Raw genomic sequence first — 1,037,117 nt, forward strand, 5'->3', positions numbered from 1 at the left:
ATTCTCTATCATAATAATGGATACATAATATTACGCACTTAGGAAAACCCACAGAATGGTACAACACAAGGAGCCAACCCCATGTAAATTATGAATTCGTTAATAATAATTAATTACTATTGGTTCACCAATTATCACAAATATACTACAAGTAATGCAAGATGTTAATAATACGGGACACTCTGGGGCGGGGGTGGGAGTATATGAGAACTTTGCACTTTCTTTTCAATTTTTCTGTAAACCTAAATTGCTCCAAGGAGTAAAATCTAATCAAAAAAATTAACACCAGTAAAAACTAGCCCTGCTGGTATGTGGCAGAGTCAGTAGGTAATCTCAGAAATGTTTGGCTCTAAGAATGCACAAGATTGAAGTTATACTGTGAGTTCTGGAGGATCTGGTGCCCTCAGATTTTCATAAACCAGCCTAAAGGCTGACAGTGATGATCTCATACTAGGAGTCACAGGTCTGCTTCATTCTTCATCATTAGGGGTTCTCCTTAAGTGCTCCCGGTTGATAATGTTGAATTGGGTTTAACGGGTTTACTGATAGAGAACTGTTAATTCCATCATCTTTAAGCAATTAGTTCCAAGTTTTTCATGGCTGTGTATTCCACCTACATGTGAAATATGCTTTTTCCAAAATTAAATAAAATGCTTTTCATATGGACTGATCTTACTTGCCTGGTGATCTCTTAACAATAACAATAAAAAAGGCATTGATTTAACTTTAGTCTGATACTGAGGAAAAACATACATTGATAAAAAATAATTTTGCCAACTGTTTATACTGAGAAATACCCTTTTACTATTTAATACTCATGTCCTTTGAGAGGTGAGAATGGTATTATACACTAAAGCACTTGGATCTCTAATTTTTCTGCCCTTTGTATGTAATGTCTTATTATGTCTTCAGTGAGATTCTATCATCAAAATTTGTAACTATGGGTATCCCTGGGTGGCTCAGTGGTTTAGCACCTGCCTTTGGCCCAGGGTGCGATCCTGGAGTCCTGGGATCGAGTCCCAAGTCGGGCTCCCGGCATGGAGCCTGCTTCTTCCTCTACCTGTGTTTCTGCCTCTCTCTCTTCCTGTCTCTCATGAATAAATAAATAAAATCTTAAAACAAAATTTGTAACTACTGAGGCTCTTCCCTCCCTACCTTATAACTCCTATGCAAGTGATATTTACATATTTTTGGTAGAATGATATAAATTAGAAAATATAGATAAAAAAGACAATAAATAAAATCACAGAACTTTTATCACTTAGTAATAATACTGTTGACATATATGTATATCCTTCTAAATGTTTCTGATGCAAAAATATGCATAGGTATCACATACTACTGGGTTTGTCACATAAACGAACTCTGAAGAGAGTTAACTATGTTGTCCGGGGACTGAGGATTCCCCTGATTTTGCTGTTTCCTTCTTTTGTATGCACATTTCTTGCTTCAAGTCCAATATGCCTATCCTAGCTCCAGCCATCATATCTATTTCATCCTGCAGAAATGAGGAAGGGATGAAGAAGTGCACACCCACTCCCTTTATTTTTTTATTTTTAAAAAAAATGTTTGGAGTACAATTTGCCAACATATAGCATAACACCCAGTGCTCATCCCATCAAGTGCCCCCGTCAGTGCCCGTCACCCAGTCACCCCCACCCCCCGCCCACCTCCCTTTCCACCACCCCTTGTTCGTTTTCCAGAGTTAGGAGTCTCTCATGTTCTGTCTCCCTTTCTGATATTTCCCACTCATTTTTTCTCCTTTCCCCTTTATTCCCTCTCACTATTTTTTATATTCCCCAAATGAATGAGACCATATAATGTTTGTCCTTCTCCGCTTGACTTATTTCACTCAGCATAATGCACCTACTCCCTTTAACAGCACTTCTTTATACCCCATTGGCCAGAACTTAGTTGGGAAACTATTTTCTTTATTCTAAGTGGCCCTTTGCCCAACTAACCATCAGACATTGTACTAAGAAGAAAAGGGAAAATGGACAATGGACAATTGTCCAAGATGTCCAAGATGTCCAATTGTCAAAGATGACAATTTTGCCAAACATATATGAGAAAAAATTCATACTAATTTTACTATTTTCTTAACATGATTTTTTTTCTTGTAAGGATATAACATTGATATCATCCTAAATTGTGTGGGTGTATATATATGATCACTGTTTTGATGACATTATATTACTTTATAGGTACAAGTAATTATATCTCTATGAGTAATGAGTTTTTTCAAATTTTTGTGAGAAATATTCCTGAATATAAATCTTTTCACACTTCTTTGTCTATTTTTGAGAATACATTCCTAAAGTTGACTTACTCTAGTAGAGTAGATTTTCTTGAGTCGGATGGGTAGGCACATGGTAAACACTTTATTTTTTTTTAAGATTTTATTTATTTATTCATGAGAATATATTCACTTTAAATATATATTTTTAGAAAACGTCAGTGGCTAGAATCAGTTGGTAGCAGCTTATGAGAGACAAGTTTGTGCATTTCTTCCCGACTTTGTTGTCATTGATACCATATCAGTATCTTTAAATCAGTCATGTGGGAGTATTTACACCATGGAAATCAACAAATGCTACAAATAAGAACCTCTTTTCCATCTCCTAGAGAGCTGATTGTGAAACATTTGCTAGCACACTGCTGCAAAATACTTATAAATCTTCAATCCTAACAGTTTATGAGAACTCATTATTTTCACCTCAAAATCCATGTCAGTGTTTAAAATAACAATAATTCCGATTGTAACTTGTGTATTCTAATACTGATAACTAATAATACCTGTTGTTATCTCTGGATTTTAAGCTTGTTTAGAGATGGAAAACAATTTTTTGTGTATATTTGGATATATTTTGTACCCCACCAGATCAGTATGGTCCATTAAAGACAACCAAATTTTGCAGAGATTTGGCATGATTGTGTGATAATTCTGAAGAGTTCTATACTTTGGAAAATTGTTATTTATAAAAACATTTTAAATAATTGCTTTGGCACACATTGTTGATTTGTAAGGAACATCAAACTTGGTGACTCATAGAGAGGAAAGAGGAATGAATGATCGGAATCTCCAGGTCTTTATCTAACTTTCCATGATCATCTCATATATTCCATTTAAGCTCACAGGTGGGGTTTGTCCAGACCTCGATCCCTGCACCCTGTCCCAGTAGCTAGTAAATCATTCCATTTATCAGATGCATCATTTCTGTTGTAGTGGAATAAAAGTTTGGGTCACTGGGTAAATCTAGTTCTAGGAAGCTATAATTCTATGAGAAATTATAAATGAAAGAGAGGCAGCCTGGAAAAATGAAAATAGTACTAACTTGGGAGTCAAGATCTCCAAAATTCTAGGTCTAATTTTGTCACTGGGCTATGTAGGGAATCTGATGGCTTCCTGTATCAGATTTCTACTCCAGAGGTTTTATTTGCTGATCTGGCCAACTAGATTGCTGCTCTGCATCCTTTCACTACTCTTCCTAGGTCTTTCCTACAAGGACCTACACGGAGCTATTCAAGAAATGCACATGTAGAAGAGTAATAGTTTTCTATTTGATAAGAGCACAGGAGTAACCACTTTACCTCTAGCTCTGAGACAAGCCTCATTTCTCATCAGTAGAATGGGGTGTGTGAGGGTAAGATTCAACTTGTTAATCCTAAAATTCAAAGCTTCTGTGGAACCAATTCACATGCCTAGCAAGTGTCCTGGAATCAAATTAGACTGAGCAGTAGAAACTAAACTCCTTTATTAGAAGCATTTGATCTAGCTTGAACAGAGTGCTGTATGAGAACACGATGCTAAGATGTCATATTTTCTGTATGCTGTAATTCGGTTCTCACTGGAAGAGAGCAGTGGTGATGTAAGAGGCTGTTTATGAGATTATGCCAAGGGTGAATGCTTGTGCCCCGTGACGGTAAAGGTTATAATTCATTTACATGCAGACATCAAATGTTATTGCAAAGTCATCGGGAAAATTCTAATTATTTTAAAGTCATCTATAAAATACATATCTTTTATTAAGTAATAGGAATATGAAGTAAGATCAAATTCTGGATCGGTGCTGCCCTTCATGCTGATCACCTAAGGAGCATTTCAAATTGTATAGTCTCCACACTGCTCTCTTTTCTCCTAAGTATCAATGACAACTGCCCACCCAATGTAAGTTGGAGGGTACAAGTGAAATCACCACCATACCCCCAAAATAGCTTTTCCATCCATGCTTTTAAAATGTTTGCTACTTGAGATGGAGAAGTCCTTTTTCTAGGTTTTTATCTAGAGCATTCCCTTGTGAAGAATATTGCAATGTAAATTGGTCACAAACACTGGCTAGAAATGGACAATGCAATGGCCAAGTGTACCAGTTTTCTAGGGCTGGGATAAAAATTTACCACAAACTTGATGGCTTAAAATAACAGAATTTATTTGGTCATACTTCTGAAAGCCAGAAGTCCAAAACCATGGTGTTAGCAGTGTTGATTCCTTCTGGAGTCACTAAGGGTTAATTCTTGGCATGCTTATTTATTTTTTATTTATTTATTTATTTATTTATTTATTTATTTATTTATTTATTTATTTATATATTTTGGCATGCTTCTTTTAGCTTCACTGTAGTGGCTGCCAGAAATCCTTGGTAGTCTTTGACTTGCAGACACATCACTCCAACCTTTGCCTCCAACTTCACATTACCTTTTCTGCTTTGTCTTTGAATCTCAAATATTCCTCTGCCATTCTCTTACAAGGCCACCTGGCATTAGATTTAGGGTCCAGGATGACCTCATCTTGAGAACCCTGACTTAATTATATCTGCAAAGACCCTTTTCCCAAATAAGGTCATGTGCATAGGTCCTACAGGTTAGGACATATATTTATAGAGAAGGAGGCACTATACTAAGAGAAATCCTCGTGAAAACCTTATACCTAGGATAATACATTTTGACTGGAAGGGATGGTAAAAAGAAATATTTAAAAAGATAGATATTGGGTTGGAATTAGGGGAAAGGCTGGGGTGGAAAAGATGTAATTTCCATTTCACTGGATGAGGATTCTGAAAGGGGCATTGATAACACACAAAGAAAATCTTCCCTTTTGAGCTCTCCTTGCCAACCAAATTCCCTGGTCTGACAAATCACTGGCTATCTGCTGGTATCAACAGAGAACCTAGGAATGTTACTAGAACTGAACCACCATGTGGGTGTTGGTTTTTCTGGCTTCCCACTTGTCTATTTATTTGTTCATCATCCATTTAGCAAACATTTATTGAGCACTTACTGTGTTCCTGGAACATGGTGCGCTACCTCCTCAAGTACATGGTTGGCATTTTCTGTCTCTGTTTGCACCTAGCATTGGATGGGATGTTCAGTGGAGCTGCATGCTATCAAGTCAGTCACTAAGATTATAGTCAAATAGAGTAAAAATTGCCATAGAAAACTCCTTAAAACATTTATAAGGACACTCATATGGTTTTCTCTATATCTGAATAAATGATTCAGACATCACAAGCAATCACAGGATGAAGATGAATGGAGCACATCCTAGGTGATTAGCTTTCTTCTAACATTATTTCAGTTGTTTTATTGTTCCCTTTGCCACATTTACGAAATTAAATTTGTGAAAATTATAAATGTATTTCATGTGACTCTGGCCAAAACCACATGAGCAGCAGGTAGAGATGTAGCAGTTGGAAACTTCTAAAACTGTGTGAGCCAGAGGAAGCTGTAGGGATATTTTGTTTGCTTGTTTATTTAGAAGTCACTGTCATGTGGTTGGAGACACTGGGGTCAGACAGATCTGAGTTTGAGTCCAGATTCATCCACCCCTTTCTGTGAGATACAGAAAATTCCAGAAGAGACTCGTGCAACCTACAAAAGGCTGGGTTGCCTCATGGTTCTTTTGAATGGTGCCCTCATAAGGGGAATAGTCAGGTATCCCCTGACACATTAAAAACAGTTTGAATCTTTACTTAAGTCTCATGAAGATGCACCAAAGAGGAAGTTTGTACGTGGTACACAGTATACTTTCTTAAAATTCCCTCTCTCGCATCCCTTTTCCCATATTTCGCACATCACAGATGGCAGTTGACTAAAATTCCCACTTCTTATCTTTTAAAATTCTGTTAATTCTCCCAAAATTATCTGCACTCTGGCTCTTCTGTCTTTACCTCTAGCTTTTCTGATCTTAATTTCCTGCCCTTTTAAATGTAAATTACTGAGAAGGTTTTAGCTATTTTTTCAGTTCTTGTGACTACTCCCCCCCTCCCCAAATCTGATCCACAAAGCATGAAGCAAACCTACAGAGAAAAATTGGGGATTAACTGATATTCAAACCGAGCAGTCCAATTTTGCTACTTACTAGCTAAGTGATCTTGGGCAAGTCACCCTTAAGTCTCTGTTTCGTTTCTCTTCCCTTCCCTTTTCCTTCCTTCCTTCCTTCCTTCCTTCCTTCCTTCCTTCCTTCCTTCCTTCCTTCCTTCCTTCCTTCCCCCCCTTCCTCCCTTATTTTGTAAAGCCAATAACACCAACTTGGTGAAAATGGTGTGAAGATTAAGTGGAACAAAATAATGTATTTTCAGATTCCTATCACAGTGCTGGCCCATTTTAGGCAACCCAGAATATGCTAGCCCTCTTCTTACTCTTTTCTCTGTAGACAGACCTCTGTGTAGAGACAAATCATAACCAAAGGCTGCTTGGCCAGTGTAGAATTAAAAACTACATGAATGAAAACTGTAAAGGTGCCATGCTAAGAATAACTGATGAGTTCATGCCACCATGAGAATGTTTTGCAATGGCTACTGGATTATACCTTCCACCAAGAATTGGTTTTTTTCTAAGAATCCCCAAAATAAGAAAGAATGTTCAAATAGTGAACGCTTGAGAAATTTCCAATGTCTGCTACATTGGATCATTTTGATTGTGTCTTTGGACCTCTTTCTGTAGTTTCTGTTTTGTGAAATTAGTGGTCAATTTCCACAAGGCTAGAATACGCCCATTAGTACAATGTTTCTTAGCATCACTAATGTCATTGTGTGAGTATAGATAGTGTTAGAAGTATTTAGTCAATTAATGGATTTTTGTATTTATTTTACTTCTAAATTGGCTTTACCTTCAAAATTTATTTTTACTATTGTTGTTGCTATTATTATTATTGTCTTCTTTTTCTCCATCTCTCTTTTGCTCCCTCTCTTGGTCCTAGCCATCCCCATCTGTTGTGTAGAGGACAAGATGGACCACTAAAAGGTCTGTGACTCTTCCTTCCCTGCAGAGAAGGGTTGCCTTTCATGTAGCAGTAAGAGTGGTCTTTATTTTTTTTTAAAGATTTTATTTATTCATGAGAAACACACACACACAGAGGCAGAGACATAGGCAGAGGGAGAAGCAGGCTCAATGCAGGGAGCCTGACGTGGGACTCGATCCCAGGTCTTCAGGATCACACCCTGGGCTGAAGGCAGCGCTAAACCGCTAAGCCACCCGGGCTGCCCAAGAGTGGTCTTTATAAAAACAAACATGAGGCCATGTGCTCCTCTGGTGGTTTCCCACTATTATTCTATCTGAAATAAAATTCTAACATCCTCCTTTGACCTTGAGGGGCCTAACAAGCTGGCCCTGTCTCTCTGAGTACATCTGCTTCTCTCCTTGTGCTGGCTATTGCAACCACACTGGCCTGCCTTCTCTTAGTGCATTTGCACTCATGTTCCATCTGCCTAGAGTGCCTTCCCTCCAACTTTACATGTCTGGCTGCTTCTTGTTATTTGAGTCTTGGTAGAGACTCTCTGGGCACTTAATCTTAAGTAGACCTGATCTTCCACCAATTGTTATTATGTGTCATTCTGCTATTTCTTCATACCATCCACTACCCTCTGACATTTTGAACTGATTGTTAATTGATTTAGTTGCTTATTGTTTGTCTCCTTCTGAGTCTACATGCCTGAATGTATCTCTAGTGCCCAGAACGTAATAGGAGCATAATAAACATTATCCCTAGGTACAGGAGTTTGCCACAGCCATGTCTGTGAAGACCAAACAAAGACTTGATTCCTTCCCCTTCCTTCTAGGTATCTTTCCCCCATTTAGATTGTCCCTCTCATGAGCTCCCAGCCTCTCTGGGTCCTTTCTGGTAAGGACCTTTATCACAACCAGATTTCCTGCATCCTTCTCCCCTAGTGAGATTTCTTTATTCCAGACTGCCTCTGCTGTTTGCAGAGTTACTTTCTGCCTCAGTTTTAAATTTTCAATGTTGAATGGGTATATGTGCGTGCACACATATTTGAGGAATTGAAATGGCAATTAACAGGTGTATATTTGAGGTTATTTTAAAATATCTTTATGGCTTCCTTTTACTTCTGTGGCTCACTATTTTAAAAAATATTTACTTTAGAGAAAGAGAGAGAGAGAGCACGCATGATGAGGAGGGACAGAGGAAGAGAGAGACAGAGTCTTAAGCAGACTCTGCTGCTGAGCACAGAGCCAGATGCAGGGCTTGATCTCAAGAACCTGAGATCATGACCTGAGGTGAAACTACTAGTGGGATGCTCAACTGACTGTGCCACCCAGGTGCCCCAATGGCTCACTATTTATTCTGAGTTTAGTCATTCTGTGTCTCTCCATCAGTGTTTTTTCAGGTCTCTGCTAACCTGAGTCAGGGTTATGGAAAACACTTTCTTTGAATACAGTTGAAAACCACCATTTTGATCCCTTTATAGAATCTAAACTTTAATAATCTAATAAAAGATTTCAAAACTTACTGCATTTCTTCCTATTTCTACCTGGCTAATTAGCCTTTCTTCTTTAAGGCTTCAGCTAGAAAGGAATTGGTTGACAATTATTATTATAATTATTTCCTATTATGGAAAGGGAACTGTGCTAGATACAGTTGGGGGTATCCAGAGATGAGCAGACCAAAGCCCTGCCCTTTGGAGTCCCACAGTTCCACAGGAGGCAGATGTCAGGACTAATAACCTTAAGATGGCAAAAAACATTGGCCATCCCCCAAAGCTGTCAATTGTTACTGTATGGTTTTGGTGCTTTCCATGACAATTTTCCAAAAAAAACAATGACTTTTCTCTTGTAGTTTGTACATAAATAAAGTTTTCCAACCAAGTACAGTGTGAGAGAAAATGGATCCATATTAATTTCTTTTTAAATGAGCAAATGACCAACTTAGGGTTTTTTTTTAAAAGATGATAGATAGATAGATAGATAGATAGATAGATAGATAGATAGATATAGATAGATGATAGATTTATGTAGTATCTGTTCCTAACTTAAGGTTTTCAGCTAAGTCTAGTGGGAGCGTAACATGACTCCTTGGGAGGACACAGTAGTACTTAGATGGCAGCATTCCCCAGCTGTGCTTAATTCCAAGTGGCCTAACCTAATGACAGGATCAAGGAGAACCTGATAGAGATGTTGGTTGGGAAGCAAGTGATGCTGAGATTAAAGAAAATAGAAGCAAGAAGACAGATGCTGGGTAATATGGCTCTGTGTCAATGTAATTGGATTTTCTTCCTTTCCTTCTGAAATTCCAGTGGTCTTATGATGCAAAGACTTAGAGTAGGAAATGCAAATAGTTTTTGCTCTCATCTAAATCAGTAGTTTGCTAGATTTGTAAAAAAATATCCTTTTCTATTTTACTACTTTCTATACAATATTTCTGGGAACACATTGAATAGTGAATTCCTTTTTTTAAAAGTAAAATGTCACCACTGTATAAGAAGAGAGACCAAGAGTTTTTGTTAGACAACTCAGCAGCATCTTTTAACCTGAAATTTGAGTCATTTTTAAAGGCCTTCTCTCCTGACTAGATAATTCCTCTGAGGACATCAGGCTTTGAAACATAAGAAACCATATACCTTTAACAAATCCTGCTAGTTAAGTTTTCTCTTTCTAAGCTTATTGCTTTACATCTCTTACTTACTGAGCTGTAATTTGATGTTCCTTAAAACACTTTATTCTTTTTTTGTAGGTAAGCATTTTTATGCCACCTTGATATAATCTGTCTGAATTCTATACAAACATGTAAAGCTACAAAAATTTTCAAAGAGTTTTTATTGACAGTAAAACTTAACTTTTCCTCAAATTTTTTTCTTGTTCTTAATGGATATGTAATGATTGCATGATTTAGTTTTGTAACTTGAATTTTAAGACTGGAAACATTCACACAACTCTCTAATCTTTCCAAGGAAGCAAAGACCTGGAGATGTTAAAATCACTATCTAAAGGACTAAAACTCAAGTCTTTGACCATTATTCTGTAGTGTTATCCACTTAATCAGGGTGGCGATGGTGAGAATGGGGGCTGGGGAAAGGAGTACATGGTGGAAAGAAGCAGCTGTTCAGCTGAGCTCTAATCTATGGCAGGAATTATTAATGACTTATGACCTCCAAGTTTTGGAGACATTTGCCTTTCTGTTTGGTGAATTTCTGGGGTCTCTACAAACTATAAGTGTGATAGCTGGTCAGGTAGTATTGGGTAGGTGAACTCATTCCTTTTTTTTTTTTTAAAGATTTTATTTATTTTTTCATAAGAGACACAGAGAGAGAGGCAGAGACACAGGCAGAGGGAGAAGCAGGCTCCCCATGGGGAGCCTGATGTGGGACTCAGTCCCAGGACCCCAGGATCATGCCCTGAGCCAAAGGCAAACACTCAACCACTGAACCACCCAGGTGCCCCAGGTGAGTTCATTCTTGAGGTGGTGGAAGAGCAACTGAAAGAGTAGTACAGCGAGTACTGATTTCTTCTCAAGGCTCCATCTTCATCTTTTCAGATGAGCAGCAGTGAACAGGCAGTGGTGTGCAATAGTTCAACCCCTTGGTTCTGGACGCCATTACTGAGTTAGAATCCTGGATAATTTAAGGCACATTGCATCTTTGTACCTCAGTTTGCAAATTATAAAATGAGAATAATAGTAGAGCCTACTTTATATATTTTCTATGAGGATTAAATGCTATAAGATTAAATTGATGTTTCTTGCTCAAAAAAAAAAATTGGCCTTTTTAAACAAAACGGTTTGGAATTCTTAATCTAGTATGTGGATTTCTGTCTTTGGGCCTGTCAACGGACCCTGAAATAGAGTCTGTTGTATAGTCTCTGTGTTCCCAAACTTGAATTGTTGCAAGGATAAGATATCACATAGGTAGACTCTGAAGACTTGAAAATTATTAATGGTCCACTCTCCCTGCCAAACACTTTCCCAGTGGAAATGAATGATGGGACCATAAGTTAAAATTTATACTCTAACTCTGAAATATGCAGTATTGTCTTGAAGGGAGTTGAGATACCTTTCTGTAGGAGGACAGTGTGTAAAACTTGAACCACCTGACCTGAATAATGAAGTGAAGCAGAGACATTAAGACCATCACTCCTCATCTTTCAGCAGGCCACAGATCTGAAAGCACGGCCACTGCCTCATTATCCTGATGACTCACAGAGCCAGAGTACTTCCGCTCTCCTCTGTTGTCCTTTCAAATTAAATTCATTGTTCCACAAGATGTCTGTGGTTCCCAGAAATGACGCAAGTGGTATGTGCCCTATTCAGAGCCCAACATTTGACTCTCAGGGCAGTCTCCCAAGTGATCTGTACCCTGCCACTCACTACAACAGCCACTGACAATTCCAGTAATCTCCCCTGCCCCTTTTTTCTTAACAGTAGCTCAGAGAGGATTATGGCTATATGGACTCCTTTAACAAAAAGTCTTACAAAGCTTACTTTTAAAAATGTGGATATTCTTGCCAAAACACATAAGAGGAAAATGAATTTCTTTTGATACTGTGGGCTAAAATGGGAGCATTTGACCATCCGCAGGGCAAAAAGCAAGCATTTAATAGTTGCTTAAAAGATAAATGAACAGCACTTGTTGACACATGTTAGTTACGTAGTTAATGCACATTAGTCCTTCAGTCTCTTGCTCTTGATACAAACTTGAGATACTTCTTAAATCTAGTTTGAGAGGCACAGTTTCTTGAACATCTTTTGTCAAATAATTCACAAGCAGCAAATATAACACATCCTTACCAAGGAAAGCACACCTGTCAGAAGTGTGGTTGGTCAGTAAGGAAGCTCACACAGGAATATGTCCAAATGGTGAGTCAGCAGCTGACATTCCAACCAAACTCCAATTTTTTTTAAAAAAGGATGGTGTTTATCAAGTATTTTTGTAAGCCAGACAAAAACATCTCCTTATTCTCCCTTCCCTTGTTAACATTTTCCAATATGTGCAGGGATGTTAGCATTCAAAGTTTTATTTTTATTTAGTTTTTGAAGATTTTATTTATTTATTTAGAGAGAGCCTAGGAGTGGCGGGTGGGGGCAGAGGGAGAGGGAGAGAGAGAATCTTAAGCAGACTCCCTACTGAGCCCAGAGCCCTACTCAGGGCTCCATCACAGGACCCTGAGATCATGACCTGAGCCCAAATCAAAAACTAGACACTCAACTGCCACCCAGATGCACCTAAGTTTTTATAATCCCATAAAGTAACTGGGGCAAGTATTATTTTCTTCATTTCGCAGATGAGGAGATTGATGATTAGAGAGGTCAATGTACTTACCCAAAAGCACACAGTCAGGTCTCACATCCCCATTCTGATATCATGCTGATGTGAGCTCCTGGGGAGCTAGCTCTGATAAGGAAGACTTCAGATACCCCCCCTCATGGCACTGACTGCAACAAGAATCTCTTGGGGTGGATGCAGAGCTACAGTGTTTTTATGAGAGCCACTTGGGGATGGGGACTGGTAGTTTGGGAATATAAAATACACAAACCTTGTCATAAGAAGCTTACATTTCAGAAGTAGTGAATAGTACACTGCCTAAATAGTTATTGCATAGTACATATCTTCCTAGGTATGTTATTGCAGAGAAATATCACTAGCTGGAGTATCACAGTGATTTTCTCTTAAATAGGGGTGATTTTGTGTGAAGCCCAGATTGCCAAAGGAGCATAACTTTTAGGAGGCGTTGCTGCTGTAGGATAGACACAAATTATCATATAATCTACTGTATTATATATATTATATATAATATATATTATGTATCTATAATACAATAAAACTAGTTTTACATTTTTAGTGACTGCTGAGCCATCTGCAATTCACCCAGAGATTTCCCTCTTGTTGGATTCTCTTCATGGACACCCTTGTCTTTACTTCTAGCTACTTCATTAAGTTTCTCCTCCCTTGACAGACCTATGTGATGACTGTAATGGCATCTATGGACCAGCAATGGGGCCCTTTGCATGTAATATTACATTTAACTTTCACAGCAATCCTAAGAGGAGGATTATTCCTATTTTATAGAGGAAGACACTGAACTCTAGAGAGGATACCTTACCTAAAGTTGCTAAGCCTGAAATTACTCAGAAATTTAAAGGCTTATAATAATAGTTGTTTTATTATATTCCACAGTTTATGGGTCAGGAATTAGGCAGGGCTCAGCAGAGAGGGCTGAACTCCATTCCACATGACATCAGCAAGCATGGCTTGTCTGGGGCTAGATAATCTATTTCAAGATGGCTCACCCACATGGCAGGCAACTGGGCTGTTAGCCAGTGCACTTAGTTCTTCTCCATGTGGGCCTCTCCATGTAGCACTTGAACTTCCTCACAGAGTGTTGGTTAGGTTCCAAGAGTGTGTATTCCAGGAGACAAGAAGTGGAAGCTGCCAGTCTCTTTTAAGGCTTGGTCCCAGAAACTGTCATGGTGTCATTTCTGCTATATGTCATTGCTCAGGAAGTTGTAGAGTTCTCCTAGATTAAAAGACAGGAACATAAACCTGACCTGTCATTGGGAGGAGTGTTGAAGAATTTCTACCATAGCAAGGATGAGAATCCAGATTATAGTTGCGATACCATACTGCATCTCCATTAGTACAATGCCAGGTGCATTTCTTGATTACTGAGTTTATCTTTGTATGGGAGTGACTAGACCATAAGTGCCTTGGAGCAAGGATCTTGCCTTTTACATCACTGGTGAGGCATAGTACCCATCTAAAGTGTAGTTGATGATCTATAAATGCTGAAGGAATGAATGATAAAGAGATGAGTTCTAGTCTTGGCTCTGCTTCAAAGGAGCTCTGTCAACCCAAGCAGGATATGGATACTGAACTACTAAGGCCTACCGTACAGGCCTTGTTACCTGTACAGTAAAATAAGAGTATGGGATTAGAGATCCCTATAGTCTTCCTTTTCCCAGCACTACCATTTATTAATGTGCTCGGGCTGCTATGACATAAATCAACAGGTGAGACAACAGATAGTTATTTTTTTCCCAGTTATAGATGCCAGGAAGTCCAGGACCAAGGTATTGTCTGATTTGGTTCCTGGTGAGAACACTTCTCCTGGTTTGCAGACGGTCACTTCTTGCTATATCCTCAAATGGTGGAGGGAGGAAACATGAGAGCTCTGGTTCTTCCTCTTCTTATAAGAACACCAATCCCATCTTGGGGGCTCTACCCTTATGACCTCATCTAAACCTAATTGCCTCCCAAAGGCCTCACATCCTAATTCCATGACATTGGGAGTTAGAGCTTTGACATATGAATCTTGGGAGACACAATTTAGTCCATAACAACCACTTTACAAATCTACTCAAGAGAATTAATTACAAAATAAAGAGATCTCAGATAGGGGTCTCAGTGAGAGGAGTCCAGGAGTCAAGAAACCTGAGAATGAAAAGATGAGTAGAGGAAAGGATTGTTTTATTGACAAGAGCAAAAGATGTGATTGAGAAGAGGGGTAGACTTTAGGTTCAGATGCAAATACTTGAATTATGCTGACAGCACTTGGATCAGAGGGAAGGAATTTTATGGAGGCCTTTTCATAGGTGGAGGACATTGGATGTGGGAACTATTTGGCCACAAAGGGGTAGGAGAAAGTTACAAATCAAAGTGGACTCCATATTTTGTACCTGGATGATGAGGGAAGGTGAATTTACCTAGCATCAGCAGTGGTTCTCAACTGTGACTATACAGAGAATTATCTTTTTTTTCCATTTGTTTTTATTGAAGCTCAATTTGCCAACGTATAGTATAACACCCAGTGTATACAGAGAATTATCTGATGAGATTTTAAAAAATATTAATGCTTGGACTTCTCCCAAGACCACTCAATTTAGGTTTTCTGGAGATGAGGCTGGAGCATCAGTATTTTTCAAAGACCCCAGGCAATTGCACTGTGCAGCCAGGGTTGACAATTTATAATTAGAGGTAGTTAAAGGCATAGATTTCTGGCTTCTGTGAAATGATAAGAGACTGAGGATTGAAAGTTGATAGCCACGAAATAACTTGGGATGTGGGTTACATGGTATATAGATTATGACTTCCCAAAGATGCCTTCACCTTAATCCTTAAAACTTGTGAATATGTTAGGTTACATGGCAAAGGAGAAATAAAGTTGCTAATCCATTGACCTTAAAACAGGGAGATTACCCTTGTTCATCCAAATAGTTCCAATGTAATAACAAGGGTCCCTAAAAAGAGGATCAGGGAGGTAGAGGAAGAGAGTCAGAGGGAAAGGTGGCTATGGAAGAAAAATAGAAAGATGCAGCGTTGTTTGCTTTGAAGATAGAGGAAAGTATCTCTAATTAAAGAATGGGGGCAGTTTCTAGAAACTGGGGAAGGCAAAAAAGAAAAAAAAAGATTCTGTCCTAGAGCCTCTAGAATGAACTGCAGCAGAATGGAGCTTGGTTGACCTAAAACTTTTGTTTTAGCCTGGGGAGATCTGTGTCAGGCTTTTGACCTGTACAACTGTAAGAAAAAAATTGAAATTACTTTAAGGCATTGAGTTCGTGGTCTCTAATTCAGGAAGTCCTCCTGGAAGAGAGAAATTTTGGTGAACTGTTGTGGGACCTCATTGGTGGAGGAAAAACTCTTTGATGTTATAATTTAAACCCACCAAGATTTTTTTTTTAATCTCAAGGCTATATAATACTTACTCAGAATGTTTAAAATCAAAAGTCAAAGGAATAAAACTGTCCTGTGATTGCCACTAAATTCCTCGACAGAGTCAGAGGCAATAAATCCTGGGGAATTTTTCTCAGCAATGTTACCTGAATTGTGATCAACTTCACTGATTTAAAGGCTGACAAAACACTTGTTTTACCTGGATGGTTTTAAATTACTTAAGTCAGCAAAGAAACAGATAGAATCTGCAGCTTCCACACATCTCATCACCTGAATGTAAACCAGAACTTAATATTCCTATCACTCTCCTTTAATCAGATCTGTAGACTCTGCTGACGTTTTTTCATCAGATCCTCCTGAATAAAAAATAATTGGATAATCATACACACACACACACACACACACAGAACCAAAAACCTTCCATATGTACATTTCTTCATTAAAGTACATTTATTGAGGATTTATATATGACACGACTTGTGTTAGGGATTCATCAATGAATGACAGGCAAAGTCCTTGTTTTAATGGAGCTGACAGCCTGGTGAACATAGACAAGTAATTGAGTAAGTTACAGTAGAGTAAAAAATATAGGTTGCCAGAGGGGAATAGGGATGGGGCACTGACTCAGTGTAGGGATGGCAAAGGAGGAGTAAATCTGGGGGGATTCCTGCAGAAGATAATTTCTAAGCTGCATCAGTAAACCCTGGGAGACTTTTAAAAATGGAAATTCTCAGGCTTGTTAAGTCAGACCTATTTTTTTTTTTAAGTCAGACCTATTAAGCCTGAAATCCCGGGGATGAGACACCAAAATCTGTGTTTTAATAGATCTCTGAGTGGTTCAGATATAAAGCTAAAGTTTACAAACCAGAGGATCATACCCGAGCTGCCCAGTAGAATCACTTGGAGGCCTCTCACACTGTGGCTGTTGCTGTGGCCTCTCTGATTCAAATGGTCTGGGATAGAGCCTGGGAATCAGTATTTTCAAACCCCTGGGTATTAGAGTGTGATTTTAATATGCATTCAAGGTTTGAGACCACTTCTCTAAGCTGCCAGAGGAAGCATGAGTTAGCCAGACGGTGAGGGCTGGTGAGGCTGGTGAGAGGGCAGGAAGGGTATTATAGCCCAGATGTAAGAGAAAGCCCAAGGTTCCTGGGATTTGATAACTAGAGAATACACACAACAAAACTCCGTGGCTTAAATTTAGGCCCATAGTTATAAATTTAAGTGTTTGTTACAGTACCTCTTAACTTTGATGTGCATAGAAGTTATCTGAGGGTCTTGTAGAAACAGACCCTTATGCAGTAGGAAAGTTCTATTGCCCCATCTCCCCCAGAGCACGCACGTCAGAGAGTGGATGGGGACTGCAGAACGCGATGTAGCTACTGCTTCAGCCCAGGGCCAACAGAAGGGCACTTAGCCGGGGTGAATTGCAGATGCCCGTTGCTGGGTGGATATGTTTCGAGGGTAAGGAGGAGAGATGCATCCTAGCAAAATCTCCCAGCCTGCTCTTCTGATTATTTTCCATCAAGGTCGTACTGCTTTTAGCTCAGCAATAACCCCCCGCCCCCCAACCCCAATCTAGCTGAGTGCATCCCCGGGCCAGGCCCGCAGAGCCAGCTCTTTAAGTGGCCGCTGGAGCTCTCTGTAACGTGCCAGCCAGCCAGCCAGGGAGGCGCTGGCCGAGGAGGGGGCCTCTCTGGGGACCCCCCCCGCTCCCCCTTCCCACCTCCCCTGGCTGACGGCGGTGCCTGCGGCAGAGCCTCCCTATGCAGCAGCCCCTCGCACTTGGCTCGCACTTCTGGGCGCTGTCCATGGTTGCAGCATCTTTCGGCGCGCCACGTCAGGAGGCCGCAGCGGGGCCCAGCGATTGGCGGAGGAGCCCCTCGCCATCCCCCAACGCCCCCGCCCTCGCGCCCGGCCCCGAGCCCCGGCTCCGAGCCCCGGCCCCGCAGGCGCGTGCCAGTGCGCGCGCGGGGCGCGCCCTGGGGCTCCCGGGAGTCACACCCACTTTCCTTATTAGGGCAGTCAGACGCCCGGAGCCGGCGGCGGGGGCGCGGGGGTGGGGCGGGGAGCCCTGGGAGGCGACAGCCGAGGGCGCAGCCACAGCCTCAGCCGCCTCTGAGCGGCAGGAGGGAGCTGCGGTCGCTGCGCACCCGCCGGCCAGTTTCCCGAGACCCGGCTTCTCTCCGCGGGGCGGAGATCTTCCTCTGCACCCCGCTGGGTACCCCTCGCCCAAACCTCTCGGGAAGACATGGAAGAATTTTTGCAACGCGCCAAATCTAAACTGGTAAGTTGGCGGAACAAGGCTGTGTGCGTGCGTGTGTGCCTGGGTGTGTGTGTGTGTGTGTGTGCGCGCGCGCTCGCTGATAAGAGGAAAGGGCATTGCAGCAGAGAAGGAAGAAACAACTTTGCCACTTAGTTGTCAGTGTGTGCGGGCTATCCGCTGGAAAGAATCTCTGGAACTCTGGTCCATACAGCTGGCAGCCTGTCTCCCGAATCCTTCCCCAAAGGCAGGTGAAGTGCTGAGCGGGGGAGGGGGGGGGGTGCTCAGCCAGGCAGAAGTTGGGTTCTGTGTGTCCAGCTTCGGTTCTTTGGCCTGAGGTCGGAGGGGATCTAGCCAACCTGCAATTTTCTTCTGAAGCCTGGAGGGTTAATGGGTGTGGTGCTCCTTTCCAAAACGAGCCCAGCCCTCTGCAGATGCAGTAGGTGTAAGTGTGAAGGGGTGGGGGGTGGGGGGTGGGGGGGTGGGGGAGGAAGGATCCCTTAGAACTATATACTTCAGCAGAAGGCGGTGGCAAAGCTAAGGCAGAAGTTAGAGTGCTGGCTAGGAAAGGTATGTGGGGCAAATGCGCAGTTCACCCGGGCGGCCCTCACAATGAGCTTGCTCCAGTGCAGGAGTGAGGGATGCTCCAGTGTGAATCCTGTCTCTCGGTCCCCTGTTCAGATCTGTCATTTGGGCAGAGGCAGAAGGGAGAAGACCCAACTGTTGCTGATGATATGCGGTTTGCCAGACTATTGTTCTCCAGTGAGGAGATCAGCATGTTGGCCCATGTGCTGCCCAAAGAGTGAACTGTAATTTTATTGTGTGTGTTGACAGTTGCTACACATTCTGGAACAACAGATTCTAGCAGCTTCCTAATTCCAAACTGTTTTGGCTTTCCAGCAGAGCAGTAATAAACATAATGGAAGTGTTTCTGTTTCCATACTTAGGAAAAAGCCTCTGCTCATTTAGAAGCAATGTCTTTAATGAACAGTGAAAGTACCTTTCATGGGCCTGGCATAGGAGGAAATGCATAATTTATTATGCCTTTAACCTTTAAACCTTCATAGAAGACAAAATACAAAGTCTGCATTAAGGTGACATCTTGATCACAAGGCAGGCTATTTGCAGGGTTATCACAGTAACTTATTTATGCTTGCGCAACAAAGTGTAGACTCAGGTGTGAATCTTACAATGATTTAACTCTGTCTTTCGAAAGACCATTAGAGTTGATTAATGCTAAGGTAAGTGTTTTGTTTTCTACCTTAAGTCTCCCAGAGAGTCAAATGTTTGTGGTGATTTCAGAATTGAGAAAGTTGGTGGTCATGTGGTCATTTCTGTGTTTATGGCTGACCTCCTTATAGTTTTACTTGAGTATATGAAGGAAAATTGTGATTTCAGAAATTGGATACATTTCTGATAGTGTAGGTAAGCTCTCTGTTTTTTTTTTTTTTTTTTTTTTTACCTAACATTGAGTGAGAAATGGTCAAAAAGGAAAGTCCATCGTACCAACTTATTTACTTATTTTGTTGGTGGGTAAAAATGAATGACCAGTGATACATCCAGATTTAGATCATGCCTGTGTTCCTGTGTTCCACTCCTGAAACATGTATTTTAGCAATAAACCTTTAGATTGTGTTATCTGATGTGAGCAAGAGATTTGCCTCCTTTCAGAAGAACAATTGCTGGAATGGAAAAATCTCCTATTTCAGAGCAATCAGTTGAAAGTAATGGGTAAGTTTATTTACCGAGTCCCTTCATTAGACGAGCAATTTGCTCTACATCATTAAAAAAAAAAAGACAGGAAAAAGAAGTGGTTGCTTGAAATACTGCTCCTAGTTTCCTGTGTTAGCCAGAAGAACAATTACTGCTAATTTTGCTTTTTCTTTGAATAGGTTTCTTGCTAGAGATTACAGTTAGTCTTTCATATTCAACCACAGAAAAGATGTTTTGTTCACTTTTGGTGTCACATTTCCCCTGACAAATGATATTTTCTAAGTAAATAAAATTTTTACTTAATTTACTACATTAACTCTAGTAGTAGATAACCTTTTGCTTTAGAGGATAGATAATCTTTGTTTTGGAGGAAAAAATTAAGTCAATTATTATGACATTCATTTGTGAGAAGTATATTCATAGTAAATGAGTACTATTAAAAATATCAGGCTAATACTTTGGGAAACATTTTAAGGAGAAGAAAATTATGCTGGCTTTTATTTAAGCCTGATTAGACCAGAATTAGTTAGAATTTAGGTGTTATGGTTAAGCTGTTTTCCATCAGAAGTTAATATAGACTTATCCGCATGATACCTTTGAAAAGTCTAGCTGGCAGGTTTCTTTCCTACCTACTTGACTTCTCGCTTTGATATTTTGTAGTCACGATGTGTATCTTTTAATAGTTTGAAATAGTCCATGTCCTCTCCAAAGTCCTAACATAATCTCACCATCTTTGGAACTAGCTAATTCCAATAGACTATAGAAATTTTAAGCTGCAAAATGGAGTAACTACTAGTCATGGATAAAATTTCCAGTGATCAAAACTTTGAAGAAAGAGTGCTTCTTTTTTTCCTTTTGACTAGGAGCATTTATTATTCATCTGTCATTGTGAGGCGAGAAGAAGCTCTCCCATTCTAGGCCAGGCCTCTTTTTTTTTTTTAAAGATTTTATTTATTCATGAGACACATACACACACACACACAGAGAGAGAGAGAGAGAGAGAGAGGCAGAGATATAGGCAGAGGGAGAAGCAGGCTCCCTGCGGAGAGCCTGATGCAGGACTCGATCCCAGGACCCCGAATCCAAGGACCCTTGGGATCACGGCCTGAGCCAAAGTTAGATGCTCAACCATTGAGCCATGCAGGTACCCCCAGGCCCTGGTGTTGATCAGAAATCTTTGAGGCGGAAGGGACATTTTTTAGTTTTATCAGGTAGTTTGGAGCTTATGTCTGTTGTCTGTTGAAATTGGGGGAGCATGCTGTCAATTCTCTTTCATCCCTGTCTGCTCCTGCTGATCCTTAAACTAAGGCAGATTCACTGCCATAATTCCATCCCTCTTTCCCTAAATCTCTCCTTCCAATACACACCCTTCCTTCCTGAGAATATGCTATATTCATCAGAAATGGCAAAAGCAGACCCCCAAGTGTGGCCTCAGTAGGATTGCCTCCTGGCACTCAAATGCTTCTCTAGAGGGCCTGCCTTTTGCCTGCTTAGGACATGCTTGGGTGCTTAGATCTTCTTGGTAAAAAACCTTAGCTGACGGTGGAGGGCAGCAAGAGAAGTGGTCACTTACTGTGAGCGTGGTCTCCTGAAATGGCACCTCTTGACAAATACAGAATGACAGATAGGAAATTAACCCAGTGAGGTTAATTGTCAGGACAGTCGAGTAAGCAGTAGGAGAGCAAGACCCCCGAGACAGTAGAGAGCTGATCAAAGAGTGATGCTTTTTACCTGGGTGCATTCCCCTGATGTGAGCACTCAGCTATGTTTCTGATCTGTACACTCACTGCTAGAACTCGAAATGAGGATAAAAACCCGTTTTCTTTTTCTTCTGCTAGTGCCCACCTGGCTTTGCTTCCACCTGCCCGTTCAGAGCTGGAATAGGGGCAGAGATCAAATGCTATAGTTCTAGGCTCATCCTGAAGTTTTAGCTATGCTTTCCATTTTTAGTTATGCCATTTCTTTGGTGGTGTCTTAGTTATTCTTAGTTGTAGCATTTCTATGATAAGAAAAATTGAGGGAGGGAGAGAATGAGGGCTCCCTGCCTTAGGCTGCAATTTGGGAAATGTCCTACCATGTCATAGTGGTCAGCTCAGAAAAGCATTCAGGCCAAGATGACCTCATGGTGGCAGTAAATGGTCCAAATTCCAATGAACTTTGTTGGGGGTGGCAGTGGGTGGGGGAAGAAACAAATTAAAAGAAGAATCAGAGTCCTGGGGCTCTGGCTGGTGGGAAACCAAGGTCCCCACACTCGGTAGCCTGGCTACTGAGCCCCTCCCACTGCCTGGACCCCAGCAGCTGATGAAATGCAAGCAGCTGCTAATGGGTGGGTGGGTGGGGGTCACTACCATCCACATGCCCTCAGATATAGATCACTAGCCAGCCTTGGGGGATGGAGGAGTGTCAGCTGCCACTGGAAGGATCCAGGGCACATCTCTGTCTCAGGAATGCGTTTTTCAAAGACAGGGTGGAGATAGGATCACCACTACAGTGTGAGGAACGCATCTGTCCCTCCCGCAGAGACAGCTGCAGGTGAAGGGCTTTGTTCTGCAGTGGGTATTAGTCAGCACATGGCGTTGTAGAGCAGAAAAATTCTGGGTGACCTAAATGTCAACTTAGATTCCGTGGTACGTGGTATAAAGACCAAGAAAGCACATTCAGAACCATAAAAGAACAACCACATTTAAGTTGTAGAGGAGATGAGGCTTTTAAAAAGAAAGAGAAACACGGCAGTGTTTGCAGAGTCATCATCTGGATTGGAAGTTGGAGGAACATACTCTTGATTCCTTTACAAGAAGAGAAGTTAGACATGTCAACAAAAAGCGTCTTTAAAGTGGCCGTTGCAGATATTTTGAAGGGCCCACTGTGGTGAGGAGTAGCGATGGAGATGGAGCTGCTGTCAGAGCAGTTTCCTCTGGGGTGCTGAGCTCATTCTGATCACAGCCCACGGGATCAGCTCCCTCCCCATCATAAGCCAGGGTTGGTGCACTTGAGACTTTGCCAGAGCACTGGTGAGCAGGAAGGAGACTCAGGAATCCAAGGAGAAAAGAGCCCTTGCTTGCTTTAGCCCTGGAGTCAGCTCCATTTCTCACATCTAGAGCTCTCAGACCCGGACCTGTGGATTATTAGCCCCAGGGTCCATGGAGAAGAGTCAGACTTTTTTCGGTGTAAAATCTCACAGTGGATTGGTCTGCTTCAAAGGTAAAGAATTGGTGGTCACTGTCATTCAGATCGCACCTTGGGTCTTAGAGGACGTGATTAGGTGAGCAAGGGCACCGTTGAATGAATGACTTGGGAATATTTTATGTTAACTGGGTAAAAAGATGACAGCTATGGTATAACCTGCTTATTTCTTTTGTCGCACTTACTTAGGCAGATATTAACCTTGTCTGGGGTTTGGTGTGCTGGTCTACAGAGCTCCTATAAGCAATGGTGGCTTGGTGATGGAGGTGTCACTCTTTGTACATTGACTCCTCCCTGGAGTGCTAGCTGAGCAGACAAAAGGGTGAGGGAGAACTACCTGGGTCTGGATGAATGCTGTGAAAAGGGAAAGAACATCTGGGGACCAGAGAAGTGAAGTGCATATTGCCTTAGTCACTGATTCTGTTTGGACCCTGGGGATTATGGTAGAGTCATAGAGTTTGGAGTCATCTTTGAAAAGAAATGAGGGAAGGGCAGGACTGACATACTCAGGAGGCAGCATTCACATTGAGTTTGATATGACTGGCACCCTCTGGGTTTGTGCAGTACACAACCTGCGCAATCATACATGGCTTCCCTGCCCCAAGTCTAAAGTAGCCTACTCAGAATCTCTGGCAATGTGCCAAATCCATTTCTGGCTGACCCCTGTGTCTTTGAGCTTTGGTTTCCAGGAGAAGGTAGCATTTCTCCAGAAAAGATCCTGGGAGGCAAACTGGGTACTAGATTGCTCTGAAAAATCAGACCCACAAAATCTGGGTTGGAAAAACTAACCTGATAACACGGTCTTTGGGTTTTTAATCTGAAAAATGGGATATTGATACCACTTTGCAGGTTTGTTGTAAAGCTGAAATACTATATCTACAGCCCTCAGCACAGAGCCTGGAACAGTGGCTGCTTCCCTCCATTTGTCCCAAGCTGGTCATTTTCTGCAGTTCCTTACCTCAGCGAATGGCATTACTATCCATCTGGTTCCTCCAGCTGGAAACTTCCTTCTCCTCCACCTCATCCCCACCCACCTTATCCCAGGCATCACTAAGTCATCTGGATGACTGTAATGGTGGGCTCACCAGTCTCCTGTAAACCACTCTCCCACTGCTGCCAGAGAGATAATCATGAAAGCACCTTTTGCACCTCTGTAAACCTCATGACGCTTCTATTGCTCTTAGGAAAGGAGCATTTAGTATCCTGGGATCTGACCCAGTGTGCTCCCCAGCTTCTTTGGGCTTCTCCTCCTACCTGATATAAATAACTCCTACCTTTCCTTCAGGTTAGGTAAAGAAGGGAAGTCTTGCTGAAAGAACTCTTCCCACTCCATCTCTTTCACTTCATGGGTATAAGTTGGGTTTTGAGTAATGACTTTAGATCATTTATCTCAGCTTGTCATTATATCTCTATTGGGCATGTTTGTTTGATGAATCAGAGTAAAAAACAGGTCTCTGTGTGGTTTTGTTCACCACCTATATCAGGGCCTAGTGTAATGCCTGATGGTTAGTAAGTTGTTTGTTTTGGCAGTTAATCATGCTGTATTATCGTTAATGAAGTACAAAGAGCCTTCCAATTATGTCACCTAGAGATCCTTTCACCCGTTGCTCTGTTTGATTGTTCTGTTTGGTTTGCCAGTGTCCAAATAAATCTGAATGGCATCATTCACTTTGGCGAGGGGATCAGGGCAGCAGATGGTATAAGCATCATGGGGTCACCAGATGAGGGATTCCTTTCATGCTCACAAAGATCTTTCTCACTTTGCACAACTTGTACTTGCAAAATGAAGACTAGCAAAGCAACACTTAGTGTCGCAGAATAGACAGAAATTCTCTTTGGTTTTGTCAATGCTGTGATGACCTCCATTAAGATACAGAGTAGGCTATCAGTTTGGAGCTTGCAATTAATGAATTGCTGCATGCAGATCTTCTTTCCTTCATTTCCTGTCAGGGAGTAATTAAGCCTGTTCCTTAGAGAGAGATGAGGGAGGACATTCTCTCAGCTTATGGGGACCAGGAGGTAGACAAGGAGCAAACACATTGGCCTGTTATTCTAGCATCTAAAGCTTTGGAGCTGCAACAGGCTTCAGATGCTTCCTGGGATTGTGAGCCATGCCTGTGCTAGACACAAAAAGAGCAAAGTGTTTTTAGAATGCATGAAAACGTAGGGCAAGAGCCTTGCACAAATCATAACCCGTTATAGTGACTCAATAAAAATTAAGAAGTGATATACACAACTGAAGAATTATTGAATTCTGCATCTGAAACTAATGATGTACTATATGTTGGCTAAATTTGAATTTTAAAAAGAACAAATTAATAAATGGATGGGCAGGTGCAAACTCCTCATGATTTGAATCTGACGAAGGGCTGGTGACAGTATGTGCAAACCCAGGTTCTTTTATTAGAAGGAGGGGAGAAACATTAAGGTCGAGTGCCATCCAGCACTTTGCACAAAGTGTGTACCTCATACAAAATGTTACTACAAACTAATGAGGCTAGTTTTTATGCATGATGGTTTGGAATCTGCAAATACTGGTTGAATCAAAGCATGAATGGATTGTAAAGAGGCAAGGAAAGGAATGGGCCACTAAAAGCCTCTACAAAATCACATTGGGTAGATCAGCAAACAGAGTTTATTAGTGCCTTAAATCCTCCTCTGTGTACTTCAAAGACTATAAATTATACTTCCCCAATCCCAACTACCTCACCAAGTCTGCCCAGCCCATTCTGCTTCCTCTGGACCAGTACTAATTTCATGAGAGAGGTTGGCTTTTCAGAGTCCTTGGGAGGAAAAGTGCAAGGCATTCCAGACTAGTCTCATTAGTATTTCTGCCCAACCCTGACACTGCAGACCTCATGCATGGGATAAACCCATGCATTGTCCAGAAGCAGACTCCTTGTCTGACCAGCATGATCATGGTCCTCCACTTCATCTAACTCTCAGGGATGTGACCAGACTTACCCAGGTGCTCTTATTAGCCTAAGATGCAAGAGTCTTTTGGAAATGATGGTGTCCAGAAAAATTGCATATTTTTGGCTCCATGCATTTTTATTTTTCACTTCTTGCTTTGGCTGTCAGGAAGCTCAAAGCTATATTGATGCTTACCCCCTTAGCCTAGTGTTTTTGTAGTAAGTTTTTCCTATTTTTATTGCTTAGTTTCTACATTGTTATAACTTGTTTTAATGTGATTTTTTGCTTAATTTTATTTTTTTAAATTACAAGTACCTTATTCTTTTGGACCCTGGCAAGAATAAATAAATACATTTTACAATAATGTTTATTACCATGAACATGTTTTGGCAACAGGTCTAGTGTAATTCAGGGTTTATGTACTCACTTTTAGGAATTAGCTTTTTTTGTGATTGCAAATATTGTGTGAGAGCTTCAAAACAAGTAGTTGAAATCAGGCATCAGTCAACACAATCAAAACTGTGTATTTGTTCTCATCCTTAAGGACTGATGCCTTCCCGGGAAGCAGCAGTAATCACACATTGCTGTAACCTGAGCCTGGAGCCCAGGATGTAGCCCATGGTAGAAGCTGCCAAGCCTAAGTAGGAAGATTTGGGAAGAGTTTCACAGAGTATTTTTGGATTTGGAGGAAGCTTGGAGATCCTCTTGTCTTCCCCATCCCTTCTTTCCCCTAAATGCAGTATGGCATGGTGGCTAATGGTGTGGACCCTGGAGCCAGATGCCTGATTTCAAAGCCTCACTTTGCCAGTTTTATTTACTGGTCAGGCAGTCTTAGTTACTTAGCCTTGATGAGTCTCGATTTCTCATCTATAAAATGAGAACAAAATTAGCACTCCTCTCCATAGGGCTGTTGCAGGTGTTCATGTCCTAGGATGAGAACGTGATCTGTATCCATAGTACGAAAAACATGAAAGGGATCACTGGTGGACAAGAGAGCAAGGAAGCCCTACTGACATTGCACAGATACAGGGATAATTCTTAATTCTTTTTTTTAAAGATTTTTTAAAAATTTATTCATGAGAGACACAGAGAGGCAGAGAAATAGGCAGAGGGAGAAGCAGGCTCCCTTTGGTGAGCCTGATGTGGGACTTGATCTCAGGACCCTGGGATCATGACCTGAGCTGAAGGTGGACGCTCAATCACTGAGCCAACCAAGTGCCCTGGGACAATTCTTACTTGTTAGATTTTTTTTTTTTTTTTTTAGCTTGCCTAAAATTTGGTGAATATCTGTCTTCCCCCTAAGAGATCTGTTTTTTTGGCTTATTTTTTTTTTTTTCACTGAATGTCAACAATGGTCTTGGGAGGTAGATATTATTCTCCTTTTGCAGTTGAGGAAATAGCCTTAGCAAGTCAGGAAGTTTGCCCACTTCCCACTGCCAATGAAGAGCAGAGATAGTGGGGTGCCTGGTGGCTCAGTCAGTTAAGTGTCTGCCTTTGGCTCAGGTCATGATCTCAGGGTCCTGGGATCAAGCCCCGCATTACCTGCTTCTCCCTCTTCTACCTGTTTGTGTTCTCTCTTGCTATCTCTGTTACTATTTTTCTCTCTGTCTCAAATAAATAAATAAAATCTTTAAAAAAAAAAAGGAAGAAAAGCAGAGCTAGAGTTTGCTCCCAGATCAGCTGACTCCAATTCCAGGACTCTCTTCTAATAGCCTAAGTGCCTCTCCCCACCTGATCTCCTGGAACACTTCATTCCCTTTAAATTAAAAGTGAACAACTTGACAGGTTTATAGGAGGAGTGGATGGTAAGTCCACTTTGACCTGAGAGAGGTTTATTTCTTTGTGTTGACCACTTTATATTAAAAACCCTCTGGACAACTGAGTAATCAACTAATATTATTGAGAACCCGCTATGAGAAAAGTATGTCGCTCAGCCGTCTCTGATTTGGTTGAACAATTTGGGAGACATTTCTCACTGTATACCCATACAAAAGGAATATAAAAGATAGATAAACTATTTGGAAAATTGGCATGTGATTGGCTTTTACAATGGTCAGAAATATAGTGGGAATTTAGTGAATTTTTAAAGAAGAGAATACATTTCAAAAGAAAGTTTGAAATTGTCCCTTACTGTCAAGGTTGTTGGCACAACTTTTGGTTTTGCAGATTTCTTCATAGGCCTCTTGCCGGAGGCCTTAAGGATTAGTTTGACAGATTGACTGATTGATCGATTGATCATACTCAGTGGGGTGACTCACCCCAATGACATAGCTAAAGAGGAAAAGAGCTGGAGTCCAGACACAGTTCTCAGTAGTACCAAGTCTGCTTTTTGTTCTTGAGTCTTCAGGCTTAGCAGCACCCCTGAAACTGCTGGCTATATTTAAGACATATATAGGAGTGAAGGAAAGGAAAAGAAGGAAAAGAGGGGAGGTAGAAGTGGAATTGGAAGGAAGCTAGGAGAAAAAAGAAGGAGAAAAGGATTTTAGGGGGGGGAACACAGAGAGAAGTGGTGAGGCATAGAAGAACATCCTTCCCAAACCCAGGTTGCAATGAGTGGTAGACCCAGCACTTCCTGTTTCTGGAGTTCACTCATCTGGCGACTTCAGCCAACCTTAAGTCCCTTGAAAGGTAGAATTATGCAAGATCAGCTTTCCCTTAGGCAGCCAAAACTGACTATTGAAAACATATCTTTATGAATACATAAAGATGTGTGTGTAGAGGAATATGATGCAGCCATAAAAAAGATGAGATTGTGTGATTTGCAACAACATGGATGGACCTAAAGGGTGTTATGCTAAGTGAAACAGGTCAGTCTGAGAAAGACAAATATTATATGATTTCCCTCATGTGTGGGAACCAAAAAACAAAACAAGTGAATAAACAAACCAAAGGCAGAGTCAGACCTATAAATACAGACAATAAGTTGATGGTTGCCAGATGTTAAGGGCATTGGAGGGATGGACAAAGTGGGTGAAGGGGAGTGGGAGGTACAGGTTTCCAGTGCAGGTATGAATAAGTCATGAGAATAAAAGGTGCAGCAGAGTATACGGTCAGTGGTATTGTAATAGTGGTGTGTGGTGACATATGCATAACTATGTCACAAGCGTAGCTAGTGGTGGGCACAGCATAATGTACAGAGCTGTTGAATCACTATGTTGTATACCTGAAATTAATGTAACATTATGCATCAACTATACTCAAATAGATAAATTTTAAAAAAGAAAGCATATCTTTAAAGTTAGTTCTTTCCTCATAGGAAAATCCCCCAAACTCTATCCCTGAGCCTATTTGTGAGCCTATTTGTGTAAAACACTCAAGAGCAATGCTGGAAACATAGCAAAGATTCACAAATGTTAGCTTTCTCTCTCTCTCTCTCTTTCTCTCTCTCTCTATCATCATCATCACTTAGTTTGTACTTTGACAAAATATTCACAAGCTTGATTTTCTCAAAGCACGGTGATGGAAGAAGAGGTTGCCAAAGACTGTAATTTCTGGTAACTTACAATGGAGGAATTGCACAAATAAAACCAAAATCAAACAGAACTTATCAGAAGCAGACCCAGGCCCTCGCTAAGTGCCATTTCATCTGGGATAGGGTTAATAGTACTAAGCATCTGCACGGTGTCTGGGGCTGTAACATCAGTGACGTAAAGTACATCATTGATGGCCACAGTAATAACCATGAATAATCAAAGAAGAAAGACCATTAAGCACAGTGTCCTGTTTAAGGACAAAGGTGGGGGTGTGCAAGCAGTTTCAGAAAAATTTCTAATTCAGGGGATCCCTGGGTGGCTCAGCAGTTTAGCACCTGCCTTTGGCCTGGGGCGCGATCCTGGAGTCCCGGGATCGAGTCCTGCGTTGGGCTCCCGGCATGGAGCCTGCTTCTCCCTCTGCCTGTGTCTCTGCCTCTCTCTCTCTCTCTCTCTCTGTGTCTATCATGAATAAATAAATAAATCTTAAAAAAAGAAAAGAAAAATTTCTCATTCAGATTAATTAAAACAGAAAAAAATAGAAAGGAATTGTCACATGGAGGGTAAGCTTTGGTTGTCCAGAAAAGTGCTTGCACAGGAGACCTCGTTCTTAAGGGAAGCCAGATATGTGAAATGTCATGGTTTTTATAACAAGCGATCATGAGTCAGGAGGGAGGGCGATGGTGCTAAAAATGTGAGCCTGATGTGAGGAGGCAGAAATAGGCTTGTGGCATGTAGAATGTACGAGAAATCCCGCTCCCTGCTCCCATCCTGAGTTGAGAATTAATTCTGGTTCTGGACTCCACAAAAAAGTTGCAGCAGTGACCATGAGCCTGTAAAATAATTCCCTAAGAACAGTCCAAAAGGGAAGGGTGGCTGATAGACTTTCAATTATTTGAAAGGTTTTTGTGGGAGAGTTCCCATTCCCAGAGAGCATTTCTTTCTCTCATAATAAAAAGAATAAAACAAAAAATAAAACAGGACTTTTAGAATAAGTGGCTTTTGTCAAAAAAAAAAAAAAAAGAAGAAGAAGAAGAAGAAGATGCCCATCAATTCAGTAAGGTCCAGTTGTTTTGTTGTGAACATTATCAATCAATTAATTGAAGGTGCAAAAGAGAAATGTGCATGCTTGTGTCTTGCTCCCCAAAATGTAAAAAAAGAGAAAAAGCAGAAGTTCATCCTGAATGTAAAAGTGTTTTGTTCACCTTTGCACTCGTCATAGACATTTTCCCCAACAAGTGGCCGGTGGTGCTGGCCAGATCAGCACCTGGCTCCGGAAAGACAGAAGTGTCACAGCAGGTGCACAGATCATCCGCTCCCTTGCCGTGGGTATGTCTGAAAGGACACATGCTGTCTGCTCCAAGGGAAGGCAGTGTCCCTGGACCCTTCTCTAGGGAGGCAAGGGGACAAGTTGCTCTTTGGCCAACCAAACTCTCTGCTTCTTTTTCCCCCATTTTCCCATTTTTACTGAGAAATAATTGACATACATCACTGTATACATTTAAGTCATACAGCATGAGCTTTGATTTACTATATTGTAAGAGGATTACCACAATAGGTTCGACTGATACCATTTTCTTTTATAGATACAATAAAAAGAAAAAAGAATAAAGGGAGAAGATTTATTCTTATGATGAGACCTCTTAGGATTTACTCTCTTAACAACTTTTCTATATATGGCATGGCAGTGTTAGCTGTAGTCATCATGTTGTACGTTATTACATCTCTGCTGCTTTAACACTTCCATCTGCCCCCTGGCCCTTAGCAGCCTTGCTTGGTTTGCGTGGGGCATCTCCCGACCCAAATACCAGGTAGGATTCTCTCACCCTTTGGCAGCTATTGTGAAAATGGACTTTCAGAGCTATTGCCTTTTGGAGGGGATTCTTTCAGGGAAAAGTGAACAGTACTTCAGTTTTTTTATGGATTAACACAAGCTTAAAATTTGATTCAGATTTTATCTTTTGAGTATTTACCAAGTATTGGGAGAACTCTGGTTTTCTTTCTTTCTAGATCGTAGGCAACTGAAAGCATGGTCTTAGGAAATGCATATAGTTATAGGAAAAGATAAACGGGAAGGAACATTTTATTCTCTAGCTGAATATTTCTTCTGTTATTTAATTGTGAGTTTGCTTTGTAAGATTCTAACATAATAAAGCCATGTACGGAACAAAGCAACTTCATTGGTCTGTAACTGATCGTGTACTTGCTTCCTGGCGGATATCCCTGGACTCTGGCCTGAAGCTCCAGCTCTCTTGGCTCCACTCTAAGAAAAATCCAGACATAAACTCACTGTGGTGGATGCAGATCAAAATGCCATCCCAGAACTGGCTTTTAAAACACTTTGAAAAATTCATTAGCCTTCCAATGTATTAGGTCACTGTGAGCCTGATGGGAGGACAAATGTATTTCTCACTTCTGTGGAATTATTTCATGCCAAGATAGCCTTCTGACCAAGCATAACATCACTGTAAAAGCCAGTTCACACTCGTAGGATTTCAGATGCCTGTATTTACATAGCTTTGATGAATCTCATAAACACTGAGCCATGCTTATTACTACTGGCCCCTTCGTTGGAGCTTTGCTTTCAGCACAGTTTATAATCAGCTACTCTGATCTCTATGTCACACTGGACATACCCTGCCCCGTCACTTCAGGGCGTGGTGTGTGGAAACAGGAATCAGGATTCCATGTGTTTAGCCATAGTCTTTTGTTAGTGATTTCTTGTTTGAAACTTCAGTTATTTCATTTATTTATTTTTTATATTAATTTTTATTTACTTATGATACACACACAGTGAGAGAGAGAGGCAGAGACACAGGCAGAGGGAGAAGCAGGCTCCATGCACCGGGAGCCCGACGTGGGATTCGATCCCAGATCTCCAGGATCGCGCCCTGGGCCAAAGGCAGGCACTAAACCCCTGCCCCAGGGATCCCAAAACTGTCAGTTATTTTAATGCAGATCTTTACTTTGAAACTACTGTGAGAGCACAGATCTTGTAACATTGAAACAGATGACTTTAGATTTTTATCAATTTCAGCCTCATGGTCTTATGTGTCAGGTTTCATTTATTTACAAAATAATAAGTTAAATGTTAAAGCAAATTTGAGAAATAGAGGAAAGCTGGAAAATGAACCATAAACATTAAAGGAAATAAAAGCTAAAAATGAAAATTACCTACTTTTTTTTGGAGGTGGAACAAAGAAGTAGAGGGAGAATCTCATGCAGGCTCCACGCCCAGCATGGAGCCTGCCTTGGGCCTCCATCTCACTACCCTGAGATCATGACCTGAGCCAGAATCAAGAGTCAGACTCTCAAGAGTGAAGCACCTGGTACCCTGAAATTTACCCACTTTCATTCCAGCGTGACTGTTGGCAATAGTTTGGCAAGTAGTCTTTCTTTCCTGTGCATAGAATCAAGATAGAATATTCATACACTTCAGTATCCTAATTTTTATTTTACTTAATATTTTGATCAACTATTTCCCTATGTTATTGAATTATAATCCAAATCAGCATCTTAAATCATAGCATACAGTGAATAAAGAAGATTTATGATGGTTAAACATTTTGATCATCCCTCCTATTTTTTGCTCTTGTTAATTACACTGGCACAAACATCTCTGTAGCTAAAATCTTTTTATCTTATGTAGAATAGTGTCCTTAAAATAGTAATTATTGGAACAAAAATATATTCTTTTTTAAAAAGATAAATAGTCTTAAGTTTCTTGATAAATCATTCCAAATTGATTTCTGGATGAAATCCACCAAGTTTCAAGACCCAGGTGGTTCAGAAAGGTGTACTTGTTCCATAGAACATGGTTAACAGTCAAGTATGGATCTGAGGAAATAATCTGAAGCTGCCTTGCTGCTAGATTAAGATCATCATAACCCAAATTATACTACAATAATTATGGCTCTTATTTGAAACAATGAAGTAGAATCTGACCAGAGAGTCCACTTCCTCTTTTTTCCCTACTTCCTCTATTTCAAAAGGATTGAGCCTCAAGAAGCAGTCAGCAATAGTGTTTACTAGTTGCCTGGCGTGGTACTTCAAGACATGATATTGCATTTCATAGCTTCTTTTACCTGTGTGGTTTCACTCGGTCAACCTTGTATAGGGCATATGTTATTATATCTACATCACAGATGAGAAGAACAAGGCCAGAGAGGTGAAATGTAGCCTTGCCCAAGCACACGCAGCCAGCAAATGGCAATGCTGGGTGTGTAGGATCTGTCTTCTGATTCCTTAGCTCTTGCTTCCAGCGGTATCTGTATGAACTAAAAATTGGTTTGCACTTTCAAAAGATAGTTTGAAGTATTCATTGAGAGTTTGATGGTTTGGATTCATCTCCATACAAGAAAATGGCCCAGTAAAAATACAGACACTTTTTCAAGTGGAAAATATCCAGAGATGAAACACATTTGTGCTGAAGCTGTTCCAGGAAACACACAGGAGAGCAAATCTATTAAGCTTTGGAGTTTTCGTGTGATGGGTTTTGACAAACAGTTTGCAAGTGTCAGGTTAATGGATATGTCATTGGTGGAAACATGCTGAACTCCACAGGTGCTGGACACCCAAGTATCACTTATGATGGCAAGGAGGCACCTGAGATGTAAGGATTGTTGGAGGGCCTGTGGGCATCATCTCATGTGCTGTAATGGGGCAACAGGTGACTGGAAGCTGCTTATGTTGATTCAAGCTGCAAGTTCTAGGTAATGAAGGGAAGAAAGTTTAATTGCCTATAGCATGAGATCTTGCCCTGCTACGGAGGAGGTATAATTCTGTCAAATTCTCTCTTTCATTCTTCATCCCCCAACGGTACCCCCATTATTTCCCTATTTGGATCATATTTATTAACTGTCCAGAGACCTAAATGCATCCCACGTTGATGCGATAAGGAGTCATTTTAGCTTAGTGTAGTTTAATGTTGTATAAGCAGAATTCTTCTTCAAAAAGACTCTCACAAAGAAACACGTGTATTTCTGGACCAACATGTCGTATACCCATGGCGTGAGGAGGCCCTGTGGTTGCTAAGGTCAGTGTGCACAGAGGTGAAGATGCATCAGACACATCGGTCTGTGGATAGAGGTCCTGGGTTGCCTGTGTTTTCCGATCTTTCCAGAAGAAGAAGAATTTAATTAATTCACACTGGGGAAAAAGTGAAACAGCTAAACATTACTGGAGGAAAATTTAGAGAAATGGAGCTCAACGTTAGTCTAGGCTTGAAATTCTGTATCAATAAAAATTTCAGGTTTATAGAACACCAGCTGTCCTGAAACCTAACATGATTTTTTTTTAGTGAAAAATCTATTGTCTACAGATGATTTGTATACAGTACAGTAATTCCTTTATAGATGTCGTGTTGGGAAGCTTTAATATATGCAGAAGGAAATATACTTGGGATTATATTTTCTTGTGAGTGCTGGGATGGGAATGAAAATCAGTGACTCTGAGAGACTTAGCTGTGTAGTTGTTAAATTATTCACATTTGCTAAATAATTAGCATGCTGTGGGGCAGGAAGTTCTGGAAGTAAGTCCTTGTGTGCCACAACTCCTACCTATCCAACTCCTTTCTGAGTACATGTCTGCTTTTTTAAAATACAAGGAGTAGAGAGCACAGAGGGCCAAATAAGAACATTCAGGTAAACCAATGTCTCCCCATGACCAATATCCTGACTGGGTCTTCTCTCTGCTTCAGTTTTCTCAAAACATCTGTATCCTGCTTCTCACACCTGGGCACGTAACTGTCAGCAAAACCTGCCCTTGGCCAGCAAGCAAGGGAGTAAACACCTATCAATATTTACTCTATAGTTTACATATTTTACTTCATTTGACCTTTGTAGTAATTCTCTGAGACAGGCATTATTACACCCAATGTATAGAGGCAGAGACTGAGGCTCAAGAAATCAAGTGACTTGCTCTAGGTCACGTAACTAATAAATGTTAGAGCTAAATTTCTGGCATTCTCTACCTGAGAGCCTCAGCTTGTATTTTCATTGCAACATACCTCAACGGCACAATACACCGACTTTGGGGGGAAGAGTGGGAATTATAGCAGCAATTCTTAAACTTTCATGTGCACATGATCTGGGGTTCCTGTAAAGATGCAGACTCTGATTCAATGGCCTAGGGGGTGGGAGGACCTGGGAGCCTGCCCTTCTAACATGTTCTCAGGTGATGCTAATGCTGCTGGCCCCCAGAGCACAGTTTGAGTAGTGAGGGTCCAGAGTGCAAGGCTGGTGGGCAGAGGGCCCTGCTTGTGGCCCCTCTCAGGGGGCAAAGGAATCTGGAGAGGGCTGCCCCCAACTGTAATGGGGTGCTTCCCACAGAAAAAGTGCTGCCTCCCTGCACTTACCTTCCGGCAGCAGTGCAACCCAATCACAATGTGGTAGGGATGCGCCATGAACCAGTGTGCTGACTCCTAAAATGTTAAAATCTAAGGTGAAGAAAGCAGTCTTTAGTGCTCTTATTTCAGACGGCTAAAGAATTGGTATGGGAGGAAAAAGAATCCCTCTGCAATCACACCACAAAGATAGCCATCGGTTCTAATCTCTCGTAAGACAGGCCACGTACATAATGCCTGTTTCTAATACATGTTGGTCTTAAAATTATCTAATATTCCTTATGCTTTGCCAATGTGAAACACTGGAGCCTCATGGCGTGGCTTCACAATGCCCAGCAGAGAAAGAAGGGACCAGAATAAATATGTTACTGGGCTTGAGGGAGGGAGAAGGAAGAGAGAGATCTGAAAGAAGTAGCAGTGTCCCAGGAAGTGCAGGGATCTTAACTAGGTCCTTTAAATTATATCAAGAAGAAAGCATGTTGTTGGCTCTTTCCCCCAAGGAGTTGCTGCAGGAAACAATGTTTGAATCAAACTTTTTCTTTTTTTCTCTTAGGACAAAACCATTCACAGTTCCCCTCACCACTGTCTGGTCTCTGTCTCTTTGTCTAAATTATTTTTAATGTGTCTTGTCTTTATTTGATATCTTTCAGGCAGCCCTTTGGCATCTGGATGCTGATTTGCTTTCTCCTCATTGCCCTTCCCCTCCCCATTGCTGCTGGTACAGTTTGTATGTGATGCTTTGTTACTGACTGATAGTGTTCCTTTATTATTTATGCCCTTCCTTCTTTGTTGATGGCTTTTGCTTAGTCACTCTGCTTCTCTGATGTGTTCTTTGTTCTAATTCTATTTCCTACAGCCCCTTTACCCTTGTCCAGTTGCTTTATCCTTAATACAGAATTATGTTTTTCTCAATACAGTGGGGAGCCCAGGGTGGCTTGCAGAACCTCACGTAGTTTGGGGATGCTCGGCGGCATCTTCGAGCATTTAAAATGTCATTTTTAGGTCCTGTTCTCTATCAATCACCTTTCACTACGGTATGCTCCTGTAAGCAAAAATCCCTAGTGTCCGTGGCTTTCAATGACAAAGGTGTAGTTCTCACTCGTGTTATGAGTTGATGAGGGTCAGCTTTGGCTCCAAGAGCCTTCCTCGTTCTTGGATGCAGGCTAAAGGAGCAACAACTGGCTGGGATAGGCTACACTTGGGGCAGAAGAAAGGAGTAAAAAAGCCGGTAAGATCCAATAATGGTTCTTAGAGCTTCGGCCTTGAGCTGGAATAAGCCACTTACTTACTTTGCATTTCATCAGCCAAAGTAAGTTGCATGGCCAAGCCCACTGATCTTGGAGAGGAAGTATACTCCACCCATGGCAGGTACTGCAAGTTCCATGGCCTTACGCTGGAGAGACATCCTTATGCTTCTGTAGGAAGGAAAGTTAATGATTAGGAATAACATTATAGTCTACTACCTGCTCTAAAGTTAAAATTCATCTTGCCAGGTGAACATGTGACAGAACCGCACTTATATTCTATTAATGGTCATATCAAAGGGTAGACATTCACCTAACAAAAACTTTAGGAATCCTGAGATTCTTTGGCAGTTTTTAATATTATTAACCAATGAAAATTTCAGCTAGCTATTTCATCATCTCTTATGACTTAAGAAGAGGCTTGGGCAGGAGTCACCTCTATGGCCATGTTTGGGAAGACTATGGTGGATCTGTGTCCCAAGTTTAGGATTTGGGGAAACTGGCTTAACTCCTTTACATCACCAGGGAAGCATTTTTGGAACAAGACTGCTTTGCAAAATCCTTTAAATTTTCTGTGCCTCAGTTTCTTTCACATATAAATGAAGAATAACAATAGATACCCCCTGTTATCATAAAAGGGGTCTTGAAAATTACATTAAGTAATAGATGTAAAACTCTTAGAATTTTTTGATACATGTAAATATTTGAGTGTTTGCTTTGATAGTGATGATGACAATGATGACTTCTACCTCTTTGGTATCTGAACCCCTGTAAAACATATGGGGGATTCTAAAATTACCAATTTTAAAGCTGGCAGACCATCAGACTTATGTTTCTGAGCCTAAGATTTACTTATAAATAAATGAAATAAAAATCAACACAGAGAGTAGGGCCTTAAATTCCTGGTCACCTGTTAAGACTAACAGAAATTTCTCTTGGAGAAATTAATCTCTGGATCGAGTGTTCTCACCTTGTGGTTTATGAGGAGTGAAAGTCCTTTAATTGCATGAAGTCCTCAGTTTATTTGGTGACCGCAGTGCACCTGGAGCTTGTGTGAGAAGGACAGGCTTCTGGGAAATTCCAGCGGAGGGCAGAGAGGAGAGCCACAGAACTTGTGTCTGGAGGTTGATGGTTTGGGCCTCCAGCACTGATCTTGGGGGAAATGGGTAGACATACGCAGGTTGATGTTCATGGGGTGTTTGATAGGGAAGATAATGAGGCTTGTGGCCTGGATGGCTGCTTTTGTCTCATGTCCCATCAGCTCAGCCTGAGCATCCTCAACAGGAAAGGAACAAGGGTCATGGAGTCAGAATGCCAAGTTCAGTGACTTCTCAGCTGTGTGTACTTGGGTACGTTTCTTAGTCTCTTTGAGCCTTGGTTTACTCTTAAGTGTAATATGATTTAGTATTTATCCAGCCATGACCATGGGCAAGAGCATTACATATATTCTTTTTTTTTTTTTAAGATTTTATTTATTTCAAGGAGAGAGAGTGAGAAAGAAAGATAGGAAGAGAAAGCATGAGAGGGAAGGAGAAGGAGAAGAAGGCTCTCCATGAGCAGGGAGCCCAACATGGGGCTTGATCCCAGGTCTCAGGGATGGTGACCTGAGCCAAAGACAGACACTTAACTGACTGAGCTACTCAGGCTCCCCCATATTTTCTCTAAGTATTCACAAAATAGTTTTATGTTCACAATACCCTGTTTGATAGGTATAGTTATACCCATTTTGCACATGGGGAAACTGAGGTAGAGAGTCAAGTAGTTTGCCTGCACTCCCATAAGTAGGAATGGGAGGAGCCAGGTTTCAAGCCCAAGCAGTCTAACTCCCAAGGCAGCATTCATATCCACCAATGTTTTTTTTTTTTTTTTAAGGATTTTATTTATTTATTCATGAGAGACACAGAGAGAGAGAGAGGCAGAGACAGAGGCAGAGGGAGAAGCAGGAGCCACGCAGGGAGTCTGACGTGGGACTCCATCTTGGGTCTCCAGGATCACGCCCTAGGCTGAAGGTGGTGCTAAACCACTGAGCCACCGGGGCTGCCCTCCACCATGCTTTTGTGGCCTCTTGGTACAGTCAGAACTTTGCCTGAGGTGGTTGCTGGAACATAAATCTGTTCACCTCTCCCAAATCCTACTCCACTGCCTGAAGCCATAAGTAGATGGTCAATAAACATGTATGGCTATCTCCCATCTCCTCTCCTCTTCCCTTCAGCTGTCCTGGTAGGCCCCAGGAAGTAGGATTAGTGGATGCCCGGGAATGGGATGGGAGATCATCGGCCTGAATTTTCCCTGGGAAGAGTTTCTCCTACTTCTCAAATGTACCTTGTATTTGAAAGTCCTGCTTCTATTCTATTTACTATGTGAAGCTTTTATCTACTGCTCTGGCCCTTACCACAACAGGCTGGAGGATATGGCGTCATCTGGTAAAGCAAGCTCCAGCAAAAGAGAAAGATGGCACAATTCAGTGTGCTTCCCAGCCCACCTCATAGCCCCATATGGGAACCTTTTACTCCATAAACACATGAATGATCTTTATATGTATTTTTAATCTGCTTTGGGTTTCATCTACCTTTAAAAAGTCATTTATTTGTTTTGCCCTTTACTTAGCATCAAAATGGGGATCTCCCCTCTCCTTCCCTTGGGGTAAATAAGCAGCTGCCATGAAACCACTTCAATGATTATTTCCTTAATTTTGTCTCCTCCTACTGGTGATTTGGTTCCAAATCGTCGCTGTGACTAGGGCATGTACCAGAGGCAGAATTTTGTAGTGGAAAAAGGACTGGTCACAGGGACTATTAAAGCCTTGATCATAGTACTTTCCCTTCCATATGGGAGCAGGGTGACCTCAGCACATCACTGACCCTTTCTGAGCTTCTGTTTCTTTAATTGCAAGATGAGGTGTTCAACTGTTCAAATCAGGGACTCTAGCACTTCAAGATCTCCCAAGGAAGGGATTAATTTTAGTATTTCAAAATTTATTATGTTATTAAATGGCAAATAAAAACTTTTCAAAACCTGGAGTCCATAGAGGAAAGAGAAAATTAAAGAGATCTTTGGTGATGGGAGGTGGGGGACTAAGAATCGATTCTTATTTAGTTTTCTTACAGCACCTTCCACATAGTTGGGCAAATCATTCACATCTCCAAGCCTTGGATTTTTCATCTGTGAAGTGAGGACAATTTAGAGTTGATCTCAGGGAATTCAGAAAGTTGCTGTGAAGCTTCAGTGAGGTAGTATATCTCAAACACTTAGCCAATGTGCTAAGCTTCTGTTTGTGTGTGTCATTTCTATCAATCTTCACTGCATTAGAAATTAAAATGGAAACATTTAAAAATATTCATTAGCTCATTAAAAATAACAAGCTCATTACATGTTAACAAAATAATATTTAATGAAAATTAGCTGTATTTTCCAAAATAAAAATATTTTGTAAGAGGCAGCCAACCAGCTCACCACTCAAACAACCACACAGTTCCTTCTTCTTCTAGACAACCATCGGCCTCAGAATGCAACAGAGGTGCTTTATGTATGCTTCCATTTTATCAGAGTATTAAAGTGTGTGTGTGCTCGATGCTTGAGATTTAATTAACTGAATTTCTTTACTCTTCCATAAAGGGCATTCTTTTTTAAAAGATTTTATTTTTTTTTGAGAGACAGAGAGAGAGAGTATGGGAGAGAGGGGCAGAGGGAGAGGGAGAAGCTGACTCCTGGCTGAGCAGGGAGCCCAACTTGGCTCTAAATATTGCCTAACACACAGGCCTATCACACACACACACACACACACACACACACAAAATGCACACATACACACATTTGCAATGAACTAGCACGAAGTGTCGAGATGACTTGTGATATGAACATGTGTTTAAACATTGCTAAACTCAGTGTTTTCCAGACTTTTTATTAGAGTTCCCTGGAACACGCTTTGGGTAATGATTTCCTATACACAGCCTTGCTGGCTTACCTTTCAGCATGAATGTGAAGGTCATTTTGGATAAAAGCAATGGATTTTCTCACTATACTCTGGGGCACAAGTCCAACATAAGATTTTATCATTAGTTCATCCAATAGAAAATCAAAAAGGGACACCTGGGTGGCTCAGTGGTTGAGCACCTGCCTTTGGTTCAGGTTGTGATCTTGGGGTCCTGGGACTGAGTTCCACATTGGGCTCCCTACAGGGAGCTTGCTTCTCCCTCTGCCTGTGTCTCTGCCTTTCATGAATAAGTAAATAAATACAATCTTTAAAAAAAAGAAAAGAAAAATATTTCATTTCATAATTCTTAATTTTGTGTGCTGGTAAGACATTTTGGTGATGCAAACTGTGTGGATCACTTTAGGGTGGGCGAGTGGGGATTAGTCAGGACAAATAGTTGGACTTTTTATGATTTTAGAAGAGTGTTTGAGAAATACTCTAAGCCCAACAGCACCTGTCATGAAATCAAACCCAGAGGAATTAATATTTCATCTCCTTCAGCTTTTACAGACCATAAAAGGAGAAAATCCCTACAGATGACTTAATAAGCTTATTCCTCATAAGAAATCCTTCAAAGTGGGTGGTCTACCCTACATCTCTTAGAAAATTGCCAACAGAGCATTGCTTTAGGGATGCAGGAACTCACTGGATACTGGGTCATTAAGTAACTTTTCATTGTGTGGCTAGACGCTCAGCTCCACTGTGGATGTGAAAATCCAAGCCAAAGGGGGTAGTTGCTTCTTCATAAGAACATATGGTTCACCTTCTTGCCCAGAACACTCTCCCCGCTTCTAGAGAATTCCCATCTTCAAGGCTTATACATCTCCATGTACTTTAAGAGTAGAGACTGCTCCACTGTCCTTCCCTTTTCTTTCTCCTTCTCTTGGGCAGAATTTAAAGGGAAAGTTTGGTTCTCTAACTGGCTACCCTGTCCTTGGTGAGTCTGCATTCTCGTGCTCAGAGTCTTCACTGCCTTGCACATCCAGTGGGCTCAAGGACCATCTGATTGATCACAGTGCTGACTTTTCTTTTGCAGAGTACAATTTCTGAGAAATCAGCAGACCTGCAGCATCTTGCTTACATGGCTATTGATCCCTAACTCTGTCTGACTAAAGAGCTTGATCAGCCCCAGAATCTGTCAATACTAACACCACTGCTAAACACCCACTTCCTACTGGGTCTAGAGCCCACTAAGGGTCAGAGTATATCTTTACCCTTTACCTAAGTAGATTTTATTTTCTGTCTTGAGCCAAGTGTACCCACTAGACAGAGATTCTTTCCAAGTCTCAGTGGTTGGAAGTGATTTTACAAAAGATGGCAGTTACTTGTCCCCATAAAAAGCCTTTAATTGCACATTATTTATAACCCAGAGAAAAACTTCCTTTTTCAAATAGCTGTTTATTCATTTGACCATACTTGGTTACTGTATGCTAATATCTTGATATTTTCAAAGCATTAATCAAATAAATGTGGGAGAAGGTTAACAGCCAAGAGAGATCTTTTTGGGGGCAATATAATTGGAGGGATTCACGAAAGGTCACCTCAAAGTCTTTAGTGCAGCAATGCCTCTTTCTCTCTCTCTACACACACACACATATACATATACATATATATATGTATATGTATATATACATATATTTTAAAATGTAAATTTCTCTGGGATCCCCGTCCCACGCCCATCTTCTTTTGTAGACTCATTCTAGAGCATTAAAGCTGAACAGAATCTTAGTGATCCTTTGCTCCTGCCTTCTTATTTTAGAGATGAAGAATCTTGGGCTGAGAAAACAGGAGTGTCTGCAGTAAGGTCTCACAGCTAGTTAGTAGTAGAGTTAGGATTAGTATTCTGTGTCTCCTGCCTTTTTCCCTGAAAGCTTTATGTATCCTATGGCATCCTGAGGAGACAACTTTCTTTAAAATATGTCAACCTGTATTAAATTCTGTGCCTAAAAATATTTCATGTAATGCAGTTTGATTAGTGTTTCTCTAGAGTCGCTGCAATTCTAGAGATGGCAGGCATTGGGGTAATTTTATATAAAACCTCCCCTTGGGTTTAAGTCACTTCCAAGATCCAATGGTTATTTTAAGACTAGTGTGTAGTAAAGTGGCATGTTTGGGTAGCAGCGATATTAGAAACAGAAGAATTAGAATGACTGGCAGGCACTGAAGATCTGTTTGTCTACTTCACTAAAAATGGTGACAGGGCGCCAGGCTTCACTCACACCCACCACCACCAAGTGTAGTCTGTGTGTCTGTGTGCGCGAGGGGAGGAGCCCTGGGGAGCATTGAGGAGCAAGGAAACTTAAAAAGGCGACTTGTTTATGTAGGTTTGTCTATGGAATCAGCATTATCCATTGCCTGCTGTGGGGAAGCCCTAAAAAGTTCAAGGGAGATTGGCCCCAGAGAGCAGCAGCAATGTATTCAGGAGGAACCCTCTCCCCAATGTCTCTGGTAATGTGGATAATGGGCATGGAGTGCTCCCGTATTGCTAAGCAGAACAAGCTACTCCTTGCACGTATGGAAATATCTATCGCAATCCTCTGTGATTCACTTCAATCAAATCCAAAGGGATTTTGAATTCTAAGTATTAATTGTATATTTTTATTTCCATTTAACCATTAAAATAGTCTTCTTCTAAAACCCAAGATTGCCCCTCTGTGTCTAGGTGAATCGTTTCCCCTTAAATAGGTTTCACGAGCAGACTTGGGGAAGTGATTTTCTCTTCCTCAGGGAAATAGAAATTTTTATTATTAATATGTCAGAGAGCTCTGATTCTTAAATTTTGATGTGCATCTCATTCACCTGGGGAGCTTGCTAAAAACACAGGCACCTGGGCCCCACTTCAGATCTACCTGATTGGAATATAGAGTGGGATCAGGGCTGTGTATTTTAAAAGTTCTTCACGCTTTTTGTGCTCACCCTGTGATTTTGATGTTTTTCTGTGTGAGGTACATGCCAGAGAGATGGAGATAGAAAAGAAGGATGGTGAGTGGTGACATGGCTTAAGCATTGGGATAGTCCTTGGGTCCAAGTTTCTCATTCACTTATTTATAAACATTTATTGAGCAACTATTTACTGGTGCCAGGTTTGGGGCTTACTCAGATAGACTCAAACACCGCCCTGCCCTCAAACGTGGGTGCCTCAAAAGTGGCTCACAAATGGCTTTGTTGATGTTGATTTAGAATTCAGAAATCTCCAGAACTGCAGGCAGTGTGGGTGGGGTGGTGAGAGGCTTCACAGAAAAAGGAATGTTTGAGCAGAGTCTTGTAGGAAGAATCATAGTTCTCGGAGACAGACAAGAGGAAAGGGGATTCTAGGTAGAGGGACCGGCCAGGGCTGAGGCTTGGGGATCGAACAGTGTGTGAGCTTACAGCTCTTCGGGTACCTCTCTACCACTGAAACACCCTGAGGGGTGTATAGGAGAAAAGCCTGGAAAAAAATGGGTACACTGGCCTAAGAAGTATAGGTTTTTTAAAAAGAAAAAAAATACTGCAGGGTTATTGATAAGAAAGTACGTCATGCACATGTGGAATTCGTGTTTTGAAATTGGTGACCGACATTTTGGTGGTCATTTATTATTAATTAATGCAGTCCCCGGGCACTGTGGTACTCTCCTCCTGCGACCCTCTTTCTGATCTCATCTTGGGATAATTAATACACTCTTTTAGGTACAAGCCCTTTCTCCTCTTTTCCTTAATCTCTTTTATACGTCTTAGGTGCTCTGTGTATCTCAGGGGTTGCCCGATCCTGCAGTTCTAGCATTATTCCTGTGTTTGAACCATCCTATTAGAATGTGTATGTCCAAGGGGCACCTGGGTGGCTCAACAGTTGAGCATCTATCTGCCTTTAGTTCAGAGCGTGATCCTGGAATCCCAGGATTGAGTCCCACATTGGACTCCCTACAGGGAGCCTGCTTCTCCCTCTGCCTATGTCTCTGCCTCTCTCTCTGTGTCTCTCATGGATAAAGAAGTAAAATCTTAAGAAAAAAAAAAAAGGAATGTATATGTCTGACTTACTTAACTGTTAGTTCTAAATTAAGCAATAATGCCAAATGAAGCTCCAGGGATGAGATGGGAAATGCCAACTGTCTTTTACAGATGAGATGGACCTATCAATGTCACTTATATTTTAAAAATAGTTTTCATTCATTTTTAATGTCAGGAAAACTTAATAAAGCTCTGTCTAAATTTTTAACTTAATGGCCATCAGAGCCAGTCTTGATAATTGCTGATTTCGTATTATCTGCCTGTCTTCCCTCCATCATCATCAGCAGCAGCAACAACAAAAATATTCAGCACCGGTTCAAAGCATTATACTTCGCAGAGGGCTTTTGTGTGCACTTTTAAATAGTTTTACTAGGAATCCTATGAATTTCGGGGAATGTTATTATTGTTATTTACCCAGTGTAACAGGTGAGACAATTGAGACCTAGCCTGATTAACGATTTGCTGAGGTGATAATAATTTCAATGTTTTTTTTAAAGATTTTATTTATTTGGGAGAGATGGGGTGATTATATTTTTGACGATTTTTTAAAAAGATTATTTATTCATGAGATAGAATGAGAGAGAGAGAGAGAGAGAGAGAGGCAGAGACACAGGCAGAGGAAGAAGCAGACACCCTACTAAGCAGGGATCCCACTGCAGGGCTGGATTCCGGGACCCTGGGATCATGTCCTGAGCCAAAGGCAGAGCCTTTACCGACTGAGCCACCCAGGTGCCCTTGTATTTTTGATAGTTACTGCGAGTGGTACAGCAAGGTGTCTCTGGAGGTGGACACTCCTTCCATTTAAACCTGTAAGAAATGCCAATGACCTAGGCAGAGGCTTGAAGCCATGGTGTTGCCTCCGGTACTCATAATTAAGATAGCACTTATGTGTACTAATACTTCAGTATCACATCTCCCTAATAGATGTACTGAGCAAGCATCACAGTGACAAGATAAGTTGCCTTGTTTTGTTCCATATGTCTGTGTTCTAAGTATTTCATAGTTTTAATTGGTTCCCTGCAGAATAACATTTACAAGCATATGGTACGGAAAATGCTGACTGCTTTTGTTATCATGTGTTTTCGTGCTTTTGGTGGCCCGGGGTTCACGTAGCCTGTAAGTGTGATTATGAGCTTCTTTAATGCACTTTATGGTGTGCTTTTCCTTAACCTGCCTACCGAGTGTTAAATGCCATCACTACAGGGTGTCTGGTAGCCTGCTCACACTCGGGTGGAAAGCGAATTCACAAAAGCTTTCATCGCCCGTTTATGCTGTTTGTGCCGCAAGGTGCTTTGTCCCCACGCGCCTCGCGTGCGGGTTTCAAAGGCGCTGCGAGGCTGCCTGCGATTATGCTTCAGAGGAGGACGCGGTGTCTGGAGCCCCAACGAGCTGAGGGGCACACTAGAGCTCTCCGGCGCCTTATTTGGGAGATTTACCAGCGATTCCTCGAAAAGGGATTACTGATGTGAAATTAGACTCCCAGACTGAAGAGGGGACCAGCTGTATTTTGGATACCAGAGCCACTCTGGTGCTTGGGTGGTTTCCTCGGGGAGCGCTATAGCAGAGTGCAGCTGAATTATTAATATTTCTGAGACTACGTACAAGGCTGCTGACTTTTTTTTTTTTTTACCATTTTATTACGGAAAATTTCAAACATATACGCGAAGGGAAAGAATTGCATCACGAGCCCTCGGAGGAGGTCTGACTTTGGGTAGTAGTTCCTGGGCAGCCCCAGTGGTAGCAACTGTGGCGTAAGCGGCCGGATCGCCCGCGGTGCTGGAGCCTGCGGGCCGTGCTCGCTCTGAAGGCGCTAGCCTCGGTTCTGCTCCAAGCCTCTCTCCTAACTGCTGGCCCTCTCAGATGCTCTTTGGTTTGGAGATGTTCTCCGTGTGTCTGCACGTCATTTTCTCTCTCTACCTGGTGCTGTGTCCAAATTTCCCCTTTTCATAAGCATACAGTCATGTTGGATTAGTGCCCACCCAGTGACCTTATCCCAGCTTAACTAATAACATCTCCAACCATCCCATTTCCAAAGATCACATTCTGAGAGACTAAGGGTTAGAACCCCAACATGTTAATTTTGACGGGGCACAGCTCAATGCATAACACTTACCTTCAATAATCATCCGTTTCTTCTGTTTCTACACCATTCACGAATGCTTTTATTTCCTGGGGTGTTTAAAGCAGATCACAGACATCATGCCATTTACCTATGAATTCTTCAAGATGCATCTCTGACCCGTTAGGAGTGTGGAGGTGAATGTGTGTACATCTGTGTGGGTGTGTTTCATAAATACTGCATTCAGTGTTTTTTAACTTAATGAGAAGCATGAAGAGAGCTTGCTACTTTTCACCTCCCTTGCCTGGAAAGAAGACAAAAGTCACCTACTCTGAAATACTTCCTGACCCATTAGGGCAGTTAATGGCTCCTGTCCCTGTGATGGCACACTGTTTTCCAATGACCTGTAACATACAAGTTTCACACTGTTTTTTATATCAGGGTGAAGTAGAAATGAAAACAGACTGGGTTTTGTACCTCATTGTCCTGTCTCCTTCTCCCATTGCCTGCAAGGATACTTTTTGAGAAGCCCACAGAAGGACAAGGAACTGAGGAGCTCAGGGAGGGTGGACTGCAGGAAAGTTTGGTGTATACAACTGAGGAGGCCCTGGTGCTGAGCTGGTTGATGCTTGATTCTCAGTGGGGTGCTGGAAATGAGGAGACAGTCCTCCACAGGATGACCTTCCAACTGGCAAGGCCTCTGGTAGATATGACCTGGTGTCCATTGTTGCTAGGTAGGGCCAAACAACGGCCACCTTCTAAACAATGCAGTTGTCCATGCTTATCTCTATAAATGCTTATTATTTTCATTTTTACAATGGCATTACCTATAGCAGTTTTTTTTTTTTCCAAATTACTATAGTGATCCATCTTTGCCCTATTTCCCCCAAGATAATTGAGTTGACCATGGTAATTTTTAAAACCATGTATGAAATGGCCTAAGAGGTAGAGTAAGGCCGGACTGAACATGGCTGTGAAGATACAGGATTACCGGAGGCACACCACACTGCTGTCAATCCCCAGGGCAGGGATGTGGTCAAGGGTTCCAGGGTCCCAGTCCTGGAACAGGTACCTCAGGCAGGCTCTGGAGACCAGTCTTCGTATCTGTCATATGGGGATGACAAGAGATCTCCTCTCTGGGACTCTGATGAGAGTTTAGTGAAGTGATGCCAGGATCAGAGGAACTGCGTAATCTGTGGTAGGAGCTCTATGGTTGTTCACTTTATATGCATGTGAATGACTCTCCCTGGAGCACGACCCATGGAGTTTGAATGATGCCCCTGGAGTTGTGAGACAGTGAGGCATTATTCTCTGCTGTCACTGTTATTAACTGGCTGTTGCCACTTGGGTTTCTCTCTCCAGTTGGCTGGAATTTGACAACGAAGCAAGTGGGAAGAGAGGATGACCTCCCTTTTCCGATGCTTCCACAATCTGTCTTTGTCTTTCTCCCAACCACATTTTATTTACTACCAGCACCCTCCCACTACCACATCCAGAAGCATAACCCTCAAGGTTTTTTTTTTTTTTTCTAAAGCATCTTGTCTCTCTTTTCTACTCTGAGACTCTGAAAATCTCAAGATATGAGTGAATTAAAAAGTCACTTTTCATCATACACACGCATAGAATGTTAGTGTCTTGCTCTTTCTTGTGGTGAAAATTACTATTTAATATAACCTAAGGACTGTTCATTGCTACAGGCCTCTCAAACAGAGGCAGACAAACCAAGAACAACTGGGACGCCTGGCTCAGTGGTTGAGCATCTGCCTTCAGCTCAGGGTGTGATCGCAGGGTCCTGGGATCAAGTCCTGCATCAGGCTCCCTGCAGGGAGCCTGCTTCTCTCTCTGCCTGTGTCTGTGCCTCTCTCTTTGTGTCTCTCAAGAATATAAAATCTTAAAAAAAAAAACAAAAAACAAGAACAACAAAAAAACTTGGTAGGAGAGCACAGGACCAGATTTTGATGTATTTGCAAAGACAAACAATACTTTCTTAATCAATTCAAGATCACTGCACAGGTGCTATATTACTCCTTTGGGTCTCCAAACAGTAGATTCACTTATCCAATTGTTGTTTGGTGGGTAATAGAGAAGTATTTCTTTTTTTTAAATTTTTTATTTTATTTATTTATGATAGGCACACAGTGAGAGAGAGAGAGAGGCAGAGACACAGGCAGAGGGAGAAGCAGGCTCCATGCACCGGGAGCCCGACGTGGGATTCGATCCCGGGTCTCCAGGATCGTGCCCTGGGCCAAAGGCCGGTGCCAAACCGCTGCGCCGCCCAGGGATCCCCTAGAGAAGTATTTCTAATAAGACTATTTGTCCTTATAGTGATACCTCCAAAGGCTTCATATTCTATACTTTCAGCAGTGGGTTTGCACTAGTCACAAGGGTAGAAGTGTTAGGTTCCTAAGTAGTTTCAAATATTTTAGATTTTCAGAGCAGACACCTCAGTATTAAGAAATTAAGGTCCAATATTCTGGTTGTTGTTGAAATTTTAGACTTTTGCTAAATTACGCAGAAAATAAAATGTTAACAAAATTTGAGTCTTTAAGATTTCTAGATAATTCATCATTGAACATAGCCATGAGCCCTAATGAACAAAGATTTATTTTATAAGATGAGTAAAAAAATTTAAAAGCTGATGTCAGCCATTTTATAGCTCTTTATTATGGTGAAAGATTTTGGTAGTTGGATGGATTTTTATTATGTATTGTTAAGGTTTCAGTAATATTTTTAAAACTTTCTCACTTGCCAATCTTTAAATGTGTATTTTTAAATTGAAAGTCCAATATGACACATACTTAAAAATTAAAATAACAAAACTTTCTCTAATATGACAGCTTTCTTTTTTAGTGTGACTGATTTATTTCAAACACCAAGGCAGAAAGATTTGTTCAGATACTTCATATTAAAGATCTTTTCCATAATCTGTTGGGTTGATGATAACCCATAAAATGACAAAAAATAAAATTCAAATAGATATATTGAAAAATTTCCATATTGAGGGGCTATGTGTGGAGACTTCGGGCAATTCTCTTAATAGAAGAGAGCAGACAAAGAGATAGTGTCTGGGCAATGTAAAAACAAATTATTTACCACTTAAAGCCATAAAATCATATTATCCCAAGGTTGGGAGGGTCTAATGCTTAGAGACTTGAAACTTTTCATTGGGAAAATTTGTTCTTATCAGTGTGGTACCCAGCTAATGTTAACATATTTATGCTTTTAAAATATCAGTACGATAATATAGAATTTATATATACATGTATTTCTTTCCCTTTTTTAAAAAGATTTTATTTATTTATTCATGAGAGACAGAGAGGCAGAGAGACAGGCAGAAGGATGAGGCAGACTCCCCACTGAGCAGGGAGCACAATGTGGGACTCAATCCCAGGACCCCAGGATCATGCCCTGAGCTGAAGGCAGACGCTCAACCACTGAGCCACCCAGGCGTCCTTATACATATACTTCTTTATCTGTCTTCATCTATAGCCTATGGCCTATAGTGTCTACAGCCTATTGTACTATTCTGTGCTACAAGACATGTATTTCAATAAACCTTATTGAATATCTAACTACGAATGTCAGATACTGTTCAGTTTGAAAGGAGTTTTCTATCTTGCAAAATGTTTTGAGAGAGTAAGAGAGAGAGAATAAGAGGTCACCTGGAAGGTGAGGGTTCTTCTGTCACTGAAAAACACACAGTGTAATAAATAATGGCATCATTAAAAACTGTCATCTTTGCAAAGTACAGTAATTGCTCTGCATATCCCTTGTACATTCCCTGTGAACCTGCATAACTGCATCTTGCTGGAAACGCATCTTCTTCTCCTGCCTGCTTCCAGCCGCTTATCTGTTCATTACTGTCATGTCTGAACGGGTTTCAGACATGCCAGGTGTGTGGTGTCACCTGCCTGACATCCGTTCCAAATAGAGACATTCACACGCGTGAGTATTAAAGCAATAGATCTTTCTTATGACAACAAAAAGCTGACTGCAGAAAAGCAAAGCTTCTGGGAAAAGTCTTCTGAGCACATCTTGGCTTGTTCATGGGGGTAGAAAACCTGACTAATTAGTTCCAGCCCTTCCAGTCTGAAAAGGGAAGAAATAATTAAAGTATCCAGAGCAAACTGTGCTGCACAGCGGTTGGCTTCAGAGGGGGCAACGTGTTAAGAGAATCTGTTCTGAGCGAGGGCTCACACACACACAGAAAGTTCTGGGAACTTGTGGAGCAGCAGAAGACTTGTTTCCCTTTTCCAGAAGGACTGGTTAAAGAACATTTAAAATATTTATGAATCCAAAATATTCCAATAAAAATGAAAATATTTTAAGTAAGAAAAAAAGGTAAATTCCTACAACTTAGAACAACCCTAAAGGGATGCCTGGGGGTCTCAGTAGTCGAATGTCTGCCTTTAGCTCAGGTTGTGATCCTGCGTCCCGGGATCGAGTCCTACATGGGGCAGGGACTCCCTGCAGGGAGCCTCCTCTTCCGTCTGCCTGTGTCTCTGCCTCTTTCTCTGTGTCTCTTATGAATAAGTAAATAAAATCTAAAAAAAAAAAAAACCCACAAAGGACATCAGACCTTTGCCATTTTGGATCTTCTTCCTCTGTTTTTGGTATTAGTTACTATAAAAGTTTTACAGAAACATTTAGTGCATGTCGTATGTGTACTAAGAGTCCTCAGTTTTCCCATGATATTTTGATAAGAAACACCTTGTGAAGAACACCTCCCCCTCTGTCTCCACCTTTGTGTTCAGAGTACATTTCTTCTTTCCATGGGTGGGGTGGAAAACAGGGAAGCAGGTCTGAGTGATCTAGTGGATCATGATTGAAACCACAATTTGGGGCTATTTCTCTGCCTTTCATAAATAACATCTGGCAGCTAATTACAATTCTGCCCTTCAATGGTACTTTATGGAGCTATTTCAGGGCCCAGGATTGGGGTGCTGGATACACATGTACTAATAGCAAGTCATGTTTTGATCTAGAGTTCTATGATATACTTGTTCACACTGCTTGAGACATTTGAAAACAAAATTATTACAACAGTTATGTCTACACAATATGAATATATTAGAATGTGGAATGGATTCACAAGTCAAGTTTTTAAGTCTTGGGAGGAAAGGAGAAAATCTATGACATAATACTCATAAAATCCTTCACTTTATAAAATCATTTTAAAGCATTGTTTAGAAATGTATGCCATGAAGTAGGTATAATGCTCTGGTGTGTGTGTGTGTATGTGTATGTGTGTGTGTGTGTGTAGACAGAGTAAGAGAGAGAGAGAGAGAGAGAGAGATAGGAAGATTGATCCCACCACAAGTGAGAGTATGTTAAGATTTAGGGGGAGAGAGAGAATTATCTGCAGCCTGTAATATAAATTTTAACTTTTGGGCTATTAACAAATTGTTAACTTCTAGTTCCGTTATTTCATAGGAACATAACAAACAGATGATGTAAAAATTGAAAACTCTCTTCTGCTCAACTGTTAGATCCAATGTGGTCATTTTCACTAACAAATGTTGGTTTGAGCGTCTGGTGGGGACAGAGAATTGCCTCAGGAACTCTGGAGGATCTGAAGTTCAATATGTTTCCAGGGCTCTCCAGGAACCATCATGAATCTGGTGGAGCTGGATCTCTGATATTGAATAGCTGACCCCCAAATGCATGAATGACTAGAAACTGAAGATTCACACACTGACAAATGAATTGAGTTGCCATTTAGCTCCATTTGTGTGATTGATTTTTGTTCTTCTATGGGACAATAAAAGCAGAGCATTGGGCCACAGAGGTGGCATAGTGGACTTCGGCTGGGACTTCTAGTTTTTCCTTGCTTCTGCTGTTTATCTTTCAGTTCCTACTTATCCCATCCATGAAAAATGGTCCCTTACATTTTATTGTCATTGTGTGATAACATCAGTAAGTCTTTTGAGTACATTCTCTCAAAACATGTGTTATTTTCTGAATTCTACTCATGTATTACTATACTAACATATAAGGCACATTGAGAAATGTATTTTTTTTAAAAATCAAAATTTAAAAGGATGAGATAAATTGATATGTGTGTGGTTTCTTCCCTTGCTCAATCTACTGCCTCACGTTGGAAACCACTGATGGGTTTCAACTGGATGAATCCTAAGGTCTCTTCTAACTTGAAATTTAAGTAAATCTAAATAATTTAACACCAGTAGTTCTCTCTGAAATTTTACTTCATCTGGGGGATCAGCTCAAGCAATCCCTTTCAAAAACCAAATGCACGTGCATTCTGCAGTTAACAGAAACCACATGGTCCATGGGATATAATCATGGGTCTTCTTTATTTTTTTTAAGATTTTTATTTATTTATTCATGAGAGACACACGGAGAGAGAGAGAGAGGCAGAGACACAGGCAGAGGGAGAAACAGGCTCCACGCAGGAAGCCTGACATGGGACTCGATCCCCAGTCTCCAGGATCACACCCCGGGCTGCAGGCGATGCTAAACCGCTGCACCACCACGGCTGCCCAATGGGTCTTCTTTAAAGCCCAAACCAGGCATAATATTCTTAGGCTCTACTGCCAACCTATGAATCTAAATATCAGGGATGGGGTTCAGAAATTTACATTATGGTAATTTTTTTTTTTTTTGGTAATGTTTTTATAAGTGATCCTAGTGCAGATCCTAGTAGCTGCACCCAAGTGGAAACCACAGCCTGCTTTTCTTTGAGAGGCAGGAACCAGGTAGGAAGAAGCAGCCATGTGATGAAATGGGAAGAATGTGGGAATATATCATTCCAGGTTATTAGATATTGATCTGACTCATTTGTTTGGTAGTAGCTGTTTAGCTTCTACTTTATGAATATTCTATAATTTATCTGATGATTCCTTGATTGTCATGCATGGAGGTTATTTCTTATTTTGTTTTCTTTTTTTCTCCATTGCAAATACTGCTTCAGGAAACATTCTTTGGGATTGTAGTAAATATCTGTATTTAACAATGGATTTTAAATAATCATAAGGAATTAAAAAATATCCATATCTATTGGTGATTTTGTTTCTATAGAATAGATCCCTAGAAAAGGAATAAAAAGTTGGATAAAAAAATTTGAACATTTTGCATTTTAATGAATACTGTCAGATTATTCTCACTTTGTAGTATTCCTTATTGCCACCTACAATCTAACCCGCAGTATGTTAACACTTAATTTTTGGCCAACCTGATTTTGGCCAGTCAAAAAATGACATTTTCTTGTTGGTCTGAATTCCATTTTCATGACTACCAATGATATTGACTTTTTTTTTAATTTATTCATTTCTTCTGTTAGTTGTCCATTTACATCTTTTACTGATTATTCCATTGGTTTGTCTTTTTCTAAATCAATGTGTGGGAACTCTTTGTATGTTAGGAATACTGCCCTGTTAATGACAAGAATTTACAGATATTATGCAAATATCTCCTGCTCTGTTGTTTATCTTTTATTATTCTTTTTCATTTATTTTTATTTTTTGAAGATTTTATTTGAGAGAGAGAGAGGCAGAGAGCATGAGTGAGGAGAAGAGGGAGAAGCAGGCTCCCTGCAGAGTAGGGAGCCCAATGAGGGGCTTGATCCCACCCTAGATCATGAACTGAGCTGAAGGGAGACACCCAACACACTGAGCCACCCAGGCGCCCCTTATTCTTTTTTTTAAATTCAAAACTGAACTAGCAGAATTATATGTTGTATATATATTATTAAGATATAATTGACATAAATATTGAGTTAAAATGTGCCACCTAATGCTTCAATATTTGTATATGTTGTGAAATGATCACCACAATAAGTCTAGTTAACCTCCATCATCATCCAGTTACAATATTTTTTTCTTGTGATGAGAATTTCAGGATCTACTTTTTAGTCTTATTTTTTTGGTACTGTTTTACTAACAAAATTTCACCTCATTTAAAGACACCAACTAATGATACATTTAACACTTTAGATTTAAATTTAAGTTGCATTAGCATTTTTACCTGAGGCTGATGACAAAAGAGAAGAGTAAATGCACTCCAGTCAAGAGCTAAGAGACCAAGATGGAGTCTGACATGTATTATTGCAACATTTTCAGAAAGCACATTTTCCTTTTTTGAGGAAAAGATGGCACAGAGTATATCATTGTTCCTTAGTGCTCGAAATGATGATGGCATATTAAATAATGCATTCTTACTGCATCCTTAATACAATTTACTGCTGCATAGATGTCCCAAACCAAAGGACAAGGTAATACCTTATTGATGTTGCCAGAGTTGAATATGTTAATAATATTTTAATAGGTTATTTGTCAATGAGAATAGGATAAACATCCTCAAAGATATGCAGAGAAAAATTTCATGTGAAGACAGTAATGTTTAGTGTCCATATGAAAAAAAATGATGTAAAAACATTCATAATCATAATAAATGCAAATTCACTTTAAGATGCTTTTTTACTTGTGAACATGATAATGCTTAAACACAGAGTCAAAGTTTTAAAAATCAGGTATCTCTGTAGGTGAAAATGTAAATTTCTGCATCCTTTTTGTTAAGTGTTAAAACACTTACATTCTTCGACCCAGAAATGTAAAATTTAGGGGTTTATCCTGGAGAAATAACTAGGGATGAACACAAAGATATTATATTCCAAATATTTCCTGCATTCTTATTTATATTATAAAAAATAAAATAACTTAAATCTGCAACAGTAGAGGATTGACTAATATATTGTATCGACCCTTATGAAAGAATCTTGTAGCCACTAAATGCCAGAATTCATTCATCATTCAGGTTTTCAATAGTTGTTGAACACCTACTGTGTGCAGAGCAATAGGCTGAAACCTGGGATTACAAAAGAAGACACGTTACCCCTGACAATCAAAACATTTATATTTTAGAATTTTAGAAGAATGCTCAAATGTTGTTAAAAAAGAGAGGTTATAAAATATTATGTGTAATATTATCACAGCATTATGAAAGAGAACACTTGTAAAAGTATAGAAAAGGGTTGGAAGGAGTATACACTAAGTGTTCATAGTGGTTCCTTTGGGTCTTGCAGATTTATTTCTTTGTGTTTCTATATTTTCCAGATGTTTTATAATAACTATATTTTAAACAGTAATTAACATTACTCAGATGGTATGAATTAACTTTCAATTTGACAGCGCAAATTAACTCTCAGTGACATTGGGGGGGTAGGTTTCTATACATGTATGTAGCAGGGCTGTTCTTTCTCATTTGGTCTTTAAAACTATAATATTGCTTTGACAACAATCATTTTATTTTTTATTTATTTTTTTTTGACAACAATCATTTTAAAAAGAAACTCTTGAAAGCTTTCCCTAAAGTTTAGTTATCTGCTAGATGGTTTTAGATTTTGGAATGACTCCAACCTAGAAGTCTGTCTTAGTCTGCTTTGGGCTGCCATAACAAAATAACACAGACTGGATGGCTTAAACAATAGAAATTCTTTTCCCAAGGTTCTGGAGGCTGGAAGTCCAAGTTCAGGGTGCCAGCATAGTTGAATTCTGGTGAGGAGGCTACAGGCCTCCTTCTCTCTGTGATCTCAGGAATGGGGATGGGGGAACCAAGAGCTTTCATCTTGAAGGCCCCACTCTCATGACTTCATCTAAACTGAATTATTTCCCAAAAGCCCATCTCCAAATACTATCACATTGAGGGTTAAAGCTTTGAAGTGTGAATTTTGGGGGCACACAATTCAACCCATAGCAATTTTAAGCCCAGTAATGGGGCACAGACAGCAGGAGATTAGAGGAGGTAAAGGAAAGACTTATGGACCTGGTTGCATGCTCATATGGATAGATGAAAAAAGATTACAGTTCTTGAGTCTGAAAAGGAGAAAGTTGAGAGATTTGGAGACCTGTAAAACCATGGAAGACAAACTGGAACAATACATCTATTTAAGCTAGAAGGAGGCAGCACCTAAATGAGAAATTGAAGAGCTGTCCCATCCAGTTGGTAATAAATGTATGGACACATTTCCCCCAAAAAGTGGAATGTCTGGAATATAATAATATGCAGATAAGCTGGGTAGGGCAGTTTCTATAGGAGCTCTTTGGGAAAGGTAAGGACTTGGGATCATCCTTGACCTTTTATGTTTGAAGCTGTGGAGGAAAAATAATGATGTTGCCCCCAAAACTGTTCTTTGAGGACATTGCCAGATAGAGAATCTTGAATGAGAATATACAAAATGAAATGCTGTAAGTAAATAGCAAATCCAGCCCCCATCATTTTTATGACCTAGAAGTATATAAATCATATATGAAGTCACTCCTTTTGAGAACACTCTGTTTTCAAGATGGGCAACAAACAGGTTGAGGAAGAATTAATTCAGCTGAGGTGTCCAAAGCCCCAGCTAAAAGGAGCCTGACCCCAAAGGAACTGAGAACTATAAGACCCATCCAAGAAAGTAGGGTCTTAGGCAATGCTTGGGTTTAACTTTTGGGTCCCCTACTGCCTAGCCAGAGTGGCCTCCGATTTGACAATACAGATGGAGGTGTAGGTGTGTGGGATCTGAGCTATTTATAGCTGAGTTTGCTCAGACTGACTCCCAGGCCCTATTTGTCCCCAAATGCGAGACAGTAAGAGAGAACATTCTTCACCTTATTAAAGAGAATCTGGAGGGGAAAAATGATTGGGGTTAGTGGGAGGGCAGTTAGGCACGAGGTTATAGGCAATATATATTTATCTGAATTGATTAGGTTTCAGTTTTATCAGTAAGTGAGACAAATGACCTCAAAATCATTTGAGTCTTATCATTGAAAGACTGATTCCTTGGTTCATATTCATCTAGTACATCACCAAGTAAATTAGGACATTTATGAGAAAATTTAATATAAAATGTCTGTGTCCTGAATTTGCAGATTCTGGTAAATGTTTTTGCTTTTAAACATGATCTGAGTTACAGCTCTCTGGAGAAATTAATTATGACCATTAGGATAAAACTGGACTGTGTGGCTGGTGGGATAGAGTTTCCTATTTGGTGATATCATGGAGATTTTTTTAATAAAAGGCTCTTATGCTGATTCGAGAAATTTTACACACACATATGTGTTCATACCATTGCCACCCTTGAGCTAAAAAGAATAAAGAATATCTACAGTTTTGATAATGGAGCATGGTCCATAGCATACTATTAAGTGAAAAAAAAGCAATTATCTAAAGAATGGGAATAGAAACACCCCATTTTTGTAAAGTACATTATTAATATATATGCATAAATTAAAATGTGGAATAATCAATAATCAATTATTGAACTGTTAACAGCAGTTATCTTTGTTTTATTAATTTTTGTTATATCTGACTTTTTATAATTTCATGTATTTTTTTCTTACCAGAAAATAAGTAAAAATAAAGAATAAAATATAAGGGTTTCAATTAGCAGGAAAAATCCTTGTGTTCTGGGGACCTGCACAGTGATAAGCATTTCCTTCTTTGTTTTTGTTTTTTTAAGAGTTTTTATTTATTTGAGAGAGAAAGAAAGAGAGCATGAGCAGAGAGAAGGAGCAGAGGGAGAGGGAAAAGTAGACTCCCCGCTGAGCAGGGAGCCCATTGAGGCACTCGATCTCAGGACCCAGAGATCATGACCTGAGTTGAAGGTTGATGCTTAAATGGCTGAGACAGCCAGGCGCCCTACTTTTTTTTTTTTTTTTAACTTCCTGTTGATGCCGTGTCCTTTATTTTCTCCAGCATTCTCTCCCCCTGGGCCCCAAACTTTCTCCAGGTAATGATAAGATCATGAGACTTTCAGGAGGTGAGGAATTATAGATATTATCTTAAACCCAGGGTCAGGATCAAAAACAACTCGTTTGTTTACCAAATGAATAAGGGTTGTGACTTATCTATTTCTGGCAGAGCTGATCTGGCACCTTTGAAGGACCAGGTTGCTCTGGGCCCTCCCTTTGTCCTTGTTGCTCCCTTGGCTGTGGTCTCTCTTGTATCCCCTTCTATGTGGCTTTCCTGGTGACGGTGACTTGGGTGGAGCTGAGGACCTTTGGAGGTCATGAGCAGCATGTTAGGTTTCCTCCCACCCACCCTCTGAGTCTTCTCACTTAGGATCATGGTAACCACAGGAGCCTGGGGTCTCCTGAGGGGGAACTAGGGCCCTTTTCTGGACCATCCACAGCCAGCTTCCAGGAAGGAAAACCCCTTATTGACTTGGAGTTAGAAGTAGTCAAAGAAGCACTAGCTCAACTTCCTTCTCTTTTCTTTGCCTGACTTTCCTTGGTGATATTACCTGATAAATCAAGAAACTTCTTTTTCTCTTGCTATTTCATTTGTTGGTTAAGGATGAGGGCCTAAGAAATGTGCCCTGCTATAGGGTGTGAGGAAAAGACACTCTCCCAATGTCTGCAGGTTTTGTTTATAATGTTTTCAAAACCAAAATTCATTTCAATTAATTATTTTTGAAAATATTTCACAGGATTTATAAGATAGGTGGGTTGGGGAGTATGGGTATGAGAAATCATAACTGTATCACAAGGCCTGTTAATGAAATGCTAATTATGGGACTTTCAATGTGTCAAGTTATAGGTTGGAGTAACTTTGTTTCTCAGAGGCTACGCCCATGAGAAAACTGATGAAGGGGCCTAGACTTCTAGCAGGACCCTGGAAGCCCTCTTTCCTATCGATTCTGTTTTCTGTGAGTGTGTTTGAATGTGCTTTTGCCTGACAAGTGCAATTTCTTTTAATGGGCAGTTGCATCTGAATGTGTAGGCATTTTGCTGGCTTTTTAAAAGAGCTAAGTAAACTTCCTCAAGAAGTCTCATTTTAGTGTTGTATAGGATTACACTTTGAAAGCATATCAAAATTAGATCTGCAGTACTGACATGTCCGATATATTTTCTTTTATACATTGATTAAGGAAAGATTCTATTTGGAAGTGTAGATGACAAAGCAGGATAGTATCTATTTCTACCCATTACCAAAATTCCATTCTGTGTTGGGCTTGTGCAGCTTTGGGTTTAGGCATTAGTGATGAATCTTCTGTCTCCTAAGATTCCTTAATGCTGGATGTGCTTGTGACAATAATAGGGAATGGACACCTACCTGCCGGATCCATTCACTCCTGACTGGGAATTTACAAAGTCACATTTAGAAAATGTATATACTAGGCAGTCAGTATTTGTTGAACATGCTGGACATACCCTCATCTCAGGACCTTTGCTCTTGTTCCCCTGGCCTGAGATATATCCTTCACTTTAGATCTTTCTCAAATGTCACCTTCTCAAATGATCCTCATCCCAGTGAACCTTACCTCTCAACTTATTATCTAATTATTTGGTTCATCATATCTCCTTGCACTCAAATGCAAGTGCCAGGAGGGCTGGGATTTTTGTCTGTTTGGTTTACTGCTGTATAGCACAAATAGATTTTTATTAGTTGGATGACAATAATTAATTGAATTGATAAAATTGTCACTTTTGTTTGGGCATAATTGTCTGCTTGTGAATAAGTCAGACCCTAAGTTGAACTGTATCAAGGGACATAGATATTAAGATGAGACATCTTCAAGTCTATAAATATGTGAGGATGTGAAATAGGAAAGGGTCCACGCACCTGCTATGAGAGGCCAGGAACAGAGAGTATCACTGTGGTCAAGAGTCCCTTCTCAGTTCCATGGTTCACTACTGCCCCTGTAGATGGGACCACTATCACAGAATAGACCAGACATCAGAAGGACCCCCCCGTTACCATCCTTGGACAACTGAAATCAGTTCCCAGACTTTATTGCCAGAACTTGACCTCTGTGCTTGTTCTGTTCCCACTTCCAAGGTCATTTGTGGTGGGAAACTTGAAAGTGGAGCCAGTGTTCTCTGGTTATTGACCCCTCGATGTGAAAAGCCAAACCCTACACATTCCTTGGGCTCACCTACTGATTGAGTTTACATAACTAATCTCATGTTTTATTCCTCTAAGCAGGCAGAAGTCTTTCTGAACATGGTTGTGATAAAATCTAACTTTTGCTACACTAATTATATCTTAGTGTTTTTTTGTAGGATTTAGGCACTTAGGAAGATCTGAGATTTTTTGAGGCTGGACCTATCACTCTTTATTTGGTAAAGATTTTATTTATTTATTTTAGAAGAGATAGGATGAGCAAGGAGAGGGGAAGTGGGAAGAGGGAGAAGCCCAAGCAGACTGCATGCTGAGTGCAGAGCCCAACATGGGGCTTGACCTCAGGACCCTGAGATCATGACCTGAGCCAAAATCAAGAATGAGGTACCCCAGGTGCCCCTAAGCCTATCACTTTTAAGGCTTATTGGCAGGCATCAAAATTACCTCTTGTGATGTCTCTTTTATCTGGTGCATTTTCAGCCAACTTGAAATTTCTGATCATCTTTTTGGACTGTGGCATAATCTCTGGAAGGTCTGTTTAAAATGAAAGTATAGAATTGCTTGTAGAGAAGCAGATTGGCCCCTGATAGCATGGACATCAGGATGACACATTTTTAAAAGAGATTTTATTTATTTATTCATGAGAGACAGAGAGATAGGCAGAGACAGAGGCAGAAGGAAAAGCAGGCTCCCTGCAAGGAGTCCAATGTGGGACCCAATCCTAGGACCCTGGGATCACACCCTGAGCCAAAGGCAGACACTTAACCACTGAGCCACCCAGGCATCCCCAGGATGACACATTTTGATGGAGGTGGGTGGTGGGGGAAAGATAGTTGGAGCCTGGATCTTGGGGCATTGAGTGCAGGTAGCAGATAGGAGCAAATGGCACTTAAAGAGGGCACGAGTATGAGGGAGGTTGACATGTGGGAAGAAGGGAAGGTCAGAGGAGAAACAAGAGAACATGAAAAGAGAGGCAACCCTCAAGATTTTGTACCAGGATCTCCTATAGCCTGACCTGTAAGATGACCTTTAAATGGACGAGAATGAATAAATCACAAAGTTGAAAGATTCTTGAGTTGTGAGAATTGGTCTACCATGCTCTGGGTTCACAATCTTATTTAGCTTCTTTCTTTCTTTTTTTTAAGTAATAACTGGCTTGGACTTGAAAATGAATTGACACATAAGCCTTATTTCCCACACGTCTTGCATGCAAGTTGAGTGTTGGACAAAATGCTGTGCCTAGGAATTGTCCAACTTAGACAAGACAGCAGAAGGGTCAGCTTTGGGGTAATTTTGATGCTATAAATGTTTTAAGTCTTGCTATATTTAGGATGCATGTTTAACATTCTCTTTTCTCCCTCAATCCCCGTGCTCACTCATTTTATAGATGCTGAAGTTATTATGACATTGTGGAGTAGTTGGTGCAGGGCCAGGGGAGAGGGCTCCCTGGACTGGGTCATGGGGTCTGGTAATGGTCCTGGCCTCATCATGGAATCCACTGACCTGCAAAAAAGTATTGTTAATCTTCTTACTGTCTGCCTTACAAGATCTGAGAGGAGAAATGAGGTAATGTCTACTTAGACCTTCAAGCTTCTCGGAAGAACAGCTTTCTACAGTAATATGATTTCCTAATGCATTTGTTTGTGTTGTGATGGAGTTTAATTCCATTTACGTAAATTTCTTTAGGTACCTCTAGAATATCTGACAGTCTTGCATAGGGGAAGCCTCCCAGCTTTCAGATGAGAACTGGGCCTAGGCTAGAATCCCCAGGGGTACAAATTAGCCAGCTATAAATTTATGAAGTTAAGTGAAGGAGGCTGGGAGAAGAAGGAAGGCGAAGGGGGGTGGTTAAAGTTGTTTGGTGATGAGGGGCAGGGAGTTGTAATTACATTCAGAGAGTTTATATCATACTTTCAAGTCATGTTGTTTGGCTGAAGATCATTATCTCAATATATATTTGAAAAAATACATGTGTTTTTTTTTTAATTTGGCAATATCACAGATGACTCATCTGCAGTATTGATCCTGTTATCAGTCCTTTTATTGATAGACTCTTAACCTCCTTCAAGATTTACTTTTTTCTGTTTCTCAGGCCACAACCTGATTGTTTAAAACTTGTTTCTGACTCTGACATCAGTAGTTCCATGCCAACAACAACTTCATAGATTCATTTGTAAAATACCTAGTAGGTCACTAAGTAATATTTCCCTTTGTTCTGTAGAAAAAATAGTAAGCTGCTTTTTGGGAATCGTCATGAAAAGTGTAATTTTTTTATAGAGCCTCTGAGCAATATTGTAGTTGAGTAGGCTTTCTAGTCAGGCCTAAATAGAGAAGTTAAAACAAAGGGTAAAAAGTGGGGGAAGTACACATATGTGCCATCTCTGACATACTATAAAGAAGTTAATTTAGATTACTTAGTTATCATTATTGGACAGCTTTGCTGTGGAACTTTCTAGAAGCGATTGCTTCTTTGGCATTTCCAAAGTATTTTACAAGGAATTCAGCCTTCTATAAAGGAATTTTAAGTAACTATTGAGTTACACCAGGAAAGAAAACAATATGTCTTCTAGAGAGGTGACCATGTACACTTTTTAATAGCAATGATTTATAATTTTAGAGCAATAACATAATCACATCCCTTTCCATGGGGGGAGGAAAAATGTTACCACTTTCATTTGCTAAACTATAGAATATAATGCAGAGAGAACATATCTTGTCACCCAAAATATGGCAGGAAAAAATAAATCATTACCAAATTGTGTGTTGTACATCAAGGACATATGAAAAAGTCACTATGCCTCTCAAATTAAGAACATCTTAGGATGCGCCTGGGTGGCTCGGTTGGTCTAACTCTTGATTTTTGCTCAGGTCACGGATCTCAGGGTCATGGAATTGAGCCCCGTGTTCAGCTCCGTGCTCAGTGTGGAATCTGCTTGAGATTCTCTCTTTCCCTCCCCTCTGCTCATCCCCCAACTGGTGCATTCTCTCCACCCCTCCCTCAAAATAGATAAATAAAATCTTAAAAAAAAAAAAGAGAACACCTTATTTAAGGAAATGACATAGACTACAGTAGTTCTCCTTTATCATGGTTTTATTTTCCATGGTTTCTATTACCCACAGTCAACTGTGGTCTGGAAGCAGATGATCCTCCTCTCACAATTGTCAGAAGGTCAATAGTAGCCTAATGCTATGTCACAGTGCCTGTGTCATTCACCTCACTTCATTTCATCACCTAGGCATTTCATCATCTCACATCATCACAAGAAGGATGAGCACGGTATAATAAGATATTTTGAGAGAGAAAGAAAGACTACATTTATATATATTTTATTACAGTATGTTGCTATAATTGTTCTATTTTATTATTAGTTATTATTGTTAACTTCTTACTATGCCTAGCTTATAAATTTTATATAGGTATGTATGTATAGGGAAAAACAGAGTATATCTGGGGTTCAATATTATCAGCAGTTTTGCCATCCGCTTGGGGTTTTGGAACGTATCTCCTGCAGATAAAGGTGGACTACTATACTACGGATTTTCCCTTTGGACCAAAATAATCTTTTACTAAAAAACTATGACCCAAGGTCACCTGAATGACTCAGTCAGTTAAACATCTGCCTTTAGCTCAGGTCATGATCTCGAGGTCCAGGTATAGAGTTCCATGTCTGGCTCTCTAGTCAGTGGAGAATCTGCTTCTCCCTCTCCCTCTGTGCTCTCCCTCTCTCTTCTCCCTCTCAAATAAATAAGTAAAATCTTAAAAAATTATGATTCAGAGACACAATTCATATCAAGTTAGGCTGTAATAATCTTAATAAGACCACATTTTTGTTGGAAGAGGTCATGTAGAGGACATGACTATTGGCTGACTCATGAGTTAGACCCAGGTGATTGGAAGCTCCTTGCCCTCTACCCTGTCCTTGGAATGCACACTCTGTCCACCATTCCCACAGTGGGAGTTGTTCCAAGGACACAGCCTTGAGAGAGTAATGTGATATTGAGACCACATGTGACTATCTAAATTTTAAAGATTCTGGCAGTTGGGTGTGAAGATCCATCCATCTTTCACATGCCCAAGACAAGCCTTGCAAGTTTCCTTGTTTATTAAACTACCACCTACCCATATGGAGAGTTCTCCCTCTTTTGTCTCTTCCCATCCTCTGCATGTGGAAGCCACTTGCACATGTCACCTTGGGAAGCTCCTAAGGTTATGAATTCACAACCCACAATTTTCTGTGCCTGATGATGCACTAGAATTTGAGCATTTCTGGATATTAAACATGTTCTGCAATTTTGTGTCCCCATGTAAAACTTCATGATAAATTTATGAATTTCTGCAATTGTGTATGCATATAGCTAAGGCATTCTTTTGAAAGAAGATTGGAAGATGTCCTTTTTATATTGATCTGTTGCACGTTAAATGGTGATGTTTTGTTTGAATTTGTTTCAGAATCGAAGCAAACGCCTGGAGAAGGTCCATGTGGTTATTGGACATAAATCGTGTGACTTGGATTCTCTCATTTCTGCCTTCACATACGCTTACTTTCTAGACAAGGTGAGGGGAAAGAAGGTGATGCTTTTTCTATTTGAATTATGATGTAACTCACAAGAACAAATATTTTCTGTAAAAACGAGGAACCTATTCACTTAAAACCTATTCACTTTTCATGTTCTTGATTTATTGTTGCAGATAATAATGTATTATAATCCATTAAACAACAAATATTTATTGGTCACCTACTGTACGCTAGACATTTTCTAGTTATTTCTTATCTATTTTCTTTGTGAAACATTATTTCAGTAAGATCAATGCTTTCAAATAAAAAAAATTAAGAATATATGATAGATAGTTGTTTACTTCTATGGGAATTCAGAGAACTAACAAAAATAAGGATCAGAATTTCTTATTTTCCTTTATCATCCTTGTTGGTTAGTCTTGCCGTTGGGAGTAGAAAAATATGTGTGTGAGCATTGCATGAAATACAGAGCATATTGGCTAGAATTCTCAGCAATAGAGGTATTACATGTCACATCTCTATTCTGTTCTTGCCTTTTAGCCCTGACTTTGTACAGCAAGGTCATTCTCAGTTAGTGATAATCTCCCTTGAATGAGAATCTTTGTACTCTATGAAGCCTATAACATCCCTACAGGGGTGGAAAGACCTTTTAATAAATTGTTTTAAAATCTCCATTTCATAAAATTCACCAGCCCATGATAATGCGTCACCTCAAAATCTAAAAAAGCACAATATGAGTGTCTTGGTGCTATTCCCAATTTCACAGAATTTTTAATTTTCCGGAGTCTGATTTATTTTATTCCAATTTTATTTGGATCCTTGGCTCTGAGAGTATGCATAGCTGATCTAGAGTGATTTATATTCACATGAAACCCAATCTTCCAGAATGAGTTGTGGGTGGCAAGGATGGCTTAGGGCAGTAGCTGACAAAAATGCCAGGTAAAATATTCTGATATCCACATATGGGCTGTATATCAAATTTATCTTAAAATTTGTTGAACTTTGCAAGGGAGATTAATTGGTATAAGGAGACAAATGTGCCTGTGTCGACATGCATATTTTAAATGCTTAATCCAATTAGCTTGACTTCTTGACTCCTAGGAAAAAAAAAAACAAAAAAAAAACTGTTGCATCTCAAGAACATAGAATTAAGGGAACCAGACTTGTTTTTAGACCTATAGTGGCATGGACTCTTAAGAAAATTATATAATAACACCATCCACAACCAACTTCAGTGTCTTCAATAAATATAACATGTGACCAAAGGAGTGGGAAAGTAGTTGTGATAGATAAAATGGATAAAGAGATGTGTGATCTCTTCTCTCCTTCCAAGGCTCTCCATTCAGCATAGGGACAAACATGGAATTACCGAAGGGAAGGGTCACTTACTGGAATTTGTTATATTTCTGGGCCTCCCTCTTAGTTTACCAGGTGCTGCCCTCTACCAGAGGTCTGCATTCCATTTTAATTTTTTTTCTGAGAATGGGGCGACTGTCTCTGAGAAAATTAACACATATAATAAAGGCAGAGCTTTGCAACTTCACATGTATGACTCCATTTAAATACTTTTCACTCTGGTAGGTAAGCCCCATTCTACAGACGGGTTAAACTGAGTTTCCAAAAGGAAAATGCTTTCTCCAAGTCACACAGCAGAGGCTGTGGCTAGAACCTAGTTCCAATCCTAACCTCAGAACAGGTCCTACCCCAGGAGAGCTTCAGGTCACATGCACTTGACTCAAGTTTCACTATCGGGAGTTAGATGTAACTTAGTCAATGAATTAGGAAAAATAATTGCCATACATAAATTTCTAATTGTTATTGCACAATTGTGATGCAGGATTAGCCTGATAGGTAAGAGAAAAGACACTTTGTTGGAATGGCTTTGCCTTTTGTATACTAGAGCAGAGGGTGATTTGTTTACTTTACTTGACAAATAAGTATTAAAAGCCTACTATGCACCAGACAGTTCTATGCACTAAGAATCCTACCTGAATCAAAAAGACAAAAATCCTTTCCTTCTTTTTTTTTTTCACAAAAATATTTTATTTACTTATTTGGGAGAGAGAGAGAGAAAGAGAGAAAGCATGAGCAGGGAGCGGGGGGGAAGAGGCAGAGGGAGAAGCAGACTCCCCTCTGAGCAGGGAGCCTGACTCGGCTTGATCCCAGGACTCTGGGATCATGACCTGAGCTGAAGGAAGATGCTTAACATAGAACCACTCAGGTGCCCCAAATCCCTGGCTTCTTAAGGCAAGGAAGTGAGATAGATGACCAAGATATTAAAATTGTGGAATAAGCACTATGCTTTGACAGAGCTAGTGATGATGTAAGGACAGTGTCTGTTCACTTTATGCAAAAATTTGCTGTTACCAAACCCTACCTTCTCTCAGTGATATTTGGGGCTTATTACGTTTCACTCAGTGATTTTTAAAAGCACCTTTTAAAAAAAATTCTTATAGACGAATAAGTATATTCTTGTGAATCTGAAATTCTTCAACTCCTACCTCTTTCCGGTTTATCCTCCTTACCACAATTTTTTAATAACAGGTTTGTTAATAATAATGATTTTTTAAAAATAAGAAATTAATAGAGATCACAATCTGGTAGTTTATGGGCCAAATCTGGCTCATAAATGAGTTTTTGTTAACATGCATAGTATGTTCAACTTAAAAAAATAAATGGTAATAAACATCAGGGGTAACAGCCTCAAATCTAGATTTCCAGCTTTCCTTGAGTAATTGAAAGATTCACCTATTCTGGAACTGAAATTTTCATGTCTAAACCATCGGCTGGAGCTGAATGGCAGACATCCCATGTAGATGGGAAAAATAGGCCCTTCTGTGTCACTGCAGTCCTCACCTGCTGCAATCATTCTAATTTTCTGCCAATTCTATAAAGACATGAATGTGTATCCCCTGAAGAGGAGAATGTGTGTGTATTTTTTTTTTTTTTATTGTGGAAGCATCGAAATGAGACGAAATATATTTCAAATAAGGCATGGGAAGTTTCATGTAGAGTAGTAACCAGAGGTTAAAAAAATATTAGGGGTCATTTACCTGTAGCTCTGCTAATTAGGTTCAGGACAAGCTGATTCTGCATGTCATATGGGTTAGTGAGGCCAAAAGACTTTTGTTCCTTTTACATTGCCCTTGGGCTTGAAACAAATGGAATTGTGCTCCTTCTGCTGTCAGTAATTTCAGTCCACTTTTTTCTTGATAGGTCAGCCCACCCGGAGTTCTCTGTTTGCCAGTACTGAACATACCAAGAACTGAATTCAATTACTTCGCCGAGACACGGTTTATTTTAGAAGAGCTAAATATCTCTGAATCATTCCACATATTCCGAGATGAAATTAATCTGCATCAGCTAAATGATGAAGGGAAGTTATCTATAACACTTGTTGGCAGCAATGTGCTGGCAAGGTAAGGCTCTGAAGGGAGCTTTGATCCTTTAACCAAAGGCTCTTCAGGGAAAAGTATCACCTTGTTCAGGATTTTTGTGGTTTAGGGAGATGCATTAAAGGCAGAGGACACCTGAGGAAAAATAATATTTCTTTTTCTTCTCTTACTGCGAAATTTGGGCTTTGCCAGTCCTCTATTTTGACTTTTATATTTCAAATATGACATTTTGAGTGGAAAGATTTTGTAGACAGTGACCAAAATTATAATTTTGAACCATTTCAAACAGCTTATTATAGCAACACAACAGTCCTATGTATTGATGCTGTAAATATGTAATGAAAACTGAAATTAAAAACCAAATAAAACTAAAAGGTTCTGAAGAAAGAAGTCTCAGTGTTAAAATGAAAAATCATAGAGATCAGTTGTGAAAGTCACCTGTATCATTGGCTCATTCATTCATAGCAATTTATACCATAAGAGCAGGATGGATTTTTAAAGTTCAGGTAGCTCAGATTCGTTATTTTATGGACAAGAAGTCTGTTGCAAATAACTTGTCCAAGGTACCACATGCAGTTTGGATTAAACTTGAATCTTCTGCCTCCTTCAGTAAGTATGTAGGAGTTGCTAACTGGTGCAAGAATCTAGGTTTACATAAAGAGGAATGAGACAAAATATCTGCCTTCAAGGACTTTCTAGCCCCTCACAAACTGCTCTTTTGATAAACTCTGTGGTGCTAAAGAATGAAGAATCACCAGTTAAACGCCTCTAGTTTGAGACAATAATTTTTTTTGCACACTTTGCCAATTTGTTAATGGTTTAGGTCATTAACCAATGGATACTGATGTTACTACACATGAAAGAAAAACTTGTACAGTTATCTAATCGTTTTATTTAACCCTTTTTAGAAAGCATATTCAGGTATGAATACATGATAATGCCAATCATGCAGTTCATTTGTCATAAAGAGCTTTGAAAATAGTCTGCTTGTGTGGGGCTGTTTTCATCCCCATGCTGTTTGATAAATAAATTCTTTTGAATATGTTTTAATCAATTGTTGACAACTGGCTGAGAGTTACTGGGAGTTAATTTGACCGACTTCAATTATCAGTGCTCAGGATGATTACCTGCTTGACTAAATTTATGTGTTAACTCTTTCAAACCAACCAATGCAAGTAGTGCAGGAAGTCAAAGGCATGAACTATGAAATGTGTGTATTGGTCAGAATCTTTGGAAGAGTTTTGTTCCCAGTTAAATTGGAAAACCTTAGCTGGTTTTTGGACTGACTCTATGAACTCTAGCTTTAGGACTGTTTATGAAACAGAATGCTTTCCAAAAATAAATTGAGATCTTTATTTCCTTCATTGCCATGATTTGTTTCTGTCAGTTGGAAAGACCAACGTCAGTCTTTTTTTTTTTCCAACATCAGTCTTATTCACATCTTTCTGCCTCTCATAAAACCAACTTATCTGAAGTATGAAGGGTGATCGTGAAAGGAAATGAGCCCGTAGTAGTTTTTCTCCAGTGGTGGGACTGAGTGCACACTCTGGAACTGGATGATCAGAGTTTAGACACAGGCTGGTCTGCTTACAAGCTTTGTGACCTTAGACAAATTTCTTAGCCTCTTTGTGCCTCTGTTTCCCCATTTTTAAGATGGAAGTTTTACTAGAACCCATTTTGTAGGGTCATTTTATAGTATAAGATGTGGTGATATTCCATCTGGCCTGAAAATAGTGTCTGGCCTGTAGTGGAAGCTCAACAAATGTTAGCTATTATTATTGTTATTATTATTATTGTCCAATGGCAAAACAAGAGATAGAAGTGCTGAGGTGTGAGGGGCTACCTACTAAGATTTTTGGGGAGTAAATTTGCTGAAATGGGATGTGAAGATGCATAGAATAAGGGTCTTCTCTTCTGAGTCATGTGAGCTTACTCAGATTTTTGGCTGTTGAGAGGAAGTCATTTGTGCGGGGGTAGAGATTAGACACTTCTAGAAAGTAAGAAAATGTGCCATATCTCTTTGTCTTCCTCTCTTCCATTTGCTTTACAGTGAGGACAACAGTTTAGAATCAGCGGTTGTCAAAGTCATTAATCCAGTGGAGCAAAGCGATGGTGGGCTTGAGTTCGGAGAGTCTTCCTCTTCCCTTGTGGTGAAAGAGATTCTCCAGGAGGCTCCTGAGCTCATCACTGAGCAGCTGGCTCATCTCCTCAGAGGTGAGAGATGGCTCTTTCTATTAAATACTGGAAGGCTTAATGGAGTGTTTCTCGACTTGCTCATGCAGAATGAGTGTGATCCATTCTTGGGTTAACAACCCCTTTAAAGACCACGGGAAGCTTCATCAGAGAAGCAGGGAGTAAAGAGTTTGTTAAAGAGTAGCATTATACTGAATATTAAAAATGTGCATTTAAAAATAGGCATGAAGGATCTTTGCTGTTTCACTAGACAGGAGTTTTAAATGGAATTGCTGTACCTCTGTTGGGGAGCGAGGATAGCTCCTCTGGCCTTCCAGCAGCTTCCAGAGGTGATTCTTGTCCCCCAGCAGTGTGACTCAGGGCCAGAATCCATGTTCTCATATTGAAATATCTCCTGCTACTTGTAAATGTTTGGCTTGTGGAACACTGCTTGGATGGCAAAATAAACACTTGTCATGTTGATGATTTTGTGTCTGGGCTTTTATAGTCACCTATCACCTCGTTGGCCCCACTCTAGTAACAATCTCCCATCCTGACTCAGCCCTGGGTTCCCAGCACATTGCTATCAATTACCCTTTGAATATTTTTCATTTCCATCCATGGAACCTACCACTTCCAAAAGGGGTTTCTAACCTGGAAATTGTTAGTTGACTTTGGTGGCACAAAATTATCACAAAAATTCAGTATCGTCTCACGTAGGATGGCTCTGGGTGTTGTATAAAGCTTTTCTTTCTTTCTTTCTTTCTTTCTTTCTTTCTTTCTTTCTTTCTTTCTTTCTCTTTCTTCTTTCTTCCATCTTGAACATGGTATATGTGAGTTTTTCTCAGAAGTATTTAACACAAGAAAGTAAAAACAAAAAGCAGTGATTAACAGACTGAAAGAATTTTTTTTTAAAAGAAGACCAGGGATCCCTGGGTGGCGCAGCGGTTTAGCACCTGCCTTTAGCCCAGGGCTCGATCCTGGAGACCCGGGATTGAATCCCACGTCAGGCTCCCGGTGCATGGGGCCTGCTTCTCCCTCTGCCTATGTCTCTGCCTCTCTCTCTCTCTCTCTCTGTGTGACTATCATAAAAATTAAAAAAAAAAAAAAAAAGAAGACCAAGAGTATGTTGACACCACTCGTCTGAGGACACTTTCCTTTGCTCCCTCTGTCTCTTACACAATGCAGAGAGGAAAATATCCAAAAGTTATGTAGTTCTTGTGACTATTTCAGAACCAGTGACCCCAGTAAACCTGTTTTAAGTATTTTTCTGGCAATGGACATCTGTAAAAATGCTCTGTGGGAAACTATGCCCTTGACTAAACTAAGTAAATATGATCATTTATCTCTATGACAGAGCAGAAGGAAAATAAAGGTAATTGGGGATCTCAGCCAAGAGGGAAACTGTTGGGCACTGCAAATGTGCAGTGCAGGCAAACACTAGAGAGCATTTTGTTTAAATTTCTCACAAACTAAGAAGCTTGGTTTATTGTTAAAAAAAGACACGTATTATTTAGTAGGAAAGAAAGGTAGTCCATAAATTGCTCATCATCCTGCTTTTCCATGAATAGTAAAATCAGATCAAACCGTGATACATTGGTACAAAGGTATGATTTTGTTGTTGATGATTATGATGATAATGGTGATATTCAGGTTTAGGGAATTAGAAAGGATGCAGACCCTTTTATGAGTTATGTTGGCTTTGGTTAGCAGAGATACCAAGAACCTTGTTTTTTCTTATCATTGGAGTTTTTCATAAGGTTGGGCTTGAAGTGGCATCCTATAGGAAGTTGGCAGAATCAGGACAACACTTCTTTGCTGCTCGCACATTGGGATGTAAGAGGATGAAGTGCTTCTGCATGCAAAGACTGCAGATACAGAAACTGTCATGAGAGAGAGTCCAGAGTCACTAAGCCTGGAAGGTGGCTTAGTAGAGTAGAAAGAAGTCTCTGGGGACCCTTGGCCAAAGTATGCATGTGTGCATGCGTATGTGTGTATACATACGTGGAGGGGTGGTGCACATCACTGAACAGTTTTGCCAAGAAGAAATTAAAGGATGGGGATCCAGGAAATTTGCCTTTAAAGAAGAAACTCAGGGCACCTGGGTGGGTCAGTGGTTTAGCATCTGCCTTTTGGCTCAGGTCGTGATCCTGGGGTCCTGGGGTCCTGGGGTCCTGGGATTGAATCCCATATCCCGCTCCTATGGGGAGTCTGCTTCTCTCTCTGCCTATGTCTCTGCCTCTCTCTGTGTCTCTCATGAATGAATAAATAAAATCTTAAAAGAGAGAGAGAGAGAAGACCCAGAAGTTCAGAATAAGAAGGACAACAGGTCAGTTTTTTAAATCTTTAGTAGGTATCAGAAAGGAATCAAGTTGAATTTTGCAATATTCACTAAACTCAAAGTCCGATTTCCGTTTTCTGATCATGTACTAACACAAAACCTATGGGGGAAGGCTTTTGATGCACCTATAAATAATTTTAACCTTCTTTGTTTTCATAACATATATAGTTACCTGTCCAAAGAGTTTTCTGTATAAACAGCTATGATGTTATTTCATATTTTGGGGTGCTCAAAATAATCATTGATATGACACGCATTTCTAGAATGTGTTTATGCATTTTTCTAGATCTTGAAGGAATGTAAAATTTCTATGCACACCTTTGCCACAAAGAGTTTTGAGAAATGTCTGTTTCCTGATGTCGTGAGACTGAATATTTATGGCTGAGACAGAAGAATCTTTAAAAGTATCCTAATTAGCTTCTTTGGAGGATATATTATTATAAATTTTGTACCAAAATCCCCTCCCCCCCAAATTTACTATGAACAAAGTACTTAATCAATTTGATTGTTCTTTGCCTTTCATTCCCATGGGCAAATCCTAGAACACATCATGCTGGGGCACACTAGTGTGCTGTAAATGGATTTCAAGTGGGCCATTGATCCCCTCAGTCCCTGGAGAGGACCTGCAGTATGCTCCTTAGCCTGCTATGCTGGAGGGGAAATGGTAATTTTCGTTGTGTTTCTTAATGTGCAAGAGTTTGGGGCTACTCTTCCTTAGTCTTGCTTGGTCAGCTCCTTCTTCTCTACTCAACTTCTAAGCACTCTAGTGCAGTCGAACTTCATCCTGGGACAATTTTTTTTTTCCTTATACGATTCTTTTTTTAAAAGTTTTTATTTAAATTCCAATTAGTTACCATATAGCGTAATATTAGTTTCAGGTGTACCATATCGTGATTCACCCCTTCCATACAACCCGGTGCTCATCACGACAGATGCACTGCCGAATCCCCATTGCCTACTTCCCCCATTGCTCATTCCCCTACCCCCGGTAACCATCAGTTTTTTCTCTGTAGTTAGGAGTCTGTTTCTTGTCTACACACTATCCTTAAGTGACTTCATTTCGTTCTGAGATTTTAGACCTCTCTTTATCATCCCTGGTTTGTCTGCAGTGCCCATGTGACATCTTCACATGCATGGCTCGCCTTAGCCTGGCTGGAATGGACCCCCTTTAGTACCCTGTACCTCCAAAGCTGCTTTTGTCTCAGCTTTCCCCTGTCAGTAGAAGGCACTGCCAGCCACCACCCTTTACCCCAGCCACAGTCTAAGATAGTTGATCCTTTCTATTTCATTTCCTCCCATATTGATCTGTCATCCAGTCCTGCTGACTCTCCATCTACAACTTAACCAGAATCTGTCCATTCTCCCTTGATCACTGCAGGTGATGCAGTTGGAGCTGCCATTCTCCCTCTCTTCCACTAATGCAGTGGTTGTCTGAGTGTTGCCCTCTCTCCTTCATAAAATCTATTGTTTATGAAGTAGTCAGAATGGCTATTTAAAAGTACAAACCAGTTGTGTCAATCTCCTGCTTAAAACCCATCACACTCAAAATCCAAGCATCATCCCTGAGCCCCCAGTCTACGATATGACCCCTCCCCTGCCTGCCCTGACATCACGTATTCCCTCCTATCTTTTCCCTTTGAGTGTTCCAGGGAAAGGGGCCCTTTGGTCTTTCAAACATGCCAGACTCCACTCTTGAGGAGCTATGTAAGTTGTCCCTTCCTTCTGGAATGCTTATTCCTCTCTATCTACTCATCTTTCAGTCTATCACAACTTTTTTCCTCCCTTTTGCTCCTTCACTCCAGAATACAAGCTTCATGAGGAAGCTTTGTTTTGTTCACTGCTCCACCGATGTGTCTCTGATGCCTGGATCAGAGCCTGCCACATAGTAGACTCTCAATAAATACACCCATAAAATGGATTATGCACGATAATGCAAATACTTTCTACTCTTATGATTGTATTGATTTAGTTCTGTGAAATGATAATATCCATTTCATTCTTGCCCATCTCTCCAGTGTTTTTTTTTTTTAAAGAATTTATTCACTTATTTATGAGAGACACAGAGAGGCAGAGACATAGGCAGAGGGAGAAGCAGGCTGTCTGTGGGGAGTCTGATGCAGGAAGCCCAACATGGGACTTGATCCCAGGACCCCGGGATCAGGACCTGAGCCAAAGGCAGATGCCCAACCACTGAGCCATCCAGGTGCCCCCACCCCTAGTTCTTAATGTCCAGAATTTGGATTTTGTCCTTTCCAATAATAAACCCTCTTCTTATTTTTTCTCTTTTAGCTTTAAAGAAATCCTATTAGAATTTGTTCTGTTATTTTAAAAGCCTTTGTATTTTCATCTTTTGGTTATTTATGTGTATTTATGTGTATATTATTTATATATATACTTTTTAAAAAGGTTTTATTTATTTATTTGAGAGAGAAAGAGAAAGAACTCAAGCAAGAGCGGGAGAGGGGGAGAGGGTGAAGCAGACTCCCCACTTAATAGAAAGATGGAGGTGGGACTCTATCCCAGGACCCTGAGATCCTGACCTGAGCTGAAGGCAGATGCTTAACTGACTGAGCTACCCAGGCATCCCTGTATATATAATTTTAACCCTTTAATGGAGTATAATACACAGAAAAGAAAAGAAAACATAAATATAAAGCTCAGTGAATTATCACAAAAGGGACATCCTTTTAACAATTACTGAGGTAAAGAAATAGAACAAGAAGACCTCATTGTGCCCCTTCTCATCACTACTCAGTTTCTCCTTAATGAAAGATAACCAGTCTGATTTTTATGGCACATTTCCTTGCTTTCCTTTATAGTTTCACTACCCATGCCACGAATTGGTTTTGCCTGTTTTGCATATTATCATATAGTTATACTCTTGTTGTTATTAGAAGTCTATATTTATATTAAATACAGTATTGGGGCACCTGGGTACCTCAGTTGGTTGAGCATCTGACTCTTTATTTTGGCTCAGATCAGGCTCTCAGGATTTTGACATCGAACCCTGCGATGTGCTCTGTGCTCAGTGTGAAGTCTGCTTGAGATGCTCTCTTTCTCTCTCCTCCTCTGCCCCTCTCCTCCAGACATGTGTGTGCTCTCTCTAAATAAATGAAATCAATCAATCAATAAATGTAGTATCTATTTGCATAAGTCAGTCATCAATTATATATCTAGTATTCATGTCCTTTCTTCTTGCATAGAGTATTTGAAATGGCTTACAAAAATGCATGCAAATATAATAAAACAGGGAAAAAAAGTCGGCATCAGGAAAAACAAAAATGTGCCAAGGAAGGGATAAGATCAAGATAGAGTAAGTATTACCTGAAGTAATAGTATTCAATCTAAAACTTGGCATGTGAGCCTCCTGGAGCCACTGAAAAAATAGAAACCAAACTAACTGTAATATTTATATCATTTCTAAAACAAATACACATATCAGTTCCTCATTTTCAAAAGAAATCTAAGTCTAATGTCGTTTTCCCTTGTATCAATCTTCTGGAAAATTCCCATAATAATGTCATAGACACCCTCCCACATATGTAGTAGCAGTTGATGTGGGAACTGAGCGCAGAGTGTCAGATACTTCCCACTCCCCAATTAGTGGGATGTCGTTTTAATCAACTTCACTCTTAGTCTAGAAACCTGATTTTCTGTTCTAAATTTCTTTTCTCTACATGTTGCTGTTTTTCTCTCAATACAGGAAACAAATATTTAAATTCAATTATGTTGGAATCTTTTGTAGTCTTATATTTAAAGCTGTAGGTGTATATGTTAGTGTTTGCCGTGTGGGGGAATATCATATTCAAATACTGAGGTAGACCTGGTTATTACAGATATCGTCAAAAGATCATTTATATACCAATTAGAAGTAGGCATCGTGTTGCCAGGGTAGAAATAACCTGCTGTGTTTCTCTAATGATCTCCCTTGTCACTGTACCCTCTGGGCCCTGGCAGGACAGTTACGGGTAAATGTCAACAGGTGACTCACTCATGGCCGATGTGTGTTCAGACTTTGCAGAGGATTTAATGAAGTCCACATAATTTGCGTTTCCTTAAATTAATATGTCTTACAAAAGCTAGGTCTTGCTGTGGTCTTTTAATAAGATGTACCTCAAACTTAGAAATTTCAAGATACAGATCATTAGCATCACTTTCAACTGGAAGACGCAGATTGACTTCCATAGATTACTTTCTAATTATTTGTGAGAAGTTGTTTGTCTAAGGAGAGAATGTGTTCGTTCCGATGGGATGGAAAATGACCCTGAGTTTTGGAAATGCCATTTTATTTCTCTCCCCTTCCCCATGTCTGTTTTCCCTGTTGTGGCTCGTTCTTTGGGACTCGATCCCGGGACTTCAGGACCACGCCCCGGGCCGAAGGCAGGCGCTAAACCACTGAGCCACCCAGGGATCCCCCTTTTTTTTCTTTCTCCTCTTCCACCTTTCCTTTTTCATCTCTTCCTGCTCTTCCTTTTTCCCCCAGCTTCCTACTCTCCGCTTCTATGATCTTTTTGTTATCATTTTCAGACAAGCTGCAACCTGCACCTATTTAAAAGTCACTGGATACACTCAGAGTGGCCTGAAGTTGGTGTTTGGTTTTGCCTTGAGTTTTTGCCAAAAGCAAACGATTATGAACCCACTAGAATCCTCAACCTGTGTTCTTTAATTTCCCCAGAGGTGTGCACGAGAAGACTATTGCCAAATTTAAGGTCCATTAAATCGCTGAATCATCGCATTGGGGATTTACGCGCAGGCGTGTGCCTGTGTGTGTGTGTGTGTGTGTGTGTGTGTGTGTGTGTGTGTTTGTGCGTGCGTGTTTCTGGGAACCAGCTGGCCATGATGAGATTGCAGCCACTGATTACCAGTCGGGTTTCCATTAAGACTACACTCCCCTGAAAGGCCTGTCACGTTTATTTGTATAAGGCCTTGACAGAGCCACAATATGAATAGTGAAACAAATGAGGGCGATTGTTCATCGCTCAGGACACAGAAAACCCATGCCCGAGGTTTTTAAGAAACACACTCCCTCCTTCCTATTGGCAGTTCCATCTGAACTTCAATAAAGAATAGTTGCTTGCTATTTTAGTAGCCTGGATTAACAGCTTCAAAAAAGATCCTTTTAAGGAGGTCAAATGAGAGAGGAACTGGTGCCAGATTTTTTTTTCTTCCTTCCTTTCTTTTTTTTTTCCCCTCTCCTGCCCAAAGAGGGAATCATCCTCTTCCAGTGAATCATCTGTCTCCCGAAATGGTTACAAAGTCCAAAGGGAATTTCTTCTGTCCTGTTTTACTGAGGAAGAGGGAAGATCTGCGTTGTGGGTAGAGGAAAGAGATTACTTACTATTTATTTATTTATTTATTTTGCTAGTTATAAAACCAGAACAATTCCTCAACCTCAGAGTTCTTATGCCGTGCCAAGATGAGCCTTATTCTTAAATTCAGACATTTTAAATATAGAAGATTATTAAGCACTTGAATAATACGCTTCTTTTTTGTCCCTTTTCAGGCAAAAATGTGAGCTGTTGTATTTTCTATCTTTTTTTCCCTCCTTCCTTCTCCTGCCCCCTCCATGATTCATGCTTTTATTTATGTATTTTTTGTTCCAGTATGAAAAAAAATCGATCCCAAGTGAAACAAGGAAAGAGGTTTAAATTCCTTCTTTTCTGCTAAGAATTTATCATGCAGAATATGCCTTTACTGTGGTGAATGTTTTCCCCAAACAACTTCTGACTTCATTAGATCATGTTTAATATTAATGTACTGCAATTGCTTTTGGCAAGAGGTCCTTCACTTTGCCATTCTTTTGAACAAAGAACATTGTGGTTGATTTTTTTTCTAATGGAATGAAATGTTTGTTACAATTTTATTATAATTGCTTTCTTTGTTGCTTCTTGTCAATCCCTCCTGGCCCGTGAATAACAGGGACACTGCTGGGTACATGTGTATAGATTTAAATATTTTTTTAGTTCTGCAGAATTTGCTGGAAGTCAAATCCACAAATCCTCAGATCCAAATCAACTCTTGCTCCAAAAACAAGTTTGATTTTGCTAAGAGTGCCTTTGGCTGCTATATATCCTGATACTGATATTTAACTAAGTATATAGATAAACGGGTCTTTAATGTGAAGTAGAAAAATAAACGGGTCTTTAATGTGAAGTAGAAAAATTTGCTTTAGATGAATCCATGAATAGGGTTGGGCCATAGCCATTCTTTTGCAGTAAAAACAACTCGGAGTATGGTGAGCATCTTTTGGAGTTATTTTTCCCCCACTTATATCAGTGTACCATCTTCTTTCTGTCAAGTCACAATCATAAATCAATGTCAGAAGTGTCTTTCATTGAATTATTCTGCAAGACTCTGGTTAGTGCAGTGTCTGTTAGATTAATTTCTGAATACTGCACTTCTATTTTATGTTTTTTAAAATTAAGATCCTCAAATCAAAGAAAATGGATTCTTGGTTTGACTATAAGCCAGGCACATTTTTTGTGAATTTTTTCCTAAAGATCTTACATTTTGATGCTATTACAGTTTTTTTATTTTAAAATTCAATTTTTAATTATGATTGCTTATAGAAATACAGGTTTTGTATTATTAAGCTTATATCAAGCACCCTTGCTAAATTTACCTACTATGTTGAGCTCATTTATAGGTTCTTTTGAGTTTTTTATATACACAAATCTATAGTCTATGAAAAATTACAATTTTTATATCTTCTTTTCCTTTCCTTTTCCTTTCCTTATACATTTTACTTCTTTTGCTTGCTTCATTGCTCTGGCTGGGGTTCACAGTACAGTGTTGAATAGAAATAGTAATAGCAGGCATGTCATCTCTGCCTCATTCCTGATTTGAGGTGGAAGTCTTTCAATACCTCACAGTTAAATACAAGGTTTGCTTTCTTTGTTTGGTTTTCATAAATGCCTTTCATCAAATTAAGGAAGTTGTGTTCTATTTCTACTTGGCTGAGATTTTATGTAATGATTCAATCTTGAATTTTATGAAGTAGTTTTATTACTTGACATCACCTGAGATTATCATAATGATTTTTTCTTCTATTAATGTGGTGAATGATATTGATTGATTTTTGATTGTTAATTTGTCTTTTAATTCCTAGGATATCCCTACTTGGTGACTATATAATAACCTATAATATATTGCTAATTTTATTTGGAATTAGTTTTAAGGGTTTTGTTTTTGTTTTTGTTTTTTGCTATGTTTATAAAAGAGACTTGCCTTTACTTCTTTTTTCTTGCAATGTCCCTGTTGGATATTGGTATTGAGATTAGGCTAGGTTCAGAAAATAAGTTGGAAAGTGTTCTCTCTATTCTTTGGAAGAATTTGTGTTAAAAATTGATATATATCTTTAAAGTTTGAAACTATGGATATTAAATTTAATGGAATCATTTTTAATTAAGTAAATTCAGCTCCCAATGTAGGCCTCAAACTCATGACCCTAAGATCAAAAGTCACACACTCTCCTCTTTTAGCCAGCCAGGTGCCCCTAATGGATTCATTTTTAAGTAGCTACAAAACCATCCAGATTTTAAATTTCTGGCTTGCCAGTTTTGAGAAGTTGAGTTTTTTTCAGAAGTATTTTCAGCAGAATTTTATAATCTCTTACAGTTTGTTCTTAGTGTCATTAGAATCTGTAGTATGTCACCATTTCATTCCTCATTTTGATAAATTTTGCTTTGTTTCATTCTTTTTTTCTTTTTTAATAAAGATTTTATTTATTTATTCATGAGACACAGAGAGAGAGAGAGGCAGAGTCACAGGCAGAGGGAGAAGCAGGCTCCATGTAGGGAGACTGATGTGGGACTCGATCCCAGGTCTCCAGGATCACGCCCTGGGCCGAAGGCAAGCACTAAACCGCTGAGTCACCCAGGGATCCCCCTCATTCTTTTTTCTTAAGTGGTTTTCAAAATATTTATATTTTTATAGAAATTATAAAATTTATTATATAATTGTCATATTATGTATTATATAAATATGTAAGTTATATATTTATATATATATTTTTAAAATTTATATTTATTTATGATAGTCACACAGAGAGAGAGGGAGAGGCAGAGACACAGGCAGAGGGAGAAGCAGGCTCCATGCACCAGAAGCCCGGCGTGGGATTCGATCCCAGGTCTCCAGGATCGCGCCCTGGACCAAAGGCAGGCGCCAAACCGCTGTGCCACCCAGGGATCCCGATATATTTATATATTTAATTATATCTTTTCTTCTACATTTTTTAGTTGAATATTTGCTGTTTTTTTTTAATATCTGATGCTTTTAAAGATATCTTTCCCCATAGCATAGCTCCAGTTGTGTTCCACAAGTTTAAATGTCATATTTTCATTATTATTCAATTAAAATACATTCTAATTATGTTGTGATTTCTTTTACCATGAGTTAGAAGTGCATTGTTTAATTTGCAAATTTTGAGAATTTTCTAGTTTTGTTCTATTACTATTTTCCAGATTATCATCCTGGTGGCTATAGAATATAATTCTGTGATTGCAGTCTTTTGAAATTTGTTAAGACTTGATTCTCCCCAAACGCTGCCACATCTAACACCCCCTCCTGCCTCTGTGGGTGAACAGAAGTGGAGCTGGGGAGACAAGGAGAGCCTGGTGCCCTATCCACCCCATGCCTGTATCTAATATATAAATACAGAGATGTGTTAAAAAAAAAAAAAGACTTGATTTATGCCTCAACAAATGGTTAGTTGAATTAATGTCTTATCTGTGCTAGACAAGAAAGTATAGTCCACCATTGTTGATGACAATGTTCAATATATGCCGGTTAGGTCAAGTTTGTTACTCATGTTGCTCAAATATTCTGTATCTTTTTTTTTTTTTAAGATATATTTATTTATTTTAGAGATGGAGCAGGGCAGAGGGAGAGAGAAAATCAAGCAGACTCAGCATTGAGCATGGAGCCATAGGGAGATCAATCTGACTTGAACTGAAACCTAGTTGGATGCTTGACTGACTGTGTCACGAAGGTGGCTCTCAAATAATCTACATCTTTACAGATTTTTCTCCTACTGGTTCTTAGAGTTGCTGAGAAAGGACATCTTAAAATTTCCCACTGTGACTATGCATTTACCTTTCTTTATCCAGTTTTGTCACTTTTTGCTTTGCATATGAAGCTGTGTTATTTAGCACATATAAATTTGGGATTTACATTTAATAGTATTAAATACAATACTATATTATTCTGAGGATTGACTATTTAATAGTAAAAAAATCATCTTAATGTCAAGAAATTCTTTTTGCCTTATAGTCTACTTCATCTGATATTAGTATATTATACCAATGTTACAGTTTTTTCTACCTTTTACTTTCAACCTTTCAACATCCTTATGTGTAAGGTATGCTTTACAAACAGTATCTTGCTCTTACAACTTTTAAAATTCAGCTTGATAATTTTTCTTTTAATATAAGTATTTTGTCTTTTTTATATTGGCAAAAACATGTAACTTTAAATTTATCATGTTAACCATTTTTAATTGTACATTTTGTAATGTTAAGTATTTTCATACTGTTGTGCATTCAATCTCTAGAAGTTTTTCATCATGCAACACTGAAACTACACCCAAGCAACACTGATTATCTCCACACCTGATATAATTACACTTACATTTGGGTTTCAATTTGTTATTTTCCTGTTTGTTTTCAACTTGTCTCACATTCTCCCCGTTTCCTCATTTCTTTACTACTGTTATACCTTTTTTGCTACTACATTTCCCCACATAAGCTTGTGATATATGAATCATTTTAAAGACTTATTTTAGTAGTTACAGATTATAACATATAATCAAAATCTCATATAAATTGGTATTTTCACCATTTCCCTGCAATCCAAGAACTTTAGAACAATTTGCCTTGATGTGGTCCCTTCTGAAATTTGTTACTATTGGAATGTATTTTAATCACACATATATTTAAAACTCTGTAAGATTTTGCCATAGTTTGGGGGCTCCTGGGTGGCTCAGTTGGTTAAGCCTCTGACTCTTGGTTTCAGCTCAGGTCATGATCTCAGGGTTGTGAGATAGAGCTCCATGCTCAGTATAGAGTCTGCTTGAGATTCTCTCTCTCTCCCTCTGCCCCTCCCTTTCTAAAATAAATAGATAAATCCTTTAAAAAAGATATTGAAATTGTTTTATACAGTGAATGTTGATTTATTCATATCCACATATTCACATTCTCCAGTGTTTTTCTTTCCTTCCTGCATTTCTTTACTTCCACCTATCATAGTTTTATTCTGCTTTTACTATTGCTTTTAGTGTGGGTTTCCTCTTGACAAACAGTTTCAGTTTATTTCTCTGGAAATGTCTTCTTTTTTTGCCTTCATTTTTTATGTTCACCCAGGATAGAATTTTAGAACAGCACTTATTTTATATCCACACTTTGAAGATAATTCCATTCCTTGACTTTCATTATTTCTGATAAGGTCAGTTTTATTTTTGTTCCTTTGACAGTCAAACTCCTTTTTCTCTGATTGATTGAAGATTTTTATTCTCTACAGTTTTTAGCAGTTTTAGGGTCATGTGCCTAGAGGGCCTTTTCTTTGCATTTATCCTGATTTGGGTTCATAGTTTAACATGAATGGTAGAGTGATAGCTTTCATTAATTTTGAAAGGTGATTGGCCATTGCCTTTTCAAATATAATTTCAGTCCCATTTTCTTTCTTCCCCAAGGGAAACTCCTATTGCACGCATGTTAGACCTTTTTGCCATGCTCCTTGGATTTCTTATGCTTATCTCTATATTTTTCCTGTCTTTTTCTCTCCATACATCAGGATGGATATTTTCTTCTGACATATTTTGCAATTTACTAATCTTCTCCTCAGTATATTTAATCCATTATGAAACACATTTTTGGAGTCTTAAATTCAATTATTAAATTTACAGTTTAAAATTTTCTTTTGGGGATCCTTGAGTGGCTCAGCGGTTTAGCACCTGCCTTCAGCCCAGAACATGATCCTGGAGTCCCAGAATCGAGTCCCACATTGGGGTCCTGCATGGAGCCTGCTTCTCCCTCTGCCTGTGTCTCTGCCTCTCTCTCTCTCTCTCTCTGTCTCTCATAAATAAATAAATAAAATTTTTTAAAAATTAAAAAATAAAAATTTCTTTTGAATATTTTATTTATAGATTCTCTCTACTGCAATTTTCCATCTACTTTCTTTTTAATCTCCTCTGGTTCTGTTTCCATTCTTTTTCTCATGAGTTTTTTCCCCCCCTCTAGAGTTTTCAGTCATTTGGTCGTATGTTTTTATTTATTTTTTTTAAGATTTTGTTTATTTATTCATGAGAGAGACACACACACATCAGAAAGAGAGAGAGAGAGAGAGAGAGAGGTAGAGACACAGGCAGAGGTTAGAAGCAGGCTCCATGCAGGGATCCTGATGTGGAACTCGATCCCGGGACTCCAGGATCATGCCTGGGCTGCAGGTGGCACTAAACCGCTGAGCCACCCAGGGATCCCAAGGTCATATGTTTTTAATGTTTGGTAATTTTTTATTGATTGTTGAATAACATACATGAAAAATGTAGAGACAATGAGTGTGGTTGATGAGATCTAGAGAGGGTTTACTTTTGCATCTCAGAGGCAATTAAGAGTATCAGATAAACGTAATCTATTTTGTGTTTGAGTTGATTTGAATCAGGATTTCAGTCATCATGAAGATTAATCTATCTTTGCTTCATCCTTCTGCTATGGTGGAGGTCAACACACTTTATCTGTATATGGTCAGATAGTAAATAGTTTAGGCTTTGCAGGCCTACAGTCTCTGTTGCAACTACTCACTCTATCATTGTAGCACACAAGAAATCCGTAAATAATATAAGTGTGGTTTTATTCCAATAAAACTTTTATTTATAATATTTGGCATTGGGCCAGATTTACCCTGCAGACCATCGTTCTCCAACCTCTCTCTATCCTAGGGTATAACTCTCTGGGGCCTCCTCTTAAAACCTGGGTTATTTAACCAAGACCCTTTTTCTGTAGAGATCCCTACACTTCAATTTTTGTCTCACTATTTCTGTGAAACAGTTGTTAGATCTATGAACCTTCTTATCTCGTTGGCTACAAATTATGAATTACCAATTAGAGAGGAACAACCACACTAGATGTGGGCTTCACCTTTTTGCACTTACCTTCTCTCCAGGATCTTAACTTTTAAGATAGTCACCTGGGTAGCAGTCTGACACCATCAAAGATTTTTTGTTGTTATTATTATTTATCTAGCTTTTCTCCTTGTTCTTGGTACAGATAGTTTATCAGAGCCAGAAGCATATGAGGGTCTTTATTTGAAATTCAGATTCACCATTGCCTTAACAAAGATTGGAAAAACCATCTTTATGTTTTGAATTTTGCATCAGTGATTGTCAGACTGAAGGGTATGCTCAGAGTCCAGTTGGCTACTCTCTGCCTTTAAATGATAATTTGTCTCGAATCTGCTCACTTCTCCACATGCTGATTGCTCCTTCCTTAATTCTCATTTAAAATGGCTTTCTAGGGTACCTGGGTGGCTCAGCTGGTTAAATATCTGCCTTCAGCTCAGGTTATGACCTTGGGGTCATGGGATGGAGTCCCACATTGGGCTCCCAGTTCAGCAGGAGTCTGCTTCTCCCTCTCCCCTGCTAGTGCTCTCTGTCTCTTTCTCTCTCTTAAATAAATAAATAAATAAATAAATAAATAAATAAATAAATAAAATCTTTTAAAAAATGGCTTTCTAATTCTCCCGATATGTCCTAATTCATTCTCTGCATGGTAGCTGGAGGGATCCTTATAAAACATAAATGTGAGCATGTTATCCCTTGCAACTTAAACTCTTTTATAAAAGTAAACTCTAGGACTAACATGGGGCTCAAACTCACAACTCTGAGATCAAGAGTTGCGTGCTCCACTGACTGAGCCAGCCAGGTGCCTCTCACTGCTTCAAACTCTTTAATGTCTCTCTATTTCCTTTAGAATATAAAAGACAAACTTTAAAATGGCTTGTAAGGCCCTTCATGACCTTACCACTATCCACTTCTCCAACCAAATTTTCCAATTTTTTTTTCTAAAGTGATTCTATCTGGTTTGCATTAATTGCTTGCTGTTCATTGACGAGACCAGAGACTCTCCCACCTCAGTGCCTTCACACATGGTCTACCTGACTTGAGATCTTCATACTTTTCTTTCACCTTAAGATATCTTTCAAGTCTCAGCTAAAGTTAACTCTCTCTACAAAACTTTTTTTTGACTCCTAAATTCTGGCCTAGTTCTGGAGTGCTCTATATTCCCCCAATGATATTTCTTATCCCCTGAATAATGAAATTGAATGTGTTGACTTGTTTGTAGCCCCTAAATACTCTGAGCTTCACAGGGCAAAACTGTTTCTATTTCAGTCTTGAATCATTAGCATCTAGCACAGCACCTGGCCCATGGGAGGTGCTTCCTAGTGCTTCGTTGAATGAATGAATGAATGAATGAATGAATGTTTTAAATATATGAGGGATTATTTACTTTTTATTCTGATGTTTACATTCATTGCTGCCCAGTATAGCTTTACAAGCTGGCAAAGCAGTATTATTTCTGTTTTAAAATGGACAAGTGGTAACAGGCCAGATGACTTGCATGGGGGTTTTCAAGATGTTTAATAGAGAGTGTAGAGCTCATCTCTAGGTTATGTAGGTTTCAGGATAGATGTTGAGATCATGTACCATGGTTTTGCCTTACTCACTACATCACTTCTCCTTTTCCATTCCCATCTCTTTCTTTTCCTTCCCCCTATGATTATCAGTAAGGCCACACTGAAAGCCAGAGAGATGGTGACACCTTGATTAATCAGTAGGTGTGGGGATTTTTAGAGAGTTTAATCATCCATCATTAAACAAAACTTTTCTTCCCCCCACCATGGCTCCATGTTAGCCTGGGATCGGAATGCAGAGGAAGGGGATGTGACAGGTGGTAACTCCTCCTTTTCAAGGTGAGATTGTGCATAGAAATGCCAGGACTCTGTGGTGACTTCAAAGCGGTGTGTGGTGCCTGGAAGATGGAGAAGGGGCTCCGGGTGGTGACCTTGTCAGATTGCTTTGCTGATGATAGTGGGACTCTGCAATCATCTGCTTGTTAAAAGGAAGAAGTTCATATATGAAATCAATAATGTGATGAGTGGGCACAGTCTCCTCCATGATCTCTTTCAGGTAATATTAAAGGGAAATGTTAAATAATATTAATATTTGAAAAGTTAGCCATTAAATTCCATTCTAAAATAAAAAAACAACACCTATCATTTTTGTATGTTTGTGTGGGAAAAGCTATGCATTTTGTTTCTTTACTCATAAATTCTGTACCACAGAGTGTGCTATAGTCAGGTTGTAGAGATGAACATCTGGTGAACAAAGAGGCAGGGCAGATAGTATTGGAAGGGTTTTCTAAAAACTGCCTCTTGAATGTTACTCTTTGGAGACCTCTGGTCCAGGCAGCAAACCGAAAGTGGAAGTATCTTTCGAGAGGCCAGAAAACATTGATTTTACTGGCTTGGCTAGAAAGTTTAAGGCCATTTTCATTCATGTCTTCTAGGTAGTATCCTTTTCAAGTGGATGACCATGGAATCCGAGAATATCTCAGAGAAGCAAGAAGAAATTCTCTCTATCTTGGAAGAGAAATTTCCTAGCTTGCCTCCAAGAGAAGACATTATCAACGTCCTACAAGAGACCCAATTCAGTGCTCAGGGTGAGTGACTCTGTTCTTTAGCTCTGTTGCAACTCCTGAGGAGGGATGGTTTATGGGATGGCATGTTGCCAGGGCCCAGAAAGTGAATTTGAGGGTGCCTTCATTTTCTTCCCTATGATTGTGCTTGTGGAAGGTTTCCAGGCACTTAATGTTGGCTTACCTGGAAGCAGGCAGCCTGTACTGCAGTCTCTCCTCTGAGGCCTCTGTGTCTGGATGTATGGTTAATACATGTGTCTAATGTGCACCCCAGATGCCTCATTACATGAAATCCCTGTGCTGAGCTGGTTCTATTCTGAGAATGTGGCAGGAGCAATGTCAAGCACAATGGGATTTCATAAATCAATTAATTTTAGGAAAAAAGAAGACAGCTAAGCAGATAAAATTGTTCTCTCAATCTCAGCTTTACTAAGACAGTGGATTTCCTGGCTCACTCATTTTATAATAATAATAAGTAGATATAATTCCAGGAGTACCTGATACACACACAGTTTTGCTGCTATAACTTTGCATGGATTATCTTACTGAGCTTTCATGACAACCCTGAGAGTCCGGTGCTATGATTATCCCCAGTTTCCAGATGTGAACACTGAGGCACAGAAAGGCAGCTTTTCTTTCTTGCAATCACATACACAGCTGGCAAGTGACCAGGCCAGGATTTGAACCCATACATTGACATAACTTTTTCCCTTAGTTTGGAATTCCCCGGGGGCAGGGGCAGGCCCGAGGCAAAGTAGTTTATCTGGCAGGTGCTCCCCAGAAACACTGGAGTGATTTATCAAGCAGCTTAGCATTGTGGGAGGTCATCCTTCATCCCGCTAGGGAACCCAAGAAAAGAATGTAAATTGCACCTCACTGTTATCCCACCTGAAGGTTGCAGTGCTGTGCTAAAACTTGTCCATTCAAGCTCTGGGGACTGGTTGGTAATTTGTCAGGAGTTTTGTGAGTTAGGTTATGTTGGGTCAGCAGCTTGGAAGCCATGGTGGAAGTGTTCACATCACAGAAACGAACAAATACTACAAATCAGGTTTTATTGCTGAATATTCAACATTTACTAACATACCACTGGTCTATTGAGAGATACTTAGTTCCAAGAGTTGTTAATTTCCAGAGTAAGCTCTGGTGGCTAGAGAAAATCCTTAGGAAGAGACTCAGGTGCTGGTGTTTGGGCATCATGCTTCCCACACTGCGATGGGAAGACCTAAGGAAGAATGAGTGGGGCCATTGATGCATCTGCTACAAATGTATGTGTGTGGATGGATACATGTATGTATAGCTGCACGACGGTATGCATTTTGTTGTTCACTTTCAAAACTAGACCAAGCTTTTTTTTTTAAGATTTATTTGAGAGAAAGAGATAGTGCGTGTACACGCATGAATGTGTGCACAGAGGGGAGGGGCAAAGAGTCTTAAGCAGACTCTTCATTGAGCATGCAGCACTATTTGGAGCTCTATCTCATGATCATGACCTGAGCTGAAACCACGAGTTGGGCACTTAACCGGATGTAACACCGTGCCCCACAACTAGATCAAGCTTTTAATGTCACAGTATATTCTATAAATCATTTTATGCTGCAGTATGATACATTGTGGCCTTTCAGTCTTTAAGCCAAAGAAAAATATTTAGTACTCGTCTGGTTCCTTACACTGCTGTGCTTGACAGAGTGTTCTAAGTTAGGAGGGCAAGCAGTCAACTTTAGTATCTAAACATGCATCTGGGAAGGATATATATTCTCTACTGGGCTTTACTATGGGTCTTCTCCCCAAGAGGTTAGGCCTAACCAGATATAATAACCTAGAGTGAGAGTTAAATGTCAAGCCAGACCTTTTCCTATCTTTTGCAGATAAATTCTACTGAAGCGCATTGTCAGCTGACTCAAACTATGCAGTTTTGGATAATTCAGCCATTTCAGATTATTCTTCTCATCATTTAAGGAATCCAGTGGCTCCAATTGCCAAAGAAATTGGTCACAAGGGTGACCAATTTAATTATGGTAGTTTTATGGGTTACATATATAAAGTGTATTTTGAATAAGATTACACTAGAAAATATAGGAGCTCAACTAAATCCATCCTGAAAACGAATTTTGGCCTTGTGAGGTGTGACCTAGCAAGTTTGCGTGATTACACTAGGTCTTCCTCATTTGTGCACCTCTTCCCATTCCATTCTCTGCTTCTGTCTGCTATGGGCCTCTAGAGTCTTTTACTTCTGAGCATTTAGTCCTGTGGCTTCTGGTTGGGGTTGGTGGGTGAGGAGAGTTAGCAACACATGGGGTGTGTGTTTCAAGGGAAGAGAGAGGCTGTAGTATTTCTTCCTTGCTTCCTTACTGATTTGATGCTAAGTTTCTGGCAGCTACTCCTCTGTACTTTCAGGTCTCTGTTTCTTGCCTGTGTCCTTTTTGCTAGTGTCTGAATGCTTCACCATCTTTTATTCATTTTCTCAGCCCCACCCACGTATCTGTGAGTATCCTGTTATTAAAAATCTTTTTTTTTTAAATCATGAGGGTGAATTCTGTTTCCTCCTAGGATCCTAACTGGTGCAAATATTGTCACTCATGTGATTTTTTTCTTAATATGTATTTATTATGAGTAAGAGATCTTGGGGGGTGGGGTGGGTATTGAGACTAACAGGCTGAATTCTTTATATAATCCCTTGATGTTACCAAGAAAAGTTCCCCAAGTGTAACATAATGTTTTCCCCTCTCATCTACAGGTTTAAGTATTGAACAGATGATGCTGAAAGATCTAAAGGAACTGTCAGATGGAGAAATAAAAGTGGCCATTAGTACTGTGAGCATGACCCTCGAGGTAAGGGTAGGAATGGGTTTTAGTTTGTTTAGTTGGTGGTTGATTTTTTGGGCAATGACAGATTTTACAGAATTGCAGTCTGAGCAACTGGTGTACAACTCTCTACAGCATAAGTCAGTGTTACTCTTTTGCTATGAATGCTTCTTTATCATATATTTGACTAGGAATGCGGGTTATTATTTTGGATGAAACCACTGTGCTATGTCAGTGAAAAATGGCAAACATGGATTCCCAAGGCAAGTGGTATTTCATTCATTTCAGTAGAAAAAAACCTAAAACACAAGCATTCACATTTGTATGTGTGCATATGTATAGTCTGCTTAATAGCAAGGATTATATACGTGACTGGATTCACTTCCAGTTTTTCGGTGAACCACCCCACATTGTCCATAGAACTATTCTAAGAAAACAAGTTGTCCTTTGGCCCTTGTAGGCTGTTTGGATGCATGTCATTTTTAGTAATCAATGGTGGCAGTTCAAGTATTCATAAAACTCTCTTTCCAATCTGTTAAATGAATGACTCAGAGTGAATATTACTCTTGTCATTGTGTGTTTCCTTGGTAAATTATCCTTTTTCTACTTTGGGGGTTTTCAATGACTTGTATGTTAATCTTAATTAACCTAACTAATGGGGATGATATTTTACAGAAACACATTTGTGCCATGCCGAAGTCTACATATTTCTATACTATTATATTGTCTTGGTTGAGGCACTGAGCTCTCAAGTTTATGGAGATAAAAATTGCTGTATAGCAATTCATATTTTGGCTTTTAGAATTGTGTATCAGCATTTTTTTTCACTTACCTTATGATGTTGATGATGATATCAATGTATATACTTCTAGGGAATAGCAGGCATGTATGGGGTGTCCATGACTCAGAAAACCCATGAGTAAAGCAGGTGATTTTCCCTGTAATTTCTTTGAAAAATTTAATTCCAGTTGCTTGAAATAGTAATTCAGGTCATAGATCCATATGAGTACCCAGAAGCAGATTGTTGTTACTAGAGGGAATCACATTTGGTGGTTACATCATACCTTGTAGTTTATTGAGCACATTCTCATTGTAGGTAGTTGGTAAACTGACACAGTTGTTTCTATGGACTTTCAAATTGCTAGATGCTCCCTATAATTAGATGTTGATGTGACTCAACACAAGAAATACATGTAATTTGGGATGTAGTAACTAGATAATCAGCTTCAATTAGAAATCTGCTTTGTGTATAGAAATCCAAGGAAAACATGGATCTTGCAAGGGTCAGTAGCTCAGAGAATCATTTCTCCTAGTTCAAGCCTTAGGGTTTTCTGTCTCCTCTCCCCCTCCCCTGTCTCCCTTCACTTAATGGCATCTTATTAGGTTTTAAATGCCTTGTTTGGAATTCCTTTCTAAATTAACATAGAGCATCTTGTAATTGCTTAGGGAACTGTCTGCAGTTAGCAAATTATTTTAAGGCTATTATTATTACAGACTTACCATAGCTTTAATGTACCTTTATTTATATTGTAGGGGTATATGAATGGCTTTTCAGAATTGTTAAACTCTGATGTTTGCCAAGCTGAATAAGTGATAAAATGATCATCTACATCTTTATAGTAATTTACATAGAGGTCCAGTAATTAATCAGGCTATTAAGTACATCTCTGGAAACACTATGTGATCTTCTGGGAGGATGGAGAAGGACATTCGTACATGTACAAGAAGGGTACACAGATTAAATGCTAATCAGCTGAATAAGGGCTTTTCACATGGGCATAATGGGGATAGTAAAGATGATTGAGAAATGGGGAAGCAGCTCCTTAGTAACATCCTATGATTTCTTTGAAAGAGCAAATGCACGTTACTTATTCAGTCTGTCAGTTTTGAAACAGCTATCTAGACACCCTTTAAATCTAGATAGACTCTCAGGCAGCCCTGGTGGTACAGTGGTTTAGCACTGCCTGCAGCCTAGGGCGTGATCCTGGAGACCCAGGATCGAGTCCCACGTCGGGCTCTCTGCATGGAGCTTGCTTCTCCCTCTGCCTGTGTCTCTGCCTCTCTCTCTCTCTGTGTCTCTATGAATAGGTAAATAAATAAAAATCTTTAAAAAAAAACAACAAATAAATCTAGATAGACTCTCAAAGTTCCTATGAGTGTCTCAGTCTCATATGTTCTCCAAAGCATGTTGAGACCTAGCTACTTCGTGATGACTTTTGTAAATTCTCCAGTTTATAACCATCCTCTGAACCATCCTTTAGTCTAAAGGACCAACTTAGGACTGAAATAGTTATTGTATCTTCCATTAATTTTGAGCTTGTTTTATGTATTTATTTAATCATAGTTAGACAATATTTTAGGTTAATTGAGCATAATGATGACATCTTTGACTTTTTTTTAAGAAGGAGAGAGAGCATGGTGATGGGTGGAGGAGGGGATGCAGAAGGAGAGGGAAAGGGAAACTCTTTGCAGAGCTTGACATGAGGCTCAATCTCGTGACCCTGGGATGATGATCTGAGCCAAAATCAAGTATTGGACACTTAACCAACTGATCCATCCAGGGGCCCTGGCATCTTTGACTTGTATCCCCCTTTAATTTCTTGGCACAGTGCTGAGCATATAGTAGGTGCTCTACAAATAGAAATACTTAGTACATATTGGTGTTTGCAGTTTGTCCATGAGATATCTGATTTTTACTTCCTTTTCAACTTAAATAAACAGCTAGGAGAGTGAAGCTACTTAGTTGTGCATCCAAGACAATATGCTTTGTTCCCTTCTAATCAGTTTTTTTCCAGATAACTATGTCTGAAGGCTGAGATCATATAGATCACATATGGTCCACATATTTGTAGATAGTACTGCTTACCCAGCTGTTGTCCAAAAGTCGATCGGGCAGCTTTGCAAAGTAGTTGTTACTGGAAGGAATGCACTGGAAGTTCTGTGGCACGTCAGGGAAATAGACAAAAGGCTTCTTTCTTTCTTTTTTTTTTTTTTTTTTTTTTTTTGACAAAAGGTTTCTTTACATTTTTGGTGGTCTTTTACAATGCTCTGATTCCACAGTTGTATGTGTCATGACCTTTATCGACTGATGACCCGATTAATTTTGGGAGGCAAAAATATTGAGAAAATCAGAGGAATCTGTGTCTTTGCAATATAAGAGAAGGAACCCCTGGTTTAGGAGATAGAGACCACTGGTTTGACAGATGGGTTACCTCGGGCCTTCTATGTTGAAAGCTACTAAGCCCTTTCTCATTTTCCTGGTAGTTTGTATCATAAAGAAGAATTGTAATCTAATCAAGGGCATAGGTGTTCTTGAAAGACCTACCGTAGAAAGTAAATAATTACAGTCATGCAGAGTTTGCTGCATTTGCTCCCTATGAGGTCAGATGAATGTGACTTGGGGGAGCAATGGATAAAAACTGGCCTTCTCAGAAGCATGGCCAGAGGGGTAGCCCTCCTTACAGAGAGGACTTGGAAGCTAGGACCATGGAGAAGGCACTGCTGTCTCGTTTTGCATGGCCTCCAGGTCATTCTGAGCCAAATTCACACACATCTTGTGAGGCATCCACGCCACATACTGGAATTCACTTCACTGACTGTTGTTGTACCTCATCTTTTGTGCCCATTTCATTGCCTGCCAATCTGATTATCAGAAGAGAAACGCAGGTGGCTTTCTGTTCCAGTCCTTTTTTTTTTCTATTGAAGCGTTGTTGACACACAAGGTTACATTTGTTTCAGGCAACATAGTGATCCGACAAATCTGTATGATGTGTTATGCTCAGCACAAGTGCAGCTCACAATCCTGCATTTTAGTGGTGCAACCAGTGGAGAGAAGTAAAATTTGCCCAAAACTAAATCCATATTAAAAACTAGAAAGTATACAAATTAAAAATAATAAAACCTTAATCAGAAAAAAAAAAGAAAAGAAAAAAAAAGTATTTCAAAGCACATGCTAATTGGAACAAACTCTGCCTGTGTTCTTTTTTTTTTTTTTTTAAGATTTTGTGTATTTATTCATGAGAGACACAGAGAGAGAGAGAGAGGCAGAGACATAGGCAAAGGGAGAAGCAGGCTCCATGCAGGGAGCCCGATGCGGGACTCGATCCAGGGACTCCAGGATCACACCCTGAGCAAAGGCAGATGCTCAACCGCTGAGCCACCCCCAGGTATCCCTGTATGTGTTCTTTTACCAGAAATTAAGTGGTTATTATACCTCCTAGACCTGGTATACCATTAAGGGGAAGGGACAGATCTTTCCATTCCAGTGAGGTACCACCAAAGCAACTGAGGTTCCCTTGCTAACACCAAACAGGATTACAACCTCCTTTAAGCATGTCCAAAAGGCTGTGAGCCATTAGCAGCTTTCCACAGGAAGGACAATAAGCAGGCACTGACCTGCTTACTAATTATTATGATCAATGACATTATGATTCATTCGGGCATGTGTACTATGTCAGTTTGCTCAGGCTGTCATAACAAAACAGCACCGAGTGGTGTTAACGACAGAAATGTAGTGCCTCACAATTCTGTTGGCTAGAAGTTCAAGCGTTGGCAGGATGGGCTCCTTCTGAGGGCTGAGAGTCTGTCCCATGCCTCTTACCCAACTACTGGTGGTTTGCTGGCATCTTTGGCCTTGCCTGGCTTGTAGAATTGTCACCTCAATCTCTGCTTTCACATTCACATCATCTTTCCTCTCTCCTTGTCTCAGTGTTCAAATTTGTGTGGATACTAGTCATCCTCTCCAATGACCTCATCTTTATGTCTGCAGTGACCCTGTGTCCAAATAAGGTCATATTCTGGGGTACTGGAAGTTAGGACTTCAGTATATAAATTTGGGGGGTGGCGGAGGGACACAATTCAACCCATAGCATATACTACTTGTAAAAGTAGTAATTTTCCAGAAAACTTAAAAGAATAAAACATACAGGACTGTCTGAATGAACCTGTTGCCTGCTAACCACATGTTTTTCTTTCAAATCCGTTGCCTTTAAGTGAGGAACAGTGGGGATTTTCTGCTCTTGAAATTTGGTCTTCTTTATTTGGAGCTGGAGTCTGAGGGAAGTGTTCAGGCTTGTTTTCTCTCTGGGACTGTCAGCCGGGGGCCTTCTCATGACCAGACACTCTGCTATTTGAAACCTGGAATAGAACACATGGGATGCATTCTGGTAAAGTGACTCAGACCGCTGACTCATTCTGCCCTGTAGAGATTACCAGCCAAGCTGCACCTTGGAACACTGCAGAAGGAAAAATACAACATTTTCCCTCAGCTTTTGGAACCCAGAGCAGAATGAATTTCAAGATCACTGTTAACAGTTCCCTAACAAAAGGAAACATTTATTCAGGGTGTAGTGAGCATTATTGAACCACTGTAACCTGTGCTTTCAGACTGAGCAAAGCAGTCTGAAATCTGGTTTACCAATTTTAAGCTCCAAATATGATTTCTCATGGTTTGAGCTTAGAGTTTTTGGAGATCAAGATGGAAGTATGTCTAGAGTATTTGCCTACCTTGATGTGTCCTAGAATGTGTAGTTAGGAATATTTACCGGGGGTGGGGGGCATATAGATGATTCTTAATTAGTGCATTCTTCAAAATACCAAACCCTTACATGGTAGGTTATTTTTCAAAGCCAACTGGCCAGCCAGTGGAAATATGTGCAAAAACTCCCCTGGATTTTTAGAACATAAGTGCGTCCATTTCCTCTTGGGTTGAGGCTGGCCACCTCCTCCTTGCTAAAGAGGTAACATTTGATGTTGAGTGCTCACTGTATACCAGATGGTAGAGTGAAGACTTGTAAGCATCATCTCATTTAATCCCCCAGAAAGCCCATGAGGTAAGGGTGCTGTGGTTACCCCTGTGCTGGTTAAGGTAGCTGCAGCAGCTGTAACAGATAAACCCACATCTCTCAGAGACTCAACACAGAAGTTGTTCCATTTTTGCTCATGTAGTGATCCACTTTGGTGTTCCTGGTCTGGTAGCCTTGGGCGATTGAGAGACCATGTTCTACATGCAGCTCCCAAGATGCCTGTGAACATCTCCAAACAATTACTAGGAGGGAGAAGAGCTTCCAGGGCCACAGATGGAAGGCTTTATGGATCTTATTCCAAATGTAGCATCCATCACTTTCACTTACCTTTCATTGGCTCAGTCACCTGGTCCCATCTAGCTACAGGGAAGCAGAGAAATGTGGTCTAGCTGTGTGCCTAAGAAGAAAAACACTTTGAAGAATACTTAGCCAGTCTCTGGCACAATCTCCATCTTGGAAGCAAGGAAATTGGAATCTAGAGAGATGAAAACATTTGTCCAATGTAGAGCGGAACTAAAATCCAGGTTTGTCCTGCTCCAGTACTGTTTTCACTGCTTGAGATATGGTACCCATGGGCAAGACTAGTTGTAATCTTTGAGCCCACCCAGGGCTTGACTCATGAGTCATCCAGACATAGCAAGTGCCCCAAATTTGAGGTGTCAGACAGCCTGCGCCTCACTCCTCATACCAAGACTTCTTCCTCTTTACGTTCACATCTTTACTTCTTTTAAAAATCATTTCAATTTTGATCTGTAAACATCATCCAACTTCTAAGTATTCATAATGAAAGTAATTATTGGCCCCTGACCTAGAGGAGATTTGATAAATAAATCCAGTACATAAAAGTAATTGGAACAAAAATTACAGGACAAGGAACTGAGTAGGACATACCATGTAAGAAGGAAGGGAGTGTGATGCTTCTTTTCAGCCTGACTCTAGAATTCAAGGATATGAGTATTCTGGTTTGCCTTGCTGTGATATTTAACTTTTTAAAAATTGGTATTCCAAATGGAGAGAAGCCTAATCAGTTAGTGAAAAAAAAATTTAATTGTAGAGATCTTTTATTAAAATGGAACAGTATTACTTTTGAGTGCTATACTAACTTCAAATAACAAAAACTTTGAGTAGTTGAGGTGTTAGGAGTTCTCAATTCATACCTGGCCTAAGGGTCCAAAGGGAATTAAAGCCAATGCCAAAAACAGGTAACTTTCATGGTATGAATTTAATGATCAGTGTGTGTGTGAGACATCTGGAGTATGAATTTAGAGGTAATAATTCATGGCTTCTTACAAGTAATTTAGAGCTAATAACTCATAGCTTCTTGAGGACAGTGGTAGGATAAAAAGAATGAAAGATAGACCCACAGGGATGCCTGGGTGGCTCAGCAGTTTAGTGCCTGCCTTTGGCCCAGGGCATGATACTGGAGTCCTGGGATCGAGTTCCTCATCGGGCTCCCTGCATGGAACCTGCTTCTCCCTCTGCTAGGTCTCTGCCTCTCTCTCTTTGTCTCTCATGAATAAATACAATAAAATCTTAAAAAAAAAAAAGACCCACAAAAGTAGACTTGCATGCCTTTTAAGCTATCATGAATGGTTCTTGATAAGATATAGCTGAGATGAGAGAATCAGAAATCATTACGTAGGGACACCCAGGTGGCTCAGTCCGTTGAATGTCTCTGCCTTCAGCCCAGGTTGTCATTCCAGGGTTCTGGGATCGAGCTCTCTGTTGGGCTCCCTGTTCAACAGAGAGTCTGCTTCTCCCTCTCCCTCTGCCCCTCCCCTGCTTATGCTCACTCTCTCTCTCTCAAATAAAGAAATAAAAATCTTTTTTTAAAAGATATTCTTATTTAAAGAATGGCTTATCATATCAGTGGCAACAGCACTTTGTCTTTGAAACAAAATGTACTAAGCAGCTAAATCTTATATTTAGAAGCCTTATAATTTGTATGTAGGTAGCACCTTCTGCAGATGGCAAAAAAATATTTCAAAGACACCAAATAAAGCCTGCAAAGCCAGCCCATCTAGAAGTGCCTTATAATGGAATTCCTGTTTTATATCTAAGCTTGAGTTAAGTTGGGGCCAAGTTGATGTTTTGTTGACAACTTTTCTGTTTTACCTACTGGCCAATTTCAAGTGGACTTAAATGATTCATGAAACTTGGCCCATCTAACCTTCCTTCTCTGTATTTATTTCCCTAAATGGTACAAAATACCTCAGCACAGCCTTTCTAGCAGTCATTTTGCAGCAGGAATGAAATAAACAGTGATCCAAAGTTTAAAGATCATGAAGTTACTCATATGCACTGTGCTTTTTTGGACATAGGGTAGTGCCCTGGACTTCTATCCTTCTCTCCTGTGACACTTATAAAAAAAAAAAATGCGTTTATAGAGAAGGGATGGCAAGGGGGTTGTAGAGAAAACACAGAGTCTGCCCTCCAGGCATAAACTTCTCCTTGGGGCCCAGAAATCCCCACTGACTTCCCTGGAAAACTGCAGTGGGAAGGAGATAATGAGATAAGATGCAACAAGGCTTTGGGGAATGTAAGTGATGCTAGCCTCAAAAGTGATTATTTGGCTTGGTGCAGAAAGTGAGCAAGCTGTGGAAGGACCTGCGTGCTGTTCCAGGAAGACCAAATGTGGTTGATTTGTAGTGAACAAACCAGGGAGCGTCATAAATTCCCCGATGGCATCTTACTTGCTGCATCTCTAGCGGAGAGTGGCTTTGTGGGATTCAGATTTATAGGCAAATGTGTATGTGTATCATTCATTGCCATTTCCCCGTTTTTATTACATTTTGTTCTTACCCCCCCACACACATGTCCTTTTTTTAAAAAAATTTTTATTTATTTATTCATGATAGAGACAGAGAGAGGCAGAGACACAGGCAGAGGGAGAAGCAGGCTCCATGCCCGGAGCCCGATGCAGGACTCGATCCCAGGACTCCAGGGTCACGCCCTGGGCCAAAGGCAGGTGCTGAACCGCTGAGCCACCCAGGGATCCCCCCAACATGTCCTTGTACCTGCTTTTGTACCAAGAGCATGGAACAAAATAGGGCTGCCATACCCCACGCCAGGATCCTGACATCATGGTGAGTTGGGTCCAATTGGCTCCCCTCTCCCTGTCACCTCCTCAGAGTGAAACCGTATTCCAGTTATGTGCTGTTGTGTAGCAAGCCATTCCCAGGACCCGGAGGCTTAAAATGAGATATTAGTATTTCTCATAGTCTGTGGGTTTATTGGGTTCAGCTGGGTAGTGCTTGCTGGAGTTTCTCATGGTTAACAGTCAGATGGCGGCTGTGAGCTCAGTTGTGACCGTGGTTTCTCCTGGCATGACACTTAGGTTCCAAGAGAGACAGCCGCAGGAGCGAGCTTTGTGAGACACTCGGGGGGCAGCTGCAGTTCTTGTGACCTAACTTAAAATGTCTCAGAGTATGACTTCCATCATTTTCTATTCAAGTCTCCGAGATCAGCCTAGGTTGATGACAAGAGAAATTAGCAGTGGTTTGATGGTAGATGCCTGGAAAAAACAAAAAACCTCTTATTTAATAACCATATAATCAAATGAATCTCACGAATGAATTAGCTAATTTTTGTGCAGTTCTTGCATTACAGTTGATGACTGGGTATAGTTTCAACAAGAATGGAGTTGATATTTCTGCTTTCCTTAATAAGAAAGTGAAACAACAGGCTTTTGTCTGAATTTCCCCTGCTGGTCTACAACAATAATGACTTCTTTGCTGAATTAGTAGTTTACAAATACTAGAAGATTATGTCCTCAGGGTTTTGGGGTTTTGTGCATGTGCTATTCACAATGTGATGGCCACAGACACAACACACTTTGAAGTTTAACTTGAGTTTTAACATTTTCTTAATTACTTTCTTAAGTCCAGACCTGGTAAATTGTTTGTGTAGAGAGACAGATTATAGATATTTTAGACTTTGTGGTCCAAGATGCAAGACTGAGGATATTATATAGGGATTTAAATAGCTATTTGAAAACTTCTAGCTCGTGGGCCATATAAAACCAGTCAATGGGCTGCATGGGGTCTATGGACTTGACTTTGCCAACCTGCTCTAGGGGAGCAATGCAACAATAAAACAAGTTTTGATGTATAGTGTTTGCCAATTTCTGTAGTGTATATACTCTTAGTGTGGCTTGTTTGAACGCACCAATATGACATCATCGAAACAGAGATGGGAATAGTTGATAATCCTTTACTGTAAAACTGGAATTTGGTCAAAAGTATTCTCACCAAGGGGGAATAAAAAAAGGAAAATGAGAAAAATCTATGTGAGGTGATGGATGTATGAATTAACTTGATTGTGGGCATCCTTTCTCAATGTATACCTATATCAAATCATCAAATTGTAGGTTTTAAATACATTATAATTTTATTTGTCAAACAAAGCAAATGGAGAAGAGATGAGCAGAAGCCTGCCATTTTTGTAGCATTTCTGCCATGCAGATACTATAGATGTAAATAACATAAAGAGCATAGATAATAGTAACAGATAATAAAATAATTATGAAGGAATGTGTTTCAGAATTTGACTTTTGTTTTTGATACAACTTATGTAATATAAAATATGTACATTTAATTTTTGCCATGGCTACGTTTGCTTTGCAAATGGTGGGTTTGCAGGTTTCACCCCAATTTTATAATTGTCTCTCATTGACCTGTACGTGTCAGTTCCAGCACACCAGTAGGAATGAGACCCCAATTCTCAATGTGAGGAGGAGCATGTGCATATGCAGAGGGAAGAGATTGGAGACGGCTTACCCAGGAGGGAGTTGCTCCTGGTACCCAAGGCTGTGTCATTCAGTCCCAGACTTTTTTCTATCAATCAAGGAAAAGTAGCCACTTCTACCTGAGTATTACCACACTTTCTTCCAGTACCTTTCTAATGCATATTTATCATTAAAAAGCCTATAAGAAAAGTCTTTTAGATGTCATCAAAATGCCTATGACTTTCCATTTTCATGCAGTATTTTTGGTACCTCTGTCACTTTATTTGGGGATCTCTCATTTAAACTCACATTCATGGGGTGCATGGGTGGCCCAGTTCGGATAAGCGTCTGACTTCAGCTCAGGTCATGATCCCAGGGTCCTGGGATCGAGCCACACATCAGGCTCCATGCTTCTCCCTCTCTTCCCTGCTTATCCTTTCTCTCTCACTAACTCTCTCTCTCTCTCTAAAATAAATAAATAAATAAATAAATAAATAAATAAATAAATAAATAAATAAAGTCTGTTAAAAAAATAAATTCACATTTACCTTTGGGGAAATGGGCATATTATCAGAAGGCATTCTGAATAAATTCAGAATGTCACTGCATCTTATGCAAATACCAATTGTACATTTCTAGACCTTTCTAGACCTTTCTAGACCTTCAGAAGTCATAAGTAATTCTGTTTTATTGAAATCCTTTTGCAGGGGGAGGACAGTTGACCTTTACCTTGTGAAGGAGCCCAAGTATCAGTGTCTATCTTTCTGAGAAGTAAGCTCCGGGAAATTGGTAGAATTAGGCACCTCTCTTGTTATTGCCCTTCAGGAAATGTTGGTATTTTGGAACACCTGGGTGGCTCAGTGGTTAAGCATCTGCCTTTGGCTCAGGGCGTGATCCCAGGGTCCTGGGATTGAGTCCCACACCGGGCTCCCTTTAGGGAACTTGCTTCTCCCTCTGCCTGCCTCTCTCTCTCTGTGTGTGTGTGTCTCTCATGAATAAATAAATAAATAATCGTAAAAAAAAATGTTGGTATTTGGAAAGCTAATGGGTAGACTTTGGTTCCAGTCACTTTAATCTCATAAAATGGCAAAGAAACCACAAAAAACCGCCCTATTATGTTCATTCTCTCTCTACTTCAGCCTGGCCGAGGGAATTAAGAACCAGCATTTTAACAAAATATATCTGTGACAATTTGAACTTTCTTTATGGCATAATATCAAATTCTCTTCTGCAGCTCTCTTCACGAGGAGGGAAACCCTCAGGACATTGTGATATGCTAGGATGACTGCTCTTTCGCTCTGTAAATACATTTTTAAAGTGTACTATAATGTCATTTTGATGGCTTAATTTCTGGAAGGATTTGGCTAATTACATTTTTAGGAATGTCTTCAGACCAGTTTTAGCTGCCTGGTGTTAGCAGCTGTTGCTTACCTTTTCTCTGGTTTATTTTCTCTCTCTCTCCTGCTTTCAGAGTTATTTTGCTGATTTGGAGACCTGACCTTGGTTTAAATTAGTTTGTCTGTAACACTTCTGTGAATCACACTGCAATATTTTAATGGTTAATTACTGCATTGCATCAACTTGTCACAGAAAAGCAGGCTGTGAAGCTAAAGGAGAATTTCTCCCTTTTCTTGTGACAGAAGAAACCTCTGCAAAAAGGAGACAGTTGGAGCTTGGTTGTCTGAATGCCCCTTCCCTCTCCATGTAGGTAAATGCTGAATCGGTTCCCTGAGTAACAAGGACTCCTTTTGAGTGCACATTGAAATGAAATAATAAATTTATACCGGGATCCCTGGGTGGCGCAGCGGTTTGGCGCCTGCCTTTGGCCCAGGGCGCGATCCTGGAGACCCGGGATCGAATCCCACGTCGGGCTCCCGGTGCATGGAGCCTGCTTCTCCCTCTGCCTGTGTCTCTGCCTCTCTCTCTCTCTGTGACTATCATAAATAAAAAAAAAAAAAAAAAAAAAATTAAATAAATTTATACCAAATAGCCAGTGGCGATTCAGAGAAATAAGGAGACTCAAACAAAGGAATAATTTAGGATAGTTACTTTCTAGAATAGACATCTTTTTTGTTGTTCCTTAATCAATAGTGGTTGCTAAGGTTGGCTGTGTGGAAGTCTAGTGAAGAGTGGGTTATGATAGGTCGGTGGTGTCGCCTAGTGGTGGAAAAAGGAAAACTTTATCTAGCAGATAAGGTGCTAGAACTAAAATTTGGTAATTTATTCTTGTCTTCTTTTATTCCTTCAGAAGAATAATCTAATGTGCATTGTATCCCTAGCATGGGGCTAGTCCGAACTTTGAGTAATTCAAGTTACAAAAACAAATATAATAGTAGCCAGAATTTGCTGAGTGTTTACTATGTACCATACATTTCATTTTTATTGAACCTCAATGACTAGTCCCTGAGATAGGTCTATTCTTATTTCCATTTTATAAATGGATTGTAATAGACTCTTCTAGAAAAAGTATCTCATGACGTGAAGTATTTGTGGCGATGATTTGCCTTCCAACATGTTAGAGTAGCAACCTTTTCATGATACCTCTATGAAATCTAATTGTCAGTTTCTTCTCAAATACCCATGCCAAGTACATTTGTTCTGGCTTTTAAAAGTGCTGTCTTTTTATCTCAAACCAAAAATGAAACAGTCATTTTCTACCTACGTGCTCATGTCATTACTTACCTACCCATGGAGCCCAAACAATGAGGCTTCCAGCTTATACTATAGCCATTAACATCACTAACTCATCCTGTTGCACATCAGATTGGATAATGTGTCCCTGGTACAGCAAGATTGAAAAAGGAGGGCTTGAATGTTTGCACTCATTTCATTATCCACTTAAGCACTCATTAACGTAGTCATTTGTTATCAAACATTTATTGAGCGTCTACTATGTAGCTGAAATATGGACTTGATACTGCAATATAGTAGTTTCTGTCTTCCCTAAGCTTATGAATGATTGGTAATTTTAATTCATTCTAATGGGGCCAATGCAGGATACCAGAGTTTCTGACTCAGTAGTTCTGGGGTAGAACTCAAAAAATTTTATTTCTAGTTAAGTTCCCTGGGATTCTGATGCTGCTGGCTCAGAGAACACACTTTTGAGTTTGGTTGGTTTATTTTTTTTTTAAGATTTTATTTATTTATTCATGAGAGACGCAGAGAGAGAGAGAGAGAGGCAGAGACACAGGCAGAGGGAGAAGCAGGCTCTCTGCAGGGAGCCTGACGCGGGACTTGATCCCAGGTCACCAGGATCACACCCTGGACCGAAGGCAGGAGCTAAACCGCTGAGCCACCCAGGGATTCCCCTGTTGGTTTAGAGCCATTTGATTCAGGTCCCAGCTTTTGGATGTGCATACACAGATCCTGAGGAAGGGAACTGGTGTTCATTGAGTATCTACTATGTTCCCAGCATTATGATAGGTGCTTTATAGTAATTTATCTTTCAAAATTCTGAAACCTTCCTTATGACATGGGCAATTATTAAATTTATTTGACATGTGGATAAACTGAGACTCACAGAAGGAAAATGAACTACCTCAAGCCACATAGTAGGCATTCCAACCCAGAGACCTCTGATTGCAAAGTCCTTGTTCTTTCCTGATTGTTCTATGTTGGGTCATAGAAGAATAAGCTTATTGTTATCATCATCATTATTATCTCTCATCAAGTATGAGAGAGAAGTTCCGATATGAAAGATAAGAAAGGATGTGTTTCCCCAAAACTTAGTGGCTTCAAAGACAACAATTTAGTATTGCTCATGATTCTACAGGTCTTGCCTGAGCTCACTCATGCAGCTGTAGTCAGCTAATGGCTCTGCCAGGGCTGGGTCATCTAGAGTGGCCTCACTCACATGGATGGGAACCTCAACCAGGAAGGTTGGAAGGGATGGCTGGTGGCTGAGCCTCTCTTTAGATGTAGTCTTTCATCCCAGGCTTCTTCACCTGAAAAACAGAAGCTTTCAAAATGGAGGAAGCATGAACTTTGGGGGATTCATTCAGGGGCACCTGGGTGGTACAGTTGCTTGAGAGTCCAATACTTAGCTTTGGCTTGGGTCATGACCTCTTGGTCGTGGGATCAAGCCTCACATTGAGCTCTGCCCTCAGCATGGAGCCTGCTTGGGATTCTCTCTCTCTCTCTCTCTCTGCTCCTCCTGCTCATGTTCTCTCTCTCTCTCTCTCTGAAATAATGAAATCTTTAAAAAAAGGAAAATATTCATTCAAAACATGTATGGAAGAGGAAACCAGACAAGTTCACATTTGTGTGTGGATGGTATAGTTTCAAAAATATTATAATGGTTGCACATCTCAAGGTAATATATTTGTAATGAGTATCAGTCTCAGCAGAATAGGTAGCCTGTTCAGTGAAGATAATTTGAGGAAAGTCTTTTAAGGTAGGCTATTTGATTAGTTTGAAGGCAGAGTGAGGGATGCTACAAAGAAGAGAGTAATAATATCCTATGGATTGCCACCCTCACCTTGACAGGGAAGAGAAGAGAAGGGAGAAATTTTCCAGAACTGGGAAGAAGAAGACTGAAAAGAGAAGGCCACTTCAAGAGGAGCCTTTGGCCAAGGAGTGGCCAAGTTCAAGGTGGTCCCAGCACCTGTTGGTTGGGAAACCAACAGGAAACTAGAAGCTTGGAAGAGACTCTTGCTATTGTCTGTAATGTCACTGCTGTGGCAGAGAGTGGGGTGGAGGAGTATGGCAGGGACACGGGAAGACAGCTTGCAGACAGACGTTCAGCTAGAAGATTTAGCTGACGCACCAAAGCAGTACAGAATGTTTCCCAAGGTGACAAGTGAGGCCGTGCTACACAATTTTCAAAAGAAGTGGATGAAACTTAATGACATTGGTTTTAGGCTTCTCACTATCTTAGATGAAGTAAAAGGATGGAAATTTGGAAATAGAAAAGAAGCCACTTTTCAAGATGTGTTTGTCACATATGACTGAGGCTGAGGGGCATTGATCCCTCACCTCAAGCTTGGGGCAATGAGTTCTGGAAAGCCTCCTCAGAGAGACTCAAATGTGCCCTTTGCAGCCTGGGGAACACTGTGTTTGGGCATGTCTCACTGCTCTCTACAAAACCTGAAGGACAAGAAATATGCAGACTGGCTATGCTGATGGAGTACCTAGAACAAGTAGTTGCATGGAGTAGCCCTCACCCCAAGAAAACTGTTGGAGTAAAGTGCATGCAGGAATATTTATGTGGGCTGGATCTGAGCCACATGCAAGAGACAACCAGGGTGCATTCCGTAATAGATCCTGCCCAAGAGGGCTGACTTGAAGTGAAAACAGCAGATCCCAGCTGGGAGAAGCTAGAAGCAGAGCCAGCTTCCTCAGGGCTGGGGAGGTGAGGAATAGGTATGGCTTCCAACTGTAAGGGTGTAGGGGAGAAGGGATACAAGAGCTCTGATGGGCTACAGGGAGCCCGTGAAAGTGACCCACCTGCGAAGAGCAGGAAGCTCTAGTATGTAGGTACACCAGAAAGTGACAATGAAGGGACAGCTTTTCTACTCCTACCTCATCTTACTTCCTTGTCCCCAACCCAGAAAGGGTCTAACTGACAATTAGCAAAATGAATGAGGGAATAGAGGAGGTGAGTGTGGGAACAGGGAAGAGAGAGGAACAACATACTGCCTCCCACCAGCAATGGGCCTCCCTGGGGGAGGGTAGAAGCTTAACTCCATAAAAGACCTGCAAGTTTGTCTACTAAATTGAGACTGCAGGAGCGACTGGGTGGCTCAGTCTGTTGAGTGGCTGGCTTCGGCTCAGGTCATGATCTCTGGGTCCTGGGATCAATCCCTACGTCCGGCTCCCTGCTCAGTTGGGAGTCTGCTTCTCCCTCTGCCACCAGTGCTCCCCCACCCCCACTCTGTGTCTCCTTCTAAGTGAAAAAAAAATCTTTTAGAAAAAGTAAATTAAGACTGCATCTTACAAGTTGAAATGCCCGAGAAGCTTTGCTACCTGAGAGTAATAAAAACAGATCCAGAAAAATCATAGGGTTTGCCCAATGTTTTACATAGGATTGGGGCAAGAATTCGCCCCACTGAGAATCCTACACGTGTACCTTGTGAGTCCTGCCTGTTGTATGTCTCTGTACATCTCTGTAGAGAAACATGAGTTACTGTAGTCTCTGAGTTAAGGAAAGTGGTGGTGTTTCCCCAATTCCTTATATTCCTCCTGCCAGGTACTTCTTCCTTTGTGAATGCTCTCTTCTTAAAACCATCTCGATTTTTTTCTGTATAAGAATCTGTTGGAAGCCAAATGGAGGAAGCAGTGAGAGAGGGAGCAAACAATGTGTTTTTGCTTAAAGGCCTGTCTCCTAGGGATATCCCTGGGGTCACAATGTTTTGGCTGTATGAACCTGAAGTGAAGTGATTTAAAACAACCATATCTGCCAGGAAAGTGTGTTGGTATCAGCATGAATATTAAGAGCTGAGGTGTCCAAGACCAAGATTTGTGGCATATTTTAAGCATATTATATATATAAAGGGGGAGAAAGGCTTTCTTCTTTGAACTTCCTAAGAGAACTTTCCAATTATTAGTACTTTATTTTCTTTTTTTGGCAGACAAATGTAAAGTACAGGAAGCTTTCTTTTTGTGTGTGTTTGATGAAGATTTATTTACATGTTTCAACCGGGGATATTCCTCCATTGTTTGATTTTAGTTTTGGATATTTGAAAACTTTCTTCCATTTTGTATTCATGTACCGTGCTGGGCACGGTACACGAATTCATTGTTGTTGCTAAAAAAGCAAGTAAACATGTTAACATTTAATCTTCCAGTAATGGAATCGGAAGCAAGAATCTCAGCAACTTACAATGCTGTTCAGAGATATTTTTCCACTGCCTGTTGTGAGAAGTTAGGGTATGAAAATAAATGATGTATGGAGCCGTAGGAATGCGACTTTTCCAGACTACCTTATGTCTAAGGAACATTAAACATAGGGTTCTCGTTTAGCAAATAAATAACCATTCATTTCAATGGCTGTGTAGTCTGGACTTTCGTGCATATTTTTGCAAAGATAAGGAGAGGCCATTAGGGATTTAATATAAAATAAATCGCCAAGGGGTCTTCTTGTAGTCCTAGTCTTTCTGCCACATGGTGTGTTACTAATGTGCATAAATGGGCTTAAATGAATTTGTTATCTGTATTACATTTGGAGTATGTATATATTTATATATTATTTTTTAATTGTGTTTAAAAATAAAACATTAAATACATCATTTTGGAGAGTTGGAAACGTAGAATACGTAAATCAATCAGCTTCAATTAGTATTAAAAAATGTCAGTATATTAGAATTGCCTGTGGGTATATTTACCCCACAGAGTTTAATATATTTTAGTTCTGTCATCTATGAGGTAGCCATATGGTTAATTTGTCACCTTATAAGAATAGACTGTTACAATCCAAGCTCGATTAATGACATAACGCTTCTGCACCGTTGAAAGAGTCCATGTCTTGGTTGTTTTATTGATGCCCTAGGTCAGATTCTGATCATCATCTTCATGCAGTATGATGGCTTTAGCTAAGCAAGGGGCTTTGCCGCTTTGCTCTCTTCTTGAGTTACTTTCACCATGTTTACAGTTACAGGCAGAAAGTGGCAGGAAATGTTCTGTATCATATCAAATTATTTGATTGTATATATTACAGCATCCATAAGGTCAGTGCCATAAGAATTTATCTTTGGATTTTCTCTCTTTTTTACAATAAGAGGAAATTATCCTTTTTACAATGACAAATGGAAGTTAATAAATTCTAATCTGGTAAGATTTTAAAGATAGATACAGTCTTCTTTAGATTAGATTCTGGAATGATTCCAAATGGTCTTGATACCATTTTCAAATAGAGTTGCTCATAAGAATAGCTTTGATGTTTGTCCCTTAGAAATAGCTCTTAGTAAACAAATGATCATTTTAAGAAATTACATAGTGATGACAGTTAATTTTTACTACTTTTTATTAATGACCCAACATGTGATGTTGAATTGTTATATCCATACTAAATTTTCTCTGTTTCATATTTCACATATAGACTGTGGCATAAATATATTCTAATATTTTTTTCTGCTAATCAATTTTATTTGAGGCTACCATTCTCAAAAAGAGCAAAAACTTTCTCAATTACATGCACCAATGTTTCCCCTTCAGGTAGTCTTAATGTAATACTATCATATCATATCGGAAATATCATTCAATTAAAATATTTACTAGATAACTGTTAGACCTTGGTGATAGCTTTCACTCGTATTTGTATCTGAACACAAATGAAATCACTGTTGTATATAATCTAATGCAAGGAGTTGGTGAGCATGTGTGTGTAACCTTTGCATTTGACTGGCGAGGAAAATACTACTTATTTTGACTTCTCTAAATTTAACCAATTTATCATTGGAGGGTTGTTTTTCTTGCCTTTATCACTGCTTTACTGAACATGTTTATGGGGCATAGGCTTCAACAGCAGGAGGTGTTTTTTGAAAAACGTTAAGCATAAACTATACTTTATAATGTATTCGTATGTGATTCAGTGTTTGTTTCCACTCATTGACAATGTAGGCACACAGTCCAACGTTTATCAGTGATCTTAAGTAGATGAAAATCGCCTTTGATCCTTTATCAATCTGGGTGGATGAATAGAGGATCCAAGGCTCACTGTGGAGGTGGATTCTATGTCCAGAAGATTCAGGTACAGTGTCCTCCTTTTCCAAATGCTAACTGACACAGAAGTTATTTAACCTCATGGAGATTAGCAATCCATTGCCAAAACAGACACCAGCACTTTGGAGTGATGAAAGATTTTTAAAAATCCAAGAATTGGAAAATTAATCCAGATATTTTTAATATAAAATAATAACCCCCTAAATGGTAGTAAAAAAATAACTTTATTTGCATACTGCTTTGCTATTTTCCAATAAATTATCAATCATGTCTCTGATAGAGAGAGGTTAGGATTCTAATCTCTGTATCTTTAGTCTCTCAGCCAATGCTGCTACACATTCCAGGTTATTTGCAATGTAGGGGATATTTCAAAAAAATAGGCCTTTTGGCAGGAATTTGTTTTGTGCATGTCACATTTGAGTATAAATATATTACAAACTATGCTAAGCAAGTCATTATTGACTTTAACACAATTGCTACTAAACAAAACAGAGTTTATGTTATTTATAAAGATATCCACAATGATTACACAATTCTTTTGTTTGCCGTCTAGTTGGAAGAAACCTTTTACTGCCCTGACCACCCTGGTTTACTGTGCTCATCGGTCAAAATTCTTTAATATTCTGATACACAAACATTCTTCCTCCATGTCCAGCATGTATAACATGGCCCCTCCTATGTTTAACTTAGAACAAATTATTAGCCCTCTCCCTGCCCAACTCTGAATCTCACATCTATCTTCCTTTCCTTCTTTCTCTTTCTTTCTTTCTTTCTTTCTTTCTTTCTTTCTTTCTTTCTTTCTTTCTTTCTTTCTTTCATCTCACATCTTTCTTTGTTCAATGATCCATTAAGGCTCTATAGTAACAATGTGTATGTTCAACTGTGGCAAAAACACATTTTACTGATCAAAATTGTGCAGCACACTTATGGTTTGCTCTTTGCCCATTCGTTGAAAATCACCGATCTTAAATTTTAATATCACTGTCCTACACAGCAAGTCTTCCACCCTAGTGACCTAGACTGGATCTCATGTGACTCTTTAGTTCTTTTGCCAAAGTTAGCAGCAAGCAGGACAATGGATTATATCCCCTTTTCTTGGAGCCTCTCCTGATATTGGCCTTGGGGTGGGGAGATGTCTTACTATTTCTGGTGTGAATAAGAATCAGGGGAAGTTGAACCCAAGTAAGAGAGATTTTGTAGCTACCCAGATTATTTACTACAGAAACTTCCTCCCCCTGGATAAATGGTCTCGTTGTGTGTTTAAGGACTCTCTCATGATAGTAGAGAGAACCAGGGAGCCTGGAGCTTTCTATGGCTGTTTAAGGTGCTCTGGTGAAGGTCCCTGAGAATATTCTGATGCTTAATCTTAGAAAACCCTGTTTTCTTCCTGGTAAGCACTTCCTATTTTAGACTATGCAATTATCATCCCATGTTCATAGCATCGCTATTCACAATAGCCAAGAGGTGGAAGCAACCTGTGTCCCTTGATGGACGAATAGATAAGCAAATTTGACATACACATACAATGGAATATTTTTTCAGCTTTAAAAAGACAGGAAATTCTTACATACTGCAACATGGATGAACCTGGAGGACATTATGCTAAGTGAAATAAATCAGGCACAAAAAGACTAACACTATACGATTTCACTTACATGAGGTACCTAGAGTGGTCCGATTCATAGAAACAGAAAGTGGAATGGTGGTTGTCGGGCTAGGAGGAGGAAGAAAAGAAGAGTCATTGCTTAATGAGAATACGGCTTCATTTTGCAAGATGAGAAAGCTCTAGAAACTTTTGTTTTTGCACAACAATGTGAATATACCTAACACTACTGAATTATACACATAAAAATGGTTGAGATGATCATTTTACATGATTTTTTTACTACAATTTAAAAAACCTTAATTATTCTTTTTTTTTTTTTTTTTTTTTTTTTATGATAGTCACACAGAGAGAGAGAGAAAGAGAGGTAGAGACATAGGCAGAGGGAGAAGCAGGCTCCATGCACCGGGAGCCCGATGTGGGATTCGATCCCAGGTCTCCAGGATCGCGCTCTGGGCCAAAGGCAGGCACTAAACCGCTGCGCCACCCAGGGATCCCTAAAAAGCCTTAATTATTCTATTGTTAAATTGCTGCTCAAGAGATTCAGCTCCATTGGCTCTGTATTGGAGGAGAGAAATATTGTGAGGGTGTCTGTCAGCCTACATGTTTATCATTTGGGTGAAATCTGTAAAAATAAACAAGGAAGCAAGTCTCAAAGCAACAACAACAACAAAAGTTGAGATGTAACCCAAAAGGTAGCTAAGGGTATCTATGGTTAGAAAGAGAAAAGCAAAAATAAATAAATAAATAAATAAAAATTAAAAAGAGAAAAGCATTTGCCAGGCAACCCCCATCCCTACTCTTCTTCATTTCCTGCTTGCATATGTGTGAATATCTTAGGATTTCTATTTAAAACACCAAAAAAAAAAAAAAAAAAAAAAACCACCAGATGATATAGCACCTCCTTTCATCTTCTGTTCCAGATATGGCACCAGAACTCTTGCAGGATCTGGGAAATCATCTCTCCCCCAGGCAAAGTTGAGGGACTGCTATGGACTCAGGAATCACTGCTGCTTTTTTAGCTAGTAGTGGCCATGCCCCTTATGACCCTATATACCCAGGCAGGCTTCAGGTCTTCTAGGAAAGAGACATATGTAAATAACACCTTGACATTGGAGTTCAGAACCCCATTTCACCTCTATAAATGATAAAGCAGTGTTATTACATAGAAGAGGAGGCAGATTGATGCATAGAAAAATAATGGAAAAATAATTTAAAGAAATACTAATTGTCTAGCTGTATTTCTCTTGAATTGCAATAAATAAGCACATAACTGTATTTTTGTTGTAAAACATTCAGACATTACATAATAATAATAATAATAATAATAATAATATTGCTGAAATCCCACCTATCACCTCAGTCTCAAGCCAGAAGTAATTGCCAGTTTGGTGAGTGGTTTCTTTTCAGTTCTTTTTCTGTGGATTTTCATGGAAGTATACTTCTACAGATACATTATATGTAATATATATATTTATCTATATAGAATGATGGAAAAAGAAAGAAATACATTCTTTCAAGATCTTTGAGTCTTGCTTCCTTATTTGTTTTTTATGGATTTCACCCATATGATAAATATGTAGGCTCACAGTCCCCCTCACAATGATATTCCTCTCCTCATCTCTCCCAGAGCAACATGAAGCTGAATATATTCTTTCTAGCCAGGTAACTCCTATTGCTATTGTGGGTTTTGGGTTTTTTTTTTCCTTTTTGTTTTTTTTTAAGTAAAAATAAGACACATAAAAGGTAATTTTAAGAGTACCCAAGTGTCAAAGTGAAAAGTAAACCTTTCTCTCTGCCCGATCTCTGTCTCTCGAGAGTAATACTGTGAAATGCTTGTGTGTGTGGTTTCATTTTGGAAGCAAGCTTAATAACTGGAGAAAGACATAAATGTTAACTTTAAGCAGGCACGGTTCTACTCAACCATTCACAATGAAACAGATTGCATGGGGAGGCACCTGGTTGGCTCAGTGGTTTAGCATCTGCCTTTGGCTTAGGGCATGATTCCGGGGTTCTGGGATCAGGTCCCACATCAGCCTCCCTGCAGGGAGCCTGCTTCTCCCTCTGTCTGTGTCTCTGCCTCTCTCTGTGTGTGTCTCTCATGAATAAATAAATAAATAAAATCTTAAAAAAAAAAAAAACAGATTGCACAGGTAGCATCGAGTGTACACCAGACCTGAGTCTGGGGAAGGGAGGTAGTGAATCAGGTTCTCTCTTGGAGTCTGCACAGATTGCTGCCTTCTTACTATGCTGTTTCCTTGCATGTCCTTCATGAGGGTCCCTGTTCTTGGAGGCCACCTCTCACTACTGGAGTCTCTGACACTTGTGTTTTGAACTGTGCCCATCACTGCCCCTTATCTCGAACCTCTCCTCACCTTCTACCAAGCATCAAGTCCTGTCAGCCCCTCTGCCTAACGACTCACCAGCTCATCTTATCCCATCCACAAGGCTTCTACCTTAGTTCAGATTCTTCCGCATGCTTTGGATGGTATTGCAAAGCTTCCTTTCTGGCCTCCTCTTTAGATGAGCCCCTGCCCAATCTGTCGGATTCACTTATGAAATTACAAGCTGGGCATATTGCTGCTCTGCTTAAAACCCTTCTGTGTCCCTCTGTCACCTATGGAATAAAGCCCTGCTTCTAGATTACTCCCGCTGCACTTCTGCCCTCTTAGGTAGGAGCCATGTCCATGTCTCTTCTGTGCCACGAGACCTGCAGGCAAGGCTGGAGGTGCTGTGTTCTTGCCTCACCTCGCCTGTGCTTTCATGGAGAGCACATCCCTCACCTCCATTGCTTTTCCTCCTCCTGCCCAGCTGTTAACTCTGGAAGCCCCTGAGGCTCAGTGGTGCACTTCTTCCTTAGTCCTCCTCTGCTTGGAGAAGAATCAGGAGCTCTGCCTCTTTGTGCTCCTAGTTCCATTTGTATTATTCTATAAGCGTGTTTATTGCTTTGTAATGAAGCTTCTGGTTTGCTAACCTGCCTCCCTCCTCCATACTGTGACATCTTTGAGAGTGGAAATGTTGTCTTCCTGTTCTTACCATGAATTCCCAGCATTTAGCATTGTGTCTGCACCTAGTAGGCTCCCTCGGAAGGCAGGCTGCAAGAATACATCAGCCTGACTCCTATGCTAGCTCCAAATCGATGTCTTCTAATTTTCATTCTTTTCCTCATTCAGATCCTTTTTTATCCTGTTTCTTCCCTATCACCTTCACCATCCTTTTCCTGCTTCTCCTAGGTATTATTCCCAGGCATGTAGCATAGCAATATATAGGGAATTATCATAGTGAGGTCTTGTTTTGACCGCCTTGCCTTGTTTCTTATTTTGGGTCATTGAGCCAGTCAGTTCCGTGACACCCTCTATAGTCCCGTTTCTTGGCTACTTAAAAAATTCTTTTGGAGTTGGCAGGATTGGTAGCTTGGGTGGCTGTTAGAAGAGCATTATGCTTTCTTCATTAATTTACATGACATTTTCTTAATGACCATGTATCTTTTGTAAAGAAAAGGGGTTTGTTTACCCAAATTATAAGCAAACGTAATTTAAGTACTAGAGTCTTGATTAAGCAAAGTGAAGCATCTGTGAAGTCAGGGGTTTCAGCAACCCATAAATTCCCTTTGATTTATAAGATCCTACACTCATTTGACAGTAATCTCTTGGCCTTGACATTTATCTGAGGCATATTCTCTTGATATGAAAAGTCAGAGTCCAGGCAGAAGTGAGTAAGTCAATGCTGAGTTATTTCTGATTACCATTTGATTATAAATTCATATGCGATCCTTGGGTTTACTTGAGATTTTGAATTAACGGAATATATCACCATCAGTTATAGAACATGGACTACATGGTTCATTAAAAGAACCATATTTGGAGGCTGTTAATGAAAGTCAGTATTTTTTAAGTTTATTTTTTGGTAATCTCTACACCCAAAGTGCGGCTCCAACTCATGACCCCAAGATCAAGAATCACAGTTGTCCTTCTAACTGTGCCAGCCAGCACCCCAAAGGTCTATATTGGTTAAATAAACAAAATATATACATTTCTCTCTCTTGCCTTCATCTGTCCTTTCCTGTTTTTCACTCTGTCTCTTGCTCAGACTTGTTTCCAAGAAACCATAAGGTAGAGATAATATGGCCGCATCACTTCCAGAGAACTTACACTGATCTCACGGGGGCTATTGGCAACTCAAAATTAGATTGGATCACAAGTAAGACAAGTTGAGTCACAAGCTCTCTGTAGGAAGAGGCATATCGTCAGCTGTTTCAAGACCCAGTGGTGTCTGTTAGGATGCAATTTACAGAATCACATTGGAAGAAGCAGAAATGAGGCAGAGTCTTTTTCAAAGGCAGGGGGTTAGTGCATTATTCTTTTCATTATTGGTCTAGGTCTTGCCAGTTTGGCAACCATAAACTTACAGTGCTTTGACAGCATGCAGGTGTCTCTGGAGCCCAATGCCATAGATGGGGGCATTATCCAGAAGAAGGTAGACTTGGTTTTCACATGCTTGTTTGCCCAAGATATCCATAGTCAGAATAATAGTTTATGTTAATTCATTCTGGAAGTTGGCCAAAGCTGCTTCTCAGCCTCTGACAGCTGAAGCCCAGCTACCTGGGCCAGTTTGTTCAGTTAAGCTTCCATTCCCAGGTAAGGCCTGTCTCTTCTCTCAGTCCTGGGTATATATTAGAGACTATCTTCAGGTACACAGAAGAACATTGGAGGATCTTTACCCCTCTAGTAAATCTAGATTAAGAGACTGACAATTTTGGTGAATAATAATGATTGGTGATATGTTTCAAATGCTGAGTATGTTCTGGACACTCTTTAAAACTTCATGTGAATTGTCCCATTTAATTCTTCTGGCCACTTTATGAGATACTTCATTTTAGTAATCCCATTTTATAGAGCAGGTGCTTCAGGGTGTATAACTTACGTAAGGTCACTCAGCTAGGAATTGGTAGGGGAACTGAGATTTATGTCCAGACATTCCATGTCCAGAGGCTGAGTGTTTCACTACCATGTGGCCTCTGGGTACCTCCCGATAATAAGACATGTAGCCGAGTCTGAATTTCTGCCTCCACCTTTTACTTTATAAGCATATTTATTTATTTTCTTGGAACTGCAGTAGCTCATCTGTGGAAAAGAGACTTAAAAACCTACTTCATAGAATTGCTTTGAGGATTTATACGTAGAATGCTTAGTAGTTCCCAATACCTTTTAAGTACTCAGTAAATAGTAGCTAGTCTTATTAAATAATTTAAGAAACCCAACTTGGTTGGATCTAGATAAAGCAAAGCATTGTCAAGGAGCCAAAGGCTATCTGTGATTGTCTAAACCCCTCACCAGGTAGATTTATAATATCTTTACAGGTCTATGCCTTTTGGAAAATCAAACTGGAAGGAATATCACATTTGCTGAGATTCTATAAATGTTGTATGGAACAAAGAACCATGATGTAGGAATTAAAAGTCTGGAATTCTAGAGCTAGATTTGTGATGAACTAGCTAGCTGAATTTAAACTAATTCTTTAAACCCTTCCATGCCTTGTTTTTCTTTGTTCGTGAAGATACAGAGAAAGGGGAGCCCTTTTGCACTGTTGGTGGGAATGCAAACTGGTATAGCCAGTTTTGGGAGAAAACAGTATGGAGTTTCCTCAGAATGTCAAAAATGGAACAGCCCTATGTTCTAGTGATCACACTACTAGATATTTACCCAAAGAATACAGAAATACTAATTCGAAGGGATACATGCACCCCGATGGTTATAGTAGCATTATCTACAATAGCGGAATTATGTAAACAGCCCAAATGTCCATCGACTGATAAATGGGTAAAAAAGTGTGATATATATATATGCAATGGAATATTAGTCATAAAAAGAATGAAATCTTGCCATTTGTAATAACATGGGTGGAGCTAGAGAATACTATGCTAAACAAAATAAGTCAGAGAAAGGAATACTGTATCATTTCACTTATATGTGGATTTTATGAAACAAACGAACATAGGGGAGAGAAAAGGAAAGACAAACCATAAAACAGACTCTTAACTCTAGAAAACAAACTGATGGTTACCAGAGGGGAGGTGATGGGAATTAAGGGTTGCACTTGTGATGAGCACCAGATGTCATATGTAAGTGATGAATCACTAAATCCTACACCTGACACTAATATTGCACTACTGTTAACTAGCTGGAATTTAAATAAAAACTTGGGAAAAATAAAAGAACAATAAGGGGCTGGGTTTGGAAATGGGGGCTAGCAAATTGGATGTGCTCTGTAGAACTTTTGAGTAAGAAATTCTGTGATTCCAAATCTAAGCCAATTCAGGTTGGTATAGTAATTGAGTAAATGATGCCCGGAGTTCCTGGTCCCCTTTATTCTGTTGTCTGCATGGAACTTGGTCAGAAGTCAGGGGGTCATCATTCTGAGCCACTTCCAGGAAGCTCCAGGATGATGTGCTTTGCCATCATCAGTCTAATGTGATGACCCCTAGGTCAGTGCAATGGACCTCACATTAGCTTGAGCAATTTCATTCTTCCTTTCACTTATTGATGATCGTGTTAGGAAAACATCCAACAGTCCTTCGCCCCCTGACTATAATTTTAGCTTGTTTTCTTTTTGGGGGGTTGGGGAGAGGCAGGTGGAGAGGGAGAGGGAGAGAGAGAATCTCAATGATACTCCCTGCTGAGCACAGAGCCCAGTGCAAGGCTCAATCTCATGACCTCAAGATCATGACCTGAGCTGAAATCAAGAGTCCGATGACTCTCAGTCAGTGACTGAGTCACTCAGGTGCCCCTAGCTTGCCTTCTTCCTCTTGATTAATATCCATCATGCTTATTGCTTGCTATCTGCCATATTAGTTACATTATTTTCTTTATTCTTTGTGTATTTATTGCCTTGTGTTTCAAAGTGTCCTTTTTAAAAATATTATTAATTAATTAATTAATTAATTAATTAATTTGAGAGAGAGAGACAGAAATAATGACAGAAAGCACAAGCGGGGAGGAGAGGGCGCAGCAAGCCTGATGCGGGGCTCGATCCCAAGACCCTGGGATCATGCCCTGAGCTGGAGGTAGATACTTAACCAACTGAGCGACCCAGGTGCCCCAAAGAGTGCCTTTTTATCCTACTAATTTGCAACCCTTTCCAGCCATGGAAAGAAGCAATGATCTGAAAGCTCCTTCTGCATTCTCCCTTATTAGATGTTATAAATGCAGATGTACCAAACTCTGCATGGTGTAATAGACTTGGATTCGAACAATTCCTTATTTTTTATCTTTAACTTTGGATAAATTACTTAACTGGAGCATCAGTGTTGTTGTATATAAAATGGAAAAGACCTACCCTTCAGAGACATCATGGAGACTAGAGAAAATGTCATTAAAATGAAGTACTGAGCCAGCGCATAATGAGTGCTATTGTTTGCAAAGTAGCTAACACAATAATGCCCAAACATAGAACAGAGAAAAGAAAGCCTTTTATTAAAAGATCAAAGTGAAAACAAAGTTGAGAAATATGGGATGCCTGGATGGCTCAGGGGTTGAGCATCCGCCTTCAGCTCAGGGCGTGATACTGGGGTCCTGGGATCGAGCCCCTCCTCAGGCTCCCTGTGGAGCCTTTTTTGTTGTTGTTGTTCTAGTAAAACTTTATTCACAAAAAAAAAAAAAAACAGGAGTGAAAAGACTCCCGCCCACAAGTCATTTTTTGCTGATCTAAAAGGATGAAAATATATTTGGCTAAAGTTCTCGAAAATTGGTCTATCTCCAAGAAGACAAAGAAACTGTATAAAATTTAGGTCATTTTTGGTAGACTGATTTAAACAATGTATCCTAAACCCCCAGGTTCTCATTTAATCCTCCATAAAGATTGAGAAGATAAAAAACTATATTCCCATTTTACAGATGAAGATACCGCAGCTCACTGAACTTAGCGAGTCATTCGAGATCACACAACTAGTATGGGGTAAAGCCAGGACTCCAACCAAGGTCTGTGTTAATTCTAGGTCCGTGATTTCCCAGCATCATAAGTGTTGCCTGTAAGCACCCTGAGCCTGAAAGGATTATAAAGAAGGATCAGAAAATGCCAGTTTTATCCTAAGAAAGTCATCAGTGATGAACTCAAATTTATGAGTAAGATGTTCATTAAAGCCCTTTTTCCAACATTACAAAATTGGAAACAATCTAAATGTCCAATATTCAAGGGAAGGTTGAACAAATTACGATGTAGCTATTGAAAATAGCTACATCCCTCTGCCTCTGCCTCTGTCTCTGTGTCTCTCATGAATAAATAAATAGAATCTTTAAAAAAAAGTTGAGAAACTATTTGCCATTCATTGGCAAAGTAATATCATTACTGTATGAAAAATCTTTACAAAATAATAAGAAAATATCTGTCCCTAATTTTTAAAAATGGACAAAGGTCCTAAACAAATAGCCAGTACATCTATGAAAAAAATATTTAGCCTTACAAGTAAATAATGGATAAAATGTGCATTTAAACCCCAGCATATACTTTTTCTGAAGGCTTTATTTTTTTATTTATTTTGAATAATGATGAAGAGGATGTTAGATTCCCAAGCATCAGTCCTCTTTCTCTCTGCCCAGACTATGGAATACATGGAGAATTATGCAGCCCTTCACTCCTCTCATCCTCTTGTGACACTAGTCCTGATCTGCTTCAGCCTTCCACAAATCTACTGCTTCTGCCCTTGCTTCATGCAGAGAATGGAAATGCTGATTTGGCTACTTTGTCAGACCCTCTTTGGGAAAGTGAGCACAGGCCAGTGTGGTTCCTGGGTGTTTGGACCTCTCTGAGGTGTTCCATCATGCTCCCTCAGGGAAGGGAGCCTTCATTCTCCCCAGAGCTTTCTTGGGGGCCTGGCCACATCTAGTGGAGTCCCAACATTGAAGCTTTATTCCTTCCCTTTCTTATTCTTTACCCCTCTCTCAGTTATAGCTTCTGAGTGTAGTCTGGAGACAGGTGATCTGGTTCATTGTCTTGTCCTCCAAACATGTCACTTACTCCTTGTGTCCTTTTCCTGTCATTCAGTTGCATCATGTTGGCCATGACAGGTGGGTGTTCCATGATCTACTTCTGTGAGACCAAAACCAAAAGGTTAAGTGAAATACTAGGAATGAAAAACATGTGGAAGGAGAGGAGGGTCAGGGTGGATGGGGTAAATGGGTGATGGGCACTAAGGAGGGCACTTGATGGAATGAGCAGTGGGTATTATACTATATGTTGGCAAATCAAATTTAAATAAAATATATTTTTAAAAACCCACATACTGTTTCCTGTATTAAAATTCTATTATGGGGGCGCTTGGGTGGTTTAGTTGGTTAAGCCACCAGTTTTTGATTTTGGCTTAGGTCATGATCTCAGGGTCATGAGATCAAGCCCCGAATCAGGCTCTATGCTCTGTGGGAAGTCAGCCTGAGATTCTCTCTCTCCCTCTCCCCCTGCTTCCTCCTCCCTTTCCCTAAATAAATAAAATATTTTAAAAAAATTAAAAAATAAATTCTATTATATACTCTTTCTCCTACTTCTTGTGTATGTACTAGAGGATAAAGATCATCTGGGGCAGACCTTGCCTTCATTTGGCTCAAGCTATAATGGCGTAGATGAAAATGTATTTGGAGACCAGCAAGGAGAGATGGGTTTCCTTCTCTATCAGGTCAGGCAAACTGGCCAACTTGGGCTAATACATTTTAGAATCCACAAAATGAAGGGATGACACAATGACTGTCGAGGACAATCTGACTCCAAAGATCCATTATAAATATCTATTAATTGAAGGAGAGAATGAGGAAAGGGGTAGATGTAAAGAGAGAAAAAATTTCAACCCAGCACTTGCTTCTGGCCAGCACCATGACGGAGCTTGCACATGTGACCCTGTTGAATCCTCACAAGGACGTTGGGCTGTAGATCGGTTTTTCTCATTCCCATTTTGCAGCTAAAGATACAGAAGCTTGTGAAGGTTGGCTGACTTCTTATGCTGAGGTTAACATCCAAGCCACGATCTAAACAAAGCTTGTGGAAAGCAGAAAACTGAAAGAGAGAGGAGACATATGTCCAGCATTGTAATTCTGTGGTTTTGCTCTCCAGACTTTCTGGACACAACCTGTCCACAGAAGCAGGGAACAGTCTCCTTGTGGATGTGAAACGGCCACAGCACTTTTGTCGTCTCTACTGAGTTGTTCATTTAGAAAGACAACTAAAGCAAAAATAAAAATTAAAAAGTAAATGAACAAATAATGGGTATTTTGCATCAGAAACAAGAATATCTTGATCTAAGATAAATTTGTGGTTCTCTAAATATTTTTACCAATGCATTTTGACAATCTCCTTCACACCTCTGCCCTATATTATACTTTGCAATAATAATACTAATAATAGAAAAGTGAAAAAATCATTTTTTAAACTTGAGCTCCAAATGACAATGAAATGTGCTGTTCTTGACTTCAAAAAGTTTGGTCATTAACCGTCTTTCATTGTACTTGGAAGCCTCATTGGATTTCTAACTGTGTTGTTTCCTGAAAGCTTGCTGGATATGATGACACTCCAAATACACTGAACAGAATTAATTCAAGAATAAAAAAAATCATTTCTCCTCGTGTGTCTCAATCTGATATTTGCCATATGGGAAGCTCAGCATTATTCGCGCAGCGGGCTAATTTATGGCAAACACACATCCACATTCAGTGAAGATGGGAAAACACAGCCTCTCTCTCCTTTATTTTTATAAGATCGACTGTGGACTTTTTTCTTTGCTTTGCCTGCACTGATTCAAATTTAACTAAATGCAGACTCTCTGGCAATAGGGGTGGGAAGTGGGCTGCTGCTGATGGGTACAAAAAGAATATCAACAACATTCAAATCGCATCTAAAGAGATGGAGAGAATCCCGGAGTTTTATCATGGCCTGCTTTTTAGATGTGAGAATCCAGACATCAGAGTTGACTAATGAGATGTTCTGATGTTTTACTGTGTTGGAAGATTCCCCATTGCCAACTAGGGGTCATTACAGCTAGAAACTCTGTAGTGTTTTAGAGTTGAATAATCACTAATTAATCTTTCAATTAATCCATTTTCTCTTAACTAAGAAATAATCCCATGTATGTTGGCTTTGCTTTTTGACCATCGTTCATGGTTGCCACATAAATAATAACCCTTGTAAACGTGGGGTTGCACATATATCTGTGGGCTTCATTACCTCATCCTTAGAACTACAAAGTTGAGTTCCTCCCAGCGAGGCCTTTGCCCAGCTTCTCCATACCTGGTGTGGCAGTAGACACCACAGAGATGTGAGTGGACAGGGAAGAGCAGAGGCCCAGACAACAGAATGTTATTCAATGGTAAAGCAGGAAAGCCTCCTCACTGGCCAGGACTAAGGTCTCACAGCCATGAGCATGTGAGAAAACCTTGTGGAGATGCTTGGTGGTGTCCAACCAAAGAGCTTTCTATTTTACTCTCAGGTAGACTCCAAGTGGAGGGCCTTCTGAGGGAAGCTGCATATTCTATTACTCTTTTTTTGTTGTGAATGTTGCCGCTGATTCACTAAGGCCCATTTGGAAAGGGATACCTCCGCATGGGAGCCTGCTAGAATAAAAACTTCAATTTGGAGAGAGTGTGATTCCCTGATACTGTGGGAAGCCCACTGGATGAGAAGCCTGATGTCTCAGAGTTGAGTCTTGGCTTCACTACTCACTAGTACTGTGAACTTCAGCAAGTCCAAACTTCTTTGAGTCACATTTGTTCTTCTATAACATGGGAATTATAGTGATTGCTATGGCTACGTCAAAGAGTTGTGAGGTCTGATGGGACGATGGTTGTGAAGGCTTTTGTAAAAGGCAAAACACCACCATCTTTAGTTAGTTAATTCAGTCTCCTATAACAGAATACCATAGACTGGCTGGCTTAGCAACAACAGAAATTTATTTCTCATAGTTTTAATGGGTAGGAAGTCCAAGTTCAAAGTGCTGGCAGATTTGGTGTCTGGTGGAGGCCTGCTTTTATTTTTTCCTTTTTTTTTTTTTTTAATTTAAAGTAATCTCTACTCCCAATGTGGGGCTCAAACTCATCACCCCAAGATCAAGAATTACATGCTATACTGACTGAGCCAGCCAGTCACCCCAAGGGTCTGCTTTTTAGTTCTTGTTATGTCTCCACATGGCAGAAGTAGCAAGGGAGAGGAGCTCCCAGGGCACAGGGCCATTCATGGGGCTCCACCCTCATGACCTAATCACTTCCCAAAGGCCCCAGCTCCTCACACCATCACGGTGGGGATTAGGTTTCAGCACATAAGCTGGGATGGGATGGAGGTGGACACACAGACATTCAGTCTATAGCAACCACCAAAGTGAAAGGGATGATTTGTTTTTTTTGTTTTTTGTTTTTTTTGAAAGGGATGATTTGAAGGTAAAGTTTCCTGATGCTTATATTACCATAAGGTGGAAATGTACTTGGAAGGGGATTCTCTTAAAGCTGTGCATTCAAAATATTTTCACAGAAGTATAAAAATATCAGTTGTCCATCTGAAAATATGGGGATGTAGCCTAAAGACAATTATGAAAAAGCCTCAGGCTTCCAGTAGACGCCTTCCTTAGGGATAGATTGACTCTTGGGATTTCATACTTGCTCTTCCCAGTGAGGCACAGTCAGGACACCTGTCATATCTCCAACATGAAGCTTATATACACATATTTTTTTTTCCTTTTTGGAGAGTTAAAATGGCAAAACAGAGCCTTTGATTTGGGTCTTGGTTCACTAAGATGAATGAAACCTGTTTGAGCGACAGCTGTGTGCCAGGAATTTACTAGTTCCTGTGCATCTGCAAATCTGATCTTTGCTCTCTTCTTCCTATCAGGTTTGTGATCCCTGTAATCTCCCATTGCCCCACTCAGGTCGTTATCATCATCAAATTGGAATAGTCATAATGACTAAGATGTCATGAGTGCTTAAATTGTGTCTAGCATTGCTCTAAGTACTTGCTGTGCATTGGTTGAAGGCACTACACTGTCATCAACATCCCCATGTTACATACTCATGTCAAAGACTGAGTTTTACCCAAAGGCTGTAACTAGTAAGAAGAGGAGCTTTGCCACCGAGGAAGTGAAGCCCTATAATCAAGTATGTGAGCACTTTGCCTCAGGAAGCTTTACAAAAGGGAAATGAGTGGTTTGTGAGTTCAGGTCCAACATAATAATTTTTAACCAGGTTTACAAGATATTATTAATATTTTAAAAAGAATGTCTTTGCCTATGCTAACTCTACCCCTGGTTAGAGATACGTCTCTTTACTGGAGTGGATCTGGTTAGTGAGTTAACATCAGTTACTTCATGCCATTTTGACTCTTGTGTCTTCAGTGGAACTTAGGAAATGCATGCCTTTAGGAGATAAAAATCTTTCAGAGAAAGGGGTGCTGTAGTTTGGAGGATATCCCAATCTATCACACAAATATTATCAAATCGGGTAAGGGCACAAAGAACTTCAGCTGCTGGTGATGGCTTCAGAAGCCAGTGACTCTGGAGAAGAGTATTGAAAGATGAAGAAGAAGAAGAGCCAAGTGGAAAAAGGGGCAGCAGACATCCTAGATGGAAAATGTTGTGAGGCCATGTGTGAAAGAGAAAGCATGGTGACTACAGATGACAAGAAGCCAGTGTTGCTGAGGACAGGAAGAGTAGAAGGTTGTAGTCCGAGGTGAGTAGATCAGGAGAATGGGCTGTGAAGGGTCTTGGGCACCACATGACTAGACCTGGCTTTCTCCTGAGCTGGGGAAGCCTGGAGTGCTGAGGGGGAGTCTGTGGGGACGGTGTGCTAGATGGTGCCATCAGGGGGCCACTCTGCAGCTGCAGAAGCTCTGGACCAAAGCAAAGCCTGTGGTTAAAGAGAAAAAGGGATGAGAGTGTGAGCTGTGTGGAATTTTCTGCCTCAAAAAAGAAATGAACAGGGACGTCTGGGTGGTACAATTGGTTAAGCTTCTGACTCTTGGTTTTGGCTCTGGTAGTGATCCCAGGGTAGTTGGATCAAGCCCTGCCTCCGGCTCTGTGCTTAGTCTGATTGAGATTCTCTCTCCCTCTCCATTTGCCCCTCTCATTCATGCTGTGTCTCTCTCTGTAAAATAAGTTATTAAATCTTTAAGAACAGAAATTAGCAAGAAGAAAAAGTGAAATATATACTGAAAAGATAGTAAACATGGCAAGTGACCAAATTTTTTAAAGTCATCAATAAGATTAATTGTATACCACATTGAATAAATTGGTACTAAAGACAATAAGATAATAGTAGATAAGTAATAAAACAACACAATCTAATAATAACAAGAATAAAAAAACACTTTGGTGACGTGACATTAAGAGTAGGTGGAACAAAGAAAGTGATATAGTATGTCAAAACAATGTAACAATGAGTAATTTGGAAGTAGAATTTTGGAGAAAGAAGTTTTCATTGAGTTTAAAAAATTGATAGGACAAATAAAAAGTGTGAATTCCTAACTGGAATTCTCAGATGTAGCACATTCAGTGACTCCTTGGTAGAGAAAGGAGATACAGAGTATCCCGGAGGACAGGGAGCATCTATGGTCTTGCCCAGAGGACTCTGAAGGCTCAGGAGCAAAACCTCCATCCAGGGGAGTAATCAGTCATCCTTCCGTGGCTTTGGTGACTGTCTCCCCTCAGGCCTTGCACCCATGTACCGCAAGGAGCCCCTGCGTTTCTAATTTGCATGACTCCATTGAGGATCATGCTGTAAAGTGCAGTCAGTAATAAAGGCAGAGGAGCAAGTCTAGGAGGAAAAAGAAAGAGAAGATAATGACTTTGATTTGGAATGTTTTGAATTTTAAATACCTAAGATTAATCGAAGGTGATAGAGCCACAATAGGCAGTGTCCATTGAAGATAGTAAATACAAGTGTGGGCACACACGTTAATAGTGGGGATGGAAACAGACTTGAAGGTCAGTGTTGTTCTTGTGGAGAAGGTCAAAGCAACAGAGAGAAGAGAGGATTGAAAGTCCTGTATTGGGCATAAACATAAAGACAGGGAAGCAAAGGCTAGAAGCTAATGTGTGTCAAGAAAGAAGTCTAAGATGGCCAGAAGCTAGTGCCAGGATTAGGAAAATTAATCTCATGACTCTGGGCTCATCAGTGTAATTCTGATGGATGGAGATTCCTGAAATGAGCCCTGCTGTTGACTGTGCCTCATGGAGACAGAGACAGTGATTTCTCAAAGTTCTTTGTATCCTTATTTCTTTTGACCAAGCTGAACTTAAATCTAATATTTCTTTGAATTTCTGCTGTTGGCATCAGTTCAGGTTCTTTTTTTCCTTCCCTATAAACATCAGTTTAAAGATAACCTCATTCATCAGACCATCAATGAACAAAGAGGGATGGAACTTGAGAGAAATCGGTCGGAGCACCTGAGCAGCCTGGATACTCTCCAAACCTGGTAAATGATTCCTAAAAGATGAGAGAATTCAAATTCTGGCTTCCACTGAGAATTGAATATTTCCCCAACTGCCTGGTGCACAACCCCAGCTGAGACCTAATGCAAGTATTTTGCTTAAGAGAGAACTCGCAAATGCGAGGTGCTTCTAACAATATGTGTCAAGCAGTGTGTAGCCGATGGTAGGAGTTAGATTTATGCATATTGTGGTTGTCCATTTCCAGCTGCTTTTGTGAAGTCAAACTTTTTTTATGTTAACAGATCACATTATTATCACATTTAGTGGAGAATAATGAGATATGATGGTGATACATCATTGGCAGCTCGTAGTGCCATTTGAAAACATGCTTGTTTTTAAATCTGCAATAATAGGTCAAAGAGAGAGAGAGGCACACTCTGGCATGCACACAGCCACAAGCACAGCTCTTAGCGGCGAGTCCTGAGTAGCTCTTTGTAAATGCTTTATTGCCAGAGTGTACCTCAAAAGTGGCTCACAAGAGTGCCCTGTTTCTCCCAATTAATGAAGGGGATAAAGACATCTCAGAGTTGAGATAAGTGACCAGTGGGATTTGCTCAAATTCTGAGGAACACTGTTAGAATGGAATGGATGGAGGTTACCTTAAGGGATTGGTGCTGCATTGATTCTGTAAAAAGTGTGTTTGATGTTGTGAAAACAAGTGTTCAAGTCACTCAGTGGCTATGGGAATCACAGCAGAATGCTGTAGTTGCCATGCTGAATTGTCAAAGTATTTTCTACAACCAGCCGTCTATTCTGTTTCTCTCTGTTTTTCCTTTATCTTTCTTTCCCCTTCTCTGGCTTACCCTTGGAGAAGTATGGATGGAAAGAGAAATGAAGTGCATTATATAGGATAATAGAAGGTGTGTTTTCTGTCTTTACCCCACACCCCAAGCCTTGAAAGCATTTCTCCTGTGGCTCTTGCAGCCCATAAATTTATCTAAACCTTTGGTAATCAAGTTGTATTTCAGTGTGTGCTATTTTGTGTCATAGAGAATCCCATAGTGTCCCTATTTGGCATGAGGTAAGATATTCTATTTATTAAAAACTTTATACCATTCAAGATTTAGGAGATGAAGAAGAGCCTCTTGGGCAGAGGGTATAATGTATGATTGACATGTCTGGGGAATTAGGAATTAGAGAGATTCTGCGTTAGCTCGTTGAGAGGGTGCTGATGGTGATGACAAATAAGACAAAAGGCTGCAGAGAGGTGAGGTCCTAGAGAGCCTTAGTGCAAGGCTAAGCATTTCAACTTTACACTGGAAGGAAACAGAGGAGAGGGATAAAGGACTCAGTCATCTTCAGACTGTAAAATGTCAATGGTGTCCCTCAGGAGTTTTCTGGTTCCAACAGTGATTATTTAAAACTAAAACCATTTGCATATGGATGTGGAAGAGAGAATACGTAATTAAATTCCCATAACTGCATGTAACATTGAGTTTTTCCAGGTTAAAAAAAATCGATTGGGTGGATATTAAGTGGAATGACATTTTCAAGTATTGAAAATGGGCATAAAAGTAAAAAATGAATTTCAGTGTGTATGAAGACACTTAGGATGATAGCGATTAGATCATTTTCTCCTTAAACATCATGCCATGTGCTATCAAATATAGCCCTGGGAAGGTCCTGAGACTCGTTTTAGAGGTTTATTGATGCCTTGGGCCAGTACTTCAGGAAAAAGTAAGTCAAGCATTGGGCAATAGGATGAATATATTTGGACTTTTTTCTAAGATTCCATTTATTTATTAGAGAGAGAGCATGCACATGAGCAGGGTAGAGGAGCATGGGGAGAGGGAGAAGCAGACTCCCCCACTGAGCAGAGAGACCTGGATGTGGGACTGAATCCCAGGACCCTGAGATAATGACCTGAGCCCAAGGCTTAACCCATTGGAGCACCCAGGTGCCCCCATATTCAGTTCTTGAATCAAATGGAAAATGTTATTCTATCAATGTAGAAAGGCCACAGTGGGGAGGTAGGAGCTAAATATTCAAAATGAATATGGCTACATACAGGGAGAATGCTGGCCTCAGAGCAGCGTGAGAGACCAAATGTTACGATGTCTTTGTTTCACAGGTTAGAAAGTGGAGGCTAGAGCAAATGAAAGGCTTGGTCACAGATACAGAGTTCAGGTGGCAGGGCCAGGATCCTGACCTTGTAACCATGGTTCTCATACCTCCCCTGCTTGCCCACCTCATGGTCAACACAGGGTTCAATTTGATTTGTTATATATGTCCTGTGAAACCATCAAGATTTTCTTGCCTATTTCTCTTTCTCCTTGGTAATGCTGGCTTAGTGACTACATTTCAAACCCTGAATCATTGTCAAATAAACACCCACCACAGGATCAATTTTCCTGCTTACCTTATACGGAATACATCAATTTATGTTCTAATGTCCTTCCCCATGAGCAGACGGTAGGCATCGGACACAGCTTGTTGATGACCCAAGATGGCAGTAGCGTACCTCTCCTTGAGATGGGAAAGTAAAAGACAAATACAGGCCAGGATAAGGAATCCAGACTCCATGAGGATAAATCCAAGGGGGCCAGACAGATCATGGGATCCCAGAGAATGGGCAGTGAATTCTGGGAGGTTAGGAGGCATAGAAATGAGCAAAGGAAGTCAAGGCCATTAAGAATTTCTGAGGAGAGGGACCCCTGGGTGGCACAGCGGTTTAGCGTCTGCCTTTGGCCCAGGGCGCGATCCTGGAGACCGGGGATCGAATCCCATGTTGGACTCCCTGTGCATGGAGCCTGCTTCTCTCTATGCCTGTGTCTCTGCCTCTCTCTCTCTATGTGACTATCATAAATAAAAAATTAAAAAAAAAATTCTATAAGAATTTCTGAGGAGGAAGCAGGGACTCAGTGTCACTTTATAAAGTAGTTATCTTTTGTGTTTGCATATGGGGTACTTAAAGGGGCTAAAAAGTGTGCAAAAACACATCATTCAGATGTTATATTTTCATCTTGCTGTTTCCAGTGACACCAGTCATCTCAGATACACCAGACGTGTGGCCTCAGTTGATAGTCACTGGCCCTTCTTATTTCACTCCTGGAAACATGTGCCAGCATTTGAGGTGACAAATGACAGATGTCAGCATACCCTGAACTTAAGTCAGGAACTTCCCGTGATGTTGCAGGCTTCTGGGTCTCACAAATCGTTGCTCTATTTCTTCTCTGAGTGCATAGAATGATAGTACTTATGTCACTGGACTGCAGGCAGCAACAAATGAGGTAAGCTTTGTAAAGCTATTCCTGAAGTGCCTGCCACATACCAGGCCCTCAACACATCATTTTGTTGACCTCCCTGAACAGACCTCACAGGTCACAGGACTGCTGGTTAAGGAATGCGTAACCAGGTATAGCTGATGTTCAGTAAGTGCCTACTTTGTTTCTGGCTCTGTGCCTTTCTGTTGAATCAGTAAAATACCTACGTGCACTGCTTTCGGCATTTTAAAATATACCAATGAAATATAAGATAGGTAATTTGTGGGACCAAGAGGGGTCTTAGCTGAGGTCACACAGCTGTGTAATAGCAGGGTTACAGTTAAAAGCCAAGACTTCTAGTTTCGGATCTGGTCCTCATTCTACCATGTAACTCCTCTCAGCCATCAAGATGTCCAGTAGGCTTTGGTGCATTGACTACTCAGAAAAATAGTGGATGCAATGTGTAGCTGATGGTAGGAGTTTATAGGAATGGATATTTAATCTAGAGACACATTGCAATTGCTGGGTCGTAGGGCAGGTATATTTTTAACTGTTTGAGGAACCTCCACACAGTTTTCCAGAGTGGCTGCACCAGTTCACATTCCCACCAACAGTGTAAGAGGGTTCCCTTTTCTGTTGGGGATTTACCCCAAAGATACAAATGCAATGAAACGCCGGGACACCTGCACCCCGATGTTTCTAGCAGCAATGGCCACTATAGCCAAACTGTGGAAGGAGCCTCGGTGTCCAACGAAAGATGAATGGATAAAGAAGATGTGGTTTATGTATACAATGGAATATTACTCAGCTATTAGAAATGACAAATACCCACCATTTGCTTCAACGTGGATGGAACTGGAGGGTATTATGCTGAGTGAAGTAAGTCAGTCGGAGAAGGACAAACATTATATGTTCTCATTCATTTGGGGAATATAAATAATAGTGAAAGGGAAAATAAGGGAAGGGAGAAGAAATGTGTGGGAAATATCAGAAAGGGAGACAGAACGTAAAGACTGCTAACTCTGGGAAACGAACTAGGGGTGGTAGAAGGGGAGGAGGGCGGGGGGTGGGAGTGAATGGGTGACGGGCACTGGGTGTTATTCTGTATGTTAGTAAATTGAACACCAATAAAAAAAAAAATAAAAAAAAAAAAGAGACACATTGCTGCTAGGACTCAGAGTAGATTAGCTCTTTGCATATTGGTCTCAGTGCTTATTGATACACTAAATATGTGTTATAATTAATTAGGATGAAAATCAGAAGAACCCAAGAAAATATCTCCAAACCAAGTTATACTGCTTGTAACACCAATGTTTTATTTTTACATAACATACGTCTAGAGAACTTAGCACATGAACAGGTACTTTTAGATGCGTCTTAGAACAATTAACTCATTTAATCCTGGTAACAACTCTGGGAAGAAGTACTATTGCTATTTCCATTTTTCAAATAAAGAAGATGAAGAACAGAGAGAATAAGAACTTTCCTCAAACCATATAAATATGAAGAAGCAGAATCTGGCCCCAGAATTCATACTTTTTTTTTTTAAGATTTCATTTATTTGTTTGACAGAGAGAGAGAAACACACAAGCAGGCAGAGTGGCAGGCAGAGGGAGAGGGAGAAGTAGGCTCCCTGCCTAGCAGGCTTCAATCCCAGAACCCCAGGATCATGACCTGAGCTGAAGGCAGATGTTTAACTAACTGAGCCCCCAGGTACCCAAGAATTCATGCTCTTAAGTACTTTACTGCTTCTCTAAAATGATAAAAAACACCAAATGTTTCCCCCAATAAAGGACATAGTTTCACTCATTCTATCCCTTTCTAGAAGTTCTTCTCCTCTGAGGAACTGGAAATCTTTTCTGATTATCTTGCCTACCTATACCCTGACCCCAGAATCTCCATTTTCTTTGCTGTTTACCTCAGTTACAGGGAATTATAGAGTCCAGCAAGGTAAAAGATGGAACATTGAGATATTTTAACTGGCACCTTCATCTGTACTGTATGCTAAGTAGTAGGGATAGAGGGAAAGCAAATACACACAGTTCTTATCCTGTGGAGCATTCAGTCTAGTGGGCGAGCTAGACATTAAGGAATCACACAAATAAATGTGTATTGCAAACTAATGTAAATGCTATGGAGAAAAATATAAGGTGCTGCTCTCAGAAAATGCAATAATAACATAACCTAAATAACATAACCTAATTTACATTAGATGGGGAGGTTGTGCAAAGCTTCCTTGGAAATGTAATTTTTAAGCTTATAAATCAAGAGTACACTATAGTAGAAGACTAGGGTTAGGTGTGTAAGCAAAAGGAATAGCAGTAGAAGGCTCTGGAGTAGGAAATAGATTGACACCTTCAGGAAAGTAGCAGAACACCCATTAGGATCGAATGGATCACAGTGAGTGTGGGGAGGAGAGTGACGTGGGATGGCTGGAGAGGTGGCCAGGGTCAGATCACACAGCACCTCTCAGGCTAGAGAAAACAGTTTGGATTTTATTCGAATTACAGTACAAGCCATTGGACGACTATAAAGGAGGGGACATTGCAAAGAATCAATGGGAAGAAAGTAAGAGCTCCTAGGCCAGGGGAGAAGTGACAGGGGGCAGCGGAGCAGTAGGAAACAAATTGAAGACATACTTCTGAGTTATGATGAATAGGGTTTGTTGATGGACTGGCCATGGTGACGAGTGAGAAAAGATATGTCGTGGGTGAGTCTCAGGTATGCAGTATAAAGATTTGGTGGAGGTAAAGACCATTTACTGAGATACAAACATGGAGGTCAGGGTGGCAAGCACACCCCAGCTTTGCAGTGTAGTCTGAGTGGCTGACAGATCCCTTCATAGATGACTCCTGATGCCCCTGTAAGCTGACTCCACTGTAGCTCTCTCTGTGCTAACTCTGTGCCAACAACTGCTCAGGCCTAAAAAAGAAAAAAAACCCAGCTTTTTTTTTAGCTTCACCTCATGCCTTGGTTTTAAATAAATCTTAGACACAGATGGCCCCAAGAAATGGTCTGGCAACTTTTCTTCCAGTTTAGGAGTTTTGTTTTTTGATAGACTTCACTCCTTTCTACAAATTTGTATGATTCCAAATTCATGGTGGTGGGGCCTATTTTATGATTTATTTACTGGCTAATAATCAGGAAAAGATAGAAAATATAATTGGATCATGTAGTTATCACTAACTAGGTTTTTAAAGCTTTCTATTTTTTTCTTTTCTTTCTTTCTTTCTTTCTTTCTTTCTTTCTTTCTTTCTTTCTTTCTTTCTTTCTTTCTTTCCTTCTTTCTTCTTTCTTCCTTTCTTTTCTTGGATACTACATAGGCCTGAAAGTTTAATTGTGCCACTTTTGGCATGTCTTTTTATGCATTTATTGAATTAGAGGCTAACAAAGATAATTCGTTGAGAAAATACCATTACTTTTCCTAACAATGAAATCAAGGCTCCTTGTCCAAAAATGAAGTTGAGTAGTTACCAGAATCTACCTATTCTTATGGATTAGTTTTTGTCATTTCCTGTAATAGACCTGCGTTTTATCAGTGGCCCTCATATGATTTCTTTGTGAAAAATATTTCTCTGTAGAGAAGAAAGTTTATCATTTGGAATGTTAAATGCAATTATATTGACATATGGTGATAATGGGATAAAGCATACGGGTTAAAGGTTGCGGGAACCATGGCTTGGCAATTAGCGATGTAAATGAAACATTCATTATCCATCATGCTGAGAAGTTGATGAACTGTACAGTAAATCTGAGCCCACAGTCAGGACTGAGATAAGTCATTTCAGACAATACAGTGGAGTATTTATGAGCACTAGGGACAATGTTGCAGATTCCTGTCATGGAGATTTCTTTACCTTATAGTTTATCATGAATAAAGACCTTACAGAGTCCAGACCACAACTCTTTCCTTCCATAAGAATATACATGAGATCCTAAAACTTCCCGTTAAAGTGAAGCATTTTTGAGAGCTGTGATAACTAAAGATGAACAACTGGAAATTTCCCCAAAAGTCCATTCCATACAAAGATGTTTGATAGACGATTTGTCTTGAAGAAAGGCTTTGCTATCTTGCAAAATAGAACCTGGATTTTGGAAGAAAACTATACATTTAAAGATCTCCGTCTTTCCCCCAAAGAATCTTAATCCTGCAGGTTGGATTATGCAGAAGTAACTGCTGTTTTTCAGTCCTTTACCAAGCGACAAAAATAACATTATGATGATATCTGAAAAATATTTTTCTAGGCTTTTCACTCTGCCATTTATTCTCTTGTGCATATTCTAAAGTGTTTCCTGTGAACATGAGAATTGTCCCTCCAGAAAATGTGAGTCTACATTGATTTTATATTTTATTGACATCTGTTCTTCTCAGGTTTTTAAAAAGTGTAATCATATAAAATAGTGTCTTCAAAAGTGAGAATGAACCACTGAAGAAATATTAAAACTTTATTTATGGTAACTGGTGACACAGCTGGAAAGCTCAAGAAGTCAACAGGAAAGGAACTTTAGAGCCGTGATACTCAGCCTTAGCCCAGAACCAGAAATTCCTTTGTTAACAGCTCAATTTGTTGAGGCTCCAGTAAGGACAAATCAGGTCATGTCCAAGCAGTGAAACCTAATAATCAAAATAACATCTGATGTTCCTTAAATTTGACTTCATGCCATCTCTCAATTCTCCGCCACATATGTTAAGCCAGACATTGTTCTAAGCACATAGAATAAATAATTTATTCTTTTAATAACCCAGAAAAGTAGGTCTATTTTTTTTTTTTAATTTTTGGAGGGGGAGAATGGGCAGAAACAGAGGGAGAGGGGGAGAGAGAATCTTAAGCCTGTTCCATGCCCAACTTGGAGCCTGACATAAGACTCAATCTCATGACCCTGAGATCATGACCTAAACCAAAATCAAGAGTCAGACGCTTAGCTGACTGGGCCACCCAGGCTCTGCAAAGTAGTTCATACTATTACTCCACTTTATGGATGAGGAACCTGAGGCTCAGAGGTGAAAACCATCATCTAATCATCCAGGTTCACCCAGGTGGTAGACATTTGGGTTAAGCCTCAGAACCCAGCCCTGTGCAATCCAGAAGTCCTCATCAAACCACTTTGCTATATTGAGCTTGCTCCAAGTTGATCTCCCCCACCTCTCACCGTCTCATTGTTCCAGTTGTGCTCCAATTTGGAGACTTCTTTTTCTACATCAGTAGACATTCAATGCCTTCCAGACTGTCTCCTATCAAACCAGAGACAATTGGTCTTTTTAGACTTTAAGAGACAATGATCCTTAACAAGAGTTAATTTGTTGAATTTGTTTTCCTGTGTCTTTCTGTGGGGTAAAAGGCTGCGTTTCTGCCCTAAGGGAATGCTAACTATCTCTAAAAGAGGTTGGATCAGCTCGGTCCTCTGTTTAAAAGCACTGTAGACCAATGGCCTACAGCACTGGTCCTCAGCCTTGACTCACCTAAGAAACTTGAACATTTTTTATTCCCACGCCTATCTCCAGAGAGACCCTTTGCCACTTGCCTAAAGGTCCCTGAAATCTTTCCCTGATCCTTTGTCCCTGGCAGTCCCAGATGTCTGGGGTCATTGCATTTCCTTGTTTGTCCTCTGCCTGCTTCCTGCTTCTCTTCTCCTCACACTCTCATGGCTCAGCAGTTTGCAATCCCAGGGGCCATGGGGCAGAGAAGAAAGAGAAGAGCCCTGCAGAAAGCTGGCTGGATGGCAGTGCAGCCCCAGATGGGGAACCCAGGCCTAAGAGGAATAGTCTACAAGTGCCGAGAATCTCAGCTGAGTGGAAGAAAGATCCAGGCTCCTTTTCGGTGAATGCTGACAATAAGAAAGGGAATTCAAGGGAAAGTTTGATGATTCTTAATCATACAAAAAACTTTATAGAGACAGGAAGTTACTCCAGGAAACAGAACTGAAGCCAACAGTGTAGAAAGTCCCAGAATCACTCCATTTTTGGAAGTCCTTTTATACTACTAGAACTATCTAACAATTACAATGAATTAATTATTCTGGTTCCCTTATAAGAAAGTGAGGTGTCTAATTATTGGGGACATTCAAAGAAAGGATAGATTACTATCACAGATATGATGTGTGATATATTCCAGTGTTAGCTTGAGAGATAATCCAGGTGCCATTAAAGTCTTTCCATCTTTAGAATGCTGTTAATCATTGATTAACAAGAGTAAGAAAAAAAAAAGAGTGAACCATATGGAAATTATAGATATTTGTAAGCAGTAGCAGAAAAATAAAAATTTGATTCTCTTGTTAAAATCAGTATCACTTTCTGGAACTCCTTAACATTTCTTTTAAACTCCTATATGCTAATGTTATAATTTTATATGCCAATAACTATAAGTTGTATTTGATTACAAAAGGGAATTGTATTCAGTCATAATCATTTGTTGATTACTGGGGGAGTCTTCAGTCCATCACTTTGAAGAAGTCAGAGAAAACAATGACTTGAATAACAGAGATCCTAGTAGTTTTGGCCATTAATCAGGACTAAGCTTCTGAAAGTCACGAAAGGAGTTGTTTATGAATCCATTCTGGTTATTTACGTCATTGTACTCCTCATAAAACAGCCCTATATATTCTACCGAATCAATGTTTCATTTCTGTTTACTGTGTTATTAATTTTTTTCTCATGAGTTGATTGCCCTGGGACACTGGAGGCTGTTTTTCATAGTTGTGAAGAAACAGTGTTTAAAAGTGAAGTTCTTGTCTCTTTGAAAACCTGGTACCCGGAAAGCTGATTTGAATTTTTCAAGAGGAAGTAAGAGCAGGTAGGGCTAGGAATGCGCCTTAGGAAGGGAGGTAATCGGATTGGTAGAAAGATGACAGTCACAGCAGATGTGGTAGGACCTGGTGCTGGGCGGAGCCAGGAGTGAGAGCTTATTTCAGAAATGGACTTGTGTCACTGACCTGAAGACCAGGCGAGCAGTCCCTCTGCATTTTCCAGAAGATAAAAGAATCCTAGGAGGATTCGCCTGCAATGGGATGATACAAAACCAGGTTTACACCTAAGGAAGCTTCAGGAGTTCAAGGAAGAATGTAGAGATAATGTCATCCTTGCAAACCCGAAATATGGGGAGAGGAAGAAAATGCTTTTTAAAATGGCAAAGTAGAAGATGGCCTGGGGATAATGATGCTCCTCTTTGTCACTGCGAAGAGGTGCATTCTAGCTGCATGCTTTCATCTATAGCTCGCATGTCCTGAGACCTCTCTTCTTAGTCCTCTGGTCTTTCACATGGTGCTTAGTGAACAAGGCCATCTTTCCCCCATGTAAACATGATTTTCTGTCTGATCCTACTCATCTTTATTTGGCAAGTGACAGAAAGAGTATTTCTTCCTCTTTGGACTGAAGTATTGTTTTATAATTCACTGAGTGATCACAGAGTACCAAAAACTTGACATAAATTCTTTCTGTTTCTTATAACCTCTCTGTAGAGGAGAAATTAACATGCTCATTTTACAGATGAAGACATTGAGGCTCAAGGACAAAAAATGTCACTCACAGCTGATGACAAACTTGAACTGGTGTTCTGTCTCTAAAATCTGCAATCTCTTCATTCCCCACAAGCACTAGATCCCATCTGGCCCCTCCATTTTGATTAATTAATTTATTTTTAATTTTTAGTTTTAAAAATATTGTATTAATTTGAGAGAGAGAGAGAGCATGGGGGAGGAGAGGGTCAGATGGAGAGCAAGAAGCAGACTCCCAGCTGAGCAGGGAGCCTAATGAGGGGCTTGATCCCAGGACCCTGGGATCATGACCTGAGCCAAAGGCAGACATTTAAATGACTGAGCCACCCAGGTGCCCTTGGTACCTCCATTTTTTTTTTTTTTTAATAAATCAGGAGAACCTAGTTCTCCCCATTTCTTTTTTTTTTTTTTTAAGATTTTATTTATTTATTCATGACAGACACAGAGAGGCAGAGACATAGGCAGAGGGAGAAGCAGGCTCCCTGTAGGGAGCCTGATGTGGGACTTGATCCAGGACCCTGGGATCACGACCTGAGCCGAAGGCAGATGCTCAACCACTGAGCCACCCAGGCAACTTCCTGGGCCCTCCATTTTTAACCTAAAATTTTTTTTCTTAATTTCTCTCTGATTTAGAGAAGTAAGCCTATTCCTTTCTCTCTTTTCTGCCCGAGTTTTTTTTCAAGTAGATAACCTAGTTATTATTTGAGACAATCTAATTAAGTTTAGAATATTTGTCCCTTCCTAGCCCTGCAGACTTAAAATAGATCTGCTGTCTTCTAACCAGTCATTTTGTCTGGTTTACATTCACCCCTTCTCTTCATAATTCCCGTTTCTGTACTTGCTTTCTCCCATCAGTTGCTTCCCACTTTCTTTCCCTAGGGTTATTTTTTAACAAAATTAATTAACACACAGGGTCTCCTAAGTAAGTTTCCCTGTTAAATTCCCTTTACCCACCAGTTGTAACATGATAGCAGGGAACAAGAGGTTCTGAGTTATTATTGCACATGTTTATATAAGGTATATTCGTTTGTGTGTGGTGTGACCCACTGGGTGAATGTGGGACAATTAGGAAGCCAGACGACATGGATAAAGAATAGATTGTTCAACATAGATCAGTTTTGCTTCCAGTTTTTCATTCTGGTAACCTCCCAGGGTTCAGAAAGATTTCTCTTTCTTCAGTGGGTACAGTTTGTGGGTACGGTGAGCTGTCTATTTCATTCTTTCTCAATTGGTACCTATATTAATTCAGAATTTTTTGAGCTGGGTGAATTTTTACAGTGACAACAGAAGACCACTGTGTGAAAGTCAAATTAGCCTGGGGGCACCTGGCTGGCTCAGTCCGTAGAGCACATGACTCTCGATCTCAGGGTTGTGAGTTTGAGCCCTACATGGGCTCAAAGTACAGAATACAGAGATTACTTAAAATACATTAATTAATTAAAATAAAATAAAACACACCTTTAAAAAGAAAGGAAAATTGATGAGAAATAAGTATGTGCTTAAAATAATAGAAAGTAGGTGAAGGTGATAGGATATCAGGTAATACATTCTGATTTAAGAAATTGTATTGCTGACTTGATTTGATTTTTGTTTCTTAACATAAATTGTTCCTTTTCCCAGAAGGGAAAGTTTTGGAGCAAAGATGAACTTTTCCAGTTAGTGGAAAAGAGCAAAATGTGACTTGCCCCCACTTCCCACCTTTGGTGAGAGCCACCTAGATTTTGGAATCCTTGCGTGGCTACCTGTCAATAACTTACATCATCAAAAGTGGCATTTAGCCTTCCCCAGGGGAGAAGACGTTTGCACAGTCGCAGGGGCTGTCTTTGGTTTGCCTTTAAGAATTTGCTAGAACTTGGAAACAGTTAGTTCCCAGGGTCTCAAGGCTACATCTGAACTAACTAGAGGTTGAGTAAGCTCTACCCCTATCTCGCTATGCTTTCAGATTTGTTCAGATTGTTTAATTTTTTTAAAGCAAAATCAGTATTTTTGACAAGATGATCGTGAGCATTGAACTGAAGAATCTATTCCTCAGAGGGTACCTTCATACCAGGAGCTAAGCAGCCATGGCAACTCTAACTTCTGTCTGTAATGAGCACCGATGTCCACACAGGAAAGAGCATTCACTTTTGGCACCAGAATCGAGTGAAAACAACAAATGACAGACAAGAATGTCTTGTTCTTCAGCAGCGGGGGAGCAGGGGGAAGGCCTTTCCCAGTGGACCGCCTGGTCTAAAGCCAGGAGTGAGGATCATGGATTCACGGGTTAAAAGGCAATGCATGTTGCACCAAGTGCTCTGTTCTCTGACTCCTTGTGTGGCTGATTTGCTGCAATGTTGCTTTGTTTTTGGAGTCAGGATACTGGAAGCATCTTAATGAGCCCACTGAGTTGCATGCTGTTTGTATTGTCCTTATCACAAAGTGAGTGTTTGCACTGCTGTTTAATCAAGTAAGCTGGAGCGGCTTTTCCTTCCTCGCTCAGCATAGTCTGCAAAGCACACCTGAGTGGTCTGTGGCCTTTGCGGGCAGTGCAAGGAGTCTGGTGGCTTCTCCCCTCCGGAAATGATTGGAAATAAAAACAGAATGTATTAGCAGATTCTTGGGTCTCTTCCAGCCAGGATGACATTTAGGTTTGGTTTTCCTGTTTTCTGGCTCTCACTGAATTTTCTGAAAGTCAATTTGCTGAATGGACATTTAACAGGCTTTAAAAATAATGCGATTTGCCACAAACTGTTTTGATGTATATATTTTACAGCCATTCAGGACTCTGCTTAGTATTGCCTAACCCAGGCAGCCCAGGCAGCCCGGGTGGCTCAGTGGTTTAGCGCCACCTTTGGCCCAAGTTATGAGATCTGGGATCAGGTCCCGCGTCGGGCGCCCTGCGTGGAGCCTGCTTTCCCTCTGCCTGTGTCTCTGCCTCTCTCTCTCTCATTCTCACTGTGTCTCTCATGAATAAATAAAATCTTAAAAAAAAAAAAGTATTACCTAACCCCATCCTTGACCGCTCTGTTTAAAATAACCACTCCCATGCTGCCACCCTGCTAATAACCCCTCACCCCGATCCCACCTTCATTTTCTTCATCACACTTGCCCCCGTGTGACCTTACTATGGTCTGTGTCTGTCTTCTGGCCAGCATGAGCTTTACCTTGAGTAGGGGCTTTGTCCACTTCTGTAGCTCTCACTCCTAGAAGAGTGCTCAAATATAGTAGGACTTCAAACCGTCTTTACTGAATGCTGAGATAAATAATTCATATTAAACAGCTTTGGAAGATTTGACTTGTGAAAGCAAGCATGTATTATTTTTGTATTTAAAATGGTTGCCAAAGTGAAATGTTTTTGGTAGTAGGAATTATGCAAAATAAAGATTTACAAGTTCTTTTTTTAAAGCATAAAATCCATGCAGAGTGTTACACCACACAAATGTCCAGTGGTCTATGATTAAATCGTAGGGAGATCCAAACATAGATGATAAGATTTAGAGGAAGTGGTCAGAGTAGGGCAAGTTGAGTTACACATTTTATTTTTCTGAAGTGAGTCTTTTCTTTTTTTTTTTTTAAGATTTCATTTATTTATTCATGAGAGATACACACACACATACACACAGAGAAAGAGAGAGAGAAAGAGAGAGAGAGAGAGAGGCAGAGACACAGGCAGAGGGAGAAGCAGGCTCCCTGTAGGGAGCCCGATGTGGGATTCAGTCCCGGGACCCCAGGATCACGCCCCAGGCCAAAGGCAGGCACTAAACCACAGAGCCACTCAGGTGTCCCTGAAGTGAGTGTTTTCTAAGATGACTTTAACTTCAATTTCCTTTGCAAGCCCAAGGAAGGTAGAAGGCCTGAGAAGAAATGAGAAGTGTGGGCTGGAGGTAGAGATTTAGGAGTCATTCACACCAAGATGCTAGTTCAACTCTAGAGTATGAACACCAATCCCAGGAAGAGAACCATGCCTGTGTGATCCTGCTCTGCAGGCAGCAATGTTGGGTTGACCGGCATGGCATGGCTGGTAGAGCTGGATGGGGGCAAGACCTCCTCTGACCTGTACTGTGATGCGTGTAGCTGGACAGTAGTCCTTAAATCACACAAGAACTAATGCAAGGTCCAATTTATCATTACCTCCAGCTGTTTTTGCTCTTTCAGGAGCCTAAGTGAGGAACCGAGAGCTCTGGGAAGTCAGGGAAGAAGGGAGTAGTGAAGGCCCTGACAAGGAGTGGAACAGTGGTCTGAGTGAATACAGGAGCCCAAATTCACTTCCCTTGGCTGGGTTTTTGTATCACTGCTAGAGTTGTGCTGGGTAGGCTGTATTCACTTGAAGACTCATGAAGGACTGTGTAAGTCACACAGAGAAAGCTGATGAATCTTTAAAGTTCTGCATAATAGGAGAAGAGAAGGAAGAGAGGTCCGTAGAAGCAGCAGGGAGTAGGAGACAAAATCAGTCTCCACTCTAGGCAATCATATGTCAAGGATACCCAAATGTTCATCTGCCCCTGAGCTCAAAACCTGTATCTCTACTTTGCCTACTTGACATCTCCATTGAAATGTCCAGTAGGCATCTCATATTTAACAATCCTAAACAGAACTTTTGACTTTTTCCCTAGCTCTGTGCTGCACCATTCTTTTTGCCGTAGATAAATTCCTTCAATGGCATTTAGTAAGTGTCTTCTATATGCAGGTTCTATTCTAGATACTGGCAGCAGAATGGTGAATGAAACAAAAATCTCTGTTATCAACTTATATTTCACTTAAGAATAGAATATCTCATGGAAGCCAAGCCATGGCTTGTCCAACACCAAAAGGCCTGGGCCCAGCCACCACCTCTCACCCTGGCCAATGCAGTAACCTGACTGGTGTCCCTGCTCCTACCAGTCTGCCGCCCCATCTCTACATAATGACTGGAGTCATTTGTATAAAACTCAAATATAAGCATAGATTTTAAATTGACCTGCAACTTTAAATCTATAGTAGCTTCCAGTCGCTCTCTGAATAAAATCCAAGCTCATATCTGTGACCCACAAAGCTCTGCATCCTGTAGACCTTCCTGCCGCTGACATCTGCCATTTGCTGTCTTGGCTGCCACCACTCCAGCCATTCCTCTGTTTCTATAATCCGCAGGGTTAATTGGTTCTTTTGCACTTCCTGGTTCTTTTTTCTGGAATAATCTGACCTCACAATTTGAAGGACCTAGCCATTTCTCATCATTCAAGAATGGCACTCATATGTCATCTTATCACCTGCCAGACTTCCCCATTTAAACCTCCCTTTTGCCTCATCCTGATATTTCCCATCACACTATGCTACATATTACTGGGTGTTTTGCCATTATTAGAAATTATCTTTTTGATTGATTTACTTGCTCTCTGTCTCTGTGCACTAAAATGTAACTCCATGAAAGCAGTGGCATAATCTTTCTTGTTGGTTATCATATGATCAGTGCCTGACACAGAGAAATTGTTCATAAATATTTGCCCAGTCGACCAGTGAATAAATGATATTAATGAGTGAGGAACTGACCCTACACTTGCCTAACATGTAATCTTATAAACTTTATGAAATTGATATCCACAGGTCCTTCTGGTGAAGCCTAGTCCAAACAAGAACTCCCTTCCTTGGTATATCTCTCGAACTATGTAACGTACTCCAAGTACACAGCCTGTTGCAACTCACTGATGTGTCCTTTCTTCTCCTGTTCCTTGACTCATGGACACCACTCACTATGTAACCACAGAAGAAATCTTCCTCTTTCCCATGCTATCTGCTTCCCTGGCCCTGTCCTATCTTCCCATTCAGTGCTCTCTTCATCCATTCTAGGACCCCCAGCATATCCCATGCAACACACACTTCACCCCAACTGCTCTTCTCCAGTAGCTACCAATGAGGTTTTCAATCATTCACTCCTTAGAGAAAGTAAAGGAGGTGGAGAAGCTGAAGAGATCACACTTCAATATTGGGGATGGGAAATATGAAACTTCACCTGTTTATCGTTTTTGCCCCATGACAGTCCATTGGAGGAACTGGGCAAATCAACTGTGGATTTCTGGTTCCTGTGCTAAGTGTTATGATTGGGTTTTCTCTGGGAGAGAGTAGAGAGGAGCCACGTTTAATTTGGAATTTGGGTGAGCACTTCCAGAAGAATGGCTAACATTTATGTCATAGCTCACTTAGCTTCCTGAGCTTCCTACATAATTTACCAACACCTACATGGCTTACAGTACAACAGGCACTGTACTAAGTCCTCCTCAGGTAACTTGTTTAAACCTCACTCAGCTTGCACACCTGGGTGGCTCAGTGGTTAAGAATCTGCCTTTGGCTCAGATCTGATCCTGGAGTCCCAGGACGGAGCCCCACATGGGGCTTCCTGCTCAGTGGAGAGGGGGAGTCTGTTTCTCCCTCTCCCTCTGCACCTCTCCCTGTTTGTGCTCTCTCTCTCTCTCTCTCTCTCTCAAATAAATAAATAAATAAAATACATTTTTTTAAAAACTTCGCATAGCTCTATGAGGCCTGTATTCATATTATTATCCTGTTTGATAAAGAAACTGAAATTAAGTAACTTGCTCAAGAACTCATAACCAATGAGTGACTTAACTGGGCTTCAAACCCAGGTGGCCTGGGTGCTTATCCTTATACCATAATAGTACCCTGGCAGAAGAAGAATTCAATCTTCAAATCCCTTGAGATAAGCAAGCCCTCAAGTAGGCTTGAGTAGTAGTTATTCAGGTGGAGAAGGAAGAGGCTCGTGGTGGACCAGATAGAGGTGACTAGGTATGTCACATAGGCTATTTTATCAATTAAAAAAAAATTGCAAATCAGAAAGTGAATGCCCAGTGTTTGCTGCTCTGTTAATATTGTAACAGAAAGTGCTTTATGTGGTTTGCCTGGAACAAGATTGCCAAACTGCTGGGAGGCCAGTGTATCCATGTGGGCTTCCCACATGTCAGCAGTGGAGCTCATGGTGCTCAATCTGATACTGTATTGTCTTTAAGCTGCTGTATACCTACACCTACACCTACATACAAGAGTCAGGGTTAAAGGAGGCAAAGTCACTCCATATAGCCTGTATTTTGAACACATAAAAAAAAAAATGAGGAAACTTGGAGTTTTGGCATGGGCGGGCCAGGGGATGGGAGTAAAATGACCACAAGCATCACACAAACTCTTTCTAAATTTGTTAAGAGATGGAACTAACATTCGTGGAATCTGCAGATTGATGTAGAACACCTAGGTACTAAACATGGATTTTAAAGATGGGCCTCCTCCAGAAAGCTCAAGCCAAGCAGACATCTAGATTATTTCCAGTTATAGGCACTCTCTCCTCACATTTCTCCACCTGCCACTCCCAGTTTTGTTATTAATAGGTTATCTGGCGATGACTTTGGATGACTTCTTTCTGTATTAACACACATTTAAAAAAATTATTTGAGAGAGAAAGGACAGAAGCATGAGCAGAGAAAGCAGAGGGGGAGGGAGGGCAGAAAAGAGTCTTTTGCAGACTCCATGTTGAGGGCAAGCCCAATGCATACTGAGGCTCAATCTCAGGACCCTGAGGTCATGACCCTGAGATCATGACCTGAGCTGAAACCAGGAGTTAGATGCTCAACCGACTGAGCCACCCAGGTGCCCCTTAGTACACATTATGATGAGATAATGAGAGTATTGCCATTAAAGATGTGGAAACACATTAAATCCTTATAGAACTCAAATGCAGCATTTTTCAATGGATGAAGAGAATTTAGGGCAATAAATCACTTTTCCCAACAACACTAATATGGTGATTTCCAGAGTGCCTTAAAGATCTTTGTTCTAATAGTTTCTTTTTGTTTAAAGTTAACAACCTTAAAAATGATTTTGGAATTTGTTCCAGATCTTTCAGGGGTTGTTAATGTATGATTAGGAAAGATTTTAAAGCAATTAAAATTATATGACAATAATTTGAAGTCTCCTTGTAAATATGATAGGGCTCAATTGTTTGACCACAGGGGATACATAATATAATACAGCTTCAAAGTAACATTATTTAAATAATAGTTTATGAATCATTTTTAAATTGCCCCTATAACTGATATAATAGCTTTTCATATAAAGTTATAAATGATGTATTTCAAAAGCTAGATAAGGTAGATGGACAAATATATTGCTGTGTTTGGAGCTTATGTTTGTTTTTTTTAACCTTTATTCTCAAGTCAAAATTGTTGGAAGAAATATTTTTAAAGTGTTTGGTGAGAAGGGCATATTTTTGTCAATGTTTTCTAGATTTTTATCTTCCAATGGAAATTCAGAGCCACCTAGTGACCAAAACCAAAATGTCTAAGATAAAAAACGACAGCAACAACAACAAAAAACTCTTCCAGCAAAAGAGAAAAATCAATCATTTGACTCTGTTCTTCAATGCCTGAGGATAAAATTACACCCAGCTCAGGTCTACAAAATGAGAGTTCCCACAAATTTGATAGGATGAGTCTTTAGTTCATTTGGGGGTTAAAGACTCCAAACGTAGATTTGAGATGGTATGGATGGTGAATTTTTGCAGTTTTAATAAAAATACCACTTTAATATATGAGATTTGTGTGACCTGTACAACTATAAGCTACTGCTCCCTGCAGACTCATATCTTCTTCCCTGATAATACCTTCTACTCTCGTGCTCCCTTCAGCAGCACATATACTAAAATTGGAACGATACAGAGATTAGCATGGCCTCTGCACAAAGATGACATGCAAATTCATGAAGCGTTCCATATTTTTGAAAAAAAAAAAGAAAATACTTTCTACTCTGAAGCAGTCTATGTATTTTATCTCCTGAGCAAAGGGGCGGGGGGTGGGGGGGGGTCCTATAGAAGATAGGGCTGATGGCAGAAGGAATGAGTAAGGAGTAAGGTCTGAGCAAGTCAACACTGCCCCACTGAGGCTTCTGATTCATATTCAATTTTGAGCATAAGGATTCAGGCAATTCAATTTGGTTTGATTAAATTCAACAAACCTCTACTGAGTCTTAACATGTAAAAGTTTCTTGCTAGGCAAGGATGTGGTTAACCCACACTGTGTTTGGGAAGCCAGAATGTTCAGTTTGGTTGAAGCAGAGTAAGTCTGGAAGAACATAATGGGAGTTGAGGGTGGGGGAGGTGGGGCACCATCATGATGTGGAATAAAGTCAAGGTAAGATTTATGAAGATTAAGCTGGATGCAGCTTGCCCAGTATAGAGATGGCAGGAAGAGCAGTTAGGTTATTTTGATAGTTTTGGGCAGAATGCATAAGCATACAAACTAGAATTTTTAGTCAAAAGGACACCAATGGTCACACAAAAGAAGAATGATCTTGGTACTGATATGGTAGAAGATATTATAGAGGTTAACTCTGAAATCTCTGCCCTGGATGATGAGGAAAGAAAAATTATACCATTAATAGAAATAAGGACCCCAGGGAAGTAGCTGGCGTGCCATGGGGAGAGTATGAGTTGGTCCTGGACATCCATTCATTAATTCATCCATTCAGAAAAATGTATGGAGGGCCTACTATGCACAGCTGCTAAGGCTGCAGTGATGTCAGCAGGCTCCCACCAGGGGGGAGAAAGCTAGCTCCACTTCTACACAAGGGACCTGATTAGATCCAAGGGGCCAGCTCTTAGCCAAGTACGTCATTTTAATTAATTTATTTAAAAGCCATAACAACTCTGAAAGGTAATTATTATTATGTTAGTTGTATCAAGGAGGTACCTCAAAGTCAAAGAGATGCAGTGATGACTTCACAGTCACACAAGAACTCTGTGACAGAGGCAGGCTTCCAAAGCACTGTTTCCATGATGTCTCCAGGGAGGGAGACCCAGACAAAGAGGTAAGGATCAGGGCCTCTGCAGCCAAGAGCTCTCCAGTTAGTTCAGCCGCTTCTAGCTAAAAGGAGCTTGTTCTTCCCATCTGGTCTGCTTCCCCAGCTCTGGGCCTTGCTCTGGAGCATGGCAGGCCTTACAGTTCTTGTCCCTGTTTGTTTGCCACCTTCGGATCTGCTCCTTCCTGAACTTTCTGAGGCCTTCCTGGCTTCACTGCTGGGACTGGACCCCTGGTCAAGGGTGAGTGTGGCATAGAGAAGGGTCAGAGCTTTGGCTTTGAGATCTCAGCCATTTGTTACCTGTGATTTTTTTTTTTTCTTTCTGGACAGATCCAGAAAAACCCTCAGGGATCAGCCTTCTCATCTGTAAAATGGGACAAATATAATGTGGGTGAAAGTGCTATTGGGAGGTTGTAAAGTTCTATGGAGCGTCAGGTGCCTGCATCCTTTCCAAATACCTGGACTCAGAAGAGCCATCATTTCTTCTCCTAGTGATTCCCACTCCATTCTTCTACAACTCTCTGTAGTACTGATCCAGGATCACCCCCAGCACCTGCCAGGCTGTAAACGCATGTAATTCCTCTGAAACCAAACCAGTACTGGCTGGACAGGACAGAGAGTTCAGTTCCGCTTCTTAGTTTCATCAAACCAGCATGTAGAGAAGTTCCATACAGTTTGCCCCCAAAGCTTTGGTACAGTTATACATATTAATGGTGTGAGAAGCATAAATTCTATCAACTTAAAGAGCTACATTTGGAAGTACAATTATTTTCCTTTCTTTTACACCTATGTAGTTTTGTAAACATTGAGTAATCTTGAAGCTTTATATTTTCATTTAATCTCCTGATTGGGGAGATTCAATTCAATTTTGAGCATAAGGATGGCATTTAATCTCCTGATTGGGGAACCCGGATGGCTCAGCAGTTTAGCGCCACCTTCGGCCCGGGGTGTGATCCTGGGGTTCCAGGATGGAGTCCCACATCGGGCTCCCTGCATGGAGCCTGTTTTCTCTTCCTCTCTCTGCCTGTGTCTCTCCTCTCTCTGTGTCTCTCGTGAATAAATAAATAAAATCTTTTAAAAAATAATCTCCTGATTGAAATTTGTACATACTACCTTGAAGGAAAAAGATCTATAATTAAAAACTATTTTTTTTCAAAACTGCAGAACTAAGTAAGCATAAAAGTAATAAAATAAACTTTCACACGATGTTTTATGTGCTTTTTAAAACATTTACTTCTGAAATCATTAAAGCCCAAAGCTGCATTAAGACTCTGGAGATAAATTAGTCTTATAACCTGGTGCTTTTTTTCCCCCAGCTTTTCTCAAACTGTGGTCCGAGGATAACTGGCACCAGAATCCCCTGGAGTTCTTGTTAAAATGTGAATTCTTGGGCCCAGCCTCAAACCTCTGGGGCAGGAGCCAGGGATTCACATTTTAAACGCATTCCTTAGGTGATTCTTTGTGAACTCGTGAACTAATATTTATTTTCAATGCCATAATCTCTCGATCATTCCACAAGAAACAAAGCTTTAAGTTTCCCAGATACATTCTCCCTCACCTCGATTCTTATCACAATTATTGCTGCCGAACAAGGGCTTCCCTCTGGCTGCGATTTAGTGGCATTCTTGAATATAAGTCATCTCCAGCAGAAAAACTCAGGATGGTTTATGTGTCCTTTAGTTTCAAAAATTTCAGTCTTAATTCTGATTGAGGCCATTACTCATTGACATAAGAATAAAAGGCAGTTTTTGACAATTAGCATCATTAGAATTGTAGCCAAGCAATCAATAAAAAAACCTCTTTGAGTTCACCAGTTGACAGTATTTATTCTGGCAGTAGTTAGTACATCTAAATATTAATTACTCTGTAATATTCGCTGCTGGTTTCGTTGAATGAGGTGGGAGTGGGTCAAATCTACAGACCATTCACAGCCTCCAAATGCAAATAAAGTAGCATTTGTTTGTAGGTGGAATCAAATGATTATAAATGAATGGTGGGCCATCTCCTGGGATTGGACATAAAGGTCCTGTAAACTGAGAATTGTATCAACAAACAGCTGTTGGGAAAATACTATTATGCTGTAATAGCTGCTATTAAAATCCATTAGCAATCTTGATGGCCTGTTTGAATTTGATGCATCATTTGCTCTGAATAGCATTTCTTCCTAAAGTTTTGTGGTAGCATTTATGCAGATTGATAGGCGGTAGCAGGGACATTCTGGGAGATTAATACCGATTACACACTTTGCCTGCGCGGGCTAATCCAGCCCTGAGAAACACTGCAGATACCACAGATTAAGTATCACTGGGGGGAAATAGCGCCGGACGCCCCCAGGGCCTTCTCGCATCCCTTTTGTTTCCATGGCAATCCTTCCTCCGCTAGAAGCGGGTACCGCGTTTCCCACGTTTTAGCGATCTGGGTTTCCCTCCTCCTAGTACCTTTGCCAGATTCTGAGGAGTCCTCCCTCGGGACGTAAACTCGGCCGAAAATATTGGATATCTAAGGAGATTTTTAAAACAAAACAAAACAAAAAAAAAAACACCAAAAACCCCGCCTGTGTCGGCAAAGAGAATGCAGCTGTCTCGAGGGTGGAGGGAGCCTGCAAAGGCCTGGGGAGACTGGAGGAGCCCCAGCGGCGGGGAAGGATGGGGCAGTGGCGCCCTCTGGCGGGCGAGCGAAGCGGGAAGCCTCCAGGGGCTGGGTTTGTTTTGTTTTTTTGTTTTTTTCTTAAGATTTGGTTGATTTATTCATGAGAGACAGAGAAAGAGGCAGAGACACAAGCAGAGGGAGAAGCAGGCTTCATGCAGGGAACCTGATGTGGGACTCAATCCCAGGACCCCGGGATCATGCCCTGAGCCAAAAGCAGATGCTCAACCACTGAGCCACCCAGGCACCTACAACGTGATCAATTTTTTGAAGTACTTTTTAGCCAGATCTCATCCGCACACCTTAAGCCAGTTCCCTCTCAAATTTTGGAGTATGGGACTTCAGGTCTTATAAAGAAGATTTTTATTAGTTGAGAACTTTAGTTTTTCAATGTATGTACTAAAAAAAAAAAGTTAATTCTAGAAGTCTTTCCTTTTTTTTTCTTGAAAATTGAGTTCTCTTCTTTAAAACCCCTTTTACCCTACAGCTCAATAGTATCTGCTCAAGTTATAAGTGAAATAGCAAGCCAGCAGTTGTTGGGGTATTTCATTATTTTTAAATGAAATTACATTTTGTATTTAGCATATTATTCTAAAGTGGTTTCTCAGTTGTTTTGGGTTGAGGGACACTGAGTGATAAGAAATGGACACAAATTCAAAACCGCAACTTGTTCCGCAGCTACTTTCACTGGGTTCAGAGGCTGGGGGTGGGGGTGTGTACAGGCAAGGGAGTCTTCCCAAGTTGTTAAAGAGATTTATGTTGTCAGCTGGTTGATGCCTAAAATAATATTGTGGAGTTCTAAAATTTTCTGTCACAGCTATTCCTCATTGAACACTTTTGGTCAGTTCCATAAGGCCAGTTTGGAAAATGTGAAGAATATATTAGGAACCAGTTTTGAGCACAATGCAAACTTCAGATGTGATTGTGCACAATTTTGTCCTTGAGAAACACTGAGTGGACAGAGAAAATGGCACTTATCAGAGCTTTGTTGGAATTATACAAAATGCACAAGTGTACACGAATGTACACCCAGACACTCACACCAAACACCTGCCTGCTACCTGTGTTCACAGCCATGATGAACCACACCTATCCATGTCTGATTTTAGGGCTTTTGGTCCAATTTCAAATATAGGAACTCAAGCTGCAACAATGCCCATTTCTAGAAGCAAGACTTCAGATGTTTTTCAAGGTAAGTGCCCTATTTATTATAGTATTTATTGACCACTTCATATGTGCACAACCATGCTGCCATTTTTATTGGGTTCCTCTCTTTATAAGTGTGTCTGATGAAGTTGAGAGTGGTGCCCCATCCCTGCTCTTCCAATGAACTCTGGTTTTCACTGTGCAATTTTGCGTTGGGATTTCTTAGGAATGCACGTGGCACCTTCTAGCAGAACTGACCAATGGCTTGGCTAGTGCCTCAGATAGGGTAATTCACTTATTCCTTACAGTGACTCAATGAAGTCGTTACTATTTCCTTATCCTCCTTTTACAGCTGAGGGAACTGCAAACAGAGAAGTGAAGTAAACTATCCCAGGTCATTAAAATACAAATGAACCAAAGATGACCTCTGTATGTTAGCCAGCCCTGTCTCATGAGGTCTGTTCTTGACAACAGATAATCTGGTTTCAGCCAAAGTGGATGTTTTATCATCACAGAACAGTGAAGTCACTGTTGGGCCTCAGTCTGTCGATGAACTCTGTTTGGAATATTCTGAAATCTCCATTTCTGTCTACTCACTGCTCAGAGTCCTGTCCTGTGCTCTCTGTTCTTCCCATCATAAATGTCGGGCCCGGCTTGGCCACTGCGCAGAGTCCTGCCCTCCTTTGCATCGCATCACAAGTATTAGCTTTGTGAGGGGGTTTTCTCTGACTTCTCCAGAGAGGTTTCCAGATTCTGTCCCTGCTGTTCCCAGTGCTCTTTGTTCATACCTCTACAAGATGGTTCCGCATTGTGTATGCTTAGCTGCAGTAAGGCTGCAGACTCCCGTGGGCAGGAAACTCGACACATTTTTTATATCGCCATAGTCTGGCACATGGTATTCACTCACCCATCTGTCCATCCATCCATCCATCCATCCATCCATCCATCCATCCTCTCATTTGTCACATCCATTCATTTTCTCATCCATCCATCCATCCATCCATTCAGTCAGTCAGTCAGTCAGTCACTCACTCATTTGTTAATTCCTTTAATATCCATTGGGCATCTACCATGGGCCCCCAGTATTTCAGGTATCAGGGATAGAGTATGAATGCGACAAAGTTCCCTAATCATCTTGGAGCTGACATTCTGTTGGGGGCAGGGGAGATGGACAACAAAGGAAACAGTTAGACATACAATATGAATTCAGGTTTTCAAAAGTGCATTGAAGAAAAATAAATCAGGGCCAGGGAATACAGAGGGCCTTCAATAAATATCTAATAAATACTTAAATGAATAAAGCAAGATACATACCGAGGTAAAAAAGGAATGAGAAGGAATGACATAAATCTTTAACAGGATTTTAAGAACCAAAGTAATCGATTTTTGAAATGTCCTACAGAATTGGTCAAATTGAAGGCAAGTATATGACCTGCTGGGATAGTGCTTCAAGCATTCAATGGAAGGAAATAACAAGAGGGGTTTGGTTTCTAAAATCTAGCAAGAAGCTGAGTTACTGTTAGAACTACTTAAAAGTACTTAAAAAGAAATATGGTCATGTTTGCCTGCATGAAGAGAAAAGTCCACGATTCATTAGGATATGCTAGAGTGTTTCTCTGTAAACAGTAAGGCTGGAATGTCTTGGGACATTTTAATTCATGAGTAAAAGAGTGAAAGTTGACAGGGGTCATGGTAATGTGTCTGGGACTGGCCTGTTAGGCTGCTTTCTCTTTGCCAGATCAGCAGGTCCTCTGTAGTCCCAACTTGGGTCAATCGGGAAGCTAGCTTCCCTGCATATTCATTCACATGTGCATCCTTCCCACTGCAAAAGGCTGGCTTTTTTTTTTTTTTTCTTAAGGAATTTGGTATTAGGAAGAGTGGCTGGCAATAGCGCATGTTGGGAACAATTCCAGATTCTTGAGTCATGACACTCGAGTTCCAATTCTATCTTTTGCCTGTTAATGGCCATGTGACCTTTTATAGGTTTGGAATCTGAAACATGACTAGTCACTGATCCATGATTCTCAACCCTGATGTCACATTGGAATCACTGAGGCAGCTCTAAAACACTACTGGTGCTTGGGTCTACCCCTTGCCATTTGGATCAAAATCTCAGGGGAGAGGTGAGCAGAAAGAGGCACGGTGGTCATTATTCAGAAAGAACTCTCAGGACTTCTAACCATCCAGAATGGAGAACTCTTGAATCATCTATTTTGTAAAGTTCCTTATTAACTCATGAGAGAGAAAAAGAGTGCTTTTATTTCGTTGCTGCCCAAACATAGGTTTATTTATATAAACAGATTGCTCTCAGTTCTAATGTAATTTTGTAGGTTCGGTTTAATTGCATCCTTTAGTAAGAAATATATGTAAAAACGTATCTTTTAAAAAGTAACACTTTCAGGGGTGCCTGGATAGCTCAGTCGCTTAAGCGTCTCCCTTTGGCTCAGGTCATGATCCCAGGGTCCTGGAATTGAGCCCCGCATCAGGCTCCCTCTCATAGGGAGTCTGCTTCTCCCTCTCCTCCCCATTCTTGCTGTCTCTCTCTCTTTCAAGTAAATGAATAAAATCTTTTTTTTTTAAAGTAACACTTTCTTTAGCATTAATGGATCTAAATGTTTCGTTAGATGATGTCAAAAGCTACAGTTGTCTTTTTTCACTAGAACTTTCTGAGGAGGCCCAATGACTCTCTTCAAGCACTCTCAAAGATTCAGCAGCCCAATCTTTTGGTTATTGGACTCTGGAGTCAGTATGCCTGACTCCAAATCCTCAATTATCACTTTTAAAGCATGTGATCTTGGGAAAGTTATTTAACTTTTCTGTGCCTCAGTCTTCTCCCTCTTGTAGATTGGGGAAGATATTAATATCGATATTAACCTGTCCAAAGGATTATTCTGAGTAATAAATTAACCCATGCTATATGTTCAAAGCAATGACTGCCTGTTGTAAGCACTCAGATCTTCCTTGTTGTTGTCAACATTCTATTTGGAGATCCAAAGCAAATAAGAAAAGGTTTAAAAAGAAAATTTACCTCTGTATAAGGGGAAAACTGTCCAGTAGACCTATCCAAAGGTAGACTGAGCCAGCTGCATTGGTGACAACTTTCCCATCTGCACAAGCGTTCATAACCACTTGGCAGAATGAGGTAGAACAAATTTAATAATTGTGTGGGTGATTGATCTAAGTGGCCTTTAGGACGTATCTCAAACTCACCATTTAACTTTGCTCTCAGTTGAATTCTAAATTTACATGATTCTAGGAAGAATCCAACCAATCCACCTCTCTTGAGAGAGAAATTTTCAGAGAAAAATTTTTTTCCCTTAAGGTCTTGATTTGATAGCTCTCTACATTTCACTTGAGTAGGAGAAAAGTCCACTGTATCAAAAACCACCACTATTTTTTTGATTAATTGAGTTTTGTAAAGAATATGATCTGGATATTCGTATTTTCTTGACTATCTAGCCAAATCTATTTAGTTATTCATTTGGGCTGGAGTCTGGAGGGATCGGTAAGAATTTCTAGTAATAATATTTTTTACAAGAGACTTTTTCAAAGATGGTGATTTAAACAACCAATGTTTTGCCACATTCCACCAGAGATTTCTCAGGTGTGCTTCCCAAGGAGACACAGATCTAAAGTTCTTCTGCTTTCTGTGACAAGGGCAGAGGAGAATCTAAAGTACAAGGAACAATCACTGAGTTGACTGTGACAAATGATGGCTTACTCTTTAAAAGCAAAATATAAAATGGAAAGCATTTTTATTCACAGCAACTTTCCAAAATAAAATCCATTGGCATTGAGCCCAGAAGAAACACAAACTTAGGTTTTTAATCCCAGGCCTTTCTCCTGACTCTAAATTTTAGTAACTCCATTGATGAATATCAGTGTTATTGACCTTACTAAGGTTTCTGTGTGTGTGTGTATGTGTGTGCGTGTGTGTGTGTGTGTATATACACCCTAGGGAGTTGCTGCCATCTGTCAGTGAAGAATATCTAGCATTCTTGCAAAGAACAGCTGTTTGTATCCATCCAGACTGTTTAGCAGAGTGCATGAGAAGAGGCTATTTGGGAGGCAGGAGGAAAGTTCAACTTTTGCATTATGTGTATGTTATGGGTTTACATTTAGGTGGGCTAATGTGTGGAGCCAATAAGCTTGGCAAATTGATCCAGCAGGGACCTTCTGTTGAACATTAATCATTTCTTCCTTGAACTTTCTACTTGCTTCCTAGTACAGCTCAGTAAATAACAATGCACGTCTGTGTCTTTCCCGTTTTGCAGCAGAGACTATCCTTTGGGTAAGCATTAGCAATGTCTAAATTGTATTTTTAGATCCAGCCTTTAATTAATATCTAGTCACATAAAGATATCTTGTGAAGGGTATCATACAGCTCTCTTGGTTTTCACATCAGGACCTCAAACTCAATGAGGCAAATGTGAACTTGTCCCCTTCTCCCTAATCCTATTGCCACTGGCTTAGTTCGGTGCCTTGTCTTGTCTTTTCTAGAATATAGCAATTAGGACTGAAACTAGCCCATGGGTGGCTTTGTGCAAATTAGGGTAAGGCTCCTTCCTTTGGCTGAGAGCCCCATCCTGCAAAATGACTTTGTGAGTTGGTCACTTTGTGAGTGACTAGATTTCAAAGCCCATCTCCCCTGGTGTTGGATACTCTGGCTCAGAGCACAACCTGCAAGCTGTGGCCCTGGTAGGGAGCTTTTGTGGGGCCATCCACATGTAACTGGCTTTCGACCTTGAATACAAATCATCTGAGTGCCCTTCACATTCAAAAGTGTGGAGGTTCCTCAAGAAGTTAAAAATAGAGCTACCCTATGACCCAGCAATTGCACTACTAGGTATTTCCCAAAGATACAGATGTAGTGAAACGCCGGGACACCTGCACCCCAGTGTTCATAGCAGCAATGTCCACAATAGCCAAACTGTGGAAGGAGCCATCATGCCCTTTGACAGATGAATGGATAAAAAAGATGTGGTCTATATACACAATGGAATATTACTCAGCCATCAGAAAGGAGGAGTACCCATCATTTGCTTTGATGTGGATGGAACTGGAGGGTATTGTGCTGAGTGTAATAAGTCAGTCGGAGAAGGACAATCATCACGTAGTTTCACTCGTACGGGGAATATAAGAAACAGTGAAAGGGACTATAAGGGAAAGGAGGGGAACTGAGTGAGAAAAATTAGAGAGGGAGACAAATCATGAGACTGTTAACTCTGGGAAACAAAGGGTTGCAGAAGGGGAGGTGGTCAGGGGGTTGGGGTGCCTGAGTGATGGGCACTGAGGAGGGTACTTGATGGCATGAGCAATGGGTGTTATACTATATGTTGGCAAATCAAACTTAAATAAAAACAAATGAAGAAAAAAATAAAACAAAAAACAACTGCAAATCCGACCATACCCTGCTCCCTTCTTAAAATCCTTAAGTGGCTTTCCATATTTTTCCAGTGAAAGTAAACCTGCCCTGCATGGCGCACAAGGTCACTTAACTTATGATCCTGGTGCCAACTTGTACTTCCTCAAATATCAGGATTCCTTCTCATTATCCTAGGGGAAGAAGGCCTTCCTGGTGATATGAAAAATCAGGCCATTGACCAGCATTCCTAGCACCAGACAGGTGAAGAGTATGGAGAGAGAAGGGTGGGAATTAAGGAAGACCAAAGAGTCTTCAAACAATCCCACTACCCTTCCACCACCCAGGGGTTTATTGTCATTGTTAAGAACAGCTGTTTTAGGAATTCCCTCAAGGGATCCCTGGGTGGCGCAGCGGTTTAGCGCCTGTCTTTGGCCCAGGGCGTGATCCTGGAGACCTAGGATTGAATCCCACATCGGGCTCCTGGTGCATGGAGCCTGCTTCTCCCTCTGCCTGTGTCTTTGCCTCTCTCTCTCTCTGTGACTATCATAAATAAATAAAAATTAAAAAAAAAAAAAGGAATTCTCTCAAGAATCCATTTCTTAAGGGGACTGGTTGATTTTCTTCCCTTAAAGAATCTTCTTCCCACATCTAAGAACTGACCTTTTTATGGAAACCTGTGTAGTAAAGCAGAGGGCAGAGCTTTGTAGTTGATAGAACTGAGTTTGAAGGGAAGTTCTTCTGACTACCTGTATGACATTAGGCAAGTTGCTAGTCTCTGCTGAGCCTCAGTCTCCTCACCTTATAAAATGGGAAAGATAATAGAATTATTGTGGAAGATAAATTGAGATAATGTGTGTTTAAAAGTCTAGTATGATTCCTGGCACATTGAAGATTCCATAGACCCTAACTTTTGCATTCATTAGGATTCTGGTTTTAAAGACAGAATACCAATATGACTCTAGTAAAGAAAAATAAATTTTAAAATAATAAATAAAATTTTTGAATGGGAAAGGTTTCATTGGCTCATATTATGAAGTTGTGGACTGTCTTCCACCTCTTAGTTTTGTTTCCCTCTGAGTGTTTCTTATTCTCCCCTTCTGGGCATAGGGGCTCTCAACTGTTCTGGACACTATCAGAGCAAAGAGCTTCTCTCCCTAAGCTCAGAAGGACATTAGTTGTTACTTGTAGGGACACATGCCTCTTCCCTTACCTGCCACCTGGGGTAGTGAGAGTAAGCTATTATCATTAGTTCAGCTTGGATCACCTGCCCATTCCTGTGGCCAGAGAGAGGGATCTGCTTACAAAAAGAGAGAAAAGATGCTGAGAAGACAAAAAAGCAACAGGTGCCTACTACTGTTTTCCTCTTTGCTAGAAGGTAGAACTATAAGCCAAAATCAGGACTCACCAAAGCAATGGCTACAGGTTCTTAGGAAGGTAACCTGGTGGAAGAGTCTGGAGCTTGACCTGTGAACCTCCCCAGAAGAACAGCGTCCTCTATGTGAAACTGACCCACCTGTAAGGGACCAACTAAAGAGATTCATCCAGGCATATTATAGGCAGCATCCTTTGATCTGCTCTCTGCAAACAAGATCCAAGACAGAGTGGTTTGGAGCCCTTGCACATGGATGAGGCCTAGTGGTGGTAAATGTGTGGTGAGAGCTCTCAAGTCAGAATGTCTTTCCCAAGCAGGATGAAGCAAACAGGGGCTCATGCTGGGTGTAGGAGTAGCATATAGGGAAAGAAAGAAAGATACTATCCACCAAGCAGGGAACATTGTGGGAACTTGGATGACAATGCTAGGATATGTCTTTGTAAACTACGCTAACAGTTTAAGCGAATTCAAATTTAATTCCATACAAGATTTACAGCAGGATGAGTAGGGGGGCTGCTTTGTTTTAAAGCTGAGCGGGCAAGAGGAGTGATTAGGAACATCTGTGGATAGGCATAGCAATGTCACACACAAAATCCCCATCTGTATAATCCTCCAAGTCCTGAGACCTTTGCTCTCAAGCCTACTGCCAGTGAGGTATCTCTCCACTAATGGAAGTCTTCTGTGTTCCATCTTTTATTCCAGAAGGAATTTCTCCTAATCACTCGTTTAGCACTTTTAACTTCAACTTCTTTTATTGCTTTGACCTTGGAACGTTTGGTTTGCCTAGTTTAAGTCTTACAAGATGTTTACCAACTGAATAAATGGCTGTAATAACACAGGCTCTGAACTTGGCATAGGAGACACAGCTGCAGAGTTTTTTTTCTTGTTTGGGTAGATAATGACTTGCATTTCATTCAGAAGGAACTGACTGTTTAACAAATGAGTTGCTAAAGGCAGCTCAGTTAACTCTCCTAACCACAAGTGCTTATTGGTTGCACTTAGACAAACTTGGGCATGTTATCCAGACTCCACCGTATAGAGCAAAGACAATCTCATAGTTCTTTCTATTATTCTCTCATTGTCCCTTTATCTAGTTTTTAAATTACAAAATATACATGCTTGTTTTTATTAAGAGCAATGGCATGAAATATATAAAGAAACATGCACTCCCACACCCTCAATTACCTTGCCCAGTGAAATTAAAATGAACAAATTCTATGTTACACAATCACATAAAGACATATATATGGAAATATGTATATATGGAATATATGCTTTTCTCAGTGTTAACAGTAGGATCATACCATATACATTATTCCATAATTTTCTCTTTTTTTGGTCTCTAACCAGTATGTCAAGGAAAGATCTATATCTAACTCAGTCTTTTAAATCAAATCATATTCCTTTCCATGGTTGGATGGGGCATGACTGTCCTATTACAGGGAGAGATTGTCCCCACAGAGGGACAGTCAGACTATTTCTAAATTTTTGTGTCTATAAAAAAAGGCTGTGTTAACTATATATGTAGTTATAGGATAGTTTCTCAAACTACTATTGACTCATAGCTATGTCTATTTTTAATAATAATGTCAGATTATTTTCCAAAATTGTTGTAATCTATACTTTTACCAGCTTTATTTGAAAAAACAGTTTTCCTGTATCTTTAGCAGCCCTAAATTTTCTTTCTCTTTAAAATTTTGACATCCAATAGTAAAACTGGTATCTCATTTTTGCTTAATTTGATTTTTCCTTGATTTCTTGTGAGATTGAACTGCCTTTTATATATTCATTAACTATTTACTTTTTTAAAATTTATTTATTCATGATAGACATAGAGAGAGAGAGAGAGGCAGAGACACAGGCAGAGGGATAAGCAGGCTCCATGCCGGGAGCCCGACACGGGACTCGATCCCGGGACTCCAGGATCGCACCCTGGGCCAAAGGCAGGCGCTAAACCGCTGAGCCAACCAGGGATCCCCCATTTACTTTTTTTTCTCTTCTCAATTGCAAGTTTATTTCTTTTGGACATTTTTCAATGGAGTTATTTACCTTTTTTCTTAATGATTTTTTGGAAGGTTATGTATGTTAGAGATTAATATTTCCTTGTCACAGTACTACAGATAATTTTCCCAGTCCATTATTTATCTTTTGACTTTGTTTATGACATGTTAACACATAGTTCTTGGGCAGCCCTGGTGGCTTAGCGGTTTAGCGCCACCTTCAGCCCAGGGTCCCACTCAGGCTCCCTGCATGGAGCCTGCTTCTCCCTCTGCCTGTGTCTCTGCCTCTCTGTGTCTTTCAGGAATAAATAAAATCTTTAAAACACACACACACACACACACACACACACACACACACAGTTCTTAAATACTTAAATTTTATGTAGTCAAATATGTCTCTTTTGCCTCATGGTCTTGGAATATTTTAGTATTTTAAGCTCTATTGAATACAGTATTATAAGATAGTCTCTTTGATTTTCAAGTAGTTTTTTTAATCCAGTGTTTTTATATTTCTATCTTTAATCCATCTGGAATTGAATTTTAGCATTCATTCTTCCAAAGGGTATCAATTATGTTTACACAATTTATTAGTCAAAACGTTCATTTTCCACTGAGTTTGAAATACCACACTTGTTGCATATTAAGTTCATATATATGCTTTCTGGATTCTGGATTCTGGATTCTGGTTTGTGACTAGCTGGTGCTGTTAGCTGGCATCTATTCCAGGACACTATTTTTGTGATGGTACCAAGCATATCTCAGCAACATCAGGAGAGAGCCCTACTATAATACTGTAGTTTAGCAAAGAATCACATAAAGGAAAACATAGCCTTGTGATAGTTGAGAACTAATACTTTTTTAAAAATTCCATATTTATCTTCGCTTTTGCAAGACGATGAAATGGTAAAACAAAGCTCATTTAACTCAAAACCCACTTCACAAAATTAAAGACTTCAGTTGGCTTGTATTTATATAGAGCAGGAACCATTAAATACAACATATGATATGACTTTAACCTCTTTATGTTTATAATAACAATCTACCCGAATCATGGCAGATCAGCTTATGTTCTCCAATTTATCTCATCTATCTCTAGCATATATCAAATATCTAGTTTAGCTTACAGAATTACCATGAACATCTCTGTGCATTACATGCATTAGACATATAAGAGAAAAATCTTGTCATGTCTTTCAAATATAAAAATAATCCCACTAGAAATCATTTGAGTTTGTTTTAGAACAGGCTGAGGGTCTCAACAGGTGTGGAAGAGGAGGAAGAAAATTACAAGTAGAAGAACAACTAAACCAAAATTGCAATAGCAGAGATTTATAATGCATCACATTTTAATTGATCTCTGGGGTTTTTTGTTTTGTTTTGTTTTGTTTGATCTCTGGGTTTTTTATTGGAACACTTTCCCTACCTCATTCACATTATCTGACAAACTTTTGGTCATCCTCAGGACCTGAGAACTAATACTGTTAACATATTTCATCTAAAAACTCAACTAATGGAAAACCGATTACCTATAGCTACAATTCATCTATAGGCCATATTTGTATGTGAGCAGCAAATGTATCATACTGAATGGAATATCCTGGATCATGCACATAGATTACTTCAAAAATTTTTATGCGTATAACCTGAATCATCAAGGCTTGACTAGAAATCCACAGCTCCAGCTCCAGAAAAAGAATTCATTTGGTATAAAGTTCAAACCTCACTAATTTTGATAAATGCAGAAAAAGCCAACATGAGTAACTAAAATGTGAATTAGAGATTATTTTTTAAATTAAAATAAGCTTTCTAACTTCCAGAAACATAGAAAGCTTGAATCAGCCAACAGATAACCTGATAATGAGAGGAAATTTGGGCATCTACCTTGGTCACTAGCTAAGAGAGATGCCTAGTTAAATGCAAAAATTTTAATTAATTGCAAAAATGTTTAATTACATATAAAGGTTTTTATAAAAAACTGTTTTTACATAAAACATTTTTCTTGCCATTTGGGAACCACTAAATGTTTTCACTGAGAAAGCAAATGTAAATTTTGAGCAGCCCACCATTTGAATTAATTAGTAGAGTTTATATTAATGAGCTTTTATATTAATGCCTTTGGGTCTCTCCTTTGAATCGACTCATGTTGGTGGTCAACTAGATGACCTTTTAATGCTTAATTCTATATTTATCTCAGCATGTAATTGGAAATGATCTCTGCTCTTTTCATTGAACAATGGATATTCAGTATTTAACATTTTATTGAGAAATAGTCCAGGTCTGTGATCCCTCATCTGCAATTCTGAAATCCAGAAAGCTCTAAAAACCCTAGGGTTTTTGAAAATCTTTGATAGCAAACTCTGACCTGGTACTTATAGTCTTTATCCTACTATATACAGTTTGTTGCATAAATATTTGTGTGTCTGGGGGGGCAGCCCTTATATATTATACATTGCATGCATCATATATCATATTACCTTTCCCAAATAAAAAAATCTGAATTATAAATTAAATAAATTATATTTTTAGGGATTTCTGATAAGAAATTATAGGCTTATATTTGGGAAAGACTTCATGGAATTTTTTGTTGCCATTATTAATGATGGCATTAAAGAATATTAGTAGTATCACTTATTACTTAGTGAGTAGACACCTCTTTAAACTGAGAGCTTGAGGCTAGAATTCTTCACTTTGAGACACTGAAAGACTGAGCTGTATTCAATACAGCTAGTATCCCAACCAGGAAATTTCAGCATTTACTTTACTATCTTCTGTAAATTTGCCCATGAGATTTTTCTCTTCAGCTGTGGGTCCCCATTTCATTCCTGCAAGTTCGTATTCTTTGCAGAAAATAGGATTATATACAAAGTCACATCTTAGCTCTGTACCCACAAGTATCTTCTTAAAGACAGAGAGGTAGATAATTTTGCTCTTGGTTTCTTTGAGGCACTTTGAAGCACTTGTCTTTCCTGAGGATAAGAATAATGGAGGGATCCCTGAGTGGCGCAGCGGTTTAGCGCCTGCCTTTGGCCCAGGGCGAGATCCTGGAGACCCGGGATTGAATCCCACGTCGGGCTCCCGGTGCATGGAGCCTGCTTCTCCCTCTGCCTGTATCTCTGCCTTTCTCTCTCTCTCTGTGTGACTGTGATAAATAAATTTAAAAATCTTAAAAAAAAAGTGAAGAATAATGGAATTTCCTAAGGAGTCCATTCATGTCATTTGGTCAAGGTCTTTAAACACTTTGCTGCTTCATATCTCAGTTGCCTCCTTATAAAATGGGCTCAGATGCCAGCTCTCCCCATTTCAAAGGGTGACTATAAGGCTCTGATGAAATCATATACAAAGGGCTGTGAAAGGTAAAATGTGACCTGTGACCTATGATGACTTCAACTTCCCCCTACAAATACCTTCCCAAAGCAAAGTACCTTGCCTTCTGAAATGTGATGGTCTACAATGCTTAACGTTCAGAGTTCTAAACAGAGGTTACCTAGAGTTGGGCCCACAGAGGAAGAAGGAGAAGGACAAAAGCCAGGATGACTCTGAATTGGCCCTGAAATACAGCTCTCAAGTCCCAGGAAGGTTTAGAACAAAGTTGTCACTTAGGAACCTGCCATATTCAGAGAGTGTCACTGAGCTTGCAGACTCGCAGTGGTTAAATCAATAGTTAATGATGTTCGTCATGTAATTTGAGCCTCTAGTTTGTTTATGCTAGACCAACTTTATCCATACTCCAAACAAATTATCTCTTATAATTACCAGCCCGAAGATAAATCTCTAAATGTTTTTCTGATGATAGTGCTGTGGTTGGCAGGTGTTAAAAGTGCCTCCCAGGGACAAAGATTGAAGATGAGCTTGCTCCCGAAAATCCTTCAGGCGAGGATGTTGAGCTTTCTATCCTGCCATGTGCAAAGGAGCCTTGTATGGTGCCCCGTTAATGAAATCTAATAGGCAAAGGTCATATATCTTTACAAAGAAAAATGCAAAGCTTGTATGTGATAAATGGGCTCCATGGGGCTGAGTGGACGAGGTTTGGTGAGAAAATCTGTGTTTAAACATCGGTTCGGTTTCTCGCCGATATTTATGCCTTAAATATCTCCTTGTAGTGATTCTCCTCACCTGGTAGAATGGTTAAAATAAATACAAAACCAAGAAATTTATGTGTCTTTAGTGCTTTGAACCAAAGTGACTGGTCATCAATGTTAACATTAAACATTAACCACCAGAACCAACAGTGTGCATTAGAGAAAAGCTATGGATCCTTAAAGAAATCTTTTTTGTTTTTTAACTACCTAATAACAATGTGCTTTTAAAGTCCTTTAAAGGAAGAGGTCTTAAAATCTGTATGCTTTGATTACTGCCATCAGAACACTAAACAGTGCATGTAAATGTGCAAGATTTTATCTAAAGTTTGTACTGTTTAGAGATACACTGAAAACCAAGGTGCATAGGCTAAAAATGCAAGAATAAGTTAAATCTGGAATTACAAAGAGTTAAAGAAATCAGATATTGTTGAATTGAATCGCTGCTGGTTTTAGGAGAAGTTACCAGTTCATTTGCTGTAGTTGTACTGCTGAGCTAAGAGACAGTTCAATAAATCAACTCAAGCTTGATGGATTCTTCAATTCATTGAAATGAGTGCGTGGAAGAGAAAAGAAATCTCTTAGTATTCCCTCTTTGACAAAAGGGTATGCAAAGAGCCTGAATGGATGAATGGTTGATTAATTTTGCCAGAAATTTTCTTGACAGCAGGAAATGTGTTTTTGCATTACTCTGTTTGCCTGGGATTTATTTGGTAGAATATGAATTATTGCATGTAAATTTGTACCTGAGGCTATGTTGCTAAAGTAGATAGCTCCTGGTGAGGTTTCTGACTATGGGACCTGTAATATTTTTGTATGGTCTTGTACTCTACACCCTTACGGGTTGCCCTATAGCAGTTATATAAATGTCTACTCTCACTGATATTAGTAGTAAAGTCAAGCACTGCCAGTGATTCAATATTGAGCTTGGTTTGAGTGATCATCTGTGCCCCTCTCAAGAAAGGATGGTGCTAGAGGCAACCAACTGCCAAAGCTTGATAATTCCTAGACTCATCAACCTGGCAGTTTACTTATAGACTCTTACCTTTAAATAAGGAAGAGAAGGCACAAGGTATCCCCTCCCCTTGTGCTTCTATTTATAATAAGCCTACAAATAAGCATGTTTCTTAGTTTTATCTCATCAAGAAGGGATACAGCTACACAGGAAAAGACCTAGGCCTCTCTTGATGACAGCTGAACGTCATGAGAATAGAAATAGGGATAGACTCTCTACCTTCCACTTCATACTCTTCCCATAAATTATGATGCTCTGCCACACATGTGACTTTTTCTGGGTCATTGTGGAGGGTAGGATGGCTTATGGTTCTGGGAAGTTGGTGATGCTATAAATGCTTCCATTTAGACCTCCTCTGCTGCCATGTTCAGATCCAAACACCGGAAAGCTTAAGGCTCAAGCCAGTCATAAATTACATAGCAACTTCCTATTCATTTTGTTCTTCTAGGAGTTAGCATGACGACTTCCTCTTTCTTTTAGATACCAGACCAGAGATTATCTATGGCATAAGGTGCATCATACAATATTTTTCCTAACTTTGCAGTATGTGTATTTTTTTCACACACCAAGTCTCTTGAGACCACCACAGTGCTTATAAGAGACCACCACAGTGCTTATATTATTTCTGAAAGTAATTGTACAGAGAAATTCTCTTAAAATTTTTCAAGTGCTGGGACCCCTCGGTGGCTCAGTTGGTTGGGCATCTGAGTCTTGATGTTGGCTCAGGTTGTGATCTCAGGGTCCTGAGATCAAACCCTATGTTGGGCTCCATACTCAGTGGGGAGTCTGCTTCTCTCTCCCTCTCCCTTTGCTCCTCCCTGCCCCCCCCACCACCATGCACACTCTTTCTCTAAAATAAATGAATAAATAAATCTTATAAAGTTTTCAAATGTGCATGTACACACACACATTACTAATCCTTGAGGCTACAAAATAATTTCATGAACTATCTAAATCTGGCTTCTGATATTTCCTCCTTAGATTACAATAGGAGAGGACACCTGAGTGGCTCAGTGGTTAAGCATCTGCCTTCAGCTCAGGTCGTGATCCCGGGGTCCTGGGATCGAGTCCCACATCGGGCTCCCCACAGGGAGCCTGCTTCTCCCTCTGCCTGTATATCTGCCTCTCTCTGTGTCTCTTATGAATAAGTAAATAAAATTAAAAAAAAAAAAAGATTAGGAGAATGAAAAGTGATTAAAAGAAGGACGATATTAAATTTTAAAAAAGGGGGATCCCTGGGTGGCTCAGTGGTTTAGCGCCTGCCTTTTACCCAGGGCACGATCCTGGAGTTCTGGGATCAGGTCCTGCGTTGGGCTTCCAGCATGGAGCCTGCTTCTCCCTCCTCCTGTGTCTCTGCCTCTCTCTCTCTATCATAAATAAATAAATAAATAAATAAATAAATAAATCTTTTTTAAAAAATTAATTAGGGATCCCTGGGTGGCGCAGCGGTTTGGCGCCTGCCTTTGGCCCAGGGCGTGATCCTGGAGACCCGGGATCAAATCCCACGTCGGGCTCCTGGTGCATGGAGCCTGCTTCTCCCTCTGCCTGCGTCTCTGCCTCTCTCTCTCTCTCCTCTCTGTGCATTCTCATAAATAAATAAATAAAATCTTTAAAAAAAAATTAATTAATTAATTTAAAAAAGATTAGGAGAATGAGAAGTGATTAAAAGAAAGACGATATTAGTTTCCTTTTCTGTTCTTATCAGACACAGCATTCAACCTTAAATGAGGACAAATTGCATATACAAATGTACTAGAACAAAGCTCAGAAAATCTTGGTTCCAGTTCCTACTCTACCATCAAATAACTATGTGTGCAATTGGGAGTATTCCTGAAGCTTCTTGAGTCTCAACTTGCACACCCATGACATGTAAATCACTAATTTTTATCTTACTACCAGCTAGAAAGTTGGTAAACATTGATTAAGATTACATTGAGCATGTATAGAAAACCCAACTTTGCTCTATCGACATAAAATTTGCTCTCCCCTTGTGTCATAACACTTAAAGTTTGGGTTCTTTGCATGTTAACCTTTGTTCAAAGATTGCTTTCTAGGATGGTGCAGCCTAATAGGCGATCCTAAAGCCACCCATGGTCAGTCTTCTAGTTACTTCTGCTATTTCCCAGGCCTTTGCTTCCAGGAGTCCAGTTTGTTGGCCTCCCTCAGCTCTTTTGGTGTCTCAGTGACTTAATTTTCAGCCACCATGAAAAAAACCCTAATTTCAATAAAAAGAGAAGCCCTATTTCTAAAATGTAAAAGTAATGATTTGGAAAAAGAAAAAAAGACTTTATCTTGAAGCAGCCTCTGCTCCTGCAAATATCCAGTTCTATTATTATAATTACTTTGTAGGTTCTCATAAACTATAGGTTTGTTAGATTCTCTGATTGTAACAGAAACCCAACTTGAATTCGCTTAAGGTAAACAAGACATTAATGGCTCTGCCTTTGTAAGTGATAATTTTGGGTAAACCTAGCTTCTTATACTCTTGGACTCAAAGTCAAACTATATCACCAGAGCTTATCTCTTTTTCTCTACCTCTTGCCACTGTGTTTCTCAGTGTTGCCCTCATTCTCAGGTAGCTCTCTCCATGATTCCTCAAGATGGCCATGGGCAGCTCCAAACTTACAGTAAGCCTTAGATCTCAATATCTCAGAGGAAGAGAGAGCTTCACAAAACTCCTATGAAGGAGTTGACCTAGGTCACATCTCATTCCTGAAATCATTATGTGGCCAAGTAGGTGTAGTGCAACTTGGCCAGGTCTGAGTCACCTGCCACACCTAGAGCTCAGCTTGACATCAGCCACAAGAAGTGAGGAGGGTTCTTCCACAAAGGAAGATATGATGATCAGACAAAATTGCTTATATTTATGACAAACTAAACTCAACATTTTATTTGAAATTAAATGTTTCTTATTTACAATAGTCCATGTGCTGTGCTAGTAATTTATATAAACTATCTCATTTAATCCACTCAATAAACTATGAAGTAGGTATTGTTAGTATTATATTTTTTCTGATGCAGAAATTAAGGCTTAGAAGATAAATAACTTACCCAAAGCTGTGTAACTATAAATGAAATAGCTGAGAATCAGATCAGAGTCTGCCTTGTTTCAGACCAGGGGTCTTCATTGCTTTACTATGTTACCATCTTTTCTCATGTAAGTTCAGTCATTTTAAAATTTAAATATTTATTTGTGCCTTTACTACCTTCTCTTCTTCTTCTTCTTCTTCTTCTTCGAGACAAAGACAGAAAGAGAAGGGGGGAAATATGAGTGGGGAGGGGCAGAGAGAATCCTAAGCAGGCTCCATGCTCAGCATAGAGTCCAACTCAGGGCTTGATCTCATGACCCTGAGATCATGACCTTAGCTGAAATCAAAAGTGGAACGCTTACCTTCTCTTCTGTCCCTGATAGGAGACCCTAGCTTCTGAACATATTTTTCATGTTAGAATTATTATATCATTGAATATCACAACTTAATGGAACCTATACAAATACCTACCCTACTCCCTCATTTTGATGGAGGAAAGAAGGGAGAGCATCTGGAAACAGAGAAAAAACAACTCATTTTCCTCATGCCGGGACTTCATTTGCCATTCTACTCAATAGTACTTAACCTAAAGCCCCTACATAAGAGACATCAATAACCACTTTTCTTTGATAATCAAACTAGCTTTTAGCAACTGGATTATTTAAATCATTAATGCTTCCTGTGCTTCAGAAAGAGAAAACCTAAAGCCTTTTAGAAACAGACTGCTTTAAGAAAAAATGATTTTATGCATCACAAAATTAATAATAACAAAAACCCTAAAAGAATAAAACAACACTCATTATATCTTATAGTGCTGGGGAGGAAATTATGTAAAGATAAGGACAAATCGATCATCTGACCTCTGACATTATTAAGAATTAATAAGATTGTCCTAAAGCATAGTAGATGAGGATTTAATTACCTTAAACATCTCTTTACCCACTTAGGTTCTTAAAAATTTAAAGAAAATGGGCACCTAAGTGATGCAGTCAGTTAAGCATTCAACTCTTGGTTTTGGCTCAGGTTGTGATCTCAGGGTTGTGAGCTTGAACCCCATTGGGTTCAGCACAGAGTCTGCTTGGGATTCTCTCTCTGCTTTTCCCTCTACCTCCCCCCACCATGCATGCACATGCTCTCTCACTCTCTCTCAAAAAAAATAAATCTTTTTTAAAAATTTAAAGAAAAATCTGTGGTTTTATTAGGATTCCAGAGAAACTGTATAATGAAGTAAAAAGTCAGAGGTTTCTAGTTTGGAACATGCTCTGTTGGTCAGCAATATCATTTTGGTTCTTAAAGACATTTACTGTCTGTTGTTCAAATGTTGGAGCAGTGCTATTGTGTGTGTGTTGGGATGGTACTGGAGGAGATTGAACCCAGCTACACAGAAGGTAAAAAGCTTGCTTCTTGTCCCCTCCCAAGGACCCATCCATACTTGTTTTTCTCTTATGATCAGTGATCTTGAGCATCTTTTTGTCTGTCTGTTGGCCATCTGTATATCCTCTTTGCAAAAATGTCTATACATGTCTTCTGCCCATTTTCAATTGGATTATTCATTTTGGGGGTTTTGAGTTTTATAAGTTCTTTATATATTTTGGATACTAACCCTTTTCCAGATATGTCATTTGCAAATATCTTCTCCCATTCTGTAGGTTTCCTTTCAATTTTGTTGATTGTGTCCTTGAATTTAAGAAACAAATGAGTAAAGGAGGAAAAGAGAAAGAGAGATGCAAACAAAGAAGCAGATTCTTAACTATAGAGAACAAACTGGTGATTACCAGAGGGGAGAGGATGGGGGGATGGGTAAACAGGTGATGAGGATTAAGGTGGGTACTTGTGATGAGCACTGGGTGTTGTATGGAAGTGTTGAATCACTATACTGTACACCTGTAGCTAATATTACACTGCATGTTAACTAACTGGAATTTAAAATAAAACTTAAAAAAAATCAATATAAGTGACAGAGATGGGGAAGAGAAAAAGAACTCCCAATCAATCTTGAGAGGTATTTTTATAGATCTCCACTTAGCCCCTTAGCAGGTGGAGAGCTAGGCTTGTTGCAGAAAGCTGCCCAGAAGCCTTATCTCTGTTCTTAATTGGGAGGGTCAGTGTTAAAGTACCATGGTCACTACTTTATACACTGTGTCAAAAATATGCCTTGAATTTTTAAGGTGTTTTATCCAGACTGTAAGAAATGCTGGTAATTTTAATTTGTTTTCATTGGACAATATATTCATTTAAATACACTTAGCACCATGATAAGCAGACACTTCAGAGGGCATAGAAGCCACCCCAGCTATGGTCCCGTTTCACCAACTAATTTGACACACAGGTATCAGTGGTTGCTGGAAATCTATTTCTCCCTAATTTGGTTCACCTTAGGAGGAACTGTGCTCCAGAGACATGCCAGAAGCCAGAAGTAGGAAAGATGGGTGCTCTCCAAGCCTCACTCGTAGACATCTCAAGCCCTAAGAAAAACTAGACACCCGCAAACTACACAGCCTTGCCACTGCACATTCTTAAGTGAGCCTGGGCCTGCTAGCCAGAGACTATGGAGAACTGGGTCACTTGTCTTTACAGTTGTATCAGAAATAAGGAAGCTTTAGCAGTGGCCTGATTTTAAAGTTAGGGCAAATGAAAGGCATCAAAATAGGAAAATTCAAAAATTGTTTCAAAAAGCAAGCCAAAGTGTGTGTGTGTGTGTGTGTGCGCTGAGGTAGGGTGGGAGGATTCTTAGTGATTCAAGACCAGAATAGAAAAAGAGAAGCTTGCAGCTTCAGGCCACCCCTTTTCCCAGAGAATGTGTCTGAGTCCTTAGAGGACTGGAAATTTGCTGGTGCTGGCAGTGGTGAAAGTGTCTGAGTATAAAGGTTCAACTTGTTTCCTGTAAGCAAAGGACGTTTGCTTTGATGCCTAATAAAATGTATTTACAAACTACTTTCCTCTTGCTGTATTCTCAGTTTGAAATCATTTCCTCTCTCACATTAGGATCCTGCTCTGTACTTAGATAAATCCTATATTCTCTGGACTTCTAATTTTTCAAAAGAGAGAAAAACATTAAGAAAGTCAATATTTCCTTCGAGATTCACTGTTAGCATCATCCTTTTTGCTTTTCGTTTCAGGATGAACCCCCTCCTCTTTTATAGGTCCTAACAGCAGTGGTTAATATCTTGCTATTTGAAGTGTGGTCCACAGACAAGCAGCACAGACATCACCTGGGATCTTGTAGAAATGCAGAATGTCAGTCCCTGTTCCGGACCTACTAATTGAGAATCTGCATTTTAACAAGATTCCCAGGTGATTTGTATGAAAGTGTGAGAGGCTCTGGGTTAATATGTCTTAGGACTCAAAATCCTTATTTTTGAGGGGTGAGGAGGTAGAGCTGTACATCTTGCCTCTGATAGAAGCTCTCTTGATCTTCCCTTAACTAATGTGCTATACTAAATGCATTCTCCATCATGCTCTGTGATACATACTGACTAATAACCTCAGTTGAATGCTTCAAGCTCACTGAGAACTCTCTAGAATGCACAGGGGCATGCATCCCCTTTAACTGAATTCAGTGTTTACCAGGAATCAGCTGTGTTTCTTTCCAAACCTGTTTATATCAGTTGCATTAGTTAATATATAATCACACACTTTAAATAAACTGAAATAGGAGTAGGAAAGACCATTTTTTCCTAAGATCGATGCTTTAGAAAGGCTCAGTGAAATGAGACATACTCTCAATGGAGATGTGCTTTCAAATTAGGGCAGTATAGCTGTAAAACTGGGAGGAGACTGTAACAATGAAGAAGGAGTCTGCATTTAAATAGGTTTGGGTGGTTCAGTGGTTGAGCTTCTGCCTTTGGCTCTGGGCATGATCCCAAAATCCCGGGATCCAGTTCCACCTCGGGCTCCCAGCAAGGAGCCTGCCTCTCCCTCCGTGTCTCTCATGAATAACTAAATAAAATCTTTAAATAAAATAAATCATTTCACATGTCTAAGTTTTCGTTCCACATTAATGAAACTGAAATTAGAAATTGAACATTTTACTTTATATAATGCAACCAAGAGGATGGGAAGCTCCTACAGACTCAGGCTCAAGAAATATTTTAAAAGATCTTTACCTTAGTTGAAGAGATTAAAAATGAATACGTAATCTTACATTCAAAATCAAATGAAATTGATCTTATTTCATTATAAAACATTTATTTTTAAAATTTCCCTCTTTAAAACTGGATAGCAATGTGCAAAAGAAAAAAAAACTAAACCACTTTATTACACTATACACAAAAATAAATTCAAAATTAATTAAAGACATAAATATACGATCTGAAACTATAAAAATCCTGAAACAGAACACAGGCAGTAACCCTTTTGACATCAGCCTTAGTAACTTTTTTCTAGATGTCTCCTAAGGCAAGGGATACAAAAGCAAATAAAAACTAATGGAATTATATCAAAATAAAAAGCTTTGCACAACAAAGGAAATAATCAACATAACTAAAGGCAGACTATGAAATGGGAGAATATGTCTGCCAATGACATATCCAATAAAGATTTCATATCCAAAATATATAAAGACCTTATTAAAACTCAACAACCAAAGAATGAACCAATTTAAAAATGGGCAGAAGACATGAACAAATATTTCTCCAAAGAAGACATACAGATGGCCCCCAGACACATGAAAAGATGTTCATCATCACTCATCCTCAGGGAATGCAAATCAAAACTACAAGGAGATACCACCTCACACCTGTCAGTATGGCTAAAATCAACAACACAAGAAACAACAGGTGTTGGTGAGGATGTAGAGAAAGGGGAACCCTCTTGCACTGTTGGTGGGAATGCAAACTGGGTACAGCCACTCTGGAAAACAGTATAGAGTTTCTTTAAAAAGTTAAAAAAGGAAATACCCTAGAATCCAGGAATCACACTACTGAGTATTTACCCAAAAATACCAAAACACTAAAGGGATACATGCACCCCTATGTCTATAGTGGCATTATTTACAATAGCCAGAATATGGAAGCAGTCCAGTGTCCACTGATTGATGAATGGATAAAGAAGATATGGTATAGATATAGATATATAGATATATAAACATACAATGGCATATTTTTCAGACATTAAAAAAAGAATGAAATCTTGCCGTTTGTAACGACATGGTTTAAACTAGAGAGTATAATGCTAAGTGAAATAAGTCAGACAAAGACAAATACCATAGGATTTCATTCATGGAATTTAAGAAACAAAATAAATGAGGTGCCCCTGGGTGGCTCAGTTGGTTAGGCATCCCACTCTTGATTTCGGTTCAGGTCATGATCTCAGGGGCATGAAATCAAGCCCCACATTGGGTTACATGCTCAGTGTGGAGTAGGATTGAGATCTCTCCCTCTGCCCCTCCTCCTCTTCATGTGCACACACACATTCTCTAAATAAATACAACCTACAATTAAAAAAAAAGAAACAAAACAAATGAACAAAGGGAAAATAAAGCAGACAAATCAAGAAGTTGACTTTTAATTTTAGAGAACAAACTGATGGTTACCATAGGGGAGGTGGGTGGAGGGGATGGGGAAAATAGGTGATGAGGATTAAGGAGTACACTTGTGATGAGCACCTGGTGATGTGTGGAATTGTTGAATCACTATATTGTGTACCTGCAAGTAATATAACACTGTAACTAAAAATAAAAATGTAAAAAAATTTTAAAAAAAGATTTCCCTCTGGGATCCCTGGGTGGCGCAGCGGTTTGGCGCCTGCCTTTGGCCCAGGGCGCGATCCTGGAGACCCGGGATCGAATCCCACGTCGGGCTCCCGGTGCGTGAAGCCTGCTTCTCCCTCTGCCTGTGTCTCTGCCTCTCTCTCTCTCTCTCTCTCTCTCTCTGTGACTATCATAAATAAATAAAAATTAAAAAAAAAAAAAGATTTCCCTCTTCAACCAAATTTTTAATTACTCAATTATTTGTCCTAATCTTAATCAGCTTTTATACATAAAAAGGTAAGTAGAGAGGTGCCTGAGTGGCTCAGTCAATTAAGCATCTGCCTTCAGCTCAGGTCATGATCCCCAGGGTCCTAGGATCAAGCCCCCTCACCTTTCCCTCCCCCCACTTGTGCTCTCTCTTGTTTTCTCTCTCTCAAATAAATAAATAAATAAAATATTAAAAACAAACAAAACATCAGTAGAAGTCTGCTTCTTTAGCAGAAGACCTGCTAAAAATAGGTCTTTATTTTTAAAGAGTCAAGGAGAAGCACCTGGGTGGCTCAGTGGTTGAACGTCTGTCTGCCTTTGGCACAAGTCATGATCCCAGGGTCTTGGGATGGAATCTCTCATCAGGCTCCCCACAGGGAGTCTCTTCTCTCTCTGCCTATATCTCTGTCTCTCTCTGTGTCTTTCATGAATAAATAAATAAAATCTTTAAAAAGAGAGAGAATCAAGGAAAGTAGAAGCAATGAGTTTTATTACCTTAATAGACTCTTCCTTTTTCAGGTTAGGAATTTGAGGTCTAGAAAGGGGCAGTGTTTTGCTTTGGATCAAGGTGGGTTCTCCAAGTGTGGTCCCTATGCCAGCCATACATATTGACATCACCCAGGACCCAGGAGCTTGCTGGAAACAATGATTCTTGACTGGCCCCAAATCCATGGTATCAGAAACTCTGGAAGTGGAATCCAGGTGTATCAGAAGCCCTCCAGGTGAATGTGATGCACCTAAAGTTTAAGACCCATTAATTTACTGTGACCACACAGGAAAATCAAAACCTGGAGAAGAACCCATTCCTCCATCAAGCTGGACCGTTGTGCTATCTGGAGAATTGGTCATGCACTTTCTCTAACCCGACAGTTTCTTGAATCAGAAATTTCAGAGCTTACATAATGCAAACAGTGGGTTACAACAAAAGAATCTTAGAACAGGACTCTTTCTAACTTATATAAGGTAAAGAGATAATTTTTAAACTCTACCTAAGAATGGATAATTTTTATGGCCTAATTGACAGATAAATTCACCATTAAAAAAAAGTTGTAGCTGTTGGTCCTGCCACTGTTACACTACCATGTATTGTCGGTTGACTCTCAGAGATTCCCCACTAAGCATTGTATAGATTAGCTCGTTTTGTAAAGCAGGTTTTATCCTTACTTTCCAGATGAAAGAACTGAAGCTAAGCATGATCCAGTAACTTGCCCAAAGGTGCAGAGATAACAGGGTGTGGAGCTAGGATTTGAATTCTGGGCTGTCAGATTTCAAAATCCATGCTTTAAGCACATTTTAATATCTGCTCATTGGAGAGAATTAGAACGACTTATTTTACAAATAAGATGTGAACTCATATTTTTGGAATTTGGGTTTTCCCACTGACTCTGCAAGTTCACTCAACTGGCTAGAGAATGGAAACAAGGACCAATGATATAGAAACTATTTCTACATGGCATGAGTTGAAAGTTGTTTCTTTATATCAATATAGACCACTATTGTGCATCTTGCTTGCACATTAGAATAATGGCTGGAAAATATATGGGGTCCCAGCCCCCTTACCTTAAGCCAATTAAATTTAAATTTCACAAGGTGGGGTCTGAGAGTTTTTTGCTTTGTTTTGTTTTGTTTTGTTTTTGGTTTTGTTTTTGTTTTTGCAGCTCCTTGGATTATTCTAAGGTACAACCAACCTTAAGAACCAGTGATATAAACCTATGGGTTCAGATAATTCAGGCTCAGAAATGGATTTTGATTAATTTTTCCCACGTAGCCTGTTATCAGACACCAATGCTAGCCATTCATTGAATACTCACAATGCCTCAGACATGTTTCATCATATTTGGGACTTACCATAACAGAGTTAAAAGATAAGTATGTATGTCATTTTCAGGAATCCCAAATATCAAGCTTCATGTTAAAAAATGCCTTATTTACCTGTAACTGACCTGGCTAATAGAATTTTCCTAGACTAAAAAATCTCTGGAAAATACCAAGAGAAAAACTTTCTTTTCTTGCCTCAGGAAGTAGATGTTTTAGTAAAATCCTGGCTTTTTTTTTTTTTTTTTAAGAAAATCATCCTGCTTTTTCTTTGAAAGAATCAAAATGCTGATTACTTTATAAGCATACTAATATGCTTAAACTAAAAGACAATTGAGGGAATTTTTAAATTTTTGCCCAATTAGAAAAAGGAAATATTTGTCTAATGAGTGCAATGTATCCCGGTAGGTGACTTCACCCCATTTTTTTCTCCTTCCTCTTAAACTAGATGGAATTAATGATATGTCTTGCTTTATGCAGTAGATGTTTTGAAAAAGTTGGATGTGACTTGAGTTATTAAGTTTGGGAGACTCTCCTACTCTTATTCTCTAAAGTTGTTCTTAATTAGGGACATTCCCTTAGGGACATTTGGCAATGTCTGGAGACATACCTGTCACAACTGGGGTGAGTTTGCTACTGGTATCTAGTGGGTAGAGCCCAGGGATGTTGCCAAACACCCTGAAAGACACAGAGCAACTCCCACAACAAAGACTTTTCCAGCCACAATGTCCATAATGCCAAATTTTAGAAACCCTGGTCTAAAGGTACTACTTTTGTACCTGTTATGAATTCAGATACCCCTCCTGCCCCATCCCCAGCATTTGGCTTGCTTAAACCCCTTCTATACCTCTTGTATAAAACGATAACCTATAAATACAATTCCTGTCCCAAATATGCTTTGCCTTTTAGGCAGGGGTTGTATAGATCATTTCTCACTTGTATTTAAAGCGTATCTCATACGTATGGTGCAAATAGCAGTGGAAGTTTGACAGGTACAATGAAGATCAGAGCATCTTAAGACTTTCGAGTTCAGAAAGGGGATCCCTCATATACTGAAAGGATAAAGGTGAAAGAAGCTTGGCCTCTTTTTTCCTGTGTTCAATAGATGGTACTATGCATGTTTGACTGTTGAAGCATAACTTTCATTTTATAAGCTTTACACTTCTGTAGATCTGTTTTGTCACTCCTCTTTATAATACCTCTCTTTAAAAAAAAGATTTTATTTATTAATGCATGAGAGACATAGAGAGGCAGACATAGGCAGAGGGAGAGGCAGGTTCCCTGTGGGGAGCCCAACACAGGACTCGATCACAGTACCCTGAGATCACGATCTGAGCTAAAGGCAGACTCCACCACTGAGCCACCCAGGTGCCCCTATAATACCTCTCTTAATTAGAGTCCAAACCACCATGAAAATAATGAAAGTTAACTAAATTGCTTCACTCAAGTTAACTTTCCAAGCATTGTATCTCTCTCTCTCTCCCTCTCTCTCTCTCCCTCTCTCTCTCTCTCTCTCTCTTAATGGGGCTTGGTTGGAAAGAAAATGGGGGTTTGGGAAATTATCTGGGGTGTGTGTGTGTGTGTGTGTGTGTGTGTGGATGTGTGTGTGAAAGAAAGAGTCCTTTCTGCTTGATAACCAGGGTGCCCACCTGTGTTTTGATCTGCTTAGCTTCCTCTTCTAGGAAATGACTCTTTACCCATCCCTCTTGTCATGACGAGTACCATATGTGTATTTTGTGGTCTTTCCAATCTACCTCTGTTTCTTAGCACAGGGCTAGGCATCCAACCCAAGTGGGAACAACCAGAATTCGTTCTCCAGGGTTTTCAAACTCGAAACCAAGAGGGAATGAGTCTTGACTAAAACCAAAAGGTCTACACTGGAGCTGCAGGGGCTCATGTTTCTTAGCACATAGAGTACACTAGCTGGTCACAGGAGAGGAGAAAAAGCCAGAAGAGAGTGGAGAAGCACATCCCTGGCAAGCCCTGCTCTCCTCCCAACTTGTCCCCTTGTTCTGTCTTTGTTTTTTTGAGAACATTCCCCAGATCCTTCAGACTTTCTTTCTCTTGACTTCAGTCAGTTTGAATTAAGTTTCTGTGACTTGGGACCAACTTTCATGACAATACAGTGTCCCTCCCAGAAAATGAATTCCTTGAGATCCCCGCCCGCCCCCGCCCCCCCCCCCCACACAGACATCTCCAAATGAAAACAAAACCACAAACCCCAGAGTGTATCTGTTTGCAGGAGGGGGTTTCTGGTAATTAGCTTAGATTGCAACAAATGGCACACACAGACTGTTGGCTCTGCATGTGTGCTCTAAGATTGGTGTTTACCCTATTATATTCCAATTTAGGAATGTCATAAAGTTTATCAGTGAGCAAATGGAAACTAGCAAGAACACATACATAAGTGGTTAGAGGCATGTGCCTTGATATACAGATTTTTTTTTTTTAGACTTCAAAAAAACTACTTTCATTGGGTGGATAGCAAAGGGGACACAACCATATTCCACTACTTAAACTTGGTGATGCTTGGGTATTTTTAGCAAATGAGTTGTCAGCAGAAAGGCTTCATTAGACCCATCAGGATATCTAACCATGAAGAACGAATCCCAAACTGTACTGACAGTTTCCTTGAGCCAAAATGATGAAGCACCTCTGACAAGAGCCATATTGTGCTCCCCATGTGAGGAGCGGGAGGAACAAAAGAGACAGTTTGATCTTCATTTGGTCAGGTTAATATTGACACAGCTTAGAAAAATCAGAAGTGTGTGTAATGTACACGTACAGCTAGTGCTCTGGAGACTTGACTGGTGGTTTCCATAAATCAGAAAAGGGTACCCAGAGAGGAAGGAAGGTTTCCTGCTTTCTCGAAATATTGTTCAAACTAGATGATTTATTTTTACAAAGAAAAATAAATAAAGCTGTAAGTTTTCAAGCTCATGGCTCAACACAAGCCAATGGGGATTTTTTTTAACATTTTTTAACATACACAATTATGGAAATAATTCAGTATTATTATCTGGTAGCTGGAATGTTTCCCAGGTTCCACCATCTCAAAAATAAAGCATAACTAATGAGTGGATTTTCCATTACACATGGGTCCTGAGTTATTCATTCCCATCTAGAAATCCTTATAAACACACATAAATTCAAAGGGACCCTTAATGGGGAACAACAGTGTAGTCCTTTTCCTGCCCAGTCCTTGAAACCATACTGTATCAAAAAGTTTTGGTGATTATGGGTCTGTCCTTAAAGAAAATGTAAATTAGGCTGAGCTAGTTAATGAGATCGTGACTTATTGTTGTGAACCTCCCCACATGCAAGTATTCAATCTACTATTAACGGGTTATGAGAGGCTGCCTAGGACTTCTCCTCTAGGAAGTATAGTATACAAGCATCTTTCTCCAGGGCAAGTTTCTGTTGTTGTAACAATAGTTCTCTTTATGATGGAGACAGTGAGGATGGGGTAGGATTTTTAACTTGCTTAATTTTTAACTTGCTTAATTTTTAACTTTGTTTTAAAAAAGTTCTTTTTTTTTTTTAAAGATTTTATTTATTTATTCATGATAGACATAGAGAGAGAGAGAGAGAGGCAAAGACACAGGCAGAGGGAGAAGCAGGCTCCATGCAGGGAGCCTGATGTGGGACTCGATCCTTGGTCTCTAGGATCAGGCCCTGGGCTGAAGGTGGTGCTAAACCACTAAGCCACCAGGGCTGCCCAAAAAAAAAAAAAAAAAAGTTCTTAATTTAAACCTCTGCTTCCTGATGAACTGTATCCCCCTTCTCCTTCCCCCACCTTCTCACTCGCTCTGTCACTCACTTTCTCTCTCTTGATTACTGATATGGTTATTGGAGGTAATAACTATTTGTCCTGGACATGAAAACAGTAATTTTTAATTTTCAGCAAACATGTGCTCTCTCCTTCTATTCTTGAACTCTTTGACTCAAATGATGACCTTACTAGGATGATTGTTTAAAAGACTCTTGGTTTCTCCTCTAATGCTTATTATGATGTGCTTGACCTACACAGAAGCATCTGCAGATTGATGCATTATTTTGTCTTTGATGGTTATGCCTTTATAGGAGGACGTTGCTTGAAATGGTGATATTGTAAGTTCTCTTGTTAACCTTAAAAAATAGAACAGCCCATTATTTTGCCAGAAAAAATCAGATTATTCAGGAATAGCAGAGAATTGCAATCTGGGTCAAGCAAGTTACGGCAAACCATAGGCAGGTCAACAGAACACTAGAGAGGAAGGCTCCTTCATAGAGAAAGTGAGGGAGTCTGGAAGGTTGTCATAAACAAAAAGTTCATTGGAGTAAATGGCTTCTCATTGGCTGAATTGCAAGAGTCTCTCATTGGCTGGGCTGTTGCCAGGGGAAAAGGAAACCTTTCTTCCTCCTGCTGGGGTAGTAAAGCAGTGTTTATGTGCAAGATCTGTCCCTTACTGTTTGATCTGCAATTGACAATAAATGGTAAAGTTTAAGAGCTTCCCCTGCTGCCCTCCTGACATCATTCTAAATAAGATTTCCTTTATTTTTATTTTTTTTAACTTTCCCCCCCTTTCAATTAATTTTCACACTTCCTATTAAGATACCCCTTCCCTTCTGGTAAGAAATTACCTCTTTTGTTTCCCCATCCATCTTTGCAATACTAATTCCTGGTTTCTCTGGGCTTTTGAGCAGAAGAAAAGTAATGTTGGGAGCATCCTTAAATAAAGTTTTTATATCCTGTATGAAAAGTGAGATTCTTCCATTGTGTGTCCAAGCTACTAAAGGAAGAAAACTGCATGGAAGTAACTCTGGGTGACCCAGGACCATGCCAGTTCTCCTGCTTTTTATGTTTTCTGTGTACACACTCATGCTCAACTTTTTAAAAATATATATTGCTGCAAGAGTGTCACAATATTCTTCTTCATAGCAGTTTCTTTGGGTGAATTTTCAATTTTAGGTTTACACATACAATTAATGGTCAGACTACACTTATATTTTGCAGAGTAGATGAAAAGCTGGAAATTGGTCAAAAAATATGATAATATTGAATCATCAAAAAATGTAGGCAGCTCATTATTATTAGCAATGTTAAAATCAAGGATGTGGCATGCTTGTGTATAGTAACAAGGGTGAATTGATACTAAATCATAAATGGGGTAGCAAAAAAAAGTTTTTTATTAAATTAAAAAACAATTCATCAGTATTATCTTTGATGATAAAGAATTTTCTTGTTTAAGAATGATGTAGAGCTTAGAACATGGGTTTGAGTCCCATTTTAACCCGGATGAGCCATGTGATGTCAGTTTCTTTACCTCTGAGAGCCTCCTTTTTCTCAATGTGATGCAGAGATGATGTTAGCCACCTCATTAGGGCATCTTAAAGTTTAAATGAGATGATGCAAAGCATGTAACAGAGTGCTTAATGCAGACACAGCACTTGATTACATTATGGTAATCAATAGTCAATAAACTATTGACTATGGTAGTCAATAGTAAACTATTGGTTTAAATGAATGTCATATTGATCTACATATGTTACATACTCATTTATATACTATAGACTTTTTAGTTTTCACAAAATCTTTTCACAATTGAGCTCTCTCTTCAGCTATGAAGAACAGTATGTATGTCTGATTCTATTTTCAAAATATGATGCATAATATAGTTTTAATAGACCCAGTGAAGTTTTTACTACCAAAATGCCTTGGCGAGCTTATAAAAATAAGAACAATAGAGCTTTTTTTTTTTTTAATGACATCTGGTAAAAACATGGGAAATATCTTTGCTTACCAATTAAAGAGTGTATGAAAAACAGAATAAATGAAATCTCTTAATTTATGCATTTTGTGTTCCCATAAATCATTTTCCTGTCAAAATTATCAGACTTTATTATTGCTGAATATTTTAAACATCATAATGGAATTTTGGTAGCATAAATCATAAAGCTTTCAGTTAGAACATTTGTGTACACACCTCAGCATTTTTCTTATATCTTGATGAAAAAAAAATAGTCCTCAGTCTAGAAATAAATCCACGCAGAGTATAAATGTCAAACTATACTCTTAAATTTCAGTAACTCAGCAATCCATGCTGGTCACTCTGCTTGCAAGGTAGTTATGGATTGTCAAACTATGTTTCTAAGACTTACTGTCCCCCAGAAATGAAGCTATACAAGCTTGTGTTGTAATCTGGGAAATGATTTTTTTATCCTACCTACAAAAAAATACCTGCTTACTTGATTTTTCTACTTCCTATAATAAGAAAAGAATCTCAAAAGTAATAAATCCTGGAATAGCTTATTGATGGCATTAGATAATAATTTATTTCATTTAAAGAAAGCCTTATTCAATATGTTTCATTTATCATTTATAAGAGAGAAAACTGTTTGGGGATTATGTGTGTTATCCAGAATGCTGGACCTAAATAGAAAAAAAGAGCATGAGGGGTAAGATCTACTGAAGGGCATGTGGCCCTTGGAGGTGAAACAGTGGGAATGAGGGGGCAGGCTCTACCCATGGTGACTTAGCAAAAGGAGAAATCACTACAAAATTTTGTGATGCTTTATAAGCTGGTATTTGTGTATCAGCAAACAGAAAGTGTAACTTGGAATTAAAGATAAATATCTCATTCATGAGATAAATCCTGTTTACTTTTTTTTTTATCTTAGATTATCTTTAAATGACTTTACTTCACATTTAACTTTGTGTAACTTTCTCTAACCGCTCACCTTTAAAAATTTTACATGCAAGTCACTTACGCGACTTAAAAACGTGTGTGACTATCACTTGGAAGTTTATATATATTATAAAGGATATAAGGAAAGAAATTTAATAGGAATAACCAGTTCTTATACCAGTATTTGTAAAATACTTCCTCTGAATCAGCTAAATCTCATGAATCCCCAGAATGACCTTTTGATGGCTAAAGAACCAGGAAAGGAAAGAGACCTAATGTTCATTGTCTACTCTGTGCAAGCCACTGGGCCAGCTCTTTGATTCATGTTCTCAATTCTTTTTTTTTTTTAAAGATTTCATTCATTCATTCATTCATTCATTCATTCATGAGAGGCACAGAAAAAGAGAGAATGAGAGGCAGAGACCCAGGCAGGTAGAGGGAGAAGCAGGCTCCATACAAGGAGCCCGATGTGGGACTCGATCCTGGATCCCAGGATCATGACCTGAGCCAAAGGCAGACTGACACTCAACTGCTGAGCCACCCAGGCGTCCTCATGTTCTCAATTCTTATCAACAGTTCTCCGAAGCAAGGGTTTACAAGTGAGTAAGCTGGGGCTTGAAGAAGTGAGTGAAATAACTCACTCAAGTCACCCTGCCAACAAAGAACAGAGACAGGATCAGTTCATGCTCAGCTGATTCCAAAGCCTTTACTGGAAAACCTAGAAGGAGCTCTTGAAAATAACAGAGACACAGTCAGATTTTAGATGAGCAACTTGCTAAATTATGACAACTTTCATATCAGGGTGCCTTAATACCCATTGCATGTTAGATTTCAATATATATGATTTGGATACGTTGAGAAATGATATTCTATTTTTATATGTCATAGAAATTATTTTTTGCTTCTATACACTGAGTGCTTTCCTGTGGCATTAAGTATTTTTTATTAGCATGATTTTTACTAGCAGCATACTATTCTTTTGTGCAATTCCTTCACAAGTTGTGCAACCATTTCTCTATTGTTGGACATTTAGATTGTTTCTAAGTTTTAGTTATTAAAGTAATAATCCAGTGAATAGCTTTGTCCACAAACCCTTTGTGTCCATATCTGATTATGTCATTAGAATATATTTCTAACAGTGTATGAGAATGCCCCTTAGGAAATATTTATCAATAATAGGAAAAGAGAAGATATTTTACTATTGAAGGATTTCTTTGATTATCAATGAATTCAGATATTTATTGGCATTTTTGTTTTGACTGTAAATGTCTTATGTTCAACTGTTTTTCTATTGCTCTGTTTACTTTTTCCCCACTGATTTATAAGAACTCGACATTAAAACTTCCTCCTCCAATTAAGAGAATAAAATGGTAGTAAATAATAACAATTGCATTGAAAACATTGAGTGGCTGTAAGCAGAGAAGTGTCATGATTTTGCTTACATTTTTAAAAGCTCTCTCTTAATGCTGTGAGAAGAGCTGATTATAAGACACAAAAGTAGATGCAGAGAGACCCGTCAGAAGGCTGTTGCTGCAATTCAAGCAAGAGATGATGGTGACCATGGAAAGGACAGTAATAGAGATGGAGAGAAGTGTTTGGACTTGCACTACGTTTTATTTTTTTTTAAGATTTATTTATTTATTTATGATAGACACAGAGAGAAGGAGAGAGAGAGAGAGGCAGAGACACAGGAGGAGGGAGAAGCAAGCTCCATGCTGGGAGCCCGACGTGGGACTCGATACCGGGACTCCAGGATCACGCCCTGGGCCAAAGGCAGGCGCCAAACCACTGAACCACCCAGGGATCCCCCTTGCACTGTTTTAGAAATAAAGTTAGCAGGATTTGCTGATGGATAAGAAATGAGAAAAGAAAAGAATCAATGATTTCTAGATGTTTGGCTTGGGTAACAGGGTGCATGACAGTGCCACTAAATGATATGGAGGAAATTGGGGTGGAGGTGGGCTTTATTTTATTTGAGATGCTTATTAGACATTCAGGTGGAAATACCATGAGGATAGACAAGGGTAGAGTTCAGGTGGATATAGCTTGGTTGTCACTGGCAGACAGATGCTTTGAAAGCCTTGATGAAACTGGATGAAATCCCCGAAGAGAATGTGCAGATAAAGAAGAGAAAGAGGTTTGAAAACACAGTCTGAGTCATGAACATTTAGAGGTTGAAAAGGAAGAGGAACCAGCAGAGGTGACTGAGTAGTAGCCTGGGAGCTAGGAGAGAAATGAGGAGAGTGTGATGTTAGCAAAATGAAGTAACGAAGTGTTTCAGGAAAAGGAGGGAGGGTCAACCTCGTGGAATTCTTTGGAGAAGTCAAAGAAAGTAAGAACAGGAGAGTGACTTTTGGATATTGCCATCTGGAAGTGATTGGTACTTTTGAGAAGAGTGGCTTCAATGGAAGGATGGAGGCAGAAACCTGACAGAGGGATTCAGGAGACAATAGAGGATAGGAATGAATATATGAGCAATGTCAGAAAGACAATTATCATATGATTACACTCATATGTAGGATTTAAAAAACAAAACAGAAGATCATGAGGGAAGAGAGGAAAAAATAAAACAAGATGAAATCAAAGAGGGAGACAAAGACTATAAGAGACTTAATTATAGGAAAGAAACAGGGTTGCTGGAGGGGAGTGGGACGGGGGGACGGGGTAACTGGGTGATGGGCATCAAGGAGAGCACAGGATATCATGAGCACTGGATGTTATATGCAACTGATGAATCACTGACCTCTACTTCTGAAACCAATAATACATTATCTGTTAATTAATTGAATTTGAATTTAGGAAAAATCATAATTTGAATAAAAGAGTGGGTTTTTCTCTCTCAGGGAATAGCCACATTTCAGTACTCAAATGTTTACACATTATTTAGATCATCTTTATTTCATGTGATGCACTACAGCTATCAGCACGTAGCCTAAAGACTCAATTTTTCAGAGTGATGAAATAAGAACTAAAACAGGATTTTGTGAGAGACTAAAATTTACCGCTGCATTTGTCTGCAAACTTTCAACCACAAATGTAGTAAATCTACTGGACACTATCACTGTCACTGTCTCGGTTGTTATATTCATTAGAGGATTAAAGCTATGTTAGTAGTAGGATCATTTCTGTTGCCCTGCACTTTGTCATGATGATCATCACCCTCACATTAGCTTTTGGCTGGGAAATAATAAAGCCTTTTTCTCCCCATACTTCCAGGGTCTTCCTACTGTTTCCAAAATTAGAAATGACTGGGGCAAGAGGACTCTTGTCCTCTAAAAATGTTTGATGATGGAATCTTTGAACCTATGGGTGTGACAAAGGACAATGACAGGGGGCACTTCCCATTCTTCCTAATGAAGGATGTGGAGATGGGCTTGGTTTTATGCCAGTCAGTTACCAGCTATAATGATTAGTAAAGTAACTTTATAAATTCCCTGCAGCAAAAAAAATTAAATAAATAAATAAGTAAGTAAGTAAATAAATAAATAAATAAAAATAATTTTTTTTTATAAAAATATAAAAAAAATATAAAATAAATCTGAGGCTGCAGTTGTACTGCTAAGGCTATACAGTGGGGGCAGGGGTGGTAAGTTAAGGTAGGAGCTCTTTCTTTTCTGAACCTTTGGCAAATTGAGTGAGATATACATATGTGTGTATGTATATAATTTAACTTAAGGTGGAGGAGACATTTGAGCAGATTAACAAATAGTATTTGTATACATGTAACTAAAACAGTAATTTATCAGGTAGAAGGCAGATGGGAGAAATAAAATGCCAACCTGTATCTACAGTTGGGTTGTGTTGATGATGAAGTGCTGTTTATTTAGGGCCAGCCTAGCTTGTCAGCAACATAAGAGCCTTTGTAGCACATGACTCCCTGCGTAGCTAGAAGACAATAATAAATTATTTCCTATGCAAACAGCACCGGCACAAAAGCAGAACAAACAGACTCTGCCTCCCAGATTCCTGAAGATTCTCACTCATTCCCTTGTTTGATTCTCTTTTAAAGATGATCCTCCTGACATTATCCTAAAGCCAGTAAGATCAACTCTGGTTTGGACAATTATATGAGGGTAGATGGGACATAGTTGTTGACGTTTGCCGTTTTGGAGATAGCAATGCCTAAGTGATTCACTTAAATCTTTGTTTTTTTCAATACTTCATATGTTCACATGGGTTTGGGGGCCACCCAGAGGAGAACTGGCCTGAGACTCTGCATTCCTAACAAGATGATTGGTGTTGTCACTGCCTCTGGACTTGAGTCCAACAAGATCGTGGAGCTGTCATTTTCACACCAAAGAATCTGAATAGATTGGAGCTCAGCCAACAGTTTTGAATAGCAAATGTTCCACAAGTATGGCTTTGAATAATGCTGAATCTACTGACTCCCAATCCTGTGCTCAGCTACCAGTAAAACCTGCCTTCCTGTGTTCAAGTGACCTTGCTGGGAGTCTCATGATAATTGTTATTATGCGTGAAAAATTTCCTAGGAGTGTTGTATCTGCCTTCCAGGATTTATAACTATGTCAGGGACTTTATGTACATATGGAAAAAAATATTTGGAAAGGAAAATTGCTGATCCTCTTGGCCAATGCCTTTAGTCTGGAGGATGTGGGAGATAAGATGTAGGTAGTTGATGTTCATTCTCGTTTTCCTTTGGGACTATAGCTTCTTTTATAAAGCATGATGGCAAAAAGCTCAGCACTAAAGTTCTCTTAAGGGTTAACACCAGTAATGATTTGAAATAATTCCATCTATTGAATGCCCGTTGTGTATAATAATATGAGGTCCAATTTATAAAATATATCATTTTAAATATATACTTCTATCATGGGTGAGTTAATTTTTTAAACTATCTATTTAAAGATTGTTACTATGACATTTGGACCATAAATAAAAAGCATGAAAACTGACAGTATGCTTTCTGGAACGCATGTTGCCAAAAGCTATTGTATTTGAACACCTTAAATTTCATGACCAAGTAAGTACAATAGATCCTTGGTATTCAGCGACAATGTATCCTTGAGAGCTTTGTGAATTCTCCTGTGCAATTCCCTCTACCCCAAAAGTGCAATGGTCTTGGGAGATGCCTACTGAGGGCGACTGCCCCAGAAGAAGATAACAACCACTCCTTGAGGTGTGGAAGCTGGTGATGGGCCAGGCCCACTCATCTCTCACGTGTCTTGTGTGACCCCTCAGGAGCCTCAGAGACCTAACATTCAACTCAGCAGAATTACAGAGCACATGTATTATGGATATTTAAAGTGGCCAGTAAAGGGACGCCTGGGCGGTTCAGTGGTTGAATGTCTGCCTTTGGCTCACGTCGTGATCCTGGGGTCCTAGGATCAAGCCCCATATTGGGCTCCCTGCTCATTGGGGAGTCTGCTTTTCCTTATGCCCCCCCCCATTCTTTCTCTCTCTTTCTCTCTCTCTTGCTTACTCTCCATCTCTCAAGTAAATAAATAAAATCTTCAAAAACAAAAACAAAAACATTTTTTTGAGCAACTAGTATACGCTAGGAATCATGCTAAGGTCTAACATATGGTCTTTAGTTCATTTCTTTAAGAAAGAGAGAAAACTATGCCAACCAAGAGGTTCTCACTGCAGGTAATAAAACTCAAAAAGGCCAGCACATAGTCAAGAACAATGTGAGCCACGAGTTTGGGTGCTCTGTGGTAATGGCCTCCTTTCCACAATGATTCATTCCTTCTTAGCTACCACTTAGAGCAAGAAGATTTGATATCCTTGCCCTTCCATAAATCTCCAGGACTCCTACAGTGGAATAAAAAGCATATAGTTAGCTCAACTAGATTCATCCTTAGGGATTCTTCTTGGCATTATAATAATCATTGGGAAAGCAATTATTTAAAAAAAGAACATGGACTTCCACCTATTTTTCTAGTGATAGTTATAATAGCAGCTATTCCTGCATCCTAGGAACAATAAAAGGAAAAGTATTTTTTTTATAAAGTCAGTGTTTTAATAAACATTTTAGGGAAAAACTATTAAGACCTTTCTTACTTATCTAAACTATCTTAATAATGGCCAAGACTCCTGGGAACCTGGGTGGCTCAGTCACTTCAGCCTCCAACTCTTCAGGTTGTGATCTCAGGGTGAGATGAAGCCCCACGGGAGACCAGGAGGCTCTGCATTCAGTGAGGAGTCTGCCTGGGATTCTCTCTCCCTCTCCCTCTGCCCCTCTCTTGCTCTCCTCTCCACCCAGACCGGCTCACACACACTCTGTCTCTCTCTTAAAAAAAAAAATGGCCAGGATTCTTTCCTTTCTTGAATAAGGAAAATAGGCAATCAAAGGACATTTTAAGCCATAGCATGAAAGTTTGCAAACTTGTGTGTCTATCTCATTTGCGTCACGACACACCATAATGTGGGACAAATTTGTGGCACAAGTCCCTGAATGAGGCAGTCTGGCATTAATATCAAATTGCCTGTTGTTGTTTCAGAACTGTATGTTTCACAGCAATATCAGCAGTGGCTTGAAAGCATTTGCAGACAAATTCGGTTTTGATGTTCTCATCCTCCTGGCCAGCTACCTGTCGGAGGAAGAGCAGCCCCGACGGCAGATCGCTGTGTACTCTCAGAACCTCGAGTTGTGCAGTCAGGTAAGGATCCTTCACCCTGGCCCATGTTACAGCTTCCTCACCTGCTGGCTGTCACAACACGTGGCGGGACATGAGAATAGACCCAAGAGATAAGGTCCTCGAGTATGAGTTTTAAGAAATGATGGGGGTATTTTGCACACTGGGCCATTCATTTATTCAAAACTTTCAGTGCTTTACTTCAGTGTCTTAGTGTTTAGTTTTGAGGCTCTATCACCAAGAAATCAACTAATTAGAATTGGCAGTGAGATAAATATTGGCCCTTTAAAAAAAATTGAGGTGTAATTGACACATAACATGATATTAGTTTCTGGGGTATAACATACTGATTTGATGTTTGTGCATATTGTGAAGTGATCACCACAACAAGTCTAGTTAACATCCGTCACATGCATAGTTACCAAAAAGGTTTTATGTGATGAGGACTTTTAAGATCTACTCTCTTAGTTACTTTTAAATATGTAATACAGTGTTATTAACTATAGTCGCCATGCTGTACATTACATCCCCAGGACTTATCTATTTTGTAACTGGAAGCTTATACCTTCCAAGCCTCTTCACCCCCACACAATGTCTATTTTATTTTATTTTATTTTATTTTATTTTATTTTATTTATTTATTTTTATTTATTTTATTATTTTTTACTTTATAGTAATTAGAAGCCCTGGAGCTGGCTCTGCCCTGCCTCTCCTCTTCCCCATTGCTCTCCCCACCTGTCACCTAAGAGACAGTTCCTCCAACAAATCTTAAGCAGCCCAAGGCTGAGACTACCCTAGATGGAGGATCTCTTTGTATCCCTATGAGCACAGGTGACCAAGGGTCAGCCTCTCCAGAGTTCACAACATGGCTCCATCATATGTTACCTGCGTGTCATTGATTAAGTTATCTAACCTTGTTATGTCTCTGTGTCATCATCGGCCAAATGGAGATAAAGAATCCCTACTTTGTAACACAATAATTGTGTGGAATAAAGAGATACCACATATAAAATCCATAGAACTGTGCCTGGCATATGGAAAACTCAATAAATGTTAATTATTATTATTACTATCTGTGTGAACTCTGTAGTTATTTCCAGTGGGGTTACTATCACCTCCACTAATCCTGTGGGGCCATTTCAAAAGCCCAGTGTGCAAAAATATTCCTGACATTTCCTAAAAATCACAGAGCTGCAACCAAGTTCTGGCCTCACACAAGTTCTCTTGGCCTCCAAAGGCTGCTTTGTCTGTTCTGGCCTCCATGTCGATGCTTCCAGGGGTCCTGAAGAGACAGTTGGGGCCTGAGCACTGTTGCAAAGCTCCACCACTGTGGCTTTCTCTTTACCGCTTTCTCCTTTACCTTATGAGGCTTTTGGATGTCAAAGCAGGTTCTGGGTACCTCCTCCTACACAGAAGCCTTTCTACCACCATGTTTCTCCACCATGTTTTCCCTCATTCCCACTTGACCCCCTAGTTCTCAACAACCAGCCTTATCTCTGCTTTTTGCAAACTTTAATTTTACTCCTGCTAGAAAATGGTATTATAGTACAAGGAAAGGGTGTAAATGGTTTACGTCTCTTAACCTGTAACTTTTAGGAGCAAGCCACATTGAGCAGCTGGATTTTGAGTTAAAAGAGAAGCCAATTTGATGGGATTGTAGAAAGAGTTGGTGGTATAGGAAGTGGGACTTGCCATGTCTTACATTATGTGGTCTTCAGTTGTTTGAGGTCTTCTTTGTAGGTGGATAAACACAGATTAATTTTATATTAAGAAAAATTAGGGGGTACCTGGTTGGCTAAGTGATTGAGCATCTGCCTTTGGCTCAGGGCATGATCCTGGGGTCCTGGGTTTGAGTCCCACATTAGGCTCCTCGCAGTGAGCCTGCTTCTCCCTCTACCTATGTCTCTGCCACTCTCTCTGTGTCTCTCATGAATAAATTAATTTAATTTAATTTAATTTAATTTAACTTAATTTAAAAAGAAACATCACAAAGAGCAAAGTGCCTGAGTGCTCACACAAACACCTGTACCTCCCTGACAGATTTGCTGTGAATTGGAAGAATGCCAGCACCCTTGCCTAGAGCTGGAGCCCTTTGAATGTGGCTGTGATGAGATCCTGGTGTACCAGCAGGAGAACCCTCTGGTGACCTGTGATCAAGTGGTTCTTCTTGTCAAGGAAGTCATCAATAGGAGGTGTCCAGAGATGGTCTCCAACAGCCGGACGTCCTCAACAGAAGCCGTGGCAGGCAGTGCCCCGCTGTCTCAGGGATCTTCTGGGATTATGGAGTTGTATGGTTCTGACGTAGAGCCACAGCCCAGCTCTGTGAATTTCATAGAAAACCCTCCAGATCTGAGCGATTCTAACCAGGCTCAGGTGGATATGAACGTAGACCTTGTCAGCCCAGATAGCGGGTTGGCCACTATTAGGAGCAGCCGTTCATCCAAGGAGAGTTCAGTTTTCCTCAGTGATGACAGTCCAGTAGGAGAAGGTGCAGGGCCTCACCACAGCCTCCTCCCAGGGTTTGACTCCTATAGTCCCATCCCTGAAGGAGCAGTAGCAGAAGAACATGCCCGGTCAGGAGAACACAGTGAATCCTTTGACCTCTTCAACTTTGATCAAGCCCCCATGGTTTCTGGGCAATCTCAACCATCTTCCCATTCTGCAGACTACTCACCTGCAGATGACTTCTTCCCCAATAGTGATTCATCAGAAGGACAACCCCCTACGAGGCCTAAAGAAATCAATGGGATAGGGATGGACTTGTCTAATTACTCACCCAGTTCGCTTTTGTCAGGAGCTGGCAAAGATAACCTTGTGGAATTTGATGAAGAGTTTGGTCAGAGACAAGAAAGTCCCCAGAATCACTCTGAAAGAAATTTGAGCCTGACAGGTTTTGTGGGAGAGAAATCTCCTTCACCAGAGAGGCTAAAAAATATTGGAAAGAGGGTCCCACCAACACCTATGAATAGCTTTGTAGAAAGCTCACCATCTACCGAAGAACCAGCTCTACTCTATCCAGAAAATGTGACCCCAAAAGCAGTAGATGCAGGTCACATAGGGCCACCTCAGACCCGTGCAAGGTGCAGCAGCTGGTGGGGTGGTTTGGAAATTGACTCTAAAAATATTGTAGATGCATGGAGTTCCAGCGAACAGGAGTCTGTCTTCCAGAGCCCCGAGTCATGGAAAGATCATAAGCCAAGCCCAGTTGATCGGAGAGCCTCCGATTCTATATTTCAACCAAAGAGTCTTGAATTCCCAAAGTCAAGTCCTTGGGAGTCTGAATTTGGTCAGCCAGGGCTTGACAGCAATAATATTCAAGACCAAAATGAGGACAATTTGCAGTTTCAGAATGTGCCCACAGAGAAATCAAATTTGCCAAATTCTCCTCAGGGAACGAATCACCTGATAGAAGACTTTGCTGCCTTGTGGCATTCTGATCGTTCTCCCACAGCGATGCCAGAACCATGGGGAAACCCCACAGAAGACGGTACTCCAGCTTCTACGGTGTCATTCCCAGCCTGGAGTGCATTTGGTAAAGAAGATAGCACCAAAGCTTTGACAAATACCTGGAATCTGCACCCAACGAGTGGTGAGACACCTTCTGTGAGGGACCCAAGTGAGTGGGCCATGGCAAAAAGTGGGTTTTCTTTTCCTTCAGAAGACAATTCACCCAGTGAGGGAAATAATGAAGTAGCTCCAGAAATCTGGGGCAGGAAGAACCACGACCCCAGGGATAGCATCCTTATATCTGGCAACCCCACCTCTGATCTGGATCATGCGTGGAATAGTTCTAAGCCATCACAGGAAGATCAGAATGGTTTAGTGGATCCAAACATTAGGGGCAAGGTGTATGAAAAGGTCGATTCCTGGAACCTTTTTGAGGAGGGTATCAAGAAAGGAGGGTCAGACGTCCTGGCACCTTGGGAAGATTCCTTCTTATATAAATGTTCCGATTACAGTGCATCCAACATGGGGGAAGATTCGGTGCCTTCCCCCTTAGATACCAACTACTCCACGTCTGACTCTTACACTTCGCCAACATTTGCTGGAGACGAAAAAGAAACAGAAAACAAGCCATTTGCTGAAGAGGGAGGCTTGGAGTCAAAAGATGCTAACTCTGCCACAGGGGAGACTGAGATGCCTCCTCAGTCACCGCAGCAGCCAGCTAGAAATCGAATTGGCTCAGATCCTGGGAACCTAGAAATGTGGGGTTCCCCTGATACAGAAAATAATCCTCAAATAAATGTCACTCATAACTTGGATAAAGATTTACTCGAGACAGAGCCCACAGATGATAAGAATATCTCCCTGGAGGATGACATCGGGGAAAGCAGCCTGTCCAGTTACGACGACCCCAGCATGATGCAGCTGTACAACGAAACCAACCGGCAGCTCACGCTTCTGCACAGCAGCACCAACTCTCGCCAGGCGGTCCCTGACAGTCTCGACCTGTGGAACAGGGTGATTCTGGAGGACACGCAGTCCACTGCGACCATCTCCGATGTGGACAATGATTTGGACTGGGATGACTGCAGTGCAGGTGTGGCGATCTCCAGCGAAGGTCAAGCACAAGGATACATGGCTCAAGGTACCGAACCCGAAACCCGATTTTCAGTGAGACAGCTGGAACCATGGGGTGTGGAGTATCAGGAAGCAAGTCAGGCAGATTGGGAACTCCCTGCCTCTTCTGAGCATATCAAGGACCCTCCTGCCAACGAGTATCACACCCTGAATGAAAAAAGTGGGCAGCTAATTGCGAATAATATTTGGGATTCCGTCATGAGGGATAATGACATGTCTTCGTTAATGTTATCAGGCCAATCATATGTTACAGATTCTGAACAACACACGTCACTTCCTGAAACTCCCAGCTCATCGGAAAAAATTAAGGACAGTTATATCCCAGAGGTGCTAGAAGCCTCTGAAGCCAATGAGTCAGGAGCACTTGATCCTGATAAGCAGGAGATGGGCAGAGGAACCCCACCAAATGATGCAGTGTCCTTGGCAACCAACCTCGAGAATCCAGGGCATTTTGCACCCTCAGATCCATGGAAAGGTCCTAGCTATGGACAGAGTGAAAGTGAGGGAAAAGCTCATGGAGCTGCTGCTAGGGAGTGTCTCAGTGAGGAGATGCTAGATAGAGCCTCGGGGATTCCTGAAAAAGGGCAAAGTGACCAGGAATGCTCTTCCCCAATTTCATCTCAACATCAAGACATCTGCGATGAATCAGGCAAAATCATCTCTCTTTCAGACACTTCCAGTCCTCAGACTGAGAAACCGCAGGAGGTTTCAGAGCATAAGAAAGGGTCTTACAATCCAGATCCCTGTGATGTGCACACAGAGGTGTCCACAAACAACCCACAGGCCAAAGAGATCTGCGAAAAGCACCTCATGTATCACGGCAATTCAGGTGAAACCACTGAAATTTCAGATAGCTTCAATTTAACCAGAAATTTATCTTTACCTGAAATGGATCTTGAGAAAACTGAAGAATGTAATATTCTGGAGCCAGGGAGCTTGAACCAAGAGCCACCCCATGAGTGTCCCCAAAGCCTTGACATTTGGGATGGCTCTATAGACAGTGACTTGCAGGTCAATTTGCCAAGTTCTGAGATACCTAAGAATCTTGAAGTTAAGAGTACTGAAAACAGCGCTCCAGGAGCTAATCTATCAGGAAATTATCACAGAGATAGTATTTCCAGTGAGTATTCACATTCGAGTGCATCGAGTCCTGGCCTAAATGATTCTTCATCTGCATTGCCTTCCTGGGACCAGGGACCCAATGTGGGGCACCAGAAACAGAATCAGGATGATTGGAGCAAACAGAATCACCAAGAATCTGCACTAATTACTACTGACAGCCAAGTGGGAGTAATGACTGAAATGAAGGATGTGGAGAAAAACAGAATAGACAGGTTGGAAAAGAATTTAGATCACAAGCTTCCTAAATTTTTAGAGATTTGGAATGACTCAGTAGATGGTGATTCCTTTTCCTCGTTATCCAGCCCTGAAACAGGCAAATGTTCTGAATATTCAGATGCATATCAAGAAAGAAATCTAGTGGTTAGTCAGCAGGAGAAAAACGAGCAAGACATTTCTAAAACTCTGCAGCCAGAGGATGCCAGGTTCATGTCAACAAGCTCAGGTTCTGATGATGAGAGCATAGACGATGAAGAGTCAGTGGACAAGGAGATCCATTTGGGCACATGCCAAGCTGTTCAGAGTGAAACCAGGGCTTGGGATTCACTGAATGAACCTAGTAAGTTCCTGGCCACAGCTGATCCCAACTCTGATGAATTTTCTACCTATGGAGGTGGTTCAGAACCAACAGAGAATAAATCCACCCCGCTCTGTGAGAATCAACAAAGCAGCCCTGATCACTGGAATTTCTCACCACTAAAGGAGACTGAACTCCAGATTACAGAAGTGGATAAGGAGACGAGATCTCCAGAAACAGGGAAGACAGGAGATATCCTGTGGCAGATCTCTCCCCTAAGTGAATCAAAGAATGAGAATCCTTCTAAATTGGAAATGCTTGGCTTCTCAGCCGAGAGCACTGAGTGGTGGAATGCCTCTCTACAAGGAGGGCGACCTATTGAGAGTGCATTTGAGAGGGAATTACCTAGCTCAGGTAGTGTGTTAGAGATGAGTTCTTCAGTATACCAAACCATGAGTCCCTGGGGAGTACCCATTCAGGGTGATAGTGAACCCGTGGAATCACAAGGTACCAGTCCTTTCACTGAGGAACATCAATCACCCTTTCTGGATGGCAATGACAAGAACTCCCATGAGCAACTTTGGAACATTCAACCAAGGCAGCCAGACCCAGAAGCTGATCAGCTTAGCCAGCTTGTAATATTGGACCACGTTAAAGAAAAGGATTCTGGAGAGGAAACCTTCGTGTCCTCTGCTGGTCAAGAACTGACTTCTGAAACACCAACCCAGGAGCAGCAGTGTCAGAACACTGTGATGTCTATCTGGGATCAGTCAGGCCCAACATTTACTCACACAGATGAAAATGGTTGTGTTATAGCTAATGTTTCGACTGTTGAGTGTCAAGAAACAAAGTGGTGGAAAGAAGGAAAATCATATCCCGGTGAAATAATGAATTCAAGCGTTGCCTCAGAAGATTTCCCCACTGTCAATTCTCCGACTCAGTTGATAAAGAAGTCAGACTCCGAATGGGATGTCTCTACCCCTAGTGAGGGCCCCCAAGGCACATTTGTTCCAGATATTTTACATGGCAACTTCCAAGAGGGTGGGCAACTGGCCTCAGCTTCGCCTGATTTGTGGATGGATGCTAAGCAGCCCTTCAGTGTGAAAGCAGATGGTGAGAATCCAGATATACTGACTCACTGTGACCATGACAGCTATTCTCAGGCTTCCAACAGCCCTGATATATGTCACGATTATGAAGCCAAGCAAGAGACTGAGCAGCACATCAGGGCTCGAGTAGGACCTAAAGGGGAAGCCAGTGAGTTATATGTCACTGAGCCAGAGATGGATGAAGAACCCAATCAGGAGCCTGGGCAGGAATTTGTCCCATGTAATTCAGAACTATCTTCTGAAGATGTGGTTCCACTGCCTCCAATCAGGGATCAAGCGAACACAAGTGACTCATCTCAGTTGGCCTCTCACAAATCTTCCTCTGAACCTTCTGAAATAAATGGTGGGAATGATACAGGTTTCAAAGCATCAGAGAAAGGAGCTGCCCCAGATGCAGCACCAACTCTGCAACTTGTGGACAGAACAATCCCAACAGTTGAAAACGTGGGAACCAGCATTTTTGTAACTCCTCAAGAGCCAACTACGGACAGCAACAGCTCTCTGATGTCGGAGGACTTTTCTCCTAAAAGCCAGACAGATGCAGGAGCCTTGTTGGACCATGTTACTACTGAGAATCCTGCCACTGGCCCTGATGCCTTGCTAGCCTCAGATACTTGTCTGGATGTAAGCGAAGCTGCCTTTGACCACAGTCTCAGCGATGCCTCAGGTCTTAACACATCCACAGGAACAATAGATGACATGAGTAAATTGACATTATCAGAGGGCAACCCTGAAACACCAGTTGATGGGGATGCAGGGAAGCAAGATATCTGTTCATCTGAAGCCTCGTGGGGTGATTTTGAATATGATGTCATGGGACAAAATATCGATGAAGAATTAATGAAAGAGCCTGAACATTTTCTCTACGGGGGTGAGCCTCCCCTGGAAGAAGATGCTCTGAAGCAATCGCTGGCACCTTACACTCCTCCCTTTGATTTGTCCTATCTCACAGAACCTACTCTTGAGGTCAAAACAACAGAGGGAGCTGGGTCTCCAGAGGATGAGTCTTTGGGGAGTGATGCAGCCGAGATACTGCTTTCTGCCCTTCCTGATCAGAGAAGCAAGGAAAATCATGCAGAGATCCAAAACAGCCAGCCTGGGCAGCTGGTTGTGCTGCATATCCATGAAGACTCTGAGCCCGTGTCTTTGCCTGCTGGAGTTGAGGCCAACCTTGAGTTGTCTCCATCAAACATTGACTGGGAAGTAGAAACAGACAACTCAGATTCACCAGCAGGTGGAGACGTAGGACCACCAAATGGTAAGAAACACCCTCTTCCTCCACTCCCCCACCCCCCCTCCCTGAAACTGCTGCTTTCATGCAATTAACATATTTGTAAACCAAGCTCTTCCTACCTAGGTGGGAAGAAAAAAAGAGGAACTAACTGCATTTGTAATGCATACTTAACCAAGTTCTGCATTGCAGCAGTAATGTCTGCTACTTGTATAATACCTATCTTTGAGAGTGCCTGAGAAAATAAAACAGCTCGACCAAAAAAAAAAAAAAATCTTAAATTATCTCTCCTCAGATGGATCATTTGCAAAGATCACAAATCACATAATGTGTTAATTCAGCCTTGTTCGCCCCTTCTCGCCTTCATCTTCCACTTCTAGGTGTGAGCAAGGGACTGTCAGAGTTGGAAGAAGAAAATGTAATTCCTATCAAAGCGCCTGAGCAGAGAACAGCAGAATGCAGGGAAGAAAGGTACAAAGAGAAGAATGAACATCATATGGATTACATACTTGTAAGCCATGGAGAAGATTCAACCCCAATGCCAGAGGCCAGTGAAGCCAGACAAAACACACCTGAATTAGAAGAGTTTCACACAGGTTCTGAAGACACAGGGCTGCGAGGAACTCAGCTAGCAGGCTTCCCAGGTTCCTGTCAGCCTGCTTCCATAAATGAAAGAGAAGATCATTCTGTAGAGAAAATGTCTCCCAAAGGGGATAAGAGATCATCTCTCGGGAGCCCTGGGCAAGACCCGAGCTGGATGGTCTTAGACCATATTGAGGTTGGTGATCAGCCATTGGAAGCTAGGAACTCGAGGCTTGGATGCTCTGGCAAGGTCATAGAACTGATCTCTGATTGTGGCTTGGGCAAGGGTCCCCAAATGCAGGTTCTAGGAGGAGAGAAGCCTCTCGAATCTTTAGCACTAGAAGAGGCCCCTGGTCTGGGCAGCCAGTCACAGAAGAGCAAGAGCCGAGGCAGAGCCACCCCAGACGCAGTTATGTATCAGGCTGTCACCCATGACAATGAATGGGAAATGCTTCCACCACACCCTTCTCAGAAAAACAAGATCCATGAAACGGAAATGGAGGAGGAGACAGAGTTTCTTGAGCCCAAAACAAGGAAACTGAGACCGGACGGGTAAGCCAAAAGCCAGGTTTATTTTATTTTATTTTTTTTCCTAAAAATACTGTATTAGAATCTGGGGAAATGATGAGTGATTGTGAAATATGAGGAATAACTAGACAATAGGAGCTTTGCTTCTATATATGGCAAAGCGTACCATCAGTAAAAGCAGCTGCTAAATAACCATAAAGATCTCGATGCTTTGTGTGTATTTTCAGCCAAAAAAAACCCCTTCAGTTTCCATTCAGAGTCTATACTTATCCTTCCTACTTACACTTACTCCACCTACTCAATACCTATTTTACTCTTAAACAGGCAGTTGAAACCAGAGAAGGGAGGTCACTGACATTTACTCATATAGTGTCAAGCAGTTTGCTCACATTATCTCATTTAATATTTACAACAACCCTGAGGTGGTAGGTATTATTACCTTTATTTTCCACATACTGGTGGTGGTGCCTGGAATTAGGTAACCAGAGTGAACACTCTGGGATTTGAAGATTTTTACCTCCAAAGCTAATACTTTTCCAGCAGACACGCTGCCTATCTCACACAAAGGGCAAATCTGGTTTTATGTGGTAGTAGGTAACTTACTAGGAGGTTATGTGATACCTGACTTAGCCTAGGTGATAGCCTAGGAAGGCTAACTAAGGAGACTCCACAGCAGGCTCAAAATCTTAGTGTGAAACATTCACTCTCTGACTGGCTGAAAAATTGGCAAACAACCATCAAACTAGTGATTCATTCATTCATTCACCATCTGGTGTCTGAGAATCTGCTCTGTATGGAGTTTCTGGGTAGCCAGTGGATATATGGCAAGATGTCATGGAACAGGAGGTCATCTCTGCCCTCAAGCTTTCTAGGCCCTGTTAACACCATGAAGGGTTGTTTGTTCCTCTTCATTTGTCCTGATAAAGCCCTCTTGCTCCCAAGGACAAAAGGGCAAATTGTGACAAGTGAAGGGGAAGATTATGTTTCCTCTTTAAAATGTAGTGGGAAAGAGATGTCTTTTTCCTACTCATTTTGGGAGTATAAAGGACGACGCATACCACATACTCACTGTGAGTCAAAGAATCTGGATTCCAGCCTGGCTCTACCATTACTGGTTATGTATTTTGGGATTAACCCGAGACTTAAATTTCTCCATCCATAAAATTGGTGGCTTGGGCTGGAGGATCTCCGGCCTTCCTCACGTTCACATTTGTGCAAGCTTGATCATGTGTGAACAGAGTGTGTCTGGGAGAGCTTTGGTATTCATAAATTACATCTCTCCAGGAAAGGAGTAAGCAAACAAGAAAGAGCAACGAGTATATGAAGGGTTAGTAAAGTGCCATAAAGAGTTAAAAGCTCAAATTCAAGTGCAGCTTCATAAATCCAGACCTTTTCAGTTGGCCTAATCTTTCTTTCTTCCTGTCAAGCTATTTCCTTCCAGAGAGACCCCAGATCCGTTATCAGAAAGAGAGTAGCAGATGGATCCCAGCAGCCCTGCTGGCATTGTTATAGATTGAGCTAAGAACTCAGGCATCCTCGAGTTGGCTGAGCTATTGTTTGGCTTCTTGTCTGAATTTTGCACATGCCCCTGCGATCCAACAGATGATACTGTTCAGTTGTGCCACTAGCCCTCTTTCTTCCAATAAGATTTCTTTGCTCACATTTTTCTGCTCAACCCCTGCAGTAATGACAATTTTCTCACAATTAGCGGAGGGCGCTGATTTTCCCACTGGCATTTGTATTACCTTTTGCATGAATAATTTACTCTGAATGTATTCAAAAGGTTCCCTCTGTGCTGGATTTTGAGAGGGGTACGGAGTTGTTGAAAACAGTGATTCTCTAAGTGGGGTCTTAAAACCAGAAGCCCAGGGCGCCCGGCTGACTCAGTTGGTAGGACACTGGACTCTTGATCTTGGGGTTGTGACTTGAAGCCCCACGCTGGCCATAGAGGTTACTATTAAAAAAAAAAAGCTAAAAAAACCAGCAGCCCCATTATGACTTGGGTGTTTGCTAGAAATGCAAATTGCTAATCCTACTCCATACTCTTCTTTTTTTTTTTTTTAACTTTTTATTTATTTATGATAGTCACAGAGAGAGAGAGAGAGAGAGAGAGGCAGAGACACAGGCAGAGGGAGAAGTAGGCTCCATGCAGGGAGCCCAATGCGGGACTCGATCCCAGGTCCCCAGGATCGCGCCCTGGGCCAAAGGCAGGCGCTAAACCGCTGCGCCACCCAGGGATCCCTCCATACTCTTCTTGAATCAAGACCTCCAGTGGGGTCTAGCCATCTGTGCTTTAACACGAGTAATTCTGATGCATGCTTAAGTTTGAGAACCTCTGGTCTAAAACGTTCTCCCAACTCTCTGGGAGTTTTCAGATTTAGAAGGGAGTTAAACACAGGTTAAAGAGGTAGCTAACAGTGTAACATGTAAATCACGGTAGCTAAAGACCAACGTGTATATAAATATAAATAGCTACCTGTCACGAGTATTTGCCATGAATGGGGTACTAAGCCCTGTGTGTGTACTACGTCACATTACCGTGGCAGGAATTCCACAAGGCAGGACACAGATGTTCAGAAAGTTGAATCACTTGGTCTGGTTTTTAGTTAGAAGGTGAAGAAGCTGGGACTTGAATTTACATCTATGTTCACAGTGTGTGTTCATGCTAGTAAACCAAGAGAGGAGGCATCTGCCTAGGGCACCTTTATGGAGGAGGAACCAGAGGTGGCTTATTATCCACCTGCGATTAGGAGGCAGAGTGCCTAGGGCCCCCAATATTGTAAAGGGCCCATGTGACACTATGAAATTTCTTTTAACATTTAAAGAACAAAAATGATTATACTCCTGTGTGGATTATATTTTCTTCTACCAATGAAGGTGTAAAATGAAATTTTGGATTTTTTTTTTTTTTAATGAAGGAAAGAGCCTGTGAAAGTACCAGTGCCTAAGGCCCACTAAAGTCAGAATGTGGCCCTGAGAGGTGTCATTCTAGATGAGCATTAAAGGAAGGTCATAATCTGGAAAGGCAAAGAAGAGGGTAAGAGGTTGGCCAGGCTGTCTAGGGAGAGGGAGATGAAGCAAACCATGGACACAGGAAGATGATCACAGAAGCAATATTAGATAGTCCTATTTTTCTGACTAAAAACTGGAAACATCTTCTGACACAGAATTTGGTCATAAGGCAGAAAAAATAAAATGAAATTTGGGCTTCAAAAACAGGAGTAGGCTGATGGTATATGCAATATGACATGCCAGCTACGAATTGGCTTCTTGCCCTCCCCTCCCCCAGCTGCACCCCCTCATTCAAGTTCTCACGCTGTTTTGAGAACAGCAAACCATATTTTCAAAATATCGAGGAAGCCTCCGAAGGTGGCTTTTCTCTTTGTACTTCACCGACTGTCTCTTGTTCACAAAACTTGTCATGGCGTGGGGAGAGAAACTCTCTTTGTTGAGATTTGCAGCACTGTGTTCTGGTTCCTGGGATCAATCTTCCGTCTTCCCAGAGGCTTTGCCAACACCTTGGTCATCCTCCAGCTGTCAACCCACCAGCCCAGGATCACATACCAACTCTTGAGACAGTGGTGGCTACGCCTGATCGTCTCATTGTGGTCACAGAGAACACCATCTGCACAGTAATCTGCACCACACATAATTGCCTTAAAATCAAGAACCATTTGTAGGCTTATTTTAAAGAAGGCGTGGTTGCAAGAATGTCATGTGAAAAAAAGGGTCATTTGTTTCCGTACTAGTCAGGGTTCTCCAGAGAAACAGAGCCAATAAAAGCAATAGATCTCCATCTATCTACTGATCCAGAGGAAGAGAGAAAGAGAGAGAGAGAGAGAGAAGTGATTTTAAGGAATTGGAATTGGCTCACCCAGGTATAAGGGCTGGCAAGTCTGAAATCTAGGATAGGCCAGTGGGCTAGAAACTCAAGCAAGAGTTGTTGCAGTCTTGAGTCTGAATTCTGCAGGACAGCGGGCTGGAAACTGAGGCAGAGTCTCTGTGTTGCAGACTTGAGGAGAGTTCTTTCTTTTTCAGGCAGCTCCAGACCTTGATCCTAAGGCCTTTAACTGATTAGTCCAGCTCCTCCATTCTCACCTCCCACATTCTGGAGGATAATCTGTCTTACTCCAAGACTGCCGATCTCAGTGCTAATCACGTGTAAATAACACCATCACAGCAACATCTAGACTGGTGTTGGACCAAATAACTGGGCACCACAGCCTAGCCAAGTTACAAATAATATTAATAATCATAGGTTATATTCAAAAAGCTTGAACTAGCTACATGCTAGGTGAATGTGAAACCATTAACATTTGTAAACTCACCACCATCTAAATGATATAAAAAGTAGGTTGATTCATATGGGGTAAGGAAAAGCTGTATGGGGTGATAAATGGAAATAATTTCCAAGAGGAGGAGGTAAACTGACTCTACATGTCTGATTTCTTGTAGATAAACGCAAGGGTGGGCGGCAGGGCAGTGACGGGGGTGGGGGGTGCAGGGGAGCTCTGGCACATGTGCTTTTGAAATATTTAGAAATAACCTGATCCTTTTATTTGTGGAGCTATAGCTTGTCTTCTGGCTCTGTGAGATGAGTTATTTGGAACTCCCTAAAATAAAAAATAATCTTCAAGCACAATATATGTCATATTCCACACAACCTGCTTCTTATGATCATCTCTGTGCATTCTTTCTTTTTAAATTAGTAACGTTGGCCCTTTTTCTCTGACAAGACTGTGGGAAGTAACTCCCTTTTCTCTCTGAGTGACACCATTAAATCTTTGTACAGTTTTCACGAGACCCTCTAAAACCAGACTTTTTCTGTCAGTGACTTATGGTTGAGGAATTAGTACATTGGGTTGTAAGCCCATGTGAATGCTGAAAATGGAAAACAGGTAAAGAAATAATCTGTTGACTCTTTCTTTCAGTGTTGGGTAACTGTATGTTTGGTCACTCTGAAGAATCAGGTTCTTTGAGTGCATACTACCCCCTCTGGGTCTTGCTATTTGGATGGGCCGTATCCCAGTTCCAAACATTCACCCTTTCTCTGAGGCAAGTTGATACTTCATCAACTTCAGCGTTCCTGTGTTTATTCACGGTTATTTGGCTTTGCCCTGAACCAAATCTGGAAGACCAAACTTGGCACTGACTCTGTGTTCATTTATTTTTGTAATTATATTTGATCACTTGGTGTGTTATGTTTGGTGGCGTGGTGATGATAATTAGATAGCATTCAAACGTTCTTTAAATTCGCTCTTTAAAAAAAAAAGAAAAGAAAAGAAAAAAAATTCGCTCTTTAACTCAGGCCCAAAGTCTCCTTTTTTTTTTTTTTTTTTAAAGTCTCCTTTTTTGGGGAAAAAACAAAACACAACTCTAAAAAATTATTTATTTACTTATTTATTTATTTACTTATTTACTTTAAGTGTCTCCCCACCAGCCCCTGCTACCTCTCCACTTCTGGCCAGCCCTACCCAGAAGAGACTTCAAATAAGTCTGGTCCACCCAATCACCATTTGAGATCGACAGGGCAAGTTTTATTATCCCTACTCATAGATAAACAAACCATCTGTCCAGAAATGAGAAAATAGTAACATAAGGACTTGAACTCCTGTCTTCTCCCTTCCAGCCCAGGGCTTGTCAATAAGACAAGACAGAGGGAATGCCTGGGTGGCTCAGTGGTTGAGCGTCTGCCTTTGGCTCAGGGCATGATCCTGGGCTCCTGGGATCGAGTCCCACATCAGACTGCTTGCAGGGAGCCTGCTTCTCCCTCTGCCTGTGTCTCTGCCTCTCTCTCTCTGTGTCTCTCATGAGTAAATAAATAAAATCAATGTATTACAATGTATTCTATAGGTTGATGTATTTCTTCCTCTTCTCTCATTGCCGCATTGAGAGGCACATCAAGTTTAATAGCCAAAATTCTCAGTGTTACTTGGAGAAAAACTGAATCAGAACTCGCCTCTGATGCATCACACTGTCATGTGAGCCCTCCCTATGCCTGAATATATTTTACACTACAGCTAATTTATGACACTTTTACTGCCGTGTCAGTGGGCTCCTCCCTATCTGTGGTTTGTGGGGCCACCTCGAGTGGCCAGAGGCCAGAGGGAGGTGAGGGAATCAAAGCCCCTCCATGTACATCTAAGTTTTCCAAATATTTTTAGATATGGTATTTTGTGGTAAAGGATTTTATAGCAAGAGAAGGCCATGAACACCATGACGAGGTGGTACAAGTCAGCTGTGCTGTGGGAGGAACACCCACAGAGTAGCCCTTTTGTGTTGTGTTGGCTTCTGGTTTGAGGAAGAATTCAAGGTATCTCTCCAGCTGGAATGGTGAAATGTCAAAAATAATGTCAGGAAGAAAAAAAAAAAAAACTTCCATGAAAATTGATGGCATTTGAGGAAGACCAGAAGTCACGGCTTATAAAAACAGGGTAATGTCAGTCTATCAGGGACCCAGCAGGAAGGAGAGGACATTCAAATGAGGGTAATTCGAGAAATATTTAATAAAGGAAGTATTTACAAAGATGGAAGCAAAGTGTGAGGAACTCACAAGGAATGGTGTAGTGGCTCAGGAATAAAAACAGTAGATCTGTTAGCATTTCTAGGCCTCAGGGGCAAGGAGAGGGTGATTTCCAGAAACCAGTACAAGAATTTCAGTTTTCCTGAGAACAGCAGTGGCCTAGTATTGAGGGGCACAGCCAGCCAGAGGCATTCCCACAGGGAGGAAGCCAGGGGCATGCAAATCCTTGCCTCCCCACTTCTTCCCTCTGGTCTCCCAGCAGGACCCCCAAAACAAAGTGGAATTCAGAGTGGGAGGGAGCTTCCTGGGGCAGAGAGCAAGGTGGAGAAAGTAAAAGTGTGAAGCTGAAAGCACACAGATGTTATTCAGCCCAGCTGGCTCCATTAGAAAGGAGTGACACCTCAGCTTCTGAAAAGTGTACTGAACTATGTTAACATGCAGGATCATTAACTATTCCTCCCGTGTGTTGGAGGATCTATTTCTACGATCCACAGGAGAGTTCCTTTAGAACAAAGGCTGTCATAAAGTCACCCCAGGATTGGGTCACGCTTTGTACAAACCCAGGCTGCACTAATGGAAGAAATTAGAAGGCTACCTTCCCTCTATTTTATCTGTTGGTTAAGGGATGCGGCTTCTTTTCATTGTCAACATAAGAGAGTTTTGTTCTAGGTAATGGCTTGACAGTAAAATTTTTAATCCATCCCCATAAACTATCTCAAAATGTTGATCAACTCCAAATCAAAAGTTATGAAGATCAAATGAGAAATATATAGTGCATATGCTTCTTTACATGTCCCATAATCTGCCCAGGGTTAAGCCCAAACCAGCAGAGAACTATGAACTTGTCCCATGTTGCAGAGGATACCATAAAGTTTTCTTTATCCTAATTATTTTTGTTGTCTGCCATTGGCTCACTTAGGTCACTGCAGCGAAACTCATCTCTGTGCCAAGGATACTGTTGAGAGCATGATTCCCTTCCTTTCCCTCCCCTCCTCCCCTTTCTTCACTTCCCTTCCCTTCTTTTTTTGAGAGAATGATTTTCTAATCAGAGTACTTGTGCCCTCATGAGCAAATTCAATCTAGTCTCCATCTTGACTATTAAGGAATGTGACTTCCTTTAATTAATAACATTTATATAATTGCTTATGTTTATCCTTTTGACTTGGCTCCTTGAAAGCTTACATTTCACAAATTTATCACTCACCTGAATCAAATGTATAAAATTCTGGAATATGTAATGTATTATATTTGCCCAAGTTGTAACTCCGTAATGTGATCCTATCACTATTTTTCTTTTCAAGTTATTTTCAAGTCATGTGATGGTGGTAGGTTTTTACATTTCTACCAACATTGCCTTAAAGTAGAATTATAAATAAGTGCATATATCTTCTTCATAGAACCATTCATGGTTCCCCTGAAGAAGCTTTTTTCCCTTGTTTTTTGCTCTTATATTAGCACCTCTTTTAATTATTTGCTCTCCCTCCCTTCTATTTTCTGCACATTAAAATTCTACTTTTCATTCCAGACCGACACCAAATGCCTCTTCCTTCCTAAAACATTCTTTGGTCTTTTTGAGCAGAAGGAAGCCCTCTCTCTCTCCTGATCTTCCTATGCTTTGCACCTGTTTTGTGGCCTTCCTCACATTCTGCCTCTTGTTGTATTTATTAGACTCTCTCTTATTAATGTACCTGGATGGAAGCCACTTGAAGCTGTGGTTAGGACATATGCATCTTTATTTCCTGTACTGCTGCAAACAGCATTTATATTCATGAAGTTATGGCTTAAAGTCAAATATTAACTGAAGGGAGATAGTAAAGTCATTTAAATGAGTGAATCTTAGAAACTTTAGTGGAGAGTCTAATTTCCTTCCGCCATTCAGAATCATTTAGATTTTCATAAATGAGCCTGGCCTGTGGTTTTCCTTCCTCATCTGGCTCTTGTCTAGCTGGGAATCAGAGTTATAGTAGCACCATAAAACAAACTAGGTAAACTTCTCTCTTTTTTCTCTTCTTTGGGATAACTTGTATAATCCAGGGGATCATCTAATACAAGAGGATTAGGTAATATTTCTTGAACTTGTCTGTGCCTGTTACTTATTTGGAAGGAAAGATTTTCTTTACTACTCATGTGATTTCTTAATGATTACTATTTAGGGTTTCTAATTCCTCCTGTGTCAACTCTGCTATTCAGTATTTTTTCTAGAAAACTGTTCATCAGTTTTCAAAATTTTCATAATAAGTTCATAATGGAACTATGAGTTCATACAGTGCCATGATGCTCACATCTCCCTACTGCTAACTTAATAGTTCCAGTCTAAGAGGGAAATTGGAGACTGGAATTACTTGTCAGACCTGGATCTTTCATCTAACATTATTGGATGTGGCCTCCTCAACTTCTTATAATAACCTAGCTGAGTATAATGACCTCTCCAAGCCCTAGTATCCTATTAGTCCAGCACACACACACACACACACACACACACACACACCACTCCACTCAACCTTACATGGCAACCTTGCTCTGGTCGCTCACAAGGATCCTTCAAGTACACTCCAGTCTCCTCCTGTCAATCTGGTTCTACAACCCCATATTCCGCTCACTGGCTTGAGTGAGGCCTTTCAAATGTAAATATCTTCCTTTCACTACTCACTTTCTTAAAATTCTCCTATGTCATCTCATTGATTTTAGAACACAATTCTGATTCTATTTTTTTTTAAGATTTTTTTAAAAAGATTTTATTTATTTACTCATGAGAGACACAGAGAGAGAGGGAGGCAGAGACACAGGCAGAGGGAGAAGCAGGCTCTATGCAGGGGGCCTGATGCGGAACTCGATCCTGAGACTCCAGGATCATGCCCTGGGCCAAAGGCAGGCGCTAAAACTGCTGAGCCACCCATGCATCCCCAGTTCTGATTCTTTACTACAGCCTGTGAGGCCCTATGTGTCCTAGTCCCTGCTTACATTTCTGGTTGCTAAGAGTGCTGTCTCCATCAGCCCTCAGGCTTGCACATCAGACCATTTCCAATTCAGTGATTTGGCACCAGCTGTACTCTCCATCTAGAATTCTCTCGACATGGCTGCCTTGTTCTTATAATTCATGCCTTCCCACAGAGCTCTTTCTTCTATTCACAAAATGTCACTCTGGGGCAGATGATCCTGGCATCTAATGGGTGAAGGCCTTGGAGGCTGCTACATATCCTACAACACATAAGAGAGCCCCTCACAGCAAAGGATTACCCAGCCCTAAGTGTCAGTATTGCTAAGGCTGAGAACCCTGTTCTTCCCACTGCCCTGTTTTATTTTCTTCTGTTTGTTTAGTGAATCTTGTTCCATCTCCACATGTGAGAATGTACTCTCCAGGAAAGTAGTTGCCACATATTAGGTGCCCCATAAATAGCCTGGTTGAACAAGTGGCAAAGAAAGCCAAGTTGTTCCAACATAATTTGCTTTTAATGAAACGGATAATTTCTGGTGTTCACTGCTTCCTTTTCCAAGGGACACGTGGCAAATTTAGTTTGGGAGTGACTTGTTTCCGGCTATAACAAATTGCCATAGATTAGGTGGCTTATAAGCTAGAGAAATTTATTTCCCACAGCTCTGGAGGCTAGAAATCTGAAATCACGGTGGCAGGAAGGTAAAGTACTGATGAGAGTCCTCTCCTTGGTTGCAGACTGTCAGCTTCTCATTGTATTCTCACATAGCAATGGAAAGTGCAAGAAAGCTCTCCAGGGTCCTTTGAGAAGGCCACTAATTCTGCTCATGAGGACTCCACTCTCAAAACCTCATTTAATCCTAATTATTTCCTCAAAGCTTCACCTCCTAATAACATCACATGAGGGCAGGGATGAATTTGGTGGGGGATAGGAGCATTCAATTTGTAACAGGGAGATCTTTTCACGTGTTGCAAGTTCCGTCTTTCCCCTTCTTTTGAAATTTGAGACCATAATTACCTATTTTTAGTGTCCTTGTACTTCCACTAGAATACAGTTCCTTCAAGATTCTTATAGCCTTTCAGTTTTCTTAAAGGGTTATTATCCACTTCCCTCAGCCTCATGCAGACAAGCAGGTGCACCTGTCTACTTTGCCTATACCAGTTTGTCCAGAGAAGAATACTTCTGCTTCCTTAGTCGCCTGTCATACCATCAATTCATGTAACAGTTGACAGTACATATCTTCAAAGACCTTTTCTATTCTTATTTTTTAACCTTAATTTATTAAATAATGAGTTGGATGTATTGGGCTCTCAAAGCATAACTCTCCTGGAGAATTTGACATCTACCACACTGTCTTCATTTATCTAATGAGCGCAATGAATACAACAATACACTTACCCAAGTGCCCAACTGACTCTGAGTTAGTTTTTGCCCTGGCACAGTCTGAGACAACATCCTCCAAGACAAAAGGAAACATTATTTCTGAAAACAGATGTCCCACATTTCCCCATTTAATAAAGCGCCCCTTAAATTTGTAAAGGTATCTCTGATTGACCTGATGATTTAATCAATCTCCATATCAGCTGCTGACTTCTAAAACAGATTATTAAATAGATTTAGTTACGGTGGTGTCTGTTCTACAACACTCAACTCCTCTTTCTGTGCCCTCCAGCATCTACTTTCTTTTCACCTGATAAGGGGAACTCCTTCTAATGAGCCAGCACTTCACAAAGATAAGATCCCCATTTTTAGCCTTCAGCCTGATACCCAGGGTACAACCAGATCTAAAGCCATCTATTCTTCCCTGCTGGTTTTGGCTTATCTTGGCTTTGGGAAATGCACTGACACTTTTACTGAACCTCTGCCAGTCGGTAACCCTGCTAGTCACATCTTCCTGATGCCTGCCCCGCTTTGGTCTCCTCTATGGCCGAAAGGTAAATGGCACGTGAGAAATTATTTCTGAAGAATTCTGCAGGTTTTAGTTTATTTTTTAAAATGTTTTTTAAATTCATTCATGAGAGACAGAGAAAAAGAGAGAGAGAGGCAGAGACACAGGCAGACGGAGAAGCAGGCTCCATGCAGGAAGCCCGATGTGGTACTCCATCCCAGGACCCCAGGATCACACCCCAGGCCGAAGGCAGGCGCCAAAACGCTGAGCCATCCAGGGATCCCCTAGTTTATTTTTTAATAAGATTTTATTTCTTTATTTTAAAGAAGGGGAGCACACAAGCAGGGGGCAGGGGGGAGAACAGAGGAAGAGGGACAAGCAGACTGCACTGAGCACAGAGCCCCAAGCAGATCTTGATCTCATGACCCTGAGATCATGACCTGAGCCAAAATTAGGAGTCGGATGTTTAACCAACTGAACCACCAAGGCACCCCTGTGGGCTTTAAGTTTAATAAAGATAATAAAAAATTTGCTTCTTCCTCTTCTTTCCCGACTGCCCTCCTACCACCCCCAACAGCCATGGTGAGGAAAGAAATGCCCTTCATTTTAAAAATAGTAGATAACATTTCTGAAGTACTTACCATGGCCAGGTCCTCTGCTGAGTAATTCAGTTTCCTGTTTTATTAGTGGTAGGTCAATTGGGATAGACCTAAAACCACCCTATCCCCCTATTAGGCCCCTCCCCACCAGCCCCACTCCCACTAAAAAACCTAAAAGGTTATGTAACATGGAACTCTGATCAATCCAGTTCTGAGGGTGGTACCCATAGCTACTTTTTGCATTGAAATTTTGCCTGATGGCGATCAGAAGTCTTTGGTTTCTCTGACAATATTTTTTTTCTTTGAAGAGCAAACAAATGAATGCACGCCTAGCATGTACACTTTTCATTCCTATTTCATTCACCTTAACTATGTCAAATATTTCTGTCAGCATTTTTAGAATTAAGAATTGTATTAGTAGCTAACACTTACTGTGAGTTGATTTTAACCTAAACTCTTGAAGATTTCTACCTAGATGATCTTTCTTTAAAGTGCCATTATTATTATTATCCACCTGTGAATCGGTGATCTGAGGCACCAGGCACTTTAGTAGGTGGTGCGAACTTGCTAATAAATAGAAGTTAAATTCAAACTCTGGGACCTCTGACTGCAGAGTCCACATGCTTTATGGCCCCACGCCTCTGTCTTCCAATAGCCAGAGCTGTGTGGATTTTGCACAAACATCATAACCGTCTCTGGAACCTCCAATTGGATTTGTTTATACATCTCACCATGCTTCCAAAGTCCATTTTATTACGGTCGTAACCATTATCCATGAAAAGAAAATAATCACGTTGCCATCTCACTGGGTGTGCTGTGAAGTTACAGGATTTTTTTTTTTTTTTTTTAAGATGTTTCAGGGGAACTAGATTCCTTCCAACCTGTGCTCTGAGCCCATTCACATCCAATCTCTCTCAGGCACAGGGGTGGCAGCAGTTTTTCCCAGCAGACACGAAAATCAGGGTGGATTTTCTGATTCCACAACCTGGATGAAAGAGTAGTTTATGCTCCCCGACGAAACTCTGCACAGCCGGGGCTCCATCCCCCAGCCCGGGAGCACCAGTGGTGCTGGCTCACTGGGTGATCTGGGAGGCAGGTGATCATCCTTATTTAGATGTGCCAGTGGTCACGTGAGCAGAAAATGGAGGCGAATGTGTATTCCCAGTTAACTGCTCCAGAAGGGAGATGCTGAGGAGCTGGAGCCGAGCATCCTCGCCCTCCGGGTAGCCGGCCTCCTCGCATCCTCAGGAGGTAGGTGGGTCTGGTGCGGCTCTGGGAGGATCGGGTGTCTGCAGGACAGATCGCAGGGGGGAGTGTGGTTCTGGAGGACCGGTCTATTGCTGCTGGGAACTTGGAGGGGGGGAGAGGAGGAGGGGGGGGAGGAGGGGAGGAGGGGAGGAGGGGTGCGGGGCTCTGCCCAGCCCCTCGCCCGGGACTGCTGGCAGCTGCCTCTCACTGTGCACTCACTCCGACTGAAAGCCTTGTGGTCTTTGACGCTGTCCCTGCCCCTCCCTTGGCGGTCAGGTAATTAGGCAACACAGACTCTGCACAACTCGAAACAATTTGTGTTCCTCTATGTCGCTGCTGAAAATGGAGTTAGAGAATCAAAAGAAGTGACAGGTTTTTGTTTTTGTTTTGGTTTTGGTTTTTTGCAAACTGTTTAGGACTCTCTCCTAGTGGGTATTACCGTGTCTGTTTGCCGAGCCGAGTGGCCCTGGTACGGTGGCATTTTTAGTTCTTATATTATTGCTGATTGTTGCCGAAGCTAGTAACATGCACTTCTCTCTTTTTATTTTTTTTTCCCTCTCTCTCTAGTGAATCTTGTAATCTTTAAGTCTTACCTGAGTTGTAAGCCGCAGAAATAGGTCATCCTCAAAAATGGGCTTGTGTTGTGCTCTACCACCTCCTCAAAATCCGGAGACAAAATATTCTATGTACAGAATCTCACTATGTCACTGAGAAACTAAGTTAAATGAGAAACTAGAACAGAACGACCACCTGGTCAATTCCAAACAAGAAATACATCGATTATTGAATTCCTCCGTGGATCCCTCTGTGGAGACCGAAAAACAAAACTATGGACTCCCACCGGCGAGGGATTTAAAGTCTGATTCTTCCTGGGATCGGGGGATTCTTGATTCCTGAGATCACTATGATTCTTACTGGTGTTGGTGATTCAAGGGTGAGGGGACATCATCTGTGTAAACTGGCCCCTTCTTTCCTAAGAACCCTTGACATGGTGTCAGTCTTGGGCGAGCTTCTGTGAGCGAGCACAGCTTCCAGGCTCACCTCCTACCGGGGGCTGCCCCAGGCCACTCCCATAAAGGGAAACGGGAGCTGCCGCTGAATCAGGCCACTTCGAAATGTTCAATTTGATGAAAGTTTTCTTGACATCTTAATCGATGATATTTGCAGATTGTAGTGTATGATCGGGAATCATTAGATTAAAATTCCTGGTGCTAAAAAAAAAAATGACCCTTGAAATTTCTCTTAAGTGATAAGAGAGACTTCCTATCTGGGAGGAAGACACTGTAATTTATTAGGAAATTACACATATTCAGGCCAGTGAAAGCTTTCTACTTTAAAATGCTTGAACCTTGCTTTGCAACTCAAAGATAAATCAAGTAAGATGAGGCTGATGTCCTTCGAAATTAACTGAACCTAAGCATCCCCAAGAGATTTTGCTTTGTGATGCAGAGTAACCTTTAGGTCCTAAATAAGATGTAAAGCTTCAAAGGTACTTAAGGATAATAAGCTAGAGTCTCTTTTGTATTAAAGAGAAGCCAAACTGACTTTTTTCATGGTGAGGGCTGTCTTTGGTATATCCTGGTGAATTTCCTTTTACATTCTATTTGGTCTTTCATTAAGGAAAGATTTATCTCTTATTAAAGGATCATAATACTTCCTTGACCTTTAGACTTCATACTTTCCAGTTAGCGAGAAGACAAGGTGTGGGATTTTCCTATAGGTTCGGGTACTAATATAATTTATGATGGGAGCTTGAGTTCACGTATAGCAAATACAAGCTTTTTTTTTTTCTTTTTACCCTGTCTAGAATTGCTTGCCCTGTGTTTGACTTGTCAAGATCTTGTAGATAGAGGCTTTACAAGAATCAACTTCCTGCTAGAGAAATAGTTGAATTTGTGATGGGTTCTCCATTTTTTAAATCAATTCCAGTTAATAGTATAGCTGGGGGAAAGAGACAAAGGGAAGAAGGGGCAGAGAGAAAAGCAATGAAAGACAGATTCTGTCCCTGGTACCCTGTTGACAAAGAGTTGACAAAGAACATTTGAATGCAGGTCCTTCTGCTTTGATAATGGCAGGAATCGTGGGAGTCTTAGGGGGATAGGTGTGCAAGAGGGGTGTAGGAGAGCAGGAGGGCAGGAGTGGGTGCCCCCTGTCTGAGCACCATTATCATTTGAGGGCTCTGGTAAGCCATTTGCCTATTATTTTGATAGTTTCCTGATTCTCTCTATTGTTCTTATATCCTCAGTTTCAACTGTCAGGATAATAGAAGCTGAAAAAAAATCTTAGAATTCATTTTCACTCACTTCTTCAGTTTACAGGCAAAAAAAAGAAAGAAAAAGAACCCTGGTTACAGTGAGGGGATTGGCTCAAGGTCACAGTCAGTGACTAGCTGAGATCAGGACCAAGAGGCCTAGCTCTTGATCTTGTGCTATTTCCTTGCATCCTTATCAGAAGCCTCTAGCAAAATCTAGTCCATACATTTGAAGTTCCCAGAGCTAAAAAATAAAAAAACGAAAAACCACAAACACACACAAAAAAACCTACCAGTCTTCTATTTTAAGGATAAGGTGGTATTTCCTAATTCCTTTACAACCTTAAAAATTGGGGGGAAATGTGAAAAAAGTTGGGGAGAAATATAACTGAATGCCACTCTCAGGGCTTGTGCAAGTATGATGAGCAAGATGCTATCCCTCAGGACTGCATGCAAAGCAAAAGTAATCAAGATGCAGTCTCTCCCCTCACCCTAAGGGGAAGAAGAAGGTAAAACAAATGGCTTGCAAAAGGGAATGAAGTCAGTTCATAAGATGTGTAACAGTGGAACTCTGGGCCCTTAAATGTGGGAAGGCCTTGCTCTTTGTCCTTGGTTGTGAAGGAACATGTAGAGAATTCATGGATAAAGTAGATTCCATGGGGGAAAGAACACTTCAGCAGGAGAGAAATAAACCAAGCTATTAGAGACAGGAGATCTGTCAGTCAGACTTGGGAAACTAGTAGCTCATCTTATCTGCAAAGTAGGGCATTTGGGGTCCCTAAGGGAGAATTGATCCAAATGCTGAGAGCCCTGAGGGTGAACCATAGGAGTTCGTGTCCTATGTATTGGCAGTGGGAAGCCAAGGTTTTCTGAGCTGGGTGTTGTGATTGGCAATGGACTAGCACTGGTGTGGGAGAGATGGGAAGCGAGGTGGGAGGTGCTTGTCCACTTGAGACATTATAGAGGCTGGAACTGTGTGTAGGGTAGAAAGAAGGGAGGTGATCCCAGAAGGCAGACATAGAAGAGAGGTAGAGTGCTTGAAAACTGAGGGAGACGTGTCTGGAGAAGAGTTGGCACATACCGTAATAGGTTATAGTTTCACTTCCCAGGACTGAGAGTCTGTAGCCTTGCTGCACTTGATGCAAGTTAACATGAGCAAGGTGAAGAAAGCATGAAGGCCTCCCATCCGAAGAAGATAGAGCCAGCTGTGGTGAAAGCACTTGCAGAAAGCTAAATCCACATCTGATTAGTCAGCATGAGGTCATGGTCCCATGCTGGTCCATGGTTTCTATTACTACATTTAACCACTGTTGCCAAGAATAGACCTGTGAGCCTTGTAGCTACTGAGGTGTACCTACTGGGGTGAGACCTGAAGGGGATGGGGACATTCTCCTCTCCATGTCCTCTTCCCTGCAGGGTAGTGGCCGATTCTAATTATACAAGGAGAGAAAGGAGAAATCCCAGTTTAAAGATAGGAATCAGGCCAAATGGTGCCCCGGAAAAGCTCCAAGAAGACCCTGACTCATAGAGAGGAAGAAAGAATAAATCCTGATTGTGGGTTTGAGGGCTGAGGGCAAAGGGGTTAGAAAGGGAATAGGAATGCTCAGATGTCATCTATCCCAGCCAGCCCACCCACCAGGTCCAGCTCAAATGCAACCTCTTGTCTGGAGTTTCTAGGTTCATGGACTCTATGCCCTCAGTTGGAGGAATTACTCCTTCCTCTGGAATTCCTGGTTACCTCTCATGGCATTTTACTCCACTTGTGCTGTTTTGTGGGAACTTGTATGTGTCTTTTTCTTCTTTATCCTCTTTGGTTTTAAATTTTTTAAGGGCAAAATGTGTGTGTGTGTGTGTGTGTGTGTGTGTGAACCATTCTCTTTGTAATGTACCCTCCCCTGGACTAGTTTAAAGCTTTCCATATGGTTCCAGGACTGAAATGTTTGTTGAACTCCTACCCAAAAGAGTAGTCTCGTAAACAAACCTAGTACAGTGGAAGTTATATCCATCAAAGCTTGTGGGAAACTAGTTTGGAAACCTCAAGCAGATAATCAGAATGTAGAGAAGATAGTTTTGCCTGTAAACAGAAATTTTTCAAAGTCCCCTCCTGTCCAAAAATTGGGAAAGGAGCACAGGCTTTCTGCAGCAGGATATAGTGTTGTTCATACCCAACATGGAAGCCCCTTTTAAAGCCACCACTGCCCATGAAGCAAGAGAACCTTTTATTCAAAGAGGAATAAAACCGTTACTTAGCAGATACATTTTTCTATATCCAACTCCCAGAAATACGCAGGAAAGGTTGATGAAATTGGGAGTTCTGGAAATAGCTCTTCCTAAAATAAAACAGGAGTGAGCCCAACCTAGTGTGATCTCAAGAGAGCAGCTGTGTAAGAGGTAGGTTAGGAGGACAGGTGAAATAGAATGAGGGGAGAGCTGGATCCCTGGGAAGGCTCATATTGATAACTGAGAAACAGAAAGCTTGGGATGGAGCAAAACCCCCATCCCTGGACTGACTGTAGGGAAGTTTTCTTTGTGTTGTAGACTAAGTTCAGGGACGATCAAAGATCACATCCTTGAGACTAGATTTGACATAAAAAGACTGTCACCAAATTTTTCATGTACTTACCAGTTTATAAGCTCAAGGCTTGTTTCTAACTAGCTTGATGGGTAGGTGACTGGTCTTAGGCTGTTAATTGTATTTCCCAGTACTAACTGGCATTCACTAGCATGGTAAGTAGGAAATGGGAGTGATATACCAGACAGAGTTTTGGAATTGCATGTAATGCTGTAAGTCTGTGAACAATTACTCAAAAGCATAAGCACATTTTCTCCCTAAATAGCTGTCTACATTTCTCAATAAAGACATACCAAGGTAAAAGAAATAGCTAACTGAATCAGGCCTCCCTGTGAAGTTGGCATAGCCTTACGATACCTGAATACATCCCTCAGGAGAGTATGAAATTAATCAAGTCCTGTAAATTAGCTTCATAGAATGTAATTATATTATGCAGTGGGACATGTGTAAGTAAAGGTGATGGATTCTTTGTCTCAATCTCAAGGGGCCTGACTTGGGCTTCTCTCTTTCCCTCTAAATCTGTTAGGCAGCAGTAGAAGGGCTTTCTAGGAGAAGGGATGAATAGAAGAACTGATATGCCCTCCTAGAGAGGAGATTCTCCTCCTTGAAACTAGGTGTGGTGGTGGAGGAGATTGGCCACTTTATTTGTTTGCTCGAGCTGCCATAACAAAGCGTCATAAACTGGATGGCTTAAACAAGAAAACTTTATTTTTTTTTTTGCAATTCTGGAGGCTTAAAGTCCAGGATCAAGGTATCAGTGGGGTTGGTTTTTTCTGAGGTCTCTCTCCTTGGTTTGGAGGTGGCTGCTTTTTCCCTGTGTCTTCACCTGGTCTTCCCTCTGTATGCATCTGTGTCCTAATCTCCTCTTTTTAAAAGCACACCAGTCATATTGGATCTGGACCACCACCACCCCCCCCAATGACCTCATTTTAACTTCATTGCCTCTGTAAAGAACTTACTTCCAAATATATTCTATTCTGAGGCACTGGCGGTTGGAATTTCATAATACAAATTTTGGAGGACAAAAATCTAGCCCATACTAGTTACCTTGGGAATGTGATAGTGGATATGCTGAGAATTCCTGCTGATTCCATGATTATTGACTGGCCCCCATACTTTATTTGTCATGCTTCTATGTTGAGTCTCAGGGTCACTTCAGGGGTTTCATGACCATCTTGGAAACTCACAGTGAAGACGGGAGGCCAAGTTTAGCCCCAGATCTAATAATAGTAAGAGTAATATTAAATAAAATAATGTGATATGAGTAATACTAAATAATTATTATGGAATTTTTGCCAAACACTTTACTTATTATCTATATGACATCTCACATTATCTCCCCTATCAAACTTAATTTGTGGTTGAAGAAATGGGGTTGATACCTTTGACCCACCATCATAAGTTGCCTCCCTATTTATTAAACTGGTCTGAAAATCTATGGATAAATTCCTTGCAGGAGAATGAGATTGAGGATGCGATTCTGAAGGAAGTTCTTTTCAGCTTTGAATTGGGGATATAAGGGAGTTCAGAATCTTAAAAGACATTGAAACCTTAGATGTGATCTGGAATTTCCCCACTGCCAAGAGGTCAGCTAACTTGGATCTGTTACACCCTAACCATTGGCAAGGTGGAGGAAAAGAGAACAAAAGGCCAGGATGGGGATTCGGGGTTCTACAACTGCCCTGGAATTGAGTACGTGGTCAACTTGTTCACCAGTTTAATATAGTGCCATTTATCTAGTTTTGCTTTTGTTGCCTGTGCTTTTGGTGTCATATCCAAGAACTTATTACCAAATCCAAAGTCATGAAGCTTTTCCCTCTATGCTTTCTTCTAGGAGCTTTATAGGCTTAGGTCTTTACATTTAGGTCCATAATCCCTTTTGAGTTAATTTTTGTACATGGTACACAGTAGGGGTCCATCTTCATTCTTTTGCTTGTGGATGTCCAGTTTTCCTAGCAACAAAACTGTCCTTTTCCCATAGTATGGTCTTGTTATTACTATCAAAAATTATTTGACCTGGGTCAATCAGTAGGATATGAGACTCTTGATCTTGGGGTTGTGAATTTGAGCCCCACATTGGGTGTGTAGAGATTACTTAAAAGTAAAAAAATTTTAAGAAGTCATTTGACCATAGATGCATGGGCTTATTTCTGTGGTCTCTGATCTGTTCCATTGCTTTGTATTTCTTTCTTTGTGTTGGCACCATACTATTCTGATACAATAGCTTTGTAATAAGTTTTAAAGTCAGAGAATGTGAGACCTCCAACTTTATTCTTCTTTTTCAAGATTTTTTTGACTATTTGATGTCTCTTGAAATTCCATATGAATTTTAGAACAAATTTTTCTATTTCTGAAAAAAATGCTCTTGGGCTCCAAGGCACCTGCTTTTGAAAACCACTTTTCTATTATAATTTTAGCAAACTTACCAAAATAATAACAACAGCAATCTCTAACCCTTCTGTAGCATCCACCGTGATGTCCTAAGCAGTGTTTTCTATCTTTATCTGAATCAACTCATTTAATCCTGACAACCCCTATGTAAGTAGTGTTACCTTCTCCATTTATAGATAAAGAAACTGGGGCACACAGGAATTCTCTAATTTACCTAAGATCACACATTTTTAAAAATTAGAGTATAATTAACATCCACTGTTATTAGTTTCAGGTGTACAATATAATGATTTAACATTTCCCTGCATTAACCAACACTCATCAGAGTAAGTGTGCTCTTCATCCCCTTTACGTATTTCACCCACCCCCTTACCCCCTCCCCTCAGGCAACTACACCCCTTTGTTCTGTGTATTTAAGAGTCTGTTTTTTTGTTGGTCTCTTTTTTTCTTTGTTCGTTTGTTTTGTTTCTTAAATTCCACATATGAGTGGAATCATAAATATTTGTCTTTGACCAACTTATTTTGCTTAGCATCATACCCTCCAGGCTCATCCATGTTGTTGCAAATGGCAAGATGTCATTCTTTTTATTTTTAATTTAAATTCTATTAATTAACATATAATATTCTATTAACTTCAGAGGTAGAGTTCAGTGATGTCATCAGTCTTATATAATACCCAGAAAATGTCATTCTTTTTTTGTGGCTGAGTAATACTTCATTTATACATAGTAAGGCCCCACTTTTCAAAAAGTCAGAGTCTGATTCAAACGCAGACTGCCTCAGTTGCTAGTGTGGAAGAACAATGACATAGCCGTTCAGGCTGTGTTTGCTGGGCTCTTGGTAGATGCAGTCCAAGGTATGTGGAGAGGCCCAGATATCATGCTGGGTTTTGTCTCAGAGCTGTGCTAATGAAATTTTGTTCTGCATTAACATATTGAGAGAGAGAAAAAAAATTAAAAATAGAAAAATAAAAAGAGGAAGGTCCCTTGGTTTACCTTTGTGAAGTAAACAAAATTAAACAGATTTATTGTCTGGAGGACATCTCAGAGTCTATGACAGGTTCACATGCATTATAAAGTCTCAAAAGGAGGATATAATATATGGTGTTTCTCAAACTTACCTGGCACAAAGCCCTTTTGCATAGATGTGTGGAATCTCTCCTTGGGTACAGGCTTTGGGAAGCAGTGACTTTAAAAAATGACAGAAAGCGTCCCTTCTGTGTTTCTTTTGCCACTGGGACCGTTTGAAAGGCTCAAGTACGGTGCCTTCCTATGTGTCCATTTCCTTGTGTGTCCTATCGCCTAAAGGCCTGAGCTCGTGAGAAGCTGACTGCAGGAGTGGATTCCAGAGATCTACCTGTATCTTGCCACAGCCTGCTTCCTGGGGTCACTGGGGTCTGAGAGGTGACTCTGTTGTAATTCATAGCCAGTGACTGGTGGGAATGAAAAGATGAACTCTGTGCTAGAGGAAAGTAAGGAAACACTGAACCATTGGGAAGAAAATCCAGAAAATAAAAATAGGTTGGTGTTACAAAAGGTACAGAACACTGGAGCATCCATCAGGTATTTATTCATCAAATGCTCCTTGGGTGCAGGCTGCCTGGCAGTGCTCTCAGCTCCCTGGGATGTTATGGGGAGCAAAGCACCAGCTGGTGCTTTTGGAGCTGATAGCCCATCCAGAAGGAAGTGTCTCTGTTCTCTGCCTCAGTTTCTTCATTTGAGAACCAGAAACAACTTAGAGGGTTGCTACCCAGAACCAGTGTTAACGTCAAAAGTATAAAGACTTGTGGAGGCAGAAATATGCAACGTGGAACCAAGTTTTTTCTTTTTTCTTAAGAAAAAGAACATAAATGAAATAGTGAAATTTTCAGAACCAAAAATTAAAAAAAAAAATTTAGGGTAACAATACACAAGACAAAAAGCAACAAAGCTAGGGAAATAAACAAAGCAACAGTCAAAGGAGCCAAAGTGAAAAGACTAGGGTAGAGGTCAGATACAGACTATAAAACAAGGGTAGAATTCAATAAATGCAAAATGACCTACTGCAAAAGATGAATCAGCAATTGCCATGAGAAGCAGGCAGTGTGTCTGTGCCTTATTTATTTTTAAAGCCCCACTGCTAGCACAGATCAAACCTTCGGAAGTACTTGTGAAGATGAACAAATATGACACATGTGGCCAGAGGGGGCGGCGGTGGCCCTGCCACAGTGGGCTGATCGGAGGCTGGCCTTCTCCGCCTTTCTTCGGTGATGGTGATCTTTCATGTTTTTATTTATGCCTGCTACTTCCTACACTTTATTTTGGAAAACATTAAGATCCCTGGTAATGTGGCAGTTGGATGTGACAGTGTAATAGTGCTACTGATAAACAGCTGACTGACTTCTCACTGAGCACTTGATTTTTCTAATGTTAACTTGACTTTGCCCAAGAGAAGATTTCTGGAAACTCTTATAGCATCTAATTATATTTAAATTACCTCTTTATTTTAAAAATGTGGCACGTGCTTGTGTTTTAAAAATTGTAATAACACAGAAACATAAATGAATAAAAAGTAAAAGCCCCTCTCTCCCTGGACCTACTCCATATGGGTAGCTGCTATTAATAGTCCATTTCTTTTCCTTCTAGATATTATCTATGCCTAAAAATATGTATAAATGTGCATAACCTTATACAAATGCTATCATTCTAAACATACCACAACATACCATCTTGTGATTTGATTTATTAAATGTATCTGAGGTGCCATTCCATGTCAATATGTTTAGAGGGTTTTTTTTTTTGCATTGATATACCATAATGAATTCCATTTTATAATAAATTTCATCATATTTCTATTAATGGGCATTTAGATTATCCCTTGTAGTTTTATAAAAAGACAAATTACTTAAGTAGAAATTTCCTTTCACCAGCAAATGGACGACTTGGATCCAACGCTAAGGGCATAATGTGCAAAGTACTCCAGATCTCAAAGAAAGAGATAGCAAGATGCTCTCAACAGTGGGGTTGGATGCTTCCCTCAGGGCCTCTTTACAAAGTGACCCACTTTTGCCAAGTTCATCCATCACCCTGGCCTATATGAGCAGAAGATTGGAGAGTCATTGTTGGTTAGGAATAGTGAAGTGAGTCCTTTTCTGCCCCTCCAAAGCCAGGTGACGATTGTTCCAAGAGAATCATGGATAAAGATTCAGAATGCCTTTCCCAAGGAAGACTGTCTTCTGACTCCCAGTTGGAGGTTCGACATAGACAGTGGACTTGTGTGTGTGCCTTGGGGAAGGTGACCTGCATTGTCACAGCATGGTGGGGTGGAGAGATACAGGTATCCTGTGTGTGGACAGACAGTAGTGGACTTGTGTCATTTTGTAGCACCCCACCTGTTATGAGCTTAATTGTGCCCTCCTCTAAAATTCATATGTTGAAGTCCTAATCCCTGGTATTTGGAGATGGGGGTCTTGAAAGAGGTAATTAAGTTGAAATGAGATCATTAAGGATGGGACCCTAATCTGGTATAATCAATGCCCTTATAAGAAGAGGAGATTAGGGGCACCTTGATGGCTCAGTTGTTGAAATGACCGATTTCAGCTCAGGTCATGATCTCAGGGTTATTGGATTGAGTCCTGTGTTGGGCTTCATGCTCTGCACAGAGTCTGCTTCTCCCTCTTCCTCTGCTCTGTTCTCTATATTCTTATCATTGGAATAGCTGGTCAAAAGTTGTCTGCATTTAACATTTTGATAAATAACGCCCCAAACTCTACCTCAACTTAAATGCTTTATAGTCACACAATCATATTTGGGGGTGCCACTTGCACAAAACATTAAAACTTCACATTTTTAATTTTTAAAAGATTTTATTTATTTATTCACGAGAGACACAGAGAGAGGCAGAAACACAGGCAGAGGGAGAAGCAGGCTCCCTTTGGGGAGCCCCATGTGGGACTCGATCCCAGGACCCCGGGATCACACCCTGAGCCAAAGGCAGACGCTCAACTGCTGAGCCACCCAGGCATCCCAAGCTTCACATTTTTAAAAATGTATACATATATCCAACTTTGAGAAATGAAATTTCATTCAAGTTGTTTTCACACAAGGGTCAGGAAGCTGTCGCCTCTGGGTCAAGTCCACGGTCTGCCACCTATTTTTGTACCTAAAGTTTTATGGGGACATAGCCACACTCCTTCACTTACATATCCATTAGGGCTGCTTTTGCGCTACAGCAGAGTTGAGTAGTTGCCACAGGGACTGTAAGACCTGCAAAGCCTAACATATTTAGTATCTGGCCCTTTACAGAAAAACTTTGCTGAGCTCAGCTCTAGAGAAGTCAGGCTTAAATTTTCTACCACACCCTGTGGATCAGCAAATATAATCGCTTGAGCAGCAGTTAGAGGAGTATCTATGTAGGCTCCTATTCATATTTCTGGTGCCAGAGTCTGCACGCTCTTGAACATCTGAGAGGAAGGAAATAAAACCAAGTCAGTGCACCCATTACATTGCACTTTGGGGGAGAGAAAATCTTGTGGGGGGGGGGGCAGGGAGGTGCCCTCAGCCTCATCTCCACAAAGGATAAATTCCAGGTGATGCTGAGGTGGGGGGTGGGCAAGTTGTAAGGAGCCTGTACCCAGAATACCATCACTTGGCCATCTGTAGAAGCTGTTGCCCACCCTGCACTCAGGACTGGCTTCAATTCTGAAGACCAACAGTGGTCCACTTCTCCTCACTCTTTGGAAGAACTTCGAACTTGCTTAGCTACCCCCACCCTCAGTTGCTCCTAAAATCCAAGGGGAGTTTTATTTTATTTTATCTTATTTTATTTTATTTTATTTATTTTATTTTATTTTAGTTAGTGGCCACCTTTAATATGCTTTTTTGTTTTTTTTGGAGTTCAATTTGCCAACATATAGCATAACACCCAGTGCTCATCCCATCAAATGCCCCCCTCAGTGCCCGTCACCCAGTCACCCCACCCCCGACCCACCTCCCTTTCTACCCCCTTGTTTGTTTCCCAGAGTTGAGTCTCTCATGTTCTGTCTCCCTCTCTGATATTTCCCACTCATTTTCTCTCCTTTTCCCTTTATTCCCTTTCACTATTTTTTATATTCCCCAAATGAATGAAACCATATAATGTTTGTCCTTCTCCGATTGACTTATTTCAGTCAGCATAATACCCTCCAGTTCCATCCACGTCTAAGCAAATGGTGGGTATTTGTTGTTTCTAATGGCTGAGTAATTTCCATTGTATACATAGACCACATCTTCTTTATCCACTCATCTTTCGATGGACACCGAGGCTCCTTCCACAGTTTGGCTATTGTGGACATTGCTGCTATAAACATCGGGGTGCAGGTGTCCCGGCATTTCATTGCATCTGTGTCTTTGGGGTAAATCCCCAGGAATGCAATTGCTGGGTCATAGGGCAGGTCTATTTTTAACTCTTTGAGGAAACTCCACACAGTTTTCCAGAGTGGCTGCACCAGTTCACATTCCCACCAACAGTGCGAGAGGGTTCCCCTTTCTCCACATTCTCTCCAACATTTGTTGTTTCCTGCCTTGTTAATTTTCCCCATTCTCACTGGTGTGAGGTGGTATCTCATTGTGGTTTTGATTTGTATTTCCCTGATGGCAAGTGATGCAGAGCATTTTCTCATGTGCATGTTGGCCATGTCTATGTCTTCCTCTGTGAGATTTTTGTTCATGTCTTTTGCCCATTTCATGATTGGATTGTTTGTTTCTTTGCTGTTGAGTTTAATAAGTTCTTTATAGATCTTGGATACTAGTCCTTTATCTGATACGTCATTTGCAAATATCTTCTCCCATTCTGTAGGTTGTCTTTTAGTTTTGTTGACTGTTTCTTTTGCTGTGCAGAAGCTTCTAATCTTGATGAAGTCCCAATAGTTCATTTTTGCTTTTGTTTCTCTTGCCTTCATAGATGTGTCTTGCAAGAAGTTACTGTGGCCAAGTTCAAAAAGGGTGTTGCCTGTGTTCTCCTCTAGGATTTTGATGGACTCTTGTCTCACATTTAGATCTTTCATCCATTTTGAGTTTATCTTTGTGTATGGTGCAAGAGAGTGGTCTAGTTTCATTCTTCTGCATGTGGATGTCCAATTTTCCCAGCACCATTTATTGAAGAGACTGTCTTTCTTCCAATGGATAGTCTTTCCTCCTTTATCGAATATTAGTTGACCATAAAGTTCAGGGTCCACTTCTGGATTCTCTATTCTGTTCCACTGATCTATGTGTCTGTTTTTGTGCCAGTACCACACTGTCTTGACATCACAGTTTTGTAGTACAACCTGAAATCTGGCATTGTGATGCCCCCAGCTATGGTTTTCTTTTTTAAAATTCCCCTGGCTATTCGGGGTCTATTGTGTGGGTCTGATTCCACACAAATCTTAAGATAATTTGTTCCAACTCTCTGAAGAAAGTCCATGGTATTTTGATAGGGATTGCATTGAATGTGTAAATTGCCCTAGGTAGCATTGACATTTTCACAATATTAATTCTTCCAATCCTTGAGCATGGAATATTTTTCCATCTCTTTGTGTCTTCCTCAATTTCTTTCAGAAGTGTTCTGTAGTTTTTAGGGTATAGATCCTTTACCTCTTTGGTTAGGTTTATTCCTAGGTATCTTATGCTTTCGGGTGCAATCGAAAATGAGATTGACTCCTTAATTTCTCTTTCTTTAGTCTCATTGTTAGTGTATATCGCTGAGGTAGAGGGCACAGTAAACTCTAAACCAGGTGAACTTTACTTCCTGGTGTTAGAGCCATTGCTTCTCTGGTATATCATTTCTGTAAGAGTCAGCTAACATCTCTAAATTCTGTTTTGAAGAAAGTTTAACTTGTTGACAAAAAGGATTTGTCAGTAGAGCCTTTTGATGATCAAGTTCCAATATGGAGTGAGATGTTGTGAGGAGCATTTTACCAGAAGAGGGGAGCATCTGCATATCTAAATAAGGCATTTATTCAATAGGTATTTCTTCACCCCACTCTGCTAAGCACTACATGGAGCTTTGTGTGCCACATAATGTAATCTTTCCAACAACACACAAGTGACTGATATGTATGAAGGTCTTAGAAAACACAAGAAGAGAGTATGGCATCTACCCCACAAACCAGAGGTAGAATTCTTCATGCATCTCTCTTCCCAGCCAGTGATTGAATTATTATCTGAAAGGCAAATGGTTGAAATGATACTATGGCCTCCTTCTATTTCTGCTCAGTGTTCCTCAAACTTTTAGTGCCCGTAAGATTTGTTGTAAAAGATTTTATACACAAAGGATTTTAAGCACCTATGTTATAATTTAGGGAACAATTCAAGAACTTACCTAAAGGTCATTTGGACTACACGTAATCCTTGCTACCTGCAGAGTTTTAGAATCTGACCCTGAGTAAGGATACTGCATTGTCTCCTGCTCCTCTTAGAACCTGAGAACAGATGGCATGGTTTATGGGTTTTTGCAAAATCCCCAGAGAGGTTGGTATCTGGGCAAATGCCCAGTGCTTGTCTCCTTTACTTTGTCATCTACTTTCCCTGTCATCACCCCTTATCTGCCCCAGCTGGCTGGCTTCTAGGGGTCACAGCACTTATCTGCTTTAGGGCAAGGAAGCCCAGCCGACCAGCTTGTTTTTGCCAAGAGCTTCATTTTATGGGCTCAACCTTAGTTTCCTATTGGGGAACCTAAGCTCCCACCCTTTCCTTGGGATCGGCTTGATTCAGCGGAGTGTGAAACCCAGTGCAGCCCCTGGCTTGCCTCCCACGTGAGTGATTTTGTAAGTTGCCCGAGGGTTCACAGAGTGGCATGGAACTCTTACCTTAAACTGTGCAGCCTGTTTATCAGACAAGAATCCCAAAAGGCAGTCCTCCAACTGTGGGTCTTTCAAAGGCTAATTTATGTACTTCACAAAGGAAGGCAGGCACCTCCTAAAAAGTTTTGTTTGGTTTTCTTTTTATTGCCATTTCTAGAGAAAGCAACTTTACCAGTCCAGTAGATCTTATTAGACTAGGAGGAAGCCAGGAGAATTTTAAGAACTCTGGCATCAAGGAACTTTCTCTTTATGTAATCATTTTTCCAAAATATATCAGCATAACCATCTGATATTTTCCTAAAGAACAATTAAGACTTTAACCTGCTACTCTACCTCCACAGAGCCATATCTTTTAAGTGGCAAATCTTGTAAGAATGATTATTTTCAAAAGGATTGCTGCTTACTTCTAGGAATACATGCCTGTCGGGAAGCATTACTATCTAGAAATCCTGGATGTGTGTGTGTGTGTGTGTGTGTGTGTGTGTGTGTGTGTGCCAAGTCTTGGTTCACTGCTCTTTTCCTTTAAAAAGAACCTGATTTCAGGCAAGGCTAATCCTATAACAATTAAATCCTTCTAGATTCATAAATACTGGAAGGATAAAAAATGTAGAATGGGCTTACTTTTGTACGTGGTCTAAAAGGTGCATTTAATTATGTCCAAAAGTTTTGTGTTTGTGGTCCTTCACTAGATGGTGTCTTGACTGCCATGGTGCTGCTTGCTGGCTGTGTTTTGAAGAAGCACAGAGCACCAAAAACTCAAAATCAATACATGCACATGGAATCCATTTTCAAATTGGAGAATCCATTTATGACACTGTTCCTCCACTTAATGATGTTCATGTCATGAGAGGTGGTACCCAGATTTAATACAAATAGCGTTGAATCACATAAAAGCATGGTTCTTTTTCTGACTTCCTTGGGTTGAGTTGAGCTCAGCTAATTCAGTACATTTTCTTTCCTTTTTTAAGATTTTATTTATTTATTTGAGAGAGAGATAGCAACAGAGATAATGAGAGAGAGTATGAGCAGAGATGGGGGTTAGGGAGAGTACCATTGGGGAGAGAGGGGGAGGGAGAAGCAGACTCCCCATTAAGCGGGGAGCCCAACATGGGGCTTGATCCCAGGACCCTGGGATCTTGACCTGAGCAGAAGGCAGATGCTTAACCCACTTAACCACCTAGACGCCCCCATTTTATTTTCTAATATCTGAATTCAAAACTGTTTATTTTTCTCTAGGAATTTCTTTAACTGCCTTCACAAATTTTGATTCATAGAGCTTTATTGTCAATTGCTTACAAATATCCTCCTCAATTTCCAAATTGTCTTTTCATAATTGATTTTAAACATATGTCCCTGAAGTCAGAGATTATGGTACATGTGATATAGACTTCCATTATTTTATGAGACATTCTATATAATCCATTTTCATAAGTTTGAAAAATATGGTGTATTTTTTTATTGAGGGCAGATCCACCCATTAGCTCAAGCTATATTATTACATTCTTCAGATGTATCTTTATGCATTTTTTCAGATTGATTTATAAATTCTTGAGAAGTATATTTAAATTTTCCCTCATAAAATTAATTTTTCCTTATAATTTATATGAAATTTTTATTTCATTTTTGGGCTATGTTCTTGAGAGCATGTAGGATCTGGATTATCATTACATATTCTGAAAAGTTATTTCTTTTATCATGGAATAATAACTTTTTTAAGGCTTAAGAATGCTTTCTGCCCAAAATCTATCTTGTTTGATATTAATATTGTGATGCTTGCCTTCCTGTGGTTAATATTTTTTTTTATTTTTTTACTGTTACTTTATTGTCAACACTACTGCATTATTATTTTTAGATGTTCCTTTTAAAAGCAGCACAGCCACTCAGGGTAAGAGACACTACAAGGTATGATGAACAACCCCAAATCTCAGTGTTTTCAAACAACAAAGGTTTAAAAATTATTTATTCTTTAACCATTACAATTTCTTTCATACTGTTCCTTTTTTGGATGCCGGGGGCACTTTTATTGCTAATTCTTCTCTCTGCTGCATCTGATGGCAATCCCTCATAATGTTTTTTCCCTAGTGTAGTTTAGAGTTTGAGTTTTTTGGCTTTTTGGTGTGAGGTCATCTTTCAGTGGGTTTTTTCCTTCTCCTAAGTGAATTTCCAGTGAATCCTAGATTGTAAAAGTAATACTACCAAATGGTTTCACACTTGATTCTTCTGGAAGCCTAGGGCTCTAGGCCTTCAATGATCCTAGATGAATTTTAATTTGAATCTGTTGACTTGGGTTCCCTACATCATTCAGGTAATATAAATGGAAACAGGCTTGACATACAAAGAGTGTCTCTAATTCTCATAGGTTACTCTTCATATTCCACCCAAGATCCCAGGCAGACTTGCTTCTCAAAGCTAGAGACTAGAGATCCTTCTCATCCTCTTTTCATTAAGGGAGTACTTCCTTAAGATCCACTGCCTTCTTCAGAAGTTCTGGTCTAGGCCTTTCTTCCAACACAGGAGTCAGTCACTTCTGTGGAGTCCTAATGCCTGTGTCTAATCCAAACTCCTGTGGGCTACTTTTGCATCAGCTTCCTGGAGTCACACTGTTTCTGGCACCTGGAGATTTCCTTTGGTTTCTTTCAAGTTTGGAAATATATTAATTACTTTTTGGGTGCTTTATTTTATATAGCATTTCTTTGTATTTATAATGATACATTACATTATACATTATTAATATAATATATATAATATATATTATATATATTATATATATAATAATATATAGATAATAATGTATACATTATTACATTACACTTTGCCAGACATTTTCAAATTTTTTTTTAGCAAAGAGAGACAGTCTCAGAGTCAGAGCCCAAGTGTTTCTTCCTTGAATTTAATAGCATTGTTTTATTTCATTATATTTAATTTATGTGACTTTTTTAGGCGAGTGCTTTTACATTACCATCCATATAGGTGATGCACATCTTCTTTTCAAAATAAGTCTAATTAACTAAAATAAGTCAATTTATTTTTTTTTAATTTTTACTTATTTATGATAGTCACACAGAGAGAGAGAGAGAGAGAGGCAGAGACATAGGCAGAGGGAGAAGCAGGCTCCATGCACCGGGAGCCCGACGTGGGATTCGATCCCGGGTCTCCAGGATTGTGCCCTGGGCCAAAGGCAGGCGCTAAACCGCTGTGCTACCCAGGGATCCCAAATAAGTCAAGTTAAAGAAAAACATTAAGTAAATTAACAGGTGCTAGATGGAAAAAACATAAAGATGGTATATAAATACACAAGTTTATAAAAATACTTGAAAGCATTTGATGCCCTTCTGAGCTTTTTGTTCTCATTTTTTTTAAATGCTCTTCCTGCCTTAGTAACCCAGACAAGATGTGTACCATTAACATTAACCTAGGTTGAGAATGTGGGAAATGGGTTTCCTAAGTTAGAGCAGAATATGAGTCAGATATTCCCTTCAAAACAAATAGTAAAGGCCGGCTGTACTCATCAGAATAGGTTGGATTAGGATGTGCTAACAGAGAAACTCAACATTTTAGGGGCAAAACACAACAAAAGTTCCTCTCTTCTTACATATTCAATGAGCTTTAGCATGGGCCTCCACTTGGCCACAGCTTGATTGAGCCTACAACTCAACCACCAAGGCAGGGAGCAGCCCCTGGCACCCACACACTTGCTCTTACCTAATTCTTCTGCCCAAATGTGACACTACACCCGCCACTTCCACTCTCATTTCATCTGTCCAAGTAAATCACCTGACTACCGATATTTTAAAGGAAAGCAGGAAAGTACAATTTTACCATGTGACTAGAAGGCCAAGAGCCAAAAACAGTTGGTGAAGATCAAGAATGGTGATGAAACCATTCAGCAAACAACCAGTTCTGGATCTGTCCTTTAGATGGAGACATGGAGCTAAGCAAATGCTTGGAAGGTCAGCCATGGAAGAGTCTGATTTGTATTTCACAATTCCCTCAGCCTCTTTGGTAGCTCCATCCTGTATACAGAAAACCCCCAGATTAAATAGTGGCTTTGGATGGATAAGGTAAAATATTTGTCTTCACACTGGACTGATTTATTACCGAATAGATCCCGAGAGGTTTACATTATTGATCATAAAACTTCATCTTGTTCAATTGCCAACAACCCCGGTTGGCCATGTCATTTCTATAAATATTTACAGACCCACAGCATGAATGTGGCTGAAGTATTTACAGTGAACACAACAACTTGTGTTTCTTTCAGGTTTGCCTCTTAGCTATTTTGGTTCAGCTTTCCCTCTCTGTCCCTGTGGGTTTCCTAAAATGTCCCTAAGGCCTTCTGTAATGTCCATAGTTTGTGAGCGTCCCTCTTCTCTGGTCACCCCTGACCACAACCTTCAGCTTTCCTTCCCCCTTGCATGCCACCACTGACTTTCCAGCACCTTCTTAGCAGGATCTCTGCTCTCTGTTGGAGAAAAGGATTGGGAGAAAAAGGCTGTATTCACCTAATGTCAGTGAGTTCAGGAGCACTTATAGGCTCTATGGAGATTCATGCCATCCTGAAATTTTCTCTTACCTGGCCTAATACCCAAAGTGTAGTAACCCTCATTATATTTTGTCCAATCACGACACATACTTCAATTAAGTCCCTAATCCTGGTACTATGTCTAAGATGAGGGAATGTAATACTTTAAGCTTAGCCAATGCTTTATAATTTATGGAGTGCTCGCAGCTCACATGTGTATTATATTAATCCTCCACAGTCACTGTGATATTAGGTATTTATTATCTCTGTTTAAAATCACCAATGTGGTTGGATAATTTTCTTGGGGTTAATCAGTTTGTCAGTATAACATAGAATTATAACCCAGAACTATAACCTCATATCTAGGACTCATTCAATTATTTCATGATGTTACCCATAATTTACAAACAGTAACAAAAACTATGAATCTTTTTTTCTTTAATTGAGGTATAATTGACACACAATGTTATATTAGTTTCAGGTATGCAGCATAGTGTTTCAACACTTCTATAAGTTTAGCTGCCATCTCTCACCATACAATGCTATTACAATACCACTACATTCCCTGTGCTGTACCTTTCATCCCCGTGACTTACTCTTTCCATAGCTGGAAACCCTGTCTCCTACTCCCCTTCACCCATTTTGCCCATCCCCCACTGCCTCCCCTCTAGCAACCTCCACTTTGTTCACTGTATTTGTGGATCTGTTTCTGCTTTTTGTTTGTTTGTTTTGTTTTTAAGATTCCACATGCAAGTGAAATCATATGGTATTTATTTTTCGCTGGCTGATTTCACTTCGCATCATCCATCCATCCATGTTGTCTCTCATAAAATGTACAAAAATTTGAGATTGTTCCTATCTACTTTAAAGCTCTCATATTTATTTTTGAGCTAAGGCTAGCACCCTTATGTGCTCTGTGAAGTAGGTATAGCTATGATGTCTTTTTTTTTTTAAGGTTGATTCATAAAGGACTGGAGTAATGTCAAGCTCGGTAATTCAACTCAACACATATTTATTGGGTATTGACCTCTACCAGGTGCTGGAGACATAATAGTAGAAACAGAGATGGTTCCTGTCCTCATGAAACTTCAAGGCTAGTACAGCAGGCAGTTAGAATATGACAAAAAGAACTGAGATAATAATGGTTAACTTCCTTTTCCTTTGTTATTTTTAGGCATCACACATTCTCCCTTTTATTGGTGTGGAAACTGAGGCACAGAAAGATTAGGTAACTTGCCATATGACACACAGTGAGTGATAGAACTAAGATTGGAATCCAGCCACTCTTAAATAGCAATTTGCTACTTTGTAGGTACTGTAGGGTGTATGTCAAGGAGAATACATACAGATCACTTCACATGACAAGGAATCATTATAAGAAAATCTGAAAAGCTGCAGCATCATGGAAAACCTTCCCTCTGGATCCTAGGACTTTCAAACCTGGGGCCTAGCACAGGTTTTCTCTTTGTTCACCACCCCTCCTCTATTGCTGGATAATTTGATTTGCTGCCCCCCCCCCCCCCCCAGTATGCTGTCTCTGACATCACTTCTGTTGTTCCTACCAGTACCTTATTGTCTTTGAAACACACCAACCTCTCACTCACTGTCTTTCTGCCAGGGTGTAGGATTCATTTTAGAGAACACTAAATAAATGAGGATCGATGCCTCAGCAAGTGTATGGGGAATGAAACTCCCTGAGGTTATGTTTTTGAAGGGCTGTTTGGGGTTGGTTGTAACAACGCAGTCATTCACTTCTTTTAGGGAACAGCACCAAGTTATCAGTGGATGGTCACTATTTTAACAGCATCATCCCATCTCCACAAGAATGGGGCTCCTCTGTTCTTTTCCTCTATATCCTCAGCACAGAGTAGGTATTCACTACCTACTTGTCAAATAAATGAAACACTACTTCTCACTAGGGACAAAGAATTTTGTTTTAATCCTAATGCTTTGCTGACAATTAGGGCTTTGACTTGGATCCCGGAGATCGATCATCCAGGTAAACAAATTCCAAATTTGGTAGACTTAGATTCAAGTGAAGAAAAATGGCAATAACAGGGAGGGAAAGATTAAATTTAGAACACTAACACAAAGGTTTATCATGCTTAAATTTAGATCAGTGCCTACATCACAAGGACTCACCCTAGATGAATGAAATTACATGGAAGGCATGTTTTTCTGTTAAGAAGAAAAATATGTTCTCATGATAATTGAGGATGTCTGAACAAGGGACAGGAGGTAAAAATAGGTCAAGGGGAATTTACCGAGATCAGTGGTCAGCTTCCTATGAGAGCATATACATTTGTCACAGTTTTCTCCAGTATTTTCTATTCCCCTACACTTGACTTACTAGTACTGGACTCAGTACTGTTTAGAGAGAAGAGATGGTAGCTCATGACCCAAAACTGTCTTCACCAACATATATTCATAATGAATCTTTAAATATTCAGAGAAAGGGCAGCCTGAGTGGGTCAGCAGTTTAGCACCGCCCTCGGCCCAGGGCATGATCCTGAAGACCTGGGATCGGGTCCCATATCGGGCTCCCTGCATGGAGCCTGCTTCTCCCTCTGCCTGTGTCTCTACCTCTCTGTCTCCCTGTGTCTCATGAATAAATAAATAAAATCTTTTTAAAAAATCAGAGAAGGATAGGAAATAACATCAGTTGGTACCTTCTCAGGAATGTTAGGCATTTTACATTTATTGCTTAATTTTTCAGCAACTCAATGAGGTAGATGGTGTATCTCTGTTTCACTGATAGAGACCAACAAAGTATATACTTTCCTCTGCTGACAGCAATTTAATATGCTCAAATTTACACAGAGGAAGAATTATATACGAAGTCAGGTCTGTCTTTACTCCAAAGCACGTATGTTGCCTCTCATTTTGAAAAATTATTATTAAATACCCAACATAAGTATATTTTATTAGTTATTTGCTTTTCCCCTTGGTGTGTGGTTTCTTATGTGAGCTAGTAGGAGAAATGGCTTTCTGTGTACACAGAGCAAGACTGGTACCCATGGTTCTTATTCCCAGGAACTGCAGAAAGTCTTTATTCTAAGTGGGGCCACTTCGGATAGATTTAGTATACATACTTGGTCTATTCCAAGCAAGTTGAAAATGTGATCCTGGAATCTCTGGGTTGCCTTTTAAGAGAAAATTAAAAGAGAAAGTGAAAATTAAATCCCACACAATTTTTTACACTCTCTGCTTCGCTTTTTTTTCAGACTGCCATCAGAGGATGTAGGCATGGACATCTCCTTTGAGGAGGGAATGCCAAGCCCCAGTGCTGCAGACATGAGGCCCGGTGAGAGGAGCGTGTGTTCATTTCCTTCAGTGCTAGTCTGTATCCAGACCTTGTCATTATTCAGTGAGAGAACCATTTCCTATGCATCCAACTCGTGATTTCAGTGATAAAAATGAAGAGGAAAAACAAAATATGTGTGAGGAGGGTGTTAGGCTACATTTGGTAGCCTACAATTTCAGAGTTGACATGAACACTGATGCTCACTTGTGTGGGCCACCTTTGACCTCCTGGACCACTGCTGTAATTGCCAGTGTGTTTAGTTCCCGTGATAAGTGGCTACCATATGTCAGAATACCCAATTCTAACTAACATCTAAGTTCCCCAGATTTGTACGTCAGTGTGAGAATATTTAAAATTAAAAAGGCTCAGTATCCTGGTTATTCAAACGAACAAACAAAAACTCTACATGCCACAGATCTCCAGCTCAAGGCACACACAAAAAGAATTTTAAATTTCCAGGTGCATCATACTCTCACTTTGTGCTAATATCACTCCTGTGCACTGTACAGCTTTAGGATCATGACACAATCCTGAACCCTAATGTTATCAGCCAAACTCAGAATGGAGCAGAAGAGAGTGGGTTATTTATCTATCTACCTATCTATCTATTATCTATCTATCTATCTATCTATCTATCTATTTTTCTGTAAAGTACATTTTTCAAGCTACTAGTCATGTGACATAATTATTCATAATCATTCTTACCACTGTATGCCTACATTACTCTTAAAGTTTCACAATGCACAAGTTGTGAATGTACAGGTATTAAGGCTATGGTTATCCTATATGGTACTAGTCTGCTACATGTGGCTATTTAAATTGATTAAAATTTAAAACAAACTTGAAAAGCTCAGTTCTTCATTTGTACTAGCTTCATTTCAAGTGCTCAACAACTACACAGAAGGTTTCTATCATCTCGAAAATCTCTTTTGAACAGCACTGCTCTGAGAATTCATGTAACATAGAAATCCAATGTTTTTCAAACTTATTGGTCAATGGAAAGTTTTTCAGGTATAATACATAAAAATATTACATGGAACACAGTTTTGGTGATGTTCTATATGGAGAAAAAAATTTAGTGACAAAGAAACAGAGTCACTTTCCTTAGAACAAGACCAGAGTTAGAATTCTAGAATTGAGGAATATACCAGACGGCCTTTCAAAAATTTTGTGATAGGAATCCTGAAAATTTCTATTTTTAGGTTAACTCTCTACCATTGTTGAGGTGGGACTGACTTGGTTAAAAATGACTTCTGCAGCTGTGGTTCTGTTAAGTGAAAATCACAGGAGAAGCAAGATGCATATTGTATTGAGAGGGTGGCAGCTAATTCCATGAACCTTAACATGTGAAGACTATCACTTATGGTACAGGAACTAATGTTAAGAAATATTGCCATAAAAGGTAGTGACCACTTGAGCAAATATCTCAGTTTTATTTTTAAAAAAGAAATAGAATGCCAAAGAAAGGTCACTACAGATCATTCATAGAGTTGGCAGGACCTGGCAAAGAGGTATTTTGGGAGTGCCCATGAACATAATAGAAAAAGTTCTTACCCTTCATTCCATAGAAATGATGTCTGCAAGAACCATTATGAGATCTATGTATGCTTAGCTGTTTTTCTTATGCATCATAGAGATTCAGTTCATTGTTAAATCAGTGTCACGTTCTCAAACCTGAACAGGGCAGGTCTGGAAACTGGTTAGGAAGAGCTCCCATTTTTTTTTTTCTACGTGGTCAGGGCTCATGTGTCTGGGATGAGCCAGTACTGAGGCCTGCTGGTCAAGAAGGGGACCCAAATTCTATGTGTGGTTGTTTAGCAGGCATGCCTTTGCTTAAGGGTCTTAAAAATGTTTTTCACTGGGGCCCACACCCACTGTTTGTAGCCATGTGTATGGTCTAGTACTTGATATTCCCATTTTTTTCTTCTTTAGAACCTCCTAATTCTCTAGATCTTAGTGATGCTCATCCTCGGAGAATCAAACTCACAGCCCCAAATATCAATCTTTCTCTGGACCAAAGTGAAGGATCTGTTCTCTCTGATGATAACCTGGACAGTCCAGATGAAATTGATATCAATGTGGATGAACTCGATACCCCTGATGAAGCAGATTCTTTTGAGTACACTGGGCATGGTAAGTCACCAAATTGTCAAGGCCATAGTTTGGTGAAAAGTGAAAGATTATCTAAATGGCCTCGGAACAAACCTCCCATTTTGTTGCTGGTGGCTCCTTTCTGTGATTTCTAGAAGCTTTTGTTTGTATCTCAGGTCATAGGTGGCTGTGATTGACAGTTTAGAGTGTAATAGAACAGGTATGGTTCACAGAGGTTCTCCATAGCCACCGTTCCTTTGTTAAATGATCTTGGCACGCCTTGTACTAGGCACTGGTTGTGGGAAAATTTTTACATGCTGTGTTGTAAGAAAATTTGGGCTGGGTTTGCAGGCAAAGAGAATTGAATCTGGAAGATAAAATTTGAAGCAGAGAAATGAGAGCTTACTAATTTCTTTGTATAAGCTCCCTCTATCTAAAATGTTTTTCCTTAAAGATCCTTCCATGGTGCCTCCTCTTTATTCAGATCTTAATCAGATGTCACCTTCTCAGAGAGGCCTTCCTTGACCTCTGTCATCAAAGGCACTCCCCACACCCCTACCTAGTCACTTTTTATCCCTCTACTTATTTTATTTTCCATGCGTCAGTAATTGAAATCCTATTATTTAGCTATTTGCTTTATGTTTATTGTCTTTTTCTTCCCACCAGTATGTCTGCTCTGAGGGCAGGGACATTATTATGTTTATTGCTATGTATCTCCAGTAAAATAGGAAGGAAGGAGAGATGGCCTGGGTGGCATGGGTGGAGAGAAAAGTAAGAGTCGCTAGATCAAACACTCGCATTCCTGATATGAATATCAGTCTCACTTTAGTTCTTCCTCTTGCTCAGTAAAATTGGATTTGTTAAGAACTTATATCCAAATACAAAGCATTTGCTTTATAAAATGGCATTACATACATGGTTTCTATTTTATAGGGTGGTATTCTCTGACTTTCTAATATTTGAAATTCAAAGCAGGAGTATCCTGGCCACAGCTATTCCTTTTATACATTATGAAAATTATTATGGTCAAAAAACAAATACCACAGTGAAAGATGCCCTGATACTTACACAGCATCATTCCTAGGAGAACACAATTAGGAAATTAGGAAATTCATCAAATTTGCTAATTAATTCAACCATTGATCCCTGAGCCTCCAGGACACCTACCATGACCAGCACAGATCCAGACCCTACTTTCGATAAGTCTTTATTTCCTCAGGTTAAAAGAACTGGAAATGGCTAAGCTAATTGCGCCACAGTTTCTTATGCTTAAGTAGAGATTTTATATTGCATTGTTGCTGTGTTCTCAAATTTCCGCAGTTATCTGAGTATATGACCCTGTAAGTTGAAATACACAAGTAGAAGGTGAAAGGTCTTGAGTTCACATTCTTTCCTACCATCCCAGAGACACTTCCCCAGCTATTCCATCCATCCCAGTTGCCCCCAGCTGCTCCCAACCCTTTAACTGCTAATATATAAGAATCATGCCTTGACTCCAATCCCACAAGAAGACAGCCGTGGCATGAGCTGGTCCCTCCCTCTCTCCCCCTGTACTTCCCTGTTGCCCTAGAGAGCCATGTCACACCACATCTAAACCTTCTCTGTTTATAAATAGCAAAACTGCCGAGCGAAGTACTGGTGGCTGTACAAACTGGTAATTAAAGCTGCCACTTGCTGACATAGTTTCTTTTATTTAGTCGACACAGTTTTGTTGAAAGAACCAGTTTCACAGCCACAACCCTACATTTAGGTCTTAAATACAAAGGACAGAATTTTAATGTAAGTTGAACTGTAAAGCCCACCTTGAGTTTCAAACGAAGATGGATAGTCAGATGCTGTTTTGAACAAATGTAAACGTTAAGCATTGAAAAACACAAAGGGCATCTTTATTTCATAAACATGCAGATACAGAAAGCAGACTGTATAAGAGAAATGAGTACATTTTAGTGTACTAAATGCTTGAGTGTGGCATGTTTGTGGGTTTCTTGCGTGAGCATTTGGAACCAAGTGTATACATTCTAAATGAAATTGGAGTTTTGAAGGCACGGTGTTTCAAAATGTTTGGTCAGTGATTTCTCTATGAACCCCACCAGGATTTGTGCTGGGTCCTTCAGAAATATTAAGTATTTTAATCCTCAGCTCTGTCGATGTCTGTTCTAGGGATGGGTATCATGTGTACCCCATTTTAAGATGAAAACACTGAGGCACAGGTTAAATAATTTACGTAATGTCACATAGCTAGTCAATGTCAGAGCCAGCTCAAACCCTGAGCTGTAGTCCTTGACTTCTGGACCATGTTTCTTCCCCAAAATACACTGACAATGAACGGAGAGGGCCTCTTACTAGGTCAGGTTAACACGCCTGAAGCCCAGCCAGATGGCCCTACCTGTACATTTATTTACACGCCCTTTTATCCAGGCATTTTCATCACTTCAAGGCTCTTTACCAAGTACTTGAAGAAATTTCATGCCATTTGCCTGTTTTATTCTGTAGCTGATGACCGAGCATTCCTGGCAGATTATTTGCCCACAATGTGGTTTTGCTTATGAAACATTTTTGAATCTCACTTTCAAAAGACATTAAATCGGTCTCTACTTCCAAACAATTTTCTTTAATAACTGTGTCCAAATTGCTGGAAGATATCGTTCAGTATATTTTTATATTGATATAATTAAAGCTTGACTTCCTTTGGTACTTACAAGTGACAAAGATATCAAAAGCACATAGATACGGAAGGATTTAGGTCAATCTTTCAGATTGAGGGAGATCTGAACCTTTTTATTTTTAAAAAAATGCTTTATTTAATACTAATCCTAGAAACTTAAAAATATCCAAAGGTGAGAAAAATGATGACCTATTTCTGTTTTCCAAACCCACCTCAGTTATTTTCACCATAACTCAGATCCCAGCAAAAGCATGTCATGAGGGAAATGGAAAAATGATAAAGAATTCTAGCCTGAATATTACTGATAAGAGTGTTGTAAGAAACATTCATGTGCTTTTATATTTTTTCCTCCTAGGATCCTAAATGATGGTTAGTGACCTCGTTTAAGCTACCATTTTCTGTTTAAAATTTATTTATTTGAGAGAGAGAGCCTGAGAGCATGCCAGGGCAGGGAGGGGGTGACAGAGGGAAGGAGTAAAGAGAAGAATCTTAGACAGGTTCCACTCCCAGAGCCCTACTCTGGGCTTGATCTCTGACCCTGAGATCATGACCTGAGCTGAAGTCAAGAGTCGGACGCTTAACTGACTGAGCCACCCAGGTGCCCCTAAGCTACCTTTTCCAAAACTAACCCCTAATAACAGACAGTTTGCAGCGTGAATAAGGTGCTCCATTATTTTTTCCAGACAACCAGGCCATCACGTCATTTAGCTTCCCCACCTACCATGTTCCACTATTCTCACAGCTGGCAGGTAACCGCCTCATAAAATCAATTCTGTGTTTTAACTGTACATATAAGCTATACCTAACTAAAATAAAAGTTAATCTTATTTTGTTTTAACCCCAAACAACCTGCCATAGGGCATGGTCTGCAAGGAGGACACCTCTTTGTACTTGTGAATTGCTGAGTTTTACAGTCCAATTAACTGCCTCCCTGCACTTTGTCACCAAAAGCACTTTTAAAACTTCTTAACTGCACACAGGATGCCTTACCTCTAACAAGAGAAAGTTCAAACAACGTCTGCTAAGATTATTCACATTATCGGTGTCTGATCATGATGTAGAAAGCTGGTCCCCTTGGCCAGACACATGTCCCTGACACCACCTCTAGGGAGTTCACATTGTCCACCAACGCTGGGTTTCCCACCGTGGTCTGCACAGCACAGGATGTTCAGGAGCTTGTGTACTAAATCATCCCATGAAAGACAAAGGAAAATGTTCAAGTCGGCTCCTCCCCAGGGCTTTACTGACTTCCACAGTCACCAGGGAGAAAAGCTTGTTATTAAGGAAAGAAGACAAAGAAAATCAAGCGTTTCTTAGTGGAGAGGGCATCAGACCAAAAGTTAAATTCGGAGGCCCTGAGGATAGAGAGTTAAATGAGTCCTGAAATTTTTGAAAATAGAAAATGATGGCCATGGGGGCATGGGGGATGGGAATTTTGAGTGAAGCAGAAGAATCACGAAGATGGAGAGGATATTGCTAATTCAAGGGAGTAAATAAAGCCATCTTTATTTCTTGCTAGCTTACACTGTTGACATTTAGAAATGAACACTTTGAGAATTTACTGTATCCCTAGTTCTTAAATAATTTCTTTTGCCCATTTACATCAATCAGAAGTGGGAAAGGAGAAGGAACGCCAGCAACTTGCCAGCTCTCGCTCTCTGAAGCAATATGGATAACATCTCATAAAAAGGTCCACGCTTTTATACCAAAATGAGTGATAATGCTTTAAAGAAAATAATAAACTGTAGGAAAATGCTAGTATACATAGATATTTTTAGGTAGAAGTGCCCTTTCTTACTATAATACAGTGATCAAAAAACAAAGACAGAGGCACCTGGGTGGCTTAGTCGGTTGGGCATCTGACTCTTGGTTTTTGGCTTGGGTCATAATCTTGGGGTTGTAGATTGAGTCCCCATCCAGCTCTGCCCTCAGCATGGAGTCGGCTTGGGGTTCTCTTTCTCTCTCTCTGCCCCACCCACTTGTGCGTTTTTGCTCTCTCTCTCTCTCTAAAATGAATAAATAGGGACACCTGGGTGGCTTAGCAGTTGAGCATCTACCTTTGGCTCAGGGCATGATTCTGGAGTCCTGGGATCAAGTCCCACATCCGGCTCCCTGCATGGAACCTGCTTCTCCCTCTACCTGTATCTCTGCCTCTCTCTGTGTCTCTCATGAATAAATAAATAAAATCTTAAAAAAAAATAAATATTTAAAAAAATAAACCCATAAAGACAAAAATTAACAGATTCAGCTATATAAAAATATTAAATTTCTCTTTGAAGAAAATATCAGTTTAGAAGCCAAGCACAGGGGTCCTGGTTGGCTCAGTCAGTGGAGCATGAAATTCTGGAACTGAGTTGTGTGTGCGAGCCCTATGTTGGGTATAGAGATTACTTTAAAAAAATCTTTAAAAAGAAAGGAAGAAATAATAAAAGCTAAGCACAAAGCAGGAAAATGGCTACAATGCATGACAAAGTTCTGTATAAAGAACCCAACAAATCAATAAGGACCACAATAGGCAAAGGACTTTATAGGTGCCTCCTTGTCAGTAGGAAAAATATAAATAGCCAATAAACACTTAACATTTTTCACCATCTTTAATAATTAAAGGAATATAAATTAAAAGAGCAAAGAGACAAGTTTCACCCTAAATTGTCCAGGGTTAAAAACTAATATCTTCCAGAGTTTTTGATAGTGTGAAGAAACAACTACTCATATATTTTGGTGTGACATATTCAAGGGCAAAAATACTCATGAAAACTTTACATCCTTATAGTCTCTGAACCAGCATCCCACGGCTATAAAGTTGACCTATAACAAGATGCATACAAAGGATACCTGAACAAAGATGCTTAATGAAGCAAATTCTTTATAAGAACAACAGAATAAGATAAAACTAAATTTCCATCACTATGAAATGATAAACTAAAAAATCAGTAAAATGGAATACTCTTTTTAAAATAAGCAAATAAACAGAGTTGGGGTTCCTGGGTGACTCAGTCAGATGAGCCTGTGACTCTTGATCTTGGGTTGGGAATTTGAGCTTCATGTTGGGTGTAGAGATTACCAAAATAAATAAATAAATAAACAAATAAACAAACTTAAAAAAAATAAGCAGAGGGTTTAGAGGGTTTATATTCACTGAAATGAAAAGAAGCCTATGCTATATTTTTAGGTAGAATCGTATTACAGAAGAGTAAGTATAAAACATGCAGAATGGGGGGCACGTGGGTGGCTCATTCAGTTAAGTGTCTACCTTTGGCTCAGGTTATGTTTTCAAGGTTCAGGGATCAAGCCCCAAGTTGCACTCCCTGCTCAGTGAAGACTCTGCTTCTTCCTCCACCCCTCCTTCCCCGCTGCTCGTGCTTTCTCTCTCTCATGCTCACTCTCTCTTTCTCTCAAATAAATAAATAAATAAATAAATAAATAAATAAATTCTTTAAAAAAAAAAAATAACATGCAGAATAAGGAGCCCCTGACTCAGTTGCTTAAGCATCCAACTCTTTTTTTTTTTTTTTAATTTTATTTATTCATGAGAGACACACAGAGAGAGAGAGAGAGAGGCACAGACACGGGCAGAGGGAGAAGCAGGCTCCATGCAGGTAGCCCAATGCGGGACTCAATCCTGGGTCTCCAGGATCACACCCCGGGCCAAAGGCGGCACTAAACCACTGGACCAATGGGGCTGCCCTTAAGCATCCAACTCTTGATCTCTGTTCAGATCTTGATCTCAGGTCCTTAGTTTGAGACCCACATTGGACTCCACGCTGGGTGTGGAGCCTACTTAAAAAAAAGAGAGAGAGAGAGAGAGAAGGGCACCTGGGTGGCTCAGTGGTTGAGCATTTGCCTTTGGCTCAGGTCATAATCTCGGAGCCCTGGGATCGAGTCCCGCATTGGGCTCCCTGCATGGAGCCTGCTTCCCTCTGCCTATGTTTCTGCCTCTCCCTCTGTGTCTCTCATGAATAAATAATAATAAATAAATAAATAAAATAAATAAATAAATAAATAAATCTTTAAAAAATTATTTATTTCTTTTAAAGATTTATTTATTTATTCATGAGAGATACAGAGAGAGAGAATGGCAGAGAGGCAGAGACAAGCAGAGGGAAAAGCAGGCTCTTCACAGGAGCCCCATGTGGGACTCAATCCCGAATCCCGGGATCACGCCCTGAGCCAAAGGCAGACGCTCAACCGCTGAGCCACCCAGGTGTCCCAAATCTTAAAAAATTTAAAAAGAACATGCAGAATATATAGAATGATCATACTGTGGGAGGGAAGTATGCTTGTATACTTCCCTACGTAATAAAAAGAATACACAGCAAACAATGAGTGAGAATGGCACCAGTGATTTTTGCAGTTTTTCTGGACAATGTCAGCATTGTTTCAACCTTTATTTGCATTTTATTTTAGAAGCAGGAAAAATAATATGGTATACACATTTTTAAAAATGTGGTAGCCTCAGTAAAAGCATGCAGAAAACAAAACAGTCACCCCTCCACCCCACACAGATCACACGGGTCAAGGAAGAGCAAGCCAGAAAGTCCCAAAACAAGGATAGAGGGGCTGGTGGATGGTGAGTTTGTTGCAAGGTAGAGTGTGCACGTATAGGAACATTGAAGACAAGCCCACATCGGGGCCCAGAGACCAGATGGAAAACAGGGTCCCAGAAAGGGAGTAAAGAGAAGCATCCAGGGGTCCTCAGCCAAGAGGAAAGGAGAAGCAGGAAGGGATTCCAGACTGAGAGTCCAATGCCATTGGATGGATTTGTGCCAGTGATGCAGAGCTTGGTCTGAAGCCAAAGGTTGTTGTTTTCTGTCCTTAGTAAGATGAGGCACACTCATCTGGGAATGGAGAGGAAGCCAGAGTGAGGCAAGGCTCTGTAGGTGATGGTAGCTGTTGGTGTTGGCAAAAAGGCTAGGATGGCTTCCCAGCTCAATTTCAGTGTGCTGTTCTAAGTCACGGATAATCAGACACATTTGATGTGTCTTGAGGAATCTTCCAGAACATCATGGCTTTGTTGTGGTCTCCTTACCGAGTACCCATACTTTCAGGAAACTGTCCAAGCTTTCCTTTATTTACTCGTTCACCTCAGTTTTCACTGAGAACTCTGTGCAGGTTTCCAAGTTAAATGTGGAGTTAGTTGATGGAGGTGAAAAATAGAAGTCGTTGGGACGCCTGGATGGCTCAGCGGTTTGAGCATCTGCCTTTGGCTCAGGGTGTGATCCCAGTTCCAGGGATCGAGTCCCACATCGGGCTCCCAGCAGGGAGCCTGCTTCTCCCTCTGCCTATGTCTCTGCCTCTCTCTCTGTCTGTCATGAATAAATAAATAAAATCTTAAAAAATGTAAAAAATAACAGAGGTGTTCAGGTACAATTTCTCGGCCCAAGGAATTCCCAGCCTCACGGTAAAATAAAGAGAATGAGAATCACACACTCAGGGTATAGTGTGATTGCAAACTACTTAAAGTCAGTGTTTGCATGGGCAGGTTTACTACTATAATACCTACTACTGTGCCTGACACATTGTGGCTATCTAGTTAAGTATTGTTCTTAATTATCAAAGTGGCATAAAATGAAAGAAGTACAATGTAAATCAAAAGTCCTTTCCCATGAATGGAAAAATAAGAATGATAATATGCCACAGAATTATTGTGAAGGCTGTAAATAATCTTTTCCTTCAAATTATTTAAACATACAAAGAATAACCATTGTTAAACTCATAGATGAAGTAAAAATGAAAACAATTGCTGCTTATTCTTTTCAGAAAACTTAGCACGGTTGCTGTCTTTTTTTTTCTGGATGTGCAAGAGTGGGTAGTAAATGTTTCCCCAAAGAGTGTTCAGTGGGCTTTTTTATTGCCACATGCACCCACAAATAGGAATGTTATGAATTTTTGGCCTTGGAGCATTTCTGGTCTATACAGTTGTTTGTTTCTTACTTAATGTAAAATCTTTCTGTGGGGAATTTTGAAAAATCCATTGAAGGTAATATCATACTTATGCCCAAATTTACTTCTAATAGGGAAGGGGGCCCAAGTCCTTTGTAAGTCTTAGAGTCAGGGTCTAGGCTGGTGGTGTCATCAAGATACTAACCACTTAGGATGTGTGACCCAAGGAAACAAAATTGCCTGGGCTTGATAAATAGCCCTTCACCCCATGAGAAAAGTCCAGTCTTTAACCTGTGATCAAGGATGAATTGGTACCAGCCTGTCCTCCCTTGGCCCACTGAGGCAAGGCAGCTCTAGCCCTGCATCTATCCCCACCCTCAGCTTGGCCTTGGAATGGATTTGGCTGTTCAGTCCATCAATAAATAAACGTCCTTTATGTGGTCAGGGTGGTTGTGCAACATGGGGAGTGCCATCAGGTTGACTCTGTCTGGAGATGGGTTGTGGTTAAACTGCCTCAACTGTGGAGTCTTGCTCCCTCAGTCCTCCTGTATGCTTCACTTCCAGAAGTCTCCACATCTAACAAAGATTCTGGCCAAGAGTCAGAGTCTATTCCGGAGTATACAGCAGAAGAGGAGCGAGAGGACAACCGGTTGTGGAGAACTGTGGTGATTGGAGAACAGGAACAGCGTATTGACATGAAGGTCATCGAGCCCTACAGGAGAGTCATTTCGCATGGAGGTAGTCAAGCTCTTTGTGAATCAGGGAGGTGGGGAACAGGGCAGCCATATTTTTTTCTTAGATAATGAAAGAGGGTTTTTGCAGCATGACGTCCTCAAAACCCTATTCTGTAATCAATACTCAGGGGGCCATAGAGCTAAGTACATTATCTCAGACTCAAACTCTATAGACATTGGAAATCCTATGTAAAAAATAGCTTTCCAAAGTGAAAACTGCTTTTCACATCAAGTATCTGACGGCTTTAATCTTCTGGGCAAATTTCTTGAAAACTGTAGTCGTCCAATTTAATAATGTCTGTTTGGAACTCATATGGATCAGTTGGATGGTCTTTTTATTGAAATATAGTTGACATACACTATTCTGTTAGTTTCAAATGTACAACAGAGTGATTCAACACTTAAATACATTATGAAATATTCAACAAACTTCCAGCTCTGAAATAAATAAGTCACAGGAATGATAAAGTATGGCACAGGGAATACAGTAAAAAATATTGTAATAATTTTGTATGGTGACGGATGGTGACTACCCTTACCATGGTTTGTAGGATTTAACTAAGTCTCTTCTGAGTCTCTACTACCATGGCCTGTAGTAAGATCAGTACTCCAGAGATGCTTCTCATAACGAAAAGGTCTTTTGATTATTCTTAGAAACTTTGGGAAGTCTCTTTAGGCTCAGCCTGGTCATCTTTTTTCCCCTCCCAGAAGTTTGCTTTTCTATACGCCTGGGCCTGACAACAGGCATTTCCAGTGAAAGCCTCCATCTGCTTAGGGAGGGACAAGCAAGAGAGAAACACTGTGTTCTGTGTCTCCAGTGCTTTGTAGGAGCTCCAGGAGCCTTGATTGATTTTGGAGCTGCAAAAATCAGATGAGCACAAGCAACACATTTAATGTTGTCAACTTTGGAAAACATAAATGGCTTTTTTATTTTTCTGCTGCATGCGCCCGTTTCCTGCAGTCCTGAAGCACCACCCCAAACACTCTGCTGCTCTAGAAAAAAAGTGTAAGCTGACAAGGCAATTGTTGTTCTCTCTTCCTTAGCAAGGACAGGGAAATAAGCATCTTGGCACCGCATTAAGCCCATAGCTTTCGTTTTCTAACGAGCAGAAGGACATTTTGTTTTTTCGATCAGACTTCCCTCCACCAGCTGATTGCCCATCTTCCATCCATGCATTGTTCCCACCATGTAAGTGTTGAGGCCGGCCAGCGATCCTGACCTCAAGAGTGAAAGAAAATGCCCCTAGGTGCCCCTGGCCATGGCTTGCCTTTGCCCTGCCTCACTCTTTGACCTGAAACGATAATATGGCCCAGGGATGGCTGCCATGGGACTGGAGGCAGTTGCCTCCAAGGGAAGCCTTTCCATAGCCTCGCAGAATGGGAGCTGTCCTGATGTTGCTGCAAAGAGCAGACAACACACCACAGAGTCAACCCTTTCGTTTTTAGGACAAAAACCACAACCTAAACATCATCCCAGATCTTCCCAGAAGCGCATGTCTCTCTTGAGCCATGCTTCAGATATTTTTGGTTTGTTGGCTTTTTTGGAAATAAAAAGAAAACAAAACAGAGGCCGACTGTAAAAGTAGCCCGTGCCCATTCAAAAAAGGTCAACACTGGTAGAAAAGTCTGTCAAAGTAAATCAGGTCACCCAGTAATAATCCATAAGAATGTTTACCACTCAGGTCTTAAATCAAGAGCCCCTTTGTTATGAGGAAGCGGCCTCACTGCTTCCCTGCCTTCCCGAGGCCAGGTTATTTCTCATTCTCCCAACAGACTCACCTGCTTGTTCTTTCAACCACAGTGAAAGTAGCTGGGTTGGGTGGGAGGGTTGAGCCCATGGATCTGCTGCCTGGCTCAGGAAAGAGTGATTATCATCAACCCACCAGAGGCTAAACAAAGCCACTGCTTCTGCTTCTCTTTGTGAAAGTTCAGCTTACACCTCAAGTCTAACCTGGTTTGCTGTGCCCTGCATCCCTGCCACCTCCTCCCCTGGCATTCGCTCCCCTCTGTTCTGTGTCGTGAGCTTGGTTTTGTCCGTGTGACTGCTGGTTGGTGTGGAAGAAAAGGCCACCTTTCTTCCCCCCCCTCCCCCCCTACCAGCCCTGCCTCAGCCTCTTCCAGGAGCTGACCTGCATGAGTGTGCCTCTGGCTGCAGCCACCCACCTGGAACGTTAGCCAGATGCCGCCTCTTCTCACCCCCTGAGCAGCTTCTGTACTCTGTAGGTAAAGACAGTTCAGATTTTACTTCTGAATTTGCCAAGGCTCAGGCCACTGTGTTGGAAGCTGACACCGCTTTCTTAGACTTCAGTGATGATAAAGCAGGACTCCCTAGAGACCAATCTACTGCATTTGTTATCCTGGCTTCTGATGAGCATTTAAAATGGAGCATTCCACAGTGAGCAGAGGTCTTGTCTGGGGGTCTGGTGTTTTGCTCTGAGGAGGTTTTCCCATTCAGACCAACAGGAAAATGACAGCCGTACAGTGCAGATTAACCGCAAGATGGTGGTGATTAAAATTGCTGCCTCACTTGGCTGCAAAGCCAGGCTCTGCCAAGTGTCCATGCCAGTTGGGCACAAGGTGTGAGAGCAATATTGCAACAAATAATTCAGCCATCAGCTTTGGTGAGTTCTATGTGAGCTATTGTAAGAGGCCTTGTACACAATATAGAACAGAGTTCAACACCTGTCTTTGCCACTTATCACTCTGTGACCTTGGTACATGACCTCACTTCTCAGGCCTCATCTATTTCATCAGTCCAAAGAGGGTGATAAAGCCAGTGTCACCTCCCATGAGTCCATGAGCAACATTCCTGTTACCTACTTCAATAGAAGAACAAAAAGAGGCTGGGTGGGGTCACTTTCAGGCCAGAAACTGGCTTTTTTGACCTTGGAACAGAGGATGCATTTAAATAACCAAGGACCGTCATACCAAACATTATACTGAGAAGTTTCCTTTCTTGTTTTTTTGTTTTGTTTTGTTTTGTTTTGTTTTTATTTCTCTTATTTCATTATAGGAGATTCAGGTAACTTCTCTACAGTGTTGCTGGACAAATAGCCCTGGAAAGAATGAGGAGAAGAGTTGCGGGCTGGTGTGTGTGTGTGTATGTTTTGTTGCGACTGTGACATCTTCCCTTCTCTCTCCATTCCATTTGCTGGCCAGCAAACTTGTGTTACGTCCCTTTCCTCTCTGTTCTGCCTCAGGTAAGGTTTGCACAATTGCCTCAGAGGGTCTCAGGAGGCCCTGCGGTGGGATTGCGAAGGCACCTCAGCACACACACCCCGAACTCAACTCCTGGGGATTAAGAAGAGAGTCAGATAAAATCACATGTTTCAAACAACCACACTTCAAATGAATTACTCGGCTGCTGACAGCCAACTTGAGCAAGCTGCATATTTAGCAGAGAGAAATTCGGTTAGCGGACAAAAAGCAGATAGGACTACTCATTCCCGTCATTGCTCTTTGCCAGCCATGATGATCTGAAGTATCCTTAGAGTCTAACAAAAATGGCTCCTCTGGGTCTTGGTTTGGAAAGAAAACTTCCATGAAGAAATCGTTTTCTTCCTGTTCCTTTTTGATAGCTTACATTTTATCTCCTCCTGTTCTCTCCCCCCTCTATCTTTTGCCTCTTCTTTCCTTCCTACAGCTACTCTGCCCAAAGGTACAAAAAAAACCACAAAAAGGCAAAAAAAAAAAAAAAAAAAATCCCCACACGCACAAAAAACCACATCTCCATTTGTAAATTTCAGGAAATTTTTCTGTAAAGAGATATTTCTGGGTTAGACAATGAGCAGGAAGTGATGAGTCGATTCTTCACTAGTCCTTCAATGACATGAACCTGAGCAAACGTGACACCACAGCACTCTGAGGACAGACACATTGACACAAAGAGCTGAAATGCCATTTAAGATGACTTCTGTAATACTGTTTATAAACCTCATACTGTCCTTTAAAAAAAAAATTCTTAGAAATTCTCCAGAAACAGAAAAAGAAACCAGAGTACCTGAGAGGTCATGATCTTGACACCCTGAGGCCAGGCAGCAACATCTAGAAAAGATGTTTCTGAAAGGATGCTTTTGTACTTGTTTGTAAGTTGGATTCATTATGTCTGTTATCTCTTTTAATGGACCTGGTCCTTGTCATTGTGCTGAGTCTAAATTACATACCGTTGTGGTGGTTAGCAGTAGCGTAGGGAAGACACCTTATCCTTTTCATTAGGTTATGAGTCTTAAATGCAGTTGTTCGGTGAAGCAAACTCTTCTTGTATTAAAAAACTCCTTCCCATCTTGTTCTAAAAAGAAATTGGTAAACACTGGCATGTTGGAAAAGACAGAACAAAGCAAATAATCCATAGGGAAGCTATCCCAATCCGGTTTTGCAAACATATATTACACCAGGTGTATACTTACATAGGTAGCATCTTCTAAGACATGCAGAGTAAACACTGTATACAACAACCTCAGATTAGTCATACACACAAACCCATAATTTGATATATTTTTAGTTGGTATCACTCTCTTCCCTCACCTCTTTTGTGATAGTGTCATGCTCTCTATCTTGGTCGAGAACATCTTATTAAACTGCTTTTCAAGAGTTAAGCCCATCCGAGTCTATATCCAGCTGGTATTTTACTGCCATGTAATCAGCAGGGGGGTATTTAGAGTCCTGAAAAAATGAAACACCCTGAGTTCTGATCAGGCTGGAGGGCATGTCCCGTCCGCCTACTCAGAGCTCTGAGGCAATCTCTGTTTAATGATTCTGAAATCCAGATCTATGTTATATGGCAAAAATTCCAAGTGCTTAAAAAAGGATATAAAAAAAGGTGGGGGTGGGGGGAGCACCTGGATGGCTCAGTTGGTCAAGTGGCTGACTCTTGACTTTGCCTTGGGTGGTGATCTCAGCGTGGTGAGATCAAGCCCCATGTCGGGCTCCATGCTAAGCATGGAGCCTGCTCGGGATTCTCTCTCTCCCTTTCTCTGTGCTCCTCCCCCTGCTCATGTGCTCTCTCTCTAAAACAAATAAATAAATCTTAAAAAAAAAAAAAAAAGACAATGCATTGCATCCATTTTTAAGCCTGAAAGATGTGTGAGATTTTACATATAAACCTGTGGGACTTTGACCAGTAGCTGTCATGAGTTTTAGAAATGAGCTCTGAGGGAACACAGAGCTTAAAGAATGAGACAGAGCTTTCAGATGTGGGAAAAATGTCCTGAGATGTCCCTATATTTTCCTTGACTCTTTGGAGTTCCACACTTGCCTTTTATCTCCTTACCACCACATGCAAACAGACCTCCACTCCCTGTCCAGGTTACTAGGAAGTAATTCTCAAGTTTTCCCAAAGTATATATTTTCATAAAATTCAAAGAGAGGTCAGCATTAACCAGGCCCTTCTTGGGTTTGCTCCATTTTAAAAAGATGAGGCTGTAAATTCTGTGCACAGGTATTCTAGGCCTGGCCAGAACTTTCTGTGTGTCCCTGCACTATCTATTGAATTTGGAGACCCCGGGGATGCAAATGAACCAGTCCTCAAAATAAAAATAAAAATAAAGGTGCTTTATTTGTGAAACTACTAGTATCTTCTGGTCACTGGAGTACATGCATCTGATTATATTGCAGTTTAGTAAATAGATTTCCCCTTTACATTAACCAGAGTCTAAAATGAATAAAAACTAAAGAGGATCAAACAGATCTTCTCAGCCATTGAAGGACAGAAGCATTATATAAATTAGAAACCTGTAAGTCAAAACCTCCATTCTTTGACAAATTGAATACATACCCCATTCATGACGATGTACAACACATATAATCGTCCATAATAAATGGATATGCTGTATATGCAAATATATTCACACTGTGTGTTTAAGACTCTATATAACATACACTTTAACTACTGACAAGTAAATTTATGTTTGTACTTCTAGAACTATAGTCTATATCATACTCACTTAAAGATTTATCTATTACATCCATATACACACACTTGCAAGGCTTCCAGATTTGTCCTTTAGGTTAAATATTTTCTTATTAAGAGCTTTCAGTTGGTTACAAATGTCTTTTTGTCTGTCCCCCAGGCTACTATGGGGACGGCCTAAATGCCATCATTGTGTTTGCTGCCTGTTTTCTGCCAGACAGCAGTCGGGCGGATTACCACTATGTCATGGAAAATCTTTTCCTGTGAGTGATACTTTTGACAAAGCGCTTTGAGTGAATGTCTGTGGCATGTCATGGCAGATAGAGCATATTTAAGAAGAGGAAATAGATGATGGAGAATATTTGTAGCCTTTGTTGAAAATCAATGAAATCTCTGTCAAGGAATATTGCTCAAGATTTTGTCAGCAGAATGAATTGAAAACAAAAAGAACACAGTTTTTCCTGCCCTCTAAAATTCTGTAACATTTCCTTTGGCTAACGTGTTATTTCCATTCCCCAATAACATATTTTTAGTCATGATAACCCAGCTTTATTTGTGTCATTCACTTGTGCCCTTGGTATATAACAACATTGTTGACATTTTTAAAATTCAGGTTCTAACTTACACATTTTTTTAGTGTACCTGCATTAAAAAAAAAAAAAAAAAGATAACCATACAAATAAATGAGCAATACTCACTCTCAGAGAAATACTTAGGGAACTGCATTCTTTTCAAGGTAAAGAGGTAATATACACAACCATTCTTAAATGTCATACACCCTATAATTTAAATGTTATATAATTAGAGTGTAAATACAATGAACTGTTTCATGTGGGAAATGAAAACACTCCTCTTCCTTCCTGTGATCAGATATGTAATAAGTACTTTAGAGCTGATGGTAGCTGAGGACTATATGATTGTGTACTTGAACGGAGCAACCCCGAGACGGAAGATGCCAGGGCTGGGCTGGATGAAGAAATGCTATCAGATGATTGACAGACGGTATGTAGGCTCCATTATTTAATCCCTGTCTTGACTTCCTCAATAACTCCCACTTCTAATTCCCTGTAATCTACCAAAACTGTGATCACCTTCTAGGAACACTGAATTATGTGGAGTTGAAATAATAAATTATACAAATATTAATAGAAGTGTCACTTGATGCCCCAAATCTGAAATAAAGCTAGATTTTGTTAGATATTGTCATCTCAAACCTGGTGACCAACTCTGTTCTAAACTATGCATACGTCTTTGCCACGTGGAGGTGCAATTGATGCTGATAAACCAGAATAGCCATGATTCTTTATTGGTTTCACGTGATCTTAATGATGTTTATGTGCACTGGAACTGTTGATTTCAGCAACTATTGTGCTCTTATCTCATTATTCAGTGATAATTCTACTTAACTGCTAGCCCATTAGGTGCCTTGGTGCACCTTTTCCTCGAGATACTTTACTTCCATCCATACTGGCTTGACTAGAACAAAACATGTTATATTGCTAACCACAGGAAAATTATCATAACCATACAAATTTATGGTGTCTGCAGTTAAGTGTGGCATCCCCTTAGATGTGGCTCCTTGCATGATCTTATATTAACTAAGATCCATTTATTGACCCAAACACTTATAAAGTAGCATTGCTAATGCTGGAAAACATGCCCAAATGTCAAGAACATTAAAATGGTAATCTGAAGGCCAAACAACCACATGTTATACTGTTAGTTGTTTCAGAAGAAGAAACCAAGGCTCAATCGGCTAAATTGCTAGTAAGAATGTGTTCTTTTCAAAATAGTAAATATAATGCTGGCAAAAATGAAAAGCATTGTTAAGCAAATTCTAGATTTATGCGCTCCAGATATACAAACATTCTATTTTACATTGATTCCTATGGGAAGTTGAGGTTGGCATCATCCAAATTATAAATCATTTCTCAAAAAGTATTTTTTTATTAATTATGGTCATTCTATACCTTCCCATCAGGTATTAGCAACTTACTAGAACTCTAATATTATAATATTCTTATTTGGGGATACACTTTCTGTTTTACCTCCTACCAGAAAGAGGTTGTGAGTTACTCTTTTTCTTTTTTTAAAACAGGTTGCGAAAGAATTTGAAATCATTCATCATTGTTCATCCATCTTGGTTCATCAGGACAATCCTTGCAGTGACACGACCTTTTATAAGGTACATTGTTATTATAGAAAAACTAAAAGCACTATTAGTAGTTTTCCAAAATATGTCCTATAAACAAGAATTCATAAACTGAAGGAGTATTTAGGAAGACATATTTTGCCTCTGGCTTTCCTGGAAAGATATTTTGAACTATCTAGCAAGAGCCCTAAGTAAGAGTGAGCATTATTTTATAATGACTCTTTTCCCCCATTATTACAAAATGTGACCTCACTATGAAGTAGTGGGGTCTCCATGCCACATTACAGAAGGGTAGATAATACTTTTAAAGTGATATGGTATTTTGTAGAGAATAGAAAAGGAAGCATAACATGGCAATAGAGGGGCACCTGGCTCAGCAGTTGAGCATCTGCCTTTGGCTCAGGTTGTGGTCCCAGGATCCTGGGGTCGAGTCCCACATCAGGCTCTCTGCAGGGAGCCTGCTTCTCCCTCTGCCTATGTTTCTACTTCTCTCTCTCTCTCTGTCTCTCATGAATAAATAAATAAAATCTTAAAAAAAATAGAAAATAGAAAATAAGGAAAAACCAAGGACAGAATCAGGAGCAATGACTTATCCTAATTCTTTTTCTGAACACAGATCATATAGGCCACCAAACTTGGGGAAAGAGTCTGTACAGCCATTCTGAGAACTTTTTTGATTGCTCATGAGGATTCCTGGTCTCAATTCAGCTCAATTCAGTGAATATTTATTCACCATCTATATTGTGTTAGATAGCATATAACCTTACATTTTGGGGATGCAAAGAAAAATAAAACATGCCTCATAATGTAGTAGGATTTGGAACAGTTAAATGCAAGGGACAGTAAGTATTTCCTAGAGCTTTAAAATGAAATACAGTCTTATACAACATCAGGATGCAGATTAGATAAATGGGAAGTTTTCTGTTTCAAAGTTACTAATGAATTTCTAAGAAACATTCTGGTCATTTCTGGAGAAAAAAACAAAAACAAAACCTAAAAGTTAAAAACCTTTATTTACTTTTTACATATAGTTTACTGTGCCTTCCAGATTCATCCTTTTTTGTTCAGCGTACACTTATATATATGTAGCATTTCCATCTTCTACTTCCAACAATTGAATAGCATCGTTCAAAGCAGTTTTCCTCTGGCGAAGTTTAGTTCTTTACCATATTGTATTCAATTGCTTCAGAAAATCCTATGAGGGCAGCCTGGGTGGCTCAGAGTGTTAGCGCCGCCTTCAGTCCAGGGCGTGATCCCAGGGGACTGAGTCCCACGTCAGGCTCCCTGCATGGAGCCTGCTTCTCCCTCTGCCTGTGTCTCTGCCTCTCTCTCTCTCTCTCTGTCTCTATGAATAAATAAATAAATTTTTTATTTTTTGCATTAGAAGACTGGAAAATTTATTTTTTTATAATAAATTTATTTTTTATTGGTGTTCAATTTGCCAACATACAGAATAACACCCAGTGCTCATCCCGTCAAGTGTCCCCCCAGTGCCCTTCACCCATTCACCCCCACCCCCGCCCTCCTCCCCTTCCACCACCCCTAGTTCGTTTCCCAGAGTTAGGAGTCTTTATGTTCTGTCTCCCTTTCTGATATTTCCCACACATTTCTTCTCCCTTCCCTTTATATTCCCTTTCACTAATAAATAAAATCTTTTAAAAAAAATCATATGAGGGGCACCTGGGTGGCTCAGTCAGTTAAGCTGCTGCCTTTGGCTCAGTCCATAATCATGGGGTCCTGAGATTGAGCCCCAGATTGGGCTTCCTGCTCAGTGGGGAGTCTGCTTCTCCCTCTGTCCCCCCCTGCTCATGCTTGCTTGCTCTTTCTCTCTCTCTCTGAATAAATTAAATTTTTAAAAAATCATATGAAATATTTAAGATATACAAAAAGCCACTTATTTTAATAATAGAAAATGTTTTTGACAGTGGATTAGGAATCCGTGTACCCTGAAGAGCTTATAAAAAGTTTCATGGTGGATGCCTGGGAGGTTCAGTTGGTAGAGCATGCAACTCTTGATCTCAGAATTGTAAATTCAAGCCTCCTGTTGGATGCAAAGATTACTTAAAAATAACATTTTTTTTAATTTAATGAGAAAAAAATAAACAGCATTCATATTCATTCACTAATGTCTACTTAATAGTTTGAGTGTTACAATTATAAAACAAATAAATTTCTTGATAAATAACAAAATATTTGTTACTGTAAGGATACTGAAAAATAACTATAATTCAACATTATTTATTGAAGGGGCTTCAAGATAATAAATATAGCAAAAATAATAAAATTAGGGCAAATAGTATTGTGGTAAATTACAGAAAACAATGGTTTACATTTATTGAGTACTTACAGGTATTGTTTCATTTACTTATAGTGACAGTCCTCTGAAGGAGGACCTGTCTACTATTTCCCTTATATAGGAAAAGTCCCTGGGGTTCAGTGAGGTCAAATAAATTGTCTACAGCAAGAGCCAGCACACCCATTCTGTAAAGGATCAAATGGTAAATATTTTAAGATGTGTGGGCCATCTGGTCTCAGTCACCGCTGTTTGACTCTATCATGATAGGTCAAAAGCAGTCATAGACAACATGTAGATAAGTAAGTATGGCTGCCTTCCAAACTTGATATAGGAACACTGAAATTGAATGTCTTAAAAAGTTTTACATGTCACAAAATATTCTTATTTTGATATCTTTTGAAATGTTTTCTTTATTTTTTAAGATCATATTTATTTGAGGGAGAGAGTGAGCAAGAGAGAGAACAGGAGCAGGGGCAGAGAGAGAGAGACAGAGAGAGAGAGAGAAGCAGACTCCTCGCTGAGCAGGGAGCCCAACATGGGGCTTGATCCCAGAACCCTGAGATCATGACCTGAGCTGAAAGCTGATGATTAACCTACTGAGCCACCCAGGTGCCCCTTAAATATTTTTTAAAAATGTAAAAACCATTCTTAGCCATACGACTGTGAAAACAGTCAACAAGCTGGCTTTGGCTCGTGGGCTATATAGTTTGCCAACCCCGGTCGAATGTAATACAGCCAATAAATGATAGACTCAGGCTTTGAACCCAATTGTCTGCCTCATTATAAAGAAAAGACGTTACAAAAATAAATAAATAAATAAATAAATAAATAAATAAATAAATAAATAACACATTACAAGTACTTAAACATTGTATCCTACTGTCTCATCCTGTGAGACCCTCTTTAAAGATCCCCCTGCAAAATCAGTCTGTATAACTAATTTTTAGACCTGAAAAAAGAGGTCATTCAAATGTATTATAGGTCTTCTCGCTGCTGAAGGTAACACCTAGGATAAAGGTAGATGAGAAATTCGTTTTTTTTAAATGTGAGGTGGAGATTGAGAGGTTAATGAGCTCAGTTATTGTTCTCAGAAAGCTCAGGGCCTCGAAGCTGACTGAAGCAGATAAGTAAGCAATTACAACGCAGAGTACCTTGAGGATGATAACTCAGGGTGAGGGTGAGTTGGGGGGTGACGGGGGAGAGTAAAGGTGGAAAGTCAGTGTCAAGAGAGGCATTCCAGAAGAATGAGCCATCAAAGTGAGTTCTGAAGTACCGATAGGACTGGCTAGCTAAACCAAGGTAGAAACAGCAAGAAGGAGACAATATGGCGTGTCAGAACTGTACGTTCTAGTGAACATAACCCTGAAGCTGGAGGCTTTGCCCTACGCCCACTCCATCTTTTATCACAACCTGAATTTAGCTCAGAAAGTCCAGGGGAAAAGGCCTCACATAGCCTATCATTGGTAGTGTGTGTTCGCCCAAGACTTATCAGGACTACAAGTGACTATATGGAAATAAAAGATATTCACAAGTCACAGCCAGTGGCCCAGGGTCAAACTGCAAGTAAAATGTGAAAGATAACTATACAGAGAAATGACCTTGCAAACACTTCCTTCTAGAATGAACAGTAGTTAAAAAGGAGGCAGTACAGTTGGCAGACAGCTCAGCATGATCAGCAGACTGGGGGAGGTCTCTTCATGGGAAAGTGTTCAAGAAAGTGCAGTCTTGATCAAGTTCCCTTTCAGGTGGAATTGAACTACATGCAATTGCAAGTAGTTCAATTCATTAAAGAATTAGTTTGCAATCATACACAAATGCCTTCTTGTAAAACATCCAATCATTAAGAATAAGACCAAGTGTTTCCTTCAACAACTACCAATTCCTCTTCCGTACTCCCTTCCCAGTGGCAAATTCCTTCCTTGGTGAGTCTCGGTGGTATTTCACATTGTTTTCCATATGTTTACACAAATCTAACATGCTAATGTTTAAATGAAAGCTGCTCGTCATTCCGATCCAGTTACTGGATCATGTTTTTGAACTTTGGTCCATCTGAAATGAACTCTCCAATTAGAACTTAAAAGAAGAAAAAAACTTAAAAAAATAGTTAAGCTAAAATCTTAAGAAGAAAATGAGTTTACATAGACTTTAAAAAATAGATTAACCTTGGTAGATTCTGAAAGAACTAATGACAAGATTTTTGTTTGTTAAAAACAAATAAACAAGCAAACACAGCCAAACAAACCAGAAACCAAGGACTATGGAGAGTTACCAGAACCACTGAGGGGCCATGCAATCAATGTGTGATGGAGAGTGTAGACTCTGGGCAGTGGGACAGATGAAACCAGTGATGGGGATTAAGGAGCACACATGTAATACTGGGTGATGTGTGGAAGTGCTGAATCACTATATTGTATGCCTACAACTAATATAACACTGTAGGTTAACTAACTAGAATTAAAAGAAAAAGTTAAAAAAAAAAAATGAGTGTAGATTCTGTAGTCATACTGCCTAAGTTTGAATCCAGGTTCTACCACTTAACTGAAGGTGTGACCTTGGGCTAACACTTAACACTCTGTATCTTGAGTTTCCTTATCTTTAAAAGGAAAATAATGGAGCACCTGGCTGGCTCAGTCAGTAGAGCCTGCAACTCTTGATCTCAAGGTTATGCGTTCAAACCCCACGTGTGGCATACAGCTTCCTTAAAATAAATTTTTTAAAAAGAGCAATAGGGGCATCCTTTTAAAAAAGAGAGAGAAAGAGATCGGGTGCCTTGATGGCTCCGTGCATTAAGCATCTGCCTTCAGGTCATAATCTCAGGTCCTGGGATCGAGCCCCTTGACAGGCTCTCTGCTCAACAGGGAGCCTGCTTCTGACTCTCCCTCTGTGCTCTCCCCTCGCTCATTCTGTCTCTCTCAAATACATAAAATCTTTTTAAAAAAATAAGACAGAATAATAGCACTTACTTCATTAGGCTGTAAGTAGAAATAAGTGAGCTAATAAATATAAACCACTTAAAACAGTATCTGGCATGTTGTAACTACTCAGATACGCAGCCTTTCTTTTCAGTGTTACATTTTTCAGGATTTTCAAGAGGCAACAGCCTTAGGAGGGATGAAGTAGCCACTAATGATATCTTTTTTTCTTTTCTTTTTTTTTTTTTAGTTCAAAATTCAGCAGTAAAATTAAATATGTCAATAGCTTATCAGAACTCAGTGGGCTGATCCCAATGGATTGTATCCATATTCCAGAGAGCATCATCAAGTAAGTCTGGATGGTTTCCAAGGTTTGGTAAGAAATACTGCATGTTTGGAGTAGGAGGTTGGAAAAGAACTCATTTCTGGAATACTGGGGAAATGACATTATCTTCTATTTAAAATGAATATTAAACATTTTTCAATAAATGGATAATTTTTCTCATAACCTATAGAGAACCATTCTGTTCTTCACGTAATCTTCTCTTGGGGTTCTTGATTATTGCTCATTCTACTTTGAATGAGCTACTATTAGCTCATTCAAAGACATCATGAAGTTAATCAGTGCACCTGTCACCTGTGTCTCCCACTCTCACAGACACGGGAGGGTCTGAGGCTACCTTTGCTTTCTTTGTTGTCTTATAGAAAAGAATTTACCCACATGACCCTAGGAAAAGAGGGAGGGGGGCTACTTTTCTCTGTTCTCTTCTAAATCCTTTTTCTTCACGGTTCCCTTCAGGTGAAAGGTAAGGCAGAGTGGTAGGTGATGTGGTTAGGGATGGCCCTCTCATCAGGACCAGGTAATGTAGCAGCAGCCCATGAGGAGCAAGCATGGAGAGGAAAGGTGTCTGGATCATGCTGCAAAAATAATGAGTAGCAGTTAGCACCCACCACTTGGAGCTGAGACGTAAAAACATGGATACCAACAAATGAATCCTCCTGTTTGGTTCACTGTTGTAGAGAACCATTGTTGTCTGTGGATCGTGCTTTTCTTCCACTGTGTCTAATTCACTTGTCTTTTTTTTTTTTTTCACTTGATTAGAAATGGGAGGAATTTAACCATTTATCTCAAAGAGAACAGACAAGGATACCTCATCTTCTTCCATAAGATGGATATCAAAATGGACCTTTCAATTTGGACTTCCAAAAAGAGAGTCCCTTTACCAAAGGAAAAAAATAAAGGCAAAGAAACTTGAAGGATAGGACTCATGTTTGGCGACAATGCTGTGTCAGGCCTAAAAGTGCTCTATTTATATCATGTGTTTAATCTCCCCAGTAAACTCTCATCTACAGATCAGGGAGGCTAACAATAAAGAAAAGTTACTTATGCAAAGTGTAAGTAAGAGCAAGGAGGAGATGGAACTAGATTTTGGACCCAGGTCAGCCTGGCATCAGAATTCCCATGCCCTTTTCTAGTGGTTTCCTTGACCTCCCTTAAAGTATCTATCTGAAGTCAAAGCTCAGGAACAGAGGCATTTGGTTTTCCTTGTGCTGATACAAGATGAACACAGGACCGTGATTTGGCTTAGAACGTCCAGTGGGTTCAGCTGAATCAAGCAGTGTTCACATAATCCTAATGATAGCTTTGATCCTCATGAGTTTATGGCATTCCCACACCCAGCAAACCTCACAGCTTTGTCCTGTTGACACGAAAAGGTACATCCCCATCTCCAAAGCCACTCTTATTCTTTAAATAAAAAAAGTAACTGGAGGGGCACCTGGGTGGCTCAGTCGGTTAAGCATCTGACTCTTGATCTCAGCTCAGGTCTTCATCTCAGGGTCATGAGGAGGAAAAAAAAGTAACTAGAGTATGCACCCCCGTTAATGTTGTCTCCATTTGCAAACCATGACCAGCACATTCTCTGTTCAAGTGGAAAGGGCAATTGCTAGGTAAATTTAGTAATGCTTCCGTGGTGTGGCAGTTGGAAAGACAGAAGAGAATGGGTTTTGGAGACTTAGTATTAGACTTGAACCTTCCTACCAGCCCCCAGTGTCTCTAAAACTTCAGGCAACCTATTAAAACCCCCCACGTCTCTCAGCTACAGCACCCAGAAAGTGGAGAAGTAGGGGAAAATTCATAGAAAGATTCAGAGGATTGAATGAAAATGTGCATAATGCCTTCAGGAAGCCTCCCAGCCTGGGCTGGCAATCCAGAATGTTATTTATTATACTCATGTTAATAGTATAACATGAGTCTCTCATGTTATGTTAGAGACTTATTATCATATGGGACATTTAAATGAGAAGTTAAATACCTCCAAGGCACTTTTCATTCATTGACACCCATCATTTTTCAAAGGCTCCCATTCAGGAGAAGTTTCATCAGGGAGAAATGTTCCATTTGGAAAAAATTGACAATAATCCATGTCCTCACCGTGTGTCCATGTTTTCTCCTGTCTTGCACAATCCATCTCCTCTGGATGTCCTTTCTACCACTTCTATTCTTTCTATTCATTTTCAGGTTATGCCATTTTCAAATTGATATAAGCCATAGCTCCCTCCTGTTACTGAATAACATTTAGAGAGTCTGGTCTCAGCCAATCCCAAGACCAGTATTCAGCTGGGATGGAACCTGTCATCAAAGGGCTTAAATTAAAAAAAAAAAAAAAAAAAAAAGATGCCCAATCTGGAATCAGATTTATCATTACTGATTACAGTCAATTCTTGTTATTTGTAGCAGTGATGTTCTAGAACCCTGAGTGGCGAATACCAAGCCGTTGTTCCTAGGGGAAATATGGAGCTAATTAAGTTCCTGCAAGTGTCTGGTTAATTTTCATTAGCCAATTAATACATAACTTTGTTCTATGTGTGTTTCTGTTTAAAGACACTTTATTTGATGTATATTGTTGATTCGCTAACATTGAATTCACGGCCAGTGGCATCATAACTCCTGCCTAAACAAAGCTTCTGTAACACATGCACATTCGCACATTTTCCCATAAGGCACCTCACAGCCTGCCTGTGCTTAGGAGCACCAGCCAGAACATAAGAACTATGCCAAGAGGTCATTTCAAATGGTGAAATCACCGAACAAAAAACACAAAAACAAGGAAAACATGGAGCTAAATAGACTGCAAATGGGACGCCTGCTGACAGCAGGAGAGACTTGTCTTGTTCAACCTTAACTGGGAACATGCCCATCGGGTGACTCAAATTTCTTGCCACTCAGTGAAAGTCAGCAAGTGACCATGAAAAGTGCCATGGGTATTGATTCTGGGGTTAGAAATAAACGTTTAATAAGTAGGCAAATTGGCAAACACAGATTCTGCAAATAATGAGGATTGGCTGTATATACTTGATTATATCAAAGGAAAGTTTAAGTTTTCTCCCAAAAGAGAATTTTATTATTCTGGGGGTGGGGGTGGGGGGTGGGGGATAAGCTTTTTCTCTCAAGTCTTGACTGTTCTTTAAACCATATACCTGTCATTTTCTCCATCTGTTTGCTCATTTTCCTCATGGCATTCGCTTTTTGTCTCGTAAGGTACGATGAAGAGAGATCTTATAAGAGAAGTGTGAGGTAAAATCTCCTGAGCTACAATTCATGCTGGATCCTCTGTGTGTGTGCTCCAGTGTCTTACTCGTGGGTGACCTCAACATGCTACCTGAGTGAGAGGTCGTTCTATCAGTCCCTTGTCGTATACCATTCTGGGTCTTTGTCTTGTGTGTAAAGCTGTTGAGGTCAGCCTGTTCGGCAACCGAAACCCACTAAACCAGATACACCCTTGACTTGGCCCAGGCTGCAAGCTAGCTCTCACTGTACCCAACAGACTGATGTGGATGTTTTCAGCTTTATTCAGCCAGCATGTTTCTGATCTTCTTGCAACTTGTATATCTTACCTTCGTGAAAGAATTTGCAAAGTAAACGTACAGAAACACCAAATGGGAGGAAATGGCACCATGTCTATAATTGAAGGAGCGTGTCTCAGTGCTCCCAAGGATGGTTTTTAAACGCACATATGCTCCACTTATGTTTGGCTCCGCTTTGCTGGGTGACTGTCTCACGCTGTGCTTGCTTCTTTTTTGTTTCTTTTCTACACCGATAATTTTTGCTCATGCAGACTGGATGAAGAACTGAGGGAAGCATCAGAAGCAGCTAAGTAAGACTTGGTTTTCATTCAGCAGCTGGCGTGATGTTGGCTTGCATTTCAGGAATGAATTGGGAGAACCTGCATGCCTGGTGTTTTATTCTTGCATCCTGATAATAACACTGCAACTTAGATATTCCCTTTGTCCCATGATAGATTTCTGGTATTCATTCTACAGTCCATTTTACCCTGTGATCTTGGTTATCTTAAGGAATGCATTTGTTACTATTGTTTAATTTTTTTTTTTTAATGCATACTGTTTTAGCCACCACAGCCCAGGAACACATCACAGGCATTGCCACATAGCATAACATCCAGATGATTGTTAGATATTTTGATGCAACAAAAGCTTACTAATTCATACTAATGGAGAGAAGTGATGACAAGTTGAAACTTGGAATATTTTTGTAGAATCAATTTCATGACTTTCCGAGGTTTTTTTAAACACATTATTTAGTGACTTAGAAATATTGCTTAATGAAATAATGCTTCTGAGCTTTTTGGATGAATAGAAAAAGAATCATTAGTCACTATTATTAAAGGATAATTTTCAAAAAAGCAAAATCTTAACTTTAATACAAATATAAAATGAATACATGCCAGTAATTTTATTCAATTAATTACTTAATGAAGGAACCAGTAAAGTGTTAAAACCAGTTCAAAGAACATTTGCGAAGCTAGATTTCATTTGGTAATTTATCAAGGAATGTTAGGATAAATGGATCAATGCCCGACAGGGCAATAAACTGTAACCTAGGATAAACTTCTCCATTGGGCAGAAACTATTTGCATCTCTGTTCAACAAAAATGTACAAGTTAACCTCTTTCCCCAAAGAGTTGTAAAATAGCCTATCAATAGAAAGTCAACTCAGCATTGCTTTGAAAGAACATTCAGTAATTGCCTTTTCTTATTTCCAAGTTCAAAAACTGATTTTCCTGACACTATATGTCAAATATAGACAAGTACTATTTGGAATGTGTATTATATTAAAGCTTCTCCATTTCAAATGTTGCTTACACTGTTAATTTCTATGACTAGTTCCCATTTTAATAGATAACTGCAAAAGCAGAAACCCGGGCAATGTCCAAACAGCTATAAATTCTGAATAAATAAGTTATTTTTTTCTGTATAGGTGTAAATGCCAATTCCTCCTGAGAATAATCTATTGAGATTTTTTTTTCTACAGCACATTTTTATTGTAGGTAATCTGTAGAATTATTTGCCCATAGGGTGGATGTTTTGGATTAAAATTCAAGGAAGAAGACCATCTGGCTATCTCAGTTGGAAGAGAATGTGACTCTTCATCTCAGGGTCATGAGTTCAAGCCCCACATTGGGCATAGAGCTCACTTAAAAAAAAAAAAGACATTAATTAATTAATTTGAGAAAAGATTTTTGCCTTAGAAATATTAGCATTAGTATAGTTTGGTGTTGCAATATTCCTGTCTTTTTTTCAGTTTTCTTTCAAGATAACTGTCACCCCTTTACACTAACAATACTCAAAAAAGTATTTACATTTCTACTCTAACAGAATCCTCTTAGTCTCAAACTCAACTGAGACAAACCAGAATTTGGAAAAGAAAGGAAGATCTTAGGAACCAAGAAACCAGATGTTTGCGTAATGTGCCCCATTGGCATTTATCTGTACTCAATTTGCATCATGTCATGAGATTCCCCAGAGACAGAAAGAGCAATGATTTTCTCTTTCAGATAATTCCCCCCCCCCCAGAATAGCATATTTATAAAATTAAGGAGGTGTTTTCCAGACAAAAGGTTGAGGGGAAGGAAATCAATAATTTTTACCCATTGTAAAGCCATATTGCCATGTACTTTCATTAGTACCATAAAATCTTGCCTCCTGCAGTAAAATTTCCCTCCCTCCATATTTCTGCCCTTCCTGCTTAGCTATCCAGTAAAACAGTTATCATTTTGGGTTTATTGTGTAGCTCTTTTTCCCTCTCCAATTTTTCCGTCCCTTCAGACTCCCTCCCCAGCTATCTACATGGTCTCAGATGGTCCTGAGATGACTTGATCTTCTTCCTGAAGGAAGCACCAAGCATGCCCCGCACACAGTAGATGCTCAGTAAATTTCTGCTGCATAAATTGACAAATGTGCATAAAATTAAGTTCATCACTGTGGAGCAGTGAGTCTCAGACTTCACTGTACATCAGAATCACCTGGAGCCCTTTGAAACACAGCAACCTGGGCCTCACCCCAGAGCCTCTGATTCAGCGGGCCCAAGAATCTGTAACTCTAACCCACTCCAGTGATGCCAATGCTGCCCATCTTAGGGTCACACTCTGAGAATCACCACCTTAAAGGAAATGCCTGAATAAAATTAACCAGATTTGTCTTAGGAGTCTGTGCTCTTCCTTTGGATTCAGGGGATAAGCTACTCGTCTGAATTCACCTCCAACTGATTCTACTTCTTTTGAAGGTGACATGACATGTGTGAGAAGTGGAAATATATTTGCACAAGTGAAAATGTAAGGGAAAAGAATTTTACTCTGTTGGCCCCACAGATGATTGAAATAACTCTAAGTCTTACCATTTCAGAATACTAACTACATCTCCTTAACTACCTTTTGGCCTCTGAAGTGGCTCCCAAATCCTTGGACAGACTATATATGATGATTTGGGGTTCAGAAAGCATGGCATGGCTAGGTTCTAGAAGCCAGGTAACCCAGACCCACCCTATGCTTCCACATGAACTTTATTAGAAAGCTTCAGGCTGGTTCTAACTTAAGGCAAACATATACCTTGTGAGGGAACAAAACCTTTCTGTTGTTTTGCTTTATTTTCAAACATTCTCCTACTCACACACCTCTTCTTAATTGACTTTCACAAAGTGATTTCTTCAGCCTGTGTTTATGTTTTCCTTAAAACTTGACATCCGTTCAGGAAGGAAAATATTAGCAAAGGACTAGTTGTATGTAGAAAGCCATTCTCATTTTGAAAATGGTAAAGAATCCACCAGTTGTCTTCAGGGTGACAGGATTAAATGGATTGCAAATTGCTGTTTCCATTGGAAGGATTATGCAAAGTTAAAAAAACAGAAAAGCTAGATTCGGAAAAATGCCCTTTCTTGATGCCATTCCGGCTTTGCTAGGTTTTTCTAGCATACTGTCAACACTTGCTTGACTGTCCTTGTTCACTCAAGTTGCCAAATATCCTCCATAAAAACCACCAGTGAGAAGGGTGGATGGGGAGGAGGGAAGCCCTCTGTCCTTCCCAGTGAGATAGCCTTCCGCCATCTCAACAAAATGCCTAATGTTAATAACTGAACCTGTTATGTTCAAACAGATATATTAGCTTATGAAACAAATCATATTATGAAAAGAACTCTTTCATTTAAATAGATCCATAGAGGAGCTCCTGGGTGGCTCAATCAGTTGAGCATCTAACTCTTGGTTTTGGCTCAGGTCATAATCTTAGCATCCTGAGGCTCCATGCTGAGCTTGGACTCTTCTTGAGATTCTTTCCCCACCATTCCCTCCTTCCTCCCTCCCTCCTCTGCTCTTTTCCCCTGCTCCCATGCTCTCTCAAATAAATAAATAAATAAATAAATAAATAAATAAATAAATAAATAAAATCTTTTAAAATAAAAAGGATCATAAAAATTTCTTTAAATAGTTTGTCAATAATAAAATATGACCAGAGGGGAGAAAGTAAAAGTTGAAATGTACTATTTATCAGAAAATATAAAGCACATGCAAAATTTGCTTACAGAGGAATCCCACCAATAAGGAATATCATAATCAGCTAATATTACAGCAAAAGCATAAACGTGTGCATACATCATGACAAAACTTTTATTTCTTTATTTCATATGGTTACATTTTTCTTTCTGGACACAGTTTAGGTTAATCTTAGAAATCACTCCTATTACCTGAACACAGCTCAGCCTTAAGTATCCTGTAATAAGGAAAGCTGACACTGGCATTTTTTTCTTTTAGTCTCTAGGACAATCCTCATTCTTGTGCAAGCTGAAAGTTAACTGTGTTCATGTACATATAAAATTAGGCTGCTTGAGAGGAATTGTCCTTGGTGTATAACGTATGTTATTTGGGTTACAAATAAAAATTTGTAGTATCATGATCTCTAAATATGATAGATTGAAAAGCCAGGAAACAGTAACAAGACCAGAAGAGACTACTGGAGCTGTTTGGAATTTCAATCTTCCTTTTTAAACTTTTAAATCATGAGCAGTGACTATGTTTCAAAACTGATGGTAAAAGAATCAGGCATAGATGTGTTCCATATTAGCAATGAGACATCAAACGGTTTTAAATGCAGGTGTCTGTTGTCCTTACAAAGTGGTAACAGTGGAGAAAATGTTTACTTGCTTCCTTTTTTTTTCCCCTTGCACTCAGAACTAGCTGCCTTTACAATGATCCAGAAATGTCTTCCATGGAGAAGGAGTAAGAATTCACCATCATAACATCTATGTGGTTACCTATAGCATTGTAATGGATGGGCTCTAAAAGAAAACAAAAATACATCAAGGATTGGGTAAACTCTGTTCAGATGTTCAGCTTTCAGGTTTTCTATTTCTCAAATCAGAACCTTAAAAGACAAATGTGCCAACTTAACACCCACCATCTCTTTCATGATCACTATTACATTCCCTGAGGAAACTTTAAGTCTACTTGGCATTTCATTTTCCAATAAAAAAATGAACAGAAAATGAATATTAGAGCCAGATGTAGGAGCATTTGGGCAGGAGGAATGCAACTCTGCTTTCTGAATTACATCATCTATTTTAATTAGTGAAGTTGGCAGTTACATTTGAACTTAATATTTCGGTGGATGGGGGAGAAGATGTCCTTGTTTTAAAAATCCCAAGAGGCAAGAGTCTGGATGGAACTTTAGGAATGAGCTAGTCTATCTGGCCTCATCCTCTGTGAGTAACAGAAGTCAAACACGTAGTGAGTGCTCAGCATGTACCAATTCCATGTGAAAAGCCTCATGCACATTATCTGATTTTTATCCTCAGAATCAGCCTATGAGGTACGGAAAGAGTGGCATAGACAGAAAGAGTGTCTGACCAGTCCAGAGTTTTACAGTTGTAAAAATGTCCCAGAGCTGGGATTTGAATCTGCAGTTCCTGGCCAGTGGTTTTGAAATCAGAGAGGTGGTCATAATTCTGGAATGGGTGTACAGCCTCTGATTTAACTTTGGTTAGACTAGGAGAGAACAAAATTAGTTCCCTAAGAGAACAGAGTTGATTGTCAGCCAAGTCAGTTTCAGGGAATAAAGTGTGGTCACCCACATGCTCTCAGAGGGAACCTGGCCACCCAGCTGAGAGCTCCTAATCTGATTTGAGTTGTGGAGAATTTAACCCTGTCCCTTCAGGGAATCCAAGAGGGGCCAAGATGGGATGTAAATGTGTCGGCTATTGTCACGTTTTGCTCTCTTTGGACCTCCTTGCCCTCAAAGTCCGAAGCAAGGGTGGAAAATCATGGTCCAGCAGTTCTGTGGGTGCCATGATGAACTTACAGTTTAAGGAAATTTATGGACAACCCCAGAGAGAAAGCCCTCACGAAAAGAGTAAAGAACAAGGGCTGTAAGGGGACCTCTGGAAATCACAGAGCCCTTTCTCTGAAGGTTTCACTTGCCCCACCTCTTTGAGATGAAGGCAACAATTGCTTCAAGCAAATAGCCACATGGATATTCTGCAAGGCAAAAACTGAGAGCCTCAGGCCACCTGCATTCCTTCTGCACATCTCGCCTCCCTCAGCAAAACAGCGCTGGCTAGAGCAGAGTCGCAGGCCCGCAGCTCACGAGTGCGTGGCGGGGTTGCCAGTGCCCACGGCTGCAACATCTGCGGGCTTACCCACTCCTCGGCGTGTCTTGTCTGTTTGGCTCCTTGTGTGTATGTAGGGCTCATTGGGTTGGGGGGAAAGGGCCAAGCACTGCTTTACGTTTGGATTCATTGCAGGGCTGAGCACGGGGGAGGGAGGGATGCCGCAAAGGATAATGCTACTTCCCACTTCTAGAACATTCTTCACCATGCCTTGTCTTTCCCAAGCCCTTACCGCGCACCTGATCCCAGCGCAAAGGACGCGATCCAGGCTGAGGGGCCAGAGTGGCCAAGAAGTTCTTACGCTGACTTCTAGTCCTGGATTCCTGGCTTTCATTAGTATAAGATTAAGGGGCTTCGTTTACCTTTGGCTCCAGTGCGGAAGCATTTTACACCTTCTGTAGCTAGTTTAGAATGGATCACCTGCAACGGCTGTTTCAAGGAGCTCATTCAAGCCAAGAATAAAATGCAATGTGCGCCTCTCCTTTTCCTTAGAGAAAGAAGGGGAAGTTGTGCCTATCCCTGCCTTCTTCCTACATAAAACACAAGAGCGTATATCCATCATTAAACAGTTATCGTCAGATATGTTTAAGGAACCTCGTTTAACACGTGAGAAGCCAAAATGGCCCGTAGTTTCTATGTCTCACTGGAAAGTTGCATATAGAAATTTCAGCCCATGTGCCCAAAGGTGAGGGATATTCCTTTTGTATTGTAATTCTGATTCAAAGTAAATTTTCCCCCAAAACTGTACTATTTTAAAAAGTATCTCCAGGTGCTTGTCTCCTTCACTTTCAAGTTTGGATTTTGTTTGTTCATGTCCTAAGGCTTGCATATGCTTTTAAAATATTTTTACATAAATAAAAAGTATATCCAATCTAGGGCATGTGGTACTATGTGGGGAGATTTAAATTAGCATTGCTGGTACTTCATTGGCCCCGCAGGACAACTGTCAGTTTTTACTCTTCAGTGTGGCTTTCTGTATTTACTTAAAAATCATCCACTTCTGACTATCCCTGGCTTCTTCCATAAACTGCATAGTTTCAGTGTTTCAGCTTTTTGTTTACCAAGAATTGAAGGGATACATTTCTAAAACCCTAGAAAGTTTACCAAAAAGTCATTATGGGGGTGCTCGGCTGGCTCAGTTAATGAAGCATGTGACCCTTGATCTTGGGGTTGTGAGTTTGAGCCCTACATTAGACATAGAAATTACTTAAAAATAAAATCTTTTAAAAAAAAAAGTCAGTATGAAAAATGAGGTGTTTCAGAATAGGCATCCTGGTGTGTTTTGTCTGTTTTCAGATTTTTATCAGGGCCCATTTCAAAAAGATCCTGAGCTACTACTAGTATTCTACTACTACTAATGCTACCACTACTACTTACAATTGAAAACACTTGAGACTGAATCCTTAGCAAGCCTTGAGAGAGGTAGATTCTATTTTACTGATACAGATATAGAAATTTAGGCAAGGTAGGTAGCTCGGCCAATGCCCTGAGCTAATAGGTGGTAGACTTGAGGGCACTTCAAAAGAAAGATATTTCACTCCTGTAAACTAGATGGGCAAGCAGCAGTGTGGGTTACCAATGGCTTTATTTACAAAGTTGCCCCAAGGAGCCCCACCTCCAATCCCCCACCCCAGCTGCTATAGATCCGACAAGCAAAGCACAATGACCTGTGCACACGGAAGGGCCAGGAGGGCAGATCTAAGTGACATCCACAGATACTTCCTAAATTGCCTTTTTCAAATGGTGTTTTTCTTTGTTCGTGGCTGAAATTCTTTTGGGTTCTCTTCTCTGGCAGGTGCCAGGAATTTGTGGTAAGTTCACTAAAAGCCAGTAGAGAGAAAAAAGTTGCCCAAGGTCTTTGATTATTTTCTAGATGATTGGAAACCCACTAGACTTTCCTAAAAACAACCTTTTCTTAGGTTATAAGAATCCATCTCAATCAAATAGGCTAACTCATGTCAAGCAAATTCTTTGGCTCTAGTAATGTTGGGGTTTGTTTTTGTTTTGCCATCATTTCATTGTTGACCACATTCTTGCTATGTAGCACTTACCAGATGTTACTTATTTCAGGCAGATCGTGTATTTGCCCCACTGGGAAAGGTCATTTATTGGAAATAGGTAGAGCCCTTATTCCCAAAATGCAATAATGTTCCTTAATCCACTTCTGAAACAAGCCCTCATACATGTCTTTTGCCTCCCTAGATCATTTCAAGAGGCGTAAAATGCTTCCAGAAATAGTTTTGTAGGAAATAAACAGATTCCACATTTTAGAGAAAGCCCTGACAATGAGGGGGAAGGTTGTGACTTACCAGGTGTTTCTAGCAGAAGAAACTTGCATGATTGATTTTCAGTAAGTCCTTTGAGGAAAAAAAAAAAAGCGAACACCTGCCACTCCAAATCATCACTAAATATTTTGTATTCAGTTGTTCATATTTCTCATTGTTTTCTTCCTTTTTTTTTTTTTCCCTAAGCATTGACCTGAAGCTAAAAGGAAAGCCCTAGTTGGCCAAGTCGGAAGAAGAGGATATTTTTCTGCTTCGTGTTTCTGCTGAAGCGTATCTACCTGGAAGAAACAGGGCTGATAATACTTTGTTTCCATTTTGCACTACCTGGTGCCATTCTAAATTTCTAAGGGGAAAAACAGTAAGGGAATTTGTTTACTCTTCACATATTTTATGAAATCGTGTGTATTTTCCTATTTTGCCAATTACGTGCCTCAAAGATTTTAGTTGAACCTTAGCAAGAAAAGAGGACCTTCCATTTCAACGTTTTGTTAACCCTTGGTGCAGTGGTATCTCATCTCTTAGACTGGTGTTGACCAATCAGATACCTTCCATCAACTATTAATCATGAGTGGGTTCATTTCCAAAGATTAGCTGGATTTCTCCTGGGTGATTGCTTTAGATTTAAAACACCCAGGGCTCAACACTCCCTAGGCAAGCTGTCCCCTGTGTAACTCTGCCTTTAAAACCCTAGGCTTTGCTTAGCACAGATGTAAGCCAGACACAGGTGGGAATCCACCATCAGCTGAGCATGCCCACTTCGCTCTTGTCCACGTGAATTGTCTCTAACATCTCAAAGAGAAGCCAGGTTTTCTAAATCACATCGGTTTTATTTGTCACATTAGGTGTCACGTTTTCTGGGAATTGGTCTTTCTAAAAATCATTATTTCTCCAGTGATTGTTGAAGACTTCCACGCTGATAAAGTTAAGGATCCATGTTGGCATTTTTTGGTAACTGTCTGCACTTTGCACTGTCAACTTAGTTCAAAATGTTAAATTTTAGGGGCCAAGGATTCAAGTGTAAGGTGGTCCACTCAGAAATTCATTATTTGGTAACCTTCATTTTTCTAAAGCTCTCCCTCACATGTGTTGTAAAAAGTAATCTGCCTTCAATCACTTTAACTTGATCAGAGGTTTAAAATTACATATGAGTGTGTACTATCATTTGCAAAAATCTGTGTAGTCTTCATATGCCCTTTAAAATTCCAACATGATTTCAAATCTGTGGGCCTCTAGCAGAGTGGTTGGCAAAGCAATGGCCAAATTTAGCACACCACCTGTTTTCACATGGCCTTCTCCTTAAGAATGGCTTTCACATTTGGTTCGAAAAAGATTTTTTTAATGTTTCACGACACACGGAAATTATTCAAATCTCAGTATCGGTAAATAAAGTTTTGTTGAAACATGGCCATACACGTTGGTTTACAAACTCTCCGTGGCCACTTGTGCACAGCAACAGCAGAGGTGAACAATTGCCAACAGACCACGTGGCCTACAAAGCCTAAAATGTTTACTCTCTTTATAGAGAAAGTTTGCTGGGCCCTGCCTCCTCCAGCGCACTCACTTTCCTCCCCTTTCCCATTTGGATTTGCATGTTAGTTTCTGTAACAGAATATATAAGTAAGCCTGCAAACCAATCTATTCTTTTAAAAGAAAATTTTGACATCCACAGTCAGTAAAGTAAATAGCCTGCTAAAAAGACATGTAGTCCTGGCCACAAAAGCGTGGCTCAGGGTTTGTTTACATGACCTCAACTGAAGCTTGCTTAGGAGGCTTTTGGGCTGTTTACAGGTGTTGTCGAGGTCCTGAACTTACTTTGGGGACAATTCTTATTTCCTGGTATCACCTGTTTCTAATAAGCTAGCAACAGTAAAAATGTAGTGGACACCAGGATTTCACCATAGGCGTAGGGTGGTAACCACATCTTGGAGAGCTGCCTGGGGAACTTGGGTCCTGGGTGTTCTGAGCTTGAAACACCTTAAGGTAGACCTCTTTGTACAGGTGACTGAATTTTGCTGACCTCATTCACTTCCTGTCTCCCACTCACCTTCCAGATATGCTCTCAGACACCCAGGTCAGCGCCCTTTCCTCCATCAGCCATAGTTAACCAAGATCCTCCTCTGTCCCTTTCAACCGAGCATCTTGATGAACTGTGTTCTTTTGGGTCCCCTCCCTCTTAATATCTGTTTTGTCCAACAGATAAACCCTAGATCATACCCTCTCTCTCAGCCCAGCTCCACCTTTGGAAGCCCGAATTATGCCTCTCCCAGAGCTTAGTGTTGACATAAGACCAGTGACCTAATATTCCGTTGGTTCACCCATTGACCACTGTTGCTGTGGCACAGTTATTAACAATGCTCCCTTTTTGCTCAGCCGTGTCCCATCTTGGAAAATGAATTAAATGGTTCCCCCCAAGCCACAGGAAGGAATGAAGAAATCAGTGTTGTGTTTAGTTGGTGCAAGCCAGAGGACATAGAGCTACTGATAGAGAAGTCCTATTAGATTCAGCCGGATACGGCAACAATCTTGCCTTTCACATTTCCCTTGAGCTTGTCTAGCCTGTTCACAGAAAACAACTCAGGTGGTGTCCGTTTGAAGCTTCATCTTCAATTTCAATGGAAATTATGAGCCTTTCTCCCAGTCATTGATTTTGTTTGGGCTGTTCTGTGGGCTGCACAACCATTCTGATAGGCATCTGCTATTTTATTATCTTAAAAAGATAAATTAATGTAACTGCACGTACTAGAGAAAAGCCACTATGTAAATTCAGTCCACGTAAATAGAATTCTAGAAGAATCCTGAAAAAATAATCCCTCAGCAGATAGGTAGACAGATGTAAACATTCACATCAATAGCTATCTAGCTCTTGCATTGTGAACATTCTTGCTTTGGTTCTGACTTCTGGGGACGCTTTTACACTTTTCCTGTAGGTTTGTAGTTAAGGGCACCAGGGGGTCCCGGGGTAAAGTCTTGTTTTGCCAAAGTGGCAGCCGCTCTTTGCTTAGCTCCATTAAGAAAGACCACAAATCTACATAGAAGATACCATCAAGGAGTGAAAAGGTTTTTTTGAGGACAATAGCGAGGTATCGAAGAAAACCTGAAGTTCCTTATTGAAGCCATGCAATGTTTTGTGGGGTTACCTTCTAAGATACACATGTGTGAAGAAGTCACTACTCTAAGCTTTTGTGTTATTAAGATGTCATTTTAAGTATTTGGTTATGGCACTGCGTTCGCAACTCATCTAGTCATAATGCCTCAGCAGTAGTTTGCTCCCTTAGAAACATTTAGATGTGCACAAACTAATCTTTTATATATTTAAAAGTTTTTCTACCATGTATTAGATTGCTCAGAATAAAGTATCTATTAGACTGTTTTGGTAAATAATTTCTCTCTAAATAGCGTGGATTAATAATATAAAGATATGTAACAACACCATATAAAAAATATATATATAGCCTCTCTGTTATAATTCAGAAATAAAAATTGATTCCACAAGTCATGGGCTTTCTTTTCTCCGTGTCACTGAGAATCTTTCTGTAGCTTCACTTCTGCAGAAGACTTATGTGGATGTCAGTGTAGCTTGGCACTTGGTACTTGAGGACAATACTACTTTTGGCTTTTGTGGTTACTTGATTTTTATCCACTTCTCCTTTCTCTGTCCTTTGCCTTTTGGGGGCATGTGTTTACTTTAAAATCAAAATACATTAGATGGCATTTTATTTTTAATTTTGGGTTCCCCCCAACCACCACCACTTGTACAGCCTTCAGGCAAAATCAGACTTGGGAATTAACCCCTGTGCTGAAAAGAAAAGAAAAGAAAAGAAAAGAAAAGAAAGAAAAGAAAAAAGAAAAGAAAAGAAAAGAAAAAGGAAAAAATCTAATAAATCTGTATCTCTGCCTCTCCAAAAGTAGTTTGAGTAATCAAATGGGCAGCTGCTCTACAGAAAGCAAGGCATTGCATGTTCTCACGATCTAGGTATGAGTCCTGGTACCCAATGAAGGTAAGAAGGACAAGAGAAGACGGAGAAGTGATTATGGTCAAATGAAGGGCATGACACTGCAAGGTAAACTGTTGTACTCATCCTCCCCCTTTCCCTAACAATATTAATGGGAACTGGAAGAAGGCTAGGAGTCCAGCACTGGGGGAGACGATTAGTAGAGAGTGATGAATACACCCTGTGGCATACTCTACAGCTGTTAGAAAGCAACAAACTACGCATTCATAGAGCCACACTTAGAGGTAGAGTGGAACAAGAAAGAAAAACTCAATACAACTCAAAAACCTCAATAGTGTCATGTATGTAACTTCTAAACCTACACATGGGGATACCAATGCTACATATTATATAAGATGCATGCATATGCAGGGATTTGGCACACTCATTAGTTAGGGTATGGGGTGGCTCTAGGAGTAGGGATCCAGGATGAAGTGGGGAGTCTCATTAGAAGCCAAAATTGAAAAGAATATGTTATGTTCTGACGAGATCGGGCACGTTCAGTGTGGTATGGCTGTAGACTGAATATGTTATGTTCTGAAGTTAAAAGTAAGGAAAATAAAACGTTAAGTTTTCAGCCATAGATCATAGAAAAGCTGTGTCAAGGCACAGCCAAGGGGCTGTTTCTTCCACAGCTTCTCTTGCAGTTGTACCGTCTCCCTGAGTTGGCAGCATCAGTGTGCTTGCCAGAGCCACCCCGGGTTCCATCACCCTGTACGGTCGCGGAGAGTTTAATTAAGCTGGGACCTTTTGGTTGTACAGACCAATCCCCACACTGCTGTGGGTTTTGCAGAGCAAAGAGATTGCTTTGTGAGGCTAATTTTCCTCTAGAATTTCACTCACATTCATCCAAAATAAGTCCCTTAGGTCAGGAAAAAATTATTTCTTTTTGCTATATGATCTTTTTAATGATAACTTAGATGGCAGGCACCAGTCACTGCCAACTACTATCTTCTCTAGCCTTACCCCTTGAAAGGGGCCTGCACCCTGCTGCTAGTTCATACCCTCCTTGTGAAAGTCTTCCTCCTTAGATTGGTGAACTCAATTCCCATTGTTGCCTGTATTCATTATCTATTACTACAAAACAAATTATAGTCAATTCTCCTTATTTGAGGTAGTTATGTCCTATAAAGTCACTGAGAAGGCTGAATTAGCAAATGCTGACCTACTGCTCCTCAGTTACAGGGTCAGGCTCCTTTGGGCCGCTGATCATATTGTTCCCATGAAATGATCAATACATAACGTTGTTTAATGTGTGTTTCTGTTTAAATACGCTTTAATATATTTTCACTGCTTCATTAACAATGAATTCGCAGTCAACAGCCTGAATATAACTCATGCCTGATTGAAGTTTATCTGGTACATGAATTTTTGCCCTAAGGAGAAATTCCTGTGCTTAGGAACACTAGCATTTCTGCTCTGTGCTTGGAGACCATTTAAAACAGAGAAATCAACAACAAAAATCACAAAAATGCACAGAACATGGCACTAAATTGAGCCTGAAAAGAACACGTGTTTACTGTATGAAACCAAAACAAGAAGCAGAACCTTGCCTTGTTTGACCTCAGCTAGGAACATGCACAGCAGGCAATTCAAAGCTTTCAGTATTCTACACATGTCCACAAATGACCCTGAAAGCGCCATGAGTATTGATTTAGAAGTCACTCATAAGTCTGAGTGAGTAGGTGAATTTGCAGTGTGGAATCCTTAAATAATGAGTATCAACAATCTGCCAAAATTTAGCCACCTAAAACAAGCATTATTATTTCAGTTTCTGTGGCTTAGAAATCCAGATACATCTTAGCAGGTCCTCCACACCAAAGTCCCACAGGCTGCAATCATAGGGTGGGCCTGAGACTCAGGCAAAGTTCCACTGGCACAGAATCTGCTTCACGTGGTTGTAGGCAGGGTTCAGTTTCTCCAAGGTTGTTGAACTAAGGCCTTCATCCTTTGCTGGTTAACTAGAAGCTGCCCTTAGTTCTTTGACTCTTGGGCCTCCCCAATATGGCAGCTTATTTCACTGAAACCAAGAAGAAAGGGTCTGCCAGCAAGGTGGCAGTTACCACTGTTTGCAACCTAATCACCAAAGTGATGTCATGTCATTTTTGCTGTATTCTATTGATTAGAAGCAAGTTACTAGATCCAGCCCTTGTGTAATAGTCTCATTTCTCAATGTTTCTCTTTTCTTCCTTTTTTCTGTCATTGTCTCATGACTTCAAGTAACACATCTCTTCAGGTTATTCAAATCTTGGTTTCAGTCTCAACCTCCAAACTCTCATGATCATTTGCTCAGCTGGTCTCTGTGTCCACTATAATCCCTGAGGGGGAAAAAGTTTCTCTCCCTTATCTGACCCAATGAGACCATTTCTCTACTATCCCAGGGCCATTGAAATCACATATACTGCTATTTATATGCTGGTTCTGCTTATCAGCTGTATTACTTTGGGCTAGTTACTTAACTTCTTCAGCTCTAGTTTACTCATTTTTTAAAACTGTGTATAAAACTCTCATCTTAGCTATGTAAGAGTTAAATGGGATTTAAGTGCCCAGAGAAGCCATGCAATATATATTCATTTTCTTCCCCACCCTCTTTTTTTTTCTTCATCTTTCCACATACCCAGCCTTTCCTCTGTTAACATGCCAACTTCTCCCAATCCTTGCCAACCCCACCTTTAGTTTCTGTCAACTCTGTCAGCTTCTTGTTTCCTACCCTACCCAGTCTTCTAAATAGACTAATTCTCCTTAATCCTTCCTCCTCTTCTCCCAGAGCTATTTTAGTCCATCTCTCTTACTCCTCCCCTACTTTGTTCCCAGCTTTCACTTCCTATTTTTGCTTGGTTTACCTCTGTTTTCACTGTTTGGAAACAACCTCAAACTTGCAAGAACAGTAGAAGAAATTACTTTTCCTCAAACCCTTGAGAGTAAGTTGTTTACATAACACCTCATCACCCCCAAATGTTTGATGTGTTTCCTACAAACTAAGGACATTTTCATAACCCAACATAGCTATTCAATCAGGAAGTTAACACTGAAACATGACTACCACCTAATTCACACATACCATTCAAGTTTTACCTGTTGTCTTGATAAATGTCCTTTGCAGCAAAAGGGTCCAGTTCAGAATCACACATGGTGTTTTTTCATTTCTCTTTAGTCTCCTTCAATCTGAAACTGTTTTTCAGCTTCTCTTCAACTTTCCCTGTCCTACAATCATGTGAAAGGTAGGAGATAGAGACACACAAATAAATGGAACTCATGGCAAAGTAAACATCAAAGAGAAGACCAGGTACAGCACTAGCGATGTATATATAGGACACCAGGAGATATCAGATTCAGATGTGCAAGGACAATTGGTTCTGTGTTGAGATCCCAGTGCTATTACTCACCAACCATGTCATCGTATGTCACATTAAGGATCAAGTTTCTAAAAAAAAAAAAAAAAAAGGATCAAGTTTCTGCCAAAATGTTATTTGTGCTTATGTGTTCAGGTGATGATACCGGGAGACACTGTTTTCCTTCTTCTTTCCTTGTATTCCTCCGTATCTTTCAATTAAAAAAGATGGTCATGAATTACTTATAATGATGGCAAAGAACCAATATGAAACTATACAAAGTTTGTTCATTCTGTTGATAAGAAAATTTTTCTGAATACATTTGGTATTTAACAACGTATCTGAGGACACATTTCTCTATAGGCTCAAATACTACTCCCATGCCTGTAAGTATCAAATCAAGAATAATTTCAGCAATAAACTCTGTCAGTTGCTGTACTCTCTGCCCCAATATTTTGTCCCTAATACTCCCTGAGAGGCTTCTAAAGGCATGTACGTAGCTCTGGACAGCAGACCAGACTCATAAGCTCAACTAGCTATATTTCTTTGACCTCTGACCAAGCCTAAAGTTTCTGCCCACAAGCCTCTCCTTTTTCTCTCTGTTCCACTCTTTTTATCCCCAGGCTAGAGACAGCAAGAATAATTGATTATGCTGCAATAGAAGGCAAGTCCATCTCAGAAAGCTATCTGCTTCTCATTTTTCTTGTAGTTGATGCAGCGTTGGACAGAAAGACCTAGAGTCCGACTTACAGACATATGAGCTTAATGGACTCACATGTAGAAGAATAAAGAAAGGGTAGAGATGAGGACTGATGTGGTCCACCTATCTCATGTCAAAGTGAGTCAGAGGTGTCTTCAAGTTCAAACTTAGAGGAGGGGGGATCCCTGGGTGGCTCAGCGGTTTAGCGCCTGCCTTTGGCCCAGGGCGCGATCCTGGAGTCCCGGGATCGAGTCCGCGTCGGGCTCCCGGCATGGAGCCTGCGTCTCCCTCCTCCTGTAACTCTGTCTCTCTCTCTCTCCCTATGTCTATCATAAATAAATAAATAAATCTTAAAAACAAACAAACAAACTTAGAGGAGGCAGGAGACACCAAGGACCAGCCTTCCAAAACTGTGGCTTTTTGTGGTCATGAGGAACGTCAATCTTCCCAAGCCACTCCTGAGGAACACAGGAAGAAAAAATAGCTTCCCCCCACAAGTCCTTACTTGTGTTAGTATGCCTTTTGATGATAAGATGACTTGGAAATTGAAGCTCGCTTAAGATATCAGTAAGGGAAATACAAATAGAAACTTTTGCTATGTTTCTAATTTTAATTTTCCCCCAGATACATATTTTAAAAGAATTTTAATATAACATGTGTTTGCTGTCAAATTTTCAGACAAAGACATATTTAAAGGAAAGCCCTTTTGTATCCATCATTTATCACTGTGACAAATGAAGCCCAAATTGGGTGGCTTAGAATAACAATCATTCATTTTGCCCACTCACCTACAATTTGCTCAGGACTTTGTAGGAATGGCTCATCTCTGTTCTGCACAGCATCTGCCTGAGCAGCTTGGCTGGGGGCTGAAGGGTCCAAGGTCAAGTCTGACTAACCTGGATGGCTAGTTGTTTGAAATGTTCAGCAAATTTAAAGCTACAATTTTTCTGAGGATACATATTATCCGTGTAGTTTTATTTATTTATTTAAGATTTTATTTATTTATTTGACAGAGGAGAAAGAGAGCACAAGCAGGAGGAGCAGAAGGCAGAGGGAGAGGGAAAAGCAGACTTCCTGCTGAGCAGGGAACCTTATTTGGGGCTTGATCCCAGGGCCCTGAGATCAGGACCTGAGCTGAAGGCAGATGCTTAACTGACTGAGCCACCCAGGTGCCCCATAACCAGGTGGTTTTAAAGGAAAATGAGAATTGTAGTTAAAAGGAACAAAGTGACCACCTCTCACTTCCTAAAATACAATTCTTGAAAAACTGCAAACATGACTTACACACAAATACAAAATGAATGTGTCAAAGACATACTTCAAGCATTAATTAATTATGTCAAGTGAGATGTTAAGACTGAATAAGTGGATGAGAACCGGGGTTATACAGAGTATATCACGAATGATCAGAGGAATTTGCCAATAGATGTATACAATCAGTATACTATCCAATAAGGCAATAAAATGTTATGTTTGGAGTTACCATTTCTACTGGTGGAATTCAATTATGTCTTGATTGAACAATACACATTTCTGGGGAATTTATCTCTGTTCTGCAGTCTTAGCCCGTGTACAGAAAGAACTGTCCCTCCACGACCCTCCTTAGCCAAGATGGGTATGTGGCCTGGCCTCGCCCACTGGAGCATTCTGCGTCCCGGGCGAGAGATTAGGACATGACTGTGTGGCCCCGCTGGAGTCCAAATGACAATGAGATTTCGTAGAGACTTTTGTGAGAGCCGCCACATTCTCCGGGGCACTTGAATCTGGAAGGCTTTGGTCGGAACTTGCTGGTGGACATCCTGGTACCACACAAAGCCTGAAAATGAAGAACAAAATGAAGAACATTTGGAATAATGCAGACAAACAATAGAGGGGGAACAGCACGCTGATGCCTGATTGCCACCCTAATCCCGGACTTCTCAGTTGTAGGCAATAGGATTTCCTTTTTTTTTTTTTTTTTTGTTTGTTTGCTTAAGGCAAATAAATAGAAAAGGACTCCTGGGGCACTAAGAGGCTCTATAGCTTCTTTGCTATCTGAGGGGCCTTGGGGCTTGTACCCAGCTCCTGAGACTATGCTGTTGATATTCGGTGCCCCAACAAATGCATCACTTCACCCCATCAGAAGTCCCGGTTCTACTGGGGCCCTCACACACAAGACATTGATGCATGTGGATTCTTCTGCCCATTTGTCCTCAAGTCCCTGGAGCCTCTGCAATCTCAGGCCACTCCTCTTTCAACCCAGTGACTCCATCTGCACACTCTCTGCTCTTTCTAAGGAACACACAGCTAATTTCACCTCCCACATAAGAGCCTAAATACAGTCGTGCTACCAATGCCATGTAACTTCTGACTTGGGCTGGGAAACACACACACATGCACATACATACACACACACACACACACACACAAATCAACAACTGGTGGTCAGCAGCCTCCAAGAGGACTCCCCGCCATCCCCGCTTCCTGTTATTCACACTTTGTGTAATCCTCTCCCCTGGATTGGGGGCCGGACCTAGTGACTCACCCCTAAGAAGCAGAAAACAGCAGAAGGGGTAAAATGACACCTCCAAAATTAGCTTACCCAACAACAGTGACATCTATCCTGTTTGCTTTCCCTCCCTTTTCTCTCTCACTGCTCTGAGGGAAGCCGAATGCCATTCTGTAAGCTACCCAACAGAGAATCCCATGTGGCAAGGAGGTGACAGCTAGGACAACAGCCAAAAAGAGCTCGAGGCTTGCCAAACGCCATGTGAACGAGTTTAGAAGCAGAGCGATCCTCCCCAAGATATGCCTTGAGATAACACTGCAACCCGGGCCCAAACCTTGGGTTCAGCCTTGTGAGGGACTGTGAGCCAGCGAGGCAGCTGATCCCTGACTTACTAAAACTGTGAGAAAATAAATGTTCCTTGTTTTAAGATACTAAGATCTGGGAGCACCTGCATGGCTCAGGTGGTTAAGTGTCTGCCTTTGGCTCAGGTCATGATCCCACCTGGGATGGAGCCCCGAGTCGGGTTCCCTGCTCTGTGGGAGATGCTTCTCTCTCTCCCTCTGCTGCTCCCCCTGCTTGTGCTCTCTTTCCCTCTCTGTCAAATGAATAAATAAAATCTTAAAAAAAGAAGATATTAATATTTGGAATAATTCATTATATAGCAACAAATAACTAATAAACCACCCTTAAGATCAGTAGCCCCGAAATTCTCTGGAAAAGAGGACAAAATTACCTTTTCTTCCCTTTGACAGTCTCTTCTGGCAGAAAGTAGGAAGCAGCAATAAATTGCTTAGTAAATTACCCTGTGACAAGCACGAGCAAATGACCTGCAGGAACGTAAGTAGGTATAAAAGATCTCTACGGAGGGGAATCACCACCATCTGTCACTGACAGTCCAAACTCCGTTTCATAGTCAAGAACAGCCACACTCCCTAAACTGCATGATAACCAGCACCCTCCTTCCTGTGGAAGGAACAGAGTCTGAAGCTCACAGGAGCCATGGAGAAGCAGCTGCCCCAAGACCCTAAAATGCCCCTTGGCATTCCTAAAGAACCCCAAACCCGTTCCTTTGGTCACAAGGGAAAAAGTTGGTTTCAGTTGGGGTTTCCAGGGATAATGGAAAGTCCTCAAAGGCTTGAACTCACTCTTCCTCCCCTACCAAGGGGCCTTGCCCCAAACCTGGAGATTCTGGGGTGATTTGGAGAATTAAAGCTTCCCGTGAAGGGCTGCCTCCAGGAATAGGAGGCCCATACACAGTCCCTGACACCAGAGAGTAATCTGTGATCTAAGAAGCTGGGCTCTGGGGACTCTGTGATGGTCTCCACCACTAAGGTCTCAGTACATTCATGCATAGTGTGCCCCCAAAATCAGGTGTGTGTGGGGCAACACTTGGTGTGTGTAACCCTGGGGAGCCCCACTGCCTTTGTGTCTCGTGTCAGCACCACCTGCAGTCTGTATAAGACAAATTAGAGTCTGGATTAGTACCAGGCTATGGGCCCTGGGTGTGGACAGAACACATGTGAAAACATTTTCTGGTCAAATATGCCCTGATCACTCTATCTTTATTCAGCAATGAGCTGAAATGAGTTTTCCTGCTTTTGTGGACTCTTGTATTTTCCCATATGGGCGAAAGTTGGAAAAGCGGAGGAAAAGCCAGTGCTGGAAACAGAGTAAGACTAGAGTGTTTCTCCTGGTTGCTGCCCTCTCGTCACTTGAGACAGGTCTTGTACTAACCCCTGGGTATGGAAATCCGAACTGGTTATGACTATGGAAAGAAGCAAAATCTAGGATCTAATAATGACTTCCTAGGGGACCCATGGCCTGTCTCTGAGGTGTTTTAATGCACCACATCACCTTTGATGAGCCTCAGGAATATGAAAAAGATCACCAGCAGGGAAACGCATACCTAATAGAGGGTCACTGAGTATCTTCTAACTTCAGTTTGGAAAAATCTAATTAAATGATGGCAAGAGACTTCTAATTTCCAGTCTAGCATGTAGGGAGATGGAAGTTATCTTTCCTGTCCATGCAAGAACACAAACAAAAAAACAAAACAGAAACTCATATGCCATCGAACTGAAATCATAGGACCAACAGCCACCCTTAAAACTGAGGTGACAGAAAGGCAGATACAGAGAATCACACTTCACTGGAGCAGAAATCTGGGAGCAGAGATCTCCAAGGGACAGAGCACTAGGGCAGGAAAACCTAAACTGTGGCTGGCAAATTGCTGGAGGCTCAGTGTGGATGAGCCTGAGAATTGGAAATTCTAAGGGGTGGGCGGTCAGAGGGGGAACCCCACACCATCATGAGTTTTATCGCCAGGAGCCCTACCAGATTCGCAATGAAGAGCAGACAAAAATGCCCTAGTGTTTCCAGCCAGAGGAGGGGAGAGTAGCCATTTTTATATACACCCAGCATCATCTGTTCTTCACAAGACCTGCCCTCAAGAGGGCCCAACTTCCTCAGGTTTTTACCAGAGCCCAAAGGACCTGAGAGAAAATAGGCCCCTCCCTCACCAGGCTTCCTGTCTCACCTAAGAGGGAAGAAGCAATGCAATTGAGAAGCACTGGGGAGGGCCACCACCCCAGGACACAGGCTCACTAGAGACTGGGACCTCATCATGGGAACGTAGAGCACTTCCTCCCTCCCCACACTTCACCGCCCTATCAGCAGGGCTCCTATACAGCAGGGGAATACAACCGAAAGAACTCTGTGTTTCAGACAATATTTAACAAGTCTCTAGGGAGACCCCGAAACAACAGGGGTGACACAAACAAAGACACCTGAGAAGGTTAGCCTCTGACGTGTATGTACGGTTACAGCAAACAGCAAACACAGCCCGACGCTTAGCCAGACACACAACACCTCCCACCCATTTTCCTCAATTTCTTTTATCCACTATATTATCCCTAGTTTTCAAGAAAAAAATTACAAGTCATCCTGAAAGACGAATGAAATGATGGATTACAATGTTATTGACTAGATTATTAAAAGCAGAAATGAGTCTTCCCAGACCCTAGGCTATCAGCCTGCCCTACTTGACAGGAGCTAAGGGTTTTTTTTCTAGGACCACAATCTCAGAGTTCGGGTGGGCCAACAGCCTGGGGGGAGCCAGGAGAGCCACACTGTGGGATCTCCTCCACTCCTCTAAGTAGAAAGGACGATGTTGCTAGGTCAGAAGGCTCCAGTGGCTTTTTCATTACACGTACATGCTATAGCCCTAAAGACGGGCCCCTGACCTCGGGCTTAGGACCTAAGTCCACCTGCTTAGAGCTTGGAGTCTGTCAGACTGAAGCTGGACTTGGCAGCCCGGAGTCTAGCCAGCCTGGCTCCAAGGGAGACTTGAGTGGCTCTAGCACGATGGGCCCAGAGTGGAGATTTGTGAGTTGGTCCTACAGCCAGGGCCATCCACTCAATCCCAGGGCCAGAGACTGGGTCTACTCTCTTCCCTGGCCAAGAGCCTCTAGACTTTCTAGATTGGGGAAGCAAACTGGGATCCATCACAAAAATGGGAGCTTATCAAGGCTGGGCCCTTCCCCTCACCTCTCCAACTGTCAGCTAACAAATGCAACTATGGCTTTTTCACTAGGTGAGAGATTAAGAACCTGAAGAGGTGAGGTGAAATGAGGAGATTGGGTCAGGGACCCAGTTTGGTTGGATAATAGGTTTTAGCATCTGGGCAAGCTTTGTGGCTAGGAAGAAATGTCACATCATGGAGTGAGAAGCAAGCGGTTAAGAAATCAAGATCCAGTGGCAGAGACACTCTATGGAGAGGGAGAAGAAAAGGACAGTGATGGGCCAGATGCACAGTAGAGGCCAGAGTTGAGGAGGCCCAGGTTAGAGGAGGCCGCAGCAGGGGAGCTGGGTGTCCCAGGGGGACACAGCAGGAACAGTATCATCCCACGACACAGGAAGTCCAGCTTGCCTGGTCATTCTGCGGCAATCTTCGTGGAAAGTTTGCGGAGAAAGACCTTTAGCAGGGGGCTTCTCCAGGTGGCTGCAGAAGACTAGGGACACCAGCTACAGCCAGGAGCCCTGCAGGACACAGGATGGCCAGCCAAGTACACAGTCACCATGTCCCCAGTGTCACCAGATTCCTTCACTCACCCCAAGGCCTTCTCCCACAGTCTCCTCCCTAGGTGTCTCCCTGCTGTCACTGCAGGTTGTACCTGACACTGCAGGGACCCTGGCCGACACACGCCAGGCTGGGAAAAAGGATATAGGAAGGAAGGGAAGAAGTCAATCACCCTTTCCTCAGAGATACTGGGTGCTAGCTCAGGTCAGCCCCTTCTGGGCAAGTGATCCAAACTGGGAAAACAGGAGCCCAGGGGACATGTGATGAAGATCAGAGCCAAGAGATCTTGCAGAGGCTAACTAGAACAGCTCTTTAGGGAAAGATCCTCCAACCCATGAATCACCGACTCACCTGACTGTCTTCTGCTCCCTCACCTCCCGGCTCCACCTTGGCCTCCACTTAACTTGGACTCACAGGACGAGATTCCAGTCCTACTGAGCCCTGGACTGGGCACTCCTGTGCAGAGAGCCCGGGCGGCTGGCTTCTTCTGTGTCCACAGTCTCAGGCCCAGACTGCTCAGCCTTCCCTGGAGCCTGCGGCTCCTGCAGTCCCGTCCACCCCTCTCCCACTGGTTCTCCCACAGGTGTTCCTTTCTACCGACTCACCAGAGGCCTTTCTTGGGGGATGCCCTGCAAGAAGCAGGTGAAGACTGCTACACTCCTCCTCCTCCATGTCCATGAGTGTCTGGAGACACCAGTCATCAAGGAAGAGAATTTCCAAATTTGAGAGAAAGAGAAGGAGGGGATCATTTCTCAACTTCCTGAGCTGAAATCTGGCAACACCTTAGAGTCACTTATTGACAAGCAGGACATCCAACTCTCTGAGAACAAAAAGGAGAATAAGAGCAGGTGCACAGGCCATGGCAACCCCATATCCGATGCCTATAAAGCACCTGGTGGAGCAGATGTGGAGCGAGCTCTTCTGGGATGTTCTCATCTGCATGGGGAGTCTGGGTCACAACAGTTCTCATCACTGGTGGATCTTCCACACAGAGACCCCTCTGTCTTACTCAAGGGGACATCTCATGACCTCTCAGACCTAATGCAGGCTAAGGGATCCCCACTCCTTCTCCTGCCCGGAGCCCGCCCTACCCCAAGATTCCAACAGGGAGCCGCTGAATGCGGCTTTGGGAAGAGATAGAGAGGGATATGCATGAGCAGTTCTCCTGAGCCCGCACAGATGCATCACAGTGCTGTTATATATGCCGCTAACATAGAGGGAGAAAGCTAGCTGGCTGGCTAGCTAGATGCCGTCAAATAAATTATCTCATTAATTATATCTTAAAAGTATCAAGAGGTCAAAAGGGATTTTGTTGAAATGTTGGAAATTCAGAGGGAAAATTCAGGAAACCCTTCATAGAGAAAGTAACTCCAGTTTGATTGAAAACAAACAACGGCTGTTACCCTCTCGAGAGATGATTATGAGAGAGGAAGGTATCACCCATGTGTCGTGTCAGGAAAGTGTGAGGTGTGCAGGCTGACAGGGATTTGGGAGAACTGAATTGTTCTGTATAAAAAGAAGAGAATTTAAATGATGAGGAGAGGGCCAGAGGGCTGCCAGCAGAGAGACAAGAAGGAAGGGGAGGAATGGGGGCTTGAGGGAAAGACTTGAGAACACCTGGCCCAGGAGAGAATTTGTAATACAATCACGGAAGGGGGTGCTTACATTTTGGCCATGGGGAAGGCTGGCACCTCGCTTGCCCTTTGTCACCCCACCAGTGTCTTTAATAAAGTCCACTTTGCTCACTGATGCTTCTTTGTGAAAGTGGATCCTTCTGGGAAAACTTGAGAGCTTTCTTATCGCTGGCTGGATGTTAAGGCCAGAATGGATGATAGGAGGAAGTCACCCTTGTGGACAGAGGTGGGTTGGGTTTTTTTTTTCTTTTCTTTTTTTTTTTCTTTCTTTTTTTTTTTTTTTTAAGATTTTATTTATTTATTCATGAGACACACACAGAGAGAGGCAGAGATATAGGTAGAAGGAGAAGCAGGCTTCTTGTGGGGAGCCCAATGAGGGACTTGATCCCAGGATCCCAGGATCACGACCTGAACCAAAGGCAGACCCTCAACCACTGAGCCCCCCAGGCATCCCAATAGAGGAGGTTCTGAATGCAGTTCCCTGGGAATTAGCAAAAATTCCTGAGCAAACTTCAGCCTTGAAGGCTGTGGGGTGGTAGGAATGACCAAGGGGGGCAGGCTACACCTTGACATCATCCGGGTTATACTTGGAAGAAACTAGAAATTTTCCTAACGTAAAAACAGGTATGATGAAAAGGTAGAGTTGGAAAATAGGAAGACAAAGGGAAGTGTGGAGGGATATCTTAGGCCCAAATTAGGTACAGACATCTCCTAGGGAGTGAGGCCCTGGAGAGGTGTCAGAGATCCCTGTGCCTTCTCCCACCCGCAGGAATTGCCCGGTTGCCTGAGGCAGCAGGTGCTTCAGATGATAGCCAATGATCTTTAGGATTTTTTTTTTTTCAAATGTCATTTGTGATGTGGCACTCCTTCTGTTTTTCCATTTGCTAAAAAGGAATCTCACTTCACCAGTACCTTGGAAAAAATGGAGACAAGAATTTGGAGCAGGTTCCACCAAATTTCTCAGTTCACAGATAAAACTAGACAATAGTTCAAAGTTTTAGACATTTTCAAGATTACAACTTCATTTCTCTGAGCACAGATAATTTCTTAAAGAAGAAATAAAGGTGGATAGATAATTAGATATGGACATATAAGTATACATACATATAATAAAGGTGATATAGTTGGTATGAAAAACTTCTGATATACAGAAACTATTCACAAGTCTGGGACGTTAAGGTTAAATTCTTGTATCATTCTTACTTAAAGAAAAGGCAAAACATTCTCCCTCTGGTCACAACACAATGTAATAACTTATCAATAATAATCATTTAACTTAATGTTTGATTTCTGCTTGGCACTTTGGTGCTTAACAATTTTTTGCTCATCCTACTCACATTATTAAGGCTGCTTAATACATTTATAATCCTTCGCTAAATTTTCACTATAATCCTGAACTAAAAGTTGCAGTGCAGATGAATACTGTCTTTGGCCCCCTGAAAAGTCAGTGTCTGCAAGGAGAGAAAATATATAAATACAACGTCCTTAAATGGCACCACAAGGCAGTAGAGTGTGTATGATTAAGAGCTAACTATGTTGGAAGCAGTGTGTTCCAGTGCCAGCTTTGCCACTAACTAGATATGTGATCTTGTGCAGGGCCCTCCCTTTTCCCCACAGGGCTCCATTTCCTTATATTTAAAATAAGAGAGCTGAGCTATTATTTCAAAGGGCCTAGTTAGCTATGGAGCCATAAAAGAGAAAATATTTACTAACAGAGCCATGATAGGGAGGATGGAGAACCCTCAGGTTGTCTACCAATGGCTATTTTATTACCACCTGTCCCTGGTGTTTTATTTGTCTGGGATTAGCTGCATGTCCTAAATGGATCAATAGAATGGCTTTCATCTTGTCAACGTGAATAGTTTCTAGGTAATCTCATGTTTAAGATCCCCAACCTCTAGTATGACCTTCACCATTAGAATTGGTTCAGGAGGCAGCCAGTCAGAACAAAGTGCAGGATTTCTGCTGGGAGTTCTTGGATGCAGATGTATTTCTTTGATTGGGTAGTGGGAAAGCCTGGAAAGGCCGTATTCATTCACAAGAGTTGAGTTGATACCAATGGAGAGTGTAACCAAGATGCTGATAGGAAAACAGAGCCAGAGATAGGATCAGTTCCTCTAGAGTCTCAAAGCAAAAATTCACATAGCTGCCCCTGGAAGGATAAGTATGATCTGAATAGGAAAACAAGAAGGAAATCTCTTTTTTTTTTTTTTAAATTTTTATTTATTTATGATAGTCACAGAGAGAGAGAGAGAGGCGCAGAGACACAGGCAGAGGGAGAAGCAGGCTCCATGCACCGGGAGCCCGATGTGGGATTCGATCCCAGGTCTCCAGGATCGCGCCCTGGGCCAAAGGCAGGCGCCAAACCGCTGCGCCACCCAGGGATCCCGGAAATCTCTTAATATTGGGACAGATGGTAGGAATCTGGAGGGAATGTGTTGTATTTCAATGGTGGCACATTTCTTGGTTGAAGCAGAGTATATGTATTTATCCAATAGTAAACATCTACCTTATAATACTATTGATACTGTCCATGGTAGAGGTTGGCTGTGCAGGCAGGGGTTCAGGACAGAGGCATGGCATGACTCAGTTCTCAAAGAGCTTATAAGCAAGCAGAAGGACTAAAAGGTCAATAGAGGAGGGATGGACCCCTCACTCAGCTCCAGGCTCTGCCAAGGGCAAGAAGAGTTTAGAGAAGGGGATTGTCTTTTGAATTCTTGCCTGGGAGGAATTATGATCCACTTTGCATAGATGAGAAAACTCTAGTATGTAAGCAAAAGTATCACATACCAAGTTAGACGATCATTACTGATAAGTCATAAAAATATGTTTTGCCTTTCTTTTACACATTTCTTAAAGGATTGCCTAAGATCACAAAAGCAGCTAGCAGGTGATAGAGTTGACAATTGATCCCAGGTCTTTTGGGCTTCAACACCTTGGTCTAGGCTCTCACTTCTCAAAACGTGATCTGTGGACCAAGAACGCCAGCATCATGTATGAGCCAGGCTGGCTCTATGATTTATATGGCCCAACACAAAATAAAACTCTAGGTGCCTTGTTCAAAAGGAGGAAAAAAGGACCACTGAAGGTACCAAAAGAGGAAGCCTTTCCTTGTCTTCCACAGCCTCTCAACTAGCAATGTTTATATTTGCCATTTAATTTCATTCTAAGAAAAGAAATATTCAGACTTTAAAATACACAGATTTACCATTTATCTTTTTTTAAGGTTTTTATTTGTTTATTTGAGAGAGGAAACGCTGAACAAAGCAACTCAATTATTCTTATTATTTTACTTCTTAATAAGTACACATTCTATCAACAATCTCTGCCTTCTGCCCCCCTGATAAGGACAAACTGAAAGGAAATGGAACTTCCCTTCTGTGGCATCACTTTGGGCATAAATGATTGGCTAAGATAAAGAAGTAACAGAAAGGATATGCTAGAGTTTCTTAGTCCTTCATGATTCTTAGAACTACATTTCTTTCTGTATTCACAGCAAATTCTGGTTCTAAGGCTGCCGGCATCCTTAACGTTCTTAAGCCACAGACATAACATTACTCTTTCTTTGAGATTTGCAAAATTCCCACTAGAATTCTGTACTAGTGAGCATCTCCATTATTCTACATATGCAAATAAGGCAGCAAGAGACAGGGATCATGCATATTCATATGCATATTCATCATGTACTGCAGTATCTCCTCCTTGCTCTTGCGGGCTATCTGCACCACCTGACCTGGCTTACAAAACACAAGTTCAAGTTTAAATTATTAAGAATTGGGCAGCCCGGGTGGCTCAGCGGTTTGGCGCCTGCCTTCGGCCCAGGGTGTGATCCTGGAAACCCAGGATCGAGTCCCACATTGGGCTCCCTGTGTGGAGCCTGCTTCTCCCTCTGCCTGTGTCTGCGTGTGTCTCCCTCTCTCTCTCTCTCTGTGTCTCTCTCATGAATAAATAAAGAAAATCCTTAAAAAAATTATTAAGAATTTCAAGGGGGGCAGTTGGGTGGCTCAGTCTGTTAAGCATCCAACTCTTGGCTTCAGCTCAAGTCATGATCTCAGGGTCATGGGATCGAGCCCTGAGTTGGACTCTCAGCTCAGCACAGAGTCTGCTTGTGATTCTCTCTCCCTCCCTCTCTGCTTCTCCCCTCACTCACTCTCTCTTTCTCTCAAATAAATAAATTTGTAAAAAAAAAAAAAAGAAAAAAAGAATTTCAAGGTCACAGTAGAGCATCCAATGTAGCTCAGAAGCTCTGCTACACTCTAGTTTACTCAAAATCTCCATCTACATAAGATCCCCAGGTGGTTTGCGGGCATATCAAAGTCTGAGAAGCTCTGGTATAGTCCAGACCACTAAAGGTTTGGTCTTCCTAGCTTGAGGCTGACTTTCCTCCCTGGCTGGCTTAAGTGAAAGTGTTTTCCGTGGTCTGGGTGGTCCTCACTCATCCCTTCTTCCCATCTATGTGCAGCTCCACCAGGATGTCAGCAACCCATGGCCTGCTGGCTTTTCTGAAAACCTATTTATGAGGTTTGCTGAAATTTCAAGTCTCATCTGCCTTCCATCCAAGGCTTTTGTATATGCTCTAATCCCAAGGAAGAAACCACAAAAGCAGATGGTGGGGGCTGGGCCAGAGGCAAAGGCCCCCAAAAGATGAAAGTCTTGTTAATTTACACATCAACATATAAAGGAGATGGCCTTATTATTACGAATTCAAAGGTGAGAGTCTTGTTTTCCTCCACCTTTGCTATTTAATTCCATTATTTCCTTGCTTTTGCTAGTTTTGAATTTGCCCAGAGTACAAATTCTCTACTTTGGTCTGAGAGTTTTCATGATCAAAAAATAGAGGGTTTTGATTTGTATTTCCCTGATGCCAAGTGATGTTGAACATTTTTTCATGTATCTGTTGGCCATGTGTAGGTCTTCTTTGAAGAAATGTCTGTTCATGTCTTCTGCCCATTTCTTCACCAGGTTATTTGTTTTTTGGGTGTTGAGTTTGATAAGTTCTTAATAGATTTTGGATACTAGCCCTTTATCTGACAAGACATTTGTCAATATCTTCTCCCATTCTGTAGATTGTCTTTTAGTTTTGTCAACTGTTTCCTTCCACAATGCGGTACCACCTCACACTGATCAGAATGGCTAAAATTAATAACTCGGGAAACAACAGATGTTGATGACAATGTGGAGAAAGGGGACCCCCTTACACTCTTGGTGGGAATGCCAACGGGTACAGACACTCTGGAAAACAGTATGAAGGTCCCTCAAAAAGTTAAAAATAGAGCTACCCTATGACCCAGTGATTGCGCTACTAGGTATTTACCCAAAGGATACACACAGCAACTCAAAGGGGCACATGCACCCCAATATTTATAGCACAATTATATAATAGCCAAACTATGGAAAGAGCCCAGATGTCCATTGACAGATAAATGGGTAAAGAAGATGTGGTATATAGTATATATATATATATATATATATATATAGTTTCAGAGGTAGAAAAAAAACAGATGAACATGGGGAAGAGAAGGAAAAATAAAATGAAATCAGAGAGGGAAACAAACTATAAGACTTAATCACAGGAAACCAACTGAGTGTCGCTAGAGGAGAATAGATGGTGGCATGGATGATAGGCATTAAGGAGGGCACTTGATGTAACAGCACTCGGGGTTATATGCAACTAATGAATCACTGAACTCTACCTCTGAAACTAATAATACACTATATGTTAATTAATTGATTTTAAATTAAAAGCAAAAACAAAAAGTTAGAGGGGTACCTGGCTGGCTCAGCTGATAGAGCATGTGCCTCAATCTCAGGTGTGTGAGCTCAAGTCCCATGCTGGGCATGGATCCTACTTAAAAAAAAAAAAAAAGTTAGAAAAATAATTATAACCTCCCCTTACCCCAGAAAATATTTAAGAGGAGGAGAGAAAGCAGTGGAAAGTATAATTCTGACATTCTCTTTTACAGTTCCTAAGAATAATAATTTGAGAAAAAGAAATCAAGTCAGAATTAGGAAACTTCTTCTTTCACTTTCAACCTCAGAATAAAACAGAATTACTCCAGAGCTAACAGAATTGCCTGTCAGTTTGGGAGCAAAGCTTCAATGCACTGGTAGTTTGCAAGCCGATACAATATTTTTTTATACGACAGCAGCTCCCCTCCTCCTGTGTGGAGGAGCATTAAAAAAATGATAATAAATAAAAACAAGAAAATTAGAGAAGGGAAAAAGACAAAGAAGAGAGAGGGAAAAAAAAAAAAAAAAAAGAAAAATTTTGAAAAGACACCTATTATTCCCTGGACTGGAATGGCTTCCTTCTTCTCCAAAGCTTCATGATTAAGCCCAATGGCCAAGTGTGTCAAGGCCAACTTGCTGCTTCTAATTTATCAGTACTGTTCTAACATTCAGACATCTCAAGTTTAAAGCCAAGCTTAGGGATGCCTGGGTGGCTCAGTGGTTGAGTGTCTGCCTTTGGCTCAGGGCGTGATCCCAGGTCCTGAGATTGAGTCCCACATCGGGCTCCACGTGGAGAGCCTGTTTCTCCCTCTGCCTGTCTCTGTAGCTCTCATGAATAAGTAAAATCTTTAAAAAATAAAAATAAAAATAAAACCAAGCTTATATGCTCCCTGACCAGAACTGGAAATGGCATGCAGAAAGGCCTAGGTGGAGTAGGGAGTGAGGGAGCAGCACCGAGAGAGTAGGGGTGTGACTGGGACCCACAGAGAAAAGAAGGCAGGACTGGGACCCCCAGAGAGGGGTGACTGGGGCCTCCTAAAGGTCCCAGGCTTCTCAGCAGCTCCATTCCACAACAAAGAGACAGCTGAGTAGTTAGCTCTTTGCAGTTGAGTTTTTACCGCATAACTGGATGCTGTGAAGTATTTCCTTATAAACTGTTCTGCTAACACAATGACTGCATTCTCTTTGGATCACCGACTCAGGACATTCGGTAGCATGAGTGACAGGGACATTTTAAATTCATGGGAAATACAAAACCTCCTTTGTGGGCCTTGGTTTCAGCCGCTGCCTCAGGTAACAAGGGTTGAGCTAAGTCTCCCTCCTTTTCCCTTCCTTACCCATTGATTCCCTGGCCAAGGCGCTATCAAGTAGCCCGCTGACCCGTGGGCCAGGGGAGGGAGGAGGAGGTGAAAAGCAAGTTAATCTGCCAGATGGAGGGGAGGGGGGTTCATCAGGAGACAGCTGCGTTTCCAAAGTTGGATCAAAATCAGGTTCGAGAAGTTAGGTCCTGCTTAAAAAGCTGCAGGCAGAGAGAGCTGAGCGGGCTGGGCCAGACTGGGATGTGGGGACCTCGCCCTCTCTCCTCCGTTTCTGCTTCTCTGGGGCCTGGAGCTGGAGGGCTCAGGCTGGAAAGTCCCCACCGCCTGCAATCAGAGGCTTCGCCATTGGTCAGATCTTGGTTCAAATCCTGTTTCTACCTTTCTCTGAAGCTCAGTAGCTTCATCTACAAAAAGCACTAGCCCCTCACTCGTGGGCTCTGGGGGAGGAATCAGTGGGAAAATACAGGCAAAGAGCTCACGCCCAGGGCACGCAGAGCTTAGTAACCAGTAACAGTAATGGTAGTGGTAACTGTTGTTTTAAAGGGGAAGCCATTGGGGTGCCTGGGTGGCTCAATGGGTTAGGTGGCCGACTCCTGATTCTGGCTAAGTCCATGATCTCGGTGGTGGGATGGAGCCCCGTATTGGGTTCTGCACTCAGTGGGGAACCTGCATGGATTCTCTCTCTCTCCCTCTCCCTTCATTCTCCCCGCCCCCACTCCTGCTCTCTCTCTCTCTCTCTCTAAAATAAGTCTTTAAAAAAATACAAATAAGGGGCACCTGAGTGGTTCAGGGGTTGGGTGTCTGACTTCAGCTCAGGGCGTGATTCCAGGGTCCTGGGGTCAAGTCCCACAGGAGTCTGCTTCTCCCTCTGACTGTGTCTCTGCCTCTCTCTCTCCCTCACTTTCTCTCTCTCTCTCTCTCATGAATAAATAAATAAAATCTTTTTAAAAATTACAAATTTTAAAATAAAGGGTAAGCTGTCGCCCAGAAGCCCAGCCTCACACATTTCCAAAGGACATAATGAAAGGGTCACGAGTGAGGCCCTGAGTAACTTTCTCCAAACCCCCGAGGTCTAGGGGGTAAGCCACAGCCCCAGGGTCACAAATGGGCAGACCCACACCACTATCCTTCAGGAGGAACACCTTCTGTTCCTTCTTGCCTGGATTTCCCATCTCTCTCTTTTTTCCCATCTTCCCCAAAGACCCCATCAGCCCTATTCTTTCCTGACAGTAACTTGAGGAAAAGTCACCTCATGATGCTGAGCCCCATCTGCCTCTTCAAGGCAGGAAGACGATGAAGCAGCTACCCTCCAAATCCCTTTGGAAGCCAACATATCAGAATGATCCATTCCTCTTCTTTCCCCCTGCTCCTTCATTTGCCCTTCAGGACTCAAACTCCTGTAACAAAGACGTATCTGGTCGAGCTTGAGTCACCTGGCACCAGGAGGCAGAGCAATGTGAAGGAAAGAATCCCCCAGGGATTTTGGTCTTTCCTAGGAGGAGAGCAGGACCTGGATTTTGACAGTCCCACCATGAGTGCCTAGTCTGTGGAAGAGGTTCCTTAAGAGAAATCAGAAGGGAAGAAGACACATTGGGATTTGGGTGGAAAAAAACAAAGGAACCACTACAGCCAATGTACAGACAAAATAAAATTGCTCATGTCTTCCCTCTTCATTCATACATTCCTTCATTATTCACATATTCACTCTTGACTGTCCAGGCTACTGGAGAGACAAGAGTTACCTGCACCTGAGGATTTTTAGAAATCGTCATATTAAGTGTTTGACAAAATATTCTGTGGTAAGTTCAATAATGTTGGCTCCACTTAGGAAGCAGAGTGGATCTCAAGCACTAAATTGCATCTCTCCTCAAGGCCAACCAAGTCCTTGAGGGAATGGTCATCCAGGACCAAACCAGGCACACTGGTTCAGAGGACCGCTGGGGTATGAGCCAGCCCTACAGATCTCAATCTGGGTAATTTTACCCCCCATCCCAGGGGTTTGCAAGGGGAAGGAGCACTGCTATTGGCATCCACTTGGTAGAGACCAGGATGCTGCCAAACATCTTACAATGCACAGCACAGCTCCCCACAACAAAGAGTTCTCCTGCCCAAAATGTCAAGTAGCGCAAGGATGAGAAACCATCAGTAGATAGCCAAGGAGTCTTTCAGCCCAATAATTCTGATGCCTTTTGCTGACTCAGAACTTTCTCTTCATAAGTGTTCACTATGGCCATCATACTCAACAAGTCTTTATGGACCCACATGTGTTAAACAACGCTGGCCCAAGAAAAAGTCAAAGTGGAGAAGAGGATCTAACATCTGTTGGGTCCTCCACGTGCTGGGAATAGTGTTAAGGATCTCCTCTGTGCCTTATCACTAGATCTCCTCAGGATCTCCTCTGTGCCTTATCACTAGACTAGAGGTGGGAATTACTAATTCCATTTACATTCAAGGATAAATGAGGATTGACAAGGTTAACTAACCCTCACAGGAAGGTTACTAGAGCTAGGATTTGAGTTTAAGTCTGGGTGTCTCCCAAGACTGTGTTCCTTCCACCTCTATTCTGGAGTTGGTCCACTGCGGGCTATGGCCCTATTTTGCCCACCACCTATTTTTGTAAGTTCAGCTTTATCCTAACAGCTGCCCCCATGTTTTGCTCTTTAATGGGAGAGAGGCCAACTGTGTTGTCCAGAAGTGGTTTTAAGGGTCACCTTGAAGACCTCTCTCAGCCACCTAAAATAGCTTGCTGCTTTGGCTTTGACATGGTTTTCTGGACCCTCCGTGTCTGTGTGATGATTTAGGGGTGCTATGAAGAGAGTTGCCAGCAGATCTTGTCCCTGTCACTCTGTGAGGTGCCTGATGTTCCCCTTAGATCCCTTCTTAGTGCTTTTTAGAAACTTTTCTTCTGTAACTAGTGTAAGATGTTATAAAACTTGGGAAGAATTCCACATCCGCCAGGATTAGAGCATCTGATCCACTGCCCCTCAGTGGAGGTTGGACCCAGACAGACCAAGTCTCAGGAGGAGGAAGGCCTGAAGCTCAGCTCCTTGGTGAGAGGCCCCGGGCTATTCTGGAGCTGCTGAGTGATAGGTGCAAAGAGTGGATATCAGTCTTCGTGGGCGGTTGGGGTGGAAAGGACACTTAAAGCACAAAAGGCACACTCTACCCTGTTACCAGGTAGCTGCCCTCTCTCCCCACTGTACCCAGTCCCACAGGCCCAGGTATTTTCCCTTTCAAAACAAACTGAGGCAGTGGTTGTTTTCATTCCCTCCACAGACCACTAGACGAGCAAGGGGAGGCCTCCAGCCTCCAAGGAAAAGCATGGTGGCCATCAGGGGTGTTCTCTCTTTAGGTGAAATCACCAGGGCATTTCAATGATCTCCTGGCTCCTGTAGATCCTTCTGTTACCTTTTGCACGATAAGCCAGACCCAGGCCCCCTCTAACCCCTTCCTGGACACGTTCCCCTTCCCTTCCACCGCAGCTGGCTCAAGGTGGCTCCAGTCTCCTGCATGCAGCCCCTCTCCGTGCTCTCTGCTGGGAAGGCCCTTCCTTCTGCTGCAGCCAGCCACCTCCCCCTCTGCACACACATTTCCTCTCGCTCCTCCCCCAGCCTGTTTGGTTTAGGGTCTTCCTGCTGTGCAGACTCTACCCCACTCGCTCCCTTGTACAACAGAGCATTTCCCCTCATATCTGACTTCTGCCTTAGACTGTGCCTCTGCGGACAGCAGAGACTGGATCTCCTCTCTGTATTTGGGCACCTGACTCTGTGAGCAGCACCTCCTGGGTGCTCAGAGAGCTCCAGGTGGGAACTCTGAGGCACACAGCCCGGTGTTTTAGCTTTCTGTTGAGACTAGCACAGACGTGCACACATCTTTTTGTGCAGTTAGTATGATTCTTATGGCACAGTAATGTTTCTATGAATGAGCAGGGTATTAACAATGAGCCACAATATAGATTGCCATTGAAAAAAAACAACACATTTGTCTTGCTTTCTGAATTATTAGAGGATTCCCTCGGATGTCTGTTTGGTGCTTTGGGCTCCCTGCTCGTATTCATAGGTAGGCTCCAGAAAGTGCCGAGAACAAGGCTTCCCTGCAGAGAGAGACACTGGGCTGTTTTCCTGAAGCACCCCTACTATCAAAATATGTCTTCTTTAGGTCCCCCTCCCAAAGCAGACCCAAATACGAGGAGCCTAGTTCAGGGTATTGATCCCACAGATGATCTCAAGAAAACCCAGAATGGAGGTAGAGAAGTGAGGCAGGAAGGAAGGAGGCCAGTTTGGGGCAGGGCTGGGGGGCGGCAGGAAGCAGCCAAAGTTCAGTGTCGCAGGGAGCCTGAGTCTGCTGCGTAGGTCATGCAGTCAGCGATGTCTCCCCAGTGGAAGAGCAAGAGCAAGGGGTTGGCCAACTGAGAGGCACATCCTACCCCAAGAAAGTTGCAGGAGTTTTCAGGAACCTGTTGGCAGGTGTAGAAGTGCAATATTGTGGGGTTAGGGGCAGGGGTGCAGGGTCTGCTTTAGGATCTTAGGTCTTCCATGCTGATCAGCTTCTCCTGAGGGGCATGTGTGTCCCCCCCCCCCACCACCTGCTGGTTGGGAGACCAGCTGTCAGCATTCTAGGATCTGAGTGGGAGAAGCTGGTTTCCCACTACAATGCACTCGCTTATGCTCCTCAGCAGCCCCTTTTTCAGTACGGAAGAAGCTCCTCAGCTGTGCCTTGCCCCAGGTCACCCTCTCTAGAGCATCACTAACAGAAATAGCATGAGAGTCCTGGCAGTAATTTTAAATGTTCTTTCTGTCTTATTAAAAAAAAAAAAGAGAAATGAATTTTAATCATATGTTTTATTTAACCCAATAGATCAAAAGCATTATTGTTTTAACGTATCATTAATATTAAGAAAATATACCGAGAGGCATCTTATGTTGTTTTGTACTGTGCTCTGTCATCAAATCTACTGTGTTTCACATTCACAGCACATCTCAATTTATAAGAACCACATTTTGAGTGCTCAGAAACCTCACCTGCTCAGTGGCTACCCTGCTGGGCAGTGCTGCTTGGAACTAACCTCCCAGTCATGTGCAAAGGTGGGGGAAGGACAGGACAGGTCTGCTAACAGGCTTTGAGAAGAAAGATGGGCCTAACTGCTTCATAAAAGACTTCCGACCTATGTTTCCAATCACTCCCATTTTGGGGATATCTGGTGTCACTCATTGCTGAGCATTTCTGGGAGCACGTGGCACAAACCAAATGGCTGACTCTCTTCCTAACCACTACCAGCTTAGGGTTGAGCTTCTTTGAGCTGGTTAGTTCATTCTGACTCATCCACTGGCTTTCCACCTTCCCTTTTATGGTTCTTTCCTCTGCTCTCTTAGTCTTTGTGGGTTTGTGCTTTAAAATAATTCATTCATGGCCATTTTTGTGGGGGTCTTTAGAGAGAATCAAGATATCAAGACATAGATGTGGGAACCACCATCTCTAATAATCAGTAAGTTTTCTATATCACTGAAATATGAGATTATTTTTTTATTTGGCCTACAATTTTTATTAGGTGTGTCTGGTACTTTGGTTTCAAACATCTGCAACCCTATATGTGCAATAATTGTTTCCTGAAGGAATGAATGGGTGAATGAAGAGATACATGAGGGTAAATTCATCTTCAAAAGTGCCCAATCTGGCTGAAATCAATGCCCTCCCCACCGCCCCCACACAGCTCTGGTTCACCCTGTGGGGAGCCTGTTCTTTGTCCCATTCATTGGCCCAGCTCCATTACCTGCATAACATCTCCCAGGTACCACCCGCTAAGAAACCCCTTGCAGTGATGATGGGCAGGTGGAAGTGACTAGAACTTTTCAACAGCGCTCAGCAGAGAGCCGAATGGAAGAGGGGCCTTGAGCCAGTTTCCACCTCTTCTCAACCTCATTGCCCCACTGTTTGCTAGCACTGACCACTTCCTTGCAATATTCGTGCTGCTTTTTGCTTTTTCTAGTGTGGGTATTTCTTAATTCTGCCTTCCTCAGCCTTTGACCTCATTTCTTCTTTTGAAAGGTATTGAATTTCTTTCTGTGGTTTTTCTGGAATCCTTTAAAAATGAATCTAAGTCCCTCTATCATAGAGCAACATTAGAATCTCGTCTTTATATGTAATCCATATAGGGCTGGTGGCCTCAGGGTCCTTCTTTATTTGGTGGTACTTTTTATTTCATTACTGTGGCATCCAAGAATAAGTGAAAGGCAATTTCAATATGCATTAGACTCTATCAAAAATGCCAAAAAGGGATTTCATTCATAAGATACGAGAAAACTTAAATTCATTGCTTTCACATAAGCAGAAGCCTGGAGAATCAAGGAATTTTCAAATTCTAAGGTCTCATTAGTTGGCTTCTTTTGTTGAAATAGGAGATAGTTTGGGCAGCCCAGGTGGCTCAGAGGTTTAGCATCGCCTTCAGCCCAGGGCCTGATCCTGGAGACCTGGGATCGAGTCCTGCATTGGGCTCCCCACATGGAACCTGCTTCTCCCTCTGCCTGTGTCTCTGCCTCTCTCTCTCTGCATCTCTCATGAATAAATAAATAAAAATCTTTAAAAAAGAAATAGTTTAATTAGTTACTACATATATCTAGACAGTAAACAGTTATGAAAAAGGAAGTTCTAGAAGCAGCTACAATGGTGTAAATACACAAAGGAAATTTCCACAGAGGAGGTAAATAAAGAGAAGTAAATTTGGGGATGGGGTATCACAGGAGGAAGAATCCTGCTCTTAAAATTTATAATAAAACTGGAGTGCCCGCCTGGCTCAGTCAGAACACTCTTGATCTCAGGGTCATGAGCTCGAGCCCCACATTTGATGTAGAGATTACTTAGACAAAAGAATAGTTGTATTTTTAAATTTATAGTTACCTGGTCAATAAAGATGCAAATGAATTAAGTTGGAAATTCCTCAAAGCTCATCCCATAAGCTGACAGAGTTCTGGTTGCAGCAAGGTCCAATGTGTGCTGCCCCCACTCCCACAGGGACACCCCACCTTTTATCTCCTCAGCACCCATTTCCAACTCTGTGCACTGCGACATATTTTAGTCAATCAATTTTGTGAGCCATTAAGAAAATAGAATTGCCCTACCAAAAATATGCATTCCATTAATATTTCTTGACAAATATTTTTCTTAAAAAATATCATAGTTGCCTAGATTTTTATAGTTTTCAAAAACATTTCAGAATGCCTTATTTCACTTTATCTTCACAACAACTATTACTATGTTTGCGGGGGAAGGGATTCTTATCAGACATTTTATTTATTGACCATTCTATTTATTTATCACTCCTTTTCCTTCTCTCTCTTTTTTTTTTAAGATTTTATTATTCATGAGAGACACACAGAGAGAGGAAGAGACCTAGGCAGAGGGAGAAGCAGGCAGGGAACCCAATGTGAGACTTGATCCTGGGATCCTGGGATCATGACTTGAGCCAAAGGCAGATGCTCAACTACTGAGCCACCCAGGTGTCCCTATCACCCCCTTTCTATGAAAGACTATGGGTGGTACAGGCTTCCCACCACTGGCAAAGTGCAGGACCAGAACTAGATGCCAGTCTCCTCAACTTCTAGTCTAGCATCCTATCCACTGAAGCATTTAGTCACTCCGACCTCAACTCCATGCCTACTGATGGTGTTCAAAATAAACTTCATCAGGGGATCCTTGTGTGGCTCAGCAGTTTAGTGCCTGCCTTTGGCCCGGGGCCTGATTCTGGAGCCCCAGAATCGAGTCCCACGTCGGGCTCCCTGCATGGGGCCTGCTTCTCCTTCCGCCTGTGTCTCTGCCTCTCTCTATGTCTATCATGAATAAATAAATAAATAAAATCTTTAAAAAAAAAACAAAAACAAAATAAACTTCATCAGAAGCAGAGAACCTTCAGAGAGGACTCAGGGTCTGTCATGGTGATGATTTAGGGCTGTCAGGGTCCTGCACTCAATTCTAATGTGTGGAGAGGCAGCAAACAAAGGTAAGGTCATTGTGTGGACTTAAGTACTTTCTCCACTGATGAGTTTCCAGAGATTTAGTTACTCTCCTCTTCCTGGTACAGGAAGAAATGGAGATTTCCCTTATAAACATAAATGTCTCTTACAAGAGGTCGGTCACTTCTACTGGGTTTCCAGAGTTTCTCCTGTGCTTTTTCTTAACAATAACCAGCCTAAAATAATCCGAATGCCAAAAAGGCATATTTTAGGGTGGCAAATGCTGTTCCCCTCTGGGGAGTCAGGCTGAGTAGGCTTAGGGGGGTACCTTGCAGCTGCCATGGGGATTCAGGGACCCAGCTGGGTGAGGAAGGCATTGCCACAGCAGGGGGTCTTGTGTGAGGAGTCACAACCTAGGGGGCATAGACGTGGGTCAATCCATACTCCAGTGGGATACATATGGGTCCAATCCATATTCCAATGGATCCGATCCATGGGTCTGATCCATAGTCCCGTGGGATGAGGAAGGTGCCCATGCAGGAACTGGAAGCAGAGTCTAAGAGGGGGTGAGAATGGCTTCCACAGGGTGGTGTTGACAAGTCAGGGCAATGGCAGAGTGAGTAGGGCATACTCAGAGGTATAGGGCAGTGGCTATGACCAGATACTGAGGGGCAGAGCAAATGAGATTTAAGGATATTGGGAGCCAAATTTCTTACTGTTGAAGTCAGGAGTTAGAAATGTGGAAAAAGAAGAAACTAGAACACTGTCGTGTTGGGTGGGAACTGGATTTAGTGGGGTAGGCTTAGGGTTTTCAACATATATAGATAGACATAAAACTAAGTATAGATGAAAATATGTATGTGTGTACATATATGTATATATATGCATATACCTATATAATTTTGTCTGTAGCTGTATAACATACAAATGTATATTTACATATATCCCACAATTTTGCCTGCTAAGATAAGAGGACTTCTAATAGCAATCAACGCAGCCTATATTTCATATACTCGATACTATTCTCCACTTTGGGGGAAATGGCCGATTGTAGGGCTAAGGCAGGAAACTTACAGGATGGACTCTGTGCCAGTAGGCAAGGAAATGACAGGGACACATCTAAAGGACACGGAAGCCAGCTTGATTATCAGAATAAATGGTCATTATGATGGATTATAACTTCTTGAATAAAATAGAAAATCATGAGCCCTTAGCAATGTCAATATATGGATAAATTGCAAGTGTAAGGAGAAGGGGATATTTACAGAGACCCCTGCCCCACAAAATATGCATTAATTGGAGTAGGGACAAGAGTAAGTTCTTATTGGAAAAGGTGACAGATATCACCATCAAGTGATCAAAGTGAATGTTGTCAATAACTAGGAAAACTGAAGTCGTGTGCTCCTGATAGGATGCCTGCAAATAAAGTGTCACTTGAGAAATTCCTGCTAAAGATGTGTAAGCTCAATCTTGTATCAGATAAGACCCAAGTTGGGTAATGCCTGTAAAGTAAGAGGCCTATATTTTCAAAGGCATCAAAATCAGAAAAGTTAGAGAAAGACTGGGGGGCTAATTGTTGCTGGTTGGGGGGACATAAGTGGTTGACAACGAAGTACAACCAGGGATTCTGGTGGACCCTTTACTGTAATGGACTCACCGGACAATTGGTAAAACCCGAATGGGGTTCGGGGAGTAGATGGTTGTAACGTAAAAAATGCTAACCTGAAGATCTCAGTGAGTGCATTGTGCTTTTGTAAAAGGATGTCCTTGTTTTGAAAATATTCTTGGTCATAGGTAGGGCGGGGATAGTGTACCATGCAGTCAACTTACTATCAAATGGTTCAAGGGGAAAATAATTCTTTGTACCTGGACACCTGGGTCGCTCAGTGGTTGAGCATCTGCCTTCAGCTCAGGGTGTGATCCCGGAGTCTTAGGAATCCAGTCCTGCATTGGGCTCCCCTAGGGGGCCTGCTTCTCCCTCTGCCTGTGTCTCTGCCTCCCTCTCTGTGTGTCTCATGAATAAATAAATAAAATATTTTTAAAAATTCCTTGTACCATTCTTGCAGTTTCTGTAACTTTGAGAAGGTTCAAGAGAAAATTTGATTTAGACAATAATAGTTGTCTAAGAAGAACAACAGCCACAGAAAAGAAAGGAAAAAATATTCCATCACATTAAGAGATGCAGTGTGGTGGTTGTGGGAAAACATTAAGTGGTAGGATTCCCACGTGGATCCCTTTCTGAGCAAATAAAATGCTCTTTGCAATAAGTTACTCAGGTGGAGAACAAAGTAAAGCCACACCCGTTTCAAAGAAGACGACTAAAGGTTTTCTTATTCCATAACCACAGACAAGTCCCAGAGAGGTTATCCAAAAGCAAATTCCAGGAAAAGGAAAGGGTGTTGTTCTCATTATTATTGAGAGTGGTTTTTTTTCTTATTTGTTGTTATACTTACTACTTTGTAATTGGTAAGAATTAGTCTCCTTTCATCTAAAGAAAAATGTCATCTTGGTCAAAGGGTTTGAACTAGGATAAAGCTTCTTTAAGCACAGTTTTGGAAAATAAAAATTGCAGCACCCAAACACAATGTCCATTATGCACTTTGTGTGCTCCTTTGAGTCTTTTTATGTTCCTTCTTTTTAAGTGGCTGTGATCTAGCGTGCGAGGTTTTTTGAGCATAGCAAAGAGGTCTGGCACAGGCTTTTGAAGTTGACTGACCAAGTTCTACATCCGGCTTCTGACGCTCTGTAACTTTGAGTTTCCTCATGTACCAAAGAGAATCAATATACTCCCCTGTCTTGGGGTTTAGGAGAGCATTAAACGAGATCCTGGGTATAAAGCACTTAGCAGGGTACATTGAACATTTTATGTATTCAGTAAATATCTGCTATTGATTGAAAGCACATCCCCATGGTTTTTTTTGGGGGGGTTGGGTTTTTTTTTGTTTTTTTTTTTTTAGAGTTTAGTTGTTTGTTTATTTGAGGGGGGCAGAGAGAGCAAGCAGAAAAAGAAGCAGAGGGAGGGGGGCAAGCAGACTCCCTGCTAAGCGTGGAACCCGACCTGAGCTGATCTCACCAACCTGAGATCATGACCTGAGCCAAAATCAAGAGTCTACAGCTTAACCAACAGAACCACCCAGGCACTCCAGCCCTTTCCCATGTTTTTAAATCATCGTCATAATCACAATTATTATAAGTAGCTCCTAAAAAGATGCTCAAGGAAAGCTTTGGTGTGTGTCTCTTTCAGTGGTTGCTGTGACAGTCTGCTAGCTGTTCAACAAAATTCATTTCCTTTTCTCCTGAGCACACAGCTGGAGGACATTTCCCAAACACCTTTGCAGTGAGATGTGCCGTATATAGCTGAGTTCTATACGGCACAGGAGAGAAGGAGAAGGAATGTGGGCCACTTCCCACACACAGTCCTCCATGTTCTTTCCCTTTCAGGCTCTCTGAAGTGACAGTGCCCCATGTCACCAGTGTGGCTGTGGAAGTAATATTTTGAAAATATTATTTTGAAATTTTGAAAATGAAATTGAAATTTTGAAAAATTTTCTGCCATTTTGAAAATGGCAGAGGGGATCCCTGGGTGGCTCAGTGGTTTGGCGCCTGCCTTCGGCCCAGGGTGTGATCCTGGAGACCGAGGATCGAGTCCCATGTCAGGCTCCCTGCATGGAGCCTGCTTCTCCCTCTGCCTGTGTCTCTGCCTCTCTCTCTGTCTCTTGTGAATAAATAAATAAAATCTTAAAAAAAAAAAAAAAAGAAAGGAAAATGGCAGAGCTAGCATGTGTTAGGTCCTACAAGTCTGTATAGAGCAAAAACTTGCCCTGACACCCAGAAACTGCATTGTAGACTGTTGATGAAGGAGAAATGAACTTTTATTGCATTTGAATTTGTATTTATCCAGTTTTGTTTATCTTTGTTAAAGCAGCTAGCATTACTTGGATGCATTTTATTTAGGCTTGGTTCTAAAAGAAGACAATAACTCCAACGCTTTGGGGTTTGTTGTTATTGTTGTTGCTTAATTTTTTAAAGATCGTATTTATTAGAGAAAGAGAGCATGAGTTGGGGGGAGAGGCAGAAAATACTGAGACCACTCCGAAAAGTGGCATCCTGGGGCAGTGTTCCCATGAGCATCGCAAACTGTATGAGAAGTCCCACACTTTGTTTTTTTTCTTTTTTGAACCAACAAAGGCAGCTTTTCCAGTACATACCCGTTAATATACTGCACAGCTCATGTTCTGCAGGACATACTTTGAGAAACTAGCACAGTGTTTGGTACAAGGTAAATAATCAACAAATGTCTACCAGATGTATAAAGTAAGGAGACCACCAAAGCACCTCTCAAAAGGAATAAAGGAGCTCCTGTTTGCATTCCTGAGTAAAATGGCTGCTGGAGGCTATAGGATATTGGGTGCAAGCAAGGCCCTGGCAACATATAGGAGTTGGTTGGGAGAAGGAATATACAGACATGCATGTTCTTTACCCCCATCGGTTGGAGAACTTCTAGGCCACAGTGCCCGAACACCATGTAAGGATCAGAGAAGAGACGACCCTGACAAGAGCCTGCCCAGGTGTTTAAACTTGACCACATGATTGTGCCAGTTATTCCTGAGACAGAAGATGTAAAGTCATGCAGTGGGTGGGCTGGGTGATCTCTGTTGTCAAGTCTGAGCAAATTTAAGAAGATGAAAGAGAGAGAAAAGGTCTGGCACCTGCCTGCCTTTATACAACAATAGAGGTAAGCTTTCTGCATGTGCTGCCAGGTCGAGTACCAAATCTGCTAGGTCTCATCCCCACGAGCCAATAAAGAAAAATACAAGTCATCCAAAGGGGACGAAGACTCCGAGAAAGGAACATGAACATGAACAAACAGAACATCTATCAGAGAGACAGCACTGCTGTAGGGAAAGACAGTATCTTGGATATGGAAACAGTAAGAGCACTTATATTCAAGTCTAGGTAAGATACAGAGCACTCTCTAGGGTGAAATAATGTGATTTTTGAACAAAAAAAAAAATTCAGTAAATGAACTAAGTAAATGAACTTAATTCAGTAAAATTAAGTAAATGAAAAATTCAGTAAATGAAAAAATTCAGTAAATGAATTCACTGTTGAGCCCAAAGACTCCAACCCTGACATGCACAATCTACTTCTCTCTCCCCACACACATATTTTCTTTCTTCTGTTGACTCTGAAACATCAATTCCTATCTGAGGTCAATGCTGCCATTTGTGATTAGATACTTTTTAATCTACACAAAGGCATTGCTCCAGCCACTGTCCCCATCTTGCTACTGTAGCATCAGTTTTTGTCTGTCTACTGCATGGGTTTTAAAATTCTCCATCTGTAAAAGAAAGATTCTTCACTCACTTCCTCCTATCCCAGCCTCATTTCTCAGCTGTCCTTTATAGAACTGCTCATTTTTCCATACAAATATTCAGAAAGAAATTCTAGGGAACCATAGGATGTCTTGTGCTTAGTTCTGTACAGTGTATTTGTGGTGTCCTCAAATAGCCGATTTATGTAAGTATTTTTTAATAATCTGTGTTAATTTAAATTAGCCGAGGTTGCCTACCAGAGTATAACTAGATTTTGATACTAAGAAACATACCTCAACATTTTTGTTTGAAGCGCAAATAATAATAGAAATTTTTAAATATCCTTATTCACTCATCCCTTTTTTTATTTTAAAGATTTTATTTATGTATTCACGAGAGACACACAGAGAGAGGCAGAGACACAGGCAGAGAGAGAAGCAGGCTCCATGCAGGGAGCCCGATGTGGGACTCACCCATGGTCTCCAGGATCACACCCTGGGCTAAAAGCGGCGCTAAACTGCTGAGCCACCTGGGCTGTCCTATTTACTCATCTCTTGAACCTACCTCAATCAGGCTTCCATTGCCATCAAGGCAGCCAAACAGTTATGGTCAGCTCCACCAGTGACTTCCCCATCGTCAAAACCAAAGGTCCATTCTCCAATTCAACTTACTCCATCTCTGGTGGCCTTTGACCCAACTGATCATCCCCTCCTTCCTGAGGCATCATTTTCTCTGACATTAGGTCACTCACTTTCAGCTCCCTCCCTGTCTCATGGGTGTCCTCTCAGCCTCCTTTGTTTTTTGACTCTCATTCTCTAATCTCAGAGCTCTTTCTTTCTGTACAACACTAATTCCTTAGATGTTCTCATACAAGATCAAGACCTTCCCCCCCACCAGTTTTATTGAGGTATAATTGACAAAAAGAATTGTAAAATGTAAGATTTTTAAAAAAGATTTTATTTACTCATTCATGAGAGAGGCAGAGACATAGGCAAAGGGAGAGGGATGGAGGGAGCCTGATGCAGGCTCGATCCCAGGACCCCAGGATTGCATTGCGACTTGAGCCAAAGGCAGATGCTCAACCACTGAGCCCATAAAATGTAAGATATTTAAGGTGTACATCACGGTGATTTGATTGCTATAAGTATACATCATGAAAGGGTTTCTCCCCATAGAGTTTACTAACATATCTGTCATCCATGTTTCCTTTTTTTTTAATGAGAATTTTTTTAAACTTACTCTCTTAGCAAATTTCAGATTTCAAGGATATAAGACAGTGTTATCAACTATAGTCACCAATGTCTACACATTAGATTCTTAGACTGCATTCATTTTATCACTGGAAATTTCTATCCTTTTACCAACCTCTTCCTATTTCCCCCTAATGCCTGGCAACTACTTTTCTACTTTTTATGGGTTTGATTTTTTTTCTTTTCTTTCTTCCTTGCCTCCTTCCTCCTTGCTTTCTTCCACATCTAAGTAATACCTTGTCTTTCTATTGGTCTTTCTCTGTCTGCCTTATTTCACTTAGCATAATGCCCTCTAGATTCATCTATCTTGTCTCAAATGACAGGATATCCTTTTTAAGGCTTGATAATATTCCATTGTATGTATATATGACATTTTTTTGGAGGATCATGATTTTAAATGCCATCTATCTGATGATGAGTCCCTTATTTTTCTCTCCAGGCAATATTTTCCCTCTGAATTCCAGCAAGGAGATCCAACTTCTTACTTAGATATCCCCATTGGTATATCTAATAGAAATTTCATATATGACATGTAAACAAAAGAACTCTTTTTTTTTTTTTTAAAGATTTTATTTATTTATTCATGATAGTCACAGAGAGAGAGAGAGGCAGAGACATAGGCAGAGGGAGAAGCAGGCTCCATGCAGGGAGCCCGATGTGGGATTCGATCCAGGGTCTCCAGGATCATGCCCTGGGCCAAAGGCAGGCACCAAACCGCTGCGCCACCCAGGAATCCCAACAAAAGAACTCTTAATATTCATCCTCAAACTACTTCTCCTGCAGTCATCTTAAACTCAGTAACTCCATTCTTCTAGTTTCTAAGGACAAAAACTGTAAAGTTTTCCCTGACTCCTCTTTTTCTCTCCTTACTGCTTTCAATCAAGTGGCAAATTCTTTTCATTTTACTTAATCACTTACAATCCTATTCTCCATTATACCATCGTCCCAATACCTTTACTTACTACCTCCATTATTTTTTTAAAGATTTTTTATTTATTTATTTTTTTTTTAAGATTTTGTTTATTTACTCATAGAGACGCAGGCAGAGACACAGGCAGAGGGAGAAGCAGGCAGAGGGAGAAGCAGGCTCCATGCAGGGAGCCCGACGTGGGACTAGATCCCTGGTCTCCAGGATCACACCCCGGGCTGCAGGCGGCGCTAAACCGCTGCGCCACCGGGGCTGCCCTACTGCCTCCATTATTATAACAGATCCTAAACTAGACTACTCACTTCTACACTGACTTCCTTACAGTAAATACTATAAACACCTTCTAGAGTGAACCCTTTAAAGTGTAATTTAAACCTCTGAGGATTAATTTCTTACTCTCATTCAGCCCTCAATATCTGATTGTCATTCTACATTAATGTCACAAAGTACTTTTTCCAACTCCTGATGAAACATAAAGAATATATTCCTTTGATAATCATCATTACCCAGAAAATGTTGGGAAGCCATAGATTCAATCAAGCAACAAAAAACACAACTAACAATCAATAGCTACAATAAAAAGGCAAATAGCCCAGCTAGAAAGTGAACATATCAGTCGAATAAACTCCAAAGAGAGATAAGTGACCAATGCACACATGGAGAGATGGTCAACATCATGTGTCATTAGGGAAACGTGGTCCTGTGAGAAAAGACACACATTTAACCTTTCCCAATGAAAAGTCTTGAATTCTGAAGATACGGAGAAGATCTTATAAGCTTCCAGAAAGAATGAACAAGTTACCTACAATAGGGAAAAAAATCTAACAGGCATCATATCAGACCACAACCCTGGAAGCCAGAAAACAGTGAAATATCATTACCTAGCACTGAGAGGAATTCCATGCCCAGACATTATTTCATTAATCAGTGAGAGAAAAAGAAAAATATGAGGGAGGAGTTGCAAGATTTCAGAGAGTATATCAGTACATTTGCAATGTACTCCATTTGAGGAAACTGTCCCAGGGAAAGACTAATCGAACATCAAATAAAATCAGAATGTAAATGTCAGTCTGGGGAAAAATGAAAAAGAAGACTGGTAAGCAGTGAATCTTTATACATGTCTATATATTGCATAGATAGGAAGATTCTGACTAGAGATAGGTAAGCTAAGTCTAACTGCAGGCTCTTGAAAATGGAAGATTTACATTATAAGAATAACAAAAATCCCAATCTAGAATTAAGATGCCAAATGATAAAATTGAGGCATTGAGGGTGCCTGGATGGTTCAGTCAATTAAGCATCTGCCTTAGGCTCAGGTCATGATCTCCGGGTCCTGAGATTGAGCCCTTTGTCAGTTCCCTACTTAGTGGGGAGTCTGCTTCTCCCTCTCTCTGCCCTTCCACCCCCCACTCATGCGCGCGTGCGCTCTTCTCTCTCTCTCTCTCTCTGAAATAAATAAATAAAACCTTAAAAAAAAAAAAAAAGAAAGAAAGAAAAATGGAGGCATTGAAAGTTCAGTGGGAAAGAGGAGAAAAATACAAATGTCTGAAAACTCACCAGGCATAAATTTCTAGCTGAATTTCATCTAACCTTTAAAGGATTGACAATACTTTTATTTAAATTGCTCTAAGCCACAGAAAAGGATGAAAAGCCCCCAATTCATTTTATAAGATCAAAATAAACTGAATCAAAGCCAATAAAAGGTAAGCCAAAATTGAAAATTACAGGCTAGTTCATGAATATAGATTCAAGAAACCTAAATAAAATATTAACAAATAGAACAGTCATGTATTAAAAAGAAAAAGAAAAAAAAAAAAGCAGACCATGACTCTTTCCTGGTGTTCCCATACCAGGAAGTCTAGCAACATAATCTATTACAGCAGTCCTTTGAGGAAGGAAACCAGATGATCATATCTTTAGGTGCTTAAAATATATTTAGTAAAGTGGCAGCCATTCCTACTGAATAAAATAAGATTTATAGAAATTATTTAATAATAAGGCTATTTACCAGACTGATGGCAGATAGGATCCTAAAGTGCAAAATTAAGCAAACTACACACCAGAATGTTCACCATCATCATTATGACTAAACACTGACTTGGAAGAAATCCAAAACTCATTAACACAACATAATTAAATAACTACCCTAACATTTGAGAATAAGAATAAAATTCTTTGGTTTTGCTAATGATATGATTATATGCCTAAAAAATAAATAAATAAATACATAAAGTAAAAATGTGAATAAGAAAAGACACAGAACAATAAGAACAACAAAACCCATACCACAAGTATGGGTAATTAGAGAATTTGGTAATTAGTTAGACAATCCCTATTTTACAAAATGAATGGACTTTTCCATGTCCTACTGTTAATTACAAAGAAATAGAAACAGAGGGGTACCTGGGACACTCAGTTGGTTAAGTGTCTGCCTTTGGCTCAGGACATAATCCTGGGGTCCTGGGTTCAAGCCCCACATCGGGCTCTCTGCTCAACAGGGAGCCTGCTTTTTGCTTTCCCTCTACCTCTCCCCCTGCTCCTTCTGTCTCTCACTCTCTCTCTCTTTCAAATAAATAATTAAAATCTTAAAAAATAAATAGAAACAGAAAACTGTTTTGTTGTGCCCAAGATTAGGTATCCGAGAAACCACCAAGGAGCTGACATCGATGCAAACACACGAAGGTTTATTTGCAAGCTCGAGCTTGGGTCCAAGTGTACCCGACACAGCGGCGCGGGGACTTGGACCCTGACCTGGGTTTCAGCTTAGTTTTAAGGGCTGGTCTAGGAGACCTCCAGAAGGGGGGGAGCAATTCCTCAAGTTCTGTTTACATTCTGATATGGGGCTTTCAAGGGCATTGAGCTCGGTTCTTATTCTAATAGGAGCTTCCTGCCACTGGCTTGGGCTCTGTTTTTATTCTAATATGGGGCTTTCTAGGACGTTAAGCTGTAAACTGTTTTCTTCCTGTAACTGAAGTAAGGTAAAATTCAGTTCTTATTCACAGGGGCCTGGGATGGCTGTACTTGTGCTAACTCTGAACTGAAAGTGGAATGGCCTTAATTTTCTCGGCCTCCACAGTTTCACTAACAACAGTGGCAAAATATGAAATATTTCAGAATAGATTTAGTAAGAAACAAATCCCGTATGGGAATATCCTTTTTATTTTTAATATTTTAAATTTTTATATGACATATACTTTTTAAAAAAAAGATTTTATTTATTCATGACAGACACAGAGAGAGAGAGAAAGAGAGAGAGGCAGAGACACAGGCAGGGAGAGAAGCAGGCTCCATGCAGGGAGCCTGCCGTGGGACTCGATTCCAGGTCCCCAGGATCACACCCTGGGCTAGAAGGTGGCGCTAAACCACTGGGCCACCGGGGCTGCCCGACATATAATTTTATTGAAGAAAATAAAACAGTTCTGAACAAATGAAAAGACAAACTATGTTCTTCAGTAAAGAAATTAATATTATAGAAATATAGTATTAAGGGATCCCTGGGTGGCTCAGCGGTTTAGGGCCTGCCTTTGGCCCAGGGCATGATCCTTGTCGCCTCTCCTCCAGCTGCAGAGCAGTCCACTCCAATCTCTGTCAACTCCTTGCCTTCTCTTCCAACTCTGACTGCTCCCATATCTCTCTTACAAGGATTGTTGTGATGACATTAGACCCACGGGATAATTCAGGATCATCTTCTAAACTCAAAATCATTAACCTAACCACATCTGCAGAATCCCTTTTGTAAAATAAAGTAACATTTTCTGGTTTCAGGGATTAGGTAGTGGACCTCTTGGGTGCAGGGAGGGTACACACTATTTGGTCTACCACAAACACTAATATGATTCTTTTGTTTTAAATATCTTATTCATTCATGAGAGACAGAGACATAGGCAGGAGAAGCAGGTTCCATGCAGGGAGCCTGATGTGGGACTTAATCCCTAGACACTAGAATCATGACATTAGCTAAAGGCAGACACTCAACTACTGAGCCACCCAGGCATCCCACAATAGTATGACTCTTAAAATTGTTATGGAAGAATAAATGCCCAAGAAGAGCCAAGAATGTATGAAAAAAAAAAAAAAAGTGGGGAGGGGACACACTAAGGACATTACAATAAAATCAGTATAATATGGCAGAGAAATAAATAGATTGGTGAAACAGAATAGAGAATTCAGAACGATATCAGTATATATTCCATACATGTGTGTATAAATGTGTGTATAACACAAAAGTGCTCTTTCGACTCAAGGAGATAAGAATGGGTTATTTAATAAACAATATTAGCACAACTATCAAGTCATAAAAAGGAAAATAAAAGTAGACTTGCATCTCACAAAATACAAAATGGTATAAATTATCTAAAGAATAAAGTTTCAGGGGCAGCCCGGGTGGCTCAGCGGTTTAGCGCCGCCTTCAGCCTGGGGTGTGATCCTGGAGACCTGGGATCGAGTTCCGTGTTGGGCTCCCTGCGTGGAGCCTGCTTCTCTGCCTGTGTCTGTGCCTTTCTCTCTCTCTCTCTCTCTCTCTCTGTTTCTCATGAATAAACAAATAAAATCTTAAAAAAAAAAAAAAGTTTCAAATGCAAACCAAAACAACATCCAAGGCATGCGCAGTGTAAAGATAAGGACTTCCTTCTTAACCCAGACTGGAGTCCCAAAAGCTATGCTTAAAAAGATAGCAAATTTGAACATAAATAGGTGAAAAACCATATTTGAAAAATGTGCCAGGTAAAAATCAACTGACAAAAAAATAAACAGAATTCAAAAAAATGTGTAATGCCAGAGCCAAATGTCCATGCTTCCACCATACAAAGAGCTCTCACAAATGGACGGGAATGAAACCAACAACCCATTAAAACCAGCAAGCTCACCTGGCCATTGGATGCTCCCTTTCCCCACTTTCTATCTCTAAGGGAGGCTGGCTCATCTTGAGACCATTTTCTGAGCTCTAAAATGCTATTATCTTTATAATCCTGTAGCTGTCTCAACCAAATGGATGATGCCTTTGCCGGTGACTAATAGAATTATGGTTACCTATTCCTGCCCGTAAGGGAATCCGATGTTTTCCACTTCTCTCTCCTGCAATTTAAACTCAAAGAAGAATATCCTTATTTATTTGGTGTCTTCCCTTCTCTTTCTCTTCTAGAGATCCTTAAAAGTTTTCACAGTGAGCTAAGTTTGGATTTGTGTGTGTGTGTGCATGTATGTGTTTAATGGACCCAATGTTATTTTGCTTTCAGAGTCACTCTCGCGTCTGGATTTCAGATTTTAAGGTGGAGTATTTTGTTTGTTGTGGTCTGTCAACTTTCCCTCGTCTTTTATTCAGCAAGCTTATGCTACATTTGAAAAGAAAAAAAAGAACGACCCAGAGTTGGCAACACAGGAGGAAAATCCAACCTCATCTTGTGCCTAAGACTGTACGCTCACTTGTTACACCCATAAAATAGGACTTTCTATTTTAATTCAAATTCTTTCTCTCTCTTCTAAAACATAAGTCCAGACTGAAGATAATGTGTGGGTGTTACAGACACATCTTCATTGAAATCCAAATCTAGAATCTACAGAAATTCTAGCTGACATTACAATGATAAGCATCAAAGACAGAAGTTCTCTTCAGGGACACGGTAGGGTGCGGGTGAGGATACCAGCCCTAAAACTATACAGGCCTCAGTTTGACTTTCTTACGAGATTTTTTTTAATTCCCCCTAAGCCTCCATTGCCCCAACTTTAAAAAGAGAAGGAAAATAGTATCTGCTTCACAAGCTTCTTTTGGAGATTAAATCAGATGGTGCACATAATTTAGCCCAGAGCTTGGCATATAGTAAGATCTCCAATGTTCATTGTTATTATTTTGCTCCTATGTGGAGCCAGGAGCACTAAAGTAGGGGGTGGCGATACTTCTACCTCTCTTCTGGGACCTCCTGTAAATGAGGGGGAGGCTAAGTAGAGAGATTTCCAAACTCAGAGTCCTCAGAGCCCTGGGATCCCACAGAGGGGCATCAGCGTGAGGCAGTGGGGTGAGAAGCTTTGTGACTTTCTGTTTTACATAAAAGGAACCTGCCTAAGATTTCACTTCAAAAATCACTGATCCTTATAATCTGCAAGGCTATTACAATTCTATTATTCAGTAGGCATTCCTCCTTTTTAAAATGACTTTCCCCAACTTTTTAGTAATCTCCTGTCATTATCCATCCTTAGCCACCTGATCCCTCTTGAGAGAAGGAAAGCATTTGAGAAGCCCCCGTGTGTTTTAGTGTGGATTACTTTGATGTATTATGCCTTCTAGGAGGTGCTTGCATTTTTAAAAGAGTCCAAACAAGAATAGAACAAATAAAGATTGCTTTTCTGTTAACAGAAACCCAGGCACTACTGATCTGGGGAGCCCAGGGTTGGGAGTGGGGGTGGTTGGCAGTATCTTTTGTAGAACTGCTAAAATGGCAACCCCAAACCACTGCTTTCAGGAAAGAATGACTGGCATTTGTGAAGAGATTCTGAGCCTATACGACAATTTCATCTCCATTTTCTAAGCTGATTAACACAAACTGCCTGGAGGTGGGATCCTACTTTTTTTCCCATTTGCATTTCCAAAATGAGGACAGGGAGGCCCTGGGTGGCTCAGTGGCTTGCTTCAGTTGGCAGAGTTAGGCCCTGACTGGAGTGTTGGGCTCTCTCCCCAGGCCTGCAGGGTCGCCTCCACCCATTCGGGAAGCCAGGCCTGCCGTTTCCCTACAAGGCACAGACTTTTGAGCATTGCATCTGCAGAAATGGCACAAGCAGGGTGGCTGGTTTTTCTGACGCGTCCTCTCTGAGAATAAAGGAATGGCTGTAGCAGAACTGTGGGCTCTCAATGAGTTCTTTGTGCGAATAAATTCCAGAGTTTTTATGGACGATGATGGCATTAAGGGCTGCTTTTCCCCCCAGTAGTCAGAAAGTTGATGTTTCAGCCGTGCCTGGCTTTCCTCCAGAAAACTCTTGGCCATATGCACTGCTAGTTGCAGACTCCTGGATCAGCAAACTTTAGAGACTGGAGGAGAGATACCTAAAGCTTAGGGCAATCCAAGAAGTCCTCATTTTTAACGAGTATATTTTTCTTTCCCTGTTAAAATCCCTGGTGACATAATTTTTTAAGGTGCAAAAAGGCAAACGTGAAAGTCATTAATCACTTGGGGAAAGATTGCCTTTTCCTATTGTATTCACACAGAACAAAGCTACCTGATTTGTACTTGCACACTCCTATTAAGACTGGCTAGTATAAGGGCAGATGTGTAATAAGATCCCAATACATATTTGTTGAATGAGTGAATGGATGAATATTTCCTTTAATTTTTAGGACCCAGAAATCATGATAGCACAACTAACAGAAACAACATAGTAACCTCGTCTGGGATTGTCCTTCATTACATGGGACTCCTTGGAAACACCAGCAAATAGCTCTGAGGTTATGGCTCAGCATTCTCACAGAGACCATCACCTTGATAGTCTTAGCAGCATCTCTGACAGGGAAGAGAGCCACGCTGAGGTATCCATGAGGCTTTTGAAGTCTGGTGGGAGGCAGGTCTTCCAATGCAGGATTGTGATATAACAGTTTAGGATAGGTAGACATAGCCAGGTGAGGGTTTTACAGTAAGTTTTCAGGAATATCGCAGAGAAAATTGTCATATGATGCTATTCAATGAAAGATTGGTCAGCCTGATGTTTGCTCAATTGGGTTTTTCCAAAGTTATTTGCAACTTTTATTATCTTGAGCAAGAATTTCCTGGATTAGGAAGGCCTGATGATGAAGACAGTGGAATAGCTAGGTCATGTAAATGAAGATAGCAGAATAGTACAGTCATATTCATCTAGACCAAAGTCTGTAGGCTGCAGCCCAAAGAGCAAAGCTGGCCTGTGGCCTGTTTTCATGAGTAAAGCTTTACTGGAACACGGCCATGTTCATTTCTTAAAGTATTGTCTGTGACTGCTTGCGTATTACAAATGCGGAGTTAAGTAATTGTGATATAGATTCTATGGCCACCAAGTCTAAAATAGTTATTATTGGGCTTTTTACAGAAGTTTGCAACCCCTGATATATAGACAGTACGCTGTGTGAGAGCACATGGTTCCATTTCTTATAATATTTATTCATTAAGTACTTATTAAGTGTCTCCAATGTGCAAGGTACCTTTATAGGTTCTGGGAACAGAGCGCTTAACAAAAACAAAATATGTGCCTTCATGGAAACAAATCAATAAATAATGTAAATTAGATAGAGATAAGCACTCTTAAGAAAAATTAAGCATGGTGGGGCACCTGGTTGGCTCAGTTGGTAAAGCATGCAACTCTTGATCTCAGGGTCATGAGTTTGAGCCCCAGGTTAGGAATAGAGATTTAAGAAAAAAAAAATTAACCATTAAGCATGGGAAGAAGATAGATGTGTAGGTTAGTGAGAGGGGTGGAGGGGTCTCTTTGGGATATGATAATCAAGGAATACTTCCCTTAAGAGGTAGCCTTTGAGTAGAAACCTGGATGAAGTGAATGAATTGTGTGAAGATATGGATAGGGCTCTCAGGAGAGATATCTATGCAGAGGGAACAGAAATGTGAATATCCAGGGCTGGAAAAAGCTGGTGTGTTGATAATAGCAAGCAGGCCAGTGCATCTGGAGCAGGTTAAGCAGATGGTAGAGTGGAGAGAGTTGTAAGTGGAGAGGTAGCAAGGGCCAGGTGAAGTAGGAGAGCCTCACCAGAGGTGGCAAGGTTTGAATTTTATTCTGAATATGATGGAAAGTTCAGGGGGGTGGAGGGAGTTGTAAGCAAGGGAGTGATGGGATCTGACTTCTGTTTTAAAGACTCAGCCTGGGGCTCGGGGTGGCTCAGTGGGTTAAGTGTCTGACTCTTTTTTTTTTTTAGATTTTATTTATTGATTCATGAATCACACAAAGCGAGAGGCAGAGACACAGGCAGAGGGAGAAGCAGGTTCCATGCAGGGAGCCCGATGTGGGACTCAATCCTACGACCCCAGGATCACACCCTGGGCTAAAGGCACTACTAAACCACTGAGCCACCCGGGCTGCCCAGTGTCTGACTCTTGATGTTGGCTCAGATCATGATCTCAGGGTCATGAGACTGAGCCCCGTGACAAGTTCCCTGCTGGGCATGGGCTTGCTTAAGATTCTCTCTCCTTCTGCCCTTCCCCTAACTCCCACTTGCACTCTCTCGCTCTCTCTCTCTCTCTCAAAACAATTTTTTAAATTAAAAATAAAATAAATAGATACTCAGTCTGGTTGCCAGGTAGACTATTGCCTGTCAAGGGACAGGGTTGCTACCACAGGAGAGAAATGAGGCCTAGATTACTCAACAGGGACCAGAGGTGATGTATACACATCAGTGTAATTTGGGACAATTTCTTTCTTTTTTCTTCTTCCTTCCTTCCTTCCTTCCTTCCTTCCTTCCTTCCTTCCTTCCTTCATTTCTTCTTTCTTTCTTTCTTTCTTTCTTTATTTCTTTCTTTCTTTCTTTCTTTCTTTTTCTTTCTTTCCTTTTTTTTTAAGATTTTATTTATTTATTTGAGAGAGAGAGAGAGAGAGAGAGCATGGGCACAAGCAAGGGGCAGGGCAGAGGGAGAAGCAGACTTCCCACTAAGCAGGGAGCCCTAAGGTGGGACTCAATCCCAGCACCCTGGAATCATGACCTGAGCTAAAGGCAGATGCTTAACAGCTTGAACCACCCAGGCACCCCGATTTGGGACAAAACTTAAAGACATAGTTAATAAGATCTAAGAAAGAGTTGAGTGTGTGGTATGACAGAGAGAGTCAAGGACTATTCTAAGGATTTAGAATTGAGTGACAAGGTGGATGATGATGCTGTCTGCTGATGCAGTGGAAGACTTGGAAGCAAGTTCTGGTGAAATCAGGAGTTCTGTTTTGTTCTTGTTAAATTTCACATGCGTTAGATATCCAAATGTGGCTGTCATGTTGACAGTTGGGTAGGAATATGTGCAATTTGGAGAGATTGGGCATCATATCTAATTTGGGACCCATCAGCATATGGAAGGTATTTAAAGGCATGGAATTTGGTGAGATCACGTAGGAAATAACTACAAATAAAGAAAAGGGCCTGATTACTAGCCATAGGGCCAGTGAGCTGGAAATACCCCTAGGTTTCTAGTGAGAATTGGTGGGGCACATCTCTTCCCACCCCCCACCCCCAATCAGTAATAGTATGCTAAGAGCTAGAAATCAGCCATAGTGGAAATATTTGCATCTTGAAGATTGGTGAATGCCACACTCCAGGGTTTTTTTTTTGTTCCCCATGGAGCCAATGCTAAACATTAGGCAGCACACTACTGCCTGGGACCCTCACATGTCGAGGTCATGAAAAGCAGGAAGAAACTATAAGAGATTGAGAAAGACTAGAATGTGAATGAGATAGGAGGAATAGCAAAGCACTGTGGCATTCTTGTTCAAGGTTATTATGGTTTTTCATGTCAAGAGACTTCTCTATGATCTTTCTCTGCTCTCCTTGCCCAAAGGCTTCAGCCCTTGGATAGAACATAACAGACACACAACATAAATATATTTGTTTACCTCTCCAATCTATCCTTCACGCCTAAAGACTTCAACTCATCCTATGAACCCTCACACTCTGAGAAGTCATTAGGTGAAAAAAGATTTCCATGAATTTTAATAGAAAAAATTACGATATGGTCTATCTCAATCCAAGCAAGATATCCAAGTGATTTCTGCAAATAGAAAAATATAACCTTGATAGCAAGTCTAAAGAACTAATAGAGGATAAATTGAAAGTAAATAAGTAGATACTATAAATGTAATTTAAATTAGTAAAAATTTATTTTAGTCACTGAGTGAGGAAGAAAAGCCTTCAGAGTAGGTGGTAGAAGAGGTAAGTGGGGGTGGGGGTCATAGTCTGGGATGTGTACACTTTTTAAAAAAATACTTTCACATTTTTTCAACCTTTGTGTTTTGTGGTTATCTTACACTCAACATGCACTTAAAAATAAAATCATAGCACTGAAAAACACAGGTAGAACTAAAGAAAGACTAAACTCAAGATTGCCTTGAAACATTTGGCAATACTCTACATGAGCAAGGGGACTAGAGGATGCTGTCCCCTCACCCTTCCTGCCTGGCTCACTCACAGGAAGCAAAATGTCAGGGTTCCATGTGAATAAGGTAGACAAAGATGTTAACTGACCAGAAACCGTTGTGTCAAGTGAATTGGTGAGTGTGTCCTTGCCTGAAACCATAATGTCAAAAGAGCAGTTCTTAGAGAGTGTATAGTTATTGTGTTGTTTTAGGTGCAAACTTGTGACACACACAAAAAAAGAGTGGGGGGAGATGTGCAAAAGGTGCTGAAACTTTTCAGCTCCATGTGCTAAAAAGTTATTCACAGGACAGTGGTTACAGAAGGCAAGTCTGTTTTTGATTCTGCTGTCTAAGAAGAAAGCTCTCTGGGAGCACCCTGAGTGGCTCAGTCAGTTAAGCACCTGAATCTTGGTTTCAGCTCAGGTCATGATCACAGGGTCCTGGGATTGAGCCCCAGCATGGGCTCCTTGCTTAGCGGGGAGTCTGCTGGGGATTCTCCACTCTCCCTTTGCCCAATTACCCGCTCACATTCTCTCTTTCTCTAAATAAAATCTTAAAAAGAAGGAGAAGGAGAAGAAGAGAAAGGAGGAGAAGGAGAAGAAGAAAGCTCTCTCTGCTGTATGGCCAGCAGCAGCACCTGAACATTCCAGAAGAACGCTAGTATGTTCTGCTTTTGAAAGACTTCAGCCTCACAGAACCCCTGTGATCCTCACCAGTATTATTACAGCTACTGTTTATTTAGAATCTAATACTTATGAAGCGAAGTAAAGAGTGTTTATCCTCCAGTATGCAGAGCAAGAAACTGAGTATCAGGAAAGGAAGTCATACAAGAAGAGTGGCTATAAGGCATCATCGTCTGAGCAACCAGAATTAGAAGATGAAATCTTTAAATAATGGTCTCTTCAATTGTGTGACTAAAATACTTGTCCTTATGCTTCTTGACATTACACACACTGCTTCAGCAGCAGGGAAACAACAGAACAGAACATATATTTAGTAAGAATAACTGAAATAGAAAGCTACCATGAAGGTGCATTGTTAGTAAAATCCACCTGTCAGCCAGATGTGAATGACAATGGCAGTTAGCACATTTTATACTGTTTTTTCTGGACCAAATTGGCAGTTAGGGATTTTGCTCACGGATTCTGGGAGATTCACTCTAAAACACAAAACCAGAGGCACCTGGCTGGCTCAGTCAGAAGACCATGTGACTCTTGATCTCAGGGTGGTGAGTTCAAGCCCCAAGCTGGGTGTAGAGATTACTAAAAAAAAAAAAAAAAAAAAAAAAAAAAGAATTTCAAATAACAACAACTAGAAGAATACAAAACCAGTATTTGATAGGATAGAAATTCAAACACAGCTCTCTTCCGCACTAAATGGCATTCCATTGCAATAGGCAGCCTCTTGCCTCCTCCACACAACCCCCACCCAGAGCCCCATTTCTCCCTTTGTAGTGGTGCTGGGGCTCTAGCACCTTTTCCTTCTCTGCCACATTTTTTCTTCCACTTCATCTTCATGTTTTGCTCCAGAGAGAAAGCTCAGCCACTTCCCAGATCGCTCCACACTCTGCTCCATGGAATTCTAAAGAGAAGATTGTAAAATTACCTCTTTGAGTACCAAAGTCTTGGACGGGAACTAGACATCATGATCCTTTCCCTTCCCCCAGGCCTATCATCGACAACACAAATTGTACTGTCTCTTTCAATCACAAAGATTACTGATATTAGTTATTACTGATATTACCTCCGACTACCTCATCTGGATGTGAATTTGCACTGTGTGATTTCCCTTCTCCTCCCACCCTCTAATTCTCAGCAGGTTGAAAGGCTTGCTGACCACCTGCATGTGTACCACCAGAAAGAGGAAATCCCCACGTTCACTCTATTCAAAAGTTTGTGACATCTCCTGGAGGAAACTCTAGGCTTGAGCCTGGGTTTCTCTATCCTTCTATTGACTCCCACCAACTTGTCTCCCTGGGATGCCACATTTATCATTTCCCTGGAAAAGAAGACTCAGTTTGCAAAATATAAGACTTTCTAGGAGGAAATACCTGGAAGTAGCCCCAGACAAAAGTCAAAAGCCAGAGTCGACAGATGTCGGTCGGCTGCTGTGCATGGGCCTCTGCAGCCTCACCTACAGCAAGAAGAGCCAACACAAGCCTCGAGAAGCTAACATGCTAGAAAGACAGCCATTCCTCCCCTGTGAGGATGCTATGGGACATGGTGGGAAGAGAGTAAGAGAATAGACTCACATTTTAATCCTGGCTCTTTTACTTTGACTAATATATTTTTTCATCTATTCATTCATTCAGTAAACGTTTATCGAGGACTTACTACATCTCAAGCCTGGTTCTGAATTCTGAAGATATAATGAGGAACAACAAAACATCTTCATCCTCAAGAAGGCTAACATGAAGAGTATATTAGATGTGTATTGTCGGTCAATTTATTTAAGCTCTAATATATTCTTTTTTTTTTTTTTTTTTTTTTTTTATGATAGTCACAGAGAGAGAGAGAGAGAGGCAGAGACACAGGCAGAAGGAGAAGCAGGCTCCATGCACCGGGAACCCGATGTGGGATTCGATCCCGGGTCTCCAGGATCGCGCCCTGGGCCAAAGGCAGGCGCTAAACCGCTGCGCCACCCAGGGATCCCTAAGCTCTAATATATTTAAAGGAAAAATAGTACCAGACTGACACGGAAAGTTTAAATTAAATAACGTAAAATGCTTTTTGGCGGGGGTGCCTGGGTGGTGCAGTCAGTTGAATAACTGACTCTTGGTTTCAGCTCAGGTTGTGATCTCAGGGCCATGGGATTGAGCCCTGTGTCTGGCCCTGTGCTCAATGCACAGTCTGCTTGAGATTTTTTCTCCCTCTCCCTCTGCCCCTCCCCCAATGCTCATTCTTTCACTTTCTCTCTCTCTCTCTCTTAAAATAAATACATCAATCTTTAATAAATAAATAAAATGTTGTTTGGTGCCTAGGACATGGTAAGCAGGGAATAAATTGTAGCCATTATTACTATGTATCATCCCTCCCCCATCTCCCTAGTTCCCTAATTCTCCTTCAGTAAAGCCAAAAACCCCTAAAAATGTCATTAGCTATGACAAGCAGTGGTATTCCAGACTTGGTGTTTGTGATCCTGTGATTTTAAAGGCATGGATGGGCACTTACTGGACCTCGGGTGGAAGAAGTCTCTAATGCCAGAGCTCAAGGTACACCAAGGCCATACTTGACACCTCCAACCAGTGTAGAAAAGCAACATTGAAGAGGAGGAGGTTTTTTAAATTGGACAGAAAACACTGCAAAATCTAACCAGGAAAATGCAGAGTTGTTTGGAAGTCACAAGCATGTGGGATGAATCTAGAAGAGAGACATTATACACTTCTGTCGTATTCTCATGCTGCATTTTATGACATTTGTCTTTTCAAGGCAAATTTTTTAGATTTATCATAAAATCCAGCAAATGCTTGGCTAACAGCTGTGTCCATCAAAGATGGAATTTCCCAGTTTCTACTAAGTTGCGGCATGACCTTAAGTTTAAGTAAATGTTTATGTGTAAGTTTCCAAGAGTTTGCTGGCATAGAGATTAATCTGGAAGGAGAAAAAGGGGATTTTTATTCTAGGCTATAAAATGGATCCTGGAGTGGGTTGTTTTGTTTTGGGTTTCCATACCTGCCCCCTCTCTACTTTAAACATTCTTTGGTACAGATGTGAAACAAACATGTCTTTATATCTGCCAATTGAGTAATCTGATCTTCAGCCAAAAATATAACTGGCTCCTAATAACCAGGTATGATGCAAAGAATGTACCTCAAAGGTTATTCTACATGTATTCAAGTAAATGGGGTAGTTGTGCGAGTCCCACGAATTTTCCAGTAAAGAAAACAACCAAAGCAAAAAAAGAAGCTTTTGTTGTTGAAACCTCTGACCAAACTAGAAACAGACCAATTTGATATTGTGTTTATCTGGGGAACTGCTAGTCTAATTCAGTCTCTTCCTGTCCTGTGAGGAGCTGTGAACACTCAGGACATCCTTGTACTAAAAGGAACATGGGGCAGATATGTATGACTCTCTCCATGTGTCAGAGGATCACACAACCTCACAGGTTTTGATTTAAGAAATCTGACTCTTTGATTTAAGAAATTTGACCTCCAAGTTTAGTTGTAAACTTGCTTAAATGCAAATTCTAAGGCTTGTGAAACGTCTTCATTTCCTGACATTTAGAAATGATCCCCATACCAAAATTAGGAATTGTAAGTTGACTGAAATTAAGTCTGTTCATTGCTATGGAGGCTTAAGATATTGATTTAACAAGGCAAGTACCCAGAAACAGTATTTAGCAACAAAATTCCTTCCTTATCTTGAAAGGTTTTGATTCTGAGAATCTACATAACTACTTTCATAGACCTTTGGCTGACAGCTCACACAACCATTAGCTGGGACCTCATAGAATACGTTTACAGTTTGAAGTAACGTCACTGTGGTGATATTGCATGGATGGGTACAAACATTCTATTTTGTCAGGTTACTTACCTGTTGATGTCTATCCGAAATATAAAAGTAATTTCTTTTTTTTCTAAGTCTGGCAGTTATTTTCAGGGATTACTGTTGCTGTTCTTGCTGCCTATCTCCAAAAGAGAGCCAATAATTTTTCTCTTGTATTTTAGTTCTGCTAATTGACAGATTAGAACATAAATAGAAGATTTATGTTTGTATGAATATTTGTGATCCTTTGACTTGGGCAAAATGGCATGTTTTCATCAACTGGAGTCTGAAAATAGGGAAATACAGAGAATTCACCATGAAAGAAAAAGTATATATCAAGAGATGTAACAATTTTTTCTGCGTAGGTATTCAATATCTACTCATCTCTTCTTCCTAACAGACCTATACTCTGCTCTGGCCCCTAGCCATCAGAGGGTAGCTCTATCCCCAGCTCAGAATGAAAGCTGAGACTACAAACTTTCTCTCCTGTAACTCAGAGAAAGGAATGGATTCCACATGGCAACTTAGTACACACACGTGCATACTATATACTTTTTATAGAAAACTGAAAAGATGCTTTAAAAAACAATATCCACCTTTATGATCTGCATTATACTTTGATATGTTTCTTCTATTCTATTTCTTTTTTTTAATGATGATCCTGACCACCAAATTTGATTTCCCAACCCACTAGTAGGTCATGAGGCAAGTTTTAAAAACTATGTCCACCCTACTCCTCTTGGCAATGGCCTGCTTCCAGTTTAGTGACTCATTCAAGTTCAGGAGACATGAGAGAAGTCTGCCAGATATTTTTCTTGAAAAATTTCTTCGCTTTTAGATTTAAAAAGGTGCATTATACTGAGTTTATGGATTGGAAGAAATTTTGGAACCAAAGAGAAAATTTATTTCAAAATATTTCTCTGACATATACTTAATGTCAGACTCTATGAGATATAGTAACAAATCAGGACTGTCCTTGTTGAGCTCACAGCCAGTTAAGCTGGATAAACATTGAACAGGTGTTTCCAAATGTGACTGTGTTAGAAACAAGAGGAAAGACATATCATAACAGAGCTTCTTTACTGTAACCCTGTTGTTCTCATTTGGGGGGGGGGGGGCAGTTTTGCTCCTCAGGGGACAGTTAGTAAAGTCTGGAAACATTTTTTGTTGTCACAACTGGAGGGGGTTCCTACTGGCATCTAGAGTATGGAAGCCAGGGAAGCTGCTAAAGCATCCTACAATGCTCCTCATGGAGTCCCCCACAGGGCCTTTCACAACAAAGGATTGTCCAACACCAAATGCCCTCAATGTGAAGACTGAGAAATGTGCCTGGTTTGTGTAATTTTCTACCTAGAAATTCAAATTATTGAAGATTTTCATTTTCAATTGTTTATATTCCGTGTTGTTCAAATTATTTATGAATGAATATAGAGTACTTAGAACAGTTAGACAGTTTTTTTAACATTAGAACTAATTTAGCTTCTTAAAAGTATGTTACTTGTCCCTCAGAAAAATCTATTATGAAAGTTTATAAACAATCTTAGTGTAATCACTACTCAGTTAAAAGAAAATCACTAGAAATATAACTGGTAATTCTTAGCTGAATAAGGAATTCTTTTTAGCCAAAATTTCTTTCTCTTCTTTTTACCCCTGTAATGTTCCCCTGCAGTACTGAGTGTATATCTATTACACATCAAAATAAGGATGGCTGCAATAAGAAGTATATATTTTTAAGATTTACTGATGGAAAATGAATTGCCATTATCAAGAACAGAAATATAGTTGTTTGATTCATATGCAGTCCATGAACCTGAAGGGCTGGGTGTGGCAGGTGTTGCAGGGCAAGTATGGTGGTCTTACTCTCGTCTCTTTGTGATCTCTTTGTTAGTGTCTGATACCTACTCATCCTTCACCCCAGTCCAGATGGCCACCTCATGTGAGACCTACAGAATGAGGTCAGTGATGGAGAAAGTCTCAGTGAGAAAGACCATCTGTCTCACCTACTATATGACTATTGATAGTTGTTTTAGTTATTTATTAGGCTGCATATAGTGACCCCAAATCACTGCAGCCACATCAATATCATGTTGGACCACAGAGAGTAAGTAAGTGGTTAAAATGAGACAATAGAAGGGGTGCCTAGGTGGCTCATCAGTTAAGAATCTGACTTGATTTCAGCTCAGGTCATGATCTCAGATTTGGGCTCCAGACTGAGCGTGGAGCCTGCTTAATATTCTTTCTCTCACCCTCTGCCCCCCACCTCCCATGCACGTGCACTATACCTCTCTTAAAAAAAATGAGACAACAGGAGCCAGCTCAAAGGGGTTATCACTGGCCAAATGTGGGATGACTTGAGCATAAAAATCCCATGAGTTCATAATGATATATTATTTTAAAACATGAGTGGTAGAGGGCAAGGAGAAAGCTCTTCTGTGCAGAAAAATGTAAATGAATAGATACAAATGATACTACTGAATTAGAAAATAACCATTTTGGTGGCACATATGTGGCTCAGTCAGTTAAGCATCTGCCTTTGGCTTAGGTCATGATCTCAGGGTCCTGGGATTGAGCCCTGCATCAGGATCCCCACTCAGCAAGGAGTCTGCTTCTCCCTCTCCCTCTGCCCCTCTCCCCCAACCCCTAGCCAACTCCCTGCTTGTACTTTCTGCTCTGTCTCGTGAATAAATAAGTAAAGTCTTTTTAAAAATCCATTTTGCAATATCTGATTCAGGCAATAATTATCAATAAATATTAAAACTTTTGAGTTTCTTCTTTGGAGAAATTGGATATTTAGAATATCACACATAAAATTACTTGTTAATTACAAAGGCTAAAATATCTTTACAAAGAGGAAATATGGCAAGCATTACCAAATTGGATATTAGAAATCTGACAGTTCAAATTGACACTATGGGCTTCATGACATAAGAAACTGAGATGGACACAAAATAACCTAGGTGGATGTTGCAGAATAAAGGATTTGTCTGGTCTTTGTCCCTGGTTGCTGGCATAGAGCTCCTGAAACCTTTGACCTTTCCTGAGTGATAGAAGTGTCTTTGATCTTCAAGAACCCCTTGGGTAGTACCTGAGTTTACCCTAACAACGTGACTCATGATGGGCTCCTGTATAGCTTCAGGATGGGAGGCTGATTACCAGAATGACCAACCACATGATGTAGAGGGTCAAGACCTTGAGCCAGCCCATTTTCTGGGGCAGGCAAGAGGGCTGGAGACTGAGTTCAATTATGTGACCAACAACTCAACCAGGCATGTCTACGTAATGAAACTCCAATCAAAAATCTTGACACTGAAACTCAGTGACTTTTCCTGGTTACTGGAAATCACTGTTGAATATCAACACATTGATATTCTAGGGCAGGGCACGGAAGCCCTGCATTCAAGATCAGAACCTCACCCTATATGTTTCCTCATTTACCTGTTTCCACGTTGTATCCTCTATAATAACAAGTATAGTGAAGGGGAGCAGAATTTGCCATCCCAAACTATGCCCCTTTGGCATAAGGATTACATTGAGCTGGTTACTTTCTTAAAAACACAGACTTAGGAGAATCTCTGAAAACAAGTAGCAGTTACCATTTTGTAAGAGACACTTACATGTATAAGTGAAATCTCTGTTTGTAAGGGCAGCTCTCTCTTTCTGTACCAGAAGGGAAGGATGACTAAATCTCTAGAAACTCTTATCAATGGAGAAAGCAAACACTTAGCTTTTCATAACAACCTTACCCTTGTTTACTGTGCTTTGCTTATCAAAGGTTATTACCTTTGATAACTGGTCCCCCCACCTCCTACAGTTTCTTTTGTTCTTAACTGGAGATAATATTTAAGATGTGGCTTGGGTCATTTGGGGGAATCACTTAGTTCTGGGTCTCTCTTATGTATACAGGAGGTACACATGTGTTATTAAACTTCTGTAATTTTTCTTCCTGTTAACCTTTTATTATGTGTGTGTGGGAGGAGGGGAGGGTCTTGGCCAAGAATCTAGAAAGGTAGAAGGAAAATTATTTTTTCCTCCCTACAATAGCACTTTTTCTGAGTTCTGTGATTCATTCCAGTGAATTATTGAACTTAAGGGGGTCTTACGAATCCTTGAATTTGCAGCTAATTGGGCAAAGTGTGGGTGGCCTGAGGACCCCCTGAATTTACAGCTGACATTTGAAGTGAAGGCAGTTTTGTTGGGGAGCATACCCTCTACTTGTGGGGTCTGCACTAACTCCTGGTGGTTAGTATCTGCAACTTAAGCTCAAATGCTTCAGCAAAACCAGAGTGGTCTATAGAGTGGGAGAGAGTGAGAAATGGAAGGAAATGTGAACAAGCAGAGAAACTAGGTGAATGGCTGTTCAGTGCCCTGTTCTTTTGGAATTTTTTTTTTTTAGATTTTATTTATTTACTCAGAGAGAGAGAGAGAGAGAGGCAGAAACACAGGCAGAGGGAGAAGCAGGCTCCATACAGGGAACCTGACGTGGGACTTGATTCCAGGACTCCAGGATCATGCCCTGGGCTGAAGGCAGGCACTAAACCGCTGAGCCACCCAGGGATCCCATGGAATTTTTTTTTTTTAAGATTTTATTTATTCATGAGACACAGGCAGAGGGAGAAGCAGGCTCCCTGCAGGGAGCCCAATGTGGGACTCCATCCCAGGACCATCCTCAGCTGAAGGTAGATGCTCAACCACTGAGCCACTCAGGTGTCCCTCTTTTGGAATTTCTAAAAAAAGAAAAAAAAAGTTGGGGGAAAATGAGGGCATCAAGTAGAATACCTCAAAATGTCTCCTGTGCCAAAAGGTTATGTCAAGCATTATACTGTGGATGTACTTCATGCCGCTGAAGCATACACTTAAAATTGGTTAAAACGGTCAATTCTATGCCTGGTGTATTTGACCATGATGAAAAAAAAAACACTTTGTCACGATATCTGCATCAGATTTTGTCCCTTCCATGCAGCAGGGCCAGCGAGGGTGCAGGCCATCCGGTGCAAAAGTCCTGTCTGACTGACACAGCAGGACCAGGAAATGCAGCAGCAGGCGGGGCAGGCAGGGCCTCCTCAACATCATGCCATTGGAAGAATAAGGCAGCTGACCAGTGGGGTGGGAGCTCTGCTTGGTAGATGATTCCAGCGGCGCAGGCCGCGTCAGGCCCAGCGTCTGTCTCCTCAATGGCCTAGTGTGCGGACACCCACCCCTTCTTCCTTCTTCGGCCCCTACTCCGCAGGCACCTGGCGGGGGGGGGGTGGGTAGTTTGCTGGTGAGGCTTCTAACGCCTCAGGGAGCCCAGGTCTGGGATGTTTTCATTTTGTCCTAATGGGAAATAAACATATAACATATGTGGGACATAAAAATGTGGGCACAGCTCCAGATGTAGCCCGCTGCTGGCTGGGCAGCCCCTGGGGCAGCCTGCCAGGTTCAAATGCAGAGATGCTTTTTTTGCAAAGGTTAGGCTCAGCAGGCTGGGTCGGGGCTTCTGTTCGCCAACCTGCAGAACCAACGAGGAAGTAGGAATGGGGCAAAAAAAAAAAAAAAAAAAAAAAAGATTGTCACCAAAGATTGCTCTGTCTTTCCTTCCTTGCTTAGAGCTCTTTAGTTGTCCAGGTGGCATGTTTTTTTCTTTCTAGCACATGTCACATCGACAATTGGACAATTTCAGGAAAAGTAGCACAGTTTTTACACATTTATTTTTACTCCTACATTTATCAATCTAAGATATCCTTCCTCCCCTTTCTTTCTCTTCCTCTCTCTCTTTCTTTCTTGTTAAAATGTGTATAACATGTTTTAAAGTGTTTTTAAACCACTTCTAAGCATATGATTCAGTGACATTGAGTATCCTTTCCCTTTTAATTTAAACTACATTTTAGAATTATCATTACAAAAAGTAATTCACGCAATTGATAAAGAAATAAGGCAAACACTATGGAAGGGCAGGAAATAAAAAAAAGAAAGCTTCTTACCTTACCCTCCCACAAAATGCTATTAACATTTTTTTGGTGAACCTGCCCAAAACATGTTAATGGACCATCAGTTTTTAGTTTTAAAGATTTTATTTATTTATTCATTAGACACACAGAGAGAAAGGCAGAGACACAGGCAGAGCGAGAGGCAGGCTCCCTGCAGGAAGCCCCATGTGGGACTCGATCCCAGGACTGGGTCACGATCTGAGCCAAAGGCAGATGCTCAAACACTGAGCCATCCAGGTGCCCCTGGACCATCAGCTTTTAGCAATATAAACATATTCTCTTGTTCCTCATGGGTAAGAAGGCTCAGGCCTTGGAAGCATAATGGTTGCTTTTCCTTCCTGGAGACACGGGTGAATTTTCCTTACTTACCTGCAAACAGGTATGCCCACAGCAGACACACACACACACACACACACACACACACACACACAAACACGTACGTGCATTCATTTTCATAACTGACCATGTATATACATTTTATATTTAAAAAATAAAAGAATAATATTCATATTGCTCCATACCTTGATTTTTTTTTCACTTAATAATGTCTGCCTCACAATCACCCAAACTCACAGATACATTTTGCTTATTCTCTCCTTTACACTTTGGTTAAATACTCTTCCTTTTTTTTTTTTTTTAAGATTTTATTTATTTATTTATTAGAGAGAGATTGAGAGAGAGAGAGAGAGAGAGAATGACTAGGGAGCAGGGTAGAGGGATGAGAATCTGAAGCAGGCTCCAGACCAAGCCCAATGTAGGGCTTGATCTCATAATCCTGAGATCATGACCTGAGCTGAAACCAAGAGTCAGATGCTTAACTAAATAAGTCACCCAGGCGCCTTGGTGAAATACTTTTCACTGTCTACAAATGTCTCACCATTTCTTTCCTCTTATGTTCTGTATTCACCAAACATTTACCATTTCTGCCTCAGAATTTAGTACCTAATTATAGAGGAACAATGAGAGCTCAGGGGAAGAGAGGGCAAGCTCCTTAGTCAGCCATTCATAGGTTTTGGTCTCAGCTCCACCACTAACTAGCTGTATGCAGGTTCCAGGGAAGTCCCATTGGACATTTTCCTCAATTTTTCTGGACCTCTTCTCTCATATGAAAGTTTGAATTTTTTAGTAAAAAGAATAATGATATTACTTTATTGAAATTATGCATGTGTGTGAGATGCTTGTATTGGTCAAGATTCTCCAGAGAACAGATTAATAGGATATATACATGGGAAAGAGACAGAGAGAGAGAGAGAGATTTTAAGGAATTGGCTCGGACACCTGAGGAGTCTGGGAAGTCTAAACTTTACAGGGTAGGCCAGCAGGCTGGAGATCCCGGAAAGAGTTGTAATTTAAACCCAAAGACAGTCTGCTGACAGAATTCTCTCTTTTTCTGGAGAGATCAGCCTTTTTATTGTAAGGCCTTCAACTGATTGGATAAGGCCCACCCACATTGCGGAAGGTAATATGCTTCACTCGAAGTCTATTGATTTAAATTTAATCTCATTAAAAAATACTTTCACAGAAACATCTAGAATAATGTTTGACCAAGTATCTGGGTACCGTGGCCTCATCAAGTTGACCTATAAAATTAAGCATCATGGGAGTTTTTTAATTTAAATATTCTGAAAAGCCACAAGGAAGAATTTTTATCCTCTTCCATCCCAAATCTGAACAGCTAAGGACAAGAAATCTCAATATTTAGTAACCACTATCCTCAAAACTTCTATAGGCTAGCTCAGTGAATATAGAGAGAGAAACATAGCTAGAATATGAAAAGCAAATACTACAAATGTTATTTTTCAGAGGAAGTTTATAATTTAATATTTCTTTAAAAGGGAAAAAAAGGAACCAAAGTGCAACTTCAAATAAACATATCTTGGGTGTCTGCCTTCGGCTCAAGGCGTGATTCCGGGATGCCTGGATCAAGTCCCACATCGGGCTCCTGCATGGAGCTTGCTTCTCCCTCTGCCTGTGTCTCTGCCTCTTCACTGTGTCTGTCATGAGTAAATGAATAAAATATTTAAAAAAAAAAAAAAACTACTTTAAAAGAAAAAACAAAAAAACGTATCTTTACAGTAAAGTGTGCTTGTTTCCAGAAGATCCTTCCGAGGATCAGTAAAAATATGATGTAGAGCCATTAAGAAGTGGGAGTCAGCATGGTTTTTTTTTTTCTTTTCTTGTTTCAATTTTATTTATTTATGTTAAAGATTTTAGTTTTAAGTAATCTCTACACCCAACATGGGGCTCAAGCCCACAACCCTCAGATCAAGAGTCTTGTGCTTCACTGATGGAGCTAGTCAGGTGCCCCCTTGTTTCAATTTTAGACAGAACCAACTTCCTAGTATAAAAGATAAATCAGCACAGTACGTGACCTCCTTTCTCCCTCCTCCCCTCTTCACTGTCCTCTATTTGTTATTTGCATTATTATGAGTTTTACATCATTAAGGCTTATAAAACTTACAGGTGCTGGGCAACCCTGGTGGCTCAGGGGTTTAGTGCCGCCTTCAGCAGAGGGCATGATTCTGGAGACCCAGCATCGAGTCACATCGGGCTCCCTGCATGGAGCCTGCTTCCCCCTCTGCCTGTGTCTTTGACTCTCTCTCTCTCTGTCTCTCATGAATAAATAAATAAAATCTTAAAAAAAAAACTTACAGGTTCTGAATTATAACTTCAATAAATGTTTCATTTTAATTTTATGCATAAATCTATCCGATGCCTCTTTCCATTTCTTGTACGAAGTCTTCTATATTCCTGACCTCTTAATTTTGATTCTTTTCTTGGTTGGCTAGATGTCATCAACAAGCCTTTTTTCCTCCCCAAATCATTTTGGTTTCCTTTTTATGAAAGGTTCATGAGTGTTGAATACACAGTGACTGGCTACCTTCGTTTATGTGTTGGACTTTAGCCCTGAAAGTCCTGTGTCCCAGGTAACCCCTCAGTCCCAGGTAAACAGAGACAGTAGGTCACTGTAGACTAGCCCTTAAGTTCTTGTTGGACACATAGAGCAGCTTGACTTCATAGTTCCCTGACAACACTGTAAAATGCTGTGATGCTGATTTTTGGTGCTGAGTGGTGCTGGGCAGAAGTATGTGGCAGGTGTTGTATCCTCTGTAGACTTGCTTTTGCTGCTTTGAAGCATATCAGATTCTTTCTTTAGTCTTGACATTCGGTAACTTTTCTTCTCTCTGTTTTTTTTTTTTTTTTTTTCCTCTGTTTTTTTCCTGAAGACAGGACATGCTTTCTCATTATGGAGGCCAACCCCTTCATTATTCTGAGCAAGCATTCATTCTTATTCTACATCAAATATTTTTTTCTGTTCTGCTTCATTCTCTTCTCATCTCCAGGAACTCCAGCTATGTGTGTGTGTTCTCTCTTTATCTCTTTATGCTTCGTTCTGAATGAATTCCTGAGTGCTGCTGTGCTTTCTCAGTTCTGTCCCGTGCAGAATTGAGCATCATGATCACGAGCCTCAGGAGAGCCACGATGTTGGGAACCAAGGCCCCCTTCTTCTCCATCATCCCCACTGTGAACACCTGCTGAGCACACTGCTCTTCTGGGTGCTATGCCATCACAATTGCTTTGTGCTTCTTGAAGGGGTACAACATATAAAATAGGCAATTCTAGTCTGGTTGGGTGGGAAGAAAAGACAGACTTATAAACAGATAAATGGCAATCTTTCTTGGTAAGTGCCGTAATAGAAGAATGAACCCATTCCCATGGGAGCGTAGCAGCTGTGTCTGGAAGGATAAGGAGGGGGTGCTCAGAAGAAGGAATAGGTATCAGGGGGAGGGCACATCCCAGGCAGAGGTAGTGATGTATATACTGCTGTGTTGGAAAAATATATTCTTATGCTTAAGGAATAATGAAAAATTCGAGGTGGTTGGAGCAAAAGTATAGGAAACAACAGATAAGGTGTGCAACTGAACAGGCAAGTATGAGCCAAAGGATTGTCACTCTATCCTTCATTAACTCTTTCACCCTCGGAAAAAGGGCATTGATGAGTGCAAATGTTCTTGGGAGGCTCCTATTCACTTAGATCCACTTTCTACATAGCACCCTGTGTCTTAGGTCAGTGGTTGGTTTCCTTCTGACTCCTATTTGATATTTCTAGGTGATCATAAGAATGTTCCTTTATGTTGTTTTCTTCATTCAGCCGGGAGCGGATTGATGTTCCCCTCTCCTAAGGAAGTCAGCCCTATCCACTAACCTTTTCCTGGTATAATGTGAGTAACATGAAGTGAGCAGAGGACAAATACAGAAATCTAAGGGATACTTTCTTTCCTGAAAACATAGCGGGTTTTTATTTTGCTTTGTTTTTTAACCTGAAAGCCAACATTCCAGCAGCACCTCCCCATCAAGAAAGGACTAGTCACTCCAGGGTGAGCTGGCAGGAAGTTGGGTTGACTTGATTGATTGCAGTGTTTTCTGAATATTACAGCCCACAGAAATGATCTCCCTGGTGCTGGAACCCACACAAACAACCTGGGTTTGGGATTTAGGAAACGAAATTAGAAGTTCTTGGGGTTGGGGCACAGGTACTTATAGAAAACCATCACTTCCTGCTTTTAAGAAAACTTGTTTTGAGTGTATAATTGGTATATTCATTTCAAAGTAGCAAATCCATTTTAGAAAACAACAATTTGATAATTTAATGACTGAGTTTTTTTAATTGAAATACCTGGCAAATGATTAAACACAGTCAACTTATAGGCAATGTTCCAGTCTTAGTGAAAAGGCTGATTTGGATAGAAACCAATGTAGTCAGGAGGGGCTGTAAGTGAGGGAAAAAGAGAAAAGCTGCTGGAAAAAACCAGAGGACAACGCGTCCATTAGTCACGGTAGGCAAAGTGCCTAGGACCCACAATGCTTTTAGAAACCCACAAAAATTATTTAATTTTTATTTATTTCAAAATCAGAAGAAAAAATGAATATACTATAATGACTGCAGCCTAGGTTATATTCACCTTTTTACTAATAGAGTTGTAAAATGTAATTTTTAATTTTTTTTTTTTTTTTTTATGGAGGAAGGAGCCCATGGAAACAAAAGTTCTAAGGGCCGGTGAAAGTCCTAAAGGAGCCCTGGCAGTTAACTAAATATGTTGGCTCAAAAGCTTAAGAAAACATAACACTAATGTCCTCAGTTACATTAATATCGATAATATTCACTGACTCAGTTGTTGGGTGGGCCCCATCCACAGGGCTGTGGTTATCTCAGCACACATCTCGAAGTTTCCCTAGCTATTTCTGGAGCCCCTTTCCACTTGCCAGGTAACCAGGCTGGATTTGTTTGTGTCACCCCTTTATTAATAACTTCCAGTGCCAAGAAGCCATGTCAGGAGATGCCACACCAGTGTTACAGCGCTGAGCTGGCACCTACCTCAGCTTTTCTGTCCAGGTCTGTTCCCTAAATCTTCACCCCTTGAGGCCCCCAAACAGAATAGCACTGAAGTGCCTTCCATCCCAATCTAGGGTGAAAGCTGTGCTTTGGACACCCCAGAATGGGGAGATGCCTCAGCCCTCGAATCTGGAGGACAGGAACTCATTGAAGTCCTGAGACAGTGCTGCTCAAATCTGGAGCCACCCCCAGACCCTCCTGTAAACTAGCAACTCCAGTTAGTTACTGGTCTCCGTGCCTATGCTAGGAAATAGCTGCAGCTGTTAGTCCCTTCTCCCTTTGTTCGTGTCTCTTGTCACAGGCATCTAGAGACATTTTCCCCAAAGGTTTCATCCTTTGACAAAAATATACATATAACCAGATGTTAACCATATGGGAATTAAAAATAATTTAAAAATTTTAATTAAAAAAAAGAATCTACACATACCACTTTAGTGCTAACCCTACAACACTGATATTTGGTTTTTAATTTTATATGTCTGTGTATAAATATATGTATATTATGTATATAAAATTATATATATTGTATACATTGTATAATACAATTATATATGTATGTAATTATATATTATATATGCATATGACATGTATATATATAATTAAAGCCAAATATTTCAAAAATAAATATCAACTTTCAAGTATCTCAAAAACAAACATACACACACATAGGAAACAAACCTTTATCAACATTATTAATACAGTATATGATTTTTCTAACATGTCCTCTTTTAGCCACTTATTCTAAGTTCTGGCAAACAATTTTGACCCATGATCTCTAATGAAAGATGTACAATTGATGGTTCTAGGCCCATGGCAAAGAAATAGAGGGAGAATATCATGCTGGATTGTTGAAGCTCAAGTGATAGACAGCTTCAGACATCTTCAAAGAAATGGCCCAAGAAATCAGGGCAAAGATGAACCAATAGTCCAAGATTGCTGGAAATGCTTTTACTTATCACACATACTCTAGATGTCACTGTCCTGTACCCTGGGAAAACTGGCTATGCTGGGGGCACCTTCTTTTTTTTTTTTTTTTTTTTAAGATTTTATTTATTTATTCATGAGAGACACAGAGAGAGACAGAGAGAGAAACAAAGACACAGGCAGAGGGAGAAGCGGGCTCCATGCAGGGAGCCCGATATGGGACTCAATCCTGGGTCTCCAGGATCATGCCCTGGGCCAAGGGCAGCGCTAAACTACAGAGCCACCTGGGCTGCCTTGGGGGTACCGTCTTAAGCAACTGATGGGACTCTGTCCCCTTGACCACTTGCCTCCTTCCCCAGCCATCAAAACATTGTGCATTCTTCCGGGAGGCATTTAAACAGCTTGAAGACATGAATGCAGCTCTTCTCAACCAGGCCAGTACTTTCCCTTTAGAGGCACTTAGAAAGGCTGGATATTTGCTTGTTTGTTTGTTTGTTTGTTTGTTTGTTTCAACCATTGGCTTTTAGTGCACAGGGCAAGGAATGCTAAATGTCTTGCAAAACAGAGAGTTGAGCAAAAGAAAGATTTTTTGTAACCCCAAAATATCCATAACACCACAGAAATAGATTTACTTTAACTACTGGGGAATTTATTGAGGGAACTTCTTGCCTTGCTATTGTAAGTGTTCAAGGTACCAGGGATGAGGGGTGCCTGGGTGGCTCAGTGGACTGAGCTTCAGACTCTTGATTTCAGCTCAGGTCATGATCTCAGGGTTGTAAGATGGAGTCCCGCATCAGGCTCTGGGCTCAGATGGAACCCCCTGTTTACCTGCGCATGCTCTCTAAATAAACAAACAAACAAAATCTTAAAAAAAAAAAAAAAAAGGTATCAGGGATGACATGTGATATTAGGTGATACGGTTTCCCACATTCACTTTTTGTCCCACAGAAGGTTCAGGAAGCTCCCTTCCTGGCAGGTTCCAAGGTTCAGGCGTGGCATGGGGGAGGTTATAGTGGTGTTTGAGTTATGCATGAAAGAGTCAGGAGACCTCACCAGAGATCCTAGACCAAGATGAAAAATCCATTGGAAGAGTGAAGAGTGCCCTGTCCTTATTGGGAATCGGGGAAGGACAGTCTCGTTGTGAACCCACTTATACCAATTTGGTCATATCCAACTTTTGGGCTGTTTTAGCTGAAAAATATTAGCCACAAAAGAAGTTTGAGAAAATGAGATTTAACTACACCCTTATCATCTGTCAGGTTACAAAAGCAATCACAGGCCAACTGCCACCCAGAAAGAGGTTTATTAGACACATGTTTGTTGGTGGTCATGAAAGAGTTGACATTATCCTGTGAGCCCGATGAGATTCTAGCTCTGTACCCTTTAGGGGATTCAATTACACACTGCAGGAAATGTTCACAAGCAGCAGACTCTTCAGAGTCTATGGCTTCTAGTTACTATCCCTCAGAAATCCTGCTATGCCCATAGCTAAGCAGGCATTGAGGGATCAAGAGAAATTTTAGGTTTTCTCAAATTCTTAACCCTTGTACGGATAAGAAGGGTCTCTTGAAGGTATTTTGAGTCAGTCCGCATACTTCCAATCCTTTTAATATCCCCAATGAGACCTCATTTCTAAGAATGGTTATGCTGAATTACTATTTTCTCCAATAAAGTCCCTTCTGACACCCCCTATGCTAATTAGCAAAATGCTGTTTTGATGAAGTCACCTCTGGACTGTAATTGTTCTGATTTAATCCTAGCTGATCACACCTTGAGTATGCCTTCTGGATTACCTCCTAGGTTTTGTTTTTTGTATTTTTTGTATTTTTTAAAAGATTATATTTATTTATTCATGAGAGACACAGAAAGAGAGGGAGAGGCAGACATAGGCAGAGGGAGGAGCAGGCTCCAGGCAGGCAGCCTGATGTGAGACTCGATCCTGGGACTCCAAGACCATGTCCTGGGCTGAAGGTAGGCGCTAAACCACTGAGACACCCAGGGACCCCCAACCTCCTAGGTTTTGGCTTAATCTGAGAAATGGATACAAAATATCACAATGCATATCTTAAAACAAATTATAGCCACTGTAAGGTGGTGCTACCTCCGTGAGTCCCAATACCATGATCTGCACCTACATATCTGTCACCCCTTGGAACATCTTGAGGATCACAGGCAAAATGCCAAGGAAACTTCTGGAGCTGAAGGCTAGCAGAGGACTCAGAGAGAAAAACCCAGAACAAGGTGATTTCTTCCTCATTCCCAATTATTGGAAGTGGAATAAGAATCCAGGAATTTAGAACCAGTTGAGAGGGAGGAGATTAGGAAGAAAAACTCTAGAAAAAGGCATATCCTTAATGAGATAGCTGTTTAATTCTGAGGAATCCAAAAAAAAACAAAAAACAACAACAACAAAAAAACAATAGGTTGGGCTATTCATGGAATTCAAACATTTATTAACAAAATTAAATGTTTCTTTCAAATGGAAATGGGAGCCATGATCTTCTGCATAAAGCTGATTTATTTCAAATTAAAGCTTTATTTTTGCACCCCTGAATTTTGTGGACTCGTGGCTGTGAAGTTATACCTGTTACAGAGTAATCACATGTTTTGGCATAGAGTCTACAGTCTCAACTCCGTAAAAGTCAGAGTCATGCATGAGAAGTCATGCATCTATTTTGTTTGGGACAACTCCCAAGTTTGGGAACATCTATTTTGTTTGGGAACCTCCTCCCAAGGGATGTGAGGCTAGCACTGTAGCCTCAGAAGAAATCTGGAGGAGAAGGTGTTTATGGAATGATCCAGTCCCAATAGCCATGATATAGAGATATCTCATGCCAAACATGAAATGGGAAAAGGAGTGAATAGCTGTGCTAGGCTCTGAAACCATCTTCTGAAATTTTAATTTCTATTTTCTGGCCAATTAATCTTCAGTTATCTCTTAGTAACTGTCTCTTGGCAAGGTGTTTTTCAAAATTCCAGCTGTACTAAGGGAGATCAGGAAAGGCAATTTTGTTTCTGTCTGCTTGAGAGATTTAGAAGGGAACTGGTGCTCTTGGGGTACCTGCTTGTTGGTGGCAACGGTAATAAATAAATAAAATCTTTAAAATATATATATATATGATATATATTTTAAATCTTTATAAATATGTATATATTTTTAAAGATTTTATTTATTTATTCATGGGAGGCACAAAGAGAGAGAGAGAAGCAGGCTCCATGCAAGGAGCCCGATGTGGGATTCGATTTCCGGGACACAAGGATCACACCCTGGGCCAAAGGCAGGCGCTAAACCGCTGAGCCACCCAGGGACCTAAAATATATATTTAAGTGAAATCCTTCAGAATGTCCCCACCCAGTGATAACCACTGTCAACATTTTAATGTACATCTTTACAGATCTGTTTTCACATATTTGTATATATGTGTGAATATTTCAAAACTGAAATTATACTGTTCTTTTGTAATCTGCTTTTATTTGACATATTGTGGACCTCTTTTCACATTAATAAATGTTTGTCTACTCCAGTGGTTCTCAAATGTAAGCATGATCAGAATCACTAGAAGAGCTGGATATACACAGGCTGTTGGTCTCCGCCAACCCGCCCACTCTCAACTTCAGCAGGGGTGGGAATCTGGAGGCTGAGGGGCTAGGGGTGCAGGAACTTGTATTTCCAATGAGCTGATGCTGATGCTATTGGTCTGGGCAGCACTGAAAGCTGTGGCCTACAGCATCACATTAGTGATTGTTGAATATTTAATTGTGTGGATGGATCAATATGTTTAGCTGTGGATACTGAGATTACTTCAAACACCAACAATGCTGGGATAAGCATCCTTAGAGCTAAACCTGTACTTTGTTTTTATGAATGTTCTGCTTCCGTATATCGAGATCCAAGTAGTTAAAACACTGGAATGAATTCTCCCTACCAGAAAGTGACAGAGGAATAAGTGATTAAAAGCATCCTGGTGTAGGATAAAATAGAGCCCACTGTGAAAAGCCAGATTGACTAGGTTGCAAGGTTAATAGAATTGCAAATGGACAGAGAAATTTGTCCAAAGAACTCTTCAGCTAATTTAATTTCATTTCTGACAGCCCTGCCACAAGGTAAATATCTCTCCATGAGAGGAAATTCTTTATTTCCTACTTAATGTTAGATGTCACCTCAATGAGTTGATGAATAAAACTTTTAAACGCTAAAAAAGAAAAAGATGAAAAGTGGTTTTGTCAGTGATTACAGAGGAATGAGTGTACATCTAAACAAGTGTAGGTAACCTTCATGTGACCAATATTTATATTACATACAATTAAAAACAAGAAAATAAGGAAAAGTAACCCAAAGGGTGGGATATTAAGACTTTTCAAATTTTGGGGGTGCCTGCATAGCTTAGTCGGTTAAGTGCCTTCAGCTCAGATCATGATCCCGGGGTCCTGGTATCGGCCCTGCATTGGGCTCCCTGCTCAGCGGGGAGTCTGCTTCTCCTTCTCCTGGAGCTCCTCTCCCCTCCACTCCTGCTCTCTCGCTCTCCCTCTCTCTGAAACAAATAAATAAAATCTTAAAAAAAAAAAAAAAAAAAAGAAACCTTTGGATTTTGGACAACTTTCAAGCTCTATAATGAACTTAATGAATAGGAATTTAAGGATGTCTCAAAGCTAGATTTCATAAATTGAAAACTAGGTATAGAGCAAATCAAATTAAAAAAGTTAAAAGTTCTAACAGGAAAGTTTACAGAAGTAATATAAAGGAAACCTAAGTCTCACTCATAATGAAATGCAAATCAAGTCATCATTGTTTTTCCACCTAGCAGATTAGCACATATTTATTTTTTAGTTTCTTTTTAAAAATTGTGTTTATTTATTTGATAGAGCACAAGCAAAGGGAACAGCAGGCAGAGGAGGAGGAAGAAGCAGGCTCCCTGCTGAGTGGGGAGCCTGATGTGGGGCTCCATACGAGGACCATGGGACCACGACTTCAGCTGAAGGCAGACAACTAACTGAGCCACCTAGGTGCCTCTGTTTTTTGGTTTATTTATTTATTTTTAGTAATCTCTGTGGCCCAATGTCGAGCTCGATTTCATGATACTGAGATCAAGAGTCACATGCTCTTCCAACTGAGCCAGCCAGGCACCCCAGATTAACATGTATTCTAAAGCTTGATACTCAGGGTATAGAAGAAATAGAAGCTCTCATATACCTTTGTTAAGAGGTTGAAATACTACAACTTTTTGGAGGATGATTTGGCAATATCTAACAACATACAAAAAAGTACATATTATTGGGTCACCTGGGTGGCTCAGTCAGTTAAGTGGTTAAGCTTCCAACTCTTGGTTTCAGCTCAGGTCGTGATCTCAGGGTCATGAGATCAAGCCCTGAACTCAACTGGGAGTCTGCTTGAGATTCTCTCCCTCCTCCTCTGCCCCTCCCCCTACTATGCATTCTCTCTGCTTCTCTCTCATGCTCTCCCCCTCATAAATTAATTAACTAATTAAATAAAATCTTTTATCAAAACATATACAAGTTTATCAATAAGTAAAAAGAACAAGGTGCAGGGTACTTTGTAGAGAATTCTTTTTATATAAACAAATATGAGCATATAAGTGTGTACACAGAAGTATATACAATAAAATTTTCTTGAAATTGTCCATCGTCATTATCTTTTTCAGGTGACGAGGTAGAAGAATAACAAATATGGATGTGGGAGTGCAGAGGTCAAAATAATTGACACTCACTGGGATGGGGATGACTTCTGGTTCAGGGGGGCATATTTGATCCACATCTTAATGGATGAGCCAAATTTCGAAGTCTGTGAGATTTCAAATGTTGAAGTGCCTGAGAATTTGGTTTCTTTTTTTCACTATCTATTAAAATCTTTTTCTGATGTTCAGAAATACAGTCGTAGCAGATTTATTCCTAATAGTTCCAATTTAGAAACAAACCCAATATCCATCAACAATAGATTGGAAAAATGGTTAAGGTATTCATACAGTGGAATTTTACACAGTAATTAAAAAAAGAAGAAGAAGCTACAAGCTACTGTTACCTGCAACAATATGGATAGATCTCACAGACCTGATATTGAGCAAAAGAAGCTAAAGGTAAAAGAGCTCAGGGCACCTGGGTAGCTCAGTGGTTGAGAGTCTGCCTTTGGCTCAGGTCATAATCCCAGGGTCCTGGGATTAAGCCCTACATTGGGGTCGCTGCTCATTGGGAAGCTTGCTTCTCCCTTTCCCTTGTGTGTTCTCTCTCTCTCAAATAAGTAAATAAAAATCTTTTTTTTTTTTTTTTCCTCTGTCTTGTTCTGGGTATGGTTTCTGGGTATAGGAATATATATACAAAAACAAAATCCAGCTGTTTTAAGAGTATACATACTTTATTACATGTACATCATACCTCAAAAAAACTTTTAAGACTTTCTAGTGTATTTTTCAGGCAACAAAATTTTAGGGGAAAAATTTTAGAGCTAAACAAGGACTGCTTGATGAGTGATAGGTTTTCAGTCATTTTTTTTACTAATCTAAAGCAAACATCTTGATTTATAATTTCTCTCTTGATTTATATTGTTAATTTAGTAAAAGGGAGTGGTAGCATGGATTATGAACAATGACCCCCAGAGATGCCTGCATCTAAACCCCAGAACCTATAGCTATGTAAAAGAGACTTTGCAGGTATGATTAAATTAAGGGCCTTGAGGTAAGGAGATTATCTCAGGTTATCCCGAGTAGGCTCAATGTACTCACAGGGTCCTAGTAGAAGGGACACAGAAGTCAGTCAGAGAGACGGTCATGTGATGACAGAAGAAAAGATTTGAAGAAGCTCCTCCCTGGCTTCAGGGAAGGGGAGGAGGGAAGCCCTGAGCCCAGGAATGCAAGGAATCCAGCCAAGGCAGAAAAGGAAGAGATTTTGCCCTAGAGAGGGAGAAGAAACAGTCCTGCAGGCACCTTGACTTCAGTTCAGTGAACCTGTTTGCAGACTACCAGCTTCCAGAACCATAAAGGAATATGTTTGTGTTGGCATTGAATTTGTGATGATTTGTTATGATACCGAAGCCTGGGCTGCTCGGTATTGATAATATTAACATGTGCAAGCTGGTATGTGGAATTATTTGTGAGGGGGTGGGGGAAAGGTCCATGTTATCTGGCAATCACCAAGACTGGGCATGTGAGCAGAAGGGTTGAGAAGTAAAGGTTCCCAGCTCTAAAATATTGGTGCTGGGGGTGCCTGGGTGGTTTAGTCAGTTAAGCCTCTGACTCTTGGGTTTTGGTTCAGGTCATGATCTCAGGGTGGTGGGATTGAGCCCCGAATGAAGCTCCATGCTCAACGAGGAGTCTACTTAAGATTCTCTCTCCCTCTGCCCCTCCCCCTGCTTGCCCTCTCTCTCTCTTTCTCTCTCAAAATAAATAAAATTGATAAAAGTAAAATAAAATATTGGTGCAGGAGCACTTCTCATGGTGTCTGCATGGAGTTCTAAAATTGGGAAAGAGCATGGTGTGTGCATACCACACCATGTGTGCTCATTTGCGACCAGTGACAGATGAATTTATAGCTATTTGTAGGATCACTGTTTGCCCGCAACTCAGCTCACAGCCGGAGAAGACATCCTCAAGAGGATAGTATGGCCCTTCTCCTTTATGAGTTCTCTCCTGTAACATATCCATCCCTCTAAACACAGAAGCGGACATACAGCCCTGGGTGTACCAGTCATGGTGGCCTGGCCATGGTGATTGGCTCAGGGATGGGCATAGGACCCAAGCCCAACCAATCAGGAACATTCTCCAAGATGTTTCTGTAAAAGCTAAAGAAGAGCCTGTTTTCTCACTTGTCAGGAACCATGTAACTGTCAACTTGGAAGTGGCCAACAGTCATAGTCTCAGCCAAGTAGGGAAACCTGAAGGTATAACATTCCAGAGAAAGCCTTGCTAAGGGCAGCCTGGGTGGCTCAGCAGTTTAGCGCTGCCTTCAGCCCAGGGCATGATCCTGAAGACTCAGGATCGAGTCCCACGTCGGGCTCCCTGCATGGAGCCTGCTTCTCCCTCTGCCTGTGTCTCTGCCTCTCTCCCTCTGTTCTGTGTCTGTCATGAATAAATAAAATCTTAAAAAAAAAAAAAAAAAAAGCCTTGTGAAGTGCAGAGGCCTAAGTATGTATGTATGTATGAGTCACTGGTCTATTCATGCGTGAGGCCCATTCCACTCCACTCTTGTGGTTTGGTTCCAGGAGCCAGAACATCACTTCTCACTGTTCAAGTTCATTTACTTGTGATTCTATCACTTGGAACTTACAGGAAACTAACAAGTATGGATTTATGGAAAAACAAGACGAGTACTGCCCTCAGAGAACTTATGATTCATAAGGGAAGATAGAGACAATCATAGAAGAAAATACAAATTTAAATATATTTAAGCATTATGTTGTACTTCTGTGTATATACCTGTGCAGTGGATTGAATCTGTTGTCAAATCTACGAGGAATGTGCTACAGTGGACAGTTGAATGGTTTATAATAATCACCATTGTTTAGTTCCCCACAGGACTCAGAAATTTCCAGGCCTTTTTTTTTTTTTTTTTTTTTTTTTTTTTTTGAAGAATTTCACCTTCCAAAAGATGGTGCAGTAGAGTGGAAAGGACACATACTTCAGAGCCAGATGTGGGATGAAATCTGGGTTTGCCATTTTTTAGCTACCTGGTGATGTCAGTTTGCAGGGCCTCATCTGGACATACCACCCTCATTCAGAATGCCTAAAGCAATAAAGAAGCTCATTTTCCAACCTAAGTTCAGAGGTCACATAACTAGTTAATTCAGTGTCTCAGTAATGTCATTAGGGACCCTCTGGCTTTTTGATTTCTCCATGTTGACCTTTCAGGTCACAAAATGATGGCATCACATTCGGGAAATATCAAGTCTAGAGAATCTTTCTTTTCCAATATCCCCTTAGGAGTTTCAAACCTTTTTCAGAACATCCAATCCTCAGCAGACCAGTCCCCACATCTCGTTAGCCAGACTGAGTCATATGTCAACCCCTAGACTAGTCACTGACAAAGGAAACAACTCTACCCTGATGTTGAAAATTAATTAGGACTTAAACTTGGAATGTGGGGCAGGCATGGCCTTTCTCTGAAGTGTGTGAGAGGGGGGTAGGGAGTGTGTTCGATACTTAACACAACTGAGGCGCTACCAGCAAGAAAAAAGGAGAGAGGAAAGGTAGGTAGACTAATAACGTCTAATGAGGTGTATGGATTAGTTATAAAGCCTCTCCAAGTCTCAGTTTTCTGATCTGTAAAGTGGAGTCAAAAACATCTACCATATAGGCTTGTGAGAAGGAAATGGTATATCAACTTGCTCAGCATATAGTAAGTGCTCGACAAATGTTTGTTCATTTTCCTCTTTTCTTTCTTATTTAAAAACATTTTTGGAACACCTGGTATTCCCCAGTCCCTGCATCAAGTGTTAGGGATACAGTGGTGAATAGGACAAACACAATCCCTGATGCTGCCATTTTCAGGATAGACAAATTATGCACAAAAAGACACCAAGAGTAATTGCAATTACAGAAATCCTGAAAATAAGTAGAGGAAGATGTCCTATTCAAGGAATCTTTTGATTATTTCTTTTCAATTTAAAGAGAAACAAAAACCCCACCATAGTATTTCAGTTCTATTCAGTATCAAATATAGACAGAAATATTCATTATACAGTGGTCTCTGTCCCGTTAGATTTAGTTGCCTTTTTCCAAGAGAGAAAGACTTATCCGAACTATCTTTCCTATCTCAATCCTGCAGCAGTAACCTAATTTTTGTGGACTCCCATCACATAGAATATTTTTTATTCTTTTTTTTTTTTTCCTTTTTAAGTAGGCTCCAGGCCCAGTGTGGAACCCAATGTGGGGCTTAATCTCAGAACCCTGAGATCAAGACCTGAGCTGAGATCAAGAATCAGACTTTTGACTGACTAAGCCACCCAGGCTCCCCTAGAAGAATATTTTTTAAAATCCCTCCACTTATCTGTGGTTGAAAGAATAAAAATGATTTCTCCAATAAAATGTCAACAGCCACAGGTGCAGCATAAAGCACTGGCATAGATTAAAAAAAAAACATTTTTAGTTTGAGTAGAACAATAAACCTGAATGTCACAGGGTGGGGTCACTTCAGAAAATTTTATCATATCAAATACCAAATAGAAGCAATACTTCACATACAGCAGGTAAGAAATTCTGAGTTTCCTCAACTAGGCCGTATACCACAGTACCTTAGGGAGCTTGATAAAAATACAGATATCATTGATCCTCCTTATTCATGAATTCTATATCTGCAAATCTGCATACTCGCTAAATTTATTTGTAATTCCAAAATGATTCCTTGTGGCACTTTTGTGATCACTCACCTTCATGGACAGAGAGGCAAAAAATGTGAATTACTCAATGCACACATTCCCAGCTGAGGTGGAGCGAGGTGATGCTCTGTCTTCCATTTCAGCTCTCATACTGTAAACAAGCGTCCTTTACACAGCCTATTTAGTGCTCCCATTTCCCCCTGCATTTTTGCACTTTGGGGGGTATTTTTGTGCTTTTTCTTGGTGATTTCATCATTTAAAGTTGCCCCCAGCACAGTGAGGAAGTACTGTCTACTGCTTCTAAGATAAGAAAGTGAGATGAACCTTACGGAGAAAATATATGTATTAGAGAAGCTTCCATTGGGCATGAATTTCAGTGCTGTTGGCTGTGAGCTCAGTGTTAATGAATCAACATCATACATCCAGGAAAGAGAGCGAATTGGCCAGTCTGTGTGAGGCTGCTCCAGAAAGTGCTGAAGGACCACCTGCTATGCATGACGAAGCTATGGAAAAGAGGGAAAGGCGGCTAACAAATTAAGAAAAGAAAAAAAAAAGCACATAGTGGGTAGCATTATTGTGAGGCTGAAAGCCAAAGAGACTTGTAGGCTTGCGTGTTATCTGGAGTCAAGAAATGCCAAGCCTTTCTGGGAGAGCACTGCCTGCCTCACACGTTTCATAAGACCACAAGGCCCAAACATGTCCAGCTTGCAGGGAGGCTGGTTCTGCAGATGAGGAGGCTTCGAAAGAATTTATAAATATCTGCTCAGTATTTTACAGGAAAAGGGGTGTGTGGGGGAGCAGGGTTTTTTTTTTTTTTTTTAAGATTTTATTTATTCATGAGAAACACACAGAAAGAAGCAGAGACACAGGCAGAGGGAGAAGCAGGTTCCTTGTGGGGAACCCGATGCGGGACTTGATCCCAGGATCCCAGGGTCACACCCTGAGCCAAAGGCAGATGCTCAACCACTGAACCACCCAAGTGTCCCTGGGGGAGCAGATTTCAATGCCGATGAGATTGGCTTGTTTTACAAGAAGTTGGCAGACAAAAACCTGTGAGATACAAATGGCCAGTTGAGAAAAATGTTGTGACCAGAGGTTCTCAAGAACCTAAGCCTGTATTTCTCATTGCAGCAGTATTTGCTAATTCAGTGTTTGCAGTGACTTAAGCACTAAGAAAAACAAGAATCCACTGTACCTGGTTTACCTTCATGGATTTTGAAACATAAGGTGTGGCCTAGACACCTGTTTTTTTTTTTTTTAAGATTTTATTTATTTATTCATGAGAGACACAGAGAGAGAGGCAGAGACATAAACAGAAGGATAAACAGGCTCCTCTCTGGGAGTCCAATGCAGGACTCAATCCCAGGATCCTGAGCCAAAGGCAGACCACTGAGCCACAGAGGCAACCCCCCCCCCGCCCTTTTTTAAGGAACTTCATTTGCTTCTGAAGCAGTTCTAGTATTTAAGGGTCATTGATATAACTAGTTTCTATATACTTCCAGGACCCCATCATACTTTTGATAGGTATCATTTTGTTTTTTCTTGGTTATTAGGATCTAATGTGGACTACTTGGTCTGCCCTCACACAAGGATTCTTTTACTTTCTATGATTGCCTAGAAAGGAAGTAGTTTTGGATGACATACACTTCTAAATACTGGCAGATTCCTAAGAGAAGTAACATCTACCTACTGAGACATCCAACATCCATCCATTTATTTTCGAACCCATCAGATTTAAGTTGCATACTGGCAGCAACCATGAGTTTTTGGTTCACCAGGGTAAATCTAATACCTACTCAGTGAATTTTCATATAGTAGACACTCTGCCCAGGCACTGTGATGGAAATTGAATTCTTCCTATAAATCGGTGCCTCTCAAGCAGAGATGATTTTGTTCCCCAGAGGACATTGGCAATATCTAGAAGTATCCTTGTTTGTCACAACTGGAGAGGAAGGGGGGTGCTATTGGCATGTAGTACTTAGAGACCAGTGATACTGCTAAAATCTTAAAATACACAGGACAGTCTCCACCCCTGAAACAAAGAATCATCTGGTGCAAAATGTTAATAGTGCCCAGGTTGGGGAAAGCCCATTTGAACGAAAGTCACACTCTTGCCAGAGTCTGCTATTAAAACGATGTAGCAGTAGGGGTGCCTGGTGGGTCAATTGGTTAAGCATCTGCCTTCAGCTCAGGTCATTATCTCTGGGTCCTGGGATGGAGCCCTGAGGTGGTGGGCTCCCCGTTCAGCGGGGCGTCTGCTTGTCCTGCTCCCTCTGCTCCTCCCCTTGCTCATGTTCTTTCTCTTAAACAAATAAATAAAATCTTCAAAAATTAATTAATTAATTTAAAAAATGACACAGCACTGCTGAATCAAGTCATTCCCCACAACCCCCTATCATGCGATAGTAATGTGGAAAGATTCTAGGGAAAGCTTTCCTCTCTCCTATCCCACTGGTTTGTTGTTACTAGTCCTAAGCCAAGAATGAGTGTATTTTTTTCCCCTGAGTTTTTTTTTTTTAAGTAATCTCTACACCCAATGGGGGGCTCAAACTCACAACCCTAAGGTCAAGAGTTCAAGAGTTCATGGTTTATCAACTGAGCCAGCCAAGTTCCCCTTTCCCCTGAGTTTTTGCACACCTACATCTTCCCTATTTTTATTCCCCATCCCTGCTTCCTTGCTTGCACCTCATACAAAATGCAGTCAAGCTTCATAGGAAACAGGTGTACCCTGACCTCCTTTGTGGAGTTTCTATAAATGGCTTGGGAAAAAATGCACCCAGGGACCCAGGAGCATACACTGCCTACTCTTCCTCCTCCCACAAGCCCTCTCCTAGTGAACAAAAGGAACATCCTCCCTCCACCTGCCAGAGACTCAAACTTTTTGACCACACAAGCTGGATTGGTTTTACTCTCCAGTTACCTCAGTCACATGCTTAGGCAGTGAGGAAAGAACATCAGATTCCAAAAGATCAAATTTCCTGAAGAGACATATTGGGGGGGGGGGGGGAGGACAGAATGCTTTAATTCAGGTACAGCATTTCCTTTTCAGCAAAGGTTTTTGTTTTGTTTTGTTTTTCTACAGTGAGAAAGAAAACAAGCCGAATTTAACCAAATGTTAGATGTTTGTGAGTAAATTTATATTTTTTCCCTTCTGTTGTTACAATTTCTGTCAATTTGAGAGGAAAAAATATATCTAAGAGGAGGGTTTTTTTCCTTAAGGAGGTTAATCAGGATTAAGCAAATTAACTGCTTTTATTCATGTACCACGTATTTAACAAGCATTTATTGTACATCATGCTCTGTGCCAGCCCTACAAATACAAAAATGAAGTACAGTCCCTCTTCCCAAGGAGCAATATCAGCTACTAATTTAACATTTTAATATGTATTTTTTTGTTAAAAAGTTTAGAGTTATAGAGAGAAGATATTTGCCTAAGATGTATCTGATAAAGAATTGTTACCCAAAATAAACAAATAACTCTTTTTTTAAAGATTTATTTATTTATTTATGAGAGAGAGAGAGAGAGAGAGGCAGAGACACAGGCAGAGGGAGAAGCAGGATCCATGCCGGGAGCCCTAAGTGGGACTCGATCCCGGGACTCCAGGATCGCGCCCTGGGCCAAAGGCAGGTGCTAAACGGCTGAGCCACCCAGGGATCCCACAAAGAACTCTTAAAAGCCAATTACAAACACTATATACAACCTAATTCTAAAAATGGGCAAGAGACTTGAACTGATAAAGGAAGAGAGACAGATGTCAAATCAGCGTATGAAAAGATGCTCCATGGAAAAAAGAAAAAAAAAATGGAATAAAGGAGAATGGAAAAAAGAAAAAAAAATGGAATAAAGAAAAGATGCTCCACCTCACTGTAATTAGGGAATTACAAATTAAAACAACGATATGCCACTACAGACTTACAAGAATGGCCAAAATCTGGAACACTGACAACACCCAATGCTGGTTGAAGATTGGAGCAACAGGAACTCTCGTTCGTTGCTGGTGGGAATGTGAAATGGTATAGCCACTGCTGACCACAATTTGGGGGCTTCGTACATAACTAGACACAAGTCTTACCAACACAACCCAGCAATTGTGTTCTTTGGTATTTACAAAAAAAGAGTCGAAAACTTATGCCCACGTGAATACCTGAACACAGATGTTTATAGCTGCTTTCTTCAGCATCTCCAAAACTTAGAAGCACCCAAGATGTCTTTCAGTGGGCAAATGAATAAATAACACCCATGGTATACTCAGAAAATGGAATATTATTCAACACTAAAAAGGTTGAGTTGCTTCATTCCTGCATTTGTACAATATGGATGGCTGTGCTTGTGCCCATCAGACTGTGGGTGAAGGATTGAATGGGCAAATATCTCTAAAATGTTGGCACAGGATGACAGTTAAGTAAGTAAGTATTTACTGCTACTATTATTGTTACTGTTATTTTTGTTGTTCTTGCTGTTATTGGTTTGGAAGAGTGAAAGATAAGGTAAGGAGGAGAGAGGCAAAACCATCTACACCCACACAGATTACTATGTCTTCTGATCCTAGACTATTTTGTTACTATCATTAGCCAAGATCTCACATTGTCAGACCCAACTTAACCAGATTAAAAACTCCTAAAGAAAAAAGAAAAAAAAAAAAAAACTCCTAAAGAGCCCCCACTTAGTTCTCTTCCCTCTGAGATGCTACCAGTAACCTGGAGATGGAAGCTCTCCATTACTGTAGGGAGCAATCAACTCTGTTCTGTCTTGCAACCAGATTGTGTTGGTGACATTTTCTGGAAGCCAACATTTAAGAACAGGCAGCGTGGAAAGGGACAATGCTCCAGGTGAGAGATGGAAAGGAACTGAGCTGGGCTTGAGGACAAGAGGAGAGAACTTGAAAAGGCACTGTTGGAAGAGAGATCTTAGTGTCTGGCTGGAGGAAAGTTGGAAACTCAGGGATGCCTCTTGGGTTGGTAACCTCAGTAACTGGATATATCATAGAAGGGTTTTCCAAAGTAGAACCTGCAGTGTAATTCACTGCCTGCACTGATATGCATGCCATCATTGGAGCCAGCTGGGTTGTCCTGATTTCTCCCCATCCACCAACTCTGCCCACAAAGACCCCCTCAGAGGTGGGAGTTTGAGTTGGGCTTCTCAGTTTGCATGAGAAGATGTCATCCCCCTGCCATGCTCCTGCTCCCTTATCATTCTCTCTTACTCGAGCCACCCCTCACTGCTCTTCTTTCTCTGTGCCTACTCCAGGCCAATTTCTAGTGCCAATACCCAGAAAATATAAATTCCACTCTCAAAGCACTGATGTAGATTTTCCTGAAGATTTGGAGGGTAAGACAAAGGTTCCATGACCAGCTCATCCTGGTTTTAGCATTTGAGGTCCTGGCTCTGGGCGCCTCCTCAGTCCTAGGCAAAAACCCAGATGGCTGGTCACCTGAGATCAAGAGGGGTAAGACTCCCTTTATAGCCTCCCCTTGCTTTCTCCACAGACTGTCGGCCTACCCACCACCCTGCCCCCAACAATGCTCTGTGGTCTTTGAAGCTTGTACCTCCTCCTCTCAGATTCTTCAGCAAAACCCAGCTGTGTACAGAATTCCCTCAGCAACACCAAAGCCAGCCCTATAGGCCTACCAGGCTCACCAAACAAGCTTCTGGTTCCTCACAGTCCTGAGACTACCCTTTCTGGTGTGTTTGGGTGGGTGTATTAGCTACATCAGCTAGAGAAGCAACACTTGCCTACTTAGATGGACTCCATCTCTGGAAATTAGAGTTTGATGCCTACCATATATTTTATACCCAAACCTTTCCCTCTCAAACTTCCTAAGCTTTAGAGTATTAAGACTGACCACACCTATTGAAGCTATTCCCTTTTGTGGCTTCCAGATTCTTTTCTCTGGTTTTTACCTTTAGGACTATTGTGACTCAGGGTTTCTCACCTGCCTCTCCTCCTTGGCGTGGCTCTCACTGGAGTGATGTTCACCACACTGTCCACTTCTGCTCTTTCTCTTCCTCACTCCACGTGCTCGTGGGGGTGATTCAGCCAAGGCTCAAGAATTAATTCTTCTTGCTTCCACCTTTTATTCCTCAATGTGTTCGTGTGTTTAAAGACCAAAGAAGCACTACACTCAAAGTAGGGCAAGGTCTGGGGAAGGAGATAGAATGAATCTTCAGATGGAAAAACAGATCAGATAAAAACTTTTTGCTTTAAAAAAAAAAAAAAACTTTTTGCTTTATCAGATGCCATTTACTACAGGTTCATATACTTCTTTGGCTCCTTTGAAAACAGGTCAAGACTAGCATGTGCTCTCAAAGTGGCTGTGAAGTGAAAGATGGTGCTAGGTGCCTGGAATGTGTAGTAAGGAAATGCTGGATGAAGGTTAGCTGTTATCATTAGCTAAGGGACATATTTGAAGGAGCATGTTTCTTTGGGTGGGGAAGTACAGAAAGCTTCCCCAAAAGAAAATATTTCTCCTTTTAAGAAAGTTAAATGAGGGATCCCTGGGTGGCGCAGCGGTTTGGCGCCTGTCTTTGGCCCTGGGCGCGATCCTGGAGACCTGGGATCGAATCCCACATCAGGCTCCCGGTGCATGGAGCCTGCTTCTCCCTCTGCCTGTGTCTCTGCCTCTCTCTCTCTCTCTCTCTCTCTCTGTGACTATCATAAATAAATAAATAAAATTAAAAAAAATTAGATTCATGTTTAAAAAAAAAAAGAAAGTTAAATGAAAAAATTCTGACTGGGCCAAAAAAGTCTACTAATAAGTCTGAGGACAAAGAGAGTAAGTTCTATATACCCAATATACCCAGTTAGTGTTTAGGCTAGTGATTAGTTTTGCAGAAATAAATCTTTAAAAATATCCCAAAACACAGAACACATTTTTTTTTTAAGAAAAAAATTGGTTTCTGTGTCTTAGCTGATCTTGAAGGTAATTGAGCCTTTCCATGAAATGTACCAAATTCTTGGGTTAAATAGGCTCCTCCTTCTGCACTGGTACTCTGCATCCAAGTTCCTCCCACGATTGATCAGATGTGCAGCTGGATGACACAGAGTCTATTTTCAAGTTGCATTGGTATGCAGCTAAAGAATTAGACCAATTAAATGATCATTTATCTGGCATCAGATAACGAAATTCCGTACATACCTTCAAAGGCATTGTAGGCAAAACTGGTGCCAATCTAGATGTCCTGGGATCTTGAAGCCAGGCTGACAGTGCCCTTATAGGATCAGTTAAGTTAATCTTCTGGTTAGTGCTGCGTAAGGGTTTTCTCCAATCAGGATATACAGGTAAAGTGTCTTACAGGGCTTCCCGGAGGACAGGGCTTTGGGACACATTGTTGAGCACCGAAGCTTAAAGCCAAAAACATTTCTGGGTTAAAGAGAAATGGGGAGAAAAGAGGGCTCCTCCCTCCCTCCAATAAATGCTGGGGGTGAGGATCCTTAATAAGATTCCGTGAGGCAAACTGTACATGGAAAATGCTCCAAATAACTTTTTGGCAGGCAACAATTTTATACACCTGGAAGGAATTGCTCTCAAAATATAAAGATGTGATATTTCAGGGAAATTCTGAATGCTCCTTTGTGTTCAATATCATTTTTTTTTCATAATTGAGATCATATATATAGCCTCCAGTTTACTTCCCTTAACCTATAGTAATTTGCCATGGCACTAGGTATACTATAATTACATTCCACAATACCCCATCATATGAATATAAAAAAAATGCACATTTATTTCTCTATCATTGGAGATTTGTGTAATTTTACATTTCATCATAAATAAGGATATGGACTAACACTGCATTTAAATGTAGATCCTGATCACTAATAATTATGAAGGTGAATATTAAAACCCCCTTAAAAAAAACCCTGCTAATTTGGTATGTATAAAAGTTAAATTGTTTTAATTTGGATTATTTGTATTGAATATATATATATATATTTTTTTTAAGATCTTATTTATTTATTCACGAGAGACACAGAGAGAGAGGCAGAGAGAGAAGCAGGCTCCACGCAGGAAGCCCAATGCGGGACTCCATCCCAGAATTCCAGGATCACGCCCTGAGCCAAAGGCTCAACCACTGAGCCACCCAGGTGTCCGGAATATCAGTATTTCATAATCACCATTTATACTTCATCTTCTATGGGTTATAACACCCTTTGTTAATTTTACTCTTGGCATTTTAGTGCTTCTAAAAGATTTATTAATTTATTAGGGGTAATGAGGAGAGACCACCCTGCTCAGAGGAGCCTGATGTGGGACTTGATTCCAGGACCCCAGGATCACCTAAGCCAAAGGCAGATGCTCAACCACTGAGGATGTCCCTCTGGCTATTCTTTTTTTTTTTTCTTGGTGATAAAAATATTCTAAAGCTAATTTCTATTAAAAACCATTAAACTGTACATTTTAAATAGGTGAATCGCATAATATATGATTTCTATCTTAATAAGGCTTTTTAAAAAATATTAGAATAAAATATTTCCATATTAAAGTATTCAGCCTCCCTCTTTCTAGCAAGTTTTCCAATTTTGATTGCCTTTTGCTTTCTCATATTCAGAAGATACATACTTTTAGTTAAATCTATAATCTGTTTTTTAAAGAATCTGGAAAATTCCATCACATGCAGATCATCACTGGTATGTTCATCTAGTTTATTTCATTTTTAATCAATCTGGATTTTGGTGGTTATGAGGCTTTAATCAGTGTTCTCCAATATGGGCTTGTTGAATAAAATAAATGTGCCTTTCCCTTCCTGTATTCTGAAGGTTCTGTTGTCGAAAACCTACCCCCATGCTTCAGAACCCAAATTTAACCTACAGACAGAATTTGGGATTAAGAGGAAGATAGTTTTATTGCTTTGCCAGGCAAAGAAGACTGCAGCGGCCTATGGCCTTCAAAAATTGCAAGCCTACCCAGAGGAAAGAGCTGAAATCAAGAGTTGGACACTTAACTGACTATGCCACCCAGGCACCCCTCCTAGCTATCCTTGCACATTTTTTCTCTCAGATGAAATTTAGAACAATTTTACTAACCTTTGAGAATATGTTTAGACTTCCATTTAGCAGATGGACTGCTTTGGGAAAGGTCATGTTTGAAATATTTGTCTTTGAGTGCAATGTAGTTTTCCACTATACAAGTCTATTTGTCTTACACACATCTTATGTTCAAACATTTTACTGAGCTTGTTGCCATGATGAATAGTAACATAATCCATTTATATTTTAAAACCATTATTTTTAAAATTTTTTTAAATTTTTTATTTATTTATGATAGTCACACACAGAGAGAGAGAGAGAGAGAGAGAGAGAGGCAGAGACACAGGCAGAGGGAGAAGCAGGCTCCATGCACCAGGAGCCCGACGTGGGATTTGATCCCGGGTCTCCAGGATTGCGCCCTGGGCCAAAGGCAGGCGCTAAACCGCTGCGCCACCCAGGGATCCCTAAAACCATTATTTTTTGCTTGAATATGGGAAACCTATTAATCTTTGAATATCTGGTTATATTGGTTAATTTTATAAAAATCCTAATATATTTTGGGCTTTCTATTTGGACAAAAATATAATCTGCAGTAATGAAGTTTTTTCTTCCCCAATAGCTCTAAGTCATTTCTAGTTTCAATCTTATTGCATCAAAAATATTAAATCAATATTCTGATGATAAGCCCTGAAAACTTTAAGAAAGCACATATTAAAAATTAAATCTGCTGAGTGAAGTAAGTCAATCGGAGAAGGACAAACATTGTATGTTCTCATTCATTTGGGGAATATAAATAATAGTGAAAGGGAATATAAGGGAAGGGAGAAGAAATGTGTGGGAAATATCAGAAAGGGAGACAGAACGTAAAGACTGCTAACTCTGGGAAACGAACTAGGGGTGGTAGAAGGGGAGGAGGGCGGGGGGTGGGAGTGAATGGGTGACGGGCACTGGGGGTTATTCTGTATGTTAGTAAATTGAACACCAATAAAAAATAAATTAAAAAAAAATTAAATCTTTGGCAAGCAAGCTTATAAAGGATATATATTAAAATTTTCAAGTTATTAGAGCAAGATCTAAGGTTAATCAATATTGTCACTCTCTAGAGTGTGTTTCATCTAAATTGAGGCCAAAGAGCACCAGAAGGCTTTAACAGATCAATTGGGAGGACATTTGAGTGGGCACTTGATATTTTTTTTTTGAGGGGGCTCCTTTCCCTCAGTTGCATCCCCCCACACACAAACCACAGCAAATAGCAGATCTTTAGTATTTGTGGTCATTGATATGGAACTGACTGGAAAACTGCCCTCCCTCACCCCTCCCATCAACAGACACTGCATTCTTCTAAAGGCCCCCGTCTGAATATTTTGCATCATCTGTGTTAAATTTTTTACCACTGTCACACCCTCTTCCTCTCAGACATTTCTGCCTGGAGAATTGATGTTTTTAATCAATACTCATATACAACACTGCTTGATTACAAAATATCACATCAACTACTAAATCTGAGTGCTGGTAGCTAAGGAAAAAGAGTAATTTGTGAGACAAGGCATTGATTTCTAAATGGTTGATTTTAATAGTGATATGACTAGTTACAAATGCATTCAGTCATGCCCACAATCAAAAGAGTAAAACCTATGGTAGCCCCACTTGCCATGAAACAGTGTTTCATTTGTTTTGTATTTAACGTAATGAGAATTAACTTATTTTCTAAGCAAACTACAACAATCCAGTTTAATGGACCCTACAGTTTTAATAAATTAAAACATGGTTTCCTCTTCCCCTAAATAACTACAAAAGAACATCTACTTACATTAGAGTGAACTGTATTTGACGAATGATACAAATCCAAGTTTGGAGACAATAATGCTTCTGTAGGGGAAGCAGATTTTGCTGCCCCAAAGTTTGCCTCTTTGGCATATTCGATTTTTAAGTTGGTTATTTTTTTTCATAAATATTTATTTACTTGAGAGAGAGAGAGAGGGATGGAGCTCACATGAACAGTGGGGAGAGGGAGAAAATCTCAAGGAGAGTACAGAGCCTGATGTGGGGCTTGATCTCACAACTCTGAGACCATGTGACCTGAGCTGAAATCAAGAGTCAAAGTTTACCTTACTGAGCCACCCAAGTACCCCTATGCTGATGTTTTTTTTTTAAAGAAACTACAGACACAGAAAACTCTGAAAACTGAGAAGTTACCCTTTTAGGAGACATTTATATATACAAGAGAAATCTCCCTTTAAAGGTGTCTCCTTCGATACCAAGAAGAGGAGGACTCTAAATCTCTAGAAATCGAAAAGGCATGGATTTAAATCTGCATAATAACCTTACCTTGGTTTATTGTGTTTTGGTAACCTCCCATAATGCCCTCTCTACCCCAAAACCTTTTGTCTTTAACTAGAGCTGATGTTTAAGGCAATGGCATCAGTCAGGAACTTACTGTTTACTTGGGTCTCTGCCATGTACACAGAAGGTACACGTTATTTATTAAACTTAGTTTGATTTTTTTCTTTTTTTTTTTTAAGTAGGCTCCATGCCCAATGTGGGACTCAAACTCATGACCCCAAGATCAAGAGTTACAGGCTCTACTGAGCCAGCCAGGCACCCCTCTTTGACTTTCTCTTGTTAATTTCTCCTTACTTGGTCTCATGTCAGTTTGATTCTCAGGCCAGCTAGGACCTTACTGGGTAGACTAAAATTTTTCCCTCCCCAACAATTCACATTTGCAAAGCTTAACAGTCTTTTTTACTATGGTGTGGAAGAGCCTAGGTTAATTGCCTATAGAACTGTTTTTGTTAACTCTTGCTCTTTGTAAGTAATATGTTAATCTGATGCAGTATGTCATTAACTAGAATAAAACTTCCATCTCAAAATTGCAGTTTGTTTTGTGAATGAATCCTAATAATTTCCTACATAAGACCCTAAGTGACAGTAAAAGCAGTGTTTAATAACTGACATATAGGAAACAATTTAAATAATTTCTATATCTTTCTCAAAGAACTTGCATTTTTGCTTCCTTTTGAAACCATCTTTTTGGTTCTTCAAATTGCTTGTCCCAATAGTATGAATTTTATTTTATTTTTAAAGATTTTATTATTAAGTAATCTCTATACCCTGAGATCAAGATTCGCATGCGCTACTGACTGAGGCAGCCCATCACCCCACGTCCCGGCAGTATGAATTTTATTTGCTTTAAGTTATGCTAAAATGTACAAAAGGAAGTCACAATAAACAAATTCTATATAATCCCTGTAATAGACATTAGCAATAGAGTAATGTTCAGACATGTCCCACCAAGTGCCATTTAGAATACTGAAGTACCGCTGCTATATAGAAGACAGTAGGTCCAGAGTTTTAGTGGGGTACTTCGGAAGTGAGACTCTAAAGTCTTATTTTTATATCTTTGGTGGAGAAAAATCTCTCAAAACCGCTCAATTTTAAATGCAAGTCAGATGCAGTCACACTATAATAAGAGTGTTGAAATAAATAACCTTGGATATTAATAAATCAAAGATAGACTTAATCTTCAATTTTGTTAAATTCCAAAATCCATATAATTTAAAGTAAATAGGGCACAATGTTAACAACCAGAGATTCCAGGTGAGGGTTATATGGTGTTCACTGTACTATTATTTTTAACTTTTTTGTAAATTTGCAAATTTTCAAAATAAATGAAAAATGTGCATAAAACCAGACACCATGAATTAAGTAAAAATATAAGACATAGACACAAAGTATTTGTCAACGAATACCACTAATTTCAGAGAAAAAAAGGACTCATCTATAGATAAAATCTCCTGCTAAGAGAGCATGGGAGAAACATTTGACATGCATTAAAAGAGCAAACCGATTTAGAAGGCAAAAGAGAAGGCATTATCATCTTATGCCCTCATGGACATTATCTTTGAGTTTTCAGAGTATGTTTTTCTTGGCCCAACAATGTCTGTCCTAATCATGCAAAGCACAGCAATCTACTGACTTGCATGTTTACACACGATGATAAAGATTTTAAAAATGTGAAAATTTCATTCAGGAGGGTCAGCACAACAAAGCTCTCTCCGTAAAATGAAAATGCTCTCTAACTTTAAGGAATAAAATCATTTTCTCAGTTGAGTGTCTGAAAACTGATAAAGCATCACATTTCCTGTTAGATCTCTGGCTGAATAGTATCAGCTTAGCAAAAGAGCACGTTTTCTTTTTTTTCTTTCTAATCTTCATTTACTTTGAGATAGGAGACAGCACAATGGCAACTTCAAATCATTTGTCTTTTGGTGGAAAAGTAGAGCAGAAGCCATAGGCTGTGAATATCAACACTGAAACAATCTGCCCCAAACCTGATGTTCCTCACGATTATCAGGCCTTCAAGTATGTATGTGGCACAGGGTTTGGGTCCCTCCTCATGGGTTCTGAGGAAGAAGGAAACTTACAATCCAAGGGCTAAACAACAACCAAGGGGCAGGTACCACGAAGAAGCAAGGATAACAGAAGCCAGCCAGTCCTTTGAAATAGAGGCACAGGTGACATTAAGTTGTCCCTGGGAAGCTGGGCATAAGTGGATCCAAAGAGCAATAGCCTTACTATCTGGAAATAGTACTGACTGCTAGAACATTCATCTAAGATCTCAGAAATTGCCCAAATAGGCTGCCTCTCCTCCAACTCCTCATGCCTACCTCCTCCTTTCTGTCTTAGATCTCCACTGCCCATACATACAACACTCTTTCTGTCTTGGGTCACATAAGAGAACTGAGGCAGTATTCTGGGGAATTATGGAAACAAGTTTTTATACATCTTGATAGCAGGGTCTGAGGAGATGAGGGTGGGGGTGAGTAGAGACAAATACTTGGAAAAATGGAATTTCTCTGAGTTTCTCTGTAATTTATAATAATAAAGATATCTCAACTTTTTAAATAACTTAAGATATCTTTTCTAATAAGATGATTCATAGAATCAACTAAGCTAGACAGTGCTACTTTTTTGTTTTTGAAAACATATATACATTGTTAGAAGCGAAAATCAGAAATATTCACATTCAATCAAGCTCATTTTTTCAAGTTCCCTGAGACAATGCATACTGATATGCTACACAGCACAATGTTACAGCAGAAAGTAAATTATTTACAAGGACCATTTAAAGTCAAATTTCTATTTCACCAAATAAAACCTGCAAGATAAATTACACCCTTACAATTGGTTGTTGCTGCAAATTTATTCAAACTAAGAAAATTGTCATCATTAAAGCTCTCAAAGTAATTTTGGCACAGATGAAATCTTAGTCATTTTGTTAAGTCCCTGAGTTCTTTGAACAGGCTGGTTTTTGCATTCAGCCTCTTCCCCAGCCACCTGAGCCAGCGCCCCCTCCCCGCCCCCCAGCCCAGTGCCTCCCAACCTGTCACGGCCCCTGCTAACTCTAGGTCAACATTTGATGCTATAACCTTTCTAACCCACTGTGCTCCGCAGAAACCACAGTTTCGAGGACATTTCTAATTGGAGTCCCCAACCCAAAGAGCGCCCCTTATAGTTTCTCTGATGTTTGTTTATTACTGGGCAGAAGAATCAGGTGGGGTGTATCCCATGCACGTGTCTTCTTATTTCTAACGTTGCCCAAAATGAACAGTCAGTGTTTTAATGTCTCCAGGGCTTTATGCCTCAGATGCTCATCTAAACACTGGATGGCAAAGAGGTCAATGTCTGTGTCAAACTTGTTGGCAAACAAGTGGTGCTTGCGTAGCATCCAGTTCAAGTCACCTGCTCCGAAAACACACACAGAACGCACATGGACCCCACTGCACGGTGGGTAGGGGGCACCCTTAGAGACATCACCTTCAAAGTACTGCCATTTGACAAACCTTGCGATTGCATGCATGTCAGACATGTCATACTTCTGGCTTAAGGACAGCGAGCCTGGGACTTCAGGGATCCTCTGAATAGTGGCCCAGAGGTACTCATCAGGGCTGTATGTGTCTTTTGCCCACTCCATAAACTTTTGGATTTTTTCATTCTTTAGCACATATTCTACATACTTCCTACTGACCACAAAATAAGCACTGCCTGAAAATAGAGGTGTTTCAAGAGGTGGATGCATTTTGTCAGTCCCTGTGTTGGTCAGCTTTCCATTAACAACTGTAAAATGCTTTTTCCACCTTTCTTTTTTGTTGGATGGCATTCTCTCAGTTTCTAGGTTGTTTTCACCCATTAGCGATTTGAGCTTCCGGACAATTTCCAAGTTAGTTTTGATAGGAAAATCCATGCCACAAAGATTTATCAAGTACTTCCAGTCTGCACTCATCCTATGGAGGTCCTGCATGCAGTTGAGGTCAGCCTGAACTCGACTCCATGAGGCATATACCACACTCTCTAGCTGACTGGCCACGAAGATGTTACTGAAGCAGGACGCAATGCCAAGCACGGCAGCCAAGAAGGAATCCTCGGATTTTTTGTCCACGTGAATGCAGTAGAAATTCTGAGGCATGTAGATGGCCCTCAGGAGCCTGTCAAGCATCTCAATTTTGTGATGAACTACTATAGAATATGCTATGGGAAATTCTGCTTCTTCTTTACTAAGGGGTTCCATGATGTATTTGCGCCTCTTGATGAACGAATTACAATCTCTGGTCATGTTTATATAGTCACTGGTTGTCCACCGAGGGCGCTGCCTAAACTTCACTGTTAGAATTTCAAGCTGTACCTTTTGGATTTCATCTACATCACCCTGTAAAACTTTGGTACAATTAATATTACTGCTAGGATTCTCTCCAACCAGCTCCAAATGTCCAACACTTACAAATTCGGGCTTCTGATGAATTCGCAAAACAGAGAAGGTGACTACGGAAAAAACAAGAAGCAGGCAGTAGTATTTCGTGGGATAAGAGAAAAGTCTCCTCCGCAGCAATGTTCTCAGCATTTCAAACAATTGGGGATTACTCTATTAAGGGCAGTCTTCTAGGCTTTAAGCAGTCATGATTTCTCTTCTGTCGTGGCCTTGAGAGTTGTTAGTTTGCATTTAGCAAAACTGCAAAGGCATCTTGAAACAGAGAACAGAAATAAAACAAAACAAAACAAAAAACAGAAAGAATGTATATAAATACAATTTTTTACAACTTCTTCTCAGGTTTAAAAACTATTCTCTTTGCTATGAGGTCAGATGTTCAAAACAGAACCAAATTGGTCAACAAGAGAGTAGTGTTCTAGGAAACCCACAGTCTGTAATATTAATACCATATTATTAAGAAAGAATACAAGGGGGGCAGACTGGCCTTGCTCAGTCAATGAAGCATGCAATTCTTGATCTTAGGGTTATGAGTTCGAATCCTATATTGAGTATGGAAGTTGCTTAAAAATAAGTTCTAAAAAAAAATAAAAAAACAAAAAACAAAAAAGGATGTGCTGAAATATCCTACATCTTATCTCTCAGGAATATTAAGGTACAAAATCACAGTTGAAGACCTAGGCTACAATTATTTAACTCTCCACAGTTGCTGAGGTGAGTTTTTGCTCCTGTGCTGGTTCTAATTAGCAGCCTTTGCCTTGAAATCTTTACCAATCTGGATTCATCTGGACACATCCATTATTATCCATAAGTTGGCATCAGCAGCCCTACATATTGGAAGAGATCAGCTCCATTCTGCTCTTCACCAATTTGGGACTGGAGGTGCTCTAAAGGAGAAGTTCAAAAATAGCTGTGACTTCTAAGAATCTCAGAAGGAAAAGCAAGTAAAATGATTTTTCAAATTAAACTACGAAGGACTGGCTGAAACCAAGCTGGATTTGAGTCTGTTTTGTATCTTAGTTTAATTCCATACCAGGCACCGCAGGAAGAGAAGACATACACAATCAAAAATAGAGACATAGCCTTGTATTTCCTGAATTGTTTTTAACAGGTTATGATAATTAATGCTTGTGAGAAATAACAGTTGTATACAAATTATAAGGTATGACAGACCAGTTGTCTATATTCAAATGAGGAACCCAACTCATTTTTACTATGTTTATAAATATTACAAAATAGATTATTTTCAAAAATCAATTTTATAACTTGGAAATTGGTACTATAACTAATAAATGCTACTTTTCTCTTTTAAGATTTTATTTTTAAGTAATCTCTACACCCAATTGAGGCTCAAACTTACAACCCCAAGATCAAGAGTCCTATGCTCCACCGACTGATTCAGCCAGGCACTCCCAAGTGTTACTGTTCTAACAAGAAAGTCAAATACCATTGATTATCTCCATACCAGATATACAGGGATTTGAAAATAATTTTTTATTTTTTTATTTTTTTAATTTTTTTAAGGATTTATTGATTTATTTATGATAGACATAGAGAGAGAGAGAGAGAGAAGCAGAGACACAGGAGGAGGGAGAAGCAGGCTCCATGCTGGGAGCCCGACGTGGGACCTGATCCCGGGACTCTAGGATCGCACCCTGGGCTAAAGGCAGGCACTAAACCGCAGAGCCACCTAGGGATCCCCCTGAAAATAATTTTTTAATACGAGGATTAACACTAGAACTTTTAAATATTTAGTTAGGAAATAAATTGTGAATATTAATAATACAAATAAAATAATTGGCCATTATTGGTATAGAATAATGTCATGAAAAGTGCTTATTTTTTTTTTTTTTTTACCATTTAGAATTAAAGTCTGGCTCATTTAGTTCTCAGATTTCAGGTAACATACTGTGTTTGTAGAGTGCCTCCCATGCAGGCAGGTTTCTTATATGTACCAGGCATTCAGCAATGGTGCTATGTCCCATGAGGCTTTTTAAAAAATCTGTGAAATGAAAAGGGAAATGTGTGAAGGGATGTAATGCTCATTAAGTATACACACACTCAGAAAGCATGCTGGTGAGCTAATCCTATGTATTTACTTTTTTTTTTTCTCAAAATTATGGCTGGTTCATTTCTCACTTTCAAAATTTCCTTCTCTCCAGTCTTACTTGTTTTTCTAATACTGGTTGTGTATTGCTAAATGTTTGAAAATATTTGCAATTTGGGTCAAACTTTTCCAAAGAAAACTCTAGCAGCATGTCCCAAAGTGGGTGCCAAGGAACAGTTTAATGGTTCAATACTATTGGAAAATCCAATATATTCTATCCCCACTGTGAAGATTCCCAGTGTTTATTGGCCCATGAAAGCCAATCTTGCAATTGAGTTAGCTGCTTATCTTGTCTTCTTCCAACTATCTTTTCCACCACCCAACTCCAAACCTGTATTAGCAAGAAACATGGGGAGATTCTGAAAAAATACTTAAGCATAACAGCCATTAAAACATCAGATCATAAAATGATGCCACTAAGTAGTACCCACTCCTTATTGGTTCAGATATTCAAAGAAATCTCTATCCAATCATTAGGTGATCCAGTATCCAAGCTAACTGAACAGAGACTTAAGTAGCCTCACACTACAAAGGAAATAAACTTTTGAAAACTAACCTAGCAAAGTCACGAAGCAAACACAGCATCAACAACAAACCACTATAGGATTTGCCTTTTTGGACAGGGCCGGGGCAGAAGTCCGACTTCCAGAGTTGACACATTAGAAAATGTCCTTTTTCTTTCTTTCTTTTTTTTAGAGAGTACATGGTGGTGGTGGTGGGGGGGGGGGGGTTGCAGTGGGAGGGGCAAGGAGAGAGAGAATCTCAAGCAGGTTCCAAACTGGGCACAGAGTCTAATGCAGGGCTGGATCTCATGGCCTTGAGTTGAAATCAAGAGCTGAACGCCTAACTGACTAAGCCACCCAGGCATCTCTAAAATGTCCCTCCATAGGGGGACACTCAGGGGTTGAGCGTCTGCCTTCAGCTCAGATTTATTAATACCAGGATTAACACTAGAAATATTTAGTGTTAAGACTTTTAAATATTTAGTTAGGAAATAAATTGTGAATATTAATAATACAAATAAAATAATTGGCCATTATTGGTATCCTGGGGTCCTGGGATCAAGATCTGCATCAGGCTCCATGCCAGGAGCCTGCTTCTCCCTCTGCCTGTGTCTCTGCCTCTCCCTCTATGCCTCTCATGAAAAAATAAATAAAATCTTTAAAAAATAAATAAATAATAAAATGTCCCTTTAACAATAAAAAAATACAGGGCATGTCAAGAAACATGAAAGTCTGGCCCATATACAGGAAAAAAAGCACAGTAAATAAAAACTGTCCCTAAGGAAGCCCAGGCATTGGACTTAACAAAGACTTTCAGCTATTATAAATATTTTCAAGGAACTAAAGAACTGAAAGTAATGAGAATGATATTTAACCAAATTGAGAATCTCAATAAAGAGATAGAAAATTATAAAGAAAAAAACCCCAACAGAAATCTGGAACCAAAAGTGCAATAAACTGAACTGAAAGTTGTCTAGAGGGGTTCAACAGAAGATTTAAACTGACAGAAGAATCAGTGGAATTGAGGACAGGTCAAGTGAGAATATCTAGTTGTGGGACAAAAAGTAAAGAACATTAAGAAAAATGAACAGAGCCTCGGAGAGGTATGAGATATTAAGCATTATCAACAGATGCATCATATAAGATTTGCTGAAGGAAAGCTGAGGGGGACAGGAAAGGGGGGGAGAGAGGGCTGGATACGTACCATGAGAGGTAGAAAAAAAAAATCTGAATAATGCTGAAAACTTCCCCAAATTTGATTTAAAAAAATTAACCTGCACACCCAGAAGGCACAATGAACACCAACTATGCAAAATGGTACAATCACTTTGGCAGTTTCTAAACAGAGGCTAATCTCTCAACATGGTGATCACATTCCTAGGTTTGTTTGATGGTCTAAGATACGGCTTATCCTGGAGAAAGTTCTATGTGTTCTTGAGAAGAATGTGTATTTGATGTGGGTGGAGTGTTCTACAAATGTCCACACTAGTTGTTGGTTTATCGTGGAGTTCAAGTCTTCCGATTCCTTGTTGCCCTTCTTGATTACAAAATGTCTTTGTCTCTAATAGTTTTTACCCTAAAGTCTATTTTGTCAGCTCTTAGTATAGTTACTCTAGCTCACCTCGGGTATTTGTTTACATGGCACATCTATTTGCATTATTTTACTGCAACCTAATTGTGTCTCTAAATCTGAACCATATCTCTTGTAGATATCCTATCACTGGGTCACTTTTTAAAAATCGATTTTGCCAATCTCTGCCTTGTGATTGGAGGTCTTAGTCCATTTACATGTAATCTGCTATTCTGCTATGTGACCCAAACACACTGCCAAGCCTTCCTCGCCCAAAATCTACCGGACTTGGCAACTGTCTTAGCAATTATCTAGAGAAAGTCCCTCTCTTGAACACTGATGCCTTTCTTGAAAGAACAGACTTCCTTGTGGATCCCACAATGAATATTTTTAAGTAGGAAAACACAACTTGAGACGAAATGGGAGAAAATAATTCTACCATGTGAAGAAAGGAAAGTTAGTACTTAAGGCAATAGTTCTTCATAGGTGTTTTTTTTAAATCAAAACCAAGAACCACAAGAATACTAAATTCTATCAATACTGAAAGTCAACTCTGATCTGTTCTGATGCTGGTACTAAGGAGAGCTGGTCAATGAAGAGAATCGAAAAAAAAAGCATCAAACACACCCGAGGTAACAGGAACAGTCTCTAGAAGCGTTCCAACATAAAATGAGCAGTTCTATCTGGTCAGGACTAGGGTGCAGCTCACTGGAGTGGGAGGACAGACAAAATGTTCTCAGGCACAGTGAGAGAGGAGACAGCAAGTAAAATCCGAAAAGCAGAGAGATGAAAGGTAACTGATTAAGCAGACCCAACAATCCCAGACTGCCAGCAGGGAAAGAAAGAACTGGCTCTATTTACGCTATAAGATCTTCAGAAGAGTCAAGGAAATGGTGGCACAGATTTCGGAGGGTGAGGGGTGAGAGTGGCTGAAAACAAAATAAAACAAAACAAAACAGTAGTGGAGGGCAGTTATTTGTAAGCAGTTGTATCTCTACCCTGAAACCTGGCCAAGACCCAAGATTTAGTCTCTGTATGTTGGGGCACACCAGGCACAATTGAAAACAAGGTTTCCAACCAAGAAACAGCAGAACTGAGTGAACCCAAGGACAATAGGTATTGAGATCTCCTTCCCTATTTCCAGCTATCAGCTCCCAGAATTTCGCCAGCCAATGCAGGAGTTCATTCATTGGGGAATCCAACCAAGCCAAGACCTAAATATATTGCTTAAACTGGAAATTTCCCTAAACGTTCAAAGAAACACATTGTGTACGGGGAGAAGAAAATTAATAAGAAAAACATTGCATTCAATCAATAAGATTATATGGCCTGAAAATGGGCAAAACAACACTCCTGTCCCATATGCTCTTTTGCAATGTGACCTTAACATTCTCCAATCAAGAGAGTCAAAATTTCTTTCCCCTTAGATTTGGACAACCTTGTGGCTACAATGACCAGGAGAGTTTGGCAGAAGTGACACTATTTGAGTGCCAAGTCTGGGTCATGTAAAACTATGTATGCAGCTTCCAACTGGTTGTTTTAGAAAATTTGCTCTCCAGGCGTTTCCTTTTGGAACCAGCTTCCATGTTGTAACAAGCCAGAGAGTCCAAGGTACCCAAGTCAACAGTCCCAGGTGAACCCAGCCTTCATTCATCCTAGTCCAGCTGCCAGACATATAAGTGAGGAAGCTACCAGATGACTCCAGCCCATGGTCACTCAGGTCTTCTCTGAATTCCTGACCCAAAAATGTGTGAGCAAAAAATAAAATGGAAATGTTCATGTTACTACATTTGGGGAGGTCTGCCTCATAGCAGTGACTCCAACAAATCAGAAACCACAAAAACAGAACACTTAGCAAATAAAAAAAGGGTCTTAAAACGTAACGACATGATAGGAAAAACTGTAAAGCTCAATGGCAGTGTTGGAAAAGAAAGCTGAGGAAAACTCTTAAGGAGTTAAGCAAATAGGCAAACCAACTGATGAGGAAATTAGAGAAAAAAAAAAAAAAAGTGATTTCGAGAAGCAGACCAGGAGATCCACTATCTGGAAGAATAACAAGACCTCCAGAAAGAGAAAACAAAAAAAGACGGAAGGAAGAAATCAATTAAACGGCTAAAGATTCTTTCTCACAAAGAAGGAATGGTTTCCAGATTGAAACTCCTTGGAAAACCGATACAATGGGTTGAAAAAAAAAAACAGATCCACACCAAGATACACTCATGAATCATGAAATACTGAAAAAAAAAAAAAAAAAAAAGAATATGACATGGGTCTCCAGAGGGGGAAAAATAAGCCCCATAGACAGGATTCAACAGCACAGTGTTTTCACATTTCATAGAAACCATCCACAAAAGACAGATAGGATAATGAGAACAGCATCAACATGCTGAAGGAAACTGAATGGGAGATGAGAATTCTTTGAACCTGATGAATTACTAAGTCAAGTAAGGGTCAAATAAAAAACATTTTACATCTTAAGACAGGTAAGGTCTCAAAATATCTACCTTTATGCACTTTATCTCAGGAAGCTACTAGAGGATCAACTCCATTAAAACTAAAGTATGGGGGTGCCTGGCTGGTTCAGTCGGTAGAGCATGTGGCTCTGAATCTGGGGGTTGTGAGTTTGAGCACACTCTGGGGGTAGAATTCACTTAAAAAAAAACTAACCTTAAGTATAAACTAAGAAAAGGGAAAACATAAGAATCAGAAAAGGTATATCCCAGGATGAGAGTAAAGGACTAGACTACAGCACAGGCTAACAGACAGGGGTAGCAGGCTGGGGCAGATGAGAAGGCTTCAGGGTGCCTGGGTGGCTATGTCAGGTCAGTTGGTTTAGCGACCGACTCTTGATTTCAGTTCAGGTCATGATTTCAGGGTCACGAGATCAAGCCCCGAGTCAGGTCGCGTGCTCAGTAAGGAGTCTGCAGGAGATTCTGGCCCTCCCCCATCTTGCACACACACTCTCCCTCTCTCTAAAATAAAATAGAAAATAGAAAAAAATAAAAATAAAAAGACCCCAGGAGAGATGTCTTCAAGATGAAACTGATAGAATAAATGATGAGAATAAGCATATTGAAAACTAACTTAAACAACTGGCAGAGTTTGGGTGGTGAATTCATAACTACACTGAAAACAAAGCACGTGAGAGAGGGTTCGGGTGATAATTATTGCCTCCAAAGCAATCAGACATGCAATGATGAAAAAAGCCATCTGGGTGCTCTGTGGCTTAGCTCTGAGGAGCAGCAGTCTTCATAATGTAAACATGATTTTCCCAATCGAGATTCACTGAAACCTTATTAGGAGGACAGAGCAATGGGAAAGATGGTTGTTGAAAGAAATGGGTTGTGTGCTTCGCCCAGCGTCACATAACTGCCCATGGGAGAGGCTGTAAATTCCGTGGCTGTTCCAAGCAAGAGGCCTCTGCCTAAGTGAACCCACCGCTTCAACAGCTCACAATGGTAAGGAGGGGACTTGCTACCATTACTACCAGAAGAATTAAGGTAGGGGACTGTTTCACCACGATAAGTACATGAGGAGATACATGTAAGGCAAGCCTAAAACCCAGTGATTATCAAATCTAGATTTCGGTTTGGAACATGTTAGGAAACTTAAGAAAATCTTATAATGGGGAGCCAGGGTGGCTCAGTGGTTGAGCCTCTGCCCTAGGCTCAGAGCGTGATCCCCGGGTCCTGGGATTGAGTCCTGCATTGGGCTCCTTGCAGGGAGTTCTTCCTCTGCCTGTGTCTCTGCCTCTCTGTGTGTCTCTCATGAATAAATAAATAAAATCTTAAAAAAAAAAAATCTTACAATGTAAAAACTAAGCACATGTCTCAGTTTTTTAAATAAACCGAATCCAAAAGGTGACATTCATCCCACATACTTGTTAGTTTCAGTGACTTTAGAGAAGTCTCACTACATACAGAAGAAAATTTAAAAAAATAAAATAAAATAAAGAAACGCGCTGCCTATGGCTCAGGCTATATTTTCCTAAATTCCTTTTTTAATAATAATAATAATAATTTTTTCAAAAGGCAAAGCAAGAAGAGGGAGGGAGAGAAAAATACATGTTTTATTAAAAACTAATAGGGCATAACATATTTAGACCTCAAAGTAGGATTTAACACATTCAGTCAATATGCATATCCATAGGCACACACCCCTAAGAACAATCAGGATTTTCCTGCTCAGCCTCTAATTATTCTCAAGCCTCTCGGATAAGGGGTAAGATAAAAAGGGCCCTGCACTGCTTAGCTTTGTTAGCCTTGGTGAAGGTTACAGCGGACAGGTGAGTCAACTGTAAAAAAAAAGAAAAGAAAGGGTGGATTTCAAAAAGGTAAACTCTTTTCTTCTCAACAATTCCCACCACAGTCATTCTGGTTTAAGTCCAAACAAAACTATTATACATAAGAATAATTCTCTCTGCCTATTGCCTATTGTTTCAGTTTTTTAATAGTGGAAATACCTTTTTCCTTAAAAAAAAAATGTGTGTGCACAGGTGCCCACACACCTAGGCAAGTATGTGCACATGCGTGTGTGCTCGCACAGGTGCGCATGAACACACAGCCAAGTGGGTCTGGGACCCCTTGTCCTTCTGCAGCAGGAAGCGCTAGCCTCTGGTCCCATGGATGCTCCTCCGGGACTCAATTTCACAGACTCCCAAGGACTATTATTCTGCACCCCAGAGACTGCTGTGACAGGAGCAAAATAGCCACTACTGTGATGGATGCTAAAGCTGTCCAAGATCTCAGAGGACCGTGACTCAAACCCCACCCTGAAGCAGCCTGGAGAAGCAAGAGGATGTGGATGAGATCTCAAGGCTACTTCCTGCCATTCGGGGTAGAGTCCTTTCTGTCACCTGGAGCTCCACGGCCTCACCTCACCTGGGGGAGTCTGGTCGCTCTGTCGCCTGGCTGCTGTCCATGACTCACGGCAGCACAGTACCCAGATTTTCTGAGGCGTCACATTAACGGCAGCTCCTGGACCCCCAGAGGTATCTGCTCCTGCAGACTGGCCAGGGAAAGCTCCTGGGATCTTGATTAAGAACATCGAGCTTGGGGCACCTGGGTGGCTCAGCGGGTTTAGCGCCTGCCTTGCCTTCAGCCCAGGGCGTGATCCTGGAGTCCCAGGATCGGGTCCCACATCGGGCTCCCTGCATGGAGCCTGCTTCTGCCTCTGCCTGTGTCTCTGCCTCTCACTCCGTGTCTCTCATGAATAAATAAATAAAATCTTTTAAAAACAAAACAAAACGAAAAACACCGGGCTCCACAGTTTAGGTCACTGTCTCCCAGAGCTCATTCCAGTTTTCTTGAGCTTCAACCACAGAAACATAGTCAACAGGGAAAACCTTCTCGGACAGACACTGGACCCTCTTTTTTTTTTTTTTTAATTTTTATTTATTTATGATAGTCACAGAGAGAGAGAGAGAGAGGCAGAGACATAGGCAGAGGGAGAAGCAGGCTCCATGCACCGGGAGCCCGACGTGGGATTCGATCCCGGGTCTCCAGGATCGTGCCCTGGGCCAAAGGCAGGAGCTCAACCGCTGCGCCACCCAGGGTTCCCGACACTGGACCCTCTTTGGAAAGGGGGCTTCCATATGAAATAAGATATTACAACTAAAGTCAGACGGTGTGACTGAAGGAGGTGAGGGCTGAAAGCACGGCTCTCTTCTCCAGAACCTGTATCTTCCAGGGCCAGGCACAGAATGTGCCACAGAGAATCACTCAGTTATGTTTGTTGAATGAAAATACAAGTTTCTTTCAAGGGGACCCCATGTTCCTCTGCTAAAAAACGTAATTAGCATCTCTCCTCTCTCCCTTCCAAAGCGTTGTTCCAAGTTCTCTGGACACGGGCTCAGGGAACCTGCATGAAAAATGCCAAACTTGCTAGCTCTCACGTAGGGGCAGATCTTAGACACTTCCTACATCTTGGCACTCTTGGGGAAATACGTGCTTTTCAAAACAATGTGCACTTATAACTCTGACTAAAACCAAGGCTACCATTTTTCTAGAATCTTTAAGGTAGTGATAAAATTAAGAGCTATAAAGGCAGCTGATCGGTTCTTAAACACAATGAATAAAAATCAGCATTTTAAAGCTCAGTAAGCGGAATGGTTATTGGAATTTCTTTTCTTCTGCTTCTACTTCTTTTTACAATCCCATGAGCTGTTTAATCCCGTACTTAAGCATATTCATGTATAAATTCAAAATATGTGGTATATAATTCATGAAAGTTTCTCAATGACCTGCTCCTAATTTTAAATTAGATGTAATTAACTAAAACCAGGTTTCATCTATGTGGTCACCTATAAAAGAGAAAAAAGGAAGGAAGAAAAGGAGGTAGGGAAAAAGGGACAGAGGGAAGAAGGAAGGAAGGGAAAGAAAAAAGGAAGATAAGAAAGAAGAAAGAAGGAAAAGAAGAGTGTTCTCTATGCCTGAATTAATGGCATGAAAAATTCTATAGACTTTTTTTTTTTTTTTTTCATTTATTCACTATATGACCCTGGGACAAAACTAACTCAGGCATTTCATTCACTATTGGAAATAGCACTATTGTCTATCTCCTTTGCTTCCTCCCCTGGAACTACCACCAGGGACCTAAGTAGCTGAGGCCATTCCTGCCTCCAGGCTTGGCAGGCAAGATGCATTACACACCAGTTTCTCTGCCGCAGAACTGAAAGCTCGAAGTCCACCAAGAGGAAAAGAAAGGATCCAAAGCTTCCTCGATTACAGCTAACCTGAATCTTAAAAGATGAGTAGGATTTAGATAGTAGGTAATAGGAGAGAAAGGAGGCTGTAGAAAAGCTCTGTCCAGGGTGGCTCAGTCGGTTAAGTGTCTGCCTCCGGCTCAGGTCATGATCTTGGGGTTCTGGGATCCAGCCTCAGGTGAGGCTTCCCGCTGAGCCAGGAGTTGGTTTCTCCCTCTCCCTTTGCCCCTCCCTCCAGCTCATGTTCTCTCTCTCGGTCTCAAATAAATAACATCTTTAAAAAAAACAAAACAAAAGCTTTGTCCAGAAGCAGCAGCAGTGGGCCAGCTCTGTCCTGCCCACGACGGCCCCCTCATCCATCAAGTGATCTTTGCTCAGTAATAATGAAAGTATGTGCATACGTGTGTGTGCTCACACAGGTGCACAGAAAGGCAGTAAATCTGGAAGAGTCAAATAGAGAAAAGTGCTCTGGAAATTTCCTTTGTAAATCTAAGGTAAACAGTAAGACCACAGAGACTAGACTTGATCTGTGGTTTGTTCTCTGAATGCTTGTCTTTTCCTTGTCCTCCACCTACACACACATGCACACATTCTGAATGTCTGAGACTAAAGACCAGTGCCCTTCATCTGGTTCTCTCTAGAATACCTAATGATAGCTCATAAGGGTGAAAGACCCAATAACTGGCTGGGCTTAGTCCTTTTCTCAAGAAGCTACATACATTTGTTAATGCAGTCAAAAAAGAGGTGCAGTGAGACACCTAGGTGGCTCACCGGGTCCTGGGATCAAGTCCTGCATTGGGCTCCCAGAGGGCAGCCTGCTTCTCCCTCTCCCTCTGCCTATGTCTCTGCCTCTCTTTCCATGTCTCTCATGAATAAATAAATAAATAAAATCTTTGAAAAAAGAAAGGAAAGGAAAGGAAAGGAAAGGAAAGGAAAGGAAAGGAAAGGAAAGGAAAGGAAAGGAAAGGAAAGGAAAGGAAAGGAAAGGATGAGCGGGATGCAATGAGGGCACCAGCTGGGCCAGACACAATGCCATAAAGCATTCCAATGGACTTGCTCAGGGTCACTTCTCTTCCTCGTCAAGATATCTGGGTCCTTTAGCCATTGGAGTGGGTCCTGTGACTGAAGAAGCAGAGCTTGAAGACTCTGCCTTCAGCTCAGTATTAAAGCAAACATGGAAATGAGGAAATGTGGGAATATAGCTGGTGAATTCAAACAGGATCCTAGAATTATGTGCCCTTCAGACTTACAGTTGGGTTTTCCACAGCAGAAAAAATGTCCCACTAATCTCACCACTGTTAGTAGCCATGCTTTCTTGATATCCTGAAATCTCTTCAAATTTATAATTCAGGGGATCCCTGGGTGGCTCAGTGGTTTAGCGCCTGCCTTTGGCCCAGGGTGTGATCCTGGAGTCCTGGGATCATGTCCCACGTCAGGTCCCTGCATGGAGCCTGCTTCTCCTCTGCGTGTGTCTCTGCCTCTCTCTTTCTCTGTGTCTCTCATGAATGAATAAATAAAATCTTTTTTAAAAATTTATAATTTGGTGCCAGAAATATATATATGGGGGTGCCTGGGTGGCTCAGTTGGTTGAGCGGCTGACTCTTGGTTTCAGCTCAGGTCATGATCTCAGGGTCCTGAGATCAAGCCCCAAGTTGGGCTCTATGCTCAGTGAGGAGACTGCCGGATATTATCTCCTTCTTGCTCTCCCTCCTTCTGCTTGTGCTCTCTCTCTATATATAATAATAAAATCTTTAAAAAAATGCATATGAATTTAAAAGTTTCATACACTCCCTTGAAAGCCAAAAGAATGCCCATAATTGCACAAAAGTATCAGAAATAAGGCATTATACTAGTAATCAGGAAAAGCAAATGATAAACTGACCATGGGGTATACATACAGAGGACTACTACTCAGCCTTGAGAAGGAATGCCATTCTACCACATGTGACAACACAGAGGAACCTTAAAGATGTGCGAAGTGAAATAGGCCAGTCACAAAAACACAAATACTGCATGATTCCACTGATATGTGGTACATAGTCATCAAATTCATAAGAAATGGGAAGTGTACCAGAGGTTATTAGGGGCTGGGAGCAGTATGTGTGCAGAGGGAGAAGTTACAGTTTGTTGGCACAGAGTTAGTTTGAAATGATGATGAAAAGTTCTGGAAATGGACAGCAGAGGTGGATGTACATAATGTTACTGAATTTTCCCTGACATAGTTGTAACCTCCAGGGTTTTTTTTTTAAAACCTCTTTATTATGATTTTTAAAAAGATGCAGCTGGCTTATAACTAGACTAGACCTTTGGAGTAGGTGAGTACCAGTAGAAAATGTCACTTACAAAAGGCTTTATAAATTAAGAAAAGATAGATGTTAAAGGACATAGGTTACAAGAGCATTCGGAAGAGTGAACCAGGTTGTCTGAACACACAAAAAGGGGTCTTTTTGAGTTTAGTGTCATGAAAATGTGGGCATAAAGGACAAAGACCATCTGTCTGTCTCCATCTCAAAGACAGACTAGTGTGTCTTACTGCCTATGCGGCTTTAGTGTTATCCCAGTTTTCTTAATGCACCAGCAATGGCTAAACTAACTTTGAAATAGGAAAAGCTTGTCCTCTGAGGCAACAGAGTTCATGAGTAGAAGCGGGCCTTGATAGACTTAATGAAATATATCTACTTCTGCACGCATATGCGTGTACACACAGTTGTTTGGTGTTTTTTTGTTGTTGTTGTTGTTTTTAAAGAAATTTCAACCTCATTACCACTGCAGGACAAAATTGAGTACAAAAGATCTTATTGTTCACTTCAAAATTCCAGACTGAAGAGTAATAAACTTTTTCCTTTCATTTTTTAAAAAATCTAATACTAAGTAGTTTAGAATACTAAATAAAGCACCACAGTTTTATGGAAACAAACTTTTAGATTTGAACAGTATTTTCAAGTTTCTTTGGTCTATTAATTTTTAAGATGAGAATACTGGGGCACAGAGCTCACACGGTTAGTTAACCCACATGTCCAGAACAAATTATTTTTTTTAAGGTTTTATTTATTTATTCATGAGAGACACAGAGACAGAAGCAGACTCCTGCAGGGAGCCCCAGGCAGAACTCAATCCCAAGACCCCAGGATCATGACCTGAGCCAAAGGCAGATGCTCAACTACTGAGCTATCCAGGTGCCCCAGAACAATTCTTCAGTAGAAATAGCTTAACAATGGCCCTGGTTTCCACCACACCTGCTTGCTATGTAGCCCATAGGTCCTCCATTTTCTGAACAATCTCAATTTTAAATATTCTAGGTTTTGCTTCCTATGGGGACAGCTGGGTGGCTCAGTTGGTTAAACATCTGCCTTCAACTTGGGTGGTGATCCCAGGATCCTGCTCAGCAGGAAACTGCTTCTTCTCCCTCTGCCATTCCCCCTGCTTGCTGTCTGTCTGTCTGTCTCTCTCTGTCAAAATAAATAAATACAAATCTTAAAAAAAGATAGAATAAAATAAAAAAATAAATGCTTCCTATGTCCCAGAAACCCTAATCCAAAAAACTAGATTCCTTTTTGTTTTTAAAGGAAATCCTAAAATTCCAGGTCATACCATGTTTCTGGATTTTTGGCTGGCTAATCATAATTGTCAGAGTGGATATTCCCTTTTATTTTACAAAAAATTATAAAGCTAAGCATTACCAAGAATGAGAAGTGCTCTATCATATTAAAATCCAGCACAACCTCTTGCATATAGTCCCTTTCCTGAACCATCCTCCATGAAATCAAACCTCACTGGCTAGTGGAAGCCTCAGAGCAAAACAGCAGTGTGAAGTCAAACAGATGAGGCTATAAATCCTAACTATGTCATGTTCTAACGTATGATTTCAGCAAGTTACCTCATCTCTCCGAGGTTTGATTTCCTTGTCTGAAAAGTGGAGCTCATTGGGTTGGTGGTGATTCAAAAACCTATAAAAACCTATAAAGCAGAGACTATGGTATGCAGCTGCTGCTAGATCAACAGAACAGGTGTCATCACCATAACCTCCCATTTCAGCACTGAATTCCACATAACGCTGTCTCTGAACTGTTCCATGCATGTCCTCAGTGAGCTCCTGGTAATCTGACCTGGTTTCAGGCTCTTTGCCCACCCCTTCTACTCACACTGCTTCCTGGGCCTAGCATGGCTTATCAATTCGAAAAATGAAAGAAAGAAATGAAGAGTCGATGAGTCGTTCAAAATCCCTTCCTTCCCTCAAAGAAAGGCACAGCAGTAACTTGGATGTGCCTTCAAGCTCCAAGGGAACTGGAGTACAGTATTTAAATACTCTCAATTATAGTGTGTTGGCAAGCATATCATGAATTCAAAGCCCCCTGTGTCAGGTGGGACAGAATGAGTGTCTGTCAAGAAACCCCAAACAACTGGCCTTGTACTGGGAGGTGCTCATCCTGTGTGCTGGACTGACCTTACCTTTCTGCACTTGGGGCTGTTCATCTGTGTACAAGGGCAGTTGGGTTCGGTCGGGGGTCCCCAACTCCTGAGTGATGCAGCACTCTGCTGCTCCTCAGCAGGTGGACTATGGACAGGGACAAGGGAAGCTGAACCCCGGCCAGGTTGAGTGTCAGGTGTGGAGATAACAGGGTTGACCCTGACAAGACAGGTGCAGTACTAATAGGCTGCACTTGCTCAAGTGCGAGGACTTTCTTCCTTACGTTAACAGCTTTTGAAATTGAGAGGCACTTAATGCGGTATATGTTCACTACTATGGTGATCTTTTTTTTTTTTTAATTTCCCTAAAAGCCGATATTAAAATTGATGGCGCTTTCACAATGGAAGTTATTGTGGGATTAAGGAGATTGCTTACATGAACACCTAGCAAGAACTTCAAGCCAAGCATTTAAATACATTGTCCCAATTCCCGCAACCCTGTAAGTAGCTACTTTTTCCCTCTCACTTCACAGTCAAGGAAACTGAGGCTTTAGTTTGCTTTGAATACAACCATTTGCTCCAGTATACTAGCAGGGAAGAGGTGAGATGGAGTTCAGCCCAGGGCTGACTCCCCAGAGGGGAGAGAGAACAGAGAAGTCTCACTTTCTGGCCAAAAACAACACTGGATCCAGTTATTAAGAGCTTCGGATCATACCTTGCCCTACCTCCTAACCTTCCAAATGTTCCTGCAGGTGTCAATATGACAAACTCTCCTCCTGAAGGCTTTAGCCCTAAGATATAGGGACCCATGTGTGATCTGAGACCTAACCACTCCCTTGAAGCAGATGCATAAACTTGAGTGACAAACTTGATCTAATGTTTTCATTGTACCTAGATTACACTTAGATATATTTGTTGAATTTGAAAATATTACCAAAGCTGGGACACCTGGGTGGCTCAGCGGTTTAGCGCCTACCTTTGGCCCAGGGCATGATCCTGGAGTCCTGGGTTCAAGTCCCACATCGGGCTCCCTTCATGGAGCCTGCTTCTCCCTCTGCCTGTGTCTCTGCCTCTCTCTCTCTCTCATGAATAAATAAATAAAATCTTAAAAAAAAAGAAAAGAAAATATTGCCAAAGCCAAGAATGAATTCTCTATGTAATGACACAACAAAAAGTTTTGTTTTTTGTTTTTTTAAAGATTCCATTTATTCATTCACAATAGACATACAGAGAGAGAGGCAGAGACACAGGCAGAGGGAGAAGCAGGCTCCATGCCAGGAGCCCGACATGGGACTCGATCCCGGGACTCCAGGATCGCACCCTGGGCCAAAGGCAGGCACCAAACCGCTGAGCCACCCAGGGATCCCAACAAAAAGATTTTTGAGATGAGACAGTATCCAGAGAGGAGCTGCACTCCAGTATGTATAGAATAAACCCATTAAAAACAAACAAACAAGCAAGGTTCCAAATATACTATCTGTATGCACTGGAAAAATCTGAGAAGCATACAAAACCAAAACTATTCAGTGATCATCTTTTTGTTTGAGGGCAGGGTATTTACTCTAGCAATTTTGAAATGTTTAAGTTTTTAATTTCACTTCAGGAAATTCTTTTAAAATTGCCAGGTGAGATAAAACGGCCTCAATCTTCCAACATTAGCTCCAGGGAAGTATGCTTACAAAATATTATAGTGAAGATATTTTCGAAACAAAAAGCCACTCAGAGTTCCAATTTAGTTACACTTCATTTTCAAGTTCCCTTCTGATGCCTGTCCAGGAACACTACTGACTTACATGTGTAGATGTAATAGCAGCTAGGATTCAATTTTCTCTTAATGGACATCCAAGAGTCTTTATTGTTTTTGCCACAGTTAGTATGTGTCTCATGGTTGGATATTAAGGGCCTTTCCAAATTATATTGTTATAAACATGAACTATGAACTCTTTTGAAATACACACAATTTGTTTTCTCTTGGTTTTATAAAAGATTTCCAGGAGTAGGATTCTTGGACCAAAACTTACACATTTCTATGACTCCTGATTGCCTTCCAAATGGACTACACTCACATTGCCACTAGTAGTATCTGAGCACCATTTTCTCTACACTTACTGTATAATTATCTTAATTATGTGCCACATATTCATCCACTATATAATTATTTTTGTAATTATCGCATCTGGATGATGGTACATCACTGAGGTTTCATTTTGTATTTCTTTGATTACCACTGGCTCATTATTTTCTCTTGAGTATATTTATATGCTAGAAGGAGAGTTTGGTAGCAATGATTTCAGCTTTGGAACCAGACTGCTCAGCTCAAAAACTGGGTATCATCACCCACCAACTCAGACTTCCATAAGCACTTCAAGCTTTGGCTGCTTTGGGGGGTAAAAATAATAATAAATAACAACAACAATAATACTAAGTAATTTGATTGGCTTAGGGTCACGTGCACTTTAGAGTTTTTATAAAGAATAAGTGAGCCAATCTGTCATGCACTTACACTGCATTTAACACATGCGCCCTTCATAAATGTTAGCAATTTGTTCATTATTATTATTTATATTTTCTCTTGTCTGGACATTGTTCAGATATTTAGTTCATGCCGAGAGGTTAACTTTTTTCAGACCTCCACAATCAGAAACTCTATTTCAAGTTTACTAACAAATACTCGAATGCACTCAATTTAATTCCACACCTAGCAGCTATTATACAAAACAGAACGGTATTATACTTTGGGGTGGGGGGGGCAGGGGGGAGTACAATTATAAATAATGTATCTTCCTGATTTCAAGGAATCCACACAATGCTTATTTGCTGAGCCTTTCCTGAGAAATTATAGGTGTGGTCAATATAGATAAAAACTCTTTTCTGAACAATGCAACCATTGTAGTGCTGCAAGGAACAGGAGAGAGCGTCTAGCCTGACTGTCCAGAAACAACAGCTCTGATGGCCCCCTGGGAGTGGGGATGGTTAACGGGGACTCATTCCTGGGATGGCCATGCTCCATTTGCAGCTACTACATCTGCTTCAGGAATTCTCCTGGTGAGCCAGGTGTTCTATTAATTAGCAGCAGTGTTAGAAATGAATCTTCCTGAGTGAATCGAATGACTTCGATTAACATAACATGGGGAAACAGTAAACAAAGATTAGATCTGAGTATTCCACCTAAGTGGATGGAATAGGGGCATCTCTCTAAAGGACAAACAGGCCTAGCAAGTCAAACAGCCTAGGATGGTGCCTTAGGCATTCCTGGGTCCAGCCTCTGATCCCAGAAAATTTGTGATTCCTTGATTCCAACCCATGATGGGCTGAATCATGCTGCTACCCCCAAGTGAACCTTCTGTGGGAGATGGAGCCAGAGCCCCTCGACAGGGCAGAGGTGACTCAAGACTTGCTTTTTAACCCTCACCATCCCCTGCAAAGGGGAATGTAGCCCTCACCAATCTGCTTCCCCAAAAGACCCAACATGGCATAGAGGTAGATCTCTATCAACAGCATGGAGGTGTCTAGGGAACAAAAGAATGAAAACAAGGCCTATGTTGAAATGACTTAAAGCATGTACCTGTCCTGGAGCAGAGCACTAGCCACAACCCCTGGAAGTTTCTTTTTTCTTTCTTTTTTTTTTAAGCATTTGAAGTGGATTATATAAAGGAAGTATAACGCACACATCTCAAGAGAAATATGACCCGCATACATTCTGTATTCATTACTTTCTAGAATATAAGCTCTAGTAACAATTTTATTTTCCATGAATGAATTATAGGATCACATCATGGGGATGAGGTAGTTTTAAAGTTTACAAGGAAATCTAGTTCTCAAATTGCCATAGGGGGAGGGCAACAATTTGACTCCGTTTTTAGCAATAGGCTTTTCAATTTTTTAGTACAAACGCCAAGAGTAAAAGCTTTGGGTAAGTCCTATTAGTATATGTATATTTCTTTAAAAATTGTATGTTCTTGGGGAGATGGTTAGGGGACCGGGTAACTGGGTGATGGACGTTCAGGAGGGCACGTGATATAATGAGCACTAGGTGTTACATAAGACTGATGAGGGACACGTGGGTGGCACAGTGGTTGAGCATTTGCCTTTGGCTCTGGTCGTGATCCTGGGATCAAGTCCCACATCAGGCTCCCCGCAGGAAGTCTATTTCTCCCTCTGCCTCTCTCTGTGTGTCTCTCATGAATAAATAAATAAAATCTTAAAAAAAAATAAGACTGATGAATCACTGAACTCTACCTCTGAAACTAATAATACATTATACGTTAATTAATTAATTGAATTTAAATAAATTTAAAAATTAATACTAATTTTTTTACTAATAAATTATGTACATTATAAAACAAAAAGATGGGGAAAAAAGGAAATAAAGCCTATTAGTTTAATTACTTATGGTGCAAATACAAAAGTTATTAATATTTGTAATGAAAGCACTAGATTAAATATGCTTTATTATTTTTTTTGAAGATTTTACTTATTTGAGAGAGAGCCCAAGCAGGGGGGAAGGGCAGAGGGAGAGGGAGAAGCAAACTCAATACCAGGACCCTGAGATCATGACCTGAGCCAAAGGCAGACCTTAACCCATTGAGCCACGCAGGCACCTTTTATTTTTTGAAAACTCCTGGTTAGGGACAGCTGGGTGGCTCAGTGGTTGAGCACCTGCCTTCGGCCCAGGGCATGATCCAGGGCATGATCCTGGGGTCCCCGGGATCCAGTCCCACATCGGGCTCCCTGCAGGGAGCCTGCTTTTCCCTCTGCCTGTGTCTCTGCCTCTCTGTGACTCTCATGAATAAATAAATAAAATCTTAAAAAAAAAGAAAAAAGAAAAAAGAAAAAAACCTAGTTAATTATCCTGTTCTAGAGCACTGTGAAGGGCAGCTTCCAAGTTTCCTGTATCCTAACATCTTGTTTTAATGGCTGTCTGGGGTGACAAGGATACACTGAGAAAACAGTACAACACTGGGCTCTGCTATCTAAATTGATACTTAGTTTTCGATCTGTCCACCACTTACACAAAGGTTTTTTGGGTGAAATTCAGCTGGTAGTTCTCAATTTTCCATGCACACTAGGCAGTAAGGTGCCACATTTTCATAAATCCAACAAATGGATTCAAAACCCATTGATACTCTTCACTTAAAAGATTTTGTCCGACAATCTTGTTCTAAGTTCTTAAAGGTTTCCGGTTTTTTAAGAGTTTTGATCAGTCACAGATCTATCATATTTCTTGGCAACATGATTACAGCGAAAACATTTCCAAACAGCTGTTTTCAAAATGCGTCTCTGTAGCATAAATTCTTCTGAAAAGCAGTCACATCCCCCCCAACCACCACCACCATGAAAATGTCACAGTTACCTTGGATTGTCCCTTGGTGTACTCCTTTACTCCAGCATCTTGCTGGGATCATCAACCTGGAAGCTTTCCAAATAGTGTTGATCAAGAGTTTCTATAACCCAATCTCTAGGCATGCCCCTCCCAGCTTCCCAGAGGATAGCAGATGGGGCTGAAAGCTCCAGCCTTCTAATTACTGGTTCTTTCCGGTGACTACCCCATCCTGAGGCTACCTAGGGCCCCCCTACACACACAAACCTCAGCCACCTCATTAGCATAAAAAGGTGGGGAAAAGAGCTCCTTACAGGAATAACAGAAGACATTCCTATCATCCCAATCCCTCAGGAAATTCCCAGGGCTTCAGAACTCTGGGTCAGGAACCAGGGACACAGACCAAACACATTTCTTACTCTACCAGGCCTGAGCATAATGGTAACCGACAGCAATCATAATCCTTTCCAAGGAACCTACCAGTGTTTGGCACTAGAAAATGCTTCATAAGTATTGGTGGATGGAAGTAGCTAACTTCACTTACCCACCAAACTCAGCAGATGGTTCTGCCAACTTTGAGGCACCTCACCCATCCTCTCCCCCCACCCTTTCCATCCAAGCCCAATCTCCCCACCTGTGTAACGGAATCCAGCCTCTTTTGCCTCCTCTGAAACCAGGCTCAGTCACGTATTTCTCACTTCCCCCTGTTTTCGCTTCTCCTTCTTTACCAGAAACTCGCCAGCACCATCAGACTTTGCTCAAGGTTCTCCAATCTCAAATGGAAAAGGAAAGAAGGAGAAAAAGACAGAAAGGAAGAAAAGGAAACCAGAGATCCCACATTTCCTTCCTGTCTTGCATGTCTATTTGGTCTCTCGGTAGCCGTTACCAGCTGCTTCTCCTCTTCCACACACAGTGGTCTCTGGGCCAACCTCCTTCTCTTCTCACCCACCCCCACTCCTCCTCAGATGATCTTTTGTGTAGGCCTTGATTATTTACATGTGACCGCTCCCAACATGTACTTCTTCCACCCAATTTCTTTCAAGAGTTCCAGATGCCATTCCTTGTCTCTACTTGGACGTCTCACCAGCAAAACCTATCCAAGTGGCTCACCTTCCCTCCTCCATCTCAAGCCTACCCCCTGCTCCTCCAGGGTTCTCTAACACCATAAATGGTTTCACCACTCCACCCACTCAGTTATTTATGCCAGAAACTTTCAAAACATCCTTGATATCTCCCTGTCCATCAACCACATCCCAATAATCACCATTTTCAGACTGACTTCAGCTGCAAATTCAATCTTCCTCTCTCTCTCTCTCTCTCTCCCTCCTCCACTCAACCCCTCTGTCTTTGGCTTCTATTCAGCATCACTGCACCATCCGTAGGTGATAGCAAATACCTTTGTACTCTGCCCCCATACCCCATCTTGCCCCTGTCCAGGGTATGTGTGCAAAGCAACAGGCTTCAGGGCCTGAGCCCTTTGGCATGGCCTAGCTAGGACAAAGTAGTGCATCTTTTCTAACTGGTGCACCCAGAAGGGGAGTCCTTTTCCAGTCTGCATGAAGGTATTCTTAGATACCAGCATGGCCTAACCCTGCAAACCAGTCTCCACACAACAGTAATGATGACCTTTTCAAAAACCCAAACTTAGTCAATCATCTCATCTCCCATTTAACATCCTTCAAAAGGTTCCCATTACCTTTCCATTAAAGCCCAAAGTCCTGAAAATGACCTGAGAGGCCTCCCCCTAAAACTATATTCCTACCTTTGTCTCAACCCTTTCAACATAGAACTCATGTTGGAATTCACCTGATTATTTCCTATTCATTTTTCAGGCCTTATTTTAAATATCACTTCCTGGGGACACCTACCCTGAGTAATCCCCTCCCCTAGTCGAGGTCCTCAGGTTAAATGCTCTCTGGACATCTTGTACTCTTCTTCTTTTTTTTTTTTTTTTCATCTTGTACTCTTCTGGAGTACCACTTATGACTGGGACAGCCTTTGGGACTATGTGCTTGTCCATCTCCACCCCCTCCTCTAGCCACTAGGCTGAAGGCTCAAAAAGGCAGGGACTCTCCATCCTTCATAGCTGTAGCGCCAGGGCTGACAATGACTGTCATCCATCTACAGATGCTCAGTAAGTAGTCGTTCAATGAATGCCTGAAAACAGGTTGCTCAGGTACCCAGGCCCCTCATACACAATCTGGCTAACTCTTTAGCATAAGAAAAATTATTTATGGGAGAATTTCTTTTTTATTCATGGGAATAAATTTATTTTTATTTTTATTATATTTTAAAGTTTCTTTAAATTTTTTTTTTTTTTTTTTTTAGTTTTCTCCTGATGTGGGACTCAATCCCAGAACCCTGGAATCACGACGTGAGCCAAAGGCAGGTGCTCAACTGCTGAGCCACCCAGGCATCCCTATTTTCTTCTTCTGCTATGAATTATATTGTGTATTACATAGAGCTCTCTTACATAAAATTAGAATTTCTCATACAACGGAAAGATAAGGTTGTCTTAGTCACTGCTGTTAGCTAAAAGCTTTTTATGTTTCTTAAAACTAAATTCTCCTCTGAACATGATCTACAATGAGTCTCATTGTTAAAATTTTTGCTTAGAATTTTTGCTTGGAGTTCTAGTAGAGATTTCTGTGCCAATTTCTCCAAATCAGTAAGCATGGTTCATTGATATTTCATCACCTTAAAAAAATTAAAGACATCAAGTAAATTAAAAGGTAAAAAATGGGGGTGCCTGGGTGGCACAGTCGGTTAAGCATCTGACTCTTGATTTCAGCTCAGGTCATGATCTCAGGGTCTGGGAATCAGCCCTGCATTGGGCTCGCTGCTCAGTGGGATTTCTTTGGAGATTCCCTTTTCCTCTACCCCTCTCCCAGTGTGTACTCTCTCTCTTAAATAAAAATAAATCAATCTTTTTAAAAAATGAAATAAAAGGAGGAGAAATAAAAACCACCATGGAATTCCTTTTTAGCTTACGCTAGTTTAAACTTCAGAAATTTAACAATCACGTCAAATGCTTGAAATTTCCTTGGAGATAAATCCTGGCAAGACACATGTGGCTGTTCATGACGAACACTGGTTTAGTCACCTTTATTATAAAAATATTTTAAAATGTAGATGTTTCTGTAAACATTACAAATGACTTCTAGACATTAAAAGTTTAAAAGCTAATTGTATATACAGTTTTAGTTCATAAACTTCCAGAGCATTTTCTTTTCTTTTTTTTTTTTTTTTCCAGAGCATTTTCAATGTTGGCTCATTCTCCTCAACCAGGTGACTTTATCCTCCAGAGAACATGTGGCAACATCTGGAGACCTCTGGGTTGTTGTAACTGTAGGGAGTACACTACTGGCATCCACCACACTGCTACACAACCCACAACACACAGGACAATTTTCACAATAAAAGCTTAACTGGTCAAAAATGTCAAATTTGAGAAATGCTGGCTTAAACATACATAGCATTTTGCCACAGATGGGCGACAAAGAAACAGGACAACCCTCTCCCATGCACTGGCGTGAAAGTCAATGTGGTTAAGAACACAGGCCCCATGAGAAACACATGTGATTTATATGAACAGTCATTTGGGAACTCCTCTTTTAAGTTAGGAAGTTGGGCTTTTGACATCCTGAACCAGAACCATGAATAAATTTTCACTTGAAGGATCACTAGCAACAGTGACACAATTCCTCCGTTGGCCCATAAGACACGGCTTTGCTTTGCTCTGTGCAGTCGAAGTACTCCGTATGTGACAGAGAACAGGAATTGAGAATCAGAAGAAATACCTTCAAACAGCCTTAATCTCGGTTTCCCACCACCACATTTCATGACAAATGCACAATATCTACATCTTGGTCAGAATTTTTCATTCCCCCCGGAGAATGCAATCACCAGGTATAGCAGATCTGAAAATGAATGATGCATGAACCAAATTGGACAGACTCTTGTGTTTTAAAAAAGAAAAAAAGAAAGAGTCAATATTTAAATCAGATTTTACTTTAAAAAAAAAAGAAGAAGATTTTTTTCAGCTATTTAAGGGAGGGGAGAAGGATCTAGCCACACTGAGCCAGAATCCCTGCATGGGTGTGATCTAGCCACACTGTGCCAGAATCCCTGCATGGGTGTGAGGAGGGGATGGCCGATACCCACACAGATTGTTTCAGCAGGTCTTCTGTAGGTAACCTGTGCCAGACCAAGACCCCGTTAGGTCCCCCATCCATTACCTATTCAGTCCCTGTAACAGCTGATTTTATAATTCTCAGGGGCAACATTTTTCTCAGTGTTAAGCAACTAAGTTACAAATGGAAAGAAACAACCCGTGCCTGGAAGTTGTCTTATAATCAGTCAGGGACAAATTATAATGAATGAAGGATGAAATCCATTAGAGATTTGAGGCCTAGGCTAAGGAGGTCCTTCCCAGAGCCAGTGAAGGAGAGACAGAGGAGCTAGCAGCAACCGCCAAATCCTTACCACGAAATAGAAAAGATACCAACTTCTTCCATCTACCAATAAAACTTTGTAAATTTACAGTATGTTACGTTGTTTTTAAAAATTGAGGAGTTAGCCATTTCTAAGAACTCAAATTTCCCAAAACTACCATCTTGAAGGGCTGCAAAGAAATCCATGAAGCACTAGCAGATAGCCACAGAGCTCAGTGTTTTTCTTTCTTGCCAGAAGTGAAATCTGTTACCATATCCTCTGGCAGGGGAGCCTGTCTGGAACTGCCTGGGCTCCTAGCAGGTAATTTACACTGATCTTTAAAAACCATTCACCCCTCCTCCTCTCCTCTATAAAACAAATCTGCCTTTCAGAACAGCTCTGAAAGGGGGACCGAATGCCCAGAGCAGGGGACAAATCCCTGACCGGGTGCCTTCACCTACCACTCACCAAATTCAGGCCACAGAAACCTGTAGCCTGTTCTCAACTCAAGGAACCGATGCTTTCCGAGAACCTCGTGTATCCCTCCCGCTTGGCCTCTCTCTTCCTTCTGGAAAGAAATCAAGCAAAGGATGCAACAGTCGCCAGGTCGCTACAAAACTTACCTACACCTGGGCAGCCCATAAGGCCCAGCCCGGGTCTGCAGGCGACCTCATCCACCGTGAGAAAGCAGTGCGTGGCCCGCGAGGGTGCCTGGCAACTCGCTCTGCATCGGCAGAAAGCGCTGCAAGAAAAAGAGCTGTGAGCCAGGGCTGCTTCCACTTCAAAACGCTAATAAGCAAAAATTGTTCGAATTTGAGGCAGAAGGTCGGTGCTGACAAAAAACAAAACAAGGAACCTAGAAAGGGGGCAGAGTGTGTTTCAGAATCACCTGTTTCCTAACAGACCCAGCCGCGCGAGCTTCCTACCCCGCGGGGAAAGGACAGAGAGGGCGCGGGAGAGGGGCAAGCGGGGGCTTCCGTGTCCCTTTCCAGTGGCCTGCCCCAGGGCGAGTCCGTTCTCATCCCGGCGTGTCCGCTTCTTCATCAGTACAGTGGGGTTCATCATGCCCCTGCGCAGGCTACGGGCAGGATTAAATGAAGTTCCAGGGGCTGGCGCCCCAGGGACGGCGGCGAGTGACTAAGTGCCCGCTCTTCAGCCGATCCACGCCCGCAGCCAGCTCCTCCGGGGTCTCCGCTCCGACTCGCCCCCCGGCCCCGGCGGAAAGAAGCCAGAAAAAAGTGGCTTCCAGGTGACACAGGGCACCGGAGTCCTGGCTTCGGGCTCCACGGGTCGCACGAGTCGCAAGGCCCAGGGAAGGGTCCGAGAGCGCACACGCGCGCCGCGCTCCCTCCGGCCCCGGCTCCGCTTCCTCGGCTCCCGCGGAGCCCAGTCCGCGCGGGGCAGCGGGACCTTGGCTGAGATCCGGCCCCCTCCCTCGCATCCTTCCCACCCCTCCGGCCGCCACCGGGCGCCCTAGCCGGCGGTCCTGGCTGCCGGGACCGGGAGGGCTGGACGCGTCGGTTACCTGCAGCAAGCCTCCGGCCGCCCGGGGCGCAGGAAAGTGCGCGAGCGCGCCGCCCCGCAAAGCACAGCGCACTCGCCCGGCGCCGCGCTCCCTGCGCTGGCGGACCGCGCCTCGGGGCTCCCGGCCGCCCGCCCGGCCTGGCCCCGCCCCCGGCCCCGCCCCCAGCATCCCGCCCGGCCCCGCCCCGCCCCCAGCATCCCGCCCGGCCTGGCCCCGCCCCCAGCACCCCGCCCCGCCCCCAGCATCCCGCCCGGCCTGGCCCCGCCCCCAGCATCCCACCCGGCCTGGCCCCGCCCCCAGGATCCCGCCCGGCCTGGCCCCGCCCCCAGCATCCCGCCCGGCCCGGCCCCGCCCCCAGCATCCCGCCCCCCCCGGCCCCGCCCCCAGCATCCCGCCCCCGGCCCCGCCCCGCCTGGCCCCGCCCCCAGCATCCCGCCCGGCCCCGCCCCCAGCATCCCCGCTCGCCCCCCTCCGCGGGAGGCGAGCCCTGGGGTGGGCGGGGAGCGGGCGTCCCCGCGCTTCCTCTGTGCGCTTCCTCAGGTTCGCCCTGGGCTTTAGTTCCCCAAATTGCACAAGGGCTGGGGGAGGGAGTAGGGTCTTCTTCATGATTCTTTGCCCTTTGCTGCGGAGGCGGGAAACGCGACAAGCGCAGCCTTTTTCTGATTTTAAAAATGTTTAGTAAGAAAAGAAAAATGCAAATGCCGAGGTTCTTTATATGATGACAAGTGTAGAGATGACCATGCAGTTTTATGTCCTCCTGATGAGGCTTTTTGTTAAATGTAGTATTTAAAAACTCACTGCATTCGTGTGGGTTTTCACATAAAAACTAAGGCCAGCGATTGTGAAACAATCCGCAGTGCCCCGCAAAGTCGAAAACACCTCTTTCCCTACCTTGTAGCGCGTCGTGCGGTGTCACTTATAAAAGCTGACATGGTGTCCTTGGTAGCGAGAGGAATCGCGGGTGTTCTTCCCTCGGACTTCTACCTCCTGGAGAGAAGAACAGGTTCTTACTCGTCTTCACAGCATGTACCCATTGAAGTCAACGAAGGATGGAAGTGCATACACACTTCCCCACCCACAGGTCTTGCTGAAGCCGTAGGGCCAATCTAAGACCCTCTGAGTAGGTAGGTTTCCCTGCATCCCGAGGCTTGCCTGGTGACCTTCATCCTTAGGAAAGGTCACTGCTCAGGGGAGAAGCTTCCACGCGGCGAGCAGGGTCAGGTTGGCCTAGAGTCAACCAGTCTCCAAGGTTCATCCTCTAGGGCTTTGGACCTGATCAGGTTAGATACTCCTGGGGGCCCGGCGGGGCTGGAGGGGAGAGGGGGAGCGGGATGGGAGGGTGCACGCACAGCAGTACCTTATAAGTGGAACATAAATTACCGTATTGGTTTCATGTCAACCCACCTCTTTTGTGAAGACCCCAGCTTTCTCTTCAAGGCTTTGAAATATTTTGGGAGGATTGCTCTGGACTCTTCAGTCTCCTCCCACCCCACCTTGGGCCAGAGTGTTACTAGGTGAAGCAGTCCCATGTAGGCCAGCTGTAGTGATGGTGGCAGAGGAGCTAATGAAACATTCCCCTGTGGAAGGTAAATCTTGTCTCTTCTCCCAAGGAGATCCCTCCTCCATGGAGTGACAATCTTGAAAAATATTGCTTTAATTTTATTTTAAAAAGTAATTTTCTGGGGCACCTGGCTGGCTCAGTCAGTAGCACATGTAACTTAACTCTTGATCTCTGATCATGAGTCTGAGCCCCAGGTTGAGGGTTGAGTTTAAATAATAATAATGATGATGATGATGAAGATGATAATTTTTTGAAAGTAATTTTTTTATAATACATTCTATGCAAGACTGAGGACAACAGAACCACATGAGTTCCTTTTAAACTGTGGTTTATATTTTTATCGTGGAAACAAACGTAAGAACCCAAAATATCTTGTACAAAATTTGCATTTTTGCCAGAATTAGAAAAAAAAGTGATTGCCATTTGTTTTCTCCATCTATTGCTAACCCACATGACCTTCTTAAATAAAGGACATACGTAAAAGCACTGAAAAGGCAAATATGCTCTGAAAACCCTCATAATGAATTATGAAATTCATACATTTTATTAATTCAATGTTTGAAGCTAAACCTATGACTTCCTTCCACTGGACTAACCATGTTTCCTTCATCCCTACTCGATTGGTTTTATTTTTTGGGGGGGGGGCTTGCATCAAGGATATTTTAAGGTTTTTGTTTGTTTGTTTGTTTTTAAGATTTTATTGTTAAGTAATCTCTACACCCAATGTGGAGCTCAAACTCACAGCCCAGGGATCAAGAACCTCCTGCTCTACCAACTGAGCCAGCCAGGCACCCCTGAAGTTGGTCAAATGGGTCAGCTAATCATTTATGAGACACAAAGGGAATGTGGGTGGTCTGTGTCTGACCTTGATAGGTAAACAAGGGAGTTCTCTGTGAGTCTCACCTAAGTCATTTGAGGAAGAGTGGTGGTTCTTTGCAGAAAGCTGTTTCCCAGAACATAAACTGGGCGTGGGTGTGGGAGTTTCTTTAACCATCAGTCTGTCTTCTATATATATATATATATATCATAATAAAACTGTGGTTAAAAGTACAACTTAAATAAAGATCAACATTGAACTTGACCCAAATCCTGTGTCCCTAGAAGACCCATTTGTCCCCACTGACCAATCAGCACAAAGTGCCTGCTCCCTTTACTTGATGAAATTTTATTCAAGCTTCTCTCCTTCCCCACACCTTCCAGCTTTCATCCACCCTCAGCCTAAGCCGGCACTGGGATGCAGAAGAAACCCCTAATGGCACCTGCCAAGAAGCCCCTTCCTAACTGATTTCAAAAATACCTTTTTTGACCAATTGCCTGATGCTGCCACCTGCTCATCCCTCTCCTGGAGACCTGTTTTTTTCTAGCCTTGTTGGCTCCTCCTTATAAAAGAAAAACCTTTTACTACCTGACCTTTCAGAAGCTTGCAGATCTTACAATCAAAGCAGTCTCCCTATTACAACTCCTCTTCCGCTAGTGCAATAAGCTCTTTCCGCTAATTGCAGTAATTGTTTGAAGTCTCTGCCTTCCTTCAGTTCAGGTTTATTTTTTATTTAATAGTTTTCTGGTGCTACGCCTTGGCTCAAGAGCCAAACTCACCTAGGGATCTCCACCATCTCCACATAGGTAATGATATACCCTGTTCTGCAATTTGAGGATCCTTGAGTTCACATCTCAAGTTAATGCTCTGGATGTCCTGTCTATTGAAGCACAGTAGAGTTACTCTCATGCTTCATAACAAAAAGAGAATCTTTTCCAGGACAGCTATTTTCTTTGGCCTTCTCACGAAGCCTCTTTTGTTCCTTAAGCTAGGAACTTGGGAGAGCATGAATCAAGTGAGACTCTCACCTTTTTTACAGTTTCTTTCTCTGGGTTAACTGTTACTCCTCCCACAGATAACTCTTATTCTCTCAGGCATCTTCTCTATCTTTCTCCCATTGACTACATGTCATCATGGCACTAATTCAGTTTAATATCTTCAAGAATTGGCAAAATTTTCTAAAGGCAATTCAGAATTTCAAAGACTTCTTTGGGAAACTTGAAATCTCCCCAAACTGCATCATCTGAGACTTCTCTCTTCCCAGCATCTCCTCTTCTTCCTTTTTATCACCTTAACCTTCTCTTCAGCTGCCTTAAATCCTTTGATCTGTCCACCTTCAACACATCTGGTTCCTCCACCCCCTATCCACCATTGTCAGACCCTTCCGTACCCACTCCAGCCCTTCCAGGCTTTGGCTGGAACCCAGGCTTTGGCTAGAAGTATTGGCAAATACTTCGCAATTTACCAGACACTTAATAGGAAGCTAAAGTTGGCTTTATTATGGAGCCGATGCTTAAACTCTCTTGAGGAAACTGGCCTGGTACTTGGCTTACAGGTTTCTAGCCTTACAGATGAGTAAGGAAGGTCACTTACTAGCAGACCTAGGAATCTTAGAATGATTTGGGAATATTGAGAAAGAGAAGGATTTGCCCAAATCTATAGATACTGCAGGTGATATATGTTGGCAAGCTCATGGTTTGGCTTCCTAGCCTTAACAAGTTTGTACAAGTGTTGCCAACCCATGATTCCATGATTCCTTATGAAAAATTCCAGAGAAGACTTTCAAAGGTCTATATGCTAAATTAGCATTCTTGCTGTACCTGTGTAAATAATCAGGTCAATCCTAAAGAGTCCAGCCTTGTTTTATGATCAAGAATAATTTTTTAAGGTTACCTTTGATAAAAAAGGATATGATTATAGAGAGAAAATTTGTGTTTCAGTAGAAAACTATAGCACATCGTTTTGGGTGATCAGATTCCAGTTCTATTCATTAAGCCATTTTGCACATCTCATAAATTGCAAGTTCATTGATGGTTTACAAACTCTCTCGTCAGGTAGAGATTTAATTGGCTTCTTCATCACTATGGAAAAACCAGTTCCCTTGCCTATATATTAATTGGACTAGATCCTGTCACCTTGCACAAATCAGCAACACTTACAGATTTTCATCTCCCTCTGTCTTGACCATGAACTAAAACCTGACTGCCCAGGTGTTTATCAGGACTCTAGGTTACCTTGTAGTTGGCTTTTTCCTCTAGGATCTGAAGAAGCACTAGGAATGGAAGTCCAACAACAACTTGACTGCATGCATGTGTTGGATTCTTCCTCATACAAGCCACTGCCTGGGTCATGAGGAAGTCTGGTAGAATGTTCAGGTCATACCTACCCTTATATGAGGGAGAACCAAGCTTGTAGATAACACCACAAAGCCCACCGTCGTCTCAGCTTTCAGACACTCAACAAGCCGTGCTTGTCTAGTAAGGTTTTCCCCTAAGAGATTAGTAGGGGAAACATTAACATTAATACTTCTTTTCTTCCCCCATTGTAAGCATCCCTCTTTTAGAAGCCTTATCTTTGTAACTACCTCTCAACAGATGGTTCAACTGATTTTGCAGGAATAATACCAACAAGAGTCCTCGAGAAATTATTTCTTAGTCCTTGCCTTGCTCTGCTCGGAAGCTTATGATTGCCTGTGAATTGTTCAGTGATGAATAATATTCATTCATCTTGAACCAAAGGGGAGAATAACAATGCTAAACTTTATCAAAGCTCGTGCTCTAGAGAAGCAGCAATGATTAAAGAAAGCTCCCCACATTTTCAAAACAGTCCCCCTCTCCTTGCAATAATCCTTTTGAATAAAGTCTCTCCTTACCAAAATCTGGATTGTTTATTTCTACAAAAGCTGCAAAAATAGTTTTGAATTATTAAAAAAAAGTCAACAGAATTACCTTGACTGGAACAGGAAAAAGATGTAAAAGAGTACAGTGCCACACTCAAAACGTGAAGATGGAGAAAGCAAATTCAATAATAAATGTACTGTTTAGGAAAAAAAGGTTGAGCCTCATGCATACAAATTCCACATTGAATTAAAATTGAAATTTGTTTTTAAAGCCCATGAAATCTATCTTACAACTTAAAGGAAGAAGAAGAAGAGGGAGAGGAAGAAGGAGAGGAAGAAAGAAAAGAAATGGTTGAGGAACAGGCAATCTTTCTCAAAATGGTGACAAAACTAAAAATGACAGAAAAAGCTTGATGGACTTCATATATTAAAAATGTTAAATGTCTAAAAAAATAAAAAATAAAAAAATAAAAATGTTAAATGTGTGCCTAACAAAGGATATAAAAAGCCAAAAACAAACAAGAAAATATATGCAATGGTACACAACAAAAGTCGATTTTCTTAATGAAGACTTTTTTTTTTTTTTAAGATTTTATTTATTCATGAGAGACACAAAGAGAAAGGCAGAGACACAGGCAGAGGGAGAAGCAGGCTCCCTGTGGGGAGTCCAATGTGGGACTTGATCCCAGGACCCCGCGACCACGGCCTGAGCCAAAGGCAGAAGCTGAACCACTGAGCTACCCAGGTGCTCCTTAATGAAGACTTCCTCACAAATAAATTATTAACATAAATATCAACATGCCCCAGGGGAAAGATGGGCAAAGGACATGATTGGAGAATTCACAGAAGAGGAAACCCATATGAAAACAGATGCTCAACTTCAATGAAAGTCTAAACAATGCAAATTAAAACAATAAATCATTTTTCACCTATCAGGTCGACAAAGTTGAAAAAAGACTAATAAGCCTAATATTGATGAGGGCATAGGGATACAGGCTTCTATAACTGCCATTGGAAGGAAGACTTGTCCTCCACTATCCAAGTTTCCTTCGAATGATTGAGGGGCCCTCAAATTAAGTCACAATAACTAGATTAATGGGAGACCGGACAAGGTTCATTCCTAAGAGCCTATGAGTGTAATGAGTAACTGTGAGAGAGACAGGTTTATATGTGACCTATAGAAGGGGCCACATAGGGCTTCAGTGGGAAGGTGTGGAAAGTTCAGTTGAGCTTCTGGATGCTAATGGCAGCTGAATTTCCACTTCCACATGCTAAGGGTCATTCTTTCCTAATCAGGAAACTCTGAGGGTACCCTATGGCAGATTGTTTTCCAGAGGCTCTGTTTAAGTTTAGTTAATATTTTCTTCTGCAGTTAATGGTTGTTCAGAGAAGTTCAGTGTAAGGTAATTTTCATACCATTTTAAAGGCTGTTACCAATCACTGCTCTCAGTGGTACAAATTCCTTCACGTTGTCTGGAAGGGCTATTGGACAGTGTGACATATATAACAATCACTGGTCTAGGAATTTACTCTCTATAAGGAATTTCACAAGTGCACAAAGATTTTTTTAATAAGGATGTTCACTGATTATATTATAAACATTGGAAAAATTAAGGTTAAAAGATAATTTTCAGGGGCACCTGGATGGCTCAGTGGTTGAGTGTCTGCCTTTGGCTCAGGTCATGGTCCTGGGATCCTGGGATCAAGTCCCACATCATGCTCCCCGTGCAGAGCCTGTATCTCTCTTTGCCTATGTCTCTGCCTCTCTCTGTGTGTTTTTCATGAATAAATAAATATCTTTTTAAAAAAGATAATTTTCAGAAAAATTTACCTCAGAAAAACGGTAAAATCATGACTCATACAGATATAAAAATGAGGATACAGATATAAAAACGAGGAGGTGTTGAAGAATTCATTTTATATATATGATGTGAGGGTATCAGGCAAATGTTATAACCAAGTTCAAAGGAAGAGTCAAAACATGTAAATTAATTTAGAGTAAAGGAATTCTGAGATGAATTACAAATGGAGACAAAAGTGGTTTTTCCACAGGAGTGGGGGTAGGGAAGTCAATTAAGTCACTACCATACAGGACAGAATTTATATATCCATCAATCAGTTACCTATAACTTACAAAGAGCAGCAAGCAGCTCAAAAATTATAAATAAATAGGGCTAGAATTTATAACCCCAAATGATACGCTATAGACAATGCATAGTGCTTCATAGAAACATTATTTTTAAGTAGGCACCATGCCCAGCATGGAGCCCAATGAGGGTTTTGAACTCATGACTCTGAGATCAAGACCTGAGCCGAAATCAAGAGTCCGCTGCCTAACTGAGCCACCCAGGTTCCCCGAAGCACTATTTCATTGTAAAACAAGTTTTATTATAGAAAATGTTTGTTGGGTAGCATTGATATCGTGCGGCTATTAAAAAAATGGTAGGGATATCATGCTGTATATGTTGTCATAGAAAGTAAAGTTACTACACCATTAGATTGAAAAAAGTTAGAACAATCACTTTGTGTATAATTATTTCTCATGATCAAAGACACGGATAAATAATACATAAGCAGTCATTTCCAGGAATTTTTACTGTCTACTTCTTAATGTTTGGGTAAAAGAATAAAAATAAAAAAATATATATATATACTCTTCTTACAACTATCACAGTTTAAAAAAAACTATCATAGCTTTAAAAAGATATTTGCATTTTGAAAAATAATATAAACACATGATTAAACAAACTAGTCAGCAGTACATTTAACATTTACATAAAAAAAGAAAAAAGATTACGGTGAGCAGATGCCTATGAGGATGTTTATCAGAAGAAAACAGCTTGAAAGAAGTACTTATCTAAATGGATAAACAAAGTGTGGCACATCCATGCAATGGAACACTGCTCTGAAAATTAATGAAAGGAATCCTCATTTCAAATGAAGCTTGGGGGGCCAGTAGGGGACACTCTCACAGTCTACCACTGGTGGTCAGTTGGAAACCCAAATCCAGGCCTTGCACTGGTGTATCTTTTACTATCCAGATAGGAGGAAAAAAGGCTTTCCTCCTCCCTTAGTTGATGAGAGATTCAACTAATGAAAAGCCTCTATACTTCCAGCCCCCCTTTACTCCAATGGTCATTTTGTTTATAACAGACTCCTCAGCTTCCCCGCCTCCATAAAAGACCAGTCCTCTCCTTTGTTCTGTGCATCTGTCTGTTGTTTTGCTGTAGTTGGCTTGTTCCAGATTGCAATTCTTGCCAAATTCTGAATAAAGCCATTTTTTGCTGGTAAAAAAAAAAAAAATTTAATGGTTTAACACTGCTTAGTTTGGAGGGTGGAATGGATTCACACAACAATATAGGTGAATCTCACCGACCTTATATTGTGATGAAGACACCAAACACAAAAGAGTACATACTGTTTGATTCCTATTTATATATTTGAAATTCTGAACAGGGAAATCTATAGTGACAGAAAAAGAAGTAGTCGTTGCCTGGGGCTGAGGGAGGTGGAATTACTTTTAGAGATAATTGAAATGTTCTTTATTTTGATCATCATGATTACATGAGTAGACACATTTCTCAAAACCCTGACCTAACAGTGGTTGAACGTCTACCCTTGGCTCAGGTCAGGATTCCAGGGTTCTGGAAATGTGTTTCACATCAGGCTCTCTGCAGGGAGCCTGCTTCTCCCTCTGCCTATGTCTCTGCCTCTCTCTGTATGTGTCTAATGAAAAAATTAATAAAATCTTTTTAAAAAGTACACTTAAAATGGATATATTTTATTGGATACGTAGGGGAGGACTCTACCCTTCTAGATTCTTGGCTGAGACACCACTGTACTAAAATATAGATTAATAGGGGAAAAATAAACACATTTAATAACATATAAACCTCCTACAAATATGAGAGTGTAGGAGCCACATAGCAGGTTACCCCAAGACAGACCATTTTGGCATGCAGATCATGCTGAGCTGAAAACAAAGCACAAGAGACTCAGAAAGAAACTTTGACCTCCCTCCACACTGCCTAAAAGGATTTAGAGGACCTGTTTCAGGAAGAGAACTATCATCACAAGTAACTATATGAAATATGAACCAGATATGGTAGACAGGGAGGAACCTAGTAGGACTTGTTTGGTCAAATTTCTCTCTAAGTCCCATGGTTTCTGAGAGACCCAGCAAGCATTTGTTTACCAAACATTTACTCATTTTCATTTTCCTGTGAATTCCATTCCCTCCTTGAAACCCCAGATTCCTTTCCCTCTTCTCCTCTGTTCAGGGTGACATATATACCTCATTTTGCCTGTGTGTCTATGTAGATTCCTCATACATACAAAATTAAGTTTGATTTTCTCTGATCTGTCACGTGTCAGTTTAATCTTTGTCCAGTTAGAGGAGCCTTGAAGGGCAGAGAGAATTTTTTTCCTCCCTGACAGGAGGTACCCAGGAGAATAAGGTAACTCTCTGAAATGTCCCAAGCCACCACCTTAAATGCCATCACTAGCAAAAGATAAAAGATGCTGCAGGGCAGGGTGGTGGTGGTGGTGGTAGGGGAATGGAGGGGGGGATGCAGTTATGGGAGGTTTCAGATAAAGCCCAGTAAATGAGGTAAGGTTGTTAAGCACATTTAAGTTGCTATCATCTCTATCAGTAAGTTTCTAGAGTTTTAGTCATTTTTTTCTCTTCCTGGTACAGAGAAGGAGAGACCCATACAGATGGAGATTTCTCTTATAAATGTAAATATTCTTCTACAAAAGATAGTTTTTTCAGGGTTTTTAGCTTTTTAGAGCTTCTCCTATATCTGCTGTTTCTCAAAAATGACCAGATCAAGATCATCTTTATGCCCAAGAGGCATATGCTGGGGTGACAAATTCTGCTCTCCTGCATATATAAACTATACCTCAGTAAAATTGATATTTTAAAAAATACCTGCTTAAGAAAACTAGAAGGGGTGGGGTATCTGGATGGCTCAGTCAGTTAAGTGTCTGCCTTTGGCTCAGGTCATGATCTTGGGATCCTGGGATTGGCCCATGTTGGGCTCCCTGCTCAGCAGAGAGCCTGCTTCTCCCTCTCTCTCTCTGCAGCTCCCCCTGCTTGTGTTCTTTTGTATCCTTTCTCTGTCTCTCAAATAAATAAATAAAATTTCAAAAAAAGATAAAGAAAAGAAAACTAGAAGGGAAAGCAAAGGGGAGAGCATATGTTGGGGAGAATCTGAACACACTGAATTTGCAATGATGATCAATTCCCCAGGAGCAGAGTGGTTCTAGGCTTCTGGAAATATGCCTGGACTCCAGCGTTTCCTACCCAGAAGCCACCTGCAAAAGGGTGGCTGACACTAAATGTACTTTTTGGGGGGTGAGAGGGCTTAGGAGAAGTTATGGGGAATTTTTACAATTATGAAGGCCTGGCACAGCACAGGAAGGGGAAAGGTTTGGAGACGGTGGAGGAGAAACAAATGATACAGCAATCATATCAGGGATATCAGGGAATGGGCTGCTACATTAAAGGACACGAAAGACTCAGGAAGACTCATAGCATGTCTCAAGCCGAGCACTATAATTCTCAGGCTAAATGAACAAAAATGTCCCAGATGAAAAATTGTTTAAATACTGACTTGCGAGTAGATGTTGAAATGTGACAGAAGTGCCCTCTGGTGGTAGAATCCAAAACCAAATGCATAAACACCAGAGTAGTTGAGAAATCAGATGAAAATCACTTCTAGTTTTTATGTATATTCGATGTGCGAAGCAAATATAGTCGTTTTTACCACAAGAAAAATCTACTACTTAGCTAGTATTGGCTATAAGGACCTTGGGAGAATTCCATTTCCAGTCGGGGGGAAGTAACAGGGATCAGATTTACCTTCTGTTAAAAACAACAGGGCCTGAATAGTCACTTATGCTAAGCTCCATGTCACCAAACTAGGATTTAATTACAGTTTTGGCTCTTTCAGAAATGAAATCTTAAACCAGTCAATCAGGAATCGCCTGATCAGCCCAGGTAGGTAAGGTGCCTGACGGGCCCTTGGCTTCCCTTAAAGGAAAATAGTCTTGCAATAACCAATCTGCTTTTTAATTTTTTTTCTTTTTTGCCTAGTATAACTTCCTTTTCCTGCTCCTTTTGGCCTCTAAAAGGTTTTCATTTTGTACAGGTCCTCAGAGATCCTATCTACTAGACTGGATGCTGTCCCTTTTATAAGCCATTGAATGAAAACAGTATAAGATCTTTATGGTTTCCTCTGTTGAATTTTGTTTTAACACTTTCCCACTTGAAAAAAGAAATCATGCAAAGTATATTAAAGTTATTTCTGAGATAATTATTTCAGGCACTGGACATCAAGCAGCATAGGATAGTGATCCTGGAAAATGGGAAACAAAGGTGAGGTGAGCCCTATGACTGCCCTGAAAATGTTTCCAGGCCACCACTCAAGGAAGGGTAACTCAGACAGAGCTCAGCAGGTCTCCTGAAATATAGAAATGGAGCAAGGAGGCCAGAGAGGCCAGGGTAGCTAGACTCCACAGGGCAGATTACTAGGAAAGGGATAACAACGTAGGGAGAGAACGCCAAAGATCTGTAGAGGGTCTTCTTCAAGTCTTCAGCTGAGAATGCATGTTTATAGGAAACTATCTGAGGCCAGGAAAGAACCATCTGGGGCAGCAGAAGGAGCAATCTCTAGAGCTCACAAAGAGCTGAGAATAGTGTCTGCTTCCACCACCAGAGTGGAAATTTTTATAATTCAAGGGACATTAGATAAAGCACATGGTAATGGGGTAAAACTATCCTTAGAATAACAGTCGTTCTGGTCCTGAATAGCAACACTTAAAAGCAAACTTCAAAAGGATCAAACTATTTCCAAGTAACTGACCTGTCTCCCAGAAAAAGGCCAAGAAAAAAAGAAATATATATGTATATATATATATATATATATATATATATATATATATACTCTGCATTCAATGTGGGGCTTGAACTGAAACCCCAATATCAAGAGTCATATGCTCGATGGACTGAGCCAGCTAGACCAAGAACATTTGTAGGACTCAAAATATAACTAGCACCCAACAAAGCAAAATTTACAATGTTTGGCATTCAATCAAAATTTATTAGGCATGCAGAGGCCAGAAAATATGACCCATAATAAGAAGGGGAAAAATCAATTTATAGAAAGAGATCAACCTATATCACTATAGGAGGATATTAAAACAGTTATTATAACTATATCCCATCAGTTTAAGAAGGTAGAAGAAAGATTGAGCATGTTAAGCAGCAATATGGGTCATCTGAAATTGGACTTCTAGAGATCAAAAATATATCTGAGATGAAAAAATACACTAGCTGTAATTTACAGAAGATTAGAGAGGAAAGAAGAAAAGATTAGTGTACTTGAAGAAAAGAAACGAAATTTTAATAAGAATAGAAAATTAAGCACAGAGAGAAAAAAGACTGAAAAAATGAACAAAGTATCTGTTGGCTGTGGGACCACTTAGTGGCATAGGGTATGTGTAATTGGAGCCTTTGCTATCCTTTCTATTAACCACTGTTTCCAAACTCTTTTTTTCTACTGTGTTGATTTTAACCATTAAAACAACAAAAAAATCTCATTCCTCAAACTTCCACCTACAAAACCACTACCAAAACCACTCTTAAATAGCTCTGCAATAACTGAACACAGTGGAGTCTTCATACAACTCCATCATTCTGTGAAATCCAATGGCTCTCCAACCTCTAGGCAACAAATGACACTGTTTGCTAACTAATGCCTGAACCCTGATCCTTGTTTACCACCCTCATTCTTTGAAGTTGATAGTTTCTTGCCTTCCCCAAAACTTTGTTGTCACTCATCTGATTCCTTCTCTCCTCTACCCCTGAATTTTGGGTATCCCTACACCTTTGTCATAAAGTCACGAAATTTCAGGGTGGGGCAGAGATCTTAGGCACTATCTAGTCTGGCCCATTCATTGTTGAACACTTGATTTATTCTTACAATATTTTTATCATATAGTTGTCTATCTTTTGTGTAAACACCATGTGATGGGTACTCTATTCCACCATTAGTAGCTCTAATCTTTAGAACCTTCTTTCTCATATTAAGCTGAAACAGGTCTCTTTATAACCTCCGCCAAAGGATCTGGTCCCAGGCTCTTATCTTCTCTTCATTTCTGCTCTAGTCTAGACCCATTAACACCTCAGCCATGGAATACTTCAATAACTTGACGGTCTCCATTGTAATTCTTTCAGTTCACTCAGTGCATAACAATTCCTACCTGACTAATCTCTGAAACAGTTTTGATCCTGTTATGTCTCTCTCCTAGTTAAGAACTTATAAGGACTCCCTTCATTTGTTTTCCTATCAAAACATGTATTTTTTCAACATGCTCTGTTTTGAATGCCGTTCATGCACAGATACAGAATCCAAAAATATACCAACAGGTATAGCCTCTACCCTTCCACTTTCCCTACAGAGGCAATCACTGTTGAATGTTTGGGGGAGTCGGGTGTTTTTTTTTCCTCTGATATCTTTCCAGAGATGTTCCAGACATTTTGTCAAATGTGTATCTTTTTGCCTTACTCTGATGATACCTTTTACCAATTACCTTCACCCTTGAACCACGCAAGAGTGCAATTTAGCAATACCTGTCTAACATATCTGTTCTTTACCTATCTTTTTTCACTTAACATTTTGGAAATCATTCTACCTCAGTTTACGTAAAGCCTCTCTGTTTTTTTCAATGTTTGCACAGTGGAGGGGATGTTATCATGATTTTTAAATAAATCTCCAGTGGGTATTTAGGTTGTTTCTAGTTTCCTGCTATTACAAACAATGCTGCTATGAAGAACTTCATACATGTGTGAAATACATGTGTAGAATAAATTGCCAGAAGTGGTACTGCTTGCTCAAAATGTAGGTACAGGGGCTCCTGGGTGGTTCAGTCAGTTAGGCATCTACCTTCGGTTAAGGTCATGATCCTGGGGTCCTGGGATTGAGCCTCATGTCAGGTTCCCTGCTCAATAGGGAGCCTACTTCTCCCTTTCCCTCTGGTCTCCCCTGCATGTGCTTGCATGCTCTCTCTCTCTCTCTGTCAAATAAATAAAGTCTTTTAGAAAATGTATGTGCATTTAAAAAGTTGATAGATATTACCCTCTGAGTGGTTACCTTCAAGGGTGAAGGTGATTAGCAAAAGATACCATCAGACACAGCAGAGGAAACAAGTTCCTTATGCCTAGGCAAAAGATATAAGAGATTCCCACCTTTCTATCATACTTGAGAACACCCCCCAGCAATTCTCTCTGCTGCAACATCAATTTTTATTCTTTCCATTGAATCCTTGTTATTTCTATCTTCTTTAAAACCTTCTTTAAGCTTTAAGAAGACCACAGGGAGCTGGAGATTCAGCAGCCATCTCTACCAGAAGGATAAATTGCCCTGGACACTGTTGCTGGGGTGAGGATCCTATTGGGTCTTTGAAAATTTTCCTTTGCTGAACTCACAGGGGGGTTCATGCCTCCCAGTTGCATGCCCAGCCAGTGAAGAGAACGGTTCATAATCCCAGCTCATTCCTGAACAATCACTGCAAAGCTGAGTGCAAGGTCAGTTTCACATGGAGATTTCCCAGATGGAACAATCCCGTTAGGAGGCCCCCGCCTTAGGCTTCGTGATGATACACCTCCCATACAGAACTCCCATATTTACACTCTCATCAACAACACACAATTGCCTATTCCCTCCCCCCGCCCCCCACATTTTCCAACACAGCCAAGTGTCACAGTTTTTTGCCTTGGTCCATAGTGATAGGTAAAAACTGAAGTATGTGGTTTCAATTTTACATTTCTCTCATGTGTGTGGTTGCACATCTTTTCATAGAATAATAAGAAAAAACATATGTCTCTATGCCTAGCCAGGCAACTCTACTGGGGTGCTTGATCCCCCACCCTTCTTCATACCTGAAAAAAATCCCCGAAGGATCTCTCTACTGCAACTCCTGTCTTTTTTTTTTTTTAAGATTTTAAAAATTTATTTGACAGAGAGAGAGAGTGAGCATAAGCAGGGGAAGTAGGCAGAGGATAAGGGAGAAGCAGGCTCTCTCCACTGAGTGGGGAGCCCAACTCGGGGCTTGATCCCAGCACCCTAAGATCATGACCTGAGCTGAAGGCAGATGCCTAACTGCCTGAGCCGCCCAGGCACCCCTGCAACTCCCTCCTTTACCACCTTTTCAAGAGCTCCTTCTTTCTTTAGCCTTCCCTCATTTCTTCACTCTCTCTCTCTTTCTCTTTTAGAGAAAAACTGGGCAAGCTTGTCCTGGAAAGGCCAGGTAGTAAACATCTTCAGCACCATGGGCTAGATGGTCTCTGTCGCGACTCCTTGGCTGCACCTGGAGCTGAGTGCAGTCACAGACCACACAGAAGCAAATGGGCCGGGCTGCCCTTCATCCGAGTTCACTGACCTCGCTTTACAGAACACTGCCTTCAGTCCCCCTCGCTCGCTCGCAGCCATCAGCAGGAAGCAGCCACAGCTGTTCCTGTTCCTCGCATTCTGCAGGCTTCGGGCTGGGATCTCCAGAACCCGAGCAGAGGGCCCCAGGGGACACAAACCACCCTGGGAGTATGGCAAAGGGAGTTTCTGGAGGAACCAGGCTGTGTCTGCTGCCTCAGAACTCTGCGAACCCCTCCCTGACCCAGTGATTCCTCCGATGCCCCTAGGGAGCACCATCCTTGCCCAAGGCAGGTCCACGTCATTCCTAAATCGTGTAGGCATTTATCCAGCTCATCCGACGAGTCATCTCAGCAGCATTTCAGACAAACAATCACTTTGTTCTTGAAACCCCTCCTTGGACCAGGCACTGAGTCCTCCCAGTTTCTCACCTGTCACTCCTCCCACGTCTGCTGGTTCCTCCCTGTGTCCCAGGGAGGAGACACTGCCACTCCTCCAGACTCAGGCCTCTGGTCTCTTCCTTCCTCTCCGAGGCCCTTCCCTGTGAGCTCACCCAGCCTCAGGCCGGTCCATATTCCTGTATTTAACGTGACCATGTTGCAAATTTTCATCTCCAGTCTGGATCTCGCCTCTGAACTCCAGATGTGTATTTCCAGCTACTTAGTTGACACCTGCACTTGGACGTGAGATCAGCATCTCAAATATGCCCAACGCGCAGCCCCAGCCCGCTTCTCTGCTGGGCGCTGCCTCTGTGGCCCACGGCCCTGCCCGTGCAGGTGCTCAGGCCACATGCTCGGCCCTCGGCCTCGCACAGCGCACACCCCCTTCATCGCCAAGTGCTCTAGGCTCTGTCCTCAAACTATGTCCTGGTTAGGATCCCTCTGCCCAGCTCCGCTGTCCCTCCCTCCCCCCTTCCTCACTACATGTGCCCCAGCTTCCCCTCATGGCCCTAGCAGCCTGCTAGGTACCAGCCACAAGAGCCATCCTTCTCAGGTGAAGATGAGGGCTCCCAGACTCAGGGTAAATGCCAGAGGTTTCCGGTGGCCTCTCTAAAGCCAGCTCCACAGACTCTCTGATTTTATCGTCCTTGTCCTCACGCCCTCAGCTCCAGGCACACGGGCTTCCTTGCTCCTGCTGGACCACCCTGGCACACCCTCATCTCTGGGCTTTGTACCTGCTGCCACTCCGCCTGGAAGGTTCCTCCCCCACGTAGCCAACTGGGCTCAAACATAACTTGGCGGTGTTACCTTCATGGCAACCCCCTCCCCACTTCTCCCTGCTCTCCTTCACTTTTTTATTCTTCCACAATAGCACTTCTGGCCTCTAAACTACATAATACCAGTAGGTTTCACTTAATTAAAACAAACACACAAACAGACCGCTTCTCCTCTAATAAATAGAAAGCTTTTGTGAGAGTAGAGGTGATGTTTGTTTTGTTTTGCTTTGTTCTTAAGATTTTAGGGGTGCCTGGGTGGCTCAGTCGGGTAAGCGTCTGCCTTTGGCTCAGATCATGATCCTGGGGTCCTGGGATGGAGCCCCACATTGGAGGCTCCCTGCTCTGTGGGGAGTCTGCTTCTCCCTCTCTCTCTCCTTCTGCCTGCCATTCCCCCTGCTTGCACTCTCTATTAGTCAAATAAATAAATAAAATCTTTTTTTAAAAAGTTATTTATTTATTTGAAATAGAGCAAAAGAGAGCAAGCACAAGCTGGGGGAGTGGGCAGAGGGGGAGGGAGAAGCAGACTCCCTGCTGAGCGGAGAGCCTGATGCCAGGCTTGGGCTTGATCCCAGGACCCAGGGATCATGACTTGAGCCAAAGGCAGACGCTTAACCAACCGAGCCATCCAGGCACTCCATAGAGGTTACTTTAAATCTGTTTTATTCTTACTATATCCCCAACATCTATAAAAGTGCTCAACTCAAAGTAGAAGCTCAGTAATATTTGCTGAATGAATAAGGGAATCAATTAATGAATAAATATTTTTACCACAAACAAAATGACTTAAAACAACACAAATTTATTAGCCTCCAGTTCTCCAGGACAGAAGTCTGACATGGGTCTCACTGGCCTGAAAACAAGCTGTGGGTCAGGCTGCATTCCCGTCTGGAGGGGAGAATCCATTTCCTTGCCTTTTCCAGCTTTGGAGGTCATGCACATTCCTTAACTGTGAGCCGTTCTTCCACCTTCAAACTAGCAATGGTCTTGAGCCTTAGATCATTTCTACCTGGTACTGTCTTCCCATCTCCTTCCAATTCTCTATCTCCTTCTTTTGCCTTCATTTTTTTCTTTGAAGGATCCTGTGATGTCATTGGGGTCATCCAGATAATTCAGGATAATCTCCCTATCATCAAGCTAGCTAATTAGCTACCTTAATTCCTCTGCTACCTTAATTCCCCTTGGCCATGTAATGTGATATATTAACAGGTCCAGGGATTAGAACATGGGTATGGACATCATCCTGCCTCCCACTCCCGCCCAGGCAGGAATCTATGAGAATTCTTCAGGAGTCACAGCTCATTCCAAATCAACCCAGAGCCCTGTGGATCAGTGCCACTAAGAGGTAGTAGCTCTGGATCTCTTCTACTGCTTTCTCTGGGCAGACGATGGTTCCTCTCAGTGATTGCTCAATGAAAACTGCCTCTCAGCAAGCCAGTCATCAATGCCGATAAATGACAAGGTATGCATAAAAGGTTTCCTCTCCTGGGGCATCTGCATTCTTTAAGAGGGTTTTTCCACCTGTAAGTTATAGGAAACACATGTGATTTATAGAATTAAGTGCTTGTCTTTCTTACAAGCAAGGCCTCTGGAAGTAGCAGTCACTGACCGGACACGGAGGACTTAATGTCACCGGCACCAGTGTCTCTACAGTTGTCTTTGCTTGCCCTTATCATCAGGACGGTGCTGCTGCTGCTGCCAAGCATCAGATCCATGTTCTGAGCAGAAGGGAAGGACAGAACAAAGATGGCACCACTAGTCATGTCTCCTGCCAGAAAAAAAAAATTTCTTTAAATTGCACCCCACACCTACTCAGACTTTCCTTAATGTCTTGGAGGCCAGAACTGATCACATAGACACTCCCAGCTGCAAGAGGCCTGGGAAAGTGAGGGACTGTATAATCACGATTGATTTAGACCAATCATGATCTAATGTCTGCAGATGTTCATATTGCTGCCGCAGACAGAATTTCCATTTGGTCAGCATGGGGCTGCCAGGCTTAGTAAATAAATACCGAAGATGCCTAATTAAATTTGATTTTCTCACAATGAACACTTTGTTTTTTAGTAGAGTATGTAATATGTGGGACATAGTTATAATAAAAATTATTTGCTATTTATTTGAAATTCAAATTTAACTGGGCCTTCTGTGCTTTATCTGACAACCTAAGGCTAGCAAGAAGGAAGAGTGGATGGTGAGTGGGGAACTCACAAGATCTGCCACGAGGGAGATGGCATTTTATCCTAAAAGTTGAATTGCTGGTGGAAGAATTTCAGAACTCGGGCATCCCTGGGTAGCTCAACAGTTCAGCACCTGCCTTTGGCCCAGGGCATGATCCTGAAGTCCCCGGATCGAGTCCCACATCGGGCTCCCTGCAGAGAGCCTGCTTCTCACTCTGCCTATGTCTTTGCCTCTCTCTCTCTCTCTGTGTCTCTCATGAATAAATAAATAAAATCTTTAAAAAAAAAAAAAGAATTTCAGGATTCAATTGCAAGCTGGTGGGGGAACTCTTCTGTAACAAAGTCCAGGGGCTTCCATTTTGACCTTCCATTCATATAGGATATCCTCTGCAATGTCCAGATAAAACTGTTCTTCAGTGGGGTTGACAGGTTTCACTCTAATAATCCCAAATCGAATGGCTTTCTCCTCTCCAGCAAGTGTCTTCCATCCTGTCTATACCAGTGCAGAAATGGTTTGACTATGGAAAGCAAAAGAGGAAAGTAACAGAAACAACCAAAATATAGGTCTGCTCAAATTAATCTATGGTCCTGTTTTCACTGGTCCAACTATGGTAATGATGAAGCTAGTAATTTACAAATTTAGTACCTGATCAGAAAAAAAGGTTAACTAAATATGAAATTGGGATGCCTGGGTGGCTCCATAATGGGAGCATGTGATTCTTGATCTCAGGGTTGTGAGTTTGAGCCCGAGGTTGAATGCAGAGATTACTTAAAAATAAAACCTTTAGGGCAGCCCCGGTGGCTCAGTGGTTTAGTGCCTGCCTTCAGCCCAGGGCGTGATCCTGGAGACCCAGGATCGAGTCCCACATCGGGCTCCCTGCATAGAGCCTGCTTCTCCCTCTGCCTGTGTCTCTGCTTCTCTCTCTCTGTGTCTCTTATGAATAAATAAAATTAAAAAAATAAAAATAAAACCTTAAAGAAATGTATGAAATTAGATATGAAACATTAATTTTTAGAATAAAAACTCTGTCCCTATCAACTCATTTCCTCTCACATCATCCCCACCAGAATTTAAATATTCTATAACCACCAAGAAATAGGTTCTGTGGCTCAACAGTGACTTTGGTCTGAATTTTATGACATTTATTTGAAGCCAGAGCTGGTAAACAGAAGTCTCTCTGGAATCACATTGCTATAGAATAAGGTTAAACTATTTTGACATCGATTCTGACCATATGTAAACATTTTGCCTAGCTCTTTGTCAGATTTTACTAATGAAACCAAAACCATATCATCAATTAAAAAAAAAACATACGATTACTTTATCTCCCCATGCTTTACATTTCTCGGGTATAAGACCTTAATTCAGAAATTAACACATGATGATTCCATTCAAATTGCCTGCATTGCCATTAAAATTCTACAAAATCTTTTGGTCCCAGGAAATGTCAAAGAATAATAACAGGATTTACCACATCTTATGCCTTACTGGGAACAGTGACTGGTAGAAGGCCACACCTTCTATACCCCTTTCAACGGTTAACCTGCAGCCTTCCTTATATGAGTCATATGTTTTGCATGTGTCTCAAATTTCCCATCTGTGAAACAGAGCGTGAGGCAGATAGAACTCTCAGTTATTTGAAGTACTCTGAACAAAATAGTTATAATGTTTTAGGGTAGGGTGTGATTTTGTTAGTGTTTGTCCAGGGATTCCCAAACTTGCTGTACAATGCAATTCCTTCGAGAGGTAAAAAAAATTCAGGGGCCCGGAGTCTGTACCAAGGATTCTGATTTAAGTGTGGCCTGAGTATCACCATTTTTATTTTTATTTTTATTTTTATTTTTATTTTTTTTTATCACCATTTTTAAAAGCATCCCAGATGGTTCTAGTGTGCAACCAAGTCTGCCCATACAGGTAGGCCACACCTCTGGCCTTTATTCACCCTGCATCCAATAACCAGCACGAGGGCAGCTGAACAGCAAAGCCTAGGACCCGAACTACACTAAGAGGGGGCACAGTCAAGGGCGATAACAAAGGGACCCTGGTGGGATGCCTGGGTGGCTCAGTGCTTGAGCATCTGCTTTTGGTTCAGGGTGGGATCCCAGGGTCCTGGGATGGAGTCCCATATCCGGCTCCCCACAGGGAGCCTGCTTCTCCCTCTCCCTATGTCTTTGTCTCTCTCTGTGTCTCCCATGAATAAATAAATTTAAAAAATTTAAAAAATAAAAAATAAAAGGGACCCTGGAATCTGACTCACATTGGAAACACTATACCATTGTAACTCAGATTTCCTCCTCACCAAGGCGGGGGAAATGTAAAAATTGATATTACCCTCATGCAGCACAGCTTTGGTAAAGCCCAGAAACTGGAGAAGCTGTTGTTCACAAAGCAAACAATGTCTCCAGCTTCAATACAATTCTTTCAATTTCCTTCAAGTAGGTATTAACTTGTAGGTGCCATAAATACTTAAAAAACTTTTGTGGGGATTTACCAAACTACTCTTGGAAGCCAAGGTCAGAGAGAAGATGTGGAATCAGGAGCAGGAAGAGAAAGGCCATTAAAGAGTTGCACACCCATAAGAGAAATTTGGGAGAAGAGACACTTTGGGGTGAGGGTGGGAGGATTTACTACACTAAAAACAAACTCTGGGGGCATCTGGGTGGCTGTTGGTTAAGCGTCTGACTCTTGATTTCAGCTCAGGCCATGATCTCAGGGTCATGGGATCAAGCCCGGTTGGGTGTGGAGATTACTTAAAAATAAAATCTTAAAAAAAATTACACACAAAGAAAGTAAAAATAATCCATAATTCCACTCCCCAAATTGAGCTATTCCAATATATATTCCTCCAGTCTTTTTTCTGTGTGTATGTATGTTATTTTAAAACATGAGTGCTATCAGCAGTGGAGACCTCTTTAAGGCAAGATGGAGCCAAAAGGGACACTCGGGTATATTCCACCTGCAGAAAGGGATGGCTTCTCCTGTCCTCAGTCCCTTGACAGATGCCATGCTGCACCCCTCCCCCAGATCCTTGGTTATCTGAGAAGCCTTTTGGAATTAGCTGAGTTTACAGCAATGGCAGTTGGAAGACTACACAGATGGCACGAACCATCATATGTAACAGAGCTTAGTGGAATAACCACTTAAAACTAAGACATTCCTAATAAAAGATGGGATCTAAGAAACGAGACACTTGGCCGAACTTCAGGTAATCATCTTGGCACTGGATGCCATGGCAAACGAATGATCCCATCTTCACATTTATTATAAACTATTGAACTATTTCCTAAAAATATTCCCCTTCAAGGTAAAAAAAAAGGAAAAAGAAAGAAAGAAAGAAAGAAAGAAAGAAAGAAAGAAAGAAAGAAAGAAAGAAAGAAAGAAAGAAAGAAAGAAAGAAAAGAAAAGAAAAGAAAAAAAACCTCTGGAAATCTCTTGCCTCAGAAATATCCATGATATAAATCAGAAGTACATATCTCTACATATCCTGAGGCTGTAATATAAGGTTTTGCCAGAATACTCCTTACTTCCTTCAGAGTTAAGATATTTCTAATTGTTTTTTTATTTTATTTTTTTATTTTTTATTTTTTTTATTTATGTAAGTCAGAGAGAGAGAGAGAGAGAGAGAGGCAGAGAGAGAGAGGCAGAGAGAGAAGCAGGCTCCATGCACCGGGAGCCCGACGTGGGATTCGATCCCGGGTCTCCAGGATCGCGCCCTGGGCCAAAGGCAGGCGCTAAACCGCTGCGCCACCCAGGGATCCCCAGATATTTCTAATTGTAACCAAGAAATGCGCTTCACTACTTGGCATATACAATGTGGAGTTCATGGAAAAGGAATGTAATAAAACTAATATTTTTAATGTCTTTTATAGGTCCCAAGTAGCTGGTTTAACTGAGAGACATAACGGTGTCCTCAAACAACTCCTTTTCAAATTCCAGTGTAGCAAATAAGCCTCCCCAGGTCTCTATTTGGCACCAAGCCTTAGCCTACCTTGATAGATTTTTTTATCTTGCTCCCATCCCACAAAGGCTGGGGGCTGGATCAAGGTTCAGACTCTCCTGGGACCCCTTAACCATAGACTATCCTACAGGCGAGGAAACTGCTCCCCCTGCTATGGGACCTACTTGAGTCAAGACTTCCACAAATGCAAAGACCTGTCAAGTGCAGCTGCACACCATTCTGGTGACTGTTGCTAATATTACTATAGATTGTCCCCAACTTACAATGCTTGACGTGATTTTTCAACTTTACAGTGGTGCATTCAGTAGAAACTGTACTTTGAATTTTGAATCTTTTTTAGGTTTTATTTATTCATTTGAGAGAGAGAGAGAGAGCACTAGTGGGGGGGGGGGTAGGCAGAGGGAGAAGTAAACTCTTGGCTGAGCAGGGAGGGACTCGGGGTTCAATCCCAGGACCCTGGGATCATGACCTGAGCTGAAGGCAGATGCTTAACCAACTGAGTTACCCAGATGAGCCTTGAATTTCAAATTTGGTCTTTTCCCAGGCTAGTGATATGTGGTACAATGCTCTCCCATGATGCTGGGCAGTGGCAGTGAGCCACAGCTTGCAATCAGCCACACAATCATGAGGGCAAACCACTAATACACTTACCACCATTCTGTTTTTCACATTTAGTACAGTATTCAATAAATTACACAACATATCCCCAATTTTTTTTTTTTGTGAAACAAACTTTGTGTTAAGTGATTTTACCCAACTATAGGCTAATGTAAGTGCTTGAAGCATATTAAAGTTAGGCCAGGCTAGGCTATGGTAGGTGTATTAAATGCATTTTTAACCTACAGTATTTTCAATTTACAATGGGTTTATCAGGTTATAACTCCATCACAAATTGAGGAAGATCTATATTGCTCTGGTTGCTTTCATTGGTTTATAATCCAGAGGCCCAAACCCTGCAAGGAAGTCATTGTTTCAATCAAGCATGGCAAATGGTGAGGCTTGCATCAACTCAAGTGGGTTTTCAAAAGGAAAGGACACCTGAGTCCCATGTCACAGAGGACATCACCCTAGCCCAGAAGCTCACTAGAGATGATATCACCCTAGCCTAAGACATCATCATTGAAGATGACTTTGCTCCCTATTCCAAAGACAATTTCACCCTGGACACCAAGATGTTCACCCAAACAATGCCTCCTGTAAGGCACAATTGAATACAGGACATTTTTTACTTTTCTTCTTTTGATATTAAGGATTCTATTACATTTCTGAGCTCACTGTCTACTTAGCCCATGACTCTGATACATTCCTTGCTCCCTGCTAAAATGTATAGTCCTACACGGGTGCCTGGGTGGCTCAGTCGGTTAAGGGACCAACTCTTGATTCCAGCTCAGGTCATGATCTCAGAGGCATGAAATCGAGCCCCACATTGGGTTACATGCTCAGTGTGGAGCTGGCTTGAGATTCTCTCCCTCTGTCCCTCATTCTGCTCATGTGTGCGTGCACAGACACACACACACTCTAAATAAATAAATAAATAAATAAATAAAATCTTTTAAAAATAAATAAATAAAATGTATACCCCTATACTCCTATGCCTAAAGGGAAATCTGGTAAAGGTTACTACTATGTGTGCCATTCTAAAAATTAATGGAGATTATTACTTTACTTGGAGTCTGCCTCATAACAACCCTTTCACTCTTGGCAAGAGGATCACTCACTCCCCAGGGCCTTCTTCTACTACTCTCCTCCAGCTTTTCACCACAACTTCTTGCCCTATGTCTCTGACCATAACCATCAAAACCACTCCTTCCCTTTAGTTACAAACAATAGTACCCGTCTTTATAGGTATTTGACTAACATCATTTCACACCCTCCCAAAACATACCTGCTGGGCCTGCCACCATGACCTGAGCATATTTCTAACATACTTTACAGCTCCACCAAGATATTTTTTTGGCTGTTATATACATGGGAAACTTAATCATAGGCCAGCCTGCAGACTCCTTATATCTCTACTTGTATTCCTCTGTTCTACTCCCATAATAAAATGTTTTCTATGCTTGGGGCCAAAAAATAAACAAATAAAACATGAATGGTATGCCAATAATTATATGAAGAGATGTATAACTCTACTAATAATCAAATAAATGCAAATTAAAATGGAAATAATAATGAGGTGCTGCTTTCTCTTTCTCAGACTGGCAAAAATTTAAAAAGTCATGTCACACCAAGTGCTGCCAAGAATGTAGGGAATAGGACCTTTCATCCACCACTAGTGTATAATACATTAAAAAAAATAAAAAACTACCATATAGTTCTTCCATTGCTATGTGCATGACATTTTGTAATATAAGTTTTCCACTCCTTCCATAAAATGGTGGGGCATGTTTCTCCACTCCTTGAAGCTCACCTGGCCACGTGACTTGCTTTGGCCAGTGGCACATTCACAAACATGATAAAAGTAGAGGACTGAAAAGTTTCTGTTCGTTAGGACTTGATCTTTCTTATTCCCAGAAGTCTATCTGCCTTCATGTGAACAAGCTAGAGCTAGCCTTCTGAATGATGGGACTCCATATGGAGAGTGGCTTAAGCTTTTCTAGCTGCTCAGCCATCACAGATGAGAACCTGGATGTACAAGTAAGGCCATCCTACAAAATCCAGCCCCAGCCAGACTTACCGGACCAGAAGACCTGGATGCCCAAAGAATTGTGAGAAATAACAAATATTCATTTTTTAAGCCACTCAGTTAAAGAATGGTTTATTATACAGCAAAAACTAACTGATACACAATGGGAGTGTGACTTTAGTACCACCACCACTTTGGAAAGCATTGAGGCAATATATAGTAAAGTTAAGGGGGCATCTATTTAGGGTCCCATAATTCAGATCTTAAATATGTATTTTGGAGAAAATGTCACAAATGTGCCCATAGAGATATGTACAAGAATGTTCACTGCAGCCTGGCACATGTCATAGGGAAAAAATTGGAAAAACCCAAGAGATTCATCAAAAGAAGACAAATTTGTATTTGCCATTATAGCGTATTCATATAATGGCACACTATGTCACAATTGGAAGAAATAAGCTAGAGCTCTAGGAGACAAAATGAATAGATCTTGAAAATAAAATGTTGAGTGAAATTAATTTTTAAGAAAAGTTACCTTTTAGGATATGAGAATGGTAGTAGAAGAAAAATACTATTGAAGCAAGGAGCACAAAGATCATTCTGTTGGATCTGTAATGTGTTATTTCTTTATAATAATCAAAGCAAGTATGTCAAAATATTACATTTTCAGAATATTATTCTGTTTATTTGTTATATATTTGAAATAGCTCTCAAAACAAACTAATAACTTTTTAGGTTTTTTTTGTTTTATTTATTTATTTATTTATTTATTTATTTATTTATTTATTTATTTATTTATTTTACTTTTTATGTTTCTAATTCATCCACAAAAATAACATTTTAATGACTGCTTAGTATTCTAGCTTCAGGAGCTAACATTTCTTAAGCTAATCCTTTAGTTTTTGTTATCTAGGAGATTTATAATTTTTCACATGCTTAAAGTAGGCTGTAATGAACATCTCTGTGTAACACTGATTATTTCCATGACTTATTCTCAGAATAAGTGGGTGGATCAAAATGTTTTCGATTTTTAAAATCTCTAGGACTTGTTTTTAAATTGTCCTTCAGAAAGGAATACCAATTTATACTACTGCTAGCAGTGTATGACTATTTTATCAACACTAATATAGTTGTTTAATTTCTCTTTGCTAGTCTGATAGTTATAACTGCTGTTTAAATTTGTGTTCTTTTGATTATGGTGGTGGTGTATCAGTTTGCTAGGACAACCACAACAAAGAACCACAAACTAGGTGGCTGAAACAACAAAAGTTTATTTTCTCATAATTATGAAGGCCGAAATTCTGACACCAAGGTGTCAGCAGAGCTGGTTTCTTCAAAGGCTTCTCTCCTTGTCTTGTGGATGGCTGTATTCTGCCTCTCTTCGTATAGTTTTTCCCTCTGTGTGTGTCTTTTCATGTTTTGTCATAATAACAGCAGTCTTCATTGGATTAGGGCTTACTTTAATGACCTCATTTTAACTTAATTACCTCTTTTTTTTTTTTTTTTTTTTTTTTTTATTGGTGTTCAATTTACTAACATACAGAATAACACCCAGTGCCCGTCACCCATTCACTCCCACCCCCCGCCCTCCTCCCCTTCTACCACCCCTAGTTCGTTTCCCAGAGTTAGCAGTCTTTATGTTCTGTCTCCCTTTCTGATATTTCCCACACATTTCTTCTCCCTTCCCTTATTTTCCCTTTCACTATTATTTATATTCCCCAAATGAATGAGAACATATAATGTTTGTCCTTCTCCGACTGACTTACTTCACTCAGCATAATACCCTCCAGTTCCATCCACATTGAAGCAAATGGTGGGTATTTGTCATTTCTAATAGCTGAGTAATATTCCATTGTATACATAAACCACATCTTCTTTATCCATTCATCTTTCGTTGGACACCGAGGCTCCTTCCACAGTTTGGCTATCGTGGCCATTGCTGCTAGAAACATCGGGGTGCAGGTGTCCCAGCGTTTCATTGCATTTGTATCTTTGGGGTAAATCCCCAACAGTGCAATTGCTGGGTCGTAGGGCAGGTATATTTTTAACTGTTTGAGGAACCTCCACACAGTTTTCCACAGTGGCTGCACCAGTTCACATTCCCACCAACAGTGTAAGAGGGTTCCCTTTTCTCCACATCCCCTCCAACATTTGTTGTTTCCTGCCTTGTTAATTTTTCCCATTCTCACTGGTGTGAGGTGGTATCTCATTGTGGTTTTGATTTGTATTTCCCTGATGGCAAGTGATGCAGAGCATTTTCTCATGTGTATGTTGGCCATGTCTATGTCTTCTTCTGTGAGATTTCTGTTCATGTCTTTTGCCCATTTCATGATTGGATTGTTTGTTTCTTTGGTGTTGAGTTTAATAAGTTCTTTATAGATCTTGGAAACTAGCCCTTTATCTGATATGTCATTTGCAAATATCTTCTCCCATTCTGTAGGTTGTCTTTGAGTTTTGTTGACTGTATCCTTTGCTGTGCAAAAGCTTCTTATCTTGATGAGGTCCCAATAGTTCATTTTTGCTTTTGTTTCTTTTGCCTTCGTGGATGTGTCTTGCAAGAAGTTACTATGGCCGAGTTCAAAAAGGGTGTTGCCTGTGTTCTTCTCTAGGATTTTGATGGAATCTTGTCTCACATTTAGATCTTTCATCCATTTTGAGTTTATCTTTGTGTATGGTGAAAGAGAGTGGTCTAGTTTCATTCTTCTGCATGTGGATGTCCAATTTTCCCAGCACCATTTATTGAAGAGACTGTCTTTCTTCCAATGGGTAGTCTTTCCTCCTTTATCGAATATTAGTTGCCCATAAAGTTCAGGGTCCACTTCTGGATTCTCTACTCTGTTCCACTGATCTATGTGTCTGTTTTTGTGCCAGTACCACACTGTCTTGATGACCACAGCTTTGTAGTACAACCTGAAATCTGGCATTGTGATGCCCCCAGATATGGTTTTCTTTTTTAAAATTCCCCTGGCTATTCGGGGTCTTTTCTGATTCCACACAAATCTTAAAATAATTTGTTCTAACTCTCTGAAGAAAGTCCATGGTATTTTGATAGGGATTGCATTAAACGTGTATATTGCCCTGGGTAACATTGACATTTTCACAATATTAATTCTGCCAATCCATGAGCATGGAATATTTTTCCATCTCTTTGTGTCTTCCTCAATTTCTTTCAGAAGTGTTCTATAGTTTTGAGGGTATAGATCCTTTACATCTTTGGTGAGGTTTATTCCTAGGTATCTTATGCTTTTGGGTGCAATTGTAAATGGGATTGACTCCTTAATTTCTCTTTCTTCAGTCTCATTGTTAGTGTATAGAAATGCCACTGACTTCTGGGCATTGATTTTGTATCCTGCCACGCTACCGAATTGCTGTATGAGTTCTAGCAATCTTGGGGTGGAGACTTTTGGGTTTTCTATGTAGAGTATCATGTCATCGGCGAAGAGGGAGAGTTTGACTTCTTCTTTGCCAATTTGAATGCCTTTAATGTCTTTTTGTTGTCTGATTGCTGAGGCTAGGACTTCCAGTACTATGTTGAATAGCAGTGGTGAGAGTGGACATCCCTGTCTTGTTCCTGATCTTAGGGGAAAGGCTCCCAGTGCTTCCCCATTGAGAATGATATTTGCTGTGGGCTTTTCATAGATGGCTTTTAAGATGTCGAGGAATGTTCCCTCTATCCCTACACTCTGAAGAGTTTTGATCAGGAATGGATGCTGTATTTTGTCAAATGCTTTCTCTGCATCCAATGAGAGGATCATATGGTTCTTGGTTTTTCTCTTGCTGATATGATGAATCACATTGATTGTTTTACGGGTGTTGAACCAGCCTTGTGTCCCAGGGATAAATCCTACTTGGTCATGGTGAATAATTTTCTTAATGTACTGTTGGATCCTATTGGCCAGTATCTTGTTGAGAATTTTTGCATCCATGTTCATCAGGGATATTGGTCTGTAATTCTCCTTTTTGGTGGGGTCTTTGTCTGGTTTTGGAATTAAGGTGATGCTGGCCTCATAGAACGAATTTGGAAGTACTCCATCTCTTTCTATCTTTCCAAACAGCTTTAGGAGAATAGGTATGATTTCTTCTTTAAACGTTTGATAAAATTCTCCTGGGAAGCCATCTGGCCCTGGACTCTTGTGTCTTGGGAGGTTTTTGATGACTGCTTCAATTTCCTCCCTGGTTATTGGCCTGTTCAGGTTTTCTATTTCTTCCTGTTCCAGTTTTGGTAGTTTGTGGCTTTCCAGGAATGCGTCCATTTCTTCTAGATTGCCTAATTTATTGGCGTATAGCTGTTCATAATATGTTTTTAAAATCGTTTGTATTTCCTTGGTGTTGGTAGTGATCTCTCCTTTCTCATTCATGATTTTATTAATTTGAGTCTTCTCTCTCTTCTTTTTAATAAGGCTGGCTAATGGTTTATCTATCTTATTAATTCTTTCAAAGAACCAACTCCTGGTTCTGTTGATCTGTTCCACAGTTCTTCTGGTCTCGATTTCGTTGAGTTCTGCTCGAATCTTTAGTAGCTCCCTTCTTCTCTTGGGTGTAGGATCTATTTGCTGTTTTTTCTCTAGCTCCTTTATGTGTAAGGTCAGCTTTTGTATTTGAGTTCTTTCCAGTTTTTGAATGGATGCTTGTATTGCGATGTATTTCCCCCTTAGGACTGCTTTTGCTGCATCCCAAAGATTTTGAACGGTTGTATCTTCATTCTCATTAGTTTCCATGAATCTTTTTAATTCTTCCTTAATTTCCTGGTTGACCCTTTTATCTTTTAGCAGGATGGTCCTTAACCTCCATGTGTTTGAGGTCCTTCCAAACTTCTTGTTGTGATTTAGTTCTAATTTCAAGGCATTATGGTCCGAGAATATGCAGGGGACAATCCCAATCTTTTGGTATCGGTTCAGACCCGATTTGTGACCCAATATGTGGTCTATTCTGGAGAAAGTTCCATGTGCGCTTGAGAAGAATGTGTATTCAGTTGAGTTTGGATGTAAAGTTCTGTAGATATCTGTGAAATCCATCTGGTCCAGTGTATCATTTAAAGCTCTCGTTTCTTTGGAGATGTTTTGCTTAGAAGACCTATCGAGTATAGAAAGAGCTAGATTGAAGTCACCAAGTATAAGTGTATTATTATCTAAGTATTTCTTCACTTTGGTTAATAATTGATTTATATATTTGGCAGCTCCCACATTTGGAGCATATATATTGAGGATTGTTAAGTCCTCTTGTTGAATAGATCCTTTAAGTATGATATAGTGTCCCTCTTCATCTCTCACTACAGTCTTTGGGGTAAATTTTAGTTTATCTGATATAAGGATGGCTACCCCTGCTTTCTTTTGAGGACCATTCGAATGGTAAATGGTTCTCCAACCTTTTATTTTCAGGCTGTAGGTGTCCTTCTGTCTAAAATGAGTCTCTTGTAGACAGCAAATAGATGGGTCCTGCTTTTTTATCCAGTCTGAAACCCTGCGCCTTTTGATGGGGTCATTAAGCCCGTTCACGTTCAGAGTTACTATTGAGAGATATGAGTTTAGTGTCATCATGATATCTATTCAGTCTTTGTTTTTGTGGACTGTTCCACTGAACTTCTTCTTAAAGGGGAATTTTAAGAGGCCCCCTTAAAATTTCTTGCAGAGCTGGTTTGGAGGTCACATATTCTTTTAGTTGCTGCCTGTCTTGGAAGCTCTTTATCTCTCCTTCCATTTTGAATGAGAGCCTTGCTGGATAAAGTATTCTTGGTTGCATGTTCTTTTCATTTAGGACCCTGAATATATCCTGCCAGCCCTTTCTGGCCTGCCAGGTCTCTGTGGAGAGGTCTGCTGTTACCCTAATACTCCTCCCCATAAAAGTCAGGGATTTCTGGTCTCTTGCTGCTTTAAGGATCTTCTCCTTATCTTTGGAATTTGCAAGCTTCACAATTAAATGTCGAGGTGTTGAACGGTTTTTATTGATTTTAGGGGGGGATCTCTCTATTTCCTGGATCTGAATGCCTGTTTCCCTTCCCAGATTAGGAAAGTTTTCAGCTAGAATTTGTTCAAATACATATTCTGGCCCTCTGTCCCTTTCGGCGCCCTCGGGAACCCCAATTAAACGTAGGTTTTTCTTCCTCAGGCTGTCGTTTATTTCCCTTAATCTATCTTCATGGTCTTTTAATTGTTTGTCTCTTTTTTCCTCAGTTTCCCTCTTTGCTGTCAACTTGTCTTCTAGGTCACTCACTCGTTCTTCCACCTCGTTAACCCTCGTCGTTAGGACTTCTAGTTTGGATTGCATCTCATTCAATTGGTTTTTAATTTCTGCCTGATTAGCTCTAAATTCTGCAGTCATGAAGTCTCTTGAGTCCTTTATACTTTTTTCTAGAGCCACCAGTAGCTGTATAATAGTGCTTCTGAATTGGCTTTCTGACATTGAATTGTAATCCAGATTTTGTAACTCTGTGGGAGAGAGGACTGTTTCTGATTCTTTCTTTTGAGGTGAGGTTTTCCTTCTAGTCATTTTGCTCAGTGCAGAGTGGCCAAAAGCAAGTTGTATTGGGAAAAAGAGAAAAAGAGAGGAGAGAAAGAAGGAAAGAAAAGAGAAAGAGAAAAAAAAAGGGAAGAAAAAGAAAAAAAAACGAAAGAGAAAAAAAAAAAAAAGAAGAAGAAAAAGGGAAAGAAAAAGAAAGGAGAAAAAAAGGGGGTGGGGGAAGGAAACAAATCAAAAAGCAAAACAAAACAAAAACAAAAACAAAAACAAAAAGAAACAAACAAAAAAAGAACCACCGGGGAGTATCTTCTGATTCTGTGTACTTTAAGTCCCTTGGCTTCTCCTGGAAGTTGTCAGTCAGTCTAGCTGGTGTTCTGGGGGAGGGGCCTGCTGTGCTGATTCTCAGGTGTTAGCAGTTGGGGGAGCTGCTGTGCCCCTGCCTGGTGCAGGGCTCAGTGGGGGTTGTTTACCCCGTGAGGCCGCAGGAGGAACAGCCCCAGTGGCGGGGCAGCTCTGGAAACCTGGATTCAGCTCCGGCAGGAACTCCGTCTGCAGGGCCTGGAGGCTCCCGGGCGGGGCCGCTGCTCTGCTCAGCTGGGGCAGGAGCGTCCTCGCTGTCCTGGGCCCTCCCGGCCTCTGCCTGTCCCGGGGGAGGCGGGATCCTGGGCTGTGTCCCGGCGCCCTGTGCTCCGGGGCCTGCGCTGGTGGATTCGCGCTCCCGGGCCGCGCAGCCCCCTCCGCGGAGCCGCCGCCCGAGCCCCTCCGAGCTGCTCCTGGAACCGCGCAGCCCCCTCCGCGGAGCCTCTTCCTCTGCCCGAGCCCCTCCGAGCTGCTCCCAGGGCCGCGCAGCCCCCTCCGCGGAGCCGCCGCCCGAGCCCCTTCAGCTGCTCCGGGTCCCGCCGGGTCCCGCCGTGCGCGCTGCAGCCCTTAGGGAGCTCGGCGCACTCTCCCGGCGCGCAGTTGCTCTGTTACTGTCCCGGGGAACCCGAGGGCATCCCCGCCCTCCTGGTCCTGCTCCAACTCCCCACGAGCCCCTTTCCGCCCGGGAAGGTCGGTGCAGCTCCTGCGTCTCCGGGACGGGGCTCTCCTGTCCTGGGGACACTCGCCCCGGCCTCAGCCCGGCTCCTCGCGGGCCCCTCCCCCTTGGAGGCCTTTGTTCCTTTACTTCTTTTTCCCCGTCTTCCTACCTTGATAGAAGCGCGAACTCTTCACACTGTAGCGTTCCAGGTGTTCTCTCTTTAATTCTCAGGCCGAATTCATAGATTTTCAGGATAATTTGAAGGTTTTCTAGGTAGTTTGGTGGAGACAGGTGATTTGGAGACCCTGCTCCTCCGCCATCTTGCTCCTCCCCCCCCAACTTAATTACCTCTTAAAGACCAAATCTCCAAATAGTCGTATTTGGAGATATTGAGGATTAGGAGTTCAACATATGAATTTGGAGATGACTCAATTCAGCCCATAACAGTGAATATTTTTTCATAAATTTAGTATCCAATTGAATTTTTCTCTTGGAAAATTTCATCTTTATGTCCTCCTTTCCTTTCCTTTCTCTTTCCTTTCTCTCTCCTTTTTCCTTTCTCTCTTCTTTCTTTCTTTCTTTCTTTCTTTCTTTCTTTCTTTCTTTCTTTCTTTCTTTCTTCCTTTTTGTTTTTGCTATTTTGTTTTATTTTATTTTATTTTTTTAATTTTTATTTATTTATGATAGTCACAGAGAGAGAGAGAGAGGCAGAGACATAGGCAGAGGGAGAAGCAGGCTCCATGCATCGGGAGCCTGATGTGGGATTCCATCCCCGGTCTCCAGGATCGCGCCCTGGGCCAAAGGCAGGCGCCAAACCGCTGCGCCACCAGGGATCCCTATTTTGTTTTAAAGTAAGCTCTACCCCCAAATGTGGGGCTTGAATCATGACCCTGAGATCAAGAGTCACATACTCTACTGACTGAGCCAGCCAGGCACTCCCTTTGCCTTTTTAATTGTATCATCTCATTGAGACTTTTGCTTATTGCTTTACAAGAATTTATTATATGTTAGACTACTTGTCATAAACTTTGCATATTATTAAAGAGGACCATTTAGGTGACACAAACAAACTTTATTTAGCACTTCATAAACTAGAGCCTTCTTTTAGAGAACTGCAGAATGAAGCAGAAGGCAGGAAGTGTTTATGGGATAAAGAATAAAGAGCAAGGAGAGAGAAAAAAAATCTAATTGGCTAGGGCCATATAGTCAACCTTGTTTAGAGTGAGAAGGAACAAAATGTAAATAAAGAGGACAAAGTTGGCTTGGCATTCGGGAATTGGCTGCCTGGATGTACTGTTTCTGGTTCACCCAAGCATTTATAGGCAACTGAAAGGTTTTTACTTTTCGTTTGCTGACAAGGTATTCTTGGCAGGGGCCACTTCCTCTGTCTTGGGCCAAGAAAGTTACTTCCATAATGTATTTTTCCCAGTTTATCAGTGGTTATTTAATTTAGAGGTGATAAGGGATTTTGTTCCATTCAGAAGTTTTATGTAGTCAAATGAAATAATGTTTTCCTTTATAGTTTTCTACATGAGGGTCTCAAAAAGTTTTATGAATATCTAAATAACTAATATACACTAAGAAATTTTGCTTATAATTTATAGATAAATTTTACCTATAATTTACATTACTTTTGTCGTATGTTTTTTACATGTAAACACTTACCTTTTTTTTTTACATTTAAATATTTAATCCATATAGAATTCATTTAGGGTATGTTATGAAGTATGGAGCTAACATTATTTTTCCTAAATATTTAACCAGTTACCTAAATTCTGGTTGCCCATATTTTGGGTAAATATTAAGTATTTTAAAAATAAAATAGAAGTAAAATTACTGTCCCTTATGAGCCTTTGGTAATGTTTTTCGTGTGAACTTCTGTGGTGGTTCAATGAACATTTTTTACTGAAAATTCTTGAAAAGTACATTTGATTATTGATTTGTCAAAATTTGTCAACTTGTAGGTTGATTTCACCCTTAGGGTAAATGAATCATGTTTGCCTTAACACCCATATGTAATTTTTGGGCTTTGCTCTTCGAATAGGGAAAAGAAAAAGATTTAGCTACCTATCACCAAGTTCTATATTACTCAGAGCACTCTGTAGCCTACAAATATTTTATTTTACAGATTCTCTTTAGCTTTTTAGAAAAGAAAGGACATTTTAAGTATTAAAGTACTGGATACGTTTTGTAACATTCAACAAGATAGTAAAAGCTGACTTTTGTCTGTCAGTGAGGATGTATATACATTTCACAAGATGGGAAAGCAGCTTATTCTGTTCCTTCCCTCACCCCTGGTGACTCCTTAGAAACCATCACAATCCAGAAAACGTTTCCGTAGTCAACTGCTATTACCTTTGATTCAAAGGTAAATCATGCTTTGGAATCTGTACCACCTTGTGCCCAGTGCAAGGTAGGAAGGAAAATGTGAAAATATAGTTCTAATCAGGTAAATGTCGCTGTACACTGACTTGGCCAGGTTTGAGCAAAAACAAGCCTTTGATCAATTGTTTCAGAAACAAAAATATCCTATCTCAATAAACTCCTTGCCATTCCACATGGGAGAGTTTAGCCATAGTATCTCACTGACTCATTTCTATGGATTTCGTGCAACTGTGTTAGAGCTAATGCTATTCTTTTTTTTTTTTTTTTTGAGAGAGAGAGCGTGTGTGCATGAGCATGAGCAGGGGAGGGGCAGAGAGAGAAGCAGGGAGTCAGGTGTGGGACTCCAGGATGATGGCCTGAGCCAAAGGCAAATGCTTAACTGACTAAGCCACCCAGCTGCCCTGAGTTTTACGATTCTTTTTTTTTTTTTTAATTCATGAGAGACACAGAGAGAGAGAGAGAGAGAGGCAGAGAAAGAAGCAGGCTCCAAGTAGAGACCCCAACGTGGGACTCGATCCAGGGCCTCCAGGATCGTGCCCTGGGCCAAAGGCAGGCGCTAAACTGCTGCGCCACCCAGGGATCCCAAGTTTTACGATTCTTGGAAGAGTTGTGAATACCCATCTCATGGAGACATGAAAAAAAATCAGTAGCATTATTCGTTCCTTTCTTGTTGCAAATGTGCAAGGAATACCCTATTTTGCAGAGACAAATCTAATGATTCTTTTATTCATTAAGTTCTTTTGGGGGGCACCTAGCTGGCTGAGTCGATAGAGCATGTGATTATTGATCTCAGGGTTGTGAGTTCAAGCCCCATGTTTGGTATGGAGCCTACTTGAGAGAGAGAGAGAGAGACAGAAACAGAAACAGAGACAGAGAGATGTTCTTGAAACTGGTAATTGTGACTTGGAAAGAGGAAAATTTGGTAGCTAGAGGCCAGAGGGCGGTGGTGATGGTGGAAACTTATTTTTCACTTTATATAATTTGTACACTTCCAATTTTTAACCATATGTATGTATCACATATTCAAGGGAATTTGTTCTTTTTTTTAAGATTTTATTTATTTATCCATGAGAGACACAGAGACAGAGGCAGAGACACAGGCAGAGGGAGAAGCAGGATCCCTACAGGGAGCTTGATGTGGGACTCGATCCCAGGACCCTGGGATCACGACCTGAGCCAAAGGCAGACACTCAACCACTGAGCCACTCAGGTGCTCCTTGAGTTTGTTCTTTTAAGCATTATTTCTAAACAGTAATTTTTGTCTTAGGACTCAATTACATTTGGAATAAATGCAGGTGAGAACATCTGGACCACTGCTCCAGAGAAAAACAAATGATTTACATTTTAAACAATTTATTTTTTGTTTCATTCATTCATTCATTCATTCATTCATTCATTCATTCAAATATTTAAGTAACAACTCTATGCCAGGCATCAGCCAATAATTCTGGTAAGTAAGATGGTGGAGATCATGACAGACTAGAAGGGATTATGCACAAAGAATGTAAAGAGATTGCTGGAGTTAGGCAGATTCAGAAGGAATCCACAAAACAGTCACACATGTTTGAGTAACGTGAGATTTCTCATAATCTTGCTGGGTTGCAATAAGTTGCTGGGAAAATACACTGCGAAGAAAGCTAAGGTGCATGAAAAAGGGTGAGGATGCATTTTGTTGAACATCTATACCACTTTGACTTTGACCACTGCAGATACAGCCTTGTCCATCCACATGCTACTTTTGCTGTCTCTATAAATGATAACCTCTGCCTTAGAGTTTGAGGAGGGAGCCGAGGGAGGGTTCCTTTTATTTTACTTATAGTTCCTAAGGCAAAGAATTTTATAAACATCATAGTGGTAGAAGATAAACAGAGGCATAATAAACATTTTCAGGATTTACTTGAGCAAAAATCAATTCGAATCAGGCAGCAGCCAATCTTGCAGATGGAGAGCTCTGAGGAGCAGTATGAAATGGGAGACTTTTATAGGCAGAAGGGAGAAGGAACAAGAAGTTACACTGGACGAAAAAGCAGGTTGGTTATAGAAAGGGCACTTTCCTTTGGGGGATGGCAGGGGTCTATCAGGCAGATGACCTGACCAGTGCTGATCAGGTGCTTCCTAATTGACTGGTTTAAGATCCCAGTTCTTCGAGAGCCAGAATTATAATTAAATGAAGTCTTGGGGGCAGCCCGGGTGGTTCAGCGGTTTAGTGCTGCTTTCAGCCCAGGGCCTAATATCCTGGAGACCTGGGATCGAGTCCCACGTTGGGCTCCCTGCATGGAGCCTGCTTCTCCCTCAGCCTATGTCTTTCTCTGTGTGTGTGTGTGTGTGTGCCTCATGAATAAATAAATCTTTAATAATATATATATATTAAAAAAATGAAGTTTTTTTTGTTTTGTGACTTGGGTTTAGCGTAATGACTTCATTTGGGGCCAGTTGGCTTGCTGTTTAACAACAGATAACTGAAAATGATTCCAAAATAATTTCTTACTCCATTGTTTAGATTTAAGGCATGTTAAAGGACAAATTCATGACCACATGTGGTTCCTACCTTCTTGATTGCTAAGTATCACAAAAGGGGCGTTCTCATTCTCCTCAAAACTAAAAAGTCTTAATAATGTCTACATTACAATGTAAACAAACAGAAAGGAAGCCGTGCAAGGACTCTTTCAGTTAAATATGAGGTTGGCTGAGATGGCTCTAATCCCCTTATTGCCAGGATGCAGGAGAGCAAATTTGGGAATGGAACTCAAAACATTGAATAACAATAATTTGAGGGCAGAGACTAGGAAATCATAATGAAAAGACAGGAAATCCAAAGGGTTTCTGTTTTGTTTTGCTTATTTTGAGGAAGGTGGAGAGAAATATTTTAACACAATATTAAATTACTCTTGGTATCTATTCACTTTACTCATTAACTATTGAGTTTATCTTCTACTATGTGTTTTCAAAACCAAGACACATTTCCATTTCATTAAAAAATGCTCAATCTGTGGGTGCCTGGACAGCTCAGTCGGTTGAGCGTCTGCCTTCAGCTCAGGTCATGATCCCAGGGTCCTAGGATGGAGTTCCACATTGGGCTCCCTGCTCAGCGGGGAGCCTACTTCTCCCTCTGTCTCTCCCCTCTGCTTGTGCTCTCTCTCTTAAATAAATTAAAAAAAAATCTTTGGGAAAAAGAATGCTCAATCTTCTAAGCAAAGCCCAAAGGTTATGAATGAAATTTGACCACTTCTTTTTCACATTTTTAATAAAACTTCTTGAGAAATTTAGAGTGATTAAGTAAACTTTTTAGAATACAAATTTTACTTCAAGAGTTTTTGATATTACGATACAGCTTATTTTTAAGATAACAGAATTAATATAAATTTCTTATTTATCCCACTTATGAAAGGAAGCAAATTTAATTTCCCTATATAAGTTTACATTTTGGTACTGATGAATTATATTATGTATATTGCTAGAGGAATCAGAACAGTCTGGTGTATATGGAAACCAAATGAGATTTAAAAAAAGACCAAGTTCTTAACTAAGCAATTAATATTAATGTTGTATTAGTTGTATATTTCAAGTCAGAGCTTTCCTAACTATAAAGGAAAGCATTAAAATTGGCATACTGATTTATAAGACAGATTTGTTACAATAGTTAGTATCCAATTTCCTTCAGAAAGAAATCTAACTTTCTTCACTGTTTCGTCATGTTAAAGGCAAGATAATAGGCTCAAAATGGAGTCACTTCACCATGTCACCGAACCAAGACTTAATTTATTTATGGTTTTGGTTCTCCCAGAAATGGTACCTTAAACCAGCTAATCAGGAATTGCCTTAGTCAGCACTAATTAGATCATCTGTGTAATAGATACCAGCCATCCCTGAAAGGAAAATAACCTTGTAGTAACCAACTTGCTTTTTTTGCCCAGTGTAACTTCTTTGTTCTTGCTCTATTGTGCCTATAAAATTCTTGTGTTTTGTACAGCTCCTCAGAGCTCTTTTCTGTCTACTAGATTGGATGCTGCCTGATTCATGAATTATTGAATAAAGCCAATAAGACCTCTAAAAGTTACTGTGTTGAATTTTTTTTTAAATGCCTGATGACAACTTACCTTGTGACATTATCTGGCAACATACAGAGCAAATAATTTTGAGGACTCACACAGAACTCCACAGCAATGCAAAAAAATCTCATAGAATGTTTACTTTCATTTAGTACATGTTTAAATATATTCTTCATTCAGCATATTTTTAGGACTATAGTTTGAAAAACATCAAAGTTTTAAGAATTGACTTTGATAGGAAACACATGCAGAGTGAAACATTTATTTGTAACCTCATTTTACTCCCTCTTCCCCCCACCTCCAACCATCAACACAACCTGTTTCTTGTGTACAAAGTTGTGCAGCACATATATAAGCATTGTGTATATATCAGAAACCTTGGGTACACAGGATTCTGGGGGTGTGCTTAAACTTTATATTTGCCTCTTCTTGCCCATTTAAAATTTACTGGACAGAGTTCACTTTCCCGTTCTAGGATGAACACTCAGCAGGTGCATGAGGCTCAGCCACATGCCTCTAACTGGGGCATGTTCTCAATTCAGTGATTTGGTTGTTCAGCCACATGCATGACCCAAACTACAAAATTAGTTTAAGGCTTCTTACTGCCATACCTCTTCCCTTTGGAAGCAGTGGTTTCTGAGAGCCAGAATAGCCCTCTTCATAAATAAAAAATAAACCTCTTCATAAATCCTCACTCTTCTCCATATCCTACTATTAAACATGATTTGGATAAGGGATCCAAGTTTTGCATAATTATTTGTTAGCAATTTCAGAATACACTACCCCAGGGGCCTGGGTAAGTACGGTTGATTGGGCAGCTGACTCTTGGTTTCTGCTTGGGTCATGATCTCGGGGTTTTGGGAATGGAGCCCCACATCTGACTCCACACTTAGTGTGGAGTCTGCTTCAGGATTCTCTCTCTCCCTCTGCCCCTCCCCCAGCTTGCACTCTCTCTCTGTCTCTGTCTCTGTCTCTCTCTCTCTCTCTCATAAATGGAGAGATCTGAAAAAAAGAATATGCCACCCCAAAAGTATGCGTCTTTGGCACATACATTATTTTGAACTAAAGGTCATTGAAAGCCAGCAGATACAGGAAAAGCTTAAAAACAGGACACAGGTTTCCTTTTGTAAAGGAAATTTATATTTATAAAAAAATTTCCATTTGTAAAAATGTGTCTCTCTTCTCTGTTAGGAAGAGGAGGAATCTTAACAACTCTTATTAATAGGAAATCATCTATATAAAAAACCTTACTAAACAACATTAGTTTAGGCTCACTAAAAAAACCAGAGACCTAATCATAGGACCATAGAATGCTTCCCCTCTCTCCACACCTTACCACCACATTACTAAAGGTCCATTTACAGCAGTTTCTTTTAGTCTTCTTTTAGCGTATCATGTCTGACTTTCAACAAAAAATTACAAGGTATACCAAAGGGCAAAAAACACAGTTTGAAGAGACAGAGCAGGTATTAAAAACAGACCCAGATATGGCAGGGATGTTGGAACTATCAGAAAGTGAATTTCAAACAACTAAGATCAATCTATAAGGACTCTAATGGAAAAAGAGACAGCATGCAAGAAAAGGTGTGCAATATAATTAGAGAGATGAGACTTCTAAGAAAGAATTAAGCAGAAATGCTGGCGCTAAAAAAATACATATTTAAAATAAAAAATATATAAATATATGTATTTATACTTATATAGTTTATATATAAATATATGTATTTATATGTGGCAGAAATGAATGTCTTTCATGGGCTGAGGAAAAATTCTCTGAGCTTGAGAATATGTCTATACAAATCACCAGGGCTAAAAAGCAAAAAGAAAAGAGGATGGAAAAAATGAGAACATAATATCCAGTAATAACGGGGCAACCACAAAAGATGTAACATATGCATCATGGGATTACCAGAGGAGAAGAAAGAGAGGAATAGAAGAAATATTTGAAGCAGTAATGATTGGGAAGTTCCCCAAATTAATGTCAGACACCAAACCACAGGAAGCTCAGAGAACACTAGGCAAGATATATGTCAAGAGAACTATGCCTAAGCATATCATATTCAAACTGGAAAAAATCAAAGACGAAAAAAAAATTAAAAGAAGCCAGAGATAAAAACATCTTGCCTCTAGAGAAGCAAAGGTAAGACCTACATCCAACTTCTCTTCAGAAACCACACAAGCTAGAAGAGAGTAGAGTGAAGTATTTAAAGTGTCAAAAGGAAAAAAAAACCACCAACCAGAATTCTGTATCCTGTGAATTATCCTTCAAAGGTGTAGGAGAAAAAAAAAAGATTCTCAGACAAATAAATATTGAAGAGATTTGTTGTCACTAGCTAGATCTGTCTTGAAAGAAATATTACAAGAAGTTCTTTAAAAAGAAGGGAAATAATAAGGCCAGAAACTTGGATATACATTAAAAAAGAAAAAGCATTAGAAGAAAAATAAATAAAGGTAAGTAAAGACTTTAATTTTTCTTATTCTTTTTAGTTTTTTAAGATTTTATTTTTAAGTAATCTCTACACCCAATGTGGGGCTCTAATTCATGACCCTGAGATCAAGAGATGCATGCTGAGCCAGCCAGGTGCCCCTTATTTTTCTTATTCTTAATTGATCAAATGAATAATTGTTTAAAATATAATAGCAACAATGTATTTGATTATACATATATACATATATGTGAAATTATTGTCAAAAACCAACCTCCTATATTTTGTCTAGAAGAACCCTACTTTATTTTTTTATTTTTAATTAAAAAAAATTTTTTTAATCAGAGTTCAGTTTGCCAACATATAGCATAACACCCAGTGCTCATCTCACCAAGTGCCCCCTCAGTGCCCATCACCCAGTCACCCCAATCCCCCACCCACCTCCCTTTCCACTACCCCTTGTTCGTTTCCCAGAGTTAGGTGTCTCTCATAAGAACCCCACTTTAAATATAAAGACACATATCAGGGGGCACCTGGGTGGCTCAGCAGGTTAAGCATCTGCCTTTGGCTTGGGTCACAATCCTGGAGTCCCATGTCAGGCCCCCTGTTTGGTGAGGAGTCTTCTCCTTCTGCCTCTCCTTCACTCATGCTCTCTCTCTCTCTCTCTCTTTCTCTCTCTCAAATGAATAAATAGATAAAATCTTATTAAAAATAAATATAAAGAAGCATATCAATTAATAGTAAAAGAATATAGAAAAAATACCATGCTAATACTAAGCAAATGAGAGCGAATAGCTATATTAATTTCAGACAAAGCAGACTCTAGAGCAAGGAAAATTATCAGGAGGAAAGACAAGTATTACATAATGATAAAGGGGTCATTTATCCAAGAGGATATAACAATCCTTAATGCATAGTACCTCACAAAAAAGCATCAAAATACGCAAGGCAAAAACTGATAAAACTTTAAGGAGATATGAATGGATCTACTATGCTTGGAGACTTCAACAATCATCTATCAGAGATGGCTCCAGCAGGCAGAAAATCAGTAAGGACATCATAGCTGGACTCAACAGCACCATCAATCAACTGGATTTAACTGGCATCTACTCCAGCCAACAAAAACAGAATGCAGATTCCTCTCAAACTCACATGGAGTGGTATTCTGGTCAAAAAACACACCTTCGCAAATTTAGAAGAAAAGGCTCCTTGCTGTATGATTCCAACTACACGACATCTGGAAATGGCAACACCATGGAAATAGTAAGATGATCAGAGGTCACTGGGGGTCAGAGGAAGGGAGGGATGAATAGCAGAGCAGAGGGGACTTTTGGGTCAGTGAAAGTATCCTGTATGATACTACAGTGATGCAAATATATCATTTTACACTTGTCAAACATGCACAGAATGTACAACATCCAGAATGAACCCTCATGTAAACTATGAACTTTGTGCAAAAATGACGTTGATGTAGGTTCGTCGATTGTAACAGATGTGCCATTCCGGTGAGGGATGTTGATAGCGGAGGAAGCTGTGTGTGGGTACTCTCTGTACTTTCTGCTTATTTTTGCTGTGAACCTAATACTGCTCTAAAAAGAAAGTCTATTGAAAAGCAAAAACAATATTGGCAAGACAGAGCTCACTGGCTTAACTCCTAGGCCGTATTCCAGGAGAACAAAACACCCCAATTTAAGAACTTAAAACAAATTCATTATTGCTCATGATTCTGTGGGTCGGCTGGGGCTCAGTGTGGCATTTCTTCTTCCGGGAGCTCATTTTGGGGGGATTGTCCAAGACACTTCAGGCCTCTCTCCATCTGGCTCTGTGTCCGGCAGGGTAGCTGGACTCCTTGCTCAATGCCAGGCTTCCAGGAGAGTACTGACAGCAGATGAAGTTCTCTGAGGTTCCACAGTGTCGCTTTTGCCTGATTCTATTAGGCAAAATCATAGGTCCAGGTCTCCAGGAGGAGAAATGAGTTCCATCTTTCAAGAGAAGGCGTGGCAATGGATTTGTGGGCATTTTAAACCTGCCACACTAAATTGTATTCAACTGGTGACAACTTGTCAATCTAAACCATTCTCCGTTTACTTCCCCCCCTTCAAAACATAGCTATAGTCCATACCGAAAACAACTCAGCAGATTAGAAAACTTTTTTGTACAGCTGTGTTATTTTGTATATTGGGCAGAATAAAATGGAAGAGCCTGAAAATGTATGTCTCAATTGTGAAAAAGGAAAAAGGAAACATCAGTAATTGCAGAGATAAACCGAAACGATTAAGTATGTAATTCCTTTCGGTCATACCAGGACTTTTGCCATGGTTGTCATGTGGCAGGGGTCTCATAAGGATGAGAAAACACAGGATAGGAGGTCTCGTGGCAGCTGAAGAATGGCTAATTTTATGGACAAGAACATCCTGCCTTACAAGGAAAAGTTTTCAGAGAAGAAGTGGAAATTGATCTCCAGAATCTGAAACATACTTACTAATTATTGGCAAAATATTCCAGGGCCCTAGGAAGTGTTTCTTATCCTCTTCTCAGAAATTTTTGACATATTTGTTCTATACCATCATTGTACCAAATATGTAATCTTAAATATTTTGTCGATGGGAAAGAAGTCTGAATTCTTTCACTGTATAATCCTGGCTTCTCTTCTCCACCTTATACTTCTTAATGAAACATATATTTAGAGGAAGCTTCAAAAATTAGAGCTTCTCAAATTAAAATGATGTTATCCAATACTTCTATGACTGAGGAGCCATTGCAATGGTCTTGCAGGAAGACCTCAAGGAACCAAGACTAAGTGCATGAAGCAGTGTGTAAGCCAAACTCTTCTACTGAGTATAGAATTTTCCAGTGCATAGTGCAGTTCTTTAATTTTTTTTGTTTGCATTTTTAAAAAAAGATTTATCTATTTGTGAGGAACATAGAGAGAGAGGTAGAGACATCAGCAGAAGGAGAAACAGGCTCCCTTCGAGAAGCCAGATGCAGGACTTGCCAGGATCATGACCTGAGACAAAGGCAGGCACTTAACCCTTGAGTCCCCAGGTGCCCCTTTTGTTTGCATTTCTAATGGCAAACATTAGCAGTGTAGAAAACCACAGTGGTAACATGCCACCTTGCGGAAGCATGAGGAATGGAACTATTGCCGTGGCCTTAATTCAAGCCTGTTTTCACTCTAATTTTTGGTTTTTTATTTTTTTTCCTCACAGGAAGGATTTAATGCCATATTTTTGTTTTTCCCAATTGCAGAAGGAATACTTACTCACTGAGAAAAATACAGGAAAAGTATAAAGAATAGTGGATACTCAGATGATAGCGGATTGTATGAAAAGCATCAGTAAGCATCCCAATCTTGATTTGGAGTATACCCTCTTGAAGCAGCATAGTTGAGTGAAGGAGTATATTTTTTTAAATCTTATATTTCAGGTCAGCTGTTCACTTCTAGGCCTGGCCTGCCATTAGGGTCTAACTTTTAGAAATATTATTCATGTCCCATTTGGCTAGATGATAAAATTATGTTTATGTTCCAAAGAGGTATAAAAATTATTTGTTAGTACTATTGATAACTGTCCATTTCCACCTGAGGGGTATATTTTATTTTATTATATTATTTTATTTTGGAGAGAGAAGGGCAGAGGGAGAGGGAGAGAAAGAGTCTTGAGCAGACTCCCTGATGAGCATGGAGCCTGTAAAAAGCGGGGTTGGGGGGTGGGGAGGGTGGGCTTAAGTTCATGGCCCTGAGATCATGACCTGAGCCAAAACCAAGAGTCTGATGCTCAGCCGACTGCGCCACCCAGGCACCTGGACAGGTGTATTTATTAATCAAGTAAATAAACATTTCATTATGGATTATTTATGGAATAGATGGGCCTAGAAGACCAGGAGATGAGTTAACTCTCCCAGAAAGGGTGAGCTTAGATCCACCATTGAAGACTGAATTCTGGACTGGCTGGCTCTCTGGTATTTCATAGATTTTTCACATTTTTTCTTAGTTTACCAAGTCCCAGCTCAGGTCTCAGTTTCCCTTTTTGCAAGATGATAGACCAGATTGGTAATTTGCAAACAGTGCGCTTCAAGAGGTTTCAAAGTGTTTGATCCAAATTTCATTATAAGTATATATTTTATCAATTTCATTTCCACAATATTATTGTAAAAAAATTCTGAATTGATTATGTTACAAAAGCATATACAGGGATATGACCCAAAGTTGAACGTGTTTGAAGCTGTCAGCATGTTAATGTGCCCTCATTGAGAGACCATACAAAGGACGAATTTTTCCAAATTCGAACTACACAATACATTGGAGGCAATCACTTTTGTTTCTTTTTCATATAGGGATTCCGTGTAAGATTTTATATGTGTATTTTCAAAGGTGGATTCTGAAGGGTGGAAGTCTCTCATATTCATGAGAGACACGGAGAGAGAGGCAGAGGGAGAAGCAGGCTCCCTGCGGGGAGCCCGATGCAGGACTCGATCCCGGGACCCGGGATCATGCCCTGAGCCAAAGGCAGATGCTCAACCACTGAGCCACCCCAGTGCCCCTGGGGTTCCCCTTTTACCTATAACTGAGCTGTGCCACCTCACATAGAATCTTCCTGCTCTGGTGTGCACACTGCAGATTCCTGCCTCAGGAATGAGACTAATGGAGCCTGCCCCAGCTCGACACCGTTCCTCCCTCTGCCCTGTTTAGCCAATTCACACCCAGACAGAGGGTCCAGCTCAAGCCTTACCTCTGGAAAGTACCACCCAGTTTGCCTGATTCGTGGGGCTCCCCCACCTCGCCAGTCCACTGTAGCACTGGTCATACTAGGAAGCCTGTTGGTGCAAAGACCCAGAAGTGTGCTAGAGGAAATGCAAACGTTCAGGAGAGCTCCTGGATAGGGTAGGGAGGCAGAAGCAGGGGAGCGGTGTAGGGCGGAATAATGGTTTTGTTTAGACTTACCCTAGGGTACTAAGAAGCATGGAAGGGCCCCGGGTATGGCTTGATCAGATTGGCATTGGAGAAAGGTCACTGCGCTTCAAATAGCTGACTGGGGCCGACTGGGTCAAATCTAAGGCTTGGGAGAGCAGAAAAGAGGCTGCTTCTAGAGGGCAGGTGAGAGGTGGTGACCTGGGGTCACCTGGTGCAAGGGAGAAATATGAGTCGGGAGACACTCGGCGACCGCTTAGATATTGTGGCTGTGAACTTGGATGTCAGACTTAAAAGTCAGCAATTTTTAGATGCATTTTGAAAAAAGAGACTTTATTTTTAGAGCAGCTTGAGGTTTACAAAAAATTGAATGGAAAGTACAGAGTTCCCATATATGGCCCTCTCTCCACCCTCTCCCCGTCCCCCAGTTTCTCCTATTATTAATGTCTTGCATTAGCGTGGGGTCTTTTTTTTTTATTATGGATAAGCCAATATCAAGAAGTCATTATTAACAAAAGTTCATAATTTACCTTAGGGCTCACTCTTTGTGCTGCACTGTCTTCTGCATTCTGACACATACGTCATGTCACGTATCCATCATTACAGAATTAGAAGAGTTTCCCTGCCCTAAAAATCCTCTGGGCTCCACTTATTCTTCACTCCCTTCCTCCTAACCCTTGGCAACCACTGGTCTTTTTACTGTCTCTAGAGTTTAGCCCCCACCAAAATGACATATAATTGGAATCAGGTCATATGTAGCCTTTTCACGTTGGCTTCTTTCACTTAGTATATAATCATTTAAAGGTCCTCCACGTCTTTTCATGGCTTGATCCTTTCTTTTTATTGCTGAATAACATCACCTTACAAGGATGGATCACAAGTTATTTATGTACTTACCTACTGAAGGACATCTTAGTTGCTTCCAAGTTTTGGCAAGCCGGGTGCAGGTTTTTGTGTGAACATAAGTTTCTAATTCCTTAGGGTAAGTACCAAGGAGTGTGACTCTGGATCATATGGTAGTTTTGTAAGAAACTGCCATGCTGTCTTCCAAAATGACTGTATCATCTAATATCCCCCCGTGCATGCGTGAGAGCTCCTGTTGCTCTCCGTCCTCCCCAGCATTTGGCATTGTCAGTGTTCTGGATTGGTGCCATTATTACAACTATGTAGTGGTATCTTATTGTTTTTGTTTTTTAAGTGTTATTCATTTAAGTAATCTCTACACCCAACATGGGGCTCAAACTCACAACCCTGAGATCAAAAGTCACATGCTCCATGGCCTGAGCTAGCCAGGCACCCTAGTATCTTGTTGTTTTAATTTGTAATTTGCTGATGACACATGATGTGGAACATCTTTCCTACCCTTATTAGTCATCTTGATATCTTCTTTGGTGGGGTGTCTGTTCATATCTTTTGGCCACATTTTAACTGGGTTGTTTTCTTATTGTCAAATTTTAAGAGTTCTTTAGATTCTTTTTTATTGTTTACTTAGGGTGGGCCTGCTCTCTCCCCATGATATCTCCTTAATTCTAAATCTCACTTGTGATCTTTCTTCCTGCAGAGAAACAACTCAACATCAGAGAAGCAGGCTCTTTGCCCGGCAGTGAAGAAAGGATGTTGTTGGAGCAGACAGGGAAATACAAAACATATTCTGAATACTTGAATACTTGGTTAAAGGCACCAAGTTTGATAAAGACACACACACATGCACACCACACTCTTTCAACTGTAGATTTACACAGACAGTGGGAAATGTGAATGCTGGGTAGTGTATTTTTGTAGTCAAATGGGAAAAGTAATGTATTCTTCAGGCTATAGAAGAATCACCTGAGTTGTTGCAAGCATATTCTTCTGCCATTGAAGTGGAGTGTAGGTGTGGTGTCTAAAGATGATGTTTCTCCTGATTGGATGGGGGCCCTAAATGTGGCCATGATCCACCGGGTGGAAGCCAGTGGTACAGGAAGTGAAAAGATTCACCTGAGGCAGAATAAAGGAAATAGAAGTTTACTGAATATGCTACAAGGGAGCAATGAGCAGGACAGTACAGGAGAGGCTGTTTGCAAGGAGGTGGTAAGTGGGGGCTGACTTAAAGGGTGAAGGTGAGGGGGTATGGTGACATATGGAATATTCCCTTTTTTTGATAACTGTGCCTGGCTGTAAGAAAGTAGTCCACTGGACAGTGAGGGCTTATGGATATTTTGAGGTGGTCAACCTGAGGGGCCAGTCTGTATTCCGTCAGGTGGTCCCTGCGGGTCCTTTCTGCGTTCCATTGCTCAAGCCTGTTAGTCTGAAAGCAGCCTTTACACAGAGATCTGATTGAACTAGTACAGTACTTGAGGGATAAAACCCAGAATGGTAGATTGAATGGAACCCTTTAAAGGCTATTTTATTTTAACGGGATGTAGGAGCCATTGAGGGTTATTGAGCAGGAGTGGAAAAGGATCAGGCTTCTGGCTTCCATAGCCTAAGCTGATGACACAGTAATTATGCAGTTCCTGAAACGTCAACAGGGTTAAAGAACAAATTGGAGCCTAAATGCTCCATCTTAGGAATTCTTCAAATTGCTCCCCTTACTCTCTTTATAAATTGGGGTTCTTTCCCCCAAAAGTTGATGTGAGGATGATATGAGATAGTATGTAAAGTACCTAGCATTATTTCATTTAATTTTTAAAACCACCCTTCCTCATTTATGACTCCTTTGATTACTTTGTTTCATTTAATTCCCATACCTCCTTGGAACTCTGGGGTGTGAAGGACTAGCACCCCAGGGCTGCTTTATCAGGCTCTCACCTCCAGGCTTTTCTGATTTGGTGTATCACTGATGACAATCATGATGGTAAAAACTTCTGTGACAGGACAGGCAACTCGTTAAGTGTTGCACATGCATCATCTCACTTGAATCCCATGAAATTATTAATATTCCCATTTAGTTGATACGAACATTGAGATTCAGTGTACTTTACCCAAGGTCACGCAGCAATTAAAAGAGGCAAGGCCTGCATTCAAACCCTGACTTATCTAGTGCTAGCGCCTGTTCTTAACCATTAACTATACATGGGCCTTTTATGTGAGATCTGCTCCCTGGGCAGCTTTCCGAGCGCTTTGTCAGGACTTGTATTGGAGTACTGACAGCATAGCACTGGAATCAGGCTTACCAGTCTGTCTCTCCCACTAGACTGAGTCTCTGAGGGCCAAGAAATTGTGTGTCACCTTTGTTGCCCCAGCTCCTTGCACTGTGCTTGGCACACACTGGGCTCTTCATTCGTTCTTTCCACAAACACTTATGGAGTGTTTGCTATGAACCATGTGCCACACTATCGTTAGGGAAATGTGACTGTCTTGCCAACGAAGACCCCTTTGGTACCAATACAGAGAGAATATAATTTTTTAAAAGATTTTATTTCTGTACTTAAGAGACGCACATGAGAGAGAGGCAGAGACATAGGCAGAGGGAGAAGCAGGCTCCCTGTGGGAAGCTGGATGCGGGACTCCATCCCAGGACCCCGGGATCACCCCCTGGGCCCAAGGCAGGTGCTCAACCCCTGAGCCACCCAGGCTACCCGAGAGAATATAATTTTAACATTGGGTAACCATTATCATAGTTACGAACAACTGCCAAACACGGACAGGGTTTCACACAGATTCACAGAGAGAAGAAAACAACAATTAAAACTTCTTTCTCAAGAGTAAGACTAGAGGGGGAGGCCCGGGTGGCTCAGCGGTTGGGCTTGGGATCCAGGATCGAGTCCCACGTCGGGCTCCCTGCGTGGAGCCTGCTTCTCCCTCTGCCCGTGTCTCTGCCTCTGGCTCTCAGTCTGTGTCTCTCATGAATAACTATTCTTAAAAAAAAACAAGACCAGAGGATGCACCTGTGACCTACCCGTATATTTCTGGTGAGCAACAAATTTCCCCTGAGCTACTTCCCGAGGTCATGTTTACAGCTCCACGGGTCAGCAGACCCACCAATGGGCAGCGCAGTAGAGAGCCCTTCTGTCGGGCTCATTGCACTGTCCAGGTGACCCCTGTCCAGGTGACGGGCTAGGCAGGCAGCCGCATCCCTCCGTACCCTCCGTACCCTCCGTAGGGAGGACTGCGTTGCTGCCAACTGGCGCCGGTGACCGGGGCTGCGGCTCCCTCGGCGCTTACACGGATTCAACTTCAGGCCACGGGCAGTTGGTTACACCCTCCACGGAGCGGCGATCTCGAGCTGGAATTTTGCGACTTAAAGGGATGTTTAAAGAACGAATGGATGACGGATGACCAGCGAGCTGGCGGTTACCAAGAAGCTAAAGAACGTCGCTGGCGTCAGGATCGCAATGAACAGGAGGAAGGGGAAAGCGGCGCTGAGGGCGGCCCGGGACGGTGCTTTCGCAGCCCCGAGGACGAGAGCGGAGCACCCCGACCCGCTTCCGCCGCTCGCCGCAGCCGAAGTGCAGGCAGGGCGGGCCGGCGGCTCCGGGGCCGGGGGCGGGGCCTCGCGGGGCGGGGGCGGGGCCTCGCGGGGCGGGGGCGGGGCCTCGCGGGGCGGGGCTACGGAGGCCGAGCCGGCTCCGAGGCGCGGCGTCCGGCCGAGGAAGTGTGCGCAGGCCTGCGGCGCTGGGCGGGCCCGGGCCCTCCCACGCTGACCCCGCGGTGCTCCCCACCCGCGCCCGCCCTCACAGCCGCCCCTCGCCGCCCTTCCCGCCGCGGAGACGCGGGCTGCTGGTCGCTGGCGGCTTCTGCGGGTCGGCGGCGTGAGGGACTCCCTGCGGCGTGTCGTCCGCGCCGCCGGCCCCTTGCGCGCCCGCGCTCCCTGCCGGCTGTCGTGGGGGGTCCGCGCCCCGGCCGAGCTCCCGCTCGCGTTGCCCCGCCGGCCGGGGAGCCCGGCACCGCTTCGACGGCGGCTTCGCCGGACCCGCGGACCGGGTCGCAGCCCGCGCCGCAAGCGCACGGCGTCATGAGGCACCTGCCGTACTTCTGCCGCGGCCAGGTGGTGCGGGGCTTCGGCCGCGGCTCCAAGCAGCTGGGCATCCCCACAGGTGAGCGCGGGAGGTCGCGGGGCCCCCCTCCCCGCCCCGGGAACCCCCTCCGCCCCGGGCACCCCCCCCACTTCCCGGGCACCCCTCGCCCCCGGGCACCCCTCTCCCCGGGCACCCCCCCTCCCCCGGCACCCCCCCTCGCCGGGCACCCCTCCCCTCGCCGGGCACCCCCCTCGCCGGGCACCCCTCCCCTCGCCGGGCACCCCTCCCCTCCCTGGGCACCCCTCCCCTCGCCGGGCACCCCTCCCCTCGCCGGGCACCCCTCCCCTCCCTGGGCACCCCCCCTCGCCGGGCACCCCTCCCCTCCCTGGGCACCCCCCCTCGCCGGGCACCCCTCCCCTCCCTGGGCACCCCCCCTCGCCGGGCACCCCTCCCCTCCCTGGGCACCCCCCTCGCCGGGCACCCCTCCCCTCCCTGGGCACCCCCCCTCCTCGAGCACCCCCCCCCTTGCCGGGCACCCCCCCACTCCCCGGGCACGCCCCGGCTTCCGGGGTTGGGTCAGGTGAGAGCGGGGACGTCAGCCCGGGGACCTGGGGCCGCGGGCAGAGGTGACCCCTCCCCTCCGCTGGCTTCCTGCTCGGACGAGGCGGAGGACCTTTGGTCGGATGGAGGAAGCTCGTCCTTAGCCGCGGCTCGGTGCTCGGCGGGGACCGGGCTTGAGGGGTGGTGAGGACGGAAAGCCGAGCCGAGTTTGGGGGTCCCCCTCTCCCGCCTCCCTCTGCAGCGCAGCTAGAGCTGCCAGGCGTGGCACGGGTCATCCCCATCAGAAAACGTAATGTGAACCAGATTGGTTAAAATTTCCAAGCCAACTGTAAGGGTTTTTTGTTCTCTTTAAATGTCTTGTTAGCAATTGGCTGAGAATCGGGTATCCTTTTTGTTCCATCTACTTTAGTTTCGGTGGTCAGGACCTGACTGTATAATTCATCCTTAAAAGTACACACCAGGGTTGCCCCTGGTCTTTGAGCCACATCTACTTTGAAAATAAGAATCAAGAGATTCTGAATCTCCTTAAGAAAGACCAGGTCTAAAACATCCTCAGCTGTTCACGCACCTGTTTTCATCTACCTCAAGAGTGTGTTTACGTGTTTTTTTTTTTTTTTTTTTTGGAGGGCTTTGTAAACTTAATTGTTCTTAAGCTATCTGCATGAAGAGGGGGGAAAATATCCAAGCCAGACTATATAGAGTGGTGGGATTGATAGGCAGGCAGGGTTCCAGGAAACTTGTGTATATAATGATTTACACTGGCCTTGCATGCGATTTTTATAAATATTTGCTATGAAACTGTTAACACTCAGAATATTTATTTCTGTTGTTTAGCTAATTTTCCAGAACAAGTAGTTGATAATCTTCCAGCTGATGTATCCACTGGCATTTATTATGGTTGGGCCAGTGTTGGAAGTGGAGATGTTCATAAGATGGTGGTGAGCATAGGATGGAACCCATACTACAAGAATACAAAAAAGTCTATGGTAAGAATTCTGTTAAGCTCAGTCACTGCAAATGGGTTAATAACTTAAGGTAATATTCAGTATTAGATGCATGTAGAATTCATCAGTGGTGGCTCAAAACATAGTCCAGATCACTAGAATTTTTGGCGGTTTTCTTGAAGGCTTTTTCAAGTGAAGTGTTGAGTTAACTGTTTGGCTGGATTAACTTTTCATCCTTTCACTTTCATTCTATTTGTGTCTTTGGATCTAAAGTGAATTTTACAAAGTAAGGTGAGTCTCTTGTAAAAGAGGTAGTATAATGGGATTGTGTTTGTTGATCATTCTGTTAATCTCTGCCTTTTCATTGGAGAATTCAGTCTATTTACATTTAAGCTAATGACTGACGAGGGACTTCTGCCATTTTGCTGTTTTCTATGTGCCTCACAGCTTTTTTTGTCTGTTATTTCTTCCATCATTGCCTTTTTAATTTTTTAAAAAGATTTTATTTATTTATTCATGAGAGACAGAGAGAGAGAGAGAGAGGCAGAGACACAGGCAGAGAGAGAAGCAGGCTCCATGCAGGGAGCCTGACATGGGACTCGATCCTGGGACTCCAGGATCACGCCCTGGGCCAAAGGCAGTGCTAAACCCCTGAGCCATCCGGGCTGCCCGCCTTTTTAATTTTTTTTTTTTTTTGTAGTGACCTATTTTGATTCTCTTATTTCCTTTTGTGTACTTTCTATAGATTTGTGTGTGTGTGTGGTTACTGTGAGGAGTGTGTTTAACATCCTACAGTTATAAAATCAAATATGATTTTTGACAATTTTAATAGTACATAAAAACTCACAAACTACATCTTTATACATTGTGTGCCCAATAACATAACAGTAATGATTTTTATGTTTTGCTTTTAAATCATGTAGAAAATAAATAAAAAGTGGAGTTTTAAGCCAAAATTGGAATATTTTTATAGCTGTCCATGTGTTATATCTCTACTGGGAGATAAAAGTGAATTACTTGGGGTGCCTGAGTGGCTTAGTCAGTTAACCATCCCGACTTAATTTTGGCTCAGGGTGTGATCGAGCCCCTTAGTCAGCTCTGCTGGACACGGAGCCTACTTGATTCTCTCCCTCTCACTCTGTGCCTCCCTTAAAGTGAGTTACTTAACAGCATGTTTGATAAAATTGAGCTTGCTCCAGTTAATATAAAACATTCACCCTTTAATTACTTGTGTACCCTGCTAAGATAGAACTCCTTACTACACAGATGGTGCTTTCTGATAAAATTGTGAAGTGTGAAGTGCTGTTTTTTTTTTTTTTTAACCCCCAAACTACTTTGAGGGTGTACCCTTCTGCTTGTTTCACAGTACCACTTTAGAGCCTAATCTGCTAGATGGAGCTGGATCTTGGTCAGGCCAAGTGTGACAAAAACAGAGTCGATCTAAATTTTGTCGTCTTTGAGGAATTATAGAAGTGTGTCACAGTTGGAAGACCATAGAGCTGAGTGCTGGTACAACACTAGAAATGGCCAAGAATTGCTTAACACTGCTCAGTATTTCTTATGTTTGAGTATTAAGGATGTACGATTATTTGGAGTAGACAAGGAAAAGAACTAATGAAAGAACACAAAATAGTTTTCTGTAGATGGGGAGGAAGGAATTGAAGAGGAGGGAAGGCCATTCCATGACAAATTTCAGATAACAGGACTGTTACTGTTGTAAACCAGTGAAGGAATGCCTTGGAAGTCCTTCCAGAGCTAGAGGAATCTCAATTTTTCATTGGTAGGAGGTTCATACTTTTCAGGTTTTCTTTCTCCTTTTCTTGCCAATACCATTCATCTATGATGTGCCTGGTTGCCTGGTTAGGTGTTTTCCCCCCTTTAAAAAAACATTGGATTGGGTGTCTTAATTAACTTAAAAGAAGTTCTTAATATGTTCTAGATCCCATTCTTCTGTTGGAATATGTATTGCACAAGTATCGTCACCTGCTGTGTTGCCTTTTTTTTTTTCTTTTGTAAGATTTTATTTATTTATTCATGAGAGACACAGAGAGAGAGGGGCAGAGGGAGAAGCAGGTTCCCTGTGGGGAGCCTGATGTGGGTGGGACTCGATCCCAGGACCCTGGGATCACGACTTGAGCCAAAGGCAGACGTCCAATCACTGAGCCACCCAGGTGCCCCCGTTTTGTTTTGTTTTTTTATTTTATTTTATTTTTTCTTTTTTCTTTTTTTTCTTTTTGTTTTTTATTTTAAATGGAAATTTTATTTGTGTCTTTCGAAGAACAGAAGTTCGTAATGCCAATATATCCAATCCATCATTTCTCTTTTATGGTTAGTGCCTTTTATAACCTATTTAAGAAATCTTTGTCTACTCATAAAGATACTCATCTTTGTTTTCTCCTAAAAACTTAACTGTCAATAAACTTTCCTCATCAAATTGATTTTTGAGTATGGTGCAAGGTGTAAAGGTCAAAATTAATTTTTTCCCACATGGTTATGGGCTTAGCCCATTTATTGAAATATTATTCTTTCATGACAGCACTGTATTGTCATCTTGGTCATAAATCCTGTGACTTTCTATGTGTGAGAGTCCAAAATGTGCTCATACAGATTTGGTCTCCTAGTCTGTCTTTGGGCCATTGTCTTTATTTTCATAGCTTTTATAGTAGATCTTGGTATCTGTGTAAGTGCTCTACTTTTATTTTCAAGATTTTGAGGGGATAATTTCAACCTTCCACATTATGAATTTTAGAATCACTTGACAGTTCCATTGTTTAAAAAAAAAGGTAGGATTTTGACAAGGGTGGCTTGGAATATATAGATCAATTTAGGGAGAGTAGACCTCTTTACCATTTTTCTCGGTAATGTTTTATAATGATCAGTTTTAAATATCACTTCATCTTAGATTTTCTTAAATCATCCACAAAATATGCCTCTCTAAGTTTCATGTTTCTGGATTGTTCAAACTTGTTAATCTCCAGTGCCACCATCCTGGTCCAGTCTCAACCATCTTCCGTCTTTGTTCTCTTAATTGGCTTTCCTGTTTGTGGACTTAGGTTTCTGTATGAGAATCTACTAATATTCTGATTGCAGAACATCTTCTACCTCCTCCACCAATTTGCTTCAACATGTCCTGTACTCATTTGTCAGCCTTGTTCCTTGGTCAGGATCCTACGTTGGCTCTTCTGCCCCCATTCAGTCTTCAGCTCTGCCTGACTCTCAGAGGTTTCTATAATGTGGTGTGTGTCAGAGACATATGGATCCTGGTTAACCTTAGAAATGGTTCTTTCAGGGATCCCTGGGTGGCCCAGCGGTTTAGCGCCTGCCTTTGGTCCAGGGCGTGATCCTGGAGTCCCGGGATCGAGTCCCACGTCGGGCTCCCTGCATGGAGCCTGCTTCTCCCTCTGCCTGTGTCTCTGCCTCTCTCTCTCTCTCTCTCTCTCTCTGTGTGTCTCTCATGAATAAATAAATAAAATCTTTAAAAAAAAATAAAGAAAAAGAAATGGCTCTTTCAATAAGAACGTCTCTTAATGTTTTATTCCTTACTTGGTGGTGTCTTGACTCAGGTGTTTTTTGGTTTGTTTTTGTTTTGTTTTGTTTTGTTTTTTTGCCTTGATGAGACTTATTCTGCATGTTCGTTTAAGTATTTTATCTTTAAGTAATCTCTGCACCCAGTTGAAAGAACACAAAATAGTTTCTGTAGATGGGGAGGAACTCACACTGTGAGTTCAGTGTGGTCCTTGAACTCACAACCCTGAGATTAAGATTCATGCTCCACTGACTGAGCCAGCTAGGTGCCCCTGCATGCTAGTTTTTTTGTTTTTGCTTTTAATAAATGGCAAATCATACCAGATTTGTGGCGTAACATCTGCTTTACTCAGTTAAATGTTTACATGTAAGATCGGGCAGGAGCAGGACTGATGAAAGAATTAAGGAAAAACGGTACTTAGATTTTCACCGGTCTTTTAAATTTAGTAAGGGTTGATTGTTTTATTTAAATTAGCCCTGCCATAAATATGGAGATATATTTCAAATTTCAGGTATTTTGTAATCTGATGGAAATCTTTTTTTAACATTTCTTAATTCTAGGAAACCCATATCATACATACGTTCAAAGAAGACTTTTATGGGGAAATCCTCAATGTAGCCATTGTTGGCTACCTCAGACCAGAAAAGAACTTTGATTCTTTAGGTAAGTTCTGTTTAGGTCTTCCTTGAGTATTACTTCAGCTACTTCTGCTGCTTCTCCTAGTAACAACATGGCAGGAGAGAGAATAGTTGAGCATTTACTATGTGCCAGGCACTGTTTTAGGTGCCTTACGTGCATGAAGTCCTTTCACCCCCACCGAAACGTATGAGGAATTATTCTATATCACAGATGAGGAAATTGGCAGAGAGGGGTTAAGTAATTTGCCCAGCATCATATCAGTTTGTGATGGAGCCTAGGTTCAAACCCAGCAGATTGGCTGCTTCTCTCCCTCCCAACAGTGTGAAGTTAGTGAAATCTCTATTTCCTTTTTATATGTTAAGGAATAAGCGAGAATGAATGCCCAGATGAATAATGGATGCTTTGCAATGCTTGAAGTGTAAGAAACTAAATCAATACTTGAAACTAATGGTATCAAGTATGTTAGTATAGTGTGGTGGTTTTAATTCTACTGTAGGGTTTACTTGATAAATGTGAGTACCAAAGAGGCTTGATCGTGAGTATTTCTTCATTTGTTGTTTGTGATGTACCTTTGTGCTAATGTCTTTCTCTAAGAAATTGCGAGATTTCTTAGGGACATCTTAAGTGTACCATTGACTTTTACTACAGTCTGGAAGAAGAGATGGAACAGATTTTATTGGGGATCTGCCCTGTGCTAGAGATGTTGCCAGCCATTGGGTTTTTAGGAGAGTCCGAACAAAGGAATAGTAAGTGTATATAGCAGTGGCTTTTCATCATGTACCTGCTCTGTTCTCTCTGCAGAGTCCCTTATTTCAGCAATTCAAGGTGATATTGAGGAAGCTAAGAAACGACTAGATTTGCCAGAACATTTGAAATTCAAAGAAGACAATTTCTTCCAGGTTCCCAAAAACAAAATATTGAACGGCCACTGATAAAGACAGATCATTCTTATTTATTCATTCACTGTTTTCTAGTATTCTACTGCTCATAACTCCTCAGTTGTTAAATTTTGAAAATCAAACATTTTCCTACAGCTGCGAATTAGTTTAAACAGTATAATGTCTATCACATTATGTTTCAACCATTCAAATTAAACTCATCATGCTATATAGTACTAAGTGATTCATTTTAAAAATCAAGATTCTTTTTTATGTAATATGTTGATTAGGATGTACCATTAGAAAGGTCTTAAGTGTCTTATAATGGAAATGAAATGTATATAAGTATGGGTAAAAAGGTAGTTCACTAGATTTGAGATGAGAACTAATAATTCTCATGGTACATCGTAGCATGTATGTACTTGTATAGTGTGTCATGCTGAATGGAGGAGGCATATAAAAGTAAATATATTCAACGAAGGTTTGAGAGTTGATTATAAACCTAAGGGGAAAAAATCTAGACTTTATATTTTTGATATTTTGTGCATTAATATATTATCACAAAAGTAGATGTGTGAAGTTTTTCGTATGAAATTTCATAGTAGTTTGTCGTTTTCTTTGAAGTCAAATCATTGCACTGTGTTTTTTCTTTTCTTTCTTTTTTTACAGGTGTCTCAGTTCTAATTGGTCTAGATTCCTTCTCTTTGTCATTTTTTTGTTTACCTCCTGAAGTAGTGAAATGAGTGTTTTTCTAATTTCTAGGTCTCATTTTTGTGTTGGATAACACTTCTCCTTTTTAAGAGTAGATGTTCAACATTACTCTTGACTTTGGTTCTTTTTTCCTTGAAACCATTGTCCATGTCAGCTTTTTTTCTTTCTCATTTACAATTGTTCACTTAGACAAAAGATTGCATCTATATCTATCATTCCATCCCTTCACTGTATAAAGTGATTAAGTGCATATCCATATTGCATTTTAGGAAAAATATCACCAAAACTTCATCTTTAGGTTTCCTCAAGTTGAACACACAGCAGTTCATTTGTATATACCAGCTTCTTAACATGAAACATTTGTTTTCCCCCTAAGGAACCCATTTAAGAGCCAATTAAATTATGAAAGTTATTTATTTTTAATGTAATTGTATATTCCTGAGCAAGTGTAAACTGTTGTAGCTGTGTACGCACAATGTAATTTAATGCTAAACAGTGCTTATAGCTTGGGGGAAAGGCATAAGTAATAAAGTTTTAGTTAAATAATCCTCATACTATGCATTTTTTTTTTTCTCCTAAGAAGTAATTCTTGGCTACTTGAGACTCTTATTTATATTGGTGGAAAGTTGAAATCTTTAGATATTTAAGAAATTAAGATTACAGATTGTTTGGGCCCCCTGAAAGAATATATTGCATTATTGTTCACTTAAGCACCAGATTTGGTGTGGGGGAAAAGGAGCAGAAGTATAGAGAAGGTAATTTTAAAGGTAACTTATTATAAATCATTTTCCCAAATCTGCATATATAAAGGATTTTAACAAAAATACAAAGTATTTAGAAAAACACCTAAAACATCTGGAGAAAGGGGAAGCATGGATAAATTTAGTTGGATTGTGTTTTATTTTTTGGTATATGAATTTATGGCAAACAATGTATGTGTCTTTCTTTTATAAAAATACTTAGAAATGTAATTTAATGTTAGAGATCCTATACTTGAAAGAAGCCTCAATTATTAGTGGCTTTATAAAGCAAAGATAAAAACAGTCAAGGAAAGTGTAAAAACAGATTTGTATTTGTTTGCATAGCCTGCTGCTAATTATGTCCTCATTAAGTGTGTGAAGTCTTTGATATTGTCACCTTACAATTTGAAAATTGTATATTGTGAGGTTTAAGAGTTGGTTAATAGTGTCTACACTTCCCAAAGTTTTATATTAAGTATGTAATATAAGAAATTATAGTAGTACAATTTTTGATTAACCTGATTTCAGGCCTTGAAATAAATCTTATGTAAGTGATGTTTCTTTCCCTGTGTCAGTTTGAATCTTTTGCCTTGTCTGTATATAGGTTCCTCATTTGTTGGCTGTCACTTGACGATGACAAGTGGCTTGAATGGCGAGTTGCAGGTGGCAGCTGGAGGGAGAACCTGACATGCAGTGGTAGTTCTACAGCCAAGGGCCTTGCTTTGACAAGTCCCTGTTTATGCCTGCAGCACAAGTTTATTTGGAGAGCATTGTTTTTGTTTTTTTAATATTTTATTTATTTATTTACTTATTTAGAGAGCACAGGCTGGGGGAGGGGCAAAAAGAGAAAATCTCAGGCCGACTCCCACACTGATCCTGGACTTGATCCAGGGCTTGATCCCACGACCTTGATCATGACCTGAGCTGAAATCAAGAGTCAGATGCTTAACCAGCTGAGCCACCCAGGGCTCCTAGAAAGCATTCTTTTCATGGAGTGTCAATTCTCAAAAGCCTACTTTCTGGAGGTGAGGGTCCCCATTATATTTTAGTCGTAAGAGCCAGAGCAGTATGAGTAGTCTGAGTTCTCTTCCCTAACTCCTTTTTCAAAACAGGGTTCTTCAGTCTTCATGACTAGCAGTCACTTGGAACTCCTGCTTGTGTCTCATGTTTGCAGGGACATACGGGTGTGCTTTCAACACTCCAGCACTCTCAACAAGGGGGGTTTACACGTTTGCAGCTGAGGCTGCTCTTCTAACAGTTGTGATGCAATCAGGGAGACATAAGCCGGGAGCTTCCTTGGAATTTACCAGCACAGTTTTGCCTTCCTGGTAAAAGTGCCAGCCTTTTCTGCCCACACCCCCCACCCTGACTTGGGAAGTGGATATGAGGCTGACCAAGGAGATCCAACCGGACCTTCAGAGACTGAGCTGGGAAGTAAATGTGCCCTGTAGAGAGATGCCATCAGAAGTGAGAGGAGAAACAAATTCTAGAACAAACTGCAAAGATGACACACCGGGATTATCAGAATTTGAAATGACTTTAATATGTGTAAAGAAGTGAGTGTTAAAAACAGTAAAAGAAGAGTCTATAAAAATTGGGCAGAGGTGTGGTAGGTGGGGGATGGGAGAAACATAAAGAGGACTAAAGTACAAACTTTTAAGTTGTAAAATAAATCATAGATGAAAAGTAGAGCACAAGGAGTGTAAATGTATGCTGACAGATGGTGACTACATTTGTTGTGAGCACTAGTAACTTGCAAAATTGTTGAATCGATATGTTGCACACCTGAAATGAATATAATCCTGTATATTAATTATATTTAAATTTAAAAAATATTATAGCTTTATTAGGGTATAATTGATATAATAAACTGCACTTATTTAAATTGTGCAACTTGACAAGTTGATACATGGATACATGCCTATAAAATCAAGGTCGGGATAATATCACACACACACACACACACACCCCAACTGGGGAGGGTAAGCATGAATTTAAAGTGGTACTGATATCTTCAAATCTGGAATGTCCGGTGAATTTAAATGTTTACTGTTTTAGTTGGAGGTGTAGATAATGACACGATGGCCGACACTGGATGGGATGTTAATTTTTTTCTGCGCCCCCCCCCCCCCCAACTCCTTGATTTCATATGTTGGAAGTCTTAACACCCAAGTATTAGCAGATGGGACCTCCGGTGGGGGGTGGAGCTGTCATGATTCAGGTTGCCCTTATAAAAGGTGACCCCAGAGAACTTGGGTTCTTCTACCCCGTGAGGATACAAGAAGTCAGCAGTCTGCAACCCAGGAAGCATCTCACCAGAACTTGATGTGCTGGCTTGGCCTTTCAGCTTCCAGAACTGTGAGGAGTAAGCTGCTGTCCTCTATACGTCACCCATTAGGTAGTTTTTTGTTATAACAGCCTGAACAGAGGAACCTTGATGGAAGCTTAACATCGATGGCCTTCTCTTTCTCTGCTCTCCTCTGCTTTCTTCCCTGTCTCCTCCCCTCCCCTCCTTTATCTCCCCCTCCATTTTCTCTAATGGAAACAGGTGTGAGCCACTAGGTTGAGAGTGAAGAAGGTACGAAGGCATCATCTATAAAATATTTGTATTTTTTTGCTTTGGAACTAGATTTGAGATGGCAAATTGCCTTCCTCCAGGAGGCAAGTCTTAATCGAGTGTGTTACAATCAATGCTCTAAACCAGTACTAGCTAGTTGCCTGGGTTACCCAGGACAGGGGGGAGCAGAGCTGCTGAAGGGTGTGGGAAAGAGGTGGGTGCCAGTTCTTGCGCAGGGTCTCCAGTGCTCACTCCTACTGTCTGTAGTAGAGCCTCCTCTTTGGAAGCACTTAGGTGGTGGGCAAGCGTGGCCAAAAGGCAGATAGAAAAGGCAAAAGTACCCATAAATTGCCCAAGTCTGGATTTTTTGAAACTCAAACCTGAAAGTTTAATTTTTTTATGTTTCTTTGCATTTCGGCCAGGGCCTCCTGGGACAGTAGAAGCCTGGGTTGCATTTGAACAGGCAAGGATAATGAAATGAATAAAAGAATCTTCCTATTCTTTCTCATGCTCTTGTCCAGTGAGTCTGTCATAGAGTTGAATTCTCCTAAGTGAAATCCAAATGTAACTGCATTGTATGATCCTCCGTATTTCCCACAGCAGACCTAAGCCTCCTATGTTACCGCTTAGGGATCTAACTCCGAACCAGGGCCAAAACACACAGGTGGTTCATGGAGGACAGTGCCACTGCTGCTGAGCAAGTATGCCCCAACTTCTCACCAAGCCCCCGCAGAGACACATTTTCAGCATAGCTGGCCCTGTTGTCCCAAAACTAATCTTTGGATGATTTTTTTTTTTGACAAAATTTTTTAAAGTTTAATCTCTATACATGGGGTGCCTGGGTGGCTCAGCCAAGTAAACTCTACACCCAGTAAAGTGGTCCCAACACCCTGAGATGGAGTTGCGCGCTCTTCCTACAGCCAGCCCGGCCCCCAGGTTTTCTATGATTAACATCTGATTGGCCGAGCTTCGGTCATGTGCCTATGTGTTAGCAGCAAGGGGTGGGCTGGGAAACCGAGTACCCATTTCAGCTTCTGTAGAGAGAGAGAGAGACTCTCATCCACCAAGACTTATGCAGTAGGAAATAAACTTAACAAGGTGATCTAATACTGGACTCTAAGAAAAAAAAAGTCTTCACTTGAATTATGTAACTCTGAAGGAGATGATTTGAGTACCTGCTGTCCATCTGCTCTTGCATCCATTCCCAAAGCATTCCTTACATTAAGTTGGCATGTTCCAGAGAGACTCATAAGATCTTTTCCTTTTTTTTTTTTTAAAGATTTTATTTATATAGAAAGAGACCAGGGGGAGGGGCAGAGGGAGAGAGAGAGACTGAGCACGAGGCCCAATGGGGGGTGCGGGGGGGGCTTGATTCCATGACCCTGAGATCATGATTTGAGCTGAAATCAGAGTTGGATACCTAACTGCGCCACCCAGGTGCCACTAGAACCTTTTGTTTTATCTAAAGAAAAAATATATATATACTCCATAGTGTTTCCCTTTTTATTTTGATTTGCAGGGAGCACAGGGCCACTGTTCAATCTCAGTAGCAATAATCATACAGAGCTCTGATTTTCAAAGTATGGGTGGAAGAGCCCTAGAGCTTCCTGGAGGGCACCACAGGCTGGGCAAACCAGAGGGTCTCCGCCCTGCGCCAAGCTGCTTTAGGGTAGTACTCTAACCTTTACATCTGTGGTTTCTACTGAAGACTACATTTGATTAAAGGCTTCCGTTGCTAAGAGATACTTAAACTTCTACTCGGATGGATCCACCCACATCCCTCCTCCTCCCTCAAGGCTCATTCCATGTCAACAATTTCATTTTGTACACATACTAGATGACACTGGTAAGCACTCCTCTGGAAGCAGGTGGATATAAGTCCCTGGTGTGGCTGCTGCTTGGGTTTCTGTAAACAAATACCTGCTGCTAACTGAATCACTCCTGGGACGTCCAAGTTCATCTCAGGGTCCCTTCAGGCTTCTGAGAATTCAAAACATTTTCTCCGGCTGCCCAGAGCCTTGTTTTGCTTGCAGATTTGCTGGAATTTCAAGCTTATTAAAGGCCCCCTAACCAGTAGGAAATTTCTGTCAAATGGAGTTTTTTGTTTTGTTTTCAAATCTCCCTCAAACCCGACAAAACCTAATACTAATCATCTGAGATTTCCACCATATTTCAAAACGAGAACTTTCCCCGGCCCGTAGCCTGACAAATTGGACCCATTCTCTACTGTTTCTCATTGAATTCGTTTGAGTACTTCTTTCGATGTTTTAGAAGATGGAAGCAAGTGTTATCTTGGATTCCCTGCTCTTTATGAAAGTTTCTTCATTCCTTCTTATAGTCTTGCAAAAGAATGGATAATATGAAATATCTGTTACTGCCATGTTCACTACACTATGGATATCATGGTTTTTGTAAGAGTTTCAAATGTGAAACATAAGTAGGTGCACAGTGAACATTTAAAAGAACAGGTCCCCATGTTTCACCATAGAGTCAAGATGTGAGTGGCTCAGTTCCATCTACTGACCAGAAGTAAACTTTAGCTGTTGTAGCAACAGGAGCTCCAAAGTGCTTTTCCTTATATGACTCCATGGCTCTTCATGATACATCTGGGCTGTCTGGCTAGAGATTATTGTCACCCCACTTCAGATGAAGAAATGGAAAGATAAACTCAGTCCAAATCAAACTGTAGGAAGAAAGTTTCAGACACGTGAATGTTGAAGCCCAACCTATTTCAAGAGGGAAACAGTTTTCGCCGACTGAGTCTTAGTTGCCTGGCCCTACAGGAGTTGTGTACAGGGGACCCTGGGAGCTGGGAATGATCTCCGGGTCCACTGGCTCAATGGTGTTGGCACAAAATGGCAGCCTACTCTTTGCTTAGCCCTTGATTCTGCAGGTGAAATTGCTTCAGGCACAGGATAGAGTTAGCAAAGCTGAGATCAGACTTTTAGTTGAGACAGCAAAAAGGCAGAAAATTCATAAACACTTAAGCATTAGTCAAATTGATGCATTGTGGACAGGAGCACGGTCTCAGTCTGGAAGAATAGGGATGTGCCAAGGATCCAGGTCATAGACCACACTGGGAGAGTCCGCTAATGTCAGGGGAGAGTACCCAGACTTCGGCCCTCAGTCCCTCTGGCAAATTCCTTGGGCTTCCTGTTGCTATTTCATTGACATCCATCTTTCGTTCCCCATAGAATTCCATCGTACATAGACACCCCAGCCAGCTCATGTTCCCTCATAAACCCCAACTCTGATTCTTCCAGATTCTAAGCCTTGGCTCAATCTCTTTCCATTTTCTCCACTTACCTGTAGCCCACCCATCTGTGAGAGCATGTGACTATGGAACTTTTCTTTATACTTTTGGCCATCAAGAGTAAAATCTTTAATAGGTGATGCTAACTCTATTTTTCAATTCTAGGTCCTAGAAAATCCAGGTCATGCTGAGAGAATGCAAGAAACCCGTTCTGTCCATCACCGTCTTGCCTTTAGAAGAGTGGAGTTAGGAAGGGAAAGAAAGCTCTTTTGGAAATGATATCAGTAGCTCTGTTTGTACCCCTTTCAGTTAGCAGAGAACTTGTGTTTCCTAGGTTGGGAGGTAGGATACAAAGATGGTATGAGGATCTGTGGCTAGATTGGCTGTTGACAACAGAGCAGAGAGAGGACATGGTGCTTGTACTCTCAAAAAAAGGGGTGAGGAAAGAAAGCAAAGGTGCTTGCTTCTCAGGGACCAGATGTACGGATATGGCTGGAGCCAAATCTGCGAGGAACTTCACCTAAGATGGCAATCTGGAGCAGTGCAGTGATCCAGAAGATGGGCAGAGGAGGATTTCCAGAAGCCCAGCGTCTGAGGGACCTCAAGAGAGCTTTGGGTACACACAGACATTGCAATTAGATTGCTCCTAAGGGAATCCTCCAAACACATGGGCTTAACACCAACCAGGGCTTAGAGCTGGGCTCTTACATGATACTGGTTTGTTTTGTTTTTAATCTATCATATATCTATCCCAGGTGTTTGTTTGTTTGTTTGTTTGTTTATTTTAAAGCATGCATTGTTAGGGGCACCTGTGTGGCTCAGTGGTTGAGCGTCTGCCTTTGGCTCAGGTCATGATCCTGGGATCCTGGGATCGAGTCCCTCACTGGGCTCCCCACAGGGAGCCTGTTTCTCCCTCTGCCTATGTGTTTCTGCCCCTCTCTCCGTGTCTCTCGTGAATAAATAAAATCTTTAAAAAAAATAAAAGTATGCATTGTGAAATCAAATGTGGATTTTGGTCAGCTTAAAAAATTAGAATGTGATGAAAAAACATAATTTGGATAAGTATTCTTTCCCCAAACTTTTGCTTTAGTTTTATAAAGAGGCGTTGGTCTAAATTTTATATTGTGGGTTGCAGTCAAAAGAAAAGAAATTGGCATTCCCTATTTTAATTTGCCCTCCTTGTGTTTGGTTCTGGAGGAATCAGGTAGCTACCATCTGGGAAATGAAAAAGAAGCTGTCTCAGTTTCTATGCAAGGAGGCATGTTATTTGTATTTATTTTTCTTTTTTTTTTTTTTTAGGTTTTATTTATTATCCGAGAGAGAGAGAGAGAGAGAGAGAAGGGGGGAGGGAGAGAATCCCAAGCCAACTCCAAGCCTGACATGGGGCTCGGATCTCACGACCCTGAGATCATGACCTGAGTCATGACCTGAGTTGGACACTTAACCGACTGAGCCACCCTGGAGCCCTCAGGTGAGTTATTTTACCTCCCTTAGTGTCTTATCTGTGAAACAAGGGAAACAACAAGGCCTCCCCCCTAGGGTTGTTATGATGATTACAAGGATCAAAGGAGCTGAACGATGCAAAGCGCTTCTGATAGTACCTGAGACGGTGCTGGTTACCGGTGTAAGGTGGTCCTTCTCCCCCTCCCCCGCCCCCCAAAGATAACACTGCAGGACACAGCAAACTCCTCCCTAGATTCCATGCAGAGAGTCTAGTTTGGGTCAGTGGTGGATAATGATTTCTGCGAGCAGACAGGCATTCCACAAATATTTACAGAGCCACTACTGTGTGCTAGCACTCTGCTTGGTGCTAGCGTTGACGGCTGTGACTCCGAGGAACACACAGGCAGGCTCCCAGGAGAGGTTCAGCTTATTCAGCTTTACCATCATCACCTCCATGTGGTTGCAGGTATATTTTAGGACTCTGGGTGATTTGAGTGCGTTTCTGGGGAAGGAATCACAGAATCTCCTTGCTTCACCCAGATGCAGTAAATAAAGGAGCATCGTGTCCCTTCAGTTTTTCCAGTACCTTCCAGCTGTGGAAGAAAAAAGGACCACAGGAAGCTTTTCAGCAGATGCCAAAGGTCTCCAAAAGCCAGCATTTCAGGAAAGATGAATTTGCTCTTGTATACATCCTCTAGTGTTTATTTCACAGTGTTTACTGAAAAAAGTTTTTGGGAAAGGAGTGAGAGAGGAAACAGATGGTGCCAAACGTCAGAGGAGAATCACGGATTTCTCTACTCTTTGCTGGCTCAGAGCAGCTGAGAAGCCAGCAGGAAAGCACGAGTGGGGGATGTGGTGTGGTCCTCGCCCTCCCTCCTGGCATTGTGATCCTCAGCTATGTAAACAGGGCTATGATGTCACAACCCAACCCGAGGGAGGTCAGGGAGGTCAGGGCGCGGTGAGTGTGGCCAGCCCTTCCTCCCACACCCTCCTGTCCTTTAGAAGGTGACAGAGACTTCTTAGCAGCTTGCGTAGGGAATTAACAAATTGACGGGGTGGGGGCTCTTTTCTGGTTTAGCTTTTAGCCCAGAGTGAGTGGGAACCAGGAGGGGGTCGGGGAAGCTGAGTTGGGACCAGGTGGGACCAGCTAAAGCCCTCCCTGCCCATTGCCGCGCCTAGGGGAAGCCCCATGTCATCATGTGTCCCGTGTACCTTTTCCAAAAGGGCCAAGAGCCACCTCTAGAAACAGCCACAGGAGAAGTTTGCACCTCAGTTGTGCAGTTTGCAAGTTACAGTACAGGAGGCCACATGCATTACCCCAGATGACATGGCCAGTGTCACACGGGCCAAGATGGGAATGCAGATACCCAGAGTGACGGGCAGCTCTCTTTCATGAAGCTTTTCTTGGCTCTCTTCAGTGGGTTTGCCTTGAAGCTCCACGGTTTGTGGATCTTAAAGAGCTCTTCTTCCCTTTCTTTCAACCCTACCACCCTTGTATCTGAATTCTTTGACCTACTAGGAGTGGAGGTAGATGCAGTAACATGCATTTTTGCAAGCCTTGCATCAACCTCAATATATTGAAATTCTCCTCGGCTTCAAAGGTGAGTCACCTGGGCGATTGCCCAGGGCTGGCGGCTTAGAAGGACAAGGGCCCCAGGCTTAGATTTGGTGCTCTGCTGCTCACTATTTTGAAATCCTTAATTTGTACATTTACAGATTATGTAGCTGCCCAGTTTTCTGAGAAACCACCTCCAGATGGTTGGCCTGACTGTATAGTTTGATAATGTCCCAGTTTCCACAGGATAAGTGACAACACAGGTGAACAGAGAAATGATCACCTTGGTGTAGCACCTTACAGCTTAGAACAGACTTTCACACACATTAGCTCCATTTGTGCTCACGAGAAAATGTAAGGTGACAAGCCTACTTAAGGCCACCAGAGATCCACCTACAGGGGATGGAGCTGATCCAACAGGCAAAGAGCAAACAGCTCTTGAAAAGCGAAAATCAACAAACAGGAAGGAGAAATTATCCAGATGTTATACAGCTGTGCTGCAAAGGGAAGTCACAGAGGCAGTGAAGGACTCAGCACAGAGTTGGGCCAAAGGGATCACAGGGAATAAAAATTCCAATCCCAGGCTGAGAGAGGGAAAGTCAGTGTACTTGGAGCATCCGAGGAGTAGCAGCCACAAAGACCCCTCATAGGATGTGCATCACAGAGTCCAGCTGAACACTCCTTTGTCCAGGATTCTTTGCCCGGCCACTTGTTGATTAGCAATTTGGTTTGCTTTCTGTGTTCCTTTGCTGGAGGAACACATCAATACTGAAAACAGTCCTCAAGCCCCTTACCCCCCCTTAGAAGCTTGCCACCCCAAGACCTGCAGTCTGGAACCCAAACTAAATACAATTGACCTTGGGCAGCCTGGGAGTTGGGCGCCCATTTCCCACACCATCAAAAATCCACCCATGTCTTTTGACTCCCCCAAAACTTGACTGCTAATGGCCTATTGTGGACTGGAAGCCTTGCTGATGACATCGACAGTCGATCAACACCTGGTTTGTATGTTATGTGTGATATACTTGTAATACTGCTGTATTAAAGTGAGCTGTGGAAAGGAAGATGTCATTAAGAAGATCATGAGGAAGGGACGCCTGGGTGGCTCAGCGGGTGAGCATCTGCCTTCAGCTCAGGTCATGATCCCAAGGTCCTGGGATTGAGTCCCACATCAGGCTCCAGGCTCAGGGGAAGTCTGCTTCTCCCTCTGCCTATGTCTCTGTCTTTCTGTCTCTGTGTCTCTCATGAATAAATAAATAAAATATTAAAAAAAAGATCACGAGGAAGAGGAAACAGATTCGCAGTACTGTTGTGTACTTAGTGAAAACATCCACAGGCAGGTGGACCCACGCCTTTGGAACCCGTGTTGTTCAGGGGTCAGCTGCGCCACCTGTGGACCGTCTTAGGGCACCCAAACTGTGGGGTTTTGCTGCAACCGGTCCACCTGGTTGTCTGACTTGATGATCTGCCGCTGTTGCCTGTCCTGTTGGTAGAGCTCCAGTTGCAGCCTGACGTCTGAGGTCCATGGCTCCTCGCTGCCAGGCATCAGCTGGCTGTGTTCAGTGGGGACCGAGATGTCCTCAAGGCTGTCCTCCACTCACAGCCATTTGGGGGCCAAAGAGACAAAGGAGAGGATGCTTTCATGGGTTCTCAGCTCCACTGTCCAGACAGGCCTACTTTCCTGACTCTTCTCAGACGGCTTTCGAATCCTATAGCCTAAAGGTTTTTCTACATGGATTCATAGTCAAGGTGACCTAGAAATAGCTTGACTGCTGTTCTTCCTGGTCCATGTTCTCAGCACACTCGGAAGATTCCCTGTGGCTTCGTAGGCAAACTCTAATGTGAGTTTTTCATGACTTGGGGAGGAAAGAGGGGTGTGTACTGTAGAAGCGTGGATTCTCTTGGATGGTCGAGGTATACATAGGATTTGTATGAGGAAGCTATTCTGGGGCACCTGGCTGGCTCGGTTGGGAGAGCACTCGACTCTTGATCTCGGGGTCATGAGTTCGAGCCCCATGTTGGGTGTGAAGATTACCCAAAACAATGAGAACAAAACACTGTTCTGCTGGGAGCAGAGCCGAGGTTGCTTTTTAGAATGAGAAGGTGTGGAGAGATGGACACATTTTATTAGAGGTCAAACATTTGGCCAACATGTTTATTGACTGTGTGGCCCTTTAGCCAAAACTTTTATCACTTCAGTGAGGAATGGGTTGATTTCCTCCTGGCTTTGAAACAAAGCACTGATTTCTGAAAGAATAAGTCTCCTGTTTCCCTATCTGCTGAGAAATCAAGTAAGAAAATCCGGTTAATGACATGCTTATATAAAGCCACTCACCCAACGTATCTGCTTTGCAGGAGAAGGCAAAAGGGGCTCAGGGGGTGTGTATTTGCTTCCAGATTAAGTGTGTAGGGAAGATTAAGTCTACTTTTCTCTCCCTCATGTGATCTTGCCTCACAAATCCTTTCAAGATACAGGCTCATGGGAGGGAGACTATTAAAGAAGCTTTCACTGCTACTAAAATGAGATGAGAGGGAGCGGCGGGACGTTAGCAGTTATAGGACCCCTTCTGTATACCAGGCGCATTGCATACGTTAATGTCATTCATTCCTCCTGGCAACCTTGCAGGGTCTGGAGTTCAAGTTTTCCACACAAAGTGAGGAATCAGAGAACTTCAGTAACTTGCTCAAGATTCCACATGAGAAAGGGTCAGAGCTGGAATTCTATTCCAGGAATCTTTAATTCTCAAACTCATGGTATTTCTGTGATGCCAAATCATCTTTATAAAACTGAATACAGAAGTGGTGAGTCTAGTTGGGGCATCACCCACCAAGATTTTTTAAAAAGGGGGTCTTCATTCTTAGGAATAGTTTCTGAATGGATAGCATGAGATTATTATTATTATTAAGAGAAACTGCAGTGAGGGCACATCATGGAGCTGCCCCTGAGCCAAAGTCTTTGGAAAATTGTGCAACTTTCCCACTTAGGCTCGCTGGTTCCCTGAGAAACAAGAACACGAGGGGAAATGATGCAAAGAGAAAGTGGAGTCCACCACATACAGTGTCTGCTTGCCAGGTCTGCCTCTGCAATAACCTCCCCAGGTTTGCAGAGGATGCAGGATGACCGATAGTCTTTATCACATGTAGCTGAAATAGATCTGTGGGTTCAAGTTCATGTGAGAAGTGTTTATGGTTTTATTTTTTATTACGTAATCTTGACACCCAACATGGGGTTCAAACTCACCACCCAGAGATCAAGAGTCGAATGCTCTGTCGACTGGGCCAGCTAGGTGCCCAAGGTGTGCTTGTCCGTTTACAGAGGCCAGGAAAGTTGAGATAGAGGCTTAGTGCTCACTCTTACTGAGGTTGGCAGACACTTTTATTCTCCCACTTGTATTATTGGGAGAATAAATGTCTTTTCCCTCTACAAAAGCATGTAGAGGTATCAATTTGCTTTTTCTCACAGCCTCTATGTTCTAATGGTTTTATTGTCCCTGCCCCCCGAATTATTGCATTGCTTGCATTGCCCCTCATCTTGGGTTATTTGTATACACATTTGTTTTTTTCACTTTAATATTAAACTATTTGGGGGGGGGCAGATAATGTTGTTTATTTGTTTTCTACAGTTCAGCCTACATAATCCACATAAGGTTTTTAATTTTAGAAATACACTTGAAATGGTAGTCTATTTAAACTTTTATATCTTGCTTATTATTACCTGTAACTATTGTAGCATATTTTGTATAGTCTTTATAAACTTACTTTTAGAGTGTAAATTACTTCAAAGTTGCTTTAAATTATAAGAAAAGTGAAACTTTTTTTTTGTAAATGGAGTTGGTACTCCAGAGAGGCTTCTAGGAACTAAAAGTGATCCCTGGTCAACAGCCAGAAAAGTAGTGCGGCCCTCCATCCTAGAGCTCCCAGAAACTGAATTCTGCTGGCCACCTGAATACCTTGCAAAATGGTTTTTCTCCAAAGCCTCCAGGTAAGAGGCTTGCATCTTGATTTTGCCCTTGTGAGACTCTAAGCTGAGAACTCAGTCAAGCCTACCTGCATTTCTGGGTTATAAAACTGTGAAATAATAAATGCATATTACTTGAAGTTGCTATATATGTAGTAGTTTCTTATACAGTAATACAAATGAATACATTGGCTTACTCTCTGCCAAGTAATACACAAGACAGTCCACGTCACTACAGGTAGCATTGGAACAGAACTCCAGAATCGTGTGCTGTAATTAAAAGTCCTTGCTAGGGATGTCCGAGTGGCTCATCTCTGAGTGTCCGCCTTTGGCTCAGGGCGTGATCCTGGGCTTCTTGCAGGTAGCCTGCTTCTCCCTCGACTTGTGTCTCTGCCTCTCTCTCTGTGTCTCTCATGAATAAAAAAATCTTTAAAAGAAAAAAAAAGTCTTTGCTAAAACATTATTATTCGTTAAATTTGTTTTACTTTGATTGCTGGTGGAAACGAGCAAACAAGTAATTATTTTGTAAAAAAGACAGGAATTTCTGGATAAGAGATTTGATAAGACAGAACTCACAGACGGAAAGATTCTATCTAAAAAACATGGTGTGTTGAAGCTGGCTCGTCCTGGCCGCTGAAAGCTAGTTGTTAATTGTTCAGGAATCTTCTGAGTCAGTTGTCAGACATGGCAATTATTAAAAATTCAGTTATAAAACTTTCAACTGAAGAGGTTATATTAGAAACATAGGTAACAAATACCCCAAACTCATCACTTTCTAATCATTTTACATTTTACTATTAGTTATGCTCCTGAGGCTATTTTTGTTTCTAAGGCGTCTGTATGGCAGAAATACTGTAAGGGTTTGCTGCTTCACATTTCTTCCAGGCTCTACATCAAGTGACATCATGTTCGAACCTTGAAATTGGCCACAATGGGTGTATTTACACCATGGAAACTGGCAAATGCCTTTTCTGAACCAATGAGATACCATGAAAGTTGTTCTTGAGACTTGCATCGGGGTAAGGTGGGGACTTTTTCCTATGGTAGGTGGACCCAAGAGAATGCAAAGTTTGTCACATTGAGCAGAGGCCCCCTTTCTCACTGGAAAGGGGGCCTCCACAGCAAGAGACAGGGAGGAGCAATGGAGGTCGACCAGAACCCGAGGATGGTTTGAGCTCCATTCCAGCAGTACTCGATCCCACCCTAGGCTTCTTGATTAAATGAGCCAACAAATTCCTTTTGTATTGAAACCTGTTTGGGCTGACCTTTCTGTAATTTTTAACTAAAAGCAGCCTCAAGGATACAGCAGAATTTATGTCTGGTGCAGAATCCCACTCCTGGCCAGGGAAGAGGCTTCCCTGATAACGGTGTCATAGAGGGCTGGTAATTCTCCTGGCTTCCATCTTGTTCTGCTCTTGCATTATCATTCTCTTCTTTACAGACACACATTTGCTCCATGGAATGGTTTAATTAGCCTTCTATCAGTTCCCTTTGGCAGCTGGGGTCAGCTCTTATCAATGAACACTTTTGTTAGAGTGAGGGACATTCTTATCAGGTTTATCTAACAGCTCCACTGCTCTACTTTCCTCTTCCTTGATAATGGAAAACTTTATTTATTTTTATTTATTTTATTTTTCGACAATGGAAAACTTTAATTATGGATGGCAAAGTCCCAGAAGATGAGTCATGATTTTTCTAAACACAGCAGGGTAATCAATCTCATTACTCTTTATCAGATATTTGCTTTCAAGCCTTCTTTACAGCTAAGGTTGGCCACAGGACCTAGTTTTGGTGTATACTCTGAGCTCACGAGGCACCTATATGCAATTGTTTTTATACCTATAATCACTCAACAGATATTTGCCTTTATATCAATAGATATTTGCTTTTGTACCATTAGATCTGTAAGTCACTAAGGAAATAGAAGTAAACAAAACAGACGTCATCCCTCTTATCTTTCTTCTTCATCTGTATAACTTTTTGTTGGTGTGTTTTTTTTTTTTTTTTCCTATGTTGAGAACAATGCAAGGTAGACATAGGTAGCTTTATTTATTTATTTATTTATTTATTTATTTATTTATTTATTTATTTTTATGATAGTCACAGAGAGAGAGAGAGAGAGAGAGAGAGAGGCAGAGACATAGGCAGAGGGAGAAGCAGGCTCCATGCACCGGGAGCCCGATGTGGGATTCAATCCTGGGTCTCCAGGATCGCGCCCTGGGCCAAAGGCAGGCGCTAAACCGCTGTGCCACCCAAGGATCCCCATACGTAGCTTTAAATGTGAAACCCCAAATACATCCTTAAATTTTGGCCTCATTTATTCCTTATCAGATGTTGTTGATATGTGGTGATCAGTTAGATTCAAAGTCTGTGCCAGGCAGGCATTAACAGAATTCTTGTTTCTCTTTGAAACACAATCTATTTATTTCATTTTAGTGAAAATGCAGAATACTGTTTATTTTAATTGATGGCATCTAAGCTTGGGTAGGACACTGCAGTTTCTTTTTTCATGAACTCTGGAGCAGACCTCCTTAACTCAGAACAGATCTTGAAATGTCTATTTCAGTGTCAAATTTATGCAATAAGGACTTAAGTCTTTATCTTGAGTTTTAATGTGTTAACTTATATATAGTTAATGTCTACAATTACCTAAAAGAATTTGTTTCGTCCTTGACCCTCAGGCAAGATGATGCCCTTGAACTGCAGGATCTCATTCATGCTTCACTGGCATCACTCTTGGTGATTCATTGTTCCTATAAATTCTATTCATTTGGAGTTAAAACTAACCTCCAAATGGAAGAGATACAAGGATTACTGACAGAGGCTAGGTTCATTCTTCAGTTAGAAGAAAAAACAGGGACTTGAAAGTCCTAGATTCAAATCCCAGTTGGACCACTTGCAAACATTCTGACACCACCTTGGTTATCCATTTGTAAGAGAATCATATTACTGCTCCATAGCACGTGTGTTGTAAAGATTAAATAAGATCATATGAAAAAAGTGCCTATGACTATGTCTGACACATAGAAGGCATCAAAAATGGTATTGTTATGATTTATTTTTTTCTCCCAAACTAGATCAGAAGCTCCTTAGGACCCAAGATCTGGTTGGTTCCACTTGCTGGTGTTTCCTAGGATCTAGAACGATGTCTGGCACATAGTCAATTCTTAATACATACTTGGTAAACTAATATTATCACTACTCCCATCATGAAATTCAGATCAACTACTTATTAACTTCAGTGAGTGTTTTGAGGACTATCTTCCACATCCTCTTTTTCAAATTAAGCCAAAGAACGAATCTCCCCCATGAAAGCACCCACCCCCTAAGGCTTGAATTTGCAGTTGTCTTGTACTTCTCCTGCTTAACTGACACCACCTCTCCTCCTCCTTCCCACTTAACTCTGCACTCAGGACCATTATCATTGTCTAGTTGTTTCATATATGTGAACCCTGGCTTCTTATAATTCAATTCCCCCAAGAATTCTTGATTTCTCACCAAATTCTGGGCATTGTGCCAGGTTCTGGAAAGAGAATAGTTGGCACCCTAGGGAATCAAGTAGCTACCCCTCTTTTAGTAGATACAGATATATAATTAAATAGTTACATCACAATGTGATGTGAGAAACTGTATGCACAGAGCATATAGATAGCAGAGAGGTGAGAAAGTGATTGATCTTCAAGGTGGTCAAAGGAGACCTCCCAGGAGAAGTTAGAGGAAGGAAAAATGATTTTAAAGGATGGTCGGGAAGTTTCCAACTGGTCAATGTGAGGGAAGAATATTCCAAGGAGAATGAACAATGTGTGCCCAAGGATGGGAAATAACAAGATGTTGTCTTGGATAGCTTAGAAGCAATTCAGGACACATGGGGAATCTGGAAAATAAGGAGAGGTGGGAACTGGTGGGTAATAGAAGCAGTGGCTCTGTCTTGCAATATTTGAATGTCAAAGTCAGCATGGATGGTGGGGAGCCCTGAATGCAATGGGCTGGTGGACCAAAGATCTGGTGGATCTTTGATAGAGGGATAGAGGGTAAATTGGAAGAAATAAAAAGACTGAAGTTCAGCAAAATTCAGGAGGAAGCAGGAAAGGTCCAGATGAGAGAGACTATGGACCTAACTGAGTCAGTGATGGTGGGGTTGACAGATTGGACCGATTTTTAGGAAGAAGCTTCATAACTGCTATAACTAGCTTTAGTCATTGAAAATAGAAAGACAAAAAGAAGAAAAACAGTGCTCTTAACAAACAGCATTGTAGTGTGTACCTTAGTTGGTAAAGGATACTACCAAGCACACAATGTGCTCTGAAATAAGCTGTTAATAAGCCAGTCCCCATTCCATTATCTGGTCTTGATTTAATTTTGTTTCCAATTTTAAAATTGCTTTATATGAACTGGAACCTTCCAAGCCCTTGCTCAGCCTCTTGGTGCATTTCCAGTCTATAAGATCCTCTTAATATTTCCAAATTATTTGCAAACAGAAAACCAAAAAGTGACTTTGTTTTCCAACCGCGTATTTATCTCTTTAGACAGTTGTTCACATAGTATCCAAAAGAAGTCTGAAGATAACGTGGCATGATCAAGAACAAAGAAGGAAAGATGTCAGACAGTACCAACACACAATACTAGCCTTTTTACCAGGCTCACATAAGGTAACAACACAATTTTTCTTTGTATTCATGGTTATCTCAACCTCATTTAATCTTTACCTGAGTTTCATAAACACAGATTTTTTTTTTCCCTTGGGAAACAGTTTCCAGGCTGCACAAAGAAATGGTCCAACTCAGTCTATCAGGGATTTAGAATTAATCAGGGAAGAAGAACAACACAGAACAAAATTGAACAAAATTACTCTTTTGCATAGACTATAAATCTGTAATTTTACAGCAAAGGATAAGAAAGGCTTCCATTGATACGATGGCTATCTTACACCTATTTTTAACTTCTAAGGATTGAAAAGAGAACTATTAGAACTTCAGATAGATTTTGAAGAGATGATTTTAAATGATCAAAAATGCTGGAAGTATATCATATGTGTATAAAAACACATGGACTCTTGAGAATGTATATATATATATTTTAAGATGAGGTCGGCAGGCTACGTCTGTTAGCCAGTCTGGCCCATTACCTGTTTTTGGACTCCCCTAAGCTAAGAATGGTTTTACATTTTTAAGTGCTGGAAGACAAAAAAATATCAAAAGAACAACAATATTTCATGATATGTGAAAATTACCTTAAATCCAAATTTCAGTGCCCCTAAATAAGTTTAATTGGAACACAGCCCATTATTTGTTCTGGATTGGCTGCCTTTGTGCCACATGGCGGAGTTGATGGTTGTGCAAAGCCTAAAGTATTTACTATCTGGCCCTTTCGAGAGAAAAGTTTGCCAACCTTTGTTTTAAGAGAATTCCCCTAAAGAAACACTGAGGCCTCCATACATGGAAGGCTTCTTCACAGAGATTTTCTGCATCAGTGATACGTTATATTAAAAGAAAAGGAGAATGCATGAATTTAGTAAGGGTAAAATTGTTGCTATATCATGAAATAAGATAATATACACTCTTTTACTACATTTAGGTTGCTTCTTATTTTATGCCAGTATAGTATAGCTACTAAGACTATGCACTTCAGGGTCATTCTTTTTCCTTGAATCTTGATTAGCTTTCTGTGACCTCGGGCTATTTACTTACTCTCTCAAAAGTCTTAGGTTTCCTATAAAAACAGGATAATAATGGTGCTAAACTCATGCAGTCATGGTATTAAGTGGGGTGATTTTCATCTTAAAGGAATTATGTAGCTCGATATCTATTACATAGGAGGTGTGTGACAAATTTTTTAATGAGCAGCATTGTCATCTGAAAATGTCATTTTTCGTGATCCCTTCACAGGACTGCCTGTAACTTCTGCTTGGATAAGAAAATCTGCAAAATCCTGAGTATATAATTTCACACAATGGCCCAGTGCACAAATCCAAGCATGTACTTGACAGGAGAGTGGACCAAGGAGAGCCTAGAATGTCTAGAAATGGATCAGAGTGGTAGAGAGTGCTGGAAGGCCAGTGGGCGGCTGGATTAGGCTCATAAGCAGGACGTTGGGATTTCCCACGTTAGAGAATCCGTTCCAACTTTTTCTATAAGGATCCTCTTAATATTAACAAGTTGTTTGCACGTCTCTCAGGGAGCTCTCAGTCTGTGACAGGCTGTCGAAAGCTTTTTGATTTGGTAGCTAAAAACTTTTTTTTTCAGAGTGGATGTAGTTCTCGTCATTTTATCCCATTTTATGTTGGGTTAACACTACCATTTTTCTTTTATTACTTAATGTCTTAGCTGGTGTTTCCGACCACAAAAATCATGAGAGTGTAATGCTGCAATTCTTGGGAATGTAATGATTCCTGTCCTACTGGCTTGCTGCTCCCTTGTCCTGCCTGAGCTTGCTCTGCCCTAGGACAGTGACTGTGGATTCCTACAGAGGAGCCAGAGCCCAGGGAGCACATAGTTCCTTGGCTCTGATGCTGGCTCCCTTTTCGTGCCTCATCTCCAAGTAGGTTGTGAACACCCTTAGCGCAGGTAGTGTCTTCTGCTCCCCAGGGACAGTCTGGAGGCCAGTGATAAAGGGCATGAGGAGGAAAACCTTTAGCTGGTCCTAACAGAACTGACCTTTGCCTAAAGATAGCTAATGGGGGAGAAAAATCTCCTGAGACAAACAACTCTTTTGTCTCCCCATCCCCCCAGAAAATCATTTATAGAAATATCAGAATCCCAGAAAGCAGAAAATATCTCTGCAACATAGCTGAGAAACAGAATCCCTAATAGGTCCACTTTTTTTTTTTTAATCTCATGAAATGTACAAATCTCACTTTTTTTTACTTTCTGTAATTTTGATTTATTATTCTGAGAAAAATCCCTCTGAATTTTATCCTTGTTTCTCAGTTATGGTTGGTTGAGTTTAGCCACTCCAAAGAAGAACTAATTATTTCAGCTTTCTTCCATACTCTAGCTGGACTTGTGGTTAAGGGGACCAATACAAACACCCACACGTCAGCCTGTTGTGTGGTGATAAAACCCCCAAACTGTAACACCCGCATACATGCCTGTGAGTGGAACGGGGCAGAGTTGGGGGGGGGTGGCCTCTTGCCTACTGGTAGGAGTAACTCTCATCATCGTATTCCAGCTCATCCTCCTCATCATCATCCAGCAGCCCATACTTAAATTTCCGGTAAACAGTGCCATCTTGGCCCATGTAGACGATGTCATCATCATCATCTTCATCATAGTCCCTGTCCCTGTACTCAATCACCTGATCCTCTTCAAAGCTGGTGCTTTGATGATGACTGCTCTTATAGGACACATATGACTTATTAGGGTCAGCCAGCTTCTCATAGCCGGGCTTTGCCACGGGCTCACCTCGGCCCCGGGATTTCTTCCAGACAATCACAGCTGCCCCGAGCAGAAGCACCAGCATAACGGAGGATGTGATCAACAGGGCAGTCTTGGTATGCTCACCGGCAGGCCCTATTTCACTTGACTGAAGGATACACTCCTCTGTTGGAAGAAGGGCAGAGAGGGGAAGGGTGGAGGAGAAGAAATGGAATGAGGAAAATTAATTTCTGAGGTAAAAAGCTTTGCTTTCTCTTTGAAAACCAAAATGGTAGAATCACTGTCTCTGATTTTCCTAGAGTGCACACCATGCTACAGAATTGCATTGTGTACCCCCCTGAGAGTCCCAGTTGGCATCTGGTGATACCAACAAACCCTTCTAGGATGAAGGTCAGTTTGAGAAATAGAGTCCCCTCATCCTCATACCTTGTGAGTCAGTCACCAAGTCTCCAATCTGACCAATCGATTTTTCTATTTCCCTCTTAAGAAAAATATTCCATCTGGGCTCGTGCTTCAGTTACTGCTAAATGCTGTTTTTTGTTTCAACTCCTACTTTCTCTAAGACTGATCCCTCTCCCCAGGTATCTTCAACCTGGTCCGATATTTAAGGGCAGAGAAGATTATTTATAAAACCATTGACTTTTTTTTTTTTTTTAAGTAGCCTCTATGCCTAATGTAGAGCCCAAAATCATGATCCCAAGATCACGAGTCACTTGCTCTGCTGACTGAGCCAGCCAGGTGTCCCCAAACCATTGACTCTTGAAGCTGTGTGGGGCCTTAGAAATTACTTAGGTCAGAATTCCAGAGAAGATGGTGGTGTAGGGGGATCCTAGGGTCACCTCAACACATCTAGATAATACCCACATCAATGTAAATAACCCAGGAAATGACCCAAAGACTAGCAGAACAGACTTCACAGCTGAATGTAGAGAAAAGGCAAATCAACTGGAGAATAAGGTTGATTGATTGATTTTTAATTAGGCTCCACACACCCAGTGTGGAGGGCTCAACACAGAGCCTTGAACTCATGACCCTAAGATTAAGACTTGAGCTGAGATCAAGAGTCTGATGCCCAGCCAACTGAGCCACCCTGGAACCCCCAAAGATTTGTTTTAAATATCAAGTTGTGTTACTCGGGCAAATTGGTAGCACTCAATGAAACAATTAAAAAAAAAGAAATTAATTACGTCAATCTGTTTCTTGACAGTTGAGGAAACTGAGGCCCACAGAGAGGAAGTGACTTGTCACTTGGTAGAGGCAAAAACTTGTTTGTGAAGCAATCAGAATTTGAACCCAGGAATCCAAATTGCATGCTATAGACTGGAAACATTTGGGCAAACATTCTGACAACTGTGTTTTTGGTGTCATGGCATTCTGTAGCTCTAATCTGACAGGAAGAGAGTCAGTTTCTTTAAATTCTAACTACCAAGTTTAATAATAGGGGACTCTTCTATCATAATTCAGATTTCTGAAGTTGAGAGCTCTGCCCCTTGTTGTTCATTCACTGGTCTCTGTTTCAATGCCTTGATCAAGAACATGGAGTAACCAAAACTCACAGAATGAAGGACCAAACAACAAGTTCAGTGATGAGCTCATTTTTCTTACTTTTCACTCATTTATTCAGGTGGTATGATTTGGGTAAGTTACCCACTTCTTTTCCCCTCTTCTTTAACTCACCAGAGGCGAGAATAAAAGAGTATGAGAGCACCAGGGAAAAAACTAGCAGGCTCTGTTGGATGTACAAGTTAAAATACAGGGTAAGTTTTCCGTAAGTGGTTTCTAAACGACCTGGGTCTGCCCCCAGGATTCTTTTATGAAAATCTAGGTATGTTATATATACTAGCTTAATGGATGTAATTCTGCTGCCAATTATTTTAGGGGCAATTATTTTTGCTAATTACATACTGGCCAATTGGATCTGATTCATCACCACTGTGTATTTCCCACTCTTTTTGCTGGTGATAAAAAAGTTGCCTATTTTATCCCAACTTTCATTCTCATGGGATTTTTGCCCATCAAGCAGAATTTCCTCTTCTAAAATAATAGCACTATCATAATTGTTTTTGTCATTAGCAATACCAGCACAGAGTTTTTCTCTGGAGGAAATACTAAAGCGCCCGAGGGATGGATAAGCAATCTGTGTGCAGTACTTGGAGATAAATACTGCCTAGGGCAGGAGAATCAATAAAATATGTTTCAAGATTGTTTCAATTACTAAGGCACCATATGCAATCATGTCCTACTCTTCTCCAGGCTTAGGTCTGCAGAGTTAGGGTCAGACTCTGTGATCTGGTTTCTTTGAAGGAGCAGAGTGTGTCTCAGTAAAAAAAATGGGCAGGTAATCAAGAGTATTTAGACTTGTGCAGAGTTGCCCCAGGTGGATCTCCAAGTGTTGCAGAAGGCCCAGGAAAGCTGAGTAAATAGTTCTTAGTTGGAACGTTTCTGAAGAAACTCTGCACCCAATGTGCACACACTTCTGGTTTCATTTAAAGCCATTGATGTAATGAGGGTTATTATTCTTAGCTGACATAGTGTGGATATCAGGCAATCATACCCTGAAGGTGGATATGTATGAGGGGCTGGGGAAACCAGCTGTTTGTAGGGGTAGAAAAGCTAAAAGAAGGAAATAATCAGTTTTTGGAAATATAATCTTTAGAATTTAATATAAAAGGCCACTAAAAATTAAAAATGACTAGTACCAGCTATGGGTCTGAGATTTACTTCACTTATGGACAGGCTCACATTAATATGATGTCTCTTTGTCAGGCCATGATACATCTGAACCCCAGAGAAATGATCTGCTTTTGGACTGGAGAATATATTTTAAGAAAAAATATATATATAAATAAAAAATATATTAATCATATATATCTCTTAAAATATATAATATATATGTATAATCTATCTATAAGTATAGATAATATATATCTATAAACATATATATATATATATATATATATATATATATATATATATCTTAAAAATATACATATATACTTTTAAGAGGGAATCACCCCATTTGGGATCTTTCTGAGTTTGTGGCCTATGAAGACCAAGTACCCATATGCATATGGATGGAGTTGGAGGTAGGAGACAGCTGGGGGCCTGGGAATTGGTAAAAGGGGTTTTGTTTCTTTCTAGCTTTGACGAAAGTTCATTTTAAAAATACCTTAAGTCTCTAAGAGGAGCCTTAGATTTTGGCTAACTTCCATAGAATGAGTCTACAGAAGAATCAAGGTAATATTGGTATCAGCTTTTTTGATAATTCTTTTCCTTTATTTCCCCAGGAGGGAAGGATAAAAAGAAGAAAGTGAATTTATAAAGATGAGATTCTGGGGGCACTTGGGTGGCTCAGTTGGTTAAGTGTCCAACTCTTGGTTTCAGCTGAGGTCATGATCTCAGGGTTGTGAGATGGAGCCCTGAGTCCAGCTCCACGCTCAGTGGGGAATCTGCTTGAGATTCTCCTTCTCCCTCTGCCCCTCCCCCTGCTTGCTCACTTGCCCTCTCTCTCTCTCTCTCTCTCTCTCTAAAATAAATAAATAAAATCTTTAATTAAAAAAATGAGATTCTAGATGAACTTGAGTTCTTATTTTAGAGGTAGCACAGCAGTGGAAAGAATGCAGGCTTTGTAGTCCAAAGGGCCTATATTCTAATTCCAGATGAGCCCTTAACATTGCAATGGACTGGAGTATGTTAATCAAACCCTTAGAGCCTTGGTCTCCTCATCTGAAAAACGGTATTAATAATATCTACTTACAGGGGCACCTGGCTGGCTCAGCAGGTAGAGCATGTGATTAGAGACCATTTTAAAAAAATCTACTTGGGACACCTGTGTTGCTTAGTTGGTTAAGCTGTTGACTCTTGATTTCAGTTCGGGTCGTGATCTCTGGGTCCTGGGATCAAGCCTTGAGTTGGGTTCCAGGCTCAGTGGGGAGTCTGCTTGAAGATTCTCTCCCTCTCTCTCTGGCCTTCCTCCCTGCTTGTGCTCCCACACACTCTTTCTCAAATAAATACATTTAAAAAAATTAAAAATAAAAAAAAATTGCTTAGATGAATTGATGGACAGAAAACTCTAGGTACAGTAAACACATTGCAGGCACTCCATAAAAAGGTAGCTCTATTTATTCTCCAGAGCTTTCCATCCTCCTCTCCCCTCTGCTCTCATCCCCTTACAGAAGAGAGGCCCTTCCTCTGCAGCCTGCTCTTCAACTCCCCTCACCTGTGGTGTCCCGGCAGTCACAGCACTCCTGGGTGTGGGAGGGATCAGAGACATTACAGCATTGTAGGCAACGGCCATCATCCATTAGCAGCAGCAGGCTGGCGGGGCACACGGTGCAGTTTTTGGTTCCAGGTCCCTTGCATTCCACGCAGCTTTCGTGGCATTTTTCACAGGTAAAATTGTCCCCCTGTTAAGAACAATCAGGAGATTCTTTTTGAGTGTGGATCAATTAACAAGGCACTGGAGTTCCCTGGTGCGAGTTCCATCTTGGCCCCATGAGGGAGGGAGAGAGGCATGTGGGGGATAGTAGAAAGAGAGCTTGTTCTGGGTCCATTTTAACTGTTGAGAATGAAACACAGACCCAACTGTTCTCACTTGAAGGAAACCGTTGATGGCTCTTTCCATCTGAGATCCACTGGTAACAAGAGTGGGAGAACAGGCTTCTAGAATAGCTTAAGTTACAAACTGACAGCTCATGTGCTGTATCTGGTCAAGAACAAGTTTTGTCTGGCTCATACTAAATTGACCTTCACAGTTTAAAAAACTTTTGATTCACTGCCCACATTTCAAAATTAGAGTATTTCACTTGTAAATCAGTTCCTAGTTTCTCTTTAAAAATTACACTGTCAACACTGTCATCACTCCCACATGGCAGCATCACAGACAGCTGAACCGCAGTGGCCCTCTTTTTGTGCTCTCCTGGTTGATTGAGTCCTCAGCACTAGCTCTGATGTCACCAACATAGATGACACTCAAATTCGACTTTTTTTTTTTTTTTTCAAATTCGACTTTTTATCAAGCCTGTGCTGGGATTTTTCTTTGACCCGACACCCTTCACTCATGTACGTTAAGCTGATTTGCCTCTGTGGTTATTAGATTCTTATGGCCCTGCCTCATTATAATATTTGTGACTGTTCATCTGAAACAGTGAATTCTCAGTGACAATAGTTGAGAGAGAAGGAGAAAGTGGCTTCCTATCTGACAAATTGCTCCTTCGGTGGTGCTAAAAATGTAGATAAGGGAAGATATCTTCCTATTTTACTTCTGTGCTTTGGAAGGATGGTATGGTAGAAAAGGAAGGAATGGAAATTGCCTTTGTTGAGCACTTTGGCATATTTCGGGTGCTGATAAAGTGCTTTCTCAGCTGTAATTATTTTACCAAATCCTGGATTAGCCACCAGGCCCCCTGGTTTCAATCCCAGCTTTGTTACTTACTACTCATGTGATCTTTAGCAATTATTTAATCTTTCTGATCCTCAGTTTCTCCAAAGTGTAAGGATTTAATGAGAGCTCCTAATGTGAATATGTTGGATCATGTTAATTTCACCATGGCGAGATTTACTTAATTTCTAAAGTTTGGAAACACAAGAAGTTAGTGAACTCAGAATATCCATGGTTTCTAGGCAAGGAAATGAAACAATATCTCTCTTAGTACACCATGCAGGGGGGCAGGAAATGAAAGACCAACAGCAGTTGTGTAGTTCTGACATTATTCAGGCATTTCAGGTCAGACAGCAGAGGGGTAGGAGAGAAGATATTTCTTCTTTCTTCTTCTTCTTCTTCTTCTTCTTCTTCTTCTTCTTCTTCTTCTTCTTCTTCTTCAATTTATTTATTTGAAAGAGAGAGAAAGCAAGAGAGAGAGAGAGAGAGAGAGCAAGCTTGAGTGGGGGGAGGGCAAAGGAAGAGAGAGAGAGAATCTCAAGCAAACTCCATGCTGAGCACAGAGCCTGACATGGGCTCAATCCCAAGACCCTGAGATCATAATCTGAGCAGAAATGAAGAGTTGGATGCTTAACCCACTGAGCCCCCAGGCACTCCAAAACTTCTTAATTCTGATGTGGTGTTCCTAACAGGACTTCTAAGGTCATGAGCAATGAATGTAAAGGTAAATCTGAGGTCCTTTTTATCTAATTTCTCCATTATTTATCTCAGGTCATCTCACTTCCTTTGACTGAAATTGAGGCCACTGGTGGGTAGCACAATTATTCCATGATGCAGAGGTAGAAGATTATAAAACTAGAGCAAGTGTAGGAATTTTAGGACTTTTTGACTTTGCCCAGAATGACAGGCCAAAACTAGCTCCCATGCCTCTGCAGAAGTAGAGGAAGGCACACCATGTCCAGCTTTCTGTACCTTTCCCACTCTGTATTCCCCCACCAGACAGTCTGAGGCACAGATTCCTCCCATTAGGTGGTAACTCCACACGCAGGATAAGCAATTCCATGCTCCTTTTCCTGAAAGAAAGAAAGAAAGAAAAAGATTCTAAATTATGAGGGCTGACCTTAGATTTCAACCTCTGTCTTGGGTTCAAAACTCTTAGGAGCAAGGACTATGTCAAGAAAATTGAAGTAGAAGGATGAATTGATTGAGGAGATGGGGGCGGGGGAAGTCTCCAGGACACCGAGTGAAGACCTAGAAATTATCCAATTAGTCAATCAATGTAAACTCCCATTTGGAAATTGAGTGTTTGGAAGGAATAGATCTTTTATGACAGCAAAAAGAAAGATTTTCAGAAAATGAGAAATCATGTGGAAAGCTTATAAAACTTTTGTCATTCTGCTTATTGTTTTACTAATATAGAGGAAGAGAATGATACCAGATGATTTGGAGGGTCCCAATACTCATTCGGTGAGAAAATCATGGTTAGGCAGTCTCTAACTAAGACATACCAGACTTAAAAAAAAAAAAAAAAAAAAAAAGGAAATACCAGACTTAGAATTTAAAATGCCAGGGCTAAGAATATTTAGCAGATCAGTTTGTCCAGTTGTTCTTAATTTGGGGAGGGTGGTGGTTGTGGTGACAGATTCCTTTGAAATTCTCTTGAAAGCTAGAAACTTTCTTTTCAAAAATTGGAATGCTATTATTTATTTATTTATTTATTTATTTATTTATTTATTTATTTATTTAGAGGTAGAGAGGTGGGGAGGGGCAAAGGGAGAGGGAGAGAAAGAACCTCAAGCAGGATCCACGCCCAGTGTGGAGCCCCACACAGTGCTCGAACTCACAACCCTAAGACCACCTGAGCTGAAATCAAGAATCAGATGCTTACCTGACTGAGCCACTCAGGTTCCCCTATTATTTTTTTTAAATAAATGAAAAATAAGGCCCAGATATGTCAAGTTATCCATTTAAGGTTACATAGGTAATGGTCAAGAATCAAATTCAGATTTGTTGACCCACAGTCCAATGCTCTTTCAATCATACTATCTGCCTTAACATCTTATGACCCATTATATAGAGGAGGTCTGAATCTACAGGCTCTGTGTTTGTGGTGCTAATATCCTACTCCTAATTGAGAGACCACAAGAATGATTGACCCAAGCATTACCTTTTGCCCAGATATTAAGGGATAACTTCTAGAAAGGGTTTTGAGACAGGAGACCTGAATTCTCAACCATTCCATTAGGAAGGTCCTGGTGTTTTTGCTGAGAATTTCAAAATGAGCAGGGAGATAGACGGGGGGCATGGAGTGTGTCTGGTATTGTGAGTTGGAACTTGATATAGGTTTTCCCATCAGAAGAATATCGCACAGAGTTGTTAGTTGCATTTGAAGTAGATCCAGGAATCTTGACCTTCACAATCACTATGGAGTTAAATCAACTTTTCATGTCTAATCTCTGAGCTCAATCATTTATGATGTTTCTATGGAAGAAAAATTCTGAGCTCTGAACAACAGTTTAGAGAATAAACCTTTATTATCCAATTGCTTTTTAGATTGGGAGCTGCTTGTAGTGATACAAGTTTTCTAATAAAGCCATTTTATTATTTTTAAGTTTTAAATCAAAGTGTAGTTGACATACAATATTATATTAGTCTCAGCTATACAACAGTGATTCAACAATTATGTACATTACGAAGTGCCCACCATGCTAAGTATTGTTACCATCTGTCACCACACAAATAATATACAATAATATTACAATATTATTGACTATATTCCCCATGTTGTACTTTCCATCTCTGTGACCTACTTATTTTATAACTGGAAGTTTATACCTCCTAATGCACTTCACTATTGTACTCCTCCTCCCACCCCGCTGCCCTCTGGCAACCACCTGTTTGTTCTCTGTAATTATGTATACTTATTTGTTCATTTATCTTTTTTTTTTTTTTTTAGATTCCACATAAAGTGAAATCATGGGATATTGGTCTTTCCCTGTCTGACTTATTTCACTTAACATAGTACCCTCTAGGTCCATCCATGTTGTTGTGAATGACAAGATTTCATTCCTTTTTATGGTTAAGTAACATTCCATTGTATAAATATACCACATCTTCTTTAGCCATTCATCTATTGATGGACACTTGGGTTGCTTCCATAATTTGGCTATTGTAGAATGCTGCTGTAAACTTAAAATGCATATATCTTTTTACCTTAGTGTGTGCATTTTCTTCAGATAAATACCCAGAAGTGAAAATAATGCATCCTTTGGTATTTCAATTTTTTATTTTTTGGCAAATCTCCATACTGTTTTCCATAGTAGAACATGAAACATTCCTACTAATCGTGCACAAGGGCTCCCCTTTCTCTACATCCTCACCAATACCTGACATTACTTAGCCTCTTTGGTACTAGTCATTCTGACCAGTCTAAGGTAGATTTCTCATTGTGGCTTTGATTTGCATTTTCTTGATGAGTAATAACGTTGAATATCTTTTCACGTGACTACAGGCCATCTGTATGTCTTCTTCAGAAAAATATGTATTCCAGATCTCTGACCATTTTGCTATCAGATTATCTTTTTGTTAAGTTGTATGAGTTCTTTATATATTTTGGATGTTAACCCCTTATCAGATATATCATTTGCAAGTATCTTCTTCCATTCAGTAGGTTGTCCTTTTGTTTTGTTGATCGTTTCCTTTGCTGTGCAAAAGCTTTTTAGTTTGATGTAGTTCCAATTATTTATTTTTTTGCTTTTGTTCCCCTTCCCTGAGAAGACAGATCCAGAAAAATACTGCTAATAAATGTTGCTGATAAATATTGTGATGTTCAAGAGTTTCCTCTGTGTTTTCTTTTAGGAGTTTTAGGGTTTCAGATCTTACCTTTAAGCCTGTAAGCCATTTCGAGTTATTTTTGTGTAGAGTGTAAGAAAGTAGTCCAGTTTCACTCTTTGGCACGTGTCTGTCCAGTTTTTCCCAACCCATTTGTCGAAGACACTCTCTCTTCCCCACTGAATATTCTTGCCTCCTTTGTTACAGATTAACTATGTAAGCATCAGTTTATTTCGAGGTTCCATTAATCTATGTGTCTATTATTGTGCCAGTACCATACCATTTTGATTATTATAGATGTATAGTATAGTTTGAAATCCGAGAAAATCATTCTATTTTTATCTTACCTCTAGCTTCATAGAGAAATTCTTACATGTTCTAGAACATATTGTGGTTTTTGATAAAAGAATCAATCTTCCCCTCCTTCTTTCTTCCTTCTTTCCTTTTCCTAACCTACATTCTTCTGAAATATAGCTTAGGTGTCTTATTTCAATTTTTTTAAATACAAAAGATTTTTTTTTTTTAATGAAGAAAAATACAGAGTAGAAAAAAATCAGAAAAAAGTAGTAAAAAGATTAGGTCACAGTATTTGTGTCTTAAGATTGCTTCTATTTTACAGAAGACCAGCAGCAATTCATAGAAGCTTATATCCTGAGTGATCCCCAAAGGCCCTACATGTCACCAGTTACATGTCCTATATTGACTTATTGCAAAATCTGTAGAGGGTACAGATCCTTTTGCTAAAGGCAGTTTGTTAATTTTCAGAATGTTTTCTATTCCAAGTTTAACAACCTATGTTTATCATTGCTTCTAAGGATCTGCAAGAACTGTGCGACCTAAAAAGATTGTTTTGAAATTTCCTCAGAATTGAGAATTCAACTATTAGTTTTTCCTGGAACTAACCCCTGCGGGATGAGTTCAGCGCTGCAGAACAACCCCTGGGGACATCCATGGTGTCATCCACACAGGAAGAGGAAGCTGGAAAGACATAGGAGGTTTTGGCTACCAGCTTTGATTTTTATTTCAAACAGTTTTGTGAGGAGGATAAATAAAAAGTTAAATGTGTAAAGGTAAGGAATGAGCTAATTATGGAGGAACCAACTGCATACAAAGGTAATATTTGGCTTTATCCCCACCCTGACCTGTTCAGTGCTTTGACATATTTATTATTTTTTTTTTCTTAAAAGATTTTATTTATTTATTCATGAGAGACAGAGAAAGAGAGAGGAGGCAGAGACACAGGCAGAGAGAGAAGCAGGCTCCATGCAGGGAGCCCGACGTGGGACTTGATCCTGGGTCTCCAGGATCACACCCTGGGCTGCAGGCAGCACTAAACCACTGAGCCACCAGGGCTGCCCTATTATTATTATTATTATTATTATTATTATTATTATTATTACCATTGGACAGTCAAATGTGAATGAAATAAATCTAGTTGGTAAATTGCTTATTTAGCTTGCTAAATTTTCTCCTGGAAATTTTGTGCATCCTCATTTCTTAATATGACAGCTAATGTTTTAGCTTTCTTTTTCTCTTTTTAGCACTGAATAGTATTTCATTGTCTGCATTTGTTGATGAGCTTCTGGGACTGAGAATCCTCAGAATTCCCTTAATCCACCAAGGAAATCTCAAACCTACTTAAAGAAATTTATAGTTTTTCAAACTGTGCTGACAAGATCACTAATAATTTCTATAATCCCTGCAAAAAAAAAAAATCTTATAAAGCTAGTGTTCTGTTTTGACCGGCTGAGGTTGAGACACTAATTTACCTAATGATGGTTGCCTGGTCTTAATTAAAAACTCAAGGGCTCCAGCCCACTGCACTGCCCTAGGGCATTGGGATTAGGGTTGTCAGATTTAGCACATCAAAGCAGAGTGTTTTATCTGGCAATCCTAGTTAGAATAAAGGCCCCACACGTCTAGTAATGATGATATAAAAAAAAAAATCTAATGGAAAGCCAATACCGTATTTACTATGATATGGCCAGTGATAATGCCAACTTTCCACCACCCTCTTACCCCACGCCCACTCCAACCCCCCATTCAATGTATTCTCTCATTTATCTTATTCTGGTTAGAAATTTTGAGCAGCAACAATAGGTGCCCCTGGAATAAAAAGAAGACAACACAAATGAATGGTTACTTAATGCAAGATTTTTCAGAAGGCCCTTTTTCAAAGATTGGAGTCAACTGCAGATAGGGGAGGGTGGGAGCCACTGTATGGCAGAGTTTTTGTGGACTTGTCTCAAGGACTGCCTGTAAGTGGTATGGGGGGGGGCGCCCATGAGCAGATTTGAAGTGGGGCTCTTGAGATTCCAACTGTGCTCCACGCTCCAATCTGGGCTGCCCTGCTCTGGTCAGTTTACACAATAGCATTCAGCTTAAGGTTTCACCTGAAGAAGAAGGACCACTGCTAAAATGCCATCTGAAACCATTACTCTAAATTACACATGTGCTGTCCAGTGCAGGAGCCACCAGCCACGTGTGGCTACTGAGCCTTGGAAATGTGGCTAGTACAGCTTGAGTTGTGCTGTACATGTAAAATAAACATCGGATTTCAAAGATTTTGTATAAAAAAAACTCTCAGCTTTGGGACGCCCGGTGGCTCAGTGGTTGAGTGTCTGCCTTTGGCTCAGGGTGTGATCCCGGCTCCTCGGTCCAGGGATTGAGTCCCACATCGGGCTCCCCTTGAAGCGCCTGCTTCTCCCTCTGCCTATGTCTCTGCCTCTCTCTGCATCTCTCATGAATAAATAAATAAAATCTTTAAAAAAATTCTTAGTTTTTAGGTTGATTACAGGTTCAAATGATTATTTTGTGGATATATTGCCTAAATACATATATTATAAAATTTATTTTACTTATTTTTGTTCTTTAAAATGTGACCACTGGAAAAGATTTAAATGTGTGTATGGTTTGTATTATGTTTTAGTTGGATGGTGCTGGTACACCATGTTGGGAGTTACTCAGAAGAAATTCTAGGGCTGGTATGAATAGCGTGTGACCACTCCCAGGCTAGGTTACATTGTCCACTAATCTGAGCATTTTGCAGCTAAGAATAATATAATGTTTATGTCACTGATAGTCTTCTAAAATAATAAAAAAATATTGAGGACTCTCTCCAGCTTTTTTTTCCTTCTTGGTATTTAGACTTATTTTTTTTTGTTATGGTTATAACCAGCCGAGGAAAGTGGGGAGGTGGGTCGTGACACTGACTCCATGGTTCAGAGAAACGCACAGGTGGCAGCCCCAAGCAGGAACAGGTGGTTTTGGAGCTAAATATCAAGACCAAGACCAACCACGCCTTGCGGGCAGGTGTCCTGGCTCAGCCCAGCAGCCCTGCAAGGAACCCCATGGACTCAGGTTCCTCTGAGCAGCAGCTCCTACTCTTCCAGCATCACTTCCTCTTGTAGCTTTTTCTGCTCTTCTGCTTGTAACTTCTTGGGCTTTTTCTGATTCGGAAAGAATTCACGGCCCCTCTGCTTCTGTTCCTTCTTGGGAAGCTCCTCCTCTCTTTTTCTTTCTCTCTCCAATTCTTCCTGTTTTTTTCTTTTCCTTGGCTCTGTTCTCTGCTCCTCCTCTTGGTGCTTTTATCTTCTTGGCTGTTCCAGCTCCTGAAGCCTCTCAAGCTGTTATTTCCTCAGTGAGGCATCACTCAGGTGTCTGGAGTCAGAGAAACTTTTTTTTTTTTTTTTTAAGATTTTATGTATTTATTTGAGATAGAGAACATGAGCGGGAGGGGAGGAAGGCAGAAGGAGAGGGAGAAACAGACTCTCCACGGAGCAGGGAGCCCAAAGGGGCTCAATCCCAGCACCCTACCTGAGCTGAAGGCAGACACTTAACTGGCTGAGCCACCCAGGTGCCCAGAATCAAGAGAAACCTTATGTAGTGGCAGTGGCCTGGCACTCCTTGCCTTTCTACACGACCTTCGGTGGCACAGGGCACTCAGGGCTTGGATGAAGCCCATGTATGTACTTGCAGTATGCAACCTTGGCTTGGAAGTTCAAGTGTTCCCGAAATTGGAGGTGTGGAAGTTCTGGCCTGTCGTCTCCTCCCATTGGGGATCCAGCATGGGGATGTCCATGTTCCATATTTCCCCTGACTTATCAAGCACTTTGACCATGACCAACTTGCTGAGCTGACTCCTCAGGGCAAATAATTTGCAGGGCAGCCCCCTCCAAGTGACAGATGCCTGGCCTCTCTCTGGGTAGCATTTCATCCTCATCCTTTGTGTCATGGAAGAAAGAGTTCTCTGGCATGTGAGGAAATTGATTTTGAACTTGGCGGCATGCACCTTGACTTGGAGGAAGTCACTAAGCTTAATGACCTTGCCATGGAGGCAGGCCAGGAAAGAGGTGACCAGATTCTTGTCTACCTTGCCTTCCAAGTGGATGAAGTCCATGGTGCTCATAGAAATCTGCAGGGTGGAGACCTAGTGATCGTGCACCATGGTCGTAAGTCTTTTCAGCACTTCCTTGGCTGCTTCAGCTGTGGAGGGCCATGTTGATGGTCACCTTCATGATGGGCCTGAGACAGAGGCTGACAGAAGACAGAACGCCAACATCCTAGATGTGTCTTGGACTGTGGTAGCTGCTGTCTTAGCCCAGCCGGAGCTCCCCACTCGGCACCACCACTGTTTCCTGAAGGTGTCCTTGGCACCACTGGCTGCCACCACTGCCTACCCCTATGTCTGTGCTAAGTGCTAGAGACACAAAGGTAAGTGAGACATATTAATTTGTGCCTTTGAGGACCTCAGTTTAGACACACAGAGAGAGATAAAGAATAAATAACATAAAATATGCCCTCTGGACTCCAGAGACCTGACTGCCTTGTTCACAGCTGAATCATTGTCTGGGCCATACTGTAAAGTAAAGATTTGTTGAATACATAAGTAGATTAATGAATGCAGAGTACTAAAGGAACACAGAACAGAGGGATTAAGGAAGGTTTTGTAGAGGAAATGCTGACTAATGGATTAGAAAGAGGTAGCCAGGCAAATCAGGCTGGAGAAAGTATTCAGGAAGGAGAAAGGGCAAGGTTTGCTCAAATTTGCAGTAACTGATTATACCTGGTTATAGAAGGTGGTGGAGGAAGTGGTGAGGGGTGAGGTGAGTCCTAGATGAAGAACCTCATATGCAGAGTTACTAAGATTCTATCCAAAAATCAATGGAGAGTCACTTTTTTTTTTTTAAGTTTTATCATTTATTTGAGAAAGAGAATTTAAACAAGCATGGGGGAGGAGCAGAGGGAGAGATAAGCAGACTCTGTACTGAGTGTGGAGCTTGATGTTGGGCTTAATCTTGGGACCCTGAGATCAGATCCTGAGCCAAAACCAAGAGTTGGATGCTTAACCAACTGAGCCACTTAGGGCCCATTGGAAAGTCATTTTTAAGCAGAGAAATATTATTATGTTTTTTTGTCACATAGAAGGATCAATCTGAGAACATAATGGAGGACTAGTTGGTTATAGAATGGCTAATACTGGAAGCAAGAAGACCAACTAGAGATTGGTGAATAACTCAAGTAAGGGGAGATATGAGTTTGAAATAAGGCAGTGATACTACAAAGTAAAGAGAGGGACTGCCAGTTGCATTGCTGATGGCATCTGCACTGTTGTCAGTATCCCCTTCAGGAATGCTGAGATGTCCTGTTTCTGGACTGCGTTCCAGGGAGGGAGGCAGGGGTAGTGTTAACCAAAAAACTGCTAGACTGACAGGAGTAAGGGTAAAGGGGGAGAGAGAGAGAGAGAGAGAGATGAAATTTCTCATTCAAAAGGAACGTAAGGCCAAAAATCCAAAGTATATGGAAAAAATGAACATTAAGATGACAAACACAATCAACAATTAGAACATGAATTTACTTTAAAAAATACCAATTTTATAGAGAATTAAAAAAATATTTCTATTTATTTAAGAGAGAGCAGAATGCACGCAAGAGAGAGCAGAATGCACGCAAGAGAGAGCACAAGCAGGGGTGAGGGGCAGAGGGAGAAGGACAAGCAGACTCCCCACTGAGCAGTCTCAACCCCAGGGCCCTGGGATCATGCCCTGAGCAGAAGGCAGATGCTTAACTGACTGAGCCACCAGGTATCCCTCAATTTTATAGAGAAATTTGACAAAGTTTTAAAAATCAGTATGTTGAAGGTATTCAAAGAATAAATGAAGTCATGATATCTATAAAGAAATGATAAATAAGGAAACACAAATGGGAAGATGTGAAACAAAAAGATATGGATATAAAAAGAAATAATTTAAAAGTAAATCATTTAAATAAAACTAAAATGATAGATGGGCTGAACTTTAAACACAGAGAACAAACTGGAGAAATGGAATAAAGCACTGAAGAATTAACCTAGTATAAACTATAGAGAGTGAAAGAAATAAAAACAAAACAGCATGTAGGAGACCTAGAGATCAGGAAAGTCTGAGTAATGTTAAATAAGGAATTCCCTGGGTGGCGCAGCGGTTTGGCGCCTGCCTTTGGCCCAGGGCGCGATCCTGGAGACCCGGGATCAAATCCCACGTCGGGCTCCTGGTGCATGGAGCCTGCTTCTCCCTCTGCCTGTGTCTCTGCCTCTCTCTCTCTCTGTGACTATCATAAATAATAAATAAAAATTAAAAAAAAAGACTTTATTAATAAGGAATTCCAGCAAAGGAGAATAGAGGAAAGTGTGGAAAAGCAACATTTGGAGATCTAATAACTGAAAAATTTCCAATCTGAAAAAAAGACTTTGGGATTTGTTTATCTCGGGTTCATTCATTCATTCATTCATTCAGCAAACACTTAATGAGCACTTACTATGTAAGTGTTGGAGAGCAGGTCCATTGACAGAAAGAGTGACTATCAGAGGAAGCCCAGATTGTGTTTACTCTGGGACATGTTGATTGAAGAGTTCTCTGGGACAGAAAAGTAGGTATCAGGAAAGTAAGAATGGAGCTCAGGAGAGCTGGAGACAGACATCTCAAGCAGTTGTTGAAATGAGAAAAATAAAACTCCCTAGACAGATTCCAAGTTCAACAAGTAGAGGAGGGCAGAGCAGGTGGGAAACACGTCTTGGGGGGAGATGAAGCCTGCGGATGGGAGGGTCTGAAGAGAGTAGTATAGCGCAGGGCAGCCCAGGGTGGGGGGCAGATGCAGAAGATGAGCCCGACAGAGGATGCTGCTGATGCTGGGGGCGACTGGCTGGATTGGCAAGCCAGAGGAAGCTCTACAGGTGATGAAAAAAGACGGACCAAGCGCGAAGGAATCCTATTTTTCCATTCATATATGTAAAATGACAGATACGCCCTCACCTTCGCATTTGTTGCAGGTTGGGTGGCATCTCTCACACGTCTTGGTTTTTTGCTCCGCGTAGTAATGCTCTGGGCAGGTGGGGTGACACTCTCCCTCGGAGCGGAGCAGAAAGAAAAATGTATCGCAGGACAGGCAGTCGGCGGGCCCCGGGCCCTGGCATGCCTTGCAGCTCTTGCTGCACCTCTCGCACCGTCCAGTGGAGATTTCTGCGTAGTACCTGAAACCAAGGGGGGAAGCAAAGAATGAATCCGGGGCTTTGCTCTTAAGTTGGGTGTGGTGGGAGAAGGCAAGATAGCGGAGGAGTAGGGTCCCCGGGTCACCCGGCCCCACCAACTTCCCTAGATAACTTTCAAGTCATCCTGAAAACCTACGACTTCGGCCTGAGATTTAAAGAGAGAACAGCTGGAACGCTACAGAGAGAAGAGTTCGCGCTTCTATCAAGGTAGGAAGGTGGAAAAAATAAAAGAAATTAAAAAGACTCCAGTGGGGGAGGGGCGGGCTAAGGGGGGCGGCGAGAGCCCCCAGGACAGGAAAGTCCAGGCCAGGAGAAGCAGGAACTTTAACAATCTTCCCGGATGGAAAGGCGCTGCAGGGAACTTGGGCAGGATCCCAGGAGGGGCAGTGGAGCCCCCAGGTTCCCGGGGTCACTAACAGAGGAGGGGCGCCCTGGGGACAGCGCACCGCACTGCGCAGACCGAGCTCCCTAAAGGGCTGCAGCGCCCGGCGGGGCCCCGGGAGTAGCACAGGCGGCGGCTCCACAGAGTGGGCTGCACGGCCCCGGGAGCGCGATTCCAGCGGCGCAGGCCGGGGAGCCCAGGGCACCGGGGACACAGCCCAGGATCTGGCGCTCCCCCCGGGACAGGCGGAGGCGGGGAGGGCACAGGACAGCGAGGACCTCCTGCCACCTCCAGGCGGCCCCGAGCTGTGCAGGTCAGTCCCCCGCCCCGGAGCGTCCGGGCCCCTGCGGACTGGGGGCTGCGGGAGTTCCTGCGGGAGCTGACTCCAGGGCTGGGGAGCTGCCGCTGCCACTGTGCTTGTTCCTCCTGGTGTCACCCTGTGCCTGGGAGGGGCGGGGCCGCCAGGGAGCAGGGGCCTCACAGGATAAACAGCTCCCACTGAGCCCTGCACCTGGCAGGGGGTGGGGCAGCTCCCCCAGGTGCACACACCTGAGAATCAGCACAGCCGGCCCCTCCCCCGAAGACCAGCTGGAAGGACAGGGGAAGAGCAAGTTCTTGGCTGAGCAGCGCTAGAAAGCTCCAGGGAAAGTCGAGGGATTTACAGTATATAGAACCAGAGGATACCCCTCCTTATTTTTTGTTTTTATTTGTTTTTTATTTTTCTTTTTTCTCTTTTTTTTCCTTCCTTTTTCCAGTACAACTTGTTTTTAGCCACTCTGCACTGAGCAAAATGACTAGAAAGAGAACTCACCACTCAAGAAAGAATCAGAAACCGTACTGTCTCCCACAGAGTTACAGAATTTGAATTAAAGTTCGATGTCAGAAAGCCAATTCAGAAGCACAGTTATAAAGCTACTGGTGGCTCTGGTAAAAAGCATAAAGGATTCAAGAGACTTCATGACTGGAGAATTTAGATCTAATCAGGCCAAAATTAAAAATCAATTAAATGGGGGATCCCTGGGTGGCTCAGCAGTTTAGCACCTGCCTTTGGCCCAGGGTGTGATCCTGGAGTCCCGGGATCAAGTCCCATGTCGGGCTTCCGGCATGGAGCCTGCTTCTCCCTCCTCCTGTGTCTCTGCCTCTCTCTCTCTCTATGTCTATCATAAATAAATAAATCTTAAAAAAAAAATCAATTAAATGAGATGCAATCCAAACTGGAGGTCCTAACGATAAGGGTTAATGAGGTGGAAGAGTGAGTGACATAGAAGACAAGTTGATGGCAAGGAAGGAAGCTGAGGAAAAAAGAGAAAAATAATTAAAAGATTATGAGGAAAGGTTAAGGGAAATAAATGACAGCCTCAGAAGGAAAAATCTACATTTAATTGGGGTTTCAGAGGGCGCCAAAGGGGACAGAGGACCAGAAAGTGTATTTGAACAAATCATAGCTGAGAACTTCCCTAACTTGGGGAGGGAAACAGATTCAGATCCAGAAGATAGAGAGGTTTCCCCCCCTAAAATCAAGAAAAACCATTCAACACCTTGACATCTAATAGTGAAATTTGCAAATTCCAAAGATAAAGAGAAAATCCTTCAAGCATCAAGAGACAAGAGATCCCTAATTTATATGGGGAGAAATATTAGATTAACAGCAGACCTCTCTACAGAGACCTGGCAGGCCAGAAAGGGCTGGCAGGATATATTCAAGGTCCTAAATGAGAAGAACATGCAGCCAAGAATACTTCATCCAGCAAGGCTCTCATTCAGAATAGAAGGAGAGATAAAGAGCCTCCAAGATAAGCAGAAACTGAAAGAATATGTGACCATCAAACCAGCTCTGCAAGAAATATTAAGGGGAACTCTGTAAAAGAAAGAGGACGCCCAAAGAAATAACCCACAAAAACAGGGACTGAATAGGTATTATGATGACACTAAATTCATATCTTTCAATAGTAACTCTGAACATGAATGGGCTTAATGATCCCATCAAAAGGCGCAGAGTTTCAGACGGGATAAAAAAGCAAGACCCGTCTATTTGCTGTCTATAAGAGACTCATTTTAGACCTAAGGACAACTACAGCCCGAAAATAAAAGGTTGGAGAACCATTTACCATTCAAATGGTCCTCAAAAGAAAGCAGGGGTAGCAATCCTCATATCAGATAAATTGAAGTTTACCCAAAAGACTGTAGTAAGAGATGAAGAGGGACACTATATCATACTTAAAGGATCTATCCAACAAGAGGACCTAACAATCAAGAATATTTATGCCCCCAATGTGGGAGCTGCCAAGTATATCAATCAATTAATAACCAAAGTTAAGACATATTTCAATAATAATACACTTATACTGGTAGACTTTAACACGACACTTTCTACAAATGACAGATATCCTAAGCACAACATCTCCAAAGAAACAAGAGCTTTAAACCAGATGGATTTCACAGATATTTACAGAACTTTACATCCAAACACAACTGAATACACATTCTCCTCAAGTGCACATTGAACTTTCTCCAGAATAGACCACATACTGGGTCACAAATCAGGTCTTAACCCATACCAAAAGATTGGGATTGTCCCCTGCATATTTTCAGATCATAATGCTTTGAAACTAGAACTCAATCACAAGAAGAAATTTGGAAGAAATTCAAACACGTGGACAGCCCCGATGGCCCAGTGGTTTGGTGCCACCTTTGGCCCGGGATATGATCTTGGAGACCCGGGATCGGGTCCCACATCAGGCTCACTGCACGGAGCCTGCTTCTCCCTTTGCCTGTGTCTCTGCCTCTCTCTCTCTCTCTCTCTCTCTTTCTCTCTCTCTCATGAATAAAATAATAATAAAAAAAACACGTGGAGGTTAAAGACCATCCTGCTAAAAGATGAAAGGGTCAACCAGGAAATTAGAGAAGAATTAAAAAGATTCATGGAAACTAATGAGAATGAAGATACAACTGTTCAAAATCTTGGGGATACAGCAAAAGCAGTCCTGAGAAGGAAATACATCACAATACAAGCATCCCTCAAAAAACTGGAAAAACCTCAAATACACAAGTTAACCTTGCACCTAAAGGAACTGGAGAAAGAACAGCAAATAAAACCTACACCCAACAGAAGAAGAGAGTTAATAAAGATTTGAGCAGAACTCAATGAAATAGAGAACAGAAGAACTGTAGAACAGATCAACAAAACCAGGAGTTGGTTCTTTGAAAGAATAATAAGATAGATAAACCATTAGCCAGCCTCATTAAAAACAAAAGAGAAAAGATCTAATTATTAAAATCACGAATGAAAGAGGAGAGATCACAACCAATACCAAGGAAATACAAACGATTTTAAAAACATATTATGAGCCGTTTATTATACGCCAATAAATTAGGCAATCTAGAAGAAATGGACGCATTTCTGGAAAACTACAAATTACCAAAACTGGAACAGGAAGAAATAGAAAACCTGAAAAGGCCAATAGCCAGGGATGAAATTGAAGCAGTCATCAAAAACCTCCAAAGACACAAAAGTCCAGGGCCAGATGGCTTCCCAGGGGAATTCTATCAAACGTTTAAAGAAGAAACAATACCTATTCTACTAAAGCTGTTCCAAAAGATAGAAAGAGACAGAACACTTCCAAACTCGTTTTATGAGGCCAGCATCACCTTGATTCCAAAACCAAAGACCCTACCAAAAAGGAGAATTATAGACCAATATCCCTGATGAACACAGATGCAAAAATTCTCAACAAGGATCCAACAGTACATTAAGAGGATTATTCACCATGACCAAGTGGGATTTATCCCTGCGATGCAAGGCTGGTTCAACATGTGTAAAGCAATCAGTGTGATAGAGCATATCAACAAGAGAAAACACAAGAACCATATGATCCTCTCAGTAGATACAGAGAAAACATTTGACAAAATACAGCATCCATTCCTGATCAAAACTCTTCAGAGAGTTTTATAGAGAAACTCTATAGAGAGAACATTCCTCAGCATCTTAAAAGCCATCTACAAAAAGCCCATGGCAAATATCATTCTCAATGGGGAAACACTGGGAGCCTTTCCCCTAAGATCAGGAACATGACAGGGATGTCCACTCTCACCATTGCTATTCAACATAGTACTAGAAGTCCTGGCCTCAGCAATCAGGCAACAAAAAGAAATAAAAGGCATTCAAATTGGCAAAGAAGAAGTCAAACTCTCCCTCTTTGTAGATGACATGATACTGTACATAGAAAACCCAAAGACTCCACCCCAAGATTGCTAGAACTCATACAGCAATTCGGCAGTGTGGCAGGATACAAAATCAATGCCCAGAAGTCAGTGGCATTTCTATACACTCACAATGAGACTGAAGAAAGAGAAATTAAGGAGTCCATCCCATTTACAATTGCACCCAAAAGCAGAAGATACCTAGGAATAAACCTAACCAAAGAGGTAAAGGATCTATACTCTAAAAACTACAGAACACTTCTGAAAGAAATTGAGGAAGACACAAAGAGATGGAAAAATATTCCATGCTCATGGATTGGAAGAATTAATATTGTGAAAATGTCAATGCTACCCAGGGCAATTTACACTTTTAATGCAATCCCTATCAAAATACCATGGACTTTCTTCAGAGAGTTGGAACAAATAATCTTAAGATTTGTGTGGAATCAGAAAAGACCCCGAATAGCCAGGGGAATTTTAAAAAAGAAAACCATAGCTGGGGGCATCACAATGCCAGATTTCAGGTTGTTTTACAAAGCTGTGGTCATCAAGACAGTGTGGTACTGGCACAAAAACAGACACATAGATCAATGGAACAGAATAGAGAACCCAGAAGTGGACCCTCAACTTTATGGTCAACTAATATTCGATAAAGGAGGAAAGACTATCCATTGGAAGAAAGACAGTCTCTTCAATAAATGGTGCTGGGAAAATTGGACATCCACATGCAGAAGAATGAAACTAGACCACTCTCTTGCACCATACACAAAGATAAACTCAAAATGGATGAAAGATCTAAATGTGAGACAAGATTCCATCAAAATCCTAGAGGAGAACACAGGCAACACCCTTTTTGAACTCGGCCACAGTAACTTCTTGCAAGATACATCCACGAAGGCAAAAGAAACAAAAGCAAAAATGAACTATTGGGACTTCATCAAGATAAGAAGCTTTTGCACAGCAAAGGATACAGTCAACAAAACTCAAAGACAACCTACAGAATGGGAGAAGATATTTGCAAATGACATATCAGATAAAGGGCTAGTATCCAAGATCTAGAAATAACTTATTAAACTCAACAGCAAAGAAACAAACAATCCAATCATGAAATGGGCAAAAGACATGAACAGAAATTTCACCAAAGAAGACCTAGACATGGCCAACAAGCACATGAGAAAATGCTCCGCATCACTTGCCATCAGGGAAATACAAATCAAAACCACAATGAGATACCACCTCACCCCAGTGAGAATGGGGAAAATTAACAAGACAGAAAACAACAAATGTTGGAGAGGATGTGGAGAAAGGGGAACCCTCTTGCACTTTTGGTGGGAATGTGAACTGGTGCAGCCACTCTGGAAAACTGTGTGGAGGTTCCTCAAAGAGTTAAATATAGATCTGCCCTAGGACCCAGCAATTGCACTGCTGGGGATTTACCCCAAAGATACAGATTCAGTGAAATGGCAGGACACCTGCACCCCGATGTTTCTAGCAGCAATATCCACAATAGCCAAACTGTGGAAGGAGCCTCGGTGTCCATCGAAAGATGAATGGATAAGGAAGCTGTGGTCTATGTATACAATGGAATATTACTCAGCCATTAGAAATGACAAATACCCACCATTTGCCTCAACGTGGATGGAACTGGAGGGTATTATGCTGAGTGAAGTAAGTCAATTGGACAAACATTATATGGTCTCATTCATTTGGGGAATATAAAAAATAGTGAAAGGTATTAAAGGGGAAGGGAGAGAAAATGAGTGGGAAATATCAGTGAGGGTGATGGAACATGAGAGACTCCTATCTCTGGGAAATGAACAAGAGGTAGTGGAAGGGGAGGTGGGCGGGGGGTGGGGGTGACTGGGTGACAGGCACTGAGGGGGGCACTTGACGGGATGAGCACTGGGTGTTATGCTATATATTGGCAAGTAGAACTCCAATAAAAGAATAAAAAAAAAGTTGGGTGTGGTGGAAAAATCATGGTTAGTGGGACAGTGTTTGTTCCCAAGTGGGGTGACTTAAGACTCTCCTCATAAACTTGACTCAGTAGATCCATTCCCATAGGCACACCTCATTTTATTACGCTGTGCTTCATTGCGCTTCTCAAATATCATGCTTTTTACAAACCAAAGGTATGTGGTAACCCTGCACAGAGCAAGTCTATCGGTGCTGTTTTTCCGATAGCATCTGCTCACTTCACGTCCTTTTTCACATTTTGGTAATTCTCAATAGTTCAAATTTTTCATTATTGTTACACTTTTTATGGGGATCTGTGATCAGGGATTACTGAAAGCTCTGATGACGCTTAGCATTTTTTAGCAATCAAGTATTTTTAAAGTCAGGTATGGATCTCACTCTTCTAGGCTTAATGCTACTGCATACTTAATGGACTACAGTGTGGTGTAAGCCTAACTTTTATATATATACACTAGGAAACCCGAAACTTCCCTTGACTTGCTCTGTTGCGGTATTTGCTTTATTGCAGTGGTCTGGAAGTGAACCACAGTATCTCCAAGGTTTGCCTGTAATGATACTAATAAATATAATGACTCTCAATTTTCTTATCTTTTTTCTTTTTTAAAAAATTATTTATTTATTTATTCATGAGAGACAGAGAGAGGGAGAGAGAGGCAGAGACACAGGCAGAGGGAGAAGCAGGCTCCATGCAGGGAGCCCGATGTGGGACTCGATCCCGGGGCCCCAGGATCACACCCCGGGCGAAAGACGGCGCTAAACCTCTGAGCCACCCAGGCTGCCCTCAGTTTTCTTATCTTTAAATTGGGCACTACAATCCCACCCCTTCTATTTGTATTAAATTACGTAAGGACACAAAAGGACTTATCATATGTAGCGGAGCCACAATAATTATTCCCTACTTTTGCCTTCTCTATACCCATATGCTTCTCCACTGGAAAATTCAAGCTTCAAGTGTTATTGAATGGGATCAGGGTATGGGAGCTGTTTCTAGTGCCTCTGAGTGATTCTTCTAGTTTCTCAGTTTTAAAAAACCTCTATTGTGAAATAAGAGGTGACATGAGTGATGCTAGTGTTTACGTAATAATAGATGTAACCTCTGAAAAAAATTTTGGAGGCTAGAGAGAACCATAATCACTGTTCATCAACTTTTTACTACATAACTGACCATGCACTGGGGAATTCATAAACATCAATTCACCTTAATGAACCTAAATTGAGACACTAGAGCATGGAAGTCGGGAGCTTGCCTTTTGGAACAAACTGCATGGAGTCAAAGCCAAGCAATTCCACTTATGAGCTGTGCGACCCCGAGCAAGTCACACAACGTCCCTGTGCCTCAAGTCTGTAATATGAGGCTAATGTTAGTAGGTAAAATTAAGTAAGTTATTATTGAGAAAATTGTTAGAACAGTGCCGGGTTCATTATAAGTAGCACATATTAGTGATAATTATGAATCATATGATTAAATCTAAAAGCAAACCCAATCCCTATTTTACAAAGGAGGCTCAGAGAATTTAGACGGTTGGCTTAATGTCAAGCTTGTGAAGCAGGCTACTGTGATTTGAGCATATCTGTTACATACCTGCTATAACAAAGCAGGGCAAAGTAAGTAAAAAAAAATTTCCAGTAAGATAGAAGAGAGAAAAGAAATCATTGGCAAAGATGAGCTTCTATGGGTCATCTGATCCTTCTTGGCATCTCTGGACACTGGCACACTTAAACTATCCTAGAAACTGGAAGGTTTGCCCTTGGCTTCTCTGATGTGAAACTATTTGCTACATTAGTTTCCTTAGAATTTATTTCATTTCTTCTAATTCGTTGGAAACTAAAACCCTGGCTAGGTAGTGCTGAGCCTGCCTCTACCTAGCCACCTGTCACTGACCTGAGCGAGGCTCTTGTACCTCAGTGGCCTGGCTTGTGGCAAATCAGGCCTTGCTTTACCTTCTGCAGTGAGGTGAGAAGCAATTATTGCCCAATCAGTAAAAGACAGGGTGATGAAGGGAGGACAAAGAAAACATCAATCACGAACTGAAGAGCTGATAAAGACCACAGAACAGAAGGTCCGAAAGAGAGCCACCGGAAAAGGTAGAAACCCACATTTTCCCACACAGAGAATACATGGGCTTGAAGTCAGAAGATCTGATTTCCCATCGTGGCCCTACTATGTATTAGTGGCCTTGTGACTTTGGGCAAGTCACTTAAGTTCCTTGAGCCTCAAGTTTCTCATCTGTAAAATGGGGAGAATAAATCAATCTCTGAGGATTGTTGGAGAACCAAATCATAGTTTAAAAATATATTCTGAAAAAAATATATATTCTGAGTAGAAATTCTTTGTAAACTCCAAAGCAGCGTACATGTTCTTTACTAAAGTTACTAATGTGATGAGTTGTTTTTAAGATGAAAAGCATTAGTAGGGACTGTGAGGAAGAGAGCTTATTAATACACCATTTTACTTTTTTAATACACCATAGGTCTTAAAAATTATCAGAGGACAAGACAGTGGAGGGTGGACTAGACATGATTAAAAGAGTACAACACCGGTTCTTCCTTCGATGACTTGTGTGATGTGGCAATGCAATCTCCAGAACCTCAATACCTTGAATCAGATTTTGCGCACAAGCACAAACATTAATTGGAGGCTTCCAAAACTTGCTCTGAGGTAAAAGATAATTATGTGTGTGAGTAAAGGTTCAGAGGATCATATACCTGCCTTTTCAAGGCAAAGAGATTTACCATACGAAGTTGATGCGGTGCAAGAGGAACATTGATTTTATAAGAGGAACCATTTCTATTAAATATTTCCACTAATACCTCATTAATATCCCATTTGTTCCCCATTAAAGAGATTTATGGCAACCTGTACCTCTCTTCTCAGTGGGTAATTTCACACACTTCACAACGGAACAATTGTCTTCTTAATTCCGTGGTCCACAGTCTATTTAGATCACAGGATTACACCCTTTTGTGTAAAGAGTATTTAATGACTTGATTTGAGGGAGATGGAGATTACTTTTATTGGATCCAGATCTTTTCAGGCATTTTCTGGAATGAAGATAAAAGCTAAGCCAGGTGGCCCCATCTCCCTCCCTTGTTGGGTAGGGCCCTTTCTTCATGGATCAATTTGGCTGCTGTTTTTGAGGGGTGAGGTGTGTGACTTTGTGCTGTGTGTTGCAGTAATATGTATGAAAAATAAGAGGTTTTTTTTTCAGGTGCTTTTAACTTTCTTGGTAAGAAATCTATGGGAAGAATCCATTCCTTTTTGTATTTTAAGATTTGTTTTGTTTTTAAGATCTGTTATTTATTTGAGAGAGAGTGAGAGAGAACATGAATGGGGGTGGCCAGAGGGAGAGGGAAAAGTAGACTGTTGAGCAGAGAGCTGGATCCCAGGGGTATAAGTGGGAATATTTAACTGAAATTTTTCCCTTTGTAAAATCAGTGCCCACATACATTACTTAGACTTCACCTATTAAATCTGATCGGAACAAATCCTAATGCAGAAGAGAAAGAAACTACATGTATAGTCTTAGACTTCTCTAAGGGAAGAGTGCTTTGCCTCTGTCTTGTGATCTCCTGTACCTTCAAATTAGTAGTGAAGTTTGACACGTGATTCTGACTTGATAATTGACCCTTAATGTTATCTCACTGGGTCACTCTGCCTCTCTTCTGTCCTCATCCATTATATGAACTAGCTGAAATCCTTTTTTTTTTTTTTTTTTAAAAGATATTTATTTAAGAATCTCTACATCCAACGTGAGGCTCAAACTCATGACCCCAAAATCAAGGGTTGCGTGCTCTACCGACTGAGCCAGCCGGTCAGTAGAGCTGATATCCTTTAGGGACCATTAGACCTCAGTTGGACTCTCCTCTTCATTTCTTAGTAGCACCGAGACTTCAGTCTGGTGTTGTAGAATTTAGCTTCCTCGTCTGCCAAATGAGTTTGCCAAGAGTGCTGTCTAGAGTGGTTTTGGGAAACGAGTGTGGAGCACCTTACCCTTCCCTGCAGTAGAGGAGGCACTCCTTTTCCAGTTGGAATAAACCTGGTTGGCAGGAGAGGCACTGTGTGCTGCGTCTCCCTTCACATGTCCTACAGGAGTTGTGGCAGGGGACACACTGGTGGCTGTCCTCATCAGCGTAGTAGCCCTCGGGGCAGTCCTGCACGCAGATCGTGTCTGCCAAGGAAGGAAAAGAGTCTGCCTTGATATCAGGTATGACATGTGTCTCCCAAACCTCCTCTCTGTGCTCCCCTCTGTGAACCATGGTGGGAGTGGTGGATGCAGGAGGAAGGAGACGATGTCCCTCTGAGTATCTTGCTTCTCAGGTCTCCTGGGTTGGGGAGATAGATGCTAACACTTTCCAGATCTTGGGCATATTTCTCTCCCCGCTCCCCGCTCCTCATGCTCCTCCACTGCTCCTTCTTCTGGCTGAGTGAATTTTGCTTCATTTTCTTTCTCACATGCCTGTGTGAAGCCTAATCATGCTATCCCTGGAAACCTGAGGGCATTGCTTCACATCAGAGATAACCTGCAAATATGATCTGCTGGAGGTGGCCAGCCTCAGACCATGCCAGACTTCAGAAGATTTATTAATCACTGGTTGCAAAAGCCGGGGGAAATTCTGATGAGGGGCTGAGTACCCGCATGTTTGTAAAGTGTCTCTCCACCAACTGCTTATTAATCCAAGGGAACATAGTAACTAAGCAATGGAGACATTGGACAGCACTCTGAACAGATGACCACAGCTAGCATCCCTGTTGAAGTATTCTGGCTGAGAATGCATCATCTCCATGCAGCCGTGGGCAGCCTCACACAGGCTCCAATGGACGGACAGGGACCATATTCTTCTAAAATGTTGATACGATGTAGAAAAACTGTCTGTGGAAATGTTTCAGATTAAGGGGGGCTTCAGAGAGCAATACCTGGTTGGAAACTGGCTCCTGTTCCAAGGGGGAATTGCCACACTTATAAAACAGATGATATAGTAAAGTAGTGATGTTAAATTCACTTGCATCGACAACTGTACCATGGCTATGTAAAAAAGCATCCCTATTTTTAGGAAATACAGACCAAAGTATTAAAGCTAAAGGAGCCACAATGTGTAGGTCACATCCTCAGATGATCCGGAAAATATTTATTGGAGATTGAGAGAGAGCAAGAGTAAGCTAGTGATTGAGTAAATGGGGTACAAGATTAGGGGTGGGCAGAGTGGGTGAAGGGTACATGTGTGATGTTCTTTGTACTTTTGTTTTTTCTGTAGGTTTGAAAATTTTCCAAATATAAAGTGAAAAATTAGAAAGATACCAAATACCTCCTGGGCACCAGTTTTGCAGCTGGAGGGAAAGAAAGAGCCAGCCCTCAGCCGAGGAAAGGTAACTCACTGAGAAGAAGTCTGTCCCTTGGGCAGGAGTGACACTGTTCCTCTGTGGGCCCAGTGCAGCGGAAGCACTTAGCATGGCAGGGCTTGCATTTCAGAGCCTGCACATCCCAGTACTCAGAGTGGGTGCATTCCTCGTGAGGCATGCAGGTTCCGTGGCTGTTGACCTGCAGGCCTTCCTTACAGGTGGTGCACCTCCCAGATGACAAGCAGGTCTGGCAGGACTTGTGGCAATCTGTTGACACAGTGAGAGCAGAAGAGCTAGTGAGAGAGGGCTGGGGTCCCCGCTGGAAGGTGTGTTTCCATTCCTTCCTCCTCTGTTTCAGAGATTTCTAGGGTTCCAGGTCAAGGACATGGGGCCACCAGTTGGGTAGAGCTCTGGGGCTCTGGGTAGAGCATTCTAGTCAAATGAGAAGGAAGATGGCCATTGCACATTCTCTATACTATCTAGGGAGCCTCTTCTTGCACCATCCAGAAATACTGGACTCAGTGTAGTTACCCAAACTGCAACAAAATAATAAGCAATTCTGTAGAGTACAGAATTGTCATACGCTGGTTTGTGGCCTGCTCACCCCGTAACTCTTATGCTATGGTCTTCCGCTGACCTCTCAGAACCCCTGGAGCTTAATACTAACATAACAATTGTTGGGGTGTATTATAATTATCTGTTGATCAAAAAAAAAAAAAAAGCCTCTTTTGTATTCATTGATGAGCGCACAGTCCCCTGTGAGGGGGCCTGGCATGTAGCAGGTGCTCAGTAAATTTTTGTTAGGCAAATAAAAACAAAACCATTCATTTATCCCTGGAATTTTAGCAATTGCTGTTCCCTCTGCCTAGAATAAAGGTGCAGTTTGTTTCCTTCTGTTTTTCTTTTTTATCCTTTTCTTTTAAAAGGATTTTATTTATTCATTCATGACAGACACACACAGAGAGAGGCAGAGACATAGGCAGAGGGAGGAGCAGGCTTCCCAAGAGGAACCTAATGCAGGACTCAATCCCAGGACCCCAGGATCACACCCTGAGCCAAAGGCCATCGCTCAACCGCTGAGCCACCCAGGTGCCCTTCCTTCTCTTTTTCAATGACGTCTTCAGGCTGCCTTCTCTCTGATTTCAACTCCATGTTGGCCAACTTCCTGTTCTCCTGCCCTGCCTTTCTTTTACTTTTGACTTGCCTTCTTTGGGGTCTGTCTTCCCTGCCGTGTTCTGTCTGTATTGCCTCCTGCTTTTCCCCAGGCCCGGAGGAGCACACAGCACATAGTAGGCCCCCAGTAAGTGCTCACTGAATGAGCAGACACATGGCATTATTGTCATCTCATTTTATCTAGATCAGCAAATTGAGGCTGAAGGTGTTAAGTCTCTTGGCTGTGGAAGGCCCAGCATTAGAGGTTGAACCCAGGAGCTTAATCAGAGCTCTTGCTGTTTCTGCCCCAGTGCCTTGGGACAGTGCCTTGAGAACCCCCAGTGGGATTCTCAGAGGTGCCTATGCTCTCTCATAGAAGATAATCTGGATGATCTAAATGGATCCCAAGCCCTTGTGTTTCTTAGAGGAGATTCTGCTTGGTTCCAGATGCTTCTCTACACCTATCCAAATCTTAATTTTTCAGGTCAGACCTTTGTTTCTTCTCTCTGGAAAGTCCAATAGTCACCCTGTTTCTTCCAGTACCAGCTTCCCTCAGCCTGCCTTCGGACTGGTGAAGGAGTCATACATAGCCTTGCTGGGAGAGCTCTCGAGTTAGTTCCCAACAGCTGAGCTGGCCTGAGTGGAGCCCAGGCATCTGTACAGTGTTTTTTCCTGTTTTTTGAAGCTTCCCAGGTGATTCTAATGGATAACCAGGGATGGAGATCAGGGGCCTTTCTTAGTGAGAAAATTAGGTCAGGTAAGTCAAGTACATGTACAAGTACTGTAAGGCCTGCAAAGTTCTGGGTAGGGCCAGTTCCCTTTGTTGCTGAACACCAGAGAAAGACCAGAAATCGACCCTTTGTTCCTGCTCGAGCATAGGCACGATGGCTTCGCAGGTCTTTGACTGAGCCACTAAACTTCTCTGGCCCCAAGCCCTCTCCCACCCCATCTTCTGCCCAGGTTCTAGTCCATGCTCTTTCAGCTGGAACATGGACACTAGAGTGCCATACGTAAAACACGCCAGATCATCAGGCTAGAGCAGAAAGCTGTCAGGAGTCGGCTACATCTTCATGTCCCGTGATATGAAAAACATTTTCCTGGGACACCTAGGTGGCTCAGTGGTTGAGTGTCTGCCTTCGGCTCAGGTCATGATCCCGGGGTCCTGGAATTGAGTCCTGCATCAGGCTCCCTGCAGGGATCCTGCTTCTCCCTCTGCCTGTGTCTCTGCCTCTCTCTCTGTGTCTCTCATGAATACATAAACAAAAAGTCTTAAAAAAAGAAAGAAAAGAAAAAATAATTTCTCTGAGTTTGTCCTGGGACATGGGGGGCCTGGGGTCTCTCTTGCCACATGGGTGCACCCTCAAGCTCCTGCTGCTGTTGGGACCACCTGTGCACATCTAAGCAGTGCTTGCTGGATGGCAACATGGGGCCAGGTTACTACTGGCTGCCTAGCTGGAGTGAAACTCCAGGAAACGCCAGTTTTCAGGAAACTCTGGAGAAGTTCACCCAGGATGATTCATTTGTTTTGCGAATTCTGACAATAGACCACTTATTGTATTTTTCCTGTTCTGAGGCAAACAGTTGATACCTAGGCAAAACATCAGGAGGCATAAACAAGAGCAGATCCCTGCTTGAGCAGGGAGGGGTTGACCTGCTGGGGGGTAGGGGGGCGTACGGGTCCCCAGGGTCCTCAGGGCAGGAGCTGCCGAAGCACATAAGGAGCCACGGAGTGGGAGCAGATCCATGAGTGACTCAAGACACACCAAGAAAATCCTCTGTGGCACAGCTCGCCTCATACTGCTGTAAAGTGGCTTCAAGTTTTAAGAAAAAAAAAATCTTCCATTTTGGGTGACTTGTGAAGGCTCATCTCTGCTGTGAAACTTCACATGAGAATTCTTTTTGATCAGTAGTTCAGAGCTGAACTTTTATTTTTTTATTTTTTTTTTATTTTTGTTTTTGTTTTTCAGAGCCCCTTTTGTGAGGAGGGTCAGTCTGATGTGTTATTAAGAAAAGTTATGTGGTCAAAGCTTATGAATGATTCATGTTAAAAGTAAATAATAAATTAGGGCAGATTCAAAGTCTGCTTTCTTGAGCAGGAGGGAAATGGATGGGATGACAGCTTTGGGGCTGGAACCCTGCAAACCCCAGCACCTGCTTCATCTCAGCAGAAACCCACAGTTGTGTCAGGCTCCCTGGGATGCTTGGCCATGCCCCCGCGAGTCTTTACCTCTGCAATCCTTAGTCTCTTTTTCATAGTAAGTTCCCACTGGGCACTCGTCCAAACACTGTCCATCATAGAAAACCAAGGAGGGCTCGGCACAGAGGTCACAGTCATCGGCTGAGGGGCCACTACACTCCAGACAGTCTTCGTGGCAGGGGATACACTGGCCTAAGTCTGCATAGAAGCTTTGGGGACAGGATTGATGACACATATCCTTGTACAGGAACGACTGAGGCATACATTCTAGGGGAAAGAGGATGCAGCAAGTTACCCCCAGGACACAGGAGAAAGGAATTCATTCCTTTTGTAGTGGGCTGGCCTGTCCGGACCACACCGGCTCCTTTGTTCTGAGTGTTTCATGTACGTGCCCCATGACATCTCTAAGCTTTGGGAGAGAAGACCACATAGGGTGGCCTGATGATGTGGCGCTGGGTTTACAGCCTGAAATGATCTGCCCTTTGGAGGTGTAAAAAAAAAAAAAAAAATGCAGTGCTGTGGCAGACCAGCTATGGCTGAGGTGCTGGAGGTATTGTTGACGACCCAGAAAACTTGCTCTATTCAATCCAAAAGTGGTTTAAAAATCCTTGTATTAGTTAAATTTTCATTCAATGATAGGGTAGGTCAGTGACATAGACATGGTTGCTCAGTGTGAGGAATGCATTGTGGGTTTCTTTCATTTGTATTCATTGGGAGGGAAACCAAGAAAACATAGTCACACCAAGAGAATCTTTTCGATAGAACAGCACCAGTTAAATGAATCTTGCTCTGGAAAGGAAATTAGCCCTTCTTGGAGATAATAGCAGAAAAAAAATTCCTAGCCAGAGTGCTATTCTGTCACCTGAACTTTTCTTTCGTATCTTTTGTGACAGTGGCAATTCTCTAGCTACCTCTGTGTTCCATTAATATCAGCCTCTTCTATAAGATTTTGGGCTCAAAGAGGCAGGAACTTTGGGTTCTTATTTTTATCTCTAGCAGCTGGGATGGTGAGTGGCACACTCCTAAGTGCTCAGTACACCTGTGCGGAAGAAATCATGCAGCAAAGGGGTTTGCATTTGTCTTGGCTTGAAGAATCTATCATGGGAAGGCATTAAACTCATCTTTGATTTCCTCAGTGATGTGCACAGAGGTGGTTATATTTCAGTAAAGGTAGGGAGACTGGTTCTCTCCATTCTGCATGGGCACCCTCCCCACCCAGCTCAGATCATCGGTCCCCAGGGAGGGTGGTTTGTGAGAGCCACACTCTCCCCTGGGATGCTCCCAGGTACCTTTGCATGTTTTCTCATGGATGCAGTCCTGACACATCTCAGGGCAATGCTTGCACACCCCCTCCATGGCCACGTGCCTCTCAGGGCAGGCTTCCCAGCATGCTCCCTGGTGCAGGATGAGGCTTCCTTGGCAAGAGTGGCAGTTGGTGGCATTTCCTTCACATGTTCTGCAAGGAGAGCTACAGGGCATACACGTACTGTCTTCTGCGTAGAAGCCCCTGTGTGGAGGACAGAGCACACCTGGAGAAGCTTTCCAACTAGGGAAATGAGTCACACTTGGTGGCACAGGATTTGGGACTTGAAGAAAAAACTAGAGGGACTATTGCTATTGTGGGACCGAATGAGGCCATCAGACTTCCCAAGAAAGAGCAGTTAGAAATCAAATCTGGGAGGAGAAAAAGGAAAGGTACAGGCATTAATTATCCTTGTGAATTTGGTTTGTTTAAAGACAATTTGTGTTAATTTGTGTAGAGTTTGGCTATCTTCCGGGTCCCCATTTTATCTCCTAATTTCTTTTCTTTTTTAATTAGAGCCTTATGTTAGAGTAGAAGATGCTTTTAATGCATTTTTAATGAGAAATTTTAATTTAATAAATTACTGAATTTAGTACTTAATATAAAATGATCATTCATAATTAGGTTAAGAAGTTGTTTTTAAAAAGCTCCAAAGGTTTAATGCCCTATAAAATTAGAACTGCTTTTGCTTTCCGATGCTCTCAGCCAACCTCTGGTGGCTTCTTTTAAACACACACACACAACATTAGCACAAAACATCAAATTTATTTACAGTAGCTGTCAGTGGAGTATATATTTATGTGACTGACTTTCTTCAAGGTGGATTCTGATGTCTATATGTATATTATACCTCTGAATGATTACATTATCATGCCATAGACATCTCTCACTGATTGGTGAACACAGTACATATGAAAGCCTCAACCTTTTCAAATATATCTGGAAGACGAAGGAAATATAAACAATTTCTTTGAAGAAGAAAGCTGAAGGAAAAGCTAGAGCTTGCAAAACAGGAAAATCATAAACCAGTATGGACTTCTGATGTTCTAGGTATCTGTTCCAATTGTTTCCTATAATTTTCAACCTGTTTGTCAGCTATTGCTATAATAGTGCTGTGTGACAAAACACCCCAAAACTCATCACCCGTGCATCTGTGGGAAGGCAGATCTAGGCTGAGCTTGTGCTCAACGAGGCATATGTCATTGTACAGGGAGAGCTCAGGCATGTACTCCAGGGGACGGAGGCTTCGCCCCAAGATACACAATGGACCCAGGTCTTCTTCATGTCCCTTTATCTTCGCTAGCATAGGGACCTACTGGAGCACATTCTTCTCTTAGCCAGGACAGAGCACAAGAAGGCAAGTTCATCCAGGCAAACAGGTTTTAAGCCTCTGCTTCCCTTCTGCTAACATCCTGTTGGCTAGAGCAAATCAACCCGGCCCAAAGTCAAGTGTCAGAGAAATCCATTCTGTGTCTTGCTGCAAAGTGACAAGCAGAGGGCACGGGGACGTGGAGGGGTGAAGAATTGTAGCCAATAACTCAGCCTACTAGAGTCCTTTTTGAATCCATGCCAATAAAGAATCCTATATGACGTCTTGATGTTTTAATGAACTCATTCACATCTGTTCAATCATTCTTTTAGCCATTCTTCTATTTATTCAGTAAACAAAAATAAACTGAATGTATCAGGAAGATATAGGACAGGGGTGAATAAGTGTTACATACCTAATGTAGTTTTAAGAAAGAAAAATTGGAGATGAAGCAGTTTAGGAGAAGAGGGGGAACCAAATAGTATCCAGATGAAGCTACGAGCAGGCTCCCCTATCCAGTAGTATCTTAGCTTTTTTTGAACCATGATGGAGAACAAAGACACCACTGCTGTGTCCAATCAAGTGAATCTGTTAAAAATGAATTTGGCGAGACAGTGGATAGAAATACTTTACACACCCAATAAAAGTTTGATTAAATTTGAGAAATTTGAAGGTAAGTAGATTTAGTGCATTCTCAAAGCTATCATGTCTTCTACCTGAATGAGAATTTGGAGGATTCATTGTTTCTGTGTGTGTGGAGGGATTTGACTCCACCCAAAGAAAGGTCTGGCTTTCCTCCCTAGCGAACCTCTGAATTTGTAGAATTTCCCAAGTGGTAGGAATGTCCTTGTTATTCATCATTGGCCCCTCTGACCACACCTGATACTTTCTGGAAAGGAAGGGCTCAGGGTGGGACTGGCCACCCCCTGTCGTTTTAGAAGGGGGCACTGACCCCCCTGAAGGCCGAGAGATTGGAGGCTTTGGGCCACGTGATGTTACTTGACCTCTGGGGAATTTTCAGCACTACGCCTAGTCAAGGTCTCTGCAGATTTGTTTCTGGATACCAAACACGAACAGTTTGAGTAAGAATTTGTAAAGATGTAGCGCTAAGAAACCTTTTCCAGATTCTTCTCCTAGGAGAGTCTGTGCATGTCCTATAGTATGCTCAAATAAAAGGAATAGATTCAGGCAAAAAAGAGAAAAAAAATATGAAGTGCATGAGATCAAGTTTGCTAATCTGTTGATTTAAATAGAAAATTTATCCTGGCTAATCAGGGTGAGTCAGGATATTCACAAGGGTCTAAAACATGGAAGAATGACGAGAAATAGAAAAATGTCCACGTGATTTGATATGAAAAAGACTCAAATGGATATTATTTTTTTCAATGGTTTGTTTGGTGATTCTTTCCCTACTAGCGTAACATTTTATCCACCTCTTTTTTTTTTATCCACTTCTAATGTTAAAGCACAATAAAACAATATTGAAGACTATTGCTAACTAAAAAATATGTCAATCCCAGAAACGTGTCAGGAGGCAGCCATAAGGTTCTTCACTTTCTGAAAGCAGCCTTCTCTACACATGATATGGAGAACAAAGGTAAAAGAAATATAGGGGAAATAATTAAATTTCCTGATAACTTACAGCCCATTGACAAGTACTTGGACAGGCAGAATGAATTTTCTCCAGGACCTCAGCTGCCTCAATGTCAATACTTTGCTGGAGGTCCAAGGCAACCTTAGCTAGACATTAGCTCTTCTGTAGGCTGCAGGCTTCTGTAAAATTCCTTTGGAAATTTCCTTTCTCCCCACACTCCACCCTCCTCTTCAAGATACACTTTAGCAATCATCCCCCAAACATATGGCCCACTGATCTACATCTGAAGGGCTTCCAGGACTAAGGTTTTACTAGACAGGAGTAAGTGAGTTTTCCCCAACAACAGCTAGCCCCTCAAGGTCCTTGAAACCTTGCTTCTGAATCCTTAGAGACTTATACTGTCCCTAACCCCCTTCCAACTTGAAAATATATGAGTATCCATTCCTTACGACTCCAGTATGGCTCTTTCTGCCCACAGGTCTTGTCCCTGTGCTTTAATCAAACCACCCTTTTTTTGCACCGAAGATGTCTCAAGAATTCTTTCTTGACCATTTGCTCCGGTACCCCAACATCTCACATCACACAGATCTTCCCAGTGATCTGCTCTCCTGTCTTCTCCCTGCATTTACAAAACTTTTTTTGTTAATATTTTATTTCATTGTTTAGTTAAGAAGAAAAATAATATTTCTTTTGAGAAGAAATGGCCACTTGCCTTAAATTGTTAATTTCAAAGTACTCTAGATTGAAGTTTTTCAGCCCAGACAAATATATATAACAAAAGCTGAATAGTTCTGGAGCTTCACCTCCAGACACTTTTATAGACACCTAAGACAGTGACTGCCAGCACTTAAAGTAAGACTGTATTTTTCTTCTATCAGAGCTTCATATCTTTCACATTTGGTGAATTTGAGCACACTTTTTTGTTACCTTTTAAACAATCACTATAATGATGTATGTTACTACTTAAACTTTTCTTTTTTATGAACATATACCATATTTGAAAAAGTGGTGGTCACTAATGCTGACATGGTAAATTTTTTTTTATTTTATTTACTCAAGTAATCTCTACATCCCACATGGGGCTCTAACTCATGACCTGGGGATCAAGAGTCACATACTCTTCTGACTGAGCCCACCAGGCACCCTGACTTAGAAGTAATTCTGAACATTTGGGTACCATTTCATTGCAGGTTATGTTCCTGTTATAAATCTTACTGCTGGTTTACGGGGGATCACACCCAAAAGGATGATTTTTCAGAAATAGCAATGAAGCTATGAAGCCAAACTGGATATTATATGTTTCTCAGACTTTGTCTTCCCTGTTTTTTCTGTAAACACAAATGTAGGGGACCTACAGTGACAAAGCTACCCAAAGCAGGGGAACACTTGCTCATGACTCTGTAGTCTGCAGGATTTTCAGACCTGTTAGTAGCTTCCCTACTGCTCAGAAAATACAACAATTTTTGGTTACTGTGTATCTGCGTACTCTCCTATAGCTTCAGAAGAGTGGCTTGATCCAGATTTGGAGAAGTGTTGAGTAATCAACTCATTGGAGGAAGGCAAAATGTTGCTCTTCCTTCTTCACTTTACTGCATTGTCAATTCCTATAACATTCAAAGAATCCAAGATAGAGTTGGTGAAGGGTGGTTATGATTAAATTGTCACCATGGCAAAGGTAAACGAAGAGGCAGTGATTGACTTTGGGACATAGATTTTTGACCTTCACCTTTGTTTTACTATCATGTCTTGGCTAACTTTGCTGCAGCTAGAATGTGGTTGCTGGAGCAGCCGGGCTGGGAGTTCCCTGACTCTGTCTTACAGCATCCTTCCTCATCTCCCTGGGTTCTCTTACTCTAAACTTTTCCTTCCATTGCCCTACACTCTGCCTGAGAAAATCCTTCAAGAGCTATTCACCAGGGGTGCCTGGGTGGCTCAGGTGGTTAAACATCTAACTCTTGGTTTCAGATCAGATCATGATCATAGGGTCATGGGGTTGACCCCTCTGCTCAGCTTGGAGTGTATTTGAGATTCTTCCTTTCTGTCTACCTCTCCCTATCCCCCCTTGCATGCACATGCATGCTCTCTCTCACTCTCTCTCTCTCTCAAATGCATAAATAAAAATCTTAAAAAGAAAAGAGCTATTCACCAGTATTGGTATCTGAAAAGCCAGATACCCAGGTAGGGAGGTACCGAGGAAATATGCTATGTAAAAGAAAGCAGCCTCAAAGATCCCCTTTTGTAGGATTCTATTTGTATGAAATGTCAAGGAATAAGCAAATCTATATAGAGAAAGTAAATTAGTGGTTGCTTAGGGATGGGGGAAATTGGGAGTTTCTTTTTGGGGTGATGAAAATATTTTAAAATTAATTATGTTGATGCTGCACAATTCTGTGAATATACCAAAAACCATTGAATTATACACTTTGTATGAGTGAATTCCATGGTATGTAAATTGTATTTCAAAAAAGCTATTCTTAAGAAAAAGAAACCCCAGTTAGATGAGAAGTTGGCATTGTATAATGACTAAGCACATGGGCTTGAGTGCTAGGGAGATTTGGGTTAAAATCCTAACCAAACCACATATTCGTTGTGTGATGCTGGCATGCTACCTCTTCCCTCAAACGGCAGAAAACAGTAGTATCTGGATAAGAGGATTCTTGTGAGATTAATGGTCTCGTACATTTGGAGCCCTTAGCACTGTGCCTGGACAGCACAAGCACTCAGTAAGTACCTGGTTTTAAGTGGCTTCCTTTCTCTTGGAAGTTCTTAGCCCTTTGTGTAATCTAGGCCCTAAGAAGTATGACATTGATTGATGTAAGTCTCCCCTACTGGACTCTAAGCCTTTTGCAGGCTCTGACTTCTTTCAGTTAACTTAACTTAGCTTCTAGTATCTATTCTTGTACTTAGTAGGTGCTAAATATTTATCTGCAGAATTGAACTGAATATGCTTGGCTTCTACACTAGATTGGAAGCTTCTTGAGTACCCTGACTTATGTTTGTACCCTACAGGATCTATATAAGCAGAAGCAGATACAGATACTGCTGATCTATCTCTAGCCACTACTGAGATAGATCTTGTAGATTGATCTAACATCAAACTCTTTTCATTGGTGAGCAAATGAAATTTTGAATTCCTTAAGACAGATTCTGTTGATCACCGCCCCGCCCCCCCAAACTCCTTTCTTGCCTCCCTCTTTCCAGTCTTCCTGGCTGTCAGTGTTCTGATATTATTTGAGTGTTTAAGAGTGAATCTTGTGTAGCCTAAACTGATCCTTCTATTTCCATCCTTCTTGCCAGATGTAAGTGATGCATTCTGGCTAATGAGATGTGAAGGGAAGTCAGAGGAAGCTTTCCTTCCTTTTAAAAAGAGATAGAGGAGGAGTCTCTGGTTGTTGCAGAGTAGGGCGGTGAGGTTTGGAGACGGGGCAGACAGGGTGGCTCAGGGGAGGACAAGCTAAGAAAGATACAAGAGCAAAATGGAAAGACTGTGGGTGTTTAATGAAGTGTCGGCCACTGATGTAACCAATGCTGGATTTTAAACTTTTGTAATATGGGATAATAAACCCCACATTGTCTCAGTCTTCCTACTTAGAATTTCTGCTGCTTGTCACTGAAAAGTTTCGTGACACACTTTTCCATTTGCTGTTCCCACTTCCTTTTTTTTTAAACCCTGGAGGTGGAACCATTCAGGGGAAGAGAAAAGGCATTACAAACCAGAGGACTGAGGAAACCACGAGGAATCAATAAATAATTAACCAGGTATTATTCTATATTTATTATTCATACCTCACACCTCACCTACTGTAACCATTTAAAGAGAGATTCATGTGTTCACAGCCTCAAAGACAACTCTTTGATCATAAACACCAGGTGGAAAAAGAGCATATTTTCACAAAAGTAAAAAACACGTACATATAAGAGCCACCAGGGAGAAGCGTGCATCTGGCCTTATGTACGTTTTGGCTGCTGTGGCGCATGGTGATGTCAGAGGCACGAGGGGACACTTCCAGAGGCTCTGTAACCAGGGAGGGGAGGAGGTCTTTGGTGCCAGAAGGAATCGCTGTAAAAAGTACCGTAGGAGGAGGACCCCGAGTGGGACGTGGAAGGAAGAGGGAAACTTACTCAGGGCACGTGGTGTAGCACCTGCCTTCGTGGAGGAAGACGGGGAAGTCTGGCCGAGTCTGGCACTTGCTGCAAAGATTGGCTCCGGAGCAGGATGCGCAGTCCTCGGTACAGTTCTCACAGCTGCCGTTCCTCGCCGAGGGCCAGGTGCCTTCGGGACAGGAGGAGACACAGGCCTGGGCCAGCAGATAGGTGCCTAGAAACCCAGGGAAGGAGGCAGAGCAGACGGTCATCGTGTGCCTGGTCCAACGGCGCACACGACCATGCAGGGAACGGATGCTCACAACTGCTGTTTTATTTTTTTTATTTTTATTTTTATTTTTATTTTTATTTTTTATTTTTTTTACAACTGCTGTTTTAAACCTCTCCAAAGGCCTACATATGTGGAACACTTAATTCCAGCAAACCAAAGTATTTATTAGTGATGCTCAGTCTTCCACATTGAGTTAAATCTCCAGAAAAGAAATAGACAGTGGGAGGCTTTTGCCTTGTTTCTTTTACTTTCCTACTGGTATTGGTGTAGGTCCCTCTGGGGCCTCCCTTTGCCCCTTTGGGTTATTCACACCATCGCCCGTCTTCCTGTAAGGCAGTTACCCCTGTGCGGCTCGAGGGTGTCTATTCTGCTTCCCCAAAGCCTCTCCCGCTCGACACTAACATAGAAGCAACTCTTCCATCCAACGCCACCTGGAGTGGGCAGTCCATCTTTTTATCTTTTTATTTTTATTACTTATTTATTTAAATTCAATTAGCCAACATATAGCATATCATTAGTTTCAGATGCTGTGTTCAGTAATTCATCAATTGCCCATCACACCCAGTGCTCATCACATCATGCGCCCCTGCTTATGCCCATCTGGCTCTTCATTTTTAATTGGAAAAAAAATGGGGTAACATCATTATTGAGGAAAATGATTTTAAAATCACCCTCGACTCCAAAATCCCAAGAAGATTCCTTCAATTTCTGTTTGTAAACTTTCATATTTCATACTTTTAAACGGTTTTGCCTCCCATCCCACTATGAACATTGCACATTCCCACACAATGAGCATTTTAATGGTCACTTTTAATTCTTAAATTCTCAATAGTGACGTTAATAAAATACCTCCTGAATTCAGGGAAGTTGTTTCTGATGTTTTGTTATTATAGAGGATGAAGCAGTTCATCTGTCGAGCTGTTAGGTTGTACTTGAGATTTTTTTTTCCTCCTCTAAATTCAGAAATGAAGAAGGGAAGTACCCTCCCCTGGAGTCTCTACCCTAAGTTCTCTTGTTTTGGCTAATGTGCTTTAAAGAGTAGTGGAACCCCTAGAAATGTCAGGTACCCAGAGACCCTAACAAAATCTGTGGCCAAATCAACAGATAAGTTCATCACACCTTTGGATAAGAACATTTTTCTTTTCTTTTCTTCTTTTTTTTCGTTTTCTTTTGAAAGCCAGTTGCTTTTAGTTTTTTTTTTTTTAATATTTTATTTTTAAGTAATCTCTACACCCAACATGGGGCTTGAACTTACAAGCCCAAGATCAAGAGTTGCATGCTCCACCAACTGAAAGGTGCCCCTGAAAATCAGTTTTTATTAGAGGTCACTCTTTGGGTCCCTGCATTTTTCCAGGGTATCTAGTGTGACAGGAACAGTGAGGAGACTCGATCAAATCCTGCAAACCTTTTACATAATGATGCTGATGTACATGAGAGACAGTGAATTGGCTTGGCCACTGCCACCTCTTGGCATATTCCACACTGACCTTTTGGACATGAAGTGCACTGGGTTGCAGATTCACCACAGGTTTTACAAGAAGGATGACATGGCTGGTGTCCTCTCAAAATGTCTGTGTAGGGACAGAAACCAGAAGTCAGTGTCCTTTGAACAGGTTCATACATTGTATTAACATGTTGGAAAGGATCTCATGTGTAATCTTCCTTCCTGCCCTGAATAGAACCTCTTCAATTTTGCATTGGTTAAACACTGGTACCCGCTCATTACCTGCACGGTAGACTTTATTCATTTATTTTTTCTCTTTCTTCCAATGGATTATCAAGACATTGTTTGCAAACGTCCAGTGACAGGATAGCCTTAAATACAAGGAGGCTGTTTGAACTAACCGGTGTTCCTTCTTTCATATATTAGAAATCTGTAGGAGTGTGTGCTGTGTGTATGCATGCATGAAAGAATTTTCTAGTTAAAGGTCATCACTTCTCTCCTCAAGATTCTTAGGTGACCATTTCTCTTCACTCCAAGATGATAACAGAATTCATTGTGTCTTTTGTAGAGTAACTTTTTCTTTCCTTCCTCTCTGCACTCCCCCCCCCCCACCCCTTTTTTCTTGTTCTTTGGAACCAGGTTTCATAATCGGTCGATGTTTGGGTTTCTGTGTTCTTCAGAGTAGCCACTGTGGAATGCAAACTTAAATTTATCTCCTCCTAAATCTTCATTAAACATTCACATAATGGAGCCACCTGTGAGCTTTCTGGTCGATCAGGTGATCTGTAGGCCATCCCAGGTCAAGGCACCATTAACCTGGGAAACACTAGAGGTGTTCTTTTCTGCCTTTCCCCCCCAACTTGAGAGCATTAGGTGGCCAGGCTTTTCCAGAGAATCAGCAAGTCCACAGGACAATGTCAAAGAGCTACAGACTAGCCTTAGTGGCATCACTCAGTGAGTACATGAGATCTTGACTGAATCTCTGGAGCTGCTTGGGAATCAGCATGAGTCTCACAGGAGAAAATTTGAAAAAGAAGTTCTAGCTCAGGATGTGTGATATGAATGACCCTGACCCTCAGTCAATTGTTCTTGTTGGCATCTCCCCATCCCTCTCCCTTCCTTCCCTCCCTCTCTCGCTTCCCACTCCTTCCTGCTTCTCCTGAGAGTCAGTCTGACACAGTTGGTTCTGTAGTCACACCTGCCTTCAGAGCCCAGCTGTGCCACTTACAGGAGGGTAACCATGGATACGGTAATTAAACTCAGAGAGTCCTATTTTCCATGCCTCTAGAATGAGAGCAAATGGTGGTTCCCTTACAGAACTGTCGTGGGAACTGAATGAAACAGTGTGTGTAACACGCACACATAGCGGCACAGTGAATGCTAGACCTTCTGCTTCCTTCCTGCCAGTTTCCTCTGAGGTTACCCTACCTCCCCATTTCCCAGCCTTGGACCTGAGTTCTCTTTTCCCTCCATTCAATATGGAGTGACACCAGGGGGCATTGCTTGGTTTCTCTGAAGGCTTGGTTAATTAGCTGCAGAGATTTTCCACAGAGAAAACTAGATCCAGGGGTAGGTAGGTAGACAGACAGATTGGTGTGGGTGTAGATACAGACAGATAAACATCAATGACCATCCTGCCGTGCTAAGTGTCCGTTCTCTTCCTAGTCTGGAGAAAGAAATATACCCTGGTTTTCCAGAAGACTGACTCACTGGTGAACGGTCCCTTGTGGGAGCTGGGAAGAGTTCAATTAGCCTTGTGCACAGCAGTACCAGGCATAGGAACCTCACAAGAGACAGCGGGAATCTCCACAGGACCTAGTGTCTCCCCGAAGGCCTTTTAAACCAGCAATTCCACTTTTGTGTAAATAATTGAAGGAAATGAAATCACAGTCCTCAAGAGGTACCTGTACTCCCATGTTCACTGCAATAGTCAAGACATGGAAACCACCTAAGTGTCCATCGGTGGATGAATGCATAAGGAAGATGCGGTATATGTATACAAAGAAACACTATTTAGCCATAAAAAAGGAGATTTTGCCATTTGCAACAAATGGATAAATCTTGAGCATTAAGCTAAATGAAACACGTCAGAGCAAGAAAGACAAATACTCTATGATTTCGCTTCTGTGTGGAACCTAAAAAGAACCCAAACTCCTAGAGTAGATTGGTGGTGGCCCCGGGTAGGGTAGGGGTAGGGGTAGGGGTCAGAGGAATGGATGAAAGGACACCAAAAGGTACAGACTTCCAGTTATAAGATGAAAAAGAGCTGGGGCTGTAACGTCCAGCATGATGTCTATAGCTAATACTCTTGTATATGTGAAAGTTGCTGAGAGAGTAGCTCTTAAAAGTTCTCACCACGCACACACAAACACACACACAAGCACACGCACACACACAAGGTAATGTTAACACTACGGTGGTAATCATTTTACCGTATATACATACATCAAATCATCATATCATACATGTTAAGCCCGCCCAATGTTACATGTCAATTATATTTCAATGGAATGAAAAGCAAGATACTTCATGTCTGAGAGGAGTTCTTAAAAAAATAATAGCAAAATAATACTTATCAGACACCTTGAAAATCTTTAGTATTGTATATTGAGGCCAATGGCCAAATTTTTCCCCCTCCAGGTATTGAATTTATCACTTTTATACTAAACTTTTTTATTTACAAAGATATGAGATTTTAATGAACTCTCTCAGTTTTTATTAAATATAATGTATATATCTACATATATGCATGTGTTTATAATTACATACGTCTCACATTCTGGCAATTTGGTATTTTACTGTGAAACGCTGGCTATAGGGATCCCTGGGTGGTGCAGTGGTTTGGTGCCTGCCTTTGGCCCAGGGCGCGATCCTGGAGACCGGGGATCGAATCCCACGTCGGGCTCCCGGTGCATGGAGCCTGCTTCTCCCTCTGCCTATGTCTCTGCCTCTCTCTCTCTCTCTCTCTGTGACTATCATAAATAAATAAAAATTTAAAAAAAAATTAAAAAAAAAAAAAAAAGAAACGCTGGTTATAAAATTCTGTAATGCCAGCATGCTACCACTAGAGGGAGATCTGTACACACAGTTAACAGCAATTACGTGCGGCAATGGATTGTCCCTGCCAGACAGGGACTTTTTTCATAAAAGATTAGTGATTTAATCACAACAAGTAAAATTTGACCTTGAGCATAGTTTTTCTTTTCTTTTCATTTTTTTTTCTTTTTCCACTCCAGAAATTCTGCACTGGACAAGACCTCAAAGAAAAAAAAATTACCCTGACCAGGAAAATGTAGTGTCTCTTCTTCAGAAACGACTATAGCTAAACCATATAAAACAGAAGTTTTATTTTTAAAAACTTTGTTTTAAATAAGCAATACTAACACAGTTTTAAAAAAAAACAACAAAACCGAATAAAGGGAATATATCGTGAAGTATCTCTCCGTCTTTTTCATATAAACTATATCTATTCACACTGTTTATCACATTGCTTTTTTTTTTTTTTTTTTGTATTTTTGGGCCCATTCTCTATGGCTATATAAAGAACCCCCTCATTCTTCTTTATGACTCCATATTGTTCCATTGCATGGATGTATCATAGTTCATTTTTCTAACTGAGAACTCTTGGTGACCACTTAGTGTTTATTTATTTTTTCCAATCTCAGCTCTTCCAAATAACACTACAGTGACAGGGAAGGCAAAAAGCGCTCTTCCAGCCTATTCTTATAGATCTGCAGGACCAGAGCCTTCTCTTTCTCTTGATAGCCTCTCCCAGAGATAACCACTCAGCACATCAGGAATGCTCTTAAATGCTCCAGAAAGCTCCATTGCTGTATTTCCTCCCAGTCTTTGGCCTTTGAGTGCCTACGTTGTGGTCACCACCTCTTTCTGTTTTCCTTTTAGGAATTCTGAACCCCATTTCCTCCTGGTAGCCCAGCTTCTTGGGTTAGTTTCTATATCACAAAGGTTTTTGATTCAGTGCGATTGTCTTCTCCCTACTTCCCTGTTACCTCTTTTGATTTGAAACTTCCGCCGTGGCTTCTGTGGCAGGCTCTTCACCAAAGATGGACTTGCAGTGGGCACAGGCTCTTTTTTTATTAAAAAAAAAAAACAAAAAAAACAAAATAAAGTGTTTTATTTTTTTAATGCAAGAAAGATAAAGGTCAGTTTCGCCTCTCACCTTACCACTCAGAAATGCCAGAGATGTGTTCTTCAGCCCGTAGGTTTCCCATCTTCATATTGAATGTGAGTGTATAATTACACACGCATGTGTGCATGTAATCATCTACGTCTTCTGCATATACCATATTGACCATTTTGCATTTGATATTATTTTATAGGCATTTTTGCTATTAAAATTCTTCATACACTGTATTTTTAATTGTTTATGTATTTGCATGAACCGTAATTCACTTAATTTTTTTCTTTTGTTACATTTTTAGATTGCTCCATCCCCCTCTTTGTTTTGGTTATTATAAATAACTCTGTTATTGACATCTTTATACACATTATTAAGTCAGGACTCTGCTTGGCTCTTAGGCATCCCAGCTGACCATTATTTGCTGACTTCTTTCTGGAACTATTTTTTCCCTGACCCAGGCTCCCCAAATTACTTGCTTTCTCATGACAGGGAAGATTGTTTTAAAAGGGAACTTGTGTTTCCTGTGTGAAGACAGGGTCAGGTTAAAGGGTTGGGGAGTAGTATAACTTTTATTGTGTCTTATTCTGTCCTGGGAGCTTTCTGTGTGTTCTCTCATTTAATTCTCAGATGACCTTGGCTGAAATAGTTCCATGTTCCTATTTTATGGGTGAGGGATTCGGACAAGATGAGTAACTTGTTCAAAGTCACACAGTTAGTAAAGAAGAGAGCCAGGATTTGAATTCTGGTACGCTGAACTCTAAAGCCTACATGCACTAGAGAGACTTTTTAGTGATTTAACTGGGATTTTAAAATAGTTGGGAAAGAGGTCAAAGCAGTGGTGTAATATGACTTTTTGGAAAATAAAACAAAAAACTTGATTTGTAGTGTTTGCCAATTTCTGTGGTGTAAATACTCTCACCATAATGGATGTCAACCTGCCAGTGGTTTAGTGATCCCCCAGTGAAATTCCTGGATATTTAACAATCAGTGCAAGTGGAGACAGGTGGTTCCTTCCTGGATCCAGTGGGCCACAGGTAATTATTTACTCATCCAGGGTCATGGGTTTTCTTCACTGAGTTCTGGTTTGTTAATTAAGTAAAAATAATGTTCTTATTTCTAAGTGAGGCAACCAGACAGATAGATAGATATAGATATAGATATAGATATAGATATAGATATAGATATAGATATAGATATAGAGAGATATACAAAGTCCTTCTAAAAATCAGATTTTTGTGGCATTCTTAAAGTTCTCTAAGATTCAGTTGCTCACAGGCAACATATCTCCCACCATTGAGATTTATTTTTTACATATGGCTCTCAGTGTTGTGACTGATTCTGGAATTCTAGGCTTCCTCCGGGCATAGGAATTAAGATCAAAAGACAGTCTAGTGAGAAATTGTTAGGATGTGGTCAAAGATAAAAAGTTAATTCCCTATGTCTGTACTTTGTAGATTAAACTATCATCATAATATGTAATTGGAGCCTGTGACAAACAAGGTTTTAATCGATGATGGAAATAGGTGGGTAGAGGAAATGTGCAGGAATTATTCCTGGGACTTCCCGGCACTACCAGGGGGAAACCACTTAAGAAAATCCACATGATTTAACAGTAATAGGGTAAACTGTTTCCATTCCCAACAATGGTTTCAGGAAAGCAGCCGAATCTGGGGCGTGCCACACCCGAACGTTTTCACCAATGGTTGCTCTGTGATGCCTGAGTCACTGCTAAAGCCTTTAGCAGCCTATTTAATGTTGGTTCTGCTGTCCTGCAGGGACAGTGGGCTGAGTAATCTTCACAGTAGATTGTGACTAAGACAGGGGATCCAGTAGGCATCTATGCTTTCATGCAAGGGATTCTTTGCTGGCAGGAAGAACAGAGTTGGGCGGCCATCTTTGGAGATTCCTTTGTCTTGGCTGGAGGATTTACCAGGCATGGCCAACATGTGGGGAAAGCTCCATCCTTGGGCTGGGATGGGAGGTATTCCCACAGCGTGTGTAATTACAAAGAATGATGGTCCTCTCATTGTAAGTAGCCACCTCACTGAGAGAGGGGTTCAGTGAAATCTAGTTGGATTTTTATTTCAAGGCTATTTCCCCAACACATGCTGGCACAGATGATGGGGGCGGTTGCAGTCTCTGGATGCAAACAAGATCTTATTGTTTCCACTGGGAAGCCATGTGGGTGGAGGAATGGACTGAAGTTTGTCCCATTTCACCTTTTCTACATGGATCTGCAACTGTGTTGAAAACCACAATACCTTGCTGAGAGCACATTGTTGGAGCTCCCTCTGAGTTGACCCATGATGACTGCAACCTGTTTAGTATCATTTTAAAGGTGTGGCTAATTAGTGCCTGTTTTCTGGAACCTTCTGCCCTCCTATTACACCCTCAACTTTGTTTTGTTTTGTTTTAAGGAGAAGTCAGGAGTAAGATGTAGGCATTGGCTCAAATACACCCAGGGCTTGAAGTAGTGCATTTCCACTTACTATCTACCTCAGTGGTGTCTAAATTCTGCTGGGGTATCTGAGCTACCTCCTTACCTTGCTCAGTGAGGAAACAGTTTTTCCTCACTGTTAATAGTCTGCATGTCTGATTTCCTAGATCATAGAAAAGTACAGCCATGTCATTGACTTTATTGCTTTTGTCCAGCCATGAGAAACATTCTCATCTGCTTCCCAAATCCCTTATTAGTGCTGGATCCCCAAATGGACTAACTCCTTCCTTTCTTCAAAAACACTATATTTTGACAGTAGAAAATGCAGAGGGGTGGGTGTGGTGCTCTGACAAAGGGGAACAATCAAGGCTTGATTTCTGCTTGCAAAGTGCGTAGTCCAGTTGAAAGGGACGTGTAATCATTTGGGGAATCAAATCTGCTCTGACTCTTGGCTCCCTGGACCTTTTCATCATCTGGATGCCAGATAAAATACAGATGTTCTGAGCTAGAAACACAGCACCAGACTATTTTCCTCTTGGCTTGCACTGCCTCTTAAATGCCTGAATGCCAGACAAACTCGTTTTCAGCATTTGGGTCCAGCTATAATTCACAGAAGATATCCCAATCTGGATTGAATGATTGTCTTCCCAGCTATGTCTCTGAAACTGGCCCATGTTCTCCGTGGCCCTTGGCTGCTGGGTTTGTGATGGTCTCTGAGCTGCTTTTCCTTTAAGTCACACATGGTGACACTGTCGTGGTGGATAGTCGCCATGGATGTCCCTCCTCTGAAATCCAGCAAGAGCCTTTCTCCTGCCTGGGATCTATCTGTCTCCCCAGCCCATTGAAGACTCATCCTGGGCAGACCTCCTCTGCTGCTGCACTGAAATGACCTTTTTTTAAAAAAAAACAAATCTTTGCCTTGAAATCAAACGGGAGAGCATCCCTTGTTTTCATGAGCATCTCTGCATAGAATGTGAGTCAGATTTTTCCAGCAGGAAGAGGGTTTTGTTTTTTAACCACCAGAGACACAGAGAGGTAATTGGAATTTGTAACTACCTTGCAGAGAGGTCATTGGAGTTTGTAGCTTCTTTGCAAGGAAGCCTGTGACTGAGGCTCCTGTGTGAGGAGGTCAGTATTGAAGATGCAGGTAGGAATGAACATGCACAAGCCTTTACTATTATATTGCAAGCTTCCACACCCTTCCTCCTGCCCCCATCAAAAATCCCCACTTTCTTTATCTGCAACTGGAGGAAGACTTTTATTTTATTTGAAAGACAGGGGAGGGGCAGAGGGAAGAGGAAGGGAGAGAGAGACACTCAAGCAGACTCCCCACTGAACGTAGAGCCGGACTCGAGGATCAATTTCATGACCTGGAGATCATGACCTGAGCCAAAATCAAGAATTACATGCTTAATCAACTGAGCCACCCAGGCACGCTTGGAGGGGAGCTTTTAAAAGGCAACCTTGAATGATGCTAAGTTCTAATCAGCCAGCCAGATTAGCTGCCTCAGCTTAAGATCTAGTACTTTAGAGTGATTCTTCCTTGCCCAGCTGAAAAAGCCCACCCTTGCCAGTCGTTTTCCTTTCCCTTGGATCAAAGCTACTCTGAAATCTTTGAGACAATGGTCATAGGGCCATTCCCCTACAGTTCTCTCCTTACCTGCTCCGAGGTCTCCTCCACCGGATAGGCACTCCCTGGCCATACCAACCGAAAGGTGTGCTTGGGTTTCCCACCAGGTCAGGCCAACCAACCACAGCCTCCTACCCAATCCTGCCCAAACTGGATTCCCACTCTGAGCTTTGGTTCACTGCCCTGCCTTTGTCTCTGGGATATCCCAAAAGCAAGTGTTAAGGTTGGGGGAGGCAGGCAGAGAAGGTAGCCAGACACCTGCTCACACTCTACCTCTCTCTTTCTTGGGAGGCACATACCATTCCAGAATTTGCCTTCCACGTGGGGCTGGGCAGGACCCACACACGTCCCATGCTGCAGCTGCAGTCCTTCCTGACAGCTGCTGCACTGGTCGGGGCCAAGGCCAACGCAGCTCTTGCAGGCCGGGTGGCAGGGCTCACATTCTCCCACTTCTGGGTTGCCGTAGAAGCCAGGGCCACATCTCCTCACACAAGTGCCACCTGCATGAGAACAGAGAGGGGGCATGAGGGTGAGTCCCTGCCGGCTTGGCTTGGTGCTCCATGCAAGGCTGAGGGGAATCTCAGGACCAATTTTTTGTTTGAGTTTGTTTTTATAGAAACCAAAATGACATAAGCCTATTTCAACCAAGAAACGTGTCCTAAATCCAATATTTCAGTCCTCTTTCAACCAAACATTTAACTTTGCTCAAGGGGCTAAGGGGTTAAGAGCATGGAGTAAAGAGCTTTAAATTCTTAGGGCCTTGGAAGAGAACAAATAAAATGAATCTCTGTGCAGAACTGCTGGGGATCAATGTGGGCTGTCCGCCGCACCATCTCTCCTGCAAACATTCGAGAGCACTGGACTGTTAGTCCCTTGACTGGAAGACTCATAGTGTGTTTCTTTCCTAACCATCTGGGATTGCCCAAAACCGAAGACAAAGGATCCTGTTTAACTTTTACAGTGCTTAGGAATGTATAGCGTGGATTGAGTCTCAAGGCAAGAGTCATGGTTCTGAATATTCCAGGTGATTCGTTCCAAGGCATTTATCTTCAATGTTCCCACCACCCACCCCCTTCACTCTTGTTTCCATCAGCTTGGAGATGTTTGAAATTAATTAGTGAACTAGGAACTCTGCTTCAGTAATAAAAGCAGAAGGAAGTAGTCCTGGCTAATGTTTATTTTCAAACCAAATTAAAATCCATCCTTGGACAAGAGGCATAGGAAAAGTCTGAAACCAATCAAGCAAGTGCTCTTATTTCTGGATGGGACTTGGGAACCTTGTTCTTCCTTTGTGCTATGCCATTCTCGGGCTTACCCAGGAGAAAGAAGCCCTCTTCACACCAGTAGCACTCATGCTGGTCACAGTTGCTACAGTTGGTATCACACGCTTTACATTCAAATTCTTCACTGTAGGTCTTCTCAGGACAGGTTTTATAACAGTGGTGGTCAAACCTAGGGAAGAAGAGATGGAGTTTCTTCCATGAGCTATGTTGATATATTTCTCTCAACCACCCCAATTTAATTTAATTTAATCCTTAACATTTGTCTACACATCATTTTTAACAGGTATAGATATTTGGGTTTCAAAGGCAAAAACTTTGTCTTGGTCTATGTATGGTCACTAAGCAAGTCATGAACCACCTTCTTCTGGACCCTGAGGACCCTTCACCCATCAGCTGTGAAGAGGCTGGGGAGAAGGAAAGGGTACTAATATTCATTTATGGAGCGTGGATTTTGCATTAAGGCCTCATTTCAACTTCCATGCAATTCCCATATGGTGGCTATTACTCGTCTTGAATTTCTGGTTAAGGGAACTGAGTCTCAAGGTTAAGTACTCAAAGACCCATAGGGAGTTAAAGCCTTACCTGGGATTTGAATAGCTTGTGTGCTTTTGTCACATGGCAATAGGAAGGGGAGGTGATATTGAGACCTACCATCTTTGACTTGTAGAATTGAATTCAGGGGATGATTCAGAGCTCATAAAGTACCTGCCTTCATCCTGGATTTTCTGACTCCTGATAGGGACAAGGTCTCCATGCAAACACTAGGAAACGGCTCAGTGTTGAGTTCAAGTAACTTACCAAAATGTCTACAACTAGATTATTTATTATTATGATTTTTTACAGCTAGATTATTAATATTAAGAAGGAAGTGTCTTAGCTTGTACATATTTATATTTATATTAATATATGCATATTATCCCTTCTTATTCTACATTCTAAGTGTTGTATTTCAGACTCGGTTGAATTACTGGCTCATGTGAAGGGGGAGTGGAATCAAGCTGACCTTTGCCCTTTGATGAATTTCAGAGCAACGACAAGGTATCTGAGGAAAGTTTTTATTTCTTCACTAACAACTTCTATTATATAGTGTTTTATTCGCTATCTTCAGAGTTACTAAACCTTCTAAAGGGTTGTTATAAATGCATGTTTCTTGAAACAAGTATCTCATGTTTTACTCTCAGTGATACTGGGCACGTTCTTTCAGTGTGTTCGTCTCTCAAGGGGTTTTCTGGAACCTGCTCATTAGTAGCCAGCAGCACGTAGGAGCAGGGCTGGCTCCAAGGTTGAAGGGGATGCTCCCAGGTGACAGGGGAAGTGGATGCATGTTCGAGGGGTGTGCCCTCATGTCAACATGAGGAAGTGTGCAGTTAGGCTGGAGGGATGCAGTGAAGAGGAACCAGGATGGAGGAACTCCTCACCCACTTTTTTCTTTCTGTCATCCACTTCTGTGTGGTCACTATTTGAGTCTAAATTCTCCTTTCTTCATTCTTCGAGGAATATTCTGTGCCCCCAACTGTGTGACCTCACCAAAGAATGTTTGCATTTCTGCTGTTGGTCTCTGCCCCAGGTGGTCTGTGGCGGGCTGTGTGCTGGGTAAAGGCCAACTATGAACATGCTGACAGATTGCTTTCTGCTCATTTACTTTCATCTGTACTACCTTATAATAATTAAGTTTGGGGGCCTCTTCTCCATTCTTCCTCCCCTGTTTAAATGGAGCAGTAAATTAAATCAGTAGGTCAAGAATGTGGAGATGTAGACCTAGTTAATGTAGAAGGGAACAGGCTACTCTACAAGAGTTGAATGACAACTATACGCTTAGGTAATGATAAGGCTAACTGATTCTTTTTGAATCTTGAGCCCCTCGAATGTGATAGAGGTGAAAGGCAGTGTGGTGACAGGAGGACCCAGCCCACTAAAGTTGAGGCGACCTAAACCTGGACCCCCCCACTGGCTTGTGGTACAACATGAGGAAACCCACAGGCTCTCTGACCTTCAGTTTCTTCCTCTGGAAAGTAACATCAATCCCGTGTCCCTAGCAACATTTGTGGAAAGGTGAAGAGAATAACTGGTGGATGAGTTTACCATAAAACTCCCCCGTTCTTAGCATGACAGGGAGGAATTGTGCAGCTTATGCATTATTTAGGCCTTCCTTTTCTTCTCCTCTGCCTTCTTATCTTTTCTCCCAAGATAGGCACCAGTGTGCCCTAGGAGGTAGACTAAGATAGGAAGGGGAGGTGATGTTGAGACCTACCATCTTTTACTTGTAGTGTTGAATTGGAGAACTCTGGGAATGATTATTATCTGTGTTTCCTTTAACCTAGTGGTCCATGTCTCTCATTACCCAGAAGATGATTCAGAGCTCATAAAGTACCTGCTTTCATCCTGGACTTTCTGACTCCTGTTAAGGACAAGATCTCCATGCAAACATTTGGAAATAGCTTGCGTGGGGTTGGGTATATTGTTAAAGTTTGTTCATGAATAGCAAGGTCTGAATCCTGGTAACCCATGGCAGGATTCCTAGACACCAGTGTCAGGTTGGGTGACTTCCAGGACCAAGAAAAAGAGGGCCTCCTTTTGAGGCAAGAAAACAGCTGGGCTCTTATTGCTAAATCCAAGAATTGTTCATTAATAGCCTGACAGGGCAGAGTCGCTTCAGGCTGCACGGCCTCTTTGCTTTAATCACTGGATTTAGGATTAAGTCAGTAATGCTTAAACTGCAGAAAAGTTAGTGCCATGAAAAAAAATGCCAGACTTACATGTAATACCCCGTAGTGCATGATGTACACGTTCCTGGATCATCTAGAAGAAAATTATAATAATGAAACATAATAATTACCGAGTCCATCATTTGGAAAAATGGGCTTTGGAGAAGTCGTGGCTTGAGACAAACAATCTTATGGGATGTTTCATAAAAGGCACTGTCCAGAAATGATATTTGCACAGATTATACCATTTTTAATTAGTAACAAGATGTATGCTATGACTTAGCTTTATCAAAGCTAGTCAAATAAGAGTTCTCGTGAAGAGTTGGCCCTGATTTTCAAGAAGTATAGTCTTAAGCTCCTAGGTCTTCAAATTGCAGAGTAGGAACCATCCTCATGAAGCATCTCCTGGCTTCTACTGAGGGAAAGGCATCAAACATCCACACATGTGTATTTGGAAGGGGCTATGGGCTCCCTACTCTGAATGGTAGGTTTTCCATGAGCTACCCCAAATGCCTGGCAATGTGAGGGATTGTGATCTGGGAGGCTCCTTTGAAACCTGGACAATTATTTTTTTCCAATACAGTATCTACTTTGTGTTGGGTACTTCACAAACCTCTTGAAGAGGTTTACATTACTGTCCTGTTCTCATTAAGTACAATGATTCAATGTGTCCCTTTTGGGTCAGAGAAGGGACTCTTTCCTACAGCTTTCAGGGACTTAATGAGAGAGAAAGGGCTTTGAGAATCACTAATTCAGTCTATTTCCCTTCGTTGTAACCCTCCCTGAAAGATGCCAATTCCCAGATCCAATTATTAAGGGAATTCTATAATTTCCGTTGGCTGGCCCTGCAAATCCTGTGACTCACAGAGCTACCTCCAGTTAAGTTTCTGTGATATTCCAGTTCTGCGCTTTTCATTCCAATAGGAGATGGAAAAAATAATTACTCCTCTTTAGAATGTGAAGATTGTATGCGACCTTTAACTTTACTTAAACCAAACAAAATTATGTCCTGTGAACTTTGTGCACTGCTTTCCTTTCTAATCTACTGTAGACTCTATTTTGGTTTTCACAAAGTCTGTCCCTCACTCGAATCTTTAGCCAAATGTCCATCTCGGGTTCTCCTAGGGATGTTGCAAGGCAATACTATTGCATATGACACATCATATGGCTAATGTATTACACCAAAAGTTGTTGTGAAAAAATTTCTATGAGAGGCTCTGCCACTTATCCAGGGATTGATAGTACATTCTAGAAATAGCCTTGTGATGATGCAGTGGAGAGGGTACTGGCCTGGGAACTGGGTTATCTGTTTCTAGTTTGAAGTTTTACCCCTGGCTTAACTGCCTTGTGAACTTGCATAAATGCTGCTCTGCTTTGTGGGCTCTGATTTCTGCAGGTACAAAATGATCTGGTTGGAGAAGATGGTTGCTAAGACTCTTCTAAAATTAAAAATTCTGAAATTGAGTCTAGCAGGGTTTGGCAATGTATGATCCACACTGGGGCCAGATCCAGCCATGCCCCTTATATAGGAAGGATTGAACAAGAGTCAAGACAGCCAAGGACATAGCCAGACCATGTTATGCAGGAGGCCATGATATGCTTGCTGTAGGGAAATGGTTTTTGTGTCTGTTAGATGGTGACATGGTTTGTTATAGGGCGACCAGAGCTGGACAGAGAAATGAACCATAAAGCAGGCTAATTAAGTGATATAAGGAATCTCACGCTAGAGGTACCATGAAAAAGAAAAGCACACCGAAATTCTTAGAATTCCTGAGACTGTGTAGAGGGGGCTTTATGCATCTATAATCCATTGTTTGGGGATCTGAATCCATTTTAAGGTGGGGCACAAATGCCCCAGAGAACACAGGTGGTTCCACTGGGTAAGTTTATTTCCTGCTACAAGTCTATGCTTGCATCTGTATTCTTTTCAGTTCTATTCCTAAATAAGCTGCTACTACTCAGCTCACAGTTGGGCAGCTTACTTTTCCCTGCCTGTCCCCGATGAACATATTTGACTCTGACAGTTTTGCTAATTTGGCAAGGGCTGGGGAAATTCTAATCCTGTTCTCTAATGTTCTGGCCATCCCTCCCATCTAGGAATTTAATGAGTTTGCTCTCTGCTCCTTTAAGCAGGTCACTGATGAAAATGTTAAACAGAACCAAGCCTCAGAAATGTGCATACCAATGTAATCTTGAGTCCAGGGACCTTTCCAGCCCAGATGCACAGTGAATTTGGTACCTTCACAATAGTTTGCATAAATGAATAATGCATAGTACAGGAAGTATGTCTTATAACAGCTTATGAATGCCCATTAGTCTTTCTCATTATTACTGACTATTCTGAAGAATAAGAATTATTTAAAAAAATTTTCCACCCCAGAAGATCCACAAGTCAGACATAAGCTAAATGGATTTAGCTTGACCACTGAGAAGCAGCTGTTATGGGATTAAGGAAAGGTAACAGTCCCAAACCTAGAAGTTGACTCTAAGTCAAATTGGCATTTGGATGGTAAGGAGGGTTGGCTTAAGGAGAAAGATGAATTTTCCTGGCTTGTAGTGGTGTGCGTGTGTGTGTGTGTGTGTGTGTGTGTGTGTGTGTGTTTGGGAGCTGGGGGTGGAAGAGTCTAAACAAGCTAGAATCGTGGACTGTCTTGGTGGTGGTATCCAAAGTTTAAATGTTTAAATAGCTCTGGTTACTTGGTGCTGTCAAACTTTTGAGCTGAGAGAACACAGTTTGAAGGGACATGGGGCAAGTTCAGTCAGAATTCGGAGAGAACCTCACACATTTGGGGAAAAAAAGCCTTCAGAAACAGTTACTGGCTTCCAGCTGCTCACATCCCCACTAAGGAGAATGTATGAGCAGATGCCTTGTCATGATGGAGATACAGCCTACTTTATTGAGAGAACTCTTTCTATTGTAGAAAGAGTTTCTATGGGGTGGGGTGAGCAGGACTACAATGTCCCCTCTCTTTGGAGAGGTCTTTGTGATCCTTTGTGTCACTTTTCCATAGTTTCTTTAGCTTTGTCAGTGCTGGGGCTCATGGAAAAGTCATCCTTCTCATGGAGATGTTGACTGCTGCTGTCACCTTCACCCTGTGGTCAACTTACACCCTCTGCCATTTTGTTCTCAGTAATACCTATAGACTTCATCATTGCATACGGATGGATCAGGGCTACATTAGGAGTTATATACATCAGGGACGCCTGGGCAGCTCAGCGGTTTAGCACCTGCCTTTTGGCCCAGGGTGTGATCCGGGAGTCCTAGGATCGAGTCCCACTTCGGGCTCCCTGCATGGACCCTGCTTCTCCCTTTGCCTCTCTCTCTCTCTCTCTCTCTCTCTCTCTGTGTGTGTGTCTCATGAATAAATAAATAAAATCTTTTTAAAAAAAGGAATTACGTACATCTAACTCACAAAATGCATTGGAAAAGTGGTATTTTAAACTTGAAATGGAGCCAAATTGTCAAAATGTCCAGAGAAGAAGAATGTGTTGCTTATGGTTTACATAAACTTGGAGTCACATAATTAAAGATACACAGAAGCTAAAATTATTCTAATTTGGTTTTCTAAATTATTGTATATTCATTTTTCACTTGAAGGAGACATTCTTTTTTTCTAATTTAAAGAATAGCCCCTTATCATTATAATATCTAGATATGCCAGAATTAGCCATGGATCAGGTATATTGGCTGAGTGGAATTGCCTCTGCAAAACTGTGGGGAAAAGTTAAGGTCAGCATAGTTTGTCTTTCAAGATTTATTTTCAGGCTTCTGAATTTCCATCCAGACCCCATGGTAGCCAGGCCTCCTTACCACTGCCCGTTGAAACCGGTCAGTTCTGTAGTCCTTTACTGCACAGACCGACTATTACTGCCCAGGATGATAGACTATGGACACGTTAAATTTATGCTCTTGAGAGGCTTCCAGGTTCTTCCCTACTTCAGTCCTTCCTCAGGTGTCCTAGACTCATTAGGCTCCTTTGGCTTTGACCTCTTAGGCCACATCTGTAAGCGTTCCATAAAGCAGCACCTGCTTTATTGTAATTCATCATCCCTAGATGCTTGCTTTTCCCACATGACTTCAACCTTTTGGCTTAGTTACCTTCCCAGTTCCAACTGCCTGTATTCCAGACTCGACCATACTTGGGCCTATGTTTGCCTTCCGAGTGTTTCTCACACTAAAGCAAAGTAGTGGGCCAAAACTGATGCTTCGCCCATTCTTCATAGGTTTCTAGCCCCACAATACTCTATAAGTTCCCTAATTACAGAATCTAAAGTAATAATGTCCATACTGTTTTGACTGATCACCTCATTAGTTTAAAAATTTAGCATATGCCTGCAATGTACATATGTGTGTGTATGAATTATTTATGTGTGCTAGTACATGAATGTTTTACATTTTAAAAAATATATAGTAGAAGAATAAAATAGAAAATGTAATAACAAAATGATTGTAAATACAAGTCCTGTCTTTTTCTGCAGGTCAGTGGGCTGTCTTGCATATTTCTATTCAGAGACGAGTGACTTAGGCCATACCTAACAGAATGCCACACCTAAGGTCATAAATTCATATACTAATTTTCCAAAAATATGTTTTACACTTGATTCTTTAAAGTAGCAACCAGAAGGAATGGTTCTCTGATGGGTTACACATCTCATGTGTATAAGGACTTCCTCCACTTGACTTTCAGCCCTTCCATATTTATAGACAGACTCTATGATTCTAATTAACTTGTTCACCTAGCATTTTGGGGTTGGGAAATAAGTTGAAAAGATAGATGTAAATGAGCATATTTGAATGATCTGACTAGATTCCACTTTTCTCACCCTCCCATTGCCCTCCACAGCTTTTGTACGTAAATGTGTTCTCCAGAGAAAACCTTCTAGATTTAAATAACCAGTGATTATGTCCTATGAAAGACAACATGAAAATTCATCTGATGAGAATACAATAGAAAAGTATGATACACTTATACATTAAAATTTTGTTTCTCGAGGATATTTAATGACATGGCAACATTTTCATGGTAGGCTATGTGAATAGGGATGATAATCCACATCTAGATATGTATATAATATGTATGCATATCTATCTGCATGTACAGATATGACTATCAAAAATCATAAGAAAAAGCTAGTGTTAATAGTAATTATTTCTGATTTTATGTGTGTGTGTGTGTATATATCTACATACATGTTTCTATATTTTCCTCATAAATGTGTGCTATGGAATTAGTTAGAAAAAGAAATATATTAAGGAAAGAAAGTACATGCTCAGGTTATGAGTTCCAAGAATCATTTATGCCACATGTTTGGAAACAGTCTTCTCCAAAGACCTCTCTCCCCAGAGAACTGGTCTTTTGGTCACAGTCTTCATTTTCTGTCCCTTTTTGGCACACTTCTACTTTTTCATATTTCCATTTTGTTTCTCAGCAATTCCTAAGTCTGTTTCGCCAGGACAAGACAGACCTTCCATGGGGTTTGGTTAAAACCATGGCAGATGTTTATATAGACTTCTTTTTAAAAATTCACTTTTAATTTGAAATGTGTTTCTGATAGGATTCTGTAAAGGAGACAGAGCACCAGGAAGTGGGGTTATTCTTGGCTCTGCCTCAAGACTGGATAAGACACTGTTACTTGGGCCAAGCATTCTTAAACAGTTCTCTTTATGAGCACCTGCGGCCTTGTTGGCGCATCAGCAGAGTGTCCATCCCCTACTGAGATGTACTACTGTTCCCTTTGAGGGAAGAGATGGTATTACAAGCAGCCAATACTTAAATTGTTTTGGAAGTTAATTAAGCATGTTGTCAATAACGCATATTCTCCCCGAGTAAATGTGTACTTAGTTATTGGATGGTGCTATACAAATCTGTAGGAGAGGCACTGGCGTTCTTCATTCCACTCAAAAATAATGACTGGGTAAGAGATTTATATGCCCATAGAGTGCAACTAATTATAAGCCCCAAATAGCTCTAAAAAGTATGTAATTTGGATAGGCCTTGTACTCAGAATTGCTTCAGATTGCTTCAAAAACACTCACGTACAAAATGGACCCTTGACCAGCTTTGCCAAAACAAGATTTTTCTGGAAGGTTCAGTGGTGCTGGGATACAAAGTACTTAGTTAGGGGGACTGTTGATGATTTTCAATCATTTTGTCCTCACCGGTGTCCAAAGACAATGAGTAAATATTTGAATTGGCAATAATGTAAATAGTACAGCTGACAATGGGGTACAACCCCCTGGAGGGACACAGTAGTAGAGAGACCAGAATAAATAATCTAAATCATTGTCTACAAATGTTTGCTAAAAGAGGGCTCAGTTCTCTATCGGACTCTAGTCTTTACCATGTCCTCTGGTTCCAACAGTGGACTATCATAATAGGCAAACTGTTTCTAGATTTCCAATCCTCTCTCAACCAACTAACCAACAGGTGGAAGTGATGGATTAATAATATACACAGCTGAGTGCCTATGAGGATCGTTCACTACAGCTGTTTGTTCATTCACTTATTCCATCATTCTGAAGCTTACATTTTAGAGGGAAAACAGACAATAAAAGGAAAATTAGATAATTATTATAATGTAAACTAAATGTAAGTCTTCAATAAATGCACAAAACAGCCAATAAAATGCAGGCTTCATGAGGACAGGTGGTTTTGCTTTGTTTTCTTGTACCTCGGTGCCATGAGTGTTGCCTGGCACGTAGCAGAAGCTCCAAAAATATGCATTGAATGAAGAAGAAAAACAAGTAAATAAGTACATAAATTTGGATAAAAGGTTAGAGAGTGATGAGATTAGAATGGAGATAAGAGGTCTTAATTTGGATAGGCTTGCTGGGAGAGAGCCTTTCAGGAATTGCATTTGAGTGGAGATCAGAATGGGAACAAGGAGATAGCCATGTGGGTTCTAAGGGTAGTGTTTCAAATAGAGGCTAAGAAAGCTTCATCTGTTCAAGGGACATTGAGAAGGCCATTGGGGCTACAGTGGATAAAGAGAAAGAGAGAGAGTCAGGAGATGAGGCCAAGGTCATAGGCAGGATCAGATCAAATATCATCTTCTAGGCCAGGCTTAAGAGGTTTGCATTCAATCTAAAAGTAAAGAGGAACCATGAGAAAATTTATAAAAAATATCTGATGTGATCTGATTTTCTTAAAATGATCATTGTGCATGCTGCATGGAAAATGACTTCTTTAACTGTGCAAATGGTTATATCCATTAAATCTCATAAAACTAGGATTCTATGTAACACATTTGAGAAACACTCTTAAGGAAAATACTGTAGGAGAAATGGTTAGGCATAAACTCAGACTACAGCTGCAGTAATTAAAATAAAGCAGATTTGAGAGAAACTAAAAAGATACAAATTGAGGAGATCAGGTCATATGATGTGGGAGGTGAGGAAGTAGGATGGCCCCTTGGCTCTGGCTTGAGTGGAAAGGAGGAACGTTCAACAAGGGATGGATGTAGGAGCAATAAACAAATACTTAACAGATCCTGTATGAAAGTTCATACACTGCTTTGGTGATTATAAGGAGTATATACTGACAAGAAATGCAATCCCTATCCTTAAGGAGTTTGATGAGGAGATGGTAATTAGTAAAGCTAATTAGAGAAGAAACCACAATGTGGCAAAATATAGAATAGATAAATCTCTAATCTAGTATACCACAGAAATATTTGCTTAGGGCCTGAAAGAAACCACATCATGATTCTCTTTCTCTCTTACCACTTAATTAAGCTTTATCTCTCTTTTTTTAATAGAAAAATTTAGAGCATTTTTGTGATAGTTATTCTTGCCAGGTAAAATACAAGACTGAAATGGGAACCAAAGGATTACAGTTTCAGTGTAAGGATGAATGAAAAATAAAATTGTCAGAAGAAGGGGACAGCAAAAAACATCATCCCAGTCTTAGCACTGGCATTGGATAGATGAAAAAGCAACAACAAAACCTCCTCTGAGAATGTCTAACTATAAGCTGGATCTCACATATCTGAATTCGTGTTATCTATGTGTTCAGGAACATCTCAAAACTAAAATTCAATTTAAAGTAGTCCTAAGTAGATAGTATCCTAAGGCAATTAGTAGAAGCAAATGCAAATCCTCTCTAGAGAAATATAATCTTAACTCAGATCGCAAAGTATTCTTGCAGGTAAATTTTCAAGGAAATTGGTCACATTTTAAAAACAAGGAAATCAGCCACTCTGAGAGACATGTGTCAGAAATAACAGACATCACAATCAGACCCACAGAGACCACTAATCTTGAAATGATATGACACAGAATATAAAAATAGCAATTGTTTAATTTTTTAAAAAAGATTTTTTAAAATTTGTTTGAGATAGTGAAAGAGAGAGCACGAGCCATGGGAAGGGGCAGTGGAAGAGGGAGAAGCAGGCTCCCCATTAACAGGGAACCCAACATGGGGCTCAATCCCAGGACCCTGGGATCATGACCTGAGCTGAAGGCAGACACTTAACAGACTGAGCCACCCAGGTGTCACCAAATGTTTAATATTTTTATTTATTTTTAAAAAAGATTTTATTTATTTATTCATGAGAGAGAGAGGCAGAGACACAGGCAGAGGAAGAAGCAGGCTCCATGCAGGGTGCCTGATGTGGGACTCGATCCCAGGTCTCCAGGATCAAGCCCTAGGCTGAAGGTGGCACTAAACCGCTGAGCCACCCGGGCTGCCCTGTTTAATATTTTTAAAGAAAAAAATAACATCTTGAAAATAGAAAAGTAATCAGTTTGGAAAAGAAGCAAATATAATCTTTATAAGTGGAAGACATAAAAATTCAAAATTAAAACTCGGTGGACATATCAAACTATAGATTAGGCATAGCAGAAGGAGAATGAATGATCTCAAAGATAGATAGAAAAGAGAAAATTCAGAAGGACAAAAAGGTAGAAAACAGGAAAGAGCAGTAAGATACAAGGAGGTTAGGATGAGAAGCTTTAATATATGTCGAAGTTTCAAAAAGAAAGAGTGGTGAAGAGGCAGTATTCAAACAAAAGGAAAAATAAGAATGCCTGAGAGTTTTCCAGAATTGTTAAAAGATACCAACCATTAGTCCCCAAAACTATCCATATGTATATATTAAACACGTATTAATAAGGCAGGTGCTTAACCAACTGAGTTAAGTTGCCCCTATTTGTTTCTTTTGAGTTCTGTAGTTCTTCTGAGAGAATGAGTGTTTTGTTTTGTTTGAACTTCCAATAAACTTAGTACTGCTGCTATAGCTATGATCAAGTTGGGGTGTGGTGAATGGTGAATGGTCTGCATTGTCAGTAAATATATCTTACTCATCTCAGCAGCCCTAGTGCTGTGTGTTATGTCCTCATGTTATGGTTTCTTTCTCAAGTATATTTTCAGTCCTACTATTCACTAGGGCTGAGATAATGACTAACTAATTCCTAGTATATAGGGAGCTCAGGGTGTAGGGGGAATGCAGCAAGGAGAAAGATATTGCCATGAATGCTTTGTAGTGTTACTAATGGGATTGTGAACAATTGACTAAGAAGAAAATAGGGTGATAGGGTGATACCTAAAGCAGGGTGTGTGTTTTGGGGGAGGGGAGTACGGTTATGAAATGGTTCCTGAAGGAAGTGAAGGCTTCGTGAGTTTGAAAAATGAATTTGAAGGACAGAGGGAAAAATTCTTGCCATGTAGAAATACCTGAAGGCAGAGAGCGCTAAATGTATGGAGATGATTCCTCTAGTAAAATGGCTCATGAGACTCCCATTGAAGAAACTACAGAGGGAGGGGCAAGATATTACCAGAATACAGCCTGGTTGCCCTCTCCTTAAAAACACACAGGATTTTAAATAAAAGAATAGAAGAAGTACAAAATAAATTGCCAAGAGTTTAGGGTAGCTAGAGTAATGAGAAAGCAAGAAGAAACAGGGAAAAGAAGACAGAAGAGATAGGAAGCTGGGTCATGAAGAAGCTCCTATGTCATGCTTGGGAGAACAGACTTTGTTCAAAGCCATGGGAAATCATTTTAGATTTGTAGGTCATTGTAACGATCAGGTTTCAATTTTAGAAAGAACATGGTTATTGTGGCATAGAGAATGGATTTCAAGAGTGAAAGAAAAGAAGAACAGAGATCAGTGAGAAGATGATGATTGCATTATCCAGGTAGGATATGTGGGTAGCCTAAAATGAAGTAGTGGAGACGGATCAAAGTGGAGAAAATGAAATATACATGGGAAGTGGAAATGACTTGGTGACTGCTGTGGATTGAGTTACGTCCTCCAAAACAGTAGGTTCAAGTCCCAAACTCTGGTAGCCATGAATATGACCTTATTTGGAAATAGGGTCTTTGTAGGTACAAAGACATTAAGATCAAGTCACACTGGATTGGGGTGAGGGGGTGCTAATTCCAATGATTGCTGTCCATAGAGGAAGGTCAGGTGAAGACAGACAGATAGACACAGAAGGAAGACAGTAATGAGACCGTCAAGGCAGAGATTGGAGTGTTGCAGCTGTAAGCCAAGGAATGCCAGGGATTGTTGGCAACCACCAGAAGCTAGAGAGAGGTGAGGAAGGATCCTCCCTTAGATCCTCCAGAAGCACTCAATCCTTCTGACTCCTTGATTTTGGACTTCTGACCTCTAGAATACTGAGAATGAGGTATCTGTTTATTGTTTTAAGCCACTTTGTTTGAGGTACTTTGTTACAGCACCTTGGGAAATTAATACGGCGATACAATGAGAATTTACAAACAGCATCTTCCCCCATGTTTCTGCTTTGATCCTTGCATATTGGGAAGATAGCTTCTAGTCCTTTCTAATTCACCTACTTCTTTTTAATGGAAAGAGGAATGCTTTATTCTCTATGCTTAGTAAATTTGAAAGAATTTTGTGTGTCTGGCAAGTTTGATGCAGGGCAGGGAGGGTTAGGAAGCTTACTGTTCACAGATCTAATTCACCATGTTAGCTTCAGAAGTACTCAAATTGATACTTTGGTCTTTTTCTATATATGCCACCTCAGCCCCTTCTTCCCCAGTCTTTGCGTTCTCTTGGGTCTCAATCTTGGAAAGAGTTCCTTTTAACAAAGCTCAGAGAATGAGAGAGAGAGAGAGAGAGAGGGAGAAATGGAGTATCCTACAATTTTGGCTCAAGCAGCTGAGTGGTTCTGTATTCTGAGCCATATCACTCAGGAGTAGGGGCTTTTGGGGACACAGGTGGGAGATGATGACATGTAGCATATGCTCGCTGAATTGATGGTGGTCCAACTTCCTCATTTTAAGGATGAGTAAGCTGAGCCCCAAGGGACCTCAGTCCCTTGTCCACTATCCTACAGAACAAACACAGATTTGGAAACTTCCATTCCTATGAACTCCAAATGATTTCCCTAACTCCTCCACACTGATTACATATCCTTGCTCAAAAATATTTAATCACCCACTCTAAAAGACCATATTATGCAGCCTTACCATCCTACTCAAGATCATTGACCCCTCCTCTGATTAGCAAAAGCCCACATCGCAACATTGGCTAAAGACTGGCCAGACCATGGGCCTTGGGACACTTAGCTGGGCTTCGTACCAACCATTTACCCAAATCATTCAATTAAGAGCCTTCCACCACCTACAGAAGGGGTCCCCAGGATATTTTATCATTACAGTTTTCATTTCGAGACCTTGCTTGGAATCTCCAATCTATTTAGGATATTCTGCCAAAGTTGAACAGCCTGGAGCAAAACAGAACAATCCTTTTGGATACTGAAATAAGCGTCCGGGGCAGCAGGAGCCAAGCTGGAGAAGGCTAAGGGACTGGGTGTGCAGTCCCACCGAGGTCATATTTTTTATTACTTGTCCATTTAGACAACAAGAGAAGGCTACAGAAAGCCTAACCTTTCATTTCCTGACTCTGCTTAGGTGCATTTCACATTCTCAGCATCCAAGGAAACTCCAACAAAATATATTGTTAGGAAAAAGAAAACCAAGACAACATACATTTGTCTCCCTTGCTGCCTAAACAGAAACAAAACTGCTGAAAAACAATTTATTCTCCAACAGACATATTTTCTGGTCATTACTTTTTGCCCAAATTGCTGGTTTGTGTAAGCAAACTAAGGCTTGTGTAAACAAGTCCGGTTATCTGGGGAAGCAAACAAACAGCCATCTTCTGTGATGTGCTCTTACGAGGGGAGGGGGGGAGAAGGAGCCTCTTACATTTTAAAAAAGATATTTTTAAAGACTCTACCTATTCATCATCAGGAATATTTTAAAGAAGTGATATTTTTTGTGTATCTTCAAGTTGCTATAGCAACTGGATCACTTTTTACTCATTAATCAGGAGGCACCAACCAGAGAATCTATCCTTCCCCCTAGATTTGGAGCCTTTGCCTATTATCCTACCTCTTTAAAACTTCACAGATTTTGAAAATGGTTGTCTTCAAAAATGTTTCCCTTGATCTGAGAGTTTTGCTGTGTTTGGTGCTTTCTTCACTGCTACACGCTTTCTCTTCTGGGTTATTTGATGGCTTCTCTGGATTCCTAGGTGTGTTTCAATTGTTCCTTTCTCTGTACTTCTGTGCTTTTATTTCTAACAGCTGTGGGAGCTTTTGCTGAGTCTCCGGAGTCAGGTTGGTAGATTGTACAGAACCCTTCTGCTTCCTCTTTCTTACACAGGCCATTGGCCAGAAGAGCTCTTTACAGCTAAAAATTGAGTTTTGTGTCCTTTAATTGTTCTTTCTAAACAACTTCTCCTTCTCAAAAGTCAGTAGTCCCATCTGGATTTTCATTAGTAACTCTTGGACCTGCTGAAACAGTGATGAGTGATGAGCAAAATTTGTAATCATTTTGATGGCCTGAGGGACTCAGTGACCCCCTTTCCCAGGTCCATACGCTCTTCTGAATACTTGGTTTGCATGCCAATTGTTGGGTGACTCCAGACAGCATATAAAATAAGAAAGAAGGACCTGAGCGTGTCTGTAGGCCAGAAGCTGCTAACTAATATGTTTTGTTGGCGAGCACAATGTTGACCCGTACTCTGTTCAAAGAAGTCAAAAGATTTCTCAAGAAAGTTTGGATACTTGAAGTTCTGCCTGTAGCACTTGACTGGCTGAGCTGCAGACAGCTCCTAGGTGGGTATTCCCCAGTGGGTCTGAGTCCCCAGCTGGCCACCTGATCCTGCTACCTGCTTAGTACCACTAGGTATTTGAATTTCAGACCCTTGATTTTGTTCAATTTCTACCTCCTTACCTCCCCTCTTTTTAAAATAGATTTTGAGATCTAGAGTTTTCAGGACTTGACCAAAACCAAAGGAACATTGGTGGTAACTTGAATACTAAATCTAAGTCACTGACCACTAGCCTGGTGTGTTAAGTTCGTGGAAGCTCAAAACCCTGTGTTATAGTTTCTTTTTCTCCTACAGAGTGGAGTACACACTAAGTACTCAGGAAATACGTTTTCAGCTATGACCAAGAGCTGTATAGATCTCCGCAGGTAAATGTCACACCAACTCTTGTCACTCTGAGCATTTTGAAAGATGCTCAGTGTGTTATTTGCAGTAAGAAGGGCACTATTTTTCAGGTACAGAGAAACACATCGCCAGGTGCAGAGTGTGCATACGTGCATATGCATGAGATAGGATGGGCAAGAAGAAAGGAGAGAAACCCTCCGAGCACATTCTCCAAAAAGTGGCAGCTTTTCAAATGCTTTGAATGCAGCAGATTGATCTGAGGGCTAAAAATTAAGAAAAGGATAAAATAATGTTGGAAGCAGTACTATAAGCACAACACTGATCTATCTAGAAGGTAGTGAGACATTAGAAACATTTTTATGTTCTTTGCTCACCAATTAATAAATGGCACATGTCCTGGTCTCCAGCACAAAGGGAGTCTATACACCTACCAACCCTGTGTTAGCACAATGCTATGCCTATGGTGTAAGTGTGTGTGTGTGTGTGTGTGTGTGTCTGTGTGTCTGTGTCTGTGTGTGTGTATATACCTACAAGCATGTATGTAGGTTTTGTGAGGGTGGGCAATAAATTACTGAACAAAAAGGTAATACTCTTCAAATTTTGGAGAGCCCCTTCTCCTGGTAGCCATTTGTGAAGAGAACAAAAGTTAATAAACAAATCCTGGTTGTTTGGATGCTGCAGGAACTAAAATGAAAAGTTGGCCATAAAAGAACTCAGGCTGTGGTAATACTTAATCTAAACGATTCATGGGGAAATGAAGCCATTATCATAATAAAAATAAAAGCTTAGCACCTGCCAATGAGACAGGCGACCACTGAGACATTATATCTTGGGGGTGGGGGGTGGGATTGCAGGGCTGGAAACACTGCTCTACGGTAGCGCCTACAATGGCCTTCACACAGGAGCTTTGTGATGACAAAGAAAAGATTCCATGGAAGAGCCGAACACCCAATCCCTGCAAAGCCAAGCTCCTCTTTCTAATGAACCTCATGTGACCACTCGAACAGCATTCCAGGGGCACTTAGGTCTGAAAACAAGGGAGATTTCACAGTATGATTAAGTCTACACAATAACACAAAGTAAAAAGCAAGTTGATGATTATCTGCCAAATTTGGGGAGTGCTCTGTCCCACCATGATATAACTGAGATCGTCTGGGTATCTAGTCTGGTTCTTTGGATAATTGCTGGCTACGTCTTCCCTTCATTTCACATTTTATGGGCCTGATTGTTCCGCGAAACTCTTCTATTTTTCTTCTCCATGGCATAGGAACACCCGAGGACTGCTTTGCAGGGTCCACTTAGAATAAGAGCTCCACTTCGTTCGGCTGACCATTCTGCAGTCAGCTGAGATTCCTCTCTCTGACACTCCAGAGATTCTGTCTCTAGGGCCATTGTTCTTCCTGTCATTTCGCAGCCCTGCGGGGGCCTCCATTCATATTGGCAGGTGATAAGCTATTTTCAAGGCATGGGTAATCATCGTAATTCAGCGTTTTTCCTTATTAGCTCCACTGAATGCAGAAAGTGCACGGAAGCTGCTCATCTGTGCTATTTCTTTTCTCTAGGTTTAGAGCTTTTATGCTCCAGATGGGCTATGTTGTTAGTCCAAAGGGATTCAATGAAAGAGAGTCTCCCAATTTTTCTAATGGTCACAAATTACATGGATGAGAATGCTGTGTTTCTTCACTGTGAGTGAAGCCACCAGCCTTGCAGGAGAGCCACTGTCATTTTCATTCCTGGCTCTTGAGACACTATTGAATGAGACATTATCAAATGCTAGATGCACACATGGGTGCCTAAGTGTGGGAGTGTTCGTTGTTGGCGATGAGGCAATTTTCCCAAGCACCGATACATTTTGGGAATCTCTAGCATTTTCTAAAAATTTTGGCCCTGATGGTAGGGGGACCAGCCTGACCACAGAAAGCTCAAATGCTCGCATACTTCAGTTACATGAACAGAAGGGAACAGGATTCGGTTTCTACAAAAATGTTGCCACAGACATCAGTGTGCTTTACCAACACTATAAAAGGTGGAAGGACTTATTTGTAATAAGAATTAAATAGGCACACATTTAGGAACATTCTGACATACCTGTGATTTACGTAAGCCACCACGATCCCTTCCCTGGGCCCCTTGTTGTCAATTATGTCTACGTGTGAGTACGTGCAATTACTTTTTACAATGAACCATTTACTTCATTCATCTAACACTTCTGCTGACAGCCTTGCCACCTATTCGGGGAAATATGCTTATTTTGCCTATGACATGAATATTTCTCTGCACTATGCTAGCGGCCCAGTGTCTTGGAACTATCACATCTAAAAGTAGTGGATTATTTGAAAATTGTACTTTCGTTGACCAGGACTTACATTTAATATGCCTACAGGGAACCTTGAGAACATTTTCTGTCTTAGGCTAATTTTGGAAGCTATGCATTTGAAAACACAGGTGGTCATAATAAGATAGGTTCAGATGGAATGACAAATTAGAAGAAAACATGTAGCTTGAATGGGCATTATGTGTTGACGGTTCCTTCTCTTTACTGGACAGCAAACTCGACTGGTTTCTCTTTTATCACTTTATTTGATGATAACTTCAAACTTACAGAAAAGCTGGAAGAATGAAACAATTTACCCTTTACTCGCATTCACCAATTAACTTTTCATCCCATTTGCTGTATCATTTGCACACTTGCTCTCACTCTGCATTTGTTTTTATTTTTTTATTTTTATTTTTATGAGTCATTCAAAGTCAGATGCATCCATTGTAGCTCTTTACCCCTAAATATTTTAGTGCCTATTTCCTAAGAATAAGAACTTTCTCTTGTGTAATCACAGTGCAGCCATCAACTTCCAGAAATTTAATGTTAATATATACATTTATATAATCTGATGTCTATATTCCATATTTTTTTCAATTGGCCCAATTCTAGGATCACATATTGCATTTAGTCCCCTGGTCTGTTTGATCTTCTCTAATCTGGAACAACTCCTTGGCTCGTCTTTGTCTTTTGCAACACTGACATTTTAAAAAGGCAACATGTCCTTTTTTATAGTATGTTTCTCCTTTGGCATTTGCTTGGTATTTCCCCTTGTTTACATTCAGGTTAAGTGTTCCCAGCCAAACTGCTCATAGGTCACGTGGTGTCCTTTTCAGGTGTCCTATCCCGAAGTATTCCCTAGCTAGCTATTGCTCACTAGTGAGTCTCATTGGCACCATTGGTTTTATCTTTCAGGAAATTTCCTCTCATTTCATTACAGCATAACACTCAGTCCATGAAGCTGGTGACAGATTCCCCAAGACAGTTAAAAGGGAGCTATTCCAGGAGAGACAGGACAAAGAGTTTCAGAATTCAGAGCTCAACGTCAAGGCAGAAAGAGATTTTTTGAGATTGTAAACAATATTAATAATTATGCCATTAATAATGTTTATAAAAGGGGAACCTGGGTGGCTCAATGGTTGAGCATCTGCCTTTGGCTCAGGTCGTGGTCCCAGGGTCTTGGGACTGAGTCTTTCATCAGGATCCCCGTAGGGAGCCTGCTTCTCTCTCTTCTGTGTCTCTGCCTCTCTCTGTGTCTCTCATGAATAAATAAATAAGATCTTAAAAAAATAATAATGTTCCTAAGAAATATTGGTGTTTGTTGAATCCTTACCATGTGCTATTCACTTTGTTATGTATTTTAAATAGTGTAACAGTTTTCTATTGCTGTTATAACAAATTACCACACCATGAACAGCTTAAAACATTACAGATGTCCTGTGCTACAGTTCTGTGGGTCAGAAGTCCACTGCAGGACTCAGTGGGCTAAAATCAGAGCTGTCACAGGCTGGGTTCCTTTCTGGGGGCTCTAGCAAAAGGATGGTTTCTTCAGTCATTCGAGTTGTTGGCAGAATTCATTTCCTTGTGGTTGTAGGACTGAGAACCATGTCGTGGTTGGCTGTCCACAGAGGGTCATATCTGGCTTTTTGATGCCCCTGCATTCAGCTTAGGGGAGGGAGCCTAAAACTAGAAGTGATGGATTTCTGCTCTCTCATCTCTCTCTCTCTGACTGCCACTGGAAAGCTTCTCTATTTTCAAGGACTCATATGCTTAGCTCTGGCCCATCTCAATAACCCAGGATAATATAGCCCTCTTAAGATATTTAGCCTTAATCACATCTTTGAATTTCTTTTGCTGTTAAGGGAACATATTCATAGGTTCTGGGGTTTATTTAACTTGAGCATTTAAAATGTTATTTAAGATGACAGCCAAGCCTCTTTGGCTAAATTCAGATATAGTAGATGATAGGGGAGAGAGGGATTCAGAGAATGGAGGCGCCAGACCACCAATCCCATCCCATCTCTCTGCTTCCAGACTAGTATGTGAGGTCCAGAGACAAGTTGGAATGATTTGCCTGAAGTGAGTCTGAGACTGGAGACTGGCTCTTCCACCCTCTCCAAGGGCTCTTTCAAACTGTGCACCACAGTGGACCTGGTAGGAGTCTGTTTCTTTATTCATTCAAAAATCATGTATTGAGCATCAAATTTGGGGTAGACAGGATTATAGGTACTGTTATACAAATGAAACAAAGTTTCTGCCTGCCCAGGAGTTATATTTTAGTGAAGGAAGAATTATAGTAAGTTTTAAAAGTAAATAAAACAATTAAAATATCAGATCATTAAAAATAATAATAATAAAATAAAAAAAAAAGTCAGATCATTGTATATGATCTGCCTGAATTAAAATAAGGTGAATGATGTGTATATGTGTATGTGGGGGCTGGGAGGTCAGGGGAGGAGGAGAGAAGGAGGGAGAGAGAATGAGATGCTGCTTCCTTTGGATTGGGTGCTGAGGGGATGGAAGCCTCTTACAGCTGATATTTGAACTGAGATGTGACTGAGATGGGAAAGGACCAGCCCCATTAATTTAATGTCTCGAGAAGAGATTTTAGGTCAAGGAGCAACAACAACTAGTGCAGGGTCTGGGAGCAAGAATAGGCTAGAAGCAATCCAGATCAGGGCCCTCCTGTGTGTCTGGAGAGTGAGGGGGAGAGGTCAGTGATGAGGTCAGGGATGTGGAAGAGATTACATTTGTAAGGCTCTTTTGATTAAAGCACACATCTGTCGGTTGTCAAGCAATATGTACCAGTTCTAGCTTGAGCCATGGAATTCCCAAGTAAAGGATCACTGGCTCCTTGGTAATGCAAAAGCATAATGCCCCATCAGATTTTGTATTTGTTCATTGGACAGGGTTCTGAAGCTTTTTCCCAGTGAGTTGCTAGATTCCCAAGTGACCCATCCCATTGATCCAGATTTGGGCACATAAGAGGACAGTTGGACAATGGCTTTGGGCAACTGTCATTAGCCACACATACCATGGTAAAGTTATGCTGTCACTGACTTCATGGTTCTGATTTGCATTTTAACATTCAAGGGGGGTAAATACCATCCTTAGTCCCAAGGAATAATTGACAGATTTTATGTTTGAAATCTCAGTAGGTCAAACTTCCCATTTGTAAAACTTCTCAGTTGCTCCTTTGCTGAGCACATAAAATGAATTTACTTCTGAACCGAGACCTTGTATGCCAAAATTTTACAGCCTTAAATATAGTATTTTATCACTACTATAAATGGTTCTTGATTCACCTCCCACAGACCCATCAGTGTTAAAGGCAAGAGGCCTTCCTAATTCACTTGTTTCAATTCATGGAAGATTTCTAAGTAGAAGCCAGGTCATGTGGATAATATTTCAAATGTACAGGCTGCATTCTGCTAAACATAATAAATCTGCAATTTTACAATTGGCTTGGACAGCTAGCACGATTGTACTGGGCTTTCCAATAAGCATCTCTTCGAAACAACCTCCTTTTTCTTGTAGGTCTCACCTTCAGACCTCACCCAAAGGCTCAATGTCATCACTGAAATGTTGGGGACATGGTAATAAGGCGACCACAATTTAGGTTGATTTATTTTTCTAGTGGAACATCCGGGTTTCTAGCAATTATTTTAGGGCATAAAGTTCTATCATGATGATAAATCAAGCTGTCAGCTCGTTCTGGTCCAAATTAGAAGTTGGAGAGACTGAGAAACTTTTCTACTCTAATATTCCACCCTTTGCATCCCCAAATTATACATGTTACCCCTCTGGAGGCAATGCTATTCTTGGATTTGCTTGTGCTGGTGATCCGTTTGAATGCAGGGTGGGGTGGGGTGGGGTGGGGTGGGGGTGCTTCTCAGTCAGAAATTCTGCTCTCCAAGTACCCTAATGGGCATCCCAATCCCTGATGGCCCTGGTGAGATATCTCTGCATTGCCTGCCTGGTTCACACAAAACATTACTCACATGTCTCACCTAGTGGTGGATAGTTTATGGATAGTTGGAGCATAGTTTTTATGGAAAAGATTTAGAAAAAAAAAGTTGGCTGCTAGAGATGGCCATGGGCACAGCTGGGAGGATAAAAAGCTTGATTGACCCAGTAACATCACCAGTGGGAACATGACTAGTATTTGGAGATGTCAGCCTGGATACCCCCTGCCTTCCAATACTTTGACTCTGGATACTTAGCCAAGGGCTGGTAAATGAGACATTGCCCTGCCCAGACCCTTTCCCTGATCCCTCTGCCTCCTCCAGCATGCTGTGCTGTTTGGTCCCCATTCTGCTGCTCACACCCTGGATTGGCCCATGGTGCTGGAAGCCGTGCTGAAGGCTGTCGGTAGGGCTGCAGCCAAGGTTTGTCTGGTGGGAGTTGCAGGGAGACTTCATGGAAAGGATGAGTCTGGACTCATACCAAATTACACTCCCGTTGACTTTTGGAAGGCTGGAATTTCAGACTCTAGAGGTGCAGAGGCAATTTACTGACATTCACTGTTGGCCTAACTCTTAGTTGGAGACTTGCCTTTTGAGCAGCTGGGTATCAATATGCAGATGCTCCTCACCCACACTCAGCTTCTCTCTATTCTGGTGTCTGCTCTGTGGCTTACATCAATTTTTTTTTTTTTTTCTCTTCAACCAGTGGAGCTTGAAGCTCTTCCTACCATCTGGTAAAGGATTTGAAGTGGCTATGTGGCAGTGGCATAGGGGGATGGGACATTGGGTGAAATGAAGCCTCCTAACAACAGGCTCAGACGCTACATGTTTGCTGGATGCCTACCCAGCGTTAAGCGCTATACTAAGTGCTTATGATACAGTGGCACACAAGTTAGATGAGTGGCCTCAGATATACCAACAGGTCTCTTGATAATGGCAGATATGATAGGAAAGAAAATGGGTGGAAATGGAGAAAGAGAGCAAATAAAATTTTATTTTGGTAATAACAGAGCCTCTTGGTTTCTGTCTTTTAAAGAACTTGAATTATGAGTCTCTTTTAGTTTTCATTATAATCTCTAGAGCCATATTAGAAGGTAGAAGGAAAGCAACTTACAGATGGTTTCTTTCATAAAACAGAATGGAATTAAGAAACCAAAGAGTATACGACTTGCCCAAAGATTTTCACTGTGGTAGGGGAAGGATGGAGGTAAATAGATACTAAGATTTCAGACTCCATTTTTTACAATTCCACAAAATCAAGTTGGACCCAATCTTCCAAAGTTCTAGTCATTATTGTTGGTCTCACTTTTACTTTTGTTTTGAACTTGATAGACACAGGCTGAGATCTTGGTTGCTGAGGGATTTTAGAAAAATAAAAAAATATTTCACCAAAAGAAAGTAATTTGACAACGTTTTTCCAACTTTTTGCTCTTAAGCATGTGAAAGAGATGCTCTCATTGGTTTCTAGATACTTCTGTAAAGGTGAAGTCCATTCCATCAGCCCAACTGCCCCTGCCCCCAGTCACTGGAAGTTTAATGTGCACAAACCCCACATTGCTCTCAGGAATGGCAGACGGTCTTCTGAACCCCTCTGCCCTATATATTGTGCTCGGCCACACTCTGTGCTTTTGTTTCACTAGGTTTGTTTTGGAAGTACTTGGCTCAGTTCTCTTTGTACAAGCATACGTGATCCAGACAGCCTTGGCTTGCAGCTCAACTTTGCAGGTCAGTTACACAACAAGTAGGAGGAATTTTGATTATACCCGGCTCTGGGGGAAAACAATGTAATAACACCAGGAGCCAAGATGGTGAGCTCATTGCTCTAGAATTGAACTCAGAATACCTCGCCACTATTTTCTTCTCCCCCGTAGCCATAAGAATGTGAACTTGAACATAGGACAGGGAGCAAAGGGAAACTTCACAGGGCGCAGCTATAGAGCATAGGAGAGTAACAAAGAATGAAACAAATATGGCAGGTTGACCTTTCCATGACTGTCGTTTATATTCTTTAGAAAAATGGTGTATAAGTACAGTCTACTCTGGAAAAAAAGAGCAAATATTTGGATGTTCTGTGGATTTCGAGCCATACAGTCCTAGGTTTGAATTTGGCTCTAAACCTGGCTAGCTCTGTGACCTTGGGCAAATTACAAAAACTCCCTGGGTCTTGGTGCTCTCATCTATAAAATGGAGGTAAGGATTTCGAACAGAGAGGATCATATGGAGGATTAAATAAATATCATGCTTGCAAAGTGCCTACGTAGCTGAGCACCTAACATGAAGTTGACAATAAGTTATAATTATTATAATAAATCTACCTCTGCTTCAGCTTCCATTCTCAACAAAGCATTCTAAACATGTTGAAATTATGTGTTTCTATGCCCATCTTAATCAGCGGTTTGTGTATACCCATCTTAATCAACTCTGATTGCATATTAGAATCACTTGGGGAGTTTTCAAAAAACACTGATGCCTGAGACTTACTCCAGACTGATGAAATCAGAAACATTGGGAGTGGGTTCCAGCATTGCATTTTACCTCTCCCTCAGGGAATTTGAATGTGCATCTAGGGCTGAGAACCACTGGCCTTCTCCATTTACATGTGAGCCCTTTGAGAGTAGAGAACATGCTTTACTCTCTTTCATATCCCCATCTTAGCCTGATGTAGATGCTTAGCAAATATTTCTTGAACCAAAATTTTAAAAATGAAAGAAAGTTGTCCAAATTCCCAAGACTGGGCTCATATGGACACATTCCTTGGGCAGGAGATAAAGGCAAGGGTACTAGCATATTGTTATTCTCACAACAGGGATTTGAAAGAGTGGGGTAAAGAAAGGTCAAGGTTCTTTCAGCTGACAGTTCACCACCCACTGACCACATGTCATTTATCACTGGTCCTTTTTTTTTGATTCTTCAGTCGCCAAGGGATCAGAGAAGTGAGAGCAGAATACTTTGGGAGACTCCATCAGTTAAAAAAGAAATAGCAACTTCTTCAGAAGAATTCCTCTGATAGAAGGAAAAAGTGAGACACTGACAAGGGAGGATAATAGGCAAGGTCAGAGGGGCATAAGACAGCAATCAGTAAAACACAGCGGGCACATGTTTGAGACAATTTCACGCACAAACATATGACGTGAGACCTCGGCATACACCAGTAACAGTCCCAGTCATCACCATGGTGAGAATGACATAAGACATTCGTGGTATTAGTTCCTCTCTTTTACAGGCATGTAGGAAGATTGCATTTCCCCATCCTGTGAGCTCAGTCATGGCCACATGACTCACTTTGGCCAAAATAAATGTGAGCAGTTGTTACAAGTGTCACATCTTGGGGAAAGCTTTAAGAGCCAATGTACTTTCCTTTGCCATGACAAGGTAATAAGTACTCCATCAACTTGAGCACTGGGTCGAGGACCATGAAGAGCAGAGCTCCTAACTGACCCACAATGGGGACATAGCACAAGTGAACAAACACCTCTGTTGTTTTCAGGATCCTGAGATTTGAGGGTCATCTGGTATCAGGGCACAACCCTGCCGATCCTAGTGTGTACATGTGACAAAGAGCTTCTAAGTCAACACAGTAAACAAAGTTATGCACAAGTTGCTTAGGGCTGACCATCTAATCATTCTGTTACTACCTACACTCATAAAATGGATCGAGTTTCAACACTTCCCTAATCCTCAGTTTCTCCATCTGAAAACATCATTAGATTGCAGATGTGAAGACATATCATCTAACATTAAGTGTTTAGCAGTGTGCTGGTGAATGATGATGCTTGATAAATACTAGGTTATTCGGTCCTATTATTTGTGGAATAAACTGAACAAATGATGGGATGGCAGAAAGCACAAAAGCATGTAATAAATATTTGCTAAGTCAATTTATGAAGAAAGCCAGGATGAGTAAGTGACCATGACACTGCAGGATTTCTGCAAATTCTTCCAACTTTTGGTCCCCCCTTTTTAAGTTTTTCTTTTTCTTTTTTAATATTTTATTTATTCATTTGAGAGAGAGTGGGGTAGAGCAGAGGGGATGCTGGTGAGGCATGCAGATTCCCTCTGAGCTAGGAGACTGATAGGGGGCTCAATCTCATGATCCTTAGATCATGACCTGGCTCAAAACCAAGAGTTGAGCGCTCAACTGAGTGAGCCACACAGGTGCCCCTAAGGTTTTCTTTTTTCAAAACCCTCATCTTTGAAATGAGTTTTCATTTAGAAAATGAAGGGGGAGGGAGGCTCTAATGAAAAAGACAAGCAGTTTATGTTGTTTTAAGAAATCACTCTCTGGGATCCCTGGGTGGCGCAGCGGTTTAGTGCCTGCCTTTGGCCTGGGGCGCGATCCTGGAGACTCAGGATCGAATCCCACATCGGGCTCCTGGTGCGTGGAACCTGCTTCTTCCTGTGCCTGTGTCTCTGCCTCTCTCTCTCTCTCTATTTATTTATTTATTTTATTTAAAATTTATTTATTTATTTATTTAAAATTTATTTATTTATTTATTTTAAAGATTTTATTTATTTATTCATGAGAGACAGACAGAGAGAGAGAGAGAGAGAGAGGCAGAGACACAGGCAGAGGGAGAAGCAGGCTCCATGCAGGGATCCTGATGTGGGACTTGATCCTGGGACTCCAGGATCATGCCCTGGGCTGAAGGCAGGCACTAAACTGCTGAGCCACCCAGGGATCCCCACATTTGGCCATTTGAAGAAGAGAGATCCTGAACTGTCCATGTAGTTCATGTATAACCACCCAGGTCACACACTAAGGTTGCCTGGCTAGAGAGTGATGCCTTTGGTTTGGAAGGTACCCAAACTGTTTGATACTGGTTCCCCCTCCCCAAAAGTTTTTGGAAAAGTTCCAGTGGAAGATCTGCGTAGTGAAATAAATAGAGATCTGTGATCACGATATCTGATTGGAAAAACTCTGTATGTTTGCCCCACTGGACAACTAAAATGTGAACTTGTCTCAGATGTTCATTTCTTCTATGAACGAGGTCTCACTCCTTCATACAACGATAGAGTAGCAAGCATCAATGAGATTGGTTCTCTAATTCCTGGACCTGAAACTTGAATTTAATATGATACAGAGTGGGGAGAGTTCACCTCATATTCATGTGGAGGAGAGAGGGTTATTTCCTGCCAATCATACCCCTATAAGGGCAGTGGGGGAATCCAGAGCTAATTGAGAGCATGTCTGCCTACTTTCTGTTATGGATTCCCCTGTCTGCTCTGCCTAGTGTCAGAACATTCCAGATGTATGTCCTTAAGGCTGACAGCTTCAGGTGAACCATGACCCCAAATCAATTTGCATGGCTATTATCAACAGTTTCACTGTTTGCCTGGTAAATTCAGTCATGTCATTGGATATAAAGCTGTAGCCCAATGAAGTACAATGGTTATTGTGTGTAGACCTGAGGAAGGGGGCAGGAAGTAAAATTTTCTTTTATCTTTTTATGATTCTATAAAGCATAATGCTCTTTTCTCTAGAATTAGAAGGGAAGAACATTCAGTGGTATAATAGAGTAGTTGTCAAACACATAGGTTTTGGTCTTGGGCTTTGCAGAATCAATTCCTGCTTTTAGTAGTTAGCAGCCCCGTGACTTTATGCAAGTTGCTTGACTGTTCTAAGCTTAATTTCTTCATCTGCAAGATGTGAACAACGACATATACTCCTTAGAGTTAAATGAGGTAATATACTTAAGGAACTCAGTATAGCACCTGGAACATTAGTAGAGTGTGCAGTAAGTGCTAAAACAATTAGGTTATTATTACGTTAAGCCATGTAGGGACAAGAAAGAGGAGGATTAATAGTTTACTGTAACATTATACTTTTTAAGTCAGATTTCTTGAAATATTTTCGCAGTGTAATATTTGTCCTTTTTAGGTGTATAGCTCTATGAATTTTGACAAATGTATAGCCATATAATCACTCCTAGCAGTCAAGATAGAGGACACTTCCAAAACCCCAAATAATTCTCATGCCCTTTATTATGATGACATAATTATTATTAACTGAAGTCCATAATGTACTCAGATTTCCTTAGCTTTTAGCTCGTGTCTTTTTCTATCCCAGGATCCTCTCCAGGATACCACATTGCATTTAATTGTCATATCTCTGTAGGCTTTGCTTGTCTGTGACAGTTTCTCAGACCTGATCTGTTTGATGATCTTGACAGATTTGAGGAGTGCTAATCAGGTATTTGACAAAGTATTCTCTGTTGTGATTTGTCATGTTTTTCTCCTGATCAGACTGGGGTTATGGGTTTTGGGGTAGAAGACCACAGGAGTGAAGTGCCATTCTCATGACATCATATCATCATATCAAGGGTATGTGTTATTTTTTTAAAAAAGATTTTATCTATCTATTTGAGAAAGAAAGAGAGATATTGAGAGAGAGAAAAAGAGAGAGCACATGAGCAGGGGGAAGAGCAAAGGGAGAGGGACAAGCAGACTCCATACTGAGCATGGAGCCTGATGCAGGTCTTGAGTCCATAACCCTGAGATCATGACCTGAGCCGAAATCAAGAGTCAGATGCTCAACTGACTGAACCACCCAGATACCCTGGGTATGTGCTATTAGAATAACACTCTTGGTGTTGACCTGATCACCTGGTTGAGGTAGTGCTTGTCAGATATTTCCTATAAAGTTCTTTCCTCCCTCCCTTTCAAAGTGTGCTCTTGGAGGTCACTACGTGAAATCTACACTTAAGGTGAGGGTTATGCCCCACTTCCTGGAGGGAGGAGTGCTAAATAAGTTACTTGGAATTCTTCTGCACTGAAGATTTGTCTCTCTTCTCCATTTACTTATTTATTCAACCATTGACTTATTTATACAAATATAAACTTAAGAAATTTTATTTTATTGTTGGGTTATAAGCTAATACTATTTTATTTATATTATTGCTCAAATTGTTCCTGCCTTGGCTATTGGGAATACTTCTAGTTCTTTTCCATGTCTCTTTGATATACCCTCTGCACCGTGGTGTTTTTCTTTCTTGGAGCATTTCCTTACTTTCTGTCACTCCAAGATGCTGTAGGCTCATCTGTATTTCCTGCCCAGTCCCAGAATCATCAGTTCTCCATGAGCCTTGGTGTCTTTTTTGGAGAATGGGGTTAGGAAATCAAGATCTGGACCCGTGGTATACTTATTGCTATTTGGATGTCTTTGCCTCTGTATCCTCTCAGCTGAGAGCATGAAGTACTTTTATTCCTCCAGCTTAAAACAATGTTTAAGCTACAGAATGGCTGAAATAGAGCAATGAACAACTTTGTATGCTTCAGCTAGATCTTTTTTCCCCCGAACCCTATTTGAAAATAAGTTGTAGGCATCATGACATTTCATCCCTAAATACCTTTCCATCCATCTCCTAAACAAAGGAACAGCTGCTATTTAATACAACACAATTGCCACAGCTGCAGAAATATTAATTCAATATTATTCATTTATATTCAAATATTCTTAATTGTCCCCCAAATATTTTTTAAAACTTTAAAAATCTCCAACAAATATTTACACTTGTTTTTAGTTGTTTTAGCTCTTTATTCTCTTGATTGACTCCCTTTTTTGTTTTTGTTTTGTTTTGTTTTAGGAGTGTGGGTCAGTTGTCTTATAGATATCTCACATTCTGGATTTATCTTGTAGTGCTCCTCAGGCTAAATACAAGTTTCTCAACCTCAGCATTGACATTTTAGACCAGCTGATTTTTTGTTGTTGAGGCCATTCTGTGTATTATAGAATGTTTAGAAGCATCCTTGACCTTTGTGCACTAGATGCAAGTAACAACGCCCTAGGCATGACAACCAAAAATGTCTCAAAACACTGACAAATGTCCCTGGGGTCATAGTCATCTCTAGTTGGGAATCCTTGGTTTAGACAAGGATAATAGGATACTAGATAATGTTGTGTAATGTTGTCAAGAATACTAGGTAATGTTGTGTACTTGTTAATGTATCACATCAGGAAACACATGGTATCAAGTTGGATGGAATTTATGATATGAAGTGTAATAAGTTAGTAACCAGCAAATCCCCCCCCATTGTCATTAACTGAAGTACTCTGAGGCTCCACGATTATTCTGTTCCCAGTTTTTCACCCACTGATGACTTTCTTTTGAGTCAATACACTAGGGGATATAAAATGATAATCTACTTCTTTCCTTGCATACATGCCAGCTAACACTGTTGTAAAAAGCCGTCCCCTTTATTTTCCCTCCTTTTTCCTTTCTCTCGTCTTTAAACATCATTATTGATGCATGGATTATTGTTATTAATTGAATTGTGATTCTTTATCATCCATATGTTTTGACAATCAAATTATCCCAAAGTGGCCAGTGGGAACCATTCACACTAATTAGTATGTCATTTCCTATGAATATAGAAACCCTTACAATGATTCCAATGAAAACTCTGTACAAAGATATATCTAGAGTAGCTTTCTTCCCGTCTCCTTCACCTCTTTGTGTACAGGTAACCATTTTCATTAGTTTTCTGGTTTATTCAAAAATAAACAAAAAATGTATATAAGCTCACAAGTATATCCAAAAGGTAGTATACTGTGTATGGTGTTTTTTTTTTTTCCTCCTTGCCTTCTACATAGCAGTACTTTGTGAAATCACTAACAATTCGTATAGATCTTTTTTCTTTTCATGGCCACACAGCACTCCCCAGTGTATGTGTACCTTATTTTATTCAACCAGTCTTCCATGAGTGAGCACTTAGCATGTTTCCAGTGATTAACTACCACAGATAATGCTACAAAGAGTAATACTGTGAATGTGCGGATGTGTATCTTCAGGGTAAATTCCTAGAAGAGATGCCATAGGGTAAGGATAAATGCATATGTAATTGTGTTATATACTGCCAAAATCTCCTTCAACAGTAGTTGTAAGATTCTATCTTTCTACCAGTAATAAATAAGAGTGTTTGTTTCCCTACAGCATTGCCTATGCCGTGCATTGTAAGCTTATAAATTTTTGCCAACCTGACAGGTGAGAAATGGTATGTCATGGTGGTTTTAATTTGCATTACCCACAAAATGAACAAGGTTAAGCATTTTTTCTTATGCTCAAGAGCCATTTGTTGCATCTAGCTCTTAAAACCTAGCTCTTCCTTCATAATTTCCTGGCTGTTACCTTAGATCAGGCTCCTGTTACTTCATACCCAGATTTCTGATAATTGGCTGATTTCTCTGCCTACTGCCATTCTTCCTTTCAATTATCCTGGCTGTAGTTAACACAGTTGCTAAGTTAATCTTCTTAAAACACATCTTCAAAACATTCTCTCTCTTTTAAAAGAACTTTTAATTATTCCCTTTTAGCCACAGTATACTTTAAAACTTACTCAACCAGAATTCAAGATACGGTTTTCCACCTGTTCTCTAAACTTCTTTGTTTTTTCTCTTATATTTACTTCATAGTACTTCCCTCTTATCTGTAGGGTATATGTTCCAAGACTCCTATGGCTGCCTGAAACCATGGATAAAACCAAGCACTATATATATATACTAAGTTCTTTCCTATATGTACATAACTGTGATAAAGTTTAATTTATAAATTAGGCACAGGAAGAGATTAACAACACTAATAATAAAATAGAATAACTATAATAACATATACATATAACATATAATAAGTTATGTGAGTGTGGTTTTCCTCTCTCAAAAATGTTTATTGTACTGTACTCACCCTTCTTGTGATGATAAAATACCACGTGATGAGATGAAGTGAGGTAAATGACAAAGGCATTGTGACATGGTCTTAGACTACTACTGACCTCTGACAATACATCAAAAGGTGGATCCCCTGCTATTGGACCTCAGTTGACTGTGAAAAACTGAAACCACAGAAAGTGAATCTGTGGATAGGGCGGTGGTGGGAGGAGGGATATACTGTATTTCTTCTGCAAAACAGGTACACTGAGTGTCCTACAATCCATGGGAAAAATTCTTCCCTCTGGACCTTTTTTCCCTCTGTTTTCTGATTTGAAAGCCACTCCGTAATGTAACTCTGCCTTCTTATCTGTTTAAAGTCCATGCAAATTCCAACTCCCATCCTCTTGGAAACTTTCATTGACCATTTCAGTGCCCAGAGGTTCCCTCCTTTTCTAAATTCTATTGTTACAGATGTTGGTCTCCTTATTTAGCACTTAATTTATTTGAGCTTTATCTTGTAAAAAATGTTTATTATTAAGTACAGTTGATATACAATATTCAGGAGCACGACACAGTGATTTTAAAATCTATACATTACATGATGCTCACAATGACATAAGGGTAGTCACCATCTGTCACTATACAATGTTATTACAATATTATTAGCTGTATTCCCTAGCTGTACTTTCTATCTCTGTGATTATTTATTGTATAACTGGAAGTTTATACCTCTTAATCCCCTTTACCTCTTTTGCTCACTCCCTACCCTCCTTCTCTCTTCCAACCACTGATCTGTTCCCTGTATTTATGAATCTGTTTTTATTTGTTTGTTTTGTTTTTTAGATTCCACATGTAAGTAAAATCATTATGATATTTGTCTGTCTCAGACTTTTTTCACTTAGCATGATATCCTGTAGGTCCATGTATAGGTCCTATAGGTCCATGATGACAAATGGCAAGAGCTCATGTTTTTTTATGGCTGAATAATATCCCATCATGCATGTGAGCACGTGAGCATGTTTGTATACACCACACCTTCTTTATCTATTTATCTACTGATGGACATGGGTTGCTTCCATATTTTGGCTATAGCAAGTAATGCTGCAATAAACATATGGGTGCATATGTCTTTATAAATCAGTGTTCTCATCTTCTTTGCATAAATAATAATGAAATTACTGGATCATATGGTAGTTCTATTTTTAATTTTTTGAGGAAATTCCATACTGTTTTCTACCATGGCCATAATAATTTACACTCTTACAAAAGTGCCCAAGGGTTCCTTTTTCTCCACATCCTCACCAACATTTGTTAATTCTTGTCTTTTTGATTATAGCCATTCTGACAGGCATAGGTAATATCTCATTAATTTTAATTTGCTTATCTTTAGTAATTAGTCATGTTGAGCTTATTTTCATGTGTCTGTTTGTCATCTATATGTCTTCTTTAGAAAAATATCTATTCATGTGCACTGCTCATTTTCTAACCAGATTGTTTTGGGATTTTTTTGGTGTTGAGTTGTATAAGTCCTTTATATATTTTGGATTTTAACACTTTATTGGATGTGTGTGATTTGCAAATATCTTCTCCCATTCAGCAGGTTGCCTTTTCATTTTATTGATGGTTTCCTTTGCTGTGCAAAATCTTTTCATTTTGGTGTACTGCCAATAATTTATTTTTGCTTCTGTTCCCCTTGTCTCAGGAGGTATATCCATAAATATTTTGCTAAGGCTAGTGTCAAAGAGACTACTGCCTATACTTTCTTTTAGGAGTTTTGTGGATTCGGGTCTTTAACCGATTTTGAGGGTTTTTTTTTAAGATTTTATTTATTTATTCATGAGAGACACAGAGAGAGGTAGAGACACAGGCAGAGAGACACAGAAAGAGGCAGAGACACAGGCAGAGGGAGAAGCAGGCTCCCTCCCTCCCTGATGTGGGACTGGATCCTGGGACTCTGGGATCAGATTTTGAGCTGAAGGTAGATGCTCCACTACTGGTGTCCTGAGTTTACTTTTATGTATGGTGTTAAGAAAGTGGTCTACTTTCATTCTGTTGCATGTAGATGTCCAGTTTTTCCTACCACCATTTGTTGAAGAGACCTCCCCATTGTGTATTTTTGCCTCCTTGTTATAGATTAATTGTCCATATAGGTGTCAATTTATTTCTGGGCTCTCTATTCTGTTCTGTTAATCTCTGTGTCTGTTTTTATGCCAGTACCATACTGTTTTGATTATCATAGCTTTGTGGCATATCTTGAAATCAGGGAGCATAATACCTCTAGCTTTCTTTTTTTTTTTTTTCATGATTACTTTGGCTATTTGTGTTCTTTGTGGTTCCATACAAACTTTAAGATTACTTGTTTTAGTTTTGTTAAAAATACTATTTGGTATTTTGATAGGGATTGCACTGAATCTATAGATTATTTTACATAGTATGGATATTTTAACAGTGTTAACTTTTCCAGTTCATGAGCATGGAATATCTTCCATTTACTTATGTCCTCTTCACTTTCTTTCATCACTGTCTTATAGTTTTCAGAGTATAGGTCTTTCACCTATTTGGTTAAATTTATTCCTAGGTATTTTATCTTTTGATGCAGTTATAAATTGGATTGTTTTCTTAATTTATCTATCTGCTACTTTGTTATTAGTGTATAAAAATACAACAGATTTCTGTATATTGATTTTATATATCCTGCAACTTCACTGCATTCATTTATTCTCTCAGGTTTTATTTGGTGGAGTCTTTAGAGTTTTGTATATATAGTGTTATGTTATCTGCAAAAAGTGACAGTTCTACTTCTTCATGATTTGGATACGTTCTATTTCTTTTTCTTGTCTTATCATTGAGGCTAGGATTTCTAGTACTAGAGATGGTTTCCAATGTGTTGATGCTCACTGTTTCATTCCCAGTGCCCTGAATCTATAGATTAGGAATGGACATTCTTGTCTTGTTCCTTATCTTAGAGGAAAAGTTTTCAGTTTTCACCATTGAGTATGATATTAACTGCAGGTTTTTCATATATAACCTTTATTATGTTGGGATATGTTCCCTCTTAACCTATCCTGTTGAGAGTTTTTATCACGAATGGATATTGAATTTTGTCTCATGATTTTTCTGCATCTATTGAGATGATCATGTTTTTCAATCTTTCACTTTGTTAATGTTACTATCACGTTCATTGATTTATGAATATTGAGCTATTCTTGCAACCTCAGAATAAATCCTACTTGATCCTTTGAAAATATTATTGAGTTCAGTTTGCTACAACTTTGTTGAGGATTTTTGTAGCTATACTCATCAAGGAGAATGGGCTTTAGTTTTCTTTTTTTGTTTTTCTGTAGTATCTTGTCTGATTTGGGTATCAGGGTAATACTTATCTCATAGAGTGAATTTGGGAGATTTCCTTCCTCTTCTATTTTTGGTCCAGTTTGATCCTTATGGCCTTTTTTCTTTTATTGTAAGTACTTAAAGTTTTTCAATTTGTGTATATTTTCTCCCAAGAGTAGGGACTTAAGCCATTTAAATGAGCAAAAATTAATGGAATTTTATCACCTACTTTTAAGCAAGATAAAGGCACATTGACATTTATTTTATTGACAAGGTAAGGAAGTAAGCACATCTTAGTAATTTGATTAAAATCAATTATTAAGTCAGTGGAGTTGTAAGTATAGGCCCTAAGTCTTTGGCTATAATCAGGTGTCATACCTATTATTACACTCCCTAAATTAAAACCAAAAAGACACCTCAACACATTAAGTAAAAGTGAGTCCATTTACTTATTCTCTCAATTAATGAAGAGAGATAATTTCAAAAACTTTGATTTATCTTAGTTAAAAGTTCCATTCAAGATACTAGCTAGAATGAAAAAGAATGTTGCATCCAATCATCTTGGAACAAGATGGCAATATATAAAATGCTATCTGTTTGTTTTCAGCCTAATAAAGAAAAGAAATCCAAGGGAGAACAAATTGGTGGTTGCCAGAGGCAGAGGGTGAAGGATGTCAAAAGATACAAACTTCTACTTATAAAAGAAATAAATCCTGAGGATATAATGTGCAGCGTGATGACTATAGTTAATAATACTGCACTGTATATTTGAAGTTGCTAAGACAGTTGATTGTAAAAGTTCTCATCACAAGAAAAAAATCTGTAACTCTAAGGTGACAGCTATTAACTAGACTTCTTGTGGTGATCACTCTACAATGTATATAAACTTTGAATCATTATTTGTACACCTGAAACTAATTTTCTATGTCAATTATCTCTCAATAAAAAAGAGAAATATAACCCGATAATAATAAAAACATCTTTATTTTATCCTAGAATAGCAAATTCAATATTTTCCTCAAAATACAACAGCCACTTTTTAATTTTGTTTCCTTTTATCTCCTCTTTCTGGTAAAGTTTTCCTTGGAATAATAAATAACCCCACCGAGGACCTAGACAAGATCAATCTGGAATTTGAGTTCTTTTTTATTGGGTGTAAAAAATCTTAATCTATAGTTGCACTAAATATCTAGAAAGCAATAAAAAACCTCAGAAAAAATATCACTATTTCCAACAACTAATCATTACATGGTGTAGAAAAAAATGTGTCAAAGCAACTGATTTCACTTTTCTGTAACTCTTCTAGAGGTTATCTAGCTCAGGTTTAAAGATGAATCTACATTATTAAAATGGAAGAAAATGGATCTCTTTCTTTCTAAAGGATGATGTCCCTTCTCATAAGAAGAACCTTAGGAAAATCTATGGTAAATTATTTATATCTTTTAACATCTATGTTTGTATCTTATTAAAAATATGAAATCCAATAAACCGTGTCCCTTTCAAATCTCCCTTCTAGTTCTAATATTTTATGAATAATTATTTATTTCTGCATCACATGATTTATTTACTCTTCTTGACCCATAAAAGTTTGAATAGAGAAAACATCATATCTAGATCCCTGGGTATCTTGAGCCGTGCATCTCCATTTTAAGTTTCAGCAACTCTCAAATTCAATTCAATGAACATTATACATCATACATCTATTGTACATTTATTATATCTTAGGCCTGCTGCTAGTTCTTTTGACAGCACAGTGCATAAGTCATAGAGTTTATTCTAAGTAGTTTAGTGTCCAGGCAGAACGATAGGTATGCACCAAATATTACACAGATCAGCTGTAAAAAGTTTTATCATTGGCCTACAAACAAGGGGAAGCAAGAAAAGAGATTTAACTCAATTGCAAATATCAACAAAGACTCCAAAGATAAGGTGATAATTGAATTCAGCCACGGCAATATAAAAATACACAAGGTCCAACATATAGAGACTTTATAAATTAAAATAAAATTTCTAATTTAAAAGGAGAAACTGGCAACATTTAGAATATTCCAGTCCTTTTCCTGTGATCTCACTGAACATTGTACCTCTCTCCATTCTGGCAAGTTGCCTTGTAAAAGATTTAGTTCCAGATGTGTCACTTGTTAACAGCCAGAGAGGCGCTGATAGTAGGATCACAACCACATCAACTTTATATTCCCAGTGTCCCAGTGAGCATCAACACACTGTAAACCATTTAAATTTCTTCAAAGAGTGAGTGAACTAAATATTTCAATAGCTCTTTGCAGAGTGAATCAAACTTTCTAGTTTACCTCTTTTTATAGGTTGATTCTTTGGGATTTTGAGTCCCCAGATGGCCTATATCTGATATGGATTTTATTTTCCAGTGGCTACACTTGGTCTCATCTGTAGCCAGATCAGCTAAGGGAAGGGTGGGCACAATGTAGATCCCTAGTGATCATGCTTGTCACTGTTTGCAAGTTTTATGATTTTACAGACAGGCAGGTGTACACACACACATACACAGACATAATCACACCCTTCTCTGTGATACACAAAGGTGCTAGCATGGTCACATAACATATAATAAGAGCCAAGGTGCAAAAGGAGACCACAAAAACAGCTGGAATATGAAATCTGATGGGCAAATATAGTTTGAAATAGGCAAAATGTGAAATCAAGATAGTCAAGACATTTATCCTTGCTCCATGAAAGAAATACCACCTCCTATAACTTTACAAAATACATTAGAATTTGCTTATCTTTCTAATTTTAGTACTTTTATTGCTTATGTTTTGGTCTATTTTTGCTTCCCAGAAAATTCACATTTTACCCTTAAATCACTTACTCTAAATGTTAACACTTAACTCTAAATGTCACACTTCTTGAGTGTGATTTCTTTATTATATTTTATTTTCCAGTAACATATGCCCCATTTCATAGTGGAAGATAATGGGAGAATGCTATTCAAGTTCCTAAAACCTCTGTTTTGTAGTTACAGATACTATAGAAAATATATTATTTCCAGGTAGGGCAGAGAGAACCCATTACAGCCATCAGATAAATTATAATTCATGTATAACATTTAAGAATTCAAGGAAATTCATTAGGTAAAGCCAATAAAAAGTCTACTTAATCCTGGCATAGCCTGACCTCTTGCAACCTCATGAGTGTTTGATGAAGCCTTGGCTTCACCAGGCTGCTTATTAGAAATGTAATTCTCAGGCCCTACCTAGATCTGTGAATTTGCATTTTGCAAATCTCCCATGGGATTTGTGTGCACATTAAAGTTTTAGAAGGAGGAGTTGACCAATAATAGAGAAACTCCATAAATAGAAATAACTCCATCAATCTTTAATTTACATTGGGTTTCCTTTCAAAGATCTACAGATCCAAATGCTAATTATTTTAAATATCTTGACTAAATTTGCATTAAGATACATTCTTGGAATCTGGTGGCCTCTCTATATTTCATTTTACATCCAATCCAGTGGTTCTGTATGATACAGACTGTCCCTTTCCTCCTATCCACAGAAAAGCAGGTATACATGGGGAGAAAGAGATCAGTGATTTGAATTAGAGAATTATGTGGAAGACTGACAAAGACAGTTTTTTTGTTTTTGTTTTTTTTTATGGTGGGGATCTCAACTCACTGTCAGCACATTGCTTTCTTCTCAAGGGTTGTCTTAGGCTTCAACCAGTGGAGCCATTTCTGCAAAGGAAAACTCCCAAAGTTGGGGGTTTCTGAATCTCATGCCAAATGAGTTAGATTAACTAGGAATTTCTTTGCCTTTGAGCTTCTTTCTTCTACCACTGTCTCCTACCATCATCTCCATATTTGTAATATTGAGAAGCCAAGGAGAGGCCACATCCTATGCAACTGGAAAGATGGTTGCTGAGGGTATCCCCTGCCAGATTGCCAACAACTGGAGGAAAAGATGCCTGTACTTTCCTAAACTTGGGTTTCATGAAGATAAGTGACCTCTCCTTTGTCTCAAGGGAGCATTTCTTTGTCTCAAAAGGGAGCATCTCTCACCACGACCCTGTTTGCATGGGAGTGAGCCTACTTAATGGGTATCAGTGGTGACAACAGTGATGACAAATTCCTGTTGAAAAAATTAAGTTGTGTGGGAGAAAAGAAAAAAAAAAGGCTATTTAAATTCTTTAGGCAACAAAGAAAGGTGGCATACCCAAACTGCATCCCAGACATCCTTCTTCACAAGGCACGCACTCTTCATAGTCTGGGTCTTGGATTTGACCTATACAAGAGGAATGAGAAACAATTCATTTTTGCTAAGTGGAGACACATTCATTGCTATGAAACTATATTGGTATGCAGCTTATTTTCTTCCCTTTCCCTTTTCTCAGAGACAACAAATTTTAATTATTTTAGCTGTTTCTTGTAGTTTTTACCCCTGAATCTCTAAATAACATGTTTATGATGCTACCTCTTGATTTTATTCTTATGCATTATCTGTAGTGGTCAAGATTAGCTTTGTTTCACCATAATCCCAACAAACACAGACATACTTTTCATCCTCCCAAATTATAAATTTTGCTAGATTAATATTCAGTATTTATGTTGTAATGATTATACTATTATTATTCATATTCTGATGACATTGGGGCTTTTATAGACTTTATTGTTTTCTCTTGCGCTACTATTTTCTGGCATCTTTGTTTTCTCAATATCTGTTCTTAATTCATCCTCAACTATATCACAAGTAGAAATCTTGCAGCTATTGCATTAGTATCTTATTTACTGTCATCCTGAGGATTCCTTTCATCCCTCTCCTCCTTTGGATGTCTCATTTTCGGGACTTTATGTTTGCTAATTTCTTGTTCTGATTTTTGGTGGAACATATCCTCTACAAGTAATTTTCCCAAGAAAGGATACATGGGAGTTAAAGTTTTGGAAAGCTTACATGATTGAAAATATTTCTACCCTCACACATGACTCATGGCTTGACTGAATTTAGGATTAAAAAGAAAAATAATTTCTTTTCTCAAAAGTTTGAAGTTTTTGTTCCATTTTTATATTTTAGTTTCCAGTATTGTTGAGAAGTTCAATGTCACTCTGATAGCCAATCCCTCTGGTATAACCTGCTATTTCCTGCTACAGGAAGTAGGAGTTTCTAAGATTTTCCTTTTGCAGAAAAAAAATCTATTTTCCAAATTCTTACAGTGATATGTCTTGATGTGTGTCTTTTAAAAATCCATTATGCTGGCATGCAGAAGGCTTGTTCAATGTGGAAATTCATGCCTTTCAGTTCTGGGGAAATTTTCTGGATTATTTCTTTGTTAATGTTCTCTATTCTGCTTTTGCTGTTCACTCTTTGAAAAACCTACATCATTTGAATTCCTGGGCTGACTCTTAATTTTTTTCCCTCTTCTTCATTTTCTACTTTTTCTTTTGGTTCTACTATCTCAGTCATTTTTAAGTTTTTATCTTTCTACCCCTTCTTCATTTCCATTCTTCTGTAATTGTTTTTTTAATTTTTGAAAAATTTTTTAAAAAATTTTATGTATTTGGGAGAGAGAGAGAACAAGTAGGGGCTGAGGGGCAGGGGAGAGGGAAAGAGAAAGAGAGAGAGAGAGAGAGAGAGAGAGAAGCACACTCCCTGCTGAGCAGAAAGCCCAATATGAGGCTTAATCCCTGGACCCAGGAATCATGACCTGAGCTGAAGGCAGATGCTTAACTAACTAAGCCACTCAGGTGGCCTCTATAATAGTTTTTACATATTTATTTATTTATTTATTTATTTATTTATTTATTTGAGACAGCAAGAGAAAGAGAGAGAAAGAGAGAGAGAGAGAGAAGGAGAGAGACCCAGAACGTGCACATGAGTTGGGGGAGGGCAGAAAGAGAGAATCCAGACTCCTAGCTGAGCACGGAACCTAACATGGGTTCAGTCTCATACCCATAAGATCTTGACCTGAGCCAAAACCAAGAGTCTGATGCTTAATTGACTGAGCCACCCAGGCGCCCCTGCTTTTCTTCTATATATATTTTTTAATGTTTTCAAGATCACATTTTTGTTTTCTAAATATTCTTTTTTAATGTATTTTTAAATTATGTGTTTCAGGTATACATCATAATTTGATATCTGTATATGCTGCAAAGTAATCATTCTGAAAAATCCAGTTACCATCCATCACCCTATAATTGGCCCTCTTCAGCCCTTTCTCCCATCACCATGCCTCCTTCTCTCAACCACCAGTCTGTTCTCTGTACTATGAGTTTGTTTTGTTTCTTAGATTCTATGTGTGAGTGAAATCATAATGGTATTTGTCTTTCTCCTGACTTATTCCCCTAGCATAATGCTCTCCTAGTCCATTCATATTGTGAATGGCAACATTTTATTCTTTTTTTTTTTAAGATTTTATTTATTTATTCATGAGAGACACACAGAGAGAAAGAGAGAGGCAGAGACACAGGCTGAGGGAGAACAGGCTCCATGAAGGGAGCCCGACATGGGGCTCCATCCCGGGTCTCCAGGATCACACCCTGGGCTGAAGGCGGTGCTAAAACACTGAGCCACGTGGGCTGCCCTTATTCTTTTTTTTCTTAAGGATCAACTTTATTCATTCACCTGTTGGTGAACATTTAGATTGTTTCAGTTTTTTGGCTTTTGTAAAAACTGGAGCGATGAACACAGGGATGCATATATGTTTTCAAATTAGTGTTCTCCTATTTTTCAGATAAAAACCCTGTAGTGGAGTAACTGGATCATATGATAGTTTTATTCTTAATTTTTTGAGGAATATCCCTATGTTTTCCATAGTGACTACATCAACTTACACTTCCACTAACAGTGTACGAGGTTTTCTTTTTTTCTGCATTCTCTCCAACACTTGTTATTTCTTGTCTTTTTGATAATAGCCATTCTAACAGTTATGAGGCGATATCTCATTGTGGTTTTGATTTATGTTTCTCTGAAAATTTAGTGACGCTGAACATCTTTTCATGTCCTCATTGGCCATCTGTCTGTTGTCTTTGGACAAGTATCTCCTCAGACTCTGCCCATTTTTAAATTGGTTTATTTGTTCTTTGTCTTGAGTTGTATTAGTTCCTTATATATTTTGAATATTAACCCTCTATTGGATGCATATGACTTGCAAATATCTTCTCCCATTCAGTAGATGGGCTTTTTGTTTTGATAATCATTTTCCTTTGCTGTGCAAAACCTTTTTAATTTGATGTAGTCCCATTTGCTTATTTTTGTTTCTTTTTCTCTTGCCTTTGGGGTGTGATTCGTAAAACCATTGTTAAGACTGATGTCAAAGAGCTTACTATTTACATCTTCCTCTAGGAATGCTATGGTTTCACGTCTTAAATTCAAGTCTTTAATCCATTTTGAGTTAAATTTTGTGTATAGTGTAATAAAGTGGTCCACATTCATTCTTTTGTTTGTAGCTCACAAGTTCTCTCAGCATCATCTATTAAAGCCTATCCTTTCTCCACTATGTTCTTGGCTCTTTTGTCATAAGTTAATTGTCCATATATGTGTGGGTTTATTTTGGGGCTCTCAATTCTGTTCTATAGATCTATATGTCGGTTTTTTGTGTGTGTCAGTACCATCTATTTTGATTACTATAGCTTTGTAATATAGTTCAAAAAAAAGGGTTATGATACTTCCAGTTTTTTTGTTCTTTCTTAAGATCACTCTGGCTATTCAGTATCTTTTGTGGTTCCATATAAGTTTTAAAATTATTTATTTAAGTTCTATGAAATCTGCCATTGAAATTTTGATAGGAATTATATTCAATCTATAGATTGCTTTGGGTAGTATGGACATTTTAATAGTATTAATTCTTCCAATTCATGAACACAGAATTTATGTCTTCGATTTATTTCATCACAGTCTTATAGTTTTCAGTGTACAGGTCTTTTCTCTTCTTGGTTGGATTTTTTTCCCTAGATATTTGATTCTGATTGATATAATTGTAACTGCACTTAAGTTTTCTTAATTTCTTTTTCTGATAGTTTGTTATTAATGTATAGAATGCCACAGATTTCTATGTATTGATTTTTTATCCTACAACTTGACTGAATTCATTTATTCTATCAGTTTCTTTTTATTGAATTTTTAGGGTTTTCTATATATAGTATCATGTAGTCTGCAAATAGTGACAGTTTTAGTTATTCATTTTTAATTTGAATGCCTTTTTTTTTTTTTCCTTGCATAACTGGTTGGAAATTTTTTGCTTTTAGCAGTTGGAATATGTCACACCACTCCTTTCTAGCCTGCCTATAAAGTTTCTGCTGAAAAATTTGCTAATAGGCTTATGAGTTTTCCCTTGTATATTAAATAGTTTTTCTGTACCTGCATTTGAGATTCTCTTTTTAATTTTTACCATTTTAATTGTATATCTTGGTGTGGTTTTCTTTGGCTTCATCGTATTTGGAACTCTCTGGGATTCTGGGGCCTAAATGTCTGTTTCCTCCCCCAGATTAAAGACATTTTTAGCCACAATTTCTTTGTATATTTTTTCTGTGTCTTGATGTGTCTCTCTCTTTTAAAAAAAATATTTTACTTATTTTAGAGAGAAAGAGAGTGCATGTGAGTAGGTGGAGGAGCAGAGGGGGAGGGAGAGGGAATCTGAAGCAGAGTCCACACTTAGCATGGAGCCTGATGTAGGGCTTGATCTCATGACCATGAGACCATGACCTGAGCCAAAACCAAGTGTTGAGTGCTTAACCAATTGAGTCACCCAGGTGCCCCTTGATGTGTCTCTTTTATCTTTTGTTGTAGAGGTGTTGTTTATCTATTTTTCATGTCCTTTTTTGGGGAAAATTATTCTTCATGTAGCTATAAAATTGTTGTATCTGTAGGAGGAGATGAGGTCAAAGTCTTTTTACACCACCACCTTGAATTCTTCTTATATCTTTCCATTAATTTAATAGATTGGATCAGCTTGATTGGTACAAATAAAACAAGTTGGACTATATGCCATGCAACTAGTTTTGACATCAAACTGGTAGATTTTATTTATTAAGAAAATAAGTTCTAAAAAAAATAAATAAGTTCTGCTTCTGGGAATGTGGAATTGGGTATATAAATGAACAGATTCTGTCTTTAAATCTGCCTTCTGAAATTATTGTTTTAAATTTTAAATCCTATGCAACATTAGTAAACATAAAGTAGAAAAAGGAATGAGTCTCTTAATTATTCTAGAAACATCTTGTAACTCTTTTTAGCACCAGACCAGGCATAATTCTTATACAGATCAGAGAAAGTCTTACATGGAAAAGAACAAAAACTATAAGCTTTGTTTTTTTAATCTCCCTTTTTCCATGTAAGATAAGGAATTGGGCAATAGCAATAACACATATGATTTGCAACATTTAATATTTTCCAGTAGCTTTAGGTAGGCTTATTTCATTGACTTTTCACAGCAACCATCTTGGTGCAATGCTCACCCTTTCACACACGAAGAAAAAAGGCATAGAGAAATTAGATTGATTTTGCATGGGTCTCATAACTAGTAACTGGAAAGGAGAAAATTGTTGGTCAGGACCTTCAGATTTTAATTTTATTTTCTCTCCACTATACCCTGCCCACAAACCCTTCATTCAATATTAATTCCTCTGTGATTAGCTGCATTCCTATGTCTCTTGAATGTGAAGAGACCCAGAGGATGATATGTGGAGGAAGAGAGAAGAAAAGCCATCACTGTCCCCACTGGACATACGGTCACATGAAGTCATCCCAGGTGCCAAAGTTAAAGCCAAGAGGTCAATTCAAATCTCCATCCAGGGGGCTAGCTCCTCATACTACCTCCTGGTATAAGACAATGGACCATAGCAGCCTTACCTTGTCCACACTGCAGCTTCTGGCAGGTATGGTTGGTGGGCACTACGAAGTAGCCACTCATGCATCGTATACAGATGTGTGCACTGTGGCAAAGCTCACAGTTGTCTGAGCAGGGTAGGCAGGTGTGCCCCTCGGCAGGGTAGTGGCCTGCTGGGCAGCTCTCCCAACATTCCCCCTGATATAAGAAGCGCTCCTGGCCCTGGTTGTCTGAACAGATAGAGAGGCAACAAAAACAAGTAAAATGTACAAAGTTAACTGTGAAGCTAATACAACCTAAGATATTTTATTAAAAAAAAAAAGATGTAACAAAGTGTTTTGGCTGCTAGGGGATCAGGAATATAAGAATGCATTTAACAAAAAGTAGAATATATATATATATATATATATATATATATATATATATATATGTAATATATATATATTATATATGTATATACGTACACACTTATGGTTGAAAAGTTTTCCTTGCAGGGAATAATTTTTGAATATTTTGTATCTGAGTGAGTAGAGACTACCATCTGGGATGTCACTGCAAAAGCAAAAACCACGCTCTGTGGATAAATATGAGTCAAAAAGTGTTTAGCTTTCCCAAGGGCTCCTTTAGGTATCTGTGGAAGCTCTCAGACTTGGGAGCTATAGAGACCCTATGAGAATAAACAAATGCTTACTAATAGAACCACTTTTGTAAGAGTGCAGTCTTTTAGATGATTTTGAATTCTGTTATCAAAATCACACGCTTGTATTAACTGTCCAAAAGTCTAAATTTTTGCATTGTTGCCAACTCCTACCATGACAGCATATCGAAGTGCTAGACCAAGCACACCTTTCTGACTCCTTAAATGGTTTTTTGAAGGTCCTGAGCTTCTGTCAGCATTGGAGACTACATGGAAATAATTAGCAATATGTTGAATATGAGACTATGGGAATTTGCTTTTGGAGGGAATAGAAAATTCTAACCAATTATAAACTCACAATTAATGAAAAAGGATTATAATCAGTTTATATGTACATAAAACAAGATTAACCAGATGTGTAACCCTCATCCTACTGCAGTTTTTGTTTGTGTTGAGTGTGTATCCATCTTCTCTGTATCAAGCCTCCCATACGCTCCTGCCTCTGCAGAATAGCTGACCTATGTTACCCAAAATAACTGGCACTAGTGTTCACTCGTGATATACCACATGAAGATTCAGAACCATTGACCTTCAAGGTGCAAGGCAGCTGCATCTGTGGATGAAGATATCACTAACCCCATGTTGCAAGTGTAGAATCTTAACATCAGTACAATAGATCGAACGACACAAAATCGCTGACAGTCAAGTATTTTTGTGTCCATAAACTTGGCACTCTCAAATTATCTAACTTGATATATGTCTGTAATTAAGCCCCTAGTTCAAATCCAATTTAAAATTTACACCCTTGGATTATGGGCTCTGAAGCTATCTCTTTCCTTTTTGTGATTTCAAACCAGAAAGTCTGCTGGTTTGTTCCCATGGGACAATGCAAGTAAAGAGGACTTCCAGAGGGTCATGCAAAAGAGTGTCTGCCCTCTCCAAGTCTGAGCTGGAAGAACATTAACCTTTAAGGGAAAGAGAGGGTATGGGAGGATGTAATGCACATTTGGAGATTCTACAGCCACAGGTTGATATGCAGCACAAACCCCTGCTCTGGTGGAACATGGAATCTTGGCACCACACAAGGGTCAACCTTCCAAGCCGTGTTCTTCTCAGATGCTTTATGAAACCCTAGCAAACCCCATTTCCACCAAGACCCATTCAGAAAAGATCCTATTTATCAGGGGACCAAACTTCTCAGATATAGGCAGGAAGATTTGAGGAGAACAGTGAGAAGCTACTCCCTTTTCCATTCAGCAGCTGCTGTCCATTCTCTATACCCCCATATATCACCTCAGGATCCAGAGGCTTAGAACAGCCCAGCATATACTGAGTATATACTGAGTTTTAAATGCAGATTTGTTGCATGAATGCATGAGTGGCTAAGGGCATTAATACTTAGCAATATTCCTTTTTTTCTAACATATCCAACTGGATCACCAATATAAAAATTAACAGTGATAGGTTCAGATATCAGAGGAAGTATTCTCAAATCCCACTTGTATTGTTCAGACATGGCTTTATTATTTGAACCACTTTGGGTATTACAATTTGGGTTTAAAAAACAGTTATGGATGGTCTTGGTATTTAAGATACATGACCGTTTAAAGGAGTTAACTTAGATACCTTGATCATGAGCGGCTTTGAGCTAGAGAGATTCACATGCCCACAGGAGCAAGTAGATACAAACAATAACAGTGATAGTAGTAGCAGTAGTAAGGGTAGTAGTGAATATTTATTGATTACTTCTTATGTCCCCAGCCCTGTTTAAATGCTTTATTATTTTATCTCATTTACCCTCATTTCATTTTCATAATCTTAAAAGCAGAGAAAACAAAACAGGATAAAACAAAAACAAACAAACAAAAAAACAAACCACCAAGGTTTTTCTTTGTAGTTCTCCAATTTTTAAATTTGGCTCAAGCGGTAAAAACGTCAAATAAAATATGAATCTGACCCACATGAGCTCAAAGTGGGGGACATACATATGAGGGGAGGTTGGAAAGGGATTCAAGGGTCAAACTGCAGAGGACATTTGAGATCATGGAATATAATCCAATGACAGCAGAACCTTGAATTGTTAAAGCTGAGACAAAAAAGTAATATTTTTGTATTGAAACAATTCCTTTGTTCCTACAGGAGGGCTCTGACAACTTCTAAAAGGCATAGCTCAGGGCTGAGGAGACCTTGACACAGCTTCTATTTTGATATTTCTCTTAAAGACTGAATGTGTCTCCCTTAACATCCTCGCTTTTCACTTTCGCCTCAACAAATCTTAGCTTTACTGACAGTCACATGTCTGACATCATGTCTGAATGACCTTTCTTTCTCCTTCTCCATAAAGACATCTCTTAGCTTCTCTCTCAACTCCTTAGGGGCAGTGAGTCTGTGCCTGCAATAATGTGAATTCGTTTCCTGACAAGAAGCAGAAATTTCAAGGTTATACACACTCTCCAGTGAACAGCTGTCTGATATCAACTCCTTGTCCCCAGAGTTGAAGCTTCTGAGTCAAACCAGTGGGGGAACAGGTTTGAAGAAAGGAAGAAGAGAACAGCCAGACTTCCTCACCTACTCCACAGGAAGTGCAGTTGGAAGGCTCATTTCCTTGGCATTCTTGGCAGGTATAATGGCATAGATGGCATTGGTTCTGAAATTCAAATTTCCCGGAGGGACATTTGAAAACACAGCGGCCTTTGTCAAGAATCCTAGAGGAAGAGCAGATTTCAGAGTTTGTAAGGGTGACTTTCTGGAATGGCTGTAAGTATTAGAACATGTGGTGTTCATGTTTCACTGCACAGACTTGATTTCGTTGTTCCAGAAACCAGGAGGATGTCTGGGACTGATCATCTTAGAACATGTGGACTATTAGTCACGTACCCATCCTTGGCCCAAGGTTTGGACCCAACAGCAGGCGTGCCAGAAACTGGCTCAAGATGCAGTCTTGATTCTGATTCCAAATAAACTAACCAGTGCCTGCAGGGATTAAACCCATATTGTGGGCCCTAGCCAAACATAGTTCACAGTCAGATGGAGGTCTTTAAGCTTTCAAGACACTAAATAGGACTCTGAATCCAGAGGCCTTGGAGAAAATATTCTTCCTTTGGTTATCAGCAGGTGCACACTTTACAAGGGAAATGTCAACATCAAGGGCTCTCAAAAGGATAGAATGAAGCACTGTCCTGTAGCTCGCAGCCCTACTTATAAACTTGCCCTGTGCATATGGCGAGTAACCTGTATACTCTGATTTTGAGCATCATTTTTGCAAGTGCTTCCTGATGTATAAAGTACCAACTTATTTAATCTCTCTTGCAAACACCCACAAGGACACCCCAGATGAGTTAGTGTGTGGGCTTCTAAAACCTTTGATTTTATACACATAAAATACGTATCATAATGTTACTGTTAACATGTTCATAGTTTTGCTTCTTTTCATCCTTGCAAAGTAGTCCCAAGAACAAATGTGAGTAAGTAAATCATACCCAAGAACTTTGCTCAGAAAAATACAAAATGTTTACCAAGTCTAAAAGTCCGATAGGTAATGCAGATAGATGAAGTGAGCTGTGGATCTCCACCTCCAGAGTTTCTAATTCAGCAAGTCTTTGGGGGAGAGAGCTGAGAATTTGTATTTTTTAAGTTCCTGGGTGATGCTCATGCTGCTGGTCGAGGGAACACATTTTGAGAACTGCTGTTCTGCCTTCTGCTCACTGATTGTATGGATTACTGTGGAATTTGCTAAATGAATTCCAAGTTAACACAGGTGGTGCCAAATTGGGTCTGTTCGAGTTTCCCTACAGTAGTAGTGATCATATCAGTTGTGAGGCTAACTGACCATGTAGCATACATATGTCCCCAAGGATGTCTCTTAGTGTCCAGGCCTGAGAGAGCAGAGGGCCTGTCAGCAAAGGTAGGGCTCCTTTCTCTCTCTACCACTTCTCTCCACCCAACCTGGATATCCCATGGAAAGTCAGATGTAGGCCTGAGGTGCACTGGCATGTCTGAATCCCATTGTTCAGAGCCAGCCCTGAACTGGGGATGGGCCATTTCAGTCACAGGGTTGGAGGAAGTTGGAACGGGAGCAAGGCATCCTGAAGAGTATGCTGCTTGCTATCTTCCATCTTGTCTCCACACCCTGAAAGTCTGTGTCATTTGCATCTGTTGGAAACAACGGGATTAAAGCCAACAACATAAGACAGACAGCCACCTCATTCTTGCATTCTCTGCCCTTCAGGTTCTGGTCACCACATCAAGCACCACTGGAGTGAACAATCCTTTTGGCCCACTGCAGAGCGTGGAGTCCCAGCCCTAAGGAGACACGTATGCACATCTGGTTGTCCATGTCAAAACAGATCCCCTGTGCCATGGTGCATAATGAGAAGGCTGTGCTCCCAGCCCAGACTTTTAGTTGATGGCACTAATGCCTACTGGGAATATCCCAGCCCCACCCTGGCTCCGGTTTCTGAGCTAGGAGATTTTTCAAGGAATCATTTGGATGTGACTAGTTAAAAAAACAAAAATCGCCCTTTAAAAAAAAACTGCGTAAAAGCTTTCTGAAGTCTCTAAACAAGGAAGCTACTAGATGCTCTGCTGGAAGGAAGAATGGGAATGTTTATTGGTGAGGGCTCCTTTTTTTCCCTCTAAATTCAGTTGAAAAGGGAATGAAAAGTAAATCATCACTTTTGCCTTTTATAGGAAGAGATGAATTTGTTTAGGGGGGATATCATTTCTCTTGGGAGAGGTGATCTAATACTCTCACTGATGGGAACCATTTAGAAGCATCCACAAAGTGGGGGTGGCAGACTGGGGGGTGAAGCCGATGGTGTAATACTTTTGTGTTTATATATGGATGGGGCTGCCTTTCTTACTTGAGTGCTTGATTTTAAGAAAATATCAAGCACATAATTGTGCTTTAAACCACCTCCCTTCATATCTACCCTAAGGAAAGCATAGGTGAAGTACATTGTTTTTTGTAAGAATGTGATTCTTTCTAGAGCTCAAGAAAGAGAAGGAACACAGTCATGCTTTGGTAAAGGCACTGAATTACATCATCCCCTGCATGCTTATCCCCCTCTAGGAAAATTGCTAAGGAATTTGAGAAATTTCAAGTGACTTGATTTCCACTGACACTAACATATCTTCTCTAGTGGAAGAGGATAGATGCTTTGCTCTGGGCTCCATGGGGTTGAGGACAATTTCCTATAAAGCCAACTCCAGCCATCTCTAGGATTGCTAGTCATCCAGTTGGGACTTCTGAGAAATTGGAAAAGCTAATCTCTGCAGGGGAGGCATGTCTTCCCCCAAGTTATGCATGCTCTTTGCCTTTTCATAAGCAATGAACCATTCCAGTTCCAACAGGGCTTATGGAAAGGAAGAAGTCAGCAATATCAAGTGCTAAAGAGCTGGACAGAGGTAATGTTCTCAACACTGGCACTAAATTTTCTAGACATCCCAGTGTGTGTGTGTGTGTGTGTGTGTGTGTGTGTGTGTGATACAAACTGGAACAGAAGAGATGGCAAGTCAGGATTATTGGATCCTCTGCTGATTGTTGGTTTGGCCTAAATAAGCCATCACAAGGCACAAAATTTAATGGCTTAGTACTTTAATATTAAAACAGAATGAAATCTGGCAAAAAGTCTTTTTCTCTCCTGACTTCATTGAAATAGATCAAATAAAACATTTGAGGGTGGGTCAGAACAGAGGTAGCTTCTAATGCTTTTAATCTAATGCTTTTAGTCATAGAGTTCACTGACTCTATGACTCCTTCAGGACTGGGTTGGGAAACCAGCTTGGGCCAGGAAGACCATGAGGACCACGAGGACCATGAGGATCATGGCATTGCAGGGCTATGCATGTTAGATAGAAGTGCCAAAGGAACCTCTTGCTTCCTCCAAGTTTTTAATTGTCTCTAAGGAGCTAAACCCAAGGATTTATGGAAATGTAAAGAGAGAACTAGAATACAAAGAGAAAGCTTCCTAAAGTTTGATTTTCTGTAAAACAAGTTCAGGGTTACATTATTTTTTAAAAATCTTATTAAGGAAAAAATTAAATATACACAAAATAAACACATATACAAGATACAACAGTACCCTGTTCCCTGTACTCATCTTTCAGCTGCAACAATTTCAGTATGTGGCCAATCTTATTTATATCCCCACCAATTTACTTCCCTCCCATATTATTTTGAAGTAAACCTATAAGTTAAATATGAACACTCTTTTCCTAGATAAAAACTCTTTTAGAGATGATTTTTTTTCTTATAGGACTAGAGATATTCAGAAGCTTAAGACTCAGAAGAAACTCGGACAAACCAACTGACCCGGTTATTCTGTCTCCTTATCCTTGCTTCAGATCCATTTATTGTCACTCTCTGTCCTGCTGTGTCCTTGAAATGTGCCCACTAGAAAATGCCTCCCCATGCTTACTTCCCTCACTTGTAAGTGGTGTTTCCCATTGGCCTCGTTAGTTTGAGACAGGGAAAATGCCAGCAGATCTGAAGGAGAGACAGATTGGGGGTATTTATTCCTCCTGGAGCTGCAACTCTGCTTTCTTCTTCAATGGTTCTGGAGTGGATGTGTCCCCTACAACTCCAGTTTCTATCAGGCATCCCCTCTTCTGGGTTGCAGTTTTTGCTTCAGGCCTAGGGTATTAAAGCTGTCCCACCTTTGCTTGTCCCTTAGTGCTTCGCCATATCTTGACCTTGACTTCCTAAGCTACCTATAAAAATTCATGGACCTTGCACCTAACTCAGAGCCAGACCTAAAGCAGGTGCAAGACCATCTGATTCCACTCAAGGAAAAGGATCTGATTCCACTCAAGAAAATGCTTTGGAAAATACTTAAGAAAAATACGTTGCTGCCCTTTTAATAGGTCAACACCAGCATCTTTCAAAATAGTTTTAATTCCTCATCTTCTCAACCCTGTTTTAGGGGTTGAGGGGAAGATGCAGATTAAAAAGTCAGAGGGCACTGAGGGAGGCACTTGATGGGATGAGCACTGGGTGTTATGCTATATGTTGGCAAATTGAACTCCAATAAAATAAATAAATAAATAGAAATGTAAAAGTCAGGTAGTTGCCATGATATGATGCCCTTTCTTGGACATATTTGCAAGTAATTTTCATCAAGGAAGAGAGATTAGTGAAACAGAGCACTCAGAGAAATGAGAAGAAAATTCTTCTTAGGAAATAAGATTTCCTTAGGAGGACACATGAGTTCAAGATCCATGAACATGCTTTTCTTTCTTTAAAAGGTAAATCATTAAATAAAAAAATAAAAAAATAAATAAATAAATAAATAAAAAATAAAAGGTAAATCATGAGCTGCTTAAGCCAGTTATACTTCTCCAATGGCCCAGGAACTATATCTCTGGTCTTTGTGTACCAATGGGCTTCAATTTTGTTAATGGCTGCTTATAGTAATAGAGGGTTTTTTTTCTCATTTTTGATGAGGCTGGGACAATCATGACTTCTGCAATATACACTGGATGATGGTAGCTGCCTTAGTAAACAAATGCTAATAAGTTCCCTTAGTTCAAAGATGTCCAAACATGCAGTAGAACTTTATTGTTGATATGGTGAGGAGTTAGGAGAAACAGGACTCATATTCAGAATGATGTTTGTAACTAAGAGTATGTTCTGAAGCTGCTTTGCAAATCCAATATTTAGAGGCATAGATATCTAAAAGAGACACTGGGAAAATGTTACCACAGCTGGCATGGCCAATTCTTAAGACTGTTCTTTGGTGTCCATCTCCCTTCCTCCCTCCATCTCTTCCTTTCTTCTTTCTCTTCCTGAGGGAGCTATTTGGAGAGCCAAGCCCATGATTTCAATTACACACTTTATCATTTCTTTTTTTTATTATTTTTATTTATTTATGATAGGCACACAGTGAGAGAGAGAGAGAGGCAGAGACACAGGCAGAGGGAGAAGCAGGCTCCATGCACTGGGAGCCCGACGTGGGATTCGATCCCGGATCTCCAGGATCGCACCCTGGGCCAAAGGCAGGTGCTAAACCACTGCACCACCCAGGGATCCCTCATTTCTTGAATTATTACTATGCATTGATCACTGTGGGGTAATGGGAACAGGGAGACAAATACAACCACAGTTCCTGCTCAGGATATTAGAGTCCTGAGGAAGAATTAGATGAAAAGAATGTTGTACAAAGCAGAGGCAGTGTCCATCCTAGAGATTCACCTGCCACTGAAGCAGCCTCATCATACTGGTCTTGAGAGAGACTGCTTCCTGTGTATGTAGCAGAGCAGTGATGGGGCTATTCATTCAAATATTCAGTCAGCCAGCAAATATTAAGTGCTCCAATCAGAGGAGTGTTGACTAAAAATGCAACAGGCCTCCAACTCTCTATGTTGATGAAATTCCCAGTGTAAAAAAAAAAATAGAAATTCCCAGTGTATTAGCAAATTCTCATTACTTTCAGATACTTGTTATTTCCCCATTCGTTCGGCTACCATTTATTGGATACCTACTATTTTCCTTGTGCTGTGATAGGCAATGGAAATAAAAAGATGAGTATTTCAAGGGGCTTATAGTAATATAGCCCCTTTATAGCCATATAGAGATTTGTAAATTGATGTTTTAAAATGTCACAGGTGCTCTTATGGAAATTTATACAGAGCACAGAGGAACAAAGAGAAGGTTAATCCTGGGAAGAGGCCAAAATGTCCTCTTAGAACAGTTCACCCTTGAACTGACTCTAGAAATATGAGTAGATATTTGATAAGCAGATGGAGATAATGGGTGTGTGAGAGGGGATACAATTGCAGGCATCAAAGGTACCATTATTTTCATTGATGAGAAAGTCCCTCTTGTGTCCAGGAAACTGATTCTTGCAGAGGGTATAGGGCATCACGGGGAGAAGATGCTATAGAGGTGAGTGGTGGCTAGACCATGGTACGTTTTGGAGTTTGGTTCTTTTTCTCTGCAGGACCAAGGGGATGTCTTTAAGGTGGTGAACACCTCTGCTCTCCATACTGCCACCCATGAGCTCCCAACCACAGGAGATACTGAGAGGCCACTCACCTTGTGATGGGGCAGCTAGTGCAGTCTTCCTGAGTTGGCCCCCAGCACGTGGCACACGAGGCTTCACAGATCTGGCAGTGGCCATGCTCATCATTGTATTCTCCTAGGGAACAAAATCCAGTTGTTTACTTCATTTCTACATGGCAGTGCTGCTTGGGCTGTCAGTCTGAGAGCAGCCAGATCTCTCTGTGGCTGCCTGAAAGCAATGGAAATAACACAGCGAGGAGACCTTGAATGGCTTCAGTTGTTGGTCCTAAATCCTGACCTTCCAATAACAACTGCTCTTCTCCCAAGGGCCTTGGAAGTTGGATCCTCAAAAAGTTATGAGGCAATGACATAATTTTGGATCTAGTCAACATGTGTTACAGATTTTATAAGTAGAGAGAGGCCAAGGGGGGCTTTTTACGGGACCCCTTTACTGATCTCTTTCTGATTTTCCTGCTAAAGGTTGAGGGTTCTTGGACCTCAGAGACCCCAGTTATAGCCTTGGTTCAAGTCAAGCAACAAGCAGGACCCACCCACAATTCTGAGGGTATTGTTACTAGTTCAGAGGGGGTGTCTAAGCTTGACTAACATTTGACAGATGTGAGCTGCCTCTTGTCCTGAAAGAATAACTAAACTAACAGTGAAGAGATAGCCAGAGAATTCTTCATTTAATTGGAAGGTTTATCTTTCACAAGGAAAAACACATAGGAAGCCTTTCTACAGAAGCAAGTCCAGCCTCATGAGCTCCTTATGAACATTTAAGAAATTACTTTCATAGTAAAGATGGTAGAGACAGGCCAACCTTTTTGAAGGTGATAATCCAGTGATAAAAACCAATGATGGGTCTCTACTCATTGAATTCAATCCTCTACTCATACTACACATGTCCTCTCCTCCCATTGTCCTAAAGAAATCAACAAGTTTCAGCAGTATGATCCAAAGGGCCACTCTGTATGGTTTGGAAACAGATCATGCTCAGAAAATATAGTTTCAGATTTCAGCAGAATCACCCCACCCCATGTAAGTATGCCTGAACATTACCAATCTGAGATCCAGCTAGAATATTGAGATAGTAGTTACTTACCCATGGTTTAACCAAGTCATCTTACTGAAACTCTAAGATTTGCTGCCTGATTTATTGCAGTTGCTTTGAAGCATGGAAACATAGACTTGATTGGTGAGAAATGGAGGGAAATCCACCCCTCTGCATTGTCCCATTGCTTTACTGAACTAGTGCAGTTGGGTGAGGTAAACCTTATATACATAAATCTTCCCCTTGCGCTAAACCACAAAAATGAAAATGAAGAGGTAGGAGTTTATCCCTACATACAGAAAAAGCCTTTGATGTAGCGTTATTCTATTAGTTTTGTTAACTAAAGGGGAAAGTACATATTCAGAGCAATGCAATTACCTAAGGGTGGCACACCCTGTGTATTCTAGACTCTGCTTTTCTTTGTCTTCCAAGTTGTTGCCAGGGAGTCTAATATATAACTTTTAGAATGGAACCATGGTTTTTAGCTTGGGAGCGACTCCCAGGAGCCTGAGGCCCAAAATTGTACCCAATGGAGGCAAAGAATGTAGATGAGTAAATTGCTCACTGCACAAGGTGACTGGCCCAGTGATCAAGTAGAGGCAGAAATCCAGCCCAGGGTCACCTCACCAAGCCATGCACTCTGGTGTTGGCTGCCTCTGTTTCTGTAGGGGATGCCTTTTATTAATTCACATAAAGGAATTAGAATGGACTGGATGCATTCATGGTAATCAGAAAAAAAGCTTGGTTTCCAAGGCAGAAAAAGGCTAGAACTTCTCTCTAGTAGGAGTGGGAGATTTCAAGTTAACCCTGCCACTCAATATAGGCATCATATTTATGCGGTCTTTTATTTATTCAGGTTCCCCATTCTACTTCTTAATTATTGCCTTTGTTGTAATCTCTTCCATTTTTGTCACAGTGTGACCTTTGCCACAACCAGCTGAGCAGTAATTTTCAGTCCGGACATTAACAAGATAAAGAGCAGAGGACCTCGAAAGACCTGGTAGGAAGAAGTAGATCTTGCCTACATTGCCAATGCTGATAATTTGTGTTTATGGAGTTGGATGATAGCTATATATCTTTCAAAAGGTGTGTGCTGAGCGGGACAGGACTGAAAGATGGTTACGCAGAAGCTTTGAACCCCAAAGAAAGTGTACTCTAGAGAAATGTAGGATCATAGATTCTTCATTCATTCATTCCATGGATATTTTTTGAACAGCAGTACACTAGGTACCAGGTGAAATTTAGAGATATACAAACTGAAAAGATCCTGCTCTTGAGTTCTCAAAGATTTTGGAGAATGATTTGTAAAGAAGGAATTCAAATACTAACCAGGAGACTCTGACTTCCTTGAAGAGTCTAGATTAGAACAGAAAAGCAAGGGCATACACCCGACTCTCTGCTAGACCTAGAAGTAATGACTGTTACTTTGCCTTGGTGTGCATGCCAATAGGAACTGACACAGTGGTTTGGTTTTCCTAACTCCTGATATCCATCTACCTTAATCTCCATGGTGTCTTAGATCCCCTGTTAGGGTAGGATTTAAGCTAAATGCACCTTGCTCTGCTAAATCGAATGCTATTTAGATGGTCCTGAGAGTGATTCCATATCTATACCTGAATTGTCCTTTGTAATCACAGAGGATACATGGCTAGGTCAAGCAAGTGTTACTCAGATAGTACTGGGAACATTTTAGATTCTCTGTATCTTCTTTGCCTCCTCATTGGCTTCCATAAGCCAGTAGGTGGCACTGATACCTTGGCTTTGTACTTGATCTGTACTGGCCTCTAGGGGCACTCAGAAAGTACCACCTTAGATATAATCATCACCTGAAATAGCCCCATTTTTGAGATTTCAAATAACACCTCCAAAATACCCACTCTGACTTTAGCCCACCCTGTTGGATCACCCTTTCACTCATCAGTCCAGTTGCCTCTTGCATTTCTTACCGGGGCTAGGCCTAAACTTCCCAAAACTCAAGTTCTACTTATTCTTTTTCAGAAGGTGACTTCACTACCTAATTTGCTGATAAGGTACTGAGTTTCTCCAGCATTCTTTTTCTCAACGCCAAAATTTGTCTCTTTTCTGAGATTGTTCATTTGTCTCCTCTCTATGGAAGGTACATTGCTCCTGGTCATTGTTGGCTGTCCATTTAATGCTCTGGATATTTTTTCAGGACGGTTCTCTACCAGTCTCTTTGTCTTCAATCATTTCTTTACATCTCCCGTCATCCTCTGATCTACAAAAGTTCTCCCTAACCCAAGACCTTCCCAAGCACTTTTCTTCCCTGATAACCGACTCTGAAAACATGTTTTTCCCTCCTACCATTTGGACACAAAATGAAGAAAACCCTCATAACCTTGAGGCTGATATAAGTGAGTCAGTGTAGGACAGCTAAGCTGTACACCTCTCTCAAGCCTGCATGCCTCTTAACTCTAGAGCAAGTCCTAGCTTTGGAACGGATGAGAATAGAGGGACCTGCCCCGATTTCCATAATTATGTAGATGTCCAATTAGTTACATAAACAAATGTCCCCAACCCCAGCCCATGCAGGCACAAGTTTTCCACTGCACATTTGAAACCAAAAAAAGGCAGATTCCAAGGATATAGTGAAGTTTTGTTTTTTTTTTTTTCCTGGTTCCTGGAGCAGCAAATTCTTGTCATCTGTCTTCATTGCACAATGAAACTAAATGTTTATGACAGGCGTGATATACAAAATTCTTGGAAAAAATCACTTTTAGCACAGACTTCAGGGGCCAATATTTTGTTCTCCACTTCATCCTACAAGCTCTTCCTTCTGGTGTCTTCATCTATTATTCAGCCCAAATTATCTTTCTACTGTGATCAAAAAAAATTCATTCCCCTTTTAGTTCCTTTCTCATCTCATCCTATAATAGTTCAAAGGACATGAAGGAAGTGGTGTCTCACGGAGAGAGGTGATGTCTCAAAAGCTGATGACATAGCTTAAAATTAGTACTTGTCAATTGAAAAATTTACCAGTAAGTGGCTTGCTGTGCTTGGTCTACCTCTTGTTAACATTACACAATGTGTTCATGTTTACAGATCTAAGTTATAAGTAAAGTCTATGAAATCACCCAGAATATGTAAACATTTATTATATCATCCACAGCTACCAAGTTTGATTGAGACTCACATAATAATTTTTTAAAATTTATTTATGATAGTCACACAGAGAGAGAGAGAGAGAGAGGCAGAGACATAGGCAGAGGGAGAAGCAGGCTCCATGTACCGGGAGCCTGACGTGGGATTCGATCCCGGGTCTCCAGGATCGCGCACTGGGCCAAAGGCAGGCGCTAAACCGCTGCGCCACCCATTTTTCCTGCAGAAATGCTATGCTTTCTTTTACACTTTGTAATATCCTTTATTGATTTGGGTAAATTTGTAGTAGCATTTAAGCAGATATGTATATTATACACACATATAGAGTCTAAATAAATTAATAAACAAATAAGCAGATAATGATGTGAGTGTGAAACAACTTTTTACCAAGGGCGATTAGTAAGAGGAGACGGAAAGAACATTTGATGGGAAATCAGTCATTTGTTTTAGACTGGTTATTTCAGTGAGCAACCTTGGGATACTGAATTATAAGTAGTCTTCTATATATGTGCTTTATCACTCAGATGCCAGGAGTCATAGAGTGTAACTTTCCTGAATGACTCTACAACCACAAGGGCTAATCAAGGAACACTGTTTCTTTGCGAGGATGCCAATACCTAGTTTCCAACTTAAGATACTGTTGCGTGAAAACAGTTGTCATGAAAAGAAATCCATACATTTATCACTTTTCACCAGCTATAATAAATACTCAGTAGCTTTCAAGTTATATACTAATGAAATAATTCAGTTTTTAAAGCCTTGTTGAGTGTGACATTTTATAGCAAGGCTCAAAATATGAGGCCATAGAGTGAGACCACAGCAGCTTTTACTTATAAGTCTACACAATTATTCTGCCTTCAAAAGGAAGGACATTCTGACACATGCTACAACCTGGATGAACCTTAAAAATGTTCTGCTAAGTGAAATAAACCAGTCACAAAAGAGCAAATGTTGTATGATTCCATTTATATAAAGTGCCTGGAGTAGTCAGATTCAGAGGGAAAGAAGGTAGAATGGAGGTTGTCAGGGACTAAGGGGAGGGGGGAAAATGGAATTGTTGTTAATGGGTATGTGGTTTCAGTTGGGGAAGATGGAAAAGTTCTGGAGACAGATGAATAATGGTGTTGGTTGTGTTACAAGATGAATGTAATTAATGTCACAGAATTATACACTAATAATGGTTAAAATAATACATTTTATCTCATATACATCCTCCCCCCTCCCAATAAATGTAAACACTGAGTTTGTTCTGTACCAGGTCAATACCTAATCTTAACAAAAAAACTCAGGCTTGTCTGCCCTTTGGGGATGAGTCCAAAGAGCACCAACCATCTTGGGGAGCCAGTTTGTTGAGCTGAATCTTGGGAGACATCCTGTGATAATGGAGATCAATAGATAAATGGATAAAGCTCATGAAAATGGAGACATCTGGCTGACGGGACACTGCTATTTCTTTAATTTGTTACTGTTGTTTGTTTTCCATTGAGGACTACAAATGCAGAATAAATATCAAGCAGCTAGAAGGAGAGATCTGGTGGTGTCTGGGGGTCACTGCTTTTCTATTTTGTCCTCTTAACAGGATTTTCCATCCCCTCCAAGCTTTTCTGATTGACAGGAGGTATACTTCCTTATCCCATTGCTTTTTTTATTCTCAGGTGTTGGCATTCATCCGGGTGGTTTTGCAGATGCTCTGAAATGCTACTCTGGCACCGCCCATGGGTTGGCACCTCTGCAAAAAGGGTGGATTATAATTTGTGGCTCTAACACACTTGCAAATGTTTGGTTTCCTCCTGCCTGCATATTGTCCAAAGAGCAAGGAATTAAGAGTTGATCCTTTTTGTTTCCACCACTCTTTGGTCCCTGACCACAGTCAGGCTGCTTAAAAAAAAAATGTATCCAAAGTGAAGTCTTGGCCAACACACCTGAACATAGTGGTGATGTAGCAATCACACAAGTTCTTATTCATTGACACCTAGTATATTACAAACTGCTGTTCTATGTACTGTTTAATTCAGACAACAGCCCTTTTATAAATGAGAAACAGATGAAAATCAGAGACATGAAAAATCTTGCATAAATTAATGCAACTAGGTAAGTGCAGAGTTGGGCCAGGTATGTCTGAACCTGAGCCCATGCTCTTTCTGCAGTATTTCCTTGGTGTGGATTCATTTCCCTTTTGGGTGTTCCAAGTCGCTTTGCTATTTATAAAAAGAAAGAACTTGAGCACAAGCCCCATCTAAACCATTTGGTGAGGTAAGGGAATCAAAAAGGAATTCACTGTGAAAAAAAAAAAAGGAATTCACTGTGAAAACAAATGAACTTAGAGCACGCATATTGCGCAAAGCAGATTTACTCAATGATTGAATATACCCTCCAAATTTATTTTCTCTGATAAAATGTCCACTATTTATTAAAAGGCAATTCCGTTTATCAGATTGAGATTTTACAAGCAGTTTGTTCTGTCCACTAGGTTAGAAGCTCCTAAGAGGAAACCCAAAATGGTTTTTTTGAGTGAATAAAATAATGAGCTGGGGCTCTGCACGGGGATTTTCTATACTACTTAACTGCTGTCCAAACACAAAATAAACTGACTCCTCAGAAATAGTTTATAACCAGACTTGTAGCAACTTCTCTCTGGTATTCCAATGTATATGAAAATCTAGTATGAATGGATTGGTTCCTATATATCTTTTCCTCAATTAAGAGAATTTTGCATTACCTCTATTTTTGTGAAAAGTCCTTCTAAGTCCTAGCTTAAGGTTGCCAAAATTAAAAAGACACTGAACTGTTGGTTGCAAAACCAGACACAATAGGGGACAAAAGACATGGGTGTGGTTATTAACGGCAATTAAACAAAGCTTATCATCCAATCTGTGGAGTCATGAATACTTTCCTATAAAAACAGTATGGTAGATGGAAATCCATTTGTTGCCCATCAGAGGTGTGTAAAATTGTCTTGCCATTATCTTTATTTAGTGTGCTGTCTTTGTTATTCCTGCAAGTGAACTTAGAATTTCTGTAGGTTCTCTAGTGCTCTCAATCCCCCTACTGCTCAGGTTTGATGCTATTCCCCCCAAAACTCCCACCATTTGTGGCTGAAGTGGGACCACTTTCATGGGGGAAACTGTACAGCATCTGATTTATTCACAGTGAGGGGATTTGGGGGTTCAATACACAGGGACAGAAGTAGGTGACCATCTTTTGGAAAACGTCACTGATTACCTGAGGCAGGTCCCAATTGGGTGAGATGTGAAACCCACTAACTGAGAATGTGAATGACTTGGAAGGACAGGCTGTGTGCAGAGCTCCTGTGCGCAGCCCAGTGAGCACCGTGCTATGGAGCCCGAAGGGCTGTCTCACATCCCTCTGGAAGCAATGAAGGATGGCAGTTGAAATTCTCAGAACCATTGAGCATTCCTGACACTCTTAAACTCAACAAGGGTCCTAGCATGCAGATCAGATCAGATAAAGCCCAAAGGCTTTCCTGAGGAGCTGAAACCATCAAAATGCTCCCTGGTGGTAGGAGTCCTGCAACACAGGCATAAGGATGAGACTTGTTATCATCCACTTTCATTTCTATGGTGAACCAAAAGAGCTTCCCTAACCTCTCCTTTATTACTTGCTCTTAAACCCTTCAAAGCGCGGCTGCTGTTCCCCCCTCCCATCCCAGAGGAAGGAACATCCTCAAATTACCCTCCTTCTCTACTAGTTTAGCCACAGGCCTCTGGAAGTGCTGGCTTCATCTTTCTTCTCCCACACTCCCTTAGTCTTTCCTCAAGCCCAGCCTGCTGGTCTAAAACATTGCAGCCTAATCATTAATTAAGAGAAAAAAGAAGCTCCTGGAAAGAGAAGGAATTTGCATTCCAAGACTTAGGGCTTCGTGTACGCTGTAGCTGGTAATTGACATTCAGTGTTTTATTGGGTCATCATTACTGCTGCCCGCTCACAGGCAGTGAATGGTGCCTTCTAAGGGATCCATTGGTTGGCCTAGTAACAGGTCTGAGTGGAGCACAGCCCCCAGGACACCTCAGCCCATTAGTGACTGGGTAAGCATTTGATTATTTAAGATGCTGTATGTTTTACTGGGAGTATCCAAATTGTGCTCTTTAAAAAGCCCAAGTGTGGACATAAAAAGAGGGAACCAAAGTTTTTGCTCCATTGGGTACCAGCATTGTAGGAAGCACTGGGTTGGAGAAATACATTTTTTGAGTCATCCCCACATTTTGGACTCATCCCCACCTGGGTTTGATTTGGGCTTCCTCTTCCAGCTGTCTGACATTAATCAAGTCACAGTTTTCCCTGACATTCTTCTTCTATTGTGGATTGTCTCTTATAGAATTTGGTAAGGATCAAATGAGAAAGTGGACCTAAGCACCTAGCACGGTGTATTTCAGAATATTAGTGATGATTATCAATACTTTAGTGTGTTATCGCATTCCACCTCCAATAATAACATGCAGTAGGGTTGTCAGCCTCATTTGACCAAATAAGGAATTGAAATGTCAAAATGTTATCTCTTTGAAAGATGGTTCAAACCCTTGTCTGACTGGATCCCAAATTGTGCCTTACCTACCCACCTCCCCCCTCAAAAGAACTTGAAAACTGTATTGGGGCAGCCCTGGTGGCGCAGCGGTTTAGTGCTGCCTACAGTCCAGGGCGTGATCCTGGAGACCCTGGATCAAGTCCCACGTCAGGCTCTCTGCATGGAGCCTGCTTCTCCCTCTGCCTGTGTCTCTGCCTCTCTCTCTCTCTCTGCATCTCTATGAATAAATAAATAAAATCTTAAAAAAAAACTGTATTGGTTGCACATTGTGGAGCAATGGGGCAACCACAATTACTGACCCTGTGTATGGAGAACCACAACCTCTTAAAGCAACTCAGCTACAAGTTGCCACCCATGCAAGTTAATCTTGATAAGCAGCCCTTTGGAGACAGCCTGCCTGCGTCAGAGCAGAGTGTCAGCATTTCCAGTGCCCTGGAGCCACAACTGTGCTCTTTCCAGGCTGTTGAGGTACAACTTTGTCAGAAGTAGGTGGACTTCTGTGAGCCGGGCACAGAAGATGACTACTTCCAGGCGGAATTTCAGAGTCAGGTGCACAACGTGAGGTTCCTGGTCCTGTTGTGGAGCTGGTACCATGCTAGGACTGACTTCCTGCTTCTCCTTTAGGTGAAGTGCTCTGGATGGACTATGCTTCCTTACTTGCAGGGCTTTGGGACAAATCGCAATTTCCTTTCTGTCTCAGGGAGGGTGGAGCTCATAAACAGATGAAAATGAAAACGGGCAGCGTTGTTTGGTTGTGAGTGTGTGTGTTCTGTGTGTGGGGAGGAGGTGGGTGGAGGAACCGTGAGGAAAGGATGTCCCTAATCCCTAGTTGTCAGAGACAAAGAGTCTCAGGTGCTTCCTGCCTACCAACCTTCTTCTACCCAGTTTGCATTTTATTACAGCTTTAGATTCTGTGTCCAGCACATGGAATCCAGGACTGAAATCTCACTGGGCCCTGCCATAGACAGAATGCTCCCCTCCATGCCTAAAAGATTCCTCTCATTCCTCCTGTATGCTTAGATGACTATGAGTCATCCCTCTCTCCACCTGAGGGAGAAACGTGATACAGGTGAAGTGCATGTACCTGGCACCAGATGTCCTTGAGTTGAATCTTTAGGGCTGCCTTGTGCAAGTTGTAAAAAAGTTACAACTTTTTAAAAGTTGTAAAAGTTTACACCTTGCACAAGTAATATAACCTCAGTCAACTCATCTCTAAAATGGAAATAATCACAGTTGTGTCATAAAATTGTCAGAAGGGCTAAATACATTGACATGTGAAATGTACTTTGACAGACACCAGCACACAGTAAGTGCTCAGTAATAGTTAGCTGTTACTACTGTTACTATAGCTGTGGGCACAACCAGGTCCCTTAGACAAGCAGCACAAGAAAATGAAAAAACCTTTAGAGCCAACCAGCCTCAACTCACTTCTTACTGTATAGGTGGCTTTGAAAAATTTATTTAGCCTTTCTTCATCTGTATAAAGTTCAGTTGCCCCAAACTTTGTAGCTCCCTGTTTTTTACTTGCCTTAAGAGCAGGCAGTAGTGTCCTTTCTTCTACTGTGATTAGCTTAGAATTTACATGGTAGATACAAAAGTATCTAGAAAAGATTTCCTTCCTCTACCACTGTTCAGGGACCACTTAGAAGAATAGACCCCAATTTTATTAACCAATTTATTAACTTTTAACAACTCAACAGGTGTGGTCCTGTATGATCAGCATCAAAGTGCAGTCTGTTCTGTTCAGGGAAATGGCAACCCTCTGCCCTTTCACTTATCCACCGTAAATCCACAACTCTAGAACTATTAACTTGCTAAAAAACTGTAGGCACCCCAAACCAATATTTGACTGCAAAGGCAGGTCAGCTGTTCTTCTGTTGCCCAATATTATCCCTCTTGTTGCCTTTTGGGGACATTGCTTAGGAATAATTTAAAATTTCCTGTGACTTTAACTGGTCTTTAATCGGCTCTTAACACAGTGGTCAGGGATTGATTGTGAATTTTCTTTTTTTTTTTTTTTTTTGATTGTGAATTAATTTGCATAACCTCAACATGAATCTAAGAGATATCCCTTAGGCATTATTAATATCACAAGAGGGTTTTGGCCCTGTCAGAACATTCCAGAATGATATGACTCAACGTGCCCTTGTCTTACCTTGTACCTTAATGCCTTGCTATCTCCTTTAGAAGTCCAACATGCATCCCTGTGCCCCAAATACATCTCAGAGAGCCAGGGTCTGCAGTGAAATTACAGCCTGTGCATCCCTCTCTCGTATAGACCTGAGAACTTGCCCTCTCAACCTACTCAGAGAAGTCCTGCAGAGAATGGAGGAGGACATTGCAAAAACCCTTTGCATTCCGCCAGAAACCAACAGCTCTAGGAAGTCTACAGGAGCCTCGAGAATAATTCAGCTCCTCTGAGAGAAATGGCTGGAAGGCAGAGATCTAAGTACTTGAGGAGGTCAGTTTGAAGTCTTGCCCCTTTGGCCTAACCTCTACTCTCCTGCCAGGCCCACCGTGAGCAGATCCTTGGCATTTCCCCCAGGGACCGTAGCACCTTCCTGCGCTGGTTACCTTGCTGTCTAGGGGATGGGGACTCTTCAACATTTCTAGGGAACATGCAGTCAAGGCAAAAGTCTGGGCCCCATTTTAGTGTGTCCTAGGCCTTTAGAGCCCAGCCCTTGGCTCAGGTTCACAGCCGCCAGGCAACAAGGCGGGGTTCAATGTCCAGAGCTCAAAAAGCCTGAAACTCCCTGGCAACTGGGCTCCCAGATCCCTGCAGGCAGAACTGGTGAGTCAGGCTCTCCTCCTCTTCTCAAACTCCCTGCAGGGGCTGCCTGACCTGCTTTGACTCCTTTTTGCTTTCAAGGTTGCTCTTGATACTCATCTTAACCTGATTTTACTCAGTGTGATGTGCCTGGGGCCCCAAACCTTTCCCGGAGAGGGCTGATTCTTCTCTCCTGCTGTTCAGTTTGCCAGAATGGGCAGGGACTGGCTGCGGAAGAGCTGCCTGTGTGCTCTGGGAACTTGAATGGTCTTTTGCTTATGCAATCATTCAGTGTAATTAGATTGTAATTTTCTAAAGATGAATTTGTAAGGGGCCCATTTTCTATGGGATGAAAACAAAACAAGCACTACAGTAGCACAGATGATGGGCAGGTGCAGCTGCTAAAAGAAGAAGAGGCAGGAGGAAGAGCTCCTTGCAGTGTAGTGGGGGCATTAGAAGCCCAGGCCTTGAGTTAAAGATAGGGGAACCTTTTCAGGCAAAGCTAGGTGCTTTCTCAGTGCTTCCACATTTAATTCTCTAGCAGTTTATGGTGAGGAGGACTGTTGTCATTTTAAGGATGAGAAAAGGGAGGCCCAGAAAATTTGTCATTTGCTCAAGGTCATTGAATTAGTACTAATCAGAATAGCTAGTACTAGTGACACTCCTATGCTACAAATTGTCCTGAATGCTTTACACAGACGTACTCACTCCTTAAAATAATAATCCTATGGGGAGGAAGGGGGCATTGTGGACCACTGTGTGCCTCATTTTTCTATGAAAAAAAGTTGAGGCAATAAATTACTAAATGAAAAATTATGAGGGAGGGGCAAGATGGCGGAAGAGCAGGGTCCCCAAATCACCTGTCCCCACCAAATTACCTAGAAAACCTTCAAATTATCCTGAAAATCTACGAATTCGGCCTGAGAATTAAAGAGAGAACAGCTGGAAAGCTACAGTGAGAAGAGTTCATGCTTCTATCAAGGTAGGAAGACGGGGAAAAAGAAAGAAAGAAACAAAAGGCCTCCAAGGGGGAGGGGCCCCGCGAGGAGCCGGGCTGAGGCCGGGGCGAGTGTCCCCAGGACAGGAGAGCCCCGGCCCGGAGGAGCAGGAGCTGCACCAACCTTCCCGGGGGAAAGGGGCTCGCGGGGAGGTGGAGCAGGACCCAGGAGGGAGGGGATGCCCTCGGGCTCCCGGGGACAGTAACAGACACCTGCGCCCCGGGAGAGTCCCCCGCACGGCGGGCCCGGAGCAGCTCGGAGGGGCTCGGGCGGCGGCTCCGCGGAGGGGGCTGCGGGGCGGGAGCGTGAATCCACCAGCGCAGGCTTCGGAGCACAGGGCGCCGGGACACAGCCCAGGATCCGGCCTCCCCCGGGACAGGCAGAGGCCGGGAGGGCCCAGGACAGCGAGGACGCTCCTGCCCCGAGCTGAGCAGATCAGCGGCCCGTCCCGGAGCCTCCAGGCCCTGCAGACGGAGAGCTCCGGAGTTCCTGCGGGGGCTGAATCCAGGTTTCCAGAGCTGCCCCGCCACTGGGGCTGTTCCTCCTGCGGCCTCACCGGGTAAACAACCCCCACTGAGCCCTGCACCAGGTGGGGGAAGAGCAGCTCCCCCAGGTGCTAACACCTGAAAATCAGCACAACAGGCCCCTCCCCCAGAACACCAGCTAGACGGACTGACAACTTCCAGGGGAAGCCAAGGGACTTAAAGTACACAGAATCAGAAGATACTCCCCCGTGGTTCTTTTTTTTGTTTTTTGTTGTTGTTTTGTTTTGCTTTTTGATTTGTTTCCTTCCCCCACCCCTTTTTTTCCTTTCTTTCTTTTTACTTCTCTTTTTCTTCTTTTTTTTCTTTTCTTCTTCCTTTTTTTTTTCTCTTTCTCTTTTCTTTCCTTCTTTCTCTCCTCTCTTTTTCTCCTTTTCCCAATACAACTTGCTGTTGGCCACTCTGCACTGAGCAAAATGACTAGAAGGAAAACCTCACCTCAAAAGAAAGAATCAGAAACAGTCGTCTCTCCCACAGAGTTACAAAATCTGGATTACAATTCAATGTCAGAAAGCCAATTCAGAAGCACTATTATACAGCTACTGGTGGCTCTAGAAAAAAGCATAAAGGACTCAAGAGACTTCATGACTGCAGAATTTAGAGCTAATCAGGCAGAAATTAAAAATCAGTTGAATGAGATGCAATCCAAACTAGAAGTCCTAACGACGAGGGTTAACGAGGTGGAAGAATGAGTGAGTGACATAGAAGACAAGTTGATGGCAAAGAGGGAAACTGAGGAAAAAAGAAACAAACAATGAAAAGACCATGAAGATAGATTAAGGGAAATAAACGACAGCCTGAGGAAGAAAAACCTACGTTTAATTGGTGTTCCCGAGGGCGCCGAAAGGGACAGAGGGCCAGAATACGTATTTGAACAAATTCTAGCTGAAAACTTTCCTAATCTGGGAAGGGAAACAGGCATTCAGATCCAGGAAATAGAGAGATCCCCCCCTAAAATCAATAAAAAACCGTTCAACACCTCGACATTTAATAGTGAAGCTTGCAAATTCCAAAGATAAAGAGAAGATCCTTAAAGCAGCAAGAGACAAGAAATCCCTGACTTTTATGGGGAGGCGTATTAGGGTAACAGCAGACCTCTCCACAGAGACCTGGCAGGCCAGAAAGGGCTGGCAGGATATATTCAGGGTCCTAAATGAGAAGAACATGCAACCAAGAATACTTTATCCAGCAAGGCTCTCATTCAAAATGGAAGGTGAGATAAAGAGCTTCCAAGACCAGCAGGAACTGAAAGAATATGTGACCACCAAACCAGCTCTGCAAGAAATTTTAAGGGGGACTCTTCAAATTCCCCTTTAAGAAGAAGTTCAGTGGAACAATCCACAAAAACAAGGACTGAATAGATATCATGATGACACTAAACTCATATCTTTCAATAGTAACTCTGAACGTGAACGGGCTTAATGACCCCATCAAAAGGCGCAGGGTTTCAGACTGGATAAAAAAGCAGGACCCATCTATTTGCTGTCTACAAGAGACTCATTTTAGACAGAAGGACACCTACAGCCTGAAAATAAGAGGTTGGAGAACCATTTACCATTCGAATGGCCCTCAAAAGAAAGCAGGGGTAGCCATCCTTATATCAGATAAACTAAAATTTACCCCGAAGACTGTAGTGAGAGATGAAGAGGGACACTATCTCATACTTAAAGGATCTATCCAACAAGAGGACTTAACAATCCTCAATATATATGCCCCGAATGTGGGAGCTGCCAAATATATAAATCAATTATTAAGCAAAGTGAAGAAATACTTAGATAATAATACACTTGGTGACTTCAATCTAGCTCTTTTTATACTTGATAGGTCTTCTAAGCACAACATCTCCAAAGAAACGAGAGCTTTAAATGATACACTGGACCAGATGGATTTCACAGATATCTACAGAACTTTACATCCAAACTCCACTGAATACACATTCTTCTCAAGTGCACATGGAACTTTCTCCAGAATAGACCACATACTGGGTCACAAATCGGGTCTGAACTGATACCAAAAGATTGGGATCATTCCCTGCATATTCTCAGACCATAATGCCTTGAAATTAGAACTAAATCACAACAAGAAGTTTGGAAGGACCTCAAACACGTGGAGGTTAAGGACCATCCTGCTAAAAGATGAAAGGGTCAACCAGGAAATTAAGGAAGAATTAAAAAGATTCATGGAAACTAATGAGAATGAAGATACAACCGTTCAAAATCTTTGGGATGCAGCAAAAGCAGTCCTAAGGGGGAGATACATCGCAATACAAGCATCCATTCAAAAACTGGAAATAACTCAAATACAAAAGCTAACCTTACACATAAAGGAGCTAGAGAAAAAACAGCAAATAGATCCTACACCCAGGAGAAGAAGAGAGTTAATAAAGATTCAAGCAGAACTCAACAAAATCGAGACCAGAAGAACTGTGGAACAGATCAACAGAACCAGGAGTTGGTTCTTTGAAAGAATTAATAAGATAGATAAACCATTAGCCAGCCTTATTAAAAAGAAGGGAGAGAAGACTCAAATTAATAAAATCATGAATGAGAAAGGAGAGATCACTACCAACACCAAGGAAATACAAACGATTTTAAAAACATATTATGAACAGCTATACGCCGATAAATTAGGCAATCTAGAAGAAATGGACGCATTCCTGGAAAGCCACAAACTACCAAAACTGGAACAGGAAGAAATAGAAAACCTGAACAGGCCAATAACCAGGGAGGAAATTGAAGCAGTCATCAAAAACCTCCCAAGACACAAGAGTCCAGGGCCAGATGGATTCCCAGGGGAATTCTATCAAACGTTTAAAGAAGAAACCATACCTATTCTCCTAAAGCTGTTTGGAAAGATAGAAAGAGATGGAATACTTCCAAATTCGTTCTATGAGGCCAGCATCACCTTAATTCCAAAACCAGACAAAGACCCCACCAGAAAGGAGAATTACAAACCAATATCCTTGATGAACATGGATACAAAAATTCTCAACAAGATACTGGCCAAGAGGATCCAACAGTACATTAAGAAAATTATTCACCATGACCAAGTAGGATTTATCCTTGGGACACAAGGCTGGTTCAACACCCGTAAAACAATCAATGTGATTCATCATATCAGCAAGAGAAAAACCAAGAACCATATGATCCTCTCATTAGATGCAGAGAAAGCATTTGACAAAATACAGCATCCATTTCTGATCAAAACTCTTCAGAGTGTAGGGATAGAGGGAACATTCCTCAACATCTTAAAAGCCATCTATGAAAAGCCCACAGCAAATATCATTCTCAATGGGGAAGCACTGGGAGCCTTTCCCCTAAGATCAGGAACAAGACAGGGATGTCCACTCTCACCACTGCTATTCAACTCAACATAGCATTGGAAGTCCTACCCTCAGCAATCAGACAACAAAAAGACATTAAAGGCATTCAGATTGGCAAAGAAGAAGTCAAACTCTCCCTCTTCGCCGATGACATGATACTCTACATAGAAAACCCAAAAGTCTCCACCCCAAGATTGCTAGAACTCATACAGCAATTCGGCAGTGTGGCAGGATACAAAATCAATGCCCAGAAATCAGTGGCATTTCTATACACTAACAATGAGACTGAAGAAAGAGAAATTAAGGAGTCAATCCCATTTACAATTGCACCCAAAAGCATAAGATACCTAGGAATAAACCTCACCAAAGAGGTAAAGGATCTATACCCTAAAAACTACACAACACTTCTGAAAGAAATTGAGGAAGACACAAAGAGATGGAAAAATATTCCATGCTCATGGATTGGCAGAATTAATATTGTGAAAATGTCAATGTTACCCAGGGCAATTTACACGTTTAATGCAATCCCTATCAAAATACCATGGACTTTCTTCAGAGAGTTAGAACAAATTATTTTAAGATTTGTGTGGAATCAGAAAAGACCCCGAATAGCCAGGGGAATTTTAAAAAAGAAAACCAGAGCTGGGGGCCTCACAATGCCAGATTTCAGGTTGTTTTACAAAGCTGTGGTCATCAAGACAGTGTGGTACTGACACAAAAACAGACACATAGATCAATGGAACAGAATAGAGAACCCAGAAGTGGACCCTCAACTTTATGGTCAACTAATATTCGATAAAGGAGGAAAGACTATCCATTGGAAGAAAGACAGTCTCTTCAATAAATGGTGCTGGGAAAATTGGACATCCACATGCAGAAGAATGAAACTAGACCACTCTCTTGCACCATACACAAAGATAAACTCAAAATGGATGAAAGATCTAAATGTGAGACAAGATTCCATCAAAATCCTAGAGAAGAACACAGGCAACACCCTTTTTGAACTCGGCCACAGTGACTTCTTGCAAGATACATCCACGAAGGCAAAAGAAACAAAAGCAAAAATGAACTATTGGGACTTCATCAAGATAAGAAGCTTTTGCACAGCAAAGGATACAGTCAACAAAACTCAAAGACAACCTACAGAATGGGAGAAGATATTTGCAAATGACATATCAGATAAAGGGCTAGTTTCCAAGATCTATAAAGAACTTCTTAAACTCAACACCAAAGAAACAAACAATCCAATCATGAAATGGGCAAAAGACATGAAGAGAAATCTCACAGAGGAAGACATAGACATGGCCAACATGCACATGAGAAAATGCTCCGCATCACTTGCCATCAGGGAAATACAAATCAAAACCATAATGAGATACCACCTCACACCAGTGAGAATGGGGAAAATTAACAAGGCAGGAAACCACAAATGTTGGAGAGGATGCGGAGAAAAGGGAACCCTCTTACACTGTTGGTGGGAATGTGAACTGGTGCAGCCACTCTCGAAAACTGTGTGGAGGTTCCTCAAAGAGTTAAAAATAGACCTGCCCTACGACCCAGCAATTGCACTGTTGGGGATTTACCCCAAAGATACAGATGCAATGAAACGCAGGGACACCTGCATCCCGATGTTTATAGCAGCAATGGCCACAATAGCCAAACTGTGGAAGGAGCCTCGGTGTCCATCGAAAGATGAGTGGATAAAGAAGCTGTGGTTTATGTATACAATGGAATATCACTCAGCCATTAGAAACAACAAATACCCACCATTTGCTTCGATGTAGATGGAACTGGAGGGTATTATGCTGAGTGAAGTAAGTCAGTTGGAGAAGGACAAACATTATATGTTCTCATTCATGTGGGGAATATAAATAATAGTGAAAGGGAATATAAGGGAAGGGAGAAGAAATGTGTGGGAAATATCAGAAAGGGAGACAGAACGTAAAGACTGCTAACTCTGGGAGACGAACTAGGGGTGGTAGAAGGGGAGGAGGGCGGGGGGTGGGAGTGAATGGGTGACGGGTACTGGGGGTTATTCTGTATGTTGGTAAATTGAACACCAATTAAAAAATAAATAAATGAAAGTTTATTCTGATGGCCGAGCTGGGACCTAAACTCATGAGGTAAGACTCTATTCCTCTAACCAGGAATTGCTGCAATCCTTTTCCCCAGAAAGTGGTGGTGATGGGGTTTGATTCCAAGTCTTTCTGATTTCAGGTGTTGTGTGCACCTTCAGCATTGCTGGAAATCCAAATAATTGGTGGTATGTGTGTGTGTCTGAGTGAATATGAGGATAAGTTCAAAACATGCAGTCCTAGACCCCTCAATCATGCAATCCATAACTATTGCTTGCCTTCCACTTTTTGGAAGCTGTGTTAAAAGAGCTCAGCATGAGCCCTTCATGAGACAGAATCAGCTCACATAACCAGGAACATAAACTGATATAGAATCAAGTGCTTAAAATCTAATGGTTGCATGGAACAGCTGGTTCTGATTGCAGTCTTCCCAGAGGACAGGGCCATTTCTTGTTCATTTCGGGGTCCCCATGGCTTTGCTGCATGAGTAGAAAATTGTTCTTAGACTTGATTTGTGTTTTGAGGGGAGAAATTCATTAAAGTTTTTTGTACTGAAATGAAACTGACTTGGGTCTGAAGAAAATGGATGTGGTTAGGTGGTCAAGGGGAAAGTAGAAAATGTTTTAGGAGAGTAGAACAAAGGATTCGAGGCTGAAATAAGCATGATGTCTTGACCTAGGCAAATGATTGGATTGACAAGCAGAAACAGAGTTTGAGCAAATGAAAAATGAGTTTGGATAGAGGCTGTAGATAGATCATGGAACATCAGACAAGGATGTATCAAGTGGGTGTGGATGGCCAAAGGGAGCCATTGAAGGTTTTAGAAGAAAGTCAGTGATGGGAACGAATTTGGCAGATCACCCTGGTCAAGTCAAGCTGGATGAATTGGAAGGGACAGCTGGGAAGTCAGCTAGGAGATGGCCTCAGTAGGCCAAAGTGAGGGGATGGAGCTCCAGCGACCAACATTGTCAGGACAGGGTGGTTCCCACAAAACAGCCCCAGGATCTTGGGGGAGGGACAGGTTTTAGAGCTTGTCTGCTCTAGCTGCCTCCTTTTCTCCTCTCCCAGGGATCAGGCTTAATTGTCTCAATGACACTCTAGTCTAGTGACTGCTCAGTGTTTGTATAAAAATGGAGAGTCATGGAGAACTCACTATCCCTCCTTTCTGCTTTTGGAGAACTGTCTCAGAAAGGTCTTGGTATAAGGCCAAAATTGGCCTCCTAGGGAATTTTGTACAATGGTCATTTCAAAAGGAAGAAACAGCTGCTCTGAGTGAAAAGCATGATATGTATGGGAATAGTAAAACAAGTCAGAAACTGAGTCCAAGGCTCAGCTGGGCTGGCCTTGAGCAAGTCAGGTGAACTCTACGCGAGTTGTAACTTCTGTGACAATGAGGACGATACATGTCCTGCCTTATACTCTGGTCTATTTGGATGATCAGACAATATGCTTTGTGACGATGTTTTAGAAACTTCAAATGCCTCCTAAAGGAAAAGAACACATGACTTTTATGGGAACCGAGTACAGTTGAGTGCCAGAGAAAGCTGGATCCCAATTCCAGCTCTACTACTTCCCAGCACTGTGATTTGGGGCTCCTTCTCCAACCCTCACTTCCATAACCGCAAAATGGCATAAATATCATAAATACAGTCCTGCCTCAGGAAGTTGTGGCAACCAAAGGCGTCTGTAAGCACTCAGCACAGGCTGCGCCTGACCTATGATGATGACCTGTAACCTGATGGCTGTGTAGAGGAGATGAGTAGAAAAGGAGTCCGATCCATGGCTTGAGCTTGAGTGAGGAAAAAGATGATGGTGATATTGGTGGTCTGAAAAGGGGAGGGAAGCTGACTGATGATCTGGCAGATGTTTTGAATCTGCGGCTCCTGGCATAGCTCTTAGGTTTACACCCATGACACAGGCACTGTTTTGACAGTGGCCGTTCTTCAGGCCCGCTCTGTATTGGGCGGTCGTGCTCCCTTTCTGATGCCCAGTCGGTTAGGCTGCAACATAGCACAGGCGCTCACAGCCCATCCTGCCCAGAGCAGTGCCGTAAACAACAGGGTGCTCGCTGCACTGTCACTGGTTAGAGTGTCCTGTTGAGATGCCAAGATGGTGAAAGAAATGTCATCACCTATGTGTTCCTAACGAGGGACTGTCCTGTTCTTGGCCAGGATGCCTGTTTGGCAGAAAAGCCAAGCATTCGTAGACCCTTGGATGTAAAACCTATGCCGAAGGAAGGCACATTGTCACAAAGGGCTCTTATCACAGTGGTTTCAGCTGCCTGCTTTGCATTTTCATCACATTCTGAAAGCTGTTTCTTCACTAAGGAACCAAGTCTTAGGTAAAGGATGAACTGGTATCAGGGTTAAAGGTGCGTGCTGGTGCTTCCAGTTTCAGTGAGGAGTGACCTTTTACCAACCAGGCTAAGTGCCTAGTGAGGTAAGGGCTTGAGTTTGATAACTTTTTGTGTTCAGGAGAGCAAGCAAGCTTTGGAAAGTCCATCTTTCTAGAAAGTTTCTTCAATTGACCATCACACAAGCTGGTCTCCACCTAGGAGGCCCCCCTTCCCCAGATGAAGAAGCCAATCATAGCATTTAAACAACTTGCCCCAAATTGTACAACTTGTCTTACTCCTCCTTTCTATCCAACTATGCTGAGGGTGGGGGGAAAGCATCATTGTGGGGATATGTAAAGAGAAATAAAGGCAAAGCAATACTCAGAGACCATCGATAATGATGCTATCTCTAGGTTGGCAAAGGAACTTGTACTAGAAGGGTGGTGAAGTACCATTTAATGGACTCCTATGGTAAATGTCTAGTTCTTTATTCTGAAATTTCTTCTGCTTCCCTGTCTTCAAATATCTTCCATAAAGTGGATATTTGAAAATAGCTTTTCACAGTCCAGATCAGTCTCCTGAATTCAATAAGCCTGCATTCATGGCCCACCAGCCTCTATGCGTGAATACTTTGCAGGTACCTCCAACACCACATGCTCCACAAGCCGAAGCACCTTCCTTCAGTAATTGTACTCCTTCTGTACTCCCCATCTCAGGGAGTGCTTCCAACCGTCTACTCAGGAGAGCCAGTGTAGAGAACTGATCCTCAGCTCCATTCTTCCCTGCATCTAATCTCACGATTTCTGTCAACTCTATCATCTGAACGTCTGAGTTCTGTTGTCTCTTCCCTGTCTCCAGCACCACCCCTGAATTCTAGCAGTCTCTCCTATTTCTTTTTTTTTTTTTAAGATTTTTATTTATTCATGAGCGACAGAGAGAGAGAGAGACAGAGAGAGAGAAAGGCAGAGACACAGGCAGAGGGAGAAGCAGGCTCCATACAGGGAACCCGATGTGGGATTCGATCCTGGGACTCCAGGATCACGCTCTGGGCCAAACAAAGGCAGGCGCTCATCCACTGAGCCACCCAGGGATCCCAAGTCTCTCCTATTTCAAGTGGAGATTTATTTTCCATGTTGGTCTCCTGGACTCATTATCTGCTCTACCCATCCCATTCCCATTCTGTCCTCTCTATAACCAGGATGATTTTTCTCCAAGTCAAACTTTGTACTACACTTTGACCTAAGATCTTCCAGTCCTGCTCCCTCAGTACAAAATGAAGCTCCAAAGAATGACTAACAAGTGTCTTCAAATTTGGTGCATTGCTTCCATTTCTAGCCTATTCCCTGCTGTTCTGCTTGGTCTCACCAAAGCAGACCCTTTGGTGCCTGGCACACATCCTTTGGCTCTCCCATGTCGGTGTGCAGAAACCAGTTTCCAGGGGAGAGCATCTGCTTCTAAGAGAGTGAGACCTTCTTCAGTCCCTCAGAAGCCTGATGGATACACATGGAAGGCCAGAAGAAGTAGATTTCTGACTCCTAGAAGTTTTCTTCAGCCAGTGATGGGGATTTGGTGATTGAAGACCACAGCTCCCTTGCCCCTTCAGTGAGATAATGGAGGACTGTGTTCTTTTTTTTTAATAAAGATTTATTAGAACAAGAGCAGGAGGAGCAGAGGCAGAGGGAGAGGGAAAGAGGATCTCAAGCAGATTCCGAGCTAAACATGGAGCCCGAACTGGGGCTTGATCCCACAACACTGAGTTCATGACTGAGCCAAAACCAAAAGTCAGGCACTTAACTGTGCCACTCAGGCGCCCTGAGACCTGTGTTTTATAACCTTTTCCTGAGATTCCTCTCAGAACTGGTTCTTGTCACCTCCATGGTAGCTGGCTTGACAGTATAACTTTTACTGGCTGCCTTTTCTTTCTGATCTCACCTTCTCACTCTATGCCTGGCATCTTCTTTCATCTCCCAAATAAACCTTTGTACTTGCATCTTTGTCTGAAGTCTGGTTGGGGAGTGAGAGACAACTGAGATACCTGGCCAGGCTCTGGCATTCCCAAGGGATTTCCAGTTCTCCATGTGCATCCTGTACTTTCTCACTTAGAATATCCATTTGGTTTGTATCTACTCCCTTCTCTGTTCTCTCAGGAAACTACTTATCCTTTATAACTCAAAGCTGCCTCTGATATGAGCTTTCTCTGAATCTTTCATATCACACTATTATGCAGGAAAATTGATTTTTTTTCTGTGCTTTGTACATATTTTTAATTCTACACATCAACTGGTATTTCTGCCCACATGTATCTCCTCCATGGACCTAGGTGTTCTTTGAGATCAGGAATAATTTCCCATGATCTGGACTCCTAGTTGCCATGTGAAGAAGTGATCAAAACATTTTGGTGAATTAATAGATGGACATGTTTGGAGTTAGGGATGCAAAAGAGTCACCAGGTAGCTGATATCTCCATGGAAATGTATTCATTAATGTTCAGTGTAATTATTTTTGGACGATTTATTTTAGCAAGAGTATGTGAGCAGGAGGAGGGGTGGAAGGAGAGGGAATCCCCAAGGAGACTCCCTGCTGAGTCCTGAGTCCAGTGTAGGGCTGAATTCCAGGACCCTGAGACCTGAGCCAAAATCAAGAGTCAGTCACCCAACCCACTGAGCCACCCATTCAGCATGATGGTTGAACACCTACTACATACCAGGCACTATTCCAGCTATTTGAGATACAGTAGTGGGCAAAACACAGATCTCCTCTCTGGTGGAGCTTATATTATAGCACAGGAGAGAGTAAATGATAAATAAATGAGTACATGAGTTATATAGTTTGGGTAAAAGTTAATATGAACCGTGGGGGGTTGGGGCAGGAAAGAACAAGGAAATCAAAGTGCTGGCAAGGAGTGGCAATGGGAATGCAGGTTGTAAGTAGTAGAGTATAATAGAATCCAGAAACTATAACAGTAGAACCCCAGAAGAGAGTGTGTGATTAGGCTGGAGTCATTCTGAAAGTTAGTTGACAAGGTTAATTACCAACATGCAGTACAGTAATTTTGCTTCCAGTAGGATAGACGTTTGTGCTTCGGAGTACACAAGCCCTATTCTATCTAGGCTTGTAATATCCTTAGTTAAAAATGACTGCTTTCCTAGACATGTGCTCCCCAGGCAGGTTGCCTGCTGTGAATCCAATTTTTAATGCAAAATGTCTTTCCAGCACAGAAGTACACTGCCAATTTATTAAAGTTTGTGGAGAGAATGATACCAATAGACAAAAGCATATTAGAGAAGGGTGCTGTGTTTTGGGAGATAAAGTGAAGGGGTGAAGCAGACCGGGGATTCTGCGTGTAGGAAAGCAGGCATTCTCCACTAAATTCACATCTCCCTTACCACCAGTCAGCAAAACCATTCAGGTTGAAAAAATATAGTACATGGGCAATCACAATGATTGTGCTGTACCTAATGTACTAATAACAGTGAATTTATCTTTTGAACTTTCTCAAAAAGAACCACAGAGTAGGGCGTTAAATGGGATCCAAGGGTATAAAAATAATTTTAGGAATTAATGGTTTAACTATGAGACTAACAGAGATTCTAGGGGAGATAATGGCTCACCATAATGAGAGACTCTAAAAATAAAATTCCAAAAATATAATCCACAACAGGTCTCAGTAAGGAAGAAAAGGCAAGAGGTACTTCAACCTGTACCATGTCACAGAGAACTCTGCCAAGTTTGGTATCTGTCAGGAGGCTGGAGCTTTCAGGCTTTCCTGCTAGGAGCCCCCATATCCACAGGAGATGGAATATCAAGGGGGCTGCCTAAAATTTTTAGGGGCTCCCTGAGCACAAAACAACATCCACATCCTTTACATGGTACAGTGGGCAATTCACAGTCAACCCTGGGCTCCATTGTTAGCTTATCTCTCTCACCCTCTGCTGCAGCTCCTTGCACCCAGGGCTCCAACAGGGAGAAACTCCTGGCACTTTCCAGATGTTCTAGGCTATTTTGCACCTTCCTGTCCCTTTCCAGTCTCTTCCCCTAGCTCTATCCTTTCACTCCTGCCTCCTATCCCAAGGACAGACTACCTACTCTGTGACATGCCTATAAGAACATTTCCTGGCCCTTCTTTTCAAAGAACATCAGGGCATTTTCTCTTTAGAATGTATGTCTTGATCACAGTATAAATCCCATACAGGTAGAGTTCCTCATTACATTATATTCCATGTGACTAACACAGTACCTGGCACATGGTAAGTGTTCTATAAAAGCTGAGTAGATGAATAGACTTAATGAATTAGTGTAACAAAAGAATAGCAGGAAGCATTTAACAATCCAATGTACATTTCTTTAGTAATTTAAAGTGTACCATATGGCAACTTCTCATGAAGGTATATTATTATTTCTATTTTTCTAATGAAAACTGGTGGCTCAGAGGATTACACAGTCTCTTAAGTGTGGTATGCTAAATAAGGGTTCCCAAAGATAGCCAATTCCTCATCTCTGGGACCTGTGAATGTTATATTATGTATAGTAGAAGGGAGTTTTTGCAGATGTGATTAAACTAAAGATTTTGAGGGGGGAGGTTACATTGGATTATCAAGGCAGACCCAAGTATCCTTGAAAGAGGTAGAGGGAGAATTTGCTACAGAAGAAAGCAATGTAGTGACCTCAGTAGAGAGTGCTCTATAGATGCTAATGTTGACTTTGAAGGTGAAGGGGTCACAAGCCAAGGAATGGAAGGCAAACAGCGCTAGACATTGAGAGCGAAGGAAATGTTCTCTCTTTTACTCTCTGGAGGGTGGTTCTACTGACACTCTGATTTCTATCCAGTGAGACCTGTTGCCTGCTTCTGACCTCCAGAACTGTAGGAGAATACATATGTGTTGTTTTTAAGTGTCCACGTTGTGGTCCTCTGTTACAGCAGCTATAGAGACTAATATATACCAAGATTCAAAATGTCAGGAATAGAAGATGTATCATCCTGACTTGGGAGCTCTGCTTTTACTAATTGTGTGGTTTTGGATGTGTCATTTAACTTCTCAGTCTCAGGGCAGAAAACCACATGGGATACTTCTTGCAGGAAAAGTATTGAACAATAGCTTTGTTACCTGTTTGTGACAGGGCCTGAGGAGCACCTGACGCTTACCTTAGTATGGCCCATGTAGGTAAGACACTCCTGGACATAGGTAGCTGGAAGCCGAATTCACTGTGCCCTGCCTACCACCCAAATGTTTCACAGCAGCCCTGCCAGGGAGAGCCACATGGAGCATCTGGAAGCCCTGGGAGAGTGGGGGCTGTGAATGGGACAGGGAAAGGGATTCTCTCTGTCTGTACTCACGTGTAGCACCTTGCATCCTCTTTTTGAATGCTTAGCAATGGTGTCATTATTACTTTCAGAGGAGGAAAATGAGGATTAGAGAAACTAAGGAATTTATCCAAGGTTATAAGGTAAGTGGCTGAGCTGGGATGAGAATCCACATTCCTCTAGTTTAATTGCTAAGTTTGCGCCTAACATCAGTGCTGTGGTTCTCTGAGTGGGACCAGCAGCATTAGCAAGACCTGAGAATTTATTAGAAAGGTAAATTCTCTGCTTTCATCTTGAACTTACTGAATAAGACATTCTGGGGTGGGGTCAGGGAGCAGGAATCTGCATTTGAACAACCTTTTTAGGTGATTGTGAGGCTTCTCAAGTTGGAAAAGCACTGTTCTATGCTGTTCTTCTTGGAGTCCTTTGGAAGGATGATGGCCATGTTGGCCCAGGCTCAGGCTGCTTGGTTTTCTGAGTTACTGCTTAGCATGAGCAGTAGCAAATGGCCAATGTACATGGTGCAAGGACATACCAGATCTGCCATCCTGAACAGTGGCTGTGACATAAGGCCTTTTGATGGAGGGCATCAGAGGGAGGAAGAGGAATCCAGCACAGAGTCAGAAATTCTGACTGTGTGGTTTATGAGTTTGGCCTGAAACACTTAGAAAGAGTCAAATAAACATCATCTCTCATCTACTTTAGAGTTGTCTGTTAGTTAGCCTGAGACAACAAAAGGGGACTGATATTGTTTCTGTTAACATCATAGCTACATTTTTAAAGCACCTGCCTGTAACTGGAATTGTTGGGGCTAGACAAGGTTCCTGTGTTCCTGGAGCTTATACACCAGAGAATGAACTTCAGTGATGAGGCCTAGAGAATACTGATCACAGAATGGGGCAGGGCCTGAGTTAGATTCTGGGTGAGGGTTTTAGGCCTCTGTGTTCTCCCAGACTCATGAAGGACTTAGTGACCTTGGGCATTCCTGGATGGTGTATTTATGAGGGTCTTTTCTGGCACAGATATCAGAGGTCACATCGCCCCAATCCATTCCTGGAAGGTCCTTCTGGTCTGTGAATGTTTGGCTACCTCCTCACACGGTCTAAGTGGGTCTCCATTCTCAATCATAGTGTTTTACTCCCACAGAGCTAGAGGGTAGAGGTGGCTGGCTGATTAAAAGCAAAGGGCAGCAAGGTCTAACCTAGTAGTGGGATAGTAGTAAACTGAGGTGTATATATTTTGTTGGGGGATAAAGAATCTCAAGATAAAATCTTTCTAGGAAGTAGCCCTAAAAAAATAGAAAGGAGAATGAAGAAAGACTGTGTTTTGCTTCAAGTTGTTCCTCTGTGCTCACTCAGCTGCTTCCAACATCATTCACAACGTCCAGGTAAAGGTTACATCTGCTCCACAGTTATCCAGCCAGCCACTGAGTTTTTGATCTTACATAATTTAGTCTTGTCTTCTGTATCCCCAAACCAGAGTCAAACCCCACAGAAGCTCCATGGGCTTACTTACCCTGCCTTTACGTTGTGCCATAGTATTTTCATTCATTTAATTCATTTTTTCATTCATTCATAAACTAACAAAGGAGCAAATATTATGTGCCAGTAAGTACCAAGTATGAGGGTTACAGTGGGTGTGAAAAAGCAAATGTAGCTCCTGCCCTCATGGAGTTTACAGTTTGGGATAGGAGATAGACATTTTTTTTTTTTTTTTTTTGAGAGAGAGTTTGTATGCAGGCACATGAGTTAGGGAGGGGCAGAGGAAGAGGGACAGGGAGAGAGAATCTCAAGCTGACTCCCTGCTGAGTGCAGATCCCAATGTGGGCCTAAGATCATGACCTGAGCTGAAATCAAGAGTTGGAGGCTTAACTCACTGAGCCGCCCAGATGCCCCAGGAGACAGACATTAATAATCACAGAATCAAATGCAAAACTGTGACTCTAGCAGTTTGATGGAGGAGCTAACTGGGCATGGAGGGTGGGAGTAGGGACAGAACCCCTGCAGAGATTGCACGTGAGAAGACGGTTGGCAATGTGAAGGACAGAAAGGCCAGAGTGAACAGAGGGGAGACAGGGAAATAGGGAGAGGGAGTTGAGGAAGGGAATAGGAGGGAGAGGGGGAAGGAGGAGCAGGAGAAGGAGATGGGGAGAAGAGAAGAAATTGAGAATGGGGCTGTGCATGGGAGAACTTTCAGGATCTTACAGACCTTAAATGGTCCTGTATTTACCCAAAAAGAAACAGAGTTCAGCAGAAGAGTATTGTGATCCTATTTGCATTTTGAAAATACCACTTTGGCTGCTTTGGAAAGCCAGGGGCTAAAGAGAGTGCAGGAGAATTGTTTGCAGATTGCTTTAGGCAAGTTATGATAGCAGCTAACCTTGCGTGCTAATGGAGGGGTTGGAGGGAAAATCTATTCAAGAGTTAAATTTAACAGGATTTGGTGTTGGATGAGTTGCAGGACAAGAAGAAAGGATCAGGGATGAGTCCAGCTTGGGGCTTAGGCAATAATAATAACAGATATTGTGTCTAAAACACACAGGTACTCTTCTAAGTGCTTTAGTAATTTTAAGTCCATCCTCACAACATCCCTAGATGAGAGAGATTATTATTATCCCCATTCACAAATGAGGAATCAGAAGCACAGAGACATTAAGTGTATTTCCTAAGATCACACAGCTAGTACCTGACAGAATTATGATTTGAATCCAGGGAGCCTCCCACCGGGGTCTGTGATTATAACTATCTTTTATGTTGTAAATATCTCTGGTATTGTACTATCTCTTGGGAAAAAAATGGATAGAGACTCCTTTAGATAGACATGGATGGAAACATACAGTAAATTACCTAGGTTCAAGCTGGTCTCCACTCTTAACTGCCTTAAAGAACAGGGACAACAGTGGGAGATCTACTGGCCAGGAGGACTTGGAAGGCTGGGATGCAGAAAGAACAGGAACAGGGGCAGCTGCGCTGTTAGAGGAAGAAGGCTGGAATCAGAGCCAAAAGATGTGACCAATCATATGGCAGGAAGAGAGCAATTGACCACCCTAGTCCTCTGATTGCTGACCTTGAAGAGGGGGACAACCACACCGAATTTGCTAAGTAATGAACACAGAAGGTATAGTGCAATGCCTGACTGAAAGTAGGTGATCAGAAAATGGTAAATACTTTTTTTTTTTTAATTGAAGCATAGTTGACACACTACGTTGCATTAGTTGCAGGTGTACAGCATAGTGATTCCACAAATCTATAGGTTATGCTGTGCTCACCACAAGTGTAGCTCCCATCTGTCACCCTACAACACTATCACAGTATCATGACTCCCATTGATAAATCTGAGTATGCAATAGGGAAGCAGAGAAGGATAAGGCTCATAGTTGTCCATCTTTCAAAACTGTGGCTAATTACAGCTCTTATTTAAGAGAACAGGTATGGAAAATGGTCATAAGGACAGAGTGAATCCATCACAGTGAGTACAAATGGCACTAAGGCAGAGCTTACTGGTGAGCTGGCTATTTGTTTTTAGATTGAAGTGTAGTTGACATACAATATCATCTTAGTTTCAGGTGTAAAACATAGTGATTCAACATTTATATACATTACCAAGGGATCCCTACCATAAATCTAGTTACCATCTGTCACTGGGCAAAATTGTTACAATATTCTTGCTATATTCCCTATCCTGTGTACCTACATCCCTGTGACTATAACTATTTTATAACTATTTTGCACCTTTTAATCCCCTTCCCCTATTTTACCCATTCTCACCCCCCCTTTCCCTCTGGCAACCACCAGATTGTTTTCTATATTTGAGTCTGTTTGTTTTGTTTTGTTTTTTAATTTCATAAATAAGTGAAATCATACAGTATTTATTTTTCTCTTTTTTCACTTAGCATGATTTCCTCTATGTCCATCCCTGTTGTCTGAAATGGCAAGATTTCATTCTTTTTATGGCTGAGTAATATTCCCTTGTGTATTTATATTACATTTTCTTTATCCATTGATCCATCAATGGAAACTTACATTGGTTTCATATCTTGGCAATTTTAAATAATGCTGCAATAAACACAGAAATGCATACATCTTTGCAAGTTAGTGTTTTCCTCTTCTTCTTCAGGTAAAGACCCAGAAGTGAAATTGCTGGATCATCTGGTAGTTGTATTTTTAATTTTTTGAGGAACCTCCATACCATTTTCCACAATGACTGAACCATTTTGCACTCCCATCAGTGCTGCATGAGGCTTCTCTTTTATCCACATCTCACTAATACTTGTTATTGTCTTTTTGATAATAGCCATTCTGGCAGGTGTGAGGTTTATCTCATTATAGTTTTGATTTGCATATCCCTGATGATTAGTGGTGTTGAGCATGTTTTCATCTTGGCCATCTGTGAGTTCTTTTTTGGAGAAATGTTTATTCAGGTCCTCTGCCCGTTTTTAAATTGGATTTTTTGGGGGTGGACTATTGATTTGTATGGATTCTTAATATAGTTTTGATATTAATCCCTTATTGGTTAGATCATTTGCAAATATCTTCTCCCATTAAGCAAGTTGGGCTTTTGCTTTGTTTTGTTTTCTTGATGGTTTCCTTCACTGTGTAAAGGCTTTTTAGTTTGATGTACTTCCGTTTATTTATTTTTGCTTTTGTTGCTCTTGCGTGAGGAGACAGACACACAAAAAATATTGCTAAAACTGATGTTGAATTTACTGCCTATGTTTTCTTCCAGGGTTTTTATGGTTTCTGGTCTTATATTTAAGTGTTTAATCCATTTTTAATTTTTTTTGTATATAATATAAGAAAGTGTCCAGTTTTATTCTTTTTCATGTAGCTGTCCTGTTTTCCCAATACCATTTATTAAAGAGACTGTCTTTTCCTCATTGTATATTCTTGCCTCCTTTGTCATAGGTTAATTGACCGTATGAGGTGTGGATTTATTTCTGGACTTTCAATTCTATTCCATTGATTTGTGTGTCAGTTTGTGTGCCAATACTGGATCATTTTGAGTACTATGACTGTACAGTATAGTTTGAAATCAGGAAGTGTGATGCCTCCAACATTATTGTTCTTTCTCAAGATTGCGTTGCTCTCTTAAAGAGAGCATGGTCTTTCATGGTTCCATACAAATTTTAGGATTATTTGTTCTAGTTCTGTAAAAAATGCTATGAGTATTTTGTTAGGGATTGCTTTTAAGCCATAGATTGCTTTGTATAGTATGGTCATTTTAGCAGTATTCTTTCAATCCATGCACATGGTATATTTTTCCATTTATTTGTATCTTTCACTTTTTTAAACCAGTATTTCATAGTCTTCAGAGTGCAGGTCTTTTACCTCCATAGTTAAACTTATTTTCACGTATTTTATTCTGTTTGATATGGGATTTTTAAATTTATTTTCATTCCAATTGGTCAACATATGCTGTAATATTAGATTCTGGTGTTCAGTACTTCCATACAACACTTGGTGCTCATCACAAGTGTACTCCTTAATACTGGGATTGTTTTCTTCATTTCTCCTGCTACTTTATTATTATTGTATAGAAATGTAACAAGCTTCTGAATATTAATTTCATATCCTGTAGCTTTAGTGGATTCATTAGTTCTAACAGTTTTTTGTTGGTGGAGTCTTTAGGGTCTCCTGTATATGGTATTATGTCATCTGCAAATAGTGACAGTTTTGCTACTTCTTTTCCAATTTAGATGCCTTTCATTTCTTGGCTGATTGCTGTGTCAAGGACTTCTAATACTATGTTGATTATAAGTGGTAAGAGTAAGCATTCTTGTCTTGTTTCTGATCTTAGAGGAAAAGCTTTTAGCTTCTCATTGTTGAGTATAATGTTAGCTGTGGGTTTATTAGATATTGCCTTTATTTTGTTGAGAAATTGTCCCTCTATATCCACATTATTTTTATTATGAACAGATGTTGAATTTTATCAATTGATTTTTCTGCATCTATTGAAATGATCACATGATTTTTATTATGTGATTTTTTTTATTAATGTGGTGTGTCATATTGATTTTGTGGATATTGAGCCATCCTTGTATCCCTGGAACAAATCCTACTTGATCATGGCATATGATCCTTTTAATGTATTGTCGAATTCAGTTGTTAATATTTTGTTGAGAGATAGCTGGGTTATTTAAGCATCTATGGACAGGCTTTGTTATCTGATCAACTGCTGAAAGCCAGTGTTGGGAGCCTACAAACAAATTGCCAATTTATATCTTCAGCGTAATAGCTCTGGTTATCAGGCTTACAGTCTGGGGATCAGAACACTCTAGCTGCTCATTAGTTACTTTTTTAAACTTAAAGTGCTACTAACTTGCCTCAGCTCTCCTAGTTAATGGCCAGCCAAAGACTGGTACTCAGCTGCTTAATTCTTGGATGTCCACTATTTAAGAATATGAAGTTTGCAGTAATGGCTTTGAGTAAATCAAGAGAAGGCTTCTCAAATTCAGGAAAGAAGTATCCATCTGTGACAGGGCTTCTTAAACTTTGATGTGCTCACAGATCAAAGTCTGTGGCATCTTGGTCTGGCATCTTGCAAAAGTGCATATTCTGACTGAGTAGATCTGGTGTAATTGTACTAGTTTTTTATAATAAAAATTTTTTTGAATGTTTTGAGATTTAATTGACATATTAGTTTCAGGTATACAGCATAATGATTTAATATTTGTATATAGGGGATCTCTGGGTGGCCCAGCGATTTAGCACCTGCCTTCAGCCCAGGGCATTATCCTGGAGTCCTGGGATCGAATCCCACATCGGCCTCCCTGCACGGAGCTTGCTTCTCCCTCTGCCTGTGTCTCTGCTTCTCTTTCTCTCTTTCTCTCTCTCTGTGTCTCTCATGACTAAATAAATCTTTAAAAAATAATAATATTTGTATATATTAACTCCTTATCACATATACAATTTGCAAATATTTTCTCTCATTAGTAGGTTGTTTTTCATTTTGTTGATGGTTTTCTTTGCTATGCAGAAGATTTTTAGTTTGATGTAGTTCCACTTATCTATTGTTTCTGTTACCTTTACTTTTGGTGTTAGATTAAAAAAATCATTGCTCAGACCATTGACAAAGAGCTTACCAATTTTTCTTCTTGGAGTTTTATTGTTTCAGGTCTTACATTCATTAAAATCTTTAATCCATTTTGAGTTTTTTTTTATGGTGTGAGATGTGGTCCATTTTATTATTTTGTAGTGACTATCTAGTTTTCCTAATATCGTTTATTGAGGAGACTGTCCTTTCTCCATGGCATATTCTTTGGCCTCTTGTCAGCATATAATTGACCTTATAGGTGTGGGTTTATTTCTGGGTTCTTTCTTCTGTTCCATTGATCTATGTCTGCTTCTTATGGAAATGCAATACTGTTTTATTTACTATAGTTTTGTAATGTAGTTTGAAGTCTGGGAGCACGATGCCTCCAGCTGTGTTCTTTCTCAAGATTTCTTGGTCTATTTGGAGTCTTTTGTGTTTTCATATCAATTTTAGGATTGCTTGTTCTAGTTCTGTGAAAAGTGCCATTGGAATTTGATAGGGATTGCATTGAATCTTTACATTGCTTTGGGTAGTATGGTCATTTTAACAATATTCTTCCTATCTATGAGCACAGAATAGCTTTCCATATATTGGTGCCATCTTTAATTTCTTTCATCAATGTTTTATAGTTTTCAGTGTATAATTCTTGGTTGAATTCATTCCTACAGGTTTTATTCTTTTTGAGGCAGTTGTAAATGAGATTCATACCAGTAATAAACTGCCTTCATTACTGGTATAATAATGCAGCATATTTTTGTGTATTGATTTTGTATATTGCAACTTTGCTGAATTTGGCTCTTAGTTCCAAAAGTTTTCGGAGCGGAGTCTTTAGGGTTTTCAATCCACGTTATTTGAAAATAGTGGCAGTTTTACTTATTCCTTTCCAATTGAATGCCTTTTATTTATTTTTCTTGCCTAATTGCTTTGGCTAGAATTTCTAATACCATGTTGGAAAAAGTGATGAGAGTGAGTATCCTGTCTTATTCTTGATTTTAGAGGAAAAAGTTTTCAGCTTTGTGACGCTGCATATGATGTTAGCTGAGGGCTTGTTATATACGAACTTTATTATGTTGAGGTGCTCACAGATCATCTTGGAATCTTGCAAAAGTGCATATTCTGACTGAGTAGATCTGGTGTAATTGTACTAGTTTGTACTTCTACACTCACTTTGTAGAAAGTTTTTTTTAAGAATGCATGTTGAATTTTGTTGAATGCTTTTTATGCATACATTGAAGTGATATGGTTTTTTAATTCTTTGTTAATGTGGTGAATCACATGAATTGATTTGTAGATGTTAAGTCCTACTTGCATCCCTAAAATAAATCCCGCTTGATCATGGTGTATGATCTTTTTAATGTTTTGTTGAATCAAGTTTGCTAATATTTTGTTGAGGATTCTTGCATCTGTGTCATCAGGGATATTATCCTGAAGTTTCTTTTCTGTGGATTTCTTATCTGATTTGTTATCAGGGTAATTCTGGTTTCATAAAATGAGTTTGCAAATATTCCCTCCTCTTCTACTTTTAGGAAGAGTTAGAGAAGAATTATTATTAAATCTTTAAACATTTGGTAGAATTAATCCTTGAAGCAGTCCTGGACATGTAGTTTTCTTTGTAGGGAGGCTTTTGATTACTGATTCAATCTCTTGCTAATAATTGGTCTGTTCAGATCTTCTGTTTCTTCATGATTCTTGGTAGGTTGTATGTTTCCAAGAATTTTTCCACAAATTGTAGTTTGTCCAATTTGGTGTATAATTGTTATAGTAATCTCTTATGAATTTATAAATGTTATATCCTCTTGTTGGATTGACTCTTTTATCATTATGTAATGGCCTTCATTGTCTCTTCTTACAATTTTTAAAAAATCTATTTTCTCTGATATAAACATAGCTATACCAGCTTTTTTATGGTTTTTGTTTGCATGAAATATCTTTTTTTTCAAGGTTTTATTTATTTGAGAGACAGCATGAGCAGGGGGAGGGGTAGAGGAATACAGAAGCAGGGAGAAGCTCACTGAGAAGGAAGCCTGAAGTGGGGCTCGATCCCAGGACTCTGGGATCATGACTTGAACCAAAGGCAGACACTTAACCAACTGAGGTACCCAGGTGCCCCTGGAATATCTTTCTTCTATCACTTCACTTTCTGTATGTGTCCTTATATCTGAAGTGAATTTCTTGTAGGCAGCATATAGTTTGTCTTGTTTTCTTCTCCATTCAGTCATTCTCTGACTTTTGATTGGAGAAATTGGCCCATATATATTTGAAGTAATGGTTGATAGATGTATACATATTGCCATTTTGTTGTTATTTTCTGGCATTTCTGTAGTTCCGTTCCTTTCTTCCCTTGCTCTTTTCTTATATGATTTGATAATACTTTGTAGTAATATGCTTAGATTCCTTTCTATTTTTTGTGTATATATTATAGATTTTTGATTTGTGGTTTTCATGAAGTTTACCTATAACAGCTTATATTTATAACAATCTATTTAAAATTAATTGCAACTTAAGTTTAAACAAATCCTAAACTCTATGTTCTATCTCCCTCCTGCCCCCCATAGTTTGTTTTTGATGTCACAATTTATATCTTTTTATCTTGTAAAGATATCTTGTGTATCCCTTAATTATTTTTGTTATTTTTAGTCCTTTTGTCTTTTAACCTTCATCCTAGCTTTATAAGTGATCAATCCACCATCTTTATCTTGTCCTTTAATTGGGAACATATTTCTCTGTTTCTTCATTTCCTTGACTTTCTGCATTAGTTTCTCTGCACAAGATAAAAGAGTCACCTCTCCTCATCTTGAAGAAGTGGTCTTGTGTAGAAGATGAACCTTATCATTCAAGCCTGCCCTAGATCTTTATTTTTTCTCAAACCTTTGTTATTGTCCAAACAGCCTATTTTACTTTTAGTAAGTCTCAATAGTTGAAGGTGTGCCAAGAGCCATCAGTATCCCAAAGGGGAGAATCTCAGTCAGCACATATTGATTGAAGTCCAGGCCCTCAGGCAGCAGCTTTTAAATTATGCAAATATATACAGTCCTTTGAGAATGCAAGCATAAGTTGCCACTGGCTATCAGAGCCACATGACCTAGCATGTCCCCTGGGCAGCAGTTGCAAAACTCAGGGCACCAGACAAGTATACAAGTTCTCTTCCAGAAGATAACAGCTACCTGGAGCAAGGTAGAGGGGGAGTACAAAAATGACATCGCTAGCCTCTGTCCCAGGAGTGCATCTAAGTAGGTCCCTAAATGTATGACAAATCAGAAGCCTGCCCCTCAGATTTCAGCTATGTAGATATACAAATATGTACTAGTTTTTAATTGCTGCTATGACAAGTTATGGTTTTGTTATGGCTTAACAAAGCACCCTTTTATGATCTCACAGTTCTGTAGGTCAGAAGTCTGGGCACAATTGCTCAGCTGGTTCTCTGCTCTGGTTTTACAAGATTGGAAACAAAGTGTCACAGGTTGCATTCTTTCTAGAGGCTCTGGGAATGTATCTGCTCCAAGTTCATTCATGGCAATGGCAGACTTCAGGTTTGAGGTCTCTGTTTCCTTGCCACTCATTGGATGGGAATTATTCTCAGTTTCTAGAGGTTGCATGTATTGTCTCATGACTCCCTTCTGGCATCTTCAAAGCCAGTGACTGTAGGTCACTGCCTTCTCACATCTTGAATCTAATTCTCTACTCTGCCTTCTTGGCTTCCTTTCACTCTGTCCCTCTGACTGACTTTACCTTGGGCCCACGTGGATAATTCAGGATAATGTGACTTTCTAGTAACCTTTAATTCCGTTTAAAATTTTTTTTTTTTAAATTGGAGTTCAATTTTCCAACACATAGCATAACACCCAGTGCTCATCCCATCAAGTGCCCCCCTCAGTGCCTGTCACCCAGTCACCCCCACCCCCCGCCCACCTCCCTTTCCACCACCCCCTGTTCGTTTCCCAGAGTTAGGAGTCTCTCATGTTCTGTCTCCCTCTCTGATATTTTCCACTCATTTTCTCTCCTTTCTCCTTTATTCCCTTTCACTATTTTTTATATTCCCCAAATGAATGAGACCATATAATGTTTGTCCTTCTCCAATTGACTTATTTCACTCAGCATAATACCCTCCAGTTCCATCCACGTCAAAGCAAATGGTGGGTATTAATTTCATTTGCAATGTATGTTCACAGCAGTGAATAGCACACAGATAGGAATCTTAGGGAGACACTTCAGAACTCTGCCACCGAACTAACCAACAACTCACAGCTGCTGTGGCTGCTACACACTTTCAGTGGCAAGGTCCTAAAGCATTAGCTTTACTGAGTGTGTGCCTAAGGTATTGCATGTGTTTTAGGGACAGCAACAGAATCTCCATCATATCTCCTGGGATTTCCCTTTTACATTGAATTAGAAGGGCTGGAATGGTTCACAGGGATGATGTTGAAGATGGGGAAACTGAAGTATAGACACAGAGTTACACTGAAGTTATTCAGAATCAATACTAGAACTTAGTTGTCTCAGTGTCTGAGCCAAAGCTATTTCTTCCCTGTCATTTTCTCCATTATTCTCCTATTTATTCACCCATTGGCTTATTCATCTATTGATCAAAGAGTTTTATTTTTTCTATCTATTTGTTTATTCATGAGAGACACAAAGAGAGACATAGGTAGAGGGAGAAGCAGGCTCCCTGCAGGGACCCTGATGCAGGACTCGATCCCAGGACCCCGGGATCCATGACCTGAGCCAAAGGCAGATGCTCAACCACTGACCCTCTCAGGTACCCCTGATCAAAGAGTTTTCAAACACTATGTGATAGACATTTTGCTGGCTTTATGAGCTATAAGACATTTACGGACTTTGCCCCCATGGAACAAAATTTGGTGAGAATTATATACATCCAACAAATATTCCTACAATTAAGTAGATATTCATAATTGATATGAAAGTAAAGTAGAGGCTTCTAAGAGAGCTTATAATAAGGAGATCTTCAGAAGGTGAAGAAGTGACATTTTAAATTGAGGCCCAGATAGTAAATGTTAGCCAAGGATAGATGATTAGAAATGGGTTAGCATTAAAGTAGGGGAATGGCCTGTGGGAAAGTTATTTTTTTATTTTTTAGATTTTATTTATTTATTAATGAGAGACACACAGAGTGAGAGGTGGAGACACAGACAGAGGGAGAAGCAGGCTTCCTGCAAGAAGCCTGACGCAGGACTCAATCCCCAGGATCATAGCCTGAGCCAAAGGCAGATGCTCAATCACTGAGCCACCCAGATGCCTCTGTGGGAAAGTTTTAAGGCACAAAGCAGAATAAAAAAAAAAACAAAAAAAACAGGGAAAGTCAGCATGGCAGGAAAATATGATGGGTTGGAGAGAATGGCATGAGATTATTTTAAAGAAGTGGGGCAGGTTTAGGTTGACTATAGCTATAGGAAGGTATTTCACCTTTATCCAATGTGGCATCAGAAGCCATGGGAGGGTTTTAAACAGTAGAGCCTAGTGTGAGCTTTGAAGTTTTAAAAAGAGTGCTCTGGCTGCTGTGTGGAATAGATTAGAAGAAGTGGAGTGTGAACACAAGGAGTGCATTAGATGAAGCTAGAGAAGAAGTTTTGCAGTTGTCCAGAGGAGAGGTAGCTTCACCCAGAAGTACCTTGATTAGGTTGGGGGCAGTAAAAGTGAAGGGCAGAAAATGAATCCAAAATGTATTTTTGGAAGTAGAGTTGTCTTGACTTGCTGATGGGACAGATGTGGGAGTTGGGAGGGATGGTCAAGATAACTCCTGGCCTCTGCCATGTTTGTGGCTCTTCTCATGACACAAGTCAGTTACAGATCATATTCTTATACACAACAAATGTTTACATTTTCTGAATCATTTAGACTTTATTATAGTTATGATTCAGGTGTCACGAAAATCTTGTATAATACCACCTGGAAGGAATATGTTTTACCAGATTTGTCAAAGGAATCTGTATTATGTGATGACTTCATCATTGTAATGTTTCACTGTCTTCCCCATATCTCCATTCTATTTCTTTCTCATTTTTTCATTTAGGTCTAGAAAATGCAGATTATGGCTTTCCAGACAGAGAAAAATTAGCATGAAAGGAGGCATCACATCTTCATTTCTTAACAGCCACTGTCTCATATCCTTTAAGTCCATTCCAATTTCTTTTGCCCACATGGTCCATTGACTGAAATTAATTCTTGTGATAATATTGATATCTACCCCTAGCTTGGTCACACAATGTGTATGTGGCCATGTGTGTAGTCTTGGGTAGAATGATGCTCTATTCACAAGAGACGGCAGGGGCTCTGAACCAGACATCACCAATGGAAATATATAATCCTCATGAAAGCTCCATGGTCATAACCTGTAGGTAGTTTTGACAGATGTCTTCCTTGGCTCTTGTATTTTTCCTAGAGACTCTGATATTGGATTGTCCAGGTTTAAATTAATCTTGCATCTTCCATTTATCAATGAGGTGCCTTAGGCATTTACCTCATCTGCTTTCCCACTTGTAAAAAGAGGATAAAATCAGGCTATTGGTAGTAATTAGTGGGATAATGCATACCAGGCATTCAGCACAGAACATAGCACGTAGGAAGTACTCCATATGTAGGAGTTACTGTTGTTATTTTCATTATTAGGGAAGAAAGGTGGTAGCACATCACTTTCTTTTCTTTTGCTCTCCTCTAGTAATGATAATTTAGAGGGCAACGTTTTTTTTTTTTTTTTATTTTTCCTTAGAAGGAAAAGAGGATTCTGAGAAGGCCCCTATCCCCAAGTATAGTCTTACAGACTATGCCAAATTTGTTGCTCTGGCCATGGACATCACAGTGAAAAGAAGCTACAGGCTGCCTCATGTGAGCTATTTTGACAGCTGAGCTCTGCTTAGTACCCTGTCCTTCTATTTAGCTGGCTCAATGTAGTCAGTCCCTGGGAACTGAAGCAAACATGGTCTCCTTAGTATTTTGTCTAAATGAATGCTTTCCATATATGTTGGCAGGAGGCCATGGGTTGACTTGATGGGGTCCCTGAGTAAGTCATTTAGTCTCTCTGGAAAGAGGGTTGATGACTCTATCAAGGAGCTAGAAGGAGGGCAACAGCCCACCCACGGCTTTTGTAAGTTGACCTGTGATCTTTCTATCCCCTCCCTCCAGCTGCCTACCCTGCCCACTCATTGCCATCTCTGTCCACAGGCCCTATAATGGTTTTATGTCCTTGAATCAGTTCTCTTTCTCAAGAATCCTTCAACATCCCCCCTTCATTGACTTACAAATTCCTGCTTATCTTTCAAGACTCAGGTCAAATGTCATTTCTCACTTAAGCCTTTTTATTCATTCATTCTGCAAACCTTTATCAAGCAAGTCCTGTGCTACACATACAAGCTACAGCTGTGAATAAAACAGACCAGGCCCCAGCTTTCACGGTGCTGGCGTTCTAGTGGAAGAGACTGACAGTAAACAAGTAAATGAACCATAGAATGTCATGTTGTGATAAGTGCTAGGAAAAGACTAGAAAAGGTGGGCAGGTGTGGGATGAGTGGTGGAGGGAGCTGCTTTCCAAGGGAGCTATTTTTGAACTAATAAGACCTTCAGAATGAGGAGAAACCAGCCATGTGAAGAGCAGGGGTCTTGATGCACAAACACGTTAGTTTTGTTTGAAGAACAAAAAGAAAGTTGTTATGACTGGAACATGATTAGCAAGGGGGAAGGGACACAAGAAGTGATGAGAAAGATCTTAGGTACAGAGTTCAGATTTGACCCTGAGTGAATAAGAAGAAAGGGGAGAGGTCCGATTTTTGTGTTGGTAATAGCGCTCTGCTATCCCTGTGACAGTGGGGCAGGACAGAAGAGGAGGCCTAGTTGGAGGCTCCTGCAGTAGTCCTAGATGGAGATGATGGTAGCTTAACCCAGAATTACAACTGTTGGGCCATTTAGAAATTTATTGTGGAGATTTGGTTAATGGGACTCTGCTAATGGATTGGATTTGGGGCAAAAAAAGAAGAGTTACTAGGATTTGGATTTAAGCAACTGGGTGGCTGGGGTGTAATGCCATTCATGGGGTAGGAGATACTTGGAGATAATATTTATTATTATCAGAGGAGTCTGGAGTCTGTTTTGGACAGGTTAATTTTGAAATGCCTGTTAGCTATCTGAAGGGAAATGTCACGTAGCTATTTGGAACTACAGGTAGAAATCTTGAGGGAAGAGTTCAGGAATATATTCCCCACTCCCAGTGTGAATAGTGAATTTCTGCCTCCTCTGCAGAGTTATATTAAGATCCCAACAGATCCTAGGTTCTCCTGTCTCTGTAGGTCCCACATCATGTCAAACATATTAAAATTAACCTTTATCCTACATTAAATTTAATTATAGGTGGTTCCTTAAGAGCTGAGTTGCAATCGACTAGTTTGACATGTTGCATTCTGTAGATATTAAAATATCATCTGATTTTGCACATTTCAGAGGTAACGATTTTTAATGAAGCACAGTATTTTTGGAAGCCTTTAGGAAGCTCCTAGTAAGGATATGGAAACTTTAGCACTTAATTGGTAAAGTGAGCTTGCTCCTTCAGACTGCCCCACAATATTTTTATGCCCTTTGAAAGGCACTTAAATAGATTCATTTTACAATCCTGTGTTTTTGTGTCTGTGCCATCCCCCCATTAGACTATCAGCTTGTAGAGGACAAGAACCACCTCAGAGCTTCTAATATGATAGGGACTTACTATTTATGGAAGCAATTAAGTTGAGCTTAAAGAGAAAAAGCCAAGTCTAGGAGGGATCCAGTGTGTCTTCTACCTGCAATTGAGAAAGGGCTCTTAACCTTGCCTTGCGGCATGTGTCATATGGACTTGTTTTTTTCTCTGGCATTCTTCAGAAGGAGGCAGTGTTGTGCAGAAGATTGATGTTGAGGGCTCCAGTCCCAACCACACCCTTTACTAGCTGTAAATCTTGCAACAAGACGTTAATCTCTACAGGCCTTTGAGTTTCTGTGGGCCAAATTAAAGCCATTTTAGTAAAACTCTGTCAGTCTTAAAATATCATATTCTTAAAAAATGTATTCTTTCCTAAAATTAAAAAAAATCATACATTTTAGGCCTGAGGAAATGTTTCTGGCAATTTCTCAAAGTAGGGATGCAAAAAATCCCTACTTTTGTTGCCTGATACCAGGCTTGGGAAAAGCAATTGCCCTTCCAAATTGCCTCCTGTCGAGAGGAGACCTTGCAAGAAGAGGCTTCAGTAATATGAAAAACCTCCTTCTAAGTCCTTTGAAGTTAGAGTGGAAAGGAACTGCTGGCATTCCCAGGTCCCAGGTCCCAGGCTGGCCCTCTGAGACTTTGTGATGCTGCATACCTGCATCCTTTTTGTCCAAGAATTGACTCTGGGCCAGATCTTCACCTCTCATGATGAAGAGGAGACATGATTATGTGCATTACAGCCCCACCTCTGGTGCCAAGTAGCTCCAATGAGCCACAGTGAAATTCAGTCCATCTTGGCTATGCCCCGATCCATTTGTCAATGGCTCCAAAGGATACTGCCGAGAACTTCAGATTTTATGGGTTTGCAACAAAAATAACATTTGGACAGGGCTGTCAACTAGAAGCAGGTTTACACTTTCTGCCATTGATACATACTGATTTGGAGTCCAGGGGCCAGCTTGGGCCAGGTGAGGTCAAGCTGTGGATGACCTTTGAGTTTCCTCTACCATTTTGTGTTAGAGGGTGGAAGGAGGGACCGTTGAGCTGGCTAGGCCATAGTTTAAAGTTGCCTCCAATTTTCTTCATATTTATCAAGCTGCTATCTGTTATTGCTCTTTGCATGAAGCTGAATGAGGATATGAAAGCAGTTAAGAATACCTGCCTACTTATATGTTAGCTGCCTGATATTTCCTTGCACTCAGTTGGCAGGTTCCTCAAAATGAAGAGTAGAGTGCTGAGTGGAAAACAGTGAGTCTGATAGAAGAGGTCAGCAGCAGGCAATAAGCCCCTTAACACTGGGGTGAAAAGTGAGGCAAGTCTGATCCATCCACAGATGGATGCTGGTGATTAGCAAGGTCTGCCACAGATGTGGGCACTGAGGTTGGGACTATTCATCTTTTGGAAAGCACAGAAATGTAGATCCTTCCTGACTAATCCATTCAACGTTGAATACTGTTCTTTGTAGCAGTTTGACAAAACCATTCAAACAATTGACTTGCTTCCCCGAACTCTCTTCTATAGCAAGTTTGCTGGTATAGTCTTCCTTCTCTTGTCCCACCTACTTAGTTAAGCCTCAGCCATAGCTCCAGGACCAATCCTAGTTCCTGAAATTTGCTAATGTTAATTGTCTTAGCGTTAAATTTTATTTCTATTGTTCTGTCTGGTTACTTAATCCCAATTTATTCCAAGCCCATCTGCCTCAGTTCTCTTGCTTATAAACAGAAGGTAATGTTAATTTGTAAACAGAGCATACCTCTACTTTAGAGTTTTTGTGAGAATTAAGAGAATTTTCATTAGTGTGCATATACTCTGTATTCCCACATTGTGCACGATGTACTAAGTGTTCAATAAAATCCGTTCCCCGCCCTGTCCCCCCATCCTCATAATGAGATTTCATGGCAGCAGAGGTTCTCTCTTGCATCATTTTGTATCCCTAGATCTTTAATCCTAGTTGAAGTTCAATTTGCTTTCACTGATTCTCATTTCTCTTCCTAAAAGGTAGGGCATTAGACCTTCAAAGCCAGTGCCTGCATCTCATTCAGGGTTCATGAGGATCTATAATCCATGGTGGTTCTTTGCTAACCTTACAGTCCCAACCTGTGGCATGTACTGGAGATTTAATTTAGACCAAGTTACCTTCTAGATATTCAGGGCTTCAGCCACTGTCAATTGTACACAAGATGTCAGCAAATTGAACAAAGTCTTTTCCCCTTTCAACGCTCCAATGCTCCCGACCTGCTCATGCACTGTCCTTTGGCCTCCACTCCTTCATACACCCTATTGAGTGTGCAGTAGTCCATATCCCAGGGGATGTGTGTTGGGGGAAGCCCAGGGAAAAAAGCCCTGATGGCCCAGTCTCTGGGCCTGGCATCTGCATGATCTGCTAAACAGTGTGCCGAGCTTTTATAGATTTTTAAAATTCACTTGCTTTCTTAAATGGGATATAACATCCATTCAGGACCAAGTCTAACTTCTTCCTTTCTCATACTGATGTTACTTTGTCTCTCCTTTTCAACTTCTTCCTCTGCTCATCCTTTCCTTTCCAACTTTATTTAGATGCTCTGTCCATTTCCATCCTTTTCTTCATATCCAGCCTCTATGTGGAAACAGAAGTTTCTCCTTATCTTACCCTTTCAGAGATATTTACACATGGGTATGAACAGATCAGATAAACAGGAACTTAGGTTAATTTAATAGAAAAAATAAAATATGGAATAACATTGATTTTGGCCAGTATCAATTACAACCATTCTACTATATTTTACAAAAAAACAACTGAACATTTTACACATGTACAGTATTTTTCAGTAAAAGTGGATTTGGATTTAACAGTGGATCACTAATTAAAAATAAAAGGATAAAAGGAAACAGAAGATAGGACTTTTGTCTCTAGAAGGTTAGAGCATTTGTTAAGTCTCCAAACTTTGTACTATCCATTACATATATCTCATTATGAATATATATATTTATACATAATATATAACATTAACTTAAACTTTGAAAGCATTATGTTCTAGTTAATAATATTCTGTAGATAAACGAGGCAGTAACACACTAGTAGTTAAACCAGTATTTCCATGATGTGCGCCTGCATGGTTGGTGGGAAATGGAACACATATTGGTAGATCCCAATGAATTTGGCTGTCATATTAATGGTTATTTGTCTAAAAATACAGACATCATTTTAATATTTCCTATCACAGTAACTTCGTGCCTCAAATAGTATGGGCAGGTTTAGTAAAATGGATTCCTTTGCAGGCAAATCTGGTTTTGCCATCTGCTTGACCTTGCTTTAGACTTGCACTTACATTTGTCCGTTTAGAGATTGTGCCTTTACATGTGAGACACTATCTGTCATAATCTGGATTAATTTACTTTCTTCAGGTAAGAAGGGCATGCAGTGTTAGGAAAACAAGTTGCTCAGTAAAATCAACTGATTTCCTAGTCACTTATAAATCATTATGTGACTCAGTGTCACTATAATGCCATTAAGAAGATCATTAGACTATAATTATTCACCTTAGGTCAGACATTAACTTTGATGTCTAGGAATGAATATTTTCAAGGTAGGACTTTCACTAGCTTGTTGTTTGGATGGGGACCTTAGCATCCCTTCCCAGTTCCTTCCTCAAATAATCTATGTTGATATCATCCTTGTTCTTGGCTGTGAGGCTAGTGACATCTTGAAAGTGAGGCTCTCAAATCATAAAGCCTGCAAGATGGCTGACCACTCCAAAGCAAATGAGGTCACCAATGGGGCTCTGATATGAAAACTGAAGAAACTTTATATGAATCTATCCTCCCCTAAATAGAGAAACTCAGAATTGGTAAAAAGATCTATCAGGCATCATTTCTAACCACTGATCCAAAATAGTTTTTACATAATTCAGTCTGCTAGATTCCAGGATGTTTTTAAGAGCTGTAGAAAACCGGTGAGGATATTTCCAAGAAAACAGACGATCTCATTGACATCCAGTGGACAGATGTATCATAGCACGGTTATAGAGGGACAGAAGAATGGGAAATAACAAAACCAGGAGGGTACAATCATGCCACCCATGTTCAATTTCCAGTTTTATTTTCTTAAAATGACAAAATAAAACTTCTAATAAGCACCATTGAAAAACGTTGCTTGGCCAACTTGGGCACAAGCTTAAATATTAAATAATTCCATTTCTTAAAAAATACAGGACCTTTTAGAAGCTATTGACTCCAAGAAGAAATTTCCCGCATCATATCCAAAATGCTTCCCATCACAACAAATGGAATTTTTGATGGCCTTAAAAAAAAGTGCTATGGGGATAATGGCCATATAGCACCAGGAGATCGTGCAGGATCTACAAAGTGAACACTCTGGATTTCAGGGGAGCTGGATCAGTCCCAGTTATTTTGTGTAACTTTGTATTCTGTCCATCACCAATTTGACTATGCAGAGTGATCCCATTTGACCAGCTGTGTGTAAAATAACCCAATCTGCAAAGCCAAAGCCAGTAGCAGCAAGTCTATCTGATGAAACCAGTGGAGCAGACTTATCAAGTGAGTATAATGCCAAAACCAGCACATAATGCATGAAGTAAATTATGTGTGGAAAGGATCAATGTTCAACTGTGAAAAACTAAGACAAACAACCCTGAATACAACTCTGCGGGATGTTCTTAATGCCCTTAGGTCCACTTTTCTGCCATTTCCCCAACAGTGGACTCAAGCATGAAAAATGACAGATGCAAGAGCTTTCTCTTTGATTTTGATCTATGTCTGCTCTTGTGATGTTTTTGAAAGATATTTTTAGGCGTCTCAAAGGGGAAACAAGCAAGTAAATGCAAAGGGGAAAAAAATGGACCTTCAAAACCAGGGCAGGAAATCAAATCATTACTTTAACGTCAAATTTTGGCATCAAATGCTTTGGTCATACAATACTGTCTCTGTGGTTCTGGCTGTTTAGCACTAAACACCCAGTTATAAAAGGTAGGCTTGTTGTAGGTTTATTTTTTTTTCCATTTAAGTTCTGACAAAACAGTTCACCATCTCCCTGTACAAATTTGAGAGAGAGAGAAAAAGAGAGCAAAAAAGAGAGAGGTGGCTTGCTTTTTTTTTTTTTTTGCTTGTTTTTTTTCTTTTTAATAATAATATGGAGTAATCTATAAGTCTACAGGAACAAAGAAATCTAGGATGGCCGCTCAGCCTTGGAATGTACATGTTTTGCAGCAAAGTTGTTGAAGAACCTTCCGCTGGCACAGATTGTTCTTTTTCACTAGCATACAGAAGCCTCCTTCGGCCCAGGACTCTTCCGTTGCTTTTCCAGGAAGTCAGCAAGACAGAGGGGGAGTTGAGGACGAGAGCAGCATGATGTACACACGGAAGAAGGTTTTGATTGGCCAGAGAGGCAGATTGGGGGATTGGAAGAGATCATTGAGGAGCAGTCAACAAGGAGGAAATTTGGTCCACCCAAAGTGATTTCAGTCAACAGCATTGTTTTTCAAGGAGAGAGATTGCGGTCCAGTGGTAAATGTGATTGGTGTCCATTTATGAAAGGAAAAAAAGATTTGAAAAAAGAATAAATTAGAAATCAATAATAATATAAGCAAGGAACTTGTCTTCTCAGGATTACCTAGAGCAGAGAGTATACAGTCATTTATACTATATTTCATTGAGTCCAAGACACTGGATTTACGATGCATCACTATTTTAAGTGGCATCAAGAAAAAACATGTTTCATGCTTCTTACTACATGGTGACACAATAGTCTCCTCAATTAGAATATTAACTTTGTGCTTATGGAAATATTAGTTAAGCATTAGTTATATAACAGGCTGTTTTGTTTCGGTAATTATACAGAAACTCTTCCTTTGAAGATTAAACAATTTTTTGAAGCTATTTTGAACTATAATTAAATTCAACACAAGAAGTAGTAACCATGTGGTTACTCAGTGGACTAGACAGCTCTGTGACTAAGTCACAGGCAATGACAGTATGTCATATCAAGCTCCTGGACAAGTGATTGTAAGCTGCCATAAATTATAAGATGCATCTGATTTCAGAGATGTTAAAATGTTAAAAAAAAGGTATGTCTTAGAATCATTGAAATATGACTCGTTGAAAGAGAATAAATTACAAACCCATAAATGTAATTGCTATGTGATCTGAAAAGCCTGGTGAGCCATAAGTGATCTCATTATTTAGCTGACCTAAAATGGACGCATTACAAATTATGGTTCTTCATTTTCTACTCTTGCCCACATTCCTGGACATTCCACTTCTACCAAAGTGCCATCTGGCATAACTCATCCCACATTTACCGTGGTTTAGAGAAATATCACAGTTAAAATATCACCAATGTGGCCATGCCTGGCATCAAGTGCTATGGGTGAAAATTTCAAGTGATTGTGGATCTTCTGAGTTTAGAAAAATACTCCTCTGTTTTGTTATTAATTTAAAAAGTCTGGTCAAATCCAGCTATTGGGGAACATATTTTTAAGTAAAAAGTGGTATTTCCATGGTCCCTGGAGGGCCATCACCCCAACCCTCTATGCCTATGTTATACAGTGAGAACAGAGCCTGAGTGGGCCTGTGCCATCCCTGCTAGATCAACCCTACAGCCAAGAAACCATGAAAATGCAAAGTCAGCTATGATACTCTGTAGAAATGAGACCATAAATGATCTACATGAGCCATCGTGTGCCCAGTTCTTTCAGACATCTTTTTGAAATTTTGCATAGGAAGTTTTAGAATAACCATACAAGGTCAATAGGATTAGCCTACTCATTTTTACAGATGAAGGAAGTGAGGCCCAGAAAAGTTTATCACCTGCCTGAGACCTGGAGCCTAGGAATGAATGACCATATTCTGACTCCTGAATCCATATTCTCCCAGAGCACTGTTCTACCTCTTGTGAAATTTCCTCTTCTTCCCATTCAGAGGAAGACAAAGAATAAAACAAGGGAAGTGCCCTTGCCCAGGAAGACTGTTCCAAATGCAGACTTTATTATTCTCCTTTCATAACAATCCAAGGATATTTAAAAACAACAATGGTTTGAAATGATTTCTTTTTATGTTACTAAGGTACATGTCTGCATAACGTTCAGGCTCACATTTCAGGGACCCTTCTGTGTGAATTATACCAAGGGTCAAAGTTCATAAAATGTTAAAGTTGGAATAACTTAAATTCATTTATTTATAAATGGGGAAGCTGAGGGTAGAAAATTGAGAGAACTTGGATTTGCCAAGTTGTCAGGGGGAACGGAGTAAGCCAGAGATTCCCAAATCTGGATGCACATTAGAAACACTTCAGAAGCTTCTAAAAATATCCACACTTAGATAGCACCCCAAGACCAATTTACTATGAATCTTCAGGGAAGGTGTATGGTCCTGGCATTTTGGTTGAGAGCCACATGTGCAAAGAAAAGGTAAATGGATTAATGTTTAGAATTAAAATCTTCAGTTCTACACTTAGGTCTATCATTAATTCCTTGCCTTTCAGGTTTAATGAAAGATTCAGGTACCATCTGAGTATAATTTACATATCAAAATTTTGAGTAATCCCAATAAAAGGAGTGGCAATAAACTGGCATCTTCACATGATAGAATATTATGCTGCAATTAAAAATGAAGGTTTTGGGGACTTTGTAGACAAGGATGCTTATGTCTAATGATGAGTACAAATAGCAGGATAGAAACCTCCATGTGCATGATGTCTAAAAAGCCTGGTCAATAGTACATATGGCAAAGGATGGGAAAGAAATACATGAAAAAACTAATTGGAAAAGATTGCATATTACATTCCAACTACATAGCGTTCTGGAAAAGGCAAATCTATGGAGACAGTAAAAAAAAAAATTAGGGGGCAGGGAGGGAGGAAAAGGTAGAGAGGATTTTTAGGGACATGAAAGTGTTCTGTATGGAACTACAATTAGGGATTCATACCCTTATACATTTGTCCAAATCCATAGAGTGTTCAACACCAAGAGTGAACGTTAATGTAAACCATGGACTTTGGGAGATAATGATGAGTCAGTGAAGGTTTACTGATTATAACAAATGTAACCACTTTGGTGTAGGAGGCTGAAAGTGGGAGAGGGTGAGGGTGTGTGTGTGTGTGTGTGTGTGTGTGTGTGTGTGTGTGTGTGTGTTTGTGCGTGCGCGCATGTGCTGCGGTGGTGGTGGGGCAGTCAGGGCATATATGGCATCTCTGTACTTTCTGCTTAATTTTGCTGTGAGCCTAAAGCTCTAAATCAAAAAAAAAAACCCACATAACTACATAACTAGTGCCATCTTTGCCGGTGGAATGGTAGGTAATTTATTTCTCCTTTTAATTAAAAGAAATAAACCAAAACCCAAACCCACTGAGGATGTGAATTCAAGATGAATGAGCTCTAACAAGATACTGGGCATGTTCTATCTGACTCATGCTTGATAGTTTCTTTCAGTGGAAATATATTTGATCTTAACGTAAAAAGAGGACCCTTTGCTCAGAGGATCGAAATGAACAGTTTGTACTCACCGTCCTTGCAGATGGCTCCCATCTGACATGTCCCTAAGTCTAGGAGATACCCACTGAGGCAGCTCGTACAGTTCTTGAAGCCTGGACCATTGCATGTCAAACAGCTAGCATCACATCTACGGGAAAAGGTATAATTCATGCTTTCACACATTGTGTGCAAGAAAAGATGTTTGCTATCAACCTCTTAATAATGCTTTAAACTTAATTTTCCCTTTGAAGATGACACAGAAACCTCTTCTTACCAAACTTGCTATGTTTGGCAACATTAAAGAAAATCCAGCAGGTAGACTGATTTTAAATGGGGGAACACAGTCCTTGAAACAGAAATATTACTTTCAAGGTTTTAAAGTGCTCCTGAGACAAAACCCCAAAAATATTCAAGGTAGGTTGGGTTAAAGCTGCAGGGCAGTATCCACAGGTAAAATGTGGAAACTTGCTTCCTCAGTAATAATTGTTTTGTATTATTTACGGAGGCGGTCAAATAAGGAACTTGGTGATCAAGTGCTAGGGCTGAGGGGGCTGATCCACTTACTTTTTGCAGGATTTGTATCCGTTCTCTGAAGAGTGGTCAAAGTAGTAGCTGAGACTACAGCTCTGCACGCATCTCCCATCCTCCATGAAGTAGCCTTCCGTGCAGTTAATACACCCATCAGCGCCTGGCCCTTAAATGCAAGACGAACGCCAAGAAACAGAAACAAAATCTCAGAAGAGCTTGCAAAAGGTGCTGCTCCTTGTGTGGCTGGTGAAAATGTCATGTTAAGAGTCCCCATTTCCTATTAGTGCTTTTTTCTTACATTCTGGGGGAGGGGGCTGCTCCCATTTTAAACTGGACCCATTTTCCAAAAACACTGTATCTCTTTGGCAAGTGGAGGAGACCTCACTGGGATGTTTAAGTGTCTCAACAAGGACCCAGTGCACATGACTGACTCTACGAGAATACGTGCATGGGTACTGGGGGAGAAAAGGATTTCTCCAGCATTTACTTTACAAGTATCTGGTGGGTTTGTATGAGCGATGGCTAAAAACAAAGCCACACAAGCCAAACCAGAGCCAAGGGAATGAACAACAGGGCTGGGGGACTAGGTACCAGCACAGGTGGCGCAGAAGCGGTGGCAGGGCTGACAGTCCTGGCCATTGAAGTACTGCCCATCCTCACAGGTGATGGAACACCAGGATCCCTGCAGGCTGAAGACACAGACACAGACACTGTGATCAAGGTGAAGAGGTAATGACTCCCCAGCTCCATATGCAACAAATACAGCTCCTCCCCGAGACCAGGGGCTTGGCAAAGCTTCAAAGCTGGGGAAATGGTCCCCTTCCCTTCTTTTTATCCTTCCTGATGCCTATAATGATGGCTGTGGTTTGTAGCATGTGCTGCAAGCCTTGTGGATGTTCTTCTTCATTGTCCGGCTGGCTGGCACATCCCTTCTTTGTTCCCCAACTTAACTACCTGGATGTTCTTAACAGTAATTTATTGACAAAACTCAGTACCTAACATATACATCTGACAATGGTGAAATCCAGACCTACTATATAATAAATCTCAAAGTTGTTTTCTAATTATAGGAATACATGGTAAAAATGAATTACAACTGAATGAAGGGCACAGTGATCTCTGGCTAGCTTACACTCCCAGGAGTAGCTATTTTTGTTTTTATTTCTGGTCTTTGTTGTCCTACTGGCTGCCATCAAAACAGCACAGTTGTAATACATGTTGCCTCTATTTCCTGATTTCCTTTGAATTCCAGTGAATAATTTAGTAAAATGACCCTATCTATACAGCTGAATCCCCAAACACTCCAACTCTTCTTAATTGTATTATTGTTCCCAGGTGTTCTCTATACCATATTTTCTCCATTTAGCACTCTTGGTATCTATTGTAGTTGCCAGGATGTTGAATGAGGAATGCGTATTTTTTCTCTCTTCTAATTTCTATCAATTGTGATAGCTTTCATAGTGTACAGATTGATTCTTAAAATTAAAAAAAAAACAGAAATTATGACCTTTAATATACAAATATTGGTCACTGAATCAGTAGTGTGATTGGAACTATAGGTTAGCACTTGTAATTCTGTATCACCAGATAGAGGATTCTACAAGATGGGTATCTAAGCAACAGGGTCAAATGGTTTTTATTCTCTTAGACTCTTGGTATTGCTCCAATTCACATCTTATTTGAGTGTGCTTTGTATTTGGATCACACTAACTTGGAGAAGGAAAATTTATTTTTCCCTATTGGAAAGAAAATAAACAGGTAAATAAGGATCCCAAACAGGTTTGTTAACATTTTAACCTACTTCCATCCAATTTGATGTGTATGTATCTTTTCTTTGTTCTTAGCCACTACTAAAAAACTTTCAGGTCTCTTGAGGCCAAAATGATCGACCCTCAAAGCCTGCAAGGAAAAGACAGGCAATCTCAAAGAGATGGAGGGCAGCATAACTCAAAGTGTACTCCATTCACAGATCTTACTGGCCAGGGACAGATAGATGTCACTTAAAAAGCCAATAAAAGAAAATCCCTTTCTGTAGAATTGGAAAAAAGGACATTGCATTAAATGGATCCTTTCGTGGGAGGAAATTGGACCACCTAAAAAACTTCTCAAAGTTTTTTTTTTTTTTTTTTTTTTTAAAGCTTCCCAGTTTTCCTAATAAAGGACATTCCTTCTGAGGTTGGAATGTATTCAGCATGAGACAGGCTGTGCTGTGCGAGGAAGGAATGGACGTAAGTGGGTCGTGCAACAGAGCAGGCACCGTGTACACTCTGAATCCTGCCTCTGCTTCCAAAACACAATGGTGGAGTGGCTAACCGGCCTGGTAGGGTGGACACCTGGGTTCTTTCTGTGATAAATTGGCTAGGTCAGAACTGTGCTGTCCCACATACTTGAGCCCCAATGACCCCCGAGCACTTCAAATGTGGTTAGTGTGGTGCAAGAATGGAATTTTAAACTTTATTTAGTTTTAATTAATTTCAGTCTAAATCTTACAAATTGGCCCTTGGCTCAATGACTGGCCAAATTCTGAGTAAGTCTGGAACATCCTGGCTACGTAAAATCTACTTTGACTAAACTTTGTAAAGATCTAAATAGAAATCAAGTATTTCTTATCAAATACTACTGTTCCAAGTTGAGATGTGCCATGCACTTTAGAGGTAAAATGCATACCAGATTTCGAAGACTTGGTATGACAACAAAAAAGAATGTAAAATATCTTGCTAGGTCTTTTATATTGATTACATGTTGAAATGATAATATTTTGAATATATTTGGTTAATATTTTAAAAAATTTCACCCTTATCTTTTTACTTCTTTTAATGTGGCTACTGCCATATTTAAAATGAACATATTCTCGTATTTCTATTGGGAGTGCTGGTTAACTTACTCAGTAAAATGTTCCCTAAGAAATACAGTTGAATTGGCTCTTGAACAACATGTGTTTGAACTGCACGAGCCCATTTATAAGTGGATTATTTTCGATAAAGTACGGTGCTCTAAATATATTTTCCTTATAATTTTCCCAATATTTTCTCTTCTCTAGGCTTACTTTATTGTAAGAATATAGTATATAATATACTAACACAAAATATGTGTTAGTTGACTGTTATTTGTAAGACTTTTGGTCAAAAGTAGTAATTGGTAGTTATATAGTTAAGAGTAACTTAAGGAATTAAAAGTAATCCGTGATTTTCAACTGTAGGAGGATGGGGTCTCTAACCCCTGAGTTGTGCAAGGGTATAACCATATAGAAAATAATCATAAATCATCTTTTATTTCTCATGGGCCAGTTATGTGTCTGATCCCATAGCTGATTAGTAGAAAACAGTTTGAGCCCCTATCTTGTCTCCCTTCTTTTTATTAAAAAAACCAATCTGCTCCTCCAAAAAGAAGACTGATATTAAGATTGAAAATCTTAAGATGAAAGGTGCTAAGCAAATTAATACTGAATGCACTTATGAAAAAACCCACAAGACAATCTAAATGAAAATGATATCCTGAGATATATATTTTTAAGATTTTACTTATTTGAAAGAGAGAGAGAAGAGTATGCACAAGTGGAGGGAGGGGCAGAGAGAGAAGTAGAAGCAGACTCCCCACTAAGCAAGGAGCCTGAACCAGGGCTTGATTCCAGGACCCTGAGATCTTGACCTGAGCTGAAGGCAGAAGCTCAACCAACGGAGCCAACCAGCGGCCCTGATGTTCTGATTTTTTTTTTTTAAGATTTTATTTATTCATTCATGAGAGATAGAGAGAGGCAGAGACATAGGCAGAGGGAGAAGCAGACTCCCTGCTGGGAGCCCAATGGGAGACTCACCTAGGACCCCAAGATCAAGACTCGGCCACAGGCAGTCAACCATTGAGCCACCCAGGTGCCCTCCGATGTTCTGGTATTAATTAATATGAAGAATCACCTGCCTGGAGCCTGCCCAGTTCACCTCTCCAATCAAAGGTGGAAACAGAGACATTCTCAAGACTTAAAAAGATTGAGTGCAGCAGATTTCCGGCTCTCTGTAAATTCAGAGCCCAACTCCTTGCCCAACAGAGGATGGTCTGACTTTCTCTGTGGATATCAAGAGGCTACCTAGTTCATTTGAGCCGTGTTGTTCTCCTGCAGAATCTGTCAGCTATCTGGCTTCAGTAATGAGCAAGTCATCCAGTCAAGAAAAACATCTCCAGGTGTTAAATCTATGTGCATACCACAGCATAATGGAACCAAGCCTGAGGTACTTAAGATAAGAGAATGATTGGCTATATGGAGAGAAATAATAAAGATAAGGGAAGAGTTTCCGACCATCAAAGGAATGAATCAGGAGGATTAAATATAATTCATTGGTATTACCCAAACAGTAATCCTTGACAGGGGCACTGCCGGTCATAAAGCACTAAGAAAGCCTCTCAAATAGCCATTTTTATTTTCTTGTATCTGATCCATCTTTTCTGAAGGAAATTTTATTTGGTTTATAAACCTCTCTTAGCCAAGATGGCATCCAATTTCTCACATATAATGGTAAAGATAATGCAAATAGCAATCAAATGTTGGAATGGGAGTCAAACCAAGGTGATGGTAAGAGGATAATTCATTTACATATTTTATTTACATTGAGAAGCTCCCTGGGCTGTAGGACTTGACAAGATCCTTCACTCTCTTACCTTAACCCATCCCTACATTCTGTACAGTTGTGGAATTCAGTACACGTCTTGCAGTTTTCACTGCATTTCCGGCAAAGATTTTTCTCTGTTAAAAACAAAAAACAAAATGCATACACAAAAAAGTAACAAGGTTATAAATCAGTTGGTCAGTTGAATTCCATAAAAGGAGGCGGAGACATTCTAATGTTTGCTAACATACACGATGGTATACATACCTGGCCTTGAGCAGAATGTTTTGGGAACAGCTCCCACATTGAACATTGGCTATCACTTCTCAGCAAAGCAAACAGAGTTAGGAACTGCAGCACTGGGAAATGTGGGAAATGCCTGACATCTCTACCATTTTGCAGATGAGGGAACTCGTCTTTAATTCTTTGTTGAATGGTTGATTGACCTTTCTCCCCCTTCTTCTTTTGCTTTGTCCCAAGCAGAATTTCCTAACTCCCAACACTGAGAATCACACTAACAAATAAGCTGGGGCAAGACTACTATGTGAGGGTTGAGAAGCAGTGTGGAGGCTGTGGAATGGAAAGGAAGGCTTTCCCCGGGGCTCCCATACTCACAGCTTGTAGGACCACTCTGACGAACTAGACCAGAAAAGGGAATCTACATTTAAGACTGCAGGTTAAGGGCTGACCATTTATTTCTTGCATTGTCAAGAATAGTGTCATGTACTTTATAGTGGCTGTGCCATTGATATGTTATTAATTATAGTTCAGATATATCTGTATTCTGGAGAATAGAAATATACTGGATTAAAACAAATACCTCTGAATATGGCTCTCTCATTTAATACCAAAGACTGATCCCCATTGGGGAAAACAGGGCAAATGCATACCTATTCTATAATGAAAAATATTGACTTGTTACATCACTGAGACCAAATTCTTCTGGATACTCGATACCTTCTCTGAGATGCAAATGGATTATAACCACATATGTGTTAGGTTTGAATGAAGCTTTGTTCATAAGTTTCTTTCTCTCCATCTACTCTTTAAATGTTGGTGTTCTTCAACATTCCACAGAGAAACACTGCTATAATGGATTCCTGCAAGGAATCCTAAAGGATTCCTGTAAGGACCTCCTGGGGGTGCACCTCCTTTCTAGATTCTGAGCACCCCCACCAAGAAATATGAAGTTCTTTATAATCTTATGATAGCCTTCACATGGTCTTCCCTTCACTATGCCATTGAGACTTCTGGACATGGCTTAGGATCTGAGGTCAGAGGACCTAGTTTTGAATTCTGCTTTTAGCATCTCTAGGGGGCAAGTTCAGAGTCTGTTCTCCCACTTATTGAATAAATATTACAATGATGCCAAGTTCTCTCAGCTTGTCTTCAGGGGTTAATGAAATTACTCAAGGGAACTATATGAACTTGAAAGCACTGTAAATGTGTTGGCAGTAATTATTACTAGTCACTACGTTTTATGTCAACAGACTCATTTTAGGAGGAAAATATAACAAAAGTCAGTCACACACAAGGAGAGAGAGAGGCAGAGACTACTATCAGCAAAGCCATTGGTTGAACACCCTTCCTTCACTACCTACCTCCCAGGCTCTGGGGTAACAAATAATTCTATTATCTTGACCCTTTTATACACCATCTCGAAACAAATTCCTTTTCTAAGATTCAGCCTTCTTGATAGAATTTTGAATTTTTTTTCAAGAAATACTGCTTATTTCTGGGGATCCCTCAGGCTCCCCTCCCCACTCTTATCTTTCCTTTCTCTATCAGGTTGTAGTTTAGTGTTCCAAATCTGGGGGAAAAAGAAACTACAAGAAAATCCTACCCGTGGTTCTACAGGGTAAGCTGAGAGACTTCGACTGCCTTGGGAAGAAATGCCTGCCTTTGGGTCAAGGGACTTTGATTTCTTAAGAAGCAACAGTATACACTTCAAAATTCTTGCCTGATTTCTTAAAAACAACTCTTGTTCATTGGAGCTTGGGTTTCTTCTTTCTTAGGTTGTGCCGAAACAGGAAGCATCAGTGTCCTCACTATGACGGTGTGATATTTACTAAGACAAATTATGAGAATTCAGAAATAAAATGGCCCTACCAGAGCTCTTACAGGAATGAGTACCCAAGGATTACATAATTCTCCAAGGAATGTACCTTTGTCTGTTTCCTAATGATGACTGATTAGGACCCAACTCCCTGAAGTGACATGTTAATTTATAGATTTTTGTTTGGTAACATTGCAAATGATGTCTGCATGGATACTGCCCCCCTCCCCAAGCTCTATTTGTATTGCCAGGTAGGAAATTATTCATTTTTTAAATTATTTTAAGATTTGATTTGTGTGGAATCAGAAAAGACCCCGAATAGCCAGGGGAATATTAAAAAAGAAAACCAGAGCTGGGGGCATCACAATGCTAGATTTCAGGTTGTACTACAAAGCTGTGGTCATCAAGACAGTGTGGTACTGGCACAAAAACAGACACATAGATCAATGGAACAGAATAGAGAATCCAGAAGTGGACCCTCAACTTTATGGTCAACTAATATTCGAAAAAGGAGGAAAGACTATCCACTGGAAAAAAGTCTCTTCATTTTTTAATTGAAGTACAATTAACCTACAATGTTGTATTAGTTGCCAATATAGAATATATAGATTTGATGATTCTATATATTACTCAGTGTTCACCACGGTAAGTGTAAGCCACATCTGTTACCACACAATGCTATTACAATATTATTGACCATTTTCCCGAGCTGTGCTTTTCATTTCCACCATTTACTTATTTTATAACTGGAAATTTGTACCTCCATCTTTTTTTGCCAATCCCCCCAGCCACCTCTGCTCTGGCAACCACTAGTTATTCCCTGTATTTAAGGGTCTGTTTTTTTTTTTTTTTTTGTTAGCTTCCACGTACAAGTTAAATCATATGAAATTTGTCTTTCTCAGTCTGATTTATTTCACTTAGCATAACACTCTCTAGGTCATCCATGTTGTCACAAATGGCAAGATCTCACTTTCTTGTATGGCTGAGTGTGTGTGCATGTGTGCTCATACACACATGTACATACAGACACATGTTTTTCCTTCAGATAGCAAATTTATTATTTTTTAACAAGTTTTTAATTCCAGTGTAGTTAATACACAGTGTTAGAGTAGTTTCAGGTATATAATATAGTGATTCAACACTTCCATATAACACCTAGTGCTCATCGCAAGTGTATTCCTTAATCTCCATCACCTAACTCACCCATCCTCCACCCACTTTTCCGCTGGTGTTGCCATCAGTTTGTTCTCTATATTTAAGAGTCTATTTCTTAGTTTGTCTCTTTTTCCCTTGATCATTTGTTTTTTAAATTCCACAAGTGAGTGAAATCCTATGGCATTTGTCTTTCTCTGAGTGACTTATTTTACTTAGCATTATAATCTCTAGCTCCATTTATGTTGCTGCAGATAGCAAGATTTTATTCTTTTTAATGGCTGAATAATACTCCATTGTGTGTGTGTGTGTATCCATCTAAAAATTATCACTTTGGTTTCTTGAATACCTTGGCTATTGTAAATAATGTTGCAATAAACATACGGGTACATAAATCTTTTTTAATTAGCATTTTTGTATTCTTTGGGCAAATACTCAGTAGTGGGATTACTAGATTATGTGGTATTTCTAAAATTTTGAGGAAACTCCCTACTGTTGTCCACAGTGGTTGCACAAATTTACATTCCCACTGCAGTGTGTGAGGGTTCTCTTTTCTTTACATCCTCACCAACACTTGTTACAATTTCTTGTTTCTTGACTGGTGTCAAGTTCTTGAGAGCCATTCTCAAGTGTAGGGGAATATCTCATTGTGGTTTTGGTTTGCATTTCCCTGATGATTAGTGATGCTGAACACCTTTTCACACATCTGTTGGCCATCTGTCTGTCTTCTTTGGAAAAATGTCTATTCAGATCCTCTGCTCATTTTTTAAAAATTGTACTGTATTTTTGGTGTTGAGTTGTATAAGTTATTTATATATTTTAGATATTAAGCCCTTATCAATACATTTGCAAATATCTTTTCCTATTCATTAGGTTGCTTTTTTATTTTGTTGGTTTCTTTTACTGTGAAAAAGTTTTTCATTTTGGTGAAGTCCCAATACAGTGTATTTTTGCTGTTGTTTCTTGTGCCTGAAGGACATATCCATAAATATGTTGCTGAGAGTACCTTTCAAGAGATCAATGATTATGTTTTCATAAAAGGTCTCACATTTAGGTCTTTAATCCCTGTTGAGTTTCTGTGTGGTGTAAGAAAGTGGTCCTGTTTCATTCTTTGGCAGGCAGCTGTCCAATTTTCCCAGCACCGTTTGTTGAAGAGATGGTCTTTTCTTCATTTTATATTCTTGCTTCCTTTGTCATAGATTAACTGACCAAATAGATGTTGGTTTATTTCTGGGGTTTCTATCTTGTTCCATTGATCTATGTGTCTATTTTTATGCCAGCACTATGCCGTTTTGATTACCTCTGTAGTAAATCTTGAAATCTGGGATTGTAATACCTTCAGCTTTTGTTCTTCTTTCTCAAGATTGCTTTGGCTATTCAGGGTCTTTTGTGGTTCCATACAAGTTTTAGGATTAGGATTATTTTTTGTAGTTCTGTGAAAAATGCTCTTGGTATTTTGACAGGGATTGCAATGAATCTGTAAATTACTTTGGGTAGTATGAAGACCTTAGCCATATTCTTCCAATCCATGAACATGGTGTATCTTTCTACTTGTTCATATCATCTTCAATTTCTTTCATCAGTGTCTTATAGTTTTCAAAATACAGGTCTTTCACTTCCTTGATTAAATTTATTTATAGGTATTTTATTCTTTTTGGTGCAATTACAAATGGGATTGTCTTCTTAATTTCTCTTTCTGATACTTCATTATTAGTATATAGAAATGCAACAGATTTCTGTATATTAATTTTGTATCCTGAAACTTCACTGAATTCATTTATCAATTTCACTAGGTTTTGGGTGAAGTCTTTAGCATTTTCTACGTATAGTATCATGTCATCTGCAAATAGTCCTTTTTTTTACTTCTTCCTTACCAATTTGGATGTCTTTTCTTTTTCTTATGCGATTGCTACAGCTAGGATCTAATATTATGTTGAATAAAAGTGGTGAGAGGGGATCCCTGGGTGGCGCAGCGGTTTAGCGCCTGCCTTTGGCCCAGGGCGCGATCCTGGAGACCCGGGATCGAATCCCACGTCAGGCTCCCGGTGCATGGAGCCTGCTTCTCCTTCTGCCTGTGTCTCTGCCTCTCTCTCTCTCTCTGTGACTATCATAAAAAAAAAAAAAAAAGTGGTGAGAGTGGACATTTTTGTCTTGTTTTTGATCTTAGAGGAAGAGTTCTCAGTTTTCATTATTGTGTATGATGTCCATTGTGGATTCATCATAGATGGCTTTAGTAATGTTGAAGTATGTTCCCTCTAACCCTACATTGTGGAGAAGTTTTAACATGAATGGGTGTTGTAGTTTGTCAAATGCTTTTTCTGCATCTGTTGAGATGATCATGTTTTTTTTTTTTTTATCCTTCCTCTTGTTTATGTGATATATTGATTTGTGAATATTGAACCACACTTGCATCTCTGGAATAAATTCCACTTGATCATGCTAAATGATTTTTTAAAATTGTTGAGGATTTTTGCATCTGTGTTCATCAGCGATACTGGCTTGTAGTTTTCTTCTTATATAATATCTTTGTCTGACTCTAGGATCAAAGTAATGCTGGCCTCATAGATGAATTTACAAGTTTTCTGGGGTTTTTTGGGGAATAATTTGAGAAGGATAGGTATTAGCTTTTATTTAAGTGTTTTGTAGAATTTAATTGTGAATACATCTGGTCCTTGATTTTGGTTTGCTGGGAGTTTTTGACTGCTGATTTAATTTCATTACTAGTAATTTGTTCAGATTTTCTGTGTCTTCTTGATTTAGTTTTGGAAAATTGTATGTTTCTTGGAATTAATCCATTTCTTCCAGATTGTCCAATAGGTTGGCAGATATTTTTCAACATTTTCTTATAATTCTTTGTATTTCTGACTTTAGCCAGACTTATCAAGAAAAGAAAGACTCAAAGATTTATCAGTTTATCTTTTCAAAGAACCAGGTCTTGGTTTCACTGATCTCTACTTTTTAATTTCTTTCTACCAGCTTTGGACTCTGTTCTTTTTTTAGTTCCTTTAAGTGTAAGGCTAGGTTCATTACACAATATTTTCCTTGTTTCTTGAGGTAGGCCTATAGCACTATCAATTTCCCTCTTAGAACTGCTTTTGCTGATTCCCAAAGATTTTGGATTGTTGTCTTCATTTGTCTCCATACATTCTTTATTTCATCTTTTGTTTTCACTGATCCATTGGTTAATTAGTAGCTTGTTGTTTAACCTCTGTGTATTTTTTTTCCATTTTTCTCTTGATTTCTACTTTCATATCATTTAAGAAAACATACTTGATATGACTTCAATCTTCAAAAATAAGTGAGACTTATTTTATGGCCTAAAATGTTATGTATCCCAGAGAATATTTCATGTGCACTTGAAAAGAAAGTGTATTGCTACCCGAGCTACTGTTTTTTGTTTTTTGTGTGTTTTTTTCTTTTTTTTTTTTGCATTCCATATGCATGTTTTTTCATCCCTTCACTTTCAGTCTGTATGTGTTGTTAAGTCTGAAGTGGATTTCTTGTAGGCAGCATATAGATCAATATTATTTTCTGACTCATTCACTGTATATCTTTTGATTGGAGCATTTAGTTTGTTTACATTTAAAGTAATTATCATAGATAGGTACTTATTGCCATTTTGTTAATTGTATTCTGGTGGTTTTTATAGTTCTTCTTGATTCCTTCATTTTTCTCTGGCTATCTTTCCTTGTGGGTTTATGATCTGCCTTAGTGATATTGTTGGATTCCTTTATTTTTTGTGTATATTACAGGCTTCTAATTTGTGGTTATCATTGGCTTATATACTGAGTTGATGGTTGCTTATGTTCAAACACATTGTAAAACTCCATGTTTTATGTATATGATGTTTTATTTTACATTTTGTTATTTTGTGTCTCCCTTGGCTAATTTTTCTAGATATTGATTGCACTACTTTGTGTTTTAAACTCTACACTGGCTTTATAAGGGATTAATCTATATTTACTCTGTTTGCATCTACCTGTAAAATTTTTTCCTTTTATTTTTTTTTTCTAGTGATGGCCTATTCTTTTCACTTAAATAATTTCCTTTAACATTTAAGGCTGAGTTGGTGGGATGAAATCTTTTAACTTCTCTTTGTCAAGAAAACACTTTTCCTCTGTTTTGAATGATACCCTTTCTGGGTAGAGTATTCTTGGTTGTAGGTTTTTTTGTTTGAATATAGCATGCTACTCTCCTCTGGCCTGCAAAGTTTCTGCTGAAAAATCAACTGATAGCCTTCTTGGGTTTCCCTTGTATATACCTTTTTGCTTCTCTCTTGCTGCTTTTAAAATTCTCTCTTTATCACTACCTTTGCCATTTTAATTATTGTGTGTCTTGGTTTGGATCTCTTTGGGTTCATCTTGTTAGGGGTTCGTTGTTCTTCCTGGACCTGAATGTTTGCTTCTTTCCCCAAGTTAAGGAAGCTTTTAGCTATTATTTCTTCAAATAAGTTTTTTGCCCCTTTTCTCTCTCTCTTCTCCTTCTGGGACCCCTATAATGTGCACATTACTATGCTTGATGGTGTTCCAGAGTTCACTTAATCTATTCTCAGTTTTTACTCTTTTTTTCTTGTTGTTCAGCTGGATTGGGTTGTTTTCTATTACCTTGTCTTCTACATTACTGATCTGTCCTGCATCTTCTGATCTACTTTGATTCCATTTATTTCTATTTCAATTCTGAAATTCATCAGGTTTGTTTTGTTTTGTTTACATTTTCTTTCTCTTTGTTGAAGGTCTCACTGAGATCCACTGCTCTTTTCTCAAATCTAGTATCTCAGTGAACATTATTTTGAGTTCTTTATCAGGCATATTTTTTATTTCCATTTCATTTGCCATATATTCCTGTCTCCTCATTTTGTCCATATATATATGGACAAATATATATATATATATATATATATATATTTTATATGTATTTTTTTTTTTTAATGTAGTAGGACAGTCAGCTATGTCTCCTGGTCTTGAAAGTAGTGGCCTTGTGAAAGAGGTCCTGAGGTGTTCTACAGTGCAACCCCCCCACTGGTTACCAGAACCAGACATTCCTGGGTGTGTCCCCTGTGTGGGCTCTCTGTGCTCCCATATTGTGACTAAGTTGCAACTACCTTCAGCCCAGCCAGCCACAATGATCCACTTTGTGGATGGTGTCTTGGGTAGGTTGAAGCCTGTCTGAAGCAATGATAGGCTTAGTGAGTTGGGCCAGCAGTAAGCTTAGCTGTCTGCAATTGTCCTTCTAACAGAACCGCAGGTACCCTGAAGGGCAGGCCTTACTTCTTGCATATCCAACTATGAGGTTCCACTGCAGGGACTGCAAGTATGCTATTATGTGAGCTTGTCTCCTCCCTCCCTATGGCATGAGTTACTCTGAAGAGACACCTTCAAAGCAGATATGTTGGGGCACGAGCCAGTTTGAAGGGAGGATTGCTGAGTTGAGTTGGACAGGGAAGGGCACACAGCTACAGCAAAGCAGATGATGAGTGTTAACTACCTCTCACAAACATCCAGCTATATAGGGCTTGGAGAGGGGGAGAGGAATAGCATGCACCTGCACTTCTGTTTCTAGTGAAATATTCTGTACATCTCTGTCAGATATATTGGCAGATTAGTCAATATATCTCCTTCATATCAAACTGCTGCCTCTGCGTTATTTAGTATGCTGGATCTTTAAGGGTGATGGGGACTCAGTTTCTTATTGCCTCAGGCTCTCCTAGAACTAAGTCCCATTGGAATTAATATCTCCTGTTTTCTAAAGCCAGACATTGTGGGGATTCAACTTCCTTCTCCATGTTTGTGATTTCCCTGCTGGTAGTAGTTAGTGGACCAGGGGTTTGGTTTCCAACTATGTCTCCCTCCTTCCTGCCCTTTTCAAAGTGGCCTTCTCCGTACAGTTAACTGTGGCAGGTCTGTTCTTCTAGTCTACAGGTGGCTTTCAGAGTTTTACAAATGTAGCTGTTATCTCCATGTGTCTGAGGGACAAGGTGAGTTCAGGATCCTCCTATTCTATCTTCTCAGATCTCTCTGGAAGTTACTCAGTTTTGTCTCTAATTCAGGAAACGGGCTTCATTTTGCCTTTCCTAGTGGACAGTAACACTTGGTAGTCTTTGAATCCATTGATCACTTTGTAGATTTCCCCATTAATGGCCCGGCATTAGTAGTCTTTGACACATGTCTACATGAAAGTCATGTTTTATAAACTTCTTGAGAAGTACACACTGATATGATCCAGGCCTGGCTCCTTTGGTTAGTATGTAGAAAAGAACAGGCTTGGCTGCTATCTTTTGAAAGCGTGCTTATGGAGTTGGCCCAGGGCTAGTATTTGGGAACTTGGATTTCAGGATGGTTTAGGGTTTCCATCACCCTGACCAGAGAGGATCATGGTGCCTAAACTGTACAAACAATATGCTTTATGCTGAACATCTGCTTTCCTTCTAGGAGCCTGGAATTTTGGTATGTTCCAGGCAGAGGGTGTCTTCATGACAACCCCAGCCACTGAGACTCTAAGGAAGTTTCCTGGTAGACCACATTTCACACGTGTTGTGACCAACTGTTGCTGGAGGATTTCTGGGAGAGAACTCTTAGAAGCTAGTGTTGGTTTTCTGTTGACTTTGTCCTATGCACCTTTTCCTGACTTTACTTAGTAGCTAAGAGCTTATGAGTGCAACTATATAATAAGTCTTGTGGGTCCTCCTAGCAAATCACTGAATCTAGGGATGGACTTGAGAACTTCCTGACAGTTACAAGCATTTTTACATAAATTATTTTTTATAAAAATTGTTATAAATTCATTTTTATAATTCTAACATGTTCTCGTAAAAACTGGTCAGATTCTGTTTGATATAACCAAGGCCACACTTTCTCTCCTTATGTCATTTAAATGAAAACCTTACATTTCCTCTCTAAAACCCAAATATTTGAAATCAACTCACTGGTGTCTGGGTATGATCCATCAGGGCAGTGGATAACACAACTGTTGATTTCTTCATTTAGGAAGTATCCATATTTACAGGACAGGCATTGGTCAGCATGGCTCCCAAAGCAGGACTCACAGTTGAGGGCACACTTTCTGCATCGCTTCTTGTCAGCATGGTAGTGGCCAGAGGGGCAGCTGGAGACACAGATCCTGCATTGTGGAATGATAAGAAAGAAGGGAAGCATCACCAGAGATGGAGTCTTCAGCACTATTGGAGGCACTCAACCAACAACAGTCTAACATCTCAAAATCCTTTATAAACCATGAAAGTAACACCATATCTGAAGAGCCAAATTCTGTTGGTTGAAGCCTTTTCCTGTGTAGGGCACTGAAGTAGCAAGGCAGCCACACCAACCAAGTCCACTAAGTAAGGCATGTCTTAGTTTGAACCAATTCCGGTTTGGGTCCAGCTCTTCATTAAAGGGGATGATGTTTAGAAACTGAGTCTCAAGAGGAAGGTTGTGGTCTGGGATTGAAGGGAAACTATGTGGGAACTCTGATTTTATACAAAAAGGTTGCTAATGAGGGTTCACTTCTGTTTTTGTGTGTTGTCATATGGATCCCGTGTGCTATTGTCTAACTTGATGTAAATAAACTTGGTTGGTTATGATAAACTTAAATAAATTGTTTGTCCATAACTGAAGAACAGCACTTTGTTTATTCATTCAACAAATATTTACTGAGTACCAAGGAAAATGTCAGGCATTTTGCGGGTCTAGGCGATGAGAGATCCTGCAGGAGCCAAGGGCCCTTCCTTTAAGGCACTGAAATTCCAGCATGGATGTAAACAGGAACTAGAATAGAACATGTCTGGGTCTGTCTGGATGACTGAAGTGTGGACTCTCTGCAGGTCAGCTACTATAGTAAGTTTTTCCTGAAGGGGGACAAAGAGGGGGGTAGGGCTGTGAGAGAGGCCTGGGGCAGATAGTCTCTGACTTGCCATCACTCTCCCAGGGTCCTCCCTGTGGACAGATTTGCACAACTTGGGGCACAAGCCAGGGGCTTAGAGATAACGGTGTCCCAGCAGGTCCACCTCACTGCCCAGCATGGAAGAGTGAGGATAAGTAAGGCCCAGCACCTCTGAAACATGGGAATGTGGGAAAGCAGTCACTGGGCTGTATGCTGACAGTTTCATGAAAAGCAAACCTAGCTCTAGCATCCGACGTCCATGGAATGGAAAAGTCTAGAGGGGGAAGACCTGTCCTATGTGGAGCTGGTTCCTCCCCACCGCCCTTCCAAATGTGAGATAAGACAGCTGCAGCTTGATAGCCTATAGGTACATTTTCTGTTCTATGACTCAGTATCGGTTTCAGCATTTGGAATGACACCAGGAGGTGGTGGGCTAGTGCGGCATCATCTTTTCTGTGCTTTGGTCCTGGTGGGAGAACATTAGCAGATACGGCTCCAGCACACCCGTGGGAACACCCAGGGCATGCTACAGGGATCGGATCAGGCTCCTCTTTACCTGGTATTGTTTTTCAGCTTGTAGTAGTAGTTCAAACAGTCATTGCAGTGGTCTGGTCCTGGCCCGTCACAGCCAACCTCACTACACTCAGGGTCACAGGGACCTTTTCAAAAAAATAAAAAATTTAAAACAACACTTAGAAAAAACGATTTTAAAGCAGGTCAGTTTTACTTTGAATTTGGTATAAAATAAGACTTTTTTTCTTCCTTAGGCAGTAAAAGTTTCTTTAACATGGCTGTAAGCATGGAGACGCACTCTTGACTTCTGGGGGAAAACCTCAATTACTAAGTATCAAGAATGTAAATCCAGTCATGGCCCGGTTTTCAAAAAAAAGCACATATGGCTGCCTTGTGGGAGATAACAAATATCTCAGAATTCAAATGAACAATGCCATTGTAGCAAAAAGCAACTGACTGCAATTAAATATGCATAATGATAAAAATGTTGGATTTATAAAAAATGAGAAGTTAAGCTGTTGACAGAAAAGAGAAAAAGTTTATTATTCAAAGCCTGGACCAGATTGTCTGGCTTGCCCAAGGTCATTAAAACCACTGAATACCTCTGAGATACTATAGCCAGCAAGAAACATCATTATGGCATCTGGTGCAAGCTTATCAGTATCTGGTCTTGGATTACAAAGCAGGTACTTAAGGCACAGATAATAGATTTAAAATTGTGTCCTGCCCACAGACCAGTGGGCAACTCCACAAAAGACAACTAGACATAAATTTTTAAAAATGCAAGCAAGCTTAAGGAATTCCAGACCTATAGGATGATGGTTGCTAATCTCTCATGACATATTCTTTGGTATGGAGTTAGGGAGAATGCACAGGCAGGAAGAAAAAATGCCAGAAAGATGGAGATTTTTATAATTGATGAAAAGCCTTCTAATTACAAGGGCTAGAGCTTTTGCTTGCTTGAACTCTCTTTTCCCTCGTTCTCCATATCTTAGGACATTGGGTCTTATAATCTTGGAGCTCTTTGCTGTGGAAAACTCACATGATTTTAACTAGCAATAAACATACTGCACAGAATGTACAAACAGTAAGTTGACAGGTCAGAAATGTCTGATCCATAATTATTTGAATCAAAAGGATTTACTGTTAAACCTCGACCTCCTTTAGTCATTACAAGACTCTGTTCTACAGTTACTAAGCCAGAACATAAAATGGTAGAACCTGGGAGGAATGACTTAGACAAAAATATTGTATTCAAACACCCTCATTTATGCAGTGTGAAAACACACTTTCCAAGAGTTAGAGTGGCTTGTCCAGAATCATACAGATAGGAGCATGAGGATTAACATGGGTCCCTCTTCTTAGTCCACATCCCCTACACACAGGGGAAGTAAATGAGGTACTAGTGATGAGCTTTCAAAATGAATGCAGACTGGAGATAGACATACTTCCAATGAATCACAAGTCATGTGACAGCACTGTTTCTCTTTGTTCTCTAAGCCTTAAAGCGGACCTCTAAATTAAATTCCACAGTGACTGTAACTTGGGACCTTTTAGCTCTCTGCTGTGATACAGCAGGAGAGGGTGTATGTAAGGGTTGATGCCCAGCCAGCCGTGGGTCCTATGGCCCCCGGAATTTGATGAAACAGTAGAGGTATCTGGTTATGCTGATACCATCAGTGCCTCTAGCCAAGCTGACTTCTTCATGAAGGTGAAAATCACAGCTCTGAAGAAAAGGAATCATGGGTGGCCCTAAATTTTCACCAGATGATTTCTGCAATTAACCCCCACAACTTATTCTTTATACGTGCCAAAGGGCTCCGTATGGCAAGTTCACATGCTGTGCTATTTCTTTTGTAATCTTAAACTGTCCCAGATGCAGTTGAGCATTTTAGGTTGCAGGGTAATAATGGAATAATTGTCTTTGTTCTCACACAAGTGTCCGTGTGGACATTTCGGAGATGTAATGAGAAAAACCACAGGGATATGTAACCATTTGTTCAGAATTTTAACATTATCAAAATGTGGATTGGAAACATAGCATAAGGCATACAGCAACAGGTTATTATTATGCTCAGTTTATGTTTGTGGATACCCTTTCTCCTATCAGAGAAGATGAAATGGTTTGCTAGTTATAAGGTGAATAGTAATATTATAAGCTCAAAACCAAGTAAGACAAAATCTAACACAGTCAAGCTCTGGTTGGCTCAACTGGTTTAAATTATTCAAGCTTACGATGGCCTCTAGGATACTACCTGTTTAGAATAAAAGCAACCATGTGCATGTTTAAGATATTCTGTTAGGGTGATTAATGAAGTACTTTAGTATCTAGAAAAAGAATACAATTCTCATCTAAAGGCACATTAAATTGCTATTTACAAATAGTTTTCTCTTGGGAGCAGCTTTGTTCATTAAGTATTATATTGTATCCCAGGAGAACTGAATGTTCCTTTGAGTGAGTCAATGCAATGAGACAGAAATCCAGAGCTATACTTTGAAGTAGGGAAAAAAAATTGCAGATGATATGGGTATAATACCTAAACTGCTCCAGAAAATCAACTCTTAAACATAATAATTAGAAGGTTGAGCAGAATGGCCAGTTAGAAGATAAAGATGCAACCACCAATAGATTTCCTGGATACCAGCATATACTAGTTGGAAAATATGGCATCTTTACCATTATAATAGCAACAAGACCCCAAAATAAATAGGAATAACACTGAGAAGAATACAACAAAAAAATTAAAAGATTTCAATAAAATTTTAGGGGACATGATCTGTGTTTTGGATGGAAAGAGTATATATTGTAAAAACAATTCTCACCTAAATAATTCTTCCTATGAGGTTGCGTGTAAATTCATGTTAAATGCCAATGTGATCTTTATAAGCGGAGTTAAGAATTGTTATGAAAACAAGAAGATGTTCAACAGAATTTATTCTATTGTTATAAAGGAAAGCTCCTGGGGTATCTGGGTGGCTCAGTCAGTTAAGCCTCTGCCTTTGGCTCAGGTCATGATCCTGGGTCCTGGGACTGAACCCTGTGTCAGGCTTTCTGCTGAGTGGGGAGTCTGCTTCTCCCTCTCAAATAAAATATTAAAAAAAAAAAGGGAAGATCCTAAGCTAGTAAAAGAAGGGATGATAATTCAGTCAATAATGTTAGTCTCTTTCAAAAATAAAGACATATTTCATCCTATGTCTCATAAACCAAAGTAAGTTCCATATGGATTAACAAATGTAAAAATCAAAGATTAGAAAAAAATGGATATGGATACTTAGTTGATTTTAAAGAATAAAACTTTTTTTTTTTTAAAGGAGAGCAAGTGAGATCTGAAACTATAAACCCTACCCTCCAATTTTCTTTTTCCATTAAAACAACACAAAAGCTACATTTTGGAAGCAAGCAATAACTGAGAAAATGTTTTCAGCAAACATTGTTCCTCCCCCAACTTATCTGTGGGGGATATGTTCCAAGAACCTCAATGGATGCTTGATACTATGTTTAATTTTTAAACTAGGCACAGTAAGAAGCTAACAATATAGAACAATCAAATCAATACACTACAATAAAAGGATGTGAATGTAGTCTATATATCTTGTATGGTACTTCTTGTGACAATGTGAGACGATACAATGCCTATATGGTGAGACAAAGTAAGGGGAATGATGTGGGTATGGTAATGTAGCATTAAGCTGCTAATGACCTGATGATCTATCAGATGGAGGATCACTGGCTTCCTTACCCTTAACAATGGGATGCTACTGAGTAGTAGTAGTAATACTACTAGGAAACCTTAGGTTAGGGGGATGAAACTGGATAAAGCGGAACTACTATATGGAAAAATGTGAGACAATAAAATACAGAGTTCTTAAAAATAGATAAGAGAATTGGTGTTAATTTGAATAGAAAAATAGGTAAAATGCGATTATGTTTAATTCCTAGAACTATAGAGGAAAAATAACTTTTTAATAAAGCTATAAAAATTAATTTAATTTTTTTTACTTTTTTCTTTCTAATTTTGGCAGGAATGAGTATAATAAATGCACAGCTGCTCACAGCATAGACTGGTACATCTTTTTGGGAAAGGAATGTGACCTAATTGTCCAAGCCCTCAAACTGTTTATTTCCTTTGATATAATAGTTCTCAGAACTCCATTCTACAGAAATAATTAAAGATATAAAGACTGATAAAATAATGATGTTCATCCAAACCTTATTTAAAATAGTGTAAAAACTCTAAGCAACTACAAATCCCAGATTATGTATTAAATACAGTACAATCATAGGATGGACTATTATGCTGTCCTTTAAATATCTGTTGTGAGGATATGTGACAACAGGGAAATATGCTCTTAACCACAAGAGAAAGAAAAATGATGTGAAAACTCTATATAGTATGCTTTTAGATTTGAAGAAAAAACACAGTTTTCTGAATATACACATGCAAATATCTGGGGGGATAGAAAAGAAGATGGAAGAAAATCTATTAGAATATGGGTAGAAGTTGATCTCTGCATGGTGAGGTGATGCACAAGAGTTCTTTCTTTAGCTCATGTCCCTCGTGGAAGCCAACTCACCTGCATAATCCTCTGTGCCATAGTCATCCGTGGGGTCTTCGACTCGGCTATAGCGGACACGTTCTACTTTAGGAAACTCGTTGGTTGGTGAGTATGGCTGCACAGAGGTGCCATAGAGGACCAAAGACCATTCTTTCAATTTCCCTTGAGAAACAATAATGAAATCATAGCATGACCACACAGTCATTCTTTAACTTTACAATTTCTTTAGCTCCTTCTCATCTAAGAAAAAACAACAGTAGAAGAATTGGGGCAAGCATATTCATATGAAGCATTGCATGAGGCACATAGCTAGAAATGCACATTTTCTACCAGTTGCAGAATTAACAGTTCACATATCACATGTTTACTGAGCACCAACTATAAGATAAGCCTTAATTTAACCAGCATTTATAGGGAGACTGAGACATGAACACCTCTCAGTTGGACCAAAGGCTGAAATTTCAAGGTATGGATATTTAATTTTGCAGAGGCTGTTGTTTTTCTGGATATAAATACCTTATTTGAATTAAAAAAAATTGATGTAATCTGACTTGTTTAAGAAGACAACCATTTTGTTCCAACTGACTGAATTAGTCATTTAATTTTAAGGATACATCACTATTTATGCTATAGACCTGAGCTGTCCAGTGATAGCCCCTAGATACCTTTGAGTATTTAAATTAACTAAAATTTAAAAATTTAGTTCCTCAGTCATACTAACCACATTTTAAGTGCTCAATAGCCATATGTGGCTAGTGGCCACAAATATACAGTATTTCCACCCCTGCAGAATGTTCTAGTGGACAGTGCTACAGTAAAGCATTTTCTGGTCAATGGTACCTTGAGACATGAGGCAAGTGTTCTAACTCCTTTGCAGAGAAGGCTCTCGAACATTTTGCTTTAGTCCTTATTTAGTTTTGTAAAGCTAAAGAAATAAAAACTACTTACAGGTGATTAAGCTTAATAAGATTTACATAAAGAATCAACCATACACAGAAGTGATTAAGATAAAACCATTATAAAGGCGGAAGTATGCTGATAGGAAGCAGGCCTCCCTGAAAGTCCCTCTTCCACTTAGCCAAATACAGAGAGTCCAGACATGGTTGGGGCAAGGGTTCTGCCACAGTCCTGAGAATGGTGAGCTTGAGGTGTCAGCTAAGCCATCTCAACAGTTGGGAGGTATGTACTTGAATTCCCAATATATAGATGAGGGAACAGGCACAGATGCTGATAATACTCATAAAGGCACTAAGACAGACTGCTATTAAAACCCATCTGGGGGGTTGACGACAATGTAGGAAGATTCTGAATCCACCTCTTCCTAGGGACTCACTGAATCTACAGCTACACAGGGAACAATTTCCTCTGAAAAGTCAAAACCAGGGCACTTGGGTGGCTCTGTGGTTGAGCATCTGCCTTTGGCTCAGGGCGTGATCCCAGGGTTCTGGGATCAAGGCCCACATCGGGCTCCCTGCAAGGAACCTGCTTCTCCCTCTGTCTACGTCTCTGCTTTTCTCTCTATGTCTCTCATGAATAAATAAAAATAAAATCTTAAAAAACAAAAACAAAAACAAAAGAAAACCAATAGTAGTTGAGTGGCTCCTACATGGTAGGCACACCACCCCCCCCCCCCGCCCCCGCTGAAAGCAGGTAAGAGAGGCTGAGACACAATCTTGGAATAAACCCCATCCCTGGTCCTGTGACCCTGAATCAGGATTCAAAATCCCAAGTTTCTCTCAAAAAAGCAAAAGGTTTGAACTCCATATTGGGTGCCCCAACTTTGAACACTTGTGCCTGAGATGAGCTCCCCAAACCATCTTGCTTTGAAAACTAATAGACCTTGAGACCCACAAAGCTATAGTGAACTGACTAGTTTTCAAGAGCTTCCAGTGATTGAAAAGCACTGATTTTCTGTGAAAGAGGCTTTTTTCCTTACCTTAACATACAGCTAGGGGCCTCTGAAATACTCTCCCAAGGCAGAGGCTGTTGAGTACCATCTTTGCTCTCTCCCTCAGACTTGCTCCAACTCACTAGTATCTACCAGAAGGAAACTATACCCTTATCCAGCACCCACATTTTTACGGCTGCATCCCAGGGGACACCCTAGGTTGCTGGCACTAGTGGTCAGCAGAACTTCTGTTTACTAGGAACATAGGACTGTAAACAAAATTGACAGATCTATATTTAAATTCACCCAGAAGAAGAGAGAGAATCAAAATTAGAAATGAAAGAGGAGAGGGGCACCGGGGTGACACAGTTAAAAGTTTGACTCTTGATTTCAGCTCAGGTCACGATCTCAGGGTGGTGAGATCAAGCCCCATGCTGGGCGTGGAGCTTGCTTGATTCTCTCTCACCCTCTGCCCCCCTCCCACTCCAAGCAGCTCATTCTCTCTCTTTCTCTCTCAAAAAAAAAAAGACGTGAGGTTATAACTAAAATAAACAACCTAGAAGAAATGGATAAATTGTTAGACCTATACAACTCACTAAGACTGAATCATTAAGAAATAGAAAATCTGAACAAATTACTGGTAAAGATTGGATCAGTAATAAAAAACCTCCCAACAAGGAAATGACTAGAACTATATCTTCTCTGGTCAATTCTACCAAATATTTTTTAAAATATTTTATTTATTTATTCATGAGAGAGACACAGAGGCAGAGACATAGGCAGAGAGAGAAGCAGTCTTCCTGTGGAGAGCCCGTTGCAGGACTTGATCCCTGGCTCAGGTCATGATCCCAGGGGTCTGAGATTAAGCCCCTGCCTCAGGCTCTCTGTTCAGTATGGAATCTGCTTGTCCTTCTCCCTCTGCCCCTCCCTCCAGCTCATGCTCGCTCACTCTCTCTCAAATAAATTAAAAAAGAATCTTAAAAAAGAAATCCACCTAACTCAACATGAATTAAAGATTTGAACATAAGACTTGAAACCATAAAACTCCTGGAAAAAAACATAGGTGGTAAGCTCCTTGCCATCAGTCTTGGTGATAATTTTTTCGGATCGGACCAATTAAAAAGACAAAAAAAGGAGAATAAAGAAGTCAGACTATATAAAACTGTAAAAGACTCTGCACAGCAAAGGAAATCATCAAAAAGATGAAAAGGCAACCAAGAACCTACTGAATGGGAAAGAATATCTGCAAATCACATACCTCATCAGAGTTTAATCTCCAAAACATATAAAGAACTCCTACAACTGAATATCAGAAAAATAATCTGATTAAAACATGGGTAGGGAATATGACTAGACATTTTTCCAAAGAAGACATATACATAATCAATAGGCATGTGAAAAGGTGTTCAACATCCATCAATTAGGGCAATACAAATCAAAACCACAATATCACCTTACACCTATTAGAATGGCTATTACAAAAAAAGACAAGAAATAACAAGTGCTGGTGAAGAAGTGGAGCAAAGGGAACACTCTTGGTGAGAATATAAATCAGTGGAGCTCTGATGGAAAACAGTATGGAGGTTTTCCAAAGTAACAGAACTATTATATGAGTCAGCCATTCTACTTCTGGGTAATTATAGGAAGAAAACAAAAGTATTAACTTATAAAAATCTATGTACTCCCATGTTCAATGCAGTGTTACTTACAATAGTCAAAGATATGGAAACAACCTATGTGTCCTTGATGGATAAAGAATAAAAATGTGGTATTTTTATCAGTGGTAATAATGCAGTAGAATAATATTCAGCCATAAAAAGGAAGGAAATATTGCCATTTGTGAAAACATGGATGCATCTTGAGGGCCTTCTGTGAACTGAAATATCAAAGACAAATACTATGTGATCTCACTTGTATGTTGGCAACTTTCAGGTATACCGATGGAGCATATAACACAAGGGCAATAAAGGAAATCCCATCCATCAGTTACCCTAAAATCTGGCTCTTTAACTTAAGATCAGTTTGGATCTAAAGTTTATCCTTGTGTAGGACTTGGAAGAATGCTGACTCATAGTTGATTACTGCTATTTGTGTCATTTCTGAAGTGTCTCATAAGCCCACTGGCGGCATACTTGTCAGGCAATTCATCTCTTTATGTTTCACTTATTATGTAATCTTATTTCCTCAGAATCTGCCACAATTCACATCAAGTACTGCCATATTTGGGCCATGTTTCCCTTATCATGTTTTCCATTTGCTAAATTACTTAGGAGATTTTGCAGTCAATGATGCAACTTTCTGTTAAGAAATTGTTCTGTGAAAACAGAATGACAAAAATCTATGTTGGTACATGAATGCAATCTGCCCAAGAACGAAAATCCAAGATAGGTCTAATGGGTAACAAAACAAAGCTAACAATTGAAAAAATCCTTCAAAAAATCTTTACTGTGGATCTCTGGTTCAAGATGGTGATGCAGAAGACCCTAAACTTACCTCCTCCATAGACAGAACAAATATATATCTACATATAGAACAATTCCTCCAGAAGTAAAACTGAGCCTGATTCAACATGTCAAGAACAAGAAAAGATAGACCATATAGAGAATGGCAAGAAAGATGGAGACACAGTAATGAAGGGACTTTCTCCTCTTTCAACACTGTGAACTGCAGCAGTTTAAAAAGATAACCAGAACACAAAATATCCAGCCCTAGAACTCTACTGAATGGTGGGAGCAGCTGTTGGAGATAGCTCCAGGATGGAGGGGCTATGAGTGCCACAGTTGACAATCCTCTTCCACCTTGAAAGCACAGAGAGGAGCAGGGTCTGGAGTCAAGGCTATCCTGTTGCTTCAGTGAGTTCTGGGCCCTTAGTCCACACTGGCCTCCAAAGCCCTGGGGCACAGAAACACACACACACACACACACACACGCACACACACACACTTAAAATAGGAACTAGAATATAAAGGATCTGACTGGAATTCAGCCAAATGGTGGGAAGCTACTGGAAAATAGGAACTAGAATATAAAGGATCTGATTGGAATTCAGCCAAATGGTGGGAAGCTACTGGAACTCTCTCTGCCTCAGAGGGGCTGGTGAGTGGCATGGTTTACATTCCTCTTCAACCTCAATAGTGTAGACAGGAACATGGTCTGGGTGCCCTAGACAGTTACTACCTCCATGAGCCCTGATCCCCTAGCCCACATCAGCCACCAAGGCAGTCCCAGCATGGTGCACACTGGGACACCCAGGTCAGTGCTCACTACAGCTCTAGCCATCTCAGGAAGGTGACACCTTTGCAAAGCACCCAAGAATACTCTAAACCCACAAGTTGGTTCACAACTTGCCAGGATCCCCCAGTGCAAGGTGCCCCAGGATCTTCTGGCCTGAGCCTTCTTTGGCTCCAGATGGAGCTTGCATCGACTTCAGCTTCAACTGTCCTCCCAAGGTGCCTGCAGCACAAAAGCACAAAAAGCCCCGAAACCCCCTGGCTTATATGTACTTTGGTTTCAGCTGCTCTGTTGGGGCACCATCTGTGTGGAGAGAACTGGGATTTCCCCAGCCCCCCTTGTCCATTTCAGCATTAGCTATCTTGCCAAGATAACCTCTGCACAGAGAGTTCTGTGATCCCCTGGCTTGCACCCACTTTAGCTTCAGCTGTCAGACTACAGTGCCCTTTGCACAGATTCCCTCAGGACCACCCCGACCCAGCCTATGCCATCCCACCAGGGTGGCCCCAGCATGGAGTGACCTGGGACCCCTAGGCAGTCACCTAAAGTCACTAGGCACATACAGTCTACACAGGGGATAATCATACAAGATTATTCCTTCTAGTTTAAGTAGCTGTTCTGCCTAATTCTTAGAAACAAACACAGAAAGCCAAGTAAAATGAGTAGACAAATGAAAAGAATGAAAGAACAGACATACCTCAGAAAAAGAACTAAATTAAATGTAAATGAGCAATATACCTGATAAACGGTTGAAAATAATGGTCATAAAGATGTTTTGTGGACTGATGGCAAGAGTGGAAGAGCTCAGAATTCAACAAAGAAATAGAAAATATATAGAAAAAACAATCAGAGTTAAAGAACACATTAACTGAAATTAAAAATATACTATAGGGAATCAACAGATTAGAGGATATAAAAGAATAGATCAGTTATCTGGAAGACAGGGTAATGGAAAGCATCTGAGCTGAACAGAGAAAGAAAACAAAAAATTAAGAATGAGGATAGGCTAAGGGACCTCTAGGACAACATAAAGTGAACAACCATTCATGTTAAGGGGGTCCGAGAGGGAAAAGTGGCAGCAAACTCATCTGAAGAAATAATAGCTGAAAATTTCCCTATCCTCGGGAAGGAAACAGATATCCAGTTTTAAGAAGCAGAGTTCAAAATAAGACAAATCCAATGAAATTCACACCAAGACAGATAGCAATTAAAATGGCAAAGGTTAAAGATAAAGAGAGAATATTAAAAGAGCAAGAGAGGGCAGCCCGGGTGGCTCAGCGGTTTAGCGCTGCCTTCAGCCCAGGGCGTGATCCTGGAGACCTAGGATGGAGTCCCATGTGGGGCTCCCTGCATGGAACCTGCTTCTCCCTCTGCCTCTCTCTCTCTCTCTCTCTCTCACTCTCTGTCTCTTGTGAATAAATAAATAAAATCTTTAAAAAAATTTCTAAAAAAAAAAAAAAATAGAGCAAGAGAGAAACAATTAGTTACACACAAGGTCAACCCCATAAGGCTTTCTGCTTATTTTTCAGCAGAAACTTTGCAGACCAGAAGAAAGTGGCATGATATATCTGAAGTGCTAAAAGGGGGGGAAAAAGCCAAAATCTACAACCAAAAATACTCTATCTGGAAGACTATCATTCAGAATTGAAGGTGAAATAAAGAGTTTCCCAAACAAAAGTTAAAGGAGTTCATCACCATTAAAGTAGCCTTACAAGAAATGTTAAAAAGGACTTCTTACTTGAAAAAAAAAGGCCACAATTAGAAGAAAATTATGGAAGGGAAAAATTTCACGAGTAGAAACAAACATACAGTAAAGGTAGTAGCACAATCACTTATGGAGCCAGTATAGAGATTAAAAGACAAAAATAGTAAAGTCAATTATGTGTAAAAAAAATAGTTAAGGGGAATCACAAAAAAAGAGATGTAAAATATGAAAATATATACAAAAATGTGGAGGTGGGTCATAAAAATGGAGTTCTTTTAGAATGTGTTCAAACTTAAGTTATTGTCAATTTAATATAGATTGCTATATACTTCAGATGTTATACATGAACTCCATGGTAAACACCGACTAAAAGCCTTTAATAGATACACAAAAAATAGAAAGTCAAGCATAACACAATAGTCCTCAATCACAAGAAAAAAGAATAAAACAAGAACTACAAAAACAACCAGAAAACAATTAGTAAAATGGCAATGAGTACATACCTATTGATAAATTACTTTAGATGTAAATGGTCTAAATACTTAAAATCAAAATACAGAGGGTAGTGGAATGAATAAAAAACCAAGACACATCTATATGCTGCCCACAAGAGACTCACTTCAGACTTAAAGGCACATAGAGATTGAAAATGAAGGTATGCAAAGATATTCCATGCAAATGAGAGCAGGAAAAAATAAAACAAAAATAGTCTATCAGACAAAATATACTTTAATCACAAAGACTATAGTAAGAGACAAAGGAAGGCAAGAGGATATAATAATTGTAAATATCTATGTACAACATTGGAGCAACAAAATTCACAAAGCAAAAAGACACAAAGGAATAAATTGACAGTAATACAATGATATAGAGGACTTCACCAGACTTACACTAATGGATAGATCATCCAAACAGAAAATCAATAAGGAAAAAGTTGTCTTGAACAACACATCAGATCAGATAGACCTAACAGTTATACAGAGTAGACTGTCAAAACCAACAGAATATACATTCTTTTCAAGTGTACATGGAACATTCTCCCAGGATGGAGCACATGTTAAGCCATAAAATATGTCTCAAAACAAGCATCTTTTGTGACCACAACAGTATGAAACTAGAAATCAATTACAAGAATAAAAGTAGGAAAAAAACCCCACAAACACATGGATGCTAACGACATGCTACTAATCAACCAATGGCTTAATAAAAAATACACTGAGATAAATGTAAATGAAAACATAGTGATCCCAAATCTTTGGGAAACAAAGAAAGCAGTTTTCAGAGGGAATTTTATGACACCATAAGTCAACCTCAACAGCCTACCTCAACAAACATGAAAAATTTTAAGTACACAATCTAACCTTACACCAAAAAGAAGAACAAAGACCAAAGTTAGTAGAAGGAAGGAGATAATAAAGATCACAGTATAAATAAACAGAGACTGAATAAACAATAAAAAATTCAGTGAAACCAAGAGATGGTTCTTTGAAAAGATAAACAAAATTGATAAACCTTTATCCAGACTCATCCAGAAAAATGAAGGGAGGACCCAAATAAAATCAGAAATGAAAGGTAAGTAAGAACTAGCATCACAGAAATACAAAGGGTTATAGGAGACTACTATGAAAGAGTATATGCCAACAAATTGAAAAACCTAGAAGAAATGGATAAATTCCTACAAGCATACAATCTTTCAAAATGGAGTCAGGAAGAAATAGAAAATCTGAACATATCAATTACTGGTAAGGAAATTGAATCAGCCAAAAAAAAAAAAAAAAATCTCCCAAACAACAAAGTCCAGGACTAGATGGTTTCACAGGTGAATTCCACCAAACCTTTATTTTTTTAAATATTTTTTTTTATTTTTTTAATAAATTAATTTTTTATTGGTGTTCAATTTACCAATATACAGAATAACACCCAGTGCTCATCCCGTCAAGTGTCCCCCTCAGTGCCCGTCACCCACTCACTCCCACCCCCCGCCCTCCTCCCCTTCCACCACCCCTAGTTCATTTCCCAGAGTTAGGAGTCTTTATGTTTTGTCTCCCTTTCTGCTATTTCTCACACATTTCTTCTCCCTTCCCTTATATTCCCTTTCACTATTATTTATATTCCCCAAATGAATGAGAACATACACTGTTTGTCCTTCTCCGATTGACTTACTTCACTCAGCATAATACCCTCCGGTTCCATCCACATTGAAGCAAATGCCCACCAAACATTTAAGCAAGAGTTAATAAACTATTCCAGAAAATAGAAGAGGAAGGAAGGATTCTATTAGACTAGCATTACCCTAATACCAAAACCAGGCAAAGACACTACAAAAACAGAAAACTATAGGCCAAAATCCCTGATGAACACAGATTAAAAAATCCTCAGCAAAATATTAGCAAACCAAATTCATTAACACATTAAAAGGACATTCATAGTGGGATTTATTCTGAGGATACAATGGTGGTTTAGTATCTGCAAATCAATCAACGAGCTATACCACATTAATAAAGTAAAGGATAAGAATCCTATGACGGTCTCTGTAGATGCAAAACAAGCATTTGACAAAATTCGACACTTATTCATAATAAAAACTCTCAACAAAATGGGGTTAGAAGGACATACCTCAACATAATAAAGGCCAAAGGACAAATCCATAGCTAATGTCATACTCAATGGTGAAAACCTGAGACTTTTCCTCTAAGATCAGAAACAAGACAAAAATCCCCACTTTTGTCAATTCTAGTCAACATGGTAGTGGATGTTTTAGCTGTAGCAAACAGATAAGGAAAAGAAATAAAAGACATCCAAATTGGTAAGGAAGAAGTAAAACTGTCACTATTTGCAGATGGCATCATATTATAGATACAAAATCCTAAAGACTCCATCAAAAACCCTAGAATAAATGAATTCCATAATGTTGCAGGATACAAAATTAATATTCATAAATCCGTTGCCTTTCTATACACTAATAATGAAGTAGCAGAAAGAGAAATTAAGAAAACCATCCCATTTATAATTGTACCACAAAGAATAAAACACCTAGGAATAAACTTAACATAGAAGGTGAAAGATTCGTAGTCTAAAAACCTAAGACATCGACGAAAGAAACTGAAGATGATCAAACAAATGGCAAAATGGTCTATGCTCATGGATTAGAATAATTTTAAAATGGCCATACAGATAATACTAAAATTTGTGTGAAGCTACCAAAGACCCTGAATAGCCAATACACTCTTGAGAAAGAAGAACAAAGCTGGAGCATCACAATCCCAGATTTCAAGATCTTCTACAAAGCTATAGTAATCAAAATAGTACAACAATCAAAAGAATATGGCACAAAGAGACACAGAGATCACTGGAAGTGAACAGAGAGCCCACAAATAAACCCACACTTATAAAGTCAATCTACCACAAAGAAGTCAAGAATTTATAATGGGAAAAAGCCTCCTCAATAAATTGTGCTGGGAAAACTGAACAGCTGCATGCAAAAATATGAAACTGTGTCACTTTCTTACACCATATACAAAAATAAACCCCACATAGATGAAAGACCTAAATGTGAGACCTGAAGCCATAAATATTCTAAAAGAAAACAAAGCCAATAATTTCTTAAACATTGCCCTTAGCAACATACTTATGGATAGGTCTCTTTAGGTAAAAGAAACAACAGTAAAAATACACTATTGGGATGATACCCACATAAAAAGCTTTTGTACAGTAAAGGAAACCATTAACAAAACAAAACGGCAACCTAGTGAAAAGAAAATATTTGCAAAGGAAATATCTGATAAGGGGTTAATATCCAAAATGTATAAAGAACTTTTACAGCCCAACATAAAAAAACTAAACAATCCGATGAAAAATGGGCAGAGAACCTGGATAGACAGTTCCTGAAAGACACAGATATGTCCAATAGATATACAAAAAGATGCTTAACATCACTAATCATCAGGGAAATCCAAATCAAAACTACAGTGGAATATCATGTCACACCAATCAGATTGGCTAAAATAAAAAAGACGGATGTAACAAGTGTTATTGAGGATGTGGAGAAAAAGGAACTCTCATACATTGTTGGTAGGAATGCAAACTAGTTCAGCCACTCTGGAAAACAGGTTGGAGGCTCCTTAGATAATTAAAAGTAGAAATATCCTATGATCCAGTAATTTCACTAACTGGATATTTACCCAAAAAACCAAAAGCACTGATTCAAAAAGATAGATGTAGGGGTGCCAGGGTGGTGTAGTCGGTTGAGCATTGGACTCTTAATTATGGCTCAGGTCATGGCCTCAGGGCCCTGGCATCGAGCCTCATGTTGGGCTCCATGTTCAATGGGAAGTCTGCTTGAACTGCTCTCTCTCCCTCTGACTCTCCCCCACACTAGTGCTTTCAAATAAATAAATAAATAAATAAATAAATAAATAAATAAATAGATCAATAAATAAATAAATATTTTTAAAAAATATATGCACCCCTATGTTTACTGTGGCATTTACAGTAGCCAAGATGTAGAAGCAACAATAGATGAATGGATAAAGAAAATACAATATATCTATATTTATATCTATATCTATATATATAGATACACACACACTGGAGTATTACTCAGCCATAAAAAGGAATGAGATCTTGCCATTTGTGACAACATGGCCGAACCTAGATTCCATAAAAAGGAATGAGATCTTGCCATTTGTGACAACATGGCCGAACCTGAGATAAGTGAAACAGAGAATAGCAAATACCATACAATTTCACTCATAAATACAGAGAATGAACTGGTCGTTGCCAGAGAGGAAAGGGATGGAAGGATGAGAAATATCAGTGGTGGGGAGTGGGAGATTCAGCCTTAGGGTTATGGAATGAACAAGTCACAGGGATGAAAAGCACAGCACAGGGAATAGAGTCAGTGGTACGGTGCAGATAGTAGTCACACTTGTATGAACACAGCATAACACAAAGAATTGTCGAATCACCATGCTGTACACCTGAAACTCATGTAGCATTTTGTGTCAACTGTACTTCAATTTAAAAAATCCTTAGTATGTATTTTAGCAATAAACAAATGGGAAGAAACAATAAAGAAGTATCAGCTCAGTCTGATATCAGGAACCTCTACACTTGGGAATGAGTCTACCATTTCATCAGGCTCGAAAATCCTACATCTCCAATTGAATTTCTAGTAGCTTATTAAAGAAATCCCCAATTAGAGAGAAAAACCTTACATAGAAAAACCTTACAATGTACACCACAGAAACAGTGACAGAAACATACACACACACAGAAGTAGAAGTTCCTTTTCAACGTTGTGAGTAACCCTAAACTGGAAGATTGGCTGAAGGAAGGATATTCAAACACTGTATGAATCTATTAAAGCCTACTGACCCCAGACCCATAATAGCATTAGGATATCTCTCTTATGGCATAAAAGGACATCTGTAAAATGGTTAGAGGTGACTGGGATTACACAGGAACATATACACATTACACAGATAATCTAGTTGCCTCTTGCACAGCATTGGCTTCTCCTTAGATTATCTGGGCTCCTGCTGAGAGTCTCTCGCACAGATGATCATCATAAACTCTGGAGGGACTCTGAACTCCTAGAGGGCAGAGAGACTGATATTTGTGGCCCCTGACCCTTGCAAATAAATACCAGGTCTACCGTGAGTTCGCCCCCAGGGGTAGTTTGCTCTTGTGGGGAGGAGCACTTTACCATTGACATTCTTTAGAATTGCTGGTGCATGGTGATAATAAAGAGGAGTCACTTTTAGTCAGTTCTGTAACTGTCTTATATTCTCAACAGTGTGCCTCTATGTGTGTACCTTAGGCTACCCCCAGGCCAACCCCCACCCCCTGGTATACAACTGCCACATTTGGACAGTGATTATTTCCCTGGGATCTCTTGAGATGTAAGACCCCTGAAGTGCCACTTGCTGATGGATCAACTGGGGTTGGGCAGCACACCCATGTCACCATGAGTGCCCCTGAGGGTCACGACCCAGTATATCCCTATCACACGAGCAATGAGCCTGGTCTGGAAAGAGGAAGGGACGGGAGGGGATGTTCCTGGGGACTAAGTAGATGATGAGCCAATTCAAGTGTCTAGAGACCACGGTCTAGTTTATTCTAATGTTTTCTATCCACCCTGCCTTGTTGACAAACATTCGATTTCTGGATCACATTTCGGCAACCATTATATTCCTGAGGCATGCTGGAGATGAGCTGGACCTGGCTACTTTTTAACAAATCCTTTATCCCGATTCACTGTGACCTTGCCACCATGCTGGTTTTAACCTCCCCGAGTGTGGGTCGGCTGTGGCAACACAGATGAACCACCTCACAGAATTAGGGAGAAGAGATGGCCAGATGTGGGCCAAAGACGATCTCTCAGAATGAGTAACTTTCCCTGACTGGGGGGTCAAAAATATGGCAAATGCATGATCCATTCCTGTGTTCCTCCTTTGCCCTGCACAGCCCACAGTATCTGAATAATATACACTCTTACAGTGGATCACAGAATGTCTGACTTAATTAATTCTGTGATCAGGAGAGGGCTTGGATTGGATGTCAATCTGAAAATGTTCTCAGGCCTGGATCTTCTGCAGATGGGCTGCCACAGAGAGAGCACTGAGAAGCATGAGTTTATTAGATGGTTGAAGATGTATCCACAGCTGAATGGGAGCTGGGGTGGTTATCAAACAGATCACCTGCCATTGAGCCAAGTACTACGTAGGCTCCATCGCGAACAACACAGGTTGCTGTGAAAACCTGTTCAGTCTCCTGCTGCACGCTGCATTTGTACTTTCCCTTACTTTGTGTTACAAACAAGCTTTATGTATTAGCATGAAGAAAGAGAGAGACCATATGCTTTTGCTAATGTGGTAATTTCCATGTTTTACTTTTCTAGAAAACATCTTTTTCCTTAGCTCTTCGGCTCACATGGGGCAGATTACCACCATTCATTTTCTTTATTGGTAACCAGTTAAACTGGCACAGGCCAAGCTCAATGTCTTGTGAGTACTGAAAATTAATTTTTAGAATAAACTCAGAGAAACAGATAATTAAGGGAACTGCCTCTTCTCATGACCAAGCAATTTAACCCACTGCAGGTAGACAAGGCTGGTTTGCTTACCAGAGAAGCTGGTTAGAGATGTGGATCATATACTCTGAAACATCAATCAACAGCTGCCACGTTTTATCCTGTGCTTACACCTAAACATTTATTATTTAATCCTTCAATTATTACCTCTCAAATGGTGATGCTGAGAACTGGAATATCTGCAGATAACTCAAAGCACGGGATCACATGAAAAAGGATGATGTTGGGGCACCTGGGTGGCTCCGTGGTTGAGAGTCTGCCTTTGGTCAGGTTGTGATCCTGGGATCGAGTCCCACATTGGGCTTCCAGTGGGAAGCCTGCTTCTCCCTCTGCTTATGTCTCTGCCTCTCTCTCTGTACCTCTCATGAATAAATAAAATCTTTAGAAAAAGAATGATGTTGATATATAGATGTAAAAACACTTCTAGGCCAAAATACATTCCATCATTGGTTTCTGCAGAGTAAACCAAACGATAGAAAAGGGAGTTCTTACCTGGAGTCTTGAAGTTCCTCAGCTGGGAGGGTGTATCGTACACTTCAAGGATCCAGTCACCGGTGGCTCGTTCTCCCCAGCAATGAATGGTCATGAACTCCCAATTTTTAAATCCTTCCATAGAATGATCAAAAAGCCTGAGAGAGAATCATAAGGCATTGTTTTGTATGTTACTTAGAATCCAGTGAAGGTCAAGTCAAGACCATGATCAATGATCTTTTTGTATCCATCAGCATGTTCAGCTCAGCACTGGAGGCTGTCTTCCTCCTGGATGTTAGTAGACCCAAACATGTATCATTGTTCTACCACAGGCAAATAGGCATGAGGGTGGCCTTGTAACAGCAAATCTGGAAGGGGTAAAGGTTTGGCTATCAGGAAAACCAGGCTATGACTCTACCCATGAGACTGATAGTACCGAGTGTTAGACATGTGGAGCAACTGAAAAATCTCTTACACTGCTAATGGGAATGCAAAATGGTACAGCTGCTCTGAAAACAGTGTGGTAGTTCTTACCATGTAACTCAACAATCCCCCTCCCAGATATTTACCCGAGAAGTGAAAACATATGCTCACACAAAGAACTCCACATGAATGTTCACAGCAGCTTTATTCATCATCATCATCAACTCAAACATCCCTCAACTAGCGAATGGGTAAACAAGTTCTGGCATACTGATACAACAAAGTACCACCCAGGAATAAAAACTATGGAACTGCTAATACATGCAAAATATGAATTAATTTCAAAAGAGTTTAAGCTAAATGAAAGAAATCAGACACAAAAGACATTCTAGAAAAGGTGACATAAACAGAAACAGATCGGTGGTTGCCAAGGACTGGGAGGGAGGATGGGGCATGGTGAAAGTTCTGGGGTGATAGAACTTTTTTATATCTTGAGAATAATGGTGTATGGTTATACAATATTTGTCAAAGATCATTAAATTACTCATATTAAAAAGTGAATTGTATTGTATGTAAATTATGCCTTAGTAAAAAGAGCCTGCCCACTAATCGTAACCAGTTCAGGGAGTCATGCCTGGAACTCCAGCCTACATTCTGCTCTTCTAGCTCTTCCAGTGATTTTTATAAGCTCCTAATTCTCTAGACAAAATCTATTTCTGTTTGAAATAGCTAGAATTATTTGTTTCATCTGATGTAATCCTGAGGTACATAAAATATGAAGGAAAATTAAAAAAAAACAGAATCCTCATTAAGAATAAAGAGAGGTCGATAGATAGCGTATTAAACAAGCACATGAAAAAAGAGGCACATCATTTATATAGGCACATTATATAGGTCGGACTACCCAAAGAAATAGTCAAAAGATTTCTATACAGGGCTGCCTGGCTGGCTTAGTCGGTAGAACATGCACCTCTCAATCTTGGGGGCATGAGTTCAAGCCCCATGCTGGGTGTAGAACCTACTTAAAAAAAAAAATGATTTCTATAGAGATGGGACACAGAAGGTAAAAAAGTAAAAGATGGGGCAAGAGACAGATTTTTCTTTTTAGAGTACTTAAAATTATGTGCATCTATTAGTTTTATTGAAAAAAATAATAGAACAAGAGGAAGAATTTGAGAGCTAGTGCGGTAAACAGAGAGACAAAAATATCTCTAGTAATCTTAAGAGCAACCATCCCATTACTGGGACCTATCTGTCCTTCAGTAAAGACAAAGTTCATGGCAACTCGATGTTGATGGCTATTCAGAACATGCAATCAACTCTCCTTGCTTTAATTTCATGCTCACCAAACGGGTGGTTATAATCTGAGGTTCTTTGTATATCTTTCCCATTGGGAGACAAAGTGCCCTTCTAAAACCAAAAATAACCAGTTTAATTTCCTTATAATTTAATACACCAGAATTCAAAATTTTTTTTTTTTTTTTTACATACAAAAGCATTCTATCAATATGTTTGAGGATCCCTCTAAAATGCCAGCTGGATCCTGAAACTGACGGGTTGGATGGCACAACTGGAGCGTATTAGGTAAATGGTGGCCACTTGGCAGTTTTCCCTAGAGAAACATAATAAACAAGAAAATCACCTCTACCTCAGCCCTTAGAAGAAGAAAAAGGGCAAGTACTTATCAGCACTCTCAAAAGTGTCCCATGGCTGGAAAGTATGGGAACATTTGAGAAAGGCTGTTAGAGTGGAACAGATCTCTTTACAGGAGAACATCTGAGATTGTTGGGATATTCTAGTATGTTTTGTTAATTTCCATAATGAGGTTAATGGTAGGAGGTGATTTTCAAAGTTTCGGTGAATGAGAAGCCCCTTTTTCTCATTTTAGGATATCTGTATACTATCTGTAAGCGTTAGTTCTGATCAGAGGAGTGCAGCATTTCAATGAGAACCATAGTGGATGTGGTAGCTTTCCCTCATGGTAACAGAGATGGAAATAGTGGCTCCTTACATGAATGTCTCCTCAGTGTAAGGGAACTCCACTAGATTAGGGACAATACATTTTGTGGAGATCCTATAATTCATGTACTACCACAATGGGGATTGTTTCATAGCTTATGGCTTAACACTGGACTCGGCCAAGAAGAAATTGCTGGCTCATGTAACTGACTTACACACCTTACACACAGAGTCCTTCACGTAAACCCAGAGGGTGAGGGTACTGGATGAAAAGGAGAAACAGTAATGGGGGGGGGAGGGGGCTTTTCAAATAGCCCTTCCTCTCAGACATCCCAAAAAGGGAGCATGTTGACATAGAAATGAGTGGAGGCAGAAACCAATCTAGAACCATTTCTCAGCCCACAGACGTCTGATTTAGGCTCCAGTTTGCTGAAGCCATTGTGCCATTTGAGGGCACTGAAGCGACAACTTGTCACAGAATACCTTTCCAAGAGTGCCGGACTTAAAAGCAATTCCCAAACAGTTTAGACAGAACCTCTGGCTCATTGCCTCACGTCCAGAAACTACAAAGGAGACTTGAGGCTGCCATCACATGAGGGGCAGCCTTGTTTCCACAACCCCAGCCAACTTCTAATTACTCATGGGTCAATTATTTGACTGTTGGATTAGCGGACCCTGTGTTTCTCCCCTTCCACCCTTTCCTGTCCACCTTTGAAACCAGTCCATTGCTGCCAATCACTTTCAAATCACATTTGGAACCCAAATTAAATATAAACTGGGTGCCAAGAAGAAATATCCATAATCGGCATTCAAATAAGTGTTTCAAAGCCCGAATATAAACGGGCTTTGTCTATCTGGCTAAGCAGTTTCTCACCCCGGTCTCTTCCCTTTATGCAGAGCTGAATGCTCATTAATTTCATGTGGACACAAAAGTTGAGGAGAGGAATTAAAAATGCAGCCAAACACGATCATTGCATTTTGCTAAAAGAGTTGATGGGGAAAGAAATAGACACTGATTGCTGTTGGCCACTCACGTTTCTAATCTCACCCCCGTTCTTTATTTTCTTCTGATTCAGCACTGAAACTCTTCCCTAGTTTTGGCCTCGTGACACTGGACCAGCCTGCCTCATCTGTATGTCACAAAAGGTAATGCTGGTAGTAGATTCGATTTGTGTTGCAGAGCAACACACTTGCTCGAGACAAGCAAGTGTCAAACCACTGGACGCCAGCTAAAGAGATTCTAATTGTGTGGTCTCCCATTTATCAACTAAAAAGTCCAATGCCCAGCCTGAACATCAGTGCTGTGCCAACAGTGAAGAAACCCGATACATGCCAACATTATTAGCATGGATAAAATGTCAATAGAGCAGGGCCAGTGTGTGGGAAGCTGGAGTAATTAACTCCATGCCCGATCCGCATCTCCTGTTGCAGCGAAAGAAACCCTGCCTGTCAAAGTTGACTTCATAATCATGTGCTCGATGAAATGATATATGCCTGCGGTAGCACAAATTATGCATCCAGTTATTAAAATGGTGCCCCACAGCCCTATCCCTGTGAGCGGTTTTCAAATAAATTACTTCGGATGAAGCCTGGTAGAAAAGACTGCCATTAAGTGTAGCACATCCTTTTGAGGAATTAACTCAGGAAATAACTCATATAATTAGTATAAGCTTTCTTCCCCCTTTCACTTAAAGAGTCTAGCCAATGTATCAAGGCTGCAGCATTCTTCAGTGGTGTTATGGCAACTAAATAACAAGACATTTTATCAGTACTGACAGCTATGTGTTATCATATAATTATTTCTAAAATTCTAAGTGGATCTTAATTTTAGAATCATCTACTACTCCCCAAACAGTATTTATGTTCACTACAAAATTAGACTTTAGACAGATATTTTTGGAAGTTTCCTTTTTTTTTTTCCCTCTCTCTCTAAGATTCTTAATTATTATTTTCTTCTTAGCGCTTTATCGCAATTCAACGTAGAACTCACGGAATGCTCGAAGCGCTTATTTGGCTTAATTGTAATTCCGTTTTTGATTTTCTCGAGCTGTTTGGCTTTTGCAAGTTTCAAATGATTTGCTTCTGAAATAGGGTATTTAAAACACACTATTAAGTTTTTCTGTCTCTCCCACTCCCAATTGAAATTACTTCTTTAAGAAAGGTTGAGAGAGAGATACTACTTCTACAGGTTTAGAATACCTAAAAAGATGATTAAAAAAAAAAAAAAAAAAACAACTTTCAACCTGCATACTACTACTTACTGATCAAGCCCGAAACGTATTCCTTCTTGTGGATCTATGATGTCTGCACGTAATCTTGCAGATTTAGGAGTGGATGGCTTTTATCTAAGTATCTGTTTTAGATTACAGACTCCTTTGTAAATTATTCGCACAGCACCCAGCAGCGTTCTGCTTCCAAGTCTTTTGAGGACACGAAAATAACAAGAATGTGTCTGAAAAGTTGGGTGATCTTTTAAATCGGTGCTATTGAAAATGTGGTCTATGGACAGGCAGCTTCGGCATCACCTGCGAGCTTCTTAGAAATGCAAATTCATGGACCTCACCCAGACCTACAGAATCAGACTCTGGGAGAGGGGCCCAGCCATCTGTGTCTGATGGAGTCATTTAACAGGTGCTTTGAGAAGCACTGTGTAAATAAGGGTTAGCACCTATTAAGTGCTTACTGTGTGTTCCAGAAGCGGTGCTACGGACTTGCCATATGTGATCTTATTCAATGCTTGTGACAACCGTGTGAGGCAGACGCTGCGGCATCTGTTTTCTGGATGAATCACTTTTCAGAGTTAAACACAAAAATTGGTGAAGTCAAGACAAACCCAGCTCCAACTCCAAAGGCCGTACCTTCTTTGGGAGAGAGGAAGAGGGGTCTTACGGTGAGGCCTTACTGGAATGTAAAATTTCCACTGCAGAAGTGTCATTTTTACTGCAAGCCACAAACGCACTTATATACGTGACCCTTTACAAATGTCAATAGTCACTGAACATTTGGGCAGCAACAAAAATGACTCAAATATAAACACTACATTTAAACAGAGTTAATTATAGAAGCCTATAGGTTCTGCAGACTCAAAAGGGTACCTTCTCTCTACTTGAGACCATAATTAGAAGCAGAGATATTCATCTGTAATTAAATTTAGAAAGAAAGGCAAAGTTTCGGCTTTCAGTTAGAAGCCAAAACTTGGAACAGAGAGCCAATACAGCTACACTAAATCTAAAACTCACTGACTGGGGCCAGGGTGGGGGGAGGAAGGGGAGATTCAGGGGGAGAAAGACAGCTTTCATAATTCTAACAAATGCAGCTGAAGGACGAATCTGATGAAGCAAGCTTTTGTCTGAAAACATTTCCACAGGCAGAATTTGAATATGTGGTGGTATTAAAAAAAAAAAAAAAAAAAGGCCTCCACCTGAGGTTGTCCTTGTCTGAAAACATTTTAAAGGAACCTAAGCCCACCTAAAGCACTGCCCCCCCCACTGCCAATGTGAGACCTCCAGAGGCTCCCCAGAAGTAAATCATTTGTGCTGATTATCTGGTTTAGCTTTTTTTGTTAGGCAGGGTGTGCAGGCCAAGAGGAGGACCGGGAGGCTTGGGAGGGCAGGAGAAAACAAAGGGATTAGAAGAGACTAACCTATTTGCCCATTGCAGGACTGCTTTGTGTACTCAGCGCTCCCACCCACTAAATTATCAACCTGGCTTGCCAGGGGTGCTCGCATGCTGGGCTAATGGGGTAGGCTCAAGTTCGACTGGATCTGAACGCGGCTGAGTGCCTTCCAGGGCTCAGCACCTGCAGATGCTTGGGTAAACGTTCTTCCCCCAACAGCTGTTCTCCACGGGAGTTCCAGCAAGTGCCCTGTGTCAGCAGGGGCAGGGAGGCCCTGAGGGGTTCCAGACGGCCCACACTAGCCAAGTGTTCAGCGACCTTGCAGAAAATCGAATCCCAAGGAACTGCTGCGTGGTGGGGGAATAAATAACACTGAAACAATCCCTTGGAGTAGGAGAGATGGCGCGGGGACAGCACTTGGCCACCTTGGCTCTACCCCTTCATCTCAAATGACCCCTCCACTAAGGAACCTCCTGTGGTGAAGAAACTTCGTAAGTGGTCCTCCTTAGAAATCTTGACTTCTTTGAAAGAAAGATAAGCATCCAACAGGGCAACCATTTATGGCTCTCATTAATAATCTCTGACACACTATTTCCTTCCCAAACTTGACCTATCCTCCTTGAGGAAGTCTCATTGCCTTTCAAACCGGCATGAAGGACCCCAGGAGGGAAGCAGATCTTCCCTTCATCAGCCTGTCCCTACCTGTCTTCTATGCTTCTTGTCCTCGGCTCCCAATCCAGGGAATGGGCCTTGAGACAGAGCCATGGTTAGGGGACGCAAAACTCCCTGCTTACTAGGTCAGAGACTAAAGGGTTCCGAGTAGAGATTTCCTCTCATCAAAGGAAAGCTTCAGAACGTGCCAGGAGGAGAAAAATGCCAAAAGAAACTGTCTTTCCATAACTGTCAGGAGAAGGGATGCTCCTAGCATCAAGCCAGGCAAGGGCGGGGGAGCCAGCTTTTGGGACTGGGTGCACCCAGGAAACAGCTGCTCTGAGTGATGTATATGGGGAACCATGGATAAATGAGTTCATGACAACCTTTACATCTCTTGAGTGTCTCCAGCCCTTGGCCACTCCAGTCTGCCCACCTCCTTGGGGTGGTTACTTATTTTCAGGACTGAGATGGAACACATGCAAAAGAACAGCCCTCTAAGGAAATGTCCCAGACAGAGAAGACACACTCCAGGTGGCAACTTTATTCCTAGGGGGTCTCCTGGATGGCGGAGACTGAGGTAAACTTTAGGACTCCTGGTCCCTGAGCATCTGAAATACCTGCTTCTTTTCTCTGGTACAAGTCAAGCAGCCCTGTTGGGGTGGGCACTTTGTCCTCTGCTAAGAATGTGTGTCAGGTGGAAGCCAGTGTCACCGTCATCCTGTGACGGGGTCCAGGACTTCCCTACTTACAAGTCTGCTCACCGAAGTCATTCCTGGGGGGGAAGCCAACAACAAATACTGAAATATGCATGAAAAGCCCAGAAAGTCTGAGGGCTCTGAGCTTTCCAAGCCCACAGCAAATGGGAAAGGACTGTTTTCTCTATAACAGAGGAGGCTCGAACGACATTGGCCCCACATGCGTGCAGCAAACCTCTGCGCCTCCGTGTTTCACCTGGATTCTCTTTCAAGTTTAATGCAGATGAATAAAGGCAAAGAAAATGAAAGAACAGAGAAAAAGGTCTTTCCTCGCTGCAGTAGCAACAGCTGGTGTGACCCCGTAATCACGTAATTGTGCATCTGAAGGCCTTGCCTGCTGGAAAGAAGCATCTGGCAGGTAGTGGCAATTATCTGGCAGGTAGCAGCTGAGACCCCTGTTTGTGGAGGGAGGAGGGCATGGGTGGCACGGCCAGTGATCTGACGCCAAAGCAGCCTTCCCTTCTTTGCACCTGCATCCACTTATTCTGGCAAAGCTGCGCTTCATAGAGCACTAAGCCCACGTTTTCCCACACCCTGATGGAGGACTTTAGGTTTTAAGGAACACACATCTTCCAAGCAGAGAAGTAAAATGTAATTACAGATTTCAGAGTCTGTTCCCCCAGTCACTACCATCCAGAAATGCAACTGCTCTCCGTTTGTCCTCACAGTCTTAGAGATGATGTTGGGGATTTTGCAAAGCAACTGGCACTTGCTCATTTCTGGTTCTGCAGGTTTGCATTGGCCCCTGGCCTTTCCACAACCACAGCCTCTCCACCCTGCTGCCTTGTTGTTAGTCCTAACAAAGACCACCATGGCCGCAGTCCCCAGGCTGTGTGGGCAGGTGGCTATGTCTGCATAGAAGGTTGGCTTTCATTTGGACTATATATGCCATTCATGAGATGACTTTTGCTCCCATTAAATGTTCATCTTGTAGAAAAAAAATCAAATTAAAGAAGCTTCTAGGCCTCTGGCTGTGGTTTATATCTTCGAACCATAGAGGGGACAAAGCGTTTAAGACAACCTGCATTTCCCCATTCTGGTCCCACTTTTTGGCAAGCACCTGCTGCCCATGCTCCCAACCATTCAAAAACCTACGGAGCAGGGATGCCTGAGTGGCTCAGTGGTTGAGCATCTGCCTTTGGCTCAGGGCTTGATCCTGGAGTCCTGGGATCGAGTCCCACATCGGGTTCGCCTCAAGGAGTCTGCTTCTCCCTCTGCCTATGTATCTGTCTCTCTCTGTGTGTCTCTCGTTAATAAATAAACAGTAGGATCTTGGCAATACAGTTACATCCTGGGCCAGTGTCTGGAAGGAGCCGGGAGAAGGCAAGAGGCTAAGAAGAGAAACTGAGTACCCTCTAGAGCAAAGAAGACTAAAGGGCCAACCTTTCCAATAGGGGTCAGCCAATTCCAGTCAGCCCTCAAACCAAATCCAGCCTGCTGCCTGTTTCTGTAAATAAAGTTTTATTGGAAAGCAGGCATGCCCATTCATTCACACTGCCTAGGGGCTTTTGCGCTCTGAGGCAGAGGTGAATAGTTGCCACAGAAATATGGCCTGGAAAGCACAAAATATTTACTAACTGGCTTTTTGCAGAAAAAAAAAAATTGCCCACATCTGTTTTAGAACAGAACTTCCTCTAACATTGAACAAGACCTGGGCAAGAGAATCCAGTTAATCTGTAACAAACATCAGCAGCCACTTAATTAAGGGCAGAGGAGAGAATCTCAGAGGACTAAGGAGTTAGTGCTCTGGCATTTCTTTGTCACGATAAAGAACAACAGGTGGCTTTCAAGTTTTCTGTGGCATCCTTGCAATATTATCCAAGTAGTAAAAGTGATACTATTTGTGCCTACAGATTCTAGGCAGTTTGACACTCCCTCATTTTTTATTTTTATTTTATTTTTATTTTTTATTTTTTATTTTTTATTTTTTTAATTTTTTTAAAAATTTATTTATGATTGTCACAGAGAGAGAGAGAGAGAGGCAGAGACACAGGCAGAGGGAGAAGCAGGCTCCATGCACCGGGAGCCCGACGTGGGACTCGATCCCGGGTCTCCAGGATCGCGCCCTGGGCCAAAGGCAGGCGCCAAACCGCTGCGCCACCCAGGGATCCCCTCCCTCATTTTTTAAAGAGAACAGGTTGATTGATTGATTGATTGGCTGTGGCAGCGGGGAGGGACAGAAGGAGAGGGAGAGAGAGAGAGAGAGAGAGAATCTCCAGCAGACTCCCCACTGATCATGGAGCTCAACCTAGGACTTGGTCTCACGACTCTGAGATCATGACCTGAACCAAAATCAAGAGTCAGACAATCAACTGAGCCACCCAGGCACCCCTGCACTCCTTCTTCTATGTATGAGCAGTAAGAGCTTGGACTGTCCCATCTTGTCCCATCTAAGTGCACCCTTAGTTGGTTCTTAGCACATAAGGAGCAGCTGACTTTCTACCTTCCACAACAGCTGAGTGTTGGTGTCACCTCTATACACTGGTGGCCAGAGGCCATCACAGTACCTGTTGGCCAAAAGCTGGGACCTGGTTCCTGAGGGCGAGGTCAGGTAGATGGCCAGGTCTCCCCTCCTGGGATGGGTGATGGTTATGCGCACAACTACGTGCTCCAGGTAGTTGACGTGGTGGTTGGGGTTATCAGAACAGCCCGAAGCTTTGTAGATGGAGCGCACTGCACTGTTGGGGCGAATCGTCCTGCAACAGAGAGAACAGAGTGTTAGCATAGTACACAATGGGGTTGGGCTGGGTGGACCTGCGGGCCTGGAAAGATTACACAGTGACATGCAGGTGGCTGGTTGCTGGATACTAACTGACACAGTGCTATCACCCAAGGCCACTTTAAGGATTAATCTGGGTTATTAGTGGGAAAGATGTGAGAGAATAGGAATTAAAGTTCTTTTATCTTCATGCAGGGAGTAGCTATCGAACTTGAGGGTACCACCTTGTTAAGACACAGAGGGCTAAGCCCCTGCCCATGATGTCTGATTCAGTAAGGCTGAGGTGGGCTCCAAGAATTTGCATTTCTCCCAAGTACCCAGGGGACAGTGATGTTGCTGATCTATGGGATATACTTTTTGGACCACAGGTAGAGGGTACAGTGGTATGGGGAAGGCCTGGGGATGACCATGACCTTGGTTCAAATCCCTGGTCTACCATTTCCTTGCTCTGTTACCCATGGGCACACTCCTCCTCTTGCCTGAACATTCCTGGCTTCTTCACTAGCTTCTTTTCATGCCAAGGTCCCTCCTGAACACTGGGCTCCAGTCACGCTGACATTGGTTCAAGTGTGTGTGTGTGTGTGTGTGTGGCTGATTTGTTTCTCACCTCAGAGACTGCCTGAAGTTATTTTTTTTATTTTTTGCTGTTCCTATGGTGACTCTTCCTCTCTTCATAGTCAAAGCTTGACTTTCAGTCTCTGAGACTGTCATTGAACCACAGGAAAACTGTGTCCCCTACTTCTTATTTTCTGTCCATTTTATATTTCCAACGTATTGTTATTTTTACATATTATGTTGAAAAAATAATTTGTAATTATAGGTTATGTACTCAGTTTCCAGAATACAAAGCTTAGCTTTTTGGAGTTGCTGAATAAGGGAGAAGAATACTTGAAACCATTAAAAAGAAATATTGGCTGAGCAGAAACCTTAAGAATGCCCATCTGCAAGGGTCCTCCAAATCCCCTGCTAAGAGATGCTTTTAAGGATCCTTGGGTCCTATTATGTAGATTTAACAGCTTAGCATCCTAGGCATTCTATTAGGATGTTATAATTGCGTTACGGGAAAAAAAAAAAAAAGGAAAACTACACAAGCTTTCAGCTTCCATGTACAACAAAGGCCTGTCTCGAGCACTTGTGGGGGCCTGATCCCTTTCAGGGCATCCTTTGGCTGTCTGCTTGCAGTGAACATTACTTGATTTGTCGGTCCGTGCTCTCCACACACACGCGCTGCTGGGGAACGGTGGTCCATTTCTCCGCTTCCATCACCATGGCTTCTGCATCCATCAGTCCAAAACCATAGAGGTGGCTCACTATGGAAGGCAAGAGGCTGGTCAGCTTCATGGAGGTTAGGAGAAACCTAAGCTCTATATGTTGAGGTCTGCTTTCACTCAGCAGGGAGCCCAGACACATCCCTCTGGGATCCTTGCTTTCTTTCTAGCAATGACTGAAAAGCACAAACAAAAATCACGCAAGTGAACAAACCTAACAAGAAAATAAAATGGCTATATATTATTCAGTGATTATGTATCAGGACTAGGAACATGACTATCACTTATGAATTCTTACTAGGTGGCAGGCGTTGGACCGTCCCTCTCCATGATCTTAAGATGTTAGTGCCATTTATGATCATCATTCAGGAGAACAGAACGCTGAGGAACAGATAGAAACCTAAGACCGAGTAGCAGTTCAGTGGTTGAGCTGGATTCTGACCTGCATAGTTTGGCTCCAAGGCTTTACTGTTAACCACTTCAAGTGATGACATCATCAATTTTGTAAGATAATTAATAGGTTTAAAGAGAAGTGACAGTGTATTATACCCTCTCCTAGCACAACAAGAACATACATGCAAGAAATATCAGCTTTCTGACATATCCAGGAGTTAGGCTGAATATCTCAGAAGACAGAAATTATTACCTTTCCTCCAGTATGTGAAAAATTGATTAAACTTTATGCATGCAACATTTGGAGGCCTCGACACCTTTATGCCACTGTCTTTGAATGTTGTAATCTTTTGGTTCTCAGTAAGAATATCTATTGATCGAAATCTGAATTTGACAATAACCGCCTCAGAAATTTCAAATACATATATGAATATTTTAATGATGATACAGCAATATCCACGTGTTGTTCTTTTAAAAAAATACATTAAAATCTCAGTGAATAGTTAAAAATCTCCACCCCACATGAAACTCATATCTTTTTGTTTTAAATATTTTATTTATCCATGAGAGACACAGAGACAGAGAAAGAGGCAGAGACACAGGCAGAGGGAGAAGTAGGCCCCATGCAGGGAGCCCGACGTGGGGCTCAATCCCGGGTTTCCTGGATCAGGCCCTGGGCTGAAGGCGGCGCTAAACCGCTGAGCCACCCAGACTGCCCATAGCTTTATCTTTTTTAACACAAAATCATACTGCTACCAGATCTGTTGCCTAAAACATTTTCCTTATAACATTATTTTACGTGAAAATGTCTGTAGCTGCCAGGCTGATGGATTAAATACTTCAGCCTGAAATTCAAGACGTTGTATAATATAGTCCCATCCGACCTGCAAAACAACTTCTTCACCAGAACCTGTGCTTTAGAAAGCTCATTCCTTTACAGTTCCCAGTCACACCTTGCTCTTTCTGCCTCACTGCTTTTGCTCATGCTGAGACCTTGGCCTAGAATTCCCTCCTAACTGCTCTATGCAATACATTCTACACCTGGAACTTTCTGGAAGGCTTAGCTAGTCTATCTTCTCCTTGAAATATCCTCTGACCAATAAAAGTCACTCACTAGACATTTACTGAAATGCCATCTGTCATGAATGAACTTTTCTCTTTTCTAGTCCCTGTAACTCTAATAAATTTGTCAGTCCATCCACTCTTCTGCCCATCTAGCCATCTAGCTATCCATCCACCCATCCATGCATCCATCCAGTATTTATTGAGTGCCTTCTCTATGCCAGGTGCTGTATTACACACTGCACTTTTTATTTGTGTCATTAATTGAATTGCTAATTAATTCCATCAGCACACATCTTTTTACCCCAACTATATTTTAAATGGCTTGATGGCAGGAACTAGGGCTTATATTTCCTCCTATGTCTCATGGGATTTAGTAGAACTTTATACATATGGGGGAAAAAAAGATGATTGCATATAAAAAAGAAAACTGTTAGGATTCAGAAATACTGCTTTATTTCTGAAATTTGCCAATTACGTAATTCTTGACAAACAAGATAAAATAGTTAATCCCTAATTTCCTTGTGATATGATTGTCTGTCCTGTCACCATTACTAAGTTGATTAAGTATTATAATTTGTCCCATGTGAGAAAATCTTCGTCAAGACCTATACAAATGTAAGGGTTCATTATTATAGTACCAGGTACTCAGCCAGACAGGATATTCTGAATGAAACTGAATAAACCTTCTTAGGTATTGCAAGAATATATGTGGGATTCTTATATATGTACTTTTTTTTTATATGTACTTTTGTAACTTCTTTTATAAATGATTATTTCTTGATTAAAAAGAAATGTATATGCATTGTGAAAACCTGGAAATACATCTAGAAAAGAATGAAGAAAGCAAAACTCACCAATAACCTCATCACAAATTGGTAATATATACTAACGGGTCTGTATTAATAACTCTGTATATGTAGTTGTAGTTACAGGACATGATGCGAGGCCATTTCACCTCCTTAGTTAAAAGAGAGTCAAAGTGATCCATGTGTTACAGGAGAAATGTCAAGCGTGGGCTTAAGGAAACCGAATTGTAGAGATCTTTTACGCAAGTTCATGGAAATCCCAGGTTCTCGCTTATCACTTAGCTATCTATATAGGCAATGACCTGTATCATTTCGTCATGGACATTCCAAGGCACTGTTTTTCCTAGAGGAACTGAAATTCTTGCCAAACATGCTATATGCTAGGCCAGGCTCTCTAACTCTGCACAGTACCTGAGTATCCCCACACTAGAGTCAAGTGGTTTTAAACCAACACAACTTACCATTTGATCTCAGTTTAGGGGAAAAAGAGGAAAGATTTGACTGGCAAGTAAGGGAAGAAGCTGGGTGGGGACTTGGCAGGGAGGGGGCGCACAACACAAGGGCTGCCTGGACTTTGGTTCAACTGTACTTGCTGCTGCCTCAATCCCCAGTAACTGTCGACCTAACAACCATTAGGACATAAATTAACACCTCGAGTCATCAAATACAACAAACACTTCAGGCCTGAGAAACCACCACTTGAGTTAAGCAGAAAAGCACCTTGAGTCTTTATGAAGGTCATAAATTTGTTTCCTTTTCAGAGTCAATTCCTACCCTCCAGAGACAATGTCCATTCATGCAACACTCTAAGTAGATGTTCAGAAAAGAGGCTGAGTTCCAGTTAAACTACAAACTGGCAGGACAATGGAAAAAAACATCATATTAATAGAACATTAATAAATGAAGGAATTAGATTAGATCAGTAAAGGCTATTCAGTCAGTCATGGAGATTTTTAGTATTTTAAAATACTGGAAATTATTTGTCCAAATCATAGCCTAAGAAAAAAAGAAAATAAATTTATATCTTTTTATGGAGGGGGCTGCTGATAGCAATATTTCAACTCCATGTATTCTGACTGGCAATTATTTGTTTGGCTTTTAGTAAATACTAAGAAAATAATCACACAATGAATGTGTTAGGAAGGGAAACTCTTTTAAAATATGATGCCATCCAGGGAAATACCCATTAAACAGTTGAGAAGCATGAATATTTTTTCAAAAATATAATTGACATATAATTTTAAAAATATTATATAAAGTTTTTTTACTCTAAAATGACCTATAAATTCAGAAACAGACCTTTCTTTTGGTGATTATCTGGGTCAAGTCATCTTGGCCATCACACTGTCACCATGAGGGGCCTCAGGAAGTGGGAATGCCCATGAGTGGCTGCAGAGCACCTAGCTAAGAGTAGTGCTTCTGTATGGATTTGTGAAGTGAATGAATGCAACTGACAGGAGAAATTTAATTCACCAAGTGGCATACAGTGTTTACATGAGAATTACAAGGGAAATCTGGAGGTCTGTCCTTTTTATTACCAACTTCTATGAAGTCTTCATTAACGCACCAAATTTGAGTAGAGAGCCAATATTCACATTTAAAAAAAATTATGATTGTAGCAAATATACCAGGCAAACAACTCCTTGTACTATGTCCATCCATACCTAAATTAGTTTTATTTATGCACATTTCTCATGCCAAGCTCAGAGCAAAACCTGAGCATGAAAATAACTTTATGATGATCAAGTAGAACTGTCTCTGTGCAAGCCATGAGTACTATGCAAAACTCTATGAAGATAACGGTGTGAGGAGGAATCCAAGCAGCTGAAACTGAATTTCATGTCTATGAATGTGGGCAGCAAACATTCAATTATAGTTTGAACATTAATTAAGATTCAAAAATCAATATTTAGAAAGCTATCAAGGGAACAAAGTAGGTTTACAGAGTAATTAAAGATCTTGAAATTTACTGAAGTAAATTTCAGAAAGTAGAATGATGCTGGGCAAGCTGAAGAAGGGAATCTGAATACTTGAATAACATTATATTTGCCTCATTAGGCTGCATGACTGTTTATGCAGATAAGCGGAGAAAAGTGGAATTGTCTGGGCCAGAACTACAGCTAGTTTTTATTCCGAGGAATATGAAAGCTTCCCTGCTTGGGCCAGCTAGATGAATGAGAGAAGGCAGGGAAATAGATAATGTTCTCCAGCAGGTGTATTTCCGCTTTGTGATGAGACCAGAAGTGCTGAGGGAAGCTAATCGTTAAGCATGTGAGGAAATGACTGCATAGTTTGGAAGCAGATACACTTAAGTAATACAATAGCTCTAGCTAGGAGGCCTGAACGGTTCTAGAGAAAAGCTAGGAAGCTCAGCAGGAAAAAAAAAAAAAAATTAAAGTTCCCAAGCACAGGAAGCTATAACCAAGGGAAATTTGGGATGCTTTTATGTCTTTTTAGTGGAATATCCTTACTGGAGACAGCTATTTTTTTTTTTTTTTTTAGATTTTCTTAACTTTATTTTGACAGAAAGAGAGAGAGAGAGACAGAGTTAATTCACTAGCAGGGGACAGAGAGAAGCAGATTCCCCACTGAGCAAGGAGCCCAAAGTGGGACTCTATCCTAGGACCCTGGGATCATGACCTGAGTGGAAGGCAGATGCTTAACCATCTGAGCCACCCAGGTGCCCCTGGAGCCAGCTGTTTTAAAGTTTTTTCTTTTTCTTTTTTCTTTTTAATACTACACCGAATGGAAAGTTCATGAGACTCTGAAGGATATAATAAAGGACTTGATTGGTTAAAAAAGTTTGTTTTCTAAGTTTTTGAGCACTTGCATCTTTTAATACCAATAATTGAGTGACTACAGGATATACAGCAGCTTGGACTTATACCTGTATTTGTTACAATGCACATAATCACCAACATAGGAAACGTGGTTGATAAATTAGGCTCCATTATTTGATTATTAGAAATGCTGAGCTGAAATTTGGAGCCAGGTGAGATGACCCAAGAGGGAAGGGTGGTATTTGGATTGTGCTTTGGTGCGTGACAAGTTTTAAAGTTTTCAACGAGGCGGAGATACCAGGAGAACATTCCAGGGGCCAGGATGCAGCCTCCTGGTTAAATAATCACCAGGTCTGTGTGTGGTTTACTGGGGCGAGGAGGAAACCAGCAGCCCTGGAGTGGGTGGTGTGTGGGGTGAGTGGTCAGCAGGGTATGGGCATTAGTGGTAAACATGGCAGGAAATAAGGGGGTGAGAGCAGACTGCTGTGGAACTGCGAGCCAACCACGATTGTGGGGTGTCCTCTGCCATCAATCAAGCTGTTGCTATTCTCATCTACCTGTAAGTAAACCACCAGACTAAAAGGTAGTTACGCAAATTCCTTTCTTGAGGGGGGACTGCTTGATCTGTGTGGGTAGAGACTCCAACTCAAGATCAAAGAGGTCCTGCAGCTGTCAGAGGCCTGTACCTTTGGGTTCTTTGATCCTCACGGCACTAAACCACCTGCTCTGAAATGACTGCTCCCACCAGGGACCCTGTGCCTCCTGAACCAGTTAATCAAACCAAGCCAAATGTGAGGACGAGGAGGAGGGAGTGAAACAGGAGAGGGCCTGTGACACTTGCCTTAGGTTGCCCACTGAATCAGTACGGCCCTTGTCAAGCAAAAATAAATAGTTAAATAGGAAAACATAAAATGTAAGATTCCTAAGGATGAAAAATTGGAAAGTATGCTCTTCTGTCCTCCTATGTTAGCATTTCTACACTTAAATATTTTGGACAGATGGAAGGAGGATGCTTCCAGAATCACCCATTTCTTCCCTTTTCTTAATCCGTTTCTCTGACATCAATCTCTTCCTTACGTACCCTTTTAGGTTTCAGTGTGAAAGGCACATAAGCTTCTTAGCAAGTCAGAGCAACAGTTACCATGATTTCTGTCTCCTGGTGCAGAATGCAGACTCCCCTAGGGCAAGAAAACAGAGCCGACACCTGCCTTACTCTGCATGGTTTGTTTTTATTTTTCCCTAGCTCTTCCTAAAATCTCAGGCGCTCCCAGCAACTCCAGCCAGATCCGAACATGCCAGCCGTCACCAGCCATACTGAGGTCTTGCATGTGGAAAGTTTCCAGACACTGCTACCTGGCTGTCTGCGGGGTCTGCACTTCAAAGCTCCCCTTGGGATGGGTTTGGTCAGCAGCTGCAGGGAGTCTGACAGGCTCATCATTACCCAGACGAAATAAGAAGAGCTTAGGAAAACACTGGTGAGCGCTTCTCCATGTGCAATGTATTTCATTACATACGGGCATATATTACATGATGTATTATATTCTACATGCATATGTAAAAATATAGACTTTTTTTTAATTTAAGGAGTTAAGATAGGAAGATATGCCAGCCTTCTCTCAGGGGTCTCTTTCTATTCTAAGAAACCATATTCTAACATGATTATAATAAGCAAGTAATTTGCTTAAGGTAATTGACTAGTATTTCTTGAATGAAGGTAGAAAAACATTTTAGCAGCTTGGGGAGCTAGTCATACATCCCAGGGTCTATGCAGATCACAACTGTGCTTGTTTTTAGGAAACTAAGATTGTTTGGACAGAGTTGAAAATAAGATCTAAAACGTACTACAAGGGACTTTGGGTAACTTCTAATTGAAGATTAGACTGACCATTTATCAGCTCACCAGCCTAGATCTTCTTGGCGTGTAACTTGAGCAAATAATTACTAGCCTGGGATCTTGAGTGAACCAGCAGCCAAAATTCTTATTTGTGAATCACTTACATATTATTTTTAGGTAACTCTTCATTTAATTTTCCCTTACGTTTGCTTTGTCCTTAAATTCTCACAGAAGGAAGGAACGGAAATTCTGGTTGATGTTTATTCCCAGTGAATGAGTTTTCACATTTAACCACTAAATTAAAGTTATTCCTTGCAATGGGAATGTCACCATCTCATTGGGAAGAAAGTTAATACTTATCCTTCTAGGTTTCAAGTACTGTGTAAGGCTTCTCATGATCATTCCTTTTCATTTACATAAAGCTCAAATAATTTTTAAGCTTGGGAGACCAATAAATAATATTCCTGTACTCTCAGAAAAACTCTCAGAAAAATAGGCCATTAATGAGGACCATGTATTCTCTTAGAAGAAAAAGACTCGAGTTGCTTCTTAAAAGATTTAGATTCACGGATGTTTATCTGGGGCAAAGCAATGAAAGCAGGATATTTGGAGTGGTGGCTTCCTCAGGAAAGTTGTGTGGCCCTAGAATCCCTTGGGTGGATTTCTACCTCAGGCAGTGAGTAGCCAATGATCAAGGAAATGACATAATCTAATTGATATTCTAGAAGGAGGGATCTGGCATTGGGATACAGCATATGAAAGGAAAGGAGGCAAGCAAGTAGGGAACTGGTTATTTCTACACTGCAGGCATGAGGGATCATAAACTGGGTTATGGACATGGTGAATGAAACAAAAGGTCAGCTAAGGAGGGTGCAATGAAATTTCACAACTCATACATCATGGGAGACTGAGGAGAGAGAGAGGGCAGACAGTGAACAGGATGATGTAGAGAAGAGTAGCCCCTGATGACAGAGGTGTATTTTAGGGAGAAGTTATTTAGTAAAAAAGATGACTGACAGATCCTGTTCCAGGAGTTTTGAGTTCACAATGACATAGGGGGAGCCCTGAGCAGAGATTCTAGATTGGTAACGGATGAAGCCAACATTGATGATGTAGAACAGTATCACTAATAAGAAGGTGCTACTCATAACTGAAAGGAAGGCAGAGACATGGGGGGGGGGGGGAAGCTGAGGAATCAAGAGGCGGTGAGAGGGAAGGTGTGGGGAGAGGGCCAGGAGTGTGCAAGCTCCCTCTAGAATTCTTCAAGCAACAGACCTTAGGGAAATGGCTAAGGTAAAGGAAGGGATCACTAGTGTCAGAGAGGGAGGGCTTTATCTTTGCATCACAAAAGGCAAGGAAAGAGATCTGGAGTGGGTAGATCAAAAGCAGGAGATCATACACAAAAACAAGAGGCTTCTTATTTGGCAAGTAGGAGATGGCTGAAAATCTCGGAGTAATTTCACTTCAAAGGTGGAAAGTGGAAACAAGATTGCAGAGAATTACAGAGGGGCTCAACAGTAAGCAAACGGAAGCAGCTAATTCAGACTACTTGCTGGGAATTTTTAGTTGTAGAAGGGAGGACCTACCTAAGGCAGTAGGAGATGGAAAATGTTTTCTCCTTCCAAGATGGCAGGGGCGGGGGCGGGATACATAGTTTGAAAACAGAGTTATGGTCTGGTTGACAGGAGAATGATTGCAGCTCAGTGCAAAGGGCCAAGTGACTGACAAGGGATAAGATGGTTTTTATGTTGTTGTTGTTGTATTTATTTTTTGAGGGAAGAGATGTTTTGAGGGCACCTTTCAAACTTGGGATTCCCTGCTCAAACTAAGGAAAAAGAAATGACTTGAGACTTTAGGTTTTCACTTTTTCTAAGGCTAGTGCTTGATTAGCACCACTTAAATGCACAGAAAAGAAGGTAATTCACTACATGTGGCGGAGGACTTGGATCGGTGGTTCCTGGACTTGCGTGAGCATTAGAATCACCCAGAGGACTTATGCAAGCACAGGCTGCTTGGTCCCACTGATTAGTGGTTTTAAAGTAAGGTCCAATATAAAGAACTTCTACAACTCAACACCAAAAAATGCCACACTATCTAATTCAAAAATGAACAAAAGACCTGAATAGAAAATTCTTTTCCAAAGAAGACATGCAGATGGCCAAGAGGACACATGGAAAGAAGCTTAACATCACTCATCATCAGGAAATTGCAAAACAAAATCCACAATGAGATCACCTTATACCTGTCAGATTGGCTAAAATAAAAAAACACAAGAAACAACAAGTGTTGGCAAGGATGTAGAGAAAAAGGAACCCTTGTGTACTACTGGCAGGACAGAAAAAATGGTGCAGCTGCTGTGGAAAATAGTATGGAGGCTCCTAAAAAATTTAAAAAATAGAAATACCACATGATCTAGTAATTCCACCACTGTGTATGATCCAAAGAAAGGAAAAAATACTACTTTGAAAAAATATATGCACCCATATGTTTACTTTTACTGCAGCATTATTTACAATAATGAAATGATAGAAGGAACCCAAGTGTCCACAGATAGATGTTTAGATAAGGAAGATGTGGTACACATACGCACGTGCGCACACACATACACACAGATGCGTGCACACTCCGGAGTATTACACAGCCATAAAAAGGGCTGAGATCTTGCCATTTGACATGGATAGTTTGATGCTAAGTGAAGTAATCAGGCTTAAAAAGACAAACACCATACGATTTCACTCATATGTGGAATCTAAAAAAACAAATGTATGAACAAACAAGTGGAATCAGACCTATAAATACAGAGAACATGGTTGCCAGAGAAGGGGGGTGGAGAGATGGGCACATACATGAAGAGGAGTGGGCAGTATGGGCTCCCAGTGATGGGACGAATAAGTCACAGTAACAAAGGGCACAGCACAGGGAACACGATCAGTGACACTGTAATCGTGTATGGTGACAGGTGCACTTGTGGTGAGCACAGTATAATGTATAGAGAAGCTGAATCACTATGCTGTCCACCTGAAAATAATGCAACATTGTGTGCCAACTCTACTTAAATATGATTAAAAAAAAACAATGAAGAAATTAAGGCCCAGAATTTGCATTTTTAACTAGGTCCCAGGTAATACTGATGTTGGTCCAGGGACCCTGTCATGAGAGCCGCTTCCTGAGGGTGTCAGGGCTGGCATCTCTCCTGCAACCCCAGTTAATAAAGCCTGGTTAATTAGGTTGGCATCTTCAACATGGGGTCTGGGTCTTTGGAGGTGGATTCTTAAAGACCCTTCCCTTATGCCAGTAGCATAAGAAATCAAAATTGGCTGTACAATATACCCTGCTAATGTCTTTTCATGGGGATCATCACACAATTTTTGCTTCCCTTATAGAGATATTTTCAGAAGAGAATCATTCCTAATTAACCTATACATATCCCTGACTCATCGAGCACAGGTTGTTCTAGATAGTTTCTTCTTTGGATGCACGTTACTCAAGGAGTTAAAGTCTATTCATTCCTAGGCCAGAATCCAAGTTTGACTGAGATGAGATACAAAATCAAGCTGAATTGCAATGTTGAAAATAGTAAATGCTCTAAAGGTTCTATTTAATGCATTTAAATCTATCTATTTTATCTAATCTTACTGTCTCTATAGTTGGAGTACATTTAATGTATCAAACATGTTTCCCCAAATAAGACGCCCAGAAGAAATTTTATATGGAAGGTAAAAATAATATCTTACATATGCATTTTATTATGTATTAGCTAATGAAATCTTTACAACAGTCCTATTGGCAAGATAGTATTATTCAGATTTTACAGCTGAAAAAATAAGCCTCATAAACATTAAAGGAACTTGCCCAAAGTCACACGGACTCAATCCCAAGTGTTCAGAATCTCTTTGCATCATGCATGCATCCATCGATCACTGTTGTCTATAAGGCACCCAGTATTTCTGGCAACTAATTTCTCAAATCAAGCATCATCCTCAGAATAACAAGATGGTAAGGGGAGTGGACACATTTCAAAAGTTTATAAACCACAAGCGAACACGGCGGCAGTTTTATCCTCTTTGCCTTTTGCAAATCAGCTGCATGAAAACTGCTTGCTTCTTCAAGGCTCATTAAAATATCCTGTGCAGAAAAAGATGTATGTGGGGTTTTGGAAGGAAAGTTAACATCTGGCCCATAACCGTTTTCCCTGTTCTTGCTGAGGGTGACCTTCCTCAGTCATTTCTATCAGGGATTTTCTCTGAGTGTGAAGACATTATTCACACGAAAAAATATTTTATATTCAAGCCTAGACCATTTTTTAAAAATTAGAGCTAACGAGGCATGTGTGGGTGGAAGAACGGCATTGAGTGGCAAAGAACAACTTTGCATTTGTTAACATCCAGCAGCGATCACAACACCCTTCTTCTCTGGCTCTTTCAAAGATGACTCTGGAAACTTCAGGGTGTACCGTGTCTTCTGGTATAATACCATAAGACGAAGCCTGTTGAAGCCATTATCAGGATGTGTGATAGAAGTTTAATTGCTTTGAAATGCCTAAGGCTAGCAAGATGTGAACATGTGTAAAGAGTTTAAATTGAGATTTTAAGGGGAAAAAAAAGTCTGGATCTATTTATTTCATAGAAGATGTATCCAGATGGATTCTACAAAGCAACCGCCTGGCGTATAACCATACCTTGCTGGATGCAGTGGCCTTAGGAAGTTCTGGATAGAACTAGGGCAGGATTCATTTTCAGAATCTCCTTCTGAGACTTTAGATCTGGTTTACATTGCAGGTGTTGGCACTAAGATCTCTCCAGAGAGAGAAAAAAAGAAGGATGGGCTCCACCATCTTTACTAAATAAAACCGTAATTTAAAAAGATTCATCAGAAGGCCCTTTTTTCCTCTTATTCATTAGGGCTCCTTTATCGATCCTGAATCAGTTTTCATGGCTGAGGCTGCCATTTACCATTAACTCAGTGTGTGATGACACCAAGTTTGAGCCCCGTCCCTGAGTGGGGACAGAGTTGGTGCTGCTGTCTCTGCTGGGAATACTGAGGTCAGAGTCCAAGCTGATGTGCATGTACAAATTCCAATCAGAATTTCTCCCGTGCACCTCAGTCACACTGCTCCTTTCGCATTGAAAACTCTATTCCACAGGTGGTAGAAAAGATGGGGAGTACCTTCACATGACAGCTTGATGATAATCGCAGAAGCTTCGAATAAAGCCTTCATCACTGCTTTATGTCTGTGCTCAGGCAGCCCGTGCATGTCAATATTCAAAAGGACTCTTCACCCCAAATATAAATCTTCTACTGGCCCCAAATGATTATACATTTGAATTCATGAGGCATCAATCATTGTTGGTCGCAAAAAATGAGAGAATGTAAAAAGACTGTGAAAAGAATAATAGATTTGGACTTGGCACTCACACTCACTTAAAATTCTAAGATTTTACTTCGAACTCTGTCTCGAGAGCTGTGATGAAATCATCCCAGACACTGGAAGACTCTATTTGACTCCAGTAACACTGAGTTAGTTTGCTAACGAAGGCTTTGTGAATGTCAAGGTTGAAGCAACAGGTGAAGGTTAAAATGAACAAAACCATCTCTGGGTAGGTATCTTTGAAAAGATATTTATGCCTTCGACAATCCTGAGAGAAATTACAGCAGAATTTTGTGCAATAGGGCTGCCCATGTGGGATCTCCGTGAACTAGAGAAAGGTACCTCTTTCTCTGAGGGAGGGGGGGCTTGTCCCACTCCGGGGCACATGGCTAGGAGAGTGGATCACAGGCTGGATTTCAATCTCCCACCCAACCCCTCACTGTGGCCCTCTAGCACAGTTAATAACCTGTGCAACCAACGATGGCAGTCCCATCACACAATCTCAGATATTTCTTGCATTTTTAGCTATCTGCTCTGATTCCTTAGCCAAATGTGGCTGGAACTCAGCAGGGAATTCTGAGATGCACAATATCAAATTCTAGAACAAAGCTAAACACCTATCTTCTGCCTTAGTTCTGAGGATACTTCTGAGGATACAACATGAAAAGAAGCAAATGATTTCCAGACAAAACCATCTTGCACAGTACATTAAGAAAGCATATAGTGGTAGCCTCTGGTGGGTGCAAATAAGCAATGCAGTTTCCTAGGATCATAGACAATTCTAAGTTTGCTTTGCGGCAAAGAAAAAAATTAATGTAAACTTTAAGGAAGAGAAAAAGTCATTTATAAACTGTCAATGCTTCTGTCACACAAGCTGCACCCATCTAAGAGCAACTCAAGAGGCTAGCCCAGATTTTATGTTGCTTGCTTTGTTTAAATTTCTGCAAAGCTACATGGCAAATACAGACTATAATTGCATGTGAAAAATAATTCAAATATTGGAAGTTAAGTGGCTTTCTGAAGGTCATGGTGAATGAGAATGACCAGTGAAAAGACTTTGATCAAAGAGAATGTGTAAAGCCTTCTCAAAGCACAATTTCTGGCCTGACATTTTTCAAGGAGCAATCTTGTCGCCACACCTTTTGCCTTGGGTTTATTAAAGAGTCATTTCAAAAAGAATTCTTTCTCTTCTTTAAAAAAAGAAAAAGAATTTAGCAAAGATGATTATATATCTTAACTCTAGAACACTCCTCATTCGGAAGGAAGGCAAGAGATGATCAGAAATTTCACTGAATGTCACAGCCTCTAAGGTCAGGAATATACAATTGCATACTAAGATAATATAAAACGATCACCATAGAAGAATTCACATCCATTTTAGCAAGTCTGTCTCTTACCTACATGTCATTTTGTAGGACATATCATAGGAGCAATGGATTCACACCATCAGTTTCAGAAATAAACTCTTTCTGACATCAGATAGGCATCTAGAATCAATTTGCTCAAAAGTCATTACTATTACCAACTTACTTTCTCAAACTACTGCAGTAGCTCCAAAGCATCTTTCAAATGATGCCCTTTCTACACACCGGGTCCTTTTCCTTCTCTCTGACTGTTGCTTTCCCCATGGCAGTGTCATACAGTTTTAATCCCCAATCATCCGAGAAATGCAAATAAACAAAATTAAGGGACATCTGGGTAAACTGAGTAGCCATCCTAGAACCTATTTCAGACCAGCTTCAGTTCCCAGGGGTAACCCAAATTCTCCAACATCTTCCACCCTCTTCTAGTTATTTATGCTTCTGATCAAGTTTATATATGTAGCGTTAGTATAACTCATTAACGATCAGCAGATTATGCTTTTTCTCAATACTTTTGAGTCCATTTATTGAAATCCAAGTAGTCTTATAGAAAAACGGAGCGCCCAAATAAGGAAGTTAGCCCTTTAATCAGAATCATCAACTAAAATCACTGATAAATGAAAACAATAACTCAAATTATACTAAAAAGGCGAGAATGGAGGTGTTACAAGAAATAGGTGAATATAAAGTAGTGAGTCTATTAACTGAAAGCAATAGGGGAGCTAGTTTCATCTCTAAGCTACCCACAGCTCTATGCACATTCATGCACATATATGCTCAATTTTGATTGTACAAAAATCTTAACCAAGAATATTAACTTTATTAGATATTAAAAGTGAGAATGATGCATGACATGCAGGTGACAGTTTCACTCGCGTGCATACTATGAATGAAGAATGTTGCCAAATTCTGTATATAATACTGCTTTTCTCAGCCTTTCCTTTGCCACCTATGCCAGCTATGATGGCCTCCTACCCGTTCCCTGACCAAATCTTTATCTAAGTTGCCTGACTTGTCTGATGCTCTACACACGTGGTTAGCCATTTAGCTTGCTCATCGCTCTTCGGGTCTGTTTAGTCTTTTTCTGACTGTCTACTGTTTACAAAGCTGTGTCTGCCCACACCCAGACTTGTACATGAATACTCATACCAGTTTAACTCACAACCCTGGACCAGAAACAACAAAGTCATCCATGAAAAAGTGAATGAGTCAATACACAGTGGTATATTCCCATGGTGGAATATCACTTAGCAATAAAAAGTAATGAATTCCTAATAGACCTAATGATTTAGAAGGACTTCAAAAATATTACATGGAGAGGAAGAAGCCACTCCTAAAAAATTCGACTTATACGAAAGTCTACAAAAGACAATAATCCATAGCTACAGAAGTATACTAACTGCATTGGCTAGGATTGGCAGTGGCGGGACTGGTGGTGTTGGGGATGACAAGAGCACAAAAGACCTTTCTGGGGTGATGGAAATGTTCTATCCTTGACTGTAGTGATAGTTACATGGGTGTATACATTCGTACACTTAAAATGGTGCTTTTTTTCTTTATCATATATAAACTTACTCCAGTCATGTGGATTAAGAATGTATACAGATTACTGGGTATACTATTTGTCTATATAATACAGCTAAGAATCAATCCCAGACTGTTTGACTTCAGAGCCCAGGTTCTGAGGCACTCTGTTGAGTGAGTTTTTTGTTTTGTTTTGTTTTAAATAAACACAAAATGCTCAAAAAGAAAATGACTGTTGAATTTTAAAAGCTTCTGTAAGAGACTGTGTCTGTATGTATGTGTATATGTATTCTGATAAGGCAGTCTTGGCTTAAAGCCTTTTAGGGTATCTTATTTTGTAACTGAATTCAGAATCCAATTATGAGAGCTTCACAGAAATCCATTTCATTACTTTTTAGTCACAATACACTTTTGCCCTGAAAATGGCATTGCCCCTGGTTGATTACCCTCTGTAATCACCAGGTTTAGGACTTGATGATTTTTATCTTTGCCTAAAATATCAGTTGTACCCACAAAATACCAAGATTTGCTACCGGTAATAGACAAACTCGTATGCTGAAAGGAAGACTTTTAAAAATACCTGGGGAACTCCAGCCTCATTAGAATTAGTGAAATTGATTTTCATCAAGTGATTACACAAAGAGAGACATCAACTCTCTCTGAAGTCTACAAGCTTCTGCATATTGTTAAAAATAATATTTTTTGCTCACAGCTTGCGTACTGTATTTTAATGACTCAAGAGTCAGTAGGACATTGATAGTTATAATCAGTTCAGATTTCTATCACTAGTTCCTATGTTGAAGCAATTAATTACACCTGTTAATGTTTAGTAGGTTGAAGCCATGGTGACATTTAAACATTAAAACTAAATTGCAGAAAAGAATTTAAGTATGGCTGTGATTGATATACGATTAGACTATAGTCATATTGATATGTGATTATGATGTATTAGTGATGATTTTATTACAAAGCCCTTAGTATATGTTTTTTTCTCACCCTACTCAAGATTAATAAATTTCAACTCCAAACAGCATTCTAATTCACAACATAGTTCCATATTTTTATCCTCACTTCAAGGAGCAGGAAGCTGTGACATAAAAATATACATTTAAGACCATTTTTAAAAAAGACTCTTTTTATGTTTGGTATTTTCCATTTTCAAAGCATTTTCATTCAACTCAGCCTTCTCATTATGTTTGGTATGAGTTACCCACATTCTAAAAAACCAAGATACAAAAACTTTAATTGGCTTCCTCAAAGGCCACAGAAAATATCAATAACAGACTGTCTACTAGATTTAAATGTTCTTAAGATTGTGGCAAAGCCACAAAACTACTCCACACATAATTCCTTTCATTAACTACTTATATCTGGTATAGAGATAACAGTCACTTAGAGCAACTATCATTTTAATTCCATTTTGAAGATGGATTTTAAGTGTGAAACAACATACGTTTAAAACTTAAACACTTAGGGATGAAAAGGCAAAACACAACTGAACAAAACACCCCCAAAGTCTAACAAACCTAATGCTACCATTCAGTCAAAGATCAACATGGAGGAAACAACATTTTTCATTGGTAGAAGGCATTTTTAAACCTCACATATTTAGGAAGTATGAATGGAACATTCTTTCTTATAGGACAAGTAGATATTCTGGATACAGGACTCTAGATTAAGCAGTGATCAAGCTGTTTGCTGTCAGGGGTTCTACAGTACTGTTCTCAGGTAGATATTTAGATAAATCATCCACCAGACAAATGGATAAAGATAAAATATGTAAATTATGTGATTCACATCTTTTTTTTTTTGTAAATGAGCAAGAAGATAAGTCCATGTATTCAATGGTCAGTAAATAGCAAAAGGAAAGGTTTTATGTTAATACACATTAAATGAAATTGAGTTCAAAGAGTACAGTAGTATAAAACATGGAATCTTGAAAGAAAATCAGGTAGCATTTCCAATAGGCACATTTTATTCAATAGAATCAAATATATTTACTTCCCTTTTTCTTTGCATTGAAAGAGAAGAACTCAATGACTTATTTCTATGGATAGGACGGGGCCTGGAATCAAACAACTGATTCTAATACTACCCCCGACACTGACCAGGTGAATAACATTTCACTTTGACCTTTCTTCAAAAACATGATGTGCAGATTACCAATTATGTAGCTTTAATCAACGCTACCAACATCACATCAGCATGCGAAGTGGCAAAGATGAACTATTATTTGTGCAGTGAAATAATAACATAAAATATAGCTTTACCCTTTCAAACGGTAATACATCAGATATCACTTCATACACTCAAAAAAAAGAATACATTTCAAAACCTTTAGTTTCAATTCAACACATGGCATGCTTAATGGTTTCAGCACTTCTAATTCTTTTTAATAAGTGTTACAAACTGAAAGCAAGACAGGTAGGTATTAAAAATATATTGGAACATCTTAAAATTACCAGCCCTACCAGTGGAAATAAAATGATGGCAATTAAAGGTAATAAAGGTTATTAAAAGTTAGGGCCTTGGAGGCTAAGAAGTCATGTTAGACTGTCAATTGTTTTCCCATGGTGGGAAATCAGTTAGAAATTAAAAAAAAATCTAGTAGTTTAGTGGTGGTCAAAGAAAGAGTCAGTGGGGATGGGGAGGTTTCAGCAACATGCTGGTAGAAAAAGAGAGACTTACATAGTCTGGGAGGGCAGTGAAATGGAAGGCGTGGTAACCTCGCTCACTTAGTTGTCATTTTTGATTTTCAATGACATTTTTTTCATTCTTTCGCCTAGTAAAGATGACAGAAGGTCCTAATTTATTATCTGATGTCTATTCCTGTTCCTAAATTTAAGAGAGTTTAACTGTATACAGTCATATCATCCAAATACAGACACTTTGAAAAAAGCTAGAGCACTGATGTTGCATGCATTCAATTGCACTTGTAACTGCTTCCGCCAGCAAACCAGAGGTAAGAACTCCTGGGGTGGGGGGCAGGGGTGGGGGAGGAGGAGGGTCAGTCTGCAGAGCACAACCCAGACCACTGAGGGGATAGGTGTGGTGGATTTGCAGGTTGACAGATGGAAACAGTAGAATGGAGGGGAATCATCACAAAGAGCTCAGTGCTTCTGGACATAAGAGCCATGCAATCTAGAAGAATGCACAATGAAAGTCCTCAGCATGGCTGAGTTGGTTCATGGATCCTCTATGCATACACAGAACTGGTCAAAATATCTGTGACTCGTCACAATAGATGGTCACTACCTCAGATGCCTTTTCCTGCTGAGGTTAGGCTGCATTTTAGATGACCAGGGAGGTTTGCATTGACATGTTTTATAAACATGACCTGGCAGATCGTTTGGGCTTGACAGAAGGGAAGAAAAGTGCAGTGTAAAATTCTGTTTCTGTATGTAAATCATACTGTGGCCAGATCAGATTAGGCAATGCCATGCCCCCCCATTTCCTTTTGCTTTCCCTTTCTGGGTGCACTTCAACATGTGTTGGGCTGGCATGCTGAAGGTGCTCAGGAAGTGTTTGTAAATAAATAAATGAAGAGACTGCATAAATTAAATTCTGTGAAGAAAACCACCCAAATGGCAAAAAGCCCTTGCTTCTACAGCTGATTTGTCCATCTTAAGAAGCATGGAGGGAGGGATTAAAAAGCATAGAAAAGAAAAAAAAAACAGAGAAGACTTTTCATAAGATGGAAGGGAAGGCATCAAAGGAGAAGGAAATAACATTGGAAAACCCACATAAGCGATTTAATGCCAAAGTCATCTCCCGGCATTGCAAATGCTGATGGGTAGCAAAATCCGGGAATTCGGATTTCAGTTCTCTAGTGGCAAATATCACATCTGTTCATCTGGCCTCATACAAATACTTTCCTACCCTCATGAATAACCTCAAGGAGATTCTTTGATAAGTGCATGGTATTTATTCCATTTATTTTTAAGGAAACTATCTTTGGAGGAAGTTTAAAGTCAAAAGGCGTATGAAATTTAGCCAAAATTATTTACACAATGAACAACAAATAATGTTTACCTTGAAAAATGGATCTTCTGCAAAAGACCTTTCAACTATATTATTATTTACAAAGTAGCAAGAGAATATCATCTTAGTTCAGTTAAAATTGTTAAAAATTAAGATGCCATTAGCATAAAAATATTGATGAGCAGCTTCCAGTTTGGGGGCTCCCTTCACTGTGAGCTAATTGTACTATCTGATTGTTTATTGCATGTTCCTATAATGAGAACACAGAAAAAGGAGGAGAAAACTCTGCACCCAGCTCATCAGTATGCAACTGCAGGGTAATCCTACTCTCAGAAACACACAGATGAGTCAGCAGAGCGCCACATTCTTTGGTTTTTCAAGGCCAACCTCCTTGTCTGAATGAGAGCCTGCCTGTGCCAGTCAATAGGAAGCCAGCAGCTGCTGCTGGAGGGAATCTCTTGCATTTTCCAGGTCCATAACACATGTGGATTAGAATGCATCGAGTCGGCCTCGTGGAGAAGCCCACATCAGTCTAGCTGCTAGATCATCTGGTTCTACTCTCTGCCTGGGAGGTACTGCCTATGGGTATGCCTGAAGAAATGCAAGGGCACTGCATGCAGAAATATAAGGACTTGGCAGGGTCTGGTGAGAAATTGTTCTTTAGGGTGTTGGCTCCTGGGACACGATCAGTGAGGACTATCAAGTCTCTCGATGACAAGATCCCAATACTGAATTGGTTGCTACCCTTGCTGCTTCTGCTTTACCTCATGAAAAGGAAATTCTTTTGTTGATATTGACATCCCCAATGCGGAAGAGCACCTACCAAGCCATCTGTGAAACTATTCTCAGGTTTTTGTTTTTTTTTTTTTCCTAAACACTTTAAACAAGTTAAATTGCTCAACATTAGGGCACAAGAGCAAGCCCAGGGAGGCAGAGATGCTCTCGGATTCATTTCAGGCACACACATCATGCAGTGTCAGGACTAAGTTGCATAGAAGAGGGAGAGGGGCCATGGCCACATGCTCCTGTTTGCAGGCAACTTCCGTCTTCTCCTGTCTAAGGAAAAATGTTTGGCCATGTGTTCCTGTTAAGGGAGGCCTGCAAAAGCTGGCTGACCTAATTTAAAATATGAGCTCTCGCTGAGCTCTCATTGCATGAAGCCCTTCCAAAAATTAGCTATTTTTTTTGTTTGTTCAGTTCTTATTTCATAAAAAGTCACCCATCTCTGTTCAATCCCAGTGACCTGCATCCTCTCCTTCCCCAAAGCACGTGGCTTCTCCTGCGAGCCTCTGCCTTAATCACTTTTATTTGTAGGACACTAGGGAGGGGATGGTAATGCTTAGGGTAGGGAAGAATATAGGTCTTTAAAAAATTATTCTTATTATGACCATGTTTAGATGAAATATGGGACTTGCCATCAACAAAATTACAAAACAATTCCACTGGGAGTCCAGACCATTCAGGGTAATTCATCTATGAAAAAGCGAACTTTAATTGTTACTCTTGGCAGCAATCTAAGAGAAGAGTGAAATATTATACTAAATAATGCCACGTGCAATAGTAAAACTCTCTTTCCTCCTTGCCAGAGTGCTGTATAGCCCCCTTCAGACTCAGGGTTGGATCTGGAGAGTTAGTCTAAATCCTCTGTTTCCCCCTCTCCAAAACCAACAGAGGTTTTCAAAAGAGCTACGTTTTTTTATTTTTATTTTTATTTTTTTTTATTAGAACCATTTGCTCTTTTTAACTTGCCAAAAAGGAATCAGTAAAACTAAGACTTTTATTTGGGTTAAAGTTGATTCCCCAGCTTCATGGAGGTCAATGTACTTAGTCTGTGAACCTTCTGCTAAAAAGTTCACTGCAGCCCTGAACCAGCCAAGGTTATGTTTTGGTCCCTTCTTCCCCTTCCCCAGATCTACATCCCAGCCTCATGGATTTAGATCGTAAGAGCTGGGAGGGTGCAGAGGCTAATCAGAGTGAAGCACATCTATGGCAAAGTACATCTTGGATTTTTTACAACTGAAATTTCACATATTTTGGATGCTGTGCATAACAATTGCTATTTTGAGGTTGAGTGTCTTGATTTGGGCTTCAGACAATGTGATCTCAACAAGTATTTATGACTCTTTAGATTAAAAGCTCATCGAACACTGCTGTATTACAGAATTTACGAATATGGAGAGGTGTCTGATACTACTCAAAAGCAGAGAGAGACTCTTTTTCTAAAAACAGAGTGAAGCCTTCATTGAAGATGCTAACCAAAGAAATATTTTATATGGCACTGGTTATCTGGTATATTTATAGGTTTTGGCTAAGCATGAGACTATAATTGCAAATAATTTTTAAATTACATTTTACGTGGATATTTGCATACATGGGATATAATTCACTAAAGACATATTAAAATATTTAAGAAATTGCACGTAGATAATATTATTCAGTTTCTAAAATGTTCAAGTTGGAGAAGGTAGGGCCTAGAATAATTAAATGACTTGCCCAGGATTATTCAACATGTTACTAAGGATCTGAGGACCAGTACCTCAATTTTTAAGTAGACATTCCCTATTGCATTACTTTTTTTTACCCATAGGGATATATAATGGTACCAACATTATTTGAGAATAAATTTAAAGTCTGCAGATACGACCGAGAGTAATCTTGGCTATTTAAAGGATTAAAATTTAGGACATCTGCTTTATAAAATTATTTTTTTATTATACTGTATGTTATGGATGATGACAAACAAAATGGCCACCATTAGTAAGACAGTTTGAGGGAACTATAATCCTCAGCCATGGGAAAAAGAGCACTTAGGATATATTGTGCATAATTGTATACTCTATGTTATAAAGCTTCATAAGAACTTTTAATTTATGTAATGTCTTAGAGTTAGCTGTTTGTGGAAGTTTAAAAAAAAACAAAATGTAGAGAAAGCATGGCCTAGAAACTGACAGTGAACAAAATATACCAGTTATTATCGAAATGGATGTCATCACTATAGAAGATGAGAAAGTTTTACATACATTGTTACAAACACCACTCAGATAACCAATGACAGCAATAACACACTAATTAGAAGCCCCATAGGTCGACTAGACTTGGAAGTTGGTTGTCTTTTAAGAAATTGACCTATGATGTGGGAAGCCAAGGAAATCTGCCTTTTATGTGTTGCTTGAATTTAAAAAAATCAGTCTGCCTTTTATTTACTAAAAGAGCAAGCTCTTTGTGTGTCAGCACACGACTTTAGGTTTCTTTTGAGGGGTTCTACTTCCTGCTCTCCATTTAAAATGGGGGAAAAATAAAAATATTTTGCCTGTGACAGAATATGAAAGAAGTTCTCACCCTTAAAACCAGCAGCATTGGTTTTCCAGTCATTAGCGTTCAAATGTCCTGCACGGGAAGTCCTGACAATAACATGCTGCACGTCTCTCCAGGTCAGAAACGGACTGGGGAAAGACAAGGTAAGAATCATTGTACCAAAAAAAAAAAAAAGATGGGGGAAGCAGAGAGTCACAAGCAAATTAAAAAAGCAAAAGCAAAATGGCAAAGTACTAAAAACAAAGGGTCAGTGATTTGGGTTTGGGGTGAACAAATGCCAAATGCCGCTCTGGTTCTTTCTCAACGTGGAGAAGTGACGTCAATCTGAGGGAGGCAGAAAATGTAACCTTAAATTTAGGAAATAATGTGGCATTAGTTAGCTGTTTTTAGAAGGGTGAGGATTTCCAGTTTCCTCAACAAAATGGCTCCCAAATCTGGCCTGGTCATCCTTTGTGTAAAAGCGGGCATCAGCATCTGAAAATTACGATAAGCTCAAGTCACAACTGAAGTCTTCTGGAACTTCCTTGTCCAGCTGTATAGCCAGCCAACTGATTTTCATTTAACAGAGAACTCAGCATTCTGCGTATATGTATGGGATATGGAAAAAGCCTCAGCTGAACTGAGTCCCCGGTGTCCGTGTTCTCACAGAAAGAGAATTCGGGACAGGGCCCAAAGCTGGGCTCCAAGACACAGCTATGGGAGTACCCTTAGTCTGCAATAAGTAGTTATTATATTAAATTACTGGATACCTATGTCTTGTGACTGTTAGCACTGTAGAGCACAAAGACATTGAGTAGAAGTTCCTTTCTTTGGAGAACTGCAATACGATTCATAAACATACAGAAAACAAATCCATGTGCACGGACTTTTGTTCTCTTTCAAAGAGTATGTATATACCGGAAGGCATTTGACTCAAAGCACGCACAGAATTCTAATCAAGAAACCTCTTCATTTCAGTCTTGAATGTCAGGTGTGACAACCTTTTACTTAATAATTAGGAAATATGGCAGTTATCATGCAGCTTGGATAGTTACTCTGTTTCTTGTCTTTCACCTTCCTTTTAGAAGGTATTTGCCAAGGCTGGTTCAGAACATTGAGGGGAGGGGAACGATGATTTGCTACCTTCCTTGAGCTGTGACAAGAGCATGTGGTAGCTCCTGTGGCCCCTCATACGCACATATATGGAGGTTGGCTTCTCCCAGGCAGAGGGAAAACTTGGTATCTTAATCATAGCTAATTTTCAATAATGGAGCTGCATATTTATACTATGTTTTCCCATTACACTCGCCTCATACATGTTTTTGAGAGTAGCCTCCCTGACAGAGAGGGCCCAGTGAGCAGATTCTGGCCTTTTCATTTCCTACTTTTGTGAAATTGGCTTCTCAGGGTTTCAGGTTCCCCATTTAGCATGTGGATGCTAACATCTACTTTACTCCATTGTACTGATTGAATCAAAGTGATGTCAAGTCCTTAACCCAGCTCCTGGTGCAAAATAAGCTATCAAGAAGTGGTAGAGAGTACAACCGTCTGCTACGTTTTGAACCACAGCTCCTATTTGGTGGCTTGAATATGAAGGAGACAGGGAGAGAAACGTACTATAGAGTTTTGACACCTTTTTGCTAAGCCCTCAGATTAAAAATAAAAGAGACAGTACTGCCATTTCCAAAGTTTTCAGGGGGGACAAGATTGGATGTAGACTACTTTGTAAGGTTGCATTCACACAATAACTTATACTAAGGAAATTAAAACCCAACTTCATGCGTTTTAAAAATATAAGAAGAAGGAAAACAGTTATTTCTGTTTTGTTTTACACAACACTTTGTTAGGAACCTGATAACGCATGAAACTCTGGAGATAGAGAAGGAGATTGCGTGATGGGGCCCAGGAGGTAGGTAAGTTTTATTTCTAAAACAAATAGCATGATTTGGCCCTTTGTTGATGGATATTGAATCCACACAATAATTCAGTAGACTTGTCACACCATGGTCAGAAAAATTAGGAAAAGCGTCAAAGGATAATTCTGAACGCTAGGGTGACCATAAGATGCTTTTCCTGATCTGCCTGAGGTGTAACGCTAATTTCCTTTCTCTTTCTCCATGCAGTTATTTGGGCGAGAGGCAAAAGCAACAACAAAAAAGCTCATCCTGGCAAGATTTTCCAGCCTCTTGACGTATGGTACAGCAGGATCCTCTCAAATGGACATGCATGTAATTTTTTTTTCACAAGCAAACAGCAAGACACCTGAAAGTATACTTGGATTTGATACATATGTCTAAGTTAACCTAGTGAGTTTAAAATAACATTTAACACACAGCTAGAACATTCACATTTTAAATATTACTCTTCATGGAAAAAAAAAAAAACAAAGAAATGAAGCAAGTTTCCTATGGTACCTATCACCAGGGCAAGATTCTTTCAGAAACATCAAGTTCTGACCATTGAGAGACCATTTCCCTACTGACCCTTAGCACTAAAGTATAATAGTGGTGGTGGTGACGATGATGATGATGATGATGATGATGATGACGACAACAACAGAACAGGGAACATTTATCTCATGCCTTAAGCAGCTGTATTCAGGCAGATTCAGGAAGCCTCCTGCATGCAAGTCAGCCTGAAGAACAGGAGTTACTTGCTCTCATGCCGGGTTGTAAAAACTAGTTCTTCTTGGAGTACTTGTAATTAGAAGGATGAAATTAGCTTCAGGAAATTGAAACTATGCATGGAAAGGAGGAGGTGGTCAGGTAATTTTACTCTGACATTTGATAATGCACAATTTCAGAAATCATTTAATTTCAAAATTTCCTGAATTTCACCAAAATGAAGCGAGTAAGTTAACATGGGAAACCAAGGGATTTTGCAATCAGTGGTGTTTCTACCTGTGGGAGGTAACTAATGATTAGCTCAGGAAATAGCCATAGGTTAATCTGCTAGTATCCTGAGAGGGCTTGTATTGCTGGGGGAGTCTGATTCACATTGTATGACCTATTTGTATTTATGCTATCAGGGATGCTGCAAAAGTTAAGAAGTCAGACTATGAAACTTCTAGTATGTCATATACAGAGTGAAAGCAAAGAGAAGGCTATATGATCCCTGTGCTGGGAACTTTGCAGGCCACAGTGGTGAAGTAGGAACCCCTACAGCCTACCCCCTTCTGCAATTATCCTGGAGCCACATTCCACTGGCTTCTGAACATCAAGACCCCTCTCACCTCCAAGAACAGAAGACAGCGCAGAGATCTTTGGGGGCAAACAACAATCAAGAGGCCACAAGCATAACTGACCTTTGGGAAAAGAGTAATTTCTCTCAATTCTGAGCCTGGAGACCACTGAGCCCATGAAAAGCCACAAGGATTTAGGCCACATACCCCTTAGGTTTCTACCTGGAATTATTGACAATTATCTTTATTTTTTTTTTTAAGATTTTATTTATTTATTCATGAGAGACACAGAAAGAGAGAAGCAGAGACACAGGCAGAGGGAGAAGCAGGCTCCATGCAGGGAACCTGATGTGGGACTTGATCCTGTGACTCCAGGATCACGCCCCAGGCCAAAGGCAGGCGCTAAACCGCTGAGCCACCCAGGGATCCCCAACAATTACCTTTAAACAACAATGTATACTAAAAGGGTAACATTAATAAATCCCTGCTAAATGTGGCTAGCTAGCTATGAGCTTTCAAGGCAATAAAACATACATGATTTTCTGAGGAGTTCTATATGTGTCCTCTTTTCCTGTTAGGAAGTTTTGCATCCTTTAGGGACTTCAAATTAATAACCAACATTAAATGAGCACTTGGTCAGGGCCAGGTATTGCATGTTGTACATGCATTATATATACTGTGCAATCTTAAACATCACAGGAGGGGCACCTGGGTGGCTCAGTTGGTTAAGTGTCTGCCTTCAGCTCGGGTCATGATCCCAGGGTCCTGGGATAGAGCCCTGCATCCAGCTGCCTGCTTGGTAGGGAGCCTGCTTCTCCCTCTGCCCACCCCCGCGCCCCCCGCCCTGGCTCATGCTCATTCTCTCTCTCTCTCTCAAGAATAAATAAAAAAAATAAAATAAAATAAAATAAAATAAAATAAATAAATCCTTAAAAAAAACAAAAACAAATCCATTATATGAACACAGGTAATATTTTTATTCCCGTTCCACAGAGGATAAGCAGATTGAGTTACACACGGTAACTCGAGTACATACAGGTAGTTAGTGGTAGAGTTACAATTCAAACCAGCAACACCTGGCTGGCTGAAGATCCTATGCTATCATTCACTATTTAACACCATTTCCAGATGGACCCACAAAAGTGGAATGAACACATACATAGTGGTTTACCAGGTAGTTCTTTGACAACTGGATCAGGAAGCCAAGTGTGGCATGTCATGTCCTCATAGTCACACCATTTTTGTACCTGTACTGTGTCTTTTAACTCAGTTGGCTGAGTTTTGTTTGCCATAGAATTCAGACGATTCTCAAGTCTTAATTTGGGGTTTAGGTTCTTTTTTTTTTTTTTTTAAACATTTTTTTATTTATTTATGATAGTCATACAGAGAGAGAGAGAGGCAGAGACACAACAGGCAGAGGGAGAAGCAGGCTCCATGCACCGGGAGCCCGACGCGGGATTCGATCCCGGGTCTCCAGGATCGCGCCCTGGGCCAAAGGCAGGCGCCAAACCGCTGCGCCACCCAGGGATCCCTGGGGTTTAGGTTCTGACAGCTTAACTTTGGCACATACTATCAAAGATAAATGGAAAGCTATTGAACTAGGAAATAGCATCTTATTTTTATAAGAGAGTATCATATGCTTATACTGTAGATCATAACATTAGATTATTTAGCATTATGGTTATGAACTTGCCACCTTGCTTGACATGTTCATGCTCTGATGTAGTTTGTAGTCTGGTTGGGTTAACACTTCTCCAATGAGGGGAGCTCATCTGAACCCCATCTCAAACACGTCTCATTTCCAGCAGCAAAAAAACAGGATAATTAATGACACAATCACTACCTGGTGTTTGTATTCCATTTTTGTTCTGAGCAGTTCAAAGTATTTCATGGCCCCAACAATAAGTTTAGAAATAGGACGTATCCCAAGAAAGACATTTTGTGTAGTGCTTCCTGTTGAGCTTCTAAGCCTAACTGCTAGCATTTAAATTCAAAAGCAAAACACAACAAAATCTCTCCCAAGAGAGATTTCAAGGCAATAAAACATACATGATTTTCTGGGGAGTTCTATATGTGTCGTCTTTTGGTTTCCTTTGTACCTCTTGGCTCACCTGCATGATTTGTCAAGACACCTAAAACACATCAATTAAGTTTTCTGTGGCTTTACAAACAAATGGCATTGTGTCTGTAAGCTCAGTCATTATTTCCTTGAAATACGTGCTGCATAAACCCTTAGAGGATACAATGCGATGGATGGTCACACAAAGCTGAGTTTTCTCAGCTAGTTCTGCACATATGTGAACCGTTCAAAATCAACTGGTACTTGGTAGTCCTTAAAAAACAGGGCCAATTCTGAAACCTGAGTGACTGACTCACCTGCATTTATTAAGAAGAAACAGGAAGTTATCCTCCCCCCTAAATCCCCAAATGGATCTAGCATCACAGGCAGTTAAGAGGAAACTGATTAAAGGGACAACATATACACATCTTGGTACAGAAAATTTCTCAACATGAGCAGCAATAGCAAATCCAGATAATGAAAACTGTTTCCTGAACGTGCCAATCTTCTTTACATACAAGAGTGATTCTATCTAATGCAATGATGAGCAATTTCAAGAAGCAGTCCTATGGGGAAACTGCACGACCAATCAGCAAGCACTCAACTGACTAAATATTCCACAAAAAATCTGAGACAAAACCAGTCTCGTTTTATGATCCTTACCACTGTGTAAAATAGAAAAGGGAACAAGTAGCCAGAAAATTAAAGTCATTGTACAGATGCTAAATAAATCAGCAATTAAGAAGAAAGATTCATTGTCAGCTGGGATAACAAAGATGAGAGAGAAGGTGTTTGAAGCCTTCTGAGTTTGGTAAAAACAGTATTCTGACTGTACCCCATGCGTGTCTGTGACAAGTCAAGAATAAAATACCGACCATCCGACAAAGGAAACCCATCTTCTTTGGTCAGGGAATGAAGCCGCTGAAAGGATCATCATATGTCCCACGGTAAACAGATATAAATTGCTAATGGGAGTGTGTTTGGTTGTTGTTTTGTTGTGTGGTACCTTGTGCTCTACATTAATTCAAAAGTTCCAGGCCTCAAATTGAGTGTACCGACAGAAAACACAGATAATAATACCCCCAGATTTGGAAATGTGACTTGTTCTGGTATCCCCTGGACACCTACTTATGATCTGTCCATACCTGAATGGAAGTAGAAAAGATAAAAGAAAAGAGAAGATTGGTTCAGGACCACCCAAGTCAACTTTTCATTCTACTCTCTTGTATACACCATTCACTCATTACGTGAAGGGAGTATAAAGTCAAAGGTACAGAAACTTGGTCTCTGAACACACTTCAGGGAACACAGACCCTAATTTACCAAGAAAAACTCTGCCATTTAAACTGAAGTGTCTTCTTTCCTTTGTACTTCTTGGCTCACCTGCATGATTTGCCATGACACCTAAAACACATCAATTAAGTTTTCTGCGGCTTTACAAACAAATGGCATTGTGTCTGTAAGCCCAGTCATCATTTCCTTGAAATACGTGCTGCATAAACCTTTAGGGGATACAATGCGATGGATGGTCACACAAAGGTACACTAACTTGAGATCACATGCATGGAAATCAATTCACAATAATGGAACTCAGTGCCACTTCTCCCTATGGATGCAATTCCCTCCAACAGTATTACCCCGAGGCTATAAATTCTGGCCAATCTAAAGGTCTCTCTCTTCATGTACTCTGAGACCTGGAATCCAAGTCTGACTTTCATTTTCATCCTCAATCTTTGAAATCTCTTGAAGTAGACAATAAGTGACAGGATGAGAACTCCCCCCCGCCCCCACCCCGCAAGCTTATCCCAGTCAGGCTGCAAGAAACCCAAGTCTGGGAAGGAAGCAGGAGGACAGACTCAGCCCAAAGACGTACGCAGTTCTAAGTGCACCGACATCGTCCTGCAGGAACACACTGCCATCCGCATTATTTTTATTTCTCATTTAAATTGGTTCTTAAAAATAATAACAAACACTGCTCAGAGTCACATGAGAATGATAGAACTGTGCTTTGCCATCGGGAAGACTTGGGCTAAATCATCACCTGCTATCTGATGCTTCTATGATGCCAGACAATTTTCTGAACCTCTCAGGGACTCAGTTCTTTCAGCTGACAGCAGAGGTGGTACCACACAGTCTGCAGGGTGGTTGCAAGAACCCAAGGTGATGCATACAGAGTGCCTGGCACAGACTCCCAAAGACAACAGCCATCGTGATTTATTAGGACGCACAACCTATCATCCCGAAACAATTCAGAAGGACCACTCTTGAGTTTCTGCTAGCATTGAGTTTCTGCTAGCTTTTGATGGTTCTCCATTTAATTAAGCTGTTCTTTTTTTTTTTTTTTTTTCTATTCCTAAATTTCGATGGTATGGTCCTGTAACAAATAAGCAAACTAGCATTTTTGATACATCAGTGTGTTCATGCTCGGGAAATAATAATGCCACTATCTGTCAAAGGATCTGGTTTTAATGAGCCAATGGTGCAGGCGTCAAGCTGACCGGTTAGGAAAACAAGTGCCTGGACCCACTGTGATTGTAACAAATCCTCTCTCTCTACTCGTGGGAACATCTTTGCTCTTGACAGTTGGCCACTGAGTGATGTAGAAGATGGTGGAATGTTCTTTGTGTGGACATCGGAGTGCCATATGGTACCAAATGTTAGGATGAAGACTGTATGTACTTATTTGCTCAAGTGAACTGCTAGACTGCAGTGTTTTTGAAACTTTTCTACTAGAGGTTAGGGATTTGCAAAGTTCTCACCTCAAAAGCCAGCAGTTGAACCCTTGGACAGGCAATAAAAATACTTGGCTGCATCTCTGTTATTACTATTATTCTAAGTTACAGCATTTTCTCTCATTTTTTCCCCCCGCTGAATACAAAGAATTAAAGTGATGCTTTTCTACCTGCTTATCAAGAAGTATATTTTTAAACAGGGATTTTTCAGTGTTCACCTGCCTTTTAAAGTTCAGTGAAAATCAGTATGCATTTTGGATTCTAGAATTTTAAGTAAATGTTATTCTATTTTAGAAACTCCTGGTTTATTATGTCAACTCCTAGCAGTCTTTCTAATTACTAGATGTCAATGGTAACAAAAAAATATTTTTAGGGATGCTCAGTGTTGAGTGTCTGCCTTTGGCCCAGGACGTGATCCCGGAGTCCGGGGATTGAGTCCTACATCAGGTTCCCCGCAGGGAGCCTGCTTCTCTCTCTGCCTATGTCTCTGCCTCTTTCTTGTCTCTCATGAATAAATAAATAAAATCTTTAAAAAATATTTTTAAAAAGCCTTATGCACTGTACATACCCATTGCGGGAAAGGTTAACAGAAATCTAGAACAAAAATTCTGTATTTTGTACAGAATATTTCAAATAACCTTATGGCTGATGTGACTGGAATAAGCAAAAGAATGTTTAACATTTCTGTACTTTACATTAAGAAAACAAAGCTGGCTTGTCACTTAAAGGAAAGTAGAGGGAGGAAGTAGTGATGAAAGACCCCCCAAAAGTTAAGCCTGCTTCCCCATCTATCCCCTGAATTAAAGACCAAAGATACTCCTGGCCTAAGAAAGTATATACATGATTCTCTACTAGACATGTACTCTTTTTTTTTTATTTTCAAGGCAGCCCGAGCATTAACTCTGCTATGTGTTCTATCTCTATTTTTAGAGTTTCAATTCCTAGAAATTATGGCAGGAATTAGGGGGTAAATTCTACCTTTCTTTTTTACTGCCTTTCTCAGTCTACATGTGAGATACCAAAGTCATGTCCCCCAGATGCCCCGGCAGGGAGGGGTGCACATGAGATGGAATTCTGAGTAATAAAACGTAAGTAGGAGTTTACTGGGCTTTTCTGAGAAAGCCTTTGCTTTCCTGACACAGGCATTCCCCAATTTTCCTTCGCTCTTTTCTTCCTTCTTTTACTTGAATGTGGACGTGATGGCTGGAGCTGTAGTAGCCATTTAAGAAAAGACAGAGAGGGGAACGTGGGTGGCTCAGTCAGTTAAGTATCTGCCTTTGGCTCACATCATGATCTTGGGGTCTTGGGATGGAGTCCCCTGATATCAGGCTCCCCACTCAGCAGGGAGTCTGCCTCTCTCTCCCTCTGCTCCTCCCCTAGGTCATGCTATTTCTCTCTCAAAAATAAATACTTACTTACTTACTTAATTAATTAATTAATAAGAAAAATACCAAGAGGGATGCCTAGGTGGCTCAATGGTTAAGTGTCTGCCTTCAGCTCAGGTCATAATCCCGGGGTCCCACATTGAGCTCCCCATGGGGAGCCTGCTTCTCCCTCTGCCTGTGTCTCTGCCTCTGTGTGGCTCTTATGAGTAAAGAAATAAAATCTTAAAAACAAACAAACAACTTCTCCTTACCTGGCACTCCTCACTTTGGATCTGATCTCTGCCAGGATCTGATAATTGACCAAAGGGTTTTGTCTATCATCTAATCCTTTAAGGGCAAGTTTGAATAGGTCTGTGCTTGGATGTTAAGCAGAGCAGGGACAGCTCACACCCTTTCTAAAGCTAGAATTTCTCATTGAGAGTGATTAAAAAAAAAAAAAAAAAGGAAAAAATAGGAACATAGGAAGGAAGAAGGGAAGGAAAAAGAAAAAAAGTAAAAGGTACTTAGAAGTACAGGGGGCACCTGGGTGGCTCGGTGGTTGAGCATCTGCCTTTGGGTCAGGTGGTGATCCCAGGGTCCTGGGATTGAGTCCCACATCGGGCTCCTTGCGGGAAGCCTGCTTCTCCCTCTGACTGTGTCTGCCTTTCTCTCTATGTCTCTCATGAATAAATAAATAAAATCTTAAAAAAAGAAAGAGGGAAGTACGGGGACAGGAAAAATGAAGAAAAATAATATGGAGCCCGTGGAAAAGACAGTGAACGAAAAGCAAATATAGCAATAAGGAAGGCAGGTTTAGATGCCAAAATAGAAATTGAGAGAAAGACTAAAAGGAGCATAGAGTAGTATTAGCAAAACAAAGTTTGCATTAGAGGGAGTCAATTGATAACGGATATAGATACTGTGAAACTGATAGTATGGAAAATTGAGTTAATAATGTGGACTACAAATATAAGAACTCCCCACAAATTTTTTTTTTAAAGGAAACTAATGAAGAGATGACAGGGAAATGCAAGATGACAGAGCTGGAGGCCAGAAAACAGAAACCCACTTCGAGATAGGAGTTTTGTCTGCCTCTGAGGACCAACACCTACTGAGTCTTCACGATTTACTTACAGTAATGCACACAAACCACTGCAGGATGCAGATAATATTATTCTTCCCTTTACAGGGAAGTGGAAACTAAGGCTTAGACAGGTTACATATGGATCCTAAAGTCAGTAACAGTGAGAACAAGAACAGGAATTTGCATGCAGGTCTCTCAGACTCCCAGGGTAGGCTTTATTAGTAATCAAAATCCCACTTGATTAAAAATGCCCCAGGTAGGCTCGAAGAACTCAGTATGTTTCAGGAAATATGAAGAATTGCATCTCTTACAGTCATCCTGATATCTGTATATGTATGTGTACGTGTACATATAATCTATAGGATTATCTATATGTACACATATAGTGTGTACATATAGATAGATACTAATGAAAAGTATCTTAAAAGCTATTTAGGAATTGGGACACCTGGGTGGCTCAGTGGTTGAGATCCCTGCAGGGAGCCTGCTTCTCCCTCTGCCTGCGTCTCTGCCTCTCATGAATAAATAAGATTTTTTTTTTTTATAAAGTTATTTAGGAATTAAAGCAGAATTTCTGCCTTAGGATTCTCTGCAAAGCTCATTTCAGGAGACCCATGAAAAAGGACAGTTAAAACCACTGAAAGGAAATAAGCCCAAGAATTTTTTTTTTTTAAGCCCAAGAATTTTATGCTAACCTCCTGTCCTTCATGAGTAAATGCAGAAGACACCCATTGATAGGACTGACAAAGTAAACTAACCTACCTCTCTACAAACACACGCTCTGAAAACCAAAATAAAGCAGATAACGTTAAGATCTATTTCAGCCGATGAATACGTAAGTCCAAATTAAAAACCCTAGAACGTGTTGTTGTTATGAAAGGCCTTCCATGGCTCAAAAATAAACACAGAGGGAAGACTTAACAAGTCTCTTAACACAATCCTTCAAAAAAGAAAAAAATAATGGGAAGAAATAAATTAATTAAAATAGCCTGTTGTGGGACGTCTGGGTGGCTCAGTGGTTTTGCACCGCCTTCAGCCCAGGGCATGATCCTGGAGTCCCTGGATTGAGTCCCGCATCAGGCTCCCTGCATGGAGCCTGCTTCTCCCTCTGCCTGTGTCTCTGCCTCTTTCTCTGTCTCTCATGAATAAATAAATAAATAAAATCTTTAAAAAAAATAGCCTGTTGCATAAATCCAGATTATGGTATTAAACATGGATATATAAGTGTAGGTGGGAACAGCAAAGTAAGCATGAGCCATGTTCATATAGCAAGGAGGCAAAGGGGAGAACTCCCTTGTTGTAAGATATATTTATTTTTAAATATCAGCTTTATTTAAAACCTAAAATTTAAAAATTATTAAAATATTTTAAAATATTTTTTCCTAAAAAAATATAGAAACTAAAAATTAAAGAAAGGGAGAGATTTTTCCACAACACACACACATGTAAAGGTATGGATGACAAAATTAATTGAAATACTATAACATTTTAGACATAAAGACACTGAAAAGGGGATGTCCCGGAGGCTCAATGGTTGAACATCTGCCTTTGGCTCAGGTTGTGATTCTGGGGTCCTGGGGTCCTGGGATCGAGTCCCTCATTGGGCTCTCTGCAGAGCCTGCTTCTCCCTCTGCCTGTGTTTCTGCTTTTCTAACTGTGTCTCTTATGAAAAAAATAAATACAATCTTAAAAAAAGACACTGAAAAGGACAAGGAAGTATAATTTAGCAGAAAGATAAGGTAGTGTCTATAATAAATATCTAACAGCATGAAATGTTTCTATCAAAATGTATGGATCCAGAGTGGCTGTACCAGTTCACATTCCCACCAACAGTGTAAGAGGGTTCCTTTTTCTCCGCATCCTCTCCAACATTTGTGGTTTCCTGCCTTGTTAATTTTCCCCATTCTCACTGGTGTGAGGTGGTATCTCATTGTGGTTTTGATTTGTATTTCCCTGATGGCAAGTGATGCGGAGCATTTTCTCATGTGCGTGTTGGCCATGTCTATGTCTTCCTCTGTGAGATTTCTCTTCATCTCTTTTGCCCATTTCGTGACTGGATTGTTTGTTTCTTTGCTGTTGAGTTTAATAAGTTCTTTATAGATCTTGGAAACTAGCCCTTTATCTGATATGTCATTTGCAAATATCTTCTCCCATTCTGGAGGTTGTCTTTTAGTTTTGTTGACTGTATCCCTTGCTGTGCAAAAGCTTCTTATCTTGATGAAGTCCCAATAGTTCATTTTTGCTTTTGTTTCTTTTGCCTTCGTGGATGTATCTTGCAAGAAGTTACTATGGCCGAGTTCAAAAAGGGTGTTGCCTGTGTTCTCCTCTAGGATTTTGATGGAATCTTGTCTCACATTTAGATCTTTCATCCATTTTGAGTTTATCTTTGTGTATGGTGAAAGAGAGTGGTCTAGTTTCATTCTTCCGCATGTGGATGTCCAATTTTCCCAGCACCGTTTATTGAAGAGACTGTCTTTCTTCCAATGGATAGTCTTTCCTCCTTTATCGAATATTAGTTGACCATAAAGTTGAGGGTCCACTTCTGGGTTCTCTATTCTGTTCCATTGATACTGATCTGTGTGGAGGTTCTTCAAAGAGTTAAAAATAGACCTGCCCTACGACCCAGCAATTGCACTGTTGGGGATTTACCCCAAATGTTCAGATGCAATGAAACGCCGGGACACCTGCACCCCGATGTTTCTAGCAGCAATGTCCACAATAGCCAAACTGTGGAAGGAGCCTCAGTGTCCATCGAAAGATGAATGGATAAAGAAGATGTGGTTTATGTATACAATGGAATATTACTCAGCCATTAGAAATGACAAATACCCACCATTTGCTTCAACGTGGATGGAACTGGAGGGTATTATGCTGAGTGAAGTAAGTCAGTCGGAGAAGGACAAACAGTGTATGTTCTCGTTCATTTGGGGAATATAAATTATAGTGAAAGGGAATATAAGGGAAGGGAGAAGAAATGGGCGGGAAATATCAGAAAGGGAGACAGAACATAAAGACTCCTAACTCTGGGAAATGAACTAGGGGTGGTGGAAGGGGAGGAGGGCGGGGAGTGGGGGTGAATGGGTGACGGGCACTGAGGGGGGCACTTGACGGGATGAGCACTGGGTGTTATTCTGTATGTTGGTAAATTGAACACCAATAAAAAATAAATTTATTAAAAAAAATGTATGGATCAAACACTATAAGAAAAAAGAAGTAACTGAGGGACCCAGACTACTATTTAGGCATTTTATTTTATTTTATTTTTTTCTTAAAGATTTTATTTAGTTTTTCATGAGAGACACACAGAGAGAGGCAGAGATGTAGGCAGAGGGAGAAACAGGCTCCCTGCAGAGATCCCAGTGTGGGACTCGATGCTAGGACCCTGGGGTCATGCCCTGAGCCAAAGGCAGATACTCAATCACTGAGCCACCCAGGTGCCCCAGTCAGATAATTTAATCCATTTATTTCAGGGAAAAGACTACAAAGGATTTGTTTACATAAAAGATATACGTTAATAGTATTAAAACATATCTCCTACAAAGAATAATTTCTTTTTCTTAAGAATTCACGCACCAACTAAAGAGCTTTATTTATTATTATTATTATTATTATTTTTACTAAAGAGCTTAAAAAAAAAAAAAGAGCTTTTTTAATTGCCGATATACTGAGCCAAAAGGAAACCTCAACTGCCCTAAGGAAAAACAATACTTCACATACCACTAGTGTGGCTGATAATCTAACTTCATTATCTGACCACAGCATAGTGGGGGGAAAAAGGTCAATAATTAATCTCAATAGAGACAAAGTGTGTTAATACTTAAAACTATTATTCTCAATTGTCATTCTACCAAAAAGGAAGCCCAAACATCCTTAAAAAGTAATGATAGCCAAAAGTGTGTTCAGAAGTAAATCTGCAGGTTTTTTTCTTTTTAAATCATACTAATGTAAAAGGAAAAATAAATGAACCATGATTCAACCAATAAGATTAATAAAGAATGAAGAGTGATCACAGGAAAACAGGAAAGATATTAATGAAAAAAACAGCATTAATCATTAACAAATCTAAGAACTGGCCTTTTGAAAGGAAGAATAGCAACAGAACATCTAACAAAGAAAATAATATATAAAATATATCATATTAATATTACATATATTAAAATAATTATATTATGCTACAAATTACAAAATATGCCATTATATTACAGTTATATATGTAACTATATGTAATTATTAGTTAATAAATTTGAGAATCTTACGAAATGGACCTGGTTCTGAAGAATATAGATGAAAAAAAATTAAGATTGAAAATTTATCAAAGGAGCACCTCAAAGGCTTTAGGGACAGATGGTTTCCTTCAAACTTACAAGGATAGTAATCGTAAATGTCTCCAGAGGAAAGAATAGATGCAAAGTTTCACAATTTGTTTTGTGAATTTAACATCTTGATATAAAAAACCAACAGTAACAACGAAGTGGTAGAGAGGCAGAGTACAGACAGGTTAAACCAATCTAGGTTAGGAGGCTTGATTCTTCATTTACTACCTATGCAACCATATATTTGAGGAATAAATGAGAAAAAAAATAAAGAAAGTACACTTTACGAGATTCTCCTCATATCTCATAAGTACACAATTAATATTAGCTAGGTGCTGTAACAATATAGAACATATACACATGCACACTATCCAGTTCAAGAAACTATGGGGATCCCTAGGTGGCTCAGCAGTTTAGCGCCTGCCTTCGGCCCAGGGCGTGATTCTGGAGTCCCAGGATCGAGTCCCACATCAGGCTCCCTGCATGCAGCCTGCTTCTCCCTCTAACCTGTGTCTCTACCCCCCCCCCCCCAATGTGCCTCTCATGAATAAATAAATAAATAAATAAATAAATAAATAAATAAATAAATATCTTAAAAAAAAAGAAACTATAAATGTCACTTAGGAAAATAAACACAAAGGCATGTATAAAATATTCTAATACTAAACCAACTGCATACTAAACAACCAAATTTCACTTGTAATATAAAAAGAAATAATATTAAAAATCTATTATTCTAATAAGTCCCATAAATGATTCTAATATGGCAAACTAAATGTCAAAAACCTCAACAGATACTGAGAAAAGATCCAAATTCCATTTTTAACAAAACCTTTGTAAAACCAAAAATGCTGCATAGCCACATGAAGAAAAGAAAAAAAAAATCAACAAAAAGTGAAACAAATAAAAAAAAAAAAGAATCCAGAGAAAATCAGGACCTAGACATGAAAGCTTATTGTCATTTTTGATACTTAATATTTTAAACGGTGGGCTAATATAACAGAAACACTAATCATGATTATATCAGCTTCTATATTTGTACTACTTTCCATATGTCCACATCTGTGTCATCCTGGCAACAAACTGGTGATTCTGGGTTATTGCCCCAAATTTCAGATGAAGAAACCAAAATTTAATGAGGTCAAGAAACATAATTTTCACTTGTTCAAGGCTACCTAGGTAGTAATAGAGTGGAGGCAGGACTGGAACTGATGTCAGCCTGACTCCAAGACCTGCAGTCATAATGACCAGTTTGTAAATGAAAACAAACCCAGAAAAAATTCAAATGAAGAGAGAGTTACCATAGTCCAAAGTCATGTATATATTCCCTCCCCTCAAAAAACAAGGTAATCAGTTACAACACAATGTGAATTAAAGGGGCTAGAGAAAAGAAAACATACAAAAACAGTATCTCTGTTATACATGATGTAACAGTAACAGCAAAGCATTCAAATATTTACTATTCCAAAAAAGAAATCTACCCAAAAAAGTATGGAACTAAAGACAAGCCTGAAATGTTATTTTGCCAATAAAAGAGAGATCTGAATAATTCAGAGGCAAATTTTCTTGAATGGGAAAACAAACTGTTATAAAGAAGCCAAGATTCATACAGTTGTCATAAATTGTCATTCAGCCTGTTTTGGGGAACACGGCAAAATGGTTCTAAAATTTTCCAGGAAAAATAAACAGGTAGAAATGCTTCAGAAAATATTTAAAAAGTGGAATGATCATGTAATGTCAAAGAATAGACAGAATAATAAACAGAAAACGCAAGGGAGACCTTGATAAATTCAATGACTGGAATGCAAAACAAATTGTTTTTGGAGAGGAAGATTACGTAAGAAATGGCATCGAGTAAATGGATCTCTATAAAAATTCAACTTAGAGCCTCCTACTGAATGCCAAAATAAATTCTACGTGGTTAGACATTAACATTGAAAAATGAAATAAGGGCAGCCCGGGTGGCCCAGCGGTTTAGCGCCAGCCACCTTCAGCCCAGGGTGTGATCCTGGAGACCCAGGATTGAGTCCCATGTCGGGCTCCCTGCATGGAGCCTGCTTCTCCCTCTGCCTGTGTCTCTGCCTCTCTCTCTCTATGTCTCTCATGAATAAATAAATAAAATCTTAAAAAAAATGAAATAAAGCCCTAGATGAAAATGGAAGTTGGTATTTGAGACTTTGAGATAGGAAAGACTTTCTAACCTGAGCTCTTAACTTGGGGCCCATAGGTTACTTTGGGGTACAGAAAATCCTCTATTATACATGTGCCTGGGCTCATTTTAGGGGGAAAGCATACATAGCTTTCTTAAGCATACATAAAATTCTCCAGAAGGTCTAAAAAATGAGTCATGACTAACTGCAAAATTTATTATAAAAAACACAGATAATTGACTAATAATAATGAAAGAATAAAGAAAAAAAAGCCCCCTCTGCCAAAACAATCTGAAGCAAACTTGAAAGTAGATGACAGGGCAGCCTGGGTGGCTCAGAGGTTTAGCACCGCCTTCAGCCCAGGGCCTGATCCTGGAGACCCAGGATCGAATCCCAGGTCAGGCTCCTTGCATAGAGCCTGCTTCTCCTTCTGCCTGTGTCTCTGCCTCCCCTTCTCTCTGTGTGTTTCTCATGAATAAATAAACAAAATCTTAAAAAAGAAAGTAGATGAAAAATTGATAAAATACTTGTAATAACTATGGCCAGGGCTAATATGTGGAGCATATGCCAATAAGAAAAATATTAATAACATAAATGATTAGTACATGATTTGTAGAGGATTCACAGCATTTACAGCCCTTTCGAGTGACTTGGAAACACGTTTCTGAAATTCAAGTTGAATATCAGTTGCTAGAATTCAGGAGTTGATTGACACCCAATTTTCAACAAGTGGACAGAGACAGAACTCACAACGACCTAGAAGAATCTTCTTGAATCTAATCTTGCTTGACTGTGTTGGACAAAGCATTATGTTGTTAAAATGGATGGTAAAAGACTAATAGAGAAGGGAGGACAAGAGGAACAACAGGATCTGAAGGGAAGGTGATAGGCAGATTGAAGACAATCAAGTAGGAAATATTTTTGCAATAAATACATTGCGTATATTAAGAGTGTTTGAAACAGGCATCATAGTATTAGAAGTTACTGTACTATTCAAGCATAAAACAGTTGCTGAGCTGCTGAAAGTTGTGTAGGGATGCTTTTGATCTTTGTTTTTATATTTCTACATGCTTTTTTAAAAAAATGGTATGTATTATTTTAGTGATAATAATCTAATTTTTAAATGGTTCTATTGCTAGCAATATTGGTGATGGGTTTGCTCTTCTGGGATCTTTCAGTATTAAATATTTTAGTGCAAATGGAATCAGTGGATGACTGGTAATTTAATTTTGCCAAATAAGGATAGCACCATTTTATATAATTAAAAATTTTTTTTACCAAAATAGTACATAATTTCCAAATAAGTCACTTAAGAATTTTTTAAACTAAAAAAACCCCTTTATTTTAAAAATTACCTGAATTATCTTACCAGTATTATTCTCCCTTGCCTGGTGATCTTTGAACACTCTTGCTAAATAGCATCTCTACAGACCAGATGGTCTCTGGGCAAACTTCCAATGTTATGATTTCTCAGACAAACTGATCACAAGTATTTTCTATTCCAGGTATGGTATTGCCTATAATGGGGAGTTTTAGCACAATGAACATTATAAAATTGAATACATCTGCTATGGCAATGAGGCTATGTCACCTCCAATGGCACCTAAATTCAGAGCAGTGAATAAGAATACAGCATGACTAATATGATCACTCCCAGATCATGCTTTCTCCAGGAAGCTCCCTCTTACATTCTTTCAAGTCAGTTATAAAGGTTTCCAATAGCCAAATCACAAGCAGGCGCCTCTGAGAGCCTGCCTTAAATTTCTCTCAATTCTCTTCCCTCCTCCCAACATTCTCTGGCTGTGTACCAAGTTTTTCAGATAAACTAGTTTGTCCACCAAAAATCGAAAATTAAAGGGTGCCTGGGTGGCTCAGTCAGTTAAGAATCCAACTCTTAATTTCAGCTTAGGTCATGATCTCAGGGTTGTGAGATCAAGCCCTGCATCTGGTTCCACACTGGGCATGGAGCCTAAGATTCTCTTCCCTCTCCCTCTGCTCCTACCCCCCTCTAAAAAAAAAAAAAAAAGATAAGACTTTGACTAGATTCTGGATGAACAATTTTAAACTCTGAAGTGATGCCCCATTTTCAATCATATATGGGCATGTTTCTCAATAATGGTAGAAAAAATATGGATTATTTCTCCTTTTCATTTAGCCTTGTTATATAAGTCTGGGTCTTGATTTCAAGCACAATTGGATAAAAAAAGGGTGAAACTCAGTTAATGCTGCAATCAAACAACAACAGTAAAAACTCATAAAAACCAAGTATAAGTTGGATCAACTTTATGACTCCACTTTTAGCAAAAATGATATCATTTCATTGGTGACCTACCTAATCTTTTCTTTATTTGCCATTATGCACCCTTCCCTACCCTTAGCCCACCAGCAATTTCTATCACAATATCATCCTTTGTTTTACTTTTTCTTTCATAGTGCTTAATGTCAGATGTAATTAACTTTTATGCTGTCCTTAGCTGGAACGCATGCTCTCTGAAGGCGAGGTTCGAAGCATCATATGCATTTGGGATGAACCTGCTCTACCATTCTGGCAGCTAATGTTTGGAACATACATGCTTTGCTCATAGCTGTATTCTAGTTCTAAGCATGGTGCCAGACATACATGGAGTTACATCAGAATTCTGATGCTAGGGGATCCCTGGGTGGCTCAGCGGTTTAGCGCCTGCCTTTGGCCCAGGACGCGATCCTGGAGTCCCGGGATTGAGTCCCGCGTCAGGTTCCCGGCATGGAGCCTGCTTCTCCCTCCTCCTGTGTCTCTGCCCCCCCCCCCCATAAATAAATAAATAAATAAATAAATAAATAAATAAATAAATAAATAAATAAATAAATCTTAAAAAAAAAAAAAAGAATTCTGATGCTAAAGGTTGCAACAGTGACCATAAGATGCATTGCAATTTCTGAGATGGCAAAAAAAAGTGTTTCAAAATAAAGAGATGATGGTAACAAGCATGACTCAATAAGTATTTCTTGAATGAACCAGTCAACATTTAAAGTTAAAACTAAATTTCTCAGCAGTATACCCCACTAACTATAGCTACCCAAACAGATACCTATTCATATTTTTGAATAACTAAGAGATTTCCTTCTCACCACTTATTCATTCACTTGTTATATGAATATTTGATTGCCTTCTATGTGCCCAACCTTGTTCTTGGTGCTCCTGGGGCTCACAGCCTGGGAGAGTTTCCTTCCTGTGATCTAGAGACCACTTGCAATTGAATTACCCAAACTATTTTGGGGGCTTCAACATCTGCATTTTTAAAAAAAGATCTTATTTTTAAGTAATCTCTATACCCAACATGGGGACTGAACTCACAATCCTAAGATCAAGAGTCACACGCTCTACCAACTGAGCCAGCCAGGTGTCCTCAAAAATCTGCAACTTTAAACAAGATTCCGTATGACTCATACATACTAAAGCTGAAAAAATAATCCTTAGAGTATAGCTTGAATCCCTCTTTTTCTTTAAAGTCCTCCTAAATCATCCCTATTCCAAGTTTTATCCCCTTTCTCCATACTCATGGCCCTTATACTTCATGGCAGCCATTTGCAATTAACCATATCTTGTTATAGCTCTTTAAACAGAAAGGTGATGCAGTGCAATAGTGCATTCTGGCATCACATCGCCTTGAGTTCAATTTCCAGATCTACCATTTACCACCTGGATAAACTTCTAAGCCTCTTCCTACATTTGAAATAGGGAGATAATGCCTATTCAGAGCAAGCATTCAGTGAAAGCTGTTTTTATTTTTCAGCATTTTATTTTTGGATTTTACCTTTTTGTACTTTTACGCACTACTTCCACACTCAGTTGAGGCCCATGGCATGCAGAAAATTTGTCTCATATACAGCATATCAGAGTCAGATGTACAATGACTTTATGGGTTAGAAAGAAGCTACCAGACTTCAAGGGAATTCTGTTTTTCTGGGATATGCAAAGAATACAAAACTTTACTTCACGTTCGTCATGCCTATGATCACTCAGTAAGGTTCAGAATCACCACAAAGAGAGAAATGAAAATTCAAGATGGCAAGAAATAAGCCAATCTTCTACACGCAAACTATCTTTCTTTTTGTTTGCAGGTCGTATACGAGTTATCACAGCTTACTTCACTATGAATTTGTTGCTTTGAGCTTTTGACAAATCAAATGCCATAATCGACTTGTTGAGGTCAGAACGAATAAATCTTGCATGCTAGTGAAACGACATGCTTTTCAATCTGTCAGCTCCACTTCTCTTCTTTATGTTTCCCTCATACTGATGGCAAAACATATTATGATTCTTCAAAAACAGTAAAAAGAATGCTGGAATCAGCTAACCACAAAAATAATAGCGTCACTAGTAACAATTAGCTTCTTCTGAACAAATGACACAAACATATCCTAGAGGTAAAAAATTACAGGTGAAGACCACTTGACCATATGCCAGATGGACTCAAATCTCACCCTGAGAGGATAAATCAGGGTTGAGTTTTAACTGGGTTTCAATATAGAGTTTAGGAAGAAATCTGAGAATGTTCAAATACAAAGACAGTGATATCTGATGAAGCCATACAGTAAGTCATTTTGGAGAATGTACTTAAAATATGCTTTGATTAAAGCGATGAAGTTAGTAAACTATGGTACAAAACTATAATGGGCCCTGGGGATAAAAAATAAAAGCTTCTCTTATGCTTAGCAAAAAAAAATTATATTTGATAGTATTTGGGGTGTTACCATAGACACTATCAAGAACAAAAATTTCCTGGCAAAGAATAAAATCCACGAACCCTCAAGAGATTAAATTTAAATACTAAATTTTACATACTTACATACTTCTTGAAAACCTACTAACTCATTAGGTTTTCTAAGCAATCTTAGGGGTAACTGCCTAAAAGTCAATTTGCTATTAATGCTCTATTTAAATTAAAGGACATGGCAGTCGATGAACAATTTATAATGTAAATAAATCCATATTCTATATTTTCTCTCTTTTAAAAAATGTAAATTGTCTTAGTCATTTATAGAAACCATGATCTTAGTGAATTCTAAGAATTACATAATAAATTGCTAGGGGAGCCAATGCACAGTCAGTAATTGTAGGAGGAACTGGCTACTGGCTACAGGTCTTGTTGCAAGACCTGTAGGCCCAGTGATCTAGTCCCATGGGTATTTAAGCTTCTTTTCTCAGAATCCCAAATGGAACACAATCTAGCCAAGAGCTCTATGAAGAAACAAGAACTCAGCCTTCAGTTTTTCTTTTCCTTCAGAGCACATTATCTAATTCATTCCCTGTTTGCTGCACTTGCAAAATGAACATCAAATCTATCCACTTCTGTCTCCATCATCATCATCTTGACCAGGCTACCCTAATCTCTCCTGAACTATGGTACTAGCTTCCAAAACGGTACCTGCTTTGCTCCCACACTAAGAGTTCTCCAAGCAGAAGCTGGAATAATCTTTAAAAATTTTAATCAAATCATGTCTCCCTCCTTAAAAGACTCCACATACCTCTATCATGCTTACTTACTATAACATCCTATGTGATCTAAACTTTTCCAAACTTTCAACTCATACTACCGATGCATATCTTCCTATTTCTCAAACCCAGTAACCTTGTTCCAACTATGTGGTCTTCCCAACTTGCTCCTTACTCTCCCTGGAATGCTCTGTCCAGTTCCATATATGAGCCATCTTATATTTCAGGTCTCAGCTAGAATGTGACCTCCTCCAAAAGGTCTCTCCATTATCACTCTAGATAAAATGGTTCCCTTCATCAAATCACTCTTCATTATTCTATTCTGTTTATGTTGTTCTTAGTACTCATCATTTGGTTTGCTATAGAGTGCCTTGTCAAATAGTACAAAAATTCCATGTGTGTCAACCCACCATTCAACTTACAGTGTCTAGTGTAGGAACTGACAACTAGTAGACCATTAATACATGTCGACTGAATGGATGAATGATTCCATATAAGCTCAATATTACCAACAACCATATACTCTTTATACACATTTCAGAGATGAGGAAAATGAGATTCGAAGTTTCTTTCCAGTGGTGCCTGGGTGACTCAGTCGGTTAAGTGTCTGCTTTCAGCTCAGGTCATGATCCCAGAATCTCAGGATCGAGCCTTGCATTGGGCGCCCTGCTCAGTGAGAACCCTGCTTCTCCCTTCACACTGCTCCTGCTTTGTCTCTGTCTCTATCTTAAATAAATACATAAATCTTTTTTTTTTTTTTAAGAAGTTTCCTTCCAAAATCCCTTCTCACACACTTTTTTTTCCCTCTAGGCTTAAACTATAAAAAGCTTCCTACATTGTTATTTTCTCAGAGTGGTCTCATTGCTTATAGAATTCTCAGGCCCAGTGTCCTTTGCGATGGAATTCTTGTCAAGATGGTGGAGAGGATGGCATAACATAGATAGTGATATAATTACTATAAAATGGGTCAAATCCCAGGAGACACCAAAAAGGTCTTCTCACCTTTGTCTTAAAGTGATATTGCTTAGGTTAAATCACAAATCTTGGAAATTTATTCCATGAGACATTTCTAATGTAACATATGACACCTGATAAGGAAAAATGCTGGGGATTACAAATGAATTGAGAACTACTCTTCCTAAGAAGTGATCTTTATTTTTTAACTTTTTAAAAGATTTTATTTATTTGTTCAGAGAGACAGAGAAAGGCAGAGACACGGGCAGAGGGAGAAGCAGGCTCCCTGTGGGGAGCCCCATGTGGGACTTGATCCCGGGACTCCAGGATCATGACCTGAGCCAAAGGCAGATGCTCAACGAATGAGCCACCCAGGTGCCCAGAAGTGATCTTTATTTATTAGGAAACTAATAAGAGTAAAATATGTTCAGTGAATAATTACTTTTGAACATACAGCTAAGCAAAAGAAGCAGCTAACAATCACCTGATCACCTATCTGTCCTCAGTGCACTCTCTGGGCGACTCGACTACCCATCCTTTCTTAGTTTCCCCACCTCAGGAAGGGGATAGAAAACATGAGCTGCATCTCAAGACAACACAAGGTGAAGGAGCCTCCTGACCAGGGCTTTCCAGCAGTTCAGGACACCTCTGGAAGCTGTACTGTTTTAAGCCATTAACCACTAGTTAGGTACAAAGTTGAGTCCAGTGAAAATTGGCTTCCACATAATTTGAACTCGAAAAGTGCTAGAGGACACAGTGTATTGTCTGTGTGTGTGTAGACATAACAAAGCTATTTTCATGCACAGTCCTGGCAGAAGGCCCGTGGTAACTGCTCTGTGGGTCTGGTTACAATTATTTCACTATAGGGAATAATTCAGGACAGTACATCCCTTCTCTGTCCGCTTGGCCTCAAGTGGAAATGTGTGCTGTTTTTACCTCACCAACCTTTTCAGCCCTCCTCCCTGATCACATTTTAAGTCTCCCCACCCTCCTCATGCTACATATCCCTACCCTTCATGCCAGAAACCTCAGCTAAATGCTAAGCCCAAACTATGACACTGAAGCACTCAAGAAACTCTTGAGAGTATGGGGAGAGGGGGAAGGATTGTATGTTAACTCCATCCTTACCCTTGTAATTCTACGGAATCTGGGCACATGTGCCTATATTCTCACTCTTTGTGCATGTGCTTCTGAAGTTCTCAGCAAAACTCTCCTAAAAGAGTTGGTATGTTCTCTGCTACTTTACCTCAACAACCAAATGCATTTGTCTCTCCGCCCACTGCAGCATTTCATACAGGGGAATGTGGCCCTTGGGAGAATTTCTGATGGAATATGTTATATTGACATGTGTTTTTAATTAAAAAAACAAAGATAAGAAGAGTTTACAAGATATCAGGCCTAAGATGCAAACCCCAATATTTAGAAATGTTTATGTCTATCGAGTCCTTCTTATGTGGTCTCTTTTTGAGACGGGTCACTTCTAGAACTTTGAAGCCCCTCAATCAGTGACTTCAACTCAGCTTATTAAAAACTCCAGGCACCATCTCAACTGTCATTGGTATTAATTCTCACAAGAATTGAATCTCAAATACTTGAGGCATTTCCTCCTATTTTTCCTGCACCGGAAACATACAGAAGACAGAAGTTGTAATGAAAGGTAGAGCCAAAGCATACAGTGGTTGATCTGTGGGAACTGCATTAACATTTAAAAAAAAAAAAGATTTATTTATTTATTCATGAGAGATACAGAGAGAGACAGAGAGAGAGGCAGAGACACGGGCAGAGGGAGAAGCAGGCTCCTTGCAAGATGCCCCATGTGGGACTCGATCCCACGACTCTAGGATCATACCCTGAGCCGAAGGCAGACACTCAACTGCTGAGCCACCCAGGCGTTCCCTGCATAACATTTCTATAGATGGACTTTGTAGGTTTAAAAGAAATGCAGATGGTAAGTTTAATTTCCTGAGAAAAGAATTTTCAGGATGGTTTTCCTGAAATCAACAGCATATGGTATGGATCTTCCTGTGGCTCAACACGTCTTTAATTCTTCACGCATTGACCTTTCCATGTCTCATATTATCCCTTCCACTAAAGATCAGAGGTAGAGGGGCTTCTCTTGGAAGCTAAGGGAGGGAATAATATCATGTCTTCTTTTTACCCACACTAAGCCCAGTTCTAAGGAACAATAAGTCAACTGGGTAAGAGAGGAGTTGAGGTAGTGTGAGGAGAAGTCACTAATCAACACCAACTAGAGGAACTGAAATATAAAAATAATGAATATATGAAATTGAGCAATTCTGTTCATTTTATTCTCCTGGTACAGAAAAGAAGAAGGTTGGACTAGATGGGACTGATTTAATGTTTGTTTGGAAATGACCTTTTGCAAAATGCTGTGCTTAGATGTCATGGAGAATATAAAAGTGTCATGGCACCAATGTTCCAAGTTGGATCATGGAGGCTGGCCATTTCTATTTTCATCCAAATCCTCCACATTCTGAAACCCTTTGCCCCAAAATGATGTCACTGGCTTTCTTAAATAATTTGTGCATATATGTTAGTGTACATTTGCCTCCCTTTGAAGGCAAGTGACATGTTTTACCAATAATCGAATTACGTCCTGCTTAATTCACTTAGCATCTAGCATAAAGCTTTAACTTTTTTAAACCATGTATTAGATATTTGTTATATGTATATAAATAAAGACTGCAAGGTACAATCCTTAGTCTCAAGGAGTTTAAGACTCATTTGGAAGAGAATACAAATAAAAATATCTGTAGTACAACAATAAATTAACTAAGTTACCTAGTACCATATTCTTTCCATATACATTCTATAACCTGTGTTCTACAAATACGAATATATGTTATGTTCCAACAGGACATTTGAAATAGGAGAGAACAGATACGTAATAAGAAGAAAGTAAATGAGCCTACTTAGAGATGTGTGTATATGTATACCCATGGAGCTAGCTAGCTAGCTAGTATACAGAAGGAGCAGGTATATTTCCAACACAGAATGAAAGCTGTCACCCCAATTTACTTATTTCCAGAAGTTAGGTTCAGATATATTAGATGTTCTCAAAGGAAGGTATCCCTGAGGCCCCTGAGATATGAGATTTGAGGAAAACACTTTGAGGTCACTTAAAACAAGGATTTGTGGAAGATGCTTTTGTGTCAGTACTCTCCTTGTCAAGGTCCTTTATCTAGGACTTTAGAAGTTTCTACCTGACTCAGTCCCTTTTACTCATCATTTACTGTGTAACACTTCTTGGTTGCTAAACATATATTACTCAAATTTCCAATGAGAGACCATTTACAACTTAAGGCCAAAAGGTTTCTTTAGTAAACTTAAATTTTGAATGTTCTGAGTTAATGCTGGTAATTGAGCACATAAAAGACACCACTAAACTAGCTTCTCTTTGCTAATAGTTATAGACTCAGGTCAGGGAAACTTTCAGTAAAACATAGTTTAAGAAACTGAATAGTAGGGGCAGCTGGATGGTTCAGGTGGTCAAGCATCTGCCTTCAGCTCAGGTCATGATCCTAGGGTCCTGGGGTCCAGCCCGGAGTTGGCTTCCTGCTCAGTGGGGAGTCTGCTTGTCCCTCTGCCTCTTCTTCCCCCATCTTATGCTCTCTCTTACTCTCAAATAAATAATTAAGGCTTTAAAAAAAAGAATCTGAACAATATATTTGTATGGACATCAGTTATTTCCATCTTTATTTTATAAACCATTTTACAGGAAACATCATTTGCTAGCAACTGTCTTTTCTCTTCCCAGGGGGCTAGAGTACTAGCCATACACACACACACACACACACACACACACACACACACTAGCATCAAGATGTACTAGCTAAATATATACTAGTGTCAAAATCTAGCTCTTTATACATGTGACCTAGTGTTCCAGGCTGCTTATCTAAAACTGTTAGTCATGTTTCACTACATTCTTCATTTAAGGACACTCATTTTACTAGAACTCTCTGAGTTATGCCATGCCAAAAGACATCACTTTAAACAGCAATGGCCCAAATGAAAATTAGCTCACTCGTAATCACTGATTATAAAAATTCCCTCTTCACTCAGCTGAAAAACCCAAAAATTCCTTTCAAATACACAAAACCCCAATAATTGAAATAATATAAACCTCTGAACTAATATATACATGACGAAAGCATCCCAATACAAAAGTTTTCTTCCCTCTCTCTATGATGACAATATTTTCTCTTATTCTGAAATTGCTTACAGTTTTTAGAAGGCTAAGAAATGTATGGCTTTCAGTGCCCAGGAAACAGGTTTGGGAGCAGGAGGAAATGGCCTTATTTACTAAAAAGGCAAAGTTTGCAACCAGACTGCCAGAGGCAGCTGGAGAGAAGAGGCTCAAACCCAGGAAGAGCAGGAAAGGTGGTAGATTTTTAGAGGCACCCAGAACCCTTTCAATCTTGGGTATAATATACTTTTACCTGAGTATCTGGGGTGCACTACTCTGGAATCTGTCACAACATATGTTCTTACACACTTGTGGGAAAAAAGGATGGCCTTCGGAGTGGGGGTGTGTGTCCTGTGAACTGTCACAGCAGAGTTAACTTATGACCAAGCTTTTGTGGAGCTCGGATAAGAGATCTGCACCCTTTAAGCTTATCTGTTTCTATGTTTTGTATCTGTTTTTATTTTCTTTTCTCTTAGATTCCTAAGAGGTGTTTTGTTTTGTTTTTTCTTCATTTGGGGTTAAAGCTCGGAGCATAGGGGAGCGAGAAGAATCAGGATGGCAGAGAGGGCAATTGTTGAAGTAGCTCGAGAGGAGAGTGTACTGTTCTACTGATGCAGCCAAGCACCTGGGGATGCAAAGAAATTGGGCTGTGAGCAGCTCAGGAGGTGGGAGCCTCCCCTGAGTGGACACTGTAATCAGGCATCATTAGGAGAAATGGGAATTCCTCCCTCTAGGGCACGGATAGTTGGGTCGGGCCCACACATGGGGACTGAAGCTCCTGCAGGCAGCTCTTCCCCCCCCCCCCCCCCCCAACTAGGCCTCATCGTTCCTTGCTGACCTGAGCAGGGGATGCGTATCTGAAGTAGTGGCAGTGCCCCTGGGGTGTAAGTCTGCCTCGCTTGTACCTTTCTCTCCTCTCTCCTTACAAAGGAGTATCTTGGAGATCAGGCTTTTCAGCTTGTGAGAGGAAAGGCTGATTCTCCAAATACCAAGGTCCAAGTGTTGTTGAGAAGTACTAGTATAAGAGGAGCTCCTGGGGGAGTGGGGGCTGCTGAGTGGGTGGGTGTATTTGCAAGGCTTACACTTAGCGCTTGCAAAACTGTAGCCTTGGCCTGCTGTCACTTGAGCTCCTTGCTACAATTTCTTACTTCCAGATACATTTGACGCATGCAGGAGGCCCAGGCTTACTGACCCTGGTTTATTATCATCAATATCTGACCCACTGTTTTAATATTCAGCCGTCTTTTTCCTTAACCTCCAACTTCTCTTACAGGCAAAGACTGGCCTGTGGAACAAGCCCACGGAGTTAAGAGGCAAGGCTTATCCTGTGTTATTTTATCAGATTATTGACCATCTACTTTGGTACCATGATCAAACTGTACTGCTTAAAATCTTAGCATACAGTGGATTCTTCCGGGCAGAGCATATCCTGCAACCTTCCTTCCACCCATCACAGTTTAGTCTTTAAAAATGCTCAAAATGCAAAGAAAGAGAAAACAGGTAAAGCCTTTCCCAGCCCTAAAGCAAATTTATCAGCCCAACTGAGTGGGCTGTTTGGGGCACAAAAATAATGATTTTCCATTTGAGCTTAAATAGTGGTCAAAAGAATTGTTGATATAGTCATGTTATATTAATATCCCAAGGAACTGAATACCATATATGCTAAGTTTGAGATTATAACTGGTTTTTTGGGAGGGGTGCAGGCAAAATTCCTGACTTTTTCTTTTCCCCTTCAATATTTTGTGCACAGGAAAATATTCCTGAGAGAAACCCCAAAACTTCAGGATGAAGATAATATATTTTCAAAAATCCCATCAACAGTGACCAACTTAAAAAAGACAGTTAATGGACTTCTGGGGTCACACCTGCCCAGTGGAAAAGTTGTCAAGTGAAAATTTAATAGGATAAGTATAACACAAGTTCTCTGCTACTTTATTTTATTTTAAAGATTTTATTTATTTATTCATGAGAGACACAGAGAGAGAGAGGCGCAGAGACACAGGCAGAGGGAGAAGCAGGCTCCATGCAGGGAGCCCGACGTTGTACTCGATCCCCGGTCTCCAGGATCACGCCCTGGGCTGAATATGGCATTAAATCGCTGAGCCACCCAGGCCGCCCTATTCTCTGTTACTTTAAAAGATATAATATGCTGAATGTTTACTTCTTTAAAAGCTATAATATGCGTTTACCAATTTAAGAGGTATAATACGCTGAAATGATTAATATTTAACCTCATCAAAAAGGAAGAAATACGGGGGGCACGTGGGTGGCTCAGTGGTTGAGCATCTGCCTTTGGCTCAGGTTGAGATCTTGGGGTCCTGGGACTAAGTCCTGCGAGCCTGATTCTCCCTCTGCCTATGTCTCTGCCTCTCTCTCTCTGTCTCTCATGAATAAAGAAATAAAATCTTTTTTTTTTTTTTAAGGAGGAAATACAAATACTTGTGGGAAGCTGGATATTCCTCAGCTCCAATCCTTAGGCAAGAGGCCAGCAAGAGAGAGGACACCTGCTATGTCCTGAATGCTTCTATCCTCACAAAATTCATACGTGAAACCTACTGTCCAATGTGATGGTACCAGGATGTGAGGCCTTTAGGGGGTGATTTGATCAGAAAGGTTGAGCCTTCACGAGAGGGATTAGTGCCCTCTAAGAGATCCTAGAGAGCTCCCTTGCCTTGCCTCTTCCTGCTGCCCTGGGACCCACCCCGGAAGCGGGCTTTCACCAGACACCAGATCTTCCAGTGCCTTGATTTTGGACTTTCCAGCCTCCAGCAAAATGAGAAATAAATGTTTGTTGTTTATAAGTTGCCCTATGTGTGGTATTTTGTTGCAGCAGTCTGAACAGACTAAGGCAGCCCACATCCAGAGCTGTGTTCTTCCGTCTGTCTCCAAGGCTTTCAATTTACTCTTTCCATATGACATTAAGGCCCGATCGCCCTAACACAGGCTCCCTGCCTCAAAGAGGGGTGGCTGTAAATGTACTATGGACGAGTCAGGACCTTTCTTATCAAAGCACCTGAGTGTCATCATGACTCTGGTATTCTTTTCCTGTCCCTGCTATTGTTGCACATCAAGGGTACAACTAAATCAGGGTAGCTTTCCATTCCTCCCCCCGGGCAGGGGTCGAAGGCTATTTTCGGAAAAACACTTACAGTTATTACTTCAGTGGCTTTTATGATCCTCTTGTAGGAGGGTGTCAGAGCGCAGACCCACAGCCCCCTTTCTAAAATCCTTGGACTTGACGCATTTGGAATTCAAAGGTTTTTGAGATACAGCATCCACAGCATATATTACATACAACTTCCAGTAGGGGTCTGAGCCAGCACCTCATAACCAAACACATTCATATTTCTGCAGTAAGATGTATGAATTTTTACAATCAGGACTGCGAATAGCCTCAAATCAGTTCAGGACAAGCTCTGCTATCAGATGAGTTTGTGTGTCAAATGTGCAAAAAGTACTTTCAGTTTTCTGGACGTTTCATAATTTTGAAATTGAGGGTAAGAGAGTATAGATCTGTATGAGGTTTTGAAAGAATTAAGATCAGGTATTTCAAAGAGTGAAGACAGCAAAATCTGCTGGTGTTTACAGAAAGAAGAGGTGAGACCTACCGCTCGTAATCTAAGGGGCCTTTCAAAGGGAACTTTTCCGACACAGAATTTGACCACGTTGACTAAGACTGAAGGTAGTAGATGGGTTGTTCCTGTCTCTGTGCTTCCGGTCCTATGACCTTGACACATTCTGTCCCCCAGAGGGAGCGCTATTGTCATGGAATCTGAGCTGCCTCACTGTTCTGCAGGGTAAGGGCCCCCAACTGCTCTGAGACTCCCAGGAACATTCCCAGACTAGAATAAAAACCTCAACAAGGCAAGAGTGTTGGAGCCAATTGGCATGCTTGCACTATGACTCCATAATAAAGTAATTACACAGTTTGATTTTTTAAGGATATAAAAACCAAAAAAAAAAAAAGTGCTTTTTTTTTCTTAATATAGGGAAAACAACTCTTTTTAGAATCCTAATCTTTGGTGTTTTAAAGGTGGGATTTAGAAGGTTCTACTCTGGGCTCTTGTGCTAGGGATCCTATAGTAGGGAGTGGGTAAGTTGTCCTTGAGATGAGGGGTTGTCGCCAGCGGAGACATAGGGAGATAAAGGCTTACTTGGCTTCCAGGGCCAGCGCGATGATGCCCGCAGCCATGGGGGCCGAGGCCGACGTCCCAGTGTGGTTGTCCGTGCAGCGCTGCCTCAGATCCGTAGTAATCTAGAAGACAGAAATGGAAAATTCAGGATTCTGGGGTCAATGTGAGTCAGATGCTAGTAGAAAGACATTCACTCATCAAAGTGGAATGGAGGGGTGTTGAAATAGTTGTTTTAAATTCCTTGTTCTTGTACTCCTGTGACTCTATCACTTTTAGAGAATTGCCTGTGTAAATCAACTTTGAAAAGAGGAGCATTTGGAAATCGGACTCCACTTCTGTTAAAAACCAGGGTCAGGACTAGGGTGAGAGTCTCTGGCTTGGAACAGACGGGTTATGCAAGTGTCACTTTAAATTTTACCGCCCCCCCACCCCCCTTATCCCTTGCTTGCTTCACCCCAGACCCAGCTCTAGTTAAAACTAAAGTTCTTTCATTATCCCATTTTTAATAATCAGATATGATGAACCAATAACCAGACAGTGAGCTTGGCGTTGGTAGCAGAGAAGCACACGATCTGGCCCCTGCCCTCCCAGAACTGAGCTACTGGGAGAGCCACAGGTTGAAGCAAAGGCACGCTCTGCCAAACAGAACACCGGTTTTTAGCATCCATAGAAATGTTGCATGGATGAACCAAGACCTCCTCAAAGATTTAACGTGAATACTAAAAACAAGCTTGAAGACAGTGTGGTTGATGGAAGATTACAGCGCTGAGTGCCTGCCGGTATATTACAGAAGGAGATTCACCATTTCTCCCATTTTTGAAATCGGAATGTGAGGACTAGATCATTTTTTTCTCTTGGTTTGAATCCAGTTTACTTCAGCTGTGGCTGAATAACATTCCCATCAGCAAGAGCTCTGCCTATTAACCTTTCTCTCATGATCATTCCACCCCAGGAGAAAGACGTTAAACCGAGATTCTCCTTAACAAGACAAATTAAACACTCTGACATAAGATTTCGCAAACCAGTGAAACACTGAAGATTTAAAAAAAAAAAAAAAAAATCCTCCCCAACAAGCATCCGCTTTTGCCTCCTTGGGGCTGATGATGCTCCTGCTGGGAACACACAAGTCTTGTGAGAGGAGCTGGTGGTTTCTTTGCAGTTATTGGAAGACAGTAGTTAAGCTTTCTTTGGGATCAAGACCAGCTTATTGTCCCTATTTTACAGACGGGAAAACTGAGGTGAAAGGTCATCAGAAAGGTGTGGGGGGATAAAGGCGGCTGAAAACAAAGTCTTGCTGTTCTGAGGTGTATCCTTCCAGAGGCGTGTCAAGATTGGTTGATTTGGAAAGAAATCTGATCTTAGTAAAGAAGACAGGAAGACAGTGCTGTGTAAATTTTCAGAAATAAGCCCACCCCTAAAAGTTTCCTCAGGGTCCCATGAGGACGTCTGAATGAACTCTTTAATTATCTGGGGTGGCTCTAGATTGACACGCTGGCTGGCCTAGTTTCACATAGGGCCATCAGTTTTGTCTTTTCTCTGGTCCTTTTGACACTTTTAGTGTCACCAGACTATCCACCAGATAGTCCCTGATACACAAATGGCAGAATGAACAAAAATATATAGAACCATAAAGACGTGGTGGTGGGAGACAGGAGGCAAGCCTTACCCTCTTTTCTTGAATAACCAAATGGTGATCAAGAGCCCCGACAGTGTGTTTGGCAAGCAGGGTAGGGTGCTTCTTGATTAACGGACCTGATTAACTCACCATCTCCTGAACCTCCATGTTGGATGCTTGCAAGATGTTTGGGTAAACAGAGCACTACCCACTTGTACATAAGAAACTTTCTGGGTTTTTAATTGTTGACTATGAAAGGTATTTCTTTCTTTCTTTTTTTTTTTTTTTGTTGAGATAAAAAACACGCAACACAAATTTGCCCTTTTAACATTTAAGTGTCCAGTATAGTATTGTTAGCTACATGCACATCACTGTACCACAGATCTCTAGAACGTTTTTTTTATCTTGTGTGAATAAAACTCTACCCATTAAACAACTCCCCATTCTCCCCTCTGCCCAGCCTTTGGGCATACCATTCTACTTTCTGTTTCTACAACTTTAACTACTCTGGGTACGTCATATAAATGTAATTGCATAGCATTTGCCCTTTTGTGTGTGTGTGACTGATTTACTTCACTTAGAATAACGTCCTTGAGTCTCATTTTGTCGGAGCATACGGCAGGATTTCCTTCGTTTCAGGCTGCATAATATTTCATTGTATGTATTTACCACATTTTCTTTCTTCATCTTTCCATCAACAGACACTTGGGTGGCTTCCATCCCTTGGCTGTTGTGAATGCTGCTGCAAGGAACATGGGGATGCAAAGACCTCTTCTCAATCCTGTTTTCGATTCTTTTGAATATACAACCAGAAGTGGGACTGCTGGATCATTGCAAAGATACTCCTACTTCATTTGAAATTGCGGGTAGATTTGTAGCCTTGTTTTCCAAAGGCCTGGTCCCTAAGTCAAGGCATAAAAAACCCCAGAAGCAGCCTGTTTCCGAGTCTCCAGATCCTCTGTTGTTGAGAGATGGCCCTGCCTGCATTCTTCTCATTTTACCTCACCCTCATGGTCACATTCCTTTGCCAAATTTTCTTTTTTTCAATGACTTGTGCCTGGATTCAAGATTTTTCACGATATCTTCCCACTTGGCTCCTTTTGCTTATTCTTCAGCTATACCAGACACTTTCGATGCAGAGAAACAAATCCAGAATAAACACCCCAAGCGCGTGTAACGTTTTTGAGTCGAATAAATAACTACCTCCAGCCAACCTCAAACGTGAGTGATAAAAACTTTATGATGTCGGGTCTGCAACAGCAATATGCCTCATCCATACACAGTCACCAGGTAGAGACATATATGCTGTTCGTTTAAATAAAAAGCTGCTCTGTACTTTTCTATACAAACCCCAACCACATGTTAAATGCTCTTTAATACGGGCAAGCTTGTGGGAATTCCCAATTGGCATGGGGCTCTCACTTATTTATTTTTCAATCATTTTATCTAAATGGAACGTGAGTAGTAAAAGAGTGAAAGGGGGTGGAGCAGGAAGGTGACGGAGAGTAGAAGGGAAAAAGGAACAGAGAGAAAAGAAACAAAAATAGCCTCCCTCCCTCTCATCCTGCTTGAAGGGTGAAATTCCAGCTGGGTCATTTCAAGAGGAAGTTACTGTCACTGGTGGAAATAGTTAGGTGTAAATTACCGGAAAGATCTAAGGCAGGGCTTTCATCATTAAGAGAAGCCACAGTATCAGGGAGTTTTTAGGTCTATCTTTAGAATGAAAAGGCAAAGACCACCAAGAAGCACGCAATCTTGAAGAAAAATGATGTCCCGAAAACTGGAACCACATGGGGTAACCCCATTAATCACAACGCATGCATGCAAGATCTGACAGCGTAATTTAAAAGCAAAGTTGCGTGGACCAGTCGGCCCGTGTCACGGAGCAGGGAGTCTGGAGGTTCTACATGTGAAAACGGAACAATAAAGCCCTTTTAAAGCACGTCTCGAAATTTGGTCTTCAGTCCTAAGGGCGCATCTTAACGCCCTCCAAATTCCCTCGGTTCACAACCCAAATCAGAAACAGAATTTCCTTCTGCAGAACTTCTCAGATTTGCTCAGGAAAATATCTTTTCTGTCCATCAGAGTGAAGGAAACAGGAGATGACACCAGGCCTCGAGCCAGATCAAAGCTGTCCTGATCAGCAAATTGGATGTTCAGCCTGTCTCAGGATGGGTAGCAGATGGTTTTTTGGACTCCACCATGTTAGGGATGTCATCTTTATTTGGTGAGAACGGGTGGGCGTGGCTCAGGTCTAGTCACACTCACTCTGAGTAGAACCATGGGTTTTTCTCCTCCTAAGCTCCTATTTCCTGCTATTTCACATTTCATTAGTTGGGTTGATTGGATCTTTTATTCCAGCCTGTTGAGGAAATTCTCCAGGGCACCTCAGCTCAGATTGACTTTGGCCATGAGTGACAAATTTAATAGCAACCCTGCAGTTAAGAGTTTCTATCTCCCTGATATCTTGTGATCTCTTTTTTATTTTGAAGGTGCCATATTGTCTCATATCTGTTAAAAGAGCAATGGAACAGATATTTTTAAAACATGAAATGATTCTACTGTCTGTTAGGTTGAATTTGTTTCTGGTGTGGATTTTGATTTGGACTAGTAATGTGCCAGAAAAGCTGTTTCAAAGACAGCAATGGGGGATAAAGGCAGAAAATAAATCTTCAATGTGTCAATGAACAAAATAGAAGAAGCTGATTTATTAAGCACGGCAAAATAAAAACGGGATGGAGGACCAATTAATGCTTTCTGTGTTCAACCAAAGTCTGGTATAAAAGTCAATCATGACCCACGAGTCCACACAAAATCCCAGTCCTGTGTTGGTATAGGAATCTGTAAATGCAAAGTACAAATGTAAGGTTTTGCTTACAAATGTGAGGTTGCTAGCACCAGAGGAGGATGCCATCTTATATCATTTTTGCATTTCCATCATGTTTAGCTTGGTGCTAGGTATGGAGCAGAAGCGTATTTATTGGCTAAGTTGAATTACACTTTAAACTCCCTTAACCATTAGGAAAGACTGCCAGGTTGCTTCTTGGTCAGCTCATACACATAAACTTATAAGCCACCTATAAAAACTATGTGTGTATACGCGTATGTAAAATCCAGGGGCTACAGTACAGCTATCCCTCACCACTGCCATTGCTACCACAAGCTGGACTGCTTCAAAAACTACCACCATTTGCAACAAGCAGGACAACACGCAACAGGTGCTTACACACGTGTATGCTCAGGTATGTATATAAAACTACATTTAAATCTACAGGAACTCTGTGTGCAAGATATGACATTATTAACTCAGGAAGTGGAGGCTCAGGAAGACCAAACTTGCCTAAAGACACATAGCTACTAAAGAGCTGGGTAAGCGGTGGAGCATAAATCCTGATGTGGCAGCAAGAGAAAAAGCTGGGTTACAGGGGGGTAGCCATCCGTGAGAGCCATGGTGGCCATTCCGGACCATCACCGGCCATGGCGGTCATGATGGCGGAACTGCCCTTGAGATCTAGCTCAGGTCAGCAAGTGGGCATCCACTTTCTCCTTCTGGCCACGATGGAAATCAGAACTTTTCAGGACCAAACTTTACTTTCTTCTTTTTAACATTCTCAAGAGACTATGTGTCCCACTTCCAAACACACTAAAGACATCTGGCTTTGCTAGTCTTCAGTTTGAAACATAATGATATATCTCAAATCAAAAGAAGAAACAGAGATGATAGAAATCAGCCCTGGTGCAAAATGGTGGCTGCTCCTGAATAATGATTGGGGGCGGGGGATGGGGAGCAGGATGTCTCTGGGGAAAAAAAAAAAGAAAAGAAAATGTGTAGCTGCTTAGGAACCCTGCAAGCAGTAAGAGGATTCCTCTACATGGAAATGGTCGCTCAGTTCCAAGCCTGAGATACCCCGGGCGGCAAGTTTGTTTTGAACACAAGTAAGTAACATGACGTCAGGAGAGGGCTGAGCAGAGCATATATTCTCAACCCTTGGCTCGCAAGACCCCTCCCTGGAGGGATACGATCACTACCATATTCCAATCTCCAAGACAAACTACTAGAGGAAAAAGGGCAAAGGTTGAACGAGTCCCCAAAGAAAGAGATAATTTAATGATGGGAGGGGCTGGGGAAGAGAGGGAAGCTTATTTCCCAAAAACAGAACTGGGGAGAAATGTCACTAGGCAGTGAGGGTTACAGATCTCTCATGCTCTTGGACACCAAGAAAGGTTGTAGGTACAGCTTTATCACCTAGCCAGGTTCCTGGGTGATAGGGCAATTTCTGATGTCAAATTATTTTATTGTCAAATACCCTTTGCTTTTCACCCACCTTCCAGAACAAGGAGTTTCTCTTAAAGAAACAGAGCATCTCCCTGTCTTCCTGGAGCTATATAAACAACTAGTGAAGTTCCCATCCCTTTCAGTGTCTGAGCGTGATTTATGTACAGAATATTTCCTCAGCTCAGGCTCTGGGAAGGAACAAGGCAAAGACTTCAACCTCACGTAATTTCCAATCTAGTGTGCAAAACAGACAGTCAGCAAACATGTAATGTACTAAGCAGCTCTAACTAAGGGCAGGAGAAAGAAAACTCCAGAAGATCAAAGAGGCCAGGGGGAGGGGAGTGCCACAATTTTAGGGGAGGTGAGAAAGAAAATCTTCCCCCGTAAATGAAGTGGTATCTGGAGATACAGTGCCTTAACAGACGACATTTGTCACACAGAGCACCCTGGCTTGAACGTCACACAAAAGGCATAACCCGGAGGAGCTCAGTGCTGACACTGGGCCCCAGGAACTAGCCATCCAGACTGGCAAAGAGCTTTAGGTTTCTGCAAGAGGACTGATGGTCTTAGGGGATTATGAAATCTTATGGCATGAAAATTAAATCTGCCATGTAGTGAAAAATAATGGACACCTATATATTCAAAAATATATATATTTATATATTTTTATTATATATTTATATTATTTTATTTATATTTATTATTGATTATATATTTAGAATTTATCCACTTTTAGTATATACACTAAATAGAATATTTATAGAATTTTAGAACATATATATTCTTATATAACTTACATGTAAATAAATCTATATTTTTATAAAATATACATATATTTTTTAAAAGATTATTTATTTATTCATGATAGAGAGAGAGAGAGAGAGAGAGAGAGGCAGGCAGAGACAAAGGCAGAGGGAGAAGCAGGCTCCATGTCAGGAGCCCGTTGCAGGACTCGATCCCGGGACTCCAGGATCATGCCCTGGACCAAAGGCAGGTGCTAAACCGCTGAGCCACCCAGGGATCCCTGTTTTTTGTTTTAATCACTGTGAAAAGAACCCAAACAGTTAAGAGCAGCACCATTCTTTCAGAGAGCCTCCATAGTGGATGTCCTTGAAAAGTATCCAGAGCATGACCACATACTGGTTATAAGATGGCCTTGAGTCTCCATTCTGACTTTGGTGGAAATCCAGGCTCTACCACTTACTGCTTAGGTTTCTTTTACCCTTTTAAGCATTAGTTTCTTCATCTATAAAGTGAGGACAATACCTAGTTGTCCTGTGTAGAGTTCTGAGGATACTATGAGATAATGCATTTAATGAGCACAGTCCAGTTCCTGGCACTAATTAGAAGAATGAAAAAAAGGCCACATTTATGGCCTGCTAAGAGGACTGTGAACGTATGACATATTCCACATCGAATAGGATGTATGCAATATTATTAATGAAAACATGATCTGATCATATGACTTCATGGATATCAGTCATTTCAACTGATTGCTCTTTAGCTTACAGGGGAGCTTCTTATTGTAGTAATCTTGATACTTTGGATGTGCTCCATTTGCTGAAAAGAGATACAAGGCCATCACTGAACTGAATCTATTAAAGCATGAATGAAATACCACGGTTCACAGCTGTACTAATAGCAGTGGCAGGAAACCAAGAGACAGAGATCTGGCTGGTTTTGAAACCCAGGGCAAGGTTTTCCTGTTTGCATACCATGAAAAGACATTCTGTTGGGGACAAGTAAAATTTATTCAACAGAAGTGCTTTTCCAGAAGCAGAGATATCTTTCCTCTCTCCTGAATCCTCAGCATCTGCCTGGTTCAAATCACAAAGGTGCTCTCCAAATAAGAAATGACAACTGTGCTCTCCCAAAGAAGCTGCATATGGCACAAGGAAATGAATGGCCAAGGGAGGAGAGCCCCAGAACGAAGGGAGACATACACCACCATGCCTGCAACACTCAATCACAATGCCATGGACAGGAAGCGGGCATCTCCAAGGGGCCAAGGGCATGCGGTTCAGAGCCTGGTGAAGGAAAGGTCCCAGACATAACACAGGATTATCTGTCATTCTGACATCTAGATGGAAAAAGGGGTCAGCTGGACCATGAGAGGCTGATGTCATTGCCAACTCTACTCACGTTCAACTGTTAACATGCTTGCGATCAAAGTGCCTTTCTTGATAGGGTAGGTGGTACAGATTGCAGTATTTTCTAGGTTGGAAATATGGAGGTGCAAGGAGTTCCAATTCTTTACAACAGTTGGAAAGATGGCCGGCCTGGCCTCCCAGGATGCAGAAAGCCACCCCGACCTCAGGGACACTCCTGAGTGGCTCTTTGCACCAGTGTGGTATGAGGACCTCATGAGATGTCCAGCATCTCATCTCCATCAAAAATCCATGAGGCTGGAGAGGATTCTACTTGCCTTTTATAGATGCCCAAACCCAGACTCTGTGAGGTTCCCTGAAACAGCTACCAAATTTCCTCTCCCATTTATGGTGATCTAGAGATTCAGGCAAAAATAAAGAGATTCTAAGAGCTGGAGGAGAAAAATTACTAATAAATTGCTGCTGTGAAAATAGGAGACAGAGATCAAATAGAAGGTAGAGACAAGTATGAGTTAAATATCTAAAGTGGGTTAGTAAAGGTTCTGGTATCAGAAAGAGCAAGTAGGGAAAAAGTGAAGTCTATGACTGGATCTACCCAGTGAATGGATCGTTCTGTCCTCCCCTGGGAGAATACTAAATTGCCACCTGTCACTGGGGGGCGGGAGGTGTCACAGGAGCTACCACAGCATCAGAACACGATGAGGGCCTGGGAAGGTCAAATCTAGGGAGTAAATCTCACCTAAGGATTTTGAGGTCCCTCTCTCCACACTGTGTTCTCCCATCCAGGACCCGGAAAAATCTCTTTTGAGATTTTGCCTGCTGGATCATATATTTCTCTTAAGAAAGGCATTTATGGAACTTCACAATACCCTGTCGATGGCAACCATCCCACAAGCAAAAAGAGGAGTAAATGGGCAGAGTTGCTTTGAAGCCATGGCCAGTTTGACTTCAGACTTGAGAGGTATAGAAAGAGAACTCTTCTTATTCCAGAGAGTTCCATCAGGATTTTTACAGTGCAGAACTAACAGATGCCACTCAGTTTTAGTGGACTGTGATGCTGAGTACTGAGAGATAAGCAAATTTGAGAGCAGAAGGGGTGCTCCTAAATTACAACAATGTCATAACGAGGGTAAAATATCATGGAACATCACTTTCCCATTATGAAAGCCAGGAAATTGTGAAACTTGTCATTTCTGTATTTTTTTTTCCTTTTACTTTTTACTTTGTAAAATTTTACTTTGTATTACAGGATTATGTGTACTGATGAATGATGGAGGTACTTAAAGCTGGATTCATGTAACATGTTTTTTTAATACAGTTATTGTGGGGGGAATTAGAGAAAGATGGGGCAGATGGGATATGTATACGGGTAGGCGATTTCTAATTAAATCAACACAAAAAATGTAACTAAAGAAGCTAATAAAAAGTTACTGGAATCAAGAAGAACCAAATGGATGTGGATTACACGAAGGGAGTAATATTCTATCACCTGTATTTCCACTGCTGCATAAATGTCAGATGTGACCCAAATTTGCATGAGTCTCTAAGACTCGAGAGCAAGGTCTTAGCTAAATACTAAAAAGTATCAAGCAAAGCAGCTTAGCTCCATTTGAGAAAGACAGCCTGTGACAGTTTATAAAACTATGATCAAGAAAAGAGCAAAGCACAAAAGTGTTTGGAATTTAGCATCAGAGGCACAGGGCTGGGCATCCCAAAAGCCAGACCTTTCTTGATGGGTCAAGTAGTGTGCAAAGCACTTCTTCATTATTTTTTAATTACTCTACAAGCTATATAATCCTAAATGCTCACACTTTACAGGTAAGGATGTTGAGACAGAAAAAGTAAGTAATGTGTCTAAAGTTACCCAGCTTATAATAAATAGTTCAACAGTAAACAAAACACACGTAGTCTGGTCCTGCGACCTGAACTCTTCATCAGTTTGCTGTCTGCACAGAGAGCAGGGCGCATAGGAACTGAAGCTTATTCATGTCTATGACCACATCCAATGCTGGAATGTACTGATCCAGACAAGCTTTTTCAATGAATTGGCAATAGAATGACATGTAAAAATACATGGACTGAGCAACTGGCTAACTTCCATCTATTACTCGTCTATTTCCACATATTACTTGTGCGTATCAGTTTATGGTTCTTCCTCTGTGTGTCACAGTGAAAGATAAATGAATAAACCACGACAGACACTCAAATGTTACATACTATTTTCTTATCGTATGATTCTCCGCTGCTGTATGTGGTGGCCAGCGTGGATGAACACTCTTCCAAGTACCAAGGCTTCTTTCCACTCTCGGCTGTGCTGCTGATGGAAATGGTGTAGATGCTGTTGGTGTAGCCATCACAGGAACAGTGGTCTTTGCTCCTTCCACCGTTTCCTGAGGCCCAGACAAAAACAGAGCCAAGGCCTCTCCGCCCCTGTTCAGAAACAGAAAAAGTTAAATGATAGAAGACACAGATCATAGACTCCAGATGCAGAGCGGATCACTATCAACAGGGCACATCAAATATTTGTAGGAGGGGTATGGTGCTGTTTTAGTAATATGCAGGATTTAAGCTGGTTTTTTTTTTGAGGTTAGAGGAGTTGCTTTTATTATATTATTTTTATTTAGAGAGAGAAAGAAAGAGTGAGCAGGAGGGAGAGGCAGAAGAAGAGGGAGAGAATCTTAAATAGACTCCATGCTGAGTGTGGAGCCTGACCCAGGGCTCTATCTCATGACCCTGAAATCATGACTTGAGCAGAAATCAAGAGTTGGTAGCTCAACTGACTCAGCCACCCAGGTTCCCCAAGAGGAGTAGTTCTTAGAAACTAAAATAATCTGGATGTAATGTATAGTCTAGTGACTAGAGTCAATAATACTGTATTGTTTATTTGAAAGTTGCTAATAGATCTTAAAAGTTCTCATTACTAGAAAAAAAATGTAACTATGCTATGCTTCATGAGGGATTTTTTTTTTCCATGAGGGATGTTAAACTATACTCACTGTGGTACTCATTTCACAATATATACAAATATCAAAGCATTATTTTATACACATGAATATAAAAGTATATGTCAATTATCTCCCAATAAAAAAAACCCCTAAAATAATCTCTTTCACATGTCATAGCCATAGACGTAATGAGAGCACCAATGATGACAATAATAGGGTTAACATTCATCAAGTACCCACCAGGGACCAGGCACAATTATAATTGTTTTACATGAATCAGACTGAACTCTTCCAACTACCCTTGAGAATGGTACAAGGTTTGTTCCCATTATACAGAGGAAGACTTGAGCTACAGAAATTAAGAAACATTCCCAAGGTCATATGGCTAGGAAATGGAAGGACAAAATTTGAACTCACATGGCCAGACCCCAGAGTTGGAATATTATCAGTATATTCCAACTATATAGTATTATCTATAATTACTATAGACCTATAAAATTATAGAACTCTTTATCCACGTGAAATGGGTGCTTTTATGCTTCCTCGGGTGACATATGAGCAAGAGGAGGTGTGGAGACCTTATGTAATTTATCCTTAGATCTCATCATTGGTGAGGAGCAAAATGAGGGATTATGTGCCTTCCAGAGCTATGTCTCTGCTATGTATGGCATGAACACTAATTATGAAGGATGTTAATGGAAGCTACCAGAAATAAAAGAATTTCAAGATTAAGTACGCTTGGGAAACTCTAAGTTGAGCAAAATGAAACAGGTTCCCCTATTGGATAACTTAATAAATGATTGCTCAATGCAAAATTCTAAGGGAGGAACAATCTGATGTTTTTTTCCAAACGTATTTGATGGTGGATACCTTCTTCAACCAGATCCATGAAACTTTTCTTACAATGCTAGGAGATAAGGTTACATTCTTTATGTGAAAACTTGGCATACACTCGCTGAGTTTCCTGAGGTCATAAAATAATTAAGGAGAAGAAGCAAAGTAGAACATAGATGTACTGAAGCATAATAACTATTTGGTTGCATAAGATAAAATCTTCAGAAGAAAAGAGAGAAGTTCACCAAAGTGAAGTGTATTTCTCTGAATAGTGACAGCTGAATCCCTCAGAAATTGTGCCTTTTTAAAACTAGAAGTCACATCGAATGACACATAGGCCAAATCTATCCTTTGGTAATTAAAGAGTGAGAACCAAAGTCACTAGCTGGTGACGGCTAAACCTCTTTCTTGCTTCGGGGCTTTTTGGTCTCAGGTGGAGGGAAAGTATTTGGGATGCTGTCTTGGAATTTCTGGTAAAAGAGCCAAGGAAAAAGAGACAACAAAGAATTTGAAATATCCTTGATAAACTGTCTCTGACCTTGAAACCTCAAGGAACAGAATATTTATGACACAATTTGACCTGAACATAGATTTCCTTTTGTCTTTCAATGTGGAAAAATGCAATATGATCACACAGGAATGGGAAAAATTCGTGAAGAGAGAAGGAGAGAAAGTTCTGGATGCTACTGCCACCAGACAGCTGGGTCTGGTTTACCATCCTTCAGTTTCTCACCAAAATATTCATGAAATGTACAGAAGGATGCAAAAATCACTAAGCCATCATAAATGAAGGATTTTGTTCAATGCTTTGTAAGTATCTAGAAATAATTATTCCTCACTCTGGTGTGGATGGCCAGATTGAGAAACTCCGGTGACTGACTCAAATAGCCTCACCTCAGAGACAGAATATCATAGCCAGAGAAGGAAGCGTCCAATTCACCACCAACATGTACCCTCTCTATCACATGCCAAAGGGCTGTGTCGTTGGCAAAAAGCATGGTCACATTGGAGCTTTACCTGACAGGTCAACAGAACACATGATATAATACAACCCCCCCCCCCCCCAGTTTAAGTGGCACTGTAACAGATAATAGATTAAGAACCATAAAACTGTGACAAAGCACGTATGGCACGATCACATTCATATACCTATACAAAATTAGGGCTGTGTGCCTATGTACAAAATTTGGTGAAAAGATCTTTAAAACATACTTGATCTTAAAGGAGTATTTGCTAAAGTATTTAGAAGGTATTTTTTTGTTTACAAGGTAATTATAAATGGAGGATACAAAATGATATGATATGGTCGCAGTTTAGGAAAAAAAAACGTATGTGGGCCTGTGTGTGTGTGTGCGCGCACACGCGTATACATGGAAAGAAGTTAATGTGTATAAAGTTATATGACTAAAGTTATCGTAAAGTGACAATGTAACAGAACTTATTTTGCTTGGTAAGATTAGAAAAGATTTCTTTTTTCTTTTTCATACCATCCTTCTATGACCATATATGATTTTTATAAAAAGAAACAAACACATTTATTCCCCTCTTAAGAGGGAAAACACAGGGCCAATTCTTAAATTTTTTTTTTAATTTTTATTTATTTATGATAGTCACAGAGAGAGAGAGAGAGAGAGAGGCAGAGATATAGGCAGAGGGAGAAGCAGGCTCCATGCACCAGGAGCCCGACGTGGGATTCGATCCCGGGTCTCCAGGATCGCGCCCCGGGCCAAAGGCAGGCGCCAAAGCGCTGCGCCACCCAGGGATCCCGACAGGGCCAATTCTTAAGAGAGATTTTTTACTTTATGATTAAGAGGGTTTTACACTCGAAAGATTCATTGTGTATGAAAAACAGCAGAAACTAACATTTATAGAAACTTGTCATGTGTCAAGCACCATACACACGTTATTTTGCACAATTCAAGTCTATACCATCATTTTACAGATGCATAAACAGGAGCTCAGAAATGCTCACGACTGCCAGAGCCAGAGCTTGAAATCCAACTGGAGCTAAAGCCTATGCCCTTAACCCTTAACAATAATCTTTTTTTTGGGGGGGCGGGGCAGGCAAAGAGAAGGCTGGTGATTGCTGTACTATTTTTAGCCAAAGCTCCAGTGTCTTCATTGAAGTTTGGTCTTAGAATCTAAGAGCAGACCAGCTTCCAAGTTCTCTCCAGACCTGATGTCACGATTAAAATGAGAAAGAAAGAAAGCATGCATAGTCCTGAGTATTCTCAGGGAGAAGGAAGTAGGTTCAGATGCAAAATTCCACCTAGAAATCCCAACCTGACCAGGAATCCCTCAGAAGTAGGAGCACAGATCATTCTATCATGGAAGCATCCAGAGGGGACACCACTGTAAAGGAACTATAACATTATCATGGAGTCCTTTGGAGATCCACTGGGTTGAAAGAACAGTGGATTGCCACTGTCTTGGAAATGTCCTTCCAGATAGAGGTGACATCCTTCTATCAAACATAATTTGAGGGAATTATTTTACAGCTGGCCATGGTGAAGGAAACTTCAAAGGACAGTATGAGATTGATAACCACCCAACCCCCTTAGGATGGAAGGAAGCTGGGGTATGGGGGTCATTGGAACCGAAAACAGGCTAGCAGAAGTTGAGAAATAATCAGGGGACATACCAACCCAAGGGGCCAGGGGAACATGTACTAAGACCTCAGTCTCTTTCTCTTTCTCTCCCATCTCTCTCCCAGAAGACAGAGGAACTGAGATCCCAGGGGGATCAGTATCCCTGAGCATGTTGCTTGTGGAAAGAAGGGGAGAAGGGATCTGGAGAATCTCATAGTAGACACCTGGCATTGTTCTTAAGGTATGTCATGTCTCCTCCCCTTTAAACTCTTATGGTGACACTTTAACTCCCAATGTGACTGTATTAAATACAGTGAAGATACAGCAAGAAGGTGGCATTTCTTAAGCTGAGGAGAGGGGCATCACCAGAACCCAACCCTGCTGGCACCTTGATCATGGACTTCCAGACTTCCAGCCTCCAGATTTTGAGAGAACACATTTCTGCTATCAAGCCACCCAGTCTGATATTCCGTTATGGCAGCCTGAGCTGACTAATACAAGGGTAGAGGGGGAGACAAAGGGTGGCCTGCCCCCCATGGAGGCGAGAGAATATATAGATGCTGCCGCCGCACTATCCACCAGGCATTCTGACCTTTACGCATGTGTGTATAGTTTATGATTAAAGTCCCAGAAATAAACTAATTTGTGGGTTAAAAACACCATAAAGATCTATGCTAAAGATCTATGGGGTTAATCTGAAACAATTAACAATTCAAAGATTTATTTACTACAGATGCACAGCAGATTCCCATTAGTGTGCAATATTCAGAAAAATCAAAACATATGTGGTAAAAGAAAATCTGGACATTTCTCCAAAATTCAGAGTAATTTCAGAATTGAATCTTAATGTGGGCTGTAGGGAGAAGGGAAGGTGGGCAGAGTAGAATAAAGAGAAAAGACTCTTGAGGCACATATCTTCCCAAAGTGTATGGAATGATATTTTCTAGTTTGGTTAAGTATTGTGATTGCAACTGGTTATTTAAATATGGCTTTGGATGAAAAAAAGAAAAAAAAATCTTCCAATTAAATTGGGTGCTAAGTTAAAAGTTGGTAAACTCAAGGCAAAACATTTTGTGAAATCCATAGAAAATCCATCTGACCAAATGCTATTTTTTTCCATTGTGTACTTAATTGTACATGTGTTTCTTTTCATGTATGCCTTACAAAAATCAACTTATAATACCCCATAATTGTATAACTAACGGCTAGAAAGGAACTGGATTTTCTTGTGGTTCCAGAGGTGAGAAAAGGCTACCTTATGCTGCATTACCAATTAAATCTTACACCTCAGGCTAGGTTTTGAGGTTTGATGGAACCAAATTTCTTTCTTTAAAATGGTGTGATAATTCTTTAGCCAATGCAGTTAGGTTTTGATATTTTAATATTACTTTCTTTCCCATATCGCCTAGAAAATATTCTTAAAGGGGTATGCATAAGTGACCAGAGACTCTTGAAATTTACAAAAAAAAAGTGGCTGGACACTGTGCTGGTGCTTTCACAAATATGAGTTGATTTAGGGCAACACCAGCAAGTAAGATATGTATTTTACAGATTAGAAAACTGAGTAATGCTAAGTAATACGTAAGCCATCAGAATTTGGAGGAGACAGGGGACTGAGGTCCCAACAAATCTGATCAGAAGACATGTATCTGTATGTGCCAACATGAAGAGACAGGACGATACAACACATGACGGGTAGGATGAGGAATGTTCCTTTATCTGCTATGTCTTCCATAGCCTGTGTGCCCAATTACCAAACCCCCTACAACACTCCAATCCCCATCTTTTTTCGATATTTGTTCTTTTGGTGAGAAAAGAGCACCACCCTCTAAGGAAGCTCTTCTAAACCTCGATCACAGATAAAGGGGATTCAGGCCAGAAGAGGCAGAGGAAAGACAAAGATAGCCACAATATTCGGATGCTGAGATATGAAGAAAGAGCTGTTCATTTTTTTTTAAAACAAAATCAATCATCTTTTTAACAAAATCAATCTTATTCTTTAATGGAGCAGGTTCATTAGCAGAAATAGGTCTGGTCTAGAAACATAATAGGCAAGACAGCAACAACACACTTCTGAAAGGTATTTGTAGCACTCCCACAAAATCTTCCAATATTCTAAAATATATATTGCTTTTTAAAGCTAATAACTCTTTGACTCTGGGGCACCTGGGTGGCTCAGTCGGTCATGATCCCAGAGTCCTGGTATTGAGCCCATGCTGGGTTTCCTGCTCAACGGGGAGTCTGCTTCTCCCTCTCCTTCTGCCTCTGCCCCTCCAGAGGTATGGTCATTTTCTCTCTCAAACAAATAAAATCTTAAAAAAAAATAATCCTTTGAAGCATTATCATCAGTAGGCTAGATGATTCACATAAAAACAAAAACTTCTTAAAGGTGATCTATAATGTAATCCAAAAAGAAATACAATACATAACTGAGAACAAATCAGAAGCGGATGGTCACACAACTTCCAATGCCTTGGAGACAATTCTGGTTGAAGTTGGTGGGACAAAGTCTTTGGGAATGCACCAAGAGAATGCAGCCATGGTGCAGATTCAGTAAGATGTCTTTGGGAAAGCCTGGGATTTGTTTCTCTAATCAGTTCACTGGGGCAAGATGGGGACTGCGGTAGGGAAACTCAATACAGTTGACCCTTGAACAACTACACGAATCCACTCATATGTAATTTTTTTATATAAATACAGTACAACAGTGTAAATGTACCTTCCCTTCCTTACTATTTTCTTTTCTCTAGCTTACTTTATTGTAATTCAACAGTATATAATACATATAACATACAAAATGTATGTAATTGTGTGTTATCGGTAAGACTGCTGGTCAAGTAGTTAAGTCTTGGGAGAGTCAAAAGTTACACGTGGAGTTTTGACTTTGCAGAGGGTCAGTGTCCCTCATCTCTACATTGTTCAAGGGTCAGCTGTAAATGAGACTCATTTGAACCCAGGGTATCAAGTGAGCTACTCCCCACCAAAACACAAGGGAATCGAAGAAGACAGATAGTGAGATACTCTTAAAGAGTAAAATGAGATGTGTTCTTTGAGGGTTAGAAATCTATAGGTTAAGGGCTATTTAGGGCTATTTTGTCAGAAACAATCCTATGCCAAAATGGTAACTTTGTCAGTAGTGACTGTGGTGTCTTCCTTCACCCAGAAAATATGCACGTGCAACCCTTATTTCTATGATCTACTTACTCCGCAAGTCAGAGTGTCTGACATAAAGAGTATACAGGTTTCACTTAATTCTACTTCTCAGAATATTTTATTATTGTGCTCTAAGGATTATTAAGTTAAACAGAGGAACTATGAAGTATTTTTAAATCAGTTCATTCATTCATTCATTCATTCATTCATTCATTCATGAGGGACAGAGAGAGAGGCAGAGACACAGGCAGAGGGAGAAGCAGGCTCCTTGTAGGGAGCCTGATGGGGGACTTGATCCTGGGGTTCTGGGATCTGAGTCAAAGGCAGACGCTCAACCACTGAGCCACCCGGGTACCCAACTATTTGAAGTATTTAAAAACCAAACCATCATCAATGATGGTTTATTTGGTAATTTGAGTGCAGCCATCAGCTCCTAATTCCTCTAATCTCCAAGCAAAAGTTCTAGGATTGAAAATACTTAACATTGCTTCCCAAAGATGATTTCAACAGATAGCCAACAAATAAGAGTGTCCTCCAGCAACACCTGTTGATGGTCAACTCTCCTTTGGCCCCAGTGCCTCCCCACACTGATATTCTTAATCTTTCCACACCTGCTGTAGCTTGTCCACTGCCCAAATTACCATATAGCCCTAACTTGAATTTGGAGGAAGGACCGTCAAAACATCCATAGACTGACTTACAAAAAGTACTCCGTGGGCAGCTCTTCACTATTCTCATTCTATGCTACTTACCCTGTCCAAGCATGGTTGATGATTGAAAAAGACTGAAAATACACATACAGTTATTTTTTTTAAAGTACTAAAAGTGAGGTGGAGAAGCCTTTTGTGAATGGTAAGCTGTTTCTCCCCATTTTTGTCTTCCTACCTTTTCTTGTGTCATAGGACTTCACCCTCTCTTCCCCTCCATGTCAGCCTCACCCACCTTTTCCACTCCCCATCAAACTTTCTTCTGATTTGCTGTGTACACAACTGGTAGCTAAGCCATGTATCTTAAGCATTTTTCCATGTTCTGTAGGTTTTTTAATACATTGAAAATATCAGATGTAGTTATTAGCAATCATATTAGTTTTACCATGCACAAATGAAAAGCCATTTTATATGCATCACAAACATACCAAGCGTAGTCAACTTCCCTTTATGAAGGAATAGAGAACTTAATCTGTGATCATGGAATCAACTATTGGCGACAATAGATGCAAGCAAATCTGGCGAAATGATAAATACGTTTACACTTAAAAGCTACATTTGGGGTCTTTTTGCAACATTGTTCATGTTCTAGTACCTGAATGAGCAGCATTATGTCTTTAATTCAGGGAACCTAAAGGTAACTTTATTTGTTTTCTAAAAGGACACTTGGAATAAATAAAGGGCCAAAACTAGCATAAAAATTAATCAATTCTGTAAATGCAAAACTCCCTTAGACTCAGGTTCCTGATAAAAAGCTATATTTATGTTTATCACGTAAACAGAAAACAATTTTTAAAAAACGAGCTGCTTATCTGCCAGAATATAAATTCAATATAACTTCAACTCACAAAACAAACAAACAAACAAACAAACAAAACAAAACAAAACAAAACAAAACAAAAAACAAAACTTCAACTCACTAAAGGCCTGGTAGGACCAATCCTGTCCTGGAGCTGCCTTTTCTTCAGGAGGTTGACACTGAGGATTTGTACAAATAATACAGCTTCTGACACTTTATCACCACAGTACACAATGTAGTGACCCTTGGCTCCCAATGACAGTATTACAACAGTGTAGATTTCTTTTACTTTATTTGCAAAGTATAACTGCAAGAAGAAAATCAATCTTTCATGGAGAAAAGGCAGACTATCTAGCAGGAACTAAAAACCAGGTATATTTACTAATGGAAATAAATATGCTTTCAAGAGAAGTATTTTATTCCTATTATCCTTTAGATATTCTGTACATTTAAGAATTTTTATAATGCAAATGTGGAGTGGAATAATGAGCTATGGATATTACTTAGAACTGGACACATAAGAGGTTCAGACGTTGAAATTTTAAATTCTTCTATCAGAAAACTAAGGAGATGAAGGTCGCAGAGCCAATTAGTAGCAGAGCTAGAACCAGATGGGTCCATTCCCACCTCGACTGAAACGCTCATGCCCAATGACTAGTACTGCCATGGGGTGTTTCTAAAAGTACATAATAACATGGTTTAGGGAAACCTGCTTAACAATAGTGTACTGGACAAAACAAAACAAACTTTTCTCTTCCTGCCTTATCTTATCTGCCAAATCAACAATTCCCAAATAATTGTCTATTAATATTTTCTCTATGGTCAATTCATAATGGTCAATCCTTCATTTTTTTTCTCAGGCCTTATCTTTCTTACTGACTCACTGAACCTCAGCAAATCCAAGTTATTATTTACTTCTCTTCACTCCCACAGCCTCCAAGATTGGAGTCCTATTCAAGCTGTTTTCCCAGGACCTTAGGATCTTGAATACTGGCTGGGAGGAGGAACATGCAAATTAGGTTTCTCAATTCCTCATTCCAAGCAGCTATAACAATACATGCAAATCTTATATGCTCTCTGAAATAATCGCAGTCAATACTTAACAGCACCAATGCAGCCATTTCAGGTACACCTACTATCCCAGCATTCCCATTTTGGGGAGAAAAAGAAGACCTACATAAGAAAAGTTTCTATATCTTGGATCATCCCAGAGCAAAAGCAAAATCAGGCTCAGGACTGTTTCAGGAGAGATAGGTTTATGAAACTGAGGACATTGATGATATTAACGTTCATTACCTATTATGAAACTGCCCAGAAAGATACCACACCTTTAAATTTCTGTTAAAGGAGTAAAATTTGAAAGATTCCTTTCACAGAGGAAAAAAATATTTACTATGAACAGGGGCATGAATGGAATTTATTGTAAATGTTTGGAAAGGCGTTTGGAAAGGAGACAAGGGATACTCTAGCAGTAATGAAAAAAGTGCATACGTGGGGTGCCTGGGTGGCTCAGTTGGTTAGGCATCTGCCTTCAACTCAGGTCATAATACCAGGGTCCTGGGATCCTGAGGACTCCCTGCTCAGTAGGGGTGTCTGCTTCTCCCTCTCCTTATGCCTCTCCCCCTGCTCGTGCTCTCTCTCTCAAATAAATAAAAATATTCAAAAAAAAAAAAAAAAAGGAAAGGTATATATTCTTCTCTATATTAGCTTACAGAATGCCTCGCTATGGTGGACTGGTCCCAAATGCCAGCTCAACTCAGAGACAGCAAGCAAGCTGTTCCTCTCCAAAGCTCACCGGTGGGTCTGAACATCACAGGCCATGAAATAACTTCATGAAATAACCACGTTGGTCTTTTGTGAAGCAGCCCATAACATTTCTGAAATAAAGAAAATCAGTCCTTCACAGTTTCTTCCCATAAACACAATCCTAACTTCACTGAAAGCAAATCACACTTCTGCTAAGATTACACTTGATATCAAGCTTGTATTATTTACAAGATCCTGTGGTGGGTACTCTGGGGTCCTTAAAGATGCATCAAGCGTGGCCCTTCCTCTGAGGAGAAGACCAGCAGTAGGTCTGAGCACTGCATTTGTCTGTCCTGAAGACAGACGGCTCCACAAAATAGGCATTATCAGTCTTTCCTTTGGGAAGCAGAAGCTCTGATAACTTAGCCACTTGACCCAGGTCAAAACACTGGAGGGAAACCAAAAAGATTTCAACCCGGCTCCCTGTGAATTTCAGGTCAGTACTTTCTACATTGTCACAGCTTGTGCCCAGGGAGGCGGATCAAGAGACAATACAGTGAAGTTCAGCATATGCCAAGTCCGTTTGCTCCAATGATGTTTCCCAGGACTTCAGAGAAGAGAGCATCCACTTCCATGACCATAACTACAGCTACCGTTAGCAGAGAGTGAATATGCACAGCCAGACCCATGACAGGAGTGGATTCACACAGCCTGGTGGTGAAGAAGTGGCCAAGGGAGAGCCACATTCATGCTTCCTAATGGTCAGGTTACCTACTCTGTGAAGACTCAGCTTCCAAATCTTTTTTTTTTTTTTTTCTTCCCCGGGGCTCCAAATGCACGGTGCGGGCACCAGGGAAGCCTTGTGGACAACCTAACATGGGAGCCCGGAGCCTGGGGTGGACGCAGGCAAGGTCGGGCCAGGGGGAGAAGCCTCCCTGCGGGCGGTGACTTCCTTTGAAGACCATTGTTATGCCTAACCCAAGTGGCTAGAATTCATAGTAATCATAATGTTTACCATCCTGAATATTAAATTTGATTGTTTTCCTCCTACAGAGGGGACTGTAAGCTCAGGTCAAGGGAACAAAATCTGCTATAAAAGTGTACACACTTTAAAATCATTTGATATTATCAACTCACTTCAATTTATCCTTGTTTATTTCACAGTGGCCTTTTTTTATCATGGCCACTGCCAAGTTATGTTAAAGAACATTTCTATCACCTTTCTTAAATTTATGCTCTGAATCACAGAAATGCAGGTTTGGTACGGACTTTAACTTGACCTATCCAATCCCTGTATGACATCCAGACTATACTAGAATGGTAAGGGCTTCATGTCCTCCCCGATATGTCACTATATATAGAACAAAATGAGCAAAAAGAGAAAAACGATGGCTACTGATATCTGGTTAATCCATAAGGAGAACAGAGGGAATTAGAATGGCATTTGCTAAAGTTAGTATAAACTACTTACAGAGTGAATCTCTAAACTAAAACTGAAAACAATGTGACAATAAATAAATGACATTTGCAATTTACACAAGGCTAGGAGAGATTAGTGCTCCTTTCTATGCAAATATATCACAGTTCACAATAACCCAGGAATCTAAAACTGATACTTAGATGGCAGATAACTTTGTTAAGATTATAGAATGTGAAACCACATCACGTATATATATGTATTTATATTTATAAAGACAAATAATTCTGTTTCCAAAATGGAAAATGTTAGATTGAGTCCATTTGGCAAATCACTTCTTAGCTTTGTTACAGCCCTAAGGACACAGAGTTCCACCAGGATATAGTTAGATACTAATGGAGGATTATTAAACAAACTCCAGTTAAAGTCAATTGTGATTAAGTGGAACCAATATTAAATAAACTCCTTTGTCTATCTTTGCCTATCCATATACCATTCCAAAGTTTTAAAACGTTTGCCAACTAATTCAACAGCAATCTGTCATTTATTAAAATGCGAACTGGTACCAAGCCTGCTACAGCTGGATGTGTATCAGACAGAAATATATTCTTCCCAAGTGGAATTGGTTAATTTTATTATGATTATTATTACCGCGTTTATTATACAAGCTCATTATACCTTTTCTCTCCCCTTCTGGTGAACATATGCCTTTAATTTAAGCATTGGAGGAATGTGTGTATGTGCACATGTGTGTATATAAGGGACAGTGTATGACTGTAAAGCAACTCTGTTTTCAGCAAGTATTCCAAATATCCAATCAGGTATAAAATCTGGTAAACTGAAAAGGAAATAGATGATAGGAAGGGGATATACTAATCAGAGACTTCATAAAAGACTCTACAGCCAGGCATGCACTGTATAGTTGTTCATTAAATGTCCTGGTTTCCATCTGGAGTTCCTGAGAAGAACAGAGAAAGGATGGGAATGAAGGGAGATGAGGGGCCAATGATTCAGATTTCACCTAATTTTGTTTCCCCATCTTTGATATTGATTCTGCTATGAATACATTGGAATGCTTTCATTGATAATCCCCAAGCCTGAAAAACTCAAAGAAAAATGATCTGAAATTGAAAGTATACCAGTAGATAGCACAGTAAAGAAAATTCTAGAATCTGTGCTCCTATAATACGTGCAATGAGGTACATGATTTCTCCAGATAAAAGAGTAAGATAAATGCCAAATTAGTGCTTGATATGTAGAAGGGACTTGAGAAATATTTCTCGGTAAAATAATAAGGGAAGTACTGGTAATCTGAGTATAGGATTTTCTGACTACAAAAAAAACCCCGAAAAGATTCAGTCCCAATTTTTGCTTGTTTCCCGAAGGATGTTATAAAATACCCTTGTCAGGAAATTGTGAAAACCTGTCAATGCATGAGATGCCTGCTGACGAATGTAAAAATGCACCCAATATTAATTAAGTTTAATAACCCAAATGGGGCAAAAAAGAGGATTGTAAGGCAACTATACTGAAAACAAAAGTTTTATAATTGTATGCTGTGTAGTCTGTCCTTATTGCTTACGAGATTCTAGAAACTGAGGGGTCTTGAGGAATTTGCTTGGCACTTTATTTAGAACATTTATTCATCATTACACAGTGAGCTTCCCAAAGACAACAACTGAGTGTTACTCATCTTTCACTACTACCTAGCAAAGTACCTAGAATATTGATAATCACACAGTGAATGTCTCCTGAATGCAATCAGGAATAAAAAAAAAGAATAAAGACTCTATCAAAGAAAACTTCAGGCAGTTAGCTTCTTATTCTGATATCAAACCTCGGGTCACTTATATCTAAAACACTGTCAACTGACTTACTTGTTTTGTAAAATCATTTTCCTATTTAGAACTTCCTGGGCAGACAAAGCAAAGAGTTTTCCCCAAAGGAAGGCTTTGCCAGTCATAACCAAGGAGCCAGGCCATATGTTTACCATGGTGACAGGACATGTAATCGTGTCAGTTTGAATGAGAGTAAGGTATAAATGGTCCTTTCCTTTGATGACATGCAAGATTTTGATTCTGAGATCGCTGGAAAGATTGTGAGAGACCTTTGTGCCCTATTAAGAAGCTTAGACTATTCCTTGTTGGTCCTAGGGAGAAGTGGTAAGTTTTAAAGAGAAGACAAATGACAAGATTTACATAAAAAAAATACTCTTTGGCTGCAGCATTCATACTGAATTGAAATTTGAAGCTCAAGCCAGGAGGATGGAAGCTTTGGAAGGATGCTATGGTTCCAGTTTGTGTGAGAGATGCTGGTTCTAATTGTGAGGACAAGGGGACACATTCCATAGACTTAGGAAGTAAGACAGGAAAGAAAGATGTACTGGATGAGTAGCCTGAGGAAAAGAAGAAATCATCCATTTTAGGAAGGTAGATAGGATGACCCATAGTGACATCAACCAGTAAAAAAAAAAAAAAAATACAAATGTCGGTAAAAACCATTCAACCAAATTGCTTCCAGTTCTAATGTTCTGATTCAAAAGGCCTAATAGGTTTAGCTGAACTTTTGTAAAGCAATTCCAAACAGTTTAAAATGAAATTAAATTTAACACCAATTCAAAATGAGTCACAAAAATAGAAGTTTTTCTGTGGTTAAAGTTTAGAACATTAAGTAAATCAAGTTACACACAGTTCTTTACTGTGGAACTTCTCAAAACCTTTAATATGCTTTTAAGTTTTGAAAGGGAGCATATAAGAAGTGGTGTTTCTCAAGTCTCCTTGATAGCAAAATCCTTCACCCATCCCTTTTTGGGCATTTTATTAATTAGTGTTTTACAGAATAGACTTCAGCAAATATTCCCTTGGATATGCTGTCCCATTTATTTTGGCCATTCCTTAATAATAATCTCAAGACTGTAGATTTACCTTCTTTAAAGATGACTCAGAACTATGAAATGGATTAATCCACTAACCTAGAAATTTTGGACAATTAAGACTTTTTAGAGTATTCTGCACGATTAATTAGTATTTCACTTTTATTACCCTGGCCTTTTTAGAAGTGATAATGATTAAGACTCAAGACATAATTAGAGACTTTACAACGTTCCAGAAACTCTGCTGCATATTTTACAGGCATTAATCGCATAATCCTCACAACAGTCCTATAAAGTAATTACTAGCATTTAGCTCCATTTTATAGAGGAACAAACTGATTCTCAGAGAGGCTAATTAACTTGAACATGGTAAAAATGTACTGAAACCCACTGGAGAGTCAGAACCTGTAGTCTGTGTGCATTAATCACCAGAATACACCATGTATGTTAGTAACTCATTTCCATATTATTAATAAAAAAACAATGCAAGTGTGATCCTTATATAAATTCACTCAGTATATGTAGCAAACTGGCATGGAATTCACTCACACAGTCGTTCACTCATCACTAAACAGATACTATTTTAGGTACTTGGGATATAGCACAGAGCAAAACGCTCCATTTGGGGGTCTTTATAGAGGAAACAATTCATCCACAAGACAGGAAAATACACTAAATAGAAAGAGTGAGGGGTTCTGAAGGGTTGGAGCGTGTGTATTTGATTGGGGACCAGAAGAAGCAGGCAGTTTTCCTTGCGAGGAGGGATCAGAAAAGAGCCCTGGGTTTTACATAAGAAAGTCACTGTGGTCTTGACATGAACAGCTTCTGGGCTGTGAGGGGTCAGGGTTCTGATGAGTGGCTTCAAGAGACAATGGAAAAAGAGCTTGTAGAGGACAAGTATGAACCACGGTATCAAAGAGGGAGGGAAAAAGAAATGAATCAGTAATTGGAAAAACCGAAGAAGACTGCAGAGAGTCTCACTTCTCTCTTCTGAGAAAGAACTGGCAGGAGGTGGATGGCAGTCACACAGACAAGAGGCAAGTTTAGTTGATGATGAGAGAAGAGAGAACTGATCGAGCCATGTCTTTAGGGAGGTGAGAGGCTAAGGCATCCAGTGAGGAAATGGAGGAGGTGGGTTTAGGTAGAAGGTGAGAAATTAATTCACCACAGTAACAGGAGAAAAGCTCCGATGTGTGGTCACGGACGATACAAGGAAGTCAGATGCACCAAATAAAGTGGAAATGATGACAAAGTAGTGTATTAGATTTCTTTGAGGCTCACATTCTGACTTTAGTTCTGCTGGATACTTGTGTTCTATAAAATTGGTGAGAACAGGATTTATCTTATGTGACCATCGTGAAGATTAAAAGTTATCTATTTTGGATCTCAGAGGAGTGACCATCCTCTAAGAGACTGGCAAATGTTAAGTGTTTTAGTATCATTACTATTATTACGATTATTATTATTACTATCATCATCATCCATCATCATCAATTGTACACCACTCAAATTATGTCCCTCTAATTCCTGCATTTAATTTTATAGCTCCTAAGCATTAAATAAATTGCAATTTCTGGGGGAAAAGAGCAAACTGTCAATGGTAACATGGTTTGTTCAACATAGGTTCGTCTAATGTGACGCTGGCACCTTAATTCTGAAGGTTATAAATCGAATCAATTCTGATTTTGTTAGTCTTTGAAAAGAGTGTTACATTTTACTGAACCAAATGCTTATCTTATAGTAAACAAATAGGGAGCATTTTGAAATCCAATATTTGCTACGTTTTTTGATTAGCAAGCAGAAGGAATGGACATGATCAATACCTGGATTCCGTGAGCAAAATATATTTCCTTTGTGAAAATCTGTCTTGATACGTAGGCTTTTCCCTCCTGCCACACCCCTTGCTACTTGTCCTGATGTTGCTGCCACCCTCCCCTGGCTTATCACCAACTCTTCCCTGGACCATTTCAATCTTCCATAGGAGGAATCCTCCCTGCCCCTCTCCCAGAGAGTCCATTTCCTGTACAGCAGCAAGCTCTGAAAATTTTGTGTCCCTGCAGGCCACTGCTCAGAAAACCTCTAAGGGTTTTCTGCAATGATCAAATGGTACTTGGTACTACCCATCCGTAGTTTATATATGTTTTTTAATTTTTTTAAAAATATTTTATTTATTTATTCATGACAGACACACAGAGAGAGGCAGAGACACAGGCAGAGGGAGAAGCAGGCTCCCTGCTGGGGGCCCGATGCAGGACTCAATCCCAGGACCCCGGGATCACGATCAGAGCCAAAGACCAACATTCAACCAGAGCCACCCAGGTGCCTCCATCCATGGTTTAGAAAGCCCTGCTGGGCTGGCCCCTGACTACCTCTCTAAACCACCTCCTACTGTCTGCTTTCCGTCCGCATTGCTACCATCACTCAAATCACTATTTTGTTCTGTGAACGAACAAACCCCCATCATCCTCCACTCCGGGTGTTTTGCTCTAGCTGTTTCTTCTGCAGAAAACATTCCTTCCACATAACTGGCCTTTTCCCATTTACATTCCTACTCATGGATCACCTCAGAGAGGACTCCCCATCCTCCTGAACTACAGCAATTCTGCTTTGCCCCCCTACCTGTTCATCTCATTTATAACACTTATCTTTAGCAGGTGGTCTTGATGGTTTGTTTGTTTTCCGGCTTGTTGCTAGAATGTATGGACTTTTATGTGTTGCATATAAAACTTAGACGTCTCCTTCATTGCTTTATCTACATTACACAGAAAGTGAGAGCTCACTAAATTTTATAGAAAGAATAAAGAAACTTCAATTCCTGTATTTTTGTAAGTGATAGAGCTAAAACTCTAGTAGACCAGAATGACTTTAAGCTGTCACATAGGGTTTTATCCAGCTACCAGAGGGAACTATTATAGTAGTTACTTATTTCTTCATTCCTTAAATTACACTGCCAAAAAATCACTTATTTCTTAGTTGCACTTTATAATCTAACTTTGTAAAAGTTTTCATCTAATCATTTTCTACATATTTGACAATGTATATCAAGAACAAAAATCAGAATAAAATCTCAAAGAATATAGAATGCATTGTGCCATTTGATGTCTGATAATAAAGAAGTGGAAGTTTTCTTTCTCCTGGGAAACTAATATACCGCTTTAAAAATGTTAAATTATATAATCATAGATATTTAGAGAGAGACATCTCTTGGGAAAATATAAGTTAAATTCAAGACTGCAAACATAGATAAGTAGAATGAATCTATATATCAAGAGGTTATCTCAAAATGGAGATGTGCTTTTAAGGGCAAATGAAATTGGAGGTGAATACAGACATAGGAAGAACAAAGTATATGACATGCGAGAACTCAGAAAGTCTACGCTGACTTCTATATATTGTTTTTAATCCACCACTACAGGTAACTCTGCGGAATCATCTAGAATTCTGTAGTGTAGAAATGGTAGACAAGCATGAGCGACTGAGGAGAAATACGAAGTTTTTTCAAAGGACATGGTCTCTTCTCTGAAAAAAAAATATGTGTGGGTATACATACACAAATACTATATATAAATCTATATACATTTATATACACACAGATACCTATAAATATAGATACATACACATACACACAAATACCTATAAATAAATGTATTTCTTGAGCACCTGTTATGTTTCAGGTGTTGTGTCAATTACTTTATATGCATTATCTCATTTAACACTCATAACATCTCTGTAAGTACTATTATTGCCTTACTTTAGTTGAGGAAATGGGAACAGAGGTGATTTGATCTGTATCAGGTCAGAGAGCCGTAAATGACAGATTCTGGTCTCAATCCTGGCTAAGTCCAAAGCCTATGTATAGTAAACACATAAAAACCCTATCCTGTTGATCTAAACACATTTAAATAGGTCACCACAGCATTTCCATAATTGAATGTGCCATGATACCAGCCGAAGAATAATCTATTGTTTTTTACGAGTTCTTTTGTTACTACCTCATCTCTAAAAGTAAATAGCTCAACACCACCACCACCCCCTGCCCCGCTTCTTTTTTCAGTTTAAAACCTTGAACAATCTTCAGTGAAATGTTGGAAATATCTCCATATTCTAAAAATGTTGAAACATTAGAATAAATGGGTTCTATCCCTATGAATTACCCTGGAAGAATGCCCATTACAAAAGAGCAACACAGAGAGGCCATGTGACCCCTGTCTGCTGTGTGAATGTACACAGAAGTGCAGAAAGGTGTAGTCCCTACTCTTAATGGTTACTTAATTGTGTGGGGAATCTATTTTTAATTTCATCTTTACAAAATTATGATTTACTTTAATAAGCATGGGTTACTTTTGTAATTAATAATGAATACAGAGTAATTTTTTCAAAACCGCTTCTAAATATAATCTTCCTATAAGTTTGAATAGCTTCCTCAGAAGATCTTAACCCTTTCCTCCTTCAACCAAAGTACCAGATTTTTAATTTGTTTTACATGTTGAACTTCCAGTTAAGATTACCATTGAATGAAAGATTCTCTAGCAAAAATACATTTAAAAACATAAGTTCAGGGATCCCTGGGTGGCGCAGCGGTTTGGCGCCTGCCTTTGGCCCGGGGTGCGATCCTGGAGACCCGGGATCGAATCCCACGTTGGGCTCCCGGTGCATGGAGCCTGCTTCTCTCTCTGCCTATGTCTCTGCCTCTCTCTCTCTCTCTCTCTCTGTGACTATCATAAATAAATAAAAAATTAAAAAAAAAAACATAAGTTCATGTCATCTGATTCAGTGGCAACTATGAACATGGGGCATTCTCTATACACTATTGAGATTATTAATTACTAATTACTAATATATTAATGAGAAACTCCAGCCTATTCTTTATGTTGTATCAAAAGCTATACACATATAATTTAAAAATTAAATATGACCTAAGTCTGATCTATTTAACTTGAATCACCATTCAATTGATAGCACAGAGAATACTCATCTATAGTCCAGGGCTTGGGTAATGCAATCACCAGATCACTTAGAATACATTCATTTGGTGTTCAGATACCCAAAAGGCAAATTCTAGACAAAATGATTTAAAACACAATTCTATAGCTTCAAAGAACTCTAGAGTAGCTAAAAATTGACAGAACTAGAACATACACCTTAACCAAACCTGAACCATCTTTCGGTTAGGAAGCATGTCCTGAGCGAGGGCATTAACTTTCCCTCCCAGTCTATTTCAAAATAACCAGCAGGTAGCTTAGCTTAGTCTTGTGCTTAAACCCCAAAACCAATCCCACAAAGGTGGAAGAAGCATTATTATTTGTACTCCAGCTGCTACATGACATCAAGCAGCTGCATGCATTCCACTGCTCCAAATCTGGGCTGAATACACAACTATCCTGTGGCTGGCATAATTCATAGTAAATTAAATGAAATTCCACAAACATTTACTGAGGACTCACTAGAGTTCCACGGACTCCATGGGTTTTGCAAAGCCCATAAAGATGGGCAGAGCACAGGCTTGGTTACCTTGGGACATACAATTTAATGAGGAAGACAGAGGCAAGGATAGCTCTGATATAAAGCACAATATGATAATGATTATGTGCAACTCCAGGAAGAACATAAAGTGTACTGGGGGCAAGGGAGGGACTGTTGGCCCTTAGCTCTAGGTTGGGCAGTGAGAAGGCTTCTGGGGAGAAGAAGCATTTTAACTGAGGCTTGATGGTTCAAGAGAATCAGCTGTACAGTCATTGGACATGGGAATGAGGCAGGGATGTGCATGGAAAGCAGCACGCACTAATGAATGGGAAGAGTGGAATATGCTTGCTTCAATTCCAAAAGAGTAAAGAGAGATAACGAAGGAAAGGGAGGATAGGCCCAGATCATGACTAAAATGCATGCTTTAAATCACCCCAAGTATGAAACAGAAAGGAGTTGCTTCTAATGGGGTGCTCCTCCTTCCACGATTCCAAGCATACTGTGGCCTTATTTTTTTATTTAATTAAAATAAGAGGATTTTTTTTTAAGATAGGATTTTTTTAATATTTGTAATTTGAAGGAGACATTTTATCACTTTAGATTATGTGGTCAGTTATTTTGAGGGGAAGAGTGGTGAGTGGATTTTTTTTAGTGAAATCAAGGAAAATGATGATGGTTGAGCTGCCTTGTTAGGGAACTCGGGAGCCAGCATAACAATAATACTGTCCTGGGACAGAAGTGGAACCAGGGAATGGAGTATGAAAGGAGAGGCCCAGAAAGGCATTGCTGGGTGACCTCAACACCAATCGGAGAGGTTCAGTATCTCCATTTCTCCTCCATCTCGCAGTGCTAAGAATTTATTCCTCCAAGACAAACCATGAGAGACCCCTAACTCTGGGAAACAAAGAAAGGGTTGCAGCAGGGGTGGTGGGTAGGGGGATGGGGTAACTGGGTGATGGGCACTAAGAAGGGCACAAGAGAAGATGAGCACTGGGTGTTATACTGTATGTTGGCAAACTGAATTTATTTTATTTTATTTATTTTTTAATTTTTTATTATTTTTATTTTTTTAATTTTTTAATTTTTTAGTTTTTATTTTTTTTTGGCAAACTGAATTTAAATAAAATATTTTTAAAAAATAATTTAAATCCTCCAAGTGCAAGATTAATATATTAATGAATACATTTCCTTTGAGCAAATCTAAGCATCCGAATATACCTCTGTTCTTATCAGGGCAAACTCTCCAGCCCTTAGCTTATTTATAGAACGGATTCAACACACAATCCCAAAGGCTCAGTGCCTCTTTCTTTCTTCCTTTTACAATTTATTTGAGAGAGACAGAGACAGAGAAAGCAAGCAGGGGGTGGTGGGCAGAGGGAGAGGAAGACAAGCAGGCTTCCTGCTCGGTGGGGCTCGATCCCAGGACCCTGAGACTATGACCTGAGTTGAAATCCAGAGTCAGCTGTTCAACCAAGCGAGCCACCCAGGCTCCCCTGAGTGCTCCCTTCTATACCCGTCTCCTGGCTCAGCTCTGTCCTTTCCTCTAGACTGAAGGACTAGAACCCCCAGTTGCATAGATAGCTCCCCGAGAGACCATCACCGATCGACAAAGTATGAGCCCAGGGGCTTTTAAAACCTACCATTCTAACGCCGTTTTCAAAGGCTTGCCGGGTGAGGGGAGCCGGTCCATCCACGGTCTTGCCATCGTCATCTGGGCCCCAGCTTGCACTGTAGATATGCACGTGCTGGGGGTTGAAGCTAACCGATTTCGCTTCAACCATGTCGGTGACATCTCCATCCAGCATCCGAACCCCTTCCAGACAGAAGGGAATTAGCTTGAATAGAGGCTTCACTATGTAACACCCAAACAGCCCAAGACATATTTGGGGGCAAAGAATAAACTTTTTAGTCAACACTTGATTAAAGTGAGCGTCTTCATCACCCCCCAGCCCTGCAAAAGTAATACAGACCCTTCCAAACCTTTCTTGGAGAGAAAGTAAGTTACATTGTACGGGAAACAGAAAAACTTCTTTAAAATCGTTTTTATCCATTATTCTCTTAAAGTTTCCTCAATCTCGCCCTTCTCTTTATCCCTGTCTTCAGAGAGTACCTGACAGAGAGTGCCTCAAGCAATCCATCTTCCCTAAATTTCTCTTCATTAGGTAACTTGTGTTCCTAATCGGTGTACAGCATTCTGACCTTAGCGGGCTCACAAAATTTGGAAAGCTGCCAAGTTAGGTTGGTCTAATTTCCTCCGTATTTAATATTATCTCCTAATCGGTAAGACTGATGTGAATTTAAGACATTATTTCTTTGCCAAGTTATTTATAAGTCAAATAATAAATGAGAATGCTCTCTGTGTATGTAACACATCAAATGATTCTCAAAGGGTTTTAACCATGTTCAGTCATTAATCTTCATTTAAGCATATTCCCGCCAGACAGACAGGAATTTATTCTTAACCTTAATAGGAAAAAATAAGACATAGATAGGCAAAAATAAGTTGCATGTTCAATGTCAGGCTTTCCTTCTTTCCTTTTATTTTGGAGACTCAAAACGACAACAGAACATCTAACTGTTGAGTAAACCTATCGATCCTCCAGCTTAAGCTAAATAGCATCACTAAGATGCTATATTATTTTATAATTATATCTTTATAGCCCACATTTACTCCTTGGATAAACCTTGTTCTCTAACAGGATTTCAAGTTTTTATTGCTAAAGCTCCAACACATGGGGGTTGCATAATAAAAGCCCAAATCAGGCAGCTTTAATACTGTGTGGTCTGAGGTGGGACTTCTGGTAGAAAAGAAACATGTTCTTGAGAAAACTATACCTTCTTAGGGCTTTAAAGAAATGTTTATCTTTTAGCTCTAACATTAATAAACATAAAAAATAGAAGGAATGACCATGGGCATTGACACAGATAATACTCAACAACTGGTAACATTCCTCCATATTCCCAGCAGAACCTTTTTAAGCTACGTGACAGATGGGTCACTACATGCTTTGTTATTTACAAAACAACAGTGAAAATCAACACTTAGGATACATTGCATTTCCTCAAAGCGCCCCAAAAGACATTGCACCTGATTGTTTTATCTCGAGTCTTTTCCTCTAGGCTTCTGGATTTTTAAAGGACATGTATAGAACAGGTGATGTGGACACCAAGGGTTGTAATAAGCCACTTTAAAAATTATCAAATGGAAACTGTATTTAGCAAGCTTTTCAGCACTCTGTTTTGTGGGAGTAGAACGCCTGACATGGTGCGCTCTGTGTGTACTAGGTCCTAAGCAGCCAATGGCTTGCTTTAATTTGCCATGAATATTCAAAATTCATCTGCACGATTTTTACTGAAAAAAGGATGAACTACTTCATAGTCTTCAGTTTTTACTTCTTGCTGTTTCAAAGCACAGAATGAACTACAGCTGACCCTTAACAACTCAGGGTTAGATGTGCTAACCCTCTCTCACCACCACCCAGTCAAAAATCCATGTATAACTCTGACTCCTCAAAAATGCAACCACTAATAGCCTACTGTTGCCTGGAAGCCTTTTTGATAATGCAGTTAATGAACACATATTTTGTATGATATATTTATTATTTATTATATTCTTATAATAAAGTAAGTTAGAGAAAAAAGATTATTAAGAAAATCTCATGACAGAGATAATACATTTGCAGTACTGTACTATATGCATTGAAAAAAATCTGTATATAAGTGGACACACACAGCTCAAACCTGTGCTATTTAAGGATCAACTGTATTTTATTTGCACAAAGAGGTCCAAAATAAACACCAGATTATTTGACTGCCTGGAATCATCTAACCAGTAATTCTAAATGCCAACATGTAGCAGTATCTACACAGTATCTAAATGTAGTTTCTAGGTCATGCAAGTGATGGAAGCCCATGAAAAAAATGCTTAATGAAATCATATCTAGAGGGCAATATTCCTTTCCTGACCAAAAATTAACAAGTAAGAATTTTTGCTTCCTCAAATTTACAGATGAAAGGTTGATTTTGCCTTATCGGACTTCGAGCGTTCATGTTTTGGGTCTAGGGGTTAAATTTATAATTCACAATGTTCTTGTTTGGGGGATGACAGGACATTTGTGAGTCATTGCCATACATTCATTTTTCTTGCTGAAGTTCTATCCGGCTAGACAAGCAGCTTATCTGTGAGTTCCTTCTTTCATCCCCTCAAGGTCAGTGAGCGCTGGGTTAGCACTGGAGAGTAATAAGGGGGATATGGACGTGTGTCACTGTATGTGGGGGACTGTGTGTGTCGTGACTGGGACAGCAAGAAGGGTTGTTTAGGCACCCTCATCATTCTTCAGGGAAAATTTCTTTAGTTCTTTCATGAACCTTCTCCTTGACACACAGCAGATGCTCTCAGAGTAGAGCTAATTACCGGTTAACAAGCTGCCATACTATAAGAATTCAGTGTGAAATAAAGGAGAGAAAGAGGTCAAATGTTCTGAGCACTAACATTCCATGTAGTGTCAGAAAACCTTCTCTTAGCACCATTACTAGACACCCCAAATATTTCATGTTACGAGACCTCTACATTTACTCTAGAAAGGACTGTTTTTTTTGTTTGTTTGTTTTGTGTTTTTTTTTTTTTTTTTTTTTTAGATCCAATTTTCTTTACCACTTGGCAACAACTCTGTACTGAAACCGGAGATGTCGGTCTGCTTACCAGGAACTTCGTTCATTCGTGACACTGTTTAGGAGAAGCCCCCAGGGGCGACTTTCAGAGCCACTAGGATCTGTACTGTCTCTTATAATGTGTCCTCTCATTTGTGTGTGACTGTGGCACCCAGAGATGATTACAAATGGGAAAGAGTTTGCTTCTATTAATGCCTTGATTTATATTCCCTGGGTTAGGTCCTTGTAGCAGGCATATGTCTATTTGAGTGTGTGCATGTATGTATAATGCATATACATAATCTGGAATTATTAACAATAACTATATTCCTACCTTATGGGACTACAAAAGGAGATTTTTACCACTCTCTTAATTTCAATTAAAAAGGAACTTTCTAAAAAAAAAAAAAAAAAAAAAAAAGGAACTTTCCGTAAAACCTAAGGAAAAAGAAAAAAAATGGATTTTCTATTCTGACATAATTTCAAAATGTTTCTCTCCATAGAGTTATTATGGGCTTTTGTTTAGATGATCGGTTATTTCCGACCCAGGCAGCAATTGTATAGCTTGGGACAGATGTCAACGACCCCATCTTCGTGTCTGGACATTTTCTTCATGTCTGTCTTCGAGAAAGAAATGTCTGGATTTGCAACCCTGCGGGGGTACTGCTTCAAAGGCCTTTAACTGTATTTAATGACACACATTAAGATGGTCATTTTCCGCAACAGTTGAACACTACTCTGCAAACACCGGCCTGTCTTTAGCTCAAAAAGGGGTCTACATCTACCCAAGTTTGTTTCCCATACCTCCGATCTTGGCATTGAAAGCAATTCCGACTGTGCAGTGAGAGTTGTTCGCTGCGGCTGCCACTTCTCCAGCACAGCGGGTCCCATGCCTGCAGGAAGAACACACACACTCGCTAAAGTAAGACACTCCGTTCTTACCAACGCACAACATCATTGCCATCATTCAGACTACATAGGGGGGAAGACTTCACCAAACTGTGGATGCTTCTGGAACTTGTACCCCAGTAGCACTAGCCTGCTCACTGCAAACTTTTAATATTTTATTATATTCTATTTGGGATTCTATTATTGATAGATATAGGTATATGTGTGTGTGTGTATATATATATATATATATTTTACTATCTATATATTTCTCTATATATTTTAGATCTTGCTTTCCCAACTAGAAAATCTCCTTGAAAGCTAAAATAGAATGCTATGGTTTTTTTGTATTCTCTAAACTTCCAGGATCCAATATGGTAACCACCAGTCGTCTGTGGTTATTGGATACTTGAAATGTGGTTTGTGTGACCCAGTCTCAACTTTAATTAAATTTAAGAACTAGTACTCAATTCTTCTAAAATTTAAGCATGTTGGTATATGAGAATCTGCTTCTTAAACTGTAAACTTAAATACAGATCAAGTATCTCCCACAAAATCTGTCATCTAAAATATAATGCCCTGTCCTTGTACACTGGGTTTCTAAGATTTTGTATAAACAAACAACATGAAATATTCCACGAATACTTGTTTTATACAAATGATACAAAATCACTTATGCAAATATATCATCCATATTTATTTCACCTGTTCCCACCTTTTTAAAAATGCAGCTTTTAAAAAAGAAAACACGTTTTTCTGCAAAATATTCCTTTTATTTCTCACCACAGTGACTCTGTTCCTTGGTTAGAAAAAGCCTTTAGTTGAAAGGACTTCTAAGGTCATCCTAGGCAAGGATAGCAAACAGGTTTCAAGTGCAAAGTAGAAGTTGTTTAGAAATGTTGACCTCCATCTGTGTTGAGAAGAATCCAGAGGTATATACAGCTGAAGCCTGGGAAAGGAGACTACGACTAATGACTACTACCTGCCTGGAAGCAGAAGAGGGATATGACAACCACTACAGTGTATCTGTCATTGCTAATGAAGTCCAAGGCTCACTCTATTGCCCTCATTTTTAGAGATGAGGGTGCTTGAGGAAGCTCTGAGATATAAAAGAGGGTGAAATCAGCCCCACAGTGCCTAAGGCTCAGATCTCCCAAATTCTGTGTCATTACTTTTTATTTTACAGCATAGGCCACGCTCGCCATGGACCTATGACTACCATCTGTGCAACTGTGAACAAATTATTGCTTACAATGGATAGGTACACACACAAGTTTATACAACAGAGATACATCCTGATTCATCCACTTAGTAGTGTCATGCATATCTGCCTATATGAATATTAGCCTCTGTGTCATTTAAAAGCTTACTATTACCTCACATCATCTTTTAAATGGCACACTCTCCCCTCCCCCATAATCTCTCAGAACGCCTCAATTTCTGGAAATTTACCCAGTTTTTCACTGAGAGCAACAAGGCTATGAAAAAATCTTGAGCATTTGTATAATGTTATACCTTGGGATAAATTCCTACAGGTGGAATTACTGGGTCAAAGAGTACGGGATATACTGTCAAATTGTAAGCGGAAGATTACAGTCATAAAACTAAACCTCAGAAAAACCCCTGCAAGATGGTTATTACAAAACATCAAATTTTTGTGCATGACAAAAAAAAGACCATAAGCCTACTCAAATGACAGTATAAGAAATAGAGAAAATATCTGAACGAACCCATGTCTATAAACCCCTATGTATGAGTTTTTCAATCTTTTCATCCTTGCCAATCTGACATGAAAAATGGTATCTCATTGTTGCTTCCCTTTTTATCTCCTCAGATTACATTTGGTGTTGTCCATCTTTCTAAATATTTATTAGCTCATTCTATTTCTTGCTTTGTGAATAACCTTTTCATGCCTTTTGCCCAAATTTCTTATTGCTTTTCCATCATACCTGTTGCATATACATTTCCAAATGTGTTATTTGGAACACAGCCATCTTATTTATGGCAATTTTAGGTTGCTCTACACAGCAATTAATTTTGATGCACTCATAATTATCTTGCCCTTCTGATATTTGACTGTACCACTTTTATCATCAGAAAAATGATCCCATTTTAAAAGAAAAAAAGATTTCTTTTGTAAACTACAAGCTGAATTCCCAGTGTTATCCCTGAGCCCAGCAAGAATTTACTGTGATTCTTCATTAGTCTCTGATTGCGTATTACTTCATGGTGTAAGTTATTTTCTTCCTGAAATGTCAAATTCCCTTTATGAGTCCACTGCTCTTATACTTCACTGCATCTATTATTAATTAAGGCAAGTGCTAGAGGATCACAAGGATCTGATTTTAATTCTCCAATTGTTATTTATGAGTCCATTATGCAAAGGTTGTTCATTGTATTGTGGATTTGATCATGTTTTCTGCAGTTCTGTCAATTTTTATTTTATTTAGAATGGCATTATTAAATCTTCCTAGTGAAACTTTTTATGAATATGTAATAAAACTCTAGGATTCCTGCAAAAAAAATTAAAAAAATGATACTAGGTTAATTATTAAATTGTATACCTTTTTGCCCCCTTTAATGTCAAACATTTTGTGTTCATGTCAGTTGTATCTGTTATAAACAGAATGTAATTGCATTTTTTGGAGCTATACATCTTAACTCAAGAATAAGTCCATTTACAGTGACTAGATCCATCATTACATGATATATTTATGTTCATCTCTGTATTTTTCTCTCTGTATGAGTATGGATTTCATACATTCGATTAGCTAATGCTTACTGTAGCTATTTGCTCACGGATACCTAACATCACAAAGTCTAAAGTCATCAATACTTTTTGTTAGTTTTTCCCAAATAGTACCGACTAGAATGTTTTAACTGTGATTATTCACCCTTTAACACATGAAATCCCTATGATTATAGTTATACATTGGATTTTTTAATTTTGGAAACTATCCATCAGTGTCTCTATTTTGAATAATCAATATCCTTTAGTTATACAAATATTCTTTGCTCTATTTGTTTTTATTGTTCATAACTCCTTCTGGGATCACTGATTTTTTTTTCTGAAGAACATTCTGTAAATGTATCCACCAGATTCATCTATAGCCTCAGAAAATGACTTTATTTTACTGTTGTTCTTGAAAAGTAATTTTGCGGGGTATAGAATTCTAGACTAACTGCACGTCCGACGCCATTCCACGGTCTTCGAGCTTCTCCTGTTTCTGCTGAGAAGTCAGCCATCTTGGCAATCTAGTTCTGTCTGGAAATTAGAATTTAGAATTCTAATTCTTTTTTAGAATTCCTAGACCTGTGATTTAATGCTTAAATTGTCAGAAGTCTCAGCCAGTACCTTTGAAAGCTACCTTAAACTTTCATTTCACCATCAGATTTCCCATGCCTTCCTCTCCCTAAGCTGCTCTCCACGTAATTTGCTTAGTTCTAGATTTCACTTATCTTCAGCTATGACTAACCTGCTATTTAATCCATTCACTACATTACTCATGTCAAGTGTTTACATATTTTATTTACTTATATTTTGAAGTTCTTTTTCAAACCCACCTGGTTAATTTGAATAGACTCTTTTCTTAAAAAGCACTTTTCAATTCTATGTATTATAACATACATTTTGTAAAAAGGTTTATTTATTCATTCATGAGAGACACAGAGAGAGAGAAAGGCAGAGACACAGGCAGAGGGAGAAGCAGGCTCCCCACATGGAGCCTGATGTGGGACTCGATCCCGGATCCTGGGACCATGCCCCGAGCCAAATGCAGATGCTCAACCGCTGAGCTACCCAGGCATCCCTACATTTCTTGATATAAATGAATTGTATGTGATAATTCTCAGATGTGTCAATCTAATTCTGCTCTTTTTGCTGCTGGATTGTTTTCATGGTGATGTTTTCCCCATGCGGTGGGTGAACTGTCCACTTGGGAGGTCACGTTGTTTGGGCTTTTATCTTTGTGAATTCTTTGAAATTGGAGTGGATGATGCATCAGTATTTCTGCTTTATGCAAGTCTTTTCTTACCTCACTGCAATCCCTGTGGTTTTTTTTTTTTAAGATTTTATTTATTTATTCATGAGAGACACAGAGAGAGGCAGAGACATAGGCAGAAGGAGAAGCAGGCTCCCTGCGGGGAGCCCGATATGGGACTCGATCCCAGTATCATGACTCAAGCTGAACACAGACCTCAACCACTGAGGCACCCAGGCGTCCTTAAACCTGTGCTTTTAAAAATCCAGCTCTAGGTTGGCTGGGTTTGGCTGATCACTCTGGAAAATTCCTAGTGTACAGCTATTGCCTACCTAGTTCATAGATCTGAGCTTTTGCAGAGAAATACTCTAGGTGTCCCATTAGCTCAACTATGCACTAAAAATTTCTTTACTATTTTCCCAGGAGTTTTAGATGTACTACAGTATGAGAGATTTAATTGAATATCATTGTTACCATAATATTTTTAAAATGTAAGAATTGTCTCTGTATTCCTAAAATGCAATAAAACCCTGCTTATATTATGTGCATCATTAATGTACAGTGAATTCTCCTAAGAAAAGAGTGACTATTTCCTTATAAAAATGTTTTTTAAATGTAGTTAACAGAAAGATTTTTTTTTAAGATTTCTATTTATTCACTTATTTGAGAGAGAGAGAGAGAGAGAGAGAGAGCGCATGCATGCACATGCACACACAAGAAGGGGAGTGGCAGAGGGAGAGGGAAAAGCAGTCTTCCCGGGGAGCTGGGAGCCTAATATGGGGTTTGATTCCAGAACCCTGGGATCATAACCTGAGCCAAAGGCAGATGCTTAACTGACTGAGCCACCCAGGTGCCCCATAAAAACATTTCTTATAAAGATTTCTCTATATTGCTCTATATCATAAGCAATGATGAACCATTTTTGAGAAATAGGGAAGTTATCACTCTACTATTGATGCATAGATTTTAAATATCAGTTAAATAATATACTTAACATGCTGTAATCGAAGGTCCAAATTACTGACTACATTTAAACAGCTGCTCTCTTCAGATGAGAATGATCATTACTTCAAGTAAAGTACTAGTCATATATCTTAGTTGGAATCAGTGTTTTGATGGATTTAAAATAGATCCTAGAACAATGGATATCATCATGACATCATGACCTGTTCAAGCATATGAACAAGATTCAATTTCTTCCTTCTCTTAAAGAACAAGAGTGGCCAGCATTAACTATATTCGTGATGTCAGTTAATTATAAAAGTCACAAAATAGACAGAAGTCTTTGTTTCAGATGTATTTTTCTCCAGAGACAACAGAGGATGAGCATTTAGAGTATTTTCAGCATAAGGAGAACAATTTCAGGTGATTTTAGTCCAGAAAACAATATTCTCATTATATTACATTCTGACCCACATGTGCCTAAATATTCATTTACTGGCCAACTTCCACATAATGCCCCTTCGAAAATTAATCAGCTGGTTAGCTTCTTTGCATGTGTTCATGCTATCACTAAGACACATTATTTTCTGAGACCCCAGATGGTAAACTAGTGATATAAATTATAATGGATCTTTAGACCAGTGGCAAAATAAATTGGACCTCTTCTAAAATCAGGTGGGTGCAGACAAACTAGGAAGTAAATAATGCATCCCTTCACTAATTCTCTTAAGCATATTGTCATTGCTGCCAGGGCCCTAGTAAGTGCAAAATATTCTATCATGTAATTTTTACTTGAATAAACCATTTTTGCTCTTTTTTTTTTTGTTTTTTTTTTTTCCATTTTTGCTCTTAAAGAGCATCTTAAGTGAGAGATCATGACAATCTTTGGCCACTCCAGGTTTTCTCATCTACTACATGATCTGTTCCCAACAATAAGCCATTGAAATTAAAGGTCTCCAGAAGTTTTATCTGGGGTCTGTGATTGAAAAGAAGGAAAATGAGATGAGAGACTGCCTGCTAACTCATTTCTATAATATTATGAACTCACACAAGTGAAATGAGTACAGAATATGAATTCATAGTTGACTATAAAATACTGCTTTTACATATTCTTGTGCTTTCTTTCTCCTAGTCCCAGGGTCACGCTGCTTTGTGAACTTTATTTCCTCCATGTGAGTTAGTGGGGATGAAAATATTAACTTACTGGAGCTTTAACGCGGATGTGAAGACAAGATACAAGTAAGCTCAGCAATAAATCTGAGACATCACGACACAAGAGGTCCACCCCCATGGTTGCCTCTGCATTGCTTGCAAGTCAAAATTACACTTGCATGCATCAAGCAATGTCAAGTTGGAGAAAGACTACTTTCTATTTCATTTCTTTCTCGAAACAAACATCCTAAACTGTTCATGGATTCAGTCTACCCCCTCACTGTTTCTATTCCCTTTTGACATCTGGTGTGCCCATTCTCTTTGGCATATTTTGGTTTTGTTTAAATCTAAGTGAAAACTTTCCATTTCAAAAGCACCCTTAGAAAGGGAGAGGAACAAGAAATAATGATGTGTTTGATGTGTTCTCCAAAATATCACTTAGAACTGATGTTTTCCACTGTTCACATTGTTCTCGATAATACTACCACCTTATGTTTACATCACACCATCCATTTCTTCCAAGTGTTATAACCTCAACTGATTCTCACCTCAACCCTCTAAAGCAAAATGGGTATCACTCCTCTAGGTTGACGTATGAGAAAATTCAGTCAGATGGTGATTGGAAGGTATAAAATGTGTCAAGGTAAAGACTAGATATGGCTCTCCTGAATCCTGATGGGAAGTCTTTTCACCATTCCAGCAAAAGGCAGAGAGGCCCCTGTCCCTGTCTTTGAATGGCTGCCAAGATTTCATGACTTCTTTGCCTGCTCCCCTACTTATTTCATGTGGTAGTGGCAACTTTATTCCTTCATGACTACTGATGACAGGATATTTGACAGTATATTTTATAGAGTATCACGAATAAATTATTCAGCTTCAGTCAGAAGGAGGAAATGCTGGGAATCTTAAAAATGAAAACTTAAGAAGGGAGAAGAGCTGAAAACAAGCTCCCCTTGCTTCAGTGAAAAGGTTTACCAAAGCTCATGAAACATGTTGGGGTGGGGGGAAGGTAGATTGAAACTTTTGAAAAGTAAAAAACAGAATCACACATTCCACTTTTTGGTGATTAGTTTTTGTGAGACAATTAAGATACTAGCTTCCGAAGTGACTGCAATTATATTCAGTCCCTGGGGCTTCCTTAGTACTACATTTTTTTTTTTTTTTATTATACAAGGAAAGAATTCAGAACAACTCATTCAAAATAACTGCTAAAGACTCAATCCTTGTGCCCATCCCCACCCTCCAATCATAGGTTGAAATCCTAATCCCAGTGTGATGGTATTTGGAGTGGGGCTTTAGGGAAGCTATTAGGTCACAAAGGTGGAACCCCCATGATGGAATTAGAAACAACAGAGAGCATGCTCCCTTTCTTTCTCTCTACCCTGTGTGGATACAGTAAGAAGGCAGCTTTCTGCAAGCCAGGAAGAGAGCCCTCCCTGAGACCTGAATCTTAGACTTTCCAGCTTCCCAAACCATGAAAAGTATTTATTGTTTAAGCCACCCAGTCCATGGAACTCCATTATAGCAGCCTCTACTAAGACAATAACAAGTAACTATATAAAATAAGATATTAAAAAATAAAAAATAAAAATAAAAAAATAAAATAAAATAAGATATTCAGAGACACTTCGATAGACTCATTATTGAAAGAATCTTCAGCATGAACTTTAAACTTTGACAGCTCATATACTTAGCAATAGACATTGTGAATCTTCCCCTTGGTCTTCAAGAATAGATACACAATATTTAAAGAAATTAACAAAAGGCAGTATTCATCAACTACTCCAAAGTTGAACAGATATGTTGTAGGCAAGAGAATGAAAAATATATTTTATAATATTAACCACTAATAGGCCACTACTAAGAGTTAGCATCAGATAACATGCAAATGACTCACAAAGGATTTTAAAAAGCAGAATATTTCTTTTAGAGGTTTAAGGGTACAATTAGTCTGACACATACACATAGATTATACATAAAACTGGTGAAATCTGAATAAGGTTTTCAGAGTATATTAATGCCAATTTCCTGGTTTTGATATTTGACTATAATTATTTATTTTTTTTTTTTAATTTTTATTTATTTATGATAGTCACACAGAGAGAGAGAGAGAGAGAGGCAGAGACATAGGCAGAAGGAGAAGCAGGCTCCATGCACCGGGAGCCCGACGTGGGATTCGATCCCGGGTCTCCAGGATCGCGCCCTGGGCCAAAGGCAGGCGCCAAACCGCTGCGCCACCCAGGGATCCCTATTTGACTATAATTATATAAATTGCTATCAATGGGATAATCTAGATGAAGGGTATGGAGGACTTGTACTATTTTTGCAACTTATTTATAATCTTTTAAAAGTTAAATAATCATTGTGGGTCTGAAGAATCTATAGTTATTTGCAGTACTGGTTGTAATTCAAGTCAGACATTTTAGTATTTAGTATACTGCCTTTAGATTTTTCATAAATTTTTAAAAATTATTTTACTTGTTTTAAATTGAAGTATACTTAACACAATGTTATATTAAATATACACAAAGGATAATTAACACAATGATTTAACCATTATATACATTTCTCAGTGCTCATCAAGATAAGTATACTCTTAATTCTCTTTGTCTATTTCACTCATTGCCCCCCGCACTTCCCCTTGGCAACCACCAGTTTGTTCTCTGAATGTAAATCTGGTTTTGTCTCTTTTCCCTTTTGTTCTTTTGTTTCTTAAATTCCACATGTGAGTGAAATCATATGGTATTTGTCTTTCTCTGACTTATTTCACTTAGCATAATACCCTCTAGGTCCATCCATGTTGTTGCAAATAGGAAAATTTCATTTTTTATGGCCGAGTAGTATTCCATTGTATATATACATCACAACTTCTTTATCCAGCCATCTATTGATGGACATAGGTTGCTTCCATATCTTGGCTATTGTAAATAATCTTGCAATAAACAGAGTGGAGTATATATCTTTCCGAGTTAAGTGTTTTATTTTCTTTGGGTAAATATCCAATAGTGAAATCACTAGATCATATGGTAATTTCATTTTTAATTTAAGGAATCTCCATACTGCTTTCCATAGTGGCTGCAAAAATTTGCATTCCCACCAACAGTGTCTGGTGGTTTCTTTTTCTACACATCCTTGCCAATACTTGCTATTTCTTGTCTTTTTGACTTTAGCCCTTTTGACGAGTATAATGTGATATCACATTGTGGTTTTGATTTGCATCTCCCTGATGATGAGTTATGTTGAGTATCTTTTCATATGTCTGCCATTTTTATGACTTCTTTGGAAAAAAAAGTCTATTCAGGTCTTCTGCCCATTTTCTCAGATTATTTGCTTGTTTACTGGTGTTGAGTTGTGTAAGTTCTTTATATATTTTGGATATTAACCCTGTATCAGATATGTAATTTGCAAACATCCTCTCATTCAGTAGGTTGACTTGTCATTCTGTTGATGGTTTCCTTCATTGCACAAAAACTTTTTGTCTTGGTGTAGTCCCAATAGTTTATTTTTGCTTTTGTCTCCCTTGCCTTTGGAGACATATCTAAAGAAATGTTGTTGAGCCCAATGCCAAAGAAATTACTGTCTCTGTTTGCTTCTAGGAATTTTATGATTTCAGGACTCATGTTTAAGTCTTTAATCCATTTTGAGTTTATTTATGTGTATGGTGTAAGAAAGTTGTCCAGTTTTCCCAAGACCATTTGTTGAAAAGACTGTCTTCTCCCCATCTTATTTCTTGACTCTTTTGTTGTAGACTAATTGACCATATAAGCATTGGTTTATTATTTCTAGGCTCTCCATTCTGTTCCACTGATGTATTTTTGCGCCAGTACCATACTCTTTGAATTACTATAGTTTTGTAGTGTATCTTGAAATGTGGTAACTATGATATCTCCAGCTTTGTTCTTCTTAAGATTGCTTTGACTATTTAAGGTCTTTTGTGGTTCCATACAAATTTTAGGATTATTTGTTCTAGTTCTGTGAAAAGAATTAAATTGCTTTAGATGTGTAAATTGCTTTAGGTAGCATGAACATTTTAACAACATAGGTTCTTCCAGTCTACAAGTATGGTGTGTCTTTCCATTTGTTTGTGTCATCTTCAATTTCTTCCATCAGTTTTTTATAGTTTTTAGAGTACATGTCTTTTACCTCCTTAGTTAAGTTTATTCTTAGATATTTTATTCTTTTTGGTGCAATTATAAATTGGATTATTAAGAAAATAATAAGAAAAATAAGAAAATAATAAAAGAAAATTATTAAGAAAATAATAAAAAAAATTAAGGAAATTTCTTCTTCTACCACTTCATTAGTACATAGAAATGAAACGGAGTCCTCTGTATTACTTTTGTATTCTGAGACCTTATTGAATTCATTAATCAGTTCTAGTATTTTAGTATTTTTTGGTGGAATCTTCAGAATTTTCTATATATAATATCATGTCATCTGCAAATAGTGAAAGCTTTAGGTCTTCCTTATCCATTTAGATTTTTTTATTATTTCTCTTGCCAATTCACTGCTTTAAAAATATCCTCTTACCTCTATTATTTTCCCTCTTTACCCTTTTCGGCCTAGGCCTTTGACACCTCTTTTTTTTTTTTTTTTCTTCTCCTTCTGTCTGCCTCAGCCTAGAAAATAGGTTATTCATTACTAAGTGAATTCATTTTTAATTATGGTAGCCTATCCATCAAAGAAAAAATAGCTCGGTTTATCAGAAAACCTAGTTTGTTAACCTCACTTCTGCTTTCTCAAATACAATGCTGCATGGACTGAAGTATACCAAAACCCATGACAAGTACATACATGTGTATGTATATAGTCTTGACCAAGATCTTAGCCACCTCCTTATTAGCCTAATTCTCCTCCTCCCTTATCTTAAAGATTAACATCATCATCAAAGCGATAGAGTAGGAGAGATCCTTGTGGATGAAATCTACTAATCATGATGAGGGAATGAGGCTCTTGTTCTTGGCTCACTGGTTCTCTATAGATTTACCTATCATGCTGTTCAGTTCCTCTTTTTTATTTTACTGATTGGTTTTTCATGTAACACATGAATTTAATTCTGTGAATTCAGATTGCCCATGCTTGTTTATATTCCCTAGTGATTCCATGGTGCTATTTTTTCCCCACTGGGTCTATTAAGAGCCCATTAACTCTACTCTTCAAACTCCCTAACTTCTATTAGAGGGTTCTGTTAACTATCTGAAACTTAGATCTACTAGCTTTCACTCTATGTAGTTAGAACTTTGAGAACAGTCTGATCTCATTTTCTACCACAAATGGAATACTGCAAAAACTGTCTCCCTTACCCCTTGACTATGAATAGACAGAAATTAGTCATTCTTGCTGATTCATTTTAGGTCTGTTCTCAGAGAGCTAGGAGTCAAGTGTTTTCTCTTATAAGTTTATAAATGTGGATCTGGAGGCTCCAACTCTTCCTTGGAACAGGAGGGTATGACATGATGCCCATCTTTTCTACTGGACATCTGTCTGCTTTACTGAGTTAAGTACTACCTATAATTCTGGAAAACAGAACTATTTTTATGTAAAGAATAAACTCTGTTAGAAATGTTGCTATTTTCTTGAAAAATATCAAAGTACCTCCCCAGAAAGATTTTAGATAACAATATTGGTTCCTTCCTCCCTCCTCCCTTCCTTCCTTCCTTTCTCAAGTCCAGATAATTCACATCCTAGGTCCTAAGCATTTTTCTAAGCAAGGGGTACACAAAGTTGAATATTCTGAGGCTGTGGTACTACTCACAATCTTGGTGGAGAAGACTCTGAGTAAAGGATGAACAAAACTTTTTTTTTTCCTTTTCTATGGGAAAATTATTTCAGATTAACTTTCCATCTCTGCTTCCCTTGATACCTGGTAAAGGTGGGATGTCAGCTACCAAGGATCACTGCTTATGGTAAAAATGATCCCTGGTTGGTGAATTACCACAAACTGGGAAGTCTGTGGGCAGGATGCTGGATACATGATGAAAAATCTTGGCTTTGGGCTTCTGAGAGTAGACACTAGAAACTGACTGTGGCCTTCTGTATGCAGTAGGCTATGTGTAGGAACAATACTGTTCCTGACAGCATAGGGCTTTTAAGGAGAAGTGACTTTTCTGCCCACTCACATGGCTCTTTCTTGTGCAACTGAGGTGTCATTTGGGTACTCAGGGGAAAGAAGAGGAGGAAAAAATAGCCTGAGACTGGTGAACACCCTTGCTAAAAAAAAAAAAAAGAGCTGATATTGGCCTACAGGTACATTATATTCTTATCCTCCTAATGACCACTAATGAGTTCTAGGAGTTCAACTGACCACCAGTTGAACCTATGACCACAGACGGGGGTGGGGGGGTATTGTTAAGATTTATGATTTATGCAAGTAATTACCAAGTACTGAGGTACATGCTAATCAAAGTTTATGTACAAGATGTTATAGGGATTTCTGCTCCAAGGGTTCTGGCTTGAAGTCAGTGTTTGCGAAAATGCTTTGTATGCAATCTAAACTTTCTCCTCCTTACACCTGAACTGATTTTCCTACAATTTTGCAGCATCATAATTAGAAGAAAATTTCATAATTAGAACTCAGTAAAGCATGAAATATGAAGTATATACTGAGTATATATACTGAGAGACTGGAGAAAGATCTATAAAGATAATGAAAGAAATAATGGCCTGTATCAAATTATAATTTTGATTTTTTTGTGGTCTATTTCTTTCCATACATATTTCTCTTCTCCAAATGTATACTGAAAACCACTTCATTCATATAATTCTAAAGTAGCAAAAACAAGAGACCAAAATGCTAGAATGTACTCTACATAGACAATATTTCAACTTCATATATTCCTATATAGGTAAATTTCCATTTTATGAATATTCATATACTGACCTAGTTAACTAGACATAACGAGACTGTTCCCATGTACTGCCCCATAATTAATTAACTTTTCTGAATCATTCGTTCAGCAAATATTTATTGAGTACCTACCACATGCTGAGGAATGAATTAGTTACTAAAGATTCAATAGTGGGAAAAATAGACATGATATAATGTTGTTTCAATGAACTCCATTGGTGTGGAAATCCTGAATAAGAGGCAATAATTCACAAGTCTCTATTCATTTAGCAGTAATCAATTTAATGGTTCTGCTTCTATTTGTTTTTGCTAAACTATTCAGGTAAAGATATCATTCAATAACTATATGCTGTAAAACAGGCTAAAAATATTTGCGGTTTTGCTCAAAATCTGTTCATGGCTGGTAGCAAAAGGTGATCTGTGTTTGACTTCACTTTGTTTGAGATGCTTCCAGATCAGAAACAAACTATCAAAACACTTCTGGGGACTTGAATCTTATTTTGCAGGGACTAACATCTAAAACAAGTGACTATTACATAACCCAGTTTGTCTGGAATACAGGTAAACTGGGGCCACAGAATTAGGATCCAAGGGCTCCCTTGGTGTTCCCTGCAATACACTCAGAGTCTGAGAAGTTTGGCGGTGCTTGGTCCAAGGGGCCCCCAGCACTCTACAAAACAACCTCAAGAATAATTAAGTAGCTCACACATCTTATATTCACTGAGCTGACATCATTTCAGCTTAGCTACACCAAAGCAATGGCCAGCCCTTTCATTTACTGATAGCTGCTCCTGGTTTTCTTTGAAGAGTTCAGCAGGGTCATTTCCTTACACATTGAAAGGTTCTCAAAATTATGCAAGTACAAAAACCAACAATGAAGGAATGCCTCCCTCCCAAACACAGGTTTATCCTATTTCTTATTATCAATTTAACGTTTTAGCATATACACATTTTGCTGGGGCATGGCACAAAGACTGGGTCTTTAATATGACAGTGTTTGTATGAGTGACCACGGGTTGGCAAACATCTTCTGAATGGGCCAAAGAATAAATATTCTAGGCTTTACCGGGCCAAATACAATCTCTGTCACATAACTCCCTGTTCCCCTTTTTAATCTTTTGAAAAAAAAAACAAAAAAACAAAAAAAAACATTCTTAGAGTAGCCAGGCAAATCTGACCTGCAGTCAGTAGTTTACCAACCTGTGGTTTCTAGACATGATGGGTAAATACAGTCATAGCTACTTAGGCCTTCTTGGGAACCAAGAAACATAAGCTTCTACCTTTTCTAACTCCACTTCCTATGATTTGATACTGAATGCTTTTATGTAAATTAATCACCTCAACAAATACATTGGATCATTCATATTCACTGATGTAATGATTTCCATTTGAAAGCATGCTATTTTAATAATTTGCAATTGAAACTTCAAATTAGGGGCCCCAGGGTGGCTCAGTTGGTTAAGCAGGTGAAGCTCCTGACTCTTGTTTTTTTTGGCTGGGGACAGGATCTCACGTGAGATCTAGCCCTGCACTGGGCTCAACAGAGCCTGCAGAAGATTCTCTCTCTTTCTCACTCTGCCTCTCCCCCACCCTGCTTAGGCACACACGCGCACCCTCTCTAAAAGCAAACAAACCAACATCAAATTAATAAAGGTGATGAGATCACTTATTTATTATTTGTCAGAAAGTGTTACTTGCCTAGGTTCACATATTTAATTTGCTCTCTCCAATAATCTTGCACACATTACATGTACCTTTATCCACACATTATAGGTAAGGAAACAAATTCTTATGGGTTAAGTGACTTCACCAAGGTAATAAACCCGCTTACTGCAAGAGAACACAAATGCAGATCTCCTCACACCAAGTCCTAGAGTTTCCAACAGTGAACACATTATATGTTTACAGAAGGACATGCATACATCCTCGGGCATGCATATACTTAGCAGGGCTGAACAAAATAACGATGACTTGAGATCTTACCTGAGAGGAAGGCTCAGAAGCTGCATTGTTGAAGGTATCTGGATCACAGCCTATGAGTTCTTTTTTAAGATAGGGTATTGTAATTATTAGTTTTCCTAACTAAACAAGTACAAAAGATACTCAAGAATGATCCCATCACTAATGAAATTACTGCCTATTCAAGCATCCCTACCCTCTTCCAGTGCCAGAATTTTATATCTTTGCATACACATAAAATGCAAACAAACAATACAAGGCAAATCAAACAAATCAATTGCCTAATGAACATTCAAAAGACACAGGATTTCATGCAATCAGTAAATTTCAGAACAGCTTTAATCAATCTGAAAGCTGTGTTGAAGAAGAATCCAGAAGAGTGAGATTTAGTAAAAATGGAACAAGGCTGGCGACATGACAGTGGCTTTAAATGAGAATGATCTGTCAATAAAATGATTCCAAATGGCCCTTAGAAAACTGAAAAAAAAGTTTTTATAAACTGAGTCTGTTTATGACTCTACTAAAATTCAAATTTCGTAATATTCCAGAAAAACTACAACTTTAAACATGATTCATTTTTGTCTGACGTACGAATGGCTATAGCCACATGTGCCATCAGATAATAAACTACATTATTTTCATCATTTTGGTTTTATTGTTTAAAATAAAACACCGTTTTCATCGCTCATTACAAGAATCTGGCCTCAATTTAAGTGGATTCATTTTTAATATTTTCTCTCCCCTCCAGCCCCCATTTATCTCTGTAATGAGTCCCTCCTGCACTGCTTCTCCAATGCAGGAAAGCTGTGGATGAAGTAAGAGACTAAGAAACTTGCTCTCCCCTCTTGGGTGAGCACAAGCAGTCACAGAGGTTACTGAGTCCCTGTCATAGCCGGTTAGGCTCATAATCTTCAACTTCAATGTATATTCTAAGCAGCTTCCTTTCTACACCCTAAATGCTTCTTCCTCAAGACGCGGGAACACAACATGCTGTTTATACCAAAATAGTTATCAGAGTGATATTCCCCCATGAATACAACATGATAATAGCAAATGTCAGGCCCTGAACTGCATGCTCAGCATCAGGACAATTTCCCCTGCAGTATTCATGCAGTTTCACAAGCCTCGGATCAGGATCATATTTCCTTAGCTGACACATTACTTGCTTTGGCTAGGTGTGAGACCACACTTAGAGACGCAGGGGCAGCGGTGGCTGGAAGCCATTATGTCTGGTTTCCTTTATTAAATTTAGACTTTGGGACATAGAAAAACTCCTTATGTCCCAAGAGAAGTGTGCTCATAGAACCACTCTGGGTGATGTTTAAGAACTACAGTCACATTCCTTCTCGATCTAGTATCGAAACATCTTAAAATATAAAAGAAAACATCATGGGTTAGTGTGACTAATGTTTTATTTTAGCCTTCAGATTGATTCAACTTTACAGGCTCAAAAAAAAAAAAAAAAAAAAAAAGACAAAAGAAAACAACTGTATTGATATGCAAACATTCCAGGCAAAAGCACTTGTTATACTTCACTATCCTCCTCGTGGAATACTTCCAGAAAATGCAGTAGTTACAGGCAACTACTCAGTAGTGGAGAGTCCTTATGGCAAAATTAACCTACGTTCTCTCATGAGTGAGGATTTTGTAAATTGCCCCTCCCACACACTCACACTCCCTCTATCACCAGATTATTTTCTTTTCCCTTCGGGTCACAGATCACTGAGAATCCCGAACTGTCTCTTTCCAACATTCTGACCACTCTCCTGTTCTGTGCTCATCACTGGAACAGCAGGTGGACAACCAAGAAGGTAACTGCAGGCCAGTTAAGTCACAATGAGGTAAGGAACTTTGTGAAAGATGGACAAGAGATTTTAGTGGATTAGCTGGAAGATGCACTCGTAGACATTGTGCGTGTCTCTTAACTGTCCATCAATAGCTCAGACAATCATAAAATTGTATCCTTTTCAAAGGAAGAAAAGCAAAATGACTTGGCAAACATTTTCTTTTCCTCTCCCTCTGCCACTTTAAAATGGAAGAATTCTGGATCCTTGCTGTTAACCAAATGGCATTTACAGCTCTCAGTTGGCATAGGGCAGCTGAGAATCTAAAATGAGGAATGCTTATTCCATTTCTATTTCCATGGAAACTAGTCACCAACTGGTGAAAACAAGGTAGATCAAATTTTTGAATAAGAATGTTGAAATAATCACTCCCTTAAAACTTTTCTCTTGCATCAGGACGAAGAGCACAGTTTAAGCTCAGGAACACACAGAGATGTCCATGTGGGTAAGCAATTCACCACTGGTTTATTGTTGCAACTCTTCCCATGTCACAGTAATTACTGTATTTGTACATGGGGTTTTTTGGTTATTCTTTGGAGGATGAATTGCTACAAACCCAATAAATAAATACTATAATAAAATGTGAAAATTAAATGAGTTTTAAAGGGCTGTTTATTAAGAAAAGCTTGGAGTAATCAACTAAATCTGATAACTCCTTTCAAAATTTATGATCATGTTCCTCTTCTACACTCTCTTAGCAAACACTTGAGGCAGGATATAGAGATTTACAGAGAATGACTGTACTATAATCAGTTTTCCTGAAGAGCTTTAGAAGGTGTATTCCATTTTTTTTTTTTTTTTTTTTGGAACTCTGCAATAAAAATCTGACTTTGAAAAGACCATTGAGGGATCCCTGGGTGGCGCAGCGGTTTGGCGCCTGCCTTTGGCCTAGGGCGCGATCCTGGAGACCCGGGATCGAATCCCACATCGGGCTCCCGGTGCATGGAGCCTGCTTCTCCCTCTGCCTATGTCTCTGCCTCTCTCTCTCTCTCTCTGTGACTATCATAAATAAATAAAAACTTAAAAAAAAAATTAAAAAAAAAAAAAAAGACCATCCTGTTAAAAAAAAAAAAAAAAAGAAAAAGAAAAAGAAAAAGACCATTGAAACAGCCAACTGTAACAGAGCAGAGATGATCTCCATTAACTCTTAGGTCCATTTAATCTTTCCATGAGAATTTCAGACCCATGTCCTCCTGTGCCAGAAAAAAATCCAGATTCCACTCCCACTGTTTGCACATGTAGAATATAAATGTTCTAAATCGGATGGAAATAATTTCCCTCAGACAAGTAACAGGATGAAAAGTGTCGATGATTCATTTGACTTGTAGCTCTGCCACCAGGCATTCCTAGTGATAAAACCTCTATATGAGCTCTAATACCATCAGTTAGTACATAGGCTAATAGGGCCGATGGTATCCTGAGCACTCAAAATGCATTATCTGCAATTCCCACAGCAAACTCAAAGTAGCTAATTTTGTCTCCATTTTATATGCAGAAGACAATTAGATCTCCCAGTGGACAAAGACTTGCCCCAAGTTATCCCTACAATCATTCAGCTTGTTTACCTGTGTCAAACTTTCATGTTCATAATCCTCCTGTCCAGATGCACTTCCCTATTCCTAGCTTATAACCCCAATTAAAAAATATCATCATGTCTATTTCTAATCTCATTAATTTTAATCTCCTCATATTAGAAGATAAATATATGCAGAAATGTCCGACCTCAGCCATCGCTACTTTTTGAGTGTGTGCAACTAATTCATGATTATTATTATTTCTAAGTTTTCAGCTAAATTCTAGATCTCAGGTTGTGCTTTAAGTGGTTCAATTATTTCTGATTTCTTTCCTACTTAATGCTAAATATTTAAGAGGTTTGACCTTAATTTTTAAGATGAACGTTAAGTTAATAAGAATACAATTATAATAAGTAGGGATGTGTGTGTATGTCGGTAAGTAGAAAGAGACTGATTTTCACTAAATTTCAAAATCTCAGAGAATTATCTCAAGTTTTACAGATCAGTAATTGCATGTGCATGGTTGTCCATTTTCACCTTTTCATCCTAAAATTACTTAGTGAAAATATTTTTTAAAGGTTATGCTACTTGATTTACCTCATTATTTTAAGAAAAGCATGCATCTAACATCTGAAAGAAAATTGAAACCTAAATCAAAGTTTAATTAATTTATAATTTCCTTTCTGTTGGCTAAGAATAAGAATCAGTTGACGTTAACGAACACAGCCCCAGGTAATCTGCAATATTTTATTTCTGTGTGAACTGCACCTTGTCTTTCAAGTCTAAATAGAAGCTTAATTTTAGCCACAGAAAATACTTGCAACAAGCACTCGGAATAAAGACAAGCTTTTTTTTTTTTTTCTTTCTCTGTTACTGAAACAATCAGTTATTTATAGTATTTAAAACAAATAGAAACCAAAAGTGGCAGAGCAACTTTATGCAATAATTTGGAATATTAGAATAAGAACGTATTCAAATTCATTTAAAACTTTATATCTGACACTGATTTTAGATTCTTCATCCATAAAATCTGTGTTTTACATTTCATGGCCTTTTCTGCTGCCCTGTTTGCTCAAGTGAAAAGGGGGCAGTGATACTGCCACAGAGCAGGGATGCACTGATACTCAGCCTCCAACTGGGTTACATTAGCAATAACCACAGTGCACATCGAGATGACATCTTATATATAACAACTGATAAGCATGGTAGAATGATAACAACATAACCACTTAAAGAGTGCTTACTATTTGCCAGTCTCCAGTACAAAAGAAGCATGCTACGTCCAGATAGCTGTAAAAAGATTAGTTAAAATTAGGGCGTGATGCAATATGAGTTAGGTGGTGAGGCTAAGAGATAATGGATCTATTATAAATTCTTTGCACACACGTAAGGACCTGGTCATAAAGGGTTTGAAGGTAGAAGACAAACATGATCAGATTTGAGTTTTAGAGAAGAGAGAGGCTCTAGGGAAAATAAATTTGTGGATTTTCCTTTTAACAAAAAAGAAAAAAACCAAAATGGCCAAACAAGAAGATGCCTTCCATCCCAAAGCTTATAAGGAGCTCATTAATACAGAGACACATTCGTCCATTACAGACTCTCAATAATGATTACTGCCTTCAATCAGTCCTTTTCCAAGATCCAGGTCAAATGCTACCACCTCTGTAAGCCTTCCCTACAATTTGTGCATAATTCCAAACACAACCCCTTGGAACAACCTCTCTAAACCCACTCCTCTGGCCTGTAGCACTGGTTACACTATGGCTTGTTTTGTATAAACAGAACTTTTTACTTCAAACATAATCTTGGGAGAAATTGGGCCATCCAAAATAAATTTTAGTGTAGATTTTAAAAAGTTGAGGAACAGAGGGCTTTACTCATTCCATATAGTTGCCTGAGTGTCATCTGGGCAGTCTGAGAGATCCATCAACAAACTTGAGGGTTCCATAAAATACTTTTGAAAAGCCAATGGTTTCCAGTTCACATCCTTCCTACTGGTTTAACTGCTGTACCTTATCAGTTAAGTGACAGATCAATGTTCAATGTCTCCACAATGTAACTATATCCATAGTTTGATTTTTAATAGCCAAAGCAAAAGTGCTATTCTCCGGGTACGTATTCAAAGTCTTTTCTAAATGAAACTACAGGACACAAAATAAGCCCTAAACTCTCATCAACTAACTATATTTACATGAATTTAAAAGTACCTATTGTTTATGATATTAAATTCAAAAAAAGAATATCTAGTACCATGCTCCAAACTAAGAGTATAATACATGATACAAAGAGCATGAGTTTGGAGGCCAGACTCACTTTCATCAGTTATGTGAATCTGCCTCGAATTTTACTTTCTTCCTCTGAAAAGAGGGGGCAACAGTAATGAGACATAATTCCAGCTTCTTTACCATAACTGCTGAGTGAGGCAGAAAAGTAGTTTATTAAAAGGATATTGGGAAGCTCAGAATCATTAGAAGCACAAAATAACCAACATGGAGACTAAGACTGAAGAAAAACACAGCTGCTCTGCTGACAGAATGAGAATGAGAGAGAGAGAGAGAGAGAAGTTAAGAGAGAGAAAGAGTGAGACAGGAAGGAGAACCTGGGCAAGTGATTGAGTTTTCCTGGCCCTGAGGTCACTAGCCTGCACAACTGCTCCTGATTTAGAATCTGGATCCCTTGGCCTGGGCCCTAGACTAGAGCAAGGGAGGCTGAGCAAGTTAATAACATTTGCCACTTTCAGCCACCATACTGAAAAATAGTCTTTGCTCTTCACCGGGGCAGAAAATTCCCTATACATAAAGAATTCAGATACTGGGACACCAAAACAATTATGTACTACCTCTCTGACATGAAACTGTACAATTCAAATGAGAATATGTGTAGACATGCTTTGTGAACTAAAGATCTATATAAATAATTATTTTTAGAAGGTGGTTCCTCTGGGTTTGAGAAGATGAGGTCTGAGATGACTTGGAAGGATTACTGCTAGTCAAGGGAACCAGAAAATCTGCTGTTTTCTCATTCTCTTATAGAAAACATATAGTGACCCCCCTGAACTTGATTTAGACTCTGCTGAATTTCTAGCCCAAGGCAAAACCAGTCAGGATTTCTGGGGAGACAAAGTTGTTCTCTGCTCCTCCACCACATCATATACAAAGCTTCCAAAGCTACAGAACTACTCATAGGAAGCCAAATATACAGCTTATTTTACAATAATTTAAAAATTATTATGATAACAACAACCTTTGGGATGCCTGGGTGGCTTAGTGGTTGAGCATCTGCCTTTGGCTTGGGGTGTGATCCTGGAGTCCTGGAATCCAGTCCCACATGGGGCTCCCTGAATGGAGCCTGCTTCTCCCTCTGCCTATGTCTCTGCCTCTCTCTGTGTCTCTCATGAATAAACAAAAATCAAATCTTTTAAGAAAAAAAAGTAACAACTTTTCCCAAATGAACCACATGTAGTGCTTGTCCATGTGTCTGCATTAGGCACAGCTCTAGAGGCTATTGCTCAAAATATCCTCAGTGTATAAAGGATTATTCAATTTTATTAAACAACTTATCTAGCAAGCAGTTACTTGGACCTCCCTCCCCATACACATTTTCCTATTTCACTTCAAATATAGATCTTGGAAATCTAAGTGAAATTCACATAGATTTCAGAAACCCATAAATCTTATAAGAAAAACAGGTGAATGTAATACAGGAGTATCATCCCTCACAAAGTTTACTTTCTCAGCATAGGAAGAAATTTCTCCCTAACCAAAGACAAAGATAAAACATAACAGAGAGAACGTATGAGTATTTTTTTCCAACAAGGATGGATAAAACATGAGTTTATATCCCCTATAACTGAAATGAGTTTTACAATGAGGATTCTTGCAGAAGCTCACAGAAACACAATGAGGACACTGGATGATGATAAATGGAATCAACTGATGTAAAACAGTATGCATGACCATAAAAATGAAAGAATGAACAGCCACATAATTTGCAAATGGCTTACCTGATACCTTCTCATACTGCATTTGGGCTACAGAGATTTCAAGAAATTTGAATCAACATTCCTACAAATGTCTTTTGTTCCATACTTCCATGCTGTGGAACATGGTTCCACCATGATAATGCTGCTAATATTACTCCCCACAGAGGCCACACAATTTGATACAAATTCAACCCACAGAAGAGTTGATCCACAGTCGCTGTGGCATCCCTGCATTGGGAAATACTACAGTCACAACAGAGGCCTCTACTGCCCCCAAGAATGGTATGCTTCAAAGCATGGATGACCAGGCAAATGCATGGTTTTTAGTAGAGCTAGTCCTGAGATGCTCCCTCACTTGAGGACCCCATTTGTCTCCATTCAAAATCAATTTCAACAAAGTCAAGGTCTCTAATTCTTTAATCTTCTCAATTCAAACCCCAGCTCCTTCTCAGATGGCATGAGAGGGATGGGCAAGAAATAGAAAAAAATAATCCAGTGTTTTGTCACATATATTTGCCATTTTGAAAAGCATTAAAGGAACTTCTGGTTCTGTTAGGAAGAAAAATAAATATATTACACAAAAGAGTTTGATGTTCCATAAAATTAACAAAAAGGGTTGCAGTTAAGACTGCTGAACAATTTAAATTCTAGTCAGATCACCTAGTACAAACTGTGTAAACTGGCACCCAGACTGGGCCCATTGCTGGAAGCAGATGTGAGCCTCCTCTGCATGGTGACATCATCCTGGTACCCAGCGGAAGACCAAGGTATCAGGATGGTGAAAAAAGAAAGCGATCCATAACAATCTGATACAAGTAGTGCTGTGGGGGTCGGGGGGCAGGGGATGAGTCAATATTTGGTAATTGGGATGGAGGTGGAAGGGGGTATGACCCTGTGAGGATGAACCTCAGAAGGAGGAAAACCAACCAAGAGCAAAAAGGTCAGACAAAATCTTTAGCAGTCAGCTAATCTCAGCCCAGGGTGTCACCACAAGGTATTCTATCTGCAATGCATGCAAATTCAAATGCATTTACTAGCATATGTAAATTATATGCAGATGGCGTGGGGATATCTAAAAATAGGAAGAGGTAAACTCTCCTAACAAAGGTCAGTCTTTTTTAAAATTCATGAGATGGCAGCTTGTGATGAGAACACGCTGCAGAGAAAGTAGGGATTCAGGGGAATTTGCTGGAAAATCTCCAGTAGTCAACTGTTCTTCTCAATTTCTTCAAGCTATATTAGGTGCAAAATAATTCACCACAATTCCCCAAAGTAGGACACCTCCTTCCTCAAGACCCCACACCCTTCTTAAGGTAGGAGAAGCTTCTCAAGTCCTTGGGCTCATTCTTTCCCTCCCACTGAGAATCTTGCAGAGCCCAATCTTGCAGAGAACCCTCTGGGGTTGTCATTTAAATACAAAGACATCAGGAAAAGGTCTGAGTTATAAGATTCCAACCTCAAAGAGTCCGTATCTCCATATAGAGCAATGTGAAAATTAACTCCCACCTCTTGAGAATTAGACTAAACTTTACCTTATTTCTTAATTATTACCACCTTACTAATAACATCCATACCTTTGACAATTTAACATAGTTTCTCAAAACATTTATTTACATTATAACCATCTGGTCTTCATTCAATTTTCTTATAAAGCTATTAATTTACACTAGATTCATTTGAGAACAGAGACCCTAGCTGTGTCTTCCCCATGCCAACCACTGATCAGAACATGCCTGAAGCCTTCCTTTTCAAAATTTCTTCCTTTCTCCTTCCTTCCTCTCCCTTCTTTTTAATGATAAAGCTTTTCCAGTCCTGTGTCTGCCCTTGGGTCTCTTCAAGTGCTGGTGGCTGAGTCCCTAGCTATAGCAAGCTCTGAATAAATAGCCTCCAGATTTATTTGGGTGGCTTTCATTTATCTCCACAGAATACCATTGTGAAGTCAGAGAACTATATAATCACTTTCTGTAATAAATGATCTCTGCTACTTGTTCAAAGTCACAAGCACACAAGGTATTGGCAACCTTTGTGGCCCAATCCCCTCTCTGTAGAAACAGGGCTCTGAGTGCCTGCACTCGGTATGGCCAAGCTACTGAGTATTTACCAAACACAGCAGTGCAGCACTCAGGTGATTACAGTTTTCCCAAGGTAGTAAAGTTACTGAAGCATGCGCTCAACACAGGAAAGGAATTAATTTCTCATCTACTTGACCACAGATTAATTTAGCTATGCAGGTAAATAGATGCTGCAGGAATAAATGAGCTCAAATTCTGACTGTCACTCGGTGACATTAGGCATTTTACTCCACCTTTTATCCAGTCTTTCGCTCTGGATGTGGGTTGCTGTGAGCAGTAATGAGAAAGCAACCAGATGTACTAATTTTATTAACAGTTGCTTACCCTACATTCAAATCTAGTCAAGCAGCAACCCCACAGACTTCCAGATTCTTTGGTTAAGCCAGCCAGGGACATTGAGATACTGACACGACAAGGGAAGCTCTGATAAGCATGCTTGTTGAAGGCCACAAATACCAGGAACAAGGCTGGGACTGGTACACAGATCGCACCCAAAAGCAGAACTTTATTTTTTTCCCCACTGTTTCACCTTCCCTTCTTTGGTGACCTATTTTATGAGAATTAATCAAATATATTCTGACCTAAAAGACCTATTTTCTGCCCTTCCATCTTTTACTGAGGATTGTAATCGAAATGCACACCTACCATTGATAATAAACACATATACTTAAGTCCACTGGAACAGGCTTCTACTGTAATTGACTGAATTGCTAAAACATAAATATATGACATCCTGTTCAGCTAGTAAAAAACAGAAATTCTAACTTTAGTCTCTTAACTTAGAAGGCATTTGATCTGAGCATTAAGACAACCAATATTTAAATATTAGCTTGTTAATATTAAAATGAACAATTAGCCAGTTTGCAGATTGATTATATTTTCAGCCTATTCTTCTAGTATCTGTACAGGGAGTGAGATAAACAAAACCTAGTTCTCTTTTCTCCTGAGTTTTCCTTCTTTTTCAGCATCTAACATGAGTGTCTGTTGGCTGAACACACTTGAATGTCCTTGGATGCCTTCTCTACAGCTCTGTAATAATACATGTAATGCACTGCTCACACTGACTTCTCCAAGATCTTCATGCTCCAAATTTTATGTATTTCAGAGTATAAAGAAACAAGAGAAAATAGATCCAAGGTGGAGGTTAGAGGAAAAGAGGAAAATAGAAAAATAGAAAGAAAAATAAATATACCTGTCTGGAAACCCTGCTCAAGTACTTAATCCATTATTTAAAAAGGATACTTCTCTTTCCCTTACTGCAATTTTCATCTGCTTTAGAGGCCTCAGGAATTTGTGAGTTTGTTTTTTTAAGTAAGAAATTTAAATTGAAGCAACAATCAATTATTCATGTCAATAGTGCACTGGGTTTGCATAAATTATACCCAGACCTCATTTTAACCTATAGCATCAATCAGACCCTTTACTGAAACTGTTACTGAGAGCCATAAGAGACCATATCCCCAAATCCTGGAAGAGAACACACCAAAATCAACAAAGAAGAAGGGGTCTGAAGACTGCATTATCATGATTCTAATCTCTAGAATGATTAGTGCATTGTTTTATAGAAACTAATACTTCCACTCCAAGTGACCGGTATAAAGGAATTCTAGATTAGATAACTATTTTTTGTATTTACTGGTCCCCATTCAAAAATAAACAGCCATTTACACAACTCCTATGAATCTAGTTATTTTCTTTCTTGGAAATGTCTAAACATGTTTTCTTTTAGTCTACCAAAGATACCAGGCTAAAAACGAACACACTCTGTGTCACTCAGGGTGGAACAGAAACACTGGACTTTTTTATACTGGGTAACATGAGAAGAATTTATTCAAGAGACTTAAATAAATATGGGGGCAGGATTTGGGGAAACCAATAGGGAATAGCATGGTGTTCTAAATCACAAACACTGGAAAATCCCTAGATCTAAGGAACCTTGGGGGAAAAGTGGTTTACTGATGCCCACAAAGGATAGCCCTCAGGAGGAGGTCAGCCTTAGGGCATCTGACAGGAAGTAGGATCTTCAGGTACACAGCTACTCCCCAGTGGTCCAGTAAGGAGGGGGCAGAGAATAAATACTCCTTCTTTACTCTTTGGTATCCCAGTGGTCTCCTGCTTGAGCCTACCATTGGCCTTCCCACACATTGGCTTCTGGGCAGAGAGAGAGGCATTTTCCTGCTGTATCCCAGCTTTGTGTGAGGCCCCAGACCTGGGCCACTTTCCAGAATCTAGAAGATGGTCAAAAATGTTACTTATCTCAATGTATTGCATCATGACCCCACAGGAAAGAAACAGGTTTTCTAAAATATTTGTTGTATGTTTTTTCCCTGACATAGGATGTATGCCTAAATGTGAAAAGTGTCAGATATCTTTCACAACTATTTGTTCCAGATGCATTAAGCCTGTACATTAAGCATGTACAATTGTAGTTAATGTCACAGAAATTCATTTGATAACCACTGATTGAGTAAGTACTGGGTAGTATATCCTAGTGTTATTTTGCAAAAAGACTGAAGGAAAAATGTTGGAGATATTTGGAAAAATATATCAGTCACTGATTCTTGGCTCTGCTTTTCTTTGGTAGATGTTTTGCTGACCTGTTTAGCTATAAGATAATTTTATCTGAACTCCCTTGGCTACATCCTGGGTACTGGAGGGTATTATGCTGAGTGATATAAGTCAATCGGAGAAGGACAAACATTATATGGTCTCATTCATTTGGGGAATATAAATAATAGTGAAAGGGAATAGAAGGGAAGGGAGAAGAAATGGGTAGGAAATAACAGAAAGGGAGACAGAACATGAAGACTCCTAACTCTGGGAAACAAACCAGGGGTGGTGGAAGGGGAGGATGGCGGGGGGTGGGGGTGAATGGGTGACGGGCACTGAGGGGGGCACTTGATGGGACAAGCACTGGGTGTTGTTCTGTATGCTGGCAAATTGAACACCAATAAAAAACAAATTTATTATTAAAAAAAAGAAATAAGGCTTCCATGGAAAGATATTTATTCAGGTCCTCTGCCTTTTTTTAAAACTTCATTAGTTGTTTTTATTTGTTTGTTTTATTTATTTATTTTTTGGTGTAGAGCTGTATATCCATTGTTTATATTCTTTGGATATTTACCCTTTATTAGATATATCACCTGCAAATATCTTCTTCCATTAAATAGACTGCCTTTTTGTTTTGCTGATAGTTTCCTTTGCTGTGCAAAAACTTTTGATTTGGAGATAGACCCAGTAGTTAAATTTTGCTTTTGTTTCCCCTGCCGTAGGACACCTACCTGGAAAAATGTCACTATGGCTGATATCAAAGAAATTACTGTCTATGTTTTTGTCTAGGAATTTTTTGGCTTCACGACTTACATGTGGGTCCACTTTGAGTTTATTTTTCTGTATGGTGTAAGAAAGTGGTCCAGTTTCATTCTTTTGCATGTAGCTGTCCAGTTTTCCCAACACCATTTGTTGAAGAGACTCTCTTTTTCCCACTGTATATTCTTGTCTCTGTCATAGGCTAATGGATCATAAAAGCAAGGGTTTATTTCTGGGCTCTCTATTCTCTTTCACTGACCTATGTATCTATTTTTGTGCCAATAACATGCTGTTTTGATTACTACGGCTTTGTAGAGTATCTTGAAATCTGGGATTGTGATACTTCCAGCTTTCTTCTTTTCCAAGACTGCTTTGGCTATGTGAGGCTTTCTTTCTTTCCTTTCTTTCTTTTTCTTCTTTCCCTCCCTCCCTCCCTCCCTTGTTTTTTGTTTTTTGGTGGGGTTTTTTTGGTAGTTCACCCCAAATTTTAGGATTGTTTTAGTTCTATGAAAATAAATTTGGTATTTTGATAGGGATTGCATTAAATCTGTAGATTGCTTTGAAAAGAAATACATATGTCCAAAAGACACATGAAAAGATGCTCACCAAAAAAAAAAGAAAAAAAAGAAAAGAAAAGATGCTCACCATCACAAATCATTGGGAAAATACAAATTAAAGCTACAATGAAAGACCACTTTATACCTGTCAGGATGGCAATATCAAAAAGACAAGAAATAACAAGTGTTGACAAGGATGTGGAGAAACAGGAATCCTTGTGCACTAATAGTGGGAATGCAAACTGGTGCAACCACCATAGAGTCTATTATGGAGGTTTCTCAAAAAATTAAAAATAGTAATGTAATTATTATTGGATTATCATGTAATCCAATAATCACACTACTGGGTATTTACCCAAAGAAAATGAAAACAAATTTGAAAAGATAGGTGTACCTCTGTATTTATCGAAGAGTTATTTACAAAAGATGTGGAAGCAGCTCAAGTATCCACTGACAGATGGATGAAGAAGACACGATACACACACACACACACACACACACACACACAGGAAGATAATTCAGCCATAAAAAGGAATGGAATCTTACTATTTGCAAAAACTTAGATGGACCTCGAGGATCTTATGCTAAGTGAAGTAAATCAGAGGAAGAAAAATACATATGATTTCACTCATGTGGAATTTAAGAAACAAAAGAACAAAGAAAAAAGGAGACAAAAAAAAAAACAAAAAAAACAGACTCTTAAATATAGAGAACCAGTGGTTGCCAAAGGGAAGGTGAGTGGAAGGATGGGTGAAATAGATAAAGGGAATTAAGAGAACACTTCTATTGGTGACCACTAAGAAATGTATAGAATTGTTGAATCGTTATAGCATACACCTGAAACAAATATAACACTGTATGTTAATTATACCTGAATTTAAAAATTTAAATAAATATAATAAGGCTTTTACCGATTATAGATCTAAAGATAACATTATAGACCTAAAGGTATGTTTTCTTTTTTTTTTCTTTAGAATTGAGTTACAGTATTTTCTGTAAGTGAGAAAACACTGGTTATACTCATTGGCTTTGCTTTTGAACACTATCTCCTGAAAACAGTCCTCGTCTGCAGGAATGAGAAAGAGAAGGCCGTAGGGACTTTGGTTTCTACAACATGGCGACATTCTTAAAACCAAAAGTGACATGTGCAAGGAGACTAAAGAACCAGGAAAAAAAAAAAAAAAAAAAAAAGGGGGCTTCCATCAAATCTTTCAAAAAAATAGAGATAAGAAAGAAAACTGACAAAATTAATTCCTTTTGAAAAAGGAGTCTTTAACCTATGGATTGGTTCATTTGGAAAAGGAATCAGATTCTGGACCCACAGATCCCCCATCCAAGATATAATGTATACTCTCACCTCTACTAACTATGTTGCTGTGACTTTTAAATGGAGGGAACATTTAACCAGAAGCAACCTGAGGAAGGGAAGTTTTAACTCAGATATCAATAATTCATTTTTTCAGAAATAGGAGTAGTGGTGAGAAATGCCAGGAGACTCTTTCATATGTAGGGAGGCATTTTCTATTTTAAGCCTAGAACAATGCAGTCACCTTTATTCCACAAACTACTATGAATGGAGGCAAAGCTGAATGGAAGGACAGCTTTTATGGTCTCCTCTACTAAGGCTATTTCTTTAGCCCCTGTTACGGGAGATGTGAAAAAGTGACAAAAAAAAAAAGGAATTTTTATAACTTCTGTACTTTCGAGGTGACTTCCATCACCCTAAAGATTTAGTACTAGAAACATAATCATGTCAGCCTAGAAGAGATGATTGGCGTGGAGTTTTAAGGGTGATTTCTCTCGTAGTACTAAAATCCATCAGGCATTAAAGCTTCTTAAGTCATCTACCAATTAAATCCATTAATTCTCAGCCTGAATTATTTCATCCTTGTATCCCCCAAGCATTTAGCACAGAGCCATTCACAAAGTAGGGTCCTGTGGAATGAATGAACAGATGTAGCTAAGCATGACATAATTCCAGATATACTCTTGAAGCCTACTGGTCAGATCACACAAAGAGGAAGTATTTGCATAGCCTCTGTCAGAACGGCTCCATTCTGACAATAATTAGAAATGCCTCCTCTTCACTATCTTACATCAAATTCAAAGACTCATATTCCGGTGAAGGAGGTAGGTAAAAGGAACTGAAGAAAAGCAGATTTTCTGTAGACTGAATGAGTCTCAGCTTTCACCACCTAAAGCAGCAAAAAACCTACCGAAACCTCTCATCTTAGAAATAAAGACCTCCAAGTCGTTCGTACATTCAATTTGAAATGTTCATATGCACATATATTTTGAGATGATTATGATTATTAATTATTTATCAGGAACCAGCTAGAGGAACAGAACACATAATTACAACAACAGCTATAATTATGATTATCCAGCACCTAATAGAGACTCAGTTGTATGTTTGGGGTTTTAGGCATTTTACTGGTAACCTTTAGAAGTATTATTATTATAATTTTAGAGATTAAAACAAAACAAAAGGACTAAAGCTCAGAGTACTCAGACCCAAAGATGATAAAGTTAATTAAGGAGAATGAAAGCTGTCAACTCTTCTGAACTACAAACTCACTGCTAATTTCCTGATGCCAAGTCATTTCCATTCAAACAGAATTATCTAGCTTAAAGACAGATCCATCAATCACATCTATAATTATGGTCTAATGAGCAAAGAGGATATCTTAACCTCAAATGCCTGTGTTTGGCAAGTAAAAAATCAGGGAGCGCTCCTGAGAGGGGGTAAAGGGACATCTGATGCCATAAAGCAGAAGTAGGGAATGCTGGTGTTGTACCTCTGGAAACACCATATTTCACAGTCAAGACTACAAACACAAGCACAAATCTCGAACAATGCCTGTGCATGCTCCAATAACCAAACCCACACTGCACTCAATGAACTGTGGTCAGTACTTAGAATGGGTTCAAACAGGACATACTAGAACATGCCAGCATGAGCAGGCCCATGGCGATACTTCTTGAGATAGGTCTTGGGGAGAGCCACGTTTGAAAGGAATCCTTGCAAAGGACATGGTTTTTAAAAGGCAGCCTGTAAGAAGCCATCAAAGCCAATACTGTCTATGTTAACCGCAGCCTCTGTGCTTAGTGATGGTAGTCACACATCAGACAGGCCTGGGAAACAGTCACCATCGCCCCCCGAGAGTCTCGATGTAAAAACTCACATGTAAATTCAGACTGTACTGCCTACAGGGTACAATACGTTTCTGGTTTCCACCTGTAGCCTCTCTTGTCCCTTGACATCCTGTACAAAAAATACTTTGGGTGTTAACATGATCTGGTCTTTCCTACAGCTCTCCTGATCCTCTTTGCTTTCTACAAATGTTGATGGAATACATCAAACCGATGGATATAACGTCGTACACATAGCATCTCCTATACGCTCACCTCGAAAACACAAATTTCTTCTGACACCATTGATGTGTTAAAAAACAAGGTAAGCACGATGTGGAATTTACATGTGTGATGCACAATTTTGTCCTAGAAACTCTGAGTGTAGAAAACGCACCCTGCTCCACGGGAATATACAACATGCACACAGTTGCATACCTGGGGAGCACCACAGTCCACTCCTAGCCATACCTGTGCACACCTGCTCTTGCTACTCTCTGATTTCGACTGCCTCACCTTCCACTTCAGTCACTGTTCAGTTGCCACGCTTCTTTAGGCCATTCTGGGGCTTGTGGGGGCGGCACAGACTGTCCTCCACTTTCATTTTTTCCCTCTCCTCTCAACGGATTCATTTTCCTCCCTAGTCTTTGTTCCTTTCCTAAATTTTCATCTTTATATTTTATTTCCCCCCTTTTTCTCTCGCACACAGAGTGGCAGGCCTGTGAGCAGGAGCCGATGTAATGTGCACACACTTCCACAAGCAAACTTAGGTGTTTTTCAAGATAAAGTGGTGCATTTATTGTAATTGTACACATTTCATCACCACTTCACATGGACAGAACTGAGCCATTGTTTTTGAATAGGTCCCTACTATTTTGCGACGAAGCTTTTGAGTGCTGATCTCAAATCTCATTGTTTTATTACTTGGCGGCTTGAGATTTTGCAGAGCGCAAGTGTTTTCAGGAAGGTGGTTGTCACATTAGAGCAGAATGGACTATGTGTCAACTATATGTTGACATTTACTGGTGGTGACTTTTTGATATTGAAGCTTCAAGATTCTTCATCAATGTTTCAGGCTTAGTTTTTAAATTACGTGAAATAAATGAGCTCACACTGTTTCGCGTTATAACCCTTGGTGTGAAATTCACTATAACTTTAAACAGTATAATCTGGACAGCAATGGCCAGGACTGAAAGAAACTAACCAGTTTTCTTTTTTTGTTTAAAAGTTTCTGAAAAATTCCATCTAAGTCAATTTATATATTAATGCTTTCACCATTGAATCCAATCTGTAATATTAACTGAATTATTAGCAAACAGCATGCTTTCCACAGTAACTTTTTTGAGGCTTCTTTGTAGATGGTGAAAGGAGGGGAAAAAAAAAGAAGAAAAACCCATGTGCAGTCACAATTATCTAGGTCAGATGGCTTTATCTAAACTTACTGACTTAATCAAATAATACTAAGAAATTTTTCCCTGAAGAAAAACACAGGCTGAAAATAGCACGTAATAAATGGGCAAAGCACCTCTCTTTGCTACTTCTGAAATTCCAAACTAAAACATGTAAGTAAAAATCGAAATGATAGTATTTAAATCACAGCATTATCCTGGAAGAGCTTTGCAGTAAAAGGGAAAAAGCTAATGTGATCTAGAGATTAGAAGTATCTACTAATATTAGAAGTATCTACTAATCCTTTAAAGAATCTGGATCATTTTAAGCAGAAAAAAAACAAAAACAAAAACAAAAAGCCATTCCCATTTCCTTTGTGAAGAATGTTAAGATATTCCATGGTATCAAATGGGTGTGCATTTTCATCCACTCTCATGAAAACTACTGTACTAACTAGAGTGGAAAAGTGGTTAAATGGGTTTCTATGGCTCTTGAATGTGAAGATAAGAAAGGTAATGGGTTCTGTACATGGTGAACCCTACAGGTATTTCATGTACATTAGTAGAAAACACAATCATTACAGAATAGAAAAAAAGCAGCAGCATGTAAGAAAGTCCCTGGCAGACCTCAAGCACAGGAGTCAATGAAATCTGTTGAATTTAACAGAATAAAGTAACTCTTTGGGGGTACACTTTGTTTTGCCTTTCCCATTAGCCCTCCATCCCAAAAATGTGTCAATATTCCCATTGCCCCCCAGCTGTGCCCTCAAGATATGAAAATGCTGAATCATTATTCCCCAGGGTTCTCTCTGCGACCATTCTTACCATGTAGACCACTGCTTTTTATTACCATGTAGACCAACCCTTTTTATTCCTTTCAGTGTAAAGATACTTGTTCATCTTGGAGCAAATTTATGGATCCTTTGTTACCAAGGTGTTCTAAGAAAATGCTTCCCTCAGCAAGAGTAAAACACAAGTCCTTGGCAGCCACACACCAGCCACCCTCACTGGGCCTTACTTGTTCTCGTTGCTTGCATCATAACGAGGCATTGGGTCCAGGTCATTCCCATTAACGTCACAACTCGCTAGAGCATCCTATGGCCGCAGAGGAGAGAGCAAGAGGAGGAGACAGGCGTTTAGTAATTAGCCATTAACCTGAAGGCTCATGCATTCTTAAACACATTTCTGCAAGAGAGTAATTAGATTAAATAATACATTCATGGTTCAGTGGTGTCAGGATGCCTGGTTCAGTAATAATCAATGTTGTATTTTTCTCCTTAAGGTGAAGAAATACTCTCCACAGACCAAGCAAGAACCCAGACCATTCTTGCCAACACATTTTCCCTCATACCTAGAACTGAACCCTCACCCAATTCCTTTGAAGAGGTCCTCAATGACCACCTTCCCGGTGAAGTATTCTTGGACTCTCTAGAAGCAAAGTGATTTATTTTCCAGGGATTCTCTCTCTAGTCCTTACTTCATTTCTGGAGTGTGTAAATTCCTTGTAAGTCAAAGAGTTTTTTTGAAGATAATTCACAAATAACTGACAAGCCAATTAAAAATCAGTGTTAGAAATTTATCATATTAGGTATGGTGGTACTTATATCAGGCAATAGCTGTCTGGTTTCAGATGGTGTATCTACTATAAAAGAGTCTGTAATTCAGACTTTTTACTGATACCCAATGACCCTCTGTCCCAACCAAAATAATGAACAAAGTTTTACTGTATTTGTCAAGGCTTCAAACTGAGGCAAAAGCATCTCTGAGGCCATAGCTGGATCTGTTTTTAAAAGTGATTGTGAAAAAATTTCCAAATTTCTACATTTCTGTCTCTTGGTGTTCCAAATTTCCAAAAAGAAATTACTGGCTTACTTCCTCACTGCAATTTATATCACAGTAGACAGAACTCATTTAGAATGTTTTGTATTTTCTGACGCTTTAGGGTAATTCCCGATTTCAGTTTTAGTGAAAATAAATGCAATCTTTGTTTTCTAGCTCTCACAAAGGCTCTTGTTTCTGAAAATAATCCGTAGTACACAGAGTCTGATGTTTGGAGAAATTAAACAAAATACATGGGACATATGAAGGTGGTAGGTAAACTCCTGCTTCCTGTATTAAGGTGGCCCTGCAGCTCCCCTTTCCCTATACTGGTCACTAGAGCATGAATGGTGTGTATCTAGTATGAGTGATTAGTTTTACTTGGAAGGAAACAGAAGCCTAACATAGGCTAAGTACCTTGGTCAAAGGCATGAAATAAACCAGCCCCTAAAACCATGATTGGAACCCAGGCCATCTGCTTCCCCATCCCTCACGCCCCATCCCCGACCCCACCCAATGTGCTTTATCTCTACATGTCACCAGCTCCAACGTCAGGACAACTGCAAAGCACCAGTACTGCTAATCACACAGATAGGTTCTGGAGAACCACGTCTCTTTTAAGGGGGTGGGGGGGGAGGACAATAAAAGAGGCAAAGAATGCAATCACAATTAGGTTAAAGCTGTCTGCCTTTCATCAAATATGTTCCTAGGTGGTGGTAGGCAGGAACACCCCAGGAACACCACACTGTGTATGACTGGAAAGACTCCTCTGCTGGGAGAGAGGTCCCCACAGTTCTGTTCCTTATAAAACCTGGGCTCCCTCATTGCAGCCTTCAGACCCTAGTTTCTACCCTATCAAAGAGGAGACTGAATGGAAATTTCTTTTTTAGCTCTCAAATTCTATGCTGTGAATGTCTGAGTGTGCTTGGAGGCAGGGGAAGAGCAGCCACTCAAATGTTTTGTTCAAATGAGAACGGAATGAATTTGCAGTTACTTCTCTCTCCCTTTTTAACCTTGGGGAAAAATCATCTAATTTAGCAGAAATTGTTTCAATATGTCATTGTAGAAAATTAATTTGTGAAGTTTCTGGGGCTGAATGTTTGAAACAAAATGGGCAATGAGAAGACAGTGAGGAAAACATTCAAGTGTGAGGGGACACTGGGGGTTCGTGTGCAGGAAGATTGCTGTGGGTCAGAAATGTGGGTGACTGTGAGCCTGGGGGAGTTCCTGAGGTGCCAAGGAAGTGGCTTGGAGGTATTTTATTTGCAAAGATAAAATGGAGTCTCTTCAGGAGAATTAACTTGAGAGTCAGGGTCATGAAATAAGTGAGACTGAGCAAATGAGAAGGGAACATTGGAGAGAATGTGGTGATCTCTGTCTAAACGGTTTCATGAGACGCTAGAACCGTAGGTGAGGAAGAGCAGAGGAGACACAGAGGCAAACACACAGTGACACCCGTGGTGTTGAGAAACCACCCAGAAACCAAGCCTTCCCATGCCAGAGGAGATAGAGACACAGAGAAAAAAGAGAGAGAGAAGAGAGAGAGAGAGAGAGATCAGATTTCAAGAAGGCATCATATCCCTGTCTCTGAAACCTGGCCTTAAGTAAAAAGTCAGGTCCCTTCTGAGTGAGTCCAGGACAACATTCCCCAGGGCCTATGTCCACTGAGGCAGCAGGCACGTCAGGATGGCAAGTCCTTTGTGCCTCACAGTTCTCTGCCAGCTTGGGGCACAGGGTGATGGGGTGGGCTTGCTGAGGTCACTCCTTTAACAACCATGAACTGGAATAGAGAAGACAAAAATCTGAAGCAATGTGGTCTTCCCACTTATAGAACTCAGGATTCTCTGTGGGACGCCTCCCAAAAACACAGGGCAAAGCTTCCTACCCCAACCCATGATTTTCCTCCTTTCGAGTCAATAAGAGTCCCACAAAGGGAAGCAAAGTAGACTTCACTGTGATTTCGAGCTGCTTGCATTTTTAGGGATAGGACGGGAAACTTGTAAGTGGATAGAAAATCACCAATTTTAAGAGCAACTTTTTTTTCAATACCAACATGAAATATAATTTAGGAACATTCAAGACAGCCAAAAGTTTGGAATGAAAGCAATCAGGAAGGAAGAGAGGGGGGTGGAGGTAAAAACGATGGTAGTTTAAGTGGTATGCAGTGATATCAGTGTTGCTGGGTGGAAACAGTTGTCACCAGAAAAAAGGTCCCAGGGGAGGTTAGAACACATGGGTGTGAGTGGGATCCAGGGAATTTTCTGCTGAGCCCCGATGGGAATCAGCACTGCATTTGCAGATAACAGGGGGTCATTGCAGGCTCTTGATAAAAGAAGAAATATTTTAGAGAGAGAACCAAGGTGTCAGGAAACACAAATTTGGAGCTGACAGAGAATGGCATATGGAGAGATAATTATGGCACTCTCAACCACACTTCGAAAGGAGAAGCCAATGGAAGGAATGAGATTGGAGAGAAGAGCTCAGAGAAATCATGGACACATTTCTAGGCAGTGGCTACCACAGTAGTAGAGGGGACCCAGAGGCCCAAGGGGCAGAAACTGACCCCAAAGTGCAGTGGGCACCGGACTGGTAACCAGGATTTTCAATGAAAGTACTGAGTATCAGCACTTGCTCTGTGGTCTTGGGCTCATCCCACCCTTGGAGTCCTGGAATCACAGTTCCTTCTTAAGAAAGGGAACTGACTGCTTCCTAGGACTAGTAGGAGGCTGATCATTATCCTTTGAAAGAGGAGAGTAAAAAAAGAGAAAAAGACCAGTAGAAGAACTCGAGAAAAGTTCTAAGTACGCGTTTCTCCATAAAAGAAATGGAGCGTGTTGCGTGGGTATGTGGATGAACCGCAGAGCCGGGCGGTCATCATCAGGAGTAGATGGTGCTCATAGTAGGGTTTCTGCTGCCTTATCACCTGCTTATTGTCATCAGAACAAAGAAAGGCACTTGGAAGTTGAAAGCAGCATCTCATGTTTCCTGTACTCAGACGGTGCATCTTTTTTATAAGATGGAAGCAATACTCAGAGCCTACTGTATCCGTTAGCTGCACTTCTCAGCAGGGTCCCCACGTTCTGGCAATCTTGACAGGCATTCCCTTATTTCCCAGGAGGGAAGGTGTTGCGAGCACAGCACACACTCACGTAGTTCTGCATCAGATCCGGGTGGGTTCTCTCGATGCCGTCGTCCAGGATGGTCACCACGATGTTCTTTCCCGTGTAGCCTCTCTTCCAGGCTCCTTCGATGTTCATGTCTGATTGGCAGGGATGCGTGTTGTCGCTGCAGTGCTAAGGAAGGAAGAGGGAGAATCAGACGGTGCAGACGACTAATAATCAGAGGACAGGAGAATCGCCTAGTTGTCAAGATCATGGATTAAGGTAATTGGAATGTGGTGGTTGCCTGCAGAGCAGAAGCCCGGGTCTCTAGCATAGTAACAGGAGAGGGTGGGAAGGAGAGACGTGGGGAAGGCAAGCAGAACAGAAATCTCCTGCTAGCTCTGCGCTCGCCTAACACCATAGATCCTTTGGGGGAAAAATGGAGTAAAATGAAGTACATCCCAGTAGCACAATAATGGATGTGTCATTTTATTGTTAGCATGCATCAATGACACATAAAAAGGCATCGTAACATTTCATTTATAAACCCCATCCAGGCAACTGAAGAACGCATACTTTATAATTTCTTAACCAGGCATCTGGAAGCCAAGCTGGCCAAAAATGAGAACTCAGGCAGCTTTTGGACAGTGTCAGCCAGAGGTGTGCTACTGTGGGAAACCCACGAACGAGGAAAAAAAGGAACAGTGCCGTCAAACTTCTTTTGATGAATTGACCACAGCTGTCATACCATGATAGGTAGGGGGCAAGCCGACTCGGTCAGCGGTACTTGGAGAAGAGAAAGGAGGAATGGAACCGAGTCCAGACAGGACATGTGTGTGAGGGATTCAGAGGGCAGGCTGGAGAAACACTGAATCTTAGCTCGCTATGTATAGTCATTTCATTCCGTAGGGCTACAACATATAAACACAGCAAGAACTACATGAAAGCAGCAGCTCTTCATGATATACTAGCATTCAGCCAACCCACACCATGCCCCCCGCACGTCCATGTCTTCAAAGTAGCCCTCTGAGTGGTGTTGCTTCCCAGGTTCTTAAGACATCGTAGAGGAACAAAGGGGAAAAGACCTGCTATAACATAATGCCACAGTAACATGGGCCACCCTGGATCTTACCGTTTTCTTCCTGTTTTGTAACAGTTCAGCTCTTTAGGGGGGTAGGAGAATGTGAGCTTTGCAGGCTCCGAGCATAATGGAGACCCCACCGCCATTGACTCATCTAACCTATACTTTATTGAGCACCTACTACATGCTGCGGTGTGGTTGTAAGCAGAAAGGTTCCTGTCCTAATGACCCCTCCAAAGGGGAGACGCAGATAATAAACAAATAAACAATACCATTCAGAGCCCTCCTTTGGCTTAAAAGAAATTAAAGAGGGTGAGATGATGGTGAATGCCAAGGGACCAGAGCATACCCCTCTAGGTGGGAGGGGAGGTGGAGTCTTTGGTCGCAAGGAGTGAAATCAGAGCTGATGGATGACTGATGAGAAAGAGCTACTCTGCCCAAGAGCCTAGAGCTAAGAATCTCAGTAGAGGACACAGTAAATGCCAGGGTAATGTAAGGCGGGGAACGGCTCAGCACGCTGGAGAGAGAGAAAGAAGGCAGCACATGGCTGAAGCTCAGAGAATGAGGGAAAGAATGGTCTGGACGACAACCAACTAGAAGGGGAAGAGAGGTCAGACCATCCAGGGCTTTTCTTCTGACTACAACCTAAATAAATTGAGGCTCATGCCAAACTTCATCCATCAAAATCCGAAGCTAACTAGACACAGATACCTCTAACACAGATACCCCTGACATGAATCTGTAAATTTATTCTCAAATGAGACTACCTTTTGTTGAATGTCATAAACACACTTGAGTAGTTTCGAGGATTCATTCTAACAAACGGTGTACCCATTTTTCACCACAAGGAATAGCAATTTTAAAGAGGACGGGGGCTTATATATTTTCCGAACATCCGTATCTTTTTCTCACCTTCTTTCTGGCATTTAAGGCCCTGTACACACACACACACACACACACACACGCTACTACGACACTAACCCAAATTCCATTCTCCCCATGTCCCCCCATTTTCCAGGCACAGCTTAGCACCTACACTTTTTCCCACAAAGAGTTCTTATGGCCTTTGGCCAATGCATCTATCTCTTCCCCATCCTTGAACTCAAAGATGAAGACAGATACACACACACACACGTTCTGTCCTATACAATCCAACTCCTACTTGCTAAATTCTGCTGAACTGCTGTTGACTGTTGAGTCTTGTGTGTGAATTTTGTCTTGTTGATGGTAAGCCCCTCTCAGACCATGCATTAAACCAAGTCTAACTGAGCAATGCAGTGAATACTGGGCTGACTGATCACATGCCAGAAGTGAGGGCACAGCCTCAACCTCATTTCCAAGTTCACAACTGCTATGACGGGCACTGCTCCGACCTCATCAGAGATACTTAGCCAGCTAATGCTCAGTTGGCTAATGGAGATGATCATGAAAGAAACCGTGTAGATTTCCGAAATACCTATGTCTCCCAGAAGTCTCTTTCTGGCCAAGAGTGTGGGCCTCTCCTCACCAAACACTGCAATGTAACACAAAGCAACCTTGACAGGTTTCCATGTCATTTCCCCTTTTTCAGAACCTGTTCTGGCCACCTGTGGTATCGTTTGTGACATGAAGTAATGTTAATGTGGCCAAGAGGTGGGCTGGAGGAAGGAAATGCACAGGAAATGGGTAACCCACAAATGGGATAACCATCCTGGAGTGGAGGGATGCTGCCTGAAATTGTAATTACGAAAATTGAAGAAAACCAGCCGTCTATGGAAAACATGTGTGTTAAAAGTGAAGCAATTAGGTTTCTTTCTTCCACCTCTGCTTCTGTTGAATCCTACTCTAACAGATTAAATATTTTTGTTCCTCCTTTTTTTCTTTTCATCTGCCAAGATGGAAGGGAAAGGAGAGGAAATATCCAATTGATACTTTCATTTGGATAATTGAATATAGCAAGTAGCCAACATGTCAAAGGAAAAAAAAAATCAGGGCCTGGGGTGTTCCTGCAAATGAACAATAAAGTCAGAGGACCCTTAAACCAGAACCCTAAATTCTGAATGTGAGCCTTAGATTTTTTAGCATATATTTCAAGTAGTCCAGGCTGCCAAAGAGGTTTCTGGTGTGGTTGTTTCATACACCCAAGGTGTCCAGAGAGCAAGGACCATGGAAATATACTGATGGCAGTCAACAATGACCAAAGATAAGAAGGAGTTAATCACTTCTTTAACTGCCTTGTTGAGATGGTCTTTAAACTGGGCTCAATTTACTCAACAAGAATCTATGTTACCCCATCAGTCAAAGGCAAAAGGAATATAGATTAGCCATGATTTCCTCAGACATAGTCAATCAGTGTTGAGAAGGTATCTGCCAGAGCTGGAACTCAAGACTAGTTTCCAGAATTGTGTTACCAGATATGTACTCAATAGACCGGTATTTACAAAAGAGGCCAGTCAGACCCCTGTAGCATATCTGAAGCTGATGGAAACCACATATGTGCACAGTATATGCAACATAAATATTTGTAGTAAATATATGAACCTTCAGTTCAGAAAAACATACTGTATTTTCAATGATGGTCTATGCACAGGTGACTAAATATTTAGGAATAACACAAAATGGAATACATCTGTAGAAACAATGATTGCCACCTAAGTGTCCCATAAGTATCCCTTTTATGGATAGTCTCCCTATCCATAAAAACTTTTATTCTTTTTTAGGAACGTAATTTGAAAGAGTTTGTTCTGTGGGCTCTACAAATGGCCTTTTCCATACCTGGGTTATGATCTATTCTGCTTATAAAACCACTCTGGGTGTGTCTCTTTTTCTTGTGTTTTAAACACATCACAGTGTTTGCTTAATGAAAGAACAGTTTATACTAAAAATAAACACCTTTGTTATGTTCTCATCATCCTTTTCTTGGGGGACGGGAGGCAAGGCAACTCTCAATGTCATTCTTTTTAAACTTCTCCAAGTTCTGAGGGTCTTCAATGGACTGCCAATTTATATGCTGCCAACAGCCCAGGAACATTGAAAATATCTACTGTTCACTGTCATCGATACAGTGGCTCCTAAGATTGCATCTCTGAGTATACACTGTTAATAAGAATGCAGGATACACAACAATTCAAAAATTTTATAAACAAATTCAAAAACATGTCTAGTCAACTTAGTAAGGTGTAAATATATTTGAAATTCTTTGTAGAATTTGGAGTCCAAAAGATGTAAGAAATTGAAAACAACAACAACAACAACAAAACAAACCCAGAATCCATATTCCCTTAAGGGGAAATGAAACTGATACCTACAAGACCCTTACCATGGCCAAGCATCGGACTAATCACTTTATGTGGTCTAGCTTCATTTAAGACTCAGAACAACTGTTTGAAGGAGGTACTTTTATCATCTGCTTTTAATAGATAAAAAAAATTGGGGCTTAATCAGCTTCGGTAACCTTCCAGAATTCACACAGCTAGTAAATATTAAAAGTAGGATTCAAAAAGAAGCAGTCTGACACCAGACCACAGGGCTATGGAAACTCCTGTTCAAAGTTAAAAGAGAAGGAGCTTAGAGGAAGACATAATACATAACACAGCAAATTCAGGAGTAGATAGTAGATATTGGACAATATAGCACCAGTTAAGAAATTCAAATCACAAATCTCACCTGCCTTAGCACCGTGATCAGTGCATTCAAGTGAGAAGGTAAAATATACTTGAGTAAGACTTTAGGGACCTAATTTTTCTTAATTCTCCTTATTCCAATACACTTTTTTTTTTTAAGTTTAACTAATTTTATTTTACTTTTTTAAAGATTGTATTTATTCATTCATGAGACACACACAGAGAGAAAGAGAGAGAGAGAGAGAGGCAGAGACACAGGCAGAGGGAGAATCAGACTCCCTGCAGAGAGCCTGACATGGGACTCGATCCCAGGTCTCCAGGATCACGCCCTCAGCTGAAGGCAGCACTAAACCACTGAGCCACCTGGGCTGCCCCCAACACATCTTTTAGGAAATCACAAAGTTTCTATTTTCATAGTTGCATTGATAGAGAGCTTACTTCTTTGGTAAATAGACAAAGATGTGCTGGTAAATCAATTCTTTTTTTTTTTTTTTTAAGATTATTAATTGATTGGCTGAAGAGGTGGGAGGGACAGACTGGGAGAGAGAGAATCCAAAACAGACTCCGCACAGTGTGGAACCCAACACAAAGCTCGATCTCATGAACCTGAGATCATGACTCGAGCCAAAATCAAGAATCTGAGACTCACTGACTGAGCCATGCAGGCACCCCTCAATTCTTAAAAAAAAAAAAAAAAAAAAAAATCCCTTGAGTCGCCTGGCTGGCCCAGTCAGAAGAGCATAGTTGATCTTCGGGGTCATGAGTTTGAGGCTCACATTGGACATAGAGATTACTAAAGAAAAAAAAAAAACAAAAACTTAAAAAAATCCTTTATTTGTAGTGTTTGCGAATTTCCATGGTGTAAAAACTCACATCATGGTGAGTCTTAAACTATCACACTTGCAAAATTCCTGAATCTGTAACAATAAGTACTCATGAGCTCTTGGAAGGCAGATCAAAACCATCACAGGAAATGGCTCACTCCATTGTTAGCCTTGCTCCATTTAAGATGAAATTGTCCTTTCTGATGGGTCTGACATCTGTTTCTCAGTACTAGAGACTAGATAACTACTGGTAATAAATACGTAGGCTTAGTTGTCCCCTTGACAGTTTCAGACAATCACTTCACTTCTCTTTGCATCTATTTGGAGAAGGTCTTTCTTTAGCCTTTCCTTTTCAAGGCTACCTAGAGATATTTGACTTTGGACTTTTGTGAGGCCATAAGCTGATGTGCTTGCTCTTCTTGGGATGCAAGAAATAGAGTTTCTATGGCTCCAAAACCAAAGATGACTTCATAGATTTTTGAACATCTCAATTAAACTAAGGAAATCCTAAGACATTTACTATTTTATTTATGAGTCAATTTGAGGGACTTGAAATCCTTGGTTATCACACACATGAAAAAAAAGAAAAAGATGCCCCTAGCCAAAATGGATCTAACATCCAATTATTCAAGGATGATTATTCAATTTGTAGATTTTCCAGAAATTCCAAGGAAGCCCAGTTTCAATCAGATGAAACTCGGCATAGCAACTAATGACTACAGCTAGGGGAATCAGAAACTGATACCTACAAGATCTGTAGGTGACTCTGTTAAGTTCCCTACATTCTTAAAATCTGATCTGTAGTTTGAATGCAGAGAATAGCCATAAAGATTAAAGAAGATAAAGTACATTAACAAATGGCTGCTGAAATCACAATCCTGTTGTTGATGAGAGCACCGTGATAGGAGGCATGAGTGTACCCAATAGTTTAGTAGAGAATACTAATTAAAGAGAGAGAGAGAGAGAGAGAGAGAGAGAGATTATGACAAAATAATAAAATAATGATTTTCTTCATTGTCTGGAAAGGTAGGTCAGACAAACTTAAAAGGGCAATTGATCCTTTGTAAGCATAGCTGGGATGACCTGAATATTTTACATCTGTGGCTGTGAGTCTAGAGACTAGGGAGGAGGTGTGGGAGTAGAGAACAGTGTCCAACTATTCTGTTACATTGGTCAGATGGCCTCCTATGAATCATCACACATCTTTTTTTTTTTTTTTCAACTCCACACATTTATACCAGTATTCCAGCTCTTCCAGAACCATGGTTCACATCTACTATAATATTATTGGACAGTGGATCATTTCTCAGTTATAAAATCTCAAGGGTGTCTCACATAATACCAAAGAAACATCAGAAAACAATGGATGTTAGAAGAGGGGCTGTGGGGTATGAAATATGCCTATACAGAGGAAAATGAAAAGAAATCCAGTTCCTAAAATCCTACTCATAACTGAGGCTTAAAAAATCGAGGAAGTAAAAAACAAACAAACAAACAACAACAATAAAAAAGAAATTGAGGAAGTATCGTCAACCAATCTTTGACAAGAGAGCAAAGGCAATACAATGTACCAAAGAGAGTAACGGTGCTGGAACAAGTGGACGTGCACATGAAGACAAATGCATCTAGACAAAGATCTTACATCCTTCACAAAATTAGCTCAAATTGGATATGAGACCTAAATATAAAATGCAAAACTAAATTCCTGAAAGATAATGGCAGAAGAAAAGCTAGATGACTTTGGGTATGATTTTGCCTTTTTAGATAGGACAGCAAAGGCATAATTCATGAGAGAAATAGTTGAAAAGCTGAACTTCACTGAAATTAAAAACTCCTGCTCTATGAAAGACAGTATCAAGACACTGAGAAGACAAGCCACAGACTGGATGAAAATATTTGCAAAAGACACATCTAATAAAGGACACATTCAAAACCTACAAAGAACTCTTATACTCAAGAATAAAGAAACAAAAAATCTTATTAAAAAATGGGCCAAAGACCTTAATGGACACCTCGTCAAAGAAGAGATACAGAGGGCAAATCAAGATGCAAAAAGATTTGCCACATGACCAGTCAGCAGAAAAATGCGAATAAAAATGAGATGCCACCACACAACTATTAGACTGACCAAAATCCAGAACACTGACACTCCCAGATGCTGGTGAGGATGTGGAGCAATTGGAACTCTCATTCACTGCTGGTAGGAAGGCAACATGCAGCCACTCTGGAAGACTGTTTGGCGGTATCTCACAAAACTAAACATGCTCTTGCCAAACAACAGTTATATTCTTTGGCATTTACCATAAGGAGTTGAAAACTTATGTCCAGGCACCAAAAAGCTGCACATGGATGCTTATTTACAGCAGCTTTATTCACAAATGCCAATACTTAGAAGCCACCAAAATGGCTTTCAGTAGGTTACTCAGCATTAAAAAGAAATGAGCTCTCAAGCCAGGCAAAGCCATGGAGGAAACTTTAATGCACGTTATTGCTAAGTGGAAGAAGTCGATCTGAAAATGCTACACATGGTATGATTCCAACTACAGGCCACTGTGGAAAAGGCAAAACTGTGAAGAGAGTAGAAAGATCAGTAGTTGCCAGGGATTGGGGATGGGTGGAATAGAGAATTTTTTGAGGGGTGAAAATACTCCTTGTGATACTCTAATACTGGATCCATGTCCATTATACATTGGTCCCAAACCACAGAATGTGCAATACCAAGGGAGAACCCTAATTCAAGCCATGGACTTGGGTGATTATGCATCAGTGTAAGTTCATCAACTGTAACAAATGTACCACTCGGGGAGGAGATGGTGAGAATGTGGGCAGCTGTGCAGGTGTTGGGGCAGGAGGCATACAGGAAATCTCTACCTTCCTTCAAGTTTACTGTGAAGCTAAATCCACTGTAAATAAAATGGTCTTGTAAAAAAAAAAAAAAAGAGAGAGAAGAAGAATTGAGGGCACCTGGGTGGCTCAGTGATTGAGCGTCTGCCTTCGGCTCAGGTCATGATCCCAGCGTCCGGGGATCGAGTCCCGCGTCAGGCTCCCTGCAGGGCGCCTACTTCTCCCTCTGCCTATGTCTCTGCCCCTCTCTGTGTGTCTCATGAATGAATAAATAAAATCTATTTTAAAAAAAAAATGGAAGGAGAATTGAGGCAGAACAGCTGAAGGCTCACTGGGCAGTCGGTGCATTTAGCTGAGTGCATGACATTTCTCTCGTCTGTAAATTTCAAGATCCTCTTCGCATCTTTCCGACCCTGAATTAGAAACTTTGAGTTCACTGAAATATGTTAAATACACATCAAACAAAGCAAAACCCGAGAAGCCCATGAACCTTTTTTTCCGTTCTCCAGAACTCCTACACGTTCTGTCTCAGGGTTCGGAGAACTCGTTTCAGCTAAAACCCCCGGAGTCTAAAGGGTAACCAGAATCTCGAAGATTCACTGGACATTTCCGAGACGATGAGACTGAGCTTCCCTTGACGTGTTCAGCCCACCGCGCTGCCAGGGCTCACATCATTTGCAAATACATCAGGTCTAAATACAGTCAGGTTCTGGAAACCTGGATGGAAGCCTGTTCTTTAAGTTGTTCCATGTCACCTCCCACTTTCCCAGAGCCTTGAGGTTCAGGCTGTTGGCCTCGATCCACTTCCTTTTAACCTTTCTAACCTGTCTGACACTTCTAACCTATCCCCTTGTGTTTAAAAATGATTTTTCTCCAGCTCTTCCTGGCTCGGACGCTGTCCCCCTGCACTCACGTCCTTCTGGTCTTGTATGGGTGATGGGCAAGAAATTTCACAAAAACACTTGCTTAGGATTGTCACGAGGGTTTGTGGGGGTACAGCGGGAACATGAACCTGATCAGGGGGAAGCCAAGAAAGAAAGGCTGGGCGCTCTCTCTAGAGAAAAGTGACACTTCAACAGAGCTCCCAGGCAGGAGCTGACTGAGCCAGGGGACAAGCAAGGGGCAGGGAGGATGTGCTTGCTTGGGGTAAGGGTAGAGAATAATCGGGAAAAAACTCAAGCACTAAAGGAACTGAAAGGAATTCGGTACCACTGGAGGGTACAGATGGGAGAGTGGTGGGGATGAGAAAAAGTGGAAAGAGAGAAGCCTGCAGAGGTACGCATGCTGGGGCCAGACTGTAAGTGTTCTTATGAGCCATGTCTGCTTGCTTGTTTGCTTGGGTTTCAGCATAATTTAATGTAAAATCATTTAAGGGTTTTAAGATCAGGACTAACACAGTTTGGATGTCTAAAATGCATCTATAACTGGGGGCACCTGGGTGGCTCAGCCAGTTGAGCATCCAACTCTTGGTTTCAGCTCAGGTCATGATCTCAGGGTCATGAGATTGAGCCCTGTGTTGGGCTCTGTGCTCAGTGCAGAGTTTGTTTGTCCCTCTTCCTCTGCTCCTCCTCCTGCCCTTTCTCTCTCTCGAATAAATAAAATCTTAAAAAAAATTAAGTAAAATGTATCTCCAACTGAATTCCGAAGAAAAACACTTGATTTCTCCCTACTGGCTCCTACAAAGCCCTTCATACCCAGGGTTTTCCATGTCCCCCACACCAGTTTATAGCATCTGGCTCCTCAACTTCTCTATAAACACCCGTCAGCAGATCCTTCAAAAGAACTCTTAAACCTGACCTCGTCCCACCATCTTCAAGGCTACACTGTGATCCATGCTATAACTATCTTTTATTCCCCTCTATAGTCTATTCTTCACTTAGCAGTAAAGTGATTGTTGTGAACTATGTCAGATGTAATCTCAATAAACATTCCCAATCAGGGATGCCTGGGTGGCTCAGCAGTTGAGCATCTGCCTTAAGCTCAGTTCATGATCCTGGGGTCCTGGGATTGAGTCCCACATCAGGTTCCCCGCAGGGAGCTTGCTTCTCCCTCTGCCCTATGTCTCTGCCTCTGTCTCTCATGAATAAATAAATAAAATCTTTAAAAAAAATTCCCAAACATTCTCAAGTGTCAATGACTTTCCCTCACAGTTTTAATGATATACCAAGTCCATCCTGTGGCCTAATGTGAAACCATCCCCCTGACTTCTTCCTCATTCTATGCCACTGCACCACCCTTTTTCATCCCAATCCCACTCTTACCCCAAGACTTTGATACTTGCTATTCTCCTTCATTTCCTCAGATAGCCATAGGGTTCCCTCTCTGATATTCAATTGTCACCTCCCAAGAGAGGCTTTCCCTAGTCCATCTGTCTGGAATGGCATCCTGTGTCACTCTCTACCCATGACTTGGACTTCATTTTCTTCATGGAAATCACAACTACCCTATTATATATCAACTTGTCTCCTCGTCCCATGTCTCTCACACCAGATGAGAAGCTCCATGAAGGCAGTCACTTTGCCCTATTGATTTCTGTATCCAGAATCTAACACACAGTAGAAATTTGGTCATTGCATGCCAACTGAATGAACATTTGGTTTTAAGAAGTCACAGTGGCGACAAAACATGAGAGACTCCTAACTCTGAGAAATGAACAAGGGGAAATGGAAAGGGAGGCCAGCCGGGTATGGGGTGACTGGGTGATGGGCACTGAGGAGGGCACTTGATGGGATGAGCACTGGGTGTTATACTATATGTTGGCAAATTGAACTTCAATTTATATATATAAAGAAGTCACAGTGGGTAGGTACTACAGAACTTGAAGGAAAACATTGGACACCAATTCATTAGGAGACAGCTCTACTGATGAAGAGATGATAGTGGTCTAGGTTAGCGGGGACAGGAGAGACCATAGTTGGTGATACACAGTAGGCAGCCTAAATCTTTGTGGTTAGTAACAATGAATGAGTATGGTGAGAGAAAGAATCAAGAATCATCAGACGTGTGGCTTGGACTACAAAGAAAATGGTGGGATCTCTTGCTGAGAAAAGAAGCACAAGAAGAAGTTTGGTTAGAGAATGAAAATACTGACTTTAGTTTTAGAAATATGGAAAATACAGTGCCATCCAAATAGGAGTAGTCTGTAACAACTGGATATGTGGATCTAAAGTTCTTTCTCTGCAGATCTACAAGTGAGTCCTTTCTAAAATTCTGGCAGCGTGCCATTTCCCACCTCAAATCTTTTTCATGTCTATAAAGCACCAACATCTTCACCCCTCAAGGCACTCCATAATCTGGCAGTGAACACACTGTCTGGTGCCGTTTGTTGCCTCAAAGTTGAAAAATGCCTAAGGCAGCGTAGACTTTATAAATTTCATGGTCTTAGCAAAATTTGAGGTCATTACCAGATGTGTTTAGAACAAAACTGGACACAATTCTCCCTGCTCCCTACACCTATGGCACTTGGAATTCCTCCCATTGAGCTATGAGGTTATTCCTTCCCTCTTTGAGTTCGGGCTGGCCTGGTGACTCGCTTTGTCCTAAGAATGTAATAGAAGTGACAGTGCTCTAGTTCCACACCTTCCACACTCTGTCTCTTGTAACCCTTCCTAGTGGCCAAGTGAACAAGGCATGGTGGCCAGCTATGAAATGAGTGACCACATTAAACAGATTAAAGCTGTCCCATCTAAAGCCATGCCCCCAGCTGACCCAGAATGGCTCATGGAGGCATTAGTGATCCCACATGAAACAAGAGAGTGGCTCAGCTGAGGTCAGCCCAAACTCAGGATGTGCAGAATCATCAATCTAATAAACAGCTGCTTTTTACCCTCCGAGGTGTGGAAAGTGGTTTTTATACAGCAAAAGCTAACTAACATATGAGGTTATCAGTCTGAGGGAAGTAGGCCAAACCCGGAAAGGTAGGAAAAAATCAGAGCATTAGGTTGGCAAAAGTTCCCTGGAAGAGAAGAAGGGTTGGCTGTATAATCGGGGAGGAACAGCGGTGAGGATACGTGACTGTATCAAATGTGATTCTAACGCAAATTTTGGGATCGCTGTGTACCAGTTCAAACCTTCCCTTCATAGAAAGCCCAGTATTTCTCTGCTCACCCTATCCTGCCCTCACACCAGTAATCTCTGATTATATTTGGGTTTTATTTTCGCAATGAAATGACAAGACTCTTGAAGTAATGGAGTCTCCATCATGTGCCTTTATAACGTCTAGAGTTCACAGTAAAAATACTCAAGTTGTAAGTTGATGTTTATTGAAGAGAGAAGGCAGAAGCAAGCTGTGGGGAAGATGCAGAAGATAATCTACATAGTGAAGACATGTTATGAAGGTCACAGGTAATAGGAAAGGTTCAAGTTGGATCTAGAAATCTTTGCCTCCGCAGACGGGTTCCTCAAAAAGGGCACAGCTGCTTATTCAACTTTGCCAGTGAGAAGATTGAAGAAACAGCATAGGAAATGTGCAGGACTGAAGGCTTCACAAGGAATTGCAGAAGAAGAGAAGACGACACTCATTTGGGGGTGATGATTATGTTAATGTGCCACTGGTGATGGTCAGGAGTCCTGGCTGAAGATCTCAGAACAGACACATCAGTGACAAATGAGCTATTATCCCCTTACAAGACTGGTGGGTAATCTCCCCTGGCCAGAGAGGAGCTCAGGGCACAGGTCGGCTTCCTGTGGAACAACACATGGCATGATGGAAGTAAACACTTCTCCACTCTTCTCTGTTTTTTAGTCAACAGTTCTATTGTAATATTATCTTTCATTCTGTTCATGCTGGAGATTCTTTCATGAGATGAGGAAAAACTCAGTTTGACTAAATGACTTTCTTCCTGGCTATGAATCAAGAACCAAGGATTCATAATATACTACTCTCTACCCAAATGGTGCAATTAGTAAATCAGTAAGTTGTGTTTACTTAAGGGTGATCTCAATTAAAATGCTTTCCCTAAGTGTCTATAAAGCCAAGAAATAATTCCTATGTTGGAGCTCATGAAAATGAATTTTAGAAGCAATTGAGTTGCATTATTTAATAATTATGCAAACATTAATAAGAAACAAGTCTCATTCTTTTCTAAAATGTAATTCCTTTGTTTACATTGTGTACAAAATTTTGCCTGCATAGAACTCTTCACCCTCTTGGTCTCTATGCATAAATCTGGCTCAGAAGGGGTGCCTCGGTGGCTCAGTCGGTTAAGCGTCTGCCTTCGGCACAAGTCATGATCCCATGGTCCTGGGATCAAGCCCTGTGTTGGGCTCCCTGCACAGCAGTAGAGTCTGCTTCTCCTTCTCCTTCTGCCCCTGCTCATGTGTGCTCTCTTTCTCGCTCATGCTCTCTCTCAAATAAATAAATAAAATCCTAAAAAAAAAAAAAGATCCGCCTCAGAAATTCCAGTCTACTTTTTTTCCCACCAAGATCTCAGGAATCTGAAGAGGAGGAGGAGCTAAGAGATTACAGGGCTTTTCCCATTCCTTAAAATGAGCAGGATGTAGTATAGTTTGGATAAGCATCACCAACCGACTCCAGAATTCAAGTGCCCCACCACTTTTATCTTTCCAAAATCACAGAAGAAATTTTGAGGCAAAACAAAAATAATTATCTCTAATACCGGAGACATTTAAGGTCAGGGAAGATTAGAATCTGAATATCATTTGAAGATACTTAAATACAACCTTACTAAGAGGTCATGCTTCTTCATTTATATTATTTCATGAATGGCAATATTCTCATGAAAAGTAATGTCAGAGGCAGCTATTTTTCAAATGAGGAAAAAATCCATTTTGCAATTGAAAAAAATAATGAGGAATGGAGATAAAGTTATACAAGACCTTCCCAAACCCTCAGTCCTTCTGCAGGGAGATTTGACCATGTAATTGGTTTTTCTTAAATAGATGTGTGGATGTATGGATGGACTAAGGATGGGCAGACAAGAAAACCATAGACAACACATGCAGGTAACCTTCCAAGTCCTACCACACTCAGACTCCTGTCAGATTTTTAATGAAGGATGTGCCCCTTTCTAGGACTCTGTAGAACTACTGAGTGGTAAAAGCTACTTCAAATTCCCCAAGTCAGCTCCCCAAATTCCCATCAATTAGATGTTCCCACAGGACTTTTTCCATTCAAGACCAAGTCACAAAAATGATACATAGAAGGAAGAGAATACAGAAGAATAGAAGAGGACAAGAGAATCAAGTCCACGCAACAGTGAAGTCACACGTCTTTAAGTGATGTCCGAAAAAAAAAAAAAAGTGATGTCCAGAACGAATACATAAGCTCCTCCCCTTCCAGAATAAAAATCCACCTGAACTTTCCTAATAAACCACAAGCTTAACTTGTTAAAATTTAACATATAGAGCAGCAGAAATAGTCTTAAACATTAACAGTGGTTCATTCCCCTAATTTTTGTCTCAAGAAAAGGCACTCTAGTAGATACCATGAAAGGACAAGTAAGATTTGGTGCTCTGTTGGAATGATTCATAAAAATTAATGGGATGTGGAATTTCTAACAGCCATTTTGGATCTTTAACTTCGTTTCTCTCTGGACTGGAGATTATAGACTCAACTTTCTGAACATTCTCAAGTCTCTGAAAGGTTTCGCCATACCCTCTACTAAGTCATTACCTCAAATAAATTTATTTCTACAAGAAATCTGTTATTGGTCACCTGGGTGGCTCAGAGTTGAGTATCTGCCTTAGGCTCAGGTTCTGATCCCGGGGTTCTGGGATCGAGTCCCACGTTGGGCTCCTCACAGAGAGCCTGCTTCCCCCTCTGCTTGTGTCTCTGCCTCTCTCTGTGTCTCTCATGAACAAATCAATCAAATCAATCAATCGATCAATCGATCGATAAAGAGTCTGTATTGTCAGCCCTTTCTTTTTCCTACAGTATAAACTAGCCCATAATCTAACGGGCTGACAGCAGTAACTGCTATGGCTCACAGTGCTGCGGTGTGACGAGGTGGTTCTCACTGGGGCCTCCCATTCAGTTGCCAGCAGATGTCCCTGGGGCTTCCGGCCCCTGAAGGCTCGAGTGATGTGGAATGTAAGAATGTACTAAATGTACTCTTTAGTAGAAGAACAGAAGATCATTGAACATGATCAGCTGGAGAATTTTCAACCTTATGGGTAAGATTTAGATTTTAAGGTGCATTTGTCCCAGTTATCTCCCAGCCGTCCTGAAGGACATGTATCTACAGTGTCATGATGCCATCCCATAATAGCTACAGGAATGGCAGTTATGTTACACCTTTTCTCTATAGCTGTTAGCTGTCAAAACATTTCTTTCATTCACTTATGTCCCATTAGTTTGTTTTTCACATCCCAAACAATACTAATTAAATGTTTTGTGTCTACATCACAGAATGAGTAAACAGGGTCTGGCCTTCGCTAGGTTTCCATTCAAATCAGAGTAGGCAGATCAGAAATAGACAAATGAGACACACAGTAAAATTAACGATTATAGCAATAGTAACAGAGGAAATAGAAGAGATTTTGGATAATATCAAGGGAATGTTATTAAATGTGCATCTCGAGTTCTTTACAATTTTGCTATTACTAAGCTAACCTTTACTCGATAAACACAGAAATGTCGTTTTGAAAAGAGATGTTTATGTGAATCAGATAATCAACCCCAGCCCTAGAAGAGCAAGCTAGAGCAAAATTGAGGATCCAGACCTATTGCCATTTAAAATTAAAAAAAAAAAAAAACAAAGCAAAACAAAAACCACTTCAAATAAAAATTGCAAAACAAAAAAATTTCTAAAGTCAAAGAACCCCCAGCAGCATAGAGTGTGAAATGTGCTATTACTGTGATGGATCCACAGAAAAATAAATCTATTTTTACTGCCAAGCAAAAACAATCTTACCTTTGGCAATCAACAAAATCAACTCAGATAACTACTGAAAAGCCTACTTTAACACTGTTCCTTCTAGACGGAGTAAAAATACGTCTTAGTCTACTTGAACATCTTTGCTTTCAGTGTCCACTTAAAGATGTAAACTAGTATAAAATCTACCAAGTTGCTTGTAAGGAAATGAAACATTTTGATTGGAGAGGCCAATCACATATCTAGTGCTTCTTTCTAGTGGCAAACAGTACATGCTTCAGAAAAGATGAAGGTTCTCTAATATACTGGATGAGCTATTCAATAAAGGAACCCACAGAAAAGATTGCTTCTTCAACCTGGTGAAGCTTCTCTCCAGACTCTGAAGTATAATGAGCAAGAAAACAAAGTCATTTTTATCCTACACTAGCAAGTGTAATTGGAAATGTTTTTCTTACTAATAAAAAAAGGCTGAATCCTTTCAAGAATCTAACCAAGCAACTTGCTTTAATAGCATCCTACAGAATTTCTGTGGTTGGAGAAAAATAGGAATTCCAGGAAAGCACTAAAATAAATATAGTAGTCCATCTTCATTTTCAGGACAAGGGCACTGCACCTTCTCTGTAGTAACTCTTACCATGGCATATTCAGGGCAAACTGGAACACTGCTCCTACAACACAGGTCACTTTTTCCCCCCATTTACTAATGGGAGGAACGTTTCATCAATTAAATTCAACACTAGTATTTGTACTCTTCATGGACATACACGCCAGGACTACACTATGTATCTATAACACCATTTTCTGAGCATCTGTTTTCATTTCTACCTTCCCAATTAGCAGGCTTTTCATGGGGAACTAATACAAATACTTCACAGTCAGTTGCAATCCAAAACATCCCAGCATCTAACAATGGTATGTTTCCACTTTTGATTTAGGGAAGAGACTTCCAATGTTGAGAAAGTGGCAAGATACCTTATAAGATGTTGAATTGGTGTTGAAGAGATTCAAACAGCTGCTCGAATGACATGACACAAAGCCCACTCTCCTCCTTTCAGTAGGAGGGAAGAAAAGGCCAATAAACAATAAAGGGACAGATCACTGCCCCCCCCCCAAAAGCCTGTAACTAAAACAAATAAAAAATAAAACTTCCTGTTAAAAGATGGGCTTAATTTATAAAATTCCTACAGCTACTTTCTAGTCAGAGTAAGTTTCTATTAGCTTGGAATGTTTTCAGCTACAAAGAAGAGAACATCTAATGAATTAGAGTCAGAAAGGTATTTAATTATTACTCAAGGAATCAGGAAGTTGAGGATTCCAAGTTTGGTGGAACAGCTTAATGATATCATTAAGGAACCAGGCCCCTTGAGGCTGCTCAGCCACCATGCTTAGCTGACCTCTGCCCCCTGAAAGTGTCTTCTGGTTGCAAGGTATGTGCCACAGCTTCACATATGACATCCCTCACCAGTATCCCGCGAAGGAGGGAAGGAGGGAAGGAAGGAGGGTGGAAGGGAGAGAAGAAAGGAGGATTTTCCTCACAAAAGAAGAAGACCCTCAGTATCAGACTCATCCTTTCTAACATATCCCTATTTGACATACTTATACTAAAAGTTATTCATGATTTACCTTAATTATTATTTATCAAATTTAATGAGGTTTCCTATATTTTTATTAGCTAAATCCGGAAACCTTTAGTGCCACAAGTCTAATAGGAGTGACTCTGTGGAAAGATAATAATTTGTCTATTATTGCTTATGATGTCTCCTAGTTCAACCAATTGCATTTGGGTCTCCTAAAGAAGAATTAAGATGGTTTTAGTAGGAATACAAAGAGAAGGAAAAATATGGCATTCCATTTTCTTCATATCCAGAACAGGCTCTGAGAATCTAATCCTGGTTTGAATAGGATAATAAAAACCACATAAATTGTAATCTCTTCATGCCTCCTTCAAAAAACATAGATGTATCAAATAGAAATTGTTAAAATATTGGTAATATAAATCTACATCCTAATTAAGATAAAAGAATAAAATGGATCCCAAAGCATGTTCAAATCCAGCAGAACCAGCTCTGGAGACCACTCCTATGCATATAGTCAGGTAGAGACCAAGCAGACAAATAAAGAGGCAGCAGAAGCCCAGATGGTGATAGAACACAGATACAATTATCACATAACAAGAAAGCTCAGTCTTCAGTAGAATACTAAGAACAGATGTGAAGCCCAGGTAGGGCTCAAGGTGCAAAGAAGCAGAAATGGCAGTCTTGGAAGGCATCACTTTTGGGCACTAAAAAGCAACTTGGAAAAGACACTCTTCAAAGACTGGATGGAGGAGATAAGAAAAAGATAAAAAGTAGAAGTTAAAAAAAAAAAAGAAAAAAGAAAGTCACAGAGCCAGAAGACCAACTCCCTCCAAAAACCTTGATCAAAATGGATGAACTGTACTGTATCAAAAGGCCATTGCACTCTTGAACTCTAAAACTTAACTAGTCACCTGAACTCCTATTTTTTTTTTTCTCTGCACAGCTGCTACTAATGGTCTAAGAAAATAGTACAAAATGAATGGAAACTAGTAGACAGATATTCATGCAAGGTTTCTACAGGAACAAAATATAAAGTGAATCAAAAATACCCCAGCTTATAGAAATTCTGCTCAAAACTCTGCAACGGAACAAAACTGTAACACCTGAACCCAAATGAAACACACTAAAATAGAACCTGTAGATATGAGACCATAGCTCAAATTAAAAATTTAAAGACATATATGAACAGGAAAAAAAACCTAAGATGTGAAACTAGTATTGACTAAAACCCTAGAAATAAATCAAAAATGAAACTAGATTAAAAATAGTAATGAAATTAATTAAATTAGGAGCACTGAGGAAAGGCAGCCCTGGTGGCCCAACAGTTTAGCACTGCCTTCAGCCCAGGGTGTGATCCTGGGGACCCGGGATCGAGTCCCACGTCAGGCTCCCTGCATGGAGCCTGCTTCTCCCTCTGCCTGTGTCTCTGCCTCTGGCTCTCCTGTGTCTCTCATGAATAAATAAATAAAATCTTAAAAAAAAAAGGAGCACTGAGGAAAAGTATAAATATATACAGAGAACAGAACAAAAAACAAAGTAGAGGTCAAAAGGATCCCAGGGCAAGTAACTAACAAAACAGGCAAAGAAGATCCAATATGCTTATAACTGTCTAATTTTTAAAAGTACTCTAAAAGAGTTAAAACAGTACTCTAAAAAAAGATTAAACAAAACAAAACAAAAAAAAAATCTGTGCTACTGGATCAAAGAAAAAAAAAAGAGGGAGAGAGAGAAAAGAGTCACTAGCAAGGTTAAAAAAAAAATCAATCAGTGTCCTTCAAGTATCAAAGCTACAAAAACTATTTTATATAATTAATAACTTAGGGAATACTAAACCCCTTCCTTCTAGGCTGTGTGGCAGAGGGTGTGCTTCACCCAACCAACACATAAGTGGCATTAGAACTGATCATGAGCATGAAATACATTTAAGTATAAACCTAAGACTAAAAGCAAAGGTAGGAACAAAGAGGGAGAAAAAATAAGCATATATTCTGTGTTGTGATAAAGCAGGAGAAAGGAACTTAAAATGGAAGAAGGAAAAAACAGAAATGGTAAAATAGAATAAGTTAATGAATAGCTAATGAATCTTACCTAATGATAGGTAAGAGTTGAATAACATCCTTTAAAGCTGACAATCTAAATATAGAAGGCGAAAGTGAGGAAAAAAGGAATGAAGAAGATATAAATGTTATTTGTAATAATCACTAAAATAATAATAGAAACCTTCCCCAAAGCCAGAAGAAATTATTTTAAAAGAGCAGAAATAAGCCACACAAGAAAACACAGTAAAAGTCACACCATACAGATTACATACATATGTATGTATATATGTGCATATATATGTATATAAAGTAGCATACATATATGTATATAAAATGCACATATATAAAATTTATATGTATATACACAAATATATAAAAATGTGTATGTATGTAAAATACATGTGGAAATAGATATAAAATAAAGTAGTATGACAAAATTGAGACATTTTGGTCATATTTGTACATATTTATATATACAAGTTTAAAGGTCACCACTAAAAAAATACATTAAAATTGGCTCATAAGGCACAATCTAATTCCTAAGAGAGTATTTTCCAATGTTGAAGAATAAGAGATGATAATGATATAAATTATATAAATATAATGAAAATGATATCAAATAGGCATTGTGATCTTAATATCAAATAACACACAGAAGTGCCCTTTCCCATCTGCTAGACCCACCCAAATCACAACTGACAGTACGGTAAGGTGGGAGGGGAGGTCCCCTTAAAGCGCATCGATGAGAATGTAGGCTCTTCTAGCCCTGCTGAGGAGGTTAAGCAAACTCTAACCTTTGCTTCTGCCTTTTGACTAAGCAATCTCACAATCAGGAATTTATTCTGAAAATAAAGCCCTAATGTCACTGAGAAATATACGTACAAGGTTAGCCAGTATGGAGGGGAGGGGAGGGAAGGGGAGGTCTCTATGAACTAATAAGGAGTGATTCCCTGGGTATATTAAGTGATTAAATCAAAAAGAAAAACAATGCATGTGTAGTATCCTATGCATTTTACTTTGAACCATATATTTTACATATTCCAAAAGAAAACAAATAAAATTAAATATACAAAGATAGGGGACAGAGCTTTACAACCAAACAGAGCAGAAATAAATTAACGTAGCTATCTATCAAATTAATGATGAAACCATAGAGGGAAAAAAAGTATTTATTCAAGCAACTTTTGATTAAAGTAGCCTGACTCTTGCCTCTGTGGGATTTATTCTAAGAACAAAAAGAAATCTTGGGTTTTATGTAAGTCCATCATTGGCAGTGATATCGGTAAAGTAATTCAAGTACCATTTGTATATACAGTAGTAAATTTATTAATATTGATGAGAACCATGATTCTCACTGTGGGAGGGAAGGGACAGAATGTGAAATGGAGTGGGGGGTGCCTGGGTTGCTCAGTGGGTTGAGCGTCCGACTCTCAGTTTCTGCTCAGGTCATGATCTCAGGGTTGTGAGATCGAGCCCTGAGTCAGGCTCCGAACCTGCTTGAGATTCTCTCTCTCCCTCTCCTTCTGGGATGCCTGGATGGCTCAGTGGTTAAGCGTGTGCCTTCAGCTCAGGGCATGATCCCGGACCTGATCCCACGATGCAGTCAAACATAGAACTTCTATTTTCATTGCACACAGATTGTCAGCAGTGGTTGATGCAGATGAAATCATTGTCTTGGACCAAGGCAAGATAGCTGAACGTGGTACCCACCACGGCTGGCTTGTGAACCCTGGCAGTATCTATTCAGAAATGTGGCATACACAGAGGAGCCGTGTGCAGAACCATGGTAACCCCACATGGGATGTAAAGAAAGAAAATGTGTCCAAAGAGGAGGAGAGGAAGAAACTACAAGAAGAAATTGTCAACAGTGTGAAAGGCTGTGGAAACTGTTCCTGCTAAGTTGTATGAGACATTTTTTTGACACATTTGCACTGAAGCAAAATTGTTTTATTTAAAAAAAATCATTAAAAAAATCCAGGTCCGGGATCAGGTCCCAAATCAGGCTCCCCTTAGGGAGCCTGCTTCTACCTCTGCCTGTGTCTCTGACTCTCTCTCTGTGTCTCTCATGAATAAATTAATAAAATCTTAAAAAAAAAAAAGAATATGAAACGGGGTGACAAGAGTATATACGTATGCTATTGCATCTCAACCAGGGTGACACAATGAACTCCAGACACAGATCTCTACACTCTGTCCATTGAAAAGGGACCTAGAATGAGGGACACCCTTACTACTAAAATTTTCACTACAAAATATCATTCCTCAACAGGAGAAACCATCTACTTGGAGCTATGGCTCTCTCTGGGTCTGAGGTAGAGAAAATGCAAAGGGAACATGTTGTTGTACTGTATAAGGGGAAGCACAAACCTGCTCGGGGACTTCTCCAAAGGACACAGGAGTCAACCTGAAAACTCACCCTCTCACCAAACATGGGACAATTTAAGAACCAAAAAGAAATGATGTCAGTAAGGAGTTGTTACATTTAGAAAGCATCCATGAGCGCAGGGGAATATTAAAAAGGAAGAGGAATGAAGAAGGGATCATAGGATTAGAAAATCCTCATCCTGCAACCACTGATCTAGCAATCAATTTAGGCAGAAATCTCCAGTGGATGCTCAAATCTTGGAGAGAAGTTGACAGGCAACATGATATTCATGAGTCTCAAAACACTACCCCTCAAATTTCTGATTAATTAAAGAGACAAAACATACATTTACCATGGAACAAACTAACAGATACCTCAACCAACCTAGTAAATACATTTAACACCACCAAAAATAGAACTTCTAAAGTTCTTACGTGAAACCCTGAAAAGGCCATCATCTCACCTGGGTGGTTTTGGTACCAAAAATGTTTACTTCTCCTTATAGTCCTGAAAAAAAAAAAAGCCACCAAACAAATCCCAAGTGTGACTTATTCTACAACTACCACCTGGACTCATCAAAACCATCAACATGAAGACCACTTCCTACCCCCAGTAAAGGGACAAGGGGATCTTCTAGATTAAAGGAAAGAAAGAGATGTAACAAAAAATAGCCATGTAGGGATCCCTGTGTGGCGCAGCGGTTTGGCGCCTGCCTTTGGCCCAGGGCACGATCCTGGAGACCCAGGATCGAATCCCACATCAGGCTCCCGGTGCATGGAGCCTGTTTCTCCCTCTGCCTATGTCTCTGCCTCTCTCTCTCTCTCTCTCTCTGTGACTATCATAAATAAATAAAAATTTAAAAAAAATTAAAAAAAAATAGCCATGTAGGATTCTGAGTTCCAGATCAAACAGATCAAAAGGAATAGATGGACAATTTTTTTTTTTTTTTTTTTTTTTTGCGACCACTGGGAAGATCTGAAGATAGTAAACTGGGTGAGATCACTTTCGTAGAAGTGAAAATGGTAATTTTGGTTATATGGGAAAAGAGTCTTGGGAGAGGCATCCTGAAACATTAAGGGGTGCATTTTTATAATGCCTGCAACTTTCAAAATTCAGGAAGAGTATGAGTGTGTGTGTGTGTTTGTGTATGGAGAGAGAGAATATTAACTTTTGGCAAATCCAGGTGAATGAAAGTAGAGGTTACTACTAGTCTTCCAACTTATCTGTAGATTGCCAATTCGTCAAAATGAACCACTGGGGAGAAAGTACGACTACAGGCACAACTTTTTTTTTTTTTTTTTTTTTAAAGTACCTGGCAGTGAAGCCCCAAAGGGCATGAAGCAGAGTCCACATGCCATAATGACAGCCTTCCAGATGATCCAGGGAGAGGCAGCTGGCAGCTGGCGGCACCAGGGAGCCAAGTGGAAGCCACGCCAGTGCCCCGCAGACCACCCACTGCCCTTAGACGCGGGGCCCTAGCTGAGGAGGCGGGCCAGCTGTCTCTTCTTTCAAGCTGTCTGGTGGGGGATTTGTATCAACAGCTGCCTTCGCTTGGGCGGGGAACATGCATGACAAGGGTGCCCACCCATGCCCCGAGACGTCTGTCGAGGTGGAAAGACTGCCTTCCTCCCTCCAGACTCACATTTGTTACTTTTGCTACCTAGTTCCTGCTCTCCCTCTAAGGCACTGTGTCCCAAGGGTGTTGGACAAGGCAGGGAAGACTCACTGGTCAGAAAACAAGAACAGAATAGGGGAGGAGGTAAGGCACGATGGACAAGGTGTGCACCCCCAAGAACTTTTCTCAGAACATCACAGCAAAAGCTCTCGTTGTTCCATTAGATTTGAACTAGGGGTTATGGACAGGTGACTTGTAATGAGCAGAAAGCTTGCTTGGAATGAGACCAACACTTGGAGGGATCAGAGCTACGTAGAGTGGTAGGAAGAACCAGGTCCCAGAGAGCCACTTTAGCTCCTGGATCAAGGGAGGCGGGCCAGGCTGCGGTCACACACGCCGATCAATTCCCTCTCTTCTATCACTTTTCCTTCTCCCACAGTCTGGACTGAATTTTCTGATAACTTACAATTCAAACAATCTCAAATGAAACATTTCATTCAAAATATATTTTCTTAGGACAAGTTAGAGAAACTTTTTTTTTTTAACATGTATATCCCTCTCTCACCAATTCACAAAGCATATTAGAATAATAAAGGCTCTGAGAAGTCCTGCAGGAAAGAAGTGTTTTTAAGTTTGTTCAAACCAGTATATTCCAAACCACTTGCCTTTGGAGATATCTATTTACAATCCTTAGAAGTTGTGTTTCATCAGAACTAAATTTTGTAATGGCTGTGGAAATCGCTCACTCTCCCGAAAAAGAAGTCCTATCATGTACCATCACTCAATTGCCATCACTTAGTTTCCACTTCCACATTAGAAATTTGAGATCTGGGCAATCAAATGAAAGATTATAACTCCATATCAAACAGCTTAAATATACTTGCAGGGGGCCACAGTACTCATGTGCATGCCTGTACTATGTTGTTAGCACAGAAAGTCAGTGATTGCTCAGCCTGCCTATGACTTGGCCAGGGAACGGAGCACACAGCTTTTTTCAGATTTGTATCCCCAGCAGGTTAACTTATGTCTGATACGTAGGAGGAGCTCCATAAACGTTGCGGAATGAATAAAATCATTACTAATTTACTTTTTTCTGTGGGAATTACTTTTCTTGTTGCTTTCCTTCATTTTCCCTTCTGTTACACATTGAATTAATGCTTTTATTGAACGGTCTGTGTTAACTCCTAGTTCTTAAGTCCTAGGAGGATAGAACTAATTCAATGCTCATTAGTGTGTACAACCAGTTTAAATGATTTGTTCATTGCACATTCCCTTTTTCTTGTCCAGATTGAATCAGGTTTGATCATTACGGATCTCTTTAATCTTTCATTTCCTTGGACAAACTTCTACAATTAGAAATGTTTCTAGTCCTGTTTTACTTCATCTTTCAAACTAATAAAGAATGGCAAGTTTAATATACTCTTTTCTAAAGTAGGCACATTAGGGGAAATAATTATATGCTATTGTGCATAGACCTAGGGAAGTTAATTTCATCCCTTCAAAATAGAATATTAATTCCCAGGCATCAGGTTGCTGGAACAGATGGTTTTGCTCCTCTCCATCTATTGCCTCTACAAGCTAGAGAAATATATGTCTTTGTAATATTTCCTGTTCTTCCACTGACAGCCCAGAATGTGAAATAAATTAAAACATGTTAATAAAAAAAAAAAAAAAAAGAAAAACAACTATGATGGTAGAATAGATTTAAATCAGCAGGGAATTCGGTTGGCGTCACTGAGAACGGAATTGTCAGCATGGGAAAAGATACAGATGTGAGACTAATGAGAGTAAATAAACTGTAGAATAGCTTTCAAATTGGACGTATCTGTGTAAACTCCTGCTATATTTTATACATAATAATGCACATTTCCAACTCTGTTCACTACAAAGTCCTAAAATCTAATTCGACAATAGTGAGAATCTCAGCACTCCTATTATTGTCTCTAAACATCAAATTAAAAAAAAAAAAAAAAAGAGGGGTAGAAGGGGTCTTTGGAGAAATGGTTGATTCCACGTCTGGAACAGGAAATACACATGAAGAGTATGGGACAGCTTGTTATACCACAGAAAAAGAATATTGGGGTCATGTCAAAAGGACCTAGGGGCTAACTTAAATGGGTTTTCACTGCAAGGAAGATATTTATAATGTCAATGAAATAAAATACATGAAATATATTTAAATCCACTCTTGGTAATGAAACAAACAAACAAACAAAAAAAACCTTGCTCATAGCTTTCAGTGAATGCTTCCGATAAATGAAAGAACTGTAGGAACTGTACGTCATGGTGGCAAATAATTGATGGGTAATCCCTTTCTATCAAAACATTTCAGCCAAATAAATGAAGAAGGAATCCCAGAAAGAGAAGATCACTATTTTCTAAACCCTGATGGATCTACAAGATGGTAACCACTAAGATCACAAAGCAGATACTCTGTACCTGCTGATGGAGGCACATATAACAACTAGGTACTGAGCTATCTCATCCTCACCTTCTCAAAAATAAATTTGAACTTGAATCTGATTGAGCCTTTACCTCTTACTACCTATTGACTTAGTGGTAAATTAGGAACAAAACATGCTAAAGGACCCGATGAAAATGCAATCAGCAAGATCTAGACCACACCAAGCCCTAAGTAACCTAGATTCTTCAATCAAAAATTTTCAAAGGAGAAAAAAAATGGAGGTAAGCTGTAAAATAAAATTTAAAAGAAATACCAACCAATCACAAAGTACGAGCCTCATTTGGATCTTGACTCAAACAAATTACAAAGAAAAAATTTATGAGACAATAGGGAAAATCTGAAACAGATGGGGCATTTGACAATATAAAAAAATTATTAATTTTTTACAAGTAAAAAAGATATTATGATTGTATTGTGGAAAAAATGGCTCTCATCTTAGAGAGATACATACTGTAATATTCAGGGATGAAATGAAGTGTATGAATTGCTTGAAGATAATCAAATAGAGGAGGCAATAAATGAATGAATATTGACCTTGAGTTGATCGTTACCGAAGTGGGTGATAGGGACATGGGGTTCATTATGTTATTCTCTCTACTTTTGCTTTCAATTTCCAAACAGTTCCTGTAATGTTTGCAGTGAAAGCTGGTGAAATAGGGATCAGATGTGATCCTCAACCTGGAATTTCGACCTGGAATTTAGGAGTGCATAAAGCAACAGGGACATAAGTTTCTGATCAAGTATGAGGAAGTGTTTTTGAACTAAATTGTTCATTATGGGAAGAAAGGGCTATCTGAGGAGAGTATACTTCTGGTTAGTGAAAATTTACAAAGTGGGTATTGAACATGAGCTGAGGTTATTTTTCAGACTCATTCCAATTTGGTGGTCTAGGAGCTCCCACCTCCCCCGTATCTTCTTAAAGACCACCTGACTCAGAGCACTAGTTGCCAAAACATTCACAGAACTGGTTTCCGTGTGCTTGTGTATGTAGTGTGCATGGATGCGAAGCAGAAGGGCCTGAGATTCAGTGTACAGGCATGAATGCAAAACGAGAGGAGGCATATAAAACACTTCAGCATATCAGGAATGATCTAAAAGCACATTTATGTAGTGCTGTTATGCTTAACTCACTACTGTGGAGACACTCAGTGAAGTTCTTTTAGTTCCTTGAAAAATGAAAATGGTTTCTCTATCACTAGGTAACAAACCCAAACATCAGGCCTTAAAACACTAATTTAACCCGGTTTCCGGAAACCATGCAAAGAGATCATTAAAAGAACTCAATCCTGTGCTACCTCGGCATGATTCTCTCTACTTCAGACATGCTAATTTAGTCTGTTTGGATCAGAACTTCCATCTCAGTAGGCTTTTTAGAAGGGTCAAAATTCGACTAACCAGGAAACTAAAAAAGACAGATGTAAAAAAAAAAAAAAAAAAGATACATTTCTTCCAAGTAGTCATTAAGGCTATCCTGTAAATTTTGTACTAAATACATGAATAGGCGTATCCAAACTGACTTTTTTCCTTAGCATAAAGATATTACTTATAAGGTTCTTCTCCTTTTAATCAAGGAAAGATTAATCAGTGAACACATTCTTTACTTTGTCCACACCGCCTCCCATCACAAAGAGCACCTCCACGTTATAACCAAACTTTGATTCTGACCTACGCGATTAAGTAATCAAATCCTCTTCCTGGAATTTCTAGTTCCAATCTACCTATCTCGCTGTGATTTGCCTTCATCTGTCGTGCAGGGAGTCTCTCAGCATGGACTATTTGCATATTGGATTATCCACTGCTAGCCTAGAATCCCATCCCTAGGCTGAGACCGTCTACCAAGGATTTTCTCACACTTGAGAAACTGGAAAAATCATATTGATGTGTGTGTGCATTCTATTTGAAGACAGTTATTACTTTCTCTTCCCCAGGCGGCTGGGGCGTCTCAATTCTTCTCATCCCTGCAATGCGAAGAATCATTTCTTTTACTTTACTGTAAAAGTCACGTTCACTGCTAACCAAGATCAAGGAAAAACAGCATTCCGGATGCCTCTGATAATTGTCACATTTGAATTCTCAACGCAAGACATTTGAAGGCACATCGTCCTTTCGGAAGTGCCAGCTCAGTTCTATGAATTTGGAAAACGTCAGACGAAGACTGAACCACTGACTCTCTCTTCTCACTTTCAAACAACATTTACTGAGTACTTACTAAGAGAATCCTACTTATTGGCCGAGAGAGGAGTAAAATAAGCCAAAACTGCTTTCATCACTGGAACGAGCCCTCACGTGGGGTGAAAAGTAAATGAGAAGTGAGGAATTCAGAGAAACTGATAAAAAAAGAACTTGTCTTCAACATGTTAAGACAACCACAGATGAAGGGAGCTGAAGGGTCAGTTGCTACCCACTCTCCAACAGAAAATGAGGTACTAATGAAAGAAAAGGTTTGACTACAATCTTGATAAACACACCTTTGTTTCTATTCACAGACCCTTCATCAGGTGAGAGTGGGGCCCAAAGGACCTGACTACTCACGTACTTTTCTTCTTTGAAAAGAAGGCTGAGAAGATAAGTGACCAGTATGGAATAAGTTCTAGCTTGCTCAGGGAAATTCATAAAGACTGTAATAATTTGCACCTGGCAAGGTTGACTATTATCTGAAGTGATTTTTTTTTCAAGTGGATCATCTATTACTGGCACTTTGACTAGTTAATTATAGGTTACTTTCATATTCCTAACATACGGACTTCCACCATAGCTGGCATGTGGGGTAGCGAAATCACATGAAGTCCTCACAGTCATCATGATAATAAGCAAGCAAGAGAGTTCTGCTATGGCACTTCTGCAGACTACCATCAACTGATTTGGTCAAGTAAAAGAATCCAAATTTCTACCCATAAAATGTTCCACTGACTCTTCATTAAAGAAGGTACTGTGGCCAACTTATTGACCATCTTATCCTTGGTGTTGGGAGTATTTGAAATGCTGGGAAGAAAATAAATCTCTGCTAAATAGGAATGAATGAACGAATGAATGAATATTTGCCTGACAAAAACTTTGATTCAGCTGGATTTCCCAGTCTACAAAACAAATATGGACCATACTGGGGATTCAGTTTGCTTTTTGGGAGGGAATACTTCTGAGCATTTTTCTTTGGTGTTAATTTACTTGTTCAGTGAACACAAAGTTTTAATAAAACTTGAGCTATTCTTCAACTCAGCCACTTGTGTGTTTGGCCCCCCTAAATGCCCTTGGCTGGCATCTGGGAACTTGGATTTGGGTAGAGTTCTCACCATTCTGTCATCAAAATGTTTCATTATGCCTAAAGTGTTTAGCACAGACCATATTGTGTGCATAAATACCTTCAGGGAGCATGAAATTTGGGTACATGGGAGGCACTGAGTACCTATACAACCATCCCCAATAAAAACCCTGAACCCTGAGTCCCTAATGAGTTTCCTTGGTAGGCAACATCTCACACATGGTGTCACAATTTGCTGCTGGAGGAATTAAGTGCTTTCTGTATGACTCCACTGAAATAAGTCTTTTGGAAGCTTACGCTTAGTTTCCTCTGGACTTTGCTCCATGTGGCTTTTCTTTTTGCTGATTCTGTGTTGTACCCTCTCACTGCAATAAATTATAGCCATGAATGTGACTATATGCTGAATCATGTGAGCCTTCCTCATGAATCACGAAACCTGGGGTGGTCTTGGGGACCCCCAACACAGGGGACATAGCGAATCTGAGCTACCAATGAAACCAAAGCACGGTACATAACAGTTGGGAGCTCATGGGGTGGGTCTGAGGCGTAAATCAAGACATGAGCCCCTGGTGGTGTGTGGTCTCTCTTGACCCAGTATCCAGTTGAATTTGCAATGTGGAACTAGAGGACGTTCAAGCACGAATGAACTTAGGAAAATATATCCAGACCAGATTTTTCATTTTTTCAGATGGGCTAAAGTTGATCTAAAATACCTTTCTACAGGTCACAGAGCTAGTTAGAAGTAAATTTTTGTACACCAAAATCATGTCTAAGCCCCCATTAGTTCCTACCAGTCCATCATTTGTTGCTTGGCTGGAGTCTGTCCTTCCTCAGAAGACCTCCTGTTTGCATCAAGATGTGCCACATGGTTGCAGATTTGCACCATGTTGCATTTTCAATTAAGCCAGCTAAATGGGGTGTTTTAAAAGGATGATTTCCAAGCTGCCAGGACAATAATGCCACAAACTCCACCAAATTTTATTAGAGTCAAATGACAGTATAAATCATTAGGAAAATGTGTGCCAACCACAGAAACAGCAATGTCTCAAACTCTTGGAGTACTGAACACCATCCAGTTGGCTGAGAAAGAATCATGTGGCTTAAAATCATTTTTCACAATTACTATCCTAGCTAGTTCATAGTTTTTGGCAGATATGCCCCACATGCATAGCCGAACTCAGCTAATTTTCACTCTGCTGATCGACAAATATAATTTTTCCCCTCAGAAAAGCCACCCAGAGAGCTTTCATGAAATCTTGAGGTAGTACATCAAAAAAGTGAGTCCATTTATTAGAGCCTGGCATGAAAAATGCATATTAAATAGGCCACCCTATATTCATCACAGAAAATTCTAGTGTGCTAAGACGACACATTCAGAATTCAGTCATACCTACTACTAAAGTCTGAGAGTCAAAGAGTAAGATTTCACAAGCCCTTCCTCACTTTTCCCTTTTGAACTGAGCTTGCCTTCCATCAGTCAGGAACCAAAAAATAATAATAATAATTAAGTTTTTTCCTATGGGCTTGTCTAAAATAATTGTTAGTTTTTCTTTTTTCCTCCCAAATTATTAGTTCTGTAAGTTAGACAAGAGATATCGTACAATGCTCCATCAAATTCTTTACACAATAAAACATTTACATGACAAAAAGGAACAAAAGACCTTTTCTATCAAATTTAATTTTTCATCCAATTTTCATTTCCAGGTGGTCTTCTAGAGACTGTTGGTCAAGAGCCGAGTGTCAAATTCGAGCCACGAATGGGTGTTTTATGATGATTTCAAATAATGTTAATCTGCTGCAAATTGAATACCCTCCCCACAAAGAGAAGCATCTGCCTACAAAGGGGATCTCCCTCATGTACTTCAAATCTGCATCTGCTAACTCTGTAGGGGATAAAGGGATGCTATTAGGACAGAGCTCACAGGGGGCCAACAGTATAGGGTTCTATTCCTCAGTTTGGGCAGAGGTGGATAGGCGTCCATGGCATCCTTTACAATTTCTGTGTATCTGAAGTATTTTCCAATAACTTATTTAAATATTTAACCCCCTGAATTTGTTCGATTGGCATTTCCAGACTCTTGAAGAGGCACCTTCTAGAGCCTTGCTGTCTCTAGAGTCACACTGAATTTTCTTTGGTAGGATCAAAACGTTCCACTATACCAGCTGGGTACATTAAGACCATTTCTGCCATACTGAGTTCCTAAAGACTTGGCTAAATCTTCATGACCTTTCCTGTCAGATAACCTTTGCCTGTGGAGCATCTTGAAAGAATATATAAGCCAAGAGTATTTTCAATCAGTGCAAGCAAAGTAAAAATGTCTTCTCATGTCAAAGTTGCCAGTTTCCCAACTAGAAAATGTAAGAAAAAGGTAGAAGATCAAGAAAAACAAGTTAAGTTGACCAAGTGTGCTTTAAAGTGTCCCATAAGTTTAAAAACCCCTCCGTGCCCCAGCTGATGATGGGAAGACAAGAGCCAGCTGTATTCATAGAAACTCATGTTTGAGATGGCGTAGAGCAAAGAGGTCTCAAAGGGGTCTTGGGACCCTGACGACAGCATAGATTGGGAAACTGTCAGAAATGCAAATTCCCAGATCCAGGATGGGGGTGTGAGTGAGGTGGGCAGCAATCCCTCCAGATGATTCTGACCCCTAGCAGTGTGTGTACCATGGACATCAAGGTTGGAAGTCCAGCCTATGGGGTCAGAGTTGCCGGGTTTGAATACCAGCGCTTGTCCCTGGTAAGCAGGGTGACTTTGGACAAGTTACTTAATTTGTCCTTTCTTTAATTTCCTCATGTGTAAAATCACTATATTAATGGTCCTCAGCTCACTGGAACACTGGTGTTAAGATAATACATGTAGAAGTCTAGCAGCATGCTTGACACATACTAAGCATTCAACAAATGGGATTGATTATTTTGTCTACTGTGGAGATCATCACAGATTTCTTTTTATTCAGCTTACTCAACTATTTATTTGATGAGCATTTATTGAGTATTTACTATATACTAGACTCAGGGCACTAAGTAACACAGCATTCTTACCTAGCTGCCAAGCTTCTCCAACCTGAGTTAGCACCAATGAAATCCCACCACTCGAGCCACACTCTCGAAAACAAAGAATCGCTGATGGGGGAGCCCAAGCTTGGATAGGTTTTAAAAAGCTACTCAGGAGGTTTTAGCTTCTCCCAATGGAAGTAGCAGACCTGCAAGCAAGAATTACAGCCCAAAGCTCAAGGAGCAGAGGCTGGATGTACGTATATGATCCCAGAGAAACTTCTGGAAGGAGTCCTTTGCCCAGCAAGCTTTCATACTGAGCTTTGCCCAGTAAAGCTCCCCTGCTTTACTGACCTTCTTAGGAAGCACAAATCATGGCTTCCTCAAGCCTCAGGGCTTACCCCTTTGCCAGACAAAGAGTAGGTAGGGGAGAAGTCTGTTGATGCGACAAGAGGTGAGTGCTAGTTTTAGGATGGGGCCCTCCTGACTCCTGGAAGCCTGAACACAGTATTTCAGGACAGAGGAGTAATTATACAGCCATGGTCTCCTCCATAACCAACTCTTGTAGATGCAGATGCACATTTCCCTGGATAAACTGCCCACGCCCCAAGGCCAGACATAATGGTTTCACACACCAGTTTCCAAGGGGAGGAGCAACAGAGGCAAAGCTTTTAAATTAATTAAAAGAGACACTCAGGCACACTTCATGCCATTCTTTAATCTCCACTCTCCTGTGATAAATATAGAATGACAGGCCGGGGCCCAGGCTAATGAGTTGAAGGCAGGACCCTATGGAGGTTCGCCAAGCAGCCCTCAGAAACTGTAGCAGGGACCAGGCCTCAGAGAAAGGAAAAAGAAAATCAGTATGTTGCCTCAGCTGGGTCACTGATGTGTCACTAGAGTGCTCTGAAGAGTTCCCACTGGACATATGATCCCCCCCCTTCCTTGACTAGCAGCGGTTTAAACAACAGACAAAAGGAAACAGCATGTATTGCATTAAAAGGTCAGAGAGCAATAACAGTTAAGATTTATTAATGGTTTTCTAGTGTCAGAAAAGGCACTGTGCTAAAGGCTTCTCATGTGGTAATGCATTTAGTTGTGGGGACCAGCTTCCCAAAAAATCCTCATACCTCTTCGTGCACACACCCTCACCATACGGTCCCCTCACACACTAAATCAGAGCTGGCACATGGAACTGATAGGAAATTCTAGAAGAAACAGTCTGTGACTTGAGTTTAGATGATAAAAGCCATCACCACTTCTAACATGATCTCTTGCATCATATGCCCTGGGGGAAGCTAACATCATTTCAGGAGCCCTGTGGTGAGGCCAATAGCTAAGCCACTTGTGAATGAATCCTCCAGCTTCACCCAAGGCTTTGAGTCATCCAGCTCAAGTCCCAGACACCACAGAAAGGGAAGCCATCACTGCTGGGCCCTGTCTGAATGCCTGACCCAAGAACCCATGAGATAATTGTTTTGAAATTGATTTTCTGTGATTTGTTACACAGCAGTAGCTAACTCGTACACAAGAGCCAGATACTCTTATTTTACAGTTGAAGTGAGTTAAAGTGATTCACTCATGGCACAGTAAGTGAAGCAATGAGGATGTGCATCCAGGCTGGCAGATTTGAAGTACTAGTACTCATTCTATCATATTACTCCTGGCAGATATACATAAGGTGTGTAACGGACTTCCCATTGCTTTTGTTCAGGGAAAAGCAATTACTTCATAGGAAGCTTTGAAGCACTCTAGTTTTCCAAGATAATTTGTTCAGCTTCCATGGCACCCACCGTTCTGCTTGAATTTTAGCCATTTCTCTGTGGTTGGAAGTCCTTAGAGGGTTGAATAGAGGGTTTTTCCTATGATAGTGTTTGTAAATAGCAGAAGGGTGAGGTGAGGACAGGATGCCAGGTCAGTCCCATGGACTCCATTAACTTGCTTGGTTTGGCAGTCTCTACCACTTCCAGGCTGGGTGATTTTAGGCAAGTTGTCTAAATAACAGGAGCTATCGACTCCTCACTCTTAAAGCGACCGATACTCATACACACACTTTTGTTCACACTACATTATAAGCATACTCAAACTATTTGGCACCACTGCTTGGCACACAACAAGTGCTCCCTAAAAATGTTACCTATTTGAACTATCAAAGAGGTGTTGGAAAAAAACCAGCATTTTAAATGCCCAAACAAAAGCTCTTCCATCAACCTTTCATCATAGTGAAAGGGAATTTACAAAGAAACAGCCATGGTTCTTGGGGGAAGAGATCTCGCTCCACAGGCTGGCCAGTGTGCTAATGCTTTGGTCATGGTTTCTTCTAGAGCCTAGGCTGCCCTGCTGGAGTGACGAAAGGGTCAGGGAAAGCTGCCCTACATATCCACCATTCAGTGAGACAGGTGTAAGGCAAGGGGGGGGGGGGTGTCTCCCTCTCCTTGGCCTTCTGAACAGAGGTGGCAAGGGATTTTGCTTCCACCCTATCTCTTAATCCCATTATACTTTTATCATTTTGTCAGCATGGACAAAGCCCCTTAGGTCCTCCCAACACTCATTCTAATGCCTTCCCATGTGATACACACTCTCCCTTGGTCTTGGAGCTTACCAGCTGTCAAGTATCTTACCGTTCCCTCAGGTGATTTCTACTCAAAGGCTATTTCGAGTTCCACCTCCATTTGAATTTAGCTTTATGGCTCTCTAGCTTGCATGCACACTCTCTCTCTTTCTCTCATTTGTTACATCTGAAAGAGTTCTCCATGCAAAATTCTTTTCAGGTCCAAAACGAGGGGTTTCCACAACCTTCCATTTCTGGGTAAGACTAAGAAAAGGGAAGTGGAGGAGAAGCCAGCCACTTCCACCCATCTCAAAATCAGCACAAATTTCTGGCACTGAAACGTGCTAGGTCAGGTTCTGCGGGGGACCCTACTCCTCATCCCGTGTAACAGGGGAGTATGATTAAAATATCAACAGCTGTACAACAAAGAGGCAAGGGAAGGATGCCATGCACAGTAAAGACAGAAGGCCCGGGACAGCCAAGGAAGGAAAGAGTGGACAGGTGAAGACCAGGGAGATTTGAAGCAGGGAGCCTGTCATGGGTCCCGAAGACTGGGGGAGTGACCGCCTAAGGCCGTGGGGAAAGGCAGGAAGAGCGCCCCCAGGAGGAAGGAATGAAAGGCACGGAGGCAGGAAAGCATAAGATCGGTCCACACCATGCTATGGATGTGCAAGGAAGCCGGGACAGGATTGCAAAAAATACAACAGGTGAGGGGAAAACCCCCTGGCAATAGTGAGCAATAGAGACTTTCAAAGAAGATTAAAGTGTCTTTGTAGATTACAGAGCAAACTGGAGACATGAGGATTTCATGAAGAAAAGTAACCGAGTTCTCAGTGATCACCACCGCAAAACTCGGGGACTGGAGAAATAGAGTTTCCAAGGAGGCAATGCCAAGGGAAGAGGTGGACTGCTCTTCCCAACACTTAAGGCAGTTCCCCTCACTGCAAGTTTTTGCTTGAACCACCAAACTAGCTACAAGGCACACCCTCTCCAACTAGTTTTGTCCTTGGTTTAAAAAATTATTTTCCCTAGTTTTTAAAAATTATTACCTCAAGTAAGCAGGCACGTATGAAGTGACCAGCAGGGTCATTTCAATGATTTCCAAGAGCCAGGATCCATTACCCAGACGGGTTTCAAGGTGGAAGCAATGCATATCAGAGAGGAACGGGATTACTGATAGGTCTAAGGGTGTCTGTCTGGGCCTCGGTATATTTTTCTATCCTCTGGCTCAGATTTAGAAGGCTACCCAGAGTAAACTCTCAAATGGAAATTCTGTAAGTCCCAAATCCCTTCTCTTTCTCCTTAGAACCAAAGAGCAAGGTTCCAAAAAGATCCAGAAAACATCATGTGCCTTCAACCAATCTCACATGGTGAGTCATGAAACAGAAGAATGTCTCTGGCCCTTGCTCCTGTGTCCTCCCAGACCCCAAGGACATCCCTGCACAACACGGCCCCAGGTCAGGCCTCCTCACCATATACCACATGCTTGGCCACTTGGGATCGTTGAAGTAAGTCGGCTGGGCACGACTGAAGTCATAATCCCTCTTTGTCCGTTTTTTTACCACTTGCTGTTGGATCCACTCCACCTGCCAAGAAGAAGGACATTTGTTGAGTGTTCAAAGTCCCACCAGGGTTAGCACAACATCAATGACAGTCTGTGCGGCATGTCCCATCCTGAGCCGACTCTGTGCAACTCACAGACTTCATGCAGGTAACTTGATTCTGAGTCCAGGGGCTCAGAGTCTCTAGAATCCTAGTTCTCCTTTATTTTCATGGCATATGGGTTTGTTAGTCTTAAATGACACGTCATCTCTATCTCTTAACAACATGCTACCTTTTAGCTTCTTCGGAAAGCATATTTTACTCACAAATTTATTGCAAATTGATAAGAGTTAATTTTTATACTAATTTTTTTCACCCTGACCTCATATTAAGGGTCAGCAAACCTTTTTATAAAGATCCAGACAATAAATATCTTTTTTTTTCTTTTCTTTTTCTTTTCTTTTTTTTTTTTTTTTTTAAGAAATGGCTTTTTACCACATAGTGTGATGGAAACAGCAATATTTGGGGAATCAGAAAACCAAAGCCCTAGACCTGCCTCTGGTACAAAATTGGAGAAATCACTCAATTTCCTGAGTCAAATGCTCCATGCCAGTTCAAATTCAAACCTACCGCCCTTGAAGAAGTCTGAATATTTAGCCACCACTTGTGCTTAAACAAAGCAACCGAGAACTTCTGAGTTTAATACAGAATTGTAACCTGTTAAGGCTCCATATGGGTTTTTTTTTTTTTAAAGAGGTCATAACAGCAACATAAAACTAAGCATGTTCTATTTTGAATGCTGCATCTGACATGCAGTATCAGCCCCAGTGTCATTCTATAATTTGTTCCTAAGTAAGTTCTTCTCTGTTGGATCTCTCCTGCTAATTTAGCCACAATACTCTAAAATGTTCTGTTCTACCATTTACCCCTACTCTTCACAAAGAGATTAAAAATTGAGGGGAAGGAGACTTTGTAGTCCACTAGAGATTCCATATTCATCCATTCAATAAAGATCTCAAAATCACTTTTGCCTACTGATTAACAGGCTCAAAAATGCACAGCCATAAACAAGGCACTAAGGCCAAAAGCCAAACTAATAAATTTCCCTGATTCACCTATCAGGAAATATACTCAACAAGATTATTGATATGCAAGATGAATTTAAATAGTGAATTCCAGGTTACAGCACTAACAAGGCAGACAGAATTACATAGCTTCCTAAACAAATATAAAAGCCATTTATGATTAGGATCACAGCTAAGCATCATACATGTGCTGACAGGTATTTTAGGCAAAATTATTAGTACAGAAAAAAAGCCAAATAAACGAAAAATAATATTCTAGAAAATGAAAGGTGTTCCTGCTCCTGTTTTATTTAACATAGACTAAGTGACCCTTTGGCACTGAGTCATTCTACACCCTCCCATCCCCAACACACGTAACTGTGCATACTGGATAGGAGGGACTGTGTGTCTTTCTTTGAACTACAGGACAATGGTTGTCAGGAAGCTAAGAGGGATCTTGTGTTTTCTTTGACTCGAGCGACTGCTCTTTAGAAATCACATCGAAACTAATGTGGCATTAAAATGCATGTAAAATTTCTTTTAATGAAGAGGGTAATTTTTAAGGGACTGTTTCTAAAAATAAAGGGGAAAATCAATTTCCTTCTCAATCAAAATGGAGCAGCAAGCATGGGCACGCATGTACTTTTTTCTATTTCCAGGAAACGTTTTAATCTCTTCATTTCAAATAATATTGCTAAGGAATGAGTTTCATTCACCCACTTATTCATTCAATAAGCATTAAGTGTCTATTCTGTACCAGACACTGTGCTGGCAATATAAAGATGAGTTAAAAAAGTCTTTGGCTTTGAAGGACTTACATTTTACCAGAAATATTTAGCATGTATTTCACAATTATCCACTTAGTAAAGATGCAGTTATCTCCATTAATGGCATCTATCACTCTATTAATTAGAGTATCTGTGAACATTCTGACTATGTAGATTATATTTGCAAGTACGATTAAACCAGTACCTATTCACACGCTTGGTAAAAAAGAAGGCTGTAGATCTGTTTAGATGGAACTCTTTCCAAACTAATCCTATATTGGCAGTGGCTTTTTCCCCGAACAGAGCCTCCAATCAATTGTGAATTGCCACCTAGATGTGTACATAAACTGGAAAGTGTCAAATCCCCCAGTGTGGTCTCAAACAGATTGCTGGAGATCAGACCAAGTCTATACTGGGAGGGGAGCATATCATTGTTTCTACAACACCACTCTAAGTACACACTTCCCATAAGCGTGCGCACACACGTATACACAAATGTGGGATAAGTATGTGAGAAAACCAAGTGACAGCCATTTTCCTAGATGAACTACAGGTACTAAAATAGAACAAAACATCCTACCAAACAGCATCTCTTCTATAATTTTACCAAACACAAGTGCTGGGCTTGGTGGCTAGAAGGTGGCACTGAAGTTGGCCTCTAGATTTGGCTACAAGTCATTCTATCCAATCACAGGGCTGAAATATTCAAGAAAAGTACATTGTGTTTTGTTTTGTTTTGTTTTTAGCGTCAGGTATCATGTATTTTGTCTTGGTGCTTTAGGAGTATGAGTACAGAGCCCTACATTTTTTGGAAAGTGGGAAAATCACCTCTTGGATCGGAAGATTTCTATGACTGGAAAGACTATATATATATTTTTTTAAACCATTATCCATATGTCTGTCCTTGAGCCCTTTGAGAAAAAGCTCGGAGGTAATGCATTATACAGATTTCACTTTTTGCCAAGAAGCCACAATGCATAGAAAAGATGCTTAGAAATTCATTTTCAAAAAACTAGTCAGCCCAGGACAATAAAAGGAAAACTGTGTGCTTTCCTTCACTGGTTTAAATTCTGAAGGTTCTATTTCTTATATATTAAGGAACTACAGTTAATCCAGACTCTAAAAACCACAGGACCTTTGAAGCTTCAGTGTAGACTTCATTAACTTCAACAAATGTGTGCTGTATAGCTTTAAGGACACTCCCCTTTACCAATACAGCTCTCCTCCCTATATGGTCCGAGTGAACAGTGGGCAACCCCCTTGCCAGAATCTTTTTCTAAAGATGTTCTCTTTCATCAAATTCCACGTGTCAAGCAAAGCACATTACATGAAAATTCTGTGAAGCCTACCCCCCCCAGACAATCACAGCTGAACTCATCTCTCATTATTTTGCAATTTAAAAACTTTCTGAAATAGGATAAAAAAGAAGTTATATGAATACACATTATATAACTTATTATATAAATAAACTTGGAAAACAAATTACAATAGCACAAGAAAGACAAATACTACGTGGCATCACTTATATGCAGACTCTTAGGAAAAAAAGTCAGACTTGTAGAAACAGGAGAAAAGTGGTTGTCAGAGGTTGAGGGGTGGCAGAAATCGAGACAGGTTGGTAAAAGGGTACACATTCAACTGGAAAATGAGTAACATCTCAGGATCTAACATAATGGTGATGACAGTTGATAACACTGTATCATATAATTGAAATCTGCTTAGAAAGTAGAACATAAATGTTCTTGCCAAAAAAATGTATATATGTGTATATACACATATACACATATATACACACATATATCGTAATGAATGTTAAATATATATATAATAATCACTACAACATACACTTTAAACATCTTACAATTTTCTATGTTGATTATGCCTCAATAAAGCTGAAATTTAAAAAAATTAAGGTGTCACTTTAAAAATATATCTTGCAGTGGGGAGGAACTAGCCTTTTAGACATTAAAATATATTAAAACTAATGATTAAAACATATACTGGTAGCAAATGTCAACAGATTTCAATGGAATAGAATGGAAAGTCAAGAAATTGACCCCAAATATAGTATATGATAAGGGTGCTACCTTAAATCATGTGGGGAAAACAGATTACTTCATAAGTGATGGTAAAACAACCAACTGGGGAAAAATAAAATTGAAATCATGCTAACATCTTACATCAGGACCAATTCCAAATGAATGATATTTAAATGTAAAAGTAAACAAAACCATAAAAGTACCCTGAGAAATATGGGAGATTTAAAAAAATATCTTAGAATGGGAGATGCTTATCCAAGTATAATGCAAATTGAAAAAGTGATTTAGAAAAAGTGATACATTTTACAACATAAAAAAATAAATTTGGCATGGCAAAAAAAAAAAAAAAGCTTCAAAAGCAAGGCAGATGACAAACGGGAAATGTTTCCAGCTCCTATAACAGACAAAAGGCAATTCCCTAATATATAAAGAGTTTCTACAGTCAGTAAGAGAAAAATTCAGTAGGAACACAGGCAAAGGATAGGAGTACAGTAATCTCTGAAAAGATAGTTTCTTAAATGTATAAAAATATGCCTAACCTCATGCAGATAAAGACAAAAGTAAATGAAAACCACAGTAAGATACCACTTTTCCACCTTTCAGATACAAACAATATGAGATAACATCCTATTAGTAAGGGCATGATACAACAATCATTCTTATATAATGATAATGAGAATATACAGCTGTCCAGCTCTATGGAACATAATTAGACAATATCTACAAAAATTTTACAAGAAGTCATGCTACTTTTAGGAACTTAACCCACATATTTATTCATACATGTAAACATGCAAGGCTATTCACCAAATCACTGTTCATAATAACTGCAAGCTGTAGACAACCTGAATATATACTGATAGGGATTAATAATGACATATCAATACAATGGAGTACAACACAACCATACATGAGAATGTGACTAAGTTATGTACTGAGAACAGTCTCCATGCTACAGCTTGAAATGAAATGAAAGACATAGTCTATAAAGAAAACTATCATCTTTGCATTTCTCTGAAGTGATTACACACTTGATATAGGGGATACAGACACAGGAGAGAAATCTTTAGCATATGCCTTTTCATACTGTGTTACTTTTGAATTACATGAATATATCACTTATACAAACAATTTATAATTTAACTTAATATGTTCCATTGGTTGAGTACTATCATATAATCCAATGATCTAAAATGTGACCAAATGCACATACTACATGTTTTTAAAGAAATGAGAAAAATAGTATATAAAAAGCATTTTAGATGGCTTTGTATAATGTCTTAACATGGTGAGTATTGAGAAAAATGTGGATAAATAACAAAAAGAAGTGGCTGGAATGTGGAGAAATCAGTTATAATGTTAGATTTGCCACCAGTTACCTACGTGACCTTGCAAAATCTTCGTGGACTTTTTTATCTGTAATGTGAGAGAAAACAGACAAAATATGTCCTCTAGTCTCCTTCTAGCTTTGCATTTTTATCTATATATTCTATTCTCTGATTTGACTGGGAATACAAAGTTTGTGCTAAATACAACAGAGGTACTTAGGTGCTCCAGTTGATAAATGATCTCAAGTCATTCCATGAAGATGTGAGATTAATATTTAAGAAAGGAGTATAGTAAATTTTAGTATTGCTTTCATGATCTTATGAGGCAGTTGCCAGGAAATAAAATATGTAGAATTCCATATTTTGTATCTTTGAGTAACCACTGACAAAACTGAGGGGAAAAAAGAGCATGTACAGATTTCTCCCCTCCATTTTCTTCTCAGACTTTGAAAAAAAAAAACAAACACACACACAGAGCTGCCTTGATTAAAATATATCTATATCAGTTAGGTGCATAATGGCTGTACACTTGTTCAGAAGAGAAGGGTCAACTAAGACAACTTACCACTGACAAGCCACTCCCAAACCCTAAAATCTGAACCCAACATATCCAAAAGTTTTCTAAAACTGATCCAGAAATCAGTTAACCAGTGAAAGAATCAAAAGAATCTAGCAAAAGTAGGCATTTAAAGGAGGGTATTATGGTCTTTAAACCTTTCTCCAGCTACTAACTAACTGGCAATTAGTGAGTTACTCAATATTGACATTGGTATTTCATTTGACTCATACTTGGAAAAGTAAAACAAATAAAAAAACCAATTGTTTGGAGTTTCCTAATTTCAGACAGCTACTTGTGAATAAAATAAGCATTACTGTTTATTTGATAGAGAGGATTTTATTGATGATGTGCTTGAGATAGGCATTTTGAATCCTATTTAATGGCTGCCAACCTCAGAGGCTTGTATTAGAGAATCATCTATCCAAGAATACGAGGAACCACACTGAGGTTTGGAAGGTCAGTGAGAAGAAAAGTTGTGAAATAAATACTGCATGTACATTCAGAACTGTGTGATCGAAGACCATACAGGCCAAAGTGAAAAACTTTAACTCTTGTAACATTTCTTAATTTGTTGGCTTTCTCCAACAGAACCAAACTTCAGAAGTACGTCATCAATTTCACCTCCTTCTTTGTTCAGTGGAAAACTCATAGCATTATTGGTCTAACTGCATTACTCACTTCCAGAGAATTCGAGTCCTGTTCCACCCCTTAAATGGTTCCACTAATATTTGCAGGCTTCTAAACATTTAATTTCCTAATTTGTTCCCAGTTTTTCTTTCTCCCTACTTCTGATAAGATGACGTGTGAAAGGAAAAGATAAATGTTGCAACCAATTAAGACAGTAAAATTTACTCCCCACACTCAAGGAAGACCCTTTTTGTGTCTATTCATTCCAAAAATATCATATAAAATATCTACTACGCAGCGGGCACTGTTCTGGATGCTATAGGATGGCCTTGAACAAAATAGAAAATTTCCCACCTTCCAGCAGTTTCCATTCCAGTGAAAGGTAGACTATAAGCAGCATGTAAATGAATAAAAGATTATATAACAGACTTTCATAGCACAAAAAGCAAATAACACAAGGTGATAGAGATTGCGAAGGAGGGGGCTATTCTAGGTAAGGTGGCCCAGAAAGGCCACTTTAATAGAATTCTGAATAATAAGGACCCAGCCCTATACATGCCCCCAAAATAAATATTAGAGGCAACGTGAGTCCTTAATGCAAAAGCCCTGGAATGACCAGATGTCTGTATTTTTGTCTACAGCTCAACCAAAGGCCACAGAGGCCTATGGTGATCCCTCAAGGCCTGGGGAGGGTATACCAGTAGTGCATTGCGCCCTCCAGTGGAGAGAGAAAGAAAAAGATTCTCACGAATCATGGAAACCGATCCCCAGACATCTGGTCAACTAGTTCTGGGCTCCTGGATACTGAAAATATGATCTAGAAGTGGACACAGTTTTAGGTGGGCATGTCCCCAAAGCCCCACCAACTCCTTGGCTGATGGAAGCAAACTCAGCTGAAAGAAGGCTAAACGAGGTCCTCAGCAAGGTACCATTATCTAGGACTGGTACTCCTGAGATGCTCGTCACTATAAACTGGTTCAGTGAGGGGCTTTGAGGCAGATTCTGACCTTTCAGTTGTATAGTAAAAATCACAAGTTCAATGTCATCTAAACAGCAGAGAAACAAATGATTTCTAGGACAGTGTCCCCAGTACAAAGCATTCAAGCACAAGGTAAGGATAGGGACCTAAATTGTTAATTTAGTGTAGCAGCAGGTTTAGAGCATTATACTCGGTATCAGAAGTCATAGTTACTAAACTCCCCATTTCAGACATCATCACTGACCACCTCTGCAACTCCAAGTAAAACGACATAGTATCTGTTGTTGGACAAATCTTGCAAAAACAATTTAATATTTAAGCAGGCACTTTTTTTAATAATAAATTTTTTATTGGTGTTCAATTTGCCAACATACAGAATAACACCCAGTGCTCATCCTGTCAAGTGCCCCCCTCAGTGCCCATCACCCATTCACCCCCACCCCTGCCCTTCTCCCCTTTCACCACCCCTAGTTCGTTTCCCAGAGTTAGGAGTCTTTATGTTCTGTCTCCCTTTCTGATATTTCCTACCCATTTCTTCTCCCTTCCCTTCTATTCCCTTTCACTATTATTTATATTCCCCAAATGAATGAGACCACATAATGTTTGTCCTTCTCTGATTGACTTATTTCACTCAGCATAATACCCTCCAGTTCCATCCACGTTGAAGCAAATGGTGGGTATTTGTCGTTTCTAATGGCTGAGTAATATTCCATTGTATACATAGACCACATCTTCTTTATCCATTCATCTTTCGATGGACACCGAGGCTCCTTCCACAGTTTGGCTATTGTGGACATTGTCGGGGTGCAGGTGTCCCAGCGTTTCATTGCATCTGCATCTTTGGGGTAAATCCCAGCAGCGCAATTGCTGGGTCGTAGGGCAGGTCTACTTTTAACTCTTTGAGGAACCTCCACGCAGTTTCCCAGAGTGGCAAGCAGGCACATTTTTAAAAGTATTTCAGGGGATATATGCAGAAATATCTAGTGTGTGTTCTTTTATACTATGCCACTGATAGGCCAAGCAGAGTAAGGAGATGGGAAAACATGCCACCTGAGTTGTTGGTAGACCACCAATCACTAGCCTGGCCACTCTGAGCAAATCACATAAATCCCCGCATTCTACATTTTCATATGTAAAATGTTGTAAGATTGTTGCGAGACACAAAACGTATTATGTTACACAAATGGAGGCTCTGCAGGACTTAGTACTTTGTATTCTGATTGCAGGTTTCCCCTCACTTCCTGATAAGAAAGAAGCTACTAGGTCTGAGTATTCCTAGTACCAAGGGCAATGGTTAGCACTGGCCCTCCAGAAATAATCAGAGATGGATGGACAGTATTTTTGTGCTGCATTGATACATTTTTTAGTAGGCATATCTAAATTTTCTAGTTATTAAAAAAGTAGCAGGCAATTTTAAACTGGAAAGAATACCAAGAAAGGGTATCTGCTTAATCTTACCAAGTATATTAGGATATTTTGTTTTCCAACAACAGAAAGATGTTAGCATGAGGACGATTATGCTACCAGCAATGAAAAGGAAGTTACGGTATTAATGTAGGATGTGTTCTTTCTATATATAACTCTATATATTTTTAATGTAGCATGGAACCTTTCTCGGTTTGACAACCACCCCCGCTTCCAACTTGGAACTTATTGCTCTATAGATTTTGATCTTTAGAGATGGGATCATTTCCCTCACCTCCCTAGCCTAAATTTCAGAAGCAACAAAACACAGTGTCCACAATTAAAACGAATAAACACTGAAGAATTAAGTAGTTGACACATGCTGAGAACCTGGAATAATACTGCAGACACCAGTAGTCATTCTATAACTTGCAAGAGCCAAAAATTAAATGAAGTCGATGGATCCCGCAGTGCCAGTGATACTTTGTCCCCGTGACAGAGTGTTTCCCACATTTTAGTGGTCACGGACTAGTCCATAATCAGAACACAGAGCAGACAAAGTGTGATCTTACAAGCAATTATGGGAGCGCCTGGGTGGCTCAGTTGGTTAAGCATTTGACTCTTGATTTCGGCTCAGGTCATAATCTCAGGGTCATGAGATCAAGCCCCGAGTTGGGCTCCACACTCAACAGGGAGTCTGCTTGAGATTCTCTCTCTCCCTCTCTGCCCCCCACCCCGCTTGTGCTCGTGCTCTCTCTCTTTCTCTCAAATAGATAAAATCTTTAAAATCACTTATGGAAGGAGAAATAGAAAGATCAAGGCAATGACTAGAAATCAACTCAAAGATAAGTGAAAAAAAGATGCCAAATTGATGAGAAAATGTTAGGACATATTACTTAAAAGAAAGTTTATTTTTAAACATTTATATTTAAGGCTTTGCCCATCCTGGCCACTAGCAATAAATAATACCCAACAGCAACAGTTTCTTCTCAACTTTTAATGACAATATATTGTTTTACCTTTATCTTTCTTGGAAAGCTGATCTCCGAAGATTTCAGGCTCATTTCCCCATGGATGTGTCACTCTTTAAACATTCTTAGAATCTCTTGAAGGCAAATACTTACATTTGTCTCAAATATAATGCATTTGTTTCTTGAAACAAGTTTAATTTGTCCTCTCAAAGAAAAAAAAAGCCTCCTATTCCTAGTCATGCCAAAATGCTTTCCAAAGGGTAAAACAATTTAATTTGTTAAAAAAAAAAAAAAAGGTATGTGCGCGTGCATGCACACATGCACACAGATAGACCCACCACCACATGGAAAAGCTGGTGACGTGAATCCATTAGAATACTTGTTAAATGGCAAGATTATACCAAAAGAATCTTGCATATTCTAACTTGAATTTCAATTTCTTCTATTTTCAACTTTAGGACAATTCACTTAAGCAATGAGAGGAAATTTGAAAACAATTTTGATTGCTTAAAAGTATTAAAAGGAAATAGAATTCTAAAGTATCTAAAATTAATCCTACTCTTTTGAATACCACCGGGGGTTAAATTCACACTTTTGATTAAATGCAATCTTAATTCAGGGATTAAGCTGGGACAGCACATAATTCCCTCCAGCTTCACTCTGGGATCAAGATTATCACTGCACTAAAAATACAGTGGCATGACTTCATTCTATATGTATTTGTTTTTTGATAATCATCCTCTAAGCAATTTGAAAGCCAAGGCAATGGAATAAAACCTATTCAACGTGTCAAGTAAGTTACATCTCATTCTGCCTTTAATACAGCTGAAGTTGGAGACATCTCAAAGAGTGACGATTTTACCTTAAAACCAAGTATTAATCCCTTGACAGATTCTGGTTTTCTTTGACCAATCCTGCAACTCTATTTTCCAGTCATTCACGATATTCCCAGACCCGCATTTGCAGAGACTGGGTGCCCCTGCCTATCAAGTGAATACAAAGACGAGCATTATTTTGTACAGAGTGGAGAAATTGTTCAATTCAGCTGAGATTAATATAAAAAGAGGCAAATGCTGGCAAAGGAATGGGAGTCATTTTCATTATTTCTCCAAGCAGAGGACATGGGGGTGATCTGCTAAATCTCAAAACTATGTCAGCATCTTGCTTCTTCATTCCATGGCTCACAATGATCATGAAAGTTCTATTCACATGGGGAGAAATACTCTTCCCTAGTGACTATTTCAGCTCCACTGCACAGACTGTCTTAGTCTCTTAGCTATTTAAATATAAATAACAATGGCATTTGTTTCTAAATTCCCATGGACCCTACTGCTACAATTTTGATCACGGTGGAAAGATCTGAGTGGGGGGTGGGAGAGTGAGTCCCTAACATCACAACTGGGTACCTGAAGTTATCATTTCATCCATTTAATTCTTTTTTTCAGTGTGAAGCATGCTCAATATTCTGGTAGCTTCAGATTTTTAATCTTTCTCTTTAAATCTCTTCATTGTCAAGATTTCAAATCTTAAAAATCAAGAAAGTACCAATGGTTATGCTGGTGAGCTCTAGCTATGAATCAAACAGGCGGCTGGATTAAAAGTCAATGTCTTTTCTTCCTCCTGCTGCTAGAAGATAAATATGCCATTTTAGGGGCAAATGCACCAAGTGTGCATAAATGCTCCATGTTCTCTTGAGGTTAATCCACATTTTTAAAACCTGAAACGAGCTGAAAAATCTGTAAGTAATATGAAGTCACCAGTGGTGAGAAGCCTGGATGAAGACCCCCATGGTGGGCTCCCCAAGCAGCAGAGAGAAATGAGAAAGGTCTTTGGAGTGGGTCACTGACTTGGGTTTCTATTATATTCCTTTTTTTTTTTTTTTTTTCCGGAACTCTAATCTTATACTTGGCAGGGAGGGCAGGGGTGTTTTGCAACGAAAACACTGGAATTGTGGCAGCTCTTAAACACCATCATCACCCTCTGAAATATTCAGCAAACAGCTACTTTGGTCAGGGTGGGGGAGAAGCATGCTTTTGAGCCTCAGGGAAAAATACTGTCCAAAATCCTCGGGCCAAACGGGAAAGAAATTGGCATATTCCCACCTAGATCCAGTCGCCTGAAGCCAACCAAACGCTTTCTCAATTTCAGGGCTGTTCCCTCACCTCTGAAACCACTGATGAGACTTCCAGCAAGGTGGTACTGGACAAAACCCGCAGGTCAGAGCGCATTAAAGAGCTGGAGCAGGCCCCGACGCACGAGGGCCCAGGCTGGAGCTCCCGCCGGCCCTCCGCATGTCACAGCGGAGGGGTGCCAAGTCACTCCACTGCGCCTCCCTCTCTCTGAACTCGTAATTCATACCCACCACAGTCAATTACAGGAGCCCTGGGGCCGAGGCTTGAGGAAGGAGAGAGAAAACACATTTTCATCACTGTCATCAAACCGGACACATTTTCAGCATGAAGATCCAGGAGCTGGGGCTCTCCCCCCCACAAGCTTCCTTCTTTCCTGCTGGGTGTTTTGGATGGCTCACCCCGGAGTCTGTTGTGTCAATGTTCATGGAAATGTGATGCATTTACTGCACCCGGGGGCTGGCAGCAATTCTCTCTAGGCAGCAACACGGCGCCTCCCACCCCACCCCGCCACCTCCAGCGAGCACCACTCTGGCACATTCGGGCTCTCAGCACTGGAGTGGCAGCCGGCCTGGACCCCAGTTCCCAGTGACCCCTGCCGAGTCTTGGCCACTGGAGAAAGAGCATCTGCTGAGCACGCTCTTGAGAGACTTTGATCTGCAGAACACTGAGCAGCTCAGTGTCCAGGTGAGGGAAGGCAGAGGACAAAAAGTGACACTACGAGCCAGAGAGACTTTGAGGATCATGCCTTGATTTCGCTGAAGGTCCAGGAGGACCAAGAGTGGCCTCTCGGATGTCTCCAGCCCCCGACAGCAGCTCTGCTGTGCCTTGGCCAGAGCAGGCACCCAGTAAGGGTTTACGGAAGGAAGGACGGTATTAACAACTCTTACAGGAAAGAAGAATTGATGGTCCAGCCCCACACATGTAAGGGAAAGCAGAAGAGCAAGCTCTAGGTTACTCTTACAGGGAAGAGGAGGAAAATAATTTTATATCATTTTCAGACAAGAGAAACAAATGAAGTGGTTGTTTGCTGACCTAAGGAATAAATCACATAGGTGGTGGTGGGCTTTTCCGCTACTTTGACTTCCAACGGGTCTAGAAATCCTTGGCTCTCATGACTCAGAAAGTACAACTGTGATTTTTTGTTGTTGTTGTTCATGTTCCCTGTAAAATAAAATCAACCTACTATTTCTTTAATACCACCCACATGTTCCATGAAAAGATCATCGTTTTACCAGTGGGGATACTGAGGCACAGGGAGGTCAAGTCACAGGACAGTAAGGGACCTGAAACCATCCTGATTAAGTAAACCCATGCTCATGTCTGTTGCCGCAGAGCACAGCAGCTCCCTTCTGAAATATCCTCTCGGCTGATGAAACAGATTGGGGAGCACATCCTTTTTCTCCCTCCTTGGATCATTACAAGATCTCTATGCCTGGAGCTTACTCAAAGCTCGTCCCGCAACTGTATTAGAAGCTTTCCTGGGTGAAGGATGAGGGAAGGAGGGTGTAGAGGACACAAAATGGAGCAATGCTGGAGCTTTTATTATCTATGCAAGGAATTCTGCAAAGGTCTTCAATTACTCAGCAGGAAGCACTTTAAGATGGGTTAAGACACTCATTGAGTCCACAAATGGCAGGAGAATTGTCTGATGAGTGAAAAATAAAAATCTCAGTGGGGAAGAGAATTCTTAGCACAGCTCTGGCAGTGATGACAGAAATCCTTTCTCCCTCAAGGGCACCTTCTTCACTTGTAACTTAAGTGCACAGGAAGGTCAAGATCTGAAAATTTCCAAATTAAAAACAAAAACAAGCAAACAAAAAAATCTAACTCGTGACTAAAATCCTTAGTTACCCAGCTGCTCTGAATTAAACGGAATTGACAAGAGGAGACAAAGGGAGACATGATGGTTACTGGTTAAAAGTTGGGTTCTTGCTTGGCCACTGAAAAGCAGGTGAACCTCAGACAAGGTACTTAACGTCCAGGTGTAAAATGGGGAAGGTAATTGAACCTGAAGAGTAAATGAGCTGATTTGTGTCAAATGCTTAGCACTGTTCCTGGCACAAGAATACCCACCATGCTGCCATGGCAATGCACTGGTGTACCAAACGATGCCCATGGGGAGTGGACTAGTTTCATTAGCCCGAGAGCAGCAAGCTTTGGTTTAGTCTCAAATGACCAGAGTGTGACATTGACCATGGAAGTTTTATAAAGGCATGCTGGACTAGAAATCAGGAAATCTGTTATTATCTATCCCTGTCACCTCTTTGATTTCAATTTCCTTCCCTACAAGCTTAAAGGGTTAAGATCAGATTAGTGATTTGACCCCAGGGGTCAGAATATGGCCACCAAGGCCAACAGGGGAGGATGGGGGAGTGAAGCAGTAAAGCCAATCAGTGATCTGGGCCCCATCCTCTCCAGCCTCCAAAGTAGGCCATGTCTCGAATACAGTGTTCTGCTTCAAACCAGAGAAGAGTCTCAAAGGATTTGAGATCCCACATGGTTAGCAAAATTCTATGGAATCTCTGAACATTTTTAGACCTACCTTTTCTCTAGTGTTAGGACAATTTGCATTAACTTTCAAGAAGTGGCACCCAGATCATAAAACAAAACAAACCCACAGGGGCACCTGGGTGGCTCAGTGGTTGAGCATCTACCTTTGGCTCAGGTTGTGATCCTGGGGTCCTGGGATCCAGTCCCACATCAGGCTCCCCACAGGGAGCCTGCTTCTCCCTCTGCCTGTGTCTCTGCCTTTCTCTGCCTCTCATGAACAAGTAAATAAATCTTAAAAAAAAAAAAAAAAAAAGCTGTTTTAAAAATCTTCCTTGTTTGTTTTATGCAGATAAACTTCTTAACAATTATTTTTCCTATGGAGTCATCAGCAGTAGTCTTGAAGACTGGAACCAAGGAAAGTTCTGTTGATGCCAGAACTCCAGTGGGGGCAGCCATGAGGTCTGTCATCAAAGTGGATTTCCAGGCCCTTCGTAGAACAATTCTAATGAACACTGATGTCTTGGAGTTTTCCAAAGCCATGTTAGAAAAAGTAATGTACATAATGAGGTCCATGGTAAGTAACTGAATGAGCTCACAACAAAGAAGGTCACAAAAGATCCTACAAACCATTTCAAATGGCCCCTACCACTGACAAGAGAGCTGATAAGCCTGCCTCTGTGAGAAAGATCAGATCTGACCCCTTTTCAGCATCTCCTTAGCCTAACTCTAACTCAGACCCTCATTTTGTCTTATCTTGCTCACGGAGATCCCTAATCATCCCCTTGGGATTTCTATGAAGTGTGGCCTTTGTATGTTACACCTTGCAAGCACTTGCCAGCGGCTGCAGTAAGTACATGCTTTCATCCTAGCACCTTCCCAGGGAGGGGGTCTTTCCTCCAATGGTTGGGAAGCATTGAGCACCTGTGCTTATCCCTACCACAACTACAAGTAAAAAGCATTTTAGCTATTTGCCAGCCTTCTCCATGAAAGCACACATTCCTAGAAGGAAGAGACTAGACTTTCCGTATCGGTGTCCATGGAATTTGGCAGATGACCTGGCTGACAACGGATGTGAAGTGCCTGCTAAGTGAATTAATCTGTCTGTTAATACGTGAGGAGTAGAGGACTTTGTAACATACTTTAGACTCACGGTCAAGGCCACTTCCTGAGAATTGGTCTAGTTCCTGGGACTGATTGCAAGCCTGGTTTGATACTGGCCGTCCTTGCTAAACTTTCAAATCCATTTGATTCAACATACCTTCTCTGAGCACCTATCACATGCCAGGCACTGGTTTTATCAGTCACTCCACCAACAAGCCCCTGACTTCCTGGAGCAGGGAAAGACAATTTAGTTAATTGCTGGCAATTAACAGAAAGCCTGATCTCTGCCCTCCATCACTCACAGCCCAGTGGGTCAACTTACTATAACACCAAGGGGCACATGTCGTAGCAAGAAAGGATTCCCTTTGGTCCCTTCTTGCTCCAAAATGTTCTTTCTTGCAACCTTCTGGAAGCTTCAGTATGTTCTTACGCTGTGCTGTGTGAAATGGGTCAACAATACAAAACCCTGGAACCTTCAATCCTAAAGCGGTGTTGGTACAATCTGTCCATCTAAAGCACATCAGAGTTGCTTCAGGGCTCTGGCTAACAACCATCACCTTGTATTTATAGTAAGACTCAAGAGAAAATCCCCCTTCCCCTTGGAGGTTACCCGTCTACTGAGACTGTCCATGACCTACACCGAGAGGACCAGAAGCCAGGAAGGGGGTAGACCTAGTTTTCCTTTGTATAAAAGATAGAACTTGCAGCGATGAATGGTTTCATAGTATGTGTTGTGTAGAAATAGAGACAAGACTAGATGGCTCTAAATTTAATTCTAGGAAGCAACACTTACTCTATAACGCTGCTTGTGTGACTGGACCTATCTCATTATTAGTCACCTCATCTTGTTGTGACCCAACGTGGAGGGATGGTAGAAAAAATAGTTCCTTTCCAAACCACCCTGGCCCCCCCATCAGTCTGGGGCAAAAAAAAAAAAAAAATTTGTCTTACATTTATCAACAGCTCATAAGGACACACTGGGGGTTCAAACACGAGTAGATCCACCTGTAATTAGGTGAATTGTACTGAAATCTGTAAAACCACTGAACACATGACACTCTATAGCAAGAAAAGAGATTTTTCAAGAGCACATTCCCACAAGGTTGGGATGGGGAGTTGTCTGTTTCTGGGTGGCGTACCCAATAAATACTCTATCTTAAGTAGGTACTTAAAAGCCACTGTCCAGGCAAGTGACAACCATGATGTCATTTTTCACTTCTGAGCTACCCCATGCCCTTCAGAAAATGATTCAATTGTCATAGATTTTGTTCTCGAATCACTCCTGTAAGCAATCCCTGACAGGCACAGTGGCCAGCACCCTGCTGGTAAACAACCAGCTGAGGCTGACTTCCATAAGGACTTCTAGAGAGATTTCTCCTCTCTCTGATATACCTCCAGGGTGAAGAAACCATGACCTTTTTCTGTCCTGTCTCAGCACTGGCTGACAGGCCCCCACAGCAACTAACTCTGGAGTAACTTCTAGATGCACTGGCTGATACAAGGGCTTAGAGCTAAGAGCAGCCAAAATGGCCTAATAGGGCAAACCCCGTTGAGGGCAGGGACTGGCTCCTTGTTTCTATACTTGTCATGTACCCCCTGCCATCTCTCTCTAACAAGCCCTGGATCCTGCCTCCAAACTGCAAACCACATCACTGTGGAGAAGCCAGGGTTGGGAGGCAGTTGTGAAGTTCAGGTTATCGTTCATCCCAAGAATCCCCTCCTATTCTGGAATCAGTGGCTAAAAAACAAAAAGCCACTTTCTATATCTACTAGTCTCTGCTTCAGACACCTAAGGAAGGAGGGAGAATAGCCTTACCAAAAAAAAAAAAAAAAAAGTCACCAACAGGCACATGACAGAGGCCAACAGTACGCTTTGGTTCACTTCTTGTGTTCTATCACAGATTCTTTGCCACTTGGGCAGGGGTCTTAAAGATCATCAAGCTCAAACCCTTCCTTTTACAAATAAGGAAACTGAATCCAAGTGAGGTCATAGTTTTCTTGTGATAAAAAAGGTCTCCCTCCTCTTAGGCCTGCCTTTTGACCACCATTACATGCCTAACATTTGAGGATTGGCTTTTAGCCTAATTGAACCAATATGGATAATGACCTCCCCTCCAACCACCCCCCCCCCCCCCCCCCCCCCGTGCAGGCAAGAAGAGACAAAGGTGCTATTTAAAACAAGCTTTTAGCTTCCTATAATTTGACAATGAACTGCTGATTTGGAATATGGGCCTATAAGGAAATTGCCTCGTTACACATAGACGGTGGATATGCCGCGAGGACTTAATTAATATGAGAAGTTGAAATGAACCATGAATTAATAATGGCATTCATCAAACTGAAATTCTACTGCTATTAGTCATGCTTTGGTATTTGTGGGCATTATTCCCTCAGTCATTCGTAAACACGCACACACCTAGTAACCATCAAATATCAAGGACAAACAACCCAGGTGCAAAAGAAGCCCAGGATCTGGGCTTTAGCAAAGCAGCCAGTTTTTGGGTGGGACAGAGCTGCCCACCCCAGAACTCACTCCACTCTTGACATTTTTTTCCCCAACTGTGTTCTAAACACAAATGTTATTTCATTGTTTTTATCTCAAGATGTGTGTGAAATATTCAAGAACACTGAGATAATGTCAGGAAGAGTGTTCTGACAACATTCTCAATGTTCTCAAACACATTAGCCAAGCAATACATGTTCAGAGTCTTGAGGTAGAAAGAAAAAAAAAAAGAAAAGAAAGAAAAAAAAAAAGAAAAGAAAGAAAAAAAAAAGAGAGAAAAGAACACTGTGATACAAGGAATTCTTAGAGCCCCGACCTGTTAGTATTCTTGCCACAGGACTTTCTCCCTGTTATGATGTGACCTACCCAGGTATGGCATTTAGATTTTCCTGGTATCCTGGCCCATGCCCTCCCAACCCATGCAGTTTAGCATGTTCTCTTGAGACAGGAGAACAACGCAGCCTCCAGCACCCTCAGATCTGCTCAACAAGGTCCACAAGGTCAGTCCCAGGTACTCTACCTATATAACCTCTAACCTTCTCAACAAAAGTCAAGGCTGGGGCACCTGCGTGGCTCAGTGGTTAAGCATCTGCCTTCGGCTCAGGGCATGATCCCAGGGTCCTGAGATCGAGTCCTACATCAGGCTCCCCAAAGGAGCCTGCTTCTCCCTCTGCCTATGTCTCTGCCTCTCTCTGTCTCTCATGAATGAATAAAATCTTAAAAACAAAACAAAAACCAAGGCTGGATGTAATACCCATCTCTCAGACTGAAAACTGAGATTCAAAAGGCTAGGCAAAGTGTCCAAGGTTACCCACCAGGGTACGAGAGCTGGGGTGTGATCCTGCTCCTGAGCCCATGCCTTTCCACTACGTTATACTCAATCAGTGAACTCTTCTTCAGCCAAAAGAAAAAATGAACTCAAGCAAACGCTCTTACATGAGCGCCCCTCCCTTGCCTGGCACGAAGTCTGCGCCTCTTTAAGTTGGCACAAAACCACGGGGAAGCTGAATGTCAAGATGCTCCGTGTAGCAGACACTGTCAACAAAGTGATTGAGGTAAAGATGCCCCTCTACAGTTCCTCTTCCAAGTCGCTCATTTTAAACACAAAAGCTCTGGAGATTTTCACTGTAAATTGTTAGAACTAGAAATGTGAGAGTAATTTCAGAGGAAAGCTGTGACTTCCATGGGTTTGCCAAAGTCTGGAGCCCAGAAGAGCCAGGATTGTATTACTTTTCCCCAGAGTGGTGTTAGGAGAGTGATCTCTCAAGATCGTGTCGGATCGTTTCCCCAAATGCTAACCTGTCAACCATGGCCCAATCTGCTCTTTTAACTTTCTTTTTATTCGGTAAGGTTTTTCAAAAAGAGAGAGAGAGGCTAATAATGACAATAGCACCGATAATAACAGCCACGATCTGCTGGGCACTCTCTAGGAGTAGGACACGGTACCTAAATCCCATCGCGTAGTCCCCGTGACAGTCCTAGGAGGCCGCCTTGCATCGCGGAAGCAGGGAAACTGAGACTCAGGGAAGTTCAGCTCTTGTGCCCATGTCCCTGCCGCTAGCGACCGGCAAAGCAGGATGCAGACCAGATCTGCCCCCGGAGCCCGCCCCAGGGAGCCCTTACACACACTGTTCCTTAGGAAGCGACACAGGACCCGCATGGGATCTGGCAAGAGGCCCATTTAGGACTCTGTTGCCGCTCACCACGCTTGCTGGTCCCTTCACAGCGCCGGCCAACCTCAGGGCTGGGTCTGACCCGCACCCTGACACCCACACATAGGGCCACTGTCCACGCGTGGGGCAGGTCACGTGTGCCCATGCAAATGCCGGTTCTCGGGCCCCTCCCGATCTCCCCGAGCCCTCCACGGCGCAGAGAAAATGACTGTGTCCCCCAGGGCGCCCCGTCCCTTCCCCGGCTTAGGCGGCACAGCGGAGCCAGCCACACGCCCGGCGCCACCACTGAAACCTGCCCCGCGCTCTGCTGTGACTACTGTGTCGCCGAATCGGAAGGTGCCTGGCTTGCTGTGGAAGAGTCACCCTGTCACATTCCCAGCGGCGAACATGCGGCGGGCTCCAGGACGACGCGTGTGCCAACGGGCTCTGGCCCTGTGCTGGCCCAGCTGGCCCTCGGCCTCCCGCTTGCCAGGCCTGCCCACGAGCCAGCAGCTCTCCCTGCAGCCTCCGATCGACCCGGGGGCCCAGGCGTGCTTCCGAGGCAGCGAAGGACGTGCAGCAGGCCCGCTTCCAGGCCCACATCAAAGGCCTCTTCGAAGAAGACTCACCATCTCTCCTGGCTCTCCCTCCTCCTTCCAGGCTCAACTGTGACTGCACTCTAGGGACACCCCACCTGCCCGCCCCCATCCGCACTCTCTGTACCCGCCCGCACCCAACCCTCACCTCCAGCGCTCCAGCACCCCTGGCTCCAGCACCCCTGCGCAGCTGCTTCCCGCGCCTTAGCACATCTGAACTCGTGCTGATTATTTATGGGTATCGTTTACTCTCCATCCTCCCGCTGGAACCCTGTGCTCTCCCGGGGCATTGACCTCACGGCCTCCGTGCCTCTTGTCTGCCCAGAGTGCAGCGAGGGAGACACTGAAGGCAGCCAAGGCCTGACTCAGCGCTAGCCAATAAAGAGAGAATGCAAGCCACATGTTTGCTTATATTAAATTCACCAGTGGCCACACTGAAGTTGCAAAAGAAACAGGTGAGGGACTCCTGGGTGGCTCAGTGGTTGAGCATCTGCCTTGGGCTCAAGGTATGATCCTGGGGTCCTAGGATCGAGCCCCGCATCAGGCTCCCCGGAGAAAGCCTGCTTCTCCCTCTGCCTGTGGCTCCCTCTCTATGTGTCTCTCCTGAATAAATAAATAAAATCCTAAAAAAAAAAAAAAAAAAAGGAAACAGGTAAAATAAATTTTCATAATATTCTTTGGCCTGGTTCACCCAAACTATAGTCATTTCATCATGTGGGACGCCTGGGTGGCTCAGTGGTTGAGCCTCTGCCTTGGGCTCAGGTTGTGATCCTGGGATCCTGGGATTGAGTCCTGTCCTTCCCACAGGGAGCCTGCTTCTCCCTCTTTCTCTGTGCCTCTCATGAATAAATAAACAAAATCTTTTTTAAAAAATCATTTCACCCTACGACCCAGCAATTGCACTATTGGGGATTTACCCCAAAGATACAGATGCAGTGAAACGCCGGGACACCTGCACCCCGATATTTATAGCAGCAATGGCCACAATAGCCAAACTGTGGAAGGAGCCTCGGTGTCCAACGAAAGATGAATGGATAAAGAAGATGTGGTTTATGTATACAATGGAATATTACTCAGCTATCAGAAATGACAAATACCCACCATTTGCTTCAACGTGGATGGAACTGGAGGGTATTATGCTGAGTGAAGTAAGTCAGTCGGAGAAGGACAAACATTATATGTTCTCATTCATTTGGGGAATATAAATAATAGTGAAAGGGAATATAAGGGAAGGGAGAAGAAATGTGTGGGAAATATCAGAAAGGGAGACAGAACGTAAAGACTGCTAACTCTGGGAAACAAACTAGGGGTGGTAGAAGGGGAGGAGGGCGGGGGGTGGGAGTGAATGGGTGACGGGCACTGGGGGTTATTCTGTATGTTAGTAAATTGAACACCAATAAAAAATTAAAAAAAAATGAAAAAAAAATCATTTCATCATGTAAGCAATAGGGCAATTATTAAGGAGGTATTTGATGGTCTATGTTTTGGTTCTAAGTCTTTGAAAGCAGACTGGCGTTTCGCACAGCACATCTCAACTTGGATACAAAATTTTCCTTGGAAATATCTCATCTGTATTGAGATCCCATAAAATTGACCCTTGAAAGAGCAGATTCACGTATCTGAATTGTATCAAACACACATAAACATTTCCTAATACCTGAGTCCAGGGTAAGTTTTAAAATTTAACGTTAATAAATTAGGTAAAAGTAAGACGCAAATGCCACAGATGTAACAGCCACATGCCAAGGGCATAATGGCCCTACAGGGCTGGTAGCTGCCGTACTGGGGAGTCAGGTTGGAACAATTAAATGAAAGAAGACATTCTAAAATAATGACTGATGGGTGGCACGCATCTGGGAAAGGCCTTACATTGTTCGGATTTTCTCTGTATCTTAAATCCCTTTCTCATCAGTCAGCGCAATGCTGAGTCACTCCCATGTGGGGGTACACCAGCCCCACCATGTTGCCAGGGGTGGCACAGAAGGCCACAGAGCAGGCCATGGATGCAACTGGGAGGCCTGGACTTTGGGCTCAGCTGGATCACAAAGATTCGATTCAGATGGGCTGCAACAGTAACTAGTCAAATCAGGGACCCTCCAAGTCACACAGCTCTTTTTGTGTCATTATTAGTTGCTGCTCGATCCAGTCTTCTGGCACTGTACCACTTCTCATTCTAACTGGTCGTGAACATATTTCAGCTTCCCCTAAAAGGCAGCTAACAATCTGGGGTGGAGAGAGCCTTATTCATAGCTGACCAGGGAGACTGGATGTCCCCGCTGGACCCGCACAACTGCGGTTCAAGCCTGTGGCCCCGGTGGTACCTCTTCCCACTCTCAAGATTCTAGATTCTACCGTATCATGGAGTCTCAGAGCACCAAACCCCTAGCTGGCACTTGGGAAACAGCTGTTGGATATTCACGCACAGACCATGGCTGGGGGTCCCAAGTGCACCTGATGCTCACCTCTGACCATCTTCTCCTCTGTAAATACAATTTGGGGGAACATCTCACAGACACAACCCTGTGATATATAAAAAAACATAAACTGGCCTTTATACTAACAAAATCCTTTAGCATTTTAAACTTCCTTTTGCTCTTCTGTAGTCTGTTCCCCGTGATCACATGCTCTTTGTTTTCTCCTGAATATTAACATTAGTTTTTTTTTTTTTCTCTGATACTTTCTATTGCCTTTTTTTCCTTCTCCTCCTTCTTTTCCATCTCCTCTCAGTGATCAGCAGCCCACAGAGCTTTGGGAGATCTCTTAGATTTTTTTTTTCAATCCCACAGAAATCTGGCCTATTGAGCTGCCCTGACCTCTGGTTGTTTCAATCTAATCCTGTTCCTTCCCATCCTTTCAGGTCTCCCATCTCGCTAGCTTGTTAAAATGTAACAGTTGTTCTGATGGATTCTTCTGACCTGATTTAAGAAACGTAAGGGCAACAAAGAGTTGTCAGTTTGATTTTGATTTTACAGTTGAAAAAGGACCCTAGCTCTAGCCTACATAATCACTTCCTACAAAACTCTTTCCCTCTCCGGTCTCTGCCTTCTATATGCTTGGTCATATACATGTCTGTCTCCATCATCCACCAAAAGTAGAAGTTGGAGCATGGACTTTGCTGTTGGGCATGTGAGCCTGAATCCCAGCTCCTCTACAAACTGGCCGTGTGTGCAAAACTGCTCATTTCAACCTATATAGAATAGGGATTATGACATCCCTCTTCGGAATATTTAAATGACTTAATACAATTAAAGCGCTTCCAACCATGCCAGACCCATACTGGGTGCTCAAGAAAAAGCTATTGTCACCACTCCACTGTGAATCTTTAACCTTGTCTTACATTCTTGTTTCTCCCCTGCACTTAGCCCAGGGCTGAGCTATGCACAAAGCAAATGTCCAATTAATGGTCTTTTAAGTTGAATGTTGACTGATGCATGGCTCCAGTGGGCGATGGCTCTCATAAGGACACTTAAGTTTCACCTGGCAAAAATCTCAGTTTGTCCCACAGCCACAGTGTGGGCCCCAAGACCAGCCACCACTGGAATGTGTACCGCTGCTGAACACGGAGAACCAAACAAGAAGCTAACTGGGTGAGTGCAAGTCCTTTAGTCGGTAGGAGGGTATCACAGTGTGTGCACAGCTCTTGGTGACTCAGTAGCATCACCTCTCCAAAGGAACATGGAATTCTACAGTCTCATATATACCACAGGGCACCCCGAGGCAAGCAAGATGAAGCCTAAGCTCTTCAGCAGTAAATAAGCAGGGCTTTGAGACCTGGTCTCTAGGGCATCAACCTTATCAACCTCTTCTCTTGCCCCTCCCCACTCCACTTGCCCCATATACACATACCTAAGCTCTAGCCAAAATGAAATGAGGCCTAAATAAATGACATTTCCTGTCACACACCTGAGACCCTACCAGTCTTCTCCCTTAGAACATCCTTGTGCTACTTACATTTTCTTGTCCACCAGCCAACTTCTATCCTTTCTGCATTGGCTCAAAGGTCGCCCCTGCCCTTTCTTGGGAAGATATTCCAGATTTCCCAATTATTTTCTCAACGTTCCTCCATGTTGGGGGCATATCCATCCCGCTGTCACCATCAGCATCTGTGTCTGTCTGCCCTCCCGACTGCTAACTCCTTGTGGGCCAGACTCCAAAGTAGAGGCGTAGCGTGCATCGGATCAACAAATGAATTCATAGACTTCTTTCAAGTTTACAACATGTCTTTTGCATAAATTAACCTCCAGAATCCTCATACCACTAAGGGTTCTTATTATTACCATATCCATTTTATGCAGAAGGAAACTTCTGCTCACAGAGCTAAAATCACATGCCCAAATGTGTTCACTGTCAGTGCAAGAGAGCAAGAGAATTAGCCCTTCTGCCTCCAAATCAAGGGTCTGCTCTTCCGTGGGAAGAAAATTCTATGTACATTATCTCAATTCGACTACAAAACCACCCTGCGAGACAGCATAAACTGAGGCACAGATTCAAGCTCATGAATTCTTACCTAGGTAGTGGCCTCTGAAGCTCATGTCTTCCCCTGAACCAAGCTGTCTCCAAGCTGCGTGGTTCATAGATACGCATGGATACTCAGAAAGCAGAATTTCTTCCAGCTGTTGTTTACAGTCAGGCTGGGAAAACCACTGCTAAGTATACAGAGTAGGCTGAAATGTCCTCATAAACTGGGTTCATCTCCACTCCTGAATCTCCTTGTATTCCCACTGGGACAGGCGTGAGCAGAGGGCAGGTCCTGAGCACCACCGAGCCCGGACTGGGTCAAAGGCTGAGTTTATTCTTGGCCTGCTTCGGGGGCTTGTTCTCACCCAGGCATCACAAAAACCAAAGTAAGTTTACTCAGCATAGACCTTACACTTTACCATCGATAATGTGCTGCTTTTACATAATCTCGAATTTACAAAACAATTTTAAATCCCATTAGAACTTTCCAACAACCCAGATAGATTGACAGGACAGATGTTATTATTCCTAATAAATGACCTTGTGTTACATAAAAGCAATCTAAGATCTGGAATTCAGGGCATGGAGTCACTGTTCTTTCTTTGGTTTTATAAAACTCTCTCCCTCTCAGGTAAAAGAGGCAGATGTTTGCGTGCTCCTAGATTGTCGGTGGGATGCTAAATGGGAACAGAATCTCTCAAAACAAAATTACCGAAAAGAAGCGGTCATGCCCTACAACCCCCCAGCAAGCAATTGTTACTCTGTATGTATATGATTGTCTCCATGAGGAAACAAGACTATTAAGACAGAGGTAGTCTCTTCTCTTCTTGCCTAACAGAAAATGTTATTTGCATTAATACTCCTGTGTATTTCAATAGAATATTTTAAATTTTAAAAAGTGAGATTTGTAAAAAAAATTAGAATGAGTAAAACCAAAAAACTAGACAGGTTAGAACCTCTGAGGCAGATACCAACAAGCCAGCTAATTAGCAGGATTCTGGACTCGACTGGAAACACCATTTCAGCCTTCCACAGGGAGATGCAGGACTGCATTTCCCAGCAAAGGGTAGCCAAAATACTACAATTCTATTTTTGTAAGAAGATAGGAGGAAGGGCATTTTTCCCCCAGCGACAGTTTCTGGTTCTTTGGTACACCCACAAGTCATCAAGTGTAGGAAATTTAAGCTAGAGTCACTAATTTGCTATTTATTGTAACAACATTGCCTGGTGTTTATACAGCACATTCCATTCTGTGATCTCCAAGAATGTTACGATCGTTCCCACTAAAACAGATGGAGAAACTAAGGCACACAAGACCACCAACACAGTCACCCCAAGGAGGCAAGAGCAGAAGCCATATCACTCATCACCTGGCCCATAGTCTTTGGTTGGGACTGAATCAAGATCCGGATTCAAACAAGACACTATAACCAGAAGAGGGAGGTAGATTTCACTGAGCATGGGAGCTCAGATCTTGGAAAAGGTGGGGAGATATAGGGAATCCCACTAAACCCACACTCGGTGTGACTTACAGCCCAAGGAAGAGCGCTAGGGTGAATGGACCACAGCCATCGGGTAGGATGCCCAGGGCTCGGGGAAGCCCTCCTAGGAATTTCCCAGCTCTGATTCTAAATTGTCACTCTTAATAGTTTGTCCCCTAAACTTCAATTTGTGCCAAACTGCAAACCCTCTGAGGAGAAATAATGCTTAAGCTACTAGTGGTCTTTCACAGCGTCTTGTGAATTAAGGTTTTGAGAGTCCATCTGAGAACAGTTGAGGAAGATGATGCAAAGATGCTAAGAGAAAAATATAAAGATACAGGAAGGCGTGAAGCTCAATGAGAGGCAGGCACCAAGGGAAAAAATAAAGCCAACAACTGCATCTATGTTGTAATCCTTCCCAAGTTCCAAAGTATTTTGTTTTCCTCTCTACTTGATCTCCAGCCGGCAGTGCCTTCTAGCCAGAGTTCCAACACTTCTCTGCAATTTGTATCCTCAACTATGCACAGCTCTTTCTATGACTCACTTCGATTTCACAAAAGGTAAGCTCAAGTGACTCTGTTTTGTCCCACGAATCTAGAATTATTTCAAGGAAACACTTGAAGGATATTAACATATTTTCAAATATGTGATGATGGCAAAAGCCCATCCAGAACTTAGGCTGCAATGGAAGATGATCCAGAAGTGACCAAAGAGACACGTGGGCTTTGGAACACAACCAGTCTGGATGGCTTGCCTCAGCCAGTAGTTTCTCTATAGTTTCTTGAAGCCCACAGCTCCTCCCCGACTTCTTTGTAAAATGAAGGTAAAGGACACCCACCCTCCCACAGGCTACCAGGAGGATTAAAGCAGACAATATCCTGAGGAACTTCATAAAGGGCTAAGACAGGGTAAAGAGGAAAAGATCCATGCTGAGAATCACAGAGTATAGAGTACGCCAGGGCCAGCATCCAACTGCACATGAACCAGGAAGAACAAACTCAGACACACTTGATCATAATTGTGATCGAATATTACTGTTTTGTAAATATAGTTGTGCCTGCTTCTCCACGGTTTTGCCTTCCCCGGCTGAGGTCACCCCCAAAGAACTGGTCCAGGAGCAGGTGCTCCCCCTTCTGAGAAAGCGTCAAGTTAGTAGTAGCCTAATGCTAGGTCACAATGCCTATGTCATTCACCTCCCTTTGAGTCACCAGATAGCCTCTTATCAATTCAGGTCATCCCAAGGAGGGAGAATATGGTACAAGAAGATCTTGTGAGAGAGAGACCACACTCAGATAATTTTCGTTACAATATGCTGTTGCAGTTGTTCTATTTTATTAGTTACTGTTCATCTCTTACTGTGCCTAATTTAGAAGTTAGGCTTTAGCAATGGGTATGTATGTATAGAAAGAAACACAGTAAATGCAGGGTTTGCTACAGTCTTCAGTTTCAGGCATCCACCTGAGGGGGTCTTGGAACATATTTCGGGTGGGTAGGGGGATATAACTGTATAAACTGTGTTCACAGCTAGTAGCCAAGGTATGAATAACTCAGGGGGGGTAGAAGAAGCAGGGTAAGGAAGTACAGACTGAAAGCTGTGGTTACCTATTAGTAACTATTGCCTTGAACAGGTTACTTAACCTCTCCAGGCCTCTGTTTTCTCATCTGTAAAATGGACAGACTAATTAATAGCACCTAATTCTCAGGGCTATCAGAGCATCAAATTATGTGAGTGCCTACCTTCTCAACAAGAGAGATATTGTCTTAGATGGTGGAAAAAAAAATCTTAGAAAATTAGAATGGTTTGTGTTCCTCTGAAGCTCGATGTTGCCTCACAAAAACGTATCCCTTAGTATTTCATTTTTCTCATGATGGAGAAATTAAATGTAATTCAAATTCAACTTAATCTAGTGTATTTTAAGTTAAATTATACTTTTCTCCTTCGCAAGACAATAATGAAGCAGAGGTTGAGAAACACTGAGTTTAGTATATATAAAGCACTTGCAGCAGGGTCTGACATGTAATAAGTGTGCAGGAAGTATTTATTATGATGATCTTTATTCTGATTTTTAGTAGAAGCAGTGGTATCCCAGCTCCAATTAAACGCTACAGTTAAATTAACTGGAACCTTACAATTTCAAACTGAAGTTTAAGTGTTTTAAATGATTTAAAATTACTTAAATCATTAAAAATGGCCATAAAGTATGTGTGTTGGTGAAGCGGCTTTAAGGACGGGGAGACGGAAGCTTCTAGAAGGGAGCATTTTCAGCCATGCCTGAGGGTTCCAGCCTAAATCATGTCAATTTTTCTGAATAGCTACTACTTTTTACCCACGTACTTGTTATCTTTGTCAGAGAGAAGACAGACAAAGGCAGGAGAAAGCACCGTGCAGGAGAGCAGCCAATGCTTTGGTGAGTGGCCTACTCTGAGTCTGCTCCCTGCAAAGAAGCGCCCCTTTCTCAAAAGTTTGTCAAGAGCATCAAATGACAGCACTCAGGTACTGCACAACACAGAGTTCAGCATACAGTAGAGGCTTCATAAAGACTAGTTTTTCCTTCAAATTATGTATTTTGAATTACGATGAGCTGTACAACAGAGGTCGGCCTGAGGATGCAGTCAATAATCAGTGTAGAACTTAAAACATATTTGCAAGGAAGAGATCTAGAGAGAGAAGGGAGGAAAGGAGAGGGGATGGAAGGAAAGAGGGAAAGAAGGAAGGAAGAGAGGGAGGAATTGTTCTGATAGAATGTGCCAACAGACAGACAGCATTTCAAAGCTGTGTAGACAACCGCTACTGACTAAAGAACTGACATGTAGTAAGTGTGCAGAAAGTATTTATTATGGTGATCTTTATTCTTATTTTCAGTAGAAGCAGTGGTAGTGGAGTGGGCTTTCTCATAATTTACCCTTCTCCCTGGAAAGTACTGCACAGATCTGGTGTCCTGTCTAGAAAGCCCTAGAAGCCAAAGAGCAGGGCAGCTTTTTAGGCCACACCCCCCGTGAGCTGGCTTGATGTGGCGCTTGCAACGCTTCCAGGGGCATGCATGTTATTCCCCTTTGGTTTTCCTGAGTGCTAAATCCACTTGATCCATGCAGCCAAACCCCCACTTAACTCTCGTTAATAGTGACGTGCTAGAGAGCCAAGCATTTTAAGTGTAACAAATTGCCATTGTACCAGCTGCAATTATGAGTAAATTTGATCTTGAAAGAAGCCAAGGCACTGTAACTCAATAACTTTGTAACAAAGCTATCGTTCTAATAAGGATAAAGTGCCACAGTGTTTTCCCGGGTGCTTCATCAGCTTCCTTTAAACTCCAGAAGTGGGGGAGGGAGACGTTCAAGGATGCCCTGCCCCTCCCTCCCAGGAGGCTCATTAACCAACTCTGTGGGCTTATAAATTCATAAGCCACATCGAGGTTTGCAAACACCAAGACAGAGGATTGACGTCTGCTGAGTGTTCGAGTGCCTGATGACCCTAATCTGAACAATAACGCACATATGAAGACAAATGCCTTCCTGATGATAATCTAGAACCCGCACACCAACTCTCACATGGGAGAAAAAAAATCAGCCTGTTTCTACAAACAGTACACCAGGTAGGTTGCAAAATCACTTGGTTCTCTGTTTCCATGTACCGTTTGGCCACACAATGTAGATGGCCTACAATGTCATTATATTACTGTTTAAGGTTTATTATCAGCCTAATACCTTCCAGTGCGATGCTGAAAAGAAAGTTTCCTGCATCACCACCTCCTTCAGTCCCACAGGGCTTTACTGAAGCTCCTAAGTAAAATTCCATCCCTGCCTAAACTCTTATCATCATGATAAAACCACGTTATTTTTTTTTATTAAGGTCTGATTATTCTGACTTACAGTTTCCAAAGTGTGGGGATTTGATAGATGCTTAATACATTTCTGTTGAATAATTAAGTGAGTAAACGAATAAAGCAAATACTCTTATTGGTTATCTCCAACTCTATTATAAATGGGTGTACGCACATACACGCATGCACACACGTGCATAAGATAAAACTACCAAATTGTTTCTGCTTTCATAGAAAATTCAAGAAGCAAGAAGAGACAGGCAGGTTCCATCCCAGTAGGCACCTGGCAGCGGCTTCTCACATTTGGCACAGGATCTCTGGCCAAAACAAAAGCACAATCCTATGGTGAAATGCATCCCCTCATCATTCTCTCAGCTCACTAAACCCTGCATCAACCTGACTTACTGTTAAGCAATTTGACCTGGTATAACCACTGCCACATAGCAACCTGATGAAATATTTATTGGTGCTTGTTAATGCTTCTTGGAGCCCTCCCTTCTCCTATATCCTTCCTTCCTCAACCTCACTTTTCTTGCCTCCTCCCAATCAAATCTTTACTTTCCGTGCTCAGAACTTAAGGATGGATTATACATACTTGCCCCTGACATGAAACTGGAAAATCAAAATATTTGTCCTGTCTGGCAAAGAAAAATACTCAAAACCCACTTGAAAAAAAAAGATCACCCATGAGACAGACATTTATAACTATGAAATTCAAAGAGTTAATGAAATGTTTTTCAAGGTTCCCAAAGTCAAAATGTGAAATGATATGCATACTGATAACTTAGATTTACAAACTGCAAATTGCATGGGGGTAAGATAACTAAATTTTCTTCCAAGTCATACCATCAGGGGTTCTAGCAACCCCTGATTGTGCATTTGTCTTATGTCTGGTAGTAGATTGAGAATTCACAAATAAATACCAAACCTGCATAGTGCAAAGCTACCTTATTCCAGACTTAAAAACATTCAGCGGATAGTAGCTTTACTCCTTTTTTTAAAAAAAAGATTGTATTTATTTATTTATTCATGAAAGACACACACACAGAGAGAGAGGCAGAGACATAGGCTGAAGAAGAAGCAGGCTCCCAGTGGGGAGCTCTTGGTCCTGAACCTTGGGATCCGAAGGCAGACGCTCAACCATTGAACCACCCAGGCATCCCTATAGTAGCTTTGCTCTGAATCATTGAAACCTGATTAAACCCAAATGTCCTTCATCTGATGACTAGATAAACTGGGATATGGACACAGAGAGGAATACTACTCAGCAACAAAACGGAACAAACCAGTTACACACACACAACCTCCCAGATGCATTATGCTAAGTGAAAGTATCCAGACTCAAGAAGCTACATATTATATTATTCTAATCATAGGACATTCTAGAAAAGGCCACACTATAGGGGCAGAAAACAGACCAGTGCTTGTCAGAGCTGCGGACGGGGGCAGGGGTTGACATATATAAAGGCACCCAACTGAGTGGGGAAAAAATAGAGAAGAAGACAAACCATAAGAGACCGCTAACTCTGGGAAACAAAGAGTTGACAGGCCCTAAGGAGGGTACTTGATGGGATGAGCACTGAGTGTTATACTATATGATGGCAACCTGAATTTAAATTAAAAAAATAATAAAACAAAAAACAAACAAAAAACCAAAAAGGAACCCAAGAGAATTTTTGGTGGTGATGAATTTTCAGGGTTCTAGAGCTTGACTATGGTGGTGGTGACACAACTGTATACATTTATCAAGACTCACAGAACTGTACACAATAAAAAATAAATTTTATTTTTTTGTAAATTATAACTTAAATAAAAAAAAAATAAGCCTGTCAAAGCTAATTTGTGATGGGGGAGAAAAACCAAACAGTGGCTGCCTCTAGGGGGAGACCACCTACCAGAAGGAAAGCGCCTTGAGAGAAGCCTGTGAGGTGATGGGAATAATTTATATCTTGCAAGGGATTCAAATTATGTACATGTATGCACTGGTCACACCTCAAAGACTCTATATTTAATACCTGTGAGTTCCACTGCATATAAATTTTATATCAAAAGAAAAAAGCCTGAAAATAAATATATTAATGATACGCCACCTGAAGTACTTAGGAGGAATAGGCGGACGTCTGCAATGTACTTCCAGATGCCTTGGAAAAATTAGATGGATTAATGGATGAATAAAGATGGACAGGTGCAGAGACATGTGATAAAGGAAATAAGTAATAGTGGACTCTAGATGCTAAGTATAGTGTTCACTTTGAATTCTCTAATTTTGCTGTGCACTTGAAAATTGCTGTAACGAAATAGGGAAAAAAATCCATTCTAAAGAACTAAAATATACATACAATCTAACGAGGATTCTAAAGGATTTAATAACAATATATGCCATTAACTCTTGAAAAGATGCAAGCTATCATTTTTCTTATGACTACCCATTTCCCGCCCGATAACATATTATTCAGATTCAAAGCTTGTAAATGATGCCACAAACACACAGCTGTGCCTGTCACTTCACAGGGTTTGTTCAACTCCAAACTTGAATTAGACACACGAGGCTGAGCATGGGCCCTACTTAGCCACTGACGATAGGAGAAAACCCACCCTTCCAGAATCCTAATTCCCTGCCACCGAATTCACTCACGACGCAGGAACGGGGGCAGAAGGAAGAACGGTCTATAATTTCATTCCCAGGGATGTAATCTCAGTGCTCCCCAAGGTCCGAGCTACGGAGTCATGAAACCGAAAAAGGCCAGCTTATTGGCTGGTGATTCATCTTGCTATCTCCGTTCAGAACGCCTTGGGGCACCTTTGCCCTCTTGGAGTAATTCCGCATTCTCAGATTCCATGCCAGGCTGGACTTCTGACCCAGTTCCTGTCAGTTAATTCCATCCACTGTTTAGGGCTTATGCCTATGAAGTTGGAACTTGCCCCTGTGCAGGGGCACTGCTACAACTACACTGCTTTGAAATTTCCCCAATCTATACATCTACAGATTGTGTTGCTTTGCTTACAATCACACAATCCAAAAGCTGAGAGCTGATCAGAAGGCTGATGCTTTGATTTAAAACGTCCCTGGGGTGGCAGCTCCCAGGTGAGCTGCAGCGACCCTCTACCCCCCCCCCCCCACACACACACACACATTCTATTACAGAGGTTTATGGGTCAGTTATACACAGCTCAATCTCTGAAAAAAAAATTGGCTGTGTCTCTTGGAATCAAGAATAGTTTATGAAGTGTTTCACAAGGGACTGAAAGAGTTTGCCTTTCTACTAAACAACAGAGATGCAATCATCGTGGGGTGGGGGTGGGGGGAGAACTGAAGGGCTGGATTACAGATACTATGATAAGCTGGGAAACCGATCGAAATGACCCAACATACTATCGCCATGGGATACAGGTATCCCCGGCTTTTCACAAGTTTGCATTATACCACTTCGCTTTTGCAAAAGACCTACATTAGTACCTGTTTTTGCTAACTGGAAGAAATCCCAAAGCATATTTTCACTTTGACTAAAAAAGCAAAAAATAGAGCTCTACAGTGACTTTGCAGTGAGCCACTATAAAGGCGGTGTGCAACCCAAGCCACAGGCACGGCACTGCCAAGCTTTTTGGGGTGGGGAGGATGCCGGGGGGAGCTATACTCAGCACCTAAGCCTCAAGCTGGCCCCTACAGCTCTGAACTGTGTCTGTGAGCATCTGTGCTTTATCTCCATTTGTTCTCTGCATCTATGAGCAAGACATTTCCTAAGATAGCAGAAAAGCCTGAGAGGGGTTACTTTCGAGGTCTGGAAATGCTCAACTATTTTTTTTCCATGTAAATGAAGGGTCACCAGTTCTTGGCTTTATGCCCTTTTGTTCTTTGGAACGTTCCACTTTCAGATAGCTGGAGGTTACCTGTACTGGGATTTTGGTCAGTCTTCGCTGACCTTAGCTACGCCTCACTATGTGTACTCATGCCTTAGTATCGCCAGGCTTTTTTTTTTCCTAATTGTAATCTCAAGCTGATTCAGGTACAAATTAGGGCTGCCAGACTGACTAAATAATAACATGAGACACTCAGTGAGACTTGCATTTCAGAGGAACAACAAATAATTTATTTTAGTGTAAATATGGCCCATGCAATATTTGGGTCATGCTCATATTAAAATTTGTTCTTTTCTCTGGCAGCCCTAGGTATAAATATAAACTTAATATGAGTTAGTAAAAGCTTTTAACAGCTTCACACTGTTGCCAGCATATGGGTATAAAAACCAAGGCTGAAAACTTGGATTTTGGCTTCAGGCCTGGACTCCAGATTTACTAGATGGTAAGCTGCCTGAAGGCAAGGACTCCATCTACTTTTTTAGTTTTATCTCTGATGTCTGGCCCAGCACCTCATACACAATAAGCTCTCAAAATCATCCATGGGGAAAGCTAACGAATGGGTGAAGTCTGGTATCTCTCTCATGCTACCTCATTCCTAGGCAGCTTCAGTTTTCCCTGTATTAAGGGAGGCCCAGATTTTTTCCGGATCCTTCAAGAAATCTCCAACTTTGTCATTTTCTCTCTGTGCATCAATGGGTTGAAAAGGGGTTTCCCATGGGTTCAAAGAGTAAATCTGAAAAGCATGTCTACATCTTAAGACACATTACTGAAACAAAGCAAAGGCTGCCCTTGAGTTGGGGCCGAGCAAATTTGTCCTAAGGATACAGTCTTGTTGCTCAACTGCTCGCTCTGCTGGTCTTTTACATTTGTTGTTTTTATTTTTTTTTTCCCCCGGAATAGCAGCTTGGACCTTACAACTCATATATGGAAATGCTTGCTTAGCTTTGCCAATGGATTAAAAAAGAATCTACATGTCCACCAACAATTTTCATTAATCGTGTCCACCCTTGATTCAATCTGATTTTATTTTTGGCTTCTATTTCCCACCTCCTACCCACATCCCCATCACTACCCTCTGAAAACATTGCTCATTTCTCATTTGCGTGGCTAGGCTTTTAAAAATCTGTTCTATTGTGTTGTCATTTCAGAAGATATTCCATTTTCCTTCAGAAGAACTTGTATTAAGCACAATGTTTTGCTATTCGATAATGGCCTTCTTCTGAAATTCATGAACAACAGTAATAAGAACTACCATTTTCATTCTCATACTCTTGTATCAGTGACGGATGTGTACTATGACAACAAAGAAGTGATGTTATTTGTTCCTCATTTATCATGTGCATTGCTGAATCGCTAATATCTACACCTACCTCAAGACTAACCAGGTTAATCTCAAGTCTAATTGTACAATCAGCTCTCTCAGGTAAAATAGTGTCTTGGAGGAGAGCTAAATGTGTTAAAAAATACTCCAAGTATTAGGGAGAAAAGGAGAAAGTCTGGAAATGTACTAGAAAGAGAATATGAAAAGGGCACATGTGGTGGGCAATGTGGACTAGCAGTAAAATCACAAGTGACATTGGTTCAAGATGGTAATTAATGGATCGGAATGAACATTAGAAAGTAGTTCATCTGCTCCATGATTTTATAAGTGAAATAAGCTCAATGAGGAGTGACGCACTAATAGCAACTCTGAGCTAGTTGTAGAGCTGAGACCAGAATCCAAATATCACATGCCCGGTCATTGTGTCTGATAACAGAATGTTTCTCCAACTGGTTGCCCCCATGTCTGTGGCAAAATGAGACAGTACTGTGTATGCTACCATAAGAGGATTTAAATTCTAGCAAAATTAAGAGAAAATTACAGATGATAGTTTTATTATTGTCTCCATCATTGATTTTCCATAAAAATTAATTTTAAAATATCATCCATTCATTCTTTCTACTGACAGTCTTCCATGTGCCAGATACTATGCCAAGTCAAGAAAATACCAGGATTAACAAGATGTTTGGGGCTCCTGCCTCTACTGAGTTTATATCCTGGAAGGGGAAAACCAACAACAACCAAATAAAGAAGCATATGGTTTTGGATTCAGGTAGGTAATAAAGAGGAAAGTCACATGTCAAGGCTAGACAGTAGCTGGGTAGATGAGATTGAGGGTCCACTTTAGGAAGGAGGATTGGGGAAAGTTCTTCAAAGAAGGGGTGACCTTTGCTTTGATATGTAAAAGATGAGAAGATATCCATCATGCAAAGCCCAAAGGAAATGCATTCCAGGCAAAGGGAAAAAGAGAAAGAGTTGTGTTTTGAGAGGGCGGGAGGCCAAGGTAGCTACATGTAATAAGCAAAAAGAGGGCATTTCAAAAACTAGCTCAAGGAGGTAGTAAGGGGCCAGATCATGATGGCCTTTGAAGACCATTACAAAAAAAAAAAATTGGATTTTATTCCAAAGTCAATGGAAAGTCATTGAAACATTTGATCTTTGTATATCTTAAAAAGCATATGCTCAGTGGACTACAACCATGGAGAAGAACAAGGGTGGAAATAGAGGCATTTGCTATGGTCCAGGTCAAAGATGATGGGTGGGATTAACAAGACCAGTGGTGGTGCAGGAGATTTGCAGACTGCTCTACTTTGGCTTGAGCAACTAGATAAATCATGGCACATGATTTGCTAGGAAGGAAAGGGTTGAGGACAAAGGTGATGCATAGGAATTAAAAATATCATATATGTCATGGGACACCTGGGTGGCCCAGTAGTTGAGCATCTGCCTTTGGCTCAGGTTGTGATCCTGGGGTCCTGGTATTGAGTACCGCATCGGGCTCCCTACAGGGAGCCTACTTCTCCTCTGCCTATGTCTCGTTTCTGTCTCTCTCTCTCTGTGTCTCTCATGAATAAATAATTTAAAACTCTCATTCAATTAATAAATGTATTATGTGTCATACTTTGTTTTAGATGCTTACTAGACATCTAATTTGAATTGTCAGGTAGATGACAGGAAGAGGTATAAATCTGAAGCAAAGACGCCAGCATAAAGGTGAGCCCTGGGTTTCCAAAATTGATATGTGAAGTAGAGGGGGTGCCATCAATGACAAGAGTAGGCAAGAAAAAAACAGAAAGAATGTAGTCTCAAGAAACTGAGTCACTTTTCAGGAAGGAGCAAATGATTGATCACTATGTCAAAGGCAAGGTAGCATCAGACGAGGATGAAGATATACCCACAGGCCTTGAGATATCAAAGCGTTGCTGATGTCAACAAAAGCAGCTGCATTATAATAGTTAAAAAAACATATCACACGGTGTGGAAGGTACCTATCAAGAGTCATTTTCAGGTGTTTGTATCCTTCCAAAACTACCCTGCATGGAATTACATACACTAGGACACAAGTCCTTTTTTTGTCATTTGAACCTAAAACATAAACGAGAACATGTCGTATATGCTCTTTCTATATCGCTTATTTTGAAGAACTTTCCTTATCAGTCTGTATAGACGTAGAACACCATTTTATTGGCAACTTACTACTTTGTTTACTCTGTGCTTTTGATCTTTTCTTGCACGTACAGTTCATTATATTGTGTAGGACAGTACACTTCTCAAGTGTACCGTTGGTGTACATGTGCTAACAAGGATCAATCTTCCACTGTGGGGGAGAGTCAGACAAAGGAGTTAAGGGATCACCCTACAGAGATCAGAGCTGGAACCAAAACTCAGAGATTCTTTCTGTGACTCCATAATTCCTCCTCTTATGTTATAAGAATTGATTGACATTTGGTGGAACTGAGCACAAATCAACAAAATGTACAAGCCGCTTATTAACAAATCAGGCCTTTTCAATGGTGATATTCTAATTGGATTTCTTATTTTACTCTTGCATTCATTAAAATAAATAACACAGATTGGTATGGTATCTCTTCAAAGCCAGACAATGAAAATGGCTTTGACTTTTGTTGCTGGTTACTGGGTTTTGTTCATTGTTTGCTTATTTATTTCTCCCTCACCTGCCCTATGGCTATAAAATTCCCTTCTTAAGACCTGTTATAGACTAAACATTTGTGCTCCCCCCCAAATTCAGATGTTAAACCTCTAATATCCAATGGTATGGTAGTAGGAGGTGGGGCCTTTGTGAGGTGAACAGGTCATGAGGGAGGAGCACACATGAATGGAGTTAGTGCCCTTATAATGGAGGCCCCAGAGATCGCCCTTGCCCCTTCTGCCACGTGAGGACACAACAGGAGGACAGCTGTCTAGGAGCTAGGAAGTGAGCTCTTACCAGACACCAAGTTGACCAGCACCTTGATCTTGGACTTCCCAGCCCCCAGGATAACAAGAAATAAATTTCTGTCGTTTATAAGCCACCCAGACCATGGTATTCTATCAACAAACGACTCGAACTAAGAAGACCTATCTAGAATATTACCACCCTACATTTTCTAGATACAGCATCTGCTTTTTTGGAATCTGACACCCTAGAAATCCTACATAAACTAAGAAAATAAATACAGATTTTACATTTTGTACCCTTCCTTCAAGTGGCTGAAGTGACTTATGCAAAATCCGTAGCTACCCTACTCTGCCCCCATCAATTCTCTTTTCTTATTTTCACATGGCCATCACTTCATTTGCCATTTGTTCTTTTCTCTGACTTACCCAGTTTCCTCTGACCTTTATTTCCTTTTAAGACTGTTTCTCCCAGTACAGTTACAGGTATCAGCAGGAAGGTGGGCAAAGCACAAGTGAAACTAGAACGAGCCCTCTATCCTGTCCTCAGCAGCTTGAGCCTTTGCTACAGAACTCAAGTGACCTGCACCTATTGTTTATGCCCAAAAGATACTCGTATTTCAATCTGGAGACAAAGGCACAGAGAAAAATCACATTTGAGCCACTCGGAGGAGCATGACCAACCAGAACAAATGCTGGTGTTCGGGTGAGGATAAGACCCAAGGAAAGTTATGGAAGTGCTGGAATCTTTCACGCCTCCTTCCCTTTCTCCAGACACAGCTCAAGGGGTCACAAACTGGGATGCCTCTTGGCCACATTTTCTTTGGCCCACACCAATGTTTTAAAACTTTCCAATTATTTGCCAACATTTAAAATCAGGAAATGTCATGCAGACATTCAGACTTGCCGGTTCTTTGGAATTGGCAGAACCGAGCCGGCTTGCCCACATGACAAGTGGCTGCAGCAGAGTGGCAGCTGCTCCCCTACACACAGCAAGGGTTCTCCACTTTGCTGTTTGCCCAATTATTTTATATCTGGCCCATCTCACTCATTCTTGTTATCTGCACTCCCGTTGTAGGCATGCGAGTTTATAACCTTTGAAAATGAAATACTGCCAAGTGCTCTCTAATAAAGATTTGGCAACCTTTCCAAAGTAGCTGAGAATTTTATTTTTTTAAATTCACTCCTGCCTATAAGGGATTTGAGTCATGACTGAAACCTTCCCATCAGACAACCCTGCAGCATACAATCTGACTCTCTGGTTTCTGACCATCCAGACATCTGAAAGACCTGGACGTGAGACAGGAAAGAAGGGGCGGTGGGGAAGACAGTGGGATCTGCATTCACATACCTCCTTCTGTCTTTCTCATACATCCAGCCGTCCTGCCACCATAAATGTATCAAAGGTTGCAAACTTGTGGCTGAAATGCTTCTGCCTAGGATATATACATTCTAGGAGTGCCTGGGTGGCTCAGTCAGTTAAGCATCTGCCTTCAACTAGGGTCGTGATCCCAGGGTCCTGGGATCGAGCCCCGCAGCTGCTTCTCCCTCTCCATCTGCCCCTCAACCCACTGGTGCTCTCTCTGTCTCTCTCAAATAAATAAAACCTTAAAAAAAAAGAATATATGCATTCTAGTAGGGTTTTTAAGACACAGAGATGCTACCAAAACCAGACAGGATTTTGCTATAATGGTTGCATTTCACAGCTGAGAAGGTGGCGAAGAAGGTAGTCTGGAACATGATGGCCTCCGCTATGCCCCTGGACAGCCAAGTCCATGTCCTCCCTGTACATTGTCAGAGGCAAGCCTATGCTGCTTTCAGAAGAATTCATTCTCAGGATACTTGGTGACTGTCATTCACTGGTGAGATGCTGAGAGGCATGTGCGTACTGATCATGGTTATGACATAGCTAAGGACACAAGGACTCAGGTAACTGCCTGAGAGGACACCACTACTGTCATCCCACCTCAACATGTTCAGGATCATCCCACACGGCTGGATGAGCACCCACCCAGGGACATTATATTACAAAACTGTGCTTCCCCCAAGAAAATTCAAACCATTAAGTTATTACCACATTTAAAAGCAAAGAGCAGAAAATTAACTGCCAAAGAAAACAGTTCACAGGAGCAGCAGCTGGAATGAGGGCAGGTGGGGCAAGCGGAAATGGAGCATGGCCTGAACAGGAAGCACCTGAACTCAGGTGAAACCAATACCACAGCCACATCAAGCCGAATGGAATCTTCTCAGCAAAAAGGCGGGGCTGCGACTCATGCCTGGGAGCCAGGTGAGAGGGAGTTCAGACACTTCTGAGCATATATCTCCCACTAAATCAGGCTTCTTCCCTTCCAAGGGTCTGCGGGTAGGTCAGGTGCATGTGGACAACTAACTGTTTGGTCTCAGAGCTAAGAGAGAGAGGGAATGAAGGTGCTGGTGTCCCCATGGACCAACTCAAGATTAATCAGAAGTGAAGAAAAAAATATTCCAAAATTACAAAATGAACCCATGGGTGGAGGGTAAGTTTGACCAAAATCAACAGGATTTGCACAGTTCTTTGAGAACATGGCTGCTAGGCAGAGGGAGATACCTCCGTACACCTACTCCATTCCATGATCGTAGGTCACTCACTTTTAAGGCAGAAAGAGTAAATGCCAGTCATCTGAAAAATCAAATTCTGGGCACAAGAGATACCACCCTGGGTTGGTAAGGACACTGAGCTTTCCTGTCGTCTTTCCCAGGGCTTATCTCCCACTCATCTTGCTAACTACATCCAAGCACTTCCATTTTTCTCTTCCTTCCTTTCCTTGTACCCCTTTATTTGTCACTGTTCAATACTTGAATGCTCTGTTTGAAAAGTCTCTTCAGAGGAAATGGCTTATGGATAAACGTAACAAATGGGCAATATCTCTGGGAGCAATATAAGCTTGCACTTCATTCTGGGCCACATTTATAGAGGAACAATTGCTGCTCCTACAGAATAAGCAAGGGGCTTTAAGTATTTAAAGAGCCGTTATGTATAAATCTGGAAGGGAAAAAATAGATTCAATGGGTAGACATAACAGGCAGCAGATTAGAACTCCACAAGCTGAATCTCTTCATTATAGAAATGTTTGCTTTATCCAGTATTGAACTCTGTCACTGGGCATGCTTATAGATCTAAAAACAAACAAAAAACAAAACAAAAAAACCCACCACCCTCTTAGGGTATGCTGGAAAGCATGCCAGCACTGGAGAGCAAAAAGATAAGTCTCCATCTAAGGATTCTATGATTCTGCAGTAAATAATATCATACGAATAGTTTTTCCATAATGAGATGAGATATATAGTGTCACACATCCATGTGATGGGGCAGCTTGATACACATGAGCTTTAGGAGAAAACCAGACAGGAGAGGCATCTATTCCTTATTCCATGGCAGAGGGTGATTCTATCCTAGATTTGGAAAAAAACCGACCTATAAACAGACTTGAACTCAGAAGGAGTACTGGAAAAAATAAAAACAATGGAATATTACTCAGCCATTAGAAATGACAAATACCCACCATTTGCTTCAACGTGAATGGAACTGGAGGGTATTATGCTGAGTGAAGTAAGTCAATCGGAAAGGGACAAATATTATATGGTTTCATTCATTTGGGGAATATAAAAAATAGTGAAAGGGATTATAGGGGAAAGGAGAGAAAATGAGAGGGAAAAATCAGAGAGGGTGACAAAACATGAGAGACTCCTAACTAGGGGAGTTGAAAAAGGAGTGGTGGAAAGGGAGGTGGGTGGGGGGATGGGATGACTGGGTGACAGGCACTGAGTGGGGCACTTGACGGGATGAGCACTGGGTGTTATACTCTATGTTGGCAAATCGAACTCCAATAAAAAATATATACAAAAATAAATAAATGGAAAGGCTGGAACATTCGAGATAAAATCTAATGGGCAAAAGGAGCTGTATTTGTATGTTACACATGGACAGGACATGAGAACCTAACTTAATGGCAAGGGTTTTGTTTGGTTGGTTGGTTGGTTTTGTTTTAATTTTTAAATATCTACTCTAATAGGAAATTTAGGATTCTGGTTTTTCTCTTCTGGGTAAGGAGGAGGAGAATGAAAAATCTGACCTCCACCCAAGCCTGTGTCTGTGTGGGCAACACAAAAGCTATAAGGAATTTCCATTTTGGGGCGCCTGGGTGGCCCAGTCAGTCAGGCATCCAAATCTTGATTTCAGCTCAGGTTGTTGTGATATCAAGCTGTTGAGATCAAGGTCCCCATCCAGCTCCACACTCAGTGGGGAGTCGGCCTGAGATTCTCTCTCTCCCCTCTGTCCCCACCCCTGCTCACACACACACACACTCTCTCTCTCTCTCTCTCTCTCTCTCTCCCACCCTCACTCAAATAAATAAATAGATCTTTGAGAAAAAAAAAAAAAAAGAACTTCCATTCCAAAGCTTTCTACAAATGACAGCCTCCTTGACCAAATGCTGCAGGGCTGGCAAAGATTTCTAAACAGATTAATGAGAGGCTTCTGAGAATGTTAACTCAAAACTGTTGTTTTTAAAATTTAGCTTAGATCTCTTTCAGAAAAGCTAGTCAGTCAAAAAGAAAGGTATGGATAAGGATATTGTAAGACTCACTGGTCCAACCGCTGTAATACGGTACCAACATTTTCTGCAAAACTGTTATTACGGTACTAGTGACACTGTCTTAGAAGTCTGTGAATCTCTGTCATTTAAAAAGCTAATCATAACATAATGTTAACATATGGAGACCAGGCTATTCTGGTTCTCTGAGCTCATGTGCCCCAACTGACCACAGCATTTTCTTAGCACCAGGAAGCTTGTTCTTACAACCCTCCTGGTCATTTTTGCATTTCCTTCTTTAGAACCTTCTAAATAAAAACAAAAGCAGAGGAAAAAAAAAAAAAACAACATGCAATTTACTATAGCAAGTAAAAGCCAGGGTCTGCGTTGTGTGTGTATTCCCTGCAATTGATCAGTATGCCCTTTATTAAGAAGATGGCAATCAAAAATAACTTTGATCCATCACCAATGTTTGCCACTAAGCTATTTCCTATGGTCCCATCACCCAAATCACACATGTGCTCCACTGTGGCACACAAGCCATCCACCACATACACATCCAACAGTAAGAGGAAAAGAAGATCTTCCTAAGAAAGCAAATGTCATGTGGACACTAGCTCTACACTCCCAATGAGGTCTGCTGGGAGTGAAACAGAGTCAGCCCATACACATTTACGTGGTCTCTAAGCATCTCCCCATAAACACTTATTCATTAGGAAGGGGAAACTAGTCATTTTAACATAGAGAAAATTGGCAGATACCACATGTGTCACCACCAAGGTCCCAAAGTTAAAATCATGAGTACCGAAACAAGTCAATATCATGCACATCCTGATCTGATGCACTTCTTTGATAGTCTTGCTAAACCTGAACTAAGCATGATATTGGATAATCTACAAAATAACTGGCCTATAATCTTCAAAAAGAGTGCTAGTTGTTGGAGTGCCTGGGTGGCTCAGTAGGTTAAGCACGCAACTTTTGATTTCGGCTCAGGTCCTGATTCCAGGGTCCTCGGATGGAGCTGTGTGCTGGGCTCCATGCTCAATGGGGAGTCTGCTTGAGGACTGTCTCCCTCTTCCTCCACCCCTACTCCTGCTTTTATGTGTGTGCGCACAAGTGTGCCTGTGTACGTGCTCTCTCTCTCGCTCTCTCTCTCTAAAATAAATCTTTAAAAAGAAAAAAGTGCTACTTGTTTAAAGAGAAAAAAGAGAAAAAAAAAAAGAAGTATGACACAGTCTACAAAGGGGACATGGGACAAATGACAACTAAATGTGTTCCTGGCCCAGAAAAGAGACAACTGGCAAAACTTGAATGAAATCTGTAGACTGGATAATAATATTAAATCAATGTTAATATCCAGATTTCTACCAGAATGTTAATGGTTTGTACTTCTGGTTATAATAACAGAATGTCTTTCACTTTAGTAAATACCCAGTGAAATATATACTCAATGGGACATCATGTGTATAATTTGTTCTCAAATTTTCAGAAAAAAACTTATATACAAAGATTTGTACATACACATGTTATAGAGAGAATATGATCAAGTGAGTCTGGTAAAATGTAAAACATAAATATTTGGGTAATGCAGGAAGCTTTTATAGGGATTCCTCACAACATTTCTGTGACTTCTTTAAGTAAAAAGTTTTTCAGAATTAAAAAATAATAATAGTGACCCAACTAGGCCTGAGCTTTTCGAGGAGGGAGCTGGAGAAGGAGGAGGAATGTAGTGTACCTCCATCCCATTTGCTTCCCCATCCCCAACACTGGATTGTGCTGGGTTTCCCTGAAAGCCACGGTGGAAGCTTGCCGTGAGCTCCCTTAGGGCACCACTGCAGCTCCAGATCCTCAGAGCCTACCACAGGGCCTGTCATATCCTATAGGCTCAAGGAATGGCCAATTAATGAATGAATGAGCTATAAGAAGTATCTGAAAGAAAGTGTGGACAGTCCCCATCATCGTGCTCCATCTGCAAAGTCGGTCGGATCATGGCCCTCCTGTATAAATAGCTGGGTGGGAATGAGGGGCAAGAGGCATCTGAATAAAGAGTAAGATATTGTTCTTCCCAAGGGGTACTTTTTTTATTGAGGAGGAAGGTAACTGAGTATGTTCCCTAGAGCTATCCTAAAATGGCCCTACTCTCCTGGACTGGGTGAAAAAGGCCATACATTCCAGGTACGCTGTGTGCCGGCATCCAAGGTCTCTGTTGGATCCTGGATAAGCTATCTGATGCACTGAGATAAAAAAAAAAAAAAATGACCAGGGGCGCCTGGGTGGCTCAGATGGTAAAGCATCTGACTCTTGATTTCAGCTCAGAGCACGATCTCATGGGTTGGGGGATCAAGCCCCAGGAAGGGCTCCACACTCAGCGGAGTCTGCTTAAAGATTCTCTGTATCTGTCCCTCCCTCTTCTCTCTCTCTCTCACTCTCTCTCTCAAATAAATAGATAAATATTTCTAAAAAACAAAGAAAAAATGAAGACCAAGATTCCCCAAGATGGCATTGAAGACTGAAACAGCTCCATATTCAATAAACCCTTCATTATGAACACAATGCCTCATTACATTCTGTTCTTACCTCCCAAACCAGCTAGTACTTGGTTTCTCAAATTCACACTGACTACACACATGAGCTATGAAATTGGAATCATTTTAATTACCAAAGTTCAAGAAAGCTTCAAAAAAAGTTGTTTAGCAGATGAAAAACGTGACTTCGCTTCAAAAATTTAGCTAATTCAAGAACATCCCAACAGATTGCTTTTCCAGAGACATTCAATTCTGAATAGAGATGAAGGGAGAAAAAAAATACAATCCTCAGGCCACTGGAGTGTAAGTCTTAGGGGATGTTCTTATAACCCAAAATTGGGTCATAGAAAATTGGGACCTACAAGAAATGTGCTTTCTCAAACCACCAAGATACCATTTCACAATCATGAACACTGTGATAATATTCCAGAAACAAATTAAACAAGGCAAACCGTGGCACATAACAGAGGGCAGGACTCCAAACTGCAAACCTGATTTGCATATTAATTCAAATAAGGACTTTTTGCTTTAATAACGAATATAATTTTCGTGGAATCTCTAGGTGAGATTCCTAGGCTTGCTTGTAGGGACTTGTTCAACAATTTATTTGAAAATGAGTTCATGTGGCAAATCCAAAACACAATGGGTGGGAGGACCCTTCCTAATCAATAAATAATCAACAGAGAGCCCACAGAGGAACTGGGGCAGGCTGATACAGCTGCCTTCTCTCCCACTTTACTAGCCATATCCGGGGGGCCAAGCAGATCCCCCTCAGAGTCAATGCCTTTCCTCTAACTTAGTAAGGGCAGGTGCGTAACTCATCCTGAGTTTTAATTGCTAGTTACTGGTTTGTTGGTCCCTAATGCCCTTCAGCTTCCTATCTCCCAGCTTAAAGCTGTCCCACATCTCTAGGATGGAGTGGGATATCATGCATGTATCATATCTCCTTCTTGGCAATCCCAGGGGTATGTTGGCCATATAACCCTAAGGGACATGGAATAAAGACAACGTACAAGAAAGTTACCTGATGAGCCCTAACTCAAGAGCAGGAGCCAGTTTCTATCCCTTCTGTGCTCAGTGCCCTTCTCATCCCAGACACGATCTAGTCCTTGGGCTGCCAATGACACGGCTCTATCAGTCCCACCTGACATTGTGAGGACTCGGGGTGACCAGACCCCTGACCTAAAGACTCTGTTAGAGACCCCTCTATGGAGTTCAGCTAGAACCTCAGATCTGCAGGCAAATCAGTAGGATGGTGTGGTATTTGTGTTATTTCAGTACTTCTGAAATCAATCACTATCTCTCCTCCCACACACTCCTCCCTTCACCATGAGAACCCCTATTTATGATACCCCGGGGCCGTTCTCCAGGTGGGACATGATCCTGGCATCTCAGTGAAAATCAAGCCATTGTCTATTTTTGTCTGAAGCGGAAGCCAAGCTGCTGGACCCCAGGGTGATGTGACGGCTCCTGAAATTTGAGTCTTCACGCTGGTCATCGGTTCCCAGTGTGATATTACCAATGAAAAATGCAGAAGCTTATGCCTCTTGGTCCCCACCCAACTGGTTCTTCTTACCTTTGGTTCCATTGAAATGAAACTGTGGGTTCCTCTGCTTGAGAGAACTGACCTTTTAATCGTCCTGCTATGGTAGAAGTGGTAGTAGTCCTTGAGGGCCCCGATCTGTGGAGACAGGAGGGGAAGCGCAAAACGGAGTGAATGGGAGTTAAAGGGAGTCTTCTGTTTTCCCTGTTTTTCATTAAAATGAGGATGCACAACAAAACAAGGTCCATAAATTATGCAGCTGCCTCCATGCTCAAATGTTACTTGAACCTCGGTGATCACTTTTCAAAAGCAAGACACGTGATATGAAATGGAGTGTCCTTGAGGCAGTGACTGCAGAACTAAAGATTATAATGGGACAGCTTAGCCTCTCCGTATCTCCCTTTTAATGTTTAATTTATATGCAGCATTTTAAGTAATTCTATATCCATTTATATCCAAATGTGGGAAAGAGAAAAAAAAAACCAAATAGCTATCTGGTTATAAAAACACACTGCATTCTGTTTGCTTGGAGAAATGTACAATGAAGGACCTTGTTAGATTATTTATATCATCAATTTGAAACAAGTCCTGAGCAGTTGGTCATTCACAAAGAAAACACTACTTAGCTTGTTTTCTTGACTTAAGCAGACAGTATAAATACATGGCAGTTATTCATTTACTGCAAAACTAAAAGTGGGAGGGCAGTGTCTACAAGACAAAGATCACATATCTTACCTATCAATGAAGCATCCCCTATACAAATAGTTTGATCCACTTTATCTCAACCACTTCTTTGACAAATTCATATTCTCATCTGTGCTACCCTCCCTTGAGTTGAAAACAGGTCTGTTCAGGATAGCTTTGAAAATAAGTCACTGTCCAGTATCGGGAAAACAAACAAAATCCTAGATAATCATACTCTCTCAGCAGATTATAAGATGTGGGTCACATACATGGAAATTGAACAGTACACCAAATGACGACAGAACAGCTCGGTCCTCATTCTGGCTGACACTGTTCAGAAGTGGCTTCTTGGCTAAATCCCATATACTTACTATGTCCCTTTTTCTATTCCTATAAAACTGGGCATTGGGCTAGTTAATTTTAAGATCACTGTAGCCCTCAAATTCTAACAAATTCCATTCTTTGACACTGATACTTTTGTTTTGTTCTCTTTGTGTAAATACATCAAATGGGCTATTTCCCCAATACCATGGCTCTGACCTCAAAGAATGACCATCAACAGGATGTTTTCCAATTGGGACAATTCAAAAGTTGGCTTTCTTAATTAAAAAAAAAAAAAAGAAAAAGAAAAATTAAATTAAAAAAAAAAAAGAAAAAGTCATTGGCCCAGCTTCATTCTTCCAGGTAAAAGGTTTATTGTTTTAGTTCTCTTCTTTCCATCAGTTCTCAATCATCATCCCATCCCCTCCAGTAAGGATGATCAATCCATCTCTATGCCATTTTAGAGTCACCCCCTCTCTGAGACTTTATGCTCTAAATGAACATCTCTAATCATTATTAGATCTGACAAGCTTAAGTCACACGTTTTTAACTCAAGTGGAAACTGCTCAGATGTGCACAGAAAAGATCCGGGACTTTGAAGCAGCAGCAAACAATGAGGAAGAGGACACAGATGCTAGTCTCAGTCTCCAAGAGGGTTTCAAGGAGGGATTTATGGGCCAAATTTAAGATTCCAGAGGACTAAGGGTAGAATTCACAATGGGCTGTGTAATCCTTTATAAGAAAATCTTAAAATCCCAAGGAGCTTAGAGCTTTCATCTCATGTAGCTTTTGTCAAGAGTGTTCCTTGGGTAAACACAGTAGTTCTTTTGGAGAGGGGCATAAAATCTTTGAGGAAGAACTTTATACAGAACCTATCACCAGCATGAAAAATGTCCGTGAGTTTCAGACCATGTCCACCCAACTGTAATGGAGCCTCTTTGATTATAGGAAATAACTGAATTCAACTAAACTATTAAACTCAAATATGGATGAAACAAGACCCTGAAGGTATTATTCTGATCCTTTGTGGCTTCTTTGGTAAAGACTGGAATCCTGGACTGACTTACTGGGTACAAAGCTGGAAAACAGAGCCCTTGTCTTAACTTAACTACTTTAGGATGTTAGATACAACACTTAACCATTTTGGGTCTTGGTTCCTCAACTGTAAGATCAGGACACAGGAGGTACAGTGGACAAAGACTGCGCATCAGAGTCAAATGGCAGATAAAAATGTTTATGGGTAAAGGTGGTTATAAGGACTGGAGGTTGTAGGAACAGGTGCACTGTCTGGTCAAGTCAGATTACTGGTTTCCCTTCTAAATTTATATTTAAGTCCTATTTTCTCTCACCTCCTATCTTGCAATTGATCCCTTACCTCTCTATCCCTTGGTCAGAATTCTTCTTGGTGTACTCTAGTATTTACCTCTTAACTTCCCCATCTTAATGGGCAAAAGTCAAAAAGTCTGATGACGCGCTGTTGGCAAGCATGCAGGCACAAATGCAGCTTATATAGGATTGGTAAAGAGCGTTCCCTGGGACAACTGTTTTGAGAACCATTTGGTGATATAAACTACCTAATTAAGATATAAACTATACCTAAACTTTAACCCAGTCTTTCCACTTCTAAAAATTTATTATACAGATGCAATCACTTATATATAAGAATGGATGTTAGAGCAAATTTTATAAAGCAAAAGAATGCAAACTAGCTATAATCGGTAGGTGTTTGGTTCTATATGAACTAAAATGAATTATCTTCAAGGTAGGAAAGAAAAAGAAAAAGAAGAAGAAAAGGGAAGGGGAAGGGAAGGACGGAAGGAGGAAGAGGGAGAGAGAGAGAGAATGAGGGAGGGAGGGAGAAAATATGACCCAATTTTTGCAGGAGAACAAAGAACGAACTTATATTACACATATGCTTAAATGCATAGGATATTTCAGGAAGAACACTTGAACTACAACGAGAGCCTGTCTTTTCATTGTTGATGTATAGTCACTATTTTTAAAATAAAAAAAAAACAAATTAAAAATGAAAGAAATAAATTAATAGTGCTCACATACACACACACACACACACTCATATCCCACCTACTCTTCCAGGGACAAAACTGCTTTCCAAAGTCTGTGTGCCTGGTACAAGGGACACATTTGTCCACCCCATTAAATCTCTCTAGCAGTAAGCTCTAGTTTATCTTCACTTTCAGGGATTCTGTTTCCTCTACAGGGTTGGTGAATGGTGTTCAGTGACGGACTGATGTCTCATTTACTGAATGCCTGCCATGTGCTAGGCATCTTGCTGCTCCTTCTACATGTTATCATATTTAACTTAATTCCCCCAGGAACCCTGGAAGATAAATATCATTACCTCCAATTTGATAAGTGAAGTTACTGGAGCTCTGGGAGTGCCCACAAGTACACAGCTAGTATCAGGGGGGTGGGAAAGAAATGTAAATCCCTGTTGAACGTCTAGAACCAGGGTGAAGTGAGGTCACGTGATGCATCCTAAAAGGGGGGCCCATTCCAACATCCTTCTAGTGAGTTTTCCTATACTGCATAGCTAAAAAGCTAAACTCTATGCAGCCAGGTTGATCAAAGTTCTGCCAATGAAAGGTAGATTACAGCATCCTGGGGCACTCTCTTGGAGGCCTTTATGCTTTTCAGCGGTGGTTGTGGCAGAGGTCTTAATGCCTTGGCCGCTAGCTTTCTGCACATTCATTTTGCACATCCCATTTTACTGATAAATTAGCAAGAGATTATAGAGGACTATGGGGCAACAGAGAGTAGCTTCCTCATTCTTCAGCTTTTTGTTGAGGGCAAAGTAGCAACTCTTGTAAAGACCTATTCTGTGATGTGGCATTGGCGGACGTTTCTGAAAGCTTTGCTTGCTCGATTGATTCTACAAGCTATTTAACAGTCTATACTACATGCCTTCCAAAGTAGAATGACTGGTGGACTCCACAGTAGGCTCCCTACTAAATCTAAAATTGGATAGATCACTACTTCTGAAAAAGTAGCTACACATTTACACAATCTTATACAACTTAAAGACCTTCTGAGTTATGTACCTCCTGAGTCATGGGTTATAGGTACCAGTGAGCCCCAGGCCCCCAGGTGACTCACTGTGTCTGTTCTGACCACCTGTCCGATGACTACACTCACTTCTAGTCTGCTCAGGGCCATACACACCAACCTCCTCTCTCAAATCTGTTTTCTACTCGGCAGCCAGAGAAAGGCCACAAGATGCAAATTTGGTCCTACTGTTGCCTAAAATTTGTAGGGGCTTCCCTCTGCTCTGAAAATAAACAGTAATCGTTAACAGTGAATATTAGTTAATACTATAGTCTATAAAGTAAATCAGAAATATATGCCTGTAGTTAATACTTTGATCTGTATAATGTCTCAGCCCCCACCGCATGCCTGTATGTTCCGATGAGACAGACACACCTGTCGTGCTTACGTTTGATTCCAGATCCTACTATAAGGCTCAACACATAATAAGTTCTCGACAAAGACTGCGGAGTGAATGCTATGGACATCAGAATCCTTGAGCTGCTAAAATTGCATACGTTAGACCTATAGATGATTCAAAATCTCCAACAGGAGTATAACAGGACTATCAAATTAAGGTTAATTTCTGCAAAAAAAAAAAAAAAAAAAAAAGTTTAATTCCACCTTCACTGAAGCACCAACTCTGCCGGAGTTATGGTTCAATCATTCTACATCATTTAAACAAAGCAGTCAGTCACCTTTCAGAGTTATACACATTTTTTAATTTAAATATATATATATATATATTTAAAAGCATGTTTATGCCTCCCATCTATTAATATGCATGTCCCTTATTGGCGAGAATTGTGTCTTTCATATTCTTTCAACAGCACTGAGCATGCTGAGGGCATTTAATAAACATCAAGAAAAAAAAAATGTCATAACATGTTGAGAGCTATTCAAAGGAAAGACAGTGTATGAAAACAGAGCAGTAATATTATCTATAAGCAGACATTCCATCCAGCTCCTCCAGGGCAATGTAAAACAAAAGATAACTGTGTTTCTATGTTACCCAATGCTGACAAGGGCTAAAACAAGGAACAATATATAACTATCATAGGGAGGTTTTATAAATAAATCAGAAACCATAGGCATATATGAAGTACAAAATCAATAGGAGAATAGCCAAGGCTCAACCTTTTCCGTAATCCCACATAAAGGCAGGAGAGTAATTCCTTCCCTCTTGACCCCTTTAAGCTCTTTTTCTCTACGGCCATGCACAAAACACCCTTCCCTGCCTCACAACACAACCTTCGACAACACTAAGCCAATAAATTTCATCTTTTGTCCTCAATTCTGTCAAGAATTTGTGCCTTTTCTTCCTTAGTGGTAGCCTCTCATCCTTGAACCCAGAATTTTCCTATAATGACCCTTTCTCAAACCAAACTGTTCTTAGAAAAGGTTTTGGTCTTTTGTGTGGTTTTTTTTTTTTTTTTAACGAGCTATTTTATACTAAGGTGTAAATGACTGGTATGACTCAATGTCTTAGTTCTTCCAGGAACAACTGCATTTGATCAGGAAATTAAAACTGGAGCCAAATAAATCACTGTCAGAAAACAAATATTGGAGTGTTTTTGTTTTTGTTTTTCTGCTAGCAAGAAGGAAACTTCCCTGTGTAACTAAAATCTTCTGTCACAAGGGAGCTACTGACTTCTGAGCAGAGAGTTAGGAGTCAGAAGACGTATATTTTACAATGGCTTTGACCCCAATGAGGAGCTGTGTGGCCTTTCTGAATTCATTCACCACAAACAGTGTCACATGTGCTTGCGACTAAAATTTCCTCCAGCCTAATAACTCCAGGCATATAATTTGCTAATTTTTTATGCGTAGTTCTATAGGGTGACCAACCATGCTGGTTTTCCCAGGACTGAGGTATTTCCAGGGACAAAGAACTTGTTTATACTTATACTGGGGCAGTCCCCATCAAATTTGGTCACCCTGATTATGAAGCAGCAACGTCAATGAAACCTGTCTGCCTTGTTCTCCCTCTTACCCTCTCTGAGTTACACATTTACCCCAATTCTGAACTCCCCTTTGGAAGGCTGTTTACCTCCATTCCAGAAATTGTTTTAAAGGAGCAAAAATTTGAAAAGACATTTCACCAAAGAAGATATACAAAAAGCCAATAAGCATGTAAAAAGATGCTCAAATGCAAATTAAAATCATAACGGCACTATATGCACACCCAAATGGCTACAGTTTAAAGGACAGACAATACCAAGCTCTGATGAGATTGTGGAGCACTGTAACTCTCACCCAGTGCTAATGGGAGCATAAAATGGTTCAACATCTTTGGAAGATTGTTTGGTAATTTCCTTTGAAACATACATCCTCCTCATCACCCAGAACATTTCATTTCTAGGTATTTACTCCCCCAAAATGAAGTCCTGTTTTGAAGGAAAACTCATTTATAAATGCTTACAGCAGCTTTCTTACTAACAGCCCCAAACTGCAAATATCCATCAACAGGTAAATGGAAAAACAAATTGTGGTATATCCATACAGTGGAAGACCCAGCAATAAAAAGTAACAATTTCAAAACACCATGCTGATACAAAAGAATGCATGTGGTGTAGTTCCACTGATATGAAATCCTAGGACAGGTCATCTATGATGACAGAAAACATCAGTGACAATCTGGGTACAGAGTGGGGATCTATGGGAAAACCTGGAGAAATATGGAACATTGGGAATATTCAGTATCTTTATTGTAGTGGTAATTACATCAGTAACAAGTGCTTCCATGAGCTGGACCCAGGTCACCGTAGGCTTATGAGATCCAACTTCATATCTTCTCAACACCCTGTTCAATGAGCTCACATTGATAACTTGATATGAACAATTACAGAGTATTAACTTAACCAGGAAAATTTGGCAAAGACTACAAATTAGGGCTTCTTTCCCTCCTGAAGAGTCAGTTGTTTAGTATTTATCAGCATACTGTGGGGTTTAGAGATTTGGCAACATTCATCCCACCTTCTACAAAAATGGCTGCATTCCGGGGTATGTAAATTAGACATCAATAATGGTGACTTGGAAAGTTATAAATCCCCTTCTGCTGTCATCCTGTAGAATGACACTGATTGGAAAACTTAAGAACCCAGGTACCTGGGGCTGGAATCTACCTTCCAGCTCACACCTTTCCCCACACTCTCAGGTGAGACTGGGAAGAACCAAGTCACCAAGGCCACTGGTCTTCCTGACTGATTTCTTCCAATGCCCAATGTTGAAAAGTCAGAAATTTCAACTTGCTGAATTCCATTTAGAGACACAGGCCCTGGATAAACTGCTTCTCCATCATTTAAATGCTGACTGTGATGCCTCTTTTGTGCTTCCCCAAGAATATTAAAACCACTGTAATAATTTGCCTTCTGTGTTCCAGACTCCATAACATTCAAAATAGAACCAAAGAGAGTTTGGCCATGACCACTTTCCTTAATTAAAGTCACCAAGAACCCTCCAACCTTAGGATCTCTGCACCTGGTTTTCCTCTGCCTGGAATACTCTTCTAAATCTCAAATAGTCACAACCTCTCTACTTTCAATTCTTGGTCAAATGTCCCCTTCTCAGGGAGGCTTTCACTGACCACCCAATTTAAAAGTGCCATCATGCCCTCCAGCGTACCCCACACCCCCTTCCTTGATTTATCTTTTCCTGTAACATTTCTCACCATTTAACACATTACATATTATTTTCATTGATCCCATCTATCATTGGTCTTCCCCTATTAGAATGTTAGCTCCCTAAGGGCAGGGATTTTTATTTGACTCACTGATGGATTAGCCTTACCTCCTCTTAACAGTGCCAGGCTTACCCAGCGAATGTGTAGAACAAATGAATTGCCTCTGCCCTTGGGGAAGTCAAAGAATACTGGGCATGTCTCTAAACCTTTGGGTAAGTTTCTTGCTCATTTCTGCATAACCCTTCCTGTGACACAACCTTAACATACAACGTAACATATGCTATATGCTTACTAAATGCTGAATGAATGAAGTCACCACATGTAAACATGTCCGGAAATTAAGAATTTACCACCAACAACCACTCGCTCACCAGAGTCTGCCTTTATGTTTCTTAATTCCCTTCCTTGTCCCTTCATAGTCAGCGACCTCTTGGAATCACTGAACAAAAGTGATTTATAACAAGGCTGTTGAATTCATTAAATATTAAGTGAGAAGTCAAGTAAATGTAGAAATCTGATAAACTGTTAATATTTACAGAGTACGAGCTAAGTGGCCAGCACTGCTGCACTGTGTCCTCATCACACAACAGCATGGAGGAAGTATGCAAAAAATCATAGGCTCACAAAGTCTAAGAATTTGCCTGGGGCCACACAGCTGGCAAAGGGTGAAGCGCAGGTGGATGCCAGCTAGCCTAACTCCAGAGCATATATTCTTAACTACTCTGAGAGATGTTTAAAATGAAAGGTTTCTAAGGGCAAATTTCAAACCACAGCTATCCGAGGGTGCCTGAGTGGCTCAGTCGATTAAGTGTCTGACTCTTGGTTTCCACTTAGGTGGTGATCTTGGAGTCATGACATCAGGGTCATGGGATGGAGCCCTGTATCAGCCTCTGCAGTGAATGCAGTTGGCTTGAGGTTTTCTCTCCCTCTCTCTCCACACTTCCTGCTAACATGCTGTCTCTCTCTCTGTACAATAAATAAATAAATAATTAAAATCACAGCTACCCAGAGATCTCAATTACCCAGAAGACAGTGTTCCTAAGAGCTGTACACAGAGGGGATGTCTCCTAGGGATATTTCTATCTACTTTGAGCAGATGCAAAAGAAACGTACATTAGTATCTTCATATGAGAAAGTATCTTTAAAGCATATCTTCACAAGTTCAAAGGGCATTCCAAGTTGAACAAGTAATATCTGGCACGACTCATCTTAGATACAATTGTACAGGGCCATGGAATGCTACAAAATAACACGAACGATATCTTTCTTAGACTTTAGTTTCAGTCAATCTCTCAGAGAATACTTGTGATTTCTTCCTAATTTCCTTCAGGTTCAAGGCTCAGCATTTGAGCTCTTCAGACAAGTCTTGAGAAAATGGCATTAGAGCAAAAGCACTATAGTAATTTTTTTTTTTAATCAGGGTGCTCAAGGAAAGATGTATCATCTGTGTGATTTCAGAGTAATGTCCTAAGATATACAGGCATGGGAGGAGTTGAATAGTCCTCACATCCCAATTCCCAGAACCTATGAAGAACTATCACTGGATATGGCCAAAGGGACTTTGCAGCTCCAATTGAGGATTTTGAGATTGGGAGATTATCCTGGATTATCTGGGTGGATCCAATGTAATCTCAGGGGGGCTTAGAAAGGGAAGGCAGCAAAGTCAGAGAAGATGTGATAGTGGAAGCAGAGGACAGAGACAGAGATGGAAGCACAGACAGAGGTGGGGGGAGAGAAATAAAGAGAGGGAGGGAGAGAGAGACGGAGAGTTTAAAATGCTATGCCACTGGTTCTGAAGGAGGAAGAAAGAACCACAAACCAGACCATGTAGATGGCCTTTGGAGGCTGAAAAAAAGCAAGGAAATGAGTCTTCTCTAGACTCTCCAGAAGGGACACAACTCTGATGACACACCTTCATTTTAAGGTCAGGACCTCCAGCCACCAGGACTGTAAGATAATACATTTGTGTTGTTTCAAGCCACTAAGTGGTTAGTCATTTGCTACAACAGCAAGGGGAAACTACCAGAAGGCAGAACCAGCAACTCCCTCAGTAGACATCTGCAAGAAGCCAAGGAAATGAAACTGGACTATGGGTATTTGGAGCCTATTTATATTTCCTTATTCTCAGGACCCTCTGGGTATTCAGTTATCAGTCCCCAAAGAACTGTATCAATCTCAGAAGAGTATTGAATATTGCCCCAGCACTCTGCTAAGCTCTGTATTAGCTTAATACAAGGTTAATCCTAAAAAAAACCCCACAAAACACAAAAAAAATCCTGAAAAACCAAGACACTTGCCCAGCAAAAGAGAACGAGCAAATGGCTTATTTTCTTGAAAGCCACTATGCAGCTCACAGTACTAATCACCAAAGTTACCACTTAGTGATGTTTTCCTACATTATCTTTCCAACAAAGGAAGAATTATTCTAATTGTAGGCAGGAGGAAATGGAGTCCATAGACGGAGAAGGTCTAAGTTACATGCCCGAATGAGAAAGTATCTGAGTCTGATCCCAAAAATCTAAGCTTTTGCTACAGCACTTTGACTTTTGCCTGAAATACATTCAAAGGGTTTTGGTTCACCGTATGTGATTCAATGGGCACACTCAAATATTCCCACCCCGAGCCACCTCCTTGCCCTCACTAATACAAGGCCTCATTATTTCATTCTAAAGCTTCCTCATCAGCAGAATGTGAGAGAATCTAGGTCCCTGTAGTTCATCTTAAGAGCGAGTAATCAAAAACATCTTACTGCAAATCCCGAACAAGCAAGAAATAGATACAATTTCACCAAGGAAAAGTAAAACAGAGAAAACAGAGTAAGCAACAACTTTTCCCAATTTCAGGTGAGAAATCTATAGCCTGCCCCACAATTCACACGAGACATGAGACTTGTCTCAAAGCAAATCACAGAATATCAGAATTGGAAAACAAAAAACAAAACAAAACAAAAAACCCTACTTTAGCAGGATTTTAATCTGACTTAGCCCGCTAATGTGAATCCATCCTTCAAACTGGTATACAGGACTGTATTTCCTGGGGTAGCCCATTTATCAGAAACTTCTCCCAGATAATTAGCCTAAATCCACTTATTAGTCCTGGTTCTAGCCTGTGGAGCCAACCCAGAAGGGTCAATCCCTCCTCTACAAACCAGAGAGCCAACACATCCCTCCTGGATCTTCCCTGTTCTTGGCTGAACATCCAAGTTGTTTGGTTTTTTTGTTTGTTTGTTTGTTTTGTTTTTGCCTCATGCAACAAGTCTTCCCAGGACTTGCTTTCTTTAGACAAGCCAACATGTATGATAGCTCCCCAGGAAAGTTGGAAACCAGAGCATTAACTCATGTCATTTCCAGGTATGATAGCGCCAGGATGCAGTCCATAATAACTCCATGACTTCTCCTGGTTATGTTCTTCTACTTAGAAGTAGCTTAAAATTGAAATATTTTTAGCAGAATGAACTTGGCCAACTAAAAAGTCCTCAGAAACCTTTTTTTCATGTGATTCTCTTCTACTCTATATTTTAATTTCTTAGGTGTCAATGTAAATGCAAACCTTGAATGTCAGTTTCTATATTCTGCTCTATTATTTTTCCAGCCTGCTGAGACACTAATGTATTTACTGAGTGTATATACAACGTGCCAAGCACCGATCCAAAGACACTACAGATAGAGCAAACAAAACAAAGCCTCTACTAAAATGCAGATAACTTTCTGACTTGACTCTGACAACTCCAGTATGTCAACTGCAAGTTTGAAAGTTGTATCTTCTTTACTCAATCAAAATATCTCCCCAAAAGGAACTCTATAAATAATTTTTCATGCTAGTATATTAAAGATTGGGTTCAGCATCCAACATATATGATGTTTGTAACAGTTCTTTAAGAATGAACTATAAATGGCATTAGGCTTTTATTTTCTTTAATCCCTTTTTTGTCCAAAATGAGTAATTATGTCCTTCATGTAAAATAATCCTTGTATATTCCTCAGATAAGAACATTCATTACAGCTATTTATAGTCAGCTATTCTTTTACAAAGTTCTTAAAAACCCATCTGTAAGTAATTTCTGGAGAAACTAAAAGAAGTTATTGTTTAATATTTAAGCTATTCCACCTGCTTGTAAGACACACATCGCACGCCCACAAAGGAAATCGTCCAAGAGAGGCCGAGGGAGAGAGAGCACATGTAGCCTGCATTTAGGTCTGTATTATTTTCATTACGGATCACCTTAGCAACTTGAAGCATTTCCACATATATGGAAACAAACAGAGAATAGTACATATTTTGATAGGTGGAAATGTTTCTGGAATTACTCCTGGAATGGTAAATCTTTTCTTCAGATTCAATAACTCTCAACTCCTATTATACATTAGAATTATATGGGCACTAAATAAAATACTAATGTTGGCTCCCCCAATAATCACACTGGAGCTTCTGACTTAAGCATCTGAGTTAAGGCCAGGGTATCAGAATTTTTTAAGAGCTTTCTAGGTGATTCTAGCATACAACCAAGATGAAAAATCACTGTTCTAATCCATCCATCTCATTCTGCAGGAACAGAACAATTACTCAGTGTTTGGCAATCTCCATTCAGATATTCCCATCTAATTAACTAATATACATTTAAATGAGAAATATCTCTAATTAATTTGATTTTAACACCAGTGTAACTGGCATGCTTTCCTCTTTTATTCATTTATTTCAAAAGCCCTCCTTGCCTTCAAAAAAAAAATGGAAAAATGTACTTAGTATATAACCAGATTTAGAATTCCTAATGTTTTATCATATTGGTAAACAGAGGCTATATTGAGCTCTATGGCATTTTAAGTAATATATTTATTCTTACAAGGGAAGATTTTGAGTGTAAAGGCTGTAAGCATTCAAAACGGATGGTAGAGACTAAGTATATTCAGGACAGTTGATGGCTTTGTTATCATCAATTAAAAAAAAAAAAAAAAACCTTACTAGAAAGTGTCACAATCCCAGATTTCAAAACATACTACAAAGCTAAGTAAACAAAATGGTATGGTGCTATCTCAAAAATCGATACACAGAACAATGGAACAGAACAGAGATCCCAGAAATAAACCCACAACTATATGGTCAATAAATCTACCATAAAGGAGGTAAGAATATACAAGGCAGAAAAGACAATCTCTTTAACAAATAGTGCTGGGAGAACTGGACAGCTACGTGCAAAATAATGGAATTAGACCACTTTCTTACACCATATAGAAAAATAAACTCAAAATGGATTAAAGACCTGAAACCATAAAACAGCTAAAAGAAAACATAGGCAGTGATCTCCTGGACATCGGCCTTAGCAACATATCTCTGGATAGGTCTCCTCAGGCAAGGGAAACAAAAGCAAAAATAAACTATTGGGATTACATCAAAATAAAAAGCTTCTGCACAATGAAGGAAAACCTCAACAAAACAAAAAGGCAACCTACTGAATTTGCAAATGATATATCTGACAAGGGGCTAATAGCCAAAATAAATAAAGAACTTATACAACTAAAAAAAAAAAAAAAAAAGAACTTATACAACTCAACACCAAAAACAAAATAATAATAATAATAACCTAATAAGAAAAATATGGGTAGAGGATCTGAATAGACATTCTTACCAAGGAAGACATACAGATGGCCAATAGACACATGGAAAGATGTTCAACATCACTCCTCATCAGAGAAATGCAAATTAAAACCACAATGAGAGATCTCCTCACACCAGTCAGAATGGCTGGTATCAAAGACACAAAAGATAACAAGTGTTAGCAGGGATATGGAGAAAAGGGAGCCTTTGTGCACTCTTCACGGGAATGTAAATTGGTACAATCACCATGGAAAACAGTATGGAGATTCCTCAAAAAATTAAAAGTAGTACCACCATTTGATCCAGCAATTCCACTTCTGGGTATTTATCTGAAGGAAACAAAGACACTAACTCGAAAAGACATATGCACCCCCATGTTCAGTGCAGTCTTATTTATGATAGCCAAGATATGGAAGCAACCCAAGTGTTCACTGATAGATGAATGCATAAAGATGTGCCATAAGAAAGAATACGGCCTGCCGTTTGCCACAACATGGATGGAACTAGAGGGTATTATGCTAAGCAAAATAAGAGAGACAGAGAAAGACACATACCATATGATTTCACTTATATGTGGAATCCAAGAAACAAACAAATGAACTCTTAAATACAGAGAACAAATTGCCAGTTGCTAGAAGGGATGCAGGTGGGAGATGGGTGAAATAGATAAAGGGGATGAAAAGATACAAACTTCCACTTACTGAAAAAAAAATATTAGGAGAAGTTCCCCCCTATCTTTGATAATGCCTGTTCACAGATGCCTTGTACATTTGTCCCCATCTTGGTCCTTCCTGGAGATTGAAAGAGGTAGCATTTGCAGGGTAGTGACCCCCCCAAATGGGCCCAGAGCAGGGGATAAATAATTGCATCTATGACGTAATGGCAGAGGAAAAGAAGGTGAGGCTTCCAGCCAGATGTGAAGTTCTGCATCTAGGCAGATGGGTGGTTGGGGTCCTATTTTTACAGCTCATGAGGCTCTGCCACTGTGGGCAGATACTGGCCAGTTGTAGGAATTAAAGATGTCATAAATATACATCTACTAAAATAGAGAAAATAATAGGAAAAAAATGCCAATACCAAGTGATGGTGAGGATGTGAGTAAATGAAAGGCTCATACATAGTTGCAGGGAATCCTTGAAATACAGGTTAGCAGTTTTTTTTCAAAAACTAAACATTCACTCCCTAGATGACCCAGAAATCCTACTCCTAAATATAATCCCCAAGAAAACCAAAAACTTATATTTACACACAAACTTGTACACCAATATTTATAGTGGCTTTAGTCATAATCACTGAAAACTAGGAACAACTCAATGTCCTACAACCAGTGAATGGATAAACAAACTGGTAGATCCATACAACACAAAACTTTTCATCAATAAAAAGGGCCAACCTACTGATTAATTAATCAAGGATGAATCTCAAATACATTATAGCAAGGGAAAAAAGCCAGGCTCAAAAGGTTGCATACAGTATTATTCTATTTATAACAAATTTGAAAAAAGGCAATATAGACCAGAAAATACATTAGTGGTTGCCAGGAGTGAGGGGTAACAGCAAGAGGCTGATTACAAAGGAGTATGACAAAAGTCTTTTAAGGAGACAAAATTGTTCTTTATCGTTCTTACAAAGATGGTTACATGACTATGTGCATTTGTCAAAACTTAGAGAACTGTACATACACTTTACTATATGCAAATCATATTTTTTAAGATGTTATTTATTTATTCATGAGAGACACAGGAGAGCCAGAGGCAGAGACACAGGCAGAGGGAGAAGCAGGCTCCATGCAGGGAGCCTGATGTGGGACTTGATCCCAGGACTCCAGGATCATGCCCTGAGCCAAAGGCAGACACTCAACCGCTGAGCCACCCAGGCATCCCACAAATCATACTCCAATAAACCTGATCCATTTCTTAAGTCCATAAGGAAAAGCTCGGTCAAAGTGAGCTTATTGGAAAGGGGATACAAATGAAAAAGCAAAATGTTAAAAGTTGTCTGGGTGAAAATATATCCTCAAATTGACTTTCCTCAATTGAGGTGCTTCCCTAAAGCTATAGTAACCATTTCAACACTTGGAATTACAACATGCAAACAGCAACCCTGAGAATTATTCAGAAGATATAAAGCTTTATCAAAGGAATGGAGCATTTCGACACTTCTTAGTACAAAAGTACTGCTTTTCTCTAACGTAACAACTTAGGCACAACAAAATATGATTGAATGTGCTAAATGAACTACTGTAAACTCTGAAAATATGGCTGGCGATTTTGAAACAAAGATGAGAATGCTCAAATGGCTCAGGATCTCTTCAGTGCCATTAACCACACACTTAATACCAGTGCTTTGAAAGTAAGTAAAAATCTATGAATCAGTGACTCTCCAAGTATGGCCCTGGGACCAGAAGCATCAGACCAGTAGTACTGGCATCACCTATAAATTAAGTAGAAAGACACATTGATGTGCCCCACCCCAACCTAAACAGAATCTAGTCATTGCCCTGTTGAACCAACTCAAGAGGAAGAGACAAGGAAATGGCAACCATGCATGACTGATGAAGTAACTTTTTTTTAAGATTGATTGATTGATTGGTTTAGAGAAACAGCACCTGCATGTGCGTGTGAGCAAGAGGAGAGGCAGAGGGTGAGAGAATTCTCCAGCAGACACACCACATTGAACTCTGATCCTAACACAGGCTTTGATCTCATAACCCTGAGATCAGGACCGGAGCTAAAACCAAGAGTTCGGAAGCTCAACCCCCTGAGCCAACCAGGCACTCCTAATGATGAAGCAACATTTTAAAAAGGACATGAGCACATCGTTCTCTCTCTTGACTGGTGCAGTCAGGATGAAGTATAAACCTACCCTTCCACGTGGCCATCCGATCTGCATAGTTACAAAGGGGCTTAATTCTAGGTTTTACCCTTTTAATAATACTAAGAGCCCATCTCAGTTTACAATAAAATCAGGTTTCAAGTAGAATTCTATCCAAACTCAATTCTGGAAGATAATTAAAAACATTAATAATGTTTGCAGCACTAAAAGAGGTGTAGTTATCTGTGATAGATCAGTTCATTTCAGAACCAAGTGAGTTAAGTTTCGGAACTTAAATTTCACAAGTGATATACATGTTAATAATTATAACTATTAAAAATTAAAAGTTGTCCTTCAATAACCATTGGGTCCTGTCATATCCTAATTTACATGTACTATATCTTCTTAGCTTCTGCTTCCCATACAGAAGGATCAGTGACAATTCCCAAATTTTCAGTAAATGTCTCAAGCCATAAAGATCAGGTCTTTTTCCTCTTCAAGAAAAAAGGTTTTGCTGTCTCAACAGATGTCTTTGTAGCAAAAATGTTATTTTCATCCATCTGAATGAGGGTTCATTAAGCACAAAGAGGATTAAGTCATCCCCAATATCACCACAATTATGTCCACAAATATGCTCACTTTATTTTTTTAATTTTTTAAAGATTTTTTATTAAAAAAATATAAAAAAATTTATTTACTTTTTTGAGACAGATAGAGGGGAGAGAGAGAAAGAGCATAAGCAAGGGGCAGAGGCAGAGAGAGAAGTAGGCTCCCAGCTGAGCTGGAAGCCTGATGTGGGGCTATATCCCAGGACCCTGAGATCATGACCTGAGCCGAGGGCACATGCTTAACCAACTGAGCTGAGCCATCCAGGTGCCCCAATATGCTGTTTATAAAACAAGGTTTTATTTCCATTAAATTATGAACATCTCCTCTTGGGAGTCCTGCTTTAGTCACATTATCTGTCCATGATATTCAAAACCTTCAAATTCATAATTTTGCATGAATGCACTATCTGGCCTTTCAATCACCCCGGGGCAAATATTTAATATGATGCTACTTCTCAGTTGACATCCAGTTCTTCAGGAGATGCATGGGTCACAGGCAACAAAATCCGATCACTGGCTTAAGCAAAATACTACCAGGGTAGATCTATTGCCTCTCACCTACACACACACACACACACACACACACACACACACACACTTGGCCCCAAAACCTTAAAAAAAAAAAAAAAAAAAAAAACCGCTGGTGTTTTGGATTATCTGCATGTTTTAGCTCCACTGTCTAATTTTAAGAATTTTACAACCTTATAAACAGGATAAATAACTCATTGGGCCACATGTGTTTGTCTTCTTCCATCCCATGTAACAATAGCTTATATTCCACATGCTGTTTCCACCTTTAAAGTGTTTCTCCATATATGGTTATATAGAGGGCACTAAGATAATGTCATACCACTTAGTAAAACTGGCCTGTTACTTCTTGTCACATATATAGTACAACCAAAAATGTCCGTATTTGGCCCATAGGGAGACAGATCTGTCTCCTGTCTACCTTTCTAGGGCCATTTCCTACCAACTCCACTTCATTCACTGGGCTCCAACCCCACTGACTTTCTATGTAGCCTCAGGATATTTGCACTTGTTACCGCAACCCCCTGGAATTCCCTTTTTCCCATTCTCCTATTGTCTAATCCATTCTAGTCTTTTAGATCTGAGCTCAAACATCACTTCCTCAGAAAAAGTCTTCTCTGAGCTCCCAGCTAACTTCCCAGTTACTCTCTATCTGGCTAAGCTGTTTATTTCCTCACTAATTTTTAAATACTGGAATACTGCCTGTACTCATCATAGTGCTTGGCACACAGTATGCCCAATAAGCACTTATAAAATGAGTGAGTGAGTGAATGAATACCATGAAATAAGAATTACTATCCAGATTTGCCAAATAATACAACTGAGGCCCAGGTAAATACAGGGATTTACCCAACCTTTTACTGTAACCAAGTGATAGGCACAAGATTTTTCTGACACCGAGCTCAGTATCATTTTCACTATTCTATACCAAACCTAAGGAGGCTAAAGAATATCATAATTTGTGATTGGAGTCATATTCTCAATTTTTATTAAAGGTTCAACTCCAACCTGATTAACTTTAGCATTAATAACTTTATCTCAACAATTCCTGAGCCTGGCTAAAGCACCAAGCTTTTAATCTTTTTTCTTACCATAAAATGTCCATTGACCTTTATCTCAGCAGTTTGCTAGGTCTTAAATATATGTCAAATAAACCCAAAACGAGAGTTTAAACAACCATTATGCCTACCAAGTAAATGTTTGTATCCATAAAATAGAAAGTTAGAAGTGATGTTTAAGAAAATACACTCGGTGCAGTAGATTGAGTTTTAAGTTATCTCTGTTCTATCATTCCTAAGTACTTACTGTTGACATAAAAGATAAACCCAATACAGTGTTTTGCCAAAAGAATCATTGCAATGTTTACAGGTTTTTGCAGTAACTGAAGAAATATACTTATCTGGACAAATACCTCATATCTGGATAAATGAAAAAGTATATATATATATTTTTTTCACTTTCTATCTGAGGCTTCCACAGGACTGAAAATTAATCCATGAATTATTTTAATATTCCGAACACTGGTTACTGCCTGATTGCTACATTTGTATTGCTCAAACAGATGCAGGCAATTTAGAAGAAGAGCAGGGCTTCACCAGTTTTCCTCCCTCTTAGTTCAAACATGCCAACATTCTGTAGCTAAGTTGTGAAATAGGTTTAAAGCCCCAATAAACTAAAGTGATAAAGACCCAGGGTGGAGAATGGTCTGGGCAGCCACAGCATTTACTCCCATTTCAAATACATCATGGTAATTTCAATTCTCACCATGGCTGCATTAGATATGCTGGTGTGTCACTATTCTGTTGTTTTTGCGAGTGATGAACTTCCAGAGATCTATAAAAAAGAAACTTACATGCTCAATGCAAGGGATGCAGCAATTGACACCTCATTGCACAGTTTAACAAAATCCATTAATACAGTCAGGATCAGCCATAGAACATCCAGTTTAGCTTGCAGTCACTGGTAAAGGCACCCCCATTATAACATGACCATATTCCTACTTGCAAACGGGATTACTACACCTACCTTTCCCAACATGAGCCTTCTGACTTTCCTCAGGGAAGAGTTCTCTGGTTCCAGGGACCCACTGAGATGGTCATGCTTTAGATATGAGATCAATTATTTCTCTTCCTACTCTACAGCCACCATGGTAGGACTGACATTTTGCTGTATCAAAGGCAGGAAAAAATATCTAATGTTTCCCTTCAAGGTATTTTAATAAAAGGGTAAAACAGATTTTCACAGAACTAGAGGAAAAAAAATAGTGCCTCCAAAATCAGCTTCTTTGTTCATACGCCACATACCTATATATTCAAACTCCCTTGTCTAAATTTTCCCACATGTGTATCTCCTAAAGACAGTCTCTGATAAAAAAATTAGAAAAAAATTAATTAAAAAATTAGCAATAATTATTAAAGAAATGCATATACATCCTACAAAAGATCAAGATGACTAGAAAAGTAAGTTTCTCTACGTTACTGATAAGGCGGGTGCCTTAGGTGCCTCAGGGGGTGCCTTTTATAATTGGAATTTGAAGACACTGGAACTCAGATCTGCTAAATTCCAAGTCCAGTACTTTACCCATGCCTCTTATCTTTGGGCCTCAGTTTCTTTTATCTTTATAGTGGGGGTGGGCACAACATTGCCACAACTCTAAAACCCAATGGTTTTAATCACCTAAGGGGCATTTACAGTTTAGGAGATATTATTAGGACCCTTCTCAAGCCACAGAATGTTGCAAATGGCATTTCTTTCAAGATAAACAAATTACCATTATTTAATACACCCTCTACCTCCATTCCACACACTTTCTTCCCAACTATAAGGAATAACCAAACATAATATGGTAATGTGGGGACAAAAGACAGTGCCTTAGTGGAATGCTGGATCCAGCAAGATTCAAGCAATAAACTTTATGGAACTTTGCCATACTCTCGTATCACAAAGCCCTTTATGATAACCCTCAAGTAAATCCATCTGGTTGAGTTAATAATTAGTTTAAATCTGTTACAAGTTAATGATGCCCAGACAAGTCATTCTGGGTACATGATGATACAGCGAATTTGTGATATAATTTACAGATAATATTTTGCACTGCCTTTCATTTTTCTCTATTTCCTACTCTGATTAGAAAATAAAGTCATTAAAGAACAAGCAGGGGCAGCCCTGGTGGCTCAGCGGCATAGCACCGCCTTCAGCCCAGGGCGTGATCCTGGAGACCCGGGATCGAGTACCACGTCGGGCTCCCTGCATGGAGCCTGCTTCTCCCTCTGCCTGTGTCTCTGCCTCTCTCTTTCTCTCTCTCTGCGTGTCTCTCATGAATAAATAAATAGAATCTTAAAAAAAAAAAAAAGAATGACTTATTAAAAAAAAAAACAAGCAGGACTTTCAAATAAGACAGATATACCTATTGGCTGAATTCAAAGGGAAAAAAAACATTCTCAGGAATCACATAGGGTTTCAGAAGGACCTCAAAAGCTGAGACAGATCCCAGGCCATTTCCATATTTTAAGATGCCTGTTGTATTATAAAATAAAGAAATGCTAAAATATGTAGCATATTTATTTAGTACAAAAATATAGCTATGCTATTCACCAGATAGTTTCAGAATGTGCAATGCATATTCATTTGTAGTGTACTTACTATAAACAGCGTAGTAATGAGACATGAGATGGAAGTTTTCATACGGACATTGTATTTCAATTCAACGAGAACACAAAACTGTAGGTAAAGGCTCACTGGGAGATATTTTGGAAATATCAAACCTGCAAGCTAAATGATCTTCCAGTCCATGGTCTCCAGGATCCTGTCTCTTGGGTAAGATCCTAGGGTTCACTTAAATGTCTATTATATGGCCATGGCCTTTCAATATCCATCACACAAAAAGAGCACACAAATATGGGACCCTCTAAGTTACCTATTTGGGAAGCTCTGTATGTGTGTATCATATAAAGATCATTCCCCTCTCGAACACAGAGAGGTTGTAATTTAGCAAAATCTGACCACTGAGGCTGGAATCATCAAAATGCAATGGGGTTGAAAATGAGTTAATGATTCATGGGTTTTGATGGTAATGAAAAGAGAGAAGGCTGAGGTCAGAGTTGGTTGGTGGGGTGGAGGGGAGGGGATGTACTGGGGTAGAGAATAGATTCCTCAGGAAAAGAGAAGCTCTGAGCTCTCTGGGAACCACCAACATACCAGGTGCCAAGCACAGGGGTTGTTCTCAACCCTGCCTGCGTATTTAAGAAAACTGATGCCCAGACCCCATCTAAGGCCAATTAAGTTCAGTGTAGGATCCCAGGTGACCGGAATGTGTAGACAGGGAATGAAAACCACTGAGTCAGGAGGGTTGAGGATCAGGGAAAGAAAAGGCCATGTAGAACAGCTCCTGTAAACATGATTTGGGAACTGTAAGGAGACAGAGCCAGTGTGTTCTAGAAGAGAGCTGGTATGGGAATGGGACAGGGTAAGAGGTATCCAGAGATAGAACTCTTGTTTATGAACCAACAGAGGGTAAGGACATAGTGCTGGAGAAGAAAGGACACTCAGATGATTGAAGCTATGGCAAGTTAAATTCAGACAACATTCTTTCTTACATTCTTCCCAGACCTGCTCAATCAGAACCTGCATTTTAACAAGGTCCCCAAGGGACTTAAATGCACAAACGTGAGAAGCACCAATCTATAGACTCGACCTCCCCTTTCCAGTTCACCTCCCATGACCTCCCCAGCCCATCTGCTACCAGACTCTCTCATGCAGCATCACTGCTCTTCCTCCTCTTCCTTCTACATATCTGGTTCTCGGGACGCCTGGGTGGCTCAGTGGTTGAGTGTCTGCCTTTTGGCTCAGGTCGTGATCCCAGGATTCTGGGATTGAGTCCTACATCGGACTCTATGCAGGGAGCCGCTTCTCTCTCTGCCTGTGTCTCTACCTCTGCGTGTGTGTGTGTGTGTGTGTGTGTGTCTCACAGATAAATAAATAGAATCTTAAAAAAAAATATCCAGCTCTCTCCTGTCCAGGGCCTTTGCACTTGTTGGGTCCTCTACCAGAATGTGTTTCCCCCAGGTAACTGTAAGGCTCATTTCTTTACCTCACCTTCTCCAGCTCCTTCCTCAGGTCATCTTCTCCAGGAAGACTTCCCTAGCCCTACTGTTTATAACTGGGAAAAAAAAAAAATGTCCAGACATCCCCCCTTCCCTGGTCTCTGTCCACAGCACTTACTGCCAACTGACATACTTGTGCTTTTCTACTCAACTGTTTATCAACAATCTCCCTAGGGGTAGATTGCAAAATATGGCCACATTCTTTGCATCTCTTCCTACGAAGGAGGGAAGTTTATGTCCCCGCCTCTTGAAGCTGGGTTTGGTCATATGGCTTGTTTTGACTTAGGGAATGGAAGTCAGTTAGATACCAGCAGAAATTTGAGGAGGGCTTCCACTGCAGCCAGAGAGCCACTCTCTCTGGCTGCAAGGGTACCTTACCGTCCCCACAGGAAGAAGCAACCCAAGCCTGCCTGTGATGGGTAATGGGAGGCACATGGCCAGTTATACCCCCATAATCCAAGCCAGTACCCAGCACCAGCCTTCACTAGGTGAGTGAAGGCATCTAAAACCAACTGGCTGACCCACCAGTTGACTGAAGAACCTACCAGTCCATTCCCAGCCTCACAGCAATCATGATTACTTGTTCTTACCACTGGGTTTGGGGTGATTTGTTTTGAAGCATGCCGGTACACTCCTTCTAGGAGTATTTAAATTACAAGAAGTAGAGATTTTTGTGCCCAGCTGCATCTCCAGGGCTTAGAGTACTTAGCATACTGTGGATATTCTAAAACACTTGAAATGAATGCTAAAAGACAGACAAAGAAAAAAATTACAAGTGAAGGAAGTAAATGCCAGGGATGGCCTCCCTGGCTGAGAGACTAGAAGGCAGGAGAAGGAGGACCTTCTGGGTTCATTAGAACCTTGGTCTCTCTTCAGAGTCAGAGTGAAACTAAGTAAGATTCTGACGACTTTGGTAACAGACTATTTTAGCAAAAATAAAAAAAATTCACATGCTCACATGCACTGTTTCAAGTGTATTCAAAATAGTCCTAGTTTCGTGGTGCTTAACTTGTCTGAGACCGCACAACCATGTGACCTTTAGAATATTTTTCACATTATGCAGCACTTACCCTCCTCGTTTTAAGTTATTCTGATTTTTAACAGCTCGCAAATCGGCGAACCAAATCACTGCATGTTGCTTCAATTCTGTCTTGCCAAAGAAGAAAAATCTGCTGCTTTGGATTCGTTTCAACAGTTGGAAATTCAGGCCATAACATTTTAAATCTCAGATGTTCCCCGCTGTGTCCACATCACATAAATCACTAAGTGCACAGATACCCACGTTTGGGAAGCCAGTTCTCTAACAACTGAGGCATAACGGCCAGCGGAATGGGGCGGCAAATTTAAGTGGATTCTGCAGCAGTGGGTGTCATAATTCTGAAAGCACAGTGCGCCCTCAAAAAGGCACAAGCAAGTGTGACCAGCAAGCAGAAAGCATGCTCCTTATTAAGCAACCACTCGAGGTAAAAAGGTAACATGTTGTTTTCATTTCGTGGGGGAAAATAAGACAAGCTGCAATGCACTAAGTTTCTATCTTCTTGGAAAAGAACAAACCTTCTATTCTGTAAAGAGGCTTACGGGTCCTGAACAGGTACATCTAGACTCATGGAGCAAGCTTCATCCCAAGGGCTGGCGAGGCCAGATAGAAGCAACTCAGTCCAATTAGGCTCTGGTACCTTTAGGCTTTCTTTCAGGAAATGCAAATCTCTAAGCAACAGAACTGCATACATACATTTGGAAATACCTATATCTGGCTTCTGATTTTTTTTGATCTATCTAATTATCACTTGCATAATGAGCAAAATGTAGACAAGACCACTGAGGTCTTCCTATTATGTCACAGGGATCTTATCCAGAGCATCACAGAATTTTATCTCCTCTTCCTATCATGTACATTAGCCTATACTGTGTGCAAGGCCACGGAGAAAAGCTAGTGTATTTCTGCCTTAGTTGGAATGAGCAAGGTTCCACAGCAAGGAACACAGGAACCCATGCATCTCGGTGATTTAGAACAACAAAGGCTTGTTTCCAGTTCGTGTTACCTGTCCACAGTGCATTGGCTGGGAGTGCAGTTCATCAGGTCCCGTAAGGACCCTGGCTAATGAATGGAGTTCTGCAGATCACAGCCAATCATGCCCACACTGTTAAAGATGGGACACATGTCACTTGTGCTCCCATTTCCAACATTTTGACGTTGGCCAGCGGAAATTACAGTAGGGAAGTATACCAAAAGTAGGGAAGTACAGTCCTATCACATGGCAAGGAAAACCAGAAATATTCAGTGGGCCATACTCATGTCTGCTGCAGTTTCCATTTACCCTCTGCCTTTATTTATTCACAGCCATTTATCCATTTCAGAATATTTTTCCGAGGGCATTTTAACTACAGAGCGCTCCTCCAGGCACCATATGCAAAACAAAGATGGACCAAAAAAAAAATCCTGTCTTTAAGGAGATTGCTCTCTAGCGTGCGCGCACACACATACACACACACACACACACAGTATAGGATCTAAATATGTCAAATACCAGGGAAAAGAAGCTTGCAAATTTCAATGAGAATTTAAAGGAAGGAGGTTTTAGCTACAGGCAAGATCCCTCAAGGAGATACCATCTGAGAAGGGCTTTACAGAATGAGCGCTGCAGGTGACAGTGTCCAGGCAGTGGGAATGACATGAGTCGGGACAGAAAAGCAGGGCATGGCAGTTTATGTGCAAAGAATGGGAAAGTATTTAGGTTGAATTATGTTTAGCATAGGGGAGGAGAAGAAGGAGAGGGAGAAATGGTCTTTTTTGACCAGGATGGGTGCTGAGAAAATTACTCTCTGCCTTATGTGGCAAGCTTTGAAGGAGAAGACAATGGAGACAGGATAGGCCTGGTGCAATAGCCCATATAAGAAATAACAAGGGGCTTAGCTACAGAACAGCATCGCAATTGAGGAGAGGGAAGAGGGCTACTCTAGAACCGCAGACAGCATGAGAACACTCAGCTTTCCCATCTCCCTTTCATCTGACCCAGAAGATATAATTCACCTTTCCCTGAAGGACTGGTCATTTGAGGCTTCCATCTGATTAGAGTGCAAAGGTCAGACAGGGAGACCCATCTCGATTGAGAGACTGGCTTCCAGCCATATCACCCAAACAAGAAAGCATTCCTTCCATAATGAAGTGAAGCTAATTCCTAATGGATATTTGCTCTATTTGTCTTGAGTTTATTTCCTATCTCCAAGGATATTTCTGAAGCCACTCCTTAAGGACAAAGCTGCAGGGCTTAATTTTATGTCTGTTTGTCCCAGAGCTTGCAATCTCTCCTCTCGGGCCAATTTAACTCCAGCTTTGGTCCTTCAAAAGACCCAATCCAGGTAAGCCCTGCCACGAGTCTTTGACCATCACAAGATTCTACTCCTTACATTATCCTGAGCTTTGGGATGTTCATATGAACCAAATCTGCTTATTTTTGCTACTCCCCCTGATTCCACACAAACAGTAAAATTTGCCTGTGAACTGAAATGGTCTCTTATGACTGACCAATTCTTGCACTGGGGGAACGCTCTGTGCTGTTCTCAATGCTCCATCAGACAGAGGACTTCCATTGCCACCCCCAGGAAGATGATCACAGCCAGCAGGGTCCTCAAGGTTCCCTGGCATCCATGGAGAAGCAGTCGTAGGATGATGTGAGACTCAGCGGAGTTGACAATATCACACTGTGTACTCTGACTCTCACATGAAGAATTTTCATGGAAGTCAAAGCCAGAAAGAATGACCATGACAATGATGCCAAGGTCTGAAACACTTAAAGATAAGGGTTAGGCTAGTTCCCAGGAAGCCCTGGACTTTAGAATCCATACACAAATGACTCATCAATTCTAAATCACTGCTCCTTACCGATAGTCCTTTCCAGAATATACTATACGCTGTTAGTCATCTTTATGGGTAGACCTTTTGTCATTTTTCTCTAATGTTTAGATTTTTCATTTTATATATATTGCATGTCTGTAAAATACTTTGGAATTCAACTGATGTTTAATGACTGATGTTTAATGATATAGAACAAGACTATCTGAGATGCTACAGAATAATTAAATCCCCCAAAAGGGGGGAAAAAGAAAGAAAAACCCCACTATTCCTTAAGAGAATTTTGTGCAAACTATACCTACGTTTTACGTATACTTTCAGAACAAGGTATAGCAAAGAGGTGACACTGAGATGTGTGCCTTCGAGAAGAGATAGGATTCCCAGAAGAGCAAGGAGGTCAGGTGAATATTCCAGGTGGAAAGACTGGCACAGAGACAGGAAAGCACTAAGCATAATACCTGGGGAACAATGGGAAGTCCAGTTTGGCTGTGGTCAGGGACAGAATAGGAAAGATGATAGAAAAAGTTCTCAGGACAAGTGGGTAGAGGCCTTTAAAAGCCCAAAGAAGAAATCTGTTTAAACATAGTAGGGAACGGGAGCTACTGGTGGCTTCTGAACCCAGAAATGGCATCACCAAAATAAGCGTTAAGATCATTCTCTCCAACCTCAAGCTCAACCACTTGTTAACTAGACTCTATTTATACGAGTAGCTTTCAGTTCCTCAAGAGCATTGGCACTGGCTATCTCCTCTGTACACACATGACCCCAACCCAGACCTCCACGTAGTTGGCTCCTTAATATTCATGTCCCTAGAGGCACCTGGGTAGTTCAGTTGATTAAGCATCTGCCTTCTACTCGAGTCATGATCTCAGGGTCCTGGGATCGAGCCCTGCCTCAGGCTCCTTGCTCAGCGGGGAGCCTGCTTCTCAGTCTCCCTTTGGCTCTTTCCCTGCTTGTGCTCTCTGGCTCCGTCAAATAAATAAATAAAATCTTTAAAAAAAAGTATTTAGGTCTCTGCCTCAAGTGTTTCCTCCTCAATGAGCCTCTCTGACCAGATGGTCTACAGAACTCCCTGCCACCTCTACCATTGCTTTTCAACAACACTTACCATAATTGATATTATTCTATTCATTTCATTACTGACTTACAGTTTGTCTCCTCCCACTATTAATATAAGCTCCGAGTGAGTAGATACCTTATCAATGACAAATATAGTAGCACTGTGGCTATTAGAATGGATGATAAATGATGGGTACTCCATAACTATTCTTAACAGCTATATTGAGACATAATTCACATACTATACACTTCACCTATTTTAAATAAACTGTCCAATGTTTTTGTATCTTCACAGAATTATGTGAATATGACAATTCATTTCAGAACATTTTTTCTCAACCCCAAAAGAAACCCTATACCATTACCCTATTCCCATCAAACCTTCCAGCCCAAGGTAACCACTAATCTACCTTCCATCTCTATGGATTTACCTATTCTAGACATTTCATAAAACAGAATCATACTCTCTGTGGCCTTTTATGACTGGCGGCTCTTTTTACTTAGCCTAGTGTTTTCAAGATTGCAGCATGGATCGGTATCTCATTCATTTTTATTGCAAAATAAAATTCTGTAAATTTGTTTACCCATTCATCAGTTGACAAGATGTGGGTTGTTTCCACTTTTTGGAGTTTTGGTGTGAACAAAGGTTTTCACTTCTTTTGGGCATATCATATAGCTAGGAGTAGAATTGCTGGGTCATATACTAACTCTATGGTTGACCTGTTGAGGAACCACTAGACTTTTTTTTTCCAACAGTGATTATACCACTTTACATTTCTACCAGCAACATACAAGTCTGCGAATGACTTCATATCTTTGCCAACACTTGCAATTACCTATCTCTTCAATTATAGCCGTCCAAGTAAGTGTGAACTAGTATCACACTGTGGTTTTGATTTGCATTTCACTGATGTTATATATAGCTTCATGTGCTAATCACCCATTTATATATCTTCTTGGGAGAAATGTCCATTCAGATTCTTTGTGCTCATTATTAATTGGGCTATCTTTTTATTACTAAGTGCATATATTCTGGATCTAATTCCCTTATCAAGTATGGCTTGCAAATACTTTCTTCCATTGTATGGTTTGCCTTTGTACTTTCTTTGTAGTGTCCTTCAATAACTATTTATGTTAATAAAACAATGAATAAAACCAATATTTTAAGACAGAGACCAACTCTTACATGTGGGGCAGATTAGTGGCAGGGTGGGACCTAGCAGAGGATGCAAGTCACCTGCCTTCTGTCTTGAGCTTACCTACTGGTTCTCAAACTGTCCAACCAGCCCAAAAGCTATGATATCATCCTACGATAATTCAAAGAACGTAGCATTTGGTAAGTTGGCTCAAGAGCAGTAACCAAATAGAAAGATGCCTTGCAGTTTAAAAAAAACAAAAGGTTTTGCTGGAAGCTGGGCTGTAATAAATCCTAAGTGGCCCACAATTTAGTTTTCTCTTGAAAAACTTTGAAATTGATGAATGGGGTTCCACAGACACAGGAAAAAAACAGATATTAGTTAAGTGCAAGTAGAATAGGCCCAGGATGAGTATGCGGGAAACTTCTAAACTTATACTTCTGGATATCTGCTTACAAGATTAAAGGCCCTGGACATGTCTCCCCCTCCCTGTACTATATTCAAACTAGCAAGCACGGCCCAGTTTTATTTTGGTTGAGAAACGTCAACTAGTAAAAACAAGGTACAAGCCTGGGAACAGTGACACGGAGGGGACTGGATATTTTTACAGCTGTAAGAGCTTCTTAGAGTAGAAAAATACCAGATCATAAGCACTTATTACAAAAATATCAGACCTTAAGTACTTAGTACAAATATATATATATTATATATATATATATATATTATATATATATATATAAAGGGAAAGGCAGCAGGAAAGGACTTGCTTTTAATAAATCTTAACTAATTTCAATGCTGGTATGGTACCCACATTATAATTTTCCCAAGACAGAATTAACCTCTTAGATAATGCACGGATTTAATTAGAAATTTAATGCTTCCTTTGTGATGCTAACCCTAAATTAGCTATCAGATTACATACAAATGCAAACAAGATTAATCTAATATTACACAGAGCAATCTAAAAATCTTATATATGAAATATAGAGCAATCTATAAATAACTGTTAAAACACATATTTAAAAACATATGTATATTCCTATAGGGCAGTACAGTTTGGGCTAAGAATTCATAAAAGACGTGTTCAGAACACAGCTTCTATATATTTTATAAAGAGCAGAATATGTGTCATGTGAATAAATTATAATTATGATTTATTATAAGGGAAGTGGGCTATATGACAACTTAGGGTAGAGGCAACCACAGCATGTGACAAAGTATATGCCATTTTAAAATCATCCTTAAATACTGTTTCTGGTTTCACATTCTCCGTTTACACTCCTCCCTCTACAATCAGCGTTCCATGCAATCTTCAGTTTTAAAATCAAACACAGAAAGATACATTCGGGAGTTGACAGCAATCATCCAGTTGTCTATCCTGATCCTTTAAGCTGATCCAGGACCTCTAGTACAAATAATAGCACACAGATGGAGAAAGTAGTGATAATACCTAAATTTATCCAATCGCAGTGTGGGGTACATGCCACGTTTACCTGCCTAGTGAGTTCACCAGCACAATTACTTGGGATCCTCATCTTATACAAACTGATAAAGACTTCCAACATCCCAGCCCCACACTTTCTCCACTCTGTCTAACCCACTGGCCTTCACTGGTTTTCTATTTAATGCTTTCTATTTAATGTTAATCAGCTCACCAGCATGTCCACCTGTTAGAGCAGAACAGCTCTAACGTGGAGCTTACAATCAATTAATCAATCAATCAATACACATCCACCCTCTGGGATGCCTCCATCCTGTGTTTCCACTTCTTCCACTCTTGCCAAACTGGCCCTCCATTTTTATTTTATTTTACTCACAGCTCCTACGCCCACCCCATTCTTGGGTCCACCAGCCCTATTTGGGCCCCTCTGCCCTCCTCAAAGCTTGGACACTGTGCTGTGTCACTTCAGAGGTGTGACCCCTTATATTCAAGAGCTAGTCGATCCATTTTCCCCTACCCCTAGCCCACCCGCAGCTGCCCACAGATCTTTTCCCTTCTCTCTCACCCTGGCAAATTCTGTCCTGTTCCGATCTCAGGTGTCTAAGCATTAGTGGCCAAGGCACAAAGCCATAACAGTTTGGTTTATCTGTTGGCTCATTAATATACAACCATTACTTGCTGAGCCATAACTAAGAACAAGCAGCAAATAATCTCACTGCCATTTGGCTATATTCTCTCCATAGTCATTCATCATTGATTCTTTTTTTTTTTCAATTTAAGTATAGTTGAGACATGATGTTATATTCATTTCAGGTGTGCAGCGTAGCGATTTGACTAGTCTATACATCATTCTATGCTCACCACAAGTGTAACTACCATCTGTCACCATGCAATGCTGTTACAATCCCACTGACTGTTATTTCTCATGCTGTGCCTTTCATCCCCAGGACTTATTCATTCCATCACTAGAAGCCTTCTGTCTCTCACCCCTTCACCCATTTTGCCCATCCCCCACTCCCTCCCCTCCAGCAGCCAACAGTTCATTCTCTGTATTTATAAGTCTGGTTCTGCTTTTTGTTTGTTTATTCATTGGTGGGTTTTTTTAAATTCCATATATGAATGAGGGGATCATATGGTATTTGTCCTTCTCAGCCAAACTTAGTTCACTTAGCATAATACCCTCTACGTCCATCCATGTTGTCACAAATGGCACCATCTCATCCTTTCTTTATGGCTTCTGATCAGAATTTCCTTAACATGTATCAAAACACCAAAGCACGTGGACACCAAACTCACCCAACTCTCCCCAGTGTCTGCAGGTGACCTTCACCTAGTCAGTGACTAAAGAGATTGAGCTATCCCACACGTATGTTCCTTTACCCCTCAACCTGAACTCCCCGGAAACTCCACTCACCCTACGTTACACTCAAGGCACCAGTGCTTCTCTTGCCTTCCAAACCTATTTGTCTTTATGTAATGTTTCCTATCTCAAGTGTACACTGTGCTTCTCTGATGCCATGCACCGTGCTAGGTGCTGGGGACCCAAACGAGAAAGAGGCATCGCTCTGGCTCCTAGCTGGTGGAACGACATGTAATTAAACGCACACACACAAATATGCATACAGTTAGGGTAACCATATCATTTCTCTTCCAAATTCAGACATGTCTGAAAGTAAAAGGGGATATTAAAAAATACTTAATGGAGGCAATACATAAGTCAGGATTATCCCTGGCAAAATACAAGTACAGTCACACGAATTATAACATAGTGTGATACCCTGAATTATGAAGCCATTAAAATTTGTCTAAAATTATTTAGTAACCTTGGAAAAGGCTCACAATATAATGTTAAGTGAAAACTATAGGATGAAACCATAGATAGAAACTGAGTGTTACTTGGTTAAAAACAAACAAACAAAAAACCCAAGATCTAATAACAGACACTTACTGAGTATGTAGTATGTGCCCAGCAGTATTTTAACTACTTTTAACTAATCCTCTCAATGATTCTATGAGAGAAATACTATTGGATCTTTTTCACGCATGAAGAAACTGAGGCACAGAGAACTTAAGACACTTGCCTAGGGTCCCCCCACTAAGTAGTAGCAGTGTTAGGAGTCAAACCCTTTTGGTTCTAGATCTGTGAGCTTAGCTGCCCTAGTGCATCAATGAGAGACAGAGAAAGAATACAAGTAGGTGGGCATGTGCAGTAAGAACCTTCTGTGCTCATTTCCTCTACTGTCCCACATCCTTGAGTTCCCCTCATTATCCAACCAAGCCCTGGCACCAAGATCATAGTCAACCTCCTCATCACCAAATCTTTAAGCCATATTTCAATTCTCATATGCTGGATTCTCTTTACAGCTCTTTTCACTGGTGCACACCCTATAGAGGGAGCATCTATTCCCAAGGATTCCAGGCTCTACTTTTGAGGCCTCCCTCACTCTTCGATACTCCTTTATCCCTTTACCCTTAAGTGGAGACATTGCCCTAAGACTCCATCCTCAGCCTGCTCCACCCCCTCCATGCTGCATCCCTTCTCAATCCTATGCATTTCCACAGACAGGATGAGTGCCTGTCTTCACTTCTTTCCTGTGCAAAATCTCTTCTGCACAGTGGACATTTCTATCTGTGTGCCTTTCTCTCTACCAACAACACTAAGGCTGAACCTACCCTTTTGTTCTCCAAATGCTCCTGCAGATTGCCCCAATTCTATAAATGGGTCCACCATGCTCCTGGTCCTGTGGCCATACACTTTATAGTTACCTTCACCTTCTCCCTCCTCCTCAACCTTCACTTCCACTTAGTCTCCAAGCCATACCGAATCCACACTGCTACAAGAATCCAAAGCTATTCTCTTCCCATTGGCTCAGCTTCTGCTTCATTACCAATAACTTTTACCAACACAACAGCCTGTCTGCCTCCTCTAGCTCCTTAGGCACACCTCAATCAGCAGATTCCTCCCAGGCCGAATGATTGAACCATATTGTGCTGTTACCCCACTCGTATCTGTCCTGCTGAATGACAGCTATGAGTAAAAATGTCCCACCTCCTTGAAAGCAGAGAACATCTTATGTATATTACATGGTAGACCTTCATGTGGGTTGAGTCAGCAGGCTGTCACCTCTTCTCAGGGAACTTCAATGGAACACTTTGTCCTATGGGATGAAGTTGAAACTCCCCAGCCCAAGCATTTAAGGCCTTATATAACCTGATCTGTAGTGGGAGGTATTCTTGTCCCGCCTCTGCTTTCCCTCATTCCCCAGCAACAGCACCCCCTTTCCCTTGGGGAACTGTCTCTCCCCAGTTGTGAGTTGTCCATCAAAAGTCAATATCTCCCTCACTTCAAGGGCAGATATGTGAAGGTGACTCACCAACATACTGCCATCCCAGAGGACAAAGTCAGTGGCCTATGAGTAGAGATATAATCCTATGAGGAAGCACTAGAGTCTTTTTCCAGGGTTTATTTCAATAGCAGGTAAGGGAGGTACTAAGAATCGTATGAGCTTTGCTGCCTTGGAGAAAGGGCCTGTGTGAGAATAAAGCTAATAGAGGGAAACAGGAATATCTGACGTTAGCACTACCTCTGGACTTTCAGCTGGACAGACTTCGCAGTCACCTTTTAAAAACTCTTAGATCTAGAGGCCTCTAGGTGGCTCAGTGGTTGAGCATTTGCCTTTGGCTCAGGTCATGATCCCAGGGTCCTGGGATTGAGTCCTGCATCAGGCTCTCTGCAGGGAGCCTGCTTCTCCCTCTGCCTGTGTCTCTGCCTCTCTCTCCGTGTGTCTCTCATGAATAAATAAAATATTTTTAAAAATAAAATAGAAACTCTGGGATCTAGATGCATTTCAGAATTCAGAACTCTTCAGATAAGAAACGTACAACAGTACACATCCTGGAGTGTATTGTATACACCTCGACCCACCTCAAGGACAGCATCCTCCTAATCAAACCCACTAAATGCATTTCTGCAACAAGACAAAAAAAAAAAATAATGCCCTAATTAATCCCAGTATAGGTCAGGATAGGTTTTGCCATGAAGAAAGTACACATCAGGTAAGGCCTGTTTGCACCAAGAATTCAGTTTCTGTTTTCAGAACCACATATACCAGATCCGCATGCGGATCTGTTTAATTAACAGAGTCCCTGTTTCCTTATCTGATTGTTTATTAGTTTTATTTCAGCAGCAGGAGGTTGGGTTTTCAACACTTGCACCCAGAAGAGTCCCATCTGTATTCCTATATTCCTATATTTCAATTTTGTTTCCCATTACTCCTCTATACATACTCACATTTGAGTCAAACACAAAAGGATAGCATAGGGAATACACTCAATAATATTGTAATAATGTTGTATGCTGACAGATGGTGACCACACTTATCACAGTGACCACTGAGTAATGTATACAATTGCTCAATCAATACTTTGTACGTCTGAAACTACTGGAACATTGTTATGTTAATTATACTTCAATTAAAAAAAAACACTGTGTTTTGACTTTTTAAAAAGATTTTATTTATTCATGAAAGACAGAGAGAAAAGCAGAGACACAGGCAGAGGGAGAAGTAGGCTCCCCACTGAGCAGGGAGCCCGATGCCGGACTCGATCCCAGGACCCTGGGGTCATGACCTGAGCCAAAGGCAGACGCTCAACCACTGAGCCACCCAGGCATCCTGTGATTCTTCAAATAAAACATCTTGCATCCTCCAGATTGTCTATGCCTTATAAACAAAGCTGTCTGACACAGAGATCAGGAACTTTAGCTGGGTGATTATCTCGTCTGTTCTCCCAGCCCTAGCCCTCTGTCCATGGCCCTCAGGGAAAAGTATAACTATCCCTGTCCTCTGAAGAGAGGATCAGCAATGACACTGACTCCCCTTCCCCTTCCCCTTCCAGCTCCTACTCGATCCCCAGGGACAAGCACAAGAATCTAGAAAGTCTCAAGTCACTCCACTAAGAAACCTGCATGAACCATGGCATTCTCTTACTTTCCTTCTAGTGGCCTTTGCATCTCCTTGGAGCCCCAGTAGATCACGCGATGCTTCCTAGTCTTACTTTTTTATATACTCGTGTTCGTTATTAGGCACCGGATTTCAACCCCACAAGGTGGCTCAAGTAGTAACAGAGTCCCCTCTTTGAAAAATGAGGCAATGGGGGTCAAATTGGTTAATGAGAGAAAAAACCCTTGAGCTTGCTGACTCCTACTCTTGTTCTCTTTCTGGTCTCATTTTCCTGCAGGGATTAACCCACACTGAAGGGTTTATTGGCACTGATTGTCCTTTCTTGCTACCTTTAGATGTAGAGATCTCATCTGTTGAAACTCGTAAGAATACTGCATGAGCAATTTCACTCTAAATTATGTGCATATTTAACTTTAACTTTGATAAAAATAAAAATTAACAGATATATACATATGGATGTACACACGTCCATATATCTGCATACATATATTCTAGCATGCATGAAGGTCTGTAAGCATTCATTTTTCCCCACCCAGGAAGCCAAGCGTCATTCTCTGTCATCAAATCCAACCTGAATTAGCCAAGCGATAAAGTCCCGAGGCACAGCAATGCCTGGAGATACTTCAGCCTTGGGAAAACCCAGACACTGCTTCATATAACTAGAACAGACAAGGCAAATACCCCTCCCTGCCCAGGGGATGTTTCTGGGTCAGGACTCCCTCCCTTAACCAAAGAGTCAGACAGCGCTGGCCACTTTCCCAGCACACTACCCTGCTTCTCTGGCTGACCTTTAAGGTTAAGACCTCTGGATATAAGCTCATGAAAGACAGTGATAAGGCAAATTCAGCTGCCTTTGGGTGCATAAAAATGCAGTTTTTCATTTTCAATAGACCCCCCAAATCCCAATGGCCACATATGAGCCATTCCTGGCCTATGAGGTTAATGCAACAGATCCACCATCACCAGGCCAAGCCCTCTAAATTGCTGTTTTCCAGTCGAGGTTCTCCTGCTCATGAGAACGAAGCGTGTGAGAGCTGCTAGCGGGGGTCAGGGCTGAAGTTCTTGGGTGTGAAGAGCTGCTGCGCAAAGCCAGATGGACTCCTACATCGATTTATTTTGCTGTTTACAATATGCCTAAGAATGCAATGAGGGGAGCACAGTCCACTCCCATTCAGCCCAGCAGGCTAGCCACGTCCCTACTAGCAATGCCAACCATATGCACCCAGAACCCACTGGCCACTGTTTGTCAGCACTGTGATCACCCCACATTACTTGAAGGTTAGAATTCATCAGCAGAGTGGGAGGCCCTCGGCACATCTCTGAACAAAGTTCCTCCTACTAAAGATCCCTAGGAAATGCTGCTTCTAACTCTACATTCAGAATTAAAATATAAATTCAAATACGATCTCATATAACGTACCAAGGTAAGAGGCTTTATAAGGTAATCAATCCTCAGATATTTTTCTTCTCTGTCTTCCATCTCCGGAGAGCTTATCCTATAATATTTAATGGACCACAACAAGGATCAAGCAGGGAGGAAGGCACCATCATGGGAAATCAGCCAGAATTGTTTAGAGTCCAACAGAAACTATTTTTAAAGTATTTTATATTGTTAGTTGAAACGGAAAACCATTTTCCCTGTCTACAAAGCTTTGATTTAGCGCTTTTTGCTCAGCCATTAAAAATTTATTTTCCTGATCTTCACATTTTGCATCTCCCAGTTAAAAAAAAAAAAAAAAAAAGTCTTCCTTTCTCCCTATCTAAATAAAGTTTGAGTCTCACTTATTTCAGATTCAGATTCAACAAACCTTCCTCTGCAAGCCTAACTATGTTCTGAGCAATGCACAGTCAACTCAGTTATCTAGAGATTTATCGTCTTACAGATGGAGGCACAGGGGCTCCATTAAGTTCACTGACTTTCCTGCTTTCAAAGACCTTGCAAGTGGCATCCCTGGAGTTTCCAAGTCTCTGCTTTCAATGGGAACTCCAGGTAAAATATTTCCCCAGTACTGCTTGCATCTGGCTTTATCCTTCTGGAATCTCGCTCAAGATAAGTTACATGGTTTGAGGAGAGCTTTTCGCTACCGGTAATCTCAGTTTGGGATCAAGGATTATATGCAATTCACAGAAGGATAAATACAGCTCTTGCACACGGCAAACAACCCCCACAAGGGACCTTCTGAGTTCAAATAACCAGAAATGAAGGCCCGCCGGATTGTAGAGTTAGTCCAAACAAAGGTTCACAATTAACACCATGTCAGGTCTTCATTCCTTTCTGTCACTGCCACCCTCTGACCACTACACTGTTAGTTCTGAGAGTCAGAGCATGGATTGGGAGGGAGGACCAAGGCCTCCCTTCCATCCGCATGAGGCCACAGGCAGGGCATCCCAGAGCCTAGGAGGCCTGGCAGTCAGGGCCGGCAGGGGAAGAAAGGGCAATCTAGTACCAAGCAAAACAGGATACACACCAATGTGACGACAACTACTACTACTACTGATGATGGCATCATTTCAGATTTCCAAGGCATAACCATCCACAAATACTACCATTATGTGGAAAACCTATCAAAACATAATGCTACCTCTGTAGCCAAAAGCAAGAGAAGTCTCATTATTCTTCCCTTTCAGGAAGCCAAGCATGTCCTTTTTGCCTGTCTGCTTGCTCGCTCTTGTGTTCCTCTGCGCATCCTATTTTTCATGAATGCAAGAGGCACACCTACTCTTTTTCTGTGGAATTCTCGAGGCCAGAGATTTCTACCTCTGGTGACTCTAAGTGCTAAGAGGCCATATAGAACATCACACAGAAATTCTGAGTAGCCCAAACTGTACCTTAGCTGTGGTGAAAATTCACTACCTTACTCACCTAAAATATTGCACTAAAGACGTCAGAAACACCCCCGACGTATTAAATGCTGTCACTGGCAATAAGAGGTCTCAGTTCCAATCTGTGACCCACGAGGTGGGACCCCAAGCCCAAATGGGTAAAGACAGAACATTCCAGAAACGTTTGCAAATTAGTCCCTGCCCTCAATGGAAGAGCCACTGGCTTAGGGATGGAGATGCAAAGAAAGAATAACAAGAGGATGTCTAAAGTGTTAAAAGGTCAGGGCAGTAAAAGAAGAATAAGATATATGTTTGGCCCTCACACTGCAGGGAAAGTGCATGTGTGAACTCAATTCACCACCCCAAAGACTTAGCATAGTGTCACCCCCCCCCCTCCCCGCCTTTGATCTACAGAGCAAACGCTTCACACTGTAAGGCTCGCTGACCTTTTTACACTGTTATGGCATCAGTTCAAGGGGTCCTCTGCAACTTTTGAAAGCACTAAATTTCTTCATTGGGATTGTAAAAACCACAATAAATGGTATTTGGTGTCATCTGTACGGAAAGTTTCTTTGCATCACTTTTTAAATGAAAAGCCACCACTCTTCATCAGAAGACATCCTGTAAACACAGTCAGGTGAAGTCACAGGACACTGCAGTGTCTGCTTGCTCAAAGTGGGTTCGGGGACAGAATCTCCTCCCTCACTCTGCCAGGCTCTGCAGTATCTCAGTTCTATTTAATGAGTTCATTAGGAAACACGTATTTCTCCTCTTGCAAGTCATGAAGCTTCTCAGAGTCCAGAAGTCCAGGTCCGTTTGAAACAAGTATCTGTGAATTAATACTGAACATTTGTTCCCAGTCTACTGAGCTACTAAATCAGGGAACTGGGGATGTTACTTTGCTCCTCTTTCCTCCTATGGGATGGTGGAAGGGGAGATACCCTAAGGGCAGGGTTCATGCAGGAGGAGGCCTGGGCCAGAGAGTCCTAGGTCTGAATCATGGTTTTGCCACCATGTAGCTGAGATGACAGAGGGTCATCCTCTCCAGGATCTTGGGTTTCCAATTTGCTGAGTGGGCGGGGACAGCCACCCAAATAGTCATTTTGCAGATTACCCCCAACCCCCAAAAAATGTATGTTCAAGAATTTATTTTCTAAATATGTCTCCTATATGGGAGATGCACCTCTGGAAAGATAATTAACAAGGCTCCTTTGATTGTTAGGGTTCCCAGTTACGTTCCAGGGTCACACCCAGCACCCAATTTTAAGCTCCTGTAAAAGGAGGAGAGATTCTGTTTCCTTCTGATGAAATACGAAGCTAGTGGGATCCTTACAAGCCATTAGAATAGAAGTCTCCTGAAGATGACAGGCACTCAGGCAACAAAATGTAGCTCCCTTCCCTTCCCTTTCTTTTCCTTCCTTCCTTTCTTCCTCCTTTCTTGCTTCCGGGTGTGTGTTGGATAGGGACCGACCGTGCTGTGTGTATATGTGTGTGTGTGTGTGTGTGTGTGTGTGTTTGTAGGGGGCGTGGCGGGGGTGGATAAAGACTTTGCCCCTTGCCCTGGTTTCCGTCCTCACAGGACTGGCCTCTCAGGAACACGTCGTCCCTCTTGACCCGTAAAGCCCCAAACCTCAGGCTCCCGCTCCTTACAACAGCCCCCCTACCCCCACCCCCGCCCCCAGCGCTCCCGATCTCCTTCCAGATGCAGGGACAGGCGCTCGGCCTCCCTCCCTCAGTGCCGCATCCCCCAGGCAGCTGCGGGTCTCAGCGCTCCGCTCCGGGCTCTCGTTCCTGGACGTGGACTGCAATAGCACCAGGCACCGTCTGTGCCCTCTCGGTCCCGGGGCACCCGCAGCCCCTTCCTTTCCCTTCACCCCGGGAGAGCACGCAGGGCACGTGCATCCGGAGCAGCCCCAGAAGCGGGTCTGCCGCGGAGGCGCCCCATCACCCTCGCCGCCCACCCCCAGCACAGTCAGGCCAAGGTCTGGCCAGAGCCCCCTCCTCCAGCCAGGCCTGGAGAAGTGAGTCACAGAGGTGTGAGTGCGGGGGCGGGGGCGGGGGGGGGGGGACCATCGCGTCACTTTCTCGGACCCGTGTCCGCGGCCCTTGGCGCTCTCAGTTCTTACAGGAAGGAGGGCGAGGATCGTTTAGCTCGGAAGTACCTCCAAATCTGTTGCGCTCCCAATCAGCCCCGCAACACCGTTTAATTCATTGTCTCCCAGCTGGGCAGCTGTGCGGGAAGCCCGGGAGCGGCGCCCCGCAAACGCCCCGCAAACGCCCCGCGCCCGCTGCCCCACGGCCCTGCAGCTCCCCCCGAGCAGAAGCCAGCCAGCGGGGCTCGGGAGTTGCCCACCTTCCTTCTCCGGCCCCGCTCCGCGAGGCCCCACTCGGGTCTCCCCAGAGAGCCCAGGAAGCCGGGAGGTGTCTCCCCAGATCTGCGCTCACGCCGGGTCCGGCCCTCCCTTCCCCTCCCGCCGCCTCCCTCCTCCTTCCAGCTCCAGTCCCCGCGCCTCCAGCCTCCAGCGCCCAGCGGTGCTCTCCCCCGGGGGGGAGCAAACTACTTTCTGGGCTAAATTCAGGTCCGAGCCGGAAAGGCTTTCCCTTCCTCGCCTTCTCCTCACCCTGGCTCTCAGAAACCGCAAGGAGCGCGCTCACCCCCTCTAACCCCCCCCCCCCAAAAAAAAAGGAGCTCAGGCTACCAATGCTCTCCGACTTTCCAGGTCAAAAGATCCGGTAGGGTCTGAAACCACCACGGGGGTATGCACACTGGATTTTTCCAGAGACCCTACCTGTCCCTCGCGGCTTGCAAAGGAGAAAAAAAAAAAAAAAAGTAAACAAAACCAACCCTAGTAACTTTGAGGAGTGTGTGTGTGTGAAAGAGAGAGAGAAAACCGCTCAAGAGTTCGGGCAACAGCTGCAAGAGCACATCTGGAAGAGGGGGAAGGGGGTTGCCCGGGGGCGGGGGGGGGGGGGCAAGAAGCGCGAAGTCGCTGGAGGCTGCCCCTGCCCCGGCTGCCTCGGGGCCAGGGACCCGGCCAGCCCGTCGTTACCTGTCCTATGTTGATGAATCCGTACTTGCTGGCGATGCGGTCGGCCTCCGGGAAGCCGCCGGCGATCTTGACCGCCCAGTGGTTGGTGTAGACGCGCGTCCGGCACACGGGAAGCAGGCAGCCCCCGAGCAGCGCCAGCACGCACAGCAGGTCCAGGCGTCCCGGGCAGCAGCCGCGGCTCCCCCAGCCCATGGCCCCGGCGCCTCTCTGCCTCCCTCGCTCGCTCGCTGACTCCGCGCACGAGCCGCGCGCACAACTAACTTCTCCGGCCTGGGCCGCCCCGGCGCGCAGCCCCCGGCCGCCGCGGCGCGCAGCCCCGGGCGATCCGCAGGAGGCGGCGAGCCCCGGCTGGGAGCGAACGGCGAGCCTCGCGGTGCGGCTGGACCGCCTAGACCATCCCCGGGGCTGCGCGGACCTGTGCTCCCTGCCCTCCGGCCCGCAGGGCGAGCGGCGGGGCTCCCCGGCCCGGGCGCAGGAGGCGGCGGGGCAGGCGCCCTCCCGCAGTTGGGGCTCGGCCGCTCGGCTCCCGACTCCGCGACTCGCCCTCGCTCCTCCCCGGGCCCCGGAGCGCGGCGGAGGCGGCGGTGCAGGCAGCGGCCGGGCGCCCCCTCTGCTGGCCCGGGCTCCGAGCGCTCGCTCGCTCGCTCCCCGCGCTCCCTCCGGCTCCGAGCGGCGCGCGGGGAGTGCGAGTGGCAATGGCAGCAGCGCCTGCTCTGCATAAATGACTCCCCCGCCCCCCTGACACCCCTCCTCTCCCGCAGCCCCCTCCTCCTCTCCCTCCTCCGCCCGCCGGAGCGCGGCCGCGGCCAGGCACCAGCCAGGTCCTAGCGCCGCCGGCTTCCCGGGGCTGGAACCTCCAAGGGTCCCGGGCGGCCCAAGCGAGACTTTTTGCAAAGGGCTGCGAGGGGAGCTCCGGCGCCGCGGCTCTGCCGCCTTCTCTTCCTCTCCTCCTTGCGTTGGAATCGATTTACCGCCCCTTCCCGAAAGGCGGCGGAGATCTCCAGGTCGGTGCGGGCCGAGCGCCCCGAAGATTCATTCATCCTGGCTCTGAACCTCCTTAAACGACTCCGTGTTTAGGAAGGTCACTTGCGTGTCAATTGCCGAACAAATAACTCGAGATTTTCACTTCGTTAATTCTTCACGCTTTTCAGCAGCTGTTTATGTTACACACCCTGCTCCCGGGAGAGGCCACCCCGCGGGACCGGACCGCGCACCGACTCTGGCAAAACCCAACCACCGTAGCTCCGAAGCCAAGTCTGTTGCCTGCTGACTTTCGAAATCTGTGCATCTGGTAGGAGGCGAAGCCACCGGAGAGTAAAATTCCAGTCGCAGCAATGAGGAAAGATGTTTCCACGAATATCTGGTGCGAAAGTGGATGGAGACGTTGGGCCAAGGGAATACATTCATTCATTCGTTCCACGGAGTCTGATGAGGGCGGCTTTCTCTCCACCAAGGGAAAAGCTGTTTTCCAACTTTTCCAAGCGCGGCCCTGCAACAGCGAGAGACTTCAATGTAAAAAGGACCACAGAGGAAGTTCAGATGAAACCTGGGCCTGCGCCGGCCTCAGTACTGTCTCCAGCGCTGTGGCTGCCCGGGCAGGAGCGAGCTTGGATTAACCCCGTTTCTGCAGAACCACCTCCCTGCCTCTTCTGGTGGCACAGGACGATCTCTCACGAAAAGAAAATGTACCCTTGATGTCATAACTCAGCTGGCCTCAGAAGTATTTACCATACCCCTAACTCCCACCCGCCCCCTTTATTTTCTCTCCTTTTCCCATCCCCCACCCCCGCCAATCTTTTTCTTCTTAAGCGTTGGTTAAATGTATTTGAGATGAATTAACCTATCACACCTCCAGCTTTGGGTAAGGATTCTTTTATCTGCCTAGGGCCCCACTTTTCTCCCTTTCTCCCCTCAGCCGTTCAACCGTATCTGCGAACTCAAAACTCATAAAGTTCATGAAACCCAAAAAAGTGAAACTATCGCTTTATGACATTTTAAACATTGTCTAAGGTCTTCCATGTATGTCATCTAATCTTGAAACCAAACTCACGAAAATGACATTATCCCCCACCCCACCCCATCTTAACTGATGAAGATGTGGAAGGTCAGAAGAGGTCAGTCATTTGCAGAAGGACAAATATTTTATTCTGTTCGACTGATTTGAAACATCTCTGGAGCACCTCTGACTTGCCAGGCTCTGTGCTGGACACTGAAGAAAGAGGAGGAGGGAGGGAGAGGAAATGGAGCACAAAGGATTTAGTGGAATTCAGTGACCTCTGACTAACTCTAGAGGACATTGTTATTACTACTATTATTGTCATTGTTATTTACAGGTTGAAAAGCATAAGCAGTATTACCATTATTACTATTATTGTTATTGTTATTTACAGGTGGAAAAACATAAGTGCTGGGCTTTCGAGTTTCAGTACAGTCTTGCTACTGGCCAGTCCCTCTGCACACACCACTTCCTCCATCCCCAGTCTGGAGTCCAGAAAGTTTACAATCTATTAGATCACTGTTAATTGCCACCCAGGCCACCCGCACCTACCCATGGGACACTGGATTACTCTTCCAGTAGCTACCAGGTTTCAGATGGGATGGGAAGAGATCAGTCAAAATCCCAATCTCAATATACATCAGTCATTCTTCCTTTCAGAAGCAGGGTGGAGGGGAGGTGGGCATTAGCTGTCTGTGGGTAGGGCGAGCCTGTCTGGGGATGATCCACAGGACGGTGGCCGCTGTGAGGACCACACCAGGTACTTTATGAGTCCAGTCTGAAGCACGGCCTGTAGTTTTCTCTGGGTCTCTGGGGCCATTATTGTTTAGGATCCCAGAAAGACAAATGCTTCTCTTTGAAAGCGATGTTGCCCCTGGGCTTCCACTTTTGATTGAAATGAAAAGGAATCACTACACCTGGTCTCTTGAGGCCTGGAGGTTGTTTCCTAAGGATAACAAAACTACTCGTTGATATTTTTTTCTCCATGGTGTCTTTCCCTTTTTCTTTCCAACTAACACTCTTGCCTTCCATGAGCATGCCCTGCTTGGCACGCACACACAGCATTCACTGCGTTGAACATGAGAGAGAATTGGAAAATGAGGTAGGAAACAGGCAAACCACTTTTCTGCTTTGTAAACCAATCCCGAGGCCAGCTTTTGAGCTTACTCAAAGGGTATATTCTTTCATTTAGACGCATATGTATTTAGAAGGGAAAATCCTAGCCCTGTTCAAAAAATGAAAAGGATCTGGGACTCCATACATCGGTCACATCGAACACATGAATGTAGATTCCTTCTTCTTCTTGTCCATCACTTTTGTAGCTCCCTTCCAGTTTGCTTTGGAAGAGTATGATTCTTAAACTTCAGTGAGACCAAGGAAGCCCCTCTGCCATTGCTGTGAAGGCTTTGGGATCTGCCTTCATGAACTCATTAGCCTCCTTGATTAGGGCCATTTGGCCTCCATGAAGGATCAGGAGCTATGGCAAAAAAAACATCTTCTTTCTCCACCTTAAGCTCTGCTGGTTCTCAGGATCAGCTCTGTTAGCAATGGCTCAGGAGCCAAAGGAACAAGGAACTGATAGAACTGGTTAGTGCAAAACCATCACTGACATTGGCAAAGAAGCTAAATCCAAGATTTGTGCAAATGCTTCCTTTTTTTTATGCATGGAGTAGCCTTGCAAGTCTGACCCTGGACTCTTCCTCCAGAATGTGCCATATGGCAGGAAATCGGGCAGTTTTAAGTTTTACTCTACCTTATACTTAGCAATACATTACTTGATAATGAGGCCCCACTAGTGGCTGGCCTCTCTGTCAAGGTCCCTCACGGCTTTAAAAGCAAATTTCAGTGAAATGCAATGAACAGAAATCCAGGCAGTTTCGTGGGAGAGGTGAACCAGAACCCTGTAAGGATTCATCTTGAAACTCTACAAACGAGCATTAGTCTGGGAAGAGTTTGCCTTATGAGACACCTCATTTCTTCCTCTGCTACATCCTTTGCTGGAAATTGACCTTTAAGGGCTCTTCTAACCTGAAATTCTGTGAATCAATAATAAATTGGTAATGGACAGTTTGGAGCTGACTGAGAAGGAAAAAAATGCCACTGAGAATTTCGCTGCCCAGGAGAAGAGTCACCAAATTTATGGAGATTCTAATCAGTTTTCCAGTATATCAGATTCAGAGTTGGCAGTGAAAATTTGTCAGATTTAATGATAATAATAAATGGTAATAATAACTACCATTTATTAAGGACTAGTAATATGCCAGGCACTGAGCCAAACACATTTCAGGCCTTAATCTCATTCGTAGAGCATCAGAGCTGAAAGAAACCTTACATATCAGAGAATCTAACTTCTTTATTTAATAAAGAAGAAAACTGAGGCCAATATAAAACTAAATTGGAAGACAGCAATCTCATCATGGGAAAATGAGTTCACAATGCATGAATAATATAAATAAAACAAAGGAGTGGCCACAAGGACCAAAGATGATAGTGCGCTAGGAACCTAGGATTGATGTTGATCTGACTGGCACACCGGGATTAATAACTTTCAGTAGAATGAAAATATGACTTAGCATCTCTGATTCCATATTTCCATAGATGATTAACCACCACCACTTAACGATATCATCCATGACACACAGGAGCTATCACAAGACTTATCTCAGGGCTCTATAGTGTCTTCACTGCAAAATCTGTAGGATGCTAACAGCTGACTATACCAGATTTCAGGAGGCTTTTGCTCCATCTTTGACCTGTTTGAAGTTTATTTAGATTGGCATAGTTGACCCTCTCCTGTGGACATTTAAATCCTGCAATGAGAAGCTGGTTCCCAAAAGGCTTTCAGTTGGAAGTAAAGTGTAAAGGTTGCAGGTGAAGGATACCAACTGTCTGTTACCTTCTAGCTTCTACCTGTGATCCCAGAGCAGTATCCCTCTAGGATGGATATGATGGATGGATGTGATGCCACTTCTCCTCACCCAGACTCTATTTTTTTTCAAAGATTTTATTTATTTATTCATGAGAGACACAGAGAGAAAGAGAGAGGCAGAGACACAGGCAGAGGGAGAAGCAGGCTCCATGCAGGGAGCCTGACGTGGGACTCGATCCCGGGTCTCCAGGGTCATATCCTGGGCTGAAGGTGGTGCTAAACCACTGAGCCACGGGGCTGCCCCCAGACTCTAATCCAGGGAAAAGCAAGTAGAGAAGGGGTGGGAAAAATCAAAGCAGTAGGCTTGGGTATTGGAGCTTCACCCACCAAAAGGAATCTACTCTCCATCCATGGTAGCAGCCCTCTTGCAGGAGTCAAGACTTGCTCTTTTTGGAATGTCTCTAGACCTTTCTTCCCAAAACATTTTCTCGACTTTTATTTTTATTCTTAAACCTCTCAGAGAATCAAGAGTTAAATAACTACCGACTTAATAACATGATCTTGCTTTTGGAAGACCAAGTTAAATGGACGCTAGGAATTCAATTTCTTTTTTCTTTTCTTTTTTTTTTTTTTGAGTCCGGGCAGTAGCTCTAATTCGTTGATGCCAAATGATACATTGTAATTCAAAACATATTCAGTATGACTTTTACTTGTTTATCTGAAGCAAGATAAATTATGACAAAATTATTTCACAAATATCTTGTATGAGTACATACCTCATGCTTATTATATTCCACCATTTCCAGAAACTGTATATCTAGATCGCTGTGCATGACATAACTTCATTCTTCCCCTGGTGTATGCAGGATGGAGTTACTACCAAACCTTTGTGTACCTAGTGTTCAAACACCACCCTACCAACCTTCCCTGGCCCTACTTCAGATTTTAGTAATGTGTGGGAAAAAAAAAAAAAAAAAGCACATCTTATCTCTCTCTTAACCCTTAGATACATGGTAAAAGTATTTATTAGTAATTTAATCCAGAGCCAAACCTCACTGCAATAACTTACCAGGAAGAGAAGGAGTCTGGTTTAAACTTATGCCGGTGAACAGCTCTTATTCTGTATATAGAACAATGGCAAGGTTCTATTTTCAAAAAGGTTGTTCCATACTTACTAATAATTCATTGATAAATTTTATTTCTCTAAAGGCAGTGGAATACAATCAATAGGAAGCTTTTCAGGGCTTTCCAATTTTAAAAAGTGTAAGATTTCCCTGGCTCTGTGTTTACAAGTTCCCTATGACAGCTCAAAGCCAGACACTGCATAAAGAAAGAGCTGACTCTCATTTGAACTCTGGCAAGTGCTACTCTTTTAAGTCCTATGACTTGGTTGGTTTCTCAGAAAATCAAGAATGAAGAGTCCACTAAATCACTGGAGACCCTGACAGGCTTCCCTCTTCAGTTTTTTCCAAATCTGAACAGTGAAAGCCTGTTTCATAGACGTACTAAATAAGACTATCACATAAATTTGACACGTAAATGCTAAATATTGCCTTCTGTGAGTGAAAATGAGACCAGGTTTTTGAAAATACTATGCATCATAGTTAGAGTTTGGGGTGCTGAAAATATCTTTCTCTATACTGCTGTACTGCTGTTTATTTCTTTAGAAAAAATAATCAGAGCATTGTTTTGAGATCTGGTACCAAATTGAACTGTGAGCATGGGCTGAATCCTGTGCAGAAAGAACAAGCAATATATTCGGTATCATTAATCATTTCTTATTCTAGTCTTTGTCATACATCTGTGTGTGTGTGTGTGTGTGTGTGTCCATACAGATACAACTTGGCAAATTCAGAGGATATTTGCATGTTGACATTTTGGCAGCCAAATGAAAAATGAAAAGAATTTTGCAGAAAATGTCAGCAATGCAAAACTTAGTGACATTCTATAAAACTGGGCTAAGCATTATTAGGGAAAAAAATCTTAAGGGATGTTGGAAGTTAAGACTTTTGGAGTACATAAGAGCCGAATGCTGGATGCTAGACAGAGAAGGAAAGTTAAAACTTACAGGTAGAAAGCTGACCACCCAAAGGTCAGTGAAATATTCAAGGCCAAATTGTGGGCTAAGTGAAATAATTGGATCCACATGGAACTCATTCTGCATTTAATACCCTAGACACTTTGGAAAACACTTTTTCTACCCAAGTGTGTGTCTGCAGTGGGGAGAGCTCTTGGGTAGCTGATGGAGTCCCGTGTTCTGAGAGATGTGAAGTTTCAGAAGTGGCTCAGTTATGTGTGGAAACTAATGACTCTGAAGCAAATTATCTAATCAATATTCTATTATCCAATAGCCCTTTACTTAACATGGGGCCTGAAGTGCCACAATTTTCCTGTGTTAGTCATGCCCTCTGAATGTTTAATGATAAACTCTCTGCCAAATGGAGTCTAGACAGGAACAGGCCTTTTCCTTTCTCCAAATCAAAGAAAATTCCCTGAAAACATCTGGATCAAAGGAAAAGAGGAAATTGGCAAATCTGTAGAGTAAGGGTGAGATCGCATCACATCAATTGGATGAATTGCGACTTAGAAGGTGATCATGGGCCGCCTGGGTGGCTCAGCAGTTTAGTGCCTGCCTTCAGCCCAGGATGTGATCCTGGAGACCTGGGATCGAGTCCCACATCAGACTCTCTGCATGGAGCCTGATCCTCCCTCTGCCTATGTCTCTGCCTCTGCCTCTTTCTATCTCTCATGAATAAATAAATAAAATCTTAAAAAAAAAAAAGAAGATCATGATGACCATTATTGATAGAGCATTACTGGTACAGCCTTTGTACCAGGAGTTCCTTCTGGTTATTATCATATTTACTCCTCACAGTGTCACACCAAGTGATGTCGTTGTCTTTATCTTAATTAACACCATGGTGTTGAAAGGCTCTCCCTGGTTGCCCCCAGCTGGTCATTGAGAGAACATGGGCTGAATCCAGTTGTCCCCAGTCCTGTGTTTGTGCCAAGTTCACCCTCCCAGAGTGACAGCAAAGTCTCTACAAAGGTAAGCCCTCCAAAATAAATACTTCTGTTCTGTCCCTGGGCATTTGTTTGTCACTCACCATGGAAAATTCTCATGTTGTTGGTTGAGGAAGAGAGACTGGAGAATTCAAAGCCAAGGGCCTTTCTTCAGGGTTTCCTGAGTCTGTCATCAAACTGCAGTGACCACTCCTGGCTCCCCTCATCTCTCTTCACCTCAAAGTCCAGTTATTTCTCAGTTCTGTCCCCAGATGCAGATCCAAATCAACACCACACCAGAAGTTTCTAGGAAGAATGCATTCCTGTGATTGGTTATGTCTACAAAGGCTTTTCTCCTTTCCCGACTGAATTCAGAGATTTTCTTTTCACTCGCTAATTATCCAGATCCTACAAGCTGCAGATGTAACTGCAATGTGCTCATGATGATGAAATGTCACTATTTTTATCAGAAGCAATTGTGAAGTCCTGTTGGAATTCATGATAAGAGACATGCTCCTAAAGGATCTTGTAAGGCTCCCAGTTACATGCTTGGCTTGTAAGCCTTTCAGTTATCAATCACTTGATAGCCAAAGGTGAATTTGTAAAATTGGACCCTCCCTCCCCTTGTATCAATTATACTTCAATAAAGCTATTTCAAATATCATGTTCGCCTACCACACACACACACACACACACACACACACCCAGCTGACACACATAATTAGTAGAACTTTGAGAACCACAGAAAAAAACCAATGCAAAAGTAACTGGATAGGTGTTGGATGCCACAAGTGAAATTCATCATGAGTGATGCACCATGAACTGAGTCTCCTTCCTCGTATGGCAAATTTTGTTTCTTCACCCCACATTTTCCCCATCTTCTTCCCATATCTCCCTTTTCCCAAGTTCCCTACCAATTTGTCTATTCATCACATGTTACCTTCCATCACTGTGATCTTCATAAATAATAATAATAGAGAAACATTTAGAGTGGTTTGGGAACAGCAAAAATATTAACATTTCCATTGCTGAAACATAGCTATTTTCACATTTATGTACTCTCTCCGCATATTGGTCTCAAAACCATATCTTTATTAAGTTATAGGCATTATGCATACCCACTTTTACATTCTACATTTTTCACAGAATATATTCGATAAATATATCTCTATGGTCTTTGTTATTAGCATTTTAATGATGGTACTCCATTGGGTTGATACATCATAATTTACTAAACTCTATTGTAAGACATTTAAATTGTTTCCAATTTTTCCTTGTTGTAAATAATACTGCAGAGAATATCTTCATGAATAAAGGCTGTGTGTTTTAGATTTTTTTTTCCTGTAGGATGAATTAACATCCATTCGCTCTCCCATACTCCAAAAATTAGAGAATTGTTTGCAGCCTCAAACTGTTTAAGAACCAGGCATGTAATTTTAAAAAGTGAAGTGGCCCCATAATGTGATGAATAAGTTAATTCTTACCTCTGATAGCATTCCCCAAATCTACTGCCCTAACAATAGGGATGCTTCCATCTGTCCATCCATCCATTCAGGCATTCTATCCATTCATCCATCTACACTTCTGTCTGTCCATCAGTCACTCACACTAAGCCCCACATCAACAAACTGAGACTTAACTCAATTACAGTTTCAGGTTTCCCAGAAATGAAATCTTAAACCAGTCAATCAGGAATCACCTGTTCAACATTAGTTAGGTTATCTGCCTAAGAGACCCCTACCATCCCCTAAAGGAAAGTGACCTTGCAATAACCAACCATTTCTTGCCTCTTGTAACTTCCTTGTTCTTGCTCCCTTTTGCCTATTAAAGTGTCTCATTTTGTATAGCTCCTCAGAGCTTTTTTATCTATTTGCTAGATTGGATGCTGCCCAATTCATAAATTGATGAACAAAACCAATAAGATCTATACATTTTCTCAGTAGGATTTTGTTTTTTTAACCCTGGGTTAGGTGCTATGTTCAATGACTAATGTAGAAGTCATGATTTCATAAGGTGAAACTCTTGAATTATTGTCTTATTATTTAATTGGCTTGATTGTCAGTGCTAAGTACTGACACTAAGAGGTATTGAGGGAATGAGGAAGATGTAACTGGAGTGGTCTAGGCAATTTTATGGAGAATATAGAGCTTGAGGGGCGCCTGAGAGGCTCAGTTAAGTGTCCACCTTCGGCTCAGGTCATGATCCCACATCCTGGAATGGAGTCCCACATTGGGTTACCTGCTTGGGGGTGGGGTGGGGGGGATGTCTGCTTCTCCCTCTCCCTGCTCTTGCTCTCTCTCTCTCTCTCTCTCAAATAAATAAATGAAATTAATTAATTAATTTTTTAAAATGAAGAAAATAGAGCTTGAGATAAATTTTAAAACTTATGTTTGGGGCTTGAGTTTGAATAGAATAAAAGTAACAGGATTCCAGTAATTGGTGCACTTCTCAGTGCCATTTATTGGGGACCTTAAGAATTTTATACCTTTGACCAAAGTTTTCCAACTCTTCAAGTTGAAAAGTACCAAGTAATTCCTCTTCAACCAATGAGAATCTTTATGACTTTGTGTCTTCCCTTAAGCATAAAAGTCAATTTCTGAGCAAAGTATGAGGATCTGGATGTTGATCGGATTAGGGAAAATTGGCCTGTTCTCCAAGACATTTAAAATCCATTAAAAAAAATCTCCTAGTCCTCAACATAGGAAGAAAACCAAGCCTAGGTAGGAAAAATGGAATATCATGACCCTTCCCCATAAAAGCTACCAGTCTGCCAGCAATATCCCCCAAATGCAGCTTTTGGCTTCTACAGTAACCAGAGAACAAGGACATGTTTCCAATGAGCTCAAGTATTCTGAAGGATGCTTGATAGGCCTATAAAGTAATTTAAAATTTACTTGAAACTCCTCAATCTAATCAATGATACCAGAGGCCTTACTCAAATGAGACAATCAACAAAATCACCAGTTTCCTGCCTAACAAAAAAAAAAAAGGCCATTCCCCCATCCCTTCGGGCCTCATTCATGTGGGTTTGCTCCTTAAATAGCAGATGTGCTGGAAGTTTCAAGTATTTTCTCTAAAAATTTAAATTTCTTTCTTCATACTCTTTCCTCCTTTTCTGTGTAAAGTCTTTAACACGTCTTGTCTGCAGCTTTAATTATTTAATTTCTTCACTGCATTATTTAAAGAAGACAGTTCTGAGGATGCAGGAAGGAAGTATGACTCCATGCAAAATTGAAGAAAGCTGTGTAACACTGCCATACAGCACATTATTTAGTATCGAATATTTTGCAATCTCTAATAATCTTTTATTTTAATGCATCCTCCTGCAAATATGGACTAAATGATCATTTTGCTGGCTATGTCAGATAAATATCAATGAAGAAAAGACCTTCAGGAGCTTGAAGAAAGAGGACTTATGTGAAAGTATAACATTATTTTTTGTTAAGATCATTTAGAAATGGGCCAAGATAAAGGCAAGACTAGAAATGCTGATCATGGCATTTAAATATAGAGATTTCTTTGACTCTTCCTCTCCCAATGTAAAAATAGGATCCAATATCAGTAGCTTTGGAGCATGAGTCCGGTTTGAAAAAAATGCATGATTCTTTCATATTTATGGCACATTTTTCAGCCAAAATTTTAAATACCTCAAAAATAGAGGTAGACACCCTCATAAATAAAAAGTCCTTTTTCTGACTGGATCAGTATAAGTTTATTGTAGAAAACAGTAAAAAAAAAAAAAAATTCCATAACTCCCTACCCCCATCCTAAGACACTACTAACCTCTAATCTCTACCTTGGCATATATATGTTTTAATCTTTTCTTCTCTCTCCCTTTCCTCTCTTGATAGATAGATAGACAGATATAGATATATGTGTATAGATAGAGATATCCAATGAATATCAGATATCATGTATCTTACACACATCTATATATATATGTATATATATATACTTGTAGTTTTATCCTAATTTAACATTTTAGTTATTTTAACTTATTTTTACTTCCATATTTAAAATATATCCTATTTCTCCATTTTTTAAATATATCTTTTCATGGCTACAAAGAAGTCTTATCATATAGATATATTACACACACACACACACACACACAAACACACACCCCACACATAGTATCTACACACATACATAACCACTACTCTGTTGTGGACAATCTATTTCCATTTCCAATTAGGGAGTATATTAAAGATAATACTGTATTGAATATGTACAGAGATACATTATTTTGGTCATAAGCTATCAAAGTCAAATGATTTTCACGGAGGTAATTTCACAGTGTCATAATGACCCATGGCATAGCCTGACTCTACATGGAGATCACAAACTATCAAAAAATTTATAATGGGGTAGCCTGGGTGGCTCAGCAGTTTACTGCCGCCTTCAGCCCAGGGTGTGATCCTGGAGACCCAGGATCGAGTCCCATGTCGGGCTCCCTGCATGAAGCCTGCTTCTCCTTCTGCCTGTGTCTCTGCCTCTCTCTCTCTCTCTCTCATGAATAAATAAATAAAATCTTTAAAAAATTATAATGAAGATATACTGTATGGTGTTTACACTGTAGATTCTGAAATCTCACTGCCTAGGTTCAAACACCAAATTTACTGCTTCTATGATCTTGGGTAAATTCCTTAAACTTTTTCTGTCTGTATCTTTATCTGTAAAATGTGTATAATTTTAGGATCCACCTCAGAAGTCTATTGCAATGATTAAATCACTTATAAAAAAGGGATTTAGCATGTTATTTCACAGTAGGAATAGGAATTAGCAGTAAATGATATTTTTATTAATATCATAGTCTGTAAAATACCTATACCCAAATACCTCTAAATATATACCATCAAGTGGTATTTCAATTTCTCCCTGCAAGTATTTTAACAATATTTCACTGAAGCACATATGAGAAAAGAATAACTCAACATTTAGAGAGTCTATTTAATTGATTTTGTTAGCATGCCAGCTAACATTTATCTACTTTGTCATGTTATACCACAAATACTCAAATCCAATAGACCCATTGGGTAATATTATGCAGGGTTTATGGCACAGAGTCACCCTGTGTAGTTTATACTTTCTGATTTGCCCAGATCCACATACATCCCCTTCCATGCAGTATCTACTGAGAATTTTTCTAGGTGGGCTAGGAGATCTCAGATATGAATGCTAGTGCATGTTGTCAGAGGTCACAGATGAGTAAACCTGCCCTCTCTTTGAGACTAGATTCATTTTAGAGGTTCTGTCTAGAGTAAAGAGTGGTTGACTGTGGCCAAGTGTCAGAGTGATGCCAAATGGCCCCTTTGGAGAGCTGATTGGATACAGTAATTTCAACAAATGAGTAGATAAGTCTTCCACATGCTGCAGAAGTTGGGGCTTTGCAGGGTTCTTCCCACTACCTGGAACTTCCTTCACCTTGTGCATCATCATTTGGTGATGAATTTTCAAAATTCACTCAAGGAATCAGTTTTAGCAAAAAGCCTTTCCCCAAATTTTGCCCTCCCTTGTCTGCAACAAACTGCATTGTAGCCAACTCTAAGCCTTCCTATTTCTGCCTCTCCCTCCAGCTACCTACCCACCCACCCACCTATGTGCATACATGTGCGCACATGCACATACACGCACGCACATACACACCGAACTTAAAACTGCCGAAGACAGATAGCATGTCCAATTTTCTCTTCTATCTCAAGTAACATGCATGTGTTAGGTGCCTAATATCTGCCTGTTGAATGAATAATTCCGTAGTCTTTCCTTTTGGGAATAGACTGACGGCTCACATCAATTCCAGGAGATGGGCTGATAAACGTAATATTGATAGGGCTTAAAAAGCATATCTCTTTTGAAGGATTTATGAATGGAATGATAAGCCTGGGATATGCCTCAAAAGAATCTAGGTTTCCCGGGTTGGGGGTGGCAGCGCCAGAGGAGTGGTAACAGAAATTACAGGTACTATGAAAAAAATTGGCCACATATTGATAATCGTTGAAGCTAGGTGATAAGGAAGAGTCCAATGAACTATTCTCTCTACATTTCTCTTTGAAAATTATAATATTGTATTTGAATATTTTCATAAAACATAGTATATATATGCACAATTATATATATACATATATATGTGCACAACCACAAAACATAACACATAAAAGCACACCCTAAGAACACTGACTTTATAAAGTTAGTATTTTAAAGGAGGGCATACATTGATGGAATTTTATTTTTACAGCACGTAACTGTTGTATTTGGGAAAATATGATTTGAACGAGGTCCCACTATAGTTTGTTCAGCTATGAAAGGCTAACTACCACTGTACTTCAGCCAAAACTGGTGGGATGGATAAAAGTCTCCTTTATACAAGGACCCAAAGGCAGACATTGAACCAAAAATAAGAAGAAAGAGAAACAAACTCCAAGCTACAGAACGAAAAAGAAACAAACTATAAGCTTCAAACGTTTAAAATCTAGCCAATAAAACTCATCTGCAAAGTGCCGGGAGATGGCACCACGGCTGAGGTGGCAGCGTTTTGTGTTTATGTTGGCCGTTTCGTTCCCCTAAACACCTTAGACATCTCTAATTAATCCCTTTGGAGCAGCGGTGGCTGGAATTTGCAGCTCACAGTCTTGCCAGCCAAATGCAATCCTGAGCCACTGCACGTACGTGTGAAGAGACATTATCGCCCTTCACATTTAAGAATAACTGTCTAATCTATTAGGTGGAGAGGGCTCTTCTCTGTCCTCTGCACATTGAAATCAGTCCAATCAGAGAACTGGAATCAGGTGTAGGCATTTTGAAACGTTGCCTCAGATAATTTTACATTGTTGGGCCAATTCCCCAAAAGCTACAAGAGAGCAGCCCCGACTTCAGTAGAATTGAGGAATGAGAAGAGGAAATTTTGCAATTGGTCACTGAAGTGGATCCTGCAGTGTGCTGCTCAGGTTATCCCCCGACCCCAACCCCTCCAGGACCTGAGTGTCCTTGCCAAGACTGTTGGCTCCTCTAGTCTCCCTTTACACCTGATTGATTCCTTCCTATGAATTGCCTCAACTCAAGGAAGCTGCCTCATCCAAGTGTGCACCCCTCCCCAGGGGCGGTCCATATCCAATCTCTGCAGGTAAAAATGCATTGTCCCCTTGCTCCAATCTGGGATCTCTCTGAAGGGCCATCCCTGCTGCAGTGCTCTGCATGGGATTGGCTGAGCCTCTGGCGTATCCACATTGCAGTCAACTTTCCATCTACTGAATTCTTTTTCTGAAGGGCCTCTGCTCTTTCCAACTCCCTTATGGCCATGGTCCTGCATCGCCCTCCCCAGAGAACCAGCTCCCTGCGAAGCTTCATCCGGGAGGCTGTTCTCCAGCACATCTGACCTCGCTGGAAGGCTGCTCTGCCGGGAGGGAAGGGGGGGGGGGCACCCATCTGCATCCAGTGAGGACAGGAAGTCTTGGTATTTGCTTTGCTCCAAGTGATCATTTACAAAATCAACTCAGAACTAGATTACAGCTGCTTTTCCTCAAGTCTCATCATTTCCACTGGTTCTAATAGATGGGAAACTCAAGGCTATGATCCATAATTAACATATGCAAAATATTGTAAGCCTGAGAAATACTTATCTATATGCTACAAGTTGTTCAATTGTGAACAACTACAGATGTGATTTTTCTCCCACGGTGCCAGAATCATTGTGTGATATCAGGGTATTTTTTGGACTGTTCAGCTTCCTCTTTCCCCAGTGGGCATCCCTTAAGGCTCTCTGATGCTGCTTTGTTCTTTTTCCAGATCCTCACTTCCTGGTTTTTCTTTGCCTCATGGTCAATGCAGGCAGAGCCCCGTTGGAAGCTTTTACTGGGAAGGCCTGTTAGCAATAGATCTCATGGTTCCTGGAAGCCTAACAAGGTATTCACAGGAGATAGCAGTGGCTGAGTGCATAGATCTGTCAGATTTGGACCTTATTCTAAGTAGAAACTCTTTGATTGGTAGGTCTGAGGTTATATGATAGACTCAGAGACAAGGAGCATGGGCAGGATAAGAAGCGTTATTTGGGGATCCAAGAATTAATGTCTTTCTCTGTAGTGGTGACTAGAATCTGTATGGATTAGGCTGTGTTGGGGATGGCTTTCCTCACTAGTTTATGAGACCCAGGGGGTTGTAATTTTCTTTACTTTGATAAGTGACTTTCAAGTTGTACCCAGTCACAGAACAAACAGGGCTGTGACGTGTGTTTTACAACTTGGTGGGTAACAATGTACTCTGGCCCTTGTTTATCAGTATGTGGTTTATGAGCCCGCAGCATTGCCATCACCTGAGAGCTTGTGAGAAAGGCAGAATTTTGGCCTACTAAATGAAAATGTGCTTTTAAGCATGGGATGATTCTGTATTTCTAGAAGACTCCCAAGTGATACTGATGCTCTGGTCCACAGGACACATTTTGAGTAGTAGGGTTCTAGAGAGTTCCATCATATTTCTGGTGCTTACAAATTTTATCCCTTATAGGAAGCTGGGTTGTGGGTGTGTCCTCCTGTATCCCTCAGTGCTGTGTTTGGCCCTATCCATTGCCACAACAAGCCATAAACCTATGGAAGAGGACCAGATAAGCAGTGGCATCTGAGTGGTGACAATGGTAGCTCTTTCCAAAGAGAGCAAGAGAGTCTTATGGTCCAAACCAGTGTCAGGCGTAAAGGACGTAGCTTGTAACTCATCTCTGAGAAATGGTTAATTGCCTCATAGAGAAAGTTCACCAAGAAACTGCCATCACATGGAGGAGAATGTTGCCCACCCAAACCAAGGACTGCATCTCCACCAGCTCTGTCCAGAGGCAGCAAGAAGTGAAGAGTTGGGGGAAGAAACCATACCAGTGAGGGTATTCCTTAAACTTCTAAAAGAGAGAGAAGAAGCTCTTGACTAGGAGACAGGGGACTTGGATACTGGACCTGACTCAGTCACCAACCAGATAGAAACACTGACAAGTCACTGGATTTCAGTGACTTCATGGGTAGGGTGAGAAGGTTCCTGAGATCTGCCAGCTCTTTAGCATCAAAGAACTCAGACGCTCTAGGATTCGCTGCAAAAACTGCTCTTGCCACAAGAGGGAGTTCTCTTTCTGAAATCCTCGAAATTCTAAGTATTGTCTTAATGGAATGATTTAGGCAAACCATAATATTTGAGCATCCCAAACTAAATGGTCTTTCATACACAAAACAGATGAAAAGGTTCATTAATTTTTGGAACTTAGATTAAATCATGACTAATTCTCTGCTTGAACAAAGCAAAAAGGAGACTTTTTAAAGACTGACGGGCACTCACTACAAACACAGATTGAGAGCCTTTACAAATATAATAAAAAAGAATGGTTCTAACGTTCCTGCTCAGCTTTGTGAAGAATTTGAGGCCTGTGCAGTGCTTCTTTCCTTCTTTACAGCCTGGTAATCCTAGGGGTGTCCTGCTCCTATGATAGAGTTGTATCTGCCTGAGAATAAACAGGGGACTCAAGGTGTGTATGTGACAGCAAAGAACTCTGGCCAGGGGTAAACTGGTACAGAAGGTGATGGAGGGGTGGGGGGCTATTTATAGAATTCCAAACATCTACTTGAAAAATGAAATACTCTATCAAGTTTCAACATACTGCCTCCACAAGAGATGTTTTCAAATACCTGAATGTGAGGTATCATGTGAACTCCATGCTCAGCAGCAGACCTGTTTCTGTCATCTGTCCTGGATCACCCAGACCCTAGTCAGTAACTGATATTCCTTTTATTTTCTTTCACTGTTACTTTATCTTGCTGGCTTGTTAAAGAGAGTTTTCCAGTTTATCTGCCTTCACAAGGTAGAGGACAGAAATGGGATGTGAAATTTTGGTGAGGCAGGGAGAGGAGACAGCTGATTGGATGATTTTTGATGGGCTGTCAATGACATCTTTCTACCCTGCCTTTGACTAGAGGGTGTCCCTCCAAGAATTGTGCAAGAAGGCTCTCTCAAGTTCATCTAGTTCAACAGTTCCCAAAGTACGAAGGGTCTTCCACTCCTAGAATGGAGATCCTGTTTTAGTTTATGCATGGACATGATAACACTGAATCACAGAGAAAGAAAAGTTATTCCTTTTCAGTTCTCAGGCATTCCTTCTAGTGGCCTCCAGAAAGATCCCTCCATCTTAGGCTGGACTGTTTCTGAAGCCCATCTAACAGTTGCAAATTTCTCATTTTAACAATGTAAAGGAAGACTTAAAAAAGCAGAGCCTTTAGCAGACAACACTGTCTAGCTAGAATATAGTGGTATCCCTTGATTTATTATATTGATCTTTATAACAGTGTTCTATTTATGGCAGTGATATTGGTTTTTACATCCATGGTGACATCAGATTTGCTTTAAGTAAAATTTATGTAAAAAATGTGACCTAAAGAAGAATCCCACTTAAGTAAGTGAGAGCATAAGCAGTGCACAGACAAGGCAAAGATTGTCCAGATGGCACCAGGAGGTAGAGGGACTTAACAGTGAACACCCAGCTCGATCTTTGACGCTATAGCAAGCTCTCACACTTGTGTATCTGGTTCTATGATGGGATTGACCACTAATGAGTTACTTTAGTCAGGCTGACACAGAAAAACAAATGTGCCCTAATTTTCTTTCAACTAGTCAAGTTTTTACTTCATTACATATATTAAATAACTCATATTGCTCCTTGGAGACAAACAGGGGAGAGAGGAAACTTTCTTTTGTGCCAAATAATACAGTTTTATGTTAAATCCCATTGCAGCCCACAGGCAAAATCCCATAGCTGCCAATGCCATTTCAAAGAAAGTTCTCTATTTCCTTATCCCTGTAGCTCAAAGTTAATAGTACTTGGTTTACCTAATTACAACAAATTCTTTCCAATAATAATCCTTACAACTAGTGCTTTCTCTGGCCTTGAGCCAGTCGCTCAATAAAGAAAAGCCCCAACTGTTATTTCCTTCAAGCAGGAAATCCTTTCTCTAGTACCTTGGATATTTCTGATCATTTTATTTGTACGTTTATCATCCAGGACAATCATACTCCTTGAATCATGTCAGCTCCTTGAAGGCAGGACTCTCTGTTTTGTTCACTGCTGTGTCTTCTCAATGCTTGGAACAGCGCCTGATCTTCGAGAAACATTTGTTGATTAACGGAGAGATGAATTAACTGTAGTGGTGGGAACAGGTCTTGATTTGGGGGAATTGCTTGTTTATATAAAGTCAACTGGAACATCTGCTCTGTGTAGGAGCACATCACAGAAGCAGCTTTCATCTTCAAGAGGGAGATAAAGAACATACTAGTGATGCAGGTTATGCTCAACTTGGGAAATTATGAATTCCAAAGAGTGCCAGAGGTTATCTACTCTGTATTGAACAGTGGAACCATCCCAGGTGGAAGAATGCCTAATAATTGTCCAAGGCCATCAGGTGAGGACGTTGGTTAGCAACTCATTGCACACTGCCAACAGGTAAATGTTCTTCCTGTGAAATAACACAGAATTATCAAAATCTCCTGGGGTCATTGTGATACTTGTTTTCATTTTGTTTTAGCTAAACATTCCATTGATTTAATGCACACGTTGGATTTCATATTGCCAGCAAAAACAGTTCATTTTTAGTTCAGTGGAAAATATAAAATCAACAGGAAAATTCAGGGTCACAGATAGAATTGTCGATTTAGAAGAGCCTGGTTCCTTGAATCTTACCTGTGCCCACAGCACTTTGTTTTCTCAGCAGATATTTATGTGCTCAAGACCATTGGCCATTCAACAGGTAGTCCTTGCCCTCAAAAGTATAATCACAGATGAACCAGAAGACAGATGACCCAGTAAGTATCATTCATATGTGTTGTAGATCCTATCAGAAGAGAAAATGCATGGAGCTGGTGGAGCACATGGAGGGGCGTGCACCCAGTCTCTTTGTGCACAGTGGATGCCGGGACACCAGGAAGGGGCTCTGAGATGAGGTTAGTAACCTAAAGATCTTGTAGGACTTAGAGAAGATGAGCAAAATGTTCCTGGAAAAGCATGCTTCCCTTAAACAGTTCTCATCACGCTTCCGTTCTCAGGATTGCCTTCTGCTTTGCTCTGCACTGTGTGTCTCCCAGAGTAGTTTTCAAGTGTCATTGCAGAAGCAGGAAGGATCATTGCTGAGGACTACATGTTGTGTCCCTCCCAAATTCATGTGCTGAAGTCCTAATCCTCAATGCAACAATCATTGGAGGTGGGGCCATTGAGAGGTAACTGGGTTGTGAGGGTGGAGCCCTCATGAAAGGGATTAGTAAGAAGGCAGGAAAGGGATGATCTCTCTCACCATGTATGGCTACAGCAAGAAGGCGGCCATCTACAAACCAGGAAGCAGGTCCTCAGGAAACACTGAATCTGCAGTCACCTTGATCTTGAATGTCCCAACCTCCAGATCAGTGAGAAATAAATGTTTGTTGTCTAAGCTGCCCACTCTCTGGTGTTTGTCATAGCAGCCTGAGCTGACTCAGACAGTGGTGATGGAATCCAGTACATAACCATGTGAAAATGTCATCCAACCTGCTTCCAGTCTGACCTACTTTCCCTGCTTCCAGGGTCTCCTCTTTTATCCCAAAACCCTTTTATAATCTGAGAGCAGTGGTGTACCAGGAGCCACAATGTAGCCCTTGGGACAGGGAGCTGGGTGATAAGTACAAAACGTGCCTATGCTCCTCCTCTAGAAAGCATCAAAGTTAATGTTGCAGTCAATGGCTTACACAGTACACAACCATGTTCCATTGGAAAAGCTCACACATTTTTTTGAACCTGGTTCTTGTCTTCAGATGACAGAAGAGAAAAGTCTTTTTGTGTCATGGGCTGTCTCTAGACAAAAAAATTACCAAAGCCTCTGGCTAGCTAGAGGAGGGGAGCAGTAGGTGACAATGACCAAAATGCCTTCTAGGTTTTCCTAAGAGACTCTCAGGAGATGCTATCCATTCTTCTTTAGGAGAAAATAGAACAACTAATTTTAATTTTTTTAAAGCATGTTGATTTTTGAATAATTCATAGGAAGTTAAGTGCTACATGGAGTTGTTATTTTCCTTATTTTTTAAATACTTTTTTATTTGGAATATTTCAAGATTCATAAGAAGTTATAAAAATAGTACAATGGGTACCTGTATACCTTCCATCCAGTTTCTCCAATGAGAACGTGTAGACAATCATAGTACATTGTCAAAACCAACGTTCTTTAGATTTTAATGTTAACTTGCTAAAATAGAAAACTTCTATTTGTTGTATATTTGTTCATTTTAAAATTTATTAATTTCACAAATATTTAATGAGAACTCACTCTGTTCCAAACATTGTACCAGGCCTAGTGATTAAAAGCTGGCTAAAATGTGGTTCATTCCTTCAAGGAACTCATAATAACCCAGTGTGGGGAACAGACCAGGACAGTGTGATCAGTTCCAGGGCCTAGAAGCGTAGTATTACAGGGGACCAGAGGAAAGGCATCTCCATAAGACTATTTGCCCAAGAACACTCCTCAAAGACCAGACTGATTGGACTTGCAAGGGTAAGCGATCTTTAATTACCCAAAGGGATCAGAGAATATTTGGGGCAGAGGAACTGTATGTGCGAAGTTCAAGCAATATAAAAGAGCAGGCTTTATTCAGAGAACTGAACTAAATAAATTTGGACAGGTCAAAGAACAAACAGCATGTATGTGCTCTGGGTAGATAGTGGTGGGAATGAGAGGAAGAGATAGCAGGTAAATTATGATAGGCAGTCAAGGGCCAGACCATGAAAGGCCCTGCTTGCTAAATTAGTGCCTTTCAAAGTTAACCTGAAATTCAGGGTGAGCCACCAATGGGCTTTGAAAAGAGAAGTGATATTATTATATATGCACTTTGGAATGATTGCTCTGACAACATTATAGAGGATGCATTGAGAAAAAAATCCTAAAGCAGGGAGATGGGAGTTAGGAGTCCCTTTGAACACTGAAGCTGAGAAAGAAGGGAGAAGGAGGAGAAAACCAGAGGTGGTGAGAAGGAGCAGAGGTGGAAGCAATGGAATTCAGTGACTGGTTGGATATTGGGACTGAAGGCTGAGTGACGGCAAGTCTAGGCTGACTTTTAAGTCCCTAGGTCTACCACTGGGAGTATTCTGGAGATAGAACATAAAGGAAGAAGGGGGGATTGGAGAGGAAATTGGTTTTGGACATATTAAGTATGGTAGAGATATCCATTTGGAAATTATATATATATATATATATGTGTGTGTGTGTGTGTGTGTGTATATATATGTGTATATATATACATATATATAAATTTTATATATATATATAGGCTGATATCAGTGATAAAATAGTATCTATTTAAATTATATACATAAGGCTTATATGAGTGATAAAATAGTACTCATGTATTATAGTTATACCTTCAGGACCTGGTTAGAGTTGCACACTGGTTGGAGGTGAGAAAATCAAGCTAAAGTAAATTCCCATCTTTTAATTCATTCTGTCCCCTTGACGATATTATCTTTCTACCCCAACATCAACTTGGTGGTAATCATCCTGGTACCCCCAGAGTCATGCACATAGTAGGTGCCTGATATTTCCTAAACAAATAACGACTACTTGGTTGGTTTCCCAGGCTATGTGAGTACTTCCTACCTTTTTATTTTTTTAAAAAATTTTATTTATTTATTCATGAGAGACACACAGAGAGAGGCAGAGACATAGGCAGAGGAAGAAGCAGGCTCCATGCAGTGAGCCTGATGTAGGACTCGATCCCAGGACTCTGGGATCATACCCTGAGCCGAAGGCAGATGCTCAATTGCTGAGCCACCCAGGTGTCCCAGTACTTCCTACCTTAATGTCTTTCCCCTCACTAGGCAAGTTTCCAGCCCTATGACCCCAATCCCTATGTACTTCCTCTGCTTCCCTATTCTTGGAGCTTTGACAGAAGCCACTAGAGGGTGACATGACAACACCCACTTAAGTGGCTCAACAGAGAAAGCCTTCCCTATTCAGCAAAAGTCAGAATGGCAGGGGGCATTCAGGCACCCAGCCTGTCCACTGAGAGTAGGGAGAGGTAGTGTCACCTAGAGGCAAAGCATGACTTTGCCAGCCTAAGGAGGCCGCCATTACCACACCAGAGGCCAGTTTTCTCATCCACAGAATAAGAACTTAAGACTTAACTGCACCATTTCTGGCTTTTCAAAGTTTATAAGCTATTATATAATGTCTCTACTCCAGCGAAAACATAGCATAACAAACAATAATTTTTCAATAGTACACTCTGAAGAGTTAGCATAAAGCTTTTCTGCTAAATTTTGGTAAAGATTTTGGCAAATGAAGCACCTTATGCTGTTATTATTAAATAATAAGCAAGCAGGAAAACAGCTTGGCAGTATGCATGAACTGTTAATTCACCCTTTTTTATTCATTAAACAAATACTCCTTGGGTGCCTGGTGATAGATACAGCAACAACATAAAGAACTGGCTCGGGGCAGTCCGGGTGGCTCAGAAGTTTAGTGTCGCCTTCAGCCCAGGGCTGATCCTGGAGACCCGGGATGGAGTCCCATGTCAGTCTCCTTGCATGGAGGCTGCTTCTCCCTCTGCTTGTGTCTCTGCCTCTCTCTCTCTCTCTCAATCTCTCTCTCTGTCTCTCATGAATAAATAAAAAAAAAATCTTAAAAAAAAAAGAACTGGCATTCTTTTTCTTAAAAATTAATTAACTTTTCAGAAGGGAGGGAGGGGCAGAGGGAGATGGAGAGAGAGAATCTTAAGCAGGCTCCATCCCTAGCCCAACATGGGGCTCAGTCACACAACTCTGAGATCATTACCTGAGCTGAGATCATTACCTGCGGCACCTAACTGACTGAGACACCCAGGTGCCCCACCTGGGGCTTAGGTTCTAATGAGGTGAGAAGTTGGAGACACAAACACTCCTTGTCTGAGCATACAGTCTAGGGGCAGAGTGTGTGGCACCACTTGCTATTTGTAATCACCACCACTGGGGTTTGTCCCTGGGGTTGCACCACACTTGACAGCCACCAAAGTACTTTCTTACTCATTATTCATCCCTGACATCATGGGGTGGACAGATGTTTTAGTAGATAGGAAAATGGAAATTCAGAGAGGTGGAGCTCAGGGTACAATGTCATGTAGGTGGTTTGGTGGTGAAACACAGTGTTTTAGCTTCAGAAACACCAGTGCCTCCGAGGAAGATCTGACCAAGAGATCAAGAAGTCTTTCTCACTGGTCTATTGACAAGTTGATTTGGATTTAAAGTAAAACCCAGGCCACAATGAAGCAATTGTGCATTTTTTTCCACCAATCTCCAATTGGTAAGAGAGGCTTTGGTCCCAATACTAAGAAGTGCAGAAATAAACATCAGGTAAGCAGGGATCCTTTGGGGTGGAAAGATGTTGAACTCAAACTTGACTTCTTTTTTTTTTTTTTTAAATATTTTATTTATTTATGACAGATACAGAGAGAGAGAGAGAGAGAGGCAGAGACACAGGCAGAGGGAGAAGCAGGCTCCATGCACCGGGAGCCCGATGTGGGATTCGATCCCGGGTCTCCAGGATCATGCCCTGGGCCAAAGGCAGGCACCAAACCGCTGCGCCACCCAGGGATCCCCAAACTTGACTTCTTATCAGCCTGAAGGAACACCTTCAAGTAAACCCACTGGGGTTGCGTAGGGCCCAGAAAGACTCATAGGTGGACCTCTCACTCTTTGCCCCCTAACCCCCTCACTACCTCTCACTGTGGGGAAACCCCTTCAGAGAGCTGCATTTTGATTCTGAAACTTTTGGATTTGGAAGAGACTCTATTCCTTCAACACCAACTTCTTCAGAAACCAATTCCAAATACCAGAAAGGATATGGAATCAATGAATATTCATTACGTAGCTGGAAAAATGGATGATTTTAATAACATAAAACTTATTTTACATTAGAATGCCTCCCTATGCTGCCTGTATTACTTCTGCATCCATTTGCAGATCTCTGTCAATAAAAAGATGTTTCACTAGAGCACATTCTTTTTGCTCATAGAAAGTTATGCATTTATTTTTGGAAAACAAAGAGAGCTGGTGACTGCAGGAAGCTCCTTGCTACTGACTAATTATATGTACCCAACTGTACATTGAGATAGAAAATGCAACTCTTCTAAAATGCTGGCACCGGAACCCTGCAGTCCTATCTTATCCAGTTGGTTTAAAGGTAGAGCAAATAGTTTTTGAATGTGAGGGTAACAACTTCTCACCCTAATATCTGTCTCAAGTCTAGAACCACATGTGCTATAAACCCTGATATACTATATTTCCTTAAAATCTAATGAATACATTTCATTTTGATTTCCATAATAATTTTCGAGTCCATCTATCTGCCAGGCTTGTTTGGAAAGGCGACTTTGTTTGGAAATGTAATCTTGGAAGTGATTGTGAGGACAGTTCACAGGATGTGAAAACAAACAAGGATTCTCACACTTAGACCACCATCACCTTCCTTTGGGTCATGTGATATTAGGAGAGTGCGGCTCCCTGGAGAGCTGTTAGACTACTTTGCATTTACAGAATGTTATGCTTACTGTTGCTTAGGTTTTATGCTGATTGAGTTAGTAAAAAATAAACACAGAAAGGAAATTAAATTGGCAAGAGCATCCCAGCAAGGAAGCAAAGGCAAAATATGAGGATTGCTGTTGTCTCTAATACAGAGCCATGTCAAGGAAGATCAAAATCATCATCATCATCTCCTTTGACACCTATCTGTGCTCATTTTTGTTGTTGCCAATATGGCTATAATTATGGCTATGTTTCTGTCTTTTCAGACGTCTCTCTAGGAGATGACAAAGTATAAAGTAGCTGAAGCCATGGTTGAGCCAAAGGATTTTCTCAGGGCACTGAGGTCCCTGATTGAATGTATGGGCAATGGGGCTGCTGATTTTCGGAAATTGGCCTTTCCCTTCCGGCTGGCATGTTTCAGAGTGGTTGTTATCTGGAAAAGACCTATTCATTCAATGAAAGGGTGAGGTCATTGGGGTGCCCCCACCCTTCCTACATGTACAATGCTGAGACTTTTCCTACCAGTGTCAGATGCCAAAACCTGGTGAGGGGTGGGGTCCACCAGTCAAAGCTAACCAGAAGACTTGTCTTCTGGAGAAATCTGATTTCATGCTCCATGTGCAAAGAGCTGAAGACGGTATGTGGGAAACTGGCTTGGAGAAGGAAGATGGCAAATGCACAGAATTTTTGAATAAATGAGAAAGTTGCAGGTCACCTAAATCAACCCAATTGAGTCTCAATTAAAAAAAACCCAAAACACTCAAGTGTTCCATAGCCTACTTTTTCATCTACACCCAACAGTGAAAAAAAAAGATTGTTTTGAAAAAGTTAAGCATTAAATGTAATAACCCTAAGCCTTATATGATACATCAATTTCCCATTTTGATTCAAATTATATAAGCATGTGCTTTTCCCAAATTCAAGTCCCCAAATCCTGACTTCTGCCTTAGTATTCTGTGCACTCTGCTTTCTATTTAGTGTTCCTGTTCCCTGATATATTACTCACATATAGTACAGTGCCAGGGACATAGTAAGTGATCAACACATGTTTTTTAATACATTAATTACTTGAAAAAGTTGATGCTTTCTTTGTGCCAGACATTGGAGGGCCATTTAGATTAATCAGCTAGAGTTTTATTATTCCCAGGAAAGCTACACGTTGAAGGAATATACCTACATGAATTAGAAGCATACAAAGTTAGAAAGTAACTTAGAGCACTTATAGTTTACACAGACCGCCTCCCTTAACCTGAACAAACTAAACAGGTAGGTGCTGTCATTATCCTGTTGTACAGATAGGAACAAAAATGAACCAGGATGTCTTTATCTAGGAGACATATTTGAACTAAACTTTACAAGATAAGCAGATGTTGGGTGTTTAGGGATGACACAAGAGTCCACAGCTGTGAACGGTTTGTGATTCTCTCTGCTTGCAAACTAACAAGTGAGCTTCCTCCAGTTGTATGAATGCATTTGAAGACATGTGACTCTAGGGTCAGGAACAAAGAAATGCCTATTATTCACAGCAATAGCTTGCTTCTATGCCTCAGTATGGGCGCCACTGACTAGTTGTGCCACTGACTATTTCCACCACTTGGCTGTTTCCCAAGTGCCAACTGCAGGTGGCTGCAGTGACTGTGCCCAACTCCCTTTGCCTTGCCCAGATCTCTCATTCTTCCATGATTGTTATTTCCAAATGGGGAAGTCCAGTACAATGGGTCTAGTCCCAGGTCACCTCAGCACTTCAAAGAAAGTTTGCAAGCAAAAGTATGTTTCTGGTGGCAAGGAAATTATTTTGGGTTAATTCTAAGGTACCCCAGAATTGAGTTAAAATGCTAACGATAATAATTTTAATGTTCTTTTTAATCATGTAGGGGAGAAGAAAAAAGTAAAAGGGAACATTTTCAAAGACCGGGTAGGAGATTTTGCACATTTAATTACAATATCCGTATTAGCCTGCACAGGCCACTGTAACAAAATACCATAGTTGGGGCAGCTTAAACAGAAGAAATATATTTTCTCACAGTTCAGGAGACTGGAAGTCAAAGACTAAGGTGCCAGCAGGGTTGGTGTTTAGTGAGAGCTCTCCTGTTATGGATGATTTCCCTCAATCTGCTTACACTGGTCCTTCCTCAGTACATCAGATGCACAAGAGAAACAGAGAAAGAGGAGAGAGGTGAAGGGCAAAAGCAGGGGTGGGGGATGACAGAGTATGAGTGTTTTCTAGTGTCTTTTCTTATGTGGACACTAATCTTATTGGATCAGGGCCTCACCTTTATAACTTCATTTAACTTTAATTACCTCCTAAAGACCCTATCTCCAAATATATTCCCATTGGGGGTTAGGGCTTCAGCATACAAATTTTAGGTAGGGCAATACATTTCAGTCCAAAGCACTATTATGTAAACCTCAAAAAACTCCAGAAGGTCTTGATTCCCACTATTCAGAGGAGGAAATAAGCTCAGAAAGGTTCAAAGAACCATGCCAGGTCACGAAACTGTAAGTGGAACAGCGAGAGATTGAAACCAATCTTCTGGCTTCAAAGCCCATTTTGATTTCAACATCAACGGCCATTTGCTAGTATCTCCTGTATACTGACTAAGTGTCAGCTACTTTGCTAAAGGATTTTACAGCATTATTTTTTAATCCCCTCAATGACAAAGGGAAGGCACAGAAGAGTTAAGTGACTTGCCGAAGAGCACAGTTATAAAGTAGAATGACAAAAATCTTAAATCCAGATTAATTGTATTCCAATGCCAACATTTTGTTCTCTACAGTGAATTTCTGGGGTTGGTCAATTACTCGCTAATCAATTATGTAATTAGAATGTATCATAAAGTAGTGTACCTCAGGCTTTCTGAAACTATGGAAATTTTGTAATATGAAAAAAAATCCACAGACCATTAATCAGGGTGAAAACTTCTAATATATGTAAAGACATATGATATCAAAATCAAATTTGTATTGGTTTAAGCCTGAAATTCTGCATTAAAGGGAGGCCAGTACAAATCATAATTGCATGGAAGAAATATTAATTGGGATAGAGACTGCAGGTCAGGGGCGTTTCCATAAAATGTCTTTGGTTTCAAAGTTGTGTCTGGTGCAGTTAAAGTTATGTTTTCTACCCAAAGGTGGCAGCACATGTTCTATTACTTTTGGTATGATTCGGATTGCATTTAACATAGCAAAGGACCTGAAAGATCCTCTAGGACAGCCCCATTGTTTTGAAACAGAGGAAGTTGAGGCCAAGAAAGAATCTGTGACCTGCTGAACACCACACTGCTTTTTAAAACCACATCCCAAACTAGAATCCAAGGTCCTTAATTTTCTGATCTGTCTTCATATACTAAGTTCTCCTCAACGTAGTCACAAATTCACAGCCGATGGGGGGTGATGACAGAGTATACTTGAGTTTAAAAGAGGAAAGGAAGAAGACAGGAAAGGAGAGGAAGAATAGAAAGGAAAGAAAGAAAGACTTGCTGCAAATGGAGTCTTGAAGCAGCTATAGCTTCACAGAAACTTCAAAAGTCTAATTCCCCCTGCAAAATAGACCTCATGTTCTAGGGAACAGTTAGGAATCCCTTGCCCTGTACAATATCAGATATATAAATATGTATATTTATTCTGCTAACCACCCACCTTTCCTGGCTTAGGTACCACTAGGAACCATGGTGCTGACAGTTCCTGAAATGGGATCATTCAGACTTTCACAATTTACCTGGGAGGACATTCTGATAACATCTGTCCTCACTTTGTTCTGGCTCCAGTCCTATTTTCACAAACAGAAATGGATGCATGACACCTTCTGTATACCTTACAGAAGGCGAAGAAGCCACCATAAGCTATAAACCTTCTGCAATAAAATATTGAATTGGGGTACCTTTGGAAAAAACATGAAAAAAATGCCAATATTCACTCTCCTAATAGGAAAACATTGAGACTGAGAAATTTCCAGGAGAAACAAGGGACTTCATGACCCTTTGTTCATTCTGCAAATATATTTTGGAACGAGGGCTGTCCTGCCCCAGATGGGGCCCACAAAGATTTAATGAAGTAAACTCTATAGGACGAGAGTGCCCCAGCATGGGAATGGATGGAGCAACCATCTTCAGAGCCCAGCATTGGAGATCTTCCAATACCAGCTGAATGGTAAAGAAGGAATAAAGCTGGAAGGCACTATTGCTATTATTTTGTTGTTGTTGTTGTTGTTGTTGGGTATTACAGAAAGACCCAATCGGGCATTGATTTTTTAAAAATATTTTACCCCCTAGAACACCTCATTTATTTCTTCATGTATAAAATGGGGACATAATTGCCCTGTGTAGCTCATATAGAGGTTAAGAGAATCAAATGAGATATGTATGTAAAAGAGTTTTGTAAATATGCATTTACATATGTATATAAGCATATATGGCCATATATACCAAAAAGCATTCTTATTATTATAAAATTATCATTAAATATTATTATTTTCTGTACCTGGGAATTTTCAGAGTTTCTCTTCCTTACCCTTTTCAATACTGATGCACCACTAAAAGGTTCTATAGTTTTGACTCAAGCAGGGGTTGGCAAGCTTGTTCTATAAAGAGCCAGACAGTAAACATTTTTGGCTTTATAGGCCATATGGTTGCAACTACTCCACTTTGTCTTTGTAGCTGGAGACTAGCTATAGACACTACATAAACTCATGGGCATGACTGTGTTTCTGTGAATATTTATTTACAAAAAACCTGTAGCAGGCAGAATTTGACTCTGTGGTCTGAGGACTCCTGACTCAAGAACTCGCTTGAGCTCTTACCCTTCTGATAAGCTTCTGCAGTGCTTGGGAGTCCAGCGGCAAATGAGAGATAGAAAGTAGAGATACATCTCAATGTGGTGTTTGGCAAGCAGGAAGGAGAGCTTTTGGCAAAGGCAATCTTGAGAACTCTATTCAAATGGAATAGAATTGATGACTATTGCATGATACTGTGTCAAGCACTGTTCTGGGTTGTGAGGGTATAATGTTGAATGAGCCAGCCCCTAATTACCTTACAGTGTTTATAGTTGGGACAAAAGCTGAGACACCACTGGTGTGATATATGAGGTCGGTTGAGAAAGTACATAGTTCAGGTTAATAGGCTGTGATGTCAGGGCAGATCAGTTTTGAGCACTTATTGTATATTCCGGACCATGCTTGTCACAATGGAGAGAGACAAGCTCCTTTTCACCCAAGGAGCTTACTATTTAGTGAGATCAGTAAAGCCAACAATCTCAAATACTATAAATAAGGATGAAATTGAGTGTGAGACAAGGAAGGCTTCATGAAGGAGGTAGGAACTAGGTTGGAGGGGCTGGAATAGGGTCAGTTAGACATTTCCCTAATGGTTGGTAGTTGGGGGACACAATGGATCTCGGAACACATCCTTCTCCATTTAGGATCAGTCTTTGGTTAATGAGTGGAAAGAAACCATGCATCTCCTCTTTCATCTTCTGCCAATTCTCACAAAGAAAGATAAGCCAAATAGGGCTATGTGTAGAGGGTCCTCTACACACCCTCACTCCCTACCCCCAAATAAGTAACCTGGGAGTGTGAGAAACATAGGCTACCTTCCTGTTTGGTTGTTTCTTTGGGAGAAGCCCAAAGAGAAGCCCATTCCAACCAGGACAAAGCCAATTTTACATGGCTTAGGGTCAAGAACCTACCCAGCTGAAGTATATTATAGCAACAGTATGCCCAAATATTTTAGAGCGGGAAAGCTAAAGTCATTGACCATTTGTCAAGTGATCCTGTTTTATGGAAGAAAAACAACCACCTTTATTCACTTCACGCCACTGAAAAAAACCAAGATTACAACAAGAATGTTGAAATACTACAGAATTGATCACCTGTCTAATCTCTATAGCTCAGAGAGCACTGTCTTACTTTGTCAAAATTCAGCAAATAAGGTGGCAAATGTGACATATGTAGCAGACACATTTCCTGAAACCCAACCTAACAAATACGCATTTAAAGATATTTTATTTTAAATTTAGAAACAAAAAAATGACTGTATTTCTAAACAGGGTGAGTCAGGCTGTATGTAAAATCATAAGAAAAGAGAAATCCCAAGGAATATTTTGGAGAAGTAATGTTAATGGTAAATAATAGCTAATGTTTGTTTACTATTTGCTGTGCACTATGTAGGGCTTCATATTAATTGACTTATTAAACTTTACAGTACCTCTGTGAACTCTGTAGTATTATTTTTACTTTATTAGAGGTGATAAAACCAAGGCTAAGAGGGATTACCTAATCTTCCAAGGCTCCCAGATGGTAAATTCTGCCTCAGCCAAAGCTTAAACCACAGTATAAGACTGCCTTGGGTGTAATCAAGAGAAGAGATGAAAAAGCACCACCAAAAAAGGAATTTTAAAAGGGGATAGTGAGAACAGGACCTATATATTTTTGAATCTACAAATTGGAGGCTTATCAACTGTCATGGCTGGTTGAGAAACATGTGGTCCAGCATCACATAATATGTTGATTTCCAGAACCCAGGTCTCTTAACCCCATTTCCTGGACTATTTCATACTCTCCAGATCACCTTGAATCATCCTTTCCTTCTAAAGATGCTAAGAGATTTGAGATGAAATATACCAGTGAGCAATGCCTACTAGTCTCATTCATTCATTTTTGGTTTTTTTTTTTAATTGAAGTATAGTTGACCAACAGTGTTATATTAGTTTCAGGTGTGCATCATAGTGAATATGTGATTCTATATGATATGCAATGCTCGTCATGATACATACCATCACCATCTGTCACCATACAATGTTATTATAATATTATTGACCATACTACCGAATGTTGTTCAATATGGTTTAAGGTTGGAAAAGAGACAAGCTCCTAATTTCTTTTGTTTTTTTCTTTTTTTCTTCTCTTTAATTCTTTCTTAGTTCCCATAGAGATGTATGACTTTGTTCTTCAAAAAGAATGAAGCCAACATTTGCTTATTGTATTTTAGAGGAGAGCCAAAATTGTGCATAATTAAACTCAAGAAGATACAGTGCTTGTCCAAATGGGAAAAGTTTTGGAAGCTGTCAGTGCTATGCTCTATAATAGCTCTTGTTCATCATTTTTAAGTGATTCTTCATCTTGAGTGCTGCTCTGGAATGCAAGGCCCACGCTGTGAAGCCACCATTGGAACACGTGCTTTATTTTCCTGTGATTGTCTCAGAAATTTCCTAAGTTATCAGATTCTTGAACAGGGGTGGAAACAAACTTTCCCAGGCACCTACTACACCTTTGCTTATTGTTCCACTTAATTTTTACAGTGCCAACTCTTTCATGGGTACTGTGGTTTAGGATAAGCTGACCAGAGCCACCTAACCTGACAACATGAGGATTTGAAGCCAAGGCCTTCCTTTCAGGTCCCAAACTGTGTTCTTTTTCCCATTTCACCAGATAACAGCTTGTCATACTTGGTGGTGGGATTTGGGGAATAAAAAATAATATCTTCAGAAAAATGTTATCCTGATCCAGAAAAGCATGTGAATAGGTTACAAAAGCTCTACAGAGAATAACATGATTGAAAACAATTAGAACTACAGAAAGTAGGAAATAAGGTTAACATTAACTTTTTTAAAGATTTTATTTATTTAATCATGAGAGACACAGAAAGAGAGGCAGAGACATAGGCAGAAGGAGAAGCAGAGGGGAACCCAATGTGGGACTTGATCCCAGGACTCTGGGATCATGACTGGAGCCAAAGGCAGATGCTCAACCACTGAGCCATCCAGGTGCCCCTAACTTTTTTAACGTATTTACAGAATGCTTCTGAATTTGCAGTGTGATTTATCCACATGATCCCATTCAGTTCCCCTTACACATCTGTGAGGAAAGCAGGGGAGGTGTGGTTTTGCTGAAATTCATAAAGCATTGCTGAGCCTAGACGTCCCTCACCTCCATCTTCATCTCACCCCGCTTTCCCACCCCTCAAGCTCCAGGTTTTTCCTATTAGTTAGAATGCTTATGATCTGGAAATTGTCAAAACTCAATTGACTGTGGTGATTATAGGACTGACAATTGGATTGTGATGTTTCCATCCACGGATGAGTTGAGTGACTTGTTCTATCCTCACCAACAGCATTAGTTTGCATTCCGGAGCAGCTCTCCAACAAGTGCCTTGTAGCTAGTAAGCAGGAACATTGGCATTAGAGCCCAGGACTTCCAAATCCCCCCATACCCTTGTCAATCCCACACTGTTCAGAAATTGTTGTGTTTTAAAATATTTTCACTTATTTATTTGGGAGTCTGGATCTAGTAAAAGGTAGAAATGAACTTCATTTGAATATTATGTATGGGATCTTTCAATAAAGAAAATGTGGTACAACTGTCTGCCTTGTCTTTGGTATGGTGCAGTGATGACCTTTTATTTCCTTCTTTGGCATACTCAGCATATCAATCTCCTGAATGATTCCTTCCTGGGGAGACTTAAGTTCTGTCATACTTTTGACTATATATACGATAAGATGGTTTTTGATGAGACAACTTAAATTTTAAAAAAATTATAGATGGGATATAGGATTATACCCACTGTAGAAAAGAAAATCAGCGAATATGAAAGAGAGAATGTAACAGGTGTGCCCCCCACCCCCGGGTCCCATTTCTTTTCTTAGAGGTCACCCATGGTAAACAGCTTGATGTGGTTCTCTTTTTATTTTTATTTATTTTTATTTTTTATTTTTTTGCTTCTCTTTAAGACTTTTTTTCTGCGTACTGTGTCGTGTTTTCAAAATTTTATGGACCTGATTATAACTATGGCCTCTCATGGCACATAGCAAAATATTGACAACACACAAAATTATACACACTGTCACAGAGACACAGTGATGGTATGACCAGAAGCCTGTCACCACATAATTTAAAATGTGTGACTCTTGGGACACCTGGGTGGTGTAGTCAGTTAAAGGTCTGACTTTTGGTTTGGCTCAGGTCACGATCTCAGGGTGGTGAGATTGAACTCCACATCAGGCTCTGTGCCCAGTGCAGACTCTGCTGAAGATTCTCTCCACAGCCCCCCTCAAATAAATAAATAAATAAATAAATAAATAAATAAATAAATAAAATCTTTAAAAAGATAAAGGAAATAGGGATCCCTGGGTGGCGCAGCGGTTTGGCGCCTGCCTTTGGCCCAGGGCGCGATCCTGGAGACCCGGGATCGAATCCCACATCGGGCTCCTGGTGCATGGAGCCTGCTTCTCTCTCTGCCTGTGTCTCTGCCTCTCTCTCTCTCTGTCTGTGACTTAAATAAATAAATAATAAATAAAATATTAAAAAAAAAAAAAGATAAAGGAAATAAAATAAATTGCACTAAAAATAATGTGTGACTCTTTCCCCGACAACAGTGGCTTGAGCCAACAAATACTTAAAAGAGGGGAGGGGGTGGAGGGATGGGGTAATTGGGTGATGGGCATTAAGGAGGGCACTTAATGTGATGAGCACTCGGTGTTCCATGCAACTGATGAAATACTGAACTCTATATCTGAAACTAATGATGTACTATATGTTGGTTAATTGAATTTAAATTAAAATAAAATATATTTAATATAAATAGAAAGAAATAGAAAGAAAGAAATAGAAATAGAAAGAAATAATAGAAATAGAAATAGAAATAGAAATAATAGAAATAGTAGGCCAGGGCATCTACGTGGCTCAGTTGGTTACTTATCTGCCTTTTGTTCAGGTCATGATCTTGGGGTCCTGAGGTTGAGCCCTGTGTGAGGCTCTTTTGCTCAGCAGGGAGTCTGGTTCTCCCTCTGCCTCTCTCTCTCTCTCTTTCTTTCTCTTTCTCTCTCTCAAATAAATAAAATCTTTACAAAAGTAATAATAATAATTTTTAAAAAGAAGGAAGTCAATTCACAAAGTCCCCATTTGATCTCACTTGCTGGCCAGGTCTTGCAGTAGACTCAGCCTGGCTGCCAGTCCCTATACTCCCTTTTTGTCTGCAGCCCACCCTCTTCTCTGCAGGACTCTGGTGCTTCTGCAGGACAGTGTAAGTGAATGTGAGAGCTTATGTATAAGAAGGCACCCACGGTGGGGGCTGGTGGTTGGGGGCTGGGGGCTGGGGGATGGTATTATGGGAAAATCTCCAATCTAAATAGGAAATAATGTGTTCTCTTCTCTAGTTCCACACTCAGACATCTTTCATACCTTTGAAGATTAAGAAATACCTAATGGGTCTTTATAGCTCCATGATCTTAGATCAACTTTCCAGGCCTTAGTTTCTTTATATATAAAATAAGGAGGTCAGGCTCATTAGAAAACTTTCAACTCTACCCTTCCCCCCTACTTCCTATGAAGGAAGTATTTATTGTTTACCTATTATGTTTAAATGCATGTGGATACTTTATATGCAGATGATCTCAGGCTTCCTTCCTAGTCACCCGCTAGTTTGCCCGAGTCAAAGAATATCTGAAACCTCTTGAATGGTGTGACATTTCTCAACTTGCAAAATTATCCAATATATTAAAATAATTTGTGCTTTTTTATTAACAGAAAATCATTTCACCCACAAATGAGGATAATTGGATGCATTTCACAAGAGAAAGAAAGACCGCTTTTGCCACCTTGCCCTGCTGTTGAAAAATTAAACTCTATAGTACATGAGGAAATGAGATTACTCCCAGAAAAATGTCGTTTGCTCTGGAAACTGTTCATATGTCACAAACTCCAAACTCTGTCAAATTGCCACCTTCTCAATAGCACATGGAGAAATGAATCAACAGTGGTAACGCTAAATGGAGAGTTAGAAATTATATGTAACACCAATTAAATAGGTGATATTTCTGTGGTGGTGTTTATTTGTGGGAGTCTGAATCAAGATGTTACCTTATATGGCAAGAGGAATTTTGCATGTGTGATTAAGGATCTTAAAATGGGAAGATATTCTAGATGATTCAGGTAATCACTGGCGTCCTTACAAAAGCAGGCAGAGGAGATGTGACTACAGAATAGACATGACAATGAGAGGAAGAGCCTAGTGATGTGGCTGCAAGCCCAGGAGCAACACGTGACACTATGGAGAGCTGGCAGTCTCTGGAAACTGGAGAGGCAAGGAACAGGGTCTCTTTTGGAGCTTCCAGAAGGATACAACCCTGCGGGCACCTTGATTTTAGTCTTATAAGACTAATAATTGGACTTCTGAGCTGTCGGAGAATACATCTGGGTTGTTTCAAGCTACTAAGTTTGTGGCAATGTGTTATAGCAGAAAGAGTAAGCTAATGTATTCATTCAAGGCTTTATTTTTTATTTAGCAGTTTGATTTTAGGAGAAAGGGTGACAAGTATCATTAGAGCCAGAAACAGCCATTGGGTTGAATATTCTTGGAATTCCTTTGGTTAGTAAGCTTTGCAATGGGAATCTATTTCTGATACAGTGCAGAGATATTTATGGAGAGAGAGACAAGTAAAAGAAGGGGAGTGGGGTAGATACAAGTCTATCTATGGTGGGCTGCCATAACAAAATACCATGGACTGGGTGGTTTAAACAATAAAAATTTTCTCCCAGTTTGGGAGGCTGGTAAGTCTAAGATCAGGGTTCTAGCTGATTCAGTTCCCAGTGTGGACTCTCTTCCTAACTTCCAGTTGGCTGGCATCTTGCTCTGTGATTCCATGGCCTCTTCTTTGTGAGTGTGTGGTGAGCAAGCTCTCTCCTATCATTCTTTAAAAGGGTATTTATGCCATCAGGAGGGCCCCACTCTCATGCCCTCATTTAACTCTAATTATACTTCAAAGGCCCCATCCCCAAGTATCATCACACTGGGTATTAGGGATTCCACATTGAAGGGGTGTTGGGCAGGGGAGGAGGAAGTCACAATTCAATCTACAGCAGTAGGTAACTAATTATCTACAGTGGTTCTCTTTCTGGAAATTTTATACCCCGGCCTGGAAAACTTGAAGTGGTAAACATTAATGAATTATTGGGAATAAGAATATTTGTAACATCTGAGTTTGAGAAGTCTTGCCTCCAAAGATAAAAAACTGGAAATATTTTTTCGTACCTCATTTGAATTTAGAAGACACATTTCTAGATAAAGCCCTACCTGACACACAGTCCATGTTAGCCACAAGTTAGGAGTGGGAATGGATGTGTCCTTCTTTGGACATAATACACAAGTATGTGGACATGTACAAATAAAGTGCTGCATTCCAAAATGATTAACTTAGTTGTTGAACTATTTCTTTAGACCTCAAAGAATCCCATGGTTAAAGAAGAAAGCTATGGTAGTAGCTCCTGATAAAGGAAGCTTTGATTCTGTGGGCACAAATGAGTAAAGATCCTAAGAATGCCAGGATCATTGCCCCCCTGCAAAATTGTCTTTGTTAGTAGTTCTCTCCACTCATGTACATTTTATGGATGTATATGAACGTGGAATGCTGCCAGAACAAAGTGAACCCATGAAGAGCTCTGCAGAAACCAAGTGTTCCATAAATCCTTTCTCTTACCTAATGATCTTCAGTCACAAGACATTTTGCTGGAGTTCGAGCCTTCTGATAGGAGACAAAATTGTACAGAGATTCTTAGACAAACAAGAAAGAAAGACAAAGTATAAGATGTTCTCTAAAGTTTAAATGCTTTTCTTACAGATGGTCTACAATATGAGGTTATGAAATTTGTGTGAGTTGTGTGGGTGAACATATATATATGTATATTTCAGGTATAAATATTATATGTTATATATGTTATATATAATGCACACAAGTTCTAATGGATCAAAGAAACTTCCTAGCCTTGGTGGAAGGGACATTAGGAAAGATTCCATTTCAGATATTATAGAGAATTTAGTCAAGGGGAAAAGACAAAAGTCTGTTGCTGCTGAGAGGATATCTAGTGTCTCCTTCCAGCAAGAAGCAGCTCTTTTAGGAAAAGTGGGTATTTTGAGGGCAATCATTAAACTTCTTTCTCCAAAAGGCTCTACTGGTCAACCTCTCTTACAGACGTTTTTGGGGGTTTAATCTATCTTCTCAGAAGTAAATCAGCACCCAGATAGTATGCCAACGTTCCCAGGAAGAGTATGGGTTAAACTCAAACCAGTCTCTGCTGGGTTGACTCCAAATCAGTACTACTTAATAAAAATATAATGTGAGCTATGTATATAATTGTAAATTTTCCAGTAGCCATATTAAAAAAACTGTAAAAAGAAATGGGTAAAATTTTATGGCTTATTTATCTCTATATACCAAAAATATTATTGCAACATGTAGTCAATATTAGAAACTATTGATGGTGTATTTTACATTATATTTTGTACTATGCCTTTGAGATCTGGTGTACATTTTATACTTGTGGCTCATCTCATTTCAAACCAGACACATTTTGAGTGCTCAGTAGTCACGTATGCCTTTTCACTACCATACTCCCTGGCTGCTCTAGATAAAATGCCATAGATTGTCTGAATTGCCCCTGATTGTTGAGACGTGAGTAGGACACAGATCTCTGTTTTCTGACTAGGTAGTCCAAGTCCCTAATAGGTACTCATTGAAATGAACGAGCACACTTACATTTTCTGGCATGAGATTTCCTGCTTTTGTTCTCACTTATTCTAGTTTTCTCACATGGTCACCTGCCTCTCACCCCCATTTTGGCCTCCATTCTGCCATTTGATGCCACACCAAATATCTCACATTCATGCTTGAAGACCTGCACCTCACATGCCAGCCCCAGGCCAGGCTCCACGCACACCATGCTCCCTTCTGCCTTTCTTTTCTCATTCATGGAACATGGTTGCATGAGATTTTGAAAAGGTTCTTTCTTAATTCCCAGAAATGGGCAATCAGATCTCATGTCGAACAACAGAACACAGACTACCTCTCTTTCTAATTTTAGAGAGTTTCCAACTTCAGAGTCAGCTCCTTCTCTCAGAACATGTTGGGAGGGGTCACTTCAGAAGAACATGACCCTGACCTCCCCCGCCACCCATATAAATGAAGGTTTGCAGGAAGCAAGAAGTCTGAATTTGTAAAATCGCAAATCACCATTTAGGCTCTATATACATGTCTTTTATCTATGTAGCTGTCACCTACGTACCTATGGTGTAGCTTATTGTATTGCCTTGCATTGGCAGAGAATTTTATTTTTATTGCCATCAATTTTTTTCTATCATTTTTATCAGAGGGTTTTCCTTTTTCTATTTGTTGTCTCATTTGATCTTCAGAAATCCTATGACATAACAGATTAGTTTCATCACTTTCATTTTTCAGATTAAGAAGCTGAGGATTTTGCATAGAGCAGCAAGCAAGGTTTGTTTATCCTTCAAGGTCTATACCCCATAGTTCTGGGTTGCTGGGTCTAAGTAGTAAGCCAAAGCGTCATGTGGCTATTAAAATTTATGCTTTTTTTTTTTAATTGGAGTTCAATTTGCCAACTTTTAGCATAACACCCAGTGCTCATCCTGCCAAGTGCCCCCCTCAGTGCCCATCACTCAGTCACCCCAACCCCCGCCCACCTCCCTTTCCACTGCCCTTTGTTCATTAAAGGTATTCATCAAAGGATGAATGGATAAAGAAGATATGGTCTATGTATACAATGGAATATTACTCAGCCATTAGAAACGACAAATACCCACTATTTGCTTCGACGTGGATGGAACTGGAGGGTATTATGCTGAGTGAAAGAAGTCAATTGGAAAAGGCTATTAAAATTTAAATTGAAGTTAGTTGAGTGCCTGGGTGGCTCAGTGGTTGAGCGTCTGCCTTCGGCTCAGGTTGTGATCCCAGGGCCCTGGGATCAAATCCTGAACTGGGCTCCCTGCAGGGAGTCTGCTTCTCCCACTGCCTATGTTCTGCCTCTCTGTGTGTGTCTCTCATGAATAAATAAAATCTTTAAAAAAAATTAAAGTTAGTTGATACCGAATAAAATAAAAAATTCAATTCCTCCATTGTGACAGTCACATTTTAAAGGCTTAATGGTCATGTGTGGGTAATGGCTACCCCATTGGGCAGCACAGATAGCATTTCTTTTGTGGTAAAATGTTCTATTGGACAGCACTGTCTTGAAGAGACACCTCTAGCCTCCCTTAAAGCATCAAACTTCTCACCCATTGTTCCAGTTCCCATAATTCCTGCTTGACAACAGTGCTAGACAGCATTAGGCATGCTCTGGGCTCCAGAGTAGGATTGTGACCTTCACTGCTATCTGATGCCAGTAAGGATGACCCTCTCCTTGTCAAGGCATCATTTGACAGTAAGGAGAAGCAGCCTGGGGCAGTACCAGCCCTCTTCAGAAAAGGCTGCAGTTGAAGCTGAGATTGATAGGATTCACTGAAACTCCAGCAAGGCACTAACCTCCAGTTGATATGGCAATGCAGACAAAGAGACTGTTCTCCAAGCAGTTGTCTGATTGAGTCTTGGAATTGGTCTTCCAAGATAGTACCCATAACTAAGAGGGGTTTTCAAATGCTTCAGCATACTTTGGGTTGGTTTTTTAGAGGGATTTGGATTGAGGATAACGGATGTTTGTTTCAAACTGCAATTGTCTCTTTGGCCAAATGGGATTCAAGGGATATGAGGACATACACAGGCAAACGCAAACTGAGAAATAAGCAACTTCATTTCTTCAATAAATATCTATTAAGGCAACTATGAGCCAGACGCTGTGCTAATTGTTAGGAGGATACAAAGAAACAGACTTAGTCCCTGCCCTTAAGATGCTTAAAGGTAATTAGGAAAATTAAAACAATCGGTCATGAAAATAAGGAGCACTTATTCCCTTCCACAAACTCTGCTCACCACTTTATATAGATTATTTCATTTAAGGATCCTCAAAATCCTAGGAAGTAAGTAAGTGGGCAAAGTGGGCAACCATTAAAGCAGAGATTAAAGAGGATTTAGAGAGAAACAGAATTCCAGCCTCTCCTTTGTCCAAGGGTGGAGAAAGCAGGCCATAGGAATTTACCTTTTCATTTAGAATAATACATCCACATAAGTGGTCACTTAGTTTTATAAATTATAGTATTAAGATGCTTTTTTTTTTCCACTTTACTTGACTAATATTGCCACTTCCTTAGGTCCTTGGTATACAACACTGGTTGTGGGAGGAGATTGCTCAATTTACTTAGACATTCAAGGTTCTTCTGTGGAAGAAGGGGCAAATACTAGCCTCATTCATATATATATATATATATATATATATATATATAATGCATATATATAATATGCATTAGCTGAATAGACTCTGGGATCATCAGAAACAAAGCAATCTGTGTATTTTGTTAAACCCACTGCTTCCCTAAGTTAGTGAGGTATGAAGAAGAAAGTTTTGCATACAGTATTTGGCCTAAGTGTCTTGTGAATTAATGTTCCACAGAACATTGGTTTAAGAAATGCTATAGAGATGTGTTCTAATCAGGGCCGTCCTCCTTCCATTCCCCAATCCCGCAGTACATGTGTGTTAGTTTGCATATGAAACAAGTATAGGAGGGCGAGCTAATATTTACATCTCAGAATCAAGATACAAAATGACTTCAAAAAAAATAAATAAATAAAAAACAAAATGACTTCAACTGGGACAGGCAGAACCATAATTCCCCATTTATATTAATTTGGATGAGAGTAAATTATGAAAAAAGCAAATATACAAACAGTGGATCTCAGTAGAGTTTCAGTGGCAGTTTATGTAAAGAAAGCCATAGATTTTCAATGTTAGAAAGTTCAATGTAAAACGACTGTGGCATGACTGACCACCCCCCTCTACCCTGAAACATGTACATTTTGGTGGCTCTAGGAGTTCCACTTGTAGCTCTGCTGTGATATCCTACATGGGTTCCACTGTTGGTGGAAGATTTAGAAGGGAAGTTGTAAAACTACAGCAATTCCATTTACTGTGTGGTGTCATTTATTGTCAAGGGCAGCATGATGGAACTCATTTTCCAGCATTGTCTTCACTATATGGTTCTGAGTCAGAGTTATCCAAAAAAGATGCCCCTAGATTTGGATAGTACAAGTCAAGGTGTAGCCATTGCTTTCTGAAGGTTGTGGTGTTAGATGTGGTTAGAGATCACCGGTTATCCTCATTTCCTGCTCTGCATCTGGCTTTTCTTCCTGACTACTGCCCCTGCTGAGCAATGGTGGCCCCAGCCCATTACTGGAGGCTGGAATGCTGATCCACCATCCACTCCCATAGGTGTTTCCACAGCTACCTCTTTGTGAGACTCCTTTTAGCAGTCAGGTGATCTGGGCCTTTTTAGATAGGTGTGGTGACTCCTCTAATTTCCCAATTGCTCCCTTTGACCTTCGTTTCCTGGATCCTCCCATAATCAGGTAATTCTTAAGTCAGTTTCTATATCCCATAGCTCCTATCTGCTTCCCCAATTGAATACTGAGTCAGCTAATAGCTGACACTATATAGTGTCATACTATATAGTGTGTAGCTATTACTAATGTTATGTATCTGAAGACTGCTTATTCCTTGCTAGGCACCAATCTAAGAGCTTTGCATATAATAATTCATTTATTCCTCCCAGCAGTCCTAGAGGTAAATACTATTATTATTTCCATTTTACAAGTAAAGAAATGGAAACACAGACAAGTTATGAAATTTGCTAAAGTTTCATTAGTTAGCAAAGGACAGCACCAAGATTCAAACATAAATCTGATTCAGGAGTCTATTCTCTTAAGCACTCCAGAGATGAAGCCAATCAGAATTATGGGAAGCCCAGGAATCATGTCCAAAAAGGAATAATGAAAAAAATAATGGAGATCTCATCTGAAACAAATAATTTACAGTAAATATTGTTAAATATCTCAGGGAGAAGGATAGGAAGAGAATAAGCTTGTTTAGTCCTATCCTGCTGGGAAGAACTATAATATTTGGTAGAAGTTGGGGAGATAGGTTTTATTACTTTAAAAATACTTTAATTATTAGTGTTCAAAAGTGAAATGTCCTGCCATGGTGATCTTGTTTAACCATACATGGAATGATCATCAGGGAAGAAGATGGCCAGGAAAGTTTAGTTTCATTATGAACTAAGTGCTCTTTCACTCATTCAAGAAGTACTTCTGGAGTACCAAGAATTATGCTTACACTGGACACAACACAGACATGGTTCTGTATGATATTTCAGTCCAGTAACTACAGATATAAAAAAAGAAAAATCATGCATCTTGTACAGACATACACTAAACACATAATACAACCTGTGATGAGTACTCTGAAAGACAAATCAAGCATGTAAAAGAGAATATGACCTAGTCAGTAGCTTCAGGAAGACTTCCACAAGGAAATTACATTTGGTTTGAATCTGCTGGCTAAATAAGAGTTTTCTGGGTGAACTGGTGAGCTACAACAGTATCAGGCAAAGAGAAAGTCTATTCACAGGCCCAAAGGCAGGAAAAGGAATAGCATTTCTTTCTTTCTCAATCTCTGTCTCTCTCTCTCTCTCTTTTTTTTTCTTTCTTTCAGAGAGTGTAAGTGGGGGAAGGGCAAAGGGAAAGAGAATCTTAAGCAGACTCGACACCCAGCATGGAGCCCAATAGTGGGGCTGGATCTCACGACTCTGAACTCATGACCTGAACTGAAATCAAGAGTCAGATACTTAACCAACTGAGCCACTCAGAGGCCCCAAGATTGGCATTTCAAAAGAAATGGCTGATGGGTGGATTGTTAGAGAGAAAAGGAAATTGTGTGGCACTCCACAGGTAGATGGGATAGATGACATAGAACCTACTGGAGAGGATTTTTGTCTTTAGCCAAAGTGGCTGGGGAAGGATTTTAAGAGGGGGTTGACATGAAAATCACTATAGATCACGAGTATCATTTTGGACACAGTGGGAAGAATGGTTAAAAGTGGAGCCAGAGAAGAGTTGGGTGGCTCTTACAGTGGTTTAGGCAAAAAGGAGAGTCATGTGGAACTGGGTAGAGATGGAGAGGAGTAAACAGATCCCAGATAGTTTTTAAAGGCAAAATGTATAGGGCTAAAAGTACATTCTTAGGTATGGGAAATAATGGAGAGAGAAGTGACCAAGATAATACTTAAGGTTCTGATTTGTACAGCTGGTAACCCAGGCTTGAAATGTGCTAAGATAAGCATGTCAGAAGAGGATCAAATCTGGGGGATAGATGGGATAGAAGGCTATGACATCAATTTTGGAAAGGTTTCATTGAACTTTTGGAAACGTCCGATGGGATAATTAGGTAGGTAATTAGCTAGTTGGGTTGGTGCTGGGGAAAATGTGGCTTTGAGATGTAATCTGAGAAAATATCTGTGTGCAGATGGAGACAGAAACTATGAGGATAGGTGACAGGGCTTGGGAAAGGGTATAATGTAATAGAAGAGGGACCAGGAGTGAATCTGGATGAATTCTAATGTTAAAAAGCCTGACCCTAGAGGATGTGCAGGCAAAGGAGCCTGAGAAGGAGTATCAGAACAGGGGAAAATCAGGACAGGGTGGTGACTTGGAAGCAAAGAATGGAGGAGCATTTTCAAACAGTGAAGAGAAAATACTACAGGATATCCAAGTGGTTTCTAGCTCTGAAATTTTATTATTCTGTATTTTAGAAAATAGGTATGGAATTTTCTATTGTATGATTCTATTTTGACTATCTCTCAGCACAATCAATGTAGATAGTCAAGAAAGCCTGGCATTTGTATAGCGCTTCCAAACATAATTATCTTGCCCCTCACACACTTGACAAAGAATGGAGAATATATCCTTCAGGTGTCTTCAAATAAGGAAACTGAATTTCAGAAAATCAAGTATTCTGCCTAAAATAGTAACTAGAAAATCTATTCTGACTTCTTGGTCATTTAATTTTCTTTCTTTTACAAGATGTTAGTATAGCTGGTTTTAATTATTTTGCAACCTTCATTATAATTTTCAAACAATTAGAAGTTTGTTAATACAAGATATTCTATTTTTTATTTTTCAACTTTAAGAAGGAACATTGAGCATTGTTTCCATTCATTCATTCAACACATATTTAGTAAATACTTGGGTGCCAGGCACTCATAGTAAGGAATGGGGATGCAAAGGTGAAAAGAAGATAAGATTGTAAACTATAGAGATGGAGAATAGATCAGTGGTTGCCAAGGGACAGGGATGAGGGTGAGGGGGGTGCATGCCACTATAAAAGGTTTTTTTTTTTTTTTTAAAGATTTTACTGACTTATTCATGAGAGACATAGAGAGAGGCAGAGACATAGGCAGAGGGAGAGGCAGGCTCTGTGTGGGAAGCCTGATGCGGGACTTGATCCCAGGACCCCGGGATCATGCCCTGAGCTGACACAGGCAGACACAACCACTGAGCCACACAGGCATTCCTCTCTTCAATGTTTCTTCTTATAAAATGTTATATGAAATTTCAGCCAGTCTCTCTTTAAATTAAAAGAAATTCTAAGTGATTAATGTGTCTATATTTGACTGTCTTGAGTTTTAAAGTTTACAGCTTACCAATCTTAAAGCTATATTGGGGTGTGGCCGAAAATAAATATTAAAAATCTAATCTCAAGAAATTTACCTGGATTAGAATAATTCTATTTTTCTTAAATAATAGACTCTTTCTGTATATATTATAGGTCAGTTCAGTACTTTTGTTCTCTTAATTTATTGCCATGGAAACATGTGCAAGTTTATAAGCTGTTAGAACAAATCAAAAGTTGTTACATGGTGAGCTTCCCATTGATATGCCTACCATCAATGTAACCAATTGAAATTCTGACTTACAGTACTAATTTATTAAATAATTTTGAAGTCAATGTCAACCTCATAGGTCAATAAAAAAATAGAACAACTTTTCTTATAGAAACAATGCAAAGATTGGTAATGAATATGAACGCAACACACATAAAATTCAACAGTGGTTTGAGAAATAATTCTCTTGACAATACCCATAATCTGTTGGGGGCATTTCAAGAAATTCTCCTTAGAAAGGTAATGAAGAGAATAATTTAGTCAAAAGAATAAGAAATTACTATTTAAATCAAATATACATATTGTCTTGGAAGCCAACTTAGTTAATTAAAACAAGAGAAGACAAATGAATAAGCTGCCATCTTTTTATTTAAACAATTTATGATTAAAGATGTCAAATTTTACTCACATTCAATATTATACAGCAATTACCTAATATGTCAAAATATTTTAAAATCTCGTATGTATTGAAATTTGTTTTTCTTATTTTCATTGGGTCTATTAGGTCACCTAATGATTCTCCTCTTCCTCCAACCTAATAACCTAGAGTCTTCTCCCACTCTTTCCTTTACTTTCCATTCCAACATGCCCACCTGCTTTGAAACATTCCATGCACCCAATGCATGACTTTCAGAATTTAGCATTACCTTATTATGCTGCCTGCCTCTTTACACCCATCTTTTGAGTCATCTCCCTCCCCCAGACTGGCAATATTTGATGTTTATTTTCTCAGGAACTTTTTTTCTCTGATCACCAAACGACACACTGCACAAAATTAAAATAATATAGAAAGGTAAAAATCAGAGTGAAAATGCCCGATAGCTTCACCCATATCAATGGCCTCTATTCTGTAAGTATAAAAAGTGTGTATTTTATTTTATAAGCATACAGAAGTATTTATATTTTATATGGCTTTTGGCTACATTTACTCTTCTGCAAATTACTTTCCTTTAATTGCATCATATTAATTTTTACATTCTCTATTTCAGATAGAATTTATATAAAACTTTAACAGCTGCAGTAAACTCTATTGTGTGAATGAGCTCAATATAACTCCCATGTTATGCTTATGATATCTGAGAGGACATATAAGCACGTATAATGACATGATAATGACATATAATGACAGAAAGCCACAGAGTCATAGGTCAGTGTAAAACAGGGGTCAGCAAACTTTTTCTTAAAGAACCAAATCATACTTTAGGCTCTGTAGACCATATGATTTTAAAAAAACATTTTATTTATTTATTCATGAGAGACACACACACAGAGAGGAAGAGACACAGGCAGAGGAAGAAGCAGGCTCCATGCAGGGAGCCTGAGGTGGGACTTGATATCCTGGGACTCCAAGATCAGGCCCTGGGCTGAAGGCAGCGCTAAACCACTGAGCCACCTGGGCTGCCTAATACTGTGTGATCTTAGTTTACAACTACTTAACCCTGCAGTTGTGTTGCTAATACAGCCATTGACTATATGCAAATGACTGGATGTGGCTATGTGCCAATAAAATTTTACTTACAAAAGCAAGCAGTGGGCTAGATTGCCCCATGAGCCATAGTTTGCCATCCCAAATGTAAATAATTTCTCTTCCAATTTTATCAGTCTATTCAGAGTTCACTCCTGTTGGACTCTTGGTTCTCTTCTTTCTCCTCCTTCACATTTCTCATAGACTTATACATTACTTTGCTCTGTTACTAGGGCCAACCAGTTCTAGTCTAGCATGGTAGTAGATTCACAGCTAATGGTTCTGTCCATGGCTATATAAAGTTCCTCAATTTTTTTTAAAGAGTAAACAGACAATTTCTGTCACTAATATTGTTTTTCTAAATATAACTTCCTTAAAATGTTTACTGTCTGGCCCTTTACAGAAAAAACTTGCTGACCTTTGTTTGATTGATTGATTTATAAAGATTGTATTTATTTATTCATGAGGGACACAGAGAGAGAGGCAGAGATGTAGGCAGAGGGAGAAGCAGGCTCTACCCGGGAACCTGATGTGGGACTTGATCCCAGGACCTGGGGATCATGACCTGAGCCAAAGGCAGATGCTCAATCACTGAGCCACCTAGGCACCCCTGACCTTTGTATTATAACTACCTTTGGCTGCAGAACTGTCCTATTACCACAGAGGACTCCCTTGTGCTACCCTTTTATAGTGGCATGCACCCCCCTCACCCTCATCCCTATCCCTTGGCAACCACTGATCTATTCTCCATCTCTATAGATTACAATCTTATCTTCTTTTCACCTTTGAGTGAGTCATTCTTTACTATGTCTTACTTAGTAAGTCACTCCTTACATGAGTGACTGGCACACAAGTATTTACTAAATATCTGTTGAATGAATGAATGGAAACAATGCTTAATGTTCCTTCTTAAAGTTGAAGAATAAAAAATAGAACATCTTGTATTAACAAACTGTTTGAAAATTATGATGAATGTTGCAAAATAATTAAAACCACCTATACTAACATCTTGTAAAATAGGTTTTCTGAGGTTGTAAATGAAGTTCACAGAAGTGATCAAGATGGGGTTAGGATGCCACAATGACCTTCTTGGAGGGCTTGCTAATTGTGTTACACAGGAAGCATGATCCTGGCTTTTCACAATGGGTCATTTTTCAGCTCATGTGCTAATCAGGAAGTGACTGTGACCAAAGGAGCTTGAAAGGCCCTACCCTTTCCTGTACTTTAGCAGAGATGACTTGAGCAGGCCTCTGAAGACTGATTAGCCCAAACCCAAAAGCCATAACTACTCACTGCCATTTCCAGGGGGTCAAGGCTGCAAGAGGTCCTCTGGACTAGAGATTTCTTGGAGAAAACCTCTGGTGGGTTAAGAAGTGAGGGGACCCCTGTGTTTCACGTGTCATACAAACAGCCAAAGCTACACAGAGAACAATTACCTGGACTTAGACACCACAATGGGAAACTGGACTAGGCCAGCAGGCCTCAAATTGGGGCACCCAAGGGCTGTCCAGGCCCAGATTTAGATGTTCACTTTTAGACCTTCAACTCCCTAAAATTTCAGTAGCTGAAATTGCATCTGAGTTCTCAGGACCTCTTCTCTCATTTGACACAAAAGCATTTCTCCTCATTGATCCACAAACATTCCCTGGGGTGGAAACTTTAAGAGTATTAAGAAGGAGGATCCCTTTACTACCAATCAAGGCATTGTTAGCTGGTAGGACTCCAGTCTTGTACATATTGCTCTTATGGGTGAAGCTTCTTGGAAGACTGTGTAGCTCTGATGGAAGGTCACATAGGAGCAAAGCAAAGCGGTGGAAAGTACTGAACACTGAAAACAGCTTAAAAAATATTGAAATCAAAATTATTTCAGCTCTTCTCCATACTTTTCCTTGTAACATATAATTAGCTGAAAACAAAGATGCCTTCCAATAGCTGAGGCAGTACAGACTGGTGTCACTGATTCTCGTCAATACAATGAGTATTTCCTAGCACTATATAAATTTTCAAGAGACAGTGGGTAAAACTTGAATGAAAGTTTTATGTAATTTCTTTAAAATTCAGTTCTGTTATTTTAGTATTACTATTTTATCAAAAGTATGTTTTGAGATGTTTACTTTGAATATAGTAAATCTTTATTTTACTCTACTCCCCCCAATTCTTAGTATTTCTATTTCCTATTAACAAAAAGTAGATGCTAGCTAATCATCAATTTTTAGCAATATATGTCTCTTATTAAGTATATAAGTCTGGCTGTAATGACTAATAAATAAATGGCATTATTTCCAATTTACAAAATTTAATTCTTATTTAATTACTCCTAAAAGCCAAGCATCAAAATACATTTACTAAAAAAAAAAAAAAACAAAAAACAAAATACATTTACTAAATTCTACACCTTTTTATCATACTTCTTGCCTCATAAAGAATGCAATTTTAGCAATATTTTTCACTAAGTAGAAAATGAGTAATAGGATATTGATAATTGTAAAAACTTATTATAGAATATATAAATTAATTACATTGGATCTATAAAGATTTAACCTTGAATAATTTTAGTAATGTATTTTGCAGGAGGTGGTCTGTTATTCATTGTATGTTAAAAAGCATTCCCTGAAGAACCTAATACTAGGCTTACTGCAACTAAAAAACAGGATCACCCTTTTCCTGATGGAATATAGGTCTTATGTAGCTGATGGGTAGAAAATAAAAGTCAGCTTTCTTAAATAAGTTACATGGCAGAGAATTCCCATAACCTGAACAACATCTGTAATTCCAGGGTTTTGATGGATGTATATTTAAAGCTCATGATTAAATAAAAGTATTTTATCAAAAAATAACACAATTGCAAAAGTGTGCAAAGCCACAATGTCTTGATTTTTCTCAATTCTCTCTATAGTTAGACAAGATAGCTTTAATTAGGAGAGTAACAACTATAATTTAATAATAATTTCCCATATTTGGATGAAGACTGGGTTTTCTGAAATATAGAAAGTGAATGGCAAACTCAAATGTTTAACTTGTAAATTTTATTCTTTGCAATTCAGATTTCTAGTTTTTTATATTCCACAAAATTAAAGGAGTCAATTCAATTGTTAACTGATACATCATTTTTTAAAATCCCCACCTTTGATGATAGAATAAGTGGACACGGTAAAAAAAAAAAAAAAAAAAAAAAAAAAAAAAAAAAAAAAATGGATACAGGGACACCTGGGTGGCTCAGTGATTGAGCATCTGCCTTTGGCTCAGAACATGATCCTGGAGTCCTGGGATCAAGCCCTGCATTGGGCTCCCTGCATGGAGCCTGCTGCTCCCTCTGCCTATGTCTCTGCCTCTCTCTATGTGTCTCTCATGATTAAATAAATAAAATCTTTAAAAACAATGGATACAGAATCAATTTCATTTTGGCAATAAGCCATTTTTATCCACAGATACACAAACTAATTAAGAAAAAGCAACCCAATTTATCTCATTGGAGAGCATTTGCATTAAAACTTGACTTCTTATATATTTACTTATTAAAACTTGTAAACTAAAAATGCTGTTTAGATCAAATATTTTAAAATAATTGTAATAACTCATTCCAGAAAGATTTTGATCACATGAAGACTTAACTGAAGGTCATAGGAAATTAAATCAGTTCAAAAACTCTTTAATATGGGATCCCTGGGTGGTGCAGCGGTTTGGCGCCTGCCTTTGGCCCAGGGGGCGATCCTGGAGACCCGGGATCGAGTTCCGCATCGGGCTCCCGGTGCATGGAGCCTGCTTCTCCCTCTGCCTATGTCTGTGCCTCTCTCTCTCTCTCTCTCTCTCTCTGTGACTATCATAAATAAATAAAAATTAAAAAAAAGAAAAAAATCTTTAATATGTCTTACATATGTATTTATATGCATATGCATATACATATTTGTATGTTATATATTTATAAATAATTATTATTTCCTTTCAGTCAGGATACTCTAATTCTTCATTCTGGGAAATATTTTTAAATTATTCTTTGATTATTCTCTCCCTTCTCCATGATGTGTTTTCTATGTTTTTTTTTTTTTACTTTTTCTAATGTTTCAGCTCTATTCTTCTGCTCTACAAGAGTTTTCATTAATTTTATCTTTAAACATTTCTATTTAAATTCTATCATATTTAAAACTTCCAATAGTCTTTGTTTTGTCTTCTTTTCTTTAAATAGTATTTTTTATTTAATGAACCCAAATCCCTTATCCCCCTGAGCTTAATGTTAGTTTCTCTTTTTAAGATTTTACTTACTTACTTACTTACTTACTTACTTACTTATTTAGAGAGAAAGGTCTGTAAGAGCAGGGGGGAGAGGCAAAAGGAAAGGGAGAGAGAATCCCAAGGAGACTCCATGCTGAGCATGAATCCAATGGTAGCTCCATTTCCTGACCCTGAGATCATGGTCTAAACTGAAATGGAAAGCCAGATTCTTGCCTAACTGAGCCACCCAGGCACCCCATAGTAGTTTATTTCTAAGCATTTTTGTCTTCCTGTAGTTTCTGCTTTTTCTAAGGTTTTTTGTTCTCTTTCTGTTTGTTCATTTTGGTCTATATCATTCATGGTAGACTCATGTTCTCTACAATGGTAGCCCGTACACATATGGATTATTGAGTAATGGAAAAGGGACAGAGTCCAAACTGCAATGTGCTGTACATAGTCTGGACTTTGAGAACTCAGAATGCAGAAAAGGATGAAAAATATCTCATTAATATTTTTATAATTCTTACATGTTACAATAATATTAGAAATACATTGAAATACATAAAATATATTTAAGATAATTTTTACTTATTTTATTGTGGCTACCAGAAAATTATAAGGTGCATTTGTGGCCTGCATTATATATCTAATGGGAAATCCTATGTTAGACCCTTTCTCAGATGTCTGGCAAATTTTGGTTTTGTGCATGTGTGTGGAGTGCCTGCATATGTATTTACAACAGGTTTGTTGAGACATAATTCACATGCCATAATATATCCTTCAGTACCTTTTAGTATTATCATCAGTATTAAACAATAGAACATTTACATTTCCCCAGAAATAAACCTTTTTACCCATTAGCAGTCCACTCCCCATTCCCATCTCCCTCCAATTCCTACAAACCACAAATGTACTTTCTGTTTCTACCAATTTACCTGTTCTGAACATTTTCTATACATGGAATTATACAGTATGTAGCCTTTAGTGACTGGCTTCTCTCATTTTGCATAATATTTTCAGGGTTTACTCATGTTGTTCCATGCATCACTACTGCATTCTTGTTTATTGCTGAACAATATTCCAGTGTATGGATATACCACATTTTATTCATCTACTCATTAGTTGTTAGATATCTGGATGGTTTCCATTTTTTAGCTATTATGAATAATGTTGCCATGAATATCCATGTATTAGTATTTGTGCTGAACTCTCTAAGCATGAATGTGAAGCTGGTAGAGTGTGGACCTCCCTACCTGGGGATATAGCTAGAGAGATATCACATCATTATCTCTAGGTTTTTCCTTTGGGCCAGAGAGATTTCACAGAGAAGCTCTCCAACATCCTGCAGGACCAACTCAACCAGTGTGATAGCATTCTGGAAATTAACTGAAAGAAGAAGTTTGGGTTTTTCAATGTTCAGTGTGTCAATAATCATTTATTTCTCCTTCTTCTCTACTGAACCTTCACCCTTGACTATGCTTGTTATCTCCCAGTTAGAAACTCTGGTTGATGCTCACTAGGAAGAGGATGGGAGAGGGGTAATACTTGACTGTATAGAGTAGTAGAAGGGATCAGAGGCTCTCCCTCCTTAAACACGCTTTTCTCTGGCTTTCTGTACCACCAAACCATGCTTAGCTCCAGAGGTAGTTGGGGCAATCAGTTCCAGAGCCTTCAGTAGGTCCTATGAAAGAAATCCATTTTCTTTTTAGCTTCCCCACTGTCAGTTTAGGATTCAGCATTCTTAGCTATACTTATCTGCTTTCCAGATTCCAAAGTTCTGTGAATGATGTCTCCTCCCCCCATTCTCTTTTGTTCTCGTGGGTATATGCCTTAAAAATCTCTCTTGGGCCATTTTAGAAGGTTTTAGGGGGAAATGAAACTAAATGCACATAATCAATCAGCTATCTTTATCCCAAACTCTCTGTTCTATGGATTTCTCATGTATTGTTCCAAATGCTTCCTTTTTCTTTTCTTTTCTTTTTTTAAGATTTTATTTATTTATTTATTTGAGAGAGAGAGAGAGAGTGCACACAGGTGGGGTGAGGAGCAGAGGGAGAAGCAGGCTTCCCTGCTGAGCAGGGAGCCCCATGTAGGGCTCGATCCCAGGACTCCAGGATCATGATCCGAGCAAAGGCAGATACTTAACCAACTGAGCCACCCAGGCAAACCACCACACCCCGCCCCCCCACCGCCCAAATACTCTCTCTAACCTTCTCTCAAATTGGCAAGCCAGGGACGCCTGAGTGGCTCAGTGGTTGAGGGTCTGCTTTTGGCTCAGGGTGTGATCCTGGAGTCCTGGGACTGAGTCCCCAATTGGGCTCCCCACAGGGAGCCTGCTTCTCCCTCCTTCTAGGTCTCTACCTCTGTCTCTGTGTCTCTCATGAATAAATTAATAAAATCTTTTTTAAAAAATGGCAAACCAAATAATCTTTTATGACTCTTACATCCTGTTGGGGTACCTGTAACATGGAAGACATAATTATTTGCAATTTGCAATTATTTGACTGATTCACCTACTAGATTGGAAGCACCCTGAAAGTAGGAATTGACTTATTTTTCCTTCTCTCTCCCACTGCTTAGCACAGTGCCTGGCTTGGTATGGGCCCTCAGAACATGCTTGTTGCATTTAATTGACACTCAGAGGTTGAACAATGGTGGCTTTAGAGAGGAGAGGAAGACCCAAGTACCCAAATCATTCATTTTTTCATGCAAGGCTTTTGTCCCTCCACACTCTGCTTTTGTTCATAAAGAGGCCTGTATATTTAGGGATTTTCAACTTTGGTATTTTATGGAGACAACCCAGAGAAAAATTATATCTACTCTGTCCACTAACAACAGATAGTGACAGTGGTTACATGTATATTGTCCTTTTGGATATACAGATAAGTGGATTCAGGAAATGTCTAGGGAGCCCCTGGATTTAGGAATCTCCTGAATCTAACCTGCTCATGAGCTTGTGAGTTTCGGTAATATATATTCACACACACAGAGCTGTCTATCTTCCCTGATGTCAGGGTTATTTTAAAGGAATTACTTCTTTTAGGAGGCAGGAATTCCTTCTTTAAAGGAATAACTGCCTTTTTCCTGCCCTTTGCTATCTGCTGATATCATTCCCCTCAGGTCTTCAGGCCAGGTTTCCTTGAGATTAGCTTTCAATGGAGCAAGAGAATACAGACAGTTCAGTCTGAGAAAGCTGGCTGCCTTGGTCCCCAGACCCTTCCCTGCTGCTGCTACTCTCATTGCATGTGGATTTTCTTGTCTTTTATAATATATCCTCCATGCCAACTGTGTGAGCTGGCTTTGAACCTCCATTTTGCTCTGCACTTGAGCCATACTTCCTCTTGGCTTTCCAAGATTTTGATCTCCTATGGCCTGGCTGTTCAGTTTTACATTTGCTTTAATTTCTTCCAATATCCTCATTGGCTTAGTGGAGTGAACACTGAGTTCCCTTCTTGCCTAGATTCTCAGCACTGGCTACCCCACTCCATTATCTAGCCTTACTTTTCTCTGCTGTCAAAATCACTTTTCTGTTCCATGCATTTTCAATTTGCCTGGTCACAAGTTGGCAAAGGAGAGTGACACTGTGTTAAATGCTGTGATATCTCCCTGGAGCATAGGAAAATATTTGGATACTCTTTGCGATTAGAGTTTGGACATAGATAGATGTGTTGGATGCTCTGGAGAAGGTGAATGGCTGGTAGTTTACAGGTTACACCAGACTCAGCAACAGGGCATAAGCTAAGGAGAATAATTATTCAAGGTATGTAATAATGTTATATTTGAACCATCTTGACCCAGTGCTTTGAGGGGGTCCTAAGTGTTTAGGGTCAGAGAAGGATGCAAAATAAAACAATTAGAATTGAACATTAGGGTGCTCAAGTAACTGCTCTGAAAGAACCACCTCCCTGCCACACACACACACACACACACACACACACACTTTTCAAACAGTGGCACAGGAGACAGTAAACAGTTTCTCCTGTCAGCTGGAGATGTGAGTAGCAGAGGTGAAAAACAGATCAGGGATATAATGTGGACAGCCAAGAAGGGTTTGGGTAGCATGAACCATGGCAGGTGAAATTTGGTGACAGAGATTCATAACCAGGCAGGGCTCCAGGTGCAACAGCAGTGAGCATACACATTGCCAGGGCAAGGGGGTGGGTGGGTACAAAGGTTAGGTCAAGGATTCCACATGAGGAGTCCGAGGAGAGTCAAGGAAGCATTCCGAGCCAAATGATTAGGAAACAGATCAGAGTGATGACAAAAGTAGGGCTAGATCACAGGACAGCAAGTTACAGGTAGCAGGAAATTACATGTGAACCACACCTCTCTCTTTTCAGACTGTCAGCTAGATATAATAAAGGGGGGGGGGTCCTCTGAGTGCTTGTCCCTTGGAAGATAGGAGGTTATAATCTGCCAGGACCTAGGGATCAACCACTACTGTGGTCTTAACCTATGGCTCATAAGCTGATAGGACCTTAGGTAATGTGAACATTATCTGGGAAACAACATTGCAGAGTGCCAAATGCCTCATGAGAAATGTAGTATTTATGACTCATTGTGGAGCTCTTAATCACTTGCCAGCTGACTTTCCTACTTATAACAAATACAATTGTACACAGCCATTTCCTTTAAATGTAAAAAGAAAACACAGACACATACCTGCACATATACACAAATGCCTCATTAAAAAGACTAGAGGGCAATAGGGTAGAAGAGTGTTAAAAATTTGAGAAGGATAATCATGATTTCCCTCCAACTGGCCCACATTGTAAAGAGCTCTATTCACATGGCTGCTCTCACCTCTGCTGTCCCAGGAGTAGTGTTCCTTTGGCAAATTCAGTTCCTGGAGAAGATAATAGTCTTGCATTTATATTGCCACTTGTTTGCAGAGCCTCAAAATATTTGTCCATGAGTGTAGAACTGACTTTATTTTCTATATGAATGCACTTTCTAAGATGCATTGTGGGGGCACAGCATCCCAGATTTTTGTTGAATGACTGAATGGAAAACAACCAGCCCATTTGGCAAGTCTTCAGAGCCCATGGATAGTTGCTTTCAGTGAAACTTGGAACTAAGGGTGGAGGAGGATTGTTGTATACAAATTAGAGAGTTAGTTCAGACCCTTGGCAATTAAGAGTTGAGATGTTACACAAAGCAACAACCACAGGAAAAAGTTATAAAGATACCAGGTCAAAGAGGTCAATTTCCAGAGGAGGAAGACCAGATCCAGGATAAGGTACAGGACTGGGATTCTCACAGCACATCTGGGGGACTGAGTCAGATGGAGATGCTCGTGGTCTTGAACAAGACGCCTCCACTTAGGAAATGTGTCACCTTGGGCTGGTTACTTCATTTCTCTGAATCTCAGCGTCCTGAATGTTTAAAATGGGGATGATAGTAATACCAATTTCACAGAGATTTTGTAAAGATTAAATAAATACCCAAAGCAATCTACAGATTTAATGCAATCCCTATCAAAATACCAACAATACTTTTCACAGAACTAGAAAAAAAGTCATGAAACCACAAAAGACCCCAAATAGCCAAAGCAATCTTGAAAAATAAAAACAAAGGGTGCCTGGATGGTTCACTCCATTAAGCATCCAATTTGATCTCCACCCAGATTTTGAACTCGAGGTTATGAATTCAAGCTCCACATTGAACGTGAGCCCTGCTCAGCATTGAGCCAGCTTAAAAAAATAAAAGAAAAAGAAAACAAAACTTGAGATATCACAATCCCAGATTTCAAGATATACTACAAAACTGTAGTAATTAAAAAAGCATGGTACAGATACAAAAATAGGCACATAAGCCAGTGGAACAGAACAGAAAGCCCAGAAACCTACAATTATATAATAAATTAATTTTGGGAAATTGCAGGAGAGGAGGGCAGGGGTCTAAGGAAATGGGGCTCTGTAAGTGGACTGGATTTTATTTTTTTTTAAGATTTTATTTATTTGTGTGTGTGTGTGAGAGAGAGAGAGAGAGAGAACGAGCAAAGGCAAGGAGCAGGGGCAAGGAAAGAGGGAGAAGCAGCCTCCCCCACTGAGTGGAGAGCTTGATGCAAGACTCAATCCCAGGATCCTGGGATCATGATCTGAGCTGAAGGCAGACACCTAACCTATTGAGCTACCCAGGTGCCCTGGATTTTATTTTATACATATAGAATGCTTCTGAGGATATAGGTCTGTGAGGTAAAATGCTACGGGCTGTTGAGACTTATCTAGAAGCTCAGGAGAGGGTACCACAGTGGGGCTATTGTACAATCAAGACTAGTCAGGCTAGGAGGCTTTGCAGACAAAGTATCAGCTTGGACTCAGACAATGGCTGTGGGCACTGGGAGAAGCAGATAGATGACAGGGATATTGGTAGTCAGTGCCAATAAGACTCCATGATGAGTTGGATGTCAGAGATGAGAGAAAGGGAGAAATAAGGACATCGTGTAGGTTTTTAGCTGAAGCATTTAGATGCTTTGTGGTGACATTTACTGAGATGGAGAAAACTGAGGAAGGAGCAGGTTTGAAAGGGGTAGAAATCAATAATTCTGTTTCAGGCATATTAAGTTCAAGATGCAATACTGTTGTTGCAGCTTTCAATTTTGATCTCAGTGAGCTAGGTGGCAATTCACTGGAGAAAGCTTATCTGTTAAATTTTCAGTGGAAAAAGTGATCACCGGAGAGACAGGAAGGGATGCTTTAGACCTCAAGGAGCACAAGTGGGAGGCTGCAAGGACACTCTCCATTCTAATGAGCTTGCAGGGGGGAATTGCAGAGCAACTCCCCGAATTCTCTCTAGCTCATTGTGCCTTTCTCAGAACCATGCCATTCAGGAAAAGAAAAGCAAGAAATGTACTTACACCATATTGCACATTCTTTCCTGAAAAAAATCAATCAACACTCAATGCTGTGTTTATTTCCCTGGCTCACTGTATATGGAAATGAGAATTATCAAATAATAATAATAAAGCCTAAACTGCATCAACAGATAGGGCACTCTGACACTTAACACATCTCTCTAGAAGTTACTTCAGTAATAGTTCACACAGACTTCACAAGATGGGAAATGTTCTTAATTTCAGATACTCTAAGTGGATTTTTTTTTCTCTACCTCCTATGGATTTTTTAAAACTTATTTTTTAATTTTTTTTCCCTTGAAAGGCATATTCAGCCAGGGACTCCCAAGTTTTCAAGTACTGAAGTATGAAATTTAGGCTGCAAAGTTATTTATTGGGCAGAAGGATGACACGCCCAGTAGAGAGAGAGGGTTTTTAAAATTTATTGACTGGTAAATAGCTCACATTCATCTTTTGAAATCTTGTAAAGTTTCATGCTATACTTTATGTTTATTTCAGAATTATTTTATTTCTCATGACAGTAATTTAACATACAGGTGCCTGTACATGCTTACTTTGAAGTGCCTGTTTTGTTTTTTAAAGTTAGGTAATGAATTTATGGACGTGAATAAAGGATAAAGGAGGAATGTGACTTTGTAAAGTGATAAAAAGTTAAGTAATGACTTGTGAATGTGAATGAAGAATAAGAGAGGAATGTGATTAGCCCAGCTCCTTTCCAGTTCATTGTAGGAAGGGAGGATGGTTTGGGGGTGATGGTGAGCTTTGCTGAGGTCTTTTAAGTGGGTAAAACTGTGAAAATCTACAATCAAAGCAGCAAGAGAGCCTTCCTCTCTTGATGGTCATGCCTGAATTGTGGATTGCTTCATGTCCTACACACAGAGCAGAGTCACTAGTCCTTGGGTCAATGGTCCTTTGGTCTGAAGCTTGTTCTCTAGAAGGTTTTGTAGGAGGGTATGTTGAATAATATTCCTGGAGTTCCTGCATGTTTTAGTAGCTGGTCTATGTCTTTAAACATAAGAGTCAGTTTGGCTGGATATAAAAAAGATATAACTTACCTGTTCTTTCCTTAAGTATCTTAAGTACATTACTCTTTGGTAATATTAAGAGTTTTTCCTGAAAAGTCTTATGATACTATGTATTATTTCCTTCCCATTATAAATGGTACTTTGACTTTGCTGGGTGCCCAAAGGATTTACATATTTTTTCTTTGAAGTTTAGTAGTTTTATGAGAATATGTACTAATCTTTGCCACTTTGGGCTAGCTTTTCTCTGGCACGCAGAGTCCCATTTAATATGTAGTTTCAAGTCATTTTTTACTTCAAGAAAGTTTCCTTGAACTATAAAATATTAAGCCTTTGTTTCTTTCTGTTGCTTTAGACTTTGTCTTTGGAGGTTGCTGTTATAATTAAGCTGGATCTTCTTTGTCTGGCTTCTCTATTGCTTTCTTGTGAATCTTTGTTTTTAATCCCTTAGTTTCTTTCTTTTTTTTTTTTTTAATGTATCCTTTATCCCCATTTTCTTTTTCTCTTAAGGGATTGTTATACTATTTTCTTGTGTATTCCTTCTAACTTAATATGTATTCATAAAATAATTTTTCCTTTTATCTCTATTTCCTTAACTCTGCCTGTTTCCCTTCAAAATCTCTATTTTCCTGTACCTCATTTCTGAGTGTTTTCTATTTTTGATTTATGTTGATTGCTCAAAGTTTATATTTCTCTTTCTCACTGGATTTGAAACATTAGGTTACAGGAGTTTTTTTTTTTTAAGTGATTTTTAATTGAGATATAATTGACAGGTAACATTGTATTATTTTAGGCATACAACATAATTATTTTATATATGTATATATTGCAAAATGATTATCACAAATTAACACCTATCACCACACAGTTACAATTTTTTTGTGTGTGATGAGAACTTTTAAGATCTACTGTCTTAACAACTAAGTTGTAGTTTTCATTAGTTTAGTAGACATACTTTCTGGTGTGCTTTGTCTAAGAACATGTTTTATTCATTTACTTTTTTAATAATAACTTTAAGTGAGATATATTTCCCCATAATTTTAGGAGACAGAGATGGTCCAGGAAAGCTCTTCCAGCTACATGGCTCTAGAGTTGGTTCTTTCATTGTTCTTAAAAAGTTCATAAAACCAATGTCTGTGAATTTCTTGAAATCTGATTACTCTAGTCTCTTCTCCCATTTAAAAAAAATATTTATTTACTTGAGAGAGAGAGTGAGCAAAAGAGAGAAAGAGAGCATGGAGGGAGGTGGATCAGAGGGAGAAGGAGAAGCAGACTCCCTGCCAAGCAGGGAGCTTGATGTGAGGCTCAATCCCAGGACCCTGGGATCATGACCTGAGCCAAAAGCAGATGCTTAACCGGCTGAGCCACCCAGACACTCATCTTCTCCTATTTTAATTTAGATTATCTATTTTCTTTGACACTATTCCTTCTATCCTGTTGAGTTTGGGGAAGGGGACCCTGAATTGCAACATAGTGTAAGTGAAACATTCAGTCACCCAATAGAATAACAGGAGTTGAACAGGGAGTTCTCCGGGTCCCAATTCAAAGGAAAGTGTAGAACTGGAGCTTGTACTCATATATCTTATTCAAGTTGTTTAGCCTCTAAAATGTAGTATTTTCATTACTCTTCTAATTTCTTTAGAGCCATGCACTAGTATTTTGAAGATGGTATTAAGGTATTTACAGTGTCATTAACAGGAAATCAACATTGAAGACCAGTCTTAGATGAGAGTAAGATTGCCATATAGATCCTTTATTCCTTGCATCTTAAAATGATTTTTATCTGAAATAATTCAGAAGAGCTTAGTCAATCAAGACTTAGGCAATACACATGTTTATATATAAATATATATAAGTGTCTATAAGTATATATTAGTGCATATATGTATATATAATTACATATATAAATTACTCAGTCATCCAATACATCAAAAATATGCACTTAAATATTATATTTCTTCTGTAAATTTCAGAGTGCCTAAAGTAATGTTTTCTTTCAAAAATTTGTGTAGTGAGATAAATAAACCATAAAATTCACCCTGGTAAAGTGTACAATTAAATGGTTTTAGTATATTCACAAAATTGTACAACCATCAGCATCATTTAGTTCTGGCATGTTTTCATCAATTCCAAAAAAAAATGATTTGTAGTCCCTCCCTGTTTTCCCCAAACTCTCCCTCTTCAGACCCTGGAGCCTACTTTCCATCTCTATGGATTTGCTTTCTTTGGACATTCAGGCTTGAACCGAAACATCAGCTATATCTAGATCATGAACCTGCTGGAATTTGGACCAGAAATACATCATTAGTGTGCATGAGCTCATGCTTGTTCACTCAGTCATTCACTTATCTATCATCTATCTATCTATCTATCTATCTATCATCTATCATCATCTACGTCCTGTTTCTCTGGAGAATAGTGATTAATATAACAGTATTCTCTTGTAGTCCTTTTTTTTATTATTATTACTTAAGGATGTCCTTTCTTCCATTGTTAACTTTGGTAATATGAATTTCTTTCTTTTTGCTGGATAAGACTAATGAGAGTTTTACTGTGTTTACCTTTCCAAAGACCAACTTTTGGCTTATCTTCTCTATGTTCTACTTCCTGTTTCATATATTTCCCCTCTGATCTATATTATTTCCTTCCTTCTAGTGAATTTGTGTTTATATTGTTCTTTGCTTCTTTTCTAAAGTAAAATAGAAAGCTATTAAGTTATTGATTGGATATCTTTTAAAAAATATAGGTGCTTAACAGCTATAAATTTCCCTCTAAACACTATTTTAGTGGGGTCCTATAACTTTTGTTGAGTTTTAGTTTTGATTCATTTCAAAGTATTTTCTAGTTTCCCTTGTGATTTCTTTAAACCTGTAATTCAGTAAGGTGTTAATATCCAAATAGTTTTAAAGTATCAAATTTCCTTCTATTATTGATTTATTTTCTCCACTGTGGTTTGAGAAAAACTTATTAAAAATTATATCAATCCTTTTAAATTTAATGAGACTTGTTTTATGGTCTAGCACAGGGACTATCTCCAAGAATGCTCCATGTGCATCTGAGAAGAGTGTGTATTCTGGTGTTACTGGGTGGAGTGTTCTATAGATATCTATTAGGTCTAGTTGCTTTATAGTGTTGTTCTAGTCTTCTATTTCCTTGTCAATCTTCTGCATAAATGTTCTATTCATTATTGACTATTGTCATAACCTTATTGAGGATCCTTTGTACATGATGAATTGTTTCTCTCCTGCTGCTTTCAAGATTCTATGTCTTTAAGTTTTGACAGTTTGATTATGTATCTAGATGTGACTCCTTTTGGATTCATCCTCCTTAGAATGTGCTAGGATTCCTGGGTGTGTAGATTAGTGCTTACCACCAAATTCTAGGAGTTTTCAGCCATTCTTTCTTCCAATATTATCCCTTGTTTTCTCTCTCCTTATTCCTGGAACACCCATTATGTCTGTGATAGGGTTCACAAGATTTGAGGCTATGTTCAGTTTTCTTCATACTTTGCTGTGCCTCAGACTGGATAATCTCAATGGATTTATCTTCAGGTCGCTGATTATTTCTTTTTTTTCCCTCACTCAAGTCTTCTCCTGAGTCCCTCTAGTGCTATTTTTCATTTAAGTTATTATACTCCTCAATTCCAGAATTGCAATTTGGTTCTTTTTAGAAAATATTTTTTTAAAAAGATTTATTTATTCATTCATTCATTCATTCGACATACAGAGAGAGAGAGAGAGAGGCAGAGACACAGGCAGAGGGAGAAGTAGGCTCCATGCAGGGAGCCCAACATGGAACTCAATCTCGGGTCTCCAGGATCACGCCCTGGGCTGAAGTCAGCACTAAACCGCTGAGCCATCTAGGCTGCCCTAGAAAGTAATTTCTATCTCTTTATTGATATTTTCTATTTGAGAAGATAGAATTCTTCTGTTTTTTTTTTTTCTATTACAGTTTTATTTGAACATATTTCTAATAGGTAGCTTATTGTCTTTGACTAATAAGTCCAACTTCTGGACCTCCTCAGGGATGCTTTTCTCTTGACTGCTCTCCCAATCCTAGTATGGCACTAGTAGGTGCCATACTAGTCTAAATTTGTTGTTGAAAGCTTGTTGCTTTCAACAATATATGTGGCAATTCCAGAAATGGATTCTCCTATCTCCCCTGGGGTTTGTTACCATTATTGCAGCTGTTGCTATTGTGTAGTGACTTTCCTGGAATAGTTCTGTAAAGTCTCTGTTCTTTGTGCTCTGTGGTTGCTGAAATCTTTGCCTTAATGGACAGCTAATATTTGGAGATTAAGAGATTTTCTTAAATGCCTGCAACCTGTAAGTTTCCCAGCCATAGCTGAGGAGTTCTGTGTGTCTGTCTATTGAAGTACCTTTCAATCCTCAGGGAGTTGACCACTCTGCCTCACCCTTCACATACTGCCTGAAGAGTCCCAAGACCAGCCATAAACATGAATGTTTAAGGCCTTCTTAGGTCCTTCCTAAGTATGCATGCAACTCTGGGCACATGTGCACAGCCCCACACTTGGGTAGGGTCTTCTAGATTCCTGGGAATATGTGGGATATTTTCAAAACCTCTTTATAGACATCTCATTTTCCAGCTTCTTAAATGTTTTTAGTCAGCTTGCTATTTGCCTCAACTATAATCCCTACCTCAGGCAGCTGAACCATAAACAGTTGACACCAGTAGGGGAAAGTCTGTTCTGTTGTTAATGGTCAGAATTCTGAGTCAGGTCAGTCAAATAAAGACAAGCCACTCAAGTGTAGTTTTCTAGGGAAGAGCCAATAATGCCAAATCTCTGGAAGTAGGGCTTTGGAGGATTTTCAACACCTTTCTGTCACCTCCAGATGCTGCTGGGCTACTTGTGGAATTGTTGGTTTTTAAGGCTGTTATGAAACCAATGCGGGAAAAGGAGAATCAAGCAAGTTAAAATGTTACACACCTTGTTGTTCTTACTGATATTCAACTGTGTTTCCTGAACAAACTATTTCTGGGTTGTTACAAGCCTTTGGTTAATTCCAATAGCTCTAAAAAAGTTTACCTTGACCATTTTTTTCCAGTGTTGGTAATAAAAGTTTGGGGTAATAGATGCGTCAGCTCAGTGAATGTTCACATGGTACAAAATAGTCACAGTTGTCCCAACATGGAATGGGCTGCTTTAGAAAACAATGAATCCCCTCATCTGGTGATTTTCAAACAGAAGCTCAACAACACATGGCCAGGAGTATCATGGAGGAATTCTAACAGCAGAAGAATGACTAAACTAGATCATGTTTTTTAACAATTAAATATTTTACTATTGTTAAAACTTTTCAATATCGACAAAAGCAGAGGAAATTGTGGAATACACCTCTATACACCTATTATTTAAACCTGACATTAGCTTCATCTATACCTCTCTTTCTCATTTTTGTTTTTGTTTGCTGAAGTATTTAAAAAGAAGACCTCGGTATCAGACAATTTATCCCACTACTCTTCAGTCAATGCCTCTAAAATGTATGGATTTTTTTTTTACATAAGTGATATTACACAAATAACATTAATGTTATTTACATGAAGGAGAGACTGGGAATCATCATAGATTCTATGGAAAATGGGAAGTTACAAGGAAACTGAAGAGCCAGTTCATTCTGAATGAGTTTAGGATAAAAATCTGAGAGAGAGGCAGATGATGCATAATTCCAAGAAATACATAATGACATTCTGAGAAATACTATGGGGAAAGTTTAAATTCATCATTAAGTCAACACATCAAGATGGAAAATGCCTTCAGGCTTTATCAACTTCTTTGTATATTCCCAAGGTATTATCTCAAGGGAATAACCCATGTTTTATTACACTTTAAACCAACTTCAGCTCAGCTATAAATTTTAATGCTTTAAAAAATAAACAGTACAAAGTTCTAGATAAAATTTTATCCTTGCTAATATTTAGGTTTGGGCTCAAATTTCCAGTAACTGCAGAAAGAATTTTATTTAAAAAAAATAAAACCTCTGCTATTTGGCCATTGTAAAGGACAGTTAGGACACCCTGAGAGAACAAGTTGTGCTTTCCTAAGGATCTTAGATCTGTACTCTTTCACATCACCTGTCCACACACCAAGGCCTCTATCAGGCTGGGCTTCTCCCTTATACACTGTCATATTGGGAGAAAAAAAGAGTTGAATTCTTTTATTTATTTAGAGAAAGTATGTGCATGAGTGGAGGTGAGGGGGCAGAGAGAGAGGGAGAGAATCTCAAGTAGGCTCCCTGCTGAGCATGGAGCCCAATGTGGCACTCGATCCCACAACCTGGAGATCATAACCTGAGCTAAAAATCAAGCTGGACACTCAACCAACTGAGCCAACCAGGCACCCCTAAAGGAGCTGAATTCTTTGCAGAGAAAACATTATCTTTTTATTATGTAAAATATTATTACATAAAAAAGCCAATTCTCATTTGTAAAAGCAAAAAAAAAAGCCAATTCTTTTTATGTTTGGGGGGATATCTGTTAAATATCTCCCTTTGCTAAGAACTACCCCCCTACTCATTACAGAAATGAAGTCCAGACACCCATGCTTGTGCCACATAATTCTGTCCCCTGCAAACTATGTCCCCACATCGACCATGCTTATAAAGACCACTGGAAGACATCTGATCTCAGCATCATGGGTAGGTTTGACCCCTAGTAACTTGGAGATGGGATTCAGAAGTAACTCATTAATTTCTGCCTGGGGACCTGACTGCAAGTGAATCCAAGGGAGCTGGAAATGCAGCCCCTTCTGCCATGTACAAGGAGATGGTGAAAAACTGCTCAGTAAAGAGATAACAAAGACATGCTTAGAGAAAAGAGATAAAAAAATTGAGAAAAGAGGCAGGTTGGATTCCTGTTCATTTTCTACTTCTGGTTGTAGTTACCAGAAGGGCCCAGTCTCTTCTGGATTCTGCAGGAGAACTCACTAACTTCCCAATAGATGCATTCCTTTTCCACAAGTACATTTGAGTTGCTGTCAATTACTTGCCATCAAAAGAATGTTTGACTAAGACAGTTTGTCTATACTTTGGAGAAATAACTGGAATAACTCCAAGTGTGAAGTGTACGTAGTTATAAGCAGTCAGTTTCCAAAAGGCTTTTCTAAAAGTCAAGTTGTCTTCATTTCCTCGGCAAAACCACTAATCTTCTCTTATTTAGATGTTGTCAATAAATGCACTTACTTCCATTCCTCTGAGATGAGACTCTCAATGTTGTCAGTAAAATCAGTGGGGAGAGAGATACTGATCCAAACCCCTTTGCCCCATGATGATATGAAATGATAAGGTCAAAATAACACCCTAAACAAGGTCTTACTGAATTAGACTCTAGTCTTTTTAAGAGAAAAGGGCTTTACTAAGATGCCAGATCCAACAAAGCAAGGTGGATCTTGGTGACAGGATGATGGACAGATATCCCTTTGTGTGAATTAGCTGTCATTTTTTTCTTGTGCAAAGAGGGATGTTGATCCTCTTTTATCCGTGTGTTTGTTTACATGAGACATTCCCAAAGGATGAATACCAACAGAGAACTCAAAGCACACCTACATTTCGGGAGCTCCTGAGAGCTGGCAAGGACAAAAGTGATGACTATCAGTTCCATGGAATGGTGTTTTATCCATTATTTCAGCATTAATATTACTTGATAGTTTTTAACTTTCTTCTGTACACTTTGAAGAAGAAAAAGAACTTTATTAAAAGACAATTCGATTAAAAAAATTGCTGGTTGCAAAAATAGATTGTCTTACAGATCTTAAGGAAAACTAGAATCTGCCTGGCCTTGCAAGTTTATACCCCAGGGAGATGCTTGACCTTTTTTTTTTCCCCTCTACTGAAGCGCAGCACATTCTCTACTCAAGGAGCCTGGAGCATGGTCCATGCATCAGGGATGCAGCAGGCACAGCTCAGGGAAGGATATGACTTCAGTGCTAGAACGTGGCTGACATTCATTTAGTGCTAGCCATTTTCAGACATTGTTTTATCTCGGATTCATAATTTCATTTAACCCTCACATTCCTGTGAGGTATACGTAGGATGATTATAATACCATTTTACTGGTGAGGAAACCAAGAAACAGAACATTTCAGTAACCTGCCAAAGATCCCTCAGTGGCAGAGCTGAGTTTTGAACGTAGGCCTTTCCTGAGCCTTTGTTTAAAACCCCCATGTCAGGGGGGTTTGCTTTACATACCTTGCTTCTAATATTTGAAAAAAAATACAAGTTGGGTATTATACCCATTTTACAGATGAAAGAAAATGGATGACTAGCAAGTAAAATGGGATACTCAATACTCAAAATTACTAGCTTGCCACAATTTGACTTTAATACTACTTAGTATATTTTTCTTTGTGTTTATCCTGCTTAAGGCTCACTAATTTCTTGATTGGTAGGTTTAGTTTTCACCAAATTTGGAAAATTTCTACCCATTATTTCCTCAAATAACCTATTCTGGCTCCTCTCCTTTGGGAACTCAAGATAAAGGCATTATTTACACTGCCTAATACAGTCTCACAGGCCACAGAGTCTTTGTTCATGTTTCTTTTCGGTTTTAAAATTTACAGTTCTGGATACACATAAAAATTAAATTCTACATACAAAGCAGATCTGGGACATGGCAGCAAATTTTACCACCAGAAAAATATTGTGTATTACCCAATAATTATGATAATTTCTTTACTTATGAAGCTATTTGTTGGAATTTGAAATTCATAAGAATTCAATGCACATACATTTTTCCCAGATTAAGATATCGATAGATATGCTTGATAAATTGATGTATAAATTTAAAAATATGCTTGATAAATATTAATATGCTACCTCTTCACCACTCTGTCCCACCCCTTTGCCTGGACAATCTTGTTCAGGATGCTTATTCTGACCCTGTAAGTTTAAGATAGAAATTCTTTTTTCTAAGTTCCCATGGATTTTTCTGCATATCTCTCTATATTGAATACTTATTTCAAATAGCAAATATTGAGAATTTATGCAGTGCTAGGGATACATCAGCATGTGTTTCCTTGACCTTTTAGAGCTTATAGTTTAGTGACTACATCAGTCTTTTTGTTTTTTAGTGACTGTAACTGTTAACATAAGTGCCTCACCAACAAGACTAAGTTTCTAGAATCTAATTTTATGAAGTCTAGGGGATAATAAAAATTTAGCAAATGTTTGGTTTTAAACTGATGAATAAATAAGTAATAGAGAAACTAGCTAATTACCTAGACCGGGTTTCTCAACCTCAGTACTTTTGACATTTGGGTCTTTTTGGAGGATGGTTAGCAACGTCTCTGGCCAGAAAGCCTAAGACAAAACTTCTTTGGAGAGGGGAGGTGAGTAGGGGTGGGTAATGTGTGTTATTGACTTCAGCTGAATGTGATTAGATTAAATATAAGTTTCCAGAGCTTGGACTTTATCCTGTGGGCCCGGGAGAATTGAGTAGTTAATGATCCAATCAACAAGTTAACTGGGGATGAGCCATAGGAAAACAAACCAACCAACAAACAGCCAGAGAAGCGAAAGAGGAAAAATCTGTAAGAGGGACCCTAGGCAACAATGTATGGGTCAAAAAATAGGGAAGAGTTGACAATTTCCTACAAAGCCAATGATCTAACAATAATGGTCATCAGATATTTCTCAACTGTGTTTTTTAAAGACTATGAATTTAGACTTATATAAATTTCTATTATTGGGGCACTTGGGCTGCTTTAGTCAGTTAAGCAGTCATGATCTCAGGGTCCTGGGATTGAGCACCATGTCCGAGCCCAGAGTCTGGCTCCTTGCTCAACAGAACTATTCTTGTCTCCCTCTTGCTCTACCTCTCCTCTTGTACTCTCTTTCTCTCTGTTCTCTCTCTCTCTCTCTCAAATAAATAGATAAATCTTGTAAAAAATAAAATAATTACTGGTTATGCCTGCTGCAGAGTTAAAGACATGATTCAAATGATGGGGAAAGGTTTTTTTTTCTTAATTCTGTAAGATTTGGCTATGAAATCAAAGCATTAACAGAACACAATTCCTTTTTGGTTCCTGACTTTATCAGTTTCCCATTGCTGCTATAACAAATTACCATAAACTTAGTGGCCTGAAATAATTCAAATTAATTATCTTCCAGTTCTGGATGTCAGAGGTCCAAAGTGGGTTTCAGTGGGCTAAAAACAAGGCATCAGCCAAACTGTGTTCTTTCTGAAGCTATAGGGAAGAATGGGTTGCTTTACCTTACCTGGTTTCTAGAAAGTTCTCCACATTCTTTGGCTGTTGGCCCCCCCTCCATCTTCAAAGCCAGAAGGACACCATCTCCTAGTCTCTCTCAGCCTCTGATATTGCCTCCTGCCTTCTCCCTCTTTCACTTTTAAGGAATTTATGATAACATTGGCTCACCTTGGTTATCCACAATAATCTCCCCATCTCAAGGTCAACTCATTGGAACCTTAATTTTCCTTTGCCGTGAAGTGTAACATTTTCATAGGTGCTGGGGATTAGAGTATGATCTCTTTGGGGGATCATTACCCACTACAATAAATATAGTCTTTCAAACTTCAATTCCTATCTCTTTATTGGACCATATCTAAGATTTGGAGGAAAACATGTCAACCTAGTCAAAACTGCAAAATAAAGAGTTGTGCAAGAGTCAAAGAGCAGCCAATATGGTCTTTATGGCAAGCCCCGCTGTGGGGTCATTCATCCTCATTATCAGCCATGTACTCATCAACAAGTGAGCCGAATGACTGGGCCTTAAGTGTCCGGCTCTGTGCTAAGTGCTATGAGGCCCACAGAGGTGTATTGGGCAGTCTCTATCCACAAAGGAATGACTATGCAATAAGCATTGCTGAGTTAATGCAGAACACTAGGGTGTATCCAATACTAAGAGCCTCTAGGAGGAGAAGGAGAGGAGAGGAAGAGGAGAGGTCACTTCTAAATTAGGTCTTGAGAGCAGGCCTCACTCAGTGTGATGGCAGGAGCAGAATTCACTCCAGATTGTTCACATGGAGACTCTCATAGAAAGGACAGCTGATGGATGTGTGGACAGGGTTTAGGGAAAAGACAATAGAGAGCATGGCTCTGGGGCCAGGATGAGGTAAGGAAATAAAATAACTAGAACCTAGTGAGACTGGAAACATGGAGGTGTGGAGGAGGGTGTCCTGGCAGGAAGTGAGTCCTGGAAGGACCCAGTTACCACAGAGGCATTATGCCAGAGCAGGGAGAAGTAAGTAGGGTGACCAATTATACCAGGTATGCCTGGCATTGAGCAGTTTCCCGGGATGTGGAACTCTGCCAAAACCAGAAAAGTCCCAGGCAAACTGGGATGATTTTGTTACTCTGGGAATGGGGAAGAAATGCCTGAGTTCTTTCTTTCCCCAACTGCAGACAAACAAAGCAGAGAGAGGAGAGAATGATAGATCTGAGTGGACAATGGCTCATGAAGACCAACTAGCATGTCAATTCTAGTTAAATTTTGAAGAAAGGACAGAAATGTATTAGGTGGGTTGAGGAGAGAAATAGATTCTACATAGGCCATAAGAAGCTTTACCTAAATGGGTTCCCTGTTCATTGTTATGGTTTTCATTTTTTCTTTCTCCACAATTATCCACCTCTCTCCACACCCTCTCTACAAAACACGTTTTCCCTTCTTTCTCTTTATACTCCTGCTGTGACTACTGCATGGCTTCCATTAGGGCTCTGAGTAGGTGAGGTGAACACAGGAGAACAGTCACTATGATTAAGAAGAGTTTGCCAGTGGGTCTTGATCCACAGGGTTTTCTCTTGCTCCAAGGCTTGTATGATCTAAATTTGCCCTAAATGGAGGTACACTGAACTATCCAAACCCCAAAGGAAAAACTGTGGCCCAGAACCAGAGTATCATCCAACATCAGTTAACAGCCCCAAGATGCCATTGCTTGCCACTGGAATCTCTTCAGTGGAAACAACTCCAGCATTATTTATCATCCTCAGGTGGGCATTTACCATTTTGCACAGTATGTTTTTGGTTATTTTGTTCAAGTTCTTAACCAAAATGCACCCTGTTAACTACTTTGCTCTATACAGACTTCATAATATCATGCTTATAAGCATGGCTTTGGAGTCAGCCCAGGTTTAAATCCTAACTCTGCTGTTTACTGTGTGACCATGGCCAGGTTGCTTAGTCTCTCTGTACTTCGTTTCTTCAAGCACAATTCAGATACTCAAGTGTTCCTACCTCCCAAGTTGTCCTAGGGATTCAATGAAGTAATACAGGCAAATAACTTAAAATGGTGCCCACCTGGAGTGATTACTCATTAGTGATGTAATTCTAGTTTTGTTTCCATCACTGCTCTTCTTAAATAAAAATGTCCTGAAGCTGAGGAGCATCACATATAAAGTTATAACTAGGAACTTGATACAATCGACTCCAGTTGTTTTTGGTAGATATGCTCTATAAAGCTGTCATAAACACTGAGTTAATGAATCCTGAACTATTGCTCACAGGAGAAATACAGGGTTAGGGTATTAATTATTGATTCATTACTATTATATACATATAATATATATACCTATGTATTACATGGGCCAAAAGCACTGTAACTAATGCCTGAACGGAGCACACCACATACATTCTCTGTAAGACACATCACAGGCTTCTTCCCTGAGAATAGTAGACAGCACTTCAGCACCATACTTGGGAGCCATTTTAAACTAAATCATCAACAGCACAACAATGCAAAAGATGTGGTGCTAAGTATATTGCAAAAAAAGGACACTTGTTTTTAGTACGAGAACTAAAACAAGAAGGGAAAGCGTTGCATCGTTCTGTCTCAGCTGATAACCTGCACATTGGGGGACAATTTCTTTCTTCCTTGTGCATGTCTACAAATGACCACAAAAGTGCCTGAGTATTGATTTGATGGTTACAGGTAAGTTCCAGCAAGTAGGCAGATTCGCAAATATGGAGTCTGCAAAAACCATGAATTGACTGTAATCGATTCAATGTTCCTGCACAGCTAAAGCCTTTATGAATAGGGGTGAGTGGGGAGGAGGATTATAAAAATGTTAATGTAATCATTGACCTGATAAGGTAAAGATATGATGTTCCCAATTTCCGTATAGATTAATATTTCCCCCAAATGTATTTAGATGTATTGAATAATGCTCAACCTGTCCCTGTGGTGCAGAAACCAGCAAAGACTCTAATATGCTAATGCACATTGTCAAATCCAGTGTTTCTTAAATTTGACCATTGGACCCTCTGGGAAATGCTGCTCTAAGGTGTTTCTGACAAAAGCACCTGTAACTTCATCCCAGTGCTCAGAGATTTTCTATTTGAATAGAAGAGTAATTTGCATTGTAAAGGCCGTCATTCAAATAGCCAAATGACTATGCTCTGGAATGCTTCTTAAACTCAGTGGGTGGATTAAGCCTATTTCCAGATTTTAAGCACTTTGTTGTCCCCCTCCCATGCTCTGTTTTATAAAGTTACCACTGTCTGGGCTATGGACTTTCTTGGAAGAAAGGCTGCCAGCAGAAAATTTGCATTCTTTTTGCTTTTCAATGTTGTACATTTCCAAATTTAATAAGCAACTAAAACAATTTATATCAAGAGGCAGAACCTCTGCATCCCCTCTTAAAATTTTGCTAGGAGAGAAAAGATTTGAGAGCATGATGGTTGGAGATTGACAGCTAAACCCTGGATCTCCAGGCACTGCCTGAGAACTACATCTTAGTGACAGTGATTTACCCCTTGGAAGTGAAAGGCATTTTCATTCTTGTAGTTTATTTTGCCTAAGCCCACTGCAAAACAGATATGCAGCCTGTTAGTTCAGGACTTTGTTTAAAGCTTTCATGTGTCTCTAAGAACTATCACAACTGATTTCTTTCTGAAATAGCTTCCTTTATCTTAAGTTGGGATGCTGTGAGGACTGTCATCAACAGTCCTACAGTTCTACGTTGGAACCAGGGAAGTGGGGTGACTGGTGGAGGGTTTGAAGAATATACAAAGGCCCTGGGGATCTGTAGCAATCAAGCAGAGGAAAAGCTTAGGACAGGATGCTGGAAGCAAGGGTCCAGGAGCCACTGGCCTAGGCTCCTAGGTTAGTCTCTCCACCTCCTGTCTGAGAGATCTTGGACAAGCTGCTAAATCTCTGTGCCTCATTCCTGCACTAGAAACACAGGGATTTAAATAGTACCCACCTCTATTACTGGGGATTTGAGTTCATCTACACTCAACAAATGTGAGTTCAGTGGCTTATTCAAGGAGTGTTTATTTTTCTAGAGTAACAAAAAGTCAGGAGTACGCAGTCCAGGGCTGGAGAAATGGTTCCAAGAGACCATTCATCTTCTAGACTTTTTCCTTAGTTTTGTGTCATCATCCTTAATGTGCAAATATGTGACTTTTAATCTCATGGTTTCAAGGTAGTTTCTGTATCTACAGGTACTCATATTCCAGGCAGAATGAAGGGGAAAGAGAAAGTAGTAAAGCATAGAGGTCTTCTCTTGGGTTGTTCCACGGTATTATTTATTAATGCCAGTCCATCCCCAAAGTCCTGTTTGTATCTCATTGGATAGAACCTCATCACATGGCCATGCAATGGAGGCTGGGGATTTCACTAATTTGGCCGGTCACATTACCACCTCCCCCACACCAGGGTATCATTTAGTAGAAGTGGGGAGGGGAGATGGATACGTCAAGCAAAGAGCAGTATTACAGACATGTGTAATGCCATTATATGGACCAAATGAGTTAATATTCATGAAGAACAAGGAAGCGCTGAGGAATACAAGAAATATCTAATGTGTTTATAACAAACTCAAAATGAAGCTAAGGTTCCATGTGCATTTCTCTGAAAGAAGGAAGAATAATCTTTCCACCTATCCCCACCTCCTAGCTTGATTCCCTGGCCCTCCACTAAGCAGAAATGATTTCCTAAGGTGTTATCTCCTGATTTGCAAACACTGGCAGATCCCTTATTTTGTGAAATGGTGACTTCTGGTCCAGGGTCTTTGGGGACAATGATAACTCAGTATATTCTCTTTCTGGCATGCTCTTTCAATTTGTGGAATGTGTCACTAGGAGAGAACACCGGGCAGATGAAAACAAAATGGTCCTAATGTTGTCAAACACCTGGACACGACAAATGGCATTTCCTAACATCTCGCCAAATATGAGCTGAGACATGCAAAACACTGCACAAACATTGGATTTAGACATTGCCATGACTGTCAGGGTATAGGGCAGTGTCTCAGAAACCAGGGCCAAATATACTACATTTTTAATATAGCAAATACTCTGGTGGTCACTAATGTCTGTGATTTCTTCTAGAGCCACATTCCTCCCTTGGATGTCTTTTTCTTTTTTTTTTTTAAGATTTTATTTATTTATTCATGTGAAACACAGAGAGAGGCAGAGACATTGGCAGAGGGAGAAGCATGTTCCCTGCGAGGAGCCCAATGCGGGACTCAATCCTGGGACCTGAAATCACCACCTGAGCTGAAGGCAGATGCTCAACCACTGAGCCACCCAGGTGTCCCCTCCCTTGGATGTCTTAAAAAAATTTTTTTGCTCGTCTCAGACAGCTGCTAGAGGCTTTCTTTCCCACTTGCCTTCCCCTTATCTTCACCAAAAATGTATGAAGTGCTCAATGTGAACTCAATATGGCATCTATGCTACGGAGACAGAGGCTTCTCCTGTTCTAAACCATTAGTGAATTAATTCTACAAATACATATACACTTGCTTACTATGTGGTACTTCACTTTGTGAAGTGGACCAGGGTGCAGTGGTATGCAAAACAGAGGGACAGGGTAAGTTCTGAACCCTGAGTTCTATATGGAGGAGAGATGAATAAAAACAGGACTACAATTCACCAAGATAAGTGATATGAAAAAACAGGATGCCAAGGTCAACTGCAGGCTGGCTGGAACTGGTGTAAGCTGAGAGCACCCGGCCCTGCTATCTATCTCTTGTTAGAAGAGGGAAATGTTTAATTGGAATGATGCTTTAAAGTAACAGAGAAATGGAAAGATCTTTTCCCTCTCCTACTTAGGTTTGTTTGATAGAATGTACCCCAAATTATGTATTTAGGGTTATATACTTTATTGGCTGAGATGATTTGAAGCTCGGAAGATGTGAACTATAATAATTTGCCTTCAAGCTATTCATAAAATCTAGGCTTTTCTATCAGCTTTTGCCCTAAGACAAACACAACTTTTAGCAGAGGGAAGAAAAGATAGGATATGCATGCTATTATTTGTTGCCCAGGGGATGTTTCAATTTTGTCTTGTCTTACAAAAATAAATGAGATTTCAAAAAGTATTCATCAGGGGAAAGTAGAACAACAATTGGAGAAGCAATGGGGTATTTTTTGATAAAGAAGTCTATAACTTAGGAGAATCATAGAATATCCAGGCTGGAAGGGACTTGAAAGTACCTGGTATGCAATGTGTAATGTATGTAGAAATGATGAAAGAGACAACTGGAATTACAGATTTCAGCAACTGTCTATTTTTTAATGTTCCAAGTCAGAGGGTTTTGATGTGAATGAATACGGATGAATTCAGATGAGATCGTCTCATTTATTGTTGACTATGTTACTCCAAACGCCAAGTTCTGGTGGTGGGAAAGGAAGACATAGTAAATAAACTATACCCAGAATTGTAAATTTTAGTATGTATTTAGGAACAGTCTTCAGATTCAGCTTCTAGTAGATGAACCATAGCAAAATATGTAAACAAAAAAAAGAGAGCTTGTTTTGTTTTCATTTCAATGCATATGTTAGTAGGAATCATGCACTACGTAACATTAAAATATATGATATAATAGGTAATATATAAGACTCTGTAGTGTAAATGAGTTTTGGGAAATACACTATGTGTACTGTGGTTTAGCTAGAATTACTATGACAACCATAACTTTAGCATTTCCTTTTTTTTTTTCCAGTTTGAATTTGCAACTAAAATGTCACATTACCATAGGTTTTGGCTTTCCTTTTTCTGTGTAGTTCAAAAAGAAAAGTCACACACCAGTGCTCCTGTTAAATCCTCATTTAATTAAATGTACCTCCTGAACACATCACACTTGTTCAGGGATCAAACGTCTGGGTGGGTACCATTGCAGTTTTAAAAAAAAGAAGAAGAAGAAGATGAAGAAGAGAGAGAGGAAAGACTTCAGTGAAGTCTTAAAATAGAATTTGCAGAAGATTTATAACATGTATAATTATGAATCAATGTACTGAATTCTCCTATTTCAGGTGTCTTTCTTCCAAGTGATCTACTGGTAGAACAACATAAGAAACAGGGGACATAGTTTGACCCTTTTGACATGTAATCTACCTATATATGACACCCATGGAAACTTTATTTCTACATTATTCAGAAAACATTAATATGAAAGAATCTCTTTATAATGTTTTTGCTTGCCTTAATTGTATTCTATGTTAACTATGGAGTGATTATTTTTCCTGTGTTCTTATTTGAATCTGTAGATTTTCGCTATCTTTTCTTGGGGCTTGCCCATGTCATATAACTCTATTGATTATGTTAGTTTGTCCCCTTGATCTCTTTATCAGGGTTCATTGTCATTTCTGGTTCTTCCATGTGCCATTTAGAAAATTAACATATACTAATCCAGCAATGTAAAATATATTGAATACAGTCCTAAGATGTAGTTCATGATCTTGAGGATCAAACAAATATTTTGGGGGGCACCTACTCTATGCCAGGTATCACCCCCTTCCTATCTACCCTCCCACATGCATATGACAAGCTAGAGATACTGCATGGATATCTACACCTTGTTCAAATGTGAGAGGAGCTGGTGAAGCAAAAATCTGCAAGGAGCAGTTGGAATATTAGAAACTGAATTCACCTAGAGTTTGGCATGTATGGCCAAGATGGAGCTTTGAGAAAGTGGAACGTATCCTGTTCCTCAAAAGTGAATAAGAAGGGGAGCACTGCTGCCCCTGAGTCAAGCATCTGGGGCTGGGATGGCCACTTTGACAGTATGGCCAGGAACTAATGGATGAGGAACAGGGGAGAGTTAGGACAAGCTGGGACCTGCTGGGTTTCTCAGCATTCTTCCACAATGGTGATTGCAAAAGAAGGTTCTCTGAGAATGATGACCACTGCTTTGTCTCCCAAATCTCATGCAAGTTTCTCCTTTGGTCAACCCTAACTATCCACCAAAAGAGAAAGAGATCCTAGTTCCTCACCTAACCAAAGTGAGGGGCAGAGTCCAGAACAACAATCAATGGTCAATACAGAAATAATCACTGCTCCTGGGATGCTTAAGGACTCTGGCACATGTAATGAAGTTCCAAGGGGAAGAGATGAAGAAATGAGTCTAAGTGACAGCACAGAGCTGTACAGAATAAGTGAAGGAAGAATGTTGGAGTGACTCATGGACCTATAGTTTAAGGAAAGGAAAGAATAAGAGATGAAGAATATAATATTCCATGTAAAACTTATGTTGAGTCAAACACCAAGGTCACACGAAGGAGAGGATTTTATTTCTATTTTTGTTAAGAGAATCAAAGGTAAGGAGGTAAGGTGGCTTGCCCAAGTCACATAGCTTTATATAAGCTATCAAATATCAGAGCCAGGCTGTCTTTAAAGATTTTACCCATTTATCTTAGAGACAGACCCGAGTAAGCTCAGAGCCTGATGCGGGTCTCGACCCCACAACCCTGAGATCATGACCTAAGCTGAAATCAAGAGTCAGACACTTAAATGACTGAGCCACTGAAGTGCCCCCAGAGCCAGATTTTTAACTATTTTCCTGAATCAAAGTCCTGGGTTTTATCCCCTGTACTATTGCTGCCTTCTGAGGGGCCTCTTGATGAAACATCTTCCTTTATTCAACTTATTGAATGGTTATTCTGTGTACAACCTGATAGTGACACTAGGTTCTGGGAATAGAAAAAATGAGAACATTCTCTACCATTGGGGAGCATATAACCTTGCAGAGAAGATGTACACTAAATTATAGGAAAGTCAGTCTCCTTCAAGTGCCATGGTAGCAGGACAAGTAAGTTTCAGTGGGAGCTCAGAGGAGGGAGGGAGAAAACAACACTGAGTAGTAGGAATAAAGAGCTTCACAATGGCACCATGGAATAGCATTTGAGAGCAGAGTTATTAGAATCAGGCCACTTGCATCCAAATCCTAGGGCTACCTTAACAAGCAATCTCTCCTTGAACGATCTATTCACCTTCCCTGCCTCAGTTACTGCAGTTATAAAATGGGGATGATAGGAATAGTAACTATAACCTGGGGGTAGTAATAACTATTAGCTGAGTTAATATTTTTAAAGTGCTAAAGTGGTGCTTAGCACATGCTAATAGAATAAACTAGAATTATGAAAAAAATTTAAGATTCTAGCACTTAGTTTCCATGCAGAATAAAGGAATAAAAATAAAAGGAAAGAATAAGAATAGAAGAATGAAGGTATGGAGAATTGCAAGGAATAAATGATAGAAACCTAGGATCAAGGCTAAAGATGAAGACACAGAAAGTATGTAGCTGGTGAATAGCCATGAAAAATAAGTTGAAGTGCAAAGTGTACTGGGTGGGGGTGGGCGCAGATAGGCATTTCTAATTTTATTTTATTTTATTTATTTATTTTTTAAAGATTTTATTTATTTATTCATGATAGTCACAGAGAGAGAGAGAGAGGCAGAGACACAGGCAGAGGGAGAAGCAGGTTCCATGCAGGGAGCCCGACGTGGGATTCGATCCCGAGTCTCCAGGATCGCGCCCTGGGCCAAAGGCAGGCGCCAAACCACTGCGCCACCCAGGGATCCCGGCATTTCTAATTTTATATATCAAACTAGAGTGAAAGAAATTAGAGAGGCTGAGTTAATCAGGACCCAAGACAGGGAGTCATGGAGAAGAATGGGCAAAACATAGCTGGATGAAAAACTTTTCAAAGGATAGAAAGATCAGAGGTACAAACCATTAACCAAGGTGGAAGTTCTTCAGGATGAAGCCCAGGGATTCTTAGCCAGAGCTCTGGCATAGCCTTTGACTGTGATGGTGACACTGGGCAGTAGAGGTCAGATAAAAGATTGTGGAAAAGGCTCAAACCTATGGGGACCTCAGACTTGTGGTTACAGATGCTCTCAAGACTGAGATTCAAGAAAGGAGAAAAGCCAGGCAAGAGAGACAGATTTTTATCCAGTCTAGAAAAAGCCAAGGGAAGATCCGTGGGCTTTAAGTGCAAAGGATGTGTATTTCCTAGAGGGTTGTCCTTGATCAGTGATGGGAGAATAGCTCTCTCTGAATCTAAAAGATATACAGTAAGAATCAAAATAACTAATTTTAAACACCTCTTATAATTAGAAATAAAAAATTTTAAGTAAATCACAATGGAAGATAAAAATTCTTAAAACTGAATGATACTGAGGGACGCCTGGGTGGCACAGTGGTTGAGCAACTGCCTTTGGCTCAGGTTGTGATCCTGAGATCGAGTCCTGCATAGGGCTCCCTGCAGGGAGTCTGCTTCTCCCTCTGCCTGTGTCTCTGCCTCTCTCTTTCTGTCTCTTGTGAATAAATAAATAAAATCTTAAAAAAAAAACCAAATTATATTGAAAATCCTGCTTATAAACAACTTGAAAGATGTTACTAAAGTGGAACTTAGAAAGAAATTGATAGTCTTAAACGCTTATATTACAAAACAAGAGAGGCTAAAAATTAACAAGCCAACTTAAGAAGTGAGAACAACAAAACCAACACAAAAAATATAGAAGAAAGAAGATAATATAAGAGTATAAATTAGGGATCCCTGGGTGGCGCAGTGGTTTGGCGCCTGCCTTTGGCCCAGGGCGCGATCCTGGAGACCCGGGATCGAGTCCCACATCGGGCTCCCGGTGCATGGAGCCTGCTTCTCCCTCTGCCTGTGTCTCTGCCTCTCTCTCTCTCTCTCTCTCTCTGTGTGACTATCATAAATAAATAAAAATTAAAAATAAATAAATAAAATAAAATAAAAAAAAAAGAGTATAAATTAATGAAGTAGAGAAGAGAGACTAGAGATCAAGAGAGCTAACAGATCTTTGAATTCAAAGACCAGAACTTTGAAAAGTACAGTAAGATTGGCTAACACCCAGCAAGAGCAATCAAGAAAAGACAGGAGTACAAGATAACAAGGATAATAAGAATGAAAAAGGTCTGGGATCCCTGGGTGGCGCAGCGGTTTAAGCCTGCCTTTGGCCCGGGGCGCGATCCTGGAGACCCGGGATCGAATCCCACATCGGGCTCCCGGTGCATGGAGCCTGCTTCTCCCTCTGCCTATGTCTCTGCCTCTCTCTCTCTCTCTGTGTGACTATCATAAATAAATAAAAATTAAAAAAAAAAAGTTGAGAAAAAAAATGAAAAGGGTCACAACTGCATAGAGAAGAGAATTTTTAAAAATAAAAAAATAATATTACGAACAATTTTATAGAAATAAAGTTATACATTGTGGCATGACGGACAGAGGGAAAATACACCTTCCATAAAGGATCAAAAAGAAATCTAAAATGTAAATGTTGCTCTGATCATTAAAAGACTCAAAAATTGCAAGTCTTCTTAGAAAATTATATTGGCAAGTTTTAACAAATCTTGTAGGGCCAAAAATTGAAAATATACACAAATGCTTCTAGAGAATAGGGCAAAGGGAAAATTCTCTAATTTTGTGAGGCTGGCATAAATTTGCAATGCAAGAAATCAAAATTTCAGGTAATCACACTCAGGAATGTGGATAAAATAACAATACCAGCAAATATAATCCAGAAAGAAATTATATGATAATAAGTCATGATTAACATGGTGTTTTTTCAGGAATGTACGATTAGTTCAATGTTAGAAAAATTATGTAATTCACCACCCTGACAGATTAAAGGAGAAAACTCTTCTGAAAACCACCATTTTATCCTTTGCTAATGGTCAGTCGGAAAACTGGGAACAGAGGGGAACTTTCTAAATTGAAAAACAAATTCTATGAATATTTCACAGCAAAGATCACGCTTGATGATGAAAAAATAAAAGAATTCTCCTTAAAATCAGGAATAAAGGAAAGATGTCCACTATTACTACTTTTAGTCCATATGAGTACAAGGGAGAGAGAGAGAAAGAAATAAAAGGCATAAGGATTGGAAAAGAAAAAAAAAGTAAATCTATAATTAATCTTGCTGGCATAATTATTTGCACAGAAAACCAAAACAGACTGATTAATAGTACCAATAAGTGAGTTTAGCAAAGTTAATAGATAAAAGATCAATATGTAAAAATCAATGACATTCCTAAATTCTAACAAAGAGTTAGAAAATGGACTTTAAAAAATACAGCTTAGAAAAAGATCAAAAGTGCAAAAACTTAGGAGGAAACTTAAAATATTTCCAAAAGCTAAAAAATAAAATCAAAAGCCTTCACCAAATTATATTTTTAAATGTATAGATAGGGAAAATCCTATTAATGCATAGGAAGACATGATTATCCCAAACTCAATATACAAAGTGAATGTAATTCCAGTCATAATTTAAAAGTATTTTTCTTAGAACTTGTCAGCATGATTATATAATTTATAAAAATGTCATCTGAATAGCCAAATTTGAGGCTATCAATTTTGAGGAATACCCAAGCAGAGGAACTTGTCCTACCATCTTATAAAGACTTTATTACCAAGTTATAATAACTTATACAGTGTCATATTGGTTCAAGGATAGACAAACAGACCAATCAGGTATGATAAGAGGGTCTAGAAACAGATCTAGGTATACATGTAAACTCACTATATCACAAAGCCAGTATTACAGATCAATGAGTAAAAAAATAAAAATGATTATTTAATACATTGTACTGAGAAAATTATCCATAAGGAGAAATGCAAAACAACAGTAAACAAAAAAGAAGTTGAATCTCTAACTCACACCATGCCCCCAAATTAATTCTACATGGCTTAAGGATTTTAATGTGAAAATCAAATTTTAAAGTTCATCTTATAGAAACAAATGTATGAGGATACATTTGTGACTTTGGTATAGAGAAGGATTTAAGACTTCCAACATGGAAAGCACAAATCAATAAATTCCAATTATCCAATAGAAAAATAAAGTGTGTGGTATAGATATAAAAACAGAAGTAAAAGATTTAATTAAATGCTTAAAGAAATGCTTAACCTCATCAGCATTCAAACAGATAAAACAAAAATTGTAGTACAATGCCATTTTACACCGACCATGTTGGTAAAATTTAAGAAGTTCCACAATCCTCAGTGTTGGGAAGGTAATGTCAAGAACTCTCATGACAATCACTTATAATTGAGTAATATGACTTTACTCCATAAAACTGAAGATGCAAATATCCTATAAGGGTAAATATGTGTATTTATACCCTAAAGAATTTTTGTACATTTATTTCAGTAGAAATGAACAGAAAATTTATAGTAATCGCAATAATTGGAAACAAATCAAATATCCATAAAGTAGAATGATAATGTTTTAGTATATCATACAACTGAATACTAGATAACAATAAAAAAGAACGAAATGGAATCTTTCAGAATGACAGACAAGCTAAGAGTTTGATGGACCCTCTCCCCAGTAAAACAATTCAGTGAAGGGATCCCTGGGTGGCGCAGCGGTTTGGCGCCTGCCTTTGGCCCAGGGCGCGATCCTGGAGACCCGGGATCGAATCCCACATCGGGCTCCCGGTGCATGGAGCCTGCTTCTCCCTCTGCCTGTGTCTCTGCCTCTCTCTCTCTCTCTATGTGACTATCATAAATAAATAAAATTAAAAAAAAAAAAAAAACAAAACAATTCAGTGAAAATTACAAAACACAAAAATTTAAAGTCCTTATAAATTATCTTAGTACATACAGCAAACTAGGAAATATTCACTCAAGAAAACTGACTAAATCTCAGTCAGAATCTAGCAATATATAGAAAGGATCATACACCATTACCAAATGAGATTTATCTCAGGAATGTAAGATTAGCTCAATGTAAAAAGTCATTTAATGTAATAACAGCAAGTAATTTAATAAAACCTTGATTAGAACCAAGGAAAAAATAAACATAGATGTGGAAAAAAGCATTTGAGAAAATCCAAAATAGAAATAGTAAATAACTTCCTGAACCTGATAAAAATCATGAAGATTATATATGAAAAAAAGTCACAAATAACAATTATATTTAATGGTGAAAAATGGAATGCTTTCCCCCTGTGATCAGGAACAAGACAAGGACATTTGCTCTCCCTACTTTTATTCAACATTGTATTGGAGGTTCTAGTCAGAACAATTGAGCAGATAAAAGAAATAAAGCTTCAAGATTGGAAAAGAAGTAAAATTACCTCTATTTGCAAATGACATGATTTTTTTTATTAAGAAAAATCTTAAGAAATCCCCTAAAAACTATTAAAATAAACAAGATTGTAGGATACAGAATATTAAAAAAACAATTTCTATGCACAGTGAATGATCTAAAAATCTAAAAATGAAATTAAGAAAATGTCATTTACAAAGCCATCAAAAATAATAAAATACTTAGGAATAAACAACAATAAAAAGCACAAGACTTGTCCCCTGAAATCTTAAGAAAAACCTTCATATAAGGGGAGACATTCCATGTTCAGTAATTGGGAATTTTAATATTCTTCAGATGGCACTATTCCCCACAATGATCTACAGATTTTTTTTAAATTTTTATTTATTTATGATAGTCAGAGAGAGAGACAGAGACATAGGCAGAGGGAGAAGCAGGCTCCATGCACCGGGAGCCCGACGTGGGATTTGATCCTGGGTCTCCAGGATCGCGCCCTGGGCCAAAGGCAGGCGCTAAACCGCTGCGCCACCCAGGGATCCCTGATCTACAGATTTGATGCAATTCCTATCACACTCCCAACTGACTTTTTTTTTCTTCGCAGAAATTGAAATAGCGAATTCTAAAATTCACATGGAAATGTAAGGGAATGAGAATAGACAAAACAATTTTAAAAAGAACGTAGTTGGAAAACTCATACTTCCCAATTCCAAACTTACTACTAAGCAACAGTAATTAAGACAGTGTTGTACTGATGTAAGGACAGATCTGTAGATCAATGGAATAGAACTGAGAATCCAGAATAAACCTTCACCTTTTACAGCCAATTGATTTTTGATGTGGGTGACCAAACAATTCAATAGGGGAAGGAATAGTCTTTTCAGCAACCAGTGTGGGGACAAGTGGATATCCACAAGCAAAAGACTGAAGCTGGACCACTAACACCGGATACAAAAATTAACTCAAAGTGCGCCAGACATCTAAATGTAAAAGCTAAAACTATAAACTCTTAGAATAAAATATGGGAGTAAATTGTTGTGACGTTGGGTTAGGCACCGTTTTGCAAATACAATACTAAAAGCACAAGCAGCAAAACATTGATACATTGTATTTCATCTGAACCTTAAAAATTCTGTGCTTTGAAGGATACTGTGCAGAGAGTAATAAAAACGCAGAATGGGAGAAAATAAATGCAAGCCGTAAATCTGATAAGGGACTTGTATACAAAATACAAGAACTCTAACAAGTCAATAATAAAAAGATAATTCAGTTTGGGGTGCCTGGGTGGCTCAGTGGGTTAAGCGTCTGATTCTTGATTTCAGCTCAAGTCATGATCTCAAGGCTGGGAGATGGTCTGTGCTCAGCAGGGAGTCTGCACGAGATTCTCTCTCTCACTTGGCCTCTGCCCCCCTTACTCTCTGTCTCTAAAATAAATACATCTTAAAAAAGAGAATTCAGCTTAAAAATGGGCAATAATTTGAATATACATTTATCCAAAGAAGATACACAATTGGCCAACAAGCACATGAAAAGATACTCTACATCATACCATTAGGGATACATGAATCAAAATGACCATCAGATACTTCTTAGTACCCACTAGGATAGCTATATTGTTAATATTTTTAAAAGCAAGATAGGTGTTGGACAGGATATGGAGAAATTGGAACCCTTCATACACTGGTAGTGGAAATATAAAATAATTGAGGATTTTCCACTCATCATTGTGAAGATATCCTTGCTTTGACTTCTTCTATTTTTACTGATGAAAAGACTGCTGTCCTCTCATAATTTTACTTGTTCAGATCATGAGTCTTCTCTTTGCATTTTATCCTCCCAAGTTTCTGTCAGGATTTGGATCTGGTGTTTCCTCTCTGGATTTGCTGTGGATTTCCGTCTAAAAATCATCCTCTTTGAGTTCGTTTGCTTGTAGTCATGTATTATCTCTTCACTATTGCCTCTCCATTTGTTTCCCTTTCTGGGAATTCTCTTAGGTTTACAGTAAGCTTCTTATTTTCTTTGATAATTTCCATCTCTTTTGATTTCTTGGTGATTTCTAATCATCAATGTTTCATTAATACTCTCTTCAGCAGTCTAATCTCCTGTTCAACCCATATAATGAGTGTTTCTTTTTTTCCAAAGTCTTTGGTTTTTGTTTCCAGAAATTCTATTAATTAAAAAAAGAGAAAATTCCCTTGTAGCTTTTATTTCTTTCTTCCTTTCTGAATATTTTATATATAAGCTATATATAACTTGATTTATAAAAATTTTAATTCCAATATAATTAACATACAGTATAATATTTGTTTCAGGTGTGCAGTATGGTACTTTACCACTCCCATACAACACCCGAAGCTCATCACAGGGCTTAATCCCCATGATCTATTTCACCCATCCTCCCCATCCACCTTCGCTCTGGTAGCCATATGTTTATTCTCTACGGTTAAGAGTCTGTTTTTTGGGATCCCTGGGTGGCGCAGCAGTTTGGCGCCTGCCTTTGGCCCAGGGCACCATCCTGGAGACTCGGGATCGAATCCCATGTCGGGCTCCCGGTGCATGGAGCCTGCTTCTCCCTCTGCCTGTGTCTCTGCCTCTCTCTTTCTGTGTGTGACTATCATAAATACATAAAAAATTTTTTAAAAGAGTCTTTTTTGGTTTGTCTCCATTTTTTTCCCTTTGTTCAATTGTTTTGTTTCTTAAATTCCACATAGGAGTAAAATCATATGGTATTTGTCTTTCTCTGCCTTATTTCGCTCAGCATTATATTCTCTAGCTCCATTGTTGTTGCAAATGGCAAGATTTCATTTTTTGTGGCTGAATAATATTCCATACAGGGGCACCTAGGTGACTCAGTCAGTTTGGCATCTGACTCTTGATCTCAGGTCATTAGTTCAAGCCCTATACAGAGACTTCTTTAAAGATATTTAATATATATATATATGTATATACATACGTATGCTTGTATGTATATGTACAAGCATATACATACATAAGCATACATAGGTATGCTTGTATACATACAAGCATATGCATGTATATACACATATATGCATATACGCACATATATACATACATATTTATGTATACACACATACACACACACCACATATACCGCATCTTCTTTATCCATTCATTGATTGGCCATGGGCTGCTTCCATATCTTGGCAGCACATTGTAAATGATGCTGCAATAAACATGGGGCTGGGCATATATCTCTTTGAATTAGTTTTTGTACTTTTTGGATAAATACTCAGTAATATAGTTGCTGGATCATAAGGTAGTTCTATTTTTAGCATATTGAGGAAACTCCATACCGTTTCCTAAAGTGGCTGCAGCAGTTTGCACTTCCACCAGCAGTTCATGAGGGTTCCCTTTCTCAGCATCTTTACCATCACCCATTGTTTCTCATGTTGTTGACTTTAGCCATTCTGACAGGTATGAGGTGATATCTCATTGTAGTTTTGCTTTGAATTTCCCTGATGATCAGTGATGTTTAGCATCTTTTCTTGTGTTTGTTGGTCACTCGTGTGTCTTCTTTGGAGGAATGTCTGTACATGTCTTTTGCTCATTTTTTAATTGGATTGTTTTTTAGGTGTTGAGTTGTGTAAGTTCTTAATATACTTTGGATACTAACCCTTTATCAGATATGTCATTTGCAAATATTCAGTATATTCTTAATTTCATACACACACACACTTTTAAAATAGAGAAATAAAGGAGGAAATAGAAACCTCAGGGTACAATTATATATAATATACAAACATATATAAACCTTTTAAAGAGTGTTCTTTTATAGTTACTAAGGTCTAGATTTATCCATATTGTCCATAAACTTTCTACTATAGTAAATAGTTTACTGCTGTTCTTTTGAAAGTTTTGACTGTGAGATCCCCTTCACGCTAGAGAATAGGGTCGTTTCTTAGTATAGATCAGGGAATCTTCATTTATGTAGGTATCACTATGGGACATTTGAGTTTGCCTTCTCTGGGGTCCAAAAAGTTTCCCTCTCTGGACCAATTACAGGTATATTTCTTAATTTGGAGTTCCCTCCCATTGTGTAGTGTGCAAACTTGTTCCTACACCCCCTCTCCCTTTTTTTTAAAAGAAGACTAGAGAGTTCTAATCCCTTGTATGGGATTCTTTTTCTAGTTCGATTGGATGACAGGTTTCCATGCCATACCCATTGACTAGCATGTGGAGCAAATACTTTACTTTCATAGAAAGGATGGCCTTTTGCACTTCCAATTTTATGCAGAAGTTCACTATTTTCCTCCTATTGAGGACTCAGGCTGAAAACTAGACTCTTGTGTCCAGACAGGCATCAAAACCTCAGGAATTTGGTCTGTGTATTTGGTTCTGTTGTCCCTGTGACCCATTTGGCTTTGACTACCACTCATAGCCTTGGCCTTGTCTCTTCTTTATTTATAACATTGAGGGATTTGGTCTTTGACACGTGCATCTAATTTCTATACTTTTTCCCTATTTCTTTATGTTGGAGAGGAATAGTCAGAAGGAGCTTCCAATGTCAGCTAAGACCACCCAGTGACTGTAAGTTCTCTTTTATATGTTTTTTTAAGATTTTATTTATTTATTTGAGAAAGAGCATGAGAGAGAGAGAGAGAGCACGAGCAGGGGGATAGGGGAAGGGATAGAGGGAAAAGCAGACTCCCCACTGAGCAGGGAAGCCAATATGGGACTCAATCCCAGGGCCCTGAGATCATGACCTGATCCGAAAGCAGGTGCTTAGCCAACCAAGACACTCAGGCACCCCCCTCTTTTTTCATTCTTAATGCTATATACATACATCTTTTTTTCTCTCAAATAGCTTTGGAAATGGTTTACCTGTTTAGGTCTACTTTTTCATCTTTTAAAGCATTAAACTCAGAAATCCCTTATTTTCATTCATTCTATCATGTTTTAGCAAAAAAAAAAAAAAAAAAAAAAAAAAGACTACAAACACTTCCCTGGGCAGTTACTGTTACATTCCACGAGTATTTTTTTTAATATCCTAAGTTGAAATTTTACCTTTTTCAAGTTTTAATTTAAATTCCATTTAAGGGATCCCTGGGTGGCGCAGCGGTTTGGCGCCTGCCTTTGGCCCAGGGCGCGATCCTGGAGACCCGGGATCGAATCCCACATCGGGCTCCCGGTGCATGGAACTGCTTCTCCCTCTGCCTGCGTCTCTGCCTCTCTCTCTCTCCTCTCTGTGCATTCTCATAAATAAATAAAAAATCTTAAATAAAAAAAAAATAAATAAATAAATAAATTCCATTTAAATTCCATTTAGTTAACATAGAGTATAACACTATTCTATAGGTTTTGATATAGGATATGCTCATTGTTATTCATTTCAAGTAGTCTTTTCTTTCTGACCCTTGTATTATTTATTGCTGTGTAACAAATCAGCCCAAAATATAATGGCTTAAAAGGCCAACATTTTTATCTCATAGAGTCTATGCATTTGAGTGTGACTTAGTCTTTTGGCTCTGGGTCTTCCCCAAGGCTCAATTATCTTAAGGACTGAATAGGGAGGATCAGTTCTTTGTAGGCTATTGGTCAGAGGCTTCTTGGAGGTCCTTGCCATCTGGGCTTCTTCACAGACCATCTTATAATGTAGCAGCTTGCATCATCAAAGAGAATGTGTGAGAGCTGGAGATGGAGAGAGAAAAGGAATACCAGCAAGACAGAAGCCCTCATCTTCAGTAACTTAATCACAGAACTGATACCATGTCATTTATCATCATAAAGGAACTTTCCCTGGCCTATTTAATGCTTTTATTTTAAATTCAATTTTGTTCAATATTAATATTGTAAAAGTCTGCTTTTTAAAATTATATTTGACTGATAGACCTCTATCCATCCTATTTCCATAGCTGAATTTTGTGTGTGTCTTCATTAAATAACAATCATGGGTTTTACTTGATCAGAGATCATTTTGGCTTCATAAAAAGTTTATCTCGTTAAAATTGTTGTTACAGGAGCTTTTTTATTCTTTTGCTTCCATATTTTTCAGTGAAAAAATATGTATTCTTAGATTCTAGTAGTGGTTGCTATTACTTTTTATTATAGTTTGATAAATAATGTTATATCAGTATTAGGTACACAATAGTATTTTAATTTATCTTTTTAAATGTTTTAAAGATTTATTTATTTACTTTAGAGAGAGAGAAACCACAGGTCAGCAGTGGGGAGAAGAGGGAGAGAGAATCTCAAGCAGATTCTCTGCTGAGTGTGGAGCCCTATGTGGGGCTCTATCTCATGACCCTGAGATCATGATCTGAGCCTAAATCAACTGACTGCACCACCCAGGTGCACCGTAACAATATTTTTAAAATACAATTTAAAAATAACTTTTCATTGTAGGAATCAAGTATAAATGCTATCATCAAAGTGAAAGTCATTAAGAAGTTTAGCTTACTGTTCCATCTCCCCATATCACCTGTTCCTCCCATGTCTCAGCATAGTTAGCTTTTTTTCTTTCCCTTTTCTCTTTCCTTCTTTCCTTCATTAATTGCTTCTTTTCCTTCATCAATTCAAGACACATTTGTTGATTGCCAATAAATGTCAGGAAATAGAGTAAGAAAAAAATTAGTGTTCAGAACTATATACTTCTTTCTCCTTCCCTCTTTCCCTCTCTCAGATATAGATACAATCTAGATTTAGAGTTAGCTTGGATTATAATATGTGTTAAGAAGGAAGATAAAGCAGAAAAGGGATATTGAGTGTCAAGGGGGTCAGAATTGCTGAAATGATTTAGAAGGTGGTTAGGGAAGGCTCTATGATAAAGCAACATTTAAGCATAGATCAGAAGGAAGAAAGGCAGCAAGCCATGTGGGTATCTTGGGAAAAAGAATTTTGAAAAAAGATTCTGAGACTAGAGATTTTTGTTGAAGAACAGCTAGGAGGCAAGGTAGCTGGTGAAGATTAAGGTAGGGGGATATTTATAGGATATGAAGTCACAGAATTGATGATAGGAGTGGGGCCTTCAAGGTCATTCCAAAGACCTTTACTCTGACTTTTGTTTTAAAAGTATAATTATGTCAAATAAACAAGGGGAAAAAAGAGTAAAAAAACATAGGAGAATGAACTGGTCATTGCCAAAGGGGGGGGAGTAGGAAAATGGGTAAGGAAAAGGAAAGGAAAGGAAAAGGAAAAGGAAAAGGAAAAAAGGAGAAAAAGAAAAATATAATTATGTTTATAAGCAAATTTCAGAAGGCAAGAATGACAGGAAGGCATTATTACAGTGATCTAGATAAAGAAGGGTAGTGGCCAAGATGGTAAGAACTGCTTAGATTCCAGATAAACTTTGAAAGCAAAGCAGCAAATAGGATCTGCTGAGGTTTGGAAATTAGGTGGAGAAAGAGACAGGATTCAAAACTTCCTCTCAGGGTTTTGGCCTGAACAACTGACAGGAAAGGTTTGCCATTGATTGAAATACTACATACCATGGGAGGAGTGATTTTCAGTGCATTACAGAACGACAGGCTGTTAGGCAACCTTGTGAAGATGTTGAACAGGCAATCTGATATGTGGGCCATGGAAATGCAAATCTGGACTTCAAGGGAAACTTCTGTGCTAGAAAAATAAACTTGGGGATTCATCAACACCAGGATAATATTTAAAGTCATGATACCACGTTGGTGTGCTACTGTAGTGTGTGTGAATAAATATAGACCAGAAGAGTGAACTCCGCTGCATTTCTGTTTAGAGGTGGAGGAGATGAAGAGGGACCAGCAAGGAGACTAAGACACCAGTGTTTATAGCAGGAGAACCAAGAATGAGAGGAATCCTAGAAGCCAAATGAAGTGTTTAGAAGGAAGGTAGGATGGCTACGTTAATGCTGCTGATAGGTGAAGAATGAGGAGAACTAGGGTGTTATAGTCAAATTTTGCTACATGGGGGCTACTGTATACCTTTCCCTGAGCTCTTCAAGTTAATGCAGTATGGACAAAGACCTGGTGAACATAGATTTAAGAGGGAATTGGAAAGACCAAAGGAAGATAGCACTTGTAACCCATTCTATCGTGGTGTCTTCCTGTAAAGAAGAACAGAGAAACAGGATCATAGCTGAAGGGAAATAGGAGCCAAAGAGAGCTTTTATTTGAGAGGTGTTCCAGCTTGTTTGCCTCCTCTGGAGAATATCTAGAAGAGAGGGAAATATTAATGATGCAGGAGATCTGGGGGATAATTGCTATGGGTGATTGGAATCCACAGCACACTGGAACTTAGATACAGTCAGACTATCTAGGGACAGCTGCAGGTGGGGCTGGGAGAGGTGTTGGTGGAAGTACTCTAGAAATTGTGTTCATGACTTCTATTTTCTCAGTGCAAGGGGAATCAAAACAATGAGAGGAGGTGTCAAAAGTTGGTGGAGCTGGGAGAGGGTGTGACACAGTCTCGGAGAGAGAGAATGGACTACAGAAATATGGGAATATTACAAGAGAGGTAAGAGCCCTTTTGAGGTTGGTGGACATGGAGTGAAAGTGAGACAGGTCACATGGTTGTGTTTTCCATCAGCTACATTTAGTCACCTGCATGCTGATGGGAATAGGCTGAGAATCTGAATTTAATTAAAGGCAGTGTTTTGGCTCATCAGTAAAATGGCAAGAGGCAAGGGAACTGGAGATATACACCCGAGTGAATGTATGCCATTGTTGGAATGAATATACCAGAGAAGTAAGCTGTGAAGAGAGACAATGGTGGTTGGTGAATGGGACATTTAATGTCAAGTTTTTGGAAGAGGTGCAGTTATTGATAATGACATGTTCTAGAGTATGAAAGTAGGTGCTGGAGGTAGTGTGGAGGGCAAGCTACTTGGAAGAACAGATGCCAAAGAACCGAGAGTACTAGTTATTACTGAAATTATCATTGACATCCGTGCTGCCCAAAATGACAGCCACTAGCACTCATGGTTATTTAAACTAATCAAAATTAAATAAAACTTCAGTTCCTTTGTTGCACTCATCACATTTGAAGTGTTCAATAGCACATGTGTCTAGTGGTTACCATATCAGATAAGGAAGAGACATCATTTCCAACCTTAAAGGAAGGTCTATGGAGCTGCTCTGCATAGATACTGATATCCATACCATCAATGATTATGACAAGACTGACTCTGGAGAGAGGGACAGTTAGTGAGTGATAAAATCTTCAAAGGATGAATACTGAAGAGGGTATCTACCCTGACAGATGTGGAAGAGAAAATATCCACTCTTTGGTAGGGATGATAGGGAGCAGTGTCTTCAGGAGAGAATCAGGTGTTACAATAAAGAAGTAAAAAATCATTACGGAAAAAGCTGGATGAATATATAGGGATTGATAGACATTGGAAGGTTTTGTGGAGTTGAGAATGGAAGATTGAATCAGTCTAAGGAATTCACAGAGCTATACAGGGATTAGTATCCAGGTGAAAAAAGATAACCTTAATGCCTTGAGCTTCTTAAAGTGACTTAGGTAAAGAACAGAACATAATAAGGTTATTTCTGAGGGTCTGTGAGGCAGCTGGTGTTTCTGAGGCTGTGAGTCCTGGTGGGGAGGGATGAGTGGGCTCTAGGCAATGGTGCTCTCAGGGCTGGCAGGAGGGAGTCTTACTAGGAGTCACTGGTATAGATACATGTATATGGTTATATTTTGGTTATAAGATCTAGGTAATAGTTATAAAATTGTTTTTACATATTATATAACTTTTCCTGAGATAATTATCTTTTTTGCATTGTTTTTAAAAGAGCTTTACAACACTAGACATTTTTAAAGATCAACATTGTTCAGCCATTTATATTATGACTTCCCAATTTTCAGAGTTCTTGATTTTACCCCATGTCAATTGATCGCAGTATAACTTAAATGCTTTTTTTTTTTTCCAAGATAGGTATGTGGGCAGCCTATCTGGGGGGCTTTTTATCATCTGGGAATGTCTTTCTGTTGTCTTCGTATAAGAATGGCATTTTTCTTATCACATAATTTTTGGGCCATAGCATTTCTCCTAGAACTCCAGGTGTTATTCCATTATTTTCTGGAATGTAACTTTGCCGAGAAGTTCGTGGTAAATTGATCATTATTTCTTTGTAAGAAATGTCATTTTTTTTTTTTTTCATTCAGCCTGAATACCAGTAAGGTATTTTGTCTGTATCTTTGTATCTCAAGATTTTTTCCAGGCTGAATCTAGAAATGTCTCTTAATTAGTTTGGCCTGGAGTGAGCTTGTTCAATACATTACCCTTCCCTCAACACAGGGAAGATTTCGTTCTGCTACTGCATTCATTCTAGGCTCCAGCTCTTCATTTTCTCTATGTGAGATGGTTCATATTTTTAAAATTATTTTTACTTTTTTACAGAAACTTATTCACATTTTGCTTCTATGGCATCAGATCTGGTCTTCATTGAATCAACTGTGTGTTTTTATTATGCTTTACAATTTTATACTCTTTTAAAGTTATTTATAGCTTTTAACACATAAAATATATTTAATGATTATATACATTTTTGAACATGATAAAATGGATACTCATAATTTGACATCCATCATTAAGAGCTGAACAGCACGGATACCTTTGGAGGCACACTCACCAGCAATCCCAACCTCCATACTTCCTACCAGATTTTATAGCATGATTTTAAATTTTGTGTTTACAATCCCCCTGATTTTTTAACTGTTTAATTTTAGAATGGTTTTATATTTACATTAAAAAATTGTAAAAGATGGTTGAACATTCCCAGATAGTCACTTGGCTATTTTACTCACCACATTTCAATTTGGATTATTTTGCAATTCTTCTGAATTTAATCCCTCTTGTTTCCACCTAGTCTGCCCTTGTTTTGCTTTGTTTGCTGGCTTTTAATAGAGTCCATTTCTTGTGACTTTGTATGGAGGAAGGTAGGCAGTTTACAAAAATTTTCATTTCCATCCTTCAGCAAATTATCTTTAGAGTATGTTTTTCTTCTGAGCCCTCTCATTGATTTTTTAAAAACAGGGTGGTAGTAAAGGTAAACTGTTTTCTCTCAAGCCTTGCTCTATGAAGTTCATTCTTTGCATTTTAATATTGTTGGTAATTAGAAAGCTAAGGATTTTTCTTTTCTTTTAAGCAGATAACCAATAATTGGGAAAACTAATTAACACTATTAGGGTCCTGAGAAAAATTCTCACAAACGTCGTGGTTGGAAAGAGTAGAAATGACTTATCTCATAGTTCTGAAGGCCACAAGTCTGAAAGCAGTACCACTGGGCTGAAATTGAGGGTACTGGCAGGGCTATGCTCCCTCTGGAGGCTCTGGAAGAGAATGAGTTCCTTGCCTCTTCCAGCTGGGGGACTGCTCACGTCCTTCCTCTTGTGGTTGCATCATGTCAATCTCTGTTGTCTTCATATCTCTTCTCCCCTTTGTGAACAAGGTCTCCCTCTGATAAGAAGAGGTGTGATTGCATTTAGGACCTGCAGAATAATCTCCACATCTCAAGATCCTTAACTTAATCACATCTGCAAAGATCCTTTTTCATTATAGGTAAAATTTATAGATTCCAGGATCAGGACCTGGTATCTCCAGGGGGCCATCATCCTACCTACCATAGGCACCATGTACCATGATCTAGCAACTCTATACATGCATATGCACGCATGCGCACATCCGTGCACACATACACACTTTTTTCTACCAAAAGACATGTGAAGAAATCTTCCTAGCAGCCTGACTTGTAGTGGTCAGAAACCAGAACAATCCAAATATCTGTCAACAGTAGAGGAGATGGATAAGCTCTGATATAGTCATACAATGGAATACTTTACATCAATGAGAACGAAAGCACTAAAACTACATGCAACATGCATGAATCTCACACATATGATGTGACTGAAAGAAAGCAGATAGAAGAGTAAGCCCTAGAAGAGTTCACATATATAATATCAAATGCAGGTAAAATTAGTCTGTGGTGTTAGAAGTCAGGACAGTGGTTACCTTGGAGGGGCAGTGACCAGAGGAAGGTGAAGGGGGCTTCCAGGATGTTAAAAAGGTTCCTTGGTCTGGGTGCTGGGGGTAAAAGCTCAATTTACGAGAATTTATTCAGTCACTTACTTATGCTTTGAGAACATTACCAAAAAAGGATAATTGACAAAGAAAGCTTACAGTTTTCTCAAGGCCATGCAGAATCATTGGGGCAATGTCTACATGGTTGGAGCCAGAAGGAAAAGGGGTCCCAACTTTAAGTTTAAGTCAGGGATTCAGAAGTTTGAGATTATCATAGCCTAAGAACAGGTCAATGATATAGATATTTGGAGGTGTGTCAGCTCCCCTCAAATTTTTTGAGAAAATGTATAAAGAAAGAAATCAGTTGATAAACATAGGATTTGATAAAGTAGAGGTTTGACCTGAAGACAGGAATTTGGGTCAGTTAAGCCAACCAAGTCATTCAGCATCAAGAGCTATAGTATCAAGATGCTGTCCAATATGGTACCCATTAACTGCACATGGCTATTGACCACTTGAAATATGGCTGTTCCAAATCGATTGTCTTTGTACAGAACCTTAACACAAACAAGTTGAGTAACTGCTTTTTATGCTAATCACAGGTTGAAATAAACTTGAGATGTATTGGGTTAGAGAAAGACTATTAAAAGAAATTCCGTATTTTTCTAAATTTATTAAGATACAACTACTAGAAAATGTCAAATTACATTAAATGACTAGCATTTGTGACTTCCATTCTATTTCTCTTGGACAGTAGTGATCTAGACCAATAAACCTGATGAACAGCTAATAAGTGAGTAACAGCTACATATTTTTCTTGCTCACACATGCAAGGACAGGTCTAAGCAGGGTTGGCCCTGCGATGGGAAAACTGAAGTGACTGGAGTTTGGTAGCAAGCAATTACAATTGAACTATTATTATAACTGAACTCTATTATAACTCAACCATTATTTCTGAGTTCTCTCATTTTGGGGAAGCCTAATTGTTCTAAACAATGGGTTTCAAACTAAATCATTGCTGCTCATTGGGCTGTTATATAATCTCTTAGGCTTATTAGGTTTGATCTGAAATAATATGTAAATACAGTATACAAATGATGCTAAAACTGTGGTAGGTGCTAGTATTCTTGAGTTTCAAGTATGAAGAAAACAATACATATTTTCGAGGCCTTGATGAGAAAAATTCTAAAGGTTTTCCTTTGCAGATTCTTGGGATGCTTTAGACCAATCCTGGGCCATTCCAATGCTCGGTGTCTCTAGCAAATAAGGAGGACAAGCTCACAGAAAAGTCAGGCCCCAGGATGTCTCCTCCTTCTCATTGTGTACATTCAGCTTCAAGGAATTAATGCCTGGATCACAAGGATTTATTCTGTATTCAAAGCACTCGGCAACATCAATCCACTCCTTCCAGTCCCAGATGCCGGCGGGCCACCCCATCAATCATTCTCACAGACGCCCATCAGCGTGTCACCGCCGTGGCAGAGATCTGTTTTGGCAGGCTCGCTGCAGGGTACACGTAATCAGCCGCGACGCCACACTTAACCGTGATTGATGCCAGTCTTTTGACAATTTCTCCTGCCAGACCCCTCCATCATTCTGTGGCAATGTTCTCCTGAGTGCTAAATAATTTCTCTGAATTATCACAGCCACTTTATAGACTGACTTGCAGAGATGGCTTGTTGTCACAGCTGCACTGGGAAGGATTTTTATCTTGTGTGTCCTCCTTAGGTTTTTTAACCTCTGATGATCCTTCCCATGTTTCTATTGCTTTCTTCATTCATCATAGTGGTGGGAATGGTAGTTTGAGGTAAATAAAAAAAAGGATATTATAGTCTGTGGAGGTGGGCAGATGTCTGAAGTCCATTTCCAATTCTTTATTTGGCTGGCAGCATGACCTTGAAAATGTAATTATTAGTATGCCTCTGTTTGTTATAATGATGCCTTTGTTACCACTATGTCTCCTCTACAAGATGTTATGATTAAGACTCTGAGACTTAAGGGGTAGCTTGGTGGTTGAACATCTGTCTTTGGCTCAGGTCATGATCCCTGAGTCCTGGGATTGAGTCCCACATCAGGCTCCCTGCAGGGGACCTGCTTCTCCTTCTGCCTATAGCTCTGCCTCTCTCTCTCCCCCCGCCCCCCCCCTCCGTGTCTCTCATGAATAAATAAAATTTTAAAAAAGAGGATCTGAGACTTTAGACAAGTCCAAGTAAGTGTCCTCCTCCTCCCTTATGATCTGGCATTTGATGTTGGCCATAGAGCCCTTCCTAATCTGCACTTGTGCAAGATGACTTCATCCCCTCCCTTTCCTTCTCCTTCTTCCACCCTTTACCACCAAGCCCCAGCTCTACCCCAATAGAGAACTGAGATGGAAGCATGAGTAGATGGCACATTCAAATGGCCTCAGAACCTCCTCTGGTCACAAGAAGAGATCTGTAACCAGAAACTACAGATATGCCAAATAAAACACTTACTGGATCCTCATTGATAAATGAATGGTACTCTGATTTCATGATATCCAAAAAGTCACTGAAAAAGAGGGATAGTCACATCGCAATTAGTAGGACATATTCCAAAGATAAAAAGACAGAAGGTGGTTAACTTCAGCTTCCACATGAGGTCAGTCATCCTTTCAAACACAGTCTTTCTTGAAATGGATTATTTCACCTAAATGCCAAATTTGGAACATTTTTTCCTCTTGCCTACCCTATTGTAAATCCCAATGAATAAAATAATCAGTACTCATAAAGATTCTTGGGAAAACATGGACTTACCCATTCAGTTACATCAAGGAAAAAGGATATTATCAAAGAAAATAAAATGTAATTTTATTCTTTGCTTCTCATATTTATCCTGGTTCTTTTCAGTCTGATAATCCTTTTGTTGAAAACTGGACATTTACGGTAATATATTGCAGTGACTTTTGATACTAATCCTCCCCGCCAAGGGCTTGTTTTTCTCATTAGCTTATTATTTTAGTGATTTTGCTGGGCTATTGTAGAGAAGTCTGTTCCTCACCACCCCCCTCTGCCCAGTGTGAAGCTGCTGATGTTGCTCCTTAGACAGCATAGCCTTGGGTCTGTGTATAGTCAATATGGGATGATAGTTATTTTAGGGCTTTTATTTTGGGGCCTTTTAAAAATTGTTTTTGATTGTTCTCTTGATTTCACTGGTAAGCTGTCAGGCCGGTCTGGTATCATGCCCAGCCATTAGACTTCACTAATTACCAGCTAGCCATCCTATTGTCTTTGACCTTGCCCTGGCGTAAACTGCTCCATAGTCTGATCCAATTAAATTCAGGATCCCTTGTAGCAACAGATGTTGATACCAGACTTTGAAGTTTGCTCCAATTCTAGGAGGGTTTTTCTTAGCTATATTCTTCCTTGATTCTCTCTGGTAAACTAGTCTTGTGGTTTAACCTGTGGCTGTAACAGAGCCTTCAGCCTCTTCTTAGTCCTGTATCACCAAGATCTCCACTGTCTTCAAGAGTATCCTTATGCTTGAACTTTCCCACAGTCTGTTTCAAATAAAGCCAGCTCCTTCGAGGAGAGCTTCAGAGTCCTCTGTTCTTATGGGTTGCTTCTTTCCTTGCACAAGTCTCAGAACCACTGTTTCAGAGCTGGGGAGAAGAAATAACACTCTTGCTTTGGAAACAGGGTTCCGAGTGGTGATGGAGCTTGTCTCTTACAGCGTGGGACCTCTGGCTTATGGGTGAAATAGCTTATTATGCCTGTGACAGAGCCTCAGCCTTGTGTGCAGAGAGACTGGTGGAGAAAGAGCACCCTGACCTCTTGTCCCCATTTCTTAGGAATTTAGTACATGCAACCTGGATCCAGAAGAACTGAGCAATTCCAGTGGCTTGTACCTTCTGGAAAGATATTGTATCCCTTGGTTAATGAGGAGCCAGGGAGTCTGTCTTCTTGGTCATAGTTACTCAGAGTGAAATGTCCATTAGGCTGAACTGGGGGATAACAAAGGAGGGAGTGGATCATGGCTCAAGTGCTGTAGATTCCTGCTGTTTTAACTGAGATTTAGGTAAATTTTCTTGAACAAATGTTCATTCATTTGGTCCATGCCCTTAGGATAATTTCCAGCAACTTTAAAGGTTTCTTTGGTTTATGTATATATAAACAAAAATATATTTTAAAATATATTTTTATATATTATATATTTATATATATTTAATATTTATAAATATTATATATATTTTTTACCAGTTATGGTTCTCTTCTGAGGAAGAGGTCCATGAGCCCTTCATGCTACCATTCTAGACATGGAACATCCTATTTGCCCTTTTTCATTTTATATCTAAAAGTGGGGAGAAAACTATTCATAGCTGACAGACCATACAAATAGGTGATAGGCTGGATTTGGCTTGTATGTTCTAGTTTGCCAATTCCTGCTCTATCTATGGTAATAATGCTGATTTCCATGTCATTTATGGCTCCTGCCTCAAAATTTTATACTCACACATTACATTTGCAATTTAAGATACATTTTTCTGCTGAGCTATTAATGAAAGATTTTATTCACCTGGGCATACTCAATTATTCCTAAGGTTACATAATTCTGCTCTCACCGGTTGTACCTTCACCATTCCTGGTGCCTGCTCTTTGATGCATAGGTAGGGAGAAGAGTGAAAAAGGTAAAAAAAAAAAAAAAATTAAAGTCCCTACATTCCTGTACTAGCAAGACTGATGTTCCTTTTCTGATGATCATCATTGTTATTCTAGTTCACTGTCTACAAACAGTATAAGAATTAGTAATTTCTTTTAATAAATCTTGATCACTAAGGACCTATTCTCAAATAGTTGTCTTAGGGATTGGGGGGGGGGGTCTTCTGAGAGCTTTGTTGTCCAGCTGGTACTTATACCATTGTCCTCTGATGCCTGAATCTCCCCTTTTTATGCTATGAAGATTCTGAGTGGTCTAGAGCCTCCAGGCTCATCAGTCTTCTATAGCTCTAATTTTGGAAAGCATGAAAAATGATTCATCTTTTATACTTCTTGAGAATATAACTTTGAAAGGTGTGATGTTATGGATTAAATCTTGTTTCCCTAAAATTCATATATTGAAGCCCTAACCTCCAACATGACTGTTTTTGGAGATAGAGCCTTTAAAGATGTAATTAAGGTTAAATGAGGTCAGTAGAGTGGGGCTTTAATCCAACATGATGGTGTCCTTATAAGAAGAGGAAGAGACAATCGGATTATGTGTGCATGGAAGAAAGACATGTGAGGACAGAGTAAGGACATAGCCATCTGCAAGCCAAGGAGAGAGGCCTCAAGAGAGACCAACCTTGCCAACACCTTTGACATTGGACTTTCAGACCCTAGAAGTGTGAGAAAATAAGTTTCTGTTCTTTAAGCCACCAAGTCTGTAGTATTTTGTTACAGCAGCCCATAAACCCAGGAAGACAGGGAACAGTGTTGTCCACACCACCATCCCACATCCCCTAGTGGTTTTCCTACTGCTCTGGGAGAGGTCACCAGGCCCAGCAGTTAATAAGACACACCACTATGAAGTAAGGTGTACCCTTTTACTGAAGCAACTATCAAACTTCAAAAGTAGTTTTCTTGGAAGTCCTTCCTCTTATCTTCAAGGAGGCCGAAGTGGCAGTTTTGAAAATTCCCTCATATCCCATGGGAAGAAGAAGAAAGGGGATGCTGCCACAACACCAAACATTGTTTTACCTTCTCAGTCATGCCACACATTGACCATGATGTTGGCTGCGGTGGTGGTGGTGGCGGTGGCGGCATTGCCCATACTGCCAAAATGGCATCTCTCAATAAAACCTGTGGGGTGAGGTCTCATTGCCAAAACTTGAGGAATTATCTGAAATTATTATGAGGCTCTCAGTCCTTTTTGTTTTCAACTATAGTATTTAGTCATTTTCCAAAACAATAGGAGTGATACTTATCTACCCTATCATTCTAGTGTACAAAATCCTACCATATTCCTAGAAACACAATGATAAATCTATTAAAAATTACTGAGAGCTGATTTTGTCTAAGATGCATATAAAAGACACTATCTCTTGTCTGGTTAATCATGAACAAAAGTAAGCAGGCAGAGTTCTTTGACAGGCTGGTAATACATCTAAGGTAATATATTCAATGACTAAACCAAGCTAAGCTCTCTTAATCATTTGGTAGGGATTTCTTGCCACCTGGTTGGCAAACAGGTATGCCTGGATTGCTGAATGGTTTCAGGTCACTGTTCTCTCCTCTGCTATGGATCGCTTCTTGTTTTGGCTCCAGTCCTCTCATGGATTATCAAAACTTCAATTCTTCCTTGAGCAGCAGCTTGCAACAATGGTCTTGAAAAGATGGGATTAAGGAGCAGGAGTGGGGGTGGGGGTAGGGGAGCTGGTTTCATCTTTATCAACATGCTAAGCATGGCCACACTATGCTGCCTAAACCAAGCTAAAACTTTAGTGAAAACTTGAGCATAATGGAAGAATGACATCTCATAGATAATCAAGCCCAGATACTAGATATGACCCTTCTTGGTCATGCTTCACAGTCCAGCACTGAGGTTGCTTCCATGTAAAGAAAGTCTGCCACATGTTTTTGAAACAGAGAAAGAGAAAGAGAGAGCAGAGAAGGGAGGGGAAGGAGGGAGAGGAAAAGGAAAGAAAGAGAGAAAAGTTCTAGCTCAGGATCATTGCTTCAGGTCTGCTGAGTACTCACTTGTGCATCCCAGATCCCTCCCCTTCTGAGATGATATAGGCTTTGGAGATGCTCACCACTTTCATTAAAAAGTAAACCAGCACCCAGCCCCCTTCCTTGGTAGTTACCCATAGCCTTGCCCTAGAGGCCTTTGAGGACTTTCTGTCACATCACAAACAACTAGTATCAGGACATTTATCAAAATCTAGGAAATTTGGTTTAGAATAATGCTGCTAAGGTGTACGACTTTAATATGTGATTCCACTGAATGTCAGCAAAGTCCAGTGTCTTCATGCTTCTTCCATGGGCATGAGATGAAATTATGCCCCAGAATTCTTCCTATTATTTTATGGTTTCAATCCTAATTATTTGTGGGTATATGCTTCAATGAAAACACAAAAACACTCTCTCTCACACACGTGCGTGCATATTCAAACATCTTTCAAAAGCAAATTTCAAGTGAAATGCAATCTCTAGCTACATTTATGAAAAAAAGACCTAAGTGATATCTAGATGTTAAATTTTGCAAATAAGATAAATTTGATATTTTAATGGGATTAGACTTTTTTTTTTTTTGCTTTGCTTTTCCTTTTCACTACCAAAAGTCTATAGAAATAGACTTTGTAGAAAGAATTATTTGACCCCAAAAGCAAATCTAAGTCTCCAACTTCTCATAACACTTGAAAGTTTGAGATTGCAATTTTTTCCATTCAGGTTTCAAAACAGTTCGTCTTTAGGGCACAACTTCAAAATGCCCTTCTCCTTAGTAGTATCTGTAGGGAAGTTTTCCAAACATAAGAATCCTGAGTCCTAAGATACAAACAGTAGGCGATCAGTCTCCAGAAAACCCCAGGAGAGCAAGCCCTCCACTGGAAGCCTGAACAGACAATCCCTTCCAGCTAGAGCCAGATTTTTCTGACTCTCTTAATCTTCAAACAGAAGAGAAGTGGCCAACACAGAATGGCTCAGGCCTTTACTACTAAATATGTTAAAACTGTAATTGGTAACCCTTCAAGTCAGGCTTGCAGAGAAAAATACAATCTAGTGCATGAAATATTCCCCTAACCATGATGCTGTCTCTTTAAAAATAACTTAAACTCCAAAGACTGAGATGTTTTAATAAAATGAATCCAGGCAAACAATTTTTTTTCTAAGACTGTTCAGCCCAGCATGAAGGCCCGAGTTTGACAGCACGGAGCTGCTTGGTTCTGAAGGGACCTCAATGCTTGAGTGAGCTTCCCCAGGTGCCTTCCTAACTCCCAAGGTAAGATGCAGCTCAGGGGCCGAGAGTCCAGCTATTTCCAGTCTGCACAATCACACATTTTTTCCTCTAAGTCTTTGGTCTCTGGGGACTACCTTGCAAGAAGAAAAGCCAATTTACCATTAAACATTTGATTAAAAAAAAAAAAAAAAAGACAAGGAAAATCCTCTTTTAATTACATTGTATGGTCAAGACAACTTTCCTGGTGAGAACTGCTAAATTTACACAAACAAGGACACCTTTTTAAAAAATTGTATAGAAACAAAGAATCTTTTTTTTTCTCCCCCCAGTAAGTATATAATAAGTGCCTGTTCTTCACCAGGTACTGGACAGGGCTCTGGGGCTGCAGGTAGGAAAGAGCCTTGATCTCTGCAAGCACTGCACACTGCCTTAGAGGAGACACACCTGTAGTTTCCTCCAGTATTAGCCAAAATAAAGCAAACACCAAATATAAAGCACAAGCAAAATACCATAGGCATCCAGAAGCAATAACAATGTCAACAATGATGCCAGGGGTAACGATAAAATATTAATAATATAACAACCATGTGTTTAAATAAGGCACACGTACTCTGCTAAATGATTTACATGTGCTGTAGTATTAAATCTTCATGACAATACTATGTGACAGGTACAATTATTACCTCCATTTCACATATTTGGGAACTGAGGCATGCAGAGGAAGGACTGACCAAGTGGGTTTGGGGCAGACAGAAAGCCTTCACAGAGGTCATTATGTAAGTCATAGCCTAGAGAGGGGGCCCAAATAGGATGGAAACAGAGGCAGAAGAAAGAGGGGAGATGCAAGGTAATTCTGGCCAAGGCAACAATGGCACTAGATGTAAGGAACAACCCAAGCAAAACTAAAGGGAGGATTATGTTGAAAACGAAGGAAGTGTAGTGCTAGAAATGGCATCAAGTATTTAAAACATTTGGAGCAGTATCCCACACCTGGCAGACCCTCAACTCATGTAAAAACAGTGAGTGAAGAAAATGAATGGATTTCTGAGTGCCAGACTCACTCTCCCTTCTACTGGGTTACATCAATTGATATTTGCTTCTTGGCTGTGACGTGCAGACTTTTGTTATAATTTTTGAACCTTTAACCTATTTTATAATTCTTTCTCTTACCCTGTAAACAGAATGGAAATGCAATCCCAGATGAACAATAGCCTGGGATCCCAAACAAAAGCTTGAAATGTGAAAGGAGGGGCGGGGGGAACACACTATCTTGTCAGCACATCAGCAAAATAGAACACAAGTTGTCATATAAGGACAGTTAGTAAGGTCAGAGGACCCATGAAAGGCATGAAACATCAGCTCCAGTGATAAGAACTAAACTAATCTGTTGTGAACACCTACTTCAATGCCAGCTCTTCACCTAAACTGTCTCTCCCAACTTTACCAACAAGGCGCTAGTATTTCCATCATACAGATGAGAAGATGGATACTGATGGCTGGGACATTCTTGCCTGAAATGATTGCAGTTAGCAAGGGCAGATTTCACCTTTCAAACATTGTCTAGCTGACTTCCAATCCTATGTTCTTTCCATGACGATGCATGCATTGCTCCCTCCATGAGAACCCAGGGTCATCTGAGGTCATAAGGCACCATCTCTCCCTCCCTCCCTCCATCTGTCTGTGTTTTATAATAGGAAATATAGAAATATTTAATGTTTTACTCAAAAAACATGATTAAATACTGAATCAATTGGGCTCTCTGATCCCATAGCAAGTTCTCATGTACAAATACTTGAGAAACAGAGTGATAAGTAAAACAGATATCAGATTGACTCTATTTACCAATCTGGGTTGGTATAGGAAATGGAAAGTATGAAAAACTTGTAAACACTACTCAAATAATTAAACACTTTTAGTACTTTCAGTGTCCTCAAATATCATTTTTAAGTTAAAGTGGCTAATCTTTCAAAAAACTACAAAAGCAGTTTGATAGATTTCGGGAAAGAACCAGATCCAAACTGAGCAGCACAGAATTTCCTGACTGCCTGCAGCCTGCCTCTTACCATTTTCTGGCCCTTGCCTGCCTTCTGAGGTGTCAGTCTTCCTGCAGATTCTAGTGATTTGCCAAAATGTTATTTTCAGAAGACAGAGAAAACTGAGACTTTATCAAAATAGAAAGCTTTGCCTAGACTGAGTTGTTACCACTGTTTGATTTAAAATTTCACTCAAAGGCATTTACAATTGGTTTAACTTCATAACTGAAAAAGGAATAAGAAGAGTGTGATGCTGTTGATGAAACTGTACAAACAGAAATGATAGATTTGTGCTCTTTATCTGATATTAATCATGCCTTATGTCACTGTAGAGCTGTGTAAATTTAAAAGCAGCCATCTATATTTATTTTTGCCTTGGATTTGGTCAACATTCCCGTGGAGTAGATAGCATAGGAAACAGAATCAGCAATCAAGAAAACTTGAGGCCTGGAGATATGAAGCAGCTTTCCTACAGTGTCAGAGTTCAGGATGAGCTAGAGAGGACTAGACTTCTGGACACTGGGACCCCCATCCCAGCGTCTATTCTACTGCTCTGGAATCTCATGAGATAAATAAAGGCACAACAGATCCCACATCCCTCTTGGGGAATTCTACAGCAATGAAGAAGGTGGGACCCAAGACTCTGATTTCTTAAAAAAATGCCAGAGGATTCTTTGGTCAGCAATTCTGGAAAACTATTAATTCATTAAATATCCTAGCTGAGAGCAATACATTGCAGAATAGTTTTCTTTGAAAATTCAGGCTCATATTAACTGCAGTTAAATTTTCTTTAGTGTTCCTAAAGATAGTTTAAACAATTGAATCAAAAGATGAATGACTTCAGCTCACAGTTTCAGGGTAAATAATGGAATATGATGAATACATTAAAATGTTGTTTATGAATAGCACTTTTAGGCTTTTAAAAACAATATAGTGTGATCACAATGATGATAGATGGGAAAACAAGTCTAGAGAAAAGTATTGTTTGGGGTGGATAGATTAATAATTTTCTTTATTAATAATGATTATGTATACTTAAAAAGGCAGTGATACCTTTTTAAAAAGATTTTGAGAAAGAGAGCATGTGAGAGAGAGAATCTCAAGCAGACTCCCCACTGAGTGTGGAGTCCCACACAGGGCTCAATCTAAGATTATGAGAACATGACCTGAGCCAAAATCAGGTGATGATTTTGATGAGCATGACTGAGCCACCCAGGTACCACAAAGCACTGATACCTTTAATTTAGAAACTACCAAGCAAGAGAAAAAAGTGAGGAAGACAGCTACATAATAGTCAAGTCCCCTAGAACTAAGCTCAGAAACTGTTTCCATAATCAGCACTTGACTTGATACTGTTGTTAACTGCCTGGATGTATATTTGGTAATGATGAACATAAGGGAGTCATGAGTTATGGACAATGGCTCTCCACAATTCACGTATTCATTCATTCAGTGACTATTTGTTGAACTCTTACCACGCAGGAGGCACTGTACCATAAGCTCATCATCAAAGTGATGCCAACTCAGACACGCCTCTGTCCGGGCTTGTAATCCACTGGGGGTTATAGAAAAGTACAGTGATAACTGGAGGTGAAGCAGCTGTGAGTACACAGGAAGGGACTCTACTCAAATCTGAAGGTCAGACTTCAAGTATCATCTAAATAGAGAACCAAAAATGAACAGAAGTTGGTCAAAGGGAAATGTTTCAGGAAAAGGAGATATTTGTGCAACATGCTCTAAGTGAAACAGAGCCTGAATCATTCAATAAACTGAAAGAGATTCGGTAGAATTGGATGGCAGGTTGTCGGGGAAAGAGTGGAATCAAATGAGGCTTAGAAGATAAGCAATGCCAGATCCTTGGAATTGTGGGCATTGAGAGGCTGCATGCAAGCAGGAGAGATTCTATCAGGTTTGTGTGTGAGACACACCATAATGGCTATTAAATGAAGGATGATGGAAGGAAGGAAGGTCTAGTTTCATTAAGAAGCTGTTCTCCTAGTTCAGGTGAGATGTGGACTAGGACAGTAGCAGTGGAGATGGAAGGCAGTAGAAATATGCAGCAGAAACACCAGGACTTGGTGAGTGAATGTACACCAGGTCCAAGGGAGGGGGCCACTCCAAAGAAACTTCTGCCTGGGTAACTGAGTCAGTGATTACTCCATTTCTAATTCCTGGAGTAGGGAACATAGGAAAAAAGCATGTTTTAGGAGACTGATAGTGATTTTTGAGGGGCTTGTACCATAGCCAAGTAAGCTGTTCAGCAGGTAGCTTTAGAGATGTGTCTCAATCTCCAGGCTGGAACCACACAGTTTAGAGGTGTTGCTGGAATTCTGTGCTGTGATGAGAGATAAGGTTCACCCTCCTAATAACTGTTGATCAAATGGAAGATGCTATGAGAGTAGCATAGTTTTTAAATCTAAACACAGACCATCCCAACTGCAATTAAAACTCATCCCCCAGAAGGCGAAAATTCAGTTGAAATAGTTGGATTTAATCACAGGGCCCATATTGTTGTAGGCTCTGACTCTAGGTCTGGATCCCTTCCCACTTATTTACCTGGTTTGCTGACTAGGTCTCCAGGGAAGGAGCTAAATGGAGTTTGAACTAAACAGTTGATGATCAGTAAGTGTAGAATGAAGACTCCAGACCTATTTTGACCAAAGTCTCCCGAAACTGAGTGCAGTGCAGGGGAAAGAGAGGCATTAGCATGGAGGCTGCCCTGAGATCCACCACTCTAGAGATTCGCTTGAAAGGGTTCATCTCAGACTGGGATCCTTTTTGGCAGAACTCAGAAGACATGATACCTGGGCCAAGATAAGAGATCCTGAATGTTGGGATTCAGGTTTCCTCAAAAGGAAACCTTGGTTTTCTGGCTCAGAGCTATTAGAGTTTGGAAGTTCAAAGAAAGTCAGCTTGAGTTTGTCTGATGTTTTCTCGTCATTGGAAGGAGGTTATGCATTTTTTTTTTGGCAAGAATACCTCCGAACTGGTATTGTGTCCTTCCTGATGCTTCAGGTCAAGGGTTTTATGACATCAGTATGTCTTATGACTAGTGATATTAACCTTGGTCCCCCAGTTAGGGTGGTGTATTAGTGAAGGTTCTCCAGAGAAACAGATTTTATTCCATAATCTATACTAAACTTAACTGTGTACTATATACTATAGTTGTTTTGAACTGCTTTTAGACTCGTCTCCCTCCCCGACTGTTTTCTGAGATCACCCTCCCCCCTCCCTGAATAAATCACTAGCACCTAGATCTTGGCTTTAGGTCCTCCCAAACTGAGCAGAGATCAGGAAATCTGCACATATCAGAATTTTGGATTTTTTTCTATGAAAATTACCTGGAAGGTAGCTACGCCATGGTACCAATAAGAATTTATAATAGCTGATATATATAGAAATCTTTAATGCCAAGCACTAAACCAGATTCCCCATATAGATTTGGTCCCTAGACAAACCATATGAAATAGAGTTATCATTCCCCCTATTTTATAGATGAGAAAACTGAGATTTAGAGTCATGAAGCCATGTGTCTTAAGTCATGAAGTTAGCAAGTGGCCAAACCAAACTCTATCAAGGCAAATTTACTGCAGATCTGTGTCTTAGGCACAGGGGTAAGATTAGGCCCCACTTAAACTCATGGAATCAGGCTTTCACCTGAGATCAGATAGGAGGCAAACCCACTGGCCTGACAGTCTGCAGAAAGGAAAGGTGTGCGTGCTAGCATTGGTTTCACCATCTTGGCCTGATGTGTGAGTTGGACTCCTTCCAGGGAGTCTTTTGTTTAATGTATAAATAAATAATTCAGATGTAAATTGCAATCCCTAAGTGCCCTCCTCCTTTTCCCAATTTGGGATATAAAAAGCATCCACAAACATATGTTCCTGCTGTATTTTTTTTCTGTGGTATCCTCTCCACGAAGACACTTGAAGAAAAATCAACAGCCCACGGTCTCTTCAGAGCCTACAGATCTGGTTTGTCATTTGCAAAGGACAGAAATAATCCATGCATGGTTGAAGGTGGGGCCAGGAGACACGGAGAGAAAGATGTATTCTTGGGCTGCTTGGGTTGCCTCCTAATGAGGGACTGGGGTTGAAAAAGGAATCCAGAGCTCTGCCCATTAGAGGTGTCCACTTCCGCTAAGTGTTGAATTAAATTGAACTGCGGCCACCGGGGAGGAATGTGACAGGTTGCTTTTAAGGAGAGTGTCCTGAAGAGGGACCACTGTACTTCCTCCTACACCACTCCTGGCTCTTGGGTAATTACTATTATAATTAATATTAATTATAATGCTGCTATGGCATTTTAAATGCCAATTTCAGCTGGTGACCTAAATAAAAAGCAAAATGATAAAACCACACACATTAAAGCTGTCAGAAGAATTTTAATTTGGTAAAGAGTAGCTTGCTCCTTCCTGAGGTTCCAGATCTCTGCTGCGTTGCCACTACAGAAAACAAGCAAACGAAGGAGGAAAAAACCTAAAGTCTTCCCTTTACTCCTTGGAATTCTTTACACTAAGAAGTAGAGAACAGCATTTTAGATATGGTTGAGGTACTAGGTCCCATAATAAATTCTTCTGGGGGCCTTTTCTGTGAATTCACCATCTAAACCCAAGCAGACAGCAGTAGTATGATCTGAATATAAAAGAGTTTATGCTGCTACAGGTTTGGCATAGGGTCTGATGCATGAATGACGGGCCTGCATCCTGCTGGCACTCAGCCAACCTTTTGAATATTAACACCTAGGAAGAGTTTCCCTGATAACTAACTGATCTTTGCATCTTTGAGAAGGAAAATGCTAATAATTGAATGGAACTGAATTAAACGTAAAAGTCTAACTTTTAGCAAGTAAATAATCATAGTACAATGTCTTCCCAAAATTAATGTACAATTTCCCAACTTTTTCTGTAGTGCACTCAGATAACCTTTAAAAATTATGACAATTCTAGCTTTCTCTTCCTGAAGACCCTGCATTCTTCAAAAGAAAATGGTTTTGTTTCCCTTTTTCTGTTATGATCAGTAAAGCACTTTATGAAAAAAGAAAAAAAGTGATGTACTTGTATTTACGGGGGATAAAATTTTAAATTCACTCAGATACACATTGGTGTTTATTCTTCTCTACTGATATTTTTGGTTAAAGAACAGACTTTA

At 40.5% G+C, this 1,037,117-nt stretch overlaps 5 protein-coding genes, 6 long non-coding RNA genes and 1 other non-coding gene across 36 annotated transcripts; 6 read left to right on the forward strand and 6 right to left on the reverse strand.

The window, feature by feature from the left end:
• The first annotated feature begins 17,965 nt into the window (after positions 1 to 17,965).
• Positions 17,966 to 275,287, forward strand: PRUNE2 (prune homolog 2 with BCH domain). Of its 5 annotated transcripts, none has more exons than XM_077906426.1 (19): positions 17,968 to 18,183; positions 65,331 to 65,435; positions 68,614 to 68,816; positions 70,843 to 71,006; positions 87,864 to 88,016; positions 90,727 to 90,821; positions 189,087 to 189,245; positions 191,262 to 197,805; positions 198,159 to 198,912; positions 234,838 to 234,917; positions 236,850 to 237,050; positions 246,121 to 246,294; positions 252,359 to 252,461; positions 253,069 to 253,200; positions 254,297 to 254,383; positions 259,809 to 259,907; positions 263,100 to 263,135; positions 268,078 to 268,125; positions 271,982 to 275,287. In XM_077906426.1, exons 1-19 carry the CDS (start codon positions 18,148 to 18,150, stop codon positions 272,010 to 272,012), a joined length of 9,204 nt encoding a protein of 3,067 aa, XP_077762552.1. In that variant the 5' UTR covers positions 17,968 to 18,147; the 3' UTR covers positions 272,013 to 275,287. The 5 variants fall into 5 exon arrangements, with proteins under 5 accessions (XP_077762577.1, XP_077762552.1, XP_077762543.1 ...); XM_077906417.1 differs by lacking the exon at positions 263,100 to 263,135 and adding an exon at positions 263,677 to 263,715; XM_077906434.1 differs by lacking the exon at positions 268,078 to 268,125.
• On the reverse strand, positions 121,181 to 147,513 carry LOC144318912 (uncharacterized). Of its 2 annotated transcripts, XR_013384871.1 has the most exons (5): positions 140,871 to 140,984; positions 137,167 to 137,231; positions 129,393 to 129,499; positions 125,329 to 125,450; positions 121,181 to 121,789 (listed from the first exon to the last, which is right to left on the reverse strand). It is a non-coding gene; the product is annotated as an uncharacterized LOC144318912 (long non-coding RNA). The 2 variants fall into 2 exon arrangements; XR_013384875.1 differs by lacking the exons at positions 137,167 to 137,231; positions 140,871 to 140,984 and adding an exon at positions 147,429 to 147,513 and having other exon boundaries at positions 121,183 to 121,789.
• LOC144289055 (U6 spliceosomal RNA) lies at positions 146,356 to 146,459 on the forward strand. The gene has a single exon (XR_013357121.1). It is a non-coding gene; the product is annotated as a U6 spliceosomal RNA (small nuclear RNA).
• LOC144318945 (uncharacterized) lies at positions 243,918 to 250,947 on the reverse strand. The gene is made up of 4 exons (XR_013384889.1): positions 250,815 to 250,947; positions 250,454 to 250,578; positions 248,454 to 249,581; positions 243,918 to 247,148 (listed from the first exon to the last, which is right to left on the reverse strand). It is a non-coding gene; the product is annotated as an uncharacterized LOC144318945 (long non-coding RNA).
• Positions 275,288 to 277,280: 1,993 nt separating the features above from the next.
• LOC144318942 (uncharacterized) lies at positions 277,281 to 326,328 on the reverse strand. Of its 2 annotated transcripts, XR_013384886.1 has the most exons (6): positions 326,116 to 326,328; positions 323,058 to 323,164; positions 322,724 to 322,845; positions 280,608 to 281,635; positions 278,863 to 279,211; positions 277,281 to 278,105 (listed from the first exon to the last, which is right to left on the reverse strand). It is a non-coding gene; the product is annotated as an uncharacterized LOC144318942 (long non-coding RNA). The 2 variants fall into 2 exon arrangements; XR_013384887.1 differs by lacking the exons at positions 322,724 to 322,845; positions 323,058 to 323,164; positions 326,116 to 326,328 and adding an exon at positions 286,991 to 287,152.
• Positions 326,329 to 359,191: 32,863 nt separating this feature from the next.
• On the reverse strand, positions 359,192 to 380,796 carry GCNT1 (glucosaminyl (N-acetyl) transferase 1). Its single transcript, XM_077906463.1, has 3 exons — positions 380,672 to 380,796; positions 366,315 to 366,407; positions 359,192 to 364,660 (listed from the first exon to the last, which is right to left on the reverse strand). The coding sequence occupies exon 3, from the start codon at positions 364,538 to 364,540 to the stop codon at positions 363,254 to 363,256; it is 1,287 nt and encodes a 428-aa protein (XP_077762589.1). The 5' UTR covers positions 364,541 to 364,660; positions 366,315 to 366,407; positions 380,672 to 380,796; the 3' UTR covers positions 359,192 to 363,253.
• A 6,486-nt stretch (positions 380,797 to 387,282) lies between these two features.
• Positions 387,283 to 391,171, reverse strand: LOC144286218 (uncharacterized). The gene is made up of 3 exons (XM_077852773.1): positions 390,975 to 391,171; positions 390,073 to 390,191; positions 387,283 to 388,935 (listed from the first exon to the last, which is right to left on the reverse strand). The coding sequence occupies exons 1-3, from the start codon at positions 391,169 to 391,171 to the stop codon at positions 388,886 to 388,888; spliced, it is 366 nt and encodes a 121-aa protein (XP_077708899.1). The 3' UTR covers positions 387,283 to 388,885.
• A 51,248-nt stretch (positions 391,172 to 442,419) lies between these two features.
• RFK (riboflavin kinase) lies at positions 442,420 to 451,336 on the forward strand. The gene is made up of 4 exons (XM_077906500.1): positions 442,420 to 442,860; positions 444,178 to 444,329; positions 448,374 to 448,476; positions 449,254 to 451,336. The coding sequence occupies exons 1-4, from the start codon at positions 442,779 to 442,781 to the stop codon at positions 449,382 to 449,384; spliced, it is 468 nt and encodes a 155-aa protein (XP_077762626.1). The 5' UTR covers positions 442,420 to 442,778; the 3' UTR covers positions 449,385 to 451,336.
• A 6,576-nt stretch (positions 451,337 to 457,912) lies between these two features.
• LOC144318962 (uncharacterized) lies at positions 457,913 to 483,176 on the forward strand. 8 transcript variants are annotated; one of them, XR_013384894.1, is made up of 10 exons: positions 457,913 to 458,062; positions 458,575 to 459,039; positions 459,554 to 459,635; positions 459,751 to 460,702; positions 463,421 to 463,571; positions 466,625 to 466,788; positions 468,074 to 468,196; positions 470,971 to 471,155; positions 472,601 to 472,677; positions 480,947 to 483,176. It is a non-coding gene; the product is annotated as an uncharacterized LOC144318962 (long non-coding RNA). The 8 variants fall into 8 exon arrangements; XR_013384896.1 differs by lacking the exon at positions 466,625 to 466,788 and having other exon boundaries at positions 469,433 to 471,155; XR_013384891.1 differs by lacking the exon at positions 466,625 to 466,788.
• On the reverse strand, positions 468,379 to 926,536 carry PCSK5 (proprotein convertase subtilisin/kexin type 5). 4 transcript variants are annotated; one of them, XM_077906513.1, is made up of 38 exons: positions 926,227 to 926,536; positions 885,561 to 885,665; positions 838,773 to 838,886; positions 802,299 to 802,442; positions 798,350 to 798,426; positions 764,570 to 764,658; positions 760,756 to 760,928; positions 738,809 to 739,021; positions 728,614 to 728,714; positions 696,982 to 697,085; positions 674,455 to 674,572; positions 673,051 to 673,239; positions 663,158 to 663,294; positions 648,767 to 648,910; positions 644,235 to 644,337; positions 642,726 to 642,919; positions 632,648 to 632,732; positions 628,589 to 628,686; positions 628,034 to 628,163; positions 627,502 to 627,617; positions 577,271 to 577,373; positions 570,805 to 570,941; positions 567,623 to 567,829; positions 561,995 to 562,063; positions 525,175 to 525,217; positions 522,451 to 522,587; positions 521,435 to 521,635; positions 516,938 to 517,015; positions 512,971 to 513,054; positions 511,231 to 511,426; positions 504,192 to 504,409; positions 502,933 to 503,169; positions 499,590 to 499,820; positions 498,207 to 498,384; positions 487,421 to 487,638; positions 477,273 to 477,373; positions 475,140 to 475,326; positions 468,379 to 471,085 (listed from the first exon to the last, which is right to left on the reverse strand). In XM_077906513.1, the coding sequence occupies exons 1-38, from the start codon at positions 926,416 to 926,418 to the stop codon at positions 470,679 to 470,681; spliced, it is 5,658 nt and encodes a 1,885-aa protein (XP_077762639.1). In that variant the 5' UTR covers positions 926,419 to 926,536; the 3' UTR covers positions 468,379 to 470,678. The 4 variants fall into 4 exon arrangements, with proteins under 4 accessions (XP_077762639.1, XP_077762650.1, XP_077762661.1 ...); XM_077906524.1 differs by lacking the exon at positions 516,938 to 517,015; XM_077906535.1 differs by lacking the exon at positions 502,933 to 503,169 and having other exon boundaries at positions 926,227 to 926,535.
• LOC144318976 (uncharacterized) lies at positions 495,262 to 573,909 on the forward strand. 8 transcript variants are annotated; one of them, XR_013384924.1, is made up of 9 exons: positions 495,262 to 495,593; positions 496,166 to 496,300; positions 496,687 to 496,874; positions 499,469 to 499,580; positions 523,372 to 523,456; positions 542,904 to 543,023; positions 546,475 to 546,559; positions 570,612 to 570,857; positions 572,465 to 573,909. It is a non-coding gene; the product is annotated as an uncharacterized LOC144318976 (long non-coding RNA). The 8 variants fall into 8 exon arrangements; XR_013384910.1 differs by lacking the exon at positions 496,166 to 496,300 and having other exon boundaries at positions 495,268 to 495,593; XR_013384916.1 differs by lacking the exon at positions 496,166 to 496,300 and having other exon boundaries at positions 495,269 to 495,583.
• Positions 629,586 to 704,988, forward strand: LOC144318970 (uncharacterized). 2 transcript variants are annotated; one of them, XR_013384902.1, is made up of 8 exons: positions 629,586 to 629,755; positions 630,136 to 630,225; positions 665,056 to 665,143; positions 666,595 to 666,664; positions 680,818 to 681,049; positions 696,962 to 697,100; positions 698,784 to 698,849; positions 699,060 to 704,988. It is a non-coding gene; the product is annotated as an uncharacterized LOC144318970 (long non-coding RNA). The 2 variants fall into 2 exon arrangements; XR_013384906.1 differs by lacking the exons at positions 629,586 to 629,755; positions 630,136 to 630,225; positions 665,056 to 665,143; ... (1 more) ...; positions 696,962 to 697,100; positions 698,784 to 698,849 and adding an exon at positions 679,943 to 680,133.
• Positions 926,537 to 1,037,117: the final 110,581 nt, after the last annotated feature.

This window comes from Canis aureus, chromosome 1, assembly GCF_053574225.1.
Source record: "Canis aureus isolate CA01 chromosome 1, VMU_Caureus_v.1.0, whole genome shotgun sequence".
NCBI classification, from domain to species: domain Eukaryota; kingdom Metazoa; phylum Chordata; class Mammalia; order Carnivora; family Canidae; genus Canis; species Canis aureus.

Coding starts and splice junctions, on each gene's coding strand:
- PRUNE2 (XM_077906417.1), top strand. CDS start 18,148: ATGGAAGAATTTTTGCAACGCGCCAAATCTAAACTG. Junction 246,295..252,358: donor GAGAGTCATTTCGCATGGAG/GTAGTCAAGCTC, acceptor TCTGTCCCCCAG/GCTACTATGGGGACGGCCTA. Junction 253,201..254,296: donor TATCAGATGATTGACAGACG/GTATGTAGGCTC, acceptor TTTTTAAAACAG/GTTGCGAAAGAATTTGAAAT.
- GCNT1 (XM_077906463.1), bottom strand. CDS start 364,540: ATGCTGAGAACATTGCTGCGGAGGAGACTTTTCTCTTATCCCACGAAA.
- LOC144286218 (XM_077852773.1), bottom strand. CDS start 391,171: ATGCTGGGGGCGGGGCGGGGCCGGGCGGGATGCTGGGGGCGGGGCCGG. Junction 390,192..390,974: donor CGGCCGGAGGCTTGCTGCAG/GTAACCGACGCG, acceptor TTTTTCTTGCAG/CGCTTTCTGCCGATGCAGAG. Junction 388,936..390,072: donor TATGGGCTGCCCAGGTGTAG/GTAAGTTTTGTA, acceptor ATTCATTTTCAG/ATCTGCTATACCTGGTGATT.
- RFK (XM_077906500.1), top strand. CDS start 442,779: ATGAGGCACCTGCCGTACTTCTGCCGCGGCCAGGTGGTGCGGGGCTTC. Junction 442,861..444,177: donor GCAGCTGGGCATCCCCACAG/GTGAGCGCGGGA, acceptor TCTGTTGTTTAG/CTAATTTTCCAGAACAAGTA. Junction 448,477..449,253: donor AAAGAACTTTGATTCTTTAG/GTAAGTTCTGTT, acceptor TTCTCTCTGCAG/AGTCCCTTATTTCAGCAATT.
- PCSK5 (XM_077906513.1), bottom strand. CDS start 926,418: ATGGGCTGGGGGAGCCGCGGCTGCTGCCCGGGACGCCTGGACCTGCTG. Junction 673,240..674,454: donor AGCACGGACCGACAAATCAA/GTAATGTTCACT, acceptor TCTCTGTTGCAG/GACGATTCGCCCCAACAGTG. Junction 511,427..512,970: donor GTGCACTTCATGTCCAAAAG/GTCAGTGTGGAA, acceptor CTGGGTTTCTAG/GCACCTATCTGCTGGCCCAG.